The sequence below is a fragment of the Chlorocebus sabaeus genome, chromosome 14 (assembly GCF_047675955.1).
Source record: "Chlorocebus sabaeus isolate Y175 chromosome 14, mChlSab1.0.hap1, whole genome shotgun sequence".
Taxonomy (NCBI): domain Eukaryota; kingdom Metazoa; phylum Chordata; class Mammalia; order Primates; family Cercopithecidae; genus Chlorocebus; species Chlorocebus sabaeus.
The window spans coordinates 62,833,697-63,912,378 of record NC_132917.1 but is presented as its reverse complement, the minus strand read 5'-3'; the positions used below and the strand labels follow the sequence as shown (position 1 = coordinate 63,912,378).

At 38.0% G+C, this 1,078,682-nt stretch overlaps 6 protein-coding genes and 3 pseudogenes across 24 annotated transcripts in view; 4 read left to right on the top strand and 5 right to left on the bottom strand.

Annotated features, from left to right (window-relative positions):
- The first annotated feature begins 56,603 nt into the window (after positions 1-56,603).
- On the top strand, positions 56,604-188,693 carry VPS54 (VPS54 subunit of GARP complex). 4 transcript variants are annotated; one of them, XM_007970455.3, is made up of 23 exons: positions 56,604-57,094; positions 84,192-84,347; positions 86,344-86,549; positions 96,021-96,099; positions 99,277-99,311; positions 102,915-103,046; positions 106,451-106,836; positions 122,273-122,399; positions 123,941-124,048; positions 126,773-126,828; positions 128,855-128,951; positions 137,810-138,150; positions 152,260-152,389; positions 152,976-153,157; positions 153,625-153,737; positions 156,704-156,767; positions 159,355-159,460; positions 160,329-160,416; positions 160,980-161,101; positions 161,215-161,295; positions 182,040-182,147; positions 184,018-184,112; positions 188,057-188,693. In XM_007970455.3, exons 2-23 carry the CDS (start codon positions 84,212-84,214, stop codon positions 188,160-188,162), a joined length of 2,898 nt encoding a protein of 965 aa, XP_007968646.3. In that variant the 5' UTR covers positions 56,604-57,094; positions 84,192-84,211; the 3' UTR covers positions 188,163-188,693. The 4 variants fall into 4 exon arrangements, with proteins under 4 accessions (XP_007968646.3, XP_007968645.3, XP_007968647.3 ...); XM_007970454.3 differs by having other exon boundaries at positions 86,308-86,549; XM_007970456.3 differs by lacking the exon at positions 56,604-57,094 and having other exon boundaries at positions 84,218-84,347; positions 86,505-86,549.
- Positions 188,694-190,029: 1,336 nt separating this feature from the next.
- Positions 190,030-243,465, bottom strand: UGP2 (UDP-glucose pyrophosphorylase 2). 2 transcript variants are annotated; one of them, XM_007970460.3, is made up of 10 exons: positions 243,356-243,465; positions 227,369-227,496; positions 225,845-225,952; positions 198,938-199,123; positions 197,493-197,626; positions 195,728-196,025; positions 195,043-195,240; positions 193,927-194,169; positions 191,386-191,490; positions 190,030-190,474 (listed from the first exon to the last, which is right to left on the bottom strand). In XM_007970460.3, the coding sequence occupies exons 2-10, from the start codon at positions 227,480-227,482 to the stop codon at positions 190,367-190,369; spliced, it is 1,494 nt and encodes a 497-aa protein (XP_007968651.1). In that variant the 5' UTR covers positions 227,483-227,496; positions 243,356-243,465; the 3' UTR covers positions 190,030-190,366. The 2 variants fall into 2 exon arrangements, with proteins under 2 accessions (XP_007968651.1, XP_007968649.1); XM_007970458.3 differs by lacking the exon at positions 243,356-243,465 and adding an exon at positions 242,350-242,708.
- Positions 243,466-430,566: 187,101 nt separating this feature from the next.
- Positions 430,567-433,468, top strand: LOC140713274 (small ribosomal subunit protein eS4-like; annotated as a pseudogene).
- Positions 433,469-469,474: 36,006 nt separating this feature from the next.
- MDH1 (malate dehydrogenase 1) lies at positions 469,475-488,311 on the bottom strand. The gene is made up of 9 exons (XM_007970472.3): positions 488,017-488,311; positions 482,235-482,333; positions 481,332-481,428; positions 478,965-479,140; positions 477,245-477,367; positions 471,747-471,923; positions 471,220-471,333; positions 470,575-470,664; positions 469,475-469,809 (listed from the first exon to the last, which is right to left on the bottom strand). Exons 1-9 carry the CDS (start codon positions 488,017-488,019, stop codon positions 469,684-469,686), a joined length of 1,005 nt encoding a protein of 334 aa, XP_007968663.1. The 5' UTR covers positions 488,020-488,311; the 3' UTR covers positions 469,475-469,683.
- A 172-nt stretch (positions 488,312-488,483) lies between these two features.
- On the top strand, positions 488,484-979,802 carry WDPCP (WD repeat containing planar cell polarity effector). 2 transcript variants are annotated; one of them, XM_038007022.2, is made up of 19 exons: positions 488,484-488,864; positions 528,291-528,339; positions 589,750-589,834; positions 595,065-595,112; positions 595,972-596,016; positions 597,586-597,656; positions 597,910-597,969; positions 640,831-640,945; positions 643,162-643,295; positions 646,782-646,973; positions 676,488-677,097; positions 699,309-699,497; positions 702,871-702,994; positions 770,535-770,598; positions 828,536-828,638; positions 920,682-920,844; positions 942,330-942,409; positions 942,959-942,990; positions 977,336-979,802. In XM_038007022.2, the coding sequence occupies exons 1-19, from the start codon at positions 488,791-488,793 to the stop codon at positions 977,384-977,386; spliced, it is 2,289 nt and encodes a 762-aa protein (XP_037862950.1). In that variant the 5' UTR covers positions 488,484-488,790; the 3' UTR covers positions 977,387-979,802. The 2 variants fall into 2 exon arrangements, with proteins under 2 accessions (XP_037862950.1, XP_007968653.1); XM_007970462.3 differs by lacking the exon at positions 528,291-528,339.
- LOC140713430 (uncharacterized) lies at positions 561,519-563,338 on the top strand (annotated as a pseudogene).
- LOC103220173 (ornithine decarboxylase pseudogene) lies at positions 818,589-820,508 on the bottom strand (annotated as a pseudogene). The gene has a single exon (XR_012095331.1). The product of XR_012095331.1 is annotated as an ornithine decarboxylase pseudogene (transcript).
- Positions 979,803-1,041,265: 61,463 nt separating the features above from the next.
- Positions 1,041,266-1,048,301, bottom strand: OTX1 (orthodenticle homeobox 1). The gene is made up of 5 exons (XM_007970475.3): positions 1,048,220-1,048,301; positions 1,047,800-1,047,868; positions 1,046,017-1,046,222; positions 1,044,874-1,045,025; positions 1,041,266-1,043,578 (listed from the first exon to the last, which is right to left on the bottom strand). The coding sequence occupies exons 3-5, from the start codon at positions 1,046,111-1,046,113 to the stop codon at positions 1,042,763-1,042,765; spliced, it is 1,065 nt and encodes a 354-aa protein (XP_007968666.1). The 5' UTR covers positions 1,046,114-1,046,222; positions 1,047,800-1,047,868; positions 1,048,220-1,048,301; the 3' UTR covers positions 1,041,266-1,042,762.
- Positions 1,048,302-1,052,631: 4,330 nt separating this feature from the next.
- EHBP1 (EH domain binding protein 1) overlaps positions 1,052,632-1,078,682 on the bottom strand; it is a 338,942-nt gene continuing 312,891 nt past the window's right edge. For all 13 annotated transcript variants that reach the window (XM_073023037.1, XM_073023036.1, XM_073023038.1 and 10 more), the window contains 4 exons: positions 1,061,554-1,061,653; positions 1,060,381-1,060,454; positions 1,053,940-1,054,054; positions 1,052,632-1,053,710 (listed from right to left, as the gene is read on the bottom strand). In XM_073023037.1, coding sequence (XP_072879138.1) covers positions 1,053,620-1,053,710; positions 1,053,940-1,054,054; positions 1,060,381-1,060,454; positions 1,061,554-1,061,653 — 380 coding nt within the window. In that variant the 3' untranslated portion in view covers positions 1,052,632-1,053,619. The remainder of the gene's footprint in view (positions 1,053,711-1,053,939; positions 1,054,055-1,060,380; positions 1,060,455-1,061,553; positions 1,061,654-1,078,682) is intronic.

Sequence of the window (1,078,682 nt, the reverse complement as noted above, 5' to 3'; positions counted from 1 at the left end):
GTCAAAGTGTTCCTCATCACTGGGAAGACTCATTCCCGTATAGTCCTGTCTTAATCAGAGGTAAGGAGGACACATCTCAGGGAAGAAATCTTAAGAGCACCCAAAAGCTGAATTGTGATGGAATCACAGACTGGCAAGAGACCTCAGTCAAATCACTGATTTATATAGCTGTTATCACTTGTCGAATGATCTTTAGTCTTTGGAATGCCATGATTTTAATTTTCTCAGAAGTAAAACAATGAGAGATATATAGCATTAATAATTTGAATACTAGAAATATAATGCACAGAAGGATTATAATCAAAAACAGAATTTGGATGACAGAACAATAACAAAAATAAACTATTCCATTAGGGAGCCAACTAAAAACATCAAGAAGAAAATTAAATCCAGGTGTTTTTTAAAACAAAAAAGTCTTCTTGTAGCCAGAAAATAATTCCAAATTCAATCCAAATATTAGGTAAACAATAAAAAGTCAAAAACAATGGTCAGGGCTAAAATCTGACAGTAGGCATACTACTAAAATACCATTTTTCTCTCTCCACTTCCCCCATTGTATCAAAGATAAATCATAGTAAGACCAATTTACTTGTAAAATAAGTTTCAGTCTTACTATACTTTGCCTGATTATTTACATAAAGTGCAACAAGAATACTGATTGGCCATATAGTCTCCTTTTAAATTAGTTTTGCTGGAACATTTTCATAAAGAATTTCAGATTACACTTTTAAAAGCCTCTTGAGGCTACGAAGCCAAGCCAAGAAATCAGGTGAGTTTCTCTCTTCTCAAGGTCTCCAAATACCTTGAAGTTCCTGGGCCTGTCAGAAACTGACATTCTTTACGTACCACAAGGTCAGGAATCTTGTAAGAAAACTGCATAGACATGGTACCAAGTCAGTCTTTTTCTAAGTCTGTTGGCTTTCTAACATCATTTTCAATCCCTCAAAGACTGGTGATAATCTCAAATACATTATTCCGGTCAACGCCTTGGTAAAATTACCAGTGTCTCCAACTGTGTCCTGTTACAAAGAAAACCCAAATTCCTGTTGAACTTATGCAAATTACTATATTGCTAGAAAACAAGGATACTCATTACTCATGAATAGTTTCTGAATTCTGGAGAAGACAGGTAGAGAGAAAGGTAAATGTCTCAATTAGTTCATAAAAGTATACTTTACCTGGCTGGGCATGGCGGCTCACACCTGTAATCCCAGCACTTTGGGAGGCCAAAGCCAGCGGACCACCTGAAGTCAGGAGTTCGAGACCAGCCGGAACACATGCTGAAACCCCATTTCTACTAAAAATACAAATATTAGCCAGGCCTTATGGTGAGCTAATGCCAGCTACTCGGGAGGCTGAGGCAGGAGAATTTGCTTGAACCTGCAAGGCAGAGGTTTCAGTGAGCCAAGATTGTGCCATTGCACTCCAGCCTAGGTGATACGGCAAGACCCCATCTCAAAAAAAAAAAAAAAGTATACTTTACCCAATTGCTGTTGGCCATAAATAACTCAAAAGCTGTTATATCTTGACTCTGGAAAACAAAACATAAAAAGAATCAGCAATTTTTTTTTTGACATGGAGTCTCGCTCTCTCTCCCAGGCTGGAGTGCAGTGGCATGATCTTGGCTCACTGCAAACTCTGCCTCCTGGGTTCAAGCGATTCTCCTGCCTCAGCCTCCCGAGTAGGTGAGATTACTGGAGCGTGCCACCACGCCTGTTTAATTTTTTGTATTTTTAGTAGAGACAGAGTTTCACCATGTTAGCCAGGATGGTCTAAATCTCCTGGCCTTGTGATCCACCCGCCTCAACCTCCCACCTCGCCTGGCCTTTTGTTTTTTTTTTTTTTTTTTTTGAGACGGAGTTTTGTTCTTGTCGCCCAGGATGGAGTGCAGTGGCTCGATCTCGGCTCACTGCAACCTCTGCCTCCCAGGTTCGGGCGATTCTCCTTGCCTCAGCCTCCCCAGTAGCTGGGATTTCAGGCGCCTGCCACCATGCCCAGATAATTTTTGTATTTTTCATAGAGACAGAGTTTTACCATGTTGGCCAGGCTAGTTTCAAACTACTGACCTCAGGTGATTCCCCTGCCTCGGCCTCCCAAAGTGCTGGGATTACAGGCAAGAGCCACTGTGTCCAGACATAATCAGCAATGTTTTACACAAAAAGACATGAAAATAATTTCACTACTCCATCAATTCAGTCCCATGAAATTAAGTCTTGTTCTGCTTAACGTTAGGTTAGCAATCTTCATGAACCTGTCAGGTTTAGAGTTCTGGAAGTTTTTTTGTTTTTTGTTTTTTGAGACGGAGTCTCGCTATTGTCGCCCAGGCTGGAGTGCAATGGCATGATCTCGGCTCACTGCAACCTCCGCCTCCCAGGTTCAAGCGATTCTTCTGCCTCAGCTTACCAAGTAGCTGGGATTACAGGTGCCTGCCATAACGCCCGGCTAGTTTTTGTATTTTTAGTAGAGACGGGGGTTTCACCATGTTGGCCAGGCTGGTCTGGAACTCCTGACCTCCGGTGATCCACCCTCCTCAGTGTTGGATAACAGGCGTGAGCCACCGCGTCCGGTGAGTTCTGGAAGTTTTTACTTAGTCCAATGGTATGACTTCCAAAATTATCAGATACCTGTATTTAAGAGTACTTGTCATGGTCCTTTCCATGAATTTCCTTAAGGAAGCAGCAAATTTTTGACTGTTGCTGATTGTAAAATGCTTTTGAGAAGAATTAAAGTAAACCAATAACTGCCCGTGAATGACAAGACTTAAAATAACCACAGTTAAAGCCAAAGTTGACAAGAAATTTGGTTATTTCTGTGGCATACAATTTAACATAATATTCAGAATTATGACTGATAAAATATACCAATACATATTTTTTGGGGGGAAATTTCATACAATTTTGGAACACTTATTAATAATACATTTACATAAATATAATTCAAAGAAAATTAAATACTATTGGCTGGGCACAGTGGCTCACACCTGTAATCCAAGCACTGTGGGAGGCCAAGGAAGGCAGATCATGAGGTCAGAAGTTCGAGACCAGCCTGGCCAACATGGTGAAACCCCATCTCTACTAAAAATACAAAAATTAGCCAGGCATGGTGGTGGGTGCCTGCAATCCCAGCTACTCGGGAGGCTGAGGCAAGAGAATCACTTGAAACCAGAAGGCGGAGATTGCAGTGAGCTGAGATCGCCCCACTGTACTCCAGCCTGGGCAACAAGAGTGAAACTCCATCTCAAAGAAAAAAAAAAATACTATTTCTTGTTTGACAATGCTTCCCATATGATTTTAACATACCAAATAAGCTTAGTATGTTTCTCTTGGACTTCCAAGGGTCCTTTGTTCAGTGTCCAAAAGTTAGTTGGAAGCCAAAAATACTTAATTTAGAATTTGAACTTTGATTTTGGGAAGTATGTCAAATATCAAAGGTTTAAAACAGTTGATATGAAAATAAGAAAGGTTTAAAATACTTGATCAAAATAGATCACAGGTCACTGTACAAGTCATTCATTTAGCCAAAGTGATAATTCAAAGATTTCAAAAAACAACGACCTCTATTCTTTGATAGAAAAGGAGACTCAGTTTTTCAAATGATCAAAAGACCTACTAAAGACAGCATGAGACAAACAGAATTTGTCTCTCTCCCTCTTTCCAACTCCTTTTTTTTTTTGCAGTTTACTTAAAAGGCAAACAAAAAATCTTTTACCATCTGTTATTAATACTATGTAAAATCTAGTTTAAAAGAGAAAACTAAATTCTACCTTTGCATCAATGTATTAAAGTTGAAGCTAATTTTAATAAAATCTTGTAAACAAGCTGGAGACTGTGCCTGGCCCCACCAGCCCCACCTAATGCTCACATTTTAGGAGGCTGAGGTGGGTGGATCACTTGAGCCCAGGTGTTTGAGACGAGCCTGGGAAACATGGTGAAACCCCATCTCTGCAAAATATGGAAAAATTAACTGGGTGTGGTGGTGCACACCTGGGATCCCAGCTACTCAAGAGGCTGAGGTGACAGGATTACCTGAGCCCATTGAGGTTGAGGCTGTAGTGAGCCATGCTTGCACCACTACACTCCAGCAGGCAACAGAGACCCTGTCTCCAAAACAAACAAACCAACCTTGTAAACAGATCCATCCAATCTCAATCAGCTTTGACCATACAAGATAATAGTATCTCCATAAAACTTTTACAGCCTCTTCAACTTTTCCATTCTCTTTCTTTTCCCAATTTTCTATATCTATTCAGTTTATCTATCTCATTCTTTCCTTCTTTTATTCCTCCAATTTAATACAACATATAAGTAACCTCTTAACTAGGCAAAATCACTTTTCCTTAACAAAAACTATATCCTCATGTCTTTTTCTTTTTCTTTTTTTTTTTTTTTTTGAGACAAAGTCTCACTCTTGCCCCCCAGGCTGGAGTGTGATGGCACGATCTCAGCTCACTGCAACCTTAGCCTCCCAGGTTCAAGCGATTCTCCTGCCTCAGTCTCCTGAGTAGCTGGGATTACAGGTGCTGAGTAGCTGGGATTACAGGTGCCTACCATCACACCCAGCTAATTTTTGTATTTTTAGTAGAGACGGGGTTTCACCATGTTGGCCAGGCTGGTCTCGAACTCCTGACCTCAGGTGATCTGCCTGCCTCAGCCTCCCAAAGTGCTGGGATTACAGGTGTGAGCCACTCCTCCCAGTCTCATGTCTTTCTTATAATCTTCCTTATTAAAAACACCTCTTACTTTTCTGCTACATTCTGTATGTAGAATTGTTTTCCTTTAGTTTTAGTTACCATATGTTAGTCAACATTTTAACTCTTTGTATTTATGGTGAAAATCTAAAAAGTAAGCAATTTTTAACTGTCAGTCAAGCACCAACTTGAATTTATGAATATTTGGCTGTGTCACCCAGGCTGGAGTGCAGGGGTGCAATTTCAGCTCACTGCAACCTCTGCCTCCCTGGTTCAAGCAATTCTCCTGCCTCAGCCTCCCGAGTAGCTGGGACTGCAGGTGCATGCCACCATGCCTGGCTAATTTTTTGTATTTTAGTAGAGACGGGGTTTCACTGTGTTGCCCAGGGTGGTCTCGAACTCCTGAGCTCAGGCAATCCACCCGCCTCAGCCTCCCAAAGTGCTAGGATTACAGGTGTGAGCCATCCTGCCAAGCCTGAAACATAGGCTTTCTAATCAAACAATTTTTTAATGTGGAACAGAACATTTTTAGTATATCTAAATACCTTTTGTTTTCTGAAGTAAGTTAAAAGCATGTAAGCTTAACTCATGATTAGTAATTAAAATCTTAGCATTATATCTTATTTGCAGATGATTTAGATTATCATCTGCAATTAATATCTATCATTTAGTTTAGCAAAATCCCTTTTTTTTTTTTTTTTTAAAGGTGGAGTCTCACTCTCTTGCCCAGGCTGGAGTGCAATGGAGCAGCCTCAGCTCACTGCAACCTCCGCCTCCCCAGTCCAAGCAATTCTCCTGCCTCAGCCTCCTGAGTAGCTGGGATTACAGGTGTGCACCACCACACCCAGATAATTTTTGTATTTTTAGTAGAGATGGGGTTTCACCATGTTGGCCACGCTGGTCTCGAACCCCTGACCTCGTGGTCTGCCCACCGTGGCCTCCCGAAGTGCTGGGATTACAGGCATGAGCCACCACGCCTGGCCTAGTTTAGAAAAATTCTAAGGCTATAGCCCAAAAAGATTTGAAAACCCCTTTAAGTAAACATTTTATAAAACATAATAATTATTAAAAGTTCATTTATAAATTTCTACCTCATTTACATCTATTTTATTTATTTTTAATAATAATGTTTGGAAAATTTTACAGGACACTGGACGAATCTATCTATCATCTCAAGTTAAATTTTCTATTCACCATTTTTATGACTGGGCAAGAATCTTAAAGTTAAATACGTATCTATTTTGTTGATAACTCAGAAGACATAGTTGTTTTTATTAAACCAACACTGTTAAACTAACCTTATTTACCAAAAGTCAATATTCACAAGTCAATGTGAACTTTGGAAAGCATTTATTTGGGCTAATTTATGAGTGCCCATTTATGTATAAGTGCATTTGGTATCACGTAGACAATATACAAACACATGGATGTGCACAGGTATACATGAAATACAGACAAAGGGCCAGGTGCAGTGGCTCACATCTCCAGTCCCAGAACTTTGGGAGGCCAAGGTGGGAGGACCACTTGAGCCCAGGAGACGAAGGTTACAGTGAGCTGAGATCTCACCACTGCACTTTAGCCTGGGTGACAGAGAAGGACTCTGTATAAAAAATTTAAAAAGGCCGGGCACGGTGGCTCACGCCTGTAATCCCAGCACTTTGGGAGGCCGAGGCCGGTGGATCATGAGATCAGGATATCGAGACCATACTGGCTGACACGGTGAAACCCCGTCTCTACTAAAAACACAAAAAATTAGCCAGGTGTGGTAGCAGGCGCCTGTAGTCCCAGCTACTTGGGAGGCTGAGGCAGGAGAGAATGATGTGAACCCGGGAGGCGGAGCTTGCAGTGAGCCAAGATTGCGCCACTGTACTCCAGCCTGGGCATCAGAGCGAGACTCCATCTCAAAAAAACAAAACAAAAAAGTTTAAAAATCTTTATATATATTTGAATTTTTTTTTTTTTTTTTTTTTTTTAACGGAGTCTCGCTCTGTCACCAGGCTGGAGTGCAGTGGTGAGATCTCAGCTCACTGCAAGCTCTGCCTCCCAGGTTCAAGCAATTCTCCTGCCTCAGCCTCCCGAGTAGCTGGGACTACAGGTATGCGCCACAAAACCTGGCTAATTTTTGTATTTTTAGTAGAGATGGGGTTTCACCACGTTGGCCAGGATGCTCTCGATCTCCTGACCTTATGATCCGCCCACCTCGGCCTCCCAAAGTGCTGAAATTAAAGGCGTGAGCCACTGCACCCAGACTTTTTTTTTTTTTTTTGAGGTGGAATCTTGCTCTTGTTGCCCAGGCTGGAGTGCAGTGGCGCGATCTTGGCTCACTGCAACCTCCACTTCCCGAGTTCAAGCAATTCTCCTGCCTTTGCCTCCTGAGTAGCTGGGATTATAGGCGCCCAACATGACACCCAGCTTATTTTTGTACTTTTAGTAGAGACAAGGTTTCACCATGTTGACCAGGCTGGTCTCGAACTCCTGACCTCAGGTGATCTGCCCTCACCCTCCTCAGCCTCCCAAAGTATTGGGATTATAGTCATAAGCCACCACGCCTGGCCTATTGCTTTGATTTTTAAAAGGTTTAAAAGTGTCTTCTTTCTCAAGTCAGTGCCACTACAGGATTTATCTGGGTAGGTAGAACAGAATGGGGCTAGGAAATAAATGACATTATCAAGAGGTTAGTTAAAAGTAATACATAATAGCCTGAGTAGGGATCTAAGTAAAGATAGAAGGGAGTCAACAAAGATTAGGAAGGAGCCTGAGTAGTCTAGTCATTTTTGTTTAGATGTCCCTCATGCCCCAGTATGGCTTATGTACCTAACAGAAAACAACCTCCTGTTTCAGAAGTGTGCCCTGATGGTTTAAGTCAGTGTTTCTTCATAGGGGCAATACTGGCATTTTGGGCAGGCCAGTTTTTCATTCTGCTTAACTGTCCTGTGCATTCCAGGAACTTTGAAGCTCCTAGTCTCCCCCTCCCCCATCCCTCCTCCAGTAAATGCCAGTGGCACTGCCAGTCATAGCAACATTTCCAAATACTCTGAAGGAGGCAGTGCTGCTCCCAGTCAAGAACCTCTGATCTAAATTAATCGTCATGATCTCAACTCCTTTGTCACTGTAATTGGCTCAAAAATGGATAACTTAGTTCAGGGCTAAGCAAATCAGCACATGGCATTCCCCTAGTCACCATGATTGGTTCAGGTCGTTGTAATTAATGAAAGGCCAGGATTTTTGTTTGATGGTTAAAGACTCACTCCTCAGTTCATCTGGACTTAATGCAGAAGCATGCAGGCTTAGCGGCTACTGACCTCCAGCCTGTATAACCACGAGGGGAGCCAATCCTAGAATGAAGCTCACTTTGAGGGTAGTAGAGTGGAGAAAGAGAAGAAACAAGGCCCTTGGTGTGTCTGTCTGGCAGCTAACCCAAGGCCTTTGCCTCTGCTGAATTTTCAGTTACTTAAGTCAGTAAATCCCGTTAATGTTTAAACCAGTTAGACTTGAGTTTCCTGTAGCCTGCAAATGAAAACATACTACTTAAAAGAGGGAAGCAGAGGGAGGTTGAGTCAAGGGAGTGAAATACAGGGAATGATATAAATGACAGTAAGGGATACAACAGATGAATGAAGAGGCTTATGTCTTGGGTAGAAACTGAGGAATACAGGGACAATAGGTATGCTGAGTTTGGCTGGATGCAAGATTTTACAAAAATTAGTCTGGTCTCTTAGACTGGGGGTTGGGGTAATCAGAACAGTTCTAGCATTGTGTCGTGCTAACCCAGTGAGGTTTGTATTACTCCAATGTATGGAAGAAGAAACTTGAGACCCACCCAGGTACCTAAAGCTAGTAGCTGGCAGAGGTAATCCCTAGCAAATTTGATTCCAGCGCCTAAGTTCTTTCCACTGCTTCCCTATTGCTATGCGATGCCAATGGGGTGGAAATAACCAGAGTGAGAACAAAAAACCCTTATTTATCCTTCCCACACCTCAATCCAGGATGAAAGGCAAGACCAAATGAGTCAGTGGGATTGTTTTCCCCTGTGAAAGGGGCGGGCCACAGGTAGGGTCAATGGTGCAGTGTTTGGAGTACCAACTGCAAATGGGCCATGGGCTCGCTGGAGAGGCAAGACAGACAGCTTACCCAACACCTACACAAACGAAGAGAATAACCACAAGGTACAATGAGGAGAAGTGGCTCAGAGATTCTGGTGAGATGAAAACTATTTAAGGTTAATTGCCAAACACTGAATATCACATTCTGTGCATCTGCATTTTTCTCATTTCAGAAACTTATTTTTCCCATTTTAATTTATTTTTGAATAGTTAATGCACACATATGGAAAAAATGCAAAAGGTACAGAAAACGTTCCGTGGGAAATTGGTTTTTCTTCCTTCTCTATCCCTCGGTTATCTTCCCTGGAGGTAACCACTGTTCACTGACTCCATCTTCCCCCTCCCTCTCCTTCCTCCCCCTCTCTCCATTAGAGGCAGGGGTATGTCAAGCTGAGTTCTCTTTATTTGATAACAATACAGACCTTCCTAATGCAGCAGGGTTTAAATGTACCCACTAAAAAACAGATTTACAAAAAAAAGTAACTTCATTGTCAATAATGATTTCTTGCTGGAAACCCCCGAATTCCTGGCGTAGGTGGGAACACTTGGTCTTGCCAATTAAAGGTAACGCAGTCTCTTTAGGTTTAAAACAGTTTCCCTTGGAAAATCACTCAATCTTTCAAGGTTTCTCCCTGATCCAACAGTTCTCCTCTCCCACTTCTGTTTCTTAAGATGTCATTCGGGTCTTGAAAAACTGGCGGAGCAAGTCTATCGGCCATCCTCCAGGCTCTCCTGGCCTCCCTTGATGAGGAAATTATCTCCGGCTTTTGGGCCTAGAACCATTCCCACTTCTGACAACCATGGCCCCCGCCATGGCTCCCAGTGGCAAGGACCATAAGCCTCACACCTTCTTGGCCCAAGGGCCAGGCCTCTTCCAGCCCATTCATCCCGTTTTAGCCTTTGTCATTCTGCCACTGGATCTCCTAAAGATCATGCACGACCCCAAAGAACAGAAATCACTATCTCAAGCCTGTTGTGCCTAATCATAGCATTTCCACTTCTCTGTAGTTACCCCGATTCCAAACAGAAAGCAGGGTACATGCCTCCTCTGCTTTAGTGCACCCTCCACTCATGTGGGGCAACCCTGTGCTCATACTCTCTGGATGTCCCAACTTCCTGCTTGCTGTTTTTTTTTTTTCTTTTTTTTTGAGACAGAGTCTCGCTTGTTGTCAGGCTGGAGTGCAGTGATGTGATCTTGGCTCACTACAACCTCTGCCACCCAGATTCAAGCGATTCTCCTGCCTCAGCCTCCCGAGTAGCTGTGATTACAGGCGCCCGCTACCACGCTCAGCTAATTTTTGTATTTTTAGTACAGATGGGGTTTCACCATGTTAGCCAGGATGGTCTCGATCTCCTGACCTCATGATCCACCTGCCTCGGCCTCCCCAAGTGCTGGGATTACAGGCATGAGCCACCCACTGCGCCCAGCCTCTGCCTGCTGCTTTTATCTTCCCTTCCAGTCATGAGAAAGTGGCTCTGACATCATATCCTGTGTTCTTCTCGGCTGTATCTATGATCTGTTCAGGGGCACTTTTCCAGGTTCTGCCTCACTAGTGTATACAAATACATTTTTTTCTTCCAACAAAGTCTGGTTTTTGCCACTCAAAAGCACTTGATTTCAAACTATTGTCTTCCTATGAATTAATCCTATTTTGAAATTCTAAGCTAAGGGATGACTTACCAGATCTTGGCTGGGTTTTTTTTCTCCCTGTGACTCAATGCATGCCATTGACTCAAGGGCAGGGGAAGCCACGGAGACAAAGACTTACTGGGCAGGCAAATACACTGATTTAATGTCTCACAAAGGTTATCTCCATTACATCAGCATAAGCTTCCCAGAGCCAGCTGAAAGGAAACCAGCGTCAGTGTGGCAAATGCTACTGAGTTTTCACATTGTAACAGGGGTGCACCCGCTGCATGGGGAAAATTTCACGGTCCTGAAAGTGAACATGATCAAAATTGAACTACTGATTCCATAACTCTCCAGCCTATTATTGAGGTGCAAACTTGAGTCATTCTGGATTCCTCTCTTTTCTTCACACCTCATGTTTAATCCATCTGCAATCAGGGCATCTAATGGGAAAGAGGAGCCTTTTTCTAATTTCTAAAGGCACCGTATGAGCCCATAGTGGTCTGTTGCTGAAACCCTAGGCCAAGCTGCCAGTGTCTGTCACCCGGACTTCTGCCATAGGCTCTTCCCAGGTCTCCCCACTTCTGTGTTTGACCTCCTATAATCCATTCTCCACAAAGCAGCCAGATTAAATACAAATGAGATCACACCCCTTCCCAGCTTCCTTGCTTTAGATCCTCCTCCAGCTTGTCATCACTCTGATCTGGCTCTGCTTCTTTCATCCTGGCTCTTGTTCAGCCTTATCTCCTTCCAAGCTTTCCCTCTAACTACTTGCCTCTAGCCACACTGCCCATCTTGTTGACCTCAAGTGCAGAGTACACAAGGCTCGTTTCTACCCCAGGTCCTTTGCACTTACTGTTTCTTTGCTAGCAGAGTTCTTCCTCAGATTCTCACACTGCTGCCCCCTTCCCAGCCTTCAGGTCTCAACTCAGATGTCACGGAGCAGCCACACCACACCCCAGGTACCATCTACCATAGAACTCCGCTTTATTTTCTTCATAGTCCTTAGTTCCTGAAATTGTATTATTTATTTGTTTGTTTACATGTTTATTGCGTATCCCCCTTCCCTTAGAATGCAACTGCCTTAAACAGGGACTTGCTTTGTCTTTTTCAGCACTGTGTTTCTAGCATTAAACAGTTGCCTGGCACATCGTAAACACTCAGTAAATATTTGTGGACTGAAACCAACTAATGTCAACCAGGGGAGGGAAGGAGGAAGACAGTATTTTTTTAACTCCACAAGCACCAGTGGATACCATTTTATTTCTTTGCTAGGGAATATTAATTTCTAGGTCAGGAAATCATTCAGATTAATGTGGCTTTCTCATGAGATACTTAGCTGCAAAACAGAACCAACGTCTGTATTTATGTCACAGAAAAGCAGTTTTTTCAAATAATCAAGTCGGTCAAAATATCAATTGTTAGCCTTATTTGCGGGGTAAAAAATTTGACTGGTTTGCACTTGTGTTGGTGTGTGCTTAACCCGCGGCAGATCACCTGCTACTTTAGGGTCCCTGGTTGCTAAAAGTTGTTTACTTGATTTCTTTCATTTGAAGTGTGGCTGAGGAGGCCTGATCAGAGGCAAGTGGTAAAAAGACAGACAATGTGAAAGATCTTTTTGGGTGTGCCATAAAATAACCACCAACAATCTTTAGATATTTCTTGGACTTTCAAGACTGAAAACTAAGCTCTCTTTGATAGGTGCTTTAAAATTTTGAATGACTGATACACTGGAAAGTCCTGAACAGCTGTACAAACACTGAAGCAAGGACTTTAACATTCTGCCCTGGGTACTGGGCGTGGTGGCTTACACCTGTAATCCCAGCACTTTTGGAAGGCAAGACAGGAAGATTGCTTAAGCACAGGAGTTCAAGACCAACCTGAGTAACATGGCAAAACCCCATCTCTACAAAAAAATTAGCTAGGTGTGGTGGTGCACATTTGTGGTCCCAGCTCTCTGGGAGGTTGAGGTGGGAGGATTGCTTGAGCCCAGGAAGTTGAGGCTGCAGTGAACTGTGATCATAGCATCACTGCATTCCAGCCTAGGTGACAGAGTGAGGCCCTGTCTCAAAAAAAAAAAAAAAAAAAAAAATCTGCTCTGAGTTACATGTTTTGAATAAAGGTGCAGAAAAATTAAGCCTCACCTTGATCAGAATAAATAAGATCAAACATCCTTCTCCATCCCTGGTTCATAGTGTCCACAATTTCTACCATTAGAGCTCTATATTTTTATCCTGGAGTCCTTTTTTAAAATGCGTCTATTCCTGGCAATATGTTAGACCAATTCATGAAGACACTGAAACCACTTAGATCCATGTTCCTCCCTATGAGCCCTGAAAGAGGAAGAAAGAGATGCATCAGGAGAGGCTAGATGTACCAACTCTGACTTTGCTGAACCTAGAATGGATCCAGTACAGTATGGTATAGTACAGTAGTTGTTGAGCCTTTGAATAATGATATTGTGAAGCAAATTATAAGTTTTGCGATGTAAGTTACTTAATCTAAGAAAATAGATTTTTTGGCTGGGTGCAGTGGCTCATGCCTGTAATCCCAGCACTTTGGGAGGCCAAGGTGGGTGGGTTACGAGGTCAGGAGTTCAAGACCAGCCTGGCTAACATGGTGAAATCTTGTCTCTACTAAAAATACTATATATATATATATGTATTAGCCGGGTGTGGTGGCACATGCCTGTAGTCCCAGCTACTCGGGAGGCTGAGGTTGCAGTGAGCCATGATCATACCACTGCACTCCAGCCTGGCTGACAGAACACGACTCTGTCTAAAAAAAAAAAAAAGAAAATGGATTTTTTCAAGTTCAAATGTTGCTATGCAATATAAATTTTGATGGATTTTTTTCTAGTGAGGGTCCCAACAGGCAACAGATGACACACTTGAATTAGGATAATTTGAGGAGAGTTTATTATTATTATTATTATTAATTTTTTTCGAGACAGAGTCTTGCCCGGTCACCCAGGCTGGAGTGCAGTGGGGGAGAGTTTATTTTTAAAGGGACTATTTACAGGAGAGCTGGTGGGGTGTAATGGAAACATAAAGCTAGTCTAGAAACCAGTGGTTAGAAGCCTCAGAATGGCTTATGCCCTTAGGCCCTAAGGGAGTGATGATCAGAACCTGGAAAGGGAGTAGCATTTGGAGGAGACCACCTTGAGAGGAGCAGTGACCTTTACTCAAGGGACACATACAGCCAGAGTCAACCTCTCTAGGAAAAAGCCGAGGAATAAAAACTTTGATCTTGTACTTCTTCCTTTTCTGCCAGAGCTCCCCATTAGCCAAAACCACCTGGAAGCCAAAGGAAAATGGAGCATATACACATGGGTCAGGCAGAGGGGGATGTAGAAAAAGGTGGAGAGGAATCTAGAGGAGCATAATGACACCCCCATTCACTCCACAAGAAGCACTGAGGAAGAGCCATCCACATCTCTTCCTTTCCCACTGCATGCTTTCAAGCTTTCAGAGTAAAGCAGTCTTGGGCTGGAAGAGTGGAGAGGATGTGTCCTTAAAATCAGATTTGGAGTGTTGATTAATATCTTACCAGATTTGGAGTGTTTATATATATTTTTTTTTTCTTTTTTTTTTTTTTTGAGTTGGAGTCTTACTCTGTTGCCCAGGCTGGGGTGCAGTAGTGTGATCTTGGCTCACTGCAACCTCCACCTCCCAGGTTCAAGTGATTCTCCTGCCTCAGCCTCCTGAGTAGCTGGGATTACAGGCATGTGCCTCCACGCCCGGCTAATTTTTGTATTTTTAGTAGAGACGGGGTTTCACCATGTTGGTCAGGTTGGTCTCAAACTCCTGACCTTGTGATCCACCCACCTTGGCCTCCCAAAGTGATAGGATTACAGGTATGAGCCACCACACCCGGCCTGATTAATATCTTACACTGGACATCCTAATCTCTGCATCAAGACTGTGTTTGTAACTGAAAGTGATAATCTATAGTGATAGCGATCATTATAAGCCAGAAAATTTAAGGACTTGCCAGAATTTTCATACTAGAACATATCTATAGATAAATAGATATGTAGACGTCTAGATAGATAGATGGATAGACTTTATATATGTAAAGGGACAATAGGGACAAAAATAAAGTTGCTTTTTTTCTTTTTAAATTGAGACAGGGTTTTGCTCTGTCACCCAGGCTGGAGTACAGTGGCATGATCTCAGCTCACTTGGCTCACAGCCTTGACCTCTGGGCTCAAGTGATCCTCTTACCTCCGCCTCCCGAGTAGATGGGACTATGGGCATATGCCACCACACCTGCGAAGTTTTGCATTTTTTTATAGAGACAAGGTTTCACCATGTTACCCAGGCTAATCTCAAACTCCTAGGCTCAAGTGATCCACCCGCTTTGGCCTCCCAAAGTGCTACAATTACAGGTGTGAACCACTGTGCCCAGCCTAAAGTTGCTTTTTTATTACATCAGAGAATTGTGCTTATTCAACATAATGTTTTCCAATTTCTCACTTTACAGACAATGAAACTGAATCCGAGAGAGCTTGATTCACATACCCTATCTCAGCAAGCCACTTCACACCAAAATCCAAACTAGAAGCATAAATTGAGGCATTTACAGGATATGCCACTGTGGGCTTACAAAAGAAGTTAGCACTGTTGCAAATTTCAAACAAGGTCTAAGGCAAAATTTTAAGCAAGGTCTATGAGCTATCTTTGCTGTATCACTTGGCAGCAGACATTACCCTTAGGTGGTGTGGTATCAGGTAGTTGGAGAAGTCTCAATGGCCAAGCTAGGCTTCCTTGTTACAGTGACTTATACCTCTCCTCTGAGGTTTAGACCTTAGTTCTGTGATTCAGAAATTCAATTTCACTTTTTCACCCAAGAATAATCAGGTTCTGATGAATTGATGTACTTGTCAACCTCACAAACAGAGTTACTGGTAAATAAAAATGTGCATTCAATTATGCTGAGAAATGTTACTGTCAAAGAAATAAGACTGGTATCAGCTAGTCAGCATATTCTCTGGCTGAATTGTTTGGAGGGAGAATATAGATAAATCAGACATTCATTTTCATTCTCAAGAAAATAACTCCAGGTGTAAATCCCGCTGTCAGTGGGTCAAAGGCATAAACTTCACACATAAATGACAACATATAATAACAATTTACTAAGCATATGTCCGGGTTTTTTTGTTTGTTTGTTTGTTTTTTTGAGATGGAGTCTCGCTCTGTCGCCCAGACTGGAGTGCAGTGGCGCAATCTTTGCTCACTGCAAGCTCTGCCTCCTGGGTTCAGGCCATTCTCCTGCCTCAGCCTCCCGAGTAGCTGGAACTACAGGCGCCTGCCACCACGCCCGGCTAATTTTTTTTGTATTTTTAGTAGAGACAGGGTTTCACTGTGTTAGCCAGGATGGTCTTGCTCTCCTGACCTCATGATCTGCCCACCTCGGCCTCCCAGGTTCAAGCGATTCTCCTGCCTCAGCCTCCTTAGTAGCTGGGATTGCAGGCATGTGCCACCATGCCCAGCTAATTTTGTGTTTTTAGTAGAGACGGGGCTTCTCCATGTTGGTCAGGCTTGTTTCGAACTCCCGACCTCAGGTGATCTGCCTGCCTCAGCCTCCCAAAGTTCTGGGATTACAGGCGTGAGCACAGCGCCCAGCCATGCCCTGCATTTTTACAAATTCCTTGGTGTTCTGATGTGCATCCTCCATAGTGTGGTAAAACCTTAGCATCATAAAACTTTGGTTAGACAGAAATTAATTAGAACACTTCATTTAAAAGAATTTTTTTCTGATGCATTAACTTCTTTCCTCTCAGCTCCAAATCTACCCTGCACTGCTCTGCTCTGTGATGCTGGAGCTAGGCCCTGTAAACATTTCTCCTTTGCAGCTGGCAGAATGATAAGCTTTGTCTGCAGGGCTGGGGGGCCACTGCAGGAGGAAAGTGCTTCTCTCTTCTTTGTTCCCATGTGATTTTCCTTCTCTTGACAGCCAGTGGGTGCAGGAATCCCAAAAGTGCTCAATTGCCCAGGGAGTCTCACAGGTAACCCAGAAGTTGGTTTCTTGCTTCCTGACGCTGACTTGCAGAACCTTGGTGAACTTCTTTACCATCCAGGAGGTGATAGCTACATCTGAGTGAAGTGACTCCAGTGAAGTCAGCCTTGGAGAGAGGACTCTTCCAAATTTGTTCCTTCCTTGGGTACTCAGCATTAGCCCTGGGGCAAGCATTCTTGGTGGGGGTGAAAATTGGTTCTTTGTAGGGGTGGGGAGTATGTGTGAAATAATCTTAGGTTATTCCTCCAAAGGGCCACAGTACACACACAGATATACAGTATACCTATAGAATTAAGGTTTCATGAGGATGGGGGGACAGGTGGTGATAAGGGGCAAAAAAAATCTAAAAATGTCTCCTTACAGGGACAAATTTTTTTATATAAGTTGAGAAACTCTGGTCTAGAAAGTAGCAGCGGCTCTTTATATCTACCATTCTTGCATTCTTTTTTTTTTTTTTTTAAGACGGAGTCTCGCTCTGTCGCCCAGGCTGGAGTGCAGTGACGCGATCTTGGCTCACTGCAAGCTCTGCCTCCCAGGTTCACACCATTCTCCTGCCTCAGCCTCCCAAGTAGCTGGGACTACAGGCGCCCACCACCACGCCCGGCTAATTTTTTGTATTTTTAGTAGAGACGGGGTTTCACCATGTTAGTCAGGATGGTCTCGATCTCCTGACTTGTGATCCACCCGCCTCAGCCTCCCAAAGTGCGGGGATTTCAGACGTGAGCCACCACGCCCGGCCTCTTGCATTCTTAAGAGTTATGTTTACCCCTTAGTTAATCCCATTTCTAGTTAATATACTTTAAATTTCCCCTATTGGACTTGTTGTGTGATTGTCTTCTGGCTGGACCTTGACTGATACAGTGCTTGACTTTTATGGAAAAAAGGCAAATAATAATTGAAAATATGCTGAAATCAAAGGCTTGAGTTTTTAAAATTCTAGGACATTGTCTTTTTTTTTTTTTTTTTTTGAGATGGAGTCTTGCTCTGCTGCCCAGGCTGGAGTGCAGTGGCGTGATCTCGGCTCACTGCAACCTCCGCCTCCTGGGTTCAAGCGATTCTCCTGCCTCAGCCTCCCGAGTAGCTGGGACTACAGGGACTTGCCACCACACCCAGCTATTTTTGTATTTTTATAGTAGAGACAGGGTTTCACCATGTTGACCAGGATGTCTCCATCTCTTGACCTCGTGATCTGCCCACCTCAGCCTCCCAAAGTACTAGGATTACAGGCGTGAGCCACCGCGCCTAGCCCTCTAGGAAATTTTCTATAGCCTGTAGAGCTGAATCCCCAGCTACTTACATCCCCAGCTACTTACATCTTGCACAGTGGGAGTATATGTTTGGAATGATGACACTGGGACCATGACAGATGATGGATGGCCAAAGATAGGTTGCTAGTCTGTACTAGCCTTTCACTAGTACAATGCATTCTATATAGATACGGAACACATTTTTCATTTATAACTATTTTATTAAGTGCTTATAAATGCCAAGCTGCATAATAACAATAATAATAATTATCATCATCATCACATAACTAACATTTATTGGGCACTTACTATGTGCCAGCACTAATCTAAGCTCTATCATTCTGGTAACAGGGCTGCAAATGAATAGGAAAAAGCTGAAAATATAAGCCAGGAAGCCAGTTAGGAGGTTGCTATAAAAGTCCAGGCATGAGATGACAGTGGCTTGGACTAGGGTGATAGCACGGAGATAGCATGCTGTTGGCTTAGTAAGGCCCAGAGCAGAAAGAGCTCTCCACCCTCTTTAGCTACAAAACAGTCCGCAGCAGAGGGGTCATTCAATTCACTTACCAGAGAAACAGGGCTAGAGAAAGAAACATAATTTATTTGTTAAGTTCCTACAATATGGCCAGTACTGTGTTACACAATGTTAGGGGTAGCCAACAATAGTCATATATTTATGAGTACCTTATGACCTGTTATACAGCTATAAAATGATAAAGCTAATAGAAGAATATATAGAATATATCTGAAACTTTGGAATGGGAAAGAATTTTGTAAATCAGACACAAAAAGCACAAGACATGAAATTTTGACTGCACTAAAATTACAGATTTCTGTTCAGTGAAGCCCATCATAAACAAACTTACACAGACAGAGGATAGACAAAAAGAAAACATTTGGAAGATATTTCACACCAACAAGGAATTCAAACCCAGAATATACAATAGTCTTCCTTATCTGCAGGGGATACATTCCAAACCTCGCCAAGTATATGCCTGAAACTGGATAGCACCAAACCTTATATATACTATGTTTCTTTCTTTTACATACATACCTATGATAAAGTTTAATTTATAAATTAAGCACAGTAACAGATTAACAACAATAACTAATAATACATTACAACAATTATAATAATATAATAGCATTACTACTCTTGCAGTTTGTGGTCATTATTAAGTAAAATAAGAGTGCCTTGAACACAGCATGGAGATACCACAAATTATTCTGAGAACTGGGAGGTCTACTAAGTGACTAAGGGGTGGGCAGCGGGTGGATACATGCTGCACAAAGGAATGATACAGGCCTTGGGCAGGATGGAGCGAGATGACACAAGTTTTTATCACACTAGTCAAAATGGCATGCAGTTTAAAACTTATGAATTGTTTATTTTTGGAATTTTCCACTTAATATTTTTGGACTAAAGACGGTGGGTAACAACACTCAGAAAGCAAAACCTCAGATAAGTGGGGACGACTGTATAAAGAACTCCTATAAATCAGATAAAGTACCCAAGAGAGACATTGACAAAAAGTATGAATAGCCAACTCTCAGAAGTGGAAACCCAAATGCCTAAGAAGGATTGAAGAGAAGTTCAGTGTCACTAGTTAACAGAAGAATGGAAATTAAAACTATTTGAGATACCACCTTACATTACACCCAATAGATTTATAAAAATTAGAAAGTTGGGAAATCTTGGTAATCTTGGCAAAGGTGTGGGAAACAGAAACTCTCATGTGCTGCTGCCGGGAGTGTACACAGATGTAGGTATCCTAGAGTGCACTGTGGCAGTATCTCATTGTATATGTGTGTGTGTGTGTGTGCTCACACGCGTGCATGCACACACATGCATGCTCATTGACAACCTACGATCCAGGAATCCCTCTCCACACAGGTTCATGAAGAAATACACACAAAGATGTCTGTCACAGGATTGTTTGTGGTACAAGAGAGTTCGGGGCAGTCTGGGAGTCCATCACTAGCGCCACGGGTATTTTAAGAGGATCAGATGATCATGACATGATCATGACACATAATATGGAACCTTATGCAGCAGTTAGAAGAAATGCACTAGCTGTGCATAAAGCAACATGAATAGAGCTGTAAAACAGTATTGCATCAAAAAGAAAGAAACAGAATGAGAGCCATTGAACATTACAGATTTAACACATATATTCATAAAGCAGCATTATAGAAAAAACAACCTGAAAACTCATATCCAAACACTTATTAAATACATCAGAGTGACTGCCAATGCTGGCAATCAAGGAGGAAAACAATGAAGTAAAATAAAACAAGAAAAGGCCTCTCATGGATGATCACATACAGTGATCTGAGGAGGGCAATTAACGCAGATCTTTGTGCTTTAAGTCCAAAAGAAGAAAAAAGAAAAGATCTAAATTCTTTCATCCCATAAATGGATGCGACATCTGATTTTTGAGATAATTCATGTAAACATCTGTGCAACTAGCAACTCAAGGACCATCCATCTAGCTGGTTCTTCCCGGTCTCTGGGGACACTTGAGCAAAGCACACATCCATGAGAAGCCAGAGGGTAGAAATAAAACAGAGTGAAGGATACCCTTGTAAACTCAATTCCATAAACCAAAGCCTAAATACGGCCTTATTTATGAAACTAGAAGTGCAGTGTAAGACCAAGAATAAAGAGATTGCCGTGTCAGATCAGTGACCCTAGCGTGGTTATTTCCATCAAATGAAACAGGGAGTTATCTAACAATGAAGCACAGAAAAGAGAAAACAAACAGGTAGCTCCGCGTCATCTGCAAAGACAATGTAGGTGGTAAAGGCAGATTATTTGGCATAATCAGGCAATATAAAATGTATATATGTACGTGTATATATACAATTTTTAAAGTGAGTTGATCTTAGGATTTTGTTCGCTTCACACTGGTTTCAGCCAAACAGGAAACACAAAAGAGCCTGGTTTAATTCCAGAACTCCTCCTTTTTAAGGCTGCCAGGTCTGTCCTTTTGCAGGGAATGAGAGTGAACAAGGCTGAATATTTCTCTGTGTTTCTGAGAAGGGCTTGTCTGACCCAAGTCCTTGCAGCTGCATGCACCACCTGTGGCATGAGTCTGTTGCCCTTTTGCAGTTTGTTCTTTCTTGTCTCCAACTGTCTGCCTAGACAGATGACTGCCGGGAATTCACATGTTTTTCGTTCTCCTTAGCTTCAATATTATAGGCACCCCACTTAAATTACACTCCAAGATAAGCAGGAATTGGTTTTAAATGGAACCCTGAGAGATGGGGAAGTGAGGAAGGTGGGGGATGACTTCTTGATTCCTTGGTGCTGTATTATCGCTGATTCTTCCTCTGAGTTATCTTTTGTACTTAAAATTCCTTTATTTGGCCATTAAAGTGAATGAACCTATAAACTGTACTCTCTCTGGATACTTAGGTATTTGAAAATGATTTTGGCTACCATTTCATTTGGCTAGCATTTTATATTGGACTCACCTACAGCTTTAACTAAATGTCTAAGATACCCTTTAGCAGCACATCAGTTTAGGGAAAGCCAGCTTTAAAATGTATAGAAACTTAAGAGTACATAACTTTAAAAGTATATAAAGACATACTACTAAACTAAAACAATCACAAAATCTTAGAATTTTGTAGGAGAAAAGAACCTTAGCAAGCACTGACCAGTTCTCAGCCTCTTTTTTTTTCCTCTGCCTCCATACTGTTTACATTTGCAAATTCTCAGTAACATGGCTTCTACTTAATGAGTCTCACCTGGGAAGAACAAACATGTACTGTAGCTTGGAAAGATCACCTCTCTCCCCATGCCAAGTTTATTAGTTTTCAGAGACCATTTGTTGCTAATTGATGATAAAAGTAATATTGTGATTCACAGACTTACCCTGTTTTTTATCTACCAGCCTGTGCCTCACTTTGAACTTTGTGACGTAAGACAGGACCATGGCTGAGCACGGTGGCTCACGCCTATAATCCCAGCACTTCGGGAGGCCAAGGCAGGCAGATCACCTGAGGTAGGGAGTTCAAGACCAGCCTGACCAACATGGAGAAACCCCATCTCTACTAAAAATACAAAATTAGCCAGGCGTGGTGGCAGGTGCCTGTAATTCCAGCTACTCGGGAGGCTGAGGCAGGAGAATCGCTTGAACCCAGGAGGTGGAGGTTGCAGTGAGCCGAGATCAAGCCATTGCACGCCAGCCTGGGCGACAGAGCGAGACTCCATCTCAAACAAAAAATAAAAATAAAAAAAAATTAAAAGGGCCATGAACACAAAACAACTGTGTCCCCATCTGCAGAGAAGCACTGAGTACCTGGACATTCTTTAGTGTCCTTTTTAACCTTATAATTAAATTCCACACTCCCCCTGCTATTGTTTAAAGTATTTAGCACTCAACCAAATGTATTTTTATTGGCTACTAGTACTAAAGTAGTTACTATCTTATCAAAAGCCTATTAACAAAAGCCAAGGCACAATTTTTCCCATGCAGTCTCTGGCTTTGATTTTTTTTTTTTTTAATTTTTTAGACGTATTTGTGTAGAAAAGTTACAGAATACAGATGAACAGAAAAACAGTTTTTCTTAATCTCACCACCTAGAGAAAACAGCATCTCCCATGTACACTTCTAGTCTTCATTTTCATCTTAAACAAGAATATTTTACTTTAAAAATGTCACCCAAACACACTTGTGTCTACAAAGGTGAGCTTCTGAGAAACCAATTTCCCTTGTGCAGCAGCAGACTCTGCTGTAGGGGGAAGGAAGTGGCTCACATCCTGACTAACAGGGGGTCATTGTTACTCTCTCAGAATTGGCATAATGCCTTCTTCTTCTTCAGCCAGAAAGACAATTATGTGACAGAAAATCTAAGAGGTGGGCCTGCCTTAGGGGAAAGTGGCTTAAAAGCAAATTTGACTCACATATAGAGAGTGCTAGGCATTTTCCTTGCTTGCCTTCTCTCTATTACAACCCAGAAAGACATGGGTTTGAGTCCCAGTTATTCCTTACAAGCCAGGTAACCTTGGATACGTTACTAAACTCCCTCTCTGTTACAGTTTCCTCATTTGTTAAATAGGAACAATAATAGTCCCAACCTGACTGAGTTCTTGAAAAGACAAGCAAGTTACGCAGGGACCAAGGGAGAGCTTTCCCCATGGCCCTCAGAAGGTTTGCTGAAAAACCAACTCAAAAAAGGTGGATTAATTGGAGAAAGGATATTCAAATTTATTTAATGGGAATACACAGGAGCCTTCAGAATGAAGACCCAAACACACAGGGGAAAACGTCATGTTTATGCTTAGGTTCAACAAAGTATGGCCAGCTGTGTAGGCATATGACTGGACAAAAAGGGCAAGATCTAATGCTAATGGCCTGAGTGGGGAAACCCAGCAAGGCCTGTCTGTCTAGATTCTTCTTGGCTTCTCTAAGCATGCATTCCTTCCTTCTGGGTGTGGGACAGGACCCTCTCTGGAACCAGGGTCTTACGTCCTGCAGTCAAATAAGGGAGGTCAGATAATTTCTTCATGGCCAGTTTTTATACAGAAAGGTGGAGGGAAAGTTAGAGTAAAATTGTAGATTTTATGACTAGCTTTGTGGAAAGGGGTTCTGGTTTCTATGACCTGCCTTGGGGAAGAGGGATTCTAGTTTCTGCGGCTGGTCTTAGTGGAGAATGGATTGAAAGACAGGAAGGCAGGAGAAGGTCAAAGAAAAACTTCTGTTTCTGAGGTTGCTTTCTGAGGCCTTTGTTTTAAGGTATTGTTTTCTGAGCCCCAACAGTTATTACAAAAGAGTTTTTAGTGCCTGGCCTGCAGTTGTAAAAAGGTTTCAACAAATGTCAGCAGCGTTATTGTGATTGTGGATTAGTATGAGGATTATATGAGATACTCTATTTGAAACTCCTGCTACACTTTGGAATTAGTATTTCAATAATTAGCATTACAGGGAGGGCTTGTTCTTAACTACTCACCTTTTCACTTGGCCATACTCCCTGTTTTTTTCTTCTAGTCTACTGCTATCTGGTAGAAGTTTCTGTGATAAAAATGGTCAATTATCTGTGCTGTTCACTATGGTAGCCACAAGTCACATGTAGCTATTGAGCTCTTGAAATGTGGCTAGCGCAACTTAGGAACTTAATTTTTAGTTTCAATTTTAGTTAATTTCAATAGTCCACTTAGTTCCTTGATTTCTGTCTGCTCCTATCCTTGTCTAAACACCCCTATTTCCTCTTGGCATAAAGTAGATTCATCTATAGGGACTTTGGTCAGTCTCTACTCATTTACACTAAGTTTTGAATAATGTTTTCTACATAGCACTTTGTTGATAAATGATACATACAATCCTACCATTAAGAAATCCAAAACAGACCTGGTGCAGTGACTCATACCTGTAATCCCAGCACTTTGGGAGGCTGAGGCAAGTGGATCACTTGAGGTTAGGAGTTCAAGACCAGCCTGACCAACATGGTGAAACCCCATCTCTAATAAAAATACAAAAAACTCCCATGGACGTGGTGGTGAGCCCCTGTAGTACCAGTTACTTGGGAGGCTGAGGCATGAGAATTGCTTGAACCTGGGAGGCGGAGGTTTCAATGAACCAAGATCATGCCACTGCACTCCAGCCTGGGTGACAGAGTGAGATCTTGTCTCAAAAAAAATTTTTTTAAAAGTAAATAAAGACAAAAAAGAATTCAGAAACAAACGATGTATTTCCAGCATCAAGCTTCTCTACCAAGTCTGCCTTTCCTTCTATTAAGCACTTTGCAAATTTGAATGCAAATAACTTAATAACCTTAAGAAAACCATTTGGCAGATTAGTTTAAAAGGCTGCTTTACACATCTGGAATGGAAAGGGGGTACTTCTGCCATTAAATGCCGTCCTTCACAAAATACAGCAGGGTAATTCTTGATCTGCTCCAACCCGTGTCTTCCTATGGGCCCTTGCTCAGAGGTGCCATGTGGTGTCTGAACTTGACCAGACGCCCTGGGGGCAGCCACCGGTTTCCTCAGAGGGAGCAGCTGTGGGATTGAGCCCCAGAAGTGAGTTTACACTCCCTTTTCCAGGGTTTAGGGTCTCTGCTTCTCTTCCCTCTGTGATAAAGCCAATTTCAACTTCGGGGTCAGATAATCATTTGAAACGTCTATCAAGGAAAAGCAATAAAACCCTAAACAATTTTGCATTCGATCAGACTAGCTCTGTCTTCTCTCCCAGGGAAAGGCTGCCACCTGCTGTAAAACATCAGCATTGGGCTTTTCCAAGGTCACTGAACAACCACTTCCTCCCATACAAAATTAACGAAAGCACAACCCCACTTGCGTTCACCTCTGTGTATCAAGAGTGTAAAGAGGAGGGCAAACCAGGAGGTACTGACGTAGAACAAGAGGCAAATTCATCCATATGAATGGTGCCCAGAAGGAACTGGCATAGCCATAACTCTGAATACAAGAGCAGCCTCTCTTCAGCAATTAGCAACAAAGTATCACAAATTAGCTAATTCATAGTAACCTTTAGGAAATCTCCCATGACAGGCTCATTATTTCCTCCATCCTTCTAGTTCTGTGTATCTTTATGTATTCTCCACGCCCCTAGCAAGACTTAAGCAGGTGAAAGGATTTCAGGAGAATAAAAACTGATCATTTTCAGGACAGCATTCCTGAGCCTTGTCCCGGATTTCCACAAAAATCCCAGGTTGTGGCCGGGTGCAGTGGCTCACGCCTGTAATCCCAGCACTTTGGGAAGCCAAGGCAGGCAGATCATCTGAGGTCACGAATTTGAGACCACCCTGGCTAACATGGAGAAACCCATCTCTACTACAAATACGAAAATTAGCCAGATGTGGTGGCGCGCACCTGTAGTCCCAGCTACTTGGGAGGCTGAGGCAGGAGAATTGCTTGAACCCGGGAGGTGGAGGTTGTAGTGAGGTGAGATCCTGTCATTGCACACTCCAGCCTGGGCAACAAGAGCGAAACTCCATGTTAAAAAAAAAAAAAAAATCCCATGTTGCTCCTTGGGATTTTTGCAGGAGGCCAAAAATGGGGGCAGGCCTAGCACAGTGTCTATCCCATTGCATAAACGCTTGAATTGTTTGTTCTGTCTTCTTGGTGGGGACAGTGTGCCCAAGAAAAGGAAGAACATTTCCCAAACTCAGAAAAACGAAATCAAAGGGATTTGGGACATGCCACCCCAAAATATGCTACTTTGGTATACTAATTATTTTAAGCTGAAGACACTTGAAAGACAGCAAATGCAGGGAGAGGCTTTCTCTGAACTCTGTCTTACCTGCCTAAAGACAGATCCTCCAAAAGGAACTCAGTTGTCGTAAATTCCCCTCCCTGGTAGGTTCATCAGCCAGGGAAGATTGACTATTACAACAGGACCGAAGACTAGAAGTGGACACCACTTCTATTACATCTGTAACAGAATGTAATAGTTTGCTACAGATGATTCCATCTCCCTAAGGGCTCATTCTTTCCCCCAAATTATACTCTCCCCTAAGTCATCCATATCCCTCTTCTTCTTTCCCCTAGGAAGACGGCATAAGCTCCCAAATCTCACCACTTTTTTGGGTATTCATTTTTTTTTTCTTGTGATGCCCCATCCATGCAATAAGTTTGTATACCTTTTCTCCTGTTAATCTGCGTATTGTCAGTTTGTTTCACAGACTCAAATTTTAAACCTAGGAGTGTAGAGGAAAAGTCTTTCGCTCCCCTCTAAAAGCAAAAATGAGGTGCTATATAGGGCCCATCATTTTATGCCCCAGAGCCTCCTCTTCTCCTTCTCCATTCTCCACTCCTACCCTGAGACCATTTGCCACCCATCAGCTACTGTAGTCTCCTGTCCCCCCGACAACTTTTTTTTTTTTTTTTTTTTTTTTTTTTTTTTTTTTTGAGACAGAGTCTCGCTCTGTTGCCCAGGCTGGAGTGCAGTGGCACAATCTTAACTCACTGCAAGCTCCGCCTCCCAGATTCACACCATTCTCCTGCCTCAGCCTCCCAAGTAGTGGGACTACAGGCACCTGCCACCACACCCGGCTAATTTTTTTGTGTTTTTAGTAGAGACGGGGTTTCACCATGTTAGCCAGGATGGTCTCGATCTCCTGACCTCGTGATCCACCTGCCTTGGCCTCCCAAAGTGCTGGAATTACAGGTGTGAGCCACTGTGCTTCCCCCCGCCCCCCAATTTTTAAGAGTACTAAACCCCTCTCCCTAAATTGTGCCTTTGTATCTGGGAATTTACCAAACTTCAAGAATTCCTTAGGGATTCCAATGTTGAGTAAGCTCAAATATAAACAACCTGACATTTATAACTAAATATCCCATATCCAAAAAGTTTATGATATAAGAAAAATAAGAACAAACACCAATAACTTCTAAGCAAAAATAGCTGAAACACAAATGCCTTGCTGCCTGATTTTTAGCCTTGTAGAATCTATGGCATTGTTATGGTTGATGCAATTGTAAAATATCTGCAAAACGCTTGCCAGCCTCTTGATGAAACTGAGTTATTTTCTTCACTGTAAACCACAGGAGAGCCCCAGATTGCCACTCCAACATCTCCTACCTGTATTCACAGACAGGAAGAGGTAGGCTATGAAAGCAGGAAAGGACAAGAATATTTTTGTTGGTGGAAGAGAAGGCTTTTTAAAAGTTGCCTCGATAGCCAAAGAAATGAAATGAAGTCTTGCATTATCTGATCCTTCTACACATGTGTGTGTGTGTATATATAGTGTTTCAAGTCACTTTTTTTTTTTTTTTTTTGAGATGGAATCTCCCTCTTGTCGCCCAGGCTGGAGTGCAATGGTGTGATCGCGGCTCACTGCAACCTCTGCCTTCCAGTTTCAAGCTATTCTCCTGCCTCAAACTCCGAGTAGCTGGGATTACAGCTGCCTACCAGCACGCACGGCTAATTTTTGTATTTTTAGTAGAGACAGGGTTTCACCGTGTTAGCCAGGCTGGTCTCAAACTCCTGACCTCGTGATCCACCCGCCTCAGCCTCCCAAAGTGTTGGGATTACAGGTGTGAGCACTGTGCCCAGCCTCAAATAACTTTTAAGGCAACATTTTATTTAAAATTCTACCTCTTTAACTTTTATTTCATTTTTTTGCTTCTACAGTTTTTTATTTATACAGTGTTCATTTAACACACAGTTTTATAATTTACACATTTTTAATGTCTTGAATTATTCCTTTGAGTTGTTATACAACAATTTACCCAATTGTTGAATATTTAGTTTCCTATGTTTTTCATTTTAGCTCATACTGAAATAAATATCTTTCTGGAAAGTGCTTTTCTCCTTACTGCAAGTTGATCTACAATCCATTACAGTGAAGAGCATGTGGCAATGCTCAGCAAATACGATAATTTTGTATAATAATGAGAATATGGGGTAAAACAAACATTAAAACATAAGAATGAGAATGAGAATATGGGGTAAAGCAAACATTACAACAATGAGAATATGGGGTAAAACAAACATTAAAACAATTCTGGTGTAAAAAAACAATGTCTTGATACAGATTACTAAATAGCTTTCTAAAAGATTTCTACTTATTTGCTATGTCAACAGATAAGTTGTTTAACACGTCATTTCCATCGATATATCTTTTTAAATCTTATTCATTAAGAAGAGATTAAGGTATGACAAGAACACTGCTTAAATCAAAGGACATAGAGAGTTTGAATGAATATGGAGAGTGTGGGTCACATTTTCAATTTTTTTTTTTTTTTTTTTTGAGACAGAGTTTCGCTCTTGTCTCCCAGGCTAGAGTGCAGTGGCGCGATCTCGGCTCACTGCAACCTCTACCTCCCATATTCAAGCAATTCTCCTGCCTTAGCCTCCCAAGTAGCTGGGATTACAGGCGCCTGCCACCATGCCCGGCTAATTTTTGTATTTTTAGTAGAGACGGGTTTCACCATGTTGGCCAGGCTGGTCTTGAACTCCTGACCTCAGGTGATCCACTCGCCTTCGCCTCCCAAAGTGCTGGGATTACAGGCGTGAGCCATCATGCCCAGCCTAAATTTTTTTTTAAATCTATACTTGACTATGGTTTAATTTTTCATTTAAGTCTGCATTCTAACTTGCAGGGCAGAACATGTAATGGGATCAGTTAACCACTCCAATTTGAACATCTTAAAGTTTGGATCAGTTTTAGCCCAAAGGACCAAAGTGGGTTAGAATTTGTTATAAGATGAATTTCCAGCTAGCAGGGAAGGACAAGAGGCCACAGAACTTGGCCATTCAAAGTGCGGTCCGCAGACCAGCTGCGCCAGCATCACCTGGGAGCTTGTTATTAGGTTGATGCAAAAGCTATTGTGGTTTTTGCCATCAAAAGTAATGGCAAAAACCCCAATTACTTTTGCACCAGTCTAACCGAAATGCACAATCTTGGGCTTCAGCCCAGAGAGCAATTGAATCTTTATCTGCAGTTCAACAAGAGCTCCAGGTGCTTCTTATGCACATCAGGTTGGAGAAGCTGCCTTCTAGACAGTGAAAATTGCTACTGCCAGTTGTCTAAGGGCTTTAGTAGAAAAGATAGTTCACTGTGAATATTAAAACATGCTATCTAAAGATAGCAAAAAACTCTCAATAATTTTAATTTGGCTGGTTCTTTTGAAAACATTCTTTATAGTAGAGCCCGGCTTTAAAAAAGTGAAATATCGGCTGGGTGTAAATATGGGGTAAAACAAACATTAAAACAATTCTGGTGTAAAAAAAGTCTTGATACAGATTACTAAAGAGCTCACGCCTGTAATCCCAGCACTTTGGGAAGCTGAGGCAGGAGAATCGCTTGAACCCGGGAGGCGGAGGTTGCAGTGAACTGAGATCGCACCATTGCACACCAGCTTGGGCAACAAGAGTGAAACTCCGTCTCAAAAAAAAAAAAAAAAAAAAGTCAAATATATTATGGAGAGTTTTAAAACAAGCTTCTTTTATTTAAACCATCCTAGCAAATAATGGACTATCTGATTTCTAAAACAAAGCTCCTCAGGACCTGGAAGAGAAAGGTTGGCAGATCAGGAACAAGAAAGTCTGGGAAAGGATGGGTATATGTGAATAGGCGCAAAGTGGGCATGAAGATTACATGGTAATGCCTACCAGCAAGCACCATCTACCACTAAGGAGGCACTAAACAACCAGAAGTCAAAATGACTCAGCTGGTTGACTTCAGCCAGCTTTCATCATCAGCATCGAGTGCTAATATGTTAGATACAAACAGTGTACCATGGCTGGGCATGGTGGCTCACATCTGTAATCCCAGCACTTTGGGAGGCCAAGGCAGGCAGATCATTTGAGGTCAGGATTTCGAGACCAGCCTGACCAACATGGTGAAACCCTGTCTCTAGTGGAATACAAAAATTAGCCAGGTGTGGTGGCGGGCACTTGTAATCTCAACTGCTTGGGAGGCTGAGGCAGGAGAATTGATTGAACCCAGGTGACAGAGGTTGCAGTGAGTTGAGATCATGCCACCGCACTTCAGCCTGGGTGACAGAGCAAGACTCCCTTTCAATAATAATAATAATAAGTAAAAATAAACAGTGTACCATCGTGGCAGAGAGTAGGCTATGAAAGGTCTTAAAAGCATGGGCTCTTGGGAAGTCGAGGCTGCAGTGAGCCGTGATTGCACCACTGCACTGCAGCCTGGAAGACAGAGTGAGACCCTGTCTTAAAAAACAAACAAAAAAAGGGGCTCTCTATGGGGTCAGCTGAAGCGTTACTTGAAACTGCACCACAGCCCAACTTCTGCCTCTGTCCAATTTTGCCTCTGCTCCATCCCTTCCACAGGTGTTAATCCCAAGAGCAACCCCTAATATGTTTTCTACATGATAATCTCCTCAGAGTCTATCTCTCAACTGACAATGCCAAGTGTTAATAATGATGCGGTACAATTGTTAACAACTGTTAACTCACATACACTGTTTGTGGGAATGTAACTTCGTATAACCATTTTAGAAAACTGAAAGAATCTACTAACGCTGACTATAGGAATACCCATGATCCGGTGGTGCAACTCCTGTGACAGAAATGCAGACATATGTGCAGCAAAATACTTGTTTAAGAATGATCACAGCAGTATTATTTTCTTTTCTTTTTTTTTTGAGATGCCCAGGCTGGAGTGCAATGGCTCGATCTCCTCCGCATCCCAGGTTCAAGTCATTCTCCTGTCTTAGCCTCCTGAGTAGCTGGGATTACAGGCATGCACCACCACACCCTGCTAATTAGTAGAGACAGGGTTTCACCATGTTGGTCAGGCTGGTCGCGGACTACTGACCTTGTGATCCGCCCGCGTTGGCCTCCCGAAGTGTTGGGATTACAGGTGTGAGCCACCGTGCCTGGCTGCAGCAATATTTTCAATGGCCCAAAATAGAAAACAAGCCAAATACACATCAACAGTAGAGTTAAAATCTATGGTATATTCATACAATGAAATACTCTAGAAAGTCTTCATAGCATGTAGATAATCTACATACTAGAGTATAGTAAATATGGTATGTATGAACAAACTACTGCTACACATGATAACGCAGCTAAGTCTGACAAACATAATGTTGAGTAAAGTGAGCCAAACACCAAACAATGTGATACCATTTATATATGTAAAGTTTGTAATGCAATTCTATGTATATAAAGTTCAAAAATAGGAAAAACTGATTCAAGCTGATAGAAGTCAAGACAGTGCTTAACTTTGAGCAGTGACTGCGAAAAGATGAAAAGGAGGCTGCTAAAGTGTGGAAATATTCTATTTCTTAATATGGGATGTGGTTATATGAGTGTTTTCACTTTGTGAAAATTATATGAGCAATATAGATATATTTTTAGACAGGGTCTTACTCTGTTACCCAGGCTGGAGTGCAGTGGTGCAATCATGGCTCACTGTAGCCTCAAACTCCTGGAACTCAAGGGATCCTCCCACCTAGGCCTCCCAAAGTGCTAGGATTACATGCATCTGGCTGAGTCATATATTTTAATGTATATATTACACATCAATAAAATGTCCTTGCCTGTTAGAGAAACATATTAAAGTATTAATGAGTAAAATGGTACGATACTTTAGATTTTCTTAGAAAACTTCAGAAAAATAATTAGGCATGGGATACATGAAACAAAAATATAGACTGCTAATACTTTTTTAAGCTGTGTGTTACATGAAAGTTCACTATTCTATTCTCTCTACTTTTGTGTATTGGAAGAATGTTTTTATAATAAAAAGCTACCAAAAAAACCACAGGTACAATTTTAGTCTTAGTGTAGAGAAGGACATAAACCCAAAAGTCATAAATGAAAAAAATGTTGATGGCTTTAGCATCCATTCCAGTTCCCTTCCTCCCTGCCTTCCGTTGTAAAGGCTACAAAGTGAAATGTTGGCATTGCTAACCTCCTGGCACTGAGCCTGTCCATATGACCCTTAATGCTAGTTAATGAGCTTTAGGCAGAAATGTATTCTACCTACATGCATAAGCAATACAAATCAAAATAACAATGAAGGGCTATCCATTTTCACCTATGAGATCGACAATGATAAAAAATTTGTTACTTCCAACTGTTGTTGATAGTTCGAAGACACATTCTTCTACACTATTGGTGGAAATATAAGTTCATATAAAACCCCTTGGAAGAGTACTTTGGAAATATCTATCGAAATTCTCCTGAAAGCAACAGCCACATTTGAATGGTAAGAGTAAGAATGGAAAAGAAACAACAGATATGAAAGCCTAAGTAGAGTCTAATTAATTTGCTGACTGAATATGGATGAAAGGGTCAAACATTACTAGGGCATTAATAGAAATAAGGAAGTCATACACACTTGTTCGGGCCAGCAGTTAATAATTCAGTTTTTCTGTTACTGCACAATGAAGACAATTTTTTAATTCCCTCTAGGTCCAGAATCTAGATGTTAATACATATATTTATTTAGAAGATTTGTAATTTCATTAAGTATTAATCCAGGAACTCAAAAGGAAGGAAACAGAATGCCACTTAGCCTTAGCTACAAGTAGGACCTACTCATAAAGAAAACACACTTCAAATAGTGGTGAGAGACTTTTTTTGCCTGACCAACTGGCAAAGATTTTTTTTTTTTTTTTTTGAGAGGGAGTCTTGCTCTGTCACCCAGGCTGGAGTACAGTGGCATGATCTCGGCTCACTGCAACCTCTGCCTCCCCGTTTCAAGTGATTCTCCTGCCTCAGCCTCCTGAGTAGGTGGAACTATGGGCACCCATCACCTCACCTAGCTAATTTTGTACTTTTAGTAGAGACGAGGTTTCACCATATTGGCCAGGGTGGTCTCAAACTCCTGACCTTGTGATCTGCCCACCTCAGCCTCCCAAAGTGCTGGGATTACAGGTGTGAGCAACCGTGCCTGGCCAAAGATTTTAAAAAATAACCTAGATTAGCAAAGATGCAGAGAAATGGGTACTGTCATATACTGCTGGTGGGAGTGTAAGGGATTACAACTTTTAGAAGACAATTTTACAGTAGATAGCAAAAACTTTCAAAAAATGTTAGGTCTTGTGATCCAGCAATTCCAACTCTATCTGAAAAGTATATGCAGATATGCTTAAAATAATTTTTTAATCAAAGTAATATATGCACATGGTTGAGTTTTTTGTTCTGTTTTGTTGTTGTTGTTTTTAGAGACAAGGTCTGGCTAAGTTGCTCAGGCTAGCTTCAAACTCCTGGGCTCAAGAAATCCTCCCAACTAACCCCAGCCTCTCCAGCAGCTGGGAAAACAGGCATGCACCATCGTGTCCTGCGTGCACATGGTATTTTTAAAATTAATTACTCTAGAAGATTTAGATGGGAAAGCAGTGTACCTCTGCTCCATTTCTTACCCATACTGCTCTCCAATCTACCACTTTCAAGAACGTTTTAGTCATTTCATCTACTACTTACTTCTTTGTGTTTAAATAATTTGCTCATTCAGGCTTTATCTTGATTTATCAACTTAAGACATTGTCTACAGACATCCTGTTAAAGTAGTTGAGGATTTCACTCTCTTACTCAATCTCCACTTCCTTTCCCCACTTCCTCTCACTATAGCTTTTTCACAATCTTTAAATGTCATAAGGCAGGACTTTTTGGTAAAAACAAAACCTTGTTTTCATAGGGCAAAAGTGTTTTGATTAATTTGGTAATAAGTACGTAATTATGACTATGTAAAGATTTCTAAATATCAAAGGGATAGCAATATTTTTTTCCAAATCTCCAAACATAAAAACATCCAACAACCTAGCAGTTCCATTTTTTTCTCAAGACCTTCCTCTCATATCCCTCTAACTCCTCATCTAATCAGGACTGACTGCTCCATAGACTTGGGGCGTAGTTGTCATTCTTGGACTTCTCCTCACTATCCTGTGTTAGCTCTCTCATTTCCTGAACTACTTTTTCTTTCTCAGTTCACTCTCCAGTATTCCTGAAATAAAATTTCCTAAGAAAAGGTACATATAGGTAAAATTCTGAGTCCTTGAATCTCTGAAAATGTCTTTTTTTGAGACAGGGTCTTAGGCTGTTGCCAGACTGGAGTACAGTGGCATGATTATGGCTCATTGCAGCACCCATCTCCCAGGCTCAGGTGATCCTCCCACCTCAGTCTCCAGTGTAGCTGGGACTTCAGGTGCATGGCCCTCCATGCCTAGCTAATTTTTTTTTTTGTATTTGTAAAGACACGGTTTTGTCATGTTGCCCAGGTTGGTCTCGAACTGCTGAGCTCAAGCCATTCGCCTGCCTTGGCCTCCCAAAGTCCTGGGATTGCAGGCATGAGCCACCACACCCGGCCAAAATGTCTTTATTCTGTCCTCATACTTTATTGGTGGTTTGGTTGGATCTAAAATTCTTAGCTAAACCTAATTTCTCGTCAGAATGTTGAAGATAATAGCCCTTTGCTTTCTAGAATTCAGTGACAATGTTGAGAAGCATGAAGTTATTTTTTCTCCTTTCTTTTGATCTGATCCTTTTTCCTCTCTTTGGAAGCTTTGATGGTGTTTATTCCCAGTGCTGTAGTTTTTTTCTTCTTCATTTTTGTTTGATACTCTCTGGATCTCTTACTGGCTAAACAATAGAATTCCTGGTTGATTCTTTAAGTTTCTTACCTTTCTTCTCCAGTGTTCCATCTCTTTGTCTCCTTGTTTGACTTTCTGGGAGATGTCATCAATGTTCTCGTGCTCTTCTTTTCTGCTTTTAAATTCGGTGATTGTATTTTAAATTCCCAAATGCTTTTTTAAAATAATTTTCTTTAGTTCCCTGCATCATCTTGGTTTCCTCTGAGTTCCTTTTTGGTTGGTTTGTTACCTTTGATATTGTGAGCTTTTCCCAACTATCTGGTGATTCTTGGGTTTTTGTTCTTTTTGCATGTGTGTTTACATGACAGAAATAAACTAAAAAGATATATTGGAAGGCCTTGCTGGAGTGAGGAGGACAGGTCAAATGGTGGGTTTCACTTATGGTGATCGGTTGGTACACCAGTCTTTTTATTGGCCAACTACCAAATGTCAGGACGAGAAAGTAAAGTAACTTAGTTTCTCCATAGAAGAAACTAAATTCTCCCATCTTAAGTTGCATTTTGTGAGCAAGGTGTAGAAATGAGTCTGACCGTCCACCATTCAGCCAGAACATTTAGGCTGATGCAGCCAAGGATATTCAGGTTAGATGTCTGTAATATGTACATCTGCATTAAAAAGTAGTCTGAAAGTACATATACCAAAATGTTAAACTAGTTATCTCTTAGTTGTGGATTCACGGGTTATTTAAATTCTCTTTTTTTCTTATTTAAATGTTCTAATTTTTCTACAAAATTAACTATTTGATTTTTAAAAGTATGTAAATAAAATCAAACCATAAAAAACACCCAATTTCTTAAATGGACAAAATATTTCAACAGATATTTCATCAAAGAAGATATACAGATAGCAAAATAAGTAAATGAAAAGATGTACAATACCTTTTGTAATTAGAGAAAAACAAATTAAAACCACAACGAGATACTACTATATACTCATTGAATGGCTTTTTTAAAACAACACATATACTACCAAGTGCTGGTAATGGTGTACAGCAATTTTCATACATTGTTGATGGGAATGCAAAATGGTACAGCCACTTTGGAAAACAGTTGACAGTTTTCATGAAGTTAAACACATACACATGGCCAATAATCCTACTCCTAGATATTTACCAAAGAAAAATGAAAGTATATGTTCATACAAAAATCTGTACATGAATATTTACAGTAGATTTATTCATAATAGCCAGAACCTGGAAACAACCCAAATATCCTTCAACTGTAGGATATTCCTTTGATATTCCATAGTATGAATACCTCCATACTATGGAATACTACCCAACAATGAAAGTAAATGAACTATTGATACATATTACAACAATATGAACAAATCTCAAATGCATTATGTTAAGTGAAAGAAGCCAGACTCAAAGGCTATATTCTTTCTAATTTCATTTATATGACATTCTGGAAAAGCAAAACTATAGGGACATAGGACAGATAGGTGGTTGCCAGGGGTCAGGGGCAAAGGGACAAGCTAACAAAAGGACAGTATGAGAGAATTTTTTGAGCGATGGCACTTTCTGTTTCTTGATTATATGACTCTATGCATTTGTCAAAACGCATGGTATCATGTGCTAAAATGAGTGACTTTTAGTGTATAGAAATTTTTCGGGCCAGGCGAGGTAGCTCACACCCATAATCCCAGCATTTTGGGAGGCTGAGGTGGGCAGATCATCTGAGGTCAGGCGTTCAAGACCAGCCTGGCCAACATGGCGAAACCCCGTCTCTACTACAAACTCCAAAAATTAGCTGGGCGTGGTGGTGGGCGCCTGTAATCCCAGCTACTTGGGATGCTGAGGCAGGGAGAATTGCTTGAACCTGAGAGGCAGAATTTGTGGTGAGCCGAGATCACACCACTGCACTCCAGCCTGGGCAACAGAGTGAGGCTCCATCTTAAAAAAAAGAAAGAACGAAAAGAAAAATACATTTAAAAAATACAAATATAAAAAACACTGTGTATTAAAATTACAACTTACAAAACTCTTAAATTAGAAGCTAAATATTTCAGAAAGATCCTATGTATGGTTCCTGTAAATAGCAAGACCCCTCTGGCATTAAGATATAATGAAATTTGGCCAAGCATGGTGGCTCACACCTGTAATCTCAGCACTTTGGGAGGCTGAGTCAGGCGGATCATGAGGTCAGGAGTTTGATACCAACCCGGTCAATATAGTGGAAACCCCGTCTCTACTAAAAATACAAAAATTAGCTAGGTGTGGTGGCATGCTACCACATAAGGTTGGAAGCAAATTAGCATGATAGGCAAAGTAGTCCCAGCTACTCAGGAGGCTGAGGCAGGAGAATCACTTGAACCTGGGAGACGGAGGTTATGGTGAGCCGAGATCGCGCCACTGCACTCCAGCCTGGACAACAGAGCAAGACTACATCTCAAAAAAAAAATATATATATATATATATATGTATATATATATTTATTTATATATATACATGAAATTTATAAAATTTATAAAATATATAAAATTAACTCACACATAAAGATTCTGGCACATATCTATTGCACATTGTCTGAACACTGGCAATGCTGAGCCCGTGAAGTCATAAGAACTGCATCTTTATCCTTGGAAAAGATGAGACATTGGTCAAAGAGAACCTGATGTGACACAGTGAAATTAATACAACTCCATTCCTACTATTCCATTCATTAAACACATATTTATAATTATTTGTAAGTATTTGTTAGTTGCTTATTATATAAAAGCTTATGACAACACAGAGAATACAGAGATAAATCATGAATCATATGCAAAGATCTAGTAAGGGAAACTAACCACATAGTATGTCACATAGCCACATTACTAGGCAGGAAATGACTAGTGCTGCGTGAGCGGTATGGAGGAGGGATTCAGAGTAGAAGATTACTCTTTCTTAGTAGTGAGGTCAGAGATTGCTATTTGGACTACACTGCATTTTTAAAAGGGTATTTGAAGAAGAGGTCAAATTTGAAATGCAGAATTGGGCATGTGGGAGCTGGGAAGGAGCCCAGGGAAGGCAATTCAAGCAAAAAAGAAAACAAAACGAAATGAAACTCATATAATTTTTCTTACATATGGTGGGGAAGTAGCTGTAAACACACTAGCTATTATCCTCCTCATCATCATCATTATGTGAACACTATGTGACACATGGACCACTTTGCCTATCATGCTAATTTGCTTCCAACCTTACTTATTGTAATAGCCATTGTGTTCTTCCAGCAGAATCTTCAGTGTTAGCCCAAAAGTTCTTGGTCTAATCATCTGAAACATGATTTTGTTGACTCTGTCATTAAACGTTAAAATGTGTGATTATTCAGTAAAAAATACATCTCTTCTGTCACTCTTTTTCCCCGTGCCTCCTTAGCCATTGTGAATAATATCCTCTTAAAAATGCCACATAAAATCATACATCTCTGGTATTCTCGTTAATATTAAAATGTATTTTAAATTCTCTTGTCCCTGTATTATTCAACCAGATAAAAAGGAGGAACAGATCAATTTTCATGTGCCCTCTGTAATTGCAATTTTCAGTACTTCAACCATGTCCCTTTATACTCTTTTCTATTTTGCAGGCTAAATAATCACTTTGAGTCAGTTGCTGCAGTGAAACTTGAAACCTGATCATTGAAGAAGCCTGCAATTTAGCAGAAAACAAGTCACACCAGGCTCTGCTGCTCCAGCTGCATATTGAAGATCGAGTCTCTTTAAAAATACCCTTATATTTCTAGTTACTTTTGTTGCTATAACATAATTTAAGCCTTAAATAACTTTGCAAAGTTGTTTTTTGAAGAATATTATATATTCATACCTACTCACAAGTTCTAAGTGGCTCACTATAATCTTATAAGATCATAGTGATGTGATATATAACTGTATAGTGATATGATATATGATATAGTGATGATGTATGATATAACTATAATCTTATAAGACTGTAGTGATGTGATATATAACACTGCTTAAGCATAATTTGTGGGAAATGACATGTGCTGGTTAAATGGATTTTCTGGTTAAACCCTTTTATCTTTCAATCTTGTCGCATGATTCAGGATTTTGAGTTGCTTCGTTTCTGAAAATGATGCTGTTATTGAGAGCAGAACCTATGCTGCTAGATGCTGTTTTGATGTTATTTTGCTGCTGTTGTCATTTGTTGTCGTCATTTGTCTCTACTAAGGGCAGATCCTTTCCCCTTCTCTCTTCTTTTTTCTGTCTCTTCTCTCTCTCTCTCTCTTTCTCTGTCTGCTTTATGTGTGTGTGTGTATGTGTGTGTAATCGAGGTGCCAATTAATGCCAGTTAATTGGGTTCTGATTAACTTGGGGTTTTACTATTAGCAGGCCAAATTACCTCACCCCTAGAAACACCTGGAATATATTCCCTTCTTTTTTTTCTCCCAGTCACTATTCCTTCTTAATTAAAACAAAATAAAACTTATTCACAAAGCTATGTCTCCCAACTACTTGTGAAAACCCATTGTTAACAGCTATCAAAAAAGCCCATTTATACTTCAATTTGCCAAGCTGATATTTGGTAGTTCTGAATATATAAAACCCCTTTGGTTATCAAGAGAGAATACAGCCTATATTAGTTTGTTCTCATGCTACTATGAAGAAATGCTGGAGACTGGGTAATTTATAAAGGAAAGAGGTTTAACTGACTCACAGTTCCACAGGGCTGGGGAGGCCTCAGAAAACTTACAATCATGGTGAAAGGGGAAGCAAACACGTCCTTCTTCACATGGCAGCGGGAAAGAGAAGAATGAGAGCCAAGAAAAGGGGGAAGCCTCTTATAAAATCATCAGATCTCGCTAGAACTTACTATCACGAGAATAGCATGGGGGAAACTGCCCCCATGATTCAATTACCTCCTACTGGGTCCCTCCCATGACATGTGGGGATTATGGGAACTACAATTCAAGATGAGATTTGGGTGGGGACACAGCCAAACCATATCACAGCCTATAAGGTACGAAGAAACAGGGCAGATCTAACAATGATTTGCACAGTCCTAAGCCCTAGACAGTGGAGGAAATGGTTGGTGTACCAAAAAGTCACCACTACCACTATTAATTTATTCAGCAAATTTTTTAAAAGTCTACTATGTGCAAATCACTATACTAAGGGCCATAAAGAGGACAAGGCATGGTCTAGTAGTTTAATATGGAGACTAATAGTTTGAGCAGAGCTAGTATGTCATACACGCCATGTTCATGGTTCAGGAAATAATATGGCAATTCAAAGGAGGATGATGTCACTTCTGGGTATGTGATAAAGGAAAATTCTGCAAAAGAGATGATGTCTGAGCTGATCCTTGAAGAAGGCGTAAGATCTTAGTAGGCAGAGTTGACAGAGTCCAGTGAAAACAAAGAGGCAGGAAAGCCCAAGTCTGTTCAGGGGCTGTGAGGAAAGATGCATGAATGAGAGAAATGACAAAAAGGGTTAGAAAGGCAGGTAGGATTCAATCAGGGAAAACTACTCCCAGCTAGATTTTGAACCCTATTCCAAATAAATGAACACTTTTGACCAAAGCCCTGGTCAAGGGCTCAGACTTTTTATCAGATAGATTTGAGCTCCAATCCTGATTCTACTTACTATTTATGATCTTGAGCAAGTCACCTACCTTACTGCTGTAAGCCTCAGGTTGATCACCTCTATCTCACAGGGCTGCTGTCAGGTTTAAGTTTAACTGGGATATGAAACACTCACTCATTCTGAAAATATTTACTGACCCTTCACTGTATATGTCCCAGACACTGAGCTTTGTACTGATAATACAGAGATAAAGGTAGAAACCCTTCCTTCAAGGAACACATGAGCCAATGCTTAAGGCAGATAAGTAAACAGAAAACTACAATATAGTATGAGTGAGCACAGGGGCAGAGGTGTTCAATAACTCAGATCAGGGGTGGGGGTGGTAAAGAAAACTGACCAGAGGAGGTACTCCCTGAGGCTCCTCAAAGGATTCTTTGAAGAGGGATATAAATAGAACTCACTTTCTAAGGTCTGATTATTTTTATTAGCCTTTATGTTAACATATAGTTTCTAGCAGACACAAACATTTAAAACTCTAAGTAAATTTTTGTTGTTATTGTTACTCACTTTCATCTGTCTGGTTGATTGTTTCTGTCTTATTTCAAAGTCAGAAAAATAGAGATGGAGTAGGAGAGAGTACCCTATTTCTCAGGTGACCAAAAGGAAGAAGAAAAGAGTCCATTTGCAATCATGATAGCAGTGGAAGAGCCAAATCCCTGAGACATGTGATAAAATGAAAGAATTAAAGGGAAGTTAGCCTAACATGAAGTAGGAAATCTGGGTTCTCATTTGCAGAAGATCTGTTACAGACATTTGTTGGGTTTTCAGCCCACATTTATTTCTTCTTTTGAAACAGGGCCACCGTTTTGTTTTGTTTGAATCTTTACCTATTTGTATTATATGTGTTCTGGTGAAGCTGACTATTTGACTCTGACTTCATGCTTCATGAGTTGGGTGTGATTCAGGCTTGGCCAATTAGAGTCTCACATTGGTCATGGTTATTGGATCAGAGATGAAGGCATGATCCAATTAGAGCCAGTCAGAGTCTATGTGGGACTTTTGCGGAACTCGTAAGATAAGTATGCCTTGGCTTTTACTTGTTTGAACATGGCAAGTTGTAGACTATGAGCTACTGGTCGCCATATTGCCACCACTTGCCACCACTTGCAGCCTTAGACTGAAGTCAGTCAACAGGGAGGAGAGCAGGGATCCTCACAGTAGAATGTAAAGTCCATGGGGGCAGAAAGCTTGGCTTTACAGAAAAAAAATGTACAAAACAAATGTTTGGGTCAAAATTTATTACAAAATGAATACACTCATTTGTCTAGATGGAGAAATAGTACATTACTCCCTCATGCTTCTCTCAATCACTATACCTTCTCTCCTCCTAACTAATAACATCATTGTTTGACAGTTTTTAAAGTTATATAGATGAATGGAATATATACTTGTGTATCTGGCTTCTGTCACTCAACATTGTAAATGTCTTTGGTACATATATGCCTTCATTTCTATTGAATATATTCCTGAGAATAGAATTGCTGGATCATGGAGTATACAAATATTCTGCTTTAGAAGATTACTGCCAAATTATCTTCTGAAGTGATTGTATCAACTTACTCTCCTACCCTAGTGTGTACCTGTTATTGCATATCCTAGGCACCATTTGGTATTATGAGTCTTTAAACATGAATGTACGGTATATCATATTGCACTTTACTAATTACTAATGAGGCTGAATACCCTTTCATATGTTTATTGGCTATTTGTATGTCCTTTTTTGTGGAGTACCTATTCAAGTGTCTATTGAGTTACCCTTTTTTTTTCTTTTTTGATTTGTAGGAGATGTTAAAATTTTTATCTTTTAAAATATCCTGAATATAAAGCCTTCTTAGCTACAGGTGTTGCAAATACCTTCTCCCACTGGGCTTGCCTTTTTATTCTCTTAATGCTGCCATTGGACAAACAAATGTTCCTAATTTTTTGGTTTTTTTGAGACAGAGTCTCACTCTGTCAGCCAGGCTGGAGTGCAGTGGCTCAATCTCAGCTCACTGCAAGCTCCATCTACTGGGTTCATACCAGTCTCCTGCCTCAGCCTTCTGAGTAGCTGGGACTACAGGAGCCCACCACCACATCTGGCTAATTTTTTGTATTTTTAGTAGAGATGGGGTTTCACCATGTTAGCCAGGATGGTCTCAATCTCCTGACCTCATGATCCACCCGCCTCGGCCTCCCAAAGTGCTGGGATTACAGGCATGAGCCACTGTTCCGAATTTTAATATGCTCAAATTTAACCACCTTTTCCTTTATGGTGGTTCTTTTTGTGTCCTAGAGTAAAATATTCTTCAATATTATCTTCTATAAGCTTAATTATTTTTCCATTTAACATTTGGATCTACAATCCACATGGAATTAATTTTTTGTGTGGGATATAAAGTAGGAATCAAGGTTTGTTTTTTAAAAAATATGACTCTCCAATTGACGCAGCCCTATTAATTTGAAGACATCATTTCTTAATGCTCTGCAGTGTAACATTTTTCATAAATCAAGTGTCTATGTATGCAAGGGTTTGTTTCTGGACTATCTATTCTCTTTGATGAGTCTATCTATCCTGATATTAATATTGCTTTACTATACTAATACCATATTATATTATTGTTTTATAATAAACCTTTATGAACAGTAGAGTAAGTCCTTTCACCTTGTTCCTCTTCTTCAGAGTGTTTTGGCCATTCTTTGCCCTTTGTATTTCCATACACATTTTAGAAGCATGTTTCTGTTTTCTACAAATAAACCTGTTGAGATTTTCGTTGGGATTGCATTGGATCTGTAAATCAGTTTGGGGAGACTGACATATTTACAACATTAAAATTTCCAATCCATGAACATGACATATATTTCTATTTATTTAGGTTAACTTTAATTTCTCTTAATAAAATTCTGTAGTATTCTGTATAAAGAGGTCTTGCAGTCTTTCATTACTTTTGTTCATAGGTATTTGATATTTTGTGCAATTGTAAATATTAACTAAAATTTAAAAATGTTTTTTTCTGTTTGTTACTGGCATATAGAAAAATAATTGAATTATTGTATATTGACTTTATCTATTAGGTCCCTATGGCTGCAAGACAAATTGTTGCACATTTTGCGTCTTAAAACACAAATTTATTATCTTGCAGTTTCCATGAGTTAGTAGTTTACATACAGATTGGCTATGTCAAAAGATCTGCTTAGGGTCTCAGTAGGCTGAAATCAAATTATCAGCCAGGGCTAATATCTCACCTGGGGCTCAGGATCCTCTACCAAACACACAGGTTATTGGCACAACTCAGTTCCTTGCAGGGTAGAGCTGAGCTTCCTCTTTTCATATTGGTTGTCATCCAGCAGCCACTCTCAGCTTCTAGAGGCCACTACAATTTCCTGCCATGTGGTCCTCTCCAAACATGGTATTTCACCTCTTGAAGGTCAACAGGAAAGCATCTCTCTTTCTTCAAGTATCTCTGACTTCTAATGTCTCTGACATCTAGACTGTCTTCTAAAAAGGCTCACCTAATTACATAAGGGCCACCATGATAATCTCTCTTTTTGACTAATTCAAGTTCAACTGACTGAGAACCTTAATTACATGCACAAAATTCCTTCACCTTTGCCATACAGCATAACCTAACCATGGAAGTGAAATCTCACAATATCACATGTCCACCACACTTAAGGGGAGGTGTTCACATAGATTGTACATCTATTGTACTGGCATCTTTGGGGACAACTTAGAATTCTACCCACTACACCTTGTTTCTAGCAACTTACTAATTCTAGTAATATATTTATGGAGTCATTGGAATTTTTTAAAAATGCATTCGTATTATCTAAATATAATAACACTTTTATTTCTTCTCAATTCTTTTTTTTTTTTTTTTTTTTGAGATGTAGTCGTGCTCTGTCGCCAGGCTGGAGTGCAGTGGTGCAATCTTGGCTTACTGCAACCTCCACCTCCCAGATTCAAATGATTCTCCTGCCTCAGCCTCTCGAGTAGCTGGGACTCAGGTGCGCACCACCACGCCCAGCTAATTTTTGTATTTTTAGTAGAGATGGAGTTTCACCATGTTTACTAGGATGGTCTCAATCTCTTGATCTCATGATCCACCCACCTCAGCCTCCCAGAGTGCTGGGATTACAGCATGGGCCACAGCGTCCAGACTTCTTCTTAATTCTTATACTGTTAAAAATGTCTTTTTCTTGAATTATTGCACTGACTAGAACCTCCAGTACAACGCTAAAAAGAAGCAGTGATAGTGGACTTGCTTGTCTTTTGTACCATTGCATCTCTAGTGCCTAAAATGGAGCATGGGACACAGCAGCTTTTCAATAAATATTTTTAAATGAATGACAGCACGACTGAGAGATGGCGAAAGACTGGTTCCTGCTCGATCATTTAAGCTGCTAGATCCCACCATGTCTTAAGTCATCCCTAACCTTGGACTTTTTAATGACAAGAAGCCATAAATTTGTTCTCCCTTCTTACGTTGTTTTTCACCATGTTAGCCAGGATGGTCTCAATCTCTTGACCTCGTGATCTGCCAGCCTCGGCCTTCCAAAATGCTGGGATTACAGGCGAGAGCCACCACACCCAACTGGAATCATCTTTAATAGCTACCCATTTCTTAGTTTCTTTGTCCAACCAATCACCCAGTACCATCGATTCTGTCTCCAAGGATACCTCTTCGATCTGTTGTTATGGACTGAATGTTTGTGTCCCCTCACAAATTCATATGTTGAAGCCCTAACCCTCAATGTAATGTAATGGTGTTTGGAGGTAATTAGACTTTGGAAGGTAATTAGGTTTAGAAAGGGTTAGGATGGTGGGGCTCCCCTGAAGGGATTAGTGTCTTTATAAGAAGAGGAGGAGACTGAAGTTTCTCTCTCACTGTCTACCGAAGGCAGTCATCTACAAGCCAGGAAGAGAGCCCTTACCAGAAACTTGACCATACGGGCACCCTGAGTTCAGTCTCTGGAACTGTGAGAAATAAATTTCTGGTGTTTAAGCCAACCAGTCTATGGTATTTTGTTATGGCACCCCAAGCCAACAAAGACATCTGTCTAACTGCTCTTAGTCTTTACCTGACACCTGGACCCCTTGGATACCCTTCTAACTGCAGGTGCCACACCTTCTCTTGGTCATCTTCACTAATTCACGTTCCACATAGTGGGTCAAACTGATCTTTTAAAAACATGCTTATGTCATCTCGTTGCCCAAAGCCCTATTATAGTTTATAATAAGACACAAACTCCACCAAGACCTACACCTTCTTGTATGCTCTGACTTTGGCCCAATTGTCTCATTTAACGCCAGCCACATTGGTCCTTTGTTTCCTCTACTCACCTACTAGTTCTTCATCCTCAGAGCCTCTTTCTGCTGGCTGTTTCCTCTTCACCACCAGTACTCCTCTTCCCTGACCAACTCCTATTCATTCTTCAGTTTAAATGTTGCTTTCTTGGGCAAGGATTCTCTACTTATCTATGTTACTTATCTCTACTATCTACTCACCTTGACAAGCTCTCCTAACTTCTGCCTTCTCATGATACACATCCTAACTATTGTCTAACACTTCCTATAATTGTTTAATGCCTGTCTTCTCACTCCAGACTGTAAGTTCTATGACAGCATGAACCGAATCAGTCTTGCTTGCTGGTAGCATACAGGACCGAGAACGCCCTTGATAAATATCTGGATGTTTATTTGGGAATGAGGATGTGTGCTGAGGGTTAAGGAGTACTTGTATAGAAATATTTTTCCTACCACGTCATTACAATAAAAGACTTAGAATAAGGATCACAATATTGGTTCCACCATTAAGAGGAATCATAATTTTGACAAAATTTAACCTCATTCTGGGGGCAAGTAGTGAGTAACTGAGGTAGCCTCCAATATACTAGAGCAAAATATAGGTGGGTCAAGCAGGCAGTAAAGAATAAGCAATTTCCTTCTTGGATGCCATTAACCAGAGAGAGATGCTGACCACCTGGAATCAAAGCAGCACTCTACTGGCATGCATTGAGTGAGCCAGTTTAATCATAAAGACAAAGCCATTTATACAAGCTTTTTGTTTGCTCATTGATTTGATATATGCTTGTTCTAGAGATCTGCAGGGGGAAAAACTGTCAGTAGTCTTTCAATTTGTAATAGACATGGAAATACGTATGCTTTGTAAATGTGTCCTTTATGCTCATTTTACCATTTCTTTTGCTATGCATACTGATCTGCAAAGTAAAGTTGGGACAAACTTAGAAGAATAGAAATAGGCTTTTGCATATTTATGAAGGAAGAATACACAAAAATAGGCTATACTTTTTCTAAAATACTGGATTCTTGCAACCAAACATGAGATCTATCTTTGGACTTAAGAACTGGTAAAGAGTATTTAAAATAATAAATTAATGTATATTGATTATTTCCTAAGTTATTAAATATCTGTTACCAAGCAAAATCTTTCCTACAAGATGTTTTTTTCTTACAATCAATGAAAAACTTCGTATTTCATATTTTAGTGAAAGTTCTAACTTTTCCTTTGGGGACAGTGAGAGGAGAATATCTTTTTTTAAAATTCAACTAATAAGTAATTTCAGTTAAGGTAAATCTTACTTTTTCAGCTATTTGTTGTTATAGCATTCCCTCAGTATAGTGTGAGGCAAAGATCACCTAGTCTTAATGTCCTTAAACTTGGTTTCTGATTGGAAATCAGCTGCCACCACTAAAACATGATCTGTCTCAGCCCTCGTCTGTCAAATGAGAGGCATCTGCTGTTCTAAAAGTCTGATTTCAGTGGTTTTCTTTCTTTTGAGTTTATGAATTCTATTTTATATATTGGCTTAAAAGCTATTAAATAAAAGCATGGAAGGGAAAAAATGCTGTTCTAAATATAAAGTTAGATTTTTGGAAGTAAGACTTCTAAATTGAAACCAGATTCTGATTGAGAACTTTTTATTAGAGCTCAGGAATTCATAGCAGTAAAGAGAGTAAAAAAATACAGATGTTTTACTGCCTGGTATAACGGGAACCAAATGACCAGACAGTGGCATGAGAATTAAATGACCTTTATAATGCATTTTGGTATCCAGGAAAATCCATTACATAATTGCAATCCATTGTTATATTAATTTCTTTGGATTATGTTGTTAAATTTTCCTAGTTTTGTGATGCTCAGGGTTGTTTTGTCTCTATTGGCCTTGTAAAATTTTCCTCACTGCTTGATTTTTCTTTTCTTTTTTTTTTTTCCATTTAAAAATATTATATAGCAGGGTAAGAATTTGTATCCCTTGTATTCCTGCCGCTTAGGGTGTTCTTCCTGAGCAATGACTGGTGGTGTCACATACCCTGTTGATGTATAAGGTGGTTCCTGAGAAAATCCTTTGAGAGGCGAACCCTGGCTTCTATTTTTCTGGCAATGTACGGCTTGAAAATTGCCCACAATTTTCCTTGAGAAGTTTAAACAAAATTTCTCCTTTCCCTAAAGAAGTTTTAAATGAGAATTTTTTTTCCTGGCTGGGCGCAGTGGCTCATGTCTGTAATCCCAGCACTTTGGGAGGCCGAGGTGGGCAGATCACCTGAGGTCAGGAGTTTGAGACCAACCTGGCCAACATGGCGAAACCCCATCTCCATTAAAAATACAAAAAAATTAGCCGGGCATGGTGGTGCGTGCCTGTGGTCCCAGCTGCTCAGGAGGCCGAGGCAGGACAATCGCTTGAACCCAGAAGGCGGAGGTCACAGTGAGCGAGATTGCGCCACTGTACTCCAGCCTGGGCAACAGAGCGAGACTTTGTCTCCAAAAAAACCAAAAAAAAACCAAACTTTTTCCTAATAAATGTTTGACTGTTCTATCCTTATAGTTCTAATTCATTATAGAATTGCATATTTAAAACATTTTTCAAATCATTATTCCTTAAATTACTCCAAATGTAAAATAAGCCAAGACTATCACCTTGATCATAAATATAATAAATTAATAGTGGCTTACAAAAATCTTGAGCCCTATAACATATCAATGGCAAGTTGTTTTCAAGATATTAGACTAACTGGTTATTTATTCTGCTTAGTGTATGAAAGAAAGTGGTGTATACTTATAAGAGCTAGTTTTTTTTAGTCGTTCATTCATTATTTCAAGTATTTGTTGAACTCTTACTTTGAACAGGTACTGTTCCAGGTGTTGGGTGGTAAAGTGGTAAGCAAAACAGAAAAAAAACCTTGCCCTCAAAGAGCTTGTGTTCATGTCAGGGACACACAAACAATAAATAAAGTAAAACATATGGAGGGTTAGATAATAATAAAGGCTAAAAGGAGAAAGTGGAAAAGTAGTTAAAGCATAGTGTTGTAATGAGAAATATGCATGTCAAGAAACACCTCACGGAGAAGGTGACTTTTTTTTTTTTTTTTTTTTTTTTTTGAGACGGAGTCTCGCTGTGTCACCCAGGTTGGAGTGCAGTGGCGCGATCTCGGCTCACTGTAAGCTCCGCCTCCCGGGTTCACGCCATTCTCCTGCCTCAGCCTCCCGAGTAGCTGGGACTACAGGCACCCGCCACCTCGCCCGGCTAATTTTTTGTATTTTTTAGTAGAGACGGGGTTTCACCGTGTTCGCCAGGATGGTCTCGATCTCCTGACCTCGTGATCCGCCCGTCTCGGCCTCCCAAAGTGCTGGGATTACAGGCTTGAGCCACCGCGCCCGGCCGAGAAGGTGACATTTGAATGAAGACCTGAAGGAAGTAAAGGAGTTAGCTATGTGGACATCTGGAGAAATTCCAGGCAGAGAGAGGGGCAAGTGCAAATGCTCTGGGGCAGGGCCATGTCTGGTGTTTCTCAGTAATCATGAGGAGCTCAGTTGTGAGAAATAGGGGGAGCAGGAGCAGATAAAGTCAGATAGGTAACAGTGGGATGAGATCACCTAGGGCCTTGCAAGAACTTTAACTTTTCTCTGAATGAGATGGGAGCTTCTGGGGGAATGACCTGATCTGACTTAAATTTAAACAGGAGCAAGCTATTGTTTTGAGAATAGACTGGTGGGGTCAAGTGGGAGAAGGCAGATATGGGGAGATGGGCTAGAAGACTTTTGCAACAATCCAGGCAAGTAGGATCATTGCACTGCACTACTCCAAGAAGCATTATTCATCCTGCTGTCTGTATGAATGGTGTCTTCGGTAATGAGCAGTATATTACAGTCCAACAGCCACAGTCAAGGGCCCTGTGGGCAAGATGGCTTGGATCCGACTGGATGCAGTGTAAATGGTGAGAAGTCTTTAGTCTAGATATATTTCAAAGGTAGAAATAATAGAACTTGCTGACAAATTAGATGTGGTACATGAAAGTCAAGAATGATTTCAAGGTTGCCCACTAGTTTTATACATTATTAATATTCATTAGGCCAAATACCATTTACTAAGAAGGGGTAATTCATAATTATTTTAATTCAAAAAGCATCTACTGGAAGTCTACTATGTAGTATACTGTTCCAGATTCTGTAGGGAAATTTTTTAAAAGTACACTGCAACAACAACCGAAAATCCTGCCCTGGAAATATTTACAATTTAGTTCATTAGACAAATTCTCCAGAGAATAAAGAACCAAATACTGTATAAAGCAACATAAAGCAAAAATATGATAGCAGGACTAACAAAATGGTATATATAACTACTTTTCTAGGGAAATGGTCCAATTTGAAAGTAATCTTATATTTGTCAAGATATGCCCATATCTCTGATTGTCATGCTCCTCTATTCTACTCAACAACGTAGTCACTGTTTTCCTATAAGAATATGACTCTTGTGTTTTCCACTCAAAATAGTTATTGAACTCTTACCTTGTATCAGGCATGGTACAGACACGTACCAGATATGCTCTGTGGTTGACTCATGCTCCAGCAGGAAGTATATAAAAGGATTCACGTTTGAAGTAGGAATTATTTGTTTCATGTGCTCTTCTGTTGTGTCTTGGGTAGTCTTTTTCAGTTTGGTTGAGAATTCATAATTTTGCCTTGGCCCCCAGTTCCTATTTGTCCAGTTTCTGACCTGTCAATGTTCTCTCTCTTTCTCTCTCTCTATATATGTATATATATAACTTTTAAAAATTATTTTAAGAGATGAGGTCTCACTATATGGCCCAGGCTGGTCTCAAACTCCTGGGCTCATGTGATCCTCCCACCTTGGCCTCCCAAAGTGCTGGCATCACAGGCATGAGCCACCACACCTGGCTCTGACTTGCCAATTTTTATACCTTCTGACCACTGATCTTACTTGCAGCCTATGGGCTTATAAGGACTTTTGAGATCTTCTGGCTTCTCATGCCTCACCTCAGCCACCTCATTCACAGTCAAATTTTGCCCCTTCCTGTTCTGTGGGTTTCATTAATATAGCTTTCCTAATAATAATGATATAGTGAAGATTATAATAATAATTATGATAGTTAACATTTTAAAGTACCAACCATGAACTAAGCATTAAATTATGCTATTTAAGTACAATCATCCCTCAGTATCTGAGGATGATTGGTTCAAGGACTACCCCCTCTGCAGTTACCAAAATCAGGGATTTGAGCAAGTCTTTTATATTAAATGGCTAAGTACTTGCATACAACTTACGCACATCCTCCCAGATACTTTAAATCATCTTTAGATTACTTATAATACCTAATGCAATGTAAATAGTTGTTATACTATATTGTTTTTATTGGTTTTTTATCATTTTTAAATATATATATTCAATACACAGTTGGCTGAATATATGGATGCGGAATCTGCAGATATGGAGGGCTGACTGTGCACTTTAAATGTAATTCTCACAGCACATCTATGAAGTCTAAGTACTATCATTACCCCACAATGAACTGAGCTTTACAGAGCTTAAATAATATCCCCAAGGTTACTTAGAAAGTGGCAAAGCTGGAATACAAACTCAGAGCCCATGAACACTATTATGCCAGAACACATCCTTTTGTGCCTTGTACCTACTGAACATGATTCAGAGGGAGAACTGAAGCCAAGCCCAGCAAAGTTCTGTAAACTCTCAAAGCCTCTATGTCTAATAATGATCTAATGTTATGCATTTATCATTTTATTAATTTTTCCAAGCTCAAGTTGGAGATAACATTTGCAATACTATCCATCCTGTTTTTTAAGGTGTTGATACTAGAGTTGGTTTTGAATGGCCCTAGATACAGGTGCACACCTGTACATGAACTCTGGACCGAGGATAAATACGTAGCAGTTGAAAGGGTAGAAATGCCAACTGGGACTTCTAACAGACTAGGTTCAAAATAAGAAGAGATGAGAGAAAGAGGGGTAACAAAGGGAGAAAACTAACAAGTGTTTATTGAGTATTTCATGTTACCAGTTACTGTGTTAAAATGCTCATTTAATCCTTACAACTGTATTATTAGACTCATTTTACATGGGAGAAAAATAAAGTGTAAAGAGATTATTTTCCTCTTTGCAGATGAACAAACTACGAATTAGAGAGACTGAGAATAAAGTCACATAGCTAAAGTGTCACAGCCAGGTTTAAAGCCCAAGGTTGGCCAAACTTCAAAGCCTGTGGTATTTTAATTACAGGCTCGAGGGTAGCCCTTCATGATTGCTACCATCAAAGGCAACCATGATTGTTCACACTTTTTGTGTGTGAGTGAAACCTGTGACCTGCTTGTAAACCACAGACTATAGAAAATATACTAGGATATCACTCCATTTGGCTAGCAGATTCACTTTAGAGACTTTACAGACACTCCTCACTGGCTGATGAAGTAAACAGCTGTGTTAGGGAAACCCACAAGGTGAGGAACTGCAGGTGGCCTCTAAAATCTGAGGGCAGCCTTGAGCCAGCAAGGAGCCAGGGCTCTCAGTCTGTAAATGCAAGTAAATGAATGCTGCCAACAACCTGAGGGAGACTGGAAGCAGATTCTTCCTCAGTCAAGCTTTCAGATGAGAATACAGGCTGATGGATGCTTTGATTGCAGCGTTGTGAGACCTTAAGCAAAGACAAGTTAAGTTGTGCTCAGACTCCTGACTCACAGAAACCATGACATAATAAATGTGTGTTGCTTTAAATTGCTAAATTGGTGATAATTTGTATACGCCAATAGAAAACTAATATACCATAGTATCTTGGTTTTTCCCTATGCTTGGGGTGCAGTAAATTCTTAGTAGATTACAGCTGCTGTTGTTATAATAATCAAAATGGAAATCTGAAATATCAAGGTCAAGAAAAAAGTTAACAGAGAAATTTAACAGTTAAATAATTGCTTCCAAAGTAACCAAGCAGCTGATGTAGAAGACAAAAAGATATGTTGAAAACTTGTATATTACTCCCAACAAGTATTGAGTACATTATCACAGAAAATATTATAAATTTTCTAGTGATGCTTATATCTACATTTAGCTTTAATATCTTACACCATACTCAAAGTAAACTGGAAATTTTCCTACATTAAGATAGTCCCATATTACCTATGAAGAAATATCAAAACACAGTTTCAAGTTAGAGTCATATTGTTATAAATTATCATTTATATTTTTATATACTATACATTAGCTATATCAAAAATTATTTAAAAAATTTAAATTATAAAAACACACATAATTAAATATTTTTATATATAACATTTAAGAATAGCTCAAATATGATGCATAAAATAATTCAGGACATTGGATAGAAAACCCAAACCCTAATAAAACAATTACCAGCTTGATATCTTCAGTTCATGAGTGCATATAAATTTTGCTTATCAAAGATAGCTTATTTATACTAAACACACAATATAATTACACATACTTAGCTGAAGAGTAGGTTAAGAACTTGGATGGGTTTCCATTTGATAGATTCAAGGTTTTCTATCACAGAAAAAAGAAGCTAGTGCTTCTATCTTATTAAATTGCAAAATGATTTTTCTAATTGTTCATTCTATCAGTACCTCCTTTCCCCTCTGTATTTATATTGCACGTGAATGTATAGTTTCTATCAAATAAATCATTAGAAAGGCAATGTTCAGGCTTGGCACGGTGGTTCATGCCTGTAATCCCAGCACTTTGGGAGGCTGAGGCGGGTGGATTACGAGGTCAGGAGATCAAGACCATCCTGGCTAACATGGTGAAATCCCGTCTCTACTAAAAATATAAAAAATTAGCTAGGCGTGCTGGTGGGCACCTGTAGTCCTAGTTGCATCGGGAGGCTGAGACAGGAGAATGGTATTGTGAACCCGGGAGGTGGAGCTTGCAGTGAGCCAAGATTGCGCCACTGTAGTCCAGCCTGGGCCACAGAGCAAGACTCCATCTCAAAAAAAAAAAAGAAAAAAAAAAAAAACAAAGCCAGTATTCAGTGATTGACTAGATAAGTTAACCTCACTACTGCCACCCACACAAATATGCACAGAAAACACAGTAAACATAAACATAGGCCTTTTATAGGTGTTATGGCATTAGAAAATTTGCCATTCTCCCTCTAATTAGAACATACAACCTGGATGGACTATCACCTTTCATGTGATTGGTGGGTAACAGATATAATAACAGATATAATAAATATGCCAAATACAGTGTTAGTGACATGGTAGCTAAATATTTTTTTCCTGATTACTTTTTTTGAGGGCAACGATGGAATCTTAACTCCTATCAATTTCTTAATTTTTTATTAATTTCTTAATTTTCCATCATCTGTGCTTTCCAGAAATGTAAACTAATAATACATCTATACCTACATATTTATGATTTGGCTTTTAGTTCTCATACTGAAATGATTCAAGTGATAGCAAGTGAACATACTCATTAATTTGAAATTTATCTAGCTTTAAATGAAATTGCTTGCCCAGTTTACAGTCTGTAAAAAAATTTTGCAAACTTGATCATCAGCATTTACTTTTCTGTTTAGATTCAAGATTATGAATTGTTCTGTGGAAAAGTAAAAGTAAAAGTAAACATTGAGCTGGATCCCTGAAAGAACTCAGCACAACACTCAATGTGTATTTTCTTCCTATGGTATGTTATCAACAGATGGATAATTAAGCAAACCAGACTGTCTTGTTCCAGTGTCTGGGAGACAACTGATGGCTATCATGTAGTCCAAGTGCCAGCTTGGAATCTTTTCTGGAACAAGGTGGGGTATAAACACAAATATTTTGTTAAAGGCCAAACCAGCCAGGCTTAAGGAAGTTTTTGAACTGTTGTTGACTTCCTGAGGCGGGTCAAATTATAGGAATTTGCTAAATCCAATTCTTAGTATAATCTATGAGCTGATTCTAGACATAAAGAAAAATTATTTTCCTTTCTGGCCTTAGACAAAACTTGGTTAATCCTCTTCTTAATATTTTCCCAGTATAAACACATCTTTTTTAATAAAAATTTTTAAATTGACAAATAATAATTATATATATTTATAGGATCCAATGTGATGTTTTGATATATGTATACACAGTGGAATAACTAAACCAAGCTAATTAACACATCTTTCACCTCACCTACTTTTATTTTTTTTTAAGAGATGGTGTCTGGCTATGTTGTCCAGGCTGGACTCAAACTGCTAGTTTCAAGGCATCCTTCCAGTTCAGCTGAGACTACAAGTGTGGGCCACTGTACCCAGCTTATTTTTTTTACGGTGAGAACATTTAAAATGTACTCTTGGCCGGGCGTGGTGGCTCATGCCTGTAATCCCAGCACTTTGGGAGGCTGAGGCAGGTGGATCACGAGGTCAGGAGTTGGAGACCAGCCTGGCAAATATGGTGAAACCCTATCTCTACTAAACATACAAAAATTAGCTGGGCGTGGTGGTGCACACCTGTAGTCCCAGATGCTTGGGAGGCTGAGGCAGGAGAATTGCTTAAACCTGGGAGGCTGATGTCGCAGTGAGCTGAGATCGTGCCACTGCACTCTGGCCTGGGCGACAGAGCCAGACAGTCTCAACAAAACAAAACAAAATACTCTTTTAGCTATTCTGGAATATTAAATACATTGTTATTAACTGTGGTCATCATGCTGTGCAATAGATCACTAAAATTTATTCCTCCTACCTGAAACTTTATACCCTTTGACCCACATTTCCCCTTTCCTCATCACCCTTTGCCCCCCAGTCTTTGGTAACCACCATTCTACTCTGCTTCTATGTAAACTCAACTGGTTTTATGAGCGATCAGGGATTTAAGAGGACTTCACTATTTTATAGTTAAATTTATTTCATACTGGAGAATGATTTTCTCACCTTGTTTATTACACAATTGTAGAGGATTGAATTTAGAAAAATATAATGTAAGAGTTTTCTCTTAACTATTTTTGATGCTTCCTTACTTTTTGTCCTCTTCCCCCAATTTTAGCTCTTTGGTGGGTAAAATATTATTTCATAAAAGTTATGTTTGCAGTTTTCAAAGTGACTTCTTAGAAGTGAAACTTGGATCAACTTTTTTTTCAACCCCCCCAACTATAAGAATATTTTCACTTTTGATTTGTTAAAACATACTATGTCTTGTAAATGCTTGAAATGTATTTTTAGGCGAGAATTTCAAAATTGAATAAAATCTTCCCAAAATTAAGCCACAAGCACTCAAATGATTGAGGACCTTTTTCTTCCACATCCATATATATATATGTGTGTGTGTGTGTGTGTGTTTGTATTTATATACTAAGACCTTCCCTTTCTTGTGGACGGTATTTTATTGGTTTAAAGTTGCAAGTCCTGTGAAACCAGGCTGAAATCAGAATTAGAAGGTATTAATTATCATACACACTCCAAGTATCTCAGTCAAGTAACAGGAATAACTGATTTCAGTCCCTGGGAGGAAGGCCTGGAACTTGGGGAAGACTTGGAGGGGAGGACCGGATGAGGAAAAGTCCTCAATAGAGAGAATTGGGTTGTTGCGGAGGGGTGACCTTTAACCTTTGGAAGGGCATTTATTTGGGAACGGCTGAAAAGCATTTACTTCGAGGGGGTGGGAGAGACGTGGAATCTCGTGGAAGTATTTGCTTTAATAGGTCCCGGGTGATTTAGGGATCTTTCGAGTCGGTTAGTCTTGTGGGTGGCGAGGGCTACGCTGGAGGGGTCGCGTCCCAGTCTCGGGGAAGGCGGCAGGAGGCATCTGGGTGTTCCTGAAAACTGGGAGTTGGGGGGAAGGGTGGTGGGGAAAGTGGAATTCAGCGTGGATTTCTGTCTGCGTGTAGGACTATTAGAGGAGGCGCAGGGGAGCCACGCGGTGTACTCCCCGCCCCGAGAGAACTCTGGCTGCGCCTGCGACGGGCACGCCGGCCTGCGCCAAAGCCGCTTTCCCCAGGCGGCGGGCACTCCCCCCGGCCCGGGCCGCGGCCCTCCCGCCCCGGCGGGGCCGCGCGGTGGATTGTGGGCTGGGGGCTGCGGCGGCCTCCGGCGCTGTCTCCCCACACCCGACCGGGCCAAGCCGGCTGGGCCGGCGGGGTGAGGGAAAGCAGTGGAGCCGGGAGCAGAAGCGCTAGAGGCAGTGGTCGTGGCGCGGCGGCGGCGGCTCCCCTGGAGGCCGGGGATGTGGGAGAGGCGGCGGCAGCAGCGGCGGAGGCGGCGCTGCGGACCCGGGGGAAACTGCTGGCTGACAGGACACCCGGGAGAGACGTGAGGGAGCCGCCGCTGCCGCCTCTCACCCCCGAGTGGAGCTGGGCTCGAGAGGGCGGCCCTGTGCTCCCCGGGCCGACTGGCCAGAGGGCGCGGGGCGGGGGCGGGAAGCCGGGCTCGGGCCCGGCCGGGCGCCGGGCGGCGGCGGCCGTGGAGCAGCAGCCTCGGTGCGACGTGGAGGGCTGGAGGCGGCGGCGATGCACTAGGCCTCGCTCAGGGCGGCTGCCCCGGGACCCGCAGGTAGGTGTGCCCCGCGGCCACCGCGCGTCGCGGCCCACTCTCACCCCGACCTCCTGCGGAGAGAGGGACCGAGACCCCACCCCCTCGGCTCTCCTCCCCAGCCCGAAGCGGACGGAGTTTCGGTCACAACTGACCGGCGCTGAAGCTTCCATTCTCCTCTCCGCCACCTCCTTTTTTTTTTTTTTCCTTTTCACTCTCCCTTCGGGATCGGGGCTGGCAGCTGTGTTCCCTACCTCCTGTCGGCGACCGCAAACGCCGCTCTAGCCCCTCTCTTTCCGGGATCCCAGCTTTGGAACTTCCATCACCCCCTTAGACGCTGCCCCCAAACTTTCCCTTTTCTTTTTCCAGCCAGGCCCCTAGTCCTATTGGATTCTATTGGAATCGTTTAAACGTTTGTTTGTTTTTCTCTCCGGGGAAGACTAACCCAAAGAGTTACTCAGTCTTTTGCATTTTGAAAATGTAGCTTGAAATAATTTGTTCAATAATTAATTTTCTTCAGTTCTGCCTCCTTCCATCTCTGCACAGATAGAAAGGGCAGGCCCTCCCTGCCGTCTCTGCTCTCCCGTCGTTAACTTGGGAACTTTGGCTTGCCAATTATAATTAGCCATTTGGTCAGTTCATGTGTTGAGTTCAAGATGGTATTTTTAGCATTTTGACTGACCGGGGTTGCGAAAAAAGATTTTTTTCCTTCTAATGAGCTTTATTTTTTTGGTCTTTATTGAGGCTCTTACTTTCGAAGAATTAAATTGTACTGTTTTTATTTTTAATTGGCTGTATTTCTGATTTGTCAAATCCAGGGCAGTCTTAATAGTAAACGACTTTAAGTAATACCATGATAAATTACTTGTAGTATACTGAGAAATGTTATTGCGATAACCCAAACTGCAGATTTTGATGTACATTCACTTTTATAAATCCGAAGGAGAGTTAATTGGAAAAAGCACCTTCAGAGCCTAAATGATTTCTAAGCAGTTAAATGATGGAACAGAGGGCATGATGGGATTTGTTTGTTTGGCTGTATTTGTAGTGTAGTCAGAATCGGATTTCCTAGAAATGGATGTTGATGGTTCGTAGTGATCATCGTTGCTCATGATAGGTTTGGGTAAAAATGATCAGTATGTGTAATTGATGTTTGGGACAGTAGAGTTTGCAATTTTATTGTAATTTGGCTATTTTAAAATTATATTCTGATAACTTAAGAATTATTACACTACCAATCTAAGAGGCAGTCTGAGGATCGCTTTTTAAATAAATGAAAAATGTTGTAATGGGTTTTTAAAATAAAGAATGCATCATAACCAAATTGTAAACACTGTTTTGTTGTTGTTAACATTCATATATTTTATTCTTGTAGAACTATTGTCACTACAGCATTTGGCTTTCTGAAGTGTTTTTGAAATTAGAATTTAATACTAAAAGTTTACTAGGAAAAGGTGATTACTTTTGCATATGTTTATATTTTCTGGAAAGTTAAAATTTATTTCTGGATAAGGTAATTTTTTGTGTCAGAATTAAAGTCAGTTCCTATATAGCCCATGAAACGGCAAATTTTGCAGAATTTGTTCTTCATCACATTCTTTTTTTTTTTTTGAGACGTGGTCTTGCTCTGTCGCCCATACTGGAGTGCAGTGGGGCGATCTCAGCTTGCCGCAACCTCCACCTACCGGGTTCAGGTGATTCTCCTGCCTCAGCCTCCCGAGTAGCTGGGACCACAGGGGTGCCCATGCCTGGCTAATTTTTGTATTTTTAGTAGAGACGGCGTTTCATCATATTAGCCAGACTGGTCTTAAACTCCTGACCTTGTGATCCACCCGCCTCGGCCTCCCAAAGTGCTGGGATTAGATGTGTGAGCCACAGCCCCAACCCATCACACTCTTTGTTTTAATCAACAAAAGTTAAGTACAATTCCTTTTTCCTGCTCTTAACTTTTTAAAAACTGCTTTATCGAGATAAAATTAACATACCATAAAATACGTCCATTTAAGGTGTACAACTTGGCTGGATTTGGTGGCTCACACCTGTAATTCCAGCACTTTGAGAAGTTTAGGCAGGTAGGTCACCTGAGGTCCAGAGTTCGAGACCAGTCTAGCCAACATGGTGAAACCCCGTCTCTATTACAAATATAAAAATTAGCCGGGAAATTAGCCGGGCATGGTGGCGAGCGCCTGTCATCCCAGCTACTGAGGAGGCCGAGGCTGGAAATCACTTGAACCTGGGAGGTGGAGATTGCAGTGAGCCGAGATGGCACCACTGCACTCTAGCCTGGGTGACAGAGTGAGACTCTGTCTCAAAAAAAGTGTACAATTCAGTGGTTTTTAGTTTATTTAAATAATTGTGCAAACATCACCATAATCTAATTTTAGAACATTTTCATCATTCCCTCAAAAAACCTTGTATCCATTAACAGTTACTCCCCATTCTCTTCACCCCAGCCCCATCTTTAGGCAACCAGTAGTGTACTTTCTGTCTCAATATTGGCCCAATGTGCGCCTTTCATATAATGCTGTGGGCTCATAGCTTTTTGAAAAGCTTTTCCTTTAAAATCAGTGTGCATGTTAAAATTTTTTATTTGAGCTAGGGAATAAGCAACTGATCACCAATATTAAAAGTGATGTTGTAAATAATAGTTACACTTTTTGGTTGTATTCAGCATAAAGTTGGAGAAAGAAGGCATGAATGTCTTCAGTAACCTCAAGAGGTGGTTTGGTCAGGTCGGAATCAATAAGTAAAAGTGGGCATTTTTGTCATTGAATATTAGAATATCAGGGTTGGAAAAGATCTTAAAGGTCATCAGCTTACTTCCTACTTACCTCACTATTAGTTGGCAGCAACCAGATGAGGAAATCTGGAGATTAGAAGCTTGAATCTCTAGGATGCATGGCTCAAGAACCACAGCGTGGCCATGTAAAGCAAGAAATGGGACTTTGGAAGTTAGAATTGTTTAGATTCTTGTATATATGTATGTATTTGACATTTTGCTAGCAGAGCTGAGAAAGAACTGGACATTCCCCCAACTTGGGGGGAAGTGTGAGTGACTATATGTAGCTACATTGATGAAACCCATGTTACAAAATCCTCTAAAAATGCTTTAACCTAAGGAAGGATAGCAGATGTATTATTTAGGTATCTTGTACTATTAATGTCTTATTTAAAAAAAAAAAACAAATTTAAAAAAATTATAATTAACAGGGCCAGTTGGAAGTTTCCTTTTTCAAATATCCAGTGCCCTAACATCTAAAACAATGGCTCTGCAAGGACGGTTTTGACCTCCAAGGGAAATTTGGCAGTGTCTAGAGACATTTTTGGTTGTCATAGCTGAAGGAAATGCTATTGGCTAGGGATGTTGCTAAATACCCTACAATGCGCAACATATTGCATCCACCTCTGCAAGAAATTATCCGGTTCAAAATGTCAGTGGTACCCTTGTAAACCTAGGGGTTGCGTGATTTCTGGTAAGGACCTAGTGTTTTTGATTCCTACCAGGTGGGAAAATAGTCTCAGTGGGCACTGTTTGGTGAATTAGATTAACACCTTAGAACCTCTAGCAACTAACTGTTTCTTTGCAAGAGGAGGAATTGAGGGAAAAATAAAAGGAAATCTATTTATGACACAATGCAGATATTCTTTTGTATATTTAGGTTGTCTTCAAATCTGAAAAAAGAAACCCTTTTTTTCCTAAAAATAGACTTAATTTACTGCAAATTTGGATATTGTTTTGCATTGTTAGTTATTTTTGCATATGTTTTTGAAATTGTAAATAGAATATATTCATATCTTTTATCCAGAAGTGATTTTTTTTTTTCCTGGCAGCTTCAACTACCAAGAAAGGAGAAGTAAGCTAAGTGTTTAACTTAATGTATGTATGTATGTATGTTGTGAATGTCCAGAAAAATTCAAAGCTTATAATGAATCTCTTTTTTTCCCCATGGGCTCCACTTTTGACTATTTAATGTTTTTAACAAGCTTAATTTGTTGATGAAAGAAGGTAATTGACAGTTGAGATCACTTTTGCTATTTATCATCCATACCTTGTAGATAAGTTACTCAAGTTATTCTTTCTGAGCCTCAGTTTTCTCATCTATAAAATAGGGGTAGTGATAATCCATGTATTACAAGGCTATTGTAAGAATTATTAAATGGGGTAATATGTATTAAGATGCTGTGTCAACTATAACATACTGTAGAAGAGTTATTCGCTTCAGAAGAATCAAACTAGGAAGGAATATAGAGGTTGTCAAAGGCAGGAATATAGATAGTAAGGCGGAGAATAGTGATGGCTGACAGCCTCTCTAGGGAGGAGAGAAGCACTAAATACAAATATTGATAACAAACTAGTAAAATAACTAGTGTATCAATATTTGAAACTCCTTAATATAGGGGCAAACTGAAACTCCTTAATATAGGGGCAAACTGACTTCCTTCTATAGCACCTGAGAGTATCACCATTATAGGACAGTAAAATAACTGATTATTAAAATGGTGAAATTAAGTTATTAAGAAAAGATTACCTTGTTTTCAAATATGCTATTTGAGAAGACTTGAAAATATATATTTTATTTCAGAGTTAAAATTGTTGTAAGTGACTTATACAAATAGTTTTAATCTTTTTAAGAGTATGCTACAGTTATTTGGATTAATTCCCTTTTTGGGAGTAATCCTTTTGTCTTCATTTACTATGCCTGCCTTCCTGTGTATTTGAAGGGTTTTTCTACCAGTGGTAATTATTCTTCGGATGTGAGGATTTAACTGAAGAAATAGGGGTTTTAAGCCACTCACCATTTGTAAAATCTCATTTCCTTCTAGATTTCTTTTTAAATTATTTTTCATCTTTCTATGCAAAAAAGTCACTTCGATTTTTCTATATGTCCAGTAGTCCACAGTTATGCTGTAGTGTTTAGAGTTGAATTAATTAAAATGCATGAAATGAATGGGCAAAAATATAATTTCTTACAATTTTATTATTATTATTTAAAAAAATAAAGTCTCACTCTGTTGCCCAGGCTGGAGTGCAGTGGTGCAATCTCGGCTTACTGCAACCTTTGCATCCTGGGTTCAAGCGATCTCCTGCCTTACCCTCCTGAGTAGCTGGGATTACAGGTGCACGTCACTGCGCCTGGCTAATTTTTGTATTTTAAGTGGAGACAGGGTTTCGCCATGTTGGTCAGACTGGTCTCAAACTCCTGACCTTGTGATCCGCCTGCCTCAGCCTCCCAAAGTGTTGGAATTACAGGTGTGAGCCACCGCGCCCGGCCAATTTCTTATAATTTTGTTAACTGGTCACCTCTCTTTCACAATCGTATAAAAATAAGGGTAGAGGTGGTCAAAGGCCCAGCTATTCAGTAAGATTTTTATGGGGTAATTTGAGGGTAGAATAGTTGCAGATAATATTCAGAATAAGTAATGTGGTATTCATAGGTATTATATATATATCAGTATTTACTTAATAACATTCTTTGACGTATACTGTATACTTAAATCTTCCCAGTTATCCCAAAAATCTTTATAGCTTTCCCCCCCTCAAATGCAGGATTCATGCAAGGTTAATGCATTTGGCTGGTATGTCTCTTTAAGTCTCCCCTAGTCTGAACTAGTTTCCTACCGCCTTCCTCTCTTCTTTAGATTTATCTGTTGAGAAGTAGAGACTGTATGTCCTGGAGCATGTTCCACATTCTGAATTGGTCTGTTCCTCATGATTAGATTCTAGTCAGACATTTCTAGTGAGACCACCACACAGATGATGTGTATTTCTACTGCTGTGTTACATCAGGAGGCACATGATTTCAGGCTGTCACTCTATTGGTAATGCAAGTTTGATCACTTGGTAAAGGTGGGACTGACAGATCTCTCTACTATTTAATAAATAATTTGTAGAGGATACTTAATAGCCATGTAAATATCCTATTCCTTGACACCCTTTACCCAGTGATTTTGGTATCCATTAATGATCCTTGCTTGAATCAATCATTATGTTGGAGGATTACAAATGGTGACTTTCTTTTTCATTCCTTCTGCTTTTATTACCTTCTTTGACTTTTTCAGGGCATTGAGGTCAGGTTAGATAAATTCTGAATATAGGCCACTGAATGTAGAAATCAGGTCATTCCTAACCTTTCCTGGAGCCAAGTAAGTGGTGAAGATGGAAGACAGCTAAGGAGGTAGACCAAAAAGAGAATAGAGGTTTGCCAGTGAAGGGGAGGTAAGACGTAGTAGCTGGAGGAGGCAGGGAGGAGGGAAAGGGCCTTCATTTGGTGCTTGAACTTTTTTTTTTTGATAGGCCGATGAAGAGATCAAAGATAGAATTGGGGAATAACTAATAGAAAAAGGTCCCAGATGAAGCAGGAAGAGGTAAGATCAAGAACAGCTGTTAGGGGATTAACTCTGGAAAAGAGTAGACACTTATACTCTATCTCAGAAAGTTAGGAGTTGTGTATAGATGATAATTAGATACATTTGGATATGGAGGGAAAAAACTACATCGGGGGGCCTTTTTTTTTTTTTTTTTTTTTTTTTTTTTTTTTTTTTTTTAAACAGTTACTTTTTGAGCCTTGGGTTGTTGAAAGTAGGCAGGCTAGGGGACTTGAGGAGAGTGTTGAAAGTGTTACACATTTTGTGGGGAATGGAGAAGTGTTTCAGGATAAATAAGTGAAAGAATTGCTGAGCAGCATCAGAGGCTCATTGGAGACTGGAACTCATAAATTTGTAATCAGCATATTTTACTGTTTTTTTCTAGCAGTGTTCTGCAACCAGGAGAAAAGCAAAGACAGATTGTATTGAAGGTGGATGAGGGAGGAGAGATGCAAGGGAGACAAAGTAATGGGGATGTAGGCTAAGTAATGAAGTTAGTAAAGTAGAACAGGGCTATGAAACCCAACCAGTGGGGAGGGATGTAAGGGTAGTGCCAAGCAGTGATTAATTAAAATACTAATTTATTGTTTGTTTGAGGTTATAGTAATCATAAACTCTGTTTTTACTTTTCCCTTAAACTAACATTTAATATTTTTATTTGTGAACTATTTACTGACTTAATGCAGATGTCTCTTAGCTATTTTGCTTTATTTTCCCTAAAATGAAAATTCCTTGAAAGTATCATCTTTGTTACTTAATAAGTGTCTAATAGTTTATATATTTGAGACATTTATTCAATAACTCTGAATGAGTGATTTTAAGATTATCTTGCTAATATTTGGCTGGGACACCAAGAAGAGAATACAAATGTCTAATATGGTTCATTTTGACTGACAAAAATTTCACTAGTTATACAGTCATATCAATGACCCAAAGGAGTAAGAAAGCATCCAAGTTATTTTTTTGTTGTTGTTGGAATTTTTACATGCTAGAGACAGATTTTATCTTAGTATAGTTTATTCATATTCCAGGCCTGTGACCCTTAATCAATTTTTTTTTTGTTTTCTTTTGAGACGGAGCCTGGCTGTGTCGCCAGTCTGGAGTGCAGTGGGGTAATCACGGCTCACTGCCACCTCCCCCTCCCATGTTCAAGTGATTCCCCTGCCTCAGCCTTCCGAGTAACTGGGACTACATGCATGCACCACCACGCCCAGCTAACTTTTTATATTTTAGTAGAGACAGGGTTTCACCATGTTGGCCATGATGGTCTGGATCTCCTGTCCTTGTGACTGCCCACCTCAGCCTCCCAAAGTGTTGGGATTACAGGCATGAGCCACCGTGCCTGGGCCTCCCCTTAATTTTAATGGCTGCTATAATGTTATAATTCTCTGATGAGTGCTGGGGAAAAAAAGACATTGCTTTTATTTGGAATATTATCTAGACTTAAAAATTATATATTATTTTATGAGGACATCTATGATTTTTATTCCTGATAAAGATGTCATATGAAATAGCATTTGTTTTATAAGCCATTTAAAAATATTTAAATCTAAGATTACAAATTGTTATAATTTTTATCCTTTAGTCACTATTATTTCTTATTGTTCCTTGTCACTAAATAAAAAGTAAATAAGTAACTTTGGGAAGCGCATGCATTCAGAGTTTCCTGCAAAGCACAGGGTCTCGTAAATGCTATATGAGGATGTAAAGAAAAAGCAAATTAGATTACTACAACTTTGTTCTTATTTTCTGGGTTCCTTAAGCCTCTTCCATACTTCTTTAATGCTCAAGAGGACTATAGAAGTTCTTATTTATATGACAGCCCCAATGTTAGTATTTCTTGAGAGTATGTTTAGATTGTACCTTCAATATTGAGATTTTTGTGAGCAATAATATATGTGATACGCATTTAAAAAAAATTTAAGGATTTTTAAAAATTCCGATTAAACTAGATTTTGTCAAATGATAAATCTTAAGTATAGTGTAGAAGTATATTGCTATTTGTGTATAGGTAGTGTGAAAAACTTAACTATACCATTTACCAGAAATTGACTCTTACATTTCAAAAATGTTGTGGAAAGTACTTCTTAGAATGTGAGATATTTGATGTATTTTGTAGGCAAACAGCAAGAAACCAACTGAAGGATGAGATTAAAGAGGAACAAGAAAAGGTGGTGGAGAAAGGAGGGGGCAGAGTTTTTACTATGGTAACAAACTCCTGAGTTCTATCAGACTGATCTTTGGTAGGACATTACAGTATGGTTAAGTGTTTCTTGCATATTATCAGTACTTCTAAATTTGGAGAAATGAAATTTGAGATTTTTTTTGTTGCTTTTATAAAAATAGCAGTCAAGTATGGACTTTAAAAAAAATTAGGTCCAAAATTGTATCAAAATTATGTCAAAAAAGCTCTGTCCAGCTCCAGTGTTAAAAAGAAATTCCTCTTTATCCATGTTTTCTCAAATTAGACATTTTTTTAAAAAAAATTATAGGTCAATTATACGGGGCCAGGCGCAGTGGCTTACGCCTGTAATGCCAGCACTTTGGGAGGCAGAGGTGGGCGGATCACCTGAGGTCAGGAGTTTGAGACCAGCCTGGCCAACATGTGAAATTTCGTCTCTACTGAAAATACGAAAATTAGCCAAGCAAGGTGACAGGCGCTTGTAGTCTCAGTTACTTGGGAGGCTGAGGCAGGAGAATCAGTTGAATCCAGAAGCGGGAGGTTGCAGTGAGCCGAGATTGCGCCACTGTACTCCAGCCTGAGTGACAGAGCGAGACTGTCTCAAAAAAAAAAAAAAGAAGAAAAAGGGGTCAATTATATGGAATTCAGAAGTTGTTGTTGTTGAGAAGGCCTCTCTCCATTGCCTCGGTCAGAGTGCAGTGACGCCATCACAGCTCACTGCAGCCTCAACTTCTTGGGCTCAAACTTTCTTGAAAGTGCTAAAATAATGGGCCAAAGTAGTGTATTTATCTCCCATTACAGATACTAAATTAATTCCTTTGGTAAGAAAAATGCAATAAATTACACTGATGAAAGTGTAGGCTGGACGTGGTGGCTCACGCCTGTAATCTCAGCACTTTGGGAGGCTGAGTCAGGCAGATCACTTGAGGTTAGGAGTTTGAGACCAGCCTGGGCAACGTGGTGAAATCCCGTCTGTACTAAAAATACAAAAATTAACTGGGCGTGGTGCCGGGTGCCTATAGTCCCAGCTACTAAGGAGGCTGAGGCAGGAGAATCGCTTGAACCTGGGAGGCAGAGGTTGTTGTGAACTGAGATCTTGCCACTGTACTCCAGCCTGGGCAACACAGCGAGACTCCATCTCAAAAAAAAAAAATTGTATAATATCTTTTTCCTTTTGGAATAATCCTGGTCTTATAAAATTATCACAATTAGATGTTAATTATATCATTCAACAGAAGATGGACATAAGTGATAGTTATGAGAATAAATAATTATCGGTTCAGTCATTGATCTAATAAGGAGACAGACAGAAAAAGAAAGCACCAGATGCCTGAAATGGGTGGGAAGGAGTAGTGAAATAATTTAAAATTTTTTTATTGGTGCAGAGAAAGAGGCATGGAACTTAGAATCAGAAAATCTGAATTCAGATTCCGTCTTCACAGTTAACTCACTAAATGGTCTGAAATGAAGTTACTCTTGAACTTGTTTCTTCATTCATATAATGGAGATCATTGATTCATTGATTCATTCAGAAATGTTTTTCTTACTAGGTTAATTTGAAGATGAACAAAAATCTGAAAGTAAGCAATTATGAACTGTATAGTGTTCACTGTATTTTACTATAGAGTCAGATATTAGTGATGATGCAATTCTTCTTGTCTTTCCATTTCGTTCTTCCCTGTCGTCCTTCCTTCTTTCATTGATAACATATTTTTACTGCGCTCTTGATCTAACACTTCACAGAACCTTCAGAACCTGCAGTCCCAGCTGATTCCACTCCTCCTCCTACTCACACATTGGGCACAGGAATAGGGTGTGAGGCAACTTTTCTAGGTCAGCCTGCTTATTTTCTCACTGTTGCTTGACAAAGTCCTGTCTTTCTCAAGGTGTGGCATAAACCTGAGGTGCCTTATAGTCCCTGGGCTTGATATTCTTTCTTTCTCACTTTGCCTTTCCTTTTCCCATCCCCTCTCACCCCATTCCTGTGTGTATGTAACTCTGACCATCTCCTTTCTCCACCATTTACTTGTTCCTTTTTTTTTTTTTTTTTTTTTTTTTTTGAGACAGAGTCTCGCTCTGTCACCCAGGCTGGAGTGCAGTGGCGTGATCTCGGCCCATTGCAACCTCTGCCTCCCGGGTTCAAGCGATTCTTGTGCCTCAGCCTCCAGAGTAGCTGAGATTACAGGTGCCCGCCACCACGCCCGGCTAATTTTTCATATTTTTTGTAGAGACGGGGTTTCACCACGTTGGCTAGGCTGATCTTGAACTCCTGACCTCAGGTGATCCACCCGCCTCAGCCTCCCAAAGTGCTGGAATTACAGACATGAGCCACCACGCCGGGCCTCTTGTTCCTCTTTAATCTCACCCTTCAGTTGACTTCTTGCTGTTTGCCTACAAATATGCTCAGGTCTCCGTTTGCCTAAAAGATTCTTGCTCAACTCTTGTTCTTTTTTTTTTTTTTTCTTTTTACCATGAAAGAGGTGTTGATACTGTTGCCTTTATTACTTCATCACTTACTTCTTAACCTCAGTGGGATGGCTTCTTCCCTAACCACTGTCCTGAAACCGTTCTTAATCCAGTATCCTTTCTAAAGTTAGTAATCTCCTTGACCTCTTTGCAGCATGTTGATGCTACTTACTGTTTGCACTTTACTTCCTGACACATCTTCCCTGTGTAAGGATGGTATTTCTGATTGCCATTGTCTTTTCCTCTAAACAGATTTGCCCTACCCCTTGCTCAGAGCTTTCATTAGCTCTCTTCTTCGGCACTTTCTCCACTTGTATATCACTTTCCTGTGACTATCTGTAGTTATCTACTAATTCATTCCTGTAATGTAATTGAACTAGAAGCAGTAATGGAAAATTCAGGGAGGCAGGATTCTGTTCACTACAAGAATTTTTTTTCTCCAAAGTAATTATGGTTGTTTTACAGTAGTATTCTGCTTTTGAAGTAGTTAATTCTTCATTATTGAAGTTTTCAAGTAGAGGCAGATAGACCCCTTATAGAAAAGATTTATATATGAAGTAGAAAGTTGAGGCAGATATTCTTTTAAAGTCTTGTCCAACTCAGAAATTGTAATTTTTATCTCGTCTACTCTACTTCCATGGACTTAACTTTGACCTATACTCAGATGTCTTCCAAACCATTATTTCCAGTCACTCCCCTACCACCTCCTCATCTCTCTTCTTTCCCACAGGCACAGTTTTTGTCATCAAAGTTGCTTTTGTTCTAGGCCACCATGTTTTCTGGCTTCATTATCACTTTCCAATATTCTTTTTACCCCCTTTAGTGTCATGGCAATGAGGATCATTTTTCTTGCTTTGGTGACTTTTCTGAGAGTAAATTATGTCTGCCCATATTGGTTTGTTTGTTCTTGCTGTTTCCCCTCTATTTCCCCCTACCCACCACCTCTCTCTTCAGGATTAGGAATGCTCAAGCAAAGAAAAAGACACCAGAAGAGGAGGATCAGGATCCTAAAGTTTGTAGCTATTTTAAAATTTTCTATGGCACAGTTGAAATGTTAATATTTGCTGACCATTTAAAAAGATGTTTGCCGGGCATGGTGGCTCACACCTGTAATCCCAGCACTTTGGGAGACCAAGGTGGGCGGATCACCTGAGGTCAGGAGTTTGAGACCAGCCTGACCAATATGGTGAAACCCTGACTCTACTAAAATTACAAAAATTAGCTGGGCATGGTGGCGTGCGCCTGTAGTCCCAGCTAATCAGGAGGCTGAGGCAGGAGAATGGCTTGAACCTGGGAGGCAGAGGTTGCAGTGAGCCGAGATTATGCCACTGCACTCTAGCCTGGCGACAGAGTGAGACTCTGTCTCAAAAAAAAAACAACAAAAAAGCAAAATGTTTATAATAATGGTTGTTGCAATTCTTTATTGAATGTCTACTGTGTACCAAGTATTATGCTATGAACTTACATAAGTTATTTAAATCTTACGACATTCCAATGAGGAAGATACTGCTGCTGTCCCATTTTACAAATGAGGAAACAGACTTAGGAAGGTAAGACAGTTGTCACACAACTAATAAATGACAGAGATCTAACTCATTGTATGGCCAATACTCTTAACTAGTATATCGTTTTATAAGGAAGGTGGAGATCTAGAATCAAATTTCAGAAAGTCAAGTAATGTTATACAAACAAGAAAATATATTTTGGATTTATATTTTTAGATTATTTGAAATGTATGTGAACATTTTGAGGTATTGTGTTAGTGGCTTACGTGTCTTTACCCACTCTCTGTGATATTCATTCATTTGCTCATTCATTCATTGAATAGTCATGTGGTTTACTGAATGCTTAGACTTTGTATTGGGTATGGTATAGGAAAGTGAATGAAACAAATATAAGTTTACAGTATAGTGGCAGAGATAGGAAACAAGCAGGTAAATAATCACGTAATTTATTTTAGTCTAAAGTTTTCCAAACTTTTTAAAATGACTAAGCATCCAAGCCAATTTCTTAATAGAATATCTCATACTCTTAATTTGTCTCATTGTTTCCTCATATATGGCAGTTTAAACCTTACTATCCTACTTCCTTCTGTTTACTGTAAACTCAAAGGTAGGTCTAGAGCCAACAGAACTGAACCTTGAGTTCACAGACTCTGTAGGGTCTGTAGAATTCAGGGAATCTATGAACTTTAGATGGGGAAAAAATTACATCTTTATTTTAACTTATCTCTAACTCAGTGGTTCTCAGCTGGGGTGAGTTTGTCTTCTCCTTCCCCAACCCTCGGACATTTGGCAATGTCTGGAGACATTTTTGATTGTCACAGCTGGGTGGGTACAAGAGAGTCCCTGATAACAGGATTATCCCATTCATAATGTCAGTAGTGTAAAGGTTAAGAAACCCTGCTCTAACTGGATTTTAGCATTTCCTTTAATTATGAGTATAAGAAACCCTTCATGGATACAGTATGGACAGTACATTTACAGTACCTGTAGCTTTGTCACCAATAGAAATCTCAGGTATTCTCATATCACATTCAATTGCTGCAGATATCTTAAGATTTAATTTATGCTCATGTATTGTCTATAAATTAAGGTAGTTGCTAGATTTGTATTAAGAAGCAATAATAGACTGGGCATGCATGGTAGCTCATGCCTGTAATACCAGCACTTTGGGAGGCTGATGCGGGAGGACTGCCTGAACCCACGAGTTCAGGACCAGCCTGGACAACATAGTGAGACCTCCTCTCTACAAAAATACAAAAATTAGCCAGGTGTAGTAGCGTGCACCTGTGGTCCTAGCTACTCAGGAGGCTGAGGTGGGAGGATCGCTTGCACCCAGTAGGTTGAGATTGCAGATAGCTGTGATTGTGCCACTGCACTCCAGCCTGGGTAACAGAGTGAGACCCTGTCTGAAAAAGAAGAAATAATATTACTGTTATAATTTAAACAATTATTATGGTAACTGTATTTCAGTATAATTGTCCATTGTAGCCTTGTGTGTTTTATGCATTTAAAAACATTATTCTAAGAAGGCATCCATAAGCTTTACCAGACTGTAAAAGAAATCCACAGGACAATAAAGCTTAACTCCTGATCTAGAGATTTGATGGGGTTGGATTAAACATTTTTGGAGAGAATATTTCATAGGTAATGATGTTTATTTCCTATTTTGTCATTTCATGAATTATATAATATCAGGTTGTCCTCCTATTATCAGTAACATTAAGTTTAATGACTTAAGGTGGTGACAGCCAGGTTTCCATTTTAAAGATACATTTTCCCCTTTGTGTTGCTAAGTAATCTGTGAGGTAATACTTAGGCACCATGAGAATATTCTGTTTTTAACAACTTTTTACCTAATGGCCTTAGCATACATTGGTGATTTTTGCTTGAATTAGCTTTTACATTGGGGGTTGCAAATTGGTGATTTTCTAATTTGATCATTCCTTCTATATTTATTACTGGCATTCTTCAGCGGAGATTTTCTTTCCCCACCCCCTTTCCTTATCTCTTTTTCCTCCCTTAAGTATCTCTACGTATCCATTAATTTTTACTTATTCCATATGTTATACTCTATTACTTTTAAAAAATATGCTTAAGTTGTCCCAAATGTGGCCCGTGGGAACCCCCTTTTAACTTGGCCCTTTGTCCTCTTAATAGGTCCTACTGGTCTTTGAGCATATCTTACTTTCTGACACAGGAGTGCTCAGGATAGACTTGTTCTTTCTGTATTCCATGTCTGGAGTTACATATTTCTTCAAAGAGTCCTGGTTTATTTTAGTCGGAGGCAGTATTTAGAAACAGAGGTCTGGGCACCAGGTGTATTCATTGCTTGGTGGGATTCTGGCTGGTGGTTGGGGTTGGAGGAGGCAATGCTTCTAGTGCCTTTCAAAAGAAGTTTTTAGCTGAACATAAAAAGATACTTTGAGCTATAAGAAAGAAAATCAAATCTTTACTCATCCTTATAAATCTCTTTTTTCTTTTTTCTTTTTTTGGAATGGATGATTCTGTTTTTTTCTTTTCCTTATTAGCCCAGACCCATTCTGTTATTACTTAAGTATTATTGGCAGCTGTCTGTTTTGTCTGTCTGTTCTGATATGTTCTACATACCATCCATTTCATTCATCTATAAAATTTTTATTATGTGTGTGACAGTAACTGTGATAAGCAAATAGAATACACAGGAAAACAGAAACATCAAGAAATTCGAAGTCTGATAGGGAAGAACTATATGAAAACCAAAACCTCAGTATGATTGATGCAAAAATTGAAATACATAGTGACTAAGTGTGAGAAACCAAAGAAAGCTTCTAGAGAAAATACTATTCAAACATAGTATTGATACAATTATAAGGAGATTACCACGTGAAAAAGGTAGAGCTGTTTATAGATTCTCATTACAGTTGTTAAAATGCCAGATTTGTTTCTAGATGGTAGTTAACTTGGACTATCAGAAATCAGTAGTTCCCTGCATTTAGTGCTTAGAGCTTTCCATTTCCTGTATTCTGTGTATTTTGTTTGCTTGTTTGTTTTTTCGAACTGATTTTTTTTCTGAGTAGACAAACTTGCTTATCCTGCATTGCTTATCCTGAAACTTTCTTAAGGTGTCTCATCATTTTTGTTCTTTAGCCTTTCAATGACATTATTTCTTTGCCGAAATTTTGTGATTCAGATGTCATGTACATTTGTTATATTTGTTTGTACATCTATGTCTTATGAATAAATCTATCATGTTTTCTTACCAGTGATTGTACTTTTATAATTATGCGATAATCAGTACAAAGTTTGGTTCTTACTGTAGGGAGATCTTCTTAATAAGAAGCTGTGGATGGTGAAGGCAGTGGAGAGTCAAATGTTTGGAAATTGGGACTCACCTTTATAGGCTGTCCCCTAGTTTTTTGTAATCCCCTTTTACTAGAGATCTTCCCTCTTGTTAATAAGAATTAAGAGTGGTGTAGGAAAAAAGAGAATGTGCATATGTTTTCCAATTCAAAATCTTTGAAGAGTAAACCATGTGTTTTTCTCCCCAGATACAGAAATAACTTAAAAGAATCTAGAAGTATTTTTTCCTGCTATCTGCCTAGATATTTCTAGGTTTCTAAAATGGCACTTAGGATTTTTTTTCTGTAAAAACCGCATGGTAAATAGAATAAATCAATATATCAGCATAGTATTGTCAGAATGAATATCTAATGTATCTGACATTAAGCAATTTCACATAAATACATTTTCCACATATCTGTGGCATGACACTTCGTGTCAAAATGTATTTATTTTAGATCTTGGGGTACAGAGCAAGATGGTGAACTAGAAGGCTCCACTGGATGTCCCCCTCCACAGGAACACCAAATTTAACAACTACACACAAAAAGCACTTTCATAAGAAACAAAAATCAGATGAGCACTCACAGAACCTGGTTTTAACTTCATATTGCCCAAAGAAGCACTGAACAGGATAGGAAAGACAGCCTTGAATTGCTGATACCACCTCTTCTTCATCCCCCATGCAGTGACTGTGTGGTGTGGAGAAATTTGTATGCTTGGGATAGGAGGAGTGCAGCAATTGTGAGATTTCTCATTGAATGCACTGCAACAGCAAAAAGCAAAACCAGGCTGAACTCAGCTGATGCCCACACATGGAGGGAGCATTCAGACCATCCCTAGCCAGAGGGGAATTGCCCATCTCAGCGGTTGGAACTTGAGTTCTGGCAAGCCCTTGCCACTGTGGGCTGAGGTATGCCGGGGTCCTAAATAAACTTAAAAGGCAGGGTAGGCCAAAAGGACTGCAAGTCCTAGTGCTGAGCTGGGCTCGGCACCAGTGGAATTGGGGGCACATGACTTACTAAAACATCAACTGGAACACCTAAGGGAGTTGCTTGTGCCACCTCTCCTCCAAGCCCAGGAAGCCCAGCTCGTAGCTCCAAAAGAGACCCCCTGCCTTCTGCTGGGGCAGAGGAGAAGGAAGAATAAAGAGGACTTTCGTCTTGCATCTTGGATACCAGCTCAACCACAGTAGGATAGGGTACTGGTCAGGCCCCCATTCCAAGCCCTAGCTCCTGGATAACATTTCTAGACACACGCCTGGGCTAGAAGGGAACCTGTTGCCTTGAAGGGAGAGACCCAATCCTGGCAGGATCCATCCTGTACTGACTAAAGGGCCCTTTGGGCCCCGAATAACTAGCGGTGATAACCACATAGTACGCCATGGGCCTTGGCTTGAGACTCTGAGACATGCTGGCTTCAGGTGAGACATAGCACATTCCCAGCTGTAGTGGCTACAGTGGGAGACTCTGCTTGAGAAAAGCAGAGGGAAAAACAAAGGGGACTTTGTTTTGTATCTTAGGTATCAGCTTGGCCATAGTGGGTTCAAACACCAAGTGGGCTCTTGGGGTCCCTGATTCTAGGCCTTGGCTCTTGGACAGCATTTCTGGACCTGCCCTGGGCCAGAGGGGAGCCCACTGAAGGGTGAGTCCCAGGCCTGGCAGCATTTGCCACATGCTGACTAAGAGCCCTTGGACCTTACGTGAACATTGACAGTAGCCTGGCAGTACTCCCTATGGGCCTTTGGTGGTGGTGGCCACAGGGTAAGGCTCCTCTGCCTGTGGAAAGGGGGGAGAGAAGTGGGAATGACTGTGTCTCATGATTTGAGGGCTAGCTCGGCTGCAGTATAACAGAATACCAGGTAGACTTCTAAGGTTTTTGACTGATCCCTAACTCCTGGAGAGAACCTCTGGACTTACCTGAGGACTTGGGGGAACTTGCTGTCCTGAAGGGAAGGACAGAAGCTGGGCTGGCTTTGCCACCTGCTGATGGTAGAGTCCTACATCCTTGAGAAAACACAGGCGGTAGCCAGGTAGTGGTTACCGTGGGCCTTGGGTGAAACTCAGTGCTGTGCTGGCTTCAGGTCTGACCCAGTGCAGTGCCAGTGCTGATGACCACAGGGTGCTTGTGTTGCCCTGCTGCAAGCCCCAGGCAGCTCAGCAGAAAGAGACTTTGTTTGTTTGGGAGAAAGTAAGGGAAGAGAACAAGAATCTCTGCCTGGTAATCCAGAGAATTCTTCCAGATTTTATTCAAGACTACCAAGGTGGTACCTCTGCAAGTCTGCAAGAACCACAGCATTACTGGGCTTGGGGTGCCCCCTAAAGCAGATACAGCTTAAATCATAACACCCAAGTCCATTAGAGTATCTGAAAAGTCTTCCCAGGAAGGACAGGTACAAATAAGCCCAGACAGTGAAGACTACAATAAATACCTCACTCTTCAACGTCCAGACACTGAAGAACATCTACACCCATCTACATCATCCAGGAAAATATGGCCTCTCCAAATGAACTAAATAAGGCACCAGGGACTAATCCTGGAGAAACAGAGTTATGTGACCTTTCAGACAGAGAAATCAAAACAGCTCTGTTGAGGAAACTCAGAGAAATTCAGGGTAACACAGAGAAGGAATCTAGAATCCTATCAGATAAATTTAACAGATTGAAGTAATTAAAAATAATTAGGTATTCTGGAGTTGAAAAATGCAACTGACATGCTGAAGAATGCATCAGAATGGCTTAAAAGCAGTTGATTGGCCAGGTGCGGTGGCTCATGTCTGTAATCCCAGCACTTTGGGAGGCCGAGGAGGATGGACCATGAGGTCAGGAGTTCGAGACCAGTCCAGCCAACATGGTGAAACCCTGTGTCTACTAAAGATACAAAAAATTAGCTGGACGTGGTGGCACATCCCTGTAATCCCAGCCACTTAGGAGGTTGAGGCAGGAGAGTCGCTTGAATCTGGGAGGTAGAGGTTGCAGTGAGATGAGATTGTGCTATTGCACCCCAGTCTGGGTGACAGGGCGAGACTCTGTCTCAAAAAACAAAACAAAACAAAAGGCAGTTGATCAAGCAGAAGAAAGAGTTAGTGAGCTTGAAGACAGGCTTTTTGAAAATACAAATCAGAGAAGACAAAAGAAAAAAGAACAAAAACCAATAAACACACCTACAGGATTTAGAAAGTAGCCTTGAAGAGGCAAATGTAAGAGTTATTGGCCATAAAGAGGAGGTAGAGAAAGAGATAGGGGTAAAAAGTTTATTCAAAGGGATAATAACAGAGAACTTCTCAAACCTAGAGAAAGATATTAATATCCAAGTACAAGAAGGTTATAGGACACTAAGCAAATTTCACCCAGTGAGGACTAACTTGAGACATTTAATAATAAAATTCCCAAAGGTCAAGGATAAAGCAAGGGTACTAAAAACAGCAAGAGAAAAGAAACAACATACAATGGAGCTTCAATATGGCTGGCAGCAGACTTTCCAGTAGAAATCTTACAGGCCAAGAGAGAGTGGCATGACATGTTTCAAATGTTGAAGGAAAAAAAAACATTTTACCCTAGAATAGTATATCCAATGAAAATATCCTTCAGACATGAAGGAGAAATAAAGACTCCCAGAAAAACAAAAGCCGAGGGATTTCATCAGCTCCAGACCTGTCCTACAAGAAATGCTAAAGGGCTGGCCAGGTGCAGTGGCTCATACCGGTAATCTTAGCACTTTGGGAGGCTGAGATGGGTGGATCATCTGAGGTCAGGAGTTGAAGACTAGCCCGGCCAACATGATGAAACCTTGTCTCTACTAAAAACGTAAAAATTAGCCAGGCATGATAGTCCGTGCCTGTAATCCCAGCTACTCAGGGGGCTGAGGCAGGAGAATCACTTGAACCTGGGAGATGGAAGTTGCAGTGAGCCAAGATGGTGCCACTGCACCCCAGCCTGGGTGACAGAGTGAGACTCTGACTTAAAAAAAGAAATGCTAAAGGGTATGTACTTCAATAAAAAAAGAAAAAGAGGTTAATGAGCAAAAAGATACCATCTGAAGATGTAAAACTAACTGGCAATATAAGTACACAGAAAATCATAGAATATTATAGTATGATAACTGGTGTGTAAACTAGTCTTAATTAGAGAAACTAAAAGATGGACCAATAAAAAATTATAACTACAATTATTTCAAGACATAAGAACAGTAAAATATAAATAGAAACAAAAAGCTAAAGTGGGGGGACATAAAGTGCAGAGTTTTATTAGTTTTCTTTTTGCCTATTTATGCAAGCAGTGTTAATTGTTATCTGCATAAAACAATGGGTTATAAGATAGTATTTGCAAGCCTCATGGTAACCTCAAATCAAAAACCATAGAACAGATACACAAAAAATTTAAAAATCAAGAAATTACATCATACCACCAGAAAAATATCACCTTTACTAAGAGAAAGGAAGGAAGAGAAGACTATGAAACAACCAGAAAACAAATAAATAAATGGCAGGAGTAAGTCCTTATCAGTAGTAACATTGAATGTAAGTTGACTAAACTCTCCAATAACAAGACATAAAGAGGCTGAATGGATGGAAAAACAGGACCCAGTGATCTGTTGCCCACAAGAAACACACTGCACCTATAAAGACACATGTGGACTTAAAATAAAGGGATGGAAAAAGATATTCTGGAGTAGTTCTATCAGGCAAAGTAGATTTCAAGACACAAACTATAAGAAGAGACAATGAAGGTCATCATATAATGATAAAGGGGTCAGTTCAGCATAGGATATAACAATTGTAAATATATATGCACCTAACTATTGGAGCACTCATATATAAAGCAAATATTAGAGCTAAAGAAACAGATTGGAAAGAAAGAAAAAAATTGAAATAATATCAAGCATCTTCTCTGACCACAATGGAATAAAACCAGAAATCAACATTATGAATTTTGGAAACTATACAAACTCATGGAAATTACCTAATATGCTCCTGAATGACCAGTGAGTCAATGAAGAAATTAAGAAAGAAATTGAAAAATTTATTAAACAATAATGGAAACACAACATACTGAAATCTATGGGGATACAGCAAAAATGATACTAAGAGGAAAGTTTATAGCTATAAGTGCCTACATCAAAAAAGAAGAAAAACTTTAAATAAAAACCTAATGATGGATTTTAAAGAAATGGAAAATCAAGAGCAAGCCAAACCCAAAATTAGTGGGAAAAAAGAGATAACAAAGCTCAGAGCAGAGATAAATGAAATTGAAATGAAGAAACAATACAAAAGATCAACAAAACGTTAGGTTTTTGAAAACGTTAGGTTTTTGAAAAGATGAAAAAAAGAAAACAAAACAGACAAATCTTTTGCCAGACTAAGGAAAGAGAGAAGACCTCAAAAAATCACAGATGAAAAAGGAGATGTTAAAACCGATACCACAAAGTTCAAAGGATTATTAGTGGCTACTGTGAGCAGCTGTATGCCAATAGACTGTAAAACCTAGAAGAAATGGATGAATTCCTATATACATACAATCTTCCAGGACTGAACCATGAAGAAATCCAGGGTGTGAACAGACCAATAACAAGTAATAAGATAATAGTTGTGATGAAAAGTCTCCCAGTAAAAAGTACAGGACCTGAATGGCTTCACTGCTGAATTCTACTGAGCATTTAATGAGGGTTTAATACCAATTGTAGTCAAATTAGTCTGAACAATAGGAGGATGGAATACTTTTAAACTCATTCTATGAGGGCGGTATTACCCTGATACCAAAACCAAACAAAGACGCATCAGAAAATGAAACTGCAGGCCCATATCTATCGGAGGAATAAGCCCCCGATGTTTCAACATAGGTTCTTTTCTATTTTCCCTAAGTGTCGGCCAGTCTGAGAAATAAAGGGAAAGAGTACAAAAGAGAAATTTTAAAGCTGGGTTTCCAGGGGAGACATCACATGTCGGCAGGTTCAGTGATGCCCCCTGAGCCGTAAAACCAGCAAGTTTTTATTAGCAGTTTTCAAAGGGGAGGGAGTGTATGAATAGGGTGTGGGTCACAGAGATCACATGCTTCAAGGGCAACAAAATATCACAAGGCAAATGGGCAGGGCAAGGTCACGAGGCCAGGGTGAAACTAGAATTACTAATGAGGTTCCTGGTCCCGCTGTGCACGCATTGTCATTGATAAACATCAGGAACCAGGTTGAGAGCAGACAACTGGTCTGACTAAAATTTACTAGGCAGGAATTTCCTAATCCTAATAAGTCTAGGGGCGCTGCAGGAGACTACGGCGTGTTACATCCCTATCTACAACTGCGTAAGGCAGACACTCCCAGAGCAGTCATTTTAGAGGCTCCCTTGGAAATGAGTTCTTTTCCCAAGGCTGTTAATTATGAATATTCCTTACTGGGGAAAGAATTCAGCAATATTTCTCTTATCCGTTTTCTGCAATAAGAGAAATATGGCTGTGTCCTGCCTGGCTCCCAGGCAGTCAGATCTAATGATTATCTCCCTTGTTCCCTGTTACCCTGTTCTTTTTTCAAGGTGCCCGGATTTCATATTGTTCAAACACACATGCTTTACAAACAATTTGTGCAGTTAACGCAATCATCAAAGGGTCCTGAGGTGGCATACATCCTTGGTTTACGAATGACAGGATTAAGAGATTAAAGACAGGCACAGGAAATTGCAAGAGTATTGATTGGGGAAATGATAAATGTCTATGAAATCTTCACAATTTATGTTCAGAGATTGCAGTAAAGACAGTTGTAAGAAATTATAAAAGTATTAATTTGGAGAACTAATGAATGTCCATGAAATCTTCACAATTTATGTTCTTCTGCCATGGCTTCAGCTGGTCCCTCTGTTTGGGGTCCCTGACTTCCCCCAACACATGTCTCTGACTATTGATGCAAAAAATCTTCAACAAAAATACTAGCAAACCAAATTCAACAACAATTGAAAATATTATTCATCATGACCAAGTGGGATTTATTTCAGGAATGCAGATAGTTCAACATTTGCAAATGTGATACATCATATCAAGGGGATGAAGGACAAAAAAAATCAATTGATTCTGAAAAAGCATGTCATAAAATTAAACATCCTTTCATAATAAAAAACCCTCAAAACTGGGAATAGAAGGAACATGCCTCAAAACAGTAAAAGCCATATATGACAGACCCATAGCTGTTATCACACTGAATGAGGAAAAACTGAAAGCCCTTCTTTTAAGATCTGAAACACAGCAAGGATGCCCACTTTCACTACAGTTATTCAATATAGTACTGGAAGTCCTAGCTGGAGCAGTCAGACAGGAGAGAGAAAGAGCATCCAAATTGGAACAGAAGAAGTCAAATTGTCCTTGTTTGTAGATGATATGATCTCACGTTTGGATAAACCTAAAGAATTCATCAAAAATGATTAGAAGTGATAAATTCAGTAAAGTTGCAGGATACAAAATCAGCATACAAAAATCAAGTAGCATTTCCATATGCCAGCACTGAACAATGTGAAAAAGAAATCAAGAAAGTCACCCCATTTATGATAGCTAGAAATAAAATCCTAGGCGTTAACCAAAAAAGTGAACAATATCTACAGTGAAAGCTATAAAATGTTGGTGCAAGAAATTGAAAACAAACACACACACAAAGGAAAGATGTTCTGTGTTCATGGATTGGAAGAATCAATATTGTTAAAATGTCCATACTAACCAAAGCAATCTACAGATTCATGTATTCCCTATCAAAATACCAATTACGTTCTTCAGAGAAGTAGAAAAAACAATCTTGAAATTTGTATAGAACCACAAAAGACTTGGAATAGCCAAAGCTATCCTATGCAAAAAAAAAAAGAAAAAGAAAATTGGAAGAACCACATTATGTGATTTCAAATTATACGATGTATTGGCCTACAACTATACACATAGAACAGTGGAACTGAGTACAGAACCCAGAAATAAATCCATTCATGAACAGTGATCTCATTCTTAACAAAGGACAGTCTTGGGGAAAAGGACGGTCTCTTCAATAAATGGTACTGGGAAAACTAGATACCCATGGGTAGAACAATGAAACTGGACCCCTATCTCACCATATACAACAGTAAAATCAAAATGGATGCAAGACTTAAATCTAAGACATCAAACTATGAAACAACGAAAAGAAAGCCTCGGGGAAACCGTCCAGGTCATTGAAGTGGGCAAGGGTTTCTTGAATAAATACCCCACAAACACAGGCAACCAAAGCAAAAATGAACAAAGGGAATCACATCAAGTTACAAAGCTGCTGCACAGCAAAGGAAACAACAAAGTGAGGAGACATCCCACAGAATGGGAGGAAAATATTTGCAAACTACCCATCTGACAAGGGATTAATAACAAGAATATATAGAGAGCTTAAGCAACCTTATAGGTAAAAATCCAATACATTGATTGAAAGATGGGCAAAATATCTGAATAGGTATTACTCAAGAGAAAACATGCAAATGGCAAATGGGTGTATTTATCATCAGAGAAATGCAAATCAGAAGTACAATGAGATATCTCACCCCAGTTAAAATGGCATTTATCCAAAAGACAAGCAGTAAGAAGTGCCTGTGAAGATGTGGAGAAAAGGAAACCCTCATACGGTTAGTGGTAATGTAAATTAGTACAATCACCATGGAGAGCAGTTTGGAGGTTCCTCGAAAAACTAAAAATGGAGCTGTATCATCCAGCAATCCCACTCCTAAGAATATGCAATAAAGGAAATCAGTATATTGAAGAGATATTCATGTTTATTGCAGCAGTATTCACAATAGCCTCGATTTGGAAACAGCTGAAGTGTCCATCAACAGATGAATGAGTAAAGAAAATGTGGTACATATACACAATAGAGAACTATTCAGCCATAGAAAAGGATGAGATCTTGTCATTTGCAATAGATGGATGGAGGTGGAGGTTACTATGTAAGCCAGGCACAGAATGAGAAGCTTCACATGTTCTCCCTTATTTGTGGGAGCTAAAAATGAAAATAATTGAAACTAGGGCAATAGTTACCAGAGCCCTGGAAGGATAAGTGTTGAGGAAGGGGGCCTGGAGGAGAAGTAGTGGTGGTGAATAGGTACAGAAAAATAGAAAGAATGAATAAGACTTAGTATTTGCTAGCATAACAGGGTGACTAGAGTAAAAAGCGATTTTAATTGTACATTTTAAAATAACTAAAAGTATAATTAGATAGTTACACAAAGGATGAATACCTACTGTGTACTCACAAAAATTAAAAAAAAATTTCAAAAATGTTTTTAGCCATTTTGTTTGATTGAGAAAGTTAACATGGTCGATCTTAAATGTAGAATTGTCTTTATCACTTTGTACACAGTGTTTCTGTGTTGTACAGTGTTTCTTACCCTTTAGATAAGTATGTATATTATCCTTTAGATAAATATGTATGTTTATCTCTATTAAATATGTGTAAACTTTTATACAGAAAAAACCATACACTTAATGTGTGTGGATGTAAATTAAAGAGGTCTTTCAAAGACTCTTTAATTTTCCCGAATACCATTTTCTTCACAGAACTTTTGCCACCAAACCTCTGATGTCTCCTTATTGCTTAGAGAATCAACTACAATTTAGCTATGCTGTGTGCGTGTGTGTAAATATAATTTATTTGTCACTTCTTCCCAGTGTAAACATTTCACTTTAGTCAGGTCAGTTTCCACTATAGTCACTTCCTTAGTCTTATGATTGATTATTCAGTGTTTATTAACTTTTGTTCATGTTATCGTAGGCTTTCTGTTTAAGCACCTTGAGGAAGTTGTTTATCTTTGTGTATTTTTAAAGCAGCTTGTTTCTTACACTTTCAGTGAATGGTATATTTGGTTATGTTTCCTTTGCATTGAAAGTACTGAGACAGATACATATTTTTAGTTTTCCAGCAAACTAGAGGGAAGTTAGAACAGACGAACTATTTGTCACAGGTTCTTGCCTCATATCTCTGCTCTTTGTTTTTTATTTATTGTTTGTTTGTTTGAGACGAGGTCTCACCCTGTTGTCCAGGCTGGAGTATAGTGGCGTGAGCTTGGCTCACTGTAACTTCTACCTCCTGGGCTCAAGCGATCCTCTCACCTTAGCCTTCCAAGTAACTGGACTGCAGGCATGCAGCACAACGTCCAGCTAATTTTTGTAATTTTTGTAGATACGAGGTTTCATCATGTTGTTCAGGCTGGTCTTGAACTCCAGGACTCAAGCAATCCACCTGCTTTGGCCTCCCAGAGTGCTGAGATTTACAGGCATGAGCCACTGTGCCTAGCCTCTGCTCCTCATTTCCTACTCTTGTTTATCTATTCACCAGTTTTTCTAATTTGGCTTTTTGTTTTGTTTTGTTTTTTTGGACTTGTTAAACCTCATATTCTTTCTGGGCCTTTCTTATCTCTGTTTTGAGAGAACTTAGACTAGGTGATCTCTAAACATTTCAATAATAAAATAATGCATGTTCTTTAGTATCCAGTTTCAATATTGCTTCATTTATAAAATCTTACCTGACACTGTAGCCTATATTATGTTGTCTTGCCCCACAAATTATTTCAATACTTACTTTAAAATGTAGACATAGGTTAACTTGTGTTTTGCTTACATATATTTGTTTTAATTAATACAATTGCAAGCTCTTTGAAGAATGACACTTCCTTTTTAAAGAATTTAATTACTGTTAATTTTTTAATCATTATATTACTATATAGCAGTCACATCATAGTAATTACAATGACAGTAACCTCTCTGAATACTAACTTTGAGGCAAACATTATTTTACATGCTTTACTTATGTCCATTCTCATAATTCATACTGGGATGTTTATGAGATAACATCTCATTTCATCTCCATTTTACTGATGAGGAAGGATGCATACATAAAAGTTAAGTAAATTTCCTCACCACTAGTGAGTAAACATAGGATATGGACCTAAGCAGGCCCATGCACTTACCTGTTTTGCTATAATGCATAACTATTGTATACTTGTTGAATGAATAGAGTGTTTTTAACCTTTAATATGTGTTGGGTACAACCTTGGTAGTTTTTGTACTTTGAATAAAAGATTAAGGATGTTTCACTTTTTAAAAAATGGGGACAAATAACTGTCTTAGTAAATAAATATTGTGATCAATTTTCCCAGTTAAGAGCAAATATTCAAATTGCATACTTTGAGGTATTTTGAAAAATTCTTCTGTTTTTGAAAGAAAGTTTGTGACATATATAATACTTAGAGTTGGATTTTGATTTGCAGTAAGTGTCTTAATTATTATTTCTTGCTCGTTTTCAGTTGAGTGGTGATTTTATGCAATGGCTTCAAGCCACAGTTCTTCACCAGTGCCTCAAGGAAGCAGCAGTGATGTTTTCTTTAAAATAGAGGTAGATCCGTCAAAACACATTCGACCTGTGCCGTCACTGCCAGATGTGTGTCCCAAGGAACCCACAGGTAATGCTTTTTTTTTTTTTTATAGGAGTTTTACTGATGATTTATATTATCTTTAAATGAGTAGTCAGGTTTTATATACCTATGTTAGAAGAGTAAATTTTATGAAAAAATCATTTGACGGGCCTGGGCGCGGTGGCTCACACCTGTAATCCCAGCACTTTGGGAGGCCACGGCGGGGGCGGATCACGAGGTCAGGAGATCGAGACCATCCTGGCTAACACGGTGAAACCCCGTCTCTACTGAAAATACAAAAAATTAGCCAGGCGTGGTGGCGGGTGCCTGTAGTCCCAGCTACTTGGGAGGCGGAGGCAGGAGAATGGCGTGAACCCGGGAAGCGGAGCATGCAGTGAGCCGAGATCGCGCCACTGCACTCCAACCTGGGCAACAGAGCCAGACTCCATCTCAAAAAAAAAAAAAAATCATTTGGGGCCAGGCATGGTGGCTCATGCCTGTAATCCCAGCACTTTGGGAGGCCAAGGCAGGCAGATCACTTGAGGTCAGGAGTTCAACACCAGCCTGGCCAACATGGTGAAACCCCATCTCTATCAAAAACATAAAAAATTAGTTGGGTGTGGTGGCACATGTAATCCCTGCTACTTGGGAGGCTGAGGCAGGAGAATCACTTGAACCTGGGAAGTGGAGGTTGTAGTGCACTCCAGCTTGGGTGACAGAGTGAGGCTCTATCTCAAAAAAAAAAAAAAATCATTTGGAAATGATTGGGAAATTGGAATATAGTTTTTTACATGTATTTCATGCATTACTTATATAAACTGAAGAAGTGTTGAAAATGAAGGTACAGATTGAAAACTGCTTAAAACATGGTATAGTCAGCCCTCATCATTTGCATATTATATATTTGCAAATTCTCCTGACTCCTTAAAATTTATTCATAATCCCCAAATCACTACTTGTGGCACATTTGTGGTAATTTGCAGTCATGTGCAGAGAAGCGAAAGATTTGAAATACCTGACACACGCATTCCCAGCTGAAGTTGAACAAGGCAAAGCTATGCCTTCTTGTTTCAGCTCTCATACTATAAACTAGTGTTCTTTTTGTGGTCTGTTTTTACTTGGTGCCACATGTTCGGAGCTTGGTGATTTTGCTGTTTAAATTGCCCTTAAGCGTAGTGCTAAAATGCTATCTGGAGTTCCTAAGTGCAAGAAGGCTATGATGTCCCTTGCGGAGAATATACATGTGTTGTGTGAGCTTCATTCAGGCATAAATTACAGTGCTGTTAGCCACAAGTTCAGTGTTACTGAATCAATGATGTATACTGAATAAGGCATCTTTAAACATACAAAACAAGGTTATGTATTGATTGGTTGATGAAATTATTGTGACCAAAGGCTCACAGGAACCTAACTCTTCAGTTTCCCTACAAGCAATGGTTCAATATTTGCTAATTCCATATTCACAATAACTTTATAGAACAAAAATACTACTGATAATGAGAATAGAGTATTTATTTTTCCTTCTTGTATGATTAATGCCACAGCAACATTTATGTCACCTAATTATAAGCCAAAGGATATTTTATCCAGGAGAACCTGCCATGATATAATAGAAAAGAGGCCTACCTCTAAAAAACAGTGGGGTATTAAAGGATAGAAAATTTATAATAGAAGGTAGCATAGTTCTGATGTTAAAAAAAAAAGATAGAGTAATTGTACATTAAGGAAAGGAATTCATGAAAGACTTTGACTATTCACTCCACCCTGCAACTATAACTCTCAAATTTTGCATATCTTTTATCTTGTGCATGTTTTTCAAAGCCTTAGTAATTGATGCTGGCAGCTGAAGATTATTCAATCAGATTGATTTTTATTAAATCATTTACTGTGGAAGATTAGTTGGTTTGCGTAAGATGAAATCTATGCATTTTTAGTTTTCTAGTGTGTACTTTCAAACATAGAACCAACTTTACAGCATTTACAGAGTTCTCTTGTTTACTTTTTGCAGGTGATTCACATAGTTTATATGTTGCCCCATCTCTAGTTACAGATCAACATAGATGGACTGTATATCATTCCAAAGTAAATCTCCCAGCAGCATTAAATGATCCTAGATTAGCAAAAAGAGAATCTGACTTCTTCACAAAAACATGGGGATTGAACTTTGTGGATACTGAAGTCATACCTTCATTCTACCTCCCACAGATCAGCAAGGAACATTTTACAGTATATCAACAGGAAATCTCTCAGGTAATATCTAATCTTGGCTAGTTATCGTCAGGTCAAAAGTAATAGAAATATTTTTAGTATGCTTTATTATAGATTTTTGACCAGTAATGTTTGATGAACCTATAGTATTCTTTTTGTTCATACAAATTATACTGTCCAGGGTTGCATTTAATTCTTTGCTTAAATATATTTTAATACATTTCTCTTACAGTAGTGATTTTTCAGAATTACACATTCCAAATAATGCTAAGATTCAACATGAAACCTACCCTACTTAGCAAGGAGAAAATGATTCTATTAGGCCTATGAAGTCCAGATGATTTGTGAGGTTTGAGAAATTGGCAGAATATTACTGTTTCTTTGTCTGATTCACTGCATACAATTCTATAGAGCACCCTAGCTCTAGCAGATAGTTATAATATCTCCAGACATAATTATAACTTAATATATTACTTTAAGCCCAGTCTGAGAGCAAGGACTGAGTATACTACAGAGTTTTAGATGGTCTATCAATTCATTTTTAGATTATTAGTAAGTGCCTGTTATCAATATAATTAAAATCATTAAAGTGGTACAAAGGATATTATATTTTTATAACCATTCCTTTTTATACTTTTTTCATTAGCAAACCTAATTTGAATTTAGCTGGTTTTATTTTACTTAATTTGCACTTTTTTGAATATGGCTGTATTAACATTAATACTATATAGCATCTGGTTCATTTTTATTACTATCAAATATTTTTATACAGAACCTATATATTTTGTTTGCCTTTGTATGTATATATTGCCATATTAACAATCACTTAGATATGATCATTGAAAACAGAACACAAAAACTGTTTTCAGTGATCAGATCTTTATGTTAAGTAGATGAACATTAATATGCCTTTGTAACTTATAATTTGGTTTTTCTATTTGTGTATTGATCAAATATTTAATGAATGTCTTCCATGTGTCAGGTAATCTTCTAAACATGAGGATACAGCAGAGAACAAAACTGACATCAATTCCCTCCCTTACAAAGCTTATGTTTCTAGCAAGGGGTTTAACAATAAACCCTAAAGCAACCACTAAAATAGCAAAACAAAGAATTACAGCTAATAATGGAAGAGAGAAATGGAATTTTAAAAATTCTCAATCCAAACAAAGGCATAAAAAGAAAAAAAGAAAGAATGGATAGGACATAAAATAAATTTCAAGATGATAATCTTAAGCCTAATTATATCACTAATTACATGAAATCTAAATGGTTTAAGCATCCCAATTAAAAGGTAGAGATTGTGAGATTTGATGACCCAATTATATGCTGTATATAAGAAACATACTTTGAATAGAAAGAAAAAAACATTTAAAAGGATGAAAAAATATATACTATGCTTAACAGTAGTCGAAAGAAAGCAGAAATGGCTATATTAATAACAAAGTAGATTTCAGAGCAAAAACTATTAATATGTATAAAGAATGTTATTTTATAATGATAAAAGGGTCAGTTAATCAAGAAGACATAATAGTTTTAAACATTTTTGCCCCTAATATGCTTCAAAACATGTGAGGCAGAAACTGAGAACTTTATGGCAAAGTAGCTATTCATAATTGTGGAGATTTCAAATACTTTTTCAATAAATGATGGGACAAGCAGAGTATCAGCGAGATTTTAATAGACTTGAACCATTAACCAACCTGGCCTGACTTGAAAGAGCACTCCATATAACATAGAAGAATATACTTTTTTTTCCAAGTGTTCATGAAACATTTATGGACATAGACTATATTCTAGGTTTGAAAACAAATTTTAATACATTTGGAAGACTTCACCTCATACATGGTATGCTCTCTGAACACAGTATAATTAAAATAGAAATTAATAATGGAAAGGTTGGTGGAAAATCCACAGATATTTGGAAACCAGAACTTTATACTTCTAAATAAAATGTGAGTCAAAGAAGAAAGAAAAATCAGAAGGTAGTTTGAACTGAATGGAAATGAAAACACAACATATCAGGATTTGTGGGGTGATGCTCAGTTAGCACTTAGGGAGAAATTGGTAGCACTGAATGCATATATTATTGAAAGAATAATGATTTCAAATCAGTGACCTCAGCTTACACCTTAAGAAGCTGGAAAAATGGCCAGGCACAGTGGCTCACGCCTGTAATCCCAGCACTTTGGGAGGACAAGGTGGGCGGATCACCTGAGGTCAGGAGTTCAAGACCAGCCTCGCCAACATGGCGAAACCCCATCTCTATAAAAATACAAAAAAATTAGCCAGGCATGATGGCAAGTGCCTGTAATCCTAGCTACTTGGGAGGCTGAAGTGGGAAAATCACTTGAAACTGGGTGGTGGAGGTTGCAGTGAGCCGAGATTGCACCATTGCATTCCAGCCTGGGTGACAGAGCAAGACACTGTCTCCAAAAAAAAAAAAAAAATTAAACAGATAAAAGAAAGAATAAACATCAAAGTCAAAATCAGAGAACAATACAGAAAATTAGTGAAACCAAAAGCTGATTCTTTGAGAAGATAAACTTGATAAGCCTTTGGCAATACTGATTAGGAAAAAAAGAGAAGATACAAGTCACCAATGACAAGAATAAGAAAGGTGCTATCACTACAGATTCTACAGAGATTAAAAGCCTAATAATGAAATATTATGAATAACTTTGTGCCAATAAATTCAACAGCTTAAATGAATTTACAGATTTCTTGAATGACACAAAATACCTAATATCTTTCGAGAAAAAATAGATAATCTGGCTGGGCATGGTGGCTCATGCCTATAATCCCCGCACTTTGGGAGGCCATGGTGGGCACATCACCTGAGGTCAGGAGTTCGAGACCAGCCTGGCCAACATTGTGAAATTCCGTCTCTACTAAAAGTACAAAAATTAGCCGGGCATGGTGGTGTGCACCTGTAGTCCCAGCTACTCGGGAGACTGAGGCAAAAGAATCGCATGAACCTGGGAGGTGGAGGTTGCAGTGAGCTGAGATCGAGGCATTGCACTCCAGCCTGGGCGATAGCAAGACTCCATCTCAAAAAACAAAACAAAAAGAAATTGAAAATCTGAAATAACTTTATATTTGTTACATTGATGTATAGTTAAATACCTTTCCACAAAGAAAGCTCAGGTCCACATGGCTTCACTGGAGAATTCTACCAAACATTTACAGAAACAGTAATTCCAAATCTACACACATTATTTCAAATTTTGGTAAAGATGTGGAAGACAGAGCTAGTTCTAGGATAAGGTGAGGCAGGTGAGCAAAATGTGAGAGGCACTGGAATCTCAGAGTGGGTACCTCCTTAAATATTGTACCGTATGCTTCTTGCTTGCTTCACCCTACTGCCAGCCTTCATGGAGTAACTGGAACTCTCATATACTGTTGGTGGGAATTTAAAGTGCTACAACCCCTTTGGAAAAAAGTTTGGCAGTTTCTTAAAAAGTTAAACAGACTTCTGATCTGTCATGTAAGGAGCTTGGAAGTTGTCACTCCTGTTCTCACAACAAAAAATCTGAGCAAACTGAAAATCAACAACTGAGAAGTACCTTTGAAGGTCACAGCCCAGGGACACAGGCTGACTAAGACTGAAACCTAATCATAAGATCATAGAATGTTTCCCCTCCCTTCACACATTACCACCACATCAGTGGGGTGCTTGAATAATGAGAATACAACTGAAAGGGCTACATGTCTCAGACCTTATTTAAGAGGTCTGCAGGGAAACCTGAATATAGCAGGAGAGATGAAAAACAAGGACACCAGTGGAAATTTTAGCCTCTGACACCTGCAGCTATAACAATGAGTAAATAAAGCCTAATTCTTAGCCACATAAACAAAACTTCATACTAAAGTCCTATTTACCTCAGTTCTTTTTAACTTTGGTATATCATATGTGGCTTTCAGCAAAACATTACAATGCATACCAGACAGAAAACACTGTTTAAAGAGACAGATCAAGTATCAGAATCAGACTGAGATGCGGTTGTGATGTTGGAATGATCAAACTGGGAACTCAGAGTAACTATATTTAATATACTAAGGGCTGTAGTGGAAAACATGGACAACATGCAAGAACAGATGTAAGCAGAGAGATGGAAACTAAGAATCAAAAGGAAATGCTACAAATCAAAGATAGTATAACAGAAATGAAGAATGCTTTTGATGAGTTCATCAATAGGCTTGAAGTGGCAGGGGAAGAAATCAGTGAGCTTAAAGAAATGCTGATACAAACTTATAAAAATGTGTGGGATGCAAGGGAAGTAAGGCTTCAGGGAAGTCTTGCTTAAATAAGCACTCAAGGCTTCATTGAATGCTTAAGAAGAAAATTTAAAATTAATCTAAGCTCTACTTTAGGAAATTATCGAAAGAAGAGCAAATTTAATCCAAAGTAAGCAGAAGAACAGCAGTAATAAAAATTAGAGCAGAAATCAGGGAAATTGACAATAGCAAATCGGTAGAGAAAATCAGCAAAAGCAAAAGCTGGTTCTTTGTGAGATCAATAAAACTGATAAACATTTAGCTACATTAAGAAAAAAGAGAAGACTGGGTGCAGTAGCTCACGCCTGTAATCCCAGCACTTTGGGAGGCTGAGGTGGATGGGTCACCTGAGGCCAGGAGTTCGAGACTGGCCTGGCTAACACGGTGAAACCCCATCTCTATTAAAAATACAAAAATTAGCCGGGTATGGTGGTGGGCGCCTGTAATCCCAGCTACTTGGGGGCTGAGGCAGGAGAATCACTTGAACCTGGGAGGCAGAAGTTGCAGTGAGCTGAGATCACGCCATTGCACTCCAGCCTGGGTGACAGGGCAAGACTGTCTCAAAAAAAAAAAAAAAGAAGATATAAGCTATTAGTATCAAAAATGAAAGAGGGGCTGTTTCTACTGATCCCTCAGACATTAAAAGGATAATAAGAGAATATTGTGAACAATTCTATGCCCAGAAATTTGATATCCTAGGTGAAATGGACCGATTTATTTTGAAAGACACAATTTACCAAAGCTTACACAACAAGAAATAAATATTTTGAATAGGCCTATATTTATTTAAAGAAATTGAATCAATCATACTGCTCAAAACAGAAATCACCAGGCCCAGATGGGTTCCCTGGTGAATTCTACCAAACATTTCGGTAAGAAATTACACCAATTATTTATCATCTATTTCAGGAAATAGAAGCTAAGGACATACTTTGTAATGCATTTGGTGAGGCCATCATGAAGCTAATACTAAAATCAGACAAAGACATAATAAGTAAAGAAAACTTTCGACCATTTTTTTTTTTTTTGAGACAAGGTCATGCTGTGTTGCCCAGGCTGGAGTGCAGTGGCACAATCACAGCTCACTGCAGCCTCAACCTCCCCGCTCAAGCAATCCTCCCATCTCAGCACCCCCCAAGTAGCTGGTACTACAAGTGAGCACCACCACAACACCACACCTGGTTAATTTTTGTATATTTTGTAGTGACAGGGTTTTGCCATGTTGTCCAGGCTGATCTCAAACTCCTGAGCTCAAACAGTCTGCCCGTGTTTTAATTTTTTTTAAAAAAAGAACTCTCAGCAAACTAGGAACAGGAAGGAATTTCTTTAACTTGATAAAGAATGTACTGGGCGTGTCGGCTCACGCCTGTAATCCCAGGACTTTGGCAGGATGCTTGAGGCCAGGACTTGAGACCAGCCTGGCCAACATGGCGAAACTCATCTCTACTGAAAACACAAAATTTAGCTGGGCATGGTGGCACACGCGTGTAATCCCAGCTATGTAACCACCAATGGGTTCACCTTGCCTGCTGCCTAGACAGCTGATTTATTGAGACAGGGGAATTGCAATAGAGAATGAGGAATCCATGCAGAGCTGGCTGTGTGGAAGACTAGAGTTTTATTATTACTCAAATCAATCTCCCCGAGCATTCGAGGATCAGAGTTTTTAAGGACATCTTGGTGGGTGAGGGGAATCCAGTGAGCTGGCTGTGCTGATTGGTCAGGTCAGGGATGATATCATAGGGAGAAGCCATCTCCATGTGCTGAGTCAGTTCCTGGGTGGGGCCCACAAGGTCAGATGAGCCAGTTTGTTGCTCTGGGTGGTACCAGCTGATCCATCAAGTACAGGGTCTGCAAAATATCTCAAGCGTGGATCTTAGGAGCAGTTTAGGGGGAGGGTCAGAATCTTGTAGTCTCCAGCTGCATGACTTGACCCCTAAACCGTAATTTCTAATCTTGTGGCTAATTTGTTAGTCCAACAAAGGCAGTCTAGCCCCCAGGCAAGAAGGTGATTTTGTTTTGGAAAAGGACTGTTATCATCTTTGTTTTAAACTATAAACTAAATTCCTCCCAAAGTTAGTTCACCCTGTGCCCAAGAATGGACAAGAACACGTTGGAGGTTAGAAGCAAGATGGAGTTGGTTAGGTCAGATCTCTTTCACTGTCTTAGTTATAATTTTGCAATGGCGAAATTGCAGCTACTTGGGAGGCTGAGACATGAGAATCACTTGGACCCAGGAGGTGGAGGTTGCAGTGAACCAAGATCACACCACTGCACTCCAGACTGGGCGACAGAGTGAGACTCTTGTCTCAAGAGAGAAAAAAAATCTACAAAAACTCTATAGCTAATGGGGGAAACTAGATGCTTCCCACTACGAACAGGATCCAGGTAAGGATGTCCCATCTCACTATTTCTTTTAACATTGTCTTGGAAGTCCTAACTAATGTAATAAGACAAGAAAAGGAAATAAAATATATAAAAATTAGGAAGAAGTAAAACTGTTTCCAGATGAAATGATTGTGTGGAAAATCCCAAAGAATCCAAAAAGAAACTCCTGGAACTAATAAGTGACTATTGTAAGGTTGCAAGATACCAGGTTAATACATAAAATTAATTACTTTCTTATATACCAGCAGTGAACAGTTGGAATTTGAAATTAAAAACCCAATGCAATTTATATTAGCATCAAAGAAAATGAAGCCTTTATGTATAAATCTAAATATATGTAAGATCTATCTGAGGAAAAAACTACAAGACTCTGATGAAAGAAATTAAATAAATAAATGGAGAGGTAGTTCATATATGTGGATAGGAAGACTCAATATTGTCAAGGCGTCTCTTTTTCCCAACTTGATCAATAGAGTCAACATAATCCTGATTAAAATCCTAGCAGTTGGTTTCGTGGATATTGAAAACTGACTCTAAAGCTTATATAGAAAAAGACCCAGAATAGCTAACACAGTATTAAAAGAGGAACAAAACTGAAGGACTGATACCTTCCAATTTGAAGTTTTGCTATAAAGCTACGCTAATCAAGACAATGTCGTATTGGTGAAAGAATAGACATACGGATCAGTGGAACAGAGAACCCATAAATAGACCCACACAAATACAATCAACTGATTTTTAACAAAGGGGCAAAGGTAATTCAATAGAGAAAGGATAGTTGTTTGAACAAATGGTATCGAAACAACTAGACATCCACATACCAAAGAGAAAGAATATAGACACACCACTTTGCACTATTCATGGAAATTAGCTCAAAGTTGATGATAGACCTTAATGTAAAATGCAAAACTATAAAACTTCTAGATGATAACATAGGAGAAAATCTAGGTAACCTTGGGTTTGGTAATGACTTTTTAGATATGAAAGAAAAGCACAATCCATGAAAGAAAAAATTGAAAAGTCGAACTTCATTAAAATTAAAAAGTTCTACTCTGTGAAAGACACTGTTGAGAGAATGAAAAGCCAAAGACTGGGAGAAAATATTTACAAAACATGTATCTGTTACAGGATTGATGGTCGGGTGTGGTGGCTTATTCCTTGTAATCCTAGTACTTTAGGAAGTGGAGGTGGGAGAATCACTTGAGACCAGGAGTTCAGGACCAGTCTGGGCAACATAGTAAGAACCCATCTCTACAAGAAAAAATTAGAAGAATTAGGCATGGTGATGTGCATCTGTAGTCCTAGCTGCTCTGGAGGCTGAGGCAGGAGGATCGCTTGAGCCCTGAAATTTGAAGTTACAGTGAGGAACTTCAGCCTGGGCAACAGAACTCTAGACCCTGTCTCAAAAAATAAAAAGGGACTGGTAGCAAAAATAAACGAAGGAGTTAAAACTCAACAACAACAAAACAGCCAAATTAAAAAATGAGTAAAGAACTTAATAGACCTTTTCCCAAAAAAGATACAGAAGTGTGCAATTAGCACATGAAAAGATGGTCAACATAGCAAATAATTTTACATGATAAATTTTATGTTATATATGTTTTACCTTCAAAAATAAGAGCAAAAGATCTGAATACCTCACCAAAGAAGATAATGCAGATGGCAAATAAGCATATAAAAAGATGCTCAATATCAAATGTCATTAAGGAATTCCTAATTAAAATGAGATGCCATTACATATCTATTAGAATAGCAAAAATCTAAAACACTGACAATACCAAATGTTGACAAGGATATAGAACAACAGGAACTCTTATTTATTGCTGGTGGGCATGCAAAGTGGTATGGCCACTTTGGAAAACAGTCCTGTAGTAACTGATAGAATTGCTACCAGAACTCTGAACACTGCTGGCCTGCTACTTTTCTTGTTACCACACTTCACTTTCTCAGATATCCTTTCGGTGATATCTCTGAAAATATAATAATGTTGTTAGTGTTCATCTGATTCTAAATCAGAGTGAGATTTTTTTTTGTTTTTTGACTCAGAACGTGTCAATAATTCCTCCCTCCCTCCGTCCCTCATTCCCTCCCTTCCTTCCTCCCTCCCTTCCTCCCTCCCTTCCTCCCTCCCTTCCTTCCTTCCTTCCTTCCTTCCTCCCTCCCCTCCTTCCTTCCTTCCCTCCCTCCCTCCCTCCTTGGAGTCTCACTTTGCCACCCGGGCTGGAGTGCATTGGTTGACACAATCTCAGCTCCCTGCAGCCTCCGCCTCCTGGGTTTAAGCAATTCTTGTGCCTCAGCCTCTGCAGTAGCTGGGATTACAGGTGTGCGCCACTACTCCTGGCTAATTTTTGTATTTTTAGTAGAGATGGGGTTTCACCATGTTGGCCAGGCTGGTCTTGAACTCTTGACCTCAGGTGATCTGCCCACCTTGGCCTCCGAAAGTGCTGAGATTACAGGTGTGAGCCACAGCACCTGGCCTAATTTCTATCTTTCTATCTTAAATATATAGGTTTTTGAATTTTCTTTCTTGATTCAAATTATTCTCCTAATTGATTTGTTATATAAATATTTTCCATTTGCTTTCCCACTTTATTCTAAATATGGAGAATTTACTATAATTATATAAGATGGAATGGATATAGGTATATAGATGTGTGTAGATCTCATAGAGGTATTTGGTTTATTAAGCACACTCGTTACTTGTATTTAAGTTCAGGGGCTACTGATTTCATATTCAAAGTCGTAGGACTAATGTGGCATATTCTGATATTCTGTTGCAAAACATTTTCTTGCTTTGAATACTCATGTTTACACATACATTGATCATGTTATTTATCTTTTTATTAGAGAGAGAAGATTCATGAGAGATGCAAGAATATTTGTCCTCCTAAAGATACCTTTGAAAGGACTCTTTTACATACTCATGGTATGAATATGTGTTATTTATAGATAATAAAGCATAGCATAAATATTAGTGAACAAGATCTTTATTTTGAGACCTTATTGCCTATTATATCTATAATTTTTATTTCTAGTAAAATTTTTATAACTTATGATTATAATATTTTCTGAGAACTTCTAAGAGAAAAATAGATCTGACAGTAGTATAATCCTTCAGTTCAACAAATATTGATTGAATATCTTCGTGCTTGGTATGTTCCTTGTTGCTTAAAAATAGATGAGTAAGGTAGACATAATGGCACATGTGTATATTCCCAACTACTTGGGAGGCTGAGGTGGGAGGATTGCTTGAGCCTGTGAGTTTGAGAACAGTAATGTAGTGAGACCCTAAAGTAAACCTATAGATGAGTAAAAAGTAGCTTTGGTCCTCAAAGAACTGATGTTCTCCTGAATAAGTTTAAAGAAATAAACCAATAATTGTATTGTTGTATATTAAAGAGTAAGTTCAGTGTGGTAAAGTTGTATAACATGCCTAACTTAGCTTTAGAAGCATTCCTAGAGTTGACAGTGATTACGTGTGTTTTAAAGTTGTTAGTTTGAAACATTGACATGGGAGAAGACATTCCAAGAAAAGGGAATAGTTTATACAAAGCCATAGAATAAAGAGAGAACAGAATGTTCAAGGAACTGTAAGAGTTTATATGTTGGTTCTGCTAGGAGCAAGAGAAGAGACTGAAGCATAGACGGGGTCAGATCATGAAGAAACTTATATGCTATGATAAGGAATTTTACTTTTTCTGAAGACGCTATAAAGCTACATAATATTTTTAACTAGGCATGATCGGATTTATGATTATACTTTTATGTGAAAATAGTTGTGGATAGTAAATTATGGGATGATGATTAGACTAGAGGCAAGGAAACAGTGGAGGCTACTGCAGTAATACAAATGAGAAATGATATTCCAGTAACAGTTACAATGGAGATGGAGAAGAAATTAGGCCTTTGGGAAGTAACTCAGAGATTGAGACACAGGTTTTGGTGGCCAGTTATTGGTAATGGAGCAAGATGATTCAAGGACAATTCCCAGGTTTCTTGCTTGGACAACTGGGTGGGTGACAGTGCAATTCAGTGAGAGAGGCAATATAGGAGGAGAAATTTTGAGGGAGATGGAGGCAAGTTTAGTTGCAGATTTGCAGTGAAGGACATGCCTTTTTGGCAATGTGGAGCTCAGGTTGAAGATTTAGGCTGAAGATGTAGGTATCGTAGATATCATCATAGACAGGTATGCTGGACAATAGCATGGTGGTTGAATCCAAGGACATTGGGTGAGATTGCCCAGGGAAGATGTGAATAGTGAGAAGAAAACGACTAGTGATGGAGCACTAATTAAGCTGTCGCATTTAATGGGCAGACAGAAGGTGAGATACCTGTGAAGGAGACAGAAAGTGGTCAGAGAGATAGGAAAGTCAACCAAGAGAGAATTGCACCTTAAAAGTTAAAGCTAGCAAGGATTTCAGAAAGTAAGAACAGTTAGTTGGTCTATAATGTCAGAATACTTCAGGGATAGATCGATTTGTACACTGAGAAGTCTCCTTTGTTTTGGCAATTAGGACATCTCAGGGAGAGCATTTATGGCAGGTCCAGAAACCTCAATACTATGTATTAAGGAGTGAGTATAAGAGAAAGAAATGTAGACTACTAGTATTATGTCTCTAGAAGATTTGAGATAGATTATTGACTGCAGGGAACAGAGTGGAAGAATATTTTTTCATGGCCGGGACTAGATCAGGTAAGAGAGGCATTTGACTATCCCTGAGAGTGAGTACTTTTGCATCTGAGGTCCCACCCTTGCCTCAACCTGGTCCTGGCCCCAAGTTTTATCTTTTTCTTTATATATATATATAAAATATATATGTGTGTATGTGTGTATATATATGTGTGCGTGTGTATATATATACACATTTTAATGGGAAAGAACTGAGCATGTTTATATACAGAGATAAGAGAGCTAGTATAAGGGAAGAGGCTGAAGGTACCGAGACAGACAGAATAAACTGATTAACCTGACGGCAGAGGCAGGAGGGAATGGAGTCTAAGTGCAGAAAGGTTGGTTTTGAAGAGGAGAGTAGTACCTTATCTAAGTTTGGATTGGCAGGATGAAAGTAAAGTAGGTTCATTTGAAGATAAGTGTGTATCTCAGCCTTAAGATGACTGAGAAGAAAATTAATATAGTATAAAAAAGCAACCTTTGATCATAAGAAATTCCGGATGGGATGATAGATCTTTTAAACAATAAAAACAGTATTCCTACTTCAGAATTTAATTCATTAAAAAAAATCTACGTAGCATGCCATATTCAATCTTACCAAAATTTAAAAGATAGCACAGCAGTCCTCAATCTTTTTGGCACCAGGGACTGGTTTCGTGGTAAACAATTTTTCCACAGACCAAGCGGTTTGTGGGGAGATAGTTTTGGGATGATTCAAGTACATTACCTTTATTGTGTACTTTATTTCTACCATTACATTGTAAAATATAATGAAATAATTATACAACTCATCATAATGTATAGTCAGTGGGAGCCCAGAGCTTATTTTCCTGGAACTAGATGGTCCCATCTGGGGGAGATGGGAGACAGTGATAGATAGTCAGGCATTAGATTCTTATAAGGAGGGCACAACCTAGATCTCTGACATGTGCAGTTCACATTAGGGTTTGTGCTCCTATGAGAACCTAGTGCCACCACTGATCTGACAGAAGGTGGAGCTCATATGGTAATGTGAACTATGGGGAGTGGCTGTAAATACAGATGAAGCTTTGCTTGTGGCCACTGCTCACCTCCTGCTGTGTGATCTGGTTCCTAACAGGCCATGGATCACTACCCGTTCGTGGCCTGGGGGTTGAGGACAACTGAGATAGCATAAAGCCTTGTTATGTCTGATTAAAAAGATTTGAGATGTATTTAGCTGTTTTATTGCTGCTATGTAATAGATTACAATTACCTGAAACATTGTTTTGTTCAGTGCTTTGCCTACTACTAGGCATATAATAGGTGCTTGATAGATATTTGTTGAAGGAATAAACTTAAGTAGCTATTTGGATGTGACCCAGTACAATACTGAATCTGTCAAAATGTACTTTATGGAGTTAAAATGAAAACAAGTTTTAAAAATAATATTTTCCCTTCTTTTTTAAATAGATAAATCCAGGACAGATCTGGAGCAAGTACCTAAGGTAACAAAGCTTAAACATGAGAAAATTGCCTTTTAATATTTGATCTTTAATTTTGCCTTACAAGGAGATTTCATTTGGCTTTTTTTTTTTTTTTTTTTTTTTGACACTTTGGCTACTTTGTCTCTTCTGGGCTGTGTTGCATCACTTTTCTTATTTCTCGTTCTTTACTTTTTTTCTTTCCTTCTTTCTTTGTCTTTCTTTGTCTTTTTGCTTTTCTTTCTCTTACTTATTTTGAGACAGAGTCTTGCGCAGTCTCGCAGGCTGGAGTGCAGTTCTGTGATCTCGGCTCACTGTAACCTCTGTCTCCTGAGTTCCGGTGATTCTCCTGCCTCAGCATCCTGAGTAGATGGGATTACAGGTGCATGCCAACATGCACAGTTACTTTTTTTGTTTTGTATTTTTAGTAGAGACAGGGTTTCACTGTGTTGGCCAGGCTGGTCCCCAACTCCTGACCTCAAGTGATCCATCCACCTTGGCCTGGGATTACAGGTGTGAGCCACCGTGCCTGGCCTTTTTTTTAAATGAAACAATGTTTTTAATTGGCAAGTTAAAATGATGTATATTTGTGGTGTTTTTTCTCTTTTGCATCATCAGTCTCTTTCTCATCACTGAAACTTACAAATATTTTTAAGTCTTTCCCTTAAAAAAATTTTGCTGATCATTCAACCTCTTCAAATTATTAAGAGATACTCTGTATAACAAATTTTGTCGAGATGTATAATAGATCCATTTTTTTTTTCTGGGAAGAGTTGATTACCTTCATCAGATTCTCAGATAGGTCTGTGACAGTTGTTCCTTTTTATTTTTATTTTTTTGAGACGGAGTCTCGCTCTGTCACCAGGCTGGAGTGCAGTGGCTGGATCTCAGCTCACTGCAAGCTCCGCCTCCCGGGTTTACGCCATTCTCCTGCCTCAGCCTCCTGAGTAGCTGGGACTACAGGCGCCCGCCACCTCGCCCGGCTAGTTTTTTGTATTTTTTAGTAGAGACGGGGTTTCACCGTGTGAGCCAGGATGGTCTCGATCTCCTGACCTCGTGATCCGCCTGTCTCGGCCTCCTGACAGTTGTTCTTTAGAGTAAGAAAGAGAAGATGAAAGACAAAAAAATGGGAGAAGGATATCATTTTTATCATTTATTTGATCCTACAAAATAATATTCAAAGTTTGTCATTTAAGGCTCATTGTTCACTTTCATGTAATCTTTACACATTCTTTACTTCAGCCAAACTTTTTTTTGATGGCTCTGTGCTTTATTTGCACTGTTTCTTGATCCTGGAAGACTTTTCCGTCATCTTCCCATATCTAATTCTCTATAATCTTTTGCTTAAAATGGCACCTTTACATGGGTACTTTCTTGTTCTTTCCAACAGAAGATAATTGGCCCCTTTGCCTAATTCCCATAACATTTTATCTGGGATTCTTCCCTCATCCCTCTGCTACCCCTTTAAGGATTTGTCCCTCTTCTCCTTAAAAGATTTTTTTTTTTTTTTTTTTTTGAGGCAGAGTCTCTCTCTGTTGCCCAGGTTGGAGTGCAGTGGCACAATCTTGGCTCACTGCAACCTCCACCTCCCAGGTTCAAGCAATTCTCTTACTTCAGCCTCCCCAGTAGCTGGGATTATAGGCGCCTGCTACTTGGCTTGGGTAATTTTTGTATTTTTAGAAGAGACGGAGTTTTGCCACGTTGGCCAGGCTAGGCTGGTCTCAAACTTCTGACTTCAAGTGATCTGCCCACCTGGCCTCCGAAAGTGCTGGGATTACAGGCGTGAACCACCGGGCCCAGTCTCCTTATAAGATTTTATGTACATATTATATCACATCCCTTGAATTGAAGCTCCATGAGATGACGGTCTCTTTATTAAATTATCTTTGTTTCTCCTTCAGTGCCTAGCATCGGAAACAGTCAGTAAATATTTATTGAATTAATCAATACTTTTAGTTACAATACCAAAGCGGGGGTTAGAAAATTTACTCATGTCTCTAGTTAGACTTTTTTCTACCATATTCATTCTAATTTTTGTATATAGTTAAAATAAATCAGCAAATAAAATACAGTATATAAATAAATACATAAATTGATTAAACCACGTTTTAGGCCCTATGCTTCGTACTAGAGATACAAAAATAAGCTATAAATCTAACCCTGCAAGAACATATGGTCTCCAGGGGGAGATATGCATACTAAATAAATAATTTCTATAAATTATGAGGTAAATAATTAAGTATGCATGATATATTTGTGTTCAGAGATGGGAGTCATTGTGTCATGCATAAAGAAGGACACATTTGCCCTTTTGATTGCATCATGTTTTTCAGGAAGATGTATAAGAAAAGGCATTCTAGGTCAGATGTATGTATATAAAGATATACATACTTTTTTTATATATATATATAAAATATATATATATATATTTTTTTTTTTTTTGAGATGGAGTCTTGCTCTGTCGCCCAGGCTAGAGTGCAGTGGCGTGATCTCAGCTCACTGCAAGCTCCGCCTCCTGGGTTCATGCCATTCTCCTGCCTCAGCCTCCTGAGTAGCTGGGACTACAGGCGCCTGCCACCACGCCTGGCTAATTTTTTGTATTTTTAGTAGAGACAGAGTTTCACCGTGGTCTCGATTTCCTGACCTCACCTGATCCGCCCACCTTGGCCTCCCAAAGTGCTGGGATTACAGGCGTTAGCCACCACGCCCAGCCCATACTTTATATATTAATACATACATTATAAAAAGAATAAAAGTATGGAAGAGAATTGAATATTGCTAGAGTGTAGTGGGTAAATAGTGGGAGTGACAAGATACAAAGAGGTAAGTGGGTCCAGGAAAACAATGAAGGGTTTTGGATGCCATTCTAAATAGTTTGGTCTGTGGGTCATGGGAATCTATTGAGAGTTTTAAACAGGGAAGTTAATATAGTTATACTTAACATTTTAGAGGAGTATCTCTGACAGTAGTATAGGGGATGGATTAGGGAAGGATATCAGTAAATAGATATTTACTGTAATCCAGAGATACTGAAGAGCTGAACTGCTGAATGCTATGGAGATACAGGAAAGCAGAGATTCAAGGGATATTTACAAAATATAACGGATAGGTCTTGTTGCCTAGCTGGTCGTGATATGTAAGGGAAAAGTAGTCTATTCATAAAATTGAATTTGTTTTGGTTTTAATATTTATTGTATGCTTAATCTAAACTAATTTTAAAACAATTTTGAGCAGGAGAAAATAGAAATATAGGTTAGAGAAATTGATATTTGGCATTTTAAAAAACTATCAGTGGGAAATAATGTGGAAATTTTAGGATAAGTATTATATCTGCCTCTGGTATGTACCTGTAGGACTGCATTAGTGAGTATGATCATGTAGTAATAGAATTACCATCTCCATTGGTAAAGGCAAAAAGCATTTTCTATCTTTTATGAGTATTTTAAGCTTGGTGAGAAATTTACACATTTTTCTTAATGGATATTTGTGTAAATAACCGTTATTACTTGCTTTTGCTATTCATACTCAAGATCCACATTAATTTTGTTTAATGATCATGATGTTAGAAGAGATAATGGGTATAAGGAAAATACTTATCTAATTGAGGGAAATGCATTTTTTTAATAGATTTTTATGAAACCAGATTTTGCCTTGGATGATTCCTTAACTTTTAATTCAGTTTTACCATGGTCTCATTTTAATACTGCTGGTGGAAAAGGAAATCGTGATGCAGCTTCCTCAAAGTTGCTTCAAGAAAAGGTAATTTCTTTTTGACTTCATCCATGTAGGAAACTATTCTAGTTAAGCGGTACTGATTGCATGGGTTCAGATTTAGTTATTTAGTAAGCTGTACTTTTAAATTCATTTTTGTTGTTACTGACAACTATAAGCCTCCCAATCTTAACTAATAAACTAACAGCATTTCGGCTCAGTGGAACACAAGTTGTGCAGATGAATAAGGCAAAACTTACTATTTGAGTACTTCTTACCTGAAAGAGCAGTTGATGGAATTTTAATTGAAAGGATATATTAGCTAACACAATAAATTGCTTTGCATTTATCCCAGATATTTTATTTACATATTGGCTAATTTTATTTATTTTTATTTATTTGTTTTTTGAGACAGAATCTCTCTCTATTGCCCAGGCTGGAGTGCAGTGGCACAATCTCCACTCACCGCAACCTCCACCTCTTGGGTTCAAGCGATTTTCCTTCCTCAGCCTCCCTAGTAGCTGGGACTACAGGTGTGCACCACCATGCTTGGCTGATTTTTTGTATTTTAGTAGAGATGGAACTTCACCATGTTGGCCAGGCTGGTCTTGAACTCCTGACCTCATGATCTGCCCACCTTGGCCTCCCAAAGTGCTGAGATTGCAGGTGTGAGCCACCGTGCCCAGCCCATATGGTTTAGTTTTATAAGAATGATTTAAAGCACAGAAAACCAATGTTTTCTGAGGTACTGTTTTTCTTCATTTTCACATAGGGATGATTATTTTGAAACAAAAATATCTTAGTTAAAGAAATACAATATTCTTCTTGTTTTTGTAGCTTTGCAAAGCCTAGTCTTTTACATGTTACTAGTCAGCAGTTCTTTACATTTTACAATGTTCTATATAGTCCAGAAGTCAACACCTTGAAAGTCATTTAATATTTAGACCTTTAAATATAATTTACTTATCAAGAATCTTCTAAAGACATTTCATCTCTGTTCTTTCTTAGCATTCAGTTTAGAGCTCTTCTAAAACTGATGGTAGTTCTTAAAATGAGAAGTAGTGATTTTGTTTTACTTTAGTGGTATCCGTTGGCAGTCTGAAAGCTTGTCTCAGGAAGACATCAATAAATTTGGTTCAGTCCTCGTCAGAAACTGGAGAAAAGACTAGCTTGGGGAGGAGAGAAGAAGAAATGTGGGGAAGGAATCATGAGTATTCCTTTTCTCACAATTGAAAATGAAAATGAGCTTTTTCCTTTGGCAACATTTTCACCTATAAAAAGGTTTTTCCATGCATAAGAACAAATTCATAAATCTGACAAAAACCATGGGTTGAGAGACACAGGCTTGCTCAAGACACAGGCTTTCATATTCTAAGTATATGCCCTGATAGAATAATACCTTAAAAAGAGAAAAACAGCAAAAGCCAGTAGTCTTATCAATCTATATATTAAAAGTATACAAAGATACTTTTAATGCAGATAATTTAAAAATTATTTCCTTTATAGCATTTTAATAGGAAATAAACTATAAAAATGTTATACCTTGAAAAGAGTAAATCAATGGATTATTGAAAATTCAAAAAATCTTTGAGACTCAAATGTTTTTCTTATGCTGAATGTTTAAAGTGACTAAAGTAATGGAAATTTTTTTTATTTGTAAATTGCAGAATCAGATTTGCTATATTTACATTCTGACTCCTTTTCATCCTGCTCTGTTCTTAGAATAGGAATAGAAGACAGGATTCCAAGAGAGCACTTTTAAACTCCTTTTATGAGGACAACAGCTGGTTTATCGTGTTCGCTTTAAAGAGCAAGGATGCTATAACTATAATTAACGAAATTTGTATTCTATTGTGCTCTGCAAAATACTGGTCTGCAGTAAAATAAGGAGTTTGCACTGGAATGCAAATCACTGCACTGCTTACCTCATTAAAAAAGTGTGAAAAAAATACAGTGTGCTTAATGATGTGGTTGATTTACTTTCTAGCAAAATTCTTTATTTTATTATGGCCGTGTTAAACAGTCCACAGATTGGCAGCAGCATATAAATCACATTCTGGGTAGCACTGTCCTAAAGTTATCTATTCTCCATTTACTATTCTGGGAATTGCGTCCATGTTACCTTGCAATTTACCCTAGCACATTTGTGCTGATTTTGCTTTTTTAGTGAATAAATGAACAACCATATTGAAGATGAAAGAGCAAAAGGGCATAAACTCAAGATTTAAACTATGGAAAAATTTGTTTGTAACCTATTTAGATATTGTAAGATTATTGAAGGAGCATTATTGAAAATATGAATGATACTCTGTGTTTCCTTAAGGGAACAGATTTGATGACCAAATAGTCTCTTCTAATCTTATGAGACTTAAATGTTGAAAGTTCATTAACCCTTTGAAACTATGAATTATCCCGAGACATTCAGAGATAATACCTGAAGTCTGAACTGTGGGTTAAAAAAATCTCAAAGTAAAAAAATGGGTGAAAAATGGAAAGATAGTATAGCCAAAAAAGGCATATGCAGTTAGAAAGGAAGAAAAAATAAACAAGTTTTAGAAGTCTATATTTGAAATTTAGAAAGCATTTTAAATATATAAGAATTAATCTTGGTAGTACTACTAATAAAATATATATGAGCTAATTGTTTAAGGCGTTTGTCGAACTTGTAAGAGGAAAATACGTTGGAAATAAACTGAGTTTTATAAATTGATAAAAGAATCACTTTTTAAATGTAAAATAAGCATCCTGAAAAAATCCAAATGAATTATAGTACCTTGTCTATAATTTGTGACTGAACCATCAGCCTATCTTGGATTATTCAGCACTTTGAGGCAGAATGGTATAATAGAAACAGCTTCAGTTTTTCAGTCAGAGATATACCAACATTTTAATTTTGCTACTTAGTAAGTACATGACTCTTTGTGTTTCCTCATCTGTAAAATGATAATAATAATATCTATATTTCAAGATTGTTAAAATTAGAAAAATTAGATGTGTGTAAAGTACCTGTGCCTAATCCATAGGAGGAGGTCAATAAATGGAAGGTATAATCATCTATTTAGTTAGATAAATGATGTGTGATGATGCTGGGGGCTAAGGAGATCATTCTCTTTCTCTCAGATCTTAGAATATATGAAACTGGAATTGTAATTTGAGATGTCTGTGGGGTACTCTTTTAGAAAGCAGTTGGTGTTTGGAAAGTGGTAATAATAGGAACAGAGGAGGAAAGTAAATCACCTTGTACTCTTTTGTCTTACATTTATATCTTTGGGCTGTACTCTTTATCTTCCTTCCATTTTGTTGTGCCCAATTTCAAGAATCTCACAATCAAACAATTCACACAATAAAATTTAAAGTATATGTAGAAATCTTTTATCATTGGCATAAAGTATTTGGATAATCAAGGAAGGTATGCTCATAATACTTCATATTTTTTTTCCTTCCCTTTTAAGCTGAGCCATTATCTGGATATTGTGGAAGTAAACATTGCTCACCAGATCTCTCTACGTTCAGAAGCATTTTTTCATGCAATGACCTCTCAACACGAGTTGCAGGACTACCTCAAGAAAACTTCCCAGGCTGTAAAAATGCTTCGAGATAAAATTGCACAGATTGATAAAGTAATGTGTGAAGGATCACTCCACATTTTAAGACTGGCACTTACCAGAAATAATTGTGTTAAAGTATACAATAAGCTGAAGTTAATGGCCACTGTACACCAGACTCAGCCTACAGTGCAGGTGTTACTATCTACTTCTGAATTTGTTGGAGCATTGGACTTAATAGCAACAACACAAGAGGTTCTACAGCAGGAACTTCAGGGCATTCACAGTTTCCGGTATGTCCATTAAGTAAGCCACTAGAAATAATGTTAGAAATTTTTAAAGGATAAAATTTAGCATGTAATGTTAAAAATGTGAATGTATTTAAAGTTAAATGGATATTTTTTCTTCCAGATTGATCATTTGTTTAATGATGTTATCTGATATTACAGTATTAGCAAAACAAAAATCATAAGGAATAATATTTACAGAGACATTTGGATGGAGAAGCAAAATTAAAATTTCTAGGAGATGAGATAAATGCAAGGCCAGTCACATTAAAAATAACATTTTGAAAATGTTGAAATAGCTTTGTGTCACAATGGTAGGTCAAGGTGGAGAGAATACCAGTATATTTAAAATTAAGTTTGTGTTAAAAACCTTTAATAGATTTAAAATGGAATAATTATTAAAATTCATTTCTGATTCACAGTCTTTTTATCTAATTGCAAAAGAAAAAATATGTAACATAGTGATAGAAAATACCCAATTTCTCCTATTATTTTGAAAATACCTTAGGTTTTAGATATTTTATATGAAATCATTCCAAAGTGTTTATTTTATAGACTAATTGCAAGCCGTCAAAATTTCATTCCATTAAGCAGGCTTGCAGTATCCTTGTAGAAGTTCCTATCTGCTGGGAAAACCATCCAAACCACATACTAGTAAGTGACTATAAAGTTTTATGGAAGATGTGCTCTGAAACTTAATCCATTATGGAAAAGTTGGCCTCAAAAAATTTTATTTTAATTGAATTATAAATTCTTATTGACTGAAGATATGTAATTGGAATGTTTAGGATACATTTTTAAAGCTTGAACAAAATTTAATTAGATGAACAATTGATTGATTCATTCAGTTAAGGTATGGCTGTTGAACACCTATTACATGTCAAGTACCAGACAGAATGAATACTGGGAATATAGTCAGGAATAAAGTAGAGATGTTCATTGATCTAAAAGTCTCTACAATTTATTTGGCATGGGGAAGGAAACACAAATTACTGCATAGTTATATAATGTAATACAGTGTGATGAATGGAAAGATTGCTGTGGAGCTCTGACCTTAGGGGTGGAACCTAATCCAGACATGGATGGTTATAGAAAACGTTCTGAGTCACAAACCTCTTTGAGAATCCATTGAAAACTACTGTTGGACCATCTTTCCACAAAAATATACCTGTACATAAAATTTTGCAATCAATTTTGGGTGATTCATGCTTTTTTGAAGTCTACTTTGAATTCCCCAGCATGGAACCCAGGAAAACTACATGATTTTTAATTTTTCTTTCACCTCTGAAATTATAAGGATTTATCTTTTTTGAATTTGTATGTGGTATATATTTTTTCAATAAATGTCAGTGTTGTCGTTGCCTTAGAAAAATGAATTTCTGTAATGACAGAAGCTGTATTTTTAAGTTATCACTTACTGTATAACATCGTGAGTGTTGATGAATATTGGGAGCCAATATCCTGTAGATAGTACAGGGCTGAGAAGTGGAATCAAAGATTGAATGCTGCCTTGGCAAACACAAATTCTCAAACTATTCTAATTTTTACCTCAAAGTTCGTGCAGTTTACTTTTGTTTTCCTTGACTCAGAGTTTATGGTCAATACTCATGAAAAGTGATTTTAAGAAGTGGGTTGGATATTTATTTATTCTCAGTAGTTTATGATTTATTGGGCTACAGAATAAACATTTCATAATCTTGTATTTATTATGAGCTCAAGGAAGAGCTTACCTTTGTTTTCAACCTTACTTTTTTTGGTAACTTAACTCAAAGTATAAAATATTCTTCATTTAAAAATGTCTTTTTTAAATTAATTAATTAATTAATTAATTTATTTATTTATTTCGAGACAGGGTCTCGCTCTGTTGCCCAGGCTAGAGTGCAGTGGTGTGCTCTCAGCTTATTGCAACCTCTGCTCCCACCTTCAGTCCCCCCACCTACCACCGGCTCTAGCCATTCTCTCACCTCAGCCTCCTGAGTAGATGGGATTAAAAAACACATACCACCCTGCCCAACTAATTTTTATTTATTTATTTTTTATGTTTTTGAGATGGAGTCTAGCTCTGTTGCCCAGGCTGGAGTACAGTGGCACGATCTTGGCTCACTGCAACCTCCACCTCCCGGGTTCAGGCAATTCTCCTGCCTCAGCTCCCTGGTAGCTGGGATTACAGGTGTCCGCCACCGTGCCCAGCTAATTTTTGTATTTTTAGTAGAGAGAGGGTTTCATCATATTAGCCAGGCTGGTCTCGAACTTCTGACCTAGGTGATCTGCCCATCTCGGCCTCCCAAAGTGCTGGGATTACAAGTGTGAGCTACCATGCCTGGCCTGATTTTTATTTTTAGTAGACGGGATCTTGCCATGTTACCCAGGCTGGTCTCAAACTCCTGAGCTCAAACCATCTGCCTTCCTTGGCCCCGCAGAGTGCTGTGATTACAGGCCTTAGCCACCATGCTCGGCCAAAAATGTCTATGATTTTTAAAAAGACTTTCAGATGTTCTGATTTTCTACATTTTGCTCAATATCTTTCTATTTTTTTTTTTTTTTAGAATCACATGTGTAAAGAATATTACTTCTTCATGTAAAACATTTCTGTAAAGTTTCCTATCAAACGTTAGTTCCAATGTTTATAACTGTTTAAAAGTTTGGTATCAGAACTTGAGTCTCTAACTTCTGATAAACATATAGCAAATTATTTTCAAAAACAAAAGTAGTCTAAAAGAAAATGTTTTTATAATCAAGGAAGAATACTGAATCATACTTGAAGTAGTTTAAGACTTGTTATTGTAACCCCATTCTTTTGTTTGTGTTTTGTTTTAAATTTCTGTCAAATCCTGTATGATGATTTACTTTCTTGACTTTATCTTTCCTTTTGCTAAAGGTTGTTAAATATCAACATTAGTTACTTTCTTGTATAGCTTCACAGATATATTTAAGGCCATTTAACTTTATTTAGAAGCATAAGAATTAGTTTCGGATGCTTTATAGATTGATTTTTATCCAGGAAAATATGTATTGGAAGTCTCTTATGGTAACATAAGCATAAGAGATAATTATACTCTCCCATTAGGAAAGAAGAAATATTCTACTTGAATTTCACACGCTTTTGTCTTTTTTATATCAGAGGCCACATTTTAGTCATTTTGTGGGCCATATACTAAGCATAGGGTCTTACTTGAAATAAGAAATCTTTCAGTAGGACAAGCAAAGGATTCTTTTGAATTTATTTGTTAATAGTCTTTCCATTTTATGGATCTTAGTCCAGGTTTTGCTTTTGGCTATAATGTTCTTTCTATTGCTTTTTAAAAATGCTCTATTTAATACATATATATGCAGTCTTGCCCTGTCACCCAGGCTGGAGTGCAATGGTGCGATCATAGCTCAACTATGGAGGAGCCTTGAACTCCTGGGCTCAAGTAATCTTCCTGCCCCAGCCTCCTGGGTAGCTAGGACTATAGGTCTGTGCCACCATGCCAGGCTAATTTTTTTTATTTTTTTGTAGAGATAAGGTCTTTCTATGTTGCCCAGACTGGTTCTATTGCTTCTAAAGGAAATTTTCATACCAAAATTTTCCAGTAGTTAAACTATCACAAATGCAAATCTCTATTTTCAAAAAGGAATTTTAATATTATTTGTCTGCCATTTTTCTGTGTACTATTAACCTAACATCACATTTTTTCTAGTCATTAGTAGCAAATAATGCTTATGTATGTATTCTTTTTTCTCATTCCTTTTGTATTTTTTGACTTTGAAATTATTTTTTATGTAAACATTTTTGGTGACTTCTGAGCTCCCAGAGCACCTTGTTTATATTCTCTAATGAAATTTTACAGTCTCCTACCATGTTTTGTTATGGTTTGTGTTTTTATTTTAGATCTTTCTATTGGGCTTTGAATTTAAATGTCTTGGATAAGAGCTATGTTGTACACATCTTAATACATATTTGTAAAATCTATGAATTATTCAGTATATTACCAAATGTATCTTGACACTTTATTCCACTCTTTTTTTTTCCCCATCTATAATCGTTGTCCCTAATTTCCCATTTATAGTCTATATGACTGTAGTTCTTAATCCTGGCTGCATAATAACATCTCCAAAAGAGCTTTTAAAGAAGTGTGCCATACCCCACCCAGCCAATTAAGTCAGACTTTCCAGAGGTTAAGGCTTGAGCATCTGTATTTTTTTGAAAGCTCCCTGGGAAATACTAATGTGCACCATAATTGAGAAGCCTGGTTTATAACTACTGTTGGGTTCTCAACTTTTTCATGATTTGTAATTAAAGTGGTAGCATCTTCCTATATAAATTTGTTCTTTCTAAAACAAAATTTTCAACTAACACATCTTCCTGTCTCTATTCAAAGAGGTTTCTACTAATGGATTTGGGGGTATGATGTATCTGTGTAAGTTCCAAAGTTTGATTTCCCCTCTTCAGAACTTGAAGGGTAATATTGACTCACTGCATAATTCATAATTATAATTCTTTTGTACATTTATTCAATTTATAAATTTAAAAAATTTTGAATGATTTTACTGCCTGAATTATTGCAGAATTAGGTGATTTTAATTATTAGGACATATTTTTTTTTTTTTTTTTTTTTTTGAGACGGAGTCTCGCTCTGTTGCCCCAGCCGGAGTGCAGTGGCGTGATCTCGGCTCACTTGCAAGCTCCGCCTCCCGGGTTCACGCCAGTCTCCTGCCTCAGCCTCCCAAGTAGCTGGGACTACAGGCGCCTGCCACCACACCCAGCTAATATTTTGTATTTTTAGTAGAGACAGGGTTTCACCATGTTAGCCAGGATGGTCTCCATCTCCTGACCTCATGATCCGCCCACCTTGGCCTCCCAAAGTGCTGGGATTACAGGCGTGAGCTACTGTGCCTGGTCAGGATATAAATATTTTTAACCATTACATATGCAATGAAATTTTGCTATCTATTACCAATAAAATGATAATCATTGAAACAATATATATCATTTATATAGTAATTTAACTAAAAGTATTGCCGAGGCTAATGGCATTCAAATGCTTAAGCACATGTAGTACAGAAGTCTCATTATGAACCCACAAAATGCATTTGAATGTTGATATCTTGCAGATTTTGATACAGAAAATCTTTAGTTACCTTGAAACTTAGTACTGTAGTGTTGTTATTTGCTCTTTCTTATTGTAAAGCTTTGTGTAGAAACTCTTAGTTTTCATCATTGTTGTTAACATTCTTTTCCTATTACTTCATACCATGATTGCTACCACCACCATTCTACAACAGAGGACATATATTGAATACTTAAGTATTCTGTACCAGATACTGTGCTAAGTATATGGACATCGCCCACTCCGCAAAAAACTGTGAGATAGGGAATGTTACCCACACTTTATGGATAGGAAAACTGAGGTCATATAGCAAGTTAAGTAACAGTACAGTAGAGATTCAACTTGGGTCTCTCTGGATTTGAGAGCTATGCTTTTTAATAGATTTGTTTGAGGATCTTATAGGACCTCAAATAGATCACTCTGAACATCAATACTAATTTAATTGTACAAACTGTGGGCAATTGAGCTATAGGTTTGCTCAGCAGCCAGGAACTACCATATTAATGGATTTTGGCTTAAAAATTACTGCAGCTAGCTTGTTTTCTACTTGTAAGCCTTTTTTTTTTTTTTTTTGAAAGAAAAGATGCAAAACACTCAGTTTATTATGGGTTCCAGTTTATTATGATTTCATTGATTAGTGATCACCTTGAGATTCCATATAAGGGATCTTTATTATTAGATCTATCAAAAGGTATTTAACATATTATTTGACCTTAAATCTCCTATAATTTAGATTTTAAAATATTGTGGTAAGAAGACATCCACATTATATGTTTTGTGATGAAGAAATCAGACTTCTTGCTATTTGATGAAACTAGAATTGCTACAGAGTTTATTGATATACAAGGTTTTCTGATAAGAACAGCACAGAGGTAACTGTATTGAACATACAACTTAGTAGAAGGTCTGAATTAACGTGCAAATTGAGGCATATCTAAGTAGAAAGTATTGGGATTGTTTCAGTTTACTTAGCTGGATATATTTTTCAGAAAGTGATATTTTAGTTGTCATTTCGGTAGATTCTGTCACCACTCTAAATTACTGTATGTGATTATTAGGATACATACTTTTAAAACAAGGTGTTAGCAGATTTATCTTAAATATTTTTGTTAAGATTAATAATAATGCGTACGTCATTTTTATTACGTCTATTGTCAAAGTAGCCGAGAATATAAAAGAACAATTAGATTGAGGATGAATAGGTGAAAAATATTATAGTTCTGAAAGTTGCATTTAAGGATTTGTTTAGATAAATTCTTGCATATATAAAATACCTGTGATTATAAAATAAATACTATTTGGTGTTAGTATTGAAGTTCTTTATTAAGTTAATTATATAATCTATATTAGATAATTAAACTTTAAAATTACTTTAAGGATGCATAAAAATGAAGCTACTCAAGTTATTTAAAATAATATCTAAGGTCAAATAGAACACTGCATTTAAGTTATGCTGAAATGACAGGAAGTTTTATTATTTTGATGCTCAAATATCAGTAGATATAGTCATATGGACCTCCCACCATAATTCTTTATGGTAATTTGTTGAAGAGTATTTATACTTGAAGGTAACACATACCTGAGTGCTAACCTCTAGTCTGCATTAAAAAATAATCAATGGTCTTCATAAAAATAATTGAGAGCCAAACAATATTAGGTCTAAATTTATATCCTACACTGTCACTGTTTTTTTTTTTTTAAAAAAAAACTTACAAAGACTCAAACATACACAAAACTAAAGGAAATTATATGAAAAGAATTATAGGAAGCTAGATAAATTGTTTATCATCTTTAAGTTGTCAATGCAAAGCCAAGTTTGTGTTATCTATATCCTGTATTATTTTGAAACTAACCCCAAACATTTTGTTTCATTCATAAATATTTCATTAGGTATCTTTGAAAGATAAGTATTTTTAAAAAAAAAACTCTAATGTCATTTATATTTTCTTTTTTTTTTTTTTTTTTTGAGACAGAGTCTCGCTCTGTCGCCCAGGCTGGAGTGCAGTGGCCGGATCTCAGCTCACTGCAAGCTCCGCCTCCTGAGTTTACGCCATTCTCCTGCCTCAGCCTCTCAAGTAGCTGGGGCTACAGGTGCCCACCACCACGCCCGGCTAGTTTTTTGTATTTTTTTAATAGAGACGGGGTTTCACCTTGTTAGCCAGGATGGTCTCGATCTCCTGACCTCGGGATCCGCCCGTCTCAGCCTCCCAAAGTGCTGGGATTACAGGCTTGAGCCACCACGCCCGGCCTTCATTTATATTTTCAAATATAGCTAGTCAGTGTTCAGATTTTCGTGTTTGTCTCAAAATTCTTCCTTACAGTGTGTTTATTGTAATCAGGGTCCAAATAATATCTATATATTGCAGTTGGTTGATATGTCTCAAGTGGTTTTTGATCCATAGTTATCCATTCTAATTTTCTTTCAAAATATTAATAGAAGAAACTGGATTGTCTTATAGTGCTTCTCATAGTTTGGATTGTGTAAACTGTGTTTCCATGTTTAGCATGTTATTTTTTCACCTATATTCTCTGTAATTGATAGTTAGATTTAAAAGCCTGAGTAGCTTTAAATTTTACTTTTTGACAAGAGCACCTAATAGACAGTGGTGTGTATTTCAGTCAAGAAGCATAAAAATCTCTCTTTTGATGATTAGCAGCCATTTAACAATCGTCTAGATTTATCATTAATTATGGGCTACAAATTATGATACTTTAATTCTGTCCCACTTTCTTATTCACTGTAACATTTCTATGAGTTGATGTTTCCCCATAACAATTATTTGGTCACCCTTTGAAGGACAGTTCTTATAAGATTAGACAGGATAAATGCTAGATTCTTTTCCTTTATTTAGCTGTTTTCAAAATAATGAATTGGAAATCTAGCATCCTCCAAAGATAACTGATGAATTTTTAAAGATATTATAAATACATGGATTTATATGCTTTCAAAGTGTTTTAGCTTCTTTGCTTTTTAATTTTTATCAATGTTCAAATTGAATTGTCATTTGTAGGAACCTCCTCAAGTTCATTCTTGAGTCTTTTGACATGATTTCGTAGGTAGTTATTGACAGTTTTCTTACTTTGTGTTATGACAGGATGTTTATATTATACATTTGCTACCCCAGACCTGTAATCTGCCATTTGTCTAAGGAGCCCTACTTTCTTTTAGTAGGAAATAGTATTTAGAAATCCATCTGGGTAGTAGGCGTGTTCTTGCTACTGGATTGGCCATTATTTCTAGGCTTTCGTAGTGGACAGAACTGGGAAATAATTTTCTTTTTTAAGTGACTTTAAAACAGTAATTTAACTGTTCATCTTATATGGGATATATCTTAAGGAAAAGAGGAAAAAGTCCTATATTGTTTGTATTAATAATATTGTTCTGAGACAATCTGTGTATGTTGTGGGATAAAACAAATGATGAATTGTGTTAGTGTCATTAGTAATCACAATTTTCAGCCTGATTAAAAGGAAATACATATGTAAGATTGAAGTAGTAAAACCATATAGTCTTGAATTTAAATTGGAAGTATCAGTATGACCCCATTTTTTCTCCCCCACAACCCCTATGATAAGTTGCCATTTAAAAGTTTTAGTTTATATCTGTCCATCCATCCATCTATCTGTCTGTCTCTCAGATAAGCATTAGCCCACTGTAGATACTGTTCTCCACCTTGCTGTATTTACCTTACAATATACTCTGGATATTGTACATGCTCTACAGCATGCATTCTCAATGGGAGATACTACCTCAAGAGGGCAAACATTGGCTCTTGAAAGGTGAAAAAAAATCTTGAATATAACAATGGTTTGTGACCCTTCAAAGGGCCATAGTACATAAACAGATATATAATATATTTGTGGCATTAAAATTTCATAGGGGTGACTGGGTACGGTGGCTCATGCCTCTAATTCCAGTACTTTGGGAGGCCAAGGAGGGTGGACCACTTGAGGTCAGGAGCTTGAAACCAGCCTGGCCAACGTGGTAAAACCCTGTCTTTTACTAAAAATACAAAAATTAGCTAGGTGTGATGGCACATACCTTTATTCCTAGCTACTTGGGAGGGTGAGGCACAAGAATTGCTTGAACCTGGGAGGTGGAGGTTGCAGTGAGCTGAGATTGCGCCACTATACTCCAGCCTAGGCAACAGAGGGAGACTCTGTCGAGAAAAAAAAAAAAAAAAAAAAATTAAAAATTTCATGGGATTGTGTGTGAGATTAGAAAGGGCTTCTGGAGGGGAAATAATGAAAAAAAAAAACTGCTCTGTAGCAGTATGTATAGGTATTTATCAATTCTTTTAAAAGTAATATCTATTTAAAATAAATGCATTGTGATTTATTCAACCATTCCCCATTGGTCAGCATTTGGGTTGTTTCTATTCCGTTACAGTTACCAATAGAAGGGCAGTTAATGTATGTTCTTTGGTATTTTTGCTCATGCATCTTTGAGACAGATTCTAAGAAGTGAGATTCCTAGGTCAAAATTCCTCTGTAATTTTGCTAGATACTGCCAAATTCCTCTTGTGACAATGTTTTAGTTTGTACTGGTGGATCTATTCTAAATTAGTCTACTGTAAGATATTGATGCCATTTATGAGAACCTTTTTAGTCTATTAACTATAAGAAATACAATTTTCATGTTGTAAAATGCAAACTTTTATGTTATTTCACTTATCAGATTTGTTTCATAATTATCACTACTCCTACTTACCATATATTGTTTGTAAAAGAAGAATAATGCATCTACCCAAAAGGTCAAATGGTTTTAACTAACTTTTTAAAAATTGTGTTATATCTCATCTTTCTTCGTAGATACAGTTGTCAATATTAAGGATTTCTTTTTCAAATAAATGTAGTGTAGATATATTTTAAATGTTTTTTAAAATTTTAATGTAATATTTAAATGTTTTAAAACTGCCCCTCAAAATAGAGCTTAAAACATTTTTTTCCACTGAGATATAAACATGTTCCATTGGACTCTTTCACTTAAGTTTTGAAATTCTTTGGACCAGCTAGGCTTCTTTAGCTCATTGCTTTTATACAGCTATTTGAAAGTATGGCAAAAATCCCTTTGTATATGAAAGTACTTCATCCTTACATTTTTCAGTCTGTGTTTCAATGACTTTCAGTTTAATGACTTAAGGGATGTTACACAGTAACTCAAACTGATTATGGGAAAGATTGAATTGAGTCCGTCTGTACATATAGTCCTTCAGATATTTATTTGCACCCAGGACAGGGCCTAGTGCAGGGTAGGCAGAAATGTTTGTTGAATAAATGAATGATTGGGGAGCTACCACCACTGACATTTAGTAAATGGTTAATAAGGAAAGGACTTGGAATGTCAATATTTTGTCTGTGGTAACAATCATGCCCAGTAACCAGGTTTTCTAGAACACATTTATTTGGAGGCTAAAGATATACCTTTGACCTTGAACAACATGGGTTTGGACTTGTGGGTCCATTTATACACAGATTTTTTTTTCAGTAAATATATTGGAAACGTTTTTGGAGATTTGTGAAAGTTTGAAAAAACTTTCCACATAGCCTAGAAATATATATGCCATGAATGCATAAAATATATGTAGGTACTAGTCTACTTTATCATTTACTACCATCAAATATATTTAAACAGTTAAAATTTATCAAAGCTTGCACATGGACTGTACATGGCCCCATTCATGCAGTATTAAATCATAACTCCAAAAAACTAGCTATGGTACATAGTGTACCACTGTAATAATTTCATAGCCACCTCCTGTTGCTACTGTGGTAAGCTCAAGTGATGCTAGTTATCTGTATTTGACCAGTTCCTCTCTCCAGTAAATTATTACAGTAACAAGTGATCTCTCACAGTTTTTGCGTATTTTTATTTTTTATTTTTAATACATACTGTACACCTTAAATAACACCAAAAAGGAGCTGGTTCCATTCCTTCTGAAACTGTTTCAACCAATAGAAAAAGAGGGAATCCTCCATAACTCATTTTATGAGGCTAGCATCATCCTGATACCAAAGCCTGGTAGAGACACAACAAAAAAAGGAAATTTTAGGCCAATATCCCTGATGAACATCGATGAGAAAATCCTCAATAAAATACTGGCAAACCGAATCCAGCAGCACATCAAAAAGCTTATCCACCACCATCAATTTGGCTTCATCCCTGGGATGCAAGGCTGGTTCAACATACACAAATCAATAAATGTAATCCATCACATAAACAGAACCAATGACAAAAACGACATGTTTATCTCAATAGATGCAGAAAAGGCCTTTGAAAAAATTCAACAGCCTTTCATACTAAAAACTATCAATAAACTAGGTATTGATGGAATGTATCTCAAAATAATAAGAGCTATTTATGACAAACCCACAGACAATATCATAATGAATGGGCAAAAACTGGAAGCATTCCCTTTGAAAACCAGCACAAGACAAGGATGCCGTCTCTCACCACTCCTATTCAACATAGTTGAATTGGAAGTTCTGGCCAGGGCAGTTAGGCAAAAGAAAGAAAGAAATGGTATTCAGTTAGGAAAAGAGGAAGTCAAATTGTCTCTGTTTGCAGATGACATGATTATATATTTAGAAAGCCCCGTCATCTCAGCCCAAAATCTCCTTCAGCTGATAAGCAACTTCAGCAAAGTGTCAGGATACAAAATCAATATGCAGAAATCACAAGCATTCCTATATACCAATAATAGACAAACAGAGAAGTAAATCATGAGTGAACTCCCATTCACAATTGCTACAAAGAGAATAAAATGCCTAGGAATCCAACTTACAAGGGATGTGAAGGACCTCATCAAGGAGAACTACAAACCACTGCTCAAGGAAATAAGAGAGGACACAAACAAATGGAAAAACAGTCCATGCTCATGGATAGGAAGAATCAATATCGTGAAAGTGGTCATAGTGCCCGAAGTAATTTATAGATTCAATGCCATCCCCATCAAGCTACCACTGACTTTCTTCACAGAATTGGAAAAAACTAATCTTTATATGGAACCAAAAAAGAGCCCGCACACAGGGAGGGGAACATCACTCACTGGGGCCTGTCGGGGGTGGTGGGCTGCGGGGAGGATAGCATTAGGAGAACTGCCTAATGTAAATGACAAGTTGATGGGTGCAGCAAACCAATATGGCACAGGTATACCTATGTAACAAACCTGCATGTTGTGCACATGTACCCTAGAACTTAATAAAAAAAATTAAAGCATCAATATTTACTAAAAACTTAAATATCTCAGAAACATAAATATAAAATACAAAACATCTAAATTCTTATCAATAGACACATTTGCAATCATGATATAACATAAAATTTTATCTTGTCACATTAAAATAATTTTCGAATGCTGAGTCTGAAAACACAATAGTGTGTTAACTATGAAAACAGACAACACAGACAATAATCAAATATGAACAAAGAAGCTTACATTTTACAATGATTTCCTGCTGTAGTGATCTTTGCTGAATACCGTTCTCTCAAATGTTTTAATGCTCCTACAGTAGGTAAACAGTCTTTCAATTTAGGAAGAGCTTTGTCAGAAGGCAATAGTATTATATCTACCATTGCTCTACCTAGAAAGAGAAAAAGGCTTTTTTGTAATTTTTTTAAAAAGTTAGGTCCGAAGTGTCTCAAAATAGTACCCTGAATAACTGAATTTTATGTTTATTTAGAAGAATGCATTTTATATTTATTTAGAAGACAAAGGAAGATTTTTGTTTTAATTTCTGAAATTCTTCAAAACAATATATGTCCTTAGGAGTTCAAACTTTTTAAATGTTCATCATTTGATTTAAAGCCATGTTATCTTGAAATAGCTAGCATATACTAGAAAGCAATAAACTATATCATAATTGCTTGTCAAAAAAGTTAAAATTTATCAAAACTTACAGACTGTACATGGCCCCATTCATGCAATATTAAATCATACCTGCAAAAAACTTTGGTACATATTATACCCCTGTAATAATTTCATAGCCACCTCCAGTTGCTACTGTGATGAGCTCAAGTGATGCTAGTCATCTATGTTTGAGTAGTTCCTCTCTCCAGTAAATTGAGTATCACAGTAAAAGGTGATCTCTTACAGTTTTTGCATGTTTTTATTGTTTTTAATACATGCTGTACACCTTGAATAACACCATGGGACCCAAACTAAGTTCACTGGTGATGCTGGAAGTACTCCCAAGAAGCAGAGAGAAATGATGACATTTACAATAAAAAGTTTAATTCCTTGATGTGTATAGTAGATTGAGGTCTGCAGTTGTGGTTGCCCACGATTGTTTAAAAAAAAAAAAAAAGTTGTCAAGTCCTCACTCTAGCTACAATAGCATTTACAAAAGCCTTGTACTTTTTGCAAGTACCTTTTTATCCAGTATTGAAAATTCAGATTTTATGTAGGTGCAGGCTTACTATGAGAAAGGCATGCCTATAGACTCTAATATTATTTGAGAAAAAGCTAAGATATCAAATGATAATTTAAGGCAAAAGGAAAGTGAAGGATCTAAAGCTGGAGAACTTAATGCCAGCAAAGGATAGTTTGATAATTTTAGAGGTTTGGCTTACAGAAAAGTCGTGATAATAGGAGAAGCAGCTTCTGCTGACAAAGAGGCAGCAAATGAGTTCCTGGATGCCATTTAGAAAATAATGGAGGAGAAAGAATATCTACCTGAAAGGTTTTAATGCAGACAAAAGTGCCCTACTCTGGGGGAAAAAAGCCACAAAGAACATTTATTAGTAAGGAAGACAAGTGAGCACCAGGATTTAAGACAGGAATGGATAGGCTATTTCTTACTGTTTTGTGCAAATGAAGTCAGGTTTGTGATAAGGACTGCCCTTATCTATAAAGCTGCTAGCCCACAAGCTTCAAAGGGAAAAGATAAATAACAGCTGCCAGTTTTTTGCTTACACAACAAAAGACCTGGATGAGAACACTTTTTCTGGATTGGTGCCATTGATGCTTTGTCTCTGAAGTCAATAAGTACCTTGCCAAAAAGTGACTGCCTTTTAAAGTTCTTTTGGTGTTGAACAATGGCGCTGTCCACCCAGAACCCCATGAATTCAACACCAGAGGCATTAAAATGGTCTCCTTGCCCCAAACACAACATCTCTAATCTAGCTTCTAGATCAGAGAGTCATAAGTACCTTTACAGCTCATTACACACACTACTCTGCAGAAAGGATTATCAGTGCCATGGAAGAGAACCCCGATAGAACATCACGAAAGTCTGGAAGGATTACACCACTGAAGATGCTATCATTGTTACAGAAAAAATTGTGAAGACCATAAAGCCCAAAACAATAAATTCCTGTTAGAGAAAACTGTGTGCAGATGCTGTGAGACGATCAAGGAGATCATGAAAGAGATTGTGGATGTGACAAAAATGGGTGAGGAATGAAGGATTTCAAGATAAGAATCTTGGAGAAATTCAACAGCTAATAGATACCACACCAGAGGAATTAACAGAAGATGACTTGATGGAGATGAGTGTTCTCAAACCAATGCCAGAGAATGAGGAAAAAGATACAGAAGCAGCAGTGCCAGAAAACAAGATGACATTAGACAGTCTGGCAGCAGAGTTCGCTTTATTCAAGACTGCCTTTGACTTCTTTTATGACATGGACTCTTCTATGATATGGGCACTGAACCTAAAGCAAATGGTAGAAGAAGGATCGGTACCATATAGAAACAAACATTTTTAGATAAATGAAAAAGTAAAGTCAGAAATTACAATGCATTTCTGTAAAGTTATACTCAGTGTGTCTGCCTCTTCTGCCTCCACTTCCACCTCCTCTGCCACCCTTAAGATAGCAAGACCAACCCCTCCTCTCCCTGCTCCTCCTCAGCCTACTCAGTGTGAAGATGACCTTTATGATGATCTGATTCCACTTAATAGTAAATATATTTTCTTTTCCTTAGGATTTCCTTAGTAACATATTTTCTCTAGCTTTATTGTAAGAATATAGTATATGGTATGCACAATATAGAAAAAAATGTGTTATTGACTGTTTATGTTATTGGTAAGGCTTCTGGTCAACATAAGCTATTAGTAGTTAAATTTTGGGGGAGTCAGAAGTTATCCACAGATTTTTTATTACACTGGTGTTTGGTGCCTCTAACCCCCATGTTGTTCAAGGGTCAACTGTAAAGAGAAAAATGGAATTTAGAAGATGAAATATTTGCAGTTATTTTGGTAAGTTAAAGGACTTCATTTTTTGAAAACATTGCATTATTGCACAGGTACTGTCAGCTGGAAAAGTTTTACCTACTAGTTCCCTTGATTGTGTGGAGCGAATTTGTAGTTTTTTGTGAATATAAATATAACATTTTCCTCTTCCTTTTTAGGCATTTGGGATCACAGCTTTGTGAATTAGAAAAACTGATAGATAAAATGATGATTGCAGAATTTTCTACTTATTCTCACAGTGACTTAAATAGACCACTGGAAGATGACTGTCAAGTTTTAGAAGAGGTATGTGTTTTAACTGTGGAATGAAGTTGATGCCATTGCTTAACAGTCTTGGTTTAGAATACATTTTCCTCAGATTATAGGAAGCAAAATTATCTTAAATTTCAAGGGCTGTCAGACCTATGAAGTTCTTCACTAGCTATGTGACTTTAGCAAGCACCATAATTGTTTACTATCCTATGGAATTAGAGAATAATATAATTGTATAGCTTAATTAGAAATTAGAGTTAGAATGAGCTTATAGACCAAGTTAAAAATACAGATATAGGATGAATTATTTATATTCTGTGTGCATGCGTGTGAGTGCTGGAGCTTATCTTTTATAAAAAGTGATCATAGTTGGCTGCATTGGCTCATGTTATAATCCCAGCAGTTTGAGAGGCTGAGGTGGGAAGATTGCTTGAGCCCAGGAGTTTGAGACCAGCCTCGGCAACATAGGGAGACTCCATCTCTACAAAAAATAAAAAATTAGCTGGGTGTAGTGGTGCATGCACACCTGTGGTCCCAGCTACTTGGGTGGCTAAGGCGAGAGGATCACTTGAGTTCAGGAGTTTGAGGCTGTAGTGAGCCATGATCGTGACACAGCAAGACCCTGTCTCAAAAAAAACGAAACCAAAAAAGTGATTATTATCATATGGTAATTACCCATCACTCAGATTTACTGAGTACCTATTATGAACATGTTTTATATATATGTATATACAAATACATAATATCCAGGCTTCACTTAGCTGGTAACTTCTCAGTGTTAATCACTGACAACAACTAGTAAAGAATCCCAGAAACCCTGATAACCGCCTAAGTAAAGAAACTTTTGTGCATGTTAGCAGTTGACTTCCCACAGAGAGTCTAGGTCATTATTTGAGTCTTCTAGACCATGCATTAAAAAGCACAGGGGCGAGGCGCAGTGGCTCAGGCCTGTAATCCAAGACTTTAGGAGGCTGAAGCTAGAGGGTGGTTTGAGCCCAGGAATCTGAGACCAGCCTGGGCAACACAGTGAGTCTACAAAACAAATTTAAAAATTAGCCAGGTGTGATGGTACATGCCTGTAGTTCCAGCTACTCAGGAGGCTGAGATGGGAGGATCACTTGAGCCTGGGAGATCAAGGCTGCAGTGAGCTGTCATCACCCCACTACACTCCAGCCTTGGCAACAGAGTGGAACCCTGTCTCAAAACAAACAAACAAGCAAAACCCAAAACAAACCACAGGGCCCATGGAGTATTTATTGGTCATCAGGGTGTGAGAAGGATATTTTTTATTTGTTGAAACCAGAACAAAAAATACCCTTGTATTGTTTTACCCCAAAACCAGCTTCATTGGTTCACTGTGGTGGGGTAGGATTTATCTGTTTTAGAACGCTGACTCCAAAAATCTCATGATAAGATTGCTGTGGGAGGGGTTTTTCAGGCTGCTAGAAAATACTTTGTGTAGGATAGCAATCTGAGGATCAAACAGAACTCCTGATGCTGAATATTTCTACCTCTAAGTAAAATTATTTCCTATTTAAAATATCAGGTTACATACTTTTATTTTATTTTAATAGGAAAGACTGGTATCGCTCGTATTTGGACTTTTAAAACAAAGAAAACTTAATTTTTTAGAAATCTATGGTGAAAAAATGATAATTACAGCAAAGAATATCATTAAACAGGTAATTATGCATTTTTATTTGATATATTTTGGTCTGGAACCTTTGCGAAGTTTATTTTTATGTATCCTAGTAATAATATATGTAGTGTAATAGTAATATAGCTAATTTATCTAAAAACTGAAAATATAGAAAAATGAAAGTAAAACATAGTCCTACCAGCCAAAAGATTATTGCTATAGGAATATTTCTATGTGTAGACTGTTACTGATTTTCTTATGTTGTCATTATGTGTTTATGATTTTATACATATATTTGTTAGCATCATAAGCATTTTCTCATTATAAAAGCTTTCAGAAACATCATTTTTAATGATTATGTAAAGTCCCATTAACATTATGTTAAATCTACTGAACTTTTCTTCTGTATTGAATATTTAGGTTGTTTTTAATTTGATATGATAAATAGCACTGTGACAGATATCTGTGGTATAAAGTTACTTTGTTTGTTTTTCGTACTTAAGAATATTTGTTCTTAGACTGATTCCTAGAAGTAGAAGTATTGGTTAGAGAGTGAAAAGTATTTTTAAGTTATTTGATGTATAGAATTTAATTCCTATTTAAAAAGATTTACCAATTTATACCCCCACTAGCAGTAGACAAATGTTCATTTCCTTTTTATCCTAATCTCTAAGAAATTATAAACTAAAATCCATGTGTTTTTCAGTATTCCCTGATCTTTGTTTTGACTTTTTTTACTCAGATAAATCTTATCCACTGAACTTTGGTTTTTAAATATATAAAAAAGATAACATAATTTTAAATGTATTGATTAGGCTTAATTGATTATTATCATTAGGTTGAATGTACATATATGAGTTTTTAAAGTTTAAAATAAGTTTAAAAGTTAAGTAAAATAAGCAAAAAAATTATAATCATCCCCTCTTTCAAGTACTGATTAAAACACTGTAGTTTTAAATTGGTACAACCACTTTGAAAAATTGTTGGCAATATATAGTAATGCCAACTTTGCATACATGTTGGGACCCAGCATTTCTATTCCTAGGTATGTGCCCACCAGAAATATGTATATAAGTTCACCAAAACACAGCAGGAGAATGTTCATGGCAGTACTATTTGTAATTTTAAAAACTGGAAACAGCCCAAATTCCATCACCAGTAGAAAAGATAAATAGAATTTTGATATATTTATACAATGGAATACTATACATTAATAAGAATGAATAGATTACACAGAATAACAAATGAATATTACAGACATAATGTGGAGCCAAAGAAACCAAACACAGAAAGTATACATTATATGATTCCACTTACATAAAACTCAAATGCAGGCAAAATTATTCTATGGTTTAAAAATCAGGACAATAGTATATTTTGGGAGGAAGTAGTAACTGATAGGGAATAGGGGAGGAGCTCTGGGTATTAGCAAGGTTGTTTCATGAGCTGAGTTCTGATTACACAAATGTACTTCATTTGTACAAAAGTATTGAGCTGTAAACATAATTTGTACAATTTTCTGTATATATATTTTAAGCAATTTCTAAAAACTGTTATGTTTCAATTCCCAGACCTCAAATCTAAGCATTTATTTTTTAATTTTAAACTGTTGCATATATCACAAGGAAATGTAACTTTCAATATGAATTTCTTTTGGGATTTTAATATGGGGTTTACACTTTGTTCCTAAATATTATAGTTCTGCTTTTCTGGTGTATGATTTTGAACAGTTTTGAATAGTAGGTGATATTATTACAATTCAAACATACTCTGAAATGATTATTTAATTGGCTAATTGTAATCAGCTTTTCAAACACTGTGAGAGATACGTAAGATATAAAAATCTAGTAAAGTAATTATTGTAGTAAGTAAAAGCCTTTTAAATTTTTTAAAATCTTAATTTCAGGGGTACATGTGCAAGTCTGTTAAGTAAACGTGTGACATGAGTTTTTGGTATAGATTATATCATCACCCAGGTATTAAGCCTAGTACCCATTAGTTATTTTTCTGATCCTTTCCCTTCTCCCACCCTCCACCCTCCAATAGTCTCCACTGTGTGTTGTTCCCCTTTGTGTGTCTGTGTGTTCTCATCATTTAGCTCCCACTTATAAGTGAGAACATGCAGTATTTAGTTTTCAGTTTCTGCATTAGTTTCTAAGGATAATGACCTCCAACCGCATCCATGTCCCTGCAAAGGACATGATCTCATTCTTTTTTATGGCTGCATAGTATTCCATGGTGTACATGTACCATATTTTCTTTATCCAATGTATCATCGATGGGCATTTAGGTTGATTCCATGTATTTGCTATTGTGAATAGTGCTACAGTGAGCATACGTGTGCATGTGTCTTTATTAATAAAACAATTTATATTCCTCTGGGTATGTAACCAGTAATAGGATTGCTGGATTGAATGGTATTTCTGTCTTCAGGTCTTTGAGGAATGGCTACACTGTCTTCCACAATGGTTGAACTAATTTTCACTCCCATCAACAGTGTATAAGTGTTCCCTTTTCTCTACAACGTTGCCAACACCTGTTATTTTTGACTTTTTAGTAATAGCCATTCTTACTTGTGTGAGATGGTATCTCATTGTGGTTTTGATTTGCATTTCTATAATGACCAGTTATGTTGGCCACATGTATGTCCTCTTTTGAAAAGTGTTCATGTAGTAAGGGCCTTTTTAATATACAAATGGAACATGGAATACTTAGGATTTGAAAGACAATTAATCAAATTGTTTTTGTTTTTTCTTAAATTTTGCAGTGTGTGATTAATAAAGTTTCACAAACAGAAGAAATAGACACAGATGTTGTTGTGAAGTAAGTATAAATATATAGGTTGGTGGTTATCAGTCAGAAAAGATGATACATGCAAATTAGAATAATTTGAAGTAGATTTCGTAAAGGAATTATTTACTAAGGTGTGAGCAGAGTGTAGGAAAATCACAAGTGACAGTGCAGAACAAAGACAGTGGTTAACAGAATTGAGGAGAAGGTAGTTGAAAAAAAGCTGTAACCTTGAGTAGAGGGAAGCAGTCACCCTGAGGCAACCCTTGAGAGACACAGGAAAAGTAGGTACCTTTACTAGAAAGCTAGAGGAGTAGATACCTTTACTTCTTCCAGTCTTCGTAAGGGCTCCTCATGGGCCAAGCCCACAGATTAGCTTCCCAGAGCAGAGAGCAGGATGGGGAGGGGCAGAACATAGATATGGAGAGGTGAAATTGAAGATAATTCATTACAGGTGCATAGCAAGTATTATGTTTAAATTTGTAGCTATGTAATTAAAATTCAACTTTTAATTGGCTTTGAGAAGTTTGAGTTTATGATTTTGAATTGCCCATATTTGTGTTTTTTTGTTTGTTTGTTTTCACCCTAGAAATTCCTATTCTTGGCCAGGCACATTGACTCACACCTGTAATCCCAGCAGTTTGGGAGGCCGAGGTGGGAGAATTGCTTGAGCCCAAGAGTTCGAGACCACCCTGGGCAATAAAGTGAGACCCCCATCTCTACCAAAAATAAACATTAAAAAAATAAGTTGGGCGTGGTGGCACATGCCTGTAGTCTTAGCTACTCAGGAGGCCAAGGTAGGAGATAGACTGAGTCTGGGAGGTCCAGGCTTCAGTGACCTGTGACTGTGCCACTGCATTCTAGCCTGGGCAACGAAGTAAGATCCTGTCTCAAAAAAAAAGAAAAGAAAAGAAAAAAGAAAAATTCCTATTCTATTATTTTAAGAATAGTGATAATATTTTATGACTGAATTTCTTGTTCATATGGATATTTAAATGTTTTTAACTGGCTTAGATATGAATAGCGATATGTACAACTGTGAAACTTTCCTGGGCCAAACTCACAGAATGGAGTATTAATTTCCACACTATTACCTAGGGAAAACTCAATTTCAGAATTAGTTGAAGCAACTATAATAATGAGAGAATTGTTAGTGGTTGGAAAACATTAAGTCATTGGGACACTGTTAGAAGCTCCATGGATGTGGAGAGTCAGTTTTTCTTCTTCCCTAGGGAATTTTATCCATATAAGTAGAGAACTTCCTGTATATCAAGTGTTGTAGTATCTTTTTAGAATAAACTCTTAGCTGAAGCTGCATTTATTAAAAATTTAGAGTAATAAGTCATTTTGGTATTATAAAATATCTTTAGGGAATGAATTATATTTTGTATTACTTTTTTTCACCTTGAAGTTAATGATTTGTGTCAACTATCAAAATAATATTAGCTGCTGCTTACATGGTACTTTTAAAAATGTGTCATACATTGTTCTAAGTATTTTTTATTAACTCATATAATATTTACAACAACCACATAAGGTCGGTTCTATCAGTTTCCTCATGTTAGATGAGAAAATTAGAGCATGGGGGGGGTTAAGTCACTTGCCAGAGCCACATAGCTAGCAATTCCTTTAAGCTGCTGCTATTTTAAACCAAGGCATTGTGTTGTGGCTCCAGTGCTCTTAACTACCATGCCGTATTACCTCTCATATGATATTTTTAAAGTTGTAGTTAGAAAATCAGATTATGAAATTTTGGTCAGAGATGTGTTTCCATTTTTATTCCAGAGTATATCTTCACACTTACTTCTCTATGGTTTATTCATTCAGTGGTCGTAAAGCTTGTTCATATGAAATTGATATATGATATACTTAACTTACCAGTCTTAAAAATATTTAAATAAGCCATAACTCTTTGGTAATATACCTCTTCAACATTTTAGGTATCTAGATAAAATTGCGTTTTATCACTAGATAGTATTTAGTCTCATTTCTTCCAGTTTGTAGATGCTATATTGGCCCAGAGACAATCATTATTTTTGTTTGAATTATTTTTTTCTAGGCTTGCAGATCAGATGAGAATGTTGAATTTTCCCCAGTGGTTTGATCTGCTCAAGGATATTTTCTCTAAGTTTACAATTTTCCTACAGAGAGTTAAGGTAAGCTTATATATTAGTTTGTCCAGAATATCCCTAAAATTAAGTCAGCTTTCTGGATACATAATATGTAAATAAAGAATCAAACTAGAAGAAAACAGTTTCTTTGTTTTTGTAATTTTTCTAAAGAGGCTTGGTTTTAAATAAAAATTTAGGTATCTCAGAGTTTGACAATTTTAAGAATTTAATAAGTTATAATTTTATAACTTGAAATATTATGCTTACTTGACATTAAATATTATACAGTAATATTTCCTCTGGTGATTTTTTGTTCTCCTAGGTTATCTAGAGGTACAATATTGTTAAACACCCCAAAATCACCCCAAACTACCAACTTTTCTGTAAAGTCAATGTTGATATAATGGTATTTTAAAATATATTGTTTATATTCAAATTACCTTGCTAATTTACTTTATTTGAGATGGAGTCTTGCTGTTACCCAGGCTGGAGTGCAGTGGCACAATCTTGGCTCACCGCAACTTCTGCCTCCCGGGTTCAAGTGATTCTCCTGCCTCAGCTTCCCGAGTGGCTAGGATTACAGGCATGTGCCACCACGCCTGGCTAATTTTTGTATTTTTAGTAGAGATGGGATTTCACCATGTTGGCCAGGCTGGTCTTGAACTCCTGACCTCAAGTGATCTGCCTACCTCTGCCTCCCAAAGTGCTGAGATTATAGGTGTGAGCCACTGCGCCTGGCTGCTAATATTTATTTAGATTTTTATTTCACTTTTTGGGCACGAATCCAATCAAGCATCATGTGTTACATTTAATTATTTTGTCTCTTTAGTCAAGCCACTTAATTTTAAACCACTTAGTATAACAAAAAGAACAGGTCACATATCATTTTACAGAAGATGTCAGACTCATGTGTTAGTTTGAATCACCAATAGGTCATAGCTGTGTTTTAAGAAGAATACAGGCTGGGCACAGTGGATTACACCTGTAATCCTATCACTTTGGGAGGCCAAGGCAAGAGGATCACTTGAGCTCAGGAGTTTGAGACCAGCTTGTGCAACATAATGAGACCTCATCTCTACAAAATATTTTTTTAAATTAGCCAAGCATAGTGATGCACACCTGTAGTGCCAGCTACTTGGGTGGCTGAGGTGGGATGATCACCTAACCCCAGCGGGTCAAGGCTGCAGTGAGGCATGATTGTGCCACTGCACTCCAGCCTGGCCAACAGAGCAAGACTCTGTCTCAAAAAATGAAAAAAATTAAAAAAGAATAGAATCATTAGGAATTACCATGTGTAACAGTTAGAAGGGGCCATTTGTGAAATTAGATAGTCTTTGAGTTATCAAGTGTTAGCATTGTGTTTTATGTACTAGTTAACATCCCCAGCATCTCCTGAGTACCATGTTAAATAGTGCAGGGGACTTTGCTACTTGTGTATGACATGAATTTTCCTTTATTCACATTGGAGCAATGCTAAGTCACATGTGTAAGCTCTCCAATCAGGTTCACAAAAGTTTTATAGAATGGGATTCACTGTGCTTTATTTAGACTGCTTCTAAAATGTTGATCCTACCTATTGATAGTGATAGACACAAACTTGTATCTATAGGGGTTCAATAACTAAACCATGTTTTCACTTCTTATATTCTGACCATGACCTCATCATCACACACTTCAATTATTGCATGTCTAGATATATAGAACTCTTACATTGCATAATGTAGAATTGGCCAACTTTTTGCCAGTAATTTTTTTAAAGTACAGTAAGTCCTCAATGTTATGAATAGGTCTTGGAAACTGTGACTTTAAGTGAAACAACTTATACCAAAGCTATTTTTTTTTTTCACTCATCATTATAGTGAAACATTTCCCTCAATATTTTTTTCAATAACATTGAAGGAAACAGTGTTATTCAAAAACCTGCTGTATGTTGTTTCACTTAAAGTTACAGTCTCCCAGAACCTATCATCCATATTAAGTGATGATTTACTGTAGTTATGCCACTTTAAGGCTCTATGTCAGTTAAACTAAGTAGAGTTATTATTTTATGTGTGTACAGTATGGAAACTGATTTATTATAATTTTATTGTAATTGCTCATTTTCACATTTGGACCACTTAAACTAGTACTTATGTACAACATCTTTGCAGATGACATGAAATACGGTACTTTTTTCTGTGAAAAAAGTTTGTGATTCTATCAAGTACTATTTCACTGAAAAATAATGTTAATTACAAGCTGTTCATTTTTATTGAAGAATTTAAAAATAACTACAAATTGGAAAGAACCCAGATGTCTAACGATAGAGAAATGGTAAAATAAATGATGCTTTACACATTCTTTACCATGGAATATTATATACAGCCAAGGATTTTTAATGGTAGGAGAAAATACATACATTATGATATTCAGTTAAAAATGCAAGATATAGGGCCAGGTGCCGTGGCTCACACCTGTAATTCCAGCACTTTGGGAGGCTGAGGCAGACAGATCACGAGGTCAAGAGATCAAGACCATCCTGGCCAATATGGTGAAACCCCATCTCTACTAAAAATACAAAAATTAGCTGGGCGTGGTGGTACATGTTTGTCCCAGCTACTCGGGAGGCTAAGACAAGAGAATTGCTTGAACCTGGGAGGTGGAGGTTGCAGTGAGCCAAGATCGTGCCACTGTACTCCAGCCTGGCGACAGAGCAAGACTCCGTCTTAAAAAAAAAAAAAAAATGCAAGATATAGATGTACTTATATAGTGTGATCTCAGCTATGTCAAAAAAAATTTTTTTAACTTTTTTATCTTCCTAGAACAAGGAGAAACCTTGTTTTTTTTGGTGGTTTTCTTTAGCTGGTCAGATTAGATGTCATTTAAAAATTTTATTCTTTGCTATTTTCCGTGAATTTTCTACAAAGAGAAGCATTACTTTTATAATCAGAAAAAGTTGTTTTGTTTTTTAATAGTACTACATTACAGGAATAGACTATTTGAATTTCTTGTTTGATTAACCAGGGTTAATAATTTACTTTCCTACATTTTGCATTTATTTCTCAAAGACAAAGGATATCCTATCCTATATGTCACTTTAGTATTATATATATATATATTTTTTGAGATGGAGTTTCGCTCTGTCGCCAGGCTGGAGTGCAGTGGCACGATCTCTGCTCATTTCAATCTCGCCTTCCAGATTCAAGTGATTATCTTGCCTCAGCCTCTTGAGTAGCTGGGATTACAGGTGCATGCCACCATGTCCAGCTAATTTTTGTGTTTTTAGTACAGATGGGGTTTCACCATGTTGGCCAGGATGATCTCAATCTCCTGACCCTCGAGATTCACCTGCCTTGGCCTCCCAAAGTGCAGGGATTATACTTTTTATTTAGTATTATACTTTTTATTTAGATTATACTTTTTAAAAGAAATTGAAGTGTAAATTTTCAGCCAGAATATTTCAATAGTATTTTTATTTTGAATGGATAAATAATAAACTATTGGGATGTATAAATTTCATATTTGAGTAATTGTTAACAACTTGAGGATCTGTTGCTGTTATTTGTATTTTTTTAGTGTGTATTTTTTCTTTCTTTTTGGTCATGGTAAAAATAAACATACAAAACTTATCATCTTAACTGTTTTTAAGTGCACAATTCAGTGGCATTAAGTTCATTTGCACTATTGTGCTACCGTTACAAACATCCATCCACAGAACTCTTTTTTTTTTTTTTTTTTGAGATGGAGTCTCGCTCTGTCTCCCGGGCTGGAGTGCGGTGGCCGGATCTCAGCTCACTGCAAGCTCCGCCTCCCGGGTTTACGCCATTTTCCTGCCTCAGCCTCCCAAGTAGCTGGGACTACAGGCGCCTGCCACCTCGCCCGGCTAGTTTTTTGTATTTTTAGTAGAGACGGGGTTTCACCATGTTAGCCAGGATGGTCTCGATTTCCTGACCTTGGGATCCACCCGTCTCGGCCTCCCAAAGTTCTGGGATTACAGGCTTGAGCCACCGTGCCCGACCCACAGAACTCTATCTTGCAAAGCTGAAACTCTGTACCTATTACATAATAACTCTGGGCCTGGCAATGGTGACTCACGCCTGTAATCCCAGCACTTTGGGAGGCTGAGGTAGGTGGATCACCTACCATGTTAGACCAACCTGGCCAACGTGGTGAAACCCCGTCTCTACTAATAATACAAAAATCAGCTGGGCGTGGTGGCTCATGCCTGTAATCCCAGCTATTCGGGAGGCTGAGGCAGGAGACTCACTTGAACCCAGGAGGTGGAGGTTGCAGTGAGCCAAAGATCGTGCCATTGCACTCCACCTTGGGTGACAAGAGCAAAACTTTATCTCAAAGTAGTAATAATAACAACAGCAACAACAACAACAACTCTGGCCAAGGTGGAGCTGAAAGTCCTAACCCTCTAATCCTGCCTTAGTCTTTTAGGTGACCAGCCTTCCTCCTGTGGCTATGTAGGGGCCCTCGGCTGTTTGTCATCTCTTTAGCATATGAAGGTGTTTTTACCACTCTGGAGATTCCAAGGGTTTTAGGAACTGTATGCCAGGGAATGGGGACAGAGACCAAATATAGGCCTGACATAGTAGCTCATGCCTGTAATCCCAACACCTTGAGAGGCTGAGGCAGGGGGATCGCTTGAGACCAGCAGTTTGAGGCCAGCCTGGGCAACCTAGGAAGATCCTGTCTGCACACACACACAGCCATGAACACACACACACAAGTCCTGGGCAAACCTAGCAAGATCCTGTCTAGACACACACACACACACACACCACACCACACACACAGACACACAGACACACACATGCACTTTTCCACTTTCTCCCATCCCCTGGCAACCACCATTCTACTTTCTATCTCTATGAGTTTGACTCATAGAGCACTCATACTTTGTACTGATTATTAGGTATTTCATGTAAGTGGAATCATACAATATTTATCCTTTTGTGATTGGCTTATTTAACGTAGCTTAATGTCCTCAAGGTGCCATCTGTGTTGTAGCATGTTAGATTTTCCTTCCTTTTTAAGGCTGAGTAATATGAATAATATTCCATTCTATGTGTATACACTACATTTTGCTTATCCATTCATTTGTCAGTGGACATTTGTGTTGCCTTCACCTTTTGGCTGTTGAGAATAATACTGTCATGAACATGCATTTACCACTCTGGAGATTCCAAGGGTTTTAGGAACCTATGCATATACCTCTGTATATTTGCATGCATATGCAAATACCTCTCTGAGGCCCCATTTTAGTTCTTATTTTTGTCAACCCCAGAATTGGAACTTCTGGATCATATGATAATTCTATTTGTAATTTTTTGAGGAACTTTTGCACTACTCTCCATAGCAGCTGAACCATTTTACATTTCTACCAATAGTGCACAAGGTTTTCAATTTTTCTACATCCTTACCAAAATGTATTTTCTGGATTTTGTGAGACTAGCCATCCTAATGGGTATGAGGTGGTATTTCCCTGTAGGTTTAATTTACATTTTTCTAATGATGAGTGATGTTGAGCATCTTTTTTATGTGCTTATTGGACATTTTTATGTCTTTTTTTGGAAAAATGTTTTATTTGCCTATTATTTAATGGGGTGGTTTGGTTTTTTTGTTGTTGAGTTGTAGAGGTTCTTTACATATTCTGGATATTAACCTTTTATCAGATATGTGATTTGCAAATATTTTCTCCCATTCCATAGGTTGCCTTTTTACTCTGTTAATGGTGTCTTTTGATGCATAGAAGTTTTTCTATTTTGATGTAGTCCAATTTGTCTATTTTTTTGTTGTCACCTGTGTTTTTCATTTCATATCCAGGAAATCAATGCCAAATCCAATGTCATGAAGCTTTTTCCCTGTATTTTCTTCTAAGAGTTTTATATTTTTAGAGCTTATATTTAGGCCTTTAATTGATTTTAGTTAGTTTTTATATGTGGTATAAGGTAGAGGTCTACTTTCATTCTTTAGCATGTGGATATTCAGTTTTCCCAGTACCATTTGTTGAAAAGACTGACCTTTCTGCATTGAGTGGTCTTGCCACCCTTGTCAAAAAACATTTTACTATATATGTGAGAGTTCATTTTTGGACTCTCTGTGTTCTATATGTCACTCTTTATGCCAGTACCATACTGTTATGATTACCATAGTCTTGTAAGGTTTGAAATCAGGATTATAAGACCTCCATACTTCATTCTTCACTATTGTATTTTGACTTTTTATTAAATTCTTGTTTATTGTTTGCACCTTATAGATTAGGCTAATTTTTATAGGTAAGAAAGATAACAGGCTTTAAATGAAGCTTACCACCTTTTCAAGGAATTCTTAACTTGTAAATTTCATTTTGTTGTGTGGATAAATAATCCTAGTCTGTCATTTCAGAATGACAATATCAGTTGTCATTATGGTTATCAATATGACTATCAGATATTTCATTAACTCCATTCTCAAGGTTGGAAAATTATATTTGGCTTAGCTGTCCTGGTGTTTTTGAAACATGAACTTGTCTACAGACTATGTAATAGTTCAGAAAGTAAACGATGTATCTACTGTTGAACCTATTATATATTTTAAAATCTTATTTTTTGGACACCAGTCTTCTGGCATTCTTAAGAATGGCTTTAGACTTGGAAAAAATAATTAGCAAGTCTTTAGAAGTGTAGATATGGTGAAAACAGCAAAGAAGAATCCCTAAGAGAATACCTGATATAGTTTATGTGGAAATTTTTAATAACTGTATATAAACCAAGATGTTATTAAAAGGAATTAAGTATTCAAATCAAACTAGTTTAAGCAATACAAGAAATGTATTGGCTCTGGGAATTTAAAAAAGTCCAAGACTAGGAAGGGCTTCATGCATGGTTTTTGTCTTGGTTCTCCAGCTTAGTTTGTCTGTTTCCAATTCAGCTTTGCCTTTCTCTTTCCTCTTGACTTCATCAGTTCTGGGTCTGCCACATTTGCCACAATTCTATACCACCTAGAAGTTTTCTATTTTTTACTTAGAGTTTTTCTTCTTCAGTCACCAAATGAAATTCCTTTATTGATTAAGCCAAATTTAGAATTTTTCACCTGGAGTTTTTCTTCTTCAGTCATCAAATGAAAGTCCTTGGCTTTAATTGATTGAACCAGTTTAGGTCACATGTCCAGTCACTGTAATCAGGAAAATGCTGTGCACTGATTATTAGTTTAAATCTGGATTTTCTTCTCATCTCTAAGCTAATCATGAGGCAAGGAGGTTGGGAGTACACTGAGTGGGCTATTTAGAACTGATACTTGAAGCTGGAAGGTGGGCTTATTTCTACCCAAATTACATGGCTGTTGTACCATGGGAAAAGTGATGTAGAATAGATGTTGGATATGTCTATCATGTCTTTTTATTTTAAAAAGTTAGAAAATTAGCAAGACAGAAGAGGTAAGGAAAAAGAGGCAAAACAAGATGGGGGAACTAAGTATATCAAAGATTGGACAGCAGTGAGGATTAAAGCAGCAGTAGTGGAGCAGCTAGTTTGTGACAATACAGAAGTAGTTGGTGAGCAATGAAGAGAGAAAAAAAAATGCAGTATCCATAGTAGACACTTTGGTCCTAAAGCTCTTGAAGGCTCTATTTTCAGTATAGTGTATGGGCTATTGGCTTGTTTAAAATGCTTTCAGTTCCAAATAACAGGAAACACAACTCAGAGTGTCTCAAACAGTTAAGGGGATTTATTAACTCATATAACTAAAAAAATACACAGAGGTAGGTCAGCCTTTAGGTGCTTCATAGAGAGGTTGTTGATGTCATCAAGCGTTGGCTTTATTTCTTTGCAATTCTCTCTTCTATGTACCTTCCTAATCATTAAGCTCAGATTGTGGTGGTTCCATGTACTAACTGAACTAGCTTAGATCCTTTTCTTGATTTTGGAGACCCGAAGTTGGAGTGTGCTTCACTAGAACTGTGGAGATTCCAAAAAAAGTAAGAGTTTTGAGAAAGGGAGAAACAAATTTTAAGACTGCAACTGTGAATGTTAAAATAGGCAAGCAGTCCTTTATTTCCTAATTGTCCATGAAGACATTAGTTTACATAAATTTACTCTTCATTTGCCTAGCTTTCAGTATTTACTGAGCACCTCCTATTTGCCAGGCACTATTCTAGGTATTAGGATTATAGTGTCATGGAATGGAGCTAACATTCTAGTAGAAGGAGACCTAGAATAAACAAAGATAATTGTAGATAATGATTTTTTTTTTTTTTTAAACAAAAACTGGATAATGGGATAGAGTTGCTGGGTGGAGAGTCAGGGAAGGCCTCTTTGAGGAAGTGACCACTGGTGCCAGAACCTCAGTGATGAGACGGAAATATGTGCAAAGATCAAAGTGAAAAGCATTCCGGATAGCGGAAACCGCAGAGGCACTGAGGTGGGAACAATCCTGGAATGAAGGAACAGTAGAAAGAGAACTAGAATGTCTGGAGAGTAGTGAGTAAGTGAGAGAAGATATGAGAAAAGGAGAGAGAGAGGTGGGGGCTAGGCATGGTAAGTAACACAGATTCCTTTTCTTTTAGGCAGGCATATCAATGTATATGATTCTCTGATGGGCAATTTATGTTTAGTGTAACCTTTTTAAGAGGTCATAGTGTAACCTTTTTAAGAGGTCAGAGAAAGATGCAACATATTTTAGGGAGATTTCCATTTTAAAAATTAGTTAAAATATAGGAACTTTATTTCTAAGCTTTAGTGAACCCATTTCTCCTGGGCAGTTCTTTTTCACATCACTTTTCCAATGTAATAAAAGATGGTAGAAATTCTGATATACATGACTTTGACTCATTTATGATTACAGATGTCCAAAATTACATGCACAGAATTCTCTTTTGGGAACTTCGGGTAAGAGATATTTTATGTCCCTTAAAAGTGTGTCCTATTTTCTTGTAGGCAACATTAAATATCATTCACAGTGTTGTTCTCTCAGTTCTTGACAAAAACCAAAGGACTAGAGAATTGGAAGAGATTTCACAACAGAAGAATGCTGCAAAAGATAATTCACTGGACACAGAGGTGGCTTATTTAATCCATGAAGGCATGTTTATAAGTGATGCATTCGGTGAGGGTGAGCTAACACCTATAGCAGTTGACACTACCTCTCAAAGAAATGCATCTCCAAATAGTGAGCCCTGCAGCAGTGATTCTGTATCCGAGCCAGAATGTACTACTGATTCTTCATCCAGCAAAGAGCACACATCATCATCTGCTATTCCAGGAGGTGTGGATATTATGTGAGTATAGTGGCTACTGCCAAATTGACAAGATTTTGAGTCATCTTATTAATGACTTCAGTAAGACTGATTATTCAGTTTATTGAAAAAAACGTAAATTTTAGAATTTAACAAAAATTAATTTTGTGAAACATATCTCTATAAAAAATGTATGAGAAGTAAGGAGGTGAGCATTAGAAGTAACTGAAAATTATAGAGTTTTAAGACTGGAAAAGAACTTTAAAGACCATTTTATTAAATGCCCTCATTTCAGTGATAAGGTAATTGATGCCCAGAGAAGCTTAGATGACTTACTTAAAGTGACTAGTGCGAGAACATATACTGGAACCCAGGTCAGTTTTTGCTTTGGTCATTTTTCTGTGTCGCCTTTGTAATTTATATGTTGTGAAGATCTGTTTGATTTATAACTTTTGGTTTTTCAAAGACATGAATTTCCAAATGGATCACATCTTTTCTTAAACCTTATTTATTATTATTATCATTATTATTATTATTATTATTATTATTATTTTGAGATGGAGTCTAGCTCTAGCTCTGTCACCCAGACTGGAGTACAGTGGCGCAGTCTCGGCTCACTGTAAGCTCCGCCTCCCGGCTTCACGCCATTCTCCTGCCTCAGCCTCCCGAGTAGCTGGGACTACAGGCGCCTGCCAGCATGCCCGGCTAATTGTTTGTATTTTTAGTAGAGACAGGGTTTCACCGTGTTAGCCAGGATTCTTAAACCTTATTTTTAAAAACTTCTTATTTTGAAACCCTGTCTCTACTAAAAATACAAAAAACAAAAACAAAAACTTATTTTGAAATAATTTCACATTTACAGAAAAGTTACCAGAGTAGAATAAAAAACTCTCATATAACCTTCATCCAGATTCCCCAGGTGTTAATAGTTTACCACATTGCCCTCTGCCTCCCTCCCTCTCTTTTTCTCTTTCTGTCTCATCTTTATTTCTTATGGTAATATTTTTTCTGAATCCTTTGACAGTAGGTGATAGACATGATGCACTATTATCCCTGGGCACCTGGTGTATATTTCCTAAACACAAGAACACTCCTATATAACCTTAGTATACTGATTAAATACAATAAAACATTGATACAATAAATTATTAATATTACCATCGAATCCACAGATCCCATTTAAACAAAGTTTACCAATTGACCCACTAATCTCTGCTATCAAAAAAATAGAACCAATAAAATATTTCTGGTCCAAGAATATAGTTTGGATTTAGTTATTGTTCAGAATAACAACAGTTGTATTATCTTTATATAAATCAACTCAGTACTTTATTTTTTGTTGTTTTTTTTTATTATTATTATACTTTAAGTTCTGGGATACATGTGCAGAACGTGCAGTTTTGTTACATAAGTAGACAGGTGCCATGGTGGTTTGCTGCACCCATCAACCTGTCACCTACATTAGGTACTTCTCCTAATGTTATCCCTCCCCTAGTCCCCCACCCCCTACAGGCCCCGGTGTGTGATGTTCCCCTCCCTGTGTCAATGTGTTCTTATTGTTCAACTCCCACTTATGAGTGAGAACATGCAGTGTTTGGTTTTCTGATCCTGTGATAGTTTGCTGAGAATTATGGTTTCCAGTTTCATCCATGTCCCTGCAAAGGACATGAACTCATCCTTTTTTATGGCTGCGTGGTATTCCATGGTATATATGTGCCACGTTTTCTTAATCCAGTCTATCATTGATGGACATTTGGGTTAGTTCCAAGTCTTTGCTATTTTGAATAGTGCCGCAATGAATGTACGTGTGCATCTGTCTTCATTGCAGAATCATTTATAATCCTTTGGGTATATGCCCAGTAATGGGATTGCTGGGTCAAATGGTATTGCTCGTTCTAGATCCTTGAGGAATTGCCACACTGTCTTCCACAATGGTTGAACTAAGTAACACTCCCACCAACAGTGTAAAAGCGTTCCTATTGCTCTACATCCTCTCCAGCATCTGTTGTTTCCTGATTTTATAATGATTGCCATTCTAACTGGAGTGAGATGGTATCTCACTGACATTTTGATTTGCATTTCTCTAATGACCAGTGATGATGAGCATTTTTTTATATGTCTGTTGGCTGCATAAATGTCTTCTTTTGGGAAATGTCTGTTCATATCCTTTGCCCACTTTTTAATGGAGTTGTTTGTTTTTTTCTTGTAAATTTGTGTAAGTTCTTTGTAGATTCTGGTATTAGCCCTTTGTCAGATGGGTAGATTGCAAAAATTTTCTCCCATTCTGTAGGTTGCCTGTTCACTCTGATGATAGTTTCTTTTGCTGTGCAGGAGCTCTTTAGTTTAATTAGATCCCGTTTGTCAATTTTGGCTTTTTTTTGCCATTGCTTTTGGTGTTTTAGACATGAAGTCTTTGTCAATGCCTATGTCCTGAATGGTACTGCCCATGTTTTCTTCTAAGAGTTTTATGGTCCTAGGTCTTACGTTTAAGTCTTTGATCTATCTTGAGTTAATTTTTGTATACAGTGTAAGGAAGGGGTCCAGTTTCAGTTTTCTGCATATGGCTAGCCAGTTTTCCCAACATCATTTATCAAATAGGGAATCTTTTCTCCATTGCTTGTATGTGTCAGGTTTGTCAAAGATCAGATGGTTGTAGATGTGTGGTATTATTTCTGAGGCCTCTGTTCTGTTCCATTGGTCTATATATGTTTTGGTACCAGTATCATGCTGTTTTTTTTTTTAAATTTTTTGCAAATTTTTTTTTTTTTATTATACTTTATGTTCTAGGGTACATGTGCACAAGGTGCAGATTTGTTACATATGTATACATGTGCCATGTTGGTGTGCTGCACCCATTAACTCATCATTTACATTAGGTATATCTCCTAATGCTGTCCCTACCCCCTACCCCCTACCCCCACCCCACAGCAGGCCCCAGTGTGTGATGTTCCCCTTCCTGTGTCCAAGTGTTCTCATTGTTCAGTTCCCATCTATGAGTGAGAACATGCAGTGTTTAGTTTTCTGTTCTTGCAATAGTTTGCTGAGATGGTTTCCAGCTGCATCCATGTCCCTACAAAGGACACGAACTCATCCCTTTTTATGGCTGCATAGTATTTCATGGTGTATATGTGCCACATTTTCTTAATCCAGTCTGTCATTGATGGACATTTGGGTTGGTTCCCAGTCTTTGCTATTGTGAATAGTGCCGCAATAAACATATGTATGCATGTGTCTTTATAGCAGCATGATTTATAATCCTTTGGGTATATACCCAGTAAAGGGATGGCTGGGTCAAATGGTATTTCTAGTTCTGGATCCTTGAGGAATCGCCACACTGTCTTCCACAATGGTTGAACTAGTTTACATTCCCACCAACAGTGTAAAAGTGTTCCTATTGCTCCACATCCTCTCCAGCACCTGTTGTTTCCTGACTTTTTAATGATCGCCATTTTAACTGGTGTGAGATGGTATCTCATTGTGGTTTTGATTTGCATTTCTCTGATGGCCAGTGATGATGAGCATTTTTTCATGAGTCTGTTGGCTGCATAAATGTCTTCTTTTGAGAAGTGTCTGTTCATATCCTTTGCCCACTTTTTGATGGGGTTGTTTTTTTTTGTAAATTTGTTTGAGTTCTTTGTAGGTTCAGGATATTAGCCCTTTGTCAGATGGGTACATTGCAAAAATCTTCTCCCATTCTGTAGGTTGCCTGTTCACTCTGATGGTAGTTTCTTTCACTGTGCAGAAGCTCTTTAGTTTAATTAGATCCCATTTGTCAATTTTGGCTTTTGTTGCTGTTGCTTTTGGTGTTTTAGTCATGAAGTCCTTGCCCATGCCTATGTCCTGAATGGTATTGCCTAGGTTTTCTTCTAGGATTTTTATAGTTTTAGGTCTAACATTTAAATCTCTATTCCATCTTGAATTAATTTTTATATAAGGTGTAAGGGAGGGATCCAGTTTCAGCTTTCTACTTATGGCTAGTCAGTTTTCCCGGCACCATTTATTAAATAGGGAGTCCTTTCCCCATTTCTAGTTTTTGTCAGGTGTGTCAAAGATCATATGGTTGTAGATGTGTGGTATTATTTCTGAGGGCTCTGTTCTGTTCTATTGGTCAGTATCTGTGTTTTGGTACCAGTACCATGCTGTTTTGGTTACTGTAGCCTTGTAGTGTAGTTTGAAGTCAGGTAGCATGATGCCTCCAGCTTTGTTCTTTTGGCTTAGGATTGTCTTGACAATGCAGGCTCTTTTTTGGTTCCATATGAACTTTAAAGCAGTTTTTTCCAATTCTGTGAAGAAACTCATTGGTAGCTTAATGGGGATGGCATTGAATCTATAGATTACCTTGGGCAGTATGGCCATTTTCACGATATTGATTTTTCCTATCTGTGAGCATGGAATGTTCTTCCATTTGTTTGTGTCCTCTTCTATTTCATGGAGCAGTGGTTTGTAGTTCTGCTTGAAGAAGTCCTTTACATCCCTTGTAAGTTGGATTCCTAGGTATTTTACTCTCTTTGAAGCAGTTGTGAATGTGAGTTCACTCATGATTTGGCTCTCTGTTTGTTATTGGTGTATAAGAATGCTTGTGATTTTTGCACATTGATTTTGTATCCTGAGACTTTGCTGAAGTTGCTTATCAGCTTGAGATTTTGGGCTGAGACGATGGGGTTTTGTAAATATACAATCATGTCATCTGCAAAGAGGGACAATTTGACTTCCTCTTTTCCTAATTGAATACCCTTTTTTTCTTTCTCCTGCCTGATTGCCCTAGCCAGAACTTCCAACACTATGTTGAATATGAGTGGTGAGAGAGGGCATCCCTGTCTTGTGCCAGTTTTCAAAGGGAATGCTTCCAGTTTTTACCCATTCATTATGATATTGTCTGTGGGTTTGTCATAAATAGCTCTTATTATTTTGAGATACATTCCATCAATACCAAATTTATTGAGAGTTTTTAGCCTGAAGAGCTGTTGAATTTTGTCAAAGGCCTTTTCTGCTTCTATTGAGATAATCATGTGGTTTTTGTCTCTGGTTCTGTTTATATGCTGGATTACATTTATTGATTTGCGTATGTTGAACCATCCTTGCATCCCAGGCATGAAGCCCAATTGATCATGGAGGATAAGCTTTTTGATGTGCTGCTGGATTCGGTTTGCCAGTATTTTATTGAGGATTTTTGCATTGATGTTCATCAGGGATATTGGTCTAATATTCTCTTTTTTTTTTGTTGTGTCTCTGCCAGGCTTTGGTATCAGGATGATGCTGGCCTCATCAAATAAGTTAGGGAGGATTCCCTCTTTTTCTATTGATTGGAATAGTTTCAGAAGGAATAGTACCAGCTCTTCCTTGTACATCTGGTAGAATTCAGCTGTGAATCCGTCTGGTCCTGGCCTTTTTTTGGTTGGTAGGCTATTAATTATTGCCTCATTTTCAGAGCCTGTTATTGGTCTAATCAGGGATTCAACTTCTTCCTGGTTTAGTCATGGGAGAGTGTATGTGTCCAGGAATTTATCAGTTTCTTCTAGGTTTTCTTGTTTATTTGCGTAGAGGTGTTTATAGTATTCTCTGATGGTAGTTTGTATTTCTGTGGGGTCGGTGGTGATATCCCCTTTATCATTTTTTATTGCATTTATTTGATTCTTTTCTCTTTTCTTCTTTATTAATCTTGCTAGGAGTCTATCAATTTTGTTGATCTTTTCAAAAAACCAGCTCCTGGATTCATGGATTTTTTGAAGGGTTTTTTTGTGTCTCTATCTCCTTCAGTTCTGCTCTGATCTTAGTTATTTCTTGCCTTCTGCTAGCTTTTGAATGTGTTTCCTCTTGCTTCTCTAGTTCTTTTAATTGTGATGTTAAGGTGTCAATTTTAGATCTTTCCTCCTTTCTCTTGTGGTCATTTAGTGCTATAAATTTTCCTCTACACACTGCTTTAAATGTGTCCCAGAGATTCTGGTATGTTGTATCTTTGTTCTCGTTGGTTTCAAAGAACATCTTTATTTCTGCTTTCATTTTGTTATGTACCCAGTAGTCATTCAGGAGCAGGTTGTTCAGTTTCCATGTAGTTGAGCGGTTTTGATTGAGTTTCTTAATCCTGAATTCCAGTTTGATTGAACTGTAGTCTGAGAAACAGTTTGTTATAATTTCTGTTCTTTTACATTTGCTGAGGAGTGCTTTACTTCCAACTATGTGGTCAATTTTGGAATAAGTGCGATGTGGTGCTGAGAAGAATATATATTCTGTTGAGTTTGGGTGGAGACTTCTGTAGATGTCTGTTAGGTCTGTTTGGTCCAGAGGTGAGTTCAAGTTCTGGATCTCCTTGTTAATTTTCTGTCGTGTTGATCTGTCTGATGTTGACAGTGGTATTAACGTCTCCCATTATTATTGTGTGGGAGTCTAAGTATCTTTGTAGGTGTCTAAGGACTTGCTTTATGAATCTGGATGTTCCTGTGTTGGATGCATATATATTTAGGGTAGTCAGTTCTTCTTGTTGAATTGATCCCTTTACCATTGTATAATGGCTTTCTTTGTCTCTTTTGATTTTTGTTGGTTTAAAGTCTGTTTTATCAGAGTCCAGGATTGCAACCCCCCTGCTGTTTTTGTTTGTTTGTTTGTTTGTTTGCTTTCCATTTGCTTGGTAGATCTTCCTCCATCCTTTTATTTTGAGCCTATGTGTATCTTTGCATGTGAGATAGGTCTCCTGAATGTAGCACATCAATGGGTCTTGACTCTTTATCCAATTTGCCAGTCTGTGTCATTTAATTGGGGCATTTAGCCCATTTACATTTAAGGTTAATATTGTTATGTGTGAATTTGATCCTGTCATTATGATGCTAGCTGGTTATTTTGCCCGTTAATTGATGCAGTTTCTTCCTAGCATCGAAGGTCTTTACAATTTGGCATGTTTTTGTAGTGGCTGGTACCAGTTGTTCCTATCCATGTTTAGTGCTTACTTCAGGAGCTCTTGTAAGGCAGGCCTGGTGGTGACAAAATCTCTCAGCATTTGCTTATCTGTAAAGGATTTTATTTCTCCTTCACTTATGAAGCTTAGTTTGGCTGGATGTGAAATTCTGGGTTGAAAATTCTTTAAGAATGATGAATCTTGGCCCCCACTGTCTTCTAGTTTGTAGGATTTCTGCAGAGAGATCTGCTGTTAGTCTGATGGGCTTCTCTTCGTGGGTAACCTGATCTTTTTCTCTGGCTGCCCTTAACATTTTTTCCTTCCTTTCAACCTTGGTTAATCTGACAATTATGTGTCTTGGAGTTTCTCTTCTCAAGAAGTATCTTTGTGGTGTTCTCTATTTCCTGAATGTGAATGTTGGCCTGCCTTGCTAGGTTGGGGAAGTTCTCCTGGATAATATCCTGAAGAGTGTTTTCTAACTTGATTCCACTCTCCCTGTCACTTTCAGGTACACCAGTGAAGCGTAGATTTGGTCTTTTCACATAGTCCCCTATTTCTTGGAGGCTTTGTTCATTTCTTTTCACTCTTTTTTCTCTAGTCTTGTCTTCTCGCTTTATTTCACTAACTTGGTCTTCAGTCACTGATATCCTTTCTTCTGCTTGATCGAATCGGCTATTGAAGCTTGTGTATGCTTCGCAAAGTTTTCATACTGTGGTTTTCAGCTCCATCAGGTCATTTAAGCTCTTCTCTAGACTGGTTATTCTAGTTAGCCATTCATCTAATCTTTTTTCAAGGTTTTTAGCTTTCTCGTGATGGGCTAGAACATGCTCCTTTAGCTTGGAGAAGTTTGTTATTACTGACCTTCTGAAACCTACTTCTCTCAGCTCGTCAAACTCATTCTCCATCCAGTTTTGTTCCCTTGCTGGCGAGGAGTTGTGTTCCTTTGGAGGAGAAGAGGTATTCTGGCTTTTGGAGTTTTCAGCTTTTCTGCTCTGGTTTCTCCCCATCTTTTTGGTTTTATCTGCCTTTGGTCTTTGAGGTTGGTGACTTATCGATGGGATTTTGGTGTGGATGTCCTTTTTGTTGATTGATGCTATTCCTTTGTTTGTTAATTTCCTTTCTAGCAGTCACGTCCCTCAACTGCAGGTCTGTTGGAGTTTGCTTGAGGTCCACTCCAGACCCTGTTTGCCTGGGAATCACCAACAGAGGCTGCAGAACAGCAAATATTGCTGCCTGATCTTTCCTTTGGAAGCTTTATCCCAGAGGGGCACCTGCCTGTTTGAGGTGTCTGTCGGCCCCTACTGGGAGGTGTTTCCCAGTCAGGCTACACGGGGGTCAGGGATCCACTTGAGGAGGCAGTCTGTCCGTTATCAGAGCTTGAATGCTGTGCTGGAAGAACCACTGCTCTCTTCAGAGCTCTCAGGGAGGAACGTTGAAGTCTGGAGAAGCTGTCTGCTGCCTTTTGTTCAGCTATGCCCTCCCCAGAGGGGTGGAATCCAGAGAGGCAGTAGGTGTTGCTGAGCTGCGGTGGGCTCCACCCAGTTCCAGCTTCCCTGCTGCTTTGTTTACACTATGAGCATAGAACTGCCTACTCAAGCCTCAGCAATGGCAGATGCCCCTTCCCCCACCAAGCTCCCACGTCCCAAGTCAATCTCAAACTCCTGTGCTACCAGTGAGCAAGGCTCTGTGGGTGTAGGACCCACCGAGCCAGGCACGGGAGGGGATCTCCAGGTCTGCTGGTTGCAAAGACCATGGGAAAAGCACAGTATTTGGGAAGGAGTGTACCACTTTTCCAGGTACAGTCACTCACATCTTCTCTTGACTAGGAAAGGGAAATCCCCCAACCCCTTGCCCTTCCCGGGTGAAGCAATGCCCTGCCCTGCTTCAGCTCAACCTCTGTGGGCTGCACCCACTGTCCAACCAGTCCCAATGAGATGAACCAGGTACCTCAGTTGGAAATGCAGAAATCACCCATCTTCTGCATCGATCTCGCTCATAGCTGTAGACCGGAGCTGTTCCTATTCAGCCATCTTGGAAGCGACCGGTCAACTCAGTACTTTATATAAATCAACTTATGGTCCTGGAGCTTATAAAGGTCACAGTAACAACATAAAGTCAGCTATAACACTGCTCTTCAGTACAAACAAACCAAACCCTGAGCTTACTTAATAAAGTTTACTTAATAAATAAGAAACTTAATAAAGTTTCTTCTGTGTGCAGGCTAATATTTTCACATTTACTAGTTAGGGTGCAGTCTAAAACTGCTATAAAAAGAGATGTAAAAACTCTGTAACTTAAACAATGTAAAATTTATTTTTATATTTTTATGTATTTATATTTATATTTCATGTAACATTTCAGAGGTAGGAGATCGTCAGCTGAGAAGACAGGTCTACCATTCTCAGTGTGTAGTTTCCATCTGTGTCTAAGGTGGCTGTTCTAGCTTTTAGCATTTCATTTTCATACCTAGCAGCAGGAAGGAGAGGACAAAGGGCTGATACCTTGCTTACTTTGTTTTGCTTTTTAAACATTTTAACAACAGCCATGTAATTTGGGTAGAAGTAAGCCCACCTTCCAGCTTCAAGTATCATTTGTATTCATCTTCCTCTCAGCCCTTTCATGATCTGTTTGGAACATATGGCACATACGGGAAGATGTAGCAATTATAAAGTGCTCAGCTCAATTAACTAGCACAAGGTGAATTTGTTGGTGTAATTGTCACCCACCTCAAGAAATATAACTTTACCAGCTCTTCAGAAGCCCCTCTTGCCACTGTAATACTATGCTACTCCTTCCCATAGGAAACCATTAAAACAATTGGTTTTTCCAGTTTTTAAACTTAATGGAATCATATATTTGCTCTTTTGTCTCTGATTTCTTTCGTTCAGCATTACAGTTGTGATATCTATCCAGGTTGTTCCATGTAGCAGTGATTTTATTTTTTCTGTACAAATAATCCATTTTATGATACACTACAATGTATATATGTATTTTACTTTTGATAAGATTTGGGTTTTCATTTTGGATTGTCATGAACATTCTTCTAGATACCTTTGATGCACATGTTACAAGCATTTCTGTTGAATATATACCTGGAAACACAGTATGTGAATGGTTAATTTAGCTAATGCCAACAATTTCTCAAAGTCATTGTACTCACTTACGCTCCCCTCAGAAGTGTGGAACAGTTTGTGTCACTCCACATCTTCCTTCACTCTTGATATTACCAGTCTTTTTTACACGTTAGCCGTTTTGTTGGGTATGTCGCAAGTGTAGTCATTTTATTTCCCTGATGATTGATAGGAGAGCACCTTTTCATACATTCATTGGCTGCTGGGATATCCTCTTCTATGAAGTGCCTATTCAAGGCCTTTACCCATTTTTCTGTTGGTTTGTATTGATTTATGAAGGTTCTTTATGTTATGTCAGCACAAATCTTTTGCCAGTTGTCCATATTGCAGATATCTTCTCCCACTTTCTGTATTGACTTTTCACTCTTACTGGGTTTTTTGGTGAACAGAAGTTCTTAATACAATTCTATGATTCATTACTTTCCTTTATGATTTATGCTTCTTTGTGTCATATTTAAGAAATCTTTCCCTACTTTAAAGACTTGAAGATATTTTTTGGTTACTGTCTAGAAACTTTGTTACTGTCTTTTTCACATTAAGACCTACAGTCCATCTAGAATTGATTTTTATGTTTAGTATGAGGGTTAAGATTTTTTTCCCATATGGATATGTTTTTGACCTTGCACCATTTATTGAAAAGGCTGTCTTTCCTACTCCTCTATAATGTCACTCTTGCCGTAAATCAAATATTCAGATAGTTATATCTGTTTCTGCACTCTATTTCATTCATTTTTCTGTCTTTACACCAGTACCATTAAGTAAAATTGTCATAGTTACTGTAGTTACTATAGCTTTTGTTTTCTTAAATAATTTGTTTGTAGAGATTGGGTCTTACTATGTTGCCCAGGCTGGTCACTCCTGGCCTCAAGTGATCCTCCTGTGTCAACCTCCCAGAGTGCTAGGCATGAATCACATACCCAGGAACTGTAGATTTTTAATCCATATTAATATCTGGGAGAGTAATTTCTCCTACTTTTTCTTCTTTAGGATTGCCTCAACTTTTCTTGGTCTTTTACAAATCCATATACATTTTAGATTTGTTAGTTCTCTGTTACCTTCACATATATTTGTTTATATTTTTTCCTTTCTTTTTAAAAACAAGCACAATCCAGAATTCGCACTTATTACTTCCACTCACATCCTAGTGGCCAGCATAATTATGTGACTGTGTCTGGCTATAAGGGAAGCTTGAGAAATAAGTCTTTAGCTTGTGGACTATTTGCCCAGCTAGAGCTGTCATTGTGGCAAAAGAGAGAACAGATACTGCAAGATAGTTAGCTTTCTGCCACACCATTTGAGATCCTTTTAAACTGGATGCAGTCTCACAGTTTTTATTCTTCCCCTCCTACCTCCACTGTGGCTCACTTTATACATTGAACCTTCTCTGGCTTTCCCCAATCACATCCTCCTACAGCATGAAGCATAGGTTCTGCAGATGGTTCTTTCTGGGAACTACCCAATGTAGTAAATGTCTGGGAACTACCCAACCCAAAGGGGCAATGAATTGAGTATATTTATATGTGTGAGTCTAACTAGTTCTTTCATACAAGGGCTCTGACTATTCCTGTAGCAAGTGTTTTTGCAGTATATAATTGAATCACTGATATAGAACATGCAAAAATACATCTGACATTTTAACTTTGTTAGTGGTAGATTTTCCCTATTTTCTTACTTCAAAATAACCTGCAATTTTGTAAGTTTATTGCAATGCAAATATGGGCACAAAATAGAAAATACTTTTCTAGGCAGGAAATAGGAAAAGAAAAACAATGGAAAAAATTAGAGTTGCAGAGCATAATGTCCTCAAGTTTCATCCATGTTGTAACATATATCAAAATTTCCTTCCCTTTTAAGGCTGAATAATATTCCGTTCACATGTATGTGATACATACATACAAGATGTATATGTGTATATCACATTTTGTTTATCTCTTCATCCATTAGTTGACACTTGGGTTGCTTCCACGTCCTAGCTATTTTGAATAGTGCTGTTATGAACTTGAGTGTACATATAAATCCTAAAGATCTTACTTTCAGTTATTTTGGATGTATACCCAGAAGTAGAATTGCAGGATTATGTTTGAGTTTGTTTGCTTTTTACCTATTGATGTGAAAGTTAGAGATCTAACTGAAGTTAAAAAATAACAAATCTTTTTTTTTTTTTTTTTTTTTCCTCGCTCCTTCGCCCAGGCTGGAGTGTAGTGGCATGATCTTGGCTCATTGCAAGCTCCGCCTCCGGGGTTCATGCCATTCTCCTGCCTCAGCCTCCCAAGTAGCTGGGACTACAGGTGCCCACCATGCCCGGCTTATTTTTTTGTATTTTTAGTAGAGATGGGGTTTCACCATGTGTTAGCCAGGATGGTCTCGGTCTCCCAAAGTGCTGGGATTACAGGTGTGAGCCACTGTGCCCGGGCCCTAAAAAATCTTTTTAAAAGCAGAATTACAATGAATGAAATGATTTTTAAAAACTAACTTTGTGGCTTTTTGGATTAATTCACTCTATTTTTTTTTAAGGACTTGAGTTGTTTTTATTTGCTATTTCCTGTTTATATTTTTGTGAATTGGTAGCATATTGTCAGGAGTTTCAAATTCATTAATCATTCTGTTACATGGGGGAAATTGTAAGTAATCTTTCAGGAATTAAAAATTTACTTCAATAGTAAAGTTGACTTTGAAATTTAAGCAAGAATTTTGCAGGTATTCTGTTTTGAAATACCGCTAGACTGTTTATGTAGAAATAAATGTCAGAGCGGAGGAAGCTTACTCGATTAGAAGTAGACTGATTCTGGGTTCTAGTTCTATCTCTAGGTCACTTCAACTTTCTAAGATTCAGTGTTCTCCTCCATAGGTAGTTATTTATCTACCTACCTCAGAGTGTGAGAACCAAACAAGATAATGTTTCTGAGAGTCCTTTAAGAATATTAATTCATCTGTTATTTTGAAGCATTAGTAAACAAATTTGGTAATACTATGATTTTGAAGGATAGCAGGTAATAACCTTCTTTAATACCATAACCAATTAGAATGGTAGTTTACCTCAAAGCAATATACACCAGTCTCTTTGTAGTATCTTTGAAAAGTATTTTAATTCAACTGAAAGAGAGAAAAATGATGTTAAGGTACTTAACTTGGCTCATGGTAATACTAAACTGAACTGATGGCATGGAATCATTGCTCTTTATATATGCCCCTGGGGGAAAATGTTTAAAAACAGAAAGTTTTACATTTCCCCTCAAAATTGAAAAAAAGTACATTATGTCTTACAAATACTCCTCTTTGAGTTTACGTTCCTTGAAAGCAGCAACCTGTTATATTCCATCTAGTGCCTAGCACTTAAGCACAGTAAATGCTTAGTAAATATTAGTTCAGTTGAACTGAGTATTTATACTCATTCATAGTTATAAGTAAAAAGAGAGTCTGTTTGTCATGAAATAACATTCCTTCCCTCTTTTGCTGCCACTGTATCATCCTAAGTGCCTATGCACAACTGTCCTCTGACATAGCTGCTACCTTGTACCTAATCTAAAAATTTAATTTTCCTATGGTTTCTGCAGACTTTCCAATTGACGTCTGAACTAAGTGTTAAAAATACTACAGTGGAGAATGAAAATTCTTATTTAAGGTTATGATAAAATACATTGGTGGTTGGGCACAGTGGCTCACACTTGTAAGCCTAGCACTTTGGGAGGCCGAGGATTGCTTGAGGCCAGGGATATTTGAGACCACCCTGGGCATTGTAGCAATACTCTGTCTCTACAAAAAAATTTCGAAAAAGATTAGCCAGGTGTGGTAGTGCACACCTGTAGTCCTAGCTACTTGGGAGGCTGAGATAGGGGGTTCGCTTGAGACTAGGAGTTTGAGGTTTCAGTAAGCTCTGAATGTGCCACTGCACTCCAGCCTGGGTGACAGAGCAAGACCATGTCTCAAAACAAACAATAGCTAAATATAGTTGTATTATCTGAGCATGTTTAAGTAATATTTCACTGTAAAAACTAAGATATTTGGTACATCATAGAAATTTTCTTCAAATGTGAATTTTATAGCTTTTTCATCCTTTTTATTGATAGGTCACCTATGGAGAATACTATGTTTACAACTATCCTGGACTAAATCTTATTTTATCATTTTCAGGATTAGTGAAGATATGAAATTAACTGACTCAGAGCTAGGAAAGCTGGCAAATAATATCCAGGAATTATTATATAGTGCCTCAGATATATGCCATGATCGAGCTGTCAAATTTCTCATGTCAAGAGCAAAGGTAGTTATTTTCATAAAGTTTTATATATTTTATATTTTATACATAATAATTTTGAAGATCTGGAATTATGTCTTTGCTTCCTGTGTTCCCCATAATGTATATTATTTTTAACATTTAATGTAATGTAATGACCTAGTCAGTGTTACCACTGGTGTGGTCTACTAGGGAGATGTTGAGATATAAAATAATCTAAATAAAAGAAATAGGAATTGTTAAAGCAGTATTTTCAGATAAATGATTAAATGACTTATTTTGAAATATATGTTAATAACTAATTTGAAATTAATGTTGTTTTACATATATATGTATATGTATATATGTATATCTAAATATATGTAGTTAAACAAGTTTATAATAAAACTCTAACAGTGTGAAAATTTTATAGTATGATCTAAATTCATTTGAACTACTATATTAGTTATAAAGGGATCAGAATCAAATTTGGACCTCTTAAGCATTTCATGCTCAATTTCTGGGTCTGAAGTATTGGGAAATATTATTAAAATAAAAATATATTATAATTATTGTTAAACCTTAGTCAGTTTGTTGTTACACTAACTCTCATGATTTTTGTATTAAAATTTAGGATGGTTTTCTTGAGAAGCTAAATTCCATGGAATTCATAACACTTTCTAGATTAATGGAAACATTCATTTTAGACACTGAACAGATCTGTGGAAGAAAAAGCATGTCGTTACTTGGAGCACTTCAGAGCCAAGCTAATAAGTTTGTAAATAGGTTTCATGAAGAGAGAAAAACCAAGCTCAGGTATCATCACCATGTCTGTTCTGTTCTTTGTTTTTTTCATTTTTCTTTGTGAAACACAGTTATATTTAAAAGAGTAAACTTAATTGGCCAGTGAAAATGCCTGATAAAGGTTTTTTTAATTAAAGGCAGCTTGTGGAATTAAAATCACATTTCTTGGCTTTTCAAAGCTGAGTTAGAATGCTTACTTCTATTAAAATACTTTTCAGGAAGATCCTCAGTAAGTTGACTTTTTTTGCCACTCAAAGTTAAGTAAATTGTTTCATCATTCTTTTTGTTTAGGCTGAGATATAAAAAGAGAACTATTTTCTAAGTATTGGTCCTGCTTATGAATGATTCCAGTTTATTAAAGTGTTCAGCACTTTTTAAGTCTTATGTTCTCACTCAGCTCTTCTTCCTTTTCTTTTAAACCAAGGAAGATGGTATTGAAATGTTAAAGTTTACCTTCTTTTCTCTTTACTGTGGACTAGCCTCCTCTTAGACAATGAGCGCTGGAAGCAAGCAGATGTTCCTGCAGAATTTCAGGATCTTGTTGATTCTATATCAGATGGGAAGATTGCTTTACCTGAAAAAAAATCAGGAAGTATGTGTATTCCTTCACACATTCTCTTTCAATTTTATATTGTTTATTCATTTTGTATTAATGCTTAATATTTCTTTAATTGACAGTGCCTATTTCAAAGCTAGAACCAATATTTCCAGCTTAGTAAATACTTGACAGGAAACCTGTGGTAATTTATAATAATGATTTCAAATATTTATTGTGTGTTATAACCATATGCCAGACACTGGACCATGTTCTTTACATGCATTACTCCAGTTCATTCTCACAACTATCTGTGATACAGGTACTATTGTTACTTTGTGTAACAGTGAGGAACCTTGAGGCTCGGAAGGGTTAAGGAATTTTTATACAAATGATGAGTTGGGATTTGAAACCAGCTTTATGTAATTTCATAGCTATGTTCTTAGCTACTATACCATATTGTTTACATACATATATTGAGTAAGCACTAGTTAGCTTCTACTTTGTGTCCTATATTGAGATAGAATTGAGACAGAGATAACAGCTATAATTCTGCTTTAAAGAGGCTAAGTCTAATGAACAAAACCAAAAAATATATAAGCAATCCTAAGTAATGTAGTTACACAATAGCAAAAGTCCAAACGTAAAGAAAGAAAACCATGAAGGGGACAAAAAAGGAAGAACCACAGAGGTAGGGAGAAATCTAGAACATAGAAGAAAAATGATGAGAGAGTTGTCACTGGTATCGAATACCAGTTGAGTTTTCATGTGGAAGAGATGGCTGGGAAATACTTTTGTACACTAGTTCAGGTGGAGTCATCGTGTGATAATAATGTAAATTTATTTACAATAATCCTATAAGATTTACAATTATGAAATTCTTGAGTATTTCTAATAGAGGAGGTAGTTGCACTATTTCAAATTTTATGCATTTAATCAAAGTTTTACATTTCTACACAGAAATATTTTTAAATTGTATACTTCACAGTCGCACAAAATGCAACTAGACTATAAGAGAAAGACTTGAGTAAAATACAAACAGTAACCATTAGTTTGATACATAGATCATTTGCAATCTCAGTAATTCAGTGGAGTGATAGTCAAATTGCAGTTCAGTGCTTAGTAACTGGAAAAGTGAGGAAGGGTAGACAAGTATAGACTACTTTTTCAACAGATTTGGTTGTGAAGGAAAAGTGAGTGATGAAATAATAGCTAAAGAAGTTAGAGAGGGAGGGTGATTTATGGGGCAAGGTGCATGGAGTCGAATCCAGAGTTTAAGAGAAAGGCTACTACTTCTGCCCCTGTGACAAGGGGAAGAGGGTTAAGGACAAGTATAAAACAGATTAGTTGATATAGGGCAGAGAGAAGAATTGAAGAAATTAGGTAAATTTTTGTCATATGACAGTTTTTAATAGGTAATAGCGTTGGGTGGTAGAGTTTTCTAACTGTATGATATTGGCACAACTAAAGCATTCAACTAGCAAGAGCTGATGGAAAAATAAAACACTCTGACCATTCTAAATCACTAGTTTAAAATTGTAAGACTTATCACTCATCTAGTCTTTCAATCTATATTTAATTGACTTCTCTCTATGTGAGGTGGTGTGCTAGATGACTAGGATATATTTTCTGTCCCTGAACAGCTCATGGTCTTTTGATTCCACTGTTAAGCAAACAGAGTGATTTCTGAATTGAAATCATAAATGTGGAATAATTAAATTAATTGTGTATTTTGTTTGAAACATGAACTATTTATTTTCACTTCTTTGGAGGATATTGATGGTAGGAGGTTTCTCTTACATACCTTTCTTCTCAGTCTTTTTTTTCCTCTCTGAATAGCATAGATGTATGCTATTAGCAGTCCATTAACATTTTACTAGTTCTTTTCAAGTTAAGGATCCTGGATTATTATCTATTTATCCATGATATATTAATTGGGTTACTAGCCACTCAGCTAGGCATTGGAGAAATGAAGGTTAATGGATAGCAGCTAATATTATTTGAGTATTTACTTACACTGTTTTGTTCTAAGTATTTTACAGGTGTTATCTCATTTACAGGTCCATGAGCTAGACATTATTAGTATTCCTATTTTACAGATTTAGAAACTAAGGCATAAAGAGGTTAAGCAACTTGCCTAAGTTTACATAGCTAGGAAGTGGTAGAGCTGGGATTCCAGTCCGGGCAGACTGACTTTAGGGCCATTTCTCTTTTCTACTATGCTATGCCACTTCTCTGTAATACAGAGAAGTGATGAAGACACAGTCCTTACCCTCAAAAAATATACATCTGACATATGTAGTAAATTGTGATTGGAATATATATAGCTCTCAAATATTCAAATGTATATACAAAAACCAGAGGGCCTTGAAGCTTAGGGAAGCATAATGAGTTGCCTATGGTGATCTAATCAATTTGGCTTATCCAGGATACAGTCAAGTCCACTGTTCTTTACACCTCAATATGCTGAATTTTGTTTAAAGAAATATCACATGCTGAAAATAACTTCTGGGTTGAAGTATTAAAAATTAAATACATATCTTTCCATCAAATTTAGAAATTGTATTCAATAATGATAATAGTAAAGACAACCAATTTAAATGCTAGTTCTGCCTTTCCAAACCTAGTAACTTTTAAAAAAACTATTTGCTGATCATTTACCTTGTGCCAGTCCTAAGGGATAGGCAATTCATAATAATTATTTCTACCATTAACAACAACCCTGAAAGATACTGTTGTCCACATTTGATAGATTCAGGTAGTGATACTCAAAAGAGGTTAAATAATTGCCCCGAAGTCATGTATCCAGTAATTGGTAGTACTGGTACTCAAATCCAAATCTCTCCAACTTCCAGTATAGTTTATTTACTATGTGTCAGATAGTTTCCCAGGAAGTAGATGTTTATTTTCAGAAATGAGATAGTTTTAGGCCTTAAACAGGAACTATCTTCTTCAGCTTTTTCTCCATTATTTTATTTCATCTGGTACTCTTGTCTCTCTTGTTTATTTGTTCTACTCTCTAGCCACAGAAGAAAGGAAACCAGCTGAAGTTCTTATTGTTGAGGGACAACAGTATGCAGTTGTTGGGTGAGTGACACATTTTTCTTTAGTTGTTGAGTCAACTATTTAAAACACAAGTCTTCTAGTTCTCCCTTGAAGTGAATTGGAAATTTTGGATTCACAATTTTAACAATGTTAAAATTCAATTAACAATTTTAAATCCTACGAAGAACTTAAAGGAAACTTTATGGATTTCTTTATCTTCTCTATTCTGTAGCATACATTATTAAGGACTACACTGGCTTGACACAAAAGGCTTGATTTTTCTCATATAACAAGAAATCTAGACAACCCAAGAGTAATTGTAGTGGATCCCTGATATTATTACTATCCCAGGCTCTTTCTATCTTTTCTTCCATCGCTTTCTTAGAGTGTACCATAGCATAGTAGTTTAAGTTGTGGACTCTGGAATCCACACAATGTGGAAAATAGTACTATACACAGAATTATTGTGAAAATTAAGTAATTCGTGTATAGCATTTAGCACAGGTCTAGCACCTAATAAGTTGATAGTTGTTGGTAGTTATTTTCATCGGCATCATTTGATTCACTAGATCTTTTACCAATAAAAGTATCTCAAATTCAAGTTAACTAAGAAGCATACAAATTCCATCATTTTTTGTTGAGTACTATGTATTTTATTAAATTGGTAATTAAAATATATCTTAATATTCTTTAACAGTACTTCACAGCTTAAGTGTTTTCATATATATGTGATCTCATTTGATCTTTACAACTACATTGTAAAATAAAGATATTGGGGATTATTATTTCCTTTCTACACTATGAGAAGAAGCTTAGAAGATTAAGTGGTTCAGGTGACCTAAATGGAGTCAGAATTAGAATCTAGATCTAACTCCCAGTATCTACACCAACATTCTTTTTCACTTTTCTTCTTTAGTTCTTGTCACTGTGTAAGTGTTTTTTGAAATGGCCAGCCCCTCCAGGAAGAATGTAATTCTATGTCCCTCAATTATGGCACTTACCATAGTATAATTGAATTATTTATTTATGTATATGTTTTCTAATTTGGCTCTGAATTCCTCAGAGGTGGAGATCAGGTCTTACCATTTTTATTTTTCTTGGCACGATAATAAGCACTCAAAAAGTATTTATAGAATTAATCCTTTTTCTGAATCTGTGTTCAGATACCTGAAGTCCACACATTCTAAACTAAAGCCTCCATTCTTTTCTCTTTTAGAGTCCTTCCCTATTTCTGGTAGAGAAAACTTTCTTCAGTCCTCCTGTAATCCCATCCCTTCAATCTAATTATGATTTCCCTCCTTAACTACTGGTTATCTGGTTGCTCTTCACTTGCTTGATGGAAATGGTCCCCTCTGGCCATCTTGCTTTTGGTTTTTTAGGCAAAGAGTCGGTTGACAAAAAACTGAAATCCCTGGCTAAAGGAGAACTATTATAATTTCTGAGAGACAATTACAAAAGATAAGCAAGGGACTCATGCTCAGTGAGGCAGACTCTACGAGAAATAAGCATAGAGACCAGTATGCATATATGGTCTGACAAGCTGTAATAAAGGCTAGACACCATCTTTCTTGAATCATTAGTTCCTGATATCCTTCAGGCTTTTATAAATCCTTATTTTACATAGATCTCATTTCTGAGCATCTCATAGAATGTAGATATCCTATGATGAATGGCTTTCTCCTTAATTTCAATCTTATTTAACCTCCTAGTAGTGTGTCTTTTCAATGTGTGATTTGTCCTAATATGGAAGTGATAACTTTAACTTTATCATCTTTGGAGAACTTCTTTTTTTTTTTTTTGAGACGGAGCTTCGCTCTTGTTGCCCAGGCTGGAGTGCCATGGCGTGATCTCAGCTCACTGCAACCTCCGCCTCCCAGGTTCAAGCGATTTTCCTGCTTCAGCCTTCTGAGTAGCTGGGATTACAGATGTGCGGCACCACGCCAGGCTAATTTGGAATTTTTAATAGAGACGGGGTTTCTCATTGTCAGGCTGGTCTCAAACTCCTGACCTCCAGTGATCCGTCCACCCCAGCCTCCCAAAGTGCTGGGATTACAGGTGTGAGCCACCGCACCCGGCCAGAGAACCTTTTGTGACCTACCAATAAAATTCTTAGGAGATATGTTTTCCTTAGAAGCATTATAGTTTTTTTTTTTTCATCTCACTAAGAAAATCTGGATTCGGTTTTCTTCATCAATTCATTAGTTATGATGGAGGACCTACTATGTTGGTAATCAGAAACACTGAATAGGCTTTTTGTCAATGTTTCTGAATTGGCTAAGGGTTGCAATACCTGTCTTATTGAAGCGACTCCCTTAATAAGAATGCCACACAGAGTGTTATGCCTGTTGTGCAGAATTTAAGGAGCCACTCATTCTCAGTGTTGTGCAAGCTGATCCTGCAATTGCACAGAGTAAGTGCCTCTTTAAATTTTGCATTCTAGACACCTCTCTTGTCTTGTGTTAGTCAAGAACCTGCCGTACTACTAGGTAAAATGCATACTTTTCCGTTACCAAGATCATTATATTCTCAGAGATCCTTTGTGCCATTAAGTAATTTGATTTTTATATACCAAATCTTTTTTATTTTTCTTGTTTTGATTTCCTATTGGGCCATTTTTCTTTTCTTGTAGAACTGTATTGCTGTTAATAAGAATTATCCTTGAATATTGCCAGTGTGTGGATAACATCCCATCTGTTACTACTGACATGCTTACTCGTCTGTCAGATTTATTGAAGGTGTGTATGACTTCATTATGGAAAGATTGTTTGAAGAATTAATACATTAGGGTGTGACTAATCTTTTAACTCAAAGACATTTCAAGGTCAAGTTATCTTTAAGACATTAGTTTTGTAACATTTGACTGTGGTTGAATCACAACATGTTGTTGGAAATAGGCTGCCTGCTTCCTTCTTACTCCACAGTTAGTGATCCTCATTCACCCATAGAGTTGTTAATGACATTGGAGACAGGAGATGATTTGTTTGTTAGGTGCTGAATATGACTGAGGCCACTTAGGTCAAAAAACCTGGACTGGCTTCAGATGTGCATGGAAGGAATTCACTGAACTTTATAAAATTCACCTCACTAAGGTTAGAGATTTTTCTTGCATCATTCTATCAGAACCATTGATATAAAATGAAAATATGATGATTTTATTCAGCCATTTCATATTGAAATATTTTAAACTACCGGTACAGAGGAAAGGCTTTATTATTTTTTTCAAGCCTCTAATCTATTAATTCTGTTCTCACTTGAGTTGTCATGTTTTAGCGGAAAAAGATTTTTATAACTTTTGAAAATAGAACTTCCCAACAAGAATGACTGAAACCGAATTTGTTTTGTAAATGCAAATTGAAGATTAATTTCTGCGAACTGATTTTTATAATTTTTCAACTTTTTTCTTATGAGTAAATATTATCATTTAGAATCTCCCCTTCTCATTTCTTTTTCATTAAATAAATAGATACTAATTGCTTCTACTAGATAATTCATTTGGTCATTGAATGAGAGGAAAGGGGGATGTATTTTTATAACAGCGCATTGCCAGGATATAAAGAATAGTTTTTAATAAATTTGGGGTTTTTTTCCTCCTTCTTTTGTTAGTACTTCAATTCAAGAAGTTGCCAGTTAGTTCTTGGAGCTGGTGCACTGCAAGTTGTTGGACTAAAAACGATAACTACAAAAAATTTGGGTATGGATTCTTGCATTTAATTCATTTGCTGAAGTGTTGACAGTAATGTCACTGTACTCATCATGTTTTTTTATACCTGATGTTTTCATGGCTCTAACCAAAGTGGCATTACTCTAAAAATAAATACTACTTACTCTTTTATGTATACTCATCACTGAAAACACTAACCATGGGGAAAAGGTTACGATGCATTTCCCCTCCAAGTGTAAGTTACTTGGAAGTTACACCACTCTGTTACACCACTCTAGAAAATATTAAGATGTAATGTGTATAAAGTATTTGGGGGTGAAAGGTATCTGAATGTCAGAAGAGAATCAGTTGTCTTGTTATTGTGATACTGATAATACAACTTGAGTCCTTTGTGAAAGCAGCATGTTCGTTACATTATTCAGTATCAAATTATTAAAATGAAATATGTTGCCTTCTGCCATAGTGCTCTTCATTTATGAAATAAACTGGATCTTTATAAGTAATGTTTTTTATTTGATTTGATTTGTAATTAAAATCAACTAATGTCTTTTTTTAAAATCTCTCCATTATATATCCACTCCCTGGACCTTCAGCTCTTTCTTCACGATGTTTGCAGTTAATTGTGCACTACATTCCTGTGATCCGGGCTCATTTTGAAGCTCGACTACCACCTAAGCAATACAGCATGCTTAGGCATTTTGATCATATCACTAAGGTACTTTTTCATGTATTTTCTATTGGAGTTTCATAAGTTTAGATCCTTAATTGTTAAGTATTTTTTAAATGTGTCCCAGGGACTTAAAAATACAATATCATTTCTCATTGCAGGACTACCATGATCACATAGCTGAAATATCAGCTAAGCTTGTAGCGATAATGGATAGCTTATTTGACAAGCTGTTATCTAAGGTAATGATTTATAGAAATTATTAGACTTTGTTCAAAGGCATTATGATTATCTATTTTATAAGGAGTACTTTATAAATTAAGATGTGAAAAAATAATCTAAACTTTCTTAGGATATTTACCAATTAGTAGAATTTTAAATTTTTTTTCAGGAAAATGTGACGATGTGCTGTGGCCAAGACCACCCATAGTGGTCTAACCTGCAGTTATCTAACAAATTATTCAGGGTTTAGAAAACAACTCAACAAAATTTTCAGATTTCCAAAACAGTTGATATTCTTATTCTAAGGGGCTGGCGAGAGTAGGAGAGGTGATTCTAAGGATGGTAGAAACCCTAAGCAGAAGTATTTTTATGTTAATTCATTTCAACATTCATTTCTTGTTTGTTTTTCATTCCCAATATGTCATTAAATGAAGCAGTGTTCCCCAAAGAATTCACAATTATACTGGGAGAGTATCTTCGGAAAAATGTCATTTAGTCAGCCCCAGTCACTCTTGATCTGTCTTTCACTCTTTCCTTTCCCTAAGTTTTTCAATTCATGTCTTAGGGGGAAAGCCAAAATTTCATTAATTGAAAGTCTGAAAGTTTACTCACTGTATACTTTCTGTCCAAGATCATATTTGGAGTAACCTTAATAGCAAGGAACTTTGATTTGCTTTTTATCCTACTTGGATCCTTCAGATTCCAAAATGACAGAACAGCAGGTACATAAGAATCAAAAGGGCAAGATAAAGTGGTGCCCGTTCACTCACACAAGACTACGCAAACACATACTCTATTAGCCTTCAGAAGAATTATATCACAAGTCATCTAAAAATCCCCACTGTTCAATCATGAGAGAATGAGAGTAAAATAGATAAATAACATCTTATTGATAATATTATTATGAAAGTGACTTTTACTTCCCAGATTCCTTGAAAGGGTCTCTGACTCCCAGGAATCCCCAGACTACACTACACCTCTGGTGTAGTTGATAATACAGATGTTTTATGCTTCACTTTTAAGAAGCTTGAGGAATTCGTCGTTATGTACAAACATACCTATACTATGTTATGCCTATTAAATTAGTTTCTAGTTGTGAAGGGAGAAAAATTGCTGTTTAGAGATGCTTTATTTTCTTCATGGGTGCTAAGTACAAGCTACATTCAAAAGCAATTCTACCAGTTTCCTTTTTGATATATAGCATTCTTCTGTGTACCAAAAGTCAGTAACATACTGTGTCAGTTCTCAAGAAGCTTACCATCTAACAAGGTAGAAGACTATAAACAGCTAGCAGTGGAAAATAAAACATATGTTAAATAGTGGAACTAGGCTGGGAATAGTGGAACTAGGCTTGAGTCCAGGAGTTCCAGCCTGCAGTGAGCTGTGATCATCCCACTGCACTCCAGTCTAGGTGACGGAGCAAGACCCTGTCTCTAAAACAAACAAAAAAATTAGTGGAACTATTAATAGGCTGTGGAATGTAATGAAGAAAAACCAAAAATGTGCTAGTACTCTTAAAACTCTGACTTTAGTCTGTCACTTTGGTCATCCACAGAGTTTGTGAATAAGAATTGTCACAGTGACTAGACTTTTTCCTATGGCAACTTAGTCTTTTTTCTGTAAAGAAAAGAGAATTGTTTAATGAACTTCCCATGTATGCATCACCTATATTTGTTATTAACAATTTGCCTTTTTTGAGAAAATATTTTGTAATAAATTCAGGCATTATGGTATTTTGTCCCTAAATACCTAAGTATGCATTTTTAAAAACTAAGAACATTTTTACATAACCACACTATTATCACACCTAACAAAATTGACAATTCCTCAAAATCATCTAATATTTATTTTCCTATTTGAAACTTATTAATTGTCCCAAAAATGTCTTTTTATAATAATTTGTTTGGACAAAGGCTTCTGCACGGTTCACAGATCGCATTTGGTGGTTATGTCTCTTAAGTCTCTTAAGTCATTTAAAAATATATATTATCATTGACCTGTTGAAGAATATGGACAGGCTTTTATAACATAATGTTCTCTCTAGTATCTTTTCCATTGATGATTTTTCCTATTACTCTGGCATATTACATTCTTCCTGTGTTAACAAGTCTCTCTTTGCCACTCCGTGTTCTGTTTGCTTTCATATGTTGCTCAGGAGTTTGACCCTGTTTTTAATTAATATCAACATAGCAGACAGTGTTTGGTTTGGGTTTGCTTTTCAGTTTTTAACCTTTCATGTTCATATCTGAAAATATAATTTTAGGGAAGAAGGATGACACAGTAACATATGGGTTGATTCTAAGAAGCTAATAAGTGGCCATGCATGGTGGCTCAAGCCTGTAATCCCAACACTTTGGGAGACTGAGGCATGTGGATCACCTGAGGTCAGAAGTTCAAGACCAGCTTGGCCAGTATGGTGAAACCCTGTCTCTACCAAAAATACAAAAAAAATTAGCCAGGCGTGGTGGTGGGCACCTGTAATCCCAGCTACTCGGGAGGCTGAGGCAGGAGAGTTGCTTGAACCCGGGAGCGGAGGTTGCAGTGGGCCGAGATGGCACCATTGCACTCCAGCCTGGGCAACAAGAGTGAAACTCTGTCTCAAAAAAAAAAAAAAAAAAAAGTGGCCAGCATGGTCACTCACGCCTGTAATCCCAGCCCTTTGGGAGGCCAAGGTGGGTGGATCATGAGGTCAGGAGTTCAAGACCAGCCTGGTCAAGATGGTGAAACCCCGTCTCTACTAAAAATACAAAAATTAGCCGGGCATGGTAGCAGGTGCTTGTAGTCCCAGCTATTCGGAGGCTATGGCAGAGAATTGCTTGAACCCGCGAGGTGGAGTTTGCAGTGAGCCAAGATCGCGCCACTGCACTCCAGCCTGGGTGACAGAGCAAGACTCTGTCTCAAAAAAAAAAAAAAAAAAAAAAAAAAAGCAGCTAATAAGTAAGGGCACCATTGCCTGGGTAGAATGAAACAATATCTAACTGTACTAAAAGGTAGACTAATGTTCCAACCACCATTCATTTATTCATTCTGTAAGTTATGTATTAATATAAACTGTTTTGTTCAGTATCAGGGATACACAAGGGTGAATAAACCTTTGACCTTGTCCTCCAATAGCAAAATATTTAGTTGGGGAAGTAGATCAATAACTATGACAGGATGTAGGATATATGTAAAGTGTTATAAATAAGGGACTAATTTAGTGCTGGAGCTTTTAAGGCTTTGAAAGAGATGGTTGTCAGCTGGTGAAGAAGATCTGGGAAAGCTTTATCAATGAGGCATGCATATAAATTTTGCTTTTAAGGATAGATAAGATGAAGGCAGATGAAGTTGAGGTGAAGAGATCTCTGAGGTAACAGCATAAGCAAACATGTTGATAGAAATCTTAAGGCAATTCATTATCAGAGTTTTGGAGTCAGGTAGACCTAAATTCAAAGGTCTTGTCTGTCACATACTAGCTGTTGAAGGACCTTGGGCAAATTATTAATCTCCTTAAGCCTCTGTTTCTGTCTCTAAATGAGGATAATAGTGGAGCCTACTTCATAAGGTTGTATTAATGAGATAATATATGTGGACTGCTTTCCTTTTATCATGTATCTGACTATAGCAAGTTCTAGTAAATATTGACTGCTAATGCCTTTGCTGTTATTGTTGTTAATAATAAAGGTAATAGTTCTATTTGACTAATGCATCAGAGTGGGCACACATGAGTGGGAGATATGGTGGAAAGATAGTAGAGAGCTGTGACTACCAGTAGAAAACTAAGCAATTTATATCAGGTCTATTGAGGTATAATTTACACTCAGTAAAATTCACCTTCTCTAAGTGTATGGTTTAATTAGCAAACACAGATAGTAGAACTGCAAGTTATAGAACGTCATTGGTAAACATTCTCTTGGGCACTTTTGTAGTCAGTTCACCCCCCATACTCGGCCTCTGAAAGCTACTGATCAGATGTTTATCCATGTAGTTTTGCCTTTTCCAGAATATCCTCTAAGTAGAATTATACAGAACGTAGTCTACTATCCCACACTTCATTTAACATAATGTTTTTGGAGTTCATGGATGTTACAGCATGTGTCAGTGGTTTGTTCTGTTTTATTGTAGAGTAGTATTCATTGTATGGATTCACTACTGTTTGTTTATCCATTCACCAGTTGATAGACATCTGAGTTTTCTCCAGTTTTTGGCTGTTATGAAGAAAGCTATTATAAGCATACATGTATAGGCTTTGTGTAGGTATATGTTTACATTTCTTTAGTATAAATACTTTGGACTAAGATGGGCAATTGTGGATTATGGAAATATAAAACTTTATGGTAACTTTATAAGAAACTACAAAATTTTTCTAAAATTTTCTGAAGCACATCATATTGCCTTTTTACTTGCCATGTAGAAGAGTTCCAGGTGCTCTTCACCATCACTTTATTTTTTAATGTTAGTCCTCTTGTAGATGTGTATGGAGTGATATCTCATTGTGGTTTTAAGTTGCATAATGACAGATATGTTAAGCATCTTTTCATGTGCTTGTTTTCCATTCATATCTTTTCTTTGGTAAAATGTTGGTTCAGATTTCTTGCTCATTTAAAAATATTAGGTTGTTCATCGTCTTATAAGAGTTCCTTATATATCTTGGATACAAGTTCTTTATCGGGTATGTGGTTTCTAAGTGTTTTCTCCCAGTTTGTGGCTTGTCTTTTCATTACATTAACAGTGTCTTAGAGCAATTTTTGATTTTGATGAAATTCAATTTATTTTTTTTTTTATTGTTCATGCTGCTTGTGTCCTATCCTGAGAAATCTTTTTTTTTTTTTTTTTTTTTTTTTGAGACAAGAGTTTTGCTCTTGTTGCCCAGGCTGGAGTGCAATGGCACGATCTCAGCTCACCACAACCTCCGCCTCCTGGGTTCAAGCGATTCTCCTGCCTCAGCCTCCTGAGTAACTGGGATTACAGGCATGCACCACCACACCCAGCTGATTTTATATTTTTAGTAGAGATGAGGTTTCTCCATGTTGGTCAGGCTGGTCTCGAACTCCCGACCTCAGGTGATCTGCCTGCCTTGGCCTCCCAAAGTGCTGGGATTACAGGCGTGAGCCACTGCGCCCAGCCAAGAAATCTTTGTATAAAGCAAGTTACAAAGATATTCTCCAAATTTTTTTCTAGAATGTTATTGTTTTAGATTTTATATTTAAGTCTACGATTCATTTCTAGTTGGTATTTATATATAATGCAAAGTATAAGTCAGTGTTCATTTTTCATAGTTCCAGCACCTTTTGTTAAAAAGACTATCATTTCTCCATTGGCACCTTTGTTAAAAATCAACTGTTTTCATTTGGTTTTATTTTGAGATTATATTCCGTTCCAGTACCACACTGTCTTAGCTACTCCAGCATTATTGTAAATCTTGAAATAAGATAATGTGAGCTCACTAATATTGTTATTTTTCAAAATTATTTTGGCTATTCTAGGTCCTTAGCTTTTCCCTATAAATTTTAAATCAGCTTATCAAATACTACCAAAAAGGCTGCTCAGATTTTGATTGAAATTGCATTGAACATATAGATCACTTGGGATAGAATTGACATTATTGAGTCTTCTGATCCACAAACAGGGTATATCCAGTTTTGTACCAGAGCCAGATTGCACCTGCTAGCCAGAACCTATGTTGTGTATCTCTTCCCAATACTACATTCAGTAACAGCACACTGGTAACTTTGCCCATGGTGTGAATATTTACACCACAGAAATGAACAAATACTACAAACCAATGCTTTTCCCCCAGCGAGCCCATTAAATGTTTACCACACACCACTGGGCCTAGCTCTTTACTCCTTACATCTTCAATGTCTTTGAGCAAAATTTTGTAGTTTTTGGTAAACAGATAATGCACACATTTTTATTAGATTTACCCCTAAGTATTTCTTGATTTTTGATGCTATTGTAAATGGTTTTTTTTTTAAAGATTTACGTTTCCAATTATTCAATGCTAGTATATTAAAACACCTTGAATTTTTCTGTATTAACTTTATGTCCTGCATCCTTGCTAAACTCACATATTAGTTATAATGCCAATTTTGTAGATTCTTTGGGATTTTTCTACATACACAGTCATGCTGTCTACAAATAGAATCTTGCATCTTTTTGAATCTGTATGCCTTTTATTTCTTTTCCTTGCTTTATGGCACTGGCTAGGACTTTCAGCACAACGTTGAATAAAATTGGTGAAAGCAGATATGTTTGGTTTCTCCAGTCTTGGGACAAAATGTTCAGTCTTTAACCATTAAGTATGATGTTAGCTGTAGTTTTTTTTAGAGGCCTTTATCAGGTTAAGGAAGATTCTTTCTGTTCAAGTTTGCTGAGAGGTTTGTATGATGATCAGATGTTGAATTTTGTCAAATACTTTTTGTGCATCTGTTGAGATGATCATATATGGTCTGCCTTTCTTAGTCTGAAGAAATTAATTTCTTAATTTCTAAATATTTTAGGATTGCCTTTAGGATTGCCAAGGTGAATTACCTTAATTGATTTTTTACTGTTGAGCCAACCTTGCATTCATGGGATAAACCTACTTAAGGATTTTTTTGTGTGGCGGGGGGTATTATGAAGGATATTAGTCTATAGGGTTCTTTGTTTTGTTTTGAAGTGCCTATTTGATTTTGGTATCAGAGTAATACTGGACTCATAAAATGAGTTGGAAAGTATTCTTCCTCCTATGTTTCCTGGAAGAAGAATTTGTGGGGAATTGGTATTATTTTTTCCCCAAGTTTTAGGTTAGAATTTATCAGTAAAGCCATTTGGTCTTTGTTCTTGCTTTATAGGCAGATTTTTAATAAGTTCATTAAAAAAATACATATAGTTCTATGTGGGTGATCTACTTGAGTACACTTTGGAAGTTTGTTTCTTTGAATGGATTTATCCATTTCATCTATTATTAACTTGGAAGCATTAACTTGTATATAATATTCCTTTATTCTGTTAAAGTCAGTGAGGATTTGTGTTATCTGCTCTTTCTTGGTATTGATAATGGTGTTAATTTATAAAGTCTTCCTCACCTCCCCCTTTCTGGCTAGAAGTTTATCACATGTTTTGATCTTTTACTTTTAGTAAAAGTAAATATTTCCTGCTCTTTTTCTGCTTTTTATTTTCCTACTCCAGTCTGTATTATTTATTTTCTATTTTCTTTTAACTTTGCTTTGGATTTAATTTGCTGTTTTCTAATTTCTCAAGGTAGAAGCCCAGATTTTTGATTTGAGACCTTTCTTTCCTTTTTTGAATATAAGCATTTGATGCTCTGTATTTTTCTTTGTGTACTGCTTTTGCTGTGTCCTGTAAATTTTGGTACACTGTGCTTTTATTTTTATTTGATTCAAAATATTTTCTAGCTGTTGTGATTCTTCTTTGGCCTTGGGTTATTTGGAAGTCTGTTACTTAATTTCTAAATATTTTAGGCTTTTCCAGCAATCTTTGTTTTGATCTCAAGTCTGATTCTCTTTGGGTCTGCAAACAAACTTTGTATGACTCCAGTTATTTTATGTCTAAGATTTCTTTTGTGGCCCAGAATGTGGCCGAAGAATATCTTGGCTAATGCTCCACATGCAAATGAAAAGAATGTGTATTTTGCTGTTGTTGGGTAGAGTGTCCTGTGTCTATCAACTAGGTGGTGTTGGTTGATAGTGTTATTTAGGTCTTTTCTGTCCTTACTGATTTTCTGTCTACTTGTTATATCAATTACTGAGAGATAAGCACTGAAGTTTTTTACTATAATTGTAAATTTGTCTGTTTTTGTGTTCAGATCTTTGCAAGTTTTTGTTATATGTATCTTGAAGTTCTATTGCTGCATACATGCACATTTAGGATTACTGTGTTTTCTTAATATTTGTTATGTGATGTCTTTTTTTTTTTTTTTTTTTTTTTTGAGACAGAGGCTTGCTCTGTTGCCTGGGCTGGAGTGCAGTGGTGCTATCTCGGCTCACTGCAACCTCTGCCTCCCAGGGTCAAGTGATTCTCCTGCCTCAGCCTCCCGAGTAGCTGGGATTACAGGTGCCCACCACCATACCTAGCTAATTTTTGTATTTTTAGTAGAGATAGGGTTTCACCATGTTGGCCAGGCTGGTCTTGAACTCCTGACCTCAAGTGATCCGCCCACCTCTGTCTTCCAAAGTGCTAGGATTACAGGCATGAGCCACTGCGTCCAGCCTGTGATATCCTTTTTATGGCTGGTTATATTCCTTTTTTTGAAGTGCACATTATCTAATACGAATGTAACCATTCCAGTTTTTTCGAATAGTGTTTTTATAATGTTTCTTTTACTATCCTTTTGTTTTTAACATATCTATGCCTTAATATTTAAAGTTAGTTTCTTATACCCAGAATGAAGCTGGATCTTGCTTTTTTGCCTTAGTCTGACAATTGCTGTCTTTTATTGACCTATTAAACCATTTAAATTTTTTTATATAGTTAGATTTAAATCTGTCATCTTGCTAGTTGTCTTGTTTGTTCCTTCTATTTTTTGACTGATTTTCCCCTTTTTTCAGATTAAATGTTTTTTATAGTTTCATTTTGTTTAATCTTTAAAGTTGGTGTACTAGCTATATTTCTGTTTGTTTCTAGTGGCTGCTCTAGGGATTATAACATACATCTTTAAGTTTACCTTTAAATAATATGATGACATTACTTCCCTGATTGTATAAGAACTTTATGACAGGATACCTGTTTTCTCTCTCTCCTACTGTGTGCTATTGTTGTCATACATTTTACTTCTATGTATTTTATAAAGCCCATGATACCTTGCCACTGTTTTTGCTTTAGATTATCAGTTATCTTTTAAAGTGATAAAAATGACGAAAACAATGCCTTTTACATTTATCCTCATTTTTATGAAAAAATGAGGGTAAATTTTTGGAGCTCTTCATTACTTTGCTTGGATCTGTCTGATACCATACTCTTCTGCCTGAAAACATTCCATTCATATTTCTTGTGTATATACTGCCAGCAATGAATCACCTCAGTTTTTGTTTGAAAGAGCCTGTATTTCCTCTTCATTTTTCAAAGATAGTTTTGCTAGATGTAGAATTCAGTTCAGTTGTTTTCTGGCTTGCACAGTTTTCAACAAGAAGTCTGCTGTAATTCTTTGTTTTTTCTGTATTTGCCTTCAAAAATACTATCTTTGATTTTCAGCAGTTTCACTATGATGTGTCTAAGTTTTGTGTGTTTTTGATCATGCTTGAGTTTCTTCTGCACTTCTTGGACCTGTTGTGTGTTTCCTTTTTTATAGTTTCAATTTCTCCCTTGAGATTTCAGTTTCATTAGATTCTTTAACATGTTAATCAGTTATTTTATTTTATTTTAGTTATGTTATGTTATGTTATGTTATGTTATGTTATGTTATGTTATGTTATGTTATTTTTGAGACAGCCCCACTCTTTCGCCCAGGCTGGAGCACGGTTGCGTGATCTTAGCTCACTACGACCTCCACCTCCTGGGTTTAAGCAATTCTTATGTCTCAGCTCTGGGTAGCTGGCATGCGCCACCACACCCAGCTAATTTTTGTATTTTTAGTAGAGATGGGGTTTTGCCATGTTGGCCAGACTGGTCTCAACTCCTGACTTCAGGTGATCCACCCGCTTCAGCCTCCCAAAGTGCTGGGAGTACAGGCATGAGCCACTGCACCTGGCCTAATCAGTTATTTTTATATCTCCCTCTAATCGTTTCAACATCTGGATTATCTCTGAGTTTGATTCTGTTGGTTGCTTTATTTCTTGACAGTGGGATATTGTTTTCTTTTTTGTATATTTTGTAATTTTTTAATTAAATGCTGAACCTTGTATGTAGAAGAACAGTAGAGACTGTGAGGTAAATAGTGTTTATGCATGGAAATGGACTTACCTCTTCTGTCAGGCTATTTTTGTTATGGTTTGAATCAAATTATTCAATAATCAAGCTGGGTTTCTGTTTTTTTGTTGCTGCTGTTATCCTTAGTATGCCAGAGGCTTCCAACTCCTTCAGTAGTAGGCTGCTACTCCCTTGTGTTTAATGTAGGGCCTGAGGTGGTGTTAGAGGGTTTTTCTCAGTGTTTGTTTCACCCTCATCTTTTAGTCTTCTCTGTACATCTGCACTATAGAGCAGGAGTCTTTCTCTAGACTCTCAATGCTGGGCTCTTAAGGGTAATAGGGGAAATATCTGTTCTTCTTGTCTGGTCTCCATCTTAGTTAGAGTCTATATACCTGGCCTTGAATGTGGAGCCCATACTTCTGCTCACAACCTCTGCTTTGATTGGTGCAAGATCCTGGGCTTCAGGTGTTTTTGTCCTTTCCTTCAGCAGCAGGCATGTTTTTTTGTTTTGTTTTGTTTTGAGACGGAGTTTTGCTCTTGTCTCCCAGGCTGGAGTGCAATGGCATGATCTCAGCTCACTGTAACCTCTGCCTCCTGGGTTCAAGCAATTCTCCTGCCTCAACCTTCCAAGTAGCTAGGATTACAGGCATGCACCACCATGCCCAACTAATTTTGTATTTTTAGTAGAGACAGGGTTTCAGCATGTTGGCCAGGCTGGTCTCAAACTCCTGACCTCAGGTGATCCACTCTCCTTGGCCTCCCAAAGTGCTGGGATTACAGACATAAGCCACCATGCCCAGCCCAGAAGCAGGCATGTTTTGTTCCTGCTTTCACACAGTGACCCCAGTGGTGAAAGTTTGGTGCCCCTTCTCAGTGACTTAGGCCTTTTACTTTGTATGAGAATAGGGTTTGGGGGAAATGGATGGCATTTGTTTCTATTCCCTTGTGGCAACTAATCACCTCCTGAATACCTGTGCTACTGAGAGTGGATTTATGTGGTCTTCTCCCTTTGATCCTCCTGTTTCTTCTGAGTACCTCCTGGAGGCCGTGAAGTAAAATGTGCATGAGTGCAAACTCTCATTATGGCTAGAGTTTTCACTTATCCTGAATCTATCCTAGCCCACGTTTGGCCTTTAGGAATCTGTTAAAATTTTAGTTATTTTCTTCTTACTTGCTTCTCTTGTGGTTACCTCTTGTTTTTATGCTCTGCCAAAAGTGAGACAGTTCCTGTGTATCACCTCTCCTCAGAGGGCCTTTTCAGTCTTTGGAATTAGTTCCCTTGGTTCCCCTGATCTCTGTTCTCTGATGTCAAGAAAAATTATGATTTTATAGATTATCTCAGTTTTTTGTATTGTTAAGGTAGTAGCAATGTTCTATTGCAGCTTTCTAAATTTTAAATAAAAGTTTTTTAATGAATGAATCATATGATTAGAATGGTACTTTAGAATTATTAATCAGAAAGTATATAAAACAGATTTGAGGCCGGGTGTGGTGGCGCATGCCTGTAATCCCAGCACTTTGGGAGGCCGAGGCTGGTGGATCACGAGGTCAGGAGATCGAGACCATCCTGGCCAACATGGTGAAACCCCATCTCTACTAAAAACAAAAAATTACCTGGGCGGGGTGGCGAGCTCCTGTATGTAGTCCCTGCTACTCGGGAGGCTGAGGCAGGAGAACCACTTGAACCCGGGAGGCAGAGGTTGCAGTGAGCTGAGATTGCGCCACTGCACTCCAGCCTGGCGTCAGAGTGAGACTCCATCTCAAAACAAAACAGATTTGAAATAATATGGTGTTGGGGGCCGCACCGGGGGTGGTGGAGAATGAAAGAACACACACAAAGACAAAGACACACAGAGAACATGGCGGCCGCACTCAGAGCCTCCGCCTCACTTTATTTATACTCCATAAACCTCAGGTCAGCAGAAAGAATGCAATGCAAAACAAACTTTCTTTTCCCACATGTAACCTTCTACTCAGTACCTTGTTTCTATATTCTTTCTTATCTACCCGCCTTCTTGGCACCTACGGGAGTTCATTAAAAGTTCAGTTGGAGATACTGTCCTTGAGCCCTATCTATTCTCAGCATACTGTTTTCAAAGGCCCCTGCAATATGGCGTGTCCTCTATTTGGAATACCTGTTTTTTTTCCCCCTTTGAAGACTGAACACCTCAGGTGGGCAGCTTGGGAAGCCATTAGACATCATTATGTAAATGTCCTTCACTTGAGTTCCTATAGCATTCATTGTCCACTTTTTGGAACACCAACCAGCTTTTAGACAGTTATCTCCCCAAAGGGACTTTGATTCATCTTTGTACACTCCAGACAGCAGTGAATCTGATACATTCATTCAAGCATACACACACACACACACACACACACACAGACACGTACATATATACACACTTTCAGAAGAGTGTTATACAGGTAGTAGAGGAAGGTAGTTGGCTGGTGGCAGGAACCAAATTTTATAAACTGAGAGTAAAGAAGTACAATCTCAAGTTTAGGTGACTGAAGAAATGTGTAAAGGTAATATGGAAAGAATAGTACCTTTAGGAAAAGCAGGGGTGAAGGAAGGTTTGGGGGAGTATCTTAGGTTTTTAGGGCCCCCATAATAAATTACCACAAATTGGATGACTTAAAATAATAGAAGTCTGTTCTTTCCCCGTTCTGGAACCTAGAAGTCTGAAATGAAGGTGTGGGCCAGGCTCTGCTCCCTTTGAAGACTCCTGGGAAGAATTCTTCCCCGCTTCTTTCCAGCTTCAGGTGGTGGCTGTCAGTCCTTGGCATTCCTTGGCTTGTAGTTGCCTCATGCCGGTCTCTCTGCCTGGTCTTCACATGGTTGTCTTCCCTCTGCGTGTGACTCTCTGTCTGAATTTCTCTCTTCTTTCTTGTATAAAGACCCTGGTCAGTGGATTTAGGTCCCACTCTAATCCATTATGATCTCATGAGGTACCAGGTGGACATGAATTTTGAGGGGACACTATTCAACCCAGTACAGGGGCCCTGGTAGTTAAGAGGATGTTACCATAAATTATACTTACTAGGATGACTAAAACTCCCTTAAAAAAAAAAAAATAGCAAGTGTTGGTGAGGATGTGGAGAATAAATTAGAGCCTGCATACACTGCTAGTGATATTGTAAAATGATGCAGCCACTCTGGAAAACAGTTTAGCATTTCCTCAAAAGATTAAACCTGGAGTTACCATAAGACCCAGTAATTCCACCACTAGGTATATACCCAAGTGTATTGAAAACATTGTAAAAAGAAATGAAATGCTTAAACTGGGTGTGGTAGTGTGTGCCTGTAGTCCTACCTACTCAGAAGGCTGAAGTGGAAGGATTGCTTGAGCACAGGAGTTCCAGGTTACAGTGGGCTATGATCACACCACTGCACTCTAGCCTGGGTGACAGAGTGAGACACTGTCTCTAAAAATGAATAAATAACAAAAAGAAATGAAGTACTGAGTCATTCATAAACAAAAGCATTATGTTTAGGGAAAGAAGTCAGTCACAAAAAGCCACATATTGTATGATTCCATTTCTATGAAATGTCCAGAATAAGCAAATTCAGGGACAGAAAGTAGATTAGTGGTTGCGAGGGGCTGGGGAAAAGGGAGAGTCCAGAAGGACAACTTTTGGGTTTGGAATTTCTTTTGGAGGTAATGAAAGTGTTTATAAATTAGCAGTAATAGCTGTGTAACTATGAATTTACTAAAACCCAGTGAATTTTATATTTTGAAAGAATGAATTTTATGGTATGTGAATTATATCTCAAAGCTGTTATTAATAAAAAAAAGATAAAAAGATAAGAGGATGTTTGATATCTTTTTAGGGTGAAGAGAGACAAACCCTTGGGTTTGGGTGGTCACAACTTTGCTTAATTCAGTTACATGGTGATCTATACACGGTTTTTTTACAGCAGTTTATTGGAACTCATCACATTTTAATAAACTAGTGTATATTAGTACATTCTAATGAAGCATACTAACATAAAATTAGTACATTTAAAATATAGTATTTAACCCAAATTTGTCTTATAAATAAAATGGTATATAATTTCAGCTGTGTGAATTCTAAAATATAAGCTAAAAGATGGTTTTTATTTTTATTTATTTATTTATTTTTCTCAGAAAGTTTCTAGGTTTTTTTTGTTTTTTTTTTTTAAGTTCTAGGGCACATGTGCATAACGTGCAGGTTTCTTACATATGTATACTTGTGCCATGTTGGTGTGCTGCACCCATCAACACGTCAGCACCCATCAACTCGTCATTTACATCAGGTATAACTCCCAATGCAATCCCTCCCCCCTCCCCCCTCCCCGTGATAGGCCCCGGTGTGTGATGTTCCCCTTCCCGAGTCTAAGTGATCTCATTGTTCAGTTCCCACCTGTGAGTGAGAACATGCGGTGTTTGGTTTTCTGTTCTTGCGATAGTTTGCTGAGAATGATGGTTTCCAGCTGCATCCATGTCCCTACAAAGGACACAAACTCATCCTTTTTTATGGCTGCATAGTATTCCATGGTGTATATGTGCCACATTTTCTTAATCCAGTCTGTCACTGATGGACATTTGGGTTGATTCCAAGTCTTTGCTATTGTGAATAGTGCCGCGATAAACATACGTGTGCATGTGTCTTTATAGCAGCATGATTTATAATCCTTTGGGTATATACCCAGTAATGGGATGGCTGGGTCATATGGTACTTCTAGTTCTAGATCCTTGAGGAATCGCCATACTGTTTTCCATAATGGTTGAACTAGTTTACAATCCCACCAACAGTGTAAAAGTGTTCCTATTTCTCCACATCCTCTCCAGCACCTGTTGTTTCCTGACTTTTTAATGATTGCCATTCTAACTGGTGTGAGATGGTATCTCATTGTGGTTTTGATTTGCATTTCTCTGATGGCCAGTGATGATGAGCATTTTTTCATGTGTCTGTTGGCTGTATGAATGTCTTCTTTTGAGAAATGTCTGTTCATATCCTTTGCCCACTTTTTGATGGGGTTGTTTGTTTTTTTCTTGTATATTTGTTTGAGTTCTTTGTAGGTTCTGGATATTAGCTCTTTGTCTGATGAGTAGATTGCAAAAATTTTCTCCCATTCTGTAGGTTGCCTGTTCACTCTGATGGTAGTTTCTTTTGCTGTGCAGAAGCTCTTTAGTTTAATGAGATCCCATTTGTCAATTTTGGCTTTTGTTGCTGTTGCTTTTGGTGTTTTAGACATGAATTCCTTGCCCATGCCTATGTCCTGAATGGTATTACCTAGGTTTTCTTCTAGGGTTTTTATGGTATTAAGTCTAACATTTAAGTCTCTAATCCATCTTGAATTAATTTTCGTATAAGGAGTAAGGAAAGGATCCAGTTTCAGCTTTCTACTCATGGCTAGCCAATTTTCCCAGCACCATTTATTAAATAGGGAATTCTTTCCCCATTTCTTGTTTGTCTCAGGTTTATCAAAGATCAGATGGCTGTAGATGTGTGGTATTATTTCTGAGGACTCTGTTCTGTTCCATTGGTCTGTATCTCTGTTTTGGTACCAGTACCATGCTGTTTTGCTTACTGTAGCCTTGTAGTATAGTTTGAAGTCAGGTAGCATGAGGCCTCCAGCTTTGTTCTTTTGACTTAGGATTGTCTTGGAAATGCGGGCTCTTTTTTGGTTCCATATGAACTTTAAAGCAGTTTTTTCCAATTCTGTGAAGAAAGTCATTGGTAGCTTGATGGGGATGGCATTGAATCTATAAATTACCTTGGGCAGTATGGCCATTTTTACAATATTGATTCTTCCTATCCATGAGCATGGTATGTTCTTCCATTTGTTTGTGTCTTCTTTTATTTCACTGAGCAGTGGTTTGTAGTTCTCCTTGAAGAGGTCCTTTACATCCCTTGTAAGTTGGATTCCTAGGTATTTTATTCTCTTTGAAGCAATTGTGAATGGAAGTTCATTCATGATTTGGCTCTCTGTTAGTCTGTTACTGGTGTATGAGAAGGCTTGTGGTTTTTGCACATTAATTTTGTATCCTGAGACTTTGCTGAAGTTTCTTATCAGCTTAAGGAGATTTGGGGCTGAGACAGTGGGGTTTTCTAAATATACAATCATGTCATCTGCAACCAGGGACAATTTGACTTCTTCTTTTCCTAACTGAATACCCTTGATTTCTTTCTCTTGCCTGATTGCCCTAGCCAGAACTTCCAACACTATGCTGAATAGGAGTGGTGAGAGAAGGCATCCCTGTCTTGTGCCAGTTTTCAGAGGGAATTTTTCCAGTTTTTGCCCATTCAGTATGATATTGGCTGTGGGTTTGTCATAAATAGCTCTTAATATTTTGAGATACATTCCATCAATACCGAATTTATTGAGCGTTTTTAGCATGAAGGGCTGCTGAATTTTGTCAAAGGTCTTTTCTTCTTCTATTGAGATAATCATGTGGTTTTTGTCTTTGGTTCTGTTTATATGCTGAATTACGTTTATTGATTTGGGTATGTTGAACCAGCCTTGCATCCCAGGGATGAAGCCCACTTGATCATGGTGAATAAGCTTTTTGATGTGCTGCTGGATCCGGTTTGCCAGTATTTTATTGAGGATTTTTGCATCGATGTTCATCAGGTATATTGGTCTAAAATTCTCTCTTTTTGTTGTGTCTCTGCCAGGCTTTGGTATCAGGATGATGTTAGCCTCATAAAATGAGTTAGGGAGGATTCCCTGTTTTTCTATTGATTGGAATAGTTTCAGAAGGAATGGTACCAGCTCCTCCTTGTACCTCTGGTAGAATTCAGCTGTGAATCCATCTGGTCCTGGACTTTTTTGGTTGGTAGGCTATTAAGTATTGCCTCAATTTCAGAGCCTGCTATTGGTCTATTCAGGGATTCAGCTTCTTCCTGGTTTAGTCTTGGGAGAGTGTAAGTGTCCAGGAAATTATCCATTTCTTCTAGATTTTCTAGTTTATTTGCGTAGAGGTGTTTATAGTATTCTCTGATGGTAGTTTGTATTTCTGTGGGGTCGGTGGTGATATCCCCTTTATCATTTTTTGTTGCGTCTATTTGATTCTTCTCTCTTTTCTTCTTTATTAGTCTTGCTAGTGGTCTATCAATTTTGTTGATCTTTTCAAAAAACCATCTCCTGGATTCATTGATTTTTTTGGAGGGTTTTTTGTGTCTCTATCTCCTTCAGTTCTGCTCTGATCTTAGTTATTTCTTGCCTTCTGCTAGCTTTTGAATGTATTTGCTCTTGCTTCTCTAGTTCTTTTAATTGTGGTGTTAGAGGGTCAATTTTAGATCTTTCCAGCTTTCTCTTGTGGGCATTTAGTGCTATAAATTTCCCTCTACACACTGCTTTAAATGTGTCCCAGAGATTCTGGTATGTTGTATCTTTGTTCTCATTGGTTTCGAAGAACATCTTTATTTCTGCCTTCATTTTGTTATGTACCCAGTAGTCATTCAGGAGCAGGTTATTCAGTTTCCATGTAGTTGAGTGGTTTTGAGTTTCTTAGTCCTGAGTTCTAGTTTGATTGCACTGTGGTCTGAGAGACAGTTTGTTATAATTTCTGTTCTTGTACATTTGCTGAGGAGTGCTTCCAATTATGTGGTCAATTTTGGAATAAGTGTGATGTGGTGCTGAGAAGAATGTATATTCTGTTGATTTGGGATGGAGAGTTCTGTAGATGTCTATTAGGTCTGCTTGCTGCAGAGATGAGTTCAATTCCTGGATATTTTTGTTAACTTTCTGTCTCGTTGATCTGTCTAATGTTGACAGTGGGGTGTTGAAGTCTCCCATTATTATTGTATGGGAGTCTGAGTCTCTTTGTAAATCTCTAAGGACTTGCTTTATGAATCTGGGTACTCCTGTATTGGGTGCATATATATTTAGGATAGTTAGCTCTTCCTGTTGAATTGATCCCTTTACCATTATGTAATGGCCTTCTTTGTCTCTTTTGATCTTTGGTGGTTTAAAGTCTGTTTTATCAGAGACTAGTATTGCAACCCCTGCTTTTTTTTTGTTCTCCATTTGCTTGGTAGATCTTCCTCCATCCCTTTATTTTGAGCCTATGTATGTCTCTGCATGTGAGATGGGTCTCCTGAATACAGCAGACTGATGAGTCTTGACTCTATCCAGTTTGCCAGTCTGTGTCTTTTAATTGGAGCATTTAGTCCATTTACATTTAAGGTTAATATTGTTATGTGTGAACTTGATCCTGCCATTATGATATTAACTGGTTAGTTTGCTCATTAGTTGATGCAGTTTCTTCCTAGCTTCGATGGTCTTTACATTTTGGCATGTTTTTGCAATGGCTGGTACCGGTAGTTCCTTTCCATGTTTAGTGCTTCCTTCAGGGTCTCTTGTAAGGAGGCCTGGTGGTGACAGAATCTCTCAGCATTTGCTTATCTGTAAAGGATTTTATTTCTCCTTCACTTATGAAACTTACTTTGGCTGGATATAAAATTCTGGATTTAAAATTCTTTTCTTTAAGAATGTTGAATATTGGCCCCCATTCTCTTCTGGCTTGGAGAGTTTCTGCCGAGAGATCTGCTGTTAGTCTGATGGGCTTCCCTTTGTGGGTAACCCGACCTCTCTCTGGCTGCCCTTAAGATTTTTTCCTTCATTTCAACTTTGGTGAATCTGACAATTATGTGTCTTGGAGTTGCTCTTCTGGAGGAGTATCTTTGTGGCGTTCTCTGTATTTCCTGAATTTGAATGTTGGCCTGCCCTACTAGGTTGGAGAAGTTCTCCTGGATGATATCCTGAAGAGTGTTTTCCAACTTGGTTCCATTTTCCCCCTCACTTTCAGGCACCCCAATCAGACTAGATTTGGTCTTTTTACACAATCCCATACTTCTTGCAGGTTTTGTTCATTTTTTTTTCTTCTTTTTTCTTTAGATTTCTCTTCTCGCTTCATTTCATTCATTTGATCCTCAATCGCTGATACTCTTTCTTCCAGTTGATCGAGTCGGTTACTGAAGCTTGTGTATTTGTCATGTATTTCTCGTGTCATGGTTTTCATCTCTGTCCGTTTGTTTATGGCCTTCTCTGCGTTAATTATTCTGGTTATCAATTCTTCCACTCTTTTTTCAAGATTTTTAGTTTCTTTGCGCTGGGTACGTAATTCCTCCTTTAGCTCTGAGAAGTTTGATGGACTGAAACCTTCTTCTCTCATCTCATCGAAGTCATTCTCCGTCCAGCTTTGATCCGTTGCTGGCGACGAGCTGCGTTCCTTTGGAGGGGGAGATGTGCTCTTATTTTCTGAATTTCCAGCTTTTCTGCCCTGCTTTTTCCCCATCTTTGTGGTTTTATCTGCCTCTGGTCTTTGATGATGGTTACGTACTGATGGGGTTTTGGTGTGGATATCCTTCCTGTTTGTTAGTTTTCCTTCTAACAGTCAGGACCCTCAGCTGTAGGTCTGTTGGAGATTGCTTCAAGTCCACTTCAGACCCTGTTTGCCTCGGTGTCAGCAGTAGAGGCTGCAGAAGGTAGAATACTGCTGAATAGTGAGTGTACCTGTCTGATTCTTGCTTTGGAAGCTTCCTCTCAGGGGTGTACTCCACCGTGTGAGGTGTGGGGTGTCGGTCTGCCCCTAGTGGAGGATGTCTCCCAGTTAGGCTACTCAGGGGTCAGGGACCCACTTGAGCAGACAGTCTGACCATTCTCAGATCTCAACCTCCATGTTGGGAGATCCACTGCTCTCTTCAAAGCTGTCAGACAGAGTCGTTTGCGTCTGCAGAGGTTTTTGCTGCTTTTTTTTGTTGTTGTTGTTCAAAAGATGGTTTTTAAAGTCATACTACCATATTGTTTCATATGTAGGAATAGTAAAATGAATTTACCTAAGTTTAAATTTTTAGCATAGAACATTGCTGAAAAAAAAATCCTCCTTTTAGTGTTAGGGTAAAATATGATTACTATATTGACCCACCTACAAACTAAAAAACATCTTTTTTTTTTTTTTTTTTTTTTTTTGGAGACAGAGTCTTGCTCTGTCGCCAGGGCTGGAGTGCAGTGGCCGGGTCTCAGCTCACTGCAAGCTCCGCCTCCCAGGTTTACGCCATTCTCCTGCCTCAGCCTCCCGTGTAGCTGGGACTACAGGCTCCCGCCACCTCGCCCAGCTAGTTTTTTGTATTTTTTAGTAGAGACGGGGTTTCACCGTGTTAGCCAGGATGGTCTCGATCTCCTGACCTCGTGATCCACCCGTCTCGGCCTCCCAAAGTGCTGGGATTACAGGCATGAGCCACCGTGCCCAGCCAGAAACATCTTAATTCTGCCATATTTTTCTGTTGATTTCAGGTATGATCATGTTGACACATTGTTTTTTTTTTTCTTGAGACAGAGTTTCACTCTTGTCGCCCAGGTTGGAGTGCAGTGGTGCTATCTCGGCTCACTGCAGCCTCCACCTCCCAGGTCCAAGCAATTTTCCTGTCCCAGCCTCCCGAGTCGCTGGAATTACACGTGCCTGCCACCATGCCCTGGCTAATTTTTAAATTGTTTAAAACATAATCTGTTCATTTGGAGGGGCTACATTGTATATTGAGCCAGATTAGTAGCTAACATTTTTTTGAGTACTTACTTTGTATCAAGCACTGTTTTGCATTCTTATGAGTCCTCTTTTTTAATTCTCACAGCAGCCCTTTGAGATAGATAAATTAAGTAACTTGCCCAACATCACATAGCTTAGAATGGGAGAAGCTGGGATCTGAACCCAGCAGTCTAAGATTGGAAGCAGCCTTTGTTCTTAGTCACTGAGCTATTTTAGCTTCTTTAAAGTGGATTAAGATATTGAATGAAAGGTTCTCAAGATTTGTATGAGTAGTGCAGATCACAGTTGAAAAGTGTAAGCTTGAGTACTATGCCAGAATTGGATATGTGGAGGGACAGTAAATATATGTCTCAGGGAATGGTGGAGACATATTCAATTCAGAGGACATGACCATAATTATCATTATTTTTCCCTACTAGTATGAGGTGAAGGCTCCCGTTCCTTCTGCCTGTTTCAGGAATATTTGTAAGCAAATGACAAAAATGCATGAAGCTATATTTGATCTCCTTCCAGAAGAACAAACACAGGTGAGTAGTAATTCCTAAAACTATTCATGTATATATAACATACGATATCTGCAGAATTGGGGTGGTTTTACATGCTTTTGGCACAGTTAAGCTGTTCATGTTCCAATATGATTATCATTTTTTTACATCGTTACATTGACTGGTAGAACATGGATAAAAATTTCTAATTTCTAAGTGCTCCTTGCAGTGACAGACCAGAGCTATAGCTTTACTATATGATAAACAATTCTAAAAAGTAGGTTTTCTGTTTGTCCATGATCAGTAGTCCCAGATTCTACTTACATCATTTATTATGCTGTTCCTTGGAAAATTAGAGTTGGCCTTTATCAATTAGTAGCAAAATATGTTATGGTGATTGTAATTCCAATTGGCTATGGGAAGAATTAGTGATAAACTTAATAAGATTAACACATGTAATTAACTCAATCTGCTTTACTGTTAGATCAGCATAAGTGATCTGTAGTAAAGACAAACTAGGAAAAAGAGCAACATGCAGGGTCGGGGAGCCTTTGGCACCTCTCAGCTATGAAGTATCCACCCTTCTATCTCTACTGTACTCCCCTACAAAAGTATTATCACAGAGTTCGCTTCACTCTTCAGTAACAACTCTACCCCCTACACCCCTGTTCCCCTCTCCTGGAACTTTGAACTTTCCAGTATTCTCTTTTTTACCAGTTTTTTTTTTTTTTTTTTTAATTAATCTTAGCTTATTTCCTCCATATTAAGTGTGCCTAGTTTGTAGAATAAATGGTATAATATTAAAGTCTAGTTGCTGTATGACTAATGAATTTAACTTTCACTGGGATTTTTGCTATTCAGACAAGTTTGTTTATTTCAGTTTGTCTCTCTTACTTGGTTGAGTGCATGGAAATGGCATTTGGGAGCAGAGGGTGGCTTTCTTAGTATCTCTTGCCTGCTGTTGCTCCTGCTGGTCTCCTTTCCTATGCCACCTCAAACTTCATCCTATACTAGCTAGTAACATTTTCTTCATATTTCCCTAGGTTTTCGTAAATCATACCAAACTCATGAATAAATGTCATGGAACTCCTTTGGGACTCACTGAGGACTGAAGGGGAGCCATAAAATATGGCGGACCCACTAGGGTTGTCTCCTTTTTCCTTCTAATTTCTTCTTAGCAAAGCTATCCTTTCCATTCCACATGTAAGATCCTCCACCTCTGACATTCTGACCTTCTGGATTTGCCATCTGAGTTCTAATTCTAGAGCAGGACTTAGCCAGATCAGAGAGCTGGGCATAGAGGTACTTCATGTGTTTTTATCTGTGGCATAAAGGGTACTCTTGTCAAAGCTGGGCAAATGTTATTTTATGTCACTATTGCCACTTGAATACTAGTAATTCCACAAAACTTCCATAGATTATTATATATATTTTTCCCACAGACAATGGTTTTCACAAAATCATTTCATAAATTCATTGTATATAATTTTAGGTTAGGTATTTCCCAAAGCTTGCGAGAACAATAAAATACTTTGAAGTGATTTCACTAGAATAGAAGTATGAAGGTACCTTTGCCTCTATCATTATGACGTTCTTTCCCCTATCAACTTCCTACTTAATATATTACAAAATTCCCCACTACTTTTTATTATTTTTACTTGTCACAGTTGATCCCACTTATGGGATTTTTTTCCAAAAAGGAGTACTAAGGAGGTTAGAAAGCTTTTATCCAACTAAGGAGAAAAAATGTAGTGAAATAGCAATAGAATACTTTCAGAGGAGGATTTTAAAAGTATATGCCAAAGCAAAAGTTTTGGTTTTTAAAAATACTTTCTCTAATATTGATAACTCAGATATTTACATATTATATTTCAGTAGAACTTTAAGAAACTTAGTTTTATTTCTTTTTCAGATGTTATTTTTAAGAATTAATGCAAGTTATAAACTCCACTTGAAAAAGCAGTTATCTCACTTAAATGTGATAAATGATGGAGGACCTCAAAATGGGTATGTTTTTTTTTAACATTTTCACCATATACTCCCATATTGAATTGTTTTAATGATCAGTTTTGATTATTTATGCCATCCTTTTCTGCTATAATCACACCGAAGACCAACGTTGTAAAATCAGCAAGCTTTTGTGTTTTTTTTCCCCCTGTGGAAATACCTGTTTCTGTCTAACTATCTAGAAGTGGTGTATACATGGACAATTACTTACCTGACCTTATGTATCTGTTTTGAGGCAGTGTGAGTTAGTAGCGCTTCCTTAGATACCCAATAGCTTTCCCCAATTCAAACAGGATTCAAAAGTCCTACTGTGTGACCATGTGAATGTCACTTAACCTCTGTGCCACATTTATAAAATAACAAGGATGAAATATGTCTTAATTCCTTCACAGGGTTATGAAAAATAATATATGTGTATATATGTATATATTTTATTGTAAGCTATTGAAAAAATTGTATATATTACTGTTAAATTAGCATAGTACATAGAAAGCATAGGATAGGATTTAGAATCTGAAAACTTGGGTTAAGTTCTAGTTCTGTCACTTACTAGCTGTTGTAACTTTGGGCAAATCACTTACTCCCCTCAGCTTAGGTTTTTTAGATTTGAAAATAGGGATGATGATAAAAGTTTCCTTAACAGGATTTTTGTGAAGAGTTATGTAGATAAAGATATGTGGAAGAGATTTTATAAAATTTAAAGCAGTGATCATTTAGTTATATCTTAGTATCAATTCTTTAGTGTGCTAGGGTTTTTAGGAATAAAGTTTTATTCCCTGTTAAAGGAATTTCAGGCTCAAATTTCAAACTCATAAAGTTGGTCTTGCCATTTAAAAAGAAGTACAGTGAATCAATTTTGCAAAAAGCTATGTGAAAGCTTTGTTCTGTTGAATCTGTTAGGCTGAATTTAAGAGTTTTATGCAAGAATGATACTCTTATTACCTGATTCTTTTTCTTTTTAAAGAATCATTTGTTTTAAAAAATTTCAAGGCCATGGAACATTTAAAGGACGATGATGAACACTGAATACCTTTTACCTAGATTTATCAACTGTTAAAATTTTGCCACATTCTCCCTGCCACTTTTGCTCCTTCTCCCTCCCACCCCCATACCTCCCTTTTGCCAAACATCCAAAAAAGTAGGCTGCAGTCATAAAATTTAACCCTTAAATACTTTGGCATGTGTCTCTAAAAACAAGGACATTTTTATACAATCATAATACCTGAACCCCACCTAAGAAAATCGACATTAATTTAATAATGTTAAACCAACATAGAGTCAGGTATTTTCAGCAAGAACATCACATGGGTGACACTGTGTATATCTCTGTCTTGATGTCAAATGATGCAAATGGTACATACATGAGAGACCTGCTCCTGAAAAGGTAATAGCATATGAGAAACTTAGAGGCTCTTGGTAGAGAAGTATACTGTGTACCCTAAAGAGGCTGTTCAAAAAAAGCTAGTAATATTTTCAAGGCCTACCCCGCTCATACCCTTTTACTTTTATTCCCATAACTAAATGTGGGTTGGTTAGTTGGGTTTTTGCAGACGAGTAGTTCTGAAGCATGCAAGCTAACTCGTTAGCTATTATTTTTCTTTTTTAATATATCTATTTGGAAGTCAGTCTGACCTTAGAGATCCTCACTGTCACATACTAACAGAAACTCATTCTTTGTAAGTCAATTCATGTCTTTGAAAGATGCCTGAAGATTAACCTCTATCCTCTAGCCAAGGACATAAACTACCTGTGTAAAAGGAATTTTTGTTTCTGAAATTGCACTAAAAATGTAGCTTTTGACTTTTTTTGACGTAAACATAAAATTAACCATTTTAAAGTGAACAATTCAGTGGCATTTAGTGTCTTCACAATGGTGCGTAACCACCACTTCTATCTAGTTCCAAACATTTTCACTATTCCAAAAGAAAATCCTGTACCCATTAGGCAGTTGCTTCCTATTTCTCCCTCTCCCCAGCCTTGTACTTTTATTTTTATTTTTTGAGATGGAGTATCGCTCTGTCACACAGGCTGGAGCGCAGTGGTGTGATCTCAGCTCACTTCAACCTCCACATCCCAGGTTCAAGGGATTCTCCTGCCTCCGCCTCCTGAGTAGCTGGGATTACAGGTGCGTGCCACCACACCTGGCTAATTTTTGTATTTTTAGTAGAGACAGGGTTTTATCATGTTGGCCAGGCTGGTCTCAAACTCCTGACCTCAGGTGATCTGCCTGTCTCGGCCTCCCAAAGTGCTGGGATTACAGGCATGAGCCCACGCCCAGCCCAGCTCTGTACTTTTTAATGTAATTTTTTCCCTCTATTATAAAATATTTTAAAAATAGAGACATACAGAGAATAATAAAATATTTATATTTCTACTACCCAGAATTGATCATTAACATTTGTCATTTTCACTTGAAAAAAATATTTATTGTATTTTTAAAATGGTATTCAAAAAAACTGCATTCCAGATGAAGCTGAAGTATACCTTTACACCTCATCTGCAGTTCCTTTCCGTTTTTCTCCTAGCCTTTAGGTAACATTTCCAATGAGTTTAGTCTACATTCTTTCAGTCTTTCTCATTTATTATACCTAGATTTATGAAAAATATGTAGTGCTGTTTTGTAAATTTACTTATATGGTATATTGCATATATGCAGCTTACTTTCTAATTGGCATTTTGACTGATTTATCTCTGTTGATCTGTGGAAGTTGTCTGTTTTGGACTGCTGTATAGTCAAAACCACTTTTTTTTTTTTTTTTTTTTTGGAGACAGGGTCTCATGGTCACACAGGCTGGAGGGCAGTGGTGTGATCATGGCTCACTGCAGCCTCAACCTCCGTGGCTCAAGCAATCCTCCCACCACAGACTCCCCAGTAGCTGCAACTACAGGTGTGTGGTACCACACCCAGCTAATTTTTTTTATTTTTTTTTAGAGATGAGGTCTCGCTATGTTGCCCAGGCTGGTCTTGGAACTCCTGAGCTCAGGTGTTCCTCCTGCCTCAGCCTCCCCAAGTGTTGGGATTACAGGTGTGAGCCACCACTCCATGAATCAACCATAGGTAAATTAGACATTTCCCCTAGTGACAAATTCTAAGTCATTACTTTTTTCCATTATAACCATGCCATACTGAAGATCCTTATACATGTCTAGTGGTGTGACCATTTCTTCAGGGCATATACCTGAATATAAGTGAATTGGAGCTAATACACATTTTCACATTGTTAAGTATTGACAGTGGCTGTTAATACTCCATTAGTGGAGTAGTTTGTGAGAATTTGTTTCCCACATCTTGCCAACATTTGCTGTTAGATTTCTTAATTGTTGCCAGTCTGATGGGGGATAATAGTACCTTGTTTTGATTGGCATTTTCCTGACATTTACCATTTTTTCAGTTTATTGGTTATTGAGGTGTTTTCCTCTGTGACTTCTTGTTCATATTCTTTCCTATTTTTCTCTTGGGTTTTTAAAGAAATATCTAGTAGGGCTTATATACATGAATACTGGTCTGTATTTAATCGCTTAGATGACACTTAGAAAACCTGGCCTGCTTTTCCCTTGAGTTTACTATTTTAGTCAACACACCTATACTCTAGTGCTAGCCAATCAAAAACATTTTAGTTTAACCTGTTATTTTCTCTGTATATTAATTCATGCTGTTTTAAGATAGATGATTTTCTTGGGCTGAATTTATCATGAAACTGACTCCAACATGCATTGATGTATTCATTTTCCAAATATTTATTATGGAAATACAGCATTAAATGGCCTACTTGTTGATAACAGGAATCCTGCTAAGATAATATGTTGACACTTGGGTGCTAAGAAATCTGAATTTTAGATAATACTGTAGCAGCCAGGATAGGACTGACTCGGTGAGCACTGTTACTTTAATTATCTGAATAGAAAGCTTGAGATTTAAAAATAATTTTCTCTCCATTATTTAGGTTGGTCACAGCGGATGTAGCTTTTTACACTGGAAATCTTCAAGCCTTAAAAGGCCTTAAAGATTTGGACCTAAATATGGCCGAAATTTGGGAGCAGAAGAGGTGATGTCATACTGGAAAACTGGGTAGTTCATCTGACCATGGGATGTGTTTGTTATGAAGAAAATCTGGATGCCTGTGATTTGAGAATTGAACCTGAAACCCAAAGTGAACTGGGGTGGGGGAAGGGAAAAAGGAAAGTATCAGTGTTGGGAAACTGGATTCAGTGGGATCTACAAGGAATGTCATTTTTGTGCATCCTACAGTGAGAAGTAACTGATCAGGTGTCTATAACATTTTTCATTCTCTCTGGAAACAGACTCAGGTTTCTTTGGACCAAATCCAAAAGAACACATAGCTGTAACACAGCTGTAGTTGACTAGAATGCTCTGTATACTTTATATTAAAAAATGCTTTGCATTTCTTCCAGTGCAATGAAATTCATATGGTGTCCCACCTTATTTAATGATGGTACAATTTAAAATCTTAAAATCTTAGTCAACCTCTGTAGAAAGTTTTCTCTATGAAAGTAAAGCTGTTTGAAAAATTATTTTTTTACAGATCTTTCTATAAAAAATAAACATCTTTTGATTGCTTGGATTTAGGAATTCAATTTTTGTTTCAGTGACCAATGTCAAGTTGCAGGCTTTGTGTGTTGCATATTTAATATTTCTACTACCACCATATGTCAACTGGGTAAAGCCTTCCAGAGCTGTCTAAATACCTGAAAGAAAAGACTTAAGTCTTTTTTTAAGTAATGCTTAAAAAAAAAGATACTGTCATCTATTTATGCAACTACTTTTCAGAAATGGTATATAAAAGGCTACAGTTTAATATCTGTATTTTTATAAAAGTATGAAGGGTTTGGGGTGTTTTTATTTGTAGCAGAGGTAAGAATATGTATTCATATAATCTGCCTACTTTTGAGTTCTCATTTTAACATTTAGATAACATAATGAAGTATGGCCCCCTTGGATCCTTGTTTTAAGTTACTTTCGATGTGTATATGAACAAAGACCAGGGAGAAACAGAACTTTTAAAAATATCGGCTGCTGTGTTGGGGCCAGAAATAAGGTGACAAGTAAAGACTTTTATAATACCTACCTTCAAAATGAGAATCAGCAGCACTCTACAAATGAAAGTGCCTGTGCCTCACCTCACACCAAGAATCTTGCCTAACCCTGTCAGAGTGCCTAATATCCTGTGGTGATTATGTACAATGAAACAGTCTTATTTTGTGCTCTTTGGTTTCTTACAAGGAAAGCTTGTTTTCTTTCCTTTATCATTACAGAGGTATGTCATTGGTTCTTAAACTATCTGTCTAAAATAAAGCTGTAAAAAATTAACAGACTTTAAAAGGCAACTTTTTTTTAAATGGTATACAGTGAACTTTAAGTTAAACAAGCAGCCTACTCAAAACAAGTACGGATGAATTTTTTAAAAAGGCATAAATTGAACTACCAGCAGACCTGATTGGAAAGATTATTAATGATCATTTTTCAGTGATAATAAACAAGCTTCAGGAAATGAAGCTTCAGGGAAAGGGAACTTTTTATGAAGCTCTACCCCGTACTTCACTATAGAACAGTACAAGGATATGAAAGAAATGCCTTCCCTTTGCCCGCCCCATCAGCTGGGAAAATAAATGCCACTTTGTTTCAATAAATGGAGAGTCTGTGGAAAGCATGGCAGGCATCCCAGTTTTAGAACTAGATGAAAGGTACTAAATACCTTCAGTTTAATTCCTATGGAAATAATGGTATGATTAAGATTCTTAGAAATGCCAAAAACTGGACTTGTTAGGTAACTAACCAGTGTGTACTTAAATATTCCAAGGGCAAATCTTCCAACTAATATAGTAATTGTCTAGCAAGAACAAACCATTTTATTTTACCATTTCATAGTTAGCATTATAAAGTACAAGTGTACACAAGTATTGCTTCACTGCTTTATTTTTGAAATGACAAGCAATTCAATGTGACCATCATTGAGGCTTCTGTTAAAAGATCTTCCAGAGTTGCCCCAGTTTTTAAGATTAAACAATATTGCACTTTAAGATGAACTAACTTTTGGGATCCTCTTCAAAGAAGGAAAGTATTGCTCCATCTGTGCTTTTCTTAGACTAAAAGCATACTGCAGAAAACGCTACTTTAAAAATCAACACTGCAGGGTACAGTAACATAGTAAAGTACCTGCCTATTTTAGAATCCTAGAGAACATTTCATTGTAAGAAACTAGCCCATTATCAAAGCGTCCACAGTATTTTTCATTTCAGTGGTCCAAGATGCGAAGGTTTCCAGATACAATCTTGTTCTCTAATACTGCTCCAGGTGGGATGTCAATTCTGTCACCATGATTTGCAATGATGATAACCGTTCCCTAAGTGACAGGGAAAACAAAAGAGTGTACTTGCAACTGCAACGCAATTTGATTATCTTACAGTGATCAAGTTTATGTACAACTCTTTTTTACAGTGGAGTAACTGTATTTATAAACATTAAACATGAAAAGCAAGTGACAGTTAAGGAAAATTGTAATGTGTCCTTCTGTAACAATCCTGGCAGTAGTTCTAGATTCTCTGTCTCCTTGTTAGAGGTAGAACAGTGGGAGGTGGACCCGGTACCACAGCATGGCCAGCCCCCTTTTGAAGGCCTAGTCGCAAGGCCACCAGGATTATCTAACTTTCATAGAGAAATTAAAAGGTGCTTGGTTTATATTTACATATAGGGCTTTTGTTGTTGTTTTTATAATGGTTTACTGATAAGATTTTTCATGTCTTAAGTCTTTAGGCAGTCTCAGCAATAAAATTCAATATATGTATTTGTTTTTTCAAGATCTTCATTTAAGTAAGCTTTAATGGGAGGAGTACATGAAATCTAGTTAGGAGATTTTTTTAAAAATTACATGATTTGGAAAAAGCTATTGTATCTTTAATACTTTTATACCCCCATTTCTCTCCTATTTCTTACGTGAGGCTGGAATGACAGAGTACCCGAGTACTACAATAATGTAAATGAATATTCTTACAGAGATAACATTCCTTTAATATATTCAGTACAAACTAAGTTGTCATTTTTTTCCTACTTTTATTCAAATATTCATCTTTCGTAAGCTAACGGTAATAGTGATCCTATTTTACAGATTCTCATTTCAGTAAAATAGTACCAACTTAATTACTAGTGTAATTAAGACTAACAAGTATTCCTTAAAGTAAATGTAAATTTATGACTAGAAAATGAGACCTATATTGTAAAGCTGTAAGAAATATAATTTTCACTGTAACAACATACCTTTAATGAAACATTTTTTCCAAATGTCACATCTCCTGAAACTGTGAGGTGATCCAATTCAAGCATATCTGGTATACTTTCAAATCTTCTTAGATAATCTTGAACCTTACAGAAAAGTAGAAATATAAAAATTTGTCTCAAATGGGTTCACAGAAAGGAAAAAATATTAAAGTTTAACTGAACTGTAAAAATATTTTATGGCAAAGCTCAGGTCCTCTAATGGGAAGCACCTATTTATTAAGCACTCATTATATGCTAAATGCCGTGCAGAAAAGACCAGGAACTACCAACACTGTTCCTATACCAAGCAATTTACAACAGAGTTGAGCAGATCTAACTTTTTTTTTTTTTTAAAGATAATCAACATGCCAAGAGCCAGATGAGTAGTTCACATAATCTGAATTCAACCGGAAAAAAAGAGATCATGCTTTGAAGCAGGCTAGACTGGAGCTGGACTTTAGTGGATAGGTAGGATTCTGAAAAATTAGAGCACATTTTAGGAAGAGCAACAGCACAAATTATCACCATCTTTATCTTTTTATTTCCTCAGATTTTACAAGCACTAGAGATTGTCCTATGTGAACCCGTTTCCTATTTTTCTGGGAAAATGGGAGCAATCAGAAAACTTCCACTTGTTTCCATCCACCACCACCACCACCACCACCACCACCACCTTGCCCGCAATGCCCATTACTCTGTCTTCCTAGTACTGGAATTGGACTGTTTCTATTCCTAAAGCCAACCTCTCCACTTGTGCATCAGATCCCTTCTTATGGCCTATTGAGTGTTGTTTCAGCAGTTCTCCCTCTTCAATGTTTTTTCCCTCCTGACTGCATTAATTCCCATTAATGTTTAAACATCCTCCCACTTAAAAAAAACAAAAACTCAAATCCTATATTTCTTTCTACCTATACCCCCATTTCTCTTTTTCTCTTTAAGGCAAAACTCGAGTTTTCTACATTCACATCTCCAATTCCTCCTTTTTCATTCTCTTAAATCCACGCCTGTGAGGCTCCCACACCTCCGTACTGATACATCTAATTCCCATCTTTCTTGAATCAGCAGGAGCATTTCACAGATGATCATTCCCACTGTCTTGAAATATTTTCTTCATTTGACTCTGAGGACACATGCATTCATAGTTTTCTAATTCCCCATCTGCATTCTACACATCCACAGCAGGTGGCACCAAACCACACCCAGGACTAAAATAGACTGGGATGGCAGAGCAGGACCCCATAGGCCAACCACAAAGGCTCACAGTGTCATATTTCATTGATTAAATTTTTTAGATTTCACTCATCAGGCTAAGGTGGAGTTTTACAGCAGGTCCACAGATAGTGCTGTTTTGTTCAATGTTATTTTGTTATAACGTTGATGAGGAAAAAAAAAAAAAGATTCCCAGCCAGGACTACTGTCTGTGTGGAGTTGGCACGTTCTCCCCACATTTGTGTGGGTTTTCTCCAACTATTCTGGTTTCTTCCCACATCCCAAAGATGTGCATGTTAGGTGAACTGGTGTGTCTACATGGTCCCAGTATGACTGTGGGTAGGTGTGAGTGTGCCCTGAGATGGGGGCAGCCTGTCCAGGGTTGGCTCCTGCCTTGTGCCCTGAGCTGCCGGGATAAACTCTGGTTACCCATGAACCTGAACTGGAATAAGTGAGTCAAGAATTATCTTGTTTTTATTAGTCAATGTATGTACAGCTCACATTTATTTCAGGGTTTAATATTAGAAGTGTTTCATTTTTGTTTTAAAATTTGGTGATATTTTTGTGACCAGAAATAAACTGTAGGAACTGAACTCTTGTTTATATAAATTAACCTATGGTAAAATGTGTTATATATTGTTTTGCTTACTGTGGCAGTTTCCAAGAACATACTGATGACACTGAGGACTTAACTGTACTTGCTATTCCACCGGTCTAGAACACTTTTTGCACTAGATACCATTTGTCAGACCCAATCAACTTCTCAATGCGGCTGCCTGTGGCCACTCAATGTAAAATTACACCATCACCACCCCCCTCAATCCCCACGCCCCGAGGCATTCCCTTTTCTCTATCCTTGCTTTGTTTCTCCATAGCATTTTCCACCACTTGGCATATCATACATTTACTTATCATCCTTTCCCCACTAGAATGTCAATTCTGTGAAGACAAAGATTTAGTCTGTTTTGTTTACTACTAAATCCCTAGAACCTAGAACACTGCCCAGTACATGATAGGGGCTCAATAAGTATTTGTTAAGCCAGAATTAACCTTTTCCCACTGATGAAAGCAGTACTGGTCTTGGAAGAGACAGAAGATAAAATGCCCCAAAATTTAAAGATTATTTTCTACTCCCCATATGGCAATCATGTTTCAAATGTGAAGTAAAATCTTTATCTTCTATGATGAATTCCCTTTAAAAGATATCAAAGACAGAGGGATACAACAGGTCAGGGGTAAAGACTGTAATTAGTCTCCAATTCACATGTATATCATATTTTTATAATTACACATTTAAGAAATATGAACTCACATATCTTTATAGTTACGTACCTTTGTAAAAGAACTGCCTAATTTAACCAAGGGCACTGTAGGAAATTCCCGCTTTTCACTCATTGTCAGAGATCCTGCATTAAGACTATAGAGGTTTGACATCACCAGCAAGAGATCTGATGTGGTTTTGACAGGCAGAAAACGGCTCCTTGGCACATTAATACCTAGAGAATTCTCAAAACTTTTGATGGCAGCCCCTACTGCAGTTTCTAACTGAATGACATTCAGGCCTCCATCCAAAGTCTGTAAGAAATTAGGGGTGGGGAATAGAGAACAGAGGTTTTAAGCACCTACAACTTAGTTCCATGTAGGTTAGTTAATATTTGGGAAGTGACTTCAGAGATCCATTGATGGAAAAAAAAAGATTTTCTTTTTGAGACGGAGTCTTGCTCTGTCACCCAGGCTGGATGGAGTGCAATGGCACGATCTCGGCTCACTGCAGCCTCCGCCTCCTGGGTTCAAGCAATTCTTATGCCTCAGCTTCCCGAGTAGCTGGGATTACAGGCATGTGCCACCATGCCCAGCTAATTTTTTGTATTTTTAGTAGAGATGGGGTTTCACTATGTTGGCCAGGTTGGTCCCGGCCTCAAGTGATCTGCCGGCCTCGGCCTCCCAAAGTGTTGGGATTACAGGTATGAGACACTATAAGCCTGGCCAGAAAAATAATTTTGAGAACTGACATTTATTAAGCACCTATCATATGCCAACCTCTTATACATGTAATCTTTTTTCAATCTTAAAACTCTTCTGTTCAGTAATATCATTTCCATTTTATGATAAACAACCATAGGTTCAGAAAACTCATGCAAAGTACCAATGGCCAAATGACTTATGAGTGTCAGCAACAACTAAGACTGAAGTAGGTTCTCTACTTTTGAAGCCCAATGTTTTTGCCACTACCACAATCCAGGGTCAGGTATAGGGCACCATAACTTGGCATGCTAGAGGGGTGACAGCAGATTCTGGAAGACAGGGCTAGGAACTAGAGAGTCTGAAAAGGCGAAAGGGAGTGACCAACGGAATCGATGGGGCAGAGGGAGTGGGTGGTGTGGTCTGTGTGTAGCCTACTATGACCTTAGGAACCAGGAAGCTCAGTGGGCCACAACCTTGGCTTACCTTTGGATTCACAATGATTTCCATGTCAATGGCATTCTGCTCCTGCAGTCTTTTAACTGCTGCAAGAGAAATCCATAGGTTGTTTGTGTTAAATATTTTGAACTTTGATACAGACTTGAACTCATCAACATGTGCTTTTGGCACTTGAGCAATTTCCACCAGTCTCAGTTTGCCTTCATATTGAGTGAGTGTCCCGCCCTAGAAAGGCAGAAAATAGTGAGTGCCTCCACATTTGTCCCAAGTGCATTTTTTTGTAAGTACAAAGATAGTGATAATATAAAAAATATATAAATACATTATGTAGAAACAGTACATTTTCATAAAAGGGACAATGGAATAACATTTAAATGCCAAACTAAAAGAGTATTAAAGGTCTGGACAACTTTATTGAAAGGTTTCACATGTTTCAGATTTTTGCCATAAATATATAAGAAACTATTTTAGTTAAAATTACTGATGTAGCTTATCCAAAAAAACAGAGATGATTTTGATACTATTTATTATGTATTTATGATACATATTATTATGTCAAACAGAACTGAAAGTATTCCACATAATATCATCTCACCCTTTCTTATGATACCAAGTGGTTAATGTGTTGTTTAACATAGAAGCTTTCAAATAACTTCATAACTTATGAAATGTGAAAACATGAAGCCCTAAACTGCTTCCTCTCAGTATTTACCTTTACATCTGCACGTGTTTTATTTGTGACTTCCATGACAAATTCACAGCGTTTTCCATTGGGTGGGTTCATTAGATGATTAAGAATATACAGATCCACTGTGGCACCCAGATTATCTATGTTAGACACAAAAATATACTCTTTGCCTTCTCCTATAAAGGTATCAAGCAAACCAGAGTTGTAGAAACTGGCGTAAATATCACCATGACCTGGAGGGTACCAAGCTTCTGTATTTTCCCCTGAGTAAGACACGTCCTTTGCTACAGGAAGTAAAGATTCTTTATTAATCCTCGGGTACCTTAAAAGAAAAAAAAGTTCTTTTTCAATATTGACCCTGTAGAGCATTTCAGACCTTTAAATAAAATAATGCATTAAAGTTACATAAAATTTCACTTCTTTTCAGAGTCTTATCAATAATTATAGGTGAATCCATTTAAGAAAATTTCTCAGTATCTGTGTTGTCCAAAATCTGTTTTCTAGATGGTGATAGCTGCTGCAAAAACATGTCTCTATGGTTATAAAGATGGGAGGACCCATTATATTTTTAAAATATTAATGTTTTATGACTCTCCAAGAGGAGGGATATATCAAATAAATTTTCTCAAACCTATATAGTTGTGGGATTGTTCTTTTCCCTGAAAACCTATCTGGGAAAACCTGCCCATTCTTACAAATGGAGATATTCAGGGGTGGATCTCTTTCTTTCCCAGAAAATAAGCACCAGGTTAGCATTCCAAGATATCTGCTTCCCACCACTAGTGAGAAAGGTAAAGCTGGTGATGGGGCAAGAGGAAAACAGGAGCTAGCACTGCAACAGACTGAAGACCAGAAAATAAAGGCAAAACATCTGCGAAGTAAAAAAAAAAAAAAAGTAACCTTGGGAAATAGATCTTAAAAACAACCAAACAAACTAATGGTACAACTGTAGAAATGTCCCTTTTTTATTTCTGAGATAGGGTCTTGCTCTGTTGCCTGGGCTGGAGTACAGTAGCACAAACATGTCTCACTACAGCCTCGACCTCCTGGGCTCAAGTGATACTCCCACCTCAGCCTCCCAAGTAGCTGGGGCTACAAGGGCACACCATCAATGCTAATTTTTAAATTTTTTTTGTAGAGATGAGGTCTCATTATGTTGCCCAGGCTAGTCTCAAACTCCTAGGCTCAAGCAATCCTCCTGCTTTGGCTTTCCAAAGTGCTGGAATTACAGGCATAAGCCAGCACACCCAGCCTCGAAATATCCCTTCTGTACAAGTTCATGTGGACTGACGTCCATCCCTTAAATGGAAGTCTTATTTCTCCAGTTTCCTGGCCTTCAGTCACAACTCATCATCTGAATTTACTTTTTACTCACTATTCCTCAAAAATTTTCTCCAGAATTTATTAAATACCCCAAGCCCATAAAAGATGTTGAAGAAATTCCTTTCCATAGGAAAAGTTATCAATAATGTAGGAATATAAAAAGATTTTCACAGACCCACCTGGAGACCAAATATGCTCTCAGAAAGCAAATGCTTAAGCTATCCCCAAATATTCTGGACATGGAACAGAGTCTCAAGCAGACTGAATTTTAAGAACTGGAAGTTAGAGAACCAGAGTGATTATAACAATCACATTATCAACAAATGCTTAGCTTTTATGGGCATCAAACACTTGTGAACATCAATAGTTGGTGCCTTTACATCTTGAGACTGCTCTGTTATAAACAAGATAAAGAAGTCCTTTCCCAGGAGTAACACACCCAGAGTTAATTTTTTACTCATTGTACCTGCTTTGATTGAAAGTGTAGATTTTCACACGACAATGATTGTACTTCTGTAGTATTTTTTTGGTATCTTCATCCGTGTTAAAAGAGTTCATTAAAACAAGAGGAACATCTGTATTGTAGGTTTTATTCAAATGCTAGGGAGGAAAATGACAATTAGATTACCCAGACTCACTTTTCTTTTGCTCAAATATGCAAAATTAATTCTTAAGGGTTAAATCATAAAATGTCCAAAACATCATCTGTATGTAGCCAAATATACAGATTTGACATAAAACTGCTCAGCATGAGCCACACATTTTGCTAGGCAATTCACCATGCACTTGCTCATTAAATCACCACCCTCTGAGATAGAAACTACTGTCTGTATTTTACGGATGACTAAACTAAGGCCCAGATAGGTGGTGGGTCTGGCAATGGCAGAGGCAGGACCCCCACCTCCCCACCCCAGGCAGTTTGAGTCTGGAGCTTATGTATAGCTACAGTGCTCTGTGGCCTTACTGGGTAGGCAAGTGCTGATTAAGCATTTACTCTATGTTAACATCTCTGTAGGGAGGAAAGTACAAATGTGACAAAGGCATGGCTCCCTACTCTCAAAATTAATGATCAAAAATTTTGAATCACACCCCAACTGAAATCTTTCCAACCTCAGAAGAGCTAAGAGGCAACACAGAGTGTGAAGAAAACAAGGTCTTAGAAGTCAGACTGCCCTATGTTAAAATTTTAATTCTGCACTTACTAACTAGCTTGGGAACCTTGGACAAGTAACCAACCTCCTTGTGCTTTGGTTTCCTCATTGGTAAAATGGGGATCACAGTACTTACCTCACAGAGTTGTTGAGAGGAACAAATGAGTAAATTCATATCAAGAGCTCAGAATAATACTTGGTGGACAGTAAGTGCTGAATACATGTTAGCCACTGCTACAACTGGTCGTTAGGATTATAGTTGCCAGCACCATACTAGGCAATAGGATAAGGAGATGGAAAAAATAAGGCCACTGCCCCAGAAGAACTTATGGTATACGATTAATGACTTTGTCGTAAGAGAGAAGCTAAGAACAGTTCTTAGCATGCAGGGCCTGCAGCCAAATACATAACATCTTCCCCACCCTCCCAAAAGGGTTAATAAAGCAAGATCATCCCAGCCTTGATGAAGGCTGCCCCCAGAAAGAAAGTGGGTAGAAGGGTGGGATATCAAAAGAGAATCTCAACAGACCCAGAGATTTCAACAACCACAAGTGCTATTTAAGATCAAAAGCCTTTACATAACCTTAAGGATTTGCCCTTAAGAACACTAAACCTTTTTTCCACCAATAGAGACTAAAGATAGCAAGCTCTTTGGTTAGCTCAAATTCACATCTGCTACATTTTATAATATAGCATTTATGATAACTTAAAAACTAAAAACTAGTTTAGTATCTCATGAAAAACGTTAAATGTTACTCACTTCAATTTGCTGAACAGTCAGATCCAGAAAAGTATTTTCATTCCTCACGCCAATCAGACTTTTAGGGCCTTTGCAGCCCATGCTGGTTCCCAAACCACCATTGAGTTTCACCACCACTAGTTTGTTCAACACAGAAGATATATTATCAGGCAAGCCCCTGGCCTTTATCTTTTCATAGGGTTGAATCTGAAAGAAAAATAACATTATAGGAGTAATTCAAACAGCTTTAAGGGACATTAAAACATATCAATCCCAGGGTTATTTCCATGCTTCCATAAAGAGTTTTGGTTTCTCTGGAAAATTTTAATCAACTTTTCTTTAATGTCATAGGCCCTTGTGGTTCAAAATCAAGTACTTTAACAGGCAACTTCCCTTGCACACAGTAGTTCAGTGGATCATTTACTTTACAAAGGAGTACGAGAAGGGGGAAAAAGTTGTAGGCCCCATATATTGTCTGGCTGGTAAGAACATCCAGATCTCTTGGAGTATCTTCAAACATTCAGAATTCCCAATTTGTATCAACATAGCAAATGATCAAGTCATTTATTTAGACTCATCAAGTCTAAGTATTTCTGGTGTATTATGGCTCTACTTCAATTCTGGAGAACCAGATACAAAATTACACATTATTCCTTCTACCACAGGAGGCAAAGAACAAAACACACTTGTTCCTTGCCATTCTCCTCTATTCAGTCATAAGTTTGCCTTTCAAAGGAAGGTGGCATAGACTTTTTGTCAAGTATGCACAAGGACAGAATTCCTTCCTCAAGAATTTAACTTTCAGGTGTCACCATATAAAAGCCAATACTGGAAAATTAAGTGTTGTCACTGTTCTAAGAAATGCCCTGGAAGGGAGGGAAAGAGCAAGAGGTGGGGCTGAAGAAAACCCCAACTCAATCTCCTCCCTAGCATCTTCATCTATTTTTGTGAGCAGAGGGCCTTAATCTATACCTTCTCCCTTATAGGAAAGGAACAGTGACAACTTACAGCGGAGGCCCAGATTATTTTATTCAAAGCAGAGGCACAAGCAAGTCTAAACATCTTACAGTAAGAAGGAAACCTTTCAGAAAGATCACAATGTATTTTCTATCCATTTATGTGACATGTTTGCTGTTATTTTGTTTTAATGGAATAGGTCCTCAAACTGACTCTTCAGTTACATCATGGTGTAGGACAGCTAACACATAATGGACTGAAAAAAGTAAAACTACCTCATAAGTGCTTTGTGGACATTAGCTGTTATTTGTTCTGCTACTGTAGGAACGCGTGTGTGTGAGAGAGAGAGAGAGAAATGTGTAGGTGTGACTGGGAAAGAACTTGATAGGCTCACACTCCAGTGATCTAAGCATATGGAAGCAAAAATCTCTTTATGCTTGGTCAGAGGAGAGGAGAGGAGACAGGAGAGGAAGGGAGGGGAGGGGAAGGAAAGACCACTGTGATGCAATGGCTGTAAGTAGTCAATTAATAGTTTAGAAGAGTCAGCAAATGGGACCAGGCCAAATGTTTTCCCATTATTTTGTAAAAGCCAAGAATTTCCATTTATCAGTTATTTTTCACTTCCTAGCAAGAACCTAATATTTACACAGGTCTCACAAGGATGTGAAAATCAGGTGAAAATCACCAAAACCTCCTAGTCCATGCATTCATTTTAGGTTAAATTGTTAGTTCAGAGATAGTGTTACCTATTTATGTTTTGACTACACTTAAAAAAAAAATAAGAGTACACAGAAGCTATTTTCCACATGGTAGGACAGGCCTGTCTTCCAATTTTACCTAAAATTTTTAATTGTGGTACATCACATATATAAAAGTTTATAAAAGAGATAAAATATACATATACGGTTGAAAGAATATATATATATATATATATATATATTTTTTTTTTTTTTTTGAGATGGAATCTCGCTCTGTCCCCCTGGCTGGAGTGCAGTGGCCGGATCTCAGCTCACTGCAAGCTCCACCTCCCGGGTTCACGCCATTCTCCTGCCTCAGCCTCCCGAGTAGCTGGGACTACAGGCGCCCGCCACCACACCCGGCTAATTTTTTTTTTGTATTTTTAGTAGAGACGGGGTTTCACCGTGTTAGCCAGGATGGTCTCGATCTCCTGACCTTGTGATCCGCCCGCCTCGGCCTCCCAAAGTGCTGGGATTACAGGTGTGAGCCACCGCGCCCGGCCAAGAATAACATTTTTAAAAAGGAACACTGCCATGCATCTGTCCCTAATCACATTCCTCTTCTACCCCTATGGGTAACCATCATCTGGACTTCTATTCTATAGTTTTACCACCTATTTGTGTAACAATATTTTACGCCATTTTATTTGTCTCAAAACTTTAAAATAAATTGAATCATAAGTAAGACCCATCTTGTCATTACAATATCAGTAATTTCAACAAGGCATATCACTGGGTTTGTTGTTGATATTTGAATATTCTATTTCAACTAGGGGTAAACATTATCTAGATGTAACTTGGAGTGAAAATTTTCATGTAACATCAATACTTTATCAAAGTATAAATGTTTATTATAAAAGTAAAAATGCTACAATAATTCTGAAAGCTATTAATTTTATGTATAACAATTAATGTTTTCAAATAATTCAGTAAGTTAGAAAACAGAATGACAATAAACATAAAACTCAGTACATTAGATAGGTATCTTTAGGAAAATATCATTCCCTTTTTGAGGGAACAAATATTTATACAAATTTAAATAATAACATGAGGCAGAAAACTCTAGATTACATCTTAATTCGAATCTTTACAGAAATGTTTGGAATACTAACATTCATAGCATTAAACAAAGTGAGCTTTAGGAACCATGTTTAATTTTTAGCTATTTAATTTGATTTAGGACATAAGTCATCAAGAAAAAGTACTAACAGGAACTTTTTTTACCTCCAGTGAAAATGAATTAAAAACCAAATGTCAACCTTGCTGCCTTAAAATTTCACCAGGAGAAAATAGAACTCCAAAATCATATGTATTCATGCTAAATCAGCTTTGATCCACACACCATAAATAACAGAAAGTTCTGGCTGGGTGCAAGGACTCACATCTGTAATCTCCGCACTTTGGGAGTCTGAGGCAGGAGGATCACTTAGAGCCCAGGAGTTTGAGAACAGCTTGGGCACTATGGTGAGACCTTGCCTCTACAAAAAAAATTTTTTTAATTACCTGAGCATGGTGGTGCATGCCTATAGTCCCAGGTACTCGGGAGGCTGGAGTGGGAGGACTGCTTGGGCCTGAGAGGCTATACAAATATATTTAAAGCACATAAAAATGATTTATATAGACTGCCAACCCTTTTAAGTAGGAGAAAACAAATATTTGCCCAAGTTCTGAGTCCTAGGTACAAAGTTCCTTGTAGAAACATGTTACTGGAAAGTTTTATTATAAATTTTAGTTAATGAAATTAAATGTGCTGCTTTTCTTTCCTGTACTTAGTCATGGAGACATAATCAGAGTCTGTTTTAAGTGTGAAAGCACAATACAATGATCAATTCAACAATGCTAAAAACATACCTGATTGAAGAAATATTAAAGATAAAAGTGTTATGCAATTATCAATGACAAATAGGGTGAGAGAATGATTGAGGAATCACCAGCATTCAGTGTTTCACCCACACTTTTCACCTGCTGGCTATGAGCTGAGAGATGGTGGGCCACTCTCATCATTCTGCTTCAAAGACAAGCGATCAGAGAACATTTGCTTATATGAGATGTTCACACAAGATGGAACGGCAGTTATTACATTTTATATAGGCTGTCTGCACAAAAAAAAAGGCCCAAAATTATGCTTTGGAAGTAACAAAACCAACACAGCAGGACTTACTAACAACAGTTCAATTGCCAGAACCTGCTAAGAAGTAACCAACTTATGTGTCCTAAGCATGCAGACTTCTTACAAGATACGCTGTGAAGATCTTCCACTCATTCTGTTTTAGAGAAAATGTAAAAATGTATGTTTATGCAATGAAAACTGATATTCAGAGACACACTTCTCAAGAGAGCCATTACTCCATCGCCAAATTTCTAGATCCAAAATCTAAGATCTCAAGTGATTGTGGGGAGGAACAAGTGCATGCTGAAATATTTTTGAAAATGCACACAAAATAAGGTAATATAAATGAGAAAGTATTCAGAAATTATCTGTCAACATGCACAAAACTTCAGTTTGTGAGATAACTTCAAGGAAATGGCATCACTGCCATAAATTAATGAAGTTTACAAGCTCAGGATACTGAGAGGACAGAGCTTCACTTCAGTCAGTTACTATTAGACAGGAAGGAAAACTTAACATCATGGCATCTGTATCATAATCAGCACATTCACTACTAGCAAAAATAGTTGGAAAATATCTTGCTCCTCCAATAACCTCCGTTGACCAAAGTAAGTCCATTTACTGTTACAGATGTGCATTATGGTGACCGCAAACGTAATCTACCAGATAACCATGTTGATGAACTATTGTTCTTGCACTGTAACATCAACATGTTAAAGCTTGGTTACTAAATTTCTAAATAGAACTGTAACAACTGCAATATCTTTGTTATCCCAAAAACTTATTCTATGATGGTGATCTAGATTCTCAGCCTCATACTGATTTTAACACTAGGACATTTGGCCTTCAGCCAAAAGGTATACTAAATATACTTCTAGTTTTAACTCAAATATCCCCAAGGTTGGCATCTTAAGAAACTGAGTTTGAATTTAAAATGTAATTCTGAATACTGTTCAAATATTTGGTATAAAATAAAATGAGCTGATCCACGGACAACATTCAGAATTCAAAAACCAAGTTAATAAAGACTTTTGGGAACAGGTCCTAGCAACTCACAATATAAAGACTTATTTACCATTCAAGTAAGTGCCAGATTTCTCTGTGATGTGTTGTATTTATAACCTTGCATGCTAAGTTAAGGGGGCAGAAAGTCACCCCACCTCTCAAAATGTCAAGGAACCATGGTTCTTTATGTGGTGCTTCCAATAATACCTTCTTGTCTTGCTATATCCAACCCTTAAAAGCAGCTAATTAAATGTAGGTCCTGCTGAGGAATTTGTTAACCATAGAGGACTCTCAGAATAACTGTGGAAAGGAAAGAAGTAACAGGGTATGAAGACAGGAGAAATATTTAAAGTGGTCAAGATAATGTTACTGTTGGAAGCCGCCAGGGGAGGTCTTTCACTGATGTTTCCTGACATACCCAGCCCCTACCCACCACCACCCCTCAACAGACACAGAGGTGTGCACAAAGGCACTAGTCATTCCATTCCAGGAAGCCAGGACACTTTTTGTCTAAAGCTTATTACACGTTAAATTTGGTGGTAAGCACAGCTTTCCATCACACAAATCACCCTGTATCAGCAGAGGTGCTCTTTCTTGGTGACACTGTCCACACTCTCTACCAGGCACCTAACCAAGCAGTCCCACAGAGCTTTGTTCAGTTCAACAAGCCAAGGGGCTATGTGTTAGAAAATTGCTTAGCAATGCTGAAGTCACAGAGGACACACCTAGTCACAGAGACAAGTTTTAGGCCTGCCTTCCACTTTCCCTACTTAGCTCCCCCAGGAGAATGCACAAAGACATTTACTCAAAGATGGCTAGTGTTCAGAGACAATCAGGGAGCATCACATACTGCTGGATACAGCCTCAACATTACTCTGACTGAATCACTTTAGTCAGTCACTAGTGCAATCTTTGTGCTCTCAATCCTAATCACCCTGTTTCTCTCTTTCCCAAAACATGAATAAAATTCAGTGTTCTAAGACCTCTACTGCAACTAAACAGACAGGAGGGAAAACTCCACAGGTGAGGTGGGGCAAACCGCATGAGGCTCCTGGCAAAAGGTCCAGAGGAGGCCAAGCCACTCATGTTCTCCTCTCACTGGTGGAAAAGAATTTGCCAAATAGCTAACATCCTCTGGGGAGTAAGTGAAAGAAAGTAATTGGCAGTCTACTGAAGAACATGCTCTCAACGACATTCAGCCCTCTAGGATGTCAATGTAGTTTTTCTGCAGAAAGTGGAATGAGATTTTTAAAAAGATCTTTTTAAAACTATCTACCATGATCTGTACCTTGCCAAGTTTGTTCACAACTTAGTTTCCAGTTAGAAGAAAAGCCAAATTCATCACACAGTCACAGACACACTGTTCCCATTAGTAATAGGATAACCCAGTTCTTGGTAGCGTATTTGTGCTATTTCTGGAGACACTGCCAAACACCCAAAGCAAGCTAACAGTACCTGCCCTGTATGCTTCACAAGGGTATGATTATTGCAATCTGAAAGAATTTTTTTTCAACAAAAGCAAGTTTGCTTGAAGGGAAATGAGCTGTGTAAACAGTTAACAAATTAGGAATGCCACTCCATATGTACAGAAAGTGTTCCAAGAACACTGGCTTATTCACTAAACCCTTACTGCACAGGGTTTGTGTGCCAAATTCTGTGCTAGTCACTTTCATGTACTATTTCACATTTCTAAAGGTAATAACCAAAATCTAGATCATTTGCAAGATCCTACAAATTTACTTTATAACAGAAAAGTCATACCTAGAATAATGTTTTTGTCTGGTTGTGTTGCCATAAAGGAATCCCTGAGGCTGGGCGGTTTATTTAAAAAAGAGGTTTATTTGGTGCACAGTTCTGCAAGCTGTACAAGAAAGAATCATGGTGTCAGTCAGCATCTGCTTCTGGTGAGCACCTCCAGAATCTTCCACTCATAGTGGAAAGCAGAGGGGAGCTGGTTTGTAGAGATCACATGGTGGGAAGCAAGAGAAAAGGGAGGGAGATGCCAGGCGTGTTTGGTGGTGGTGGTGGTGGTTGTTGTTTTAACAATCAGCTCTCACTATAACTAATGAAGAACTCATTCATCACCACAAGGACAGCACCAAGCCATGTATGAAGGATCCGTTCCCATGACCCAAACACCTCCCACTTTGCTAAGTTGCTAAATCCTATCAATAACATCAGTACTTCTTATCTGCACTCGCAGATACATCTGACACAACAGAGCACTCCCTAAACCTTGAAGTGCTCTATTCCCCTTGACCTATGAAACACCATACTCTGTTTTCCTCCTCTTTCTGCCTGCTCCTTGAAAATCTCATTCTAAGTAGACCTCCTCTTCTAGGCAATCAGCTTCAATTACTCCTGTCTCTATGGCAACATAACATACTCGGCTGCTAAGACAGAAGCCTGCTCATATGTGATCAATGACCAAGTCCTGTCAGTCTCATGACCTGTGTTACTGCAGTAGTCTCTATGATCCTTTACCTCTTTCCAACCCACCCTCCATCTCTCAAGTGGTAATCTTTTAAAAAAAAATTTGGCATGTTCCCCTTCTTATTGCATCATTCACAAAATAAAGCACTGGTATGGCATGGCAGAGATTATTAGCTGCCTACCCCAACATCATTTTTTTCCCTTTCACTTTAGAACCCTGACTTTCAGCTGGGCACACTGCCATCCAGAATAAAAGACTCAATTTCCAGTCTCCCTTGCAGCTATTTGTGCCAAAGTTCTGGTCAATATAATTAACTAGAAGTGAATTAAAAGATTTCCAGGAAATCTCTGTGAAAGGGCAGAGTCTGTGCCATCTTCCTTCTTCCTGCTGTTTGGACTAGAGGCATGATGAATAGTGTTCATTCTGGTGGCCATCTGGACCAAGAGGAGATACTCTAAGGATGGCAGAGCAGCCAGACAGAGAAGCCCAAGTTTCTGATGACCACATAATTGTCCTACCAACTGTGGATTGCCTCTCTCCAGATCTACTGTATTATTCTGGGTTTCTCTATTCTATGTAGCTGAATCTAATCCTAATTAGAAGACAGAGTTTGCAAGGTCCTTAATGATTTGACCTTTTTTACCTTCCACTCTTTCTTCTCCTACTCCCCCTAACATGCTGCTCCAAGAACATGGAGCATTGGGTTCTCTAATATACCACATCTCTTGCTTGTAAGGCCTCGCACTTTTTCCCCTCACACAACTTCACCAACAACTTTATCTTTCTCCTCCACATCTCAGCTAAGACTGGCAATTTACAGGCTTTATGAGTCAACAGGTACTTGTGAAGATAAAAAAATGGACCCTCTTTCAGACTAGTTCACCACCCCCCCGAAAAACAAAATGTTTGCTTACAATTTACTTCACTACATTGGAAATTTCATTCACAGAATATAAAATTAATCTTAGTAAGAGAAGTAATTTATTTCCCAGTGAAAATTAATGTGCAAATAGAGTAAAAAATAAACTTTACCTCTCTCCAAACTAAGTTTCAATGAGAAGGCTTCTGTTTGGCTTGAATAAGAAGCTGATGCTGTGATGTGGTTTGAGATGATTACATGCATACCATCTTTAACTGCCATTCCATTTTGACTTTTCTTTTTGATGGTCACAAGTGCTGAAAACCCTAATGCGCTCAAAAGCAAGTTCCCACAACTTTTGTTCTGATAGTTGTATGCAGCCTGTGCTACAAACACCAGAATTCTCTAAGACTCTGAGAACTGAGTGATTCATGCGTGTCCTGTATCTTTGAAAGTCAATAAGGTCATCTTTGCAGAAGTCTGCGTCATTCATGCAGGATTGCACCATCCTGGATGTAAGGCTCACAGATGCAGAAGAAGGTGAAATTGCAGTAATATGTGGAGCTCACTCTCCTCTGCAGCAGGACCAGAAGTGCTGGCTAGCATCATAGACACTCTACTGGCATACAGAGCACCAACACCTTGTCCAGCAAGTTTTGCTTGGCTTAGACATGTTATCATTTAAAAAACAGTTTCAGAAGAGGTTCGTAAATCTTTTTTTTTTTTTTTTTTTTTTTTTGAGGGCACCGGCACACAATAGCTGGCTGTACTGAGAAATGTCTGAAATTGCAAGGACATGCTGAAGGGAAATTATGTAGTTGCTGTTTCCTCCATGATCCGATTCAATAAACTACATCAATTCCAACATGAATGATATCATTTGACAAAAAGCCTCCTTTAAAATTGAATGAGGCATTAAAGTATAGTAACTGAGAGAGAACACAGGCTTTAATGCCAGGCTACCTGGGTTTCTTAGAATCCACCACTTATTCTGGCAAATTATTTAACCACTCTAAGTCTTTTTCATTTACTTCATTAATTTGCTATGAAGATAAATGAGATAACGCATATAAAGTGCTTAGCAAAGTGCCTGGCCCCATAGTAAGTACGCAAATGTTGGCTGGTATTATTATTGCTTCACTGATTCAGACACACTCCCTTCACCCCTACCCAACATTTTAACGTTTCTGAAAACAGGATCCACCATAAAACCAATAGGTTCTTACAGTTAGTTGGTTGATTTCTTTTCTTTTTTAGTGGTACATAAAAGGTGTAACTTATAAACAATGGCCCAAATTTTATGAAATACCGTATTGAATTTCTAGGTTTCAAGTCATGAACTAGCTGAATGATCTCCCAGACATGGGCTTCAGCCAAAGTTTCTCTCCAGTCATGTGTAGCCTGAGGATATTAAGACAGAGGTCAACGACTATGGTCTGTGAGAGCTGCCACTTGTTTTCATAAAGTTTTATTGGAACATAGTTGACATATAGTCTACGGCTATTTTCATGCTACCATGGCTGAATTGAGTAATCATCCCCAGATTGTATGGCCTATAAAGCCTAAAATATTTACTATCTGCCCCTTACAGAAAAGGTCTGCTGACCCCTGGTTTAACAAAGTCTTCTGGGAAAAACCCAAGTTTTGATAGTATTTCTCCCTTTTCAAACCATGCTTCTTCTCCTAAAATAGCACCATACTGCCTGAGACGCCTCAGGATGGCCAGAGAAAAGAGGGTCTCTCTAAGGCTATATGTTGGCTTCATGCTTCCCCTGGCAAGAACATTGCCATATAAACAACCCCCTAGGGCTTTTGTATGTTCTCAAATTTCCCCAGGAAAGCAAAACCAGTAATATGTAATTGGTAACAGAAATCAGGCAATTTTCAAAACAACAGAAAGAAAACTTGAGATTTAAAAAGGTTTTTGTGGCCGTGCACAGTGGCTCACGCCTGTAATCCCAGCACATTGGGAGGCGAAGGTGGGCGGATCACCTAAGGTCAGCAGTTCAAGACCAGCCTGGCCAACATGGCGAAAACCTGTCTACTAAAAGTACAAAAATTAGCCGGGCATGGTGGCAGCCGCCTGTAATCCCAGCTACTCAGGAGGCTGAGGCAGGAAAATTGCTTGAACCCGGGAGGCGGAGGTTACAGTGAGCCAAGATCGCGCCACTGCACTCTAGCCTGGGCGATAAAAGCAAGGAGGAAAAAAAAAAGGCTTTTGTCCACTTGTGAGTCATCTAAAGTAATCAAATTCATAGAGACAGAAACCAGAATGGCACTTGCCAGGGGATTAGGGGAGGGGGAATAGAAAGGAATGGGGAACTGTTCGTTCTTTAATGCTTCAGAGTCGCAGTTTTACAAGATGAAAAAGTTCTGAAGATTGGCCAATTTAAAATTTAATTAAAAAATATTTTGTGTAAGTGTGTATGTGCAGTCACACATGTATGCCCCATCAAGCACCAAAAGGCAAAAGTATCACTTCCTTTAGAAGCCATTTGTGACCCTCATCCCTAGTAGTGAATCTGGTGCAGCTCCTGGCTTCAGGTGCTACCGCCTCCTATCACAGCAATTCTTATAGTCTCCAAACTGCCTGCTAAGTTCTCTGACTCTGTTATATGACCTTAAACTCCATAAGGGTAGTAACTGCCACTTGATACTCCCCACCATATTCATCACCTTTAACTAACGGGTTAGCTCCCCAGTGTTGGCAGCACTCAAACATTTGTGAATAAGTGAATAAATGAATGAAACAAACAGCTATTAATTAATGAAATCTGTTCTCTGAAAATTATTCCTTGTCCTACTTTTAAATCTTTAGTTTAAAACAAAAGTGGTTTGATCACTGATGAGAAACCAGGTTACAACTACCTACTACTTTAATTCAAAAAATAAAATACTGGATCAACAGACATTATATACAAGTTTGATGAAAGAAAACCTAAATAGAAAACTTTGCTTTGCATAAGAAATTTTATAGGTCATAAAACTAGTAGAGGAATTACAGAGCAATCCCTCTGTAATAAACAAATAGAATGAACAATCACATATTACAAGCCTGGAAAAGTAAATTTCCTAAGAAAGTTTTTTGTCTTCTACCACTTATAATTTATAAGCAAAGCAAATTATCAAATCAAGTACATATTTTTATTTTCCCCGCTATTAACTCCCATATCTTTGGGGTTTTTAAAAATTAATTTTAGGGCCACGCGTGGTGGCTCACACCTGTAACCCCAGCACTTTGGGAGGCCAAGGCAGGTGGATCACGAGGTCAGGAGATCGAGACAATCCTGCTAACACAGTGAAACCCCGTCTCTACTAAAAATACAAAAAATTAGTTGGGTGTAGTGGCAGGCGCCTGTACTCCCAGCTACTCGGGAGGCTGAGGCAGGAGAATGGCGTGAACCCAGGAGGCGGAGCTTGCAGTGAGCCGAAATCGCGCCATTGCACTCCAGCCCGGGCGACAGAGCAAGACTCCGTCTCAAAAAAAAAATAGTAATTTTAATTATTCTAAAATAAACGTTACTAACCTATGGAAAGGAAAACGTGAAGGCAATTTTTCCAGTGGTGGATTGAATCAGTTGACATATTCATAATCCTCACAGTCCAAAGGCAAAAATTTGTAACATTTTTACATGTAAGTAAACAGGTCTTTTCAAAGAGCTAGTTAGAAATCTTGGCACCAACACTGTCCTCCAAACAACTACATACACCAGTACTAACCCAATCATTCATGCTCAATATCCTTCAATATAATCTGCTACTTCAGCAGTTACTAAAGTCAGCCTTAGTAAAATTCTAAGCAAAAACTATATATTTGGGAGCCAGAATCATAAAGGTCACTTATTTTCAGTCTAAATTTTGCACTGTATTCTCTAGGAAGCCAAACTTGAATAGTGTGCCTTTTTGTTATATTAAAGCATCATAGCAATTCAAAATCCAATGACCGATTACTACAAATAAAAGATTAGTTCTCTATTAAATGTTTCAAACAGCAGTTAACACAACAGCCAATGGAAAAATGATCAACCTGCTAATAAATAAAAATCTAAAGAAAAATTTAGAAATTTAAAAATATTTTTCATTTCAACTGGCAAATATGTTTTAAAGTGATATTATTAAATGCTTTAATAAATACAGTGAGATTGGCAATAAAACAGACTGTAGGTCTCTACTCAAATGTCAACTTAGAGAGAACTTCTTCACCCAGCCTATCTAAAATATTACCTCTACCCCTTCATTCTCTGTTCCTTTATCTTTCTTTTTCTTTATTTCACTTATTACTACTTGAAATCACATTACATATTTTTCATTGTCCACTTTTTTACTAGATTGTAAACTAGAAACTAGATGAGTGGAGGGTTTTATCATTATGGTTCTCCACTAATATACATACAGTTGGTGCTCAAAAAATAGCTGTTAGACCAACAAATTAATATGACTGGGAGTGCAAATTGATATACTCTTTTTTTTTTGAGACGGAGTTTCACTCTTGTTGCCCAGGCTAGAGTGCAATGGCACAATCTCAGCTCATTGCCTCTCAGGTTCAAGCGATTCTCCTGCCTCAGCCTCCCAAGCAGCTGGGATTACAGGCACATGCCACCACACCCGGCTAATTTTTCTATTTTTTGTAGAGATGGGGTTCCGCCATGCTGGCTAGTCTCAAACTCCTGACCTCAGGTGATCTGCCCACCTCAGCTTCCCAAAGTGCTGGGATTACAGGTGTGAGCCAGTGCGCCCAGCCTGATATACTCTTTTTGGAAAGCAATTCGAAATACATAACAAAACCTTCAAAAAGTTCATATCCTCTGAAGAAAACACCATTTCTGAATATTTATTCTTAGAAAATTCAGAAATGTAAAGTTTTACATTTATTACATGGTTTTTATAATAGCAAAAAATTGGAACCAACCTACCCAACTATAAAAGAATCCCCAGAAGTAACACACGCTGATACGCTCACACTACCGTCAACTACAATATTTCCTTCAAGTGATTAACTGAATCCATTGTCTTATTTTCCACCATCAAGAAATTAAGAAAAGACATTTCATTTCCAAGGTTTTGCCATGCTTAATGATAGATGATCAAAGAACCGATCCTATGATGGCCGTCAACCATCCTTCCTAAAATTTCACCTAAACTTTGACAACTTAATGCCAAGGACACTGTGCAAAGCCTCCTCGGCCCACTAAACACCACATAATGAACACACACCAATTCTTTAAACATCTCCACCTCCACACAATATGAAAACAGGTACTATTTTCAACAGTCCTCTAAGACAAGGCCTCCCTCTTACATTTATCTTGAGTTTGGTAGACACAGAACCTATAAACATGGTTGAAGTTGCTGGTTAAAGGTAATTCTACATATAACCTAGCGCTTTCAGTATGTGAATCTAGATATCCTTCAATAAAACTCATCAAACAAAATAGTCACCTAAGCATGTTCATAATGTTGTTTAGTCTCATTGACCTGACAGAGTAGAGGCCTCCTGCAATCCTGAAGGTTAAAGAATTAGCTAAAGCGTATCTTTGCAATAACAAAAATTTGTTAGGATAGATGAGCTTATTTAATACAATGAAAACTGCAGACTAACAACATGTTTGATAAAGAAAATTATAAGAATGTAAATATGTTCTTCTACTTGATAGAATATTTTGCTAAAAATAAAAACAAAGTATTAAATTATTCATGAATCATAAATGAAATGTACATCAAATTAAGTACACTGATAACAAATATATAAACATATATTTAAAACCAAAGGCGAAGAATATGAAAGTTACAGAATTTTAAAAAGAAGCACAATCTAGACTCTTAATTCCATTGTTTTTACTGTGCCCAGCATAATACGTGACATATAAGAGGCACTTCATAAATATTTGTTGAATGTGTAATGACAGCAACCTTTGCTACGGTGGAGCCTTTGCCAGAATGCCTGGCACACAGCAAAAGCTTTTATGAATTTTGTTAATCCTCACTAAAATCCTATGAAGTAGGTTCTTTGATTATTTCTACTTTTTATGAGTCAGGAAACCAAACTTTAAGCAGTTAAATAACTTGCCCAGTGTTACATGGCTAAGGAGCAATGAGGCTAGGACGAATCTCTTAAGCCTGTTTTTTTATCTCACTGCCATTACTAACAAATTGAAAAAAAGTGTTAAATACACTGAAGGCAGAATGAATTCAAAATGTATACGTAGGTGGTCTTTGTAATAGTAGGATTTTTTAGTGATTTACATAGAGCTTGAAGTAATTTCTCAGATACCTGTTCACCGTGCAGTTGGTTAAGATTATAGCTCTCTATCATAAAATTAGGGATTTTAAAACTATAAAAATTCACACAATAAACATCATAAATATACACAAATTAAACTACAAGGTCAGTTATCCCTGAGAAAGGGTGTTAAAAATAAAAAAATAAAAAACCAGGGAAATTTCAAAGTAGCCACTTTAATAACAGTGACCAAGAACCATGAGAAATCTGTATTTCCTATGTAATTTGGGGTTTCAGATTGAGGAATTTAAAGCACAGCTACTCCCTATTTGCTTCCTAAAAAATACATTCCGCCTAGCCTGCTATAAGGTACAGGACCGACCTTCTATCCCCTGTGTTTTCCAGCATCTTCTTATTTCAGCCACAATGATCTCCCAATTGACCATGAGCTTGCAGCATGGCCCCTACTTACCTTGCCTACCTTCATTTCCCACCTATTTGCATTCTTATTCTCCAGGAGTACTATAAAAATTACAGTTCTTAGAGCACCTTCTGTTCTCTCATGCCTGTGGGCCTTTGCATATCACATTCTCTTAAACCTGAAGTTATCTACCCCTGATTTTTTGGGCAAACTCTTACTCATACTTCAAGTCTCAGCTCTAACATTACCTCTTATCCTTAACTTGATTAGGACTTCACCAACTCACCAGCTGCTCATTCTCCTGCTACACTGAGCACATATACCAGAAACGCACTCATTTAATTATTTAAAACATCTGAACAAGTAGTCAGTTAATTTTAAAAATAAGTGCAAGCATAGAATCATGAAAAAGTTTTAGATATATTAACTATTTTAACTCTTTACAAATAAGCCTACACTCATTCACCAAGGTCTTTTGCTTAGTTATAGCACGAATCTGTTGACCAGAGCTGTGTGTCATATTTCTTATATAAGCCACATCAATAATACACATTCTGCGATTTTCAGTTTCAGTTTCTTCCAAGTGGACCAAGACCTTAGACATTTGTGAAACAATTTGCATGCAGAAGAATCATTCTAGATTTATGCAATTTTCCCAGTCTTTCATAGTTGTCATACCTATTCAACATTTTTTTTTTTTTTTTGCTATTCATCTTTATCCATGTTTCCCAAAGCATTCAATTCAGTTTTCATAGTAAGAGTTTTTTAAAACCCATTCCACTAGTTTATATAAAATTTAATTATATTATGTCATTATAACCAAGATAACTAGCATGAACACATTTGAGAACAAGCACAATTAACTTTGGTGAGCAAGCCACTCACTTTGGTGGGAGAACATATGCATAATAAAAAGCAGACCCAAGGCCAGGTGAGGTCACTCACACCTATAATCCCAGCACTTTGGGAGACCTAGGCAGGAGAATCGCTTGAGCCCAGGAGTTACCAGCCTGGGTAACATAGTGAGACCTTGTCTTTACAAAAAATTGGAAAATTAGATGGGCATGCTGACACATGCCTGTAGCCCCAGCTACTCAAGAGGCCGAGGCAGGAGGATCCCTTGAGCCTACAAGTTCAAGGTAACAGTGAGCTATGGTCACACCACTGCACTTCAGCCTGGGCAACAGAGTGAGACTCTGCCTCTTTAAAAAAAAAAAAAAAGTAGACCCAAGCATTCTGAGAATGGAGAACACCAGTTATTCTCTCTAGGTAGAAGCCAGTGAGTGAAATATCTCCTGAACCACATTCATAGCTATTGCCCAGTTGCACAATAAACATATTTTTGTGCAAACATCTCACTAAACCAAAAGTTCAGAACTGGCTTGCTATTGCATGCCTGTGTTATTGATTCCTTCAGTCCTCTAGGCAGCTGGGCAGGGCTGGAGGCAGCCACAGTCTCCTTCCCAACTAAACGGTCTCTTATACTTACCCTACTCATTTTCTATGTAAGTAACATGGGGAAATTTGGGAAACACTCTATTGTACAAAATTTTAAGTTCTTTAAGGGGAGTGACTGTCTTTATTTCTGCATTTCCAATAATTAAAATAAAACAGTGGGTATTTGATAGGTTTGTAGAATAAACATAATGAATAAAGGAGACTTTGATAGCCTCACATAGTGACTACAGATAAACCAGAAAAAAGGACTTCAGACAGGGAGATGTGACTGTTAGGGGTAAGACTGGGCCAGAAGAACAGTGATGGGAAATTAGTCTCCTAAATTATTTTATTTATTTATGAATTTATGTTTTATCTCTCCCACTAGAATAGAGCTCTATGAGTATTAGGCCCTTGACTATCTTGTTCACTTGTATCTCAGTGCCCAATGCCTATAACACAGTAGCTATTCAATAAATATTTGTTAAATGTATCACGGGAAGAACTTCAAAGAGAAGTGAGGGTATTTTAGGCTCTAAAGGAAGGGATGGAACCTGCTCTACTCTACTCAAGGAAAGACAGAGAACTGATGGAAAGGCCATACTTTAAAGACTTTCAAGTTTCTTTCGAACATCGATGGCAACTGGTGAGTGTTCTACAATACATCACAGTGATTAGGAATGCGGGCTGAGGTAGACCTGGGCCTAAATTCTGCCTTATTAGCTAAGGAAACTTGTGTGGATAACTCAATCCCTCTCAGCCTCCACTGTGTCTTCCATTATGAAAAAAGAATAATAGTGAGCTCCTAGAGTTATCTGCGTATCATGTAAGAAAATACATGTAGAAGAGTTGAGAACATGCTTAGCACATTAGTGCTGAATAAATGTTTGTTGCTATTAACACTGTTGTTGATAAGCACATAAAGTATGCCACATTCTGTGCACTAGAGATAAAGACAGGGATGTACTCCTTATTGTTACTACAGGATACCAAAGAACCAGGTCTTGGGGCCTATGTAGCTGGTTCATCAGGGCCCCTTCTCTTAGGCAACTTATTCTGAACTTCAGTTTCCTCTTTTGTAAAATGACATAATAGTACCTATCTTCCAGGTCTGTTATGAATATTAAATGAAATCACAAACATAAAGGATTCAGCACAATGCCTGACATATGAGTACCCAAACATTGGCAATAATCATTAACTACAGGATATAGAGCTTTGCATATATCTTTTTACAAAGTTTTAAAAAACGAAAAATGCTTAAAGCTTTGCTTCATTAAAAACCAAAAAACCCTTTGAAATGGTGTTTCATGTTCTTTTGAAATAAGAGAATATTTTCCAATCTGCTTTTGGCAGTAGGACTATATGTACAATGAAGACACCTGTCTTAAACAAGCCTGTCTATAAATAGAAATCTGTATTTAATGGCCCACTTCTACTTCTTTCCATATTTAGTCCAGTCATAGGTACTCTCCTTGTACATCCATGTTTCTTCTCAGCTATCTTTTATATATTTTCACTTTTGACCTTGAAAGAAAAATTCCATCAGTACTCTTTGTAATTACCTTGTGCTTTGTTTGACTCAGCGGGAATTTTAAAAATGAGATACAGGTAACAAATTAGCTTGGATAGCTTTATAATGTTTCTAGTTAAAAATAGTGTATCTTTGCAACTTTTTGTAAATCAAACTATTCTAAAATTAAAAGTTGATTTTAAAACACATATTGTAAGCTGCTTCTCACTTATTCAATGCTCATGTGTTAACCTACTTACAGCATTTTATTTCTTCCTCTTGATGTATTTGCCTCTCAAACTCCTGTAACTACTGCCCTTTCAATAAAAATTGTAGGAATTTCCAAAATCCTACAGAGATGTAAAATTATATTGCTCCCAACTGTGCACTTTAAACCTGGAAAACTAGAGAAGAGATGACAATAAAAGAATTAGCAGAAAACCCAGATTAAAAAAAAGAAATAAGTAAAACACTGTGGTTACAGACGGCAAACGATCCTACAAAGTAGATAGTACCTATGAAGAGAAGGTACCAATTGCTCCCTAAACCTTACTATAATCTAGAATTTTTATAGAAATTTTAAAAAGTGGCCGGGCGCGGTGACTCATGCCTGTAATCCCAGCACTTTGGGAGGCCAAGGCGGATGGATCACGAGGTCAGGAGATCGAGACCATCCTGGCAAACACGGTGAAACCCCATCTCTACTACAAAACAAAAACTTAGCCAGGCATGGTGGCGGGCGTCTGTAGTTCCAGCTACTTGGAAGGCTGACTCAGGAGAATGGCGTGAACCCAGGAGGCGGAGCTTGCGGTGAGCCGAGATTGCGCCACCACAATCCAGCCTGGGAGACAGAGTGAGACTCCATCTCAAAAAAAAAAAAGAAATTTAGACATTTTAAGAAGTTCAAAGACTTCTGAGTATTTTCTAAGTGTAAAAGGTAAAAGTGATATACAGATGGTTTAAAAAAATTCTAACACTACAAACAGATATGTATATTCATCACCTTTTTGTAGAAATCAGCTGAAGTCATAAAATTAGTCAACCTTGTGGAACATCTGACCCATATCCTTATCAGCTAAGAAGATAGTTTTAAAAGAACATTCCACTTTAGTATGAATTAGAAAGGACAAAGTTAGATAACTCAGGGAGCTGGAAAGGAATGCTAACAGAAATGGAATTCCAAACACCAACCTGCTTACAACACAATCTGTTCCAGTAAAGTCCTTAGTAAAGGACTAGCTCTTTACTAAAATCATCTTGTATCTCCCTTCTTGTTAGCCTACCTATGGGCAAAAGAAGTTTCAGAATAACTAATAATCCTGAATGCCAAAAAAAAAAAAAAAAAAAAAAAAAAAACACAGCCTCTTACATCATCCTGCTTATGTTGTATACTAGCCTAGCCTTAAACTCTGAGGTATTGAATAGTCTGTGATTAAAGCGGTGTAAAATACAATGATAGTTGTTTTTTTATTTGAGGCAGAGTTTCGCTCTTTCACCCAGGCTGGAGTGAAGTGAGGCAATCTCGGCTCACTGCAACCTTTGCACCCCAGGTTCAAGTGATTCTCCTGCTTCAGCCTCCTGAGTAGCTGGGATTATAGGCAGCTGCCACCACACCCGGCTAATTTTTGTATTTTTAGTAGAGACGGGGTTTCTCCATGTTAGCTAGGCTGGTCTCAAACTTCTGACCTCAGCTGATACACCTGCCTTGGCCTCCCAAAGTGCTAGGACTACAGGCATCTGCCACAGCGCCCGGCCTACACTGGTAGTTTAATTATGTAATTCACATTGTTGGAACAGCTCCAGAGAAATGAAGGTGGGAATGGGGAAAAGGCCAGAGGCTATAAAAACAAAGTTCTATAAAAGGTTAAAGGGCTGGTATGGGTGTGTTAGACGAAAGACAAGATGACATAAAACAGAGAGGAGGCAAGGCAGACCTCTTTTTTGGATGTATAAATGAAGAAAAAGGCAAGATCTCCTTAGCTTGCATGTTTAAGGGAAAATCTATAAAGAAGCCCATTTCAAAGGGGCACAAGAAAAAGGTTGGAGATGATGGAAAAGTTCTGTATATTGATTGTGGTGGCAGTTACATGACTATGAGCACCTGCCAAAACTCATAAAAATGTGCACTAAGCCGGAGGGGGGGGAGGTGGGGGGGGAGAATCCCAAAGCTATTAACAGCTAAAACGCTGATTAACCTTATGAGGTTTGCTTATCACAATGAAAAACAAAAACAAGCATCTTTTAACTAATTGGGTTGATGTTTTATAATGTTGAAAAATCGAAACCAACTGTTTGAGTTTTATAATGAAGCATGGTTTTACAATTTTGTTCCAATCTTCTCCCTCAAATGGAAACTGAAGTTTCTGATATCTCCCCAGTGCAACCCACCAAGAGAACAGGGAGGATCTCAGTCTGGAACAGGGGCTGCAGTGGCAGGCAAAGAGACTCAGCATCTGGCTCTCAGGGGCTTTCTTCTGGCTCCAGACACGGAGCAGCAGGCCCATCTACCATATGCTCCACCACCAAAGAACAGCTACATGCTATTAAGTTGATTATTTTTAGACACCTACTACTCTCAAAGCTTTTTTCTCTTTGACCAGTCCTCTATCCTCAGGGAAATCTTGCCTCAAGGTTACCCCAGGAGTCTAGCCTAATGCCAGAAAGTCTTTGCTGAGCCTCAAGCCAGGAAGATCCTTCCACGGCATCCTATGGACTGTTCATTGCTTGTTCTGTAGTTAGCTGTTTCTGGACCCATTTCCTCCACAAACATGGGGCCAAAATTCTGAAAAGAGATTATTTTTGTAGCACCAGCATCCAACTAGTGCCTCACAGAGAGAAGGTACTCAAGAAATGTGTCTTGAATGAGATTCTAGAACAGTACTTCTTATAATCTTTATAGGTCATGAACCCCCCTTTGAAAATCTAATCAAAGTCAGGTAATCTACTCTAAAAATGTACATTTACACATAGTTTCACATATAATTTTAAGAAATCTATGAAGGAACTGCAATTCCTACAAAGACCTCCCAAATTGAGATGTCTGGTTAAACATTCTAGTCTCATCTTAGCTATACAATGCAACAAGTGAAGTGTCAGCTGTTTAAGTCTGATCTAGAACAAAAAAATGAATTAGTAGGAGATCCCCCAAGTAAGAGATGTCAGGGAAGAAAAGAAGTAGACATGGGCCACCCATCCCATTTTATACAAAGATTCCCCCAGTATCTGTATTAAATAAAGATAATGGGGCCTGGCATCGTGGCTCATGCCTGTACTCTCAGCACTTTGAGGGGACCAGGAGTTTGAAACCAGCCTGGATAACACAGCAAGACCCAGTTTTCTACAAAAAAAAAAAGATTTTTATAGTTAGCTGGCCATAGTAACACATGCCTGTGGTTCCAGCTACTCAGGAGGCTGCGGCAGGAGCGTTGCTTGAGCCCAGGAGTTTGAGACCACAGTGATATAATCATGCCACTGCTGCACTACAGCTTGGGCAACAGAGGTAGACACTGTCTCCAAAAATGTATATATGTGTTTTCATTCCATTATAAGACATATGATACACTTAGGGAGTAGAATACCAAACTTATCTTTATTAGTTATCACTAGCCCTGTGACACATGAGTTGAGGTCTCAGCAGACTATCTGTGGGGTGGAAATTGGTATTGGAGGGACTGGCAATGTTCAAATAGTAGTATTACCACCTAAAGTCACACTCTGATTTTCCTAATAAATTCAATTCTGTGGAACTGAACTGTCCTCTACTCTGGACACAAAGGCAGTAGTTAGAGACCCTGGTCCAACAATAATACCTTGAGTCTATCAAATCAAATATGTAATTGCCATTAAAGTTCCATGTATTTACTATTGCTATTTCTAAAGTGAAATTATAGACATGTAACCAGAATGGAATGAATAATTATGGGCTTGTTGTCAGTTCCTTTAGCAGGTCCCCATTTCTGAAAGTCCTGTACACAAAGGAATGTGAAGGAAGGTAATCCTGAGGGAAAGTCAAAAACTGTTTAATTCATCATGAAATCAAAAGCTGAAGCTTTGGCAATATTTGCTAAATTAGTATTAGTATGTTTGCTTAGTATCAGTATTTCTATATATTACTGCTTTAAAACTTTATGTCAAAGAAACGATGAGACTCTTTTGATATTCAGCCATATCCTCAGAACCATTTCTTTAAATGCCACTAATTCTTTTCTGTGGAATACTTTTTAGAATCTCATTTGTGTGTGTATCTCTACATACACACAAAACAAGTCTCTAATGGTTTTACTACTGGCTAGCTGCAGCTGGGAAATCTTCACATGCTCAAAGCAAATCATCCTATATGGCATACTATGTCAGATGCTTGGCCAGATTGCCTCTAGATTTTTTTTTTTTAATGTGCAAACTTTAAATGCACAGTGTACTATGGTTCACCTTCAGAAAAAAAAAATGCTATGTATCTACACACATAAACTGTAAGTTGCTCAGACTTCCTTATAAATAAACAATAGCTTTTAATGTTTTTGTATTGATAGACTAAGAAAAACTCTCAGCAATTTTATGGAACAAAACAAAAAATCATTGGAGCTAAATACACATTGATGCATGCTATTCTCTTCATGCCAATTCTCTACCCTATGACCCCATGTGACTCCTCACCATTTGCAAATATACCTTCACTCTTTTGATCCTATTTAATATTGAAATGAAAAGTCATGAGGGTTTTTTTTTTGGTTTTTTTTGTTTTTTTTTTTTTGACACACAATCTCGCTTTGTTACCCAGGCTGGAGTACAATGGCGAGATCATAGTTTACTGTAGCCTCAAACTCCTGGGCTCAAGTGATCTTCCTACCTCAGCCTTCCAAGTAGCTGGGACTACAGGCACATGCCACCAGGCACAGCTAACTAAAAAAAAAAAAATTTGCAGAGGCGAGATATATGTTGCCTGTGCTGGCAAAAAAGCCTTGTTTAGAGAATATTTTGTATAGAAATGAAAATACATCATCACCAGGGGTTAGTGCCAGCCATGTGACTAACAGATTTTAAATTAGCGTTCAAGAGAACCTGTCAGCTCCAATACCTTCTTAAATAGGCCTCATACTTTCTCATAATTCTGATCTATTTCCCATTCCTCTCCATGCCCAACATGTAAGCTTGGCAAGGACCAAGACACTCTTATAACCTCTCTGGAAAACAATGAAATGGTCAAATGAAGCTACACATGCTGGCTTGTCCTTCTTTGCCCTAATTTAAAACATTAACCTTAATATATATATACATATACATATTTGTATAATCTTGATTATTATATTTAGTTAACATTTACAAAGAAGGAGCAGAGCACTATCCATAACTCTATAAACTGGGTTCTTGTTAGCCATAATTCAATAAAACATGAACTCAAAAGACTTCTCACAAAACATCTATGTATTCACCGAGAGCTAAAACGAAGCATTCAACACAAAAGGTAAGAATGAGTAAAACCTCACAATATCAAATTTCAATGCCTATCTATAAAGTATGTCCTTCAATCTAGTATTTATGAAAAACTATTTTTATCTAAAAAGTGGTTAAGGCAGGAGGATCACTTGAGGCCAGGAGTTTAAGACCAGCGTAGGCAACATAGTGAGACCCCGTCACTCCAAAAAAAAAAAACTGGCCGGGCTTGGTGGCACATGCCTGTAGTCCTGGCTACTCAGGAGGCTGAGGCAGGAGGATCCCTTGAGCCCAGGAGTTCGAGGCTGTAGTGAGCTGTGGTTGTGCCACTGTACTCCAGCCTGAGTGACAGAACAAGACCTCATCTCTAAAAGAAAATAAAAAATAAAGATAAAAATTCTAAAAATGATCATCTGAAATGATAAAGGCATATGAGGTCAGTTTTCTGAGAGCCAAAGAAATAAAGAAAGCTACTAAAGATGTTCCGAAAATACATACGCTAAAATGGGGTTAGTAAACGGGCCAGATAGTAAGTATTTCAGGTTTTACAAGTCATACTGTCTCCACTCCAGCTAATCAAATCTGCCATTGTTGCAAAACAGCAGTTATAGACAATAGGTAAATGAATGTGTGTGTTCCAATAAAACTTTACTTACAAACCAGGTGGCTGACTCTGCTAATTGTCAACCCATACACAAAAACATAGATTCATTGGTATGAAAATGTTTATGTCACACCTTTGATACAAGGCTGACATGAGAAATGTTACTCTAAATGGCTGTTCTTCCACAGTAATTTCTTTTCACTTAGGAATATAAAATATTATTTGCATTTTTTAAAAAAAAGACCTATGTTCACTTTTTAAAATTACGTTTTGAAAGGAAAATTGGCCTCTATATAATCTCTAAGGCCTGAGAAAGGAAACCTATGGGAAAAAGAAGAGTGGGAAGAGGAGGCTGGAAGGAGGCATCCAACAGAACCAAGGTGAACAAACGTTAACCCATGATTTGTATTCTCAGAGCAATCTGCAAAAGCTAGTAACATGCATACTGTATATAAAACACATTTGTGCCCTCAAGAAACTCATGACATAGTTGAAGAGCAAACTTATCTTTTGCTTCTGCATTCCAAAATTTTCAACATTAAGGGCATACAGGATTGCAAACACATTTTTTGAAGAAGCTTAAAATGTAGGCTTCAAAATAAAGACACTTTTAATGAAGACTTATACTTTTATAAACAGAAAAAGACCGCATAAAATATTACATCTAGAATTTGTTTTATATTTCTATTCTTTTGTCCTACATCAATTCTGTATTACTATCAGTAACTATGGCTCACTACATGGGCATAGCCTCCTGAAAGAATTTATCAGAACTTTCTTGGGAATGGGGTAGGGTAGTACTGAACTGAAAAAATCCCAAGGTGATTCTGATTCCTCTTCTCCTTCCTTCTCCACCCTCTGAACCCCACTTCAAGGATCCCTACTATATATCATGATCTCTCAAAGTACAAAAGATAGATTTCTCCACTGAAAAAAGTAATTCTTGAATCTTAAAATATACTGAACATAATAAATCTGTGTGCCTTCCTTCAAGTAGGCTCTATCTCCAAAAAGTTAAGTTTGTATAGTAGAAAACAAAAAATTCCCAGGTCTGCAAGCAAGAATTAAGACCAAAACCACTGTCAGGAACAGTGGTTCATGTCTGTAATCCCAGCATTTTGGGAGGCCAAGGCAGGCAAATTGCTTGAGCCCAGAAGTTTGAGAACAGCCTGGGCAACATGGCAAAACCCCATCTCTTCAAAAAAAAAATACAAAAATTAGCCAGACATGTTGGTAAACACCTGTGGTCCCAGCTACCCAGGAGGCTGAGGTGGGAGAACACAAGCCCAGGGAAATAGAGGTTGCAATGAGCCTTAATCATGCCATTGTACTCCAGCTTGGGTGACAGAGTGAGACTGTCTAAAAAAAAAGAAACTATACTTCTATACCCAGGTCCAGGTCCATCATAAACTATATAAGGGAGGTTACTTAAATTAGGATAATTTCTAAACAAAAGGTATAAGTGTTTCAAGTGGGGGGGAAATAAATAGTGCCTAAATTTATTATAAGTTTAGGCTGTTCCCAAACATTTTAAAAAATCTGACTGAATTTATACCTACTTATTTTCTTAAACAACATACCTATCCAGAAGAATTCTCTTCTAACTCTTTCTTGAAAGAAAATACTATTAAATCTACTACACTTAAAAGTAGAAAAATAAATCACTTCATTCACAAGGGCCAAGGAAATCAAAGGCCAAAATAGCAGACCCTAAAAATGCATATTGTAATTATTAAGCATTACAGCCAAGAGGAATTTTAGTTTTAACATCAAAAATAAGAGACTCCTCAGAGTGAACATTACATGAGATTTTTATTATTTGGCTTCTTTTTTTTATACTAAGAATGTTATGCATAATTTTTAAAAGTTTAAGAACCGAAAGACATTTTCCACATGTGCAAATAAACATACTTCTAACTAGGCACTATATATTTAATTTTCTCATTAGGAAAAAATAAGAGGGATTCCATTAGCTTAAGCTATGATAGATAGTATATAAATTAATGAGTGAAGCTGTATTCCAATAATACTTTACAAACACAGGTGGCTTTCAAGCAATAGTTTGCCATACCCCTGCTGTATAAACAGCCCAATTTTTAAACCAATATTGGATTATGTAAGATTATAGACATATAAAAAATTAACTATCTACATATAATTATTCCACTGTATCAAGTCTTTTCTACCTGCAGTGAAATGTGCCGAAAGAAGCAGGGTTCCAAAGCGCTGAAAGGACAGGGAAGAAAGCCAATATGTTAACCAAATCCTTAAACAATCACTTCATTTAGATCATCCATTCAACAAGTATTTGCTCAAGACACACGAACCCCTAGCTTCGGGATCTAATATGAAAGACAACACAGTTACAAACACGACTAATTAGGCTGACTAAGTGCCACATGATGGTAGAAATAACCACTAACATTTGCAAAATGCTTCAAAGTTTAACATATTTCCACAGAAATTAAAAAAGTTTCAAAATAACCCTGTGAAGTACAAAAAGTACTTGGTATTATTCTCATTTTACAAAAAACTCATAAGCAGAAGAGCTAGGATTTGAACCTCCAATACTACTACTCCATACCTCCACAGTGCAGCTTTCTGCTAGAGGCTGACAGACGTACAGGCATTTGAATAGAACCTCCAAGAATGGGCAGTATTTTGATAGAAGAGACCCTGGCATTCCGAGAAAAGGCATATACAGAAGTCCAGAAGCAAGGGAATACAATGTGCGTAAAGATAATGCTAGGCTGGTTCACATAAGGCAGATGGGAAATAAGGCTATAAAGATGGGTTGAAAGCCAGAAGAGAGCTTTAAGGTCTGGCAAAGAATACATGACCCTATGGGCAATGAGAAATCAAATGTTTTGGAAGAGAGAAGGAAGAAACAAAGTAAATGAATCTCTTATGGTATATTTAGTACTTTGCAAAACAGTCGTTTCATATCCAGGGATATTGGGTACTGCCACAGGGAGATTAGACTGTTAGAGGACCTCAGCAAGACTCTCAGAGGTCTAAAAGAAGAGAAAGGAGCTGAAGGCTGTCTCCATAGTTTCAGGATGAGGGGTCAGAGAATTCAAAGAAAGTCCTGTCTTGTCTCACATGATGATTGTTACAGGTCCCCTACACTACCCTACCCTCCTAAGTTAAACCAATGTCCAAAATTACCCTAGATTTTCCTACATTTAATCTAAAACTCACCGAATCTTCAGGGGGTCTCTGGATTTTTCCCCAATCCACAGAAGGCCCCTTTTCTTGCAAAAATCTATGAAATAGCTTCCGAAATCCATCCAGGTCTTTTTTAGTGTGCTGTGAAAATAGAAGTCATTGTTACAACCAGCAGAATGCTAAATATTTAATAAAAACATAAAGACAGATACAAGTTACACATTTAAAATATCTCTGAATGAAATTCTTATACCATTAGGACATGGAGGGAGCAGAGATTTTTTCACATCCTAAAAGTTAATAGAGGCTGGGCATGGTTGGTGCACACCTGTAATCCCAGCACTTTGGGAGGCTCAGACCGGCTGATCACTTGAGCTCAGGAGTTTGAGACCAGCCTGGGCAATATTGCAAAACCTGGTGTCTACAAAAAAAAAAAACAAAAATCAGCCAGATGTGGTGGTGTGTGCCTGTAGTCACACCTACTCCGGGGCTGAGATGGGAGAATCACTTGAGCCCAGAAGTTGAGGCTACAGTGAGCGGAGATTGCACCACTGCACTCCAGCCTAGGTGACAGAGTGAGACCCTGTTTCAAAAAAAACAAAAACAAACAAACACCATTTGTTTAATGGGAATTCCAACTGGCTCTGTATTTTTTTTTTTTTTTTTTTTTGAGACACATTCTTGCGCTGTTGTCCAGACTAGAGTGTAGTGGCGCAATCTTGGCTCACTGCAACCTTCGCCTCCCAGGCTTAAACCACCCTCCTACCTCAGCCTCCCCAGTAGCTGGGACCACAGGCGCACACCATCATGCCTGGCTACTTTTTGTATTTTTTGGTAGAGACAGGGTTTCATCATGTTGTCCAGGCCAGTCTCAAACTCCTGAGCTCAAGCAATCCTCCTGCCTTGGTCTCCCAAAGTGCTGGGATTACAGGTAAGAACCAATGCGCCTGGCCACTATACTCACTTACCAATATCTTTCTCTACTTCTAAATGAAAATTAATCTTCACTAAAAGAACAAAGGGAAATAAAACACAGCTGGCTTCAAAACATTAAGTATAAATTGAAATATAAAAATGAAAATTCTAACACACTGATTTATAAGTAAAAAAGTGAATGCCTCCCAGTTCTGGGAAACTGCTATTACAATTGTCAAAGTAGCATGGTTCTATCAGAATTGACTCTTTGGAAACGGCATGCAGGACATATGAAGCTAACCTCTCTCAATTCCAACTGAACACAGGTATGCATTCCTCCACCCAATGACATCAAAACACAGAACAAAGTATAATTTGGTTCTGATTATTTTAATGACTTTGAAAACTTCCTAGGCTTAAATGAAAAAAAGATGATGGATTTACAAAGGGCAAATGTTAAAAGCCCTTAATTGTCAAGCAATTCTATTTTTTTTGTTGTTGTTTTTGATGTTATCATACATCTTGTGCTGATTTGAGGTTGGATGATGATGATCATCACTGGTAGTAACTCAGCATGAAGACAGATGAAGCGGGGGAAAAAAAAAACACTGTGGAGCCTCAACACTGTGGAGACCTCCTTACCTCAAACTCATGTGATGATGCTGTGGTGAGTATTTTTTCTAGTTCCTTCTTCACAGATAATTCTAGCTCTTGCCGAATGACTTCTTGGAACTGAGAAGCGCCATCTTGAGACATTGCTTTGCTAAGATCTTAAAACAAAAATATAAAACCATCAACTGAAAACTCCAGGAAGCCACTCAAACAGCTGGTAAGCTATAACTGATCTATTTCTGGTATTCAGCAAATGAAAAGGGCTCAGTCTCATGGTCCCCTTATCCTGTGGCAGTAATTCAGTGGTGTCAACTAGTTAGGACTTGTTTCACTCCAGTTTCATATTCTCCACTAAACAAGAACCCCTTGAAAGGTACTGGCAATTCCAAGGTGCCTCTACTTTCCTGTATCAAAGTTTTCATTTTGAAAGGAAAAGGGCATAGGGCTGCCTGCCATCTTCTGGTTCCCAGTTTCAGCCAAGACTTTGCACTGCTTACGTGTGTCAGACTAGACTTTTAATGCTTTTGGCACAGCTGGGCACTTCTGTGACAGATGGATCTCACTAAAGGTGACAGAAATCCCTCTTAAATAAATACAAACAACAAAAATAGAAAACTATAGAAAAAGGCTGGGCAACGGCAGCTCAGGCCTGTAATCCCAACACTGCGGGAGGCCGAGGCAGGTAGACCCTGGAGCCCAGGAGTTTGAGACCAGGCTGGGCAACAAGGCAAAACCTCATCTCTACAAAAAATACAAAAATTAGCCAGGTGTGGTGGCATTTGTCTGTATTCCCAGCCACTTGGAAGGCTGAAGCAGGAGGATACCTTGAGCCGAGGAGGCAGAGGCTGCAGTGAGGCGAGATCGCGCCACGGCACTCCAGCCTGGGTGACAGAGCCAGATCCTGTCTCAAAAAGAAAAGGAAAAAAACAAAAAACAAAAACAAAAACAAAACACAAAAAGAAACACCCCAGACCCAAACGCCTTGGAAGAAAAATACCAACACAGGCGGCTGTTTTACACTTTATCTAGAAAGTAATCATCTTATTTACTTCTCATAAGATAGGGACAACTGGATTATTGTCCACCACTCCCCTTCTATCCTCAGTACTTGATTCAATCTTATTTTTAAAATGTATTTGTAAAGTTTATATTTAAATATTTTGTTTGATAACTAGTTATTTTTACAAATGTTTGTTAATTTAGCAGAATCACATTTCATTAAGGCTAAAAACTCTTTCCTCTTATATACTCCACCTACTATAAATTCTTTCACTTATTATTTGAATAGGAGAAGACATTCATACAGATAAAATTAAAGCCAACATATTTTAAAGATACTTCTGAGAACAGAAAATAGTAAACTATGTAACTCTTGGGGTAATTTATTTAATATAAATAGCCTCTACCTCCTGCAAATAACTAAAAGTGTTAACAAATGAGGTATTTAACATAGCTCTTCAAAAATCTTTTCATATATATGTTTCATCACATCTAAATCCAAGAGAAAAAAATCCAAGGAAATTTGCTGAAATTGAACTCTAAAATACCCAATTTCCAACCATGGTCTTTTTACAGTTATAAACCCTAACACAACTAAGTTAATATTCTCCAGTAATACTATCAAAGTGGACAGGGATTGGGTGGTCTGCACCTGTAATCCCAGCACTTTGGGAGGCTGAGGGGGGAAGATGGCTTGAGGCCAGGAGTTCAAGACCAACCTGGGCAATACAGCAAGACCCAGTCTCAATGAAAAATACAAAAATTAGCAGAGCGTAGTGGCACACACCTGTAGTCCTAGCAACTAGGGAGACTGAGGTGGCAGGATCATTTGAGCCCAGGAATTCCAGGCTGCAGTGAACTACGATCACGCCACTGTACTCTATCTAGCCTGGGAACCAAAGAGACCCTCTGTGAGCCAAGAAGCACCATACACCATGTGTGTTCCATAAACCACCTAAAGGTAAATTGTGGCTAGTAAGTAACAATCTGATTATAATCTGTAAAAACCCATGACAATGGATAAGCACATTTGCCTAAACTATGAGAGGTAATTAAAAGTTACTGCAGAACAGTTCAAACTAGAGTTAACATTACATCATCCATATATGTTCATCCCTTGACAGATTTAGCTGTAATTTAAAATTTGTCCCTGGTTAAGTATCCTACCCCAACACCCCATGTGTACCTGGGATGCCTCTTTCCCTAATCTTTAAGCCAATTCTCATTCAATGTTTGGGAAATAATTTGAAATAAAAATCTATTAAATACAGAGGAAGAAAAACCTCTATATTAAAGAACATATGAATTGATTCTTTATTTTTTATTTTATTTTTTTTGAGATAAGGTCTTGCTCTGTCATCCAGGTCGGAGTGCAGTGGCATGATCAAGGTTCACTGCAACCTCCACCTCCCAGGCTCAAGCCCACCTCAGCCTCCCAAGGAGCTGGGACTACAGTCATGGCTAACTTTTGGTTTTGTTTTGGTTTGGTTTTTTGCAGAGACAGGGTTTCCCCATGTTGTCCAGGCTGGTCTCGAACTCCTAGGCTCAAACAACCTGCCCACCTCAGCTTCCCAAAGTGCTGGGATTACAGGCATGAGCTACCATGCCTGGTTTGATAGTCTGATTCTGATCAATTAAAATACATCAAGAAGTAACTATATAATAATCTTTTAAAATAAGTTATTTTGTTAGACTCAAACACATCTATAGACTTGTTACTTTGTTGCTGAAGTTAGATCCTGAAACCCAGCATTCACAGGCACATTCCTAAAAAATCATGACAGAAACATTTAAGTTACACACTGGAAAAATGCCAAAATGAGATAAAACTAAATGTAACTACAAAGTTTAGAAGTAACTAAAGTAGCTGTTTGAGATTTGTCTAAATGAGAACCATTTGAAAACAAAAACAAAACATTTTAGAAGCTCCCTCTGCAGAGCAATAACTTATTAATTTACATGATTTAAGGCCAAAACACACAGAACCCAAGTCACTATCCTATCAAGCCAAGCTAAGAAAGGCTGGCTGAAAGACTCACATTTAATACTGCATGTGCTCTCTGTCAACACAGGTCTAAGTTTCAGAGGCAGATTTGAAAAAATCCCAGACACAGGTTCAAACTTGAGAAATGTCTCTAACCTTTGTTTCTTCCTTTTGTTTGATACAGCACCAATGCACACGAAGAATAATTTGTTTTCTTCCACCCTCTTTACACATACAATCGGCTTAAACAAAAGAACATTACAACAAGCCTGTCACCTCTTCTACCCCTCTAAAAGCTCTGTTTTTAGTGATTAAAGAATCAGGAAGGGCTTGTAATGAATAAAAAATATTCAAGAATAAAGAACAAGGAAGAGTGCTTAGACAAAAAGAGTAGCTATCTTAAGCGTCTGGGCACAGACCAGAGGCACAGAGCAGGGAACTATTTCCCTTAGTGGTGACTTCCTCATCCATCCTGAATTTTTTAAGAAAGGTCTGAAATTTCTGGTAGGAAAAGTACTACAGATGTTAGAAGCTTTCTTGGATTTAACATTCTCAGGTTACACTTCTGACAAGGACAGTTGAGTTTTTAAAGGAAGGTCAACTAAAATCCTCTGAATAATGCAAGATTTCTAACCTCATAAAGTGTTTTGTCCCTATTTCCTAGCAATATAAAATTGATTTCCCCACGACTTCAGACATAGAGTGGATTGGGAGTCAAACATTTCACTACCTTAGTCATAAACATTTTTATAGATGGGAGAGAGCATTTAACCTACTCTGATCATTTTACAGATGAGGAAACAGGTTGAACATAGTTAAATGACTTATTCAAGGTCACAAAGCAGGCCAACGTTGGAGCCCAGAAGCAAAGCCATGTTTTTTTAGCTGCATTCTACCACAGTGAGGCAGAAATACCTTGCTAATGTTTTCTTCCTGGTCTGGCTCTCTTTAACCTTGACGCAAAGGCCCTAAATACCACACTCTCCTCCAAAAACATTTGTATCAGAACCTCTTCTTATGTTCAATCAACAGACAAGATAATTTCCCACCACATAAAACTGGACTTACTAGACACTTTAAGTCAATTTCGGATAGAACAGGCAATAACTTTTTTCACAAGTTCCTCCTTTCCCCCACTTTCCTAATTCTTCCTGTTCACAAGAACTAAAATTTCAACATCATGGGCTTTTTTATCCAGCTGGAGCCAAAAAAGAGAGAGGGATACAGTCAATCTGACAAGTAAATGTTTTTGTTTCTTAATTCATGGATCTCATTTCATATATTTCAGCAAGTAAGAGGTATACAAAATACCCTGCCCTGACACCCCGACACTGGCGCAAACAAAATAAGTACACAAGCTAGTTTCACAATGCACAGGCCATGGAAAAACCACAGGGAAGGCACCAAGAGCACCAAAGAAGTTAAAGAGCCATCCCCAGGCCACCTCTGTCTGATCAGTCCCAATCTTCCTGGAAAACCCACAATGAGAGATACTCAAAGTCAGAAAATTGGAGAGCCCGCTTAATCTTAAATCAGGAAATGACGTGTGATCCAAATAACCATAAAACCCCAAGAATTTAATGGCAACTGGAAATAATCAAGATAGCTTTATCTTTTTTTTTATTATTATTATTTCAAGATATAATCAAAAAATAATCAAGATAAAGCTGTCTCTCATCCTAAACTTTTTTCCTGAGCTCCAGGATCACATTCTTTACTGCCTTAAAGACTTCTCACACCTGGATACCCAGCTAGGTACCTCAAACTCAACATGTCCAAAACATGACTGATCATCCAAACTAAATTACTCTTTTTGCCCTCTCTGTTCCCCACGGCATTAACATTTTCATAGAAACTAAGGTTTAAACCTCATAGTCACAGTTGGCTCTCCCCACCTTTCCCCTCGCATTGCACAATCCAATATCAAAACTTCTTAAATGATTGCCGTAATTCCATTCACTGTTTTCCATTTCCATGACTGCTACCTTAACTCCCCTAGCATTTTTACTCTCCTAGTCATGACAACCGCTTTCTAACTAGTCTGCCCATCACTCTAATCTAATGGTGCCAAGGAGAATGGATTGATCTCCTTAAGCTGCAACCCCCCATCATATCACTTCTCTTCCTTGTTTGATGAAATTCTCATTGCCTACAGAAATAAATACAAATTCCTTATCCAGGCATGTCTCAAAAGTCAAGCTGAAGTATCTTTTTGAGTAGACAAAGCTAATGAAAGTGTGAAAGCAGACTGCCTAAAGGCTGCAATTTCCTATTCCATTTGGGACATCTAGAATAGTGCTTCTAAAACTTTAATGTACACACAAATCACTTGGAGGCTGGTTAAAACACAGATTCCTGGGTAAGCTCCCAGAGAGATTCTGACTCAATAGGTTTGGGGTGGGGAGGATATGCATATCTAATAACCAAACATTGCCAGTATGGCTTTGAGTAGCTCTGGTAGATTACACTCCATTTATCTTAACATATTTGTAACAGCCATATTCTTCATCCTTCTTGCTACTCCAATGCTATTCTATCACCAACCCCCTGCCCCAATGCCCTGTGTTTCAGAGATGGCACCAGGCCCAGATTGGTCCAAAGCCTTCCTAGTGATTGGTTTAAGCATAAAACATAATATGATTCTGGCCAGTGAGCCATAAGGGTATAATCTGTCAAAGACCTTTGGAGAAAGGTGTTCCTCACTCAAAAAAGACATACATCAGAAAAGACAGTATTTTTTCTGCTCACATAATGAGTATGTATCCACCCATCGCCCCACATTTCTTCTGCCATGATTAGTGCCCTTGAAGGAAGCTGACCCAAGAATGAGGCAGATATGTCAAAGATAGCACAGCAGAAGGAAGGTCTGATAAGCTTTTGTACTGAATTAACCAACCCTGCATATCCTACTTCAGGATTTATGAGATAAAAAGACCCTCATTTTTGAAAGCCAAGTGAATTGGTATTTTTCTGCTCCATGAAGTTAAAAGCATCCTAACTGTAAGATTGTTCTAAAACATGCACTTCAAATACCACTCAATACTTTTAGAAAAGGGGAGGCAGAAATGAGAAAAAAAAAAAAAAGAAAAATAAGAATGGCCCAGTATGAGTTCCAGAATAATGAGAATCATCCCAATCTCTGGGAAACCGCCCTGATCTCTCAGTACCCAAAGACTCAAACTGTTTTACTTAATTAGCTTCTGTCATTTTGATGGTGGTATTCCTAGTGTCCTAAGCAGTGGCTTCTGAACATTCAAAGAGGCCTGCCTTTCTATCACAACTGATTTGGGAGTTTTAATCATTCCTGTCTCTGTATTATGTCAAACACTCCTCAAAACCCCAATTCTTTAGTTAAATGTCTGTCTGCAATCCTAGAACATATTCTCTTGAGGGGGAAAAAACTGTATTATGTCATGCAACTTTGTTTTCCCAAAACCTACCTTAGCATCTTGCACAGTATAGGTGCCTAATAATGGTATGTAACGAAACTGTAGATCACGACTTAAATACTCATATCATAGTAGTTTGAATAGCTCCTATTCATTTGTCAGAGTTCAGTTTAAATATTACCTGAGATTATCCTCCTAGAAATCTTTCTAAACTAAGTTACCTATTACATGCTCATATGCTAGATCCTTGTACCTCTCCTTTATAACATCATACTTTTAAAAATTTATTCAATGTTTACCTTATCCAATAGACTGTAAATTCTGCAAAGTGTATGTTTGTAATGTTCACAGCTGTATTCCCACTGCCAAACACAAAGCCTGAGATATAGTAGATACTCACGTAACATTTATCGAGTAAGAGCCTATTATGATCCAGCTATGCTCTGGGTATACAGAAGGCAAAGTCTAGTCTAGTGTAGGTAGTGCTTAATAAGACTATAGTGAAAGTGTACAAGAGCCATAATGTCTGGTCACAGAAAGGCAGAGTACAGACTGTCATAAGTACTTGAAGCCCCAGTCCCTAAGGTTTCTCAAGCAGAGGCTGATTTAGTAGTCAAGCATCAGGCATATGGTCAAAGAAGTTTCACACAAGTAGGTAGTCTAGATAAATGACTACTAAATTTCTTTTCAATTTTATTAACCAATATAAATGCCAATGTAATGTTTTTAGTAACTTTAGAGATTAAACAAAATTGGGCAATTTATGTTTATATTTAGTTTAATCTAGGGAAAAAATATAGAAAAAATATTCCAAGTCATTCAATGATACATTAAGAAAAGTAAATTCAATTAAATTGTATCTTACATGATTTTATGTGATCTTTTCATACTAAAATTATTAGACTGTCAACTATGACTACACTGAGATATTTTTAGATGACTCAGCTTTACATTCATATGAATGCTTAATAAATGCTTTTTGATAACAAAAATAAAAGGATATCAGGCTTTCAAGAACTGTGGCAGCAACAAATACGCAGAGCAGGTTGCTAAATAAGATTTTTGGTAATCATGCAATGATTTACTTAAAAAAAAACTGCTACAATTTATATATAAACCAGACTTCTCATTAACAATTAAAATTAATCCTACTCTTATACAATAGAGTAGCTCTTAAAATCTCAAAGGAAAAAGAAAACACTACTTATGGAAAACAGAACATTCAGAGGAGATTTGTTAAATAATACCACTTTGTTTTATGTTTAATGGATGACTAGAAAGTCATTACAAAAGGCCCCACACTCCTTTGTTGAGAAGAAAAGAGGTATGACATAAAACCACGATGAAAAGCCAAAAAATGATCCGGTAGTCCTGTCCTGTAACTTGATATGAGTGCATTTAGAGAAACTTTTATGCTTAGAAGGGTTTTAAGGTCAGTGAGTCCAATTCCTTATTTTGGAGATAAAGAAACAGGGGCCCAGAGATGCTGACTTGCCTAAGGACACAATGCCAAGCTGGAACTCAAACCCTGTTGCCTGGTGCCCTGTTTCTCCTTCTTCTGGAGCAAGGTCTCTCCTGTCTCAGTTACAGTGCATTTACATGGTTTACCACATCCAGCTGTTTGCCATCAAATCTGAATGAAAACCGGCAGCTCAACTATGTCTGCTATGTGAGGTTAAAACTACAATTAGAATAATACTTTCTTACTGCATCTCATGCTCTTCAACTTCCTTATACACTGTGTTGTCTAAGCAATGAAAAAAATTGAAGAATGCTTTTATGCATTCCATAAATATTTTATTACCAAGGCTAAGCATTTTGCCATTGGCACAAATAAACGCAAAACAGTGGATATAACTATGTTGTTCTGTTTTCCTGCGCTCTTTGGAAGTTTTAAAATTCTAGGCAGGCATATAACACAAATGAAATATCACATCAGCCTCTGCCAGAGCAGCAACTACAAGAAAATACAAACTCCAATCACATTGTCATTGTGGCCAAGGAGCAAGAAGAGCTACTGTCAAAGAAAGGATCCCCTAAAATAGTATTTTTACAATATGTTGACTAGCAAGTAAAAAGGAGACTAAGCATAATACAATTAATTTCTGGTCCACGAAGACAATGAATGGCTTTTTTAGGACATAAGCGAAATCACAAAGAAAGGGAATTCTCTTGATTTACACAGAAAAAAAACTAACAGAAATATCTAAAAATGTTTAGAGAAATGAAACATTTTATTGTTTATGTATATTAACTGAGACAACATAGCCAATTTCTCCATGGTTCTCAAAAACAATCCTTAATTGTCAAAATGGATTGGGGGCACAATCGATTTCATTTGTTAATGACTGAGAAAAATAAACAACGGTACTGTTGGCAGAGGCAAAATTTGAGTCTTAGACAATTACTGTGCAACAAATTAAAGGAGATGCCTGCATCACCAATAAAGAAAACTGGGAAACAGCTTTCAAACAGAGTGTTATCTCTTTTCTCACACATAAGTCACCCAATCAAAAAACACACAGTTTAATTTTCTTTGATAGCTTCATAAAGCCAACTTTTGAAGAATGTGTTATTAATAGAAGGATATATGCCTGGTAGTGGAATTTTAAATATCTAAGAAGTGGCTGGGCGCAGTGGCTCACACCTGTAATTCCAGCACTTTGGGAGGCCAAGGCAGGCAGATCACAAGGTCAGGAGTTCAAGACCAGCCTGGCCAACATGGTGAAACCGTCTCTACTAAAAACACAAAAATTAGCTGGCCATGGTGGTGTGCACCTATTAATTCCAGCTACTCGGGAGGCTGAGGCAGGAGAATCACTTGAACTTGGGAGGCGGAGGTTGTGCTGAGCCGAGATCACACCACTGCATTCCAGCCTGGGCAACAGAGCGAGACTCTGTCTCAATAAATAAATAAACAAATAAATAAATAAATAAATAAAAGTATGGTTTCAATTAATATTGTGCATGGGACAATCCATTCAATTACCAAGACCAAGATGGCCACAATTTCAAACACTATTATTCCAAATTCAAAATATGATATTTAGAAAAGAAATTGTAGGCTATGTCAAAAAGGCAACAGTCTTTAGAAAAACTCTGTCTTCTAAAGAGATTCTATCCAACCAAAAAGGTAGTAACTGAATCATATTTTCTCATCCATTGACTCCCAAGCCAGAGAACTTACCCTACTAGTTTATTCATATTGCTGGAATTTTCTCCAACAGTATAAATGCTGGACATCAGGATGAATGGTATTACAGAAAGTTAACATACTCTTCTTCATTTTCACAGATAATCCAGGTTGACTTTCAAATATCTGTTTAACTTTTCAGTAATTAATATGGCTAACTTTCTGAGAACTCATAATGCCTACACTTCTGCAAAAAACTTGGTGGGAACTAGGAAACTACAGTATATTTTCTTTTATTTGAAACACTTTCATTATTAAGCCAACTGATGTTCCTTACACAATCTAAGTATCCCATTACTTTAAACTTGCTACAATTCATTTATGAAGGGAAAAATAATACATACTGACAAAGGGAATAGTCTCTGTGAAGCAATATTACAAGAAAATACCTATGGACTAAAGTAACACCTTAGAGTAATTTCCTTTTAAGGTCATTTTTCAATTTATTCAGAATATTAAAATGGTACTCCCCAAAATATACCAGTTAATATTTCCAATTTCTCAAATGTCCCTCATCAATTTTTTTTCCTCAACAGACTTTCACAAATGAAAATCATCCATCTTATTAGAAGAAAGGCTGAGTTAGCAAGAACAGGGACAATTTAACCACAGAGATTACAAGGTCCATGTTGGAAGACAGTCAACACTTTTCATCAGCTCAATTCTTCGTTTTAAATTTCTTTAGGATTTTTTTTTTTTTACATTTATAACTGTGACCGAATTTAACTAAACCCTTCTTTTCAAACAACATAATAAATCTTAAATCAGATCTTTAAAAAATGAAGGGTATGCCCTGGTCATTATTTTCATGCCTCTTGTCCTTACTCAAATCCATGCCACTAACCCTGTGCTAAAAGTGTCCTCATCATCTAAATAATCAGTAACAGGCTAAATTTGGTTTAAGGATTTGGGAGGAACCAGGCCTCAGAATGCTTCTCATCTCTGTATTCCTCAGAGACCACCCCCCACCCCCCGCCGTTCCCCCCAGCCCCGGCCCAGTTATAATTAGCTCAGTAATCTTCCCTGGCTAGCTGCCATCTCCAAATAGGAGTAACCGAAAAAGTTACGAAAAGAATTTTAACAAATGGGAAAGCTGATAGGCCTCAAGCATTTTTTAAGTGACAGAGGTACTTAAATGGCTTTCCCTGAAATGTAAGTACGTACCTTAATTTAAGAACAGTAGGGGCATTTTTACATAATTTAGATAATGGCATATTTAAAACCATTTTGTTTTAAAAAACAGTGCCTCTAATATCAGAGCATAAGCATCCATTATGGCTTTAGCTGGCTAGACAAGATTAGTCTCTTCACTATTAATTAAGTTTCAAAACATTTAGAGTGATTACCCCAAAACTCTCAGAACTTTTTAAAAGCAAAATTCCAAATGGCACCCACTGACAAACCTGACAAAAACCCACAGCTGCTGATGACCCCCGCCCCTGGTACCTTCAACTATGACAGGGAGCCTCCTTTCTCACTCAGCTAGGGAAAAGATTCATTTAAAATAACTGGGGCCCTGGAACAATCCCTGGGGTAAGGAAAACCAGAAGCAGAAGAAATGTCACAAGCCAGCAGAAGGTGACTCAACAGCAGAATAGCTAGGAATTCCTGTTGCAGATCCAGTAAAGAAAGGTCTTCCTAAGAGAAGGAATCTTAAGTGCCTGAGGGACAGAGACTTGGGGATGTGGCCAAAGAAACCTGAACCTTTTTTTGGCTAAGAAATATATACTAAGAACTCTCCTGCCTACCTAAATATTTTTATTAACTGAACATTTCCACCTAATAGTCTATGGTCAATGTGCTTGAGGATGGAGATACGCGGCTTTCCTGTAAAGCACAATGCCTAGATTTGGAGAAGGAGATACAAGCCAAGTAAAGCAACCATTCCATTACATTCAAAACAGGTGTACACAACACTTAGGTGTAATGCCCAGATCTGCTCAACTTCAGTGCCTACCATAAGGGATATATGCCAGAAATCCTAATACAGTATATTATACATAGTAAGAGCTCAAAAAAAAATGTGTTCACTGTATTCAAAAGAAAACTGTTACCAACTTGTATTCAAGTTAAGCGGTTATAAAAACTAAAACCAAATTCACATTGTCCAAACTTTACCTTGCCCCACCCCTGCATATTTTTTTTTTAACATAGTAACACCTAGGCCTGAACATGAAACCTGGAATAGGAAAATAAAGAACTGTCATACCTGCCTTTTTTTAGTTCTGTAGATGACATGTTATATTTCAGGTTATATTTCAGGTGGCAATGCTATTTGAAAGGCCACCATTATTTCAGGAAAGAAAAGTAAAGTTGACTGGCCACCTAATATGTGCCCAGCACATCCACAGAGTTCATCTCATTTCAGCTTCTCAATAACCCTGAGGCATAAGCATTACTGCCCAATTTTTATCTAAGAAGAAACTGAGGTTTGAAAGTTATGTGTCTAAGATCACCTGCTAGTAACAGTATTCAAATCTAAGTCTGTACCCTTCCATCTTTCTCAACATCTATGTAATCTAAGAAGTGTTATAAAAACTACAACCAAAAATGTAAGATAACCTACTAAACAGTACATGGAAAGTGCTAAGTGGGCTTCTCATTTGTCAACCACGACAAATTCATTTAGAATATCCACCACTTACAAAACACTGTATTTCTCCCAAGGATATAATATTATCTTTGCCCAATGGGAACTGACAGTCTAGCTGGAGAAACAGGCCATTTCCACAGTTGTTAATGTTAGAAGCAACAAAAGATGTCAGGAAGGACAAGGGTTTTAGACACATTCACATAAGAATTTCAGTGCTGGGCGCTAGCAGCTCATACCTGTAATCCCAGCACTTTGGGAGGCTGAGACTGGAAGATCACTTAAGGCCAGGAGTTTGAGACCAGTCTGAGAAACACAGGGAAAGCCCGTCTCTTTAAAAAAGGAGAAAAGTAACCAGGCATGGTGGTGTGCACCTGTAGTCCCAGCTACTCAGGGGGCTGAGGTGGGGGAGATCAAGGCTGCAGTGAGCTGTGATCACACCACTGCACTCCAGCCTGGGCAACAAAGTGAGACCCTGCCTCAAAAAAAAAAAAAAAATTCAGTGATTTATACAAGCTGCAAACTTTGGACAAGATACTCAATTTTCCTCACCTGTAAGGGCAGGCTAAAAATCTACATCTCAGGACTCTTAATAAAGCTTAATGAGAAAATTCATGAAAAAAATAGTTAGAAACCTAACATTTGTTAACTCCCCTGTGAAGGAGCATGAACTACTAAGTGTCAGTGATTGGAAATATCAATATTTTCTGCAGCAAAGATCAAAGAATTTGATTTGCTTAACAAAAATATCAAAACCAAAATTTCCAACCCTTATACCTGAAAGCTCTTTTGTGGAGACAGCTATGTCATTTGTCAATGAGGTTTATCATTTATAACAGCAGCAGAGTTAAACATGTAGAGGGCTCACACTGTACAAAATTTAAACAACGATAAACAGGAGCACATTCATGTCAAAAGATTTTGAGGAGGTGTCATATTTTTGTGCAAAACTGCCCATCTTAAAAGGAAAACTACCATTTAAAGTAAAAATGTATGGCAACCATAGGCTATGGCACATGCCTAAATCCCATCTATTCAGGAGGCTAAGGCAGGAGGACAGCTTGCGCCCAGGGGCTTGAAGCTGTAGTGCACTATGATTGCTTCTGTGAATACCCACTGTACTCCAGCGTGGACAACACAGTAAGACCTTGACAAAAAAAAAAGAAAAGAAAAGAAAGAAATAAAATTTTTTTCTTTTTTGCTGGCAACTAAATGCAATCTGGTATCTAGGATTGAATCATGGCAACGGTAATCTGAACAAAGTCTTTAGTTGACAGTAATGTACCTATGTTAATTTCTAAGCTTTGACAAATGTGCAACTTTTCTATAAATCCAGAAGTATTCCAAAATATAAAAAGTTTTTTTAAAAAAGTGGATGACAAAGTAATGACAAACATACACAGCAATTCTTACCACTTGATTTTGAATCTCCTGAGGACAGTTGGCCTTACAAAGCAAAGGCTGTGAAATCAGTCAATGCTTGCCAATTCTGCAACCTATTCTAAAGCATAACTCTACATGGAACATCTTGGGTTTAATAATATTTCTAACTTTTAAAGAGAAGTAACTTGTCCACTTTTACCTAGCATATTCTTGCAAAATACCGCCTTTATGGTAACTGAATATTGTTATTACAAAACCAGTACGTTTCTAACAGTTCTGCCTTTCTCTTCTTGAATAAGACATTTACTCAATCAGAACATAAGCATCTCTTACCACATATAAGGTATAACATGAATTTGGAAGTCTAATAACAAGTGACATTTCTGAGCTTAGTGCTAAAGACAAGCATAGTGTTCGATCTGTTTCGATAATAACACAGGCAGTCGAATTCTCTTTAATCTACCACACAAAATTTAAAGAAGACTCAATAAAGTGATATAGAACTCAGAAAGGCATTTTTATTCCCAGGGTCAAATGATGGCCATTACTGACACAACTTTTTTTTTTCCCCAAAAGTACACCTACATTTATCAGGAAGCACAGTGTTTGTGAACTTTACTAGCTGTGTGTTCATCAAGATGGCTGAAGCTTTCACACACTGGAGCCTACAAGTAAAGAGTCTACTTGCATACCAGAAGGCAAATCTCATGCTACAAACTGGTGTCAAAGGTTTATGGCAGCACCAATTTCAATGAGTGCACCGTACACACATGCATTCATACACACAATGTCATTGATAATCTCAGTTGTGGCATTCCCTAACCCTTTTTTAATACACATGTGGAATTTAGAGGACAGTTTTCAAATTTGAAAGAAACCTTAATCATCTTTTCATAGTTCAAAAAAGGAAAAAAATAAACACAGCAATGCAGCAAAGTCATTTCTCCAGCTGAAATGACCTCCAGCTTCTTCGGGCTACTCCCGGTTTCGCAATAAGTGAATCTGAGACGCAAACCACGTACACACAAACGGAGTAGAAGCGAACACTAAAGCTTCCCCACCAGTCCCAGCAAAACCCACCTGGCCTTTCCCAATCCTCCCGCTTCCCCAGCCCTTCCCGTCTGCGTGCACGCACAGGTACCTTGACACAGACCAGGAAAAGAGAACAAGATAAATCAGCAGCCAAAATCCTGTTTTATCACTTACAGCCACTATCCAGAAGAGCGACAGTACTACTAACCTGATTTCAGGGAGGCAAAACTAAACCCAGTAGGGTACAGGAGCATAAATTATATGTGTCTGGAACGTCAACCCAGCAGCTCAAGGCAGCTCAGATGACAATTCAACGAAAAGGGTTTCGCAAATGTTATCTCAAATGAGCATTTCCACTTCCAAACCACCCACCAACCTCTCCACTGTCAGTACCGAAATTCGGCTGAAGCAACTCGGGATATAAGCAGCAGCATTTCTTACCTTGTACAAATCTCGACATTTTAGGGGTTTAGTAAAATACTCCGGTTTGTTTTTTTTTTTTTTCTAGAGGAGTCACGCTATAGGGCAGGTCTCTCCTCCTCTCCCGCTTTAACAACCGACGTATTCTTTCTCCTCCTATATTTTACTACTTAAGGGAGTATTTATTAAAAGCCATTAAAACTGGCTCAAAAAAAAAAAAAAAGAAAAAGAAAGAAAAAGAAAGAGAAAGAAAAAGAAAAGAAAGAAACTCCTTCTCCAATTCCAAAAGATGGAAACTTGGTGCGACTGAGTCGACTTGGGAACTCCTAAGCTCCTGACACAAATGAGGGCCAGCTGGAGACTCCCGGAAAAGGTAAAACCACACGAACTTAAATTTCATCAATGAGAGAGGCGGACCTACAGCGGCTATTTCACCGCCCCCAAGTCCCCACGCCCTTCGGGGCTGGACTGCAGGAGGCACTGGCAGGCCGCGCCCCTAGCTGCCCCCTCCCCGCGCCGCCGTCCAGCCCCAAGCCGCTTCCCCCGAAAACCCCGGTTAACAGCGGCTCCCGCCCAAGCAGGGGTCGGGGAGGCGGGCGAGGCTGGCAAGCGGGGGCAGTGCAACCATTTTCACCAGCCATAAATATCCTGGGACTAGGAGGCGCTACCAATTCCACGCTCTGGCGGGCCGACCCGTCGGGGCCTCAGCTCCCCGCCTTCCCGCCTCGAGCAGTGAAACCCGGCCGCAGTTTTTCCTCGGGAGGGGCCGAAGGCTACGCTGCCCCTCCCCCGAGCGGACACTAAGGGGTAACCGGCTAGGGATAGACCCGTGCACCGGCGCGGGAGTCCCAAGGAAGGGCCCTGACCCTTCCCACATATTCTCGCCCCGCCTGCACTGCGCTCCTCAGAATCCCAAATTCCGCCTCTGAGACTACACAGCGGGCCAGCGAGAGGGGGGAAACACACCCATCCAGGGGGTCGCCGGAAGCCCAACCCCGCCCCTCCTCAAGCCGCCAGCGAGACCCACCTTCCTCTTCCTTTAGCAGCTGGGAAATTGGGGGCGTTTATGGCGCCCCGGGAAGAAGGCTCGCAGGCTGAGGGAAAGTCACCTCTGAGGCGCCCTTCTCTCTCTCCCTCTTCCCTCACACATGCACACCTTGAGCCCCTGGCTAACGGTCGCAGCCCAGCTGCTAAGCCCCCCTTGTCCACCCGTCAGCCGGCTCCCGACACCCAAAGCCCCCACTTTCGCCTAAACACCTCCCCTCCCCCTCCATTAGGAGCAGCCCCTTCAATGCGGAAATGTCCCTGCCGCACAGACCGACAGGCGCAGCCACCAGTCAGGAGCCGAGGCGGACGCAGGCGCTGGCCAATGAGATGTGCGGAGGTGGCAAGGGGCGGGGCGTTGCGGCAATTGAGAGCTCGTCGGAGTCGGGCAATGAGCAGTACCCTGGGATCCCGCGCTTGGAAGCGGCCCCTACGGCGGCGTTGCGGCCAGGGAAGCCTCGCCAGTATATCTCAGTAAGGGAGAGCACCTGAGCACTACTGGTTATTTTTCCAATCGGTAAAAATGTTCCCGCTGACTAGGGACTGAAGAAAGCTCTGCGGATAGAGCCGGAGCTCCCCACCGCAGCTGTCCCGAGGGAGCCCAGACGATTCTCAGGGGACGCTTGCTCCCCTCATCACATCTGGTTGGGGGAAAGTGAGGATGCGTTAGGGAGTAGGCAGTGGCCTGTGTGGGGCCAGCTAACAAAAGGAGGGTTTAGGCATTGAAGAAAGTGACAAGTGAAGGCTCCCTCACCGGAACCACCACCATCCCCATTGCCCCAGTTCCTAATCCTGTAGAGATTTCTGCTATAATAGGCATTTACTTTTCTATTCAGCATGGAACTGACTTAAGTTACTCGTCAAGAGATGCTTTTCTTTTGGTCGATTCTTGAAGTCCTCAAGGAAAGAGGATGTTACACGGAACTTGATACCAGCCTGGGGACTGTTACAGGGCCAGCCCACGGCTAGTCAAATCACACCTGGTATCACCAACCCCACCTGCACCTAAGACTCAGTGCGCCTGGCAGCGAGTGCATTTCAGACTTTACATTTCCACTTTAAGACTCAAATAGCCGGCATCAGGACCGATGAATTGCCAGGCCTTCTCTTAAGTGCCTCCAATAAACAAGTACAGTAATTACAGAAGAGTTTGAGGCTTTGGGCAACACTAATCAACCAAGGTAAAGTGAGAATTTTTTAATGACTCGTTGTCTAAACAAAGGAACTTTGATTTTTTGGTTCCACGTCTTCATATGGAAATGTTACTAGAACAACACAGAAAAGGCTAGTGAAATTTTGTTATACTAGAGAATGACAACCGTTGGTACTGTGTTTCTTACATGAAATCCAAAAAGATTACACTCGAAAACCTCTCGGCCATAAAACGAATTTTCCCCAAACAAAACCAAAGAAGTGTCTAAAATCCAGATGTCTACAGTTTAATAACAGCATTTGGAGACTGAAGATCTTAACAAAATCTCGGCATTCTTTGTTTACGGTACAAAAATTGTTCTAGCACTGAAAAAGCAGTCTTTACCAATAAGCATTAGTACCGAAATTAAATACTACCAAAAAGATTTGGGCCACATAGAGTTACCTAGCCTGCAAAAGATAAAGGACAATGAAGAGATTTATTTGTTGTTGTTTGTTTTGGTTTTGTTTTTGTTTTCGTTTTGAGACAGAGTCTTGCTCTGTTGCCCAGGCTGGAGTGCAATGGCGCAGTCTAGGCTCACTGCAGCCTCCACCTCCCTGGTTCAAGTGATTCTCCTGCTTCAGCCTCCGGAGTAGCTGGGACCGCAGGCTCGTGCCACCACACTTGGCTACCACCTGGCTAATTTGTGTATTTTTAGTAGAGACGGGGTTTTGCCATGTTGGCCAGGCTGGTCTCAAACCCCGCCCCCCACCCCACCCCACCCCACCCCCGACCTTGTGATCCGCCTGCCTCGGCCTCCCAAAGTGCTGAGATTACAGGCATTAGCCACCGCGCCTGGCGAGTTTTTAATTATACAAGGTTTATTATAAGAAAGGATGATCAGTTACTGTATTTTCTGCCTTCACAGAAGATTAAAGAGGAAATAGGTTTTAATTGCAGCAAGAGCATTTGTTATTACCTAAGAATGACATCTTGATTTATGAGTAATTAAATTTTGAGATATAGTACCAAAGGTTGTTGTACACTTGCTGCCTCAAGAACGCTCCAAAAAGTAACTAACTACCCATCTTCAGTGGTTACCCCTATAACTACTCAGTCACTAGTTCTTAGAGAAGTAGCACTCTGGAAGCCGAATTTCCAAATATTTCTAAACTACCTTATAAAATGAAATTTCTTTATACATCGGTATAAATTTAAATTTCTAACCCACAAACACTTTGTAAACGAGCTTCCCATTCTCTCAGAGCCACTAAGAACAACCTCACTTGACAAATCATGTGACAATAGGAAAGAACGAGGTGGAGTTCTTGATGGCCATGGAGCAAAGGCATGCTTAGAAAGCAGTTACCTATTTCCCTTTATGTATTTCAGTCATTGAAAAATTGCTTTCTCTGGGCAAGTGTGTGTATCTTTAATCCTTTTTTTCATAAGATACTACTCTGGAATATCCCTTGGAGGTGCATGATGTTGATAATCTGTATCATTAGAAATCTGTAACATCGGTAGATTTACAGATTTTACCTTTGCAGAAACTTGGGGTGGGGGGATCCAAAGAATGAAGATGGGGGCTGGTAAGAGTGTGTGCAGGGTTAAGGAGCTGGAGTGAAATGGATTGTGAATTAAAAAGAAAGCCTGGAAGCCAGTTTTTGTCTGGTTCCATATGCGACCATCCAAGGATGATACAAATTCTGCCTATAATTTCTTCCTTCTTTCTACTTTCCCATAGAAACTTGAGGAAACTCAGTTTGGTTTACCCAGTCCCATATCCTGAGATGTATAACAACTTCACCATATCTTTTTCCTTTGCTTTAGACAGGAACTTTCTATCAAGAACAAGGAAACCATGTCTGCGGTCCTATTTCTAAGCATCTTTTTTGGTGCCTTTTTAGATTTAGTGCTTGGCACGGTGTCTGGTACATAGCGAACATTCCATAAGTATATATTGAATGACCAGTTTAGTGCCACTAAATCATTTTAACTCACAATGTTGTATTCTACTCTCCACTCTGTTTTTTTTTTTTTTTTTCTTTGAGATAGAGTTTCACTCTGTCACCTAGGCTGGAGTGCAGTGGCGCGATATCGGCTCAATGCAGCCTCTGCCTCCTGAGTAGCTGGATTCTCCTGCCTCAGCCTCCCAAGTAGCCAGGATTATAAGTGCCCACCTGGCTAATGTTTGTATTTTTAGTAGAGACAGGGTTTCAGCGTGTTGGCCAGGCTGGTCTCGAACTGCTGACCTCAGGAAATCCTCCCGCCTTGGCCTCCCAAAGTGTGGGATTACAGTCTTAAGCCACAGGCCCGCGCCTACTCTCTTCTCTTTGAGAGCCATATAAAACATAAAAAGTTTATATTTAGAGATAAGGTTTTTTAAGTTTCAGTTATTTCCACCTAGGAGGTGAACCTGGGCCAAAGTATAAGAATAATAGCAGCAAATGTCCTGATGACTTTACAATAAGCTGTGCTAACTACCCATGAGCATTATCTAATAAGGAGTGGTTTAGGAATTGTTAAAGTATGAAATAAGTGTACAGATTATCAATGTGTGGTCTTTTATTTTTTTCTTGCCTGTCCTATCCTATCCTCTACATTCAAGAAAATAAAGCAGTGTAGTTTGAGTGAACATGTACCAGACATAAAAATTTCTGTGTCATGCCCAACGTGTTTAGCCAAGAGACCAGGCAACAGTTATCCACTGGACTGTTGCCCATACTCAATATTGGCTCCCGTCTGTACCCATCTAAATCCTAGGCCACCCACATGAGAGAGGAAAAAGGGGCTACTGTTACTCAGTCAGCAGTTGCCAGTTACTGACTACATCTAACAATAGGGTATTTCACTTGAGTAAAAAGGTAACCAAACAGGCTTAACTGGAAAAAGATATCAAATTATATCTATGAGATGGACTACTAATGAATGAGTTGTTTAAAAATGAATGGGTTTCCAAATACTTGAGGAAGAGAAAGACTTCATTCTTTCCTGTTGCCAACACCCTGTTGTTAATGAACCAGGAAGTTTGCTGAAACAAGTTGTGAATTTAAATTATGAAATATCCTTCCGTTTGTTCACAGTATGATTTTTAAGTTATATTTGAGAGTTATATAACTTTTACATCAGAACAGTAGCAGTTACTTCAAATAACTGAGATGCTTTTAAAAAAATGAAGTTAGTTCACATTATGGATTGTGAATTAATGGTTCGTAAACCAATCTTCTAAGTGATTTTAAAAGTCATTAGGCTCCCAAGCATGTTTAATCAAAACATGCATTATGTTGTTCATGTTTATCAATAATTCCCCTCTAGATTCTCCTTTGAAAGTTGAAGGAAGCAGGTCCTTACTATTTTGTTTTCTGTTTAGTCTGTTCTGCATGTTCCCCAGAGGAGAGTGTTGGTGAGAAATGGTGACACCCATGAGGTTGTTGTATTTCTGTCATGTGCAAAACTGTGTCTCCAAATCGTGCCCACCCCTTTGATTATAGAGGCAGTAGAGCCATTCCCTTTAGTGAATAGGCCCAGGAATAAACATAAATGAATATCCTATATTGTCTCAGGGTTTTTAACAAGCATAGATTGTAATGTGATTATAATTTGAAAAGATAAAAAAACTAATAAGAAATAAACCATCTTTTACCGAACTCATAAATAGAATAAATATTATTTTGGTTTACTGTAGTGATATATGTATAGATGATCAGGTTAGTTACTGACTTTGAAATCCTCATAGAGAAGAGCTGTGAAAGAGAAAAGCATTCAGTTTAATTCTATTTTTTCTCCCTCTTTCAACTATATTAAAGATTCCCTGTTGTACATTCCATCAAACGACTTTTGATGGTTTTCTGAACATCTCTGCCTCTGGTCTAGTTTATTAAATTTCCTGCCAGTGCCACCACTGGGAAGGGAAGGATAAAGAACTTCTGTTTCCTAACTTAGTCTCAGGGAATTTATTTTAAGCATTTCACACCCACCAACCTAACTAAATATTAAAAAGAATATTCTCAGCCGGGAGCAATGGCTCACACCTGTAATCCCAGCACTTTGGGAGGCCAAGGCTGGTGGATCATCTAAGGTCAGGAGTTTGAGAGCAGCCTGGCCAACATGCTGAAACCCAGTCTCTATTAAAACAGAAAAATTAGCCGGGCTTGGTGGCAGGCGCCTGTAATCCTAGCTACTTGGGAGGCTAAGGCACAAAAATCACTTGAACCTGGGAAGCAGAGGTTGCAGTGAGCCGAGTTCGTGCCACTGCACTCCAGCCTGGGCTACAGAACAAGACTTTGTCTCAAAAAATAAAAATAAAATACAGAGAAGATTCTCAGGACTGCTCTTTGCTCTTTGGGTGAAGATTAAATAATTGAGTAATTCTTGTCATTAAATGGATAATATGATTAGAGAATAAAAGGTAACTTTTTTCTCTCTAGAATGAAAAAGAGGAGGAATGTCATATTTAGAGAAAAAAACTACAGGAAAAATATGGCATGTTAATGTTAAGTTCTGGTGCCATTTTATTTTTTTAATTTAATTTAATTTAATTTAATTTAATTTAATTTTTTTTTTTTTTTAGATCACACAGCTACTATGTGACAGAACCAGGATCTGAACTGGGGCTATCTGACTCCAAAAACCCACAGGGAGGAAAATTTTCTCCCTTTGGTTTCTGGAGGTTGATTTGCTGCCCCTCTCCATAAAAACAGGAGGAGTGCAAATGGTCAGGCCTTTATCAGGGACAAGTAATCTCTTAATGACTGACGTTCTCTAGTAATACTGTCTTCTTCTTCTTTTTTTTTTTTTTTTAAGATGGAGTCTCACTCTGTCGCCCAGGCTGGAGTGAAGTGGTGCAATCTCGGCTCACTGCAACTTCCGCCTCCTAGGTTCAAGCAATTCTCCTGCCTCAGTCTCCCAAGTAGTTGGGATTACAGGGGCCTGCCACCTCACCTGGCTAATTTCTGTATTTTTTTGGTAGAGACAGGGTTTCACTATGTTGGCCAGGCTTGTCTCAAACTCCTTACCTCAAGTGATCTGCCCACCTTGGCCTCCCAAAGTGCCGGGATTACAAGTGTGAGCCACCACACCTGACTTCTGGCGCCATTTTAAATTGCACTTCAATTTTTTTTTTTTTTTTTTTTTAGTTTCAGTAAGAATACGCAGCTTAAAAAAAAAATCCAGATAGTACCAAAATGCCAGTAATGAATAGCGGTACTTTTTTCTATAAAGTACTTTAAAATAATGGTGAAGCTTTAATTTGTAAAACATGCATGCATTGTTGGATCAGTCAGACCAAAACTACTTTGGATGCCACAAAAAGGGCACTTCAGCTGCTCACAAAAAATATTCGATGTCTATGAAATCAGAGTTTCAGAGCCAGCGGAGCTGCACCATCCAGGACCTCCATCTTGGCTGCAATGTGCTGCGCACAGCCAAGGAGGTAGGTATTCCATTATCTGGACATCTACTTCAGGAACCAGCGGCTGAACATACCACTGTTCAGCTTGGATAAGAGGCCTTTGGAATTATTAGATGTTTTTCATCATCCACTCTCCCTGTAGAGATGCTGTTCCTCTTGGCCACCTTCCAGGAAGCTCTGGTAAATGCTGCTAGCAGCTGGAATGCAACCAGGCCAGGGGCTCCCAACTTGTGTGCCTCAGGTCTGAAAGGATCAATATCATGCTTCACAGCTTTAAGTCATTCAAAACATATAATTAGAAAATTCTGGTCTATATTACCTCTCTCACAACTGCTGAGCAGCATATTTAAAAGAAAAAATGAGAATTTGGAGCAGAGAGCAGTACTGGAAGAAAGACAGAGGCCATTCTCAATTATCAGTGACTTACAACAAGAGTTTGCAAAGAAAATGTTAGAGGTCAGCAACTTACTGAAGTTCTAGCTTTGCATGGATCTGTATAGCAACAAATTAAAAACAGACTATTTGAGTAATAGAAATAAATTTATTGAAGACTACTGTCTGAATTTGGAGCATCACAGACAGACTGAGAGACTTTCAACTGTTTGATATATAAGCCTTTGTAACATAGACCAGCCTGAGATGGAGACCAGATAAAGTCACAAATGGAGTAATAGGATAATGAAAGAAAAAAGAATACAGATAGACCTTTGCTTAAGCCATGTTAGGCTGAAGGTTTTACTAGTTTCCTAGTGAGAAGGAATAAAACAGTGCTAAAACCACATTGATAATTATTTGAAATTTGTGTGGTGTGTATGTGTGTATATGTGTGTGTGTGTGTGTGTATATATATATGTTGGCATACACTTACACATGTTCACATATTTGTTTATAATTTATATTCTTTCTTATTCTAAAAAGAATTTGAGGCCAAGCAAGGTGTATATATTCCTGATTAAGTTCATTGCTTAGTAAACTGACCATACTATAGTTCATTCTATAGTGGAAATTCACTTTAGTCATTCTCATCTAAAATTCTTTTTCTTGTCTTTAGATTGTCATGTTAAAGAACCTTTTATTATATTATTTTTTAAATGGCTTTTTCTCAACCCAGTGAACCCAAGTGATAACACTCTAGATTCTGGGTCTAGAAAGAGTTAGAAAGTAAGCAAAATTCCTCAACATTATGGGTGATATTCTAGATTATTCTAGGTATTCCTAGATATTCCTAGATATTCTAGGTATGCTATATATTACATGGCCAGTCTCTGAAACTGTAAACACTGAAGTCTCTTCAAAAGAATCTCCACAAAGTATGTACCATCACGTAAGGGTTGGTTGGTTGGTTTTAATTTATTGGTGTTTTTTCTGTTTTCGCATATTGGTGTCTAGGGAAGCAGAGGAGTACATTGGAAAAAGCAGAGTTTGGAAAATAGGTCTTGTTTTTTAATTTCAAATTGTGTTACTTAGAACCTGAGTAATCTTGGATAAATTACTTGGATAACCTTATGAACCTTAATTTCCTCACTTAAAGATGAGAATGACAACTAATAGCTTGTCTCGCCAGAGACAGAGACAGAGACAGAGTTATTACATAATATGATACAGAGGTTTTTTTTTTTTTTTTTTTTTTGAGATGGAGTCTCGCTCTGTCACCCAGGCTGGCATGCAGGGCACAGCCTCAGCTCACTGCAACCTCCATCTCCCAGGTTTAAGCGATTCTCCTGCCTCAGCCTCTCGAGTAGCTGGGATTACAGGCATCTGCCACCATGCCCGGCTAGTTTTTATATTTTTAGTAGAGACGGGGTTTCACTATGTTGGCCAGGCTGGTCTCGAACTCCTGACCTCAAGTGATCCTCCCACCTCAGCGTCCCAAAGTGCTGGGATTACAGGTGTGAGCCACTGTGCCTAGCCTGAGTTATTATAAGGATCTTCTCACTCTGTTAGCACAGAGTATAAGTTCAACTAATGATTATTCCCTGTGTTGCCCTGTCATAACATTAATCTCAAGTTATTGTTATTACTTGATTTACTATTATTACTTATTAAATATTTATTTCCCCTCCATAGACTATAAGCTCTTTAAGAGCAAGGACCATGTCTCTCTTGTATCCCCAGAGCATATCATAGTGCTTGACACATAATAGGCACTCAAAAGAAATTTGTTCAATGAATTATCAAATGAGATATTTATGAATGAATTTTAAAACTGTAGAGTACTGTATAGGTGTATATTAGAGTTTTCCCATTATTTCTATCGGAAACATGTTTTGAATGGCAAATAATCAACTTATAAATGTGCTTTTGTAACACAAAAGTGATCACTTCTAAGCAAGTCCTGCAGTAATAGATTGTTTGCAGAGATGGCCACAAGTCTTCCCATCCCTGTGCCCCTTGCTCTTTTGCAATGTGACTTTGTCACTCCTCCCATTAGGAGGTGGAATGTTTTCCCCTCCGACACCTGGAGTCTATGTTGGCCTGGTGATTTTCTTTGACCAATAGAATACAGCAGAAGTCATGTTATGTGACTTCTAAGCCTTAGCTGCAAGAAGCTTTTCAGTTTTCAACCTCATGCCTTGGAATACTGACCTGAGACTGCTGCATGAGGAAGGCCATTATTACCTGCTGGAAAATGACAAGCTACATGAAGTAGAGATGAGTTTTTCCAGTTGAGGCCCCCCTAGACCAAACAATTCAGACAAACAGACTGCCAGACGCGTTGTAGCCCATCTTAGGCTATCCAGCTCTCGTTAAACTGCCTAATGAGTCAAACTGGCCACATGAGTGAACTAGGTAAGAGTAGTAGAAGGATCACCCAGATAAGCTATATCCAGTGCAGTGTATTGATACATAGTAAAAGTTAATTGATGTCGTAATTGTAGTATCAAAGAAAACTCAAACCACTCAAACCACACTTAAATGAGTGGCTCTTCGCTTAGACCCAGAACTACTCTACATCTTTCCACAATGGGACTATGTTTTTCAGCCCATACATTTTTCACCTCTAAACTGTATTCTCCAAATCCTTCTGAGGAAGAGATCTCCTTTTATCACTTTCCTTGTCAAATCAATGCCCCCAAACTCAGAGATCTGATTTTCCTCTACAGTTCTGAAGATTCTTTAAATGGAAAAAGATTGATGTTAAAATCTATTTTTACACATGATTTAAATATATTGATTTGGATATTCGCTGTATATACACAAATATTCCATGCATTGTTTTAATAGTTTAAAAACATTTTAAACATTTAAAAACTATTTAAATGTTTAAAAACGAGGATATAATTCAAATATCACTAATATGGGGATTTAAATTATGTTAAATACATTTAGCATCAATATAAAAGGATAGTGTCACTCATTAAAAGATGTGGTGGCAGTGTGTATATTGACAAAGATATTCTTTATGTCTCAAGTGGAAAAAAGATCAGCCATATAATGACCTGAGGAGCAAGTACGCCATATAGAAAGTCAAGAACCCAGGCTCTGAAACAGAGCATTGTGTATTCTAGGAGAAAGAGACTGGAGTGAGGAAATGAAGAAGTGCAGAATGGCAAGAGGCAAGACATTAGTTTGGAGAGGCAAGAAATGAGTTTGGAGGGCTAGCTGTATATGTTTTAAATTTATCCTAAATGCAGTGTAAAGCAATCTAATCATTTTAAACAGAGAACTGACATGACCTGATTTACATTTTTAAGAGTTTAGAGATACATTTTGAAAGTGGAAATAACAGGAATTACTGATGGCTTAGATGAGGAGGGAGTTGTTAGGAGGAGGGAATGAAAAGGAAGAGTCAAGGGGAACAGTTAACCATAGGACCATTTTTTGAGTGGTAAAGCGTGAAGGAGATCCAGATTTAGAGAAAGAGATTCATTTTGGCCATTTTAATTTTGAAATGCCTAGGAGACGGACAAGACAGAGGTCAAGAAGATATTTAAAGATGTGAGTCTGAAACTCAGAAAAAAAAATCTAGCCAACTGATATAAATTTAGGAATTGTCAGCATATAGTTTTTAAACAATGAGAATGGATGAGAGCATATAGGGAGAAGACACAGAATAGAAAAGTGGGTATAAACTCCATCATTTAGAGGTCACACAGAGAAAGAAAAACTGAGAGAGAATGAAGAAGAATAGCCAATTATTTAAGAAAACAAGGATAATGTGTGCTATAGAGCCCAGAGAGGAGAGTATCAGATATGGCCAGTTATGAAAGTTCAGTTAACTGTGGAGAGAAAAAAGAGTCAGCCAAACAAAAGTTGTCAGTTACTCTTATAAGAGCAGTAGAGTGATAGGAAGATTAAAGTAGATTGAATTTTGTCATTTATTGGCAACATCGATTATTAGATGACTATTTTTAGATTATTCAAGCAGCAGTATCTTTATAGTTCCGAGAGAAAATTATTCTGAACCTAGAATTCTATAGACAAACAAAATATTTAGGGATGAGGATAAATTAAATACCTTCTCACCTTTTTTTGACTTTTTACCCATTTCAGGGGAAAAAAAATGCTTAAGGAAATGTTCTAGCAAAATAAGAAGAGAACTGAAGAGAGAACATGAGATCCCAGTAAGGAGATCTCAGTAATGGGGTTCCAGTAAAAATCTGTTGTAGGTGTGCAATAAAAAGATATTTAAGGACCACAAATATTTAGGCCGTCAAGATAATTGATAATAATAAGACAAGAAGCTGGAAGATTTCAGAGAATGGCTTTAAGAAAAAAGTACATTTACTTTATGAAATAGCATTATTAAAACCATAATCATCTTTATGATATGCTGATGATGCTTCTCGTCATCAAGACAGAAGAAATACAATTAAAATCTTTAGTAAAGGCAAAAAAATTATATGAGCCATGGCTTGAAGATGAACTAAAATGTGTCATTATTATGAGTAATCAATGGACATAATAAGAAAAGAAAATCCATTTGACATTGACACCTAGAACATTCTTCTTCAATAGGAGCAGATTAAATAACACAGTTTACATTTCTCTTCTCACACGTCCATTCTTGCCACTTGATTCTGCAGTGAATAAGACTTACAAAATTATAATGCTGAAAAAATCTTTAATTTTCAAAATAAAAGACAAAATTTAAGACACACTGCACAAGACAATTATTCTAACAGAGCAAATAATACAAATATCAACAATGTAAAAGTACTGGTGTAGCCCATGGTATTTGGGAAATGGAAGGAAGTGAAAGGATACGTATTTTTTTTTTTAATACCTTAAGTTCTAGGGTACATGTGCACAACGTGCAGGTTTGTCACGTATGTATACATACATGTGCCATGTTAGTGTGCTGCACCCATCAACTCGTCATTTACATTAGGTATATCTCCTCATGCTATCCCTCCCCACCCCCGCAAAGGGCCCGGTGTGTGATGATCCCCTTTCTGTGTCCAAGTGATCTCATTGTTCATTTCCCACCTATGAGTAAGAACATGCGGTATTTGGTTTTCTGTTCTTGCGATAGTTTGCTGAGAATGATGGTTTCCAGCTGCATCCATGTCCCTACAAAGGACACGAACTCATCCTTTTTCATGGCTGCATAGTATTCCATGGTGTATATGTGCCACATTTTCTTAATCCAGTCTGTCACTGATGGACATTTGGGTTGATTTCAAGTCTTTGCTATTGTGAATAGTGCCACAATAAACATATGTGTGTATGTGCCTTTATAGCAGCATGACTTATAATCCTTTGAGTATATCCCCAGTAATGGGATGGCTGGGTTGAATGGTATTTCTAGTTCTGGATCCTTGAGGAATCGCCACACTGTCTTCCACAATGGTTGAACTAGTTTACAGTTCCACCAACAGTGTAAAAGTGTTCCTATTTCTCCACATCCTCTCCAGCACCTGTTGTTTCCTGATTTTTTAATGATTGCCATTCTAACTGGTGTGAGATGGTATCTCATTGTGGTTTTGATTTGCATTTCTCTGATGGCGAGTGATGATCAGCATTTTTTCATGTGTCTGTTGGCTGTATGAATGTCTTCTTTTGAGAAGTGTCTGTTCATATCCTTTGCCCACTTTTTGATGGGGTTGTTTGTTTTTTTCTTGTAAATTTGATTGAGTTCTTTGTAGGTTCTGGATATTAGCTCTTTGTCTGATGAGTAGATTGCAAAAATCTTCTCCCATTCTATAGGTTGCCTGTTCACTCTGATGGTAGTTTCTTTTGCTGTGCAGAAGCTCTTTAGTTTAATTAGATCCCATTTGTCAATTTTGGCTTTTGTTGCTGTTGCTTTTGGTGTTTTAGACATGAATTCCTTGCCCATGCCTATGTCCTGAATGGTATTACCTAGGTTTTCTTCTAGGGTTTTTATGGTTTTAGGTCTAACATTTAAGTCTCTAATCCATCTTGAATTAATTTTCATATAAGGAGTAAGGAAAGGATCCAGTTTCAGCTTTCTACTTACGGCTAACCAATTTTCCCAGCACCATTTATTAAATAGGGAATCCTTTCCCCATTTCTTGTTTCTCTCAGGTTTGTCAAAGATCAGATGGCTGCAGATGTGTGGTATTATTTCTGAGGGCTCTGTTCTGTTCCATTGGTCTATATCTCTGTTTTGTTACCAGTACCATGCTGTTTTGCTTACTGTAGCCTTGTAATATAGTTTGAAGTCAGGTAGCGTGATGCCTCCAGCTTTGTTCTTTTGGCTTAGGATTGTCTTGGCAATGCAGGCTCTTTTTTGGTTTCATGTGAACTTTAAAGCAGTTTTTTCCAATTCTGTGAAGAAAGTCATTGGTAGCTTAATGAGGATGACATTGAATCTGTAAATTACCTTGGGCAGTATGACCATTTTCACAATATTGATTCTTCCTATCCATGAGCATGGTATGTTCTTCCATTTGTTTGTGTCCTCTTTTATTTCACTGAGCAGTGGTTTGTAGTTCTCCTTGAAGAGGTCCTTTACATCCCTTGTAAGTTGGATTCCTAGGTATTTTATTCTCTTTGAAGCTATTGTGAATGGGAGTTCATTCATGATTTGGCTCTCTGTTTGTCTGTTACTAGTGTATAAGAATGCTTGTGATTTTTGCACATTGATTTTGTATCCTGAGACTTTGCTGAAGTTGCTTATTAGCTTAAGGAGATTTTGGGCTGAGATAATGGGGTTTTCTAAATGTACAATCATGTCAGTCATCTGCAAACAGGGACAATTTGACTTCTTCTTTTCCTAACTGTATACCCTTTATTTCTTTCTCCTGCCTGATTGCCCTAGCCAGAACTTCCAACACTGTGTTGAACAGGAGTGGTGAGAGAGGGCATCCCTGTCTTGTGCCAGTTTTCAAAGGGAATGCTTCCGGTTTTTGCCCATTCAGTATGATATTGGCTGTGGGTTTGTCATCTATAGCTCTTATTATTTTGAGATACGTTCCATCAATACCGAATTTATTGAGAGTTTTTAGCATGAAGGGCTGTTGAATTTTGTCAAAGGCCTTTTCTGCATCAATTGAGATAATCATGTGGTTTTTGTCTTTGGTTCTGTTTATATGCTGGGTTACATTTATTGATTTGCGTATATTGTACCAGTCTTGCATCCCAGGGATGAAGCCCACTTGATCATGCTGGATAAGATTTTTGATGTGCTGCTGGATTCGGTTTGCCAGTATTTTATGAGGATTTTTGCATCGACGTTCATCAGGGATATTGGTCTAAAATTCTCTTTTTTTGTTGTATCTCTGTCAGGCTTTGGTATCAGGATGATGTTGGCCTCGTAAAATGAGTTAGGGAGGATTCCCTCTTTTTCTATTGATTGGAATAGTTTCAGAAGGAATGATACCAACTCCTCCTTGTACCTCTGGTAGGATTCGACTGTGAATCCATCTGGTCCTGGACTTTTTTTGGTTGGTAGGCTATTAAGTATTGCCTCAATTTCAGAGCCTGCTATTGGTCTGTTCAGGGATTCAACTTCTTCCTGGTTTAGTCTTGGGAGAGTGTAAGTGTCCAGGAAATTATCCATTTCTTCTAGGTTTTCTAGTTTATTTGCGTAGAGGTGTTTATAGTATTCTCTGATGGTAATTTGTATTTCTGTGGGGTCGGTGGTGATATCCCCTTTATCATTTTTTATTGCATCTATTTGATTCTTCTCTCTTTTCTTCTTTATTAGTCTTGCTAGCGGTCTATCAATTTTGTTGATCTTTTCAAAAAACCAGCTCCTGGATTCATTGATTTTTTGGAGGGTTTTTTGTGTCTCTATCTCCTTCAGTTCTGCTCTGATCTTAGTTATTTCTTGCCTTCTGCTAGCTTTTGAATGTGTTTGCTCTTGCTTCTCTAGTTCTTTTAATTGTGATGTTAGGGTGTCAATTTTAGATCTTTCCTGCTTTCTCTTGTGGGCATTTAGTGCTATAAATTTCCCTCTACACACTGCTTTAAATGTGTCCCAGAGATTCTGGTATGTTGTATCTTTATTCTCATTGTTTTCAGAGAACATCTTTATTTCTGCCTTCATTTTGTTATGTACCCAGTAGTCATTCAGGAGGAGGTTGTTCAGTTTCCATGTAGTTGAGTGGTTTTGATTGAGTTTCTTAGTCCTGAGTTCTAGTTTGATTGCACTGTGGTCTGAGAGACAGTTTGCTATAATTTCTGTTCTTTTACATTTGCTGAGGAGTGCTTTACTTCCAACTATGTGGTCAATTTTGGAATAAGTGCGATGTGGTGCTGAGAAGAATGTATATTCTGTTGATTTGGGGTAGAGAGTTCTGTAGATGTCTATTAGGTTTGCTTGAGCAGAGTTGATTTCAGTTCCTGGATATCCTTGTTAACTTTCTGTCTCCTTGATCTGTCTAATGTTGACAATGGGGTGTTAAAGTCTCCCATTATTATTGTATGGGAGTCTAAGTCTCTTTGTAAGTCTCTAAGGACTTGCTTTATGAATCTGGGTGCTCCTGTATTGGGTACATATATATTTAGGATAGTTAGCTCTTCCTGATGAATGGATCCCTTTACCATTATGTAATGGCCTTCTTTGTCTCTTTTGATCTTTGATGGTTTAAAGTCTGTTTTATCAGAGACTAGTATTGCAACCCCTGCTTTTTTTTGTTCTCCATTTGCTTGGTAGAGCTTCCTCCATCCCTTTATTTTGAGCCTATGTGTGTCTCTGCACGTGAGGTGGGTCTCCTGAATACAGCAAACTGATGGGTCTTGACTCTATCTAATTTGCCAGTCTGTGTCTTTTAATTGGACCATTTCGACCATTTACATTTAAGGTTAATATTGTTATGTGTGAACTTGATCCTGTCATTATGATATTCGCTGGTTATTTTGCTTGTTAGTTGATGCAGTTTCTTCCTAGCATCGATGGACTTTACATTTTGACATGTTTTTGCAATGGCTGGTACCTGTCGTTCCTTTCCATGTTTAGGGCTTCCTTCAGGATCTCTTGTAGGGCAGGCCTGGTGGTGACAAAATCTGTTAGAATTTGCTTGTCTATAAAGGATTTTATTTCTCCTTCACTTATGAAACTTAGTTTGGCTGGATATGAAATTCTGGGTTGAAAATTCTTTTCTTCAAGAATGTTGAATATTGGCCCCCACTCTCTTCTGGCTTGGAGAGTTTCTGCCGAGAGATCTGCTGTTAGTCCGATGGGCCTCCCTTTGTGTGTAACCGGACCTTTCTCTCTGGCTGCCCTTAACATTTTTTCCTTCATTTCAACTTTGGTGAATCTGACAATTATGTGTCTTGGAGCTGCTCTTCTCAAGGAGTATCTTTGTGGCATTCTGTGTGTTTCCTGAATTTGAATGTTGGCCTGCCTTACTAGGTTGGGGAAGTTCTCCTGGATGATATCCTGCAGAGTGTTTTCCAACTTGGTTCCATCTTCCCCGTCACTTTCAGGCACACCAATCAAACGTAGATTTGGTCTTTTCACATAATCCCATATTTCTTGGAGACTTTGTTCATTTCTTTTTACTCTTTTTTCTCTATACTTCTCTTCTCACTTCATTTCCTTCATTTGATCTTCAATCGCTGATACTCTTTTTTCCAGTTGATCAAGTCGGTTACTGAAGCTTGTGCATTTGTCACGTAGTTCTCGTGTTATGGTTTTCATCTCTATCAGTTCTTTTAAGGTCTTCTCTGCATTGATTATTCTAGTTATCCATTCATCCATTCTTTTTTCAAGGTTTTTAGTTTCTTTGTGCTGGTTACGTAGTTCTTCCTTTAGCTCTGAGAAGTTTGATCGACTGAAGCCTTCTTCCTCTCTTAACTCGTCAAAGTCATTCTCCATCCAGCTTTGTTCTGTTGCTGGTGATGGGCTGCGTTCCTTTGGAGGGGAAGATGTGCTCTGATTTTTTGAATTTTCAGCTTTTCTGCACTGCTTTTTCCCCATCTCTGTGGTTTTATCTGCCTTTGGTCTTTGATGATGGTGACATACTGATGGGGTTTTGGTGTGGGTGTCCTTTCTGTTTGTTAGTTTTCCTTCTAACAGTCAGGATCCTCAGCTGTAGGTCTGTTGGAGTTTGCTTGAGGTCCACTCCAGAACCTGTTTGCCTAGGTATCAGCAGCAGAGGCTGCAGAAGATAGAATATTGCTGAACAGCTAGTGTTGCTGTCTGATTCTTATTCTGGAAGCTTTGTCTCAGGGGTGTACCCCGCTGTGTGAGGTGTGAGGTGTCAGTCTGCACCTAGTGGGAGATGTCTCCCAGTTAGGCTACTCAGGGGTCAGGGACCCACTTGAGCAGGCAGTCTGTCCGTTCTCAGATCTCAACCTCCATGCTGGGAGATCCACTGCTGTCTTCAAAGCTGTCAGACAGAGGCATTTACCTCTGCTGAGGTTTCTGCCGGTTTTTGTTTAGCTATGCCCTGTCCCCAGAGGAGGAGTCTACAGAGGCAGGCCAGCCTCCTTGAGCTGTGGTGGGCTCCACCCAAATCGAGCTTCTTGGCAGCTTTGTTTACCTACTTAACCTCAGCAATAGCGGGCGCCCCTCCCCCAGCCTCACTGCCGCCTTGCAGTTAGATCTCAGACTGCTGTGCTAGCAATGAGGGAGGCTCCATGGGCGTGGGACCCTCTGGGCCAGGTGTGGGATATAATCTCCTAGTGTGCCGTTTGCTAAGACCCTTAGTAAAGCACAGTATTAGGGTGGGAGTTACCCGATTTTCCAGGTGTTGTGTGTCTCAATTTCCTTTGGCTAGGAAAAGGAATTCCCTTCCCCCTTGTGCTTCCCAGGTGAGGCGATGCCTCACCCTGCTTCAGCTCTTGCTGGTTGGGCTGCACCCACAGACAAGTGCCAACTGTCCGACATGCCCCAGTGAGATGAACCCGGTACCTCAGTTGAAAATGCAGAAATCAGGCCAGGCGCGGTGGCTCAAGCCTGTAATCCCAGCACTTTGGGAGGCCGAGACGGGCGGAACACGAGGTCAGGAGATCGAGACCATCCTGGCTAACACAGTGAAACCCCGGCTCTAAAAATACAAAAAACTAGCCGTGTGAGGTGGCGGCGCCTGTAGTCCCAGCTACTCTGGAGGCTGAGGCTGGAGAATGGCGTGAACCCGGGAGGCGGAGCTTGCAGTGAGCTGAGATCGTGTCATCGCACTCCAGCCTGGGCGACAGAGCAAGACTCCATCTCAAAAAAAAAAAAAAAAAGAAAATGCAGATATCACCCATCTTTTGTGTCACTCACGCTGGGAGCTGGAGGCTGGAGCCGTTTCTATTCGGTCATCTTGGGTGCACCCTCTGCTCCAGGATAAAATTTTTTAATCTTACACAATGGAAGAGTCAAGAGACACTTTCTAAATTAAGTACATCAAGAAATAGGTTTACATATTCTTTAAAGGAATAAAGTAGCAAATAAAATGTAATATAATTTCATTTTAAAAATTGCAAAGAGAAGACTAGGGGAAGAAAAATGGAGAGTACTGGAACTGAGCTAAATTCTCTTTGTTCATTCTCAAAATGTAGAGTCAATTTGTTAAAAAAGCCAGGAGTTGAACCAAAAAGTGGCAGTGCAGTATATGCATATATTATTTTAAATTATGGAGTAACTATCAGAAGTGCTAAAAACAATTTGATGCTGGTACCTTTTGGGCAGTGTTTTCAAGCTGTGGGAATGAAATCAATTTGGTAGGTTGCACCCTACATTAGGGGACAAGAAGAAAAAAAATACCAGGTTGCATTGCACTAGTAAAGACAGTAAAGACAAGTAAAATGTGTGAAACGTTTTTCAGCTTTCTGCATACCTGTAAAATGTCTTTCCTACTTGGGTTTTGGTCAACAAAGTACTGTAGGAAGTAGAAATTGGTTGTAAGACAGTTGTTTGGCTGCATTTTTATGTTTTATTTTTCTGCTCGTCTCTAGTGTTTGAAGTTTTAAACTCATGTGTATTACTTTTATCATAATTTTAAATGTTTCTGTTTTAAATACATAAAAAATACAAGTTTATAAGCCTTTGTAACACAAAGTGGTATATGTATTTTCTAACAAAAGCAACTATTAGACAATTTTCTTGAGTAAAAAAAAAATGACATGCAATCTTACCATTGCTTAGCAAAAATAAAAAGTTAAACTTAATAGTTTTTAAAGATTACTTAAGGCTCACAAGAGGGAAGGCTAGGGCAGGGGCAGGAGTTTAAAACATTAGAATCCAGGCAATGGATTGAGTAGGAAGAAGACAAAGCAAAAGAAATTATAAAAAGTCTTAGGCATCATTGTCACAAAGAAAACCAATGCTAAGGATGATCTTGAATACAACCTTACTTACTGTATGTAGTAGTGTTCCATCTGACAGTGAAAATATTTGGGCCATCTGCATAGTTACACAGGAAACCTCATCTGCCTAAAAAGGAGAAAGTGAAGCATAGAGAAGAGGTTATTTTTTCTTTAAGTCAACAAATGTTTGAGCATTAGCACTGTTCTAGGTACTAAGTATATAGCAATGAGTAAAACAGTCTCTCCCTGTGTAGATGTATGTTCTTGGGGGAAGGAGAATGATGAACAAATATTTCATATAATATCAAGTGGTACTAAGCTCTATTTAAAAAGCAGGGTGAGGGATAGAAAGTTTGAAGAAGTTGGGTTCATGGAAGTCCTCTCTGAGGAAATAGTTGGAGCAGAGACTTGAGCCAGTTGAGAAAGCAAGCCAAAAACATATCTGGAAGAAACACTTTCAAGCTGCAGTGCTAGGACAAGTAAAGACTTTGAGTTGGGAGCATTCTTAGGAAATTCAGGAGACATAGTGGCAAGATGAATGAAAAAGAAAAGAAAAGTAAATCCAGACCTAAATAAAGATAAAGAAGAGATCTTAAAAACATCCAGGGAGAAAAGACAGATTTCTCAATTGTTACATAAATGGTTTGAAGATGGCCCCTGTGTATTAGCCCATGCTTTCTTCTTTGCAGCAGGCTTGGACCGTTAAATCAAAGCCTCCAGTGCCAGACTCAAATTCTTGCACGTCTAATTGCCTTAAATATAGCTCAAATGAGCATATTTTAGCCATTAGATCATACCTGCTTGGCATACCCCCACGAAACTGCACCCAACATCTTCTAGCCATAGATAAGACAAACTCTGTCACTGTAAAAGACCACAAACTGCTGCTGCCCTTCAGAGCTGTCTGACCTAGAGATTCCTCACCTTGCTGCTTAGTGACGTTACCTAGACATTTTAAAATCCCTCTTGTTAGAAATTCCATGATGCCTGAAAATGAAGCCAACATAGTGGAGAATGAAGAGACAGAGTTTTGATTGCAAGGTTTGAACCCTTTAACTGAGATCCACCTCTGCAGGCTATCCATGGACTTTTAAATTATGTAAGCCAATAATTTTTTTTATTTGTTTAGGCCATTTTAAGTTGGATTATCTGTCTTATGCAAATGAAATGATCGTGTTAGAGATGGTAGACTCAGCTCACTTTCTTAAATAAATTATAGAATCCATGATCAGTGAATTTCTTAAAATGTTGCTGGCTATATTGTGCAATCAGCATATATAGGAGACCATAAAGCCTGTGCACTGGTTTGATTGAACTATTTGAATCATAGTAATATTACATCTTTTGAGAATTCTCAGAAAAACAAAGAGAAAAGAAACAAGAAAAATATTGAGCATATTTTGTTTAATAAAACAAAGCTGAAGGATTGAGAAGAATACAATGACATAGGGTCAGAAGGAGGGCTTAAGTTTGTTAGCCAAGTAACAAGGGTAACAGGGGATTGTATAATAGAAAATAAACTCTTGCCTCATTTTTTGGGTTTATTGAAGGAATTTTTACAAATATGCAGTATAAGCTGCTTTTAAAATATGCACATTTTGTTCACTAGGGAGTCTTACTAGGATGACTTACAAGGAGGAAAGACTCAAGGTAGTCTAAAAGTCTGGAGACACAAGAGATTACATTTGCATTTTCAGAAGATTTTTCAAAAGATGAGAGACCTAAAAGTCAAATAAATACCAAATGAATTTGTGACGAAGAAAACGGTCTACAGAAGTAGTTCTCAAAATTAATTTTAGCTTTGGACCATTTTTCCAAATTAAATCTTACAGAGAACTTCAAAATTAGAACTTCAAAGTTAGAAAAATGATATATTTGTTAGTACAGATTTATTTTTTAAGTTTAACTGTATAGCATTTGTTTTTTAAAGAGTAGAAGAAGGATGCTATTTGGTGAACATGCAAAATATTTAAAATCAGGAGTTATGGATGATAGTTCCACTCTTATATGCATTATCATTTAATTTATTTCTCTATTTTGGTTGTGCAAGAGTAAGGTAAATATTTGCAAATGGTAATTTCAGGATACTTCTCAATTAAACTAACTTAGAAGCCTAAGAAAGAAGTAGCAGACTTTTTAAAAATTTTATTTCAAAGTTACACCACTAGTGTGTCTGTTAGTGGAATTAATTATCATAAATATAAAAGTTAGAGAAAAAAGAACTAAAAGTTACAAGGACTGCTTAAAATACCTGTAATAGGATAAAGTATTCTGTATCCTATTATAGCAAGTAAGACACCATACTTATTTGTTAATGTGTTATTTTTGGTTCATAAGTGACTATTTTTCCTCAACAGAGAATTTGGCAAACTGATGCATCTGAACTTGTAATGGCATTGAATTGAGCAAGATACATGTGTATGTTGGCTTTTTGCTCATTTTTATAATTTGTGTCAGGAAATATTTACTGATGTGTTTTAATTTAAAAAAAAAGATAATGCAGGACTGTAACTTTCCATTTAATCCACATTTACAAGAAGTTTAAATGAGCACACAAGGATGTAGATAAGGAAATCATAAGGACTGTTCACAAATATTCCAATTCTCCTCCTGGATATTTGGTAAGATTGCTCTTCCTTGTCTTCTTTGGAGTTAGTTGTAGCCATGTGCCTTGCTTTGGCCAGTGGAATGTGAGCAACAGTAATATGTATCACTGTGGGGCAGACATTTTAAGAGTAAGTGCCAGTGCGCAATTCTCTGTTTCCTTTCCCCTGCCACATGATTAAAGTTCACTTTTGAGATGGAGTCTCCATCAGCCTCAATTCCTGGGTGATGATGAACAGAACTGGATGTGTAAAATCAGAAACCATGTACAAGCAGAAGAATGTAGTTAGCAGAGAAAAGAGAGTGGGACAGACTTGCAGAGAGAATTGGAGATGCCATCAGAGAAAGATAAGAGAGAGCAGCTGATCCCTAGAACTGTTTTGGTTCGAGGTGCTTGCCAAGTCCCATGGGTTCTAACACTAAACCTCACATTATCCTATGAAGCTTGAATAGGGCTCCCAATCCTTGAACAACAGCAACAACAAAAAACCTATATAAAACATTATTTCCACTCAGCAAGATGTCACCGTAAGGAATATTGAGAATTTTGCTGAGTCAGAAGATAAGAGCCTTTTAATATGTATTGCCAAATGTCACCCACTAGCAAGGCAGAGTGGCCTTTTCACAGTACTCTTGACTCCTGATTCTGAGGATATGTATTAAAAAAAATTAAGCAAAGCAAAAAAAAAAAAACATTTCCTACTAGGCAAAAAAGAAAAAACTCTTCATCGGTATTTATTAGTGAGACTGAAATTTTTGAAATGTTTCTAAGTCATTCACCCTTTCCTTTATAATTTTAAAAATTTATCTTGTGCACACATTTATTAAGGCCTTACAGATTTCTTAAGGATTTATATGAGCTTTTTGTATTATAATACCTTTCACAAATATTTGCCCAATTTGCTTTCAGCTTTCACATTTTTATTATGTGAAAATGTCAATTATTAACTGTTATATTGTAAAATATGTATTTTCCTTTACTAGTTCACCATTGTGTCTAAGACTAAGAGTTTTACCTAAGCAAAGATTATTTGTTCACTTATTTTCCCTTTACTCTCTTTTTCTCATCTATTTGATTCTCATTTATATTGTACAAAAACATTTATATCAATTGAAGAAAACCATAAATACAAAAACAAATACATGAATGACCAAACTATTATTTTCTCTTTAATGGTAGGATTTAAGATTTTTTAACCTATAATTTATAATCTATTTTAATTTGGCATACAGTATAAGATAAAGGTTTGATTGATTCTTTTAAAAAAAGGCTATTTGTCCTGGCATTTTATTGAACAACGCTTCCTTTTCCTGCCCTTTTTTTTTTTTTTTTTTTTTTTGAGACATGGTCGCTATGTTGTCCAGGCTGGAGTGCAGTGGCGTGATCACAGCTTACAGCAGCCCACTTCAGCCTCCCAAGTAGCTGGGACCATGGGTATGGGCCACCATGCCTGGCTAATTATGTTTTTGTAGAGTTAGGTGCATTAGTGCATTTTTATACTATAAACAACTGCCTGAGATTGGGTAATTTATAAAGAAAAGAAGTTTAATTGATTCATAGTTCCACATGGCTGGGGAGTCCTCAGGAAACTTAAAATCATGGTAGAAGAGGAAGCAGGCATGTCTTACATGGTGGCAGGAGAGAGAGAAGATGTGAAGGAAGAACTGTCAAACACTTATAAAACCATCAGATCTCATGAAAACTCACTATAATAAGAACAGCATGGGGGAAACTACTGCTGTGATCCAGTCACCTCTCACCAGTTCCCTCCCTTGATGTGTGAGAATTATGGGGATTACAATTCAAGATGAGATTTGAGCGGGGACACAGAGCCAAACAATATCAGGGGTCTCCCTATGATGCTCAGGCTGGTCTCAAACTCCTGGGCTCAAGCAACCTCCTGCCTTAGCCTCCCAAAGTGCTGAGATTACCAGGCATGTACCACCATGCCCAGCCCATTTCCCACTATTTTGTTGTGCTTTTTCCAGCATCATTTTTGACCAAATATAATGAAGTCTTTATTTCACTGTATCCGTTCTACAGTTCACATTTATCTGTTTCTTTGTTTCATGGTGGCTCTTGAAAGATTCAATTGAGTGTAACAAAATTTGGTTATCAAAATATCCCTTAAAGGTTACTGGTGTATTTAGGGAGAAAGTGTGATGATGTCTATGATGTTTGCAAAAAAAGAGAGAGAGAGAGAGAAAACAAACGATAAAATGTTACTCTAGTGATTGTAGTGTTCATTGTACTATCCTGTATCTTTTATGTAGGTTGGAAAAGTTTTTTTGTTTGTTTGTTTTCGTTTTTGAGACGGAGTCTTGCTCTGTTATCCAGGCTGGAGTACAGTGGCGCAATCTCGGCTCACTACAACCTGCGCCTCCCGGGTTCAAGCAATTCTTCTGCCTCAGCCTCCTGAGTAGCTGGGACTACAGGCATGCGCAACCACGCTTGGCTAATTTTTGTATTTTTAGTAGAGACGGGGTTTCACCACATTGACCAGGCTGGTCTCGAACCCCTGACCTCATGATCTGCCCACCTTGGCCTCCCAAAGTGCTGGGATTACAGGTATGAGCCACTGCGCCTGGCCAAAGTTTTTGTTTGTTTGTTTGTTTGTTTGTTTTTTAGGGTGAAACTTTTTGTTCCTAAATGAAATTTTTCAAATTGAAGTATAATTTACAAACAGGAAAGTAGTTTTGAAATTTTACAAAATGGAAGTGAGAAAAAAATAAAAACAATACATTTTAAATGAGATCTGGGATTTGGTTCAATGTTTAAAACAAAAAACTTGGTATCAGAGTTTTTCTGATGAGTTATTTGTTGTGCCATTTTTTCAAAGATTTAATTAAATTTGTCAATGGTTGTTTTGTGTTTTTATAGACGCCAAGATAGGTTAATGATAACAGAAGCAGATCTGATCAAATAAATGAATATATATACCAAATATATATATCAAATAAATATATATATTCTAAGTATATATATCAAATAAATATATATTCTAAATATATATATCAAATAAATGTATATATTCTAAATATATATATATTTAGAGACAGGGTCTCATTTTTTGCCCAAGCTGAAGCGAGTTGGCTCAGGCAATCCTCTCACTTCAGTCTCCTGAGTAGCTAAGACTACTGCTGCGTGCCACCACACCCAGCTAATTAAAAATTTTCTTTTAGAGACAGGGTCTTGCTCTGTTGCCCAGGCTGGTCACAAACTCCTGGCCACAAGCAGTCCTCCCACCTTGGACTCCCAAAGTGCTGGGATTGCAGGTGTGAGCCACTGTGCCCAGCTGACTAAATAATTTTCTCTATCACTCGTATTTTGGGATCTGTGTAAAAAATAAGAGCTACTTTTAATTACTATTTGACTTTTTCAAATCTGTAAGTTATATGTTATTAGGGATCTGTGTAAAAAATAAGAGCTACTTTTAATTGTTATTTGACTTTTTCAAATCGGTGAGTTATATGTTATTGATATAATAAAGTAAAATCCAAATTTAGTGTGTGCAAACTGATACTTTGAAAGTTTTAAAATAAATCTCCAAAGCTGAATTTTAATATAAAAATTCTACAAACTCTAATTTCTTTTAATTATGTCATAATAAATAAGTAGCATATTGGCCGGTGCTTTGTGTTTTGACAACTTCAGTGTCAACAGTACAGAGAGTGGACCATGGTGAACTACCTCAGACAAAAAGTCTAGTTAGGATGTGGTCACAACAGGCCGTCTATTGCTGTTTCCAATGTTTGACTCAATATTAGCCTCAAATTCTATTTTAAAATTGTTACATAAAATAAGAACAGTCATTTTATATAATAATTTTTAAAACAGAGAATAAAAAACGGGATAATTTTAAAAAACAGGGAATAACTATTAGTATTATTCCCCATATTTTCCCTTTGAAGTTCAGATTGATTGATTCACAAACCCCATCTCTTTTCTACTTTCTTTAATAAAATATTGAATTGTTTCACAGTTTATCTCAGCAATCATAATTCCTCTTCCCTCACACAAAGGTGGCTCATATTTTAGTCTTATGTTAATTAGTTGAGTGACTGAAAAGGTGCTGAAAACCTGTCCTTACTACTTAACTTCATACCTTAAGTGTGCGTTCGTGTGTGTATTTTTTTCTGAAATCCTCTGATATCCTCAATTTTGAGCTTTAAGCCTTTGAGTTGGGCCCATAGTTTTAGCTCATTTTCACTGACTGTTTTGATTTTATGTAACAATTTTAAAATAGAATTTGAGGCTAATATTGAGTCAAACATTGGAAACAGCAATAGACGGCCTGTTGTGACCACATCCTAACTAGACTTTTTGTCTGAGGTAGTTCACCATGGTCCACTCTCTGTACTGTTGACACTGAAGTTGTTGTCAAAACACAAATCTGATCTTGTCACTCTGCTGCTTACAAAGCTTTCACGTCTCCCAGCCATCTACAGGTAAAATCAAAACTCCTTAGAAGAGAAAAAGAACCTTTCACCGTCTCGTCTCACCTAACTCTACCCTCCTCATTTGTACTACTCTCAAAGAAACACAGGAGCTGTAGCCACGCAGAGATACTTGTAAATCTTAACAATTATTTTCCATGTCAATGCTTTTGCACTTATTCTGTTATTTCCATTTAGATTGTCTTGTCCTTCTCTCCCTACCTCCTTACCCCAAATCTTAGTATCCTTCAAGAGCCAACCCAGAGTTCACCTTCTCAATGACACCTCCAAGTTCAGACTCCCTGGCAGAGTCAGTCACCTCCTCCTCTAGAGACTAGACCAATCATAGTCTAGTGGGTGAGAGAGACATGGAAACAAATAATCAAACCCACGGTCAGAAGAACTGTGAACTCCTCAAGGACAAGGACATCATCATTTATTCATGTCTGTGTCTCCAGTACCTACTAGTCACTTGTTGATTTAAATGTAACTGAATCATGTGGAATGAATTTATAATTGCATTTTCACTTCTAAGAATATTGGCTATGTAGATTTTCTGAAGCTATAGGCTCATAATTTGGCTTTAAAAAACAAACCACAAAGTGGTTGCTGAAGTTATATAAATAAGTATACATACTATAGTTTTTAATAAATTTAAGTTAAATTTATATGGGATTTTTGTTTGTTTTTTTTCTTTTTTACTTTAAAGTTTGTGTAATTCCTAGAACCTATGTAAATGCCTCAGAGTAATTTGAAAGTGTATAAAGCATAGAAATAATATTGGAATGGATAACTAAGATACGAATATTAAGATTGTCCCCAAAAAAACCACCAACTATTGCCTGCAAAGAACACACGTTTTTTGCAGAGACCAAAATGCTGAAATATTTAATGAGGCATTGCAAAATATACAAGCCCCTGCTTCTAAGGGAGACAAAGTCAAGGTTCAGACTGAACTTTGCTTAGCAACTTTGGAACCATGTGTTTAAAGAATGAGACAGGTTTGTCAAGACTTTCTGCCAAAGCACATCACAAGCTTAACGTGTGCTTACTGCCTGCTCTCACAAACGAGTCTCTATGAGCCAGCCAGCTGCTAGCATTTGTGTTACCCTCTAGCTAGTTAGGTCTCAAACCTGGTTGCATCACTATTTCCCAAGAGAAGCTCCACAAGCTTTCTGTTGTCTCCTGTGTCTCTCAGATTACTAATCAAGTCTGTTTTATAAAATCCCCCAAGTTTAACCTTAGAGCCATGATATAAAAATTCATAAATATGAAAATAAATATAAAATTTGTAAACATTAAAATGTTCCTAACTAAACTATTCATTTTCCTGACAAACCTGTTCATCCCACATACTGTTTCTGTTATGATGCAAACAGCCACTTCAAAAAAGTTGAAGTCATAACAATGACGGCTAACATTTATTAAGTACTCAATGTCCCAGACGTTATGTTTTTATCTCCCTTAATTCTAACAGAAGTAGTTTTTGGGAAGAAAATGAACACGTGTTCCTGATCTCTCTCTTCCCACAATTCCTTACTGGAGCAACTCAGGGACTAAAAGCAACCGCCAGAGTCCCTTGGAAGTAATCCATGCTTCTGAGGACATCTGTGAGCCTCAGAGGGTAGGGTAAATGGGGGACATATGAAGTCTGTAGCTCAGGAAGGCTGACCCCTGTCCAAGAGGAAAAGGAGGCCTGCATAGGTAGATGGAGTCACTTTCTTTCCAACTGTCTGTGAAAACTGTCTCCTTTGTGGTTGGAGAGCCTGAGAGCAAAGAAGCTCCTTCCTCTCTCTTTTAAGTGAAGGGGACCAGTTTACCAACTTTTCTGATATTGGACTAGAATAGAGATTCTAGAAATACTGTGCCTGGACCAGAAGCAACAGTATCACCTGGGAACTTACTAGAACTTGTTAAATAAATTCTAATTCTCATGTCTTACTGCAGGTCTATGAATTAGAAACTCCAAAAGTGGGGCCCAGCAAGCTGTATTTTAATACAAGTCATCCAGGAGATTGTGATAGACCCTCATGTTTGAGAACCACTGGGCTTGCAGAGCAGAAAGCTTAATATCCTCCACCTGCTGGTTTATGACTATTAGATAAACCTAAGCCACCTGACCTGTAAAGGTGCTGAGGCGCTCACAGCCATTAATAAAGCACAGGAAATTACAATGTAGGTAATAACTTTAGTAACTTGAGGGAGATCCCTCAGCTGATCAATCAGAAAAGGTCACAGAAAAATAATCAAAGACAGGTCAAAATTTTAATCCTAGTAACAGCCCTGTTAGTTCCCCTGATAAAAATTGAGGCTTAGAGAGGTTAAATAACTTGTTCAAAGTCACACTGCTAATAAATAATAAAGATTTGAACCCAGAGCTGATTCCAAATCCTTGGCTTTGCCCTCCATACCTAATTAAGTTGTAATTAAGTGTACCTCAGCTGTTGCTGTATAATCCTTTTTAAAACCTTGATTTAAACTGTGATAATGAAGAAAACATACATAAGAGTGCATATATCTGTGTGTGTATATTATATATATATGTGTATACATCTATTTATGGTAAATATATATCAAGAGACATTTTTGTTTTTATTTATTTGTATTTGTTATTGTTACACAGCCAGCACCCATATAATCACCACCACTTAGGGCGAAATAGAACATTGCAGCCCCAGAAGCTCCTGTATGCCTTTCTCTTCCTCCTGGAAGTAACCATTAATTTGACCCTTGTGATAATTGTTTAATCACTTTTTCTTACTAAATCACCTCTATAAGGATTCTCAAACAATATAGTTTGGTGGTTTTTTCCCCCAGTTTTGCACTTTTGAAAGGAATCATACTGTTTATATTCTTTTGTATCCTGCTTCTCTTGCTCAATATAATGTTTGTGAATGCATCTGTGTTGTATGTAGCCATAGATCATTTTCATTGCTATGTTGTGTTGCATTCAGTGGGTCATAAACATTTTCTTTATCCTGGAATTCATTTCTTCATTCCCACTGTCACTCTTCTAATTCAAGCATTCAGTATATGTTTTCTTATTAATTAAATTATCCCAGTGACCCCTAACTGTTCTCCTCATCTCCAGGCTGTCTCTGATGGCTGGCAGAGTAATTTTTCTGGAGGTCAACACTGATCATGTGCCTCCCGTTAAAAGTTATTGTCAAAAGAGAGGAAGAAGAAAGGCTGGTGGTAGACAGCGACCATATTAGTCAAGGCATTGGTGACCATTTTAAGGATTGTGGTTTTTATTCTAAAGGCAATGGAAAGCCCTTTCTGGCTGATAGCTTTGACTTTCTAAGTTCAGTTACTCCTACACCAGAGTCCCTAGACCATCAGCTTAGACCCTTTTGATAATTATGTCTGCAAGAATACAATCAAGTGTGCTAGTCCCTTATTATGCTCTGCATAGTGCCTTGGGATTGCTTAGGCTGCTAGTTGGTTCTGTCAGCCCTGGCCCCATTGGTTGCCAATTCTCTTTCATTACTCTGTAATGAACTATTATGTGCCTAGCATATCTCACAGATGAGGCCATATAAGTTAATGCATTTATGGATAAAATGTGATGACTTTTGATAGTACAATAGTGAACTATTAATTTTGCTAAAAATGGCAAGTGAAAGAAATATAAACGGAATAACTAAGAATTGTAAGATTTAGCTCAAAATCTCACCTAAGTGCCCTAGGGTAAAGACATTTCAAGTGTCTTAACAGACATCTCTGATTCATACCATTAAATATAATGAGAATCGCAGAATGTTAGAGCAAGAAGAGGCTTCCATAGTTATAAATGTAGTTACAGACTATAATTTTCCCCTCTCTTGCTGTCATCTTACAGACTACAACTTTAGTAGAGAAGTTGGCAAACTTTTTTTTGTAAAGGGACAGATACTAAATATTTTCAGCTTTGCGGACTGTATGGTCTCTGTCACAGCTACTGAACTCTGCCTTTGTAGGGTGAAAGCAGCCATAGACAATATGTAAGTGATTGGGTCTGGCTGTGTTCCAATACAATTTTATTGGTGGCAGGCAAGATTTAACCCCTGGATTGTAGTTTGCCAACCCCTGCCTTAATGTATAATTTCAGTCCTCATTGCTGTTTTTTTGTTGTTTTGGTTTATTCCTTAGTTTTTAAAAATTAAGATCTAATTTACACTCAATAAAATGTAGCAGCTCGGCCAGGTGCAGTGGCTCACTCCTGTAATCCCAACACTTTGGGAGGCCAAGGTGGGCGGATCATGAGGTCAGGAGTTCGAGACCAGCCTGGTCAACATGGCAAACCTCCGTCTCTACTAAAAAGACAACAATTAGCTGGGTGTGGTGGTGGGCGCCTGTAATCCCAGCTACTCAGGAGGCTGAGGCAGAAGAATTGCTTGAACCTAGGAAGCGGAGGTTGCAGTGAGCCAAGATTACACCATTGCACTTTAGCCTGGGTGACAGAGAGAGACTCTGACTCAAAAAAAAAAAAAAAAAAAAAAAAAGTAACAGCTCTTGAGTGCAGTGTCTGATGAGTTTTTGACAAACTATTCACCTGTGTAACCCCACCATCCTAATCGTGATATAGAGTATTTCCATTGCCCCAGAAATTTCCTTCGTGCACCTTTCCCATCAGTCCTTACCCCTGCCCCCAGAGGTTAACCACTGTTCTGATTTCTATTATCATAGAATAATTTAGCCTGTTCTTGAACTTCATATAAATAAAATTACACAGTGCATGTCTGAGTGTATGGCCTCTTTCACTCAACTTATTTGTGAGAGTCATCCATGTTGCTGAGGGTGTCAGTAGTTCATTCTTTTTATTACTGAATAGCATTCCATTTTATGAATATACCACGGTTTTATGAATATCCCTGTATTAGTTTCCTAGGGCTGTCTTAACAAATGACTACAAACGTGGTGGCTTAAAACAGCAAAAGGTTATTCTCTCATAGCTCTGGAGGCCAGAAGCCCAAAATCAGGGTATTGGCAGAGCTGTGCTCCCTCTAAAGACTCTAGGGGATAATCCTGCCTTGCTTCTTCCAGCTTCTGGTGGCTCCAGATATGCCTTGGTTTGTGGCAGCGTAACTCCAGTCTCTGCCTCTGTCTTCATATGGCCTTCCTCCCTGTGTCTCTGTGTCTTTCTTATTTTCTGTCCCTTATATGGACAGTGTCATTGATCTCATCTCAAGATCCTTAATTACATCTGCAAAAATCCTTTTCCAAAATAAGGGCACATTCACAGTTTCTGGGTGGACTCTTTTAGGGGGTCACTATTTAACCTACTATAATATCACAGTTTGTCAAGTCACCTAATAATATACATCTGAAGTATTTCTTTTTTGTTGTTATTATGAATAAAGCTGCTATGAGTCATACCATACCAGGCTTTTTGTAGATTTGTTTTCAGCCTCACAGTTTTTGAATTCCAGTTTTAATTATCTTAATATAAACTGTGATTAATTTTCTTTTTAGTGATAATTACCCATAATGTTTTTAATTTTGGCAGGAATTTCTGTAAGAATTGTTCAACCCGTATACATCTGATTTAGATATTTTGTACAACTGAAAACATAATAATGCCAAGAGATAAGATATGGAATTCTACTATCTTCAATTTTGTTTCTCAAGATACCATCAAGAAATGAACAAGTTCCATGAGGCAGTGGCTTTAACTCCTTGAAATATCAGGAGTACCTGATTAAAGCGAAAAAAAAAAAAAAGCAAAAATCAAACAACAACAGCAACAAAAAACAAAGACAATTTGATTCCATTGTGTCTTCTGTTTTGTTATGATACTTTATTAGTGCTTGCAACTATGACCTAGGCTAAATTTGATACATTTATCTCATATGGAAATGACTAATACTGACCTTCCACTGTTTTGGAATTTAAATGCAGCTCCTTAATAAACAACCAAATAAAGCCATTCATCTGGGCTGCTCTTCCACCCTTAGATTCTGATAGACCTAAATACTACTGGTATGTGGTTTAGAGGCTTTCTGGCTGTATTTAAGAGTATGTGTCTGAATCTCACTTTGCAATGAAATCTTCTTAGAGAGCAGGAATTTGGTCTCATTTATTTGTGTATCTCACAACTCTAGGCCCAGCTCAGTGCTTTCTTAATCTTACAGGTGTTTCCTGGCTAAATAGTACCTGTTAATAAAAAATAAGGAAGAGAGTATCTTATTTCACAGTAGAGTGATTCCACTAATGTAGAACAATTCCAGCTAATGAAATTTTTAGAAATAGGTTTAATGAATGATTCCTTTTTTTAATCCACTAGAAAGTCTCTATGATTATTATTTATTACGCTGGTGGTTTCTTATTGAATATTTGTTCCCTTTGTTCAAAATTCTAGGAACTGGTGAGTGGCTTCACTACTCATTTATAAAAGCAATTTAAAACACTTCTCAGTCCCTGTTGACACTTGGCAAATCTAACAGAGAAAAGTAGAGTTCTCATTATACTTTTTAGACAGCTTTAAAACATGGTCCTGTAAATGGTTTGGAGTTTTTTTTTAATGGGCACAGAATTATGTAATGTGCTTTGTCATTACCACTCCAATCTTTTGCAATGTCTATAAATCAAAAATCTTATTTAACTGTTTTAGCAAAGTATAGATACAGCTTCATTATTTGGAATAGAATTACTTTGAAACTTTTGGGTAAATAAATTTGGAAGTTTCAACTAATCCTGATTTCCATTTTACTTTATTCTGTTCCTTTTATTTCCCTTTTGGTTGTAATAGTTCTACCTCTGAAATCAGAGTTGACAAACATGTCCTATTGAAACCATGTTTTCTTCATTTTTGACACAATTATTCACAGGATGAGGTGTAACAGAAACAACAGTGAAGACTGTGATAACACAGCCACATGCTAGATAGTGTAACTTATGATAAATATATTTAAAGGCACATAGTGCTATTTTCAAAAACACAATTTAAAATCAAATAGGCATTTTAAAGTCATTTCGTGTGTGGCATTATTAACCAGATAATATTATTAGCCAGGATTTCTAAGATATCTTCCACTAGTTCAGGAATATTTTCAACTGTAAGTAACAGAATAACAGACTAATAGATCTTAAACTAGAGAAGTTTGTCTAACAACATAAGTTAGGTGCCTTCTGGCATCGGTTTAGTGGCTTAATGTGAGAGCTCTGGATTGGTATCTCTGTGATTTCCTTTGCCTTCTCTTCATAGTCACAAGATGGATGCAAAAGCTCCAAGCACCAAAATTTTCAAACGTAGGAAGCAGGAGCTATGACTAGACAGATCTTTCTCCTTTTTTTTTTTTTTTTTCCAGACCAGGGAAGACATTTTTTTTTTTTTTTTCCAAATCATCCATTGAGTAGATTTCCCCTTGCTTTTCATTGACCAAAATGTGTCACATGACTATCTCTAGCTATAAAGGAGGCTGGGAAAATAATTGTTTACTTTCACCTCTTAATTAGAGGGAGGCAAGGAAGAAGGGGTTGGGAATGACTTTTGCGTAACTAGTCACATATTGTATATACTAGGTGTTGGGTAACTATATGTTAAGTGATCCATACTCTTAAACAGAGCTAATGTTCAGGTATACATCCACCCCTTCATTATCTTTCCTATCAAATTTGTATTTTCTTTTCCTCATTTGTTCAGAAACAGAAGTTCTTAGTTGTACTACTAGTTATCAGCAAACATTTATATCTATGATACGGAATACATTAGTATTTATTCTGTGACTGGAGAGAGAATAAGGAATGGCTTTATATAAGACATTTATCCATTCATTCAATAAATATTTATCGAGTACCTATTATATTCCAGGTTTTTGAGACATCTGTGGGCAAAACAAAGTGCCCTGCCCTCAAGGGAGCCCACATTCTAACACAGCATATCGACATTTTTAAAAGGTGAGTAGGATTTTTATAAATTTGATGAGAGGGGATTGCATTTCATTCAAAGTGAACAGCATGAGCCAAGATATGGACTTGTGCGTAGGCATGCCCTGTTTGTGGAGCACCAAGTAGCTCTGTGAAGTGTAGAACACATGATGAGGACTGAAAGGGCAGCTTACTGTCAGATTGTGAGCAGGGAAATGTGAGTTTTTCCAGATCAGAACTAGCATCTTACAAAGTTAGTACTGAAGCTTAGTAGACATCTTCACCTGGAGGACCTCTAGACACTTCAATTTATCGTGTCTCAAATAGACTCGGTATATTAATACTTCTCATGAAACCTGTGCTTCTCCTTTATTTCCTAACTTGTTAAATGGCACTGCTATTTTTCTGGTTTAGGCCTTCACCATTTCTCACCTGGGCTATTGCCATTATTTCCTGCCTCTTGAATCCATTCTCTCTCAAACTGCCAAGTGATTTTTGGCTGGGCATGGTGACTCTCATGCTTGTAATCCCAACACCTTGGGAGGCTAAGATGGGAGGATCACTTGCGCCCAGGAGTTCAAGACCAACCTGGGCAATATAGTGAGACTTCATATCTACACATTTTTTTTTTTTTAATTAGCCAAGTGTGGTGTTGTGTGCCTGTAGTCCCAGCTAATCAGGAGGCTGATGTGGGAGAATCACTTGAGCCCACTGCACCACTGCACTCCAGCTTGGGCACCAGAATGAGACTGTCTAAAAAAAATAAAGTGATTTTTTTTTCTAAAGCTTACATAACCCAGAAGTTAGATAGGGGACATAGATTATGGAATATCTGTAAACTTGAGGGATGGGGTACTGCAGAGGGAGCAAATACTTGTATTAGTTCTCTATTACCATGTAACAAATTACCACAAATTTAGAGAGGTTTAAAACAATACCCATTTATTATTCCACAGTTTCTGTGGGTCAGGAGTCACAGGCACAGTTTAGCTGGGTCTTCTGCTTAAGGTCTCACAAGGCTGCAAAGTGTGGACAGGCAGAATGGCTATTATTAAAAAATGGAAAAAACCAACCGATGTTGGTGAGGCTGTGGAGAAAAGGGAATGCTTATACACTGTTGGTAGGAATGTAAATTAGTTCAGCTACTGTGGAAAGCAGTCTGAAGATTTCTTAAAGAACTGAAAACAGAACTACCATATGACCCAGCAATCCCGTTAGTGGGTATATATTCAAAAGAAAACAAATCGTTCTACCAAAAAGACACGGCACTACATGTTCATCACAGCACTATTCATAATAGCAAAGACATGGAATCAATCTAGGTGCCCATCAATAGCTGGCTGGATAAAGAAAATGTGGTATATATATATATATATACTATAGAACAGTACCATAAAAAAAGAACAAAATCATGTCCCTTGCAGCAACATGGACGGAGCTGGAGGCCATTATCCTAAGCAAATTAACACAGGAAGAGACAGCCAAATACCAGCCTGGCATGGTGGCTCATGCCTGTAATCCCAACACTTTGGGATGCCAAGGCAGGAGGATCTTTTGAGCCCAGGAGTTTGAGACCAGCTTGGGCAACATGACAAAACCCCGCCTCTACAAAAAAAAATACAATTAGCTGGGCATGGTGGTGTACTCCTGTAGTTCCAGCTACTCAGGAGACTGAGGTGGGAGGATCACCTGAGCCCAGGGAAGTCGCTGCGGTGAGCCTTGATTAGGCCACTGCACTCTAGCCTGGGTGACAGAGTGAGACCCTGTCTCAAAAACAAAAAGAAAATCAAATACTGCTTGTTCTTATAAGTGGGAGCTAAACATTGGGTACACATGAACACAAAGATGAAAACAATTGACACTGAGAACTCCAAAAGGGGAGGGAGAGTGGGGGACAAGCAATGAAAAACTGCCTATTGGGTACTACGTTCAGTACCCGGGTGACAGGGTCTTTCGTACCCCAAACCTCAGCGTCAAGCAATATACCCAGGTAACATACCTGCACATGTACTCCCTGACTCTAAAATAAAACTTGAAAAAAAAAAAAAAAAAATGTGTGGACAGGGCTGTGTTCTCATTTGGCAACTTGACTGGGAAAGAATCTGCTTCCAGGTTCACTCAGGTTGTTGGCAAACTTCATTTCCTTGTGTTGGTAGGGCTGAGAGCCCCAGTTTCTTTTGCACTATTGGCTGGAGGATGCCCTTAGCACCTAGAGACCACCTGTAGTTCCTAGAGGCTACTTACGTGTGGCCTTTTCCAACTTGGCTGCTTACTTCATCAGACTAGAGTGAGTCTGTGAGCAAGACCAAGCAATATAATTATGGGAGTGACATCCCATCACCTTTGCCATATTTTATTAGTTATAAACAAGTTACAGGTCCTGCCCACACTCAGAGAGGTATGAACACCAGAGATGTGAACACCAAGAGACAAAGATCATGGGGAGCCACCTTATGGTGTGTTTGTCACATTTTCACAGTCTTCTCTGTCCTTGGAGTCCGCTTCACAAATACTGTCTCTGGGATTGATCTTGAAGTGAAGCCTGGTTTCTGCCAACGAACAAACCAAAAAAAACACAACCACTCAAAGTGTTTATGACTTAGTATTTTATAGAAGATATAGGGGCCCTCTGCGTTTGGCAATTTTGCTGGTTTTTCTCACTTTTCTCCCATTTTCCTACAGTTGTCCTAGGAAATTCCTTCTCCCTCTGGAAAGCACAGCAGTCCAGCTTTTCTAGGCTTCCACTCACAAATATATACAGTCAAATTGCTTCAGGGCTCAGCACAACAAATTTAGTCCATATTGTTTAGAAAGCAGTAGGGATTAAAACAGAAAAGCTTTTCCCCACGTTATATCCAAATTTGATCCTGTTTCTCCTTTGCTTAAAAAGCCCTTTAATGCTTGCTTCCCTATTGCTACATAATAGGTATAAAAATTATGGAATAAATTTGAATTCCCAAGTGTGACGTGTGAGACCTTCCCTGATTTGGTACTTGCCTGGTTTCTGGTTACCCCCACCCTGTACTATAAGGCCCAGATTTTAGGGAATTATTTTATAGCTTGCTTCCTGGTTCAGAAACTTGACTCCCACTGTTCTTTTTCCTTCCAATGCCAGTCGTCTGTCTCCCTTTCTGTCACTCTCTCCTCTAGATATCTACTGAAGTATTATTTCCTCTAGGAAGCTTTTCCTGTCTTCTTATTTTGTAAACTCACAGAACCTTGTATGAACTGATACTAGTATCTATAACACTTTTAACTTGTTTATATGCCTGTATCTTTTTAGAAAACTTGAAGAGGTTGTCCTATCACAAAGATAAATACAGGTCAACACAGCAGGACAGAGGGGATAGCTGGAGTATATATCTGAAAGTAATTAACATAAAAGATGGTATTTGAAGTCATGGAGTAGACAAGATCATCCAGAGGAAAATAGAAGAGGGCAGAACAAAGCAGTATAGAACCTGTAATTAGGATGCCCAGTGAAGTATAAAACCAACTTCTGTTTGCAGTTCACCAGGTCTTTAGGTGCTATTTGTATATTGCTTGTTTTGTGAATTACTTTTTGTCTACACTAAATAGATTAGTCAAATGTTGTAGAGTAGTGTGGATTCTGACTATAGTCTAAATAAGGTATACGATGAGAATTTTCATTTAAGGAAAAAATATTCCTCATGAAGGAATTAATTTTAAGGAACCTCAGATAAAATGCTCTCTCTGTTTTATAATTTGAGCAACTTAAATAATTTTTCAGTCTCCTGCCAGTTTAGTTTCAGTAAATTCCTGTCCTAAATAGCATTTCTATTACACACCATAACATACAAACTTACAACCTTGTGGCCTCAGTTATTTTCTTGAAATGATGAGCCCTGAGTGAATTAAAGGTCTTAATGTTCAAAAATAAGAGCTCAATTTCTCCAGATTTTATGTAGTCACTCTTTGTAATAATTCAGTAAGTACATTGAATATCTATCATATTAATCTGTTATTGCCTTTGTTGGTTTGATTGTTTTCTGACAGATGGCTTCCATAAGATATTTGTAAACTTCATCAACCTAGTATAATGTCACTTCCTCAAATTTAATTTTTGGTTTTAAAAATACTATAAATTAGAATTAAATTGCAAGCAAAACTCAGTTTTAATCTTCAAGTTGTTTCATACACTACAGTCTTATATTTCATATTCCTTCCTTCAAAATAAGTTTATTGCTGAAATTATTCACACTTTGAGAAGTGAGACAAATTGTTGTGATAAGATTTTGAGAGAGGAAAACATATAATGGTTTTAAATTTATTAACTTTTTTTGCTAATATGTTTGTGAGAGATTAGTAAAAGCCTTTTATATTTATTTATTAAGAATAGAGTTTTATGTTATTCCACTTGCATTGCCATAAAGAAATACCTGAGGCTGGGTAATTTTTGAAGAAAAGAGGTGTGATTGGCTCATGGTTCTGCAGGATGTACAAGAAGCATGGTGCCAGTATCTGCTTCTGGTGAGGGCCAGAAGCTTCCAATCATGGTGTAAGGCAAAGAGAGAGCAAGCACATCACATGGCAAGAGTGGGAGCAACAGAGAGAGACAGGCGAGGTGTCACACTCTTTTAAACAACCAGATCTCATGTGAATTCAGAGCTGGAACTCACTCATTATCTCAAGAATGGCGCTAAGCCATTCATGAGGGATCCCCTCTTATGGTCCAACAACTTCCTCTAGGCCCCTCCTCCAACAATGGGGATTACATTTATTTTCCTTTTCTTTTTCTCTTTTTTTGAGACAGGCTCTCACTCTGTCGCCCAGGCTGGAGTGCAGTGGCGCAATCCTGAATCACTGCCACCTACGCCTCCTGGGTGCAAGTGATTCTCTCACCTCAGGCTGCCCTGGGACTACAGGTGCTCACCACCACGCCTAATTTTTGTAATTTTTGTAGAGATGGGGTTTTGCCATGTTGCCCCGGTTGGTCTCAAATGCCTGAACTCAAGCAATCTGCTTGCCTCAGCCTTTCAAAATGCTGGGATTACAGGTGTGAGCCACTGCACCTAGCCGGGGATTACATTTTAATATGAGATTTGGAGGGGACAAACATCCAAATCTCATACTAAGTACTGTATTAATAATTTGTGATACATTCCTGTTATACTGCTCTCAAATGATTTTGAAATGAAATGGAGGATTTTATTCATCAGAATTCCTATGGCATTGCCCCTCCTAATGTTGGGAGGTGGTGTGCTTCTCCCTACTCTTCTGTTTTCATGTGGAGGGACTTCCCCAGAGTAGTAGCACTCTGACCTCTTATTCCACCTAGTTGGTGGCTGACAGCCATTAATCTACAGATCATAGCCCGGTGGAGTGAATCTATCAAAAAAATCACATGCACATAAACATTCAGTTCTGGACCAAACTGAGTCAGTTTCAATTTCTGTTCTGGGGTCTGATTTGGGGAGAGAGTGTGAGTGGGATAGGGCAGAGTATGTTAGGAAACATTAGCTAGCTCATTTAGCCCTCAGCCCTAACTCTCATTCCACAAACAGTTTTATCAATAATAAAAGTGACAGTTTGACCTCTAACTTCCTAGTTGGCGTCACTAAGATTCCTTCCAATTCTGAAATTCCATGATCTTAAATGAGATTAAGTGGGTGGGTACACTCACTGAGCATATGGGTTCAAAACCCAGTAGAAAGCAATAGGCTTCTCAAAAGTACATCTACTTCTTGATTTTAATTGTAAATTGTCCCTGACACTTTTCTTTCTCTTAAGGGAGAATAAAACTTCATAAATTTGACATGAAATGAGTAGTTTTGTTTTGCTCCTATCTTCAGCCAGAGACAACCTGGCATGGATTCTTTTTCTTTCCTTTCCTTTTCTTTTTTCTTTTCTTTCTTTTTTTTTTTTTCTTTTTTCTTTTTCTTTTTTTTTTTTTTTTGAGATGGAGTTTTGCTGTTTCACCCAGGCTGGAGTGCAGTGGCACCATCTCGGCTCATTGCAACCTCCGCCTTCCAGTTTCAAGCTATTCTCCTGCCTCAGCCTCCCGAGTAACTGGGATCACAGGCGCCTGCCACCACGCCAGGCTAATTTTTATATTTTTAGTAGAGACGGGGTTTCACCATGTTGGCCAGGCTGGTCTTGAACTCTTAACCTCATGATCTGCTCGCCTCAGCCGCCCAAAGTGCTGGGATTACAGTCGTGAGCCACAGCACCCAACCCAACATGGACTCTTAATATGACAAATCCAGACCATCAGGAGATAGGCCTGAGGGAGAGGGAGTTGTAGAAAGAGAGATCTTGATTCCTTCTGAGTTATTCTAGTTGTTCACCAACATTATCTTGCAAAGGTAGGACCTGGCCACCTTGCAGCGAGGAGAAGGACAAATACATGGAGTTAGGATAAAAGTGTCTGGCTTGGGTTGGGCGAGGTGGCTCAGGCCTATAATCCCAACACTTTGGGAGGCCAAAGCGAGCGGATCACAAGGTCAGGAGATCGAGACCATCTTGACTAACACGGTGAAACCCCTAAAAAATACAAAAAATTTAAAAAATTAGCCTCTACTAAAAAATCTAAAAAATACAAAAAAAAAAAAAAATCTCTACTAAAAAATACAAAAAAAAAAAAATTAGCCTGGAGTGATGGGGGCGCCTATAGTCCCAGCTACTCAGGAGGCTGAGGCAGGAGAATGGCGTGAACCTGAGAGGCGGAGCTTGCAGTGAGCCGAGATAGCATCACTGCACTCCAGCCTGGGCGACAGAGCAAGGCTCTGTCTCAAAAAAAAAAAAAAAAAAAAGAGTCTCTGACTTGTTCTTCAGGACATTTTTATGCCTCAAAAAGCCTAGGATAGGAACTGAGAAAAACACTTCTTCTTAATGTACTGGGTAAAGTATGGTGCCACCCCTGCTCTAGATATGAAGGGAATAATTCAGCCTGATAAAATTTCATAGTCACAAGCACATTACCAAGTGAAGTATCATCTAGGATAAACCTGGTTTTATTTGTTTTGTTTTGTTTTTGTTTTTGAGACGAAGTCTCGCTCTGTCGCCCAGGCTGGAGGGCAGTGGCCGGATCGCAGCTCACTGCAAGCTCCGCCTCCCGGGTTTACACCATTCTCCTGCCTCAGCCTCCCGAGTAGCTGGGACTACAGGCGCCCGCCACCTCGCCCGGCTAGTTTTTTGTATTTTTTTAGTAGAGATGGGGTTTCACTGTGTTAGCCAGGATGGTGTCGATCTCTTGACCTCGTGATCCACCCGTCTCGGCCTCCCAAAGTGCTGGGATTACAGGCTTGAGCCACCGCGCCCGACCTTAAACCTGGTTTTAAATGAAAAGTCCCCCCAGAGGCAACTATTTCAATTCAATGCCATTTTTTCTCAGTCTATCACATGTAGTTTTCTGGTAATAGAAGAAATATGGAAATAGATAATTGAAAGAACAATGTGAAACTAAATATAAAAGCGTGGCATTTAATTGTCAGTAATGTTAAGTACATATCTAAAACTAAACACTGAAATTGTGTGTTTTCATGTTCCGTAACTTAAATTCCCAAAACATATCTGAAAATGCCCTACATGTAGTAGAACACTGAATTTCATACATGGTGAGTAAAACTGAGGAGAGCCAGCCCTAGTTGTAGCCTCCTTAGTAATAATAAATAGGTAAGTTAATAGGAAATAACATATTGTTGTGTGTGTCTGTTTTGTAAAAATAATGAAACAATAAATAAATGTGATATTTAATAGCTTTCTATATTTTTATATAATTTCTATATTAACAGCCATTAAAAAGTACCCCCAAAAAGCCAGAAAAATAAAGAGGTAAGGGTTACAGCAGATGGTAAATGCTGGCCAATTATGTAACTGACTACTCAAAGTTACTTAGGTAGAGAGCCAAAATTTTCTACATTTGGAGTATGCTAGTTCTGTATTATTTAACAATATAATATGGTAAGATGATAGTTTTTGGGTTTACATTATACAAATTCTGCCAAAAAGAAATACCATACCAGTTTTAGTGGGTATTCCGTATGTTTATTGCAAGAAATAAATGCAATAATCAAATTTTTTTTCAGTGTTAAAATATATTTTTCCTTGTATGTTTAAAATACACAGGTCATACTTAACAGCATTGTCTGCCTTTAGGGTTGGTATCTCTGCCAGAGTATGAATGTCAAAGTGAAAATGTCTGAAATCTCATGAGTCAATTTCATAACAGCTTAATGATTATTCATGATAAATACCTATAGATTGAAAACAAATGCTTGTGGGCAGGCATGTGTTCCTCTGATCACCTGTTTGAGGTGTCTGTGTTACTCTGTATATAGCTTTCAAGGTTTGGGCCTGTGAAATGTCAGGGTCTCTAGAAATGCTATAAATGAACTAACTACAAAATGAAAACCTTGAACTTTTTGTGTTATTACAATGTAAAAAGGGTTCACTCCTTGAACAGGTGCAGTGTTTCAGATGGGTAGCATTTGAATAATGCCCCAAGCTATATGTGTACAGTAATGTCCCAAGTTACTTCCAGTAATTGGTTTAAAATGTCCTAAGGAAATCTAAGAATTAGAATTCTTCAGAACTCTTGCTGTTTCTCTTTCGGTGGAAGAAACATAATACATCTCCATGTGTCTTTTTTTTTTTAAAGCTCTACTAAGTAGACTAACAGTAATACAGACAATTTCCTAATACATTTTCCGGGCTAGGTACAATGCAGCAAAATTCTTAGGTGAGATGTTGTGAATTCTATGCAATTAAAAAAAATCATCATCTGTAGGAAATGTTCCTTTAAGAAATTCAGTCCAAAATTCTTCACAATTTTTTTTTATCTTCAGTCACAGCTAGAAAAAATCCAGCAAGATAGTTCTTTAGGACAGTACTATACCTTGTGACATCTGTAAACCTTATCATGAGACTGAAATATCACTGGAAATATTGTTATATGGAGAAAATTCTGTAAATGGTATTTGGTATATATGGGTTAAAAGAAATATTTTGGTAAACTACTTGAGGCTGGTGAGTGGGACCTCCTTCCCATAGGGCATGCTGAGAATAATAAATCTTTTTTTTTTTTTTTAAGAGACAGGGTATCATAATGTTGCCCAGGCTGGTCTCGAACCCCTGTATTCAAGTGATCTGCCCACGTTGGCCTTCCAAAGTGCTGGGACTACAGGCGTGAGCCACTACACCCAGCCTACCTTTAATGATGATGTTAGAATATGCAAGTTTGAGGTTAAAGCTAAGTCATTCAGAAAAAATAGAGGAGAGGCAATGTGCACATTCTTTGCTATTTGTTGTGGTTAAGATGTATCCACAAATTCTTTGATACACCTTTCTTGAAGAGGTGGTGCTTACTGACCTACCTCTTGACTTTATGAACTTGCTTTCCCCTGCTTGACTATATGGACTGCATGATTTGCTTCTTACAGATAAAACAGGGCATAAGTGACAATGTGTGACTTCTAAGACTAAGTCCTAAAAGACAATGTGACTTCCTCTTTGCTCTTTCTCTTGGATCACTTGCATTGGGGGAAGCTAGCAACCATGTCATTGAGAGTTGAAGCCAGCTGGACTTCCTGAGTAGAGCGGGAACTTGGGGAACTTTCCTGTCTTACAAGAGGTTTGTAAAATGCACCAATCAGTGCTCTGTAAAACGCACCAATCAGCGTTCTGTAAAATGCACCAATCAGCTGGAGTCTAAAAGTAGCCAATTGCAAGGAGGATTGAAAAAAGGGCATTCTGATAGGACAGAAGTGGAACATGGGCAGGGACAAATAAGGGAATAAAAGCTGGCCACCCCAGCAGCAGCAACCCGCTAGGGCCGCCTTCCCCCCTTTGGAAGCTTTGTTCTTTTGCTCTTCACAATAAATCTTGCTGCTGCTCCCTCTTTGCGTCCATACCACCTTTAAGAGCTGTAACACTCACCAGGAAGGTCCGTGGCTTCATTCTTGAAGCCAGCGAGACCAGGAACCCATCAGCAGGAACCCACTCTGGATACACCATGAGACACTTAAGGAGCACTATGGAGGGGTTCACATGGTTGAGGAACCAATTTCTCTGAGTGAGCCATCCTGGAAATGGATTTTTTAACCTGAGGCAAACCTTCGTATGATTCCTGCCCAGCTGACAGACTGACTGCAAAGTTATGAGAGATCCTGAGCTGGAACCAACCACCCAGCTAAGATGCTCATCAATTCTTGACCTACAGAAATTGTTAAAGAATAAATGTTTGTTGTTTTATTTTTATGTATTTATTTATTTTGAAACATGGCCATACTCTATAGTCCAGGCTGAGTATAATGGTACAATCCCTGCTCTCTGCATCCTTGACCTGCTGGGCTCAAGTGATCCTCCCACCTCAGCCTCCAGAGTAGGTGGGACTACAGGAGCACACCACCATGCATGGCTAATTTTTAAGTTTTTTTTTTTTTTTTTGTAGAGATGAGGTTTCTCTCTGTTGCCCAGGCTGACCTTGAATTCCTGGACTCAAGCAGTCCTTCCACCTCAGCACTCCCAAAGTGCTTGGATTACAGGCATGAGCCATGGTGCCTGGCCTGTTTGTTGTTTTAAATTGCTGAATTTGGGGATAGTTTGCTATGTGGCAGTAGGTGCACTCTTTTCCATGAAGCATTTAGTGTTACCTATAAGTAAATGTTGAGCATTTATTTTTTAGATATTGCTTTAAAAAATGCCAAATTATTACTCTGCCTAGGAGACCCACATAGTTAACCCTGGAGTATTCCCCAGATTTCTCCAGGTTCATATCTGCTATGGGCAGTAATCTTTCCAACATACTTCTGAACTTTTGATTGTTTTATTTTGTTCATTTATTTATTTAATTAGAAAAAAATACAAGTCGCCTATGCTTGATGCTGTGGGAATATGGAAACATGGAAAAAATATGGTCTCTGTCTTTAAATAATTTACAATCACTTTTCTTATGTGGCGCCATAATAGGAGAGACAGGTCCTGAAGAAAGGCTATTTCCACTATGGAAGAACCAGAAATGCAGCTGGACTGAGCTCCATTACTCACTATACAAAGTAACATTTTATCACACAATAAAAGGAACTCAGAAGTTTCTCAGTGGTTCTGAAATAATTGCCAGACTTCCATTGGGGTTTTTTTTAAGAATTAAGTTATATGTTGCCATTCAGTTGTGAATCCCATTTGGATACATTCTAAAAGCCTAAGATGCCTTATTTGGAATCAGTGAATATTCACAAAGACTCTTAGATGTTGAGATTTCAGGGAATAATTATATATATGTAATTTCCAATTAGATATGTAGACCAATAATTTTTTTTAACCAAGGAAGAACATAAAAAACAGGACAAGCAAAATCTTACTATCTATGTCATCACTATTGCATACAGGAGAGAACATTTTAATGCTTCTCCATCCTCCAAAATGGAGGAAGGGCATGATTTCAGAACAGAGGATAGTCCTTTATACTGAATGGATTTAGTTCACTACATTACCGTTACTTTTTTCATTTTGCTGGGCTAATGAAAACTTTACTGACCAACACTCTCTGACATATAACAGGTATTGAAAAACTACTAGCCTAGGGATAAGTCTGGCTTTCAGCCTATTTTTTAACTAGAACTCAAGCTAAGAATGGTTTTTATATTTGCAAAGGGTTACAAATTTTTTAAAAAAAGGAGTATGAGACAAAGACTTTTTGTGTAAAATATTTACTATCCAAGCCTTTACAGAAATGTTTGCAGATGTCTTGCCTACATCACCCTAGAATTATATCCCTTGAGAAAAGACTCTGATGTTGGTACAAACCATTGAGGCTACTACTGAGTAGTTTGTCAGCATCAGGGCTAGTGTTAAGGAAAGACTGAAGTCAAGGCTACTTTGGTATATTCCAAAAAGTACCACTAACTCTGAGATCTTGGGCAAATCACTGAATCTCAGTAAGCTTCAGTTATCTCATTTATAAGTTGATAATAGTTGAGGTCACTTCCAAATCTAAAAGTCTGTTTCTAGAATACTAATTATCTTCTATGGTTCACTCTCCTTTATATTCAGTTTTTCCCCCTGAATTCAACAACTAACAAGATATTGGTGATCCCTCTTAATTTCCTCATAGGCTAGATTTCTTGGACTTTACTGTTCACTTTGAACAACATAGCTTTTCAGAAATGTAGTTGATTTACGTAATACGGAAAATTCCAGGAACAGAAAACTATTAGTGGTATTGGGAGATTCTAAAGTATGCAACATTCTTAGTAGGTATGGTAATTAAGCAAAGGTAAGAAACACACATTTACTCACTTCTGAAGTATTTCAGATCACGAATAAATCTTAGATGTAAGAACACTGGTAACCTACCAAAATTCAAAATAAGTAATTCTTGAAATCCATTTTGTTTGATATAAGTATAGCTACTTCTGATCTGTTTGTTTGTTTTAATTGGCATGGAGTATATTTTTCCATTCCTTTATTTTCAGCGTATGTGTGTCATTTTAGGTGAAGTGTGTTTCTTGTAGGCAACAGATCATTGGGTCTTGATTTTTGTTGTTGTTGTTGTTGTTTTTTATTTGAGACAGAGTCTCACTCTGTCGCCCAGGCTGGTGTGCAGTGGCGCAATCTCAGCTCACTGCAACCTCTGACTCCCCAGTTCAAGCAATTCTCCTGCCTCAGCCTCCCAAGTACCTGGGGCTACAGGGGCCCGCCACCACACCCGGCTAATTTTTTATATTTTTAGTAGAGACAGGGTCTCATCATATTAGCCAGGATGGTCTCAATCTCCTGACCTTGTGATCCTCCCGCCTCGGCCTCCCAAAGTGCTGGGATTACAGGTGTGAGCCACTGCACCTGGCCTGGGCCTTGATTTTTAATCCACTCAACCATTCTCTGTCTTTTGATTGGAGAGTTTAGTCTATTTACATTCAGTGTTATTATTAATAAGTAAAGACCTACTCCTGCCATTTTTAAATTTATTTTCTGGGTTTTTTTGTGTGTATGTGTGGTGTTTTTTTCTTTCCTTCCTGTCTTCCTATTAGTAAAGGTGTTTTTCTCTCATGGTATGATTTAGTTTCTTGCTTTTTATTTTTTGTGTATCCATTATATGTGTTTTGACTTGAGGTTACCATGAGGCCTGAAAATACTATCTTATAATTCATTATTTTAAGCTGATAATACTGTTTGCATAAGCAAACCAACAAACAAGCAAAAAGAAAACTAATGAAGACTATGCCTTAACTTCTTCCCTCTGCTTTTTAACATTTTAACTGTTGTTTATATTTATATTTTATTGTACTATGTCTTGAAAAGTTGTTGTAGTTATTTTTGATTGGTTCATTGTTTAGTCTTTCTACTTAGGAGTAGTTTACACACCACAGTTACAGTGTTACAATAGTCTGCATTTGTCTGTGTACTTAATTACCAGTGAGTTTTGTATCTTCAGATGATTTCTTATTACTCATTAACATTGTTTTCTTTCTAATTGAAGTTTAACATTTCTTGTAGGACAGGCCTTGTGTTGATGAAATCCCTCAGCTTTTGTTGGTCCGGGAAAGTCTATTTCTTCTTCAGGTTTGAAGTATAATTTCACCAGGTTTATTATTCTAGGGTAAAAGTTTTTTTTTTTTTTCCTTTAGCACTTTAAATATGTCATGCTACTCTCTCCTGGCCTGTAAGGTTTCCACTGAAAAGTCTCTGCTAGACATATTGGAGCTCCATTGTATGTTATTTGTTTCTTTTCTCTTGATGCTTTTAGGATCCTTTCTTTGCCCCTGACCTTTGGGAGTTTGAGTATTAAATGCCTTGAGCTAGTCTTCTTTGGGTTAAATCTGCTTGGTGTTCTATAACCTTCTTATACTTGGTATTGATATCTTTCTCTAGGTATGGGTTAGTCTCTGTTATTCCTTTGAGTAAACCTACCCCTGTCTCTCTCTGTATTTCTTCTTTAAGGCCAGTAACTCTTAGACTTATTCTTTTAAGCCCATTTTCTAGATTTTCTAGGTGTGCTTTATTCTTTTTTCTTTAGTCTCCTCTGAATATGTATTTTCTTTTCTTTTCTTTTTTCTTTTTTTTTATTTTATTGAGACTGAGTGTCACTCTGTTGCCCAGGCTGGGGTGCAGTGGTGCAATCTCAGCTCACTGCAACCTCTGCCTCCTGTATTCAAGCAGTTCTCCTCCCTCAGCCTCCTGAGTAGCTGGTACTACAGATGTGCACCACGACACCTGGCTAATTTTTGTATTTTTAGTAGAAATAGGGTTTCACCATGTTGGCCAGGATGGTCTTGAACTCCTGACCTCAGGTGATTCACCTGCCTCAGCCTCCCAAAGTGCTGGGATTACAGGTGTGAGCCACTGTGCCCAGTCCTGAATATGTATTTTTGAACATCCTGTCTTGAAGCTCACTAATCCTTTCTTCTGCTTGATCAATTCTGCTATTAATAGAATCTGATGCATTCTTCCGTATGTCAGTTGCATTTTTCATCTCCAGAATTTTTGCTTGATTCTTCTCAATTATTTCAATCTCTTTGTTAAATTTATCTGGTAGGATTCTGAATTCCTTCTCTGTGTTATCTCGAATTTCTTTGAGTTTCCTCAAAACAGATATTTTGAATTCTTCGTCTAAAGGTTACATATCTCTGTTTCTCCAGGATTGGTCCCTGGTGCCTTATTTAGTTCATTTGGTGAGATCATGTTTTCCTGGATGGTCTTGATGCTTGTGGGTATTCGTCGGTATCTGGGTATTAACAAGTTAGGCGTTCATTGTACTTTTTTTCAGTCTGGTCTTGTTTGTATCCATCCTTCTTGGGAAAGCTTTCCAGATATTTGAAAGGATTTGGGTGTTGTAATTGAAGCTGTATCTGCTTTAGGGTGTACCCCAAGTCCCATAATGCTGTGGTTCTTGCAGACTTGTAGAGGTACTACCTTGGTCATCTTGGAAAAGATCTGGAATAATTCTTTGGATTACCAGGCAGATACTCTTGTTCTCTTCCCTTACTTTATTCAAAACAAACAAAGTTTCTCTCTCTCTCTCTCCCCCCTGCCCCCCGCACCCCCGTCTCTCTCCTGAGCTGCCTGAAGCTGGGAGAGGGATGACATAAATACCCCTGTGGTCACCACCAGATCTGAAGCCAACACAGCACTGGGTTTCACCCAAAGCCTGCAGTAATCACTGTCTGGCTACCACCTATGTTCACTCAGGGCTATGGAGTGCTACAGTCAGCAGATGGTGAAGCCAGCCAGCCAGGCTCATGTTCTTCTCTTCAGGGTGGCGATTCCTCCTCAGTCCCAGGCAGGCCCAGAGATGACATCTGGGAACTAGAACCTAGAGTTGGAAACCTTAGGAATCTACCTAGTGCTCTATTTTACTATAGCTGAGCTGACACCCAAGCCACAAAAGAAAGCCATTCCCATTCTTCCCTCCCCATTCCACAGCCAGAGGAGTCTCTCCTCATGGCCACCACTGCTGCAAGCCTGTGGCACATATTCCCTGGCTATCGTCAATGTTCAGTCAAGGCCCAATAGCTCTTCAGTCAGTTTGTGGTGAATGCTGCCAGACCTGGGACTCTTCCTTCAGGGTAGTGTGCTCCCCTCTGGCCTAGGGTATGTCCAGAAATGCCGTCCAGGGGCTACGGTCTAGAATCAGGAACCCCAAGAGCCACTTGGTGCTCTGTCCTACTGTGGCTGAGCTGATACATAAGCTGCAAGACAATGTCCTCTTTACTCTTCCCTCTCCCTTTCTCAAGCAGAAAGAGCCCTTTCTCAAGCCACTGCAGCTGGGAATATTCTGGGTTACACCCGAAGCCAGCACAGCTCTGAGTCTCACCCAAGGCCCATGGCAAGTACCACCTAGGTATTGCTGCTGATTATTCAGGATCCAAGGTCTGCTTAGTCAACAGGTGATGAATCCTGGCAAGTCTGGCTTCTTCCCTTCAAGGCAGTATGTTCCCTTCTGGCCCAAGGCATGTCCAGGAGCTAGGGCCTGGAAGGGAGCCTCAGGACTCTGCCTAGTGCCCTATCCTTCTGTGGCTGAACTGGTATCCAAGTGGCAGGACAAAGTCCTCTTTAATCTTGCCTTTCCTTTTCTCAAGCAGAAGGAAGGAATCTTTCCTGGAGCTGCAAGCTGCACTTCCTGGGGTTGGGAGAGGGGTGGTGCAAATGCTCCCTTGGCCACCCCGGCTGGTGTCTTACTAGATCTTGTGCCCCCCAAGTCCACTGGCTTCAAGCCCAGCACAACACCAGGACTTGCCCAGGAATTGGAGTCCTTGTGGACTAGACTGCTTTTCAAGTTTATTTAGGATCACACAGCACTTTATCCTGTGGTGGTAAGAACTCAGTCAGTTAATTCTCCTCTGGCTAGGGCTGCTCTCCTCTGGCTGGGGCTGCTCCCTCTGTGGGCTGGCTGAGTTCTGCCCCATGTTGCTTTCCACCATGACAGGGCAGCACTGAGTTCCAGTGCAATGTTTCACAGTCATTGTGGCCTCCTCCCAAGCACACACATTTTCTGTCTGTGCCACATGGCCATTGCCAGGGGATGGGGGTGGGAATAGCACCAGCAATTCAAGACTGTCTTACACTCTTCAATGCCCCTTTCAATGATATGAAGTTAAAGCCAGATACTGTGATTGCTCACCTGATTTTTGGTTCTTATGACGATGCCTTTTTATGTGGATAGTTGTTCAATCTGTTGTTCCTGCAGAAAGGACAATTGGTGGAGGCTTCTATTTGACCATCTTGCTCTACCTCCTCCTGCTCCAAGACTGCTTGATTCAATGTCTGAAGAACACTGTTTGTTTCCGTTGTTTTCCTCCTCTCAGCATGTCAGCTTTGTACTTAGTATAAGGGTCTCCTCATGGTCACCAGATAGCTGCAGCAGGTCCATGTGTCACAACCTGACATGATAAATTACAGCACACAGAGAGAAGCTATAACTCTCTTGTATCTTTTTTAAAAAGTAGAGAAACCTTTACCAGAAGTCTTTTAGCAGACTTCTCATGTCTCCTTGCTCAGCACAACCATGTCTAAAACAATTACTAGCAAGGGGAATGGGAGAATCATGATTGGTCTAGACCAGTCAGGATTTACCTCTTTGGAGAAACCAATCTCTCCTGCTGCACATGGACACATAGAAGGGAGTGGGTACCGGAACAAAAGTAAAATTCCTTAAATAAGGAATAACGGGGGATGGATGTGTAGTAGATAGCCAATAGTATCATATATGGTTAGTAAAGTTTCATTCCACACACACTATCCTGCCACACATACTGTCTTAAAAAATGCCCAGCCAGGCACAGTGGCTCATGCCTGTAATCTCAGCACTTTGGGAGGCCAAGGATTCTTGACCTTCTTTCCTTCTTTACTATGGGTTTTTAGTGAAAGTCCTAAGAAATAGCCAGTACATACCAATGTTTTCTCTCTCTCTCTCTCTCTCTCTCAACAGGGTCTCACTATGTTGCCCAGGTTGGTCTCAAACTCCTTGGCTCATGTGATCCTCCTGCCTCAGCCTCTCGAGTAACTGGGATTATAGATGTGCACCACTGCACCTGGCTCAACATTCTTATTCTTACCATTTTCCCTAATACTAGAGTCTCAGAAGGCTGTGCTCAGGTACAAAGTGAAATGTTGTTCACCCACAGAACAAGAGTGACCATCCTCTCAGCGTGAAACAGTGGGATCCTCATTGTTGTTCCGCTCATCCCACTCCACAATTTTAGGGTTGTTATTTGCAGAATTCCATATTCTGGTAGCAAATTCTTTATCATTTAGGTTATTTTCAAATACAAACAACAGAATGCCCTAACTCAAATTGTCTTAAACAATGAGAATTTTTGTTAATCAGATAATAAGAAGGCTGGAAGTAGAGTATTCCAGCAGTTAAATGACTCAGAGCTTTTTCCACTTTTCTGTATTGTCATTTTCAGCATATTGACTTTGTCCTCAGGCAAGCTTCTCTCTTGGCTACACAAGGTTCAAATAACCTGTCCTATGTGATAATGTCTAGTGGAAGAAGCTATGAACAAATATGGGGTAGACAACAAACAGTGTTTACTACGAATGACTAGATAGAAGAGTGCTGGTGATTAGAGCTAAGAAAGCCAAATGGTGCACCTGATTGGAAGCAAAGATGGTTGTCAAAAGTGGTAGGAAATTGCATCACTTAGAATTCTTTCAGCTGCAAGTAACAGAAAACCCAACTCAAAGTGGTGGCTTAAACAGTAAGGAAATGTAGTGGTGCACACAAGTGGAATTCTAGAAGTAGAATAGGCCTCGGGTTTGGCTGAAATGCAGTTCAAGAAGGTCATCAAGAACCCAAGATAATATCAGGCTTATCCTAAGGTAGTTTCCTACTGGTCATAGGATGATAGTAACAAATACAGCTACATGTTTTGCTCATGCCAGCAGGGGAAAAATTCCATCTCTTTTTAAGAGTGAGGAAACTTTTTCCTTAGCAGTCTTTTTGACATGGCTCATTGGCCTAGATACTATTACATATCTGTTCATAAGTCAGTTAACTTTTTTTCTAAGGGAATGCCATGTGCTACTTGGTTTAAGCATGGGTTCCTAGACCAGTTACAGGCAAAGATTTTCTTGATTGAATCAGACTTATCTGAGGCTGTCTCAGTTGCTGGGGTCAATTCCTTAAAACATATGGCTACTATACAATGTTGGAGGGGTGGAATATATGTTGAAGAGATGACCTCAGTGTCTACTACACAAGTAGAAGCCAACATTAAGGAAAAAAGGAGAAATGGCAAAGTACAAACATGAAAGAGAGCAATTCAGAGTGCGGTTTTGGCTGGACTATGCCTTTTTTTGCATGACATAGCCGGGTTGACCCATGCAAAATAGAGGTTTCAACAACCAGTATCTAACATCTTTCACCTAATATTTTATCTGTATATATGATTCAACAGTTGTCTTTAATTATAATTCAGTTTCTGTAAGTTCTTCTATAATCACTTCTTAAAAATTAAATTTCCTGCCAGCATTCTAAAAATGGCAATATGATACTCACACACACACACTATGCAAGTACTAAGTATTTTACAAAATTAAGATTTCTTAATTTAAATGTCTTAATATAAATTGTCAATAATATTTATAGAGAGTTCAGTGTAGACATAGGTTTACCCTGGTCCCTGACAGAATGAACATTTCACATTAATTTCCATTCATAGTAATTTTCAGTCAGACCTGTGACTATTGAGGATGCATGTACAGCTATTAAGATCATAGATTTGGGAGCACCTGTAGGGATCCTGATATTTCATTTTATTATTTTATTATTTTAACTTTTTTTTTGAGACAGAGTCTTGCTCTGTCACCTGGACTTCGGTGCAATGGCACAATCATAGCTCACTATAATCTTGAACTCCTGGGCACAAGCAGTCTTCCCACCTGGGCCTCCCAGAGTGATGGGATTACAGGTATGAGCCTCCACACCTGGCTAATTAAAAAATTTGTTTTTAATAGAGATGGGATCTTGCTATTTTGCTCACGCTGATCTTGAACTCCTGACCTCAAGCAGTCCTCCCACCTCAGCTTCCCAAAGGGTTGCGATTACAGGTGTGAGCCACCATGCCTAGCCTCATTTCAATCATTTTGGAAAATGTATAGTTTTTTTCTTAAAAAGGATCAAGAAACTCAGCCTGTGGTCCCAGCTACTCAGGAGGCTGAGGAAAGAGGATTACTTGAGCCCAGGAGTTTGTGGCAATAGTGTGCTATAAATGTGCCTGCAAATAGACACTGTACTCTGGTCTGGGCAATATAAGAAGACCCTGTCTCCAAGAAAAATCAAGAAGCTCAAACTGAAAGACTTTTTATTCTAAAAATGTTTTATTGTCATTATCCTATTGTCTTTGAAAGTATTCTGTGATGACATTTACATTTCAAAATTAAGAAGAGGAGAACATACCTCTTGAGTAGCACAAGAAGGAGAAACTGTCAAACACTCATGGGCTTCTACCATGGTAGTTCTGCCTTTTTTTTTTTTTTTTTTTCCCAGTGTTATTTTAATTTATGATGTTGTTCATGAGGGCTTTGGAGTGATTTTTTTTCTAAAACACAAATCTGATCATCTTGTTCCTCTGCTTAAAACCCATCACCTGCCACCCACAGCCCTCAGGTTTGATCCCACATTCCTTTGCCCAGCCACAAGGGCTATGGTGGGAAACCCCTATTTAATTTCCACTTCCTGCTCTGACTCACCTCCCTGCTCTCTGTATTCCAGCCACGTTGGTAGATTACTTGCAATTTCTCAAAAGAGTCAAGCTCTTTCATGCTCTCCCAGGAGCACCTTTTATCCCTCTTTTCTCCTAATCATCTCTTTTCTTTAGGATACTCTTACAGGATTGTCTCTCCTGGTTTAGACACCCCTCATATGTATAACCATATCACTCAGGGCTGACGTGTTGATATGGTTTGGCTGTGTCCCCACTTAAATCTGATCCCAAATTATAATCCCCATAATCCCATGTGTGGAGGGAGGGACCTGGTGGGAGGTGATTGGATCATGGGGGCAGTTTCCCCCATGCTAGTCTCTTGATAGTGAGTGAGTTCTCATGAGATCTGATGGTTTTATACGTGTTTGACAGTTCCTCCCTCACATGCCCTCTCTCACCTGCTACCATGTAAGACATGCCTGCTTTCTTTTCTGCCATGTTGTAAGTTTCCTGAGGCCTCCCCAGCCATGTGGAACTGTGACTCTATTAAACCTCTTTTCTTTATAAATTACCCAGTCTTGGGCAGTTCTTTATAACAGTGTGTAAATGGACTAATGTACATGTCACTGCACTACTCACAGCACACTGTTTTGAAGATGTCTATTTACTGATTCTTTTTCATGTCCTTGCCTTTGTATCTCCAGAGCGCAATACAATAATTGGCAGCAAATAGGCAACTAAACATTTATTGGATGAATGAATATAGTTTTTTTCTTACATTTGCTAATAACTAAATAGCAATGATTTGTTAAGCAGCTTTTACATGCAGGCACCATAGTAAATGCTTTATATTACTTATCTCATTTAATTTCGTAGTCGTTATGTGAATAGGAATCACTATCCTCATTTTTGCAGATGAGATAATAGGTCTAGAAATATTCAGTAATTTATCTAAAATTAAGTGACAGAGCTAGGATCAACCCTACATCTGTTAGGTTCCAAATCTTTGCTTTTATCCTCCATGCAACACATTATGGAGATCCTTCCTGATACCCCAGGTGAAGAAAGGGACTGGAAACTCTGGTCTGATGGCCTCCAGGATCAATATTCAGTGGACTCCATTCAGTGTCCAAGGGTGGGATGGTGCTAATCTCAGTGTTATTCTAGGCAAATATTCAAGCAATAAGCAGTGCTCTAAGATAAGTAGGCACCATTTCCATGGCTTTAGGGTTATCATTTACCTTCCAAGAAGAATGCTAGGTGGAGGCTATGGGTATAAGATGCAGTATTCAGTCTTTTAGGAGACAAGATCCAGAGCTAACAATGCATCAGATGCCCAACTAGGAAGACTAGGTCTTAGAATAAGTCTCCATCCCATAAAGAGTTGGAATACTAAGTAAGGAACTGAGGTTGGAGCACAGTGATAGAAACTTAGCCAACATGGCAGCATTAGGGACTAATATGTGGTCATCCTGAACTTGTCACACAGCAAGTCTATGCCAACAAGGAAAATTCTAAATTCTACTTATAATATATTGAATCCTCTAAAGTATTCCCTACCGTAGACCCAGGAATTGAGCAATTATATGTGGGGGTAAATGACAGACCCCAGTGACGTCCAAAATTGTAAACAGCCTATCTTCCTGGTGAGTCAGGCAATGAGTCAAGAGAAAAAATATGCTGAGCAGCTTCCTAGGTGAAGAATTCATGTCAAACAGTTGCTAAATCAGTATTAGAAAGAGAAAGCAGCTTTATTTATCCTAACTTAGTCCTTCCTGAATTTTTAGAAAACAGTCCTTAATTACATTCTATATTGACACTTACTTTCTTGCCTTATTATATGTAAAGGAAAACTAAAGAATGTGTGTTTTAAAAATCTGATTATTTCTTTCTCTCACTAAAAATATTTCCCCTTACTAAGAGGTCTTCTCTTTCTTAGAAGTAGCAAAGAAGATTCAAGTTATTTTCCTTATGTCATTAAGTTTTATTTATGTGTTCTCTTTTGATGTTTTATTTTGAAAGTCCTGTACAGAAATAGGACTTTCCTTTACTTCATCATCAGTTAGTTCTTGCTTGGCTCCAAGTTTCTGCAATTCCCTTCTTCCCTCAGCAAAGGCTTCATGGTCCTAACCATGAGCTGAACTTATCCTACTGTCTAATACACAACTTGAACAGAAGAGATTTAAGGGGTTGTAGCCCAATACTATGGGATTCAGCATCAAGTCACCCATGTTGCCAGGCCAACTCTGACTACCTGCTCAAGTTCTGATTACAGGTCTCTGTCTCATCCTCTAAGACCCGCTTGTGTACCTGCTTGTGCTTCAGTTTAGTTAATGGAGTTTCTGCCTTGCTTCCCTGTGGCTGGTACTGACTCTGTTATTGGTTTGGTTTCCTCTCAGATTCATATTTTCTCCCATTTGGGGCACCCCACTCTGAGTATCGATTGTTATACTCTTAGGTATCATGCTGCCCTATAATTTCCCCCAGCACCTTGAGTGAGGATTGCCTACCCCATCTCTCCCATCAGGCTCTGGGTGATCCCACCTGGTCTGATGGGTGGCTCTAGTTCTAAGTGCTGGTGCCTCAGAAGCAGCTCCATCATGAAGCAGTTAACCCAGCCCCTTATCTAGATTTGACTTTATCTTTAGTTAAGGGAGCTTCCTGAACTTCTAGCACTTGATGAAGCAATCTAGAAAATTTGAGGTTAAACATTATTTTAGGGTAGAAATAGTACAAACATAAATAGAATAACAATATCACAATTCACAATTCACATGCTAATTTAAGTAAAGTATTTTAACTTGGAACTCTATGTGGAAGACTTCAGTCGCTTCCAAACACTGATATCTTGGGACTTGATGTAATCCTACTCACATATGTTTCACATTATACAGTGTAAAGGGAAGGGCTAGTAACCATTTTCTTCAAATGAGAAACATAACTCAAAAGAATAAATTTCCAAGCACATGAAAATTAATTTGCATACTCTTTGGAGACAGAGTTTCTTTTCATTAATTCCAGTACCCTTCAAAAATGAAAGCATAAGGAAAAATATTGTTTCTTCACTGTAAAACAACGTGACAGTCTTCAGCCTAATTTTCTCTGCCTCTGCTATCTCGGCTTCCCACTAGCTGAGTTCAGGATCTCTGCTGGCAGGTGTAGTACTACCACTCTCCCCAAACTGGTCCAGCCTGGAGGCTGCATATGCTAAAGAGCTCTCAGCACAGGCTGACTCTACCTTCACTAAGCTGAGTATCAAGTCACTACCCTTGGGTTGGTAGAAAGAGAGTGTTCCTTTCAACAAACACCTAATGTGCCAAGTTCTGAGCCAGGCACTGGGCAAAGACAGATCCAGGTTTTGTGTGGCCTGAAATCATGTACTTTGGAGGCCCTTACTAAGGAAAAAAACACTTAATTGCAGACCAAAATTGGTATGAAAATGAATAGGAGAAAAAAAATTGTGACAAATTTTATTTTTCAAAAACTGACAAATGCCACTAAAAATTACAAAATCCAGAAAAATGATATAATGTTTTCATTAACTTATTATCTGGCACATCTCTGTTGCATTTTTCTATATTTTTGTCTGCATATTCTTTAATATCTTTTCATGTAACAATAATTATGTGAATTTTTTTATAGAAATAAAAATAGTTATAAGAATGACAATGTTAAGCCAGGTACAGTGGTGTTTACCTATGGTTCCAGCTCCTAAGGAGGCTGAGGTGGGAGGATTGCTTGAGCCCAGGAATTCAAGACTAACCTGGGCAGCATAGTGAAGATCTATGTTTAGGGTTCGAATGCTCAGAATTATAGGCATACTCTACAGATAGATGTGTGTGATACTGAAGTCTGGCAATGCCAGGAGCATAAGGTGATATCAGTGGATAGGTAAAGAAAGAAAAGGGATTTGAAAATGTGAGGTCAACCAAGGCAGATAGAATTTATGTGCACCTAATCATAGTTTTTGAAAACCATTTGCAGAATTGGTGCAAAAAAATTAAGGCAACATTTTTTCTTTGATTTATTTCTTTTTTTACATCAGTAGCACAAGGAACTTTGGCAGTTTGTTTCACTTGGTAAAAATAAAAATGTCCTTTAGATAATATTCATGTTGATTATAATGAATGATACAAGTAAGTAAAATAGAACTAAGACTGTATTTAGCATTAGAAAAAGAAAAAGTCCTTAAAAGAGTTCTGAGAGAAGTCTTAAAGATGTGCTCCAAGTTGTAGCTGCAAACAGTTTTCACAGGCCTCCCACTACTGCTAAGTCTGTAAGTACTGAACCATATGTTTCTCTCAAGTATAAAAATATGAAGTTGTAAATTTTACTAAGAAAAATTCTGTTTATCATTTTATCTGTTGAGTAGACTCCGTATTGGAAAATTGCATTAGCTAATGCCCTGCGAGTCATACCCACCAATGACATATTGCTCATTTTGTTTTTTTATGGTGCTTGACTGTACTGGAACATCATGGTCTGGAAAATTATACTACTTGTTTGTACATGTGTCTTGAAGGGCTGTGTAGTCATTCTAGCTACAAAATGTTGCAACATACAACTACAAATGTGCTAGATATCATGAGTTCTTTACAAGATTAAAATAAAAAGAGATAATATGGTATTGGACTCATTTTTTATTTTATTTTATTTATTTTATTTTATTTTATTTTCTTGAGACAGAGTCTTGTTCTGTTGCCCAGGCTGGAGTGCAGTGGCATACGATCTCGGCTCACTGCAACCTCCGCCTCCCAGTTCAAGCCATTCTCCTGCTTCAGCCTCCCAAGTAGCTGGGATTACAGGTAAGCGCTACCATGCCTGGCTCCTTTTTGTATTTTTAGTAGAGATGGGGTTTCACCATGTTAGCCAGGCTGGTCTTGAACTACTGACCTCAGGTTATCTGCCTGCCTCAGCCTCCCAAAGTGCTGGGATTAGAGGCATGAGCCACTGTGCCTGGCCTGGACTCAATTTTACCAATCAAATTAATGTAGTATTTTGGTTCCATAGTTTAGTAATTACTTATATTTACTATAATTTTAATTGACAGAAAGTGGATTATGGTCAGTGCTCAAACTTACCTATACTTTTAGACAATGCTGTTCCATGATGTATGTTTTAAGTGTATCTTTTTAATGTAATGTGTTCTGGAACAGCCAATAAAAATTAGTCACATTTGATTCTTCATAGTTTCAGTGCCCTTAATTAATGGGGCCCTTACATTTTTTTAAGTCAAAATTACTTTGGTCTAAGATAAGACAAACCCTCCCCCAAGGCTGCATATTTCATCTTTTTGTCCAGTAGTTTTACCAGTAGGTATAAGCAGAGAAACTTCTCTATTTTTTCCTCTCTACTTGCTTAAGCACACTTTGCTTGTGGTGTAGGCATCTGGTTGAACCTGGCAAAATTACAAAGAAGAAACATTTGTCTTGGATGCCTGTCTCTTCTTTCCTAGAGGCACACTTCCCCACAGGGGCCCATCTCCAGCACTCTGTCCTTCTAGATTCTTCCCTTCAGTTCCTAATACCTTATTCTGTAAAATCACAAATACCATAATTTCTTTCTCCATTTAAGGTTTAGTTATTCTGTGTTTATTTTCTTAGGATCCAAGGATATCCTAGTTTATATAATTTTTTTAAATGTCAAGGCAGATTTACTCATAGGAGAGGGTTAGAATCGTCATGATCAAGGAATGTAAGAATCTTCTAGAAATAGTACCCTTTCCTCATTCGTATTGTCTCAATCATTCATTCATTTGACATATATTTATTGAATGCCTATTGTATGCCAGAAATATTCGAGGCACTTGGAATACATCAAATAACAAAACATAAAATTCCCTGTGTTTGTTTTTCATATAACAATAATTTTGTGATTTTTTTTTCTATGTGCTCACATTTGTGCAATTTTATCTCTCTTGAGAGTATGAATCATTCCTTTTCATTTTGTAAGTTGTTACTTCAGTGCATGCAATTTGGATTTTTTACAGTCTGTTTCTGCGGATCATGCTTTACGTATGTCTGTATTACTTGATGAAACACAATTTAGTGTCTCAGATGTGGCCATGTAAGTGGCCAAGTGACATACTTGCTTCTCACCATATTGAAAACAAAGTGAGAGGCTGACACTTAAAGGTCACCATTTTCATGGAGGTAAGAATATAGATCAGAATTTAGCGAGAGGCTGTGCTCAACACACATATGGCGCTGGCAGTATCGTGAACAAATCCTAGACATTAAAATTTTTCCAGGACTCCTGTAACTTTGGACTAAAATGATTACTTAGATGCTCTCTTCCAAATTGCATAGAGCCATTCTCCTAAAGACATTCCATAAAGGGACTTTTTTTAAAAATTCAAATGTTTCACTTTCTGCTTAGTTGAATATCACATAAAAAAAAAACAAAATGAGGCCGAGTGTGGTGGCTCACACCTGTAATTCCAACACTTTGGGAGGCTGAGGCAGGAGGACTGCTTGAGCCCAGGAGTTTGAGACCAGCCTGGGCAATATAGTGAGACCTCGTCCCTACAAAATAATTTAAAAATTAGCCAGATGTGGTGGAGGCTGAGGTAAGAGGATTGCTTGAGTCTGGGAGGCAGAGGTTGCAGTGATCTGTGATTGCGCCACTGCACTCCAGCCTAGGCAACGGAGAGAGACCTTGTTTCAGAAAAAAAGAAGAAAAAACAAAAGGGAAGCATAAATATTTTGAATGAGGAATTTATCTGTGGAAAACACATAACTCTTTTTTAAAAGTTTAGCTAAGCCAGGTCAATGGTTAATCTTGTTTGCAATACATGAAGCTGTGCTACCAAATGTGTACTCTCTTTTTCATAGTAAAAATGTATCAATTGTTATTGTGATCATTCTGTCTCAATATAATCTTTTAAAAAATATCTTTGTCTTGCTATACAGTCATATAAAAACTAGATGTTAAATCAGGTTTCTCCAGATGACCTAATTTAAAACTCATAAGGCTCCAATTTGGGGACAGAAAATGAATCTAAGAAAATTGTCTTGTTTGTTTTGCTTCAGTTAAGTTGAAGACTGCATGCATTTATAAGATGCCTGATTTTCACCTAACCAACAACAATAAAATATAGAATATAATAAGGAGAAGAACAGAGAGGGTTTATCATATTTCCTAAACCTTTCCTAAAATATGGCACTCTAGGGAAAAAATTATCTGCTGGAGTGTTACATGATAACTTTATAAATATTAAAGCAGAAAAGTAAATGTATATGATTATTTATGAGTTCTTAATTTATAAATGCCAATGTAGTATCTTTTCAAAGTAGCTACTAAAAAAAATGACACTACCCTTCTTCAATAATGAATGAGTTCAGCTCTCCACACCGGATAGAGGGAAAAGCAGTGAATGCGAACGCATGCTAAGTAGCCAGTCTAGGTGTGTACGAAAGAAGCAGAGAGGGAGAAGGGAGGAAGGAGGAGTAACTCCTCTGGTATGAAAAGAACCTGGGAACAAAAAAAGACGTTTTCTCTCCTCTGTGCCTATGGAACATATTTTCACTAGCCTTGACTAGGAAGAATAAGAGTATGTTTAAATATTTTTCTTATGGTTGAGGGAAAAAACCGACTCAGTGTAATTAAAGAGCAAAACCAATGGAGAAAGACTTTTAAGAAATATTTTTAAATGTTTGAAGGAGATAGTTTCATTTATTTAACAGTAATTGTCATTTATTGAACTCTCACAGGGTAAGTGTAGCCAAGCGCTGTGTATATTGTTTCATTTAATCTTTACAACTTTATGAGGTAGCATGATTATTTTCATGGTCCATATTAAGAAACTGAAGTTTTCAGAGATGAAACCAACCTAAAGCATTAAGATTTATACCCAGGATTTGCCAATTTTAGAGCCTGTGTCCCAAACATAACATTGGTTCCTCATACAGTTTCAATACTGAGATTTGAATTCAAGTACTACGATGCAATTGTATACATGGGTTGTGATTTTAAATTTATAAGAATATAATAATCTTAAAACATCTCAGATTGCTAAATTTGTATTGAGTAATTGGGCCTAAATTTTGACTTGTTTCTTCATTGTCTTTCCATATTACACCAAGATCTTTGTTAGAATTTCCCTCTAGAAGTTTCATATTCTCACACACACACACACACACACCAGCTAGAGATATTTTTCCAAAAGTTCAGAATTTTAAAATCATCTTTGAAGAGTTGTCTTTCACATGTTGGTGACTCGCATTTGTAATCTATATTATTAACATTATAGAAAGAATAAGAGCTTTTTTGGACCCGCATTCTCTTATGCCCAAATTCTGCTATTAAGTGCAGGCACGTTTCATTATTTTCAAAAGGAATTTCATATGCTAGCTGACCTAAGACAACATTATTTTAGTCTTGGGCCAAAATTTGTCTTTGGGACCCCTTCTATCTTCCTTTGAATGCCCTTCTAACTGCTTCAGAGGTCCTTTTCTGGGACCTTCTTGATGACGCTGGCTGCTCAGGTACCCCACCCTTCCTTGACTTTTTCCTGCTTGCCCTCATTGATACACTTTTGTTCATTCATACGACAAATATTTATTGACCATATGTCTCAAGTACAGTGCCAGATGCTAGATATACAGTGATGAGAGAAGAGACATGCTCATTGCCTTCATGGAGTTAATGATGTAAAAAGGAATTAGGTGCTAATCCAATGAATAAAGGTTGCACAAACAAAAGCAACACTGCAAACGTGAAATGGTGCTGGATATTTGGTACTGGGATTTGGCTAAGTCAGGGAAATCAGGCCAGATTTCTTTTTTTCTTTTAATTTCTATAAATTAAAGGGGTACAAGGGCAATTTTGTTACATAGATATATTGCATAGTGGTGAAGTCGGGACTTTTAGTGTCGCCATCACTTGAATAATGGTCATTGTACCCATTAAGTAATTTCCCATCATCCAGCACCCAAACCTGCCCACCCTTCCAAGCGACCAATGTCTGTCATTCCACACTTTATGCCAAGTATACACATTATTTAGCTCAGACTTCTAAGTGAGAATATGTGGTATTTGTCTCTTTCTGAGTCATTTCACGTAAGATAATGGCCTCCAGTTCTATCTATATAGCTGCAAAAGACATTATTTCATTCTTTTTTATGGCTGAATAGTATTCCATTGTATATATATACACTATACTTTTTTTATCCAGTCATCTGCTAATGGACACTTAGGTTGATTCCACTTCTTTGCTGTTGCAAATAGTGCTGCAATAAACATATGACTACAGCTATCTTTTAAAAGATTATTTACTTATTAAAATTTTTTTTTAGAGATAGAGTCTTCCTCTGTTGCCCAGACTGTGGTGCAGTGGTGCGATCATGTCTCACTGCAGCCTTGAACTCCTGGGCTCAAGTAATCTTCCCACCTTAGCCTCCCAAGTAGCTAGGACTACAGTTTGTACCATGACACCTGGCTAATTTCCTTTTTAGTTTTTTCTTTTTTTTTAGAGACAGGGTCTTGCCATATTGTCCATGCTGGTCCTGAACTCCTGGCCTCAAGTGATTTTCCTGCCTTGTCTCCCAAAGCACTGAGTTTACATGTATGAGCCACTGTGCCTGGCCAGGTATCTTTTTGATATAATTATTTCTTTTTCTTTTAGTAGATACCCAGGAGTGGGATTTCTGGATCACATAGTAGTTCTATCTTTAGCTCTTTGAGAAATCCCCATACTGTTTTCCATAGAGGCTGTACGAATTTACATTCCTATTAAGAGTGTATAAGCATTTTCTTTGTTCCTTCTTAATAAGGAAGTGACACTTAGCTGCAGTTTAAAGGATAAATTAACACCGGAAAGGGGAAGGAATGGGTTTCTGGACTAACTACCCATTTCTCTCTGCATTTCCAGGCCTGAGGGAATGTGATGGTTCCAGGTTGTCCTTTTATATATTACACACACACACACACACACACACACACGCACACACACACACATTGCCTGTGGACTGACTGCTTCAGATTAGGTGGCCAACTTTGACCCACCTTTGCCAACATTCGTTATTTTTTGTCTTTTAAATAATGTAATAGAATTTTAAAATTCTGATTGATTTAAGACAATATCTCATTGTGGTTTTAATTTGCATTTCTCTAATGATTAGTGATGTTCAGCATTTTTTCATATACTGCTTGGCCATTTGGATATCTTCTCTTGAAAAACGTCTATTCTTGACCTTTGCCCACTTTGCCCAGTTTTTAATTGAGTTGTTTTGCTGTTGTTGTTGAGTTCCTTCTAGATTCTGATATTAGTCCCCTGTTGGATACATAGTTTGCAAATCTTTTCTCCCATTCTATAGGTTGTATGTTCACTCTTTATTATTTCTTTTGCTGTGCAGAAGCTTTTTAGTTTAATTAAATCCCATTTGTCTATTTTTGGTTTTGTTGCTTGTGTTTTGAAGTCTTAGTCATGAATTCTTTGGCTATTCAAATGTCCAGAAGAGTTTTCCCTGGGTTTTCTTCTAGTATTTCTATAGTTTCAAGTCTTACATTTAAGTCTTTAATCCATCTTGAGTTGATTTTTTAATATGGTGCGAGATACAGGTCCAGTTTCATTCTTTTGTATATGCAAGCCAGACTTCTTAATAAGAAAGTGATACTTAGCTGCAGTTTGAAGGATGAAACAGTTTGAAAGATGAACACTGAAAAGAGGGGAAGGAAAGAAAGGCTTTCTGGACTACCCAATTCTCTCTGCATTTCCCAGTCCTGAGGGAATGTGATTGCTCTAAGTTCTCCTTTTATATACACACACACACAGGTTGTCTGTGGACTGACTGCTTCAGATTAGGTGCCCACCTTTGGCCCAGAGAGCTGTGGCTGGGTGAGGGAGAGCTCCTGGGTCCTGGGCACCTTAACAAGATCTGAGCTAGTGACAACTTCACTTACTAGAACTATGGCTGTAATAATGCATTTTGGGGACATGCTGTTGCCTCCAAGAAGCTTCCCTAGTTTCCCCAGGCAAAGTGATTGCTCCCTTCTCTTTTTTTCTCTTGTATCTTATACCTGCTTCTGTTGGTTGCACATATCCCCCAGATTGTTTCGTTTCTGTTGTTAACATGACTATCTGCCTCCCAAGTAGGCTGTATTTCTTGAGGACAGAAAATACGTCTTATGTACATCTGTTTTCCTAGAACCTAGCATAGTGACTGTACAGTGCCTTGAGTAAGCACTCAATAAATGATGCTGAATTAATGAATGAACGGACAAACTACCACTGGAGTACTTCTCAAAAATGAATGAAATAAAGAACAGGAGAGTAAGCACTCTATCCCTTCCTTCTCTTTCTCTTCCCAAGTCACCCCACAAATATGTGTCCCATTCAACATTTCTGGCACACATATTTGGCACGTGTGAAACATGCTATATGGACAGGCAAGTGTGATGGCAAATATAAACCAGTCATGAAATGCCCATGCTCAGCAAATACCTACATGGCATTTTAGAGCCAGCCCAAGTCCTGGCATTTGGACTGGGATTGAGTATGGAAATACTATAGGAAATAAACAGCAAGATCTTATGGTGCCCACCAGTGGTGCAGATTTGAAGTAATAATACAGGATGTGGGAAAAGAGCACTAATTAAGCTGAATGGCTCAAAGAGCAATACCCTTTCTCAAACCAATTCCGTAACAGACCTGGTTCTTCAATTTTCTATTGTTGGCTCAATTCTAACTGTGTCGAGATTCCATCCACTTCTGAAGTGGTTTTATTTGGTGAGGGAGAAATACAAAATGTCTACTTGGCCTGGGTTTCAGGTCCCACGTGTTGTTTGGTTTTTGTTTTGTTTTATTTTGGATTTTATTTTAAAGAGTCTAAAAGGGCTTCATTACACTGGAATCTAACTACCTATTTATTTTCTTTACTGCTTCCATTCTGCCTGAAGTTAGTTACCATAATAAATGTTGTTCTCCAAGCTGTGCATGTATTATCCATCAGTGCTAGGAAACAGAGAAAGATGTGTTTTCCTGAGAAGACTGCTGTTGTTAAACAAAGCAGCAGGTGTCTTGAATCAGACCATGCAGGCTGATTAAAACACTGTGATTCTCGTCCTGACTTTGCCTTTCATTTCTTACACTTCAGCTCCTACTTCTGATTAGACCAAGTATGTCCTTGGGAGTTACGTGCTTAGAAGGAAAAACATGTAACAGGAAAAATACCTACTTCTCTATAATTGAGGATAATAGTGTTCAGCTTGGTTCATTAACAGGGTATCCTTCTGGTGAAGAGCAGAATAATCCTTCTATCTCTTTCTTCCAGATTGTATTCTGGCAGTCACAGTCCTCGAAGACCCGCACGAGAACCCTTTCCACTAGCTTCTTTTGGTGGCTAGGAGTTTCTCTCAGGGTAGAGTGATATACACAATATGCATTCATGAAACTAAAATGCGTTGAACCAAGCCTCCTCTGGTCCAGGTACTGTACCCAGGACTCAAAGGATCATCGACTGCCAATCACTTTTTGGCACCATACATTTGTGACTTCTGCAAGATGGAAACAAACAGCTGTGCAAAGCTGAAAACATGAGTGCAGCGCACAGAACTGGAAATAAAAATAAAAGACAACATTCCTAGATTGTTTGGAGTTTACGAAACAGCCGTGAGGGGGTTATAGGTAGGCAGGGGAAAGATTGGAAAAAACCTGAGAACAGGAATTATGTGTTTATTCACCTTTGCATACCAAGAATCCTAACTATTTGATGAATTATTAATAAATATGTCAAAGATGAGGATGGTATCTTGACTCTAAGAACTAGTTTTTGGAATCTTTTTGGAAAAAGAAATGAAAGCATAATTTAGATCTTATGTATCACAAAACTAGATTAAGCTTTAAAATCCTTTGCTCACACAGTGGATTAGAAATCGAGGCTGGGTGAGGTTTAAGGGTTTTTTTCAACAGTATTTTCAGCCCATCGGAGAAAGTGATTTGAAAAACTTTGGTGAAACAGCCTCCTCTCTTTGCACTCAAGAATGGAAAGCATCGACTATTTATTCCTCACAAGGGGCTTAATCAACATCGAGCCCTCTTCTTTGCCCCAAGGATATACACACCTAGAGACAGATGGTGATTTAACCTCAGGAGGGAGGTGTGGGCACCCCTCCCCACCAAACAGGGTTGAACAGCCTTGCTCAACCATATAAGTGTTGCCTCTCAGGCTCAAGTGGAATCAGAATAAGATAGGACAAGCAATGCCTTATTTCTCTGAAATTTTATTTTGGCTCTTCCCAACTTAATATAATTACCCCAAGTACTCTAACATTCTACCTTTTACTGTGGGAATGAAAGTGATATTCCAACATCTGTTGTTCCCTGAGTCTCTACTGAAAGTATGTCTTATGGTTGGAGGCCATAGCAATACATCCTACCATAAAGTAGTCGTTTATACAATAGGTTACATATTTTGGAAAACAGTTCCAGCATTTTCACAGTTCCTGCCAGGTCTTTCAAATTCTTGAGAGGATGCCTGCTTATCGCAGTGATTTATCTAAAAGTATTTTGTCACTTAATTTTGAACCTTCTTGTGAGTTTACTGTTATTTTCCTATTGAGCCTGTCCTCCTCAAAATATAGTTGCAATTCAATTAGATTTTATAAACCTTTGTTGAGAGTTTACTGTGTGTCCAACATTGGGATTCAAAGAAGGAAAAGATACATTCCCCTTCTTTAGTGAGGTGTTTCTCAATTGGGAGAGGGACGGATGTATGCCAAAATCTCCTAGGCAGCAGAAGGGAGGGAGAAACACATATAACTTGAAAAAAGTATATTCAATGATAAAATATTATCTTTTATTTGGAAAACAAAAATATGTTATTTTATAACACAAATGACAAAAGTAAAGCTTGAACAAAAATTTTGGACTGGCAATATTGTATAAAGGATGCGGAGATTCTCAGAACCAACAGTGAGACTAAGGGTTAAGATATGTATGTTTATCAAAAGAGAGCATAGAGTTTTTAAAAGCTGAAAAGTGCTGCTCTGGCCAGTGGTAGAGTTTGAGATATAAAAAGAACATAGAATCAGTGTGTTGTAAATTCAAAAATGTGTTTATGCAAACCGTAACAGGAGGAACATAAGACACAGGAACTTTCAGTAGGAAGTTAGGAGGCCGTCTTAGAGGTTGAGACATTTTAGTTGGCTCTTGTAGCATGGGCAGAAGTTCAACAAGTGGACAAGGGAGGCTGGGTGCAGTGGCTCATGCCTATAATTCCAGCACTTTGGGAGACTGAGGTGGGTGGATCATGAGGTCAGGAGTTCAAGACCAGCCTGGCCAAGACGGCAAAACCACTACTCTGCCTTTTGTCACTATAGATCAGTTTGTATTCATTAGAATTTTATATAGATAGACTCATACACCATATATTCTTTTTTGTCTGTCTTCTTTCACTCAGCATAATTATTTTGAGATTTATATTGTTGCATGTATCAACAGTTTATTCCTTTTATTAATAAGTGATATTTCATTGTATGGATATACCCCAATTTGTTTATTCATTCACCTGCAGATAGACATTTGGGTTTCCAGTTTAGGGCTATTACAAATAGAGCTGCTGTGAACATTCAACTACAAGTCTTTGGATATATGCTTTCAATATGGTAGCTTTATGTTTAACTTTTTAAGAAACTGCCAAACTGTCTTCCAAAATAGCTATGACATTTTACGCTCCTATCAGCTGCAGAGAGTTCCAGCTGTTCCACATCCTCACCAATTGTTGGCATGTTCAGTTTTTGAACTTTAGACTTTGTAGTAGGTATGGTTTTAATTTGCATTTTGATTTTTTAGAAGTTTTAATTGACACTTAATTTTTTTAAAAAAGTTTTAATGGACATATAATAATTATACCTATTTATGGAGTACAATATATGTCAATACATGTACACATTGTATAATGGTCAAATGAGGATACTAAGGATATTCATCACCTCAAACATTTGTCATTTCTTGGTGGTGGGAACATTCAAAATCCTCACTTCTAGCTATTTTGAGATATACAATACCATATTGTTGACTGTGGTTATCCTACTGTGCAATAGGACACCAAAACTTATTCAGTCTTTCTAACTGTAAGTTTGTACTTATTGACCAACCTCTTCCCATTCTCTTCTATGCACTACTTCTATGAGGTCAACTTTTTTTATGTGTGAGTGAGATCATGTGGTATTTGTCTTTCTGGGTCTGGCTTATTTCACTTAACATAATGTTCTTCAGATTCGTCCATGTTGTCACAAATGACAGGATTTCATTTTTTATGGCTAAATAGTATTCCACAACACAGTGGTTTTAATTTGCATTCCCTAACAACTAATGATGTTGAACATCTTTCATGTGCTTGTTTTCTATCTGTATATCTTTTTTTTTTCTTTCTTTCTTTTTTTCTTTTTTCTTTTTTCTTTTTTCTTTTTGAGACAGGGCCTCACTCTGTTGCTTAGGCTGGAGTGTAGTGGCACAATCATGGCTCACTGCAGCCTTGACCTCCCAGGCTCAGGTGATCCTCTTATCTCAGCCTTCCTAGTAGCTAGGATTATAGGCATGCGCCACCACACCCAGGTAATATTTTGTGTTTTTTGTAGATATGGGGTTTCACCATGTTGCCCAGGCTGGTCCCAAACTCCTGGGCTCAAACAACCTGCCTGCCTTAGCCTCCCAAAGTACTGGGATTACAGACGTGAGCCACTGCACCCAGCCTATCTTTATAACTTCTTTGGTGAAATGGCAATTCAGATCTTTCCATGTTTTATATTGGGTTGTGTGTGTTCTTATTATTGAATTTCAGTAGTTCTTCATGTATTCTGGATACAATTCCTTTATCTGAGGTGTGATATGCAAATATTTTCTTCCTGTCTGTGGCTTATCTTTTCATTTTCTTAACAGTTTCTTTCCAAAGTTCTTTCTTTCTTTCTTTCTTTTTTTTTTTTTTTGGAAATTCAGTTTATCAGTTGTTTCATTTGTGGAGCAACTTGTGTATGTATGTGTGTATGTATGTATGTATGTATGTATGTATTTATAGGCAGAGTCTCACTCTGTTGCTCAGGCTGGAGTGCAGTGGTGCAATCATAGCTCACTACAGCCTCAGACTCTTTAGCTCAAGCAGTTCTCCCATCCCAGCCTCCCAAAGTGCTGGGAGTACAGCTGCGAGCCACTGCACCTGGCCTGTTTTTATTTTTTAATACTAATGCCTGGGCATCTTCCCTTAAGATCCTCATTCAGTAAGTCTTGAATTAAGCCTGGGCATCTGGGTATGTATAAAACTTCAGAAATTATTTTGATATCAGCTACTGTTGAGAATACTGCATAAAAAAACAGAAGGTAGTAGGATTTTGTATTTATTTATTTGAATGTTTGTGTATTTATTTAGTTATCTCCTTTTATTTCACCTTGTTCCAGAAAGACTCTAAGATAGTTTATAAGGATCCAAGATAGCATAATTTGAAAGTAAATAGAAGAAATAAAAGCAAAGTGGGACTGAAGCTACTAATGAAGCTAAAGGTGCATACTTTAATGATGTATACATGGACTCTGAGCAGGACACAAATTTGCCTTTAACCTTTCCAACAATTCAATGCTTACAAGACACAAACAAGCCAACTGCTTAGGAGACATACTAGTACTAAAACTATATATGAATTTCCTCCAAAGAACTTCATAAAGAAGGAAGAGCAGTGTTGCAGACAGCAACAGTAAGTTTCAAAGGGCAGTTTGTTATAACAGTGTTCAGTATGGGCTGACTGCATCACAATTGGGTGCAATTCAATAAAAGCCATTCTTTCAGAAAGCCAATACAATGAAGAATAGGTATCCAGCTCACTGCTGATCTAAATTGATGCAAGAGTGTACTTAAGACTATCTGGACTATAAGAAAGGGTAAATAATCTTCATTTCAGACAACGATCCACATTTTCTCTTAAACAAGTTTTTGAAATATCGGTTGGGGTCTGTGAGGTTGAGCCCAAGATTATGCTCCCTGCTTTTCTATGCTGCTTGTTGAATATATACTTTATATATTAAGGGAGACAGTTGAATTTGGGATTAGCATCTCTTTGCAAAGGCTGTTGCCTAACAGAATCATTCCACCTCTCCCAGGATACCAAGTAAATCTTATAGTTAGAGACGAGAACCATTGGAGGTCTTAAAGCATGAGATTGATGTGACTTATATTTCAGAAAGATAAGTTTGGTAGCAGTGTGAAGAACATAGTGAAAGGGGCAGAGAAGTTAGGGAGATGGGAGACTATTGAAATAGTCTAGGAAAATGACAATAAAGGGCCTGCTCTGAGACCATTGTAGTGGACACTTAGAGGTGGGGATTCAAGAATGATTTGAAGAAGCTGAAGAACTTGAGAATGACTCCAAGATTATTCTAGGCTGGCCAACTAGGAGGACTGTTGGCCAACTCACTACAATTTAGAACGATGGATGAAGAACTGGGTATGCCAGAAATGATCATGAGTTTAGCTTTTGACATTTGGAGGTTATGTCTTTGAGTTATTCAAGTGAAAATAGCAGTAGAACATTAAAAATAAATATCTGGAGCTCAGAAAAGAGAGGTGGCTGGATATAAAGATTTGAGGACAAATATACACACATAGGTGGTAGATCAAAATCTTGGGAAGAATTGAGATTTCCTGGAGAGATTTTGTAGAGAGGGAACAGAAGAGAACTGAAGTGAGAAAATTGATACTAGGGAGTTTAGATATAAGATATTTTCTAAAATATTTTTCAGTAAAGATTAAAGCAAAAAAGGTTCTATCTGCAGCTATTCCTTCATTTTACATTTGCCCCATAATGCTGACCTGATTCCACTGATTTTCAGTCTGATTTTGAATATTTTCTGTCATAAACTTTTGTTATTAGATTTTATGGCCCTGGAAAGATATTTCCATAATTGTTTTGCACTGTGTAATTTCTGACCTACCATTTCCTAGGCTTTACTGATCTCATTTAAAAGTATACCTGTTTTACTTTGCATCTAGCCATATTTTTATTAGAGTAGGAGGTTTTCAATCTGAGGTTCAATTTTTCCCAAACTTCTAAAATATTTTATATAATCCCCAGAATATACAGTGACTTACTGTATTTTGAAGTCTCCATACCATTGTTTCCTAATAATGCTCATATTTTTTAAAAAAATCTTATTTTTGCTGCTCCTTGTGGAGCAGGGCTAACCCATAGCCAGTGTGCCCAGAGTCAGCCAATACTCACGTTTTTATCAAAGTTTCAAACACTAAAACAACATGATGAGATTTAAAATTTTTTTTCTCTTTCAGAATGATGTTGGACTGAATTACATTCATTAAATTATATAGCTTTTTTGGCAAAGTTTGATTTATCTCAAAAATATTTTTGCATTGAACCTGGTATTTCTCAAAGACTTCTTATTCAACAGCCATTCATTTGCAGGTACAAGCAAAAAAGATTTCTTCTTTAGTATCTTGTACAAGTATCTTTATGAATTATTTTATTGAAGTATACATACAGAAAAGTACAGAATTCATAAGTACTCAGCTTAATAAATTTTTATACAGTGGATATATCCATGTAATACCCACTTAGATGAAGAAATAAGGCACTACTGGAACCTCAGAAATCCCCCCTTGTGCCCTTCCCTGTCACCCTTCCCTGCTTTCTAAATGGTAATTGGTCTTCTGACTTCTCATAAATTAGTTTTGTCTGTTTCTAAGTGTCATATAAATGTTATTATACAACATTTACTTCTTATGTCTGGCTTTTTCATTCAACATATTGCTTATGAGATTCTCCATATTCTTGCATCTATTATTAGTTTGTTCCTTTTTGTTGCTACATTGTATACCATTACATGAGTATATCTCCATTTATTTTTCCATTATACTGTTGTGGGCATTTGGATTATTCCCAGTTTTCTGGCTATTATAATTAATGCTGCTGTAAATGTCTTTTGGCATACATATGTACATATTTTATTGGATATATATATATGTGTGAATGAAATTATATAAAGAAATGCAATGCTAATGGTTTCTCTAAAGATTCTTTTGGAGTTTGTACATATATGATCATATCGTCTGTGAGTAATAACAGTTTTATTGTTTTTCTTTCATTCTAATATTTATACCTATTTTATGTTCTTCTTGACTTACTGTAGTGGCTAGGCCATTCAGAAAAATAGTGAGTCACAATGGTGACAATAGGCATCCTTGACTTGATCCCAGTGTCAAGAGGAAAACTTTCAAAGTAATAAGACATTTGCTGTAGGTATTTTGTAACTACTCTTTATCAGGTTAATGAAGTTTATTTTTATGCTTCATTTATTATGAGGTTGCTGTTGTTTTATTTTTTATCATGAGTAATTGTTGAACTTTTTTATTGTTGATGCCTTTTCTGCATCTACTGAATTGAGGCTATAATTGATATCTTTTATTCTATTAATGTCATGAATTACATTGATTGATTTTCAAATATTAAAGCAATATTGCATATGAATTGTTTATTCATAGAATAAACCCAATTTGGTTTTAGTGTGTATTATTCTACTATGCATCCTTGGATTAAGTTTGCTAATCTTTTGTTTAGGATTTTTGCATCTGAATAATTCAGCAAGCAAAAACCAAATAACCCCATTAAAGAGTGAGCAAAGGACATAAACAAACACTTCTCAAAAGAAGACATACAAGCGACCAAGAAACATGAAAAAATACTCAACATCACTAAGCATCAGAGAAGTGCAAATCAAAACCACAATGAGATGCCATCTCACATCAGTCAGAATGGCTATTATTAGTATCTATAAGGAATAATTCAGCAAGCAAAAACCAAATAACCCTATTAAAGGGTGAGCAAAGGACATAAACATCACAGCACTATTCACAATAGCAAAGATATGGAATCAAGTCAGGTGCCCATCAGCGGTGGACTGGATAAAGAAAATGTGGTACATATACACCATGGAATACTATGCAGCCATTAAAAAATATCAAAAGTAAGTCCTTTGCAGCAACATGGATACAGCTGGAGGCCATTATCCTAAGTGAATTAATACAGAAAAAGAAAAGTAAATACATGTTCTCACTTACAAGTGGAAGCTAAACATTGGGTACACACGGACACAAAGATAGGCACAGTAGACATCAGGGGCTCCAAAAGAGGGCAGGAAGAGTGAGGGGGCAAGGAAAAACTACCTATCAGGAATTATGCTCACTACCTGGGTGACAGGATCAATAGTACCCCAAATCTCAGTATCATGCAATGTAACCATTAACCCAGACCTGCACATGTACTCCCTGAATCTAAAATAAAAGTTGAAATTAAAAAAAAGACAAGTTGGCAAGTTTTCACTTTTAGTCTATTCTCTTGAACAGTTTGTGTAAGATTGGTGTTATTTATTCTTTAATTGTTTAGTAGAATTCACTGGTAAAGTCATCTGGGCCTAGAGGTTTTGTATATGCCAGAGAAAGTATTTAAATCATAGATTAAATGTTTAAATAGATATAAAACTATTTGTATTTTCTATTTTTTTGCGTGTCGCTTGAGTAAGTTTTATATTGTTAGGTATTTATCAATTTATTAAAATTTCAAATCAATTAACATAAAGGTGTTTATAATATCTTATCTTTTTTGTTTTGTTTTTTTTTGTTTTTTTGTTTTTGTTTGTTTGTTTGTTTGTTTTTGAGGCGGAGTCTCGCTCTGTGCCCCAGGCTGGAGCACAGTGGCACAATCTCGGCTCACTGCAAGCTCCGCCTCCCCGGTTCACGCCATTCTCCTGCCTCAGCCTCCTGAGTAGCTGGACTACAGGCACCCGCCACCACGCCCGGCTAATTTTTTGTATTTTTGGTAGAGACGGGGTTTCACCGTGTTAGCCAGGATGGTCTCGATCTCCTGACCTCGTGATCCGCCAGTCTCGGCCTCCCAAAGTGCTGGGATTACAGGCGTGAGCCACCGTGCCCGGCCTTATTATCTTTTTAATGTCCATAGACTATATAGTGATATCTCTCTTTTATTCTCGATATTAGAGATTTATGCCTTAATTTCTATGTTTTTCTTGATCACTATCACCCCTGATAAATCAATTTTATTAGCTCAGCAATTCTCAGGACTCTACACTTTTAAAAATTATTGAAGACCCTAAAGATATTTTGATAAATATTTATGTTATAGGTTAAAATTGTGAAAATTTTTAAGTATTTATTTTTTGATTTACTTAAAACTCATTATACTTTAGCATAACATATTTTATGTTTTTAACATAATAAAGATAATAGAGATAAAATGTTTATCTCTAATGAAAACAGTAATTTTTTTAAAAACAAGAAATTGGGAAGAGTGACATCGTTTTGCATTTTAAATCTCTTTTAATGTCAGGCTTAATAGGCAGTTGGGGTCTTTTACCTATTTTTGCTGTCAATCTGTTGCAATATTTGCTGTCATGCATCCACTGGAAAACTCTGTTGTATACTTGTGAGGGAATAAGGATGAAAACGAGCATATTATTATTGTTATAAAAATAATTTTGACCCTCTAGACTTCTTGAAAGTACCTCAGAGACATCCAAAAGTCCTCAGACCACACTTTGAGAACCACTGTATTAGTCTTCATAAAGAAGCAACTTTTTTTTTTTTTTGAGACGGAGTCTCGCTCTGTCGCCCAGGCTGGAGTGCAGTGGCCGGATCTCAGCTCACTGCAAGCTCCGCCTCCCGGATTTACGCCTTCTCCTGCCTCAGTCTCCCGAGTAGCTGGGATTACAGGCGCCCGCCAACTCACCTGGCTAGTTTTTTGTATTTTTTAGTAGAGACGGGGTTTCACCGTGTTAGCCAGGATAGTCTCGATCTCCTGACCTCGTGATCCGCCCGTCTCGGCCTCCCAAAGTGCTGGGATTACAGGCTTGAGCCACCGCGCCCGGCCAAGAAGCAACTTTTAGTTTTGATTCACACCACTATAACTTTGTTTTTTTGTTTCATTATAGCTTGTTAAGTTCTGTGATTTGTTATTTCTTTCTTTCTATTAAATTTAACAAAATGAAATTGCTGTTTCTGTGGGTAAAAAATAGTTGAATACAGATAATTTAATATGCTTCATTTTAACACTTCCTTTAGGTTTAATTTGGTACTCTTTTCATGACTTTTTCAAATGATTTTCACCTTCTTTTTGACTATTCATTTAAGGATACAAATAATCCTCTGAATATAACTTAAATTGCACTCCAGTTTGAATATGTTGTATTTTCCTAATCTGAAACAAAATATTATTTTCAGATGAGATTGGGCATGTTCAGGGTGGTATGGTGGTAGACTGAAATATTATTTTCAGCTCAAAAAGTTTCCAATGTTTGTTGAAGTTTCCTCAGAACTATAGGTTATCTAGAAGTGTATGTGTAATTTCCAATGACTTAGCAATTTTAAAATTATCCTTTATTATTGATTTCTAGCTTAATTCAACTGTAGATTGAAAAAATGCTTTGTATAATTTCAATCATTTGAAATTTGTTCAGACTCACACATGGCATTTGTCTTGGGGTGGGGGTTCTACCTGCTTAATGCTCCCAAAAGGAATGAGCCATGTTGAATAACAAGGAATGATTGAAGGAAATAGTGACTCTGAACTTAGAGAAAAACTGAGAGAAACTTAAAGAAAAACTAACATAATTCTGTATCCCTCACACAGAATTAGTTACCCACCAGCAATGTATTCATTTTTTCCCCATCAACCTTGAAATATGAATTATAATAAACCTACAGTTGTGACCCAACAGTATAATGTAGCCATTTCATGAAAGTTTCATGAAAAATTTTGAAGAAGTATTTCATGAAATCAGAAACACAGAGTAGTTACCAAACTCAGAGTAGTTCTTGCTTGTTGAATTATTCTGTATAGATTCTGTTTATAGAGGTCTAATAGACAACTTGTTTAATGAGACCACATAACCTGGTACCAAAACCTCACGAGCCCAATACAAGAAACACAGGCCAATCTCTTCTATGGTTCAGAATATGGTCCATTTTGGTCAAGGTTCCATATGCCCTTGAAAAAACTAATTATATTTCTAAATCTGTCAAATATTTTAACTGCTACTTTAACTCCGTATAAACTATACTCCATATAAACTTTACATTATCCTGGTCATGTGATCAATGCAATAGCTTTACTCTACATATTTTATGTTACTGGAATTTCCTACCCACAGAAGTTTCATGGTTCTGAGCTGCTTTTTCCAGTGAGACTGTCTCATTATTACTATTTCTGTTCTCTCTCCTATATAATGCTGTATGCCCCTGTGTGTTCTTATCCCTCACACAGAATTAGTTACCTACTGGCAATGCATTCATTTTTTTCCCCCAACAACCTTGAGCTATGAATAATAATAAAGCCTACAGTTGTGGCCCAACAGTACAAAGTAGCCATTTCATGAGAATTTTATGAAGAATTTTCAAAAGGTATTTTATGGAATCAGAAACTCAGAGTAGTTATCAAACTCAGAGTAGTTCTTCCAAGAACTCTTCTGATACTGAAAAGCCTCTGCAACTTTCTTATCAGTACATTGTAGGGAGTTGGTAAATGTTCAGTGAATGAATCCCACTAATCTCTAGAACCAAAGAGATCTCCCCTCCTAGAAAACTCATTGTTTCTGAGGACATCATTGACTGTTGAAAGTACCTCCTTGGGCTAAGATAATGTCTGATTCCCTGAAGTTTCTGTCTGTTGGGTTTGCAAGAATCTAATTCCTCTCGTATATGATGACCTTTCAAGTCCATGTCTCCTTGAAAGTTTTTCTCTAAGCTCAGTGTCACTATTTCCTTCAATTATTCCTTGTGTTATTCAATATAGTTCATTTCCTTTGGGAGCATTAAGCAGGCAGAGCCCCCTGCAAGACAGATGCCAGAGCTCAGTGTTCACAACTCTGGCTGCACATTAGAAGCACCAGGGGAATTTCTTAGAAAATGCGATGGCTTGTCTCATCCCCAAAGATTCTGATTCAGTTGGCTTGGAGTAACCAATACCCAAGTGATTGAAGACTTAATATTTTTAAGACATCAATTATCCCCAAATTCATCTATAAATTCAATGCAACCCCTATCAAAATTTCAGCAGATTTTTAAAAAGTTGACAGATTGACTCTAACACTCATAAAAATGCAGAGGACCTGGAATAGCCAAAACAATTTGGAAAAAAAAAAAAGGAACAAAAATGGCACACTTATACTGTCTGACTTAAAGATAGTGGCATAAAAATAGTCAAATAGTTCAATGGTATAAAATAGAGACTTCAGAAATAGGCCTACACATGTATGGTCCATTGATTTTTAACAAAAGTACAAAGTCAATTCAGGAAAAAAGCATAGTTGTTTTCAACAAAAGGTACTAGAACAATGGGACATTTATATGCAAATAAATGAACTTTGGTCCATACTGTGGAAGGTAAATAAAATCAACTCAAAATTGATCATAGAACTGAATATAAAACCTAAAATATAAAACTTCTTTTTTGTTGTTTTTAAATTTTTTCTTTTTTTCTTTTTTTGTTATTTTCCTAGACATCAACCTCAACTGAACTAAAACTATAAAACTTCTGTAAGGAAAAATTAGGAGAAAATCTTGGTAACCTTGGGCTAAACAAAGCTTCCTTAGATACCACATGAAAGAGATGATACATTTAAAAATTTTGATGAATTAAGCTTTTATCAAAACTGAGACATTTTGCTCATAGAAAGGCATCAAAGAGAGTGAAAAGTCACACAGACCAAGATAAAATATTTGCATATCACATCTCAAATAAAGGACTTCCATCTAGAATACATAAAGAATTCTTGAAACTCAACAATAAGAACACACATACACAAATAAACCTATAGATAAGATATTTGAACAGACTTTTTGCCAAAGAAGATACTCAGATGGCAAATAAGCACATAAAAAGATGTTCATCATCACTGGTCATTACAGAATGCACATTAAGACCACAATTATATACCTATACCCACTAGAATGTCTAAAATTAAAAAGACTAATCATACTAAGTTTTGGAGAGGTTATGGAACAACAGGAACTCTCATACCAATGCTGATGAAAATGTAAATGTTATTGTTGTTTTGGAAAATGGCTCAGCAGCTTTTTAAAAAGTTAAGCCATACATCTACCAAATGACCCATTCAACTCCTAGGTATTTGCCTAAGATAAATGAAAACTTCCATCCACACAAAGACTTATACATGAATATTCACAGCAGCTTTATTTGTAATAGCTCAAAACTAGAAACAACTCAAATGTCCATGTACAATGAATGAATAAGCAAATTAAGTATATATACAATGCAATATTACTCAGCAATAAAAAGTAATAAATTATTGATACAAACAACAACATGGAGGAATCTCAAAGTAATTCTATTGTATGAAACAAGCCAGACTTGACAGAAAGTGTACATACTTTATAATTCCATTTATATAAAATTCTAGGGAACAAAAACTAATCTATAGTGATATAAAACAGATCCGTGGTTGTCTGGAGGATGGGGTGAGGGTGGGGCAAGAAGGTAGCATTAGAAAAGGACAAGATGAACTTAGGTAGTCAAAATCATAGAAAGTAGAATAGTGGTTTCCATGGGCTGGGGGTAGAAGGGAATGGGAGTTATTATTTAATGGGTATGGAGTTTCAGTTTTACAAAATGAAAAGAGTTGTGGAGTTATACGGTGGTGATGGTGCATAACTTTATGAACATATTTAATAACACTGAACTGTATACTTAAAATGGTTTGGATGGTAAATTTTATGGCTATGTGTATTTTGACAAGAAGAGTCTTTTGAGAGTGATCCACATATTCACTATTTTGATTGTGGTGATGTTTTCACAGGTGTATTAATGTGTTAAATTTTTTCACAGGTGTATTAATGTGTTAAATTAATGTGTTAAATTTAAACATATGCATTTTATTGTATGCCAGTTATACTTCAGTAAAGCTGTTTTTTTCTTAAGTAACATTCCTACCTTGGAATACAGAAATCCAACAGAGTAAGATAACTATACTTAATCCTATTGTCAAAAAATTAATATTGGCTAGGCATGGTAGTACGTGCCTATAGTCCCAGCTAAATGGAAAGCTGAGGTGGGAGAATCTTTTGAACCCAGGAATTCAAGGCTTCAGTAAGCTATGATTATGCCACCACACTCTAGCCTGGGTGATAGCTAGCACAAGATCCTGTCCCAAAAAAAAAAAAAAAAAGTTAATATTTAGGCATATTTACTTCCAGCCTAATTTCTTTATAAATATAGTTTTAAAACATATCTAAAATAAAACTGTATATGTATGTAATATATATATGTACAGGGAGGGATGAGACTCACTGATTTAGCTGCTGGCTTTTCACATCTCTGCGAGCAAAGAATGCTAATCTTTTGCGTTAGCTGGGAACTGCTCTAGCAGAACTGCCTGCTCTGTGCTCTGCCTCCACTCATCCATTACAATGCTATTTCTTGATTTCCTAAAATGCACCTGTGCTAGGTGCTAGTGCTCTAAACAAGATGGACAACTTTTGAGGGTCCCTGGAGCTATGGATGGTTGGAGGAGCTATCCCTACCCATAGTAGTTCTGGCGAAATATCTGATAGGAAGCCTGGCCCTGATGTGACTGAGATATTTATGGCTCTTCATGCAGCTCATTCCTGGTAAAATGTTTCTGCTAGGTAAAGCACAAGCATGGCTGCATCCTTCCTACAACAGAAGAGTAAATGTTGTGAGGGGTTTCCCATGCAGATGAACAAACACATGTGCCCCTGAATTGAGCCAAAATTGTTAACCAGGCAGTATGCTAACCCTGTCAGCACCACATGCCTTAGCTGTGGTTCCTGGTCTGAGACTTGATCCAGAGTCTAGAATAATTTTGGAGTTTCTGGAAGGGATTGAATCCATGTCTTTGGGACAATGTTGCATAGAAACTAGAGGCATGTGACATGGCCACACAAAAGGCCCAGTGCATCTAGCTAGAGGGGTAACGAGACACCTGCCTAATCCATTTACCAAGCTCCTCAAGGCCCCAGTTCAGTTCATACCCCACAACCTTAAAACAGTGAAGGTCTCTCTGCCCTGCCTGTGGCTGGTTTGCTTGCTGGCAGAACACTCCACAAGTGCAGGGAAGTAGCCAGGCCCTTCATAAACTGTTCTGCTGCTTTTCTCGTTGGCCCCTATGCTTAAGCCTACTGGCCTCAAACTCAAGCCTCTCCCACCTCAAAACATTTACACACACTGTGCCTACTGTTCCCACCCTCTTGCCTTCCCCACTCTTTATTCTTCAGATCTCAGCTGAAATGTCTCCTTAGGGAAGTCTTTCCTGTCCTTCCAGACCGGGTTAGATTTCCGCCATTAAACACTGCCATTGCCTAGTGAACTATTCCTTTGTAGTCTTTATTGTAATCAATATTTATGTAGTCCTATTTTAAATATCTACCTTTAGATTGTAAAATTCTTGAAGACAGGGAGTGTATCTGTCCTGTTTACTATTGTATCTTCCATGTTTAACAAATTCCCAGCACATGGTGCTTTCCACACATCTTTGTTGAGTGGATAAGCTACCTTAGCCTAGTTCAGGACTCCTTCTTAGATAAGTAGCTCTTTCCATTTTCAATTTTTTATTTACCATGTTCCTACTCTACCCCATTCAAACATGACCTCAAAGAGAATCTGGGCTAGGAAAGTAATCTGAATGATAATATAACCCTGGAATCAGAAAGATCACACCCCTTTGGTGACTTAGCCTTTGTTTCTAGCCCAAACTCTTCCTTCATGGTCTTACTTTAAAATAGATTTTTTCCTCAGGAAGCCTCTCGGTCCATCCCCTAAATAAACGTAAGCCCTTTTACCAGCACACATTCCTCATCAAGAAAGTCAAGGTTGTGAAGAGGCATTTCCTAGAGTCTGTCAGTGTGTAGTGTTTGTGGCTTTTTTCACATTCCAATCCATTTATATTTAATCTGCTTTTTTAATCACTTACCATATCTACTCTTTGCCTGGTGTTTGACAATTCAAAAATCATGTAAGTCTGAAAACCTTAAATACACTTAAAAACTCAGTTGACATTTTGGCCTTCCAGGATCATCCCAGGTAGCTTTCTCAGAGGCCTATGCAGAGATATACCTGCTGCCCCTCTGGAGGTCAGACCGTGCCCATATGTTCAGCATCAGAGGTCACCAGGGCATCACTCAAAGGATCACAGGCTAGCCCTTGACTGGTCTTGCGAACCCTATTATTAAATTTACAATTTTTATACTTTTTGGAGGAAAATACTTTTCCTGTTATTTTTCTATTATAGAGCTGATAGGACTGGTGCTTATTATGTGGAGCCACAGGTTAAATAATTCTCAGGGTGACTGCTTAATGGGTATGAGGTTTCCTTTTGGGGCGATGAAAATGTTTTGAAACTAGAGAGAGGTGATAGTTGTACAACATTGTGAATGTACTCAAAGCCACTGAATTGCATACTTCAAAATAATTTTATCTTATGTGAATTTTACCTCAATAAAAAGTAATAATAATTATCAGGGAACAATAATTGATAATTATCAGTAATTATCAATTGTAGAATTCCTCTCACAAGAAAAGTCCAGGAATTTTAGTCAGTCATCACTGAGGTCATAGAATTCCCTAGAGATCTGGCCATCTGCGACCCTCCCCCCAACACCACCACCCTGTACCGTTTGAAGCCAGCTGGATTGAATCTAACACTTAAAGATTCTATTTATAAAAACAACTTCTAACAGCAAATTTTTGGCACAAAGAAATAGCCATAATGGAAGAAAATGAAAATAACTCCTGACAAATCTCTGAATATATCCTTTTTAGGTATATTTTTCTACATAATTTCATTAATCAAAGCACTTTTTTTGTGCTACATTTCAGAATATATGAGAAGAATTTTGGTTTCATGAAGTTTTAGTCATACTAAATTAACAACATGTGTATTTTGGATGCATTTCATGAGTTATGTTATTCTTACTGCAAATGAATTCATTTATTCCATCAACAATTTTTTTTTTTTTTTTTTCCGAGACAGAGTCTTGTTCTGTCACCCAGGCTGAAATGCAGTGGCGCAATCTCGGCTCACTGCAACCTCTGCCTTTCAGGTTCAGGTGATTCTTGTGCCTCAGCCTCCTGAGTAGCTGGGATTACAGGTGTGCCACCACACCCAGCTAATTTTTTGTATTTTTAGTAGAGATAGGGTTTCACTGTATTGGCCAGGCTGGTCTCAAACTCCTGGCCTCAAGTGATCCACCCACCTCAGCCTCCCAAAGTGCTGGGATCACAGGCATGAGCCACCGTGCCCGGACCATCAACAAATACCTTTTTGTACTTTCTGTGTGTCAGTCAGGGTATTAGGTGCTAGGAAAACTGAGAACAATAAAGCATACTCCCAACTCAAATACATATGGTTTTGATAATCACCTTAAATATATAGATGATCATGTTTCAAATATAGAGAGAGCTGTATCAGAAGATGAAGGTGAGCTTCAAGATATCAAGACTCTGTTTTTCATGGTCACTGCTGCATCCCCAACATATACAACAGGTCTGGTATACTGGAGGAAATCAGCAAATTTTTTTTATAAATGGATGAAGCTTTCCACAATTATATACCACCTTTATTATTTTGCATAGTTCTTACTGCTATGGTTTGAATAGCCCCTCCAAAATTCATATTGAAATTTAATCCCCAGTGTGGCAGTATTGAGTGGTGGAGTGGAGCCCTTAAGAAGTGATTGGATCATGAAGGTTCTGCCCTCATGAATGGCTTAATTTATTCATGGATTAATGTGTTATCATGAAAAGAGAACCAGTGGCTTTATAAGAAGAGAAAAAGATCTGAGCTAGCGTGTTAGCAGACTCAGCTTCCTCACCAGGTGATAACCTCCTTTACTTTGGGACCCTTCAGAGAGTTCCCACCAGCAAGAAGCCTCTCAGTGGATATGGCCTATCAACCTGGGATTTCTCAGCCTCCAGAATTGTAAGGAATTAATATATTCTTATAAATTACCCAGTTTTAGGTATTCTGTTATAGGCAACAGAAAATGGGACTAAAGACCCTACATTGTCCTGCATTGACTCAAACCAAAAATGCCCAGTTTATTGACATAATCTGAAATGGGTAATGAGTGCATTTTTTCTTACCCTCCTCAGTGTACAAATGTCATTTCATTTTAGATTTTCAGATTGTCTGATTTTAATTCATTTAGCTTGCTCACATAATGATCAAAGGGCCACAGAAAAAACCCTTATAGAAAAAGGCATCCATCCTCCTCCGCAGCCTCATTGGTCCCCTCAGCCACCAACTCCTCTCTTTTCCCCAATGATTCAGATTCCCACATTAACCTCTTCTCTCTGCCCGACCAGTTGGACTTAGTGGTTTGGTTTGGGGCTATTTGCACTGATTTGGGCCATAATGCCCCCACTCAAGGCAACTTTTAGTATCTCAATCCTGTCCTGAATCTTGGCCAGAAAGACACGGCAATCTTGCAATGGTCTTGAAGAACCACGCTAAGATTTTTACTAACATCTCTATTTATCTGATGCACATATTTTTTTAAATGTAAGTATTATTGTCCAGGAATTAGCAATTAGACCCCCAGCCCAAAAGAAGATGTGTTTAATACTTGAGAGTATTAAACTCTCAAGCAAGGCTTCCTTCATGGGCACAGTCTCATAAGGCCTCATGCTCAGAAGGGGGCTTTATGCTTGGGGTTTAATATTCTGTTGTCACCATCTTAAAGTTCTTAATACTTTAATCTTCAAATTTGTGTTTGGTAAGTGAAGTCTGAAAAGACAGTGGAGCATGTACCTGGGGCTTGGAGCCTAGGTTCATGCCCAGTCCTGCCTCCCACCACCTTCCCAAACAGCTTTTTCACTGCCCACTCCCTATTCCCTGAAGCCCAGAGACTCATCCAGCCTCCCTCTTACTGCCCCCACCCAGTGACAGCTATCACCCATCACCCCCTGGGTGTAGGCATGGGGAGGGTTGGGACCAGTTGGGCATGGACAGTGCCATCTTCATCCTGTACTGACGGTGCCACAGTATATTAGGCAAGAACTTGGCCGAATGAGCCTCTAGCCTCACCCTCATCCAGGTATCTGGTATATCTGGAGGTTCTCCTGTTCATTGTGGATTGTGGCAGCAGGCCGGTGAGAAGGAGAAATGCTTGACTTAAATTTCTCACCCTGACTGTGGGCAAAGCATTGGTTTAGTGGTTGGTGGGAGAACAAGCCCAGTAGTTGGTGTATCGTGTTGGGGCAGGGTCCCCCTGGCTGCTTGAGAAGATCTCCATTCGCACCAAGCCTGCAGGAACATAACATTAAATGGCAAATTGAAAATACCATGACAGGCTGAGAGAGAGAAAGTGGAAGAAAGGAAAAAGATTTATGTATCAGTTCCTGTAACAATGCATGTTTCCTGCTTCCTGGACAAAAAGCCTCACATTTTCGTTTTGTACCAAGCCTTGCAATTGTGTAGCTGGTCCTGTGCTCAAGCTCCCTTTCCCCAGGGAAGGATTAATTTCCTAATATGGAGTGTCCTCTACTGGGCTCCCAGTGCCTGAAGCTGTGACAAGACTTTCCATGCCAGCTTACTGCCTCTATACAGAGGCGACACAGGTTGTGTGGACCTGAAGCTCATATAATTTAGGGGACAGTCCTTTAAAAAATTACAATTACAAAATTGCTAGGTCCCCTCACAGGACCTTAGAAAGGACCTGTGCAAGTGAGGGGTCCTAAAGCTTATGCCTTATGAGCTTCATGGTAACTCCACCCCTGCCTTCCCAGCATGCCTTCTATTCACTCCTGGGTCCACTTTAAGTATCTGGAGCTTTTTTTATTGGCCGGGCGTGGTGCCTCACAACTGTAATCCCAGCACTTTGGGAAGCCAAACCGGGTGGATCACCTCAGGTCAGGAGTTCGAGATCAGCCTGGTCAACATGGTGAAACCCCGTCTCTACTGAAAAAATGCAAAAAATTAGCCGGGCTTGGTGGCTGGCACCTGTAGTCCCAGCTACTCGGGAGGCTGAGGCAGGAGAATCACTTGAACCTGGGAGTCTGAGGTTGCAGTGAGCCGAGACTGCGCCACTGCACTCCAGCCTGGGTGACAGAGTGAGACTCTGTCTCAAAAAAAAAAAAAAAAAAAAAAAAAGGAATCTGGAGCTTTTTAAAAAAGATTCCAGAACTGGGCTCATGTCTATAATCTCAGCCCTTTGGGAGGCCGAGGCAGACCACTTGAGCCCAGGAGTTTGAGACCAGCCTGGGCAACATGGTGAAACCCTGTCTCTACAAAAAGATACAAAAATTAGCCGGCCATGGTGGCATGTGCCTGTAGTCCCAGCTACTTGGGAAGCTGAAGTGGGAGGATCACTTGAGCCCAGGAGGTCAAGGCTGCAGTGAGCCGAGATCATGCCACTGCACTTCAGGCTGAGTGACAGAGCCAGACGCTGTCCCAAAAAGCAAAAACAAAACAAAACAAATATATTCCAGAACCTCTCCTGGTTACCCTGAAACCCACAAATTAAAAGCTAAGCTTTTTTTTTTTTTTTTTTTTTTTTAAATAAAGGACGGGGTGAACTTTCATTGAGGCCCTCATAATTTCAGTGTTTTTCTCTCCTGTCTTTCACTCTTCTTTGCTAACAGAGGAGTTACTTCTTTGTAACAGAGGAGTTACTTGTGGCCTCCTCGAAGTGCCTCTTCTGCTGAACCAACCCTAGACTTCTCTATGAAACTCTTTCCAATTCAGTGGTGCTGGGCTGCTGAGGTGAGATAGTTGACTTTAATAAATTTTTGGTCAACAATTTTACCTATTAGTGGGAAATACAATGTATTAGGTTGGTTATAGAAAAAAAAAAAAAAAAGTAACACTTTATCTCAGGTTAATTGACATTGATCCTATTTATCTTTGTGAAGGAAATAATTTCAATGAATTAATAAAATGTGTGCTTGTATTAATAAAAGTCTACTGCCTTTTACTGCAGTAACAAACAACTTTCATATCACAGAGACTTGATTACAATAAATATTTATTTCTTACTCACTCTACATGGAGAACTCAGGTCAGCAAGGAGGTCTCTGTTCATCTTAGTGACTCAAGGACCCAGGCTGAAAGAGTTTCCATCTATACATGTGTTTCTGTGATCACTACAGCAGGAGAGAAGAGAAACGTGTGAATAAATGAATTTTGCCTGAAAGTGACACATATCATTTCCACTCACATTTCATTGGCCAAAGAAAATTACCTGTCTATGTCTAAATTCAAGGGGCAGGAAAGTACAGTCTCATCATATCCCTGGAAGAAGAACTAGAATATTTAAAACTGCTCTAATGGCTACATGCCTTTTGGTCACCAAATGTTTGATTTGCTTTATTTCTGAGATGCAAAATATACCCACCCACTCCCTAAGGGAGAAAGCCCCAAAGTCCTAGGCAAGCACAGCATCAAGGTCATAATCTGTGACATCTGGGTGAGGTATGGTAGTTTCTAATCATGATCTGCTTCTCTAGGTTCTACTTACACCCATGAAATAAAAAAGAAAAATTTTCTGCCTTCTCTCACCTGATACATAAGGGCTGATAAATGCACAGGATAATTGTAATATTCTCCTTGGGGAAAATGGAAAACACAGCAAATACATGTCTATAGAATTCTGAAATCCTGTTGGGAACAACTTTTGAGGGCCCCCTACCTGTGTTTGAGGAGTGTTACCTGATTAATTCTGATTTTGAGATGCTTCTTTTACTCATTGGTCTCTGTAGCCCCTGGATCTGCCTTCTGAAAGTTTTGTCCTTTTTCATTTTCCTCTTTGGCTGAATCTAAAGTGGACATTGGGAAATATGCCTTCTTTCAGGACTGAGCAAATTTCTCATATATAACCAATTTGGACTAAGCTTTTCCTCAGGGTGCTAAAATACTCCACATTGTAGTATGCCCAGCTCCCACTACACATGTATAACCAACCAGTTAGGTCCCATACACATCCTCTTGCAATTAATTGGTTCATATGTCCCCTGCAGGAGACTTTGCTATGAGCACAGTGTAGTGATAAGTGCACTAGAACATTTCTTGGATATATGATCTTAAGCAGGTTACTTGACTTCTCTGTCTGAATTTTCCCATCTATGAAATTCTATTTTTAGATTAACAGGATTAAAGGACCAATAAACAAAACCTGTATGTACCATATCAATGTTGGCTAAGTTCTTTTACATTTTTCCCGCTTTTAATCCATACACAGTCTTAGAAGGTTATTAGTATTTGTTTTTATATGAGGAAACTGGAACTCAAATAGACTAGATGACTTGCCCATGTAAGAAATTACAGGCCGGGCGTAGTGGCTCACGCCTGTAATCCCAGCACTTTGGGAGGCCGAGGTGGGTGGAGCACGAGGTCAGGATATCGAGACCATCTTGGCTAACACAGTGAAACCCTGTCTCTACTAAAAATACAAAAAACTAACTGGGCCTGGTGGCAGGCGCCTGTAGTCCCAGCTACTTGGGAGGCGGAGGCAGGAGAATGGCCTGAACCCAGGAGGCGGAGCTTGCAGTGAGCCGAGATGGAGCCAGTGCACTCCAGCTTGGGCGACAGAGCGAGACTCCGTCCCAAAAAAAAAAAAAAAAAAAACCAATTATATGGCTTGCCCATATAATAAATGATATGATAAAGCTAATAAATGATAGAGTCAAGATTCCCAACTCGATATCTTGTGTACATTCTACTCGCTCACAGCTGCTCCTTGTTTTGAGGTAAATGTTGCTAAATTCTATAGAAAATACATAATGAATATTTGGCTTTTTATCATGAGTCAAAATATCACAGAGTGATCATAATCATTGACAAGAATTTTGCCACCTGATTTACACATTTCTGCATTACAAAAAACTGATAGACCCTGAAATAAGTCTATTGCTTTCTTAAATTGTTATAATAACAATGCAGGACGCAGCAATTCAGAGGATACAGAATTTTTTACGATGTGCTACTTCTATCATTCCAATCAAATGTAGTCAAGCAAACTTACTTTAAAAAGAATGAATATATACTATCTTCAGTGGAAATGTGGGCAAGACTAGCTCTGAGTTGTTAAATGTTTAGGAAAAATGACACAGAATCTGACTTAAAGCCAAAATAGAATGTTTGGAACAAATTAGGAAGAAAAATATTTTTCACTTGAGGTTCTTGTTACAACTGAGATTATCTCTTTTTCATTAAGCAAAACTAATTAAAAAAATCTTTTGGTTCAATATTTAATCTTCTATCTCAGATTTTACTGTTTTAATAGGAAATGCAATGAGAATTACCTGGTCTCTGACCTATGTCAGTGCGTAGGAAACATTTCTGCAGGGGAGATTCTCAAAGAAGGGGTAGAATATTTTGCACCTTGATTACTAATTTTCCAGGCAGCGAGTGTGTAGACAAATTATATTTTGCCTGTTGTGTATGTGTCTGGGATTTCACTAATGGACATTAGTATTTTTTTGCACTATTTTTAAAAAGTCAGTTACTTAAAGTAAATTGAAAACATTTGTTAAGGCCATGCATGACTAAGATGTTGGATTTTTAAAAACAATCTATCAGAATTTAAGAGCTTTTGCCTGTGAGATTCTATAGACAAAAACAATTTTATAAAATCAGAAAAAAAAATTTAAGCATTATGGAGGTTTGGGTACACACAGAAATTTGCTCACTAACATCAACTTTTGTTGTTGTTATTTTAGTTATTCATGTCTTGAAGATTTTTTCTTCCTGTTTCATTTTCCCAATTGTAGCAGAAACTGCCAGATGTGCATTTAAATACTTCCCTCCTCCTTCCACTGTAATAAAAGGCACATGACTAACCAACTATACAACATGTCCTTGCTTCTCCTGCTATTAGATATAGCCATGTGAGTAAGTGTACTCCAATGGAATGCAAATAGGATTTGTCCTTAAAAACCTCCCACACGTGCTCTTCTAAGATGATAGCCCACCTCCAAGATGGCTCTCAGTGATTCTTGGCTCATGGTATTTATGTCCTGTGTAATTCCCTCCTCCACTGAATATAGCAGACCTGTGTAATGAACAAGATAGTGCAGAAATAATGGAATGTGATTTCCAAGTCAAGGTCATAAAGGACATTTAGGCTTTTATCTTGGTCTCTTAGATTACTTTCCTGAGGGAAGTCAGCTGCTATGTCATGAGGACGTTCCAACAGCCCTCATAAAGAGGTCTGAGTGTCAAGAAACCAAATCCAGCTGCCTACAGCCAGGACTAAGGAAGCCACATTGGAAGCAGATACTTCAGCCCTAGTCAAGCCCTCTTATGACTGTACCACAAAACACACCTGATGGCAAACTCATGAATGACCTTGAGCCAGAACCATTCAGCTAAGCCACTTCCAAATTTCTGACCCAAAATTACAATGAGATAATAAATATTAATTGTTGTTTTAAGCTGCTAAGTTTGTTATGCAGCAGCTGATAATTAATACACCCAGCCAGCTGGATGGCAATACTCATGAAAGTCTTGGAAATCATGTCTTGAAGATTGCAGAGCTGCAGTCAGCTCAGGTGCATGAATGATTGTGTAAAGGAGGGCCCTTTCCTCTAGTTTCTCCACTCCCCACATCAACCTGGACTGTTGAGAGAGAAGTAAACTTTAGAGCCATTACATGTTTGGGGTCTAAAATTTATAACAATATAGCCAGCTCTAACAAATATACCAACTTTGTATTCTATTTCTTCCTTATATCAAGTCTTATTCATCTGTGAGGGTATTATTCCCCTGAACAAGGATTATTATTGGCATAGTTCTTCAAACACTATCAAAAATATTATATTGGCTACAAGGTATTATATTATATATTCAAAGCACTTCCCTCACCTGCAAATTCTATTTTATTTGCCTAGGACTCTATGTTTACTATCAGAGTTATGGTTGATACTATGGTGCCCTGCCCAGATCCTGTTCACTTGGTTAAAGCTTCTATCCCCGAGGTCCTGTGAGTGGTGGCTGGTCATACAGCTAGTCCTCTTCTCCAGAGAATTGCCATCAACTGATGGGAGCCAACTCACTAGGGAAGTTATGCTCCCTCCATAGATGACCCACAACAGTGGCCAACTGACATGATGGCATAGAAGTCCAGCCCTTGCCACCAGGGATGACAACTCTGCTGTGCTGTTTATATTTCAGATCCCTCCCTTCTGTGGATTGGGCCAGGACTAGACTTTACCTAAGACCAGATCCTTGCTTGGCAGCTCTTTTCCCTTCCCTATCATGCTCCTCTCCCTCACTTACAGGTTTTTCCCAAGGAGTCCCTCAATAAACCACATCCACCCAAATCTCTGTCTCAGATTCTACTTCCAGGGAATTTTATCTAAGGCTACCTACTTCCATAATACTGAACACAAGAGGTGAGATCCTCTTCTCAGGTACTTACATTACTTGTATGGTTTGGATCTGTGTCCCTACCCAAATCTCATGTTGAATTGTGATTTCTAATGTTGGAGGTGGGGTCTGGTGGGAGGTGATTGGATCATGGGAGTAGTTTCTCATGGTTTAATACCATCCCCCTTGGTGTTATCATAGCAAGAGTGAGATATTGCAAGATCTGCTTAGTTAAAAGTATGTAGCACCTCCCACCTCTCACTCTTCCTCCTGCTATGGCCATGTGAAGTGCTAGTTCCCCCTTTGCCTTCTGCCATGATTGTAAATTTCCTGAGGCCTCCCTGGAAGCCCCTATGCTTCCTGTACAGCCTGTGAAACCAAGAGCCAATTGAACTTCTTTTCTTTATAAGTTACCTAGTCTCAGGTATTTCATTTGTTGTTGTTGTTGTTTGAGATGGAGTCTTGTCACCCAGGCTGGAGCGCAATGGTACGATCTTGGCTCACTGCAACCTCTGCCTCCTGAGTTCAAGCAATTCTTCCACCTCAGCCTCCCGAGTAACTGGGATTACAGGCACCTGCCATCATGCACAGCTAGTTGTATTTTTGTAAAGAGGGGGTTTCATCATGTTGGCCAGGCTGGTCTTGCACTACTGACCTCAGTGATCTGCCCACCTCAGTCTCCTAAAATGCTGGGATTATAGGCGTGAGCCACTGCACCCAGCCCCTAGTCTCAGGTATTTCTTCATAGCAGTGCAAGAACGGACTAACACAATATTAATATATTTTATGCATGATAGGAAGAATATATATTCAGTCCAAAACTTTGAAAAAGACTTAAAAACAGAAAAACAATAAAAAATGTTCAGAAATCCAAAAGTTGGCCGGGTGCGAGGGCTCATACTTGTAATCCTAGCACTTTGGGAGGCTGAAGTGGATGGATCACTTGAGATCAGGAGTTCGAGACCAGCCTGACCAACATGGTGAAACCCAATCTCTACTTAAAAAATACAAAAATTAGCGGGCTGCTGGGGGGCACCTGTAATCCCAGCTACTCAGAAAGCTGAGACAGGAGAGTCACTTGAACCTGGGAGGCAGAGGTTGCAGTGAGCTGAGATTGCACCACTGCACTCCAACCTGGGTGGCTGGCTGAGTGAGACTTTGTCTCCAAAAAAAAAAAAAAAGCAAAAAAAACAAAAAGCAAGAAAGAAATCCAAAAGTTGACTATCTGAAGTTATCAACAAAATCGATAAATCCTAAAATGGATTAAGAATATAACATAAGGATACATTCGTTAGCTTACTTCTTTCTGCCCGTGGTCGCCACCAAGGAGGAACTGCTAAAGTCTCTCTTCCCACCGCCACCGTCATGTCTAAATCAGTCTCCTAAAGAGCCTGAGCAGGTCTTCACTGGAGTGTTGAGCTTGCATATGACTGATGAGAGGCTGAGGAGCCCTTCTGAGCAATGGGGAACGCTCACAGGCTGTGTGGTCATGAGAGATCCCAACACCAAGAGCTCCAGGGACTTTGGGTTTATCACCTATGCCACTGTGGAGGAGGTGGATGCAGCCATGAATACAAGGCCACACAAGGTGGATGGGAGAGCTGTGGAACCAAAGAGGGCTGTCTCAAGAGAAGGTTCTCAAAGACCAGGTGCCCACCTAACTGTGAAAAAGGTATTTGTTGCTGGCATTGAAGAAGACATTGAAGAACATCACCTGAGAGATTATTTTGAACAGTATGGAAAAATTGAAGTGATTGAAGTTGTGACTGATTGAGGCAGTGGCAAAAAAAAGGAGCTTTGCCTTTATAACCTTTGATGACCATGACTCCGTGGATAAAATTGTCATTCAGAAACACCATTGTGTGAATGGCCACAACTGTGAAGTTAGGAAAGCCCTGCCAAAACAAGAGGTGGATAGTGCTTCACCCAACCAAAGAGGTTGAAGTGGTTCTGGAAACTTTGGTGGTGGTTGTGGAGGTGGCTTCAGTGGAAATGACAACTTTGATTGTGGAGGAAACTTCAATGCTGTGGTCATGGTGGATATGGTGGCAGTGGGGATGGCTATAGTGGATTTGGTGATTGAAGCAATTTTGAAGATGGCGAAGCTACAATGATTTTGGCAATTACAACAAATAGTCTTCAAATTCTGGACCCATGAAGGGAAGAACTTTGGAAGCAGAAGCACTGGCCCCTATGGTGGTGGAGGCCAATACTTTGCCAAACCATAAAACCAAGGTGGCTATGTCAATTTCAGTAGCAGCAGTAGCTACGATGGTGGGAGAAGATTTTAGTTACTACCAGGAAACAAAGCTGAGCAGGAGAAGAAAGCCAGAGAAGGGACACAGAAGCTACAGATTACAACAGGTTTGTTAACTCAACCAAGCACATTGCTGGCAGGGCCTAGCTGCTACAAAAAAAAAAAAGATGCGTTTTAGATAAATACTCGTGTATGGGCAAAAAACTTGAGGACTGTATTTGTGACTAATTGTATAACAAGTTATTTTAGTTTTTATTCTGTGGAAAGTGTACAGCATTCCAACAATGGGTTTTAATGTAAATTTTTTTTTTTTTGTACCCATGCTGTTGATTGCTAAATGTAATAGTCTGATCATGACGCAGAATAAATGTGTCTTTTAAAAAAAGAGTAGAACATAAATCACCAGTATCAGAAATAAAAGAGAGGTTATCACTATAAATTCTACAGGCATGAAAAGGATAATAAGATACCATTATTAATATTTTATGCTAAAAATATGGCAACTTAAATAAAATGGATAAGTTCTTTGAAAAATGCAATTTACCAAAGTCAATACAGATTAAACAAAAATATGAATAGTCCTGTATCCATTTTTAAAATTAACATATTCCACAGTGTAAGTCTAGATTCAGATGGTTTCACTGATGAACATTCACTGAAGAAATAACACTAATCTTACACAAACTCTTGTAAAAAACAGAAGGAGGGAACACTTTCCTACTTGTTCGTGAGGCCACCATAACTCTGATACTAAAACCTAACAAAGAAATTGCCAGAAAAAATTTGCCTACCAATATTTTCCATGAACATAGACATAAAAATCTTTGAAAACTTAATGCATTGATTGCAGCAATATATATCAGTAATAATATACAGTGACTAAGAAGGGCATATCACAAAAATGTAAGATTGGTTTAACACCCACAAATTTATCACTATAACTACCTTAACAGAATAATGAAGAAAAAAAATAAGATCATTTCCATAGTTGCAAAAATAGCATTTTTCAAAATATATCACCCAATTATAAAAACACTTTTAGCAAACTAGGAATTTCATAAAAGGCAGTTACGAAAACCCAGAGCTAACCTAACACTTAATGATCATACATTGAATGCTTTTCCCCTAAGATCAGTAACAAAGAGTGAAGGCCCACCCTTACAACTTGTACTCAGCAGTGTAACGAAGGTCCTAGCTATTGCAATAAGACAAAAAACAGGCAGCAGTGGGGAGAATAAAAATTTGAAGTAAAACTATCTCTGTATTCAGGTTTTTTAAAAAAAGTATATGCTTTCCTGTTTATTTTACCAAGGTTGTGCGTGAAATAAACCAAAATATTTCAAGAAACCTTGAGTTTAGATAGGCTTGCCTTCTGAGTTAGAGTTTTTAATTTCATAGGAATTCTGTTGTAAGTTATTCTAATTATGCTTATATAACTAAACCTAGGCAAAATTGTGAGGCAAGAGAAATTTATTTTAGTGCCTTCCTATCTTTGGGGGTTTTAAGTATATCTCTCATCCATTCTGATGCCTCCCTGTGTCTCCCAAACATCTATTGCCCAGAGGTAATATACCATTCCAGTCTATTTTTCTTCAATAATATCTCTTTCTTCAAAATCACTTCTCTTTTCTTACCTATTTTTATCACAAATATATATATTCTCCCACTGTTTCAGAGTTCTAGTCACAGTTGTCAGAGGAATACATCTCAAAAACTATTTCAAACAAAAACTAAGTTCACAGTTAATGTGTTGTCCCTCCCAAGGATATTTGCATTGGAAGAGCATATTTATAAATAATAATAGCAAAATGAAGATAACAGCAAGAGTATAGCATGGGGATATAAACATTTAATATAGTCATTTCATATAATATGGATGACTAGGCACCTAGTTTGTCCTTTTTTAAGAAAACAACAAGAAATTCTAGATTATGTGTTCAAGAAATCTTAAAAGGATCAATGAACTACAGATGCTTCTTATAATGGGGTTATTCCCTAATACACCCATTGAAAGTTGAAAATATGGTAAGTCAAAAATGCACTTAATACACCTAACCTACCAAACATCATGGCTTAGCCTAGCCTACCTTAAACAGCTAGGTGGGTGCTAAAACACCTACATTAGCCTACAGTTGGGCAAAATCACCTAAGACAAAGCCTATTTTATAATAAAGTGTTGAATATTTTATGTAATTTATTAACTCGTGTACCGACTATGAAAAACAGAATGGTTGTATGGGTATTCAAATGGTTTCTACTGAATGCACCTCACCTTTGCACCACTATGAAGTCAAAAATTATAAGCAAACCATTGTAAATTGGGGACTGTCTGTACAAGAAAGTAAGGAAGCCTCAGACCAGGGACTAAAAGAGGAAGGGAACTTGGAGAAGTGTAGCATTTTAGCCAGTTTTCTTTCTGAGTCTCTTTGCTAACTTGTGTAAATTTGAGCCTTGGTTATCCTGAATCTTCAGAGCCCACAGAGCAGGAAACAAAGACAAGGTAGCTCATCCCCTACTTCAAAAGAACTGAGATGTCTAAGTTCTAAATAGTCAGTGTAAGCATGAGCTGGAAATAAGCCCATCCCTTTCCTGTCCCTGAGGTCTAAAAAGAAAATATCCTTGACCTTTAGCAAAGAGTACAGGAGGTAAAAATAGTTGCTGAAAATTTGGAATCACAAGATGGTCCTCACACAGATTTGTAGCACAAATTCACAGAAACTGTGTGTTACCAAAAACCGCAAGTTAAGAATTTAAATTAGAGCATCCCAGACTTGTATTGCCTTCATATGGCTGGTCAGAAACAAATGCAAATTAATCTATAGTATCCCACCATCATTTCAGTTTTCAAAGACTTCAAAGAAATGAAACTCTAAGTAAAATGAACAACTCACAAGAAAAAAACAACAAAATATACAAGTGAACAAAAGCACCATGAGTGATAAACAGCAGAAGCAAGAGCTACAAGGAATATGTCCACATGTATTTCGCATACCAGCTATAAAATTAAAATGTTTACTATGCTTAAAGAAATAAGGGATAAGCTTCAAAGTATATACTGGTAATAAAATATTACCAAAAACATACCCAGCAATGGGTATGAGATAATATATCAAATTAGGTTTATCCTAATAATTCGGGATTGGTTTATATTAAAAAATTAGTAATGTCATTCACCACGTTAACATGTTAAAGGAGAAAATTTAAATGATCATCTCAATCAATAAATGCAGAAAAGGTGTTTGATAAAATGTAACATTCATGTATAATAAAAACCTATAGTTAACTAGGAATAGAAGGAGCTTCCTCAGTCTAATTTAAAAATAAATAAAACTAAGGAAAATATTATATCTTGTGGTTACTTATTCAAATAATTTTATCTAAGATTAGCAACAAAATTGGAATTTTGAAAACAGGAATTCCCATTTCTATTTAACATTACACTGTATGTACTAGTCACTGAAGAAAAGCAAGAAAACATATAAAAAGAATAAGGATTGAAAGAGGGATAATACCCTCATTGCTTTCAAATATACTGTTAATATGTAAAAAAATTCAAAATGAACTACCAATAAATTTTTTAAATGAATGTAAATTTAATAAAAGTTGCCAAATACCAACTGAATATAAAACTGTATTTCATTTCTGTATAGCAGCTAGAGTTAGCAAATAACACATACACTCTCTCTCTTTCTCTTTCTCTTTCTCTCTCTCTCCCTCTCTCTCTATCTATTCATTCCATCCTTATGTATTTTGAATGGAAAATACCTATGAATTAATCTAACAAAATATGCAAAACTTTTAAGAAACAATAGAACTAGAAGATTCTATATTATAAAGACATCTGTTGTCCCCAATTTGATGTACAGAATCAATGCAATCTCAATCAAATCTCTGATAGATTTTGTTTAAAAAGTCAAACATTACCATCATATTCTAAAATGTATATGGAATAACAAAGGACCAAAAATAGCCAAAACACTCTTGAAGAGGACAAATGAGTTTGGGGGGCTTGCCCTACCAGCTTTCAAGACACTAATAAAGCTGTGGTTCTTAAGGTAGTATAGTATTAGTGCTGGATAGACAAATAGATCTATGAAACAGAATTAAAGCCCAGAAATAGACACTGACATATATAGATACTAGATATGTGGCAGAAGTGGTATTGCAGATGACAGGAAAATGACGAATTTTTCAATAAATGGTACTGGATAAAGATATCTGTATGGGAAAAAATTATATTGAGTCTCTACCTCACACTATAAACAAAATAAAATTTTGGAAGAATAAAGACCTAAAAGTAAGAGGCAAAACCAAAACATTTAAAAGATAATATAGGAAAATATCCTCATGGCAACAGAGTACAGAAGGATTTCTTGAACAAAATACAAAAAGACAGGCGAAAGATTGAAAATTTAAACTAAATTAAAATTAAGAATTTTAGATAATTTTCAGATCATCAAAAGACAACATAAAAAGTGCAAAGACAAGTTACAAATTAATAGAAAATATTTGTAGCGTATGTTACTAATATCTAACATCTATAGTATATAAGAGCTGCTAAAAATCAGTGGGAAAATGACAAAATAGTAGATAATTGCACAAGACACTTGATCAGACATTTCACAAAAGAAGAAACTCAAATGGCCCATAAACATATGAAAACATGCTCAACTTCATTAGTGATTAAGAAAATGCAAATGCAATGAGATATGTCCTATCTATCAGATTGACAAAAATTTTTAAATAGCCAATACCATGTGTTGATCAGCATTTGTCTTAATGGAGACTCAGCTGTGCTGGTGGGAATGTAAATGGGCACAAAAACAATTTGGCAGTACTTCGTAAAGAAGAAAACAGGCATGCTTTTTACCCTAGTAACTCCATTAACTCCCTCATACTCATCAGGAGACATACAGAACATTCATGGAAACACTGTTAATAATAGCCCCTATATTAGTCAAGATTCTCCAGAGAAAAGGAACAAATAAGATGGAGTACAAGTGTGTGTGTGTGTGTGTGTGTGTAAGTGCATACATGCGCATATGATTTTAATCATAATGCAGAGCTATAAGACAAATACCCAGACTGTAGGCCTTCCAGATGAAAGGGCTGTAATCAAACAACAGTTGAAAAATCATTACTTTGTCTAATTAAAAATATATAAAACCAACAACTATGAGTTCTAGCTATGCATGTAGATACTATATATATGTTTTTAAATTTAATAATGAGAGTAATCAACCAACAGTGTGGAGAAACTGGTACTCATAGTTACTGGCAACATTGCCAGTTGATATGATCATTCAGTGGAATAGTTTTAACCGTATTAGAAATACGAAATGAGATATTAAAACATTGCCATTCTTTGACTCAAGTTTCTACTCTGGGAAATTTAAGGTTATTTAAGAAAATAATTTTTAAAGGGCAGAACAAACCAATGTGTAAAATAATATTTAAGGCAGAAATATTTATAAAGACAAAACTTAAAACAATTCAAATTTCTTACTCTTTATAAATCCTCAAAGTAGAGTACATTACTTACAAAAATAACCTTATAAATATATACCTTGTGTTGGTATATGGATATATTAACACCAAATGAACAACCAGACTAATCATAAATTCACATGTTGTTTGTATGATTAAAAAGATCTGCAGAAGCACTGAAAATATCAGAGAAATTTAAAGTAATATAAATAGTCGTGTTAGGCTTATGGGAATGTTCGATGACGTGATTATTATTTTTAAAATAAGTGGGTATATATTTAACCTGAAGGAATATATTTAATGATGGAATTTCAGGCAGTGTTATAGACAGATGGTGAAACTATTTGTGCAGGAGGTGGGGTGGGTAGGGGAAAGGGGGACCTAGAATCTCACCACATGGAAGTTTCTATAATCAGAGGGTTTTCTCTGGGTTGTGCAGACTGTGGAGCCAAAAGGCAGACTCATACAGAAGACTTCTCAAAGGGGAAAAAAGAACTGAAAGGACTATAATTAGAAAAATGTGATTGTAAGTTAATTTCCCTTTAGGATGTAAGCTGCTTTTCTTTTGTTTCTTTTATTTATCTATGTTTAAAGCAATTGCAACTTAGTGATTTACTACAATATATGAGAGAGGCTGTTTTCCAGAGAGTCTGAGTTCTGTATCCTTGGTCTGACTAATTTGTTTGATTTCAACATTGAGAGAAGTACGGACAGTGTAACTATGGAAGAAGCTTATCCATTAACTGGCATATCCAGTTCCTTTGATGGCAGCAACATTAAGGTTGTTCTCTTCTCAGAATCTTATCTCATTTACTGAAGATAAAAACGAGGAATGATGTGCCATTCTGAACCAAAGGCCAGCATAAAAGAAGTCAGGGAGCAAGAGGAGAGGGCTGCATTGCTGTTGCAGCTTTCAGATTAGAGTATATTGGAAATAAAGAAGAAGGCACTATTTCCTTAAACTGAAGCTATGAAGTATGAGTGTTCTGCTAGAGAGAAAGTGCAATGCAGCTAAAAGTGTGTTGTGCGTCCAAGAACACTATGACCTCAACAGATCACTTCTCTATTTTAGTTTCTCCAGTTATAAAACAAAATGAGAAATAACTCCCTCTGTCTACTATCCCTCCACACCCCCACCGTTCATACATCTGGAACATATTATGACAGATTAGAGAAATCAATACTATCTTTTTAGAACATGATGTGTATAAGTTGTCCCTGCCATTAAGGGGCTTATTACACTTTAATTAGTACTGCTTTCTGTTTTGTGCATTAAGTTATGTGATTTCTACTCAAGTGTTTTGTTGAGAGATCTTAAAGTCACAAAGAGTGATAAGCAGTGAATAAATTTTTAAACTTAATTTTCCATGTTATTAAAGTTGCAATAAATATATCACAATCAGTTGTTACTTTTAAGCAGCTCCTGATTTTAAAAAGCTTTTAGTATCACAAGGTCTACAATGTAATCTCCCTAATAAGATCACTTGATATCAAGTTGCTCAACTGTGCACATGGCCTTTCAAATAGAATGCCATCTCTTAATGCTGTGGACTGTCATGCAAGCATTCATAACTTGGGATTAAATTTCATATACATTATTTGAGAAGTCTAGATAATGCCAACAAAATAATTTTCTAAAAACCTCATTATCTTATTTCCAGGTATATCTTGATGTATTGTTTTAAAAAAACTATAGAATCAACAAATCCCTTGGGAATCTAAAGTTTAGATAATGTCACAAACTATTCAAAGGAATTAGCAAATCTTTCCAGCAGCTCTTCTTCCATTTTCCCTGGCAGCATCAAGTGACAAGGACAGGCAGTAACCAAATCCATTTAGTGTTAAGTGTGACTCTAACATTGATGACCTTACTGAAACAGTTGGGTCTGATGTTCTGAAGAATGATTAAGTAGGAAAGCCACGTAGCAGGCTGCACGTACCACCTTATCACAGAGCTCTTTTAGAATACAGTTTGAAATTTTGCTGGAATAACAATGTGCAGGTAGGAAGAACAGCTCAGGAAAAAGAGCACTGGAATGGGACATATCTGGATTCAAATTCCAGCTCACCACTTAAAACATCAACCCCTCCAAGCCTGGTTCACTCATCTGTAACATGAAAATACAAACAATATCAATTCCATGGGGTTGTTTGTGGATTAAAAAGATGTAAACGTCCCTTTTGGGATAAAATAGAGGCTCAAGAAATGTTAGTTCCCTTCTTTCCGTTCGCCTGTGTCATGTGTCATGCTGGCCTTTCTTATTAAATTTTCAGTTCATTTTCAATTATAGCACCCCTAAATTCTTTACAGGCCAGTAATGAGATGCAACTGATAACACTGGGCTCTGTGTTACTGAGGCAAGGACTGGGTATAGAGTTTCCCTGGTGCTGCTTGGCACATTACCCAGACGTCCTACAAGGTCATGGTCTGTGGCATTGTGTGGAACATACAATAAACAATCCACCAACGTTTTTATGTCATCTCGTATGGGTCTTTTGTTTTTGTTAGTTATCACTGCTCTCAAGTTTTGTGTTGATAATCTATAGATAATCTCATTAGAATTTATAAGAAAAAAGAACCCTCGTAGCCATGGCAGGCTGCATAAAATAGATTGAACAAGACGAGGCTTTTTAATGCAATCTACCTCATTAGTGAGAGGATAGGGATCAGGCAGGGCACGATAAATTCTGATGACCATCCCAAAATGATCCTTGGGACCTATTCTATAATGAAGTAGGAAGGCCAGACCTAGCTTACAAAACACTAGGTTTCCCTATAATGCTGGGTGAGTATCATCCACAAGTTACATGGCACTTTAATTAAGAGGACCACTAAAATTATAAGCTAGAATATAGACATTGAAATAAAAACTTTCCTTCCTTTCTCCCTTCCTTCCTTCCTCCTCCCTTCCTTCCTTCCTTTTCTCCTCTTCCTGTTTCTTTCTTTCCATTTTATCTTTTTACAGAAAGAACAACAGGCTACTGACAAAAACACGCATACTGTAATAAGATGAACTATTAGAGATAGAAGAGACTAATATTCCTGGACGTACAGTCAAGAAATTCCTCTGAGTTTATGCCAAGAGATAGACATTAGACTGAGTCAAGCCCAAGCGCACATGATTGAGATCTCCAAAATATGCCTGGCATGTGAGAAAAAGTTTATCTGGAGTTCAGCTAATCCATATCATTCAGTTTTCTTTTTCTTTTATTTATCCTGCTTTTTGTTTGTCTAATCTTTTATCTGTATATAGGCATAGAGAAGTCTGGAATAATATTCACCTAACGTTAGCAATAGTCATTTTCTGAGTAGTAAGAGGGGGCTTTATTTGTTGTGCTTTTATGAATTACTTGAAATTTTAAAAGATTTATTTAAAGAAATCAGAGGGTTTTTTAAATAAAATAATCCACAACACTGATTTTTCACTTACCTAGTTTCTAATTAAAAGTGGCAAATGAGGAATGAAGTTACATTATTAAGCCATTAAATTTGAAAAAAAATGCAAATACTGTAATCATGCAGGTGAACCAAAAAAATTTAAGATGCAATTTATCAAAGCCAGAAATCATTCAAAGTAGGCAAGCAAAGAAAGTAAACATTAAGCATAGTGAAATACAAGAGACCAACTCTACTTAACCCATTTTCCACTCAATTAAACAATTAAATAAAACATTTATTTATAACAGCTGGCTACCAGAGATGCCCACGAGAAACCCAGCTCTGTGCAGGTGCCTTAACTCAGGGTGTACAGCAGATAAATGAGCCTGAAAAAAAAAAAATTCAAAGAAAGTCTGAGGGGCCTGAGAGTGACTCCCTAGCTAGTGCTTGATGGTGCCACAAAAGATGTCTTTATTAAGTGCTCTGTCTCCCTATTTTTGAAGGATCAGCTTACAGCAAAGTAAGAGACATTGCACAACATCAAAAATGTGTTACTGATCATTACAGTCAACCTTTGTCCAGAAAATTCCAGCTTTCTTCCCTAAGGACAGACATTATCCAGAAACATCTGACTTCCCAGATATCCCATTAAGAATATAAAATTTCTCAGCAATAGCTTTCCACATACCACAATTTTAGTTAATACCAAAACTGGTTAATACCAAAATCATCAGGACAGAATTTCACAAAACAGATGTACCAAGAATGCATAAGCAGAAGGAACTAGAAGTAAAGCAATTATATATCCCTCATTCCCTCATGGACAGGAGAAAGAACTATGTTTTTATACCAAAAGACAATTAACTGCTCATATGTTTGGCATGGCTCTGGGCCGTAGGAACTAGGAGTAGCAAATGGACAAATTACCTTGTTCAGTAAGACTAGAGTGAGGTCTTAAACTTCTTACTGTGTTATGGAAATTGTGGTTTGAAGAAGAGCGTCACCTGCAGGAAGAGTTGCTACAAATAACAACTGCCTGTTACCAAATGCAAAGTAATGTTGGTTACACATTTAGATTACAGCTGCAAACACAGAGAATAATCATATCTTTCCATTCAGAATATACTCTGTGGCTTAAAAACAAACAGATAATTTATGGCAGGAGGAATATTCACTTAGACAGCAAATTCACTGATTAATGTATCTATTTAAAATTGGTTGCAAAGCCCAATCATTTATTAAAGAAAGATGTATGCCTTTATTGCTTGAGAGTGATAGAAGTTGTGCAGTGAACTTAAGACGTATGAAAATTAGATAAACACACTGATAACTTAAATCTAGTCAGAACTCTCTTTAGAGTCATAAGTAAAATCCAAAATGTTGGAAGCAATGTGGAGAAACTGGAACTTTGATACACTTCTAACGGAAGTATAAATTGGCACAACCACTTTGGAAAACTTTTGGGCAGAATCTCCTACAGCTGAATATACATACATCCTATGACTCAGCAGTTCTACCCCTAGCTATATACTTAATAGAAATACACATATATGTGCAGCAAAAGACATATGTGAGAATGTTTGCCGCAGCACTTTTTCTAGCCCTACCAAAATGTAAATAATCCAAATGCTCATCAATAGTAGAATGGCTAAATTGTAGTGTAATCACATAATGGAATACTATACAGCAATGACAGTGAACAAACTATGATTATATATAACAATGTTAATGAACATAATGTTCATTAATGATGTTAATGTTTATTAGCAATGTTAAATTTACGAGAGAAAAACAAACAACCTCATTAAATAGCGGGCAAAGGACATGAAGAGACACTTCTCTGAAGAAGACATACATGAGGCCAACAAGCATATGAAAACAAAGCTCAATATCACTGATTATTAGAGAAATGCAAATCAAAACCAGAGTGAGATACTATTTCACACCAGTCAGAATGGCTATTATTAATACAAGTAAAAAAATACAGATGCTGGCAAGGTTGTGGAGAACAGGGAACACATACATTGTTGATAGAAGTGTAAATTAGTTCAATCATTCCTCTTTGAGGAATCACCACACTGCTTTCCACAAAAGTTAGATTGCTGCTTTCCACAAAAGCAGTGTGGTGATTCCTCAAAGAGCTAAAAGCAGAACTACTATTCAACCCAGCAATCCCATTACTGGGTATGTACCCAGAGAAATATAAATCATTATACCATGAAGACACATGCATCTAAATGTTCATTGCAGCACTATTCCCAATAGCAAAGACATGGAATCAACCTAAATGCCCATCAGTGACAGATTGGATAAAGAAAATATGGTACATATACACCATGGAATACTATGCAGCCATAAAAAAGAATGAGATCATGTCTTTTATGGAAACATAGATGGAGCTGAAGGCTGTTATCCTCAGCAAACTAATGCAGGAACAGAAAACCAAACACCACATGTTCTCACTTATAAGTGGGAGCTAAATGATAAGAACTTATCAATGCAAAGAAGGAAACAACAGACACTGGGGTCTACTTGAGGTTAGGAGGGTGGGAGGAAGGAGATGAGCAGAAAATATAACTATTGGGAGCAAAGACTTGGAATCAACCCAAATATCCATCAGTGACAAACTGGATTAAGAAAATGTGGCACGTATACACCATGGAATACTATGCAGCCATAAAAAAGGATGAGTTTGTGTCCCCTGTAGGGACACGGATGCAGCTGGAAACCATCATTCTCAGCAAACTATCACAAGAACAGAAAACCAAACACCGCATGTTCTCACTCATAGGTGGGAATTGAACAATGAGATCACTTGGACTCTGGAAGGGGAACATCACACACCGGGGCCTATTATGGGGAGGGGGGAGGGGGGAGCGGTGGCATTGGGAGTTATACCTGATGTAAATGATGAGTTGATGGGTGCTGACGAGTTGATGGGTGCAGCACAGCAACATGGCACAAGTATACATACGTAACAAACCTGCATGTTGTGCACATGTACCCTAGAACTTAAAGTATAATAAAAAAAAAAAAAAAAGGAAAAGAAAAAAAAAAAAGAAAATATAGCTATTGGGTACTGGGCTTAATACCGGGGTGATAAAATAATATGTACAACAACCCCTGTGACACGTGTTTACCTATACAACAAACCTTCACGTGTACCCCCAAACCTAAAATAAAAGTTAAAAAAAAAGTTAATAAACATAATGTTGGTCCAAAAAAACCAGACATATGGAGTACATATTGTATAAGTTCATTTGTACCAATTACAAAAATAGGCAAAACTGATCTATGATGTTAGAAATCAGCATAGTAGTAACCTTGGGAGTTAATATTTGAAAGGGTTGTTGGGGGGGATTTTGGGGGGCTGGTAATGGTCCCTTTCTTGCTCTGGGTGGTGATTACATGAGTGTGTTCAGTTGTGAAAATTCAATGATCTGTACATTTATGATGTGTGTACAATTCTATCTCCTATACTTCAATAAAAAGTTTAAAAAACGTAAGTATCCTTTATAACAGATTTAAATTACCTGTAAATACATATTTACAGATAAAAATACATATTTACAGTAAATCACATATTACTATGCCTATAGCTATGAATATAATCAGCATTTGGTTTTCAGGCAATGTTTGGTCTTTGACCAAGGTATAGATTAAAATTTCAAATACAGATATGCTTGAAAAATCACCATTTAATTCTAAAAGTGACATGATCAAACGCAGACAAAAATGAAATTGCTTTCTCATTTGTCATAAGCATTCTGGCCTTTCTCATTTTCCACTTCTGAATTGAGCTGGTATCAAGCAGATCTATGTGTACAGGAGAAGGAGTAGGGGTGGTCTCTGGAACAAGCAAATGTCAATAGTGGACCTGATACAAAATAAGACCCCATTTGCTGAACATTCTGTTGTGAGGTCATAGATAAACCACGTATTACAAGTGAAATAAAGTGGATAATATTAACACAATCATCTCCATGAGTCATGCTGTAAAAGGGATTTCACCTGAAATATTGAGACTCGCAGACTTTTCAGACTCACAGGCCAAGCAGTTAGTAATAGAAATGAATAAAACGGGTCAGATGAAATGCAATGGGGACTGGTGGGGGTGTGGGAAAACTACAGAGCACCTAAGCACTGGTTCTCAGAATATGTCTCCAGATCCTACCTAATTAGGAATTAGGTAGACATTCAGGTTAACTGGCCCCCAACCCAGAGCCATGGAATTAGAAATGCTGGGGGTGGGGCCCAGCAATCTAAGTTGTTGTTTTTTTTTTTTTTTTTTGAGACGGAGTCTCGCTCTGTCGCCCAGGCTGGAGTGCAGTGGCGCAATCTCGGCTCACTGCAAGCTCTGCCTCCCAGGTTCACGCCATTCTCCTGCCTCAGCCTCCGGAGTAGCTGGGACTACAGGCGCCCGCCACCACGCCTGGCTAATTTTTCTGTATTTTTAGTAGAGACAGGATTTCACCATGTTAGCCAGGATGGTCTCGATCTCCTGACCTCGTGATCCACCCGCCTCAGCCTCCCAAAGTGCTGGGATTACAGGTGTGAGCCACCGCGCCTGGCCCAATCTAAGTTTTAACAAGCCCTCGAGTTATAACAAGCTTGATTCTGAAGCACATTCAAGTATGAGAACCACTGATCTAGATGTATACTAACTCAAACAAAAATTTTTTAAATCATGTGTGCTTAAAAAAAGTCATCTGACCAGATTCAGCCTACAGGCTGCCAATTTGTAAATTCAAATGAAAAACAAAAACTTGAATTATTTGTATAATTATGTCAGTTCTGTATTTTCCTTTTTTTAAGATGAAGAGCGATAGCATGTGGTAAAGTTTGAGCCTAAGTTTTATCTTCCCCGGGATTCAGGCATATCTGGACTTGCCTGGTATCTAGTGGGATGGGCCTTCTGGAATCCTACTTATAAGACAACTCAAGTAGCCTCCAGGAAAAAACTCATCCCAGTGGAAGGAAGAACCAAGTACAGAGGTTGTATTAAGACAGCACATGGGGTTGAACATGTCTGAGTACACATGATGTCTGCCACTCAGATTGCTTCTAGCCCAGCCAGGAGGACTAATTCATTCTTTCAACAAATAGCTATTGAACACCTACCTCTTCTGTCTCTGTGTTCTGTGACCCCAGAGTGTCTGTAATATAAGACCTGGTAGAAACTAAAGGAGTTGGTGATTGCTAATCTTCTTAGGACACAGAAAGTGCAGCTTGTTTGTGGCATGAATATTGGTGCCAGCGGCAGCAGCCTTGGCTCCAGGACCATCAACATCTTTGATGCCCTTGAAGTTGAACTTTGAGCCTTGGAGGCCTGCTCGCACACATCAGCAACTGCAACAGTGGTGGTAGTGCTTTTGGTGGGCAGTCAGACATGGCTTGAAGGATTGGCAGTAGCTGCTTATATCAGGCAAGGAGGATTGTGAACCACATGGCAGCCAAGAGAACTGTTTTGGGAGCACACATGAGACATCCCTGTGCGTTTTTGGAGGATGAGAGCCCTCCAGGAGAGGTAGAGAAATGCTAGTTTATAGCTGTGGTTTTTTACTGTCTTATGAGTTGCATATAGAAGACCTTTTTTTTTTAAGAAAAGGATTTCTTAAATTTGAGTCTATAAGGTAATCTGTGGCTTTTTTTTTTTTTTTTTTTTTGACTTTGTCTTTGGCAGCATTTAAAGAAATTACATGCTGCATCTTGTAATAAGATTGATGTAATATGCCTGCAGTGAACATGGTGGACTCAAAATCAAATCTCAAACATTTGGTTTTGTTTTTTAAAAATAAAAAGCAGCAAAATTATTATCGATTTTGGGATATGAGGTTTAAAAAAAATCACAGCATTCATTCCTTTTTTTTTTTTTTTCTCTCTTTCAAAACGTCCCTATAAAATCAAACAACATTGCTGATGAGCTGTTCTTTGGCACCAGCAAGCAGCTTGTTCCAAAGGAAAAAGAACTTTGGAAATAGCCACTCCTTTCCTGCCAGAATTTTGAGAGATTGATGCCCTTTTCCTTCATTTCTGCAATGCCTATAGGCTGCAGATTTTCAGTTACTTCCTGAAATCCTAAATTGAATTCTATTAAAAACATATTTGGTGTTCTCAATAAAAAATGTTTAGTATTATATTTTGGAGACCACAAGTTCTCTGTAAGACCTAAGGAATTCCTCTAAGTAATCAGAGTTTTCCACAGAGTCAAGTGGTTGCTACATTGCATTTAAGCCAGTATTTTATGATGCCTGATAAGTAAGGCATGTGGTACATCAGTATTCCATCCAGACAGCAATGCCTTGCAGATTTCCAGTTTTCTGATGGAGTCATATTTTTTGTTTGCTATTTATTTGAAACCAATTTTTAACCCCATGTGAACTAAAAGAGTTACTTTATTTTGATACCTCAGTTCTAGCCAACATAGAATATCCACAGCAGAATATGCATTAATGAGATGAGGGTCAGAGATCAGGAGATTTGCCTTCTAACCAGCAAGTCAGTTCCTCTATGGTGCTCAGTTTCACTGTCAGTAAAACTGGAGGTGGGGCAAACTGGCCTAGAGCTCAGTGTCTAGAATTCGCATTCCTTAACTTCTGGATTATGAGAACTCTCCCTGGAGAATCCTAATGATGGATTAAGTATTTGAAAAAGAAAAATTTAACTGGAAAGGATTCTTGAAACCACTGGTGTTATAAGTTTCTTTTTTTAACAGAGAACTAGGGTTATTTTCTGTGTATCTTTGGGTACAGGTGCCTGATATTGTCACCAGTCAATCAAAGTTTTTTCTATATTAACTTAATAGAATTTAGCTTTCTGGAACACAATTAACAACAAGAATATGAAACATTTATTCGATTCTGATTTCATAATATTTCTTTCTTCCATGCCCCTAGTCTGACGGTGTCTCTGTCTTGTGGACCATTGTAATAGACTCCTAACTGGTTTTCCCACCTTGGGCCCCTTCCTCCAACCCTTTTTACATGATTTTATATTTGAATTACAAGTTAATGTTTCCCATATACAGCTCTTCCCTATTACATTCCTGCTCAAATACCTTAATGGCTCTCTGTTGGCTACAGTATAAAATATGAACTCTTTCTCATGGCATCCAAGGCCTTGCGCTGTCTGACCCAACCCCGCTTCCCATCCTGTGGCCCATTGCTCCTTGTCCCACAGCCTTCTGAGCTTCCTGTTCTTCCTTCACATGCCCAGAAATGCTCTGATTTTGTCCCTTTGTCCCACTGGTTCTTGCTCCCTGTTTCTACCTGTTCAGATTCTACCTCTCCTTACAGTTTACGGCCATCGTTCTGATATCACCTTCTCTGCCTGCCCAGCTTTTCTTGGTCTTTCTTAACTGCAAGGGACCTATAATTTTTCTGAACTCCTGTGACAATTTATTTGCATCTCTATCATGGGAGCTATCACTTCCACTCTATATTATAGATATTTGTATTCATATCTTATTTTTTTCACTAGATACTCATTTTCATGAGGTCAGAAGCAATATTGTTCTCTATTTGTAGCCCTCAAGATACCTAGCACAGAGTAAGTAGTTCTTCTACAAATGTTTGCTTAATGAATAAATATCAGAGTTACCATGGAAATCTGAACTTACCCAAACTCCTTCAACTAAATTAGAACCACTCACAGGTCATATTTTTTAAGTGGGAGATTTCATCTATCTGTCTATCTATCTATCTATCTATCTATCTATCTATCTATCTATCAATCATTTATCTCCATCTATCTATCCTTCTGCAACTTAAAATTTCTGAGCCTATGTTTGGTTTCAGTGAGGAAAATTAAGAAAAAAAAAATAAAAAGGTGCAATAGCTTAAACTGCAGGTTTAGCAAGTAATTTATATCCAGCTCCTTTCTTTCATGAATTTTGCTGTGGTCAGCTTTCAACAATGGTTTAGGTTCACATTTGTTTGCATACTGTGATGTTCAAATGTTTGTTAAAGCTGATGCAACTCTGTGAGAAAGATCAACACTAACTCTGTAGATGGAACATACAAGTTTTAATCCAGTGAAGTGAAGATTTACTTGAGATATTGTTTCACGTGGAGCACTGAGAAAAGTCATGGCCTTTTAATTAATTAATTAATTTTTTGACAAAGAGCAGCCATTCACTGGAAAATGTGTACCTAAACAGGGAAAGTTAGATGTCAGATAGGGCTCATTAGATAGGCATTATATGCATTACATGTATAATAAAGTGGTTATATATGTAAATACATACAAAAAGTCACTTTATTCATTTCTAGACCATTTGTGATGTTTGCCAATTTTTGTACAAATTCTTTATCTTAAAATTAATCTTAAGAACCTTATATCACATACTTGGAATATATCTAATTGAATGTAAGAGTAATTCCCAAATATCTGCACACTAGAAAAGAATTAAAGGAAATAAAAAAACTGAAAATGTCCATCGACTGGTGAATGGATAACAAAACGTAGTTTATCTATACAATGGAATATTGTTTTGCCATAAAATGGACTGACTATTCGTACCTGCTACAACATGGATGAACATTAAAAACACTAAGTGAAAAAAGCCAAACACAAAAGGTTACATATTGTATGATTCTATTCCTGTGATATTTCTAAAATAAGCACATTCATAGAAACAAAGTAGATTCTTGGTTGCTAGAGGCTGGGAAGAGAGGGAAATGAGTGGCTACTTATGGGTTCACAGGTTTTTTTTTTTTATGGTGATGAAAATGTTTAGCATGAGAGAGTGGTGATGGTTGCACAACTTTGTGAATATACTAAGAGCCACTGACTTGTACACTTTAAAGGGGTGAATATTATGGTAGGTGAGTTATATCCCAATTTAAAAAAATACAAATTGAAGATTCTGCACAAGAAGATTTTCCGGAGGGTTTTTTCCAGCCAGCACTGAAGAGTACAGAGATGACAGTCATTGGCAATCCCAGTCTTCAACACACTTGCCCTTGCTGGTCACTGTGTTTTATGGTAACTGAACAGGACCAGCTAAATGCTTCTGCCCTCCTTGCCTGGGCTGTGTGAAAGCCCATCACTGCTATGCTCCAGTGAGATAAAATCGTTTATTTGTATATTATCTTGTAATTTTTAAAGTACTTTCACTCCCACTAACTCATTTGGTTCTCAAATGTTTTCTTTCCTAACATACTTATATTTTATGCCCATTTATAGTTGTTCATCCACCAAAACAGAAAAGCTTTATTTCTTATCAGTGTAATGGATTTCTCTTGGCTGTCTTTGCTGACACTTTTGTTTCACTCTCCTCTTTCTTCTAACATATTTTGCTCAGTTCTCCAGTACTGTGCATATATGTCCAATTCTCCTGACTTTTTACATATCTGTAGTTCTTCATGTTTCTGCCTTCTGAGTCTTTATTTTCAAGTTGGTGATTTACTCTTCATCATTCTCCCTTCCCCTGAATAAGACCAATAAGCTTTTTCTTCGAAACTATAATTCACTTCTTTCCTTCCCTTAATCTTGGCTGAGTGACCCCAAAAATAATGTCATATCTCATGCAATGGTATTTGCTGCCCCTATCGAATATTTTTATTGTAGAACCATCATTTCTTAATTAAAGAAAACATTTTGTAAGATATTTCTGTTTTATATTTGTTATTAACTGGTTATACTTATTCCTTTATTTCCTGTAGACTCCTGTATGTTATTTCAATGTAGTACTCTGGTTTATTATTTATTCTTTAATAAGTGTATATCTCCTTTAAGAGTAGTTTGATAATTTCTTATCATAGTTTTTAGGTCCTCAATATTTACATTCCATTGATGATCTTCTTCATTTTGTCTTATGGAAATATACCCCTCTTCTCTGTTTACAAATCACCTTTCTTTATAGCATGATTTGCCATTTCATCTTGGTCAGGGTGGAATTTGAAGTTTAGTCTCCAGCAGTTGCATTTTCTTCCATCTTGGAGCATAAGCCTAGTCTTTATAGCTTCAGTGCTATGGTATTCCTCTTTATGTTCCATTTTTATTTTGTTGGCATCCATAGCAGCTCATGTTGCTCATTCTTGATATGTCCTAAATGCACAAATGATGCCTTGAAAGCTATAATTGCATAGCACCCTCTTTTCATTTTCCCCCATCTGTGTCTTGGATTTGGCTTGTACTTTATTGTAAGAGTGTCTACGTACCATAACACCATAAAGACCAATAGTCACATGGAGCCTTAACTATCTCCCCTCTTTCCTCATTTATTCCTAGGGAGTGGGGATTCACGTCATGTGCCCATGTAACATTTGCCTTGATTTTAGCAGTTTGTCTGGCATTTATCCTCTCTTCATAGTCTTAAAGAGAAAATCATCATTGGCTCAAGCACTAGACTTTGCTTAATCTAAACAGAACGAATATACTTCTTATCACCTTCCTTTGGTATCTTATCCTTTCTCTATCCAGTCCCTTGTCTCTTGCTTGCCTTGTACCATTGATGATATGTCTGAATTCATCTTGAGATTACAAGCTCTTTTGTAGACTAAAATCAGATTGCATTCATATTTGCTACCTTCCCTCTCCTCCCTCCAACCACAGTATCCAACAGTCTGCACAATACATTGTACATTATAATGTTCCAGCAAAAATTTGGTAAATACTATTTTTTAAATATTTATTTATTTTATGTTAATCCTTAAGCCACTTCTCACTTATTGCCATACCACTGGAACTTAGTATCTTACTTTCCTCCATTTTGCCAACTTTCCTAATAGTATTTCTGCAAACTGCATTATTATGGGTACAGGGTTACTTTGTGGGATGATGAAAATTTCCTGGGAGTAGTTAGAGGTGATAAGTTGCACAACGTAATGAATATATACCAAGTGCCACTGAATTATACATTATGGTTAATAGGTTAATTAGTGTTATGTGAATTTTACCTCAATTTTTAAAACTGCACTACTATGAGTTAATAATACCAAAAAAAAAAAAAAAAAACCAAAAAGACAGTTTATAACCAGTCTCATTCTTGTCTTTTTTTTTTTTTTTTTTTTTTTGAGACGGAGTCTCACTCTGTTGCCAGGCTGGAGTACAGTGTCAGAATCTCGGCTCCCTGCAACCTCCGCCTCCTGGGTTCAAGTGATTCTCCTGCTCAGCCTCCCGAGTAGCTGGGACTACAGGCACATGCCACCACGCTCAGCTAACTTTTGTATTTTTAGTAGAGACAGGGTTTCACCATGTTGGCCAGGATGGTCTCGATCTCCTGACCTTGTGATCTGCCCACCTCAGCCTCCCAAAGTGCTGAGATTATAGGTGTGAGCCACTGTACCCGGCCTCATTCTTGTCTTTTAAGATAGTGCTTGTATTTTTTTTTTTCATGTACTTGGCTATTTTACCTTTCTCCCATATATCATTGAACATAACAGCAAAAGGTGAGTCCAGCCAACTTTCTAAAGGTTGGAACTCAGCAGTGAGGACATCAACATTTAATCACTGCTTATTTTTTGGCTGTAATTCCTACTAGTAAATCATTATCTTTTCACTCTTTTGATGATACTTTCCTATGAGTGCCCATTCTTTCTTTTCTCTTTTCTCAGTACCTTTTCTTGCTCTTGAATTTAACTTTGCCTTACCACAGTGGTCATGTCATATCTCCTGGGGATGTCATAAAGAAGACAGTAAAATAAAAAAATTAGCCAGGCATGGTGGCGGGCACCTGTAATCCCAGCTACTTGGGAGGCTGAGGCAGGAGAATCACTTGAACTCGGGAGGCAGAGGTTGCAGTGAGGCGAGATCACGCCACTGCACTCCAGCCTGGGCGACAGAGCGAGACTCAGTCTCCAAAAAAAAAAAAAGAAGAAGACAGTATTACTAGAGAACTTCAGTCATTAAGAGATTACTTGTCCCTGATAAAGGCCTGACCATTTTCACTCCTTTCTATTTTGATGGTTAGGGGTAGCAAATCAACCTCCAGAAATCGAAGGGAGAAAATTTTCCTCCCTGTGGGTTTTTGGAGTCAGACAGCCCCAGTTCAGATCCTGGCTCTGTCACATAGTAGCTGTGTGATCTTGGGTCAGTCACTTCGTAAGTCAGATTCCTCATATTAAAAAAAAATGAGAAGAACAATAATACCTACCTCCTAAGGTCCTTGCGAGGGTTGCATGAGATAATGCATATAAATGTCCCTTGGAATTACACACTTGCCTGTGTATCAGTGTCCATGTTCACACTTATTCTTTTTCTACTTGTCTGCTAGTATCTGAAACTACTCTTTGCCTTCCTTACAACAAACACTGAGCTACTTATGCCCCTGCCTGGGGAATGGCTCTTTCGCCCATTCTCACTATGCATAAATAAATGTCAGCCAAGGAAGCACCAAGTAGAAAAATGAGCATGGACTGTATTTGATGAATTTCAGCATTGTAAGAAAATAATACAGGAGCATGTGTCAGGCACAGGAAAAACAAACAACCTAATTTCTCTTTGTGATCCTTACTTTTGACTGTATTTTTTTTCACTACATAAAGTAGCATAGGAAACATAACTAGTATGCAGAAATTTGGTTAAAACTGCTGTATCCCTTTAGTCTGGGGGAGAGAATAGCCTTAAACTATAGATTAAAGTTATTCCACATGTTAAATAAGAAAATAGAAAATTGAGTTGTGCAATATTTTGGGGGTTTTTTTGTTTTGTTTCGTTTTGGCATGAAAGTGAAATCACCTGACGTGCTATCAGGAGGCAGCAGGGTTCAGAGGAAGAGCTTTGAATTGGGGATTAGGAGATGTGGATCCTGGCCCTGCCACTAACTGGATGACCTTCAACAGGCTACTTCTCCTAAGTGGGGCTATGTGTTTCCCGAAAAATACAAACTGAATCCGCAACCCCTACCACCGCCTATTCTGTTATTTATTTTTACTCCAAAACTCCTTTCCACAGAACAACTCCACTTCTTAGGAATTAAAATATATATATATATATTTTTAATCATTTTTCGTGGTGTATTACAAAATGGTTTTAGGTTAAAAATTTTTTAGATCAGATTTAATACAGCATCTATTAACATAATTTTAATACAATCATTAATGTATAATCAGAATCCTATATTTCCTTTTGTGACAACACTGGGTTAAAAAATACTGAATGATATTATCTCCAAGTCAGTGTTTTATGTAAAAATTTTTTTTAAGAATAATTTTGTTTAGTGACATATGGCACTATGATTGATATTTACTTGGACGTTCATACTGAAGAAAATATCATGAGTGTGGATAAGATGGAGTGGTCTCTTTGAGGGGTATAATTAACTCTTGGTCAAAAGCCATTGAAAGTGTCAGTGTATGTTCTTAGAAAATATGGATCAAAGATTCTTTTTGTTAGAAATACATAACTCTTTAGTGCTGGTCCTAAATAGCGATTGGATGAATAGTTATATGAAGAATGAGTTTATTTTAACTTCCCAAATATTTTCAGTTCATGTTCATGAGATTGTGTATTGAAAATGTACTTGATGCCTGCTGGAAGGAATCCCTGTGGAACTCAGAGAGAAGCAGTCTGTGATGGCATGGGAATGGAGCACTGAGTGGAAGGATGCCAGTGCTAAAGTCACAAGGCCCATGTTCAAATCATGCTATTCAACTTGCAGTGGGATAACCGGGCAACTCACTTAACCTTGAGCCTCAGTCGCCTCATCTGTACAATGAGGATAATTTTATATTTACTTCCTAGGGTTATTATAAGATGTAAATAAAGTTTAGTATATGGCATTACTTTTAAAAAGTATCACATTTGTCAAAAAGCATTTTGACAGGACAAGGGTGAGGTGATTAAGATGCCAACAAGCCTAGCGGTCAGAATTTAAGGAGACCCCTTCACTCTCAGGATCATACAAGTGCAAAGTCAGCCTTGAAAGTGAGCACCTACTCAAAGTTTGAACCCAGGCTCCTCACTTCTCTCACCCTCGTCCAGGCCCTGGTGTTTGGCCAAGTAAGCTCCTTTGAATAGGAGCCATACAGCTTCAGATGTGGGTCCAGTTTCTGAAAGACCGTTTTTGTTCACATACACTTAGTAGATCAGGAGCAACTTTTCCTGACAGTTTCCAAAAAATATAATGCTGCTGCTTGTATGAAACAATCTTCCTCAAACTTCTTTTTTTCTTTCAATTCCCTTATTATGCTTCTTATATCTCTGTGTATAGTTAGATGTTACAAGATACATTAATTTTGTCTTCAGATATTCTCCTGGAGGTAGATTTCATTATGACATATTGCTAAACAATACCACGTCTGCATTATTATTTTCTGAAATTTGTAGTACTGAGGGGGAAGATCTTTTAGCTTTAGTTTCTTTAAATTGCTTGCTTTCAAAAAATAAGATTGATAGACTGCTAGCTAGACTAATTAAGGAAAAAAGAAAGAAGATCCAAAAAGCACAATCAGCAATGACAGAGGGGACATTGTCACTATTACGAGCACCTCTATGCACACAAACTAGAAAACCTAGAAGAAATGCATAATTTCCTGGAAATATACAACTTCCCAAGACTGAACCAGGAAAAAATTGAAACTCTGAACAGACCAACAATGAGTTCTGAAATTGAATCAGTAATGAAAAGCCTACCAACCAGAAAAAGCCATGGTGAGACAGATTCACAGCTGAATTCTACCAGACATATAAAGAAGAGTTGGTACAAATACTACAGAAAAATAGAGGTGAAGGGACTCCTGTCTAACTCATTCTATGAGGCCAACATCATGCTGATACCAAAGCCTGGCAGAGACATAACAAATAAAGAAAAATTCAGGCCAATATCCCTGATGAGCATAGATGCAAAAATCCTCAACAAAATACTGGCAAACTGAATCCAGGAGGACATTAAAATGCTAATCCACTACAATCAAGTAGGCTTTATTCCTGGGATGCAAGGTTGTTTCAACACATGCAAATCGTTAAATGTGATTCAATACATGAACAGAACTAAAAACAAAAACTACATGATTATCTCAATAGACTCAGAAAAGGCTTTCAATAAAATTCAATATTCCTTTATGTTAAACACCCTCAACAAACTAGGCATCAAAGGAACATACCTCAAAATAATAAGAACCGTCTATGACAAACCCATAGCCCATATCATACTGAATGGGTGAAAGCTGAAAGCATCCTCCTTGAGAGCCAGAACAAAACAAGGATGGCCATTCTCACCACTACTATTCAACATAGTACTTACTGGAAGTGTTAGCTAGAGCAGTCAGGCAATAGAAAGAAATAAAAGACATTGAAACAGGAAGAGAAGAAGTCAAACTTATCTCTTTGTAGACAGTATGCTTCTGTACCTAGAAAATGCCATAGTTTCTGCTCAGACTCTCCTAGATCTGATCAACAACTTCAGCTGTTTTAGGACATAAGATAAATATACAAAAATCAGTAGTATTTCTCTGCATCAATAACATTCAAGCTGAGAGCCAAATCAAGAACTCAATCCCATTCACCATGGCCTAGGAATACGTATAGCTAACCAGGGAAATGAAATATCTCTACAATGAGAATTACAAAACACTGCTGAAAGAAATTAGAGACAACACAAAGAAATGGAAGAACATTCCATTCTCATGGATAGGAAGAATCAATAGTGTTAAAATGGCCACACTGCCCAAAGCAATTTACAGATGCAATGCTATTCCTATCAAACTACTGATGACACTTTTTACAGAACTAGGAAAAACTATGCTAAAATTCATATGGAATGAAAGAAGACTAGACAAAGGCAATCCTAAGCAAAAAGAACAAGGCCAGAAGCATCACACTACCCAACCTCAAACTGCACTAGAGGGCTACAGTAACCCAAACAGCATAATATTGGTACAGAAACAGTCATATAGACCAATGGAACAGGTTAGAGAACCCAGAAATAAAGCCACACACCTACAACTGTCTAATCTTCAACAAGTTAAACAAAAACACGCAACGGGAAAAGGACTGCCTATTCAATAAATGGTGCTGGCATAACTGGCTAGCCATATGTGGAAGACTGAAACTGGACCACTTCCTTTCACCATATACAAAAATCAACTCAAGATGTATCAAAGACTTAAATGTAAAACCTAAAACTATAAAAACCCTAAAAGAAAACCTAGGAAATATTAATACTATTCTGTACATATACCCTCGCAAAGATTTCATGATGAAGCCCCCAAAAGCAATTGCAACAAAAACAAAAATTGACAAGTGGGACTTAATTAAGCTAAAGAGCTTCTGCACAGCAAGAGAAACTATCACTGGAGTAAGCAGATAGTTTACAGAATGGGAGAAAATATTTGCAAACTATGCATCCAGTAAAGGTCTAATATCCAGACTCTATAAGAAACTTAAAAAAATTAACAAACAAAAAGAAAACCCATAAAATTAGCAAATAACATGAATGGTCACTTCTCAAAAGAAGTGGCCAACAAGCATATGAAAAAATGCTCAACATCACCAATCATCAGAGAAATTTAAATCAAAACCACAATGAAATACCATCTCATACCAGTCAGAATGGTTATTATTAAAAAGTCAAAAAATAACAGATGCTGGCTAGGTTGTGGAGAAAAGTTAACACCTACACACTGTTGGTGGGAGTGTAAATTAGTTCAGTCACTGTGGAAAGCAGTTTGGAGATTTCTCAAAGAACTTAAAACAGAGCTACCATTTGACTCTGCAATCCCACTACTAGGTATATACCCAAAGGAATAAATCTTTCTACTGTGAAGACACATGCATGTATATGTTCATTGCAGCACTATTCACAATAGCAAAGACATGGAATCAACCTAAATGCCCATCAATGGTGGACTGGATAAAGAAAATGTGGCACATGTACACCATGGAATACTATGCAGCCATAAAAAAGAATGAAATTATGCCCTTTGCAGCAACATGGATGCAGCTGTAGGCCATTATCCTAAGAAAATTAATGCAGAAACAGAAAACCAAATACCACATGTTCATACTTATAAGTGGGAGCTATATTGAGTACACATGGACACTAAGGGAACAACAGACATGGGGGCCTACTTGAGGGTGAAAGGGTGGGAGGAGGCTGAAGATCAAATAACTACCTATCGGGTACTGTGCTCATTACCTGAGTAATGAAATAATCTATACACCAAAACCTTGTGACACACAATTTCCCCAGGTAACAAACCTGCACATGGCTGCTCTGAACCTAAAATAAAAGTTGGAAAGAAAAAAAACTGCCTACTTTTAAGGTAGAAGCCATTTACTTGCCAAATAAAAAGATGTCACAGATTATCATTTTTAAAAATCCCAGAGGAGAATGGATATGAAAGCAGTTCTTCCAGGCTCAGAGCCAGAGTTCAAGAAACAAATATGAGTTGCTCCTCTGTACAAACAGATTTTTCAAGAGTTGTTCACATGCCCACATGTGCTGGCAGAGGTGGGCTTTTCAGGGTAACAGTTCAGTGACAAACCTCTCAATGAGTTATTTAAACAAGAGAGGCTAGTGTTACTAGTTACAGTTTCAGAGCTTTCTAAATTGCTTGCTAGTAGAGTTTTAAACTTTGTTGCCCACTTTTCCATTTGGGTTTCCTCATGCTGCTGTTAAAAGGTTTGACTCACTCTTAAATTTTGCGTTATGATGCCCCATACTTGTCTTTTAAATCTTTGCAGATACCCAGGTTTTATATCCTGAAATTTTATATTTGTCTCTGATGCTCCCATAAGCATTGGTGTGATTTTATTAGTGATATTTTGAAACTAAATCTGTCAGAGATGAATTATGATTTTTTTAAATATAAGACTATTTAGGTCAGGCTCAATGACTAGCAAAATCCGTAGAAGCAGAAGAACTGGCAAGTAGGTTCCTCAGAAAATGTGATCAACAGTGTAAGTATTGATGAAATTCTTTCAAAGACTGCATTTTTTGCCCTTCAGTAGTTTAGAAGATGAAAAAAAAAAAAAAAAAAAAGGCTGAAGACCATTTTTTAAGTCTATTAGTTTAATGGAAACTTAGGACATAGATGAAATGTGGTACTTTTAGCCCATTTTTGTTCTGTTGTTAAAGGTAGATACATATATGGGTAAGAATTGCAGCATAGCAATGAACAACTATGTATCTACATCAAACTAAATATTTATCATTCCAGCATTTTCCTTTACTACTCAGCATTCTGCATGTTTTGGTTTATAAATTATCTCTCATACAAACTGCTCAAATTGGGCAGGACATAGCTATATGCTAGATGTGTAAGTTGTTAGTTAAAGATGAAAAAATTTCAAATTGAAACTTAGGTAGCAAATCTGCTGAAATGGGTATGAAAGCAGTTCTTCCAGGCCCAGAGCCAGAGTTCACGATGAGTTGCCCCTCTGTACAGATTTTTCAAGAGTTGTGTAATACCACACAAATTTATCAGAGGTTTAAAATGGACAATGTCCTGGATGTGAAAGTTACGGGAAATTTTTCTTCTCCTTTTTTTTTAACCTTAGCAAATTTTCAAAATAAGAATGTCATTTAGTAAGGATTTATAATGCATGTTGCCTCAGCTTTGTTGGAGGTGTGCTAAGATCTCAGTGGTGCTGCAAACCAGCATTGGGTGGGGCCAGAGGTGTCACACATCAGCAGTTTCAGTTGCTGGGGGAAAGGTAAACTTGAGTACTGTCCAAACTGGCATTAATATATATTTACTTGTCCATAATTCAACAACTATCTGTAGAACACCAACTATGTGCAAAGCATCATGTGAGGGGTTAGGCAGCCACTGATGAGCTCCAATATGGAGATTCTGTTCTGGGAGAATTCTTTAGATGGCATTATGATAATTTCTACAAAGAAATTATAAGATTCTAAAAGAGCTTGTAATAGCAGAATCTGACCAGGGAAAAGGGCAGAGAGACACTGGATGGTGACGGTGAAGAAGTGACACATACTTTGAAATCTGAAGAGTAAGCAGAAATTAGCCAAATATGAGGGTAAGAAAAAGGGAGCATTCTAAGTAGAGGGAATGGCTTGTGGGAAGGCCCAGAAATAGGAAAAAGAGTGTCAAGGCTAAAAAATTGAAAGGCCATTATGGCTGGAGCCAGCAGAATGAGAAAGTTACTGGTTATGAGATTTAAAAAATTTATTTATGTGTTTTTTAAAAAGACTCTCTGACTGCTCTATGGAGTGAGACTAGAAGGGGTAAGAGGGGTACAGGGAGGAGGAGGCTATTGCAGTGGTCCAAGTGGGAAAGATGGTGGTCTGTGTGGCAGTTGGGGCATCAGGCTTGAGGCATAATAGACAAGTTCCAGAGATAACACAGGAGATAGAGTTGACAAGAATTGCTGCCTGGTTGGTTATGGGAAGTTATCAAGAATGACTTCCATCAGCTGGCATATACAACAGTCAGAGCACCTCCCCTCATGACACCCCTCTGAAGTGGACAGATCAAGAACACTCACTGTCATTTTGTAGATTTGCAAAGAAATAAATCAAACAATTGAGTGGTAGCCCCATTTATACAGTCATGCCAATTCTCCTTGACTTGTGTATCTAAATCAGTGTTTGAATTGTGAAAACAAAAGTTGTCAATGTAGGTTCTGCCTTGTATAAGGAAGCCTGTTAAAGAACTGTTGCTTGCTTCAGAATTTTCTATTCAAATGTTCCTATTAACACTTGAAATGTCAGATGAGGTATCACTTTGCTATTGACACTTCAGGCTCCAGGTTAATGACTATTTGTCAGGTATGGCAACATACTCAGAGAGCTGCTAGCTGTTTCTGACTGGGGGAATTTGGCTTAAAAATGTATAAGGTAATTTAGATGCTCCATTCTTGACATTCATTTCAGTAGACTGTGTTAATATTTAGTTTCTTGTTCTGATGATTTTATTTCTCCTCTGTATTGTTTCTGTTTAACTGCCATATGAGTGACTGCCATCCCTGGCAGGAATTCCCAAAGAACGAGACAATATGTATATGCAGAGATCACAGGTATGTTGTTTGTGTTCAGAAGTTCAGCTTTTATTTTTTCAGATATCACCTCAACCTAGGGGTCAATGGAAAGAGACACATTAGACTTATAATGTTATTTTCTATGTAGGAAAAAAAATCAATGGGGAGGGTAAGTGGAAATTTGGCAGAGCACCAGGTAAGCCATGGCAGCTCTTAATCATGCTACAAAACTAGCTAAGGCTTCTGCCTTGAGAATTGATTATTTTAAATTGAGGATAATATATCTCAATTCTATTTAGCTTTTTGTTTTGTTTTTTGTTTGTTTGTCTGTCTGTTTGTTTTTTTGAGATGGAGTCTCACTCTGTCGCCTAGGCTGGAGTGCAGTGGTACAATCTCGGCTCGACGCAACCTCTGCCTCCCAGGATCGAGCAATTCTTCTGCCTCGGCCTCCCGAGTAGCTGGGACTACAGGCGCACACCGCCATGCCTGGCTAAAATTTTTGTATTTTAGTAGAGGTGGGGTTTCACCGTGTATCCAGGCTGGTCTCGAACTTCTGAGCTCAGGCAATCCACCCGCCTCAGCCTCCCAAAGTGCTAGGATTACAGGCGTGAGCCACCATGCCAGGTCTATTTAGCAATTTTTAAACTAGGGCTTTATTTGTTGTTTTCTGGGGATTTTTTGTTCTTTAGTAATCATACAAATATTATAAAAGATTCAGAATACCAAAAAGAAGAAAAAGGTAAATTACCCATCTACCCCAGAGGCAACCACTGTTCATAGTTTCTTGGGTATCCAGGTATTTTCTGTGCATATATAAGTAGAGACAGATGATTGCTATATAAATACTAGTGTAATATAGGTAACATTCCACATCTTGTTTTTTTCGCTCAGAAAGGCTAATTTCTAAGGCTAATTAAGGTTAATTTCTGCATTTGATTTTCTAGCCTAGTATATGGTAAACTTTTATAAATTTTTATAACTTATAAACTTTTATAAATTATAAGCCTTGTGATTTATAAACTTTTATAAATATTTCATTATGCTCTGAAATACTTCATACACTCACAAAGAATGTATGGGAACATACATTCTTGGAAACAAGTTGTCTCTCTCTCCACACAGCGCACCTGCCACGCATTTATTAAATCAAACTTGTTAATTGTATTGAACAAATATTCTGTATCTGGCTAATTTTTAGTCACTTTGTCTATCAGTTTCTGACAAAGTGATGTTAAAATCTCTCACTATGATTGTCATGCCAGTTATTCTACGTTCTACATCAGATCCATTCTCAGCCTTTCTCTACCCACCTCTTTTGCCCTCTGATTTTCAGCTAGGTTTTGTTGGTGGGCTTGGTACCATCAAATCAGAGAGCAGACAGAAAAATAAGTCAGGGGATTTAACCTCTCACTACTGTCACTTGCCCTGTCCCACATTCCCTCCCTGCACCACCCAGGTTCTGGCTGCCATCCTCTATGGCTGTAACTGATTCTGAGTAGTCCCTCCTCCACATTCCCAGTTCTCTCTGGCTCCAGTAATACTGTCCCCACCTCTTGTACTCTCATGCCTGAGGGAGTAATGTCATGCCACTCTTGCTAGTTGTTTAGTCCCTCATAGTCCCTCTTGTTCCTTCAACCTATACCCCTCTGTAAATAGTCCGTTCATTACATTTTCTTCAGTTAAATCTCTTAAGCTTGATAACTGTTTCCTTGTCAAGACTCTGACTAAATTTTCCTGATCTTCTTTTAAGTCTGTTCATTTTTATTTGTAAATTTCAAGGCTATATTGGTAAGTACCCATATAATTATGATTAATGTATCTCCTTTGTGGATTTCTCCATATATATATATATATATTTTTTTTTTTTTTTTCTTTTTTTCGAGAATGGAGTCTCGCTCGATCGCCCAGGCTGGAGTGCAGTGGCCGGATCTCAGCTCACTGCAAGCTCCGCCTCCCGGGTTTACGCCATTCTCCTGTCTCAGCCTCCCGAGTAGCTGGGATTACAGGAGCCGGCCACCTTGCCCGGATAGTTTTTTGTATTTTTTAGTAGAGACGGGTTTTCACGGTGTTAGCCAGGATGGTCTCGATCTCCTGACCTCGTGATCCACCCGTCTCGGCCTCCCAAAGTGCTGGGATTACAGGCTTGAGCCACCGCGCCCGGCTCCTTTTATATATTAATTGTTTTTTAAATATTATTTATCTAATAGTAACTGATAAGCCAGTCTTCTTTTGGTTTGTATTTACCTGACATAGTTGAGTTTTTTTCATCTTTTGTTTTTCAACCTTTCTGTATTTTTTTGAAGTATTTTTTTTGAAGCATCTTTTAGAAAGTTTACAAACTTCTGCATAGCAAAAGAAATGATCAATAAAGTAAACAGGCAACCTACAGAATGGGAGAAAATATTTGCAAAGAATGTATTCAACAAATGGCTAATATATAGAATCTACAAGGAACTCAAATAACTCAACAAGGAAAAAACAACCCTATTAAAAAGTGGGCAAAGGACATGAATAGACATTTCTCAAAAGAACACATACAAGTAGCCAACAAACAGGAAAAAAATGCTCTGCATCACTAATCGTCAGAGAAATGCAAATTAACACCACCATGAATACCATCGTACACCAGTCAGAATGGCTATTAGTAAAAAGTTTAAAAGCAACAGATGTTGGCAAGGATGTGGAAAAAAGGGAACACTTATACATTGTTGGTAAGAACATAAATTAGTAAAACCGCTAAGGAAAATAGTATGGAGATTTCTCAAATAACTAAAGATAGAACTACCCCTTGATCCAGCAATCTCACTACTGACTATCTACCCAAAAGAAAAGAAATCATTATATAAAAAAGATATTTGCACCCTTATGTTTATTGAAGCAATATTTACAATAAGATATGGAATCAGCCTAAGTAGTGTCCATGAGTGGATGACTGGAGAAAGAAAATGTGAGATATATATATCATATATATCATATCATACATATATCATATATATGGGATAACTATTCATCGTTTAATGTTTTAATATATATTTTTACCTCAAATGTATTTTCAGTGCCTCAGCTACAATTTAATCTTAAGTCTTCAAAGGTTTCCTGAAATAAAAAAAAAGAAGTACACTTTCTTTTTAAGCTTTTTTACTTTCTGGTAGTCAGTTTCCCCCACAGTCTTCAGTTTTACCCTTAGAATTCACAAACTTCATCAGGCCATCTGTGCTCATGGACTTGGACCTCTCTAGAGGGAAGCCTCGGGCTCGCCTCCAGATGCACTGTGCCAATATACCCGCTGCTTGTGACACCCCAAATAGGACTATGTAGTAATTCATCGCCATCATACCATAGTACTGGAGCAACACCCCACTGTGAGCATCAACATTGGGCCAAGGATTCTTGGCCTTGCCCTGCTCTAAGAGGATATTGGACAAAATCTTGTACAGCTGAGCAGTCAGCTTAACATGGGATCACTAGGCAGGTGTTTCAGAGCGAACTCTCACTGACAGGTATTCCATGAATCAGTCTTTCTTAGAAGACTGCATGACCAGAGCCTGGGACAACCTGTCCTGAGTTTGTTCCAGATGTATTCTCTTAAATGCTCATCTGACACAACTTTGCCACCCTTAATTATTTTCCACCTTTAGTTTTTGGCAGCAGTCTCTGGCATTCAGGGATACCATGGCCTTAAAAAAACAGATACTATAATCAGGATCAAGAACTGACGTTTCATATACCAATCCTTGGTGCTTCTCATGCCATCATTTTTCATGTTCACAGTGATTTGGCCTGACACCATCTTGCCATGTTGCTGCCTGAAGGTTTTAATTCTGGCCTGCTTCTTACGCATCAGGTCAGCCAGTATATGTTTCAAATTCATGGAGGAAGCAGTGGCATGCTGGACAGCAAGAATACAAAAAGATTCATTCTTCATTCCCAAGAGCAAGGTGGCAACAGTGAGTAATGACATGGCAGGTGAACTCCAGGATATGGTGGAGACAGGAGGTAAAAGAGCTGCCTCAGGAATAGAAACCACCACCACCTCTCCAGAGGTCATACCGATGAAGTGGACAAGGTTGAAAGGAGGCACTTCACAATATATTTATTTTATATTCACTGAACTTCCAAATGTGGGCAGCCTAGTGCAGTACATGTAGCACTGAATTCCTAATAAAGTACTCCTAACGTCAGTTCTGCTACTGATTGGCTGTGTAGTAGTAAGTAAACTATTTGTTGTTTCTTTGCCTCCCTCAATCCTTTGGCTTTTAACTAGTAAAATATAAATGTAGCACAAGAGTTCTGGTCAGATGAGTCTTTAATATTTAATTTGAGGAATTCCTGGCTCCAAGGCCAGTTTTTATTTTCTAATGAAGTCCTCATGGGGCAGTGCATCAATACCATCTCCTCCTTCCTCCCTGTCCTCCCGTCCACCCCACAATGCACACCCCAGCCTCTTCCAAACAAGGGTTTTTCTGTGACCCTATGTAAAACGATAGCAACTAGAAACAAAATCGGTGGACAACTCATGCATTCTATTATTTTTGCATATTTATTTAAGAGCACTTACACTTCCTTTCAAAAGTTGGGCTCCCCCATCATAGAGATTACTTCCAAGGACAATAAAGAGGTGTAAAATAATGAAAAAAATGCCACAAAAATGATCAAATAGATTTGTGAGAAAAAAGTTGAGAATTAAGCCAGAGAATGAAAAACTTATGTGGGGTAGGGAAGAGCTTACTGCAATAGTGACTTTGATCCTTGCCCTCACTAAGGTCAGGACAACAAGAAAGTAATCATGAAGGAATTAATTATAAAGTAATCATGAAGGAATTAATTATATTAGATACAGGCAGAGAGGTCTATTAAGATATTAGAAAGAAAGTTGTCCTTTCTCTCCTGATCTGTTACAGCTTTCTCAGAGTCAGAGAAGTGGACTGTCCCTTCAGAGCTCATCAAGTCCACCAGCTTCCCAGAGAAACGCTTACTAACCCGAGTCTTAAAAACATCTCCTGAAGAAACATTATACTCTCCTTTAGTGTCTTATTTTGATGTCTTTTAATTCTTGCAACAGGAACACATTAATGCCAAATAGAAACCCCTCTGCAGTTAAGCACATTTCCTCTTTCCTCTGGGAAGGAAGAACAGAAGATCACCAGCCTCCACTGCATGTGACATCCCTCACTAAATTCCTCTACAATGTCATTCTTTTCTTCCTTTATTTCCCTAGCCCTCACTGGGTCTAGGTCCCAAAACCTTAATTATTGTTCTTACCTCTCTGATTTTATGATGAATGGCAATCCTGACACCTCCTGACACTGAGAAGTGGAGAATTCTTGACTTTATCTTTATCTTTATATTAAAAATTTAAATGCAATGGAATGTATGAGCAGAAATAGGCTATTTTTCTTCCGCAGATCACCAATTGCAAGATTCTTTTCATAAAAACAAGTGTATCATTTTTCTATTGAAAGTACACTTTTTTGTGAATCATGAAAAACTTAATCTCAAGCTCTGTAGCTGTCAGAGAAATGAATGGCCCTTCTATTTTGAAATGGCTGTCAACACATATGAGGACTGGGTAATGTTTCTTTTTGGTGAACTGTCAGGCTTCTCTTTATGAAGCCGGCATGTTACAGGTAGCTAAAGTAGCTTCTCATTGTCAGGAGTTGGTACAAACAGTTGTTTCTCTACCCATGGCTTATAGTCCTCTTGCCTAAGGCCGAAGGGTATTCTGAGTTGCATCATACTTAATGCAGAGAATTGAACAAAGTGCTGTTTTGCATTTATTTTCAAATTATTTTATTGAGGCAAAATTTGCGTAACATAAAATTAACCACTTTAAGGTGAAAAACTCAGAGGCATTTAGTATATTCACAATATTTTGCAACTACCATGTATATCAAATTCCAAAATATTTTATCACCCCATGAAGAAAATCCATACCCACTTACCACAAGGCCCTAGAAACCATCTATCTGCTTTCTATCTCTATGAATTTACCCATTTGGAATATTTCATGTAAATGGAATCATCCCATATGTGACCTTTGTGTCTGGCCTCTTTCCACTTAGCCTAACGTTTTCAAGGTTCATCCATGTCACAGCATTCTCTTTTTATGACTGAAAAATATTAAATCATATGCATATACCACAAGTGGTTTATTCATTCATCTATTGATGGACACTTGGGTTGTTGCCACCCTTGACTATTATGAATTGTGCTGCTATGAACATTTGTGTACTATTATTTATTTGTTGTTCGTTAGTTTGTTTGTTTGTTTCGAGACGGAGTCTCACTCTGTCACCCAGGCTGGAGTGCAGTGGTGCAATCTCGGCTCACTGCAACCTCCACCTCTGGGTTCAAGCCATTCTCCTGCCTCAGCCTCCCGAGTAGCTGGGACTATAGGTACGTGCCACCACGCCCAGCTAATTTTTTTTATTTTTAGTAGAGGCAGGGTTTCACTATATTACCCAGGATGGTCTTGATCTCCTGACCTTGTAATCCTCCTGCCTCAGCTTCCCAAAGTCCTGGTATTTATTTGAATACCTGTTTTCAGTTCTTATGACTAGAATTGCTGGGTTATATAGTATTTTATATTTTACCCTTTTAGGAATTGCCAAATTACTTTTCTATATTTATTTTTGAAAGAGAAAACCCACCGCATTAATGAAATGAACTTGTCTTATAAGGGAGGTATAGTTCCCTGAACCTGAGGAGGATTTTCTGAAGAATAAAAGGAAGGCCAGGTGCAGTGGCTCAAGCCTGTAATCCCAGCACTTTGGGAGGACAAGGTGGGTGGATCACCTGAGGTCAGGAGTTTGAGACCAGCCTGGCCAGCTGGCCAAGACAGTGAAACCCCGTCTCCACTAAAAATATTTTTAAAAGTTAGCCAGGCATGGCTGTGGGCACCTGTAATCCCAGCTACTTGGGAGGCTCAGGCAGGAGAATCACTTGAACCTGGGAGGCAGAAGTTGCAGTGAGCCAAGATGGCACCACTGCACTCTAGCCTGGGCAACAACAGCGAAACTCCATCTTAAAAAAAAAAAAAAAAAAAAAAAGAATAAAAAGATACATACTTGTTGGCAGCAAAGATATTTTAGCTGACTGTCCTCTGCTGCTGGACAGACAGGACCAAAATATACTTGAACAACAACAATGACAATAACCACAATCTCTGTAAATAGTAGGGGAAGGAATCTCAAATTAGCCCCAGAACCCAGTTACGTTTTTGCCATGTTGTTTCTCTGAGATGCTTCAATCAGTACAATCGATTGCCCTTTGGCTATGTTCCTACTTTAATTAACCCCAAACCTAATGATGAGAATTGGTTTAAATGAAGAAGTCAATTCTGATGAGGTATATTCTAAGGAAAACCTGAAAAACATTCTAAGGTTGGCAGAAGTCAGGTTTGTGCCCCTTTCTTCTTGTCAGTATAAGTATCTACCCTTTGAGTGTTTGACTAATGTTAGCAAATTAATTACCATTTAATTATGATGTGGAAAGACATCTACCTATTTTCCAGAAGCTGCTACACTGTTATGGGTAAATTGGTATGAAGATTAATCTAATTTGCCTGTCGTAGAAATAGGCTGGACTTTAAAAAATTCATGCCTTATGTTCAGTTTTCAGAATGTCCCCATAGACATTGCCTTTTATGACATTGCTATTGAAGATGTAGTAGAGGCCTGAATGATACCCATCCTACAGTGCCAGTGAAAGGCTGCAGGAGACAATTCACCGTTCCTATCCCTCTATGCTTGATAAAGCTGTGCTGGTCATAAAATGAACTTGTCTTGGTAAGGGAGGTACAGCCCTCAAAACCTGAGGAGGATTTTCTGAAGAATAAAAGGACCCAAAGGGGTGTGTATGGAATGGAGGTGTGCGATTGGATTAAAACTATAACAGGGTCAAAATAGAAACATTAGAAACAAAGACCTCCCTTTCTTGGAGGTTTTGTTCAAGTCAGTATAATTGAGATAAGATGCCCACATAATGCACCCAGAAAATGAGCTCATCCGTTGTGGATCCTGCTGTGTTATAATTCAGAATTACTCCTCAAAATTACAAAGCTGTTACAGTCTGAGTGGCAAGGTTGCCAGAGAATGAATCCTCAGAGAACCCTGGCTAGCCCAAGTCAGAGGAACCACTCCTTGGCTGCTAATCCACTGTGTCTATAATAGTTCCCTGACATTATGCTGCCTGAGTCACATGCTTTTGGAGAAGATGACATCAGGTTTAAGTAGAAAGGTCAAAAGAGGACAGGGAGGCAGGGCAAGTTGGTGCTAGGCAGATGAACCCTCAATCAGTTGTCTTAGAAACAGATTAAGGTGAACACACTACAGGGGGTCTCACTGTCTTCACACAGAAAACGACTTCTCCTTGAGGAGGGCTCACAAATTCCTGAGAGTAATGATTATGCCTGTGGAGAAACAAAATGTGCCTGAAGTGGAATTTTTGAACCCACTTATATATAATAGGTCATGGCAGACAGGAGAAAGTCTGACACTGCAGGCTTCAAACATATTCAGGAAGATGTAGTTCATAGAACAGTTCATATTAAAACCTTAAGTCTCAATCTCTCCTTATCCCAGGTTATCACTTTAAGATATTAGGCTAGTTAGATCTCTAAAGTTTGATTAACATTTTCCAAGGACAGGAGAAATTATTCTTGGTATGGGAGTTGATATTCCTCTTTCAATAATTTATCTCCTTGAGCTATTACAAAACACTGAATATATTGTTACTTTTGATATTTTCAAAAAATCTTGGAAAATGCATCTGATGTAAATTGGTAACTCACAGCAGTATTTTTGGATAATACCTGGGTTCACTGCCCACATGAGCTGAGCCCAAGCTCCACATTATATTGTGGAGGTTGTCAGGCGATATCCTTTCAGCTGGCACACCGGGCCCTTCCTTTTCTCACCAGAGCAGAGAACAAGTTTTTGGTAAACGTGCAGGCTCATATGACTAATGAGACTTGGTTTGGCCCCTAATGAGATTCTAAGTCCCATTACACCAAAATAGAAATCAGAGCATCACATCAACCTTCAGAGCATCACATCAACCTTGTGAAAGCCCCAAGAACTATTCTTGTCTCTAATATAGGGAGAATGAATTGCACAACCTCAATTTTTAAAAAATCCTTAAATGTTTCCATACTCACCAAATCCTGCATTCTGATCCCAGCAGCAGTAGCAAGGGAGTTTGTGGGAGGGCTCAGTTTCTCCAGTATCAACCCAAAAGGTCAAGAATGTGTTTCAGCTCCCGTCAGGAAAGTACTATCAATTTATCACACATAAGGTTAACCTAACCCCTTCGAAGCTATCTCTGTGTTGTTTGTTTGTCTGTTCATTTTAAGAAATGTGTCTTGCTCTGTCACCCAGGCTGGAACACAATGGCACCATCACAGCTCACTGCAGCCTCGACCTTCTGAGCTCAAGGGATCTTCCCACTTTAGCCTCCCAAGAAGCTAGGACGGTTGCACACCACCAGACCCAACTCATTTTGTTTTGTTTTGTTTTTTAGATAGATGGGGTCTCACTATGTTGTCCAGGCTGATCTTGAACTCCTGGGCTGAAGCAATCCTCCAACTTTGGCCTCCCAAAGTTCTGGGATTATAGGCATGAGCCACTGTGCTTGGCCTAGAAGCTATTTCTGTAACTCATTTATTCCCAGATTCCCAGTCTATGACTACAATGGAAAGTATCCTTCCATTTCATACCAAAAATATTACAGTATTCTCTCCTATGAACCCACTTGCTGGAAATTCACCTCTCTCAAAGTGGTTTCAACTATATGTGAAACTTTACTGGTGCTACCTTATATTTGCTCTAAAGCAGAGCTCTCCCATGCTTCCTCTCTCACTTTTTCAACTCATTGTTTTGACCTTCAGGAGAGCTCTGCTATCATGTTCTCATATCTACCCACTGAAGCCCACTGTTATCCCGACTTCAGCCTCAGGAAAGATAAACTTTTTCCTTTGGTCCAAAGAAAACATCCTGATAATGATTCCTGCTTTTTGGTGGGGCTAGGATGAAGATGTAATACCTTTTGGGCCTAGGGGTTATTTACCTGGAGCTTCTTATCAAAATATGCTAGTTGTTTCCTTCTCTGAACTGCTGTTGTCCCTGTTGCCACTCTGACAAAAATAGAAGCTTGATGTTGCAGCTTCCCTGGGCACAGCTTACTCTCAGCATGAGCCTACTTTTTCATACCTCAAAGTCCAAGACCAAATAGATCCCTAATTCAGAGACAGGTGGAGGTCCCTCCTTCTACAGTCCATAGTTTTTGTTTATTTCCCACATGGGGATTATCCACTTCCAAGGATGACTGATAGTGGGAATGTTCATTCTCTCAAAAGAAAAAGCCTACTTCCACCCAGCCATTCAGCCCAACAGGTGCTCCTTGGCCCCAACAATACAATCTCAAAATGGTCTAATATTCACCTGTTTCCCAAAGTCAGGACTAGTGTCTTATCCATGGTCACTTTTTAAACATTTGTATTTTCTACCCTTATTATTTCTTAGTGACAGAGATCTCTTGATCCATTAATTAGTACATCAGTCAGGGTTTGGTATGGGTCTGGAAAGAGAGGGCATACTCCATGTGGGCAATTGAGAGTAGTCAAGGCACTATTTACAAGGCCTGAGCAGGGTTTGCAGAAATCAGCAATAGCACATAGTATCTGGAGTTTGCAACAATGAGGGGCTATTACTGCTCATAATTCTGAAATGGAAAGGGGAAGATGTGTTTACCAGAACTCACAAAGCATATGGAGAGAACTGTGTGACACAAGTGCTAGCTTTCAGTAGACAAACTCAGCCAACCTTGGGCACCCTGCTGGGGCTGAAGCTGGGGAATAAATACCCCGACCTCACTTTCCTCCATTTTCCACTCTTCTGCCACAGTGCTGCTCATCCCCACCCCACTCACCAAGCTCATCACTAAGCCAGAAGGCAAAGGTGCTTGTTGATGTGGTCAGTGTAGATCAGCCTCCTAGGGCCATAGCAGGGGAGAAAAGGACAAAAAGTAGCTCCAGAGGGGCAAAAGAAGTTAACTAATGAAATTTACTATTGGGAAACTCAACCTTTTTTTTCTCAATTTATTTCTTAAAAGTTGCAAGAAATCTTCTAGTGTTAGTGTAAGGATTCTATAGTTAGATTCACCTCATTTTTGCCTCTTGATTTTAAAAGCTTTCACCATGTGCCCTCTAAATCATTGCTTTCACAAACCCAAGAGCTCTAATCATTTTTGTGGTTCCCTACTCAGCAGTAGCCCTTCATCGTCAAACATTTGATTGTAACTCTCTGCTCCTGAATATCTTCAATAATTTCCTTAAGGTTCAGCAACTAAAACTGCATGCGTTATTCTAGAAGCATACATCCCAAGGTAAGAATGGAAAATATGCTAATTAAATCATGAGAACTTTCAGAACAATAAAAATTAAAATAAAATTTAAGGAAATAAGAAACGATAACAGTGTTAAGAATTGAAACAATTTAGAGGCAGTTAGGAATGATTAGGAATTAGCACCACATAGACCATAGACTTAAATTCATAACAGGCCTTGGGGTAGAAGTTTCCATAAGTTTAATGTATTTCTGGTGGCTTGAAATTGATTCTGTTTATTGGGAATATTTTGCATAGTATAATCCAATACCACCCATGACTAGATACAAAATGTGCATGAATCTAGCCCCCAAATAAAATGTCAAATGTGATAATAGCACCAAAGCCTGAAGGGGATGGGACTGAGGGTAAGAACGGAGAAGGGAAAAAATGGCTAAATTTTCCATTCTTTTTTTTTCGAGATGGAGTTTCGGTCCGTTACCCAGGCTAGAGTGCAGGGGCACAATCTCGGCTCACTGCAACCTCCGCCTCCAGGGTTCAAGTGATTCTCTGGCCTCAGCCTACCTAGTATCTGGGATTACAGGCATACATCACCATGTCTGGCCCCTTTTTTTTTTTTTTTTTTTTGTACAGACAGGGTTTCACCATGTTGGCCAGGCTGGTCTTGAACTCCTGACCTCAAATGATCCACCCCCCTCGGCCTCCCAAAGTGCTGGCATTACAGGCGTGAGCGCCCGGCCAAATTTCTCCTTCTGTTTAAGAATGGGTAGTTATTAATTTTTGATGTTGATGTAAAAATGTAGGCTTAAATATGTCACGGCAACCATTAGCACTGTAAAGATGGGAATTAAAACTGTTTTAAATATTACTTTTTATTGATATATAGTAGGTGTACATATTTTCAGGGTACATATAATTCGTAAAGATCAAATCGGCCTAATTAGAAGATCCATCACCTTAAATATTAGTCTTTGGCCAGGCGCGGTGGCTCGCTCCTGTAATCCCAGCACTTTGGGAGGCCGAGGCGGGCGGATCATCTGAGGTCAGGAGTTCAAGACCAGCCTGGTCAACATGGTGAAACCCATCTCTACTAAAAATACAAAAATTAGCTGGGTGTGGTGGTATGCGCCTGTAATCCCAGCTACTTGGGAGGCTGAGGCAGGAGAATCGCTTGAACTCAGGAGTCAGAGGTTGCAGTGAGCTGAGATCGTGCCATGGCACTCCAGCCTGGGTAACAAGAGCAAAACTCCATCTCATTAAAAAAAAAAAATCATCTTTTCTTTATGCTAGAAACAATGGAATTATTCTCATCTAATGATTTTAAAATATACTATAGATATTGTAAAATATTATCATCCTATGATCTATCAAACACTAGGTTTTATTTCTTCTATCATACTGTATATTTGTACCCATTAGTCAACCTCTCTTCACCCCCTCACCCCACGCTTTCTGGTGCCTGTGGTAACCACCAATCTATTCTCCATCTTCATGATAGTCACTTTTTAAGCTCCCACATATGAGTGAGAACAAGTGATATTTGTCTTTCTGTGCGTGCCTTGTTTCACTTAATATAATGACCTCCAGTTCCATCCATATTGCTGCATGTAACAGGATTTCATTCTTTCTTGTGGCTGAATAATGTCCTGTTGTGTATATATAACACATTTTCTTTATCCATTCTTACATTAATGGACACTTAGGTTGGTTCCATATTTTGGCTATTATGAATAATGCTGCAATCAACTTGGAAGTGCAGAAGTCTCTTTGATACGTTGATTTCATTTCTTTTGGATATATATAAAAGTAGAAAAATTGCTGAATCATATGATAGCTCTATTTTTAGATTTTTGAGGAACTTCTATACAGTTTTCCATAGTGGTTGTACTAATTTACATTCTCACCAACAGTGTATGAAGGTTCTCCTTTCTTCACATCCTTGTCAGCATCTGTTATTGCCTGTCTTTTTGACAAAAACCAATTTTAATTAGGGTGAAATATCTTGTTGTGATTTTGATTTGCATTTCTCTGGTGACTAGCAATGTTGAGCATTTTTTTCATATTATTATCGGTCATTTATATATCTTCTTTTGAGAAAGTCTATTCAGATCTTTTGCCCATTTTTAAATTGGATTATTTGTTGTTTTGCTATTGAGTTGTTTGAGCTCCTTATATATCCTGGTTATTAATCCTTTGGCAGATGACCAGTTTGCAAATATTTTCTTCTATTCTGTAGATTATCTGTTTACCTTGTTGCCTGCTTTGCTGTGCAGAAGGTTGATGTAATCTCATTTGTCTTTTGTTTTAGTTGCTTGTGATTTTGAGGTCTTACACCAAGAATTCTTTGCCAAGACCAATGTCCTGGAGCATTTCCCCAGTGTTTTCTTCTAGTAGTTTCATAGTTTCAAGTCTTAAATTTAAGTCATCAATCTATTTTACTTGATTTTTGCATATAGTGAGAGATAGGGGTCTAGTTTCAATCTTCTGCGTATGGTTATCCAGGTTTTTCAGCGCCTTTTATTGAAGAGACTATTCTTTCCCCATTATATGTGCTTGGTATCTGTGTTGAAATGAGTTGGCTGTAAATACATGGATTTATATCAGGGTTTTCTATTCTGTTCCATTGGTCTGTGTGTCTGTTTTTATGTGAGTACCATGCTAGGTATCAAAACTTTTAAACACTGTATGTGGGAGAAAAAGAACAACAAAATTTTACCATTTAGAAAAAAATCAGTAAAGGAAAAAATGTCCAACGAGAAAGCATAATGAGTAGGAAACATAAATTACGATGACAGGCATACCACATTTATCTTCGTTATGCATCTGCAATTCATTTTTGACTCCTCTCTCACTCACCATGTCTGTGCAGTTGACTCACTTGATTTTTCCTTGGAAAATGCTGTGTCTGACCCTTTCCATTCCCACTACCACTCCTCTAGTTCCCTGGAGCCTGTGCTAATTAAGTAGCTCTAGCACAGTGGTTGTTTTTCTTTTCTTTCTTTCTTTCTTTTTTTTTTTTTTTAAGACAGGGTCTCACTCTTGTCGCCCAGGCTGCAGTACAGTGGCACAATCATGGCTCACTGCAGCCTTGACCTCCCCAGGCTCAGGTGATCCTCCCACTTCGGCCTCTCAAGTAGCTGGTACTACAGGTGTGCACCACTATGCCTGGCTAATTTTTGCATTTTTTTGTATGAGGTTTGGTCATGTTGCCCAGGCTGGTCTCGAACTCCTGGGCTCAACCTATCCATCTGCCTCAGCCTCTCACCATGCTAGGATTACAAGTGTGAGCCACCATTCCCAGCCTACAGCGTATTCTGCCTCAGCCTTACCCACAGCGATGAGCAATCTTCATAAAACATAACCTCACACCCCTGCTCAAAAGCCTTCAGGAGCTCCTTATTTCTCACCATCTACCCTCTTAGCTGGTTTTTGAGACCTTGTATAATATGATCCCAGTTAACTGTGTTTTGTCAATTCTTAGACACATTTTTTTAAAAAGACCTTTGAAACATCTCTGAAATCAGAGTGCATGTTATAGTCGATGGCAATCATGGTGTCTTAGATTCAATGTTTCTTTTCCCAGTTTGCCTTGGCTACAGGTTACCTCTGTGCTAGAAAACAAGACTTCTCACTTTGTTATGCCATGACTCATTCTTTTATAGCTCCAAACTTTTGTTTAGACATCTCCCTCTGTCTGGGTATCCCTCTTCCTCTGCCTCCATTAACATATCTCCCTGTAAAAATCAGCTCATCTTTAATAAGGCCCAGCTCAAAGGCCACCGCCTCAAAGAATGCTTTCTCCACCACCTTAGTGGGAACAACCATCCCTCTGAATCCTCTCAGTCCCTTCTTTGTAAGTCTAGCATCTGGTATCACATAGTTCTTTTTAGTTAAACACTTGCATCCAGATTCAGTCCTGCAAATTGCTTGAGAGGACAGCTAAAATTGTGACATTCTATGAAAGAACATGGGTTTGTTTCACGAGGACATTTTGAATAATTTCATTACAATCTGTGAAGTACTACCATTCCAGAACTCAGTGAGAATCCTGCTTTGAACTGCCCTCTAGAGGTAGTAGAGGTAGTATCAGTGAGCCAGAGAGAGACCTACAACCACGGATGGGTGAAAGACCCCGGCTGCTAACCAGCTGAGAAGGGGAGCTGCTGAGAGTGTTTCTTCATCAGCAGGACTCCCTAATTGGCCCTGTTTGTGGGAGTAGCTGTTGGAAAGGTCAAGCTCTGGGAAACAGTGTTGCTTGGAGATTGCCAGCCCTCTCCACTTTGCTCAGATGAGTCACTATGATGTCTTGGAAGGGTGGGGCCTGACTAAGTAATCCCTCAGGAAATCCAGACTGGGCTGGAAGTCCAGGAACTCTGGGTCGTTTTTCCAGGGAGATATTGAGCATAACCCCATCCTGTCAGAAGGTGTAGTCTGGGAGAAAAGGGCTACATGTCCACATCATTGTCTGCAACAGGATTCTTCTCCGTCACAGCTAATTTTAAATTCTCCCAAGCATACATCTTTACCGCAATACATTCACAAAACTTTATTCCCCCCTCCCTCTTTTTCTCGGTAAACTGTGGCCACGAGAAGATAAAAGTCATCTCAGGTGCTGTCTTGCTAGCCAGGATATTCTGTGACTAAATTTTAAATGACTTGTGAAATTTTCTGCTTAGTTCTGCTTCCTAGGGCAAGTTCCGTTTTCTGTAAGGGCCTCCCTTGTTACCTGACTTGACTTTCTATAGGCATCCCCTCCAGCCTCAGTCTCTGCCAACAGAGGGATTAGATTCTAGAGGCTCCAGGTCCCTGCCAGCTTCAATATTCTAATATCTGCTTGATGCTCAACATAGCTTGCCTTCCAGGCACTGAGTTTATGCATTAATGAGTTTGAAGCTCATTTTCCTCTGAGGCAAATTGGTTGGCATGATGTGATCTGCGGATGTCCTTTGAAAGCTTTCCATAGGATGTGACTTCTCTCTACATCTTCACACAGAAGACTTTGCCTTAAGGTCACAATTGTTGAGCTGATTTAACCACAAGAAATCATATTGTCTTAGAATTTTTTCCTCATTAAAAATGTCAAGCACTTTGGGAGGCCAAGGTGGCAGATCACCTGAGGTCAGGAGTTTGAGACCAGCCTGGCCAACATGGTGAAACCCTGTCTCTAATAAAAATACAAAAGTTAGCCAGGCATGGTGCTGCACGTCCGTAATCCCAGCTACTCAGGAGGCTGAGGCACAAGAATCGCTTGAACCCGGGAAGTGGAGATTGCGGTGAGCCAAGATCGCGCCACCGCACTCCAGACTGGGCGACAGGTGACAGAGTGAGACTCTATCTAAAAAAAAAAGTCATAGGCTAGGCATGGTGACTCACACCTGTAGTCCCAGAACTTTGGGAGGCCAAGGCAGGAGGATCACTTTTGAACTCAGGAGTTCAAGACCAGCCTGGGCAACATGGCAAAACCCCATCTCTACAAAAAATACAAAAATTAGCCTGGCATGGTGGTACACCCCTGTAGTCCCCGCTACTCCAGAGGCTGAGGTGGGAGAATCACCTCAGCCCAGGAAGTCTAGGCTGCAGTGAGCCAAGATCACGCCACTGCACTCCAGCCTGGGTGACAGAGTGAGACCCTGTTTCAAAAGAAGAAATCATAAAGGTTTATTATAGAAAATATAGACATTATAGAAAATCATTAAAAAGGAAATAAGAATCACTTAAATGCAGCTTCTCAGAGGTAATACTATTAACACCATGGCAGTCAACATAACAATTTTTCTGTGTGTGTATAATCATACGATTTTTTAGTGTTTGATACAGAACGGGAATCACAGTTTTCAAACTATTTTTTAGCCTGCTTTTCTCCTGTAATTATAAATGATTAACATTTCATTTGTTATTATGCAACAGTTCATAGACTGGACTCTGGATCTAGCCTATCTGAATTTGAATCTTGGCTCTGTCACTTACTGTGTGACCCTTGGGTGTGTCCTTTAACTGAAATAGTTTCTGCAAATTCCTCATCTGTAAAATGAAGATAATAATGGTTCCTGCTTCACAAAGTGTTGTGAATATTTAAGTGAGTCAACATTTGTCCAGTACTTAGAACAATGCTGGCAGGTAGTGTGGGCTTTATGGGGCCCACACTACTACAATTACTATAACTACTGCTACTACTACTAGTACTACTGCTACTACTACTAGTACTACTGCTACTACTACTACTACAACAACAACATTTTCTTCTACAACATCATTTTAAGACTGAATAGGATTACATTGTTTGGTTGTAGCATAATGTATTTAGTCAAAGTACCATTCTTGAATAGAGTGTTCTGCTTTTTTGGTATTATGAAAAATACTGCAACAAATATCCTCTTCTGTAACAGGACAGACTATGTGTCAGGTAGGGGAGGAATGCAGTGATAGGAGATGGAAGAACTATGTTTTACCTTCTTTGTTTTGAGCTTGGTGGAGAGGCAAATATTTTGATGTCTCACTTTTGCCTGGAAGGCTGCTACAGAGAAACCATTCAGACTTTCTGGCACTAGCCAGTCAAATATTTGGTGGTCCTTGCAAATTGAATCACCAGGATTCTTAACGTAAGATTCTGGTCAGAAAAGCATCCTTAACCACCCATGTCATATACTCCGGCTCTTTACCCAATTACTCAATTGCTGCCATGGGTGTCTCAGCCATGTGGGCTCTGCTCCAAGGAAGCATTGGTGGGTACTCAGTGAACTGTAGTGGATCCCTGGAGCCTCCTTTTCCAAGCTAGTGGAGATGAAGGTCCTGCTCTGCCTTCTCTTGGAGCTCTATTTCTGTGACCCTCCCCCTCAATACTACTGGAGAGAAGGGGAAGGGAACCCTTCTGGTTTCTGGACCCCTTCTGGTTTCCGTCCTTAGTTATGGGAATGGTTGTGATGCATTCTTGTAGAATGGGTGCAGTTATCTGTCTACAAACTGAGGAAATGATAGAAAAATTTCGTGGTTTCATGGAACAACTTTATACAACAAAGCTGTGCCATTGCAGACAAACACTGCCAAGAAGAAACCTTGCTGGGGGATCAGCAACTGATCAGATCACTTCCATGAAGATGTGCATGGGGGAGTGTGTCAAATGCCTAGTTCTTACAGTCTCTCAGGTGTCATCAACCAAACCACCTGCTTGGTTCTCAGCCCCTCCTAGCCAAAATTCATAACCTGACCACATCCTGGAAGACCCACAACTTCTAGATTTCTGCCTTTATCATCTCTTAGGTCCACTGGAAGGATCTACCCACCTGCTCCCCACTGTGGGGTTCTAGATAAATACCACTCCCTAGAGAATTCCCTTAGTACATGGAGGTGGGAGAGCTGTCCCCCAACCTCAACCATCTCCAGTCAACTGGTCATTTAACCTTGTGCCAGGGGATCTTTGTTTCTACCAAGTGAGTGGATATTCTTTTAGAATACAAGGATGAGGCCACTGACACTAGATAAAAACAATTGTGAAATAGGCAAAACTAGTCTATACTTTTAGAAATCGGGATAATGGTTACCCTTAGTGGAAAGGTCAAGCTCTGGGAAACCGTGTTGCTAGAAGAGGGTACAAGGGAGGCTTCTAGGGGGTGGATAACATTTTGGGTTTTGACCAGGATGCTGGTTACATGGGTGTGTTCAGTTTGTGAAAGTTCAATGAATTATACACTCATGATAAGTATACTTTTTTCAATTAAAAATTTTTAAGTAGGAGATATTGATAAACCAAAGTAAATGCATTAAATAAAGAGCCCAAGGAGATCCACCTCTCTTAAGACTAGTGGCTGTTTCCTAGTAGGGCTACCAGATTTAGCAAATAAAAATACAAGACAGGCAGTTAAATTTGAATTTCAGGTAAACAATGAATAATTTTTAGCTTAACTATGTTCCATGCAATATATGGGACATGTTTATGCTAAAAAAGTATTCATTGCTTACCTGAAATTCAAATTTAACTGGTTGTCCTGCATGGCAGGATTTGACCTAGCAACTCTAATCTTATATCTTCTAAATATGTCTCATCATCAGTATAACAAAGTAAAAAAAGGATGTCTATTGAATGATATATATGAAGGATATATAGTCTTGGAAGGAAATACTAAAATCTGTAAATAAAGCATAGGAGACAAAGAAATGAGAAAACAAATGTTTTAATTTGCTGTTTTATCCATTCCTCATTCATTTCATATTTCTCTTCTGTTGTTCCTTGTTTTCTCATTCCCACATTCATATCAATGAAAATAAGGGAAATAAGATAAGTAAAAGAAATAAGGTAACGCCACATACTTCACACTTTCATTTAGTAAGTTTGAATTCACAACTCCATTGGTCAATGTTTCTGAAAATATTGTTCCTGTGTTTGTCTGTGTTTTTGTTTCTTATTTTTGACTGAACTATTTCCTCCCTATTTCACTGTCTTTCAGAACTTGGCCTGCAACCTTTGACCAGATGGAAGTTGAACCCCTCTCAGTCTAATCAGTGTTTTTTATCTTTAGGTTTCATAGGCTAAATGTGAAAAATCTATTTGTTATTGATCTTAGAAAGGCCACGTTTTCCTCTCCAACAATGTTAACTTATACATACCTGCTACATTTCGACTGTGTTTCTTAAACAAATATGAACTGAAGTCAGAATTCCATTTCATTTCCTTTTTTATGCTTCCTACTCTCAAAGATGAAGAAATTCTGGTACAAATTATTTGGTACAACTAGGCTCTATCAGTACATGGAATTGAGTCCCCAAGATTTTATGCTTTGATTCATTTTCAGTATATATTGATGGGTGGTAATGAAATAAAATTATTTCCTGCTTGAAAAGGCTCCTAAATTGTGACTTTGTCACCAAGAGTGTCATCCACTTTATTCAGAGTAAAGTACTCAATAATTTTTTTTTTTTCATTTAAACAATAAATACATGTCCTACAATACTTGAGGAGATGAGGAAGGGGAAAAGGGAGAAGCTGCATCAACATCAAAGAAATATTATAAGGTGCCTTTCAACAACCCATATTTGGAATCCTAACCATTTAAGTCTAACCATCCTAGTCTTTTCAAATTAGTAGTTTTCTGCAATATTGTCAACTAAAAGTACATTTTTTGGTTGAGTTACTTCACCAATCATTGATCTACTCTAAATGACTTCAGACAATATTTTTCCTTTATTATCTTAGACACAGTTGATTAAATCAACTGATTATCTTGCCTTGGAGACAACTCTTTTTCTATACCATAAAAGAGACATATTTAACCTTAAACCCTGTGTTCATAAGTTTTGCTGTGAGAATACAGTAGAGAAGAGGAGGGAAGAATGATAAAGATTTAATATGTGCAGAGAAGAATTTAAAAATATACAAAGACAAATTAGTATGAAAGCATTATAAATAAGGTAGAAAAACAACATTAATTTTCATCAAACAGTATTAGCAGAAATACTTAAATCAAGTAGCTCTGGATTTTTCAGAACACTCCATAAGCATTAGTGAATGGTCCGTTAATCAATAAATGATGTATACAGTTGCAGAATCCTTAACAACTCTAATAGTATTTTCAACTCTAATATTCTACAGCAAATGCAATAATGACTTTAGTAGCTAAATGAGCTCCCAGGAATATGCTGGGTTGTTAACAATGACTTATCAATTACTTGCCCTTGTAGTCTCTAGCATTCCTAACATTCAAAGGTCTCCAAAGTCTGCTCCCTCCTACTTGTCCAACCTTATTTTCCACAACCCGCCTTGGGGGTCTGTTCTGATCAGGTCTTATTGGTTTCTAATCTCTCTACTCCTGGGGCTGCCAGAATAGTACCTTTCCTACTTCCTCCCTGTCCCCTCAAATCCTCCCCACTGTTCAGGCCTAGCTCCATTCAACTCCCACCACTTCCATTAAATTATATCTGCCTACTCTAGTCTATAGCCATCTTTTCTTTTGCTTGGTTATATTATTAAATTACTGTCTGTACCACTAATATGGTATTTTATTATACATACCAGCTTATACCATCTTCTGCACTGTTTTCTTGAAGACTTACTTAATATTCACGGGTATATGAACATACTTTTGTAACTATAAAACATCCTACCAATGTAAAGTTTATTCCCTAGATTATAGTCCCCTTGTGCATACATTTTTGTATGACATCTAGGAGAGCAGTGTATACTCCAATTAGTATTTTGTGATGAGTGAATGCATGGAAGACCACTGGAATTGGAGCTAAACCACCAGAGTTTGCATTTGCCACTTGTCTCCTCTCTGACTTTGAACTAGTTATTTAATCTCTATACCTTAGTTTTTTTCTGTAGAATTGGGATAATAATGGTATCTACCTCATAAAGTTGAGAATTAAATGAATTTATACATTTTAAGTGCCTAAAACAGCTTGCTTAGCACATAGCCAGTGCTCTATAAATGTTGGTTGAATGAATGAATGAGACAGAATGCATTTCAATTAAAATCTAGAAACAACAATGTTTTATTTTATTATCCCTGGAACAGTGATTATAAAATAACACATAATACATAAGAATATCAAAGGAAATCAGTATATCTGTTTAAGGTATAAGCCATTATGTATATATTTATTCCTAGAGATATTTTTCAGAAGGAAGCTTATATTCTGTATTACCTAATTTGTACTTTTTAAATTTCAAAAATCATATAAGGCGTATCTAAAAGAGATTTTAGTACAGTCACTTTTCTAAACATCACATTACTTTTAGATCTGAATAAATAATGATTGCCGAATATTCTTGACCTTGGTTTACACTGTTTAGAAGATGGCACTTAAAAGCAGCAATTAATTCCGGACAATTTGCTCTTGATATCTGTGTTGAACTACTTTTGCATATATTATGGGTAAATTTTGATGTAGAAGTTGAGAGTAATAACTTCATGATGAACTTCTTGAAAACTATTTTCTTCTAAAATTTTACCAAAACATTTAGCTTGCCTAAGTTAATTTAACAAGTTAAATGTTTTCATTTTTACCATTCCAATTTCTCTCATACACACACATACACACACAGAATGTAAAAAAGATTTCCTGTAATAATGATTTACACATACATCAACTTTAAATCATGTCGTGATTTTTTTCTGTTGTTGCTCTGTAGAGCCATCTGCTGGTCAATGATGTGTTTTATATACTTATATTTAAGTTTTCTCTGTGTAATGTAAGGCTCTAACAAAATCATGCACTCCCAGTAAGAGTAGAGCTAGAAATCTGTGGCTCAAACAAAACTTGAAGAAAGTGTCCTTCCCGGAATAAATATTGACAGTAACTTGTAATAGTATAGTGGAGAAAATCATCATTTATAGACAATGAGTAGATCCTAGATTTTGGATAATTGTTTCACTCATTCAGTAAATATTTGTAAGCTTCTTCCTGCTAATAGAACAGAAAAATACACACACACACACACACACACTTTGTGGTATATAATTTTTTTAAATCTTGTATAGATCATACCTTTCTACTTATTAAAGTTAATAAAATAAACCAAAACATTTTTATTCTCATTTCATATGGCAATTAAATTTTTATCACTTATATTTAGCATTCCTCCTTCAGCATCAGTATGAACTTACAGCCTTTTACAGTCTCAGCTGGTTTCAATTACCCATTATTATTGATATTACTACTTCTTTTTCATTTTTTCTTTTTTTGAGATGGAGTTTTGCTTTTGTTGCCCAGGCTGGAATGCAGTGGCCCAGTCTTGGCTCACTGCAACCTCTGCCCCCCAGGTTCAAGTGATTCTTTCACCTCAGCCTCCTGAGTAGCTGGGATTACAGATGCCCACCACCACGCCCAGCTAATTTTTGTGTTTTTAGTGGAGATGGGGCTGCAACTTGTTGGCCAGGCTGGTCTCCAACTCCTGACCTCGAGTGATCTTCCCGCCTCAGCCTCCCGAAGTGTTGGGATTATAGGCATGAGCCACTGCGCCTAGCCTACTACTTCTTTTCTGATACACAAATGTTTATAACCTGTTCAGGGGAGGCCCCCTTATATAGTGCCTTCTGTCCTCCAAGCACTTCTATCCTTGTATCCTATCCAAACATCCTGATGTGTCAGATCCAACATAATTTTTTCCTGCCCTCAAACTATGGAGTCAACCATCCTCCAAATTTCCTGGTTCATATTAGTGGATAATAGTATTAGAGACTAAAAGCTGGATGCTAAGGTGCCCACATAAGATTTAGTTGAGAGCAAAAATGCTATCATTGATGTTATTGTTGCTTATAACAGAGCTAGATAAATATATGTTTTAAGGTTATGCATGTACATTGATTTTTTTCCCACTGATATACATTTGTATTACATTTCCCTACCCTACTTTTCTTGAATTATGTGGGATTTTTTTCCTATCACCATGGCATTCCGCTATGTAATTTAATGTGCCACCCTTGGTAGATATTTATATTAATTCCAATCTTTTGCTTTTAACAACTATGCAGTGGAATCATTACAGGTAAACTTTACACATATTCATAATTATTATCTCAGAGCAATCTGCTTGAAGTTTTTTGTGGATTTTTGTTTGTTTGTTTGTTTTGGTTTGGTTTGGTTTGTTTTTTTTTTGATACAGGATCTCACTCTGTCACCCAGGCTGGAGTGAAGTGGCACGATCATGGTTCACTGCAGCCTCTGCCTCCTGGGCTCAAATGATCCTCCCACCTCAGCCTCCTATAAGCATGCCCCCGCCACACCTGCCTTGTTTTTGCATTTTTCATAGAGAGGAGATCTTGCCATGTTGCCCAGGCTGGTCTCAAACTCCTGGGCTCAAGCAATCTGCCCATTTCAGCCTCCCAAAGTGCTGGGATTACAGGCATGGGTAACGGCTCCTGGCCTGCTCCTGATCTATGCAAGAAGGCAAGTTTTTGATGTTACTGCTGAACTACAGAAGGCCAGGATGTTCCTAAGTGGGACTTACTGGGATGGTGTGAAAAAAGCACAGAATCAGGAGTTAAATAGGGATTAAATATCTAGCTCTACATAAATCAGTTAACTTCATTGTGTCTCAGTTTCCTCATTTGTAAAAGTATGATAATGATAATTAGACTTTCCAGTTGAATTTAACGGTTTTAAATAAGGTTTTACAATAATTTCTCTCCAATCTACTTCACAGGAAATTGTTTTACAGGTTAATTAAAATAACCTGTTAGAAGTGCTTTGAACAGGGTAGAATAGACTGGAAGAGACAGATGGTTCACCTCATGACTGTCCTTTGTGCATGGGTCCACTTAGCCGTAGCTACTTGGTTTCTCCTCATGCCCTCATTCTTGACCTCTTTTAACACTCATTCAGGGGTATCCACCACCACCTGAATATAAAGGTGATAAGTACATACATTATAGGGTATTGCTTACATCTGTCTTAGCTCCTCTTTGAAGTCTGTGCTAGTCACTTTGCAATGATGTTTTATGGCTTTTATTATTGCTTCTGTGCAGTACACTGTGCTAATAACATCAAGTTGACTCCTTGGCAAGGAAGGTTGAATAGGCCCTGGAAGTTTCTGGAGGTTTTTATTTCATATGATATTGAGCACCTGAATTATTCACTCTGTATAAATAAGAATAAATTTCATTTCTATTTCAGAAATCTTATATCTGAAGAAATAAGAGAGAATGCTGAGAAAATGTTGGATCAGGCCTACTTTGAAAGTAAGAAACTAGGCATCAGAATCAATGATGCTGTTTTTTCCACTGAATAAGGTTATCCCCAACAGGCATTTTTCCCCTCAACCCCTTAGAAATATCCCTCCTGAATACATCTGTATTACTTGCATCAGGAGTTTCAGTTACTTGGGTTCACCACAGCCTGTCAGTAGTTAGTCGAAAGTAATTAATTCAAGAACTATCCATCACAATTACCTTAGATATTTACTTTGCCCTCCTACAAATCTCAGAATATTTCAAGGCCCCCTTTACTCCACTGAAAAGCTTTTCAGTGGAGAAAACAGTATCATTGATTCTGATGCCTAGTTTCTTTTCTGAGGTTAGAGGGTTTGACCTGATTATCTAAATTTGTGAATTCTTCTGCTCTTTGAAGAAAAATTTATAGAGAAGAATAAACTAGTTGTGGAGAATACCCTGGATCATTTTTTTAAAAAAACAAATTGATCCATTAAAATTATATTTCCCCTCACCATCCCAACGCAGACCTTAGTAATAATCCTTTGCCACTTTCCACAAAGTCCTGCAAGAGGGATGTCTTAGCTCATTTTCTGTTGTTAAAACAGAATACCACAGATTGGATAATTTATAAAGAAAGAAGTGTATTTGGCTTACAGTTCTGGAGGCCAGGAAGTTCAAGAACATAGCCTTCATCCCATGGCAGAAGACATCATATAGTGAAAGAGGGCAAGAGAGAGAGGGTAAGAGTTCATGAGACAGAAAAAAGAGGGCCCAACTCCTGAGATAGCTAGTCCCCTCCCACAATAATGGCATTAATCTATTCATGAGGACAGAACCCTCATGACCTAATCAGCTTTTAAAGGCCCCACCTCCCAACATCATTACACTGGCAATCAAATTTCAACATGAATTTTTTTTTATTTTTAATTTTTGTGAGTACATAGTAGATATATATATTTATAGGGTATGTGAGATATTTTGATATCTCAGGCATGCAATACATAATAATCCTATCAGGGTAATGGTGGTATCCATCACCTCAAGCATTTATCTTTTGTGTTACAAACAATCTAATTACACTCTTTTAGTTATTTTAAATGTACAATTAAATTGATTTTTTTTTTTTTTCGAGACGGAGTCTCGCTCTGTCGCCCAGGCTGGAGTGCAGTGGCGCGATCTCGGCTCACTGCAAGCTCCGCCTCCCGGGTTTATGCCATTCTCCTGCCTCAGCCTCCCGAGTAGCTGGGACTACAGGCTCCCGCCACCTCGCCTGGCTAGGTTTTTTTTGTATTTTTTAGTAGAGACGGGGTTTCACCGTGTTAGCCAGGATGGTCTTGATTTCCTGACCTCGTGATCCGCCCGTCTCGGCCTCCCAAAGTGCTGGGATTCCAGGCTTGAGCCACCGCGTCCGGCCCTGATTTTTTAACTATAGTCACCCTGTAATGCTAGCAAATACTAGTTCTTATTCATTCTTTCTATTTTTTGCACCCATTAATCATCCCCACTCTCCCACCCCTGCAATAACCCTTTCCAGCCTCTGGTAACTGTCCTTCTACTCTCTCTCTCCATGAGTTCAATCGTTTTAACTTTTTTTTTTTTTTTTTTTGAGACGGAGTCTTGCTCTGTCACCCAAGCTGGAGTGCAGTGGCCTGATCTTGGCTCACTGCAAGCTCCGCCTCCTGGGTTCATGCCATTCTCCTGCCTCAGCCTCCCGAGTAACTGGAACTACAGGTGCCTGCCACCACACCTGGCTAATTTTTTTTTGTATTTTTAGTAGAGACAGGGTTTCACTGTGTTAGCCAGGATGGTCTCCATCTCCTGACCTCGTGATCCGCCCGCCTTGGCCTCCCAAAGTGCTGGGATTACAGGCGCGAGCTACCGCACCAGGCCAATCGTTTTAACTTTTAGCTCCCACAAATAAATGAGAGCATGTGATGCTTGTGTTTCTTTGCCTGGCTTTCCTTGCACTTAGCTATAATGACCTCCAGTTCCATCCATGTTGTTGCAAATGACAGGATCTCATCCTTTTTATGGCTGAATAGTAATTATATCTAAGTACCACATTTATCTTTACCATTCATCTGTTGATGGACACTTGGGATGCTTCCAAAATCTCGGCTCTTTTGAACAGTGCTGCAATCAACATAGGAGTATAGATACATCTTCAATATTATGATTTCCTTTCATTTAGGTATATACCGAGTGGTGGGATTGCTGGATCATAGAGTAGCTTTATTTTTTGTTTTTTGAGGAACCTCCAAACTGTTTTCCATAGTGGTTGTACTAATTTACATTCTCACCAACAGTGCACGGGAGTTCTTTTTTCTCCACATTCTCATCAGCATTTCTTATTGCCTGTCTTTTGGATAAAAGCCCTTTTAACTGGGGTGAGATGATATCTCATTGTAGTTTTGATTTGCATTTTGCTGATGATCAATGATATTGAGCACTTTTTCATATGCCTGTTTGTTGTTTGTAAGTCTTCTTTTGAGAAATGTCTATGTGCATCTTTTGCCCATTTTCTTTGACGGGATTATTAGATTTTTTCCTATTGAGATGTTTGAACTCCTTACATATTCTGGTTATTAATCCCTTGTTAGATGGGCAGCTTGCAAATATTTTCTCCCATTCTGCTAGTTATCTCTTCACTTTGTTGATTGTTTCCATTGCTGGGCAGAAAGCTTTTTAACTTGATGTGATCTCATTTGTCCATTTTTGCTTTGGTTGCCTGTGCTTGTGGGATATTATTCGAGAAATCTTTGCCCACTCCCATGTCTCGAAGAGTTTCCTCAATGTTTTCTTTTAGTAGTTTTGTAATTTGAGGTCTTACATTTAAGTCAAGCTTGTCCAACCCAGGGCCTTGGGCTGCATGCAGCCCAAGATGGCTTTGAATATGGCCCAAAAGAAATTCGTAAAGTTTGTTAAAAATTATGATTATTTGTGCAATTTTTTTTTTAGCTCATCAGCTATCATTACTGTTAGTGTATTTTATGTGTGGTCCAAGACAATTCTTCTGATGTGGCCCAGGAAAGCCAAAAGATTGGGCATTCATTTCTCTGCTTTTTAACTTTTGTTGTTTCTGTTTATAGCTTATTGCAGCATCTATGTCTTGAAAAGTTGGTATAGTTGTTGTTTTTGATTGGTTCATCTTTTCGTCTTTCTACTCATAATATTAATAATTTACCCAACACAATTACAATGTTATAATATTCTGTATGGTTTTTGTTTCTTTTCTGTTGCTGCTTTTGGGATCCTTTCTTTGTCTTTGATCTTTGGGTGCCTTGAGGTTCTTAAATCTGCTTGGTGTTCTATAAGCTTCTTGTACTTGGATATTTATATCTTTCTCTAGGTTTAGAAAGTTCTCTGTTATTATCCCTTTGAATAAACTTTCTATCCGTATCTCTTTCTCTGCCTCCTCTCTAAGGCCAATAACTCTTAGATTTTCCCTTTTGAGACTATTTACTATATCCTGTAACCATGCTTCATTGTTTTTTATTCTCTTTTCTTTTGTCTCCTCTGATTGACCTGTCTTCTCTGAATAACCTGTCTTCAAGCTTACTAATTCTTTCTTCTTCCTGATCAATTCTGCTATTAAAAGATTCTGATGTATTCTTCAGTGCATTTTTTAGCTCCAAAATTTGTTTGATTCTTTTTAACTATTTCAATCTCTTTGTTAAATTAATTTCTTTGAGTTTCCCCAAAATAGCTATTTTGAATTCTCTGTCTGAAAAGTCACATATCCCTCTTTCTCCATGATTGGTCCCTGGTACCTTATTTAGTTCATTTGGTGAGGTCATATTTTCCTGGATGATCTTGATGCTTGTGGATATCTGTCAGTGTGTTTTGAAGAGTTAGGTATTTGTTTCGTCTTCACAGTCTGGGCTTTTTTGTACCTGTCCTTCTTGGGAAGGCTTTCCATGTATTCAAAAGGACTTGAACGTTGTGATCTATGTGGTATCTGCATTGGGGTCACCCCAAACTCAGTAACACTGTGGTTCATGCAGACTTGTGGAGATATCACCTTTGTGGTCTTGGGTAAGATCTGGAAGAATTCTCTGGATTACCAGGCAGGGACTCTTGCTTTCTTCCCTTACTTTCTCCCAAATAAAGGGAGGGTCTGTCTCTGTGGAAAGCCACCTGGAGCTGATGGTGCAGTGATACAAGCACCACTGTGGCCACCACTGCTGGGACTGTGCTTGGTCAGACTAGAAGCCAGCATAGTATTGAATCTTGTCCAAGGCCCTCTGTAGCCACTGCCTCACTACCGCCTATGTTCACTCAAGGCCTTGGGGCTCTACAATCAGCAGATGGCAAAACCAGCCAGGCCTGTGTCCTTCCCTTCAAGGTGGTGAGTTGCCCCAGGGAAATCCATAGGTACCATAGAGGTGTCAGGGACTAGAGACAAAAACCTTAGAAGTCTGTTGGTGTTCCATTGTTTGCAGCTCAACTGGTACTCAAACCACAAGATGCAGCCCTTCCCACTCTTCCTACCGCTTTCCAAAGGAAGAAGAGCCCCACTCCATGACCACCACTACCATAGGCCCATGGGGAGTACTACCAGACTACCACCAGTATTTCCTTAAAGCCCAAGAGCTCTTCAGTCAGCTTGTGGTGAATGCTGACAGGCCTGTGACTCACCCTTCGGAGCAGTGGGCTCCCCTCTGGTCCACAGCAGATCCAGAAATGCCATCCAAGAGACAAGTCCTGGAACTGGGGACTCTAAGAACAGTCTTGGTGCTATACGTCCCTGTGGCTGAGCTGGTAGCTAAAGGCTGTATGTCCCTGTGGTTAAGCTGTAGCTAAAGTGCAAGACAAAGTCCCCCTCAGTTTTCCTTCTGCTTTTCTCAAGCAGAAGGAGTCTCTCACCATAGCTAATGCAACTGGGAATGTGCTGGGTCTCACCTGAAGCCAGCACATCTCAGTCCACCCAAGGCCCATGCTGTACTAGCAGGGTATCACTGCTGGTTTCAGGATATCCAAGGTTTCTTTGGTCAGCAGGTGATGAATCCTGCCAGGACTGAGTCCTTCCTTTCAAGGCAGCAGGTTCCCTGCTGGCCCAGGGTGTGTCTAGATATGTTGTCCAGGAGCTGGGGCCTGGAATGGATGCCTCACAATTCTGCCCAGTATGCTATACTGTGGCTGAGCTGATATCCAAGATTCAAGACAAAAGTCCTCTTTACTATTCCCTGTCCTCTTCTCAAGTAGAAAGAAGAAGGAGTTGCTTTTGTTGCTGTGAGCTTTGCTGCCTGGGGTTGGGGAGAGGTGGCGCAAGCACTTTTTAAGCCACCCCGGGTGGTGTCTCACTGGGTCACAGGTCCCCCAAGTCCCACTGGCTCCAAGCCCAGAACGGCACTGGGAATTGCAGTCCTTGTGGCCTAGATAGCCTTTCATGTTTATTTAGGACCCCAGAGAATTCAGCCTGTGGTGGCAAGACTTGTGGAAACTCAAATTCTGACCTCTGGGATGGGTGATTCCCTTCCGGCTAGGGCTGGTCCAAATGCTCCCTCTGTGGATGAGTGTTGGCTGACCTCAGCCTGCTTTTGCTTTCCACTGTGACAGGGCAGCACTGAGTTCAATGCAGGGTCCCACAGTTGTTGTGCTGAGTCTCCCCTAAGCACACAGATTCTCCATGCTGTGCAGCCGCTGCTAAATGGGGGAGGGGGTGGCATCAGCTATTCAAGACTCTCTTTCCTACCCTCTTCAGTGCCTCTTTCAGCTATGTAAAGTTAACTTTCAGTTATGTAAAGTTAAAACCAGGTACTGTGATTGCTCACCTGATTTTTTGTTCTTACGAAAATGCTTTTTTGTATAGATAGTTGTTCAATTTGGTGTTCCTGTATGGGAGATGATCAGTGAAGGCTTCTATTTGACCATCTTTCTCCACCCTCTCTCACTATGAGTTCTGATGGGGATATTCAGACCCTAGCAAGGGACGAACTTGGCCTGGAAGTAGCCAGTGTAGAAAAAATGAATGAAAACATAGTTTTGCTGAGAGAAGTGGTCTCTGCCTGTTGCCTACACTCTAAATTGCCTACAAATGTTACAGTTTAGAACCTTGTAGCAGGGGCTTTAGGCCTTTCTCAAGTGTTTTCCCTTAAAAGCTCTCTAGCAGTGAGCAGAACGAGAGGCTAGTCCCTAGGGGAAAAAACTGAGTAAAGGTGGTATCTTTCCATAGAGGGCTATTGATTCAAAGTGCCCCATGCAGTGGCCATGAAGCTTAGGGACAGAGAGAACAGAGAACTCAGGCCTGCAGGAAAAAAAAAGAAAAGCTTCAGGCTTAAAGTCTATTTAAAAGTAAGCTTCTGACTATGGCTACTCATATCTGGGATCTACAAGAATCCAACTAACTAGAAACCTACTAAGGAGGTTCGTGGAAGCTGCAAACACATGCTGGCCTCGCTTGCTGTCAGCCAGTTGCTAACTACTCAGCCTTCAGGCTCCTTAATCCACCTCAAAAGGAGATAGTTTATAAAATCTGTATAGGAATGGAATGCTCTCCACTGACCAAATATTCATAAGATGTGGCTTTGGGGGATAATGAGAAGATTCTCCCATAGAGCAGAACCAGGACTGACAGACAGGTGGCTCAACCAAGGAAGTGACTCCACTGTCAGCATAGAGTACTCACCACTCCTGCCCAGCAGGATTCTGCATGTGCCATGACCACTGACAGCTCTGTCTGTCATGTTCATAGTGTAGTCGTTCTACTTCTCCACACACTGTACACCGAGAATGTAGAAGGCAGATTAATTCCATGACTCCATGGGGACCCCATATAGGAACTTGACAGGAATAAAAATCACTCAAGCTGATTGCAAGAATTGAGTTTAACCTGAGGGAAGGAATAACTCCTTCTAAACCAAGTATATATTTGATGAAAAGATTGAGTAGGGGTACTGGGAACCTAAAGAGATGAATTGAGGCAGATAATAAAAGCCAGAGTCAACTGCAGAAACATAAACTAGCTATTTTAAGCAAAGGTATTTATTTAATGCATGGGATTAGAAATTTACAACATTTTAGGTAGGGGCAAGCTCCAGGCTAGGTCTTCAAAAATAACTCCCAGAATGACCCTGCAGAAGTAACCACCAGAGATATCATTTCTGCCACCATAATTGGAACTGTTGGCTTCAGAAGCATGTACCAGGGATCAGGTAGCTGCTGCCACCACCGCCACTACTGCTAGCTCTAGAACTATGCTGACTCTCTTAGATGTGCATGCTCTACATCAGGCACATCCTTACCCATGAAGCTAGCGACTTGCCACTGAAATGCTGGCACAGAAAAAGCCAGTGCTTCTCTGCCTGACTGTGCCTGCCAGAAGAAAGAATCGAAAGAAATAGCAGAATTCCTTTCATCCCATCACTTCCAGGTCCCAAATCTTGCACAAGTGCATCTGATTAGCAAAAGCTAAATCACACAGGAACCTAGTTGGGAGAAGTAATTTTTAGCTCCCTAGCCCCTGCAGTACAAAAAGGTACGCTAAAAGGAGGGTAGAGTCAATGTTTAGTGAGCTAGTTGACCTTATCCCCCATGCATGTACTGTAGGCTGGCTTACTTCAAATTAATTCCCTGCCCCATTCCCTTTTGCCTTCCTGTACATTAGAGGCTGGAAAGATAAATCAATCAATTCTTAATCAATTATCCCACCTCTTTTGCAACTGGAGGTGCCCTGTGAAACAGTCTGACCAAGAGGATGTGAGCAGAAGTTTGATATGTGGTTTTGGGAAAGTACTGTTTGTCCCCTAAATGGAGAACAAACTAGCTGATGCAGGCTTTTGCTCTTCCCTTTTCTTCCTGCCTAGGATGAGACTGTGATGCCTGGATGTACAACCATCTGTTGACCATAATACTGAAAGCCAACAAACTGAGAACAATGGAGCAAAAAGAAAAAGCCCAAGTCCTTGATTACATTCAGCAACTGCAAATACCATAGATTGGCATTTGCATTAATTTCTTGTTACATAAGAAAAGTGAACCCCTATTTTCAAGCTTTATTTAGTTTTCAAATATTTGCAACCCACATTCCTAAATGATACACAGACTTTCCTGTTATAGAAAGATTATGAAGATTATATATCTTATATGAGAATACTTTTTTGAAGTGTTGTTACATAAACAAATATTTTGAAGCATCTACCAAAAATATATTTAATAAAATATATACAGGGAATATTCATGTAGATTTACCCACATATTTACCGTATCCATTGCTTTTCCCAAGTTTCATCTGGGATTGTTTTCCTTCTGCCGGAGAACACTCTTTTGTATTTCCTTTATTGACAAATTCTGTGAATTTATAGTAGTCTGAAAATGCTCTTATTTTACTTCATTTTTGAGGGGTATCTTCATTGGGCATAGAATTCGAGGTCGGTAGTAATTTTCTTTTAGCATTTTGAAGATATCACTGCATTTATTCTGACTTTCCTATTTCTGTTAGGAATTCAGCTGTAAGTTTAATCTTAGGGCTGTTCCTTTATATTTTTATTCTGTGGCTGCTTTTAAGACTTTTTTCTCATTGATTTTTAGTACTTTTGTTGTCACGTGCATAGGCATGGTTTTCTTTGTACTTTTTTCTGCTTTGAATTTTTTTCTTTGTGGTTTTTCTGTTTGTATAGCTATTTTAAGCATGGTTATTTTTAAATCATTGGCTGATAACTTCAGTATCTGGATCTTCTGTGGATCTGTCTCTATTATCTGTTTTTATTGTTAGTTTTGGATGAAGTCTTGTCTTGATGTATACTGAGTATGAAAAACCAAAGAGATAATTTGTGATCCTGAGTGATGTTATCTTATTTCATAGAGGATTTACTTTTGCTCTGGAGGGAATGGGCCCAGTGCTACACTTAATCTATTCAAGTATTAAAATTATTAAAAGTGGCTTCAGTCCCTGTAAGTCAGTGATTCGCAATGCTGGATGCACATTAGAACTACACAGGAAGCTTCAAAAATATGCATGTGCCTGGACTCCACTTCAGAGATCAGACTCTACTGATCTGGAATGAGGCATTGATTTTTTGGGGGAGAGTAGTTTTTAAAAACATTTTTTGAAATAATTATGGATTCACAGGAGGTTACAAAAAATGCACTGAAAAGCTCATGTAGCCAGGCCTTCCCTAAAGCTTACCCCATTGAATGCAAACATTTCATACAACTATAGTACAGTGTCAACACCAAAAAGCTAACATTGGCACAGTCCATAGAGCCTATTCAGATTTTACCAGTTAAACATGGACTTGTGTACGTGTGTGTGTGTGTGTAGCTCTATGCAATTTTTTCACATCTGTAGCCTCCCTAAAAACCACCACAAATGAGATACTCAACTGTACCATCACTCCCTGTGTTATTCCTTTATAGCCACACCCATCCTCTCTCTTTTCTAACCCCTAGCAACCACTGATCTGTTCTCCATTCCTGTAATTGTTCCATGATTGTTAGACAAAAGGAGTCATGTAATATGTATCCTTTGTTTTTGATTCTTTTCACTCAGCATAATTTTGTAGAGATTTTTTGAACTATGGAACATTGATAAATTTTTTAATCTTTGTAGGTAATTCTCATGTTTATTCATGATTGAGAACCACTGCTATAAGGGTTGGTCTATTTCTGGTTCACTGTTATACTCTACAGCATAGCCTTTAAAAGTCCCAAAGAAAAGGCTGAGGTGTTTTCCAGGCTCCTCCTTTGTGGGCTTTTTCTAGCTCAAGAAACTTGCCAAAAGTTCTGCTCAACTTCTCATGCACTTAGATACCTTTCACTCTCAGAATTAGCAATTGCCTTGAAAGAAATGGAGACCAAATGCCCAGCTCCCCTCTGTAAACTGCTTTCTTCTTTTGGATTCTTGGCCCTGTAAATTCTCACTCTCTCAGTGGCTTTCTGATGTCTTTGAACAGATGTTGATTTTATATTACATCCATTTTATGTGATTCTTATCAATGCCAGGATTACTCCAAAATAACCTAGCCAGCTATTGTCAAAGGTAGAACTCTATCGAATAATATCTAAGTAAAAGTAAAAAAGATTAGTCCTAGAGAAAATGTATAGACTAAAGGGAAGGTAATAGTAAACTATGAGGAAGAATTGGTCATAGAGTATCTAATCATAAGGTTTTAATACTTGGTATAACTAAACCATAAATTTGTCTGTGTTGTATTTGGCAATGCTTTGATATTAAATTATAGTTTCTATTCATTTTATCACTACATTACACTTAAATAAACGATATTATTTCATATATTTGGTCTTCAAGGGGAAGACGGCTAGCTCTTAAGACAAAATGGCAACTGAATTCCTAAACAAATTATTAAACAGATTGAAACAATAGGCTGAAAACATTTTTATTTGCAAAACTTAGTATTTGTTAAAAGAGAAAACAATTTTCTTATCATTCCACACTAGATTTAAATAGAAAATGCCAAATTTGGAGGACTAAGCATAATTTATATAAAACTGGAGTTGAAAGGAGTGCATGACAACGCATAATGGAGATTTTTCCGCCCTTGCCACCCCCGCACCCCCTGAAGAAAGGAAATGAGAGAGCTTGAACAGCAGTTAGAGGATATTTTGGAAGGAACCAAATAAAGCATAGACTTTTTACCTTAGAACCATTCCCCTTACCTGCTCCATTATATACATGCCACCCACCTGGAGTTAAATAAAGCCCAGATGGAGAGAGTGTCATAGAAACATCCAGAGAGCTTTGAGGGAATCCCAGCCAAGGAGACTGCAGAACTCATAGGGAAGCCTAGAGTTAAGTGAGTTCAGCCAGGATTCTGAGAAACTCACTGCCTGGGTGGTAGAAGAGCCCCACTGAAGGAGGCGTGTAGGCAGATGGGCCTAAGAGGCACTTGGCAGAGTCTCACAATCCTGGGTAGTTCCAGAAGGCGCTGAAAATTCCTGAGCTCCCAGTGGAGGTTAAAAAAAAGTGGTAAGAGAACCAGATGACAAAAGGAAGTTTGGGATGGGGTTCAAAAGGATCCCCAAGACCAGGGCAGGTGAGAACCAGTTATACTCTCATGTAGACATAGGCTGGCATGAGAACAAGAGGCTGCTGCCCCATGCCAGGACATTTGCTATGTCCCCAGGGTAACTTAGGTCACACACACATACATACCTGTCAAGAAGGTGGGTATTCTCAGATCTTAGGGTGGACTAGATATTTACTTACAAGGAACTACATTTTAAACCAAACTTACTGAGTTAAAATATGAGGGAAGATTTAGTATTTTCCAGCATCAAAGAAAATGAGAGTCAAAAATTGAATTTGTTTATAACACATATGTTGTACAAATTTTAAACCACTGACTGCTTTTCTTTTTTTATTTTTTTAGTGTCAAGAACACTTAACATGAGATCTACCCCTTAACAAGTTCCTAAGGGTACATAGACTACAGTATTGTTAACTATAGGCTCGATATTACACAGCAGATCTCTGGAACTTATTCATCCTGCATAACTGAAACTTTATACATATTGAACAGCAACTCCCTATTTCTCCCTGCCCCAAGCAAAATTATCATTCTACTCTCTGCTTCTTATGAGTCTGACTATTTTAGATACCTAATATAAGTGGAATCATGCAGTATTTATCCTGCTGTGACTGGCTTATTTCACTTAGCATAATGTCCTCTAGCTTTACCCCTCTGTAGCTTTTCTTTTTCAGGAATGTTTTGACTCTTGTTCCTTTTTCATTCTACCTGATAAACTTTGAATCACTTTGTTAAATTTTCCAAAAACCCGTGGCAAGCTTTGATTACTCTACATAGGTCTATACAGTAATTTTGGGAATTATTTAAATTAAAAAAAAAAAAAGTTTAACCTGTTAAAGTTGCAACCAAAGGAAAGAGGAAATATGTAAAATCAATTGCATTGTTTTTTTTTATACATGAGGAGAAAATATTTGTTTTCCCAAGCCCAGTGTGGCCTTGGGACTCTGATGTGGGTTTGGTTCCTGGAAACCAGAATTGGGATCAAGAACAGGGCAGGGCTGGCCTGAGGCTTTGGGAACATGAGACAAATACAGAAGCAATGGCAGTATTATGCGGAAAAGTCAGAACTGGGAACCAATAAAGCATACCCAGCTTCACATCCAGCAGGAACTAGGTAGAAAGGCAAATTCCACAGCAACTGGAACTGGAAAAATGGAACAGGTCCCTAAGGACAATTAGAAAGACATTTGGTAAGATCGCCTCAGATGGGCATGCAGAGTACCAAGCCTTTATGAAATTTTGCCTGTACTTGGGGAAGAAGTTGTTATAGGGACCAAGTTTGTTGAGATGCTCAGGAAGACTTTCTCAAATAAGACTTTTTATAGATTGTACAGACATATGATGGAAATGTTTCTTATCCTCACAGCAAATGCAATAAATGAGTAATGGGTTTTTGATAGGTCATTATGGGGAAGGGGCATGGAGATGTGCTTTTCAGGTGTCCTGTTAGAAGAGCCTGTTGTGGAGAGTGTAGCTGACCAATAGTCTCCAGCCTCTCCCACCAATGACTGGTGGCACAGTGGGGATACTCAAATCAGGCCATTCCTGCCTGATGGGGATTCCTTTAATGGGCTGCTCTGGCTCAGAAACTCCCATCAGCCTGGCCAAAACTTGCTCAGAACTGCAGTATTTGAGACTCTTCCTACCCAATCTTCTTTCCTTCTCTCTCTCCTTTCACATGTGTCAAGCTGATATTGTGGTCTGAAAATGATTCCTACTTCAGCTCACTACCACTTTATCCTTCACAGGCATTTTCCCAATAAGTCTCCTGTATATCTAATCCCACCTTGGCCTCTGTTTAGAGGAGTCCATTTGACACAATTGTCTAAGTGGTTTGGTATCTCCTCTGTACTCTACTCCCACCCACACACATCTGCATACCTGTACATTTATCAAGCACTGAGGTACCTTATGCACTTAAGGTATTATGCTGATTAACACATATTTATTATTGTATTTACTCCTTGTAAAGAAGTGCACAGTTTAAAATGGTTAAAATGGGCCAAGAGCAATGGCTCACACCTGTAATCCCAGCACCTTGGGAGACTGAGGCAGAAGGATTACTCGAGCCCAGGAGTTAGAGACCAACCTGGGCAACATAGGGAGACCCCCACCCTGTACCTACAAAAAAAATGTTTTAAATTAGCCTGGCATGGCAGCACATGCCTATGGTTCCAACTACTCAGGAGGCAGAGGTAGGAGGATCGCTTGAATCCAGAAGGCTTCAGTCAGCCAGGATCATGCTACTGCCCTCAGCCTGGACAACAGAGTGAGACCCTATCTCAAAAAACAAAATAAAATAGAATAAAGGCTTCAGTGAGCTAGGATCATGCTAATGCCCTCCAGCCTGGACAATGGAGTGAGACTCTATCTCAAAAAATAAAAATAAAAATAAAATAAAAAATAAAGCAGTTAAAATGGCAAATTTTAGGTTATACATATTTTATCACAATTTTAAAAAGTAGAAAATCTTGGTATCTCAAGAAAATAAAATGTCTTCTTATTTACAGGTTTATATTGTTGGAAATTTAAACAAGGGAAAATACTATAGTTTGCATGTTTTCTATGCAAATATTTCTATGACAATTTCCCCAAATGTGTGTGTGTTGTGTTCACATCCTCTGATTTGTATAGTAATTATAAGCTCATTAAAGTAATGCTTCTCAGGAAAACAAAACAAAACCGAGGATATAGCCTTAGACCAAACTCAGTTCTTTCTTTTTGATCCAAGATGAGCCGCACAAGTATTCAGCTTTCTGATAGATCTAATGATAAATTTTAGAATCTGCAGGATTGGCTGGACAAACAAGACTCCCATGTGTCATTCCAAATAGGCTTCCTCTCTTTGATGGGGCAGTTCAATGTCAAGGTCTCTAAAAAGTACTAGAGGGCAGGTACTCTATGTCTTACTTAGGTTAGACCCCCGATAATGTAGAGAGCATACATGTTAATGCCACAGTTGACTTCTTTCTAGTGGGATTTGAGGAGTAAAATCAAGCCTTTTACCTGGAAAAATGGATATCCCACCTCCCCACAGAGATGGACTGAGAGATCGCCCACTGACAAAGCCAGAAAACTGGGTTTATTTGAGCATGGGAGTGACTAGCCAAGTCACTGAAGTGTTTACGTCACACTCAGAGCATGGTAACGGTCTCTTAGTATAATTGAGCAAGCACTGATTTAGGGCCTTGCATTGTATATGATGAGTATTGAGAGCTGGGATTTTATGTTTCTGCTAGTTCTTGGTTATTATATTAGTCTGAAAAGTAGGTTCCAATTTGGGATTAAATATGCAAAGATTGGTGGGTTATGGTGGCATGCACCTGTAATCCCAGCTACTAGGGAGGCTGAGGCATGAGAATTGCTTGAACCTGGGAGGTGGAGGTTGCAGTGAGCTGAGATTGCGCCACTGCACTCCAGAGCCTGGGTGACAGAGTGGGACTCCGTCTCAAAAAAAAAAAATGCAAAGATTATATTTCTTTCACCATTTGTGAAAGAAAATGAAGAGGGAGCCAGACAAGGTTGGGTGAGCATCAGCTAATGAAGGAAGTCTGACACTAGGTGAAGGAGAGAGAGAAGGTAGGTTGAGTAGAAGCATCCTACACTGCTGGAGTCTAAGAAAACTTCAGTTAGGCTGTTTGGGAGTCCCTAAGCCAAAGTAGCCATCAGAAGACTCCTGTGCCTCTGAGATATGGGACTGTTAGTATCCCTCCTACACTTTGTCATCGGCTAGGAGCAGCCTATGGGAAGCATGGCCTGGGAACAAATGTGATGATGGATTTCAGAGTCAGGAGCTGGACCCTTAATCAATTACACTCTATGTAGTTGGAGGTCTAGTAAGCACATACTCATGGAAGTCATTGAGACAGGAGAGAATCATGAGAGCAGAAGAAAGAGGGCCCCAGCTACCCTCCTGGGCAGTCTAGGAATTACTCTAGTCTCTCTAAAAGTCTCAAAGCTGAACCTGAGTAGGGACAGAATTAAAGGTTCGAACTGTGTGGTGGGATTCCCCTCTTTCATTCCTTTCTCTGCACAATACTTTATGTGTAGCAGTGGCAACTGTGCATGTTACTGGTTCTCCAAAAGCCGAACTTTTTATTTAGCCTTCCCTTTTCCCTTTCCTTTTCTCTAGTTTTTTTTCTACTTCTTTTTGCCTCTCTTTCATTTCATATTTGTGCCTTAGATGTGCTCCCACTACCCCAAGGTAACAAGAGATTGCTACCCTTGTTATTTACGATGTTAACTTGGTCCAAACGTGAGTGTGATTAATAACCTCAGATGCCATTTCTGACCAGGTCCCAGACCTTGAGGCAAGTTAACAAAGGGCAGATGGGAACATGGTCTCCAGTAACTGTTGGCTGTCATCACCACTTTCCTCCATCTCATTTTCTCTCTTCTTCCCTGTTTTTTATACCATATCCACTCTACCTCTACACACACTCACCCTTGGGCACTCACATTCCTATAATCTTCCTGCTGCATTGCTGTTTTGCTCTCTCTATAATTTTCCCTCATGGTCCCAGACCTGGCATCCAAGGGCAAGAAATCTAAAAATCCAGAAGCCACCTTTCCCAGTGTACTTAGTCCTGGTACTTGTACCTCCCTACACTAGATCCCAGGATCACACTTTCCTTAGGTTCTAACTCTGTTCAAGATGCATATAAATTCTCTATGGTGGGCAGTCACTGGGCTGGGAGAACAGAGGAAAAGGGGCCGTGTAGCCAGAGCCAAAGTATACCAGACAGCACTGGCTATGTAGCAATGCCAGGACTGCAGCAGAACTGAGGGAAGACCTGGTAATATAAAAGCCTGGCACCTTGAAAGAGCTCTCTGGAAGTCAAGATTCATAAAATTATATCATGTTAGAGCCTTTGAAAAACTCTCCTGCCCTATGCAAATGTTCCATTTTATCAACATTACAGATTGTGCTCTATGTGGCTGAGATATCAGAGAAATGGGAAGCTTATTTGCTATTTTTGTCAATAATACCTAACAATTATTACCATATTCTTAACTACCTCATTTAATCCTCACAGCAATCCTAAGGGGAGATACCATTATCACACCCTTTCCACAGTTGAAGAATATGAGGCTTATAGAAAATAAAGAACGTCCCCGAGTTCACACAGCTGGTAAGTAGCAGACCAGGACTCAAACCAGGAGCTCCATGTACTGTCCTGCAAGCTGTGCACTGGACAACTCCTGGGGTTGCTATTCACAGACCATGATGCGAATGGTGCTTCTTGGAGTTGTATAGTGCAGCAGCCCTGACCAAGCAAGAATGCTTAAGCACAACACTGGGGTTTTGAGAAAATGCATGTAACAAGAGAAGAGCTTTTTAAATGTATCTAACAAGAGATATACTCTTTAAATTAAAAATTAGACTGGGCACGGTTGCTCACACTTGTAATCCTAGCACTTTGAGAGGCTGAGACAGGTGGATCACCTGAGGTCAGGAGTTCAAGACCAGCCTGGCCATCATGGCAAAACCCCATCTCTACTAAAAATATAAAAATTAGCTGGGCATGGTGGCGTGTGCCTGTAGTCCCATCTACTCAGGAGGCTGAGGCACAAGAATCACTTGAACCCAGGAGGCGGAGGTTGCAGTGAGCCAAAATTGCACCACTGCACTCCAGCCTAGGTGACAGAGTGAGACTTTGTCTCAAAAAAATTAAATTAAATTAAATTAAACTAAAACTTAGACATTATAGAAGAATCAGGTTGCTTAGATTGCATTTAAGCACATATCCATGTTGTGTTTAGACATTTTACTACTTTGTACTCTGCAGACTTTAGCTGCTATTTATATCCTGCCAGATTTCATAGTTTTACCTTCTGGATTTCTAAAGAAAATGGGTAGAGTTCAGAGAAGCTAATGATGACTCTTTCTCCCTAATGTTTTGCCTGAGTATGGATCTTGGGACATCACTATCTACTTCATATCAGAAAAGAACAGATGTGTTACTGACCTAAGCATTCAGCAGAAGTTTACCTAGCAATGCTAAGTTTGGAGTGTTTTGTGTAACTCGGTGCTGTTGACCAGGGTCTAGCCAAAAGCATGCTGGCAGCAGTTCCCAAAGCCTGTGCTTTCTCTCCTGGGAAAGGAGGGTTATTCTAGAAAGCAATTTAGTGTCCCTAAAATTACACCAAGCACTAATTTATAGGTGATATGCCAAAATCAGATTTAGATCTAATTCCTGCCTATTAGAATCTGCCATAAAATAAGAAAAGATATAAACCTAGAAGAGAAACAGGAGTGTACAGAAAGGAGGAGGGGAGAGAGGGAGAAAGACGTGTAGAAACAGAAGAGGAAAGAACCAAAGTCTTCAGTTTACCCTGGAAAGTGGGGGCAGGGAGTGGGGTGGGTGATAAATCTACCATCCTATTCTCACCGCATTTGTGGGATTGCCAGCATGGGAGGGAAGCACAGACCTTGGTCTTGTGTCTTGCCCATGAATATATATTTACATTATAAATAAAAAGTATAATTTCACAGTTTTGGTCAGTACCCTGTTTTACTAAAAGTACAGATCTGGATTTTCTTTTGGGGTAGACAGTTCTATTGGGGTTGGGTTAGGAATACTCTGAATGGTTCTTTAGTTATGCTAAAACCTAATCCAGAAAAAACAGGTATAGAACAATGTGAGCTAAAACTTTCCTGCTGGTTATTGTAAAACAATTGGTTTATTTTGGTGGAATCTTTTTGTGTTGTCTTCTCCAGTTTTCTGGGAACATTGAAGCTGCAGTTTTGAGGCTTGGGGAGTGGTGGGAGAGGGGATGCAGGAGAGAGTGAGAGATGACTCCAGCGAGGGAGAGATGGCCAGGGACAGCCAGGGACTCCTACAAAGGAAGGTAGCCAGTGGGCTCTAGGAGCAGAGATATCTGACATCGCACTTTGTGTCCTGTTCTGCCGTATAGTGGCCACCTATCTGTTGCCATTCCACCCACCAAAACCCTTTAAAAGGCTTTTGTTAATCATCACAATTTATTTATTTATTTATTTTGAGACGGAGTCTCGCTCTGTCGCCCAGGCTGGAGTGCAGTGGCCAGATCTCGGCTCACTGCAAGCTCCGCCTCCCGGGTTTACGCCATTCTCCTGCCTCAGCCTCCCAAGTAGCTGGGACTACAGGCACCCACCACCTCGCCTGGCTAGTTTTTTGTATTTTTTAGTAGAGACAGGGTTTCACTGTATTAGCCAGGATGGTCTCGATCTCCTGACCTCGTGATCCACCCGTCTCGGCCTCCCAAAGTGCTGGGATTACAGGCTTGAGCCACTGCACCCGGCCAATCATCACAATTTAGTATGAGATTTGGATTAACACTCATTGCCTTAGAGAATTCAAGTTTTAGAACAAAGAGAACTGGAGAAAGGGTCCAGCATCCTGGAGAAGCACTAATCAGATAGAGAAAAGTAGGGAGTAGGAAGGAGTCCAGAGTGTGTGAACATTCCCTGGCAGCCCTTGGAAACATATGAGAAGGGACTGGAGCGTGGGGCTTGAGTTACTTTATTTGAACATTAAAGGAAGGAAACCTGGATAACATGAAGACTACTTGGGTTTCCCTAGCCCGAATCCAGAGGATGCAGCAAATATTAGCTAAAGCCAGCAGCTCTTCTTCCTGGGTTATCATGGGACCCTATCCCCATATGTTCCCTGTTCCTCTGCATTCTCCAACCTACCCTGCAAAAGAGACCCACAGAGGCTCTCTAGAGTTAATGTAGCTCTAGAAGAAGAAGGAGAGAGAAAAAGAAAACATGATAACAGGGAGAAAAACACCAGAAATGTTCTGAACTGCTTTTGAATGTGCATAACATAACTCCACCTTGAAAAGTAGCCAAAAAAACTGAACAAACAAAAACTGGCAACAACAAGACAACTAAATCCACAAGCAATTAGCTATTACTGTTAAAACGCCAGCAAAACATCATTTCAGAGTTCCATCCAGAAGTCACTGGATTACTTGTTCAGGTTTTTGCAATGACTTTGCGTGTGGTGTGAAGTTCATACCTATCCCCAAGATCTCTGCCAGCCCTGTTCTGCCCTAGAGGACAAGCCCAAGCCCATGCCAGCCTCACCCCATGGTGAATAAATGGGTGTGTGAACATCACTTGCCAAATTCTGAAATACAACCATGTCAGTGAGAGACCACACACAAAAATAACAGACAAGTTTGTTCAGGGGCCCACACATTTTCGTAATAGTTTTCTTGGCGTACACTTGACATAAACTGCACTTATTTAATGCATACAATTTAAGTTTTAATGTATGCACCCCTGAAATCATCACTACAACCAAGATAGGGGCCCACCACTTTAAAAAACGTTTATGGGTGTTTCCAGGAGATGGTTCCATTTAGCCAAGTATCTCATTAGGTGAAATAAACTTCCCCAAAAATATTTAACAAAAGCATCTGCATTGTGATTACCTAAGCTGCTCTTTTTATGGGTCTGTTGGGCTATATTGGTGGGAAGTTTGACAAGGTTCCAATGCTGATTTCCTTGATTCTCCAGCAAAAAATGTCAGTGGAATTGAGAGTGTGGTGTGGACATACTGACATGGGGTAGGATTCGTGGTGAGGTTCCGACACGTTCAGGATTGCAGCTCCCCATGTTAAGCAGATGAAAATGGTAGGGTAGAAAGAGAAGGAAGTGAAAAATGCCCAGCACTGAGAAAGCTTGGCCATAGCAGGAACTTCAAAAGATCCTGGCAGCCAGGTGGTCACACTCTGGGAGAATCAGTCATTAGCACACAGTACTAAACTGTTTCCAGCCCGAAGGCCGCTGCACAAAATTCAGTTCAGCAGGATCATGTGCGAAATGAATTCACCAAAACAGTAGGAAAGTTTGAAAAGGAATAAAGTATTTCTTTCAAACTGGAGTTTTAAACATACATGGAGAACCAAAATTCTCAGTCACACATCTTTGCTTTCAGAGATTCTCTGTTTCTGAAATATAGCAACTGGCCCTAGCAAAGAGAAATGGAAACACACAGCAAGCACTGAAATCAGCCTTCTAAATCCTAACTCCTTCCTGCTAGCAGTACAGCTCAAAAACTATTTGAATTTGCTCTATTTGAGCTCTTGCATTTCAGAAGAGTTATCTCCAGGTAGAGGACCTGTTTCATTTTCAGGAAATGAAAGGCATTTCATTTTCAAGGAATGAAAAAATGTCTGAAGTGTTCTATTACTCATTTAAATAACATTAACATTCAGGAGGAATATATGTAAAGGTCCTTAGTATCTAAAATTATGTCTTCATTTTGGAACACAGAAGCTTCAGTGTAAATATCCTACCCTGAATTCCTCACTATGAATCACTATGGCAACACCACCACATGTTGTGCAGATGTCTGCCCAAAATCAGTTGTTGACTTTAAATCACAATTCCTAAAAATTTGGATTCACACATAGGAAATGACACCACCAAACCATAAAATTTCTGTTTATAGTATCAAGTATCTTGGTAAAGGCTATGCAGGGATCTGCCTTCCCGTGTAGGGAAAGTCAACCTTTCTTGACACATCAAACTCCTATAGAGAATTGTCTATGCTTATTCCCTCATGTCCTCCCCTAAGCCCTTCCTCCATGTCAACTTCTATAATATATGTGTACCAGCACCATGCTACTGAAATTGTTCTTGCCAAATCTCTAGCCACCTCCTAGTTGTCAAATTCAATAGTTTATTTGCAGCCAGTATCCTTCTTGACCTTTCTGTCACTTTTGTGTAGTTGACCACTGCTGTGGGTTGAATTGGGTCCCCCAAAATTCATATGTTGAAGTCCTGACTCCTAGTATTTCAGTGTGTGATCTTATTTGGAAGCAGGATCATTGTATAATAGATGTAATTAGTTATGATGAGGTCATACTGGAATAGGGTGGACCCCCAATTCAATATGGCTGGAGTCCTTATAAAAAGGAGAAATTTTGAGACAGACATGCACAGAGTGAAGATCGTGTGAAGAGGCACAGGGAGGATGCCATGTGAAGGCAGAGTTTGGGATGATGCATTTACAGGCCAAGGAACATCAGATTGCCAACAAACGACCAGAAGCTAGGAAAGAAGCCTAGAACAGATTCTTCCCTCGCAGCCCTCAGAAGAAACCAACCCTACTAACATCTTGATCTTGGACTTCTAACCTTGAGAACCATGAGACAACACATTTGTGTTGTTGAAGCCACCCAGTTTGTGATAGTTGGTTACAGCAGCCCTAGTGAGCTAATAGAACCATCATTCCTTTAAACTCTCTTGTGCTAGGCTTCTGATAGAGAGAACACTCTCCTAAGAGATTCCATTAAGAGATTCCATCCAGCTCTACAATTATTTATTTCTTCTCAGTCCATCTCATTTTCTCTATCTGCTCCCTAAATGTATGTTTCCTAGAATGCCATTTTCATCCTCTCCATGCAGAGGCAGTGTAGTGTTGTGGTAAGAGCATAAGTTCTGGAGTCAGATCTTGTTGGGTGACCATGGGCAATGTGTTTGATCACTCTGTTGATTCAGTTTCTCTACATGCAAATGAATAATTCCTACTTGAAAGGGTTATTCTAAGAAATAAACTATTTTATATATATATATATATATATATATATATTTATATATATATATATATAGTGCTGAACATATAAGTGCTTAGTGAACTTGTTATAATTATTATCTTCTCTTTTTATTTTCACATTTTCTCTCTCATAATCTTGGCTTCTATTCTGGTAGTGGACATTTTTTATGTCTTTTGGCTACACTGCACATTTCACCCCTTTCCCTGCATTAACACCTTCTGCCTCCTATAATAGAGGACAGATTGCTAGTCACGTTTCCAGTCTCACTTGCAGCTATGATGCAAGCATTTCAGTTGTACCCACAATAAACTGAGTTGGGAGCCTGTGCAGAAAGAAGGAGTCCCTCGTGGAGCTCTTTTGCCAGGGATGGAAGCAGCACCTCCAGTACCCAGGGGCAGTTGCAGCAGAGCTGATGGTAGTGTTCAATCCCACATATTGGCAGTGTCGATGGTACCAGCTGCAGAGACAGAGCCCAGCCCTGCAATGTGATTTGAGAATTGTTTCTTGTCATATAGTCTAATCTTGGATCTCTATCTTCCTGGACATTCTTCCAGCCACCCATTTTCACTAATAAATTATTTTCCTACTTAAACTAACCAGGGTTGGTTTCTGTTGTTTGAAACCAAGAACTCTGATGGTCACAACTTTGGTTTTAATGACCACTTATGTACAGATAATGCCTAAACTGAGATTGTCAGCTTCTACTTCCCACTTGGAATTCCATCTGGGCCTCTCTATCTGCATGTTCTAAAAATGACCTTGAGACAAACATGTGCATAACCAAAAGAAATGATTTAATTATCTCAAATTTCCCTAAACTGTGTTTTCTCAATTTAATGAAATTGCTAGATGCTCAAATGCCCTTCAGTACTGCCTGGGTTAAAGGCGGGGTGGTTGTTGATACATGAGAGAAAATGTCCTCTTGACTTCTCAAACTGTGATGTATGTTTCTATTGAAAACATTTTTTAAAAATCCACAAATACATGAAATGAACATCAATTATCAAGTTTTAAAATTCCCATTCTAGTTGTTCCATGATAGCATGATCAAATATTTTTATCTAAATAGTGAAAGCGCAACATTACAACATCCAATTAATCTATAACCTCCGTCCAAATGTTTTAGTCACACAATACTCATCTTAGAAACTGAATTCACCATGAACTCTGCCCTGTTTCTCAAACTGTATTCAGTCATAAATACAGTTTCATAAATCACACCTACAAAATCTTAAATCCTCCTGTGTCCTTTCTCCATTTCTATTGCCAGGGTTCAAATGATCATATCTCATCTATAATCTGCAATTGCCACTTTATAGGAGTTTCCATCTCTGCTTCCTCTCTCTCTACTCAGACTGAGCCAGGCTGGGAGCCAACCCACACCAACGTTCACGATTGCTCTCCTCTCTCGTGTTTCCTTCTATTTATCTGTATCTAGTCCTAAGAGAGAAGGAGTACATTATGCAACTGGTTTTATAAAGTTCCAAATATGTGCTTCAAGTGTGAACCAGAGATCTTGAAGAAGTTGGCCTCTTTGTTCTCCAGTTCCCTTATAATAAACTTTCCCAAAATAATAGTCATCCTGCATTGTAGCTGCCAACAGTAACAGAGGACAAGGGGCAGGGTACAGGGAAGCTACCAATTAGTAGTTAAAATCGTTAGCCCTCCAAACACAAGATACTCTCCAGCATCTGTAGTCTACAGAAATTGTATGTGTGAAAGAAGCCCAAAAAAGCCAACAGATTATTGAGTTGTAAGGCAGGAAATGACCAATTGGAAGCAGGCATGACATAATATGGTCAGGCCGTTCACCTTGAGATATCTCATGGCTGGTGAGCTTTTGGTTTCTCAACAACAGTGGCATCTGTGGGGAAAGGTTTGAAAGTAAAGAGCACTGTTTTCGGACTCATGAAAGGAGATAACCTTTACTGACTACCTACTGTTGGGATGCAATTCTCCATGAATATTTTCACAGTTCTGCACCGTTTGGGCTTTCTGAACAAAGAATAATGGCAAACTCAGTTAAAGAATGATTGAATGGCAAACATACCTAGGAAATTAGAGATATAGTACTGTTCTGGAGAGATTTAGAGGCTTATCTTTCCTGGAGCCACCTACCCCTCTCTCCAGGAGACATTTGCTTAAATTCCAGAGCAAAGATAAACTCTCTCTCTCTCTCTCTCTCTCTCTCTCTCTCTCTCTTTCTCTTTCTCTCTCTCTCATCTCTCTCTCTCTCTCTCTCTGGAAGAGATGATGGGCAGATACATCAGCAGCCCGTATATAAGCTCCAAGTCTCATGACTTTGGTGTTCCTCTCCTGTGCTGCAACCCTGGCTCTTACCATGGGCTTAACATGATAAGTTCTTACCATGTTGCTCTGCAGGGCTTGGGGGAACCAGTGCTAGATATTGTGTGAAAAATGAATGGTATGTTCTCTGATCCAGAGATCTCATGTTTTCTGTCAGAAATATGAATTTGTGTGTGTATGCATACATACATATACATACATACACAAACAGACTATGTGGCAAACCTAGTACTATCTAATTTAATCCTCAAAAAACCCTGCAAGTGGTGTAAACTATTATTACCATTTACAGATGAGGAAACCAAAGTTCAGGGAGGTAGTTGTTTGCCTAAGGTCAATCTGATAGGTAGCAGAGCTATGTTTCAAATCCAGCTATTTACCACCAAAGTATGTGCTGTTTATACTCTAGTACTTTCTACTCTGTACTGGCTTGTTGTGGCACATAGGGCAAGTCATTTGACCTCTGTGTGCCTCATTTTCCCTGTATTTAACATGAAAAGATTAGACTATGTGACCACCGTGATCCATTCCAGTTTCATCATTTTAAGATTTTATGCTTCCCCTCTTACCTTGTCTCTAAGTTCTCCCTAGAGGCAATTTCTTTCTTGCCAGCCATTCTATTGTGGATCCCTATGCACAACATATACACCTCTGCCTTCACATCTTTGTCCCAGTGATTTTTGCCATCTGGAAGCTCCCCTTACTGACTTCCACTCATCAAGGTTCTGTTCATCAATCAAGGGACAGGAATCATTGAGACAGCCTTGGTGATGGCTCTCCCCATAGCAGCCACTGTCTGCAATATTCGTTTGCCTTGTATTGTATTTAGCATCTATTATGTCACCTACTATTTTATTTGTTTCATAGATAACTTCAAAACACGTCAGTGTATAGCTATTTTTCTCCATAGATTGACAACAGAACATTGTAACAGAAATTGTGTGTGTATCAAAGATGATTCAAGCAATACATTTCATGAATGATACTTAAATATCCTTTTGTCTTGTTCAAGCATCAATAATTATAGCAAATATGTTCATTCTATCATTATTTTGACAAGCATGTATTAAGTCCCACTTTTTGCCATGCATTGTACTAGGTGATAAGAACGTTGTCATGAAAAATAGATGTGGTCCTAGCCTTCAAAAAGTTTACAGTCTAATGAGTAGGGTATGGAGGACAGACATTAACTTAATACTCACTAAGGAAACAGCATGTGGCAAGAGCCCAATAGCTTATAAGGAATTGAAGCCTCAATTCTGTAGTCTGAGAGGAAGTGAATACTACCAACGACTATTTGAGTAGGCTTAGAAGCAAATCCTTCCTAGTTGAGTCTTTAAATGAGATGTTCCCAGATGACACTTTCATTGCAGCCTTGTGAGAGATCCTAAAGCAAAAGACCCAGCTAAGCTGTACTCACAGAACCTGTAGAAACTGTGAGATAATAATTGTGTGTTGTTTTAAGCCACGAAGTTTTGGGGAGATTTGTTGCACAGCAATAGATAACTCAAACATTCACACAAATGAACCACAGATGATGTTAAGTAAGTGCTATGAAACAAAAGTAAAGAATGGAATGAGAGATTATAACAGGATTTCCTAACTTAAATTTAGGTTTGGATCTCCACTAAAGGGAGTTAAACTTTATCAAATAATGTCATTAAATGGTTGTATCTAGTGATATGGAAAAAATATTTGCAATAATAATTTATACTTTAACTCTTACATGAAGAGTTCTCACTAAACTCCACTACTAAATCTTTTGAAAATAATACTGTGTTACTAAAATGTTATTCAAAATTAACCATACTTCTGTGTCCCTGAAATTTTCATTGTCTGATAATACAAACATGTTACTTAAACACAAAAATTAAGGATAGTTTAGAATTCGATATTTCATTTTGGGACTATTCGAGAAGCTGTAGTTTTTTATATTTCAACTTTTATTTTAGATACGGAGTGGGGGTACATGCATAGGTTTGTGACATGGAGCTTTAGTTTTGAGGTAACAGAATAACGATATAGAACAGAGGAAAGAAATTGGACTGGGAGGCAGGAAGCCTGTTGGAATGGACTCTTGTTTTCATTGGCCTGTAGCCCATCCCTTTCTTACATCCATGTTCTTAGGACAACTACTCTTCTCCTACTCCCTGTAATTTTGCTGCAACTACCAATTACAATTCAAGCAAGGCTTATCAGAGTTCTTCCCTGGAATTCTCTGCCTTGAAACAGGGAAAGGAATTTTTTCTTTCTCCTTGATTTGTGAATCTTAACGGTGGAGCTTAGATTTACCAGTGTGGAAGTAGGGGCATCCCAGGGACTTTGACCTGGAGTCCCAACTTAGAAATTGATCTAGGGATTGTAGTCCTGGTAAATTAATTAATAATGAATTTTAAAAAAAAGAAAGAAAGAAAGAAAAGTAAACAAATCAACTCCAAAATATCTAAGTTACAGCTTATCATTATATTGCCAAAGATAAAAGGCTATATTTACCTTTGGGAACCAGAACTCTTGGTTTTGTGAAAAATACTTTAGTGGATCTTTGACTGTGAAAAAATAATCTAAAAAGAGATAAGGATAAATGTAATATACAGCATATTATTTAAAAGCCAAATTGTGGCCAGAGTTGCATCTTTGCAAAGATTATTAAAATGATTAGATTATTAAAATGAAAAGTTTTCTCTGTTCTTCAGAGTAAAAGACCAGTTGGGATCCTAGAACATGACAGAGCAAGCTGGTCCTACAACCTTGCCACAGACCAGGGGCTAAGGATGGAGGTGGCCATTAGAGGATACTCTGTGGAAGCTCACGGCCTCATATATAGTTGTATCTACTGTATTAGTTCCTCTAGGGCTACTCTAACAAATTGCCACACACTAGATGACTTAAAATAACAGAAATGCATTCTCTCACAATCTGGAGGCCAGAAGTCCAAAATCAAGGTGTCCTCCCTCCCAAGGCTCTAGAGGAGAATCCATAGCTTGCCTCTTCCAGCTTCTGGTGGGTATAGGCCTTCTTTGGCTTGTGGCTGCAATACTCTAACCTCTGCCTTCATGGTCACATTGCCTCCTCCTCTTATTTGTGTGTCTGTCTCCTGTGCTTTTTTGATATAATATCCCTCTTTTTTATAAGGATACATGCAATTGCATTTAGGGTCCACCTGGCTGATCCAGGATAAACTTCTCCTTTTAAGATCTTTAACTTAAAATCACATCTATAAAGTCCTCTTTTCCAAATCAGGTAGCATCACAAGTTTCAGGGATTAGGATGTGTCATTTAGGGGACCACTGTGCAGCTCACAATATCTAGTTTTAATGTTTTTCTCTCCACCATTATTATAAATTCTTTCTGACATCCTGAAACTTCTGGTTAAACGTGGTTCGACCTAGTCTTATTTTGACAGAAGAGCTCACTTAACTCTTTTAGCTCATTTCTAGCCACAATTTAGCTTTTAAATAATATGCTATACACTATATTTACCCCTACCTTTTGTTCGATTTACTTTTTCACAGCCAAAGATCCACTAACGTATTATTTACAAAACAAGCATTCTGGTTTCCAAAGGTGAATATAGCCTTTTATCTCTAGCAATATGATGACAGCTATAGCTCTAACTTAGGATTCAAGGTCAAGGTCAAGTTAGTGAGAGGAGACCTGAGGAAACAAAAGCAGTGGATCAGAGCCTGTTGGCCAGCTGAGATGATCAACAAAAAGTGGCTCATGTTTGTGGAACATGTCAGCATTTCTCAGGGATTGCCAGAAACACTCGGATCCAGCAACCCAATAAATCACAGGACTTCCTGCCATTACACAGGATGGGGGTACAAACTATTGCTATTTGAGCGTTAAAGGCCAGGATAGCTCCTGACCTTGGGAATTGCTAAGTTATATGTATTTCCTAAATTTTTCATAATGTTTTGATTTTCTGATAAATAAGAATAAACATAAATTTGGGGGTCTTGTTTGATCGAAATACCACACTCAGTGCTTTTTTGAGTGGTTTCTTCTTTGGTATTCTCTGCTGTTTGTCCTATACAGCTATTTTCACTAACTACTGACCTTTCTGCATAGTTGGTAGATGGGTCTGATTACCCCATCACAGAAATGGAGAGGAAAAGCACCTGGCTGAAAAACAGCTATCACATCCCTGTAAGGACTTTCTGAAACCATTTTACTCTGTCTTTTTCCAGGGATACATTTTGACATTAGACAGAGATCACCCAGGGCAGAGGTTATCTGGACCTTGTGTACTCTCCTTTCACTGTGTCAGGGTATATATGAAGCAACTCTATTCAAGCCATATAAAACACACACTGGGACTTTTCTTAAAACCAAGAATCAGAATCAAAGTTGTAATGTGAAGCAAGATTAGGGCAATGGAGTTGTAGAACACTACTCAGACCCATAGAGAACAATGTGATGTCCATAGAGGGTGGAACTTCAGTTTTTTGAAGCTAAAAAAGATGCCATTTAAAAAATTATAGATTGTCCTTTATCTTCTAGAAGGAAACTAGAATTTGTCTTGGAGGAAAACCCGTTAGGAAGGCAACTTTGATGGAACCTTTTTAATTAAGCAGATACAAAGCAAGGTTTGTGCTCCACAAACCTAGAGATGCCTGGGTATTGTAGGTGGTGAGGGGTGGACAGGTCCCTGCCAAGCAGAGGCCAGCTGGACAGGGAACCAGACTGAGGGACTCTACTGTGAGGATGGGCCTATGAGTTCTGAAAGTAGCTATCTTCACAATACTTTTATAACTTTTTTCTATTTACAAACAATGGGAAATACACTTGGTGTTTTTGTGCAGAATGTTTTCAGGAACAAATTAATGACAGTAAGTGGGAAATGTCAGTATATCTCAAATCAGCCCGCTTATCACCACCTGCACCACCTACATTTTAGTCTGTCATTATTTCTTGCCTAGATGATTGCAGTTGCCTTTAATTATTCCTCTGCCCCAGTCTCTTCACAGAACAACCAGAGTGACTTTTTAAAAATATCACTCAGAACCAGTCTCATCTGTACTCAAAACCCTCTCCAATAATTCACAGCCATAATTAAAATAAAGTAGCCCTTACCATGGCTTGAAAGTCTCACACAACCTGGCCCTTGCCAACCTCCCCAGCTTCAGCTCTTAGCACTCTGTCACTAACTCCACTCCAGCCAGCCAGGACTTCCAGCTTTTCCCTTACTTTGTGAAGCATGCTTCAACTTCAGGTCTTTGGCACTTACTTGGAATTCCCTTCCCTAAATAGCCTCATGGTTGTTTCCCCCACTTTGTTCATTTCACCAAATGCCATCTTCTTGTAGAAGGCTTTCCTGACTTCTCTGTCTTAAAAAGCAGACACCTTTCATTCCTCAACCGCCTTACTATGCTTCACTTTCCTTCATTGAACTTTACTACCTTGATAGCCTTTGTTTATTATTTTATTGTCTGTCCCTACATTGAGTGTAAGCTCATGAGGACAGTCACAGTCTGTTTCATTTATTGCTGTATCTTCAGCACCTTGAATAGTGCTTGGCGCATAGTAGGTACTCAGGACATTGTTTTTGAGGTTGTTGTTTTAGTTGTTCAAGTCGGCTTTTAATCTTGACTTTGTTTTCTCAGTGTCCATTCTATACATGGCTCCTGAGTAATTTCTGGCTAGCTGCTCTTAGCTCATGAACTATATCCCAATGTTTGTGTGTCTCCTTGGCTTTGGCCCATTTCTGGCTTCCAGTCAGGTTCCATGGCCCTCTCAACCCTCTTGTTGCCCAGGTATTTGGCTTTGGCACTTCCTGATGCTAATGCCAGTCATTCTCCATGAATCTCAAGAATTGTGAATCTCTGTGACTTCCAAGCCACCAATCCAGTCTGCATATGGGGCCAACCAAGCCTGACCCACTGTAGAGCTCTAGGTCTGAGGCAGGGAGGCAAGCAGGGTGTGGTCTCCCTCTTCACTGGAGGTGGGAAAGTAGACAGGTTGTTGGAGCAAGATCTTAAGATACTGATACACAATAGTCAAAAGTGCTACTTGGGATCTTCCTGTTTTCCCAGAACTGGCAACTGGAACTCACAGTTGAGAACAAAAGGCACCAAGCATCCACATTCTAAGTTCAGAGAAATAGGAGCTGTGATGCCAGCCAGTTCTCCACAGGGCTTGCAAAGAGGTTCTTTTCAGCAGAACGAGCACAATAATCCCCCCTCCTTCATGAGATTAATTTATATTAATGGGTAGGAAATCCTGTTTCTGAGGATACATCCTACAGAGTCATCTGCACCATGTGAATTGATGTATATACAAGGTTACACATTGTAGTTCATAAGGAACTGGGGAAATAAATGATATGGTACATACATACAATGGAATACTATATAACTGTAAAGAAAGAATGAGAAAGTTCTCCATGTATTAATGGGGAAATATCTTCAAGATATATTGTTAAACTTTAAAAAAAGTTTAGAACAGCATATATAGTATGATACCTTTTGTGTAAAAAGGTAGTAAACAAGGACATATATAGATTTTGCTTTTAGGTGCACCAAGAACCTCTGGAAAGATGCACAAAAGCTAATAACAGTGATCACCTAAGAGGGAGGTATGTGAACAGATAGAGGACAAAAGTAGTTTCTCTTTTGAATCATGTGAATGTATTAAAATATAAAAATTAACCCCTCTTAAAAATGAAAAATAAGAAAATTATCATGTACTGATATGGAAAGATTTCTAAGACATAAGATTAAGTGAAAAAAGTATAGAAGAGTGTATAGCAAGGTGTTATTTAAATATGTATACATATGTGTATATATATACACACACATGTATATACACATATGTAGCATGTATATATGTGTTTGTAATACTAGAATTTCTGTGGCAGAAGACACTGGTAATGGGCTTCCTTCTGGAAAAGTAAACCAGACGGCTGGAGAAAGGGAAGGGATAGTATGAAGAGACAGCAATGCTCACCAAGTTCTCATTTGGTGATGAGCCAAAACATGTGAAAGTGTGAGTTATGAGTCGCACTTTCTCTGGGTTATGAGCCACACTTTCTTTGTATCCCCCATTTGCTTCTTAACATTTCCTGGCCCTTTTGCAATTGGGCAGACTCACATGCATGGTTTTGGCCAATGAAACATGAGTACAAATGATATGTGCCATTTCTGAGCTGAGATGGTGAAAGTCTATGAGTGATTCTCTAATCTCTAACCTCTGGCTTGTTCTGGTTACTAGAAAGGGGCTGAATATTCTGTGGGAGATGAGTGGGCTCAGGCAGGAGGAGCTGAGAGCAAAGGCAAAGCCTAATCCCAGTACAGTCAGTCCTCCGTGTCTGTTGTTCCACATTCATAGATTCAACCAACCATGGATTGAAAATATTTGAAAACAAATTAAAAATATATATAAAAAATGTAAGACCAATACAGTATAACAATTATTTGCATGGCATTTACCTTGCACTAAGTATTATAGGTAATCCAGAGATGATTTAAAGTATGTAGGGGAATTTGCATAAGTTATATGTAAGTATTACAACATTTTATATAAGGACCTCAACCATCCATAGATTCTGCTATCCCTGGGGGGTCATGGAACCAACCTCCCACAGATACTGAGGGACAACTGTGCATATGTGGCTAAAGAACATGTTCCTTATTATGAAAATTTGTCCTTTCACATCAAGCTTTTCCTCTGAAGGAACAGACAAGAGAGTGAGGAAGGAAGAAGGCATCCAAATATTCAGCAACATGAAAAAATACATCCTCTGATCAGTGGACATCTCAGCCTGATTGTCCACATTTTCATCTTCCAATTAGTGACAAATGCCTTGCCCATCTAAACCTACAGTCATTTTTTAAGTGGAGAGAAATAATTTTAACTATTTTAGCCCCAAGAACCTCTATTCTGCCACTGCTTGTACCATAATCTTACAATCTTTTCTCTCTCTGTGCCTCGTTTTAGATTATTTTTATTGTCGTCTCTTTAGCTTCATGGTTTATTCTTTTGCAATATATAACCTGGCTATTTAATTCTGTCCAGTAAAATTTTCACTTCAGATATTTTATTTTTCATTTCTAAAAATTTCTTTTTTTTTTTACCCCAAGGTTTCTATGTCTTCCATTTATCTCTTTATTGTACTCATATATTCTTTTAAATCCTTGAGCTTATTTATATTATTTCTGATAAGTCTTTTAAAGTTCTTGTCTAACTAATTTCATCATCTGTCATTTCTGGGTCTATTTCTATCAACTGATTTTTCTCTGGGTTATGAGCCACACTTGTTTGTGTCTTTGCATGTCTAGTAATTTTTTTTTTTTTTTTGAGATGGAGTCTTGCTCTGTTGCACAGTCTGGAGTGCAGTGGCACGATCTCAGCTCACTGCAACCTTTGTCTTCCAGCTTCAAGTGATTCTCGTGCCTCGGCCTCCCGAATAACTGAGATTAGAGCCACCTGCCATTAACATGTGGCTAATTTTTGTATTTTTAGTAGAGACGGGGTTTCGCCATGTGCTAGGCTGGTCCCAAACTCCTGACTTCAAATGATCTGCCCACCTCAGCTTCCCAAAGTGCTGGGATTACAGGCATGAGCCAACGTACCTGGCCTCTAGTAATTTTTATTGGATATTGGACTTAAAGTTTACATTGCTGAGTGCCGGATATTATTGTATTCCTTTAAAGATTATCTTTAGCAGAAAGTTTTTTGCAGATTAGCTAATATTTTCCAGACTTGCTTTTAAGGTTTTTTGTCAGGGAGTTTATCTGGAGTAGCCTTACTCTAGATCTAGTTTAGTCTCCCTATTAAAGTTTGACCTATCTAGGGTGTCTACTGAATTCTCCATGTATTCAGCAAAGTCTCTTCACTCTGGTTTGTGGGAACCTGATTCAGTCCTAATCCAGTGCAAGCTTTGAGAGTTATTTGGCTTATAGTGTCCCAATAATTACCCTTTCCCAGCTCTTTGTTCCACCTCATAAAGTTTCATCCTTTGCATGTACAAATTGATAGTCAGTCAAAGTCTCAAAAAGACCTCTATATAGATTTCTGGATCCTTTTTCACTGTAAAGCTCTCTTCTGTCCACTGTTTATGATCTCTGTCTCCACTCAGCAAGATCACCAGGCTCTGTTTGGGTTCCCTCTTCCTGAGCTACTGCCAGGAAATTGCTTCCAGGAAGAAAGCCAGAGCAATTGAAGGATTCGTCTTATTTTACTCTTTTCTCTTGACCATTATAGTGCTGCCCTGCCTATTATCCAATATCCGAGAATGGTTATTTCTTTTTTGTCTAGTTATCTAGGTTTTTTACTGGCAGTTGGGGAAGAGTGCAAACTTTTAGTAGTTACCCCTTAAGGGCCACAGTCTTACATTTAAACTCCCTTTTCAGGGATTATATCCATCTATATGCTTTACACTTTTGCTGAGAACAAATAGGACCAAGATCAATAGCCCACACTGAGTTGGACTTAAGTTTTCCAACCAGGTACTAAGAGCAGTTTAACTTGTAGTAAATTTGGCAAATTTTATCTTCAGAGCCAACTGCTTTTCATTTCTGAATCCTTTTATCCTCAGGTTCCTGCAGTCTCTATTCTTTCTATCAAATCTTTCCTCAGAAAGCCCAAAACATTTTAGAAGTGATCAAGCCTCAGCAGAAGAAAATGAAGCTCCAGTGGTGATACATTGCAGCAGATGGTAGAGACTTTGTGGCAGGCGAGGAAGCCATCTGGTGGGATCCTTCCACACAGTTGCCTACTTGTAGACCCAGTGGCAGTCCTGATTTCAAGCAAGTGAATTCTTTCTTTCTCTTCTCAAATAAAAACACACCTTTGCTTGCGTTGAGATCTGCTTCAGCCGAGGGCTTTCCTGTTTCTCAGCAATAAGTTCAAGTACTTGAATTTCACAAAAATTTGTGAGTGTTGTGACCCACCTTCACCTACAGGTTGTGCCATCCAAGTTGCTGGAAACCATACGCAAGCCTCCAAAGTTAACTGGACATTGTGTCTGCGTCTGTGTGGGTGGCCAGGGAACTTATACTGGGCTAATGTTCTGTTCTTGCCAGAGCTTCACAGAAGCCTTCTGCAAATGCATCATGCCAGTGTCCATGTGTGGAACCATCAGGGCCACTTGCATCATTCAATATTGCATTATCTGAACAAATGGCCCTTCAGAATTGCAGCATTTAACTCACTGATTGAACCAGACTGTGGGTTTAAATGAATCTTTTTCTCCATATGGAGCCACGGCTTAAATTAGGCTGTTTATATCCTTGAGGAAAGTTATTATAGCTCCAGGAACACATGGCCAGATAAGAAGCATGCAAAAATCAGCCTGATATAAGTCATGTGCTTATTGAAATTTTATTCATTCTTCAGGGTTAAGATCAAATACCACTTTTTATGAGAAGTTGGGATGTGTAGTTTTGCATGTCAGCTGAGTTAGGCTATAGTACTGAGTGATTAGATTGAGCACTAATCTAGATGTTGCTGTGAAGGTATTTTGTAGATGTGGTTAACATCTGCAATCAGTTGACTTTAAGTAAAGATTACCCTCAGTTAGGCCGGTAGACCTCATCAAATCAGTTGAAGGCCTTAAGAGCAAAAACTGAGGTTTACCCAAGAAGAAATTCTGTCTCAAACCTGCAACATTAACTCCTCATGAGTTTCCAGCCTGCCTGCCTGCCTACCCAATGGATTTCAGACTTGCCAGCCCCCACATTGCACATTGCATGAGCCAATTTCTTATTCCTTAAAATAAGTCTCTGACTCGTGTGTGTGTGTGTGTGTGTGTGTGTGTGTTGTACACACATATAAAATAGAGTTTGTTTCTCTGGAAAACCCTAATTGAAACAGAAGCCTTTTCTGACATCTCTAGACCAGAGTGATTTCCCCTTCTTCTGACTTAGCACTTAACTGTACACTACCTTCATTTTTATAATTTCATGTCTTCTATCCCCAAATATTTATAGTGTGTATTTATAATATACCCATACTTGTTAAAGGACAGACTAAACTGCTATAATTAAGAAATTCAAAAGTATAGTGGCTTTTAAAAAAATAGAATTTTCCCCTCTAAACATTCCAGAGGATGAGCAGTCCAAGCTGACAGGGTGGCTCTGCTCTACATGGTCAGAAAGCAACCTAGGAACAATATTGTTGTTCTATTACCTCCACGGGTGTTGTCTTTATTTGATAATGGTCTCAAGTTTGTCTCTTTGTATTTGAGGGAGACAAATTTCCAAAGTCTGCACATCCAAGTCCACTGGGCTACTGCCAGTTCCCCACACTCCATCTTTCAGCCTTCTTGGCAAGGCATCTGGCAAAGTATTTTAAAAGTACTTATGTTGTTTTACCTCCTACTAACAATACGACAATTGTAATCATGTCTTTCCACCACAGACTTTGCCAACCCCAATGCATTGCACCTCTCATTGCGTGTGAATGATGGCTCCTGTTCTATTCTCTCACCTTCCAACACCACGAAGTCCATGCCAGCTGGTCAGTTACTAAGAAAACTACCTGATGGTTACCAAGAAGGACCTCCAGGAAACCTCAGATTGCCCAAGGATCACTGTAAGAAGTAACAGCATCAATTCAGGATCCTTTTCACTTCACTTACCTTCCTCCAATTTTTACTCACAGCTTCCTGAGTCATACTAAGAACATATTTTTTCTTCTTTATCCCAGTTATCTCCCTAAAAGAAACTTAAGTAGGGTGAACATATGGATCATATAAGACAAGTAAAGAAGCCATGGCAAACTCCAGTACTAAAGTCACTGGGTGGGGCAAGTCCTGAAGGAGTGATAGTGGGGACCACTTCCCTTCAAAATGTTTTTCAGTGGGATAAAGTCATTCACTAAGGCAGAAGTTCTCAAAGTATGCGTGGTCCCTAGACCAGCAGCATAAGCATCATTGGGGAACTTGCTAGAAATACCAATTCTCAGGCCCCAACAGTGTCCTGAGCTTGAGTCATAAACTCAGGGAGTGGGGTCCAGCAATCTGTTTTAATAAGCCCTCAAGGTGACTGACTTAAGCTAAAGTTTGAAAACTACTATACTGAACAAATCTTGGGAAACTTCATGTCATTCCATCTTGAGCAAAGGTCTTGGACGTAACATCCAAACTGGTTATGCCATTATCTCATTCCAGACCCAGAGAAGAAGGCACAGCCTCTGCTGGATTCTTGGCTGTACACAACACTGTCTCAGGGGATCTCTCTGTAACACATCAACTGGTCTTCTCTTATTGCCTTTAGTTCTCATTCCCGATCCCAGAGGTTGTCTCTCAGACTTGGTTTAAGCCTCTCTGGCCAAATACTGTATCTGTTGCTTTATCCGGTCTGTCTCTTTGGTTTCTGAACAAACCTTTCCCTTGGATCATGTATCTGTTTCCCTTTTACTCCAAGTCCTGTAGCCATCGATCATTTCTGCTTTACTCCAGACCCCTCCCCGCAAGCCCCTCTTTCTGGGAAAAGGAGTCAGAGTACCAAATTAATTTTTTCCCTTAAAAAAACAAAACAAGTTAATAGGCTGGCTGAGCAGGGTAACGATATTTGTTGAATGATAAAATGTAAGAAGGACAAATATTAGGTATTTCTATGGAAAACAGAAGGACAAATATTAGGTATTTCTATGGAAAACAGTTATTCAGTTCCTTAGAAAATTAAACAGTTATCTTATGACCTAATAATTTTGCCATAGCTATATATACCCAAGGTGTTTGAAAACATATTCCCACAAAATCTTGTACACAAATGTGTTTACAGCATCACTATTCACAATAACCAAAAGGTGGGGAAAAAATCTAAGTGACTATCAACTAATGAATGAGTAAACAAAATGTGGCATATACATACAATGAAATATTATTCAGTTATAAAAGAAGTGCAGCTGTTACATGTTACCACATAAATGAACCTTGAAAGCATGCTAAGTGAAAGAAACCAGACACAAAAGACCACATATTGTATGATTCCATTTAAATGAAATGTCCAGAATACACAAATAGATACAGAAAGTAGTTTAGTAGTTACCAAGAGATGGGGAAGGGGAGAATAGGGACTAGGTGCTAATAGGTATGGGGTTTCTTTCTGGGGTGATGGGAATGTTCTAGAAGTAGGTAGTGATGATAGTTGCTCACCATAGTCAATATACTGAAGTGTACATACAAAATGGTGAATTCTATGTTATATGAAGTATATATCTCAATTTTTAAATGCTATAAAAGAAAAAAAAGTTGTGTTAAGTATTGTACTTGGGCCCAAAACATCACAAGTCCTAGCAATTACTGAACAGCAATCCATGTGAAATAACGTGCAATTTTTAGTTCACTGGAGCCTAAACGAGGTAATTTTGCAATCTGACTACTGAGAACACTAAGTTGATCTTTGATTGCAATTGACAGTGTTCCAGTTAAGGAAGAAGGTAATCATTCTTTCTGTTATGTTCACCAAAGTGGACCATTTCTAAGGTCTTGGATTCAGTTATGGGCATTTAAGAATGTTGACAAAATTCAGCAATAAAAAGAGATTAACTACTTATTCATGCAACAAAATAGATGAATCTCAAAAGAATTATACTAATGAAAAAAGCCAGACACAAAAGTCTATACATTTTTTGGTTTCCATTTATATGACATTCTGAAAAAGACAAAACTATAGGTACCCAAATCATATCAGGGGTTGCAGGTTGTCAGAGGATGGAATTGACTGACTAGGGGCACCATATTTTGGGGTGATGTAAATACCTTGATTGTGGTGGTAATAATTACACAACTATACATTTCCCAACTCACTGAATGACATACACTTTGAAAGGATTAATTTTATTGTATATAAATAATACTTCAAAAAAAGAATGCTAATGAATTTTAGAGTGACTAATGAGTCCATATTTGGCCAGTACTTTCTCAATTTTAGCACGTGAACATCCTACATCCCTGGGACACCCCTCAGCCTCAGATAAATTGGAGTTAGAGTGGCTAGATACTGAGGAGTTTGAAACCATGAGAAAACTTAGGGGTATAAGACTAAAGAATTGTCACGTGCCTGACAGACTGACCCACACGGAAGCCCTAGATCATACAGAGAGGCAAATTTTGGCTCAAAAACCAAAGAGTGTTCTATGATATTCTCCTATAGGCAGATGGGCTGTCTTAACCAGAGGAGTGTCTATTTTCCTAAAAATATTCAAGGAGCTATCCTGGGCACCTGTAGGGGAGGTTTTTGAAAGGAATTCATGTATCAGTAAGAAGGGGGGTTACATCATTCATTCTCAAATGGTAGTATGCAGAGCTAAGGAAGTTGTTAGAGATATAGATTCTTGGGCCCCATTTCTGGAGTTCCTGATTGGTCAGGTTTCAGATGGCGCCCAAGAACCAAGATTTTTTTAAAATTAAACTTTTTATTTTGAGATAATTATAAATTCACATGCAGTTTTAAAAATAATAATAATACAGAGAGGGTCTTGTATCCTTTACCCAGTTTTGCCCAGTGTTTACATCTTGCAAAAATATAGTACAATATCAAAACCAAGATATTGACATTTATACAGACAAAATAAAAAAGGTTTCCGTCACCTGAAGTTGTCCTTTTATAAGCACTCCCACTTTCCTTTCACTCTCACCCACTCTGGAAACCACTAGCTTGTACTCCATGTCTATAATTTCATCATTTTAAAAATGTTATATAAATGGAATCATACAGTATATAACCTTTGGGAACTGGCTTTTTTTCACTCAGCATAATTCTCTGGAAATTCATCCAGGTTGCTGCATACATCAAGACAGGCTATTTGAAAATGCACAGGCTGGGCGTGGTGGCTCACGCCTGTAATCCCAGCACTTTGGGAGGCTGAAGCAGGTGGATCATGAGGTCAGGAGTTCGAGACCAACCTGGCCAAATGATGAAACCCCGTCTCTACTAAAAATACAAAAATTAGCTGGGCGTGGTGGCGGGCACCTGTAATCCCAGCTACTCAGGAGGCTGAGGCAGGAGAATCATTTGAACCCAGAAGGTGGAGGTTTCAGTAGGCCAAGATTACGCCATTGCACTCCAGCCTGGGTGACAGGGAAAGACTCCCTCTCAAAACAACAACAACAACAACAACAAAATGCATGATCAGAGGAGATGAAAGAAAAAAGAAGAAAAAACAATGAAGCACACCTACAGGATATAGAAGATAGTCTCAAAAGGGCAAATCTCAGAATTAATGGCCTTAAAGAGGGGGTAGAGGAAGAGATAGGAGTAGAAAGTTTATTCAAAGGTATAATAAGAGAAGTTTCCAAACCTAGAGAAAGATATCAATATCCAAGTACAAGAAGATTATAGAACACCAAGCAGATTTAACCCAACGAAGACTACCTCAAGGCATTTAATAATCAAACTCCCAAAAATCAAGAATAAAGAAAGGATCCTAAAAGCAGCAAAAGAAAAGAAACAAATATCATGCAACAGAGCTCCAATATGTCTGGAAGTAGACTTTTCAGTGGAAACCTTACAGGCAGGAGAGAGAGGCGTGATATATTTAAAATGTTGAAGGAAAAACAAAGTTTTACTTTAGAATAGTATATCTGGTGAAAACATCCTTCAAACATGAAGGAGAAATAAAAACTTTACCAAGCAAACAAAAGCTGAGGGATTTCATTAACATCAGACCTGTCCTACAAGAAATGCTAATGGAAGGACTTAAATCAGAAAGAACAAAAATGTGAACAAGCAGTAGGTAATCACCTCAAGGTACAAACTTACTGGTAATAGTAAGTACACAGAAAAACACAGAGTATTATAATAATGTAACTGTGGTGTGTAAACTACTCTTAAGTAAAACATTAAATGATAAATCAGTAAAAAATAATAACTAGGACAACTTTTCAAGACAGAGAGTACAGTAAGATACAAATGGAAACAACAAAACGTTAAAAAGCATGGGAAGAAGGGTGAAGTTAAGGCATAGAAATTGTATTAGTTTTCTTTTTGCTCATTTGTTTGTTTATGCAGAATTGTTATCAGCTTAAAATAATAAATTATAAGATAGTATTTGCAAACTTCATGGTAAATGCAAACCATAAACCATACAATGAATACACAAAATATAAAAAGCAAGAAACTAGATCATATCATCAGAGAAAATTATCTTCACTAACAGGAAGACAGGAAGGGAAGAAAGAAGGAGGAGAAAACTGCTAAACATCCAGAAAACAAATAACAAAATGGTAGGAGTAAGTTCTTATCAGTAATAACAATGAATGTAAATGAACTAAACTCTCCAATCAAAAGACATGGCTGAATGGATAAAAAACAAGAACCAGTGATGTCTTGCCTACAAGAAACACACATCACCTATAAAGACACACATAGACTGAATGTAAAGGGATGGAAGATGGTAGTCCATGCTAATGGAAACCAAAAAAGAGCAGGAGTAGCTATACTTATATCAGACAAAATAGATTTTAAGACAAAAACTAAAAGACGAGACAAAGGTCACTAAATAATGATAAAGGAGTTAATTCAGCAAGAGAATATAACAATTGTAAATATATGTGTGCCCAACACTGGAGCACCCAGATATATAAAGCAAATATTATTAGAGCTAAAGAGAGAGATAGACTCCAATATAATAATAGCTGGAGACTTCAACTCTCCACTTTCAACATTGGACAGATCTTCCAGAGAGAAAATTAACAAAGTTACACCAGACTTAATCTGCACTATAAACCAAATGGACTGAATAGATATTTCAGAACATTTCATCCAATGGCTACAGAATACGCATTCTTTTTTTCAGTACTTGGATCATTCTTCTTGGTAGACTGTATGTTAGGTCATAAAACAAGCCTGAAAACATACAAAAAAAAAAAATTGAAATACTATCCAGCATCTTTTCTGATCACAATGGAATACAACTAAAAACCAATAACGAGGAATTTTGGAAACTATGCAAATACATGGAAATTAAACAATATGCTCCTGAGTGATGAGTGTGTGAATGAAGAAATTAGGAAGAAAATAAAACATTTCTTGAGACAAGTTATAATGGCAACACAAGATACCAAAACCTTTGTGATACAGCAAAAACATTACTGAGAGGGAAATTTATAGCTGTAAGTGATTACATCAAAAAAGAAAAAAAACTTCAAGTAGACAACCTACCAATGCATCTTAAATAACTAAAAAAGCAAGGGCAAAGCAAGCTCAAAATTAGTAGAAGAAAAGAAATAATAAAGATCAGGGCAGAAATAAGTGAAATTGAAAGGAAGACAACAATACAAATGATTAATGGAAGGAAAAGTTGGTTTCTTGAAAAGATAAACAAAATTGGTAAACCTTTAGCCAACTAAGAAAAAACAGAGGAGATCCAAATAATAAAAACAGAAATGAAAAAAGACACATTACAGCTGATACTGCAGAAACTTAAAAAATTGTTAGTAGCTATATGAGCAACTATATGCCAATAAATTGGAAAATCTAGAAGAAATGGACAAATTTCTAGATACATACAACATGCCAAGATTGAACCATGAAAAAATCCAAAACCCAAACAGACCAATAACAAGTAACAAGATTGAAGTCATAATAAAAAGTCTCACAGTAAAGAAAAGCCCAGGTCCCAATGGCTCCAATGCTTAATTCTAGCAAACATTTCATGAAAAACGAATACCAATCCTCCTAAAACTATCCTAAAAAATAGAGGAGAAGGGAATACTTACAAACTCATTCTGTGAAGCCAGCATTACCCTGATACCAAAATCAGACAAAGATATATCAAAAAATAAAACTATAGGCCAATATCTCTGATGAACATTGATGCAAAATATCTCAACAAAATACTGACAAATCAGATTAAAAAGATCATTCATCACTCTTTCTGTGCCTAGCACAGCCATGGCTTGTGGTCCCAAGAAGCATTTGAAGCAAGTACCAGCTCCAAAGCATTGTATGTTGGATAAATTGATTGGTGCGTTTGCTCCTCATCCATCCACCGGTCCCCACAAGTAGAGAAAGTACCTCCCTGTCATCATTTTCCTAAGGAACAGACTTAAGTATGCCTTGACAGGAGATGAAGTAAAGTAGATTTGCATGCAGTGGTTTATTAAGATCAATGGCAAGGTCCAAACTGATATAATCTACCCTGCTTGGATTCATGGATGTCATCAGCATTGACAAGACTGGAGAGAATTTCCATCAGATCCATGACACCAAGGCTCACTCTGTTGTTCATCATATTAATCTGAGGAGGCTAAATACAAGTTGTGCAAAGTGAGAAAAATCTTTGTGGGTACAAAAGGAATTCCTCATCTGGTGATTCATGATGTTCACACCATCCACTGCCCTGATCCCCTCATCAAGGTGAATAACAGATTCAGATTGATTTGGAGACTGGCAAGATTCCTGATTTTATCAAGTTCAACACTGGTAACCTGTGTATGGTGACTGGGGGCAGGGGGAGGGGGTGCTAATCTGGGAAGAATGTGTGTAGTCACCAACAGAGAGAGATATCCTGGATCTTTTGATGTGGTTCATGTGAAAGATGCCAATGGCAACAGATTTGTCACCCACCTTTCCAACATTTTTGTTATTCGCAAGGGCAACAAACCATGAATTTCTCTTCCCTGAGGAAAGGGTATCTGCCTCTCCGTTGCTGAAGAGAGAGACGAGAGACTGGCTCTTCTGCATATGGATATCCATTTTTCCCAGCACCATTTATTGAAGAGACTTTTACCCAGTATATGTTCTTGGTACCTTTGTTGAAAATCAGTTCATTGTAGGTATGGGGATTTGTTTCTGGACTCTCTGTTCTGTTCCACTGGTTTATATGTCTGTTTTTATGTCAGTCCCGTGCTGTTTTGTTTACTATAGCACTGTAAACAAATGGAGAAGTAGGTGAAATGGTCTCTAGAGACATGTTAGAAAGCTTTTTGTACTTAATTAAAGATAATATAGCATGAAGAAAAGATCGTTCATCATGAACAAGTGGGATTTATCCCAGGAATGCAAGGATTGTTGAACATACACAAGTCTATGAATATGATACATCATACCAACAGAACGAAAGACTAAAACCATATGATCATTTCAACTGATGCCAAAAAAAGGATTTGATAAAAGTCAACATCCCTTCATGATAAAAGAAAAACCCCAAAAACCTGGGTATAGAAGGAACATAACCTCAACATAATAAAAGCCATATATAACAGACCCACAGCTAGTATCATACTGAATGGGGAAAAACTGAAAGCCTTTTCTCTAAGATCTGGAGCACAGCAAGGATGCCCACTTTTGTCACTGTTAATAAATATATTACTGGAAGTCCTAGCTAGAGCAATCAGAGAAGAGAAAGAAATAAAGGGCCTCCAAATTGGAAAGGAAGAAGTAAAATTATCATTGTTTGAAGATGATACGATCCTATATTTGGAAAAATCTAAACACTCCACACACACAGAGACACACACACACACACAAACTATTAGAAGATAAAGAAACTCGGGAAAGTTGAAGGATACAAAAATCAACATACAAAAATCAGTAGCATTATTATATGTTAACAGCAAACAATCTGAAAAATAAATCAAAATAGTAATCTCATTTACAATAACCACAAATAAAATAAAACACCTGGGAATTATCGAAAGAAGTGAAAGATCTCTATAATGAAAATTCTAAAATAGTGATGACACCAAAAAAAATAAAATAAAATAAAAAGAAAAGATGTTTCATGTTCATGGGTTGGAAGAATCAGTATTGTTAAATGTCCATACTACCCAAAGTAATCTACAAATTCAATGCAATGCCTATCAAAATACTAATGGCATTCTTCATAGAAATAGAAACAACAATTCTAAAATGTATATAAACCACAAAAAACCCCAGACTAATCAACTCCATCCCAAGCAAAAATAACAAAACTGGAGGAATTACATTACCTGACTTCAAATTATACTACATCAAGATAGGGTAAGAAAAAAAATTATACTACAGTGCTATAGTAAACAAAACAGCAGGGAACTGGCATAAAAACGGACATATAAACCAGTGGAACAGAATAGAGAGTCCAGAAACAAATCCCCATACCTACAATGAATTGATTTTCAACAAAGGTACCAAGAACATATACTGGGTAAAAGTCTCTTCAATAAATGGTGCTGGGAAAAATGCATATCCATATGCAGAAGAAAGAAACTAGACCCCTATCTCTTACCATAAACAAAAATCAAATAAAAATTGATTTAAATACTTAAATCTAAGATCTCAAACTATGAAACTACTAAAAAAATATTGGGGAAAGTTTCCAGGACGTTGGTGTAGGCAAAAATTTCTTGAGTAATACCCCACAAGTACAGGCAACCAAAGTAAAAATGGACAAATGGGATCACGTCAAGTTAAAAAGACTTTGCACAGAAATGGAACAATCAACAAAGTGAAGAGACAACTACCAGAATGGGAGAAAATATTTGCAAGCTGCCCATCTGACAGGGGATTAATAACCAGAATATGTAAGGAGCTCAAACAACTCTATAGGGAAAAAATCTAATAATCCAATCCAAAAATGGGCAAAAGATGTGCAGACATTTCTCAAAAGAAGACATGCAAACAACAAACAGGCATATGGAAAAGTGCCCAATATCATTGATCATCAGCAAAATGCAAATCAAAACTACAATGAGATATCATCTCACCCCAGTTAAAATGGTTTATATCCAAAAGACAGGCAATAAGAAATGCTGGCAAGGATGTAGAGAAAATGGAACCCTCATACACTGTTGATGAAAATGAAATTAGTACAACCACTATGGAGAACAGCTCGGAGGTTCCTCAAAAATCTAAATATAGAGCTGGGTATATACTCAAAAGAAAGGAAATCAGCATATTGAAGAGTTATCTGCACTCTCATGTTTATTGTAGCACTGTTCACAATAGCCAAGATTTGGAAGCAACCCGAGTGTCCCTCAACAGATGAATGGATAAATAAAATGTGGTACATATACACAATGGAGTACTATTTAGCTATAAAAAATGAAATCCTGTCATTTGTAACAACATAGATGGAACCAAAGATCATTATGTTAAGCGAAAAAAGGCAGGCATGGAAAGACAACCATCCCATGCTGTCATTTATTTGTGGGATCTAAAAATCAAATCAACTGAATTCATGGAGATAGAGTAGAAAGATGGTTACTAGGGGCTGGGAAGGTTAGTGGGAGGTTAGGAGGAAGATGGGGATGGTTAATGGGTACAAAAAATAGTTTGAAAGCATGAATAAGACCTAGCATTTGATTGCACAGCAGGTTGACGATAGTCAGTAATAATTTAATTGTACATCTAAAAATAACTTAAAAAGTGTAATTGGATTGTTTGTAACACAAAGAATGAATCCTTGAGGGGATGGATACCCTACTCTCCATGATGTGATTATTACACATTGCATTCCTGTATCAAAATATCTCATGGTCCTTATGAATATATACACTTACTATGTACCCACAAAAAATATATATATTTTATTTCTTTTTATTGTCAAGTAGTATTCCATGGCATGGATGTGCCACAATATGTTTAACCAATTATTCACCTGGTGAAGGACATCTAAGTTTGTTCAAGTTTTAGACTATTATAAATAAAAATATATAAAAACTCACTTGCAGGGTTTTGTTTGGTTTTGTTTTGTGTTTTTCAGAGAGTCTCACTCTTTTGCCCAGGGTGGAGTGCAGTGATGTGATCACAGCTCACTGCTGCTTCAACCCGCCAGGCTTAAGCAATCCTCCTGCCACTGCCGCCTGAATAGCTGGGAGTACAGGGAAACACTGCTACATGCAGCTAATTTTTCATGTGCAAGTTTGTATATTAACATTAAATCTTGATCTCTCTGGAATAAGCACCCAAGAATGCAACTTCAGGGTGATATGGTAGTTGCATGTTTAATTTTTCAAGAAACTGCAATATTGTTTTCATAATGTTTTCCATGATGACTGTACCATTTTACTTTCCTCCCAGCAATGTGTGAGTGATCTAGTTTCTCCACATTTTTGACAGCATCTGGTTTTATCACTATTTTTTATTTAAGCCGTTTTGTTATGTTTGTAGTAATAGCTCATCATGGTTTTAATTTGTATCTCTAATGGCTAATGGCGTTAAATATCTTTATATGTTCTTACTTGACACCTGCATATCTTCTGCTATGATTTAAATGTTTTTGTCCTGTGAAACTCATGTTGAAATTTAATCCCCAATGTAACAGTATTAAGAAGTGAAGACTTGTCATGGATTAATGGGTTACCATGGTAGTGGGTTAGTTAACATAAGAATGGGTCTGTTATAAAAGCCAGTTTGACTCTCAGTGTGCCCCTCTCACCTTGATCTTAGACTCCCCAGCCTCTAGAACTATAAGAAATAAATTTCTTTTTTTTTTTTTTTTTTTTTTTTGAGACGGAGTCTCGCTCTGTCACCCAAGCTGGAGTGCAGTGGCCGGATCTCAGCTCACTGCAAGCTCCACCTCCCGGGTTCATGCCATTCTCCTGCCTCAGCCTCCCTAGTAGCTGGGACTACAGGCGCCCGCCACCTCGCCCGGCTAGTTTTTTGTATTTTTTAGTAGAGACGGGGTTTCACCATGTTAGCCAGGATGGTCTCGATCTCCTGACCTTGTGATCTGCCCGTCTCGGCCTCCCAAAGTGCTGGGATTACAGGCTTGAGCCACTGTGCCCGGCCCCAAGAAATAAATTTCTAGGCCAGGTTAGGTTGCTCACACCTGTAATCCCAGCACTTTGGGAGGTTGAGGCAGGAGAGTTGCTTGAGGTCAGGAGTTTGATAGATCAGACTGGGCAACATAGTAGACCCTGCCTACAAAATTATTTTTTAAATTAGCCAAGCATGATGGCGCATATTTGTAATCATAGCTACTTGAAAGGCTGAAGCAGGGGGATCTCTTTTTTTTGAGATGGAGTCTCATTCTGTCACCCAACCTGGAGTGCAGTGGTGCAATCTCAGCTCAGCGCAACCCACGCCTCCTAGGTTCACTCCACTGCACTCCAGCCTGGGCAAGAAAGGATGTTGCATTATGAATTCAGTTTACTTAGTACCTATACAATGTTTCAAATTCTCTATTTCATATTGGATGAATTGTGCTTTTTAAGAACTTGATTCATTTCACCTAAGTTGCCAAATTTCTGAACATAGAATTTTCCTTCATATTCCCTTATTATTCTTTTAGCATATGCAGGTTCTATAATGATATCCCTGTTTTCTTCTTGATATTAGTAATTTGTGTCTTCTCTCTGTTTTTGCTTTTCAGCCACGCTAGAGGTTTGTCAACATTATTGATGTTTTCAAGGAAACAGTTCTTTGTTTCATTGATTTTTTCCTTTTTTTTTTTTTTTCCCCGAGACAGAAGCTCCCTCTGTCACCCCGGCTATAGTGTAATGGTATAATCACAGCTCACTGTAACCTCAAACTCCTGGGCTCAAGTGATCCTCCCACCTCAACCTCCTGAGTGGCTAGGACTACAGGCATGTACAACCATACCTAGTCAATTTTTAAAAATTTTATAGAGACAGAGTCTCACTATGTTGCCCAGACTAGTCTCATAATCCCGGCCTCAAGCAATCCTCTTGCCTCTGCCTTCCAAAGTGTTGGGATTACAACTGAGAGTCACTGAACCCAGCCCATTTTTTCATTTTCTAAAAGCTTTATTGAGGTATAATTGATAAAAATGCATATATTTAAAGTGTACAAGATGATGATTTGATATATGTATAGATTGTGAACTGATTACCACAATCAAGTTAATTAACATAATCATCACCTCACACAGATACCTTGGCCAGCTAATGTGTATGTGTGTGTGTATGTGAGAGAGAGAGAATGAGAGAGAGACAGAATGCTTAAGATGTACTCTCATAGCAAATTTCAAGTATACAGAACAATATTTTTAAGTATGATTCTCACACTGTACACTAGAACCTCAAATTGTATTCATCTTACTATTGAAGGCTTGTACCCTTTGCCCACCATCTCTTCATTTTCCCACAGCCCCAGTCCGTGGCAACCACCATTCTACTCTCTGTTTCTGTGAGATCACAATGGCAGTATTTCCTTCATTTTATGGCTCAATAATATTCTATTATACATACATAACACATTTTTTATCCATTGATAAAATCCAATCCAATGTTCATCCATCCAATGAACATGGGAGTGTAGATATCTCTTTAAGATACTGATTTCCGTGACTTCGGAGATATACCCAGACTTGGGATTGCTGGATTATATAAAAGTTTTATTTTTAATTTTGTAAGGAACCTCCATACTGTTTTCTATAGTAGCTATACCAATTTACATTCCCACCAAAAGTTTGAGATGGTTTTCATTTATCCACATTATTGCCAACACTTGATATCTTTTGATATTTTTTATTACAGACATCCTAACGGATGTGAGATTATCTCTAATTGTGGTTTTGATTTGCATTTCCATGATGGTTAGTGATGTATAGTACCCTTTCCTCTATCTGCTGGCCATTTGTGTATCTTCTTTGGAAAAGTATCCATTCAGGTCTTTCGCCCATTTTGAAACCAGATTATTTGTGTTTTGTTGTTGTTTTTTGTTTGTTTGTTTGTTTTGCTATTGAGCTGTATTAGTTCCTTATACATTCTAGTTGTTAGCCCCTTACATCAGATATATTTTCTCCCATTCTGTAGGTTGCCTTTCTACTTTGTTGATTGTTTAGTTTGCTGTGCAAAAGCTTTTTTTTTTTCCCAATGTAGCCCCTTTTTTTGTTTGTTTGTTTCTTTGTTTTTGTTTTCTCTTTTTTTTCCTTTTTTTTTTTTGAGACGGAGTCTTGCTCTGTCACCCAGACTGGAGTGCAGTGGCATGATCTCGGTTCACTGCAACCTCCAACTCCCAGGTTTAAGCAATTCTCTGCCTCAGCCTCCTGAGTAGCTGGGATTATGGGCACGTGCCACCATGCCCAGCTAATTTTTTGTATTTTCAGTAGAAATGGGGTTTCACCATCTTGGCCAGACTGGTCTTGAACTCCTGACCTCATGAACCACCCTCCTCAACCTCCCAAAGTGCTGGGATTACAGGCGTGAGCCACCGTACCCAGCCACCACTCTTGTTTGTTTTTGCTTTTATTGCCTGTGCCTTTCGTGTCATAGCCAAAATATCACTGCCAAGACTAATGTCAGGGAGCTTTTCTCTTTCTTCTAGGAGTTTTACAATTTCGAGTTCTACACTTACATCTTAAATTCAATTTGGGTTACTTTTTGCAAGTGATGTAAAGTGGGGATACAGTTTCATTTCCTTGCATGTGGATATCCAGTTTTCCAACACTGTTTTTTTGAATATATCACCTTTCTTCATTGTGTATTCTTGAAGCCCTTGTCAAAGACTGGTTGACTGTGCATGTGTGGTTTATTTCTGGGCTCTGTATTCTGTTCAGTTGCTTAGTGTGTCTGTTTTTAGGCCAGTGTCATACTGTTTTGTTACTATTTATTTGCAATGTAATTTGAAATTAAGAAGTGTGATGCCAGCCTGGACGACATATTGAGACCCTGTCTCTACAAAAAGTGTAAAAAGATTAGCCAGGCATGTAGTATGTACCTGTAGTCCCAGATACATGGGAGGCTGAGATAGGAGGATGTCTTGAGCACAGAGATTGAGGCTGCAGTGAGCCATGATTGCACAATTGCACATTGCACTCCAGCCTGGGTGACAGAGTGAAAATCTGTCTCAACAAAATGAAGGAAGGGTGATGCCACCAGCTTTGTTTTTTCTCATGATTGCTTTGGATATTTGGGGTCCTTTGTAATTCTATCCACACTTTAGTTTTTTTTTTACTATTTCTATGAAAAATGATGATACAATTTTGACAAAGATTATGTTAAATCTATTGATCACTTTGCATAGTATGGACATTTTAACAATATTCTTCCAATCCATGAACATGTGATATCTTTCCATTTGTTTATGTCTTCAATTTCATCATCAATGTTTTGTAGTTTTCAGTATACAGACCTTTTACCTCCATAGTTTAATTTATTCCCAAATACATTAATTTTTTTGATGCTATTTTAAATGAGATTGTTCTCTTTATTTGTTTTTTGGATAGTTCCTTGTTGAAATGTAGAAACTGATACAACTGATATTAATATGTTGATTTTCTATCCTGGTATTATATTTAATTTGTTGATTACTTCTAACTAATTTTAGGTGAAGTCTTTAGGATTTTATTTGTACAAGACCATATCATCTGCAAACAGCAATTTTACTTCTTCCTTTTTAATGTAGATTCCTTTGATCTCTTTTTCTTCCCTAATTGCTCTGGCTAGGACTTCCAGTACTATGTTACATAGAAGAGGCAAGAGAGGACATCCTTGTCTGTCTTGTTCTGCTTCTTAGAGGAAAACCTTTCAGCTTTTCACCATTGATATGATGTTAGCTGGGAGCTTGTCATATATGGCTTTATTATGTTGAAATACATTACTTCTATGCCTAATTTGTTAAGAGTTTATCATGAAACATGTTGATTTTTTAAAATGCTTTTTCTGCATCTATTGAGATGATCATATAATTTTTATCCTTTATTCTGTTAATCTGGTGTATCATCTTTATTGTTTTGTGTCTATTGAACCATCCTTGCATCTCACTTGATAATGGTGTTTGATTCTTTTAATGTGCTATTGAATTCAATTTGCTAGTATTTTGTTGAGAATTTTTGCATCTATGTTTATCAGGGATATTGACCTCTAATTTTCTTTTCTTACAGTATCCTCATCTGGTTTAGGTATCAAGCCTTTAGGTATCAAGGTAATGCTGGCTTCATAAAATGGGGTTGGAAGTGTTCTCTCCTCTTCAATTTTCTGGAAGAGTTTGAGAAAGATTGGCATTAATTCTTCTTTCAACATTTGGTAGAATTTGCCAGTAAAGCCATATGTTCCTGGTCTTTTCTTTTTTGGGAGATTTTTTATCTGTTTCAATGTTCTTATTAGTTCTTATTAGTTATAAATCTATTCAGATTTTCTGTTTCTTCATGTTTCAGTCTTGGTAGGTTGTATGTTTCTAGGAATGTATACATTTCTTCTAGGTTATCTAATTTACTGGTATATAATTATGTATAGTAGTTGCCTATGATCCTTTGTATTTATGGAGTTGCAGTTGTAATGTCCCCTGCTTATGATTTTCTTTATTCAAGTCTTCTCTGTTTTTCTTACTTAATTTGGCTAAATGTGTGTCAGTTTTATCTTCTCAAGAAACCAGCTCTTAGTTTCATTGAACTTTTCTACTCTTTATTTCACTTGTTTCTGCTCTGATCTTGTTATTTCCTTTCTTCTGATAACTTTGCACTTAGTTATCCTTTTTTCGTTCCTTAAGGTATAACATTAGGTTATTTATTTTGTTACATTCCATAAGTTTTGGTATGTTGTGTTTTCAGTTTTATTTGTCTCAAGGTATTTTCTAATTTCCCTTTTGATTTCTTCCTTCATCCATTGATTGTTCTGGAGTGTGTTGTTTAATTTTAACATATTTGTAAATTTTCCAGCTTCTTAAATTTGTTAAGACTTGTTTTGTAGCCGAACATATGATCTATCCTGCAGAATGTTCCATGTGTGCTTGAGATGAATGTATATTCTGCTGCCGTTGGATTAAATGTTCTGGATATGTCTGTTAGGTCCATTTGATCTCAATTATAGTTCAAGTACAATATTTCCTTATGGATTTTCTGCTTGGATGACTGTCCATTTTGAAAATGAGATGTTAAAGTTTCTACTATTATTGTATTGCTATAGATTTCTCCCTTTAGGTCTTTAATATTGGCTTAATATATTTGTGGGTTCCAATACTGGGTGCATATTTACAATTGCTATATCCTCTTGATGAATTGACTCCTTTATCATTATTTTGACTTATAGTTTATTTTGTTTGATATAAGTATAGCTATCCCTGCTCTCTTTTGGTTTCCATTTGCATGGACTATCTTTTTCAATTCCTTCACTTTCAGCCTATGTGTTTTCTTAAAGTTGAAGTGAGGCTCTTGTAGGTAGCATATAGTTGTATCTTTTTTGTTTTTGTTTTTGTCTATTCAGGCACTCTATGTTTGTTTGTTGATTGGGAGATTTAACTCCCCCTTTTTTGGAGATGGAATCTCACTTTGTTGCCAGAGTGCAGTGGTGTGATCTCGGCTCACTGCAACCTCCACCTCCCAGGTTCAAGCAATTCTCCTGCCTCAGCCTCCCAAGTAGCTGGGATTACAGGCATGCACCACCACGTCTAGCTAATTTTTGTATTTTTGGTAGAGACAGGGTTTCGCCATGTTGGCCAGGCTGCTCTGGAACTCCTTAACACAAGTGATCCACTTGCCTTGGCCTCCCAAAGTGCTGGGATTTCAGGCATGAGCCACTGCATCTAACTGAATTTAACCCATTTAAATAAAAAATAATTGTTTATAGGTAAGGACTTACTATTACCATCTTGTTAATTGTTTCCTGGCTGTTTTTAGTTCCTTTGTTCCTTTCTTCCTTCTTTTCTGTCTTCCTTTGTGATGTGATGGTTTTCCATAGTGGTATGCTTTGATTTTTTTCTGTTTATCTTTTGTGTATCCACTATAGTTTGTACTTTGTTGTTACCATTAGGCTTCCATAAAATATTTTATAATTATAACAATCTATTTTAAGTTGATATTAACTGAACTCTAACTGCATACAAAAACTCTACTCTTTTACTCACCTCCATTTTATATTTTGATGTCATAATTTACATTTTTTCTTTTTATATTATGTATCAATGAACAAATTATTGTAGCTATAGTTATTTTTAATACTTTTGTCTTTAAACTTTTATACTATTACAGTAATTAGTGCATTCTGAATTTGATTATATATTTACCTTTACCAGTGAGTTTCATACTTTCATATGTTTTCATGTTTCTGTTAGTGTCTTCTCATTTTAGCTTGAATAACTCCCTTCTGTATTTCTTATATGGAAGGTCTAGTGGTAATGAACTCCCTCAGCTTTTGTTTGTCTGGGAATGTCTTTCTCTCTCATTCATTGCTGAAGGACAGCTTTACTGGGTAAAATATTTTTGGTTGTCATATTTTTTTTTCAGGACTTTGAATATATCTTACTCTCTCCTGGCCTATAGGGTTTCTGCTGAGAAGTCTGCTGGTAGCCTTATGAAGACTCCCTTGTATGAGATGAGTTTCTTTTCTCGTGCTACTTTGAAAATTTTGTCTTTGATTTTTGACCGTTTTATTACAATTTGTTTTGGTGAAGTCCTCTTTGGATTGAATCTGTATGGGGATCTGTGAGCTTCATATTCCTAGATATCCATACATATCCCCAGATTTGGGAAGTTTTCCAACACTGTTTCTTTCAATAAGCTTTCTGCCTGCTTTGCTCTCTCTCTCTCCTTCTGAAACTCCCATAATGTATACATTGGGCTGCTTTTTGGTGTCCTATAATTCACATATATTTTCTTCACTTTAAAAAATTTCCTTTTTCTATTTCCCTGTCTAACTGGATAATTTCAAATGAGCTGTCGTTGAGTTTATAGTTTTTCCCCTCCACTTGTTCAAGTCTGCTGTTGATGCTCTCTATTTCATTTTGCATTTTATTCATTCTATTCTTCAACCCCAGTATTTGTTTCTTTTTTATAATTCCTGTCTGTCTGTTGAGCTTCATGTTTTGCTCATGTATTGTTTTCGTGATTGCATTGAGTTGTCTATCTGTGTTCTGTTATAGCTTACTGAACTTCTTTTAAGCAAGTATTTTGTATTCTTTTGTTCTGTTATAGCTTACTGAACTTCTTTTAAACAAGTATTTTGTATTCTTTGTTCAGCAGTTTGTAGATCTTTATTTCCTTGGGGTTGGTTATTGTAAAATTATTGTGTTCCTCTGGTGATATTGTGTTTCCTCTATTTTTTTTTTTTTGTTGTTGTTGTTGTTGTTCTCATGTTGATGTCTGTGTATGTTTCCTCTTTTTTTTTTTTTTTTTTTGTTCCCATGTTGATGTCTGTGTATTTTATGGAGCAAGCCTTTCTTCCAGATTTTACAAACTGATTTTTGTGGGGAAAGACCTTCAGCAAGGTGGTGCTGGGCTGGTGCAAGGGCACTGGAAGAATTAGGTGATAGTTTCAGCTCTATAGAAGGAACAGTGTTGTAATATCTGTGCAGCTCCGTCAGTTGAGGTCATCATCAGTAAGGATTGCAGGGGTCCTCAACATGCACAACAGCCTATCCTTTTCTGGGGGTGCTCAGCGGTATCTCTCTCTCTGGGGAGTCTGTGGCAGCAATGACTGTTCATTATCTCAGTAATGAAAGATGCCAGTGTCCTCTGCAGAGCAGGATTCTGGGGTTGGCACCAATGAACACTACGGGGTTCTCCACAGTGAAAGCTGCACAGTCTGTGGCTGTCATCAGGGCTATTGAGGTCCTGAGCAGCAAAGAAGAAGGTTGCCAGAGTCCTCCATTGAGCAGGCCACTTGGAGTTACAATGGCACCTGCTGCATGGCTGATAAAGATAGCCCCCATGCCTTGCCTTTACTCCCAGCCATCTCCAGATGTCTCTAATTAGCCAATCTCCTTAGCAGTCTTTTCTGTATGGTTATTATCTTTTTTTGTTCCACTGTGTTGTTGTAGTTTTTAAATGGACATTTGAGTCCTCTCAGGGTTATTTTTATCCTTGGATAGCTGTTTAATTATTATTTTTTGTTAGAGGAGGGAGGCTGCTATCTCTTACTCCTCCATCTTGCTGACATCACTCCTCTCCCTATTGTTTTTCTATTTTCAGTTTTATTGGTTCCACTTTTATGTTCATTTTTCCCTTCTGCTTGGTTTTTTCTCTCTTCTTTTTCTAGCTTCCTTAGGTGGAAACTTAGATCATTAATTTGAAACCCTTCTTTTCTAATGTATTCATTTAGTGATATGAATTATTTTCTCAGCACTGCTTCAGCTGTGTCTCACAATTTTTCTTTAATTTATTTTGAGATGGAGTCTCACTCTGTTGCCCAGACTGGAGTGCAGTGGTGCAATATCACTCACTGCAACCTCTGCCTCTTGGGTTCAAGTGATTCTCTTGCTTCAGCCTCCTTAGTAGCTGGGATTACAGGTGTGCACTGCCACACCCAGCTAATTTTTTGTATTTTTAGTAGAGATGGGGTTTCACCATGTTGGCCAAGCTGGTCTCGAACTCCTGACCTCAGGTGTTCCATCCGTCTAGGCCTCCCAAAGTGCTGAGATTATAGGTGTGAGCCACTGTGCCCAGCCCACAATTTTGATATATTATATTTTCATTACTTGTTTACTTTCCAAGTGTTTAGTGATTTTCCTATTGTCTTTCCATTGTTGATTTCTAATTTGATTTCATTGTGATCAGACAACTTACTCTGTATTATTTCAGTTCTTTTACATTTGTTTTATTGCCTAGAATAAGGTCTATCTTGGTACACATTCAGGAAAACTTGAAAAGAATACATACTCTGCTGTTTGGGGGTAGAATTCTGTTGTTGATGTTGTTGAGTTCTTCTATAGCTTGCAGATCTTTCTGTCTCATTGATCTATCCATTGTTGAGAGAGATGTGCTGACATCTCCGACTATAATTGTGTATTTGTCTATGTCATTAATCCTGTCAGTTTTTGCTTCACATATTTTCCATCTCTGTTGTTTGGTGCATACATATGTGGGATTGCTATGTCTTCTTGGTGGAATGATCATTTTGTCATTATGTTAAAGGCCCTCTCTGTCCCTGGTAGTTTTTTTCTCTTTATCCGATATTAATGTAGACACACTTGCTTTCTTTTTGATTAATGTTTGCATCATATCTTTTTTCATTCTTTTACTTTCAACCCTGTTTCTATCATTATACTTGAAGAACGTTTCTTTTAGACAGCATGCAATTAGGTCATCTTTTTAAATCCCTTCTGTCAATCTGTCTTTTAATGGATGCCTTTAGGTCATTTTCATTTAAAGTAATTATTGATGTATTAGAGTTTATATTTGTCACTTCATTTTTGCTTTCTATTTGTTTCCTCTGAGTTTTGTTTCCATTTTCTTTTTCCTTACTTCTTGTGGGTTACTCGAATATGTTTGTGAATTATATTTATTTAGATATGGTTTTTTGAGTATATCTTTTCGTTATAATTTTTTCATGGTTGCTATGATTTTGCACATCACTTATGCTTAGATTTTCTGATTTTTCATTTGTTCCAAGCATGTTCGTAATTTCTCATTGAAGCATATATAATAGCTGCCTTTAAATTCTTGTTGGACTTAAATCCTAATGTTGCTGTCATCTCAGTATTGGCATCTATTCATTGTCTATTTTCATTCAGTTTGAAATTTTTTAGTTCATGGTGTGACAAGTAATTTTCAATGGAAATCTGGACATTTTGAGTGTTACATTATGAAACTCCAGATCTTAGTTACATGTTTTGTTTTACATGGCTTTCTCTGATACTACTATGGCAGGAGGGCGGGTGGGTACCACCTCTTTATTGCCAGCTGAGGGTAGACATTTAGGTCCCTCACTCAATCTCCACTGATACCCAAGTGAGGTTGAGGCCTCCTTGTTACTGCCAGTTGGGAGTGGAAGTTCCAACTCTCCACTAAGCCTTTACTGATACTGCCTGACTGAGAGGAGTAGGAGTGTGTCATCATTGCTTCCCACATGGCCTCTACTGCCACCAGGAGGGAGGTGGCCTTCTTTGCTGATATAAGTCCTTATACTGTCCACTGGCTCTCCTCTGACCCCACATAGCATGTAGGTAGGAGAGGAGTGCCTCATTAATACTGAGTACAGTGGAAATCCAGACTTCCCATGTAGTCTCCACTGATACCATAAAATTTCTCAAATTTCCCAGTGGGATGAAAGTCATAGAATTCTACTTGGCCTTCTCTGATACTTCCCCAGTGGTGGGGTTAGGATGCCTTTATACAGCATGGCCTGAAGGGAATTTTGGGCTCCCCATTTGACGTTTGCTAGTATAGGTAGGGTGGGGTTACAGTTCTTTTCTGTGGTGGAGTAGAGCAATTATTGCCTAGAAGTTTTTTCTCTTGCAAAACTGCCCCCTTTCTTGGTCCTTTGGCTAGAGAGAGCAGGCTTATAATGGGCTTTTTTCTTTGTTTGTCTATGCCTGTTGGTGTTTCCAGTTTGCTGGCTTCTGGGATCTATACAAAGTAAAAATAAAGCCCAGAGAACTCATGTTATTCCTTTAGTTATACTTAGAGGAAAGAATAGATGAAAGAATATCTACTCTACCTTTCTAGAAGCTAAAGCCCTGTGAAACTTTTTGTTTTGTTGGGTTGTTGTTGTTTTGTTTTGGAAACTCATTGTTGAGTCCAAGTGTGGGACCACTAGACTAGGTAACTGTGAAGCCCATTCCAGCTCCAAGTTGGTTTTCTGTATTGTGGTCCTGGATCTGGGTTCTTTAGGAGGCACCTTGCAGGCATTAGGTCAACTGGTTGCTAAGCCAGTTGCCATAGGATGTACCTTTCTCTCAGACCCCTGTGATTTTCTATTAAAAAGTTGAGCAGCTGCTGTAAAGGACATTGTTACCAATTCCCTTAGGCCACATACCAGGATGTCAAATTGGGAGCTGATCCTCTGTATGGAAAAACTGAGGCCTCCTAAACCAGATGGTATCTAAACTCACAACTGTGAATTTCCTCATAGAACAGAAGCTTGCAAAATTGTCTGTTTTGAATCTTAAACTGAACCCTCTCTATTTTAAGATCACTCTGTCTTAGTTTTTCCTCCGTTGAAACTTATGCTTTTTAAATAGATTATTTTAAGATAAGCTCTGTCGTGGTTTCTGTTTATAAAGTCATAAATAGAATTGTCAGAAGGTATGTTCATTAGCAAAATATTTTATATTATATTTGATATTATACAAAGAAGATATCTGTATATATTATTTTCCTCTTTCACTGAGTGAATGTAATTATCTTTATGATATTCATTTTGTTTTGAAAGTTAAAAAGGGGAAAATAGCATGTTTTTAAATTGAGAATAAAACAATTTTTATCATTATAAAATAGAATAATAGTAGTTACCATCATCCTATTTTGTACAGCAGAAAGCTGGTATATAGACTATGTATAACATTACTGAAACAGGAGATTTTCCCTGACCCCTTTGTGGGCCTCAGCGACAAGGGTGCCTCGCTTACTCAGCCCACAGCTCTCAACCCCTAGCAGGAAGGGGGGCAAGCAGGTGAGTGGGTGCCAGGAGTCCTGGCAGCAGGATCTAGTCCGGGGGTACCCATGGGTGTAAAGCCCCAGAGGGTGTGCGTTACAGTACGCTCTTTTAGCTTTGCTATCCGAGGACAGCTCAAGTGTTAAACAGCTCAGTGGGCCCTCTGCGTTTTTGCATGAGGCAGTTGCTCTCCACCAGGAGGGCAGAGGGTCAGTGTGACAGCCTTTATCATCTGCAGCCATGGCACCCAAGCTCTTGTTCGGTGTCCAGGAAAAATCAGGTCCCACGAACAAATTGAAGGGTGGTGAATGCAGAGGATTTTATTGCTGATGGAAGCGGTGCTCAGCTGGAAAGGGAGTGGAACGGGAAGGTATTCTTCCCTTGAAGTCTGGCAGTCTCTGGAGGGACTCTGCTCCAAAGTTCTGCTCTCAAGCCATCCCATTAAAGTTAAGCTGCTTCTCTCCAGTGTTCAACTACTCCTTCTCTTTTCCCCTTCTCTGCTCTCTTTCAGTGGAGCCTGGGGTTTTTATGGGTACGAGATGAGGGGCAGGTCGGGCCATGGGTGGTTTTGGAAAAGGCAATGTTGGAGTGGGAAAATGGGAATACATGTTCTTTCTTTGGGCTGTGGTTCCAGGCTTGAAAGTGGAGCTTCACAAGGGAACCCGCCCTTTTCTACCTAGAGTTTCTCTGCCTCCTGTCTCTATCATTACAGACATGATTTTCAATATTTTTAAAGAACGAAAATAAGTTTCTCTATGTCTCTCTAATCTCTGTGTCTCTCTGGTCTAGTCACTGACTAGGGTGTAAAAATTGTCAGTTAAATACTCCTTGAATATTATAACTGCAGATCATGACAATCTTGGGGGAGGTTGACAATACATGAGCTTTGTCTTTTCAACTAAATGTTGTCTTCTAGTAATCCTGTTATTGGAAAACTGAGAACAAAAATTATAGCATTTGAGATTAATGTCGGGCTGGGCACAGTGGCTCACGCCTGTAATCCCAGCAGTGGGAGGCTGAGGTGGGTGGATCATGAGGTCAGGAGTTCGAGGCCAGCCAGGCCAAGATGGTGAAACCCTGTCTCTACTAAAAATACAAAAAGTATCCGGGCGTGGTGGTGGGTGCCTGTAATCCCAGCTACTAGGGAGGCTGAGACAGGAGAATCGCTTGAACCAGGGAGGCGGAGGTTGCAGTGAGCTGAGAATATGCTGCTGCACTCTAGCCTGGGCGACAGAGCAAGACTCCGTCTCAAAAAAAAAAAAAAAAAGAGATTAATGTTTTAGATAACAAAATAACTAAGGTCAAAGCAGAAAAATTACTTTTTAATGGAAGTAGTCACCAAATGTGTCATTTAATCCTTGAATTTTTTTTTTTCTGTTTATATATTTTATTCTCTTGGGGTTTGTCTTTTTTTTTTTTAATTATACTTTAAGTTCTGGGATACATGTGCAGAACGTGCAGGTTTGTTACATAGCATGACATGTGCCATGGTGGTTTGCTGCACCCATCAACCCGTCATCTACATTAGATATTTTTCCTAATGCTATCCCTCCCCTATCCTTGCACCTCATGGCAGACCCCAGCGTGTGATGTATTGTATTTCTGGTTCTAGATCCTTGAGGAATTGCCACACTGTCTGCTATAATGGTTGAACTAATTTACACTCCCAACAACAGTGTAAAATCATTCCTATTTCTCCACATCCTCTCTAGTATCTGTTGTTTCCTGACTTTTTAATGACTACCATTCTGTCATGAGATGGTATCTCAACGTGGTTTTGATTTGCATTTCTCTAATGACCAGTGATGATGAGTTTTTTTTTGATATGTTTGTTGGCCTCATAAATGTCTTCTTTTGACAAGTATCTGTTCATATCCTTTTTTGATGGGGTTGTTTATTTTTTCTTGTAAATTTGTTTAAGTTCTTTGTAGATTCTGAGTATTAGCCCTCTGTCAGATGGATAGATTGCAAACATTTTCTCCCATTCTGTAGATTGCCTGTTCACTCTAATGGTAGTTTCTTTTGCTGTGCAGAGGCTCTTTAGTTTCATTAGATCACATTTGTCAATTTTAGCTTTTGTTGCCATTGCTTTTGGTGTTTTGGTCATGAAGTCTTTGCCCATGCCTATGTCCTGAATGGTATTGCCTAGGTTTTCTTCTAAGGTTTTTATGGTTTTAGGTCTTACATTTAAGTCTTTAATACATCTTGAGTTAATTTTTGCATAAGGTGTAAGGAAGGGGTCCAGTTTCAGTTTTCTGCATATGGCTAGCCAATTTTCCCAGCACCGTTGATTAAATAGGGAATCCTTTCCCCTTTGCTTGTTTTTTTCAGGTTTGTCAAAGATCAGATGGTTGTAGATGTGTGGCCTTATTTCTGAGGCCTCTGTTCTGTTCTGTAGGTGTATATATCTGTTTTGGTACCAGTACCATGCTGTTTTGGTTACTGTAGCCTTGTAGTATAGTATGAAGTCAGGTAGCATGATGCCTCCAGCTTTGTTCTTTTGGCTTAGGATTGCCTTGGCTATACGGGCTCTTTTTTGGTTCCATATGAAATTTAAAGTACTTTTTTCTAATTCTGTGAAGAAAGTCAATGGTAGCTTGATGGGGATAGCATTGAATCTATAAATTACTTTAGGCAGTATGGCCATTTTCATGATATTGATTCTTCCTATCTGTGAGCATGGAATGCTTTTCCATTTGTTTGTGTCCTCCCTTATTTCCTCGAGCACGGTTTGTAGTTCTGCTTGAAGAGGTCCTCCACATCCCTCATCACATCCCTTGTAAGTTGTATTCCTAGACATTTTATTCTCTTTGTAGCAATTGTGAATGGGAGTTCACTCATGATTTGGCTCTCTGTTTGTCTATTATCGGTATATAAGAATGCTTGCGATTTTTGCACATTGATTTTGTATCCTGAGACTTTGCTGAAGTTGCTTATCAGCTTAAGGAGCTTTTGGGCTCAGATGATGGGGTTTTCTAAATATACAATGATGTTATCTTCAAACAGAGACAATTTGACTTCCTCTCTTCCTATTTGAATACGCTTTATTTCTTTCTCTTGCCTGATTGCCCTGGCCAGAACTTCCAATACTATGTTGAATAGGAGTGGTGAGAGACGGCATCCTTCTCTTGTGCCGTTTTTCAAAGGGAATGCTTCCAGCTTTTGCCCATTCAGTATAATACTGACTGTGGGTTTGTCATAAATAGCACTTATTATTTTGAGATACATTCCATCAATACCTAGATTATTGAGAGTTTTTAGCATGAAGCGGTGTTGAATTTTATCAAAGGCCTTTTCTGTATCTATTGAGATATTCATGTGGTTTTTGTCATTGGTTCTGTTTATGTGATGGATTACGTTTATTGATTTGTATATGTTGAGCCAGTCTTGTGTCCCAGGGATGAAGCTCACCTGATTGTGGTGGATAAGCTTTTTGATGTGCTGCTGGATTTGGTTTGCTAGTATTTTTTTGAGGATTTTCACATCAATGTTCATCAGGTATATTAGCATGAAATTTTCTTTTTTTGTTGTGTCTCTGCCAGGTTTTGGTATCAGGATGATGCTGGCCTCATAAAATGAGTTAGGGAAGATTCCCTCTTTTTCTATTGTTTGGAATAGTTTCAGAAGGAATGGTATCAGTTCCTCTTTGTACCTCTAGTAGAATTCGGCTGTGAATCCATCTGGTCCTGGGCTTTTTTTGGTTGGTAGGCTATTAATTACTGCCTCAATTTCAGAATTTATTATTGGTCTATTCAAGATTCGACTTCTTCCTGGTTTAGTCTTGGGATGATGTATATGTGCAGGAATGCATCCATTTCTTCTAGATTTTCTAGTTTATTTGCATAGAGATGTTTATAGTATTCTCTGATGGTAGTTTGTATTTCTGTGGGATAAGCGGTGATATCCCCTTTATCTTTTTTTATTGTGTCTATTTGATTCTTCTCTCTTTTCTTCTATATTAGTCTGGCTAGAGGTCTATTTTGTTAATCTTTTCAAAAAACCAGCTCCTGGATTCATTGATTCCTTGAAGGGTTTTTCGTGTCTCTATCTCCTTTAGTTCTGCCCTAATCTTAGTTTATTTCTTGTGTTCTGCTAGCTTTTGAATTTGTTTGCTCTTGCTTCTCTAGTTCTTTTCATTGTGATGTTAGGGTGTTAATTTTAGATCTTTCCCACTTTCTCCTGTGAGCATTTAGTGCTATAAATTTCCCTCTAAACACTACTTTAGCAGTGCCCCAGAGATTCTGGCATATTGTGTCTTTGTTCTCATTGGTTTCAGAGAATTTATTTATTTCTGCCTTAATTTTGTTATTTACCCAGTAGTCATTTAGGAGCAGGTTGTTCAGTGTCCATGTAGTTGTGCAGTTTTGAGTGAGTTTCTTATTCCTGAGTTCTAATTTGATTGCACTGTGGTCTGAGAGACTGTTCGTTATGATTTCCATTCTTTTGCATTTGCTGAGGAATGTTTTACTTCCAATTATGTGGTCAGTTTTGGAATAAGTGTGATGTGGTGCTGAGAGGAATGTATATTCTGTTGATTTGGGGTGGAGAGTTCTGTACATGTATTGGGTCCGCTTGGTCCAGAGCTGAGTTCAAGTCCTGAATATCCTTGTTAATTTTCTGTCTCGTTGATCTGTCTAAAATTGACAGTGGGGTGTTAAAGACTCCCACTATTATTGTGTGGGAGTCTAAGTCTCTTTGTAGGTCTCTAAGAACTTGCTTTATGAATCTCGGTGCTCCTGTATTGGGTGCATATATATTTAGGATAGTTAGCTCTTCTTGTTGCATTGATCCCTTTACAATAACGTAATATTCTTGTCTTTTTTTTTAATCTTTGTTGGTTTAAAGTCTGTTTTACAGAGACTAGGATTGCAACCCCTACTTTTTTTTTTTTTTTCTGCTTTCCATTTGCTTGGTAAATATTCCTCCATCCCTTTATTTTGAGACTGTATGTGTGTTTGCACATGAGGTCGTCTCCTGAATACCGCACACTGACAGGTCTTGACTCTATCCAATTTGTCAGTCTGTGTCTTTTAATTGGGGCATTTAGACTATTTACTTTTAAGTTTAATATTGTTATGTGTGAAATTGATCCTGTCATTATGATGCTAGCTGGTTATTTTGCCCATTAGTTGATGCAGTTTCTTCATAGTGTCGATGGTCTTTACAATTTGGTATGTTTTTGCAGTGGCAGGTACCAGTTTTTCCTTTCCATATTTAGTGCTTCCTTCAGGAGCCCTTGTAAGGCAGGCCTGGTACTGACAAAATCTCTCAGCATTTGTTTGTCTATAAAAGATTTTATTTCTTTTTCACCTATGAAGCTTAGTTTGGCTGGATATGAGATTCTGGGGTGAAAATTATTTTCTTTAAGAATGTTGAATATTGGCCCCCAACCTCTTCTGGCTTGTAGAGTTTCTGCAAGCAGATCCACTGGTAGTCTGATAGGCTTCCCTTTGTGGGTAACCTGACCTTTCTTTCTGCCTGCCCTTAACATTTTTTCCCTCATTTCAACCTTGGTGAATCTGATGATTATGTGTCTTGGGGTTGCTCTTCTCAAGGAGAATCTTCATGGTGTGCTCTGTATTTCCTGAATTTGAATGTTGGCATGTCTTGCTAGGTTGGAGAAGTTCTCCTGGATTATATCCTGAAGAGTATTTTCCAACTTGGTTCCATTCTCTCCTTCACTTTCAGGTACACCAATCAAACGTAAGTTTGGTTGTTTTGCATAGTCCCATATTTCTTGGAGGCTTTGTTCGTTCCTTTTCATCCTTTTTTCTCTAATCTTGTCTTCACATTTTATTTCATTAAGTTGATCTTCAATTTCTGATATCCTTTCTTCCACTTGATCAGTTCAGCTATTGATACTTGTGTATGCTTCATGAAGTTCTTGTGCTGTGTTTTTCAGCTCCATCAGGTCATATATGTTCTTCTCTAAACTGGTTATTCTAGTTAGCAATTCCTCTAACTTTTTTTCAAGGTTCTTAGCTTTCTTGCATTGGGTTAGAACATGCTCCCTCTAGCTCAGAGGAGTTTGTTATTACCCACCTTCTGAAGCCTACTTCAGTTAATTCATCAAACTCATTTTTCATCCAGTTTTGTTCCCTTGCTGGTGAGGAGTTGTGATCCTTTGGAGGAAAAGAGGTGTTCTGGTTTCTGGAATTTTCAGCCTTTCTGTGCTGGTTTTTCCTCATCTTCGTGGATTTATCTACCTTTGGTCTTTGATGTTGGTGACCTTTGGATGGGGTTTTTGTGTGGGTGTCCTTTTTGTTGATGTTGACGCTATTGTTTTCTGTTTGTTAGTTTTCCTTCTAACAGTCAGGCCCCTCTGCTGCAGGTCTGCTGGAGTTTGCTGGAGGTCCACTGCAGACTCTATTTGCCTGAGTATCACTGTCAGAGGCTGCAGGACAGCAAAGATTGCTGCTTGTTCTTACCTCTGGAAGCTTCATCCCAGAGCGGCACCTGCCAGGTGCCAGCTGGAGCTCTCTTTTATGAGGTGTCTGTTGACCCCTGCTGGGAGGTATCTCCCAGTCAGGAGGCAGGGGGTTCAGGGACCCACTTGAGGAGGCAGTCTGACCCTTAGCAGAGCTCAAGCGCTGTGCTGGGAGATCCACTGCTCTCTTCTGAGCTGGCAGGCAGGAATGTTTAAATCTGCTGAAGCTGCGCCCACACCCACCCCTTCCCCCAGGTTCTCTGTCCCAGGGAGATGGGAGTTTTATCTGTAAGTCCTTGACTGGGGCTGCTGCCTTTCTTTCAAAGACGTCCTGCCCAGAGGGGAGGAATCTAGAGAGGCAGTCTGGGTACAGTGACTTTTGCTGCAGTGGGCTCTACTCAGTTCTAACTTCCAAGAGGCTTTGTTTACACTGTGAAGGGAAAACTGTCTACTCAAGCCTCAGTAATGGCGGATGCCCCTCCCCCCACCAAGCTTGAGCATCCCAGGTCGACTTCAGACTGCTGTGTTGGCAGTGAGAATTTCAAGCCAATGAGTCTTAACTTGCTGGGCTCTGTGGGTGTAGGATCTACTGAGCTGGGCCAGTTGGCTCCCTGCCTTCAGCCCCCTTTCCAGGGGAGTGAATGGTTCTGTCACGCTGGTGTTCCAGGCGCCACTGGGGTAGAAAAAAAAACACTGCAACTAGCTCGATGTCTGCCCAAACGGCCACCCAGTTTTGTGTTGAAACCCAGGGCCCTGGTGGTGTAGGCACCTGAGGGAGTCTCCTGGTCTGTGGATTGCAAAGACCATGGGAAAAGCGTAGTATCTGGGCCAGAGTGCACCATTTTTCATGTCACAGTCCCTCACAGCTTCCCTTGGCTTGGGGAAGGAGTTCCCTGACCCCTTGCACTTCCCAGGTGAGGTGATGCCCCACCCTGCTTTGGTTCGCCCTCCATGACTACACCCACTGTCTAACCAGTCCCAATGAGATGAGCTGGGTACCTCAGTTGGAAATGCAGAAGTCACCCACCTTCTGCATTGATCTCACTGGGAGCTGCAGACCAGAGCTGTTCCTATTCAGCCATCTTGCCGGCCACTTCCTAATCCTTGTATTTTTATGTGAACTACTTGCATGGTGCTAATATTTGAAATCAATAGTAATTATTGAAAGATCTCCCTAGATACAAAGCATGGTGCCAGGCACTGTTAAAGAATAGAAGATGTAGATCCTGTTTTTCAGGTGCTTACAATCTAGTAAAATAGGACATAGACCGAGGAAGAGTAAATAATGACAGCAGTTCAGTTCAAAGTGAGGCAGTGCTGCAAGGAAGTGCATGACCAGTGGCCACATGAGTTAGCTGTACCAGAAATCTATGAAAGTTTTGAGGAGGAAGGCTCGTTTTAGACTGAGCTTTATAGAGAAGATGACAATTGAATCAAGTCATCAAGGGTAGGAAGGATGTGGATATATGAAGGTAAAGAAGGTTGGGTATTCCAAGTCTTGAAATCTCTTCCATTAAAATCTTTTAAAAGGAAGCTGGATAATTTTCTCTGATGATCTGTTACCCATGACCCAACATACTGATACCAGTTTAAAACTCTTCTCTGCCCTTCACTATTTTTTCGTGCTCCCTAAATGGCCAGCCAACTAACAGGGATTGGAGGAAGGGAGTGGTGGTCAAGAAACAAAGAAGAGGAGAGAATAAAGTCCTCCTGGGAGACCTGATAGTGGTTGTGTTTTTTTTTTGTTTTGTTTTGTTTTGTTTTTTTTGAGACGGAGTCTTGCTCTGTAGCCCGGGCTGGACTGCAGTGGCCGGATCTCAGCTCACTGCAAGCTCCGCCTCCCGGGTTTACGCCATTCTCCTGCCTCAGCCTCCGGAGTAGCTGGGACTACAGGCGCTCGCCACCTCGCCCGGCTAGTTTTTTTTTTGTATTTTTAGTAGAGACGGGGTTTCACCGTGTTAGCCAGGATGGTCTCGATCTCCTGACCTCGTGATCCGCCCGTCTCGGCCTCCCAAAGTGCTGGGATTACAGGCTTGAGCCACCGCGCCCGGCGTGGTTGTGTTTAATTTTACATTTTAACATGGATCAGGATGAAATACATCCTCTTCACACCATGCAATTTACAACCCATTTAAAACAAAAAAATGATTATCCAGGCCAGGCGCTGTGGCTCACGCCTGTAATCCCAGCACTTTGGGAGGGTGAGGTGGGCAGATCACCTGAGGTCAGCAGTTTGAGACCAGCCTGACCAACATGGAGAAACCCCGTCTCTACTAAAAATACAAAATTAGCCGGGCGTGGTGGCGCATGCCTGTAATCCCAGCTACTCAGGAGGCTGAGGCAGGAGAATTGCTTGAACCTGGGAGGCAGAGGTTGCGGTGAGCTGAGATTGCACCATTGCACTCCAGCCTGGGCAACAAGTGCGAAACTCCATCTCAAAAAATAAAATAAAATTACTATCCCACTTCTATCCTTCTATCAAAAGTTAACACATTTTAAAAGGCCCACAGTACCTATGCTTCAAAAAGTGAACCAAGGGCATGCAGAATTGTCACCTAGAGCCCAAGAGTGTTGAATAAGAAATTGTTCCAGTGTGGTGCTATCATATCTAAGGGAGGAACATAGGGGTAATCACTGATCATTTCACAATTGCAGTCAATGAATCCAGGAAAGAAAAAGAAAATGCTTAACACCTGGGCAATTAAATTCTTAATAATAAATTGGTGATCAGACTCAAATGTACTCTGTGTGTTGAAGGACAACAATGAAGTCCGTTTCTACCTTAGTTGCTGATTGTACTTGCCCTCGAGCTATTAGGTTCAAAGGTGCAGTTTCCCTCCAGGAAATACAGCCTTCCAGATAAAGCTTTCCCAGTTCTTCATTCCACTCTGTGCTGACTGAGTTTTCATTCTAAGCACTTGCCTGAGCATTTTGGGGAATCTTCTTCTCAGCAGGGTGCTGATATTTGAGCAGAAAAGAAAATTGTTCTCATTTCTGACTCAAAGGTGGTATATTTACATAAGCCCCTCTTTCATTTAAATCTGTCTTAATCCTCAAGGATTTAGTAATTGAAATGCAAAATGCATTTTTTATCAATGAAAAAAAACCATAAGAGAAAACAAACAGTACAGATGAAGAATTTTTAAAAACCATTTTCATTTTTATTTTCTTGCCTAAAAGCAGTGTGGTTTCAAGATAATTGTTTGTATTTTCCTGATCTGGGTTGAAAACAAATGTGTACGTATATGCATATGAAGGGGTTCAGAACATGCCACTCCAAAATATGTTGCTTTGGCATGCTGATTATTTTGAGCTAAAAGAAGAAATTGAGAACCAACTCTTTATCTCAACTGCCTAAAATAAAGTATAAATTTTCCCTTTTATAAAGGAAATTTTCATTAGTAAAGGTATTTGTTCCAGGAAGACAGCCATCCCTGATGACAACTTTTATCACCTGAGAGACTCTTATCTGTATAACAAGGCAGGCAACCTTTATTCACTATACATTTCCTCCTCTAGCCTTCCCACAATTTGCCTCCACCACCCCTGAGCAGCCCCAAACCCCTATTCCTTTCTGTAACTCCGGACGATATGAAAGTCTCAATCATCTGGCTGCTTAGTTTCATATTTATGTGGGACTCCTATGTGTCCATATGTAATTATTTTTCTCCTATTAATCTATGTCAGTTTAATTCTTAGACCAGCCACAGAACCTAGAAGGGTATAAGAAAGCAATTTTTCCTCCCAAACACATATGAAATAAGGAAGATAGGAGGTTACAATTTCATTTGAAAATACAATGTAATCATTTTAATCTTACTTTCAACCCATCTCTAAGTTCAAGATAATTCTGATAATTTTTATTTTGAATTTCATAGCTGAATTGAAAGGCAGCTGGTCTACATTATCACTCCAACAAATACATTAAAATATGGTTAATTATCTCTTATGGTTGCAAGAGCATGGCAAATGTAGAATTTATTCTGGGTCTTGAATGGCTTTCTTGATAGTTATTACAAATTTCTCCTGTGGTGAGGTGCTAATTACAAGTGCTCAGTTCTGCCCCAGAAGACCTACTGCTAGATCAGAGACAAGGCAAAAGCTCCTGGTTTACATCCACTTCTAAATTTGTTTTTCCACTTACTCCAGCTCTATTTTTACATTTGGGGATGTTAGAGAAAGGCATTTTGTTTTTACAAACAAAAAGTTCTTAAACCTTAAATATTCTTGTCATTACTTCAATTAAAAAATATATATTTTGCTGGATAATCTCAAAGGTTTCTTCCAGGTTTAAAATCCTTGTATGGATTGTAATTTCATTTAGTCCTTTCCACATTATCACTAATATCCTTATTTGCATATATATATTTTTTCTTCTCCACGTGGGTTGCTGTGCTTAAAAAATGCTACTTATTTGCATTCTAATATAGGAGGAAGGGAGGAGAGTAATAAGGTCTCTTTCTACATAAGCAAAGTTGTCCACTAATCAACATTATTGGCAATACTAAAGCCACTAGAATCTTAAAATTATTTCTATTTTTGTTTTATATTTCTTATTATATGCTATAAAGGATATATAACAGACTCAAATGTGTACATTATACTTACTTTTGCATGTTAAAAAGAAATCTAGCCTATTCGGCTAAGGTGAGGGTCTAGCATGGATTGGCTCCTACTTACCTCTCCGATTCCCTTTTGAGCCCCTTTACCCTCCCTCCCTTAATTCCTCCCAGTTTGTTTTAGGCCTAAACAGACCTTTTCTTTCCTGAAACAGGAGGAGTTTTTTCCAGGTTCAAGGCTTTTCCATTTATAATTCCCTTTGTAAGGTAAGGAAGGAACTCCCCCTCTCCCTTCTTATTCTTCAGATCTTGGCCTTAAATATCAATGCCTCAGAAAGATGTAGCGAACCATCCCAATCTAAGTAGATTCTCACCTCTGTAAGTTTCTTAACATTGCACTATTTCCTGCAAAGAACTTATTGTAATATATGTGTGTTATATATAGTATGTTCCATAAAGATAGAATTCATCAATGTACCTGGAATTAGCACAGTGCCATGCACAGACTGATCTCTCTTTTGAAAAAATAAATGAACAGGAGAGCATTAACTCTGAGCAAGTTTATTCTGGAAATGCCCCAGCTCAAGCCTGAGAATATTATTACTATCAAGGTAACTTCCAGCCAGAATAAGTAGTGCTATGAATTTAGCTCTATGGTGAAACAAGAAAGTTTATTCTCAGGGCCACAAAGTAAGAGAAGCAGCATGAGAAGAAAATCATGCAGACATAAATCATGTGCAGAACCCAGGTGTAATCCTAAGGGTTGTGGCTGACACCCCTCTTGAAATGGCCTCATTGCCTGGGGTGCCACCTGAAGTTCTTGGTCTCCTAGCCAAGAAATCAAGGACACAATCACACCAAGGATGAGGTTAGAGCAGAAGTTTAATAGGCAAAAGAAACAGCTCTCTGCTGCAGAGTGGGGTCCCCAAAAGCGTTGCCATTCTGCAGGGAAATGCAAGGGTTTTTATAAATGAGTTAGTGGGGAGGGAGTATCTTATTTACCCAGGGCGTGAAAAACAGGTTAGAACCAGGTATGCCATCTGCATAGAGCACGAATCTCTGGCAGCCCCCACCCCTACCTTTTATTATGGAGATGGCTTCTTGGCCTGAGCTTCTTTACCTTGCTTATTTCTTTCCTACTGTGCATGTGCTAAAAAAGCGGAAGTGGAGCCTGCATGGTGGACATGCCTGGCCCCAGGTACTCCTTTCCGCTGGTGCAGCTGCAGTCATCCCCCCATGAGTATGTCCAAAAAAGAAAAGGAATATGCTCACTAAGGCCCATTGTGTTTACTGGGACCCACTGTATGTATGTGAAACTTGCTGATTACCCAGGAAACTCCACCTCTGTGTCATAGCTGCTTCCTTATCTATTTTTGCAGCCTGATCTTCCAGGCTGCTCTTTGTTAAAAGAGAAGTGATTTCTTGGGCTGCTTTTTGTTAGAAGGGAAGTTCTGCTGAGAACTCTTTGCCCTAACTGTCTGCCTAGCTAGTTTCTTTCTACCTCCTCTTTCACTGTAACAAAAACAGGTTAACAAGAGAAAAGCATAACAAACTTATTTTATCAAAGTTTGATTTGATACGGGAGGCTTCAGAATGAAAATCCCAAGACCTAGGGAAAATTGTCTGTTTTTATGCTTAGGTTCAATGAAGCATAGACAGTTGTGTAGAAATATGATTGTATACAGGGTATGATCTAATGGTAATCAACTGAGGGGAGAAACCCAGCAAGGCCTGTCTGTTCAGATTCTTGAAATGCCTCTGTGGGAAGCATTTCATCCTGCAAGGTATGGGGCAGAATCCCTATGGTATGAGGTTCTTCAAGTGAAAGGGAGAAAGTGGTCTTTCTAGGTTTTATAATTTGTTTTGGGGAACAGGAGTTTTAGTTGCTATGACTCACCTTGGGGAAGAATACTAGTATATAGGTCTGCTTTCGGGGAGGAAAAGGGGTGGGAGACAAGAGGATGAGAGAAGGTCAGAGAGAGACTTTGCTTCTGTGGTTCTTCCAGTCTCTTTCATTTCAAAGTACTCAGCATGCCAAAGACATCATACTTTGGGCTATTTGTGTTCTGAGCCCTAACAGTGCCATCTCCCTTTATGTATAAAATGGTAGAGTTCATCTAGGCTTCATTAGGAGTAAGACTGAGTGGGTAGACATAGGAGTGGAGGGAAAGTTTGCCATTTGCCTTCTGAAGGTTTGCTGAAATGAACTGACAGTAGAGACATTAATAGGAAAAAGAGGCATACAAATTTATTAACATGCAAGTGTATACAGAAGCCATACAAAATATGAAACTCAAAGAAGGGTCAGATGGTTAAGGTTTAAAAATCTTCTTCTTAGGGGAGAGGGAATGGGGAATGTAGGCAATTTTGAGGGGTAGTAAATGATTTTCAGGATAATTGAATGAGCCCAAAGAACAGACATTGGCCTGGAACAAAACTTCATTCTGAGCACTAGGGGAGGTGGTGGGATAGTGAGGGGCAGAACTTCCCTGTGAATGAAGGTTCCTGTATTATGTAAATAAAGTCTCCCAGGTAATCTCTTGGAGCTGCTCTCAGAAAAATGAATAAAAATTCTGTCCGAGCATGGTGATGATGTTTAGTCTTTTCTCCAGTGGTTAAACTTGCCTGGTTGTTTGATGAGATTCCTAGGGAGGGGGTCTTAAGACAATTGCATTTCTTTTGAAAGAAGTTTTCCTCAGTCAGACAAGGGAAATTCCAGAGACAACCTCTCCCTGTGCTTGGAGTTTGGGGTAGAAATAAGAGAAGGCTAGAAAATCCTTGGTTCTTAGGCAGGTTCTAAGGCTTTCCAAGTTCCTTTATTCAGAAGTGTTCAGCATGACAAAGCATCACAGTTTGGGGTATTGTTCTCTGCACTCCAACAGTGGAAATGGTGAATAATGTTGATGCTTCTGCCCAGATCCCTTTTAGCACCCATGCTGCCATTCCCTTGGACTTTCCTTTGCTTCTAACAGCTAGCATCTGGGGTTCTTTTTGGAGGACTCTGCCTGTACTGCTACAGCCTGCTTTGCTGGCAGCATAGAGAGCAGGCAATGGCTGGGAATTACATTATCCACCCCCATTCCATGATTGGGAGGATTGGGAGCATGAAATAAAAGCCCTAGGCTCCTTGCCTCAGAACAGAAGTTCCCTGATTTCATCAGGCTGGAGCCATCCTTGGCTAGATGCACCATTGCTTGGCTTCCTCCTTTTCCCTGATCCTGCTCTTCTTCCTTAGAGATTTCTCCTGGGAGCACTGCCTTAGTAAATCACATGCACTTGAATCCTCAAAAACCTAATTTTAGGGTCTACTACTGAAGGACTAGTCTTAAGATAGTGGGACAAAAGTTCTTGGGATTTTTTTCCCCCCTTAATCAATATGCACATATTGACTACCTATGTGTAAGGCAGTCTAGAGAAGCAGAGAATAGCATTCTAAGCAAAGAGAACAGCCAAACAAAGGCATGGAGCCATGCACATGACTAACTGTCCAAGTACTTTAACATGGCCAACATGGAAGGTATGTAAGGTACAGGGAATAATAGTCAAAGACGGGGCTGGAAGGTGTCCCTTGAGGCCACATTAGAATAGACTTTGAAGTGATGCTAAGAAGTTTTTTTTTTTTTAAAAAAAAAAAAGGAAAAGAAAAGCAAAAAACCTATGGGGAGAAAAAATAACATTTTTCCCCTACCTGCCTAGGTCCTAGCCTCCATCTTGGGCCCTGGAAATCTAACTGACAAAAGACAGATTAACAAAAGAAAAACAGACTTTACTAACACATGTAGTACACATACATGTGGGAGAAACTCAGTGATGAGTAACTAAAAACAATGGTTAGAATTTGAGTTTATATAGCATCTTCACAAAAAACCAGCCCACTTAGATGCGACAAGACGAAGGAAAAGGCTTCAAGCTTTCAAGGGTGGTAAACTGTGGAAAGGTAAGTGTACAGGACAAACTAAAGGAATAAGGTTTGTTTTCTTGTGTCCATGTCAGTGCCAACTTTCTGTCTTCTTCATGGTCATGAAACTTCCCTAGGAGAGAGGATTTATGGCAGTCCTCACTTTCAGAAGTTTCTGCTTTTAGTCAGACAAGGGAGGCACTGAGAAGGCTGCTTCTGTATCTGTTGAATCTGAAATAACTTCAGCTCAAACTACTTCTTATGCTAAAGTGGCATATTTTGGGGTGGCATATTTTGATCCACTAAAAACCCAATAAGGAAATTGAGCCCTTACCATGTGCTTTCCATTTAAATAATCCTCACAAAAACAGTATAAAGGAGATACTATTAATATCCCCATTTTGTATCTGAGGGAATCAAAACATAGAAAGGTTGTTTAAGGACACCTAAAAAGAGTCAGAGCTGGAATCCAAGCTTGTCTGACTTCCAAGCCCATGAGTTGGTCTATTCTTCAAAAAACGTGAAGCAAAATATCATCGCTAATCAGTAATTCTGGTGCAAGTCTGGATTGGACTAGGGAGAGAGGGGAGTCATAGACTCCAAAATGAGCTCCCATTCCCATTGTTATTGCAGACGTCTTTTATGAAGAAATAATGATGGCTTGGACCAGGGTGATGGTGGTAAGGACATGAGAAAACTGTGAAAGGACACAAAGATAGATGTGTACCCGCCCCCCGCCCCGCTACACCCTTTTGTTCTGCTCTCTAATCTTTGCACATACCAGAGATTTCGTAAGTTCTGTGAGTACCTGTTTTTCTGCACGTACCAGAGATTTTGTTTTGCACATACCAGAGATTTTGTTTTGCACATACCAGAGATTTCGTGAGTACCTGTTTTTCTGCACGTACCAGAAATTTTGTAAGTTCTGAGGCAAGGTCACAAGATGTGTTTTAAGTAAGATAAACTATTGCTGCCATAAACCTGCTCTCCCGCCTCAAAGGTTGAACCGAAATATCAGAAATGGCGGGAACCAATCATAGTTAGCCAAATCGCCTTGTTCAAACACTAGCCAATCATATATCTGATTTGTATAATAATTCTATGCCCACTTTTTTTAGACTATATAACACTGCTCGGAGCTCAGTGGGGGAGCTCTCCTGCCCGTCTCGTTTCGCGAGCGAGGGAGAGTTCCAGGTTTGAACCTGTAATAAAGATCCTTGCTGCTTAGCTTTGACTCTGGACTCTGGTGGTCTTCTTCGGGGAATAAACGGTCTGGGCATAACAACTGGACAGATTTAGAGATGTCTATTCTGCTTAAAAGTGCTTTACTCAATTGTGCTACCCAGGTCAGGCTATGAGTTTGATTTAGAATACATGTCTATTCCCAGCAGAGTTAGAGGGCAAATTGACAAGGACCCATTTATTCAACAATGTGTATTGAACTCTCACTGTATTGTGCTGGGTGATACCAGTTAGGTGACATTACTAGAATGAAAGCTTGTGTGTTTCTAATGAGTCAGTAACCATTTTAGGTTGTCTAAGAACTCATCAATATTCAGAAATCAAAACAGATGTTTATTGTTTTGAGTTTTGTTTAAAGCCATAATGATCATAAAGATAATGAGTTCTCATACCAATTTCACAGGGACAACTAGGAACCTATTTTTGTTGCTTTTTGTTTTTCGTAGTCAAATTCTTAAGCTTACATACCAAAAAGGTACTTTCTAATAGATTTTTCCCCTGGTCAACGTTTCTTGAGAAATATTGTGGTTGGTTTAATCAAGGTATTGTTTAAAAAAAAAAAGTGGGGGGTTAGAAAGGACAGTTAAAATGATATTAAATGTACATATAATATCGAATCCAGAAGGCTGCTGCTTTCATAACAAACTAGATTCAACAGTGTTTTAAAAAAAATCTGTTGTGTTTTAGGAATTTATCCTGCAGATACACTTGCACATGTATGAAATAACCAACTTACAAAAAATAGTCCAGCATCTTTATAGTAGTAGGAGATTGACAAGAATCTAAAAGTCCATCAATAGAAGACTGGCTAAATAAAGTTTGGTATATCCATTCAATGGAGTACTACATAACTTTAAAAATGAATGGGGTGGCTCTGCAGGTATCTATATAGCTTTTATGTTTTTTTGAGACAGGGTCTCACACTGTCACCCAAGCTGAAGTGCTGTGGCATGATCTCAGTTCTCTGCAACCTCTGCTTCTGGGTCTCAAGCAATCCTCCCACCTCAGCCTCCCAAGTAGCTGGAACCATAGGTGTGAGCCACCACACTAGGCTGTTTTGTTTTGTTTTTGTAAGATGGGGTCTTGCTATGTTGCCCAGGTTGGTCTCTAACTCCTGAGCTCAAAGTGATCTGCCTACCTTGGCCTCCGAAAGTGCTGGGATTACAGGCATGAGCCACTGTGCCTGACGCTAAGTATCTATATAGTTTTAAGATGTATTACTAAAGGAAAAACACAGAGTGCAGAACAGTGTGTTATAATTTATGTACAAAAGGTGATGGTTACATGCACACACATATATTTACATACATACTTTGGTTATGCATTGAATATTTCCGAGCTATAGGCCGTGGGACAAAAACGAGGCTTAAATGGGTGGGAGTCAGGTGAGCAAAGAACATTTCTTTTCACTATGCATTCCTTTGTTTTTTTTTTTTTTTTTTTTTTAACTCTCAAAATAAATATGTGTATTTTCTTTTCCTGTTAGGATAAACAAAAACTTGGTTTTCATTTAACACCATTTCATTGATTTTTCTAATGTATATATAACTTTTATTTAAATTATGATTAACTGGCAGTGGAATTATAGGGTTTTCTCCCCCTCCTTCTTTATGCTTTATTAGAATTAAATAAAGCTGCACTGGCCATCCACTTCTGTTGTTCAGGAAACATTACCAGGGTTATGATCTGCAGAGGTCAATATTCCCTTAAGGTTTAGGTTTATACAGATTGTACCTCTTTTGGAAAGCTTCTTAATCTAACTTTATTGGCTTAAAATGTAATGTCTTTTGCCCTGTAATGCACCCATGTATCATTTCTTCAAATACTAGTAAAAATACTTAGGAAAGACATAGGCTTTTCACATATTATCATGCTGCTTAAAGACAATTTCCTGGGCCTGGACTCCATTAAGAGACGGGGGCAACAAAATGCTTTGTTCTCTTGGTAAAGGTGATGAAAGTGAAGAGCATTAAAAAAAAATGGCATAAAGTGGTAATCAGTTTCACAATGCGAATATTCAAACTGAAATCCATGCTTCAAAGGCACAGTTAGTGAAAAATTACTTGTTTCTACAAGTAATCTAGATCTCTCCAATAACTTTCATATATACATACTTTCTTCATATAACATTTTCTTTTTTTTTTTAAAAGACAGTCTTGCTCTGTCACCCAGACTAAAGTGCAGTGGCATGATCATGGCTCACTGCAACCTTGACATCCTGGGCTCAAGCGACCCTCCCACCATGCCTGGCTAATTTTTAATTTTTAGTAGAGATGGCGTCTCACTATGTTGCTCAGGCTGGTCTGTGATCCTCCCACTTAGCTTCCCAAAGTGTTGGGATTACAGGCATGAGTCACTGCACCCAGCCAAGATTTTCTTTTTAATTCTACATGAAATTAGTTTTCATGCTTCCAACTAATTGCTCTTCTAAAGATATGTTTGATTCATTTGTTTTCTTCTTTTCTGGCTTATATAAAGTGGATAGAAGGTAATGATAGAGGAAACCAACAGGAAGGAGTAAGAGCATGTTTTCTTTATTAGTGTGTGTATATATTAGTGTGTATATATATTTACCTTTATTTGTGTGTGTGTGTATATATATACATATATATATATATAATTTTTTTTTTTTTTTTTGAAACGGAGTCTTGCTCTGTCACCCAGGCTGGAGTGCAGTGGCATGATCTCAGCTCAATGCAACCTCCCAGGTTCAAGTGATTCTCCTGCCTTAGCCTCCTGAGTAGCTGGGATTACAGGCATGCGCCACCGTGTCCGACTAATTTTTGTATTTTTAGTGACCATGTTGGCCAGGCTAGTCTCAAACTCCTGACCTCAAATGATCCGCCCTCCTCAGTCTCCCAAAGTACTGGGATTACAGGCATGAGCCACCACGCCTGGCCTATTAGTACATTTTTAACAAAGAGCAGCAGGTAAAGAAATGTGGCTTGCCAAGTTCCAGTCCTAATGTCATGAGAATATAGAATGGAGTGTTTGGAACTGAAAGAAAATAACAACTGGTCCAATTCATACTTACTTTATACAAAATTTTGTTCCTTCTATAGGAAATTTTGTTTTTATGCTTCCAATTAATAGTAGTCCTAAACGTAGTTTTACTCACTTGCTTTTTCTTTTCTACATCATATGAGATAATGATCTAGGTAATTTTTAATTTTTTAAAAAGGAGACGGTCTCGCTCTGTTGTCCAGGCTGGAGTGCAGTGGTGCAATCCTAGCTCACTGCAGCCTTGAATTCTTGTGCCTAGGTGATCCTCTTGCCTTACTTTCCTGAGTAGCTGGGATTACAGGAATCCACCACTGCACTCAGCTAATTTTTAAAATTTTTTGTAGAGATGGGGGTCTTGTTTTGTTGCCCAGGCTAGCCTTTAACTCCTGGCTTCAAGCAATCCTCCTGCCTTGGCCTCCCAAAGTTGTAATTTTAAATACATCCAACCAACCAATATTTGAGTATCCATGAATAGTACTACATTAGGCCTGGAGATACTTATTAATACAATATTGTCTATTACATGTGGACAGTGTGTTAAGCATGAGGACAAAAAGATAGAAAATGCCTTCTGCCATGATAGGTTTGGGGAAAAAGCAAGAGTATTGAAAAAACTCCACTATTTTTCTAGTAATAGGCTTATATTGAAAACTCCTAACACTAGCATAAACTTCTGTGGCATTTAGTGGTTTTGAAATATAAATGATTCCTTATCCGCTAAAAAGTAACACCTCCAGTGAAAACCTATTATCATTTTTTTAATATAATGAAAATGTTCTAATTTCATCCAATGGCATAACACTGTTAACAATATTATCTGCAACTTATTTAATATTAGTAGCGAGCCTTAAAACTGAATTATCTACAAAGCGTGAACCTTTAAGATTTTAAAAATACGGTATGTGTTCAATGTAGGTAATGTTTACAAATATATACTGAAATAGACTGATTCATTATCGCAAGGTGAGTTCCTATGTTCTATTTAAATGAGATTTATGCTTTATCTTTCTAGCCTTACTGCCTTCCTCTGGTTAGAAAAAATATATATATAAAAATTCTTTAGGCAAGCTGGGAAACATCCAAGTTTGCTTTTTTTCTTTTTTTTTTTTTGAGATGGAGTCTCGCTCTGTCGCCCAGGCTGAAGTGCAGTGGCGCCATCTGCTCACTGCAAGCTCTGCCTCCTGGGATCACACCATTCTCCTGCCTCAGCTTCCGGAGTAGCTGGGACTACAGGTACCTGCCACCACGCCTGGCTAATTTTTTGTATTTTTAGTAGAAATGGGGTTTCACTGTGTTATCAAGGACGGTCTCAATCTCCTGACCTAGTGATCCACCCGCCTCGGCCTCCCAAAGTGCTGGGATTACAGGTGTCAGCCACTGTGCCTGGCCGCAAGTTTGTTTCCTGAATAGACACTAAATATTAGCTAGAAACAGAGTCTAAGTCACTTTCATTTGGGTATATATTTATTTAGAATGCATACTAACAGCATGATGATAAACTATCATTCACAAACCTGTACCAAGAAGCACATAATCTTTAAAATGTGTTGTTTTTCACAAGTAATTTAAGTGAGCATTACTATTATTTGGTACTTAAGTCAAAGATGACATTTAGATTCTTCAGCTTTGAAGCATTTAGTAACATCCTTGTCTAGTCAGGCAGAGGAAAGAAATTCAAAAGCAGTTTCTTTTTCTTCTGTCAGTTCCTTTGCAGTAAGATCCATCTTCTCACGTGAGAAATCATTAATAGGGAGACCTTCAACAAACTTCCAGGTCTTATTCTGTTTGAAAATAATGCAAATAAGAGATTTAAAGTGGAACTGATCTTTTAATAAGCAACAACCTAGTTTGAACTTATATTTAGAGGTGTATCTGTTTTAAAGTCTGATTCTAAAGAAGTAAATCAAAATCCAGATTTTCATTAATAGACAATTCTAATAAACACTCAACACTTGAATTTTAAACCTCTTGAATCTAAAAAAAAAAAATCTTTAAAATGATTGACTTTAGCACGTTTATAATAAACAGCAACAACACTGAAAATCATTGCTTCATTTAGAAATATACTATTTGTAGGTCTCTAATACTAGAGGCATAACAACATACTGTGTTTAGTAGGAAAAGCTGAATTTTCCTTTCCAGATTAATTTCAATCACAAAAACTTTTAATGACCTGAAGTTGAAATACATATAGTTTTAAAGCTGAGAAAAATGTCTATTTTAGTAAAGGAACAATTTACTAGATGAAGTTATACCATTCTGTTTTATTTTTGGGGGGACAGGGTCCTGCTCTGTTGCCGAGGATGTGGGACCACAGGTGTGTGCCACCATGCCCGGCTAATTATTTTATTTTTGCAGAGATGGGGGGTCTCAGTATGTTGCCCGGGCTGGTCTTGAACTCCTGGGCTCAAGCAATCTTGCCACCTTGGCCTTCCAAAGTGTTGGGATTATAGGCGTGAGCCACTGTGCCTGGCCAATAATACCATTCTTAAGGGAAACATATAACTACTTTCTCAAAGAAGGGAAATAGCTCCAAAATACCTTACCTTGATTACAACAGGGAATGAGTAGAGCAGATCATCAGGAACACCATAGGAGTTGCCATCAGAGATAACACCCATGGACACAAACTCTCCCTGAAAATAACAATGTTTCACATACTCATGGTGATTAGTTTACACAACTGACACATAAACTAATAAAATTAAACCAGGTGACCCTTTCTTACTATGTTCATAACATCATTACTGTGTAAGGAACTATCATCAGCACCAGGTACTTCCACGACAAGATAACTTTCATGGATATTATTTCATTTCATGCTTCCACATTATATGTGAAGTAGGCCAGGGAAACCTAATCCTCATTTCCTAATCCTCACAGATGAGGAAGCTGTGGCCTAGAAGAAAAAATTTCACCCCTACTATGTATCAGGCATTGTGCTACGTGTTTTCCATATGCAATCTCCTTTAACCCTCACAACCCTGTGTATAATAATGTCATGTAAAAGATGACAAAACAGCTCAGAAAGGTCAAGGCTAAGAAACTCCAAAGTTTAGTTAGTTAATAGGCAGCTGAGCTGAGAAATGAACCTAACCTGATTATAACCTAAAGGCTATATTCTTTTTATATTATATCATCAGGCAACAAAAATAAAACAGAGTGACCTGTGCAAATCAGTAAATCCTTACCTCTGGGGTTCCAAACCAGATGTCCCTGACGTGGTCACAGATGGCTTTTGCAGCAGACATTGCACTGGATAGTTTTCGAGCCTTGATGACAGCAGCGCCACGCTGCTGCACAGTCTGGGAAAGGGGCAGGCGAAAGCACCAGTGTTACTTGGTCATGATAGCAACATTTTCATTGATTCCAAGTCGAACTTGGGGTGAAAGGCTATGACCAGAGTTTAATGTGTCTCCTCCAAAATCATGCAACAACCTGATGTTAGCCTTACCAATCCTTCTGGAAAAAGAAAACTGTATCTTCCCATACAAAGTTTATCATATGTCAAAGACATGGATCTTGGTATAAGTTGCAACTGCTGTGCTACAGATCATATCAGATCAGACTGGATCATGACTGGCTTACTAAGATCCCGAAAGTATGCAGTCATCAGAGCAACTGTGAAAGACCTGCCCTCCTTGAAGGTTTCCTGTCCTAAGAGTCTCTCAAGAGTTCTTTATGCTCAGCGTTAAGAAGGCTCACAGATTTTTCTTACCGTGACAAATTCTCCCTTGAGCCAGCTGTCATCTTTCAGAGCTTCGTAAACACCAACTTCCTTTCCTTGCAATTTCACCTTGGCATGGTTGACATCTGGATACTGAGTCGAGGAATGGTTTCCCCAGATAATGACATTCTTTACATCATTAGCAGTCACACCAAGTTTAAGAGCAATCTAGTTAAATTGAAAACAAATACATTACTGAGGCAAATGCTTTTTATTTCCAATTGGGACCTGTTTTGACAAACGCCCTTAAATAAAAAGCTTCTGAAATTTCAAGAGAACACAAGAGTTATAGTGACTTGTAAAAAAGGTAAATTTATTGCTTGGCAATTTCCTACAACAGCTTAACAGTGGTAACAACCATGGACTTGAAGCTTATGGAGTACAATGTTTAAGGGTATGAAGCATCCCATAGTTTGTGGTTATTAGTATAGTAGGTGTATCAAACATAAAACATTAATCAAGTTACTATTATTTATTAATCAATTTACTGTTTCTTAAATATGTAAATGTGATCTTTTGTTTCACTGTTAATGTTTACCTGGAGATGTCTTCTCAGTGCTTCTGAGTAATCAGGTATTTAGGCACTTTAGGTAAAATTTTTATTACATACCATATACAAATTAATTTTCAAATAACCCTAAATATGAAATTTTAGAGTTGGATAGGACTCAAATTACCAAGATATGACTGTCCTCATTTTATATATCAGGAAACGGAAGGAAAGAGATTTTATGTGTGTGTGTGTGTGTGTGTGTGTGTGTATACACACATATATACACACTAAAATTCTAACATATGTAACAATCTCTAGCTATAACTCCAAAAAGCACTTTAGGGTCCTGCAATGCCTTGCAATCACATATAGCATAGTAGCCACAAAAAAAGGTTAAAAAGTTATGTCTTGAGCTGGGCATGGTGGCTCCACGCCTATAATCCCAGCACTTTGGGAGGCCAAGGCGGGCAGATCACCTAAGGTTGGCAGTTCGAGACCAGCCTGACCAACGTGGAGAAACCCCATCTCTACTAAAAATACAAAGTTAGCCGGGCTTTGTGGTGCATGTCTGTAATCCCAGCTACTCGGGAGGCTGAGAAAGGAAAATCGCTTGAACCTGGGAGGCGGAGGTTGTGATAAGCCGAGATTGCACGACTGCACTCCAGCCTGGGCGACAGAGTGAGACTGTCTCAAAATAAAAGACATGCCTTGGTAGATTTAAATAAAATCAGCCTGTTGGTTATTTGTCTGATAAGTTTATGTGCAGAAAATAAATTGTGATCAGGTGTATGTATAATTTGTTCCTAACTAGACAACAGAATTTATGATGAACCAGAAGGGAATGTGGAAAAATATTTTAAGAAGCTGATCTGTTTTGGTGACATTGTGGGCAATTCTTCCTTCCTCTGTGTCCCAGTAAGAATGGGAGAGAAAATTAGTTGTGCCAGAGTCTGTAGCTTTAGCACATAAATAAAGCATTTGAGTATTTACCATGTAATAAAAGGAATACACTTTGATATTTTAAGGAAAATTTTAAAACAAGGGTAATAACAACTCTAAACTGAAACAACTCAAATATCCTTCAAGAATGGTTAAATATGCCAGGCACGGTGGCTCACGCCTATAATCCCAGCACTTTGGGAGGCCGAGGTGGGAGGATCATGAGGTCAAGAGATTGAGACCATCATGGTCAACATGGTGAAGCCCCGTCTCTACTAAAAATACAAAAATTAGCCCAGCTACTCAGGAGGCTGAGGCAGGAGAATCTCTTGAACCTGGGAGGCAGAGATTGCAGTGGGCCGAGATCGTGCCATTGCACTCCAGCCTGGGCAAAAGGGTGAGACTCCGTCTCAAAAAAAAAAAAAAAGAATAGTTAAATAAACTGTATTACGTCTTACATATGCAATGGAATAAATAAAAGGGGTAAGTGGAAAAACAAGAACAACCAACAACCTGGATGGATCTTAAAGGCATTAAACTAAGTGAAAAAGAGACAGTTTCAAAAGATTCCTTACTGCATGATTCCATTTTTGTAAATTTTCAAAATGACAAAATTATAGAGGTGGAGTGCAGATAAATGATGTCAGGGACAGAGGGAGGTGTGACCATAAGGGAGAGTATGCAGGAGTTCTTTTGTGAGTGATGAAGAAATTCTGTACCTTGACTATGGAGGCAGTTATAGGAATCTACACTTGTAATCAAATGTCATAGAATCATTCATAAAGACACAGAAAAAAATAAATGAATATAAAACTGGTGAAACTTCAGTAAGTCTAGTTAATAGTATTGTGTGTAGTTCATCAACTTCTTGGTTTTCATAATACTCTGTAGTTATGTAAGATACCATCAATGGGTGATAGGTACAAGGGACTTCTCTGTACTATTTTTTTTTGCAACTTCTGAGTCTAAAATTATTTCAAAATGAAAAGTAAAAAAAAAAAAAACCCAACCAACCAACCAAAAAGATAAAGATGAAAAAAAAGGCCATTATCTAAAATGTCTGCAATGACTTGACTGGTCTTCACACTAATTTATTCAGTTAAGTAAGAAGTAAACTGTCTTTACTTTCACTCTCACTCTTAAACTAGCTGAGACTGCTTTCTGAAATCCTAAAATAGTTAAAAGTTTACTTAAAAATTTCTGTTTGTGATATTGTAAATCACTTTTGACCGATCGAATCCCTGCAAGTCTTGCAAGTATTAGGACTATTATCTACAATATTTGCATTAGTCTCCACAAATTAGTTGACGGTTGGTTTCTGGGGTCCTCAGCTATTGATCTGCTTAGCCTGTGGGGTAGGGTAGAGTGGCACGCTGTCCAATGAGTACCATTTTTTATGGGTGCCATGACCTGAAAGAACTGGGAAAAAAACTGCTCTTACTTACATTTATACTTAAATTTAGCTGATATGGTATAGAAAAAGATAAATTTATACCTTGAACAATTAACTCAAGATATATATATCACCAGGAAGTTAGAGCCTATAACTTCCCTGAATGTCAGCTTCAATGCTCCCAAGTACAGTGAAGACAAAATGCCTCTCGGCCTCTCTGCCCTCGGTCTTCCTGGGCTCCCCTGCCTTCCTTTGTTCTTGTTGCCCTCCTCCTCTTGCTCCTTTGATCTCTTGAGCTAATCCAGTTCTGTCTGGACAGCAAAGGCCAGGTACTTTGCACCCAGCAGATATAATTTCTTAATATGATTCATGTCACAATTAGTCTAAATTTATACATACCCGGGATAACAGTTCTTTACTCCCCTAGACACTCATGTCTGTCATAGAGGTCTGTTAAAAGTTTTTGATTAATTCTCCAGCCCTAGTAATTTTCTTACCAGCTAACTGGTATCATTGTCAAATTACCTTATCTGGTATCACTGTCAAATTACCTTGTCAGCAGATGTAAATATAGCACTGGTTTGCAAATACACAGGGAAGTTCTGCAGGTGTTAAACAGTCCGTAAGTAGCTAAGGCCTCTGAATTCCAAGACAAAATATCTAGCAACCATTCCTGTAAGAAAAACTTATCTTTGGGTTTGTTATTTTTCTCACTGGATAAACTACTTCTTTTAGAGGAAGAAAGTGCTTCTTCAATGACTCCTTAAAAGCTCTCACTATGCCAGATTGACGTGCTGAAACAGTGCCAAGCCAAGGTCCCAGGAGTAATAAAGAACATGTCCCAAAGTGAAGGTTAAAGTCTGAGGAGAGCACTTTCTTTCCTCTTTGCTCATTCAGACTTTAGCCCTGCAGTGAAAACTGTTTCAGGCACTAGGACAAAGTATCTCTTAGCAGTACCTTTGGAAGCAGAATTTTCCAAAGCCTGTCTCCACCAAAGCCTCAGGTGAAACAACAAAAAGTGGTTGCTAGTGTCATTGTGTTACCTTTTTCTTGTTGCAGGAACTAAATAAGTCACTGTCTGGCAATCCACAGTTTACAACTGTAAGGCGTATAATATCTCTTCCTTTACAACTGTCCCACAGTACTCAAACTGCCTGCCTCCAGTCATTCAAACAAACTCCTATTTGTTCTCAGCTACCATCAGACCCAGCCCCATAGCCTAAAGCCTCTCAGGAAATATCTGCACTTTAAGCTAAAAATTTAAGGGTTGTTATCCAACAACCCTTTAAGTTAGGAATGTTTAGGCTGTATGCTTCTTAGAAAGAAGAAATCAACTAATAATAATAGCAGCCAACTTTTCTTGCATTTACTATGTGCAGGCACCATGCTAAGGGCTTAAAATGGATCTTATTTAATCCTCATAAGAACTCTCTGAGGTAGATATAATTATTACATTTTAATCACTGAATGTACTTTCTCAAAATCACAGAGCTAGTAAGTGGACTAAGGTCAGCTGATACCATTAGGTAAGACCATACATAAGGGTTTCGAGTCAGGCAAATCAAGTGGCTCCATAATTTATAAGCTGCATGACTCTGAGCAGGTTCTCTGACTTCCTTGGGCCTCAGGTTTCTTACCTAAAGCAGGGATAATATAAGATACCTCATATGGTTACTATAAAAATTAAATGGAAAATTACATGTATAGCATTCAATTTACAGTAGATGCTTAACAAATGTATATTCTTTTCTCTTTCATAGGCATTCCAGTGCTGAAGGATTATTAATTCTTAGGTTAGGGCAGCAGTGCTTCAACTTAGACCTCATAGCATCTTCTGGTTAACAATTTTTTTTGAAACTAAAGTTATCTTTCTCTAGAAGAAAAAGCACTGAACTCATAGACCTATCTAGCAGTGATGACCTACAGACAAGAAGGGATGGCCAGAAAAGCATTAGGGCAACGGACAGAGGTTCTGTCCAGGAACAGGCACCAGGACCAGTTAGATCTGAAAAAGCCTAGGAAACTAGCTCAGATCAGTTGCTTGGCTTCTAATTTTTTGAAAAGCTATTGTTAATTCCTTGGTCACTGGCTCCTTGGCATACTTATCTATGGCTCCAAGGGCAAAGAAAATTAGCAACAGAGTTTAGCTCCTAAGCAGTGAAAGTAGCAAATTTCACAGATACACATAGAATATTAAAAAGACATAAACTGAAAATTAAATATAAAATTACAAAATCTGAATTTGATTGCTTAGCTGCAGGTAAAACAGAAGCAGAACCACACAATCACGCAAAGCTCAAGTCTTTGTTTATATAATCTCCTATATATCTGAAAAAATTAAAACTAAATTATGTACCATCATGTATACTAATTTTTAACCACTGTAACAAGAGAACATTAGTAACTGCATTTCATTATAGTTAGCAATTGAAATATAGTTAAAGACAAAATCAAGTAGGAAGTAAAGCCTCTGGTCCTTTACGAGAATACATTTAAAGACTCCCTAACAAATTAATAATAATTTACTTTTAATTTAATAAAAGTAACAGGTTCCTACTAAACAAAAACAAGAAAAAAGCACAAACTCAGATTCAGTTATTTTAAAAGTGAGAGAAAATGTTTTAAAGTTGAACAATCACAAGATTTAAAAGACATTTTTCTTACTTGAGCTTTAGCTCGGTTGTGATCCAAACGAGTCAAGCAACTGAAGTTCTCCTTGGGGATGGATGGAGCCGACTTGGACGCAGTCAGGCAGTTGGTATTGGCTGGGTTACCCACAACAATAACCTAGGAGGAATGGAAGGCACTGAAGACTTACAGACTATATACTTACTAACCATGTTAAAATTTGACTGAAAATGTCTAACAGGTAGCCGTACAGGGGAGGCTTGGGAAACACCAAATACAAGATAGCATAGGAAAATACATTTTAAGTTATAAAAATCTTTAATAAAATGGTAATAAAATTTTTGAAATAATATCAGATTTATAGAAAAGTTACAACCATATTACAGAGACTGACTCTGTTATATCTTTAGTCTTTTTTTTTTTTTTTTTTTGGTACCTCTTTTGACAAGCTGCAGACAAGATACTTCATTGTCTCTAAGTACTGCAGTGCTGGCAAATATTTCTGACAAACAAGGACGCTTTGCAGAGGTGGAATTACTGTGCAAGGAGTACTTTACCTCCAAACAGCCTGCAATTTAGCAGTCTGAACAACCTTCTAATCTTTTACTGGTACTTGTGGATTTCTATTCAACTCATTTATATTATCTTCTGTGATGACAGAAAGTAAGTTAACTATTTAAAATGAAGTCCACAGAAAGCAAAAAATGCAGACATCTATGAAATGTTACTGATAGAACATTATAATGGGCAACTTAAAAAATTTTGTAAAAATTTTCTTTCACTTTTTTTTTTTTAAAAAAAAAATAGGAAAGTATACGGAAATCAGTTAAACTTTTAACCGGCAAGCCTATTTGCTATGTGACAATTAAGTTCTAGTTAATTGATAGTTCACTAATAAAAGAAGGTTTGGCTGGGTGTTGTGACTCACACCTGTAATTCCAGCACTTTGGGAGGCAAAGGCAGGTGGATCACCTGAGGACAGGAGTTCGAGACCAGCCTGGCCAACATGGTGAAACCCCATCTCTACTAAAAATACAAAAATTAGCCAGGTGTGGTGGCATGCGCCTGTAGTCCCAGCTACTCAGGAGGCTGAGACAGGAGAAACGCTTGAACCGGGAGGTGGAGGTTGCAGTGAGCCAAGATTGCACCACTGCACTCCAGCCTGGGTGACAGAGCAAGACTCCATCTCAAAAAAATAAAAATAAATAAATAAATAAAAAAGGCTTATTGCATTATTAAGACATAGTTAGAATCTAAATAGTTTTAACACAAAGAGACGGAACTGTAAGTCATACTGACTCAATTCTTCAAGAAACAAGCATATTAAGATTCCTCTGCAATAAGAAAATCTGAGCATTCAGAAACCACTATCTTCTACTCCTGAGAATAAACTTACCTTACAGCTAGCTATCTCTTTTCACAATCACACACAAATTTAAATGTCTAAATAAATATTCCCACTCAGCAAAAATGCATCAGAAGGTCCTGTGCCTTCTCTATAGGTTTAAGAACTAATATTAAATTTTCACATTATACTAATAGGAAAAATATTTTTGAACACTCTGAATATAGATTTCTACACTGTAACAAAAAACCCAGAAAGGGAGAGCTTATCAAGCAAAACTCCATAGCCATATTTACTGATGATTGCACAGAACTAGAAAAAAGGACAAATAATTTTGGTTTTGCTTAAATGCTAAAAGCGTACGTTTCAAATGCTAATAATGAAAAATCCCTAAAACACAGTGTTGGTCACCTTAACTGACTTCTTGGCATATTTGTCTAAGGCTGCACCCTGGGATTTGAAGATTTTCACATTTGCTTTCAGTAAATCTTTTCTCTCCATGCCTTCTCTTCTTGGCATGGAGCCCACGAGAATGGCCACATCCAGGTCTTTGAAGGCAACCTCTTCTTTATCTGTTGCGATGACATCTGTGGACATGGCAATAAATATGCAGAGCTACTTAAACACCAAAGTTTGGAAGTTTTCTTTTTCATATTGAATCTACCCATAAATTCTTTCACTTGTTGCAAGTGTTTATATATCACACTGATATGCATTTCAGGAGCCTAAGAAAAGAAAGATAATATATTATTTTAACAATCATAACATCAGAAATGTCAATAGATTTATTTTGCTTTTCCTATTTCAGTAATTATCTTAAATGTCAAAAACTCCATAGCTTTTATCTTTTATAATCATATATGATGCAAGGTATAATGATGACTTTTGAAGCAATACTTGTTATTCACACTAATTACCACACAACACAAAAGAGCAACTAATTCACCTAACCTTTAAATTACAATTACTTTAAGGTCTAAGACACCAATCACAAATTTAAAAATAATAAATGTTTATTGAGGAGTTTTGTGCCAAGGATAATGCTAAGAGATTTATATTATTATCAAATTTAATCTTCACATTTTATAGATGGAGACACTAAGATTTAAAGAGATTAACTCGCCACCATCAAAAGATAACGGAGTTGTAATTCCAGCCTAGGTTGGTCCAGAGTTAAACCACTATGCTCCAGTGTTAGTACAATAAGCAAACATCACTTGCTTTTTGACTGAAGAACATACGTCATCACACTTCTTTGTTGATTGTATTAAAAAAGCTATGACCAACATTCAGCATTTTCACTGGAAAATTGGCTAGTTGCATCATAGTCAAGCCTGCCATAAGTCTGAAAATGGGCATAGACAGGAACACCAGTTGGAGGAAAAAAAAATTATCTTCCTTAAAAAAAAACGACGTCCTTATTTGCTGAACTTTCCCTTCCCTCTCCTATTCACATCTGGCAGAGGACAAACCAAGTGCAATCTGGGCCCTTTGGAGAAAGCACAGGGAACTCAGCAAAGAAAGGAATACAAATGGGAAAAAGCAGCAAAGTTGATTTGGAAAGAGCTGTGGGTAAGAAAAGGGAACCAACAGAATAGTGTGGGCAGTCACGTATTCTTCTACAGAACTTTGCAACCAAAAGATTTAGATGGCAGATTATCCTTTCTAGCAAATGTTTATTCAACAGATGAAAAATTTTAAGGAAAGTTTTTCTGGGAAGGTATATATTATTTTGCTTTGTGCAAACTTCTAGGAGAGTTTCATCAATTAATCCTTACCAAAAGAAAGACTATGATGAAGATATAGCTGAAGAAAAATATTCAAATTAATTTAGAATATTTTAATAAACTTTTCAATCAAATTTAAGGCTTCCTTATTATGTTCGTGTTATAGTTCAATGATCTGCAAAGGCCCTTAGCTGAGCTCTTCTGGGTTTTTTCAAACTATAGAGCATATGGTAAGGACAATTTATACTATGTCTCAACCTGATGATTGGTAGATGGGATGAGGACCATATAAGGACCAACCAACTTCCAGAGCAATGTATAGCTAAGAAGGACATCCTTCAAAACTGAGACAAGTTTTCCATTACAGGATGCTACTATTACCATTTAAGTAGACTCCATAACAACACAACATAGACAATTCCTACATTGTCTATAATATGTGTGTGTAGACAATGTCAGGTGTATAACCCTTGTGCAAAATATTACAATTAACTGGTATAATAAATTATATACACACACACATTGGGGGAAAAAAATGATAGTCCTTTACCTGACATTGTTTCTCATTTTTTACCCTTCTTTATCCTTGGTATACATAAGTAGTTAATAAGTATGGTAGTTCCAAATAAAAAAATCCTCTTATGAATAATTTCTAATTAAGAGCCTTTAACAAAAACCTAAAATCTGTGTATTTTTTTTTTTTTCTAGACGGATTCTCACTCTGTTTCCCAGGCTGGAGTGCAGTGGCACAATCTCGGCTCACTGCAAGCTCCGCCTCCCGGGTTCACGCCATTCTCCTGCCTCAGTCTCCCCAGCAGCTGGGACTACAGGCGCCTGCCACCATGCCCGGCTAATTTTTTTGTATTTTTAGTAGAGACGGGGTTGCACCGTGTTAGCCAGGATGGTCTTGATCTCCTGACCTCATGATCCGCCCGCCTCGGCCTCCCAAAGTGTTGGGATTACAGGCGTAAGCCACCGCGCCCAGCCCTAAAAACCTGTATTTTGTAAGAAATCAAATACTATAAAATCCCTTCTCTACTCCCCAACTCACCTTTCAGGAGGGGAAGGGCACAGTCTTGCAGTTCCATTAGGACACCGTCCAGGACACCCATCATGGGGGTGATATCCAACAGCACAAGAATTATAGGCTACCAAAAAGCAAGGACAGCATCTGTTAGTGTAGGCTATTTCACTTAGACACAAGAAAGTCTTTTCACATACTTTTTATTTGGTATGTACATGCATGTAATTCCCATTAATTAGTCATGATCATTATTTCAGGAGGTCAGGTATCTAGCACTATGCCACTTTCAGAAAGAAGGATGCTATAAAATCAGCATTGGTTTGCTAACAAACACAGTGAGAGGAATCACCACTACTCAGTTTTTTAAGAGTACATGAAAAAAAACATTAAACTGAGTGACATGCCATAGTTTGCTCTTATTGTTAATAGCTGTATGTTTGATTTCAGTTCATGAAAGAATAATTCAGTATCCATGGGTCAAGAAACTGAATAAATTAATACTTTAGAAAATGATTTTAGTGTATATTAATCAGGCTTGCTGAAAGTCAGAGTGCCTGCTTCAACTGGGAAGCAGATATCCTGACTCTTTTGCTTCTAAAGGCCATTTATTAACAAGGGAGTGCTTATTGAGTAACTCTCTCCCACATGACTGTAAGTCACTATCATTAGTGATATCTCCCATTGACTGACACCTGCTGGTTGCACCAAGTCAACTAAGTACAATATATGGAAGAGTTCTCATTTCCAAAGTGTTTTCAGTGCCTGGAGGCATACATACAAATTTACTTGCTTCCAATTATAGCAATGTGCCTATTACATTTACTGAGATTACACATTCCTTCACTGTTTTACAATTTGTGTACAAATACAGAATTTTACTAACCATATTCTTACTCTAATAACTTAAGATTTATAGACACCTGTTCCTACCTGATCTTTACCAAAGACGGATCCATTTCCAATACTATACAGCAGTGAATATGCAATTTGACCAGCTGCTCCAGTCACAAGGACTCTGACTGGTTCAGACTGTAATGAAAAAGACCCATTAACATCTTTAAGTACTACTGTACCTTAAAAATATCCAGAATTTTTATCTATAGTAAGAAATCCACATACTTTAAAAGTGAATGTAAAATTTTAAAGTCCTTTTGCATCTGGCTTAGTAGAAAATGAATGTGCTGCATATTTACGTGGTGTTATTTAACTCTCACCATATAGGGAGCTAAAAGTGTTATTCTGGATTTACTTACATAATCTTATCCACCTTTTTTGGGATTTTTACCACTAAAATAGGCTGAACAATGTTGATGTGTTCAGTATGTGGTGATCCAAACCCTGGCAGCCACTAGAGCCACACAAATCCTTATTATGCAAAGCCCCCACTCCCATCTGCTCAATAGAATCTTCATACCAAGAAAAGGAGTAAAAGAGGCTAAAACTTTCCATTTACATTGAGCCAATATATTTAAATAAGACAATTAATCGGCAGGGCGTGGTGGCTCATGCCTGTAATCCCAGCACTTTGGGAGGCTGAGGCAGGTGGATCACGAGGTCAGGAGTTCAAGACCAGCCTGGCCAACATGGTGAAACCCCATCTCTACTAAAAATACAAAAATTAGCTAGGCATGGTGGCGCGTGCCTGTAATCCCAGCTACTTGGGAGGCTGAGGCTGGAGAATCACTTGAACCCAGGAGGTGGAGGTTGCAGTGAGCTGAGACTGTGCCACTGCACTCCAGCCTGGCAACAGAGCAAGACTCTGTCTCAAAAAAAAAGGACAATTAATTGCTATTCAACTTTATTGTCTGGAGGAGGAAAAACAAGATTTTTTATTTCAGGAGAAACAACAGTAACATGTAGTGACAGACAGCTGACAACCTGATTCCAAGGGAAAATTATTTTTAAAAGCAAGGAGGGAAGACATACAAACAGAAATTTCAACAGATCCTGAACAAACTACAGACATAGAAACAAAGATAACTAATATTCAAGGTGATGACTCTGAGGAAAAAAAGACTAAGCTGACAGAATTTTAAAAAATAGAAATATTTCTATTAAGAACAAAACAATGTTTAGAAACATAATGGGTAAGTTTAATTAGACAGAAAAATTTAATTATGGTGAACCATTCCTTTCCCCGACAATGCTGGGTAAATGTACTTTCACTGTCACCTTTACCCCTACTTGCATGGAGAAATGGTCCACTGATGTGACTGAGCCTATAAATATTTGGTTTCTTTTTAAGATCCTTCCTCCAGATGAAACAAGGATGGATAGCCTCAAAGGCTTCTTTTAAGCTTCTAACTCTAAGCTCTGAAGGTCAGCAGAACTCAGCAATTTGGTACTCACTCACAGAAGTCAAAGAAAAAAAAAATTCAAAAAAGAAGTATCAGGCCAGGCACGGTGGCTCGTGCCTGTAATCCCAGCACTCTGGGAGGCCGAGGCAGGCAGATTACCTGAGGTTGGGAGTTTGAGACCAGCCTGATCAACATGGAGAAACTCTGTCTCTACTAAAAATACAAATTTGCTGGGTGTATTGGCAGGCGCCTCCCAGCTATTTGGAAGGCTGAGGCAGGTGAATGGCTTGAACCCAGGAGGCAGAGGTTGCAGTGAGCCAAGATAGTGCCATTACATTCCAGCCTGGGCAACAAGAGCAAAACTCCATCTCAAAATTAAATAAATAAATAAATAAATAAATGTCAACTAGTGTAGAGAAATGAATTTGATCATAGCCAGCTATATACTATACAATATTTGTTTTCCAATTTATTGCTATTTATAGAAAAATCTTTAATGGCCTACACGTTTCATTCTGTCATTTTCCCTTCTTTCCTTGAAGTCAAGTACAGTAGGTGAGGAAAAGGGAATACAGGAAGAAATTATTACTCCCTTTTCCTTTAGAATGCAAGATCCTTAATAACATGGACTTTGTCTATTTTATTTACTGCTGTATCTCAATTGCCTAGAAAAACACCTGGCCCGTAGTTGGAACTCCGATATTTGCTTGAAGGAATAGCTGGATCCTATAAAACTACCAAAAAGATGGAAATGTAAAAGAACTGTTTGGGAACATATGTAGTATGCTTTAACATTTTTTAAAAGGTATTTTATTTATTTAAGATATTTCAGGCTGAGTGCAGTGGCTCACGCCTATGATCCCGGCACACTGCGCCGGGGGCCAGGGTGACTGGATCACTTCAGCCCAGGAGTTCGAGACCAGCTTGGGCAAAACGGTGAGACCTTGTCTCTTAAAAAAACAATTTAGCTGGGTATGGTGGCACATGCTGTAGTTCCAGCCACTCAGGAGGCTGAGGCAGGAGAATCACTTGAGCCTTGGAAGTTAAGGCTACAGTGAGCCATTACTGTGTCAGTGCACTTCAGCCTTGGTGACAGAGTGAGATCCTGACTCAAACAAAAACTCATTAATATGTACCATGAAAACAAAAGGTATTTTATTCATATATAGTATGTATTGAGAAGGCTAGAAACTCAGTGACCACAATAGTTTCAACTATAGTTAACAAAATTATTTATGTCATTAGTACTAATGATATTACCTTATAAATCCACTGATGAGCTGTTGTCTCATTTAATTCATTCATTAAACAAAACAGCATTAAGTTCCTATCATGTAGTTGGTACTATTTTAGGCCAGGGAATCCATTGGTGAATTACGTGAAGGAAACAAAAGGATACACCAATTTTCTAAAACAGGGGGCTAGAGAAGCAGTAGAGAGTAGTAATTAAAGAGATGGACTCTGGAGCCAGACTTTCTAGGTTCAAGTCCTGGCTCCACAACTCATTAACTGCGTGCTCTAGGACAAGTTACTTAACCTCTCTGCATTATTTCCCCATAGTAAAATGGAGATAATAATAGCAATTACCTAACGAACAGAGTAGTTTTAAGTATTCACAATTATCATCACAGAATTTTCCTCTAAAGACTCTAATAGCCTGTGGTTTTCTATTTGCATTTCTGTTGCTCTGTATTAGACCATGAAGCCCCCTTAAGAACAGTCTGCCTTTGATACGGATTTGCATTTCCATATAGTGTTCAACCAGTATTTGTTGAATGAAGGAAGGTTAGGGTATAAAGTACGAACACATACTACTTCAATGTACAGCAAAGTAGGATAAGAAAAGGGGGGCTGGAGAGATGGAAGATCACTATCTATAAAGTTTAACCTCCCATAAGGTCATCTATATGGTTAGAATAATGCAGTCAATTTTAGTAGCTATTTAAAAACATGTTCACAGTATCACAGTCCTTAATGAAGGGGTTGTGGCCACCTAATGAACAGTTAATTCCACCTCAGCAGTTTTCTTCTGTATTTCTGGAGAAATTACTTTCACAGGTAGGTAATTCCATCTTATTAATGGCAGTCTGAGGCTTAGTTAGTGTTTGAATGTTTGAAGATGAAACAGAGAAAGAAAACTCCACGTATGGTTCTTTCTGCTCCTCCGCAACATTGCAGTTGAAAAGCAGGAGGGTGGGCGAGTCCTGCTGACTTTCACAATGTTACAGTGTGAACATAGGTTACTATTCTTTGCTCAGATATCTGGGCAGTCTGCCAAGATCCAAAGAAGGAATGTCTTTGCTCTTAGCAGGGCACCAATGACTTTCCTGCAGATGCAGGCTCTGTGCTAACTTCTCAGCTGTAAAGATTGAATTTAAGTGTCTCTGTTATTCCACAGACAGATCCACATATTCCTTTTTCACTTTCAAATTTATATATATTTCTAAATTACATGCATTTCTGTAACACAAAAAACTAAGCGGTACCATTTAGATTCCTTCATACAGTTTATTTTGCTGTCACTCCCTATAGACAACAAGCAAAGAATCCTCCCCTTTGAATGAGCTTACAAAAGAAGGCTCTTTTCTAACTCTGTCCATTCACACACTCCCCTGAGGGGGGCAGGGAAATTGAGTCATGTGTGAATTTGCTGTCAGTTCCAGCAAACTGCCAGACAAATTCTTCCTCATGTTCTGTCTCTGTGTTATCTGGCACCTCAGTGACCTTCCAGCAGTGGGGCCTTACTAGGGAAAACCAGCTAAGAATCTGGGGCCCAAAATCTCTCTGTGACCTTAAGAAAATTATCTGACCTCCCCAGACTACATTATAAGAGTAGATAATATATTCTCCAAATCCCCTTTTAATTCTAGAATTCCAATATTTTGAATTGCAAGGAATAAAGCTATCAAGTAATCGACATGCTGATAACATAGTTGAGTTTGTATATGCAGTATGAACTGGTAACTTCATCCAGAATCTCAGTTAGTAAAAATTAAGTTTTCAGGGAATTGAGTACACCGTCTCTCCCCCGCTGCAAGACCTCACTGCGGTGGTCCCTATAAAAATAAAAATTCAGAAAGGCTTGATGAGTGTAAGACACAATATAGAAAAATGACAAGAGTGTGAGACTCTTGGGACAAATCACATTCTCTCTGGGTCTCGATAAACTCAATTTTAAGATGTGAAGTGGGGAGATTCGTCAAGATGACCTTTAAAAGATCCCATTCAGTTCTAAAAGCAAAAAGTCCAAGGTTCTCACATAATAAGTACCTCTGCTTTCTAGCTAAGATTATTAGGACAGAAACCACTGAAACCATAATTTAAATGACTAATTATGTGACAAAATACATAGGAAACTTAGGTTTAACACCTACTGGAAATTAGTAGCTGTCTCCACTGGCCCCGTTACACAGGCAGAGAGAGTAATGCCCTTGCCTTGAAAACGTTGTCTTTTCAGGTTCTGGGAAATTTCCAATTCATTCAAACATTTCTCCACATTCTCCAGCCATTTTAGTATTTTGGACACAAAGTAGGAAAAACAGTCGCAACTATAAATACAAGCCACTGTATTGATAGTAGGAAGCGATTTCTCTGAGTTTGATGACAAATGTCACCTTCAAGCAGTACGCAGAATATTCCTACGTCAGAGTTCCTTCACCACCCCCCCCCCCCCCCCCTTTCTGCAGAGACAAGCGATGGAGATCTAGGTTATCCAGGTCTTCCAAGACAAAATGGTTACTCTGTTACATTTAAAAGAAGTGCTTCTGGAATTCATTACATACAGTTCAACAAAGACTATCCGCAGTAGTTATCTGGCTAGTGATGCCATCACTTCAACATGTCCTGGCATTACAAAACAGGTCAATGAACGGGTTCCAAATAACATTTTGAGAAATCAGACATGGCGGAAACACGTCTCCTGCAAACGCAGATCGTAATCTGGACCACCAGGTAAATACTACCTTTCCAGCTTTTAGCTTTCAAGGGCCCTGTGACAAAAGCTCTTATAAACACTGTGGGCTAATGAGGAGAAAAAGGGGTTAGCACCCAACCTTTCCCTCCCATCGCAAACCTTATTGTCCTTATCAAACAAACCCCGTAACATCCTTTGGAAAATAGCTGCAGCGTCGTATTCTGTCCTCCCGCCATACAACAGGATTAAGATCGCGCCTCTCCCAGGACAACTACTTCTCCAGAGTCCTTCTAAGAGCGCCCTATGCCCCGCAAGGTGGAAATCAATCTCTTCCCAATTACTGGGTCACTGCGACAATCCCAAGAAGATGAGTCCGAGCTTGTCAAAGGGCGCGAAGGACGGCGCCTTGCACAGCTGCCTCCCAAAAGTCCCTAAAGTGCAAGAAACCCCACAAAAGGACGCGAGGGCCGGAGGTGGGCAGGAACCCGGGGCCCACACTCACCATGGCTGAAAACTGCGGGGACAATTTCAACAACTGCAAAATGAGCCTCAGAGAGTCAGGTCACCTCTACAGCGGAACTGACTCGGAGAGGGCGAGCGGTGTTAGCGAGAAAACGCTCCGCTCCCGACGCGGCGCTCTCTGGGAACTGTAGTTTACGCTGCCTGCTTCTGGCGCAATCTCCAAAGTGTTTCCTTCAAGTGTTGAACTACACTTCCCGATTCGAGAGGTTCTTCTCACTCCCTTCTCACTGCGCTCTGCTCCGATTGCAAAGTAGTCCCGGAGGATGAGCCGCTGTGATTGGAGGACGACGACAAGCGGATGATTTGGGGTCAGGAGGCAAGGACCTGCCTGATGGCGCCCGGCAATTGGCGGGAGAGATTTAGTTTGTAACTCTAGGGTGGAGAGAATGACCCCTTAGCGACATCACCCCCCACGCGCGTGACTGAGACTTCGTCCTCCCGTGAGGGTAAACGTGGGAGGTAAAGAGACCTTCCGCTGCGTAAAGCTGGCTCGACCCGGAAACAAAATCATTTAAAAAACGATTCACACTGTGGAAGGGCGGGGGAATTGATAAGTTGGGACGACCGGACAGCTTCTCAGGTTGCTAAGCGACGATGCGGGAGCGCGCGCACACCCCGGACGCTTTGTAACACCTGAGGGAACTGTGGTGGCGGCGGCGGCGGCCTGGAGACCCAAGAGACCAAGTGAGCTTGTCCCTCCCTCTCGGGTCCAAGGACCTAGTCCAGGAACCTTCTGCCCGGGTAGTGTCTGGTGATGAGGCGAGAGTTTTGCCGGGACGCCTACTCCGAAGCGGCCAGGAGTCGCGCTTCTTCCCCCTCCCGAGGCAGGTGAGCCCTGGCCCGAGGGCAAGGGGTTTTCTTTTAACCTTAAGAGTCCGGACTGCGGTGGTGCGCCGTCCCACTTTGCTTGTATTCACTGGGTGGATGCCTGCTAGTTCGCGGGTGCCTTTACTGAGCGGAGTATGAGGGGCGTGGGAATGCAACTATTCTGCAGGGGGTGGTGCCCTGGAGTAGGTGCACTCCCGATCCCAAATGGAGCTCTTCCAGAATTACATCAAAAATATTTATTGAGCATCTACTTTGTAGGAGGTGAGCCTCTCCCTTCCAGGACGTCACAGTATACGGATCTAATTTTCTCTAAGCCCTCCGTGAATGTTGAGTTTTGCCCATTCTCTTTTGGAAGAAACAGGATGCGCCTTATACCATCTTGAGTCTTAAAGTTATGCCAAACCGGCATTTCTGAGGAAAGACTGGCAGCTGAATGGGAGACGCTGGTTGTTTAGTCAGTCAGTCTGAGCTGGTAAAACAACTTAAGAGGTTCTCTTTAAAATTAATGCTGCCAAGAGAATTGCTGTGCTCTTTAAAAGCTTGTTTCATGTGGATGTTAAAAGGAAGATATGATGCTCGGGAGTACCATACACAGCATATACGTAATGAAAATGAATAAAACATCTCGATTAGATAACATTGTTAGAACTTCCGTTTTTTCTCTGTCACTGATAAATGAATGCCAAGTAATATCTTTCCATTTTTCTCTATTTCAGTTTGAAGATTTGCTATTTTTAGAAAGGAATGTAATGCTTTACTTTTAGCATTTATTAATGCACCTGAATGACTCTCCTTGTATCTGTTTATTCATTTGGCTCTCAGCCAACATACTTTCCTGGGTTTCCTCTTTTATTACTGGTTCTCAGTCCTTCCGAGTTTTAAAATTTTTTTTCAGTTGTGATCTCTTAACATTGGGGTGGCTGTATTCTCTGTCTATACTCAATCCCTCAGTGAGCTGATTCATGCGTTGCATCACTTCAAATGTTACTTTTATGTCAAAAACTCTCTAATTTATGTGTCTAGTCCTGAATTAGTAGATGTACATTATTCTCAAGCCTAGGTTCTCCGAGTTTTTACTCTCAGCAGTTACGAAACATTTCTCCCATTTTCCTCCTAAATGAATTATTCCACTAGCTGCTAACAGAAAGATTTTTCCATGTTGTTGTCCTTAAAACTCTCATGATTTTACCTAATGTAAATGACAAGTTAATGGGTGCAGCACACCAACATGTCAGGTATACATATGTAACAAACTTGCACGTTGTGCATATGTACCTTAGAACTTAAAGTATAATAAAACAAACAATCTCATGATTTTTGTCCTTGATTTACAGTGAATTTTACAAGGGAGAGTTTTTATAACCAGAATTCTCACTGCAGTCCTATTCGCATACTCCAACAAGGCCACAAACATGGAAGCCCCCGTATTCCCATCCAGTCCAGACATAGAGAATTGAAGTCACCTGTATGGTAGCTCCTGGGCCTTGTTCTGTTTATAGCTAGTTGACCTTGTAAATCAGATTAAGGAGCATATTAGCACTGATTATAAGTTACCTTTCTCAGGTAATATAATACACTGCAAGAGAAGATGTTTGGTCAGGTGGATATGTCAGCACATTTCCAATTATACTAATAAGATTGTCTCTGTTCTCTTCCTTTTGAACTGTCTTTGGTAATAGCTAATGTCAAGTAGCACAATATGTCATTGCACGTTCATTGTGAGTTTGAATCTCCAGGTGGTTTGTGAATGTGTTGCAGACTTTCATATTTTGTTAAGGTCACAAACAGAGCATTAAACTGTTGTGCTATATTTGGAGATATACTTAACATTTTTTTTTTGCCCAGCCTCTCATTATTTAGTAAGGTAATATTTAATTCAAATTGTAGAAAATGTTTGAAATACTATTCTAACAACATCCAGCAAAGATGTTAAAGGAGCATTAAGTTAAAATCCCTGAAACAGAATGTTGGCTCTTCATACCCAAAGCACTTTGGAACTCACAAGATCTTATGCTTTTTTATAGTATAAAATTATTTAACCTCAGCTAGGTGTGGTGGCTCACACTTGTAATCTCAGCACTTTGAGAGGCTAAGGCCAGAGGATTGCTTGAGTCCAAGAGTTTGAGACCAGCCTGGGCAATATACTGAGACCTTGTCTCTACAAAACATTTTTACAAAATTAGCTGAGTATAGTGTTGTGCACCTGTAGTCCCAGCTCCTCAAGAGGCTGAGGTGGGAGCGTTGCTTGAGCCCAGGAAACGGAGGTTGTACTGGCACCACTTGCACCCCAGCCTGGGTGACAAGGTGAGATCCTGTCTCAAAAAAAAAAAAAAAAAAAAATTATGTAACCTCATATTAATTTTATCTCTAGCATATATAAAATTGTTATAGGTCTAGTTAAAACTCGTTCATTTTAATGTTTTCTTTAGTGAAGTTCTATTACACTTTTAAGCTATTTTGTAACAATTTTATTATAATCTGGTTCCTTTTTGTTAAAAGTAACAATGTAATATTTACAGAGTACTATAATGTGAAGATGCCTTTACACTGCTGTAGGTCTCAGTAGTTACATGTTTAGAAATATGTGCTTTACCATAGGATCATGTAATTAATAAACAGCCATGTTAGATAATAAAGTGTGATTGAAAATAGGATTATTTATAAAGCAAGATTAAGACTTGTGAAATAAATCAGAGACCTAATTATTACAAATATTTTTTAAAGGAAAGATTGCAGAGCTAAATAGTTGACCTTAGCTGAAAAAAAAAAGTTGACTTTTTACCCTTTTTAAAATTTAAGTGTAATGCTAGGTATCTTGGAAATTATTTGGTTGGCTTAAATGGCATGCAGGACATTTTTCAAAGTATTCTCAAGTAATTTCTAAAAGGAATATGTAGTATTTAAAAAATAATTATTACATTCACTTCAGTGAATCTTAAATGTAGTAATTCCAAATTTAGTTATGGCAAAAATAAAAGTGCTTGTAATTTAATGTAAAACTGTAGTCACAATGAGAACCACTTTATTACTATGTCTTATAATTTTATACATACACAATTTGTACACATTTTAAACTATAACATTTGACTAGAATTTTCAGGAATGGTGAAATACAGGATATTTTAATAGAATGAAAGTTTTAATCATGATCATTATGTAGTCAAGTTGCTTCAAGTGGTCAAGTGGTAGAATTGAGTGGAATAATTTCCTAGGACCTCCTCTTTTAACTTTAGGTAAAACAAGATAAAACATCAGGATTCTGTTTGATAGTTACATGTTTTCAGAAGTATGAGCTACCTAACTGAGTTTTTTTCAAGTGGAAGGAGCAGAATTTATTGGTCTTAACTTTACTACCTAGCTGTGTGACCTTGAACAAGTTTCCTGGTCTCTATAAGCCTTCATTTATTAATAAAATGAGGCTAATAACACAGAGTGATCATTATATCTGGAAACATAATGTAGCAATTCCATTCCTTTACATACCCACTTAAATCAAGAGAGGTACAAGACATTCATAAGCGCTGTTTCTAAGAGCACAGCTCTAGAAATTACCCATATGGCCATCAATAGGAAAATGTAAAAATATATTGAAAATGAATAGAACATAGCTACACACCAACGTGGATGAGCATCAAAAATACAATGTTGATTGAAAAAAGCAAACCATATAAGAATATATACAGTATGATTTAATTTTTATAAAAATTAAAAATTAGCAACAAACACCATTCAGGATTTCATGCATATCTGGTAAAACCATAAATAAGAGCAGAGGAATGATTAATTCAGAATTCAGGATAATGGTTGCTTGGGGAGGAGAGTAGGAGATGGGGTATTGGTGTCTTCAAAATATTAGTAATCTACTTCTTTTTAAGCTGTGTTAGTATGTGGATATTTATTCATTCATTTATTTTGAGGTCGTCGCACTCTGTTTCCCAGGCTGGAGTGCAGTGGTATGATCATATCACTGCAGCCTTGAATTCCTGGGATCAAGTGATTCTGCTGCCTTGGCCACCCAAAGTGCTTGTATTATAGGCATGAGCCACTGCATATAGTCTGGTTTTATTTTTTCTTTTACTTTAAGATACACATATACCTCTGACCACTCTTTTTTCTTCTTCTGCTTTGAGATGTGGTCTCACTAGGTTGCTGAGGCTGGTCTGTAACACCTGGGCTTGAATGATCCTCCTGCCTCAGCCTCCCAGGTAGCTGGGACTACAGGCACTGACCACTCATATGTAATCTATTTTATATAAAACATGGTGACTTAGAACTTTATCTTTTATTATTGAACAGCAAATTTGAGAAAGAATAAAGTCAGTCATGAAGCTAGTACCCTAAAATAACTATTTACATTTTTCAAAAAAAAATTTTTTTTTTTTTTTTTGAGATGGAGTCTTGCTCTGTCGCCAAGCTGGAGTGCTGTGGTGCAATCTGGGCTCACTGCAAGCTCTGCCTCCCGGGTTCAAGCAATTCTGCCTCAGCCTCCCGAGTAGCTGGGACTACAGGCACGCGCCACCATGCCTAGCTAATTTTTGTATTTTTAATAGAGATGGGTTTTCACTATGTTGGTCAGATGATCTTGATCTCTTGACTTCGTGATCCACCCGCCTCAGCCTCGCGAAGTGCTGGGATTACAAGCATGAGCCACCAGGCCCTGCCAGGTTTTCAAAATTTCGAGGTTAAATTTAAATGTCATCTTGCTATTTGTCTTCCATTTGTCCCATTTGTTCTTTGTTCTCCCTTCTTTTCTTCCTTCTTTTTGATTAATTGAAATTTTTTACAATTCCATTTTATCTCTTTTGTTGGCTTATTGATAGTAACTGTTTATTTTAGTGACTACTGTAGGGTTTATAGCATACATCCTTTTATCATAGTATATTTTCAAGTAATATTATACCACTTCATGTATAAAAACCTTTCAATAATTTACTTCCATTTCTCCCTTTCTAACCGCTTTACTTTTACATGTTATGAGCCCCATACAACATCATTGTTATTTTTGCTTAGTCAGTTATTTTTTAGAGATTTAAATAATGAGAACAATATCTTAAATATTCGTCAATATAGTTACTATTTTCAGTCCTTTAATACCTTTTTATAGATCTATGTTTCTAATATAGTATGATTTTTCTTCTGTCTAATGTAGTTCCTTTTTAAAAGTATTTCTTGTGGTTAGGATTGGCTACTGAAAAATTCTGTCAGCTTTTGTATGGAAAAATGTTTGTTTGAAAGACATTTTCACCGGGTATAGAGTTCTAGGTTGACAGTTTTTTCTTTCAGTACTTTGAAGATCTTGATCCACTGTTTTTTTTTCATTTGCCTTGTTTCTGATGAAAAATCTGCTATCATCTTTATCTTTTTGTATTTGTACTTAAGTTTCTGTTTTTCTCTGGCTGTTTTAACATTTTTCTCTTTATTACTGGTTTTGAGTAATTTCATTATGATGTGCCTTGCAAGTGTAGTCTTTTTCGTGTTTCTTATGGTTGGGGTTTATGGAGCTTCTTGGATCCACAGGTTTGTAGTTTTCAATGAATTTGGGGAAATTTTGACCTTGTTTCTTGAAATATCTTTTTCTATTTTTTCTGTCTGCCCTTTGATTCTTGCACTGTTTTGGGGATGACAGTTATATGTATTGTGAGCTGACTGAAGTTGTCACAGCTCATTGGTGCTCTGTTTATTTTTAAAATTCTCTTTTCTTTCCAGGTTTCATTTTGTAGAGTTTCTGTTGCTAGGTCTTCAAGGACACCAATTTTTTATTTGGCAATGTCTAATAATGCTGTTCATTCTATCCAGTATATTTTTCATATATATTTTTCATTTCACTGTTGTTTTTATGTGTAGAAGTTGGATTTGGGTCTTTTAAAAAATATATTTCATGTCTACTACATTTGTTTAACATGTGGAATACAGTTATAATCATTGTTTTAATATTCTAGTCTCCGGATTATAAATGTCTGCCAGTCCTGGTTTGGTTTTAATTAATTTTTATTTCTATTATGGGCCATATTTTTTTTTGAGACGGAATCTCCCTCTGTCGCCCAGGCTGGAGTGCAGTGGCTGGATCTCAGCTCACTGCAAACTCCTCCTCCCGGGTTTATGCCATTCTCCTACCTCAGCCTCCTGAGCAACTGGGACTACAGGCGCCTGCCACCTTGCCCGGCTAGTTTTTTGTATTTTTTAGTAGAGATGGGGTTTCACCGGGTTAGCCAGCATGGTCTCCATCTCCTGACCTCGTGATCCGCCCATCTCGGCCTCCCAAAGTGCTGGGATTACAGGCTTGAGCCACCGTGCCTGGCTATGGGCCGTATTTTTATACGTCTTTGGAAGTCTGGTAATTTTAAATGTCAGATTGCGAATCTTACATTTCTTTTTCTTTTTTTTTTTAAGATAGGGTTTTGCTCTGTTGCCCAAGCTAGAGTGCGTGGCCAGTGCAGCCTCAACCTCCCAGGCCCAAGCAATCCTCCAGCCTCAGCTCCCAAATAGCTAGGACTGCAGGTGTGCACCACCATGCCTGGGTAATTTCTTGTAGTTTTTTGCAGATACAAGGTTTTGCCATGTTTCCAAGGCTGGTCTCGAACTCCAGGACTCAAACGATCCACCCGTTTCAGCCTCCCAAAGTGCTGGGATTACAGGCCTGAGCCACGATGCCCAGCCTGAATGATTTTATCTTTCTTTTTTTTTTTTTTTTTTGAGACGGAGTCTCGCTGTGTCACCCAGGCTGGAGTGCAGTGGCGCGATCTCGGCTCACTGCAAGCTCCGCCTCCCGGGTTTACGCCATTCTCCTGCCTCAGCCTCCGAGTAGCTGGGAGTACAGGCGCCCGCCACCACACCCGGCTAGTTTTTTGTATTTTTAGTAGAGACGGGATTTCACGGTGTTAGCCAGGATGGTCTTGATCTCCTGACCTCTGATCCACCCGCCTCGGCCTCCCAAAGTGCTGGGATTACAGGCTTGAGCCACCGCGCCCGGCCGATTTTATCTTTCTATAAATAGCTTTGAGCTTTATTCTGTGATGCAGTTAAATATTTGAAATTAGTTTAATTTTTTCAAAACTTACTTTTAAGATTTATTAAATATTAGTCAGGATCTGAGTAGTGCTTAGCTACTAGGGCTAATAATTTCCTACTCCTGAGCCAAGACTTTTCTGTATACTCTACCCAATGACTGTGAATCACAAAGTTTTTCTGTCGGGCTGGTGAGAACAGGCACTATTCCCAGCCTGATATGAGTGCCAAGCACTGTTATCTGTAATCATTTCTGGTTGCTCTTTCTCCAGCCTCATGGTTTTATCATATGCATGTGCTGTCAGTACTCAGCTGAATTCTCAAGGGGATCCCTCTGAAAATCTCTGGAGTTCTCTCTGTGTGATTCTCCCTCTCCAGGGAACTAACTACCTTGTCTTCTCCAGTTTTTCAGTTCTGTCTCCTCAACTCAAGTTGTTGCTGGGCTACTCCTGGTTTCCCCTTCCTTGCACTGTACATTCTCTCACACAAAGACATATGGAAATATGTCTTATGGAACTAAGCTCTAACACAGCTTTGTATGCCTACCACGTTGGTTTTTAGTTCCTACATTTTGGTGAAGAGAAGTGCTCTCTCTTACAAACTCAGCTATTTTTTTTAGTCTTTTATTTTGAAATAATTTCAAATTTACTGAAGAGTTGTAAGAATAGTAAAAAGAACTTCTAAGGCCCCCTCAGCTAGATTTACCATTTTAAACATGTTGTCACATTTGCTTTATCACATGTTCCCACCACACTATCCCCTTGCCACACATTACTTTCAAATGATTTTTTCTGAATGATTCGAGAGTAAGTTGCAGACAATGTGTCCTTTTATATTCCTATATTCTTCAGTGAATATATTCCAAAGACAAGGGCATTCTTTTGCTTAACCACTATTACAGTTAGGAAACTTAACATTGATGTATACAATTATCTAATATACTCTCCTGTTGACCCGCTGCCAGTTGTCTCAGTAATGTCCCATAATGTTTTTCCCCTCATACAGGATTGTGCATTTAATTTAGATGTCATATCTCTTTAATCTCCTGTAATCTGGAACGGTTTAACGGCCCTCTTTGTCTTTCATGACATTAACATTTCTGAAGAGTATAGGCTAGTTTTTTGGAGACTGTCCCTCAATTTGTGTTTGTTTGATTTTTTTTTGTGATTAAATTCAGGTTTGTATTTTTGGGAGTAAGATTACATAGGTGATGTTGTGGCCTTATCAGGGCATTAAATCAGTATGTGTTATTATTTATGATGTTGATTTTAATCATTTGGTTAAGGTATTCCACAGATTTCTTTACTATAGAATTACCGTTTCTTCCCCTTGTAATTAATAATCAGTGGGGACATACATTGAGACTACATTAATATCCTGTTTCTCACCAAACTTTTACTCATAGTTTTAGCACTCATTGATGATTTTTGCCTGGATCAGTTATTACTATGGTTGTAAAATGATTTTCAAAGTCTGTCATTTTTTCACCACTTAGTAAATGGCATTCTGTTGTAAGTTTGGGTTTTTCCTTCTCATCTGCCTTTGTTTGCTGCTCCTATAACAAATACCACAAACTGAGTGATTTATAAAGAATAAAAGTTTATTTGGCTCATAGTTCTGGAGTCTGGGAAGTCCAAGAGTGTGGCATTGGCTTCTGGTGAGGGTCATCTCATGGCAGAAGGCATCACATGGCAAGCAAGTGTGAGAGACAGAGAGAGGGAGGGGGCTGAACATATTGGGAGCCCACTGCCACAGTAATTAACCCATCCTCATGATAACAACATTAACCAGTTTATGAAGACAAAGCCCTCATGGCCTAATCGCCTCTTAAAGTCCCCACCTTTTAATACTATTATAATAGCAATCAAATTTCAACTTGATATTTGGTGGAGACATCCAAACTAGCATTATCTATCTTGTCTGTCTGTCTATCTGTGTATCTACCTACCTACCTATCTAATCTATCTACTCCGTTTGGATTCATGACTTCTTATTTTATTTAGTGGATTGCATCAGTACTAAAGGCTTTGTTTTTCTTTAAGTGATTGTTGATGGTTTTTTTTTTTTTTTTGTGAGATGGAGTCTAGCTCTGTTGCCCAGGCTGGAGTGCAGTGGAGTGATCTTGACTCACCACAACCTCTGCCTCCTGGGTTCAAGTGATTCTCCTGCCTTAGCCTCCTGAGTAGCTGGGTTTACAGATGTGTGCCACCACACCCACCTGTGTTTTGTACTTTTAGTAGAGGTAGGGTTTCACCATGTTGGCCAGGCTGGTCTCGAACTCCTGACCTCCAGTCATCCACCCACCTTGGCCTCCCAAAGTGCTGGGATTACAGGCATGAACCACTGCGTCCAACCAGTTGATGACTTTTTTCTAATTTGGCATGACTTAATAACAAGAAATGAGCTAAACATCAACACAGATGATCTTTGATTTAGCATCTTTTATTTAACACTTATTTACCAGCCTCCAGACTGTGTGAGGTGCCCATTCCTAGTCCACTCAGGTTTATGTGTGGGACACAGTTGGAGAAGAATTATGTTTACAGCACACATGATCTTCTATTTAGCACTTCTAGCGAAAAGTGATATAAGATGCCCTTTCAATTATTTTCTGGAGAACATAAGGAACAGAGACCACCTCAGATGCTTTGTCATAGGATGCTATAGTGTAAGGATATGCATGATAATAAGAAGAGACAAATCTTGACCACTTAGGAAGACCTCAGGGAAACCCAGGGAAAGCCAAACTGTGAGATTCCAATCCTATTCTCTCCTCTCCTAAATAGGAACAAGTAGGGCCGTTATTTGAGCCTCATTAAGAATAAGTGAATCTCATGGAGAATAGAATCGATATGCCATTCTAGAATCTCCAAAAGTTATGGGTTCTGTGTTACCTGTCCTAGCTTCAGCAGTCCACAGATCTTAATTCTAGTGTTTTATCAATAACCTAACTTAACTTTTAAAATCTTTCTGCTTTTCTTTTTGCTCTTGTCTGGGTGTCCATAGTTCCTTGGAGAGACAGAGATGGATTGGCCTAGGAGTTCATCGCTGCTGTTGTTTTGGCAGAGCTTCCCCTCTTAAGTTTCTCATGTTTTACTTACCAACCTCCAGGCTATGTCAGGTGCCCATTCCCAGTCCACTCAGGTGTGGGCATGGTTGGAGAGGAATCATGATGTTTAGAACACATATTTCTTTTCATGGAATATCTTGTGGCTCCCCTTGTGGTAGGGTTGGTGGAAAGGCAGTTTTCTTAAGTTGCTATTATAGATATTAATTGGCAATATGGACTTGCATCCTGTTCTTCAGCCTAGAGACAGAGTCCTACTCAGAGCTCTACTGTGCCTGTAGGTAATATAAGCTAAGTGGTTTACTTTTTGAGTTATTTTCGGAATACTGATATGGTGAGATTTATTTAAATTTATTTTAAATAATAATGCTGAAAATTGGTATAAAACTGGGACAAGGATTTCCAGTAATTTGATACCTTGTATTATTCACTAAAATTATTGTGAAACCATAACTGTTAATTGAGTCTGCCTTATTAATTTGACTTGATTAAGAGTTATAAATATAACACAGTGTATTTTTTTTAACTTTTCTGTTATTACCGCGTCATTTAGTATTTCCTTAAAAGAGCTATTCAGTATTTCTGTGAACATCTGTGTATATTATTTGCAGTTAACATTTTCCAGAAGCCAAAACTAGACTTCCCACAATGTATAATTTACCTTTGAAGATTTCCTGTGTTGGATATCACTTGTTCATGTGTTCTTGTTATTTAATATGAATGAAATATTAATAACTAATTATTTAAAGTGCAGTATTTAAGTTAATTCCATGTATAATTAAAAAATTTAAATACATTAACATTTCACAACATAGTCTATGATTGGGATTAGGACTGTTTGTGTTTGCTGTTCAAATACTCAGTATAATATTTGATATTTGGATAAACTGCTATTTTTCATATCAAGTATATTTGTTTAAAATTTTAAAGGGGATAGACCAGGGAGCTTGGAAAATTTGTATTTGACATAAAATTATTTGATTATTTTCAGATATTAAAAATGTAGAACAGTTTTTGGCAATCTCACAGGCTTACATGACTATTAGATTTTGCAGGTTTGCATCCTTTAAAGATATGTTGCTTTTTCTGTCTACATAAAATATTTAATTTCTGGGTCATACTTGAAATGGGATAAAGGAAGGGAAAAGTGAGATGAGATGCCTTTTCACTTCTTTTCTAGAGAACATAAAACTGCATTTCCGTTCAGCAGACTCTCCCAAACAATAAACTTTATTTAGAGGAAACACATCTTTAATTTAAGGTACAATACTTTCCATGTACATTGTGTGAATTGTTAAGGGTGTTGACAGTTAAAAAGCTGTCTGACTGAACCAATTATTTACAACAAGCCCAGGCCAGCCAGAACTACTTTGAGAAGGGGGATATAGACTTACTAATATATGGCAAGATTACTCTAGAGACATGAAGTCTGGGTTTTTGGCTTCAGGAAATATCACTTTGGAAATTACACTTTAGGTCGGATTAAATATAAAAAGTTGAAATATGCATCTAAAATGAATTAAGTTACCATATTGACTAGAACTTCTTGATTGCAAAGGGATTTTTAAAAAGCATTTTTGTTACTGTTATTTGAAATTACATTCAGAATGTTTGAAACTGCATTGTGGAACTACCTTATAGTGAAGACTTCAAAACAACATGGTCTTTTCTGGCTAGGAATATCTGATTGTATTATTAAGTTACCTATGAGAAACCTATTAATGATGGATATTTAGATATGATTTATGGTATAATTAGAAGTATATGTTTGATCTCTTCCCCTGGTTCCTGGCACACAACAACCCAAACCCTTGGAATCTCTAAAGTGATAAGTGTTTTTTGTATGCTAATGAGATGACTGGTAGCTGGAGGCTCCTGGATAGCCTCAGGATAGGGGGACTGGTTGCTAGAGGAACCAACTTTGTGATTAGAGGGTTGGCTCTTTCAGCTGAACCCCACATCCTCTAGAAGCTGAAGATTGGATAGATTCCCCTTTGACTATTGATCTAATCAGTCATGCCTACATAAAGAAACCTCCATAAAAATCCAAAAGGACAGGGTTCAGAGAGCTTCTGGATAGTTGAACAGCTGGAGGTGCCTGCAGAGTGGCATGCCCAAAGAGGACATGGCACTCTTTGCCCCTTCCCACATGTCTTATGCATCTCTTCCATCTGGCTGTTCATCTGTATCCTTTGTAGTAACTTTTATGATAAGTGCATAAGTATAAGTAAAGTGTTTCTCTGAGTTCTGGGAGCCACTCTAGCAAATTAATTGAACCCAAAAAGGGGTTCGTGGGAACCCTGACCAACTTCTGCCAGTTGGTCGGAAGCACAGGTCACAACATGGGGTTTGTGATTGGCATCAGAAGTGGGGGTTGGGGGACAATCTTGTGGGACTCAGTCCTTACCTGTGGGATCTGATGCTATCTCCAGGTAGATAATGTCAGAATTGATTTAAATTATAGGACAACGCATTTGGTATCTATTATAGAATTGCTTGTAGTGTGCAGAGAAATGCACATACATCTGATATGAGAAATGTGTTGAGTGGTGTGTGAGGGTAGGAAAAACACTTTGGTTTGTCCTGTCTCTATACTGTATCTAATTGAAAAGATAAAATTACTTAACTGTGTGCCTGTAAAAAGGAAATAAACTCTTGATGCCAAATTATTAATTGTGCTCTCATTGTATTAAAATACATATACAACTGGATGAAGAGTTAAAATGCCAGAGTTAGTCTAGGATTCATGTTATTTACTGGATTCCTATTCTAAATAATGTAAATTGTCTCCCATTTAAATATTGGCACAGTTGTTTTCTGTATTGTCTATCATATACATACACGCACACATGTGTTTGTATATACTGAATGCTATATACTTTATATGTGTAAGTCTCTATATTGTATAGTAAATATTTTTAGTTGTGTGCAGTATATATACTGTATAGTAAATAAGATATATTTAGTAGTATACAGTATATATACTGTATAGTAAATATCTTTAGTAGTATACTACATATAGTATAGTAAATAAGATATCTTTAGTTATACAGTATATATACTGTATATACAATGCATATAATATATACAATATATACCATATATACTGTGTATGTATATATGTACATACTATATATGTGTATATAATATATATGTTTTATATGTAGACATACTATCTATAGTAGAGAACAATACATTTCTAGAGTATTTCTATTATGTAATATAGAGAAATAATCATTGTATTGATCCCAAGTCTGTTTAGTTATAGCAGTTGTCCCCTAGGCAGCCCTCCTTTGCCTTGTTTTTCAAGGTTGCGTTACAGAATTATTGATGGATGGATATGTAGGTTTATCTTTCTATTTTAACCCTCTACCAAGCAGACCATTTTTAAAGGATAAAGTTAAAAAGTGAATATGATCATGATTCTCAAAACAATATAAAATGATAATTTGTCAAAGATTATATTTAACTAAATAATGATATTATTGCCAGTTGAAGTACCACATATTGAATGCAAAACTGGCAAAACTGATGAATATCCACTGAGCAATAATCAATACCATTCTACAGGACATAATTTGGATTTCTATGGATGGGAATTGTTTGTATTATTATCAGTTTTCTACAACTTTTCTCTCTACAGAGTTGTAGCATGGCCTAGTCAATGACAGTCAAATGGACAAGCTAGCCAAAACACTCACTGAAGTTTAGTCTTTTACATTTTTTTTCTTATTGTTCAATACTGTTACCCCTGGTACTTCATATTAGCTTGATTTTAGTAGCTTCAGTAGAATAATTGATTCATGTCTACCCATGTTTTAAATTTATTCATGTCTACCCAAGATGGAAATTCTGTGAGGGGTAGGCACCTTAAAATGCATGAATCTATAAATGAATAAAATGATGTTCTTGATATAAAAGCAGAAATTGATTGGTTAAAACCTGTGTCCTGATTCAGAAAGGAGAAGAAAATAGGGTTTTTCTAAATCTTATTTCAGTTTTAATGAGGGAGCCAGTTATATAAAGGAATCCAGCAATGAATCCATTTTTTTTTTTTTTTTCTGAGACAGGTCTTGCTCTGTCGCTCAGGCTAAAGTTCAGTGGCATGATCATGGCTCACTGCAGCCTCCACTTCCTGGGCACAGGTGATCCTGGCTTCAGTCTCTTGAGTAGCTAGGAGTACAGGCACATGCCACCAGCCAGTTAAAATTTTTTTTTTTTTTTGTAGAGAAGGGGTCTTGCTATTTTGCCCTGGCTGGTCTCAGACTCTTGGTCCCAGTCAGTCCACCGGCCTTGGCCTCCAAAAGTGCTGGGATTTTAGGTGTGAGCCACCATGCCTGGCCAGTGAATACTTTTGAAGAGCAGAAATCCTCTTCTAACTAAAGTTGTCCTGCCTTATGTGTTTAAAAAATGAGAGCTTTGTATATCAGATCTTAAGTTGGGCATACCTTTTTTTTTTTTTTTTTTTTTTTTTTTTGAGACGGAGTGTTCGCCCAGGCTGGAGTGCAGTGGCGTGGATCTCGGCTCACTGCAAGCTCTGCCTCCTGGGTTCACGCCATTCTCCTGCCTCAGCCTCCTGAGTAGCTGGCACTACAGGTGCCCGCCACCATGCCCGGCTAATTTTTTTTGTATTTTTAGTAGAGACAGGGTTTCACCATGTTAGCCAGGATGGTCTCTATCTCTTGACCTCATGATCCACTAAGTTGGGCGTAACTTTTAACTCCAAAATAATTAGAAGCACTGAAGCAAGGAAAAAGCAAGCATGACAAGTTATTTTTACAAATTTCTCGTATTGTATGATTTTGACCTCTTTACTCTTGCTAGTGATTTATGCTGTCCAAGTTTTTTTTGTTTTTTTTTTAAATTGAGACAGAGTCTCACTCTGTCGCCCAGCTGGAGTACAGTGGTGCAATCTCGGCTCACTGCAACCTCCACCTCCCAGGTTCAAGTGATTCTCCTGCCTCGGCCTCCCAAGTAGCTGGGATTACAGGTACCCGCCACCATGCCTGGCTAATTTTTCTATTTTTAGTAGAGATGGGGTTTCACCTTGTTGGCCAGGCTGGTCTCAAGCTCCTGATTTCAGGTGATCTGCCCACCTCGGCCTCCCAAAGTGCTGGGATTATAGGCCTGAGCCACCATGCCCAGCCTACTGTCCAATTTATAATTAATAATAACATATTAGAAATAACTTACAGCTGGATACCCTTTCCATTTGGGGCAAATACTACACATGATAAAGTAGGTTCTACCTATCTCCTCCTGGCAGTTAGACTGAGCCAATCAGATAGTCCTGCCCAGGGCGCTTACTCTTAGGGAAACTATTGGTGTTAGATTAGTTAGATTAGATGAAGTAGCTGTGGAATAGTTGAGAGTCTAGCAGTATGGGGTAGGGAGTGAAGAAAAGTGTTCAGTGGGTGTTGTGGGAAGTCAGGGACCCCGAATGGAGGGACTGGCTGAAGCCATGGCAGAAGTACATAAATTGTGAAGATTATATGGACATTTATTAGTTCCCCAAATTAATACTTTTATAATTTCTTACGCCTATCTTTACTGCAGTCTCTGAACATAAATTCTGAAGGTTTCATGGACACTTATCACTTCCCCAATCAATACCTTTGTGATTTCCTATGCCTGTCTTTACTTTAATCTCTTAATCCCGTCATCTTCTTTGTAAGCTGAGAAGGATATGTGTCACCTCAGGACCCTGTGATGATTGTGTTAACTGTACAAAGTGTTTGTAGAGCATGTGTGTTTGAACAATATGAAATCTGGGCATCTTGAAAAAGGAACAGGATAACAGCAATGTTCAGGGAACAAGAGAGATAAGACTTCTGGCAGCCGGTGAGTCAAATGGAACAGAGCCATATTTCTCTTGTTTCAAAGGCAAATAGGAGAAATATCGCTGAATTATTTTTCTCAGCAAGGAACATCCCTGAGAAAGAGAATGCGCCCTGAGGGTGGGTCTATAGACGGCCCCCTTAAGGCGGCCGCCTTTTACGGTCGAAGCCGAAGGGATGAAATAAGACCCGGTCTCCTGTAGCGCTCCCAGGCTTATTAGGACGAGGAAATTCCCGCCTAATAAATTTTGGTCAGACAGGCTGTCTGCTCTCAAACCCTGTTTCCTGATAAGATGTTATCAGTGACAATGTGTGCCCAAAACGTCATTAGCAATTTTAATTTCGCCCCATCCGGTGGTCCTCTGATCTTGCTCTGCCTCCACTTGCTTTGTGATATTTTATTACCTTGTGAAGTATGTGATCTCTGTGACCCACACCCTATTCGTGCACTCCCTCCCCTTTTGAAAATCGCTAATAAAAACTTGCTGGTTTTATAGCTCGGCGAGCATCACGGAACCTGCCGACGTGTGATGTCTCTCCTGGGCACCCAGCTTTAAAATTTCTCTCTCTTGTCCTCTTTTCCTTTATTTCTCAAACCAGCCGAGTTGCTTAGGAAATAGAAAAGAAGCCACGATAAATGTCGGGGGTGGGGTTTTCCCCCGATAAGTGGGTTAAGGGATATGGGGCTGGAATACACGATATAGGATTTTGCCATTCCTTGCCTCCTTTGGTTTCATTTGCAGCCTGATTGTCTACACGTCCACTGCTTCTGTGATTTGCCTGATTTCTTTGCAATAATTTTCTTTTCTGTTAAAGTTTACTGGAGTTAAAATTTACTGGAGTTGGTTTCTGTTGTTTATCAAACAAAGCTAGAAGAAGAAACAACCAAGTACATGATTATGTGTCTGGGTAGATGATCATTATCAAGTTTACATGGGAGAGAGTAAAATGTTTTATTTTATATGTGGAAAAAATAGAAACAATGGTGAAATAGGTTGCTGAATTATAACTCAATAGACTACATGAATTAATTTATGGTATGATGCCAATAACTATGAATATATCATGTTGAAGCATTGTAGTTCATCTTTCATCCGATGGTCACATGTCCAAGAATAATGTTTGAATATTTAAAACTTTTCTGGCATCTTAAAATATGAGCCACTTCTAGTAATGGTGGAGTAGGTCATATTGAACTAGTCCTTTTGCAGAAGACCATGATAAATTCTGGACAAAATACAGAAAACCCACAACTCTCTGAAGGCACTGGAGAGTGACCATAGCAGGCATAAACTGAAAGGGAGTCTATACTTGGAAAGAGGGAGTATCACTGAATAAACAAAAATGAGATTTTGTCGCCAGCAGACCTTCACTACAAGAAATGCTAAAGGAAATTCTTCAGGCTGAAAGGAAATGATACCAGATGGAAATTTGGATCTGAGGAATGGAGAACTCCAGAAATGGTAAGTATATAGGTAAATATATTTATTTCTCTCAATTAAAAAAATGACTAAGGTTAAAAATTATAACATTATTCTGTGAAGTTTGTGGCATATGTAAATATAGTACACTGATTTATTTTACACATGAGGAAAGTGACACATGGTAATGTTAAATAATTTACCCAGACCGGGCGCAGTGGCTCACGCCTGTAATCCCAGCACTTTCGGAGGCCGAGGTAGGCGAATCACGAAGTCAGGAAATTGAGACCATCCTGGCTAACATGGTGAAACCCCGTCTCTACTGACAAAATAAAAAAAATTAGCTGGGTGTGGTGGCATGCGCCTATAGGCCCAGCTATTCAGGAGACTGAGGCAGGAGAATTGCTTGAACCAGAGGTTGCAGTGAGCCGAGATCGCGCCACTGAACTCCATCCTGGGTGACAGGGCGAGACTCTGTCTCAAAAAAATAAAATAAAATAAAATTTTACCCAGAGTTTCATAAAGTGTAAGTGGCAGAGCAAGGATTTGAACACAGCGTGTCTAACTTATACCACCTCAGAAAATGAAAACTGAATTAAACTTCATGACTAGCATATTGCAAATAAAATACAATATGTGAATAAACTAAATTAAAGTATTTGTCAAAAATATGAAATATGAGAAACCTTTAATTCCCATTTCTAGTGGGATTGGCATTCTGTTTTTCCCACATATAATATATACACTTCACTTTCTCCCCTGTAAACATGATAATGATCATCTACCTAGATGTATCCCCATGGTTAACCCCTAGGGCAGGTAATACCTATCCCAAGTTCATCATCCCTTGGCTTTATTTTGTCACTTAACCCTTCCTTTGCTCTTACACCCCTATTTTAATATATTTGACTGGAAAACAAGAGCTGACAGCCTAGCGTAGGAAAGCTAAGGGAAAAGTTGATGGGGTGAAGGGTAAGGGGAGTGTAGAAAAATCAGGCTGTTCTTCAGTGGGGAAGGACATAAATATCCATCAAGTTCATAAAAATTCTCCACATTTTGTCCAGTTTGAGAATACATGATATGCATATGTTTTCAGACCTTTTTTAAGGAGCAAAGAACCCTTTTTCCAAGTTAAATATTTCATTTTATTGCAATGTATAAAACAAATATATTGTTTACACAGATGCTTTTGTACTTTTACATTTATAAATATTTGCATCAAGTTAATGGTATTAATCATTTTTTGAAAAAGGCAAAATTTGAAAATGAGAGTTGTGGATGACAGTCGTGATCTTAGTCTCAGTACCCAGTTATTTCTGTAGTTTCAGTGAAAAAGTATATTGAGATAAGTGGTGAAAATGGCCCTACTAACAGAGGAACAGGGAGCCAGTCATTCAACCACATCCTTAACCCCTTTCCTTGCGCTATCTTTTGTGATTATAACTATATATAGGTACTCGGGGTTCAAAGCATATGAGAGAGTCTGAAGGTGTTTTAAAACTACCCATTGGAGGTACTTTCAATGCTATATATAGTCAGATAGCCCTTTGTGAGGGCTTCTAAGTAAACTGAAAATATGCTTGCTAGCCCCATCTGCCAGGATACAGCAAATTTCATGTAGGTGGGGAATTTGGGGGGAAGTAGTCATCAACACGTTAACTGGCTACTTGCTTCTGCATGTCAGTGATAGCTCTGACCCACTGAGCCCTTGACCACGTGAGTTAGCAAATGTTTGTGAGGAAATTGAGTATAGGCTCCCAGCACTAAAGCTATAGAAGGAAGAAAGCCAGGTGTTCAATATCAGGTAGGATGGTGCTTATAATCTTTGGACCTTCCCATCTTTTTTTAGACATGACATTGCTTCCTTGGGCTTTCCCATTCTGCTGGATCTTTCTTTCTGCATTGGTGACATAGTATAGCTTTAGCTAGATATATGTGAAACAACACATAACATATATGAGGCCAAAGGAAAAATAAATTAATGTGTGTACCTGCTCTCCAGCTTAAGAAATAGAACATTAACAGTGCTTTTGAAGTCACCTGCAGATCCCTTCCCAATTGCATTCTTCTTTTTCCTCACCAGTGATAACCATTGTCTCAAGTTTTTAGTTAATTATTCTTTTGGTTTTCTTTATAGACTTTTCATTTATATTCCAAATAGTAGGTTTCATTTTGATCATTTTTGAATTTTATAGAAATTAGCATTTTTCTGCAACTTGTTTCTTTGTTCAACATCGTTTTTGAGAGTCATCTATGTTGTTTTCTACCTTATACTTTATTTGTTCTCCATTTTCCATATAATGACATTTAGGTTGTTTCCAGTTTTTAACTATTTCTAACATTGGTACTATAAAAAGTAGAGATTCCTCTTCGAAGACTTTCCTCCCCATTTAATTAGAAATGAATAGTAACTTCTCTTAGAAGCAAAATTTATTCAAAGACCTGTGCTAACATTATTAAGTATCTGCTACCCATGAGAAAGACATCAATGTACTTTATGTTCTTAGCTCTCACAATTTAGCCTCGATATTTGCCCTGGCATGCTTATACTGCTCCAAGCAAGCATTAGGTCATAGCCTGTTCCTCTTCCTTATTTGAAGGTGTTTTTACCTTTCTCAGCATTCTGCAAGTTACTTCCCCCTTCCTTTGTTCGCCTCTGCCTTTGCCTCTTTTAAAAAGTTCTAAGTTGCTAGCCAGTTGGGACAAATACAAAATGTGAGGTCCCATTCCAGCCGGTGGAAACTGGACACAGCAGTAGGGTGGACGCGTCAGGTTATAAAAGACCCAGTCTCCTTTGTTTGGTGTACTCTCATGGCAAAACTGCAGGTGACAGTGCCCTTTCTGCAGGAAGTAAAAATGGCCTTGCTGAGTAAATTAAATTTATGTTCAAGTGCTATTTCTTTATGGCCCCGGGAAACAAGCATTTCAAATAGTACTATGTGAACTTTTGTAAATGTCTCCCATTACAAATGGGAAGCTGTCATGGAATTTTTAGAGCTCTTTAGAGAAATAGTTTTTTTTTTTTTTAATTTTAGGAATTTATTCAGCATTTGTAGTCAGAGACTTCTTCCTTCTTTCTAACCTAAAGTAGTTGTATTAAACTTAAACTTGTTTCCTTTAATCCTAGAAGGCATAGTAGTTGAACTAGATTGCTTGGGTTAAAAATTCCCACCTCTCTCATGTTTGTTTAGTCTAGGGCAAGCTGATTAATCTCTCTGACTTTGTGCCTTCACCTGCAAACAACCTCATATGGCTGTCATAAGGATCATTGAATTAATACATGTAAAGTGCCTGAAACATGGCAAACATTCAGTAAATGTTAGCTCTTATTATTCTTAATCTACCCATAATGGAAGTGGAAAAAGCTGTCATTATCTTTTATGGGATACCCATTTATACACTTAAATTCAGTACTCCTCAACCCTGTTCTAAATTCAAAGGCATACTTATCGGATTTTAATTCAAATTATGTCAAAATGAGGTATATACAAAATTATTTATTCAATGAGTTTAACATCTACTGAATGCGTGGCATTGTGCAAGGCAGGGGGCAAATAATGATCAACTAAATTGACATGGTTTCTGCCCTTGGAAACATCAGAGTCTAATAGAGAATAAAGACAGAAAAAAATCACAAATGCTGAATTTCAAACTGTTATTAGCGCTATGAAAATAAATAATATGGGCTATGAAGGGGAAAAAAACAAGGGATGTCTACTTTAGAGGGAAGGACTAGGGAAAGCCTCTTTTAGCAACTGATATTTAAGCTGTAACTGTAGCTAAGTAGGGGGAAAAATGCTTCTTACAGACTTATAGAGGGGTCAGCATATGCCCAGCTCCTCAGGTGGGAAAGAGCCTGGTGTATTGGGTGCTCAGGAGAAGCCAGAGAGGCCAGAGCTTAGTGAACAAAGTGGGAGCTGCATGAAGTTAAATTGGAGAGTGTGTATAATGAGAAATGAAATATATACTTGGTCTTTGTTCCTGGTTTTTAGCACACAGCTTCTAAAACCCTTGGAATCTCTGGAGTTGATAAGAATGTCTTTTGTACGCTAAGATGACTGGTGGCTGAGGGTCCCTAGATAGTTTCAGAATAGGGGCTGGTAGCCAGAAAGACCAAGGGAAGTATAGGGTTTGAATTTTCAGCCCCACTCCGTGACCTCTAGGGGAGGGGAGAGGGGCTAGAAGTTGAGTTCAGTAAGCAATGTCCAGAGTTTTAATTAATCACACGTATTAATGGAACCTTTAACGCCACTAAATAACAGAGTTCAGAGCTTCTGGGTTGGTAAACACGTCGAGGTGCTGGGAGGGTGGCAAGCCAGTAGAAGCGTGGAAGCCCCGTCATAACCATTCTCCCCACAACCGCACCACCCCCGACCCCAACTCCACCTGACCCCTGCTGCCATTTGCTCTATGCATCTCTTGCATTTGGCTGTTGCTAGATTGTATTCTTTATGATAAACTGGTAACAGTAAGTAAGGTTCCTTTCTGAGTTCTATGAGCCATTCTAGCAAATTATAGAACCTGAGGAGGGGGTCGTGGGAACCCATGAATATATAGCTAGTCAGTCATAAGTATCAGCAACAACATGGGACTTGCAACCAATATCTGAAGTGAGGACAATCTTGTGGGACTGAGCTCTTAAGCCTGTAGAGTCTGTTGCTAATTCTGGATATTGTCATGATTGAACTGAATTGTAAGACATCCAGTTGGTGTCCAGAGAGTTGCAGAATTGCTTGGTGTGGAAAACCTCCACACCTTTGGTGTCAGAAGCGTGAACCCAGAAAATCTGAGACAGGTCTCAGTTAATTTAGAAAGTTTATTTTGCCAAGGTTGAGGATGTGCCTGTGACACAGCCTCAGGAAGTCCTGATGACATGTGCCTAAGGTGGTCACAGCACAGCTTGGTTTTACACATTTAGGGAGACATGACACATCAATCAATACAAGTAAGAAGTACATTGGCTCAGTCTGGAAAGGCAGGACAATTTGAATCTAAGGTAGGAAGACTAGAAGCCCGGAGAGCTTCCAGGTCACAGATAGGTGAGACACAAATGGTTACATTCTTTTGAGTTTCTAATTAGCCTTTCCAAAGGAGGCAATCAGATATCCATCTATCTCAGTGAGCAGAGGAGTGACTTTGAATAGAATGAGAGGCAGGTTTGCCTTAAACAGTTTCCAGCTTGAGTTTTCTTCAGTGATTTTGGGGGCCCAAGATATTTTCTTTTCACAGACGTATTGTGAGTAAAAACAGATCAGAGTGGTACATTCAGGTCCTGCAAACCAAGTAAAGGGAAATGGATGGGAATTCTCGAAGAATTTGAGGTTGGAGAGGAGAAGGATCCATTTTATATCTTAAAGGATCTATCTGTAGCATAGAGAAAGTACCGAATATAGATGAGTTAGGAGACTGTAATAGATTGTTGAGGTAGAAGATGATTGTGGGAGTGGACGTAAAACTAGACATTCAGAAATATTTAGGATATAGAATAGACAGGACTGGGCAATGGCTGTGTATGTACCTGCAGATGATAAGAGAGAGGGAGATGTTAAGAGTTTTGACTAATCAATCTCCTTTGCAAAGTTTTAAATTGTGTTTGCAATTTTTTATTCAACCTGCTCAGGTTTACAACTTTTCTCTTTAGTTCTATAACCTATAGTAGAATTCAGTATTTTTTCAAAAATAGAGGCTTAACTAATGTGGGATTCCAGGTTATATATACTGATTTCCTGCTTGCTTTTTAGATTATCTTTCAGTATAGTAATTTATTTATTAATTCCTTGAGAATTTACATTTAGGAAGGCATTAGTAAGATACAGTGATTCAGAAGTGAATTGAGTGCAAGCACAATGCTAAGTCAGTGACACCTTATTTTTCTTAGTGACTCCTTGATGTTTTATTATACTATAATTCATATCCTATAGAGTTTAAGTATTTCTTTAATTTTCTAAGGTTATTTAAAATACATATTTAACTGTGTATTTTCAAGGTGTATATCTCCAGTTTATTCTCTGTTGGTTCTGACCAACAGTCATGCATACATTTATTCAAACTCTTATTGAAGTGAATTGAATTTTCAGCCTATGTATTCATAACAAATTCATAAGTTTTATAAAAAATAATACACACGTTTTTTTGGTCTTAAAACAATATCCTGCAAACTTTGAAGGTTGAAAATTTTAAGCTTAATAATCTGGGATTTGATAATCATTATGTGTTCAACCTTTTCATGACCTTCATGCTTTAGGATAAATCTCATTTTGCTTTTGTCATTCTGGACAGTAGTCTGGTCTTTTTAAAAAGTGCAGTTTTGGCCGGGCACAGTGGCTCACACCTGTAATCCCAGCACTTTGGGAGGCCAAGGCAGGCGGATCATGAGGTCAGGAGATCGAGACTATCCTGGCTAACACGGTGAAATCCGGTCTCTACTAAAAATACAAAAAATTATCCAGGCATGGTGGCACACACCTGTAATACTGGCTACTTGGGAGGCTGAGGCAGGAGAATCACTTGAACCCGGGAGGTGGAGGTTGCAGTAAGCCAAGAGATCGTGCCACTGCACTTCAGCCTGGGTAACAGAGTGAGACTCTGTCTCAGAAGAAAAAAAAAAAAGTACAGTTTTAAGCTTTAATAACATCACAAGTATAAGTACCATAGATTTAGAAAGAACGTCATTTGAAACTTTATTTACATTTGTTTTATAGTCGTTTATCTTTGTTAATTTTGAATAACAAAATTTTAACTTTGATTTTTTCATTTCAGTTGATTGAAGATCAGCAAACATTGAAAAAAAGTTAATTGTGCTATCTGGTTAGCTGAACTCAAGCTCACCATGACAGAAAGAAGAAAACTCACTTCCTGTCATAAGGAGGAGGCTCCCCACAGACATTGAATTAACAACTGGATGAAAACTTCAAGGAAACTGGGTTTATAGTTCACAACAAGCCTAGATCTGGGAGATGCCAGCAAGCAGAAAAACTGTGGCTGAAATTGAGGCAATGTTAGCAGAGTCCCGAAAGCATGCACTGCACATTTGCTGAATTGAATATTCCAAAACCACAGGTTACAGAATTCTTTTTTTTTTTTTTTTTTTTTTTTTTGAGACGGAGTCTGGCTCTGTGGCCCAGGCTGGAGTGCAGTGGCCGGATCTCAGCTCACTGCAAGCTCCGCCTCCCGGGTTTACGCCATTCTCCTGCCTCAGCCTCCCCAGTAGCTGGGACTACAGGCGCCCGCCATCTCGCCCAGCTAGTTTTTTGTATTTTTTTAGCGGAGACGAGATTTCACCGGGTTAGCCAGGATGGTCTCGATCTCCTGACCTCGTGATCCGCCCGTCTCGGCCTCCCAAAGTGCTGGGATTACAGGCTTGAGCCACCGCGCCCGGCCAGGTTACAGAATTCTAACAGTGAAGTTCCAAAGCATACCTTAATGTATAAATGCTACAAGTTAACCAGGCTGAACTTGGCTTCTGTCATCTAATGAAATGAGAACATGAAATTTCCAAAAATATTCTTGACAAGTTGACCCATATAATGAAGCACCTTTCCACCTAAGTGACAATGTTGTCTGTCAAAATTGCTTTGTTTCATGTACAGAGAAGCCACCAAAGTTTGGCAACATGAGAATCCCCAAAAGTTAATGTTTGGTGGGCCATTAGGGAGTCTTGCATTACCAGCCCTCCATTTTTATTGAGATATAATTCACATACCCTAAAATCCACCCTTTTAAAGTATACAATTTAATGGTTTTTAGTGTACTCAAAAGTCTGCCACCATCGCCGCTGTCTTAGCCCATTTTCTATTGCTATAACAGAATACCTGAGAGTGGGTAATTTATAAAGTGAAGAAATTTATTTCTTACAGTTTTGGAGGCTGACAAGTCCAATTTCGAGGGGCTACATGGAATGAAGTCCTTCTTGCTGTGCGGCAGAAGGCATCAGATGGTGAGAGAGAGGGAGTGTGTTAGAGGGCTCTTTATCTTTCTCTTTTTATAAGGCCACAGTCCTTTTGCACTTGGGATCTATCCTTATGAACTCAATTTAACCTTAATTGGCTCCTAATAACCTGTCTTAAGGGATACATTGAAATCATAGCAACCACTATCTAATTGAGAACATTTTTATCAACCCAAAAAGCAATCCTATATACATTAGAAGTCATTCCCCATTTCTTCCTCCCTCCAGCCCTGGCAAGTAGTCTACTTTGTGTCTCTATGGATTTGCCCCATCTACACATTTCATATATATGAAATTATACAATATGTGGCTTTATGTGTCTATTGGCTTCTTCTTTTTGAAGAACCTATAATCAATGATAAATTTTACTTGGCAGTGCTTCAGTATTTTTTCATTTCTGTACTACAGTAGTTATTCCATTAAATGATGATATTTTTCAACAATCAGAGGACTCTATACATTGCATAGGTGGCATATTTTGGATGACACTTTTTCAGACTAGTGGATTAGTAGTAGAAGAGATCATCTTGCTTGCTGTTCTCTGTCTCACTTGTTCTATTTACATTATAATTTTTTGATGGAGTTACGTTAAAAATGTCATATATGCATCAAAACCTTGTTCTTTGGATGATCTTAAGTCTAGAATTAGAAATGCAATCCTTTCAATCATTGCACCAGCAGTGGGCTGTATGTATGTATGTGTGTATTTGTGTGTTTACCTACATATATTTCCTACCTCTGATCTCTGAGAGGACTTTGAAGCAATGACTACCTAGTAGGAGTGAGCACACTAGTGTCCACATCTCTATTTTTAACTATCATTTTCTACTAAAAGGGTTCAGGGCCTCTTAGAGAAATAGCTTGCTGTGCCAGAAAACAATGAAATGTTGAAAGAACGATTAAACCATGTCAAAAGCACACAGGAGCAAGCTTGAAGGAACTCCACTGGCCAAATGTGGGACATTTTGAATATCAGAATAAATAATGATACATTTAACTCATTGAGTAAGTTGAAATTCACCAGTATATACATGAAATAAATAAGTGTCAAACGGAAAGCTCTACCTTACAGTATAATACCAACTATGTAGAAAAATGTTGGAATTAGAAAATCATCTTTGGTAATTCTTATAGTAATAATTTATTTGGACAAAATCATCAGTGGATTCTATAACTGGTAGGTGAAATTTTTTTTGGGAATTTTTTATTTTTAAAAATTTTGTTCTTTTTAAAGTTTTATTTTAAGTTCCAGGATACATATGCAGGATGTGCAGCTTTGTTACAAACGTGTGCCATGGTTGCACCTATCAACCCATCACCTAGGTATTAAGCCCCACATGCATTAGTTATTTATCCTGGTGCACTCCCTCCTGCCACAGCCTCTGACAGGCTCTACCCAGTGTGTAGTGTTCCCTGTGTCCATGTGTTCTCATTGTTCAGTTCCCACTTTTAAGTGAGAATATGTGGTGTTTGGTTTTCTGTTCCTGTGTTAGTTTCCTGAGGATAATGGCTTCCAGCTCCATCCATGTCCCTGCAAAGGACATGATCTCGTTCCTTTTTATGGCTTCATACTATTCCATGGCATATATGTGCCACATTTTCTTTATCCAATCTATCATTGATGGGCATTTGGACTAATTCCATGTCTTTGCTATTGTGAATAGTGCTGCAGTGGAAATACGTTTGCATGTATCTTTATAACAGAATGATTTATATTCCTTTGGGTATGTACCCAATAATGGGATTGCTAGGTCATATGGTATTTCTGGTTCTAGATCTTTGAGGAATCATCACACTGTTTTTCGCAATGGTTGAACCAATGTACATTTCGACCAACAGTGGAAAAACGTTCCTGTTTCTACACAGCCTTGCCAGCATCTGTTGTTTCTTGACTTTTTAATAACTGCCGTTCTGACTTGCATGAGATGGTGTCTCATTGTGGTTTTGATTTGCATTTCTCAATGATTAGTGAGTCTAGCTTTTTTTTCACTTGTTTGTTGGCTGCATAAATGTCTTCTTTTGAGAAGTGTGTGTTCATGTCTTTTGCCCACTTCTTAATGGGTTTTTTTTTTTTTTTGGTAAATTTACATTCCTTGTAAATTCTACATATTAGACCTTTGTCAGATGGATAGATTGCAAAAATTTTCACCCATTCTGTAGGTTGTTGGTTCACTCAGATGATAGTTTCTTTTGCTATGCAGAAGCTCTTTAATTAGATCCCATTTGTCAATTTTTGCTTTTGTTGCAATTGCCTTTTTTTTTTTTTTTTAAATTATTATTTGAGACAGAGTCTGGCTCTGTTGCCCAGGTTGGAGTGCAGTGGCATGATCTCGGCTCACTGCAACCTCCGCCTCCTGGGTTCAAGCCTCAGCCTCCTGAGTAGCTGGGACTACAGGTGCATGCCACCACATCCAGCTGTTTTTTTTTTTTGTATTTTTAGTAGAGACAGTGTTTCACCGTGTTAGCCAGAATGGTCTCGATCTCCTGACCTCGTGATCTGCCAGCCTTAGCCTCCCAAAGTGCTGGGATTACAGGCGTGAGCCACCGTGCCCAGCCTGCAACAACTTCTTCATTGTGAAATCTTTGTCCATGCCTATGTCCTGAATGGTTTTGCTTGATTTTCTTCTAGGATTTCTGTAGTTTTGGGTTTTACATTTAAGTTTTTAATCCATCTTGAGTTAAATTTTGCATAAGGAGTAAGGAAGGGGTCCAGTTTCAGTTTTTCTGCATATGGCTAGTCACTTCTATCAGCACCATTTATTTTATTGTACTTTAAGTTCTAGGGTACATGTGCACAACGTGCAGGTTTGTTACATAGGTATACATGTGCCATGTTGGTTTGCTGCACCCATCAACTCGTCATTTACATTAGGTATTTCTCCTAATGCTATCCCTCCCCCAGGCCCCCACCTCCCAACAGGCCCCAGTGTGTGATGTTCCCCTCCCTGTGTCCATGTGTTCTCATTGTTCAACTCCCACTTATGAGTGAGAACATGTAGTGTTTGGTTTTCTGATCTTGTGATAGTTTGCTGAGAATGATGGTTTCTAGCTTCATCCACGTCCCTGCAAAGGATATGAACTCATCCCTTTTTATGGCTGTATAGTATTCCATGGTGCATATGTGCCACATTTTCTTAATCCAGTCTATCATTGATGGACGTTTGGGTTGGTTCCAAGTCTTTGCTATTGTGAATAGTGCCACGATAAACATATGTGTGCATATCAACACCATTTATTAAATAGGGAACCTTTTCCCATTGCTTATTTTTGTCAGGTTTGTTGATGATCAGATGGTTGTAGATATGTGGTCTTATTTCTGAGATCTCTGTTCTGTTCCATTGGTCTTTGTGTCTGTTTTTGTACCAGTACAATGCTGTTTTGGTTATTGTAGCCTTGTAGTATAGTTTGAGGTTGGGTAGCATGATACCTCCAGCTTTGTTCTTTTTGCTTAGAATTGTCTTGGCTAAAACACCTCGCGTTCTCACTCATAGGTGGGAATTGAATAATGAGATCACTTGGACACAGGAAGGGGAACATCACACACCGTGGCCTATTATGGGGGGCGGGGGGAGGTATGGCATTGGGAGTTATACCTGATGTAAATGATGAGGTGATGGGTGCTGACGAGTTGATGGGTGCAGCACACCAACACGGCACAAGTATACATATGTAACAAACCTGCACGTTGTGCACCTGTACCCTAGAACTTAAAGTATAATTAAAAAAAAAAAAAAAAGGAATTGTCTTGGCTATACACACTTGTTTAGTTCCATATGAATTTTATTTTATTTTATTTTATTTTTTTGTGATGGATTTTTGCTCTTGTCATCCAGGCTGGAATTAAATGGTGCGATCTTGGCTCACTGCAACTTCCACCTCCCAGCTTCAAGCGATTCTCTTGCCTCAGCCTCCCAAATAGCTGGGATTACAGGCATGCGATACCATGCCTGGCTAATTTTTTTTGTACTTTTAAGAGACAGGGTTTTGCCTTGTTGGTCAGGTTGGTCTCGAACTCCTGGCCTCAGATGATCCACCTGCCTCGGCCTCCCAAAGTGCTGGGATTACAGGTGTGAGCCACCATGCCTGGCCCCATATGAATTTTAAAGTAGTTTTTTCTAATTCTGTGAAGAATGTCAATGGCAGTTTAATGGGAATAACATCGAATCTATAAATTAGGCATTATGATCATTTTCACGATATTGATTCTTCCTATCCATGAGCATGGAATGTTTTTCCTTTTGTTTGTGTCCTCTCTGATTTCCTTAGGCAGTGAGTTGTAGTTCTTGAAGAGGTCCTTCTCTTCCCTTGTTAACTATATTCCTAGATATTTTATTCCGTTTATAGCAATTGTGAATGGGAGTTCACTCATGATTTGGCTCTCTGCTTATCTATTGTTGGTGTATAGGAATGGTTGTGATTTTTGCACATTGATTTTGTATCTTGAAACTTTGCAGAAGTTACTTATCAGCCTAAGACACTTTTGGGCTGAGGTGATGGGGTTTTCTAGATATAGGATCATGTCATCTGCAAACAGAGACAGTTTGACTTCCTCTCTTCCTATTTGAATACCCTTTATTTCTTTCTTTTGCCTGATTGCCCTGACCAGAACTTCCAATACTGTGTTGAATAGGAATAGTGAGAGACTGCATCCTTGTCTTGTGCTGGTTTTCAAAGGGAATGCATTCAGCTTTTGCCCATTCAGTGTGATATTGGCTGTGGGTTTGTCATAAATGGCTCTTACTATTTTGAGATAGATTCCATCAATACCTAGTTTATTGAGAGTTTTTAACATGAAGTGATGTTGAATTTTATCAAAGGTCTTTTCTGCATCTATTGAGATAATCATGTGGTTTTTGTCTTTAGTTCTGTTTATGTGATGAATTATACTTATTGATTTGTGTATGTTGAACCAGGCTTGCATCCCAGGAATGAAACCAACTTAATCATGGTGGGTAAGCTTTTTGATGTGCTGCTGGATTTGGTTTGCCCGTATTTTATTGGGGATTTTTGCATTGATGTTCATCAGGGATACTGGCCTGAAATTTTCTTTTTTTGTTGTATCTCTGCCAGGTTTGGTATCAGGATGATGCTGGCCTTATAAAATGAGTTAGGGAGGAGTCCCTCCTTTTCAGTTGTTTGGAATAGTTTTAAAAGAAATGGTACTAGTTCCTCTTTGTACCTGTGGAAGAATTCAGCTGTAAATTCATTTGGTCCTGGCCTTTTCTTGGTTGGTAGGCCATTTATTGCTGCCTTAATTTCAGAACTTGTTATTGGTCCATTTAGGGATTCAACTTCTTCCTGGTTCAGTCTTGGAAGGGTGTATGTGTCCAGTAATTTATCAATTTCTTCTAGATTTTCTAGTTTATTTGCATAGAGGTGTTTATAGTATTCTCTGATGTTGTTTGTATTTTTGTGGGGTCAGTGGTGATGTCCCCTTTATCATTTTTTAATTCTATTTGATTATTCCCTCTTTTCTTTCTTTTTTTTGACACAGAGTCTCACTCTGTTGCCAGGCTGGAGTGCAGTGGCCCGGTCTTGGCTCACTACAACCTCCGACTCCCTGGTTCAAGCAGTTCTCCTGCCTCAAGGCTCCCAAGTAGCTGTGATTACAGGCACGCACCACCACGCCTGGCTAATTTTTGTATTTTTAGTAGAGACAAGGTTTCACCATGTTGGCCAGGCTGGTCTCAAACTCCTGACCTCGTGATCTGCCTGCCTCGGCCTCCCAAAGTGCTGGGATTATAGGCGTGAGCCACTGCTCCCAGCCTCTTTTATTCTTTATTGGTTTAGCTAGCAGTCTATTTTGTTAATTTTCAAAAAACCAGCTACTGGATTCATTGATTTTTTTTTTTTTTGAAGAGGTTTTTGTCTCTCATCTCCTTCAGTTCGGTTCTGAACTTGATTATTTCTTGTCTTCTGCTAGCTTTGATTCTCTAGCTCTTTTAGTTGTGATGTTATGGTGTTGATTTGAGATCTTTCTAGCTTTTTGATGTGGGCATTTAGTACTATAAATTTCCCTTATGACACTGCTTTAGCTGCTCCCCAGAGATTCTGTTATGTTTTCTCTTTGTTCTCTTGGGTTTCAAAGAACTTCTTGATTTCTGTCTTAATTTCATTATTTACCCAGGAGTCTTTCAGGAGGAGGTTGTATAATTTCCATGTAGTTGTATGGTTTTGAGTGAGTTTCTTAATCTTGAGTTCTAATTTGATTGCACTGTGGTCTGAGAGACTTTTTATAATTTCAGTTCTTTTGCATTTGCTGAGAAGTGTTTTACTTTCAATTATGTGATAGATTTTAGAGTAAGTGACGTGTGCTGCTGAGAAGAGTGTATATTCTGTTGTTTTTGGGTGGAGTGTTCTGTAGATGTTTGTCAAGTCCACTTGATCCAGAGCTGAGTTCAAGTCCTGAATATCCGCGTTAATTTTCTGTCTAATATTGACAGTGGAGTGTTAAAGTCTCCTGCTATTATTGTATGGGAATCTAAGTCTCTTTGTAAGTTTCTAAGAGCTTGTTTTATGAATCTGGGTGCTCCTGTATTGGGTGCATATATAGGATAGTTAACTTTTCTTGTTGAATTCAACCCTTTACCATTATGTAATGCCCTTCTTTGTCTTTTTTTATCTTTGTTGGTTTAAAGTCTGTTTTGTCAGAAACTAGAATTGCAACCTCTGCTTTTTTTGCTTTCCATTTGCTTGGTAAATTTTCCTTCATCCTTTTATTCTGAGCCTTTGTGTGTCTTTGCGCGTGAGATGGGGCTCTTGAATATAGCACACTGATGGGGTCTTGATTCTTTATCTAGCTTGTCATTCTGTGTCTTTTAATTGGGGGCATTTAGCCCGTTTACATTTAAGATTAAATGAGTGAATTTGATCCTGCCATTGTGATGCTAGCTAGTTATTTTGCAGACTTGTTGTAGTTGCTTCATAGTGTCATTGGTCTTTGTACTTCAGTTTGTTTTTGTAGTGGCTGATAACATTTTTTCCTTTCCATATTTAGTGCTTCCTTTAGGAGCTCTTGCAAGGAAGGCCCGGTGGTGATGAATTCCCTCAGCATTTGCTTGTCCAAAAAGAATTTTATTTCCCCTTCACTTATGAAGCTTAGTTTGGCTGGATATAAAATTCTGGGTTGGAAATTGTTTTCTTTAAGAATGTTGAATATTGGTCCTCACTCTCTTCTGGCTTGTAGAGTTTTATGCTGAGAGGTCTGCTGTTAGTCCAATGGGCTTCCCTTTGTAGTTGACCTGACCTTTCTCTCTGGCTGTCCTTAACATTTTTTCCTTCATTTCGACCCTGGAGAATCTGATGCTTACGTGTCTTGCGGTTGATCTTTTCATGGAGTATCTTACTGATATTCTGAAAACTAAAAAAGCCAGAGTGCCTATTCTCTTCCAGATGATTTCAACACCTCTCAGCAAGGGCACAGAACTGGATGGAGGCTGAGATGAATGAATTGACAGAAATAGACTTCAGAAGGTGGGTAATAACAAACCTCGCTGAGCTAAAGGAACATGTTCCAACCCAATGCAAAGAAGCTAAATTTGAATGTTGGCCTGTTTTGCTAATTTGGGGACGTTCTCCTGGATGATATCCTGAAGTATGTTTTCCAACTTGGTTCCATTCTCCTTATCTGTTTCAGATACCCCAATCGCAGGTTCGGTCTTTTTACATAGTCCCATAGTTCTTAGAAGTTTTGTTCATTCCTTTTCATTCTTTTATCTCTAATCTTGTCTGCCTTTCTTATTTTACCAAGATAGTCTTCAAGCTCTGATATTCTTTCCTCCACTTGGTCTATTTGGTTGTTAATACTTGTGGTTGATTTGTGAAGCTCTTGTGTTGTTTTTCAGCTTCATCAGGTCATTGATCTTCCTCTCTGAACTGGTTATTCTGGTTAACAGCTGCTGTGATGTTTTCTCATGGTTCTTAGCTTCTTTGCAGTGGATTAGAACATGTTCCTTTAGCTCCGAGAAATTTGTTATTACCCACCTTCTGAAGCTTACTTCTGTCAATTCATTCATCTCAGCCTCCACCCAGTTCTGTACCCTTGCTGGAGACGATTATTTGGAGACAAGTGAGGCACTCTGGCTTTTTTAGTTTTCATCATTTTTTTCATTGATTCTTTCTCATCTTTGTGAGTTTGTCTAGCTTCAATCTTTGAGGCTGCTGACCTTTGCATGGGGCTTTTTTGGGGACTTTTTTGTTGATGCTGTTGTTGTTCCTTTCTGTTTGTTTTTCTTTTAATAGTCAGACCCCTCTTCTGTAGGGCTGCTGCAGATTGCTGGGGGTCCACTCCAGACTCTATTCACCTGGGTCCCTCTCACACTGGAGATGTCACCAGTGGAGCCTGCAGAACAACAAAGATGGCTGCCTGCTCCATCCTCTGGGATTTCCATCCCAGAGGGGCACCGGCCTGATCCAGTGGGAATGCTCCTGTATAAGGTGTCCTGCAACACCTGTTGGGGGTGTCTCACCCAGTCAGGAGGTGCGGGATCTGGGACCCGCTTAACGAAGCACTCTGGCTGCCCCTTGGCAGAGGGGGTGTGCTGCACTGTGGGGAATCCCACTGGCCTGGACCGCCTGGATTCCCTAGAGCCAGCAGGGGGAAAGACTAAGTCTGCTGATCTATGGAGATCACTGCTGCCCCGCCCCTCAGGGGCATAGTCCCAGGGAGACCTGAGTTCTGTCCATAAACCCCTGACTAGAGTTGCTGAAATTCCCTCAGGGAGGTCCCCCCAACTGGTGAGGAGGGATGGGTTAGGGTCCGGCCTAAAGAGGCAGTCTGGCCACAGTCTGCCACAGCTACTGTGCTACGCTGTGAGGAATTCCTCCTGTGTCCAAACCGCCCAGTCTCCTTGGCACTGGCAGGGGAAAAATAACAGACTGGAGCTGCAATGATGGCTGTCGCCTCTCTCCCTGGGAACTTGGTAGACTTAGGCAGTCTCCAGCCAAGTGGCTGTAGAGAATCTGCACAGCTCTGTGCTTTAGACTAAGGCCCTGCTGGCATGGGCTCATGAGGGGATCTCCTAATCTGTGGGCTGAACAGATCTGTGGAAAAAGTGTGGTTTCTTGGGCAGGGTAGCACAATTTCTGCCCCCCTCCCTTGGCTGAAGGTGGGAGCATCCTTTCCCCCATGTGGCTCCCAGGTGGGCTGTCACACCACCCTGCTTTTCCTCACTCTCCATGGGTCTCACCAACCGCCTACTCAGTCCCAGTGAGACAACCTGGATACCACAGTTGTTTAGGGATTCAATTACCATTGTTATTCTTCTCAGTAGTAGGTGAAATTTTTATGAGGAGGATACTTGCATAATTTCATAGTATTTGCCCACAAAATATGTATTACTAAATCTTTTTTTTTTTTTTTTTTGAGATGGAGTTTCACTCTTGTTACCCAGGCTGCAGAGCAATGGCGCGATCTTGGCCCACTGCAACCTCCGCCTCCTGGGTTCAAGCGATTTTCCTGCCTCAGCGTCCAGAGTAGCCAGGATTACAGGTGCCTGCCATCACGCCCAGCTAATTTTTTGTATTTTTAGTATAGACGGGATTTCACCACGTTGGCCAGGCTGGTCTCGAACTCCTGACCTCAGGTGATCCAGTACAAAATATTTATTAACTGGGGGAAATCATGGTAGACATCAATTAATCAAGTGACGTAAGTTGCCAACCCCAATAATGGGACAAATTGACATTGTGTGCCTCCTGATATAATGAACCTAGAAGAGCATGGCATCAGTTCTGTAGTATTCTCGCCAAAAATACATAAGCCACATCTAATTCCAAGGAAACATAAGAAAAATACAAAGTGAAGAACCTTCTATGAAGTAACCAGCCTTTATGCATCGGAAATGTCAAAATCAAGAGACAGCAGAAAGTGTTCCAAATTGAAGTGGACCAAAGAGACATAACAGTGAAATGCAAAGCATAATCCTGGATTGGATTTAAACATTATTGGAACAATGGGTGAAACTGGAATTTGGTCTCTGGTTTAAATGGTAAAATTGTGTTGATAGTAAATTATTAATTTTGATGGTTGTACTGTGGTTATGTGAAAGAGTGTCCTTGGTTTTAGGAAATACACACTGACATATCAAGGTACACAATGAAGCATTGTGTCTGCAACTTAACTTCAAATGTCTTGAAAGAAATTTGTGTGTGTTTGTGTGTATAAGAGAACGCTAAATTTAATGAGGAAAAATGTTAATTGGGGAATCTGGGTCAAGGGTATGTAGGAGTTTTTTTAAAAAAATTATTTTTGCAACCCTTCCATTAACTTGAAATTATTTCACAGCAAAGCTAGAAAAACAATCCTCTTTTCTTCTAAAATTGAATATCCCTATGACCCAATTCACATTGAATGCTTACTTACCAAGAAAAACTTTTTTTTTTTTTTTTTTTTTGAAAGGATCAGATTGATGTAAAGGTGAGCTTAAATATTTATACAAAATAGAAGAATGGAAAATTATGTCTTGAATATGTCGAGGTCAATGTGAGACATGTTGATATTTTAAATCTTTAAAAAAAATACCCTACACTCCAAAATGCATAAATCATTTCCAAACAGAGATGAATTTAGGAAAAATAGCATCCTGGAGGACAAAACACCTCAGGCATTCATCCCCTGACCTAACCAAATGACAGATCTTGAAGCAGCTTCAAAGCTGCAAAAATAACTGGCTCTGACATGTACCAAGATTGGGAGGATGGGCGGGAAATACTTCCCACAACCTTGAAATAAATGATTAGTTCTTAAGGAGAATAAAATAAAAAGTTGTATCATATTTCATAAATGGAATTTAACAGTTGAAGAGTTCACATCACTCATTTGTAATTTTATGATTACTTGGCAAAAGCTTGTAAAATTAAATCAAGCTTATTTTTATATCAGTTCTTCCTTTCTCCCCCTTGCAGTGGTGTGGGGAGAACTAAACACTTAAAAAATACTGTTGCTTTCCCCAAGTGTCAGTGAGTCTGTTGGATGCTTTTCTTTCAGTGCCATCAGGCCCAGAGAGGTTAAATTTCATTTCATAATTCTTAGTTTGGCATGCAAGGCCTTCTATAGTTTAGTGGTAACCTATCTAACTTTTCTTAACTTTACTGCTTAGTAGAAATCACCTTTAGACACACTTGTATTTATTTTACACTGAAAACAATCTTTGGTTTTTATTATGTGTGATTCTCTTACCTCTGTTATTTTCTAAATGTTTGCTACTCATCTGACAAAGCATAGGTTGTTTCTTCCAAGAAGCTGTTTCTAATCACTGTTGGTCCATAGTGATTTCTCTGTATTAAGTAATTTATAACTTTCTTGTTAGTGCCTTTTATTTGGCATTTAGTCACACATTTCCTATTAAATATTCTGTATTTTTGTTTTGCTATTTGTGTCTGTGTCCTTTGTCGTCTCAACTAATTTGTAAACTCTAAAAGAGATACCCAGCATCATGCAGTGTACCCATATAACACCCACACATGTACCCCCTGCATTTGAAAGTTGAAATAAAAACAGAGGAGATACTGTCTTTATACCTTATGATCTTCCTGACACTGTCTAGCTATTTTTTTAAATTGAATTACTTCTTTATTACTTTTTTAAATGCAGATATCTTTTAAACACTTTTTACTTAATATGAGAATAAATCTTTAAAAATTGGCATTTTATTATTGCTTTCTGGAATCTATTTAAAATTAAATAATTTTTTATGCATTAGAGTAGGTATATACATCTCTGGGAATAACTGGAATAAACAATATAAAAGAGAAAGAGAAAATTTATTTTTTATAAGTCTTCATTCTGCTCAATTTAACAGTGCCTAAATACAGATTAAATGTTGATACTAGTGAAATAACTTTTCACAACTTTTTTGGGTTACTATAATAGAATACTTGGATTTTAAATAGAATATAGAATATAAAATATTGTTTTAAAGAAAGCAGGGCCAAGTGTGGTGGCTCACACCTGTAAACCCAGCACCTTAGGAAGCTGAGGTGGGAAGATCACTTGAGCCCAGGAGTTGAGACCAGCCTGGGCAACATAGCGAGACCCTGTCTTTAAAAAAAAAAAAAAGAAAAAACAAAAGCAAACCAGAATATTCATATTTAGGTCTATACTAGGATAAGAAGATTTAAGAAGGAAAGACTGTGATGGGGATAGGTTAAAAAAAGGCAATGAGAAATCTAGCACATTATAAAAAAATCACCCTTTTCAAATGGGTGCCTTTTATTTAACAAATAATTCACGTGTGTCTTTGGTTTTAGAAAACAAAAGCATTTATGCCAGCATTTTGCTTTTAACATATTTTGAGTCTTAATTGCCTTAATATTATCTAAGATCAGTGTGTCCAACACGTCCTTGTCATGATAGGAGGTCTGTATTAGTCCATTTACATTGCTATAAAGAAATATCTGAGGCCGGGTAATTTATAAAGAAAAGAGTGTTATTTTGGTTCATGGTTCTGCAGGCTGTACAGGAAGCATGGCGCTGGCATCTGCTCCTGGTGAGGCCTCAGGAAGCTTTCAATCATGGTAGAAGACAAAGGAGTCATTGTCATTGTATCATAAGAGGGGGAGATTCCAGACTCTTAAATAATCAGATCTCACTTGAACTCGGAGTGAGAACTCACTATCTCGAGGAAGGCACCAAGCCATTCATGAGAGATCTGCCTCCATGACTCACACAACTCCCACCAGGCCCCATCTCCAACACCAGGGATTACATTTCAACATGAGATTTGGAGGGGACACACATTCAAACTATATTACAGTCATATTTTTTACTAGTGGATTTTTTTGTATTTATTTATAAATGAAAGCTAAGCTAATTTTTCTTGTGGATTAGGTAAGTTTATACTGTATACAAGAAATGATGAATTTGAGGGTCTTAGTTTTTGAAATCTTAGAATAAATACTGATGTTTCAGAGAAGAGATTTAGATCATTTTGAAAGATTTATAAAGTAGGCTTTAGTGGATAGTGGTTGACTGGATGTGAGTAGCAAGGGAGAAGGAGGAGAAAAGACATATATATGTTTCTGCCTTGAGCAATTGAATGAATGATAGTATTATTTACTAAAACTGGAATCACAGGAAAATAGACAGATTTGCCTGGTGAAGAGAAGTTCAATTTGGTCCTTGGTAAGCAACATTATAAGGAATTCTTATTTCAGGAGTTGGGGGTAGGTGAAAGGGAAACAGCATACCTTTCTATGGGGGGGTGTGTGTGTGTGTGTGTGTATATATATATGTGTGTGTAACACATATGCTAGTTTTTATTATATATATTTTATATATATGCTTGAGATTAATTTTGTAGATGGAAATTGAAGCTGTGGAAGCAGATATGATCACCCAAGGATGGCAGATAGAAGAGGACCTAGGACAGAATTTTGAGGAATATTAGACACAAGCAGAAAAATGGTACTTAAGGAAAAGTGGACAGAAAGATAGGAAGTAAACTAGTTTGGGAGCAAAGAGAAGAAAATATTACCAGAAAGAGGAGATGTTAACAGTGTCAAATAATAGGAGAAACCTCAAATGAGATAAGGCCTGAGAAAGGTCCATTAGCTTTAGGAACAAGGAAATCATTGGTGATCTTAGCGAAAACAGTTTCCTTTTGTGGTGAAAATAGAAACCATAGTGCAGGGATTGTGAATACATGAAGAAAACTCTTTCAAGAGTTGGTTTTTAAACCAAGGAGAATGGTGGTCATTGGAATTAGAGGAAGGGGTGTGTGTGTGTTTCTTAAGATGGGAGACACTTAAATATAGTTAATACTGTTGGGAATGTGTGAGATAAAGAATCTACACATGAGAACATAGGAGAAGCCAGTATAATTATGGCAGAACCAAGTTTTACAGAAGACAAGGAGAGAGAGAGAAAGCATTGATTGATGCATTTGAAGATGTTTAAGACAGAGTGGAAGGAAGTTCAGAGGGTACTGCAGACAGGTCTGGCCTGGAGGGAAGCAGTGGGAGATGGCATAGGAAAGACAGGGAGTGAGCACATTTTTATTGCGTAAACAACTAAATTTCAGATCTCCCTTTCTTACTATTTGGAGCAACAAGATCAGAACCTTGAGTGGAAGTAGCCACTGATGTGGGTGTGTTCTTATGTATGTCTTCCTAATTCCTGTTTATGAGAATTTTTTTTTTTTTTTTTAGATGGAGTCTCACTCTCATCCAGGCTGGAATTGCAGTGGCTCGATCTCAGGTGACTACAACCTTTGTCGCCCTGGTTCAAGCGATTTTCCTGCCTCAGCCTCTCGAGTAGCTGGGATTACAGGCTCCTGCCACCATGCCCGGCTAATTTTTGTATTTTTAGTAGAGATGGGGTTTCACCATCTTGGCCAAGCTGGTCTTGAACTCCTGAACTCGTGATCCACCTGCCTCGGCCTCCCAAAGTGTTGGGATTACAGGCGTGAGCCACCGCGATTTGCTGAGAATAGTTTTAAAATATCTTTTATGCTAATGACCTGGTAATTTTTTTTTCTGGTTTCCATTAAAGTATAAAACACTTTCTTGACTGTGGTGTTTTTGTTTCTGAATTCATTAATTCTGCTAATTTTATTCTTTCCCTTTAGTTCAAATTTCCATTGAGGCTCTTTTTATTTTTAATTCCTTTAGGTGGATGCTTAGCACAAATGATATTTTCTTTTTTTCTGAGACAGAGTCTCGCTCTGTTGTCCAGGTTGAAGTACAATGGCAGGATCCTGGCTCACTGCAACCTCCCCCTCCCAGATTCAAGCGATTCTCCCTGCCTCAGCCCCCTGAGTAGCTGGGATTACAGGCATCCAACACCATGCCCAGCTAATTTTTATATTTTTAGTAGAGACTGGGTTTCACCATGTTGGCCAGGCTGGTCTCGAACTCCTGACCTCAGGTGATTCACCCACCTCTGCCTCCCAAAATGCTGGGATTACAGGTGTGAGCCACCATGCCCGGCCAACAAATGGTATTTTCATCACTGTTTAACATACATACTTAAAACTTTTTCTGCTGATATGTTTCTTTCACCCATGGTTGTTTAAAGTGTGTTTCCTGATTCTTAATATATGGACATTTATTTTTATTCTTTTTTTCTTGCGTTCTAGCTGAATTAGTTAGAAAATGTGTTTTACTGGGCATGATGGCTCATGCCTGTAATCCTAGCTACTTGGGAGGCTGAGGCTGGAAGATTACTTGAGGCCAGGAGTTTGAGATCAGCCTGGGCAACGTGGCAAGTCCCCAGTCTCAAAAAAAAAAGGAAAGAAAATGTATTCTTTATGATCAAAGTACCTAACATTTGTCAAGATATGGTCCATTTGATTTTTTAATGTTCAAATTGAGTTTTAAAAGAGTACATACTCTGTAGCTTTTGAGTGTAGTATTATCTACATGCAAATTGTGACAGATTGGTTAATGCTGTTCTAAAATCTATACCTGTTCTGATTTTTTTTTTTTTTTTTTCTGATTGCCATTCAGGAAACTAAGAGTAGATTTACTAATGTTAGTTTTTGTTTTATGTATTTTGAAGATATGTTATTGGATGCATATTAATTATAGATTGTTTTTTCATAGTGAGTTGAACCTCTGTCATTATAAACTGACTCTCTTTATGTTTAGAAATAATTTTAAAAGCTTTTTTTGCTTTATATTAATATAACCGTACCAGGTATCTTTTTGTTAGTAATTTCATGAAAAATCATTTTTCCTTCTTCCTTTCAATCTTTGTGTTTCCTTATATTTTAGGTGTGTCTCTTATAAGCATTATGTAATAATTATGTTTGCTTTTTTTAAAAAAATTGGGATTGCTTCTAGTATTTATTATGTTTCTTTTGAGTTATATGTCTTGTTTTTAATTAATATTTTTTGTTGATGCATAATAGATGTACATATTTTCAGAGTATATATGATAATTTTGATACAGTCATATAATCAAATCAGGGTATGTAGAATCTCTCACCTTAAATATTTATCTTTATGGTAGAAATATTTGAATTATTCTCTTCTAGCTGTTTTGAAATTTATAATAGATTAGTGTTAAGTATAGTCATTCTACTGATCTGTGAAACACAATTTGTATCTATTAATGAACTGCTCTTCATCATCCCCCACCCCACCTTCCCAGCCTCTGGTACCCACCAGTCTACTCTCTGTCTTCATGAGAGCCACCGTTTTTTTTTCTCTTTGTCTGCCTTCCACATATGAATGAGAACCTGTGATATTTGTCTTTCTCTGCTTGGCTTACTTCACTTAATATGATGACCTCCAGTTCCATCTACGTTGCTGCAAATGACAGAATTTCATTCTTTACAATGGCTGAATAATATTTCAATGTGTGTGTGTGTATGTGTGTATACATACCACATTTTCTTTATCTGTTTATCCATTGATGGGCACTTGAGTTTATTCCATACTTCAGCAAATTTTGAATAGTGCTGCAATAAAATGGGAGTGCAAATATCTCTTTGATATATTGATTTCCTTTCTTTTGGATATATGCGCAGTAGTGGAATTGCTGGATCATATGGTAGTTCTACTTTTAGTTTTTGAGAAATCTTCATGGCGTTTTACATAATGGCTCTATTGATTTACGTTCCCACCAATAGTGTTTAATAATTGAGCTTACTCTACTTTTTCTCTACATCCGTGTCAGCATCTGTTTTTCTTTGGTCTTCTTGATAATAGCCATTCTAACTGGGATAAGATGATGTCTCTGTGGTTTTGATTTACATTTCATTGATAATGAGTGATGTTGAGCATTTTTAATATATTTCTTGGTCATTTGTACGTCTTTTTGGAGATATGTCTTTTCATCATTTGCCTGTTTTTTAATAGAATGATTTGTTAAACTGTCTTTTAAACTAGGTCACTCTTTCATGTTTCCCAGATCTCTAATCTGAAATTAATTATTTCTATTGAGTTTCTAATTTCAAGTATTATATTTTTCATTTCTAGTTTATTTACTTTCTCAGAAATCTTTTTTATTTTATTTTTTATTATACTTTAAGTTCTAGGGTACAAGGGCACAACGTGCAGGTTTGTTACATACGTATACATGTGCCATGTTGGTGTGCTGCACCCATTAACTTGTCATTTACATTAGGTGTATCTTGTGATGCTATCCCTCCCCGCTACACCCTCCCCACAATAGGACCTGGTGTGTGATGCTCCCCTTTCTGTGTCCAAGTGATCGCATTGTTCAATTCCCACCTGTGAGTGAGAACATGTGATATTTGGTTTTCTGTTCTTGCGATAGTTTGCTGAGAATGATGATTTCCAGCTTCATCCATGTCCCTACAAAGGACATGAACTCATTCTTTTTTAAGGCTGCATAGTATTCCATGGTGTATATGTGCCACATTTTCTTAATCCAGTCTGTCACTGATGGACATTTGGGTTGATTCCAAGTCTTTGCTATTGTGAATAGTGCTGCAATAAATATACGTGTGTATGTGTCTTTACAGCAGCATGACTTATAATCCTTTGGGTATATCCCCAGTAATGGGATAGCAGGGTCAAATGGTATTTCTAATTCTAGATCCTTGAGGAATTGCCACACCGTCTTCCACAATGGTTGAACTAGTTTACAGTGCCACCAACAGTGTAAAAGTGTTCCTATTTCTCCACATCCTCTTTAGCACCTGTTGTTTCCTGATTTTTTAATGATTGCCATTCTAACTGGTGTGAGATGCTATATCATTGTGGTTTTGATTTGCATTTCTCTGATGGCGAGTGATGATGAGCATTTTTTCTTGTGTCTGTTGGCTGTATGAATGTCTTCTTGATGAGAAGTGTCTGTTCATATCCTTTGCCCACTTTTTGATGGGGTTGTTTTTTTCTTGTAAATTTGATTGAGTTCTGTATAGGTTCTGGATATTAGCCGTTTGTCAGATTAGTAGATTGCAAAAATTTTCTCCCATTCTGTAGGTTGCCTGTTCACTCTGATGGTAGATTCTTTTGCTGTGCAGAAGCGCTTTAGTTTAATTAGATCCCATTTGTCAATTTTGGCTTCTGTTGCCATTGCTTTTGGTGTTTTAGACATGAAGTCCTTGCCCATGCCTATGTCCTGAATAGTATTACCTAGGTTTTCTTCTAGGGTTTTTATGGTTTTAGGTCTAACAGTTAAGTCTTGAATCTATCTTGAATTAATTTTCGTATAAGGAGTAAGGAAAGGATCCAGTTTCAGCTTTCACCTTATGGCTAGCCAATTTTCCCAGCACCATTTATTAAATAGGGAATCGTTTCCCCATTTCTTGTTTTTGTCAGGTTTGTCACAGATCAGATGGCTGTAGATGTGGGCTCTTTTCTGTTCCATTGGTCTATATCTCTGTTTTGGTGCCAGCACCATGCTGTTTTGTTTACTGTAGCCTTGTATAGTATCGTTTGAAGTCAGGTAGTGTGATGCCTCCAGCTTTGTTCTTTTGGCTTAGGATTGTCTTGGCAATGTGGGGTCTTTTTTGGTTCCATGTGATCTTTAAAGCAGTTTTTTCCAATTCTGTGAAGAAAGTCATTGGTAGCTTAATGGAGATGGCATTGAATCTATAAATTACCTTGGGCAGTATGGCCATTTTTACAATATTGGTTCTTCCTATCCATGAGCATGGTATGTTCTTCCATTTGTTTGTGTCTTCTTTTACTTCACTGAGCAGTGGTTTGTAGTTCTCCTTGAAGAGGTCCTTTATGTCTCTTGTAAGTTGGATTCCTAGGTATTTTATTCTCTTTGAAGCTATTGTGAATGGGAGTTCATTCATGATTTGGCTCTCTGTTTGTTACTGGTGTATAAGAATGCTTGTGATATTTGCACATTGATTTTGTATCCTGAGACTTTGCTGAAGTTGCTTATCAGCTTAAGGATATTTTGGGCTGAGACGATGGGATTTTCTAAATATACAATCATGTCATCTGCAAACAGGGACAATTTGACTTCTTCTTTTCCTAACTGAATACCCTTGATTTCTTTCTCTTGCCTGATTGCCCTAGGCAGCACTTCCAACACTATGTTGAATAGAAGTGGTGAGAGAGGGCATCCCTGTCTTGTGCCAGTTTTCAAAGGGAATGCTTCCAGTTTTTGCCTATTCGGTATGATATTGGCTGTGGGTTTGTCATAAATAGCTCTTATTATTTTGAGATATGTTCCATCAATACCGAATTTATTGAGAGTTTTTAGCATGAATGGCTGTTGAATTTTGTTGAAAGCCTTTTCTACATCTATTGAGATAATCATGTGGTTTTTGTCTTTGGTTCTGTTTATATGCTGGATTACGTTTATTGATTTGCATATATTGTACCAGTCTTATATCCCAGGGATGAAGCCCACTTGATCATGGTAGATAAGGTTTTTGATGTGCTGCTGGATTCAGTTTGCCAGTATTTTATTGAGGATTTTTGCATCGATGTTCATCAGGGATATTGGTCTAAAATTCTCTTTTTTTGTTGTGTCTCTGTTAGGCTTTGATATCAGGATGATGTTTGCCTAATAAAATGAGTTAGGGAGGATTCCCTCTTTTTCCATTGATTGGAATAGTTTCAGAAGGAATGATACCAACTCCTTCTGGTACCTCTGGTAGAATTCGGCTGTGAATCCGTCTGGTCCTGTACTTTTTTTGGTTGGTAGGCTATTAATTATTGCCTCAATTTCAGAGCCTGGTATTGGTGTATTCAGGGATTCAACTTCTTCCTGGTTTAGTCTTGGGAGAGTGTAAGTGTCCAGGAAATTATCCATTTCTTCTAGGTTTTCTAGTTTATTTGCGTAGAGGTGTTTATAGTATTCTCTGATGGTAATTTGTATGTCTGTGGGGTCGGTGGTGATATCCCTTTATCATTTTTTTATTGCGTCTATTTGATTCTTCTCTCTTTTCTTCCTTATTAGTCTTGCTAGCGGTCTATCAATTTTGTTGATCTTTTCCAAAAACCAGCTCCTGGATTCATGGATTTTTTGGAGGGTTTTTTCTGTCTCTATCTCCTTCAGTTCTGCTCTGATCTTAGTTATTTCTTGCCTTCTGCTAGCTTTTGAATGTGTTTGCTCTTGCTTCTCTAGTTCTTTTAATTGTGATGTTAGGGTGTCAATGTTAGATCTTTCCAGCTTTCTCTGTGGGCATTTAGTGCTATAAATTTCCCTTTACACACTGCTTTAAATGTGTCCCAGAGATTCTGGTATGTTGTATCTTTGTTCTCATTGGTTTCAAAGAACATCTTTGTTTCTGCCTTCATTTCGTTATGTACCCAGTAGTCATTCAGGAGCAGATTATTCAGTTTCCATGTAGTTGAGTGGTTTTGATTGAGTTTCTTAGTCCTGAGTTCTAGTTTAATTGCACTGTGGTCTGAGAGACAGTTTGTTATAATTTCTGTTATTTTACATTTGCTGTGGAGCGTTTTACTTCCAACTATGTGGTCAATTTTGGAATAAGTGTGATGTGGTGCTAAGAAGAATGTATATTCTGTTGATTTGGGGTGGCGAGTTCTGTAGATGTCTATTAGATCTGCTTGGTGCAGTGTTGAGTTCAATTCCTGGAGATTCTTGTTAACTTTCTGTCTCGTTGATCTGTCTAATGTTGACAGTGGGGTGTTAAAGTCTCCCATTATCGTATGGGAGTCTAAGTCTCTAAGGACTTGCTTTATGAATCTGGGTGCTCCTGTATTGGGTGCATATGTATTTAGGATAGTTAGCTCTTCCTGATGAATTGATCCCTTCACCATTATGTAATGGCCTTCTTTGTCTCTTTTGATCTTTGATAGTTTAAAATCTGTTTTATCAGGGACTAGTATCGCAACCCCTGCTTTTTTTTTTTTTGTCTCTTTTCATCTTTGATGGTTTAAAGTCTGTTTTATCAGGGACTAGGATTGCAACTCCTGCTTTTTTTTGTTTTCCATTAGCTTGGTAGATCTTCCTCCATCCCTTTATTTTGAGTTTATATGTGTCTCTGCATGTGAGATGGGTCTCCTGAATACAGCAAACTGATGGGTCTTGACTCTTTATCCAATTTGCCAGTCTGTGTCTTTTAATTGGACCATTTAGTCCATTTACATTCGAGGTTAATATTGTTATGTGTGAACTTGATCCTGTCATTGTGATATTAGCTGGTTATTTTGCTCGCTAGTTGATGCAGTTTCTTCCTAGCATCCTTGAACTTTACATTTTGACATGTTTTTGCAATGGCTGGTACTTGTCATTCCTTTCCATGTTTAGGGCTTCCTTCAGGATCTCTTGTAGGGCAGGCCTGGTGGTGACAAAATCTCTAAGCATTTACTTGTCTGTAAAGGATTTTATTTCTCCTTCACTTATGAAACTTAGTTTGGCTGGATATGAAATTCTGGGTTGAAAATTCTTTTCTTTAAGAATGTTGAATATTGGCCCCCACTCTCTTCTGGATTGGAGAGTTTCTACTGAGAGATCTGCTGTTAGTCTGATGGGCTTCCCTTTGTGTGTAACCCGACCTTTCTCTCTGGTTGCCCTTAACATTTTTTCCTTCATTTCAACTTTGGTGAATCTGACAGTTATGTGTCTTGGAGTTGTTCTTCTCGTGGAGTATCTTTTTGGTGTTGTCTGTATTTCCTGAATTTGAATGTTGGCCTGCCTTACTAGGTTGGGGAAGTTCTCCTGGATGATATCCTGCACAGTGTTTTCCAACTTGGTACCATTTTCCCCGTCACTTTCAGGCACCCCAATCAGACGTAGATTTGGTCTTTTCACATAATCCCATACTTCTTGGAGGTTTTGTTCATTTCTTTTTACTCTTTTTTCTCCACACTTCTCTTCCCGCTTCATTTCATTCATTTGCTCTTCAGTCGCTGATACTCTTTCTTCCAGTTGATCAAGTCGGCTACTGAAGCTTGTGCATTTGTCACGTAGTTCTCGTGTTATGGTTTTCATCTCTATCAGTTATTTTATGGTCTTCTCTGCATTGATTATTCTAGTTATCCATTCATCCATTCTTTTTTCAAGGTTTTTAGTTTCTTTGCACTGTTTACGTAGTTCCTCCTTTAGCTCTGAGAAGTTTGATTGACTGAAGGCTTCTCTCAGCTTGTCAAAGTCATTCTCCATTCAGCTTTGTTCTGTTGCTGGCGATGGGCTGCGTTCGTTTGGAGTGGGAGATGTGCTCTGATTTTTTGAATTTCCAGCTTTTCTGCACTGCTTTTTCCCCATCTTTGTGGTTTTATCTGCCTTTGGTCTTCGATGATGGTGATATACTGATGGGGTCTTGGTGTGGGTGTCCTTTCTGTTTGTTAGTTTTCCTTCTAACAGTCAGGACCCTCAGCTGTAGGTCTGTTGAAGTCTGAGGTCCACTCCAGACCCTGTTTGCCTGGGTATCAGCAGCAGAGGCTGCAGAAGATAGAATATTGCTGAACAGCGAGTGTTGCTGTCTGATTCTTGCTCTGGAAGCTTCGTCTCAGGGTCCCCTCCGTGTGAGGTGTGAGGTGTCAGTCTACACCTAGTGGGGGCTGTCTCCCAGTTAGGCTACTCAGGGGTTAGGGACCCACTTGAGCAGGCAGTCTGTCCATTCTCAGATCTCAGCCTGGGTGCTGGGAGATCCACTGCTCTCTTCAAAGGTATCAGACAGGGGCATTTATATCTGCTGGGGTTTCTACTGCTTTTGTTTAGCTATGCCCTGTCTCCAGAGGAGGAGTCTACAGAAGCAGGCTGGCCTCTTTGAGCTGTGGTGGGCTCCACCCAATTCGAGCTTCCCGGTGGCTTTGTTTACCCACTTAAGCCTCTGCAGTGGCGGGCGCCCCTCCCCCAGCCTTGCAGTTAGATCTCAGACTGCTGTGCTAGCAATGAGGGATCTCAGACTGCTGTGCTAGCAATGAGGGAGGCTCTGTGGGTGTGGGACCCTCCGGGCCAGGTGTGGGATATAATCTCCTAGTGTGCCGTTTGCTAAGACCCTCGGTAAAGTGCAGTATTAGGGTGGGAGTTACCCGATTTTCCAGGTGTTGTGTGTCTCAGTTTCCCTTGGCTATGAAAAGGGATTCCCTTCCCCCTTGCGCTTCCCAGGTGAGGCAATGCTTCGCCCTGCTTCAGCTCTCGCGGGTCGGGCTGCACCAGCTGACTAGCACCGATTGTCCGGCACTCCCCAGTAAGATGAACCCGGTACCTCAGTTGAAAGTGCAGAAATCACCCGTCTTCTGTGTCACTCACGCTGGGAGCTGGAGGCTGGAGCTGCTCCTATTTGGCCACCTTGGGCACGCCCCCTCTTTTGTCTTTTTTTAAAAAATGTTTTCTGTTCTCTGCAGTATTTCCAACCTTGGTTTTTGTGTCTTTAGGTATAAATATAGTTTGTTTATTATCTACGCCTGATTCCAATATATTAAGTTTTTGAGTTTGTTTCTGCTTTCTAATGCTTTTACTGGTTGTTTTTCATGATACCGTGTTTTAATGTCATTTTTTAAATTTGAAACATTAAATAAGGGTTTGGTCTCTGGAATGATAATGTAATTATTCTCCCAAGAGGAACTTTGTTTGCTTATGCTGTGCATTTGAGGTCACTTATAAGTCTGGCACCAATTTGGGCTAAATCAAGATTTAAAATGCTTTGAATACACCAGTCAAGAGAATTTGGACTGTAACTCTATGCAGTGGCTTGCTTCAGGCTATGGTGTCTCAGATACAGAATCCCTTGGCCTCCTTTCAGTGCCAAGGCAACTTTCGCTGGAGTTCTCTAGAGGTTGGAAAGATTGGGTGAGTTTACTTTTCTTTCTCTTTTATGTTGCGAATTCAAACTTGTTGTTAGAGTTGGATCGTCTATTAGATCTCCTATCTTGGGCAGGCCTGGACTGTCTTCTTTCCTCTTGAATTTAAAAGCTACATTACTGTTTTGCTCTGAGTTCATATTAAAGTCTCTGAGTTACCTAATCTCCTTTTACCATTTTCACTTCATTTTATTCTTTTTTTTTGTTTTTTTGAGATGGAGTCTCGCTCTGTCTCCCCGACTGGAGTGCAGTGGCGTGATCTTGGCTCACTACAAGCTCCGCTTCCTGGGTTCACGCCATTTCCTGCCTCAGCCTCCCGAGTAGCTGGGACTACAGGCACCCGCCACCATGCCTGGCTAATTTTTTGTGTTTTTAATAGAGATGAGGTTTCACTATGTTAGCCAGGATGGTGTCGATCTCCTGACCTTGTGGTCCACCCGCCTTGGCCTTCCAAAGTGCTGGGATTACAGGCATGAGCCACCATGCCCAACCCATTTTATTCTTTAGAAGGAACAGAAATCAATGTTACCCCATTTCTCCATTTTGCTGATCAGAGGAGCTAATTACAGGCTGAAGGGGTGGCCTGCCCCTCCACACCTGTGGGCGTTTCTCCTTAGGTGGAACGAGAGATTTGAGAAAAGAAATGAGACACAGAGACGAAGTATAGAGAAAGAAAAAGTGGGCCCACCAGGGGACCAGCGCTCAGCATATAGAGGACCCATGCCGGCCTGGTCTCTGAGTTCCCGTAGTATTTATTGATAATTAGTATTCCCTTAGTATTTATTGATAATTTCTAATTACCATCTTAGAAAAAGGGAAGTGACAGGATAATAGGATCATCGTAGGGAGAAGGTCAGCAGTAAGACATTTGAATAAAGATCTCTGTGACATGAATAAGTTTAAGGAAAAGTGCTGTGCCTTGATATGCATATGCAAACATCTTCATAAACCTTTTTAGTGCTTAAAGAGCAGCATTGCTAGCAAGTCCCACCTTTCGCCCTGAGGCGGTTTTCTCTTTTCTCAGTAAACCGAACACAATTGGTTTTACCGGAGATGTTCCATTGCCCAGGGACAGGCAGGAGACAGATGCTTTTCTCTATCTCAACTGCCAACAACCGCCAAGAAGCCTTCTTTCCTCTTGTACTAGTCCTCCTCAGCACAGACCCTTCACGGGTGTCAGACTGGGGGACGATCAGGTCTTTCCCTTCCCACAAGGCCATATTTCAGACTATCACATGGGGAGAAACCTTGGATAATACCTAGCTTTCCTAGGCAGAGGTACCTGCGACCTTTGGCAGTGTACGTGTCCCTGGGTACTTGAGATTAAGAGAATGGTGATGACTTTTAACCAACATACTACCTTCAGGCACTTGTTTAACAAAGCACATCCTGCACAGCCCAAAATCCATTAAACCTTGAGTCACCACAGCACATGTCTCTTGCAAGGACAAGGTTGGGGGTAGAGTCACAGATTAACAGCATCTCAAATACAGAACAAAATGGAGTCTCTTAGGTCTACTTCTTTCTATATAGACACAGTAACAGGCTGATCTTTTTTTCTTTTCCCCACACAGGCTAAGGCCCTCCCAAGCATGGGTCTCATTTTTCTGCTTCAGTGAATATAGTATCTCACAACATTTTCGTAGGTATAGTTCCTTGGTGTGCTAGGTTAGACTTAGGATCCTGAGAGGCATGACTGTGAGATCTTAGGAGATTGTATTTGTTACATTTGGCCTCTAGGATCATGGGAGCAAGACCCTGCATCAGTCTAGCAAAGGGAAAGTTTTTGGTAAGTTTTATGTAAGTCAGGAAAAACCTTCAATCCGCAGGCACATTTCACAGTACTTTTTTTTTTTTTTTTTTTTTTTTTTTTAAATCTGAACTCCTCATATCACTATAAAGCTTGGTTCTCAGGATGAGTAATAAGAACCTATGTGAAGAAACTGGAGGGGCTGGAAGAGCAAGCCTTTGTAGACCATTGTTCCGTTTTTTGCTAAGGAGGTGTCATATTCTTGTGTACCTTCAGCCTCTAGAGAATACACCGTGGTCCATGATCACTTGAATGTTTCTAGGTGGAGCTGAGCTCTACTTGACATCGTGGCACCAAGAAAATCACTTGCATTGTTTTTTTATATCCTGCTTTAGAGAAACAAATTATATAAATCATACCTCGAGTAGACAGAAGGTGAAAAATAAAATGTTCAGGTAGCTTATCACAGAGTGGATAAGAAAATGTATCATTATAAAAGCCTGATGCTAGAGAACAAAGGATAATAGACACTATCCAAAGAAGATTTGATTGCATACCTTTGCAGTTTAAATGAGGAGCCTGGACTAGTTTTTAATTTGGATTGAAGCCCTCCATTTTCATTTCTCTCTCTCTTTTTTTCTTTCTCTTTCTCTCTCTCCTCTCTCTCTCTCACACACACACACACAGACACACACACACACACACACACACACACACACATTCTACTCACACACTTTAACACTTAGGACTACTACTCTAAGCCAAATTGTATTTGGCTCTCTCCTGGCTTTCAACACTGGAGGTTGGCAAGTTGGAGAACTGGTATACTTACCAGCCAGGGAATTCTGTAATCCATGGCCGTGGCACCCTGCTGCTAGAAAAGGAATAGGATTGGCTCTCCCAAGTGTAGATAATGGATTATAAAGTCTTTGGAAAGGCCTTAGAGTACCTTTCTGTTCTGCCTGAGTTCCTCTTTTTCTCCCTCCAGCTTGCTTTATGAATTCTTAGTTTTAACTCTGTAAAGTCAATGTTGATTCTAGTAATTCACATGAATAGTTTATCACTTATGCCTGATTAACATGTACAACTGTAATAATGATTTGTAATCATCAGGTACATTATTAAATAAGTGTCAGGTTAATATTTTAAATTTAATATAATATGGTAATTTATCATTCACATATGCACTTTTAAATAAGTTATTGTGCAACACTGTAACAGGAACATTAATTTAAAAAAATCTAATAACATGATGAAACTATAGTACATACCTTTCCTTATATACAGCTTTTAAAATATGATTCTGAGTGAAGAACAGGAAAAAGAGCCTACTCTGCCTACTACTCTGTTGTCCTCAGGAAGCCAAATGAGTAGAGAGAAGAGGAGATATACACCATTATCGCTTTTGCCCATGAAGAGGCCACCTACTATTCTCATTTTTGTCTATTAATTTTGACATTGAAATACATTCTAGATTTTTTAAAGTGAGTCTTCTTGAAATAATAATCAGTTTGAACACATTTGAAATATGTATTTCAGTGTATACTTAGAATATTTTAAATAGATTATAATTAAAATCTAAAATTTTAATAGATCCCAAACTTAATAGTTTATAAGTCTTTTATGAGTCAAACAAAGTTAAACTTTTATAAGTTAAAGATAACAAAGTTTATATAGTTGATGTAGTATGGTGGTATCATGGTGGTGATGGTAGGGGTTTTTGTTTTGTTTTAAATGCTGAGAAAACTTTATAAATTTGTGGAATTATTGAATAAACACTAGGTGGTGCAATTGTGCAAGGACCATATAATGAAGTATGCATTTTTTGAAAAAAGGTGTCAGGATGAAATTAAAATTATGGTTTGAAGAAACTCTTTGGAAATAAGAATTCTCAAAATATTAAAATTGAATGAATCTTGCTTTGCTATTAATTGGTCTGGGATTTAAATGGGGACCTATCTTGTGATTTACACTAGAGGTCTCAAGCTATTGATATATTGTTTGTATTGCATTTTAAGCTCAACTAACCATACCACCCTCCCCAATGTACAAATAAAGTATATAAAATATAAAAGAAAATATGACGAGAAAAAACTGATCCAATTTGGTTTTCTGTAAAATTTAAATATTAAATTGCTCTCTGACTGCAATTAAAGAGCCTTACCTTCTACTATTTCAAATTATTCTAAAATGCCCTAGGATTTGAGTAATTTTCTGTAATATTATATCTCATCGAGTAATTGTTGATCAGTTAAAACTTGAAAAGTAGCTTTCCTTTTGGCATATGTGTCTTCTTTTATTCACTGAAAAAACCCTTGCATTCCTATGTAAGTTCAAGTTGTTAAATTATTAAAGAGTCAGTTTCTGAAATGAAAAATAATTATTATTGTTTTATTTATAAGTTGAAATAAAGTAAAAAAATTTTATATGGAGAATAATTTAAAGCCTTAAGTCTTAATTTGGAGAGGTTTTATTTTCCTTTTAAGTTCTTTTCCAATTTGAGATACAATACTTTTTGGGAATTAAAAAGAAAAGCCATCTGTGTTTTCCAGTGATTTTGTGAGTAATGTTTTTGTTACATTTGTATTTAAATATTTTTCAATATTTTTGAAGCACAAAATGAGGCTGTGTTACCATTTCAAAGAATTTGTTGGTAATCACAGAAAATCAGGATCAATTTAAGTACTTCAGTAGGCTATTTATGACAGAATTACACAAACTATATGTGTATTTGTATACGTTATTTTCCTGTGAATAAGATAATGCTCTCTTAGATACAGAGTCATACAAAACTGATTTTTATACTTCACTAATGTAGTGAAACAATATAGGATATAAATGATTTTCTTTTAAAACTTATTTTCTATTAACAAACAACTGTACAAAAATTATAGCATTTTTGGAAATCTAGATTTATGTTTTATGAAATTCTTTCCCTATAATGTTATACTACTTCTCTTCAAGATTACCACCTTTAGTATTTTTCTTTTGAATATTTGACATTTTTATTTTGAGGTAATGTTTCATTGCTTATGAATAAATTATTACACATTTATTTCAAAATATGTTCAAGTTTCCTTATATATAAGAATAATTAGATTTTTTACTAGTAATTAGCAGAGGAAGTTTGAAGGGAAGAGTTGTTTTCCTTCTGTTTGTGAAACAGATGTATATGTGCACAGACTCACGGACACACATATGTATCAGAGACTGCTTGGGATTACTGTAAGTCCAGGTGGCTGGGCCATTACTCATGGCTTATTTGATGATATATATTTTCATTTTAAATTTATTTTAAGTCTCCTTTGAAACTTTTGGAATGAAACATGTAAGTAATATTTTAAAAATACATATTTAGTATTTGAGTAATGCAAGCCAGTTTTAGACTAAATGTTTTAGAAATAATTTGTGCAATTGAAAAATCACTATTTTTATAATAGTTGGGAGCCTTTATAAAGTGACTTGCTGCTTTACAGATATATCCATTATCGCAATTGCCACTATTTAATGGCACCCATAGTAGCTACATTACCCAGGGGGCTGAATAGCCATGAAAATGGGAGTAACCTCTGACCTCAGAAATTGTTCTTTTAAAAGAGCATTGAAACATTGGTGATAGGAAATTTGAATTGCTCTTGCAGCTGCAGTGTTTGTTCTGTGAATACTTAATTTAGTTTAGAGCTATACTTTCTCTTCCAAATCTGTCAGTCTTTCAGAAGCATCAAATTCACTTCAGGAAGAAAAAAAAAAATGCTTCCTTCCCAGGCCTGTATTATTGAATGCAGTATTCAGGCTTCAAATAGTTTCATTTAGGTAATACATGTAGTCTCAAGAATGGGAGTCCTCACATTTGACACACTCCGTTAAATATACATAGTTCATTCAAACCCCGTCCAAGATATTGCTATGCAGTCACTTATTTTGGATAATCCTTTTAATGACTGTAACTTAACTTCTTAGCTATGTAAGGAACTGGTAGAGAGAGAGTGTGTGTGTGTGTATGTGTGTGTGTATGAATTAATATATAAATATGTATATGTGTATATATACATTAGGTAAATATGTTTAGGCTTTATAAAGAATTTGGATTTTTTTAATACATGTAAAAATTATTTAGAGATTTGAAAATAAACTGTGTATAAACTGTGAAGGCTTTAGTTGGGTGCATAGAGAGTTACACATAGAATACTCATTAATGTAATGGGATTACTGTGACTAATTCTCACATGCTGACCAAAAATTTAGCCCAAAGAGATTTGGAAGTGTTGTCAAAAAAGCAAGTTGGTCTGTGGTCTTATTAGTTTGATGTTATTAACTAGTTGGTATGGCACTGGCTTTTATATGACTCTTATCCCCTTACCTTTAACATTAAATAATGCATTTATTGATCAGAGAAGAGGGAAATAAGGACAGAAACCCAGCATTTGCTGGTTTAATAACAAATGGGGGAAAATTGAAACATTTGCTATATATTTTAATATTTGTTATTCTACTTTTCATTATGATAAATGGTTTTGAAAAAACACGAAAGGATGTTATGGTGGAAAAAACAGTATTTATGACAGTAATCTGAAATACACTTCTTTTTCAACATTACACAATTAAGAATAATGTGAAATGAAAAAAATGTATAATTGTAACTTATTTTATTATACACCGTATTGCATTATAAATCTTGATAGTAACAAACCATTTGTTTGCATGCAGTTTTGAAAAAAAAAAAAGTACTACTGAAGCCCATTTGGGCTAAAATGCTTATTAAGCTGGGCATGGTGGCGCATGTCTGTAATACCAGCACTTTGGGAGGCCAAGGTGGGTGGATCACTTGAGGCCAGGAGTTCGAGACTAGCCTGACCAACACGACAAAACCCCATCTCTACTAAAAACACAAAATTAGCCAGATGTGATGGCACATGCCTGTAGTCCCAGCCACTCGAGAGGCTGAGGGAGAAGAATCACTTCAACCTGGGAGGCAAGGTTGCAATGAGCCGAGATCATGCTACTGCACTCTAGCCTGGGCCACAGAGGGAGATTCTACCAGAAAACAAACAAACAACTAGCCTGGGGAACATGGTAAAACCCCATCTCTACAAAACCAAAAACAAAACACAAAAATTAGCCAGGTATGGTGGTGTGCACGTGTAGTCCCAGCTACTTAGGAGGCTGAGGAGGGAGGATCACTTGAGCCTGAGAGGTTATGGCTGCAGTGAACCGAGATCACCCTACTGCACTCCAGCCTGGGCAACAAAGTGAGACTCTCCAGAAAAAAAAAAAAACACCAACCAACCAAACAAACAAAAAAACCACTATATCAAAATGGGTCCAATTAAAAACTGAAATACAGAATTTAATCATGTTTTAATTATGAAAATATATAGCACAGTTCTAGTTTGCTACTTTTTGCATTTCATATTTAACATAAGCAGTTACAGAGACACAATTATAAGCACATATAAAACAGTCTCATGTATTTTCTGGCACATCATTAGTATCCCCTCATGTCTTAAGGTTTAGAGGTGCTTCTTGGTGAACACTGAGTCCATTCCTTAGACAACCATAAGGGGGGTCTTTTATGTCAACAAGTTGCTCTCATTACTCTCCTTATCCCACCATGAGAGGAGGTCTTTATACCAACAAGCTGCTCTATTTGAACAGTTTGTACATAATTATCTACTCTGAAGGTGAACATTTTGTGTAATGAATTTTCAGAATTCCATAACTCTTAATTCATTAGAATAATTGTGTTTGCACTAATTGTTTATACTCTGACTTTATATGAGTTTAAATAACCTAGTCATAAAACGAAATATTTTGATGTTTTAGAATATTGAGGCCAAATCAATATTTGTCTATTGTTTATAAAAATAATTAGTAAATTAAATACTATTTCTAATGTAGAAAACTTGTTTTTGTCTTGGATGTACTTATACATACCATCTTTAAGTCACCTTTAAATAGTGATGCCAAAAAGTTTCTATGTAGTTAACAAAAGTAATTGTTTTTAAAATTTAATTCTCAAGAGACTATTCATTACATAGCTCTTGGAACATAACCTTTTCATAGAATATCCTGCTTTTATTTAACATTCCAATGAGAATAGTGAAATTATTAAATTAAGTACTCAAGAATGCAAAACATGTCCTGAATGACTCAAGAGATGACTAATTATTATTTATCTACTCATCCATCTATCTATAAATAAATGGCAATACTTAATGGAATTATTGGTTAACATTCTCTAATTATCTATAGATGATAGAATAGTTTACTGGAAAGAAATATAGTACTAAAAACTTAATTTGATACATGATCAAAGTTTTACCTGAGTTTTATTTTTTTATTTTTTTATTTTTTATTTTAGACAGAGTCTTGCTGTGTCGCCCAGGCTGGAGTGCAGTGGTGTGATCTGAGCTCACTACAACCTCCTCCTCCCAAGTTGAAATGCTTCTCAAGACTTAGCCTCTTGAGTAGCTGGGATTACAGGCATGCACCACCACACCCGGCTAATTTTTGTATTTTTACTAGAGACAGGGTTTCACCACATTGACCAGGCTGGTTTCAAACTCCTGGCCTCAAGTGATCCACCCTCCTTGGCCTCCCAAAGTTCTAGGATTACAGTCGTGAGCTGAATTTTTTTTAAACTGTCATTTGTGGGACATCTTATTCAGTGAATTCGGTTTAGTTTTACTACATGTTACAGAAGCATTGGCAATGCAAAATAATTTCTGTCTACTTTCACCTTGTAATATCTGTACAATTTCTCCTTCAAATGAAACAGGGGCTTTAGTTATTAAAAGCCAGATTACGATGAGATAATGCGGTTTTTCACATAAATGTAAATTATCGGTTAGCTGTCTTAGTAGAAAATAGAAATTTAAAAAAACTAATTGCACATTGGAGAAAGTTTCACTTTTCATCAAATACTATTTTTGATAAAATATGTTTCCTATAAATATCTGAGCAACAAACATTTAAACAATATTCTTTAATGGTATGTTAAAAGTCTAGGAGACTTGGATTCAAGAATTGCAAAGGAGAAAATTGAGAAAAGTCTGAGAAATAGATACCAGCTGTGAATTTTAATGACTGGCATTTTATTGTTTTGAAAATATTTTTACTAACCACAGTTATTTTGCAAGTCACCTTACGTAGTTTTTCAGAAGAGAATAAAAGTGACTGATTTCTGTTGATAGGATACTGACTCTCAGAGCTATTATACAATGAAATTCTATCAGGCTAGTTTTATCTTTTCTGCTACTTTATTACTCTGAAAAATATAAATCCTTATAACTGCTGAGTTCTTGTCAGTTTGAAAATACATGTCAAAATATATATGCTTTAAAAATATTTTCCTTGAATGATGCATGAATGTTTTTAAAGGAGGTGTTGACACTAGTGATTTTGATGGTTGATATTAAGCTATAAAGAAAATATACAGAGTGATGCAATATATTTAAAGCAGATTTATGTTAGTATATGCTAAAATTGTTAGGATATGGAAATCATCTTTATAGCTGGGCAACCTTGCTTGTATGAATTTCTCTCCCATAGAATGTGCAAAACAATTTGTCAAAGGCAATTTTTTTATTATAAAGTGATGGCTTCAAATATTTTAAAATTATGAAAGCTCTAAACTCAAGTAGATTTCAGCATTCTAATTCAGTGGGATATTCACATTTCTCAGTGTTTCTTCTTTTTCTACACTAGCATATTATTGAATTCATGTATAGTAAGTTCATTTTTATTTTAATATCATTTGGGATTCTGTACATCTAATTTTGTAATTTTACATGTTATTTTTAATAATATTGCTGACAGTAATTTATAAATACTTGATTAAAGCTGAGGGATTGATTATCTTTTATTTGTTTAAAGGCAGGGGCTTGAATTGTGTTATTCTTGAGATCCCTTTCTCAACCTTATGAGTATACTTTTCTATTGTACATAATGTTCTTTGAAGTTTAAGGTTTATTTTGACCTATCTGAAATTTAAAAAAACCTCCAAAACCTCATTTTTTAGAGCATATTATATGATGATTGCAAATTTATCAGATTCAGATTTTGTCATGCGGGACTTATGTTCTTGTTCAGCAGAGATGGCATTCGTTTATTCATTCATTGGTTAATTTATCTGACAGCAAATATTTATAGAACATTTACTATGTTTAAGAACCTGGGTATAAAATAGTAAGTTACCTGTTATGGCTCAAGTTGCTTACAGTTTTGTGGAGGAGACAAGTAAATAGGTAGTTAAAATCTAAGTGTGTAAGATGATGTTATGATTGAGGAAAGCACAAGGAACTCTGAAAGTACCTATGGTGAAACTGGGTTTGCCCATCTAACTGAATCCTAGTGGGGCCTGATGTTGGGGAAAGCTCCCTGGAGAAAGTTTTGGCTCATCTGAGGCCTAGCATGTATAAGCATTAGTCAGGTGAAGGGTTGGAAGAGAGAGGAAAGCACGGATAGGTAAGTGCATTTCAGATGAAATGATATGTAAAAAGGCAAAGAGTCTAGGGAACATGGTATGACTCATAGGACCCTAAGACTTTAGTGTTCAGAGGTGAGGCCAGAGCTGTGAGTAAGGAGATCATTTCATGCATGGTCTTGTGTATCATCCCAATTTCATCCTTGGTGCAATGAGTATTCATTAAGGCTTTTCAGAGAAGTGACATAATTATTTTTTGGAAAGATTGCCCTGGCAACAATGTGGAGAATGGATTGGAAGGAGTCAAATTAGAGACAGGGATACAAAGCAAGGACTTTCTGAGTAATTACTCGAGAGGCATTAGCAGCATAAACTATGATGGTAGCAGTAGCGATGAAAAAAACTAGATGAATTTGTGAAATATTGAACTAGTAACAACAGAGTTGATTTACTAGATGTGGAGGTTTGTGGAAGAAACAGTAGTAAAGGTGGCACAAGTTTTTGGCAAAGATAACTACGTGATTGGTGCTTCCATTCAATGTGATTGGAACCATGGAAGGAGTCTGAAAGCAAAAAATGTGAATTCAGCTTTAGAAATGGTGAGCTGGGCTCCATGGCTCGGGCTCCTAATTCCAGCACTATGGGAGGCTGAGGTGGGCAGATCACTTGAGGCCCAGAGTTTGAGGCCAGCCTGGCCAATATGGCAAAACCCCGTCTCTCTTAAAAATACAAAAAAATTGGCTAGGTGTAGTGGTGCACGCCTATAGTCCCAGCTACTTGGGAGGGTGAGGCACAAGAGTCGTTTGAACTTGGGAGGTGAAGGTTGCAGTGAGCCAAGATTGCGTCACTGCACTCTAGCCTGGATAACAGAGAGATTCCATCTTAAAAAAAAAAAAAAAAAGCATGAAGAATCTGAGATTATTACCATGTTTTTTTTTTTTTTTTTTTAATCTTTCCATTTATCTTCCACCTATCCATTAATCCATCTTATTTTCTGATGCACTTCAGAGTATATTACGGATAATTTACCTTTGCTTTTTTTAAAAAAATTATACGTTAAGTTCTAGGGTACATGTGCACAACGTGCAGGTTTGTTACATATGTATACATGTGCCATATTGGTGTGCTGCACCCATTAACTCATCATTTACATTAGGTATTTTTCCTCATGCTATCCCTCCCCGCTACCCCCACCCCACGCCAGGTCCTGTTGTGTGATGTTCCCCGCTCTGTGTCCAAGTGTTCTCATTGTTCATTTCCCACCTATGAGTGAGAAACTTGCGATAGTTTGCTGAGAATGATGATTTCCAGCTTCATCCATGTCCCTACAGAGGACATGAACTCATTCTTTTTTATGGCTGCATAGTATTCCATGGTGTATATGTGCCACATTTTCTTAATCCAGTCTATCATTGATGGACATTTAGGTTGGTTCCAAGTCTTTGCTATTGTGAATAGTGCCACTGTAAACATACGTGTTTATGTGTCTTCATAGCAGCATGATTTATAATCCTTTGGGTATATACCCAGTAATGGGTAATGGTAATGGGATGGCTAGTGGGTCAAATGGTATTTCTAGTTTTAGATCCTTGAGGAATCGCCACACCATCTTCCACAATGGTTGAACTAGTTTACAGTGTAAACTAGTGTAAAAGTGTTCCTATTTCTCCATATCCTCTCCAGTTGTTCCCTGACTTTTTAATGATTGCCATTCTAACTGGTGTGAGATGGTATCTCATTGTGGTTTTGATTTGCTTTTCTCTAATGGCCAGTGATGATGAGTATTTTTTCATGTGTCTGTTGGCTGCATAGATGTCTTCTTTTGAGAAGTGTCTGTTCATATCCTTTGCCCACTTTTTGATGGGGTTGTTTGACTTTTTCTTGTAAATTTATTTAGGTTCCTTGTAGATTCCGGATATTAGCCCTTTGTCAGATGGGTAGATTGCAAAAATTTTCTCTCATTCTGTAGGTTGCTTGTTCACTCCGATGGTAGTTTCTTTTGCTGTGCAGAAGCTCTTTAGTTTAATTAGATCCCATTTGTCAATTTTGGCTTTTGTTGCCATTGCTTTTGGTGTTTTAGTCACGAAGTCCTTGCCCATGGCTATGTCCTGAATGGTATTGCCTAGGTTTTCTTCTAGAGTTTTCATGGTTTTAGGTCTAACATTTAAGTCTTTAATCCATCTTGCATTAATTTTTGTATAAGCTGTAAGGAAGGGATCCAGTTTCAGCTTTCTACTTATGGCTAGCCAATTTTCCCAGCACCGTTTATTAAATAGGGAATCCTTTCCCCATTTCTTGTTTTTCTCAGGTTTGTCAAAGATCAGATGGCTGTAGATGTGTGGTACTATTTTTGAGGGCTCTGTTCTGTTCCATTGGTCTATATCTTTGTTTTGGTACCAGTACCATGCTGTTTTGTTTACTGTAGCCTTGTAGTATAGTTTAAAGTCAGGTAGCGTGATGCCTCCAGCTTTGTTCTTTTGACTTAGGATTGTCTTGGCAATGCAGGCTCTTTTTTGGCTCCATATGAACTTTAAAGTAGTTTTTTCCAATTTTGCGAAGAAAGTCATGGATAGCTTGATGGGGATGGCATTGAATCTGTAAATTACCTTGGGCAGTATGGCCGTTTTCACAGTATTGATTTTTCCTATCCATAAGCTTGGAATGTTCTTCCATTTTTTTGTGTCCTCTTTTATTTTGTTGAGCAGTGGTTTGTCATTCTCCTTGAGGTCCTTCATGTCCCTTGTAAGTTGGATTCCTAGGTATTTTATTCTCTTTGAAGCAATTGTGAATGGGAGTTCACTCATGATTTGGCTCCCTGTTTGTCTGTTATTGGTGTATAGGAATGCTTGTGATTTTTGCACATTGATTTTGTATCCTGAGACTTTGCTGAAGTTGCTTATCAGCTTAAGGAGATTTTGTGCTGAGATGATGGGGTTTTCTAAATATACAATCATGTCATCTGCAAACAGGGACAATCTGACTTCCTCTTTTCCTAATTGAATACCCTTTATTTCTTTCTCCTGCCTGATTTCCCTGGCCAGAACTTCCAACACTATGTTGAATAGGAGTGGTATGAGAGGGTATCCCTGTCTTGTGCCAGTTTTCAAAGGAAATGCTTCCTGTTTTTGCCCATTCAGTATTATATTGGCTGTGGGTTTATCATAAACGGCTTTTATTATTTTGAGATACGTCCCATAAATACCTAGTGTATTCAGTGTTTTTTAGCATGAAGGGCTGTTGAATTTTGTTGAAGGCCTTTTCTGCATCTATTGAGATAATCACGTGGTTTTTGTCTTTGGTTCTGTTTATATGCTGGATTACGTTTATTGATTTGCGTATGTTGAACCAGCCTTGCATCCCAGGGATGAAGCTGACTTGATCGTGGTGGATAAGCTTTTTGATGTGCTGATGGATTCGGTTTGCCAGTATTTTATTGAGGATTTTGCATAAATGTTCATCACGGATATTGGGCTAAAATTCTGTTTTTCCTGTTGTGTCTCTGCCAGGCTTTGGATCAGGATGATGCTGGCCTCATAAAGTGAGTTAGGGAGGATTCCCTCTTTTTTTATTGATTGGAATAGTTTCAGAAGGTATGGTACCAGCTCCTCTTTGTACCTCTGGTACAATTTGGCTGTAAATCCATCTGGTCCTGGACCTTTTTGGTTGGTAGGCTATTAATTATTGCCTCAATTTCAGAACCTGTTATTAGTCTATTCAGGGATTCAACTTCTTCCTGGTTTAGTCTTGGGAGAGTTCTGTTGATGTCTATTAGGTTTGCTTGGTGCAGAGCTGAGTTCAAGTACTGGATATCCTTGTTAACTTTCTGTCTCATTCATATGTCTAATGCTGTCAGTGGGGTGTTAAAGTCTCCCATTATTATTGTATGGGGGTCTAAGTCTCTTTGTAGGTCTCTAAGGATTTGCTTTATGAATCTAGGTGCTCCTGCATTGGGTGCATATATATTTAAGATAGTTAGCTCTTGTTGTTGAATTGATCCCTTTACCATTATGTAATGGCCTTCTTTGTCTCTTTTGATCTTTGTTGGTTTAAAGTCTGTTGTATCAGAGACTGAGATTGCAACCTCTGCTTTTTTGTTTGTTTGTTTTCCATTTGCTTGGTAGATCTTCCTCCATCCCTTTATTTTGAGCCTGTGTGTGTCTCTGCACATGAGATGGGTTTCCTGAGTGCAGCACACTGATGGGTCTTGACTCTTTATCCAGTTTGCCAGTCTGTGTCTTTTAATTGGAGCATTTAGCCCATTTACATTTAAGGTTAATATTTTTTTGTGTGAATTCGATCCTGTCCTTATGATATTAGCTGGTTATTTTGCTCATTAGTTGATGCAGTTTCTTCCTAACATTGATGGTCTTTACAATTTGGCATGTTTTTGCAGTTGCTGTTACCATTTGTTCCTTTCCATGTTTAGTGCTTCCTATAGGAGCTCTTGTAGGCAGGCCTGGTGGTGACAAAATCTCTCAGCATTTTCTTCTCTGTAAAGGCTTTTATTTCTCCTTCACTTATGAAGCTTAGTTTGGCTGGATATGAAATTCTGAGTTGAAAGTTCTTTTCTTTGAGAATCTTCAATATGGGCCCCCACTCTCCTCTGGCTTGTAGAGTTTCTGCAGAGAGATCTGCTGTTAGTCTGATGGGCTTCCCTTTGTAGGTAACCCCACCTTTCTCTCTGACTGCCCTTAACATTTTTTCCTTCGTTTCAACCTTGGTGAATCTGACAATTATGTGTCTTGGTGTTGCTCTTCTCTAGGAGTATCTTTGTAGTATTCTCTGTATTTCCTGAATTTGAATGTTGGCCTGCCTTGCTAGGTTGGGAAAATTCTCCTGGAATATCCTGAAGAGTGTTGTCCCACTGGATTTCATTCTCCCCTTCACTTTCAGGTACACCAATCAAGTGTAGGTTTGGTTTTTTCACATAGTCCCATATTTCTTGGAGGTTTTGTTTGTTTCTTTTTACTCTTTTTTCTCTCAACTTCTCTTCTGGCTTCATTTCATTTATTCAATTTTCAGTCACTGATCTACTTTCTTCCACTTGATCGAATTGGCTACTGAAACTGGTGCATGCGTCATGTAGTTCTCATGCCATGGTTTTCAGCTCCATCAGGTCATTTAAGGCCTTGTCTATGCTGTTTATTCTAGTTAGCCATTTGTCGAATCTTTTTTCATGGTTTTTAGCTTCCTTGCAATGGGTTTGAACATCCTCCTTTAGCTTGGAGAAGTTTGTTATTACCGATCTTCTGAAGCCTACTTCTGTCAACTCATGAAAGTCATTCTCCGTCCAGCTTTGTTCTGTTACTGACAATGAGCTGTGATCCTTTGGAGGAGAAGAGGTGCTCTGATTTTTAGAATTTTTAGCTTTTCTGCTCTGGTTTCTCCCCATCTTTGTGGTTTTATCTACCTGTGGTCTTTGATGATGGTGACATACAGATGGGGTTTTGGTGTGGATGTCCTTTTCGTTGATGTTATTCTTGTTTGTTTGTTAGTTTTCCTTCTACCACTCAGGACTCTGAGCTGCAGGTCTGTTGGAGTTTGCTGGAGGTCCACTCCAGACCCTGTTTGCCTGGGTATGACCAGCGGCGGCTGCAGAACAGCAAATATTGCAGAACAGCAAATGTTGCTGCCTGATCCTTCCTCTGGAAGCTTCGTCTCAGAGGGGCACCCAGCTGTATGAGGTGTCAGTCGGCCCCTACTGGGCAGTGTCTCCCAGTTAGGCTACTCAGAGGTCAGGGACCCACTTGAGGAGGCAGTCTGTCTGTTCTCAGATCTCAAACTCCCTGCTGGGAGAACCACTGCTCCCTTCAAATCTGTCAGACAGGAATGTTTAAGTCTGCAGAAGTTTCTGCTGCCTTTTGTTTAGCTACACTCTGCCCCCCATGTGGAGTCTATAGAGGCAGGCAGGCCTCGTTGAACTGTGGTGGGCTCCACCCAGTTTGAGCTTCCCAGCTGCTTTATTTACCTAATCAAGCCTCAGCAATCTCGGACGCCCCTCCCTCAGCTTTGCTGCCACCTCGAAGTTCCATGTCGGACTGCTGTGCTAGCAGTGAGCAAGGCTCCATGGGCATGGGACCTGGTGAGCTAGGCATGGGATATAATCTCCAGGTGTGCGGTTTGCCGAGCCTGTTGGAAAAGCACAGTATGAGGGCAGGATTGTCCCGATTTTCCAGGTACCATCTGTCATGGCTTCGCTTGGCTAGGAAAGGGAATTCCCCGACCCCTTGTGCTTCCTGGGTGAGGTGATGCATCGCCTTGTTTTGGCTCACACTCTGTGGGCTGCATCCACTGTCCAATAAGTCCCAGTGAGATGAATCCAGTACGTCAGTTGGAAATGCAGGATTCACCCGTCTTCTGCGTCGCTCATGCTGGGAGCTGTAGAGTGGATCTGTTCCTATTCGGCCGTCTTAGAACTGTAACTGACCACGTTTTCAAAATAACAAGTTGGACTGCCAGTTCCATGGATCCTTTTAGAAAATATAGCTTGGGTCAGAGATGGACAGTTTATTACTCACGGTAACAGAGTAGCTGAGGTATCAACATTTTTGCACTGGCTCTCTGAACCTTAATTACCTTAGGGTGACATGAAGAGGGCCAGATGACACATGTACATACAGTGTGTTGTTGCATTATAGGAGAGGAACTCCAAGCTTAAGAAACCCAAGTCTTTTATACTGGACATAAAGCATGCCTGCCCTTTGCTCCATTAGAGAAACTAGCTTGATTTTCTAAGGCTGCTTGCTATCTTTGAAAAAATAGTCAAGAACAAAGCAGTGCCTTGCTGGCAGAAATGTGAGAGACCTCTAGAGAATTATTGTCCAGCACCTCAAAATATAATTTTTATCCTTATTTCACTCATATTCTAAAAATAACAGTTAATTCTTTTCATGGCTGACACTCCAAGTTTATGAGGAAACCTTGTTTCATTAGCCGTGTGTTGTCTTCCCTAATCTGCATTCATTGAATATTTATTGAATACTTTGATACATTGGGGAATATTATAGAGCAAATTTATGTGCATTCATTCTGGTTCAGGTACTCAAATGAGTAAGCAAAGAAATAATCAGATAATCCTGGACTAGGATAAGCTCAATAAAGTTAAAACCAAAACAGAAAGTGATAAAAAAAACTGGGATTGAAGTATGGGGGTTATTGGAGAAGACTTTTAGGAAGAAATAACATTTACATGGAGATCTGAATCATGAGAAGCAGCCAGTCTTGTAAAAAACACAGGGAAGAGATTTCTACCTAAAAGAATATCAGATACAAAGGCTCTGAAGCAGGAATGAGCTTGGTATTTTTTGAGGAATAGAAAGCACAGGTTTCTGGAGGATAGTCAGCTATGCAGGAAAATGGTAGAAGATGAATTTGGAAAGGTAGGTCATGGCAAGAGGTTTGAAATATATTCTGATATCTTTAACCTTTGTTACTTCCCTGTATCTTTCTTCTTAACTTACAAATATTTTAAGCATTTTCCCTTTAAAAAATTCCTTTTCAAACAGTTGCCAGCGCTTCTCCTTTTTCCCTCAAATATTTTAAAATAGAGGAGAATAAAAATATAAACATAACAGTAGTGGACAACAAGAAATAGTGCCATCAAAAATTGTGAGGAATTCCTGAGAGACAGAAGCAGAAGGCTGGAAAACAAGTACTCAAAATGGCACACAAGAAAAAACAACTGTGCGTGAAAGTAGAGCCTCAAAAACTTCAAGACTTGGTTGTAGGGATCTGTGCCTTAAATAGAAGGGCTGGTGTGTCTTTTTTCCCAATTCCTCCTCTCTTCTCAAGATATGCGCGTGCATGGGAGAGCACATGTATGTTTGTGTGTACACACATACATACACGCACACACATAGTAGCAACAGCAAGCAACAGAAGTACTTGCCCTTTCCTGAAATTCAAAAGCCGTGCATACATAAGGTAAGCCACTTATCTGGGAAAGGCTTCCATTGTGGCTGTTGCAGCCTGAGGAAAGAGCAGAACCTCAAGTGACTTGGGACTTACCTATGTTACAGACACGGATGGGAGGAAAAAATGAAAAGGAAAGGCAGCCTTGCCCAGGAGGAAAATACATTAAGGTACTCCAGTGTACCTTACCAGTGTAAAGCTCTTCTTTTTTGCGGTTAGGGTGCCTTCAACTTGACTCCCTGGGCCTACACATCTTAATGTGGCCACGGCTAGTAACATAACGGCAGTCAGCCCTTCTCTCTAGGAAAGACACTAGATGGAGGAAACTGAGCTGTGTGCACTCGTCAACTTAGATCTTCATTTATAAATATGAATGATAGCTCAGGATCATCAGACCCTTCAGAAAACTAATAGCCGGAAAAAGAAGAACCAAGATGAACAGACAATGGATTTGGATGAAACATAGAATTTAAAGAATAGAAGAGTATCCTTATTGATTAAAATGTATTTTAATCAGTGATGCCAGAAGTTAATAAAATAAGAACAGATCACTATCCAAAAGAAGCAATGAGAAAAAGAGCCTTTTTTTGTTTGTTTTTAAAATTTTATTTTAGGTTCAGGAGTACATGTGCGGGTTTGTTGTATAGGTAAATTGTATGTCACAGGGGTTTGGTGTACAGAGTATTTTGTCACCTAGGAAATAAGTATAGTACCCAACAGGTAGTTTTTCTGTCCTCACCCTCTTTCCACCCTCCACCCTCAGGTAGGCCTTGGGTCTGTTGTTCCCTTCTTTGTGTCCGTATGTAGTCAGTATTTAGCTCCCACTTATAAGCAAGAATATGTGGTGTTTGGTTTTCTGTCCCTGTGTTAGTTTGCTTAGGGTAATGACCTCCAGCTTCATCCACATTGCTGCAAAGGACACAACCTTATTCTTTTTTTGGTCTGAGTAGTATTACTTTGTGTATCTATACCACATTTTCTTTATCCAGTCTACTGTTGATGAACTTTTAGGCTGATTCTCTGTCTTTACTATTGTGAATAATGCTGTGATGAAGATAAGCATGCATGTGTCTTTGTGGTAGAATAACTTATATTCCTTTGGGTATATACCCAATTGTGGGATTGCTAGGTTGAATGGTAATTCTGTTTTAAGTTCTTTGAGAAATCATTATCTCCCATTGTGTAGGTTGTCCATTTACTCTGTTGATAGTTTATGTTGCTGTGCAGAAGTTCTTTAGTTTAATTGGATCCCATTTGTTAATTTTTGCTTTTATTGCATTGCTTTTGGCATCTTCATCATGAAATCTTTGCGAAGTCCTATGTCTAGAATGGTATTTCCTAGATTATCTTCTGTGGTTTTCATAGTTTTAAGTTTTACGTTTAAATCTTTAATCCATCTTGAGTTGATTTTTGTGTGTGGTAAAAGGAAGGGGCCAAGTTTCAATCTTCTGCATATGGCTAGCCAGTTATCCCAACACTATTTATTCAATAGGGAATCCTTTCCCCATTGCTTGTTTTCGTTGACCTTGTTGAAGATCAGAGAGTTGTGGGTGTATGGCTTTATTTCTGGGTTCTCTGTTCTGTTCCATTGGTCTCTCTGTTTTTGTGTTAGTACCATGCTGTTTTGGTTACTGTAGCCTTGTATTATAGTTGGAGGTCAGGTACTGTGATGCTTCTCCCTTTGTTCTTTTTGCTTAGGATTGCTTTGGCTATTCTTTTTTGGTTCCATATGAATTTTAGAATAGCTTTTCCTAGTTCTGTAAAAAATTGTCATTGGCAGTTTGATAGGAATAGCACTGAATCTGTACATTGCTTATAGGCAGTATGGCCATTTTAACAATATTTCCTATCCATGAGCATGGAATATTTTTTCATTTGTTTGTGTCATCTCTGATTTATTTGAGAAGTGTTTTGCAATTCTCATTGTGGAGGTGTTCCACCTCTCTGTTTAGCTTTATTCCTAGGTATTTTATTCTTTTTGTGGCTATTATGATTGGGATTGCATTTTTGATTTGGCTCTCAGGTTGGATGTTGTTGCTATGTAGGAATGCTACTGACTTTTGAACATTGCTTTTTTTTTTTTTTTTTTTGAGATGGAGTTTCGCTCTTGTTGCCCAGACTGGAGTGCAATGGTGTGATCTTAGCTCACCACAACCTCCACCTCCTGGGTTCAAGCAATTCTCCTGCGTCAGCCTCCCGAGTAGCTGAGATTACAGACCTATCCCACCGTGCCCAGCGAATTTTGTATTTTCAGTAGAGATGGCGTTTTGCCATGTTGGCCAAGCTGGTCTTAAACTCTTGACCTCAGTTGATCTGCCTGCCTCGGCCTCTCAAAGTGCTGGGATTACAGGTGTGAGTCACCGTGCATGGCCTGTTCATTGCCTTTGTATCCTGAAACTTGCCCAAGTTGTTTATCAGATCAAGGAGCTTTTGGGCAGGGACCACAGAGTTTTCTAGGTATAGAATCATATCATCTGCCAACAGGAATAGTTTGACTTCCTCTTTTCCTATTTGGTTGCATTTTATTTCTTTCTCTTGTCTGATTGCTCTAGCTATGACTTCCATTACTGTGTTTAATAGGAGTGGTGACAGATGACATCCTTGTCTCCTTCTGGTTTTCAAGGAGAATGCTTCCAGCTTTTGCCCATTCAGTATGATGCTGGCTGTGGGTTTGTCATATGGCCCTTATTATTGTGAGGTACATTCTTTTGATGCCTAGTTTGTTGAGGTTTTTTAACATGAAGGTATGTTGAATTTTATGGAAAGCCTTTTCTGCATTTATTGAGGTGATCGTGTGGTTTTCGTTGTTAGCTGTTCATGTGATTAATCACGTTTAGTGAATTTACATATGTTGAACCAATCTTGCATCCTAGGGATAATGCCTGCTTGATTGTGGTGGATTAGCTTTATGATGTGCTGCTGGATTTTGTGTGCTGGTATTTTGTTGAGGATTTGTGTGTCTATGTTCATCAAGGATATTGGCCTGAAGTTTTCTTTTTTGTGTGTGTCTCTGCCAGGTGTTGGTATCAGGATGATGCTGGCCTCATAGAATGACTTAAAGAAGAATCCCTTCTCAGTTTTTGGAGAAATTTCAGTAGGAATGGTACTAGCCCTTTTTTGTACATTCAGTAGAATTTAGCAGTCAATCTCTCTGGTCTAGGGTCTTTTCTGATGGGTAGGTTTTTTTTATTACTGATTCAATTTTGGAACTACTTATTGGTCTTTCCAGGAATTTAGTTTCTTCCTGGTTCAGCCTTGGGAGGTTGTATATTCTCAAGAATTTACTCATTTCTTGTAGATTTCCTAGCTGTGTTTATAGAGGTGTTCATAATAGTCTCTGAAGGTTTTTGGTATTTCTGTGGGGCAAGTGGTAACATCCTCTTTGTCATTCGTGATTGTGTTTATTTAGATCTTCTCTCTTTTTCTTTATTAGTCTAGCTAGTGGTCTATCTTATTAATTCTTTCAAGGAGCCAGCTCCTGGATTAATTGATCTTTTGTATGTTGTGTGTGTGTGTGTGTGTGTGTGTGTGTGTGTGTATTTCCTTTAGTTCAGCTCTGATTTTGGTTATTTGTTGTCTTCCGCTAGCTTTGGGGTTTGTTTGCTCTTGTTTCTCTAGTTCCTCTAGGTGTGATGTTAGGTTGTTAATTTGAGATCTTTTTAACTTTTTGATGTGGGTGTTTAGTCTTATAAACTTCTCATTTAGCATGTTCTCACTCATAAGTGGAAGTTGAACAATGAGAACACATGGACACAGGGAGGGGAACATCATACACCAGGGCCGGCCGGGGCATAGGAGGCTAGAGGAGGGATAGCATTCGGAGAAATATCTAATGTAGATGACAGGTTGATGGGTGCAGCAAACCGCCATGGCATGTGTGTACCTATGTAACAAGCCTGCACATTCTGTACATGTATCCCAAAACTTAAAGTATTAAACAAACAAACAAACAAACAAAAAACATTGCTTTGGCTGTATCCCAGAGATTTTTGGTATGTTGTATCTTTGTTCTCATTAGTTTCAAAGACTTCCCCTGATTTCTGCCTTAATTTCACTGTTTGCCAAGAAGTCATTCAGCAACAGGTTAATTTCCATGTAATTGTATGGTTTTGAGTTATTTTCTTAGCAATAATTTCTATTTTTATTGCACTGTGGCCCGAGAGTGTGGTTGCTATAATTTTGGTGTTTTTTTAATTTGCTGAGAGTTGTTTTATGCCCAATTAGGTGGTCAGTTTTAGAGTATGTGCTATGTCCAGAGGAGAGGAATGTATATTCATTCTATCAGTTTTGGGTGGAGAGTTCTGTAGATGTCTATTAGGTCCATTTGGTCCAATGTTGAGTTCAGGTCCTAAATATCTTTGTTAGTTTTCTGCCTTGATGATCTGTCTAATACTGTCAATGGGGTGTTGAAGTCTTTCAGTATTATTGTGTGGTTATCTAAGTCTCTTTGTAGATTTCTAAGAACTTTACTTTATGAATCTGGGTGCTCCTGTATGGGGTGTGTATTGAGCCTTTTACCATTATGTAATGCCCTTCTTTGTCTTTTTTGATTTTTGTTGGTTTAAAGTTTGTTTTGTCTGAAATTAGAATAGCAACCTCCTGCTTTCTTCTGTTTTCCATTTGCGTGGTAGATTTTTCTCCATTCCTTTACTTTGAGCCTATGGGTCTCTTTGCATGTCAGATGAGTTTCTTGAAGACAGGATGTCATTGGGTTTTGCTTCTTATCCAAGCTGCCACTCTGTGCCTTTTAATTAGGGCATTTAGCATGTTTACGTTCAAGTTTGGTATAAATATGTGTGAATTTGATTCTGTCATGTTAGCTGGTTATTATGCAGATTTGTTTGTGTGGTTGCCTTATAGTATCACTGGTCTAAGTGTTTAAGTGTGGTTTTGTAGTGGCCGGTGACAGTCTTTCCTTTCCATTTTTAGTGCTCCCTTTAGGACCTCTTGTAAGGCAGGTCTGGGGGTAACGAATTCCAAATTCCCTTAGTGTTTGCTTGTCTGAAGAGGTTCTTATTTGTCCTTTGAGTATGAAACTTACTTTGACTGGATATAAAATTCTTGGTTGAAATTTTTTTTGAGATAGGGTCTCACTCTATTGCCCAGGCTGATGTGCAGTGGCACAATCATGGCTTACTGCAGCCTCGACCTCCCCAGGCTCATGTGATCCTCCCACCTCAGCCTTCCAAGTAGCTGGGACCCACAGGTGCACCTCACCATCTACCTGGCTAATTTTTGTATTTTTTTTTATAGAGATGGGATTTCGCCATGTTGCCCAGGCCGGTCTCAAACTCTTAGGCTAAAGCGATCCATCCATCTTGGCCTCCCAAAGTGCTAGGATTACAGGTGTGAGCCACCACACCTGGATGAAAATTCTTTTTTAAAAAAATGCTTAATGTAGGCATCCAGTCTCTTCTGGCTTGTAGGGCCTTTGCTGACAGATCTGCAGTTAGCCTGAATGCGTTCCCTTTCTAGGTGACCTGCTCCTTCTCTCTAGCTGCCTTTAGCATTTTTTCTTTCATTTTGACCTTGGAGAATCTGATGACTATTTGTCTTTGGGATGATCTTCTTGGGTAGTATTTTGCAGGAGTTCTGTGCATTTCCTGAATTTGAATGTTGGCCTCTCTAGTGAGGTTGGGGAAATTTTCTTGGAGAATATCTTGAAATATGTTTTCCAATTTGCTAGATTTCTCTTCCTCCCTTTCAGAGATACTAGTGAGTTGTAGATTTGGTCTCTTTACGTAATCCCATATTTCTTGGAGGTTTTGTTCCTTCTTTTTTATTCCTTTTTTCTTTATTTTTGTCTGCCTGAGGTATTTTGGAGAACCAGTCTTCAAGCTCTGAGATTCTTTCCTCAGCTTGGTTGACTCTTCTGTTAATATTTGTGATTTAATTATGAAATTCCTGTAGTGTGTTTTTTTAGCTCTGTCAGATCAGTTTGGTCTTTCTTACAATGGCCATTTCACCCATCAGCTCCTGTATTGTTTTATTGTAATCTTTATATTCCTTGGATTGGGTTTTTACTTTCTCCTGAATGTTGATGATCTTTATTCCTATCCATATTCTGAATTCTGTATCTGTCATTTTAGCTAGTTCAGCTTGGTTAAGAACCATTGCTGGGGAACTAGTACGGTGATTTGGAGGTGAGAAGACACTGTTTTTTTTTGAGTTGCCAGAGTTTTTGTGCTGATTCTTTCTCATCTTTGTGGGCTGATGTTCCTTCAGTCTTTGAAGTTCCTGCCTTTTGATGTTTTTTTTTTCTTTTATCCTCCTTGATGTCCTTAGGGGTTTGTCTTGTGGTGTAAGGTGGGTTCAGTTGACTTCTGGATAATTTTAGGGCCCCAAGGCTCAGCTCCTGATGCCTGGGCTGCATGCTCTGACTCTGGGGAGCTGGTATCAGGTCCCCAGATTTGTTCTCTCACCTCTTGAGGTTAGGAAACTTCTGTGCTGGAGGGACTGAGCTGTTCCAGACTACTGGTCACTAATGGTGGTGCCAGCCAAAGCTCTTCATTGGGAAGTGGCAGTGGGCTCCATGCCCGTTTGCATTTACCGGCCACATGGCAGAGTGTACTCTCATAGGCTGTGACAGGGCACTGGCGGGTGTAGGAGTGCCAGCCTCTCTGTGGGCATTTGCAACAGTGGTGGTTTGGCATGGGGTTGGGGCACTGGCAGGTGTGGGGTTGGCATTCTCCATGCCCATGTTCATGTGGGTGGCAGTGGCTCGGCAGGGCAGAGGGCAGGGCTACTGGTCTCTGTGTAGGTTTACAGTTATGGTTGGTATGGGGTGGGGCACTAGTGAAAAAGAGGCTGGTGATCTCTTTGTACATGAATGTGCTGGGGACAATGATGGTGCAGTTTGGGGGCTGGGGCAACTGGTCTCCTTGTGTGCCTTCAGGTTGGGAATAACAGCATGGAGGGGGAGTGGCAGGATGTGCACATGCTGAGAGCAGTGGCACAGTGGGGTGCATGCGTACTGTGCACTGGCAGTGAATGGGAGGTGAAGTTTGCCCAGGTGCACATGCACCAGCAAAGTGATATGGGGGTGGCCATGGGCAAAGGGGAGTCTGTGGTGGGAGGTGGGCATGAGCAGGTTGGTGTGCATTTGTGGGGGCCGCTCTGCTGGAATGCTCTTATGGTCAGATCCAGCTTGTCCCTGCAAGAGCTATGATGCGACCTTATGTGGTACCCTAGTTGGGTATCCAAGGCTGCACTGTAAGCAGGCGTGGTCAGGCTGGGGCCCCAGGAGAGGCCAGGTGAAGGGGGTGCTCAGGTTGGACTGGCCCTGTCTCATGGGCAAGATTGTCCTGCACTGTTCAGGTCTGACAGTTCCCCTAAGGCTAAAGTCTCCTAGGGGTGCCTGGTGAGCTTTGCAGGGTATGGGCATCCATGGCCATGCTCCACTACAGATGCTCCCACACCAAACTCTCTGGGCTCCCCACTGGCTTTAGTTCTGCCCCTACCACTCCTCTAAGCAGCTTTCCCTGCCAGCTCAAGTATCTGTGGGGGTTATGAAATCTCCTGTTACCAGAATTCCAGAGGTTCCTGGTGAGAGCAGATGGCCATTCACCTGCTCAACTCACCCTGTCTCTAGGAGTCACTGGGGACCGGGAACAAGTCCTGATGTTTGTAGCCATGTGCAGTGTTCCCAGCTTCTTTCCCCTTCAGGTCAGGATTTGTGTCTTCCCTCTGTCCATTCCCAGTGCTTTCCCTTCATCCACCCAATGCCTTCCCTCTGAAGATCAGAAAGAGGTCTTTGAAATTAAAAATATAATTTTTAAAAATATGAAACTAGGCCAGGCGTGGTGGCTCATACTCATAATCCCAGCACTTTGGGAGGCTGAGGCGGGTGGATCACTTGAGGTCAGGAGTTTCAGACCAGCCTGGCCAATGTGGTGAATCCCCATCTCTACTAAAAGTACAAAATTAGCTGGGTGTGGTGGCACATGCCTATAGTCCCAGCTACTTGGGAGGCTGAGATAGGAGAATTGCTTGAACTCGGGAGGCGGAGGTTATAGTGAGCTGAGATCGCACCACTGTGCTCCAGCCTGGGCAAGACAGAGTGAGACTCATCTAAAAAAGAAAGAGAGAGAGAGAGAGAGAGAGAGAGAGAGAGAGAGAAGAGAGAAAGAAAGGAAAAATAATGCTCTGTGTGTGTGTGTGTGTGTGTGTGTGTGTGTGTACGTAGAGAGCAAAACAATGTTACAGATCTAGCTACAGAGCGAAATAGTAATATGACATATAAAACAAAGAAAGATTTATAGATTTAAAGCTAAAAGACAAAAGGTGACAAGGAAGTTGAGACATAGAAGGGCCATACTGTAAATGCAGTACAACTAGAAATTAAGAAATAAAGGATGGCTTCCTGCATCTAACCTCTGGCCTTAGGGAACTATTCATATTAGTGGTTGGAATGGGGCCCTGGACCTTGCTTCAACCAGACTCTACTTGTACAAGTTTTATATATTGGAGTCTTATATAATGTTTTATTATAAGAAAAAGTGTTCTGCCAGAAAAAATGTTTGGAAACTATTCATCTATGGGATACATTCAGACTTGTTGCATTTTATCCTAGATTCTTTATAATTTCACCCCAATTTGTCTTTTTTAGGGTAATAAAGGGAGATTATGTAGAAGAGACAGGCAGAGGCAATCTCACATGTGTATATAAGCCAGTATAAGAACTTTGAAACATAGGCAGTGAAAATCTTTTGAAGGGCATTAGACAAACAAAAGGATCTAATGTATATATTTAAAATACACTTTTTATTAATATTACATATAATACATGAACATGTAAAATAGTGTCATATCTTTATAGGAAATGGGTTATAGGGACTCAAAAGTCAAAATGGGAGTCTAGTCAGAAAGCTATTGAGGTGCTCTAAGCAAGATAAGATGAGAGCATAAACTACAGTGGTAATAGTAGAGATGAAGAAATAGAAAGATTAGGATGTAGTTTAGAAGAAGATGAGCCGAGAAGGGAAAAGAGGACATGAAGTGGTGATGGATAGTGAGATAGACTCAAAAGGCTATGTTTTTATTTTTCTTTTTTTCTCTTTCACTTCTTTCTCCCACCTTCTTCCCTACCTCCCTGTTTCTCTCCCTGTCCTCATCCCCCTTAATAAGAGTGAGCAATTTTATGTAGCCACCATGTTGCTGGGAAAGGAAAAAGAGTTTGTATTAAGAGTGGGAAGGTTGCTCACATTTAAAATGCATTGCTCATATTTTAAAAAAGAATATCAGAACTTAAAAAAATAAAACGATTATCCTCATAGTTTCTGTGCATCAGATATTTGAGAATGGACCAGATAGGCCATTGTGGCTCATGATTTCCTATGAGGTGGCAGTCATCTGGACGCTGACCTGGAGCTGGTGGATTTCCATCCAAGGTGGCTTATTCACATGGCTGACAAAGATGTGCTGGTCATTGGCAAGAGTCCAGCATCCCGTCCTCTTCACATGGGCTTCTCCACAGGCTCTTTGAGTGTTTTCACAACACAGTGGCTGGCTACCCCTCTCACTCTGGTCAGAGGTGATAGATGTCTGTGAATGAAGGCCCTGAGCCTCACCGAGGACTGTAGCAGCCCCATCATGAGGCAAAGTAGTCAGAACTTTAAAAATAAAAGTAAATAGAAGAAATAAGACTAGTGTTTAATAAATCAGTAGAGTGACTAAACAATAATCTATTGTATATTTCAAAATAGCTAGTAGAGAATAATTGGAATGTTCTCAGCATAAAGAAAAGATAAATTTTGAGGGTGATGGGTATCCCATTAACCCTGACTTCATTATTACACATTTATGAATGTATTGAAATATCACATGTAACCCAAATATGTCTGTTATATATCAAAAAATTGTTCTAAATACCTTACAATGAAGGAAGCATATAGTGACAAAATGATGGGCTTTGGAATTAGACAGATTTATGTTAAAAATATAGCTACATCACTTTTCCACTTTATAAAGTAGGGAAATACTACCTTATATGGTGATTAGAAAATCTTTTTTTTTTTTTTTTTTTTTTTTTTTTTTGAGATGGAGTCTGGCTCTGTCGCACAGGCTGGAGTACAGTAGTGTGATCTTGGCTCACTGCAACCTCCACATCCTGGGTTCAAGTGCTTCTCCTGCCTCAGCCTCCCAAGTAGCTGGGATTACAGGCATGCACTACCACGCCCAGCTAATTTTTGTATTTTTAGTAGAGATGAGGTTTTACCATGTTGACCAGATTGGTCTCCAACTCCTGGCCTCAAGTGATCTGCCTGCCTCGGCGTCCCAAAGTGCTGGGATTATTGAGCCACTGCGCCCAGGGGTGATTATAAAATCTAAATGAGAAAATGCACATAAAGCATTCAGCACATAGTAGGCACTCTATAAATAACTGAGAAGAGAACTTTCTTCTTGATCAAACATAAAATGAGTAACATTAAAACTTTTGGCGATTTTCCAAATTTGCCAAGATTTAGAAACAAATAAATGTAACCACTAAAGGCAAACTGCACTTTTTCTAGCATAATAAGTTATTTAAATTATAAGTGAGAGGTTAACAACGCCTCACACAAATGCAGTTTTTAGGAATTGGCCATTTCTTTGTAACAGCATTAAACCTTTTATTGAGCATCTTTAATGGAAAGTACTTTTGAGTGTGCCACATATTGGATAACCCGCAAGTCACACTATGAAGTTTATATCTGAGATACCTAAATCATGCTCAGATAACAATTTTGTAAATTAGGTACTTTACATAAATATGAATTGGAATGTTCATCAAAAGAGAATATATAGTTATCAGTGCTTATGCCAAATCTACCACACACTCGTGTGTATTAAGCTGTACCAGAAGAAATTAACACTGCTCTGGTATAGCTTACTATAAAGCTTTTAATTTATAAATATGTTAAAATATTTTACAGTTATGTATATCATCTAATTTTCATTAGAAAATAACTGACACACAGTATTTATTACCTATTGAAAAAATGGCAGACCGTCCTTTGAATACCTAGGCATCTTCTCGTTGGCTGGAACTGACTGTGATGATTTACAGACACACAGCTGCAGCCTGAATTGGCACCAAAACCAATTACTGATGCTGTGTTATTTGCAGCCCTGGCCCTGGCTAATTTTTTTTGAAAGCAGGGTATGGGAAGAGAGGTTGCAAATACAGGAGTGGTAAGAATAATTGATAGTTCATATCTATTCTGTCTTAAAATATAAACCCTCTCTTTGTCTTGAGAATCCTCTAGCTGCTACTCTCTCTCTATCCACATCTGTGGCTTCAATTACAGGGTTGGCTCCTAAACCTGTATTTTCATTCCAGATCTAACTCCTGAGCTCTATATCTGTACTTAGGTGTTTAACGTCTATCTAGCGCTATAACTTAGCCTGCCATTTTACAGAGCATGTAACTCCTAAATAATAAATGCTAACTGTGGGCAGCCCAGCAGTTTGGTACCTATTTTTAAATGCCAGGTGACATCATGGAATGTTGCAAAGCCAAAGTGCTGAATTATCCTGGAAAAAATCCTAGTTGCACTTCTATTAGAAAATATTCTTTCATGGAAAGTGCCTGTCAAGGTAATATGATTAGCTGTATCAATGGTGCAACCCATGTAGTTAAACGGACCATCAATTTGAAGGAAGAATAAAGGATGCTCACTAAGACATTAAAGGCATTAGCACAGGAGAGGGCAAAGCACCTGGGATGATGCATTTACTCAGTGTTCACTGTTATTCCCATCTTCAAATGTGTTCTGAGTGAACTTGGTAGGAGGTGGGGCACTTAAAAAAATCCATATAGTCCATATATATAGTATAAATAGCCCAGATATATAGTATAAAAGGCCAAAGAATTCTACAAGGCTCATTACTAGCAACAGCATTCATCTTTCCCAGCTCTCTCCAGAGGCAACCAATTTCAATTCTTTAGTTATTTCTTCTGGTATTTGCTTCCATGTTTATAAACAACATGCATGTACTTATTTCATCATTTTTAAAATTTTAATTTTTAACCTATTCTTACTTTGAAAGAAGAGAACTTAACTCTGGAGGGGTAGCAAGGGGTGATACTTTTCCTCACCCATTGTAAGAGTTACAGCCAACGCTCCTTTAACAAAGGACAGGTTAACAAGATAAAAGCATAGTACATTTATTTAACCAAAAGTCTTATGTGATACAAAAGCTTTCAGAAATGAAGACCCAAAGATTCAGGGAAAACTGTCTGTTTTCATGCTTAGGTTCAATGAAGAATGGACAGTTGTTTAGAAATGTGACTGGACATAGTGGGGAATAATGGTAATAGACTGAGAGGGGAAATCCAGCAGGGCTTGTCTGTTCAGATTCATCTTGGCCTCTCTGTGTAGCATTCCTTCCTCAGAAGTATGGGGCAGGACCCCTGTGGAATGAGGGTCTTCAAGAGAGAAAGGAGAGAGTAACCTTGCTAGGTTTTATGGCTTGCTTTGAGGGAGAGGAGTTCTAGTGTCTGTGACACTTGAGGAAGAGGAATTGTGGTTTCTGTGAATCACTTTTGGGGGAAAAAGAAGAGGAAGACAGGAGAGCAGTAGAATATCTCAGATACCTTGCTTCAGAGGCCTTCAAATCCCCTTTAAAGTGCTCCGCATGCCAGAGTGCCATACTCTGAGGTCTAGTGATCTGAGACTCAACAACCCTACTTCAGCACTCATCCTCTCCCCAACATACTTCCTTTCTCCCGTCCAACATGGTTATACCACCATTTTTGGTTAATCAATATTGTATGTTTACATTTTTCTAATGATGTATTCAAAGCAAAGCCCATATAATCATGTAGCATAATATATTTTTTGTACAACTTTTTTCTCTGCAGTAAATAATTGCCTTTACTTTTTAAATATGCTTTTTTAAATAGACCTATTATTCTTCATTCCCAACTTCCCCAGAAGTATAAGTCTTCTTTAAGTAAGTTCAGAAGCCTCAGGCCTCTATTACTCTATAAATTTTATTTTTCCTTGAAGCTATCCCTCTGAAACTTCTTCATTCTCCTGCTTAAACCTGAATTTACTGTCTTCCTCATGAGACACAGATATCCTTGTAGGATTTCCTTTCATCATTATTCTGGAAATTCTTTTTTCTTTGTTCTTGTGTTGAATCCCTTATTTCCTGGATTCTTTTTTTTTTCAAATTTTTAAAAATTATATTTTAAGTTCTGGGATACATGTGCAGAATGTGCGGGTTGTTACATAGGTATACATGTGCCATGGTGGTTTGCTGAACCCATCAACCCGACATCTACATTAGGTATTTCTCCTAATGTTATCCCTCCCCTTTCCCCCCAACTCCCAACAGGCCCCAGCGTGTGACATTCCCCTCCTTGTGCCCATATGTTCTCATTGTTGAACTCCCACTGACGAATGAGAACATGAGGTGTTTGGTTTTCTGTTGCTGTGTTAGTTTGCTGAGAATGATGGTTTCCAGTTTCATCCATGCCCCTGCAAAGGATATAAACTCATTCATTTTTTATGACTGCATAGTATTCCATGGTGTATATGTGCCACATTTTCTTTATCCAGTCTTTTTATAGTAGAATGATTTATAATCCTTTGGGTATATTTCCAGTAATGGGATTGCTGGATCACATTGTATTTCTAGTTCTAGATCCTTGAGGAATCGCCACATTGTCTGACACAATGGCTGAATTAATTTATACTCCCACCAACAGTGTAAAAGCGTTCTTGTTTCTCCACATCCTCTCCAGCATCTGTTGTTTCCTGACTTTTTAATAATCACTATCCTAACTGGCGTGAGATGGTATCTCATTGTGGTTTTGATTTGCGTTTCTCTAATGACCAGTGATGATGAGCTTTTTTTTCATATGTTTGTTGGCTGCATAAATGTCTTCTTTTGAAAAGTGTCTGTTATATCATTTGCCCTCTTTTTGATGGTTTTTTTTTTTTTTTTTTTTTTTTTTGTAAATTTAAGTTCTTTGTAGATTCTGGATATTAGCCCTTTGTCAGATGGATAGATTGCAAAATTTTTCCCCCATTCTGTAGGTTGCCTGTTCACTCTGATGATAGTTTCTTTTGCTGTGCAGAAACTCTTTAGTTTAATTAGATGCCATTTGTCAATTTTGACTTTTGTTGCAATTGCTTGTAGTGTTTTAGTCATGAAGTCTTTGCCCATGCCTATGTCCTGAATGGTATTACCTAGGTTTTCTTCTAGGGTTTTTATAGTTTTAGGTCTTACATTTAAATCTTTAATCCATCATGAGTTAATTTTTGTATAAGGTGTAAGGAAGGGGTCCAGTTTCAGTTTTCTGCATGTGGCTAGCCAGTTTTCCCAACACCATTTTTTAAATAGGGAATCCTTTCCACGTTGCTCGTTTTTGTCAGGCTTGTCAAAGACCAGATAGTTGTAGATGTGTGGTGTTTTTTCTGAGGCCTGTGTTCTGTTGCATAGGTCTATATATCTGCTTTGGTACTAGTACTATGCTGTTTTGGTTACTGTAGCCTTGTAGTATAGTTTGAAGTCAGGAAGCATGATGCCTCCAGCTTTGTTCTTTTTACTTAGGATTGTCTTGGGTATACGGGCTCTTTTTTGGTTCCATATGAAATTTAAAGTACTTTTTTCTAATTCTGTGAAGAAAGTCAGTGGCAGCTTGATGGAAATAGCATTGAATCTATAAATTACTTTGGGAAGTATGGCCATTTTCATGATATTGATTCTTTCTATCCATGAGCATGGAATGTTTTTCAATTTGTTTGTGTCCTCTCTGATTTCCTTGAGCAGTGATTTGTAGTTCTCCTTGAGGAGGTCCTTCGCATTCCTTGTAAGTTGTATTCCTAGGTATTTTATTCTCTTTGTAGCAATTGTGAATGGGGTTTTGCTCATGATTTGGCTGTTTGTCTATTGCTGTTGTTTAGGAATGCTTGTGACTTTTGCACATTGATTTTGTATCCTGAGACTTTGCTGAGGTTGCTTATCAGCTTAAGGAGATTTTGGGCTGAGATGATGGGGTTTTATTTATTTATTTATTTTTTCAGACGGAGTCTTGCTCTGTTGTCCAGGCTGGAGTGCAGTAGCATGATCTCAGCTCACTGTAACCTCTGCCTCCCAGGTTCAAGCGATTCTCCTGCCTCAGCCTCCCGAGTAGCTGGGACTGCAGGCACCACCACCACACCTGGTGAATTTTTTTGGGGTATTTTTTAGTAGAGACAGGGTTTGCCACGTTGGCCAGGCTGGTCTTGAATGCCTGAACTCGTGATCCGCCTGCTTTGGCCTCCCAAAGTGTTGGGAGTACAGGCGTGAGCCACCACGCCAAGCCAGATGATGGGGTTTTCTAAACATACAATCATGTCATCTACCAACAGAGATAATTTGACTTCCTCTCTTCCTATTTGAATACCCTTTATTTCTTTCTCTTTCCTGATTGCCCTGGCCAGAACTTCAAATACTGCGTTGAGTAGGAGTAGTGAGAGAGGGCATCCTTGTCTTGCACCGGTTTTCAAAGGGAATGCATCCAGCTTTTGCCCATTCAGGATGTACTGGCTGTGGATCTGTCATAAATAGCTCTTGTTATTTTGAGATATGTTCCACCAATACCTAGTTCATTGAGTGTTTTTAGCATGGAGGAGTGTTGAATTTTATCAAAGGCCTTTTCTGCATCTATTGAGATAATCGTGTGGTTTTTGTCATTGGTTTTGTTTATGTGATGAATTATGCTTATTGATTTGTGTATGTTGAACCAGCCTTACATCCCAGGGAGGAAGCCGACTTGATCGTGGTAGATAATCTTTTTAATGTGCTGCTGGGTTCGGTTTGCCAGTATTTGTATAAGGATTTTCGCATTGACGTTCATCAGGGATATTGGCCTGAAATTTTCTTTTTTTGTTGTGTCTCTGCCAGGTTTTGGTATGAGGATGATGCTGGCCTCATGAAATGAGTTAGGGAGGAGTTGCTTTTTTTTTATGTTGTTTGGAATAGTTTCAGAAGGAATGGTACCAGCTCCTCTTTGTACCTCTGGTAGAATTCGACTGTGAATCCGTCTGGTCCTGGACTTTTTTTGGTTAGTAGGCTATTAATTACTGCCTCAGTTTCAGACCTTGTTTTTGGTCTATTCAGGGTTCAACTTCTTCCTGGTTTAGTCTTGGGAGGGTGTATGTGTCCAGGAATTTATCCATTTCTTCTAGATTTTCTAGTTTATTTGTGTAGAGGTATTTATAGTATTCTCTGATGGTAGTTTGTATTTCTGTGGGATCAGTGGTGATCTCCCTTTATCTTTTTTTATTGTGTCTATTTGATTCGTCTCTCTTTTCTTCTTTATTATTCTCTCTAGTGGTCTATCTATTTTGTTAATTCTTTCAAAAAAAAAAACCGGCTCCTGGATTCACTGATTTTTGAAGGGGTTTTTGTGTCTCTATCTACTTCAGTTCTGCTCTGATCTTAGTTATTTCTTGTCTTGTGCTAGCTTTTGAATTTGTTTGCTCTTCTCTAATTATTTTAATTGTGATGGTATCACAATTTTAGATATTTCCTGCTTTCTCCTGTGGGCATTTAGTGCTATAAATTTTCCTCTAAACACTGCTTTAGCTGTGTCCTAGAGATTCTGGTACATTGTGTCTTTCTTCTTATTGGTTTCAAAGAACTTATTTATTTCTGCCTTAATTTTTTTATTTAGCCAGCAGTCATTCAGGAGCAGGTTGTTCAGTTTCCATGTAGTTGTGCGGTTTTAAGTGAGTTTTTAAATCCTAAGTTCTAATTTGATTGCACTGTGGTGTGAGAAACTGTTTTGATTTCCATTCTTTTACATTTGCTGAGGAGTGTTTTACTTCCAATTATGTGGTTGATTTTAGAATAAGTGCTTTGTGGTGCTGAGAAGAATGTGTGTTCTGTTGACTTGGAGTGGAGAGTTCTGTAGACGTCTATTAGGTCTGCTTGGTCCAGAGCTGTGTTCAAGTCCTGTATATCCTTGTTAATTTTCTGCCTTGTTGATATGCCTAATTTTGACAGTGGGATGTTAAAGTCTCTCACTATGATTGTGTGGGAGTCTAAGTCTCTTTGTAGGTCTGTAAGAACTTGCTTTATGAATCTAAGTGCTCCTGTATTGGGTGCATATATATTTAGGATAGTTAGCTCTTCTTGTTGAATTCACCCCTTTACCATTATGTAATGCGCTTCTTTGTCTTTTTTGATCTTTGTTGGTTTAAAGTCTGTTTTGTCAGAGACTAGGATTGCAATCCCTGCTTTTTTTGCTTTCCATTTGCTTGATAAATATTCCTGCATCCATTTATTTTGAGCCTATGTGTGTGTCTTTGCATGTGAGATGGGTCTCCTGAACACAGCACACCGATGGGTCTTGTCTCTATTCCGTTTGCTCGTCTGTGCCCTTTAGTTGGGGCATTTCACCAGTTTACATTTAAGGGTAATATTGTTATGTGTGAATTTGATCCTGTCATTATGATGTTAGCTAGTTATTTTGCCTGTTAGTTGATGCAGTTTCTTGATAGTGTCGATGGTCTCTAGATTTTGCTTTGTTTTTGTAGTGGCTGGTACTGGTTTTTCCTTTCCATATTTAGTGCTTCCTTCAGGCCTCTTATAAGGCGGGCCTGGTGGTGACACAATCTCTCAGCATTTGCTTGTCTGTAAAGGACTTTATTTCTCCTTCACTTATGAATCTTAGTTTGGTTGCATATGAAATTCCGGGTTGAAAATTCTTTTCTTTAAGAAAGTTGCTTATTAGCCCCCAGTCTCTTCTGGCTTGTAGGATTTCTGCGGAGAGATCCGCTGTTAGCCTGGTGGGCTTTCCTTTGTGGGTAACCTGACCTTTCTCTCTGGCTTCCCTTAACATTTTTTCCCTCATTTCAACCTTGGTGAATCTGATGATCAGTTGTCTTGGGGTTGCTCTTCTTGAGGAGCATCTTTATGGTGTTCTCTGTATTTCCTGAATTTGAATGTTGGCCTGTCTTGCTAGGTTGGGGAAATTCTCCTGGATAATACCCTGAAGAGTGTTTTCCAACTCGGTCCCATTTTCCCCATCACTTTCAGGTACACCAATCAAATGTAGGCTTGGTCTTTTCACACAGTCCCATATTTCTTGCAGGCTTTGTTTGTTCCTTTTCATTCTTTTTTCTGAAATCTTGTCTTCACACTTTATTTCATTAAGTTGATCTTCAATCTCTGAAATCCTTTCTTCTGCTTGATCAGTTCAGCTATTTATACTTGTGTATGCTTCACGAAGTTCTCGTGCTGTGTTTTTCAGCTCTATTAGGTCATTTATGTTCTTCTCTAAACTGGTTATTCTAGTTAGCAATTCCTCTAATCTTTTTTCAAGGTTCTCAGCTTCCTTGCATTGTGTTAGAACATGCTCCTTTAGCTCAGTGGAGTTTGTTAGTACCCACCTTCTGAAGCCTACTTCTGTCAATTCGTCAAACCCATTCTCCATCCAGTTTTGTTCCCTTTCTGGATTCTATATCATCCTCCTTCTTGGGTTTATTTCATCCTTTGGTGAGACACATCCTCCAGTAACTTCCTTAAAAATAATACATGATTGTTAATTTTTGAGACTTTGGCCCTCTGAATTTTTTTTCTAACCTCACACTCAAGGGACAATTTGGCTAGATATAGAATTATAGGTAGTACATAATTTTCTTTCAGAAATTGAAAGCACAACTGCTTTGTCTTCTAACAACTCCCAGTGTTGCGATTGAGAAAGTCTGTTGCCCTGATCCTTTTTATGTGACCTATTTTTTTTCCTTCTCTGCAAACTTTTAGTATATTTGATTTATCTCCAGTGTTTTGAGATTTCACAATAATATGCATAGGGATTGTATCTTTTGTAATTCATTGTATTGGGTACTTAGCGATTCCTTTCAACAGAGAAGGTCATGTACTTCAGTTCTGGGGAATTTTCTTGCATTATTTCTTCATAATTTCTTTTCTTCCATTGTGTCTGTTTTTTGTCTTAGTCTGATGTGTAAGAATCACTGGGACTGATGACCCAAACTCCTTCTCTCTCTCTCTTTCTCTGTGTGTTTCTTTTTTTCTTCTTTTTTTCTTTCTTTTTTTTCTACTTCCTCAAAAGTATCTTTCAAGTCTTCTTTTGTTTGATTTTGTTTTGGCTCTCATATTTTTATTTTCAGAAGTTCCTTTTCTCCCTGTTTTCAGCATAGCCTTCCCACTCTCAGCAATGTTTTACTTCTTAAGATGTTGCTTTGATAAAATCTCTCAAGAGTCCATTTTCAATTTTCTTCTGTGGTAGGGAGAGCTCATTGGCCAACTGTGATGGCAGGGAAGAGCACCTAGAATTCTAAGTATTATATCCATAGACTTTCAAACAGTTCTCTTGTTTTCAGTTCTAAGCACAGCCATTTCTTCAGAAGTAGTTGGTGCTTCCAGTTTCTGAGCTTCTCTAGGGTTCCAGTACATGTGCTTTTTGACTTCATCCACCCTGCCATTGGTACTTGCTTTCTGCTTTCTCAGATTTATTGTCAGTTATCTCTTGCCCATCTGCTTTTTACCCTCCAAAATTTTGATGACATCTGTTTTGTGGTTACCTTGCCACTAATTCCTTTGCCTTGTGAGGTTTTTATTTTTTTCTCTCCTTTGTCATTTTTGTGAGAATTTGGAAGGGCATGCAGATAACTACATGTGCTCAATCCCCCATCTTTTCTTGGATGGTCCTCTATGTAGGACTTTGTATATGTTGCCAAGTCATTTGGAGCTGGTCTTGCTGCCAAAGGAAATCAAGCACTGGCATATATACTGTGTTTCCTTGTTTCTAATTTACCATTGGTTGTAGGGTACTGTTTAGGTGCAAGTTTGATGAAAACAACACTATATTAAATGTACACATTGATTATAAGATACATAAAATTTCAGAAACTCTCAAGTGTGAATTACAGTGACTTTAGAATTAGTAAATTTTTGTGGATCACATGCTTGATATTCATTTTCTTTAAAGAAGTTTCAGGTTCTGAAAATGAATATATGATTTCTATTTTTATTGCGATAGAGATTTTGTTAGATACTAGAAATTATAACTCTCTTCTTTGTACTAAATTCCTGGACATGGTTCTATTTTATTTGCCATACTCTGATGTAATTGTATTCATTATTTTTCTCCTCCGTCCCCAAGCTCCCCACTAAGTTTTGATCTCCTCAAGAACAAGTTCTTTGGCTTGTTAACTTCATGTTGTGAATGCCTAGCATGGTGCCACTCAGTGGTTGCACTTAGTAGATGCTTTGGAAATGCAGGTTGAACCACACTAAAAATAATTAGAAGATAAAATGATATCCAGTGAAACTTCTTTTTTTCACATAGGTATTTTTGAGATCAGACTCATTATTTTAAGGATATTGAATATTCATGAAAGAGAAACACATTTATTGAACAATTATTTGCTACAAATTTTCAAATATGTTTTTCCATTTACTCTTCTGTGTCTTAATATAGAACTAAAAAAGCATAGGAAACATTTTTGTTAACCTGTAACTTGTTTGGGCTTTAGGGCAAAACATGATCATAATCTAGAATCTTCCTTATTTTATTCTACTGATTTTAAAATATCAGCTAATAATTTCCTACTATATTAGGGCATTAACATTTTAAGCTGTGATGATGTATGCCTGTGTTAAATATATTATGGTGAAATTGATCCCTTCTCAGGGGACCTTGGTGGCTTATTCACAGGCTTTCATTTCAATAAGAAAAGGCTGTTCTTTCCTAAGTTGTCTACTTTGGTTCTCTATTCAACCATTGAAACAAAATACTAAAAATTTTATATAACTGAGAACACTGTGACAAACCGTTAGTAAAGTTGAAAGCAAACAATCAGGGAAGAAAGTGAAGGAAGATCCAATTACAATATTAAAGAATTCACTGAAGAATTCTTATAAATTGTGACTATTTAGGGCTTGTTTACATTTCATTAAGAACTTGCCATAAAGACTAAGGGGCTGAGAACTTAATGGGTGCCACTACCAAATAAGGGTAGTCAAAATAGAAATAAATGTTCTGCGATATAACGCAGTAACTTAACAGGAAGACTTTATTTACCAATCAGCCATAAATATTAATGATTCATATCGGAGTTTACTTTTATATCATCTGTGAAGTTTGCTAGGCAATAGTGGGAAGATTCTTTAGGGCATAAGAAATATCAAATTTAATCCAATGTTTAGATACATCAATTTACTTGTAAACTATTGATATACTAATTTAAAATACTCCTTAGTCATTCAGTTAACTTTCTCCAAGAGCTTTCTAAGCAAAGTAAATTAAAATAAAAGTTTGTCAGAAGATAGTTTCCATAGATATCCCTTTCCATGGATTAATTATACAAGTCTAAACTGACATTTGTCTCAGGGGTCAAAAGGCTCCATTTAGCATAGCACTTAGGCAGAGGGAGAGAGAGTTGAAAGAGCACTGCACAAATAATCTGTGGACAGAAATTTTAGTCCTAATTGTTTCTCTAACAAGATGATTGAATTTGTGCAAATTACCCTCATAGATTTCAGTTTCCATATTTGTAAATTAAGGGGTTTAGGGCCTGTCAGAGTTGATTTATGGGAGAGGAGGCACATGGACTCTTTGGAGAAACTGCTATTCCCTGCCCTGAAAAATAGTTTTAAGAATACATGAAAAAATATGTAACACACACACACACACACACAATTTGGTACATAATTTCAGAAGGCTCTTGTGAGGATTAAATGAAGTAATGAATATAAAGTGCATTTAGTAGGTATTTTAAAATGTTACCCACCTTTCTCTTCCCCATGTTAGGAGGGTTCTTTAGCTTCTAAGTTTTTCTAGAAGCCATAGAAAACAGTTTTTCAGGTCTCTTTTGGAAAAGAAGTATTTAAAAGTATACAACTATCAAGTTGCATGAGATATTTCACTTTTTATAAGAAGCCATTTCTTTCAGCACTTACTAGAGTTTGTTTTTCAGAGGAGTGGGTAGCAATCTGTCATCAAAGTGTTGACAAGTGAAATCTGACAAGGTAGAGGTGGTATAGCTGTGGGCCACTCCAAAATTTTCCACTATCTTTACTATGTGTAGATAAAGGATTTCTCTTATTTTTTTCATTCTAGCTCACTTCATAACAGTCTTTGATTTCTATGCTTTTCAAAACAATAACCTTGAATTGACAAATTATTTTGATATTTAAGCATTGGTTTAGATAAGAGCATTTCAGTGTTCTCTTGCCTTTATTTTAGCTATTTAGGAGTTATTCCTGAAATTCAATTTATTTTCTCTTCAAAGTTACATTTTTTTTTCTATTTATTCAAGTGTAGCATAAAATTAGACTTACAGAGTTTTAATCTAGAATTAATTATCATTGTTACATTGCTAACATTTATGTTTTCTATGTCCGTTTATTGTTGTGGTTGAGGTACATCCTAAAAAGAATGAAGTTCATATTTTTGAAGGTCAGAAAAGTAGGTATCTGTGTTGAGTGGAGGTGGTGAGAGAGGATGATGATGATTATTGTTATTTGCTTATGCAGGCATACTTCCCCCCAATGCCTGATAAACTATTGCAATTATTTTTTGAGGTCATGGAAAAAATGCACTTCAACTAGATACAAGTCTCTTTGGGATAATGGAAAATTGTGTGCAGCAAAATATTTAAAATGAGCATTAGCAAACAAGATGTTTGTATTAATAGGAACCTAGAAAATGACTATGCAAAGGTCAGCACCGATCTTTAAATATTAGTGAAATTTAATTTGTTGCATGTAATGAGTAGAAAGAAGAGGAAGCAGACCACAATGAAGAAGCCATTGATAAATTGTCTAAATGTCAAAACTGCTTATAATACAGAAAATGTTAAATTGACAAGATCTATTTAATTAAGTGAATTAAACCGTTTGAACAATGCCCTAGAGAAATATTTTCCAAATTTAACTATAGCAGAAGATTTTTAAAGATTTTTGCCACAATTTCTTTGAGGAAAGTGAAGTGATTCCTACTTTTCTTTCTAGGCATAGAATTTGTTCTAACCTCTTTTAGTAAGAATGATGCACAGATTATCTTGGAACATAGAAATCTGTCACCTTTTGCTGCATGTTGAAATAGCATCGTCTGACCAGTGGTTAGCAGCTGTGAAGAACCACAGTCTGGCTGGGGTCTAAATCTCTTTGGCACTTTGCATAGCACTAGCTTAATTGAGTTTAAAGAGCTTTTTATATTATGCCCAGTTTTTTTTTTTAAATCCATTTCTACATTCTCTTATTTTCTTCATATATAATGTTAGTGAAAAAAATTTTAAATGACTAAACATGCACAAACTTCATAACAAAGAATTAATATTATTCATACACACATAGGGATAAGGAACTTAATAGAAAGATGAGCAAAATATAGGAACAGGTAATTTATAGAGGGAACAAATTGTTTTAAAAATCCATAAAAAGATATTTGGTTTCATTAATGAATGGAAAAATGAAACTTAAAATTACAAGATAAATTTTCACCTACCAGGTTGGCAACAACTTAAAACTTGGATAATGCTGCATGCTGTTGAGGATATAGGAAAAAGTACAGTCATATTATGGGTGGAAATGTAAATTTACCAATCATTTTGGAGGCTAATTTGGCAATACCTATCAAAATGTAAAGTATGCATGTATATTTTCATGGTTATATTATTTGTAAGGCAAAAATTAGAAACAGATTGTTTATTAAGAGAATGGATAAGTCAATTATGGTCACTATTCAATTGAACATATTGTGGCTATTAAAAACTTAGGTAGATCTATCTGTTTATGCTAACAGAGTATCCATGATGTGGTGTTCAGTGAACAAAGCAAATTGTATATCTAAAAAAAATTTTATCTTTATGAAAATGCAAAACAAACAAGTCAGTATGGGTGTGCATGTGTTGTAAGTACATTTAGAAGGTCTGGAAGGCCACATGCCACACTGTGCAGTGGCTTCCTTCAGAGTGAGGAGGGCAGCTTGGAGGAGAACACATTAATTTTTACATCAAATACTTCTGTATGTTTGCATTTTTTAAAAAACAATAAGTACGTGTTACTATTGAAGGAAGCAAAAGACCTGTTGGGCCTGGTGGCTCACACCTGTAATTCCAGCACTTTGGGAAACTGAGGCTGGCAGATTACCTGAGGTCAGGAGTTTGAGACCAGCCTGGCCAACATGGTGAAATGCTGTCTCTATTAAAAATACAAAATTAACCTGATGTGGTGGCTCACACCTGTAATCCCAGCTACTTGGGAGACTGAGGCAGGAGAATCGCTTGAAACTGGGAGGTGGAAGTTGCAGTGAGCTGAGATCGCACCACTGCACTCCTGCCTGGCTGACAAGAGTGAAACTCCATCTCCAAAAAAGAAAGAAACAAACAAAAGACCACACAGAGGCCTAATGCATTTAAAAGATTTTTTTTTTCTTTTTGAGACTTGGTCTTGCTCTGTCACCTAGGCTAGAGTGCAGTGGCAGGATCATAGCTCATTGCACTCTCCAACTCCTAGGCTTGAGCCATCCTCCTCTCTCAAACTCCTGAGTAGCTAGGTATACAAGCAAGTGCCACCATACCTGCCTAATTTTTATTTATTTTTTGTAGAGACAGGGTCTTACTATGTTGCTCAGGCTGATCTTGAACTCCTGACTTAGAGCAATCCTTCTACCTCGGCCTCCTAAAGTCCTTGGATTATAGATGTGAGCCTCTGCACCTGGCTTTCTGTCTTCATTTTTTGCACACTTTGAGGTTATAAAGCTTGTTTTAAAAATAGGGACTTAGATAGTATTTTTAACATAATGCTTTGTGCTTTTGCATTTTGCTTCTATTTAGTTGCTTAGTGTTATTTGTTAAATCTGAAATTTTATAATTAAAAATATTACCTTTGGTATTTATTGAATACTTGCAGTGGTTGCTCATTTTCAAATAAATATGTCCTGAATACTTACACTTAATATTTAGGTTGAAAAAGTGTCCTAGGCTTCTGAACTGATTTAGAACTTTATATACCATGAGATGACACTTGTAAAAGAGATCTAGATACACATTTAATAATAAATTTAATAATAACATTAGAAGATAAATATCACTAAGGGAGTTAGAACATTTATTTGATAATTGCTATTTGTCTAAAATTAAAGGATAACATTTTTGGTATTATAGACAAGTAGTTATGTAATACTCACTAATAATGCTGAGCACTTTTCATCTTCAAAGCATTATATAATACTAGTTAATCCTTACAACACCCTTACAAATGTAGGTCAATATCATTATCCCTATTTTTGCAGGTGGGGAAATTGAGGTAGAGGTTAAATGATTTGGAGTCAGTTTGTCGTAGCAGGATTAGAATGAAGGCATTTTTGGCTTAGAGCCCAGCAGTCAGAACAATAGAACCACACCTTTAGCAGACTTAATTTCTATGTACTTGATAAAACATTACTTCTCATTAAATCATATTGAGGTCATCTCTACATTAAAATTCAGAACCAACAAGTTTGATCCCTGTATAACCACTTCACACACACACACAGACACAGACACACACACACAGACACACACACACACACATACACACACCATTTTCTCTTTCGAGGCTTTCTTGACACTGTATTATCTTAGTCTGCCTTTTAAATTGACTCTTTATTGGAGAATTACCAGACTATCTATCTTTGACTTTATGTTTCTTCTGTGATCTTACTCAATGGCTTTACTCTCTATTTAGTAAATTCCAAAGTAGTTTTTATGTAGTCCAGGCCTCTCTTCTGTATTTCTAGCTACCAGCTAGGCATATCTACCTAGAGCACTTCCTTGTGCCTTAATCTCCCACTGAGTCTAAAATTCAACTTATTAACAAAACTTGCTCTTCTTCTAGACTAACCTGTTTCTATGTGTGTTTCAATCCAAGTCCTGCCCTTGAAACTAGGATCAACTAGGTGGGAATAAGTCTGGGTAAGGGGTTCCTGGGAACTAGGTGTGGCGAAGAAGAATAGTATTCATGGGTTCTTTGACAGGATGAAGAAGTTGAATCACAGTTTAAGAAGAAGAGCCAGAGTTACAAACTGAGGGGCAAGGTAGAAGTAAAATAGGAGACCACGTAGCCAGGTTAGTAGCTAGGAACATTGAGGTGTGTGGGTTGAGTAGTTGAGGCAGTCATTGTGAACAGATGGAATGCACTGGCACCCATTTACTGGGCACATGATGATGCAGGCATGCCTGTTCAGTGAAGGCATGGTCAAGGCAAGGGGCACTATATGGGCAGTAACCAGATCCCCATCCATTGATGGTCACTCCAGATTCTTCTCTCTTATTCCCTTACACTGTCTCTTAGAAATCATCGGTGCCCATATGCCGTTGATTCTTTCTTCAAAAGATTACTTACATCCCTTTCTTTCGTAGTATTCCAGCTGCCACCATCCCAATTCTGGTCTTTGTTACTGAATATTAGTGTTATCTGTTCCTTTAATACCTTTCTAACGGGTCACTGGTATCAAACTTTCCTTCACTCCTCCAATATTTTACCTACCAGTTAATCTTCCAACAACAATTCTGATCTATTGGTTATTCTTTTTAAAAATACCTTGCCAGATCAGAAACTTCCTTACTCCTAGTTAGCTACCTAGCAAATATAAAGTCCTAATTCCTGAGCTTGGCAAACACTTCCTTATTATGGCCCTGATTTATCTCTTCTACCTGTGCACCAAATCAGATTGTTTATTATTCCTCAAATAAGCCTTGCATCTTTCTAATTTATACTTTTGGGTATTGTTCCCTCCTTTTTATCTATCTCCCTGTAGCAAAATCTGACAATCCTCAAATGCCCTTTGAACCCCCCTAGCCCTTTGTTTATGTTACCAAATTAGTACTTACCACACACTTCATATTGTTTTTGTGATTATTTTATCTGCTACCCTTGATTATATGGTGTTTGATAGTAGAGGCCCATTCTATAAAACTTTGTATCTGTGACTCAGTAAACATATACATAAAGTGCTCAAAGTGTTTGTGATATTTAATTGGTATTTAAATCTCATAAGGTCCTGTGAGGTACAAATGAGCCATTGTTTCTAGTACTCCATTCTTTGGGTACAATAGGTTAGTCTGAGCTTGAGGTCTCCTTATTTACCTTAGGTTCTTTGCAGTCTTCTGCTGATATACATCCATGTTAAATGTCTTATTGATGCTATGCTATCATTTATCCTTGTTATAACTACAGCAGTGTCTTCTATTTCTTAATTTTTTCTTTGCTATCATGTTTCACATTTGGATTTTCTTTGCCCTCAAGCTTCCTGTCCTTCCCATAGCTACCAAAATAGCTGACTTAAACTGGGGAACTGCATAGCATACTTTACCCTGGGGAGAGTACAGGTATTTTGCAGATTTATTCAGTGGCAAGTAATCTCTACTTCTAAAACATATATTTTATTTTTCAAAAGGAGATTATCAACAGTATACTAGTGAAACTATTTCTATTTTGCATATTACTTTCTCAAAATTTAGTCTATATGGTAAAATTATTCTTAAGACAAATAAACATTAATTTACTCTAATGTAACCCAAATTGGAGTGAAGGTATTAAACACTGAAAATTTTTAAGGATGTAAGTAGAAAGTGAAAAGGGGCTTTCTAGGATTCTCACATCTCTGTCCTCAAAATTTGGGCAATCATAGATTGCCCCCTGTATAAAAAAGAGCAGCCGTCCTAAACGTACGTGAAGCTTAATTTAAATCATGCTGTTTATTGTCTCATGTAGGAAGCTTGGATTCAAAGTGGCCTTCTGAGACTGTCATCAACAGCCTTATATAATTAAAGAGCAAATTGTAAAAGTTAAAAAGGTGTTTAAAAATAAATGAAGTTACATTATGGGTGATTTTTTGTTTGGGTTTTTCATTCTACTATTTTCATTTGGATAATTGTTTTTTCCTATTCAATATTAAATAGTTGGACAACTTGCTATATGTTTTATTCATTCATTCTTTCATTCATTTCACCCAATACAGCTACTTTTATTACAGTTCTATGCCATGTACATTGGGTTTTATTGATCAGAGAAATGTACAAGGGCACTAAGTGGGGCAGCATTGCTTAGCTTACTTTGGTAGATGCCCCCTGACTATTTCACTACCTTTTTAATCCCTGCCCACACCCCCTTCTGAAAATGCAGAACTCAGCATTCTTCTGAAATTCTTTTCTTCTCTCCTTCAAAACAACTCTTTATTTTTTATTTTTTATTATTATTATACTTTTAAGTTCTAGGGTACATGTGCATAAGGTGCAGGTTTGTTACATATGTATACTTGTGCCATGTTGGTGTGCTGCACCCATCAACTCGTCAGCACCCATCAACGGGTCATTTATATCAGGTATAACTCCCAATGCAATCCCTCCCCCCTCCCCCCTCCCCATGATAGGCCCCGGTGTGTGATGTTCCCCTTCCCGAGTCCAAGTGATCTCATTGTTCAGTTCCCACCTATGAGTGAGAACATGCAGTGCTTGGTTTTCTGTTCTTGCGATAGTTTGCTGAGAATGATGGTTTCCAGCTGCATCCATGTCCCTACAAAGGACATGAACTCATCCTTTTTTATGGCTGCATAGTATTCCATGGTGTATATGTGCCACATTTTCTTAATCCAGTCTGTCACTGATGGACATTTGGGTTGATTCCAAGTCTTTGCTATTGTGAATAGTGCCGCAATAAACATACGTGTGCATGTGTCTTTATAGCAGCATGATTTATAATCCTTTGGGTATATACCCAGTAATGGGATGGCTGGGTCATATGGTACTTCTAGTTCTAGATCCTTGAGGAATCGCCATACTGTTTTCCATAATGGTTGAACTAGTTTACAATCCCACCAACAGTGTAAAAGTGTTCCTATTTCTCCACATCCTCTCCAGAACCTGTTGTTTCCTGTCTTTTTAGTGATTGCCATTCTAACTGGTGTGAGATGGTATCTCATTGTGGTTTTGATTTGCATTTCTCTGATGGCTAGTGATGATGAGCATTTTTTCATGTGTCCGTTGGCTGTATGAATGTCTTCTTTTGAGAAATGTCTGTTCATTTCCTTTGCCTACTTTGTGATGGGGTTGCAAAACAACTATTTATACACAAATACAATATTTGAATAATACAAGCTTAGTCTTGACTACTTCCTCCAGGCAGATTTTTCAAACCAGGAAATTACCAGCATTGTTTTTAACTGGTGGCACACTTGAGTAAGATTCAAGATAGAGGTCTTAGAGGTCTTTAAAAAGCTTGTGTCCTTTAAAAAAACCTGCAGGACATATAAAGCTTGAAGACTAAAAAGGATATTGATTTGGTCCTCTCCCACCTTGCCCATCTACTTATTATTATAGATTTTTACACACTTGTTTTATTTACTCCATTAATTTTCTTTAGTTTTACCTGATCTTCTTGGGAGATATTTGAAGTTAAGAAAAAAGGAGGATGAATAACCCACATTTGACTGTCTTCTCCCCACTTCATGCTAATGCATGACCACTTGCAAAGCTCCCTCCTTAATCACACAGATCTTGGGGAATCCACAAGAGTTGTGACATTTTGTTGATAAACCAGTCCAGTCATCTACTAATGGACATTGGCCATTTTCTTCTCATCCATGAACCTACTACTTGCTAATTATTGCTGCTATTTCTTCAGATGATACAGGCCACTCCTTGACCACCCATGTCTGCTTTTGCTGGATACAGATTCTGCTTTGTCTGGATACCACCACATTCACCATTCCTGCTTACTTTCTGCTGCACACCACTTCCTGCAGCCACTTCTCCATTCTTTTTTTTTTTTTGAGATGGAGTCTCACTCTGTCGCCTAGACTGGAGTGCAGTGGCATGATCTTGACTCACTGCAACCTTTGCCCTCCCGGGTTCCAGAGATTCTCCTGCCTCAGCCTCCCAAGTAGCTGGGATTACAGGTGTGTGCCATCATGCCCAGCTAATATTTGTATTTTTAGTAGAGATTGGGTTTTGCCATGTTAGTCAGGCTGGTCTCGAACTCTTGGCCTCAAGTGATCCGTCTGCTTCGGCCTCCCAAAGTGCTGGGATTGTAGGTGTGAGCCACCGCGCCTGGCCAGCTTCCCCATCCTTATATGATAGGTCCCTTGTGGGGCCACAAAGGGGTCCTTTAGTAAGTAGGAGGAGAATGTCTCTCTCCTTCTTTCGTCCTGTGCTTTTTAATGGGAAACTAGAACAGTGTTGTTTGTACATCAGAGCATTTACAGAAATATCTTGTGTATTTTTCTCAGTCTTCCCACCACCATTGGACCTACATATGGATCGTGGGTGCTGAGCTGAAAGACAAGTCCAGGTCATAGACTCTATACTGTACTATGCTCAGGATTTCCCGTGTTCAAATGTAGAGAATTAATGGCTTGACTCTTGGCTTTGAAGCTCTTCACAGATCTCATTTTGCTTATTCTCCTTGAAACACTATAATTTTTGATTAATTTAGGACTTTCAAACTTAATGAAGATATGGGGAGTGGACCTATCAGTTTTTCAAGTAAAAGGTGTTTTTCTGCCTCTTAGAAATAGCCAGTGTAGATTATAATGAAAACTACACTACACTCTCCATTTCTGTTATCGGGAGAAAGTTTTGACAAATTATTACTAAATTGTAAACTGAAATACAGAATTTCAAGTGTTATCTTCTTTTGATGTGTAAGTAAAGGTGCAGTCTTTTGGTTTTATCTATAAAATTTTATCTGTATTTAATTTACATGATAAGACTTTTTATATAGCAACAAATAGCTAAACTTCAGCCTTGTCTTATGCAAGTTGTCATAAATTAGTATTACTGGTATCTGAATAAAAACTAAATTGAGGAATATAACTTATTTTTCTAGTATAGTATAGAAGTTGGTGACTTTTGATGCTGAATGTCAGAGGAAGTATACACCTGTTTTACCATCTCTTTTCTTTCTTACTTGCAATGGAATATTAACCCATTTGCATGTCCTAATTCAAATACCTTCTCTTGTATAGTAACTTCTCCACATCTGGATGTTTTTCCTTCATAAACCGCCTATTGTACTTAGTAGTTATTTATTTCATACTGTGAGATTACCACATAAGGTCAGAGATCATATTTATTGTTTTATTTTTTTCCATACAAATTTGCATAGTGATAGATACACTGAGTAACAGCAAGCAGCAACTGCAGTGTTAAGGTAATTGAGTAAGTGTATCCTGAAAGCAGTCCTGATGTAGGTACTTTATTATACCCATTTTATAGCTGGGGACTCTTAGAAATAGAGAAGTTAGGTAATTTGTCCAAGTTAGCTACTAAGCTGAGAAATTAGAATAAGAAAACAGGCAGGCAGATTCTAGAATCCACACATTAAGCTAAATAGATGAAAAATAAATATTTAATTCATTAACTGATATTTTAAAACAAACATTCCAGACCTCACATTTCCAAATGAAAAGGCTGCAGTTTACATATTCTAATACGGTAAGTATTTTAGTTAAGAAAAAAGCTTAACTGTAAGATGACAATTCTAAAATTAGCCTCATAAAACTAACTGAAAGCAATTCCAAAGAACACTGCATTGGAAAGATTTTCAGTAATAGTAGGCTCACTAGAGTCACTTCCAAAGTGACAACTCCGAAAGATAATACTCAGTTTAACTGAAAAATTAGTAACTAGCTTAATATCCCTTTTTCTCTACTGCTTGCTGATAATGAACTGCATTCTTTCTCTTAGTAATGCAGTCCACTAGCTTTCCAACTCCAAACTTGTATACAATGGCAGCCAGCATCTAGGCACAGCAGGGCAGATCTGGGGATTGAGGGATTCCTTATTTCATCTCTTACCTTTAAAGGCATTTAATGCATGGAAGAAAGTAAATTCAGATCAACCCAAAATTTACTATTGTAGCCTGTTTCCTCCTTACCCTTTCTAGCTTCACCTTTCTATCACTATCCACTGTGCACCTTAATCTACTTTCATCCTTGGGTCATGCCATCTCTTTTTTTTTTTTGAGATGGAATCTTTCTCTGTTGCCCAGGCTGGAGTGCAGTGGCGCGATCTCAGCTCACAACAAGCTCCGCCTCCCAGGTTCTCACCATTCTCCTGCCTCAGCCTCCCCAGTAGCTGGAACTACAGGCGCCCGCCACCATGCCCGGCTAATTTTTTGTATTTTTAGTAGAGACGGAGTTTTGCCATGTTGACCAGGCTGGTCTTGATCTCCCAACCTCGTGATCCATCCACCTCGGCCTCCCAAAGTGCTGGGATTACAGGCATGAGCCACTGCACCCGACCGGGTCGTGCTATATATACTGTATATACTCCCTCCCATAACTCTGTCTACCCCAATACAGTGGAATACTGTGGTTGCAAACAGACTCTGGAGCTAGTCTGTGTAGATCCAAAGCCTTCACCACCTGCTTGCTATGTGACCACTCTGTGCCTCAGTTTCCTCATTATAGGAATACTGATGGTACTACCTCAAAGAGTAGCTATGAGGATTAAGAGAGTTAATACATGTAAAATGTTCAGAACAAGTAAGTGTTGTCTGTTGTTATCACCATCATTTTCTTCCTCATCTTTTTCTCCATCATCATCATCATCATCATCATCTGGTGAAATCCTATCCTTCTTTGAGGACCCACTAACATTTCACAACTTCTCTGAGCTTTCTCACAGCCCAGCTGTTCAGTCAGGATTGGGCCCCTCTTCTGTGCTGCCACATTTTTCACTCTGCTGTTTCAGTCCGTAGCATACTGTATCGCATTAGTTCAACATGCATCTGTTTCTTGATTGTAAGTGCATTGAGGTCACATAAATGTAAGGATGAAGGGCAGGCCAAGGAAGTTTGTACTATGTCTGAAATTATTTCGGATTATCAACCATATGGATACTATGGGAAATATTTTTAGTCACTCCTAATGTTAAAGAAGCTGAAGGATTTTTCCTCCATTAAAATGTCTTAAAATATTTTTAAAACTTCATCATTCAGAAGTTTACTGAAAAGAACATTTCTTTCATGATTCTATAAATAAAATGTCCATAGTTTAAATTATTGTATGTATTTCTAATATGTAGTGTAACATAAATACAGTGTAGTACTATATGTATTTCCAAGCAAACATTTGCAAGTTATATAAATTCCTTTCAAACATTTGTAAAATGTTGACCTTTATTCTAATGCAGACTAGCCTTCTCCCAATCAGTCTAAATCGATGAGGTAGTATTTGATTAAAAAGAAAAGTATTCATAGTGTCCATCCCTAGCCCCTGCTAGGGGGAATACAAGATGTATATTATTACCATCTTGTTTTTTCAAAAAAAAAAACCCCACAGAATAAAATATCTGGATCCATCATGACATACAGATTAACATACTAAGCTGAATGCTAATGTGGTTTCAGAGTTTACTTTTAAGTAATTATGTTTCTTATAATAGTAACTATATACCATTTACCTTGCAAATTTCACTTTAATTAGCCTGTTTGTATGTAGGATATTGTAAATATTTGCTTTATATACCAAAGATGCACCACAAAATGTGCTCGTACTTAATAACTACTAACAGATGTTTCCTTTCCTTAAAAATAAAACTTAAAAAAAATGCTTAAATACTAAATAATTCTAAATATACTCAGAGCCTTAACCAAACATATGCTATTGAAAACCTAAATACTATATATATTCTTCTTACCACATTTCTCAATGTGATGACATACTAAATCCAGGAAAAGGAGTGTATTTTTCCTCTTTCTAGAGTTTATTTCTGGATGGTTAACCAAGGATACACTAGAGCATGTTTATTCTAATGGACCATATTTCAAATAACAGTTGTGGCGAATGATTCTTTTTACTATTTTTAAGGTATCTTGGTTTTATTGGCAATAGAAGATAATTAATTGGCACTTCTTTTTAATTATTTTTTAAACAGGACAGAGATTCCTTCTGCCATCAGATGTCTTTCTGCTTGACTGAACTGCACCTGTGGTCTTTGAAGAATACCTTACACATTGCGGGTAAATGAGCTCTGGATTAATTTCAATATTTTTCAAATATGTTACACCGTTATAAATAAGTACTAGCAAAGGTTAGAGTCTGAATTCTCCAGCTGGAGTTGCATTCTTTCTTTATTCTTAATGAAAAACTGGTTAATGGAAAATAATTCCTTTTAATTACTCTAACTTAATATTTACAGCTTGAGTTAGGTTTTCAGTTTTGAAAATTAATCTTATTGGCTTAATGTTTGTTCTCTATTAAGATACACACATGTTCAATTTTTTTTCTGGGATTCTTCATAATAACATTTATATTCATAAATATGTACAGGATAGCTAATGGTAAAGGCATTTCTAATTGATATTAAAATAACATTTCAAACTTATAGCTAAGATGTACAATTATTTTCATGTTCTTTGTTTTTCACATTTTTAGGGGGGAGAATAATATGTGTATTTTAATAATGCTTATTAACATAGGATGTAGTATACTTTATAAGAAATATCTTTTAAAAAATCATTAATTATACAAAGTAACACTTGTATTTAGGAGAAGAATATTATTTATATCACTTAAGCATCATTATTAAGAAAATGGTTTACCTTACAAAGTATTGTTTCTTCATATCAAATATAGAATTAAGGATGATTGTGATATTTTCATCAAGTTTATCTGCTTTAAAATGTAAATAGATTGAAATTTCAGTTAAAGTAGATTTAACATTCGTTTGCTTCCTCCTAAAACTCTTCTAAAATGCCAATAAAAGAATAAAAATAAAGAAAGCATAAACCCTTTCGAGAGAGGGGACAACTGAAATTGGACAAATTTTGGAAGATAGGAGGGAAAGAGGAATTAGCAGAGCTGTAAAACCTGAATATAAATTGCCTGCAGAGGAGAGTTCCGGTGACAGCCAATTTATGACTCAAAATTCTGGAAAGATACAGAAATTTGAGGAGCCAGATATTGTAGAAGATGGTATGTATCATGAGAGCGACAGTAAAGGGACGTGAAAGTTTGCAGAAGAACTTGTGAGATACCTTTCATGCTGTGGAAATATTTAATTAAGGAGGCTCTAAAGTTGGGAACACCAGGGGCAGTGGAAGACCTGCTGAACAGAAAACAGGCATGAAATGGAAGGAAGCCTACATACTTATGGGTGAGGTCTTCTTAATCCCACTTGGTTCTGAGAATGTCGTACCTATTTGTATACTTTCCAAGAAAGAAGGGGCTTGAGGTATTCCTCTCTGGAATGACTGAATGACCCTAGAAAGAAGACCTTTGTACATAGATGTTTGAGGGAATTCTTTGGTGAAATACCCTGGTCCTTGCCTGATCAGTGAAGCTCACCAGTTGGCAAGCTCTATTTGTCTACACAGGGCTTCCAATCAGTTTTTTAGTGCCTCACTTGTAAATACAAACAGAGAACTAAGGATCACCAGATATTTGAGGAATATCTTCAACAGGAAATAAAACAAAATGAATAGGTGAATGGATCTCTGAAGAAACAGAGATAATGTAGGAAGGGGGGAAAAAGGTACAACAGAGACCTAAGGAAAAATACTAAATCCATGAAGCAAGACACAAAAACAGAAGCTTCAGAAAACATTTGAAATTATACAAATCTCTTGGAAATTAAAAATACGTTGCAGAAAAAATTCAAAATTCAAAAGTGTAAAGAAATCTCAGAAAATAGAAAAAAGAAATCCCAAAGTGAACTTATTTTACTGCTGGTGGAAATCTTTAATTGAAATGTTTTCTTTTCTAATCATAATTCCCCATTTTTCATCTTTTTCCCTTATTCTCATATATCTAGGTTTTATGCTTCTTCAAGATGGTCAATCTTTTAATTGCTTGACATTCTCCTAGTCCATTGGGACTTCTTCACTTATCTTCCTACCCATCTTGGACCCCATAGTTGGAAGTCTGAGCTATTCCATCTTGATCCCCTTTTACCCCTCGTCTTCTGTTCATGCCCAGCAAATGCCTTCCCTACCCCTCCGTGTGTCCTCAGGTTTTCTGTCCCTGTTCCTTCTATTCTGAGTCAGTGAATGGTTTTTAGAGAAGAATCACACAGTGGTGCACAGTAGCCCCATGGGAATAGTCTTCAACCCCAACTGCATTTTTGCAGGGCCTCCCCATTCTCTCTATTGGGACATTCTTCTGTTTAACCTTTTGTGAATCCTACTTCTTTAGGGCTCAGCTTTGTTAAGTCATTTAGAGAAGCCTTTCCTGCTATCTAGACTAAATTAGTAACCCTGTTAATGTGCTGTCATTATGCTCGATGTTTATTTTTAAAATGTTTGAAATAATCACAAACTTACAGAAAAATTGTCAGTACAGAGAATGTTTTTTCTTGAACCATTTGAGAGTTGTAGCCTGATGCTTTATCACCCCAAATACATTCATGTATATGTCCTACAAAAAGGATTTTGTCCTGCATTACTGTATAGCCATTGAAATCAGGAAATTAATAATGATGTACTTCAGTCTAAATGGACCAGTTCACCAATTGTCCCATCATTGTTCTTTTTTTAGGAAAAGGATTTTGTTACAGTGACACATTGCATTGTTATCGTGTTTCTTTAGTATCCTTCATTCTGGGTTATCCTTCATCCTTCTTCTCTCTTTTTTTTTTTAAACTTTCATGACCTTAACATTTTTGAAGATATTAGGCCAGTTATTGTGTAGGATGATCCTAAATTTGGTTGTATTTGAAATTTCCTCACAATTAGATTTAGGTTATACATTTCAGTGCATCCTATCAGGTGGTGCATAATTTCAGTTTGTCCCTTTCCTGACGATATTCATGATTACCTGATAAGATAGTGTCTGCAAGGCTTCTCCACTGCGAAGTTACTTTTTTCTTTGTGATAAGTATTTCATAGGGAAGTACCTTGAAACTATGTAAATATTCTGTTCCTCATCACACTTTAAATATATTATTATATATGATCAATTTATTTTATCTCTGTGGATTCAAGTTTTCCACTTTATGCAGTTGTAATAATATAGTCATATCATTATTTTATTTTATTTCATTATTTATTTTGATGTTTAAATTGTCCCTGATGTGGCCAGAGGGACCCTCTTCAGGCTGGCTTCTGTGTCTTTTTGACATGTCCCTGTCAAAATTGGAGCACTTTAATTCTTTCTGGTACAACAAATGTTCCAGACTCATGTTGTAATTTCCTCTTCCTAGCCTAGGAATCAGTCACTTCTCTAAGGAGCTTTATTCCTTTTAGAGGGTAAGGGTGTCTAGAAGCCAAGTTCTGCTTTAGGTGCACTCATTATTGGAGTATTGCTGCTCCCAGGCCCTCTTAGTGGACAGAGCTTGCAGAATGTATGTGTGTATGTATACACACATATTTACATCCACACTTATTTCTATATCTATCTATCTCTCTATATTGAAACCATGAGTTCACACTGGTACATCTCATTCCTATCTACCACCATAGGGTTCATTCTAATTTTCTCCCTTTCCATATTTGTATTTTTCTTCTCAGACAATGGGAAACCTGGAGCTCCCCTATTTTTTATTTATTTACTTAATCAGTCACACTGTTTGCAGTCAATCCACTATCTCTGTGGCTGCTCCCTCCCCTGTGTGGATACCCTTCTCACCCCATGTGGATTTGATATACCATGTTGGGCTGCCCCTATATGTAAATGTTCTCCTTACCTTGTTTAGCCTCTAATACCCACACCAGGCCGTTGCTTCATGAGAATGTTCTTACCCTGCTGGAGTTCCAACACACCGTGTCAGGCTGACTCTCTGAATGGACACCTTCCTCATCCAGCTCTGGCACCCATTGTAGGGCAGGTTTTCTTAACTGGATGCTCTCCTTATTCTGCTTGCGTTTTGACAATCCCACTCTGGGCCAGATGCAGTAGGTCAGACTTGTGCAAATAATTCAGGATTCTTTATGATCTTCATAGTTCTATTCTAGAACTTGTGGCATATATTTGGATGTATGGAATGATGGGTATAATTATAGGGTGGAATATTTTAATAGAGATATTGTCTGCATATGTAGTGCCTATGGTTCTTAGATTTTAAAATAGCCTTTTTATTGAAGTATAATGTATGTACTGAAAAGTGTAAAGATCATAAGATTATGTTGTGAACCATCAGAATGTGAAAACACCCATAAAATCACCATCCAGGATATTTTAACAACAATTAAAATATCAGTATCCAAGAAGTCCTACTCATGATTTTTCACAATAAATCCTTATTAGATATATTCAGTCTAACCAGTAGACATAAACTGCATTCTTTAAAATTGTATGCCTCTACTAATGGCATGATGAATAAAATAGAGCTTTAACAAGTACACGCAATTGACTATTTTGAAAGACTATATTTGAAAAGTTAATTATAGCAGTAATACTTTTTTTTGAAGTTTTATCATTCAGTTTCAGAAAGTCTGGAGCAGTCAGTCACTAGGGGGCAGCCTGTACTGCTTCCACCTATACTCTTTATCCTTATGTTAGTAACTGAGAATTATTTTGTATGGAAGAAAACAAATGTTCCTTCAATGAAAGAAATATTTTATTATTCATAGATATGAAGAAAATGGACAAAATTATTTTGTTATCTTATATTTAAATTGGAATAATCCCTTGGTTAAATGAATCTTGACATCTGGGAAGCCCAACTTTGCTTCTTAGGTAGCCCCAGCAAAGTGTCTGAATTTAGGTTTAGAAGGGGTTTTCCCTGCCTAAACAAGTTTCAGATAATAATTTATCCAAACCTTCCTCTAATCTTCCCTTTCTCTTCTGCGGATTTCTCCCAAATGCCATAGGATAAGAACTAGACTCTTGAGCTAAATTGGAGAAAAGAAAACCACAGCTCAGAATCCAACAGGGCATTTTCTTCCATCCACTGATTTCATTTGGCATTGCTTAGTGGCAGTTCCTTTTGGTAGCGCCCTGTGAAAAATATCAGAGGATGTGTGAAAGAGAAAACTTGGTCTTTCTTGATTTCAGTTCTTTACTAATCTTTTTCTCATGCCATTCTAGTTTTGTGTAAATCTTTTCTCATTAGATTGATAAACTTTCCAGTTTCTGCATATCCCTAGAATACATGAACTCATCTCCAGATGCTTTTGAGCCATTTTATTTCTAGTAACATAAGGAGACTGTTTCTGCTTTTCTCCCTACCCTTCCCCTAATATAGTATGGCTTGGCTTCTTATTCTCGGGGACTTTTTAATCATAATTTAATGTTATTTCTTCCTTTCTATAGATAGAAACATTGGGATTTACCAGTATTATGACAAGAAAGATCCACCAGGTAAAGTACCTATTCTGTGCAATTAATTTTTATTAACTAAATATTCTAAACCATGAAATACTGACCATTAAAAACGCTCTTCTTATGAGCTTTAGATAAATTCTAGAATTTTAAGAAAAGTCCCTTCAATTCTTTAGAAAAATGCTGAGGTTGATATCTATCTGTTCTATATAAAATAAAGTAGTATCGAAAAAATGCTGTAGAAGGACATGAAAATTTTCATTTTCCTGCTGATCAGGCTGATAACAGGGCAGTCTATTCACGTTTATTTATCAGTGTCCCAGTAGAGGGCATTGTTAATGCATGGGTCCTACTGATACTGGCCTCCTGGATCCTCACCTGATATCTGAAATAGGCATTTCTGAGTGAATGATCAATTTTCTTTATCTGATTAATCCTGTTAATCCCAGAAGTTGTATGATGGGCCAAAAGGTCTTTCTAGCTAGAGTTACTTCCTGTTTTGGTCTCCGTTGAAGTGGGCTTGTGTGAGCATCCTGTGTGCTTAGCTTAGTGGTTAATAGGCTGACTTCATGGTTCTGATGACAGACTGAAGCAGCTTCTGTTCTGGGCTCTGTTGCAGTTCTCTTTCCTATCTGATGAGATTGGAAGCTCAGGATATTGGTCCAGCTGTTGTGCCCTTTCACTGCAAATTTAGGAAATATCTCTATGAAATGAAAACATCCAAATTATGGCCTTTTTTTCAACTGTCTTTTTAGAATCTAAGCATAATTTATTAATCTCAATAATGCATGTAATGTTAATAATACATTATACGTGTACATATTAAAATGTAAGGCATTATAATAAAAATAAATTCACTTTTGTTTTTTTCTTTCTGTCTCTTCTGCTACAATGTCAGCGACAGAGCATGGTAACTTAGAAGAAAAGCAGAAGCTGGCAGAGTGTAAGCTTACTTTATATTTTTTGGAATTATTATAAAACTAGAAAGTTCAGTATTATAAAATATTCATCTGGAACAAAGAGGAAACATTATTCCCTCCAAATTTCTTAAATTCCCATTACTTAGAAATATAAACATATGAGTAACAATTGTATTTGTTAGGCCTTTCTAATTTAGACCATTGAAATCTCTATTCAGTTTTGATAAAATGTATGTTTATATAAACATAAACTTTCATAATGAACTATATGTTAGTATATTTAAGATAATTATACCAAGCTTAAATTCTGATAGTAACATTTAATTATTCATACTTTGCCTAAATTGTTAACATGCCTTACCCATTTTTAAAAAATAATATTTGTAATATCAGTATTAGCATTTTATTCACTCTAGTCTTTTCTGATCTCCAGTATATGTTATATATATTATGGCGACAATGTAATATGGTTTTAATGACATAAATTAAATATACATTAAGATTTTTTTGGATTATAGCTAGAGCTGAAAATCCCATTTGTTCTCTTGTTTTTTAAATGGTTGAACTGACATTTAATTTAAAAAATAATGTATTAGTAGCTGCAACACAGATTTAAAAATTTGCACATACGTTCTACATCAAAATTGTTTAGAGACCCAAATTCATTTGCTGAAATAAGATATATAGCAAGTCTACTCTCAAATTTAAGTATCTATGTATACTCCATATGTATATGTACATGCAACACACACATAAGCACAAATACACATGTACCTCTTGTTTGGAATTATTAATGAGGAGAATCCAAAGATGAATTCATTTTTCTGATAAAATAGATATGAGTTTAACATTTTTAAATTATTTTAAGCAGAACTATTTTTAATTTATTTTAGGCTAACATGATGACTCTACTAAATAATTTTATCTTTCAATTAAATTTATTTAAAGCAAAACAAAGGCTTATCATTATTCAGTTGTGGTGTATACTTTAAAGAGAACTGTTTTAAATTAAAAAGAGCACTATTAGGGCCTAATTTGTTAAAACTTGGATTTCCCTCAGATTTTTCCATAGTTTTAAAATGTGGAGCTTTAATGCCTAACTTCATATATTTTTATGTACAGTTTTATTTTTTATTTCTTTCCATTTTATTTTATTTCTTTGCTCATTATATTCATTTACTCATGATAATTTTTTTTTTTTTTTTTTTTTTTTTTTTAGGTCTGAGTAGGTTACTTGTAGAATTTAGAATTTCTTTTGGATTCAACATTTAATTATTTACATGAAAAAGTTAGCAAAGAGTACATCATTTACCATGAATTACTTGATTCACAAGCCTAGCAAACTTTCCCTGGGATTCTCCAAGCCTTGTTGGTTGTCATCGTAAAATTATGATTAGGGAGATTGTTTTGTGGTAAAAATCCTGTTCCTATAACAAAGCCTTTCAAAAGGCTGTCATTTGATGATGGAAATGAAGCCCACTTCCTCTCAATTATAGAGGTGTTTTATTTTAATCTTCCTAAGGCACACTGCTAAGCAGAATTTCCTTTTAAAATCTTGTTTAACTAACTGTAGTACATGTTTTATTTGCCAGCACGAGATTATCCTTGGACGCTCAAAAACAGACGCCCAGAAAAACTCCGAGACTCACTCAAAGAGTTGGAGGTATCTTTCAAAAAGTTTCAAAAATGGCAACAAACAAATCTGTTTTTAAAACATCTTTCAACAGCTTTAATTTTCATAAAGGATCAACTCTCATGGTGATGATAGCTTTGCTTTTGTCCAGTGATGAGTTCCAAAACAGTTGCATCTTTGTGTGGCATGTTGATCTTTTTTTGCTTGCAAATCAGAGGCACTTTAACTGATAATGACAATGTGTATAGCCAACTATGCTCTCTCTTTTTCTGTTGTACTTCAGGAGCTGATGCAAAACAGTCACTGTGTGCTGAGCAAATGGAAGAACAAACATGTCTGTCAGGTAAAATGGTTTGACAAGCCTTTGCAGTGTTTAACCAATGGAGCTGAAAACTATGTAGTAATTGGTATTCTTGTGTTATGTTAGGTAATGGACAGAAACTTTTTTAGCAGTGGTTATTTCATAGTTTGAGTTCTACTTGTTCTAGAGCTAACATTAGACAGATTGACACAGGCCACCAGGCTCATTAATCAGTATTAATCAGTATAGTTGTACTGACATACAAACACTAATAAAAATCTTTTCATATTGTATTTTTTTGTTTGAAGTTGTCTGAATGCTGTAGTAGATGTTTGCTGGCATAGATTTAATAATATTTTTGAGTGAAGATGAAACCACAGGGCAAAAGACTTTTTGGCATACTATTCTTATAAGCATTTGTGAATATCATTGCTTATGCAGATCAACAAGCCAACTACACACAGTTAGACCTATGATAACAAGACATTTGGTCCTACTTTTTGAACCCTCTAAGCTGTGATGTTTACTATGGTAGCCACTAGTCATATGTGACTGAATAACTAAATAAAATAAAAAAATTAGTTCTTCAGTTGCACTACCCACATTTAAGTGTTCAATAGCCACATGTTATCATATTGGACAGTACAGATACAGAACATTTCCATCTCAGACAGTTCTATTGGACAGTAGTGTTAAGGCCTGGACAAATGATCTAAGTATTGAATGGGTAGATTCAAGACATAATAATTAGTGTACACTGATTACAAGATAATGACAAATGCTTTAGCTTTTCTGATAGGCTTAAAAAGTACTATATGTCTAGAAAAATTTAATATACTTGTGATAAAAAGAATAATTATTAGTCATCTGTGGAATTGAAGTTGCATTAGTTCGAATAATAATTGTAACTGATATATTGAATCAAATATTCCTATATTAATTTAAATTATTTTTTACAATGTGATTTATTTTGTGTAATCATTCTTGTTTGTAGTTTAGGCCCATAGTTCTATTCATAAAGCTACAACATCAAATTTGTAGCAATTATAAACAGATCTTAATCTACTACTTGAATATATACTATCATTTTTGTGGATTCTAGTTTTTCCTCGTTTTTTGTCTAAACTAGTCTACCTTTACTCATGGAGGCAACTAGTTACCTTCTCAACTGGCATAAATTTTTATTTTTCAGAGATCTTTTACAAGGGTGAATTAGCATTTTTAGAATCATAGTACTTCTTATATTGCCTTAGGTTACTATTTAAAAGGATGGAATTTAAAAAAATTATAGCTTATTTGCATAATAGTACATTTCAATCAGATTTTAAAACTTGAATGCAAAATACACTCTAGAAAGTTTCAAACTTAGTACAACTCAAACTTGTAGTTTTTAATGCCATTACTCACGTTAAAAACAGGCTCAGAATTATTTGACTGGAGGGCAAGCCTGCCACCTATAGGAAGAGGCATGTCTCATGGCCTCCACCCTTACCCATCACACAGGGTAAATTGCAACATGTTGGGCATCTTAAAATATGCAGTGGAGCATCCCAATAGACAATCCTTTTTAGATAGAGTTTAATGAATTTTAATTTAATAGTAATTTTGTGTGTGTGTCTGATGAAGGGATGTCTGGAGAAGAATGTCCCTCACTATTATATTAATTCAACTCAGAAAGGGAGTTTTCATGATAAAATATATGTAAAATTACTTTTGTAATTTACAGTAATCTAATTGGTTAATTAGGCTGGTGTACTAATGAGTCTGCTTTTTTTTTTTGAGATGGAGTCTTGCTCTGTCACCCAGGCTGGAGTGCAATGGCGCGATCTCTGCTCACTGCAACCTCCACCTCCTGGGTTGAAGCAATTCTCATGCCTCAGCCTCCCAAGTAGCTGGGATCACAAGTGTGCGTCACCATGCCTGGCTAATTTGTATTTTCAGTAGAGACGGAGTTTCACCTTGTTGGTCAGGCTGGTCTCGAACTCCTGACCTCGTGATCTGCCCACTTTGGCCTCCCAAAGGGCTGGGATTACAGGTGTGAGCCACTGTGCCCGGCCCGAGTCTGCTTTTAACATTTCTAACAGGACTTATCTTTTTTGGTTGTTCTATTATATTCTGTGCTTCATTTCTATGATTATAAAGATATTTCTAAAACAGACCTTATACTCTCAGCACATGCTTGATGTGATATATTTTCACAAGATAACTTCACCTCCACACGGCCCACAGGTCTAGGTTAGTCTTCACATATTTAAAGTCTTTGAGAGACCTCCTAACATTATCCATTTACTTCTTCAGTTTCTAGTTAGGACTGTTAGCTAGTTCTTCTAAAAATCTATGTGTGTTCTATTTCAAAAGATCTCTGTTATAACAATAAATTAAAATGTTGATGTTTAAGCTACATTAGTAGCATAAGGAAATGACCTCCTTAGCCCTTTCAGTTAATTTTTTGTTAAATTTTTCTTAGTTATAAAGTAAGTAAACCACTTCAATAGGCTCCCCAAGGGACCTCCTTTTGTGCACATATCCAGTATGGTGGTTCCAGAGATAACATGTCAGCTGACCGCAACATAATGCTCTATAACTCTTAGAAAAGGAGTGAAAAAGTTCATCAACATCTTCATGCTAACACATTTGGACTCTCAGTCTTTTAATTTGGCTACTCTTCTGCTAATGTACATTATTTCCTCCCAAGAAATGGTAAATTTAGGATTTGCGAATTTATTTTAGTTGTCATCCCTTACTGCTTTAAAAAGTGCAATTGTTTAAAAATGAGCCAGGCAACCACAGCAACGTAAGATTTCAGAGGATGCAATCTGAGGTTGGATCTTTCTATGTGTCAAACAATGAGGATTTGTAAGTTTTCATCATTTACTGAAGCTTAGCTGATGTTGTCAGTCCAATGATCTGCACATTGTACCATTTAAAAACTAATTCCCCCCACCTATAAATTCAGAATAATTTTCTTTCTTACTTTGGAGGATAGTAGTTTATTTTATTTTTCAGGATCTTTACTTATTTTTTCTCCTGTTTTTATTTTTTAATTTTATTTTTGTTTTTTATTTCCATAGGTTTTTGGGGGAACAGGTGGTGGTTGGTTACATGAATAAGTTCTTTAGTGGTGATATTCTGAGATTTTGGTGCACTCATCACCTAAGCAGTATTCACTGTATCCTATTTGTAGTCTTTTACCCCTCACCCACCTCCCACCCTTTCCTCGGAGTCCCCAAAGTCCATTGTATCATTCTTATGCCTTTGCATCCTCACAGCAAACTCCCACTTATAAGTGAGAACATACAGTGTCTGGTTTTCCATTCCTGAGTTACTTCACTTAGAGTAATGGTCTGCAATTCCATCCAAATTGCTGTGAATGCCATTATTTCATTCCTTTTTTTATGGCTGAGTAGTGTTCCATGGTATATATTTACCACAGTTTCTTTATTCACTTGTTGATTGATGGGCATTTGGGCTGGTTCCATATTTTTGCCATTGCGAACTGTGCTGCTGCAAACATGCATGGGCAAGTATTTTTTTTCGTATAATGACTTCTTTTCATCTGGGTAGATACCCAGTAGTGGGATTGCTGGATCAGTTCTACTTTTAGTTATTTAAGGAATCTCCACACTGCTTTCCACGGTAGTTATACTAGTTTACATTCTCACCAGCAGTGTAAAAGTGTTTCCTTTTCACCACATCCCTGTCAAATCTATTATTTTTAAAATTTTTTGATTATGGCCATTCTTGCAGGAGTAAGGTGGTATCACATTGTGGTTTTGATTTGCATTTCCCTGATCATTAGGGATGTTGAGCATTTTTCCATGTTTGTTGGCCATTTGTATATCTTCTTTTGAAAATTGTCCCTTCATGTCCTTAGCCCACTTTTTTATGGGATTGTTTGTTTTTTTCTTACTGATTTGTTTGAGTTCATTGTTGATTCTGGATATTAGTCCTTTGTCACATGTATAGATTGTAAAGATTTTCTCTCACTCTGTGGGTTGTCTGTTTACTCTGCTGACTATTCCTTTTGCTGTGCAAAAGCTCTTTAGTTTAATTAGGTCCCAGCTATTTATCTGTTTTTATTGCATTTGCTTTTGGGTTCTTGGTCATGAAATCCTTGCCTAAGCCAGTGTCTAGAGGGGTTTTTCCAATGTTGTCTTCTAGAATTTTTATAGTTTCAGATCTTAGGTATAAGTCCTTAATCCATCTTAAGTTGATTTTTGTATAAGGTGAGATATGAGGATCCAGTTTCATTCTACATGTGGCTTGCCAATTATCCCAGTACCATTTGTTGAATAGGGTGTCCTTTCCCCACTGTATGTTTTTGTTTGCTTTGTCAGAGATCAGTGGGCTGTAAGTATTTGGGTTTATTTCTAGGCTCTCTATTCTGTTGCATTGGCCTATGTGCCTATTTTGATACCAGCACTCTGCTGTTTTGGTAACTATGGCCTTGTACTGTAGTTTGAAGTTGGGAAATGTGATGCCCCCAGATTTGTTCTTTTTGCTTAGTCTTGCTTTGGCTATGTGGGCTCTTTCTTGGTTCCATATGAATTTTAGGATTGTTTTTTCTAGTTCTATGAAGAATGATGGTGGTATTTGATGGGAATTACATTGAATTTGTAGACTGCTTTTGGCAGTATGGCCATTTTCACAATATTGATTCTACTCATCCATAAGCATAGGATGTGTTTCCATTTGTTTGTGTAATCTGTGATTTCTTTAAGCAGTGTTTTGTAGTTTTCCTTGTAGAGATCTGTCACCTCCTTGGTTAGGTATATTTCTAAGTATTTTTTTTTCTTTTGCAGCTATTGTAAAAGGGGTTGAGTTCTTGATTTTATTTTCAGCTTGGTAGCTGTTAGGCTACTGATAATGGCAGGGCTACTGATTTGTGTACATTAATTTTGTATCCTGAAGCTTTGCTGAATTAGTTTATCAGTTCTAGGAGCTTTTTGGAGGAGCCTTAAGGTTTTCAAGGTAAACGATTGTATCGTCAGCAAACAGTGACACCTTGACTTCCTCTTTACCCATTTGGATGCCCTTGATGTATTGCTCTTGTCTGATTGCTCTGACTGGGACTTCCAGTACTATGTTGAATAGAAGTGTTGAGAGTTAGCATCCTTGTCTTGTTCCAGCTCTGACTGGGACTTCCATTACTATCTTGAATAAAAGTGTTGAGGGTCAGCATCCTTGTCTTGTTCCACTTCTCAGGGGAAATGCTTTCATCCTTTCCCCATTCAGTATTATGTTGGCTGTGGGTTTGTCATAGATGGCTTTTATTACATTAAAGTGTGTCCTTTCTATGCCAATTTTGCTGAGGGTTTTGTCAAATGCTTTTTCTGCATCTGTTGAGATGATCATGTGATTTTTGTTTTTAATTCTGTTTATGCGGTGTATCACATTTATTGAATTTAGTATGTTAAATTATTCCTGCATCCCTGGTATGAAACCCACTTGATCATGGTGGATTATCTTGTTATATGTTGTTGGATTCAGTTAGCTAGTATTTTGTTAAGCATTTTTGCATCTATATTCATCAGGGATATTGGTCAGTAGTTTTCTTTTTTTTGTTATGTCCTTACCTGGTTTTGGTATTAGGGTGATACTGGCTTCATAGAATGATTTAGGGAGGATTTCCTCTTTATCTTGTGGAGTAGTGTCAATAGGATTGGTACCAATTCTCTTTGAATATCTGATAGAATTCAGTTGTGACTTTGTTTGGTCCTGGACTTTTTTTGTTGGCAACTTTTTATATTATTTCAATCTTGCTGCCTATTACTGGTCTGCTCAGATTTTCTATTTCTTCCTGGTTTTATCTAGGAAGGTTGTGTATTTCCAGGAATTTATCCATCTCTTCTAGGTTTTCTAGTTTATGGGCATAAAGGTGTTCATAGTAGCTTGAATGATTTTTTTTTTGTTATTTCTGTGGTATTGGTTGTAATATCTCCCATTTTGAACTTATTTTGATCATCTCTCTTCTTTTCTTGGTTAATCTTGCCAACGGTCTGTCAATTTTATTTAACTTTTCAAAGAACTGGCTTTTTGTTTCATTTATCTTGTGTGTTTTTGTTGTTGTTGTTTGTTTCAATTTCATTTAGTTCTGCTCTGATCTTTGTTATTTCTTTTCTTCTGCTGGGTTTGGGTTTGGTTTGTTCTTGTGTCTCTAGTTCCTTGAGGTGTGATCTTAGACTGTCTATGCTCTTTCAGGTATTTTGATGTATGCATTTAAGGCTATGAACTTTCCTCTTAGCATCATCTTTGCTGTATCTCAGAGGTTTTGATAGGCTGTATCACTATTATGGTTCAGTTCAAATAATTTTTACATTTCCATCTTGATTTCATTGTTGACCCAACAATCATTCAGGAGCAGGTTATTTAATTTCCATGTATTTGCATGGTTCTGAGGGTTCCTTTTGGAGTTTTATTCTACTGTGGTCTGAGAGAGTACTTGATATAATTTCGGTTTTCTTAAATTTACTGAGACTTGTTTTGTGGCCTATCCTATGGTCTGTCTTGAAGAAAGTTCCATATGCTGATGAATAGAATGTATATTCTGCAGTTGTTGGATGGAATATTTTGCAAATATCTGTTAAATCCATTTTTTCTAGGGTATAGCTTAAATCCATTGTTTCTTTGTTGACTTGGTCTTGATGACCTGTCTAGTGCTGTCAGTGGAGTATTGAAGTCCCCTGCTATTACTGTGTTGCTGTCTATCTCATTTCTTATGTCTAATAGTAGTTGTTTTATAAATTTGGGAGCTCCAGTGTTAGGTGCATATATGTTTAGGATTGTGATATTTTCCTCTTGGACCAGTCATTTTATCATTATATAATGTCACTCTTTGTCTCTTCTGTGCTGTGTCTGCACTCCCAGTTCACCCCCTCCCTTGAGTTCTGTCCAGCAAACTTCACATTCACATTCGGTTGAAACTGTTACAAAGTTGAGCTGGAAGTTTCTTTCTCCCTGTTGTCTTTTCCCAGGGAACGCTTCCCAAGGACCTCTGCAAGACAAAAGTCAGAAATGGCTTCTGTGGGGACTGAGAGCCCATAGTTTCTCTTCCCATTGCTTCTTCTACCCTTGTGTTTCACCTGGCTCTCTAAAATTGTCTCAGCTCCAGGTAAAGTGAGATCCTTCTCCTGTGATCTGGACGTTCAGGTTCCCCATTGAGGGTGTGTGTTCAGGGGTGGATGATCCCCCTTTCCCACTTTCACACCCTGGGCACTCACAGTTTCGGGGCTGTTTCCCAGGGCCTGCAGGAGCAATCTGCTTCATTCAGAGGGTCTGTGGATTCTTTGGCTTTTCTGTTAAGTTCCTGTGGTAGTTCTTGGAGCAAAAGTTCATGATATGTGTCCCCACGTGCTGCTCTGTCTGTCTGAGTGGGAGCTTTAGTTTAGTCCTGCCTCCTATCCACCATTTTCCTTCTACCTCCCAGAATGGTTTTCAAATCAAAACTTAATCTATACATATGTTCAGGATAAAGATTATCTTTTAAAGTTTTTTTCAGACAATGCCTATCTCTAGTTTGGGATACATTAAAAGGTATGAGATACACAGTTTTAGTTTTACCAGCTATTCAATATATTTCTCAGTTTTATTTTTTTGGTATCCTAAAATCATTTCACTAAAAGTGTTTAATAATTTTCTGCTTTGAATTTCTTAAACCATTATAAATCTGTTCCTAGAGAATAATAGTTTTAACAGTAATATACTATTAAATTGTTCATCAGTCTGGTGGAATTTTTGAATTTAATAAAGTATTATGGTTTAAGTCACATTCATGTTTGTAGATTATTATGCAATTAGTTTAAAACAGTATTATCATTATCTGTAGATGTGACTTCATATATGTTCATTTTGGATTAAATTATTTGAATTGTGCATGTAAATTTAGCTATAAAAGTATATAACATAATCAGCTGTACCATGGTTTCCATCCATAACAATTCTGCATTTTCAGGCACAACCTTAAAAGGCCAACAAAAGGTAGTTTCCTTTTTAAATGCCTGTGGTAAATTATTTGACAGGCTATGTAAAAGTATGAATTATTTTCCAAGCCTATCACAGATAAATTGTGACCTTATGAAACTCATTTGATCACAACTCCCTTAATTGTAGAACTTGAGTTTTCTTTTTGTCAAATTATATGAAACTCAATTTGCTTTTCTCATAAAATAATAATAGACAAACCATGTTTTCAAGTTATAACTATTAATAGTAGCATATTATTTATACAGAACTCATCACACAGTATTTATTGATTTCAAGCATTGTGGGAAGAACTGTGGGAGTCACTAAAGAAATGTAAGGCATGGACCGGGTCCACAGCATAACCTAGTCAAGGAAAATAGACATATGAAATCACTAGGACACTAATGAGTGCTAAATTGTATGACACTGAGTAAAAAGATGGTAGAAGTTTAGAGAAAGCATAGCATAAAATAAGAAAAAAGTTGTGGAGAATTTATAACTTTACTTAGACCTGAAAAGCTGTGTAAAATTTGGTTAAGCCAAAAGGAAAAGTATTCCAGAAAAAGGGAATTATATTAACTGAGACTTAAATAGGGTGTGTACATAGTAGTGAGGAGGTGAGCCCATTTAGAAATACATGGTTCATGTTGAAGAATGAAAGGGCTAGAAAGGCACCTTGGAACTTCCTTGTCGGGGACTTTGAATGTTATGTTAAGGAATTGGCACATTGTCCTGTAACACTATAAACACTTTCATATTGGGGAGTACCATATTAAAATTAGACTTATAGAAGGATTAGACTGGCAGTGGGATGTAGGGTAACATGTGAGAACCAGAGGCCCTGAAATCATTTCAAATGATAAGTACAGTGAGGTTAAGGTGCAGAGGGTTTTGAAAGCCAGAAACATTTAGAATGACAGGTAAAAAAGCTAGTTTTGACTCTGTTACATGTGAAGTGACCAGAGATAATCAAATGATGGTATTATTGGAAGTATTGAACTGGAGTGAAAGGTTGGAGTTGAAAATTTGGGAGGAGATAACCTCCCAAATCACCTAAGAGGAGGTGATATTAAAATCATCTAAGAGGGTGCCCTCAAGAAGGAGGAGGTGAATATCTTGGGAGAAGAGCTAGAGCCAAGGATCTTCTCATTTGGAGGACAAGAGAGGAAAATTAAGCCAACAGAAGAAACAGAAAGAGCAATTAGAGTAATGAGGAACTGTGGAGAAGTTTATTTCCCTAAAAATTAGAGGGTTTAGAAGTCAGAGGGCTTGAAAAAAGGCTTAACTTATATTTTGATTCCTGTTTTAATATTTAACTACTTACAAGTCTCAATGTTGTTATTATTAAGCTGTCTATCAACAGGCATTTGTTGAGGCTCAACAAGAAACCCATCTTTATGTTAGGGACTAGTGAAAATATTAGATGGAAATTTGAAATATATTTGGGAAATGAAACTAATGTATAAAATATTAAAGGATAATTTGATATTAAATGTTATATTTATTGATGCAGTATCTAAAGTTTAATATCTAAAGTACAGTATCTTAAGTTCAGAGATTGTTGCTGATTAAAGTAGTTGATTAAGGTTTCATAAAGGAGACCGGACATAGCTGGACTTTGAAGGAAGGACATACTTTAGGCAAGTAGAAAGGGAAAGGACAACACTCCTAGTCAGGGGAAATGTACCATCAAAGAAAAACTGTCTTTCAATAAGTACAAATTAAGGGCTGGAAAGGTAGTCTGAAAAGAGTGCTCCACAGATGTGTATTTGATTTCCTTTTTTGACGTACTCTAAAACTGTTTTGTTGCAGGGTTGAGCTAGGTTCACTATTATGATAAACAAATAAATAATACTGTCTAGGGGCTACTGAACTTAGCCAGTATGTGGCAGCTTAGCACTTTATATTTTCCCACTTAAAAAAAAAGTATTTACTGGTTTTCTTTAAAATTATAAAAATAACAGACATGCTTAAGGCAGAAAATTTGGAAGACACAGAAAAGCCCAAAGGGACATAAATCATCTAATTCAGCCACTCAGTATTACCCACTTTTCACCATTTGATGTTTATCCTTTTACTGTGCAGACATTTACTTACAAGTATTTGCTTAAAAGATTACATACTTGATATACATATAATGTACATATGGCCTAATTATTTTAATACATAGTATTTGAACTTACATTCATACATTACATATATTCCTTTTCATGTGTCATAAAATAAACACATGAACCCAACACTGAACTAATGAATTAGATTATTACCAATATTGTTGAATCTGCCTATTATTCTTCCTCCACCCAGTTCCCCCATCCCTCTCAGATACAGATGGTTTTAAAGAGCTTTTCCTACCAAGCATTAAAATGTGCAAATTAAAATAGCAGTGAGATACTATTTTTTCCACTCAGCAGATAAGCAAATATTTAACAGCCTCAGATATTAGTGGTAAGTTTATAGGAAAATGAGTATTTTCATAAATCACTGGTTAGAGTGTACAATTGCCAATTGGAGGGCAATTCTATTGTTAGTTATGTATACTAGAGAAACATTCACATAAATGTCCAATTAAAGTAAATGTCTAAAATTGAGAACTATCTTATGTCTGCCAATTAGTGCAGAACCTTTTATGTATACTGTGATTCCATTTATGTAACATAAATTTTCTAATTTGCCATGGATATGTATTTATGTGTGTAAAATTATTCAAAAATGCACTGGAAGACACAATTCTAGTTACCTCTGACATCTTGTAATTGGATATTCTTCAATTCTGTGTGTATTTAAGTTCTATATTACCTGAATATACATTTTTTATTTAAAATTTATATAGCATTTTCTATGTGCCAGGCAATCTTTAAGTATTTTATAAATATTAACTCATTTTCATTTCTCATGGAACAAATATTAACTCATTGTACTCCTCACAGCCCTATGAGGTAGCTATTATATCTCCATTTAATAGATGAGAAAACAGAAATACAGATTAATTACACAACTAGTAAGTCATACCAGGATTCAAACTCAAACAAGGTGGCTTCAAAGTTCATGCCCTTAGTGGCTGTATATCATACCGGTTTTCAGCAAACATAATCATAGAAAAAATATTCAAATAAAAATACCTTCAATCACAGTGAGATATGGAACACACATAGGTCTTCCCATTAAACGTGGGTAATTAAAGCTATATGATTATTCTCACTTCCTCTTACAACTTCACTAAATTATAGTAATGGAATGGGAAAAAAGATATAAAGTCATGAGGACAAAGAGAATAAAAAGGCTGTGAAAATAGGAGATACCAGTATTTGGAAGTTGCAAACCAGATGGCTATGTGGTACCTGACTTTGCAGACCACAGGCTTTCCTGAAATATCAGTGGTTGCAGCAAAAGACACCAATGGGGAGTAAAAGCTTTGTACTATAGAACCCCAGAAAGGCACAAATATTGGGATGACCAGGTGCATTAGGAGGTAGAACTTAAAATAAGGGGATATGTTGAAAGTTTGTATAAAGAGAAAATGAGATGGAATAATTTTTGGGAGATACCAACCCACGTGGTTTCTGGACTTGAAAACACTAAGCACATTCAAAAGTAAACATGAGGTGGCTAGACTGAAAATAAGGTGATTAATTGATTCTGTACCCAGAATAGTGAGGTTTTTCCCAACTCCTTTCCTGCTCCAGAACTAGGCTTATGTCTCCATGTTACTTGCTTAGAGGATCCTCCTCTGGAAAAATAGATTATGCTTCCCAGAGTAGAACGTAGACATACTGGTACTTGGCAGTTCTCTCTGAAAAGGTAGCTGTGCCAACTAACCTCCTTACAGTGAGGCCCAAGTTAACAAGCCTACCCACGTAAATCAACTTTCTAACCACCTTTAAATATAACCAGAGAGCCAGAGATCACCATACTTTTGTGGAAATTCTCCATCTGTAAATCTCAGATCTATAAGTCTAAGGCTTCAGAAAATAGAATCAGGGACAGTGCCGTAAACGGAACTAAATTCAGAGAATTAAAATGCATATCCACAAAAAAATAAGAGAAGATGTTGCATCCTATAAACAAGAATGGTATGCTGTTTTTAACAAGGAATAATTGGCCGGGCACGGTGGCTCATGCCTGTAATCCTAGCACTTTGAGGGGCCGAGGCGGGTGGATCACCTGAGGTCAGGAGTTCCAGACCAGCCTGGCCAACATGGCAAAACCGTGTCTCTACTGAAAATGCAAAAATCAGCCAGGCATGGTGGCATGCACCTGTAATCCCAGCTACTTGGAAGGCTGAGGTAGGAGAATTGCTTGAATCCAGGAGGCGAAGGTTGTAGCAAGCCAAGATCGCACCACTGTACTCCAGCCTGGGAGATAGAGCTAGACTACCTCTCAAAAAAAAAAAAAAAAAAAAAAAAAAGTAATAATCAGGAAAAAGGGAAAGGAATTCTTGCCAAGTTAAGAACATGACAGCATAAATAGAAAAATTAATAAATTTGAAAGATAAAGTTGAAATATCCCTATAATGTGGAACAGAATGACAAAGGTGATAGGATATAAAAAAAAATTAGAGTATTAGGCCAGAAGATTTAATATCTAACTAATAATAGAAAACAGAAGGGAAGAATCAAAGACATAATAAAAGAAAATTTCCCAGAACTGAAGGCATGTCTGTAGTTTGAAAGGACCCAATGATTGAAAAAAGATTAATAGGCATGTTTTGTGAATTTTAGAAAAGGCATTTTTGTTAATTTTAGGAAATCAAAGAGAGATAAAAAGAAGATCCAAAAAACTTCTAGTGTTTTAAAAAAAAAAACAAAAGAAAAAACAGCAAGATACATACAAGATATTGGGAATCAGGATTATGCCAGATTTCTTAACAGCAACACGAGGAGTTAGAATACAATGAGGCCTTCGAAATTCAGAAAGAAAGTGATTTTTAGCCTATAATTCTATATCTAAAATTCTAAGTTGTCATTCAAGCCAGACACTTCAGACTTATTAGCTCTCCAAAAAATTTACCTGCCAAGAACTTTTCTCAGGAAGTTATTGAAAGATGTGATGCCCTAAAGCCATAGAGTAAACAAGATTCTTAGGAATCAAGAAACAGTGATTTTCATACAGGAAAGAGGTGAAACAAAGTTTTAGAATGACTGTGCCTTAGTCTCAGAGAGCAGCTAGTCCAAAGTGGGGCAGGGAATGGGAGGTTCCAGGAAGGATGTTGAAGAGATGGAAAGCAACTGATAGATCATTTAATATAAGATAATTAATAAGAGATAATAAGAGATATGAGAAATCCTCATTTATGATAATAGGAAGTCAATAGGTAATGACTAAATCAAGAAATAGCATATATTGAGGACACTACTCATTGCCTGTCCATCATCCATTTTTCCTTATGAACTGACAATATAACCAATTACAATATAACCAATTAAAAATTCTTAGCTTTCCTATTCCCCTTCCAGCTACAGTTGGCCATATGAAAGCACTTCTTGCTTTGCTAAGCAGAGGTCACTGGTGGGACTTCCAAGAATTGGGTTATAACTTCTCAGCTTCTGCTCTTTGCCTTCTTTTAAAAGTCTGAATCTTAGATATGATCCAGAAAGGGTAGGGGCAGCTTGTGACCATTCATTCACTCAATGCGTATTTTTTTAGTACCAACAATATGCCAGATAGTATTCTAGGTGCTGGGGATAGCAGTGAACAAAAGGGACAAAAGTGACCAATATCCCTGTTCTCATGTAGCTTATGTTCTAAAAGAGGAGAGAGTCAAGAAAAGATGAATAAGCAAAATATATAGTATGTAAGAGAGTGAAACTGCTAGAGAAAAATAAAAGCAAGAAAGAAAGCGTGATGGGGGATGGTAGGGCAGGATGGGCCTCATATTTGGTGGCCAGGAAAGGCCTTACTGAAGTATCCCCAGATTGAGATTAAGATATGAAGGAAGTGAGGGAGTAAGCCATGGAAGATACTGGGGAAGAGCGTTCCAGGTACAGGGAACAACAGGTACAAAGGCCCTGAGATGGGAGTATACCTGGCATGTTTGAAGAATAGCAGGGAGTTGATATGAGTGGGGTGAAATGAGCAAGAAGAGTAGTAGGAACTGAGGTCAGAAAGGAAATATGACACTAGTTATATGTCTTCTAGGCCATCCAGAGGCTTGGCTTTTACTCTAAATGAGAAGAGAAGCTCTTGAAGATTTTTGAGTGGAGAAATATGATTCAATTTATTTTTTAATTGGATCACTGTAGCTATTGATGGGAATAGATTGAAGAGAGTGAGAAAGCAGGGAGATGACTTAGAAGACTGTTGCCATGGTCCAAGGTAAGGTGTGATGGTGGCTTTGACTGGATGATAGCAGTGGAGTGGTGAGAAATGGCCAGATTCTGAGTATATTTTGAGTGTTGAGGCATCAGAATTTGCCGATGAGTCAAATGTGGAGTATAGAGGAAATTTCTGAGAAACTGGAAGAATGGAGTTGTCATTTACTGATGTGGGGAAGATTGAGAAGAGATATTTTTGAGGGTCATATCAGAAGTACAATTTTGGACATGATATGTTTGAAATGCCCATTAGATAGCCAATTGGAGAAGTAAAATAGATTGTTGATTATTGGAATTTGTAGTTCAGGGAAAGATTTGGCCCAGATGTATCAATTTGAGTGGCAGCAGCACAGATAGCATTAAAAGCCAAAAGACTGGTGAAGATCACCAAAGGAGTGGGTGTAGACAGAGAAGCAGAGGAGACTGAAGAGCTGAGCCCTGGATTCCACCAACATTTTAAGATTGGAGAGATGGAGAAAAGGGAAGGTGAAGAAAGGAGACAGAATGGAGTAGCTAGAGAAGTAGAGCACAATGAAGGGAGTGTGGTGTCCTGGAAACCAAGTTTCAAGAATAAAGTGGAGTGTTACTAGTGTGCCAAGATACCTGTAACAAGATGCTGGTCATTGGCCACTGCATGGAGGAGCATGCAGGTCATTCATGATCTGGATAAAAGCAGTTCAATGGAAGGTGATGGTAGATGCCTGATTGGAAAGTATTTTTTAAAAAACTTTAATTTTAGGTTCAAGAGTACATGGGCAGGTTTGTTATATAGGTAAACACGTGTCATGGGGATTTGTTGTACAGATTATTTTGTCATCCTGCTACTAAGCTGAGTACCCAGTAGTGATTTCTTTTGCTCCTCTCCCACGTCTCACACTCCATCCTCAAGTAGGCCCCAGTGTCTATTGTTCCCCTCTTTGTGTCCATATGTTCTCATCATTTAGCTCCCACTTACAAGTGAGAACATGTGGTATTTGGTTTTCTGTTCCTGCATTAGTTTGCTAAGGATAATGGCCTCCAGCACCATCCATGTTCCTGGAAAGAACATGGTCTTATTACTTTTTATGGCTGCATAGTATTCCATGGTGTATATGTACCATTTTTTCTTTATCCGGTCTCCCACTGATGGGCATCTAGGTTGATTCCATGTCTTTGCTATTATGAATAGTGCTGCAATGAATATATGCATGCATGTGTCTTTATGATGGAACTATTTATATTCCTTTGGGTATATCCCAGTAATGGGATTGCTGGGTCAAATGGTATTTCTGTCTTTAGGACTTTGAGGAATCTCCATGCTGATTTCCCAGTGGTTGAACTAATTTACACTCCCACCAACAGTGTATAAGCATTCCTTTTCTCTGCAACCTCACCAGCATCTGTTATGTTTTGACTTTTTAGTAATAGCCATTCTGACTGGTGTGGGATGATATCTCATTGTGGTTTTGATTTGCATTTCTCTAGAGCTCAGTGATATTGAGGTTTTTCTCATATGGTTGTTGGCTGCATGTATATATATATATATTTTTTTTTTTTTTGAAAAGTGTCAGTTCATGTCCTTTGCCCACTTTTTAATGGGGATTTTTTTTCCTTGTTATTTAAGAGAAAATGGGAGGAGAGAAATTAGGGGCTTATAACAAAGGGTTAATGTTGTAAAGGAAAATGGAGAAATAGGGTAGGAGCTTGACAGAGAAATGGAGCCAAAAGAGGTTTAATTTTTTCTTTCTTTTTTAGATGAGAGAAATAACAGATGTTGGTATGCTAATGGGAATGATCCAATGGAAAGGGGGAAATCAGTGCAGAGAAAGGGGAGCATTAATTGCTGGAGCTGTTAGCAAGAAAGGAGGAGAGAGACAGAAAGAAAGAAAAACATACCTGCTAAGGGGGAAGAGAATAGAAAGTAGGTACCTGGTATCTGATGACATCATGGAGATGCTTTATAGTCCTGGACTGCTCAACTTCATATTTCTTCCTAAGTGAGAATAACAACCCCTATTTGGTTAACTAATGAGTTTTCAGGTTTGTGTTACATATGCAAGAATGCATTTCTAACTAACGTATCATGTTATTTAGAAGTGTGAGGTAGCAACAGAAGAAGCTGCTAAGAGAATTGAAACTGATTATCTTTGAGACTGGATGACAGGCTGTGGGGTGGAGGTAAGACAGTAAACAGCTGTTTTAATTCCAAGTATTCTCTGACATTTTAACAATTTATACATGCATTCCTTTAATTGAAATCCTTTTCAATCATGCTCAGTGTCAGTTTAGGTCTTCTAAGAAGCAGATGACAAGATAGTACTAGCCATGTGAGAGATTTGTGGGGGAGATGTGAAAGATGATGAAGAAGGGAGCAGGAGTAGGTGGGGAGAGCTTTTAGACTATGATGCTAGTCTGAAACATGTGAAAGGAGAGAGAAGGAAGGAGGGTTGGATAGAAAGAGATGCAGGTTGAAGCATGGTGCTGAGAAAGTTTCAGCCAGGCCAAATGTTATTCATTAGAGGAATCCCCTGTTGGACAGGATTGGGCTGTCCCTAGTACCCCGTGATGCTCAGTCGTTGGCTGGTAGCCACCCAGGGAAAGTGTGGCTTCTCTCTGTCAACTATACTGCCAGCCTCAGTTCCTCTTGAAGGAGTTCTGAGTGGTACACAGCCATAGCCATTATACTCACGAAGATTTACGTTAAAATAAAGGATGTGTGTATGTTTGTGTATACACACAACATTGTACCCGAGGAATCTTAAATGTTCAGCTAGTGAGTTTAATATCATGCCCTTGATAATTAGTCTGTCTTGGGCAAAATTTTTTTTTTTTTTTTTTTTGGAGATGGATTCTCGCTCTGTCGCCCAGGCTGGAGTGCAGTGGTGCAATCTCTGCTCAATGCAACCTCTGTCTCCTGGGTTCAAGCAGTTCTCTTGCTTCAGCTGGGAAGGCAAGAGAAGCTGAGTAGCTGGGACTACAGGCATGCACCACCACGTCTAATTTTTTATTTTTACTAGAGATGGGGTTTCTCCATGTTGGCCAGGGTGGTCTTGAACTCCTGACCTCATGATCCACCTGCCTTGGCCTCCCAAAGTGCTGAGATTACAGGCCTGAGCCACCATGCCTGGCATTTTCTTTTGTTTGTTTGTTTGTTTTTTTGAGATGGGGGTCTCCCTCTGTTGCCCAGGATGGAGTGCAATCTCAGCTCACTGCAACCTATGCCTCCTGGGTTCAAGTGATTCTCCTGCCTCAGCCTCCTGAGCAGCTGGGATTATAAGCGTGTGCCACCACGCCCGACTTATTTGTGTATTTTTAGTAGAGATGGGGTTTCACCATGCTGGCCAGGCTGGTCTCGAACTCCTGACCTGAGGTGATCTGTCTGCCTTGGCCTCCCAAAGTGCTGGGATTACCGGTGTGAGCCACCACTGGGCCTTGGGCAAAAATTTTATTCCTTCCCAAGAAAAACAGGAAATTTACATTGTATCTTGACTACTTCAATCCAAAATTCAGTGACCTATGATAATTGACTGATACATTGTTTATGCTTAAGAATACAGTAGAATATTTGCCCGATTTTGAAACATGGTTATGACACAAAGAAACACTTGGTCTTCTTTTTAATAATATATCTTTGTATCATCAGTCAACATTTCCTTCCTGTTCTCTTCATAAATGGTTCTTTCTTTGCTTTTATTAATTGTTTTCCTTTTAAAACATTTCTTTAAAGAAACTCTTAATTTCCTGGTTCCACTCTTGGCATTCATGACTAATAATGTCTTGGAAGCTTCCACGTATTTTGCTACAAAGGAAGCCAGTTCAGGACTATTAATTTTTCTCCTATTTATTCAGTTATAGTTAATCATATTTGTCAAGTTAAGTGAGTTCAAAATCTGAATAATCTAACTCCTCTCTTGTTGTTTTTCATATGTCTTTTACAAACACATACCAAATATTTATCTAGTTTTTAAAGGGAGGGTAAAGTTGTACTTCCATAGTTAGCTAATGAGAAGACTTTTAATATATTATATTTAAATACTGGTACTGATTTTTTAATGAGGTTTTATCAGTTTTATAGAAACTTAAAAAGTGACTTATTTTAAATTTATAACTTTGTATTAAATGTACAAGTTAGAATGTGATATAAGTGTGTGTATAAACTAAGCATCTAAGGTTAAGTGGGAAAACACAGCAAATTTATATTCATGATATTTGAGAATATTGTGTTACATATATGTCAATGTAACTAATAGAGAAAACACATTAGGTGCTTTTGCCAAATTGTTACTTATATGTCCCTTAGTTTTTTTTAATAAAGTGTTTTTTTAAAATAAAAATATTAACTTAGCAGATAAACTACTTAACAAGTGACTGTGAAATGAAAAGCAGTTATAACTACTCATAAAATAGTATTGTGTATAAAATGTTCACAGTGGCTGTCCACGGTGAAGAAGTACCTGTCCTTTGGTAGTCCCATTGGTCTTAGTGGAATCCTAGGTTGAATTGTGAGGCCCCACTAAGCATATAAATTGCTCTAGTTTTGTGTTCATCATTCTCCCATAATAGAACAGTCCCTTGTTTTATCTGATGCCAAGTCTTCCACCTAGACCTAAAGTTCCCAAACTATGCACAGAGGCACCCTGGGTACTACAGTGAATTCATAGGCATGCTGCAGGATATTTTTTAAAGTCTCAAGGAAAACACAGAGACTACTGTCGAAGATACAAACTATTAGCTCCAGATAGTTCAGAGTTTCAATGTTAGTTTATGTTACATTCCTTTTCAGGTTGTCATAGCTATTTGAAGCTGGACTTTCAGGGCTTGCTGTGATAAAAAGCAACTACTACACAATAATTAGCATAGAACAGGCATTAGGGTGAGGATGTCTAATTTGATTTCAAAATTTGACAAGTTTTGTGGTGCCTGCCTTCTGTTAGTACATACAACTTGTTAGTAAGTAATTGTAGTTATTTAGGAATGAAATAAAAATCTTTTTAATATATTGACCTCCAGTTCCATCCATGTTGCTACAAAATGGATGATTTCATTCTTTTTTATGGCTGAATAATATTCCATTGGTTATATACACCACATTTTCTTTATTCATTGATCTGTTGATAGGCATTTAGATTGACTGATTCCATATCTTTGCTGTTATGAATAGTGCTATGATAAACATGTGAGTGCAGCTATCCCTTTGATATAAATATATTTCTTTTCCTTTGGATATATACCAAGTAGTAGGATTTCTGGATTGTATGGTAGATCTCCTTTTGTTTTGTTTTTCTTCTTTTTTTTGCAACAGAATCTTGCTCTGTTGCTCAGGCTGGAGTACAGTGGCGCGATCTCACCTCACTGCAACCCCCCCCTCCCGAGTTCAAGCCATTCTCTTGCCTCAGCCTCCTGAGTAGCTGGGACTACAGGCGCATGGCACCACTTCTGGCTAATTTTTTGTCTTTTTGTAGACACAGGGTTTCACCATGTTGGCCAAGCTGTTCTCAAATTCCTGACCCCCGGTGATCTGCCCACCTCAGCCTCCCAAAGTGCTGGGATTAAAAGTGTGAGCCAACGTGCCAGGACTCCTTTAGGTTTTTGATAAATCTCCATACTATTTTCCATAGTGGTTGTACTAACTTACATTCCAACCAACAATATGTAAGAGTTTCCTTTGCTTTCTTGCCAGCATGTTATTTTTTTTTCTTTTAAATAATAGCCATTCTAACTGGGGTGAGATGAAATCACATTGTGGTTTTAGTCATATACCTGTTGGCTATATGTGTGTCTTTTGAGAAATGTCTGTTCATGGACTTTGCTCATTTTTTTAAATGAGATTTTTTTTTTTTTAAACTGTTGAGATGTCTGAATTCCTTGTATATGGTATTAGTCCCCTATTCGATGAGTAATTTGCAAACATTTTTTCCCATGTAAGAGGTTGTTTCTTCACTTTGTTGATTGTTTCTTTTGCTGTGCAGAAGCATTTAAATGTAATATACTCTCATTTGTCTATTTTTGTTTTTGTTTTCTGTGCTTTTGAGGTCTTAGCCATAATATCTTTGCCTAAACCAATGTCCTGAAGAGTTTTCCCTAGAACTACTACTACTTCTAGTAGTTTTACGCTTTTGGGTTTAATCCATCTTGAGTTGACTTCTGTATATTGTGAGAGATAGGGGTCCAGTTTCATTCTTCTAGAAGAATAAGTGGTTATCATTTATTGAAGAGGGTTTTCTTTCCCCAGTGTATGTTCTTGAGGGCTTTGGAGAAGATCAATTGGCTATAAATATGTGGATTTATCTCTGTGTCTCTAGTATGTTTCATTGATCTATGTGTCTGTTTTTATATGAATATCATGCTGTTTTGGTTTCTATATCCTTGTAATATGTTTTGAAGTCAGGTAGTGTGATGCCTTCAGTTTTGTTCTTTTTGGTCAGGATTGCTTCAGCTGTTTGGATTCTTTTTTGGTTCCATACAAATTTTAGGATTATTTTTTCTATGTCTGTGAAAACTGGCATTGGTATTTTGATGGGTATTATATTCAATCTCTAGATTGCTTTGGATAGTATGGTCATTTTAACTATGTTAATTCTTTTAATCCATGAGCATCGTATTTTCTTTTCACTTGTTTGTGTCCTCTTCAATTTCTTTCATCAATGTTTTATAGTTTTTTTTGTTAGAGATCTTTCACTAAATTGGTTAAATTTATTCCTAAGTATTTTAATTTTTGTAGTTACTGTAAATGAGATTGTCTTCCTGATTTCTTTCTCAGTGAATTCATTATTGTTGTATACTGATTTTTACATGTATGCTGATCAGTGTACTATTGATTTTTATATGCTGATTTTTGTATGCTGCAACTGAATTTGCTTATCAGTTCTAAGAGTTTTCTGGTGGAGTGTTTTGGTTTTTCTAGATATAAAATCATGTCATCTGCAAAGAGGGACAGTTTGAAATTCTGTTTTCCAATTCTAATGCCTTTGATTTTTTTTTTTTTTCCTTGCCTGACTGCTCTATCTAGGACTTCTAGTACTATGTCAATTAGGAATGGTGAAAATAGGCATTTTTGTCTTATTACAGTTTTTTTTTTTTTTTTTTTTTTTTTTTTTTTTGAGACAGAGTCTCGCTCTGTCGCCCAGGCTGGAGTGCAGTGGCCGGATCTCAGCTCACTGCAAGCTCCGCCTCCCGGGTTCACGCCATTCTCCTGCCTCAGCCTCCCAAGTAGCTGGGACTACAGGCACCCGCCACCTCGCCCGGCTAGTTTTTTGTATTTTTTTTAGTAGAGACGGGGTTTCACCGTGTTAGCCAGGATGGTCTCGATCTCCTGACCTCGTGATCTGCCCGTCTCGGCCTCCCAAAGTGCTGGGATTACAGGCTTGAGCCACCGCGCCGGCCTGTTTTTTTTTGTTTGAGACGGAGTCTCGCACTGTTGCCAGGCTGGAGTGCGGTGGTGCGATCTCGGCCTACTGCAACCTTGGCCTTCTGGGTTCAAGAGATTCTTCTGCCTCAGCTTCCTGAGTAACTGGGACTACAGGTGCACACCGCCACATCCAGCTAATTTTTGTATTTTTAGTAGAGATAGGGTTTCACCATGTTGGCCAGGATGGTCTCCATCTCTTGACCTCATGATCTGCCTGCCTTGGCCTCCCAAAGTGCTGGGGTTACAGGCGTGAGCCACCGTATTCCAGTTTTTAGAGTAAAAGCTTTCAACCTTTCCTTATTCAGCGTGATGGATGGTCTTCCTATGCCTAGTTTGTTGAGACTTTTTATCATGAAGGAGTGTTGAATTTTATTACATGCTTTTTCTGCATCTTTTGAGATGATCATATAATTTTTGTCTTTCATTCTGTTAATGTGATGTATCATGTTTATTGATGTGCACATGCTGAACCATCCTTGCACCCCTGGGATACATTCTTCTTGATCATGTTATATTATCATTTGATGTGCTGTTGGATTTGGTTTGCTAGTATTTTGTTGATGATTTTTGCATCTATTTTTATTTGGGGATATTGGCCTGCAGTTTTATTTTTTTGTTGTATCCTTGTCTGGTTTCGGAATCATGGTAATGCTGGACTCATAGAATGAGTTAGGGAGAATTCACTCCTCTTCAATAGTTTGAGAAGGGTTAGTTCTTTATACATGTGGTAGAATTCTGCAGGGAATCTAGCTGGTCCTTGGCTTTTCTTTGTAGGGAGACTTTTTATACTGATTCAGTCTTGTTATTGGTATGCTCAGGTTTTCTATTTCTTCCTGATTCAGTCTTGGTGGGTTGTATGCATTCAGCAATTTATCCATTTCCTCTATATTTTCTAGTTCGTTAGCATATAATTGTACCTATTAGTCCCTGATGATCTTTTCTAGTTCTGTGGCATCAGTTGTAATGTTTCCTTTTTCACTTATAATTTTGTTTATTTGGGTGTTCTCTTTTGTTCTTGGTTATTCTAGCTAGTAGTTTATCCATTTTGTTTGTCTTTTGAAGAACCAACTTTTCTTTTCTTTTCTTTTTTTTTGAGATAGAGTCTTGCTCTGTCACCCAGGTTGGAATACAGTGGAGCAACCTTGGCTCACTGCAACCTCCACCTCCCAGGTTTAAGTGATTCTCATGCCTCAACCTCCCTAGTAGCTGGGATTACAGGCATGTGCACCATGCCTGGCAAGTTTTTGTATTTATAATAGAGATGGGCTTTTGCCATGTTGCCCACGCTGGTCTCAAACTCCTGGCATCAAGTGATCCTCCTGCCTCAGCCTCCCAAAGTGCTGGGATTACAATAGTGAGCCACCGTGCCTGGCCTGAAGAACCAACTTTTCGTTTCGTTGATCCTTTATAATTTTTTTAAGTCTATTTTGTTTGGTTTTGCTCTGATCTTTATTATTTTCTTCTTTCTGCTAATTTGAGGTTTGATTTATTCTTGCTTTTCTTATTCCTTGAGGTGTATCATTAGATTGTTTCTTTGAAATATTTCTGGTTTTTTGATGCAGGTGTTTATTGCTATAAATTTCCCTCTTAGCACTGCTTTCACTGTGTCCCAAAAACACGGCACAGGTTTGGGTATATTGTGTTCCTATTTGCATTTATTTATTTATTTATTATTTATTTTAGATGGAATCTCACTCACTCTGTTGCCCCTGCTGGAGTGCAGTGGCGCGATCTTGGCTCACTGCAACCACTGCCTCCCGGGTTCAAGTGATCCTCCCACCTCAGCCTCCCAAGTAGCTGGGATTACAAGCATGCACCACCATGCCTGGCTAATTTTTGTATTTTTAGTAGAGGTGGGGTTTCACCATGTTGGTCAGTCTGGTCTTGAATTTCTGACCTCAAGTGATCTACCTGCCTTGCCCTCCCAAAGTGCTGAGATTACAGGCATGAGCCACCTCGCCTTGCCTCCATTTGCATTTATTTTGATATATTTTTCAATTTCCACCTTAATTTCTTCATTGATCCAATGGTTGTTTAGGAGTATGTTATTTAATTTCCATGTATTTGTATACTTTTTAAAGTTTCTCTTGGTAATGATTCCTCATTTTATTTCACTGTCTGCGAAGATATGTGATACGATTTCCATTTTTAAAATTTTGTTGAGACTTTTTTTGTGACCTAACATGTCTAATCCTGGAGACTGTTCCATGTACTGATGAGAAGAATGTGTATTCTGTAGTTTTTGTATAAAATGTTCTGTAAATGTCTGTTAGGTTCATTTGGTCTGAAGTCTGGTTTAAGTCCAATGTTTCTTTGTTGGTTTTCTGTCTAGATGATCTGGCTAATGCTGAGAGTGGACTGTTGAGGCCTCCTACTATTATTGTGTTGGGGTCTGTCTGTTTCTTTAGATCTGGCAATATTTGCTTTATGAATCTGGGTGCACTAGTGTTGGTTGCATATATATTTAGAATTGTTATATCCTCTTGCTGGATTGATCCCTTTATCATCGTATAATGACCTTTGTTTTTATTTTATTTTTTTACTGTTTTTGAATTAAAGTCTGTTTTATCTGATATAAGTGTAACTATTCCTGGTGTGTTTTGTTTTCCATTTGTGTGGAATATCATTTTCCATCCATTTACTTTCTGGATATATATATATACACACACACAGACATATATATATCTTTATAAGTAAAGTGCATTTCTTATAGGCAGAATATTGTTGGACCACGGTTTTAAAAAATCTGTTCAAACAGTCTATATCTTTTTAAGTGGAGAATCTAATCTGTTTACATTCAGGTTTATTGCTGATATGTGAGGTTTTGTTCCTCACATATCAATATTGTCACAAAAGACAATATTGTTAATTGTCTTTTGGTTGCTTTGTATAATCTTCGTTCCTTTGTTTTTTTCCTTACTGACTGTCTTTGTGGATTGCTGATTTTCTGTGGTGATACCATTTGAGTCTTTCCTTTCTCATTTGTGTATTTGTATTACCAGTGATTTTATATTTTCATGTGTTTTGATGATGGGAATTATCATTCTTTCACTTCCATGTTTAGGACTCCCTTGAGCCTTTCTTGTAAGGCAGGTCTTGTAGTGATGAATTGCCTCAGCATTTGCTTGTCTGGGAAAGTATTTCTTTCTCATTTATGAAGGGTAATTTTAATAGTATCTTTGGGTGGTGATATTTTTCTTTCAGCAATTTGACTATATTTTTTCATTCTCTCCTGGCCTGTAAGGTTTCTGCTGAGAAGTTTGCTGTTAGTCTGATAGGGGTTCCTTTATGACTAGATGATTTTCTGTTGCTGTTTTTAGAATTTTCTCTTGTTATTGACTTTAGACAGTTTGCCTAAGTTTGCCTAAGGCCTTTTTGCATTGTATCTGATTGGGGTCACTGGATCCCCAGTGTCTGGATGTCTAAATCTCTTGCTAGACTTGGGAAGTTTTCATCTATTTTTTTAAGTAAGTTTTTGAACTTTTTCATTATCTCCACACCTTTAGGAATACCGATAACTCCTGTATTTGGTTGCCTTATAGTATCCTATTTATCACAGAGACTTTACTCATTCTTTTTTATTCGTTTTTCTTTATTTTTGTGTGACTGGGTGTTTTAAAAGTCCCGTCTTCAAGTTCTGAGATTGTCTCTTCTGCTTGGTCTAGTTCATTACTGATGCTTTTGACTGTGTTTTGTATTTCATAGAAGGAATTCTTCAGTTTCAGAATTTCTCTTTGGTTCTTTTCTATGGTGTTTCTCTCTTTGGTAAATTTCTCATTCATATCCTGAATTCTTTTTCTTATTTCCTTGTATTATTTTTCAGCACTCTCTTGTATCTTACTGAGCTTCTTTAGTATCATATAGTATCATACTTTTGAAATATTTTTCTGGAAATTCTTGTGAATTCTTTTTGATCAGAATTTGATGTTGGGGGATTATTGTATTTCTTCGGAGATTTTATATTTCCTTGATTTTTCATACTTCCCGTGCTCTTACACTGATATCTGCACATCTGGTGTAATAGTTGTTTCTTCCAGTTTTTTGAATTTGTTTTTGTAGGGGATGACTTTTTCCTGAAGATATATCAATTCTGTTGGATGGGGTCTTTTGGCTTTGATTCTGAGTGTGTTCAGTAGTGTAGTCTCTGTATGATTTCTTCATCTGTAAACAGCATCAGTGGTATCTGTGATTTCCTCAGTGGTTTAGAGTGTGGTTATTTGTGGAGGCTATGGTGAAGTTTTCCTGAGGACAGGGGTGCCAGTTGGGCCAGTCTTCAGGCCTCAGTGGTAGCAGTGGTGGGCTGAGTGTGCCTAGTCTTAGTTCCTGGGGCTGTGTGCCGTGGCACTGGTGTTAGCAGTACCAGGCAGGCCAGTTACTGGACCTTCAGGTGGCTTGTTGAAATGTTAGTAGCGGCAGTGGTGGGTCAGGTGTGTGAGTGGGTTCGTGAGTCCCTGGGCAGCTGGCATGGTATGGGTGATGCCAGTAGCAGTGGTATGATGACTCTTTTGGTCCTGGATGGTGCATACTGTTGTTGACTGTGACTGCAGTGCAGCGTTGCCACCCACAGCCCCAGACAGGCAGCAGCACCACAGTGCTGCTCAGCATTGGAGGAGGAACCCTGCTTCTCACATGTAAGCCTAGGCATGGAGGCCATGCCATTAGTTGGGGCTCAGTCACCACTCATAGCCCCAGACAGGCAGCCCTCCAACTCACTTGCCCTAGCCTCCAGGGGCAGCAGCAGTGGCTATGCCTGCAGTGGTGTGTGGAAAGGAAGAAGGAGTCCTGGTCTCCGTGTGTGAGCTCAGGAGCACAGAGTTTGTGCTACTGCTCGAGGCAGGTTCACTTCTCACATCCCTACATAGGGGGCTCTGAGGCTCTGGAAAGCATGCACTTTGCTTTCGTTTGTCCTAGAGGCTCCCTTTTTGGTGCACTGCACCGTTCTTTCCCCGAGGATCAGTACTGTCTGTAGGCTAAAGTACTGGAGACCCCATAGCACCTTTGGGACCAACCAGTGCTGTACTGCTGTAGCCTTCTGGGTGGACACTGGGATGTCAGTGGAAGCTCTTAGGATGTGGAGACATGGGGTTGTGGTTTTCAGGGCAGGATGCAGTCCTGTGACAGCTGTGCAGTGGTGCCCAGCTGCAGCCACTTAGGTCTCAGGGGTAGGGTCTATGACCCAGTACAAGTTTTCTATCTGGTGTATTGCCCTCTCAGGGTCTCCAAATCACACCCATGCTAGTGTTGGGGTTTGTGTGGGTAGAGGAGGTCTCTCACGGTTTAGATTGCAGCAGTCCATGGTGGGGATGTGGACTGCTGAAGTTCTGTGATTTACTCTTTACTGGCAATACCAAGCCCCTCGGGGCTCCCCGTCAATCTTGGATGAGGTGGGCACTTGCTTTCTTTTTCTTCTGTACCTCAGGTGTTTCCCATGACTTCACTGTTAGACTTCAGTTCTCTCCTAGATTTTCTATCCAAGGTATAATTATCCATTCATAATTTTGGTCCTTCTTTCTGGAAAGGTGGTGTCTGATGTTACTAATCAGCCATATTGAACTGCATTTCACTATGTACTTCTTGACACTTATTGCAGTTCCAGCTGGACGTTTATTGTGTGACCATCTAATTACTAACTACCTCACAGACTTGACTGAAAGTTTCAGGAGAGAGGTTTTCAAATATTTGGGAGGAGAAGTTGTAAAAATCCCTGAAAATATTTTGCGATAGATTTTTTCACTTTTATTCAAGTTTTTAATTGATAAATAATAATTGCATATATTTATGGGGTATAATGTGATATTTTGCTGTATGTATACATAGTGGAATAATTAAGTCAAACTAGTTAACATACCCATCATCTCACATACCATTTTTTTCTGTGGTGAGAACATTTAAAATCTATAGCAATTTTGAAATATAGAACACATTATTATTAACTTTAGCCACTATGTTGTACTATAGATCTTTAAAATGTATTTCTCCGGTCTAACAAAAACTTTGTACCTTTTGACCAGTATCTCCCCATTTCCCCTACCCCTAGCATGGTAACTACCATCATACTCTCTACTGCTATGGGTTTGACTTTTTTAGATTCCACATATAAGTGAGATCATGCAGTATTGAACATGCAGTATTTGTCTTTCTGTGCCTAGCTTATTTCCCTTAGCATAGTGTCCCACAGGTTCATCTATGTCACAAATGACAGAATTTCCATTTTTTAAGGCTGAATAGTATTCCATTGAGTATATACACCACATTTTCTTTCAGTGATCGTTTTTATTCTCAAAGATTTTGGGGTTTCAAATTTCTAACTAAACAAAACATAATGGTAACAATTTAACAATACTTACCCTAAGAGATTTCTGCTGTGCTTAAACTCACCATAATACTCTATGCTGATAAATTAGGAAGCATATCTCATTGCATATTAAGGGGCTGTGTTTGTGTGTGTTGTGTGTGTATATTTAAATTAACTTAGGAAGCATGGTTGTAAGTCTTCGAGAGGGGCCTATTATATGAAAAGTTGCCAAGCTTACTTTCTTGAAACATTATTCAAAGATTATTATTTCATGGACTCTGCTTTGAGAAATGGTCTTTTTTCATTTATGCTACATTATTGTGGATTGTGGAGAAGAACTGGAAGTTGTAGAAGGCAACCGTTGAGTTTGGTCTTAGTAAAAGAGAATGGACAAGGAGGTATATTAAAAGTGGTAGGTCTGAGATAAATGGAACAAAGAGAATCAGCAGAATTTACTGGTGAATTTGAAGTTTGTTAGCTAAAGGTGAGAGATTAAAGAGGGCGATCTCATACCAAATGAACTGAAAAGAGATTTAGTGGAGATCTTTATTCCCTCTTTTAATGTTTTTAAATTAAAAATAATAAAATGATTTCTGGTAATCATAAAATGGCATAGTATACAAATAGATATATAGTAAAAACTATATACCTACCCCAAACTCATTCCCTACTCCAGTAGTAACTGTGTTCAGCAATTTAGCTTATATCTTTTTTCAAACACTCACCTGTGTATATGTGTACACACATTAAAAAAAAATGGAATCACTGTATACATATTTTTCTCTAACTTTCTTTACATAACAATATATGACACATCTGTCATTGATCTATATCTACCTCCCTATTTTTACTAGATACATAGTAATCCATAATTTGGATATAACATACTTTACAATTATTAATGTCAATCTTTTTAGTAAATATGGAAATTGGACATAGATGAGTAATCAAGGCAATGTAATAAGAACAAAATGGTCTTAAAATTTTTTAATAAGTTAAATAGCTTACAAGCAGACAAGGCACTCCTTTCAGGTTCCTATTTGATTCTTTTAGTGAGGAACAACTCTTAGTGCATTTTCAGTATTCTGGCTTTTGAGAAACACATTTCTAGCATCTCCTTAAAACCATAAGAAATATATTTGTGGCCAGATATTTTAAGCGTTTCCTTCTTTTGAAAATTTTTATAGAAAAATACTGAATAACACATAAAAGGTTTAAAAAATCATCCCTAATACCATTTTTTAAAAATTTTATAAGGCAAGAAGTTGAAGTTTGTGCCCTCTGGGTACCAATTTTATCTCTGTGAGATGCCTGCTATCAACAGCTTTGGTTTTATTTTTTCTGACATTTTCTTGTGTTTCTACAATTTCTTTATTTAAATTTATTATTATTATTATTATTATAATACTTTAAGTTCTAGGGTACATGTGCACAATGTGCAGGTTTGTTACATATGTATGCATGTGCCATGTTGGTGTGCTGCACCTGTTAACTCGTCATTTACATTAGGTATATCTCCTAATGCTATCCCTCCCCACTCCCCCCACCCCATGACAGACCCCTGTGTGTGATGTTCCCCGCCCTGTGTCCAAGTGTTCTCATTGTTCATTTCCTACCTATGAGTGAGAACGTGCGGTGTTTGGTTTTCTGTCCTTGTGACAGTTTGCTGAGAATGATGGTATCTAGCTTCATCCATGTCCCTACAAAGGACATGAACTCATCCTTTTTTATGGCTGCATAGTATTCCATGGTGTATATGTGCCACATTTTCTTAATCCAGTCTATCATTGATGGACATTTGGGTTGGTTCCAAGTCTTTGTTATTGTGAATAGTGCCGCTATAAACATACGTGTGCATGTGTCTTTATAGCAGCATGATTTATGATCCTTTAGGTATATGCCCAGTAATAGGATGGCTGGGTCAAATGGTATTTCTAGTTCTAGATCCTTGAGGAATCACCACACTGTCTTCCACAAAGGTTGAACTAGTTTACAATACCACCAACAGTGTAAAAGTGTTCCTATTTCTCCACATCCTCTCCAGGACCTGTTGTTTCCTAACTTTTTAATGATCACCATTCTAACTGGCGTGAGATGGTATCTCATTGTGGTTTTGATTTGCATTTCTCTGATGGCGAGTGATGATGAGCATTTTTTCATGTGTCTGTTGGCTGCATAAATGTCTTCTTTTGAGAAGTGTCTGTGCATATCCTTTGCCCACTTTTTGAAGGGGAGTTTGATTTTTTCTTGTAAATTTGTTTAAGTTCTTTGTAGATTCTGGATATTAGCCCTTTGTTAGATGGGTAGATTGCAAAAATTTTCTCCCATTCTGTAGGTTGTCTGTTCACTCTGATGGTAGTTTTTTTTGCTGTGCAGAAACTCTTTAGTTTAATTAGATCCCATTTGTCACTTTTGGCTTTTGTTGCCATTGCTTTTGGTGTTTTAGTCATGAAGTCCTTGCCCATCCTGAATGGTATTGCCTAGGTTTTCTTCTAGGGTTTTTATGGTTTTAGGTCTTACATTTAAGTCTTTAATCCATCTTGAATTAATTTTTGTATAAGATATAAGGAAGGGATCCAGTTTCAGCTTTCTACAGATGGCGAGCCAGTTTTCCCAGGACCATTTATTAAATAGGGAATCCTTTCCCCATTTCTTGTTTTTGTCAGGTTTATCAAAGATCAGATGGTTGTAGATGTATGATATTATTTCTGAGGGCTCTGTTCTGTTCTGTTGGTCTATATCTCTGTTTTGGTACCAGTACCATGCTGTTTTGGTGACTATAGCCTTGTAGTATAGTTTGAAGTCAGGTAGCGTGATGCCTCCAGCTTTGTTCTTTTGGCTTAGGATTGTCTTGGCGATGCGGGCTCTTTTTTGGTTCCATATGAACTTTAGAGTGGTTTCTTCCAATTCTGTGAAGAAAGTCATTTGTAGTTTGATGGGGATGGCATTGAATCTATAAATTACCTTGGGCAGTGTGGTCATTTTCACAATATTGATTCTTCCTATCCATGAGCATGGTATGTTCTTCCATTTTTGTGTGTCCTCTTTTATTTCATTGAGCAGTGGTTTGTAGTTCTCCTTGAAGAGGTCCTTCACATCCCTTGTAAGTTGGATTCCTAGGTATTTTATTCTCTTTGAAGCAATTGTGAATTGGAGTTCACTCATGATTTGGCTCTCTGTTTGTCTGTTATTGGTGTATAAGAATGCTTGTGATATTTGCACATTGATTTTGTATCCTGAGACTTTGCTGAAGTTGCTTATCAGCTTAAGGAGATTTTGGGCTGAGACGATGGGATTTTCTAAATATACAATCAGGTCACCAGCAAACAGGGAATTTGACTTCCTCTTTTCCTAACTGAATACCCTTTATTTATTTCTCTTACCTGATTGCCCTGGCGAGAACTTCCAACAATATGTTGATTAGGTGTGATAAGAGAGGGCATCCCTGTCTTGTGCCAGTTTTCAAAGGGAATGCTTCCAGTTTTTGCCCATTCAGTATGATATTGGCTGTGAGTTTGTTAAAAATAGCTGTTATTATTTTGAGATACATCCTGTCAATACCTAGTTTATTGAGAGTTTTTAGCATGAAGGGCTGTTGAATTTTATTGAAGGCCTTTTTTGCATCTATTGCGATAATCATGTGGTTTTTGTCTTTGGTTCTGTTTATATTGATGGATTGTGTTCATTGATTTGCGTATGTGTTTGAACCAGCCTTACATCCCAGGGATGAAGCCAACTTGATTGTGGTGAATAAGCTTTTTGATATGCTGCTAGATTTGGTTTGCCAATATTTTATTGAGGATTTTTGCATTGATGTTCATCAGGGATATTGGTCTAAAGTTCTCTTTTTTGGTTGTGTCTCTGCCAGGCTTTGGTATCAGGATGATGTTGGCCTCATAAAATGAATTAGGGAGGATTCCCTCTTTTTCTATTGATTGGAATAGTCTCAGAAGGAATGGTACCAGCTCCTCTTTGTACCTCTGGTAGAATTCGGTTTGAATCCATCTGGTCCTGGACTTCTTTTGGTTGGTAGGCTATTAATTATTGCCTCAATTTCAGAACCTGTTATTGGTCTGTTCAGGGATTCAGCTTCTTCCTGGTTTAATCTTGGGAGGGTGTATGTGTCCAGGAATTTATCCATTTCTTCTAGATTTTCTAGTTTATTTGCATAGAGGTGTTTATAGTATTCTCTGAGGGTAGTTTGTATTTCTGTGGGATTGGTGGTGATGTCCCTTTTATCATTTTTTATTGTGTCTGATTCTTCTCTCTTTTCTTCATTAGTCTTGCTAGCGGTCTATCAATTTTGTTGATCTTTTCAAAAAACCATCTCCTGGATTCACTGATTTTTTTGGAGGGTTTTTTTTGTGTGTCTGTCTCCTTCAGTTATGCTCTGATCTTAATTATTTATTGCCTTCTGCTAGCTTTTGAATGTGTTTACTCTTGCTTCTCTAGTTCTTTTTACTGTGATGTTAGGGTGTTGATTTTAGATCTTTCCTGCTTTCTCTTGTGGGCATTTAGTGCTATTAATTTCCCTCTACACACTGCTTTAAATGTGTCCCAGAGTTTCTGGTATGTTGTATCTTTGTTCTCATTGGTTTCAAAGAACATCTTTATTTCTGCCTTCATTTCATTATTTGCCCAGTAGTCATTCAGGAGCAGGTTGTTCAGTTTCCATGTAGTTGAGTGGTTTTGAGTGAGTTTCTTAATCCTGAGTTCTAGTTTGAATGCACTGTGGTCTGAGAGACAGTTTGTTATAATTTCTGTTCTTTTATATTTGCTGAGGAGTGCTTTACTTCCAACTATGTGGTAATTTTGGAATAAGTGTGATGTGGTGCTGAGAAGAATGTATATTTTGTTGATTTTGGGTGGAGTGTTCTGTAGATGTTTATTAGGTCTGCTTGGTGCAGAGCTTAGTTCAGTTCCTGGTATCCTTGTTAACTTTCTGTCTTGTTGATCTGTCTAATGTTGACAGTGGGGTGTTAAAGTCTCCCATTATTATTCTGTGGGAGTCTAAGTCTCTTTGTAAGTCTCTACAGACTTGCTTTATGAGTCTAAGTGCTCCTGTATTGGGTGCACATATATTTAGGATAGTTAGCTCTTCTTGTTGAATTGATCCCTTTACCATTATGTAATAGCCTTCTTTGTATCTTTTTATCTTTGTTGGTTTAAAGTCTGTTTTATCAGAGACTAGGATTGCAATCTCTGCTTTTTTTTGTTGTTTTCCATTTGCTTGGTAGATCTTCCTCCATCCCTTTATTTTTAGCCTGTGTTTGCCTCTGCATTTGAGATGGGTCTCCTGAATACAGCACCCTGATGGGTCTTGACTCTTTATCCAGTTTGCCAGTCTGTGTCTTTTAATTGGAGCATTTAGCGCATTTACATTTAAGGTTAATATTGTAATGTGTGAATTTGATCCTGTCATTATGATGTTAGCTGGCTATTTTGCTTGGTGGTTGATGCAGTTTCTTCCTACCATCGTTGGTCTTTACAATCTGGCATGTTTTTGCAGTGGCTGGTACCAGTTGTTCCTTTGCATGTTTAGTGCTTCCTTCAGGAGCTCTTGTAAGTCAGGCCTGGTGGTGACAAAGTCTCTCAGCATTTGTTCGTCTGTAAAGGATTTTATTTCTCCTTCACTTATGAAGCTTAGTTTGGCTGGATATGAAATTGGAGGTTGAAAATTATTTTCTTTAAGAATGTTGAATATTGGTGCCCACTCTCTTCTGGCTTGTAGAGTTTCTGCAGGGAGATCTGCTGTTAGTCTGATGGGCTTCCCTTTGTGGGTAACCCAACCTTTCTCTCTTGCTGCCCTTAACATTTTTTCCTTTGTTTTAACTTTGGTGAATCTGACAATTATGTGTCTTGGAGTTGCTCTTCTCGAGGAGTATCTTTGTGGCATTCTCTGTATTTCCTGAATTTGAATGTTGACCTGCCTTGCTAGGTTGCAGAAGTTCTCCTGGATAATATCCTGAAGAGTGTTTTCCAACTTGGTTTAATTCTCCCCATCACTCTCAGGTACACCAATCAAACGTAGATTTGGTCTTTTCACATAGTCCCATATTTCTTGGAAGGTTTGTTCATTTCTTTTTACTCTTTTTTCTCTAAACTTCTTGCTTCATTTCATTCATTTGATCTTTAATCACTGATCCCCTTTCTTACACTTGATCGAAGTGGCTACTGAAGCTTGTGCATGCATCACGTAGTTCTCGTACCATGGTTTTCAGCTCCCTCAGGTCATTTATGGACTTCTTTAGACTGTTTATTCTAGTTAGCCGTTCATGTAATCTTTTTTCAAGGTTTTTAGCTTCTTTACTATGGGTTCAAACATCCTCTAGCTCGGAGAAGTTTGTTATTGCCAATTGTCTGAAGCCTTCTTCTCTCAACTCGTCAAAGTCATTCTCTGTCCTGCTTTGTTCTGTTGCTGGCAAGGAGCTGTGTTCCTTTGGAGAAGAAGAGGAACTCCAATTTTTAGAATTTTCAGCTTTTCTGCTCTGGTTTCTCCCCATCTTTGTGGTTTTATCTACCTTTGGTCTTTGATGATGGTGACATACAGATGGGGTTTTGTTGTGAATGTCCTTTCTGTTTGGTAGTTTTCCTTCTAACATTCAGGACCCTCAGCTGCAGGTCTGTTGGAGTTTGCTGGAGGTCCGTCCACTCCAGACCCTATTTGTCTGGGTATCAGCAGCGGAGGCTGCAGAACAGCAAATATTGCACAATGGCCGATGTTGCTGCCTGATCGTTCCTCTGGAAGCTTTGTCTCAGAGGGGCACCCTACTGTATGAGGTGTCAGTCAGCCCCTACTGGGAGGTGTCTCCCAGTTAGGCTACTCGGAGGTCAGGGACCCACTTGAGGAGGCAGTGTGTCTGTTCTCAGATCTTAAACTCTGTGCTGGGAGAACCACTACTCTCTTAAAAGTTGTCAGACAGGGACGTTTAAGTCTGCAGAAGTTTCTGCTGCCTTTTGTTCAGCTATGCCCTGCCCCCAGAGGTGGAGTCTACAGAGGCGGGCAGGCCTCCTTGAGCTGTGGTGGGCTCCACCCAGTTCGAGCTTCCTGGCCGCTTTTTTTTTTTACCTACTCAAGCCTCAGCAATGATGGATCCCCCTCCCCCAGCCTCGCTGCCGCCTTGCAGTTCCATCTCAGACTCTGTGCTTGCAGTGAGGGAGGCTCTATGGGCGTGGGAGCCTCCGAGCCACCCACAGGATATAATCTCCTGGTGTGCCGTTTGCTAAAGTCGTTGGAAAAGTGCAGTATTAGGGTGGGAGCGTCCCGATTTTCCAGGTATCGTCTGTCAAGGCTTCCCTTTGCTAGGAAAGGGAATTCCCTGACCCCTTGCACTTCCTGGATTTGGCGATGCCCCTCCCTGCTGCGTGAGCTGCACCCGCTGTCTGACAAGTCCCAGTGAGATGAACCTGATACCTCAGTTTGAAATGCAGAAATCACCTGTCTTCTGCGTTGCTCACACTGGGAGTGGCAGACTCCAGGTGCTCCTATTTGGCCATCTTGGAACCTCCCCTACAGTTTCTTTATGTGTATATGTATACTCATACTACTCTTGTTTTTTTCCTAGTAAAACGGAATGGTGCTACTTGTGTAGGTCTGTAACTTTTAAAAATGCCTCCCCCTACCTTCAAGAAGGTATCATGCTGTTGGGAAAAAAATTTCTGATTAATTAAACTTATCTATCTTTTATGTTATCTCCATTTATTTTCTTGTACTAACAACATTAACAATAGCTAAATTCAGAAGTGACTGATTTATTATGTGGAATGCCAATTTATTAATTTACTATGTGAGATTTATTTGGCATCATAGACATTGCTCATTTCCTTGGGGCATTACCTCATGGATGAGTTATTCAAGAGACTGACGTATAGATAAGAAGGCTGATTGGTAAGCAGAGAATGAGAACAACGGCAAGGAGGTGTTCTAACAAGATATTTCTTTCAAGCTGAGGTAGCTCGATTACTTGCTGTGGGGCACTTGCAGTCTTGAAAAGTAGCATTAGTCATCAAAGTGATAGCCCTGAACATGGTTAGAGACTCACAGGGTGGGTTTCCTGTGGACTCCTGACCTGAACTGTGCACTGCCCACCACTCCATTTGAGATATCTGACCAGGGTATAATACATGAGAGTAGCTTATCACATTACCCTTTCTTTATGTGAGAAGAGGGTTGATTGAAATTTGAGAAGTTTCCAAATCTGCCTAATGAAGACATGGAAAACATCTTTGCTTCCACAGCAACTCATTTACAAGCACTCTTTTAAAGAGAGGCTCTGTGAAGATGGCTAATATATAAAAGTGGTGACAAGTACAGTGTCTCCAGACGTTGCCAGATGTCGTGTCTCCTGGTGGCCAAAACCATCCCCAATTGAGAACTGGGGAGCAGCAGTTTAGAACAGTGGTCCTCTGGTGGCACCAGGGACTGATTTCATGGAAGACAATTTTTTTCCACAGATCTCAGATCATCAGGCATTAGATTCTCATAAGGAACACACAACCTAAATCCCTCACATGCACAGTTCCCAGGAGGGTTTGCCTCCTATGAGAATGTAGTGCTGCAGCTGATCTAACAGGAGGTGGAGCTCAGGTGGTAATGCTTGCCCACCCACCACTTACTTCCTGCTGTGTGGCCTGGTTCCTAACAGGCCACAAATGGGTACTGGTCAGTGGCCTGGGCATTGGGGACCCCTGGTTTAGAGGGAGACTGGTTTGAGTGAAGAAAAGAGCTGGAGAGAGGAAAACCAGATGGGATATTGCATGGAAGTCAACTGAGAAGTGAGAGTTAAGGATATTAGTTCCTCAGCAGTGGTGAAGAGGTATATAGGATTTGTCATTAATCGACCTGTCTTGGTCTCTACTTTCCCACTAATTATGAGACCTTTGATTTATTGCCTTACTTTTCTGATTGGGAATTAGTATGAGGATGAGATTAACCATATTACTATTGTTTTTAAAACTTGCATACTTATTTTGTATCAGTTATACTGGCATTTTACATGCATTATGGTGCATGTAAAAGTCTTCTGTAAATTATAAAATACTATTTAAAAAAGTGTTATCTGATTTGCCTTTCTCTTTACTTCTCACCACTGCTTTTAACTCTTTAGATCTTTAAAACTACTGACAAATACAAAATCTACTTTCGGACCTTGTTTTATTTTGAGATGCCTCCCTTTACCACCTTGCCTGCTCTTTATTTTCTGAGCTACCAGAAGCCTCCCTCCAACCCCTTGCAATGGAAAGGACACTGTCTTGTTGCTCTTTTTCCTTTTTGTTCTACCAAATTTGACCGTGGTTATAAATACTTTCTAGGAATGATCACTTTTCTTTTATGCAAGTATAGTTAGCAGGATTTTAAAGTTACATTAGGGATTAAAATATCGCATCATTTGTTTTGTAATGAGAATAAGTGAGAAAATTAGATTTATTAAATTGAAATAGACTTTGCAGGCAGATTTCTAGGTATGTATGTATTCCATATATTGAATAACACCATACAAATATTTGGGAAATCTCGCTGGGAGACCCCAGTGAGGAACCTCACTTCTCTATCCAGGAAAATACCTGTTTATTTCTTGTTCTTTTGTTTTTTCTCCTTAAGTCAATTCTCTGTAGTAAATCAACTAATTTTTTTTATCCTCAACTATATTCACTTTGGTCTCCTGACATGTAGAAGGCACTCACATGTTTTTCTTTTTTTAATCTACTGAATGAGCAAAACTCAGATGTTATTTATGTTTTGTTTCAATTAAGGATGTCATCTGATATAATTTTCTCATTCTCTTCAAAGTACCATTTCGCTTCCAATTTAATCCTTAATCTAAGTACTGTAGACTTTAGGGTTAAGAGAAGCCAATTTGAAGAGCCATCTGGAGATTGTGGAAATCATTTCTGAGTTTCTTAAAGAGAAAGCTTACCTTTCCATTATGAGCTTATTAAAGAAAATGAAAAGGAGAAAATGAGAAAGGCAACATAAAGAGACATGGTCAGAGCAGGAATAATAAGAAAGGTACTTTTTGTCTGGAGGGGTGTCAGAGAAAAAGAAGAGTGTCAGTTTCTATTTGCCTCAGTTATCTCCTGCACAACATTTAAACAACATTCAAATTGGGACAGTGTTGGGAGATGCCACTGGCCTTCTCATTGCTTCATCCTGCGGGCCTTTTCAGTTCAGATCTGCCTCAGAGATGCCTCCCTTTACTACTGCCTGCTCTTTTTTATTTTCTGAGCTACCAGAATCCTCCCTCCAATCCCTTGCAATGAAATAGGATGCTGTCTTGGTGCTCTTTTTCCTTTTTATCCTACCAAATCTTACATAGATCCTTTCCATTTTGGAGGTCTTAAGGACTAACCACTTTGGGGAAACAGGCAGAGGTGAGAACAACACTTTCCTGTCTGGGCTGGAATATTCTTTCCTTGACTATATTTTTCTAACTCTAGTTATCTCCTTTACAATATCCAGGAGTGTCTTTGGCACCAGTACTTGGCAACTCTATGCTTCCCCATAGGCTGTTTTATAAAAATGCATTAATTAGCTGATTAATTGATTTATACCTTCTTATTCCAAAATCTGGTGTCAGGGATGCCTCTAGTCCATAGGGCATTTGGAGATATGAAATGGTGGACATACTTGATCTTTCAAGTATCCAAACTTGGTTCAATAAGAGGGCTAAACTGATTTTTTGGGTTAGAATGTCCCAGAACTGAGACCTTAGATCTCTTTCTTTCCACTCAGTTTTTAAAGGGAGCATGTCCAGTAGCATGGCTTTAAATACTACCTTTGTAATGTTGATGACTGCCAAATATACATCTGTAGTCCCCCATGAAGTTCAGACTCATTTCTGATTATGTACTAGATCTCTCCACCAGTATGTCCATAAATACTTTAAACTTAACGTGTCAAAATCAAACTCTTTATTCTCCATAATCTAAATTTGCTTTTCCTGTAGCATTCCCAATCGCAGTAAACTGTTGCTCAGGCCAAAAATCTTTGAGTCTTTCTCTCATATGCCACATTCAATTTTTCAGCAAGTGCTAATAGATACTTTTAAAAATATGTCTTAAGTCTGCCCACTTACCATTTCCTTCAGCATTACCATTCGAGTCCCAAGCCATCATCTTCTCTCACCTTTACCACTGCAATAGGCTCATAATGGTCTTCTTGCTTCACTTGCCCTGACCCCCTGCTTTAAAACATAAATTATATTATAGTTCTGTGCTGCTTAAAATTCAGTGACTTCCCAGCAACAAGGTCTAACCTAACCTGGCCCTTGACTGCCTCTCTGTCTTCATCCTCTATGAATATCCCTTTCACTCACTCCCCTCCAGCCACACTGGCCTAGCTTTCTTCAATCAGCCTAGGAACATTCCCACCTCAGAGTTTTTGCATTTGCTCTTCTGTCTGCCTCGAACTCCTTTTCTCCAGATATTTATGTGGCTTGTTCTTTTACTTCATTTGGGTCTATATTCAAATGTTATTTCCTCAGAGAGGCTATTTCTTTATTAGTCATCTTGCTTCAAGTAGCACCCTCCTAAATTTGCTCTATAATTCTTATTGCTGTTGTACATTATATTAAAACTATTTGTTTTATTATCTGTGTCCACACTTGAATGCAGTCTCCATGAGGCCAGGGAGGGCAAGGGCATTGTCTGTTTTGTTCACTGCTATATTCTCAGCAGCACTTGGAACAGTGCCTGACTCATATGATATACCATATATATATATATATATAGTGGTAAACGAGTGAATTTATGAAAAAGTAGCTGCACCTATTCTTTGAGAAGGATTGTGAAGGAATGTCCAACCTCAACAATGGATCCATAGTCTCCAAATCACTGCTCCTGCCTCCATGCATAGATCGGTTATCTAACCAATGTATGCATGCTTTTGGCTCCATGACACTCACCCCTCTGAATCTTTTCCGGCATCAGGGCCCTCATTTACTTAATCTCACAGGCTGTACTTTCCTTATTCATCCCATAAAAGTAGGTTTTAAAAAGAATTTTATAACCAATGCTCATACATAGAAAAAGCAGTTTTTGTTAGGATATGAGAGTTATTTCATGACAGCAATGGTGAGAACAGAAAACAAGGTAAAAGAAATTAGACACTTGGAAAAATTTCTAGAGTTCTGAAGGAACTTGCAAATATTTTGGAGAGAATATCTTTGTGAAATCATAACAAATGGGAAAGGCAACAAAAGATTGCATTTTTTACTAGTTATAATTCACCTGAATGTCACACGTCTGACTTTCAGTCCAACCTGGGTTACAAGGTTTTTAAAAAGACAAAATGTCTTTAAAAAGACAGAGTTGGTTAACAATGTAGTGAGGATATTTGTTATTTGATATAGGATTCAAAGGGGTGAGTGTCATGGAGCCAAGAGCATGCGTAAGTTGGTTAGATAACTAATCTATGCCTGGAGGCAGGAGCAGTGATTTGGAGACTATAGACAGCATCTTACAATTAATGGTTGAATAATAATAATAATTGCAAATACTATGTGCCAGGCATTATTCTAAATGCTTTTTGTAAAAAGCTATTTAATCCTCATCCTATGAAGTAGATACCATCATGTTTATTTTCAGATGAGGAAATAAAGGGACAGAGAGGTTAAATTACACTGTCAATGTCACACAGCTAGTAACAAGTAGCCAATACTGGTTTTATTCTGATTTCAGAGTCTGTGTTCTTAACCACTGTATTATTATCCTTGAATATTTGAGGTGGGTGCTACTGAAAAATAATTGGGGTGACTGTCAAAGTTGTAGGGAGTCAGTTGTATCCTTAGCCTCAATCTCAAGAGTCACCACCTCCTTCCCAGTCCTCTGAGTCTACCCACTATATATCTCTATCATAGGTCTGGTAAACTGGCACTTTATTAGTTATTTGCTTTGATCTCGATCTTTTTCTGTTAACCTACTTGATTTAACCTACTTTAAGAATTATATTTGATTTCTTTTTGAGCCCTTAAATTTAATTTAGTGCTTGCCATATAATGAACATTCAGTTTTTGCTGAATTAAAGAAATGAATGAAGGTTCTTTAAGTTGATTACAACTGACCCATGGTAGAACAGTTTTCCTGTGAAGTAGTGAGCTCCTGATCATTGGCAGTATTCAAGCATGGGCTAGATGCTTGAAGGGATGCTGCAGAAGGAACATCCATGTCATATGGAAATGGAAAATTAGACCAAGTTTTTTTTTGTTTTTTTTTTTTGTAACTCTGAATTATCTGATGTTCCATTGAGTTAGTTGTGATTCTTTCTCCAAACATTTGTTGAGTACCTGCTGTATTCCTGACACTACAGAGATAAATGTGGCCAAGCCAACATACATAAGGAGCTGGTAGTCAATGAGTAATTCGGAAAAGAAGTGCTTAAGAGGTGTAAAGCTTTAGTAGAGATGTTTTGAATAAAGGTGGAAGGGGAGTAGTAGATATGAAAGATGTCCCTAAAATTGCCTGTCTGAGAATGAATTTGGGGAGTTAAGACCACATGCTGTGTTGTTATGGGGGGATTCTTCAAAAGGGAAATATCACTATTTGCCATTAAGGTATGTGGTAGGGCTGGGTGTAATTCAGTAGATGGTAATTTGTGAAGCATTTTAAATTTCTTAAAACAAATATGCCTTCTCTTAGTAGTCTCCAAGACCCACAAAGATGATTAAGTACTCTTCCCCTAACTCTCTGCTCCTGTAAAGGTATTAATGCAAAATGGAATAATCTGTTAAGTCAAATAAAGGTTAGCTTTCTGGTGACTAGGACAAGAGTTCTAATAGAAATGCAAAGTGATTCTTCAGTTTCTTTTCTGAATCATGTGCCTGGAATCTGTTAGGCAGTGAGGAATGGTGGTCTGTCTTTATATTACCCTGGTCCCTCATGCTGCTTATCTTTCACACATGTCCAAATATGTCTCAACACAGAATCATCCTCTCTAGCTGGGACATGATGCCTAGGTGGGTGGGGGATTCCCCTGTTTTGTTTAAAATCAAAGTTGTCTTTGAATTTGGCTAGCATGTTTGTGATTAGTTTACTGACAATTGGTTTTTTTCTTCTTATACCATATGTTATTCCATGATTCATCAGCTTTGAGTCTGTTGCCTTGAAGGTGAAACAATTTCTTCCAATGTTGATATTTCATAATCTCATAGATAACAAGCATACGCATATGCATAGTCCTTTCAGAAGTTTTAAACATTTGGAGATGAATGAATTATGCTGCCACAAATGGAAAGGAGCAGTATAAAATTATAATGGTGATATCCAGTCATCTTTTGTTGTGTGCTTTTGTGAACACTGATACTGATAAAGCCTGAATGCTCTACTATATTCCTTTATCTCTCCTTGTGAAATTGTTTCTGATATGTATTTGTTTATGATTTTAAAAATTTAACATTTTACTTAATTGCCTTGATTTACATGTATTTTAATATTTTAGACTGACAAGATCTTTATTTTTAGAAGTAGTGTTTAACTTCCAAATAAATGCATAACATTAGCTGTTTATATTGTAATAGTGGCATATCTTCTATATTTAATGTGTAGCAATGACTATTCAAACCTCAAGAAATGTTTTAGTTTATAATAGTAATTTTTCAAAATATCTCAATAGAATACATTACATTTTCTGAATCCAGAACAAAGCAGTTATTTCAGCATATGTGCTTTCTAAGTATTTAGAAGATTAGATTTCTAATAAACATGGACTAAATTAGGTTTCTTCATGTAGCTTTAATCAGTGCACTTATTGTGTTGCATCCTTTAGCCATCTTTCTCTTTTTACCACAATGCCAATAATTGTTTTTCAGTGAAGACAGTTCTTTATAATTTCATAGTGTAGATGCATGTGTAAAATATCTGTATAAGTTGTACATTTGGAGAGAGGTTTTTTAAAGATTCTAAATCACAGCATGTCTTCCTTCCCATCTCCCCCGCTTACCTGGTTTTAGCTCCTCTTTGGTTCAGGTGTGCTGGTGTCTCTAAGCCTTTCTGGGCCGCAGCTGGAGAAAGTGGTGATTGACAGAAGCCTGGTGGGGAAGCTCATCTCAGACACCATCAGTGATGGTAATTACCCCCATGTGCAAATCAATTGCCTACATTAACAGTGGGGCAGGAGAAATAGTGTGTCAACAGGTAGACTAATTATTACCACTGGGGACTTGCAAACAAAACAAGTAATTGCTTGTAACAGCACACTTACCCCCTGGGACCAATACAAGTTTTGACTAATATTTAATATCAAAGTTTTTTTTTCTTCTTGTCAAGTGTTAAGCTTATGTTCTGAGTTGTTTTTTACTTTTTCCTTAAAAGAAGTGAGCATTGTTTTCAAAATAGGGTTTTGTTTTCATTCTTTCAAAGTTAGTTCTCTATAACTGGTACTTCAAATACATATTTCATTTCCAAATGAATTTTGAATAAATAACACAAATATACCAACACAGCCACCAGTAAACAATTGATGCTTTGGCTCTCATAGGAAGATTCTTTGTTACTAAAATCTTACGAATACTAACTTTTGAGAGATTTTGGGCTATATTTTCTAAATAATAAAGATCAATGCCTAATATACTGGATAATCAGGTCCTATTAAGTGACATCACAATCAGTCTGTAATTGGTACAAAGCACATAGGAAAAAGATATTAAGCCAGTTATTGAATAGGAAGGATACTGATATTTATTGAGCCAAAAGGCTCTGTATGCTGGGTTCCTAACCTACCTATTTAATACAAGAAAACAATTGTATAAGGTATAGTTGTTTCCATTTTTACACATAAGGAAACTGAAGCTGAGCTACTAAGGAACATGTCCAGAGTCATATAGCTAGAAAGTGACTGAGATGAGATTTGAATACAGGTTCTGGCTGCGAAGCCCATTTTCTTTGCACTATACCATGCTGACTCCTGAATTTTTAAAGATTATATTCTTTTTTTCAAGGTAAAAAGGTTGAGAAACATTGTATTATCATGATAGATTGAAAATGGTCAGTATCTTAAATTTAGTAATCAAAGGAAGTATGTCCTAGTGGAAAGGACAGAGGTGAGAATAAAGAAATCTTCCGTCTGCTGTGTTCTCTCACTAGCTACCTCTGAATAAATCAGACAATCACGTTATCTTGAAGAAAAGAACTCTGCAGGATGGCCATAATTAGCAACATTACTGATAGTAATAAGCTGGGGGTAGGATTGTAAGCATGCCATTTCCCCTTCCTTACAGGAGTAAGGTGCTGAGGAAGCTTCCCTGTAGAAGAGGTTCCATTTTCATATGTCTAATTATTGACCCCTTCGTTGGTACTGCAAATAAAATACTGGCTGTGATGATTTTGTTATATTGATGCTCCTCAATGAGAAATAAAAGGAGACTTTTCAGCACAATTTGTGTCTCTGAGTTATCCCTTTTCACGTATTTCTTTTATTTGTACCCAAAATAATACACTCTCATGGGAACGTGGTAACAATGTGATTTCTTGGCAGTTCTCCAGATTCTCTTGTAATTGTGTAGATCCACTGTTGGTCACTGTTTGCATGGTCAGGGGTGTGAAAGTAAAGGAAAATGTATAAAACATTTAATAATTTCTTTATGCTAGGAACAATGCAAAGCATTTCTCAAATTCCTGTAACATGTTTTTATCAATAATTTTATGTAACATCAATAGCCCTTTATATAATCCACAAATATTAGTTATTTACCTACTTGTATGCTTAATGACAAAGCTGTAGAAATTGCTAATTTTCATTATTAAATATTAATTTATGTAATGTACATATTGGGTATAATATGCTTTATTTCATCCAGCTTGTATACCCCTAAAAGAAGATTCATTGATGAAAATTTTTTAAATAAAGACACTGGTTGAGAACACTGATCAGTATCCCCTAATAAATCCACTTTATCCTCAGATGGTTTCTATCATATAAACATAGGATTAAAGTCTTAGCACAAATAAAATGGAATGTTTTCATCTCTACATTCAGGTGTGAAATAGTTTTTTAAAAATATCTTTATAGCCCTGGTTCTAAATACATCTCATCCAGTGGTGGTCCCCAAACATCAGTGTATATTGAAATAGTCACAGGAAAAAAAACATACATGATTAGATTGATAATTATTGTTTATTCCTAATATCTTTAATATTTTTATAAAATGCTATAATGATATTCAGGAGACTTTAGTGATTTCAATTAATATGTATGTTTGAAAATAGCTTTTTGTAACATTTCAGTGGAAAAAATCTATCCATTATTTTATTCTAACTTGGTATTATCTAATTATGGTTTTTAGCTCTTCTCACAGACAGTTTTATCATCTTATCATTTTTGGCACAAAACAAGCTATGTTTTATTCAGTTTACCAAGAAGATGGATTCTTCTGATGTAAACAAAAGACTGGAAAAACTCTCAGCCTTGGATTTTAAGGTAGATATTTTCATTTATATAGTTATATTATTAATTATTAAGGTATATGAAAGTATCTCATAAGTTGGTATTCTGCTCATTATTCTTAAACATTCTGGATTTCAGAAACACTGGAAATATTACAGGATTAAGCTTAATTAACTGCAAACAGTGGCCATTCTAAGTTTTCTTTTATACTCTCACTATGGGGGGATGTCTAACAATGGCATGTTTGGAGCAATTTATATAGTATTTATAGACGTCAAAGACAGATAACAGAGGCAAGTTACACTTTGAAAATTGTTTTCGTGCTAGTGGTAGTATATATATTCTCATTTCCCGTAAGACCCCATATCATCTTTCTAGGGTAGGATAGCTGCTCTGGTTTCCACTTCACAAGAAAAGAAAGAAAGAAGAAGGCACTTTCAAAGGTTAATAGAAAAGTGTAATAAATAAGGAGGGGGAAGAACCCTCCCCTTCCAACTATAACTGGACAAAATGCAAAAAGAAATCTCCTTCATGTGTTAGTATCTCTCCCTTCACTAACTCCAGGTAATTTGTTTCCTTCCTGTATCAGGGGCTTTACATCTGTTAAGGCAGAATTCTTATTTTAAGTGATGTGTTTAAGTTTTGCCACATTACATTTTAACTGCTGGAAAGGCATATTCTCTGCTAGGATGAGTATCTAATACATTTTCCAGGCTGTTTCAGTTCAAGGCCTCTTTTCAGCAATGACTTGTGTTTGCAAGATTGATCCAACCTCTGTGATGTGGATTTGAGACAGTTCACTGTTCACTGGGAACAGAGCTGATACACAGCTTCCTTAAAAAAGATGCACACTTATGCCATACCTGGAGCATCTACAGCAAGAGCAAAGAGTTTGAGAAGCTAGCTCTGTAGCTTGAAATGTGTGTGTGTTTTTGGCCAACTAGTATTTAACCTAACCCTTTGCCCTTTGGGATTATTACTTATGAATGAGGTGGTGGTAGTGTGGGAGGATTTAGTTTTATTTAGTAGAAACATTTATTCTGAAAAAAAGATTTTTAATGTAGAATAAAATAAATGAGTTTTTCATTGTGGTAATAAACTACCATCTAGTTTTGTTTGCCAGCTTTGCGAAACTTCTGTAAAACCTTAATATAGATTTTTTAAAACTGGAAATTAGTGCTACTTATTATATGTGGTTAACCAAAACAAAAATAGTATTAGCATTCTTAAAAGGATGTTAGTTCTAGAACGGCTAACTCCAGATTTACTTGAAATACTGTTTACTTACTAAAATTGATCGGTCTTTAAAATGCACCAGTGTGTGCATTAACTCAAACCATTTAAAGTAACTGTATATAAAATTTTGAATGACTAGTTTCTTTATCTTAGGTGTGATAGCTTGATAAAATCTTCTGAACTGAAGAGTAGTAGCTACCTGAGAACAGAGAGAAACTGTAAAGATGTCATCTTTTCTTATGAAAAGATGTGGAAAACAGATCTAGCATTTGGGTCCTTAAACCTTAAGTAAGGAAAATACTTACTTGCTTATTTGAATATGCCTTTGGATTTAGGAAAATAGGAACATTGGCACTCCATGTCATTTCTATACATTAGAGAAGTAATCTGTTTCCCTTCGGAAAGCTCATTAATTTCATTTCCTGGTTTAATATTTTAAAAATATATTTTTAATATTTAGTCAAATCTGCTATTTGTCCATTGGAAGGATATTTTAAGAAATTTGTTTATTTTACGTTCCCTCTTGGTCATCATGACAGAATATTGATAATATTAAACTCATAGGAAACATGAAATTTCCTAACATTTCATAACATAAATGATTTGCATTATGTGACAACTGAAAATGTCAGTCACTCATTGTAACTCAATTTCGTCATCTAGAAATTCATAGGTAACATACTTATGCGGCAAATCAGACGTCAAAATAATGTATATGTATTTTTAAGTACTTAGCAATTTCATTGTGGTATTTCTCTCAAATAAGAAGACTTAAAACAATGATATTGAGAGCTTAAATATAAGAAATTATACTTAATAGCATAAAGTACATCTGTGTTGTCTGTCATTGCCCATTTGGATTTTAAAACAAGGAAGTGGTATAGAGTATGGTACTTTTGCTTTTCTTTACAGCTGTACCATAGTTTAATTCTTTCAGATTGACATAATTTTGGCAAAGAAAATTGCAGGGTAAACATCCTTAAACTATTGACCTTTAACAAGTTTTCCTGTCTACATCTGAAAAATCCGATTCAGTTTATTTAACAGTGAAGGGACACTGCGAGGAGTTAAATGTTTACCATGAGAGAATAACACTGGTAATTACTTTGATTTCAGTTCCTTTTGATGTGCATTCAGAGGATGAAGAGGTCAATAATATTATGGCCATGCAAATAGAAAAGGGTTCCTTTTGACCATCTTGAAAAAAAATAGCAGAGGATTATTAAAGCATTAACCTTGGTTTTAATGGCCTTGGTTGAGTGGTGAGATCACAATTTGGATGAGCCTGATTATTTACTAAATACAATACATAAATGCAACGGGTTCTTAACACCCATTGCACTCTGGCATTATCGCATTACTGCCATCCTTTGTTGCCTTGCAGACAGGAATATGAAAGCAATCTGTCATGTAGTGAGACTGGCTCCAGAAGCATTTCTCTGATAAGAAGACCCCCTGCCCTTTGCTAGTGTCTGGTCCAGTAGGCTTAGCCATGCGCTTAATCCCCAGAAAGTGGTTCGATTATTGCTGACCAGCAATGGCAAGATAGTTTTTTTTTTTTCTTCCAAGCTATCAACCTTCCATTAATTCCTTAAGCAGAAATACGGTGCAATCTATATTTCCTTGGCATGTGTCACACAGATGGTGCCGTGCTTATGTTTTCAAATAACCATGTTCCAAAATAACATAGTTTGAATAATAAATTATACAAATCCTGCCTAAGAAAGAGAAGCATAATTCTCAGAAGCTGCATAAACTTTTATGCATGATGCTATGGCTTATCCCTTTTATGCAGAATATATGTGTATACGTCGCATATATTCTTTAAAGAGATATTTGCCTCAAGTTGTTTTTCCTTTTTTTGTTGTCAGTCATTGTTAACATGTTATGTCTTAAACAGTAGTGAGACACTCTTGGTCAGCAGTACTGAACTTGTCATTTTATACAGCTGGTCCTAAATCCTATGTGTAGGTCGATACTGTCAAGCAACCATGACTGTACATTTTGGTATTGATTGGAATTGCTACATTCAATTCCTTCCTAACTCACATTTCTTCTCTTCCTTCCTTTGCTAAAAATGGGGAGAATTTTGAACATATGTCTTTTTTATATATGTGTCAGAAGAATTTGGTAAATTCTGACACCTTCTTAAGCACATGTTTAACATGCATATTTACTTGCATGTAACTACATTTCCAGATGCTTTAATTTTTGTAATACTTGAGGATTTTGCATCTTCTAAAGAAACGTTTCATGTATGCTTTTTTTTTTCTTAATCATTAGATTTTCTATTATGAAATACCTGGCCCAATAAACAAGACAACAGAGCGACATCTAGCTATCAACTATGTTCATGATAGAGTTGTTTGCTGGTGGCCATTGGTCAATGATGATGCTTGGCCTTGGGCCCCCATTTCTTCTGAGAAGGACAGAGCCAATCTACTCCTCCTGGGTTATGCTCAAGGAAGACTAGAGGTAAATCTAAAACAAATATGTACATTTTAATAAAGTGTAAATAAAATAGGATTATTAGATTTTCTACTCTGAAATAAATGTGAATTATTTTTTACCTATAATTTGTTTTTTCAAATATTCAGAAAAGGAAATTACATATGAAATGAGATCCTAAAAAGTATCGTATCTAGAAGATACCCAGACAATTCCAGGGCTGGCTAGAATAGTATAGTAATTAAGAGTCTAGGCTTCCAGGTTCAAATGCTAGCTCTGCCACTATGTAACTTCCTGTCCTTGACCAAGTTACTAATTTGTATGTGCTATAGTTTCATTATTTGAAAAATATGGTTAGTGATGATAAATGAGTTAATACATGCATTTAGAGCAATATCAATATATAGTAAGCCCTGATTCACTGTTCACTATTATGACTCTTGTTATTATCATTATTAGTTCTATTATTACTGTTTACTCATGATATCATGCCTGTGAAAGCTTTTGTTACCAATTACTCTCTTCAAACCTCTGTCAATTAACGAACATTAGTTAAATGCCTATACTGTGTAAGTCCCTGTCGTGCCAGACCACATTTGGAGCAAGGATATTTAAGGAGAGCTATAGATTATAAGGTCAGGACAGTATCCTCTATCAATTCATGATAATGGTTTGATCATTCATTCATATATGTGAGCCTATGTGTATTTTCAGTTTGTACTAGTACTTTGGTTACAAAATTCTCTGTTTTTGTTGTATTATAACTGTAAAAAACAAGCTCCCGCTCCCCCACTTTCTTATGTAGGTAAAATAGTATGTTCCTGTATTTGCCTCTAAATCAATTATCTTTTAGACTTTTAAGGAGTATTTCCCAGAGTCAGCATTTGAGATAAGATGAATAAGTTTAAGTTTTCTCTATCCCTACCTACCTCTCCTGGTTTTATAAACTTTCAGGCTGTCTTTTTAAGACTAAAGAGTCTTAAAATTTGATGTGTAATATATATGTATGTATATATATATGTCTTCTGTAAAAATCCTCTTAATCACCTATAGATTTTTTAGTTTCCTTTTTCTGGAACTTTTCTAATTCTGTTACAGTGACTAAAATCACTTGTAGTATCAGTGTGGATTTTATGAGGCTAAATAAGTGCTCTATTCCTACTCACTTCCTGTTCATGACCAATATTTTCTTGATCTTGAGCTCAAAAGTTCATTGAGTAAAAGACTTTGTTAAAATGACTTAATGTAATTAAGCTAACTAGAATTCAATTAAATGGGTGTCTTATAATAAAAGTAAAAATAATTAAATTAGCTTTTAGTTATATATTTTACAAATTACCTTTCTTTGAAATGAGTCCTTATATGAAATTAGGACTGTCCTAAAAGGATATACATAGTCTACATACCTCATTGCCTGGTGTCATCTAGATCATGGACTTTGGAGTTGAACAAACTTGGGGTTGCCTGTTGGTTGCACCATATACTAACTATGTCACCTTAATCAAGTTTACTACCTCTAAACTTCTGCCTGCTTCTAGCTAATTCTGTGTTCCGTGGCTGAGTAGATCACCTACCCTATCTGACTTTAGTTTTCTTACTTTTAAAACAATAGATTTAATTCAGATAGGTCACCTCTAAGGTCTTTTACAGCTCTAAAAAGTGCTTCTATGGATCCTGAAGCACAGATCTGATTTAGACATTGCCTGCCCAAAATTCTTCTGTAGATGCTAAAACCAAACTCAGCTTCAGCACTAAAAAACCTACCCTGATTGCCCTTGGCCTACCTTTCCAGTGTTGTTTCCTTCCATGTCTTAGTCAAATGAATTTACTTGCTGACTCATTATTTCCTACCTCTGCATGTGCACATTAATGGTATTTCTACTTGAAATAGCCATATCATTTAGCAATTACTGAGCATGACCATGGGGTAGGCACTGTATTTCATACTAGGGGATATGAATAAGAAACTATCCCTGCCTTCAAGGATCTTAGTGTCTGCCAGTAAGAGACAAATATGAAAATGTGTAAGTGCATTAAAGTGTTAATGGTGCTGTGGGTAGAGTATGTGTAAGCTATAGTGAGACCCAATGAAAAGTGGTGGTCGATTCTACTTAGATATTAAGTAGGGAAAATTGAAGAGGCTTCCCAATGTGCTTCAATATGAGCTTGGCACACAGTTTTACTTTTTTTTTGTTATCCTTTCTTATCTAACCTTTCTAGAGTTGATATCAAAGTTTTACTAGCTCTGTGGAACAATCTGGCTAGCTTTTTCCTTTTCTCCTCTCTGTAACTGTACCAAAAGGAATTGATACTTGAAAGTTTGGTAAAACTTACCTGTAAAATTTCCTGGGTGTGATGTCTTTCAAGGAGGGTAGATTTTTTTCATTATTGATTCCATTTTTAAAGGGTTTTTTTTTCCTTTTGTTTCCATAATTGGTGTTTCTAGAAAATTATTCATTTTATGTATTTGAATATTTTTTCATAAAGTTGTATGCAAATTTGTACATGATTCTTTATTCACCACTGATTGTATAATTCCCTCCCTTTTGATCTTATTAAGATATATAATTCTTTTTTTGTCAAGAGCTTTTGTTTAGGAATTGGCCCTTTCAGTTATTCTATCTACCGGTAAAATTTGCAAAGATTTCTTTTTTACAGCTTCATGTGAAATTCATTATGCACAAAGTATAATCTTGTAGAAGAAATGTCTAGGGCACTAATTGTTTTTCTTGTGTGTGTGTGAAGCCATAATCTTTAAATATGAAGTAGAGAATTTTTTTTAGAATATCAGGAACCGAAAGTACCAGTTTATTAAAGTAGTATTCAGGCATATTCCTTTAATTTTTTTTTTTTCAGTAGCAGCCAAGGGACTTCTTGGAACAATCATCAGAATAAAGATAGAATATGCTCTTAAACCCTAAAATTCAAACTAACAAATTAGCAGCCTTGTAGAGAAGAAATTTAATCATTGGATCTATTGAACTATAGAATTTTTAAAAAACATTTATCATCTAGGTTCAATCAGAAAAGATAATAGCTTTTATTTGGACAATGGCAGGATCCTAGAGCAGTAGTTCCTAGCTTTTATTTATTTATTTATTTTATTTTTTTTTTAATTTTTATTTTTTATGGAAGTAGTTCCTAGCTTTGACAACACATTAAAATCACCTATGGGGCTTTTAAAAGAGGCCCACCCAGACCAGTTACATCAGAATCTCTGGAGGGGAGGGAGTATCAGTATCTTTTATGGGTTCCCTAGGCAATTCTCATGTGCATCCAAGTTGAGAAACACTGCTATACAGCAAACTTAAAAAAATGTTTCTGAGCCATCTTTTTTACATAACAGACCATGAAAAGGATAAAGCCCACATACTGAACCAAATGAGAGTTTTAACAGTAGATTCTAAGTAGAAAATTGGCTTACCAAGCAGCTAAAAACAAAACAAAATAAACAAAGGAAACACAGAAATAAACTCTCTGTGACTGAATTATGTGACTTTCAGAGGAGAAACATTTTAAAATTATTTTATGGATATTAGAAAACTGCTGGTCTAATTTCACACCACAGAACTCTAAGCAACAGTCCATATCTTTTTTTTAAAAAAAAGATGAGTCTTGCTTTGTCTCCAGGCTGGATCTCAAGATCTTGGCTCGCTGCAATCTCTGCCTCCCAGGTTCAAGTGATTATCCTGCCTCAGCCTCCCAAGTAGCTGAGACTACAGGCATGCACCACCATGCCCAGCTAATTTTTGTATTTTTAGTAGAGGCAGGGTTTCAACATGTTGGCCAGGATGGTCTCGATCTCTTGACCTCGTGATCTGCCTGCCTCGGCCTCCCAGAGTGCTGAGATTACAGGTGTGAGCCACTGTGCCCAGCCCAACAGTCCATATCTTAATTAGAAGAACACAACAGAGAGAATTATGTAGTTTAAGAAAAACTTCTTTTGAAAAATATACAGTAAATAGTACAGAAAAAAATTCATTTAAAATATTAATATATCTTAATGGTCTGTATGTAGATTATCACATATAACATGGTAGTTGTTTTCATTTGAATTTCCGCATATTCTTTTTGTTTTATTTTTCAACTTATTTTAGAATTGGGAGGTACTTGTGCAGGCTTGTTACAAAGGTATATTGCAGGTGGCTATGGTTTGGGGTCTAATTGAAACCATCACCCAGGTACTGAGCATAGTACCCAGTAGGTAGTTTTTAGTCCTTGTCCTCCTCCCTCTCTCCCTGCTCTACTATTAGTCCCCACTGTATATTGTTCCCCTCTTTATGTCCGTGTATATAACCAGTGTTTAGCTCCCACTTATAAGTGAGAACTGTTGTATTTACTTTTCTGTCCCTGCATTAATTCACTTAGGATAATGGCCTCCAGCTGTATCCGTGTTGCTGCAAAGGACATACTTTCGTTCTTTTTTATGGCTGCATTGTATTCCATGGGCTGTGTGTGTGTGTGTGTGTGTGTGTGTGTGTGTGTGTGTGTGTATCACATTTTCTTTAGACAGTCCACCATTCGATGGGCACCTGGGTGGATTCCATGATTTTGCTACTGTGAATAGCACTGCAATGAATTTACAGGTGCATGTGTCCTTTTGGTAGAATGATTTATTTTCTTTTTGGTGTATACCCAGTAATAGGATGGCTGGGTCGAATGGTAGTTCAACTCTTAGTTCTTTGAGAAATTTCCAGACTGCACTCCACAGTGGCTGGACTAATTTACATACCCACCAACAGTGTGTAAGTATCCCCTTTTTTCTGCAGCGTCACCAATTTCAGGTATTTTTTGACTTTTTAATGAAAGCCATTCTAACTGGTGTTAGATGGTATCTCATTTTGGTTTTGATTTCCATTTCTATGATAATTAGTGATTATGAGCATTCTTTCATATGTTTGTTGGTGATTTGTATGTCTTTTGAGAAATTCATTTCCTTTGCCTACTTTTTATAGAGGTTGTTTTTTGCTTTTTGATTTATGTTCCTTACAGATAGTATGTATTAGACCTTTGTTGGATGCACAGTTTACAAATATTTTCTCTCATTCTGTAGGTTGTCTGTTTACTCTTTTTATAGTTTCTCATGCTGTGTAGAAGCTCTTTAGTTTAATTAGGCCCCACTTAATTTGTGTTTTTCTTGCATTTGCTTTTGAGGACTTTACCATAAATTCTTTGCTAAGACTGATATTGAGAAGGGTATTTTCCTAGGTTTCCTTGTCGTATATTTATAGTTTGTGAGGTCTTACATTTAAGTTTTTAAAATGAATTAATTTTTGTTTAATTTAATTTAATCATGAATTAATTTTTGTTTATGCTGATAGGTAGAGTTCCAGTTTCATTCTTCTGCACATGAATAGCCAGCTATCCTAACACTATTTATTGAATAGAGAGTATTTTCCCCGTTGCTTATTTTTGTCAAGTTTGTTGAAGATCAAGATGGTTGTAGGTGTGTGACTCTTTTTCTGGGTTCTCTATTCTGTTCCATCTCTAGGTTGCTTTGCGAATTATGGCCATTTTAACAAGAATGATTCTTCCAATTTCTGAGCATGGAATGTTTTTCCATGTATTTGTGTTGTCTCTGATTTCTTTCAACAGTATTTTGTAGTTCTTGTTGCAGATATCTTTTACCTCCCTAGTTAGCTGTCTTCCTAGGCATTTTATTCTTTTTGTGGCTATTGTGAATCGGATTGCATTCTTGATTTGGACATTATTGGTGTAGAAAAATCTTGCGTGATTACCCTGGCAAGGACTTCCAGTACTATATTGAATAGGAATGGTGAGAGTGGGCATCCTTGTCTTGTCCCAGTTTTCAAGGAGAATGCTCCCAACTTTTGCTCATTCAGTATGATATTGGCTGTGGGTTTGAAATAGATGGCTTTTATTATGTTGAGGTATGTTCCTTCGACACCTATTTTGTTGGGGGTTGTTAAAGGATGTTGGATTTTACTGGAAGCCTTTTCTGCATCTATTGAGATGATCGTGTGGTTTTTGTCTTTAGTTCTATTTATGTGATAAATCACATTTATTGATTTGTGTATGTTGAACCAACCTTGCATCCCATGGATAAAACCTACTTGATTGTGGTGAATTAACTTTTTGATGTGCTGCTGGATTTAGTTTGCTAGGGTTTTGTTAAAGATTTTTACATCTATATTCATCAGGGATATTGGCCTGAAGTTTTCTTTTTTTGTTGTGTCTCTGCCAGATTTTGGTATCGGGATGATGCTGGCTTCGTAGAATGAGTTAGGGAGGAGTCCCTCCTCCTCGATTTTTTTTTGGAATAGTTTCAGTAGGATTGGTACCAGTTCTTCTTTTTAAGTCTGGTAGAATTTGGCTGTGAATCCATCTGGTCCAGGGCTCTTTTTGGTTGGTAAGATTTTTATTACTGATTCAATTTCGGAACTCATTATTGGTCTGTTCAGGTTTTCACTTTCTTCCTGGTTCAATCTTGGGGGGATTGTGTGTTTCCAGGAATGTATCTATTTCCTATAGATTTTCTAAGTTTTGTGCATGGTGATGTTCATAATAGTCTCTAAGGATCTTTTGCATTCCTGTGGAATCAGTTGTAATGTCATCTTCGTCATTTCTGATTGTGCTTATTTGGATCTTCTTTCTGTCTTTGTTAATCTAGCTAGCACTCTATAAATAATCTTGTTTGTTCTCTCAGAAAACAACTTTTGGTCTCATTGATCTTTTGTATGGATTTTTGTGTTTCAATTTTGTTTGGTTCTCTGATTTTGGCTATTTCTTTTCTGCTGCTACCTTTGGGGTTCATTTGTTATTTTTTTCCTAGTTCCTCTAGGTGCAATGTTAGATTGTTAATTTGAGAGCTTTCTAACTTCTTGATGTAGGCATTTACTGTGGTAAATTTTCCTCTTAACACTCCTTTCACCCAGAGATTTTGTATGTCTTGTCTCTGTTTTCATTAATTTTAAGAATTTTAAAATTTCTGCCTTAATTTCATTGTTTACTCAACAGTCATTCAGGAATAAGTTGTTTAATTTCCATGTAATTTTGTGGTTTTGGGAGAACTTTTGGTGTTGATTTCTTATTTTTATTGCAATGTAGTCCAAGAGTATAGTTGGTATGATTTTGATGTTTTTAAATTTATTGAGACTTGCTCTATGGCCAAGGAGGTTGTCAGTTTTTGAGTGTGTCCGTTGTGCAGATGAGAAGAATGTATATTCTGTGGTTATTGGGTGGAGTATTCTCTTATGTGTCTATCAGGTCCAATTGGTCAAGTGTCGCAATTTAGTCCAGAACTTCATTTTCAGTTTTCTGCCTTGATGATCTGTCACATGCTATCAGTGGGTTGTTGAAGTCTCTCTCTATTATTGTGTGGCTAAGTCTTTCACATAGGTCAAGAAGAACTTGTTTTATGAATGTGGGTGCTCCAGTGTTGGGTACATATTTACTTAGGATAGTTAGATCTTCTTGTTGAATTGAATCTTTTTTTATTATGTAATACCCTTCTTTATCCTCGACTATTGTTAAAGTCTGTTTCATCTGATGATGAGAATAGTGGCCCCTGCTCGTTTTTGATTTCTATTTGCATGATAGATCTTTCTCCATTCCTTAGTTTGAGCTTGTGGATGTTGTTAAATGTGAATTGCCTCTCTTAAAGACAATAGACACTTGGACCTTGTCTTTTCAACTTGCAACTCCATGACTTGTAAGTGGGATGTCAGGACCATTTACATTCAAAGTTAATACTGATATGTGAGCTTTTGATGCTGTCATTGTGTTATTAGCTGGTTGTTTTGTAGATGATGTGTAGTTGCTTTTGATGTGTAGTTGCTTTATAGTATTTGTGGGCTATGTGCTTACTTGTGTTTTTGTGGTAGCAGGTATTGTTCTTTTGTTTCCATGTTTAGCACTCTCTTAAGGACCACTTGTAAGACTGATGTACTGGTAATGAATTCCTTTAGCATTACCTGTTTGAAAAGGATTTTATTTCTTCTTCAGTTATGAAGCTTAGTTTGGCGAGATATGAAATTCTTGGTTGGAATTTCTTTTCTTTAAAGATACTGAAAATAGGCCCTTTTTTTTTTTTTTTTTTTTTTTTTGGAGACAGAGTCTCACTCTGTCACCTAGTTTGGAGGGCAGTGGTGTGATCTCGGCTCACTGCAACCTCCGCCTCCGGGTTCAAGCGATTCCCTTGCCTCAGCCTCCTGAGTAGCTGGGACTACAGGTGTGCACCACCATGCCCAGCTAATTTTTGTATTTTTTAGTAGAAACAGGATTTCGTCATATTGGCCAGGCTGGTCTCGAACCCCTGACCTCATGATCCGCCTGCCTCGGCCTCCCAAGAGTGCTGGGATTACAGTCGTGAGCCACCATGTCCGGCCACCATTTTTGCCTTTTAAGTTTCTGCTGAGAGAGGTCTGCTGCTAGCCTGATGTAGTTCCCTTTGTAAGTGACCTGACCCTTCTGTGTAGCTCCCTTTAAGATTTTTTCTTTGAGGTTGACTTTGGGCAATCTGAAGAGTATGTGCCTTGGGGATGGTTGTCTTTTATAGTATCTTGCATGTGTTCTCTGTGTTTCTTGAATTTGCATATCAGTCTCTCTAGGAAGATTGGGAATGTTTTCTTGGACTGTATTCTCAAATATGTTTTCCAAGTTGCTTACTCTCTCTTCTTCCCTTTCAGAAATGCCAGTGAGTCATAGGTTTGGTTTCTTTACGTAATCCCATATTGTGCAGAGGTTTTACTCATTTTTAAAAATTCTTTAAAAATTTTTTGTCTTACTGAGTTGATTTGAAGAACTAGTCTTTGAGTTCTGAGATTCCTTTCCTGGTTTAGTCTATTATGTTGTTAATGCTTCCAACTGTATTTTGAAATTCTTGTAGTGAATTTTTCAGTTTCAGAAGATGAGTTTGGTTGTTTCTTAAAATGGCTATTTCATCTTTCTACTCTTGAATCATTTTACTGGATTCACTGCGTTCTTTTGGGTTTCAGCTTTCTGTTGAATCTTGATGAGCTTCATTGCCACCCAGATTCTGTATTCTATGTCTGCCATTTCTGTCGCTTTAATCTGGTAAAGAACCATTGCTAGGGAACTAGCACTTGTTTGGAGGTAAGGGGACACTCTGACTTTTGAATCACCAAAGTTCTTATGCGGATCCTTTCTCATCTGAGCGGGCTGGTATTCTTTTGTGTTTTTGGATTTGCTGTCGTTGAATGGGGCTTTTTGTTTTTATATAATTTGTTTACCTTGAGCTTTTAACTGTGGTGCAAGTTGAGTATAGTCAATAGGCTTTGTTTCTGGACGCTTTCAGAAGGCCAAGCGTCTGCACAGGATCTTCATCTGTGGCTAGATTCTTGCCCTCGGTTTCACAAGCTATGTATACTGGAGTATTTTTGCTGGTGTAATTTAGGCTGCAATCCAGTAGATGGCGCTTAAGAGTAATGACTGGCAGATAAGTTCTTAGCCACGTGGCTCTTGTGTTTCAGCACATTCGCAGCATCTCTCTGTGGTGTAGGGGAAAGATAACCCTCTCACCAGATCCATTCCCGGGCCTTAGGGGATCCCCCTCTGATCACTCGCACCACGCTCAATACCTTTGTTAGGTGTTCTAGGCCTCAGACTTTCTTAGATGGGGCTGTGGCTGGCAGGCTATACCCTTCCCAGATAACCCTGTGGAGGGAGGCATGCCCCAGGCCCACACCAGCCCACGAATACCCATGTTTCACTCTTCTGAGTGTTCTGAAAGTGGGAGCTCTTCCCCCGCTTACATGCTGGCCACAGATCTCAGCTTGGCTCCCCTGATCTGTGTGTTGTAACCCTGGGGGATTGGGACTGGGCCTGCAGCTTTGCTCTCTGGCCCCTGATTTGGGTGCCGGCCCTGCTGGGGCAGTCAAAGTGCTCCAAGGCCACCAGCAAAACACTCAGGCTGGGCAGTGGAAGCTGTACTATGTACACACTCTTGCAAGAGTGGCCAAGCAGGGGCCTTGGGAGGGGCTGGTGGACAGAGAGGTGTGAAGAACAGTCATGTCTCAGTCCTATGAGAAAGACAGTCCTCTTCTCTCCTGGCTTAGTGGTCAATTGGGGATAGAACTACTTGGAGGAAAATGGAGAACCTATGACCACATTTTGCTGCAGCTGCCGCACTTGCAATAGCTGACACACGCGCCCCCGACCCCTGCACCCCCACACACACCGCGCGCCTCCCTGGGCTCCATGCTGGCTGAATCTCTGTCTCTGCTTACACTCTGGGCAGATACCCCTGCCAATTCAAACGTGTATGGGGGTTGTGGGATCTCTTGTAGCTAGGATCCCAGAGGTAAGCGGCGAGAGAGCCGTTCCCCTGCCATCACTTCGCACACTCTTTCCTTAGGAGATGTTCAGGGCCAGGATCTAGGTCTGGTGCTCAGCAATCCCATGCAGGGTTCCTAGCTTCCTCTATCTTCAGCTTTGTGTCTGTATCCCTCTCTATTGAATGTCAGTGTTTTTTCTCTGAAGATCTGTTCCAATTACCTTGGCTTACTCAATATTTTGGTCTCTCTTAGTGGTAGAGGTACGTCCTGGCTGTGTCTAGTTGGCCATCTTGTCCCTCATTAATCTCCACATACTTTTAATATTTCTTTTTGGAAAGTTATTACCATCCTCCTAGAACTAGCATTTTATTCATTTGCTTTGTCACATAATTCATTTGTCAACAAATACCTTTAGCTTGAACCAACTTTTATCAGTAATGTGAACCAATATCAATCATGTGATGACAACCTATTCTGCCCTTACTTTAGTATCTAAGCAAGTACTTTAACTTTTCAGATGTGTAGACTTGATAATGCTTTCTGAGTATGGTGGTAATTTCATGATCTCTTACTCAGAACAGGTCCTTGAATTTGTTTACCAAATTAACCAAAAATATATAAGCAGAGCTATTAAACCTTAAAATATGCTGTCATAAACATATTTTAAATATGGTAAAACATAACATCATGAAAACAATTTTCCCATAAGGAGAAAAAACTATTTTTCCAAGGATTTTTCAGGAGCAGTAACTGATGGGAAAGTAATAATGTAACCAACTATTAATGTAATTTGATACAGTAGGCATTCAGAAGGCATTTTAAATGCATCCAACTGAAAAGACAAAATACTTAAGAAACCTGTCTTCCCCCAAAATGCATATACTGTGTTAGCTTTCAACCAGTGACAGAGATATTCTGCTTTAGGGATGGCAATTTTTAAAGAAACCTCTTTATTATAAAATAAAGCACACATAAAACCACACAAAATAAATGCATAGTTTAATGAGCTATTACAAAGGAAACACTCTTGAAACCACCATCCAAGCGAGGAAATAGAACAGTGCAGGCACCCAGAAGTACCTCTTTGTGCTCTGTCGTGATCTTAACCTCTTCCCTGTCCCCCAAAGTAACTACTATCATGACTTTTTATCACTTTCTTGTATACCCATATAGCTTTTATCACCGAGTGTGCATCCCCAGAAACCATAGTTTAGTATTAGCCATCTAAGACATTTTAATATATATCTTAAATCTCTTTTAATGTACAAGTCCCCCATCCATCCTTTCTTTTTCTGTAAAATTTGTCTGTTGAAACTGTAGTGTCCCACAGTCTGGATTTTGTTGCTTGCATATTCATGTTTAGTTCAATATGTTTCTCTGTTATTTGAAAATTCCTCAAGTTACTAGTCAGTTTTGGCAAGACTATATGAGATGGTGTGTTTTTCGTCAGGAGGCACATAATTTCATATTTTCTCTCAGTTTTTTCTCTTTTTTGATGTTAGCAGCTATTCGATGTTCAATGCCTAGATCCATTAATTCATTAGGGTTGCAAAATGGTAATATTATAATTATATTATTTATTTTTCATTGATTACTTGGGATACTTTTATAAAGAGACACTTCTACTCAACTCCTATATGTTTCCCAATGGTTGTACTTATATAGGATAAACAGAACAAATGTCTGGTTATTTTCTGTTTACCAGTTTTTGAGATAATGAATTGATTCTTTAGTACTCTCTGAATGTGCCCTGTTAGTGTTTGTTATTAAAATAGCATTATTAATTCATGAATTTTAATACATTTGATTTGATGGGGTCCTAAATTATAACTGTTATCCTTTGGAAGCTCAGATTGTCCCATCTTAGGCCAGTGGGAGGCTCTTCAGGTTGACTGTTCTTTTTGTATGGCCTCAGTAGTCTTGGGTAGCTTCTTTCTATCTGGTATGACAGTATATTCCTTGTTTATCTTGTATATTTTCTGCCCCACACCTGGAATTAGTCATTTCTCCAAGACAATGTGGTTTCCTTTTTAATGGAAAATGGTATTTTACACTCAAGTCAGGGTGTTAGGGATATTAGGCTGTTGTTTTTGGGTTGATCATTGTTTCTAGGTTTCTTCAGTAGAAAGAGTTGGAGATTTTATATATATACGTATTCGTAATAAGTCCATGCCAATACTTACAACTCAGATTCAGGACTACAGAGTTTTTAGTTTAACCTCTTCTGTATTACATTTATATCTCCTTCTTTCTGTATCAAAAGTCCTAGTTTGTAGGGACACAGGATAAATAAGAATGTCCTATAATTTCTCACTTACTTTGACTCACAGTATATACTTAACAGTCTCAGGATAATCATGTTAATACTACCACTACATATAATGTTCTCTTTCTTTTAATCTTCATCTAGTTGTCCGTGGGTTTTGGGTTTTGCCCTTTAGTTTAACTGTCTGTTTTATGTGGGGACTTACAGAAATTAAAAATCTGTGGTACTCCCCGTGACAGCTCTCCAGGATTAGAGATGCCATGTTCATGGTCATGATGAACACCTTTAGTTTGAACCAACTTTTGTGAAAGCTTAAGGCCTGTGTTTAGATTCACATTTTTGCATGTAGATGTCCAGTTGTTCCAGCACTATTTCTTTAAAAGACTATCCTTTCTCCATTGAACTGCCTTTGCTACTTTGTCAAATATCAGTTGATTATATTTGTGTGGGTCTATTTCTGGTCTTTCTATTCTGTCCCATTGATCTATTTGCCTGTTTTTTAAATGAAATAAAGTTTTTAATATATTGTGTTGACTGTTATGACAAGTAGTTCTGTGGATTGGAGGATTTTATTAATATAAACATAATTTGTAACTTTCACATACCCAAAAATATGCATAAAGAAATGCTTTTACTTACTAGTAAATATGTGTGTTTTTCTAAACTTTTCTTTTTATGCTTGTAAAACATTTATATATTTATCCTGTATACAAAGACAGATTTCACTGAAAACTATTACAAATAAGATGGGCATCCCTTTGAAAACAATTGCTATTATTTTGTTTTTAATTGATAATTTGAATAAGTAAAGATGTAGAGCAATAGGGAAGTCTCATTCACTATTATTGTAGAGTAAATTAGTAAACTCTAAGGCAAGCAATTTAGCAATAGGTAATATAATTGAAGGTGAGTATCCTACACTAAGAAAAACTGGCCCATGTGCACAAAGAGGCATGTACAATAGTGTTCATAGCATCATTGTAGTAGTAAAAATACATTAGAAACAACTTAAATGTCTACCAACAGGAAAATGAAAACATCTTGTGGTGAATTCAGAAGGTGGAATGCTCTACGGAGTTTAAATGACTGAACTAGAGCTATGTGATCATGTGAAATCTGAAAAGAATAAGTTGAGCAAAAAGAAATTACAGTATGACAAAATACAGTAACATTTGCATAAAATTTTAAAACATTCAGGATAATGCTGTAACACATTGTTCTTGATTGGTGATGAAGTAGTAATATACATAGGATTAAATACCAAATTCATAATAGTGTTGCATCTGGGGAAGGAGGCAAGGGAATGGGATTTGGCAGGCCTTAAATTTATCTATGACATTCTTTCTTTCTTTTTTCTTTTTTTTTTTTTTTTTTGAGATGGAGTTTCGCTCCTGTTGCCCAGGCTGGAATGCAATGGTGCCATATTGGCTCACCACAACCTCTACCTCCTGGGTTTAAGCGATTCTACTGCCTCAGCCTCCTGAATAGCTGGGATTACAGGCATGTGCCACCAGAGCCAGCTAATTTCTCTGTGTTTTTTTTTTTTTTTTTTTTTTTTTAAGTAAAGAGAGGGCATCTCTATGTTGGTCAGGCTGGTCTCGAACTCCTGACCTCAGGTGATCCGCCCACCTTGGCCTCCCAAAGTGTTGGGATTACAGGCGTGAGCCACTGTGCCTGGCCAATATTTATTTCTTTAAAAGAAATGAAGCAAAAGGATAGTATTTCATGAAACTGGTTTTCACATTTATCATATTATTCTAATTTTATGTGTTTTTGAATCCGTCATGGTAAAAAAGTAAAAATAAAGTGCCTTTGATCTCCTGTTTCTAAAAATTTCTACAAAGTAAGGAGGGAAATAGAGATTTCAGAAAAAAATTCTGCTGATAAGCTAAGAACTTTTGGTTGCCGCATAATATTGTAAATGATTGTAATAGCAAAAAATAATCGAAACATTGAATGTTTACCTACAGGAAAATGAAACATCTTGGTTACTTGATGGCACTTCTGGTGAAAGTTTTCAGTTCCAGAAAAGGCCACTCTAAGTAATTTTTTTCCTGATTTATGTATCGGGTGACCTTAAAAGAATTATAATAGATATGTTCCATACCTGAAACATGAAACATGAGGATCTTAAGCCTATCTCTGACTATTGTTTTTCTGCTGTTAGTGTTTTCCTGATTTTAAATATCTTCCAGAGATTGGCATTAATCATATTGACTGATTATTTTTCTTCCACCTTTGATGGCATTTGGATCGATTCTATCTACATTTTTCAAATGTAGCTTTTTAAAAATTAAAATGAATCATTTCAGTGATGTATTTTTCAGCAGGTTTCAACCTTAAATAAGACAATGTATGACTGATTTATAGCTGGCTAAAACAATCACTTTAAGTTACACTAAAAGGGCTGGGCACAGTGGCTCATGCCTGTAATCCCAACACTTTGGGAGGCCAAGGCGGATGGATCACGAGGTCAAGAGTTCAGGACCAGCCTGGCCAAGATGGTGAAACCCCATCTCTACTAAAAATACAAAAATTAGCCGGGCACGCTGGCGGGTTCCTGTAATCCCAGCTACTCGGGAGGCTGAGACAGAGAATTGCTTGAACCCGGGAGGTGGAGGTTGCAGTGAGCCGAGATTGCACCCCGGCACCCCAGCCTGGATGACAGAGCGAGACTCCATCTCAAAAAACAAAAACAAAAAAAACAAAAGATACACTAACGAATAAACTACTACCTTGTTCATCTTTGAAATTGGGAAATCCCAGGACTTTTAGGGACTCTTTATCTTTTCTACTCTTTCTTAGTTGGAATTTTTCAGTTCTTATCATTTCTTTCTTTACCACACAGTTTTCTTTAAAAGCAAAAAAAAAAAAAAAAGAAAAACAATACACTGGACATTGGCCATCCATTTCTTGTGTAATAGTCTTCCCTCCCTGGCCATTTTTAACACTGCATAGCCTGTGGTTTAGCTAACATACTGCCTGTGTTTCTGTGCTTTTCTTCTTTGTACTACCCTATTGCCTTAGAATTAAAGCAGAGGTATTTTCCTTTAGATTTTTACACTTTCATCAGACTTTTCACCTCATAAAAGTTTTTTCTTCATCTCTTAATTATCTGTACTGTTTTTCCCCTTCTCATTGTTTGCCTTTTCACCATGCCTTTGTTAGAACTTTTTACCCTGTTTGTTATCACAGGCATTCCCTTTTGAATTCTAATGACCAGTTCCTGAAATCTCTGACATATATTTTAAGAATCTTTAGTTATTAGATTTCAGAATTCACCAAGTCTAGGAAGTACCTGAAGACAGGATTAAGACCAGGAACCCAGTAAGTGAAGGAATTCTTGATCATGAAGTTTGTTGATAACAATAAGCTTGCATCATGGAAGATGGGAGTAGACTTCAAATTAATCTTGATAGATTACACTAATGTCACCAACCACTATCCTGTCTTTTTGGATTCTTCTGTCTCCTTTGTACTTTTCTTCAGGGCATTGTCATTTAACATTTCTCCCTTCATTACACACCATATATTTTGTTCTTTTTTCTTAGCATCATATCTTGGACTTGGCCATCTCTTGACTAGTAATTCAACCTAAGCTGATTTTGGGAGAAAAACCAGCTGCATGAATATAGGATGAGAGATGTCTTAGTATGGACAAGTTTGGATTTTTAAAAGTCTGGTTTTTTTCTAGGTATTTTCAATAACTACATAATTCTATTTGGTGTTTGCACCTTCTTATTTGCATGGGTCTGTGAACAGAACATCTTATAGGTAGAAAATACATTAACATATTTTTGTCTTTATATTGTTCTTTAGTCAATAGAGTACACTCTAATAACTTTAAAGCTGCTAAAATGCAGGTATTTGCACTTCATCATCTTGGTCTGTCACATTAGCATTTTCCTAGAAGAATTGAATGAAATTTTCTTCTACTGATTGCCTTATTTTATCTGAGCCCATTTTTATTAATGATTGTCCATTTCTCCCTACTTTTTAAATACAAAATGTCTTACTTCAAAATTCTAATTGAAATTCCAATCTACTTTTTCTTTCAATTAAAAATATTAATATAACATTTAATGTTGTTTCACTCTTTTTGATCGACTTAAACTTTTGCACTAAGGGTCTGTGCTGTGTGAATCAAATTACTTATAAACATTTCCCTGTGCAGATTTGTTGTCTCTACATGCTTATTCTTGTTTCTTGTTTATTATAGTACATGATACCTTTATCATAGCAGTATACAAATTTATTATTTTCATAGACATTATTTTCATTATTTCATAGACATAGAAACAGAAATGTTTCATTCTAATAATATTGGTTATCTTTAAAAACCACATAAGTATGAATAAAAATAATTTAAAATTATGAAATTAAATATGAAATGTATATTTTATTTGAAACGTATTTCATCAATAGTGTTTATTGAACCACTACCATATGCCAACTACAGGGTTAAATTTCATATATCAATTACATGAGTTTAATATTAACTTCCAAGTGACATCCTCACTATGTTTAAAACAGTTTGCACTATATAAACATCAGCCATAAATTCTAAATAACCAAATATGGATTTTATTTAGTGTCTGTGTTTTTCATTCTTTTTGTTGTTTCATTCTGCTATTCTCGCCAAATGATCCTGGGCTTTCTCATTAGAAACAACAATAACAGCCGCTATTTACTGAGTGCTCCTCTGTCCCCTGCATTTAGTTACATTATTTTTAATTTGTGCAGTAATCCTGTAACACAAGTGAATAAATCCTTATTTTACAGATGAGAAAACTGCAGTTCTAAGAGGTTATCTTGCTCAAGATCTCAGCATTCCCTATTGTCAATACAAGGGATCAGGCCCTGTTATTTGCCTTTTTAACTGTACAGTGTTGTCTGTGGGTATTAGACAGGGTCAGGTCCAACTCAGAATTATATTCTGAACCCAGGTATTTAAACTACTTTAAACATAAAAGTATTTTGGGCCAGGCGCGGTGGCCCACACCTGTAATCCCAGCACTTTGGGAGGCCAAGGTGGTTGGATCACGAGGTCAGGAGTTCGAGACCAGCCTGGCCAACATGGTGAAAATCTGTCTCTACTAAAAATACAAAAATTAGCTGGACATGGTAGCGGGGGCCTGTAATCCCAGCTACTCGGGAGGCTGAGACATGAGAATCGTTTGAACCCGGGAGGCGGAGGTTGCAGTGAGCTGAGATTGTACCATTGCACTCCAGCCTAGGTGACAGTGAAACTCCGTCTCAAAAAAAATATATTTTGGGTGTTAATGCTAATGTCATATCATTATAAGGGTCATATAAACTTGACCCCGTTTGTTCTTGACATTGTACTACCTTCAAAAGATTCCAGCCAAGTGTGGTGGCTTGCGCCTGTAATCCCAGCACTTTGGGAGGCCGAGGCAGGTGGATCACTTGAGGTCGGGAGTTCGAGACCAGCTGGGTCAACATGGCGAAACCCTGTCTCTATTAAAAATACAAAAATTAGCTGGGTGTGGTGGTGTGCACCTGTAATCCCACCTACTCAGGAGGCTGAGGCAGGAGAATCACTTGAACCCGGGAGGCGGAGGTTGTAGTGAATCGAGATTGTACCACTGCACTCCAGCCTGGGTGACACAGCAAGACTCTATCTCAAAATAAAAAAAAAAAAAAAGAAAAGAAAAAAAGGAAGAAAAGGTTCCATGCAACAGCATAGGAGCAACTTGGTTTTCCTTTTTATCTTCTATATAAACAGATGCAAAACTGGCAATAATGTTTTGTATTTGTATAATTTTTGTTTTGAGGAGGTAATTTAGTTTTTATTTGGTTCATTTTAGGAATTTTTTTCATTTACATTTACAAAACATTATCTTTATTTTTAGTGCAAATCAATCAATGAAAGAATGAAGCATCTTTATGAGAAGTCAGCTTATTAAGAACTTCCCCTTCCAAACTTTTTCAACCATTCAGAGCAAAGTTACCTATATTATTAGGTACTTGACAAAAAGCACAAGCTTCTTTCTTTTCCACTCCAAAGTTAACAGGCTGTACTGTCATTTGCCCTCTTCTTAGTCCCTGCACCTTTTTCTCACTCTTCTTTCTTCTGTGGGGCTCCCTCAACCTCACTTAAGGTTCCCAGTGCCCTGTGGTTCCCATTTCCTCTTTCTGATTGTATAAAGGAAAAGCTGATATAGTCATGTAAACTTACTAGTTACCTATGCTTGACAACATGCAGCATGTCTTGCAGAGATCTTGGTTTTTAGAGTCAGACAGACCTGGATTCAAACTGCAACTCTATCGCTTATTAGTGGGGACCAGGTGCAATTTATACCATCTTTCTGACCCTCAATTTCCTTATCTTTAGAATGCAGATTACAATACCTAACTTTGGAGTATTGAAAATATTAAATAAGACAATGCATGAAAAGTCACACAGTGTCCTATTGTCTTGCTTACTACTATTATTGATGAGATTACTCTTTATGGAAACTTATGCACACTCAAGTATTTTGCTTTGTTTTGTTATAGACAGTCTTGCTCTGTCACCCAGCCTGGAGTGCAGTGCCATGATACTAGCTCACTGTAGCCTCAAACTCCTGTGCTCAAGTGATCCTCCCACCTCAGCCTCCTGAGTACTAGGATTATAGGCACGTGCCACCATGTCTGGCTAATTTTTAAAATTTTTTTGTAGAGACGAGGTCTTGCTAAGTTGCCCAGGTGGGTCTCAAACCCTTGGGCTCAAGTAATCCTCCCGCCTTGGTGTTACAAAGCACTGGGATTATACTAAAGTACTTTTTTAAATCTTCAAACTTTTATGGTATCTTTATGCTGTGCAAGACATTTTCCACCCTTAAATGAGTGTTACCCATCTATCATTACGTGGACAGTTAGTTGAGAAGACAGCAAGTGATCCTCTAGCCTTGACTGGCTTTTAAGGGTAATCTGGGATTGGCAGCTGGGGAAAGGGGGTACATAAGTCCATGGTCTTACTCCCCTTTTTATTATTTTCCTGTAACTTATTGGGGTAAAGGTGATATTTGGTTATATGAGTAAGTTCTTTAGTGATGATTTGGGAGATTTTGGTGCACACATCACCCAAGCAGTATACACTTCACCATATTTATAGTCTTTTATCCGTTGCCCCCCTCCCACTCTTTCTACCAAGTCCTTTGTATCATTCTTAGGCCTTTGCATCTTTATAGCTTAGTTCCCACATATCAGTGAGAACATATGATTTTTGGTTTTCCATTCCTGAGTTGCTTCACCTAGAGTAATAGTCTCCAGTCTCACCCAGGTCACTACAAATGCTGTTAATTCATTCCTTTTTATGGCTGTGTAGTATTCCATCATATATGTGTGTGTGTGTGTGTGTGTGTGTGTGTGTGTGTGTGTATGTGTGTGTGTGTGTATCTTACAGTTTCTTTATCCACTCGTTGATTGATGGACATTTGTGTTTATCCCATGATTTTACAATTGTGAATTGTGTTGCTATAAACATGCCTATGCAAGTATCTTCTTAATATAATGACTTCTTTTCCTCTGGGTAGATACCCAGTAGTGAGATTGCTGGATCAAATGGTATTTCTACTTTTAGTTATTTAAGGAATCTCCATGCTGTTTTCCATAGTGGCTGTACTAGTTTACATTCCGAACAGCATTGTAGAAGTGTTCTCTGATCACTGCATCTACGCCAACATCTAGTGTTTTTAAAATTTTTTTATTATGGCCATTCTTGCAGGAGTAAAGTGGTATTGCATTGTGGTTTTGATTTGCATTTCCCTGATCATTAGTGATGTTGAGCATTTTTTCATATGTTTGTTGGCCATTTCTGTATCTTATTTTGAGAACTGTCCATTCCATTCCTGTCCTTAGCCCACTTTTTTTATGGGATTGTTTGTTTTTTCTTATTGGTTTGAGTTCGCTGTAGATTCTAGATACTAATCCCTGGTCAGATGTACAGATTGTGAAGATTTTCTCCTACTGGGTCATCTGTTTACTCTGCTGACTGCTCCTTTTGCCTTGCAAAAGCTCTTTAGTTTAATTAAGTCCCAGTTATTTATCTTTGTTTTTTGTTTTGTTTTGTTTTGTTTTGAGATGGAGTCTTGCTCTGTAGCCCAGGCTGGATCTCAGCTCACTGCAAGCTCCACTTCCCAGGTTCACACCATTCTCCTGCCTCAGCCTTCTGAGTAGCTGGGACTACAGGCACCCACCAGCACACCTGGCTAATTTTTTTGTATTTTTAGTAGAGACGGGGTTTCACCATGTTAGCCAGGATGGTCTCGATCTGCTGACCTTGTGATCCACTCGCATCAGCCTCCCAAAGTGCTGGGACTACAGGCTTGAGCCACTGTGCCTGGCCTTATCTTTGTTTTTATTGCATTTGCTTTTGGGTTCTTGGTCATGAAATCCTTGCCTAAGCCAATGTCTAGAGGGGTTTTTCCAACGTTACCTTCTAGAATTTTTATAGTTTCAGGTTTTAGCTTTAAGTCCGTAATCCATCTTGAGTTGATTTTTGTATAAGGTGAGAGATGAGGATCGTTTCATTCTTCTACATGTGGCTAGCCAATTATCCCAGCACCATTTGTTGAATAGGGTGTCCTTTCACCACTGTATGTTTTTGTATGCTTTGTCTAAGATCAGTTGGCTCTTAAGTATTTGGGTTTATTTCTGGATTCTTTATTCTGTTCCACTGGCCTGTGTGCCTATTTTTATACCAGTACCATGCTGTTTTGGTGACTATGGCCTTATAGTATAGTTTGAAATCAAGTAGTGTGATGCCTCCAGATTTGTTCTTTTTGCTTAATCTTGCTTTGGCTATGTGGGTTCTTTTTTGGTTCCATATGAATTTTAGAATTGTTTTTCTAATTCCATGAAGAATGATGGTGGTATTTTGATGGGGATTGGATTGAATTTGTAGATTGCTTTTGGCAGTATGGTCATTTTCACAACATTGATTCTACCCATCCATGAGCATGGGATGTTTCCATTTGTTTGTGTCATCTATGATTTCTTTCAGCAGTGTTTTATAGTTTTCCTTGTAGAGATCTTTTGACTCCTTGGTTAGGTATATTCCTAAGCTTTTTTTTTTTTTTGCAGCTATTGTCAAAGGGGTTGAGTTCTTGATTTGATTCTCTGCTTGGATGCTGTTGTATAGAGCTACTGATTTGTGTACATTAATCTTGCATGCAAAAACTTTGCTGAATTCTTTTATCAGTTCTAGGAGCTTTCTGGAGGAGTACTTAGGGTTTTCAAGGTAAACGATCACGTTGTTAGCAAACTGACAGTTTGACTTCCTCTTTACCAGTTTGGATGCTCTTTATTTCTTTCTCTTGTCTGACTGCTCTGGCTAGGACTTCCAGTACCGTGTTGAAGAGGAGTAGTGAGAGTGGGCATCCTGTCTTTTTCCAGTTTTCAGAGGGAATACTTTCAACTTTTCCCCATTCAGTATTATGTTGGCTGTGGGATTGTCATAGATGGCATTTATTACATTGAGGTATGTCCCTTATGTGCCAATTTTGCTGAGAGTTTTAGTCATAAAGGGATGCTGGATTTTGTCGAATGCTTTTTCTGCATCTATGGAGATGATCATGTGATTTTTGTTTTTAATTCTGTTTATGTGGTATATCACATTTATTGACTTGTGTATGTTAAACCATCCCTGCATCCCTGTTATGAAACCCACTTGATCATGGTGGATTACTTTTTTGATATGTTGTTGGATTCAGTTAGCTAGTATTTTGTTAAGGAGTTTAGCATCAATGTTCATCAAGGATATTGGTCTGTAGTTTTCTTTTTTGGTTATGTCCTTTCCTGGTTTTGGTAAACGGTGATGCTGGCTTCATAGAATGAATTAAGGAAGGTTCTTCCTTTCTCTATCTTGTGGAGTAGTATCAAAAGGATTGGTACCAATTCTTCTTTGAATGTCCGTTAGAATTCTGCTGTGAATCCGTCTGATCCTGGACATTTTTTTTTTGTTGGTAATTTTTAAATTACCATTTCAATCTCACTATCTGTTATTGGTTATTCAGGGTATCTAATGCTTCCTGACTTAAGCTAGAAGGGTTGTATTTTTCCAGGAATTTTTCCCTCTCTTCTAGGTTTTCTAGTTTATGTGTGTAAAGGTGTTCATCGTAGCCTTGAATGATCTTTTGTATTTCAGTGGTGTCAGTTGTAATATCGCCTTTTTTGTTTATTAGTGAGGTTATTTGGATTTTCTGTCTTCTTTTCTTGGTTAATCTAGCTAATGGTCTATCAATTTTATTTACCTTTTCAAAGCACCAGCTTTTTGTTGTATTTATCTTTTGTATTTTTGTTTAGATTTCATTTAGTTCTGCTCTGATCTTGGTTATTTCCTTTCTTCTGCTGGATTTGGGTTTGGTTTGTTCTTGTTTCTGTAATTCCTTGAGGTGACCTTAGAATGTCAGTTTGTGCTCTTTCAGTCTTTTTGATGTAGGTGTTTAGGGCTATGAACTTTCCTCTTAGCAGTGCCTTTGCTGTATCCAAGAGGTTTTTGTAGGTTGTGTCATTGTTGTTCAGTTATAAGAATTTTTAAATTTCCATCTTGACTTCATTTTTGACCTAATGCTTATTCAGGAGCAGGTTATCAAATTTCCATGTATTTGCAAGGTTTCGAAGGTTCCTTTTGGAGTTGATTTTAGTTTTATTCTACTGTGGTCTGAGAGAGTGTTTGATACCATTTCAATTTTCTTCAATTTATTGAGGTTCATTTTATGGACTATCATATGGTTTACCTTGGAGAAGGTTCCATGTGCTGTTGAATAGAATGTGTATTCTGCAGTTGTTGGATGAAATGTTCTGTATGTTAAGTCCATTTGTTCCAAGGTGTAGTTTAAATCCATTTTTTCTTCGTTGACTTTCTGTCTTGACCTGTCAGTGCTGTCAGTGGAGTATTGAAGTCCCCCCCTATTATTGTGTTGCTATCTATCTCATTTCTTAGGTCTGTTAGTAATTGTTTTATAAATTTGAGAGCTCCAGTGTTAGATGCATATATATGTTTAGGATTGTGATATTTTCCTGTTGCACAAGGCCTTTTACCTTTATATAATGTCTCTCTTTGTCTCTTTTAACTGCTGTTGCTTTAAAGTTTGTTTTGTTTAATACAAGAATAGCTACCCCTACTCGCTTTTGGTGTACATTTGCTTGAAATGCCTTTTTCCACCCCTTTACTTTAAGTATATGTGAGTCCTTATGTGTTAAGTGAGTCTCCTGAAGGCAGCAGGTAGTTGGTAGGTAAGTTCTTACCCATTTTGTAGTTCTGTATCTTTTAAGTGGAGCATTTAGGCCGTTTACATTCAATGTTAGTACTGAAATGTGAGGTGCCCTTGCATTCACAGTGCTATTTGTTGCCTGTGTACTTTTGGTTTTTTGCTTATTGTTTTGCTTTATAAGTTGTATTTTTGTTTTATAGGTCCTGTGTCATTTATGGTTTAAAAGTGTTCTGTTTTGATGTGTTTCCAGGATTTGTGTCAAGATTTAGAGCTCCTTTTAGCAGTTCTTGTAGTGGTTGCTTGGTAGTGGCAAATTCTCTTAAGCATTTGTTTGAAAGCAGTCTGAAAAAGATTGTATCTTTCGTTCGTATATGATGCTTAGTTTCAATGGGTACAAAATTCTTGACTGATAATTGTTTTGTTCAAGGAGGCTAAAGATAGGACCCCAGTCCCTTCTAGCTTATAGGGTTTCTGCTGAGAAATCTGCTGTTAATCTGATAGGTTTTCCTTTTTAGGTTACCTGGTGCTTCTGTCTCACAGCTCTTAAAATTCTTTCCTTTGTCTTAACTTTGGATAACCTGATGACAATGTGCCTAGGCAATGCTCTTTTTGCGATGAATTTCCAAGGTGTTTTCTGTGCTTCTTGTGTTTGAATGTCTAGGTCTCTAGCAAGACTGGGGAAGTTTTCCTTGATTATTCCCCCAATTATGTTTTCCAAACTTTTCGAATTCTCTTCTTCAGGAACACCAATTATTCTTAGGTTTGGTCGTTTAACACGATCCCAGACTTCTTGGAGGCTTTGTCCATATTTTCCTATTCTTTTTTCTTTCTCTTTGTTGGAAGACCTTGTCTTCGAGCTCTGAATTTCTTTCTTCTACTTGTTCAATGCTATTGCTGAGACTTTCCAGAGCATTCTGCATTTCTGTCAGTGTTTCCAATGTTTCCTGAATTTTTCATTTTTTTTTTTCTTTAAGCTATCTATTTCCTGGAATATTTCTGCTTTCACTTCTATCGTTCTTTGAATTTCCTTGCATTGGGATTCACCTTTCTCTGGTCCCTCCCTGATTAGCTGAATAACTAACTTCCTGAATTCTTTTTCAGGTAAACTGGGGATTTCTTCTTGGTTTGGATCCATTGCCGGTGAACTAGTGTGATCTTTTGGGGGTCCTAAAGAGCCTTGTTTTGTCCTGTTATCAGAGTTCGTTTTCTGGTTTCTTCTCATTTAGGTAGGCTCTGTCAGAGGGAAGGTCTAGGGTTGAAGGCTGTTGTTCAGATTCTTTTGTCCCTCTGGGCGTTCTCTTGATGTAGAACTCTTCCCCTTTTCCTATGGATGTGGCTTCCTGTGAGCCAAACTGCAGTGATTGTTGTCTCTCTTCTGGGTCTAGCCACCCAGGAAGTCTACCTGGCTCCAGTCTGGTAGTGGGAGTTGTCTGTACAGAGTCCTATGATGTGAACTATCTGTGGGTCTCTCAACTGTGAATACCAGTGCCTGTTCTGGTGGAGGTGATGGGGGATGCAGTGGACTTTGTGAGAGTTCTTAGCTTTGATGGTTTAATGCTTTATTTTTGTGGTCACTGGCCTCCTGCGGGGAGGTGGCGCTTTCCAGAGAGCATCAGCTGTGGTAGTATGGAGAGGGACCGGCGGTGAGCGGGGCCCTAGAACTCCCAAGATTATATGCCCTTTGTCTTCCACTACCAGGGTGGGTAGGGAAGGACCATCAGGTGGGAGCAGGGCTAGGTGTGTCTGAGCTCAGACTCTCCTTGGGTGGGTGTTGCTGTGGCTGCTGTGGGGGATGGGGGTAAGATTCCCAGGTCACTGGATTTGTGTACCTAGGAGGATTATGACTGCTTCTGCTGAGTCATGCAGGTTGTCAGGGAAGTGGGGGAGAGCCAGCAATCACGGGCCTTACCCAGTTCCCACACAAACCAAAGGGCCCGTCTCACTCTCACTGTGCCCCACACAACAGTCCCAAGTCTGTGTCCAGGCAGTGAGCGAGCACGGTTTGAAAACTTGCCCTAGGCTACCTGCCTCCTAGCTGCGAAAGAAAAGGACTTGTGTCTTTCCCTTGCCTGTGGAGTTTGCATCCCAGATTTGCACCCTCCCCCAAGTTCTGTCCAGGAGGCTTCTTGTCCCATTCAAATTGTTACACAGTCCAGCTACAGATTTCCTTCTCCCTGTGGAGTTTTACCCCCCTTTCTTCTGGCCACCGCCTCGATGGATCCCTGTGGTGCCAGATAGGAATGGCCTGCTTGGGGACACAGTGAGCTCCCAGGGCCTTTCTGCTGTTTCCACTACCCCTGTATTTTGCTCCGCTTTCTAAATTGTCTCAGCTCCAGTTAAGGTCGGAAACCTCTCCTGCAAACAGACCTTCAGTTTCTCCATTTGGTGGGTGTGTTCAGGAGAGGAGGCTCTCCCTTTCCCACTTCTGCAGTTGGGGCACTCACAGTATTTGGGGTGTCTCCTGGGTCCTGCAGGGACAGTCTGCTTCCTTCAGAGAGTCTGTGGCTCTTCTTGGGATTACTGGTTTGTTCTTGCAGTCTATCTGTGCTAAAATTCACAGTGCGAGCCTCCACACACTGCTCTGTCTGGAGCTGCACTCTAGACCTGCCTCCCATCCACCTCCACTTTTTACCTTTTTTCTTGGTGAAATTACAGGGCCTAGTAGAGAGCTTCTCACAAACTGGAAACAAGGAGGCCTAGGACCCTTTTTTCTGGATCATGAACATAACTTGTTCAAGTCCAAGACTGCCATCTGTTTGGGCTCCTTTTTTTAGGCTGCCCCTTTGTGAGTACAGGCTCTACTCAGCATCACCTGGCCTCTCAATCATCTGCCCTAAGGCTTTCTTTGCAAATCTTTAAGCTTTCTGGAAGTATGATATTTCAACCAGCATTACAATTTTCTTTTAATTCATAGTATAAGAAACTTCCTACCAGCACAGTTTTTGGCTAGCTGCTACGCAGGTACAAAAAAGTGTAAAATATATAAGACAGATTTTTTTTTTTTTAAAAGATGCCATCAAGCTAGAAGGAATCCAAGAAACGAGGATACTTTTGGTGTAGCATATATGTAAGTATGGTTAGTTAAGTATGGTTGGTAGGACAAACAGAGTGTATAGGTGAAGATTGTGGAATTCAGGCAAAAGACATGAATGAACTTATATAGCAGGGAAAATTGGGACAGGTTTTAGTTTGAACTTAGAGTAGGAGTCCCGGAGGGGAGACTGTAGGAGATAATATTGGAATTTGCAAAACAGATCATGTCCCTCCTTTGTTCAAAACTTACAGCTTCTCATCTTATTTAGAGAAAAAGTCAAAGTCCCTAGTGGCCTACAAGCTACCACACAATATCCTCCCTGTGCTTCAATTCCCATTTCCCATGACTTTCTTCCTTGCTTCTCCTTCTCTAGCTATATTAGTCTCCTTGATCTGGCCAATAGAGATTCCACCTCAGAGCTTGTTTCCTCTGCTTGAAGCTCTCCTTTCCCACATGGCTGCATGGCTCACGCCTCTTTCAGGTCACCTTTATCAGAGAGGTCTTTCTTGATCTCTCTGTATCACACCCTGAGCCCCACTCTTGCCACTACCTATTCCCTGTACTTTGCTTTATTTTATTACATAGTGTTTAGGATATCTATATGCTTTTATTATTATTGCCTTTGTTTTTGCTATTAGGGTATGATGGTATGTGGAAAGTGCTACCCCCAAATACGGCATTTTTGGCATACAGAATATTTAAAGCTGAAGGAAATTGAGAAAACCACAGGAGCAGAAAGGTCCCTTTGTCTTTGTCATTCTCTTTCTCTGACCTCCTTCCATCTTTCTCCCCTGAAGCCATGAAAATAATTCTCTGACCTAAAAGTAGATCATAAGACCCTCATGTGATAAGTGTCTGCCCTATACGTGGTGGAAAGGAATGAGTACACAGAGACCCAGAGAAAAATCTGAATAGGACTTGCTAAGTTCCCCTCAGTACATTAGGTCATACCTGCTTTTTGTCCACTCATACTGCTACATGACTATCCATTCTTCATCAAACCTAAGCATAAAATAGACAGTTTTCCCTGGTTCTTTGGGTCTTCATTTCTGAAGGCACTTGTGTTGCGTAAAACTTTGGTTACATAAAATTGTTAAGCTTTTCTTTTATTAATCTGTCTTTAGATATAGGGGTGTCAGCTATGAACCTTGTGACAGGAGGAAAATATATTACTTTTTCTCCCTTACAAGTGTATACCCCTGATTGAGGGGATTTTACGTACTGCTGTATCCCTAGCCCCCAGAACCAGTGCCTGGCACATGGCTCGTATTCAAATATTTATTGGACAAAAAAGAAAATGACTGCAGCAAAAAGAGAGTGAGGGAGGGAAGGAGTTGGATATGGATCCTATGGTGGTTTAGTTCCAGGCAAAGGAATACAAATTTAACATACTAGTCAGTGGGTAACCATTGAAGGATTTGAAGACGGGAGTAAAGGCAAAAGCATTTCGTTTAGGAAGATTAATTTGGTGATAAGGTGTAGGATGGATTTTTTTAAGTCACGTCAACTCCCCACCCCTTCCCAATCCAGCACTCTGCCACACAGCTGTATGTGCTTTTTTAAGAAATGACTTTTAATCTTGAAATAGTTTGACTCACATGAAATTTCTAAACAGTACAGTAAATTCTCTTTCTGTTCTTTCCCCGCAGTTTCCCCAGTGACATTTACATTACTGCAATACACTGTCAAATACAGGAAAATGACCTTGTTACTATTCTGTTAATTCAGGTGCAGACCTTAGATAGATTTCATCAGATTTTAGTGCACCTTTTTTGGGGGATATACAGTTCTATAAAATTTTAACATGTGTAGATATATGTTATTTAATATTTCTGGGTCTGACCTTCTTTAATACCACTCTCCTGGTTCTTGCACTGCCATCATTTACATATGAATAAAGTGAACGGCCTATTGTTTTCTTTGATATTCTTCTGCACTGTGTTCCATGTTGGTAGATAGGTTCCAGGACCAACCCCCAACACACACACACACACACACACACACACACACACAATACCAAAATCTGCATTGTTTGAAAAACATCCACTTGTATATGGACCCTACAGTTCAAACTCATATTGTTCAAGGACCGACTATATATACTAGGTCTTAATTTTTTAATGTTTATTTTAAAACTAGTACATTACATTATTTCTTTCTATTGGTCACTTGTCTACTTAGAATTCCTTTATATCCTTTCTGATAGTAAAATATTTCTACAAGATTGTTAACAGGGTTCTAAAGTTTTTTCCTTTGTCTACCCAGCCCTACTAATTAGAAATATATTTCTTATTAGTAATTTACCAATAATTTCAGAATTGACAAGGGTGGTAGGTTGAAGGAGATTAATCATTTTAAAGTCCAACTTTGTGTTGGTAAGTTCTTGTTCATTCTTTTCAAGATATTCTGCTAACCATATTATTTTACTAAAAGCTGACTTTCTTAGTTTTTATATACTGTGGGACATATTTAAAGTGATTTACAGGCCTTCCAAAACAAATTGTTAAAGTTAAAATCTTATAGTTTAATTCTTGCAACTGTGCTATATGTATATTTTTATTTTTTTAAGACAGCATCTCACTGTGTCACTATATATACATGCTGTATATGAGATAGACGTGCTATATATACTTTATATATTTATATGTTGCTGATGTTTAAGATAGTAATTTATGTTCTTTATATGTTTCTGAATAAATATGCAGGCCTAGGTGTGAAGTTGAAGAAAAACCGAAGTCTATCTGAATGTACTTGATTTCTTAACAGGTTCTGAGTTCTGTCCGCACAGAATGGGACCCACTGGATGTTCACTTTGGCACCAAACAGCCTTATCAGCTGTTCACAGTGGAGCACTCCATCAGTGCAGACAAAGAGCCCATGGCTGACAGCTGCATCTATGAATGCATTCGGAATAAAATCCAGTGTGTGTCAGTCACCAGAATACCACTGAAATCAAAGGCCATCAGCTGCTGCAGGAATGTTACTGAAGACAAACTGATTCTGGGCTGTGAAGATTCTTCACTAATTCTGTATGAAACTCACCGCAGAGTGACTCTCTTAGCACAGACTGAACTTTTGCCTTCATTAATAAGCTGCCACCCAAGTGGTGCCATTCTACTAGCTGGCAGCAACCAAGGGGAGTTGCAAATTTTTGATATGGCTCTATCCCCTATTAACATCCAACTATTGGCTGAAGACCGCTTACCCAGGGAGACTCTGCAATTCAATAAATTATTTGATGCCTCCAGCAGTCTTGTTCAAATGCAATGGATAGCTCCTCAGGTTGTTTCTCAGAAGGGTGAAGGTAGTGATATCTATGATCTCCTCTTCCTCAGGTTTGCAAGAGGACCTTTGGGTGTGCTGTTGTTTAAACTAGGTAAGTCAAGGAAAGTGATGAGTAAGTAAAGTGTTTATGATAGTGACATAATTAAGGCAATAAAACTATTCTTAGAATGTAGATTTTTCTATTTGTCATCCCATAAATATGGTTGCCTTTCAGATATCCCTATAGTTTCCTTTTGTGGATGACTTTCTAACTGCCAAAGGAACAATGGATATTGAATAATTTGGAAATTGCACTAATTGTCAATCATGATGCTTCAAAGCCCTTTTACATTTGATACTCTCTAAAATAAACTACACTACTAAATAATTCCTTAAGAAACAGACATGTGAATATTTTTAAAAGGACTTACTTTGTCCATTGAAAAATTCTGTGTTTGTAGGAATGGAATAATTTTTCTATAAAAATTATTTTAGATTATTGGTGTCTGTTGCTTCCCAGACTGGAGTTGTGTGAAGCAAGTGTTTTAAAAGAAAAGAAAGCAGATATTTAGTTAGAATTTGCTGAAGATACCTGTATAATTTTGTTTTAGTTTCTCTTTTGGATAAAAATATTCAAAAGGATAGATATTTTTATAGATGTTGATAAGTTAATATCTATAAAATTATATATTAATGTAGCCCGTTTCAACCAAGAGACTTTTTTTTTTAACTTTTATTTAGGTTTGTGGGTACACATGCAGGTTTGTTATATAGGTAAACGTGTCATGGGGGTTTGTTGTACGTATTATTTAATCACACAGGTATTAAGCCCAGTACCCAATAGTTATCTTTTCTGCTCCTCTCCCTCCTCCCATCCTCGTCCCTCAAGTAGACCCCAGTGTCTGTTTTTTTTCTTCTTTGTGTTCATAAGTTATTATCATTTAGCTCCCACTTACAAGTGAGAACATGCGGTATTTGGTTTTCTGTTTCTGTGTTAGTTTGCTAAGGATAATGGCCTTCAGCGCCGTCCATGTTCCTGCAAAAGACATTATCTCATTCTTTTTAATGGCTGCATAGTATTTCACAGTGTACCACATTTTCTTTATCCAATCTGTGATTGATGGGCATTTAGGTTGATTCCATATCTTTACTATTGTGAATGGTGCTGCAACAAACATTTGTGTGCATTTATCTTTATGGCAGAATGATTTATATTCCTCTGGGTATATATCCAATAATGAGATTCCTAGTTCTGCTTTTAGCTCTTTGAGGAATTGCTATATTGCTTTCTACAATGATTGAACTAATTTACACTCCCCCCCTCACAGTGCATAAGCGTTCCCTTTTCTCCACAACCTTGCCAGCATCTGTTATTTTTTTTACTCTTTAATAATAGCCATTCTGACTGGTGTGAGATGGTATCTCATTGTGGTTTTGGTTTGCATTTCTCTAATAATCACTGAGCTTTTTTTCATATGCTTCTTGGCTACATAATGTCTTCTTTTGAGAAGTGTCTGTTCATGTCCTTTGCCCACTTTTATTTTTATTTTTATTTTACTTTAAGTTTCAGGATATATGTGCAGAACGTGCAAGTTTGTTACGTAGGTATATATGTGCCATGGCGGTCTGCTACACCTATCAACCTGTCATCTATGTTGTAAGCCCTGTGTGCATTAGGCATTTGTCCTAATGCTCTCCCTCTCCTTGCCCCCCACCCCCAGCAGGCCCTTGTGTGTGTTGTTCCCCTCCCTGTGTCCATGTATTCTCATTGTTCAACTCACACTTATGAATGAGAAAATGTGATGTTTGGTTTTGTGTTCCTGTGTTAGTTTGCTGAGGATGATGGCTTCCAGCTTCATCCATGTCCTGGCAAAGGACATGATCTCATTCTTTTTTATGGCTGCATAGTATTCCGTGGTGTATATGTACCACATTTTCTTTATTCAGTCTATTATTGATGGGCATTTTGTTGGTTCCATGTCTTTGCTATCATAAATAGTTCTCTAATAAACATATGTGTACATGTGTCTTCATAGTAGAATGATTTATATTCCTCTAGGTATATACTCAGTAATGGGATTGCTGGGTAAAATGGTATTTCTGGTTCTAGATCCTTGAGGAATGGCCACACTGTCTTCCACAATGGTTGAATTAATTTACATGCCCACCAACAGTGTAAAAGTGTTCCTATTTCTCCACAGCCTCGCCAGAATCTATTGTTTCTTGTTTTGTTTGTTTGTTTGTTTTGTTTTTTTGTTTTTTTTTTTTTTTAGGCGGAGTCTCACTCTGTCACCCAGGCTGGAGTGCAGTGGCATCATCTCAGCTCATGGCAACCTCCATCTCCTGGATTCAAGCGATTCTCCTGCCTCAGCCCCCTGAGTAGCTGGTTTTACAGGCATGTGCCACCCGGCTAATTTTTGTATTTTTAGCAGAGACAGAGTTTCACCATGTTGCCCAGGCTGGTCTCAAACCAACCTCAAGTGGTCTTGAGCTAGTCTCAAATCCTGACCTCAAGTGATCTGCCTGCCTCAGTCTCCCAAAGTACTGGGATTATAGGTGTGAGCCACCGCACCTGGCCTCTTGACTTTCTAAATAATCGCCATTCTGACTGGTGTGAGATGTATCTCATTGTTGTTTTGATTTGCATTTCTCTAATGATCAGTGATGATGAGCTTTTTTTCATATGTTTGTTGGCTGCATAAATGTCTTCTTTTGAGAAGTGTCTGTTCTTTGCCCACTTTTTGATGGGGTTGTTTGTTTTGTTCTTGTAAATTTGTTTAAGTTCCTTATAGATTCTGGATATTAGCCCTTTGTCAGATGGGTAGATTTCAAAAATTTTCTCCCATTCTGTAGGTTGCCTGTTCACTCTGATGGTAGTTTTTTTTGCTGTGCAAAGGCTCTTTAGTTTAATTAGATCGCAATTGTCAAATTTGGCTTTTGTTGCAATTGCTTTTGGTGTTTTCATCATGAAGTCTTTGCTTATGCCTGTGTCCTGAATGGTATTACCTAGGTTTTCTTCTTGGATTTTTATGATTTTGGGTTTTACATTTAAGTCCTTTATCCATCTTGAGTTAATTTTTGTGTAAGGTGTAAGAAAGGGGTCAGTTTCAGTTTTCTGCATACGGCTAGCCAGTTTTTCCAGCACCATGTATTAAATAGGGGATCCTTTCCCCATTGCTTGTTTTTGTGTCAGGTTTGTTGAAGGTCAGATGGTTGTAGACGTGTGATGTTATTTCTGAGGTGTCTGTTCTTTCTGTTCCATTGGTCTATATATCTGTTTTGGTACCAGTACCATGCTATTATGGTTACTGTAGCTTTGTAGTATAGTTTGAAGTCAGGTAGTGTGATGCCTACAGTGTGTTCTTTTTGCTTAAGATTGTCTTGGCTATATAGGTTGCTTTTGGGTTCCATATGAAATTTAAAGTAATTTTTTCTAATTTTGTGAAGAATGTCAATGGTAGTTTTATGGGAATAGCATTAACTCTATAAATTACTTTGGCTTTGCCCACTTTTTAATGGGTTTGTTTGTTTTTCTCTTGTAAATTTGTTTAAGTTCCTTATTGATGCTGGATATTAGACCTTTGTCAGATACAGAGTTTGCAAATATTTTCTCACATTCTGTAGGTTGTCTGTTTACCCTCTACAGTTTCTTTTGTTGCAATTACTTTTGGCGTCCTTGTCATAAAATCTTTGCCTATTGTCCAGGATGGTATTGCCTAGCTGTCTTCCAGGGTTTCTATACTTTTGGGTTTTACATTTAAGTCTTTAATCCATTTCAAGTTGATTTTTATGTATCAACCAAGAGACTTTAAAATAAAATTTTATTATGATGATTCACTTGCCTATTGTAGCTTTGCATTACTTAGCTATGCCCTGAAATATATGATATACTTTAGGTAGATTTCTACAATTTAACATTCTTGAGAGAACCACATTTAGGTGTAAAAAAAAATTTTTAATTAATGTACATTATGGCTACTTGAAAACATAGAAAGGTAAATACATTTTAAAATCTTTTATGGAATTTGGCTCTGTGGTACAAAGTTAGGTTTTTAAAGACATTGTAGTGTTTGTTAAATAGCTTTCAATTTACTTTGTTTTTTCATGAATCTGCTTGTCTCTGAAGTTCAGTACATGAAATAAATCTAGTGAACATGATTTGATTAACCTGAAAGATATAATGCATACAATGTGAGACCTATGTTCTTTTCACATAATAAAAATGCAGCTAAATCTATTCATAATGTTAATATTGTTTAAGAAAAAAATGTTTGGAGTCTCATTTATTATGAGATAATCCAGTTATACTTTGCCCAACTACATGTTTAACAGTTGTATGTCTCCATACACAACACTAATTAAAGTGGATGTTTGATGTTTTGCGTGTCTGTTAAAACACACACACACGCATGCACTCATGCTCTCTCTTTCTCACGTACTCTCTCTCTCTTCCTGCCCCCCGCCCTTCTTCCTCTCTCTCTCTCAATCTCTCCTTTCACCCTCTAAATTACCCAGTTACCTGTCAAACAGAAGGCTTTCTGCCCATGTACACCTAGCTTTTCTTCAGCCCTCCCTTGTGGGCCTACTCACAACAGCTTTGCAAAAAGCACAGCTTTCTCTTCCTATCTCTAGCACATTTGCCTTCTTACTAAAGTAAACAGGCTCTCAGTGTAGGGATTTAGAGGGCTTCCTGCTAATTGCCAGCTTGTAAACTTAATTGGACTGTCTCCCTGGGCACTGTTCCTAAATCAATTAGGCAATGAGTTGGCTGTCACCTCTTTTTCCCAAGAAGGTCTCTTGGAAGAGAATTATCCAATAGAAGTCAAGCATTCAAATGAAAAGGTGATAACTTTTGCAACTGACATTTATCATTTAAATTTTACTTTCAATATGATTCTTAAGTTTTATAGAATAGGGAAAAATTGTACAGTCTTATAGGCTCTTTAAAAGATCAAAATGTGGAATTTCCAAGGATTTTTTAAAGTTTTGTTTCTCATTTTTAATTTATAAGATTAATATTTATTACAAATTATTTTTCCTGGGAAGAGTAGATTCCTTGAAATAGAAGATTCCAACTAGCAGATTTTTAAAAGAAAACCCAGTATAAAGAACAGATTTTTCTTATGATCTGCTACTAAATACATCCAAAAAAATTAATATACTTCTTGAATTTGTCAGTGCTGATTCTGGGCATCCATGTGGAGTTTTCATGTATAATTCAAGTTACTGCATATATAAACAGGTAGTTGCATGTGCAGTTTCCCCACTAGGGAGCATTTATGAGATTTTTTTTTCAGATGCTTGTTATGCAAGCCTTTGGAAAATTTGACATGAAAGGTGTAGCTTACAATTTAAAATTGTAAAGATAGATCATGGATCGTAGTTTAAAATAGAATGCTTTCATATGTAAACGTGACAGTGCCTAATGCCAATATGCTAAGATATTTGGAGTTAGACTCTTAGATTAGGTCAGTTAGTGTAATGTTGAAGGAACACTGCTCGAAGGCTAGAGCTTCCATTTCTTAATCCTTACAATGATCACACAAATGTGTTGGGCATTAAAAGTCCATCATTCTTGTTATTAGAAGAATTCAAAGATTATGTCTTCCTTAGGAGGTAATTAGAAGTGTCATTACATGGAAGCCAAGAAATGTTGTTTTATAGAAAGAATATGTATTCAGAATCTCTTTATGTGACAATAATTATAACATATTTCTTCATATATAGACTGAGATTAATTTTAAAAAGTGGAGGCCCTAATTATACTATTAAGATATTAAAGCTTTTCCATTCTCATCAGTACCTTTTCCAAGCTTCACTGCTCTTCTTAAACTCACATTATCAGCTCCCTCTTCCTCTCAACAGAGCATCTCACCAAAATTTTCTCAGTTCATTAAGTTTATCTGCTTCTTACCATGTACCCACCCAACCATTTATCAATATGCACATGAATCTTTCCCTCTCAGTTCAGTGAAAAAGGATCCCTTCCTCTTGTCCAAGACTAGTGCCACCACTATTTTCTCTGTCGGTCCCATAACATTCCCTTTGACACCTTTACTTTGTCACCCTCCCCGGCCCCATCTATCTTGGAACAGCAGCAGATAGACAGGCCCAAGCTACCCCATAAAAACAGACTGACAAAACTCTTCCTTAAAATGGTTTCCGCCGGGCGCGGTGGCTCAAGCCTGTAATCCCAGCACTTTGGGAGGCCAAGACGGGCGGATCACGAGGTCAGGAGATCGAGACCATCCTGGCTAACACGGTGAAACCCCGTCTCTACTAAAAACACAAAAAAAAACTAGCCGGGCGTGGTGGTGGTCGCCTGTAGTCCCAGCTACTCGGGAGGCTGAGGCAGGAGAATGGCGTAAACCCGGGAGGCGGAGCTTGCAGTGAGCTAAGATCCGGCCACTGCACTCCAGCCCGGGCGACAGAGCGAGACTCCGTCTCAAAAAAAAAAAAACAAAGGTTTCCCCTCTGTTACTGATCTAATATTCACCTTTGTTTCATAGCCAAACTCACTGAAATAATACTGAACATTGCCTTTTCTCTGCTTCTTCACTTCTCACTCCTCAGAACACTGCGTTCTGGCTGTATCTTCAGCGGTCTCTTGGAACTGCTCTTGGAAAAGTCCCCAGTGACTTCATACTTGATAAATACATTTGTCTTACGTTGTTTGATGACTTTGCAGCATTTGATGGTTGCTGTCCACTTCCACTATCACAGAACCCTCATCAAACAGCCTTCTATGACCCCAAATGCAACTTTCTACCACTTTTTTATACTCTTCTTCTGCTTACTTACGAAAATGTTGGGGCCATCCAGGGTTCCATTTTTAGCCTTCACTTTGTGCAGGTTGAGACTTTATTTTCAGTTTTGTTATCTGATCTCTGACTCCAGCCCAGACCATTCCTGACTCCACATCCACATATTCATCTGGCTTACTGAATACCTTCTCTTGGATGTACATGTGTGCCTCAGACTCATTATGTGTAGACATGAAGTCATCTTTTTTCTCTCCAGACCTGCTTTTCCTCTTGTATTCTTCTTTTTGGTGAATGGTACAATTATTCAGATGGAACGTACAAGTCAAAAGTCGTTCTAGAATCCTCCCTCACTCCTAATGCCACATCCAATTAGTGACCAAATCCTATCAATTTGGCCTTGTAAATATAGCCGAAATATCTCATTCAATTCAGCCTCACTGTTATTGCTTTAATCTAGACCTTCTCTATTTTACCATGATCAAGCAGAGGCCCTGTATCTATATTCTTCTGCCTTCCAGTCTTCTCATCCTACTCCCCAGTTAATCCCCTTAGTGCTATCCTAGTGATCCTTCTAACAGTACAGATTTGGTCACGGATTCTCCAGTTTGAAATACTTAATGTCTTTTGTGGGAACATGGATGGAGCTGGAGGCTGTTATACTTAGCAAACAAATGCAGGAACAGGAAACCAAATACTGCATGTTCTTACTTATAAGCAGGAGCTAAATGCTGATAACTGATGAGCACAAACAAATGAACAGCAAACACTGGGGTCTACTTGAGGGTGGAGTTTGGGAGCAGGGAGAGAAGCAGAAAAGGTAACTAGTGGGTACTGAACCTAATACCTGGGTGATGAAATAGTCTGTCCAACAAGCCCCCATGATATGAGTTTACCTATGTAACAAACCTTCACATGTAGCCCAAAGCTAAAATAAAAGTTAAAAAAAAAAAAAAAAGAAAAAGAAATACTTCAGTGGTTGATAAGCCCTTTCCTGCCACTTGGTCTTTATCTCCCCAGCTGAGTTGCACTGCTGTAGCGTCCCAGCCATGGTGTGTGCTCTCACACTCACTCCTTCTATGTTGTGATGATAGTATTCCATTTGCCTGGAGTATCCCCACGATGCCCTCATAGAGTCTGCAAAGTTGGGAAAAGGTTAAATGTTCAAGTGATGATGTTAAACAAGAGGTAAAGCTAACATCTTCACTCTCATAGAATTTTGAAAATTACAGGCAACCTATGTGTGTGTATGTCTGTCTGCCTCTCTTTCTAAAAAATAAACAGTATGATTTTTCTCTTAGAAATTTTGTACAAAGCAATTTTCCTCAAGAGTTATTTTCAAATAGTTATTTTAACATTATACTTTACCCAAGTGGTATTAGGTAATTTATTGCTGAAAGTGCTAGACACTTTGTTAGATGCCTAGTCATCTTAAAATTGGATCTCATATCATTTAAAATGAACTTTTATTCTAGACAACATTCTACTTTCTTCAAACTAGAGTGATGATGAATTTTTAAATCAAGTTTATTGAGGTATAATTTACATAAATAAAATGCAAACATTTAAAATGTACAGTTAAGGCCAGGCGCAGTGGCTCACACCTGTAATCCCAGCACTTTAGGAGGCCGAGGTGGGTGGATCACCTGAGGTAAGGAGTTCGAGACCAGACTTACCAACATGGTGAAACCCCGTCGCTACTAAAAATACAAAAAAATTACCTGGGTATGGTGGCACATGCCTGTAATCCCAGCTACTCAGAAGGCTGAGACAGGAGAACCGTTTGAATCCAGGAGGCAGAGGATGCAGTGAGCCGAAATTGCACCATTGCACTCCAGCCTGGGCAGCAAGAGCGTAACTCCTTCTCAAAACAACAACAACAACAACAACAAAAAACTACGGTTCAATGAGTTTTAGCAAATGTATATACCCTCATGATTACCACCACAATCATAATATAGAACATTTCCATTATCCCAAAAAATTCTCTCAAGGCCCTTTTCAGTTAATTCCCACCTCTCTGGAAGCTGATAAGTATTGATATGCTTTCCATTATTATAGATTATATTTGCTCATGTCCTTTGCAGCAACATGGATGGATCTAGAGGCCATTATCCTAAGTGAAATGGCCTGTAAAACAAAGTCAAAAACTGCACATTCTCATTTATAGGCGGGAGCTAAACAGTGGGTACACATGGACATACAGAGTGGCATAATAGACACTGGAGACTCCAAAAGGTGGGAGGGTGGGAGAGGGGTGGGGGATGAAATACTGTCTATTGAGTACAATGTTCACTATTTGGGTGATCGGTACAGTAAAAGCCTCAACTTCATCAATGCAATATATCCATGTAACACAACTGCACTTGTATCCCTAAATCTATAAAAAACATTTTTTTAGATAAAAAAATAGATTTGCCTTTTCTAGAGTTTCATAGAAATGGGATCATGTAGTAGGTACTCTTGTGTCTTGGTACTTTCACTTGGCATTATTCTGTGAGAATCTTCGATGTTAGTGTGTATTTTTGTATTTTGTTTGTTTGTTTGTTTGTTATCTTACTGAGAGGTAGTTCATTATGTCAATACACCACAATTTTTTTAACTTTTATTTTTAGGTTCAGAGGTACATGTACAGGTTTGTTTTATAGGTACATTTCATGTCTTGGGGGTTTGGTGTTTTGATTATTTCATCACCCAGGTAATAAGTACAGTATTCGATAGGCAGTTTTTCGATACTTACCATCCTCCCACCCTCCACCCTCAACTAGGCCCTGTTGTCTATTGTTCCCTTCTTAGTGTCTGTAAGTACTCAATGTTTAGCTCCCACTTATAAGTGAGAAATGTGGCATTTGGTTTTCTATTCCTGTGTTATTTCATTTAGGATAATGGCATCCAGCTGCATCCATCTTGCTGCAAAGCATACGATCTCATTCTGTTTTATGGCTATGTAGTATTACATGGTGTATACGTACCACATTTTCTTTATCCAGTCTACTGTTGATGGGTATTTGGTTTGATTCCAAGTTTTTGCTATTGTGAATAATGCTGTGACAAACATACATGTGCATGTGTCTTTATAGTAGAACAATTTATATTTCTTTGAGTATATACCCCCATAATGAGATTATTGGGTTGAATGGCAACTCTGTTTCAAGTTCTTTGAGAAATGACCAAACTGCTTTCCATGATGTCTGAACTAATTTACATTCCCACTAGCAGTGTATAAGTGTTCTCTTTTCTCTGCACCCTCACCAGCATCTGTTTTTTTTTTTTTTTAACTTAATAATAGCCATTCTGACTGATATGAGATGGTATCTCATTGTGGTTTTGATTTGCATTTCTCTGATAATTAGTGATGTTGAGCATTTTTTTTCATATGGTTGTAGTCTGCATGTGTGTCTTCTTTTGAACTGTCTATGTTCTTTGCCTACTTGTTAATGGGGTTGTTTGTGTTTTGGTTGTTCATTTGTTTAAGTTCCTTATAGATTCTGGATACTAAACCTTTGTCAGATGCATAATTTGCAAATATCTTCTCCCATTCTGTAGGTTGTCTGTTTACTCTGTTGATTGTTTCTTTTGCTGTGCAGAAGCTTTTTAGTTTAATTAGGTCTCATTTGTCAATTTTTGGTTTTGTTGCAATTGTTTGTGGTGCCTTTGTCATGATATCTCTGCCAGGGCCTGTGCCCAAATGGTATTTCCTAGGTTACCTTTCAGGGTTTTCATAATGTTAGGTTTTACATTTAAGTCTTTAATCCATCTTGATTTGATTTTTGTATATGGTGTAAAGATGGGGTCCAGTTTCAATCTTCTGTATATGGCTAGCCAGTTATCCCAGTACAATATTGAAAAAGAAGTCCTTTCCCTGCTTGTTTTTGTTGACTTTGTCAAAGATCAGATGGTTGTAGGTGTGTAGCATTATTTCTGGGCTCTCTATTCTGTTTCACTGATCTCTGTGTCTGTTTTTGTACCAGTGCCGTGGTGTTTTGGTCACTGTAGCATTGTGGTATAGTTTGAAGTCGGGTATGTTGTTATGCCTCCAGATTTGCTCTTTTTGTTTAGGATTGCATTAGCTATTCAGGCTCTTTTTTTGGTTCCATATGAATTTTAAATTAGTTTATCTTTTTTCTCTTATTTATTTATTTATTTATTTATTTATTTTTATTATACTTTAAGTTCTAGGGTACATGTGCACAATGTGCAGGTTTGATAAATAGGTATACATGTGATATGTTGGTTTGCTGCACCCATCAACTAGTCATTTACATTAGGTATTTCTCCTAATGCTATCCCTTCCCCAAACCCCTACCCCCGACAGGCCACAGTGTGTGATGTTCCCTGCCCTATGTGCAAGTGTTCTCATTGTTCAATTCCCACCTATGAGTGAGAACACGCGGGGTTTGGTTTTCTGTCTCTGTGATAGTTTGCTGAGAATGATGGTTTCCAACTTCATCCATGTCCTTGCAAAGGACATGAACTCATCCTTTTTTATGGCTACATAGTATTCTATGGTGTATATGTGCCACATTTTCTTAATCCAGTCTATCACTGATGGATATTTGGGTTGGTTCCAAGTCTTTGCTATTATGAATAGTGCCGCAATAAACATACGTGTGCATGTGTCTTTATAGTAGCATGATTTATAATCCTTTGAGTATATACCAAGTAATGGGATTGCTGGGTCAAATGGTATTTCTAGTTTTAGATCCTTGAGGAATCACCACACTGTCTTCCACAATGGTCGAACCGGTTTACAGTCTCACCAACAGTGTAAAAGTGTTCCTATTTCTCCACATCTTCTCCAGCATCTGTTGTTTCCTGACTTTTTAATGATTGCCATTCTAACTGGCGTGAGATGGTATCTCATTGTGGTTTTGATTTGCATTTCTCTGATGACCAGTGACAATGAGCATTTTTTCATGTGTCTGTTGGCTGCATAGATGTCTTCTTTTGAGAAGTGTCTGTTCATATCCTTTGCCCACTTTTTGATGGGGTTGTTTTTTTTCTTGTAAATTTAAGTTCTTTGTAGATTCTGGATATTAGCCCTTTGTTAGATGGGTAGATTGCAAAAATTTTCTCCCATTCTGTAGGTTACCTATTCACTCTACTGGTAGTTTCTTTTGCTGTGCAGAAGCTCTTTATTTAATTAGATCCCATTTGTCAATTTTGTCTTTTATTGCCATTGCTTTTGGTGTTTTAGTCATGAAGTCCTTGCCCATGCCTATGACCTAAATGGTATTGCCTAGGTTTTCTTCTAAGGTGTTTCATGGTTTTAGGCCTAACATTTCAGTCTTTAATCCATCTTGAATTAATTTTTATATAAGGTATAAGGAAGGGATCCAGTTTCAGCTTTCTACATACAGCTAGCCAATTTTCCCAGCACCGTTTCTTAAATACGGAATCCTTTCCCCATTTCTTGTTTTTGTCAGGTTTGTCAAAGATCAGATTGTTATAGATGTGTGGTGTTATTTCTGAGGCCTCTGTTCTGTTCCGTAGGTGTATATATCTGTTTGGTACCAGTACCATGCTGTTTTGGTTACTGTAGCTTTGTAGTATAGTTTGAAGTCAGGTAGCATGATGCCTCCAGCTTTGCTCTTTTAGCTTAGGATTGTCTTGGCCATGCAAGCTCTTTTTTGATTCCACATGAACTTTAAAGTAGTTTTTTCCAATTCTGTGAAGAAAGTCATTGGTAGCTTGATGGGGATGGCATTGAATCTATAAATTACCTTAGGCAGTATAGCCATTTTCACGATATTGATTCTTCCTATTCATGAGCATGGAATGTTCTTCCATTTGTTTGTGTCCTCTTTTATTTTATTGAGCAGTGGTTTGTAGTTTGCCTTGAAGAGGTCCTTCATGTCCCTTGTAAGTTGGATTCCTAGGTATTTTATTCTCTTTGTAGCAATTTTGAATGGGAATTCACTCATGATTTGGCTCTCTCTTTGTCTGTTATTGGTGTATAAGAATGCTTGTGATTTTTGCACAATGATTTTGTATCCTGAGGCTTCGCTGAAGTTGCTTATCAGCTTAAGAAGATTTTGAGCTGAGATGATGGGGTTTTCTAAATATACAATCATGTCATCTGCAAACAGGGACAATTTGACTTCCTCTTTTCCTAATTGAATACCCTTTATTTCTTTCTCTTGCCTGATTGCCCTAGCCAGAACTTCTAACACTATGTTGAATAGGAGTGGTGAGAGAGGGCATCCTTGTCTTGTGCTGGTTTTCAAAGGGAATGCTTCCAGTTTTTGCCCATTCGGTATGATATTGGCTGTGGGTTTGTCATAAATAGCTCTTATTATTTTGAGATATGTTCCATCAATACTGAATTTGTTGAGAGTTTTTAGCATGAAGGGCTGTTGAATTTTGTCGAAGGCCTTTTCTACATCTATTGAGATAATCATGTGATTTTTGTCTTTGGTTCTGTTTATGTGATGAATTACATTTATTGATTTGCATATGTTGAACCAGCCTTGCATCCCAGGGATGAAGCCAACTTGATCGTGGTGGATAAGCTTTTTGATGTGCTGCTCGATTAGGTTTGCCAGTATTTTATTGAGGATTTCTGCATCGATGTTCATCAGGGATATTGGTCTAAAATTCTTTTTTTGTTGTGTCTCTGCCAGGCTTTTGTATCAGGATGATGCTGGCCTCATAAAATGAGTTAGGGAGGATTCCCTCTTTTTCTATTGATTGGAGTAGTTTCAGAAGGAATGGTACCAGCTCCTCTTTGTACCTCTGGTAGAATTTGACTGTGAATCCATCTGGTCCTGGACATTTTTCGGTTGGTAGACTATTATTATTGCCTCGATTTTAGAGCCTGTTATTGGTTTATTCAGAGATTCAACTTCTTCCTGGTTTAGTCTACGGAGACTGCATATGTCCAGGAATTTATCATTTTCTTCTAGGGTTTCTAGTCTATTTGCATAGAGGTGTTTATAGTATTCTCTGACGGTAATTTGTGTTCCTGTGGGATCAGTGGTGATATCCCCTTTATCATTTTTTATTGCATCTATTTGATTCTTCTCTCTTCTTTGTTAGTCTTGCTAGCAGTCTATCAATTTTGTTGATCTTTTCAAAAAACCAGCTCCTGGACTCATTGATTTTTTGAAGGGTTATTTTGTGTCTCTATCTCTTTCAGTTCTGCTCTTAGTTATTTCTTGCCTTCTGTGAGGTTTTGAATGTGTTTGCTCTTGTTTCTCTGTTCTTTTCATTGTGATGTTAGGGTGTTGATTTTAGATCTTTTCTGTTGTCTCTTGTGGACATTTAGTGCTATAAGGTTCCCTCTACACACTGCTTTAAATGTGTCCCAGAGATTCTGGTATGTTTTGTCTTTGTTCTCATTGGTTTCAAAGAACATCTTTATTTCTGCCTTCATTTCGTTATGTACCCCATAGTCATTCAGGAGCAGGTTGTTCAGTTTCCATATAGTTGTGCGGTTTTGATTGAGTTTCTTAATCCTGAGTTCTAATTTGATTGCACTGTGGTCTGAGAGACAGTTTGTTATAATTTCTGTTCTTTTTCATTTGCCGAGGAGTGCTTTATTTCCAATTATGTGGTCAGTTTTAGAGTAAGTGCACTGTGGTGCTGTGAAGAATGTATATTTTGTTGATTTGGGGTAGAGAATTCTGTAGATGTCTGTTAGGTCTGCTTGGTGCAGAGCTGAGTTCAAGTCCTGGATATCCTTGTTAACCTTCTGTCTCATTGATCTGTTGAATATTGACAGTGGGGTGTTAAAGTCTCCCATTATTATTGTGTGGGAGTCTAAGTCTCTCTGTATGTCTCTAAGGACTTGCTTCATGAATCTGGGTGCATATATATTTAGGATAGTTAGCTCTTCCTGTTGAATTGATCCCTTTACCATTATGTAATGACCTTCTTTGTATTTTTTGATCTTTGTTGGTTTAAAGTCTGTTTTATCAGAGACTAGGATTGCAACCCCTGTCCTTTTTTGCTTTCCATGTGCTTTGTAGATCTTCTTCCATCCCTTTATTTTGAGCCTATATGTGTCTCTGCACGTGAAATGGGTCTCCTGAATATAGCACATCGATGGGTCTTAACTCTTTATCCAATTTGCCAGTTCGTGTCTTTTAATTGGGACATTTAGCCCATTTACATTTAAGGTCAATATTGTTATGTGTGAATTTGATCCTGTCATTATGATGTTAGCTGGTTATTTTTCCTGTTAATTGATGCAGTTTCTTCATAGCATTGATGGTCTTTATAATTTGGCATGTTTTTGCAGTGACTGGTACCGGTTGTTCCTTTCTATATTTAGTGCTTCCTTCAGGAGGTCTTGTAAGGCATGCCTGGTGGTGACAAAATCTCTCAGCATTTGCTTGTCTGTAAAAGATTTTATTTCTTTTTCACTTATGAAGCTTAGTTTGGCTGGATATGAGATTCTGGGTTGAAATTATTTTCTTTAAGAATGTTGAATATTGGCCCCCACCCACTTCTGACTTGTAGAGTTTCTGCAAGCAGATCCACTGGTAGTCTGATGGAATTCCCTTTGTGGGTAACCCGACCTTTCTTTCTGACTGCCCTTAACATTTTTTCCTTCATTTCAGCCTTGGTAATCTGATGATTATGTGTCTTGGGGTTGCTCTTCTTGAGGAGTATCTTCGTGGTGTGCTCTGTGTTTCCTGAATTTGAATGTTGGCCTGTCTTGCTAGGTTGGGGAAGTTCTCCTGGATAATATCCTGAAGAGTATTTTCCAACTTGGTCCCATTCTCCCCATCACTTTTAGGTATACCTATCAAATCTAGAGTTAGTCTTTTCACCCATATTTCTTGGAGGATTTATTCGTTTCTTTTTCCTCTTTTTTTCTGCAACCTTGTCTTCTCATTTTATTTCATTAATTTGATCTTCAATCACCTTTCTTCCACTTGATCGAATCGGCTACTGAAGCTTGTGCATGCCTCACGAAGTTCTCATGCCATGGTTTTCAGCTCCATCAGGTCATTTAAGTTCTTCTCTACACTGTTTATTCTAGTTAGCCATTTGTCTAACTTTTTTCAAGGTTTTTAGCTTCTTTGCAATGGGTTTGAACGTGCTCCTTTAGCTTGAAGAAGTTTGTTATTACCAACCTTCTGAAGCCTACTTCTGTCAACTCGTCAAAGTCATTCTCCTTCCAGCTTTGTTCCATTGCTGGCGAGGAGCTGCGATCCTTGGGAGGAGAAGAGGCGCTCTGGTTTTTAGAATTTTCAGCTTTTCTCTTCTGATTTCTCCTTATCTTTGTGGTTTTATCTATCTTTGGTCTTTGATGTTGGTGACCTACAGATGGGGTTTTAGTGTAGATGCCCTTTTTGTTGATGTTGATGCCATTCCTTTCTGTTTGTTAGTTTTCCTTCTAACAGTCAGGTCCCTCAGTTTCTGGTCTGTTGGAGTTTGCTGGAGGTCCAGTCCAGACCCTGTTTGCCTGGGTATCACCAGCCGAGGCTCTATTGGAAATGCAGAAATCACCCATCTTCTGCGTCAGTCATGCTGGGAGCTGCAGACCAGAGCTGTTCGTATTCGGCCATCTGGGAACGGATCTCAAATTAGTTTTTTTTTTCTAATTTTGTGAAGAATGTCATTGGTAGTTTGATAGGAATAGCATTAGATCTGTAAATTGCTTTGGGCAGCAAAGCCATTTTAATGATATCGATTCTACCTATCCATGAGCTTTGAATGTTTTTCTATTTGTTTCTGTCATCTCTGATTTCTTTGAGCAGTGTTTTGTCATTCCTGTTGTAGAGATCTTTTACCTCTGTGGTTAGCCGTATTTCCTGGTGTTTTATTCTGTGGCTATTGTGAATGGGATTGTGTTGCTTATTTGGCTCTCAGCTTGGATATCGTTGGTGTATGGAAATATTACTGATTTGTATACTTTAGTTTTGCATTGTGAAATTTTGCTGAAATTGTTTCTCAGATCTAGGAACTTCTGGGTAGAGACTATGGGGTTTCCAGGTATAGAATCATATTTTCTACAAACAGAGGTAGTTTGACTTCCTGTCTTCTATTTGGATGTATTTTATTTCTTTCTCTCACTTGATGGCTCTGGCTAGGACTTCCAGTTCTATATTGAACAGGAATGGTGAGAGAGGGCATCCTTGTCTTGTTCCAGTTTTCCAGCTTTTGCCCATTCAGTATGATGTTGACTGTGGATCTGTCATAGATTATTATTCTTACGTATATTCCTGCAATGCCTAGTTTGTTGAGGTTTTTTTTTTTTGTTTTTCTTTTTTTTTTTTTTTTAACATGAAGGGAGGTTGGATTTTATTGAAAGCCTTTTCTGTGTCTATTGAGATGATCATGTGGTTTTTGTTTTTCATTCTGTTTATGTAATGAATCACATTTAGTGATTTGCGTATGTTGACCTAACCTTACATCTAAGGATAAAACCTACTTATTTGTGGTAGATTTTCATTTTGATGTGCTGCTGGATTTGGTTTGCTAGTATTTGTTGAGGATTTTTACATCTATGTTTATCAAGGATATTGGTCATAAGTTTCCTTTCTTTGTTGTCTCTCTGCCAGATTTTGGTATCAAGATGATGCTGGCCTCATAGAATGAGTTAGGGAGTCCTTCCTCTTCATTTTTTTGGAATAGTTTCAGTAAGAATGGTACCACTCTTCTTTATACACGTGGTAGAATTTGGCTGTGAGTTGTTTGGTCCTAAGCTTTTTCTGGTGGTAGCCTTTTTATTAGTGATTCAGTTTTGGAGCTTGTCATTGGTCTGTTCAGGCATTCAGGTTCTTCCTGATTCAATCTTGACAGGGTGTACATTCCCAGAAATTTATTCATATCTTCTAGGGGTTTTCTAGCTTGAGTGCATAGAGGTGTTTCTAATATCCTCTGAGGGTTTTTTGTATTTCTGTACCACAGTTTTTTAATCCTTTCACATATTGATGGACATTTGGTTTGTTTCCAGGTTTTTGCTAACAGATTAAAAATGCTATGTACTTTCATCTATAAATCTTTATATGAATATATATTTTCATTTCTCTTGTCAAAAACCTACAAGTTTAAAATGACTGGGCCGTATGCTAAGTGTTTGTTTAACTTTAGAAGAAACTGTTTTCTAAAATGATTGTGTCATTTAGCATATCAGCAATTTATGGCAACTCTAGTTGCTCCAAGTTCTAACACTTGAAATTAATGGTCATTTTAATTTTACCCATTCTAGTAAGTGTGTCATGGTATTAATTTGCATTTCTCTGGTGACTTGGAATTGAGCGTCTTTGGAATTGATGAAGTGTCTTCAAATCTTTTGCCCAAATTTAATTGAATTTTTTGTTTACTTATTCTTGAGTTGTAAGAGGTTTTTTATATATATTTTATGAATACAAGGTCTTTGTAAGATACATGTATTGTGAATATCTTCTTTCAGCCTGTAGTTTACCCTTTCATTATTTTACCATTGTGTATAAAGTAGCAGAAGTTTTTAATTTTAATGAAATTCAATTCATAATGTTCTTTGTTTTATGGCTTTTGCTTTTCATGTCCTAAGAAAACTGTTTAATGTAGGGTCACAAGGATTTTCTTCTAGAAGTTTTGTGGGCTTAGCTCTTACATTTAGGTTTATGGTCTATTTCATGTTAATTTTTTGCATATGGTATGAGGTATGAGTTGAGATTAATTTTTAATATGAATATTTATTGTTCCAGCACCAGTTGTCAGAAAGAGTATTCTTTCTCCCATTGAATTACTTTGACCTATCAATAACTGTATTGTCTTTTAGTGAATTAAATGCCTGTACTTAAGCAAGTACCATTCTGACTTAATTCCTGTGGCTTTACGTTAAGTGGTTTTACAGTAAGTCTTGAAATCGGGTACTGTTAGTCTTTCAACTTTATTCTTCTTTTTCCTATTATTTTGACTATTCTAGATCCTTTCCATTTCTATATAGTTTTGAAACTGGCTTGTTTCACCTGATGGGATTTTGACTGAGATTGTGTTGTGTCTATAGATCATTTTAGGGAGGTATGATTATTAACAATATTGAGTATCCTAATCCATAAAAGTAGTACCTCTCTCCAGTTATTTAGGTTTTCATTAGTTTCTCTCTGCATAGTTCTATAATTTTAAGTGTAAAGGTCTTGTACATGCTTTGTTATATTTATCCCTAAGTATTTCATGTTTTTGGATTATATTGTAAATATTTTTAATTACAATTTTTATTGTTCATTGGGATTATATAGAAATAAAATTTTAAAATATTGACCATATATCCTGCAATCCTGTTAAACTCATTCTTAGCTGAAGTGACTTGGAATCCTTAGGATTTTCTACATAGATGATCATGACAACTGGATTTAGAAGTTTTACATCATCTTATCTAAACTGTGTGCTTTTTATTTTATTCTCTTCACTTCTTACAGCTAGGACATCTGGTACAATATTAAATAGACATGGTAAGAGAGGACATCCTTGCTTTGTTTCCAATCTTTGGTGGAAAACGTTCAATCTTTCACTATAAGTATGATGGTATTACATTGAGGAAGCCCCTTTCCATTCCCAGTCTGCTGACATATATTATCTTGAGTGGATGTTGAATTTTTTTCAAGTGCTTTTTCTGCAGCAATTGAAATGATTATAGGTTTTTTTTCTTTCTTCTCATCATAAGGTAAATTATATTGATTGGCTTTCACATGTTTAAGCAACCTTGCATTTGTGGGAGTAATCTTGCTTGTTCATGATATATTATCTTTTTAATATATTGCTGGATTTGCTAATATTATGTTAAGGGTTTTTGTGTTTGTTTATGGGAAATATTGGTCTGTAGTTTTCTTTTTATTGTAATATCTTCATTTTTGGTGTCAGTGTAATTCTAACTACATGAAATGAGTTGGGAAGTATTCTCTCTTATAATTTGAGTTGTATTGAATTTATTTTATTTCTTCTTTTGTTAATTTTTTTTTTTCTTACGTATTACTATTTTTTTAGAGACACAGTCTTGCTATCTTGCCCAGGTTGGACTTAAAACTCTTGGGCTCAAGCAGTCCTTCCACCTTCGCCTCCTGTGAGGCTGGAACAATAGGTGTGCGCCACTGTTCCTGGCTTTATTATTTCTTCCATTAATGTTTGAGAGAATTCACCAGTGAAAACATCTTAATATGCAGGTCGTGTTTAATTATGTGTGTGCACTGGTGCACGTGTGTGTGTGTGTGTATGTGTAAAGTTTTTTTTAACAATGACTTCAAATTTAAATAATATAGAGCCATTCAAGTTTATTCCTTCTTGAGTGAGCTTTGATAGTTTGGGTCTTTTAAGGAATCCATTTCATTTAGGTTATATTTATTCATATAAAAACTAATTATTCACTGATTTTAAATGTCAGTAGTTCTGTAGTGATCATTCTTATTTTGGTAATTGTGTCATCTCTCTTTTTTTCTCAGCTGAGACAGAAGTTTGTCAATTTTACTGATCTTTTGAAAGAACAAGCTATTGAATTCATTGATTTTTCTATATTTGTTATTTCCTATTTATTGTCTTTGTTATTTCCTTCCTTCTGTTTACTTTGGGTCTTACTTTAATTCAATTAAAAATGTTTTCTAATATACTTTGTGATATTTTTTTCTTTGACCGATAGGTTATTTAGAAGGATGTTGCTTAACTTCTAAATATTTGGAGATTTTCCAGATAATTTTTCTTATTGATATTTAATTCTGTTGTGGTCCGAGAAAATGCTCTTATGATTTTAAAACTTTTAAATGTATTTAGCTTCATTATATTACCCAGAATATGCTCTATCTTGTTCAATGTTCTGTGTGCACTTAAAAAGAATGTATTTTACTGTAGTTGGGTTCAGTGTTTTATAAATGTCAGTTAGGTCAAATTCATTGATAGTGTTTTTCAAGTATTTCCTATACTTATGAATTTTTTGCTTACATATTCTCTTGATTAGTAAAAGTGCTGAAATCTCCAATTATAATTTGATTGATTGATTGATTGATTGATTGGAGACAGAGTCTCACCCTGTCACCCAGGCTGGAGTGCAGTGGTGTGATCTCAGTTCAACGCAACCTCCACCTCCCAGATGCAAGCGGTTCTCCTGCTGCAGCCTCCCGAGTAGCTGTGATTACTGGCCCCTGCCACCACACCTGGCTAATTTTACTAATGTTTTTAGTAAAGACTGTTTCGCCATGTTTGCCATGCCTGTCTTGAACTCCTGACCTCAAGCAATCCGCCTGCCTTGGCCTCCCAAAGTGCTCAGATTACTGGCATGAGCCACCACCCCTAGGCACCAATTATGATTTTAGATCTGGGTTTTTCTCCTTTTAGTTCTGTCCATTTTTGCTTTATTATTTCACAGCTCTGTTATTAGGTGAATTTAAGGACTATTATCTTTCTTCACGAATTTTGGATCGTTTTTGTAAAGGTGTAGAATTCTAGATTAATTTACTTTTTACCTCTCAGTACTTTTAAAATGCCTTGTTATTGTTTTCTGGATTACATAATTTTAGATGCAAAGTCTGTAATCATTCATATCTTTGCTTTTTTGTATATCCAGTGTATTTGTTTTTCCTGTGGTTGCCTTTTGAGGTTTTCTCTTTATCACTTTTCGATGATTTTATTATGATTATATGTTAGCTTTTCTTCTCAATAGATGAGTTCTTTCTCTTGTTACTAGTAGAAGTATTAGTAGGGTATAGGTGGAGTTAACAGACTTCAGATATTTTTGGTTTCCTGCAAAGTTCCTGTGGATTAATATCTACTGCTAAGGAACCACCCTGATTTATGAGGACTTCCAATGCTTGACTGCAGGCTCATGAAGGCTTTTGGACAGTCACATTCTTTGATTTTACCAACACAAAAGGAATAGTAAAGTTTTACTGCTTAGTATAGTCAGGGCAATTCCCCAGATTCCCTATCAAGTTGAGTCCTGTTAATAGCACAAGTTTTCATTTTGATGTGATTTGAAGTTAGTATGAAAAATTTTAGCATCTTTCTCATGAACTAATACATTTTTTAAAATCCTGAAGCCTATAACTATTCCAGTTAAATGATGATAATAGTAATAAAAAGAATTACAGTAATATTTTATAATACTTTGTGGCTTAGAAAGTAATTTCACATATGGTTTTTTCATTTTCTTTCATGATTATTTGTACTGAGAGGAAGCTTTTAGACTTTAATCAGTAAACATTGAAGAAAAAAAGATTTTGTAACCTACCATTTTGAAAAGATTTAAAAAGTTACATAAAACAAACAAGCAAAAAATCTTGTTTAACAGCTCTAGTACTTATTGTCATTTAATACACAGAAATTATCAATTTCAAATGAGGTCAGCCATATTTAAAAGACAATAAAACCAAAACAGAATACCACCCCCCAGTCTTTGTTTTATGTTCTTGGTCCTAAGAGTAAAAGTGAATTTTCTTTCATTTTAAAAGGATCAACAGATGTGTTTTTGTTGTACCAGTGTATCTTACAGCAAATATTAGTTGAGAAGGAGATCAGTCCCACATTTCTAGCACTTATGCAAGCAATATAGGTTTTTTTCTTTATGGAAAAGTTAACTCTTTTTGTTATTCTACTTTTATTTTAAAAGATTCACCTGGTTTTCCACGTTTTGTGATAGGTGTCTTCACTCAAGGACAGCTGGGCCTGGTAGACATCATCTTCCAGTACATTCACTGTGATGAGATCTGTGAGGCAATAAACATCCTGAGCAGCATGAACTGGGACACTCTGGGCCATCAGTGCTTTATCAGCATGAGCGCCATTGTAAACCATCTTCTTAGACAGAAGCTCACTCCAGAGAGAGAAGGTCAGACTTGAAATGTTTTTCATAGATGGGTTTTGTATATACATGAAATATATTTTATTGAGTTATTTTTTGAGGTTGTTTTTGAGTCATGGCATTGGAGAATAAATGATAAAAATGTTAGTGCTCTATTAAAACTGAAAGGATCAGATATCAAATAATTGCTCCCATGTGGTACTTACTGTATAGTATTTGTCAACATAAAGAACAACTTTTCTGTATATGCTTATGTTGGAACTTACACTGTAGTCATTGTACAATTCAGTCTAAGCTCACAGATGGAACGTGCTCAGATTTCAAACTTTGATCAAAAATTTCATGTACTCTGTGGGGTCTGCTAGACAAAGAGCACCAAACAAAGGTCTCTATTCCTCCCTCACATTAGACATCAATATTTTTTTCTCACACCCAAGTCCTCTGTCCAGACAATAGTCCTTAACAGTTCCTTTTTTTGTATATCTGAATTGTAGCCCAGGCTGCTCCTTCTTGTTTTCCTTATTCTGACGTATAGTTGTGACACTCTTCTCTCTTCTGCCTGCTTGGATTTCCTTACCTTTGCCCAATAAGTAATTTTGTCTATCGGGATCTAAGATGTTTAATTTTAAAAGAGAAGTTAAAAAAGCTAAGGTCAGGGGGTGGGCAGTGGGGAATGCTGTGACACATACAATAATGAAATAAATCTTTATATTTGCCAATTATCCAGTATTATTTTTCTTGTAAGTTATTTACTTAATGTACAATGCACCTAAACATTCTAACGTTTGCATCTTTCGTATCTTTGTAGTAAGCACTGACATTAATGGTGGAAAATCATGGCCAATGAGAAACTGTCCCTAGGTAATTTATAAGATAGGAGGAACAGGAAATATGTCAAAAGGTCTTTACTTGGAGAGCTTTTCTTTTCTATTTCTTTGCATTTTTATAGATTTTTATTATCCCACCTTATTACATTGCCAAAATAAACAAGTTGTTTGGAGAGAATTTTGTAGGTAACCTTCATTTTAGTAATTTTAGAGAAGAATAATTAGTAAGCACATGCTCTTCTGGGAAATCTATATCATGGGTCTTGGCCCAAGTCACACATGGCCCACAGTAAGTATTTATTTAATATTAATTGAATGTTCTTTTTGGAGGTAGTTAAAATTTATCTAGGGAAATTATTTTTCTTTATATATTTAGAGACAGAGTGTCACTCTGTTGCTTAGGCTGGCATGCAGTGGCATGATCTCGTCTCACTACAATGCCTGCCTCCTGGGTTCAAGCAATTCTCCTGCCTTAGCCTCCTGAGTAGCTGGGATTACAGATGTGCACCACCATGCCCGGCTAATTTTTCTATTTTTAGTAGAGGGGTTTCACTATGTTGCCCAGGTTGGCCTCAAGTGATCTTCCTGCCTCAGCCTCCCAAGGTGCTGGGATTACAGGCATGAGCCCGTACTGCACCTGGCCAAGAAATTCCAGTATTTTTACAATGAGAAAATGCCTAGTGCATGGCCCACTACTTAGGTACTCAATGAGTATTAGCTAAAAATAAAAAGAAGAGTATAACTCCATAATTTTAGGGTATAAAGTACTACTATAATATTGCTGCCTGCAGAGTTATCTTAACTAATTATTTCTTAGTATTGATATACTGTAACAACTGAGTGTATACTTAAAAAAAAAAGAAAGAAAAAATTTAAAAAAGCAAGGTCCCTAAGGAATGCTTATGTTATACACAATCTATATAAGAGATCATAAATTTACAGTTAAAGAAGAAATATCGAAAAGATAAAATATTGACTCTTAGCACACTGAAAATTGCTAGCACCTTAGTGAATTTGTCTTGTAAGATTACTGTGTTATAGGAAAGATTATTAGGGAATATACAAATGGGCATTATCAGATTCTTGATATTTTCAAGGAACCATATTGGGGAGATAGGGAAATAAAAAGCTTGTATGATACTAGGCTATTAAAATAAAAATTTTGCATGATGCTGGGTTATCAGAATATGTACATTTTAAGTAGGTATGTGCATTTCCCCCCAAGTAACTGTAAAACATATTTCTAAAACATTCAGAATTTTTTTTCTCTCTTGAGACTTATTCTATCTGAATCTAACAAACTTGACATGGTAATTTGTTTCCTTTTATTAGCGGAACCCAGTGAGCTCTTTTATTTGTAGCCGTATTGCAGTTATCTTTGAGATCTTCATTTCTGTCTTAAACATCAAGCTGGGCTAGCTAATGAATCTATAACTGTGCTAGGAGTTATGAGTATTCCATGTAGGTTCGAACATTTCAGATGTACAAAACATGCTGTCAAGAAAACAAGCAATGGGAAGAGAATCTGGCTTGTTTTTACAATAGCATTGCTGTATTCAATTTTAATCTAAATTGACTGCTGCTTTGAAAGAAAATACCCCTAAAGTTCATCTTACTTTACCGTCTAGATTTGAGATTAAAAAAAGAAATTGCTAACAGCTTAGCCAAGTCCATAGTAATTATTCTGATGAGGCATTTAATACTTTCAAACCCAAATATGCCTAAAACTAAAGAGTTTTGCTAAATAAGGAATTGTTTATTCAACCCAGTGCTAGTAGCATAAAAATCAGAGGAGTCTTACTGTGAACTGTCGTGTTCTCATACATACTCTTACTCTTACCATTATGGTAATTACTTAACTTCCAGATATTTCTGGGAAAAAAAACCTAGTCCCATGAGCATGTCTTTGTAAAATTGTGAAACAGGCAAAATGTGCCCTTTCCCCCAATCTTAGCCCTCTAGTTTATTAAAACCTGCCTCTCCAGTCCTTCTTTCCTCTCCCAGAGGTCTTAGCTTTCACACTTGGATAAAACCAAGACTTTTGCTGTTTAGGGCAGAACTTAGGGAAGATATAGGGACATTCATGGTTGTCTTAAAATTGCAGTAGAGACATATTTCTACTCCAATATGGCTGTTTATTTGTATTATTTTAAAAAACATTTCTGCTATATCGATTCCAATTCCCAATGAAGAAAGGTCAGTTTTCTCCTTTTAGCTAAAGAGAGTAAATATTTAGCACACTGTGAGTTGATTTTACTGGAAGTACTAGTTCAAACTGTGTTACTTTGATGAGTCACTGTTTTAATTACCCATTTGTGGTGAGAGGTTGGTTCATTATGGATTTCTTCAGTTTTGACAGCTTTTTGTTGCTCAGAGTCATTGTCAGCTTTGCCTCAAGTGAAAGTTTATACACAGGTTTGTTTTTGTACCAGCTGTCATATTTTAATTTCATCTTTCCTGCAAGCTCACGTTTCATCCAAGTTTGCAAAACCTGACTGACTGCAAACATGAGTATTTTGTTGTAATTGAAGGAGTTTCACTTGTTTTAGTGCTGCTATGTTTGAATTCCACAGCACAGCTTGAGGCAAGCCTTGGAACCTTCTATGCTCCAACAAGACCACTTCTGGATACCACTATATTGAAATATAGAGACCAAATCAGCAAATATGCAAGGAGATTCTTCCACCACTTGCTCAGGTGAATGATATGTTTGGATTGATTAGTGTCAGACTAATTACTTATTTCAGGAGACACCCTCTTTAATTAAAATACTCCATAGTAAGGCTACATGTTTCCTAACAGTCCATCTCTTCAAAGAAATATACATCTTCTTTTGATCTTACTTAATTTGTTATTGTTTTCATTTTAAGGAAATATTTGAATATTATTTGGGGGTTTTATATCATCAGTACTTTTTAATATACCTTCCCCTTTAATATGAAAGAACAAATATCAGCTATGAAAAGTCAATGTAGAAATATTAACTGGAATTGTGCTACTAGCACTAAGTAAATATTTTCTTTTTAATTGAAGTCTAATGATATGAATGTTCTGTAAAGCTCTGAGACAGTCATTGGTTTGTTTTTCTTTCAGACTTACTGTAGAAAAACTTGTCTGTTGTCTGCTCATATAATGTGGCAAGTTTCTAGCTTCACTGTACCCCATTTTCTCTGCTTCAAATGGGTATAACAAATTGTTAACCTTAGAAAATAATGTGAAAAATAATGTCAAGAAATTTCTCTAAGTATTGCAGAAGTTGAAGGAAAAATATAATAGCATATATATATATATATAAAATATATATATGAAGTTCAGACATCAGGATTAATGGATGGACAGAAGGAAGATGAATGCATGGATAATTTAGGGATACATATATAAATGTGGCAATACTGTAAGTAAAAGCAAGCAAGCAATTAGCACACAATTTAAAGCAGTCTGGAGTGAATGAAAAGAAATATGATAAAATAAGCATATAATAGTCTCCAAGGTATTAGTTAATGTTGTATTTCTTAAGATGAGTGGTAAATATCAGGGTATATTAAAAATTATTTTTAACTATGTGTATATATACACATACATATAGGTATGTCTGTGCATTTTTGCATATATGTATACATATATGTATAGTATACTTTTGTATATGATATGTTGTATAATGGAAAGTAACAGAGTTTTCAACTGTGTACCAAAAAGGAGGATTACATCACGGAGTTGAGTTTAGAGTTTTAATTTTACTAAAATATAATCTGTTACAGTGTTTTTACTCTTTCAAGGGCTTTGATGTATATTCTCTTATTTTGTTCTCAGAAACCCCTGTTAAAGCAGTAGTATCATTTAACAAATGAGTAAACTGAGGCATAGATAAGTGGCTTGCTTAGATCGAATAACAAGTTATTGGTGGTGCCAGATCTTTGAACTGATTTTGATTCTCTGTTGCTTATTCTTCCCTTAAAACCATTTATGTATTATTGGTTGTATATTTTTTAGATCCTAGCTTATAAAATAACTGGAAATTTTTATTCACTTAAGAGTAGACTATTTGATAACTATTTTTGACTGCCCAAAAAGAAGGGGGATACTTCAGATTGGTCAAGATTTGAGAAGTTGTATTGTTGTGTAAATATTCATGTTCTATAATTAGATTTTTATATATAAAGCGGCATTTTGAAGTCTACCAAGCAGTGAAGCCTCTGGAAAACAGCAATTTTAGAAACTGAGAAATGTTAAAATATTGCAAGGGTTATGATATGTAATTGAATCTTGCCTTTTCATCTGAATGATGTTAGAATATTCCAAGACTCTTCATATAAATGAGGCTGTCTTCTGTGAATGAACATATGGTGAAAGTGCTGGGGTTAACATCACATTTATTTGGACTTAGAGCTTTGTTCTTTGTCTCATTGCTAATATTTGTTTCTCTGTTTCTGGGGAAAATTAATGAATTATCCTCCTGCCTAAAGAGCCCAAAAAGATGAAAGTGAATAAAACAGAAGTTTTGGAAGCATATTCTTTGTGTCCTCACTGTCTCTGGCCTCTGAGACTGTATACAGTGATTTAGTGTTTGCATAAGCATCATATTTGTAACCATCCTGCTGGCTCTAGGATGCTCTGTTCTACTAATGTGCAATTTTTTGTTCATTGGTTTTTCTCAAATGGTTTTCTAATTATTTTTGGACATATTTTGATAAGGTCACTATTACTGTTATTATTATTATTCTCTAGCTTTTCTATGTGGTTACATCTGGAACTAGATGTTTTCCCTTGGGGTATACTAGCTTTTTCATGTTTCTTCTTTTGCATACTTTGCTACTATTTCAATTATAATGAATGTTTTATTAGTTCTTCTTTTGATAGTAGGCTATACAGTATTATGAAAAAAGAAACAAAAGTTTTGAAGAAATTAAATGAGATAGCTTAAGTTGGAACCATTCTTTTGTTTAATGTGCTACCAAGAAGTTCTCATGCTTAGGGGAAGAGAAACAGGCCAAATACCTTTTCGTATTTGTGAAGTGCTAGAATTACATTACTCCCTGTCCTTTGGTTAGTCAATATTTTAATACTCTGAAAAAAGAAACCTTATTAGATAATGGAATAAGCTCTAAACAAAAGACCATCATAGGGAATTTTAAATTAAAGATGAGGAAAAAGTAGCCCCACAGAGATTAGAGGCGTGCCTAAAATTACTCACATGGGACTCAGATTGCCTGTATCTGGATTGGATTATTTTGATAAAGAGTAAAATACTAAATTGGTTTTAATTTCATCCAGCATATGAAGGGTAAGGTCATAGTACGAATTTGTGATAATACACAAGTATACCATGTAGATTATTAAAATAAATATTTTATATACAATTTTGTTTTTCTCTTGAGAGGAGAGGAATTCTACAGACATTGCTTTATACTTTTTGGTCTTTTTTGTCTTTAACAAATATAAAAAACTACCTGAAAGCCTTTTTCCAAATTCAAACAAATCTAAACTTGAAAACTCACTTCTTGTCTTTTTGTATGCATTCAAAGTGATCAATTTTCATAAAGAAATACTCCCTAGAAATGTAAATTATGCTCCTAATGTTAAAGATAGGAAGAGAAAACGGTAGAAGCACAGTCTTGATATGGTAGCTAATAAAGTGTTTATTATAATAAATAAAAATTTAAAGAGATGATAGAATCTAATTTATAAAATCATTAAACTGGAAGACACTTACCTACAGAAGGTAAATGCAACTTTGCCTAAACTAAGTTTAAAAGGTAATTAGTCAGCTGCCTCCATGAAATTGAATAGTCTTCCACAAGTACTGAACAGGGAAGTGATGGCAAGTGAGAGTTTTTCATCATAAACAAATAGAAACTATAATAGGGACCCCTAAATATTGATGAAATGAAAGGGCAAACATTTCAAATGAATGTGCCACATATGAGGCTTATTACTAACATGGAAATATAATGTGTTATAAAAAGTTAATAATTTATTTTTAACTTTTCCCCCTTGTTAACTGTGAGACTGTTGTTTTCTGACTCAAATGGTGTTATGTGATTGTGGCACAGAGAGTTGTGCTTTTGAATGCTTATAAAAATGTTAAGCAAAATTTGGGGAATGTGAGATTTATTGCCTAGAAATAAATTTTTTTTTGTTTATGAAATATTGGTGGGGAAATGTATTGATGTCAGCATTTTCCTTTGTAATGTAACAACAAAAAGTAATATGAATCGATGGATAAATAGAGGGATAGATAGGTAGATATGTGATAAGCAATATTATAAAATGATAAAGTCAGAATACACATGGTAGATAATCTTTTAACATTGCTCTATGTTGGAAATTTTTATAATAAGATGTTGGGGATAATATATTAGAGTCAATATTTACACTTAGAATTCAGAAAAAAAGGGCCATCTTTTGGAAATGGCTTTTAGCTTATGTAAAATATATATGATAGGCAAAACAAAAATCATTTTGTGACTAAAACAGTTCTTAAGCAATTCCATGTATACATGGCTTTTTCAGTTATACTTTTCACTGATGGAACATATATAGTAAATACAACATCTGTATGAAATCATTTTAAAGAACATGAATACTAAAAAAGTTAACCTGAGAACATTCAAGGCAACAAGATAGAATGATTTTTAGAGAAAAGCTCCTAGTTAGATCATCCAAAAAATGCTAGATAGTATATTCAAAATATTTATTGAAAGCATGGTTGAGCTGGCAGTAAAGTAAGGGAAACAGGCTGAAATGATAATGATGCTTGATTCCACAAGAGTAAGCAAACTCAACGTTCTCCTGGAGGGCATCTTCTGGCTCTCAGTAAGATAGGTGCTTGGTTTACAAAGGTTGCGTACTCAGAGGATAGGAGACATAACTGAGAGCTCATGCAGAATGGGAGGTTGCATCAGACATCCATACATAAATCTAGAACCCTTGAATGGGACAGCATCCTTCCTGAGAGAACTAGAATGAAGGAAGTCATGAGATGCAAAAGGAATGGTAGACAAAAAAAAAAAATCATAAACTTGTGGAAACCTAATAAAAATTGATCCTATAAAGCATATACACCAATGTCTAATTCAGGGGGTAAAAAATTAAAATCTTGGACAATAACTACATATAAATCAGAAGAGGAGTGAAGAGAGTTAAAGCATTCTAAGGTCCTTATACTTTTCAAGAGGAAGATAAAGATATTTATTAATTCTAGATTTTAGTAAGTGAAATACAGAATTTCTAGGGTAATCACTAAAAGGAAAGAAATAGAGTATATAATTTTCAAGCAAGGAGAGGGAAAACGTTGGATAAAGAAGAAAACCCCAAAGATGGCAAGAATTAGGAGAAAGTGCAGCATGAAGGGGAAGAAACATGGGAAAAAAGATGGAAAATAGAAAACTCACGATGAGATACTAGCAATGAATCAAAAAATCAATAATCATTATTAATGTAAAACAGATCTTCTTCCTCAGTTTCTTTTTTTTTTTTTAAAGACATCTAAAACAGAGAAGGTAGCTGGGTGCTGTGGCTCACACATGTAATCCCAGCATTTATGGGAGGCCAAGGCAGGAGAATCGCTTGAGCCCGGGAGTTTGAGACCAGCACGAGCAGTGCTATCTCTACAAAATATTTTTTAAAAAATTAGCCAGGCGCATGGTGGCGCATGCCTGTAGTCCCAGCTACTTGGAAGGCTGAGATGGGAGGATCGCTTGAGCCTGGGTGTTCACATCTGCAGTGAGCCTTGTTCCTGCAACTGCATTGGGCGACAGAGCAAGACCGTATGTCATTAAAAAAAAACACCAAAAAACAAACAAAAAAAGCCCTCAAAGAAAGTTTAAATGTCAGAGAATGTAAAAATATTTATAGCAGATAAATACTCCAAAGAGAACCAATATAGTAGTAATGGGTTTGTTTGTTTGTTTGTTTTGAGATGGCGTTTCACTCTTGTTGTCCAGGCTGGAGTGCAATGGAGTGATCATGGACCCCTGCAACCTCCGCCTCCTGGGTTCAAGCAATTCTCCTGCCTCAGCCTCCCAGGTAGCTAGGATTACGGGAATGTGCTACCACGCCCGGCTAATTTTGTATTTTTAGTAGAGACGGGGTTTCTCCATGTTGGTCAGGCTGGTCTCAAACTCCCAACATCAGGCGATCCACCTGCCTTGGCCTCCTAAAGTACTGGGATTATAGGCATGAGCTACAGTGCCCAGCCTATAGTGGTAATGTTATACAAATAGTCTTTAAAGCAAAATCTTTAGTAGAGATTACTAGAGATCAATACTGACAGAAAAATCAATTCACCAGGAAGATATAACAATTCTAAATGTGTGTAACATAGCTTCAATGTACACAAAACAAAAGTCCACTGTCAATAGTTAAAGAATTTTAACTCCTTTCATTTAGTAATTGATAGATTAAGCAAACAAAGTGTCAGGAAATAGGTGATTTGAACAATACTGTATAATTGAAATCTTGACTTAATGGACATGTGTAGAGTCCAACAAGTGGAGACTATACTTTTTTCCTATGAATAAACATTCATATAAATTGACCATATTCTAGGTCATAAATTTCTTTTTTTTTCTTTCTTTCTTTTTTTCTTTTTTTGAGACAGAGTTTCGCTCTTTTTGCCCAGGCTGGAGTGCAATGGAGTGATCTTGGACCCCTGCAACCTCTGCCTCCTGGGTTCAAGCGATTCTCCTGCCTCAGCCTCCTGAGTAGCTGGGATTATAGGCATGCACCACCACCCCGGCTAATTTTGTATTTTTAGTAGAGATGGGGTTTCTCCATGTTATATTTTTAGTAGAGATGGGATTTCTCCATTTAGTAATTGATAGATTAAGCAAACAAAGTGTCAGGAAATAGGTGATTTGAACAATACTGTATAATTGAAATCTTGACTTAATGGACATGTGTAGAGTCCAACAAGTGGAGACTATACTTTTTTCCCATGAATAAACATTCATATAAATTGACCATATTCTAGATCATAAAATTCATGAAAATTTCTTTTCTTTCTTTTTTTTTTTTTGAGACAGACTTTCACTCTTTTTGCCCAGGCTGGAGTGCAAACCTCGGCTCACCGCAACCTCCGCCTCCTGGGTTCAAGCGATTCTCCTGCCTCAGCCTCCCGAGTAGCTGGGATTACAGGCATGCGCCACCACCCTGGCTAATTTTGTATTTTTAGTAGAGACGGGGTTTCTCCATGTTGGTCAGGCTGGTCTTGAACTCCCGACCTCAGGTGATCCACCTGCTTCAGCCTCCCAAAGTGCTGGGATTACAGGCGTAAGCCACCGCGCCTGGCAATATATGAAAATTTCAAGGAGTAATTTTTATTTACTCCACAATTAATTACTGAGTACCACATGCCAGGCACTTAGCTAAGAATATGGCAAAGGGCAAAACAGACCAAAAAAAAAAAAAAAAGTTCGTATATTTGCCCCTGCCTAAATCTCATGTTGAAATGTAATCCCTAGTGTTGGAGGTGGGGCTTGGTAGGAGGTATTTGGATCATGGGGGTGGATTATTTATGGCTTGGTGCTCCCTGTGATAGTGAGTTCACAAGGACAACACCAAACCACAAGGGATCTACTTTCATGACCCAAATGACCATATTTGGTTGGTTAAACGTAGGTGGCTCTCCCTCCTCTTGCTCCCGTTCTTGCCATGTGAGATGCTGGCTCCCTGTTTGCCTTCTGCCATGAGTGAAAGCTTCCAGAGGCCTCACCAGAAGCTGAGCACCATGCTACCTATACAGGCTACAGAACCATGAGCCAGTTAAATCTCTTTTCTTATATAAATCTATTTTCTTTATAAATTTCCCAGCGTCAGGTATTTATAGCAATGCAAGAATGGCCTAATACAATAAATAAGTGGGTAAAATACATAATATGTCAGGTAATGATATGTGCCATGAAAGCAAACATGCAGGGACAGGGCTAGGAAGTATTGGATGATGGGTGAGTGGACTGCAGTTTTAAATAAGATTGCCAGATTTCTTAAATTTTACTCCTGAGGTAAATTATCTTGTTCTCCTTCATTCATCTCACCTTAGCCTTAGCCTGGGCCCTGGAAAATACAAATTGTTATGAAAAAGGCTTTTTTGGGGGAGTGGAGGCTTGTTTTACAAAATAAAGAATCATACTATTAAAAAAAAAAAGATTGCCAGGGAAGGCCTCACTAACAAGGTAAAATATTAGTTAAATCCCAGCAGTTTGGCTGGAGCAGTGAATGAGAAGGAGAGGAATGAGACAATGGGTCAGAGAGGCAGCAAGTGGCCAGGTCATACAGGACTTTGTAGATTATTGTAAGGAATTGAGAGTATTCTCTTGAATAATAGGGGAACTCAATAGATGATTTGAAGCTATCTATTGAATGGATAACTCAGATCCTGTGTTGAGAATTGTCCTTAGAAGGTCAAGGAGAAGGAGACCTATTGGGAGGCTATTGCAGTAATTGAGTAAGTAATGGTGGCCAATTACAGATTGGTAGCAAAGGGAATGAAGATAGAGTGGTGGATTTTGGACATATTAAAGGTTTTGATAACAGGATTTTCTAACAGATTGGATAAAGAATATAATAGAGAAGTGAAGCATGACTTCAAGTGTTTTGACCTGAGCAATTGGAAAAACAGAATTGTTTTTGACAAGATTGATAAGGCTCCAGAAAGAATAGGTATGTGGGAAAAGAGTAGTAGTTTGGTTTTGGAAATGTTGAGTTTGAGTGAGAAATTCAGAAGTGAGTTCTCAGACAGGGTTATGAAGGGAAATATATATATTTAAAACGTTTTTCTTGGAAAAGAAGAAAGACTCAAAATTAATGAGCCATGAAATTTTTAAAACTTGCAAAAAATACCAGTAAAATAAATCTGAAGAAAGAAGGAAGTAAAGATATGTTTAGAAATAAAGTAACAAAAACCAAAATTATAAAATAGGATTAATAAAGCTAAACATTTCTTCTTTGACTCAAGATTAGTCAAACAGAAAAAAAAGTAAAGGGAATACCATGAACAATTTATGACAGCAAACTTGAAAAATGGGGAAAACTGAAAATTTCTTAGGTACATAAAAACCAAAACTGACCAAAAAAGAAATAGAAGATTTAAATAGTCCTATACACATGAAATAAATTGTTAATCAATGTTTCTCCTATAAAGTAAACCACAGTCCCAAGATGTTTTTGGCAAGTGAGGTTCCATTGCTATATTCACACAACTCTTTTCTATGTTGTTGTTGTTTTTTTTCAGTCCTTTTTATCAAATGCTTTTTTTACATAGTTATAACCATTGAATATGTGAAATTTTAATATTTTTTAAAAAATCCTAAGAAGTTTGATTCATTATGATGGCATTCCAAGAGACTTTGTATGGTATGGTAGTCAGATTTAAAGGTTGTTTAAGCCTAGAGTGGTCTGCACACATCTGAACAGACCCTTGGTTAGGGAAAGGATGAAAAGGCAAAAGGAGAAATAAGCAGGAGGGAACAACAGCAAAACCTCAAGTCTTTTAACTGAAAGCACCTAGAAAAATGTGATTTTATAGATGAAGGAGCTGGTTTTTATGTGGTCACAGTTAGGGCCATTTAGGAAGGAATACCATGGGTATAAGGGCTCTTTAGATTCCTGCCAAGGGATGAGGGTTCTTTTACCATAATGGCAATATGAAGAAAAGTTATTATACTAATCAGTAAATTAGGATACCAAACAAAATTGACATGTAGGTATAAATAACTCGATGGTCATTGCATGAACAAATTTTGTATACCTTGCTTTTCTTCCTTAAAGCTCCCCTTTCATAGCTAATTGGGTGTGTGAGTGAGGGGTGTGGCCCAAAGTAACCATGCTGTTTTTCATCTGGCAGTCTGGTTTCCTTTAACAGCATTGCCTCCTATATATAGCAATAGCAGTAAAAGAAGTCCTTACATTTTGCTGACGTTGTTCATGTTCTAAATTATGAATGATATTTTGTCTAAAAATCAAATGGGTAAGTGGTGTTAAAAAGGGAATATCATGATTATGTAAGAAGCTACCCTAATACCCACTCTGTTCCATTTGCAATGCTGTGATAACCTTAACAACTCTTTTTTTTCTGGTGTGAGAGAAATAGACTGGATTCATTGTACAGATAGAGGTAAAAGTGCGGATAGTCTACTTATTAGGCGTGACGTTGAATGAATGAATCTTAAGACTTTTCTTCATTCTAGACATTAGTTATTTTTTTATTTGGGATGTACAAAATGTATTTTCTGCCCAAATTCTAGTTGAGGTATCTGTTCAGAACTGTTTACTGCTCTCATTTTGTTTTGCTTGTAACTCCTCGCTGTCTTCTCTGGCACTTTTATTCAGTGAGTGAGGGCCTGGGTAGAAGACCACTTTTATAAGTGAGTGAACTGCGTCTGCAGACCCACCATACTCCTGATGAAGACAGTTGTTGACCTCAAACTCCAGACTGTCCCCTGCTGATGACCTCATCATGCTTCTTGTCAGCAAGTTTGGCTCTCTTTAGTTTGGTGAGGATTAAAAGACATACAGTGCCTACATTCACTGTATTAAGTAACTGGCCTTTAAGGACATTTGATTATAGCACCAGCAGAAATTAGTATATACTAGAGATGGCTACAGACACTTCTATTACAAAGCTACAGTTGTATTAAAGCTGTGGGATGAGGACAGCCTTTACCAACATGGTCAAAATCAAAGTTTTTTTTTTTTTTTTTTTTTTTTTTTTACTATGTAGTGAAGGGCATACATAGTATGTGCAAACTGCAGCTATTAAGAGAGATATGATGATTTTTGGCTGTTTACATTCATGAATACTTTATAAAATCTAGGAAAAATTTTGTTAGATATTCTACTCTATTGAAGTCTGAAAAGAAACATGCAGAGAAAATATAATCAAGAATTTATTTGGCAGATTTGTAACATCTGCAGAGCTCATAGCTCTAGGAAAGGCCATAACACTTAAAATATGAACATCAGTAAATGTTCAGAATGTGTCACTGGATGTGAAATATATTTGTATTTCCTTTGTGTTTAATACAATGTAGACACAACCTTAATACTCCTTTATACTATTATTACATATTTAAACTTAACAGAACTTGCCGGGTGTATGCCTGTGGTTCCAGCTACTTGGGAGACTGAGGCAGGAGGACTGCTTGAGTCCATTTTATTTTTTAATTAAAAAAATAAAATAGGCTGGGCATGGTGGCTCACGCCTATAATCCCAGCATTTTGAGAGGCCGAGGTGAGTGGATCACCTCAGGTTGGGAGTTCAAGACCAGCCTGGCCAACATGGTGAAACCCTGTCTCTACTAAAAATAGAAAAATTAGCCAGGCGTGGTGGCAGGCACCTATAATCCCAGCTACTCAGGAGGTTGAGGCAGGAGAATCTCTTGAACCTGGGAGGTAGAAGCTACAGTGAGCCGAAATTGCGCCACTGCACTCCAGCCTGGGCGACAGAGCGAGACACTGCCTCAAAAAAAAAAAAAAAAAAAGAAAGAAAGAGATAAAATAAAAATAAACTTAGTAGAACTCAAAAAACTATGGACAGGTGATGTAATCTTTTTTTATTTCTAGTAAGTGCTCTCAAGCATCTATCTCCTAGAGGAGACAAGGATAAGTACAACTCATTTCTTTTGTTTTAAATTCTCCCCCTTTCATTGTCCTTCTCCATAGATATGCATGTTTAACTAATAAAATATTCAGCTTGCTATAGATTCTTGTCCTTATTCTCTATCTCATTACATTTTATAAAAAAAGGTATTTAAGTTTTGTCAATACCTGGAAACTGAAGGTCACCTGTCTAAATTATAGTGAGGTAACAAATATTAGCATTCCTCAAAGATCACATTGTTTATGGGCCTCAGCAGTGTTGAATTAGTTGAAAAAATACATCACTTTTGTGAAATCTTTAATGAACACTCTGATCACATGTGGTTATTGCTATGGAAGGGTATGTATTTGTCTTTTGGTTCATAGGTTTAATAAATAAAAGTTGTTTAAAACTAAAGCCCTCCCATTAATTCAGGTTTTCCTGATCCATAGACTGCCCAGCCACTGTAGTTCTTTGGAACACTTATGTTTTTTCAAAAGCAAAAATAGCTTTCTGATTACAGGAATAACACATGATTTTTTTTTCAAGACATAAATATTATGGCCTTCTATTTATGTTAATAAACATAGATCTACATCACACATTATTAAGGATAGACTGTCATAATTTATTCAACCATCCTGCTATATATAGACATGAACAATTTCCAGTGTTTTGCTACTATAAACAGTGCTGCAATAAACAAAAATAAGCACCAACTTTTGCCCCCTTGAAGGTGATCCTGGATTTGGGAGAATTAGTGGAGATATGTGAGATTTCCTCATATTTTTAAAGTTCTTTCCAACATGAGATTCTGTGATCCTATTTATCAGGCTCCTTTGAGTAAAAAAGTCAAGTCTCAATGTCCTAAGCTAAGCTTCTCCCATCTAGTGGGTTCAAAATTTTCCAAGTTCTCAGTGAACAATTAAGGAATATCTGTAATAAGTCATGAAGAATGCCACACAAATAGTTTAGTGTAGGGTAAAATAAATTTACAAGTGTTTATCTGAGACGTCCAGTAATATTTACAACCATAGCTTGGCTACATGCTACTAAATGAACTTACATTTTTTACAATGAAACTTAGTTCTGGGAATGGTTAGGCAAATGGGACCATGTGATGTCAGTTGAGGGTACTGCTCTGCATTGAGCCATTGTGCAGTTGTCTAATGTCTGCATAGAGCCATTTTGTCTTACTTCGGGCTGAGCGAAGCTGTAGTGAGGAGCTTTCAAAAAATACTAGTGCTCTGATTAGTCTTACCATTAGGAAAAAAGAAGGGCTACCCCAAAAATGCCAGTCCTAAGAGATCAATGGTTTTAGAGGTCGTAGTCTACTCCTAATCTGCTATAAGAATGGGAATTTAAATTTTTTTGTAGTTCTCACTTTTCTTAACTTTGTCATGGAGAGAACACCTACCATGCATACTTCTACGGTAGTTATTGAGCTCAAATGAAATATTTGAAGTTCTTAACAAAAGGTAACTGAATATTATTACCATTTTTGTTATAGCTATAGTAAATTCCTAGCATTCTTTGGGGTTACATACAGCAGAAGAGCCTTCTGAATCGCTTTAGTAGAGCATACCACTGGTTAGAATGCTGGCGCTGAAGAGACCTTGCTAGGTCAGCACATTACCTACACTGACTCATTCTTCCACATGTGCCATGAGGTGCTGAGTTCAAATTTGTGCTAGTTGGCTATTAATATAATCCTTACAGGAATGCCATTTCAGTCCACCCATTCCAAGTCAGTACATGGCCAAGGACCTTTACTTTGACTGCAGTTGCCAAAGTTGATTGTATAAAACAGGAGTCAGCAAATTACAACCTGCCTCTCATCTTTGTAAATACAGTTCTATTGGAACACAGCCAAGCCCATTTGTTTGCATATTGCCGATGGCTGCTTTCACACTATAATGGCAGGGTTTACTTGTGACAGGGTTCATATATCCCTCAAAGTGTATTACTGTTTGGCCCTTTACATAAAAAGTTTGCCAACCTGTTATAAACTAAACAGCAAGAGATAGTTTTTTTGGAACATGTAGTCTGAATACGAAAGGAAAGAGAAGGAAGATGTAAGAAGAGTTCCATTTGTAATATTGTGTTAATTTTTTCATAAGTAAGAGGTTATTGAATAAATGATTTCATAGGTCCTAGCACTCAGTTGAGAGTTTTATTGTGAGAATGGATTAAGAGGTAATTTTGACACACGAAACACTACAGACATGGACCAACCTAGGTGTGCTATCGCAGTGGTGGGTTTGGGTCCACATATAGTAGCATTGAGCTATGTGTCAGTTGGGGAAGAGGTAGGACAGGTGACAGGCAGGGAATAAAGACAAACAACCGTGAAAATCAAGACAGACTTGCAATGATCACAGTGAATACACATGAAACAAAGAGATTAAGGCAATTAGAAATATGTATTTGATATAGAAGACAGATGATTCAGCATTAAACTAATAGGAATAGAAGATTACTCAAATATATAATGCAATAAAAAGTCTCTGAAATGAAAAAAGAATCTAGAAGTGTGACCCAAGAATATTATACCCAGTTGAGATTTTTGTCACGTTTAGAGGCAACAGGCAAATATTCTCAATCATGTAAGTCTTCAGAGAATAATAGCATCTGTGAGTCCTTCGTGAAAAAACTGCTTAACAAAGAATGTTAATAGAAGACTTACCAGAAATGGAGAATCTGAATGAAAAAACAAAGAATCATGGTGGTGAGCAATCCACTTATGAGTAACTAATGCTAAACAACCATAGATATTATGATTAGAAAAGAAATTGAGTATTGTTTTTAAAGACAGGGACTTGCTGTGTTGCCAGAGGTGGAGTGCAGTTGCTGTTCACAGGCATGATCATAGTGCATGTCTGCCTTGAACTCCTGGCCTCAAGCAATCCTCCTTGCTTTGCCTCCAGAGCAGCTGGGACTAAGGCACAGGACACTGTGCCTGGCAAAAATTGGGTATTATCTTGGTTAATGTAAAAATACAACTATATGATAAAAATTGGAATTTGGAGAAAAGAGAAATGGAGAAAATATCAGTTATCACTTTCAAAACAAAGAGTCCAGAATACTGTTTAAAAGTCATATGAGTAGTTAAAAAAACAATATTCTTCATAATTTCCTAACTTTAGAGGGATCTTTTAGAAAATAATGTATGATCAGAAAACATGTATTTGAAGGTTAATAATTCCTATAAAATTTTGCTTTTCTTTTTTAAGTAAAATCAAATTTAATACTCTTTATTTTCTTTGTTTTCTTTTGAGACAGGGTCTCTGTTGCCCACTCTGGAGTGCAGTGGCCTGTTCATGACTCACTACAGCCTCAACCTCTCAGGCTCAATCAGTCCTTCCACCTCAGCCTCCCGAGTAGCTGGGACTATAGGCTCACCCCACCACACTTGGCTAATTTTTACATTTTTTGTAGAGATACAGTTTTACCATGTTGCCCAGGCTGGTGTCAAACTCCTGGGCTCAAGCATCCTGCCTAACTCAGCCTCCTGAAGTGCTGGGATTACAGGTGTGATCCACTGTGCCCAGCCATAATACTCTTTATTAACAATAGGACGTATAACATAAACCTATTAACATAGAAGAATCCCTTCGTATCCTTCCATCTATTTGTTATATACTCATAAAAGATATGGAGGGTGATGCAGATCTAATGTGAACCATGTTAATTTCTGGGTATTGCAAAGTGCAAGTGATATATATTTCCATCTTTGTGCTTCTTGTATTGTTTGAATTATTTTTATGAACACAGATACATTTTACAAAAACAAGAGTGATTATTTTGTCCATATTAAAAAAAACTAACTAAATAGGTGGAAGTATATATATCCAGATGTGAACAGTGGTAATTAAGTTGTTCTTTGTATTTTCTTATTTTCAAAATTCTTAAGTTTTTTAATTATAAATGAATAATAGTACTAAAATTGTACCTGAACTATAATCTTAAGGACTTTCATGTTATAGGGAAACTGAAGCAGAAAGTATGCCTAAGAGTAATCTAGTTTGCAAATAAAACATTTTATCATACTTGTTAAGAAAACCGATTTTTAGCAGGGTGTGGTAGTTCACACCTGTAGTTCCAGCTACTTAGGGGGCTGAAGTAGGAGGATCACTTGACCCTAGGAGTTTGAGGCTGCAGTGAGCTATGATTGCATCACTGCCCTCCAGCCTGGGTGACAGAGCGAGACCTCATCTCTTAAAAAAAGAAAAGAAAATGGATTTAATTTATAGAAGCAAAAAGTTTCATGCTCATATAAAGTAAATTAATTTCTGAGGGAGCCAGCTCATTTTTCAAATCTATGAGTTTCATACATTGGGCTCACTCAGACCACAGGGGACAAGCAGAGCTAAGAAGACCAGTATTATTAGCATAATTTGTTCTCCTGGCAGTACTCGGTACTATTCATAGTCTTGGTGACTACAGTATTAATAAACACCACTGATGACCCAAAGAAGAATAACACATTTTCTAGTCACTCTGAGCAGAATATTGTTTTACTTTCTATTTCCAGATAATCTCTCTCTCTCTCTCTCTCCCTTCCCCTCCCCTCACCCCCGACTTCTTTTCTACACACCCACACATACACCTGACCAAAAAAAAAGGGGGGTGGGGCAGGGATTCTACTGATTTTACCAGGATATGCATGTAACAATACCTCATTAAAGAGGAAAAAATTGGGTTGCAAAAAGTAGTTAGATAGAAAAAATAAGTTCTGTTATTCAATAGTACAGTAAGAAAATTATAGTCAACAGTAACTTGTATATTTCAAAATAATTAATAGCTAGAAGTGTAACATTCCCAACACAAAGAAAAGATAAATGAGGTGATGGATATCCCAATTACTCTAATTTGATCCTTACACATTGTACACAGGTGTCAAAATATCACATGTACCTCCAAAATAGATGCAAATATGATATATCAATTTTTAAAAAGTGGGAAAAAAGGAAAAGCTCAAAACCTTCCTCCTCAAACCCACATTTTTAGGTGAAGCTTCCATGCCCTGAGATACTGTGAATCTTGGAGCTTGAATGCCTCACCACTCTCGCTCTGAGAAGCATAGCTTTAACCTTTGTCAGCCTTGTCCTCACTGCTTCTATCTCTTTTCACCCCCTCACTTGCACCGTTTGCAAAAACCAAACAAAACAACAACAACAAATAAATGAAAGAATCAGGCTAGTGCTTGGAGCAGGTCATGTGCTACCAACATAAAATTAAGTAGGGAGAGTGTTCTACCCTAAATGGTGACACATGTGCATAGTTTGAATGGCACTAGACTTAACTGGCTTTATTTTCATGTTCCCCACTTTATTGTTGCTTTCCTCATAATCTTCTGCAAATTTTTCTTTAGATTTTGCAAACATCATTAACTCAATAAATACTTGTCTACCATATGCCTTGCACTATACCAAGAGTGAAGAATAGAGCTCAAAAGTCTACTTTGTTGTAGTTATTGAGGCTGTAACCCCATGCTTGGTGTAATTTAGGATTAGGAGCCTGTGATCAGTATCAGGATATTCCAGTTTACACATGTATTATCTCAGTAGCTATTCTGGCCACAATATTACACTGTTTAGTCTTGATTTCTTTGTATGATCCACTCTGTAAATGTTTCTGAATATTCTCATCTAGTCCCTCCCCATCTTATCAATTTTATGAATTTTATTTCCAGTGACTCACAATTACTAGTAAAGAACTTTAATCTTTTCTGACTACATGTACTAGGTGATTAAGGTCACTCTGAATTCTGACCTGGTCCTTCTCTTTTCTTCCATCTTGTCCTGTCATGAAAACACTCTACTAAGATCTGCAACACAGCTGGAAGACAGACATACATTTAGTTAATTTCCCAAGTTCCTGTTCTTATAGTTAAAATTATTCAGACACTGCATCCCGTTAACTGACATTTATCATTAGAACATATTTCATTCTTTTTTGTTGTTGTTGAAGTATGTTGAATTTTTATTAATTTACTCTGAAGGTTTTAAGATATAATTTCTAGATGTTATCTTACTGTTATGTATAACAGTAAGATATATATAATGCTATATATTAATATATATAGCACAGAGTTGGAAATAACTACATTCTTTTCCTATTCTTTTATTGTTGGCTTTAAACAGTGAAAGAATTTGACCAACAATATTTTTTAATTCAAATCTCAAAAGATTCTAAAACACACTTCTTGGGTAAAATATTCACAAAAATTTAGAATTCCTGTCATTTTTCTATATTTTTCAAAATAAAATGTTACTTAAGTTACTGCTTACTTTTCCAACATGATATTTTTCTAGAATTGCAAACAATAAAATTTAAACAACTATGAAAAAAAATTCTGTATAATAGATTAAATTTTACAGTTTCAATTTTTAGGTTATATATTCAAAGAGAATCCATTTGCTATCTTGGTTTTCTTTTTCTATTATTATTATACTGTAAGTTCTAGGATACATGTGCACAACGTGCAGGTTTGTTACATATGTATACATGTGCCATGTTGGTGTGCTGCACCCATTAACTCGTCATTTACATTAGGTATATCTCCTAATGCTATCCCTCCCCACTCCCCCCACCCCACGACAGGCCCCAGTGTGTGATGTTCCCTGCCCTGTGTCCAAGTGTTCTCATTGTTCAATTCCCACCTATGAGTGAGAACATGCAGTGTTTGTTTTTTGTTCTTGCCATAGTTTGCTGAGAATGATAGTTTCCAGCTTCATCCATGTCCCTACAAAGGACATGAACTCATCCTTTTTTATGGCTACATAGTATTCCATGGTGTATATGTGCCACATTTTCTTCATCCAGTCTATCACTGATGGATATTTGTGCTGGTTCCAAGTCTTTGCTATTGTGAATAGTGCCGCAGTAAACATACATGTGCATGTGTCTTTATAGCAGCATGATTTATAATCCTTTGGGTATATACCCAGTAACGGGATTGCTGGGTCAAATGGTATTTCTAATTCTAGATCCTTGAGGAATCGCCACACTGTCTTGCACAATGGTTGAACTAGTTTACAGCCCCACCAACAGTGTAAAAGTGTTCCTATTTCTCCACATCCTCTCCAGCACGTGTTGTTTCCTGACTTTTTAATGATTGTCATTGTAACTGGTGTGAGATGGTATCCCATTGTGGTTTTGATTTGCATTTCTCTGATGGCCAGTGATGATGAGCATTTTTTCATGTGTCTGTTGGCTGCATAAATGTCTTCTTTGAGAATTGTCTGTTCATATCCTTCGCCTACTTTTTGATGGGGTTGTTTGGTTTTTTTTCTTGTAAATTTGTTTGAGTTATTTGTAGATTCTGGATATTAGCCCTTTGACAGATGAGTAGATTGCAACAATTTTCTCCCATTCCGTGGGTTGCCTGTTCACTCTGATGGTAGTTTCTTTTGCTGTGCAGAAGCTCTTTAGTTTAATTAGATCCCATTTGTCAATTTTGGCTAGAACATATTTCATTCTTAAATTAGAGCCGTGACTTAGGGCTGCCTGCATTGATTCTGTGTAGTCATCCTGATAGTTTTGCTCAGTAAAACATGGCTTTTCTGTTAAGTTTAAATGATCATCACAGTGAAAGACCTACAGCTGGAATGGAAGAAAAGCTGCAGAAAATTATTGAAATAAAAGATGGGATTTCGACCACTGGGGCCTGAGCAAAAGAAGTGTGAAACAACAGGTGCCATGGGTTGTTATCTATGTTTTTAAATTAACATCTGTTTTTAGCTGAAAGCAATTTGCAGAGAATGCACCACGTGCCTTTATTAAGAGCTAAACACCGACTCCTGAGACGCAGCTAAGTAGTAAGGAGTTAGTAAAATATAAAGGTTTTCCTTGGGAGGAAAGAATAATGGAGATTACTCACTGGATATAGATGTCTAAGGGAAATCTCTGTTAAACCTATGTTTGGCATAAGGTATGGTAGCAGTTTAAGAATTTTTTCATGTTTTGACAATTGAAAGAATCTAGAGAATTGAAAAAGCCAACAAGTGTTTGTGGAAAGGAGTTAAAGTAGTCTTCTTGATTAGGTTTTGTCAGAGAAATATGTACTAGTTGAGACTAACTGTACCATATTGGTGCTTAAGTTTCTTTGCATAACCACTGCATAAGTGAAGTTATACCAAGACACAGACTTCCATTATTCAGCCTAAAATCTAATTCAAAGCTAAGGTTTGGTTTGGTTTGTACTGTTTTGAGGAAAAATGATTCTTAGAAATGTTTTAATAGATACTTCTTTTTAACGTATATATAAAGCTGCTAGTCTGACTCTCCTAAGAAACGTTATTTTATAAAGTACAATTTTTTTTTTTTAAGATAGAGTCTCACCTTGTCGCCTAGGCTGGAGTGAAGTGACATGATGGCAGCTCACTGCCACCTCCACCTCCTGGGTTCAAGTGATTCTTCTGCCTCAGCCTCCCGAGTAGCCAGGACCACAGGCATGTGCCACCATGCCTGGCTACTTTTTGTAGTTTTTAGTAGAGACGGGATTTCACCATGTTGGCCAGGCTGGTGTTGAACTCCTGACCTCATGATCCACCCGCCTCCGCCTCCCAAAGTGCTGGGATTACGGGCGTGAGCCACCGTGCCCAGCCATAAAGTACAATTTTTAAAAATCATGGAATTCATTTGTCAAGGGGTATTATGGTTGTGGCCAGTTTGAGGCTATTATAAATAAAACTTCTGTGAACATTTAGGTACAGGTTTTTGTATGGATGTGACTTCATTTCTCTGGAGTAAATACTTAGAGGGTGATTTCTAAGTTTGGTGCTAGGCCATGTATGGTTAATTCTATAGGAAACTGCCATACTGTTTTCCAAAATGTCTGTGTCATTTTGCATTCCCACCAACAATGTGTGAGAGATCTGGTTTCTCCTTGCGTTGCCATTATTTTTTATTTTAGCTATTATAATAGATGTGTAATGATATCTCATTGGGGTTTTCATTTGCTTTTTCCTGATGGCTGATGATATTGTATATCTTTTCATGTACTTATGTTCTATCTTTATGCTCTAGTGAAATATCTTTTCATGCCCATTAGCTATTTTCTAATTGAATTATTTGAACATATGCTTCTAAAAAGGTTTATGGATTTTTCGTTGGAAATGCAAGGTTGCATGTCTTAAGCATGAGAGAAATATTGCAAGACAATTTGATGATATTATAGATGTTTAAATGTAGATGTAGGAACCAGAATGTTGTGATTGGATTATGGTAAGACTCAAATATTGGCAAAGTAGTATTGAGATACGAACATACAAGGGAGGGAGAAGGAAAAAGAAGGGAAGGGAATGAGGGAAAGTGGAAAGAGGAAGGAAGGGAGGGAAGGAAAGAGAGAGTACAAGAACAGGGAGAAGAGATAGGTATACATAGAAATAAGAAAGGGGATAAGTAAGGGAGAGAGTGGCTCTAGGGAAGAAAATGAAATATGTCAAGTCTAAGTATAACCTAGAAACAAGGGTTTTTGTCAGGGACTAGAAAATATGGGACTAATGGGCAGTGAGACTGGGTAGACTATAGAAATTTTGGGGATTTAAAAAATGAATTACAACCTGTGATAGTGGAAAAGAATTTGGCTTCCCTTAAATTGCATCTATGCTGATTGTTAGTGGTAGAGTTAAGTGAGCATTAGAGGCCATCCTGGTGGCTCACACCTGTAATCCCAGAACTTTGGAAGCCAAGGTGGGAAGATTGCTTGAGGCAACTCGTTCAAGACCAGCTGATGCAACAAAGTGAGACCCCATCTCTACAAAAAATAAAATAATTAGCCAGGTGTGATGGTACACACCTGCAGTCCCAGCTGCTCAGGAGGCTGAGGTGGGAGGGTCGCTTGAGTATGAGGCTGCACTGAGCTGTGACTGCACCTGCACTGCAGCTTGGGTAACAGAGCAAGACCCTGTCTTTACCAAAGAGTAAGAGATCATTGACAAGCTACCTATCGATATACCGGGAAATCAAATCATCTGAATCTCCTGTATTTCTGGAGTGTTGTATCCAATAAGACAATTACTAGAAAACATTTTTAAATCTGTAAGGTGTACTGTAAATAAAAGCCGTGAGTGCTAGTTAAAAAAAAAAAAAAAAAAAAAAACGAGAATATAGTAACAGGACTGAAATATTACAAGAATGGAAATACAACCATGATTTTTTTTTCTTTTTTTAAAAAAAATTAGGTTCAGGATACATGTGAAGGTTTGTTACATACATAAACACGTGTCATGAGGTTTGTTGTACAGATTATTTCATTGCCCAGGTATTCGGTCTAGTACTGAATAATTAGCTTTTCTGCTCCTCTCCTTCCTGCCACCTCCACCTTCAAGTAGACCCCAGTTCATATGTTTGTATCATTTAGCTCCCACTTATAGGTGAGAACATGGAGTATTTGATTTTCTGTTACTATGTTAGTTTGCTAAGGATAATAGACTCCAGCTCCATCCATATCACTGCAAAAGACATGATCTCGTTCTTTTTTATGGCTGCATAGTATTCCATGGTGTATATGTACCACATTTTCTTTATCCAGTCTGTCACTGACTGGCATTTAGGTTGTTTCTATGTCTTTGCTGCTATGAATAGTGATGCAGTGAACGTTTGCATGCATGTGTGCATGTGTCTTTATGGTAGAATGATTTATATTCCTCTGAGTATATACCCAGTAATGAGATTGCTGGGTCAAATGGTAGTTCTGCTTTTAACTCTTGGAGGAATTGCCAAACTGCTTTCCACAGTGGTTGACTAAGTTACACTTCTACCCACAGTGTATAAGCATTCTTTTTTCTCTGCAACCTTGCCAGCATCTGTTGTTTCTTGACTGTTTTTTTTTTTTTTTTTTTTTTTTTTTTTTTGAGATGGAGTCTCGCTCTGTTGCCCAGGTTGGAGTGCAGTGGTGTGGTCTTGGCTTACTGCAAGCTCCATTTCCTGGGTTCATGCCATTCTCCTGCCTCAGTCTCCTAAGTAGCTGGGACTGCCCACCACCACGCCTAGCTCATTTTTTGTATTTTTAGTAGAGACGGGGTTTCACCATGTTAGCCAGGATGGTCTCGATCTCCTGACCCCGTGATCCGCCCGCCTTGGCCTCCCAAAGTGCTGGAATTATAGGCGTGAGCCACTGCACCTGGCCGTTTCTTGACTTTTTAATAATAGCCATTCTGACTCTGAGATGATCTCATTGTGCTTTTGATTTCCATTTCCCTGGTCAGTGATACTGAGCTTTTTTCCATATGCTTCTTGGCTGCATGTATGTCTTCTTTCGAGGAGTGTCTGTTGATGTCCTTTGCCCACTTTTTAATGGGGTTGTTTTTCTCTTGTAAATTTAAGTTCCTTATAGATGCTGGGTATTAGACCTTTGTCAGATGCATAGTTTGCAAATATTTTCTCTTATTGTGTGGGTTGACTGTTTACTCTGCTGACAGTTTCTTTTGCTGTTTAGAAGCTCCTAAGTTTAATTAGATCCTATTTGTCAATTTTTGCTTTTGTTGCAGTTGCTTTCCATGTCTTTGTCATGAAATCTTTGCCTGTTCTTATGTCTAGAATGGTATTGCCTAGGCTGTCTTCCATGGTTTTTATAGTTTTGGGTTTTACATTTAAGTCTTTAGTCCATCTTGAGTTGATTTTTGTATGATGTAAAGAAGACCTCCAGCTTCCATCTTCTGCATATGGCTAGCCAGTTATCCCAGCACCATTTATTGAATAGAGACACTCTTCCCCATTGCTTGTATTTATCCTTTGTTAAAAGTCAGATGGTTGTGGATGTGTGGCCTTATTTCTGGGCTCTCTCTTCTGTTTCATTGGTCTATGTGCCTGTTTTTGTACCAGTACCATGCTGTTTTAGTTACTATAGCCTTGTAGTATACTTAGAAGTTGGATAACATGATGTCTCCAGCTTTGTTCTTTTTACTTAGGGTTGCCTTTCAATGTGGGCATTTAGTGCTATGAAATTCCTTCTTAACACTGCCTTAGCTATGTCCCAGAGATTCTGGTGTGCTGTATCTTTGTTCTTATTATTTTCAAAGAACTTCTAGATTCCTGCCTTAATTTCATTATCTATCCAAAAGTCATTCAGGAGCATGTTTTTTAATTTCCATGTAATTGCATGGTTTTTGAGTGATACTCATAATTTTGACTTCTATTTTTACTGTGCTGTGGTCCAAGAGTGTGTTTGGTATGCTTTCAGTTTTTTTTTACATTTTTTGAGGATTATGTCCAATTATGTGGTTGATTTTAGAATATGTGCCATGTGGCAATGAGAACAATGTATATTCTATTGTTTTTGGGTGGAGAGTTCTTTAAAGGTCTATCACATCCATTTGGTTCAATGTTGAGTTCAGGTCCTGAATATCTTTGTTAATTTTCTGCCTTGATGATCTGTCTAATACTGTTAGTGGAGTGCTGAAGTGTCCCACTATTATTGTGTGGGAGTCTATTTCTCTTTGTAGGTATCTAAGAGCTTGCTTTATGAATCTGAAGGCTCCTGGTGTTGGGGTCATATATATCTAGGATAGTTAGGTCTTCTTGTGGAATTGAATCCTTTACCATTATGTAATGTCCTTCTTTGTCTTTTTTGATCATTGTTGGTTTGAAATCTGTTTTGTCTGAAATTAGGATTGCAACCCCTGCTTCTTTCTGTTTTCTATTTGTTTGGTAGATTTTCCTCCATCCCTTTATTTTGAGTCTATGAGTGTTATTACCTGTGAGTTGGGTCGCTTGAAAATAGCATACCATTGGGTCTTGCTTTTTTATCCAGCTTGCCACACTGTACCTTTTAAGTGGGGCATTTGGCTTGGTTCCATTCAAAGTTAGTATTGATATATGTGGGTTTTGTTTGTTTGTTTGTTTGTTTGTTTGTTTGTTTTGAGACAGAGTCTCACTTTCTCACCCAGGCTGGAGTGCAGTGGCACAATCTCAGCTAACTGCTACCTCCACCTCCTGGGTTCAAGCAATTCTCCTGCCTCAGCCTCCCAGGTAGCTGGGATTATAGGTGTCCACCACCATGCCCAGCTAATTTTTGTATTTCAGTAGAGATGCGGGGGGTGGGGAGTCTCACCATGTTGGCCAGGCTGGTCTTGAACTCCTGACCTCAAGTGATGCACCTACCTCAGACTCCCAAAGTGCTAGGATTACAGGCATGAACCACCATGCCTGGCTGATATGTGGGTTTGATCCTGTCATTGTGCTGTTAGCTGGTTATTATGTTAGCTTGTTTGTGTGGTTGCTTGATAGTGACACTGGTCTGTGTGTTTAAGTGTGTTTTTGTATTAGCTGGTAGCAGCCTTTCCTTTCTATATTTAATGCTCCTTTCAAGATCTCTTGTAAGGCAGGCCTGGTGGCAATGAACTACCTCAACATTTGCCTATCTGAAAAGGATCTTATTTCTCGTTCACTTTGGAAGCTTAGCTTGGCTCAATATGAAATTCTTGGTTGAAGATTTTTTTTCTTTAAGAATGTTGAATATAGGTGCCCAGTCTCTTCTGGCCTATAAGGTTTCAGCTGAGAGGTCCACTCAGCCTGATGGGATTTGCTTTGAAGATGACCTGCCTTTATCTCTTTAGCTGTCTTTAACATTTTTTCCTTCATTTTGACCTTGGAAAATCTGACGATTGTGTGGATGTTCTTCTTGTGTGGAATCTTGGAGGAGTTCTCTGTATTTCCTGAGTTCGACTGTTGGCCCCTCTAGCAAGGATGGGGAAGTTTTCATGCATGATATCCTGAAATATGTTTTCCACATTGTTCATTGTTTGCTTTCTCCCCCTCTCTTTCAGGGATGTCAGTGATTCATATATTTGGCCTCTTTGCATAATCCCATACTTCTTCAAGGTTTTGTTCATTCCTTTTTATTCTTTTTATTTTTGTCTGTCATTTCAGATCATCTGTCTTCAAGTTCTGAGATTCTTTCCTAAGCTTGGTTTCTTCTGCTGTTAATACTTGTAATTGCATTGTGAAATTCTTGTATTATTCAGCTCTGTCAGACCTGTTAGGTTATACACACACATACACACACACACACACGTATCTGTGTGTGTGTGTGTGTGTGTGTGTGTGTATCTTTGATGTTGCAGCTTTGGGATGTGATCCAGCTGATGGCACTTAGACTTATTGGTCAGTTGGTAGACTCTTGCTTAATGAGTGTGACTCCCCTAGTGACAGTTGCAGCCATTTTCCCTCTCAGTGCTCTGAATGTGTGGGTTCCTTTTCCCCTTGAGTGCTGGCTGTAGATCATGACTTGGCACTCCTGGGGTGCCTACTTAAGCTCTGGAGAGAACTCAGTGTTTATTATCCTTCCCCAACTTGGAGGCAGCAGAGGAAGGGACTTCAGTAGCGGTTATGGCCAAGTGTTCTTTGCTTGTCTCCTGGAGGCTCTTCTCCAGAGATACAGGTCAGCAGTCACTCAGTGCAATCAGCCCAGGACGGAAGGTCTGTGCTGTGGGCCCAAGCCAGGGGTTCCTTGTCTAGTGACAAGCAGTGGGGGATATGTGGGATTGGTGGGAGACGGAATAGCCTCTTCTTGGGTCTACTGCAGTTTGTAAGAGGTGTGGATAAGGCATTTACGGTCTTAGCCCCTTTGTTAGTCTGAAGGTGGCAAGGGTGGTTTCACAGTAGAAGCAATGGCAGAGAGGCTTTCAGTTGCCCCTGAAGGCTCTGTTCAGGGACTTACTGACTTGCTACTGGCTCGGTAGCTCTGGCAGGGGATGGCTGGAGGTTCAGACCTGGAGGACCTGACCAGTGAGGAGATATGGGAATGGACAACCACATAACAGTCTGGCCACTTTTCTATAGGGCTGCTACGGTGTTCTGGTGGCCTGCTCCAGTCCCTTGTCACTTCGGATTTTCCGGTACCTGGAGGAAGCCTGCGAAACAACAAAGATGGCAGCCTACCTTTCCCTCTGGGAGCTACATCCCAGGGACATATGGGGCTGTTGCCAGCCCAAAGACACCTGTAGGAGGTGGACGGAGACCCCAGTTGGGAAGTCCTGCCCAGTGAGGAGGAACAGGATTGGGAAACTGCTTTAAAAAGCAGCCTGGCCACGTTTTGGTAGAGCAGCTGTGCTGTGCTGGGGATCCCTTCCACCCTGGTCAGCTCGGACTCTCCAAAGCCTGACTGGAGCAGCTAAGGCACCCAAACAGCAAAGATTGTGGCCTGCCCCTCCCACCAGGAGCTCCTTCTCAGGGAGTGCATTGCTACTACCAGGGACTGGCAGAAATTCCAAGCCAGTGGGTCTTATCTTTTGAGGTGCTGTGGAAGTGGGGCCTGCAGGCTGTTTTTGCTCAGTCCCTTGGATTCAGCCTCTTTCCTAGGGGTATGTTCGGATGTCTAACCTCCCACTTTGCTGGAGCCACAGCTACTTTTGCTAGAAAGCCCGAGTATCTAAGCCTCCATGGTCTCTACGTGTGCCTTAGGGACTATTCTACAGAGACTCCAGGTAGCTCTGTCTGTCAGACTGAAGGCCCCGGTGGAGTGGGTTCGCAAAGACATCTCTTGACCCGAGGGTTGCAAAGATCTGTAGGAGAATCGTGGTTTCCTGGGGTCACACGTTCATTCACTGCTTCCCTGGCTCTGGGTTGCTTGCGGGTGGGCCGTCATCCTGTTGTGCTTTTCTTTGTTCTCCGTGGGTCAGGTTGTTTCCTTGATTAGTCCCAATGTGAGTACACAACCATGATTTTTTTTAAAAAAAGGACTTTACTAATTTTCATTAGAATAGGCTACTACTTTACTAGTTTTTTTATTAGCATAACCATCATTACACACCAATAGGACATAGCAGGAGCCAGTAAATTCAGATCATATTCACATTATTTGTGAAGAATGAATACCAGCATCCAAGGCACAGAGCTTGCACCCTCAAGCTAGAGAATGTGTCATCCCTTTGTGTATGTTCCTAGCCTTAATGGAGGCCAGGGAAGGTGTCTGGCACCAAGATCATATGCTAAACAGCTGCCCTTCCACTGTAAGAGACACTGGCTCCACGTTCTTCTCCTCTTTGCTTTTGAACCCAGATTGAATTAAGAATTTTGAACTGTATTCAGGCTTCTGGATGTTGTCTTTTCAAGTACAACTTTCTATGATTCCCTGAATGTATTCATCCCATGATTCAGTTAAATATCCATTCAGTTTACATTTTGTCATACTACTAAGTTATAAAGTATCGGCATTAGACATTGAAAACAATTTCACATTGATTTCTGAAGCATATTTATTGCCACTAATTTATCACTGTAATCTCATGAATTTGTTGGGAGCAGAAATTATATCATTCTTGCCTTTTAGATAAGAATATGAAATGCAAGAAAGTATTGCACCTTAACACTTTTAAAAAACATTTTCAACTTTTAAAAAAACAAAAATAAACAAGTAGATCCTGATTACATGAAAGAGCTTCTGCACAGCAAAAGAAACTATCAACAAAGTAAACAGACAATCTACAGAATGGGAGACAATATTCACAGACTATGCATCCAACAGAGGTCTACCCAGAATCTATAAGGAAATTAAACAAATCAACAAGAAAAAACAACTCCATTAAAAAGTGGGCAAAGAACATGAACAGACACTTCTCAAAAGAAGGAAGACATACAAGCAGTCAACAAACATGAAAAAAAGTTCAACATCGCTAATCAATTAGAGAAATGCAAATCAGAACTATAGTAAGATACCATCTCACACCAATCAGAATGGCTGGCATTAAAAAGTCAGAAAACAACAGATGCTGGTGAGGCTGCAGAGAAAAGGTTATGCTTATACACTGCTGGTGGGAATTAAATTAGTCCAGCCACTGTGGAAAGCAGTCTGGAGACTTCTCAAAGAACTGAAAATAGAGTCACCCTTCAACCCAGCAATCCCATTACTGGGTATATACCCAAAAGAATATAAATTATTCTACCAAAAAGACACATGCACTCCTATGTTCATCGCTGCACTATTCACAACAGCAATGACATGGAATCCACTCATGTGCCTATCAGTGGTGGATTCGATAAAGATAAATGTGGTACATATATACCATGGAATACTATGCCTCTGTAAATAAAGAAATCATGTTCTTTGTAGCAACGTGGATGCAGCTGAAGGCCATAATCCTAAGTGAATTAACACAGGAACAAAAACCAAGTGCCACATAGTCTCATTTATAAATTAGAGCTAAACATTGAGCATACATGGACATAAATATGGGAACAATAGACACTGCGGACTACTAGATGGGGGAGGAAAGGACAGGGTCATTGGTTGAAAAACTACATATCAGGTATTAGGTACACTACATGGGTGATGGGATCCATACCCCAAACCTTAGCATCACACAATATTCCCATGTAGCAAACCTGCACATGTACGTCCTTTATCTAAAATAAAAGTTGAGCTGAGCACAGTGGCTCACACCTGTAATCCCAGCACTTTGGGAGGCCGAGGTGGATGGATCACTTGAGGTCAGGAGTTCAAGACCAGCCTGACAACATGGTAAAACCCTGTTTCTACTAAAAATACAAAAATTAGCGAGATGTAGTGGCACACACCTGTAATCCCAGCTACTTGAGAGGCTGAGGCATGAGAATCACTTGAACCCAGGAGGTGGAGGTTGCAGTGAGCTGAGATCGAGCCATTGCACTCTAGCCCGGACAACAGAGTGAGACTCCATCTCAATAATAACATAATAACAATAGTAGTAATAATAATAAATAAATGTTGATATTTAAAATAATACAATTAGAGACAAATATTTAGAAATTTTCATTGTTTCAAAATATTTAATCAGATTTCAGGATAGAAAGCAAGGGAGGGAGGAAAGGTCTAAAAAGTATATAAATTGGCTATTTGCATTTAGTAGGTAAACAAAGCATCATAGAAGCTTATAATTTGCCTTGCTGTGCCACAGAAATGCTTGCAAATTGCTAGTAGACACCCAAAGCTTTACATAATCCCTACACTAAGCAAGAGTACAATTTAGAGCCAGAATGGAGTGGGAAGGAAGAGTTAATAGCCATTCTATTACAGTCTTTCCTCTTTCAACATACCCTGTACTGTGCCATGCAAAGAAAGGGCTTAGACCTCAGATCAAATGGACAGTAGTAAGCCTTAAACCCACAACTTCCAGGGACTGACAATGGGTTGGCTCAGATATGCCTGTAAGAGAGAGGAGGGTGTGTACAAAAGAGAAGCACAACAAAACAATATTTTTGTTTTGTTGATGTTCTCTATTTCCTATTTTCTTTTTTTATACTCTAAGTTCTAGGATACATGTGCACAACGTGCAGGTTTGATACATAGGTATACATGTGCCATGTTGGTTTGCTGCACCCATCAACTCATTTACATTAGGTATTTCTCCTAATGCTATCCCTCCCCCAGTCCCCCACCCCCTGACAGGCCCTGGTGTGCGATGTTCCCTGCCCTGTGTCCAAGCGTTCCCATTGTTCGATTCCCACCTATGAGTGAGAGAGAATATGTGGTGTTTGGTTTTCTGATCTTGTGATAGTTTGCTGATAATGATGGTTTCCAACTTCATCCATGTCCCTGCAAAGGACATGAACTCACCTTTTTTATGGCTGCATAATATTCCATGGTGTATATGTGCCACATTTTCTTAATCCATCTATCATTGATGGACATCTGTGTTGGTTCCAAGTCTTTGCTATTGTGAATAGTGCCACAGTAATCATACGGAGAAGCACACAGTATCAAGGAGAGGAAATCCTATACCCCATGAATTCTTCCATTTAAGTCTTTTGGAAAAGGAGGGCTGGAATCTAGTCTATTCCCTGAATGTGATCTGGGAGAGCCTGCAACTAAATTGGAATAATCCTGCTATTTTTTTATTCAGCAGAGATGAGCAGTGCTATAAGAAACCAGGGGGTGGAGGCAGTCTAGTAAGTTAGTTTTTATAAGCCTCCCTCTTCCTAAAGGTACTTTCCTCTTCAAAGGATGAAAATAAGACTGTTCCTAAGCCAAATGACTTCAACTTCAAATGTGTCATTTTAATGTAGGTTTATATACCTTTTTTATATGGGGGCTAAAAGGAAAGAAACCAACTTGGGTTTTTTTTTTCCCCCAGAGGATTCTGACTACCATTCATTATTAACTGATTAATGAAAATGCTAATAAACCTTTAATTTTTGTATAATGTTATAATTTAATCAGAAATGATTTATCTTTGAAAATAATTCATATAGAAAGAGATAGTCTAGAGGTACAAAATAGTCATGAGTAGTGGTTAATTTGATACAGCTTAGAATAGAGGGAAATTTTGGATGGGTTTTAAATTAACTAAAATAAAATTAAAATAAATTTTTAGTACTTTATGACTTAGAATAATAAAATTGCACTTCTATATATTTAAGCTAAGATCTGAATTATTTTATTTTTGAAATTTATACCCTATACATATAAAAACAAGGAGTTAAAATTTCTAGTAAAGAAACAGGTACTTCCAACAACCTCATGTTTCTAGAAAAAAAAAAAAAAACAGGAACTTCGGCTAAATCATTACTTCTATTCATACTTCACAGACAGAATTTAACATGAACAACCAATCCAGTAAATTTTTTACAGATTTATTAATCACAAATTTTCATCCCTATATTCAACATACAGGCACACAGACCTCTCCTACTTCAACAGGAGAACTCACTTGTAGTTTCCATGAAGTGGCCATGAGAAACATTTCTGAAAACTTCTGTGGACATCTCACTATCTCAACATGTTTTCGGGTCCACAATTTATACTGCTATTTTTATCGACTCGGCTTTTCTAAATATCCTTGATGTCTGAAGAGCCAGAATATGTTCATACTTGTTATTCCTCAGAAATCCTTAACAGTTTTCTCCAGAGGCATATCACTGGTTAAACAGTAGTGTTGAAACTCTCCTTTGTCAGGTCTTATCTTTTTACTCATATTCTTATTTTTAAAATATACTTGCTGCCATTAATTTGGAGTTTTCTATTTTATTTTAGACTGATTTACTGTAATGGAATTATTCTTCAACTTAGTATTATTTTTCATGTAATTATAATGTCTAATCATTTTGTAACATATCATCAATACACATATAAGCAGAATAAATATACATGATATCTTCTACCATTATTATATGGTAATAGGGTTAGTCTATTATCAGTTTACTCATCATCGCTGTCAGAAAAAAGTCTTAGAAATAATGTCTTTATAAATATAACACCAACAATAAGATTAATTAGTACATGTCATCTCAATAATCAACAGCAATTATAATTATGAATAGCCCCTCTACTAGGTATTGAGGAGGATACACTAGTTATGAATGCTTCCCTAATTCTTCATTGACAGCTCTGCTACAGCACTTATACTCTGAGAGTTAAGTCATTTGTGGAGATAGCATGCAGTAATTTTTGAACAGTTCAAGCCTTGGAGTCAAACACAACTAAGTTTGAATCCCAGCTTTCTAATTTATTGGATGGGTAACTTTGGGTGAGTTACTTAAGCTATTACTATTATTTCCATTTTTATAGATGAAGAACTTACCAAACTTTAAATGCCAAGATTATAAATAATAAATAATAAAGTGACTAGCATGTATTAAGTACTTTGTAAGTGATAGCTATTATCATTGTGTTTGTGGCTATCTCACCTACTAGACTGAGTTTCTTAAGGTGAGAAAGACTAATGTCATTAGTTTTTCTAACCTTTTTAGTCCTACCACAGGACATCAAGCATTAGAGGATTTTGAAAATACCCCATAAAGGCAAATGTAGTTATAGCTGACATCTAGCTGATGATAACTTTTGAATAATACTAATTTTAAAACTTGCAAGGTCCAAAATGACAGAATTTTAGGTCCCTAACATATAAGTCAAAGAGGGGGCTGGCATTAGGGAGGGCCACAATAAAAAGTCAGGGCCATGGCAGGGACTGAATAAAGCTCAGACGAATACCTAGTGTGGGGGCAACTCCCCCTCTCAGAAGTTATTTCTCCAACACCCAGTGACCCCCCAAAACAGCCCAACATGGGAGCTACTTGATCATTCCTTTTCAATGACTACAACATGGCATTTCTAATCTTGAATTCTGAAAACCAAAGAACCAGATCTGAAGAAGGATCTATAAGCCTGAGGCAAATAGTTAATTCTTTTCCAATGATAGTAGAGCAGCACTGTGGTAAAGAGTGTGAGTTTTGGAGCCAGACTGCCAGGCTCCATGTCCTACTATGCAATTGAGTAGCTATGGGAGCTTGGACAAGTTAAGGGTTGCCAGATTTAGCAAAAATACAGAATGCCCAGTTAAGTTTGAATTTCAGATAATAAATAATTGTTTCATATAAGTTATGTTCCAAATACTGTATCAGATATACTGATAATCGGAAATTATTATTCATCTGAAGTTCAAATTTAACTAGGTGTCTTTTGTTTCACCTGGCAACTGTTATTTAACATCTCTGTACTTGGGTTTTCTCATCAGTTGAATGGGGATAATAGTACTACCAACTCAATAGGGCTGTTATGAAGATTAAATGAATTAATATATCTAAGGTACTTAAAATAGTAACTAGTACACAGAACATCCTAATGAATATTACCTGTTGTTACTGTGGCTATTGTTGTTAGGGTTGTAATATTTAATGAAAATATTATTTGAGAGTTCCTTGTGTCAGCAATGATAATTATTTGGAAACAGACTGACCCTATTGCCATAGGCAATTATTATTATTATTATTTTTATTATTATACTTTAAGTTCTAGGGTACATGTGCACAACGTGCAAGTTTGTTACATATGTATACTTGTGCCATGTTGGTGTGCTGCACCCATCAACTCGTCAGCACCCATCAACTCGTCATTTACATCAAGTATAACTCCCAATGCAAACCTTCCCCCTCCCCCCTCCCCATAATAGGCCCCAGTGTGTGATGTTCCCCTTCCCGAGTCCAAGTGATCTCATTATTCAGTTCCCACCTATGAGTGAGAACATGCGGTGTTTGGTTTTCTGTTCTTGTGATAGTTTGCTGAGAATGATGGTTTCCAGCTGCATCCATATCCCTACAAAGGACACAAACTCATCCTTTTTTATGGCTGCATAGTATTCATGGTGTATATGTGCCACATTTTCTTAATCCAGTCTGCCACTGATGGACATTTGGGTTGATTCCAAGTCTCTGCTATTGTGAATAGTGCCACAATGAACATACGTGTGCATGTGTCTTTATAGCAGCATGAGTTATAATCCTTTGGGTATATACCCAGTAATGGGATGGCTGGGTCATATGGTACTTCTAGTTCTAGATCCTTGAGGAATTGCCATACTGTTTTCCATAATGGTTGAACAATCCCACCAACAGTGTAAAAGTGTTCCTATTTCTCCACATCCTCTCCAGCACCTGTTGTTTCCTGACTTTTTATTGATTGCCATTGTAACTGTTGTGAGATGGTATCCCATTGTGGTTTTGATTTGCATTTCTCTGATGGCCAGTGATGATGAGCATTTTTTCATGTGTCTGTTGGCTGTATGCATGTCTTCTTTTGAGAACTGTCTGTTCATATCCTTTGCCCACTTTTTGATGGGGTTGTTTGTTTTTTTCTTGTAAATTTGTTTGAGTTCCTTGTAGGTTCTGGATATTAGCCCGTTGTCAGATGAGTAGATTGCAAAAATTTTCTCCCATTCTGTAGGTTGCCTGTTCACTCTGATGGTAGTTTCTTTTGCTGTGCAGAAGCTCTTTAGTTTAATTAGATCCCATTTGTCAATTCTGGCTTTTGTTACCATTGCTTTTGGTGTTTTAGACATGAAGTCCTTGCCCATGCCTAAGCCATAGGCAATTATTAAACTGGACAAAATGCATTGAAAATTTGTCTTTAGATATTAAATGATTGACAGTTTAGGACTGTGATCCCTGAGAATTAAAAACAAATGAGGTCAACCTTATGATCCTCTGGTTTTATGATGAGAGGCACTTTCTAGACCAGAGAGCAAAGAGAGGGAATGCAAGCAGAGCATGGCAGTTTTTTTAGTTAGTTGGAGTTCAGGGAAGCTGAGGCAGCTTGAATTTGCAGGTTTGTGTACTGGAGAGGCAGGTGCTATGTGGAGAAAGAGCTCCATAAATCTACATAAGAGTCACCTTGAGTCGTTGACTGAACTCTAAGCTATGCATTCATAGAGTGAGATGATATGAGGCTGGGCAAAGAACAATGACAGGACAGTTCTATGTCTCCCAGGAAGGGAGCTGCCCTAGAATCCCTGCTGGGGATTGGCTGGTAGCAGCGTGTGGGAATTATATCCTCAGTGCAGATGCACTAATGGATTTCAGACCATAGCAGCCGGGGCTGCTGGTCTATTTTGTTGCATGAAGTCAGAAATCTGAGAGGTACATTCTCAAGATCTCCACTATCCACCTTTTGGCTGAATAGGTCTACTTTTCCACATAGACTCAACTATTCCATAGTAACTGAGGGGAGGTGAAATGGGAGGTTCATGATATAAACTGAACCCACTGTCACTGCAGCTCATCTCATGACTTGCAATGATTCTTACTCTCCCTCCTATGCTTTTCCATTTTTTCTTGGGCCATAACAATTGGGGTATTTCCACTTCATTGAGTATTGGGTGTTACCTTTTCCAGGCATCTAAGAGCTATTCCAGCAGCAATTTGCTCCATCTCTTGGGCTCCTCAATAAGATGTTAAATCCTGTGTCCTGAAAAAGTACCTCCATATCAATAGACTCTTACCCAGTTTTCCAGTCCAGCTCCCATGTTTAAGCATCATCTTAATCTAATCTGAGGCGTGCTCCCCTATTTTTGCTGGCACATAGTGTCGAATTCTTGCAACTCTTTAGTTGTATAGTCTCCTACCTTATCAGGTTCATCATGTCCCCAGCTGGATTGTGCTGAGATTTAACCATAGTTACCATCCTGGCAGCCAGAACAAAGGTAGAGGCATTTCCTGAGAGGGAGGAGTATGTACTACATTGTGGGGAGAGGTCTCTGAGCTTCTTCTAGTACAGTGGAGTGCTGGCTCAGATTCAAGAGTTCTGCAGTATCAGAATCCTCAAGGGCATCTATTCAGAGGTACCCATTTCATATTTCAGGATTCCAAGTGTTATTAAGCAGTGCCCTGACTTTAGTAAAGCAGACCTGCCTTAATGTTGCATCTTAACATCTCTGGAGTTCTGATCAACAATTAGATCTTTTACCTGTCTACTATGTCTGCCCTTCAAATTAAGAAGATAGGAACCTCTGTGAGCTACCAGAGAGATTCTCTGTCACATTTAATCATTACCTGTAAATAGCACTCAGTCTTTCATTAGCCTTCCTGAAAGCATATATAGCTTAGTAGTAATCAGCAAATTCCACTGACTTAGTGAGCCTTGCCAATCTGTGCCCTGCCAACCGCCTGTACTGCAGAGCAGTTCTTTCGGGCACTGAAAGTCTTCAAGCCAAAGTTGCCCAGCTAAAGTGCCTTATGTCACCTAGAAACAGACTGCCTTAGTATTGCTGTTTCTGAATAATCACCCATTGCCTAGGAGCAGCTTACGGAAAGTGTAGTCTTAACATGAAAATAGAATGATAAACTTCAGAATGCAGCAACTGGGGCTATAGTAAATTATTTTCCGTGTAATAGGAAATTGGAGAGGTATATGGTAGTAGATGCCACATTGGGGTTTATAAATAGAAGCAGGAGTGATATCATTAAACACAGCAGAGTAAGAAGCTCCAAGAATTAATGCCTCCACTAAAGCAACTATTAAGTAGGCAAAAACTGACAGAATCGATTTTTTGAAAATTAGATTATGAAGAGTCTAATAAAACAGAGCAATCAGGTGAGTGCTTAATGAAGATAGAAGCTGCTAAATTTTGGTTAGAAAGCATGGTGGTATTTGATTACCTGTCTATCACCCCCATTTCCCAGTGTGATAGTGGCCATGAGGACATTACTGGTGTGGTTAGTTGGTGCCAGAGGGCCATTACAAACCTTGTTCTCAAAAACTGTGGTTGTGTATTTTGACCAGTCTGGTGGTTTCCAGAGGAACTGATACAGAGGCTCGGTTTTTTCACCTCCCTCAGGCTGGAATAGCATTTCTGGCAGTGTCTGTCTAAAGCATGTAAAGACATGTAATACCTTTATGTCTGAGAAAATACCTAGCTTTCTCAGTCAAGGAATGGCAAATGGGGAAAGCAGCAGACAGACGAAAAAAACCTGGGAAAGAAAAGGATGAGGAGAAAGATATTTGGGTGAATAGGAGCCATGAATGACTACTTGCATATGTCAGTGAATTGCATACAACACACATGCCCAGAGCTGGACACAGGCTAGAAATAATGAGATGCATCCCGGGTTTACACCTCTGGAGGACTTTCAGAGTCTGCACAAGTAAGAAAGAAATGGTAAGGTAGAATGTCAGGCAGCCTGGCTAAGCAGTGAAGACAGTGCCCTAGTTCTCGGAAAATTTTTGTTTTTGTTCATTTGTGCTTCAGGATTTAAAGGCTCTGGGTTAGGTCACTGGCTAATGACGGAGATAATGAAACAGAGACTTCACTGACCACAAATGGCAAGGAATACAGGCTTTGCAAGATTAGTCTGGGAATGTCACTAATAAAATGGATGACTGCAGCCCTCAGCAGTAACAATAGCAAACCATGGAGAGGGAAAGACTCTGATTTCCAGAGTTATAACATTAAAATATTTGAAATTTAGTCAACAAAAGTTTAAAAGCAGGAAAGTATGGCCCATTCACATGAAAAAGAAAAAAAATAGAAGCCCTTCTAGGGAAGCCCAGACACTGAAATTACTAGACAAAGACTTAAAATCAACTGTCTTCCTTTAAACTCAGAAAGCTAAAGGAAACCAAGGACAGTAAACTAAGGGAAACCAGGAGAATGATGCCTCACCAAATAGCAAATATCAACGAAGAGATGGAAATTATAAAAACGAACCAAATAGAAAAGTTAGAGCTGGAATATATAAGAACCAAAATGATGAATTTGCTAGATGGCATTCATTGAGTTTGACCTGGCAGAAGCAGCATTAAAATAGGACGTGAAAATAGGACAATTGAAATGATCAACTCTGAGGAACAAAAATTTAAAAAATGAAGAAAAATGAACAGAGTCTGTATATGCAGCATAGCAGCATATATATTATGGGAGCCCTAGAAAAAGAAGAAATTATGGTAGAAAAATCCCAAATTTGATTGAATACATGCATCTGTACATGCAAGAAGCTCAACAAAATTCAAGTAGAATCAACTCAAAGATCAATATCAAAACACATTATAATCAAAACCAAATGACAAAGAGAGAATCTTAAACAGAAAGCAAGAAGTATTTTGTCATGTAGAAGGGATCCTCAATATATTAACAGATAATTTTCTCATTAGTAATCCATGTAGAAGGGATCCTCAGTATATTAACAGATACTTTTCTCATTAGTAATCATTGAGGCCAGAAGGCAGTGAGAAGACATATGCAAACTGTTTAAAGAAAAAAAAATCGCCTGTAATCCCAGCGCTTTGGGAGGCCAAGGTGGGCAGATCACTTGAGGTCAGGAGTTTGAGACTAGCCTGGCCAACATGGCAAAACCCTGTCTCTACTAAAAATGCAAAAAAAGAAAAAAAGCCAGATGTGATGGCACAAGCCTGTAATCCCAGCTACTTGGAAGGCTGAGGCAGAAGAATTGAACCTGGGAGGCAGAGGCTTCAGTGAGCTGAGATGGCACCACTGCACTCCAGCCTGGGTGACAGAGGCAAGACTCTGTCTCAAAGAAAAAAACTAACAACGAAGATGTTTATATCCAGCAAAATTCTCTCTTAAAAATGAGGGAGAATTAAGACATTCTAGATAAAAGATTAGGGAGTTTTTGCTAGTATACCTCTCTTATAAGAAATGCTAAAAGGAGTTCTTCAGACTAAAATGAAAAGACACTGGACAATAACTCAAAGCCATAGAAAGAAAGAAAGAACCTGTAAAGCTAACTATATAGGTAAATATAAAAGACAATACTACTGTATTTTTAGATTATAACTTTTCTTAATAATTTAAAAATTAATACATGAAACAATAATTAAAACCTACGTAAATGGGGATACAACATATATATACACATGTAATTTGTGACAATAATAACATAGGGTAGATAGAGCTATAGAAAAGCAAATTATTTGTATGTTATTGAAGCCACGTTGGTGTGAACTGAAATTAGATTGTTACAAATTTAGTAAATTAATTATAATCCTTAGGGTAACCGCTAAGAAAATAACCAAAAATATATACAGAAAAGGAAATGAAGATTAAAATGGTACACTGGAAAAAATGTGCAAAAGAAGGCAGTATTGGAAGAATTATATAACAAAACACATGAGTTATGGAAAACATAGCAGAATAGCAAATGGTAGATGTACTTTCTTATCAGTAATCAATTTAAATGTAAATAGATTAAATTTGATACTTAAAAGGCAAAGATTGAAACAATGGATTAAATCAGGGGTCCCCAATCTCCAGGCCATGGACCTGGTTAGGGTCCCCAATCCCCAGGTTACCATGACCTGTTAGGAACCAGGCCACACAGCAGGAAGTGAGTGGTGGGAGATCGAGCATTACCACCTGAGCTCTATCTCCAGTCAGATCAGTGGCAGCATTAGATTCTCATAAGACAATGAACCTTATTGTGAACTGTGCATGTGAGGGACCTAGGTTGCATGTTCCTTATGAGAATCTAATTCCTGATGATCTCAGGTGGAATGGTTTCATTCCAAAACTATCACCCCCTCCCCACCCTGGCCATGGAAAAATTGTCAAAAAGGTTGGGGGCCACTGGATTAAATAACATGATCCAACCATATGTGTTCTTGAAGAGACTCAATATCCAAAGGCACAAATAGGTTCAAAGTGAAGGGATGAAAAAATATATTCTATGTAATGGTAACCAAAAGAGATGTGGGGTGGCCAATAACAAATAAAATAGATGCTAAGACAAAAATTATTACGAGTCAAAGAAGAACATCGTACATTAATGAAAGAGAAAATGCATCAAGAAGATACTACATATTTAACATGTGTGCACCAAACAGCAGAGACCCAAGATATATGAAGCAAACATTGATGGAATTGAAGGGAATAGTAAGTTTTACACTAATAGTTGATGATTTCAATAGCCCTGTCCCAATAATGGATAGCACATCTAGAGAGAAAATCAGTAAGGAAATTGAGGGTTTGAACAATATTATAAACTAATGACACCCAATAGATACATAAATAGAATACACTACCCACTACCCACAACAGCAGAATATACATTTTTCTCAAGGGCATTCTGCAGGATAGATCGTATGTTAGGTAACAAAACAAGTCTGGGGCTGGGCGTGGTGGCTCAAGCCTGTAATCCCAGCACTTTGGGAGGCCGGGTGGGTGGATCACCTGAGGTCAGGAGTTCAAGGCCAGCCTGGCCAACATGGCGAAACCCTGTCTCAACTAAAAATACAAAAATTGCTGGACATGGTGGTGCGCACCTGTGGTCCCAGCTACTCAGGAGGCTGAGGCAGCAGAATCACTTGAACCCAGGAGGTGGAGGTTGCAGTGAGCCGAGATCATGCCACTGCACTCCAGTCTGGGCAACAGAGTGTCTTAAAAAAATTTTTTTTAAAGTCTGAATAAATTTAAATTGACAAATCATACAAAACAGTTTCTATCAGAGTAGAATGAACCTAGAAATTAATGAAGGAAAACCGAAAAATTCAAAAATATGTTGAAATTAAACAGAAGACTCTTAACCAAGAGATCCCAGAAGAAATCACATTGTCAAACTTGACAGAAATAAAAAATGAAAACATAATGAAACTTATAGGGTACAGCAAAATTCATGCTCACAGGGAAATTTATAGTGGTAAATGCCTACATTTTTAAAAAGGAGGAACTTCTGGTTTTAAAATGGCAGTGTAAATGCAAGCTCGCTTAAATTAATTCCCCCTCCCACAGAAAACCAGAAATAAATATTACAATACTGAGATTTCTACAACAACAACCCAGAACTCACATATGAGGATAATACAGATCCCAGGGCCACAGAGAAGTGAAAAAATTCTGAGCAGATGGTAGGAGAATTGGACTTTCCCATCCATCATACCCCTCACTCCCATTCTGCCTCGCAATAAGTGAATGGAAAATCTTCCCTTCAGTTCACAGTTTCTATACTGGAAAAAGTGAGGTTGAGGTGGTCGACCAGCAGTCACACTATATTGGGGTCCCTGGCAGGAGACTTGCCCTTGTGTTAATCCACAGGAAGCATCATGACTGCCTGAGTGAAGAAATATCTCTTAGGAGAGGCAGAGACAAAAAGTAGGTAGGCAGGACTACTGTCCTCCACCCTGGAAACTCTGCTCTGTAACTTGGCCAAACGAGATGCCAAATCACAGTGGTTGTTCAGCAGCACCACACTTTAGAAGGTATGTTTCACAGGTCCCTTGGACAGGAACTCCTAGCCAGCCTTCACATACTACTGGGATAATCCCTTTAGGACTGTACCATTTGGGACAGGCAGAACTCTGATCATTTACTATAGCTGAGGAGAGCCTGGGCTTAAAGAGCCACCTTGAGCCAAAAAGGAGGCAGTGACCTACAGTAAAGATAGGCTTAGCAAATATATATTCAATAAAAAATGAAAAAGCTGGACAGAGAAAACTGGAATGAATAATCCTTCAATGCAAAGATGTAGATGTATACCCGTAAGAAATACCAACAAAGAGAACGATAAGCTTCCCAAAAGGACTAAGTAAAAATCCAGGGCCGGGCGCGGTGGCTCAAGCCTGTAATCCCAGCACTTTGGGAGGCCGAGAAGGGTGGATCACGAGGTCAGGAGATCGAGACCATCCTGGCTAACACGGTGAAACCCCATCTCTACTAAAAAATACAAAAAACTAGCCGGGCGAGGTGGCGGGCGCCTGTAGTCCCAGCTACTCGGGAGGCTGAGAATGGCGTGAACCCGGGAGGCGGAGCTTGCAGTGAGCTGAGATCCGGCCACTGCACTCCAGCCTGGGCGACAGAGCGAGACTCGGTCTCAAAAAAAAAAAAAAAAAAAAAAAAAATCCAGTGACTGACGCTAAACCTGATGTATCACATTAACAGAATAAAGAACAAAAACCATATGATTATTTCAATAGATGGCAAAAAAAAAAAAAAAAAAGCATTTGATGAAATTCAGTATACTTTTATGATTGAAAACCCTCATCAAAATAAGTATAGAAGAAACATACCTCAGAATAATAAAGGCTATCTATGACAAACCCACAGCTAAAATCATACTGAATGGGGAAAAATTGAAGACTTTTCCTCTAAGGATTGGACAAGACAAGGATGCCCACTTTTCACCACTTTTATTCAACATTATATGGAAACTCCTGGTGAGAGCAATTAGGCAAGAGAAAAAAAGAAATAAAAGGCATCCAAATTGGAAAAGGAGAAGTCAAATTAGCCCTGTTTTGCAGATGACATGGTCCCATATGTAGAAGAACCTAAAGACCCCACCAAAAAGCTGTTAGAACTGATAAATGAATTCAGTAAGTTGCAGAACATAAAATTAACATACAAAAATCAGCAGCACTTACATATACCAACAGCAAACAATCTAAAAAATAAATCGGGCTATTCACAGTGGCTCACGCCTGTAATCCCAACACTCTGGGAGACAGAGGTGGGTGAATCACTTGAGGTCAGGAGTTTGAGAGCAGCCTGGCCAACACAGTGAAACCCCGTCTCTACTAAAAATACAAAAATTAGCTGGGCGTGGTGGCGTTTGCCTGTTGTCCAGCTATTCGGGAAGGTGAGGCACAAGAATTGCTTGAACCTGGGAAGCAGAGGTTGAAGTGAGCTGAGATTGCACCACAGCCCTCTAGCCTGGGCGACAGAGTGAGACTCCATCTCAAAAAATAAAAATTAAAAAAATAAGAAATCAGGAAGGCAATCCCATTTATAATAGCTACAAAAAATATTAAGTACCTAGGAGTCAGTATAACCAAAGAAGTGAAAGTTCTGTACAAGGAGAACTATAAAACTCTGATGAAAGAAACTGAAGAGACACACATACAAAATGGATATTCCATGCTTGTAAATTGGAAGAATTAATATAGTTAAAATCACAATACTACCCTATCAAAATTATCCCTATCAAAATACCAATGACATTTTTTACAAAAACAGAAAAGAACTATAAAATTTATATGGAACCACACAAGACCCTGAATAGCCAAAGCAATCCTGAACAAAAAGAACAAAGCTGGAGGCATTACACTACTGACTTGAAAATTTACTACAAAGTCATAGTAACTGAAACAGCATAGCACTGGTATAAAAACAGACACATAAACCAATGGAACAGAATAGAGAACCCTGATATAAATTCATACATTTATAGACAAGTCATTTGCGATACAGACACCAAGGACATACAATGGGGAAAGGACGGTCTCTTCTAATCCACATATATAGTTTTTTTTTTTTTTTTTGGAGATGGAGTTTTGCTCTTGTTGTCCAGGCTGGAGTGCAACGGTGCGATCTCGGCTCACTGCAACCTCCACCTCCTGGGTTCAAGCAGTTCTGCCTCAGCCTCCTGAGTAGCTGGAATTACAGGCGCCCACCATCATGCTTGGCTAATTTTTGTATTTTTAGTAGAGACGGGGCTTTACCATGTTGGCCAGGCTGGTCTCAAACTCCTGACCTCAAGCGATCCACCTGCCTTGGCCTCCCAAAGTGCTGGGATTATGGGCGTGAGCCACTGTGCCTGGCCCTAGGAAAGTCTTTTCAATAAATGAGGCTGGGAAGACTGGATTACTCTTTGAAGAACAATGAAGGTAGACCCCATCTCTCACCATACACAAAAATTAAATTAAAATGGATTAAATACTTAAACCCAAGACTTGAAAGTATGAAACTACTAGAAGGTGTCATTAGGGAAAGGCTCTGGGATACTGGTTTTTGAGAAGACATTTTGTGTAAGACCTCAAAAGCATAGGTAACCAGAACAAAAATAGACAAATGAGATTACCTCAAGCTAAAAAGTTTCTTCACAGCAAAAGAGATGATCAACAAAGTGAAGAGCCAATCCACAGAATGGGAGAAAATATTTGCAAATTATTCATTTGACAAGAGATTAATAATCAGAATATATAAGGAGCTCAAATAACTCAATAGCAAAAAAAAAAATTCCTATTTTTTTAAATGGGCAAAAGATCTGAATAGACATTTTTCAGAAGAAGACATACTAATGGCCAACACATATATGGAAAAACTGTTCAATATCACTAATCAGAGAAATGCAAATCAAAACCACAATTACCTATCATCTTATCTTAAAACGACTTGTATCCAAAAGATAAACAATAACAGATGCTGGTGAGAATGTGGATAAAGGGGAGTTCTTATACACTGTTGGTGAGAATGTAAATTAGTACAGCCACCATGAAGAACAGGATGGAGGTTCCTCAAAAAACTAAAAACAGAACTATATAATTCAGCCATTTTACTACTGCTTTAAGTATATACTACTGCATATATATCCAAAAGAAATGAAATCTATATCCAACAGATTTTTGCCCGCCCATGTTTATTACAGAACTATTCACAATAGCCAAAATATGGAAGCAACCTAAGTGCCCATTAATGGATGAATGGATAAAGAAAATGTGGTATATATACACAATGGAATATTACTCAGCCATCAAAAAATGAAATCATGTCATTTGCTACAACATAGATGGAAATGAAGGTCATTATGTTAAGTGAAATAAGCCAAGCACAGAAAGACAAATATTGCATATTCTCACTCATAAGTGTAATCTTAAAAAGTGACTCTCATGGGCCGTGCATGGTGGCTCACGCCTGTAAATTCCAGCACTTTGGGAGGCCAAGGTGGGTGGATCACGAAGTCAAGAGATCGAGCCCATCCTGGCCAACATGGTGAAACCCCATCTCTACTAAAACTACAAAAATTAGCTGGGCATTGTGGCACAGGCCTGTAATCTCAGCCACTTGGGAGGCTAAGGCAGGAGAATCACTTGAACCTGGGAGGCGGATGTTGCAGTGAGCTGAGATCGTGCCACTGCACTCCAGCCTGGTGACAGAGCGAGACTGTGTCTCAAAAAAAAAGTGACTCATGAAGATAGAGCATAGACTGGTGATTACCAGAGGCCAGGAAGGGTAAGGAAGAGGATAAAAGGGGAAGAAATACATATAAATATATTTATTAGCAGTGAACTGTACATGTAAAAATAGTAAAGGTGGTAACTTTATGTGTATATTTTACCTCAATAAGAATTTAAAAAAGAGGAGAGATCTGAAATCAGTAACCTAATGGGTATATTTATCACAGGAATACAAGGGCATTTCAACATAAGAAAATCTGTCAATCATAAGTGGAAGCAAGGGGGAAAGCCATACAATAATCTTAATTGATGCAGGAAGAGTGACCACATTCAATACCCATTCATGTTAAAAACACTCAGAAAACTAAGAATAGAGGTGAACTTCCTCAACGTGATAAAGGCGATTTATGGAAAACACACAGCTAACCCTATATTCAATGGCTGAGTGCTTTCCGCCTAAGATGAGGAACAAAATAAGGATGTTCGCTTTCACCACTACTAGTCAATATTCTAGAATTGCTAGTCAGAGCAATTAGGTGAAACAAAAGAAACAAATAGCACCTAAATTGGAAAAAGAGAAGAAAAACTATATTTGCAAATGACATGATTCTATTTTGAAAATTCCAGAGGGTCCACATAAAAACCATTATGTTACAGGAAAGGGGTCCCAATCCAGACCCCAAGAGAGGGTTCTTGGATCTTGTGCAAGAAAGAATTCAGGGTGAGTCTGCAATGCAAAGTAAAAGCAAGTTTATTAAAAAAGTAAAGGAATAAAAGAATGGCTACTCTATAGAGCAGCCTTGAGTGCTGCTGGTTGCCCATTTTTATGGTTATTTCTTGATGAAATGCTAAACAAGGGGTGGATTATTCATGCCCCCCCTTTTTAGAGCTTATAGGATAACTTCCTGAAGTTGCCATGGCATTTGTAAACTGTCATGGCGCTGGTGGGAGTGTAGCAGTGAGGACGACCAGAGGTCACTCTCGTTGCCATTTTGGTTTTGGTGGGTTTTGTCTGACTCCTTTACTGCAACCTGTTTTATCAGCAAGGTCTTTATGACCTGTATTTTGTGCTAACCTCCTATCTCATCTTGTGACTTAGAATGCCTTAACTTTCTGGGATGCAGCCCAGTAGGTTTCAGCCTCATTTTTACCCAGCTCCTATTTAAGATGGAGTTGCTCCGGTTCACACGCCTCTGACAGTTAGACCTAATAAATGAATTCAGCAAGGTTGCAGGATACAAGATCAACATACAAAAATAGTAGCATTTTTCTACACCAGCAATGAACAGTTTAAAAAGGAAATTAAGAAATCCTGGCCAGGTGTAGTACATGCTTGTAATCACAGCTATTTGGGAGGCTGATGTGGGAAGATCTCTTGAACCCGGGAGGCAGAGGCTGAACTGATCTGAGATCGTGCCACTGCACTCCAGCCTGGGTAACAGAGCTAGACCCTGTTTCAAAAACCAAACAAAAAAACCAAAACTTCATTCTATTTACAATAGCATCCAAAAGAATAAAATACCTAGTGTAACTCAAATGAGCAAGGAGAGTCTCAGTCATTTTAGGAGGTTTATTTGCAACAGTTAAGGACATGCCCAGGAAAGAACAGAGATTCACAGGAAAAATTGTGGTCCACGCTTTTTCCAAAGAGGGTCTGGGGACTTCAGTATTTAAAGGGAAAAGGGCAGGTATTGGTGAAAGAAGAGATTTTGAAATGGCATGAGTAGATAAGAGGCAAGGGGTTGCATTCTTTTGAGTCTTTGATTACCCATATACATGTGAAAGGGGTAGAAGAATTGTCACTTATGCATCCAGCTCATTACATGTGCATTTTTTACATAAGATAAACATAGAGCAGAGGAAGCAATCAGATATGCATTTGTCTCAGGTGGGCAGAGGGATGACTTTGAGTTCTGTCTTTGTCCCTTACCTGTGAAGATAAGCTATCAGTTTACATTGTCAGGGTGAAAACAGAACTGTTTTAGGGTAAAGATCTTGAGGCCCACAAGAAATTTCCTCATGGGCAAATTGTGAAGGAGGTCTATCACTTTTAAAAATCTTTGTAGCTGTCCTATTTAGGAATAAAATTGGAGGCAGGTTCGTGTGACTCAATTTCCAACTTGATTTTTCCCTTTGCCTTAGTGAGTTTGGGTCCCAAGATTTACTTTCATTTCACACTAGCAATAACTATAACCAAGGAGATTGTGAAAGGAAAATAAATCTTGGGACCCCAAACTCACTAAACTAAAGGTAAAAGTTAAGCTGGGAACTGCTTAGGGCAAACCAGGCTCCTACTATTCCCTCTACTCACTAAGATAAATGCATATCTGATTGCCTCGTTTGGTGAGGCTAATCAGAGGCTCAAAAGAATGCAACCATTTGTCTCTTGTCTACCTATGACCTGAATGTCGCCTCTCCATCTCCAGTTGTCCCACCTTTCCTTCAAGTTGTCCTGCCTTTCTGGACTGAACCAATGTTCATCTTGCATATGTTGATTGATGTCTCGTGTCTCCCTAAAATGTATGAAACCAAACTGTGCTCTGACCACCTTGGGCACATATCAGGACCCCCTGATGCTGTGTCACCGGCGCACATCCTCAACTTTGGCAGAATAAACTTTGTAAATTAACTGATACCTGTCTCAGTTAGATATTCGGGGTTCACAAGGTGAAAGAAATAAACACTGAAAGCTATAAAACATTCTTGAAATTAAGACTTAAATAAATGTAAAGACACCCCATGTTCATGGATTAAAAGACTTGGTATTGTTAAGCTGGCAGTTGTGAACAAAGTAATGTACAAATTTGATGGACCCCTCCCAGAATTCCAACGGATGTGTTTTTTGTTTTCTCAGAAATAGGGAAAGCCAATCTATGAATTCATATGAAATTACAAAGTGCCCCCAACAATCCTGAAAAAGAACAAAGTTTGTATATTTACCCTCCCTGATTTCAAAACTTATTACAAGTGGGTTTTTATTAACTTGTCAAGATAATTCTATGTGGAATATATTGTCGAAAAGAGTCAAACTCTGTAAAATATTTTAAGAGATTTATTCTCAGCCAAATATGAGTGAACATGGCCCATGACAAAGCCCTCGGGAGGTCCTGAGGACATGTGCCCAAAGTGGTCAGAGTGCAGCTTGGTTTTATATATTTTAGGGAGGCATGAGTCTTAATCAAATACATTTAAGAAACACATGGGTTTGGTTCAGAAAGGCGGGACAACTCAAAGGGGGGGCTTCCAGGCTATAGGTAAATTTAAACATTTTCTAGTTGACAATTGGTTGAGTTTATCTGAAGACCTGGGATCAACAGAAAGGAAATGTTCAGGTTAAGATAAAGAATTGTGGTGACCAAGTTTTATTGCGTAGCAGAAGCTCTCAGCGGACTTCAGAGAGAGCAGGTTGTAAAATGTTTCTTAGTGGACTTAAAAGTGTTCCTAGCTCTTAGTTGATTATCTCCTAGATCTGAAAAGGAAGGAAGGAAAACAAAGGGGAAAGGAGATTCTCTACAGAATGTGGATTTTTCCTACAAGAGACTTCACATGGCAATTTCAAGGTATGACAAGGAAATATATTTTGGAGTAAAACATTTTGATTTTCTTCCTTGTTATGCCAGGGTCAGATTGGAAAGTAAGTCATGATATACAGGGTTAAATAAAACCCATCTGATGAGAATTTTTGGTTTGTAGGGCAGGACTCCCCAGACCCCTTTTATGGGAATTTGGGCAAGATAAAAAAAAAAATCGGAGCTTAGTCATCAAATGAGTAATCTTTTCAATAAATGGTGCTAAAACATTGGATATCTGTGTGGGCCAGAAAAAAAACAATCGGTTCTCATGCCAATATAAAATATACTTGAAATGAGTAAAGCCTAAATACAAGAGGTAAAACTGTACACCTTCAGGAAAAGTGGATAGAAGATAAACATTAATGATTTTGGTGTAAAGATTTCTTACATATAACATGGGAAAAATAGGTCGAGTGTGGTTGTACCTGTAATCTCAGTGCTTTGGGAAGCTAAGGTGGGAGGATCGCCTGAGGCCAGGAGTTCCAGATCAGTCTGGGCAGCATAGTGAGACCCCGTCTCTACAAAATCAAATGAGGAAAAAATAAAGAATAAAATAGATAGACTTTCATCAAAATTGGAAGCTTCTGCTCTTCAAAAGACACCATTAAGAAAATGAAAATGTGGCCGGGCGCAATGGCTCACGCCTGTAATCCCAGCACTTTGGGAGGCCGAGGCGGGCGGATCACCTGAGGTCGGAGTTTGAGACCAGCCTGACCAACATGGAGAAACCCCGTCTCTACTGAAAATACAAAATTAGCTGGGCGTGGTGGCACATGCCTGTAATCCCAGCTACTAGGGAGGCTGAGGCAGGAGAATCGCTTGAACCTGGGAGGCGGAGGTTGCGGTGAGCTGAGATGGCACCATTGCACTCCAGCCTGGGCAATAAGAGTGAAACTCCGCCTCAAAAAAAAAAAAAAAAAAAGAAAATGAAAATGCAAGCCACAAACTGAGAATATTCTCAATATATGTGTCTGATAAAACAGTATCTGATTAGAGTATTGTATCTAGCATATATAAAGAATTCTTACACTTAACAGTAAGATAACTCAGTAAAAAATGGACAGAAGATTTGAAGAGACACATTACCACAAGAAAAAATATGGATGTCTAGGTAGCACATGAACAATGTTCAACATCATTAGTCATCAGAGAAATACAAGTTTTACATAAAAATAAGAAGCCACTACGTCAGGAACCATTAGAAGGATAAAATTTAGAAGACAAATAATACCAAGTATTGGGGAGAATATGGATATACTGGAAATTTTCTGTGTTGCTCTTGGATATATAAGATGTTATAACCATACTGGAGCATTGTTCAGCAGTTCCTTTTAAGAATACATTTACCATATTACCCAATAATTCTAACCATTCTAGTCATACATATATATGTATTTCTCTTAGGGAGGAGATATATATTTATATTTATACATTCTAACCATTCTAATCATATGATTAGAATTATTAGAATATGATTAGAATGGTAAGAATGCACAAATATAAGTAAACGTGTGTGTGTGTGTGTATGTGTGTGTGTATGTATATATATAACTCCTCTCTAAGAGAACTAAAAATACGTCTCCACACAAGAACTTGTACATGAATACTTAAATCACCATTATTCATAACAGGCCCAAATGGGAACATCTCAAATGACTACCAGTTGGTAAATGTATTAAAAAAACTGTTGATTAATGCTACTCAATTTTTAAAAACTAGCTGCCTGAACAAAATGGATGAATCTCTAAAGATTTATGAAAAGAAAGTTAAAAACAATACATTCTGCATTATTCCATTTATGATATTCTTGAAAAGGAAAAGCAAAGCCTGATACAATTTAGACTTTATTCTGTTTGATATCACGCATATGACATGCTAGGGAAAAAAGCAAAAGTATAGTGACAGAAACAAGATGGATGAATTGTTTCTCAAAGCCTGACGTGGGTGGACTAAGGGCATTTGCTGCAAAATAGCACATGGAAACTTTTTTGAGATGATTTAAAAAATATTTATCTTGATTGTAGTTATTATAACTATAAATTCATCTAAACCCCTTGCACTATTTACTTAAATAGGTGAATTTTATTACAAATGAATCATACTTCCGTAGGTGATTTAAAACATTCGAGATATCTTTCCTGAAATAGATGACTTGAATGTACATACTGAAAGAACTTACCGTGTACCTGGAAAATTAACCCAGTCAGACTCTTCCATGAAATATCTTAGTAAAACAGACTTTAAAGATAATATATCCTCCCAGTCTCCAGGCCAAACATTAAATAATTTTGAAAGGGTAAAAATAATCAAGTTAACATGAGATTTTGTACCAACAAGAGAACATTGGTGCAGTGACTACAAAATACTCAAGGAAAAAGGGGATGGGCCAAGGATTTTATATCTTCCCAAGCTATTCTACATGGTGTCAAATCTGGCTTTAAAAAAATATGGCCGATGGCTTTAAAAAAATTAGGCATGATGGCTTATGCCTATAATCCCAACACTTTGGGAGGCCAAGGGGGGTGAATTGCTTGAGCTCAAGATCAGCTTGGGCAACAGAGCAAAACCCTGCCTCTACTAAAAATAGAAAAACTAGCTTGATGTGGTGGTGCATACCTGTAGTCCTAGTTACTTGGGAGACTGCGGTGGGAGGATCCTTGAACCTGGAAGGTCGAGGCTGCAGTGAGCCATGATAGTGCATTCCCACCTCGGTGACAGAGCAAGACCCTGTCTCAAAAAAAAAAAAAAAAAAAAAAAAAAAAAAAGCCTTGGGGAACAGTGAACATATGCATCCTAAGGATGAAACACACAATATACCAAAACGTAACTAGATGCAGCAAAACAGTTCTAAGAGGCATGCTTCTCTTGTACCATACAAGCAAGTTAACTTAAAATGGATTAAAGACTTAAACATAAAACCTTGAAACTAAAACTGCTAGAAGAAAACAAAGAGGTAAAATTCCTTGCCATTGGTCTTGGCAATGAGTTTTTAGATTTGATATCCGAATCATAGGCAACAAAAGGAAAAATAAAGAAATGAAACCACATGAAACTAAAAAGTTTCTGTACTGCAAAGAAAAACAATCAGCAAAATGAAAGGCAACCAACTGAATGAGAAAATATTTGCAAACCATATAGTTGGGAAGGAGGTCAATATCCAAAATATATAAGGAACTCATACAACTCCATAGCAAATAAGCAACCACAGGGACCTCAATAAACATCTTTCCAAAGAAGATACACAGATGTCCAAAAGGTATGTGAAAAGATACTTGACATTACTAATCATCAGGGAAAAGAAAATCAAAGCACAAAGAGATAACAACTTACATCTGTTATGATACCATGTAACCAAAAAGTAAAAAGGTAACAAGTGGCTGGCAAGAATGTACATAAAAGGACACTACTTGGTGGGAATGTAAGCTGGTATACCCCTGTGGAAAACAGTATAAAGGTTTCTCAAAATATTAAAAATAAAACTATCGGGTGGTACCAAGATGGCTGAATAGGAACAGCTCCAGCCTCCAGCTCCCAGCGTGAGCGGCACAGAAGATGGGTGATTTCTGCATTTCCAACTGAGGTACTGGGTTCATCTCACTGGGGCATGTCAGACAGTGGGTGCAGGACAGTGGGTGCAGCCCACTGGGCGAGAGCTGAAGCAGGGTGAGGCATTGCCTCACCCAGGAAGCACAAGGAGGAAGGGAATTCCCTTTCCTAGCCAAGGGAAACCGTGACACACAACACCTGGAAAATCAGGTCATTCCCACCCCAATACTGTGCTTTACCAAAGGTCTTAGCAAATGGCACACCAGGAGATTATATCCCGTGTCTGGCTCAGAGGGTCCCACGCCCACGGAGCCTTCCTCATTACTAGCACAGCAGTCTGAGATCTGACGGCAAGGTGGTAGCGAGGCTGAGGGAAAGGTGCCTGCCATTGCTAAGGCTTGAGTAGGTAAACAAAGCAGCCGGAAAGCTCAAACTGGGTGGAGCTCACTGCAGCTCAAGGAGGCCTGCCTCCCTCTGTAGACCCCACCTCTGGGGACAGGGCATACCTAAACAAAAGGCAGCAGAAACCTCTGCAGATTTAAATGTTCCTGTCAGACAGCTTTGAAGAGAGTAGTGGTTCTCTCAGCACAGAGTTTGAGATCTAAGAACAGACAGACTGCCTGCTCAAGTGGGTCCCTGACTCCCGAGTAGCCTAACTGGGAGACATCCCCCACTATGGGCAGACTCACACCTCACACCTCACACAGCCAGGTACCCCTCTGAGATGAAGCTTCTAGAGGAACAATGCGGCAGCAACATTTGTTGTTCAGCAATATCCACTCTTCTGGAGCCTCCGCTGCTGATACCTAGGCAGACAGGGTCTGGAGTGGACCTCGAGCAAACTCCAACAGACATGCAGCTGAAGGTCCTGACTGTTAGAAGGAAAACTAACAAACAGAAAGGACACCCACACCAAAACCCCATCAGTACATCACCATCATCAAAGACAAAAGGTAGATAAAACCACAAAGATGGGGAAAAAGCAGTGCAGAAAAGCTGAAAATTCTGAAAATCAGAGTGCCTCTCCTGCTCTAAAGGAATGCAGCACCTTGCCAGCAATGGGACAAAGCTGGACGGAGAATGACTTTGACAAGTTGAGAGAAGGTTTCAGATGATCAAACTTCTCTGAGCTAAAGAGGGAAGTTCGAACCCACCACAAAGAATCTAAAAACCTTGAAAAAAGACTGGACGAATGGCTAAATAGAATAACCAATGTAGAGAACTCCTTAAATGACATGATAGAGCTGAAAACCATGACACAAGAACTACGTGACAAATGCACAAGCTTCAGTAACCAACTTGATCAACTGGAAGAAAGGATATCAGTGACTGAAAATCAAATGAATTAAATGAAGTGGGAAGAGAAGTTTAGAGAAAAAAGAGTAAAAAGAAATGAACAAAGCCTCCAAGAAATTTGGGACTATGTGAAAAGACCAAATCTACGTCTTAATTGGTGTACCTGAAAGTGACAGGGAGAATGGAACCAAGTTGGAAAACATTCTGCAGGATATTATCCAGGAGAACTTCCCCAACCTAGCAAGGCAGGCCAACATTCAAATTCAGGAAATACAGAGAACACCACAAAGATACTCCTCAAGAAGAGCAACTCCAAGACACATAATTGTCAGATTCACCAAAGTTGAAACGAAGGAAAAAATGTTAAGGGCAGCCAGAGAGAAAGGTCGGGTTACTCACAAAGGGAACCCCATCAGACTAACAGCAGATCTCTCAGCAAAAACTCTACAAGTCAGAAGAGAGTGGGGGCCAATATTCAACATTCTTAAAGAAAAGAATTTTCAACCCAGAATTTCATATCCAGCCAAACTAAGCTTCCTAATAAGTGAAGGAGAAATAAAATCCTTTACAGATAAGCAAATGCTGAGAGATTTTGTCACCACCAGGCCTGCCCTACACGAGCTCCTGAAGGAAGCACTAAACATGGAAAGGAAAAACTGGTACCAGCCAATGAAAAAACATGCCAAAATGTAAAGACCTTCGATGCTAGGAAGAAACTGCATCAACTAACGAGCAAAATAACCAGATAACATCATAATGACAGGATCAAGTTCATACATAACAATATTAACCTTAAATGTAAATGGGCTAAATGCTCTAATTAAAAGACACAGACTGGAAAATTGGATAGAGTCAAGACCTATCAGTTTGCTGTATTCAGGAGACCCATCTCATGTGAAGAGACACACGTAGGCTCAAAATAAAGGGATGGAGGCAGATCTAACAAGCAGATGGAACACAAAAAAAGCAGGGGTTGCAATACTAGTCTCTGATAAAACAGACTTTAAAACAACAAAGATCAAAAGGGACAAAGAAGGCCATTACATAATGGTAAATGGATCAATTCAACAAGAAGAGCTAACTGTCCTAAATATATATGCACCCAACACAGGAGCACCCAGATTCATAAAGCAAGTCCTTAGAGACTTACACAGAGACTTAGTCTCCCATACAATAATAATGGGAGACTTTAACACCCCACTGTCAACATTAGACAGAGCCATGAGACAGAAAGTTAACAAGGATATCCAGGAATTGAACTCAACTCTGCACCAAGCGGACCTAATAGACATCTACAGAACTCTCCACCCCAATCAACAGAATATACATTCTTCTCAGCACCACATCGTACTTATTCCAAAATTGACCACACAGCTGGAAGTAAAGCACTCCTCAGCAAATGTAAAAGAACAGAAATTAAACAAACTGTCTCTCAGACCACACAGTGCAATCAGACTAGAACTCAGAATTAAGAAAATCACTCAAAACCACTCAACTACATGGAAACTGAACAACCTGCTCCTGAATGACTACTGGGTACATAACAAAGTGAAGGCAGAAATAAAGATGTTCTTTGAAACCAATGAGAACAAAGACACAACATACCAGAATCTCTGGGACACATTTAAAGCAGTGTGTAGAGGGAAATTTATAGCACTAAATGCCCACAAGAGAAAGCAGGAAAGATCTAAAATTGACACCCTAACATCACAATTAAAAGAACTAGAGAAGCAAGAGCAAACACATTCAAAAGCTAGCAGAAGGCAAGAAATAACTAAGATCAGAGCAGAACTGAAGGAGATACAGACACAAAAATCCCTTCAAAAAAATCAATGAATCCAGGAGCTGCTTTTTGAGAATATCAACAAAATTGATAGACCACTAGCAAGACTAATAAGAAAAGAGAGAAGAATCAAATAGACGCAATAAAAAATGATAAAGGGGATATCACCACTGACTCCACAGAAACACAAGCTACCATCAGAGAGTACTATAAACACCTCTACACAAATAAACTAGAAAACCTAGAAGAAATGGATAAATTCCTGGACACATACACTCTCCCAAGACTAAACAAGGAAGATGTTGAATCTCTGAATAGACCAATAGCAGGTTCTGAAATTGAGGCAATAATTAATACCCTACCAACCAAAAAAAGTCCAGGACCAGATGGATTCACAACCAAATTCTACCACAGGTACAAAGAGGAGCTGGTACCATTCCTTCTGAAACTATTCCAATTAATAGAAAAACAGGGAATCTTCCTTAACTCATTTGATGAGGCCAACATCATCCTGATACCAAAGCCTGGCAGAGACACAACAAAAAGAGAGAATTTTAGACCAATATCCCTTATGAACCTCGATGGAAAAATCCTCAATAAAATATTGGCAAACTGAATCCAGCAGCACATCAAAAAGCTTATCCACCATGATCAAGTGGGCTTCATCCCTGGGATGCAAGGCTGGTTCAATATATGCAAATCAATAAACATACTCTACCATATAAACAGAACCAAAGACAAAAACCACATGATTATCTTAATAGATGCAGAAAAGGCCTTTGACAAAATTCAGCAGCCCTTCATGCTAAAAACTCTCAATAAATTCAGTATTGATGGAACGTATCTCAATAAGAGCTATTTATGACACACCCACAGCCAATATCATACTGAATGGGCAAAAACTGGAAGCATTCCCCTTGAAAACTGGCACAAGACAGGGATGCCCTCTCTCACCACTCCTATTCAACATAGTGTTGGAAGTTCTTGCCAGGGCAGTCAGGCAAGAGAAAGAAATAAAGGGTATTCAGTTAGGAAAAGAGGAAGTGAAATTGTCCCTGTTTGCAGATGACATGATTGTATGTTAAGAAAACCCCATTGTCTCAGCCCCAAATCTCCTTAAGCTGATAAGCAACTTCGGCAAAGTCTCAGGATACAAAATCAATGTGTGAAAATCACAAGCATTCTTAACAGACAAACAGAGAGCCAAATCGTGAATGAACTCCCTTTCATAGTTGCTTCAAAGAGAATAAAATATCTAGGAATACAAGTTATAAGCAATGTGAAGGACCTCTTCAAGGAGAGCTATAAACCACTGCTCAGTGAAATGAAAGAGCACAAACAAATGGAAGAACATTCCACGCTCATGGATAGGAAGAATCAATATCATGAAAATGGCCATACTGCCCAAGGTAATTTATTTGTCAGTGCCATCCCCATTAAGCTACCAATGACTATCTTCACAGAATTGGAAAAAACTACTTTAAAGTACATATGGAACCAAAAAAGAGCCTGCATTGCCAAGACAATCCTATGCCAAAAGTACAAAGCTAGAGGCATCATGCTACCTGACTTCAAGCTATACTACAAGGCTACAGTCACCAAAACAGCATGGTGCTGGTACCAAAGCAGAGATACAGACCAATGGAACAGAAGAGAGCCTTCAGAAATAATACCACACATCTACAACCATCTGATCTTTGACAAACCTGACAAAATAAGAAATGGGGAAAGGATTCCCTATTTAATAAATGGTGCTGGGAAAACTGGCTAGCCATATGTAGAAAGCTGAAACTGGATCCCTTCCTTACACCTTATACAAAAATTAATTCAAGATGGATTAGAGACTTAAATGTTAGACCTAAAACCATAAAAATCCTAGAAGAAAACATAGGCAATACCATTCAGGACATAGGCATGGGCAAGGGCTTCATGTCTGAAACACCAAAAGCAATGGTAACAAAAGCCAAAATTGACAAATGGGATCTAATTAAACTAAAGAGCGTCTGCACAGCAAAGGAAACTACCATCAGAGTGAACAGGCAACCTATACAATTAGAGAAAATGTTTGCAATCTACTCCTCTGACAAAGGGCTAATATCCAGAACCTACAAAGAACTCAAACAAATTTACAAGAAAAAAAAAAAACCCATGAAAAAGTGTGCAAAGGATATGAACAGACACTTCTCAAAAGAAGACATTTATGCAGCCAACAGACACATGAAAAAATGCTCATCACCACTAACCATCAGAGAAATGCAAATCAAAACCAGAATGAGATACCATCTCACACTAGTTAGAATGGCAGTCATTAAAAAGTCAGGAAACAACAGGTACTGGAGAGAATGTGGAGAAATAGGAACACTTTTACACTGTTGGTGGGACTCTAAACTAGTTCAACCATTGTGCAAGACAGTGTGGCGATTTCTCAAGGATCTAGAACTAGAAATACCATTTGACCCAGCCATCCCATTACTGGGTATATACCTAAAGGATTATAAATTATGCTGCTATAAAGACACATAAACACGTATGTTTATTGCAGCACTATTCACAATAGCAAAGACTTGGAACCTACCCAAATGTCCATCAATGACAGACTGGATTAAGAAAATGTGGCACATATACACCATGGAATACTATGCAGCCATAAAAAAGGATGAGTTTGTGTCCTTTGTAGGGACATGGATGAAGCTGGAAACCATCATTCTCAGCAAACTATCACAAGAACAGAAAATCAAACACCACATGTTCTCATTCATAGGTGGGAACTGAACAATGAGAACACTTGCCACAGGGTGGGGAACATCACACATCGGGGCCTGTTGTTTGGTGGGGGCAGTGGGGAGGGATAGCATTAGGAGATATACCTAATGTAAATGACGAGTTAATGGGTGGAGCACACCTACATGGCACATGTATACGTATGTAAGAAACCTGCACGTTGTGCACATGTACCCTAGAACATAAATTTTAATAAATAAAACTAAAACTATCATATGTTCCAGAAATCCTACTTCTAGGTATATGTGTAAAGGAAATGAAATCACTATCTTGAAGAGACATCTATACTCTCATGCTCATTGCAGCATTATTCACAACAATCGAGATATGGAAACAACCTAGTTTTCCCTCAAAAGTTGAATGGATAAAGAAATGAGTAAATATCTTTATCATGGAACATTATTCAGCCTTTAAAAAGAGGGAAATCCTGCTATTTACAACAATGTGAATGAACCTGGAGGACATTTTTAAGTGAATAAGCCGGACACAAAAAACCACATGATTTTACTTATATGTGTAATGAGAAAAAGTTGCACTCACAGTGATACAGAATAGGATGGTGGTTACCAGAAAGTTAGGGAAATGAGGCATTCTGGAAAAGGAGAGTTGTTAGGCAAAGGATACAAAGGAATTTCAGTCAGCCCTGGAAAAATCTGGATATTTCACATTTAAAATTTTTAAAAACAAAAGGACCTTTGGTTGAAGGGTAATAATGAAAAAAATTGAGAAACATTGATATCCAAAACCAGAATAATAAAATTCACAGTACCAACTTCATTTACAAGGCAAATTAGGGAGTTCTGTGGGGATTAGTCAATCTCTAATTCTTAGCAGAATTAAATAGAATTCAAATACTTACAAAATTCTATTAATATCTGTATCATTCACTTATATTGCAGTACAATCAATAAATGCTATTTACTTGCAAAAAAAGTATGGTATTTACATAAATACAATATCATTTTGTCTTATAAAGTAAAGAAAATTACAACATGGATGAACCCAGAACACATTTTGCTGAGTAAAATAAGCCAGGAACAAATACTGTACTGTATACTTAAAAATTTGCTAATAGGGTACATCTTAAGTGTTCTTATCACAAAAGTAAACAAATTAAGAGGGCCAGGCATGGTGGCTCATGTCTGTAGCAGTTTGGGAGACCAAGACTGGCAGATGGCTTGACGTAGGAGTTCAAGACCGGCCTGGAAACATGTCGAAACCCCCTCTCTACAAAAAATAGAAAAATTTGGCCAGGCATGGTGGTGTGTACCTGTAGCCCCAGACTACTTAGGAGGCTGAGGTGGGAGAATCACCTGAGCCTGGGAGGTTCAGGCTGTAGTGAGCCATGATTGCACCACTGTACTCCAGCCTGGGTGACACAGTGAGACCCTGTGTCAAAAAGAAAAAGTAAAAATTAAGAGAGTAAGAGGAAATTTTTGATAGTGATAGATATGTTTATGGCATTGAGTGTGGTAATGGGTCCAGAATTGGTGGTTTCTTGGTCTCACTGACTTCAAGAATGAAGCCGCGGACCCCCGCAGTGTGTGTTACAGTTCTTAAAGATGGTGTGTCCAGAGTTTGTTCCTTGTGATGTTTGGATGTGACTGGACTTTCTTCCTTCTGGTAGGTTTGTGGTCTCACTGACTTCAGTTGTGAAGCCGCAGACCTTTGCGGTGAGAATTACAGCTCTTAAAGGGCCGGGCATCTGGAGTTGCTCATTCCTCCTGCTGGGTTCATGGTCTCGCTGACTTCAGGAGTGAAGCCACAGACCTTTGTGGTGAGTGTTACAGCTCATAAAGGCGACACAACCCAAAGAGTGAGCAGCAACAGGATTTATTGCCAAGAGCAAAAGAACAAAGCTTCCACATCACTGAAGGCGACCCGAGGGAGGTGCTGCTGCTGGCTCCGGTAGCCTGCTTTTATTCCCTCATCTGGCCCCACCCACATCCTGCTGATTGGCCCATTCTACAGAGAACTGATTGGTCCATTTTGGCAGAGTGCTGATTGGTGTGTTTACAAACCTTTAGCCCTACCCAATTAGCTGGTCACAGAGTGCTGGTTGGTGCATTTCCAGTCCTTTAGCTAGACAGGAAAGTTCTCCAAGTCCCCACCGGACCCAGAAGCCCAACTGGCTTCACCTCTCAGTAATAGCTTCAGTGGTGTCTACTTCCCTCCAAATGAATCAAGTTGTATACATTAAATATGTACGGCTTTTTGTGTGTCAATAATGCCTCAGTAAAGTTATATGTAAAAAGAAGACAAAAGAAGAAAAGGGAGCTCAAGAGAATTACAATAATTACACATATTTGAGTTTATAAAAATGTAAACATTCCTAAATACAAAACAAATATGAAATCAAAACAATTTTTTAAAAAGTAAAGCAAAGTTGCCACATGGTAAAAAATACAAACTAAGCAGGGATTGTTATATACTGAATAACAAGACAGAATTATGCCACAGATTATTAAACAGAACAAAGACGTCACTCTACAATGCTGTGGGCTACCTTTCTTTCTTTTTTTTTTTTTTTTTAGATGGAGTCTCGCTCTGTCGCCCGGGCTGGAGTGCAGTGGCCGGATCTCAGTTCACTGCAAGCTCAGCCTCCCGGGTTTACGCCATTCTCCTGCCTCAGCCTCCCGAGTAGCTGGGACTGCAGGTGCCCGCCATCTCGCCCGGCTAGTTTTTTGTATTTTTTAGTAGAGACGGGGTTTCACCGTGTTAGCCAGGATGGTCTCCATCTCCTGACCTCGTGATCCGCCCATCTCGGCCTCCCAAAGTGCTGGGATTACAGGCTTGAGCCACCACGCTTATTAATAATAATAATAATATTATTATTACCTTTCATAATAATAAAAGTTATATCTGTGTACCAAATAAAATGATAGGCATCTTCATAAAGCAGAAATTGTAGGAGATATCAGAAGAAACAGACAAAAGCAAACCAGTAATTAATTTGCACATAACATTTTCAGTCTAAGACTGGTCAAAGAGACAAAAATGAAGCAATAAATGAGCAAAGTAACAGAATCGATAAGGACCTCTCACGTAGATGGATACACACACACACACACACACACACACACACACACACTGAGTTTATCTATACACACACAAAGTATATATATACATATATATACACTCTGATAATAGAGACACGCTTTTCGGTACTTCAGACTGATAGTGTTCTATAATATCAGTTACATGAAGATAGAGGTCATCTATTTATTTGTTTAACTTTCCATTTGTTTAACTTGCTGATTGAGGAGTGCTAAAAGCAACTGTTAATGTAATTGTCTTCTTTAATTGTTACCTTTTTTGTTTCATATATTTAAGACATTCACACTCATGATTGTTAGGTCTTCCTGATGAACTGATGTTTTTGTTATTATGAAATGTCTCTCCTTTAATACTGTTTTAAAAATTATATTATGTCTGATAATTATAGCCATTCTAGCCTTTTCATATTTATACTTTTCTATTTATGTACTTTCAAACTATCTGTGTTTGTATATTTATAGTGGATTTCTTACAAGCAGCATATATTTGATGCTTGCTCTTTTGTGACAGTCTTTGTCTCTTGATTGGAATGTTAAGTTCATTAACATTTAATGTAATTAGGGATGTAGCTGGAATTCAGTCTGCCATTTTGCTTTCTGTTTGTATTAATTTTTACTAATTTTTGTTTCTTCACTCCTCCTTTCCTTCCTCCTTTGGATTATTTGAATATCTTCCAGATTTTTTATTTATTTGCTTTTTTAGTCATACCTACTTGTACTGTTTTTTTAATGGTTGCTGTAAGGGTTACATTTATATCCTTACTGTTCTACAGTCCATTTAGAATTAAAAGGTAGAAATCTTCACATAGTCCACTTCATGTAAAATGTAGAAATCTTGAAATGAACTGAATTTGTTCCTTTACCCACCTTACCCCATCCTTTATGCTACTGTTGCCATATACATTACCTACATGTTATAACCCTCACAAAATGTTTTAATTTTTGCTTTCAACAGACAAGTGTATATTAAATAAATGTAATGGACTCCCTTATATTTGTCCATGTATTTACCATTTCTCCTAGTTTTCATTCTTTCTTGGAGATCTGCATTTCCATCTAGCATTTATTTTAGCCTAAAGAACTTCTTCTAGTCTTTCTTATGGTGTAATTCTACTTGTGATAAATTTTCTTAGTTTCTTCCTGAAAATATCTTTATTACACCTTCATTTATGAGTCTTTGCTGCATATAAAATTTTGTGTGTGTTTCTTCCTTTCAGTATTTCAAACATGTTATTCCACTGCCTTCTTGAGATTATTCTGCTATTTTTCTATATTATTAAGTTGGATATTTAGTTTATCAATTTTTAATCTTATTTTCAACACAAGCACTTAAGGCTATAGATTTCCCTTCAAATGCCTCATTTGCTCAAGTGTTTTTTATAGTATTAGCATTTATTTAAGTATTTTAAAATTTCTATTATGATTTCTTCTTTGACTAATGACTTCATTTCTAAGTACATATGAATATATTGCCTATTTTTTTTGTCAAACTTAATTACATTGTTGATGGATTAATTATAATCTTTAAAATATCATGACACATGCTTTTTTACTTACTACATAAGATAATCTTGTAGATATCCCATTTGGGCTTGAGAAGAATGTGTATTCTCTGATTTAAGGTTCTCTGGGCTGAGCGTGGTGGCTCACACCTGTAATCCCAGCACTTTAGGAGGCCGAGGCGGGTGAATCATGAGGTCAGAAGATCGAGACCATCCTGGCTAACATGGTGAAACCCCGTCTCTACTAAAAATACAAAATATTAGCCAGGTGTGGTGGCGGGTGCCTGTAGTCCCAGCTATTCAGGAGGCTGAGGCAGGAGAATGGCGTGATTCCAGGAGGCAGAGTCTGCAGTGAGCTGAGATCACGCCACTGCACTCCAGCCTGGGCAACACAGCAAGACTCCTTCTCAAAAAAAAAAAGAAAAAAGATTTAAGGTTCTCTGATTTAGGTCCTGTGTATTCAATAAATATAACTTTGTAATTATGTTAAGTCTCCTATTTCTTTCTAATTTTCTCACTGCTTAGACTAGCAAAAATTTAGAGATAACCCTTAAAGTCTCACACAGTGATGGTAGGCTGATCATTTGTTTTAATTCTATTCATGTTTTGCTTTATAGATTTTCGAGCGTATTGTATTAAGTACATTCAAGTTTAGAATTTTTCTATGCACAGAAGATTGAAACTAGGCCTCTTCCTTTCACTGTATACAAAAATTAACTCAAGATGGATTAGAGACTTAAATGTAAAACCTAAAACTGTAAATCTCTCAGAAGAAAACCTAGGAACTATTGTTCTGGACATAGGCTCTGGTAAAGATGTCATGACAAAGACTCCACAAGCAATTGCAACAAAAACAAAAATTGACAAATTGGAGGAGTCTCTGCTCAGAGATTTGATGCTTATTTTTCCTCCATAATTTGAAGATATTTTCTCACTGTCTTCTACCTCCCATTGTTGCCAATGAGAAGTCTAGGGTCAGTATTTGTAGTTCCTTTGTAGATGATGTGTCTTCTCTCTCTCTTTTTTTTAAAAACTTTTTCTTTTTTTAAACTTTATGTATATATTATTATTATTATTTATTTTTATTTTTATTTTTTGCAGTTTTAGGTTCAAGGGTACATCTGCCGGTTTGTTACAGGGGTAAATTGCATGTCATTGGAGTCTGGTGTACAGCTTATTTCATCACCCAGGATAACTATGCTACAAATGAGCACAGTATTCGATAGGTACTTTTTAAATTCACCCTCCTCCCACACTCCAGTCTCAAGTAGGCCCTGCTATCTACTGTTCCCTTCTTTGTGTCCCTGTGTACTCAGTGTTTAGCTCCCACTTATAAGAGACAACATGTGGTATTTGGACTTTTGTTCCTGCATTAATTCTCTTAGGATAGTGGCCACCAACTCCATCCATGTTGCTGCAAAGGACATAATCTCTTTCTTTTATATGACTGCATAGTATTCCATGGTGTATATATGCCACATTTTCTTTATCCTGTCAACCATTGGTGGGCATCTAGGTTGATTCCATGTCTTTCCTATTGTGAATAGTGCTGTGATGAACATACACATCACATATCTTTATGTTAGAACCATTTATATTCCTTTGGGTATATACCCAGTAATGGGATTGCTGGGTTGAATAGTAGTTCTGTTTTAAGTTCTTTGAGAAATCTCCAAACTTCTTTCCACAGTGGCTGAAGTAATTTACATTGCCACCACCAGTGTATAAGTGTTCTCTTTTCTCTGCACCCTTGCCAGCATCTGTTGTTTTTTGACTTTTTAATAATAGCCATTCTGACTGGTATGAGATGGTATCTCATTGTGGTTTTGATTCACATTTCTCTAATGATTAGTGAAGCTGAGGATTTTTCCATATGCTTATTGGCTGAGTGTTTGTCTTATTTTGAGAAGTATCTGTTCATGTCCTTTCCCCATTTTTTAATTGGGTTTTAAGTTTTTTGCCTGTTAATTTGTTTAAATTCTTTATAGATTCTGGATATTAGACCTTTGCCAAATGCACAGTTTGAATATTTTCTTCCATTCTGTAGGTTCTCTGTTTACTTTTTTGATAGTTTCTTTTGCTATGCAGAAACTCTTTAGTTTAATTGGTCTTCCTATTTGTCAATTTTTTGTTTTTGTCACAATTGCTTGTGGAGTCTGTGTCATGACATCTTTGCCAGGGCCTATGTCCATAATGATATTTCCTAGGTTTTCTTCTAAGGTTTTTATAGTTTTAGATTTTACATTTAAGTCTGTAATTCATCTTGAGTTGATTTTTGTATACAGTGAAAGGAAGGGGTCTAGTTTAAATCATCTGTATATGACTGTCCAGTTATTCCAGTATCATTTATTAAATTGGAAGTCATTTCCCCATTACTGCTACTGTCTATCTTGTCAAAGATCAGATGGTTGGTTGCAGGTGTTTGGCTTTATTTCTAAGTTATCTTGTTGCAGGAAATCAGGGACTCCAAATGGAGGGACCAGCTAAAGCTGCAGCAGAAGAACATAAATTGTTAAGATTTCATGGACATTTATTAGTTCCCCAAATTAATACTTTTATAATTTCTGACGCCTATCTATACTGCAATCTCTGAACATAAATTGTGAAGGTTTCATGGACACTTATCACTTCCCCAGTCAATACTCTTGTGATTTCCTATGCCTGTCTTTACTTTAATCTCTTAATCCCGTCATCATCTTTGTAAGCTGAGGAGGATATATGTCACCTCAGGACCCTGTGATGATTGCGTTAACTGCACAAGTTGTTTGTAAAGCATGTGTGTTTGAATGATATGAAATCTGGGCATCTTGAAAAAAGAACAGGATAACGGCAATGTTCAGGGAACAAGAGAGATAAGACTTCTGGCCGCTGGTGAGCTGGACGGAACAGAGCCATATTTCTCTTGTTTCAAAGGCAAATAGGAGAAATATCCCTGAATTCTTTTTCTCAGCAAGGAACATCCCTGAGAAAGAGAATGCGCCCTGAAGGTAGGTCTATAGACGGCCCCCTTAAGGCGGCCGCCTTTTACGGTCGAAGTCGAAGGGATGAAATAAGTCCTGGTCTCCTGTAGCGCTTCCAGGCTTATTAGTATGAGGAAATTCCCGCCTAATAAATTTTGGTCAGACAGGTTGTCTGCTCTCAAACCCTGTTTCCTGATAAGATGTTATCAATGACAATGCGTGCCTGAAACTTCATTAGCAATTTTAATTTTGCCCCATCTGGTGGTCCTGGGATCTTGCCCTGCTTTGTGATATTTTGTTACCTTGTGAAGTATGTGATCTCTGTGACCTACACCCTATTTGTGCACTCCCTCCCCTTTTGAAAATCACTAATAAAAACTTGCTGGTTTTACGGCTCGGGAAGCATCATGGAACCTGCCGATGTGTGATGTCTCCCCTGGATACCCAGCTTTAAAATTTCTCTTTCTTGTACTCTTTCCCTTTATTTCTCAAACCAGCCGAGATGCTTAGGGAATAGAAAAGAACCCACAATAAATATCGGGGGTGGGGTTTTCCCCCAATATTCTCTAATCTGTTCCATTGGTTTATGTGTCTGTTTTTGTACCAGTACCATGCTGTTTTGTTTACTGTAGCTTTGTAGGAGTTTGAAGTGCATAATCTGATGCCTCCAACGTTGTTCTTTTTGTTTAGAATTGCTTTGGGTATTCAGGTTTTTTTTTTTTTTTTTTTTTTTTGGTTCCATATAAGTTTTCTTTTCTTTTTCTTTCTTTTTTTTTTTTTTTAAATTTTGAGTTGTAGTTTCACTTTTGTTGCCCAGGCTGGAGTACAATGGTGCGAACTTGGCTCACTGCAACCTCTGCCTCCCAGATTCAAGCGATTCTTCTGCCTCAGCTTCCCAAGTAGCTGGGATTACAGGCACCTGCCACCATGCCCAGCTAATGTTTTGTATTTTTTTTTTAAGTAGAGATGGGGTTTCACCATGTTGGCCAGGCTGGTCTCGAACTCCTGACCTAAGGTGATCCACCCACCTCAGCCTCCCAAAGTGCTTGGATTTCAGTTGTGAGCTACTGTGCCTGGCCTGGTTCCATATAAATCTAAGGTTTTTCTAGTTCTGTGAAAAATGTCATTAGTAGTTGCACAGGAATAACATTGAATCTGTAGTATGGCCATTTTAACAGTATTGATTCTTATTATCCATGAGCATGAAATGTTTTTCCAATTGTTTATGTCATCTCTAATTTCTTTCCACAGTGCTTTGTAATTCTCATTGTAGAGATCTTTCTCCTCCCTGGTTAGCTGTATTCCTGAGTATTTTATTCTTTTTGTGGCTATTGTGAATGGAATTGTATTCTTGATTTGACTCTCAGCTTGGACATTATTGGTGCACAGAAATGCAACTCATTTTTGCACTAATTTTGTATCCTGCAACTTTGCCAAAGCTGTTTATCAGACCTAGGAGTCTTTGGGCAGAGACTACGGGATTTTGTAGGTATAGAATCATATCATCTGAGAAGGGAGATAGTTTGACTTCCTCTCTTCCTATTTATTAATAGATGCCTTTTATTTCTTTCATTTCTGGAAGCTTTTAATTTTCTTTTTCTTTTTCTTTTTTCTTTTTTTTTTTTTTTTTTGCAGTCTCACCCTGTTGCCCAGGCTGGAATGCAAAGGCACAATCTCAGCTCACTGCAACCTCTGCCTCATGAGTTCAAGCAATTCTTGTGCCTCAGCCTCCTGAGTAGCTGAGAATACAGGCACCCACCACTACACCTGGCTCATTTTTGTATTTTTAGTAGAGTTGGGGTTTCACTGTGTTGCCCAGCCTGGTCTTGAACTTTTGGCCGCAAGTGCTAAAACCATCTCAGCCTCCCACAGTGCTGGGATTACAGGCATGAGCTACCGCACCCAGCCTAATTTTCCTTTTTTGTTCAGTTCTGCATTTCCATTACAAATGTGAATATTTTAAATTTCCTTTTTATATCTCCTGGCTGATATACATTGTTTCTTTTGTGTTGATTGTCTCATATCATTTATCATCTCTGGAAATTCTTAACCATTAACTTAATTCCCTGTGTAGTCATATTAGACTTTTCATATTTTCTAATTTGCTTATCCTCTCTTTATATTTTTAATTTTTTTCCTCTGCAACATTCTGTGTAAACCTGACTTATACATAATTTATGCACTTTTATTTCACCGATTCTTTCTTCAAATGTGTCAAATTGACTGAGCACAGTGGCTCACACCTGTAGTCCCAGCATTTTTGGGAGGCTGAGGCAGGCAGATCATGAGGTCAAGAGATCGAGACCATCCTGGCCAACATGGTGAAACCCCATCTCTACTAAAAATACAAAAATTATCTGGGCATGGTGGTGCACACCTACTTCCAGCTACTCAAGAGGCTGAGGCAGGAGAATCGCTTGAACCAGGGAGGTGTAGGTTGCAGTGAGCTGAGATCATGCCACTGCACTCCAGCCTGGCAACAGAGCGAGACTCCATCTCAAAATATAAATATATATATATTTTTATATATATGGATAATTAGTATTGCCAGATAGTTACAATGGAATGGGGACAAATGCAAAATTGCAGTGAATGCATGGACAAATAGTACAATTTGCTAATCCTTTGACCTCTTCCTTAGTATATCTCACCTCCACTGAATATATAATGAATCAATAAGCTTCCTAGTACAAGACACTCTTCATTCACAAAAATAAACACAATTGCCTTTTGATTTCTATATCTGAGAGGGATTCAGGCAAATACAGGAGGTATTAACAAGAAGCGGCAATATATTTTCTAAGCTATCATAGTCAGCAGTGTCTACTTGGCGTTATGTTTATTCTTGAATGTTATACTTAAGGCCTCCACAGGCTCTGAGCCTCAGCCCCTCCTAAATGTAGTAACTTTTCACATATGGAAGATCCTACTAGGCCAGTTCCCTTCTGTCTGAAAATATTTTTCCAATCAGAAGAACAAAAACAGTATCACGCAATTATGTTAAATAAGCAGCTCTTTTCTTTTATATATTCTTGTTCACAACTAACATAACATTTTTTTCTGCCTTGTAGGTACCAGAGATTTGAAAAGGCATTTCTCCTAGCTGTTGACATTGGTGCTCGTGACCTCTTTATGGTGAGTCATTTTCGGAGATGATTTTGTGCCTTCAGTTCTAAGGCTGAGTAAGTTGTCAGCTTTTGTGACCATTAAAAAGGATTAGTGTCATTTTGCAGGCTTAGACACATGGTGGGAAAGCATTATTCCATCTTGACTTGCAGGTTTGCTTTCGTGAAACTGGTCAATAGCCATCTAGTATCTTCTGATTTGTTGACATTTTCTTTGCTGGCTCCAATGGATCTTTTATGTTTTCTAAGAATTTATAATTCTTGAACTTTTCTCCTCATGTATCTTGATGCAAGGGGATGACACCTATCTATGTAATAATCTTAAATGTCTTTCTAATCCATTCTCTGAAGAAAAGCTATAGAATCCAGGACATAGGGCAAAACATGTCCCACAGATCTTGAATGTGCTCAGTTTGTCCCTTAGATTTTAGTGTAGAGTAACAAAGTAGGAATGTTCTCACATGTATTTTTTAAGTAACTATAGTACAAAGTGGATCCAAGAGGTTAAATTCACATACACTCTGGCCCTCCCATTTGTTAGCTACAGAACAGTAAAACTGACCAGTTTCTTACAAGTCCTTATACTCTGTATCAGGTTTCGGTTTTATAAGATCTTGCACCACAGTGCCACATTGAGATCAATTGAACAAAGGAAAAGTCCTTTCCTGGTTTCCCAGCATATTCTGTTAGAGAGCAATTTCATTGTTTCACAGAAACAACAGAGCAAAAGGTTCTTGAAAGAAGAAATAGTTCCAGAAGGTGCTTTTGCCTGAATCTTTTGCACAATTAAGACATTTTATAGTTTAAGCTTTGATGTTTCAGATATTCTGTTATATAGCAGTTACATTGCTGTCACAGAAACAATAGAGCAAAAGCTTCTTGAAAGCAAGAAATACTTCTAGAAGGTGCTTTTCCAGAATCTTTTGCACAGTGAAGTCATTCTGTAGTTTAAATTAAGCTTTGATGTGTTAGATAATATTATGGATTCATCACATTAAATCAATCCTCTTTGAATTGAGTTTGATATTTAAATTCTAATTGTATGTCATTCAATTAATTATACTTTTATTGACCATTAAAAATCTAATTTCAAAAGCGTGAACATTCTTTTATTCGTCATCTGCATTTTGTGATGTCTAATTGAGCAGGCATATTACATTGAGGGAAGGTTTTATTATTTTCATCAAAATCTATACATGCAGAGATCACAGTGTCAGAAAATTAATTACACTTTTTAGATTTTCCAGCCCCATTGACTTTTTTCCTTATCTCTACCTTTTTACCTTTGCCACTTACCTCAATAATGGTAGATTTTCCCCATATTTCTTTATTTTTTATGTCTATAGTTTCAGTCTTTTTTCTAGCCAAGATAAGAACTAAAGAAATGTATATTTAAATGTTTGGTGCCTGGTAAAATTTATCTCTCAAGGTATTATGTTCTGTAATTTCTAATGTTGTAATAATTACAAACATCATGAAAGGCACCTTCTAAACTTTTCTCAAATCATACCTGTTTCAGCTTTCAGTCTCAGTTTAGCTAATGACAATATAAAGTATCCAGGTTAGTTCAAATCACTTTCATCCAATAGCCTTTCTACTGATAGGCTAACCCTAACCCATGAGGATTTTTACACAAAAAAGATGAAAATATAAAATAAGGGAAGTATAGAAGTCATTTTACTGTCCTTTTTATTTGCAAAAGCAAACATTCATTAATTCAGAATGCTGCATTGTTACTCTTCATGCATAACTTTATGTATAGCCCATGGTCTGCTTTAAAGAAGCTCAAAATATTAAGAGCATTAAAGCCTGAAAGTTCTATTTAAGCTCATGAATCTACTATATACATTTAAAGTTCCATGTAGAAATTGCCTAAAATAATTTATTTTTTTAATAGATTGATTCTTACTATCTAAATTTCATCTAGCCAGAGGTCTGTAGCCTATAGACTGAAAAATGTTACCTCTTTTGAAATTAAAAGCTTGTAAAATAAACAGGATTATTCCTACTTATACATGATTTTCTACCCTTGAGTTATCTCTTGATAAAAGACTAAAAATAATAACATGTGAATCACAATGGGATCACACAAAAGTGTATCAGTTAACCTGAAAATAGTCCTTTTGCATTAGCATATTATCAGTGGTAAAAAGTTACAAGACATACAACATAAGAAAGTTGATATAGCTGGAAAGCAGAGAGACTAAAGGGACTTACTATTCCATATAAAGGAGTTAGAATTTATTATTTTAAACAGAAGAGTGATATTATCAGTATTTTGGCTAGGAAACTTTTCCTATAAAGGGCCAGGTAGCAAATAGTTTAGGCTTGTTTCTTGCATGCTTTATTGATTGACTGATTGATTGATTGATTGAGTCAGGGTCTTGGTTTTTCACCTAGGTTGGAATGCAGTGGTGTGATCATAGCTCACTATAACCTTGAACTCCTGGGCTCAAGCAATCCTCCTGTCTTAGCCTCCGAAGGAGCTATGACTACAGGCATGTGCTACCATGCTTGGCTAAGTTTTGTAAATATTTTAGACTTTTTACAAGCCATACGGGCTCTGTTGCATTTACTTAACTCTGCCATTATAGAGCAAAAGCAGGCATAGTCAATACATACACAAATAAGTTTGGCTGTGTTCCAATAAAAGTTCATGTATGGACACTGAAATTTGATGTCACATAAAACCGTTTCTGTGATTTTTATTTTTTATTTTTCCAAAAACCATTCTTAGTTTGGGTTAGACTTGGATGGCAGGTCACAGTTTGCTGATTCCTTGTTTAGAGTATGATCATGTAAGGCTGCATTGTAGAAAATAAACTGAAGGGAGACAAGGCTTCTAGGTACAAGTGTGAAGTAAACAAAGAGGTGGGTTCTTTCAGGTCCATTTCCTCAGGTCCAGCACCCTCATAGTAATTTTCTTATATTTAAGTCCTGTTGATTCAACTCCAAGCTCTCTCAGTTATTTGCTGCATAATTTTGTATAATTTACCTAACTGTTTGCTTTCATTTTATTACCTGTGGTGATGATAATGCATAAATCCCTAGTGTGCTTTAAGTATCAAATGAATTAATAATATATATGAAGTGCCTGGCATATGACTTAAGAACTACAGTTCTAGTATATATTTTATACTACTCACTTTTCAAATATTTAGGTAGTACTACATTTTACATTATTTATACATTTGTCAGATTAACAATGCTGGAATTTAGGTAACTATTGATATTTGGGTGTTTAAAACCAAGTAGTCTCTACCTGAGAGATTGGAATTGAATCAAGGCAGCCTAGTTTCAGACTACATACTCAATCACTGTGGTATATAGCCTAGAAATGGATTCATACACATATATATTAATTTAGTATACAGTAGAGGTAGCATTTCAAATCAGTGGGGGAAAGCTTCAATAAGTTGTATTGGTCCAACAGACTCAACATATGCCATACAAAGGGTTAATGCACCTAATATACAAAACCAATAATCAGTAAAAAGTAAAACACCCCAGTAAAAAGCTAGCAAAAGTCAGGCCAGGTGCAGTGGCTCACACCTGTAATCCCAGCACTTTGGGTGGCCAAGGTGGGCAGATCACCTGAGGTCAGGAGTTCGAGACCAGCCTGGCCATGGTGAAACCCCATCTCTACTAAAAAGAAAAAAAAAAAAATATATATATATATATACACACACACACACACACACACACACGCACACACACATACATACACATACACACACACACACACACAAAATATATATGTGTGTGTGTGTGTATATATATATACCCACACACAAAAATTAGCCGGGCGTGGTGGCAGGCTGTAATCCCAGCTACTTGGGAGACTGAGGCAGGAGAATCACTTGAACCCAGGAGGCGGAGGTTGCAGTGAGCCGAGATCGAGCCACTGCACTCCAGCCTGGGCGACAGAGCACGACTCCATCTCGGGAAAAAGAAAAAAAAAAAAAAGCTAGCAAATTCACAATCAGGCAAGTCATAAAATAAGAAATACAGATGACAACTAAACACACAGAAAAATGTTAGTCTCTTTCTCTGTGAGTGAAAGAATAGTTTGGGCTAAGGTATCCAGAAACAGGCAATCTTAAGCAGTTCATAGGAGGGTACATTGGTAAGCTTTTCTTGATGACCTTATCAAAAATCATGTGACCATATATGGGAGCATTTATTTGTGGACTTTCTGTTTTATTCCAGTGGTCTATATGTCTGTCTTTGTGCCACACCACATTGTTTTGTTTACAGTACCTTTATATTAAGTTTTGAAATCAGAAAGTATGAGTCCTCCAACACTGTTCTTCTTTTTCAAGACTATTTTGGATATCTGGGGTCCCTTCGGACCCATGTAAATTTTAAGATGGTTTTCTGTTTCTGCAAAAACAGATATTGGAATTTTGATATAATTGCATTGAGTCTGTTGGTCACTTTGGGTAATATTGACATCCTAACAATATTAAATCCTCCGATCCAACTTCAGTACTATGTTGAATAAATGTGGTAAAAGTGGGCATATTTGTCCTGTTGCTGATCTTAGAGGAAAAGTTTTGAGCATTTCACCATTGAGTATGATGAATGGTGGGTTCCTCGTATATAGATTTTATTGTCGAGTTAGTTTTCTTCTACCCTAGTTTGTGTTTTTATCATGAAAGGATGTTGAATTTTTGTCAAATGCTTTTTCTACCTCAATTGAGATGGTTATGTGGGTTTTTCTACCTTTATTCATGTTATATCATATAAATTAATTTTCATATGTTGAACCATTCTTGCCTTCCAAGAATAAATCTTACTTGGTCATGATGTATAATCCTATTAATATGCTACTGAGTTCAGTTTGCTAGTATTTTGTTGAGGATTTGTGCATTAATGTTGATGAGGGATATTGGTCTATGGTTTTATTTTATTTTTTTGTATTGTTTTTGTTCAACTTTTGTAGTATGGTAATACTGGCCTTATAGAATGAGTTAGGAATTAGTATTATTTTCTCTTTAAGTGTTTGGTAGAATTTACCAGTGAAGCTGTCAGGGGTAGGGCTTTTCTTTGTCAGGACATGTTTGATTACTGACTCAATCTCATTATTTCTCAGTCTATTTAGATTGTCTACTACTTTCTGATTTATTTTTAATAGGCTTTGTGTTTTTAGTAATTTGTCCGTTTCACCTAGTTAGCCAATTTGTTGGCATAAAATTGTTCATAGTACTATCTTATCCTTTTTATTTCTATAGAATCAGTAATAATGTCCCTACTTTCAGTTCAGATTTTAGTAATTTGAGATTTTTGTAGTTTTTTGTTTGTTTGTTTGTTTTTTAGGTAATTAGATACAGGTTTGTCAATTTTGTTGATACCTTTCAAATAATTTTTGGTTTACTAATTTTTTGTACTGTTTTTCTACTGTCTATTTTGTTGATCTCTGCTCCAATATTTATTATTTCCTTTTCTAGCTTTGGGTGTAGTTTTTTTTCCTTTTTCTAGTTCCTTAAATTGTAATTCTGGGTAGTTGGTTTCAGATCTTGCTTTTTATTGTAATCCTTTATAAGTATAAATATCTCTTTACCATTACTTTCACTGTGTCAGATAAGTTTTGATATGTTGAGTTTTCATTTTTATTTGTCTCTAAGCATTTTCTAATTTCCCTTGTGGTTTCTTTTTTAATCTGTTAGTTGTCTGAGAGTGTTATTTACATAATTATCAGAAATTTGGGGGTTTTTAAGTTTTACTTGTGTTATTGATTTGTAATTTCATCCCATTGTGATGGGAGAAGATACTTTGATAGCTATCTTTTTAAATCTATTGAAACTTAGTTTATCCTAGAAAATGTCTTATATAGACATGAGAATAATGTGTATGTTATGGAGAAGAATATTTTGTATTTGTACAAGTAGTTGATTTATTAAGTCTTCCATTTCCTTCTGTCTGGTTTTCTAGCAATTATTAAGAATGGGTATTGAAGTCTTCAACTACTATTGAAGAGTATTTCTCACTTCAATTCTATTTGGCTTATTTTAAGAGACAGGGTCTCACTATGTTGCTCAGACTGGACTTGAACCCCTGGGTTTGTGGATCCTGCCACATCAGCCTCCCAGGTAGCTGGGATTACAGGCATCCACCACCGTACCCCACCTGCCAGTTTTTGTTTCATATATTTGATGATATGGTATTAGGTACATAAATGTTAATTATTGTTATTTTTCTTGCCGTATTTAAATTTGCATTAATATATGCCATTAAAAATTTTTTTTTAATTTTACATTCAGAAGTACATGGGCAGGTTTGTTACATGGATACACTGAGTAACAGTGAGGATTGGGCTTGTGGTGTACCCATTATCCAAATAATAAACATTGTATCCAATAGGTAAATTTCTAACCCTTACTCCTCTACCAACTTTGGAGTCCTCAGTGTCTATTATTTCCATCTTTATGTCCATGTGTACCCAATAGTTAGCTCACACTTAGAGAACATATGGTGTTTGATTACCTCAGTTATTACACGTAGGATAATGTTTTCAAACTTCATCCATGTTGCTGCAAAGGACATGATGTCATTCCTTTTTATAGATGAACAGTATTTCATGGTGTATATATACCACATTTTCTTTGATTATACTTTAAGTTCTTGGATACATGTGCAGAACATGCAGCTTTCTTACATAGGTATACACGTGCCATGTTGGTTTTCTGCACCCATCAACCCGTCATCTACATTAGTTATTTCTCCTAATGCTATCTCTCCTCTCACCCCTCACCCCCCCAACAGGCCCCAGTGTGTGATGTTCTCCTCCTTGTGTCCATGTGTTCTGACTGTTCAGCTCTCACTTATGAGTGAGAACATGTGCTGTTTGGTTTTCTGTTCCTGTGTTAGCTTGCTGAGAATGATGGTTTCCAGCTTCATCCATGTTCCTGCAAAGGACATGAACTTATCCTTTTTTTGGCTGCATAGTATTCCATGGAGTATATATGCCACAGTTTCTTTATCCAGTCTATCACTGATAGGCATTTGGGTTGGTTCCAAGTCTTTGCTATTGTGAATAGTGTTACAGTAAACAGACATGTGCATATGTCTTTATAGTGGAATGATTTATAATCCTTTGGGTATATACCCAGTAATGGGATTGCTGGATCACATGTTACTTCTAGTTCTAGATCCTTGAGGAATCACCACACTGTCTTCCACAATGGTTGAACTAATTATGCTCTCACCAACAGTGTTAAAACATTTCTGTTTCTCCATATCCTCTCCAGCATCTGTTGTTTCCCGAGTTTTTAATGATCACCATTCTAACTGGTGTGAGATGGTATCTCATTGTGGGTTTGATTTGCATTTCTCTAATGACCCAGTGATGATGAGCTTTTTTTCATAAGTTTGTTGGCTGCATAAATGTCTTCTTTTGAGAAGTATCTGTTCATATCCTTTGCCCACTTTTTGATGGGGTTGTTTGTTTTTTTTCTTGTAAATTTGTTTAAGTTGTTTGTAGATTCTGGATATTAGCCCTTTGTCAGATGGATAGATTGCAAAAATTTTCTCCCATTCTGTAGGTTACCTGTTTATTCTGATGATAGTTGTTTTGCTATGGAGAAGCTCTTTAGTTCGGTTAGATCCCATTTGTCAATTTTGGCTTCTGTAGCCATTGCTTTTGGTGTTTTAGTCATGAAGTCTTTGCTCATGCCTATGTCCTGAATGGTATTGCCTAGGTTTTCTTCTAGGGTTTTTATGGTTTTAGGTCTTATGTTTAAATCGTTAAAACATCTTGAGTTAATTTTTGTATAAGGAAGGGGTCCAGTTTCAGTTTTCCACATATGGCTAGCCAATTTTCCCAACACCATTTATTAAACAAGGGATCCTTTCTCCACTGCTTGTTTTTGTCAGGTTTGTCAAAGATCAAATGGTTGTAGATGTGTGGCATTATTTCTGAGGCCCCTGTTCCATTTGTCTATATATCTGTTTTGGTACCAGTACCATGCTGTTTTGGTTACTGTAGCCTTGTAGTATAGTTTGAAGTCAGGTAGCATGATGCCTCCAACTTTGTTCTTTTTGCTTAGGATTGTCTTGGCGATGCAGTCTCTTTTTTGATTCCATGTAAAATTTAAAGTAGTTTTTTTTCTAATTTTGTGAAGAAAGTCTTGGTAGCTTGATGGAGATAGCACTGAATCTATAAATTACCTTGGGCAATATGGCCATTTTCTTGATACTGATTCTTCCTATCCATGAGCATTGAATGTTTTCCCTTTGTTTGTGTCCTCTCTTATTTCCTTGAGCTGTGGTTTGTAGTTCTCCTTGAAGAGGTCCTTCACATTCCTTGTAAGTTGTATTCCTAGGTATTTTATTCTCTTTGTAGCAATTGTGAATGGGAGTTCACTCATGATTTGGCTCTCTGTCTGTCTATTATTGGTGTATAGGAATGCTTGTCATTTTTGCACATTGGTTTTGTATCCCAAGACTTTGCTGAAGTTGCTTATCAGCTTAAGGAGATTTTGGGCTGAGATGATGGGGTTTTCTAAATATACAATCATGTCATCTGCAAACAGAGACAATTTGACTTTCTCTCTTCCTATTCAATTGTCCTTTCTTTCTCTCTTGTCTGATTGCCCTCGCCAGAACTTCCAACACTATGTTGAATAGGAGTGGTGAGAGAGGGCATCCTTGTCTTGTGCTGGGTTTCAAAGGGAATGCTTCCAGCTTTTGCCCATTTAGTATAGTACTGGCTGTGGGTTTGTCACAAATAGGTCTTTTTATTTTGAGATATGTTACATCAATACCTAGTTCACTGAGAGTTTTTAGCATGAAGTGATGTTGAATTTTATGGAAGGCCTTTTCTGCATCTATTGAGATAATCATGTGGGTTTTTTCATTGGTTCTGTTTATGTGATGCATTACGTTTACTGATTTGCATATGTGGAACCAGCCTTTCATCCCAGGGATAAAGCTGACTTGATCATGGTGGATAAGCTTTTTGATGTGCTGCTGGATTCGGTTTGCCAGTATTTTATTGAGGATTTTTACATTGATGTTCATCAAAGGATATTGGACTGAAATTTTCTTTTTTTGTTGTGACTCTGCCAGGTTTTGGAATCAGGTTGATGCTGGCCTGCCTCATAAAATGAGTTAGGGGGGAAGTCCCTCTTTTTCTATTGTTTGGAATAATTTCAGAAGGAATGGTACCAGCTCCTCTTTGTACCTCTGGTAGAATTCAGCTGTGAATCTGTCTGGTCCTGGACCTTTTTTGGTTGGTAGGCTATTAAGTATTGCCTCAATTTCAGAACTTGTTATTGGTCTATTCAGGGATTTGACTTCTTCCTGGTTTAGTCTTGGGAGGGTGTATCCAGGAATTTATCCATTTCTTCTAGATTTTCTAGTTTATTTGAGTAGAGGTATTTATAGTATTCTCTGATGGTAGTTTGTATTTCTGTGGGATCAGTGAAGATATCTCCTTTATCATTTTTTATTATATCTATTTGATTCTTCTCTCTTTTCTTTATTAGTCTGGCTAGCGGTGTATCTATTTTGTTAATCTTTTCAAAAAAATAGCTCCTGAATTCATTGATCTTTGAAGGGTCGTTTGTGTGTCTATCTCCTTCAGTATGCTTTATGAAGTTCTTGTGCTGTGTTTTCATCTCTATCAGGTCATTTATGTTCTTCTCAAAACTAGTTATTCTAGTTAGCAATTCCTCTAACCTTTTTTCCAAGGTTCTTAGCTTCCTTTCATTGGGTTAGAACATGCCCCTTTAGCACAGTGGAGTTTGTTATTACCCACCTTCTGAAGCCTACTTCTGTCAGTTCGTCACACTCATTCTCCATCCACTTTTTTCCCTTGCTGGTGAGGAGTTGTGATCCTTTGGGGGAGAAGAGGCGTTCTGGTTTTTGGAATGTTCAGCCTTTTTGCCCTGGTTTTTCCTCATCTTTGTGGATTTATCTACCTTTGATCTTGGATGCTAGTGACCTTCGGATGGGGTTTTTGTGTGGACGTCTTTTTTGTTGATGTTGATGCTATTCCTTTCTGTTAGTTTTCTTTCTAACAGGTCCTTCTACTGCAGGTCTGCTGGAGTTTGCCTGAGTATCACCAGCAGAGGCTGCAGAACAGCAAAGATTATTGCCTGTTCCTTCCTCTGGGTACTTCGTCCCAGAGGGGCATCCATCAGATGCCAGCCGGAGCTCTCTTGTATGAGGTGGCTATTAACCCCTGCTGGGAGGTATCTCCCTGTCAGGAGACACGGGGGTCAGGGACACACTTGAGGAGGCAGTCTGTCCCTTACAGCTCAAGCGCTGTGCTGGAAGCTCCACTGCTCTCTTCAGAGTTAGCAGGCAGGAATGTTTAAGTCTGCTGAAGCTGTGCCCAAAGCCACCCTTTCCCCCAGGTGCTCTGTCCCAGGGAGATGGGAGTTTTATCTATAAGCCCCTGACTGTGGCTGCTGCCTTTCTTTCAGAGATGCCCTACCCAGAGAGGAGAAATCTAGGGAGGCAGTTTGGCTACAGCAGCTTTGCTGAGCTGCAGTGGGCTCTGCCCATTTTGAACTTCCGGGCAGGTTTGTTTACACTGTGACGGGAAAACTGCCCACTCAAGCCTTTGTAATGGTGGATGCCGCTCCTCCCACCAGGATCGAGTGTCCCAGGTGGACTTCAAACTGCTGTGCTGGCAGCAAGAATTTCAAGCTAGTGGATCTTAGCTTGCCGGGCTCCATGGCGGTGGGATCCGCTGAGCTAGACCACCTGGCTCCCTGACTTCAGCCCCCTTTCCAGGGAAGTAAACGGTTGTGTCTCATGGCATTCCAGGCACCACTGCAGTATGGGGGGAAAGAAAAAAAAACTCCTGTAGCTAGCTTGGTGTCTTCCCAAACAACCGCCCAGTTTTGTACTTGAAACCCAGGGCCCTGGTGGTGTAGGCACCCAAGGGAATCTCCTGATCTGCAGGTTGCGAAAACCATGGGAAAAGTGTAGTATCTGGGCCGAAATGCACCCTTCCTCATGGTATAGTCCCTCACAGCACAGTCCCTCACGGCTTCCCTTGGCTAGGGGAGGGAGTTCCCCAACCCCTTGTGCTTCCTGGGTAAGGTGATGCCCCACCCTGCTTCTGCTTGCCTTCCGTGGGCTTCACCCACCATCTAACCAGTCTCAATTTGATGAGCCAGCTACCTCAGTTGGAAATGCAGAAATCATCTGCCTTCTGTGTTGATCTCACTGGGAGCTGCAGGCTGGAGCTGTTCCTATTCAGCCATCTTGCCAGCCACCCATATATCACATTTTTTAAATACAGTCAACCACTGATGAAAACTTAGGTTGATTCCATGACTTTACTATGGTGAATAATACTGCAATAAACATATGAGTGCAAGTGTCTTTTTTATATAATAATTTCTTTTCCTTTGGGTAGATGCCCAGTTGTGGGATTCCTGGGTTGAATGGTAGTTTCATTTTTATTTCTTTGTAAAACATCTATAGTGTTTTTTATAGAGGTGATACTAATTCACATTCCCACCAACAGTGTACAAGGGCTCCCTTTACTCCATATCCCTGCCTATATCGGGTTTTGTTTGTTTGTTTGTTTGTTTTTGACTTTTTACTAATAGCCATTCTGAGTCATGTAAGATGAAATGTGTTGTTTTAATTTGAATTTCTCTGATAATTAGTGATATTGAGCATTTTTCACATGTTTGTTGACTGCTTATATGTCTTCTTTTGAGAAATGTCTATGTCTTTTGCCCACTTTTAATGGGATTGTTTGTTCTTTTCTCTTGCTGGGTTGTTTACCAAGGCCGCCTTTAGCATCCCCATTGCCCCAGAGAGTCAAGACCAATTTGCATTCATCTGGGAAAAGAGAACAATGCATCTTTACTGTCTTGCCCCCAGTATTTTCTTAGCCCCACTGTCTGTTGTGGCCAAAGGCTCTCCAACCTCAGTCAGTGGACCACTCCAGAGGGATATGTATTTTCCATTATACTGATGATAACATGCTAACTTCTGAGTCTTTTTCTAGCTTAGAAACTGCAGCCCCCACCTTGCTGTCTCACTTGACCTACAGAGGGACAGTGGGTGGTCAATGCAAAGTCCAGGGTCCAGGTGTATCAAATACCTGGGTGTCATCTAGTGGAGTGAGACTAAATTTATTCAGTCTACCATTATAGAATAAGGTACAGGCCAACCCATGTCCTACCACACCAGAGCAGTAGCAAATCTTCTTAGGCCTTCTAGGGTATTGGTTTCCTTTTATTTCCACATTTGGTACAATTCCTTAGGCCCCTAGATGGCTTAGTCAAGAAGGAGGAACACTGGAACTGGTCCACAAGAGAGGATGTGACCTTGAACAAGCTAAAATCGCAGTGAAATAAATGCAGGCCTTGGAAGTTCTAGTGCAGGGATAGACTTGTGAATTGGAGGTAGCCAGTTACTCTGAGGGGCTTGGGTGGGGCCTGTGGGAAACACACGGACATATACATGTGCCTTTAGGATTCTGGTCCCATCTATTGAAGTGACTACTTTGGGATGTATACCCTGACCCCGCTCAGAAAACTGGCTTCTGATTTTGTGGCCCTCACCCAGGAACTGACTTAGAACAAGAAGACAGCCACCATTGTAAAATGGCGGAGACTAAAACAAAATATTGCCATGTGTTTACAGGTCATGTTCCTGAGGACATGAAACAAGATGGAGGCCTGTAGCCAAGTTTGTTACTGATCATTTTGTTGGGCTGGCTTGAACAGCAGTCTTATGGGGTCCTAGGTCTGCATCTTAGCCTAAGGTACCCTTTCTTCTGACAGAACCATACAGAAAGACACACAAAGCACACCAGATTGTCTACAACTTGAGACCAACCTCACAAATCCTTTTTCATTAAAAGTTTACAGAGAATATTAGCAACTCTCCTTATTTATCCCTTTTACCAGTTGCACATGGAGAAAGACACCAAAAGCCCAACTGGTAAGAAATTTTTACCCTTTTGTTGGCATGTCAGGCTTCTGGTGTCCCTTCCTTCTAGCTCAACTCTAAACCAAGCATATTAATGGTTGGAAAATTAATTTTTCCCAAGTTGGAAGAACATTATAAAAGAGAAGCCATTTTAAACCATGAAAGAAGGAAAAACACCATAGAAAAGTTTGGTAGTTTCAATTAGGGTTGTGAACAGGTATTTCCTATTCCTGCGGGGAATGGTGTTTCCCTATTTCTTCCCCTTTCCTATTTTCTCTTTTGGCCTACTATAAGTGACATATTGCTCATCTTTGATATTCTCTGATGCTTGCAGAGCTGCCTGCTTCTCAGCTGTGGTTAGGGTTTGGCTTAGGAGCAGCATAACATCCTTCTATGAGAGGTCAAATACCTGAGTTAAATTTTGGAAAGCTTCTGTATACCTATCAGAGTCGTCAGAAAATTGACCTAAGTCTCCCTTTATTTGCCTAAGGTCCTGTAATGACAAGGGAACTTGAAGGGGCCCCAAATGAGGGGGATCATCAGGTGGTTCCCTTGGAAGTTGCTTCTCTGATTTTGGAGAATTATTCTTTTTGGGCCTGCCTGGTATGATTGCTAAAAGCACTAGGTTGATTTTGTAACACTTGGAAAGATCTAGTAAAAAGGCCATGCCCTTGTGCAAAAGAAAATAAGCTGCTTTTTCTTTAAAATCTCAGGGTGAAAGAAGTCCCAGTGCTTCAGAATTCACTCCAAGGGAGTGCAGGCTTAAGATAGTACCCATCTAGAAAGAAAAGTGAAAGAAAAACAAAAAGGTATCCCTTTGTCTCCTTCCTTTTGGTGTGACTCAGGATAGAGAGGAAGACAGTGGGGGCGTCCCCCCTTCTGTTTTCCCTCTATGGTTCCTGGGTCCTGACACCTTGTTGAACATGCTGCCCATGGTTGCAGGCGTGACCCCCAGCTATGGGACCAGAGGAACTAAGGGATTGGGATTAGTCATGCTCACCCAAGTGGCTCTAGTTCTCTGCCTGTGATTTCCCTTTGACTTCCTAGATTTGTGTGACCTGCCTGGCTCCCTGAAAATTGATCTCCAGAAAAACTACATAATAGTTGGGCAAGGCCACTTTAATGGAGGGGGTCTACTAGATTGAACTTTGTATCCTGCTATTATGGCCCACGCTGAAGCGTTTACCCATACTGAATGGTTCCTGTTAACTTCTGAACTTAAAATCCCCTTACTAATTAAGTACCACTCTAACTGGAGGCAGAATAGGTGCCTTAAAAGAACCTAGGGACCAAATGGCCATTTTCCTGCCTATGGGACAGGATCAAGACTAAAATTTTGCTTTGGAGGATATTTTAACCCAATTGTTGAAGGCAGAATTTTCCCAATTATCAAAGTGGCATAAAGCCTCGTTTCTAGTAGAGAGGCTTAAAAAGGGAAGATAATTGGGAGGCTAGGATATTTTGGTGAAGGACCGACAATGTGCCTCATGGATCCTTGTTCCACTAGGTGGCACTGTTGACCTTGAAATACCATTTGCTCTCTAGACCAAGGGCTGAGTGACCTTTATTACATGCCATGTGCTCTCCAGACCAAGGGCAGAGAGAGATCTGGAAATGCCACATGCTCTCCAGACCAAGGGCAGAGAGAGACCTGGAAATGCCACATGCTCTCCAGACCAAGGGCAGAGAGAGACCTGGAAATGCCACGTACTCTCCAGACCAAGGGCAGAGAGAGACCTGGAAATGCCATGTACTCTACAGACCAAGGGCAGAGACCTGGAAATGACATGTGCTCTCCAGACCAAAGGCTAAGAGAGAGACATTCACTGTGGTGGGGGAAACCCTCTGTTCCTAGAAAATCACAAAGACATCTTCCCTTGAAGCTACATCCCCAGTTACTAGACATTCTCTGATCTTGCCAAACAAGATTACTTCCCTGAACTGTAAAACTTCTCGCATATTTCATACACAGGATAAGAGATATAATGGTTGCAAACAGGAAAGGAGGAATTATGATAGGAAAGTTGGGGATCCTGTTGCTGATACCCCATCAGGGCAGTTAGAGGCTGAGGTCAGTCCAGAAGCCTTTGGGTAATACCGGGTGGCAGCCCTGGCCAGAAATCTTCAGTTGCCCCAGGACTTCTCCCAGTCCCATGCGACAACTAAGTCCTCCATGAAAGGTCTAAAATGGAGGCTGAGAGTCTCAGAATGAAAGGACAGAGTTGGAGTTCGCTCCCCTCTACTCACTGTTTTGTTGAATGTTGTACTTGGTATCCCAGACAAGGTGCCCATTATGAAGTGGCTACGTTGTCTGGGTTATAAACCCTGGGGCTCATTGTCATGCGCCAGGAAAATTTAGGACACAGACATACATGAGGAGTTTAGGAATGGAGGTTTAATAGGTAGAACAGAAGAGAGAAACAGCTACCTCCGTAGAGGAAGAGGTCTGCAAGTGGAAAGGGCCAGCTGGTGGTCAATGCACCAAGTTTTATAGTCCAGTTTGAGGAGGTAGTGTCTGATTTATAAAGGGCTTATAGATTGGTTCCATCAGGTATGATGTTTACATAGCAAGCTGGGAAGGCTGGTCCTCCCAGGGCTTTCCAGTTGATCGGTGCCATCTTATCTGTTCCTTACAGCACACGTGGCTGGTAGAGAAGGGAAGATGGAGCTGCCATCTTGAAAATGTCTAGTCCTTAGTTCCTGCCAGCATTCATCCATGGAAGCTCCTAGCTTTGCAGGCTGTTCTTTGTTAGAAAATGATTTGGGGCTGCTTTTTATTAAACAGAAAAGCCTTTCCAAGGACTCCCATGTCCTTGCTATCTGCCTAAGTGATTTCTTTTGAACTCCTGTGTCACTATGGAAGGGGACTGGAGTTAAATGTAATGTCGCAGAGCAACAACTCTGTGCTACATATTATGCCTTGCAAGTTGAGGACATTACAAAGAGGGTCTCAATGCTAGTATGCACCCCGTACCTCACAGCAGGTTGGCTGAAGGGTACCTTCCAGAAACCAAAGTCTAGGAATGCCCAGACACAGACTGGTCAAATGGCAGGCCTACCTGCAACAGAGGAGCACCATGAACTAATTTTTGCCCCTTGGTTGCAGAGCTCCATTTGATGCTTGGACCTGTCACCTATGTTACAGCTGAAGACAGTCTTCAGTGGAGAATGCTGGGCCTCCACAAATCCCTTCCTTTATACAGTAGGGCCAAGGTCCAATTCCTAACTAGGCCTGGTACAAAGATGGCTCATCATGATGCAGTCCTTGCACCTAGACAGTTGTGGCCACTTAGCCATCCACTGATAGTATCTGGTTTGATACAGGTGAAGGACATAGTAGCCAATGCGCTGAGCTGTGGGCAGCTTGGATGGTCCTCCTTCATAAGCTGGATCCAGCAGTCCTATGCACTGACAGCTGGGCTGTCTTTAAGGGACTCACAATGTGGCTACTATAGTGCAAAACACAGGATTGGTCAATAGCAGCCTGCGCCCTTTCAGGTGCTGACATGTGGAATGACGTTCTCCATGCATCCAGAGGATGCATGTAACAGTCTACCATGTGGATGCCCACATTTCATCTACACCACCTGGAAATCAACAGGCAGACAAGCCTACCCTATATTCGCTTCCTCAAGGAAGTGCCCTCAAGAAGATGTGGCTTACTGGCTACATAAAAAGACAGGACACTGGGGACAACATACTTTTGGGCCATAGTGAAAATTGAGGACTACCACTATGATATAAAGATATAGTACTCATCTATAAGCAATGTCCTACCTGTGCACAGAAACACCCCAGGCCCTTTCCACACAATACTGAACAGATAGGCCAGGGCTGGACCCAAGTGCAACGGTGGCAGGTAGACTACATAGGACCTTTGCTCTATGTAATGGCTGCCAAGGAAGCCAGTAATGGCTCAGCCTAAATCCCAAAACCTCAAAAGTAAGGAAGCCAAGAGTGTAGCCTCCCATCTGTGGCTGAAGGCCCAAGAGCCCCTGGCAAACCACTGATGTAAGTCCAAGAGTCCAAAAGCCAAAGAACTTGGAGTCTTGAGAGTGGGAAGCATCCAGCATGGGAGAAAGATAAAGGCAAGAAGACTCATGCAAGTCACCTTCTTCCACTTTCGTCTGCTTGCTTTTTCTAGCCATGCTGGCAGCCAATGGGATGGTGCCCACCCACATTGTAGGTGGGTCTTCCTGAAGATGGATCTTCCTCTCCCAGTCCACTGATTCAAATAATAATCTCTTCTGGCAACACCCAGAAACAATACTTTGCATATTTCAATTCAATCAAGTTGACAATATTAACCATTACAGATGGCTATCCCCACAGCAATGTAACCAATCCCTTCAAATAACCAAAGATATGTGGCTGGGTGGCAGTATAACTCTCTCCACATGGGGGCCTACCCCTCCCCTTGGGGATTGTTATGGGTTGTGGCACCCACAGCTGGCCTCACTTATGCTCTAATTGGATGGGTATATGCACCTGGCGGCATCCTTGTCCGTACGCATTGTGTCCCGTTTAGATACATGCATTCCTATTCACTGGAAGAGTGTAAACGTCAGGTACTGCCAGAAGCATGCATCCTGGTGGTTTTACCCTTTGGCCATTTTTTCTCCCCCAGTGGCAACAATAGATATAGATAGAGCCACAAGTTGAGGCTAAACATGTGGCTGCAGCCATTAATGATACCAACCATGCTATTCTTCTTCTTACTGAAGAGACCACCCAAATCAGATACATTACTTTGCAAAATGGCATAGCCCTGGACATCTTAACTGCTGCTGAGGGTAGAACCTGTGCATTAGTTAAAAACTGAATATTGTGTATATATCCCTGATTACTCTCACAATGTAACTAGGCCATGCGGGTCCTAAATACCAGTATTTAGGTCTACCCTGTGCATTATATTATATAGTGTATATTATAATAACACTATAGAATCTCTGTCTTACACCCCTATAACAACATGGTTAAATCAACTTCCAATCACTTAGTAGAACTTTGTATCCAGTGACATTGTTATTATATTTTTTATTATTTTTTGTTGTTGTAGTTTGTGTTGCTTCTGTAGTATCTGGCTGAAATGCTCCTCCACATACCTGACCCTAGGAGAATGATAGAAGAAATGGCATGATAAGAATGTGAGGGCCATTCAAGAGTATGTTAGGGTGGAGTGTATGGCACACACACCTGACAGCAATAACTTAAGCATACCCTGAGAATGATCCTGTTGTCTTACAAGAATGTGTGTCTGGAGTCCTAAGCTAAGGAATCCAAGAGTGAACAACTTGAGGATCTATTCCATATTTACGGAGGACATCTGAACCCCCAATCCATCCCTTGGAATGCAGGCAGGCTATACAGGGAATTAATGCCCTTTGTTTTGGCCAATTGGAGGTTGCTAAGTGAAAATGCTATATAAACCATATGCTTTTTACAAACGGTAACAGTTCTCCTGTCCAACTCACCACCTCTGGACCATCCTTTTATGTAAGTTCCCTCACTAAATGCCATGCCTCATTTGCTGACTCTGGGTCTCTTCTTCAGCCTCTCAGACGTGGTGCCATCCTTAGCGGAGTCAGTAGGCATCCAGAACAACAGCAGTCAGATAGTGTGATGCCTTCAGCTTTGTTCTTTTTCCTTAGGATTGCTTTGGCTATTTGGGCTCGTTTTTGATTCGATATGAACTTTAGGATTGTTTTTTCTAATTCTGTGAAATGACATTGGTATTTTGCTAGGAATTGCATTGAATCTGTAGATTGCTTTGGGCTTTATGGTCATTTTAACAGTATTGATTTTTCAAATCCATGAGGATGGAATGTTTTCCCTTTTTTTTTAAATTTTTATTTTTTAATTTTTTTTATCATCTGTGATTTCTTTTATCAGTATTTGTAGTTCTCCTTGTAGAGTTCTTTCACATCCTTGGTTAAATATATTACCAGGCATTTTAATTTTTATGGCTATTGTAAATGGGATTGAGTTCCTGATTTGACTCTCAGCTTGAATGTTATTGGTTTATAGAAATGCTATTGATTTCTGTATGTTGATTTTGTATTTAGAAATTTACTGAAGTAATTTTTCAAGTCTAGAAGTCTGTTAGAGGAGTCTTTAGGATTTTCTTGGTATAAGATCATGTAATCAGTGAATAGAGATAGTTTGACTCCTCTTTTCCTAGCTGGATACCTTTTATTTCTTTCTCTGGCTTGATTGCTCCAGCTAGGACTTCCAGTATTATGTTGAATAGTAGTGCTGAGAGTGGAAATCCTTGTCTTGTTCCTGTTTTAAGAGGGAATGCTTGCAAGGTTTCTCCATTCAGTATGTTTGCTGTGAGCTTGTCATAGATGGCCGTTACTATTTTGAGGTGTGTTCTCTCAATGCATAGTTTGCCGAGGGTTTTTATCATGAAGGGATGCTGGATTTTATCAAATGCTTTTTTATTTTTTTTGCATCTATTGAGATGATCATATGGTTTTTGTTTTTAATTCTGTTTATGTGGTGAATCGTATTTATTGATTTGTGAATGTTGAACCATCCTTGTATCCCTGGAATAAAGCCCACTTAATCGTGAATTACCTTTTTAATATGCTGTTGGATTTGGTTTGCTAATATTTTGTTGAGGATATTTACATCTGTATTTATTAGGAATACTGGCTTGTATTATTGGGAATATTTGTTGTGTCTTTGTATGATTTTGGTATCAGGATGATACTGTTTTTTTAGAATGAATTAGGGAGGAATCCTTCCAACTTGAATTTTTTTTTTTTTTTTTTTTTTTTTTTTTTTTTGAGATAGTTCCAGTAAGATTGGTACCAGCTCTCCTTTGTATATCTGATAAAGTAGTCCACAAGTTCATCTGGTCCTGGACTTTTTTGTTGTTGTTGTTGCTGTTGTTGTTGGATGATTTTTTTTATTACTGATTCAATTTCAGTACTCATTATTGGTCTGTTCAGGATTTCTATTTCTTCCTGGTTCAGTCTTGGGAGGATGTATAGGAATTAATATATTTCCTCAAGGTTTTCTGGTTTATGTGTGTATGTGTATATGTTCATAGTAATCTCTGATGATCTTTTATATTTCTTTATTATCAGTTACAATTTCACTGTTATCATTTCTGATTGTACTTATATAATGTTCTTTTTTTGATCTCTTGTAACCTTTTTAAATTTAAAGTCTGTTTTTTTTTCTGAATATTAGTATTACCATACCTGTAATTTTGGTTACTATTTGCATGGAATATCTTTTTTTTCATCTTTTCGTTTTTAATCTATTAAAGTCTTTGGATCTACAGTAAATCTCGTACAGACAGCATATGGTTGAGTCAGTTGTTATCTATTCTGTTAATATGTCTTTTGATTGGAAGTTTGATCCATTTGCATTAAAATTACTAATACAGAGGGCCTTCTGTTATTTTGCCAGTCGTTTTTTATACCATACAGCTTTTTTTGTCCCTCATTTCCTGGATTACTGTCTTTTTCATGTTTGGTTGATTGTTTTTGTAGTGAAATATTTTTTTTCTCTCTTCAATTTGTGTATATTCTATAGCTGTATTCTTTGTGGTTATCATGGGGATTACATTTAAATATCCTAAAATTATAAGGCTATAATTTGGATTTACACTTGCTTAATTTTTAGTAACACGCAAAAACTCTGCTCCTTCATGGCTTTCTCTACGCTCTTTTCGGTTTTTAATGTCATAAAACTACTTTGTTACAAGTTGTTTACTCTACAATATAAACTAATAATTCTTTTTAATGTATCTGTCTCATATAAAATATAAAATGTGGTATTACCAACCAAAGTTACAGTAATGCTAGCTTTTAGACTGATAATTTTTAAAATGTATTAGTATCTTATCTTGTATAGAGAGCAAAAAGTGGAATTTTGAACCACTGTTACAATAATGTTAGCTTTTATAATATACCTGGTAGCTACTTTTATTGAGATTTTTTTTTCTTTATATGGCTTTGAGTAGCTGTCTAGTGCCCTTTTGTTTCACCCTACAGGACTCCCTTGCACATTTCTCGCAGGCAAGGTCTAGTGGTAATGAACTCCCTCAGCTTAGGTTTATCTGGGAATTTCTCAATTTCTTCTTCATTTTTGAAGGACAATTTTGCCACATATGGGATTTTTGGTTGACATTTTTTTTCTTTCAGCACTTTTTTTTTTGAGACAGTCTTGCTCTGTCGCCCAGGCTGGAGTGGAGTGGTGTGATTTCAGCTCACTGCAACCTCCACCTCCTGGGTTCAAGTGATTCTCCTCCCTCAGCTTCCCAAGTAGCTGGGATTACAGGGGCCTGCCATCATGCCCAGCGAATTTTGTGTGTGTGTGTTTTTAGTAGAGAAGGGGTTTCCCCCTGTTGGCCAGACTAGTCCTGAACTCCTGACCCCAAGTGATCCGCCCGCCTTGGCCTCCCAAAGTGCAGAGATTACAGGCATGAGCCACCACACCTGACCTCTTTTGGCACTTTTATCAGCCTGGTGCTTTCTTACCTCCAAAGCTTTTGATGCAAAATCTTCTGGTAGTATTACTTAGGGACCCTTGTATGTGAAAAATCACTTCTCTCTTTCTGCTTTCAACATTCCCTTTGTCTTTTGAACATTTAATTATAGTCTGTCTCACAGTGGGTTTATTTGAGTTAATCTTACTTGGAGTTCATTGGGCTTCTTGGATGTTTGTATTCATATCTTTCATCAAATTTGGGGAGTTTTTAGCCATTATTTCTTTTAATATTTTCTCTGGCACTTTCTCTTTTCCTTCTGGAACTCCCACAATGCATATGTTGATCAGCTTGATGGTATCCCTCAGGTTCCTTGTCTATTCACTTTTCTTCAATCTTTTTTCTTTTTGTTCCTTAGGTTGATAATGTTTATTGTCCTGTCTTCAGAGTTCCTGATTCTGTTTCTGTCTGCTCAAATCTGGCTTTCAAATCATCTTGTCATTATATTTTCCAGCTCAAGAATTTCTTTTTGGTTTGCTTTTAGCTTTTCTTTTTATTGATGTTTTCATTTTGTTCATTCACAATTTTGACTTTCCCCATATCTTCCTTTAAGTCTTTAAGCATATTTTAGACAGTTGTTTTGCAGTCTAGTAGGTCTGCCATCAGGTCTTTTTTTTTTTTTTTTGAGGGACAGTTTCTGTTTATTTTTTCCTCTTAAAATAGACCATACTTTCCTATTTCATTATATGCCTCGTGATTTTTTGTTGCTGAAAACTGGACACTGGAATCTAATCACATGATAACTGAGAATCAGATTCACATCCTTCTCCAGAGTTTGCTGTTTTTTATTATTGTTTTAGGGTTTTTATAATTGTTTTAGGCTGACTGTGGGCCAAAGATTATACTAAGGTGAATGTTAAGGTCTTCTCAGGCCTTGTCCAAAACTATACTTTTTCTGCGCTTGGAATGTGTGGTAACTTTGTAATTTTCCCCATATATGCAGTTGCATTTAAGTGTCCTAGTCTTTAATGTTTGGTTCCCAAAAGGGCAAAAAAGAAAAATGAAGGGGGTAATGAGAGTACAGCTCTTTAAATCTCTAAGTCACTTCAGGCAAGGAGGAGGGGTTTGCAACAATGAGGAGTGAGGTGCAATGAGGGGTGAGGTACTCTGCCTCCCTGTCTGCACCTCTGCAGTCAAAAGCATCAATTCACAGAGCACAGAACCCCTATATTTTGCCCTTCCTCGTTCCAGCCAGCTGATTGCCAACTGCTCTGGAAGGTGTGCACAGTTGCCCACCATACAGCTGGGGAGGTGGATGGGTGACAGATACTGTGCTAAGAGCTGAAATTGATGAAAATTAACAGCAATTTACCATCCAAGCCTTTCCCTAAATGTTGCAAGCCTCAATAGACCCCATAGTTCCAAAACAATTACATCAGACAGATTCTGCCAATGTAATTATTATTTAGGTTCCAGATTCCTGGTGCTTCCTACTCTGTCATCTTCCCAGAGATCAGTGTTCAGAATTCAGGGATGATAAGGGATCTAAAATTTGTGATATATCAGAAAGGGGGAATCTGTGTGAAGAGGTGAGACCCAGAAGTCTTTATTGTTGTCCCCTTTGGGTCCTTAATGGAGAGCTAGACTACAGATAGACAAGGCATAGCAGAAAGTCACTGCTGTGAGATTAAGGGCTAAATGGAGATGCTAGAGTTTTCACAGTTCTGAGAAACACTGGAATTCTGACTCATCCAAACTTAAGCAACCTCACTGGGCATTTATATAAAATCCCACATTAAACATGTCTTATATTGACTAAAAACGACAAATTCAACAATTTGTTGTTCTGTTGTGAGATTTTTTTAAAAAATAAAACTGTTAGGACAGAAAATCCAGCTGCATTAAATGATGATAATGTTGATATCCTTTTCCATAATCCTCAACCTGATAATTCTATTACAGGGTTATTATGTGGTCTTTTTAAACCTTCTCATAAATTCATTATGGAAACTAAAAGAGCCAACTTTCAAATTGCTTAACAAGATCTTTCCATTTCCTCTTTGGTCTTTTCTTTCTTTCTTTCTTTTTTTTTTTTTTTTTGGTAACAGAATCTCACTCTGTTGCCCAGGCTGGAGTGCAATGGCGCAATCTCAGCTCACTGCAACCTCTGCCTCCTGGGTTCAAGTGATTCTCCTGCCTCTCCCTCCCAAGTACCTGGGATTACAGGCATGAGCCACCATGCCCAGCTAATTTTTGTATTTTTAGTAGAGATGGGGTTTTACCATGTCAGCCAGGCTTGTCTGAAACTCCAGGTCTTAAGAGATCTGCCCACCTTAGCTTCCCAAAGTGCTGGAATTACAGGTGTGAACGACCACGCCCAGCCTCCTCTTTGCTTTTCATTTCCCTAGATTCGTAATCCAAAAGTCAGAGAAACAAAAACACCATCACTATGGAGACATTAATTTGCTTTATTCTTCCTTCTGTTTGACAATGAAAAATAAGTCTGTGTAGCACATATAAAACTGTAATTGACACTCTTGTGCAGCTGCCATTGGGTCTTTCCTATAAGAAATTATATTAGCCTTCCTTTTAATGTGTTCTGGGTAATAAGTCATCAGAAATATTCAAGGATTTTCAAGGAAATGATGAACATAATGACTGAAAAGATAGGGTTTCTCAGGAGAAACATAGAAACTGTATGTTTTTTAAAAGCAAAATAGAAATTCTAGAAGTGAGAAATATAAAATCTGCAATGAAACATTTATTCAGTAGAAGATTGGACATAATTAAGGGTCAGTGAACTTAAAGACAGATCAGTAGAAAGTATCCAATCTAAAGAAAACAAAAATATTTCAGAGAGTGAGCAGAGTCTCAGTGACTTATGGAACAAAATCAAATAGTCTAAAATACATGTAATTGGAGCTTGGTGAAAAGCATTGGCCTACAGATGCAAAAATCTCAGTGAATTCCAAATATAAGAAATCAATACCTAAGCACACCATATCTTGGCACAGCATAGACAAATTACTTAAAACTAGTGATAAGGGATAATCTTTAAAATACCCAGGAAACAAAAAGTTTTATCTTTAAAATACCCAGGAAACAACAAAGAGCAACAGCTAATATGAACTATGACTGACTTCAAATCAGAAACAGTGATGCCAAAAGATAATGGAACAGCATCATCAACATGATAAACAAAACTAAAACTCTCAACTCAAAATGTTATATCCAGTAAAAATCATCCTTAAGTGAGGGTGAAATAAAGATACTTTTAAATTAGTGAAATTAAATTGAAATTAGCAGCAGCACTACCAGAAAAGCTGAAGGAAGTTTTTCAGATAGGACAAAAATGATACCAGGTGAAAACTTGGCTCTACATGAAAGAATGAAGAGTCTTAAAAATCATAAGCATGTGGACTAATATTAAGTCTTTCTTCCTTATTTTAAAATTTCTTCAGAATATAATTATTTAAAGCAAAAGTAATAATACATTGTGATAATTATGACTACATGAAATGAATAACAGCAACATCAGAGGAGGGGGTAAATGGAATTATATTATTGTAAGACTTGTGCCTTTTAACTGAAGTAGTACAGTATTAATTCTAGGTAGACTGTGATAAGTTAAAATTGCATATTATGGTGCCTAGAGGATTTTTAAAAAAATGTAAATAGGTATGTTGTTTTAAAAAGTCAAAAGAGGAAATTTTAAAATACTTTTAAAATATTCAATCCAAAAGAAGACAGAAAAGGAGGACAAATAGAAAACAAATAATAAGATGTTACACTTAACCCTAAATATATTAATAAATAATGACTTTAAGTTCAAACTGGATGGATACTCAAAAAGCAGACATGAAGTTTTCCTTAAAGTTGGAGTTTGTCAGACTGGATAAAAAGCAAGACCTAATTATGTTCAGTGTATAAGGGAAACACTTTAATTATTATGACACAAATACATTGAAAGTAAAAATGTGAAATATATATATATACTGCAAACAGTAAATATAAGACAAAGTGACTTCAAAAAGAAAGAAAGTATCACCAGAAATAGAGACATTATAATGACAAAAGTTTAATCAGGCAGACATGACAATCCTAAAGAAGATAACTGAGCTTGAAATGCATGAAGCAAAAGCCGACAAACCAAAAAAGAAATAGATAAATATAATAATTCATAGAACATGTCAAAAAATCATGAATATATAAAATATGTGAACCAACTTGATCTGACATTTTTTGAACCTGTATCCAACAACTGCAGAATACACATTCTTTTCAAATCTACATGGCATATTCCCTAAATATAAACTGTATCCTGGTTCATAAAATAAAGCTCAATAAATTCTGGGAGATTGAAATATGACAACAAAGGAATTAAATTACAAGTCAATTACATCCAAATATCTATGAAGTTCCCAAATACAAAGTAAATAATACTTCTCTAAAAAGATCACAGATTAAAGAAGGAATCACAAGAGAAAATGGGAAATATTTTGAACTGAATTTTAAAATGAGAACATAATATATCAAAATGTGTAGGATGATTGTAACATGTAGCATAAAATAAGACACCATGACTTCATAATGATACAAGTAAATAAATCCAACTAATAAATATAAAAGTAAAGATAGAATTAGAAAATGACAATTTGGCAAACATCATAGTGATAATTTTCTAAGACAAGAATCCATAATGGATGCTGTAACTGGTGAGAAAAAGTTTCATGAAAAACAGGATATTTACATAGCCTCAAAATATTTTCTCATGAAATATCTATGATTTACAAAGGGAAAAGGAATAACTTTGCAGTGGAGAAGGCTGGCAGATGCCCTGTTAATCAAGTAATCAAAATTTATATTTATATCACCAATAATGGAAGAAATAAAAGTAATTTGTCACCTCATATATTGCAATAAGAACACAACATCCTTTCCATGGTATTCTTGAAAAAAAAAAATGCATAACCTGAATCTGGTCATGGGGAGTATCGATTGAACCTAAATTGAGAGACATTCTAATAACCCGCCTATAGTCTTCAAAAATGCTAAGTTCATATAAGAGAAAGTAAGACCAAAGAAGTATTCTGGATTAAAGGAGACTAAAGAAACATTACAACTAAATGCATCAAGAAATGGATCTTTGTGATAGGAAGGACATTATTCGAACAACTGTTGAAACTTCAGTGATTAAGTTTGAGTAATTATATCGTGTTAATTTCATGATTTTATTGGTTTGATTGTGGTTATGTAAGCAAATGTCCTAATTTGTGGAAGATAAACACTGAAGTATTCAAGAATGTGTTGGCAACTTACTCTGAAATGGTTCAGAGAAAAAGTGATCTTTGTACTGTACTTGAAACTTTTCTGTATCTTTGAGATTACTTTAAAAATATAAATTTTCACTTATCACAGATCTAGACTCTACTATTACATGCGTTCTCTCAATAGATGCTGTGTGGTTTGGAAGTCGATTTGGCCACAGAAATGCTGCTTTTAATTCTTTGTCTTTAGGATGTTATTCTGCTTTTGAAAATTCAGGTAACCTCTCCAAACTCATTATTACTGTGCCATAAAAGCTACTCATTTTACTTTACTCATTGTGGCATAAAAGCCACCCAAGATTGCCTCTCTGGCTTCTTGTTGGATGGCATGAGGATGAGTATGCCTTCTGAACATTCTCATGTTGGCATCCCTAATTACCTTGGCCATTGGCGCAGGTCCAGTTGGAATGTCAACTGTGCCATCTGATAATGCTATAAAAAGACCTATAGCTGCTGCTCTCCAGCCATCTGTGCCTTCCCTTGGCATGATACTGTTGGGTAGTTTGTCTTTCATTGGCATGATTTTTGTAGGATGGCTTACATCTGCCACTCCTAGGCACTTGCTTGGTGATCAAGTTGACATAGAATTGCTTTGTTGGCACTGTTTTTATATAGAGGAGTTTTGTACCTGCTAAGTTCTGAAACAAGACTTACCATTTATTACATGCCTTATAATTGCAATTTTAAATATTATGATTATAAACTCGTTTTTGCCTCTGTTGACTCAAACCTAGCTTGAACTTTCAAGTTTAAATTCTCCCAATTGGAACTCTCCCGTCAGAAGAGTTAACTACTAAATGAAATGTACTTCTTCTGTTTTAAGAGATTAGATTGAGTGTACACATAAATCTCTTCTACTTCTGTGCCAAATCTCTGGAAATGATGGAAGATGCATGTGTGTTTGTGTGTGTTTTTAAAAATTTATAACTGGAATTCAGGACAAATTCTATGGACCACAGTTTCTGAGGAATCTATTGAAAACTGTAAAACAGAATGAAATAGAAGAACAAAGCATAAACCAAAATGTCAAGAGGTGAAGACTGCTACCAAAATTGGGAGGAGCAACAAAAAGTTCTTCATGCCCTGAGGAAAGGGATACTAGGAATGGGAAAGTGTTCCTGGGCAAGCAAGGATGAATAATTAGGGTGTTAAAACAGGAAGAGTAGGGTGAGTGAGTGGAGACAAGTCAGAGTAAGTGGATACTGATTAAACCCTAGGTATTTTTAGAAAAACAAGTTGATATGAGTATGTTGAAAACTTAAGGATATTCAGCCAAAAAAAAAAAAAAGAATGGATGGTGTCATGGACTAATTATATTCACCCTTCCTTAGTTCATATGTTGAAGCCCTGACCTTCAGTGTGACTATATTTGGAGACAGAACCTTTAAAGGAGGTAATTAAGGTTAAATGAGGCCATGAGGATGGGCCCCTCATCCAATATGACTGGTGCCCTTACAAGAAGTAGAAGAGACACCAGCAATGTGTGTGCACAGAGGTAAGACCATGTGAGGATACAGCAAGAAGGTGGCCATCTACAAGCCAAGGAGAGAGGTTCAGGGAGAAACCAAACCTGCCAGTTTGACAATGAATTTCCAGCTTCTGGAACTGTGAGAAAATAAATTTCTGTTCTTTAGGTCACCCACTCTGTGGTATTTTGTTATGACAGCCTTAGCCAACTACATAAATGGTATAACTTTATAACTGGTAAATAGGAAAAGCACAACAAAGAAAACTTGATAAAAAATGTAAAAGCAAATAGGAAATAATCAAAAGGAAATAGTTAAAGGTATGGTAAGAAACCACAGAATAAGCTTGCTAGAATGTCTAAACATCATTAATTATAATAAATGTAAATGAATTAAATTCTCTTGTTGAAAATCAATGACCACAAGATTGGATTTTTAAAATATCCATGTCACACGTGTCCGTGTGAAGAGACCACCCAACAGGCTTTGTGTGAGCAACAGGGCTGTTTATTTCACCTGGGTGCAGGTGGGCTGAGTCCAAAGAGAGAGTCAGCAAAGGGTGGTGGGATTATCATTAGTTCTTATAAGTTTTGGGATAGGCGGTGGAGTTAGGAGTAATGTTTTGAGGGCAGGAAGTGGATCTCACAAAGTACATTCTCAAGGGTGGGGAGAATTACAAAGAACCTTCTTAAGAGTTGGGGAGATTACAAAGTACATTGATCAGTTAGGGAGGGGCAGAAACAAATCACAATGGTGGAATGTCATCAGTTAAGGCTATTTTTACTTTTGTGGATCTTCAGTTGCCGCAGGCCATCTGGATGTATACGTGCAGGTCACAGGAGATATGATGGCTTAGCTTGGGCTCAGAGGCCTGACAATCCAGATATATATTACATTTAAAAAATTTAAAAATTAGCTGAGTGTGGTGGCGTGCGCCTATAATCCTAGCTACTTGGGTGGCTGAGGTGGGAGGATTGCTCGAGCTGAAGAGTTTGGGGCTGCAGTGAGCGATGATTGTCACTGCCCCTCAGCTTGGGTGACAGAAAGATCCTATCTAAAAAAAAACAAAAACAAAAAAAACAAAATGAGAGAGAAAGAGAGAGAGAAACTTGTTTTATGACCTTGTGTTATTATTAAATGTTCCATGTGTACTGAAAAGAATGTATATTTTGCTCTTGCTGGGTGTTGCTCTTTAAATGATAATTAGGTCAATTTGTTAACAGTGTTAAGTCTTGGTATCCACTGACTTTGTTTGTTCCCTCAACTACTTAGAGAGGAGTGTTTAAATCCGCTTTATCTTAGAATTATGGATTTCACTACTTCTACTTTCAGTTCTTTCAGTTTGCATCAAATATTCTAAAGCCATTGACCTTCTCTTTCATGAAATGACTTTTTCCCCTAATAATAGTTATTGTTCTGAAGTTTACTGGTCCTTTATTAATATAGGCATTTCAGCATTATTTTGATTGGTGTTTGCATTATATATCTTTTTTCATTCTATTATTTCTAACCTATCTTTGTTTTTAGAGTGGGTCTCCCATAGACAAAATGTAGTTGATTCCTGCTTTTTCATCTAGTACTATAATCTCTGAGGTTTTATTTTTGGACTCTTTTTTTTTTTTTTTTTTTTTTTTGAGACGGAGTCTCGCTCTGTCACTGAGGCTGGAGTGCAATTGCACGATCTCAGCTCACTGCAGGCTCCACCTCCCGGGTTCACACCATTCTCCTGTGTCAGCCTCCTGAGTAGCTGGGACTACAGGCACCCGCCACCATGCCCGGCTAATTTTGTTTTTGCATTTTTAGTAGAGATGGGGTTTCAGCATGTTAGCCAGGATGGTCTCAATCTCCTTACCTCGTGATCCGCCCACCTCGGCCTCCCAAAATGCTGGGATTACAGGCATGAGCCACCACACCTGGCCTTATTTTTGGACTCTTTAGGCCATTTTCATTTAATGTAATTATGTATTTTGATTTAAACCTGTCATCTCGTTTTTTTGTCATATCTGTTCTTTGCCTTTTCCTCTTTTTTCCTTTTTTGGTACTTTTAATTTTTTTTGGTGGGGTATTCCAATTTACCTTCTATTTTGGTTTATTAGCTATACTTCATTTTAAAATTTTTATGTTTGTGTATGTCCATGTGCAAATGCTTGTTCTAGGGCTTAAAATACAGTGGTCCCCTCTTATTACCAGCAGCTTCACCTTCCATGGTTTCAGTTACCCACAGTCAACTGCAGTCCAAAAATACTAAACGGAAAAGAAAATTCCAAAAATAAACAATTCATTTTAAATTGTGTGCCATTTTGAGTAGCATGATGAAATCTTGTGTTGTCCTGCCCCATCCTGCCCAGGATAAAAATCATCCCCTTGTCTAGTGTATTCATACTTTATACAGCTACCTGCCCATTTGTCACTTAGTAGCCATCTTGGTTATTATATCAACTGTTAAACTATTATAGTACTTGTGTTCAAGTTACCTTTACTTTACCAAATTATGGCCCCAAAGCACAAAAGTGGTAATTCTGACAATTCAGATATACCAAAGAGAAACCTTTTTAAAGTGCTTCATTTAAATCAAAGTGCATAAGTTCTCAACATAATAAGGAAAGATTAAAAATCATATGCTGAGGTTGCTAAGATATATGGTTAGAACATTTTCTGTCCATGAAATTGCGAAGAAGGAAAAATAAAACCATGCACAGTATATATAGGATTCAGTATTATCCATGCTTTCAGGCATCCACTGGGAACCCCCTACAGGTAAGGGGGGACTACTGTATGCATGTTTAAGTTATAACCATCTGCTTTCAAATAATATACCACTTCATGGATAGTGTAAGAACATGACAACAGTATATATTCATTCCTCCTATCTTCTGTGCTATTGTTACTCATTTCACTTTTATATATAATACATGCCGTAATACTTTGAAACTGTTTTTGCTCCTAGTTTTTAATGTTAAAAAAAAAAAAGTCTTACATGCACCCATGTATTTACCATTTTGGTACTCTTCATTCCTTTATATCATTCCAAGTATCCGATATATTTTCTTTTTTGACTGAATAACCTTGTTTAGTATTTTTTATTGTGCTGGCCTTTACTGATAAATCCTCTCAGCTTTGTATCACCTTCATTCCTCATCGTTCTCTAAGTTACTCCTAAGATACAGGAACAAACTGAATCTAAACAACCCAACTACCTTGTTGGTCATAATATATAGCACCACCGTAGCACTGTTTAGAACCTTGGGTATAAGGTTCTAAATAGTGCTGGGTATAAGGAATTAGAGACAAAAAGTCACAACCCCTAATTCCAAAGTACTCAAAATGTTACAGATTTTGAAGCACTTTGGATTTTTAGATTTGGGATGTTCTTCTTGTCCTAAGTGTGTTATTGTATTGGAGAGAGAGCTAGAACAGGGGTTGGCAAACTTTTTGTGTAAAGGCCAGATAGTAAATACTTCAGTCTTTGCAGGCCACACAGTCTCTGTCACAACTATTAAACTCTGCCACTGCAGCTCAGAAACAGCCATAGGCAATATGTAAACAAATAAGTATGGCTACGTTCTAATAAAACTTTATTTACAAGAACTTGTCATAGGCTGTATTTGGCTCACAGTACATATATACTATGCTTTATCAACATATATACAATGTTTATAGAAAATGGTTTTTGAATAATTATACAAATATTAATCCTACTTGTAAAATTATAAAAACATTCCAAAAGTTGAGTGTGGTGGCATGCACCTGCAATCCTAGTGACTCAAGGGGGTTGAGGCAGGCGGATTGCTTGAGTCTTTGAGGCCAACCTGGGCAATATAGCAAGACATCTTAAAAAAAAAAAAATCTAAGATTTCTTTGCAGTTCCTTTCTTTGTAAATACATCCCACAAGGGATAAAAGACATTTATATTTTAAAGTGACTTGAAATCATTTTCTTCATGAAGTTATGCCACAAATTTGATATAAAGTCAGCCCACCATATCTGTTAGTTCCCCATCCATGGATTCCATCAACCATGGATCAAAAACATTCAGAAAAAAAAAATTCCGTGAAATTCCAAAAAGCAAAACTTCAGTTTTTCCCAAGCCAAACAGTATTTTGAATCCACATTAATAATGTGTAGGAATTATAGTAACTATTATAAGTAATCAAGAGATGATTTAAAGTGTTTTGGGAATATGTATGTAGGTTATGTGGAAATACCAGCCTATTTTATATAAAGGACATGAATATCTGTAGATTTTGGTATACTTGGGGGTGGGGGGAGTCATGAGACAAATCCCTCATTAATACTGAGGGACCACTATACTACTAAGTTCATTTAGTTAATTTTGCTTTTGATTCTTGAGAACTGCTTTTCACTCTTATTTATTTTATAATTATGTAAAAATGTATATGGCTGTAAAGTAATATCATCAAAAAAATACATTCAGAGAGATCAAATTTAAATCCATGTTTTATACATCAGTTGGCTGTAAATATGTAGATTTCCTTCTGGGTTCTCTATTCTGTTCCATTGGTCTATGTGTCTGTCTGTTTGTTTGTTTGTTTATTTATTTATGAGACAGAGTCTTGCTCTATCGCCCAGGCTGAAGTGCAGTGACACAATCTCTGCTCACTGCAACCTCTGCCTCCCAGGTTCAAGCAATTGACTTGCTTCAGCCTCCTGAGTAGCTGGGAATACAGGTGCACATCACCACGCCTGGCTAATTTTTGTATTTTTAGTAGAGATGGGGTTTCACCATGTTGGCCAGGCTGGTCTTGAACTCCTACCCTCATGATCCACCTGCCTCAGCCTCCCAAAGTGCTGGGATTACAGGCATGAGCCACTGCACCCAGGCACCTGTGTCTGTTTTTATACCAGTTCCATGCTTTTTGGGTTACCATAACTTTGTATTATATTTTAGTAGAGTACCTTCTGCTTTGGTCTTTTTGCTCACATTGCTTTGGCTATTTAGAGTTATTTGTGGTTCCATAATACTTTTAGGATTATTATTTTTTATTTCTGTGAAGAATGTCATTGATATTTTGATAAGGATTGCAGTGAATCTAGATTGCTTTGGGTGGTATGGTTCATTTTATTTTTTATTTCAATAGGTTTTAGGGAAACAGGTTGTGTTTGGTTACATGAATAAGTTCTTTAGTGGTGATTTCTGAGATTTTGGTGCACCCATCACCCAAGTAGTGTCCAGTATACCCAATTTAAAGTCTTTTATCTTTCACCCCACCCCCACCATTTTCTCTGAGTCTCCAAAGTCCATTGTAGCATTCTTACAATATTGCATCCTCATAGCTCCCACTTGTGAGAACATACGATGTTTAATTTTCCATTCCTGAGTTACTTCACTTACAATAATAGTCTCCAATTCCATCCAGGTTGCTGCAAATGCCATTATTCAATTCCTTTTTATGGCTGAGTAGTATTCCATAGTATATTTATATACCACATTTTCTTTACCAGCTCGTTGATGGATGGGTATTTGGACTGGTTCCATATTTTTGCAATTGCAAATTTTGCTACCATAAACATGCATGTGCAAGTCTCTTTTTTGTATAATGACTTTTTTCCTCTGGGTAGATCCCAGTAGTTGGATTGCTGGATCAAATGGTAATGCTACTTTTAGTTCTTCACGGAATCTCCACACTGTTTTCCACAGTGGTTGTACTAGTTTACATTCCCACCAACAGTGTAAAAGTGTTCCCTTTTCACCACATCTGCACCAACATTATTTTTTTAAAATTCTTTTATTATGGCCATTCTTGTAGGAGTAAGGTGGTATCACATTGTGGTTTTGATTTGCATTGCCCTGATAATTAGTGATGTTGAGCATTTTCCCATATGCTTGTTGACCATTTGTTTATCTTCTTTTGATAATTATCTATTCATGTCCTTAGCCTACTTTTTTATGGGATTGTTGGCTTTTTTTCTGGCTGATTTGAGTTATTTGTAGATTCCGAATATTAGTCCTTTGTTAGATGTATAGATTGTGAAGATCTTCTCCCATTCTGTGGGTTCTCTATTAACTCTGCTGATTATTTCATTTCCAGTGCAGAAAAACTTTTTTAGTTTAATTAAGTCCCATCTACTTATCTTTGTTTTTGTTGCATTTGCTTTTGGTTTTTTGGTCATGAAGTCTTTGCCTAAGACAATGTCTAGAAGGGTTTCTCTGATGTTATCTTCTAGAAGTTTTATGGTTTCAGGTCTTAGATTTAAGACTTTGATCCATCTTGAACTGATTTTTGTATAAAGTAAGAGATGATAATCCAGTTTCATTTTCTACATGTGGCTAGCCAATTATCCTAGCACCATTTATTGAAAAGGGTGTCCTTTCCTCACTTTGTTTTTGTTTTCTTTGTCAAAGATCAGTTGGCTGTAAATATTTGCCTTTATTTCTGGGTTATATATTCTGTTCCATTGGTCCTATGTGCCTATTTTTATACCAGTACCATGCTGTTTTGGTGACTGTGTTCTTAGGGTATGGTTTGAAGTTGGGTAATGTGATGCTTCCAGATTTGTTCTTTTTGCTTAGTCTTGCTTTGGCTATGTGGGCTTGATATGGTTTGGCTGTTTCCCCACCCAAATCTCAACTTGAATTGTATCTCCCAGAATTCCCACGTATTGTGGGAGGGACCCATGGGGAGGTAATTGAATCATGGGGGTCGGTCTTTCTCATGCTATTCTTGTGATAGTGAATAAGTCTCATGAGATCTGATAGGTTTATCAGGGGTTTCTGTTTTTGCTTCATCCTCATTTTTTCGCTTGCCTCAGCCATGTAAGAAGTGCCTTTCACCTCCCGTCATGATTCTGAGGCCTCCCCGGCCATATGGAATTGTAAGTCCAATTAAACTTCTTTTTCTTCCCACTTTTGGTTATGTCTTTATCAGCAGCATGCAAATGAACTAATACAGGACTCTTTTTTGGTTCCATATGAATTCTAGGATTGTTTTTTCTAGTTTTGTGAAGAATGATGGTGGTATTTGTAAATTGCTTTTGGCAGTATGGCCATTTCCACAATATTGATTCCACCCATCCATGAGCATGGGATGTGTTTCCATTTATTTGTGTTCTCTATGATTTCTTTCAGCAGTATTTTGTAGTTTTCCTTGTGGAAGTCTTTCACCTCCTTGGTTAGATACATTCCTAAGTATTTTACTTTCTTTTCTTTTTTTTTTTTTCTTTTTTTGCAGCGATCGTAAAAGGGGTTGAGTTGTTGATTTCATTCTCAGCTTGGTCGCTCTTGGTGTATAGCAGAGCTACTGATTTGTGTGCATTAATTTTGTATCCTGAAACCTTGATGAATTCATTTACCAGTTCTAGGAGCTTTCTGGAGAGTCTTTAAGGTTTTCTAGATATATGATCATAACATCAGCAAACAGCAACAGTCTGACTTCCTCTTTACCAATTTGGATGCCCTTGATTTCTTTCTCTTGTCTGATTGCTCTGACTAGGACTTCCAGTACTGTGTTGAATAGAAGTGGTAAAAGTGAGCATCCTTGTCTTGTTCCAGTTCTCAGGGGGAATGCTTTCAACTTTTCCCCATTCAGTATTATGTTGTACGTGGGTTTGTCATAGATGGCTTTTATTATATTAAGGTCTGTCCCTTCTATGCTGACTTTGTTGAAGTTTTAATCCTACTGGGATGCTGGATTTTGTCTAATCCTTTTTCTGCATCTATTGAGATGATCATGTGATTTTTGTTTTTAATTGCATTTATGTGGTATATTAAACCATCCCTGCATCCCTGGTATGAAACCCACTTGATCATGGTGGATTATCTTTTTGATAGGCTGTTGGATTCAATTAGTATTTTATTGAGGATTTTTGCATCTATGTTCATCAAGGATAGTTTTCTTTTTTTGTTATGCCCTTCTCTGGTTTTGGTATTATGGTGATACTGGTTTCATAGAATGATTTAAGGAGGATTCCCTTTTTCTCCTCTGGAATAATGTCAGTAGGAATGGTACCAGTTCTTCCTTGAATGTCTGATAGAATTCAGCTGTGAATCCATCTGGTACCTGGACTTTTTTTTGGTTGGCAGTCTTATTACCATTTCAACCTCACTGCTTGTTATTGGTCTGTTCAGAGTTTATGTATCTCCCTGGTTTAATCTAGGAGGGTTGTATATTTCTAGGAATTTATCCATCTCCTCTAGGTTTTCTAGTTTACACACAAAAAGGTGTTCATAGCAGCCTTTTTGTATTTCTATGGTATCTGTAGTAATATCTCCCATTTTGTTTCTAATTGAGCTTATTTGGATCTTCTCCTTTGCTTGGTTAATCTCACTAATGTATATCAATTTTATTTTTTCAAAGAACGAGCTTTTTGTTTCACTTATCTTTTGTATTTTTTTGGTGTGTTGTTTCAATCATTTCATTTAGTTCTGCTCTGACCTTCGGTATTTCTTTTCTTCTACTGGGTTTGAGTTTGGATTGTCCTTGTTTGTACAGTTCCATGAGGTGTGACCTTAGATTGTCTCTTTGTGCTCTTTCAGACTTTTTGATGTAGGTATTTAAGGCTATGAACTTTCCACTTAGCACCACTTTTGCTGTATCCCAGAGGTTTTGACAGGTTGTGTTACTATTCTCATTCAGTTCAAAGAATTTTTAAATTTCCATCTTGATTTCATTGTTGACCCAAAGATCATACAGGAACAGGTTATTTAATTGCCATGTTATTTACATGGTTTTGAGGATTCCTTTTGGAGTTGATTTCCAATTTTATTCCACTGTTGTCTGAAAGTACTTGATACAATTTAGGTTTTTCTTAAATTTACTGAGATTTGTTTTCTGGCCTGTCATATGGTCTTCATATGCTCTGTCTTGGAGAATGTTCTATGTGCTGATGAACAGAATGTATATTCTGCAGTTGTTGGGTAGAATGTTCTGTAAATATCTGTTATGTTCATTTGCTCTGGAGTATAGTTTAAGTCCATGGCTTCTTTGTTGACTTTGTGTCTTGATGACCTGTTTAGTACTGTCAGTAAAGTATTAATGGCCCCCACTATTATTGTGTTGCCATCTATCTCATTTCTTAGGTCTAGCAGTAATTGTTTTATAAATCTGGGAGCTCCAGTGTTAGGTGCATATATATTTAAGATTGTGATATTTTCCTGTTGGACTAGCTCTTTTATCATTATGTAATGTTTCTCTTTGTCTTTTTAAACTGTTGTTGTCTTAAAGTTTGTTTTATCTGATATATAAATAGCTACTCCTGCTCACTTTTGTTGTCCATTTGCATGGAATATCTTTTTCCACCCCTTTACCTTAAATTTATGGGAGTTCTTATATGTTGAGTTTCCTGAAGACAAGAGAAACTTGGTGAATTCCTATGCATTCTGCCATTCTGTATCTTTTAGGTGAAGCATTTAGGCCGTTTACATTCAACATTAGGACTGAGGTGTGAGGTACTATTCTATTCATCATGCTATTTGTAGCCTGAATACCTTGTGGTGTTTTGGTTTTTTTTTTTTTCTTTGTGTTATTGTTATGTGGGTCCTGTGACAGTCATGCTTTAAGGAGGTTTGATTTTGGTGTGTTTTGAGGATTCGTTTCAAGATTTAGCTCTTTTTAGCAGTTCCTGTAGTACTGGCATGGTAGTGGCAAATTCTCTCAGCATTTGTCTGTCCGGAAAAGACTGTATCTTTTCTTCATTTATGTAGCTTAGTGGATACAAAATTCTTGGCTGATAATTGATTTGTTTAAGGAGGCTAAAAATAGGACCCCAATTCCTTTTAGCTTGTAGGGTTTCTGCTGAGAAATCTGCTGTTACTCTGGTAGGTTTTCCTTTGTAGGTTACCTGATGCCTTTGCCTGACAGCTCTTAAGATTCTTTCCTTCATCTTAACTTTAGATAACTTGATGACTATGTGCCTAAACAATGATCTTTTTGTGATAAATTTCCCACGTGTTCTTTGAGCTTCTTGTATTTGCATGTCTAGACCTCTAGCAAGGCTAAGGAAGTTTTCCTCGATTATTCCCTCAAATATGTTTTCCAGACTTTTAGATTTCTCTTTTTCCTTGGGTACACCAATTATTCTTAGGTTTGAACACTTAACGTAATCCCAAACTTCTTATAGGCTTTCTTCACTTTTATATATTATTTTTTCTTTGTCTTTGATGGATTGGGTTAATTTGAAAGCCTTGTCCTCAAGCTCTGAAGTTCTTTCTTCTCTTTGTTCAATTCTATTGCTGAGACTTTCCAGTGCATTTTGCATTTCTCTAAGTGTGTCCTAGATTTTCGGAAGTTGTGATTGTTTTTATTTATGCTAACTATTTCAATGAAGATTTTTCCTTTCATATCCTGTATCATGTTTTTTATTTCTTTAAGGACTTCACCTTTTTCTGATGCCTGCTTGATTAGCTTAATAACCTTCTGAATTCTTTTCCTGGCAATTCAAAGATTTAATCTTGGTTTGGCTCCATTGCTGGTGAGCCAGTATGATCTTTTTAGGGTGTTAAAGAACCTTGTTTTATCATATTACCAGAATTGTTCTGGTTCCTTGTCATTTGGTGGACTATATCAGAGGGAAGATCTGGAACTCAAGGGCTGCTATTCAGATTCTTTTGTCCCATGGAGTGCTCCCTTGATGTGGTGTTCTCCCCCTTCCCCCTAGGGATGGGGTTTCCTGAGAGCGGAACGGCAGTGATTGTTTTTGCTCTTCTGGGTTGAGCCACCCAGTGGAGCTACTGGGCTCTGGGCTGGTACTGGGGAATGTCTGCAAAGAATCCTTTAATGTGATTTGTCTTCAGATCTTTCAGCCATGGATACCCGCACAGTTTTTCAGTGTCTGAGGGAGCCTGCACGGTGATCAAGTTCCTTCAGAGAGTCTATGGATTCTCTCAGCTTTCTTGATATGTTACTGCAGTACTTTTTGGAAAAAAAGTTCATGATGTGAGTTTCTATACACTGTTTTGTCTGTCCAAGCAGGAGCTGCAAGCTAGTCCTGCCTCCTATGCATCATCTTCCTGGTTCTCCCTGATTCATTTTAATAAGACTAAATCTTCTGATCCATGAGCATGGGATGTCTTTCTATTTGTTTGTGTCCTCTTTGGTTTTTTTACTGGTGTTATTTCATTTTCCTCATACAGGTCTTTGACCTTCTTGGTTAAACATTTCTTATGTATTTTTTTGTAGCCATTGCAAATGAGATTTCTTTCTTGATTTATTTTTCAGCTAGTTCCTTATTGATATATAGAAACTCTGCTGATTTTTATGTGTTAATTTTGTAAACTGAAATTTTACTGAGTTCATTTGTCATTTCTAATAACTTTCTAGGTATAAGATCATGCTGTCTGCAAATCTGACTTTGTCTTTTCCAGCTTTCTTTCTCTTGCTTGATTGTTCTGGCTAGGACTTACAGTACTATATTGATCAGGAGTGGTGAAAGTGGATATCCTTTTCTTGTTACAGGTCTTAGAAGAAATGCTTTCAGCTTTTCCCTATTCATTATGATGCTAGCTGTCAGTTTTTCATATATGGCCTTTCTTATATTGAGGTAGGTTCCTTTTTGGCCTAACTTGAGAGTTTTGTTTTTTTGTTTTGTTTTTGTTTTTTGTTTTTTTAACCAGGAATGGATGTTGAATTTTATCACATTTGTTCTGCATCTATTTGATGATCAAATGGTTTTTATCTTTCATTCTCTTCTTTTATCAATTTGCATATGTTAAAGCATCCTTGCATCCCTGGGATAAATCCCACTTGATCTTGGTGTATTGTCTTATTGATGTCTTGTTGGATTCAGTTTGCTAGTATTTTGTTGAGGATTTTTGCAACTGTGTTCATCAGGCATATTGGCCCGTAGGTTTTTGGCCCATAGGTTTTTTTTTTTCTTTGTCATATCCTTGTCTGGTTTTGGTATTGAGGTAATGCTGACCTCATAGAATGAGTTAGGAGAATTTTTGCTCTTCAATCTTCTGAAATAGTTTGAGAAGAATTGGTATTCATTTCTAAGTTTGGTAAAATTCAATAATAAAGCAGTTGGCTTTTCTTTGTTGGGAGAGTTTTCATTACTGATTAAATCTTGTTAATGAAGAAAAAACTTGTTCTCTTCAGGTTTTCTATTTCTTCCTGGTATAATCTTGGTAGGTTGTATATGTCCAGGAACTTATGCATTTCCTGTCGGTTTTCCAATTTGTTGATGTATAGTTGTTCATAAAAGTCTCAGATGATCCTTTCTGTTTCTTTGATATCAGTTGTAATGTCTCCTTTACCTTTCTGATCTTATTTCAGTTTTTCTCCTTTTTTCTTGTTAGTCTAGCTAGAAATTAAACAATATGTTTTTATCTATGTTTTATCTTTATCTATAGATTTTTATCTTTTCAGTGAACCAATTTTCTTGTGTTATTTATTAGTCTCTATCTTGTTTAGTTCTGCTCTGATCTTTTTTATTTTTCTTTTTCTACTGATTTTGGGTTTTGTTTGTTGCTTTTCTAGTTCCTTCAGGTGCATTGTTGTTTATTTGAAATCTTCTTTTCTGATGTACAAAAAAGTACTTCTTAGCACTGCTTTGGCTGTATCCCATTGGTTTTAGTATGTTGTATTTCCATTTTCATTTGTTTCCATTTTTTTATTTCCTTCTTAATTTCTTCTTTGATTCAGGGGTCATTGAGGAACATATTGTTTAATTTCCCTGTATGTGTACATTTTCCATAGTAACTCTTGGTATGAACTTCTAGTTTTCTTCCTTTGTGGTCTGAGAAGATACTTGATATGATTTTTTAAAAATTTGTTGAGAGTTGTTTTGTGGCCTAACACATATGGTCAATCCTGGAGAATATTCCATGTGCTGATGAGAAGCGTACATATTTTGTAACTGTTGAATAAAATGTTCTGTAAATGGCTGTTAGGTCCATTTGGTCTGCAGTGCAGTTTAAATCCAATGTTTCTTTGTTGATTTTCTATCTAGATTATCTGTCCAATGCTGAGAAGGAAAAGTATTGAAGTCTCCAACTATTATTGTATTTAAGTCTGTCTCTCCATTTATATATAATAATATTTGCTCTGTGTGTGTGTGTATGTGTGTTTCAGTGTTGGCTGCATACATATTTAGAGCTGTTAGACCCTCTTGCTGAATTGATCCCTTCATCATTATATAATTACCTTCCTTGTCTCTTTTTAGTTTTGTATTTAAATTCTATTTTACCTGATATAAATATAGTTACTCCTATTCACTGTTGGTTTCTATTTGTGCAGCAAATATTTTTCTATCCCTTTAGTTTGTTTATTGTACCTTTACAGGTGAAGTGAGTCTTATAGGAAGCATATAGTTGTGTCATGTCTTTTTAATATATTCAAGCTGTCTGTATCTTTTAAATGGGGAATTTAATCCATTTACATTCACGGTTATTATTGTTAGATGAGGATTTATTTCGGGTTTTTTTTTGTTACATGTTTTAAGTTTGTTTTGTATATCCTTTATTCTTTTCTTCTTCTCTTACTGTTTATCATTGTAGTTTGTTGGGTTTCTATAGTAGTAACATTTGACTCCTTTCTCTTTCTCTTACTGTGTGTCTGCTCTACCAGTGAGTTTTATAGTTTATGTGTTTTCATGATGGTAGGTATCATCCTTTTGCTTCCAGATCTAGGACTTCCTTAAATATTTCTTGTAGGACCAATCTAGTGGTGATGAATTCCCTCAGTTTTTGCTTATCTGGGAAACACTTTATTTCTTTATTTTGCCTTCATTTTTGAAAAGAAGCTTTTCTGGGTACAGTAGTCTTGGCCGACAGTGGTTTTTATCTTTCAGTAGTTTGAATGTATCATCCTATTCTCTCCTATCTTGTAAAAAGAAAAATCCAGTGTTAGTCTGATGGGATTCCCTTATATGTGACTTGACACTTTTGCTGTTTTTAGAATTCTTTCTTTGACTCTTAACAGTGACTATAATGTGGCTTGAAAACCTTTTTGGATTGTATCTATTTAAGAACCTTTTGAGATTCCTGTATCTGAATGTCCAAGTCTCTTGTAAGATTTGGGAAGTATTGGCCGGGTGCGGTGGCTCAAGCCTGTAATCCCAGCACTTTGGGAGGCTGAGACGGGTGGATCATGAGGTCAGGAGATCGAGACTATCCTGGCTAACACGGTGAAACCCCGTCTCTACTAAAAAATACAAAAAATTAGCTGGGCGAGGTGGTGGGTGCCTGTAGTCCCAGCTACTCGGGAGGCTGAGGCAGGAGAATGGCGTAAACCCGGGAGGCGGAGCTTGCAGTGAGCTGAGATCCCGCCATGGCACTCCAGCCTGGGTGACAGAGCGAGACTCTGTCTCAAAAAAAATAAAAAATAAAAAAAAAAAAAAAAGGATTTGGGAAGTATTCAGCTATTATTTTGTTAAATAGGTTTTCTATATCTTTGCCCATATTGTCTCCTTCTGGGACTCTGAAAATTCAAATATTTGATAGATTTATGGTGTCAAAACCTGTCTTCCAGTTCTTAGATTATTTCTTGTATTTGATCTAATCTGTTGGTTAAACCCTCAGTTGTATTTTTTATTTCATTCATTGAATTCTTCAGTTTCAGAATTTTTAAAATGATGTCTCTGTTGAATTTCTCATTCAGATCATGAATTGTGTTTCTGATTGTTTTAAAATTTTTATCTGTATCCCATTTAGCTTCTTTAATATTATTATTTTGAATCCTTTTTCAGGCATTTTACAGATTTCTTTTTCATTGGAATCTGTTGCTGGAGAATTATTATGTTCTTTTGGCAGTATCATGTTTCCTTGCCTTTTCATGTTTCTTGTGTCTTTCTGTTGATATCTGGTGTAACAGTTGTTTCTTCCAGTTTTATAGATTGGTTTTCATAGAGTAAGACATTTTCCTAAAGATGTACCTATAGTGTTGGTTGGGTAGGTTGATTTGGCTTTGATTCTGGTTGGGCACACTCATGTAGTCATCATATGATTTCATTGGCTGTCATCAGAATTAGTGGTGCCTGTTAATTCCTCAGTTGCTTGGGCTGCAGTTGTTAGCGAGAGCTATAGTGAGGCTTTGCTGAGGATGGGAATGTCAGGAGGGCTGGTCTTTAGGCAGCAATAGTGGTGGTAGTGGGCTGGATGTGCACCACATATGCAGGCACTGGTGGTAAGTGCATGCAGGCTGACCCTTGGACCTCCCGGTTGCTTGTTCAGGGACCAGCAGTGGCAGTGGTTGGTGGGTGGGTGGGTCCTTGGGCAGCATGTATGATGTTAGCAATGACGGTAGCAGTGTTGGGACAACCTAGAGGCCCCTAAGCAGTACATTCTGGCACCAATGGTGTGGCAGTCTCGGCAAGCCAGTTTACTGTCTCCCAGGTGGCACATGTATGTTGATGTTGGCAACAGTACTGGCAGCAGGCTGGGTGGGTCTGATGTCATGCTCTCAAAAGGCATGTGCAGGTGCTAGTGTTGGGTGGGATGGGTTGATCCCCACGTCCCCAAATGGTGTGCTTGTGCAGTGGAAGCAGTGGCAGTGGGCAGAACAGACCTATCTTCAGGTTTCTTTATGGTACATGCAGTCACTGGCAGTGGGCACGGCAGGCCTGTTTTCAAGTCCCTCTTTCCCCCCACCACAATGGTGTATGTAGGCACCAGTGACGGTGATGGGATGAGTCAGTCCCCAGGACCCCAGATAGTATACTCAGATGCCAGTGACCAGGGGAGACCTATTCAGAGGCCCCTCAGTGGTACATGTGGGCACCAGCAGTGGTGGCCAGGTAGGCCTGTCCTGAAGCTCCTTAATATTTCACTCAACCACAGGCTGTGGCAGACAAGCAGATCAATCCTCAGGGCCCTGGACAGTGCACTCATGCAGCAGTGGGTAGGGTGGGCCTGTCCTTAGGCCTTAGGATGGTGCCCAGGTTGGCTGGTTTCTGGGCTGCTCAAAGGTATGTGCAAGTGCACATTGGCTTTGCTGCTGGGAGCAAGGAAGGGCTGCTATCAGTGACAGCGGACCCAGAAAATTGGCTCTCAGGCTCTGGTGAGCACACACTTTGGTTCTGGCTCCCATTGTCCCACAGGCAGCCTCCCCATTACACATCACTGCCCATTTTCCAGGTGCAGGACAGTATGTGGGCTAGAGTGCTGCAAACCTGGGTATACCACTGAGTCTAGCCAGTGCCCCAGTACTACAGCCCTCTGGGCTGATGTTGGGGGAAATGTCAGCAAAGCTCCAGTGATGTGGACATTCAGGAGCTGTTGTGCCCCAGGGAAGGATATCATTTGTTGTGACTGGGCTCTCAAAATGATATCATGCTACAGCTGCTTGAGTCTTGGGGGATGTGGTTTGCAGTGCAAACTACCTGTCTGGAACAGTGCCACTGCATGGACTCCAAGAAGTCCCTATACTAGTCTCAGGGTCCATAAGGACTGAGGAACTCTCCTGTGGCTAAGACTGTAGGAGTCCATCATGGGAGAGTAGACTGCTATAGACCTCTCACTTTAACCTTTTCCCTTCACTGGTGAGTTTCTCCTGGCTCTTTGCCAATCCTGGCTGGCTGGCAACTTTTCTTCCCTCTCCTTCTGTGACTCAGAGGTTCCCTGTCACTTCCCTCTGAATTCTAGTGTTCTCTCTTAAGAGCTGTATTCAGTATGTGATTATCTACTTGATATTCTGGTCCTTCTTTGTGGAGGAGGTGAGTGCTGGTGCCTCTGGTTAGCCATCTTGAAAGCCTCCTTCCCACTGTGAATAATTTCCAGAAAAATATAAATGGCTAAAATTGACATAAGAACTAAAAAAAAAATTAGTTCAGTAACCCCACAGAGAAAATTCAAAAAGTAGTCAAAAATAGAACTCCTGAAAGGAAGCACTTGTTTTTACTTATGAGTTCTACAAAACCTTCAAAAACATGTAATTCCTACAAGCCTATTCTAACATGAGAATATATGACAAGACAAGTAAATTCTTAATTTGGTAAAATAAAATATCGATTCTTTCCATATATTTTCACTTTTAAAGTGATGATTCATTGTTCTGACCTAATATAAAAAAGACTGTGGAACATTTATATGGACGTTAACAACTGATTACTAAAATTTTTATTTCTATTAATGTAACTCTGAGATAAGTTATTTAACATACTTCCTTATCTTGAAAGTTACATTCATTCTCCTCAAAGCTACAAAATATGATGCTTCTAAAATATAAACACAGTATTAGAAACAATATTTTTCCCCAGTTCTTAAAGCAGTTGATCAGATTTGTCCAAAGGGAAATGTTATTTTAAAATAAGCACAAAGAGGATTGTATCAATATTTTACACATTTATGTTTAGCTGAAATAGCATGAATTTGAATGTGTTGAAGGCAACTTTGACCAAGGTTTAAACCTGTAAAACTGTAGAATATGAATAAAAATGTTCAATTATCAATGGATTTGAACTAATCAAAGCATCATACAGGACAAGAACACAGTAATTATAAATACGTATAAGCTGTTGCATGTCTTTGTTAGTGCTTCCATATCTCATAGAAACCTATCAATCTTAGGAACATTTCACAAATTAGAAAAGGTTATAACAATATCAATATGTTATAGTACTTATAATTATCTGTCAATAACTGATCCAAAGTATGATTTAAGATGAAACTCCATTCAATATTTTTTTAGTTTTAAAACTTTTTTGCTGTAAATTTGCATATTCATTCTGGTAGCACATTCAAAAGTCTTCTGTGAAAGGTAATGAAGTCCTAGGAACAGCAAGTTTTTTATTTTAGATCTTACATGTATAGGCAGAATATGTGTAAATTTTGAAATCTGGATCATGTCCAGAGACTGTCAGTTTGTCATCTTTTGTTGACTGGAAGCCAATTTCATTTAATAGTGCTAAATGATGATGCTAATATAAGTCAAATTGGCAAATGATAAATTATAAAATTGTCATTGAGAATGACAGAAACTAAGTGGTGTTCATTCTTCTGAATATCTTTCTGAAAACTTGATTCCAAGTTAGTAACACTTTTATAACTTAACCATCTATCAACTAAGTAACACTGGTTGGGTTGAAGTACAAGTTGAAAATTGTCAATATGACACTTTTCAAATCAATTATATATATTGTCCATTTAGACTTGTGATATGACATTTTAATTTTATACAGTGACTCCAAAAAAGGGCCAACAAATAAAAAACACTAAACATCTTACAACGTTTTATCGTGCCTTTCTCCAAGATGCATGATTCTTTTACATTTTTAATTGACAGATAACAATTGTGTATATTTATGGGGTACAATGTGATGTGTGTATATTTGTGGGGTACAATGTGACGTTCTGATCTATATATACATTGCAGAAAGATTCCCTTGAGCTAATTAACACATTGTTACCTTACCAATTTATTTTTTGTGATCATAACATTAAAAATCTTTTTTGAAGGCCAGGAACAGTGACTTATACCTGTAATCCCATCACTTTGGGAGGCTGAGGTGGGAGGATTACTTGAGCCCAGGAGTTTGAAACCAGCCTGGGCAACATGACAAATTTGTCTCTAAAATAAATAAACAAATAAATACAAAACTAACCAAGTGGGGTGGCATGTGCTTGTAGTCCTACTACTTGGGAGGCTGAGATGGGAGGATCACCTGAGCCCTGGAGGTCGAGGTTGCAGTGAGCCATGGTCATGCCACTGTACTGCAGCCTGGGTGACAGAGTGAGATCCTGTTTCACAAAATAAAATAAAAAGATAAAAAATAAAAATCTATTTTGAAATATACAATACATTGTTATTAACGGTGGTCATCATATAGTGTTAAAGATCACTAAACTTATTCCTACAGTCTAGCTGAAACTTTGTATGTTTTGATCAGCATCTTCCCTTTCCCCACCACCATAACCTCCAGCCTCTGTCATCACCTTCCTGTTTCTCTGAAATCAACTTTTTAAAAATTCCATATATAACAAGTGAGATCATACAGTATCTGTCTTTCTGTGCCTGGCTTCTTTCACTTAGCATAATGTCCTCTAGTTCCATCCATATTGTCACAAATGAAAAACTTTTCTTATTTTTAAAGGCTGTATATAATATCTCATTGTGCAGATATACCACATTGCCTTTATCGATTCATCCACTGATGGACACTTAGGTTGCTCCATAACTTGGCTATTGTGAAAAATCTTGAAATATATGGGAGTACCAACGTCTGCTTGACGTATCAATTTCAATTCCTTTGAATATATACCCAGAAGTGCGATTGCTAGATCATATGGTATTTTTAGTTTTTTTAAGAAACCTCCATGCTGTTTTCCAAAATGGCTGTACTAATTTGCATTCCCAGCAGCAGTATACACAGGTTCCCTTCTCCTCATATCCTCACCAACACTTATTCTTTTTCTCTTTTTTGACATTAGTAGCTATTCTAACAGGCATGAGGTGATATCTCACTGTGGTTTAAATTTGCATTTTCTTGGTGACTAGAGATGTTGAGTGTTTTTCATATATCTGTTGGCATCTCTTTCTCTTATTTTGAGAAATGTCTGCTCAGATACTTTTACCATCTATCTATCTCTGTCTATCATCTATCTCTATCTTATACCATCTATCTCTCTTATTTTGAGAAATGTCTGCTCAGATACTGTAATTGAGTTTTCTTACTATTGAGTTGTTTGAATTCTTTATATATTTTGGATATTGGCCCCTTATCAGATGTATGGTTTGTAAATATCTTCTCCTAACACATGGTTTATCTCTTCACTGTTACTTCTTTCTTTTGCTGTCCATAATCTTTTTCATTCATTGCAGTCTCATTTATCTATTTTTGCTTTTACTGCTTGTGCTTTTGGAGTACTAGCCAATAAATCATTGCCCAGGCAAATGTTGAGGAGCTTTTCCCTCCTCCACAAGTTTCACATCTTGTGCTTAACATAATATCTTTTATCCATTTTGAGTTGATTTTTTTTTTTTTTTTTTTTTTTTTGCCTAATTATTTCAAGATACTTTATTTGAAAAACAGGTCACAACACTAAGCTTTTGGCCCATTCTGCCATTGTACAAGCTACAAATGCTTGTTCAGCAGCTGAGGGGCACTCTTGAGTAGCGTGTCTGAAGAGTGAATAAAAATCCATATAAAACAAATATTCAAATAGTTTCCATAGGAACACAGATAAGTGTGACCCATATCCTAGCCTTCCATATGGCTGCATCGCGCCGACCCTACTCTTACAAAGACATTTCAAAACTAGCAGTAATTAAGTTACATGGTCCCCCCAAATTCCTTAATTTAAGCTAAACTTGTAGTTAACAGCTACCAGGGTGATATCTACACATTAATACCAGCTGAAGCACAGGCTGCTGGGTGGCATTTCATCCCACTCTCCCAGGCACAAGACACAGGCAGGGTGCTGATGTCCTGTTCCTCTACTTCGGGTGGGAAGTCGGGGTTCTGGAATTGCTGTATGAGTTGCCACGCAGGCCCTGACATCACATAGTAGATCACCAGCCTCTGGAAGCCATTGAATGTAGAGGCAGCAGCAACAGTGTAAGCGCCCATGTTTTCAAAGAGCATCCAATCACCCACATGCATTTTGGGCAGGTCACAGCGCTCAACAATCCGATCAAGGCCATCACATATTGGTCCCCATATGCTAGATGAATAATACTTCTTATCTGGTTTAGGTCTCTTTTGCAGAAGGGGCTTTACATGTACATGATCATACAGTATGCAATTAAATGATCCATAGACGCCATCATTCACATAATACATAAAGGTCTGTTCACTCGACTCATCTTCATCATCAGAGCCAGTCTGTTCCTTTAATACAATTTTCTTGGAGATGATATTAACCGCAAGTGTGAAAGCTGATGCAACATAGTATCTGCCAGGCTTAGCTATGATTCTCACTCCAGAGTCTGACAGAAAATATCTGTCCAACGCTGGGTTGATTATGCTGGTGATCTCTTCAAATTTAAGCTTCACATCCTCAGATCCAGGAAAGCCACCGCCAATATCAAGCAGATACATGCTGAAACCAACCTCAGCCCCCATGTCAAAAACACAGCGGGTATCAGAGATTGCCTGCACGAAGGTCTCAGGATCGGTACAGCCGCTTCCTACGTGGAAGCTGACACCAACAACATCGATATTCACCTCTTTTGCCCTTTCCAAAAGGAGCCTGCTATTTCTGAGCGTGGCACCGAATTTAACACTGAGACGACAGACTGCTTTGGAATCATCAGTGGCAATCTGCAAAACCAACTTTGCTTTTGGATGTGCTCTGGCAACTTTCATCAACTCAACTTCACTATCAAAAGTCATCATCTGGACTCCATTATTAGCAGCATACTTAGTTTGAGATACTTGTTTACAAGGATTTGCATAGATAATCCTCTCTGGAGGCACCCTCAGACTCTGCACCAACTGTATTTCAGTCTTGCTAGCACAGTCAAATCCTGTCCCCACAGCAGCAAGGGTCTTCACGATGGCTTTGCTATCATTACATTTGACTGCATAAAAGGGGGTGACACGAGGGAGAGCGTTTAACCACCTCAGATGTTTCTTTAGAATGTCTCCCAGGTCTGCCACATAGAAGGCATCCTTATCATCAGAAAAAGAAACTTCATTAATTTTTTGGTCCAGAATGCCCTTGGCAGTAAAACCTTCATCGAGGAAGTGGCAGTCAAATTCTTCATTACCAAAGTTGTTCATGATTTCTTGATGTTCCTATGGAAAACTGAGAGATGGAATTGAAAGAAATATTTCCAGCTTCTCACAAAGGCAACTCTCCAGGAATTCCAAATCCCTCTGCGTGTGCCCTTGGAGCAGTAGTGACAATCTCTGAGCGCCCGGGCGCCATGGGCCAGCCCAATGGGGAAGCGCAGACGCCGGAGTCTGAGCCGCAGCCGCAGGAGCCCTCGGCCGCCGCGCCCGTTAGCGCCTCGCTCCCGCCAGCCTGAGACGCCGGCCTGAGGTGGCGCCGGAGTTCTGGCAGAGGGGCTACAGGAGGGACTGACCTTGAGTTGATTTTTATATGTGGTTTGATGTAAGGGTCCAATTTTATTATTCTGCACATGAATATCCAGTTTTCCCAACACCATTTATTAAATACATTGGAAAGGATAATAAATTGTTCTTTCCCCATTGCATGTTCTTGGCCACTTTGTTGAAAATCAACTGACCATAAATACTTGGATTTATATCTGGGCTTTCTATCCTGTACCATTCTTCAGAGTGTCTGTTTTTATACCAGTACCATGCTGCTTTGTTTCAACAGCTTTATAATATATTTTGAAGTTACTGTGTTGCCTCCAGCTTTGTTCCTTTTATGCAAGATTGTTGGCTCTCTAGGGTATTATCTGGTTCCATATTAATTTTAGGACTGTTTTTTCTCTTTTGCTAAAAAAAAAAAGACATTGGAATTTTGATAGGAATTGCATTTAATTAGTAAATTACTTTGAGTAGTATGAACATTTTAACACTATTGTTTCTACTAATCCATGAATATGGGATATCTTTCCATTTATTTTTAAATTTGTGTGTGTGTGTGTGTGTGTATGTATGTATGTATGTATGTACACTCTGTTGCCCAGGCTGGAGTGCAGTGGAGTGATCTCGGCTCACTGCAACCTCCACCCACCGATCAAATGATTTTCCTGCCTCATCCTCCCGAGTAGCTGGGATTACAGGCGCCTGCCACCGCACCCAGCTAATTTTTGTATTTTTAGTAGAGACGGGGTTTTGCCATCTTGGCCAGGCTAGTCTTGAACTCCTGACCTCGTGACCCACCTGCCTCAGTGTCCCAAAGTGCTGGGATTACAGGTGTGAGCCACTGCGCCCAGTCAATATCTTTCCATTTATTTGTGTCGTCTTTAATTTCTTTCATCAATGTTTTATAGTTTTCAGTGTATAGGTTTTTCATCTGTTTGGTTAAATTTGCTCCTATGTGTTTTCTTTTTTGGTGCTAGTATAAATGGAATTGTTTTCTTAATTTATTTTTTGGATAATTCATTGTTAGTGTATTGAACGAGTACTGATTTTTGTATGTTGATTTTATAACCTGCAACTTTACTGATTTTATAAGCTGCAAAATCAACCACATGTTGGTTTTGCAACCTACAAATTTATCAGTTCGAACAATTTTTTTGTTTTTTCTGTAAGATTGTGTCATCAGCAAACAGAATTTCACATTTTCCTTTCCTATAAGGATACTTTTAATTTCTTTTCCATGTATAATTGCACTGGCTAGGATTTCCAGTACTGTGTTGAATACAAGTGATAAGAGTAGATATCCTTGTCTTATTCCTGATCTTAGAGGAAAAATTTTCAACTTTTAACAAATGAGTATGATGTTTGCTGTGGGCTTATCATATATGGCCTTTATTGTGTTGAGGTATATTCCTTCCATATTTTTTTAGTTTTTATCGTGACCAGATGTTGAATTTTGTCAGATGCTTTTTCTACATCTATTGAGATGGTCATGCAGTTTTTGTCCTTTATCTTGTTAATACAGTGTATCACACATTGATTTATGTATGTTGAACCATACTTGAATTTCTGGGATAAATACCACTTCATCATGGTGAATGATCTTTTTTAATGTGCCATTGAATTTGGTTTGATGGTATTTTGTTGAGTATTTTTGCATCTATGTTCATCAGGGACACTGGGCTGTAATTTTCTTTTATTGTAGTGTCTCTGTCTTGCTGGTATCAGGGTAATGCTGGCCTCACAGTGAATTTGTTGGAAGGGCTTGAAAAGGATTGCTTTTACTTTTTCTTTCAGTGTTTGATATAATTCAGCAGTGAAACCATCAGATCCTAGGCTTATCTGATTATTTATTCTGTCTCCTTACTCATTATTGGTCTCTTCAGATTTTCTATTTCTTTTTTTCCTGACTTATTCTTAGTAGACTGCATGTTTCTTTGAGCTCATTCATTTCTTCTAGGTTATCCAAGTTGTTGGTATATAGTTGTTCATAGTACTAGTAGTATGTTGTGATTATTTGTATTTCTGTGGTATACACTTACAATGTCTCCTCTTTTATTTCTGATTTTATTTGAATCTTCTCTTTTTCTCTTTGTTAGTCTACTGAAAGGTTAGTCAGTTTTGTTTATCTTTTCAAAAACCAACTTTTAGTTTTCTTGATCTCTTCTATTATTTTTCTAGTATCTAATTTGTTTCTTTTTTCTCTTTATTATTTCCTTCCAAGTTTGGGCTTATTCTTCTTTTTCTAGTTCTTTGAGGTATAATGTTAGATTGTTTATTTGAGATATTCTTTTCTGAAGTAGGCACTTTTTACCATATACTCTCTTAGGACTACTTTTGCTGCATCTTATACGTTTTGGTATATTGTGTTTTCATTTTTGTTTGTCACAAGGTATTTTTAAATTTCATCTTTGGCCAATTGGTTGTTCAGAAAGATGCTTCATTTATACATATTTGTGAATTTTCCAAGATTGTTCCTGTTACTGATTTATAGTTTCATGCCATTGTGGTCAGAAAATACATGATTTCAGTCTTCCTAAATTTGTTGAGACTTGTTTTGTGGCCCAGCATATAATATGTTCTGAAGAATGTTCAACGTACACTGGAAAAGAATTTATATTCTGTTTCTGTTGGATGCTAATGCTGTAAAATATCTGTTAGGTCCCTTTTTTTAATTGTAGTTTAAATTGATGTCTCCTCATTGATTTTCTCTTCTTTAGATGATCCAGTGTTGAAAGTGGGGGTAATGAAGTCTGCTATTATTGTATTGCAATCTCTCTCTCCCTTCAAACTTATTAATATTTGCTTCATGTATTCATGGGCTCCAATGTTTAGTGCAAATATATTTACCATTGTTATAACTTCTTGATGAACTGAACCCTTTATCACTATAAGATGACCTTCTTTTTCTCTTTTCATAGCGGGGTTTCACCATGTTAGCCAGGATGGTCTTGATCTCCTGACCTCGTGATCCACCCACCTCGGCCTCCCAAAGTGCTGGGATTACAGGTGTGAGCCACCATGCCCAGCCTTTTTACTGAAAGTATATCTTGTCTGATGGAAGTATAGCTATCTCCAATCTTTCCGTTTCTATTTGAATGGAATATCTTTTTCCATCCATTTACTTTGAGTCTGTGTGTCCTCAGAGGTGAAATGAGCCTCGTATGCACAGCATATAGTTGGATCTTCCAAACAAGTGATTCTAAACAAGTAACATATAGTAACATAGTCCACTAGTCTGTTAGAACCATGATACCTAGGCATCTGGCCAGGGGTACATCCATCTTTTACAGGGCCTGAAGCTGATATAATTTGAGGAATTTTTTTTTAAGAAAAAGAATTTAAATTTTCAGATACAAAATTAGATACCACAAAGGACTTCTGCAAGTAAGAGGTAATGAAGCTTAAGCTTCATTAGCTTCATGGAAAATTCATCTCAGTATCTGGCACACAGTAAACGTTGCAGTTATTTGTGGAATTATTTTTGATTAGCTAATATCTGTTGATTAAAACTAATGTTACAATGAGTATGACTACCCTGCTTGTGGGCCACTTGCTTGCAATTTCTTCAGTATATTTAGACTTAACAGTACCTTAGCATTAGTCTCAATGAGCTTACTCCATGTCCATTATTCCTGTATGTGCTAGCCTACCCAGGTAAAGGACATAAAAATGAAATATACAGCCAAATGGGTTTTATTTTCTTGATTCATTTAGACTATGACCATTTCCCAGATATTTGTTGTCTTAATCCGTTTTCTGCTGCTACAACAGCATACCACAGACTGGGTAACTTATAAAGAAAACAGATTTATTCAGTTAACAGCTCTAGAGGCTGGGAAGTCCAAGAGCTTGGTGCTGGGATCTGGTAAGAGTGATCCCATGGTGAAGGGTGGAAGGCAGAGTAAACACATGAGACAGAGAAAGGAAATTGGACCAAACTCACTTTTACAACAAACCCATTCTTTTGATAACTAACCCACTCCTGTGATAACAGCATTAATCTATTCATGATGGCAGAGCCCTCATGACCTAATCCTCTCTTAAGGGCCCCACCTTCCAATACCATTGCACTGGCAATTAAGTTTCAACATGTGTTTTGGTGGGACATTCACACTATAGCATTTAATTGTGTAAATCCAACATTTAAACTAAATTCCTAGGCTAAATCTATCAAAAATTATTAAACAAAGTCAGAAGATAGCCACTTGAGAGGTGATATAGATACTAGATATGTCTTTCACCAGATCCTAAAGCTTAATTAACTCTGTCAGACTGAGGGGCATGGAATTATAGAGATATACTCTTGAATGCATTTTGCTTAAGTCCACATTCAAATATATGAATAATGAGGAGGTCCACAGGTGAATCAGCAAATAAATGGACTGCATAGTATGTTTCCAAACAGATTATGAAATTAAAACTTTCATGGGGGAGATATAATATCAATTTAAGAACTAGTAATGTTTGCCCTCTTAGCCAGCACCTGTAGTCCCACCTACTCAGGAGACTGAAGCAGAAGGTTCACTTGAGCCCAGGAGTTTGAATCTAGCCTGGGCAAAGTAAAACACAATCTCTTTTATTTTTAGTTTTAATTTGCCCTCTTCAAATCGATGACCCCAATTCCCTAGAACTATTTTTTTAAATACAGGGGAGAAATCAGAGAATTAAGGAAGAATGCAAAAATGAGAGACAGAAAACGTTCCAGAAATAATTTGACCACAGATCTTAAAGCCCACACTTACTTCTAAACATAAAGTACTCATAATGGTACCACAAATAGAACCATCTATATATGGGTATGTGTTTTTGTTTGTTTGTTTATATGGCTGTATATCAGTGTTCTATAGTTTTAAAATTAACTAGAATAAGTTTTAGATATTCTTCACCATTTGTTTTGACATATTAATTTTAAGATCAATTTATCAAGTTGAGGGGATTTTGATTAGAACTCCACTGAGTTTTACAGAATACATGGGGTCAGAATTGAAATTTTTATAAATGTATGGTCTTCCTATATATAAGCATGTGTATGTCTGTATTTTAATCAGATGTTCATTTATGTTCTTTAGTAATGGTAATATCTTCTCAAATGTACTGCATATTTTTTGCTTTCAATAATAAATACAAATTTTATCAAAGAACAGAAAACAGGGAAAGCCACCTAGCTCATTTTATAAGACTAGTGTAATCTTGATACCAGCCAAGGGCAGTTTAAGTAAACAAAGTCACAGACTATTCTTAAGAGCATAGATGTAAAAATCTTAAATATTAGCAAAGTTGAAAAAAGTATATATTTTCAACTTACCAAATTCTTCTCTGAATATAAGAATCTATTATTAAAGTATCATGCTATTCTTGGATTAAAAATTAAAAACCACATATTATTTTGATTGTACATTTAAGTTGCCTCCAGTTTTTCACTGTTACAAACAGTGCTTTAACTACCAATCTTGGATACTGTCCCATCATTTCCTTAGGAAGATTTACCAAAAGTATATTTTAAATTATGATATATTGTTAAAATACAGGTCCAGCAAACTTTTTTACAAAGGGCCAGATAGCAAATATTAGAGATTTGTGAGCCAAGAGGCAAAACTGAAGTTATTATGTAGGTACTTATATAACAAGACAGAAAATTTCCATAAATCTTTATTGATGAAATTAAAAGAGTACAATTTTTGTGACATAGCTCTACATATGTGAAGAATGGAATCCTTTTCAGAGGAGGTAACATTTCACTTAATTGGGTTTGAAAGCTGGTGTTTCCTATCAAAATCTTTAGCTAACGTTCATCTGTTAATGCTTATCTACAATGAGATTTTACATATTTCACCTTTGAAAATGTCTTTCCACATATATAAGTACTGCCAAATACTGATATCAATCCATGAGTATATGCTTTTAATTGAGTATATTCAACAGACTGGCAGGCATTTTTAGAATTCTATTAGCTAAAAGGCTAGAATGCCTTTTAGCATGTCATTACATTGCAAATCACTTCCAATTAAAGTTCCTCAATTGCACAGTTAAATGGATTTTGGAATATGTAAATTTCCTTTGCACTTGCATCAAGGTCTGAAAAACACTGCTGTAATTTGAAATCAGAAAATATATTGCTGAAAATTTGTGTAGGAATGGAGATGATTTAAAAAAAAAAAAAAAAAAAAAACCTTTCGACAGTGCAGGAAGTATGTGATGCAGCCTGACATTACTTGCAATTCAAACAATGTTCTCATTGAAATGACTTTATCACATTATGTTTCACATATAAGTTTCACATATAAGCACTGTTTTACTTTGTAACTTTAGCTTGAAACCGTTTCAAATTTGCAGCAAAAGCTAATTTCAAAGCCACTCAGTGTTCAATAGCAGTGATTGAGCACAGTTCTTCCAACCGTTAAAAATGTAAAAACCATTCTTAATTTGAGGACTGTATCAAAAGCAGGCTAGATTTGGCCCATGGGCCATAGCTTACTGACCCTTGGCTAGTGCAGTGGCTCACACCTGTAATCCCAGCACTTTCGGAGGCCGAGGCGGGCAGATCACGAGGTCAGGAGTTCAAGACCAGCCTGATCAACATGGTGAAACCCCGTCTCTACTAAAAATACAAAAGCTAGCCAGGCATGGTGGTGCATGCCTGTAATCCCGGTTACTCAAGAGACAGAGGCAAGAGAATCACCTGAACTGGGAAGGCAGAGGTTTCAGTGAGCCGAGATCATGCCACTGCACTCCAGCCTGGCAACAGAGTGAGGCTCTGTCTCAAAAAATAAATAAAGTCTTAACCAATTATATTCCCAGTAAGTGTTACATGCCTGTTTTCCCAAAACTTTGCAACCTGTAATTATTATTTACTTTTAAAGATTTATCCAATTTGAAATTACATTTTTCAGCTTGCATTTATTTACATAAGGTCACATATCTTTTAATGATTATAAGCCATTTATATCTATTTCTTCACTGTAAGTGGTTGTTCATATTCTTTCCCCATTTTTATTTCAATAAAATTTTCATTCCAACAATCATTCTGCATAGCAAAAAGAGATCTAAATCCTTTTTAGTGACTCCACTTGTTCAGTATTACTTTTCACTGCTTTCTCCTGCACATCCAACACTCCTTCCATATCGAAAGATCTGCCATTGTCTGAGAGTTGTGTTTTCTCAGGCTTCTCTGCATATCTGCACCAGACGCCATTCATTCCCTGTCACCTTTTGTCCATTTTCCCCCTCTTATAGTAACTCTTATTCACCCTTCAAGACTACCATCAGAGATCAGTTCCTCCTCTTTGGTTCCACAGCATCCTGCACATACATGCTATAAAATCTACCATACTTTTTTGTAATTAACTATTGGTTTACAGTGGTCTCTCTCCCCACTGGGCATACAGCTTTTTGAGATACGGTATTATAATTGATCGCCATACTCCAAAACAGTGCCCAGCACTTAGTCGGTACTAATTATTTTATTTCATAATACTAGTAATATTAATAATAACAAATATATGCCAGACGCAGCAACCAATCTGTTTAGTATTCCTTGTATCGTGCTTAGCATAATATGCAATTAAAATCTGAAGACTCACCCTCGGATATTAATGTCTTACAAAAGAAAAATAGCAATTAACATTTTTTATTCCCTGACAAAACTGAGTATGTCAAAGACTTTATTAAAAACTTGTATTTTCCCTCACAGCTTAAAATAATTTATTTAAATACTTGCCTTTAGTTATAGCTGTGATCTCCAATTCAGAAAAATTTGCTTATACTAGAAAACTAAGAAACTTAAAATACAGAAAAGAATATTTACAAACTTTCTATTTTGTAATCTGAACAATAAATTTCTTTCAAAATCCTCTTTGTAATTTGAGCAAGATTCATTTTGAATCAATCTTTTATTTTGCTTTATTTCCTCAGGATATTCATTACCTTGCACTAGATAAAGGTGAATTGGCACTAGCTGAAGTGGCAAGAAAAAGAGCTAGTGACATTGATGCAGAATCAATAACCTCTGGAGTTGGTAAGAATTAATGCTATTTTTAAGTGCTTTTTATTTTAATCAATAGTTAGTATCATTTCTATTTATGTTTGGAGGACATGGTTGGTTAATTTGAATTACTTTGTAAAGACAGTGCCTTATAAAAAGAAGAATTAAGCCTTGACAAACAGCACAGTATTGATATACAAATTGGAATTGTGTTTATGTGAAAATTTCTAATCAGTGATTACTATTGTCATCATTTAGCAAAAAGTCAAAAGGATATTCTTTTCATAAGATTTTGTGAGTATTATCATACTGCTGTTATTAAAATTAACCAACACAGAAATTTATATAATCCTTTATACACAGACATGTCATTTCTCAAAAGAATTCTCTCCTATATCAGGCAAAGTATTTCATATGGGAGTTTGGGTTTGATAGGTGATCTGTTTTTCTTTAGAAGCTGCTAGAATCATTTTAAACTGTAGTATTCTAAAGAAGACAGATCAGAAGCCTTAGAATGAATTTAAAAGTTCCTTTAAATTTTATAACATAAAAAATGAAAGTTTATAAAAAGTATTGTAATATTAACACTAACATCTTTTTTTTCACCTGTTTATCTAATGCCTCTAAATTGAGCAATACTGATATTTAGAAATCCAATTCCTTTTCTTACTGAGTATTTATTATTCTTAAATTAGGCAAAGATCCCTCAGGATTGTACTAGAATTCATTCTTCTGTGGAACTCCTCTGAAACAAGTTTTAAAAAGATTTCCACTTTGTAAGTGCTTGAAAAATCTTATACAAGCCTCTCCATTGACAGATCTTGTGCTTTGTTTTTGTAATGCTGTTTGCAGCCAAAGGGACCAATTGTCAGCTTCTTTCTGACACCACCACATAGATCTAATCTTCAAGGTGGTACTGAAGGACTCAAAGCCATTCCAGCAGGGTAGCTCTAAACCTGAATACCAGGGCCAACAGGTACTAGCAAGATAATTCCATTCTCCTTCCCCCATCCTGAAAGAGTTCCAAATTGATTAGACCACTTTCATATCTCCGTTTCTAATGGATAAGGAATACTCACTATTAATGCAGTATTGGATAAGAATAACTGTAATTGACCTATCACTATATCTTGTTACTTGCTAGGGAGAGATATTAATGTGTGTACTACTACTACTAATAGCACCTAATATTTATTGAATGCTAAGTTACAGATAACTAATTTTCACCACAACTCTGTGAAGTAAGTACAATTTATATTTGCTATGAGAAGTCACTTCTAACTAAATGATGAAAGCATACCATGTTTATAGAAATGATGATGTTATATGATGGGGAAATATCCTCCATCCCCATCCCTCTAGCCATTTAGGAAAACACAGTAGGAAGTTAAGTCATAGCCAGTTTTCTGGGATGTTTCCTTAGCTGTCCTGTACCCTGCCTTTTCTTCCAGGATCATGAAGGCCATCTTTGCATTTTAAAGCTATCTAAAAATAGTAACAGTGAAAGAGAATGTGAAGAGATTATCACAAAATTTCAGCAAAACAAAGAAACTCCCCGATTCACCAAAATGCATCTCATTTCCTGTATATTCTCTGATGAGGTTACTGTGGCCAGCGGATAATTCCTAGCCAGAAAGCTTAGTGTACCTACTTTGAGCCCTGCGTCATTTCTAGCAAATATATTTTCAATGATACCCTGTGACTTCTCTTTTCTCAGTCTTGTCTCAGGCCTCAGACTTTGACCTAGATTACTGCGTTTTGACAAAGATACTATTAAATAACATCAGTAACTTTCAAGACATTGCCCTATTACATGAATGTTCTACTCAGTTTTGCTGCAGAAAACTGGGTGATTCTCACTCATAATTCCAAATGGAATTAGCAAAGAATTTCTGGTTTCCTCATCATGGTCTCGCCTAGTTCTTTTTTGCAGCCCACATCATGCTGGGGAAAGCTAATTTTCTCTCAAATTCCCTCAATTTAATTCAATTATTCTCTTAAACTTATCCCAAAGCTGAAAGTTATTAAATTTTTGGCTTTCAAAGTGGTTCTTTGATGCAAGCAAGGAGCCAAATTATGTAAGACAGCGAAAGAGTAGTTCCATTTACATGGGAGAGTCTGTAAAAAAGCATCAGACATAAATACTGTCACCATAGTTAAAAGCAAGAGTTGCCAAAGGAAAAGCTGGATGATGATAATCTGAACAATTTGGTAATTTTTTAAACTTTTTATTTAAGTCTAACATGCATACAGAAAAGTGCACAAAACATAAGCATGTGACTCAATGAATTTCACAAAGGAAACACATCCTTGTAAAGAGTATCTTCACCAAGTAACATATGTTACCAGGACCCCAGAAGCCTTCCTATACCCACTTCAAGATGTTAAAATCTCAGCCCAACTGTCCAGATTTGTAACATTATAGACTAGTTTTGCCTTTTTTCAAACTTAAAATAAATGGATTCAAACCTATATTCTTTTGTATTTGGCTCCTTTTATTCAACATTACGAATCTGAGAATATTTCATATTGTTGCATATAGTTATAATTCTTCCACTCTTATTGCTGTATAACAATATTCCAATGCATGAATGTACTTCAATTTATTCTGCTTTAGATGGATATTTGGGTTGTTTCAAGTTTGGGACTAATGTGAATAGTGCTGCTATGAACATTCTTGTGTATGTCTTTTAATGGACATAGGTACGCAGATCTGTTCGACTGTGCTTAGAAGTGGAATTCCTGTGACATAGGATATGCAGCCTTAGTAGTTACTTCCAGTTTTCCAAAGTAGTTGTTAACAATTTCCCTTCTCACCAGCAGTACGTAAGAGTTCCAGTTTTGGCCATCCTCACTGATGCTTGATATTGTCTCTCTTTAGTAGTTACTTCCAGTTTTCCAAAGTAGTTGTTAACAATTTCCCTTCTCACCAGCAGTACGTAAGAGTTCCAGTTTTGGCCATCCTCACTGATGCTTGATATTGTCTCTCTTTTTCATTTTAGCCATTCCGGTGGAAAAGGTATTGTAATTTTGTATATGTGACAGTATAATATATAGGCTGTTTCTGGACCATGTTCTATTTTATTACTGTTTGTCTGTACTTGCACAGATATCTCACTGCTTTAAGCAACTCTGGCTGTCAATATTATTATTTAGTAGTGCAAATTGCCCAGCTTTGTTCTTTAAGATGGACTTGTCTATCTTTCCATATAAATTGCAAAATCAGCTTATACCCTGACTCAAGGGAAAAAAAAAAAAACAGTGGGGGCTGAAATTCTAGTTAGAATCTCATTTAACTCATAGATACATTTAGGCTGAATGTATTTCTTTATAATATTGTTTTCCAATCCATTAATACGATCTATCCCTCCATTTATTTAGGTCTTCTCTATTTCTTATGAAAAATGTTTCATAGTTTTCATAGTAGTGGTCTTCTACATCTTCCTTTAGATTTAAGTATTTCTTTTTCTCCTCTGTATGTGGTAATCTTATTTTAAAATTTCATTTTCTGTTTTATTTCTGGCATATATATGATTGACTATTATATATATATATCGACCTTATATCCAGCAATAAGTGCTAAATTCACTTATTAATGCCAACAGTTTGTAAATTCTTTTGAATTTTCTGCATCCCAATCATGTCATCTGGAAATATGTTAGTCTCTTTGCATTGCTATAAAGGAATACCTAAGACTGAGTAATTTATAAAGAAAAAAGGTTTATTTTGGCCCAAGGTTCTTCAGGCTATGTGAGAAGTATGGTGCCGGCATCTGCACCTGGTGAGGCCTCAGGAAGCTTCAAATCATGGCAGAAGTTAAAAGGGGAGATGCCATATCACATGGTGAGAGAGGGAGAAAGAGAGAGAGAAGAGGGGAGATGCCATATCACATGGTGAGAGAGGGAGAAAGAGAGAGAGAAGAGGAGGACCCAGCCTCCTTTAAACAACTAGCTCTCATGTGAACTAACAGAGCAAGAACTCACTTCTTACCATGGGGAGGGCACCAAGCCATGTAAGAGGGATCTGCCTCCATGACCCAAACACCTCCCACGAGGCCCCACCTCCAACATGGGGATTACATTTCAATATGAGTTGGAGGGGACAAACATCCAAACCATATCAGCAAATAAGGACATTTTAATTCCTTCCTTTCTAGTTCTTATGCCTTTTACTTCTCTTTCCTTATTACTGTACTGACTAGAAGCTCTAGTATAAAGATAAGTAGAAGTTGTGACCGGCATTATTTTCTGTTTCTTGATTCTTAGGGAAAGCTTTCAATAATTCACCAGTTAGCATAAAGTTTTCCCCAGGTTTTTAATAAAACTTTCATACATATTAATAAAGTTCCCTTCAATAAACTAGTTTGCTAAGAGTTTCTATCATGAATAGGTATTGAATTTTATCAAATACTTTTCCTGTGCTTATCAAGATTATTATGATCTTTCTCCTTTGTTCTATTAATATAGTGAATTGCATTGATTTTCAAATGGCAAACTAACCTTACATTCCAGAATAAATACTTCTTAATTGTGATGATGTATTTTTACATATTCCTGGATTTCATTTACTATTTTTAAATGTTGGCATTTACATTCATGAGGGATCAGTCTGTAAATGGTTTTACTTCAGTATCTCTGCCTAGTTTTGATATCTAGATTATTTTGACCTAATGCCTAAATGTCAAGCATTCTAGAAAGGATACATTTGAACATGTAATAGTACTTTATGTCCAGTTATTTATATATGGCATATGTAACACTTCCTACAACTTAAAAATTTTACATTAATCTTGACTGTATTGATGTCAACATTTTGGTTGTAACATTGTATTAAATTTTTGTGAAATACTATCATTGGAGGAAACTGGGTAAAAGAGACATGGGACCTCTCCATTATTTCTTACAACTGCATATTAATAAACAATTATCTTTAAAAGTTTAATTTTTAAAGTTTATATTAATATAGTGTCCTATGTTAAGTACTGTAATAAACATTACCTTATTTGGTCCTCCCAAATTATCTCTAAAGGAGAAACTACTCTTGGTGAATTTTTTTAGAAGCTTTTTTCTTTAATAATTTCAGCTTTTATTTTAGATTCAGGGGGCATATGTGCAGGTTTGTTACATGGGTATATTGCATGATGCTAAGATTTGGGGTATGAATGATCCCCATCACCCAGGTGGTAAGCAACAGTACACAAGAAGTAGTTTTTCAGCCCTTGCTCCTTGCCCTTCTATTAGTCCCCAGTGTTTATTATTCCCCTCTTTATGTCCATGTGTACCTAATGCTTTACTCCCACTTACATATGAGAATATGTGGTATTTGGTTTTCTATTCCTGAGTTAATTCACTTACAGTAATGTCTTCCAGCTACAACTATGTTGCTGCAAAAGGTGTGATTTCAGTCTTTTTTATGGCTGTATAGTTTTCCATGGTGTATATATACTACATTTTCTTTATTCAGTCCATCATTGATGGGTTCCTAGGTTGATTCCATGTCTGCTATTGTAAGTAGTGCTGTGATGAACATACAAGTGCATGTGTCTTTTTGGCAAAACAATTTATTTTCCTTTGGGTATATACCCATAAATGGGATCAACGGGTTGAATGATAGTTCTCAGTTTTTAAGAAATCTCCTGACTGTTTTCCACAGTGGTTGAATTAATTTGCATTCCCACCAGCAGTGTATAAGCATTCCCTTTTCTGCACAACCTCACAGCATGTGTTATTTTCTGACTTTTTAACAAGAGCCATTCTGACTGGTGTGAGATGCTATCTCATTGTGGTTTTGATCTGCATCTCTTTGATTAGGGACATTGAGCATTTTTTCATGTTTGTTGACTGCTTGTATGTCTGCTTTTGAGAAATGATTGTTTATGTCATTTGCATGCTTTTTAATGGACTTGTTTTTATCTTGTTGATTTTAAGTTCTTCATAGATTCTGCTTATTAGTCCATTGTTAAATGCATAGCATAGTTTGCAAATATTTTCTCCCATTCTGTAGGCTGTCTGTTTACTTTGTTCATAGTTTTCTTTTTGCTGTGCAGAAGCTCTTTGGTTTAATTAGGCCCCACTTGTCAATTTTTGTTATTGCTGCATTTATTTTTGAGGACTTAATCATAATTTTTTTATCAAGGCCAATGTCCAGAAGGACATTTCCTAGGTTTTCTTCTAGGATTCTTATATAGTATGAGGTCATACATTTAATTATCTAATCAATCTTAAGTTAATTTTTGTATATGGTGAAAGGTAGGGATCTAATTTCATTCTTCCACATATGGCTAGCAAGCTATTCCAGCACCATTTATTGGGTAGGGAATCCTTTCCCAGTTTCTTTTCTTGACTGTCAAAGATCAGATGCCTGTAGGTGTGTGGCTTTATTTCAGTGTCCTCTATTTTGTTACATTGGTCTCTGCATCTGTTTCTGTACTAGTACCATGTTGTTTTGGTTACTGAAGACTTGTAGTATAGTTTGAAGTTAGGTAATGGTGATCCCTCGAGCTTTGTTCTTTATGCTTAGGATTGCTTTGGTTATCTGGGCTCTTTTTTGGTTCCATATGAATTTTAGAATGGTTTTTGTTGTATTTCTATGAAAAATGACCTTGGTAGTTTGATAGATACAGAGTTGAGTCCATAGATTGCTTTGGGCAGTATGGACATTTTAATGATATTGATTCTTCCAGTCCATGCACGTGGAAGTTTTTCCATTTGTTTGTGTCATATGTGATTTCTTTCAGCAGTATTTTGTAGTTCATTCACTTCCTTGGTTAGATATATTCCTACGTATTTTATTTTGTGTATGGATATTGTAAGTGGGATTATGTTCTTGACTTGGCTCTCAGCTTGAATGTTATTGTTATATAGAAATGGCACTGATTTTTCTATGTTGATTTTGTATCCAAAACTTTACAGAAGTCATTTATCAGGTCTAGGAGTCTTCTGGTGAAGTCTTTAGGGTTTTCTATTTACAGTAGCAAAGAGAGATAATTTGATTTCCTCTTTTCCTATTTGGATGCCGTTCATTTCTTTCTCTTCTCCTGATTTCTCTGGCTAGGACTTCCAGTACTTCTTTGAATGGGAATGATGAGTGTGGGCATCTTTGTCTTGTTCCTGTTCTTAAGGGGAATGCTTCCAGCTTTTGCCCATTCAGTATGATGCTGGCTATGGGTTTGTCATAGATGACTCTTACTTTGAGCTCTATTCCTTCTATGCCTAGTTTGAGGGTTTTTTATCAAGAAGGATATTGGATTTTATCAAAGGCTTTTTCCATGTTTATTGAGATGATCATATGGTTTTTGTTTTTATTTCTGTTTATGTAGTGAATCATGCTTATTGATCTGCGTATGTTGAACCAACCTTGCATCCCAGGAATAAAGCCTGCTTGATCATGGTGAATTAACTTTTTGATTTGCTGCTGGATTTGATGTGTTGGAATTTTGTTGAGGATTTTTGCATATATGTTCATCAGGCTTATTGGCCTGTGGTTTTCTATTTTCATTGTGTTTTTGCCAGGTTTTGGTATCAGGGTGGTTCTGGCTTCACAGAATGAGTTATGAAAGGAGTTCCTACCTGCCTGATTTTTTGAATAGTTTCAGTAGGATTGGTACAAGTTCTTCTTTGTACATCTACTATAATTCAGCTGCAAATCCATCTGGTCCGGGGCTTTTTTTAAATTGGTAGACTTTTTGGCCAGGCACGGTGGCTCACGCCTGTAATCCCAGCACTTTGGGAGGCCGAGGCGGGTGGATCACGAGGTCAGGAGATTGAGACCATCCTGGCTAACACGGTGAAACCCCGTCTCTACTAAAAATACAAACAATTAGCCAGGCATGATGGTGAGCACCTGTAGTCCCAGCTACTTGGGAGGCTGAGGCAGGAGAATGGCATGAACCCAGGAGGTGGAGCTGGCAGTGAGCCGAGATCATGCCCCTGCACTCCAGCCTCAACGATAGAGTGAGACTCCGTATCAAAAAAAAAAAAAAAAAAAAAAAGGTAGGCTTTTTATTATTGATTGAATTTCATAACTTACTGTTTATTGTTCTGTTCAGGGTTTCACTTTCTTTCTGTCTCAGTCTTGGGAGGTTGTGTGTTTCCAGGAATTTATGTATTTCCTCTGCATTTTCTAGTTTGTGTGCATTGAGATGTTTGTATTAGTTTCTGAGGATCTTTTGTATACCTGTGGGATCACTGATAATGTTATCTTTGTCATTTCTGATTGTGCTTATTTAGATCATCCTTTTTTCCTTTGTTATTGAACTAGTGATCCTTCATACCTGTTTATCCTTTTAAAGTATAAACTTTTGGTTTTGTTCATTCTTTGTATGGATTTTTGGATCTCAAATTCATTTAATTCTGCTCTGATATTAGTTACTTCATTTCTTCTGCTATCTTTGGGGTTAGTTTATTCTTGTTTTTCTAGTTCTTCTAGGTGTGATGTTAGATTGTTAATTTGAGATCTTGCTAACTTTTTGTTGTAGGCCTTTAGTTCTATAAACCTTGGAGAAATCTTTTTTGTATAGGCAATGAAATGAGGTTACAGTGGAAATGCTCCATATACTGCAAAAAACTTGAGAGCCACTGTTCTATAGCAATTCTAATCAGTTTTCTATGGATATAGTTCCCGGATTGAACTCCCTCATACAATAGTGCCATAAAACACTCAGTAAAATAAAATATATATGGCTAAATACTTAAAAGATATATTAAGACAAATTGATTTCTTTAAAAATTTCTGGGGTACATGAAATATTCTCAGAAATCACAAATTTATTTGTTTATCTGAATATTTCCAAAAATTTTGACCATACAACCCTCATCTTTATCCTTGTTCCAGGCAAGAGCTATAAATTCATTGAACTTGAGATTTTTATAATTCACTTGGGGAAACTTACAGATTAATTGCACAATTGTAAATCTTTATCCTTGCTAACAGGCTTAGCATGATGGTACGAGCTATTAAAATAGTAATCATCATTCATAGAGGTAAAGAACTCAAACATTTATACTGTTATTATAGTAGTCCCCCTTTATCTGCTGATTTCCTTTCTGTGGTTTGAATTACCTGCAGTCAACCACAGCCCAAAAATATTATATGGAAAATTCCAGAAATAAATAATTCACAATTTTTAAATCGTGCACTGTTGAGTAGTGTGATGAAATCTCATACTGTCCTGTTTTGTTTTGTCCAGAATGTGAATCCCTTGGTCCAGTGTACCCCCACTGTATGCCACCTGCCCATAAGTCACATAGCAGCCATCTTGGTTATCAGATGGACCATAATGGTGTAGCAGTGCTCGTATTGAAGCAACCTGTATTTTACTTAATAATGACTCCAAAGCACAAGAGTAGTGATGCTGGCAATTCAGATATACCAAAGAGATGCACTTTATGGCGCACTCAGTGAGTAAAAAGGTGAAAGTTTTCAACTTAATAAGGAAAGATATCATATGCAGAGCTTGCTAAGATCTATCGTACATATGAATCCTCTATCCATGAAATTGTGAAGAAGGAAACAAATTCATGAGTTGTGCTGCTGCACCTCAAACTACAAAAGTTTCTGCCACAGTGTGTGATAAGTGCTTAGTTACAATGGAAAAGTCATTAAATTTGCATGTGAAAGACACAAACAGAAAGGTGTTCGAATTGACAGCCATCAGATTCGGTAGAATCTGCTATTTCAAGCATCCACTGGGGGTCTTTGAACATATACCCCATGGATAAAGGGAGACTACCATACCTGGAAAATTCCTCTCCCCTCAGCTTCTTCCTTCTTTCACTTCCACACTCTGAGTGACATACAGCAAAATTTCAGAATAGGAAGCTCTTTGTCCTTGTTACCCCACAGTTACATAAATCAGAGGTAAAGACATGTGCAGCTGGTAATGTCTCAGACTTTCTTGACAAAACTGGAGAGAGCATTTTCATGAGGGGTTATATTGCCAAAACTCATGATCACTGTAGAGGCTGGATAAAACATCTTTATTAGGGATTAGCTATGCTACAGGCATTGTCTAAAGAACTTGCTGCAGAACACCTTGGTATGTAGGAGTCAAACATCTGTCATCACGTCAGTTTTGCTTCAAGATGACATCACTGTTGCCATGCAACAGGCTATTTTCTTACAGAAATTAAGGCATTCAAAAGCAGCCATGTATACAGGGGAATTGGGAAAGCCACACACAGGCCCAGTCAACACACATTTCAGAAAAGACCTGAGAAGATCATAAGCTTTTACCTCAGGCCAATTCCTATGCTCAGAGCAAACTTAGCTAATTAGTGGGACTGTCCCAGCACACAGCTAGTCTGCAAAGACTGGGAGAGATGGCTTTTTCAAATGCCCAGTTTCACACACACACAACCCACAAGGCATACAAAGAAACAGGAAAACATGGCCTATTCAAAGGAGCAAAATTAATTGGTAGAAATTAAACCTGAGAAAGCACAGACATCTTGCTAACTAGGCAAAGTCTTTAAAACAACTGCCTTAAATATGTTCAAAGAGCAAAAGGAAACCATACAAAGAACAAAAGAATGTTTTAAAAAAACATAAGAACAAAATGAAAATATCAAAAAAGAGAAATTATAAAAAGGAACCAAATTCTGAAGCAACTGAAAAGTCCAATAACTGGATTTAAAAATTTACTACAGAAGTTCAAGGTTTGAGTAGGCAGAAGAAAAAAAAATCAGCCAACTTCATGATACAATATTTGAAATTATCAGTTCTAAGGACCCAGAAGAATTAAGAAAAGTGAACTAAACCTACGAGATTTATGGGACATCATCAAATATACCAATATATACATTACAGGAATCCCAGAAGGGGAAGAGAGAAAGGATCAGAAAGATTATGAAGAAATAATGACCAAAACCCTCCTAAATTTGAGGAAATACATGGATCCACAAACCCAAGATGCTCAGTGAACAGAGAAAGGATCAGAAAGACGGTTTGAAGAAATAATGACCAAAACCCTCCCAAATTTGAGGAAATACATGGATCCACAAATCTAAGATGTTCAATGAACTTCAAGTAGAATCAACCCAAAGGACACCTTATAATCAAATTGTTGAAAGAAAATCTGCAAGCAGCAAGAGAGAATAAACTCATCATATACAAGGGATTCTCAATAATAGGAGATTCTGACTTTTCAGTAGAAGCTTTGGCGGCCAGAAGGTATAATTACAGTCCTAGAAGAAAAATAAAGATTAACCAAGAATTATATGTCCAGGACTGGGCAGTCAAATATAAAAACCAGTATTATTATAATTTTAATTTGTAACTCTACTTATTATCAACCTGAATTAAAACACAAAGGCATAAAAATAATTATAAATATCTTTAGTAGGTACACAATATATAAAGATGTAATTTGTGACATCAATAACAAAGTAGGGGAACAGTGACAATGCTTTATAAGAGTTTTTGTATACGCTTGAGGTTAACTTGGTATCAATTTAAATTAGATTGTTGTAACTTTAGAATGTTATCCATAATTCCCATGATAACCACAAAGAAAATAACTGTCGAATATGTACAAAAGGAAATGAGAAGGGAATCAAAACATGTCCCAACTAAAAACAAAAGAAGGCAGCAATGGAGGAAATGAGCAACAAAAAGCCTATATGTGAAAAACAAAACCAACCAAACAAAAAACAGCCCTAAGACATAAGTCCTTCTCTATCAGTAATTAATTACAGGCTAAGTGTTCACTGTCTGAAATGCTTGTAACCAGAAGTGTTTTGGATTTGGGGTTGGTTTGGTGGTTTTTTTTTTTTTTTTTTTTTTTCCAATTTTGGAATATTTGCAGGTACATACTGAGATATCTTGAGGATGGTACCCAGGTCTAAACACAAAATTCACTTACGTTTTATATACACCTTACACACATAGCCTGAAGGCAATTTTATGTAATATTTTTGATATTTTTGTGCATGCAACAAAGCTGTCTACCTTGAACCATTAGAATGCAAAGGTGTCACTGTCTCAGCCACCTATGTGGACAAGCTGTGATTGTTTGGTATCACCATCATTCCTGACTGAATTTGTATGCTACCAATAAGCAGTCATTTTCTTACACATTCATTCGTAAGTACTTAAGAGTAAACATATGACATACCATTACTACAGTAAAACAATGTGTTCAGGATAACTAAGTAGTACAGTAGCATCATCAGGATACCTGTTATCAGCGGTTACACAACAGCAACAACAAACAATGGCAAGATTTCTGCCTCTACTTACAATGCTGTGTTTTGAGTAAAAGATTACTGCATAGGGCATTTTATTTTTCTGGGTAAGAAAAACATCAGCAGCAGTTAAAGAGTCCGGAAGTGGGTCCTATAGGGATAAGAAGGAATCCTGTTCGATGGCATTTTAAAATGTTTCCTTTAGAGTTATCTGCCTCATAACAAAGGTTTTTGTCTTACAAATTTCTTTTTGGTTTTATAAACTGACATGATTTCTTGTTCATGCTGCTCTAGTCTTTCAATAAACCCATCACACATTTTCACAATGTTACTTCCAGGCACTTTTTCTGCAGTGTTAACGGTTTCATCATCACTATTGTCATAATCACCTTGATTCAGAACTGTTTTGGCTATTTCACCATTGGTCAATGAATGAACAACTGGAGGTTCATTACTGATGTTAAAAACCTCTTCAATATCCACCTCTTCCAGCTTACTGATAGACTCTGAAGGTGTATTTGTTGCATATGTAAGGAAGTCAGACATTTTTCTCTCACTTCATATACAGAATCCTTCAAAGTCATCACCTTGTTTGTCATCATCAGTGAACAGAATCACAGGCCAGAGATTGTGCCAGTCATGCACAACTGTGTCTTCAGTCGTGTGTTCAAAGTGTTGGCAAAAGCATATGTGGCATCGCTCATGCTAAACATCCTTTTAAAACCTCGTGCACCCATGCCTCAGCTCACTGCTGATAGGATACTCTTTAAGAAAGTGTTTTTATATTTACTCTTCACTGATCTAAGAATACCCACCCTGGTCACATGGCTGAATTAATAAAGTCACACTTGGGGGAAGATACATGGCATAAACATTTTTTAATGAGAATTTCAGCTGGAAGATGAGCAGAAGTTATTAAGGAATAACAAAATCTTGCAGTCATCACCCAGGCCAGCTTCCCTGCAGTGAGCACAAGCCACTGGCATAAAATGTTTGAGAAACCAACCAGGAAAGATGTCCCTGGTGATCCGTGCCTTTTTGTTAGCATAATAATGGACTGGTGAGAAATTCACTCCTGGAAAACAGCAAGGATGCAAACTTTTGCCTATCATAGCAAGTTCATAATTATGCAGGTGTGCTGTATTAACATATCTCAGCAGAGTTCTTCTGTCATTAGCATCCTTAATTCATATAGGGGCTGTCTCATCTGGGGCAGTAACATCAAAAACAGTGGTGTTTCATCAATATTATAGACTTGTTCGGATGTCAGATTTTTATTTCTGATGACCTTAGTGAACTCGTCCATGAATTTGTCCACTGCTTTATAATCAGAAGATGCTTTATCACCACACATTTTTAAAACAACTAAGAGAGTAGAATTGTAATGTTTCTAACATGAAAAATAGTAAGTGCTAAGGTGATGGATACCCCAGTTATCCTGATTTATTACACATTTTATCCCTATATCGAACATCACATATACCCATAAATATATAAAACTATTATGTGTCCATAATGAAAAGTAATAATAAAAATTTAATGCCATATCTTTTCTTAAATTTCTGCAACCAGCTTATTGAATATCCACAGTTCCCTTCAATTTTTAGTTCATCATGATCTTTGTTTCATGATCAGTATACCATTAAGTGGCATATGTTCACTGCAATACTGATGGATCCACTCAATACATGATCAAAGTCTTCATTTTTAGCTTTATGGCATGCATTGTTTTTCTATTTTTCATTAACTTAATCACTTTTAGCATAAAACAATAGTTTTTCCTCCTGTTTATACAAGTCATTTATGGTGGTCATTCCAACACCCTTCTGCTCTCTAAGATGTTTTATACTTACACCACTGTCCTGTTTCTCAAAAAGGTCAACTTTCTGTGCAATAAATATAAATGCTGCTGCTTTTTCTTATCACTGTTACCCATACAATTATTTAATATAGACTGTTCGGACATTTCACGAATATCTTTACAAAGAGCAGAGAATATGCAAAACAACACAGTAATACACATAGGTCTTGGCCTTATGCAGGGCATCATGGGGAACCTGACATTGGCACACCTGGCTTGCACTTGTGCCATTTTATTAACCTTTGTGGGTGTGCTTGTGTGAGGGCATCTAACTGTGTCTGGAAAAGATATGACAGCTGAGGGGGTGGGGGAAGGTCTTTCTTCCTTGGGAACATTTAATAAACTGTGTGCACATGCATTTTTATTGCCACTTGTCACAGGCGGTCAGATGTAGAATTTCCACTTATGCCATCAATATAGGCACTCAAAAAATTTCAGATTTTGGAGCATTTCAGATTTTGGATTTTTGGATTGAGGATGCTCAACCTATGCTTTAAATGTAATGGATTAAACTCTCCAGTCAACTTCACACTGATAGAAGTTGCAGATAGGACTTGGCCTGTGAGGTATGTGAATAAGGATAACTGACAGACACCCATCTCAAAATAAATGAAAATGGGAATACGTCACTGCAATCATGGGATACATATTAGCAGCAAAGAGTAGAAATGTGGCTGCATCTCAGAAATGGTTGGACTTATTAAAAATTACATATTTGATTTTGGAATTTGTTATTGGTCTGTTTAGGGTTTTAATTTCTTCCTGGCTCAGTAGTGGGAGGTTGTGTGTTTACAGGAATTTATCCATTTCCTCTAGATTTTCCAGTTTGTGTGCATAGAGGTGTTCATCATAATCTCTAAGGATATTTTATATTTTTATGGAATCAGTTGTAATGTCATGTTTGTTATTTCAGATTGTGATTATTTGGATCTCTCTTTTTTTCATTGTTAATCTAGCTAAGCTAGCAGTCTACTAATACTGTTTATCCTTTCAAAGAACCAACTTTTGGTTTCATTGATCTTTTGTATGGATTTTTGCTTCTCAATTTTGTTCAGTTTTGCTCTGATATTATTTCTTTTCTTCTGCTGTCTTTGGGGTTGTTTTGTTTTGTTTGTTCCTTTATGTGTGATGTTAGATTGTTAATTTGAACTTTTTCTAACTTCTTGATGTAGGTGTTTAACTATAAACTTTCCTCTTAAAAATGTTTTTACTGCACCCAGAGATTTCTGTAAGTTGTGTCTCTGTTTTCATTAATTTCAAGAAATTATTTGATTTCTGCCTTATTGCCCAAAGTAATTCAAGAGTAAGTTTTTTAATTTCCATGTAATTGTGTGGTTTCGAGAGACCTTTGATATTGATTTCTATTTTTATTGCACTGTGGTCTAAGAGTGTTGTTTGGTATGATTTTAGTTGTTTTTTTTTTTTTTCATTTATTGAGACTTGCTTTATGGCCAAGCATGTGGTCAATCCTAGAGTATGTTCTGTGTGCAGATGAGAAGAATGTATATCCTTCAGTTGTTGCATGGAGCATTCTGTAGATGTTTATTAGGTCTAATTGGCCAAGTGTCGAGTTGAAGTCTAGAAGTTTGTTGTTACTTTTCTGCCTTGATGACCTGTCTAATGCTGTCAGTGTGCTGTTGATGTCCCCCATTATTATTGTATGGTTGTCTTAGTCTTTTCATAGGTCTAGAAGTACTCGTTTTATGAATTTGGGAGCTCCAATGTTGAGTGTATATACATTTAGGATAGTTAAGTCTTCTTGATAAATTTAACACTTTATCATTATGTGATACCCTTCTTTGTCCTTTTTGATGCTTGCTGGTTTAAAGTCTGTTTTCTCTGATCTAAGAAGAGCAACTCCTGCTCTTTTGTTTTCTGCTTTCATGAAAGAGCTTCAGCACAGCAATAGAAACTATCAATGAAGTAAACAGGCAGTCTACGAAATGGGAGAAGATGTTCACAAACTATACATACAACAAAGGCCTAATATCCAGAATCTATAAGAAAATTAAATAAATTACAAGAAAAAAATAACCCAATTAAAAGTGGGCAAAGGGCATGAACTATGCAAAAGAAGACATACAAGTCCCCAAGAAACATGAAAAAACTGCTAATCATCAGTAATCATCAGAGAGATGCAAATCAAAACCACAATGAAATACTCTCTCACACCAGCCATTTGTGTGAGGAAAGTAATAGAGATGGCCATTCAATAAAGTTTTCTCTTAAATAAGACTGTATTTTTATATTGTGTCACTTCTAGCATAAGCCTGAGAAGCCAGATTGACATCTGTCTATAGTACAATACAGTTATGAAGTGAAATAGTCTAAGCTACTGTAAAACAAGAGACCATGAAACCCAGTAACTTCAGGAAGAGAATTTTCTTACCTTCTTGTATAACAATCCTGGGACATGTTCCAGGACTGGTAAGGCATGCTAGTATTAGAGTACCAGGCCTTATCTATTGTGTTACTTTGTCATCTCTAGGGTAAAGCCTAGTTCTACATCACTGAAGATTTGCATCCCAGTCTACGAAAGGAGGAAAAAGGAGGCAGGCATAGTCCTATCTTATTCAGGCTACAAGCCAGGAGTTGTTACATATCACTTCTAGACATATCTGTGGTCGATATCCCATATATCCCATTGGACAGAACCTGTTCATAAGGATACACTAACCGTAAGAAAGTCTGGAAAGCATTTTTAGTGGGGTGATTATGCACCCAGCAAAACACCAGTTACTATAAAAGCAAAAGTCATTTGGGGACAGCTAGCAGTTTATCTGTTACACTGAGATTTGAAGAATAGCATTTATTTATTGTTTAGAGACAATGTCTCACTCTGTTGCCATGGCTAGAGTGCAGTGGTGCAATCATAGCTCACTGCAGCCTCAAACTTCTGGGTACAAATCATCCTCTTGCCTCAGCTTCCTGTGTAGCTGGGACTATAGGAATGCAACACTATGCCTGGTTAACTTCTTATTTGAAGAATATTATTTAGAAAAAGAAAAACATGGAGAAACAACTTATTTTATATAATCCTCATATGCAGAGAAATGAAAATATAAAATAAATCCTATTCAAAGACATCCCAGCTGTACTTAATGTGGCTGTCTACAAATTTGCATATTATGAAATCCTTCCAAATGCATTATATTTCCAAATACATTTATCATATATGATCTTGCAGATACTATGCTATAAAAAAGCTGTAGCATTATAAGTTGCCATCTCCTTTTAAAATGTATTTAAAAATTCTGATATAAAAGCTTATTCATGCTTAAATGGGTAACTTTAGAGAATGTAATATAGAGAATGTAAAATAAAGATCACTCATATTATTACCTGGGGAAAACTGATAAAAAGAGTTATTTTAGTGTATTTAATTCCCTTTTTTCTATGCATATATTTAACAAAATTGGAATCATTATTTATCTTCCTTTTTGTTACCAGAGATATGTCATCACCACATTACCATGTCATTTAAAAAATCATTCAAAAGCTTGGTTTTTTATGTTATCTTCTTCCTAAAATGGCATTAAAGTCATGAGCCTAGGTGCAGTGACTCACGCATGTCATCCCAGCACTTGCAGAGGCAGAGGCTGGAGGATTGAACTGCTTGAGCCCAGAAGTTTGAGACCACCATGGATATCACAGTGAGACCCCGTGTCTACAAAAAAATTAAAAATTTAGCTGGGCATGGTGGCAAACATGTAATCTAGCTACTTTAGCAGCTGAGGTGAGAACGTCATTTGAGCCCAGGAGTTTGAGGTCACAGGGAGTTATGATCAGGCCACTATACACTAGCCTCGACCACAGAGCAAGACTGTCTCTAAAAATACTTTAAAAATTAAAAATCATGGTAATATTGTAAACATATATAAAAATTCTATCCAAGAGGTGATACATGGATGAAGGTAAAGATTTGCTCTTATACTTTAAATATCTTATTATAAATACAAAATTCTTCTAAAATGAAGCACAAAAGTAGTTTTTAATTCTATAACCAACTGAAACTGTGGCCAACTGCTTAACTTCCTATATACTGTGCATTACAGGGTGCATTATATTATTTGTTTGACTTAGGTATATTCCTGCCAATCTACTTTTGGCTTCACTTCACCCTTCCTCCTTTATTATGTAATGATGTCAGTTTTGATCTAAACCTTTCTACCTATAGGCATCTTTCCCTAAAGACATCCTAAATATTTCATAATTTTGAGCACATCAAAGACTAACTCTTGCTTGGCTGCAGAAGTCTATACAAGACTGTATTACTTGTATATCTTAAGAGATGTACAGTTTTGAGTAAACTTAAGTATGCTATGATTATCAAACCTTTGTTCCTTTCTTTGTGGTGACATAATGTTGTCAATCACAGAATGTGACATATGGTAATTAAGAATTGGTGTTATTGAATAAGTATGGATTTTCTCTAAATTAGTTATTTTCAGATGGAAACTTTCCATAATTTAAATGTTATTTAACATATTTTTGAATTCTGAAATACTACATTACTATATTCCAAAACAAGCTGTCAACTCTTCAGAACTTACCTAGTCATAAATTGACAGTTACTAAGCAAAAGGTAGTGGTCTTTCCCTGTGGAGAAAGGTACAAATGTTAAATTGTTAAGCTTTAGCCCTTCCATTTTTCTTTCTGAGACAGGAGTTGAATGTCTCAAACCTCTTTCTCTGCTTTACTTATTAGACTAGCAAATTATGCCAGTCTGGGGCACAATAACTCATATCCACATTTTCTATAGGAAAATAATGAAAGAATTTTGCTCAAGGATTGGTATATAACATTAAGGGTAACTATTGAAACTATATAGTTAAAGAATAAACACAATATATGCCCAATGTAGCTAGTGTGGAGTATAACAAAAATATCTTATATCAATAATCCCAAATGTGGATGGACAAGCAGATTTATGCAGTTATATGGTACAAACTAAGAATACTAAGGATGGGTGAGTCATGGTGGTTTGTGCCTGTAATCCCAAAAACTCAAGAGGCCAAGGTGGGAGGATAGCTTGAGGCCAGGAATTTGAGACCAGCTTGGGCAATATATCAAGACCTCAACTCTACCAAAAATTTTAAAGCTAGCTCGGGGTGGTGGCACACATCTGCAGCCCTAGCTACTTGAGAGGCTGAGGTAGGAGGATCAGTTGGACCAAGAGTTTGAAGTTACAGTGAATTGTGATCATGTCACTGTACTCCAGCCTGGGCAACAGAGTGAGACCCTGTCTCTAAAAAACAAAGAATACTAAGAGTGATAGGAAAGCTGAGGTCTAGTCTTGGCTAAACTAGTAAAGACTAGCCAAATAACACTTAAACAGTCCCCTTTTGGGGTCTCAGTTTGCTCTATTATAAAATAAAGATATAGAAGAGTCTGTCTTTTCCAGCAGTAAGATTTTATGCATGTGATTAGATATGACAAAATAGAATCCAAACTCAGGCACTATAAAATTCTAGCCAACATATAACTCTGTGAAAAAATCATTTATTCATATACATTTAATAGTACAAACAAACCCATACTAAAATAATAAGTTTGAATATTCTCTTAGAGGATTTCCTTAGAGGGGAAATTGCTTTATTCAAAAGATACTTTTAAATTAAATCCTCTTAGATACTGCCTTTAAAAGACGTTATACTAAATTTAAAAGTGTAGCAAAAAGCATAACATTAAGGTGCCCAAGCAGAGGAGCTATTATAGAAACAAGAATTTCTAAATAAACAGAATGATTTAACATATATTAGCTAACAAAACTCATAAAATTATCGAACTTTAGAGCTAAAATTTGGACCTCTTACAGATATTTTACATGTATAAAATTCTCAATATGTCAGAATTTATATCAATTCTGAAGGTAATCTTTCTATGCCCTTATTATGTCCTTAGGAAATCTCTATTCACAAATCTTTGTTATGTAGTTGGCCTACTAAGTTTCTAAGTTACAATCATGTATCTTGTTTTATCAAAATTAAATGTCTTCACCTGTTTTTACCATTTTACAATTTACAAAATGGCTTCATATAACCATAAATCTATATTCTCTAGGGGAATTTGGAAAGAATCAGAGTTTTTATAGTCATTTAGGTTCCAAAGGCTTAAAGAAAATAAAATGCCCTACTTTCCTAGAAATAATAATCCTATAATACTTTTTGCTATAGGGCAGAATTTAATTTAAAGCTGATCTATTTCAGCTCCCACATACATACACATATACACACACATCCTTCAAGAATATAGATGTCAGCAACTCAAAGTATTCCAGTGGTGCACTGAGGCTGGACTCTACGGCCTCATGAGTGCCAATTATGTGCATCTCTTCCCAACTGCATGTTCAGTGACCATGCTGGTAGCTCGAAATTAACCCTGGTAGGAATATTTATGTCATGGAAATTGGCAAACTCTACAAATTGGTTGGTTTTTGGTTTGGGTTCTGGTTTGGTTTGTGGAGAGCTAGTTGTTAATAATTTAATAGTACATAACTGAAGTAATGCCAGGTCATAGTTCCTGAAGGCCATGTCTCCACCTATAACAGAAAAGACCTATTACTCCCCTATTCTACAAATACAAGAACTGAAATTTTCTACTTTCGCATATACTCTTCCAACTTCCTAGGTTTGAACTAGAAGGATAAAAAGGGGAGTAAGGTCCATATCATATATGATTTGTCGTGTGTCTTTAAACCTATGTAGCAATGATGTCCAATAGAAGTATAATGCAAGCCACAGACAGAATTTTAAATTATCTACTACATCTTAGGGTACATCTCAAATCAGATGTTAAATTTTCATTGGAAATACATTATCTATATTCAAATTTTATAAAATTTACAGTTGAAGTAGTTTGTTACCCAAGTTGTTGTACACATTATTTAAAATGTCATAATTACTGAATGGAATATCAATTTTTAAATTTAATTGAAGTTAAATAAAATCTTAAAATGTAGTTCCCCAGTCACATGAGCCATGTTTCAAGATTCAGTAGTCACATGCAGTAGTGTCTACCATATTGGAAACTGCAGCTTTACAACATCAATAATTCAGGAATTTCCCAGAAGCTTAGGCCTTTTTCTCTGCTAACTTAAATTGTAGAATCAAAAATGAATTATTTCACTTTTCAGTGCCGTAATTACCTGAGACAAAAATAACCTTTGAAGAATGAGGTGCTAATAGTTATTAATAGCTGTTTAACAAAAGAAATTTGTATTATTGCTATAATCATGAAAAGATTCACGTGATATACCACCTGCCATTTTGGGCATGTCATCTTATTTAACAACTCTTGAAGCTGTAGCTGCATTTTTGTTGTTGTTGTTTTTTTTTTAGAAAATATTTAATTTTTATTTGAGATTAGGGGAATGCATGTGCAGGTTTGTTACAAGGGTATATTGCCTAATGCTGAGGTTTCAGCTTCTATTGACCCTATCACCCAGAGAGTGAATATAGTACCTAACAAGTTTCTCAGCCCTTGCCCCTCTCTTTCCCTCTCTGCTTTTGGAGCCACCAGTGTGTGTTGTTCCCATATTTACATCTGTATGTACCCAGGGTTTAGCTGCTCCTACTTTATAAGAGAATATAGGATATTTCATTTTCTGTTTCTGCATTATTTCACTTATGATAATGCCTCCACAGCTGCATCCATGTTGCTGCACAGGACATGATTTTTTATGGCTACATAGTATTCCATGGTGTATATGTACCACATTTTCATTATCCAGTTCACCACTGATGAGCACTACGGTTGTTTCCCTATCTTTGCACTTGTGAGTAGTGCTACAACAAGCGTACAAGTCCAGGTATCTTTGGTAGCACAAGTTTCCTTTGGGTATAAACGCAGTAGTGGGATTTACTGGATGTAATTGTAGTTCAACTCAGGTTTTTTTTTTTTTTTTTTTAGAAATCTCCAAACTGCTTTCTACTGGGGCTGAACTAATTTTTACATTCCCACTGTATAAGCATTCCCTTTTCTCTGTAGCCTTGCCAACATCTGTTGTTTTTAAATTTTTTAACAAAAGTCAATCTGATTGGTGTGAGATGGTATCTCATTGTGGTTTTGATTTGCATTCCTCTGATGATTAATGATACTGAGCATTTTTTTAATGTTTGGCCACTTGTATGTCTTCTTTTGAGAAGTGTCTTTTCATGTCCTTTACCCACATTTTAATGTTTTTTTTTTTTTTTCTTAATGATTTAAGTTCCTTCTAGATTCCGGATATTAGTCCTTTGTTGGTGGTATGTAGTTTGCAAATATTTTCTACCATTCTGTAGATTATCTGTTTATTCTGTTGATAGTTTCTTTTGCTGTGCAGAAGCTCTTTAAGCAGGTCCCAATTTTCCATTTTTGTTATTGTTGCAATTGCTTTTGAGGATGTCTATCAAGTAATAAATTCTTTGACTATATCAATTTCCACAAGAGTATTTCTTAGGTTTTATTCTAGGATTTTTATATTTTGGGGTTTAACATTTAAGTCTTATCCATCTTGACTTAATTTCTGTATATGTTGAGAGGTAGGGGTCCAGCTTCATTCTTCTGCATATGGCTAGCCTATTTTCCCAGCATCATTTATTGTATAGGAAGTCCTTTCCCCATTGCTTATTTTTGTTGAATTTGTTGAAGATCAGTTGGTTCTAGGCGTACAGCTTTATTTCAGCATTCTCTATTCTGTTCCACTCTTTTCTGTATGTCTGTACCAGTACCATGCTGTTTTGGTTACTGCAGTCTTGTTATATAGTTTGAAGTCAGATAGTCTGATGCCTCCAGCTTTATTCTTTTTGCTTAGGATTGCTATGGCTATTCAGGCTCTTTTTTAAATTGTATATGAATTTTAGTTAACTTTTTTCTAATTCTGTGAAAAATGACCTTGGTAACTGGCTAGGTATAGCATTTAATCTGTAGATTGCTTTGGGCAGTATGGACATTTTAATGATATTAATAATTCTTCCAATCCATGCACATGGAAGTTTTTCCATTTGTTTGTGTCATCTGTGATTTCTTTCAGCAGTGTTTTGTAGTTGTTGTGGAGATCTTACACTTTCTTGGTTAGGTGTATTCTTAAGTATTTTATTTTGTGTGTGGCTACTGTAAGTGGGATTATGTTCTTGACTTGGCTCTCAGCTTGAACGTTATTGGTATATAGAAATGGCACTGATTTTTCTATGTTGATTTTGTATCCAAAACCTTACAGAAGTCATTTATCAGGTCTAGGAGTCTCCTGGTGAAATATTTAGGGTTTCCTATGTACAGAATCATATCATCAGCAAAGAGAGATAATTTGACTTCCTCTTTTCCTATTTGGATGCCTTTCATTTCTTTCTCTTCTCTTGATTTCTCTGGCTAGAACTTCCAATACTTTTTTGAATAGGAGTGTGGGCATCTTTGTCTTGTTCCTGTTCTTAAGGGGAATGCTTCCAGCTTTTGCCCATGCAGTACGATGTTGGCTGTGGGTTTGTCATAGATGGCTCTTATTATTTTGAGATTTGTTCTTTCTATGCCTAGTTTGTTGAGGGTTTTTATCAAGAAGGATGTTGGATTTTATCAAAGGCTTTTTCTGTGTCTATTGAAATGATCATATGGGTTTTTTTATTCTGTTTATGTGGTGAATCACATTTATTCAACTGTGTATGTTGAACCAAACTTGCATCCTAGGAATAAAGCCTGCTTGATCATGGTGAATTACCTTTTTAATTTGCTGCTGGATTTGATGTGTTAGAATTTTGTTGCAGAGTTTTGCATATATGTTTATCAGCGATACTGGCCTGTGGTTTTCTATTTTCAATGCACCTTTGCCAGGTTTTGGTATCAGGGTGGTTCTGGCTTCATAGAATGAGTTAAGAAGGAGTTCCCTTCTACTCAATTTCTGGAATAGTTTCAGTAGGATTGGTACAAGTTCTTCTTTGTACATCTGGTTTAATTCACCTGTGAATCCATCTGGGCCAGGGCTTTTTTTGATTGGTAGCCTTTTTATTACTGATTCATTTTCATAACTTCTTGTTTACTTTTCTGTTCAGGATTTCACCTTCTATCTGGCTCAGTCTTGGGTGGCTGTGTGTTTCCAGGAGTTTATCTGTTTCCTCTACATTTTCTACTTCGTGTACATTGAGGTGTTTGTATTAGTTTCTGAGGATCTTATGTATATCTGTGGGATCTGTTGTAATGTCTCCTTTGTCCCTTCTGATTGTGCTTATTTGGATCTTCTCTCTTTTTTTCTTTGTTAATGTAGCTAGTGGTCTATTAATCCTGTTTATCCTTTCAAAGAACCAACTTTTCATTTATCCTTTATATTATTTTTGGTGTCAGTTTATTTAGTTCTGCTCTAATTTTAGTTATTTATCTTCTGTTTTCACAGCATTTTGGAGAAGAGCTTAATGATGTTTATGTTAGTGGTAATAAATGCTAAGCATTTATGGAGTGCTTTTCATCTTTGAAGGGCTTTACAAATAGTTATTAATCTGATAACATAATAATATATCATTTCTGTTAGAAGTGAATTATAGGGCCAAAGAAGGCATTTCATCTCAACAAAAACCAGTACACTTGTCATACATTCTATATTACAATGTACATAAACTTGTGTTAATACCTTATTCCTGAATAAGACAAAATATTCATATTAAGTTTTCTGATTCTAAGTACCATAATAAACTAATCACAGAGAAAAATGATTCTTCTTTAATGTTTATCACCTGTGTATTGTCTACAAAATTAACAAAAGCTAGCCACAGCTTTCTTGATTATATAGACTTTAAAATGCCATTTTTATGTTATTTATCCTCTCAACTGCCATCCAAATTATTGTATTATCCATTTTATAGACATTCCAGCTTTCAAAGGGATTACTTGCATCATTTTTTTAAGAGATGAAATCTTGCTCTGTCACCCAGGCTGAAGTGCAGTGGCATGGTCATAGCTCACTGCAGCCTCAAACTCATGGGCTTAAGCAATCATCCTACTTCATTTTCCCAAGTAGCTGGGATTACAGGTGCAAGCCACAGTGCCCAGCTCATTTAATATTGTTACTGCAACAACACTAAAAGACAGATGGTAACAGGTACTGTTATACCCATTTGCTCTTTTTGATGAAACTCAGGCTAAGTGACTTGCTCAAAGTTAACATACTGATTGGTGCAAGAACTAAAGCCAGAATCTAGGTCTTGTGATTTTAGCCAACCTTATCTAGTATTTACTATATGTTGGAGAATGTGTTGAACACTGTTCATACATTATCTCATTTTATGGTTACAACCACCTCACAACATATTTTACCCATGAGTAAAAATTATGATGCCGAGAGATTGTTACATATAGGTCCTTTTTACCCTAAGCATATGTTCTTAACTTTTATAATACTATGCTGAATCTTTAAATGGAATACTGGGTAGGCTATTTGGGCACAGGAGGAGGTGGCTGCATCTCCTGGAGAGTTAACCTTGGCTGAGCAAGGGGCTCCAGGGCTGGACACCAGATCAACCACATACCCCTAAGTGAGGGCATCATTAATGTCTGTGGCCTTCAAGTTGAGGTTTGCAGGCGATCACTGGGTCAACATCTGAGCACTCCTGGACCAGAACCAGTGCATTCCAGAATTCTTGAATTGAGGATTCTAAGACAGGGATTCATAATGCCCTCTGCTTGATGTGCTGGTGGTTGCCAGGAGGCTTGGCTTCACATTCAGAGGAAGGTACCAAAAAACTGATACTTTCCCTAAATTGGCTTTTGTATTTGCTTCGTCAATGTCTGTCATAGTGAACATCTTAAGATATGCTAGAATATTTTGACGTTCCTGTAGACAAAGTTTTACTGGTTTGAGAAAATAAAGAATGTGGATCAAGTAGGAATATCATTTGTATTATCGGGAAAATGCTTCCATTAGAACTTTGTAGAGGACTTAATTTTGAGTTGGTCCCACTCTTGAACTGTGTAGACTGTGGATTTATGGTTCCATCTTTTGCTGATATTTTCTGTGTGGCAAATGATGAAGAAGCCAGCTAGCTCTGATTTTTTAATAGTATACAGAAAAAAGAAAACAACAAAATTGAATTTTTCCGTATTTTGCAACTAATTTGGGATCCATTGTCACCTGCCCTAAGATATAACAAACCAGCGAAAAAAGATCTGCCTGCAAATGAAGCTGCAATTAAAAAAAGTAGTTGTCCTTGAAGTTTTGTTTTGTTTTTGCTGTCGGATTGCTGCAATTGTGGAAATGCAGGAACTTAAAAAGAGTACAAATTCTAGCTCCTTTGGCTTGAACGATAGGCCTATTAGTTTGAGACAAATGCCAGCATTGGGGGCTGCTCAGATGAGTTTCTAACTTGGAGTCAGATCAGTTTCCAAATTCAATGCTTTCTTTTCCTCCTTGCTTCCTTCTCCTCCACCACCATGTCCTCCTCAGTTTTCTTCTCTCCAGCCTCCATATTCCTCCTGTACAACCAGGATCCAATATTTGTAACTCAGATAATCCAGCTACTGAAATGAACAAACAACACGCAAGTGCCAGTAAGACCAATTATAATTATCATTCAAAAAGCCAGAGAAATATAATCCAAACATATTTGATGTTCTAAAGGATATGAAAAAGGTTAAGCTTAATGTAATTAATGGTCACCTGGCAGTAAACCCATTCATAAAAGGAAAAGACAAAATTCATAATAGGACCCAATGTCTTTAATATCTCATGCACTTATGCAGAAATTTGCATTTCAAGATTCTTTTGAGAAAGCAAATACATCTTGAGAGTCTTCCGCATTTTCTAGTCCAATAACGTCAAGGTTTGGGCATCACATTTCACAGTAAGGACAGTGATCTCAAGCAAAACTGATAAACACAGCAGCTGCTGGCCAAGGTATCAGCAACGAAATCTGTGTCTAAACTTAGAAGGAAAGATTACAAAAATACACCAGCCTGTCTTTCACTACATTTCAAAGGATCTTCTCTTCTGTTAAATGAAGTCAAATAAAGTCTGTATGCTGGAATATACTAGTGTAGAGTTCTAAAAAGTCTGGACTCTTAAGAATACCTTGTCTCGAAGTCCTTGGGCATGCCTATGGCTTGAATGATACTGCCAAGGTTTTCTTCTAGGGTTTTTATGGTTTTAGGTGTAACATTTCAGTCTTTAATCCATCTTGAATTAATTTTTGTTTAAGATATAAGGAAGGGATCCAGTTTCAGCTTTCTACATATGGCTAGCCAGTTTTGCCAGCACTATTTATTAAATAGGGAATCCTTGCCCCATTTCTTGTTTTTGTCAGGTTGATCAAAGATCAGATGGCTGTAGATCTGTGGTATTATTTCCGGGGGCTCTATTCTGTTTCATTGGTCTATATCTTTGTGTTGGTACCAGTACCATGCTGTTTTGGTTACTGTAGCCTTGTAGTATAGTTTGGAGTCAGGTAGCATGACGCCTCCAGCTTTGTTCTTTCGGCTTAGCACTGTCTTGGCAATGCGGGCTCTTTTTTGGTTCCATATGAACTTCAAAGTAGTTTTTTCCTATTCTGTGAAGAAAGTCATTTGTAGTTTGATGGGGATGGCATTGAATCTATAAATTACCTTGGGCGATATGGCCATTTTCACGATATTGATTCTTCCTATCCATGAGCATGGAATGTTCTTCCATTTGTTTGTGTCCTCTTATTTCCTTGAGCAGTGGTTTGTAGTTCTCCTTGAAGAGGTCCCTCACATCCCTTGTAAGCTGGATTCCTACGTATTTTATTCTCTTTGAAGCAATTGTGAATAGGAGTTCACTCATGATTTGGCTCTCTATTAGTCTGTTACTGGTGTATAAGAATGCCTGTGATTTTTGCACACTGATTTTGTATCCTGAGACTTTGCCGAAGTTGCTTATCAGCTGAAGGAGATTTGGGGCTGAGATGATGGGGTTTTCTAAATATACAGTCATGTCATCTGCAAACAGGGACAATTTGGCTTCCTCTTTTCCTAATTGAATACCCTTTATTTCTTTCTCCTGCCTGATTGCCCTGGCAAGAACTTCCAACACTATGTTGAATAGGAGTGGTGGGAGAGGGCATCCCTGTCTTGTGCCAGTTTTCAAGGGGAATGCTTCCAGCTTTTGCCCATTCAGTATGATATTGGCTGTGGATTTGTCATAAATAGCTCTTATTTTGAGATACGTCCCATCAATACCTAGTTTATTGAGAGTTTTTAGCATGAAGGGCTGTTGAATTTTGTCGAGGGCCTTTGCTGCATTTATTGAGATAATTATGTGGTTTTTGTCTTTAGTTCTGTTTATATGATGGATTACGTTTATTGATTTGCATATATTGAACCAGCATTGCATCCCAGGGATGAAGTCAACTTGATGTATAGGCTTTTTGATGTGCTGCTGGATTCAGTTTGCCAGTATTTTATTGAGGATTAAAACACCAAAAGCAATGGCAACAAAAGCCAAAATTGACAAATGGGATCTAATTAAACTAAAGTTTCTGCAGAGCAAAATAAACTACCATCAGAGTGAACAGGCAACCTACAGAATGGGAGAATATTTTTGCAATCTATCCATCTGACAAAGGGCTAATATCCAGAATCTACGAAGAACTCAAACAAATTTACAAGAAAAAATCAAACAACCCCATCAAAAAGTGGGCAGAGGATATGAACAGACACTTCTCAAAAGAAGACATTTATGCAGCCAACAGACACATGAAAAAATCCTCATCACTGGCCATCATAGAAATGCAAATCAAAACTACAATGAGATACCATCTCATACCAGTTAGAATGGCGATGATTAAAATGTCAGGAAACAAGAGGTGCTGGAGAGGATGTGGAGAAATGGGAACACTTTTACACTGTTGGTGATACTGTAAACTAGTGCAACCATTGTGGAAGACAGTGTGGCGATTCCTCAAGGATCTAGAACTAGAAATACCATTTGACCCAGCAATCTCATTACTGGGCACATACCCCAAGGATTATAAATCATGCTGCTATAAAGACATATAAACATGTATGTTTATTGCGGCACTATTCACAATAGTAAAGACTTGGAACCAACCTAAATATTCATCAATGATAGACTGGATTGAGAAAAGATTAAGAGCATATATACTCTAAGGAATACTATGCAACCATAAAAAACGATGAGTTCATGTCCTTTGTAGGAACATGGATGCAGCTGGAAACCATCATTCTGAGCAAACTATCGCAAGGTCAGAAAACCAAACACCACATGTTCTCACTCATAGGTGGAAACTGAACAATGAGAATACTTGTACACAGGGTGCGGAACATCACGCACTGGGGCCTTTCGTGGGGTGGGGGGAGGGAGGAGGGATAGCATTAGGAGATATACCTAACGTAAATGACGAGTTAACGGGTGCAATACACCAACATGGCACATGTATACATATGTAACAAACCTGCACGTTGTGCACATGTACCCTAGAACTTAAAGTATAATTTTAAAAATAAAACAAAACAAAAAGAATACCTTGTCTCTGGTTTTGGAAGATCCAGCAACATTTTACTGATGATAGGTTTATGGATTTTTTTCATGTGTTAATATTACTGAAAGTTGATATACACTTCAAATAGTTTTCCTAAGCAATTGTGACTTGCTAATTTAAGAGCTTTTGAATCTTTTAAAAATTGGCAGTGATCTCGTGTACATGACCTCCAGCAACTTGGGAGATTTTCAGAAGATAAAAGTAAACTTTTTTCATTAAGAAAGTCAGAGTTTGAGTCGTATATGTTGAGCCTTCTAAAATTTCTTCCTGAGATAATAAATTATTATTAGCAACTGATTTTGACTATTAAATGCTTCAACTAGTTATATTTAAAGACTCTTCTCAACAAATATTGCTATACTTGGTAGTAAATATATATGCCTGTCATTTTTGTTTCCTTTGTTCCCTCTTACATTTATACTCTGTTCCTTTGTTAAACAGAGTGCAAAATAAATGTACCTTTTGAACTTGAAATAAATAAAAATGGAATATTATCAAGGTTGGGGAATAAAGGAACCAATCTTCATTAAAGATAACTATTATGTATTCGCACATGCTATTTGTAAGCCATAATGCTAAGCTCTGTAATTACTATCCTATTTCATATTTACAACTACAGAGTTAAATATTACTTTTCCCATTTACAAATAAGGACACAGAGACAGCCTGTCAGTGGCAGATTTTGAAACCATGCCTATTTGACTACAAATCTCATACTCTAAATCACTTTACTGTTCTGCTTTTTAAGTCCACTGCCATTTCCCGTATTTTTTACCACCATAATGTTGCATGTTAAAGATTAGTTGTGTGGTTCTTTTTTTAATTTTGGCACAGAAAAGATAGCAAGAAAGGTTTTCTTTGTCTTCTTTGTTTACCATATTATATTAACAATGCTACAAGGAAGTGCTTATGCCACTTACATAGCACAGTGCAGGAAAGTAGCTTTGAGCATTTAATCATACAATCTCTATAACACCTTTGCATGGTATCATACTGACAGGTTATAATACTACTGTGGAACTGGAGGTTTTTACCTTAGAGCTTTTAGCTTGAGCTAAGTAGTTCCTTCATTTATGAAACGGAAACTTCTACAATTCCTCTAGAACTAAAGGAAGTAGTTCATTCAGTGGGTATTTTAAAACTATATTTATAATAAAATATGAGATAGAGGATAAAACATTGCTTGTCATAGCTAAATAATTTATATTAATGGGGACTGACTGTTGATTATGTGCATAGAGTGATTCCTTTTCCTTAGGAAAACTTTTTTTCTACATTACCTGAATATCCTTCGAGAGCCTCACTTTATTTTGCCTTATTAATCAAAAATAAAAGTGTTTGGAGCTATTCTAGGTTACTTAGATGTTCATAATGATGTTTTTCTTAACAAATGGTGTGTTAAGTTCCATAAACACTTCCTGGCCAAATTTTCTGTTAATTTTCAATTAGTTCTTTCTTCTTTATTTTCTGGCTAAATTCCACTTGTACTAGATAGTTACTATGTTGTACATAAGACTGCTTCCAAGAAAGAAGTAAAACAAGTTTGTACATGTACATTCCTATGAAAAGAAAATGTGAAAGAGAAACATAATATTTCTAGTAAAACTCTACCCTTATCTAGAATTAAGTATACTCATAAATATATGTACTATAGTAATGTAGAGAGATTACTTTTTCATTATTTTGTAAAGTGTATAATTTTTCCATGCTAATAATCTAGATATTTGGGATGCATTCATTTCAGTGGAAGGAATAGCTGGCAAATATTTTCATGTCAGGTGGTATGCATGCTAGGTTTTTATAACCTTTCTTCTGTTTATTCGACATAAGGTAACTTAATGTGACAGGGTGTGACATATCACAAAGATGACTCAGGTCAGGAATTTCAAGAAATCTTGAAAACCGTATCTTAAAATGACTTAAATAAATAGTATTTTAAGGTTATACAGAATATATAGTATTTTTTTCCTGTCTATCAAATAATTTAGTTCAAATGCTTAGGAAAGTCTTTTACTCAAAAAAAGGAAAATATATGGCAGTTGAGGTAAGGCAGGAATCCCTAAGTTTCTCTGGGTTAGAGTCTCTTCCAGCAGACACAGGTATTTAGTTAGAGTTTACACATTCCATTGTTGACCAAACCATTCTAGTAATAAAATTATGTTTTCCTCATCTACCTACCTTTATTTTTCTAAAGCTTCTGCAATATATTTAGCTGTCATCACAAACACCTGTTCCAAAGCACAGGATTTCAACATAGAGAATGGGTAGATGAGTAGATCACAAGATTTGCTTTGAAAGAGCCAAATTTTGTTTCTATCATAGTGAATATACATATTGTAAGTGTTCAACTCAAAGAATTTTGACTAAGTGAAACACACATATAATTGGCATCCAGACGATGAACTAAATTTTACCAGCATTCCAAAAGGTTCCTTTGTGCAATCTTCTTATACTGCAAAGGATTAAATTTCCTGCCTTCTAATACTATAAATCAGTTTCACCTGGTTTTGGAAGAGAATTACACATCCTTATCCAGAAACAAGTGCATTCGTAAATATATATACTGTAGTAATATACAGAGATGACTATTTGCGTCTTTTTGTGTCTTAGCGGAGGTAGATGAGGAAGACATAATTTTACTACTATTATGTTTGTGAAATGTACCCATATTGTTATGTATATTATCCCACTGTATACCACAATTTGTATATTCATTTCACCATTAAGAAACATTTGGGTTGAGCTTCACGTCCAAGATGGCCCAATAGGAACAGCTCCAGTCTACAGCTCCCAGCGTGAGCGATGCACAAGACAGGTGATTTCTGCATTTCCAACTGAGGTACCAGGTTCATCTCACGGGGGCTTGTCGGACAGTAGGGGCAGGACAGTGGGTGCAGCCCACTGAGCGTGAGCCAAAACGGGGCAAGGCATTGCCTCACCTGAGAACTGCAAGGGGTCAGGGAATTCCCATTCCTAGCCAAGGGAAGCAGTGAGGTGATGGAGGGCACCGGAAAATCAGGTGACTCACGCCCTAATACTGCACTTTTACAACCGTCTTAGCAAACGGCACACCAGGAGATTATATCCAGCACCTGGCCCAGAGGGTCCCAGGCCCAAGGAGCCTCGCTCATTGCTAGCACAGCAGTCTGAGATCAAACTGCAAGGTGGCAATGAGGCTGGGGTGTGGGGGGGCACCCACCACTGTTGAGGCTTGAGTAGGTAAACAAAGCCACTGGGAAGCTCAAACTGGATGGAGCCCACCGCAGCTCAAGGAGGCCTGCCAGCCTCGATAAACTCCACCTCTAGGGTCACGGCATAGCCGAACAAAAGGCAGCAGAAACCTCTGCAGACTTAAATGTCCATGTGTGACAGCTTTGAAGAGAGTAGTGGTTCTCCCAGCAAGGAGTCTGAGATCTGAAAACGGACAGACTGCCTCCTCAAGTGGGTCCCTGACCCCCGAGTAGCCTAACTGGGAAGCACCCTCCAGTAGGGGCCAACTAACACCTCACACGGCCGGGTACCCGTTTGAGACGAAGCTTCCAGAGGAACGATCAGGCAGCAGCATTTGCTGTTCAGCAATATTCGCTGTTCTGCAGCCTCCACTGGTGATACCCAGGCAAACAGGATCTGGAGTGGACCTCCAGCAAACTCCAACAGACCTGCAGCTGAGGGTCCTCACTGTTAGAAGGAAAACTAACAAACAGAAAGGACACCCACACCAAAACCCCATCTGTACGTCACCATCATCAAAGACCAAAGGTAGATAAAACCACAAAGATGGGGAAAAAACAGACCAGAAAAGCTGAAAATTCTAAAAATCAGAGTGCCTCTCCCCTTCCATGGGAAGGCAGCTCCTCGCCAGCAACGGAACAAAGCTGGACAGAGAATGACTTTGACGAGTTGAGAGAAGAAGGCTTCAGACGATCGGTAATAACAAACTTCTCCAAGCTAAAGGAGGATGTTTGAACCCATTGCAAAGAAACTAAAAACCTTGAAAGAATATTGGAGGAATGGCTAACTAGAATAAACAGCGTGGAGAAGACCTTAAATGACCTGATGGAGCTTAAACCCATGGCACGAGAACTACGTGACACATGCACGAGCTTCAGTAGCTGATTCGATCAACTGGAAGAAAGGGTATCAGTGACTGAAGATCAAATGAATGAAATGAAGCAAGAAGAGAAGTTTAGAGAACAAAGAGTAAAAAGAAATGAACAAAGCCTCCAAGAAATACGGCACTGTGAGAAAAGACCAAACCTACATCTGATTGGTGTACCTGAAAGTGACGGGGAGAATGGAACCAAGTTGGAAAACGCCCTTCAGGATATTATCCAGGAGAACTTCCCCAACCTAGCAAGGCAGGCCAACATTCAAATTCAGGAAATACAGAGAACACCACAAAGATACTCCTCGAGAAGAGCAACTCCAAGACACGTAATTGTCAGATTCACCAAAGTTGAAACGAAGGAAAAAATGTTAAGGGCAGCCAGAGAGAAAGGTCGGGTTACTCACAAAGGGAACCCCATCAGACTAACAGCAGATCTCTCAGCAGAAACTCTACAAGTCAGAAGAGAGTGGGGGCCAATATTCAACATTCTTAAAGAAAAGAATTTTCAACCCAGAATATCATATCCAGCCAAACTAAGCTTCCTAATAAGTGAAGGAGAAATAAAATCCTTTACAGACAAGCAAATGCTGAGAGATTTTGTCTGCCCTACACGAGCTCCTGAAGGAAGCACTAAACATGGAAAGGAACAACCGGTACCACCCACTGCAAAAACATGCCAAATTTTAAAGACCTTCGATGCTAGGAAGAAACTGCATCAACTAACGAGCAAAATAACCAGATAACATCATAATGACAGGATCAAATTCACACATAACAATATTAACCTTAAATATAAATGGGCTAAATGTTCCAATTAAAAGACACAGACTGGCAAATTGGATACAGTCAAGACCCATCAGTGTGCTGTATTCAGGGAGACCCATCTCACGTGCAGAGACACACATAGGCTCAAAATAAAGGGATGGAGGAAGATCTACCAAGCAAATGGAAAACAAAACAAAACAAAAAACAGGGATTGCAATCCTACTCTCTGATAAAACAGACTTTAAACCAACAAAGATCAGAAGAGACAAAGAAGGCCATTACATAATGGTAAATGGATCAATTCAACAAGAAGAGCTAACTATCCTAAATATATATGCACCCAACACAGGAGCACCCAGATTCATAAAGCAAGTCCTTGGAGACCTACAAAGAGACTTAGACTCCCATACAATAATCATGGGAGACTTTAACACCTCACTGTCAACATTAGACAGAGCCACGAGACAGAAAGTTAACAAGGATATCCAGGAATTGAACTCAGCTCTGCACCAAGCGGACCTAATAGGCATCTACAGAACTCTCCACCCCAAATCAACAGAATATACATTCTTCTCAGCACCACATCGCACTTATTCCAAAATTGACCACATACTTGGAGGTAAAGCACTCCTCAGCAAATGTAAAAGAACAGAAATTATAACAAACTGTCTCTCAGACCACAGTGCAATCAAACTAGAACTCAGCATTAAGAAACTCACTCAAAACCTCTCAACTACATGGAAACTGAACAACCTGCTCCTGAATGACTACTGAGTACGTAACGAAATGAAGGCAGAAATAAAGATGTTCTTTGAAACCAATGAGAACAAAGACAAAACATACCAGAATCTCTGGGACACATTTAAAGCAGTGTGTAGAGGGAAACTTATAGCACTAAATGCCCACAAGAGAAAGCAGGAAAGATCTAAAATTGACACCCTAACATCACAATTAAAAGAACTAGAGAAGCAAGAGCAAACACATTCAAAAGCTAGCAGAAGGCAAGAATTAACTAAGATCAGAGCAGAACTGAAGGAGACAGAGACACAAAACAACCCTTCAAAAAATCCATGAATCCAGGAGCTGGTTTTTGGAAAAGATCAACAAAACTGATAGACTGCTAGCAAGACTAATAAGAAAGAAAAGAGAGAAGAATCAAATAGACGCAATAAAAAATGATAAAGGGGATATCACCACCGATCCCACAGAGATACAAACTACCGTCAGAGACTACTATAAACACCTCTACACAAATAAACTAGAAAATCTAGAAGAAATGGATAAATTCATGGACACATACACCCTCCCAAGATTAAACCAGGAAGAAGTTGAATCCCTGAATAGACCAATAACAGGATCTTAAATTGAGGCAATAATTAATAGCCTACCAACCAAAAAAAGTCCAGGACCAGATGGATTCACAGCCGAATTCTACCAGAGGTACAAAGAGGAGCTGGTACCATTCCTTTTGAAACTATACCAATCAATAGAAAAAGAGGGAATCCTCCCTAACTCATTTTGTGAGTCCAGCATCATCTTGATACCAAAGCCTGGCAGAGACACACACACAAAAAAGAATTTTAGACCAATATCCCAGATGAACATTCATGCAAAAATCCTCAATAGAATACTGGCAAACCGAATCCAGCAGCACATCAAAAAGCTTATCCACCATGATCAAGTGGGCTTCATCCCTGGGATGCAAGGCTGGTTCAACATGCGCAAATCGATAAATGTAATCCATCGTATAAACAGAACCAAAGACAAAAACCACACGATTATCTCAATAGATGCAGAAAAGGCCTTTGACAAAATTCAGCAGCCCCTCATGCTAAAAACTCTCAGTAAACTACGTAGTGATGGGACGTATCTCAAAATAATAAGAGCTATCTATGACAAACCCACATCCTGAATGGGCAAAAACTGGAAGCATTCCCCTTGAAAACTGGCACAAGACAGGGATGCCCTCTCCCACCACTCCTATTCAACATAGTGTTGGAAGTTCTTGCCAGGGCAATCAGGCAGGAGAAAGAAATAAAGGGTATTCAATTAGGAAAAGAGGAAGTCAAATTGTCCCTGTTTGCAGATGACGTGACTGTATATTTAGAAAACCCCATCGTCTCAGCCCCAAATCTCCTTCAGCTGATAAGCAACTTCGGCAAAGTCTCAGGATACAAAATCAATGTGCAAAAATCACAAGCATTCTTATACACCAATAACAGACTAACAGAGAGCTAAATCATGAGTGAACTCCCATTCACAGTTGCTTCAAAGAGAATAAAATACGTAGGAATCCAGCTTACAAGGGATGTGAAGGACCTCTTCAAGGAGAATGACAAACCACTGCTCAACAAAATAAAAGAGGACACAAACAAATGGAAGAGAACATTCCATGCTCATGGATAGGAAGAATCAATAGCATGAAAATGGCCATACTGCCCAAGGTAATTTATTGATTCAGTGCCATCCCCATTAAGCTACCAATGACTTTCTTCACAGAATTGGAAAAAACTACTTTTAAGTTCACATGGAAACAAAAAAGACCCCGCATTGCCAAGACAGTGCTAAGCCAAAAGAACAAAGCTGGAGGCGTCATGCTACCTGACTTCAAACTATACTACAAGGCTACAGTAACCAAAACAGCATGGTACTGGTACCAAAACACAGATATAGACCAATGGAACAGAACAGAGCCCCCAGAAATAATACCACACATCTACAACCACCTGATCTTTGACAAACCTGACAAAAACAAGAAATGGGATTAATTAAATAGGATTACCTATTTAATAACTGGTGCCAGGAAAACTGGCTAGCCATATGTAGAAAGCTGAAACTGGATCCCTTCCTTACACCTTATGCAAAAATTAATTCAAGATGGATTAGAGACTTAAATGTTAGACCTAATACCATAAAAACCCTAGAAGAAAACCTAGGCAATACCATTCAGGACATAGGCATGGGCAAGGACTTCATGTCTAAAACACCAAAAGCAACGGCAACAAAAGCCAAAATTGACAAATGGGATCTAATTAAACTAAAGAGCTTCTGCACAGCAAAAGAAACTACCATCAGAGTGAACAGGCAACCTACAGAATGGGAGAAAATTTTTGCAATCTACTTATCTGGCAAAGGGCTAATATCCAGAATCTACAAGGAACTTAAACAAATTTACAAGAAAAAAACAACCCCATCAAAAAGTGGGCAAAGGATATGAACAGACACTTCTCTAAAGACGACGTTTATGCAGCCAACAGACACATGAAAAAATGCTCATCGTCACTGGCCGTCAGAGAAATGCATACAAAACCACAATGGGATACCATCTCACACCAGTTAGAATGGCGATCATTAAAAAGTCAGGAAACAACACGTGCTGGAGAGGATGTGGAGAAATAGGAACACTTTTACACTGTTGGTGGGACTGTAAACTAGTTCAACCATTGTGGAAGACAGTGTGGCGATTCCTCAAGGATCTAGAACTAGAAGTACCATTTGACCCAGCCATCCCATTACTGGGTATATACCCAAAGGATTATAAATCATGCTGCTATAAAGACACATGCACACCTATGTGTATTGTGGCACTATGCACAATAGCAAAGACTTGGAACCAACCCAAATGTCCATCAGTGATAGACTGTATTAAGAAAATGTGGCACATATACACCATGGAATACTATGCAGCCATAAAAAAGGATGAGTTCATGTCCTCAGTAGGGACACTGACAAAGCTGGAAACCATCATTCTCAGCAAACTATCGCAAGGACAGAAAACCGAACACCACATGTTCTCACTCATAGGTGGGAATTGAACAGTGAGAACACTTGGATACAGGAAGGGGAACATCACACACCGGGACCTGTCATGGGGTGGGAGGAGGTGAGAGGACTAGCATTAGGAGATATACCTAATGTAAATGATGAGTTAATGGGTGCAGCACATCAACATGGCACATGTATACATATGTAATAAACCTGTACGTTGTGCACATGTACCCTAGAACTTAAAGTATAATTTAAAAAAAGGAAATATTTGGGTTGTCTCCAGTTTGAGGCTATTATAAATATTATTCTGCATGTCTTTTGTGAATGTATATACCCATTTCTTTTGGGTATAATATCTGGGACTTGAATTGTTGGGTCTTAGGGCATGTGTTTTTTCAGCTTTACTAGATACCTCTTAGGATTTTTCCAGAGTAACTAGCAATTTATGTTCTCACTGCCAGTAGGTGAGAATTCTCTTACATTCCCATCCTTGCCAACACTTGGTATCCCCAACCCCCAACCACCACCAGCATTTTACTTAATTTGTATTTTTCGGATGATTCACAAAGTTTCTTTTTTATGTTTATTGGGAATTTGGATATATCTTTTGTGAGGTGCTCTTTTCAGACTTTTGCCTTCTGCCTATTGTTCTATATAGTTATCATCCCTATTCTTACACTTTCCGGGAGTTCTTCATATATTCCTTATACAAATCTTTTGTTAGATATATGTACTGCAAAACAAGCCCAAAGTCTGAAAAGTATTTTTTCATTCCTGAGTATCTTTATAAAAATTATTTTAATAGGTTTTTTTTTTCCAGTCATTGTAGGTTCGCAGCAAATTAAGCTGAAGGTACAGAGCTTTCCCCTATACCCCCAGCTCCCACACATATAACAGTGTTCCCCTATATCAACATCCCTTTCTAGAATGGTACATCTGTTACAGTTGGTGAGCCTGTATTAACACATCATTGTCCCCCAGAATAATAATTTACATTAGTGTTTACTGTTTTTGTTGCATATTCTATAGGTTTAGACAAATAAATGTACAAGGACATATATCCACGATATAATATCATATAGACTAGTTTCACTGTCCTGAGAATCCTCTGTATTCTGCCTGTTCATCCCTCTCTCCTCCCTAGTCCCTGGTAACCACTGATGCTTTTATAGTTTTGTCTTTTCTAGAATGTCACATAGCTGGAATCATACAGCCTTTTCGGATTGGTTTCTTTCACTTGGTGATATGCATTTAAGGTTTCCTCATTTTTTTTTCATCGCTTCATAGCTCATTTACTTTTAGTGTTGAATAATACTCCATTATCTAAATGTACCACAGTTTATCTAGTCATCGACTGAAGGACAACTTGGTTACTTCTGAGTTGTGGTAGTTATGAATAAAGCTATATATCTGTGTGCAGGATTTTGTGTGGACATAAGTTTTCATTTCCCTTGGGTAAATATTAAGGATTGCAAGTATTGGGTCATACAGTATGAGTATGTTAAGTTTTGTAAGAAAGCACCAAATTTTCCTCCAAAGTGACTGTACCGTTTTCCATTCCCGCCATTGATGAATAAGAACCCTTGTTCCACCAGCATTTTATGTTGTAAGTGTGCTAGATTTTGGCCATCCTAATAGGTGTGTAGTCATATCTGCTTATTTAAAATTGCATTTCCTTAATGACGTATGATGTGGTGTATCTTTTCCTATGCTTATTTGCCATATATATATCTTCTTTGGTAAGATGTCTTTTTAGGTCTATAACAGTCTTTTTGGTGTAAACTGACAACTGATTATAAGATGAAAATGGAAATGCAAAGGACCAAGAATAATGAAGGCAATTCTGAAGAACAACAAAGCTGGAAGACTTACACAGTGCTAGAAATCAAGAACTTTTCCAAGTCTATAGTAACTGAATAGTGATACTGATGGAAGAATAGACAAGCAGACCAATGGAAGCAAATAAGCCAGAAACACACCCCATATATAGTATGGCCAGATGCTTTATGACAAAGGTGACACTGTAGTACAGAAGAGAAAGGATAATCTTTTAAATAAATGGTGCTAGGTTATTTGGATTAAATATGTGATTAAAATGTAAGTTTTTTAAACCCTGCCTAATAGTATACACACAAAGCAATTCCTTATGGATTAAATAGTTTAAAAGGAGAGGGCCAATCTCCTGAAACATACTGCTGCTAGGTATTTACCTGGCCATGCTATAGCCCTGCCACCGTATGCCACAATTGTAGTGCATCTCATGTTTCGCAGAATTAACTCAATTCTTGCCTGCTTACTGCCCTGGAATAACGCCTCTTCTAAGCTCCACAGAAAAGCACAGATTGGATTATTACAATTTAGTTTCTCTTTTCCAGGAAAGCCTTTATGTAACTGTAGGCATATTGCCTTTATAATGGCTAGTTTGTGAGTGCCAATCAGATTTTCTCAACCAAACAATATGCTATGTAGGGATTCTCACATGTGAGGGTGGTAAAACATTCTCTGATATCATTAGGTTAATGAAGAATCTAGGTCTTTGCTGATTGCCATCTGTCTATCAGAAGTTATCTGAATAGTTGCAAATGCATTGCCCAATTTAGTCAAAACTCACCCAACATTGAGGTATGAATAGAATTCATAAGCATATTTGATAGCAGATGAGTTATTTCCATCTAATAGGAATTGCTAGCTTTCTCATTTAAAATTTAAGACATCCTACATATAGACATATTTATATTTATTTAGTACTGATACAGTAATATTTTGTTTAATTAAGGATTAAAAGATTATACCCATTTTATCTTATCTGGTTATAGATAATTGGTTTGTTAGGATCACTTTCCTATTTTTTCTTATGTTTTGTATCAATCAGGTGTTCTTAACCCTCTTAGACCTTTTCCCCCTTTTAAAACATATTTCAAAGAAGATCAATTTTATTTTACTCAAACTCATAATGAACACATGTACATATACACATATTATTAATGACAATACCATGTCATAACTTTACAGAGAAGAAATAAATGGAAAATAATTTATAAGTTAAAAAATAGATTCATGTAACAATTCTGTACTAAAAGACATAATTATTTAGTTGCTTATACTTGTACATAAAATCACAGTAAATGTTACAGCTACAAATGCAGCTGATACAGCTATGTTGTAGTGCTGACTTAAATGATTATAAGCTTCACCTCCAGGCACTGCCTTAAGCATAGTCTGCAAACTACCTACCTAGATGTGCCATCTGCTCTATCTACTCCTAAAATTCTGACCAAATGTACTGCTTCCCATAGGTCTTCTCAGATGAGGAGACAGAGGATTTACATTGTCACCAGAACTGCAGGTGAAAGACTTGGTGCTTGACATGATAAACAGTGTATTTACTATCTAAGCCAGAGGTCCTTGCTCCCACATTCCTGATCTATGTCCATGCCAGTGTCTTGTTTTTTAAAAGGTGGGGGTTGAGGTAATCCTGTTGTGCTAAATCCCCACAAGTCTGATGGTAGAAGTCTTAAAGAAGCTGAACTTAAACAGTAGAATTGTAAGTGAGGAAGCCTTCTAGACACTGTTAAAAGTGTCTGGAAGTAACTGGTGATGTTCTTAAGTCCATAAAATGCTATAGGCACATTACAAAGGTTGGTCTGTAATAATAGGAGTAAACATATATATATAGATGAAACTTTGCTTTCTCTCTTGCCTCAACTGCATATGAGTCTCTGTCGAGGCAAAGGTGAATTGCCTGCAAGAGTACTACCACTGGACCAATCCCTAAAATTGTATCTTTGAGAGCCTGGTGGTGACTTTTCTAAGCAATGTTCTCTCCAACTATGGGAAAGGATCCAACCCAGAATGGGACAGCCTGCACCCCTCATCAAAGATATTTAAATGTTACTAGGATTTGCAGGTTATTTCATCACCCATTTCTCTAATGTCATTGCCCTACCTAATGAACCTTCTCAAAAAATACAAGGTTTTGCTTGAGTTCTGGTCATAAATTCTCCACATAATTTTAATTAACTGAGATAATTAGGAGGAAACAACAAGTGGACACCTACATATAGCAATGCCTGACCTAATCGAGAACCTTTTAGAGTCAAGCCCCTGAAGATAAGGAATGCAGGCCAGGAAATGGAGGGGAAGTTATCTACCAATACACCTGGTTCTATGTATCTTTTAAAAGCTCCAGCAAAGCTTTACTTTTGTGATATATATACCTCCAGCAAAGACCCAGAATGTCCAAGAAGGGCTCTATTACCTTCTTTGGGCCTATTGGCTCCTGTGTTCTATTAGTATGTCATTCATCAAAGTTTTCTACCACTGTTAACTTCCCCACAGCCTATTTCCTTATCCCACAGTTTATATATGCGACTGTGGAAAGCATAACGAAACAGCTGCTTTAGCTGAAACAATTCATCTTCTTCTTTTTTTTTTTTTTTTTTTTTTTTATTATACTTTAAGTTCTAGGGTACATGTGGATAAGGTGCAGGTTTGTTACATATGTATACTTGTGCCATGTTGGCGTGCTGCACCCATCAACTCGTCAGCACCCATCAACTCGTCATTTACATCAGGTATAACTCCCAATGCAATCCCTCCCCCCTCCCCGTGATAGACCCCGGTGTGTGATGTTCCCCTTCCCGAGTCCAAGTGATCTCATTGTTCAGTTCCCATCTATGAGTGAGAACATGCGGTGTTTGGTTTTCTGTGCTCGTGATAGTTTGCTGAGAATGATGGTTTCCAGCTGCTTCCATGTCCCTACAAAGGACACAAACTCATCCTTTTTTATGGCTGCATAGTATTCCATGGTGTATATGTGCCACATTTTCTTAATACAGTCCGTCACTGATGGACATTTGGGTTGATTCCAAGTCTTTGCTATTGTGAATAGTGCCGCAATAAACATACGTGTGCATGTGTCTTTATAGCAGCATGATTTATAATCCTTTGGGTATATCCCCAGTAATGGGATGGCTGGGTCAAATGGTACTTCTAGTTCTAGATCCTTGAGGAATCGCCATACTGTTTTCCATAATGGCTGAACTAGTTTACAATCCCACCAACACTGTAAGTGTTCCTATTTCTCCACATCCTCTCCAGCACGTGTTGTTTCCTGACTTTTTAATGATCGCCATTCTAACTGGTGTGAGATGGTATCTCATTGTGGTTTTGATTTGCATTTCTCTGATGGCCAGTGACGATGAGCATTTTTTCATGTGTCTGTTGGCTGTATGAATGTCTTCTTTTGAGAACTGTCTGTTCATATCCTTTGCCCACTTTTCGATGGGGTTGTTTGTTTTTTTCTTGTAAATTTGTTTGAGTTCTTTGTAGGTTCTGGATATTAGCCCTTTGTCAGATAAGTAGATTGCAAAAATTTTCTCCCATTCTGTAGGTTGCCTGTTCACTCTGATGGTAGTTTCTTTTGCTGTGCAGAAGCTCTTTAGTTTAATTAGATCCCATTTGTCAATTTTGGCTTTTGTTGCCGTTGCTTTTGGTGTTTTAGACATGAAGTCTTTGCCCATGCCTATGTCCTGAATGGTATTACCTAGGTTTTCTTCTAGGGTTTTTATGGTATTAGGTCTAACATTTAAGTCTCTAATCCATCTTGAATTAATTTTCGTATAAGGAGTAAGGAAAGGATCCAGTTTCAGCTTTCTACCTATGGCTAGCCAATTTTCCCACACCATTTATTAAATAGAGAATCCTTTCCCCATTTCTTGTTTTTCTGAGGTTAAAGATCAGATGACTGTAGATGTGTGGTATTATTTCTGAGGACTCTGTTCTGTTCCATTGGTCTACATCTCTGTTTTGGTACCAGTACCATGCTGTTTTGGTTACTGCAGCCTTGTAGTATAGTTTGAAGTCAGGTAGCGTGATGCCTCCAGCTTTGTTCTTTTGACTTAGGATTGTCTTGGCAATGCGGGCTCTTTTTTGGTTCCATATGAACTTTAAAGCAGTTTTTTTCTAATTCTGTGAAGAAACTCATTCAAATGAAGGGAAGAGAAAACTAATACTACATGAATCCTGGAAAAATAGTTCTACAGCTACATGTGATATAGACAACACTCCTGGTTCTCTTATCTCATTGTTGAAACATAGGCATATACTATTCACAATAGCAAAGACATGGAATCAACCCAAATGCCCATCAATGATAGACTGGATAAAGAAAATGTGGTACATACACACCATGGAATACTATACAACCATAAAAAGAATGAGATCATGTCCTTTGTGGGACAGGGATGGACCTGAAAGCCATTATCCTTAGCAAACTAGCAGGAACAGAAAACCAAATACTGCATGTTTTCACTTATAAGTGGGAGCTGCACAATGTGAACACATGGACACAAGGAGGGGAACAACACACACTGGGGCCTGTTGGTGGGCAGGGGGAGGGAGAGCATCAGGATAAATATAGCTAATGCATGCAGGGCTTAGTACCTAGGTGATGGTGATAGGCAAACCACCATGCCACATGTTTACCTATGTAACAAACCTGCACATCCTGCACGTGTATCCTGGAACTTTAAATTTTAAAAAAGAAAAATATGCATATAATAAGGTACTACATTCATTTACAGATCACTGTATAGTAACTTTAACTTCCTTACCTGCATTTTGTCTGTCCTACTGGGTAATTTCACTAACCCTTGCCAATCAACAGCTAGAAAGAACTTCAGACAAAAAAAAAACAAAAACTAAGAAGACTCATAGTAAACCTTCTAATATGCCAAGCAATAAACAGTAGTTATCAGAAGACATAATCCAAGTTGGAGATACCATTTTCCTCCAGAACATATCCATACTACCAATTTTAGCTAAACACTTCCTAGAGCCATTCAGGGTCACAGATTTAACCAACCATCTAATATTCAGCCTAGAGTTGTTTATGTTCAGTCAGATTTACCCTGCTTCTCTTTTTCTGCTGATCCCTACTTCTCTCATTAAGTTCTCACCCCATTCTCCAATCCCAGAAGCTAACAAATTCTCAACAGCTCCATGGCCAGCTCTGAAATTGATGATAATGGGAATCAGCTTTCTAAAACCAGAAAGTGATAAAATACATGTGCAACTTTTATTGGCTTAAACTCTGGCTTCAGCTACCCAAATCTATGCCTTTAAGTTAAAACTTAAGGATGACATATTTTAGGTAGCAGAAGAAGGAGGTGTGGTCAGTGTAGCCAAAGGCTTTTGTTGTTTGTTTTTACTGTATCTTTTTTCTTTTCCTTTTTTTCGGAGACAGAGTTGCACTCTGTCGCCCAGGTTGGAGTGCAGTGGCGCGACCTTGGCTCACTGCAACCACTGCCTCCTGGGTTCATGAGATTCTTCTGCCTCAGCCTCCCGAGTAGCTAGGACTATAGGTGCCACCACTATGCCCGGCTAATTTTTGTATTTTTAGTAGAGATGGGGTTTCATCATATTGGTTAGCCAGGCTGCTCTCGAACTCCTGACCTCGTGATCTGCCCACCTTAGCCTCCCAAAGTGCTGGGATTACAGGCATGAACCACCGTGTCTGGCCTGTTTTTACTATATCTTAATATACATACAATCCCTGAAAATGATATATATTTTAATTGATAGAATTTTTTAGATGTGTAAAAATTATTTAAAGAAAATGTTGGAAGCAAGATAAAATAACCAAAGTTTTAACAATTTTGTTAAAATATTAAATTTTTATCATTTTTACATCAATCACTAAGAAAATACAAGACTACTCTTTTAAATAGAAGAAAGTCCCTGCTTGAGGACTTCAACTTTAATCTAGGGTTTTCAAACACTGATATGGTTGCATGGCCTTTTAAAAGCCTTTGGGCACAAAACTGATAAAATGTGGTTTTACTTATTGGCATGCCTGTGCAACAAAGCATTTGAGAGGCATGACTGACAGGCCAGAAGTGTGTATGAGGGAAAACCTATGCTTATGTCTGCTTCAGTGACTTTTTTAGCCACACCCTACTTGTAAATTGTAAACTGTCATTCAGAGTAGCATAGTGATGTTTCAAACAAGTCAGGTTATAATACCTCTACTTCTTTTGTCTAATGCCCAGAGGTGAATTCAGAAAATGTTCCTATGTTTTGGCTCATAAAAGCATCCATCTGGAAAATACTAAATAACCCTAATAGTAAAGAGCAATGCAAAGATTTATGACACTATGCATACATGTAAATAGTATATGTAACCATCACAATTAGCTAACGCGGCCTTCATTATAGTTCAGAACGTATTTCAGATTGAGGACAAAGAAAATCATTCTATTGTTTTGTGTCAGGTTTTAAGCCATATTTTAAAACATACTATTAAACATATATACTGCATTAAAATTGCAATTAATAACAAAAACTTTATTGGAGATTTTTGCTATCTAAAAAGAACTATAGAACAATCTGTTTCTTGGCCGGGTGTGGTGGCTCACGCCTGTAATCCCAGCACTTTGGAAGGCTGAGGCGGGTGGATCATGAGGTCAAGAGATCAAGACCATCCTTCACCAACATGGTGAAACCCCGTCTCTACTAAAAAAAATACAAAAATTAGCTGGGTGTAGTGGTGCATGCCTGTAGTCCCAGCTACTTGGGAGGCTGAGGCAGGAGAATCACTTGAACCCAGGAAGCAGAGGTTGCAGTGAGCCAAGATAGGGTCACTGCACTCCAGCCAGGATGACAGAGTGAGGCTTCGTCTCAAAAAATAATAAAATAAAATAAAATAAAAATAAATAAAAGAACAATCTGTATTTTAAAGCATGCTGTATTTTATGAGAAACATCCAATTTAACTTTAAGATACTAAACAGAAACAAATATATGTTCCCATCATACTTTTCTTACAACTGTACAGTTGTAAGAAAAAACTTACAAAAAATTACAATTTGACTTTTATTAACTTGAATTGAAAAAAAAATTACAATTTGACTTTTATTAATAGTGCTAATACCCCTTCCTGAATATAAGATAACTCTATCCTATTTCTAATAAAAGTAATATATATTCATTTGTAAAATTCATACAGTATAGGAAAGTATAATATAGTCAATAAAAATGCCCCATAATCCCCTCCTTCACTGACCAAAAACTTTATTTAGAACAAATTAATTTTTGTGGTCTAAATTTCAATAAGGGTAGTAATTCAAATGTAGCTTTTAGATAAGTATTAAAGGTTTTAATCCATTTACCATAAATTATCAAATTCAGTTCTCATTAGTACTCAAACTTGGAAGGTAAAGAGCATTCTGTGTAACTGCTCATTAAATTAGTACTGAATAATGATACTTCTAATTTTTCACTTCTGAAGGATATCTCCACAGAGGCAACCTAAAGGGACATTAGGTAGTCTAATCTTTATCAAAGAGTTCAACTGTGGGATTCTTGGGTTTTTCTTTTTGAGGTAGACCAAACTGCAAAATGATGTCTGAGGAAGCCCATTTATCTGACAACTGAGAAAAGATAAACACCTGTAAGTTGATGTTTAAAGCCCAAACTAGTTTTGAAGTAACAAGAAAGAGAAAGCTAATAGTTCAAATTTCAGTCGCTTTTCATCTAAACCCATCAATGTGTGCACTGGTCCATTAATTATGTGGCTCAGCACAAAATGATATGTTAGTCTTCCCTTTTACTCTAAGATGACAGCTGAGAGGTAAGGTTTTAGTTCAGGAGAAAGAAAGCTATTTCAAATACTTTATTTGTTGGTCTCAAGAATGTACCTAAATCATGAATGAAAATGAAAAATTTTCCTATTGAGGATCAAACCAATTATTTCTTTGATCACTCTGTTAGAACCTAAATAATATTAAGGTCAAGGATTTAAAACTCATGATTCTAATAGACCCAGCTTTTCCAGATTAATGAAATATTTTAAAGCAGAGGTCGGCAATTTTTTTTTCTGTAAAGGGCCAGATAGTAAGTATTTTAGGTTTTGTGGGTCACACAGTTTCTGTCACAACTACTTGACACTGCCCTTGTAGTCCAAAAGCAGCCACAGATGATATGTAAATGAATAATCAAGGCTGAATTCAATAAAACTGAATTTATGGACATAAATATTAATTCTATATAATGTTGACAGGTCTCAGAATATTCTTTTGATGTTTTTCCAACCATAAAAAAGTAAAAACCATTCTTAGCTCATAGGTTACAGAACAACAGGCATGAGCCTGGATTTTGCCTGAACATAGTTTGGTGACCCTTGTTCTAAAAGATTGTTCTGATTCTTGTTTTATAGACTGTACCTATGCTTCAAAGGAAAAACATGTAACTGAAGTATTTTTTAAAATTTTGTTTAAAGTATTTGATAGGTTCAAGAAACCTACCAATTACCAGAATAATTATTGGAAGTAATGCCATGTAAAATATTTCCCTCAAGTGAATCCAATTCAGTGTCTATAGACCACATTCATTATAATAGTCCTTGGTAGAAAACATCAGTTTTCAGTAAAAAATCTTTTGTTCCATTTACTTCATTAAAAAATTTCCTATCCTAATATATTTTTTGGAAAAAAAAACTAAGTTTGGCCATGTTCTATATTAACTAATTTTTTTCAGTTTATTATTTTTTTTTATTATACTTTAAGTTCTAGGGTACATGTGCACAACGTACAGGTTTATTACATATGTATACATGTGCCATGTTGATGTGCTGCACCCATTAACTCATCATTTACATTAGGTATATCTCCTAATGCTAGTCCTCTCACCTCCTCCCACCCCATGACAGGTCCCGGTGTGTGATGTTCCCCTTCCTGTATCCAAGTGTTCTCACTGTTCAATTCCCACCTATGAGTGAGAACATGTGGTGTTCGGTTTTCTGTCCTTGCGATAGTTTGCTGAGAATGATGGTTTCCAGCTTTGTCAGTGTCCCTACTGAGGACATGAACTCATCCTTTTTTATGGCTGCATAGTATTCCATGGTGTATATGTGCCACATTTTCTTAATACAGTCTATCACTGATGGACATTTGGGTTGGTTCCAAGTCTTTGCTATTGTGCATAGTGCCACAATACACATAGGTGTGCATGTGTCTTTATAGCAGCATGATTTATAATCCTTTGGGTATATACCCAGTAATGGGATGGCTGGGTCAAATGGTACTTCTAGTTCTAGATCCTTGAGGAATCGCCACACTGTCTTCCACAATGGTTGAACTAGTTTACAGTCCCACCAACAGTGTAAAAGTGTTCCTATTTCTCCACATCCTCTCCAGCACGTGTTGTTTCCTGACTTTTTAATGATCGCCATTCTAACTGGTGTGAGATGGTATCCCATTGTGGTTTTGTATGCATTTCTCTGACGGCCAGTGACGATGAGCATTTTTTCATGTGTCTGTTGGCTGCATAAACGTCGTCTTTAGAGAAGTGTCTGTTCATATCCTTTGCCCACTTTTTGATGGGGTTGTTTTTTTCTTGTAAATTTGTTTAAGTTCCTTGTAGATTCTGGATATTAGCCCTTTGCCAGATAAGTAGATTGCAAAAATTTTCTCCCATTCTGTAGGTTGCCTGTTCACTCTGATGGTAGTTTCTTTTGCTGTGCAGAAGCTCTTTAGTTTAATTAGATCCCATTTGTCAATTTTGGCTTTTGTTGCCGTTGCTTTTGGTGTTTTAGACATGAAGTCCTTGCCCATGCCTATGTCCTGAATGGTATTGCCTAGGTTTTCTTCTAGGGTTTTTATGGTATTAGGTCTAACATTTAAGTCTCTAATCCATCTTGAATTAATTTTTGCATAAGGTGTAAGGAAGGGATCCAGTTTCAGCTTTCTACATATGGCTAGCCAGTTTTCCTGGCACCAGTTATTAAATAGGTAATCCTATTTAATTAATCCCATTTCTTGTTTTTGTCAGGTTTGTCAAAGATCAGGTGGTTGTAGATGTGTGGTATTATTTCTGGGGGCTCTGTTCTGTTCCATTGGTCTATATCTGTGTTTTGGTACCAGTACCATGCTGTTTTGGTTACTGTAGCCTTGTAGTATAGTTTGAAGTCAGGTAGCATGACGCCTCCAGCTTTGTTCTTTTGGCTTAGCACTGTCTTGGCAATGCGGGGTCTTTTTTGTTTCCATGTGAACTTAAAAGTAGTTTTTTCCAATTCTGTGAAGAAAGTCATTGGTAGCTTAATGGGGATGGCACTGAATCAATAAATTACCTTGGGCAGTATGGCCATTTTCATGCTATTGATTCTTCCTATCCATGAGCATGGAATGTTCTCTTCCATTTGTTTGTGTCCTCTTTTATTTTGTTGAGCAGTGGTTTGTCATTCTCCTTGAAGAGGTCCTTCACATCCCTTGTAAGCTGGATTCCTACGTATTTTATTCTCTTTGAAGCAACTGTGAATGGGAGTTCACTCATGATTTAGCTCTCTGTTAGTCTGTTATTGGTGTATAAGAATGCTTGTGATTTTTGCACATTGATTTTGTATCCTGAGACTTTGCCGAAGTTGCTTATCAGCTGAAGGAGATTTGGGGCTGAGACGATGGGGTTTTCTAAATATACAGTCACGTCATCTGCAAACAGGGACAATTTGACTTCCTCTTTTCCTAATTGAATACCCTTTATTTCTTTCTCCTGCCTGATTGCCCTGGCAAGAACTTCCAACACTATGTTGAATAGGAGTGGTGGGAGAGGGCATCCCTGTCTTGTGCCAGTTTTCAAGGGGAATGCTTCCAGTTTTTGCCCATTCAGGATGTGGGTTTGTCATAGATAGCTCTTATTATTTTGAGATACGTCCCATCACTACGTAGTTTACTGAGAGTTTTTAGCATGAGGGGCTGCTGAATTTTGTCAAAGGCCTTTTCTGCATCTATTGAGATAATCGTGTGGTTTTTGTCTTTGGTTCTGTTTATACGATGGATTACATTTATCGATTTGCGCATGTTGAACCAGCCTTGCATCCCAGGGATGAAGCCCACTTGATCATGGTGGATAAGCTTTTTGATGTGCTGCTGGATTCGGTTTGCCAGTATTCTATTGAGGATTTTTGCATGAATGTTCATCTGGGATATTGGTCTAAAATTCTTTTTTGTGTGTGTGTCTCTGCCAGGCTTTGGTATCAAGATGATGCTGGACTCACAAAATGAGTTAGGGAGGATTCCCTCTTTTTCTATTGATTGGTATAGTTTCAAAAGGAATGGTACCAGCTCCTCTTTGTACCTCTGGTAGAATTCGGCTGTGAATCCATCTGGTCCTGGACTTTTTTTGGTTGGTAGGCTATTAATTATTGCCTCAATTTAAGATCCTGTTATTGGTCTATTCAGGGATTCAACTTCTTCCTGGTTTAATCTTGGGAGGGTGTATGTGTCCATGAATTTATCCATTTCTTCTAGATTTTCTAGTTTATTTGTGTAGAGGTGTTTATAGTAGTCTCTGACGGTAGTTTGTATCTCTGTGGGATCGGTGGTGATATCCCCTTTATCATTTTTTATTGCGTCTATTTGATTCTTCTCTCTTTTCTTTCTTATTAGTCTTGCTAGCAGTCTATCAGTTTTGTTGATCTTTTCCAAAAACCAGCTCCTGGATTCATGGATTTTTTGAAGGGTTGTTTTGTGTCTCTGTCTCCTTCAGTTCTGCTCTGATCTTAGTTAATTCTTGCCTTCTGCTAGCTTTTGAATGTGTTTGCTCTTGCTTCTCTAGTTCTTTTAATTGTGATGTTAGGGTGTCAATTTTAGATCTTTCCTGCTTTCTCTTGTGGGCATTTAGTGCTATAAGTTTCCCTCTACACACTGCTTTAAATGTGTCCCAGAGATTCTGGTATGTTTTGTCTTTGTTCTCATTGGTTTCAAAGAACATCTTTATTTCTGCCTTCATTTCGTTACGTACTCAGTAGTCATTCAGGAGCAGGTTGTTCAGTTTCCATGTAGTTGAGAGGTTTTGAGTGAGTTTCTTAATGCTGAGTTCTAGTTTGATTGCACTGTGGTCTGAGAGACAGTTTGTTATAATTTCTGTTCTTTTACATTTGCTGAGGAGTGCTTTACCTCCAAGTATGTGGTCAATTTTGGAATAAGTGCGATGTGGTGCTGAGAAGAATGTATATTCTGTTGATTTGGGGTGGAGAGTTCTGTAGATGCCTATTAGGTCCGCTTGGTGCAGAGCTGAGTTCAATTCCTGGATATCCTTGTTAACTTTCTGTCTCGTGGCTCTGTCTAATGTTGACAGTGAGGTGTTAAAGTCTCCCATGATTATTGTATGGGAGTCTAAGTCTCTTTGTAGGTCTCCAAGGACTTGCTTTATGAATCTGGGTGCTCCTGTGTTGGGTGCATATATATTTAGGATAGTTAGCTCTTCTTGTTGAATTGATCCATTTACCATTATGTAATGGCCTTCTTTGTCTCTTCTGATCTTTGTTGGTTTAAAGTCTGTTTTATCAGAGAGTAGGATTGCAATCCCTGTTTTTTGTTTTGTTTTGTTTTCCATTTGCTTGGTAGATCTTCCTCCATCCCTTTATTTTGAGCCTATGTGTGTCTCTGCACGTGAGATGGGTCTCCCTGAATACAGCACACTGATGGGTCTTGACTGTATCCAATTTGCCAGTCTGTGTCTTTTAATTGGAACATTTAGCCCATTTATATTTAAGGTTAATATTGTTATGTGTGAATTTGATCCTGTCATTATGATGTTATCTGGTTATTTTGCTCGTTAGTTGATGCAGTTTCTTCCTAGCATCGAAGGTCTTTAAAATTTGGCATGTTTTTGCAGTGGGTGGTACCGGTTGTTCCTTTCCATGTTTAGTGCTTCCTTCAGGAGCTCGTGTAGGGCAGACAAAATCTCTCAGCATTTGCTTGTCTGTAAAGGATTTTATTTCTCCTTCACTTATTAGGAAGCTTAGTTTGGCTGGATATGATATTCTGGGTTGAAAATTCTTTTCTTTAAGAATGTTGAATATTGGCCCCCACTCTCTTCTGACTTGTAGAGTTTCTGCTGAGAGATCTGCTGTTAGTCTGATGGGGTTCCCTTTGTGAGTAACCCGACCTTTCTCTCTGGCTGCCCTTAACATTTTTTCCTTCGTTTCAACTTTGGTGAATCTGACAATTACGTGTCTTGGAGTTGCTCTTCTCGAGGAGTATCTTTGTGGTGTTCTCTGTATTTCCTGAATTTGAATGTTGGCCTGCCTTGCTAGGTTGGGGAAGTTCTCCTGGATAATATCCTGAAGGGCGTTTTCCAACTTGGTTCCATTCTCCCCGTCACTTTCAGGTACACCAATCAGATGTAGGTTTGGTCTTTTCTCACAGTGCCGTATTTCTTGGAGGCTTTGTTCATTTCTTTTTACTCTTTGTTCTCTAAACTTCTCTTCTTGCTTCATTTCATTCATTTGATCTTCAGTCACTGATACCCTTTCTTCCAGTTGATCGAATCAGCTACTGAAGCTCGTGCATGTGTCACGTAGTTCTCGTGCCATGGGTTTAAGCTCCATCAGGTCATTTAAGGTCTTCTCCACGCTGTTTATTCTAGTTAGCCATTCCTCCAATATTCTTTCAAGGTTTTTAGTTTCTTTGCAATGGGTTCAAACATCCTCCTTTAGCTTGGAGAAGTTTGTTATTACCGATCGTCTGAAGCCTTCTTCTCTCAACTCGTCAAAGTCATTCTCTGTCCAGCTTTGTTCCGTTGCTGGCGAGGAGCTGCCTTCCCATGGAAGGGGAGAGGCACTCTGATTTTTAGAATTTTCAGCTTTTCTGGTCTGTTTTTTCCCCATCTTTGTGGTTTTATCTACCTTTGGTCTTTGATGATGGTGACGTACAGATGGGGTTTTGGTGTGGGTGTCCTTTCTGTTTGTTAGTTTTCCTTCTAACAGTGAGGACCCTCAGCTGCAGGTCTGTTGGAGTTTGCTGGAGGTCCACTCCAGATCCTGTTTGCCTGGGTATCACCAGTGGAGGCTGCAGAACAGCGAATATTGCTGAACAGCAAATGCTGCTGCCTGATCGTTCCTCTGGAAGCTTCGTCTCAAACGGGTACCCGGCCGTGTGAGGTGTTAGTTGGCCCCTACTGGAGGGTGCTTCCCAGTTAGGCTACTCGGGGGTCAGGGACCCACTTGAGGAGGCAGTCTGTCCGTTTTCAGATCTCAGACTCCTTGCTGGGAGAACCACTACTCTCTTCAAAGCTGTCACACATGGACATTTAAGTCTGCAGAGGTTTCTGCTGCCTTTTGTTCGGCTATGCCGTGACTCCAGGTGACAAGATGGCCGAATAGGAATAGCTCCAGTCTACAGCTCCCAGCGTGAGCGATGCACAAGACAGGTGATTTCTGCATTTCCAACTGAGGTACCGGGTTCATCTCACCGGGGCTTCTCAGACAGTGGGGGCACGACCGTGGGTGCAGCCGATGGACCGTGAGCGGAAGGAGGGTGAGGCATCCCCTCACCCTGGAAGACCCCGTGGAGTCTACAGAGGCTGGCAGGCCTCCTTGAGCTGCGGTGGGCTCCATCCAGTTTGAGCTTCCCAGTGGCTTTGTTTACCTACTCAAGCCTCAACAATGGTGGGCACCCCTCCCCCAGCCTCATTGCCACCTTGCAGTTCGATCTCAGACTGCTGTGCTAGCAGTGAGCGAGGCTCCGTGGACGACGGACCCTCCGAGCCAGGCACCGGATATTATCTCCTGGTGTACCATTTGCTAAGACCCTTAGAAAAGCGCAGTATTAGGGTGGGAGTGATCCGATTTTCCGGGTACCATCTGTGACAGCTTCCCTTGGCTAGGAAAGGGATTTCCCCGATCCCTTGCGCTTCCAGGGTGAGGCGATGCCTCGCCCTCCTTCCGCTCACGGTCCATCGGCTGCACCCACTTTCGTGCCCCCACTGTCCGACAAGCCCCTGTGAGATGAAACGTTACCTCAGTTGGAAATGCAGAAATCACCTGTCTTGTGCATTGCTCACGCTGGGAGCTGTGGACTGGAGCTATTCCTATTTGGCCATCTTGTCACCTCCTCCTACATTAACTATTTTAAATGAGTTTTAAATTTGTGTAAAGTTAATTTACACTCATTTTTATTTTAAAAAATTTTAATTTGTGTAAATTAATTACACCAAAGAAGTTTTAGTCTGTGAAAATTTTTAATTTTAAATTACATTTAATTTTTTGAATAATAAATACAAACATGGCTCAGAATTCCAAAGGTTTCTAGTGAAAGTGTCTACTGCCAAACTTGTTCTGTAGTCATCCAGTCTTCTCTTCAGTGGCAAATAATGTTAACTGTTATAAACTAAACAGTCCATATTAGGTTTGCAATTACTTATGTATATTCTGTAAATATATAACATTTATAATTTTATATGTATATTACTTTTATCTTAATTTTATAGCATAGCCATTGTTTTCAAAATGTACTCTTCTTTCTAATGACAAGTTAATACATTCACATTACATAAAACTCAAACATTTAGAAACTAAGAGATCTGTATCATGCCACCAACCAGAAAAGGAATCTTAACATAGTACGTGTTTTCTAGCTTTTCCCCTTTCACATATTTTTAACAAAATATAATCAGGCTTCCAGTTTTGCAACATGACTTTTAAAAAATTTAACAAAACAATTTTGGAAAGCTATATGTCAGTTTATGTAGACTGACCCCCTTCTCTTTTTTATAGCTATATTATTCAATTGTATGAATATATTACAATTTTATCAGTACCCAATTAGTGGGTGTTTGAGTCATTCCCTGTTTTTAGTAAAATCAATGCTGCTAGATAATTCTAAGAAGATGCTGTCATTGAAGTATTTTAATCCCCTGGAACCTCTCTTAACAGAAAGAGCAACTACAATAATGAATGCCAATATCCATGGACAGCATCTACAACAAACTTTAGTGACAACATATTCTTATAAACCCCAAAACATAAGTGGATAGGGATAAATCACCAACAGCTACAGGACCCACTAAAAACTTCATGAGGTCTAGAGGGTCCACAGTGGGTGCTGAGGCAATGTGATTTCTTTGCAGTCCTCTGAAGGTCAACATGAAAATATTCAGTGAGGCTCAGGTAAGTGGCAGTAACAACTATAAGTCTCTTAAGGAACCCAAAAGCTTGGTCATTTAATTAGTGACACGCATGAATGGATGATCAAGATCCCCACTGTCCCTACCTACTATCTAGTGAAACCTCAGCCAAGGGAATAAATATGGCAGAAGCAGCTATGAAAGGTGAACAGTAAGTGGGAGGGAGAACACTTATTCTTTTTACGGAATAAAGTATTATGCAATTCTACAATCACAAAAAGTAAAATAATTAGAGGCACCCCTGTGAGGGAGTGGGATAGAGGCAGCCTTCTGGGCTGCCTCTGAAATGTATCACTATTCTTACTGTTTTTGTTTTTGTTTTTTACTGGCCCAGTATGGGGAGAGTAGAAAGTGAGCTCTAATGGGCTGTTACTTCCAGCTGTAAGCACCCAGTCACACCAGCCAGACACAACCCTTGCCAGAGCCAGAGCCAAATTGGGAGTTAAACTGGGGGGGATCGCGGGGGCGGGTATACCTATGAAACAATAATGTAGGTGTTCCATGGCAAGCTCAGGTAGGGTATAAACCTCCTATGGAGCAGAAGGGAAAAGCTGACTTGATCTTGATTTTCAGTATAAATATAGACCATGAAAGCCAAGCCTCACACAAAAATAACAACAACAACACTTTCATGGGAGAAACACATGGAAGGTAGGGGGACTTCTCATGGTCCAGACAGATGAAAAATTCAACTACTAATTGGAAGATTTTGTGAAGTCATTCTCAGAACCGCAGCAGAAAACAGAGATGATTCCATAGATTCCAATTTGTGGATACAAGAAAACTGTAGAAGGTATGGTGGTGATGGGATGATCTAAATTCTGGATCCTATAAATGCATAAGACTAACAAATCAAAATAATCTTTCTAGATAAATCCCAAAACTTAGGAGAAACAGTTGAGAGTAGAGTCCAAATTGAGCACACCAAGCACAATGGGGGCATAGGAAAAAGAATGTAGAAATTAAAGGGGTAAAATAGAAGACCATATTTTTGTCTATGTGATGAACACAACACACTCAGAAGCTCCAGACCTATGCAGATAAGAAAGCTTTCTTGGCACACTCACCCATTTGAAAAACAGAATAAGAGTAATTTCCCTATCAACAATGAAAGCACTCTAGAAAGACATGCCCACAAATAGATGAGAGTTGACCCCAGTATTTTAAAATAATCTTAAATACAGTGATATAAGTTATGAAAGAATAATGTAAATAAGGATAATAAACTCAGAGGTGATTAAGGAAGATTTTTTTAGAGAATGAAAGAATAAGAAACAAAAGAAAAAATCATTTTAGAAATGAACTTAGAAGGATCACAACACTAAACACAATTGTTTATGATAACTAGAGAATTTAAAAAAGGAAATACTTAAAAATCAAAGATAAATGAAAATTGACTCAAGAAAAAGTGCTAGAGAAAGCTCATAGGCAAAGAAGATCCAACATACATAAAATAAGAATTCCTAGAGAAGAAAAACCAATGCAATACAGCAGCATCCTGAAAAACTCTTAAGAAAAATTTCCTGAAATAGAAAAATACTTTATAGTAGTAATGAAAGAGCACATCATGACCTGGAAACACCAGCCCAGGTTGGTCGACATCAAGACATGGTCTAATGAAATCCGTTGAGCATTTAGACGAAAATACCAGGTTCTCATAAATGAATGAAAATGGATTATGATCACTTTTTCTCAGCAACACTTTATATCAGAACACAATACAAAAATATATTTAAGGGTCCTCTGTAAGCTGAGTGCCGGTCCCCTGGGCCCCCGCTTCTCTTTCTCTATACTTTGTCTCTGTGTCTTATTTCTTTTCTCAAGTCTCTCGTTCCACCTTATGAGAAACACCCACAGGTGTGGAGGGGCAGGCCACCCCTTCATCTGGTGCCCAACGTGGAAGCTTTTCTCTAAGGTGAAGGTACGCTGGAGCGTGGTCATTGAGGACAAGTCGACGAGAGACTCCCGAGTACGTCTACAGTCAGCCTTGCGACATTTGAAGTTCTACAATGAACCCATCGGAGATGCAAAGAAAAGCGCCTCCAGGGAGACGGAAACACCGCAATCGAGCACCATTGACTCGCATGATGAACCAAGTGATGGCATCAGAAGAACAGATGAAGTCACCACGCACCAAGAAGGCGGAGCTGCCGACCTGGGCACAGTTAAAGGAGCTGACACCGTTAGCTGGAAAAAGCCTAGCTAGCACAAAGGTGACACAAACCCCAGAAAAAATGCTGCTTACAGCTTTAATGATTGTATCAAAGGTGTGTGCCGGACCAGTCGAAGAATCCTGCGTCAGAATCGAGAGAACGAACAAGCCTTCATCGCCATGGCACATTTATATAGAGGAAAAGGGAGGGAGAACGTTGCGGGAAATCAGGGACTTTGAATGCAGGGACTGGCTGAAGCCACGGCAGAAAAACATAAAATGTGAAGATTTCATGGACATTTATTTGTTCTCCAAAGTTAATGCCTTTATAATTTCTTATGTCTGTCTTTACTTTAATCTCTTAAATTCCATCATCTTCTTTGTAAACTGAGGAGGGTATATGTCACTTCAGGACCCTGTGATGATTGCCTTAAACTGCACAAATTGTTTGTGGAGCATGTGTGTTTGAACAATATGAAATCTGGGCATCTTGAAGAAAGAATAAGATAACAGCAATGTTCAGGGAACAAGGGAGGCAACCTTGAACTGGCCGCCGGTGAGCCGGACGGAACAGAGCCATATTTCTTCTCTTTTCTTATGCAAATAGGAGAAATATCGCTGAATTCTTTTTCTCAGCAAGGAACATCCCTGAGAAAGAGAATGCGCTCTGAGGGTAGGCCTATAAACGACCCCCTTGGAGGCGTGCCACCTTTTACGGTTGAAGCCGAAGGGATGAAATAAGCCCCGGCCTCCTGTAGCGCTCCCAGGCTTATTAGGACGAGGAAATTCCCACCTAATAAATTTTGGTCAGACAGGTTGTCTGCTCTCAAACCCTGTTTCCTGATAAGATGTTATCAATGACAATGCGTGCCCAAAATTTCATTTTTAATTTTAACGCCATCCTGTGATCTCATCCTGCCTCCACTTGCTTTGTAATATTCTATTACTTTGTGAAGTATGTAATCTCGGTGTCATGATGACAATGGTAGTTTTGTTGAAAAGAAAAGGGGGAAATGTGGGGAAAAGAAAGAGAGATCAGCCTGTTACTGTGTCTATATAGAAAGAAGTAGACATAAGAGACTCCATTTTGTTCTTTGTTCTGTATTTGAGATACTGTTCATCTGTGACCCTACCCCCAACCTTGTCCTTGCAAGAGACATGTGCTGCGGTGACTCAAGGTTGAATGGATTTTGGGTTGTGCAGGATGTGTCTTTGTTAAACAAGTGCCTGAAGGCAGCTTGCTGGGTAAAAGTCATCACCATTCTCTTAATTTCAACTACCCAAGGACACGTACACGGCCAAAGGTCGCAGGGACCTCTGCCTAGGAAAGCTAGGTGTTGTCTAAGGTTTCTCCCCATGTGATAGACTGAAACAATGCTACTAAAAGGTTTATGGAGATGTTTGCATATGCATCTCAAGGCACAGCATTTTCCTTTAAACTTATTCATGTCTCAGAGGTTTTGTTCATATGTCTTACTGCCGATTTCCTCTTTTTCTTTGATCCTATTGTCCTGCCACTCCCCTGTCTTTAAGATGGTAAAGATAATTATCAATAAATACTAAGGGAACTGAGAGACCGGTGCCGGCGTGGGTCCTCTGTAAGCTGAGCGCCGGTCCCCTGGGCCCCCGCTTCTCTTTCTCTTAAAAAAAAAAAAAAATATATATATATATATATATATATATATATATATATATTTAAGAGACTCAAGAAAAAGGTGAGCCAAAACAACCTATTTGCATTAGGTCCATTCTCACATTGCTATAAAGAACTACCAGAGCCTGGGTAATTTATTAAGAAAAGAGGTTTAATTGACTCATAGTTCTGCATGCTGTACAGAAGGCATGGCTGGGGAGGCCTCAGGAAACTTACATCAGGGTGGAAGGGTGAAGGGGAAGCAAGCACCTTCTTCACATGGTGGAGAGGGAGAAAGAGAGTGAAGGGGGAGGTGCTACAGAAACAACCAAGTCTTGTGAGAACTCACTGTCATGAGTTTGACATGAGATTTGGGTATGGACACAGAGCCAAACCATATCACTATTATTTCCATGAGCCACTAGTAGGAAATCTATTGGATAATGAGATTCAAACAACCAACATGACTTGAGACTTCTATGTAAGGACTAGTGATAAGCATAATAAATATATCTACATTTAAAACTAACTGATGAAGCCAGTCACAAAAGGGTAAATACTATATGATTCCACTCATATGAAGTAGCTAAAGTGGTCATAACACATAGAAACAAAGTGGTGGTTGTCAAGAGCTGGAGAAAAGGGAGGAGGAGAATTAGTGTTTAATGGGTTTCAGTTTTGCAAGATTAAAAAGTTCAAGCAATCTGTTGCCCATCGACGTGAGTATACTCAACACTACTGAAGTATTCACTTAAAAATGGTTAAGATAGTAAGTTTTCTTATGTGTTTTTTACCACAATAAATAAAAAACTATTAGCTTGTAAGTAAATTTAAAAAAAAAAAAACCTAAATGATAGTTAAAGTGAGATAATGACACAACCCAAAACAAATAAAAATATAGGGAGAATAAGAAGAGTAGAATAAAAATATAGTAAGTGGGATGCTGAGACAGGAGGATCACTTGAGCCCAGCCTGGGTAACATGGCAAAACTCCACCTCTATAGAAAGTACAAAAATTAGCCAGGCATGGTGGCACACTCCTATACTCCCAGCTTCTCAGGAGGCTGATGTGGGAGGATTGCTTGAGTCCAGGAGATCAAGGCTGCAGTGAACCATGAGCCACTGTGCTCCGGTCTGGATGACAGAGTGCGACCCTGTCTCCAAGAAAAGGAAAAAAATAAAATAAATAAAGGACTTTCTTACAGGTGCTGGCTAGAAATGAAAAGTATATTACTTCATATCTGACACTGGGAGAGAAGAAGGATAAAGGGGGAAACTGGTTACTAATTCCTGTAATGCTCACAGTAAAGAACCAACAGACTACTCCTCTAAAAATGACAGGAAAAAAAGAAAATGGCTGGTAAATATCTCTGATGAATATTGATGCAAAAATCCTCAACAAAATACTAGCAAACCAAATTCAACAATACATTAAAAAGAGCATTCATCATGACCTAGTGAAATTTACTCCTGGGAGGAAAGGATGGTTCAAAATATGCAGATCAATGAATGTGATATATCATAGCAACAGAATGAAAGACAAAAACCATATGACCGTTTTCATTTGATGCTAAAAAAGCATTTGATAAAATTCAACATCACTTCAGGATTAAAAACCATCAAAAATGGTGTAGAAAGAATATACCTCAGCTTAATAAAAGCCATATATGACAGACCCACAGCTGGTAACATACTGAATGAGAAAAAACTGAAAGCATTTCCTCTAAGAATGGGGACACAGCAAGGATGCCTGCTTTCACCACTGTTATTCAACATAGTACTGGAGGTCTTAGCAAGAGCAATTAGACAAGAGAAAGAAATAAAGGGCATCCATATTGGAAAGGAAGAAGTCAAACTGTCCTGGTTTGCAGATGCTATAATCTTATACTTGAAAAAATGTGAAGAATCCACACAAAAGAACCGTGAGAACTGATAAATTCAGTGGGGCTGTGGGTTACAAAATCAACCTACAAAAATCAGTAGCATTTCTATATACCAACAGTGAACAATGTGAAGAAGAAATTTTAAAAGTAATCCCATTTACAATAGCCACAAATAAAATAAAATACCTAGGAATTAACTTAACCAAAGAAGTGAAAAATCTGTATAATGAAAACTATAAAACACTGATGACAGAAATTGAAGAGAACACCAAAAAGTGGAAAGATATTCCATGTTCGTGGACTGGAAGAATCAATATTGATAAAATGTCCATACTACCAAAACAATCTACATATTCAATGCAATCCTTATCAAAATACCACTGACATTCTTCACAGAAATAGAAAAAAAAAAAAAAAAAAAAACCCTAAAATTTACATGGAACCACAAAAGACACAGAGTAGCCAAAGCAATCCTAAGCAAAAAGTATCATATTACCTTAAAATTATACAACAGAGCAGTAGTAACCAAAACAACATGGTACCGGCATAAAAATAGACATGCAGACCAATGGAACGAAACAGCTAACCAGAAACAAATCCACACACTTCCAGTGAACTCATTGTCAACAAAGGTGACAAGAGCATACACTGGGGAAGATAGTCTCTTCAATAAACGGTACTGGGAAAACTGGATATCCATATGTAGAAGAATGAAACTATACCCATATCTCTTGCCATATACAAAAATCAAATTGAAATGACTTAAATCTACAACCTCAAACTAATACAAGAAAATATTGGGGAAATGCTCCAGGGCATTGGTCTGGGTAGAAACTTCTGAGCTAATACACCACAAGCACAGGTAACTAAAGCAAAAATGGACAAATGGGATCATATCAGGTTTAAAAGCTTCTACACAGCAAAGGAAACAATCCACAAAGTGAAGAGACAAGCCAGAGAATGGGGGAAAATACCGCAAACTAGCCACCTGACAAGGGATTAATAACCAGAATATATAAGGAATTGAAACAACTCTGTAGGGAAAAAACATGTAATAATCCTATTTTAAAATGAGCTAAAGACTTAAATAGACATTTCTCAAAGGAAGACATACAAGCCAGGCACAGTGGCTCATGCCTTTAATCCCAACACTTTGGGAGGCTGAGGTGGGCAGATTACCTGAGGTCAGGAGTTTGATACCAGCTTGGCCAACATGGTGAAACCCTGTCTCAACTAAAAGCACAAAAATTAGCCGGGCATGGTGGCAGGTGCCTGTAATCCCAGCTACTCCGGAGGCTGAGGCAAGAAAATTGCTTGAACCTGGGAGGTGGAGGTTGCAGTGAGCCGAGACTGTGCCATTGCACTCCAGCCTGGGTGATAAGAGCGAGACTCTGTCTGGGAAAAAATATATATATATACAAATGGCAAACAGCCATATAAAAATGTGCTCAACATCACTGATCACCAGAGAAATACAAATCAAAACTACAATGGGATGTCATCTCACCCCAATTAAAATGGCTATTATCCAAAAGACAGGTAATAAGAAAAGCTGGTGAGGATGTGGAGAAAAGGGAAAACTCATGCATTGTTGGTGGGAATGTAATTTAATACAACCACTATGGAGAACAGGTTGGAGGTTCCTCAAAAAACTAAAACTAGAGCTACCATCTGATTCAACAATCCCACTGCTGGGTATCTACTCAAAAGAAGGTAAATTATTCTATCAAAGAGATATCTGCACTCCCATGTTTGTTGCAGTGTGGTTCACAGTAGCCAAGACTTGGAAGTAACCTAAGTGTTCATCAGCAGATGAATGGATAAAGAAAATGTATATATACACAATGGTGTACTATTCAGCCATAAAAAAGAATGAGATCCTGTTATCTGCAACAACACGGATGGAACTGGATGAAATAAGCCAGGCACAGAAAGACAAACTTCTCATGTTCTCATTTGTAAGAGCTAAAAATTAAAATAATTGTACTCAGATAGCATAGAAGGATGGCTACCAGAGGCTGGGAAGAGTAATGGGGGAGGTAGTGGGGAAGTGAGGGTGGTTGCTGCGTACAACAAAATAGAATGAATAAGACCTAGTATTTGCTAGCACAACAGGGTGTCTATGGTAAAAAATAGTTGTACATTTTAAAATAACTAAAAGAGTATAATTGGACTGTTTGTAAAATGGAGAGTAGAAGGATGGTTACCAGAGCTGGGGAGGTGGAGATGGTTAACAGATACATACAATATGGGAGGGACCAGGGGTTAAATGATATGGTTTGGGTCTTTGTCCTCACCCAAATCTACCAAATCTAATGTCAAACTGTATTTCCCAATGTTAGAGGAGGAGCCTGGCGGGAGGTAATTGGATCATGGGGGAGGATTTCCCCCTTGCTGTTCTCATAATAGTGAATTCTCATGAGATCTGGTTGTTTAAAAGTGTGGCACCTTCACCTTCACTCTCTTCCTCCTGCTCCAGACATGTAGGACATGCCTGCTTCCTCTTTGCCTTCCACCATGATTATAAGTTTCCTGAGGTCTCTCCAGCCATGCTTCCTGTACAGCCTGCAGAACTGAGAGTCAATTAAAGCTATTTTCTTTATAATTTACCCAGTCTCAGGAGGTAGTGCCTTATAGCAATGTGAGAATGGACTAATACAAAAATCATACTTGCAAACTGGAATAAACCCCTCTTGGTCATGATATAGTATTTTAAAAATATGCTTTGGATTCCACATGCTAATACTTAAAAAGTTTTTACACTGATACTCAGAGTGAGAATGATCTGCAGTACAATAGGTTTTAAGGTTTTAGATCAATGTTATACTTTATTTATAACATCAATTTTGACAATTTCCTCTCTTTTAATGCTCTAGTAAAGTTTAAGAATGATTGGGTAATCTGATTTTTATAGGTTTGGTATAATTTCGTCACTAAACTTTTTGAGCTGGGACTGTTATTGTGGAGGGAGGACTTGAAGTTTCCTATTCTCTTCTAAGGTAAATTGTCATTTAAGACTTAATGTTAGTCTGGTAAACTGTAATTTTCTTAGAAATTATCCATCCAATGTAACTCTTCAAATTTATTTGCATAGAGTTGTATGAAGTATTCTCTTATAATACTTAAAATTTTCTGTTTGGTAATTATTTATCATTTCTATTTTGTATATTTGTGCCTTTTCCCTTCCTCCAACAGCTGATTATTTTTGTGATTTATTTTTCAAGTGGCCAGATTTGGGATTTGTTATTTCTATTGTCTATTTTCTAGATTTAATTTCTAAAAATTCTGGCATTAATTTCTGCTTTTTAAATTCAGTCCTTCCTTCTGCCATTTTTTTGAGGAGGGGACTGCTCTATTTCACAGCTTCTAAGGATTTCTGATTTTCTTAAATTTCATTTTTATTGATATAAACATTAAGTACTATACATTTTACCCTAATAACTCAATCGTTTTTTATATATATAGGATTTTCTTTAGTTTTATTTTCAAGAAATTCTGCAGTTTAAGAATTATTCAACAGTATGTTTTTAAGATGCCAAATAGCAGGCCTTTTGATTGTATTTTATTAATCATTTCTCATTTTATTGCTTCCAGATCAGAGTGTATTTTTCTCTATTGTTTCTGTTCTTTGAAACTGACTTATGATTGAAGTTTCATTTGTTGCCTAAGATATGGCCAACTTTTCCTGAATGTTCCCATAAGCACTTAAAAAAAGGCATATCCTCCATTATCAGAATTCAGAGTTTAATACAGATCTAAAAGATCTACCTCATTGATTATGTTGTTTAGATTTTCTATTTCCTTTTTTGTGCACTTGATTTTTCTTAAATTGAGAGAGGTACGTTAAAGTTTCCTTTTATAGTGCAGTTCTTTCTGTCTCTACTTGCAGCCCTGTAACTTCTGCTTAATGAAAGCTGTTGCTGTGTTATTAGGAGATTCCATAAAGCGTTACATCTTCATTGTGAATTGTAGTATTTAGCATTATGAAAGCCCTCCTTCTGTCTCTTTTTAATCTGAATTATATACCTTTCTCAGATACCAAGACTAGGTGTCACATTTCATTTGTCTGCATCTTTGTTTATCTTTTATTTTCAACCATTCTAAATCAATCTCTCATTCTTCCTCTTCCTCCTTCCTTCCCTTGTCTGTGTATCTATCTGTGTATCTGATATTCAGCATAGTTTTAGATTTTGCTTTGTTACTAATCTGAACTTTTTATAAGTGAGTTCAGCCCATTTACATTCATTGATAAGATGAATGTTTATATCTGGTATCAAATTTGTCATATTGTTTCACTGTACACACATACAGAGTCTGTACTGTCTGCCTTATTTGGGGTGCATGCGAGTGTGTGTGTATAAACTTTTAGTACTTAGTAAAGTTTGTATTTATTCCAATAATTGCATTTATATTGATATCTTTATATAATACCATTGGCACCTGTCATTTTTTTATTAATTTGTTTTTAATTTTTGTGAGTATATAGTATGTATAGATCTTTATGGAGTATATGAGATATTCTGAAACAGGCATGCAATGTATAATAATCACATTGTGGAAATGGGGTATCCATCACCTCAGGTATTTATCCTTTCTGTTACAATCTAGTTATACCCTTTTAGTCATTTTAAAGTGTACAATTAAATTATTATTGACTAAAGTCACCCTGTTGTGCTGTCAAATACTATGTCTTATTCATTATTTCTAACTATCTTTTTTTTGGTATCTGTTAACCATCTCCACCTCCCCAGCTCTGGTAACCATCCTTCTACTCTCTATTTTACAAACAGTCCAATTATACTCTTTTAGTTATTTTAAAATGTACAACTATTTTTTACCATAGACACCCTGTTGTGCTAGCAAATACTAGGTCTTATTCATTCTATTTTGTTGTACGCAGCAACCACCTTCACTTCCCCACTACCTCCCCCATTACTCTTCCCAGCCTCTGGTAGCCATCCTTCTATGCTATCTGAGTACAATTATTTTAATTTTTAGCTCTTACAAATGAGAACATGAGAAGTTTGTCTTTCTGTGCCTGGCTTATTTCATCCAGTTCCATCCGTGTTGTTGCAGATAACAGGATCTCATTCTTTTTTACGGCTGAATAATACGCCATTGTGTATGTATACCACATTTTCTTTATCCACTCATCTGCTGGTGAACACTTAGGTTGCTTCCAAGTCTTGGTTACTGTGAACCACACTGCAACAAATATGGGAGTGCAGATATTTATTTGATAGATGAATTTAACTTCTTTTGAGTAGATACCCAGCAGTGGGATTGTTGAATCACATGATAGCTCTAGTTTTAGTTTTTTGAGGAACCTCCAACCTGTTCTCCATAGTGGTTGTACTAAATTACATTCCCACCAACAATGCATGAGTTTTCCCTTTTCTCATCTTAAAAAAGGCAAGTCCCTTCCACCTATGAACCTGTAAAATCAAAAACAAGTTAGTTACTTTCAAGATACAATGGGGGTACAGGTATTGGATAAATACACCCATTCCAAAAGGGATAAAGCAGCCAAAATAAAGGGACTACAGGCCCCATGCAAGTCTGAAACCCACCAGAGCAGTCATTAGGTTTTAAAGCTCCAAAATAATCTCCCTTCACTCCGTGTCTCACATCGAGCACATGCTGATACAAGCACTGGGCTCCCAAGGCCCTAGATAGTTGGCTCTGCTCCCATGGCTGCTTTCATGAGCTGCTGTTGAGTGCCTGTGGTTTTTCCAGGTGCACAGTACAAGCTGTTGGTGTATCTACCATTCTGGGGTCTGGGGGATGGTGGCCCTCTTCTCACAGCTCCACTAGGCAGTGCCCCAGTGGGGACTCTGGGCGGGGAAATGGGGGGCCTCCAACCCCACAGTTCCTGTCTGCACTGCTGTAGCAGAAGTTCTCAATGAGGGTCCTGCCCCTGCAGCAGACTTCTGCCTGGACATCCAGGTGTGTCCATACATCCTCTGATATCTAGGCTGAAGTTCCCAAGCCTCAACTCTTACACTGTGCACCTGCAGGCTTAATACCACATGGAAGCCACCAAGGCTTAGGGCTTGCACCCTCTGAAGCAATGGCGCAAGCTATACCTTGGCTCATTTTAGCCATGGCTGGAGTTGCGGCAGCCCCGATGAAGGGTGCCATGTCTGGAGGCTGCACAGAGCAGTAGGGCCCCAAGCTTTGCCCACAAAACTATTCTTCCCTCCTAGGCCTCCAGGCTTGTGATAGGAGGGGCTGCTGCAAAGGTCTCTGAAATGCCTTGGAGGCATTTTCCTTATTGTCTTTACTAACATTCAGCTCCTCTTATGCAAATTTCTGCAGCCAGCTTGAATTCCTCCCCAGAAAGTGGATTTTTATTTTCTACCACATGGTTAGGCTGCAAATTTTCCAAACTTTTACACTTTGTTTCCCCTTTAAATATAAGTTCCAGTTTCATATCATCTCTACTCACTCATATGACCATATGTTGTTAGAAGCAGCTGGGCCAAACCTTGAATGGTGTGCTGCTCAGAAATTCTTCCACCATATACCCTAAATCATGACTCTCAAGTTGAAAGTTCCACAGATCCCCAGAGCAGGGGCACAATGCTGTCAGTCTCTGCTAAAGCATAGCAAGAGTGACTTTACTCCAGTTCCCAGTAAGTTTCTCATCTCCATCTGAGACTACCTTAGCCTGGACTTCAATAATTTAACCAGTCTCTAAGAAGCTACAAACTTTCCCTCATCTTCCTGTCTTTTCTGAGCCCTCCAAACTGTTCCAACTTCTGCTCACTACCCAGTTCCAAAGTTGCTTCCACATTTTCAGGTATCTTTATATCAATGCTCCTCTCCCAGTACCACTTTTCTGTATTAGTCCTTTCTCACATTGCTATAAAGAACTGAGACTGGGTAATTTACAAAGATAAGAGGCCTCAGGAAACTTACAGTCGTGGCAGAAGGCAAAGGGTGAGCAGGAGGAAGAGAGGGAAGGTGAAGGTGCCACACACTTTTAAACAACTCGATCTCATGAGAACTCACTCACTATTAGTAGAACAGCAAGGTGGGGGGAAATCTGCCTCCATGATACAATCACCTCCCACCAGGCTCTTCCTTCAACACAGGAGATCACCCCTCCCTAAGTTAACTTACAAATTTAACATTATGCATATAAAAATACCATCAGACTATTTTTCCCTGGGGTCCACAAGTTAATTGTAAAATTTATTTGGAAAGCCAGTAAAAAAAAATCTAGGAATATCCTACAAAAGAATAGTAACAAGAACCTAGCCCTATGGACATTTAAACATACTGTAAAAACTATTTAATTAAAATTACCGAGTATATTGATATCCCAATGGAAATGAGCAGAAAATCCATATGGAAATTTAGTGTATGATAAAGGCAGTTCAAAGCAGTGAAGAAAAGATGAACTTCAGCTTTTTAATAAATGGAATTTCTGTAAGTATATTAGATTTTTTAATGATAAAATTGGATTCACTCCTCACATCATGATAAATTCCAGAAGGATGAGGGATTTAAATGTAAACAAATGAAACCATGTAAGTACTAGAAGAAAACATGGGTGAAATCTGGTATAAACCGTAAATGGGAGAACCCTTCCTAAAAATGAATAGTAGACAAAATATCTCCCCCGAGAGATGTTCACATTCTAATCCCTAGAACTTGTGAATATGCTACATTACACGGCAAAAGGGACTTTGCAGATTTAACTAAGATTACAGAGAAATTATTCTGTATTATCCAAGTGGGCCCAATCTGATGAAAACAACCAGAGAACTTTCTTTGGCTAGTTAGAAAAGGAGGTCTTGCAGCAACATGGATAGAACTGGAAGCCATTAAGTGAAACAAGTCAAATACAGAAAGACAAATATTGCATGTTCTCACTTATAAGTGGGAGCTAAATAATGACTGGTTTCAGACATGTTGAAATTTCCTTAATAAATTATGTACGTTTAATCACAAGCTTGCATAAGTACCCTTATACATATCTTCATGCTCATTCTATTGATATTTTTTATAGGATATATTGCAATAGGTAGGCTTTCTAGGCCAAAGAATATGAATATTTTTATTTTTATTAATACTGCCAAATTGCCCTTTTAAAAGTACAACTAACCCTTGAACAAGGTGGGGTTTAGGGGCACCCCCATGAAGTAGAAAATCCATGTATAACTTTTGACTTTCCCAGAACTTAACTACTAGTAGCCAACTGTTGATTGGAAGCCTTACCAATAGCATAAACAATCAATTAACATATGTTTTATATGTTATATACTATCTTCTTACAATAAAGTAAGCTAGAAGAAAGAAAATTTTATTACAAAAATCATAAGGAAGGGAAAATATATTTACCATTAAATGGAAGTGAATTATAAAGGTCTTCATCCGTGTTGTCTTCGTGTTGAGTAGGCTGAGAAGGAGGAAGAGGAGGGGTGGGTATTGCTATCTTGGGGTGGCAGAGGCAGAATACATGAAGGAGGTTGAAGGAGAGGCAAGAGAGGTAGGCATAATTGGTGTAACTTTATGGAAATACACCATAATTTCTGTTTTTCATTTCTCTAAAGATGTTTCTATATTGTACCAATCCTTCTTCCATTGTTTGCTTTAGTTTCAGTGCCTGTTTCATAGAAGAGTCTGTGTCAGAAGCAGTCAAAAGCAGTCTTGAACAGTCAGAACCCTTCTGCCAGATTCCTGTCAATTTGTTTTCTGGCACTGGTTCTTCTATGTCTTCTTCCTCATGGTCTGACTACTCATATGCAGAGGCACTCATGTCTTCCTTACTAATAAAAGTCCTTTGTGGCATTTTTTTCCCCAAGAATCAAGCACTTTTATCTGCATTAAACACCTCAGGTTGATATCCTTTCTCCTCAATGATTTTCTTAATGGTGCCTGAGAACTTGTCTGCTGCTTCTTGGTCAGCAGAAGCTGCTTCTCCTGTTATCTTGATATTTTTCAAGCCAAACACCTTTCTAAAATTACCAGACCATCCTTTGCTGACATTAAATTCTCCAGCTTTAGATCCTTCACCTTCCTTTTGCTTTAAGTTGTCATATAATGACTTCACTTTTTCTCAAATCATTATAGTCTATAGATATGTCTTTGTCATAGGAATCCTGTACCCACATGAAACCTGTATTTTCAAAACAAGATAAAAGGATATTTTGCAAAAAGTGCAAGATTTTAGCACCTGCTGGCATAGCTTCAGTGACAGCTTCATGAATTTCTTTTTCCTTTTTTAGAATGGTCCTTATGCTGGATTCATTTATCTTGAAATGGTGAGCAACCACAGCTGCAGGTCCCCAGTCTATCGTACATATCAAGCAATTCACCATTTTCTTGTAATGTCAGGACTTTTCTCTATTTCTTGGCAGAACTTCCAGCATCACTAGTGGTACTTCATAGGGGATTGATAGTGTTACTCAAGGTTTCTGGTATTGCACTAAAAATAATGAAAAACACAGAACTATGATACACAATTTACTTAAGAGACAGACTGCTCGTGGATAGATGATTAGCATCATGCAGCATTTTAAGCAGAGACTCAATATAATTATTACAGTAGTATAGCATGTGTACTACAATTAATTTTATGTGATTATGATTTAATATTCAATCTTTATGTTTGTTAACATTTATTTTGATTGAATGGTTCCATGTATGGTCTATAAGTGTGTGTACACATTTTGATAAATTTTAACTTTTTTATAATAGATTTGTATTTATCTTAGACTAGTATCTACATTTTTTTTTTGATTTCATGAAATACCTGTTTCTTAATTTTTTTGGATATTTTTAGCCTATGTGGTTCATCTTTTGAGTTTTTCAAATTGTCACAAACCTCCAAAAACTTTTTTTGATATATTTGTTGAAAAAAATCTATGTCTGTCCTGGCATGGTGGCTCACGCCTGTAACCCTTTGGGATGCTGAGGCAGGAGGATCGCTTAAGCCCAGGAGTTCGAGGCTGCAGTGATCTGTGATCCAGCCTGGATGCCAGAATAAGATCCTGTCTCAAAAAAAATCAAATCAAAAAAAAGTAAAAAGAAAAAAAATCCATGTATAAGTGGACCCACGCAGTTCAAACCCATGTTGTCAAGGTTACGGTAAACTGTATTGATTTACCAATAATATGTAAGATGCCCACTTCTAAATGCCACTTCCAACAATCTGAGAGATTACATGACCTGCTTAAGATCACATGGCAGAGTCTAGAATAAATCTCATAATTATCAGTAATTATTGTTGCCTGACTCAGTACAGTTTAGTTGAACAGTCTGTAAATCTGCGTCTATGAAACACTGAATAAAAAGGCTCATCGGCCTTTGATTCCTCTACCAATTATAAAAATGTCATCTTAGTTTTGAGTCAATAAAAATGTAAAGAATGAATGCAAAATAAATTAAATACTAACTCTAAAAGATTTTTGAAATGTAAAGACTATTAAGTCATTTAATCAAGACTAGTCAGTCGTTTATATATTTCCTAGCCCTATATTTAACGATAAAATTACCATACATTTTTGAGAAAATATGTAAAAATAAAACAGTAATAACTAGTATCCTACCAGTACATTTAAGTCATAGAAAACCAACTGATTACTATTGAAATACAATAAACAGATTTTGTGATTCCTGATATTTATTATATTTTCTACCTGCAACAAGCAATGAAAACTGAAATCTGATCTTGTTTAATAAAATTTCTTTTCCTACCAAGTTATGCTGGAATAAACTGGTTCAAATATCTGCTTTTTCCTGTGATATGCTTTGATAATATATAGACAGTGAAACTCAATGTATTGACCAACACATAGTAATGATAATTGAAAATGAAATTTTTAGAAAATACTTTGGTCTCAATATATTTACATCTCCCCCAAAGAATGACTGCTTATTTCCATATAGGCACATCAACTCATATCAAAGATTTCTAAGATGAGAAGGGAAAACTCAATGTTAAAAACAAACTTTTATACATAAATATAACACATTATCATTAATTGCATATTTTTCCTGTTTTGCTTATTTTTCTAATGAAAAGAATTGTCAACAATATATATGCAGATATTTCTTACACAGGAAGGCATAACTTCCATAGAGATCACATCAACACTTTGAAGTAACTAAGACCAACAGTGTGGGACTTCATAACATTTACCCTAAAAGATAAGTTGCCTGCTTTCACCCTTTTGGTCAAGGTAACACTATTTTTTTTCTTTCTTTTGATAAGCTGCTGACACTTATTGAACATCCTAACACTTCCTCCATCATCATCTTAGTCTCCTGCCTTTTTCTAGTTTTAAAAAATGGAAAAATATTATTTTCCTTAAGAACAGCATGGAAAATTTGTATTTGGAAGGACAACAAAGTGTGAACTAAGTGAACTTGAAGGTAGAAAAAGAATAATATCAAAACATTTTTAAAGGTTTGTAATAATTCCATAATTTATAGGGATATTTAAAAATGAAAGTATGTGGTTTTCTCAAGCTATTAGTATATCGCAGATTTATAAATCACTACCAGAAGGTTTTCTTTCTTTTCAATCTAATGTTCTTACCAGTAAGTAGAAGTCATTAAATAAATCAGCAAGCTCATGTTATCACAGGATCATGACCAGTATCATTCTTCCATTAACTCAAATTTTGCAAAAAGCCATCTTCACATACATATACATTTTTTTCCTTATAAATAACCTTGGGTTGTAAAAGTTACATATGACTGCTGTATTTTGATAAAATTAATTTTTACCCAACAATGCAGATTTTTAATGATTGTTTACTTTAAAAAAAAATCACTTAGCTTATATATAAAATGTCAAATTACTAGCCTAGGCAACATAGTTAGACCCCATCTCTACAAAAGTAATTTAAAAATTAGCCAGGCATGGTGGTTCATGCTTGTACCTAGGAGGCTGAGCTAGGGAGGATTGCTTAAGCCTAGCAGTTAGAGGTTGCAGTGAGCTATGATCATGCCACTGCACTCCAGCCTGGACAACAGAGCAAGGCCTTGTTTCTAAATAAATAAATAATGTCATATCAACAGATAAAGGCATAAAATGCAAACGTTCAGTTACTTTTAAACATTTTTGCTAACATATATTGGTTTGCTCTCTTGATCTATTTCCCACAACTTCTAATTATTTATATAAGAAACTTGGCTGTAATTGTAGTAGAATATAAAACGCAAATGAGTTCAATAGAGATTCATTCATATATAACTATCTTCTAAGAAAAAAAGCTTTTTTGGAAAAAAAAAAAAAAAACACCTAAAACCTAAAGCTTATTAAAGGATTATGTTTGGGGGTTCCCTAAATTGTTTCCAAGATCAGTATGGAAAATTCTTGTAAACAGTTCAGTTCTTACTCAGTCTGTGTCCTTTTAACTTAAAAGGCTTTGTAGTATAATTGCTGTGTAAATATCAGAATTTTCCATATATTGTGCAATGTACATAAAGAAGTCACCAAATGGCTTATCTTATACTTATCAACTTGTTCATTTTTATGCCTCCAAAAAGCTGTACTTTTTTACAAGAGCAGCTGCTACTTTGTAAATATTTTAATGGTTTCTGTTAAGTAGAGCTGTCAGTTTAACAAACAATATTATAAAAGATTTTCATTCTTCCATGTGATTGAACATCTTGAAAAGTGTTTTACCTTGAAAATCCTTTGGAGATTTTAGACTGGAAAGGGTATCTCCTTTGAAGGCACAAAGCCAACAAAAGAATAGATAGGTTTAAAGAATAATGTATAAGATCACCAGAGAAACAGTGCCATTTATTTCAGAAAACAAATGTATAACAGCAATAAGTTCTCTTAGCTCACTTCTCTTCTTTTGACTTTAGCAGTTTGTTGAAATGGAAGAGCACTGGCTTTGTGCCAGACATTTCAGGTATGAACCTTGATTCTTTTGCCACTTAATAGATATTGGTTTAGAGCAAGCCAATTAACCTCTTTGACCCTCAGTTTCTGCATCTGCAAATGGGGTAATGATACCTACCTTAAAGGGTCATTATGAGAATTAGAGATAATATATGTAAATGGGCTAACTGAATAAAGGTGGCAATTATTATTCTATCCTACCTACCTAGCAACCAGGAGTCTTCCAATCATTCTTTAGTCTTTGTCCTTTACATTTTTATTCACCCAGCTTATCTCTTTTTTCTTTTTTGTCTACTTCATGGAATTGAAAATAAGAAATATTTTAGAGATGATCTAATTTAGCACTTTTGTTGAACAAATGAGGAAATAGAAGCTCTGAGAGATTAAATGACTTGTCTAAGATCACAGATAGTTAAACACAGAGATCAGAACCCTGGTCTCCTGAGTTTTTCACTGTTTTCATTCTTGCTGTGAAATGGAATTTGATAACGTAATTCTAGCCTGGATCTAAAGGAACATGTTAAGATAGGACAGCAAAAAAACAGTGAAAGAGACAAGAAAAGGAAAAAATTAAAAGGGGGGTAAGGAGAGCTTTTCCTTTTGTTCTGCATCAAGGCTCAGCAAATTTTTTAAAGGGCCAGATAGTAAATAGTTTAGGCTTCTCAAGTCATATGGCCTCTATCTCAACTACTCAACTCCAACACTATAGCACAAAAGCGGCCTTAGACAATATGTAAACAAACAAGTGTGGCTATGCTCCAATAAAACTTTATTTGGACACTGAAATTTTAATTTCATGTAATTTTCACATCTAAAAATATACCTTTCTTGTCTTTTTTCAACCATTTGAAAATATAAAAACCATTCTTAGATTGTGGACCATAAAAAAATAGATGTAGGGCTGCATTTGGCCCATGTGATCTGTAGTTTGATGCCTTTAGAAGTATAAGCCTGATAAGTAGAACAGATATTCAGCCTTGATGTCACAGAAATAATAGAGTTTAATGGGGACTGGGATGAAGTGGAGTGTGCCTGCCCCCACTAAAGTGGGCAGTAGCCATTCTGATTAAGCAGACTGTGGCTCTTAGGAAATGGAGGCCAAACACTGCAAAATCTTCTGACTTTTCAAAAAGCCGGAACGCTGGATTTTTATGCTAAATCTCTCCATTTTTTTATGAATTAGGGTAGCTTCCATTGCACAAAACAGAATGAAAGCTCACCTAAATGTGCCAACTTTTAAGTGTTGGTAAATAATTCAAAATAGTTGTTAAATATTGTAGATCAAACATCTGTAAACTGAATTTGGCACATGGACTCCCAGTTTAAAAATCTGCATTCTAGAAAGTCAAAGCAAAATTCTAGGTAATTCATGCTTCCTAGCAATAATTCAAATTTACCCAATTCAGGGTCTTTCAGACCAAACCCTTAACCTTTCCACAAACTGAACACAGTGATTATAAAGTAATAGGTCACTCAGGCTATAACCACTCCCTATACCATCCTGTATCCCACCCCCACCAAAATTCTGCCTTTTTGTAGTTTATTACTTTAAGACATTAAGCTTTGTTTAGTAGGTGGTGCCAAAGTACTAGTCACATCTAGAACCTTTCCTAGAATTGAGTACACTCAATATTATATTTCAAAAATATCACATATTATAACTATAAGCCTATCAGATTTAAAATAGTTAATATAAATTTTTTTTCTAACTCTTGTTGTCCTTTCTCAAAGTTATAACCATATTAAATTGCTGCCACTATGGATCTTACTTTCATTTTATATTCAGGAAAACGCAATTTAAACATGTTTACAAATATAAAGGACCCAAAATATGTCCTTTAGCATCTTCCAAAAACTTTTCTCCTCTACTTTTTTTTTTTTTTTTTTTTTTTTGAGATAAGGTCTCACTCTGTCACCCAGGCGGGAGTGCAGTGACATGATCACGGCTCACTGCAGCCTTAACAGCCTCAATCTCCCCAGGTCAGGTGCTTCTCCCACTTAGCCTCCCACGTAGCTGGGAGTACATGTGTGTGCCACCATGCCTAGCTAATTTTTGTATTTCTTTTTTTTTTTTTTTAAAGAGATGGAGTTTTGCCATGTTGCCCAGGCTGGTCTGGAACTGCTTGGCTCAAGCAATCTGCCCGCCTCAGCCTCCCAAATTTCTGGGATTACGGGCATGAGTCACAGCACCTGGACTCCTCTCTACTTCTATGTTGTCACTATTTGTTTATTTTTTTCTGCCCCCTCTCCCCACCCTGCTATCACACTGTAAGCTCATTAAGGATGGGATTATGTCCGCTTCATCTTTATATCCCCCAATCAGTAAAGATATCTGCACAGAACAGACCTTCAATAAATGTTTGCTTTTAAGAATGAACAATCAAACCTAATTTTCACATTTGAAAATGAAACCATCTAAGAACTCCATTTACTGGTAGAGATATATTTTCATTTTTTCTTAATGAATAGCAAAGAGTACAATTGGTCCATGTAATGATATACTGGAAAATAAGTATGTTAATAGAAGGACCTACTACACTTTTCATCCTTAAAATAGTACTAGCATATCCAAGCAGAATGTATTACAGAAAGTTTTGGGAGGAGAGAGTCCATATGCTATGTGTATTTTCTAATGGAATATAAAAAGAAATTCAATAACAGTAAGGATTGGGAAAAGGACTCAAGGTGAGAATAAATATAATGTTTTGTCTGTAAAGGAAAAAGCATTTAGTCCTTATCTGCTACAGTTTTCAAATATATATATCTATGTAGATCTATATACACACTGTGGAAATAATATACAGAAATGACATTAGCAAGATGGCAGATTAGGAAGCTCCAGACCCTCGTTTTTCTATGGAGACAAATTATCTGCAACATATACATAATAGCTTTGTGATAAACCTAGAAATTAGTTAATGGACTACAGGACTCATGCAAGTGCAAAAACAAGAGAATGGATGGTGCCTGAGAGGGTAAGAGAGTTCCTTGTATTTTGCTTGCCTGACCCCTCCCTTGGAACAGAAGAAATAGAGTGAAACTTAAGTCCAGCATGCTAACTCCCTTGCGGGCTGCATTACTTTGCTCAGGGAACTGATGAGAATGGCAGTTGCATAGTGTGGATACAAGATTAGAGGCCACTGAAAACAGAGGTTAATGCCTTAGCATGTTAGACAGCAGAGACTCTGCAGTTCTGCAGCCAGGCTCTAGGGGGAGTAGGAGATTAAGGACAGAGGACTAAAACAGAAACAGCTCCCGCGAAGACACAAGAAAGGAAGACAGAAGCACCCAGATATACTAAACGTAAACATACAACCCCAAAGAAAATGCATCCCCAGGAAAAATCTGAGAGGTCTCAGAACCTCTAGCCAGACTGACTGGTCACAGTTTTCCCCCAAATAAAAGTAGTTCATAAAGAGAAAGTCGGCTGTTTCTTCAAATGCTCAAATCCCAACAAAAGACCACAAGGCATACAAAGAAATGGGACCATGGCCGGAACAAAGGAACAAAATTAAGCTCCAGAAATTTGCCTTAAAGAAATGCAGAGCTATAAGCTTCCTAAAAAAAAATTTATAATAACTCTCATAAAGATGATCAAGACCTTCAAGAGAACACAGAACTACACAGAAATCAGGAAAACAATGCATGAACAAAATAAGAATATCAACAAAGAGAAACTATTTTCAAAAGATTATAAAGCCAGGCATGATGCCTCAAGCCTCTAATCCTAACGCTTTGGGAGGCTGAGGAGGGAGGATTGCTTGAGTCCAGGAGTTCAAGACTAGCCTGGGCAACATAGCAAGACCCTGTTGCTTGAAAAAACAAAAACAAACTATGGACCTGAAAAATACAAGTGAACTAAATAATTCACTAGAGGGGTTCAACAGTAGACTTAAGCAAGCAGAAGGATCAGTGTTCTTGAAGTTAACACATTTGAAATTATTGAGACTGAGGAGAAAAAAGAAAAAAAATGAAGATAAATTAACAGAACCTGAGCAGAATAATATATGTTGTATGGGAGTCTCAAAAGGAGCAGAGAAAGAGAAAGGGACAAAGAGCTTATATGAACAAAAAGTGGCAACAAACTTCCCAAGGCTGATAAAATAAATGGACCTACAAACTCCAAGAACTCAATGAACTCCAACTGTGATAAACCTGAAGAGACCCATACCAAGACATGTTATAATCAAATTGTTATGAGTCAAAGAATCTTGAAAGCAGCCAGAGAAAAACAACTCATCACATATAAGTGAGCCAACCAAGATTATCAGCAGATTTCTCAATAGAAACCTTGAAGGCTAAAAAGAAATGGAATGATTAAAGTGCTAAAAGAAAAAAAAAATCAAGAATACTGTATCCAGCAAAACTGTCCTTCAGAAATGAAGAAGAAATTAAGACCTTTCCAGATAAACAAAAGCTGTTTAGTCAATATTACTAGACAATAAATACTAAAGAGAGTCCTTCAAATTAAACAAAGGATGGTAGGCACCAACATAGTAATATGAAATTATAAAGTTCTCCACTAATGATAAACATTTAAATAAATATGGAATCCTATATTGTAATTCTAGTGCATAAATCCACTTTTAATTCTTGTATATACAAGTCTAACCAAGTAAATCACAGACACACAAAATTATAAATCTATGTTAATTGATGTACAATAAGTAATTTATGACAATAACATAAGGGGGGAAATGGTGGCTGTAAAGGAGAATTTGTGTACGCAATTGAAATTAAGTTCTTATTAGCCTAAAAGAGATTTGTTATAACTTTAAGATACTTTCTGCAATTGCAGTGGTAACCACAAGAAAATATCCATACAATGCACACAAAAGGAAATGAGAAGGGAGTCAAAGACAGTAAGGGAAGAATGAGGGTCCAAAAAGCCACAAGATATACAGGAAACAGGTAACAAAATGGCAGTAGAAAATCTTTCCATATCAGTAATTACTTTAAAGTGAGGAAATTAAACTCCTCTGCCAAAGATAAATTGGCTAAGTGGATAAAAAAAATAAAAATAGGATCCAGTGGTATGCTGCATAGAAGCCTTTTAGATCTAATAACACATAAAGGCTAAACGTGAAGGATGAAAAAAGGTATTCAATGCAGACAGTAACCAAAAGAGAGCAGGGATATCTATACTAATATGAGGCAAAATAGACTTTAAGTGAAAAACTGTCACAAGAGACTAAGAAGGATACTATATAATGATTAAAGGGTCAATTCACCAGGATTATATAGTAATTATAAATATTTATGCACTAAATATCAGAGCTCTTAAATATGTGAAGCAAACATTGACAGAATTGAAGGGATAAATACATATCAACACAGTAATAGTAGGAGATTTCAGTAATGGATAGGACCACCAGATATAAGATAAGATCAATAAAGAAATAAAGGACTTCTCTCTTTTTTCCCCAAGGTGGCAGATCAGAGACTTTTCTAGCATGCTTCACCTATTTGGAAGAAAAAAAAAAAAAAAGTGTACAGTCACATAGTGCTCTTTTATTCAAGAAGCAGCACAGAAATTCAAATCTCAGAAAAGAAAAGGTGAGAAGGCACCCTGAGTAGCAGCATCTGGCTGAGAACTGTGAGTGAAGCCCCCAATATGGTAGAGGAGCCAAGAGTGTACCTCTGTGATCTACCTTTCCTCTGAGAAACTATGCCACCCATGCCATGGGAAACTACCTCGGCCCTTCTAAGCCCTGGGGCTAACATGGCGAGCGGCCAGGAGAGTGAGAAAGAAAAATACTGGGAAATGCTCCAGACATTTTCCCAGACCTGGGATCTAACAGGAGGATGCCCTTTTCAATCCTGGCTCACTGGGCAGGATTCAGTAACTTAGCAGCAGTACCCATGGGTATTAGAGATTCTTGGGCTGGAGAATGGAGTGCTGGGACTGGAGTTGGGGAAGGACCCCCCACATCCAGAACTGAGTGGTGATTGTGGAGTGCATTCAAGCCATGGGTTCTGAAATTGGGCTTTCCCCCTTTGTGGAACCAGAGAGGGAGGAGATTTGTTAGACAGCCATGGTTTTCCCCAAGTGGCAAGATTTGTGGACAGGGATGGCACTGCGATCTAAAGCCAATCTGCATTGACTTTCCTACGTGCCCTAGCTCATGCCAGGGTGGGATTCAACTCCATTGGTTCTGAGGAGTGAGAGGGAAGCAAATTCCCACACCAGCTCACCTGGTCTAGGAGCTTTGGCTGCCCTGCTCTTCACATGTGAGGAACTTGGTGCAGCAGCAGTGTTTCTACCCTTTATTAGGCGTATATCTAGGCATTTGGTGACTGCTCCCTAAATTCTCCTCAGAGATAGTGCTTGCATTCACTATTCAGGAGGCGGGGTGGGGGGGGGGCAGTGGGCAGGACCAGTTCAAGTGCAGGGTGCCTGGTCCAGCTCTGCCCAGCTTCACATGCTCTCTAAGGCTGAGAATAAAACCCAAACCACTGAGCATTCCACAATCCAGCCCATTGCCTGGGACATTGGAGAGTTTCTCTTGGTAAACAAAGATCAAGCATGAACTTTACTACTACCACCACAGCCAGCTCTTACCTACAAGTGCCACTGACTGGCCTGGAGGTCAACCTGCACAACACAGGACAAAATCTGGTAACACAAGCCCACAGCACTTAGGAATGAGATAAGCTCCTTGTGACCTATAACCCTTGCTTCACAGGAGGTCATGAGCCTACTCACCTGCCTGGTATACCACTACTACAACCAGCATTTGAAAAAGCCACCACATGATGGTAATTTACAACCAAGGAATTCATACATAGTCTTTGCCACTGAATGCACCTGGTAGCAAAGCGAAACAGCCCTGCACAACATATATTACAGTCACATCCTCAAGGACTTGGTGTGGAGGGGGGACGTCCTGTCCAAATCCAGGTAATTCAATAATAAGAAGTGACTATTTCTCCAAATGAGAAAAAAATCTGCATAATACTGGAAGCATGAAAAGTCAGGGGGTTATGATACCCCTCAAAGGATTATACTAACTCTCTAGCAATGGATGCTGACCAAAAGGAAATTTCTGAAATGCCAGATAAAGAATTCAAAATATTGATTTTATAGAAGCTCAATGAGATCCAAAAGAAATCTGAACACCAATAGAAAGAAATCAGAAAATTAATTCTGGATATAAATGAGAAATTTATCACAGAGAACTTTACCAATTTTTTCTTATCTAAAAATGAACAAACAGAACTTTTGGAAATGAAAAATTCACTGAAGGAATTACAAAATACAGCTGAAAGGGTCAATAACTGACTAGATAAAGCAGAAGACAGAATCTCAAAATTTGAAGACAAGTGCTTTGAATTAATCTAGTTAGACAAAGATAAAGAAAAAAGAATAAATTAGAATGAACATTTTGAGAAGCATGGAATTATATAAAGAATCTAAACTTATGAATCATTGGTGTTCCTGAGGGAGAAGGAAAAACATAGTTTTGAAAATCATTTAAGGAAATAATGGATGAAAATTTCCCTAGTTTTATAAGAGATTTGGACATGCAAATACTAGGGGCCAAATGAATACTAAGAGAACACACTGCCAGATGGATTTCACCACAACATATAGTCATTAAATTGTCTAAAATCAATATAAAGGAAGAAATCCTAAAATCAGCAAGAGAAAATAATCTAGTCACCTGTAAAGGAAACTCCATCAGACTAACAGTGGACTTCTCAGTGGAAACTTTATAAGCCAGTAAGAGATTGGGATTCTATTTTCAACGTGCTTAAATGAAAAAAAAAAATTATCAACCACAAATTTTGTATTCTGCTAAAATAAGTTTCATAACTAAAGGAGAAACAAGGTATTTTCCAAACACTGAGGGAATGTATCACCACTAGACGAACCCTATAAAAATATTCAAAGGAGTTCTAAACATGGAACAAAATGGTCAATGTTTGCCATCATAAAAATACACAAAAGTATAAAACTCACAGGTCTTATGAAAACAGTTACACAAAGGAGGAAGAGAAATAAATCAAATTACAACAGGACAGAACTCTACCAAACCACAAAGACAAACAAAGGGGGGGAAAAAGATGCATATAATGTACAAAGCAATTTGATAACATTATGACAGAAACAAACCTCACATATAACTATGAACACTGTACATAAATAGATAAAATGCTTCATTTAAAGGTATAGATTGGCAGATAGGTTTTTAAAATATGAACCATATTTTCATAAGAACTATAAGAAACTCCCCATATTGGTAAAGATTCTTATAGCCTGAAGGTAAAGGACTAGAAACAGATCTCCCACACAAACAGAAACTAAAAGTGAGCAGGAGTATCTATGCTTGTATCAGATAAAACAGACTTTGAATCAACAAAAGTAAAAAAAAGACAAAGTCAGTCATTATATAATGATAAAGGAATCAATTCAACGAGAGGATATAAAAATCCTGAATATATACGCACAAAACACTGGAACAGTCAGAGTCACAAAACAAATATTACTGGACATAGATAGACAGTAATATAATAATGGTGGGAGACTTCAACACTGCACTCACAGCAGTTCACAGATCATTGAGACAGAAAAACAACAAGGAAACACTGGGCTTAAATTGATCTTGAGACCAAATATACCTAACAGACATTTACAGAACATTCTACCCAACAACAGCAGAATATAGATTCTTCTCATTAGTGCATTCAGCATTCTCAAACATAGACCATACATTAGGTCACAAAACAAATCTCAATAAATTTTTAAAAATTGAAATCATACCAAGTATTTTCTCAGACCACAGAAAAGTAAAACTATAAATCAATACTAGGAGGAACTGCTGAAACTATGCAACACATGGAAATTGGACAACATATTCCTGAACGGTCTTTGGGTAAATGACAAAATTAAGATGGAAATTTAAAAATTTTTAGAAATGAATGAAAATGGAAACAACATACCAAAACTTCTGGGATACAGCAAAAGCAGTGCTAAGAGGAAAGTTTATAACATTAAACGCTTACATCCAAAGAATAGAAAAATCAAATTAACAACCTAACATCACACCTCAAGAAAGTAGAAAAAAAAAGAACAAAGAAAACCCAAAGCTAACAGAAAACAAATCAGGGAAGAACTAAATGAAATTGTGAACAAAAGAACATTATAAAGGATCAAAGAAACAGAAAGTTTGTTCTTTGATAAAATGAAGTTGACAAACTGCTAGCTAGACTAATCAAGAAAAGAAGACAGAAGATCCAATAAACAATCAGAAATTTAAAAGGAGACATTAGAACTGATACCACAGAAATACAAGTGATCATCAGAGACTACAATGAACATCTCTGCACTCACAAACTAGAAAACCTAGAAGACATATAAATTCCCGGAAACATAAAACCACCCGAGATTGAACACATAGAAATCCTAAGCAAACCAGTAACAAGTAGTGACACTTAATCAGTAATAAAAAAAAGTCTCCTAAGGGGGAAAAAAAAAAATCCAGGGGCAAATGGATTCACAGCCAAATTCTACCAAATCTACAAAGAACTGGTGCCAATGCCCCCTGAAAACGCTTCCAAAACTTCAATGAGGGAAGCCTCCCTGACTCATTGTACAGAACCAGTATTATTCTGATACTAAAGCCAGACTAGCACACAACAAAAAATGAAAACTATAGACCAAAATCTCTGATGAACACAGATGCAAAAATTTGCAACAAAGTACTAGCAAACCCAATACAACAGCACATCAAAAATATAATACACCACAATCAAATGGTTTTATTCCAAAGATGCCAAGTGTAGTTCAACATACTCAAGTAAATAAATTTGATTCATTATATGAAGAGAATTAAAAACAAACTATATAAATATCTCAATAGATACACAAAAAGCATTTGATAAAATTAAGGATCCTTTTGTGATAAAATCCTCAACAAACTAGGCAAAAAAGGAACATACTGCAAAGTAATAAAAGCAATATATGATAAGACCACAGAAAACATTATACTAAACAGGGAAAATTTGAAAGCAGTCTCCCGAAGAACTGGAACAAGACATTGATGACCACTTTCACCACTCCTGTTCAACATACTAGAAGCCCAAGCCAGAGCAATCAGGCAAGAGAAGAAATAAAAGGCATCCAAATTTGGAAAAGATGAAGTCAGCTTATCTCTGTTTGCTCATGATATGATCTTATACCTAGAAAATCCCAGAGACTCCTAGATTTCATATATTCTGTAAAGTTTCAGAATGAAATCAGTGTACAAAAATCAGTGTCATTTCTATACATGAACAACAAACTAAGAACCAAATCAAGAAGTACAATAGCTACAAAAAAAGTAAAATATTTAGGAATATATTTTAAACAAGGGGGTAAAAGATCTTTACAAGGAAAATTCCAAAACACTGATGATAGAAATCAAACATGACACAAATGGAAAAACCTCCCATGTTCATGGATCAGAAAAATCAATATCATTAAAACAACCATACAGATGTACAGATTAAATATAATTCCTATTTTTAAAATGTAATTTTTCACAGAATTAGAAAAAATAATTCTAAAATTCATATGGAATGAAAAAAGAGCCTGAATATCCAAAGCAATTGTAAGCAGAAAGAACAAAGCTGGAGGCATCACATTACCTAACTTCAAATTATACTACGAGGCTACAGTAACCAAAACAACATGGTACTTGTATAAAAACAGACACATAGATCAATGTAACACAATAGAGAACTCAGAAATAAAGCCACATACCTATAGACAACTGATCTTTGACAATATCAACACAAACATACCCTGAAGGAAGGACATCCTTTACAATAAGTGGTGTCGGGAAAACTGGATTACCTGTGCGGAAGAATGAAACTGGACTTCTGTCTCTTACCATCTATAAGCCAACTCAAGATCAATTAAAGGCTTAAATGTAAGACTTGAAACTATAAAAATATTAGAAGAAAACCTAGGGAAAACTCCTCTGGACATTGGCCTAGATGAACAATTTATGACTAAGGCCTCAAAAGCAAATGCAACAAAAACACAAATAGACAAATGGGACTTAATTAAACCAAAGAGCTTCTGCAAAGCAAAAGAAATAAGACAACAGACAACGTGCAGAATGGGAGAAAACATTTACAAACTATGGATACAACAAGGGACTAATATACAACGAACTCAAACAACTCAACAACGACATAAACAAATCAAAGAACATAAATATCTCCTCATCCTTTACCCACCTCCTACACTATCGAATGGGCAAAGAACATGAACATTTTTTCAAAAGAAAACATACAAATGTCTAACCTGCATATGAAAAAACGCTTAACATCACTAACCATCAGAGAAATGCAAATTAAAACCACAATGACATATTTCACAGAAGTCATAATGACTATTACTAAAAATTCAAAAAATAACAGATGTTGGTATGGATGCAGAGAAAATGGAACACTTACACACCGTTAGTGGGAATGTAAATTAGTATAACCTGTATGAAAAATCATATGGAGATTTCTCATAGAACTGAAAATAGAACTGCCATTTGAGGTAGCAATCCCGCTACTGGCTATCTACCCAAAGGAAAATAAATAATTAGATCTAAAAGATACCCACACTCATGTGTTTATCACTGCACTATTCACAACAGCAAAGAGATGGGATCACCTATGTTTACATCAGTGAACAACTGGATACAGAAAATGTAGTGTATATGTGCAGTGGAATACCACTCAGCCAGAATTATCTTTTGCAGCAACACTGATGGAACTGGAGGCTATATTCTTAAGTTAAATAACTCAGAAACAGAAAGTCGAACACCACATGTTCTCACTTACAAGTGAGAGCTAAATATTGTGTATACATGGACATAAAGTATGAAATAATAGACACTGGAGATTCAGTACTATAGGAGGTGGGTAAAGGATGAGAAATAAATAAATGGGTACTGTGTACATTATTCAGGTGGTGGCTACACTAAATAGCCAGACTTTACCACTACACGGTACAGCCATGTAACAAAACTGCACTTGCACCCCTTCAATGCATACCAAAAAAAAGTAATAGAGGTCTTCACCAACAGTTACCACCCTCCCACTGTTCTGTGGCTCCAGTGTCTATTATTCTACACTCTTATTTCCGTGTGTTCACAGTATTTAGCTCCTATTTATAAATGAGAACATATGGTATTTGACTTTCTGTTTTCTGAGTTATTTCACTTAAGATAATGACCTCCAGGTCTATATAATGAACAGAACATATACAGAACACTCACCCATCAACTGCAAAAAAAAAACAAACATTCTTTTCAAGTGCACATGGAACATTCTACAAAATAGACCACATGAAGGCCACAAAACAAATCTTAACAAATTTTAAAAGACAGCAATCACAGAAAATATATTCTCTGATTACAGTGAAATGACACTAGACATCAACAACAGAAGGAAAACTGGAAAATCCACAAATACATGAAAATTAAGCAATGCACTCTTAAACAACAGGTCAAAGAAGAAATCACAAGGGAAATTAGAAAACCTCTTGAGACAAATGAAAATGAAAACACAGTGTTCCTGTGTTAGGCCATTCTTGGATCGCTATAAAAGGAATACTCAAGACTGGATAATTTTTAAAGAAAAGAAGTTTTATTGACAGTTCTGCAGGCTCTACAAGCACAGTGCTGGCATCTACTCAGCTTCTGAGGAGGCCTCAGGGAGCTTTTCCTCATGGCAGAAGGTGAAATGAGAAGAGCAAGGGAAGGCTTGAGAAGGAGAAAGAGAAGGGGGAAGTGCCACACACTTTTAAATAGCCAGATCTCATGAGAACTCACTACTGCAAAGACAGCACCAAGGGGATGGTGCTAAACCATTCATGAGAAATCTGCTCCCATGATCCAGTCACCTTCCATTTCACCTTCCTCCGTGAGGAAAAGCACCCTGAGTCCTCCCCAGAAGCTGAGCAGATGCCAGCACCATGCATGTATAGCCTGCAGAACAATGAGTCAATTAAACCCCTTTTCTTTATAAATTACCCAGTCTCTGATATTTCTTTTTTTTTTTTTTTTTTTTTCCCCCCGAGACAGGGTCTCACTCTGTCACCCAGGCTGGAGTGCAGTGGTGCAGTCTCAGCTCACTGCAACCTCCATTTCCTTGGTCAAGCGATTCTCTAGCCTCAAATTCCTGAGTAACTGCAATAATAGGCATGAGCTACCATGCCTAGGTAATTTTTGTACTTTTTGTAGAAGTGCGGTTTTGACATGTGGCTCAGGTTGTGTGGTATTTCTTTATAGTGATGCAAGAACAGCCTAATACAAAGTCCCACCTCCTACACTGGGTATTACATCTCAACATGAGATTTGGAGGGAACATTCGAGCCATATCAGTGCCCAAACTTGTGAGATGCAGTGAAAACAGTACTAATAGAGAAGTTTATGGCTATGTTTACATTAAAAAAGAAGAAAGATTGAAAACTAACAACCTAACTTTGTACCTTAAAAAACTGAAAAAAAGGAAAAGAAACTAAACCCAAAGCTAACTGAAGAAAATAATAAAGTTTAGAGCAAAGATCAATGAAATAGAGAATACAAAAGCAATAGAAAAAAATCATCAACAAAACTTAAGGTGATTTTTCCAAAGTATCTACAAAACTGACCAATTATTAGGCACACTAATTTAAAAAAAGAGAAGACTCAAATAACTAAAATCAAGAGTGAAAGAGGGGATATTAAAGCCAGTACGACATAAAATAAAGAGGGTTGTAAGAGAATATACAACCAGTCGTATGCCAACAAACTGGAAAACTTGCATAAATGGACAAAATCTTTTAAACACACAGCCAACCAAGATTGGATAATGAAGAATTACATAATCTGGACAGAATTACAACTATTAAAGAGATTGCATCAGTAACCAACACTCCACACAAAGAAAAGACCAAGACCTCATGCCTTCATTAGAATATTTCAGCAAATATTTAAAGAAGAATGAACACCCGTTCTCCTCAAACTCTTCCAAAAAAATTAAAAGAAGGGAAAATCCCAAATTCATTATATAAGGCCAGCATTACCCTAATAATAAAGCCAGATGAAGACAAAGAAAACTACAGACCAACATTCTTGATAGATATTCGAGCAAAAGTCATTAACAAAATACTAGCCAACCAAATTCTTAGGCATAGTAAAAAGATAATATACCATGATCAAGTAAAATTTATTGATGTAAAGTAAGGATAGTTCAACATAAAAAAATCATTTTAATCACATTAACAGAATGAAAGATGAGAACTACATAATCATCTCAATTGATACACACAAAAATAGCGTTTGACACAATTTGATGTTCTTTCATGCTAAAAATGCTCAACAAACTAGGATGTAAGGAAACTATTAATACCGCAACATAATAAAGGCTATACATGAAAAGACCACAGCTAACATCAACCTCAGTGGTGAAAACGGAAAGCCCTTACTCTAGGATCAAGAAAAAGGCAAAGATGCCTGCACCCCTTCTATTTAACATAGTACTGGAATGTCCTAGTCAAAGCATTATGCGACTGAAATAAAAGGCACCAAAATCAGAAAGGAAGTGAAATTGTCTCTGGTTACAGATGTCTTAATCTCCTATGCAGAAAGCCCTAAAGATCCCATTTAAAAACTTTAGAATAATTGAATTCAGCAAAGTTGCAAGATACAAGTCAACATACAAAAATCCATTGCATTTCTGTACACTAAAAATGAGCAATCTGCAAAGGACAGTAAGAAAACAATTTCATTTACAATAGCATCAAAAAGAATAAAATACTTTGGAATAAACCTAACCAAGGAGGTAAAAGACTTAAAACTAGAAAACACTGCTGATAGGTATTAAAGACACAAATAAATTGAAAGACATCCAATACTGTTAAAATGTCAGTATTGCCCAAGGTAATCTACCAATTCAGTGCAATCCCTATCAAAATCCCAATGGCATCTTTGGAAATATAGAAAAATCCATTTAAAAATTCATATGGAATCACAAGGGATGCTGAACAGCCAGAACAATCTTGAAAAAGGGAAAAGAGGTCTTTCTGATTTCAAAACATATTACAAGGCTACAGTAATCTAAACATTAGGACTGGCATAAACGCAGACATACAGACCAACAAAAATGAACAGAATTGAGAGCCCAGATATAAACCATTAACCATATGGTCAAACAATTTTGACAGATGTCAACACCATTCAACGCAACAGGAACTATCTCTTCAACAAACGTTGCTGGGAAACTGAATATCCCCATGCAAAAGAGCAAGTTGGACCCTTTTGTTACACCATAAACAGAAATTAACTCAAAATGAATTAAAGACCTAAACATAAGAAACAGAAGTATAAAACTACTAGAAGAAAACATTAGAGAAAAGCTTCATGATATTAGATATGACAATGATTTCTTGTGTGTGACAACAAAAGCAAAAGCAACAAAAGCAAAATAGACAAATGGGACTACAAATGGGGTTTAATCCAACTCAAAAACTTTTATGCATTAAAGGACACATTAAAGTACCAATAAAGTGAACAGACAGCCTAAGGAATGGGAGAAAATATTTGCAAATCTGACAAATTGTTAATATCTAGACTACATACAAGTTCCTACAACTTAAGAACAAAAACAACCTAATTAAAAAGGGGCAAGGGGGCTGGGTGCCATGGCTCATGCCTGTAATCCTAGCACTTTGAGAGGCAGGATTATAGGCACGAGCCACCACAGGAAGCAGGAAGATTGCCTGAGCCCAGGAGTTCAAGACCAGCCTCGGCAACCTAGTGAAAGCCCCTCTCTACAATAATGTTTTTTTTTTAAATGAGTCATGCATTGTGGCACACACCTGTAGTTCCAGCTACTCAAAGGGCTGAGGTGGGAGGATCACTTGAGCTTGAGAGGTCAAGACTTTAGTGAGCCATGATTGTGATACTGCACTCCAGCCTGGGCAACAGAGTGAGACTCTGTCTCAAAGAAAACAAGGACAAGTGACTTGAATCTACATTTCTTCAATGAAGGTATACAAATGACCAACACGCATATAAAAAGATGCTCAGTATCACTTATTAGAGAAATGCAAATCAAAACCATTAAGGTAGCACGTCACATTCATTAGGATGACTAGTTTAAAAAAAAAAAACAAAACAGAAAATAACAAGTTTGTCAAGGATTTGGAGAAATTAGAATTTTTGTGCACTGTTGGTAGGATTGTAAAATGGTGAACCACAATGAAAACAGTATGGTGTTTCCTCAAAAATTTAAAAATAGATTCACTGTATGATACGGCAATCCCCCTTCTGAGTATATGTCCAAAAGCACTGATAGCAGGGTTTTGGAGATATCTGCACATCCATGTTCATAGCAGCATTATTCACAATAGCCAGGAGGTGGAAGCAACCCAAATGTCAATAAATAGAAAATGGAAAAACAAAGCATGGTATATACATATAATAGCTTACTACTCAGTCTTGAAAATGAAGAAATCTTGTCACATACTACAACACGGATAAACCTTAAGGACATTATGCTAAGTGAAATAAGCCAGTGACAAAAACACAAATACTGTATGATACCACTTTTACAAGATCTAAAGTTATCAAATTCATATAAACAGAAAATAAAATGTTGGTTATCAAACTGAGAGAGGGGCAAATGGAGAATTCTACAATGGGTGCAGTTTCAGTTTTACAAGACAAAAAAGTTCTGGAGATTTGCTTCACAACAATGTGAATATACTTAACACTATTGAACTGTATGCTTTAAAATGTTTAAGATGGTAAAAATTATGTTTTGCCATACACGGTGGTCCTAAGAGGTTTTTTTTTTTATTTTTTGGTTTTTAATAAGGTTTATGTTTCTTACAAAAAATGTATTTTTCACAGCTTCGTTATGTTTCAAACAATATTTTTAAACAATGTCCTGTCAAAGTTGCCAATATCTCTCTATACACCTCTGTACATCTCTAAGATATGGGGGTATATATCTCCCTATAACGTTTAAAATGCTAATTGAAAGCAAATATTAGGTAAGATATTTTCCTTTTCTTTTCAAATTACGTGCTATATGTGAAAGAGTAAAATCACTTCTTGCAATATTCCAAGATAAAATATTCCAGTAATTGGCTAACAAAAACAAAAAATACATAAATAATAAGCTGGTTAAAAACACTATATATAAGAAAGATATAAATGAATTTTTAAAAATCAATATTTGAAAACATTCACTATACTGTTATCAAACTGCTGAAGTATAAGAATGACAGAAGTCATAGGGAACTAGGACAACAAGATTTTCCAACTGACAAAATAAAGAAAAAAGTTCCACTGGGATATGTGCAAGTTGTTCTGTAATCTTACTTATGAGGGAGTTAGCAGAAATTGTACTTAGTATTTCACTCATATATTAATCATTTTTAACAGAATTCCTGGGGCCCTTGGACAGAGGGGATATGCTAAATGAAGCTTTTATTGGCCTGTCTTTAGCACCTCAAGGGGAAGACTCATTTCCAGATAACCTCCCTCCCTCTGGCCCAACCCACAGACATATTGTACAACAAAGAATACTGAATGGCTCTTCTAACAGGTAAGAAATGTTGACTGACGAAACTGCTCCATAAAGTATTTAGTATTACCTGTTCAAATGTGAACTAATAGCAAAGCAAGAATATTTCAAAATGTGAAGGAGAAAAATTTGCATTTCTCATGGCTCAGACTCTGCAGGAGTTTGGTTATTCAGAGCAGGCATAATGAATGGCAGAAGTGAACGTAAAAATAATATTGCTACAATAAATGTTATTCTACGCCAAAATGAAATTACTATAAAATATTGTCTGCATTCTGCTGTTAAATTCTAGGATTGTTGGACTGCCTTTAATAAATATTAACTTTTAGAATATGTAGTTTGAGGCCGGGCGCGGTGGCTCAAGCCTGTAATCCCAGCACTTTGGGAGGCCGAGACGGGCGGATCACGAGGTCAGGAGATCGAGATCATCCTGGCTAACCCGGTGAAACCCCGTCTCTACTAAAAAATACAAAAAACTAGCCGGGCGAGGTGGTGGGCGCCTGTAGTCCCAGCTACTCGGGAGGCTGAGGCAGGAGAATGGCGTAAACCCGGGAGGCGGAGCTTGCAGTGAGCTGAGATCCGGCCACTGCACTCCAGCCTGGGCGACAGAGCAAGACTCCGTCTCAAAAAAAAAAAAAAAAGAATATGTAGTTTGAATTATAATTTATATAATATTTCTTTAATGCAAGGTTACCATTAGTTTTTGAAATCTGATAAATGATAGTTTAAATATCTGATATCTGTCTAGTTTGCTACATGGGGTTATTGAGAAGATAAAGAATATGAAATTTAAAAAAATTAATAATGTTATTTACAGTGATAATGATAATATTAATTATGATGATAATGATTCTCTCAAGCAAGGTTCAGCAAGCTTTTTGTGTAAAGGGCCAGACAGCAAATATTTTAGGCTTTGCAGGTCACACAAACTTTTGCAACTACTCAATCCTGCTGTTACAGTAAAAAAGTGGCTACAGACAATATATAAAATGAATCAGAATGGGGGTGTTACAATAAAACGTTATTTATAAAAATAGGCAGTGGGTCAGATTTGGTCCCTGGTTTATGCGTAACATTCCTGCTTTTGAGGATCCTATTTTCAGTAATTGTAAAGAGGCCAAATTAAAAAAAATATGTATATATCAATTATATATACCCACCTACAATACCCTCAAGAAAAATGCCTCAAACTATACACATTAACAGCAAATAAAGAGGGGGAGGATTTCCAAGTATGAAAGAGTTTATTTGGATATCGGCAAATCCTCTCCCCAAGAAACTATATAAAACTAGACAAAAACCATCATTTCTGGGCGTTGGAAATCAAACAAAGGCAAGCAACAAATTGAGAAGCATTTATTCATGAAAAATTGCTGAACTTCTAGTAATAAAGTAGAAGTCTTTTATTTTCTTGCCTGAAGCTGCTTCCATCATCCTGCCCGTCCCCAGACTAGTTCTACCAGGGTAGGGCTGGCTTTAAAAACCAACAGCTGACTTGATTTGGAGCTGAGGGTGGAAAAACTCTACCTAGCAGCATTGTCTAATAAAAGTAGCAAATTATTGTCAGTAAAAGTGACAAACTTGATAGGAAATGCCAGTTCTGCTCGTCTGATTAGGGCAAGTGACTGAATGGCAAACTAGCCAAAAATTCAACAGGGAGATCCTGGAAATGAGAAAACTAAAGAGGGGCTAATTAAACTCTCCACAAAATCTTTTTTTTTTTTTTTTTTTTTTTTTTTTTTGAGACAGAGTTTTGCTCTAGTTGCCCAGGCTGGAGTGCAATGGCACGACCTAGGCTCACTGCAACCCCCCACCTCCCTGGTTCACACGACTCTCTTGCTTCACCCTCCATAGTAGCTGGGATTACAGGTGCCCACCACTGTGCCCTGCTAATTTATTTATTTATTTGTATTTTTAGTAGAGACAGGGTTCCACCATGTTGGCCAGACTGGTCTCAAACTCCTGACCTCAGGTGATCCACCTGCCTCGGCCTCCCAAAGTGCTAGGATTACAGGCATGAGCCACCACGCCCAGCCCGCAAATTCTTGATGGGATTGTATGACCTCTCATTTTCTGGCTTTCTCTTGCCTGGTATTTTCCACCTTATGCTTCTTTCTTCCTTCACACCCAAATGCCAAAAGTGCCCCTCTCTTTCTGCCTTTTCCCTGAGAAGCTATCCTTTTTGAAAACTGCCTCTTCAGATTGCATGGTACTTTATAGCATCTTCCTTGTAGTTCATGCTTCAATGTACCAGAATATCAGGCGCTAGGGAGATCATGCATTAGCATTTGCTGTTTTTTCCATTTTATTTACAATTATTTTGAAGTTTGAACATTCTCTGTCTTCAAGTTATGCTAAGAACATGATTGTCATGTAGTTTCATTTTTCCTTGTATAATGTTCTGTATTGTTTATAAAAGAAGTATTGGGAGATAGAACATAGGTGACTGCTGTTATCTTCAGCTACCTAGAAGTCCTACCTCTTTATTTATTATTTATTTATTTTGGGGGCAGGGTCTCACTCTGTCACCCAAGCTGGAGTGCAGTGGTGCGATCATGGCTTACTGCAGCTTCGACCTCCCAGGCTCAGGTGATTCTCCCACCTCAATGTCCCGTGCAACTGCAACTACAGGCACGTGCCACCATGCCGGGCTAATTTTTGTATTTTTTGTAGAAACAAGGTTTCACCATGTTGCCTAGGCAGGTCTCAGACTCCTGGGCTCAAGTGATCCTTCTGCCTCAGCCTTTCAAAGTGCTGGGATTACAGGCATGAGCCACCACGTCTGGATACTTCTTTAAAAACAATTTTACTGAGCTATAACTTACATATACCATAAAATTCACCCATTGTAAGTATACAAGACAACGATATTTGGTAAATTTATAAAGCTGTATGACCACCACCACAGTTTAGGTTTAGAGCATTTCCATCACCCCCAAATAGTTCCGTTATACCTAATTTCCATTCTCCTAACCCAGCCTGAGGCAAACATTGCTCTGCTTTCTGTCTCTAGAGAAATTTTGTATAAATGAAATCATATAATCTGGACAATTTATATAAATGAAGTCATACAATACATTGTCTTTTGTATCTGGCATCTTTCACTTAGCATTATGTTACTGAGGCTCATGTAATATATAGTTTACTCCTTCTTAATTGCTGAATAGTATTCTGTTACATGGATGTGCCACATTTTGCTTATCCACTCACCAGCTGATGGATATCTGGGTTATTTCCATTTTGGGGCTATTATGAATAATGTTGCTGTAAACATTCACATTGACGTTTCTAAGTGGACATATATTTTCATTTCCCTTGGGGAGATATCTAGGAATTGAATTGCTGGGTCTTATTCTAAGTTTGTATTTAATTTGCTAGTTTTAAGAAACTGCCAAATTGTTTTCCAAAATGCCTGTAACATTTTACATACTCACTAGCAATATATAAGGATTCCAGTTTCTCAGTATCCTCACCAACATTTAATATTGTCGATCTTTTTTTATTATAACTATTCTGGTGGGTGAAGAATGATATCTAATTGTAGCTTTAATTTGCATTTCCGTAACAACTAATGATGTTGAACATTTCTTATTTGCTCATTAGCATTCTTTATTGTTATAACTATTCAAATTTGTTGTCCAATCTTTAGTTGAGTTGTCTTGTTATTGAATTGTAAGATACTTTTATATATTCTGAATACAGGTTCCTTATTAAATACCTGATATGCAAGTATTTCCTCCCTGTGACTTGCCTTTTCATTTTCCAGTAGTGTCTTTTGAAGTGCAAACGTTTCCAAATGTTGGTGAAGCCCAGGAGAGCAATTTTTTCTTTTTTTGATTGTCTTTTATGTGTTGTACTTAAATTTCTTTCTAATCTGAGAATGTGGATGGATGTTTTCTCATGTTTTCTTCTAGAAGTTTTATAGCTTCCACTCTTAAATTTAAGTCCATTTCGAGTTAATTTTTATGTAGGATGTGAATAAGGGTCTAAGTTCATTATTTAGAACATAGAAATACACATTTCCCCAGTACTTTTTTTGAGGGAAAAAAAACTCATTTTACCCACTGAATTGCCTTTGCCCCTTCATCAAAAATCAACTGACTATAGGTGTTAAGTGTTTATTTCTGGATTTGTCATTCTGTTCCATTCATCTATATGTCTATTCATACAGTAACAAGTGCCTAGACTTTGCTCTACTGAGGACCCTACTGAACTAGGATCTCAGAAAACATAGCCAATACCACAAAAATAAACAAGAAAAAGATGAACAGTTTCATACGAAGTTACGTCAAAGTAACAGAAAATGAAAACTACACACATCAATTAAGGAAAATTATCTTCCCCCAAAACAATCATGATGTCAAAGAAAACTGTACAACAACACACCAGGCAGAATTAGATATATTGGAATAAGCAACTGGGTATATTGAAACCCATTCTGAATTAGAAAGACAAAATGAGGCCAGGCATGGTGGTTCATGCCTGTAATTCCAGCACTTTGGGAGGGTGAGGCAGATCACCTGAGGTCAGGAGTTCAAGACTAGCCTGGCCAACATGGTGAAACCCCATCTCTACCAAAAATATAAAAATTAGCCTGGCATGATGGCACATGTCTGTAATCCCAGCTCCTTGGGAGGCTGAGGCAGGGGAATTGCTTGAACCCGGGAGGCAGAGGTTGCAGTGAACTGAGGTCACATCATTGCACTCCAGCCTGGGTGACAGAGTGAGACTCTGTCTCAAAAAAAAAAAAAAAAAAAAAAGAAAAAGAAAAAGAAGAAAAAAAGAAAAAGACAAAAATGAAAAATAGAAATGGACAGGAGAGGAGGAGGGAGGGATGGAAGAAGACACCAAGAAAATTGGCCAGGTGTAGTGGCTTGCACCTGTAATCCCAACACTTTGGGAGGCAAAGGTGGGAGGATCCCTTGAGCCCAGGGGCTCAAGACCAGCCTGGGCAACATAGCGAGACCTCATCTCTACAAAAAAAGAAAAATAAATTAGCCTGGCATGGTGGTCCATGCCTGCAGTCCCAGCTACTTGGGAGGCTGAGGTGGGAGGATCGCTTGGGGCCCTGAACATTAAGGCTTCAATGAGTCCTGATTATGCCAGTGCACTCCAGCCTGGGTTGCAGAGTGATATCCTGTCTCAAACAAAAACAAAAACAAAAAAGTCCACTGAAACAAATAAATGAAAAAAAAAGCATAATATTATCCAAAAATGAAAAATAAGTTACAGGGTACCCAAATGAGAATAAAGTCATTATAAAACTTAATTTAAAACATTGAAAATGGCAGAAAACAAAAGAAAATGAGAAGTAAAAAGTCAAGACAAAGTAATGGAATGGGAGATAAGACAAAGAAGCAACAGCACTTGTATAATTGGATTCCATGAAAACGAAAAAATAAAACAATGTAACAGAATACTCAATACTAAAAATCCAAGAGAATGTTGCAAAATGTATTCATCTACTTTTGCTTATGTAAGTTATTTGATCTTTTTACCAGAAGGCCCTAAACATTTAATCATTGAAATATAAGAGTATAGCTAGGATATTTCTTGGAACTGATTATTCTGTTATAATTTTTCTCAGACACCCAAAGTGCACTTTCAGGAAAAAAGTATTGAACTTTTCAAACAAGTATCAAACTTTTCAAAAAAATAAAATATAAGGCAAGGCAAAAGCAGAACTACAGTTTTCAAAAACTCAGTGACTAAAAGTGTGAACCAAGGATAGTATAGTCATCCATGATCTCCTTCAAGTATGAACGCTAAAAGAAACATTTTCAATATAGGGAATTCTGTACCCATGAACCTTTCTTGAGGAATACTAGAGGAAGAGTTTCATCTAACCATGAGATGAGTAAGAAAGTGTCAGTACAAGGACTGACTGTATTTTAATAAATATAAATGTAGACAGAAGATAAAAGGGGTGGAAGACCCATATACAAATACTGTATGTTGTGATTAAGTAGAAGTAATACAGCTTTAGAAAATGGGAGTGGAACAGAGAGTGAAAGAGTAAGATAGAATAAGCTCACTGATTGTTGTGTAGCCAATAGGTGGGAGTTAAAAGATACAATAAAAACTCATATGCCACATAATAAAAGTTAACTAAGAAAAGAAGAGACTAAGGGCATTAGAAAAGATACAAGTACAAAGGTAACCACTAGAACAAAACCACAAACTTTACTACCTACCATTTACTTTTATTTATGTTTTTTAAGAGATGGAGTCTCACTGTATTGCCCAGGCTGGAGTACAATGGTTATTCACAGACACAATCCCACTACTGATTGACCCACTCTGTTTCCAGCCTGGCCCAGCTGACCCCACCTTAGGCAACCTGGTGGTCCTCAGCTCCCAGGAGGTCACCATGTTGATGCCAAACTTAGTGTGGCACCCAATGGGCATTCTGCAGCCCAGAACTCCTGGGCTCAAGTGATAAATAAGTGAGAAGAAAGGAAACACACACGTCACATAGCAAATATATCAAAATTCACAAAATTATAAAATATTAGTAAAAGAGTTGAAACCTAGCATATCAGTCATATCAATTAATGTAAATGGACTCACCTCACCTATTAAAAAAAAAAGATTTTCAATGTGCTCATAAAGCAAGATCCAGCTATGTACTGCAAGAAAGACATACATCTAAATAAAATGATTCAGAAAGGGTAAAAATAAAGGAATGGGAAAAGATATTCAGGCAAATGAAAATAATAAACCAACAGAAACCATACCAATTATAGAATTCAAGCCCAAAAGCATAAAATCCAACAAAGAAAAGCAATTAATGCAACTTTCACAAAGATAAAACACTTAAGAATATCTGTACAACAAATAATATAGAAGCCACCTTTACAAAGGAAAATCTATAAAAGATGCAAGGAGATATAGAGAGATACGAATAATAGGAGATTTTAACTTACTATTTTTTTTTTTTTTTTTTTTTTTTTTGGCAGGGTCTCACTCTTGCCCAGCCTAGAGTGCAGTGGCGTGATCATGGCTCACCACAGTCTTGACCTCCTGGGCTCAGGTGATCCACCTCAGCCTCCTGGGTGGCTGGGACTACAGGCATGTGTCACCACACGCAGCTAATTTTTTGTATTTTTTGCAGAGATGGAGTTTTGCCATGTTGCCGAGGCTAGTCTTGAACTTCTGGGTTCAAGTGATCCACCTGCCTTGGCCTCCCAAAGTGCTGGGATTATGGGCATGAGCCACCACACCCAGCCTAACTCACTATGCTTACTACAGAATAGATCAAGTAGGCAAAAAGTAACAAGAAATAATACCTAAACATAATAATGTAGATATTATGAATATTCATCAAATTCTATTCCTTGATAAAAGAGAATAAGTTTTCTTCCTAAGAATTCATAGACTATTTACAAAACAAGTATGTTACTTGCCAAAATATATCATTAAATTTCACTAAATATTACAAACACTCTCCATCCACAATGTAATAAAACCAGCAATGTTTAACAAGAACCAACATGCCCTTCCTTGTATAAATTTTAAAACTTTTTCTTAAACAACTTTTGGATGAAAGAAGAAATACAACATGAAATTTCTAAGACGTAAGTATAATAAAACACTACATATCAGAATATATGGGATGTATTTAAATAATAATCAGAGGAAAATTGATACCACTAAGCACTTTTACAAGAAAAAAAAATGAAAAAAGAGAACAATTCTAACTCAAAAGCTTTAAAAAATAACAAGAAACTAAACCAAAATAAAGCACAAGGAAAGAAATAATAAAGATAAAACCAGAAATTAATGAGGCAGAGCAGGGATTGGCAAAGTTTTCTCCTAAATGGCTTCAGTGTAAATATTTTAGGTTGATGGACCATATGTTCTCTGCTGCAACTATTTAACTCTGTTGTAGCACAAAAACAGTCATAGACAATACATAAATGAATGGATGTGGCTGTGGTCCAATAAAACTTTATTTACATGGAACTGGAGAACATTATGTTAAGTGAAATAAGCCAGGCACAAAATGACAAACTTCACATGTTCTCACTCATTTGTAGGAAGCTAAAAATTAAAACACTTGAACTCATAGAGATAGTAAATATAATAGTGGTTACCAGAGGCTGTGAAAGGTAATTGACGGTGGCGGGGATGGTTAATGGGTACAAAAATGCAGTCAGATAGAATGAGTGAGATCTAGTATTTGATAGCACAACAGGGTAATTACAGTTAACAGTAATTTATTGTATATTTTAATAAAAATAAATAAATGAGTATAACTAGAATGTTTGTAACACAAGGAAATGATAAATGCTTTAGGTGATGGACACCTCATTTGCCCTGATGTGCTTATTACACATTGTATACCTGTATCAAAATATCTCATGTACAGCCAGGCACGGTGGCTAACGCCTGTAATCCCAGCATTTAGGGAGACTGAGGCAGGCGGTTCACTTGAGGCCAGGAGTTCGAGACCAGCTCGGCAAACACGGCAAAACCCTATCTCTACTAAAAATGCAAAAAAATTTAGCCAGTCGTGGTGACACACACCTCAGGAAGGCTGAGGCATGAGAATCGCTGAAACCCAGGAGGCAGAAGTTTCAGTGAGCTGATCGCGCCCCTGCACTCCAGCCTGGGTGACAAAGCAAGACCCTGTCTTAAAATTTCATGTATCCCATAAATGTATACACCTACTATGTATCCAACAAATTAAAAATTAGCCAGGCGCGGTGGCTCATTCCTGTAATCTCAGCACTTTGGGAGGCTAAGGCAGGCGAATCACGAGGTCAGGTTCAAGTTTGAGACCAACCTGGCCAACGTGGTGAAACCCCGTCTCTACTAAAAATACAAAAATTAGCCGGGTGTGGTGGCACACACCTGTCATCCCAGCTACTTTGGGAGGCTGAGGCAGGAGAATTGCTTGGACCCAAGAGGCAGAGGTTGCACTGAGCCTAGACTGCGCCACTGTACTCCAGCCTGGGCGACAGAGCAAGACTCTGTCTCAAAATAAAAAAATTAAAATTAAAATAAAAAAAGAAATTTCCAAAGCAAAACAAAAAACTTTATTTACAAAAACAGGCAACCAGTCCATAAGCCATAGATTACTGACACCTCAGGTAGAAGACAAAAAACAAAACAAATAAACAAAAAACTGTAGATGTAATTAAGATATCAAATCCAAATGTTTTTGAAACAACAAAATAGACCAGCTTGATCAAAAAAAGAGAGAGAAAACACAAACATACAAAATAAGAAATGGCAGAAGGAAGGAGGGAGAAATTAACCATTTAAACAAGAGAGGGTTTTTTCTTTTTAGTCATAACAGACTACTTTGCAAATTTCTGTGCAAATGAATTTGAAAACTTAGAAAACAATAGATAATATACTAGTTAAATACAGATTGCCAAAAGTGTCCGCCATTGAATTTAGAAATCTGAAGCACACCAGTTTTCATAAAAGAAATAGACAAGGTTATTAAGAAATTACCCTGTAAAAGAGCAAAAGGCCCAGACGACCGGCTAGAATTCTACCAAACCTTCAAAGATCAGATATTCCCAATGCTGTATAAATTATTCCAAAGCACTGAAAATAAAGAAAAATTTTTCTACAGAAAAATGACAAGCCAATATCATCCATGTAAAAAATATTAAGTAAAATATTAGTGAAAAAAATCCAACACTTGGATCCACCCTGAAAATACAAGGTTTTAGCGTTACCAAATCCATTAATATCATATACCATATTAATAGATCTAAGGTTGATAAAAATCATGCAATTATTTATATAGATGTTGAAAAAGCCTTTGACAAAATTCATCTCCCATTCCTGACTAAAACACAACAGGAATTGAGGGACACTTACTTTACATAAGAAAAACAATATTTTTTTAAATCCTCTTTTAAAGTTTCTCACTTTGTCTCTTACATACTGTCACATATCTTAAAATATTCGAAAGTGATTATTTTTAAATTCATTGTTCCAATCTCTGCCTTTTAATTGGAGGGTTTAATCCATTTATTATTAATGTAATTACTAATAAGTCAGGATTCACATCAGTCATTTTGCTGCCATTTTCTACATTTCTTGTAGCTTTTTATTCCTCTATTCCTCACTTACTGCCTTCTCTTGTGTTAAGTAGGTATTTTAATATCCTTGTAGTTTCTTTGGAGGCTTTTTCTTTGTGGTTTACCTGATGATTATAAATCTTAATTTATAACCATTTAGTTTGTTTTAATATCAATTTAACAACAATAGTATATAAAACCTTTGCTCCTGTATTGCTCCATTCCTCTCTCTAGATCCTTTGTGTTGTTATAAATTATATCTTTATACATACACATTTGTGTGTAACAAATTAAAACCTTAAACATTATATTGGTCTGACCTCGCATTCTTATAAAGAAATACCTGAGACTGGGTATTTATAAAGAAAAGAGGTTTAATTGGCTCACTCTTCCTCAGACTGTACAGGAGGCATGATGCTAGCATCTGCTCAGTTTCTGGGGAGGCCTCAGGAAACTTACAATCATGGCAGAAGGCAAAGGGGGGGCCAGTACTTCACATGGTCAGAGCAGGAGGAATAGAGGGGTTTGGGAGGAGGTGCCACACACTTTTAAACCACCAGATCTCATGAGAACTTACTTGCTATCACAAGAACAGCACCAAGGGGACAGTGCTAGGCCATTCATGAGAAACCACTCCTACGATCCAATCACCTCCCACCAGGTCCCACCTCCAACTCTGGGGATTACAATTTGACATATGTCAAATTTGATTTGGTGAGGACACAGATCTAAACCATGTCAGACAGTATATAAACAAAATGGATGATCCTAGGACTAAATTAAAAATAATTAGATTAGGTACAGAGGTACAGCCCTAAACTAGTTCTTATATTTCAAATAAGTCAACTTCTCTAGTTGCCTCAATTTTCTCATTTGTATTAGATTATCCTTTCCAAGGTCTGAAATTATTTGTTGTAGAACAAATAAACCTTGTATTGCAGTAAATATATCTACTTTGATATTTACAGCTAGAAATTAACTACAATATTGGTTGGTTTCCTGCTATTATAATGAACCAGTATTGAATTCATACATAAGAAACTCCAAATGAAATACTATCTTGTTAAAAGTTGTTAAATTTTGGCATGATTTTATTTGATTCATGTCTAAGCAGTTTTCCTTTAAGTTGGAACAAACCAAAAATACTCATCTATTCAGAATCCTGGTATGTGCCTATAAACAATATAATGGATGAAAATTTTCAGTGTTTACAAAACAAAGAAATTGTCAACAGAATGCCTGGCAGTAGACTTACCAGGAAAAAAAAATTACAGCCTATAATTCATGAAGATTGGCTCAAAACAAACTGTCCCTGCCAACAGAAAATCTGACAATTATTCTGTTGTCTAATTTGGCTCAGCCTAAGTTGACCTTGTTTATTCATCTCAGTCTTTTAATTCTTGTTAACTTGGCATGAGAGGAGAACATATGGCGTATGTCTAGGAAGTCCATTTCTGTATCTTAAACTGAAATAAATGTAGAATATACTAAGCATTTCCAGTGTGTTGAGCTCTTAAGGTAGCTTTAATGTATATTACATAAAACTGTAAGTTCACATTGTGCCCACTAGGTGCTTTATGTTTGCTGCCTATAAAACCAGAAACTCACTAGAGATATCCTTTTCCAAGCCTTGGTATATGATTAAATGTGTCTAATTTTAAACATCTTTTCAAAGAAGACAATCTTAAACTCTTCTAAAACATAAAAATGAAAAGGTATAATCAATTTGGCAATCTAAAGATGTTTTTCACGTTTTCAATGACTCTATAGCTATTTTTAAGAAAACTGATAATGTGAGAAAGACAATGGGAGTTGAAGAACAAAAAGATTTCCATTTTCTCTCCAGCTTAATCTGGCCTATTTTCTTAGTTTCTTTTTCTGATCCACTAAAGCTTATTGAGAAGGAGAAGTTATATTTTATTGTGGCTTTAATATGTCTCAAGAAAAGCTGGAAGGAAATGAGTTGCTTTATAGATGTACAGCTCTTTTATGGAACTGCAGTTAGTTCTCCAGTACCAGAACTAGACAAATGAAAACCTTAGAAAATCTAAAGCACCAAATTTTATGTATTTTAAGAAGTGTTTTCACTTGGAATGTTTCATTTTATTTTTAGTAACTAAGTCAAATGAGGTATAATTTCATGTATAAAGCCTTATCTATATTATATGTTTTGAAATCCTTAACCTTTTTTAGTGGACTTCATGTGACACTTACTATTTGCATAGTACTTTTATCCCACAAAGCTCAGAGCATTCAAACTTCATAAGTTGCATTCCAAGATACAATTTTTTAGCTATAGGAGTTCGTATTTACCCAAATATTCATTATCTGAGACCCTGTAGTTATGAGTTTACATAGAACAATAGTTCTTATAATATGAAATATTTAATAATAAGTTAACTACTTGTAAACTCAGTCCTCTCCCCATTCAAATATCCCTCCCCAGTGAAGACTAGCATTTATCTCCACCTATGAAATATTAGTTTATCAGTATTTTCACTGACTGTCAGCTCTTTAAATACCCAACACAGCAATACAAACATATTTTAAAACTACTAAAATTCTTGCAAAAACAATATTTCATGAAGTCAATGAAAGAGATGTTAAGAGAAATGTTCAGATCTCGTGTAAAACTACTGGTAAATGAGGAAAAGGCACTGAGACCAATTAACTTAAAAAGAGAAATTCAACAATAATAATAAAACTGCAGATGAATTTATCAAAGTATTAATAGAATCCCTCAGAAAAATTAAGTCCTCGAATATTTTTTGAAAAAAATGGCCCTCTTTCTGAACTTGTATGCTGTGCAAGTTGAATATGAAGTCAAACATGCCATATCATACTGTAAGACAATGTGGTCTGAAAAAGTAGAACTATTTCCCACTCTCCAAATCAAACTGACTCTCTGTTCCATCTAAGAATTTATGCACAGATGGCTGGGCACAGCAGCTCACGCCTATAATCCCAGCATTTTGGGAGGCTGAGGCAGGCAGATCACTTGAGGTCAGGAGTTCAAGACCAGCCTGGCCAACATGGTGAAACCCCATCTCTACTAAAAATAAAAATACAAAAATTAGCCAAGTGTGGTGGTACACGCCTGTAGTCCCAGCTACTCAGGAGGCTGAGGCAGGAGAACCGCTTGAACACAGGAGGCGGAGGTTGCAGTGAATCAAGATCATGCCATTGCATTCCAGCCTGGGCAACAGTGCAAGACTCCATGTCCAAAAAAAAAGAAAAAAAATGAATTTATGAACAGTTGAAATTATAACATAATATTTTATTAATACAACATAAAATAAGCTTATCTATATATTTTTACCTCTTATTTTTAGTCAGATTATATTGTCACCATTTACTATGATTTTCAACCCCATTTTAAATTGATTCACTTTAGGGACTTTTTAAATTTTACTTTCTGAAAGCAGTTTTCCTCAGATATGGACCTCCTGCAGCTTTGTTAGTGAATAATGAAATATTGAAATATGTGTTTCAAAATCATGAAATGCTACTATTGCAGAACAGCCAGAAATGTCTATCTGCTTTTACTATTTTTCACTATTTCTTTGAGTCTATTTATTATCTCTGTGCCATATTCTTTGAATCTAGGTTCACATACCTTTCTGGGTCAAAGAGGAGTTACAAAAAGGTTAAGAAATTAAAACTTTTAGAGAGGGAATTATGGAAAGTGAAAAGCAACATAAGGAATATGGTGTCATGTATATATACATGCAAAAATTATAAGTAAATAATAGATGCTTTTGTCTTGCTGTTTCATGCACAACTGAAAATAGAGCTAGACAAGGGTACTGAACTGCCTTCTGCAGATATGACAGAGCCCCAGAAAATTCCTTAAGTATGCCCTGACACACTTTCACACCATCATGTAATACTTTCCTTACAGACCATATCTATTAACTATGGTTCAAGGTACATCAAGCTTTGTATGCTTCCTCCCAGAGATACACTGCATATCTGGAACAAGGAAGAAGAGAACATGTCATCTGCAAATCCCCTATATTTATATATTTTTATTATTTTGTTTCCTTACTTATGGTTCTATAAGCAAATTTGGGGAAATTGTTGCTTTGTGTCCCAAGTAATATATAGTAGATGGTACTGTGGGCTTCTTATTACATCACAACATGAGGTATATAGTGTCTTTCAGGGAAACAAAGACTGATTAATGGAATTCTCCATTATAAACTTCCCCATCAACCTTTCACCTGATGTTTTTGAAATCACTGATAAACATTGCCTAGATTATTTTATTAGGGGTTGTGAAATGATGATTTTCTAATTTTGTAACTCCTTCTGCATTTGCAAGTTTGAGTACTTCTATACATAATAAAAGTTTCCTTATCAACGATTCCGTTACCTCGAAAGGCAGAGTAAATGCTTGATAACCTCCCTAGATTTATCAGTTTTTAGGATAATAAATTAACCCAGCAACCCCCAGTAGTGGCCACTATTTTGGGTAGTAGGGGAGGGGAGATTCATACGGATTTTTAAATATCATTTGATGTGTTTTAATCAATTGTGGTCAATATTCTTTGTGATGGTCAAATTTGTAAATCAGCATCAATCTTTCAGAAACTAATTTTAGCAACATATAACAAAAGCCTAAAAATGCTATAACTTTAAATTTCATTTTTGTAACATAAACATAAAAATGTTAATCGCATTGTTGTTACATAAGTGAATGACCTAAAAATATATATGGGGAATTAATGACTCAATTACAGTATATCTAAATAACAGATACTATATACTCACTTAAAATCATGATTATCAGGTTCTGGTTCCAGGTAAGATGGAGTAAGCACATTCCTCCTGTCTCACCCATTGAATGCAGCAAAAATCCTAGGTAGAATATATTGGAGCAGCTGTTTGGGGACTCTGAAAAGTAAATAATACAGAAGAAATGAGGAAGAAGAAAAGAACTTGAGGTGCCTCTGAATCTGTGGCGAGTTTACTAATGTCTTTTCCTTTAGTTCACCACCAGTTGGGCCTAGAGTCAAGTGCAACCATGGAGGTACATGGAAGCATAAGGTAACTAAAGATGCAGCTTCCTGGATCCAGAAAGCACCAAAGGAGATTGCAGACATGAAAGCTTGTGAAAACAACCCCATTAAATTGTTTATAAACTCCGGGGCTTACCCCAAGGTATGCATGTGTGGATCTGATTCTAACCAGTATATAAAAGACTTTGAGATCTAAACTGATAGATAAACTATCATCCAGGTTATATGTTTGCTGCTGCATGGTACACACACTGACAGCACTGCAAATATCACCAAATAGCACAACAAACAGCCCTGCAAAGAGGCTTTGAAAAGTAAACTGACATACCATAGCTCACAAAGGAACACTGTAACTTGAAGCTAAACATCATAAGTGCTTGCTAAAACAAAAATAACATTCATCACAGAATTTTAACAAGACCAAGTCTTAAAACATTCAAAATGTCCAGGATACCAAAAATTACTTGATATATAAAGCAGCAAGAAAATCTCAACTCACATGAGAAAAGACTATCAAAAGACAATAACGCTGAGATGACAAATGTTGGAATTATCTGACAAACTTTAAGGAGCTCCAACAATCATTAAAATTACTGAAACCAGCCAGGCATGGTGGCATGCAGCTGTAGTCCCAGCTACTTGGGAGACTGAGGCAGGAAGATCACTTGAGCCCAGGAGTTGGAGGGTAGCCTAGGCAACTAGTGAGACCTCATCTCTTTAAAAAAACAACCACCACCACCACCAACAAAAAAAACAAGTATCGAAAAGAAACAGAAGGTACAAAGAAGAAACAAAGAATTCAAAAGTAAATTAACCAAAAAAAAAAAAAAAAAAAAAAGGTTTTTTTGAGACAGGGTCTCATTCTCTCTCACAGGTTAGATTGCAATGGAGCAATCACAGCTCACTGCAGTCTTAACCTCCTGGGCTCAAGCGATCCTCCCGCCTCAGCCACCCAAGGAGCTGGGACTACAGGTGCATGCCACCATGCTCTGCTAATTTTTGCTTTTTTTTTTTTTTTTTTTTTTTTTTTGGAGAGATGAGGTTTTACCATGTTTGGTCTTGAACTCCTGAACTCAAATGATCCAACCACCTCAGCCTGCCAGAGTGCTGGGATTATAGGCATGAGCCACCATGCCTGGCCCCCACAAAATTTTTTAACTCATTGATAGGTTTGATAATAGCAGAATAGAGGTAACACAGGAAAGTCAATGAACTTGAAGACAGGTCAATCAAAAGCATCCACTGAACGACAGAGAAAACATATTTTAAAAAAAAAAAAAAAAATGAACTGAGGGGCCTGTGAGGCAATGCCAAAAGGTCTAACATTCATGACATCAGAGCCCTAGAAGGAGAGGATAAAGAACGCAATGCTGAAAAAATATATATACAAAGAATACCTGAAAACTTCAAATTTGGTGAAGGAAAACTAAGTAAATATGTTTCCAGTAGATTTGTTATTAAAGAATTACTAAAGGAAGTTCTTGAGACATAAGGTAAATGGTACCAGAGGGAAACTTGGGACACTAGGAAAGAAGGAAAAGATGATAAAAGTCAATTTATCAAGGAAGCATAACAATTCTAAATGTGTTTGCATCTGACAATAGAATGACATAATATATAAGAAAAAATAATAGAGATCACAATGGGAACAGACAAATCTACATTTGCATTTGTAGACTGCATCAGTCCTTTCTCAACAACTGATAGAACTAGTGACAGAAAATCATTCCACCCAACAACAGTAGAACACATATCCTTTTGCAGTGTATGTGAACATTTACCAAGACGGACCATATCCTGGGTCATAAAACAAACTTAAAAGAATACACAAAGTATGTCCTCTGACCATAATGGGAATGGATTAGAAATAAATAACAGAAATAGAGAAAATTCTCCAAACACTTAGAAATTAACACACTTCTAAATAATCCCCAGGTCAAAGAGGTGGTCTTAATGAAATCAGAAAAGATTATAAACTGAAAAAAAAAATCACAATTTAAAATAAGAATTTTATTCAATTAAATGCTTATATTAGAAAAGAAGAAATGCCTCAGTCAACAATCTAAACTTCCATCTAAAGGAACTAGAGGAAGAAAAGCAAAGTAAACTCAAAGGAAGCAGAAGAAAGGAAATAATAAAGAGCATATATTATTGAAGTTGAAAACAGAAAAATTAACGAAGTCAAAAGCCTGTTTGAAAGGATCAACAACACTGATAAAACTCTAGTCAGACAAAGAGAAAAAGAAGACATAGATTATTGATATCAGGAATGAAAGAGGGTATATTATCTTAAACTTTACCGACATTAAGTAGATAAAAAATAATGTCATGAACTACTGTATGCAAATAAGCTTAACAACATAGTTTGAATGGAATAATACCTTGAAAGCCACAAACTACCAAACTGGCAGAAAATGAAAGAGATCATCTGAATCCTATGGCTATTAAAGGAATTAAATTTGTAGTTTAAAACAAAACAAAAAACTCTGTAAAAGATATCTCTAGGTCCCTATGGTTTCACTGGTGAATTCGTTGAGAGAAAAATATACTATCAATTGTGCACAGTTCTCTCAGAAAATATAAGATGATGACTCAACACACCCCAGCTCATTTTGAGGCTACTACCCAAAGATAGTACAAAAAAAGATATAAAGCAGTTCCATAGAATTTTTTAAAAAAGAAAAAAAAAAGATAATACAAAAAAACTATAGACTACTGTCTCTCATAAATATAGAAGTAAAAATCCTCAACAAGAATTAAGAATTTAGCAATATATAAAAATAATAATATACCAGAATTAAGTGGGATTTATCTTGGGAAGGCACAGCTTATTCAATATTCAAAAATTAATGGAATCCACAATTTTAAAAGTATAAATAAGAAAAATCAACTGATCAAATCAACTGGTATAAAAAGCATGTCCGACAAAATTCCATACCCATTCATGATTAAAAAAAAAAAAAACAGAAAACTAGGAGTAGAAGGGGGCTTCCTCAAACTATAGAGAGTTTCTACCAAGAAGGAAAAAAAGAATACTACAGCTATTATCCTACTTGATAGAGAAAGACTGAATGTTTTCCTTGTAAGATTGGAAACATGGTAAAAATGTCCACTCTTACCACTCTTATGCAACACTGCACTAAACAAGAAATGAAACCATCCCTTTTTGCAGACAAAATGGTTCCTACAACTAGTAAGTGCATTTAGCAAGATCACAAGATACATGGTCAACACATAAAACTCAATTGTATTTCTTTTTTTTTTTTCTTTTTTTTTTTTTTGAGACGGAATCTCACTCTGTCACCCAGGCTAGAGTGCAATGGCACGAACTTGGCTCACTGCAATCTCCACCTCCCTGGTTCAAGCAATTCCCCTGCCTCAGCCTCCCTAGTAGGTGGGATTACAGGCGCATGCCACCATACCCATCTAATTTTTTTGTATTTTTAATAGAGATGGGGTTTTACCATGTTGGCCAGACTGGTCTCGAACTCCTGACCTCAGGCAATCTGCCTGCCTCGGCTTCCCAAAGTGCTGGGATTACAGGTGTGAACCACCGCCCCAGCCCAATTGTATTTCTATATACTAGTAATGTACAACTGAAAACCAAAAAAGCTTTTTAAATTACAGTAGCTCCAAAATAAATGAAATACTATAAGTCTAACAAAACATTCCATCTGTATGCTAAAAACTTAAGAAGATTAAAATAAATGGGCCGGGCATGGTGGCTCATGCCTGTAATTCCAGCACTTTGGGAGGCCAAGGTGGGCGGATCACCTGAGGTCCTCAGGAGTTCGAGACCAGCCTGGGCAACATGGTGAAACCCTGTCTCTATTAAAAATAAAAAATAAAAAAATTAGCCAGATGCGGTGGCATGTGCCTGTAGTCCCAGCTACTCAGGAGGCTGAGGCAGGAGAATCGCTGGAATCCAGGGGGCAGAGGTTGCAGTGAGGCAAGATCCTGCCACTGCACTCCAGCCTTAGCGACAGAGTGAGACTCTGTCAAATAAATAAATAAACAAATAAATGGAGAGATGTGTTTATGGTTTGAAGACTCAATATAGTAAAGATGTCAGCTGTCTCCTGACTGATCTAAAGATTTCTGATTAATCTAAAGATTTGATAAAATTCTGATCAAAATCCCAGAAGAATTTTTTAAAGATATCAACAAGCTGATTCTAAAATTTATACAAAGAGACAAGCTAGAATAACAAGAAACATTTTGAAAAAGGGAAATAATGTTGGTAGAATCAAACATGATCTTAGGACTTTTGCTAAAGCAGGAGCTGACAAACATTTTCTGTGAAGGGTCATTTAGTAAAGATTTTTGATTTTGCAGGTCACATAGTGTGTCACAACTACTTAACTCTGTCATCATAGCAAGGAAGCAGCCATAGATAATATAAAATGAATATATTCCATTAAAACGTTATTTAATAAAATATGTATGAACTGGATTTGGCCTAGGGACTATGGTTTGCCATCCCCAAAGCTATAACTAATCAAGAAATTATGGTATTAGTAAAAGGACAGACACACAGATTAATGAAATAGAACATATAACCCAGAAATAGACCCATATAAATATGCCCAGCTGATTTTTGACAAAAGTACAAAGGTAATTCAATGGAGAAAGGATAGTTTTTCAACAAATGGTATTGGCGCAATGGACATCTATAAACACACAGACACACAAAGAATCTCAAACTAAACCTCATACATTACTCTCAAAAATTAACTAAAAATAAATCATAGATCTAAATATAAAATGTAAAACTATCAAAGTTTTAGAAGAAAGCATAGGAGGAAATATTTGTGACCTGGGATTAACAAAGAATTCTCCAACTAGACACCAAAAGCATGATCCATTTTTTAAAAATTGGTAACTTCATCAACTGTTGTTCCTCAAAAGGCACTGTTAGGACCCTGAAAAGACAAGCTGTATGATGGGAGCAAATATTTGCAAGTCACATATCCAGCAAAGGAGTTGTATCCAGAATATATAAAGAACTCTCAAAGCTCAACAGTAAGAAAACAAATAGCCCAATTACAGTGGTCAAAAGACTTGGATGGACATTTCAATAAGGAGATATATGAATAGCAAACAAATAAATTTAATATCATTAGCTATTTGGGAAACTGAAATTAAAACCATGATGAGATACCTCTGTATACCTATTAGAATGTCAATAATTTTTAAAAATACTGACAATTTCAAGTGCTGGTGAGGATGATGCAAAGTAACTGAACTCTCATTCATTGTTGCATGAGGTGTAATATAAAATGGTACAACTCTTCTGGGAAACAGTTTTGCAGTTTCTTATAAAGTTAAACATGTATTTACCATATGATTCAACAATCCCATTAAGTATTTACACTAGAAAAGTAAAATCAGGTTCACAAAACAACCTGTACATGAATGCTTGTAGCAGTTTTATTCATAATTTTCAAAAACTGAGAAAAATGCCCTTCAACAGGTGAATAAACTGGTACACGCATCTGTAATGGAAGACGGCTCAGCAATAAAAAGCAGTGAACCACTGATATACATTTAACAACTTGGATGAATATCAAGGCATTATACTGAATGACAGAAGCCAGTCACAAAAGTTTATATGGTGTAATTCCAATTATATGACATTCATAAAGTCAAAACTATAGTTATGAAGAACATTTCTGTGGTTGCCAGGGTGTATAGGTTGAGGGGGGTGTGACTATAAAGTATATAAGGGAGGTTTTTTTGGCATGATGAAACTGTTCTATATTCTGTTTGTAATAGTAATAACAAGAATCTAAACATCTGTTAACATTCACAAAACTCAATACCTTAAGAAAGTCAATTTTAACATATAAACAGTAAAAATTTTAAAACAAAAAATATATAAGTGAAAGATGATGACATGAAATTTCACAAGACCATATTACCTCAGTTTTATTTTTTAAAAGATACACAATAATAAGTAGTGGAGCTAAATATCCAGAGAAGAGTTCTGGATATTTACATTATTCTTTTTCTGTGTTTTGGCGGGGGGGTTTCTATATCAAAAGTGAATTACTTTTACAAGTTTATAAACCTTTATCATTCATTTTAATTTTGTAATAACCATGAGTTCAGAGCATCACATTTGGTTTCCATGATTGTTTTTCTTAAAACTTCATATGTAAAATACATTATTCGTATGTTAAAGTTTAATTTAGCTGCTCTTTGAAATGTCCTGTAAAATATTTAATGGTGGAAAAATTAAAAGTGCCTTTCTGTGTTTTTAAATATAATGGTATTTAAATGATTACTATATTGTTGAAAGTTTCCAAAGAAATTTTTTAATTACATTTTTTAACCCAGAAATTTTAAAATATTTTAATGCTTTAAAATCTATAACTTATACTTAATCTTAAAATTTTCTTTTTTAATCCTTTTTCCAATTAAAAACACCCATATACTGCAGACAAATAATTGACAGAAGGAATGAACTTGAAAAAGACATCTGTTCTGGATTTTTGATGACTAATACCTGTAATGCAGAAGGTAATGGTATTGAAGAAACCTAAGTATTCAAAGTGTAACAGAAAAACTATGTTATAGCTTGTAAGAACTTTCAGTAAATTAATAAAAATAAGAAAACTCTGAGCATTTCTACTTGGTATAAGACTGCTTGTGACTGATACAAAATACCAAGTTGCCTGATTATTACAAAGGTGAAATTTCAATGATCATACAAATAAATATATATAAATTTGGAGATCTTGTTAAAAAATTGATTCTGATTCAGCAGATCTGGGCTGGAGCCTATGGCTCTGCATTTCTAATAAGCTCTCAAGTGATATGCTGCTAGTATATACTATAGTATATACTATACATAGTAAATACTGTAACACAAGGTAGCCATACACATATGTATGAAAATGATTGGTACTTTCATACTATGTTAAGGTTTGCTTTTTTATTTCTCTGGAGTTTTCAGCATTTTAACTTATTTGTTATTGTTTTCAGCATTTCTGTTTTTAGTGTTGTAAAAACTTTTTCTTAAGGTCCTTTATTAGATTTTTAATATAATGTTTTAATCTTTTACTTTAGACGGAGAACTGAGAGAAGACTGCAGAGAACAGGTAAAACACTTTCCCTGTTTATTACTAGACATTTAAATTCTAAGAGAAAAGCATAATGTATATGATCATTTTGAACTCAAGAAATGCTATCTATTGGTCTACATTAACTGGACTACATTAACTACATTAACTGGTCTATATTAACTACACTAACAGCTTCTAAAAAACTATTCAGCTTTTCAGTATTCTCAAGTTGTAATTATTATTTAAAAGCTATTTTAAAATAAAACTGTGCATAACAGAATATGTACAAAATGAAATTACACATCTTCAAGTTGACTCAGAATAATTCAGTAGGGAGAAAGTAGAAGGGATATAGGTGAATTAAGAGTAACCAGGAGTTGGCCAGGCGCGATGGCTCACGCCTGTAATCCCAGGACTTAAGGAGCCCAAGGCAGGCAGATCACTTGAGGTCAGGAGTTTGAGACTAGTCTGGCCAACATGGCAAAACCCCATCTCTACTAAAAATACAAAAATTAGCAAGGTGTCACGGTTGCACTTGTAATCCCAGCTGCTTGGGAGGCTGAGGCATTAGAATTACTTGAACCTGGGAGGCAGAAATTGCAGTGAGCCAAGATCATGCCACTGCACTCCAGTCTGGGTGACAGAGCAAGACTCTGTGTCACAGAAAAAAAAAAAAAAAAAAGATTAGTCAGGAGTTGATAACTGATGAAACTGGGTAGCGGGTAATACAGCAGTTTGCAAATGTCATTCTCTCTTTGTTATATGTTTGAAATTATCCAAAGTAAAAAATTTAAAAATAAAAGGTATATAATAATGATTAAATTATTCAATATATTTTATTACTTACATATAATTTTTATAAATAATGCATGTAAAATAGCACATCTGACAGGTAGTTCTGAACCCCTCTCCGTTTCTGTCCCTGATATCACATCTCAGTTCATTTTGAGAGGAAATAGCAATTCCCTGTTATACCAATTTCAGAAAGGCTAGGATTGTAGATATATAGGAAAGATGGCTGAATAGGAACAGCTCCAGTCTCCAGCTCCCAGCACGAGCGACACAGAAGACAGGTGATTTCTGCATTTTCAACTGAGGTACTGGGTTCATCTCACTAGGGAGTGCTGGACAATCGGTACTGGTCAGCTGCTGCAGCCCGACCAGCGAGAGATGAAGCAGGGCAAGGCATCGCCTCACCTGGGAAGCGCAAGGGGGAAGGGAATCCCTTTTCCTAGGCAGGGGAACTGAGACACACAACACCTGGAAAATCGGGTAACTCCCACCCCAATACTGCGCTTTACCAAGAGTCTTAGCAAACGGGCACACCAGGAGATTATATCCTACACCTGGCCGGGAGGGTCCCACGCCCACAGAGCCTCCCTCATTGCTAGCACAGCAGTCTGAGATCTAACAGCAAGGCAGCAGCGAGGCTGGGGGAGGGGTGCCCGCCATTGCTGAGGCTTAAGTAGGTAAACAAAGCTGCTGGGAAGCTCAAACTGGGTGGAGCTCACAGCAGCTCAAGGAGGCCTGCCTGTCTCTGTAGACTCCATCTCTGGGGACAGGGCAGAGCTAAACAACAACAACAACAACAACAAAAAGCAGCAGAAGCCTCTGCAGATGTAAACGACTCTGTCTGACAGCTTTGAAGAGAGCAGTGGATCTCCCAACATGGAGGTTGAGATCTGAGAACGGACAGACTGCCTGCTCAAGTGGGTCCCTGACCCCTGAGTAGCCTAACTGGGAGACATCCCCCACTAGGGGCAGACCGACACCCCACACCTCACACAGTGGAGTACACCCCTGAGAGGAAGCTTCCAAAGCAAGAATCACACAGGTACACTCGCTGTTCAGCAATATTCTATCTTCTGCAGCCTCTGCTGCTGATACCCAGGCAAACAGGGTCTGGAGTGGACCTCAAGCAATCTCCAACAGACCTACAGCTGAGGGTCCTGACTGTTAGAAGGAAAACTAACAAACAGGAAGGATACCCACACCAAAACCCCATCAGTACGTCACCATCATCAAAGACCAGAGGCAGATAAAACCACAAAGATGGGGAAAAAGCAGGGCAGAAAAGCTGGAAATTCAAAAAATAAGAGCACATCTCCCCCTGCAAAGGAACGCAGCTCATCGCTAGCAATGGATCAAAGTTGGATGGAGAATGACTTTGACGAGATGAGAGAAGAAGGCTTCAGTCCATCGAACTTTTCAGAGCTAAAGGAGGAATTACGTACCCAGCGCAAAGAAACTAAAAATCTTGAAAAAAGAGTGGAAGAATTGATAACTAGAATAATTAATGCAGAGAAGGCCATAAATGAACTGACAGATGAAAACCATGACACGAGAAATACGTGACAAATGCACAAGCTTCAGTAACCGACTCGATCAACTGGAAGAAAGAGTTTCAGCGATTGAGGATCAAATGAATGAAATGAAGTGAGAAGAGAAACCCAAAGAAAAAAGAAGAAAAAGAAATGAACAAAGCCTGCAAGAAGTATGGGATTATGTAAAAAGACCAAATCTACGTCTGATTGGGGTGCCTGAAAGTGAGGGGGAAAATGGAACCAAGTTGGAAAACACTCTTCAGGATATCATCCAGGAGAACTTCCCCAACCTAGCAAGGCAGGCCAACATTCAAATTCAGGAAATACAGAGAACGCCACAAAGATACTCCTCAAGAAGAGCAACTCCAAGACACATAATTGCCAGATTCACCAAAGTTGAAATGAAGGAAAAAATCTTAAGGGCAGCCAGAGAGAAAGGTCGGGTTACACACAAAGGGAAGCCCATCAGACTAACAGCAGATCTCTCAGCAGAAACTCTCCAAGCCAGAAGAGAGTTGGGGCCAATATTCAACATTCTTAAAGAAAAGAATTTTCAACCCAGAATTTCATATCCAGCCAAACTAAGTTTCATAAGTGAAGGAGAAATAAAATCCTTTACAGATAAGCAAATTCTTAGAGATTTTGTCACCACCAGGCCTGCCTTACAAGAGACTCTGAAGGAAGCACTAAACATGGAAAGGAACAACCGGTACCAGCCATTGCAAAAACATGCCAAAATGTAAAGACCATCGATACTAGGAAGAAACTGCATCAACTAACAAGCAAAATAGCCAGTTAATATCATAATGACAGGATCAAGTTCACACATAACAATATTAACTTTAAACGTAAATGGACTAAATGTTCTAATTAAAAGACACAGACTGGCAAACTGGATAAGAGTCAAGACCCATCAGTTTGCTGTATTCCGGAGACCCATCTCACATGCAGAGACACACGTAGGCTCAAAATAAAGGGATGGAGGAAGATCTACCAAGCAAATAGAGAACAGAAAAAAGCAGGGGTTGCAATACTAGTCTCTGATAAAACAGACTTTAAACCATCAAAGATCAAAAGAGACAAAGAAGGCCATTACATAATGGTAAAGGGATCCATTCATCAGGAAGAGCTAACTATCCTAAACATATATGTACCCAATACAGGAGCACCCAGATTCATAAAGCAAGTCCTTAGAGACTTACAAAGAGACTTAGACTCCCATACAATAATCATGGGAGACTTCAACACCCCACTGTCAACATTAGACAGATCAATGAGACAGAAAGTTAACAAGGATATCCAGGAATTGAACTCATCTCTGCAGCAAGCAGACCTAATAGACATCTACAGAACTCTCCACCCCAAGTCAACAGAATATACATTCTTCTCAGCACCACATCACACTTATTCCAAAATTGACCACATAATTGGAAGTAAAGCACTCCTCAGCAAATGTACAAGAACAGAAATTATAACAAACTGTCTCTCAGACCACAGTGCAATCAAACTAAAACTCAGGACTAAGAAACTCAATCAAAACCGCTCAACTACATGGAAACTGAATAACCTGCTCCTGAATGACTACTGGGTACATAACAAAATGAAGGCAGAAATAAAGATGTTCTTTGAAACCAATGAGAACAAAGATACAACATACCAGAATCTCTGGGACACATTTAAAGCAGTGTGTAGAGGGAAATTTATAGCACTAAATGCCCACAAGAGAAAGCAGGAAAGATCTAAAATTGACACCCTAACATCACAATTAAAAGAACTAGAGAAGCAAGAGCAAACACATTCAAAAGCTAGCAGAAGGCAAGAAATAACTAAGATCAGAGCAGAACTGAAGGAGATAGAGACACAAAAAAAACTCCAAAAAAATCAATGAATCCAGGAGTTGGTTTTTTGAAAAGATGAACAAAATTGATAGACCGCTAGCAAGACTAATAAAGAAGAAAAGAGAGAAGAATCAAATAGACGCAATAAAAAATGATGAAGGGGATATCACTACCGACCCCACAGAAATACAAACTACCATCAGAGAATACTATAAACACCTCTACGCAAATAAACTAGAAAATCTAGAAGAAATGGATAATTTCCTGGACACATACACTCTCCCAAGATTAAACCAGGAAGAAGCTGAATACCTGAATACACCAATAGCAGGCTCTGAAATTGAGGCAATAATTAATAGCCTACCAACCAAAAAAAGTCCAGGACCAGATGGATTCACAGCTGAATTCTACCAGAGGTACAAGGAGGAGCTGGTACCATTCCTTCTGAAACTACTCCAATCAATAGGAAAAACAGGGAATCCTCCCTAACTCATTTTATGAGACCAACATCATCCTGATACCAAAGCCTGGCAGAGACACAACAAAAAAAGAGTATTTTAGACCAATATCTCTGATGAACATCAATGCAAAAATCCTCAATAGAATACTGGCAAACCGAATCCAGCAGCACATCAAAAAGCTTATCCACCATGATCAAGTGGGCATCCCTGGGATGCAAGGCTGGTTCAACATGCGCAAATCAATAAAAGTAATCCAGCATATAAACAGAACCAAAGACAAAAACCACATGATTATCTCAATAGATGCAGAAAAGGCCTTTGACAAAATTCAACAGCCCTTCATGCTAAAAACGCTCAATAAATTCGGTATTGATGGAACGTATCTCAAAATCATAAGAGCTATTTATGACAAACCCACAGCCAATATCATACTGAATGGGCAAAAACTGGAAAAATTCCCTTTGAAAACTGGCACAAGACAGGGATGCCCTCTCTCACCACTCCTATTTAACATAGTGTTGGAAGTTGTGGCTAGGGCAATCAGGCAAGAGAAAGAAATAAAGGGTATTCAATTAGGAAAAGAAGAAGTCAAATTGTCCCTGTTTGCAGATGACATGATTGTATATTTAGAAAACCCCATTGTCTCAGCCCCAAATCTCCTTAAGCTGATAAGAAACTTCAGCAAAGTCTCAGGATACAAAATTAATGTGAAAAAATCACAAGCATTCTTACACACCAGTAACAGACAAACACAGAGCCAAATCATGAATGAACTTCCATTCACAATTGCTTCAAAGAGAATAAAATACCTAGGAATCCAACTTACAAGGGATGTAAAGGACCTCTTCAAGGAGAACTACAAACCACGACTCAGTGAAATAAAAGAGGACACAAACAAATGGAAGAACATACCATGCTCATGGATAGGAAGAATCAATATTGTGAAAATGACCATACTGCCCAAGGTAATTTATAGATTCAATGCCACCCCCATCAAGCTACCAATGAGTTTCTTCACAGAATTGGAAAAAACTGCTTTAAAGTTCATATGGAACCAAAAAAGAGCCCGCATTGCCAAGACAACCCTAAGTCAAAAGAACAAAGCTGGAGGCATCACGCTACCTGACTTCAAACTATACTACAAGGCTACAGTAACCAAAACAGCATGGTACTGGTACCAAAATAGAGATATAGACCAATGGAACAGAACAGAGTCGTCAGAAATAATACCACACATCTACAGCCATCTGATCTTTGACAAACCTGAGAGAAACAAGAAATGGGGAAAGGATTCCCTATTTAATAAATGGTGCTGGGAAAATTGGCTAGCCATAAGTAGAAAGCTGAAACTGGATCCTTTCCTTACTCCTTATATGAAAATTAATTCAAGATGGATTAGAGACTTAAATGTTAGACCTAATACCATAAAAACTCTGGAAGAAAACCTAGGTAATACCATACAGGACACAGGCATGGGCAAGGACTTCATGTCTAAAACACCAAAAGCAATGGCAACAAAAGCCAAAATTGACAAAAGGGTTCAAATTAAACTAAAGAGCTTCTGCACAGCAAAAGAAACTACCATCAGAGTGAACAGGCAACCTACAGAATGGGAGAAAATTTTTGCAATCTCCTCATCAGACAAAGGGTAATATCCAGAACCTACAAAGAACTCAAACAAATTTACAAGAAAAAAACAAACAACTCCATCAAGAAGTGGGCAAAGGATATGAACAGACAGTTCTCAAAAGAAGACATTCATACAGCCAACAGACACATGAAAAAATGCTCGTCATCACTGGTCATCAGAGAAATGCAAATCAAAACCACAATGAGATACCATCTCACACCAGTTAGAATGGCGATCATTAAAAAGTCAGGAAACAACAGGCGCTGGAGAGGATGTGGAGAAATAGGAACACTTTTACATTGTTGGTGGGATTGTAAACTAGTTCAACCATTATGGAAAACAGTATGGCGATTCCTCAAGGATCTAGAACTAGAAGTACCATATGACCCAGCCATCCCATTACTGGGTATATACCCAAAGGATTATAAATCATGCTGCTATAAAGACACATGCACACGTATGTTTATTGCGGCACTATTCACAATAGCAAAGACTTGGAATCAACCCAAATGTCCATCAGTGACAGACTGGATTAAGAAATTGTGGCACATATACACCATGGAATACTATGCAGCCATAAAAAAGGATGAGTTTGTGTCCTTTGTAGGGACATGGATGCAGCTGGAAACCATCGTTCTCAGCAAACTATCGCAAGAACAGAAAACCAAGCACTGCATATTCTCACTTATAGGTGGGAACTGAACAATGAGATCACTTGGACTCGGGAAGGGGAACATCACACACTGGGGCCTATCATGGGGAGGGAGGAGGGGAGAGGGATTGCACTGGGAGTTATATCTGATGTAAATGACAAGCTGATGGGTGCTGACGAGTTGATGGGTGCAGCACACCAACATGGCACAAGTATACATATGTAACAAACCTGCACGTTATGCACATGTACCCTAGAACTTAAAGTATAATAATAATAATAATAAAAAGAAAGAAAGGCTAGGATTTATTGTGAGACTTGAGTCTGAATGATAGTCCCACAATTTCTAGCATTATTACTTTGGGCAAGTCATTTCATCTCTCTAAGCCTCAACTTCTTCATTCCTAAAATAGAAATAATGCCACACACTCCACGGGATTTTTATGAAGCTCTTTTGTGAACACAAATGTGGTAGGACTTTGCTAATTATATGGAACTATATAGTATGATAGTATTGATCAATATATAGTAATGATCAATATCATTGCTTCAATCTACTTCTTTCTGGACATACCTGCATTAAAAATAAAAATAATAATCTTTATTTGCTTGGAGGGAACTACGCCATATTATGGTTGAATATACATGCCTAAAAATTTGTTTAATTCACTAAAGCTTCAAGAAACTTTACCATAAATTGTATATATTTTAAATAGCTTTTTTTTTAGAATACTTGTTTTAAAACAACAACAACAACAACATCCTGGCCAAGTGCAGTGGCTCACACCCAAGTACTTTGCAAAGCTAAGGAAGGTGGATTGCATAAGCCCAGGAGTTCGAGACCAGCCTGGGCAACAGGGCAAAACCCCATATCTACTAAAAATACAAAAAGTAGCCGGGCACAGTGGTGTGTACCTGTAGTCACAGCTACTCAGGAGGCTAAGGTGGGAAGATCACTTGAGCCCAGAAGCTGGAGACTGTAGTGAGCTGAGATCACACCACTGCACTCCACCCTGAGCAACAACAGAGTGAGACCCTGTCTTGAAATAAGCAAACAAACAAGAAAACAGCATCCTGTCACAATTTTACAGACACATCCACTTGGATAAACAAGTGTACATGAAATCCAATCAAGAAACTGACTTCCCAAGGATCTTTCTGGAAGGGTTTTTATAGAGAATAAGGGAAATACAGTTTGTGTACTAAAGTACAGGATGGTTTTTTGTAATGTAATCTGTCACAAGACTTTGAGGTCAGTTGCTAATATAGCTTAAATTCAGATTAGCACTAACTCATACATACTTTATGTTCAGTGCTCTGGTTTCTTATTTAGAAATTGCTATTACGTACAGATAAGATATAGATTATAACAGGCTGTCATTATTGCTTGCAAAGGTCTTCTCATGTGAAATTTCCACATGCTACATTTTAAAGTAAGGTTTGTGCATATGTGTGTCTTTGCATACTTTTCTATTGCTATAATAAATATTTTTCAACATATTTATCTTAACTCTTTTTTTCCTCAACCAATTGAATATATTCAACAAAAATAATAACAAAACATTATTGTTAGTATTTATCAAGTACTTATTATTTGTCTGGTTCTGGACTCAGTACCTTATGTTTTAATTCAGTTAATTCTCACAACAAACCTGAGATAGATACTACTATTAGCCTCATATAAACAACGATACTGAGACACAGAGATTAAGTAATTCCCCATTGTCTCCCAGCTTGTAAAGTGCAAAGCTAGAATTCAAACCCAAAGAGTCTGGCCCTTAGACCAGGGTTTCTGAACCTTGGTGCTACTGACATTTTGGGCCAAATAATTATTTGCTATTGGGCTGTCCTGTGCATTGTAGGATGTTTAGCAGCAATCCCTGGCCTCTGTCTACTGAATGCCAGTAGTTTCCCCACCCCAGTCATGACAACCAAATAACTCTCCAGACATTGCCAAATGTCTCCTTGGGGAAGGAAGATAGTAAAAAGTTATCCCTGGTTAAGAACCACAACCCTAGAGAAACCCCTATATGACATCACCTCTCTGAAAGCCACATATACAGAAATATGGAAAGCCAGAAAACAAAATAAAAATCACCTTCATCCCACCATTGAGAGAAAAATCATTAACATTAGCAGTACCTTTGAAGTCCCCTGGGTGCCCCTCCTCAGTTACATTTCTTCTTCCATCTACTCTCAGTCTTAAATTTTGTCTTAACCATTCCTTTGCTTGTCTTTATGGTTTTCCCATATGAGGCAAGTTCCACAAATAAAATCTTTTTTTTTTTTTTTTAAGAGAAAGAGTCTCACTCTGTCACCCAGGCTGGAGTGCAGTGGCATGAACACAGCTCACTGTAACCTCAAACTCCTGGGCATAAGCAATCATCCTACCTCAGCCCCCTGAGTAGCTAGAACCATGGGTGCATGCCACCATGCCTAGTTAATTTTGGACTTTTTGTAGAGAGAGCATCTTGCTATATTGTTGGTCTCAAACTCATTTAACAACTTGTTTAGTTTTACTTCTTTCTGAACTTTATAGAAGTGGAAACATAGTGCATTCTTCTTGTTACTTACTTTTTTCACTAAATATTATTTTTGAATATAGCCATGCTGACGTATAGATGTAGGTATATTCATTTTCACTGCCTATAGTATTTCACCAACTGAATACAACTTATTTGTCTACTACTCAGTTTATTCATTCTTCTGGGAATGGACATTTATGTTGATTCTAGCTTTTTCTATTATGAACAGGGCAACTATAAACATTCTTCTACATATTCCTAGGGTATGTACTTAGGAGTGAAATATCTGGTCACAGGCAATACACATCTTTAATTTTAATAAATAATTCAAATATTTCCCAGAGTAGTTTTGCCAATTTATATTTCCACTAAACAAGTGTAAGAGTTTCCATTTTTCCACATCTTGCTAATACTTAAACACTCAGGTTTTTAAATGTTTATCATCCCTAGTAACTGTGTATTGGTTTCTCATTGAGGTTTTAATTTGTATTTGCCTGATTAATAATGAGGTTGAACATCTTTTCATATGTTTCTTGTGATCTTATTTCTTCTTCCTTGAAATGCCTATTCCTATGTTTTACTCATTTTTCCACTGAGTTCTTTGCCTTTTTCTCACTGATTTGCAGTAGTCTTTATATATTTTAGAAACTAATCCTTTGTCAGTGTTACAAATAACTCCTCCTAGGTTGTTGCTTATCTCTTTCCTGTCTTTGTGGCTGATGAAAAAATTTTTTGACTATATTAAAGACAAGAATGCACCATTATACCTTTATGGTATGCTTTTATATCTTGTTTAAGATGTCCTTCTTTATTTCCAATCTCATACAAATAATCTCCTTTTATTAAAGTTTTTACTTTTCACATTTGTCTTTAATCCATTGGGGTTTGGGGGGGGTGTGTGTGTGTGTGTGTGTGTTGTGTGTATGTGTTGGCTCCTGTGTCCTTTTAACCCTATTAGTCTTTGGCAGCAGCTTAAGTTTTACGGCATGAGATGTCCCAGACTCATCTTATAAATTCCCTGTCTTACACCTAGAATCTACTATTTCTCCATTTCTTCTGTTTTCTCTGGATTTATCTTGGCCTTTAGACTTTTTTAGTGGACAGATAAGAAATTGCTTTTTTTTTTTTTTTTCTCTCAGCCAGGACTAGTGGTTCACACCTGTAATCCCAGCACTTTAGGGGGTGGGTGGATCACGTGAGGCCAGAAATTCAAGACCAGCCTGGCCAACATGGTGAAAACCCGTCTCTACTTAAAAAAAAAAAAAAAAAATACAAATATTAGCTGGCGTGGTGGTATTCCCCTCCCAGTTCAAATGCAGACTGTTGATGGATGAATTCTTTTAGGTGGGCAAGGTAAACAACTCTGATTTATAGGGCTACTTAATAAGATAAATTCTGTCATTTAACCAGAAAGAAGTCTTTATCAATACTTGCAGTTTTCATTGATACAGTATTTGTTTTAAAAATTCACTCTGTCACCCACACTGGAGTGCAGTGGCGTGATCATAGCTCACCGCAGCCTTGACCTCCCAAGCTCAAGCCATCCTCCCACCTCAACCTCCTGAGTTGTTGGCACATTTTTATCAACTCTCAGGAATCAGCAGCAGAAAGACATTAATTAGTATCTCCAGTCCAGGCTTCATCCCAGGCTTCAAACTGATAATACCCACAAGCCATTGTTAAGATAACTGTCCCTTCTATGAAGTTCCATACCATCTTATACTTTTCCTATCACCATAAATATCATTTTTTATTATAACTCTGGTTTAATTATCTCCTTCACTAGGCTGTAACTTTTTTTTTTTTTTTTTTTTGAGACAGAGGCTCACTCTGTCACCCAGACTGCAGTGCAGTGGCACGATCTTGGCTCACTGCAACCTCCGCCTCCGGGTTCAAGGACTTCTCCTGCCTCAGCCTCCCAAGTAGCTGAGATTACAGGCACGTGCCACCACTCCCAGCTAATTTTTGTATTTTTAGTACAGATGAGGTTTCACCATATTACCCAGGTTAGTCTCAAACTACTGAGCTCAACTGATCTGCCCACCTTGTTCCCCCAAAGTGCTGGGATTACAGACATGAGCCACTGCACCCAGCCTATTAGGCTGTAACTTTCTGAAAGGCAGTATCTGCATGCATTTTGCTCAACATCTTACTGTTAGCAACAGACATGGAATTCTATAGTGAATGTTTATAAAATAACGTAGGCAAAAATGCATGAATAAAGAAGTCCTTGACTAGATGATATCCAAAACATAAGATATCTTAAACCAAACTCATCATTTTCCCCTCACACTCCAAACTTGCTCCTTCATGTGTGGTCTTTGTCATTCTTGATTCTCTATAACCCACTTAAAATTAATTCAACCAATCAAATTCAATTGATTATTGCTCCTACATATTTCTAGAATCTAGCCCTATAACCATTAAAATTTAGGTTAATCAATCATCTTCATTTGGAGTACTGCTTCCTAATTATTATCTTGTCTTTAGTCTATACCCACTACCACTACCACCACCTCCTGAAATCTAGCCTCCACAATGCTGCTAAAGTAATCTACCTAAGTACCATTCCCCTCCCTAAAACCCCACAGGATAAAGTCCAAGCTCTTTATCATGGACTCTCCATTAACTAACTTGTGCTTAACAGTTTTATTTCCTGCCACTTTCTACCTCAAAGAATCTAAGTTACTTCATTCTTATATCCTTAATACTTATTATATCACTTCGAACACTACAGGTGTCAATAAATGTTGACTGAACCAACTAGACCTATGTAGACTTACATACCTTCTCAGTAACACGTTTTACCAAAATTTTATTATGAAAAGTTTTAAATATACAGAAAAGTTCTAAGCATGTACAGTAAACATCCATATGCCCACTATTTGGATTTGACCATTAATGTCTTACAATAATTGTGTTATCACATATCTGTCCATTAACCTATCCCTTTATCAATCCATCTTATTTTTTTCAACTTTTATTATATTGAAACATCTTATTTTTTATACATTTCAAAGTAAGTTGCAGATATCTATACACTGAGCCTCTTTAGCCACTTCAGCATACATATTAACATGTTAAAAACTCTCAGCTGGGAGTGGTGGCTTATTATGCCTATAATCCCAGCACTTTGGCAGGCCGAGGTGGGTGGATCACAAGGTCAGGAGATCAAGGCCATAGTGGCCAACATGGTGAAACCCCGTCTCTACTAAAAATACAAAAATTAGCTGGGCATGGTGGTGTGCGCCTATAGTCCCAGCTAATCAGGAGGCGGAGGCAGAGATTGCAGTGAGCTAAGATTGCACGACTGCACTCCAGCCTGGGCAATACAGCAAGACTCTGTCTCAAAAACAAAACAAAACAAAACAGCTCTCAATAAACTAGGTTCTGAAGGAACATACCTCAAAATAATAAGAGCCATATATGACAAACCATAGCCAAAATCATACTGAATGGGCAAAAGCTGGAAAAATTCCCCTAGAAAACTGACACAAGACAAGGATGCCCTCTCTCACCACTCCTATTCAACAGAGTATTGGAAGTTACAGCCAGAGCAATCAGGCAAGAGAAGGAAATAAAGGGCATCCAAATAGGAAGAGAGGAAGTCAAACTATCCCTGTTTGCAGACAACATGGTCCTATATTTAGAGAACCCCATAGTCTCAGCCCAGAAGCTCCTTCAGCTGATAAACAACTTCAGCAAAGTTTCAGGATACAAAATCAATGTACAAAAATCACCAGCATTCCTATACACCAAGAATAGCCAAGCCAAGAGCCAAATCAGGAACACAATCCCATTCACAATTGTTACAAAAAGAATAAAATACCTAAGAATGCAGCTAATCCAAGAGGTGAAAGATCTCTACAATGAGAACTACAAAACACTACTCAAAGAAATCAGAGATGACACAAATGGAAAAACATTCCATACTCATGAATAGGAAGAATCAATATTGTTAAAATGGCCATACTACCCAAAGCAATGTATAGATTCAATGCTATTCCTATTAAACTACCATTGAGATTCTTCACAGAACTAGATAAAAACTATTTTAAAATTCAGGCCCTTTTCTTTTGCAGCTGGAAAGCAGGTAGCCCAGGACAAGTTTTCAAGCCCATCATGCCCTCTGCCTGGAAACAGACTCAGGGCTGTTGTTGGGGGTCATGGTGGGAGTGAGACAGGCCCTTCAGTTTGCATGGAAGCTGGGTGAGGCCAGTGACTGCCAGCTTTCCCCCACTTCCCTGACAAGCTACATTTCTCAGCAGAGGCAGCCATAATCCTCCTAGGTACCCAACTCCAGTGACCTGGGAATCTCACTCCCATCCCCCACAGCAGCCACAGCAAGACCTTCCCAAAGAGAGTCTGAGCTCAGATGTGCATAGCCCCACCCCGACCTCATGGTCCTTCCCTATCCATCCTGGTAGCAGAAGACAAACGGCTTATAATCTTCAGAGTGCCGGGGCCCCGTCCACCACCAGTCCCTCTCTATATTACTACAGCTGATGCTTTCTGGAAAGTGCACCTCCTGACAGGAGCCCAACCAACCCAAAAATAGAGCATTAAACCACCAAAGCCAAGAACCCTCACGGAATCCATTGCACAGCCCTGCCACCTCCACTGAAACAGGCACTGGTATCTACGACTGAGAGACCCATAGATGCTTCATATCACAGGACTCTGCAGACAACCCCCAGTACCAGCCTGGAGCCGGATAAACTTGCTGGGTGGCTGGACCCAGAAGAGAAGCAATAATCACTGTAGTACGGCTCACAGGAAGCCACATCCATAGGAAAAGGGGGAGAGCACTACATCAAAGGAGCACCCTGTGGGACAAAAGAACCTAAACGTTAGGCCTTCAGCCCTAAACGTTCCCTTTGATAGAGCCTACCCAAATGAGAAGGAACCAGAAAACAAACCCTGGTAATATGACAAAACAAGGCTCTTCAACACTCCCAAAAAATCACACTAGTTCACCAGCAGTGGATCCAAACCAAGAAGAAATCCCTGATTTATCTGAAAAAGAATTTAGGAGGTTAGTTATTAAGCTAAAGAGGGATGAACCAGAGAAAGGTGAAGCCCAAAACGTGAGGAAATCCAAAAAATGATGCAAGAAGTGAAGGGAGAAATGTTCAAGGAAATAGATAGCTTAAAGAAAAAACAACCAAAACCTCAGGAAACTTTGGACACACTTTTAGAAATGTGAAATGCTGCCCGGGCATGGTGGCTCACACCTCTAATCCCAGTAATTTGGGAGGGTGAGGCAGGCAGATCACAAGGCCAGGATTTTGAGACCAGTCTGGCCAATATGGTGAAACCCCATCTCTACTAAAAATACAAAAATTAGCTGGACAAATTAGCTGGACAAATTAGCCAGGGAATCACTCGAACCCAGGAGGCGGAAGTTGCATTGAGCCGTGCCACGGGTGACAGGGCGAGACTCTGTCTTAAAATAAAATAAAATAAAATAAAATAAAATAAAATAAAATGGGTGAATGCTCTGGAAAGTCTCACCAATAGAATTGAACAAGTAGAAGAAAGAAATTCAGAGCTCAAAAACAAGGTCTCTGAACTAACCCAATCCAACAAGGTCAAACAAAAAAGAATAAGAAAATATGAACAACGTTGGTCAAACGTTAAATGACCAAACTTAAGAATAATCGGTGTTCCTGAGGAAGAAGAGAATTCTAAAAGCTTGGAAAACATATTCGGGGGAATAATCAAGGAAAATTTCCCCAGCCTTGCTAGAGACCTAGACATCCAAATACAAGAAGCACAAAGAACACCTGGAAAATTCATTGCAAAAAGATCTTCGCCTAGGCACATTGTCATCAGGTTATCCAAAGTTAAGACAAAAGAAAGAAGCTTAAGACCTGTAAGACAGAAGCACCAGGTAACCTATAAAGGAAAACATATCAGATTAACAGCAGATATCTCAGCAGAAACCCTACAAGCCAGAAGAGATTGGCGCCCAATCTTCAGCCTCCTCAAACAAAACAATTATCAGCCAATAATTTAGTATCCAGCAAAAGTAAGCATCATATATGAAGCAAAGATAGTCGTTTTCAGACAAACAAATGCTGAGAGAATTTGCCATTACCAAGCTACCACTATAAGAACTGCTAGAAGGAGCTCTAAATCTTGAAACAAATTCTGGAAACACATCAGAACAGAACCTCTTTAAAGCATAAATCACACAGGACCTATAAAATAAAACTACATGCTAAAAAGCAAAAACAACAAAAAAACCAAAGTACAAGGCAACAGAAAGCAAAATGAATGCAATGGCACCTCACATTTCAATACTAACACTGAATGTAAATGGCCTAGCTCCTCTTAAAAGATACAGAACCGCAGAATGGATAAGAACTCACCAACCAACTCTCTGCTGCCTTCAGAAGACTCACCTAACACATAAGGACTCACATAAACTTAAAGGGGCAGAAAAAGGCATTTCATGCAAATGGACACCAAAAGCAAGCAGGGGAAGCTATTCTTATATCAGACAAAACAAATTTTAAGTAACAGCAGTTAAAAGAGACCAAGAGGGACATTATATAATGGTAAAAACCTTGTCCAACAGGAAATATTACAATCCGAAAAACAGAGGCACCTGTGGTGGCATGTGCCTGTAGTCCTAGCTACTCCAGGAGGCTGGGGCAGGAGAATCGCTTGAACTCAGGAGGCAGAAGTTGTAGTGAGCCAAGATCACACCACTGCACTCCAGCCTGGGTGACAGCAAAACTCTGTCTCAAAAAATATATATAGATGCACATGTATATACACACACATACACCCCTAACACTGCACCTCCAAAATTTATAAAACAATTACTAATAGACCTAAGAAACAATTACTAATAGACCTAAGAATAGACCTAAGACCTACACTACTCCACTGCCAGCACTAGACAGGCCATCAAGACAGAAACTCAACAAAGAAACAATGGATTTAAACTATACCTTAGAACAAATGGACTTAACAGATATAAACAGAACATTTCATCCAACAACCACAGAACACACAGCACATGGAATTTTCTCCAAGATAGAGCATATAATAGCCCATAAAACGAGCCTCAATAAATTTTAAAAAATTGAAATGATATCAAGCACTCTCTCAGACCACAGTGGAATAAAACTGGAAATCAACTCCAAAAGGAACCTTCAGAACCATGCAAATACATGGAAATTAAATAACATGCTCCTGAATGAGCACTGAGTCAAAAATGAAATCAAGATGGAAATTTAAAAATTCTTTGAACCGAATGACAATAATGACACAACCTATCAAAACCTCTGGGATACAGCAAAGGCGGTGCGAAGATGAAAGTTCATAGCCCTAAGCACCTACATCAAAAAGACTGAAAGGGCACAAACTGACATTCTAAGGTCATACCTCAAGGAACTACAGAAACAAGAACAAACCAAACCCATACCCAGCAGAAATAAGAAAACTGCCAAGATCTGAGCAGAACTAAATGAAATTGAAACAAACAAAAAATACAAAAGATAAATGAGACAAAAAGCTGGTTCTTTGAAAAGATAAATAAAATTGATAGACCATTAGCAAGATTAACCAAGAGAAGAAGAGAGAAAAGCCAAATAACCTCACTAAGAAACAAAACAGGAGATATTACAACTGACATCACTGAAATACAAAAGATCATTCAAGGCTACTATGAACACCTTTATGCACATAAACTAGAAAACCTAGAAGAGATGGATAAATTCCTGGAAAAGTACAGCCCTTCTAGTTTAAATCAGGAAAAATTAGATACCCTGAACAGACCAATAACAAGCAGCAAGATTGAAAGGGTAATTTTTAAAATTACCAACAACAAAAAAAGTCCAGGCCAGACGGATTCACAGCAGATTTCTATCAGACATTCAAAGAAGAATTCGTACCAATCCTTTTGATACTATTCCACAAGATAGAGAAAGAAGGAACCCTCCGTAATTCATTTTATGAAGCCAGCATCACCCTAATACCAAAACCAGGAAAGGACATAACCAAAAAAGAAAACTACAGACTGATATCCCTGATGAACACTGATGCTAAACTCCTTAACAAAATACAAGCTAACAGAATCCAACAACATAGCAAAAAGATAATCCACCATGTTCAAGTAGGTTTCATACCAGGGATGTAGGGATGGTTTAACATAATCAAGTTAATAAATGTGATACACCACAAAAACAAAATTAAAAGTAAAAATCAGCCAGGCACGGCAGCTCACGCCTGTAATCCCAGCACCTTGGGAGGCTGAGGCGGGCAGATCACAAGGTCAGGAGTTCGAGACCAGCCTGACCAACATGGTGAAACCCCGTCTCTACTGAAAACACAAAAATTAGCCGGGCCTGGTGGCGCATGCCTGTAATCCCAACTACTCAGGGAGGCTGAGACAGGAGAATCACTTGAACCCAGGAGGTGGAGGCTGCAGGAGCTGAGATCATGCCATTGCACTCCAGCCTGGGCAACAGAGTAAAACTCTGTCTCAAAAAAAAAAAAAGTAAAAATCACATGATCATCTCAATAGATGCAGAAAAAGCATTCGACAAAATCCAGCATCCCTTTATGATTAAAACTCTCAGCAAAATCAGCATACAAAGGACATAACTTAATGTAATAAACTCCATCTATGACAAACCCACAGCAAACATGATACTGAATGGGGAAAAGTTGAAAGCATTCCCTCTGAGAACTGGAACAAGACAAGAATGTCTGCTCTCACAACTCCTCTTCAACATAGTACTGGAAGTCCTAACCAGAGCAATAAGACAAGAGAAAGAACTAAAGGGCATCCAAATTGGTAAAGAGAAAGTCAAACTGTCACTATTTGCTGATGATACAGTTGTTTACCTTGAAAACCCTAAGGACTCCTCCAGAAAGCTCCTAGAACTGATAAAAGAATTCAGCAAAGTTTCTGGATACAAGATTAATATACACAAATCAGTAGCTCTTCTACACACCAACAACAACCAAGTGGAGAATCAGATCAAGAACTCAACCCCTTTTATAATAGCTGCAAAAAATAAAACAAAATACTTAGGAATATACCTAACCAAGGAGCTGAAAGACCTCTACAAGGAAAACTACAAAACACTGCTGAAAGAAATCACAGATGACACAAACAAATGGAAACACATCCCATGCTCATGAATGGGTAGAATCAATATTGTGAAAATGACCATACTGCCAAAAGCAATCTACATATTCATGGTAGTCCCCATCAAAATACCACCATCATTCTTCACAGAATTAGAAAAAACAATTCTAAAATTCATATGGAACCAAAAAAGAGCCAAATAGCCAAAGCAAGACTAAGCAAAAAGAACAAATCTAGAGGAATCACACTACCTGATTTCAAACTATAAGGCCATAGACACCAAAACAGCATGGTACTGATATAAAAATAGCCACACAGATCAATGGAACAGAATAGAGAACCCAGAAATAAATGCAAATACTTACAGCTTCGACAAAGCAAACAAAAACATAAAGTGGGGAAAGGACACCCTTTTCAACAAATGGTGCTGGGATAATTGGCTAGCCACATGTAGGAGAATGAAACTGGATCCTCATCTCTCACCTTATACAAAAATCAACTCAAGATGGATTCCAAGTACTTAAACCTAAGACGTGAAACTATAAAAATTTTAGAAGATAACATTGGAAAAACCCTTCTAGACATTGGCTTAGGCAAAGATTTCATTACCAAGAACCCAAAAGCAAATGCAATAAAAACAAAGATAAATATCTGGGACCTAGTTAAACTAAAGAGCTTTTTCACAGCAAAAGAAACAGTCAGCAGAGTAAACAGACAGCCCACAGAGTGGGAGAAAATCTTCACAATCTATACATCTAACAAAAGACTAATATCCAGAATATACAAAGAACTCAAATCAGCAAGAAAAAAACAAACAATCCCATAAAAAAGTGGGCTAAGGACATGAATGGACAAGTCTCAAAAGAACATACACAAATGGCCAACAAACATGAAAAAATGCTCAACATCACTAATGATCAGGGAAATGCAAATCAAAACCACAATGTGATACCACCTTACTCCTGCAAGAATGGCTATAATAAAAAAATCGGACAGTAGATGCTGGCATGGATGTAGTGAACAGGGAACACTTCGATACTGCTGGTGGGAATGTAAACTCGTACAGCCACTATGGAAAACAGTGTAGAGATTCCTTAAAGAACTAAAAGTAGAACTACCATTTGATCCAGCAATCCCACTATTGGGTGTCTACACAGGGGAAAAGAAGTGATTACTCAGAAAAGATACTTGTACATGCATTTTTATAGTGGAGCAATTCACAATTGCAAAATCATGGAACCAACCCAAATTCCCATCAATCAACGAGTGGCTAAAGAAACTGTGGTGTGTATATACCTACATATATATGTATATATACATGTGTATATATGCGTATGTACATGTATATGTGTATATACACACACATATACATGCATACACAGTGGAATACTATGTAGCCACAAAAAGGAGTGAATTAATAGCATTTGTAGTGACCTAGATGAGATTAGAGACTATTATTCTATGTGAAGTAACTCAGGAATGGAAATCAAACATCGTATGTTCTCACTAATATGTGGGAGCTAAGCTATGAGGACACAAAGGTATAAGAATGATACAAAGGACTTTGGGGACTTGCGGGGAAGAGTGGGAAGGGGGTGAGGGATAAAAGAGTACTCATATGGCGCAGTGTATACCCATATTTGATGGGTGCACCAAAATTTCCCAAATCATCACTAAAGAACTTACTCATGTAACCAAATACCACCTGTACCCAATAACTTATGGAAAAATTAATTAATTAAAATAAAAAATAAAAAATAAAATAGCAATATCTGGTGTTGCCAAGGTTGCAAGGAAATGGGCATTGGAATACACTGCTGAGCGTGCACACATCAGCACAACCTCTCCACAGGGTAGCTTGACACTATGCATTGAAAGAGTTAAATGTGAACTGTAATTCACCCTCTGGAAATTCATCATAAAAAGATAATTAAGGATGAGTTCAAAAATTTAATCATAAGGATGCTTACTGCAGCGCAATATTTTATTACAAATAAAAGTTGGAAATAATCTAAATCACCAAACAGAGGAGTGTTAAATAAACTATGTGCACCCAAAAAAAAAAAAAAAAAAAAAGATATGGAACCAAAGAAGAGTCCAAGAGGCCAAGGAAATCCTAAGCAAAAAAAAAAAAAAAAAAAGCTGGAGGCATCAATGCTACCCAAATTCGAACTATACTACAGAACTACAGTAACCAAAACAGCATGGTACCTGTACAAAAACAGACACATGGACCAATGGAACAGAATAGAGAATGCAGAAATAACACTGCACACCTACAACTATCTGATCTTCAAAAACCCTGACAAAAACAAGCAATGGAGAAACGAATCCCTATTCAATAAATGGTGCTAGGATAATTAACTAGCTAGATGTAGAAAACTGAAACTGGACCCCTTCATTAGATCATATACAAAAATTAACTCAAGATGGATTAAAGACTTAAATGTAAAACCCAAAACTATAAAAACCCTAGAAGAAAACCTAGGTAATACCATTCACGACACAGGCACAGGCACAGATTTCATGATGAAGATGCCAAAAATAATTGCAACAAAAGCAAAATTGACTAACGGGATCCAATTAAACTAAAGAGCTTCTGCACAGCAAAAGAAGCTATCAACAGAGTAAACAGATAACCTGCAGAATGGGAGAAAATGTTTGTAAACTATGCATTTGACAAATGTGTAGCGTCTATAAGGAACTTAAATATACAAGAAGAAAAAAAATCTATTAAAAGTAGGCAGCGACACAAGCAGATACTTTTCAAGAGAATCATACATACACCCAACAATCATGAAAAAATGCTCAACATCTTTGATCATCAGAGAAATGCAAATCAAAACCACAATGAGATGCCACCTCACACCAGTCAGAGTGACTATTAAAAAGTAAACAAACAAACAAACAAAAACAGATGTTGGCAGTTTGTGGAGAAAAAGGAATGTTTATACATTGTTGGTGGGTGTGTAAATTAGTTCAACCATTGTGGAAGACAGTGTGGTGATTCCTCAAAGTCCTAAAGACAGAAATGCCATTTGACCCAGCAATCCCATTACTGAGTATATACTCTAAGAAATATAGATCATTCTGTTATAAAGACATGCATGCGTATGTTCATTGCAGCACTATTCACAATAGCAAAGACATGGGGTCAACCTAAATGCCCATCAATAATAGACTGGATAAAGAAAATGTGGTACATATATAACATGGAATACTATGCAGGCATGAAAAAGAACAAGATATGTCCCATGCAGGGACATGGATGGAGCTGGAGGTCATTACCCTTAGCAAACTAATACAGGAACAGAAAACCAAATTTTGCATGTTCTCACTTACAAGTGGGAGCTAAATGATGAGAACACATGGACACATAGAGGGAAAACAACAGACCATGAGGCCTATTGGAGGGTATTGGAGGGTGGAGGGTGGGAGAAAGGAGAAGATCAGTAAAAATAATTAATGGGTACTAGGCTTAATACCTGGATGATGAAATAATATATACAAAAACCTCAAATCCCCATAACACAAGTATACCTATGTAACAAACCTACACGTGTATTCCTGAACCGAAAAGTTAAAAAAATATATATTTGTTTATACTTCTTTCCCTCCTCCATAAAATGCACATAAGTGAAATGCATGCATCTTAAGTGTTCCATTATGTGTCTGTATATAATACATAATATATTATATATTTTATTATACCCATATTATAATAGATTGTCTTTTTCTCTTCCTCTCTCTCTCTCACTCTCACTCTCTCCATCAATCCCTGCACGACTTTTTTCCCAAACAATTTTCTTAAATTTTACATTCTGCTCAGACCTGAAGTTAGTTTATGGTTAAAGTAAGCAGTGAACTATTTTTAAATCACTACTTATTTTAACCATGACTATAAACTTTAATTCTAAGAAAACTGTTTGGGTAAAAGTCCTCTGGGGAATATATATATATATATAGTAATTGAAGTATAAAGTTCTCTGACACTTTGAATTAGTTTACTAAACTTTTGATGCTACAATGGCTACATCTTTAATAGAATACATTACTGCCTGTTTACTTCTCAAGAAAAAGTATGTCCCTCAGATTTCCTTGTTCAGTGCAGTGGCTCACACCTGTAATCCTAGCACTTTGGGAGGTCAAGGTGGAAGGATCACTTAAGGCCTGGCGTTTGATCCAGCTTGGGCAACATAGTAGGACCCCATCTCTAAAAAAAATTTTTTTTAATTAGCCAGACATGGTACACGTGCCTGTAGTCCCAGCTACTCAGAAGGCTGAAGCAGGAGCATTGCCTGAGTCCAGGAGTTAGAGGCTGCAGTGAGCCATAATCACACCTCTGCACTCCAGCCTGGATGACAGAGTGAGACCCTGTCTCAAAACAAACAAACAAAAAAACTTAATTTCCTTGTTCATATTCTCTTTTGTGGAAAAACATAGAGAGGATTACGTTGCCATAATTATGAGAACTTTATTAACTTGAAATAACAACATTTCGCTGGGCACAGTGGCTCACGCCTATAATCATAACACTTTGGGAGGCTGAGGTGGGTGGATCACCTGAGGTCAGGAGTTCAAGACCAGCCTGGCCAACGTGGTGAAACCTTGTCTCTACTAAAAATACAAAAAATTAGCTGGGCACAGTGACACACGCCTGTAATCCCAGCTACCCGGAAGGCTGAGGCAGGAGAATCTCTTGAATCCGGGAGGCTGAGGGCAGTAAGCCAAGATCGCGCCACTATACTCCAGCCAGGACAACAGAGCAAGACTCCATCTCAAAACAAAAGAAATAATGACATTTGAAGAACGATTAAATTAGCCTTTGTGAAAACAAAAAAATGTTCTGACAGTGCTTGGCTAATTCCTCCTTAAAGTTTATGAACACGTTCACAGAGATCTTAAAAACATCACGTGCCCTGAATTTAGTATACTATTCTCTGATGGATGTGGTCCATTTTAAGATTTTTGCACACTTTATCCAGAGCTTTTTGTTTTGTTTTATTTGAGGCAGGGTCTGGCTCTGTTGCCCAGGCTGGAGTGCAGTGGTGCAATCTCAGCTTACTGCAACTTCTACCTCATGGCTTTAAGTGATCCTCCCACCTGAGCCTCCCAGGTAGCTACAACTACAGGCCCGTGCCACTGCACCTGTAATTTTTGTATTTTTTGTAGAGATAGGGTTTCACCTTGTTGCTCAGGCTAGTCTCAAACTCCTGAGCTCAAGCAATCCACCTGCATTGGCCTTCCAAAGTGCTGGGGTTACAGGTGTGAGCCACAGTCCCCCTCCCCATCTTGAGCTTTGAAAAACACATTTAAATGGACCTTAACTTAGATACACAGCAATTTCCCTATAGTCAGCCACAATGAAGAAAAAATTAGGAAGTTCATAATTTTTTAAATATATACTTCAAAGATGGACACAATATTGATTTAATCAGAAGCCGTCAGAGGTCACTAATAAATGAAGCAATTTGCATATGTGAATTTCGCAAGTTTCATATTTTATACCAAGAACAAAGGGTTCTCAGAATTTCACATTTAAAACACCAGTGTTCAAAGTGCTCATATTATAAGCCAAGTATCTAAAACCTTTGAAAACACAGCATTCTATGAAAACAATATGTGTACATGTATGTGTGTGGGTGTGTGTGTATGCATATATATAAATTTACAAAATACTTTTCTGGCATTCTGTGAAACTTAGCCAGAATTTAATTTTTATTTTCTTTATTTACATGTCAAGTGGGTATTATTGATCATAATTGTGATCTATTATATTGGAGCAGGAAAGGATATGAGTTAAATCATAGAAATAAAATATGAATTTTGGAGGAAGACAAACTAAACTGGGGAAGAGAGACACTACAGAGAAATTATATTCTATAACTACAGAAGTGGGGTGGGCAAAATAACAAGGATTTGACCAGGTGGGATTAGAATTTCACTAAAGTTCTCACACTGCATATATTATTCAGGGTTGCATTGACAATGGAGTCCCCTTCCCATGCAGTAAGGAAACCACATACAACCAGAGGAAACAATGATTAGAAAACCCCTAGGAAGAACAACGTCAGCAAAATGTGATTAAGAAGCTTCAGACCCTCATTCTCCTTAATAAACATTAGAGAAACAACTATACAGTGGCTAAATAACTTTATAGGAACCCTGGAAAACAGTCAAAGGTCTACAGAAACCAAGTAAACAAACAATCAAGAACAAGCTACATTCTGAACAGTAGGACACGTCATGGCATTTTTGCTCACCCTTGTTCCACCCCTCCCCAGCCGTTGTCTTGGTTTGGAGGAGATGGCAGTTCCCAATTCCACCTGTATTAGTCCATTCTCATGCTGCTATGAATAAATATCCAAGACTGGGTAATTTATAAAGGAAAGAGGTTTAGTTGACTCATAGTTCTGCATAGCTGGGGAGACCTCAGGAACCTTATAATCATGGCAAAAGGCAAAGGAGAAGCAGACACCTTCTTTACAGGGCAGCAGGACAGAGTGAATGCCAGCAGGGGAAATGCCAGATGCTTATAAAACCATCAAATCTTGTGAGAACTCATCACTATCATGAGAATGGCATGGAGAAAACTGCCCCCATGATTCAATTACCTCTACTTGGTCCCACCCTTGACACATGGGGATTATTATAATTCAAGGTGAGATTTGGGTGGGGACACAGAGCCAAATCATATCACCATCCCTTGAACCAAAAGGAACAAGGCTGACTTTATTTGCAAAATTCTAACTTGTCTACAGGCTGCCTGAAGAATTGATCCCTGATTTACCTAACTCAGATATCTGCTAGGAGACAAGCATGGCCTTAATCTCAGATGAGGAGAAGCAGTAGTCATGGCTCAGGAAAGCTGCAGAGAGACTGAACCTACAGATGCCTGGGGCAAAAGATTATAGGTGGAGACATACGACAGACCATCAAGACACCACAAAGCTCTCTTGGGAAATTTAAGACAATTAAAAGCAGCCATCTATACAGAGATTCAAAAAACCACAAACAGGTCCAGGCAAGATGCATGCTCAGTAAAGACCTGAGAAGACCTTCAGTTTTCTCTTTGATGTGATCTCAAAATTCAGAAGCAAGGCCAAGATAATTAGGAAAGGACTTCCAAGGCAAAGAGCCAGTCTACAGAGAATGGGAGAAGTAGCTGTTTTTGGTTTTGGTTTTGTTCTCGAATCCCCAACATAATTATTGTGAATTTAAAATCCCAAAATCACAATGCATAAAAAGAAACAGGGAAACACGGACCATTCAATAATAATAATAAATTGGCAGAAACTATCCCTGAAAAAATAGAGGTATCAGACTTACTAGAAAAAGATTTTCAAACAATTGTTTTAAATACGTTCAAACAGTAAAGAACAACATGGACAGAGACCTAAAGGAAATCAGGTGAACTATATGAACAAAGGGGAATTACAACAGAGATAGACATTATTACAAGAACCAACCAGAAATTCTGGAAATAAAAAATATAATGGGCACATTGGGGATAGTCAAACTTAAAAATTCACTAGAGGGATTCAACAGCAGACTTGGACAGAAGAAAGAATAAACAAGCTTAAAGATAACTTATTTGAAATGATCTAGTATGAGGTACAAAAAGAACAAAAGAATAAAAAAGTGAATAGAGCTTAAGAGACACTATCAAGCAGGATAGTATATCCATTATTAAGATCCCAGAAGGGGAACGCAATAAGAAAAATGTAGGGAACTTATTTGAAATATAATGGCCAAAAACTTACCCAATCTGAGGACAGAGATAGATATATAAACTCAAGAAGCTCAACAAACTCTAAATATAATAAACCCAAAGAGACACACAACAAGATACATTACAATCAAACTGCTGAAAGTCAAAGATAAAGAGATAATCTTGAGAGTTACAAGAGAAAAATGACTCATCACATACAAAGGAGCCTAATAAGATTATCAGCAAATTTCTTAGTATGAATCTTGCAGGCTAAAAAGGATGGGAAAGTATATTCAAAAACATCAACCGGGCCAGGCATGGTGGCTCACACTTGTAATCCCAGCACTTTGGGAGGCCGAGGCAGGCATACCACTTGAGATAAGGAGTTCGAGCCTGGCCAACATGGTGAAACTCCATCTCTACTAAAAATACAAAATATTAGCCGGGCATAATGGCACACACCTGTAATCCCAGCTACTTGGGAGGCTGAGACAGGAGAATTGCTGGAACCTGGGAGGTGGAGGTTGCAGTGAGCTGAGATCGCACCACTGTACTCCAACCTGGGAGACAGAGCAAGACCCTATCTCAAAAAAAAATAATAATAATAATACTGTATCTAGCAAAACTGTCCTTCAAATGTGAAGAAATGATATTCCTAGATAAAAGATGTATCGTCAACACCACTAGATGTTCCCTACAAGAAATGCTAAAGAGAGTCCTTCAAATTGAAACAAAAAGATACTAGACAGCTATACAAAGTCACATGAAAGTATAATGTTCTCCATTAAAGGTAAACATATGGGCAACTATAGAATCCTGTATTATTGTAATTCTGGTGCATAAATCCACTTTTAATTCTTGTATAGAATCTATAAAATTACACAAAAAACTATAAATCTAAGTTAATGGGTACATAATATATAAATGTAAGTTTTAACAATAACAAAAGGAGGAACTGTAAAGGAGAATTTTTGTATGCTAATGAAGATTAGTTGTTATCAATGTAATATAAATTGAATAAATTTGAAATCTGTTATGTAATCACAATGTTAGCCACCAAGAAAAATATCTATATAGTGCACACAAAAGGAAATGAAAAGGGAATCAAAGTATGTCACTATAAAAAAAAATCAATGGATTACAAAGGGAGGGCAGTAAGAAAAGAAATTAGGGACCAAAAAGCCACAAGACATGGAGAAAACAGATGACAAATCAGCAATAGTAAATCCTTCCATATCAATAATTACTTTAAATATGAATAATCCAACTCACTAGTCAAAAGACATATTGACTGAATGGATTTTTTTTTAAAAAATCTAACACTGCTGCACACAAGAGACTCATTTTAGATCCAACACATAAGCTGAAATGGAAAGGATGGATAAAATATTTCATGTAAATAGTAACCACAAGAGAGCAGGGGTGCCTATAATGGTATCAGATAAAATACAATGAAAAATCATCACAAGAGACTAGGAAGGATAATATATAATGATTAAAGAGTCAATTCACCAAGATATGATGATTATAAATAGGTATGCACTAAACATCAGAACTCTTAAATATACAAAGCAAACATTAACAATTGAAGAAATAGACAGCAGTGCAGTAATATTAGGAGACTTCAATAATCTGCTTTCAATAATCGATACGACAACCAGACAGAAGATCAATCAGGACAACAGAAGACTTGAACAACACTACAGACCAATTAGATGGAAAAGACACATACAGAACTCTCCACTCAATTCCTATCAAAATCTCAATATATCTTTGCAGAAACAGAAAAAAAAAAAAAACTCATCCTTAAATTAATACGGAAAATCAAGAGACCTTGAAAAGCCAAATCAATCTTGAAAACAAACAATAAAGTTGAAGAACTCACACTTTCTGACTTCAAAATTTACTACAAAGCTACAGTAATCAAAAGATGGTACTAGCATAAAGACAGACACATAGAACCATGGAACAGAATTGAGAACCTAAATAAAACCTTTGTGTATGTGGATAAATGATTTCTGACAAGGGTGCCAAGACCATTTAATGGGGGAAAAGATGTTCTTTTCATCAAATGTTGCTGGAAAAACAGGATGTCCATATACAAAAGTATGAAGTTAGACTCTTACCTTACACTGTATACAAAAATCAACTCAAAATGTATCAAAGATCTACACACAGGCCTACAACTATAATTCTCTTGGAAGAAAACATAGGAGAAAACGTTGTAACATTGAATTTGGCAATGATTTCACAGGTAAAACATCAAAAGTACAGGCAATAAAAACAACAAAAAAAACCAGATGAATTAGACTTCATTAAAATTATTGTTTGTCCATCAAAGGATACTATCAACAGTAAAAAGGCAACCCACACAACAGGAGAAAATACAGTTGGCCCTCTGTATCCATGGGCTTCTCATCTGTGGATTCCACCAACAACAGATTGAAAACATTTGGCAAAAAACCATCTGTACTGAACACGTACAGACTTTTTTTCTTGTAAATTATTCCCTAAATAATACAGTATAATAATGATTTACATAATAATTACATTGTATTAGGTATTATAAGTAATGCAGAGATTAAAGTATATGTGAGGATGTGTATAGATTATATGCAAATACTACGCATTTAATAACAGGGACATAAGCATCTGCAGATTTTAGTATCTGTAGGGGGTCCTGGAACCAACCCCCACAAATACTGAGGGACAACTGTATTTGCAAATCACATATATAATAAGTGACAAATAACCAGAATATAGAAAGAACTATAACCCAATAAAAAAAATTTAATGTACAAAGAACTTCCAAGATAAACAAATGGACAAAAAGTACGTGAAATGATGTTCAACATCACTAATTGTTAGGAAAATGCAGATCAAACCACAATGAGAAACTACTTTACATACATTGGGAAGGCCATTATTTGATTTTAGCCAAAAGGCTGAGAAGCAATAAGATGGCCATTATCAAAAAACAGAAAGCAAAAAGTGTTGATAAGGATGTGGAGAAACTAGAACATTTGTACATTGCCAGTGGGAATATAAAATGGTATTGCCATGGAAAACAGCATGGTAGTTCCTAAAAATATTAAACATAAAACCATTATATGATCCAGCAATTTTACTTCTGGTATACACCCAAAGAATTGAAAGCAGGGACAAGAACAGATATTTTTACACCCATGTTCATAGCAACATTAGTCAGAATACCCAAAAGGTGAAAACAACCAAAATGGTCACTGACAGATGAATGAACAAACAAAAGGTGGTATATACATATAATGAAATATTATTCAGCCCTAAAAAGGGAATGAAATTCTGATACCTGCTACAGCATGGATGAACTTTGCAGACATTATGCTAAGCGAAATAAGTAAAGACGTGAAATAAGTAAAGGCTCAAAAGGACAAATATTGTATTACTCCACTTATATGAAGCACCTGGAATAGTCAAATTCTTAGAGACACAACGTAGAAGAACACCAGGTGCGGTGGCTCACGTCTGTAATCCCAGCACTTTCAGAGGCCAAGGTGGGTGGATCACCTGAGGTCAGGAGTTCGAGACCAGCCTGACCAACATGGAGAAACCTAATAAAAATACAAATTTAGCAGGGCATGGTGGTACATGCCTGTAATCCCAGTTACTCAGGAGGTTGAGGCAGGATAATTGCTTGAACCCAGGAGGCAGAGGTTGTGGTGAGCCGAGATTGCGTCACTGCACTCCAGCCTGGGCAACAAGAGCAAAATTCCATCTCAAAAAAGTAGAACAGTGGTTATCAGAGGCTTAAGGAAGTACAAAATGGGAAATTATTATTTAATGAGTACAGAATTTCAGTTTGGAATGATTACAAAGTTCTGGAGATGGAGAGTGGTGATGGTTACACGATGACGTGAATGTGCCTAATCCCACTAAAGTATACACTTAAAAAATAAAGCAGTAAATTTTATGTTATATATATTTTACCACGATACAAAACAAAGGAAAGGGAAAAGAAAGAAATGAAACCACTAGTGGTCTAGTTACCTCTTGGGAACATTCTGGAAAAAATTTGTGCTAACGACAGAAACGGAAGGAAAAAGTTTTAATTCTCCTTTAAACTTTAATAGATAAATTTAGAGGTTATCTTGGGGCTACACGTTTAAGTGAGTTTCTAGGTATGGGGCATACCTCTTGTTTCCTCCCACTGATTTTGCTCTTAGTCAAGGGTAATAAATCATATAGTCACATACCTATGTTGTCTTGTTTGTACTACTCATTGGCATACTGTCTGAAAGAAATCTTTTTTTTTTTTTTTTTTTTTTTTTTTGAGGTGGAGTATCATTCTGTCACCCAGGCTGGAGTGCAGAGGTGTGATCTCAGCTTACTGCAACCTCTGTCTCCCGGGTTCAAGTGATTCTCCTGCCTCAGTCTCCAGAGTAGCAAATTGTGCTACTTTATCATTTTTTAGAGGTTTCACACTTATACTTCAAGATGCTCTATTAATGTAATTGTCAACATGTAAATACCATGTATGTGTATGTGCATATATATATATGTGTGTGTGTGTGTGTGTGTGTGCGCGTGCATGTATAAAAATAAAAAAATAAAAAAAAAACTGAAAAGCAAGCTGAGTGTGGTGGTATATCCTTATAGTCCCAGCTCCTCTGGAGGCTGAGGTCGGGGAACTGCTTGAGCCCAGGAGTTTTAGGCCAGCATGGAGAACCTAGCAAGACTCAATCTCTAAATTTTTAACTGAAAAACAAACTAAACATGTCTTAGAGTTTTGAAAAGGATAGACATTCTAGTCACATAGATGTTTTTTATAACTCTTCTTTATAAGGTGAAATAATTATATTAAATCATAATTCACTAAAGGCATTCCTGTGGAAAGGTGAAATGACAAGTTCTAAATACATTCCTTTCTGATGGCTTACTTAACACAGAAGTTAGAAAGTTAGTTAGCTTATCTATCAACTTGTCTCTCTTACGTACCAGAAGCCTCAAGCCAATCTTTGGCAAGTGCTAGACTGTAGTCAGTTGGAGACTGCATTTTCTACAAAAATGTCAAGTACCAAACTGCAATGTTGATGAAAAAGAAACCTATATATGATACCAAATATGCAAGAAGCAGAGTTCAATTTCACAATGTTCAGTAGTGAAACTTGAATAGCTGGTCAGCTTACTCAGAAAAGCATCTCCTGCCACATAGGGTGGACCACTAGCTAGCATGCTTATAAGCAAAAGCCTTAAATGATAGGAATAGAGAATCAGAGGAGTTAATCATAAAGCAGCCTGTGGAACTAGTATTGTTAGTACATTAAAAAACTATAGTTGGAAAAAAAAAAACACTTCACAGAGAAATAAGAACAAAATTATAATCCCAACTCTGCCACGAACTAACTTTGGACGAAACACTTAACCCACATGAGCCTCAACTTGTTCATCTATAAAATAGAAGAATTTCAGATTAGGGAATTTTAAGATTTCTTCCATCTCTAAAATATTACACTTCTGGGATTTAATTATTATTAAACCAAATCAGAAACTTCAAGAGAGACCATTAGTAACAGAGAGGAAATCGAACATAATAAACTGTGAGATGATCACTTCTTGTATTAAAATTTAAAAATCTGTATTAAGTGAGCAACATGTCAAAATCCAGTTTATAGCAAAGCTTAACCTGTCTGCTGAATTCACTTACAAAAGTCTGTGCACATTTAAAGGAAAGTGACCTGATATCACCCAACATTAGGTAACAGCAAAAGGGTGTGGCTCAGAAAATGCACTTAACCATATGTAGAAAGCAATGAGGGACTGGGGAAAACCCTTTTGTTGCTGTAAAATTACTACAAGAATTAACATGTAGTTTCATTCAGTCAAGGCTGAGCACAATTTCAACACATTAACAAGAAAATGAAGATCAGTCTTCCTTGGAACCACAACTTCCTATTACTGAACAAAATCACCTCCTCCCAAACTAGGAAACAAACAAAGCAAAACTACCAATTCTACAGTGTTTATCCAGAAGCTTAAAATTTCATAAGCTTTTGGTCCAATAATTCTATTTCTACAGTTCTATACCAAGGAAACAATCCTACAAACAGGAAAAAAAAAAACAAAAAACTTTATGCCTAAGAAAATCTATCATAGGGTTATTTATGAAAAAGAAGAAATTAGAAACAATATAAATTTAACCAAAAAAGGAGTGGTTAAATAAAGCTATAGTATTTAATGGAATAATAAAATTCAGCCATTAAAAACAGACTATGTAGGAACAGTGAAAAGTTTTGAAGTGTTGTGAGGCCAAAAAAAAAAAAAAAAAAGAAAGAAAAAAGATACAGAATTACATATACAATACAATTCGAGATGTGTTTAAAATAAATAAAACGTGGAGAAAAAGACTAGAAGCAAATTCATGTTAACTTTAGTTTTGTATAACTGGTAGGACTATGGGTAAAGTTTCATACTTTTCTGTTTTCCAAATTTTATTTAATGATTATGTTTTATTTCAAATAATGTTTAAAAAATTGAATGTAAAATAAATTATTTTATAAATCTTCAAAATATCCCTCTAAGGTACATAGAGTATAAGTCAAGGTTATATAGCATTGGAAACCTTGGAAATGCCCTAAAGTCTTTTTAAAATGCAATGGATTTTAAAGGAAATCCTCCAAAGGAATATTTTTTGTTTTTTTAAATCCTGGAGGATCTTGAAAAGTTAATTCTATGATTCTTACTTTTTAAAATGTAATTCCTAAGGTAAGAGAGGATTAAATCATGGATAGAAGACACTACATAACATCAACAACATGGCTGAACGACATGATACTTCTTAGGTATGCCATCAGTCTTCTAGCAACAAGTATATCTAGATATTAGGAAAATAAAACAATTTATCTAGGATCTCTGTCAGTTGATGAACAAGGCCAAAACCTAACTCATTTTCTCAATGGCCATTCTCGTGGTATAGAAACTAGACTTTGATATGGTAGTTTATAAGCCAAGAGTTGAAGCTTATGCTTTTAAAATGACAGTGCTTAGTTTTCTTTTTAAATTGAAAGCTACCTAAAAGCCTGGAACTTGCCAGCACACACTCAAGCCCCAGGCACTATTAAATTACGCATTCTTCTTGCTACCTGTTTTTCCAGGTTTTTTTTTTTTTTTCAATTTTGTGTACATCAAGATCTACAGGCACATACCTACATACATGTGTTGCCCCTATTTTTTTAGCCCCATATCTGTTTCCTTTGAGATGTGACTACTTAAAATAGTATAAATGCAGACTTTCTGAAAGGCTTCTCTTAGTAAAAATAACTTTTAAGATATAACTTACAGAATAAATTTATTTTTAAACATTATTTTCACCTATACTTTAAGTAAAATGTCTCCAATTATGACATGATAGTGTAAGTGCTATTATCCCTACTCTCTTTACCTTTTACTTTTACCATTTCAACTCTAAGTAGGTTATCTTCAAATTTTAAAAAATGTCCCCACTGTGTTATTTTTCACATATTACTCATCTTTAGTCTTATCTTCACACATCATCCAACTTCAGAAGCCCATAAAAGCTTCTGTTTTTCTGTAACTGATAGGGATGGGTGGAAAGTGCAAAAGAAAGTATAATAAATGGGAAATAAAGTTGTTGTCAATATTTCTTTGAAGCTTCATAAAATTTTATGAAAGTCTTATAAAACCACAATCTTTTCTATTTTATAAGCCATTACCTCAAGAGCCACTATCAAATACTCAGTAAAACACCCAAAATTAGGAAATATGTTATATAATACCTTTTAGAATACACAGTATTTTAAAATCACACTGTAGAATCCAAATGATGACCCACAGTTTGCAATTTTTCATTGGAGGAACCCTCAGATGCTTCTAAATTTCAATTACCATCCTGTCGTTTCTTTGCCTCTTAATGCTTATTATTTCTTGACTAGTTTTTATGAATATCATATCAAAATTTTGATGATCAAGTCAGGTAAGTATACAGTTCTCTTATGTATCTATGTGCAGTACATTTTAAACTATTTTGTTTCACTATTTTTAAGTACTTAAAAATAATAAAGATACAAATGTTAAGTCAATTACTTCTTACTCTGCTTAAACATTATTTTAATTATTTTTATTTGTTTATTTGCAGGAAATCAGAGATGGTGGTTCTCTCAGAATGATTCACTTTGGTTTGGTGTAAACATTAAGAAAAAAAGAAACCCGCCTTCTTCATATCTAAACTTTTTCATGGCCTGATACAGACTTAATATCCCCCGTGTGGATTTTTAACAAGAGACAGTATGAATTGTATAAATTAGTTAAGAGTTTTGAGTGTTTTCAAAATAAAGTTTTATTATTTCAAAAACATGCAGCATAACAGCAAAGTGATCCTAAGTAAAAGTCCTTAACCTACTTATTTTCAATAATGTAAAATTTTGAAAGTATCTTAAATTGTACATTAATTAGGTGCTACAAAAATAGAATATTTAAACTTTGTTCTCCCAGGTACTTTAAAAAAGGGGCAGTAGGGGGCAGGCGTAGTGCTCACGTCTGTAGTCCCAGTGCCTTAGGAGGCCAAGGCTGGAGGATCACTTGAGCCCAGGAGTTCAAGAATAGCCTGTGCAACATAGTGAAACGCTGTCTCTAGAAAATGTTTTAAAAATTAGCCAGGCATGGTGGTACATGCTTGTGAAGCTGAGGCAGGAGAACTGCTTGAGCCCAGGAGTTCAAGGCTACAGTGAGCCGTGATCACGCCACTACACTCTAACCTGGGCAACAGACCTGTCTCCAAAAAAGAAAGAAAGAAAGAAAGAAAGTCCTCTTCTGGTCTTGTTTACATTATTAATTTACATTACAAATACAGTACCTGTTATGCAAATTTTCAGCCCAGACCCATTGTTAGAAGACAGTTCTCCATGGTTCTCTCAAATTACTGCTATGAGTAATTTGCCCTGACTGCCCCTTAGAATGCAGATACAGTTTCCCTCTGGAGAAAGGGGCAGGCATGCTTATCAACTATTATATGAGATTTGAGTTCTTTAAGCTCAGAATACCTCTCCTTTACACTGCCCATTGAGTGTGCAGGTGTCATCTAGCCCTCTTAACATTGCTCTATAGGAATAGGGCTCAGAGAATCCATGAAAAAAAAGAAAAGAAAAAAATGCCTATACCCTGGTTACTATCATTTGTCTCTGACTTAGGAGTCTCATGTCTTCTAACAGCATCCATGAAACTATAGTGTGGTAACTTGTTAGCTACTAAGTGGGGTAAAATCTCATACCCTTCACAGTTATCGACACCCATTCTTTAGCAGATCACTGATATTTCACAATTATAGACACCTATAGGCCAGGCATGGTGGCTCATGCCTGTAATCCCAGCACTTTGGGAGGCCGAGGTGGGCTGATCACGAGGTCAGGAGATCGAGACTATCCTAGACAACACAGTAAAACCCCGTCTCTACTAAAAATAAAAAATAAAAAAATTAGCCAGGCATGGCAGCATGCACCTGTAGTCCCAACTACTTGGGAGGTTGAGGCAGAATGGCATGAACCCGGAGGGCAGAGGTTGCAGTGAGCCGAGATGATGCCACTACACTCCAGTCTGGGCGACACAGTGAGACTTAGTCTCAAAAAAAAAAAAAAAAAATTTATAGACATTTATAATAATCAACATTGTTTAACATTAGACAATAATTACATTATATAATTAAATCTTCAAAGTTAATCAGACTTAAGGCTTTTATACTTCAAATTTTTCTTTCTACTTCCCATTTATCTGTACCTCTTCCAGAGGATATGACAAAAAAAGGTGAAACGCAAATTAGATTTTTCATTTTGTTATTGCGCTGAAAAAATTTTAATAATGCATAACATATAAGCCAAACTGAGTTACCAGCAAATTTTCATTCTCCTATTCCCAACCTTCTTTATCACACAGATAATCAAAAGTTAACTAATTTTTAGAGAAAAAATTGTATTTAAAAAAATAGGATGTTGTCGAGATTGCAAAATTTTCTCCAGATTTTCTGAGTAAATAGTCATTAACCCAAAATACCATTCCTGTGAGCTATTAAAGGTAAAATATGGATACTGATATATCTATGTTGTTCTACATAATGATAATAATAATAAATGTTTGTCAATTATCTAGGTGAAAATTAAACAAATCATAGTTCTTAAAGTACCCATTTTCCCCACTTCACATACCTCTAGAAAAATTAAATGTACAGAAAACCAAGTTTAGATAGTAAGAATATATTATGAATGATCTTTGATAATGTCCATGATTTATAAGTGCTATTATTTCCCAGATGTTGTAAATCTGAGAATGTTTATTAAACATTACAGTAAATTGAGGTTCCTGCTTTGCTAGAACCTGAAAGGATTATGAAGGGGCTACCATAGCTATAAAGTAAGAAGAGTGGTATAGGCAGGAACAGCTAGGTAGTATCTCTCCTAGCACTGACAGGTTCACAGGTTGTCCTTCAGGAAGAGACCCATGAGCTTTTTCAATTATTTTCCACATTTCTCAGATCTGAAGTAATTTCCACAGTAATTTATATTCACTATCACATTGTGTCTTATTGCTAGAATAAACTTTGTTTGGAATGCTAACGTCTAAAAGTTTTTGCTTCATTAAAAGGCTCTGTAACCAAAACTTGGTATGATACTTTCTTCTTACTATCTTGAAATGTTTGTTAAGGAGTTAAAATTATACCACTCTCTACTGAGAGTTTGATCAGTGCTACAACACACATAGCCCTGTACCAGACACTGTACATAGGAATTCTCAATGAAAAGTCCTCCAAAATTCAGTGAGGAAGATATATCATCATCAGCATCCCCACTCTATCGATGAAGAAACCTGATGAACCTTCTAGCACCAGGTTTCACCTAGAAAGGACAGAGGGGCCTGGCCTTCCCTCCTGCAATGTGCCAAGTGGAGTTTGAGCTGGCCCGCACTGCCCTCAAGCAGCTGAAGGGTACTGTGTGCCATCAGGAGAAAACTGCTGGTGTACAGCTTCTACAAACAGCCCACCCAGAGCGACTGCAACATTCCTACCCCTTCAGCCTCAGATGTGAAAGCCAAGGCCAAGTAGGAGGCATGGAATGTGAACAAAGGGATGTTTAAGATGGACACCATGAGGATCTATGTTGCCAAAGTGGAAAAGCTGAAGAAGAATGAGGCTGGCTAAGGACACATTAGCAGACACAAGGAAGCAGCACGGCTCCTCTAGTACAGAATGCTCTTTAAAAATTTTGGTGACTGAAATGTCCTGAAACAATAGCAAGTTTAGCTGAGGCATCAATAAATCACTTAAACTGCATGACAGTGACTGTCTACTGCTGGAAAAGAGAAACACAGGGACTGTGAGTGCTCGGGAGGTGTCCAAATGTACAAACTGGTTTTTTGTATGGTTTTGAGTGGAGTTCCCAGCTTTCCTATTTTAAGAGTTAGGTAGGCATTTAGCAGCAGTAGAGGTGTTAGGGGGAAAATGTGTTGTGGAAATGCCCAAGGGCTGAGGTCAGTGAGACCATTCTCCAGTGACAGCCTCTTGGGAGGCTGAGGCTCCAACCATTTACCTCTTCAGGGTTGATTCACTAATAACCCAATACTACAGAGGGGAAAGGGACTCTATCCCCCCCCAAAAAAGCTGAAGTCAAGTCCAAAAGCCCCCATTGGCACACAGGTCCTAAGAAGTTAATGTTTTTAGGGAGATCAAGCTTTTAGTGATAATATAGTGAAACAATTGATGCAGCACAACACAGCAGTTGAGAAACAATGGAGCCCGTAGTGTCAAAATATCAGCCTCAGAAAGACTCATCTACAGCCTAGCAACCAAAATTTTTTTGAGGTTATTCTGCACCTAACCCTGGTTTCTGCTTGGGGATGTTTGTGGAACAATATGCATATGTATGTATATGTGGGATTTGTTACAAGAACACAGCATACCCCTTGACCTAAGCAAGAGCCAGAGTATCTAAGCCCAACTTTTACTCCTTACTGTTAGTTATCGTGGAGGCATCATTGCACAGCCAATATGCCTGGTGGCTGGAGTATAGACTGCTAAATGGTATTCAGCGAAGCAGGTCTACAATGACATGAAATTTCCTGGTACTTCTTCCTTAATTAAAAATTATATTCATAGATCATGACATCAGGTCAGTTCCAGTTCTGGCTGGGAACAATAATAGAAACAACAACCGTAAATACTTCAGAGAGGAGACCGGGGCACGGTGGCTCATGCCTGTAATCCCAGAACTTTGGGAGGCCAAGGTGGACAGATCACGAGGTCAGGAGATCAAGACCATCCTGGCTAACATGGTGAAACCCCATCTCCACTAAAAATACAAAGAAAATTAGCTGGGTGTGGTGGCACGTGCCTGTAGTCCCAGCTACTTGGGAGGCTGGGGCAGGAGAATCACTTGAATTCAGAAGGCAGAGGTTGCAGTGAGCCAAGATCGCGCCACTGGTCTCCAGCCTGGGCGACAGAGTAAGACTCTGTCTCCCAAAAAAAAAAAAGGCTTCAGAGAACAAAGGCAACCAAACCTCACCATGTATCTTCAGGATATTCTGTGCACTTATACATATTTGCAGGGAGTTACTATAGACAAAGTACATTACTTAAGAATGAAGTCTACCCAGGGCATCACAACAACTAAAGAACTATTTCTTGTAACTATAGATTGGGCAAGACCCACAGTGTAGAACAGCAGTGCTGTTCTCTCTTCTTTGTAGGATGTTATGAAGACATTTTGATGCTTTTAGGATCATGATTCATGTTAAATGTAAATTAATAGTAAAAATAACAATACATTTTGCTCCAAAATATGGTAACAACTTAGAAGCTATAATATATAGCCATACCACTCTTCAAATCATAGAACCTAAAAAGTAAAATTGTGCTATAATTAGGACAGTAGAAACTAACTGTAAGATAGATTTAAAAAGGAGAAACAATAGGATTTATATATGTGTATTTCCTTATGATGTGGTTACCTATAGGATGCAGGGGAAATGGGACTGATGAAGATGGGGTAGGAGCAAGATTTTTCTACGGATACTATGAAAAGTAAAAGAAAATCTCAGGACTCACTAACGAAAAAACTTATACCATTTTGGCATATTAACTATTTAAGTTAATATAGCACTTCAAAAACAGCAGGTGAAAAAAAGATCACTATGACATTCATACTGGTTGCTAAGGCAAGAAATGAAATTCCTATATAAAAGATGCAACATTCTTATCATCGAGGACAAAAAGCTGAGGCCAAAGGAATTCTGTACAAACAAACCTAGTTATACCAACCCTTATCTTCCTGGCTACTTACGTACACAATTAACTATCCTAGCCTAATCCCCTTTGCCTTATCACATTTTCCCAACTTACTATTCTTTGTCCAATTCAGTATTTAAGTAATTGACTCTAACAGCTTCTTCAGTTCTTCATTCCTTTATGATGGCTCCCATGCCACATAAAACTTGTATTGAATAAATGTGCATGCTTTTCTCCTGTTACTCTAACTTATATCAGTTTAGCTGTTGGGCCCAGTCAGGACCCTAAGAGAACGTAGGTAAAGTTTCACTATCTCTACATTAGTAAAGACTGTCAAATTTACAACTAAGACTTTATTTTAAAACATACTAATTGGCCAGGCTCAGTGGCTCATGCCTGTAATTCCAGCACTTTGGGAGGCTGAGGTGGGCAGATCACCTGAGGTCAGGAGTTCAAGAACAGCCTGGCCAACATGGCGAAACCCCATCACTACTAAAAATACAAAAATTAGTTGGGCATGTGGTGCATGCCTGTAGTCCCAGCTACTCAGGCAGGCTGAGGCAGGAGAATCGCTTGAACCCGGGAGGTGGAGGTTGCAGTGAGCCACGATTGTGCCACTGCACTCTAGGCTGGGTGACAGAGGGAGACTCTGTATCAAAAAAAAAAGTTACTAATTAACTATATTATTTAAAAATATATATATACACACAGACATATAGACCAATGGAACAAATACAGAGCCGAGAAATAAACCTTAGCGTATACGGTCAAATTATTTTTGATAAGGGTGCCAAGACCATTAAATGGGGAGGGAAAGGACAGTCTTTTCAACAAATGCTGCTGCTGGGAAAACTGGATATCCGCAAAAGAATGAAGTTGGACCCTTACCTTATGCCATATACAAAAATAACTCAAAATTGATCAAAGACCCAAACACATAAGACCTAAAAATATAAAACTCTTAGAAGAAAACAGAAGGAAAGCTTCATTACGTTTGATTTGGCGATGACTTCTTGGATATTACACAAAGCCCAGCAACAAAAGTAAAAATGGATAAACTGGACTCCAAATCAAAAACTTCTGTGCATCAAAGGACACTATCAGCAGATTGAAAAAGCAGTCTATGAAATGGAAGAAAACATTTGCAAATCATATCTGATAAGGGCTTAATATCTAGACCATATAAAGAACTCCTACAACTCATACAAAAAATAGCAAAATATTTTTAAATGGGCAAAGAACTTGAACAGACATTTCTCCAAAGAAGATATACAAATGGCCAATGAGCACATGAAATAATACTCAACACTGCTAATGTAGTCGCTAGTGGAAATGAAAATCAAAACCACAATCACATACTACTTTACATACCTTAGGATGGCTATTATAAAAGGAAGAAAGAAAATAACAAGTGTTAGCAGGGATGTGGAACATTTATACACTGTTGGTAGAAAGTTAAAATTGCACGGCCACTACAGAAAACAGTACGTTGATTCCTCAAAAAATGGAAAATACAATGATCATATGATCCAACAATTCCACTTCCAGTATATACCCAAAAGAATTGAAAGTAATGACTCAGATATTTGTACACCCATGTTAATAACAGTATTGTTATTCACAATGGCCAAAAGGCAAAAAGAACCCAAATGTCCACTGACAGATACATAAACAAAATGTGGTGTATATCTGTAGGCGCCCGTGCGCGCGCACACACACACACACTCTAGAACATTGAGCCTTAAAAAGGCAGTAAATTTTGACACATGCTACAACATACATGAACCTTGAATATATCATGCTAAGGGAAATAAGTTAGTCACAAAAAGACAAATATTGTATGATTCCACCTATATGAGGTATCCAAAGTAGTCAAATTCATAAAAACAAAAAGTAGAATGGTAGTTGCCAGGGGATAAGGGGAGAGGAAAATTGTGAGTTGTTATTTAATGGGTAGAGAGTTCCAGTTTTGCAAGATAAAAAAAGTTCTGGAGGTTGGTTGCACAGCAGTGTGAATATACATAGCCCACTAAGCTGTACACTTAAAATGGGTAAGATGGCAAATTATATGTTATGTGTATTTATCACAATTTTTAGAAATATATATGTAACATATAGTTTTTCCTTAATATGACTTTGAAGACTCTGAAATTCACTGAGATCCGCTATCTCCTAAAATAACTCCAAAAAAAGCTGCCTTTCAGAAGTAGCAAGATTTTGCTAAGAATATTTCTATGTTTTAATAATCTACAACTATAACCCTAGTTACATAACTACCAATTTGCTTTTTTTTTTAAATCATGGAAGAAAATCCAAAAGAATTCACAAGAAAACTGGAATAAGCAATTATAGCAAGGCTGCAGGATACAAAGCTAATATACAAAGCTCTATTGCTTTCCTATATACCAGCAATGAACAAGTGGAATTTGAAATAAAAAACATATTATCATTTACATAAGCACCAAAAAATTGAAAGGTATAAATCTAACAAAATATTTACAATATCTATATGAGAAAAACTATAAGTAAATTGGAAGATATTTCATATTCATAGATAGGAAGACTTAATATTATCAAGACATCAGTTTTTCCAACTTGATCTATAAAGTCAATGCCATCCCAATCAAAATCCCAGCATGTTATTTCATAAATATGAACAAACCGATTCTAATGTTTATATGGAGAGGCAAAAGACTCAGAATAGCCAACACAATATTGAAGGGGCATAAAGTTAGAGGACTGACACTACTAAACTTAAAGACTTACTGTAACACTACAATAATCAAGACAGTGTGGTACTGGTGAAGGACAAATAGGTCAATGGAATACAAAAGAGAGCACAGAAACAGAGCCACTAAATATGGTCACCTAATCTTTGACAAAGGAGCAAAGGCAATACACTGTTTTTATATATATATATATATATATATATATATATATATATAGCGTTTTCAATAAATTATGTTGGAACAATGGACACCCACATGCAAAAGATGAATCTAGGCCAAGCGCGGTGGCTCACGTCTGTAATCCCAGCACTTTGGGAGCCCAAGGTGGGAGGATCACCTGAGGTCAGAAGTTCGAGACCAGCCTGGCCAACATGATGAAACCCCATCTCTACTAAAAAAAAAAAACAAAAATTAGCTGGGCGTGGTGGCAGACACCTTAATACCAGCTACCTGGGAGGCAGAAACAGGAGAACTGCTTGAACCTGGGAGGCGGAGGTTGCAGTGAGACGAGATCAAGCCATTTCACTCAAACCTGAGGGACAAGAGCGAGATTTCTCTTACCAAAAAAAAAAAAAGATGGATTTAGAGGAAGACCTTTACAAAGAATTAACTCAAAATGTATCACAAGCTTCAATGTAGAACACAAAACTATAAAGCTCCTAGAAGATAACGGGAGAAAACCTAGATGACTTTAGATTTGGTGTTGACTTTTTGGATGTGACACTGAAGACATGACTTATAAAAGAAGAGTCAATAAACTGGATTTCATTAAAATTAAATATTTCTGCTCTACAAAAGACACTGCCAAGAGAATGAAAACATGGTCACAGACTAGGAAAAAATATTTGCAATAGACCTATCTCATAAAAGACTGTTATCCAAAATATACAAAGAATTCACAAAACTCAAAAATAAGAAAACAACCCAATTAAAAAATGGACCACCATCCTGGCTAACACGGTGAAACCCCATCTCTACTAAAAATACAAAAAATTAGCCGGGCATGGTGGCAGGCACCTGTAGTCCCAGCTACTCAGAAGGCTGAGGCAGGAGAATGGCGTGAACCTGGGAGGCGGAGCTGGCAGTGAGCCGATATCGCACCACTGTACTCCAGCCTCGACAACAGAACGAGACTCCACCTCACAAAAAAAAAAAAAAAAAAGGACCAAAAACCTTAACAGACACCTCACCAAAGAAGACATATAGATGCCAAAAAAAAAAAAAAGCATATGAAAAGATGCTCCACGTCATATGTCAAGAGGGAAATGCAAATTAAAACAAGAAGATAACCACTGTACACTTACTAGAATGGCCAAAATCCAGAACACTGATAGCACCAAATGCTGACAAGGAGGTGGAACAAGAACTATCATTTATTGCACATGGGAACACAAAATGGTACAGGCAGTTTGGACGAAAGTTTGGTGGTTTCTCAACAAAACAAGACATACTCTTACCATATATATCATTCAGCAATTGAGGTCCTTGGTATTTATCCAAAAGAGTGGAAAATTTATGTCCACACAAAAATCTGCACATGGATGTTTATCAAAGTTTTATTCATAAGTAACAAAACTTGGAAGCAATCAAGATGCCCTTCAGTAGGTGAATGGATAAACTGTAGTACATCCAAATAATGGAATATTATTCAACACTAAAATAAATTAGCTATCAAGCCATGAAAAAACATGAAGAAACCTTAAATGCATAATACCAAGTGAAAGAAGTCAATCTGAAATGGCTACATAATGTATGATTCCATCAGTATGACATTCTGGAAAAAGAGGATTCTGGAACACTATGAAGACAGTAAAAAGATCAGTGGGTTCCAGGGGTTACAGGAAAAGGAGGGATGAATAGGTGGAGCACAGAGGATTCTTAGGGCAGTGAAACTATTTTATATGATACTATAGAGTAGATACAGCTCATCACACATTTGTCAAGATCCAGAGAATGTACAACATCAAGAGTAAACCCTAATATAAGCTATGGACTTTGGGTGATGATGTATCAATGGAGAGTCATCATCTGTAACAAATATACCATTCTGGTGGGGGATGTTGATAGAGGGGAAGCTATTGTATGTGTGGGGACACTACATATATGGGAAATCTCTGGACCTTCCTCTCAACTTTGTTGTAAACTTAAAACTGCTCTAAAAAAATTAGGTCTTGCCAGGCGCAGTGGCTCATGCCTGTAATCCCAGCACTTTGGGAGGCCGAGGTGGGTGGATCACAAGGTCAGGAGTTCAAGACCAGCCTGGTCAATATGGTGAAACCCCATCTCTACTAAAAATACAAAAAATAGCTGGGTGTGGTGGCATGCGCCTATAGTCCCAGTTACTCGGGAGGCTGAGGCAGGAGGATCGCTTGAACCTAAGAGGCAGAGGTTGCAGTGAGCCGAGATCATGCCACTGCACTCCAGCCTGGGCGACAGAGCGAGACTCTAAAAAAAAAGTTAGGTCTTATAAAATATAAGTCATGAAGTTTACCACTCGGGAGGCTGAGGCAGGAGGCTTGCTTGAACCCAGGAGGCGGAGGTTGCAGTGAGCCAAGATCATGCCACTGCACTCCAGCCTGGGTGACAGAGCAAGACTGTCCAAAACAAAAAAATTAGGTCTTATAAAAAAATAAGTCATGAAGTTTAAAATACAATTCATTTTAAAAATCAGATTTTAACAATCTAGTTCAGTATTCTACTTTTATTCTCAACTTTTTGAAAAAAGCAGTATTCCTTTATCCTCTCACAATTATTCTAACATAAATTACATAATATTGTTCATGTGTTATGTAAAAGTTTATTAATACTTTTAATTTTTTTTTTTTTTTTGAGACAGAGTCTTGCTTTGTCACTCAGGCTGGAGTGCAGAGGCATGACCGCAGCTCACTGCAGCCTCACTTCCCAGGCTCAGGCAGTTCTCCTGCCTTAGCCTCCTGAGGGGCTGGGACTATAGGTGCATGCCACCACACCTGGCTTATTTTAAATTTTTTATAGAGACAGGGTCTCAACTATGTTACCCAGGCTGGTCTTAAACTCCTGAACTCAAACTATCCTCATGCCTCAGCCTCCCAAAGTACTGGGATTACAGGCTTGAGCCACTGTGCCCACCTATTTATTTTCAACTTTTTAATTAATTTTTATGTTAATACTTCTGCTGTACAGCTGAACTATTTACCTAAATATGACACATTTAAACTCTTTCATACAACCTCCTGTTAGGACAAAAACACAGTGCTTTACTTTATTTAAATTTCCTTTAACTATTAAATATACATTAATTTCAAACTATAATCCTGCTATCTTTATTTTTCACACTCCCTTTTAACATTCATTTATATGCATATAATTTTACCTATTTCATTGAAAAACATATAAGCAAATGGAGTAATGTTCTCAGAGTATTAACTATTTTGTTTAAATGCAAAAGTTTATCCGTATTTGTTTGATGAGAAAATTTAAGTTTAAAATAACGCAAAAACTTTTATATAAAAATACAAAATTATCCTCACTGAGTAACTTTAACACACTTTAACTGTAATAAAGTGGGAAGAATCACAGAATATTATATTTAATTGTTCTATTTCACCACATAAGCTATCAGAGATATCTTTTCCATGAATCCTTATGAAACTCTGAGAAAAACGCATGATTATGAGGTTTATTTAAATTTAATTTGGAGAATTATACAATCAGTCAAGAAGCATGCATTCTTCATTCTACATAAAATAATGAAATGGTTACTTATCCATGAAATTTTTTTGGTGAATTACAGTCATATTTCTATCAGGTCAAGTGACAATCTACGTGTGAGAGATTAATCTGACACAAGACAGTGAAGCTTAATCCTTTAGTATATCATAATCCACTTACTCTGTATGCTAGAAGAATTTCAGATTTTAAAATTACACAGGAAGTAATGCTAAATATGTACATACAACAAAAGAAATTTTCCTAAAATATTTAGTTTAAATGTCTACATAGGATGAATGGACTGATTTTAAAAAGTGAAATAAAATACTTATTTAATTTTACGGGGTAGAATTAAAATCATCATTTGATAACATTTTATAATTTTTGTTTAACTTTTTAAAACTTTTGAGGGTACAGAGTAGTTGTATATATTACAGGGTACATGAGATGTTTCGATACAGGCATGCAATGTGAAATAAGCACATTTGTATAATGGGGTATGTATCCCCTCAAGCATTTATCCTTCGAGTTACAAATAATCAAATTACATTCTTTAGGTTATTTTAAAAATACGTTTAAGTTATTATTGACTATAGTCACCTGACTGTGCTATCAAATAGTAGGTCTTATTAATTCTTTCTTTTTTTTTTTTTTTTTTGTACCTATTAACCATCCCCACTTCCTCCCTAACCTCCTACTACCCTTCCCAGCATCTGGTAACCATCCTACTACTCTCAGTGTTCATGAGTTCAACTGACATGATTTTTAGATCCCACAAATAAGTGAGAACATGCTGAAATCTTCAATCCAGAGATTTACTTAAGACAATTCTATCTAGACATCAATATGTTCCCATTTTGTGACCACTCTATGAAGCTACCATTATTGTGTTCACATAATTCACAAGTACAGTGGAAGACACTGAGACTTAAAAAAAAAAAAAAATCCTTTGTTTTGTCTGTGATTATTCACATTACATATAAAAATTAAAATTATTCGCTACATGTATCAGAGATGCCAATAATTTCTTCTTTGAAAATCTGTCCTGCTTATAACCCTGGAAGGAACAGATCCTTTGTACTATTTGACCCTGTTCCTTCACTCCCAACCCCATCCCCAGAACATAAATAACTGAAGCAATTAGATACTCTCTCCTGGGGATTTGGAATTAGAACATGAACATTTAATTATATGTAGGAGAGCCAGAAGTCATGTAGACTCTAGGTCTGAGGCTATCATTCTGAGATGGTCATGATGATAAGACCGTAACTAAGAACTTCCAAAAACATGACAACGAAGAAACAAACAACCCCAAAACCCCTTAAATTCCTTTTAAAATATCTAAGAGCTGCTGCTTTTTCAAGTGTGAGAAACCAGGGGAAAATGGCACCATTAAACAGATATTGTCTTCTATCGCTCAGCAATCTTTAGTCACTAAAGTTATGAAACTTCCTCAGCTCAGAAAACTCTTTTTATTCTCATTCTTACAGGATGTTAATGTGAAGATTTAATCTGGGTATCTACCTTTTCTACTTCTCCCACTTTAGTATGCTTTTATTTTTAAAATTCATTAATATTAGATTATTTTATTATATTATTTAAACACTGTATCACTTTATTATTCAATCTTTTACCTTCTGGTTTTAATTGGCTTATATTGATTAATCTTACAATTGATTAATCTTAACAATACATTATTGTCTTACCATTTTTGCTATCTTATCACTTTAAACTCTTTTTTTTCCCTCTTATGAATACTTCTTAAGTTTGCATTCATTTCTTTCTATTTCTTTCATACGCAATAGATATCTTTAATTTGTTTACTGATAAATAATTATACAAATTTATGGAGTACATGTGATAGTTTTATACATGCATACAATGTGCAATGATCAAATCAGGGTAATTAGGATATCTATTACCTCAAACATTTATAATTTGTTTTGGGAACATCTCCAGTCTTCTTTTTTGAAATATACAGTTAGCAGAAGTGCCCTTTCTTCGTTTCTGATGTAGGCCTACTTGGTTGTTGTCGAAATGGGCAAGTTTGTGAAACCTGGGAGAGTGGTGCTGGTCCTGGCCTGATGCTACTCTGGACTCAAAGCCATCACATCAGCATGTAGAACAATGATGAAGGCACTTCAGATCACCCCTACAACCATGCTCTGGTGGCTGGAATTGACCACTGTCCCTACGAAGTGACAGGTGCCACAGGCAAGAAGATCACCAAGAGGTCAAAGATCAAGTCTGTTGTGCAAATTTATAACTACTATTACTTCATGCCCACAAAGTACTCTGTGATGTTCCCTTGGACAAAACTGTCTTCAACAAGGATGTCTTCAGAGACCCTGCTCTTAAACACAAGTCCCAATGGGATTATTGTTAACTATAGTCATGCTACTGTGCTATACAACCCTAGCACTTTTTCCTTCCATCTGTTTTATACCCATTAACCAACCTTTCTTCAACTGCACCCCTTCCCAGCTCTAGAACCATCAGAGAACAGGTATCTCTTAATCTTATTATTTTTATTTTTCCTCTAAATTTAAGAATATATATTCATGATGGAACATTTGAAAAAATACATGTTATTTAAAAATAAAATTTAAAATGTGTGCTTCCTTTCATTGTCCTTTATTATAAATATATTTTTCTTATAAACCTAGGGTCACATAACATGCATAGTTTACTATCCTGTTTTTTGTAATGAGCATTTTCTAATTACACTTAAACATTTATCTGTTGATCACCATTTTAATCACTTTTCAGTTTAAGGTTTATAGTAACACTAACGTCTTTTTGTTGTGTATATATACATAATATACAACAACATTTCTGGTTATTTCCTTAGGACAAACTGGTATGTTGTGTGAAAGAAAATAAGTATTTTAAGAATTGTGAGATACAATCACATTGTTTTCTACAAAGTTTTATAAATTCTCAGGAAACATGTTTGTATGTAGTATTTTTTAAACTGAATCCTCGATATATTGGTTTTATTTTTCTTTGTAAATTTGACGTTATTTTCATTGCACTTCTTATGTTTTGAACAATTTTTCAAATACGTCTCATTTTATTTTTTGAAAATGGTTTATATTCTACCTTCTAAAGTAGAAATATCTTTATTAATTTTTCTAAGTACAAACATAATAGGTCTGAGAGTTGGGTGGAAGGCAGAGTAAAACCACATCACAGATTCTCTTTGTCAAAGCCTAACAAAAGCAATTTAAGAATATTTTAAATGGCAAAGAAACCAAACAGTAAAGAATAAACAATGATATACTATGAATCTTCAAAAAATAATAACTAAGGAAATGTGTGGGATGGCTATAATCTCTACCCCAAAGAAGAGGTTCTAAGAAAAGAAACAGCTTCAGAAAAATCACGAGGCGAGTTGATTCAAGATGACTGACTAGATCCTACTAGTATGCACCTCATCCATGGAAAGGAACCAAAATATCAAATAGATATTTACAATTAGTAAGATCCTCTAGGAGAAAACACCAGAATTCCACAGAGAAGTTCTAGGAAGCACCAAAAGCAAGGAAAGAGACAGAAATGAGGCAGCCTCCTTGACCAAGATGCACTGGAAACCAGGAGACGCTCTGTGACACAGAGAAACGGTAAGTAAGAGACCCCAAGGGTCCACACTCCTGCCACAAACTCTTACAATCCTAGCTAGAGGAGCTCCTCTTGACACTCATGGGCCTTGAGACTCACATAGGGAGCTGCCTAAACATTGTGCAGAGGGATTGCTGCACAGAGGGAGCTGACACTGTGACCCACAGGCCCCTAAACCTCGAGTAGCTACCACAAGGTACCATTCTGAGACCCTAGTCCCCAAAGGACTGTGTCCTGCCCTAGAGCTGATGCTACTGCTGCTACTCTCAGGCCAAGGAGGGTAGGGGAGGCTGAGCACTTTCATGTGCCCCAAAGACAAATCCGATGACTTCTGCTGCTGCTGCAAGCTGTTGCAGGACTGAAGTGCAAGAAAATCATACACCCCAGAACTGTCTGCCTTTGCTGCTCCCACTGAGAGTGGCCCCACTTTCCCCAGTGGCAGGCCTCCGCAGCACAGCTGCCACTATCTCTACCTGAGCATTTTTCCAGTGGCCTAGAGACAACCCCACCCCTATTATCATAGCTAGTGCCTAAACACACTATCAGGGGCCTGATAACAAGTCTGCTGGACCAGTGTGTCCCCCTAATACTTGAGCACGCTGTCCAGGTGCCTGAAAATTGCCCAACCCAGCCCATCGCTGTTGACATCTGAGCACTCCTCCTGAGGTCTGAGATCAGGCTGACCCAACCTGTCAATACCACCACAGCTGGTACCCAAACACATATGCCACCTGTGGATCAGAGGATTGGTTTTCCCAACCCATTGGGGCCACCATCAACATCAGCTTGAACCACTTGGGTTCCAACGGTTAGACCCACCACTGTCACTACCATCACCCAAATCACACCTGCTGCCCAGGAGCCCAAGAACATCCCCACATGCCTGGCCTACCACTGCTAGTGCCAGCATCCAAGCAAATCACCTGGAGGCCCAAGAACCAGCCATCTGGACTCGCTAACACTAGAATCAGCATACACCACTCCAGGGCTCAAGGATAATCACTTCAGCCTACCACTGCCACTACTGGGGCCCAAAGACTGGCCTACCTGGCATTCCAGTCCCCAGGAAAACTTCAGCACAGCCTCCACTAATAATTGTACCTAAGCTACAAGGAAGTCACAGGTACCACTAACACTGTTCATAGCCAAAGAAACCATATAGGAACTACACTACTGCATGTACCTGAATCAACACCAAAGTGCCCTACCCAACCAACATCATAGATACATCTTCAGGAAAAAGTCCTCCACTACAAAGGCAAATTCAAAAATGTGGAAGAAGTAAGTTACACCAGATGTACAGATATCAATAAAAGGACATAAGAATCACAAAAAAGCAAGGAAATATGACACCCCAAAGAAACACAATAATTCTCTAGCAACAGATACCAATTGAAAAGAAATTCATCAAATCTTAGACAAAGAATTCAAAATGCTCATTTAGAGAGGCTCGATGAGATACATTGAGAATTCTAAAAAACAATACAAAGAAATTAGAAAAACAATTCAGGATATGAATGAGAAATCTACCAGATATTTTTTAAAAGGATCAAACAAATTCTGGAATGGAGAATTAATTGAAATACAAAATACATTCAAAAGCTTCAACAACAGACTAGTTCAAGCAGAAGAAAGAATCTCAGAACTTGAAGACGAGTCTTTTGAAATAGTCCAATGAGAGAAAAATAAAGAAAAAAAGGATTTAAAGGAATAAGCAAAGCCTTTGTGACATCTGGGACAACATAAAGCAACCAAATATTTGAATTACTGGTGCCCCCAAGGGCAAAGAGAAAATGAAAGGCCTAGAAAACCCATTTGACAAAATAATTGATAAAAACTTCCCAAGTCTGGCAGGAGACTGACATGCAGATCCAGGAAGTTCAGAGATTACCCCAACAGATAAAATGCAAAAAGGCTTACTCCACAGCACATTATAATCAAAATGTCTAAAGTCAAAGACAAAGACAGGATTCTAAAAACAGAAAGAGGCAAGTGTCTATATACCTATAAAGGAAACCCCATCAGACTAACAGTGGATTTCTCAGTTAAAACCTTACACCCCAGAGAAGAATGGAATGACATAGTCAATGAGCTGAAAGAAAGAAACTGCCAAGCAAGGATACTATATCCACCAAAATAAGAGTTCATAAATGAAGAAATAAGGTCTTTCCCAGACAAGCAAACACTAAGGGAACTCATCACCACTGGACCAGATCTATAAGAAATGCTTAAGGAAGTCCTAAACCTGGAAAAGAAAGGTTGACATTTACCATCAAGAAAACACATGAAACTATAAAACTCACTTGTAAACCAAATACAAATAAAGAAGAGAAAGGACTCAAAAGGTATCAGTACAGAAAACTACCAAACCACAATAACAAGCAATAACAGAAGAAGAAAAATTTAAAAAAAAAGAAAAAAAACAAAGAATAAAGAAAACCACAAGAAAACAATTAACAAGAACAAATAAAAAACCTCACATGTCAATAATAACCTTGAATGTAAATAGATTAAATTCTCCACTTAAAAGATAGAGACTGGCTGAACAGATAAAGAAACAGGAACCAATTATATGCTGCCTATAGGAAATGCACTTCCCCTGTAAAGACAAATATAGACTCAAAGCAAAGGAATGGAAACAAATATTCCACATACACAGAAACCAGAAGCAAACAGAAGTAGCTATACTTATATCAGAGAAAACAGACTTCGAGTCAAAAACATTTTTAAAAGACATAGAATGTCATTATATGATGATAAAGGTATCAGTCCCACAAGAGGATATAATAATTCTAGACATATGTGCATCCAATACTGCAGCACAGATTCGTAAAGCAATATTACTAGATCTAAAGAGACAGATTCCAATCTAATAAAAGGAACTTCAACACCTTATTCTCAGCATAAGTCAGATCATGTACACAGAAAATCAACAAAGAAGCATTCAATTTAAGTTGGACTTTAGACCAAATGGTCCTAAAGACATTTACAGAACATTTTATCAGACAGCTGCTGAATATACATTCTTCTTATCAGCACATGGAATAGTCTCTAAGATATGTTAGGCCACAAAAGACATCAACATTTTTTAAAAATCTAAATGATATCAAGGGCCTACTCAGACCACAATAAAATAAAAGTAGAAATCAATACAAAGAGAAACTTTGGAAACTATGCAAATATGTGGAAAATTAAACAACATGCTCCTGAACAAGCACTGGGTTACAGCAAAGAGGGAATTTTATTACAATACCTACATCAAAAAGGTAGAAACATTTCAAAAAAGCAACCCAACAATACAATTCAAGGAACTAGAAAACCAAGAACAAACCAATCCCCAAATTGGTAGAAAGAAAGAATAAAGATCAAAGCAGAACTGAACAAAATAGAGACTAAGAAAACAATACAAAGGAGCAACAAAATGAAAAGTTGGTTCTTCAAAAAGATGAACAAAATTGCTAAACTGCTAGTTAAATTAACCAAGGAAAAAAAAAGAGAGAAGACTCAAATAAACAAAATCAGAAAAATGAAACAGTACAACTGATACCACAGAAATACAAAAGATCACAGACTATTATATACAACTCTACACTAACAAACTGAAAAACCCAGAGGAAATGAATAGATTCCTGGAATATACATGCTATCAAGACTGAATCAAGAAGAAATAGAAAACCTGAGTAGGCTGGGTATGGTGGCTCATGCCTGTAATCCCAGCACTTTGGGAGGCCAACAGGGGCAGATCAGTTGAGGCCAGGGGTTCGAGACCAGCCTGACCAACATGGTGAAACCTCATCTCTACTAAAAATACAAAAATTAGCATGCATGTTGGTGTATGCCTGTAATCCCAGCAACTCAGGAAGCCGAGGCAGGAGAATTGCTTGAACCTGGGAGGCAGAGGTTGTAGTGAGCCAAGACCATACCACTGCACTCCAGCCTGATTGACAGAATGAGACTCCATCTCAAAAAAAAAAAAAAAAAAAAAACCCAACACAAATCAAAAACCTGAGCAGACCAGTAATGAATAGCAAGATCGAATCAGTAATAAAAATCTCCAAAGAAAAGCCCAGGACTGGATACACTCACAGTCAAATTCTATTAATGTAGAAAGAAGTATTAATACCTGTCTTCCTGAAACTATCCCAGAACACCGAAGAGGAAGCTCTCCCTAACTCATTCTAAGAAGTCAACATTTCCCTGATACTAAAACCAGACAATGACACAATAAAAAAAGAAAATGACAGGCCAATATCCCTGGTGAACATAGATATAAAAATCCTCAACAACATTCTAACAAACTGAATCCAGCAGCCCAGCAAAAAGGCAATAGACCATGACCAAGTGGGATTTATACCAGTGATGCAAGGATGGTTCAAGATATGCAAATGTCAATAAATATGACTTATCACATCAACAGAATGAAGAAAAAAAACATATGATCATCTCAATAGATGCAGAAAAAAAGCATTTGATAAAATTCAGCATCCCTTCATGGTAAAAATTCTCAACAAACTAGGAATAGAAGAAACATACATCAAAATAATAAAGGCCAAATATAACAAACACATTGCTAACATCATACTGAATGGGTAAAAAGCTAAAAGCCTTTTCTCCAAGATCTAGAAAAAGACAAGGCTGCCCACTTTTACCACTTCTATTCAATGTTATACTGTAAGTCCTAGCCACAGCAACCAGGCAAGAGAAAGAAATAAAAGGCATCCAGATTGGAAAAGAGGAAGTCAAATGTCCCCCTTTACTGATATGATCCTATATTTAGAAAAACCTAAAGATTCCACCGAAAACTTCCTGGATTAGATTAATAAATTCAGTAACTGTATGTAAAATCTGCATACAAAAAAATCAGTAGTTTACATATACCAATAATCAACTAGCTGAGAAACCAATCAAGAAAGTAATCCCATTTAAAATAGTTACAAAAAAAATCTAGTAATACTTCTAACCAAGGAGGTGAAATACGTATACCAGGAAAACAACAAAACATTAATGAAATAAATTGAAGAGTACACACACAAACAAATGGAAAGACATTCCATGCTCATGAACTGGAAGAATTAATCTCATTAAAACGACTAAACTGCCCAAAGCAATCTACAGATTCAATGTAATCCCTATCAAAATATCAATGTCTTTTTTACAGAATTCAAAAAAAAAAAAAATCCTAAAATTCACATGAAACAAGAAAAGAGCAGGAATAGCCAAAGTAATCCTGAGCAAACAAAGTGAGAGGCATCACACTGCCTGACTTCAAAATATATTAAAAAGCTATAGTAACCAAAACAGCATGGTATTGGTATAAAACCAGACATACAGACCAACAAAACAGAATAGGGAACCAAGAAATAAATTCACATGTTTACAGCCAACTAATTTTCAATGAAGGCGCCAAGAACATATATTGGGGAAAGGACACGATCTTGGATAAATGGTGCTGGGAAAACTGGATATCTATACACAGAGGAATGAAACTAGACCCTTCTCTACATATATAAAAATCAACTCAAGATTAATTAAATACTTAAATATAAGACCCCAAGCCATAAAACTACTGGAAGAAGACATAGGGGAAACATTTAAGGACATTGGTAGGCAGACTTTATGCCTAAGACCTCAAAAGCATAGACAATAAAAACAAAAATAGACAAATGGGACTATATTAGACCAAAAAGCTCCTGCACAGCAAAGGAAACAATCAACAGAGTGAAGAGGCAACTTGCTGAATGGGAGAAAATATTTGCAAATTATTCACCTAATAAACTAATATCCAGAATATACAAGAAATTCAAACAACGCAACAGAAAAAAAAAATCCCCCGAAACAATGGGCAAAGGATCTGAATAGACATTTGTTAAAAGAAGACAAACAAATGGCTAACAAGTTTATGAAGATAAAAGTTCAACATCACTAATTATGAGGGAAATGCAAATGAGAACTTTAATGAGATATCATCTCACCCCAGTTAAAATGGCTGTTATTAAAAAGACAAAAAAATAATAGATGCTGGTGAGGGTGCTAAGAAAAGGGAATTCTTATACACACTTGGTGGGAATGTAAATTAGTAAAACCACTATGAAAACCAGTATGGACATTTTTTAGAAAACTGAAAACAGAACTACCCTATGATCTGGCAATCCCACTAATGGATATTTATCCAAGGAAAAGAAATTTGTATATCAAAAGGATTCCTGCACTGGCATATTTATTATAGCACCATTATATGGAACCAACCTAAGTGTCTATCAACAGACAAATGAATAAAGAAAATGGTGGTATACCCAGTGGAATATTAGTCAGCCCGAAGAATGAATTCCTGTCATTTGCAACAACATACATGGAACTAGAGGTCATTATGTTAAGGGAAATAAGCCAGACACACAAACTCTCAGGCACATCATTTAAAATACAGGCAGCGCTAACTATCCCCAAAAATAAATAGGAATTCAGCAAAACCAAACACCAAACACACAAAGATAGATAACACGTGTTCTCACTCATATGTAGGAGCAAAAAATGTTGGTCCAGCAGAAGTAGTGAATAGGATGATAGATACCAGAGAGTGGTGTGAGTGTGGGTGGGAGGGTGGCATAGAGATTGGTTAGTAGGTACAAACATACAGTTAGATAGAAGAAATAAGCTCCAATATTTAATAGCAGAGCAGTGTGACTATAGTTAGCAACAATATATTATATATTTCAAAGTAGCTAGAAGAGCAGATGTGAAATGTTCCCAACACTTAGAAATGATAAATACCCAAGGTGATGGATACCCCAAATACCCTGGCTTGATCATTATAGTCTATACATGTAAAAATACTCATATGTATCCCATAAATACGTAAAATATCTTATTGCTGCACATTATAAATAATTAAATTTATTTATTTTGGTAACAAAAAGAAAAATCATGAGGTTTCTCACTGGTGTCTCAATTTGGAAAAAAGCAAACTAAAGAAATGAATAAGTGAATCAGTGGTTCATGGAAAAGAAACTAAAACTATCTTTTTATTTTTATCTTTATTTATTTATTTATTTTCTCGAGACAGAGTCTCACTCTGTAACCCAGGCTAGAGTGCAGAGGCGCAATCTGGGCTCACTGCAACCTCTGCCTCCTAGGTTCAAGCGATACTCTTGCCTCAGCCTCCTGAGTAGCTGGGACTACAAGCATGCACCACCACACCCAGCTAATTTTTGTAGTTTTAGTAGAGACAGGGTTTCACCATGTTGGCCAGGCCGGATTCAAACTCCTGACCTCAAGTGATCCACCCACCTTGGCTTCCCAAAGTGCTGGGATTACAGGCGTGAGCCACCACACCCAGCTGAAAATATTTTTAGAGTAGACAAACTCTAAAGAAAAAGCTAGATTCTGGTGAGGAAATGAGGTACTCTCAGACGCATCATTTAAAATACAGGCAGAGCTAACTATCCCCAACAATAAATAGGGATTTACCAAAACCAAACACCAAAGGAATGTGAATTGTTATAAACTGTAAGTATTAAGGTGGAAATGAGTAAGTACAATGGGGTAGGATGTTTTTCCCTAACGGAAGAAAAGGCACTAAAGTTACATAGCACATTGGAGAAAAACATGTCAACCCTGAGCACATCCCACACAGGAAAAGGATACCCACACATTAGGAGGAATGAACCCTGGTCAAGGACACTTAATAAAACCTGAAAGAGGAAACAAAACCCATGTCCTTTAGAAAAACTTGCAAAACCCCAGCTGAATAACTGTCCCTACTCCCCTCACATTCCCAACTTTACAAGTACAGAAAGCAGGTACAAGGCATTATCCAACCACCAAACTGTGGCTCAGAAAAGACAAACTGGTCACAGAGAAGTCTAGAAAAATTCACCCATATTGTAGTAGAGCAAACGGAAAATTGGGGTAGGGACCCAGACCTTAAGAATGAACAAGATAAAAGAAATAGCAAATCAACTAGAAAATCTACGATAGCATAATAAAAAGAAGAAACTGTCTAGATGGAAAATCCAAAGACAGAAGCTTAGATTATTGAGTTGAGTTGTTTTTTTTGTTTTTGTTTTGTGTTGTTGTTTTTTTTTTTTTTGAGATGGAGTCTTGATCTGGAATCTCGTTCTGTTGCCCAGGCTGGAGTGCAGTGGTGTGATCTCAGCTCACTGCAACCTCCGCCTCCCGGGTTCAAGCAATTCCCCTGCCTCAGCCTCCCAAGTAGCTGGGATTACACGTGCACACCGCCACGCCCAGTTACTTTTTGTATTTTTAGTAGAGATGAGGTTTCACCATGTTGGTCAGGATGGTCTCGAACTTCTGACCTCATGATCCACCTGCCTCGGCCTCCCAAAGTGCTAGGATTACAGGCATGAGCCACTGCGCCCAGCGGAGTTGTTCTTTTCTAATCTAAGTGTTACAGAAAAGGCGTCTGGATCCAGACCCCAACAGAGGGTTCTTGGATCTTGTGCAAGAAAGAATGCAGGGCGAATCCATAGAGCAAAGTGAAAGCAAGTTTATTAAGAAAGTAAAGGAATAAAAGAATGGCTATTCCATAGACAGAGCAGCCTGAGAGCTGCTGGTTGCCCATTTTTATGGTTATTTCTTGATTATATGCTAAACAAGGGGTGGACTATTCGTGCCTCTCCTTTTAGACCATATAGGGTAACTTCCTGATGTTGCCATGGCATCTGTAAACTGTCATGGTGCTGGTGGGAGTGTGGCAGTGAGGACAACCAGAGGTTACTCTCGTCACCATCTTGGTTTTGGAGGGTTTTGCTGGCTTCTTTACTGAAACCCATTTTATCAGCAAGGTCTTTATGACCTGTATCTTGTGCCAACCTCCTATCTTATCCTGTAAATTAGAATGCCTTAACCATCCGGGAATGCAACCCAGTAGGTCTCAGCCTCATTTTACCCAGCTGTATTCAAGATGGAGTTGCTCTGGTTTAAAGGCCTCTGACATAAACATTTAATGCTATAAATTTCCCTCTATTTTTAGGCCAGGCACAGTGGCTCATGACTGTAATCTCAACATTTTGCGAAGTCGAGGTGGGCAGATCACCTGAGTTCAGGAGTTTCGAGACCCAACATTGTGAAACCCCATTTCTACTAAAAATACAAAAATTAGCCAGGCATTGTGGTGGTGTGTGCCTGTAGTCCCAGCTACTTGGGAGGCTGAGGTACAAGAATCACTTGAACCCTGGAGGCAAAGGTTGCAGTGAGCTGAGATCATGTCACTGCACTCCAGCCTGGGAGACAGAGTGAGACTCTGTCTCAAAAATAAAAATAGAAATAAAAATAAAAATTTCCCTCTATTTTTAGTGCTATAAATTTCCCTGTATTCTGTATCCCACAAATTGTGTTATGATTGTATTTTCATTTAATTCAAAGTATGTCAATTTCTCATGAGACGTCTTTGACCCATGAGTTATTTAGAACTATGTTGTTTACCTTCTAAATATTTGCAGACTTTCTAGACATTTTTTAAAAATATTTTTCTAGTTTAAATCCATTACTGCCTGAGAACAGACTTTGTATGATTTCAATCTTTTAATGTGTTAAGGTTTCTTTTATAAACCAGAATATTGTTTATCTTGGTTCAGGGGAGTGCAAACAACAGCCTTTACACCAAATCCAGCCACTGACAATTTTTGTATGGCCCATGTACGAAGGATTATATTTACATTTTAAATGGCTGAAAATATCAAAAGAAGAATATTTCATGACGTGAAAATTACATGAAATTCAAATTTCAGTGTCCATGTATAAACTTTTATTGGAACACAGTCACACCCATTTATTTATGAATTATCTAAGTTTGCACTACAATGACAGAATTGAGTAGTTGTGACAGAGACCACATGGCTCACAATGCCTAAAATATTTACCATCTGGCGCTTTACACAAAATATTTGCTGACCCCTGATCTTGGTATGTTCCATGAGCATTTGAAAAGAATATATATTTGGCTCTGTTGGGTTATATGTTCTTTAAATTCAATTAGATCTAGTTGATTGATGGTGTTATTCAATTGCTGATTTTCTTTATTTTTTTTGAGGCAGAGTCTCACTCTGTCACCCAGGCTGGAGTACAGTGACATGATGTTGGCTCACTGCAACCTCTGCCTCCTGGGTTCAAGCAATTCCCCTCCTCAGCCTCCCAAGTAGCCGGGACTACAGGCATGTACCACCACACCCAGCTAATTTTTGTATTTTTAGTAGAGACGGGGTTTCACCATTTTGGCCAGGCTGGTCTCAAACTCCTGACTACAAGTGATCTGCCCACCTCGGCCTCCCAAAGTGCTGGAATGACAGGTGTGAGCTACCATGCCCGGTCTCTCTCTTCTTTCTTTATCACTTAGGATAGTGATTGGAGTGAATAGGAAAGGAGTCTTGAAGTCTCCACCTACAAGTGGATTTTCCCATTTATCCTTTCTACCAGTTTTTGGTCCATGTATTTCAAAGCACTGTTGTTAGGCACACAGATGTTTTAAATTGGTAGAATCTTCTTGGCAAATAGACCCCTTTATCAGTATGTAATGCCCCTACTAATTTTCCTTGCTCTGAAATCCATTTGGTGAGGTATCATCCAAGTATCTTTTGATTAGTATTTGCATGGTATATCTTTTCCCATCCTCTTATTTTAATCTGTCTGTATCATTATATTTAAAGTGAGTTTCTTGTATAGACAGATACTGTGGGATCTTTTTATTATTATTGAATCTGACAATTGCTGTATTTTAGTTCTTGTATTTAGACCACTTATATGCATATAGATATAGATATGTTTGGATTTAGGACTACCATTTTATTGTTTTCTGTTTGTCTCTGTTTTCTTCTGTTTCCCATTTCCTGCCTTTTTGACAATTTGAATATTATTTAGTATTTGATTTAAATTTATCTATTGTGCTATTGCCATATATCTTTGTATCTTTTTTAGTGGTAGCTTTAGGGATTACAATAAAAACTGCTCAGTCTTCTTAGAATCACAATTTAACAATTAAAGTAGACTATAGAAACATAACCATCATATAGGTCCTTTTACCCTCCCCTTTGTGTTATAGTTATCTATATATCTATACACATTGAAAACCCCGTTAGACAGTGTTATTTTTTATTTCAACTGTAAAACATATACTAAAGAACTAAAAAAAAAGTGTTTATGATATTTACCATTCCAGTTGTTCACACAAATGAACAGACTGGTACCACTGAAAATGCATAGTTACCTATCTCAGTTTGATTCTCAGCTCTACCAAATAACCCTTCTTCACTTCCCTAGTCAGTTACCTTCCATTCTTCTTTACTTTCCTGACACCTCCCATCCTGCTATTTCTCTACTTGGTCTCAGTAAATGACCTTGCCTGCTATTTTAGTAGAAGACATCAGCCAAGAACTCCTCAAATTCTTGCCATCACACCTAAAGTGACATACACCCGTAACTATCCATTTCTTGGAGCTGGATTAAAGGGTTGACTGATCAAATAGAAGCCTGAGCACCAGACTTCAAGAAGCACTATAACATCATTGGAATAAACAGATAATAAACAACCATTTAATGCAACTGCTTCATAATCGGGCAAATGTGTAATGGTCCCTAAGTTCTCAAAGTTGAAAGCACTTGAAAAGAAAATTGTAAATACCGCTTGCTAACATCAACCTATCCTAATCAAATATTTTTGCAGACTGTACTATACGGTACTACTGAAGGTTGTACCATTAATTCTGATCCAGATGGTTAACAGGGACTTAAAACTGATAGTCACAATCTGCAGAAAACTTGAAATTAAACCATGCATTGCATGGTGCTATTTACCAGGAGCAAGTAATTTATTTTTTAAATTTAAATTTGAAATCTTTAATATGCCTCACAGGAAGCTGTCTGGTTCAGAAAACAGCACAAGAAAACTGATGAAAGAAAAAAGTACAGAAAAGTGAGAAGCATGTTGCCAACACAAAAACCGTAAAAATAACCTGAAAATATATTTTGAACGAGACTTTTCAACTTTAATAACTTATTCAATAATATTATTGAGCACCAATTATATACCAGGTATAGTTCTGGGAAACCAAGGATATAATGGTAAACAAGACAAACAAGGTCCCTGTTCTTGGGGGATTTACATTCTAGGAGGAACAGATACCAAACATATAAATGAAGATGATACATAATAAACACTATTTTTAGAAAAACATAGGGGGACATATAGAGAAGACGAGGGATAAAGAGGTTGCCAGTAGAGATTAAAAGTAAGGAAAAGCCACATTGAGGTACAGAAGACCTAAAGGATAAAAAGGAAACAGCCATGCAAAGATAGAGCAGAGTAGAGAACAGAACATTCTAAGCAGAGGAAAATGGCAAGTACCAAAAACAGAAACAAGGACCTCTCTGTGGTTGAAATGAACAAGGAAGTAAATTACAGGAGATGACTTCAAAAAGGGAGGGAGGTGTCAGATCAAGTATAGGCCACTACCCCAATCCTTAATGAGTGTGAATAAATAATGCTACCTAATTTTCAGTGGTAGTGTATCAATGAGTTTTTTAAAAATATATAAATTAAACTATTAAACTATGTTCTGTGCATGTTAAATATTTTATTATGAACATATAGAGGTATGCAATATTTTTTACTAGAAAGTAAATATCTTCTTACCTTGAATAAAATATTAAACAAATATTTGAAGGAGACTCTGTTTAGATTTTCCTTTCTACACTACTACTATCATTATGGAATAGGAATCAATCACTTCTGGCCTCTGGAACTCATCTCTGTTCACCAGAGCCTCCGAGAGCTCATGCTGTTACACTTTGTTAAGAGAAAGGTTCCTCCTCTAAGTACACAATCTCTACACAAGGGCACAGGCTTAGCAGACAAAGCACACAATTTCAGTTCCTCCTCACCCACTTGGCCCAGCATCCTTTATGCACAACCATTTAAGTTGGCCTTACCAACCACCTCCTCAGAAATCTTATTCTATCAATTAACTCCTTTCAGCTGTAACTTCAACTACTCCCTCATGGGTAAAAGATACATATGTCAGAAACTGTCCAAAGTTATACCTTTTCCCTCAAGAAATGCTGAGCATTACTGTACTATATGTATACCATTATGTACTGCCAAAATCTTGACAGAGTGCTAAGGCTTTGAATGTTTTGCTAACTTAAAATAATCAAAATTATAATAGTTCAAAAGCTCTCATCCTTTTATTAGGCTACCTATTTTTATTTGAGTAGCTTTAAAACCATGTATACACCTAGTTATTTGTAATCTACACCCTGCTTCCTATGATTGTGAGATAAATCACAGTTTGAGAATGAATTTTTGGATCATCTATAACTCCAACTACCATATATCTGAATTCTGGCATTACAGCTAATTATCCTGCCAAAAATAATGATGCAAAAACTGGCAGAGATGCTGATTTGTCTGTCAAGAAAATCTTTTTCAGATAATATAACATTTTAAAATTTCCTAGTCAGCACTTAAAACTTTCAAATGTTTCTAAGCAGAATAGGTTCCTTAACATGGACTGTAATTTAGTTACAGCAAACAGCCCATTTGTTATTACACTTTCACAATTGGTAAGCTAAGAAAATAATGAAGACTAAATTTAATAGTCTAATAATATATTAAAATTCATACATAAGATAGTTCTCTAATTTAGAACATTTTAATTAACTGTAAAATAATTATTTTAATAATGTGCAAATTATGATAGTTATACAAAATGTTTGCTTCCTCCTCCCCTCCCTAATCTAAAAATATACTTATGAATTATAGGTGCCTGTAATAATTATCAGCAAATTAAACACTCTGCCTTTGGTCACACATTGAGACTGCCTGAAGTAACCCCATAGCATAGAGAGAATTTAGGCTTGAAAAATAAGCTATAACCTTTCAGATAAAAATCACAGCTCATTGACTCTGAACAAAGTGCTATATCCAGCTCTTCTTCAGCCATTTGTACAACAAAATTGACCCTTCTCATGCACCACTGATTTGGTCATCTCACATTCCACAGATAAGTAAAGAACCCTCAATTACAAAACGCTTTTTACTTTTAATAGTAATAGTAAAGATAGTCCAATCTTTTTAAAATTAAATATTACCCATAATCCGGCTACCCTAAAAACAAATAGCTTTTTCTTTTTAAGTATCCAGTCATTTTATTAAAAAGTCTATTTGTATAAAAAGCAGACACCTTAACGAGGAGGTTTTTTGCTTTTTTGTTTTTTGTTTTTATTTCTTATAAATACACTAACAGCTACTCAGGAGGCTGAGGCAGGAAGACTGCTTGAGCCTCGGACTTTGAGGCCAGCCTGGGCAACATAGTGAGAGCCGGTCTCTTAAAAAATAAACAAATACTTTATAATGAAAAGTGGGAAAGTCACATTTAGATTAACTGTAAATTAGAAAACTGGTTCAGATCTTAGATGGAAAAATAAAAATATAGTGAAATTCTAGAATAAGAGTGACTTGCTTTAGCAGGGATATAATCATACTTTGGAACAAATCATGAGCTGCAATATTAAGAGTTTCAACAATATTCAAGTCTATCAGAAATCTTTCAGATAATTTACAACTGAAATGATATGTTTTCTCCCCATCATAGCATTCTGCTTCAAAATAATCTTCGGGAGGTGGCTGTAAGCAAGGAGGAATAAGGCTAGCTGTGTGTTGATAACTGCTAAAGCTCTACTTTAGTTTATATCTTAAAATTTCCAGAATGAAAAGAAAAAATTTACCCCAAAAATCTAAGAATACAGCCATGTATGGTGGCATGCGCCTATAGTTCCAGCTACTCAGGAGGCTGAGGTGGGAGGATCGTTTGAGTCTAGGAGTTTGAGACCAGCCTAGGTAACACAGTGAGACCCCCATCCATTTAAAAAAAAAAAAATCTAAAAATATACAAGCTAAAACAGAAAAATCTTTCACGTTTGCTAATTCAAAAATCACCATAAGGAAGTCACTCTACCCAAAATGAACTGACTATATAATCACTCACATAAATCAGGATCTATTCATTACATACCAGGGCCACTGTCTGCTAATAATACACCAAGGGACTCTTCTGTCTATTGCTATAGATGTCAGAAAACCTCTGAAGAAATAAGAACTTATTCATTCATTCGATTGTCCATTCAACAAATATATATTAAGTACTCTGTGCCAAGTACTGCTGTAGGCACTGAGGCTGCACCACTAAATAAACCAGATAAAAATCTCGGCCAGGTGCAGTGGCTCACACCAGTAACCCCAGCACTTTGGGAGGCCGAGGCAGGAGGACTGCTTGAGCTCAGGAATTTGAGACCAGCCTGGGCAACATGGCAAAACCCTGTTTCTACAAAAAGTACAAAAATTAGCCAGATGTGGTAGTATGCACTACTCCACACGGTGGCATGGAGTTCCAGGCTGCAGTGAGTTGTGATAGCACTATTGCACTCTAGCCTGGGTGACAGAGTGAGACCCTGTCCCCCCCCCCAAAAAAAAAAAAGTGTATGGTGAAAGGACACAAAAACACAAAGACTTACCTACCCCCTTGCTCCCTATGGTTATACCCTTTGTTCTGCTTCTGCTTTCTTATCTCTGCACGTACCAGAGGTTTCGAAAGTTCTGTAAGTACCTGTTTTCTTCCCGGGGGTTAAGTCACAAGACATGTTTAAGTAAGATAAATCCCTGCTGCCATAAACTGGTTGTGCAACCTGACGCAATATGATTAACTGCCTTTGTGTAGAAACTGCTCTTCCATCTCAAATGTTGAACTGAAATACCCAAAATGGCAGGAACCAATCATAACTAGCCAAATCGCCTTGTTTAAATACCAGCCAATCATACATCTGATCTGTATAGTGATTCAATGACCACTTTTCTTAGACTATATAATACTGTGTAAAACTCTGGGAGGGAACTCTTCTCTCTCTCTGGACCCTCTCATGCCGAGAGTGAGTGGGAGTTCCAGGTTCGAACCTGTAATAAAGATCCTTGCTGCTTAGCTTTGACATTGGACTCTGGTGGTCTTCTTCAGGGAATAAATGGTCTGGGCATAACAATGGATTTTACAGTCTACTAAGGAAGGAGTGGACAGATAATAATAAACTATATAGTATGTTGGAAGGTGATAAGTGCTATGGAAAAAATATAGATCCAGGCATCGTGCCTCATGCCCATAATCCCAACACTTTGGGAGACTTTTGGGTGGGGGGATCACCTGAGTCCAGGAGTTCAAGACCTGCCTAGACAACATAGTGAGACCCCATCACTAAAATAAAAATTTAAAAAATTAAATTAGCTGGACATGCTGGCACACACCTGTAATCCTAGCTACACAGGAGGCTGAGGCAGGAAGATCACCTGAGCTAAGGAGTTCCAGGCTACATACACTGAGCTATGATTGTGCCACCACACTCCAGCCTGGGCAACAGAAGGAGACCCTATCTCTAAAAAATATATATATAGAGAGAGAGAGAAGGAGCAAAACAAGAGAGAATTGAAGTAGGTGACATGAAAATTTTAAGCAGGGTTACCAGGGTGGCCCTCACTGAGAAGATGACATTTGAGCAAAAACTTGAAGGAGAAAAGCAAGTGAAACCTGTGAATATCTGAAGGAAGAACATTCCAGACAGAGAGGACAGCCAATGCAATAGGCCTGAGGCAAAGGTATGCCTCACATAGTCAAGAAATAGCAAGAATGCCAGAGCAGTTGAAGCATAATGACCAAGAAGAAAAGTAGTAAATGAGGAGGTTAGAGAGACAACAGAAAGAGGTGGGACAAGGCTTAAGTAGGGATTTGTAGGTTACTATAAAAACATTAGCTTTTCAATGACTGAAACAGAATACCAAAATGAAAGGTTCTGAGCAAAACTTGGGAAGGGGATGTATAATCATGTTTTGAAAGTTATGAAAATTTATCCTTTTGACTAACAGAAATAATTTGCATTAACACTGCTTTGTAGATTATACAAAATGGCATGATAACTGGTTTGGTATCAGATTAACCATGATTAAAATCTAAGTTCAAGTACTTAATAGTTGAGTGATCTTGGACAACTTCCCTTAGTCTCAATTTTTGTTATTTGTAAAGGGAAAATAAAAATACATAAAGTCATGTAGGGATTAAGTAAATTAAATATAAAGAATCTATTTCAGTGCCTATAACAGATGGACATTTAATATATGTTAGATCCACTGCCTTGAATCTCTAAGAGTACTTCCCATTTTGCCCTGCATCCTTGAGAACTCAATCCTAGTAGCTCAAGAGTGTAGGGATCCCAAGAAGAAAAAGAAAATGTCATACTAGCTTAAGTGAGAAGAATCTACAGTTTTCAGTTTAATAGTTGAGGTACTTCAATAAGATATCTATATTAGCATCACATTAAAGGGGCTACATACTTATATACATATACATTTAATTTGATGCTTTCATTTTGAAGAAGCAGCTTTGAGATTAAATTTCCCAAGACAGGTGGCTTTCCAGACATAATATAAACATGACTGATATAAAAACATGTCTTTCACTACAATTTTGAAAAAATAAACAAACAAAAAACCCAAACAAAACCCCAAACCAGCTGGATGCAGTGGCTCATGCCTATAATTCCAGCATTTTAGAAGGCCAAGGCAGGAGGATCGCTTGAAGCCAGGAACTCAAGAGCAGCCTGGGCAACACAGTAAGACCCATCTCTACAAAAAATGTAAAAACAATTTTGTTAAAACCCCAAATATCAGGTTATTTTATTGGAATTTCTCTATAGGAGGAGGGGGAAAATCTAAAACTTTTCCCTTTTTATTTGGAAGCGAATACTTAGGTATTAATATTGAAAGAAAAACACTGAAGTTATTTGACAACATTTTAGTTGTGAGCCCTTGGATTTTATAGAAATGCAAGAATTTTTATGGTAATCAGCATTTATTTCTTCTTCCTCCTTATTTTTGTACCTTTGTTAATTAACCTGGGAGAAAACATAAGGCAGATTGCATGAAAACTGAATTTTCATGTATTTGCCTTTCAAAGTGATAAATGATAATATTTAAGCAATTTATTTTCTTTTTCTCTTTTTATTTGAAATGTTTTCTTCCGATTTTATATGTATCAAATATCATCAATTTGCTATTCACTTTTTTAACCAGCAGATGCAAACAGAATTCTTGTGGCTCTTCTTAAGTGGAAGAATTCTCTCAGGGAGCGACAAAGACTGCTTTTTCAAGCAGTGTTTCACTATAAATTGCCAAGCACCTTTGTATAATCATAAACTGCCCACAATGACTGGCCACTTGTCCCTTTTAGCCCAAGGGCGTGTAAGGAAATTACTGCCCTGGTGTGGGGGAGAAGGTTCTGGGTATTTAGCAAGATGGGACACCATGCCAGGTCTTTGTCTCCAGTGGTCTTCCACCAGACAGAATCAGGGTTTTGGAAGATGCCTCTAACAACATGGGCATCTTCCTATCCATCATCTAGTTTCCCTTTGGAATCCTCTGCTGTTTTGCCTTAAGAAAACAAAGATGTCTCAACTCTTTTAAATGATGAGAGAAGTAATGAGCCATTTAATTAAACACACAATTTCTTTCCTGGCTGGAGCATCTCCCCTCAAAATCACTGCATTTAGGATAACTTAATGTTCCCCTTTGCGGGTCCTGGAGTAGCAATAACATGGTCCTGTCATTAACATTTGGTAGAATTACCCATTTTGATATCCTGGGAGAGACAAGCTATGATTTTACTGAACTCAACAGGAAGGATCCTGGGACCAACAACCTGAAGTGTCCACATTCACATTCTTTTACCTGCATTTGATCTTGGTGAATTTCAATAATGTTTTTTACATATTATTGGCACTGTGGATCATTTACCACTGATGATCAGAGTTTCACAGCAGCCAAGGTTTTCTCCACTAAGGCAGTTTTGCTACCTTTAAATTTTTAGGAGATATGATTTCTATCTTGGACACAGGTCCCTCAAAAGTACAATCACTCTTAGAAGCAGCTGCTCTTATTGATAAACATTCCAAATAAGGTTTTGGAAAATTCGGTGAATGGCCGGGCGCGGTGGCTCAAGCCTGTAATCCCAGCACTTTGGGAGGCCGAGACGGGCGGATCACGAGGTCAGGAGATCGAGACCATCCTGGCTAACACGGTGAAACCCCGTCTCTACTAAAAATACAAAAAACTAGCCGGGCGAGGTGGCAGGCGCCTGTAGTCCCAGCTACTCCGGAGGCTGAGGCAGGAGAATGGCGTAAACCCGGGAGGCGGAGCTTGCAGTGAGCTGAGATCCGGCCACTGCAGTCCAGCCCGGGCTACAGAGCAAGACTCCGTCTCAAAAAAAAAAGAAAAAAAAAAAAAAAAAAGAAAATTCGGTGAATGGAATGACCCTACATTTCTCAGATAAACTCACCACGGTAATGCTAATCCTATGGACGGATTCAGGGCACGGAGTTGCCATAGTCACTATTTACTTCTTATTTTCTTTTAGTAAATCTGTATATGAGAATGGTAACCAACTCCCTACCTAAATTCCCATAAAATCAGCCACCTTTTCCTTGAGAGACACTGTGATGATGACATCACCTTGTACAAAGTTAAGGTCTTGTCAGCAGTATGTGAAAAAAACATTTTTATGTTTTTTCATCATGTTCAGTCCAGTTACAACAGAAACCAGTCACTGTTAACAAGGATAATATGAAGTATTTGTGGATTATTAATCCTTTCTCAACCCTCTGGAACTGTTAACATGCTGTTAAACTTATCAGTCAAAGGTCTGGTATATGTTCTGGCTAAAGGAGCTGGGTACTTTCAATGGAGAGGTAAGGTGGACATAAGTGTATAGTATGCTTTTGATCTAATTATGTTGTTTCTATTACTGATGAAAGTTGATGTGTTCTAGATATTGAGATAGAGACTAGAGTCTTTATTTTTGCCTATCATATTCATTCATTATTTTCTCTGGTTCTTTGATATTATAATCACAGATTGCTTGCCACCAAGGCAATGTGAAATTAAGTAATTCTGCACACTGTGAGTGATGATAATGTATGTAATTCATAAAACCACAATGTTTGTCAGCCAAAAAACAGACTCCCTAGTTCTTCAAGTGGAGCTTCTTTGCAAACTTCTGTAATAAACTTCTGGACTTCACTTGAGCAACAAGTAATGGTTTCCAACAAATACATGGAAACTAAAAAACTGCCTCCTGAATGACATGTGGGTAAACAACAAAATTATGGCAGATATGAAAAAATGCTTTGAAACAAATGAAAATAGAGACACAATGTACCACAACTTCTGTGATGTAGCAAAAGCAGTGTTAAGAGAAAAGTTCATAGCACTGAATGCTTATATCAAAAAGATAGAAAGATCTCAAATTAACAACCTAACCTCACACCTAAAGGAACTGAAAAAAAACAAAAACAAACTAAACCCAGAGTTAGCGGAAGAAAAGAAATAACTAAAATCAGAGCAGAACTAAATGGAGATCTAAAAAAAAAACCTTCCAAAGGATCAATGAAATGAAAAATTGGTTATTTGAAACAATAAACTAGACAGATCACTACCCAGATTAACAGAGAAAAAAAAAGAGAGAATATCCAAATAAGTACAATTAGAAATGACAAAGGAGACATTACTACCAAGCTCATAGAAATACAGAAGATCCTCAGAGAGTACTATTAACATCTCTATGCACACAAACTAGCAAATCTAGAGGAAACTGATACATTCCTGGAAACACACAACCTTCCAAGATTGAATCAGGAAGAAAAAAAATTCTGAACAGACCAATAACAAGTCATGGAACTGGATCAGTAATTTTTTTAAAAACCTACCAATCAAACAAAGCCCTGGACCATTTGGATTCACAGCTGAATTCTACTAGACATACAAAGAAGAGATGGTACCAACCCTACTGAAACTATTAAAAAATTTCAAGGAGGAAGAACTCCTCCAATAACATTCAAGTTGAGAACCAAATCAAGAACACAATCCCATTTACAATAGCCACAGGAAAAAAAGCACCTTGGAATATATCTAGCCAAGGAGGTGAAGCAACTCTGTAAGGAAGACTACAAAGCACTGTTGAAAGAAAACAGAGACAACATTAACAAATAGAAAAGCATTCCATGCTCATGAGTTGGAAGAATCAATATATTTAAATGTCCATACTGCTCCAATTAATATACAGATTCAATGCCTTCCTATCTAATTACCAGTAACATTTTTCCTAGAATTAGAAAAACTACTCTAAAATTCATATGGAACCAAAAAACAGACCCAATAGCCAAGACAATCTTAAGCAAAAAGAATAAAGCCAAAGGCATCACATTACCTGACTTCAAACAATACTACAAGGCTACAGTAACCTAAACAGCATAGTATTGGTACGAAAATATACACATAGACCAATGAAACAGAATAGAGACCCCGAAAGAAAGTCACACACCTAAACCAACTGATTTTCAACAAATTTGACAAGAATAAACAATGAGGAAAAAATACTGTCTTCAAGAAATAGTGCTAGGAAAACTGGCTAACCACATGTAGAAGAAAGAAATATTGGACTCCTACTTCTTACCATGTACAAACATAAACTCAAGATGAATTAAAGACTTAAATGTAAGACCTGAAACTATAAAAAATCCTAGAAGACAACCAAGAAGTACTCTTCTAAACCCTGGCCAAGGGAAAAAATTTATGATGAACATCCCCAAAGCAAATGCCACAAAATAAAAAATAAACAAACAGGGCCAGGCGCGGTGGCTCAAGCCTGTAATCCCAGCACTTTGGGAGGCCGAGACAGGCGGATCACGAGGTCAGGAGATCGAGACCATCCTGGCTAACATGGGGAAACCCCGTCTCCACTAAAAAATACAAAAAACTAGCCGGGCGAGGTGGCGGGCGCCTGTAGTCCCAGCTACTCGGGAGGCTGAGGCAGGAGAATGGCGTAAACCCAGGAGGCGGAGCTTGCAGTGAGCTGAGATCCGGCCACTGCACTCCAGCCTGGGCGACAGAGCGAGACTCCATCTCAAAATAAATAAATAAATAAAATAAACAAACAGGACTTAATTAAACTAAAGAGCTTCTGCACAGCAAAAGAAACTATGAACAGAGTAAACAGACAACCTACAGAATGGGAGAAAATATTTGAAAACCATGGATCCAACAACAGACTAATATCCAGAGTCTATAAAGAACTTAAATCAACAATTGGCTAGCAAGAGAAAAACAAAAACCCCATTAAAAAATGGGCAAGGGACATAGACACTTCTCAAAAGAAGACATACAGCAGCCAGCAAACATACAAAAAAAGTTCAACATCACTAATCATCAGAGAGATGCAAATTATAACCACAATGCAATACCACCAGTCAGAATGGCTATTATTAAAAATTTAAAAATAACAGATAGACCCCGCACGGTGGCTCACACCTGTAATCCTAGCACTTTGTGAGGCCGAGGTGGGTGGATCATGAGGTCAGGAGTTCGAGACCAGACTGGCCAAATATGGTTAAACCCTGTCTCTACTAACAATACAGAAATTAGCCAGGTATGGTGGCACATGCCTGTAGTCCCAGCTACTCAGGAGGCTGAGGCAAAAGAATCACTTGAACCCAAGAGGCAGAGGTTGCAGTGAACCGATATTGTGCCACTGCACTCCAGTCTGGGCAACAGAGTGAGACTCCATCTCAAAATAAATAAATAAATGAAAAATACCAGATATTGGTGAGGTTGAGAAGAAAAGATAATCCTTATAAACTGTGGCAGGAATGCAAATTATTAATAGTTCAGCCCATGTTGAAAACCGTTTGGATATTTCTCAAAGAACTAAAAATAGAATTACCATTCAACCCAACAATTCCATTACTGGGTATATACCCAAAGGAAAATATACCATTCTACCAAAAAGATACCTGCACTCACATGTTTATCACAACACTATTCAAAATAGCAAAGATATGGAATCAACCCAGTGCCCATCAATGGTGGATTGGATAAAGAAAATGTGGTACATATATACCATGGAATGCTATGCAGTCATTAAAAAGAATGAAATTATGTCCTTTGCAGCAAAATAGATGCCACTGGAGGCCATTATGTTAAGTGGACTAACACAGAAAAAAAAAACAAAAAAAAAAACAAGTCATGTTCTTACTTGTAAGTGGGAGCTAAACACTGGGTACACATGGACACAAAGACAGGAACAACAGACATTGTGGACTCCAAAAGTAGGGAGGGAGGGAAAGGAACCAGGGTTGAAAAACTACCTATCAGGTCGTATGCTCAATACTTGGGCAACGGGATCATTAGAAGCCCAAACCTCAGCATCACTCAATATATCCACATAATAAACCTGCACATGGGCCCCCGGAATCTAAAAATCTTAAAATGTAATGGTTTCCACATGTTTAATTGATTTGTTTTCTTTGTATTCTTTTGGGTATTTCATTGAAATTTCTATCTGAACGTCAATTTTCCTTCAGATTTCTCCAAAGAATCTAATTTATTTCTATGTCCATTTTAGTATATTTTTAGAGATGCATTCATATATTTTTCATTGAATGCTGTCTCCTCTAATTTGCATATAATCCCATTATGAAAATTATTTGAACTATTAACAGAAGAAAAATTTTATCAGTATTATCAATATAGGAAACCTGAGGTTTACTTATTTTGGCCACTCCATCTTCCTGCCACTTTTAGGTTGATATGCAATATAGTTGTGCAGTATTAGTTTTCCATAATTTTTTTCATAACTTTTCCTAGGTTTATTAAATTTCACAGCTCAGGGTTGAATTATTCCATAACATTCTGGTAGAATAGACATGCTTACAAATAATAGCAAAACATACGCAACTCAAAGTTCTCTAGGTGACCAAAGGCTGCCTAGATCCTACTATAAATGGAACACATTACAGACATTATCTTTATCTTCAAAGTGCAACCCACAGAATCTAATATGCCTACAGGGGTTATATTTTAAACAAGTGAGTTCAGCAGTTTCCAAAGGACTCCACAATGAAATCATTTGGGGAAATAATGCATCTTCCTCTAGTAAATTGAAAAATATTCATTGACACATTAAAGGTTATGAAAAATCATGCAATTAGGAGAAAAAGAAAACTATTTTAATTCGACCTTAGACTATTCCCTGCCCCCCACGGGTATTCTATGAACATGTCAAAACTAGTTCATCACAAAACACAATTTGGGAAGTGCTGATTTCATCTGAAAATCAAAATCACTTTTAACATTATTCTCAATGGGGCAGCATCCCCTAAGAAAAGGGATTTATTTTCTATGGAAAATAAAATTTTTTTGTCTCAAAAATTTGGTGGCAATGGCTGGGCACAGTGGCTCATGCCTGTAATTCCAGCACTTTGGGAGGCCAAGATGGGCAGATCACTTGAGCCCAGGAGTTCGAGACTAGCCTGGGTAACATGGTGAAACACCAACTCTATAAAATAAAATTTTTAAAAAATTAAAAAAAAAAAAAAAAAGAAATTTGGTGAGGAGCCAGGCATGGTGGTTCACGCCTGTAATCCCAACACTTTGAGAGGCTGAGGCGGGCAGATTGCTTGAGCCCATGAGTTTGAGATCAGCCTGGGCAACATGACAAAACCCTGTCTCTACAAAAAATACAAAAATTACCCAGGCATGGTGTCATATGCCTGTAGTCCCAGCTACTTAGAGGATCACTTGGGCTTGGGAGGTCAAGGCTGCAGTGTGCCATAATCACACCACTGCACTCCAGTCTGGGCAACAGAATGAGACCCTGTATCAACAACAACAACAAAATAATAATAAAAAAACACAGGCCGGGCATGGTGGCTCACACCTGAAATCCCAGCACTTTGGGAGGCTGAGGCGGGCGGATCACAAGGTCAAGAGAGCGAGACCATCCTGGCTAATACGGTGAAATCCCGTCTCCACTTAAAATGCAAAAAATTAGCTGGGTGTGGTGGTGGGCACCTGTAGTCCCAGCTACTCGGGAGGCTGAGGCAGGAGAATGGTGTGAACCCAGGAGGCGGAGCTTGCAGTGAGCCAAGATCGCGCCACTGCACTCCAGCCTGGGCGACAGAGCAAGACTCCATCTCAAAAAAAAAAAAAAAAGAAAAAGAAAAAGAAATCTGGTAGGGACATTTTTGGTTGTTATAATCACAATAATCAGTTGCTACTGATATTTCATTAGCAGTAAACAAGTGGGCAGGAAGTGGGACAGTTACACAGAACAAAGAATAGTCTCATCACTTTCAAGTCCTGATGGACGGTCATATAAGGGAAAAACGTGTTTATAATTATGTGAGCTTAGACTCTCCATGTTACACATAAACCCAATATATTCTTGTACAGTATTGTTATGTGCTGAATTTTTCAAGAATGTAAAATTTGGAACTTTGTAGTTATTCACCATTTCAGAAAATCACACTACTAAAAGAAACACTACTCACTATATTCATTATATTTTAAACATCAATACAACTTACTTCAATCAGTTTGTATATATAGTTGTCTTATTTCATGGTGATTCTGTGTACAAACATCCAACTACTTCATTGGGACTTCCAGTGTGGTCATGCCTAGGCATTTATATATTGAAATATCTAGTATTTTATTATAAGACAGTTTCCTTTATTGCTTCTTACTGTGATTTCGGGCATTCTATTTTATTTTTATATTAGATGTATAAATAGGTTGTATTTATTGTCCATACATTTTTTTTCAGGATAATAAAGTGATTGCTACAAAATATTTAATTTTAAAAGGGGGGTCATTCATTCCATTGAGATTGAGAATCCCTGTTCTATAAGCATTGGTTCCCTAAAGGTGAGGATTTGAATTAGGACAACTTATGACTGACCAAAAACCTGATTAAATTAAATTGACCCACAAAAATGGTATGGTTAAGGTATGCATTGGAAGATACAGTATTTTAAAATAAAACAACTTATCAGCAAGCCATTTCTATGTGCCTAGCATTTGATTACACTGGAGCACACACAAAGAGGTATAACATAGGTCTGCCTGCCTTTGTGGAACTTACAGGGTGGTAAAGAAAACAAGGCAATAGGAAAAACAAAGAACTACATGTCAGTCACTTTGTAAACATTTGTAAAATAAATGTTCATAATTCCTTCAGCTGTGCATTCTAGAGTTAAATGGACAGCATCAGCAAGGTGTGTTCACCATGACAAAAAGGAGACCAGCCTAATACCAAGGAGTTGGGGGAAGGACGAGGTTAGATCCTGGGAGGGACCAGTGAGAGAGAGATGACCGAACTAGATAATGAAACCTTGAAAGCATAGGAGCCTGAACTTAAAGCAATGGATGAAATGAAGCCCCTATAAACTTCTAGAGAAAGTAATAAAGATGAATTACTTACTGAGTCAATTAAACCTCTTTATATTTTTAAAATTTAAATTTAAATTATATTACTGATAGTAATATATAGACAGACACACTTACAGAGAGAAAGACAGATATAAATGATCTTGGGTAGTTGGGGAAAGGAGTCTGACACACGAAAATGAATTAAGATTTAGATTTGATGAAATTGAGATGATCAGTCTGAACAGACAGCTTTCAAAGTCAACGTAGAAGTAATAGCTGAATCTTTCACCAGAATGAATGAGCTCATGAAGAGAATGAATATGGTGAAGGAAAGAGGTATAAAACAGAGCCTTGGGGAACACCCACAGGTTAGGGAACCAAAAGAAGGGCCGGCAATGCAGCCAAAGAAGGCAAATATGACTTTCCATTCAAATGATAAAACAATGAAAAGCTTCACTCTTGCCAGGTGGGTTGCAGAAACTAAAAGCATGATAAATCAATCATTTTTTAAGATTTAAGAAAGGTTATGGGCCACAGAATCATGATTGTTTACCAATATGTTATGACAGAAATTCCTAAACTTTTAAGTTGATATCAAAGATTATAGCCCTGTATATAAATAACACATACATCCATGAAGGAGGTTATTCTAAAAGGAAGACATACTACTTACAGAGAAAAAATCCAGTTATATATAGGTGAGTCAAATGGCTCATATACTATTACAAACTCTCAGAAAATAACAGTAAGCAAAAATGAGTATAAATTCATCATCAATCATCACTGAAAGCTGCATTACCACAGGATTACTCTGACTCAATCGAATAGGCAAAGAAATTGCCTAAAGGGCAGTATAGCTTTGAGCATAAATTTAGTTGTATGCAATAGCAGAGGCAACTGCAACAGAAATCACTACATTCTTCACAAATTATCCTTTATTTTCTATGTTCATGTGTGAACTGAAGCTATTTGTATCAAATGTCTCAACTTTATGAACCCACCTCTAGATTGTTTTAGTAGTTAATTATTAACAGAAATTAATGTGCTATCATGACTAAACATTCCCAACATTAAATGTTAACTACAGTTGCCATCTAAGAATGTGAAGAACTCTACAAATAGGATATCCTGTGTCCCAGTTTGCCTGGGACAGTTGGTTTATATCTGCTTTTCAGGATCATTACTAGTACCCCCTTTCACTCTTAAAGTATGGATGGTAAATTACATGGACCCCATATCGATGAAGCCAAGCACACAGGACATTATTATTTTCTACTTCATGTTTATTCCTAATTTACAAAAATATCTGTCATATCCTATGAACATCCATTATAGTTGCTAGTAACTCATAGAATGCTGCTCACACTTTCAGAAACTAGCCCTGAAACAGCTAGGGACTGCCTCCTAGTGGTGGGGTGAGTCTTGTGTATCTCTGACCCCACCTGTGTTTCAACATTTTGTCAAGCCTAGTGAGGTTCTCCCATACCTACCAATCAGCTTCGAACGACTCTTTCCATTCCATACTTTTTGCTCTTGTGCTTAATAAGCTCTTGTGTTTCCTCATTCAAACCAAGATAATGGAATTGTATCCCAAATATGAAAGACTTTCTCCACAGATGGAAATTTTTACTTTACAGAAAAAAATAGGCTTGATTTCTTGTAAGATCAGGAATAAGTCAGGGGTGCCTGCTTTTGTCACTTCTATTCAAAAAGTACTGGATTTCTAGTCAGAACAATTAGGGAGGAAAAAGAAAATTATAGGCATTCAAATTGGAAAGGAAGAAGTAAAACTCTTTCTGTTTGCAGATGAAATGATCTTCTGTATTAGTCTGTTTTCATACTGCTACAAAGAACTGCCCGAGACGGAGTAATCTATGGAAGAAAGAGGTTTAATTGACTCACAGTTCAGCATGGCTGGGGAAGTGTTGGGAAACTTACAATCATGGCAGAAGGCGAAGGGGAAACAAGGCTCCTTCTTCACAAGGTGGCAGGAAGGAGGAATGCCTAGCAAACGGGGAAGAGCCCCTTACAAAACCATCAGATATTGTCAGAACTCACCCCCTATCTCCAGAACAGCATGGGGGAAACTGCCCCCATGATTCAGTAACCTTCACCTGGTTTCTCCCTTGACACATGGGGATCGTGGGGATTACAATTCAAAATGAAACTTGGGTGGAGACACAAAGCCTAACCATATCATCTTCTATGTAGAAAAAACCCTAACGAACCCACATAAAATCCAGGCATGGTGGCGCATAACTGTAATCCCAATACTTCGGATAGCCAAGGTGAGAGGATCACTTGAAACCAGGAATTCAAGATCAGCCTGGGCAACATAGCAAGACCCCATCTCTAAAAGAAAAAAAGTTTTTAACCTGTCAGAGCTAATAAACAAATTCTGCAAAGTTACAGGATACAAGATCAACACACACAAAGATCAGCTGTATTTCTATAGCTTAGGAGTAAATAAGAAAGAAGAAAACAATTTCATTTATAACATTATCAAAAAGAATAAAATGCAACCATTAGGAAGACCATTATTTAAAAAACAGAAAACATAAGTGTTGCTTGGGATGTATAGAAATTGAAACCCCTGTACACTGTTGGTGGGAATGTAAAATGGTACAGCTGCTCTGGATAACAGTACAGTGGTTCCTCAAAAAATTAAAAATTAAATTACCATATGAACCAGAAATTCTACTTCTAGGTATGTACACAAAAGAAAGCAAAATCTCAAACAGATATTTGTTGTTATACACTAAATTGTGTCCTCCTCAAAATTTACATGTTGAAGTCCTAACCCTCAGTACACCTCAGAATATGTCTCTATATTTGGAGACAATGCATTTAAAAAGGTAATTAAGGTTAAATGAAGTCACATGGATAGGACTTACTCCAATATGACTGGTGACCTTATAAGAAGAAGAGACACCAGGGATGTGTCCACATAGTGAGAAGATGACCATCTGCAAGCCAAGGAGACAGGCCTCAGGAAAAACTGACCCCGACAACACCCTGATCTCAGACTTCTATCCTCTACAACTGTGAGAAAATTAATTGCTGTTGTTTAATCCACCCAGACTGTGGCATTTTGTTATGCTACTCCTAGTGAACTAATACATTTGTACACTCGTGTTCAGAGCAGGATTATTCAGAATAGCTAAAAAGTGCAAGCAACCCAAGTGTCATCTACCAGTGACACATATATTGTTTATCTCATATATATATATCATATATATACACCCCCACAATAGATTATTATTATTCAACTTTAAAAAGGAATAAAATTCGGCTGCGCACAGAGGCTCACGCCTGTAATCCCAGCACTTTGAGAGGCTGAGGCAGGTGGATTACGAGGTCAGGAGATCGAGATCATCCTGGCTAACACAGTGAAACCCCATCTCTACTGAAAAAAAAAAAAAAAAAAAAAAAACTGGGCATAGTGGCAGGTGCCTGTAGTCCTAGCTACTTGGGAGGCTGAAGCAGGAGAATGGTGTGAACCCAGGAGGCGGAGCTTGCAGTGAGCCGAGATCATCCAAGGCACTCCAGCCTGGGCAACAGAGCGAGACTCCACCTCAAAAAAAAAAAAAAAAAAAAGAAAAAAAAAAAAGGAATAAAATTCTGACACATGCTACAACATAGATGAACCTTGAGGACATTATGCTAAGTGAAATAAGCCAGTCACACAAAGACAAATATTGTATGGTGCCACTTATATGAGGTAATTAGAGGATTCAAATTCCTAAAGACAGGAAGTAGAAGGGTGTGTGCCACAGGCTGGGGGAGGAAAAATGAAGAATGGTTGTTTCATAGATACAGAGTTTGTTTTGACAGATGAAAGGGGTTCTGGTGATTGGCTGTACAACAATGTAAATACTTAATACTGAACTGCACACCTAAAAAATGGCTAAGATGGTTAATGTTATATGTATTTTACCATAATTAAAATTTGGTTTAAAAAGAGAAAATACTGAGGAATCAATTTAGCAAAGGAGGTACAAGACTTATACACTGAAAACTACAAAATTTTGCTGAAAGAAATTAAGGAAAACATAAATAAATGGAAAGACATCCAACGTTCATGAATTGGAAGACTTAATACTGCTAAGATAATGCCACCCAAAGCAATACACAGATTCAATTCAAAGACCCAATAGCATTTTTTGCAGAAATAGAAAAGTCCATCCTAAAATTCATATGAAATTCCCAGGGTCTCAGAAAAGCAAAAACAATCTTGAAAAAAAAATGACAAAGTTGGAGGACTTTTACATTCTGATTTCAAAAGCTACAGATATACCTTAAATACACAATAAAATTTGTTTTTTAAATGCTACAAATAATGGAAAAAGTGTAGTACTGGCATAAAGACATACATAAAGACCAATGCAATAGACAGCCTAGAAATAAACCTTAAGAGTATATTGTCGAATGATTTTTGACAAGGATGCCAAGACCACTCAATTGGGAAAAGACAGTCTTTTTCAATAAATGGTGCTGGAAAACCTGGATATCCACATGCAAAAGAAAGAAGTTGTCTTACTTTACACCACACACAAAAATTAACTCAAAATGGATCAAAGACCTAAATATAAGACCTAAAATTACAAAACTCTTAGAAAAAAGGGAGAAATCATCATGACACTGAATTTAGCAATAATTTATTGGATATGATACCAAAAGCACAGGCAACAAAATAAACAAATAGATAAATTGAACTACCTCAAAATATACTCTCAGCAGAGTGAAACAGCAACCAACAGAATGGGAGAAAATATTTCCAAATCATATATCTGATAAGGACTTAATATCCTGAACATATACAGAATTCCTATAATTCAATAACATAAAAACAATCTGATTTTTAAAATGGATACGGGACTTAAACAAACATTTCTCCAAAGAAAATATACACATGGCCAACAGGCACAAGAAAAGATGCTCACCATTACTAATCATTAGGAAGATGCAAGTCAAAATCACAATGAAATAACACTTCCTACCCATTAAGATGACTATTATTAAAACGAAAAAAACAAGCGTCAGCAAGGACGTGGAGAAATGAGAACACTTGTGCATTGCCGAGGTGGGGGGAATGTAAAATGGTACAGCTGCTATGGAAAATATGATGGTCCCACAAAAAATTAAAAATAGAATTACCACATATTCCAGCAATTCCACTTTTGGGTATATACCCAAAATAATTCAAAGCAGAGGCTTGAACAGACATTTGTACACCCATGTTCACACCAGTATTATTCACAATAGCTAAAAGGAAGACAACCCATGTGTCCAACAAAGGATAAACAAAATGTATATATGTATACAACAGAATATAGCCTTAAAAGGAAGAAAATTCTGACACATGCCACATGAATGAATCCTGAAGACATTATGCTAAGTAAAATAAACCAGACACAAAGGGATAAATATTGTATGATTTCACTTACATGAGAATCTAAAATGGGTAAATTCACAGAAAGGGAAAGTATATTAAAGGTTTCTAGACTCTGGAGGAAGGGGAAAATTACAGTTTATTGTTTAATGACACAGAGGTTCTGTTTGGAATAATTGAAAAAAAAAATTGGAAATAGTGGTGATGGTTGCACAGTATTGTGAATGTAATTAACACCACTAAATTTTACACTTAAAATGGCTAAAATAGGTCAGGCACAGTGGCTCATGCCTATAATCCCAGCACTTGGGGATGCCAAGGCGGGCGGATCACCTGAGGTCAGGAGTTCAAGACAAGCCTAGCCAACATGGTGAAACCCCGTCTCTACTAAAAATACAAAAACTATTGGTCATGGTGGTGTGCACCTGTAGTCCCAGCTACTCAGGAGGCTGAGGCTGGAGAATCACTTGAATCAGGAGGCGGAGGCTGCAGTGAGCCAAGACTGCACCACTGTACTCCAGCATGGATAGCAGAGTGAGACTTCGTTTCAAAAAAAAAAAAAAAAAGGCCAAAATGACAAATCTGTATTTATATATATTTCACTAAAATAAGAATTTTAAAAGGCATGAAGTTAGGCTTTTATTTGGATTGATATGATGAAATGTGAATAATCTGAATTCATTCATCCATTTAGTAATTTTTTTTTTTTTTTTTTTTTTTGAGAACAGATTTTGCTCTGTCACCCAGGCTGGAGTGCAGTGGCATAATCACAGCTCACTGAAACTCTGAACTTCTGGGCTTAAGCAATCCCCCCATTTCAGTCTCCTGAATAGCTAGGACTATGAGCACACGCACCACGTGATTAGCTGATTTTTTAAAATATTTTTGTGGAGATGGGGTCTCACTACATTACCCAGGCTGGTCTTGAACTCCTGGCTTCAAGCAATCCTCCCATCACAGTCTCCCAAAATGCTGGGATTATAGGCATGAGCCACTGTACCTGGACTCACTGACATTCCATATAGCACATATTATGTTGTGGACACTTTGCCAGACTCTAAAGTGATAAAAAGACAATTATGATAATGTTTTTGTTGTCGCTTTTTGAGACAGGGTCTTGCTCTGTTGCCCAGGCTGGAGTGCAATGGCACAATCTCAGCTTACTGCAGCCTCAACCTCCTAAACTCAAGCAATTCTCCCACCTCAGCGTCCTGAGCAGCTAGGACTATAGCGGGCACCACCATGCCCAGCTACTTTTATTTTTTGTAGAGACGAAGTCTCACTATGTTGTTGCCCAGGTTGGTCTCAAACTCCTGGCCTCAAGAAATCCTCCTGCCTCGGCCTCCCAAAGTGCTGGGATTACAGGCATAAGTCACTGCACCTGGGCTATGATAATGTTTTCACAACATTAATAATCATTAAGTTTTTTGGGTTTTTAAACTTTCAACTTCTATTTTAGATTCAAGTGGTATATGTGCAGGTTTGTTACATGGGTATATTGAGTGATGCTGAGGTCTGGGATACAAATGATCCACCCAGGTAGTAAGCATAGTACCTAATAGTTTTTCAACCCTTGCCTTTCTCCCTCCCTCCTACTTCAGTGTCTACTGTGCCATGTTTAGCTCCCGCTTGTAAGAACACAGTATTTGGATTCCTCTTCCTGTGTTAATTCACTTAGAATAATGGCCTCCAGCTGCACCCATGTTGCTGCACAGTACATGATCTCATTCTTTTTTGTTTCTGAGCCCAGGCTGGAGTACAATGGCACGGTCTCAGCTCACTACAAGCTCCGCCTCCCGGGTTCACGCCATTCCCCTGTCTCAGCCTCCCAAGTAGCTAGAACTACAGGTGCCCACCACCACACCCAGCTAGCTAAGTTTTTGTATTTTTAGTAGAGATGGGGTTTCACCATGTTAGCCAGGATGGTCTCGATCTCCTCACCTCGTGATCTGCCTGCCTCAGCCTCCAAGAGTGCTGGGATTACAGGTGTGAGCCACCACGCCCAGCCAATTTCATTTTTTTCAGGGCTGCATAGTACTCCATGGTGCATACATACCACTGTTGATAGCCACCTAGGTTGATTCCATGTCTTTATTTAATGATAGTTAACTGTTTTTTGAATATTATTACATACTCCCAACAAACTTATGGGTTAATTTATATGATTATCCTCATTTTACTGATGAGGAAACTGGAGGGTTAGAGAGAATAAGCAACTTGCAAAAAGATCACAGTGCTCAACTATATATTCTCAACCATTATTCTGCCAGCAAGTGTATTTGCTACTATGAGAGGACATAAGCAATGCAATTAAATTAGTCACCCAGGATTTTAGGGATGTCTAAGCAAAAACTTGTAAGCTGAGTAGGAATTTGGTAGGGCGAGGGTTATAAGTTATATAAGAAAATGTTTCTAGGCCAGGTGTGGGAGCTTGCTCCTGTATTCCCAGCACTTTGAAAGGCCTAGGTGGGAGGATCACTTGAGGCCAGGAGTTCAAAACGTCTGGGCAACATAGGGAGACCCTGTCTCTACAAATCATTTAAAAGTTAACCAGGCATGGTGGTGCATGCCTATAGTCCCAGATACTTAGGAGGCTAAGGTAGGCAGATCACCTGAGCCCAGGAGTTCAAGGCTATAGTGAGCCGTGAGTCCACCACTGTACTTCAGCCTGGGTGACAGGGTAAGACCCTGTCTGAAAAAAAGAAAAGAAAATGTTTCTAACAGTGGGAGCAAAAAGCCTAGAAGAAAAGGCAGAGGGGATTTGGGGAACTTCAAGCAGCTTAGTGAAGGTAGATCTTAAAGTGTTAAAGGTAAACTGTCAGAGATGAGACTGTAGTAGTAAGTACAACAGAGAGAGGTTTAGTTTTGGCTTTACCTATTGTGAAATAAACCACCATAATGTTTAATGGTATAAAACAACAACCATTTTGTTATTTGTCATTATTCTGTGGATTGATCAAGCTCAATTAGACAGTTCTGTAACTCCACATGATGCTGCCTGGGGCTGAAGTCATCTGGGGGTTTTACAGATGTGGAACATCAAAGATGGCTCTCTCACACATATGGCATCTTGTCAGGGACATCTAGAAAGCTAGATTCACTTGGGATACTGGGATGCCTGAGCCCTTCTCTTCCTCCATCTAGTTTCAGGCACACTCTTTCCACTTTCTAGTCCTCCAGCAGGGGAGCTGGAGACTTACTATTAGGCACTTTAGGTGTGAAAATTAAAGCTATCAAGCATTCAACTTTTGCTGTATGGCAGAGGCCTGGAAATGGCACAGCATCCTTTCTACCATATTACTTAGAGTAAGTGACAAGGTCAGCTCAGATTCAATATAGGAGGGAATCCTGGAAGATGTGATTCATTGGGGGCCATCTTTGGAAACTAACTACCACAGGTTTTATGTATAGGATCAGGATTGAGGAAAGCACAACGAGTAAGGAGGTTATTGGAAGAGACTAGGCGAGAGATTATAGAAGCATTTTGTATTTGGAATATCGACAGGTAAGTAGAATTAAGTTCTACTTAATTAAGTGATAAAATGAACTGAATTTGTTGAGTAACTGATGATGGAAATTGAAGAAGGACCAAGGTGGATGGAATGTAGATAACTTTCTGGTTTCCTTCTTGTGGTCAGGGGTTCACAGAATTGTTATTCACCGAGATAGAGGATAAAGTACAAGGAGCAGATGTGGTAGCATAGGTACCGTTGTATGTGCATCACACAGATAGAAACTGGGTCAGAGATTAAGACTGAAAACACACATGCAGAGCAACTGAAAACATGGGAGTAGACGAATTACCCATAGAGGGTATGTAAACTGAGAAGACAGCCCAGGGAAGGGGTCTTGAGGAAAAATAATGTTTAACGGGTAAGCAGAAAAGGAGTAGTCACAAAGCAGACTAAGAAGAAGAAAAAAAAAAAACTGCAAGAATAGAGAATCCCAAAACCCGGGGGGGAAAGGTATTTCATAGAAGATAAAATGACTACTAATATCAAATGGTATTGAGGAGTCAAATATGATTAAGACTAAAAATTGTGCCCTTGGATCTTAGACATATAATTATTGACTTTGGCAAAAGCAGTCCTGGGGAGAAGCTTTACTACAGTGAATTAAGATGTAAACAGAAGGTGATGACATAGAAATAGTAAAGAGGCAATTTCTTCAAGAAGCTCAGCTATTAGAAGAAGACCTAGTAGTAAGTATAGGAGGACAAAGGATCAAGAGAGGATTTTTAAAGATGGCAGAAGTCACCGCATCTTTAAGTTCTGTTGGGATAAAGCCAATAAGGAGGGAGAAAGAAACTGAAGATGCCAAAAGAAGCCTCTGAGGAAGCTTAAGAGATAAGAGCAAGAATACAGAATCAGAGATTAGCTTCAGACAGAAGAGAATCACTGTGCCTAACATTTGACAGAAGTAAAGGAATGGTTATGAGCTGTGATGGTTAATACTGAGTGTCAACTTGATTGGATTGAAGGATACAAAGTATTGACCTGGGTGTGTCTGTGAAGGTGTTGCAAAATGAGATTAACATTTGAGTCAGTGGGCTGGGAAAGGTAGACCCACTCTTAATCTGGGTGGGCACAATCTAATCAGCTGCCAGTATGGCTAGTATATCATCAGGGAGAAAAATATGAAAAGAGAGACTGGTCTAGCCTCCCAGCCTACATCCTTCTCCTGTGCTAGATGCTTTCTGCCCTCGAATATCAGACTCCAAGTTCTCCAGTTTTGGAACTTGGACTGACTATCCTGGCTCCTCAGGCTGCAGACGGCTTATTGTGGGACCTTGTGATCGTGTAAGTTCATACTTAATAAACTCATATATGAATATATATATTTTCCTTTAGTTCTGTCCCTCTAGAGAACCCTAATACATGAGTAGAGGTAAGATTGCAGGTATGGTAGCTGAAAGACAAGGGAATTCCTTTCTGATGCCTTCTACAGTGTTTCCTCAATAAAGTAGGAAGTAAGGTCATCTGCTAAGAAAAAGGATAGAGGGTTTGAGAAGAATAAAGGGGGTTTTAATGGCCACCATGAAGACTAGGTTAAAGAGATGACTAGAGGCTGCGCAAGGTGGCTTACACCTGTAATCCCAGCACTTTGGGATGCCAAGGTAGGAGGATCACTTGAACTCAGGAGTTCAAGACCAGCCTGGGAAACATAGTGAGATCTTGTTTCCACATAATTTTTTTTAATTAGCTAGGCATGGTGACATGAGCCTGTAGTCCCTGCTACTTGGTGGGCTTAGGTGGGAGGACTGCTTGAGTTCACAAGGTCAAGGCTACAGTGGGCCTTGGTTGTGCCACTGCACTCCAGCCCAGGTGACAGAGTGAAACCCTGTCTCAAAAAAAGAGACAAATGATTAGAAAAACACAGCAACATTGGAAAGATTGTTAAAAAGCTTGAGAATCCAAGGCCAGGTTGGCAACAATGCCTCTATGGAATCCTGCCAGCTCAGCTGTGAAGTTTTCTCTTTTGGCACTCAATAATCAGGTATAAAAAGTAAGTTACATAGATTCAAGGGAGGAATTGTGCTAGAGAGGCATTGACAGGTGGGTAACATTCAAGAAAATTAACAATTTTAGCAAGAGGTCTATTGAGAACTGTAGGCAATTACCTTTTTTATTTAGTTAAGAGATTCGCAACTCAAAATGTTATTAGTTTTGTAGTTTGCCAAAAGTACATATTTGTAGCACTTTCGGTTATACTCAGATGTACTACAGAGTATGGATGGGGTCCCCATTTAGAGTTCTTTCTGTCCCTGTAAGAGACAGACCAGAGAACCACACCAGCCATCTTAGGTATCAATATCTCTATTTAGAGGTGAATTAAAGAAAAATAACAGGAGCCACATACATAATTTAAAATGTTCTAAAATCTACATCAGAAAAGTAAAGAGAAACTAGTGAAATTATTTTTAGTAATATATTTGATTTAACCAGTATATCAACATATTTTTTCAAAAGCAATTAATATAAAAGTTAATGAGATGTCACATTCTTTTTTTATAATACTAAGTAAGTCCTTGAAAACTAGGAAGAGTTGTATACTTACATTGCATCTCAATTGAGACTAGCCACATTTCAAGTGCTCCAAAGCCACATGTGGCTAATGGCTACCATAATGGACAGTGCAGGTCCAGATGTTATGTTTCCACAGTTACTCTTGCTGAATTAACAGAGCCACTGAGGTTCTTCCTTAGATACCATCATCCTACTCCCATAATCAAACATAATTCATAACATATGCTTACATAGCATACTGCATCTATAATGTTATTTGTAGGCTCAAAAATGTAGACACATGTGTTACAATGAGATCATCTCAAGATAGTTCTGGTCCCCCCTAATTTCACACTGACCATTGCTTGGAACCACCAGTATCTGCACAGCCACTGGCTAATATTTGCTGTCCCAGCTAGCCAGGTGTGGCAGGTGGAAAGTAGCTGCCCAGTAAGGGGTTCAGCTTTCTTTACTAAGTTAGTTACCACTCACCCACTAACAATCCAGCTTCCAAAATTCTGTTGATGTCACCTTTCATGTTCCCTTTGTCATTACGGAATTTATGCCTTTTTTATTCCTTGACTTTTATTTTACTGTGTTTTCATGAGAGAGTAAAAATGAACACGTTATTCAGTTGGCCATGTTTATCTAAAAGTTGCTTTTATGATTGGGGCTGATTTATTTCAAAATCTATACAATTATTATCAGAAGATACTGATCTGCAGACATAGAAGACAAACTTTTTCAAGTTTCTTTAAAGATCTACTTCAATCCAAATTCCAAATATAAATAATGTACAATGTCTTAATGAAAAATCAATTTTCTCTTAAATTTTCTCTATTAAGAACATTTTATATTCAGAATACTCTTGTGCATATGACAAATAAGCTAACATGAAAAGAGAGAAAGATAATGTTATCAAACGCTACTAACCCTGCTTCCTCCAGACGAACTGTAAAAAATTGTCTAACTACAATTCAATTGTTCTGTATGTGCTGTGTGAGCCTTAAGTAAATATTTGGACTCTAGTCACCAGAGGTTTTATATTTTGTGGAAGTCTGCAAAGTTATCACATGTAGAAACTGTTAACCTATTACCATTATGATTAAACCCAAGGAGTACCTAATTCCAGCACCTTCCAGACTAGAAGTTAGCAAGCACTGTCAAAACAAATATATTCATCAGTATCATAACACTTGTAATAGGATAGACTATGTTCATTAATGTGTTCTCTGAAAAAAAAACACATTTCTCCAGCAGTGTTGCAAATTTATTACTTTTTAAAAACCAATTTTTAATTAACTTTGTGTTCTAAGTCTGTTTGAAACAAAAGTCATCCTTTTAAAAATAGGGAGAGTTCAGTCTATTTTATTTGTTCTTTTAAGATTATTTTTGCCCTTTCATTAGCATTAAGCCAGAGCAATATGCTGTAATCTTTTTAACTACAACCCACCCACATAAAACAGACCAGATAACTAATTAAGCTGAGATTATGGTACAGCAAAACAAAACAGCTTTAATCAACTTCAGAATAGGTAATGGATATGAATCTTTTCTAAAGCAGTTTAGAAATATTGATATTGTACTCTTTCATCAACATTTTTCTCTACTCATGACCTTTAGTCAATGTATATATTTCCATTTTCTTTTTAAAGATTAGCAAAATTTTTTAATTTAATTCAAGTATGTTTTAGTACTATTATGTATCAGGCACTGCTAGGTGCTAAGAATAAAAATATTACCAAAACATATTCTCTGTATTAAAAGACCTCAAAATCTATAGCATGACAGACTGGTACATAAACTAACAACTATAAAGCAGTATGATAAGTACTGCAATAAAGATATGCACAAAGTGTTATGGGAAGCCCAGAGGCAGGAATGATTAATTCTGTCTGGGAATGGTGGTGGAAGGAATAGGATTTTCCCAGTGGGAAGAGGTAGAAGGAAGACTACTCCAAGCAGAGGGAATAACATGAAAAAAAGGCATAATGAAAGTACACAGCTTCTTCGGGAAACAATAAGTAGCCTGGTGTGGCTAAAACATGAGATTCCCACAGAATAATGGTAGAAGCCATGTGGAAGTTTAAACTTTTTGTTATAATGAAGGCAATGAAAAGCCATAAAAGCAGGAAAGAGGTGTGATTTGTCTTAGAAAGAAAACTCTATGGCAGTGTGAATGACTGACTACAGAAGGGGGATAGAAGGAAGCCAGGAAAACCAATTAGGAATCTATTGTATAGACTATGTGGAACTGTGAGCAGTAATTGTGGAACTGGAGAGAAGGAAAAGAAGAATGGATTTGAGATGTATTTCAAAAGTAGCATCACCTGGACATGATGGCTATTTGGATGGGGAAGGAAAGAGGAAAAATCTCAAAGATTCCACAAAGTACTTTGGCTTACATGATGATTTAATCTAAACAGAAAGCAAAAATTTTAAAAATGAGCTCAGTGTAGCAGATATTTTCCAAATTTGTTGTGTTATTGATTGGATTCAAGCGGAGAGATCCAGGAGGCAGCTGGAAATAAGGGTCTCAGCTAAGGAATGTAGTCAATACCAAAAAATACAGAGTTTTAGCAACATAAAGATGATATTTGCAGTCATGTGAGCAGATGAAGTTTCAAAAGGGAACAGGAGGAACCATTGCCAAATACTTCACACACACAAAAGTCAGATGAAAAATATTTAAGGCAAAACTTTTAAAAGAAATATTGTATAAGAAAATATAGAGAAATGTTTTCATGATCATGAGGTAAGAAAGGACTCCCTAAACAAAACATATAAAAAGCACCAATCAGAAAGAAAAAATTTAACAAATTCAGCTAAGAGTAAAAGTGCAATCCACAAAGTGGGGAAAATATCTGCAACACATATAACTGACAAAGGACTAATATGCAGAACATACACGGAGCTCTTACAAATCAGAGAAAAGGTAGACAATCTAATAGAAAAAAAAAGACAAAGGCAAATATAAGAAGAATAGGCACTCCGCAAAAGAAGAAATAAAAATAGACAACAAACATATGAAAAGGGGGTCAATCTCATCAGTAATCAAGAAAATACAAATTAAAACCACAACGAGATATTACTACACACCCAACAGAGAGACAAAATTTTTAAAGTCTAACAATACTAAACTCTGGCAAAGATATGGAGCAATTAGAATTCTCATTCACTATTTGAGAACATGAACTAACACAACCAATTTGGAAATTATGCCAGTATTTAGTCAATATATACATGTCTTACGGCTCAGAAACTTTACTCCTAGAACATATCCTAGAGACCTGCATTCTTATATGCATCAGGATATGCATAAAAGAATGTTCAGAGTGGCATCATTATAACTGTCCCAAACTGGAATCAACCCAAACACCTATCAACAGTAAAACAGATAAATTTTGGTATATTCACACTATGTAATATTATACAACATACAGCAATAAAAACGAACAAGCTACAGACACATAATTATAAACATTACAATGTTAAGTGAAAATAGTTACAAAGATAATACAATATAATTTTATTCTTATAAAATTCAAAACTGGCTAAATAGATCTATAATTATTTAGGAATATATATAGAGGTGGTTAAGATAGAAAAGAAATGCAAGAAAAATTATAGACAGTTCCCAACTTACAATGGTTCAATTTAGGATTTTTCAATTTTATGATGGTGCAAAAGCAATATACATTCAGTAGAAACCATATGTTAAATTCCTGTGTATTCATTTGGGTTTTCACTTTTAGTACAGTTCTCAATAAATTGTATGAGATATTCAACAGTTTATTATAAAATAAGCTTTCTGTTACCTTATTTTGCACAACTGTAGCTTAATATAAATGCTTTTAGCACATTTAAGGTAGGTTAGGCTAAGCTATGATGTTTGGTAGGTTAGATGTATTAAATGTGTTTTCAACTTACAATATTTTCTTTTTTTTAAATTTGACTCTAGTCAATAAACTTATGATATTTTTAACTTACTATGGGTTTATCGGGACATAATCTCACGATAAGTAAAGGAGTGTCAGTAACATGAGCAATAGAATAGCAGTTACCTCTGGTGAGACAGAAGAGATTATGATGGGTAAAGAATAACCTAAAAAATTATGCGGTCCCAATAATATTCTATTTCTTGATGTGGGGGTAGTGATTACATGGTGTTAAGTTGATAACCATTTGATGAAATGTACATATAAATTTTATAAATTTTTAAATAATTTTATAACATAAAATTTTAATGAAATAAATTTTGAAAGAGATGTGATAGTGAGAACCAAAAAAGTCTTATTTCTAAGGATGATCAAAAGAGTTTAAGAAAGGATGCTATCAAATCCATTCAAAACTAACTTTAAAAATCAGAAAGAAACAAAGGCAATTCTGTATCTGAGAAGAATTACATATAAATCTGTTTCATGGCTGATGACTGGGCTTCACTCTTTAATTCACTCAATAAGCACTGCTGAGTCCTACCTTGTGTCTGGCACTGTGCCAAGGGCTGAGAGTACAGGAAAACTTAGTCCAACCTCTTAGGTTTCTCTTAGCTCTAGGAACCCTGCTGATTTCTAATCTCTCTCGGGATAAAAGGTTTAGCTGACTTATTAATTGGAATACAATCTCAGGGTAAAGAAAAATCTCAGTTCCTAATAAAAAGTTCAAATAAAAGGTATGCAGGATTATCAGGTGCTGAGCTGAGTACACAATAAAGTTTATGCCTCAACTTGAGAAAATACAGGGAGAAAATAGGTGCTATTTCTTTTCTCTAAACATAATAAACATGAATAGACAACATTTATTTTTCACATCAAGTAAGGGGAAGTCTGAAGAAGTTATCAGCGTGAATAGAATCATGAAATAAGGGTTTAAAAAAACCTGAAGAATAAAGGTACAACTCAAACAAGACTTCTGCTCTTTGCTTTTCAATAAAGGAGACCTATAGGGATATGATCTCTGCTACCCAACTTGTTAACTCATTTCTTAATGTCCAGACTTAGCTCTGAAAAATAAAATTTACCCAAAAAGACAAGGATTTTCCATTAGCGAGATTTAAAAAATCAAGCTACAAGCTTCAAAACTCAAAAATAGATGTTTCCCAGTTAGTGTAGTTAGGGGGAAAAAAAAAGACCTGAATGTTTGCTTACACATAAGCCTCAAATACAGAGCCATTATTCTAATCCCAACTCTATATCTGGTTTAAACTTATTCTCTGGATTAGAACTCCTATAATGTAGCAATGTTCTGAGCAAAGAAGATTCACTCAAGAACAGAAAACACCACTCATAAATGTGAACCCACTAATAAGAAATTTTTAAATTACTTAGAAATGAAAATCAGTAAGAAATTAAAATTAATAAGGAATTAATGGGGAAAATAGAAAGATGAGACTTGGTATCACACTAGTCTCCTCAATTAATGTTAATGTCTCTCAGAAAATTCATTAAAATGAAATTTAAGTGATGCCCAGAAACAGAAAAGTAAGGACATCCCAAGAAATAATTTTCAATGACCAAAACTCAAATTTTTACAACTTGAATTTAGATGAAGCATCTTTTATTAATATTAATCTGGCAATCAGATTCTCAAATGATATGATTATGTATTTTAAAATTAATGTTTGTTAATACACTTAAAAATTTAGTTACCTCTTAGAGCAAATGAGAATGGAATCTGAAGACTGAGTACCAAGATCTGCTACCTACCAATAATGCAATATCGAATAAGTAACCAAACCACTTAGTCTCACTTTACCACTGCCAACTTCACAAGACTCGGGCAAATTAAAGAAAACAATATATGTGAATAATATTGTACAAACACCAAAGCATGGGAAGTGCAATTTTTTCAATCTACTACAAAGACTACTTTTGACAAACTAATAAATATCTTTTATTCACAGTAAAGAAAAAAATTTAAATCTACAAAAGCATAGTATAATAAAGTCTTAGTATTCTCCCTCAGTTTCAAAAATTATCAACTCAAGGCTAATCTTATTTCTTCTATTTTTGACCTACTCTCTCTCTTCCTTGACTATTTTGAAGCAAGTCCCAGACATCATATCATTAACTTCCCTAAGGGCTTAAATTCAATAGCCTCTATTTAGTTCATGTACAGGTATGGTATCCGAAGTCTAATAGAGAAGTCTGGGCTAGAAACATGAATTTGAGCAATAAAACACCAGCAATGAAATCAAGATTTGAAGCACCAGCTCTGGATGAGGTCAAATATTCACATGCTTGAGAAACAAGAAGGTAGATTATCTGGGTGCTCTTTCATTAAAAATACAAATAGACATAAAGCACATCTCTTCTACCCAAGAAAGAAACCCTATGAATTTACAAAGGCCTATAGATTTTTTGTATCTTACGATTTAAAGTGCTTTTCTCCCTTAAAAAGTGTCCCTATGTAGTAACAGTAACTACTCTAAAAGATTTAACAAATGCCCCAAACATGAATAGATATATTTTATGCAACATCAAATTTAAACATTGATATTGTAACCAACTACAAATCTACTTTTCAAAGTATTTGTTAAAAACTTGTTGCTCCATGTATATTTTATTCCTTGCAGTGTATAAATCTCTTTTTAATTTCTTTTGTATATTTCACGACAAAATTTTAAAAATAAATTTTAAAAATAAAATATGATTCCTATTGAAATAGCTGACAGATGATGTAGCTTACAAGCATTTAGAGCTCTGAACATACATGAGAATATTTGTATACTGAAAATGTTTATACATTCTTTAGACACCAAATGTTTTATACACTCTTTAGAAGCTGAATCAGAGATCATTTATTCTTACATTTTATTTTTTACCCCGAGTGTAAAGATTAGTTATGATCTATTTATACTCCAATCCTGAAAAATTTTTGACTCAAGTTCCTTAAATCCTAATTTACAATCCACTTTAAAAGAATTTCTAAAATAGCTTTCATAATTTGTTTAGCAAAGATTAACCTTTGTAAAAAAGTATTTGTGACCATTGGAAAGGAATGCAATTTTGTCCCTTTAGTTATATTAGTCACCAAGCAAAAGATTCAAAGGAGGTAAAAGAGGCACAATTTTTAGAAACACCATAGATTTCCAATGTTTGAATTTTGATGGACCATCATTGATTAAATGGAGCCTAAGTCCTATTTGGTTAGAAAGAACTCCAACATATTTTAAGCATATCTCTATCTTTCAAGTAATAGTTTTAGAAACAAAAGTGTACAATTTCATAAATTAGAGTGATATGCATTTTAGTTTCAAGCATACCATACACTTCTTTGCTCTATTTTTTTCCTAAGAAAAAAACTAGATATATTTAAAAGCAGTGTCAATTCTGGCTGTATCATGTAACTGCCATTTCACCTAAATTACTGGATTTTTCCACAAATATTTTTGATTTTTAAAACTTTTGAGGAACTGCACCTGTGTTTTAAGTAAAATACAACTCAGTTTTAAATCATGATTAAAGAATCATCAGATCAAAATGGCACATTCCCCTCCTCCTCCACACACACAAAAATTCAATTATTTTTTCAGATATCAGTAAATATCAACAGGATAATTAAGAGGCATAATTGCTTTCTCAGGAACCATCTACTAAACACAGCCAAAAAAGATTCTGGTTTTCAAAAAAGTACAGTCCAGATACCCAAACATTTATTTAAAACAGATTCTTTCCTTAAGATAATGAAGATGCTTTCTTGTCAAATAGGCAAGATATTGTTATTATTTAGTATTCATTTAAAATGTGGTGGGTTTTAATTCAAGTATTGTTTAATATAAATATTTCTTGAGGGTTTTTTCATTTTCATTTTAAACATGAAAATGTATGGGGGAAGGGAGAGAAAGTGTGAAAAATATAGAATAACTTGTTGAGAACTTATTCTGTTTTTAATTAGGGAATTTTATAAAAATATCTTGTTGCTGTTCTTAAATTAATTCCGCATCAGAAGCCAAGTGATTTTTTGGTCTTGAATAGTAATGATACAGATTATCTTTACCAATAATGTATATAATAACAACATTTATATATCAGATTTTAATTCTGTACCTCTAAAGAAAACCTTAGGGCTTGTCATCAGGCACTAATGACATCATTAACATTAATGAATTCTGCCAGAGCGAGTAGTGAATTTATATTTTCACAATCGAAAAAAAATCACAATTTAGCTGTGGAAATTGCTATTTTGCACAAAATACATTAAAAACTAGTAATTTTCTTTTGATACAAGAAATGAAACCACTCCGGTTTTTGGTCTCTGTAATTTAGCAGAAATGAATTTGCTGACATACAGCGTCTAAGGTTTTTACCTGTTTTTCTTCTCAGATTCCCCCTTACGTTTAATGCCCTGTAGCTTTAAGATTTTTTTCTTAAAAAAAAAACCAAAAAAAACAAAAACCACTAATGAATTAGAGAAACACTGTCTCTATCTATACTCAATAACTGGTATAAAATATTACAGAAAAGCTCAACAAACGAGGTCACTTCACTGAATCTGTTCAGAACTTCAGCAAATTAAAGCAGTGCCCTTGAGAGAGTTTTAAGATTAAAAACAATCTTTAAAATCATAAATATGACCCATCCCTTACCCTTAAAGCACTTCACACACGTTCGTCTAAGAGTAGACTTTTTTGCCCCTACAGTATAAACAGAGAATACAAGGTATGAGTAGAAAACGTCAAGATTTCGTTGACCACTCAAAGAAAGAAAACTGTTGACGTCTGAACGTTGCTAAATTTTCGCAGGTTGCTAAATCTCGTTAAGTTGCTTCAATTCTAGTCGCTCCAATTGAGTCAGGAACACCCAAACCCAAACCGAACAAACTTCCTGGACAGAAGGGCGAGCTGAAGTCGGTTCTCAGAGAACCTGCCTGTCAACAGGTGGCCGGCCGAGGGTGGGGTTGGGGGGGGACCTTCCGCGTTCCCGCCGCCGCTGCCCAGGGACTCTCGGCCAACGCCAGCGCCCTCACCCTGCCAGGCCTGGCCACCTCCCGCCGTCCCCCGCCGCCCCCGGCCCGGCGGCGCACTCACCCCAATCCCACACGCTCCAGCGTCCCGGCAGCCTAAGGTGGCGCCGCGGCCCGGCAGGCCCGGGCGCCTTCTCACTTCCGGTTTCCACTCAGCGCCGTGGGGTTTCAGCACCTGCCGGGAGGCCCTGGGAGAAGCACGTGCCTCTTTTCGAAGCCTCGTTCCCCCGGCGGGAACTCCAGCCGGGCCTCGGTGTGCCTGGCCGCCAGCCCCCTCCCGCCTTAGTATCCAGGTGCCGAAGCTTCTAGACACCCCCGAGGGGCCGGCCCACGGGGTCGCATCTGCCCTTCCCACCCGCAGCCACGACCTAAAGTGTGAAGCTCCGACACGTCCCAGGCCGAGTGGAGTCAAATAACAACTGCGACGAAACTGAGGCCCAAGGATCTGGACACCTTGCTCCGGAGGCCACACAGTTGTCCAAACGAGTGCAAAGCCGGGTCTCCTGGTTTCGTTCCATTTAGCAGCCAAGAGGACTGCTGGGCCCCACAGTGCTCGCCTCAGGGAGCCGCGGGCCTCGAGCGGCATTGGCAGCTGCTGCTTGAGCCAAATCGGCCCTGGGGCCGCTACAGGCAGGGTCACTTGAGGGGAGCGCCCAAAAGGCCCTGAAGCCCGGGTGCCCAGGCCAGTGCGGCGCAAGCTGGAAGCCTCCTCGTTCTGGCCGCCCGCCAGCTCTCCCCGGCACGTGCGGGGCCCGCACCAGAGGTGCCACGGGGCACCCCAGCAGGTCAGGCTTGGCCCCTCATTTCACCCAAGGCGCCGCCTAAGGGAGACCCTGCGCGGGCGCGGGCCGGCCCTGCCTTCAGGCCCGGCGCGCCAGGGCGGCGCCGCTGGGCCAAGGGCGGAGGGGCCGCGGCTGCGCCCCCTGTGGGTCTCTGCTGAGTCGGGGAAGATGGTTTGTTGGCGTGGGAAGGGCGCGCCCGAGCATGGCCTACCGAATCCGGAGGGAGGACGCGGCCGAAAAAGCTTTCCTGCAACCGAGCTTGCAGCCCTGCGACCCCGCTGGGCGCGGGGCGCGGGGCGCGGGAGGGGTCATTCTCCGAACCCCGCCTCACGGTGTGTTCTCAGGTCTCACACGGAATTTTTAAAAAATAGGATATGTTGGTCACTTCGCAGGAAACTTTTCGTTGTTTCCTTGTTTCCTTCCCGCCCGTGGGCAAGTTGAGCAGATTCATGGCCTTACACCCAGGAGGTTTCAGGCCAAACAGAGTCTGGACAGTTCCAGGCTCTGCATTTTCTGGGGGAGGATTTCCCCCCACCCCCGTCTTCCCTCAGAGGGAGATGGAAACTGTCCTTCCTGACCCCCCAGATGCAAGTCAGGCGACGTCTTCCCCTGCCAAAGTGAAACGCGTCCTTGTCGACTTTTCCAGGTTATGAGTTTGTATGTTTTAAAAGAACTTTACAATACGAAGAAAGGTAATTTGGCTACTTCTGGCAGGAGCTGAGGGCTTAGAGGGACATCTTAGCACGTGGAAGGAATGACTCTGATTCCCCAGCCGCGGTGAAGCCACCCGGGACAGCTCAGCAGCAAGGAAGGTTGTCTGCTGCCAACATGCAGGACACGGATCGGTTTTTTGTCGTTTTGCTTTCTTTTCCTTTTTGGCTCAGCTCTGAGAGCATTACAGAGCTATCCTTTCCCGCCTCCCGACCCTCTTCCCCTCCCCCTCTTCTTTCTGGTGCAGGCAATTAGGGTGAAGAAATCAGTGCCAGGCTCCTGCCTCTGAAGAGAAAGGAATTGCTTCGGGAATTGAGTCCTGACACCTGTCTCTGTCCTGGATGGCGAGGGGGGATGCGGGGTCAAAACGCCTGAGGGAAGAGGCCAGGCTGATGCGGAGGGGCGTGGTGGGGGTGGGGGAGACACTCCCTAAGCGAAAGTTTCTGGGGGCTCCTCTTGCCAGGTCCTCCCGCCTCATCCTTTGGCCTCCAGCTTCACGCAGGTCATTAACACGCGGGTTATTAACACGGAGTTTCCCTCGCTTTTAGCCCCCGGAGACCAAGACCTGAGGCTGGAATCAGAAGAGCAACACTGACGAGCCGTTCATTAATTTGCATTTATTTTCGGGAATTAATGTAGATAAAGAGGAGGAGGGGGCTGCCTTACATTTCAACAAGTAATTTGTGATCTTCACATCAGACAAATCAAATTTACAAATTACTTTCCCACCTACTGGACGAAGCGGCCAAAGCCAAAATTGATACACAGGCGCGCGGGCTCTCCGCAGATTTCGGAGAACGAAGGTGCACTAAAAACTCACTAGACAAAACAAGGGTGTTGAAAGACAGAAGCCGACAGAGGAGTTGGAACTGGGTTTGGGGCCTGGGTTTGTCTGTTTTTCCCTAATGCTGTACTTTTACGGATTTTGTTTTTTGTTCCCTGGTTTTGGTTTTCTTGTTTTAGGTTTGTAAACTGGAATTGCGCCCCTGTGCTTAGACTGGGTGAGGGGTTCAGCCCTGCGCCCCTGCCCACCCCCCACCTCTGTACCCTAACTTGTCTGTTTCCTCCACACTTCTGATACCCCGTGCCCAGCTTCCTAAAACCAAGCGGTTCTCTTCAATAAATACACAGAGGGAGAAGATGTGAAGAGGGCAGGGCAGCTTTGCAACAACTGAAAAAGAAAAAGCGCCATTGATTGAGGAAGAGCTGAAGGGGAACGGACAGAGGGAAAATATTTTTTGCTTTTGTTTTTTATATATGTGTGTATATATATGTATATATATATGTGCTGTATATATCTTAAAGTTCTGTTTCCTGGGTGCTAAGACAAGATATGTTCAGTTCAACCAACCAACAGCAACTAAAAAGTTTAAGTGGTCCCTGGAACGGACCTGACTATGTACAGCATTCCCGCCGAGGCGGAAGCTTGAACCAGTCCAGCGCAGGGCGGGGCGGGATGCGGCTCTGTGCGCGGAAGGCTGGGGGCGCGCTCCTCCGGCGGACCTAGCCCTGGCGCGCCCCAGCGCACTCAGCTGGGGCGGAAGAAACGCCGAGAGGCTCTGGCCCGCAGGCGTGGAGCAAAATCGAGGGCAGCTGAAGGGGCGGCAGTCTGCGCGGGAGGAACTCTTAGTGGTTTTGATTTGGAGTAGTGTGTGGGTGCTCCAATGGGCAGAAACACGCCAGTTAGTGACTCCAGTGTCCAGAAAGAATAAATTAGTGTTGGGCTCAAACAGCGGATCAGAGCGAAGAGCCTCCGAAGGCTGCAAGTGCTTAATAGCTGTCCAGAAAGATTGGAAGGGGAGACTTAGGAGTTTAGTAGGGGCTGAAGGGGGGAGAGAATACATCTCTCCTGTATAGAATGTGTAGGCCAAGCCGAAGCACCGGTCCCCCCATCCAAGGGGTAGGGCAGGTTTGCACATCCCCCCAAGCAAGTGGCACAAAAATGGGGGCGGCAGTGCAGGCAATGGACATCTTTTGGGGGGTGAAAATTCAGTTTTGGAGAAGTCGAGGCAAAGGCGGGCGGTGCAGCAGCAGCAACAGGATGGGGACCACGGAGGGCGCAGGTAGTTGCGTTTCTTCTCCTCTCTCATTCCTGGGCTCACAAGACCTGGAACCGCCATGAGGCTTGGTCCTTATAGTCCAGACAGTCGGGAGAGTTGAAGTTGAGTTTCCAGGCAGAGGAAGCAGCAGCGGCGCCAGGCTCCTTGTAATCCAAGCAGTCGGCAGAGTTGAAGGCAAGCCCGGAGCCACCATAGCCTTGGTGGTGGTGGTGGTGATGGTGGTGATGGTGGCCTGAGGATTGGCTCAACGGGTGGTGCGCATGTGGGTGGTGGTGATGGTGGCCTGCCATGGAGGAGGGTGCCATGGGGCTGAGCTGGTGCGGGTGGTGATGTGAGTGCATGGGCGCTAGGTATGAGCCGCAGTCCACGCCGCCAAAGTAGGAAGAGGAGGGCGTAGGATAGCCTTGGCCGTAGCTGCCGCCCTGGCCGTAAGACATGGGGTAAGAGGCTGCTGCGGTGGCGGCGCCTGCAGCTACCGAGCGCTGCATACACGAGGCGTTGCTAGGCGCGGCCAGTGGCTCCGGCACTGACACGGACGCGGGCGCTGAGCCTGGCGAGATGGAGGCCGGGCTCCAGATAGATGAAGCAGCCGGTGTACTCAGTGACGACGCGGCGGCCACCGGGTTCCCACCTAGTCCCGCAGCCGCGGCAGCTGCTGGGTTGGCGGAAGAGCTGGACGCTGAGCTAGAGGACGAGGCAGAGCTGGACACAGCTGGCGGCGTGAATTGGCCACTGCTTTCGGAGCCCGAGCTCTCCCGTACTGGAGAGGACTTCTTCTTGGCTGGGCGGCTCTTGGTTCCGCTCCCGCTCTGCTGCTGCTGGCGGCATTTGGCGCGGCGGTTCTTGAACCAGACCTGCCGTGGGCCGGATGGGGGGAGAGTGGGTCAAGGGGAACTAGGGGAGCTTGTTGCTCCCCCGCCCCTTGAACCCAACTCCCCGCCCAGAATATGGCAACCCTTTCCCACCCAGGCCTCCGCCCCTTCCTGTCGCTGGCCTGGCCAGACCCTGCCCCCTACCTCGGTTCCCAGCTCCTCCACCCTCCCCCATCCTTGTGCTCAAAGCCCCTCCTCAGCTGGCTCCAGAGCAGGGATGCGCACCTCCCCACCTCTACCGCAACTCTGCCCTAGGGCGGAATATTTCAGTCTGTCGAGCCAGAAGTTCTGCCATCTCTAAATTGCTGCTGTTGGCTGTTTCCCTGTGTGTTTGGAGGCCCCGTGTGTGTTTGGATGCCCAGTTTTCTACTAACAGAGCTCAGGCAACAGCGGAGAGGTACAGGGCCGAAGAGTGTGGAACAGTCACCAAGTCTAGGGCCAGAGCCGTTTCACTGAGCAGCTCCTGGAGGCTAGAACTGGGCAGGGCGAGTATTTGGGTGGGGGTAGGAGCAAGGCCAGAGGCTAACTTGAGGGACTCGGGAAGGAAGCCTGGGTGAGATTTCGTTGGACTTTTGGCTCCAGGTGGGGAACCACATGGAATGGTTACTCTTCTGGGAAAGCCCCAGCACATGGCACTGCATTCCTCGTCCCCCTTCTCAAGCCTTCCAGTAAAGGAGGCGAAACAAATGGCTCTTGAGGAGAGTTCTGAGTTAGAATCCGAACATTATCATCGGAACCCTTTCATCTCAAAAACAGAAATAAGAAAGCCGGCAGCAGGATTTTGCACTTGGCATCCTCTGTAAGCAGAGGAAGCGTCTAATGAGACACAGGCAGAGCACCAGGCTCCGGCCAATCTCCGCTCTTCCATTTCTAGGATTCCCGGGGTGGAAGACAAGGGCAGAGGCAGAATTCAGGCCTCTGAGGGAAACTGCCAAGTCCTGAGGCAGGCAAAGAAGCAGGGGCAAGTGTCAGGCCCGCAGGGCGCTTTACATTCGGGAGCCTCCCTAGTCCTCCCGCAATTCTGAAAAGTACTTTCGATACCGACACGAAAGGCGCTCTAGGGCTAAGGGCGGAATTCAGGGCTCTAAGCCATTTCCTTTAACTTTTGCCCCCTTTCCTGGCTGGGGCCCAGCGCTAGGGGGAGTCCGAGAGGGGCTGCCCAGTCTGTAAGCCCATCCCCAGAGGACGGTGTCTTCAAGAACTCAAGAGCCTTCCCAGACCTTCCCCGAGCAGTCTCAGCTCCCCTACCCAGACCCTGGAGCCCGGGGAGTGCGCACCTGGACTCTGGACTCCGGCAGGTTGATCTTGAGCGCCACCTCCTCCCGCATGAAGATGTCAGGGTAGCGAGTCTTGGCGAAGAGCGCCTCGAGCACGTCCAGCTGTGAACGAGTGAAGGTGGTGCGCTCCCGCCGCTGCTTCCGTGGAGTGGCTGCGGGGACACGCGGGGGCGCCGCGGGTCATTGGTGGCCACGCGGACCAGCGATAGAGGACTCGGGCAGGCCCCTGGCAGGCCCAGAGCTCGGCCTTCGCAAGAGAAAGCCGAACTGGGAATAAAAGACACTCCCTCGGGCGGCCGAGCCTGAGAGGCCACAGGTGGGAGAAAGTGCAGATGTGCGACTAGAAGCCAGTGTCTCCAAGATTCAAGGGCTGCCCCTCTCTATGCCTCTCAGAGGTTAAAAAAAGTAAGAGAAGTCTACAATCTCCCTTCTTCCACATTCCCCCTCCCCTGCACACACACACACACACACACTCTCTCTCTCTCTCTCTCTCTCTCTCTCTCTCTCTCTCATTCTGTCTGTCTCTCTCTGGCTGGGGGACAGGGAGTGGGGAAGAGGTAGGCAGAAACACGACCTGAAAAACACTTTCGGAGAATATAAATGGGGTAAAGGAGCCGGAGCTAAAGAACCCCGGGTTTGGCTCAGGTCGTCCTATACAGCAGTGCAAAAATGGATGCAGGACATCAATTTAGAGGACAATTTAATTAGGAAGGAAGAATATTCCTTCAGTCCAGCCTGCCACTTCGCATAAGGAAAGTTTGGCTCTTTCTGTCAGGGCCTAACGAGTGTCCAGATTACTCATTCCATGTTGGGGGAAAAAGAAAAACACTAGCCGCCCCTGGGTAGCGAATCCGCAGGTAAATGAGCTCTGCGCTGGTGGTGGGACCACAACAGGAGAAAGGTTGCCGGTGACCCGGCCAGGAAGGCGCACATTGCGCGTTTTCTCAGCCCTGGCCACCTCACATGCCCACGACTCTGCCCCGTGCGCCGGCAGTGGGCCCTGTATTGTAAACAGGCAGTGGGCCTTGTATTGCAGCCGACTCCCTGGGCCTGCTCGGCAACAAAGCTTGCACTCAAACCCAACAGTCTGGGGGGCCCCAACATTGGAGAGGCTGAAGCAGGGTCGGGAGGGCTGGTGCTCACCCGGATAGCCCACGGATGGGTGCAGGAGGTCCATGGCGGGCCCGGCCAGGCCCAGCCCGTTCATGCCGTATGGGGGTTGTTTGAGGTAAGACATCATGCTAACAGCTGGGTGGAGGCGCCCCGACGGATCCAGGGGACCTGGGGCCAGAAGCGGTGCAGGGCTCCCACCGCAGTCCTTCAGGGTCTGATGCGTCTGGGGGCCTGGCCTATGAAAACACGAGACACACGGAAACCATCAATCGGAGCCACTTGGCTGCCAAGTCTTGCCCCGGGATAGACAGGGAAGGCAGGTTACAGAACTGCGCAGGGTGGTCAACTGGAATCCACAAGGCCTTAGCCCAGAAACCACAGTTGCTTTGAAAAGTAAAGTTTTCTGGGTCGTCTGGCTCCAGCGTTGGAATGAGCCAAAGACACTGGTAGGGAGTCCATAGGAGTAAGGAGAAGTCAAAAGTCAGGCCAGGCTGGGGAGGTCAGAGCAAGAACCGCGGAGTATGCAAGCTCCCAAGTCCAGGCAAAATTCTGAATCCGGCAGAAGCCAGCTTCATGTTGCACAAGCAAACGTTCACTTGGTGCCCGGACGGCAGGCCTCCCGGAGCATGAGGGGTTGTTTCATTTTGTTTCACGTGTTTTTGAAAAGGTAGAGACTACAAAGGGCCAAGGTGAGGCAATGTGGAGGGCTAACCGCACCTCAACCTCTTGTCCACTTAGGACACTTGGTTCCTTCAAAGGTCTCCAGGGCTGTGCCCCTGCCCCAGAGCCCGCAATCACCATTCCAGCTGACCTCTCTGTGCCCAGCCATTGAAAGATTGCTGACGCAAAATCCCACCACACCTCAACCGCAGTAACCGGCCCAGGCCTCGCAGAGGGCCATGGGACGCCGAAGAGGCCACTGTAGAGGGGGACGACCCCAAGACGCGGCCTGAGGTCGGGAGCGTCTCAGCTGCGGCCAGTGTCCTTCGTTGCCAGCGCGCACCCGGCCTTCTCTGTCCAGTCTGGGCTGCGGACCACAGGGTCCCAGCAGGGGGTGAAGGGTGACTGACCTAGCACCTCAAAGGGTCTCGGGGATTTGCGAAGCCGGAGGGCAGCAAGTCCCGTGCTGTCATCCTTGTAGCTGAACCCGCGGCCCCAGGACACGGTCGAAAACAGAGAAGTAGGCCTCAGCGGCATAGCCCACGCAGACCCGAGCTGGGAGGTGGAAGCCTCGCCCCCGCCGCTGCCGGGAACCCGGGGCGGCACTCTCAGGGGTCAGGGAGGGGCGCTGGAAACTGGGCCTGGGGCCCTGGGGGGCCATTGCTACACCCCGCTTAGCGGGATCGCTGTGAAGCAGGCCAGGGACTCGGGCTAGGACGTTCAGGGAGAGAAGTTAGAGCTAAAGAAGCTTCCCCCTGCCCCGTTCCCACCCCGGTCTTCTGGGATCCAAGACCTGGGCTGAGGGAGTCCAGCTTGTAGGAAGGGGACGAGAAGAGAAGCAGCCAGGGCTCTAGGGCCGAAGGAAAATGGGACTCAAAGCTGCGACGGCTTTGCGAAGCTGCAGCGTGAGTTTTCAAAGACTTTCTCCAAACTTAGCACTTCAGCTTGGTTACTTCGGAGGAGGCGGGGGAGGGGGCGGCGGGCCGCGACAGCGCCCCGGGGTCCTCGGCTCACCAAGAGGGGAGCCAGGCCGCTCCCCCAGCCCCGCCCACCTGCTGGTGACCGGGGAAGTGGGGATCCATTTGAGGAGGGGGAGGTAAGGGTAACCAACGCGCTCCCGGAGTCCGGGATGGTCCCGCGGCTTTCTCCTTACCTGCCCTCAGCTGCCGGGGACGTTCACCATCTACCTGGATCTCTCACAGAGACCCGCCGGGCAGCCAACCTGCAAAACAGAGCGGCACAGGAATTACCCCGGCGGCTGGTCTAGGACCCCGGGTTTCTTTCTTTTCCCAACTTCCTTCCTCCCACCTCTATCTTTTTTTTTTCAGTGGCTTTGTGCGTGTCCCTCTGGGTTTCACTTTATTGCACAGACACTTTGTTTGCTAAGCCCCACACGTTCTCAGGACATTGCCTCGCCCGGAATCGCGCCGAGGGGCCGCAAGGGGGGGAATTCGAGGGCAGAGTTGGGAGGTGGCTCGGCGTTACCGCGGCACTCCCGGTGCAACGTGGAGGCAGTGGGGACTGGGAAGTCCTGCAGAGTCACTTTGCAAACTAAATAAATCAAGCGATTTACCTTGTCGGAGTGGCTTGTCTTGCTCGGTTGTTTAGGTGATTGGAAATGTAGCCTGATGAAGATTGATCACCTTTCTACTGCCCTCCCCGGGTATGTGAACGCGAGGCGAGTGCGTAACGGGGCTAGGCCGCCAATCGGGGGCCCCGCGCGGGCTGAGTGACAGGGAGCCGGGCAATGGCAGCGCGAGCCGGGGGTTACCTCCGCGCGCCCCCGCCCTCCCCCGCCCCCCACACCCCGCCCTCCCCTCCCGCCCGCCCCGCCCCGGTCGCGCGCTAACTCCGGGACTCGGCTGGCAAAAGCGGCTCAGAGCTAGGCGAGGAAGGCGAGCGGAGAGCCCGAGTCCTGGCCGCGGAGGGGGCTGCGGGTCTCCAGGCCTTCCCTGGGCGCCCCCGCCCTTCTCTCGCGCTCTCGGCGCTCCGGAGGGAGTGGCAGAGACGAGGAGAGGTGCTGGAGAACCGGTTCCTTTGCTCTCCTGCGCGCCACCGGGCTCAGCCGCCCGGGTGTGGGCGCCAGGACCCGGGGGCGGCGGGCTGGAGGAGCCCGGGCCTCGGCCCCTCTCCTGGCGCCGCGGGCCCCAGCGTTTTCTTCCTCTGCACCGCCACCTGAGACCGACGCCGCGGGCGGCTCGTGCCGGCGCAGGCTACTTTGCAGAGCGCGGGAGCAGCTCCGGGCGTGCAGATCTCTCCTCGGCGCCTCGGGACTCTCGCGCCTGGGAAGAGCACCCACTGGGAGGGCACAGCCACTTACCTGCTCATCGGCATCTCCCTGGGTTCCCGGTCCCCACCAAGGGTGTTTGCAGGTCTTAAGCGCTTCTTCTGTAACGTTGGAGCCCAGCGTCCTCTTGCCCTCACATGTACACCCTACTTCTTAATTCAAACATTTTGATAGGAAAGTTTCTTTTTCATTCTTTCTCTCTCTTTCCTAGTCTGCCTCTAACAGGGACTTTTTGATGGAAAATGTGACCACAGACCCCTGCCCTCAACTTTTTTCCCACATGCTGCGTAAGGAGCCTCCTTGAGGCGATTTCCCCGGATTGTTCGTACGGGCGAAGCCCATTTCCCAGTGGAACAAACTTCCCAAACACGTCTGCCTGGGTGGACTTTTAAAAGTGCAAAAAAGAGTTTTCGTTCCAACTCTGAGCTAGGAGAATCTTTTAAATGGCACCTCCTCCTGAAAATTAGGCACTTTATTCCCTTTCGAGGAATTTCTAACCCTTGTTTCTAATCTCCCCCACTCCCCCACCCCGACAGGCGGGGTAAAAAGTTTGCACAGGAGTAAGTGTGAGGGCGAGTCAAGGAGCCTCCAGGCACATCGCAGTGGGGAGCACCCGTGCTGCCCAGGCTGCGGGGTCGGGCGCGGAGAGCAGACAGGGCGCTGGGTGAGGAGGAGGAGAAGGAAGGGGGAGCCCGCTGAGTGAAAAGGGGCCGCGGCCGCCGCTCATCAAAGTGCTTCCCCCTCCCCCAAGCGACACTTTCCTTTGGAGTCCGAATAAAATACGGTAACAGAATATGATGGAGGGCACACTGTTTCCTTAACTGCTTCTCAAAGGACCCGGGAGATCTTCTTAGGACCTTTAATAAGGCTTTGGTCGGTTCTTTTGTTGATCTCTCAAAATCAACTCCTTCTAATTGAAGTTGCAGCTGAAAGCGAGCTAATGTTCAAAGAAAGTGGCCGCCAGACCAACGAAATTACATTTTTTTTTTTTTTTTTTTTTGACGATGAGGGAACATCTAATCAAAGGGGCAGGGGAGGAGGGGTGGGAGTGGGGGCGTACGAAGGAGAAAAGGAGGTTTTACAAGATCCTTCTCTGGTTCACAAAAGTCAGCGACACGGGCGCTTCTCTCCAGAACAAAGACACCGCGGCCCATTCACAAAAGGGAGAGAAAGCTGAATAAAGAACGAGAGAAATGGGGAAAAATAAGAGAGAGAAGGAGGGAGAGAGTGAGTGAGAAAGAAGCTTTAAGAGGAAAAGAAACAGCGCAGAGCGCAGCGCTAACCCAGGCGGGGACACACCTTAGGCTCGCGCAGGCCCCTACCAGGAGTAGCCCACGAGGCCCGCGGTCAGCCACCCGCGGCTCAGAGCCACTGTGATCCTGCTGTTTAAAGAAAGCAACGAAATATACCCCCGCCTTAGGTTCCGAGGAAAGGCGCAGGCTAGAGCGTACTAGTTTTGGGGAAAAGAATATGCGGACGTCCCGGGGTGCGCTTCGTCGGCGTCTGCGTCCATAGCCCGGCGCTGCCCCAGTCCGGGCCAGTCCGCTGTGTGCGGGGGTTGGCCCTCCAGTGCGGGGGCGGGTGTCCTTCCCCATTCCTCCACCTTACGCATTCCTCCCTCCACCAGGCCCTGTTTCTCCTGCAGCCTCAGCACCTGACCTGGGTCCCGCGCGGCGAGGTGGGACGGCAGTGCGCGCTGGAATGTGCCCGCGCGGTCCCCGGGGCACGCCTCGCGGGAGTCCGGCGCTCTCGGTTCCAGATGCTGCCACCATTCTCGGGGAAGTTGGGAGGTATCAAGTAGCACGGATTTTTTTTTTTTCCCCCCTAATGAGAGTATTTATCTAATCCCAAATTGCAGGCGAATTTTCTTAACGCTCAGCCCATAAAACCCCAGGATTAAGAAAAGAAAGAGAGAGGAGAGGGGGAGAGGGAGGAGAGTGGAGAGGGAGAGAGACTGGGATGAAAGTTTCTTGAAAGCGGCGCAGAGGATTGAGGCGGCCGTCGCTAGGCAAATGTCCAGGTGGGAGACGCTGGGCCAGAAGCCATGACCGTTCCAGCACCGGCCGCGGTGCGGGAAGGGGAAGTGGGGACACCACTGGAGGAGGTGAAGCCGTCCAGCTCAAGGCCCCCGGGCCGGGAAGGAGCGAGGGAGCTGGGTCTGGAAACGCGGATCCAGCACCCAGGTGACCTCCAGGCCGGGCCGGGCTCTGGAGGACACTTGGGACAGGGAGAGGGCTTTGGATCTGAGGCCGAGGGACCTGGCCAGGGGCGGAAGTTCTGCATCGGCCCGCAGACTGTGCCCAAGCAAGCCCGCCGCCAACGCCCCTGCTCCTCTGCGACCCTCGGACCGATAGCCTCTTTTCCCGCAGCGCGGGCTTTCCAGGTCCTCTGGCGTGCTGGGCTCGTGCCCGCTCTCGGGAGCCAGCGTCTGGGCACCACGCAGCGATGTCCGGATGCAGCGCCCTTGCCGCGGGCCCGACCCCGCCAGGCGCCGGAGTCCACGCTCCACCGCCGCTGAGGGGCGTTCGGGCGCCACGGAGCAGCCCAAATGGAAACCCCGGGAGGATTGGGACTAAAGCTGGAGAGGCAGGTAGAGGGGCCGCCCGGCGGTCCCAGGCCATCCTAGCAAATCTGGGGCCAGGGAAGGGTTGTCAGTTGGCCTATTGGGAGCGGCTTTGGGGGCAAAGGAGCTGCTTTTCGGCGAGGCCCCTCGGGAGAGAAGGTTCCTCGAATCAAGCGTAAACTGGGTGGGTGCTGCTGGCCGCCCAGGCCCCAGGCTGCTTGGGGCGGGCGATTTCTGTCTGCTGAGTTTTCCCGGGGTTAGAACGGGATTCTGAGAGCGTTCCCCAGAGAGCAGCAGCTCTCTCTGCTCTCCTGCTCGAATACAGAGGGCAAATACCGACTTCCTTTACTTAAAATAACTTTTCAATAACTTAAAAGAAATCCTTATCATGAAGCAATTCTACCGTAGCAAGTTTTTATCATTTTGAAAGACTGGCAATTGGAGGTGGCTGCATATTTGGAACGAAATTTGTTTGTGTGTATACACATATGATCTACGGTAAAGTATAAATGCTAGTGGACTGTTTTCTCTAAGTTTCTGGACTTGTTGAACAAGCTTTCTTTGTTTGGACACCCCTGTGGGGGAGTGAAGGAAACTACCACAGAATCTTTTTTTTTTTTTTTTTTCCCCCCTGTAGCCTAGAACTTCTTGTTAAAACTTCTCTTTCACTCATTTCATACACACATACCTGCACACATTCTCCCCGCCCCCCAACAATAACCCTCTTCCTTTCACTTCAGTACCTACAGACTTGCCGGTTATCAGAAGACATGACTCTCCCTAATACGACTTCAAAACTCTAACAATTCAAAGTAATGACGTGGAAAATTCAAGATATTAATATTTTTTCATTGGTGTGGAATCACAAATGTCCTCAAATCTTTAGCAGACATGACACTTTACAAAAGACATGATAGTTTATACTGCTTAAGAATATGACTAATTACTTTTCAATTCGCATTCGTGTGTCAGCAGGGCCCCCTCTGGGATGGTGTAAACTTATTGAGCTTCAAATGCAGCCCAGTATCCTGCCCTAAGTTCCAGAGGACCATTTTCCACATGAAAAGTCTTATGGATAGACAAACTTCCATTCAAACCAATGTCAAGTTTTCATTGCAAGAAAGTAGCAGCCGTGTTTAAGGTAAGAAAGTTTCTGCTTTTATTGAAAATTTATATATGACTCAGTATTGTAATAAATAAACATAACCATTTTCACAAAAATGACAGTGCTATGCTAAAGAAGAAAATATTAAATGGGGGATTTACTTGTAGTGGCAAGACAGACTTTTTATCAATACAGAATAAATATTAACAGCATTTGTGAGCCAATGTTGAGACCCAACAAAATGTAGGAATCAAGCATGATGTAAGAAATAATTATCCAGAGAAAAAGATGGTGTATTCTCGGATGATAAGACTGTCTTTGTAAACTGGTGCATATCAATTAGTTCCATCCTCACAGCTCACCTTCAAACCACAGGGCTTGTTTCTGGCTATGTTAAAGGACCATCCTCTGAGGAAAGCAGAGGAGAGGAACTCCATTATCCTTACAGTGAAACACAACCACTGCAGAAAAACTCCACTGGTAAATAGAACACAGTTTAATAAGTAGATTGGATATGATCTAACTATAAAATTTAGGTAACAGAGTAAGTGTTACAAATGGCAGGACTCGAAAAAAATCATGACATTTTTCTTATCCCCTTGTACCCCCCTCCCACTGTCATTATGCTATTACCAACAACAACAAGAATAATGTTTCAAATTTTCCTCCCATCAAAAAAATGAGATAAAATAATGAGGGAAGTGTTTTTGTTCTTTTTTGAACAGTTTCTTGAACACCTCCAATACCAATCACTCACAAGGTGTCTGTGCAAATCTATTTCACAGGATTTCAAGGAAATTGTTAACTCACAAAAAATCCTTAAACAAAGCTATTCTGGAGTTCTGTATATTATTTGGAAAGGAGGGAGGGAAAGGGTGGTGGTGGTAAAGTAGAGGTAAAGTAGTACAATCCAGCCAAACAAAATGTTAAAAGTTTTAAATCAACAATGAGTCTGACTTTTTCTGGTCTGGGAACCAAGACTCTGAAATGTTGGGAGAGATTCTTTCTGATCTGATGGCTACTGAAGAACACATTTCTCCTCTTTCTTGGCCATCTTGCCTTTGTTTTGCTCCAGAGTTCGCTCCAAATGCTCATCTTCTTCTTCGGCCCTGGATGTCAGACAAACAGGACAAACAGGAAACAAAATTATTTTTCTTCGTGGAGGGCAGAGCAGCACTCCCCCGTCGCCCAGTATTTGGATCCCCAGCGGGAATGGGGAGCACCAGGCCAGCGGGAGGCTGCCCCAGCCCTCCCGCGACCTCTGGATTGAACTTTCCGCACACTTCTCAGCCCCTCGGCAGGTGGCCCAGCCTCGACCCGACCCCATTGCCCACTCACTGCTTCTCCTGCGCATCCAGGTCCCTGACGAGCGCATCGCGCTTGTTCACCAGGGCCACCAGCTCATCTAGCAGAAGCTGCTCGCGTCGCTTCTGGGCCTCGGTCTTCTGCCAGTCTGCAGAAGACGGGAGGCTAGTTACCCACGGGCAGGGCCTCCTAACACCCGGTCCCCCGCCCTCCCCTTCCCGCCGTTTCCAGTTTCCTTATATTTCTCAGCAAACCACATTATAGAGCCACTAGCTAGTGTTTTCTGGGGAGTTTGGCTGTTGTGGTGAAGGCTTCCTCGCTAAAACTCTACTTCCTAAATTTGTCCTGTGAATGGAGATGGCTGCGGCAGGGCTGGAACCTGCCTAGAACCAGGTGTGAACCGGTGGCTAGCCTGAGGTGCGCACCTGAATCCAGCCAAAGTGGGGGAGGGGAGCTAGAGGCCCAGAAGAGGCTGGCCCAGGGGTTGGCAGTGGGGGAAGTGGGTAAATGAGGAGGCGGGAAACAGTGATGGGCGATAAAATCATTCTGAAAAGGCTAGAGAATCTGCCTGAGAACCTATCCTCCCCCACCCCCACTCTCACCCCAAACAGCCCATTCTTCACTAATTTCCTCTTCGCTCTATTTTAGCAGTTGGATGTATCTCACACTGGGCGCCATATGCTTCACAATAACTTTAAAAGTAGTGAATCGGCTAATTAGCATTTTTCTTTGAAGTAAAAAATAAATTTGCTCTGCAATATTACACTGCAGCTCTCGATCGCATCACAGCCAGTTTTCTTTTGGAGACGTTTGCTGGGTGGTTTCAAATCAAAGCACTTTTGCAAAGGAAAAATTACATATTTCTTTTTGAAACCCTATGTTAAAGGTTGGAAAACCCGATGGGCAGTGCTCTTTCCATGGATGGGGGGCGTTTTTTTTGAAGGTTTTAGACCCCAATAATATATATCCTAATCTTTGCTGGTCTGATGATTTCCTTAAGATGAGCAGCAGTTTCATTTAATAAAAACAGGACCAAATCGAACATTTAAAACACTTTTGAAACCAAAGCCAACTGCTCTCTGGCCAGACTGTAAGGGCTTGTAGCTGTCAATCAACCCCCAGTCTACCCCGCCTCCCTCATTAGGAAGGTAAACAATGAAAAGAAGAAGTAGATGATGAGGCAGATAGCAGAACAAATGAGGACCTAGAGGGAAACAGGACACCAGCTTTAAAAAAAAAAGAAAAAAAAAAAAGAACCATGGCCACTGACTCCTGCAGCCCCCTCCCCCAGCAAATGCACTTTCCAAAAAACAGAGAGAAGTGCAATCCTTTCGGGTTTCTCTCTTCTCTCTCCATTGCCCTGGGCAATCATGTTAAAACTCACATGGCTGGTGCTTATTCAGATAAACCTAACAATGCACACCGCTGGTTACCATGTGAATCTTCACAAACCACACAAGAATGTGCTGGTTCAAATCCCCCCCGACCCCCTCCAAAGCAAAATTTATTCAAGACAGCAAACTGCTCAGCAGCTTTATGAAAGCAAATGGTGCTAGAGGGAATTCTATCTTGTATTTACAAATTAAAAATTAGATGCATCATCATGCAATAAAGGTTAGAAAAGCAGCAAAAAGCTAGAATGTTTTATTCAATTTATCACTATTTCTTTCATTATAAGCTCTAACACATACATACATATTTATATGAAACATGCTATATGTTAATTATCCACATTTGATATAAAACATCACACAAAAACATTAAATAACTGATCACTATTACATTTTTATTTTAAAAATGAAATATTCTATAGCATAGAGATGAATACAGAAACTATTTGGAAAGGGTTTCTTTGAATATAATAATTTAAAAAATAATAAACAGCAAAACTGAAGAGCAGCCATATATATCACAATTTTTTTTCTTTGGATTTAAATGCAACTGAGGACAGGAATGCTGGAAAATTTTTTAATCTGGTTCTTGTTCTTAAATCAGTCTTATTCAGCAGGTAAATTAATAGGCTCTCCAGGTTGGAAAGATCTTAAAGGTCATCTAGTCTAATTTCAGGTAACTATAATTCTAGAAATATTATTTCAGAAAAAAACTAAATGTGTAACAGATTTGAAACTAAATTTTATATTAAGATTACTAGTTTAATGAATATTATTTTTTTCACTTCCAACCTCAAGAAATCATTCTGATTATAAGCTTTGATTTATTTACTTCCAAAACATTTTGCTAAGAGCTTTACAATTGAAGAAATTTTCAAAAACAGAATTAAATTGAAAATTATATTTAAAAAAATTAAACCAAGAAAACATAAATTTTAACACCACATATAATTTTCTTAATTATTCCTTTTCTGAACTTGACCAGTTGCTTTTAAGGCTTTAATTAGTAATTAAAAATACCAAGATTTCATTAATATTGAAAAAACTAGGACTTTAACAAAATGGATAAAAGAGGACGTTAAAGAAAATTTTAACCTTTTAAGTATTGAGTAATTTAAAATATCTTAACTTTTCCCTAGCTCAATAATGACATTTTCTATAACTGTAATGAAATCACTTAAAAATTAAGAATATTTAGGTAATTTTCATTATTTCAGAGTCAAATTTAAATGACATTAGAATTTAAAATATCCCAGCATAATTTATAGGATTTTAAAATATTAAATCTGTCATTTCAGTGCTACATTAATATCTGTCTACAAAATATTAGTCAACTGTATAGGAAATAGCAATGTGCAGTGAACAGATTTTACATTAGCAAAACTATACTTTTACTTCATGTTTTTCTCATAATGGGAATAAATTATATAATATATGTACACAAACTCATGCATATGTTTACATACACATACATATATATTTGAATGCTAATTTGAGAAATTAAGTAAACTATTTTTATCTTTTTAAAAAAATGTAATATTACATTTAAAATTGATCAAAATTCACATTCTCATGTTCAAGCCTAAATTTTTTTAAAATCCTGTTTTAAATAGCTTCAGCTAGAAATGTTATGTTTTAAAAACTTGCATGTAAGTTTACGCGTTACCTGTTATGCATTTTAAGAACTGATTACTCACCTATAACACCAGTGACAGCTAGCTAACTGCACTGATTTTGGCTTGGACAAACTACAATGTGGGTTCTGATTAATTTAAAGATTCCAGTGTACTTTTGCTACAAAAGCCATATCCTCTCGTAACAAATAGGATTAAGTTTTGATGCTGCATTTGAGTCAAAGTGTTAAAATAAAGAGATTCTGTTTATGTCCATCTGCACTGAGCTGTTTTGTTACTTTAAAAAACTCTTTTTTATATATAGGGCCAATTATTCACTCCCTGATTCAGTTTATTTGCTGAAGTTGATAATTACCTTGAAAAAAGGCAAGAGAAATACCTATAAACACTTTAATAGAAAGGACCTAAAGTTCTTGTAGTAAACCTTCAACCTTGCCACTATAAATAAGCCTGGCACTTTGATGAAAATTAACACTAGTTTTGTAAAGAGCACATTGGGGGATTGCAGTCAAGTCTTATCTTTAGTTCCAGTCAACTAGCAATCCTGAAAGAGTTTGCATCATCATCAGAACAGGCCATTTGATAGGATTCTACCGCTGTACCTAATCAATCTATGGAAGACTGTGGCTGTGCTGTGTAACAAAGCTAAAATAGATTTACAAATGGGGTTTTAGGGGATAAGCTCCTCCACAGGATTACATATTGATTTTAAATATAAAAAGCTTATCATATAAACCATAACTACAAAAATAGTGAACCTATGCATAAATCCCTTTAGAAGAGCACCCACTTCAAACTCTAAGCCAAGAATAAATCAAGATGTACAAAATCCTAGAGAAGATCCATTTCTTGTGCAGAAAATGAACATACCACTTTCTAAAAGCCCACCCCAATGTGTGCAGAAATGAATTTATCTTTCTTGAGGGGGCATTAAATAATCTGGAATAAAAAAACTATAGGAAAAGTATCTAAAAGATGTTTGTTAGCTTGAGGGATCCTACAACTTAGCTCAGTAGAGTGAAACTCCTGCTATGAAAAACATCTCAGGAAAAAAAGGGTAAAAAAACAGGCCAAAGTGATTATGGATTCTCAGAAGAATGGATGTATTGAATATTATTTTTTTTTTGCTCTCAAACCAAGCTGTTAATATTTCTCTCAATGTGCTATGGTTATCAGTATTCTATGCTGTTCTCCTGGTGAATGGTTTCAGCAGCAGATTTATTTGAAAATATTTTAGTTTATTTATTATAAAACCATCTTATGGCTACTAAGTAGGAGGGATGGGAAAAGAGAAATGAACTTTAAAACAAAAGAAAGCAAAACAAAACCAACTAATGTTGCTTATTTATGTGTTTTTTTCTGTGGTGTGTTAACACTCGAAAAGGCTATTGATCTGAATGTGTGTCCATTCTAAGGGTTGGCTCAGAGGACACTGTCTTCACAGAGCTGATCTTCACAGTGATCACCACCTCTCTGGCACAGTCTAGCCCATGTACTGCCCAGGCTAGTGGGACAGGCCTCTTTCTTAAGACAGTATCTTTATTTGTAATCAACAGGCTGCTCCTTTTCTCAAGTCTCCTTTTTCCCTCAACCAGCAATGGAAACTGGCCGAGGGATTTAAGGCACAGTCATATATGGGCCAATGTATTTAAAAAACAAAAGAGAAAGATAATGCAAAACACTAACAACTGTAGTAAAACTTTTAAAAAGAAAAATATTTTTCCCCTTTTCTTTAAATATATTACTTTCTACTGCTTTTCTGTATGTGCAAGCAGGTCAGGCAGATAAACTATTAGATTATTTAACATTGTAAATCTGGTATATAGGGATAGGATTGCTGATGAAATTGAATTTTTTAATGTGTGATGGTCCTGCTTTTAAGACAGGTATTTGGTTATAATATTGGTTTTGGGGTTAGAACCAGTATCTATCTTAAAGTCATCTGTATTGTATCAAGCTGTATTTTGGGGACAGTTTATCTTTTTATACGTGAAAGGGTACATAAAAATGTAAAGAATATTCTGTGTTGAATGTAGTGTGTACAATGAATCTATAAATAAACTATGATGAGTTATATGTATTAGATATACTATATATAAACATTATATATTACACATAAAAATATATATAATATAAATAGTTTTTACTGTGCCTACTTTTCAACTGACTATTTTGCTTTTTTAAAGACTATACCATGACTACAAAAACTGTATCGAGAGGAAAAATACCATTTAGTATAGTTGTATACTTTATTTCAATGGCAAGTTTCACAGAACTTCTTAAATAATTTTGACAAATTTTATAGTCATTATCAATGGTATAATTTGATACATCTGGGTAGCCATTTGAAGGAAATGGGCTAACTGAAGCCTTTCAAAATAAAGTAAATCAGATTTCTAAATGAGGATATACAAATGTTGCCAGTGATATTTATCAAATGAGTTTATGAATATAAAACTAAAAATGAAATGTCTACAAGCATATATGATAGTATTTAGATAAATAGCATGCATTTTGATGACAATATTATTAAAATATTTTAAGAATATAAGGCTTCACTTGGCTTTCCCTTACGTACTTAAATTTCCAGTTTCTGAACTAATTAGAATTGACTTATTATAGATCAGGTACCTTATCAGGTGAAGAACAAAATTACCATGGACAGTCAATGGGTTAAGAGGTCAATATAGAATAGGAAAATCAGTTTGCATTGATTAGACAAAAGGTCCATTTTACAGAGCCCAAAGGATTAGCTTTTAAGCAGACATCTTTGAACTATAAGACATTTTCAACTGAGAGATACAAGGAGAACAGCATTATAAAACACCTAAGAATTTTAAAAAATCATATATAGTAAATGCCAGATAAGCTAGCTGATGTTTACTGATATATGAACCATGCATAGGATTACTATATAATTCATTTAAAAGCTTTATGAAAAGCGTGAAACTTTCATTTATCTCATCTTTGTCCAGATATTCACTTAACACAAGTTGGAATCTTAAGAACTGTAGAAGACTGAACAGGGATATATTTCAATGTTGACATCAATTAAATATTGAGGTAAAATTTAGAGTCTGGATGTAAAAAATCAAAATGATAAATCTTTTCCAAACCTCCCCAGTGGAAACAACTTTAAATTGCACTTAAGTAAAAGGTAATTAAATCAATCAACTCCTTATATTTTCCATTTTATGGACATATAAGCTTACTGAATCAAAAGTTGAGACAATTTTGTGCCATTATTAATAGCAAACATAATGATTATCTATCTGAATTAGGGTCCTTAAGTTTATATGGATACTGCTTTCTGCCTCCACGGCATTTATTTGCAATTCCGGAAGGTCCCTAGTACACCAGATCTAGTAAGACCAGAAGTGTATCATATTCTTTAAATCTCTTCGACAACTGACACGTCACATACCTCACCCCACCATAGCATTTCTTACCTTCAATGGCTAGCATTGCCCGCAATTCCCGGTTCAGCAGCTCATACCGTCGTTCTAAATCATGTTCTTTTTCCCTGGGCAAGTTGCAAAAGTTCATCAATATGCTAATTACTAAATCATTAAACACTTAAAAGAACCTTTAGGTTACATTGATTTTAGGACTCATAACTGACTTTTCTCTTTAACTTTAAGCCACTCCAAACAAATGATACACAAACCTAAAACCTTCCTCAGTCGAATATTTACTAGTGCTCTTATTTTCCTCCTTCAATTCTGAAGGTTACATAGGTATATTTTAATCTGAGGATAGTTACTTTCTTCATTGCTTCTTGTACCAAATGCCAAGTATAAGGCTATTTTCTAAAATATTTTTCATAATTTATAATCTTTTTTCCAAAACTCCACATGAAAAGAATACAAGAAACATGAAAGTACCAGCAGTGTAAATTTAATACAGAGACCACAGTTCAGGATTTGTTAAGTTTTCTGCTTCTTCATAACTCTTTTATCAAGTTCAGGCATAGCAGAAATTATAAAATTAGACTTTTTCACTAAAATAAACCACGTAAGCCTGCTCATTCTCACACTAGGTGGCATACTAGAAGAATACTGCTAGTGAGCAGAAAGGAACAAGCTTAAGTCATCCGGTGAACTAAAATGCTAAAAACTAAGAATGCTTACATTTTGTCTAGACTGCATTTTACTGTAATTCTTTTAATCACAAAAAGGTCACTTTCGTTTTAGTAACTGATCTTTTATCCCAAAATTTAGAGTAACATCACCTGAGACTATAAATGTACTTTTGTCCTTATTAAGAGTTATTTTATTTAACTTAGAATTTGTTAAATAAACTTTAATTTTATTTATCTTCCCCTCTAACCCTCAATATAAACCAAACTTCCTTTTCTTGTATAAGTGATTTATTTCTTAAGTACAATAATTATTTATATTTCTTGGCTTTCTGTATAATACTTTTTCAGTGTCTACTGTTCCATTTAAAAGTTCTTATAAGATGAAAACTGTCATATATTATTTTTAATCTTTTTATAAAACATGTAATCTCTAAGGAAAGGGAAAATACCAAATAAATATGAAATCTCAAATAAGGCAATAACAAGAGGCCTAAGATTTATCAATGTTGTAGGCAAAACAAGCATAATCATGAGTACTTACAGAAGAGACAGCTGATTCATTCTCCTTATTAAGGCATTTTTCTTATTAACTAACATAAACCATTCCTGCATCATAGCTTCTTCTTCTTCTGTGTTCCTTCCTGTAATTCAGGAAGAGTTACCTCTTATTATATGATGTTATACAAGCCAAATAATAGTTTAGCACAGAATTTTTTTTAACATAGAAAACATTTTAGTTACTCTAATGCTATATATTAAACTGCTTATAAGAAGGTTAAAGTCCAAGTCCTGATAAAAGAAATCCACATTTCAAAACTCATAAATCAATCTTCTTAAGGTGATATTTGGCATGCATATTTTAGTCTCCGTGAACATACCTATAGATCATATTAACACTAAGTACAGTAAACAAAATGTCCTACCTTTTAAATTCTCCCTAGAGGCTGACTTGCTATTATGTTTCAATGAGGAACTCACAGTGCTGACAGACATATGGTCATGATTTAAAAAAAAATTTAAAAATCATTATGAGACCCATAAGACTAGCAGGAAGATCAGGGAAGTCCAGAGATTGTGTGAAAGCTTCATTTGTAACAACTTCCTATTTTCTTATTTTCCTCCCCAAAAGTAAACTAGAGACATATACATATATATGACATTTTGGAACTCATCATCCCTAATAGGGTAGACTACTTATAAATTACTAAATACACTGTAAATGACAAGGCTACAAAAAAATGCCCACAGCTATCTATGAAAAAAAAATTTAATGAACATCATGATGTTCAGAAAACATGTGAGCAGAGTGACAATTGAATATTTTAGATTATAAATGATTGCACAAAGGAGATACTTAAAATTCTCCATTGCTAATATTCATCCCATCATCTAATACCACCCTGCCACTTCCTCACGGAGGCCAACATAATCCATATTAAGCATTATAATATAGTATATATTTGGCATTTGTTCATGTAGAAGTAGGCCACAATTATACTGAAGAAAAATATTAATTTTCCCATCTTCCTTTCTCTCCCTTCAAATTATACCTAGTCAAATTTCTAATTCTTCAGTGTTTATTTGATGAAATTTTCCCATGATGGGTTTATTGTTTTGCTAAGCTATTATTTAATATTTCAGTCTAACTTCTGTATGGCATCCATAAGGTTAATTTAAATATCTATTAAAAAATTAAATAATCCCCCTCAGATTATTATTCCCTAAGTTTGATTTTCTTTTCAAGTAAAATGTCAAGGATAGTCCTCTTCCACCAACCCCACACTTCCCTTCTCCAGAGGTATGATTATAGTTTAACATATCTCCTTCCAGACCACATTGATAGCTATGTCTATCACACATGTGTATATACTGTATCTATAGACACATACATGTTTCTTTAACATAAGAGCTCACATTACATATTCATCTATGATGTGTTCTGTCATACTGTCCAAATATCTATCTCATTCTTTATAGTACTTGCATAAATTATGAGCATACCATAATTTAAATATTTCTACATTAATACAAATTTAAATAATTTTTAGATTACAAATAGAATATAAAAAGCTAATCTGTGTGTTAGGGATTAAACATGTATTTCAGAGCATCCCTATAAAATAGATAGCTGTTGTTTACCATTAGGGAGAATAGTTGAGAATATGTGCCTTCATTCAATGCTGTTAAAACTAATGGTACGAAGCCGACTTAGGATAGATTCTTTTAGAGTCTGAACAAAAGTCTTTATTGTTTTACAGTATTTTTAATCTCTCTTTTAGGGTAGCTGGTTTTGTATTCACTTTGGACCATGTGATGTCTTGACACTGGTCATGTGATATAGGCTGCGATAGGCACAAATCCCTGGGTAGCAACAAAAGAAGAAAGAGTAAAAAGAAAAAGCTGAGAAAAAGCTTGCAATTTGGAAAAAGGCCAATTGTACCCTGGTGAAGGCCTTTTTGATCAGTGAAATGCCACATGTGTGCAATATTAATAGGTGTAGATTTTATGATATTTTACTTTCCGATTAAAGACTTAATTATTGTGTTCATAACCTATGTGACTTATAAAAATATAGACTTATTCAAACTTTCTTTTGTGTTTAACTTAACCTATAATTTGAGGTTTTCAGGCAATACTAGAAGCAACCAGCCTACTCTTAAATTAGCATCATTTTCTTCAATGGAAGACTGCTTCCTTGAGAATAACAATATTGATGTGGTACTGTGTTATTTTCAGTTTAACTTATGCCTATGAATTCTAGTGAAGAATAAGAGATTCCCTTCCTCTAATTGTTAGGATATGACTAATAACAAAAGAATCTCATGTTTTAGAAGGAAATAAGCCTAACAATAAGAAATATTTAAGGACACATTACTCATTGCTTCACAGAGTATTTAATTGGAAAAACACATTTGAAGATAAATCAATTCTGTATCACCAAATCCTTACCTGCGATAGCATACAATCATGGACATCTATACTTAACCTAATACTAAAAAAATTAAAATTTTTTCTAATACATCATTACACTATTGTTTTTAGGGCTCTTAAAATTTTTTAAATTTAAAAAGCTTTTAAAAGCCAGTAAGTTGAACCATTACAAATTAATCCTGACTTTAATAACTGGTTAAAGACCCCTTTAGCTTTATAAGTAACAAAAAATATTAAAGCCTGTGATCACAGTGAGCTTTTCTCATTTCTCCTCTAACCATTTGTTATTTAATCCAATACTAGTAATCCAATTTGTCCATCAGACTTTTAAAGGGCAGAATGCAACTTCCTCAGCTTAGACACTTTTCAAAGTACAATATATTTTTCAAATGAATGCTGGATGTTTCATTTTTCCCAACTGTTCCTAGCTCTAATGCATGAGGAAAAAAAGAACAAGATGAACATTGTTCATACTGATTAAGTAAGAGCTCATTAAAGAGCTGTCAGTGCCGTACTTTGAATATGCATGAAGCATATAATCAGATCTAGTACCGTCACTAGAGGAGAATACGGTAAGTACAAAGGATTGATTTAATTACTTAGAGTGGGCTGTGGTGGTAAAGCAGTCTTGTTAGTGCAAAAAGAAAAAGAGGTTGTATTCTGGCACTGTTAGAAAAAAAGGCAGTTTTAGCTTCTGCCACAATACCTAATCTCAGAATAAAGCACTTTACATTGTAGCTTAAAATGAAGACTGTCATTATTTTATAAAATGGCCATAAATCGTTTAATCTTATTTAACCTAACCTGGTTAACTACCTCTTTTTCAAAATTATCTTTAATTTGTAATTACAACCACATTTTTATCACCTAGACCAACAATAATGCTTTAAAATTTTTTTTTCAGTTTCACCATTTAAAAAAATTCAAGACATATACTATTGAAAGCCATTTTGAAATTCAAAATGACAAAATGATACACTACAGTATACAATTACTAAAATGTGAAAGCATGGCTGAGTTGTTACGCTATATTTTAAAACATAGTACCTCATGTTTATTGTAAATAAATTACCAATAAAAACATAAAAACTACTTAACTAGTTTCAACCTTAACATTTTAAAGTACTACTTAACATTTAAAGTACTACTTATATAATCTCTGGTAATATTTTTTCCTACTTTGTTTCCTTAAAAACTTCTGTTTTTTATTTTGCCTCCAAGACAATGTAACATCTATTTCGATATCACAATCCTTAATGTCAGTTTTTTCTTTTAATCCATTATTGTAGCTGGAGTATGATTTGTAAACATTATTAAATAATCAAGGATAACAATAATGGCAGGAAAACTAACTATTTGTAAATATAACTTCAAATTATTCTTCCTATCACAGAGTTAACAAAAACCACTTGACAGAAGCATATGATGCAGAGCACTACATGCAATACTTAGTATTAACTGACAATATCAACTACTTTATATTATATATCTTCCAAAAAATTCTTCAAAGTTATTATTTTTATTTAGTAATTCATTCATGTATCCAAGAATCTGTATGTGATTTTTATTTATTTTTTCAGAAGTAGTATTTTCAATGTAAGTTTTAAAATGAGTAAAAGTGATGTCAAAAACCAGAAATTATGAATCATATTTTAAAAACTGTCTTCTCATTAGCTTTTCATAATTAATCTTTCACCATAAAAGTATCTATTTATAAAGATATATTTTAGACAGTGAATTCTTACATAAATGCAAAATAAGGAACAAAACAATTTTAGCTGAATAGAAGACAAATTCAATGGGAAAGAGTAAACACATATAAATGTAGGCTGCTGTTATACAAGTATACAAATTCAAGATTTTCTACCATGAAATCATTAAAGAATGCTGAAATCTTGCCATAGCCCCAGAGTGGTGATGGCTGAGTAGTAATCACATATAGCCCTTAAAGGACACAACATAGCAAAGCTAAACCAAAGCACAAAACCAAAAAAACCTGCCATTACAAATTGTCCTGATGGTGATTATAAGAATATGATGACCTTTGAAAGACATATGACAAAAAGACATAGGATACATGAAGGTATCCAAGTAACTGGTATTTAATGGATGAAAGAGATGAATTTGGTGCATTTATGTAGGGTCATGTAGACATTAACCCCAAAGCCAACATTATTGCAGGACTCCAGTGCCTCAGTTTTAGAAAATATTTAAACTCAGGAAATAGAGCTATATTATGAAAATAAATTTTACTATAAACAAAAGTTTCTGATCCAACAATATCCTCAAACAGCATCAACACAGAAGAATCTGATAATCTTTACTGGTATTTTCAGCAGTTTAATTGTCTTAAAACCATTTGCTCAGCCTGATATATTTATAATATTAAGAGTACAAACTTTGTGAAAAATCTTGTCTCCTTTGGTTGAAGCAAAAGAAAAACTGCCATGCTCTCTCACACATACGTTTTATTTACCTGTTTGCTAAGATAGAATGTGGGGAGAGATGTGAGGTAGCAACTTTCTACACACAACTTTTAACAGACCCCTATGCATGGACTTTCTACGGGAGGAGGCACAGACAACTTCACCAAAGTTCTTCCTCAATAAACTTACACATAGAAAGAAGCTATTTCTAAAGGTTAGAAGTTTAGAAATAAACTTGGAAGTTTATTTCTTCCAAGTTTATTTGGAAGACAAGCAGTATTCTTGTACCAACTCCTTATTCCTTAATAGGGTCTGAACTGACTTTTTTTTTTTTTTTTTTTTTTTTGAGACAGAGTCTCACTCTGTCACCCAGGCTGGATGGAGTACAGTGGTGCAATCTTGGCTCACTGCAACCTCTGCTTCCTGGGTTCAAACAATTCTCTTGCCTCAGCCTCCAAGTAGCTGGGACTACAGGTGCCTGCCATCACGTCCAGCTAATTTTTTGTATTTTTAGTAGTGACAGGGTTTCACCGTGTTAGCCAGGATGGTCTCGATCTCCTGACCTCGTAATCCACCCACCTGGGTCTCCCAAAAAGTGCTGGGATTACAGGCACGAGGCACCGTGCCCGGCCTGAACTGACCTTTTTTTTTTTTTTTAAAATAATTTATTTCTTTTAATTAATTAACTTATTTTTAATTATACTTTAAGTTCTAGGGTACATGTGCACAATGTGCAGGTTTGTTACATATGTATACATGTGCCATATTGGTGTGCTGCACCCATTAACTGGTCATTTACATTAGGTATATCTCCTAATGCTTGAACTGATATTTTTTATACTGAAAGTCAGCATTAGATTTCTCAAAAGGTAACACTAAACACAAAGTTAGGGCAAAAATAAACAAAAAAGCATCAAAGTAGTCATTATGGAAAAATTATAACTGATAAAATTATTTATATTTACTTATAGTTTAGGTTTTTTTTGTTTTTTGTTTTGAGACAGGGTCTTGCTCTGTCACTCAGGCTGAAGTGCAGTGACGCGATCTCGGCTCACTGCAACCTCCACTTCCAGGGTTCAAACAATTCTTTTGCCTCAGCCTCTCATGTTGCTGGGATCACAGGTGTGCGCCACCACACCTGGCTGATTTTTGTATTTTCAGTAGACACAGGGTTTCACCCTGGTGGCCAGGCTGGTCTCAAACTGCTGGCTTCAAATGATCTGCCCACCTCAGCCTTCCAAAGTGCTAGGATTACAGGTGTGAGCCACTGTAATCCCAGTTACTCAGGAGGCTGAGGCAGAAGAATTACTTGAACCTGGGAGGTGAAGGTTGTGAGCCGAGACTGCATCACTGCACTCTAGCCTGGGCGACAGAGCAAGACTTCATCTCAAAAACAAAAAACAATACAGCTTTTGTTCAGTTTAGTTTTTTGTAAAAAAATTGAGCCCCTCGATCTCAGACTAATTATTGAAACTCTCTAAACCTCAGTTTCTTCACCTCTGTATGGATAATGGTATTACTTACTTCACTATTGTTGTAAGAATTGAGAAAATCCACGTAAAGTACTTAGTGCAGAACCCAAGACTACAAGCTATGATGATAATAACGAAGGGGGTGATGATGGTGTATATAGCCCTGAGGCAGGAACTGGAGATACAAGATAACCAAGATGTGGTCCCTGCCCTCAAAGGCCTCATAGTCTAGTATGGAGATAGACATATAACCAGGGATAGCTAGAACCAGGGTAAATCTGTAAACAATTTCATGGACATAAATTGTATCTTTAATCTTGGCTACCATAACAAAGTCTATAGTTAGTGTTCCATTGGTCATATGCAGGATAGGTGAAAAATGTGGGTGAATCAGTACAAACCCATCTCTGCAGCTGGAAAAACAAAGCAGATACCCTACTGGGTCAGCAGTGTCACTGCTGCCTACAAAAGATAGCCATAGCTATGGTAACACAACAGTGTGGCTGTGCTCCAAGTAATGATAGTCTAGTTATTCACAGTGGGTTTTAGAGACTTTAAAAAAAAAGTAGATAGTGGAATACTGCTTAATATCAAAAAATAAAAAAGGTACACTTTAAGATTGAAAATTATGGACTAATGGAACACATCTACAAGTTTGCTGGTTATGAACATAAAGTTCAAAAAATGAAAATTACAATATGAAGTACAAATTGATGTAATTTGAAGAAAAGAATGACAACAACAGAATATCAAAAATTTATAAAGCAAAAAGCTTCAGTGGGAAAGTAAGTTTTCACCATTTTTATAGGAAGATATTTTGATGTTAAAAGCACAGCACCTTTAAAATCAGCTTATGAAATTGTCAGTGTAGATGAAATAGCTCATTTACTAAATGCCAGGTGAGACTGTGATTAGATTCTACTGAAAGTATGGAAAATTAAATATATATAATTTTTAAAATATAGAAATACAAACTCAGACAGATAGGCTTTAAATGTGTTCCAGACAGGCTCCTTCCTAATAAAGGTTTCTCCAAAGATGCATTATGCAGTGGGACAACTACTCTTGCAGGTAACCTGCTCCAGTGTTGCTTAAAGTCTCTACAAATTGGCTGGGGGTGGTGGAGCATGCCTATAGTATCAGGTACTCAGGAGCCTGAGGTGGGAGGATCACTCAAGCCTAGAAGTTCAAGGCCAGCCTGTGGAACATAGCAAGACCGAAACTCTTAAAAAAAAAAAAAAAAAAAGTCTTTAAAAGTCCTTAAAATATCATACCCAGGGTGTCTCCAGATCCTCCAGTTTCCAATAAGGGATGAGTTCAACCCTCAACTAGCTGCCTGCACAGTAAGTTTCTTTTCCACTCTGTACCTGGTTTGATCATGCTTGGGTTCAGATAACCAGGTAACACTGCGATATATCCTTCCTATGTACCTTCTCATTTACTTATTTAATTGACAATAAGTGTATATATTTATCATGTACATGTTTTGAAATAGGTAAACATTGTGGAATGTCTAAACTATGATAATTAATATGTGGATTACATCCTTTTTTTTTTTTTGTGGTAAGAACACTTAAAATCAACTCTCTTAGCAATTTTCAAGTATAATACACTATTAAAGGCCAGGTGTGGTGGCTCATGCTTGTAATCCCAGCACTTTCAGAGGCCAAAACAGGAGGATCGCTTGAGCCCAAGAGTTCAAGGCCAGCATGGGCGACATAGCGAGATCTTGTCACTGAAAAACGGACAAACAAACAAAAACATATACTCACCACGTTGTACAATAGATTTGGTGAACTTATTCCTCCTATTGAACTGAAATTTTGTATCCTTTCACCAACATCTTCCCTGACCTTACCCCTACCTCCCCTACCATCTTAGCTCCTGCTAACCACCATTGTGGCCTCTATGTCTATGAGTTCAATCTTTTTATATTATAAATATAAGTAAGGTCACATGATATTTGTCTTGCTGTGCCAGCCCTATTTCACTTAACATAATGTCCTCATAGGCACCTTCCTAAATGTCTATAAGGGAGAGCTGATGGGAATTATGCCTCCCCACTTGTAGCCCGCACCCACATTTGTTCTCAAACCACAGAAGCCTAAGCAAAGCAGGACGGTGTAGATCCTTCTCCAGCAGCTTTCTAACTTGAACAGGATTTCAACAATTACACAACACCTTGAAATCAAATGCAATAAATGCTGTTCTTCCAGACCAGACCAGGTGATTAGTGTGGGTTTCAACACTATAATACCACATCCAGTGCCCCTCAATGGTTCTCTGGAGAACCATTCTCTTCACTTGGCTACACATTATCTTCACTAGAGTACACTCATAATGAACTTGGGTCTGTAGTGCCATTTCCTGAAGTTGAGAACAACAGTGTCTCAAAGAGACTGTCATGTATTCCCTTTATCAGATCACTGATAACCAGTAAGTTTCGTATAGGCTGGGAATAATAATGGTGGTGATGATGATGATGATGATAATAGCATCAACTGTTTAATGAGGTTATATAATTTACCTCAAGTCATATAGCTAGTTAGTGGTGGAACCAGGCCTCAAATGCAGCCAGGTTCTCTTGTGAGCCACCACTCTTAGCCACCCACTTGACACTTAAGGACTCATAAGTAATCAGTCTTACCAGAACAGACTCTTTATTTAGAATTCAGGCCAACCTTGACAAAGCCTTCAGAGGGCTCTGATAAACAAATGAACACAAAAAAACTTTCAAAACTCTGATAAACAAGAAAACCCTCATGCTGTTCACTTAGTTCATCCGTAACAGAGGGGATTTCATTTAGTCTTCCCATGTGTAAGCCATTGGGACTTAGCAATGATGTCAGAGCAGCATACCATTCTTCATAAGAGGAGTCAGCCTTTCTTCCTATGCAAACATGTCCATAAGATCCTTGAATTATAGGTTGGTATATGATATCTTACAGAAATGGGATGCCTAGAAGAGACCTGTTCACTTCTTGGGTAACTACAAGTTACCTGTGATTCCATTTGAGGCAATGGAAATGACCATTCAATGAAAACAGTCAAGCAAGAGTACTCTGCCTAGCCCTGGATTATCAAGGATACATTCAAGTCCAGCTATGCTCTTTAAAAGCTACAGGAACTGGTATACGTTATTTATTCTCCCTAAGACTCAGTTTCCTCATCTGTAAAATGGAAACAATGGTACTACTTCATAGAGTTTTGTGAAAATTAAATGAATTCAAATATGTAAAGCACTTAGAATAGTGCCAGGCTCACGGTAAATAAATGCCATATAAGTAATAAAATATTGCTATTATTGTTTCTTTCTCTTGCTCTCTCTCTCTACACACACACACACACACACACACACACACACAAGGTAGAGAGCCATCTTCATTACTCAAACTTCAGTGTCCTCCCTTGACTCCTAGAATTATTGATAGAGCAAGGCATGGTGATTTCCTCCCAGCAGAGTGTCAGAGTTTTGCTGACTGTCTGTGCAAGCATTAGAAAGGACTATCCACAGAAGTAAATATGTTGGGCAACTTAGTGCAAGTCTGAAGTTGTTAGTTTCATTGAGCATATTTCTAATGTCTTTACATATTCATTTTACTGAACCAATCAACCAAAATGCATCCTTACATCATTCTACCTTTTTAAATCCCCTCAATGCTCCAAACCCATCAACTACCCATTACCCTTTTTTATTTTCTTAAAGCAGCTACTCAATTGCAAACCCTCCATGAGACATTCCCCTTTCCAAGGTTACACATGTTAAGTCTATTCCAAAGATTCTTGTGCTAATTGCCATTTTGTTTAGTTAGAAGTCTAGAGGAAACCTAATGTGTGACTCCCAGAATCTCTAAAATTCCCAAGGATTAGGTTATTTTCATATTTATCTTCAACTTAATCCCCAGGATATGTTCAGTTGCCCTTTTATCATGATATAAAATTTAAAATACCCTGTAGAGTGAAGAATATCATGGCATCCCAATAGTTCATCTCAGATTTTGGCATAAATCTTATGGGCCAATCTCAAGCAGTTAGCTTTGTCCTTGTGTTGTAATGTCCTTTCCCTTCTCTCCAAAGCTACAGCCCATTTAAAAAGGGCCAGAGCCTCACGCCTATAATCCTAGCACTTTGGGAGGCCGAAGTGACAGGATCATTTAAACTCAGGAGTTCAAGACCAGCCTGAACATAGCGAGGCTTTGTCTCTACTAAAAAATCAAAAAAGTTAGTTAGCCGGGTATGGTGGTGTGTACCAGCCTCTCAGAGCCTGAGGCGAAAGGATTGCCTGAGCCCAAAAGATGGAGGCTGCAGTGAACTATGACTGTAATCCAGCTTGGGTGACAGATCAAAACCCTGTCTAAAATCTGTTTGGTCCTCACAACACACCTGTTGACACAGTACTTCATTTTCATTTCCCATATCGTTGCCATCAAATCAAATTACATATTTCAGAGTTTAGCAAAATATCTACCTAATCTACACTAATAATTTTGTAGGATGATTTTAAAGAAAACATGTTTATCATCTATAAATGATGAAAACTAATCTTTTAATAAAATTCCATTATCTAAAACCAAACTTTGTGGGCTTTATGAATATTTAGTACTTTTTTCTAGAATGATATTCTACTTTTTAATTTTTCTCAGAGTAGATCTCGCTCTGTTGCCCAGGCTAGAATGCAGGAGAGTGATCATAGCTCATTGTAACCTTGAACTCCTGGGCTCAAGCAATCCTCCTGCCTCAGCCTCCTGAGCAGCTGAGACTACAGGTGCACACCACCATGATTGGCTAACTTTTAAACTTTTGTAGACATGGGGTTTCACTCTGTTGCCCAGGCTAGGCTCTAGCAATCCTCCTACCTCAGCCTTCCAAAGCATTGGGATTACAGGTATGAACCACCAAGCCCAACCAGTATTCTACTTTTGAATAGTAATGTTCAGTATAACTAATTCAAAATCAGCATTTGAGTAAAAACAAATGGTCTTAAAAGTGTTAAATTCTGACTCCATCTAATTTTTTTTTTTTTTTTTGAGACAGGGTCTTGCTAAGTGTTACCAAGGTAGATATACAGTGGCATCATCACAGCTCACTATAGCCTTGACCTCCTGGGTTCAGGCAATCCTCCTGCCTCAGGTTCCTGAGTAGTCTGGGACCACAGGCACATGCCACCATGCTCAGCTCATTTTCCAATTATTTGTAGAGACAGGGTCTTGCTATGTTGCCCAGCTGGTCTTGAACACCTAGGCTCAAGTGATCTTCCCATTTTTGTTTGTTTTTTGTTCTTTTTGAGATGGAATCTCACTCTTGCCATCCAGGCTGCAGTGCAATGGCTCAGTCTTGGCTCACTGCAATCTTCACCTTCCGAGTTCAAGTGATTCTTGTGCCTCAGCCTCCCAAGTAGCTGGGATTACAGGCACCCACCACCACGCCCGGCTAATTTTTGTATTTTTAGTAGAGACAGGGTTTCACCATGTTTGCCAAGCTGGTCCGAACTCCTGACCGCGTGATCTGCCCACCTCGGCCTCCCAAAGTGTTGGGATTACAGGCATGAGCCACCGTGCCTGGCTGATCCTCCCACTTTGGCCTCCCAAAGTGCTGGATTACAGGTATGAACCACTAGACCCAGCCTTGTCTCCCTCTAATTTTGTTCTCATAAGAAAATAAAATATTTATGACTATTTTAATAATTCATTTCTCTAGAAAATTTTTACACCTGAAATATAAAACTATCTCTAATTTTTTAAAGCACTAAAATTTGTAATAAACTCATTTTTAAAATAAACAATTATATCAGTCTAAATGTCTTCCTTGACTTATATTTTTAACTTTCCTTATGGAGCTAGATCCTTCAAAAGCACAACAGATATAGCCATGAAGAGATCTGTCAGATTCCAGTTCAGAAGTGTCTAATGTGGAGGACAACATGCTAGTAGGGAAGAAATGTTAGTGCTTGACACAATTCCTAGTTTTGGCCACCAAGTGGTGCTATTAATTCAGAGTGAACTGGCACTGGGGGCATGGGATTGGGTGGCTTTGGGGTAGGTAAAGAGTAGAAGAGCAGTCTACAACCAGTCAGTAAGTACAAGGGACACTGACAATCAGATGTTTGCAGCTCTGTATACTGTGAATTCATGTATCAATGTCACTAGTTTAAACACAGAGGATAAAACTAACTTACATACACTCATTTTTACAGGTAAAGTCCACTGTCTTTCCTTAGGAAAATAACTGTTTATGTATATATATTTGTATCAAATCTTATCCTGTAAAGCTGCACAGCTGTAAAAATAATCACACTATTTTGATTAATCTTTGTTTCTCTAAAAATTCCTCCAAATTCCATTAAAACAAAACAAAAAACCTTTACAGAAAACTAAACTATTCAGCAAACATTACAAACATTAATTAGTAATATTAAGCATCTAAAAATATCAAATGTATTATTATTATTATTATTATTATTTGATACACAGTCTTGCTATGTCATCCAGGCTGGAGTGCAGTGGTGTCATCTCGGCTCACTGCAACCTTCACCGCCCAGGGTTCCAGTGATTCTCTTGCCTCAGCCTCCTCAGTAGCTGGGATTATGGGTGCACACCACCACGCCCAGCTAATTATTGAATATTTAGTAGAGATGGGGTTCTGACATATTGGCCAGGCTGGTCTCGAACTCCAGACCTCAGGTGATCTGCCTGCCTCAGCCTCCCAAAACGCTAGGATTACAGGCGTGAGCCACTGAGCCAGGCCTCTAACGTTTTTTAAAAAATAGATATCAACTCAACAGGTTTTTCTTTAACTTACACTGTAAACTTTTCCTGATGAGACAGCTCCTTTGAGTGCATGAATACTTTTCACATTCCAGCTCAGAAGTGACAAGTGGGGATAGGGAACAGATACAATGACTATATATGTTCAGTTTTCTTATGCAACCCACCTAGAGGCCTATGAAAAGTGTTAAAAACATAATGAGTAACTAAAAGAAAGACTTAATAATCTACCATCCACTAGAAGAACTGGCAATGTCGACCAGGTGTGGTGGCTCATGTCTGTGATCCCAGCACTTTGGGAGGCGGAGGCAGAGGCAGGCGGATCACCTGAGGTCAGGAGTTCGAGATCAGCCTGGCTAACATGGTGAAAACCCATCTCTACTAAAAACACAAAAATAAGCTGAGCATGGTGGCGCACGTCTGTAGTTCCAGCTACTCTGGAGGCTGAGGCAAGAGATTGAATCAAGCGACTGAATCAATCTCTTGAACCTGGGAGGCAGAGGTTGCAGTGAGCTGAGATCACGCCATTGCACTCCAGCCTGTTTGACAGAGCAAGATTCTATCAAAAAGAAAAAGAAGGAGGAGGAGGAGGAGGAGGGAGGAGGAAGGAGGAAGGAGGAAAGAGGAAGGAGGAAGGAGGAGAGGAGGAACTGGCAATGTCTCCACAATAGAATGGCCAATGATTCGAAAGCACAGCTTTGTAAGCCTGCATAACAACGAAAGTAAGGTTCACGACTATTCACTTGGACAGTTCTGTCTCCAAGATGAAGGACCTAACAAGGGTCAGTAATGCATCCAGTTGTTTCTATACATTAGCATCCGTATTTTTAGATACAAATGTTTTGAACGCCTGTGGCAGGTGCCTGCACTAGGGAGGCTGAGGCAGGAGAATCGCTTGAACCTGGGAGGCAGAGGTCGTAGTGAGCTGAGATCGAGCCACTGCACTCTAGCCCGGGCGACAGTACGAGACTCCATTTAAAAAAAAAAAAAGTTTCCGTTTGGGGAAACTGGGAGAAAGGTGTCGAAACAGAGCTTGCACCCTTCCATAAACTACCTTGATTTTGGTTTGGGACTCACACATACTTATCCATCTCTGATGTTATTCTTTGTCAAAACAAATTGTGAAATGTTGGCTAATTTTAGGGGATGAAGTCAGGATGAAACAGAGGAAGATAAATGCATTTGTAAAGTTGACTCCTACCTGATGTCCTAAAATACATTTCTCAAAATACAATGTCTAAGTTCGGTTTGTTTCTGTACGTGCCTAACACTCATATAAGTGTAGGAATTCAGATAAAGGGACTAGCACAATTCCTCAGGCTTCCTCCTAGTTACTAATTTATCTGTGAAAACTATGGCGTTCACACAAACTTTCATCAAAGTTACTTTTCACATATAACCTAAGGGTTGAAAAACAACACAATAACAATAAAAATAATTCTCCAGCCTTATGTCAAATTCCTAAACCAGTACTTTTGGCTTTTCTGGAGGGCTGGGGGAAAGACGGAAGGAGAGACAGAGAGAGTATAAGTGTGCATGTGTGAGTTGCAGAGAAGAGAAGAGTTATGATAGAACAAGATGTGTATATTAGAAGCTAAGGAAAATTTAAAGTAAATGTAGAAACAGCTGGCTGTGGTGGTGCATGTGATCCCAGCTACTTGGAAGGCTGAGGTGGGAAGATCACTTGAGTCCAGGAGTTTGAGAACAGCTTGGGCAACATAGCGAGACCCTGTCTCAAAAAAAAAAAAAAAAAAAAAAAAAGAGGCCAGGCACAGTGGCTCACACCTGTAATCCCAGTACTTTGGGAGGCCAAGGCGGGTGGACCATCTGAGATCAGAAGTTCAAGACCATCCTGGCCAACATGGTGAAACCCGTCTCTACTAAAAATACAAAAATTAGCTGGGCGTGGTGGCACGTGTTTGTAATCCCAGCTACTCAGGAGGCTAAGACAAGAGAATGGCTCAAACCTGGGAGGCAGATGTTGCAGTGAGCCAACATCGCGCCACTGCACTCCAGCTCAGGCGACTGAGCAAGACTCCATCTCAAAAAAAAAAAAAAAGAAAAAAAGAAAAAAGGCAGAAACAATAATAAATAAACTACGGTAACTGATAGCAGTATCTACTATTTTATTGAGTGCTCACTCTCTGCCAAGCTCTGTGCTAAGTATTCATAACTTTCTGAAGTAAGTATTAGTCTTTTTCTTTTCTTTTTTTTGAGATGGAGTCTCATTCTGTTGTGCAGGCTTGAGTGCAGTGGTACAATCTCAGTTCACTGCAACCTCCACCTCCTGGGTTCAAGTGATTCTGACTCAGTCTCCCAAGTAGCTGCGATTACAGGTGCCTGACACCACATCCAGCTAACTTTTTTTTTTTTTTTTTGAGACAGTCTCACTCTGTTGCACAGGCTGGAGTGCAGTGGCACGATCTCGACTCACTGCAACCTCCACCACCCGGGTTCAAGTGATTCTCCTGACTCAGCCTCTCAAGTAGCCGGGATTACAGGCACCTGCCAACACACCCGGCTAAATTTTTGTATTTTTAGTACAGACGGGTTTCACCATGTTGGCCAGGCTGGTCTCAAACTCCTGACCTCCAGATCTGCTTGCCTCCACCTCCCAAAGTGCTCGAATTACAGGCATGAGCCACCTCACCTGGCCTTAATTTTTGTACTTTTAGTAGAGACAGGGTTTCACCATGTTGTCCAGGCTGGTCTCCAACTCCTGACCTCAGCCAATCCGCCTGCCTCAGCCTCCCAAAGTGCTAGAATTACAGGCATGAGCCACCGCGCCTGGCGCAGCCTTCTTTTTTCCTTCCTTCCTTCCTTTCCTTCCTTCCTCCCTCCCTTCTTTCCTTCCCTTCCTTCCTTCCCTTCTTTCCTTCCCTTCTTTCCTTTCTTCCTTCCCTTCTTTCCTTCCTTCCTTTCCTTCCTTCCTTCTTTCTTTCCTTCCTTCCTTCCCCCCCTCCCTCCCCTCCCCTCCCCTCCCCTTCTCTTCCCTTCCATTTCCTTCTTTTTCTTGTTTTGAGATGGAGTCTCACTCTGTTGCCCAGGCTGGAGTGCAATGGTGTGATCTCAGCTCATTGCAACCTCCACCTTTTGGATTCAGGTGATTCTTCTGCCTCAGCCTCCCGAGTAGCTGGGACTACAGGTGTGTGCCACCACACCCGGCTAATTTTTGTAATTTTAGTAGAGATGGGGTTTCACCATATTGGCCAAGCTGGTCTCAAACTCCTGACCTCATGATCTGCCCACCTCGGCCTCCCAGTGCTGGGATTATAGACCTGAGCCACTGCTGTCTTTTTCTTTTTTAAAACATCTGATTAAATAGAGGCTCAGAGAGGTTAAGTAACTTGTCTAAGAACACCCAGATTCTAGTTGGGATCTTACTGATTTTAAAGTCTATGCTCTTAAATCTCTATGCTGTGCTACTTATCTTAGCGCTTGTAACACTATGAGTTTAGCACATCTTCACTCTGTTTCTCAAATGTGGTCTGTGGATCACCTGTATTAGAATTGCCTAGAAGACTGGCTCCATACCGGGTCTAGTGAATCAAAATCTTCTCAGTAGGGCTTGGGAATCTGTGTTTTTAACAAATTTCTCAGGCATTTTTTTAATGGATATAAAAGTTTGAGAATCACTGTCTTGGCCCTTTCACAAAGAAGTCACTGAGATTAATTTTTCTTAAAAAAAGAAAGGGTGATATTCCATGTATAACATGTTATTTTAGCATTGGCATGACATTACACAAATTTAATTTCACATTCACAAGAAAAACATGTCGCTGCCAAGTCAGTTCAAATGCCTAAATTTTGTTTCATAGATAGTTGTTGAGAAAAAACACATTTTCCTGGAATTTCTACTTTTTTAAATGTTAAAAAATTTTATTGCAATCTAGAATAAGGATGTTCCTCACTTCAGGCAACAGACATGTTCCAAATTGAAAATTATGGTGATGTGTTAATTCTTTAGGTTCAAAAATTATACTTTACATTTCCAATTCAAAATTTCTAGTAGTGGAAAATACTTTCTAAATATCACGGGTAGAAACTGTATACATTTGTTTTTCTGGATAAATGAAT

Excerpts from the sequence above, each read along its gene's own strand:
- WDPCP (XM_038007022.2), top strand. The coding sequence starts at position 488,791 with ATGAGGCGAGAGTTTTGCCGGGACGCCTACTCCGAAGCGGCCAGGAGT. Across the intron at positions 596,017-597,585 it reads AAAGCAGAAGCTGGCAGAGT|CACGAGATTATCCTTGGACG; the intron begins GTAAGCTTACTT and ends TTTATTTGCCAG. Across the intron at positions 920,845-942,329 it reads CTGAATGGCTCTTCTAACAG|ACAAATAATTGACAGAAGGA; the intron begins GTAAGAAATGTT and ends CATATACTGCAG.
- OTX1 (XM_007970475.3), bottom strand. The coding sequence starts at position 1,046,113 with ATGATGTCTTACCTCAAACAACCCCCATACGGCATGAACGGGCTGGGC. Across the intron at positions 1,045,026-1,046,016 it reads CCCATCCGTGGGCTATCCGG|CCACTCCACGGAAGCAGCGG; the intron begins GTGAGCACCAGC and ends GTGTCCCCGCAG. Across the intron at positions 1,043,579-1,044,873 it reads TGCCGGAGTCCAGAGTCCAG|GTCTGGTTCAAGAACCGCCG; the intron begins GTGCGCACTCCC and ends GGCCCACGGCAG.
- UGP2 (XM_007970458.3), bottom strand. Across the intron at positions 225,953-227,368 it reads CATCATCACATGAGTTTGAG|CACACTAAAAAAGACCTGGA; the intron begins GTAAGGAGGTCT and ends CTATTTTCACAG. Across the intron at positions 197,627-198,937 it reads TGACTGTTCAGCAAATTGAA|CATTTGAATAAAACCTACAA; the intron begins GTGAGTAACATT and ends TTTCCTCCCTAG.
- VPS54 (XM_007970454.3), top strand. The coding sequence starts at position 84,212 with ATGGCTTCAAGCCACAGTTCTTCACCAGTGCCTCAAGGAAGCAGCAGT. Across the intron at positions 122,400-123,940 it reads ACTGTCAAGTTTTAGAAGAG|GAAAGACTGGTATCGCTCGT; the intron begins GTATGTGTTTTA and ends TTATTTTAATAG. Across the intron at positions 156,768-159,354 it reads CAACAGTATGCAGTTGTTGG|AACTGTATTGCTGTTAATAA; the intron begins GTGAGTGACACA and ends CTTTTCTTGTAG.
- MDH1 (XM_007970472.3), bottom strand. Across the intron at positions 481,429-482,234 it reads CCGTCTTTGGTAAAGATCAG|CCTATAATTCTTGTGCTGTT; the intron begins GTAGGAACAGGT and ends GCTTTTTGGTAG. Across the intron at positions 471,924-477,244 it reads ACAACCGAGCTAAAGCTCAA|ATTGCTCTTAAACTTGGTGT; the intron begins GTAAGAAAAATG and ends CAATTTAACTAG.